This window comes from Rhinoderma darwinii, chromosome 1 (assembly GCF_050947455.1).
Source record: "Rhinoderma darwinii isolate aRhiDar2 chromosome 1, aRhiDar2.hap1, whole genome shotgun sequence".
NCBI classification, from domain to species: domain Eukaryota; kingdom Metazoa; phylum Chordata; class Amphibia; order Anura; family Rhinodermatidae; genus Rhinoderma; species Rhinoderma darwinii.
In genome coordinates, this window is record NC_134687.1 from 544968384 (window position 1) to 546121816 (window position 1153433).

Consider the following 1153433-nt stretch of genomic DNA (forward strand, 5'->3'; position numbering starts at 1 on the left):
AGACCTTCATTAGGCACCCAGGTTCCTATGACGACTATCGGCAACCTGCCGGGGGGTGAGCGATGAGCCATCCTAGGGGGGGAGCCCCCTCTTTCTGACTCCTAACATGTTGCAATCGTGATTGACCGTGGCATATAAGGGGTTAAACGTGCGGAATTAAAGTGATCTTTGATTCCGCTCGTTGCAGTGAGGTGACAGCTGTGTTACACAGCCTTAACCCGCTAAGTATGGAGCGAGCCCCTCCTGTGAGCCAGCTCCATACTTCCCTTTAACACTTATCACATACAGCTACGTGATAATGCATTAAGGGGTTAATAAAAAGATAGTTGGAATAAGATGCAACACAGTTATTAGAGGCAAACGCATACACATTTACCGTAGAGTCCCGTAGGTTATATTTTGTTTGGAGGCTAATTTCCAACTTACGGTGGATTGTATCATGGATCGCTGTTTGTACATGTGTATACAGTTTTTTTTTTTTGTTTTTTTTTGTGGTTCAATATTACTGTCATATTTTCTTTATTGACTGGATGTGCATGCTACTTTATTTTGTCCTGGGTTTCTTTCCTTCTTGCCCCTCGGGCTGCTTTAGCAAGCCGTGCAGCTTATACAAGGTCCAGACGCAGAGCAGCATTGGGGCCTTATGTTATGAAGCACTCAATATCATCAGTGCTGCATCACATACAAGGTCCTGACACTGCCCGATGTCAAGATCTTATATGAGCCATGTGGCATGATTAGGAAGCTGGAGGGGAGAAAAAGTGAGGTGAGGTGAGTGGGGTATTCTGATGGAGGGCAAGGTATGCTCCCACTGAGCGAAATCTGCACCAGTTCACCACTATAATTTATGCCAGTTTTCCGGAGTAAATTATAAAACATTTATAGGGCTGCTGTGGCCCTGTCCCTTTTGGGTAGGTACGTCTCATTTATATCGCAAACTGCAACTTTTTTGGATCTTTTGTGACTTCTCTACGCCAGAGAACTGGCGAAGAAGAGTTAATAAATGTCACGTTGGGTGCGTGGACCCACTGGGCCGTACCACGTTGACGGTATAGCAGCTGGCCAACAGGGTACAAGTCAAAGTCAATAGGTCGGATAGGCGTACCTGTGGTAACTTCTGACAGTAGCGAAGACAGGCTCGGATGGGACCTTTGGCAGCAGGCAGACACCAGGAGTGGTGTAACCAGGAAAGCGTAGTACACAGAACAACACAACTCCAACTCTAAATGGCACTTGAACTAGGATACCACGGGACACAGGATACAAGTAGCAGGAGCGGGAACACTGGGAACTGGAGAACACTTAAGGGACCATTTGCAGAGACGAACATAGGTAAACTACAACAACGCTCAGGCAATGCAGGAAGGGGCAGGGCCCATCTTATAATTCCAGGGTGCTCATGGGCTAATTTGGGTAACTAATTCAGGTACGGGCACAGCAGAGAGAAGCGGAAGTAAGCGCTGGCATTTCCTAAGGAGGAGATGGCAGGTTTACTCACCTCCTGACGGCCGCAGCCATGGATCAGTGAGCGCTGGCCTGCATCTCCTCCTCAGGAGATGCCAGAGCTCACTTCCACATCACTCTGCGGTGTCCCAGCGCACGCACCTGAATTCGTTACCCAAATTAGCCCATGAGCACCCTGGACTATAAGAAGGGCCCTGCCCCTTCCTGCATTGCCTGAGCATTGTTGTCGTTTGCCTATGTTCGTTTCTGCAAATGGACCCCTTAAGTGTTCTCCAGTTCCCATTGTTCCCGTTCCTGCTACCTGTATCCTGTGTCCTGTGCTATCCTGGTTCAAGTGCTGTTTAGAGTTGGAGTCGTGTTGTGCTGTGTACTACACCTTCCTGTTTACACCATGCCTGGTGTCTGCCTGCTGCCAAAGGTCCCATAAGTTACCACAGGTACGCCTATCTGTACTATTGACTTGTACCCTGTTGGCCAGCTGCTATACCGTCAAGGCGGTACGGCCCAGTGGGTCCATGCACCCAACTTGACAGTACGCTCAGGCCATGGACCCAGCTGGTCAATCCAAGACCATGACGATGTCACAAGTGATGCAGGCAGATATGCTAGACCTCCGGTCTAGACAGGACCAACTCCTCCAGGCATTGAACATCATTGCACATCGGCTGGCTGTTCCTCCTACTACATCTCCTGGCAGTACAGACCCTCCAACTACAACTCCTGGCAGTGCTGATCCCCGATTTTCCCTGCCGCTGCCTCATCACTATGATGGAGACGCGAGGACCTGCAGGGGATTTTTGAACCTGTGCCAGATCCACTTCAGTCTGTATGCAAGTGCATTTTCCACTGATGCCGCAAGGATCGCTTTCATCGTCTCTCTCCTCACTGGCAAGGCCCTAGCATTGGCGAACCCTAGCTGGGAGAGACAAGGACCAGTGACCCGTGACTTTTAGAGGTTCCTACAGACATTTCGCACAGTATTTGAGGAGCCTGGACGAGTCTCATCGGCAGCTTCCGTGGGCGAGTACGCCATCCACTTCCGAACCCTGGTGGGAGAGTTGTTGTGGAACAATGAGGCCTTGGTGGCTACATTCTGTCAGGGACTGTCTCCTGAGATTAAGGACGAGCTTGCCGCCCGTGATCTGTCATGGACCCTGGATGACCTCATCCTTCTAACCGCCCGGATTGACATAAGGATCCGAGAATGGTTCCAAGAGGCCCGTCGGGAGGGAAGACTCCCTAGCCCGGCTCCTACTTTGCAGAAACCCCTGCTGTCCTCATCAGCTGTTCCTCCAAAGGAGTCTTTGAGGATGGACCATCTCAAGCTCTTTACCCAGGAGAGACAACGCAGACGCACTTACGGACTCTGTCTGTATTGCGGCCTCAGAGGTCACCTTGTGCGTCTGTGCCCCCAAAAGCCCCAGAGCCTAGGGTTGGTTGGAGAGACAACCCTTGGTGAAGAAGGACTTTCTTCTAAATTGTCCATTCCCGTGACCATAGTGTCCTGCGAAAAGTCGCACCGGGTCTCTGCCTATCTGGACTCTGGATCCGCAGCTAACTTCATTCAGAGAAACCTGGTGGACCTTCTCCAGTTGCCCACAACCCCTCTGTAGAGGCCTTTGATTGTTGCCTCGGTGAATGGACTACCTCTGCCAGACCCGGTTGTAGCTGTGACCAAGCCACTGAAACTCCAGGTGGGAGCCCTTCATTCCGAGCTCATCTCATTTTTTGTCCTGTCTAAAGCTGTCAACCCTGTGCTGCTGGGCCTACCCTGGCTCCGACTACATGTCCCAGTTCTGGACTGGAATTATGGAGAGGTTCTCCAGTGGGGTTCCGAGTGCCTCAGCCGTTGCTTGGTACAGATCCATCCGGCTCAGCCTCCTCTGTCTCAGTCTTTGGTAGGATTGCCTTCTCATTATTCTATGTTTTCGGATGTTTTCAGCAAGAAGGAGGCAGAGACACTGCTCCCACACTGGGCTTATAACTGACCTATAAAGCTGATTCCTGATGCATCCCTTCCCCGTGGTAGGGTATATCCTCTCTCATTGCCAGAGACTCATTCCATGTCTGCCTATGTTAAGGAGACTCTGGAAAGAGGCTTCATATAGATGTCCTCCTCCCTGGCAGGAGCCGGGTTCTTCTTCGTCAAGAAAAAAGATGGTTCTCGGCAACCCTGCATCGACTACCGGGCTCTCAACAAGATCACGGTAAAAAAAATAGATATCCGTTGCCATTGATTTCAGAAATGTTTGATCGCATACAAGGAGCCAAGATTTTTTTTAAGCTAGACCTGTGGGGGGCGTATAACCTAATCCGGATTTGCCGAGGTGACGAATGGAAGATGGAATTTAACACCCGTGACGGACACCATGAATACCTAGTAATGCCCGTCGTCCTGTGTAACGGTCTTCCAAGAGTTCGTTAATGATATTTTCTGTGACCTCCTCTATATTTGTCTTGTGGTCTATCTTGATGACATATTGATTTTTTCTCCAGATCCTATGACTCATCAGAGACATATCTGTCAAGTTCTGCTGTGATTAAGGGAGAATCGCCTGTACGCCAAGTTGGAGAAGTGCGTGTTTGAGAGAAATGCTCTACCATTCCTGGGCTACATCATCTCGGATCAAGGCCTCAAGATGGATACTGAGAAGGTAAAGGCCATCCTGGAATGCCCATGTCCTCAAGGCTTAAGGTCCATACAGAGTTTCCTGGGATTGGCCAATTTCTACAGACCGTTCATTCCAAACTTCTCCTCACTGACATCTCCTATCTCTACCCCCATCAAAAAAGGCATTAACACCAAGGTGTGGACTCCAGAAGCGGAATCCGCATTTAATAGCCTGAAGAGTGCCTTCACGTCAGCCTGTATCCTCCATCATCCAGATGTATCTCGACGGTTTTCGGTGGACACCTCCTCTGTTGGTGCTGGTGCACTCCTGTTCCAGAGAGGTTCCAAGGGCAAGGCAGTGGTATGTGGATATTACTCTAAACTCTTCTTTTTCGCAGAACGCAAATACTCGATTGGGGATCGGGAGTTACTGGCCATCAAATTGTCCCTGGAAGAGTGGAGACATCTACTAGAGGGCGCAGTTCATCCTGTCAAGGTATTCACTGACCACAAGAATCTTACCTATCTCCAGACGGCCCAACGGCTGAATCCTCGTCAGGCCAGGTGGTCGCTGTTCTTTGCTCGGTTCCAGTTTGAACTCCACTACCATCCGGCTGACAAGAATGTGAGGGCCGATGCCTTATCCATGTTGTTCGAGACCAATTACACCATGGAGTCTCCACAGAATATTGTTGATCCGTCTTGCATTGTCTCTGTCAAGCCCCTGCAAATTAGAGACATTCCTAGGTGGAATGGCGCTAAATAAAAAATGATCTCCAAAACTGTCCATCCCCATGACGATAGTGTCCGGCGAGAAGACGCACCCGGTCTCTGCCTATCTGGACTCCGGGTCCATGGCAAACTTTATCCAACAGGACCTAGTGGATCATATCCAGTTGCCCAAAGTCCCTCTGCAAACACCTCTGGCTGTTGCATCGGTGAATGGACTTCCTCTGCCCGATCCTATCGTGTTTGAGACCAAGCCACTGAAGCTACAAATTCGAGCTCTTCACAGTGAACACATTGAATTCTTGTCTTGCCTAAAGCCGTCAATCCTGTTTTGCTGGGTCTGCCTTGGCTCCAGCTACATGCCCCAGTCCTTGACTGAAATTCCAGAGAAGTTCTCCAATGGGGCTCCAAATGTCTCCACCGCTGTCTGTTACAGATCCGTTCTGTCCAGCCTCCTCTGTCTCAGTTATTAGTGGGAATACCCACTCATTTTGCTCAGTTTGCAGACGTCTTCAGCAAGAAGGAAGCTGAGATGCTTCCCCTGCACCCATCTTACGACTGTTCGAATGAACTGGTCTTCGATGCTTCACCTCCCCATGGACGGGTATACCCTCTCTCTCCTTGCCAGAGACCCAGTCCATGTAAGCCTATGTCAAGGAGAATCTATAGAGGGGCTTCATACGAAAATCCTCCTCCCCGGCCGGAGCCGGGTTTTTCTTCGTTAAAAAGAAAGACAGATCTCTTCGACCCTGCATTGACTACCATAGTCTCAACCAGATCCCTGTCAAGAATAAAAATCCATTGCAATCCATTTGATCCACAAATTATTTGACCAAATTCGAGGAGCCAAGATTTTCTCTAAACTGGACTTGCGTGGGGCTTACAATTTGATCAGAATCCGTCGAGGTGACGAGTGGAAGACGGCATTCAACACTCAAGATGGGCACTACGAATACCTGGTGATGCCCTTCGGTCTGTGTAACTCTCCCGCGGTCTTACAAGAATTTGTGAATGATATCATCGAGATCTCCTCTGTGTCTGTGTGGTGGTCTATCTAGATGATATGCTCATCTTCTCCAGATGCGACGACGCATCAGAGGCATGTCCGTCAAGTCCTGTTGCGATTAACCCCTTAAGGACGCAGCCTGTTTTGGCCTTCAGGACACAGCCAATTTTTTTCAAATCTGACATGTTTCACTTTATGTGGTAATAACTTTGGAATGCTTTTACTTATCCAAGCAATTCTGAGATTGTTTTCTCGTGACACATTGGACTATATGTTACTGGCAAAATTTGCTCGATACATTAAGTAGTTAATTGTGAAAAAACACCAAAATTGAGCGAAAAATTTCAAAAATGAGCATTTTTATAAATTAAAATGTATCTGCTTGTAAGACAGATAGTAATACCACACAAAATTGTTGCCAATTAACATCCCCATATGTCTACTTTAGATTGCTATTGTTTTTTGAACATCCTTTTATTTTTCTAGGACGTTACAAGGCTTAGAACTTTAGCAGCAACTTCTCACATTTTCAAGAAAATTTCAAAAGGCTATTTTTACAGGGACCAGTTCAGTTGTGAAGCAGATTTTAGGGCTTTATATATTAGAAATGTATAGAATGCCTACCGGCAAACAGAGCCCTTGTTTCCCAACCACCAAAATTAAAATATAAGGTTTAATTGGTATAGGCGACCATCAACAGACTACATAGAAGTTAAAATTCCTGGTCCATTGCTGATAGATTTCAGCATAGTGCAATGTGTGGTTATTCAAAGAAGCAAGGTGCTAACGGCTGCAGACCGCAGCACCACGTTGTAAGTTAAATTACTAAGAGACCAGCAGGACCAGAGTTAAAAATTCAAAAGAGCTCTTTTGAATTTTTAACTCTGGTCCTGCTGGTCTCTTAGTAATTTAACTTACAACGTGGTGCTGCGGTCTGCAGCCGTTAGCACCTTGCTTCTTTGAATAACCACACATTGCACTATGCTGATCTCTATCAGCAATGAACCAGGAATTTTAACTTCTATGTAGTCTGTTGATGGTCGTCTATACCAATTAAACCTTATATTTTAATTTTGGTGGTTGGGAAACAAGGGCTCTGTTTGCCGGTAGGCACTCTATACATTTTGAATCCTTTGCGCCCACCAACTACTGAGGTCCACCCCTTAGTAATTGCTTATATATTAGAAACTCCCAATAAGTCACCCCATTTTAAAAACTTTACCCCTCAAAGTATTCAAAACAGCATTTAGAAAGTTTCTTAACTCTTTAGACGTTTCACAGGAATTAAGGCAAAGTAGGGGTGAAATTTACAAACTTCATTTTTTTTCATGTTTTTTTTGCAGAAATTCATTTTTCATCTATTTTTTTGTAACACAGAAAGTTTTACCAGAGAAACGCAACTCAATATCTATTGCCCAGATTCTGCAGTTTTTAGAAATATCCCACATGTGGCCCTAGTGCACTTATTGACTGAAACACAGGCCTCAGAAGCAAAGGAGCACCTAGAGGATTTTGGGGACTCCTTTTTATTAGAAAATATTTTAGGCACCATGTCAGTTTTGAAAGGCTCTTGCGATGCCAAAACAGTAGAAATCCCCCAAAAGTGACCCCATTTTGGAAACTATACCCCTTGAGGAAATTATCTAGGGGTATAGCGAGCATTTTGACCCCGCAGGTTTTTTGCAGAAATTACTGAAAGTGGGCCATGAAAATGAAAATCTACATTCTTTCAAAGAAAATGTAGGTTTAGCTATTTTTTTCTAATTTCCACAAGGACTAAAGGAGAAAATGCACCACTACATTTGTAAAGCAATTTCTTCTGAGTAAAACAATACCCCGCATTTGGTCATAAACGACTGTTTGGACACACGGCAGGGCTTAGAAGGGAAAGAGCGCTATTTGGCTTTTGGAGCTCAAATTTAGCAGGAATGGTTTACGGAGACCACGTCACATTTGCAAAGCCCCTAAGGGACCAAAATAGTGAAAACGCCAAAAAAGTGACTCCATTTAGGAAACTATACCCCTTGAAAAATCCATCTAGGGGTGTAGTGAGCATTTTGACCCCACAGGGGTTTCATAGATTTTATTAGAATTGGGCAGTGAAGATAAAAAAAATCCTTTTTTTCCAATATGATCTAGCTTTCGCTCAAAATTTTTCATTTTCTCAACAAATAAAGAAATAAAAGATCCCCAACATTTGTAAATCAACTTTTCTGGAGTACGGCAATACCCCATTTGTGGTCATAAACTGCTGTTTGGGCACACGGCAAGAATCAGAAGGGAAGGAGCGTCATTTGGCTTTTGGAGCACAGATATTGCGGAATTGGTTTCTTGACACCATGTCACATTTGCAAAGCTCCTAAGGTACCAGTCCAGTGGAAACTCCCCTAAAGTGACTCGATTCACGAAACTACACCCCTTGAGGAATTAATCTAGGGGTGTAGTGAGCATTTTGACCCCACAGGTGTTTCATAGATTTTATTAGAATTGGGCAGTGAAAATAAAAAAAATTGTTTTTCTTCAATAAGACGTAGTTTTAGCTGATAAAAAGCACCCCAAAACTTGTAAAGCAACTTCTCCTGTGTACGACAATATCACATATGTGGTCATAAACTGCTGTTTGGGCACAGAGTACGGCTCAGAAGGGAAGGAGCGCCATTTAGCTTTTGGAGTAGAGATTTTGCTGGATTGGTTTCTGGGCGCTATGTCGCAATTGCAAAGTCCCTGTGGGACCAAAACAGTGGATCCCCCTCAGAAGTGACCCCATTTTGTAAACTACACTCCTCAAGGTATTCACCTAGGGGTGTAGTCAGCATATTAACCTCACAGGTGATACTGTAATCACGGTGGCGGACTGCCGCCCCTCCTTACCTCCTGACGGCCGCAGCCGCAAACTCCTCTCTTCATTCTGATGTCTCGACGCCAGCACATGCGACCTCACTGTCCTGAAGAGTCCTCTAGGGTACGCGCGCACATTCCCAGCCTTAAAGGACCAGCGCACATGCAAATAATTACCAATTATCCCCAGATCACCCTGGACTATAAAAACGGCCCTGCCCTTTCACTCCTTGCCTGAGCGTTGTTTTGTATTCCCATGTTAGACTTAGCAAATTCTCCCATAGTATTATCCTGTTCCCAGTGTTCCCGTATCCTGCTTCCTGTATCCCATGCTGTGTTTGTTCCTGTGCCTTATCCAGTGTTGGAGTTGTCTGGTGTCATTTGCCACGCCTTCTGTAATACACCACGCCTGGTGTCATCTGCCATGCCTGCTGTATATACCAACGTCTGGTATTATCCGCCATTTCTGGCGTCATCTGCCACATCACGTTCCACCCGTGCCAAAGCCTCTCCTAATATCGCTGACCGCCGGCACCACAGGACTCTGAAACCCAGCTGGTGTCTACTTCACCCAAAGACGCTGGCGCACACTGCTCTCACCTCCGGCTGATGCCCACTTCCTCATTGCCTGAGCAATGTTGTGTTTAACCCTGTGTTAGTCTGCAAAGGTTCCCCGGCATTATCCTGTATCCTGTAGTCTGTATACTGTATCCTGTATCCATGTTCGGTGTCAAGTCCAGTGTCCGTGACGACTTCACTATCCATGTCTGGTGTCCGTGCCAAGTCCAGTGTCCATGATGACTTCACTATTCGTTTCCGGTGTCTGTGCCAAGTCCAGTGTCCGTGACGACTACAGTTTTCGTGTGCTGTATCCAAGACCAGTCCAATTGCCCATAACAAGCCATCTTCCGATAGTCCGGCACAAGCTAGCCACCGATTGCCTGGCACAAGCCAGCTTCTGATTACCCAGCACAAGCCAGCTATCCTCTCGCCCTAGTGACTGTCATTGACATTTTGCTTGTACAGCTGCTACTCTGTTATGGCGGAGTAGCCAGTGGATCCATATTCCCCACAGACGTGACACTGTCCCCTTCCCAAATTGGAGAATGGAACATGCATAAATGGACTGTGTCTCTGCCAAAATACTGCTCCCTGCAGTAAGGTAAGGGTGCAGTCTGGGGAAAAGTTTTCAATCAAACTAATAATACTGGGTTTACAGAAAAGATATAACTTTGAATGATTGAACACTTATTCCATAAGGACTTGTTCATATCATCTGTGTTCCATACACATATTTCTTGCAAAACAACAGAAATGGTTCCCAGCAAACAGAAGTAGGTTAACCACTCCTTTGGGACTGAAAATAGGTTTTCCTACTATTTTCTGCTTTTAACCATTCCCACCAATTCATCCATTCAGTAAAGACTATTTTCACCAGCATTAAGGCATAGCACATACAGATGTAATTTGGTACTATGTGCCATTTTCTTGATACTCCAATGTGTTGCGTGTCATTGTTCTGCCATAATCATTTTTCTGCAATGAAACCAACAACGGTAAAATACATATGCTGTATAACTTCATAAATGGACAAATACTATGTACACATAAGTGTAAAACGAATACTTTACAGAAGCCCTGTTAGAAAGTGTGGGTCTTGCTGTAGAGCTGCAGATGGTGCTTCTCTTCAAACTCCATTGGGCACTTATGAGATTTGCCCTGCTACCACCATGATTATACTATTTTATACTGTACAGTAGCTTAATTGTGACAAGTGACCACCAGTCACACTGGCATAGCCCTTTTTCTATTGCTAATGTTGCTGAACAATAGTTTATGCTTCAAATAATTTTGAATTGCTTCAATGAGTCTAAACAAAAAAAGACAACTTTGCTTGCGTCTCCATGGTTACAGACTACAAACAGACCCTGTGTGATGTCTGATTCTGCAGTCATACACCATACCATTTGTCCACTACTTCTAAATAACCTACTGAATGTACATTAGAACAAACCTGGGGAATGATGGCATAGATTCTGACTATAGGATCAGACTACAGACGTAATTTTTCTGTAGTCTGGAAACAGTGGTGGAAATAGGCAGTAGAGGAGCTCTGTGCAAGAACAGTATACGGGCCCCTTGTTCTCCAACCATAGATCATATTTCTAATCATAGAGTCTCCCCTTTATGTTTCTCCAATAATGGACCAGTGATTGTGGGCTATGAAATGAATTAGCTCTGTCCCTCACATGCAATCTAATGGACAGTAGGATGCTACTAGCTACTTTTAAGGTGCAGCTACACTAGTCGCACATTTGGTATGTCCACCCCTGTCTTTAACCATAGAGACCCATAGATTTTCTAACGAGATGTGGACCGAGAATGAGGTTATTTTTACTCAGAACTATGTGCAAAGTTGTCAAATAAAGCACTTTGGTACTTTCTTTCACTATTCCATATTCTTGCTAACCACATATGTTAAAAGAGGGGACTGATGAATTAACACATGACTACAGGATCAAACTAAGCATGGTTCATTTGCTGTTTGTAACAATGGGAACATATAGGAACTATAGACCCAAAATTATAGCAAAGTTGCTTACGTTTTATTTTTTTGATGCATTGGAGCAATAAAAATAAGTTTGGTTGCAAAAGTGCACATATCCTTATGTATAATGAACAGTTACCCCCACCCAAAATACTTGTATTCAATCATTCCTTAAGTTTTTAAATTCCCTTTACAAGAGTTCCTTCAGAGGCTGGAGATAGTGGAAGAAAGTGATATTTAATTAATTGATTACTTAGTTTTGAGTGTAATTCACACTCAATGTCACTAACAAGGAGAAAGCATAGAACAGTCAAGTTTGAGAGTCCAATGCTTGCGTGATAAGAATATACATACAGCCCCCAACCCCCCTTGTAGACAGTGCCCCCACAAACAAATAAAACCAAAAAATTGTACTCACCTAGGCCCTGTTCCCGTGACAAATGGAGCTGCTCCACAACGCAGACGGGATCCTTGCGTAGGCCGGCGTTATCCAGTGACGTCTACAGTCACGTCGAACGGCCTGTAGCCTAAAAAATTGCAGAGCAGGGAGATACCTCCCGCTCTGCCATAGAATTCAATGGTATCTGCATCCTAATGATGCTGATACTATTGAATGTAGCCTTGCTACCACTGTAGCAGTCATAGCGGCTGCGCTGTACCACCGGACATGGGGTGCCCGTCCTGGTGGGGGGCACAGGCTTCCGGTTTCGACGCTAGCAGCCGCTATGGCTGCTACAGTGGTAGTTACGTCACTGAGCAGAGAAGGAGCGCCCGGGCATAAAGGCAGCTGCAGAGTCGCCGGGCCCGGGCACTTCACAAACACAAGCTGGGGAAGGGAGCCAGCATAACACCCCCTTCCACCTGCTGGAGTGATGCGCCCCATTCGATGGCACAGGTCGCACACCCCAAAAGGCCGGGCCTGTGTGTGTGTGTGTGTGTGTATATGTATATATATATATATATATATATATATATACACTACCGTTCAAAAGTTTAGAGTCACTTAGAAATTTCCTTATTTTTGAAAGAAAAGCACAGTTTTTTTCAATGAAGATAATATTAAATTAATCAGAAATACACTCTATACATTGTTAATGTGCTAAATGACTATTCTAGCTGCAAACGTCTGGTTTTTAATGCAAAATCTACATAGGTGTATAGAGGCCCATTTCCAGCAACCATCACTCCAGTGTTCTAATGGTACATTGTGTTTGCTAACTGTGTTAGAAGGCTAATGGATGATTAGAAAATACTTGAAAACCCTTGTGCAATTATGTTAGCACCGCTGTAAACAGTTTTGCTGTTTAGAGGAGCTATAAAATTGACCTTCCTTTAAGCTAGTTGAGAATCTGGAGAATTACATTTGTGGGTTCGATTAAACTCTCAAAATGGCTAGAAAAAGAGCTTTCATGTGAAACTCGACAGTCTATTCTTGTTCTTAGAAATGAAGGCTATTCCATGCGAGAAATTGCCAAGAAACTGAAGATTTCCTACAACGGTGTGTACTACTCCCTTCAGAGGACAGCACAAACAGGCTCTAACCAGAGTAGAAAGAGAAGTGGGAGGCCCCGCTGCACAACTGAGCAACAAGACAAGTACATTAGAGTCTCTAGTTTGAGAAATAGACGCCTCACAGGTCCTCAACTGGCAGCTTCATTAAATAGTACCCGCAAAACGCAAGTGTCAACATCTACAGTGAAGAGGCGACTCTGGGATGCTGGCCTTCAGGGCAGAGTGGCAAAGAAAAAGCCATATCTGAGACTGGCTAATTAAAGGAAAAGATTAATATGGGCAACAGCACACAGACATTGGACAGAGGAAGATTGGAAAAAAGTGTTATGGACAGACAAATCGAAGTTTGAGGTGTTTGGATCACACAGAAGAACATTTGTGTGACGCAGAACAACTGAAAAGATGCTGGAAGCGTGCCTGACACCATCTGTCAAGCATGGTGGAGGTAATGTGATGTTCTGGGATTGCTTTGGTGCTGGTAAAGTGGGAGATTTGTACAAGGTAAAAGGGATTTTGAATAAGGAAGGCTATCACTTCATTTTGCAACGCCATGCCATACCCTGTGGACAGCGTTTGATTGGAGCCAATTTCATCCTACAACAGGACAATGACCCAAAGCACACCTCCAAATTATGCAAGCTGGTATTCTATCTGTAATGGAGTGGCCAGCGCAGTCACCAGATCTCAACCGCATAGAGCTGTTGTGGGAGCAGCTTGACCGTATTGTACGCAAGAAGTGCCCATCAAGCCAATCCAACTTGTGGGAGGGGTTTCTGGAAGCATGGGGTGAAATTTCTCCCGAGTACCTCAGCAAACGAACAGCTAGAATGCCAAAGGTCTGCAATGCTGTAATTGCTGCAAATGGAGCATTCTTTGACGAAAGCAAAGTTTGAAGGAGAAAATTATTATTTCAAATAAAAATCATTATTTCTAACCTTGTCAATGTCTTGACTATATTTTCTAGTCATTTTGCAACTCATTTGATAAATATAAGTGTGAGTTTTCATGGAAAACACAAAATTGTCTGGGTGACCCCAAACTTTTGAACGGTAGTATATATAAATATGAAAATACATACCAAGGCAGCAGCACGAGGACTTCAGGTTGATGGAGAGGAGTTGGTTTTATTTCATCACAGATTGACCGATGTTTTGGTTCACATCTGAACCTTTCCCACATGGGAACCGAAACGTCGCTCACTCTGTGGTGAAATAAAACCAGCTCCTCTCCAATCACCTGAAGTCCCGCGGCTGTTTTGGTCTATATTTCCTTCTACTTATCTTCAGTCAAGGAATTGATTCATCCTTTTTGGTAAACTTGCACATGGCCTGATTTTCAGTTATTTTTGGAGTGCTGCATTTGTCCTGTTTTTATACCTCTATCTATATATATATATATATATATATATATATATATATATATACATACAGTGAAGGAAATTGTAATGGCAGGGGGTAGGGAGACGGACAAGTGAGCCCTAATCTACCCGCCACTCTGTCCCTGCCTACTTGCAACGACCCGCCCTAGGCGACGGGGTACAACTGGGCGGCGGTCCCTGCGCTCAGTAAGTGCACGACAAACACGACAAACATACAAGGAACACATGCAAGGAAAAGGGGCCGTTGCCCACGGCAACACCGTGAGCAACCAGAGTGGTGAACGAGCCGAGTCAAGCCAGGAGTGAGCGAGGTACAAAACGAAAAGCAGAAGAGTAGTCGGTAAGCCAGGGTCGGTATGGAGCAGGATCAAAAATAGCAGGAGCTGTAGCTGGGCCAGGAACCACAAGGAAAGAAACAAAAGCAATAACAAGCACCGAGGGACAGGAAGTGCAGGCTTAAATAGACCGAGGGCGGGAGCTAGCTGAGTCTGGCCAGGTTACGATAGGCTCTCCCACTCCTAAGCCTGCCAGCCTGAATGGTGGAAGCAGGAGTCAGTCTCAGGGATGTATTCTCAGGTGCTGACTGATTAGTTCTGGGAGTTAACCCCGCTGTGCCTGGCAGATCCTTTACAGAAATAAGTATTTGATCCCTTGCTGATTTTGTAAGATTGCCCACTGTCAAAGACATGAACAGTCTAGAATTTTTAGGCTAGGTTAATTTTACCAGTGGGAGATAGATTATATAAAAAAAAAAAAGAAAATCACATAGTCAAAATTATATATATTTATTTGCATTGTGCACAGAGAAATAAGTATTTGATCCCTTTGGCAAACAAGACTTAATACTTGTTGGCAAAACCCTTGTTGGCAAGCACAGCAGTCAGACGTTTTTTGTAGTTGATGATGAGGTTTGCACACATGTTAGATGGAATTTTGGCCCACTCCTCTTTGCAGATCATCTGTAAATCATTAAGATTTCGAGGCTGTCGCTTGGCAACTCAGATCTTCAGCTCCCTCCATAAGTTTTCGATGGGATTAAGGTCTGGAGACTGGCTAGGCCACTCCATGACCTTAATGTGCTTCTTTTTGAGCCACTCCTTTGTTGCCTTGGCTGTATGTTTCGGGTCATTGTCGTGCTGGAAGACCAAGCCACGAGCCATTTTTAATGTCCTGGTGGAGGGAAGGAGGTTGTCACTCAGGATTTGACGGTACATGGCTCCATCCATTCTCCCATTGATACGGTGAATTAGTCCTGTGCCCTTAGCAGAGAAACACCCCCAAAACATAATGTTTCCACCTCCATGCTTGGCAGTAGGGACGGTGTTCTTTGGGTCATAGGCAGCATTTCTCTTCATCCAAACACGGCGAGTTGAGTTAATGCCAAAGAGCTCAATTTTAGTCTCATCTGACCACAGCACCTTCTCCCAATCACTCTCAGAATCATCCAGATGTTCATTTGCAAACTTGCAGACGGGCCTGTACATGTGCCTTCTTGAGCAGGGGGACCTTGCGGGCACTGCAGGACTTTAATCCATTACGCCGTAATGTGTTACCAATGGTTTTCTTGGTGACTGTGGTCCCAGCTGCCTTGAGATCATTAACAAGTTCCCCCCGTGTCATTTTCGGCTGAGCTCTCACCTTCCTCAGGATCAAGGATACCCCACGAGGTGAGATTTTGCATGGAGCCCCAGATCGATGTCATTTTGTATGTCTTCCATTTTCTTACTATTGCACTGTAAAGGGAAGTGTTTTATATATTTATAGCTATATACATGTGAGTGTAGATATATATAGATTTGTCCCTCCAGAAAGGTGTATACCCATTCACCTACTAGATAATGGTATTCCATGAGGCCCAGGCCCCTCCCTTTCACGTGCATGAGCCTGTGAGGTCACACAGGTGTGCACGGGGATGTTTAAAAGGACAAACGTTCCCAAAGCTCACTCTCTTTTGTTCCTGCTACCTGGCTGCACTAAGGGTCTCCTCTTCCCTCCTGGCCTGCTCATGGCCCTTGCTGAGAGACCACACCAACTTGTACCACATGGACTGCTAAGTATCCACGTGTAGCAGCAGCTACACGTTATGCTCTCCCCCTCCTTACTTTAACCCTTTCCTAAGTTAACCCTTTATCCTCCTGCTGTCCCTGGTAACCCTTGCTATTAACCCTTAGAGTATAGGGAAAGCTATATTAGGAGGGAGTGATACAGAAATAGTGAGCGTGTATTGGATTGTAACGTAACTGTATTCATGTATATGTTTAGGTATGTGGGTGGAGGCATAACATAGGATACCGTGTTTATACTGTACTACGTATAGTGTGAGTATACTCAGTATATATTAACGTGTTATGTGTATTCGGGTATACTGATACTATACTGTGATCAGTTACTGTGTTCTGTGTTTAGTTTGGTGTATTTTATATGCAATTATTGTTAGTAATAAATATTACCCTTTATTTACTATACAATTGTATTTATTGTACGGTCTTATTCCGTAGAAGCAAAGCAAAGCAAGTAGACGTTAGTATAAGGAAAAGGTAGGGGAACTAGGCATAACCCTAGTGACCCTGATTATAAAGGGGGTAGTAATACAGGGGGACCAAGTAGGTGAAACCCAGTTATTATACCAGCCCTTGTACACACGTGGATGAGTGTGTAGTAAGTCCAGCAGAGCATATATATATATATATATTATAGTTATATGTATATAGAGCCCTTTTACATTTGGCGAGCCAAGGCCCGAACTGTTTTCAATTTATTTCTGTGTTTTGTACAATAAAATTGTGTTATAACGTGAACTAAGATAGGCGGAGAGGTGTGTACTGATAACATACTTACACAGTGAAGTGTTATGTTATGCTGTGCGCCCAGACCTTGAAGTTTGGACGAGTAACACAATTTTATTTAAGGCTTGATACAGGATATAATTGATCAGCGAACCTATTGTTTTTTGTTTTGTTTTTCTAAGGTATTAACGTTTTTATTTTGCTTTGCGGTGTGCTGATCTACGGCGACAAATCGTCGGGCGATCGAGCAATACATTAGAGTCTTATGCAGTAACCAAGAGGACTTCTGATAGAGTAAGTATGGATTTCTCCACACTTAAAAAACGTTCTAAACATAGTTCATTCAACCCAGTACCCCCCTCTACATACAAGTCAGCAGGAATGCTGTGGTCCACTCTGCTGGACGAGGCTTATGCGCATGATAAGATGTGCATAAGCAAGAGGAGTGTTTTTAACAAAACCTCCAAAAGGCTCCACATGCTTGCTAAACTGATATGTGTTTATGAAGAGACGTGGAAGCCTGATCACTCAGAAATGAAGAGTGATTCCCCAAATCTTCACTGCCAGTGTTGTGTCAACAATGTGAAGCAGGTTTCTGCTTTGCAGACACAACTGGCAGAGAATGCTCAATGTAACATTGATAGAGATAAGCAAATTTGCATGCTGGAATCGCAGGTGATAGTTTTGAAAAATCGTGGTGATGATATTGATGCACAGCTGACTGAGTCTTATGCTGTGATCAATGCGTTTAAGGATAAGGCGGCATATATGGATGCCATCATTGCCAAGTTGAATGATGAGCTTGCTGCTAGGTCACAATTGGTTGCCAGTATGCAAAACATCATAAAAGATTTTTCAAAAATGTTACCGGCCTTGTCTTTTTCAAGGCCTGATTCTGCTGTAAGTTTGCCCTCTACAGGGCAAAAAGGGGGGAGTAGAAAGAGTGATGGATCAGATGTCCCAAATCGTGATCCCATCCGGAATCCTGAAGGTAACATTGTTACGAAAGTGTTACGCAAATGTAAGCGTACGATAGTCAGAAGTGCGTCCCTAGCCATGCAGAACTTTAAGAGATCATGCACTGGTGACTGCCCTAAGTCCAGCAGAGCATGTACTGTTAAATGTTTTGCATGTGCCGGCTCAGGCCATATTGCAAAGTACTGCAAGTCTTTGGGTACTAAGCAATGTGGTCCTGTTAAATGTTTTAAATGTGGTCAGATGGGACATATTGCTAGAAACTGCCATGGTATGAGCAACCGTGGAAAGCCTAGTAATGAAACAATAGAAAATGGCCACATTACATCAAATTGTGACTATAGGAAAGGCCAAAATGGCTACATGAGTATCTCCCCCACACATTTGCTAAACCATGTGTTCAAAGAACTGAATAACGAACCACAACTGGTTTGGAATTCAGCTGTGAATTTTAAGTAGGCCATAATTTACATGTCCATACTTAAGTGTTATCTCTTTGTCTGTAAGGTGTGTTTATGGTCTCCCTTTTCCTGTATGCTCTGTTGTTTGTTCACAGTTCTTTTGTTGTTATTGTGTTTTCTTTTGTGACTCCTTCACAGATTATATTGTGGTGTATTCCTGGTTATCAGTAGTTATGTACTTATACTATATGGGTGTTGCCTGTATTTATAATGCATAATTAGAAAACCAATCCAGGAATACAACTGAAGAACCAGCCAATGAATAGTGATGTATTTGCTTGTTCTGTGAACTTATATTAGGTATAGAGGTACGGACAGGTAACTTAAGTTCACTTATAGTGTTATGTTATGCTGCGCACCTAGACCTTGAAATTCAAGATGATAATACATTTACATCTATAATCGCAAAATGTTTTAATTGCTCTCTATTAGGATAACGTTGAAGTTGTTATTATACTGTGAACTCAGGTTGAGCAGTGTGAAGAGATAACATAAATTCACAGTGTAGTGTTTTATGTTATTCTGTGCACCTAGACCTGGGGGGTTCAGACAGGTAACACAACTCCATCTGAGGCCTAATGCGAGTGCAATTAAAAACAGAGAATAACAGTATGGCTGATTTTTTTGTGTTTAACTGGAGTGGTCCTTTAGGAAAGGTTTACAGGGGGAGGTTACCTTGGCATTACACCCATATCTTGATTTTAAGATAATGGGTTTGGTAAGATGGGGATATAGTTCCACAAATATGAGAATTGTGAAGATCCACAAAATGGTACATCATCTACAGCTCCCCTCAGATATCCTAACCTGTAAGGGCAGCCATCCATATCTGTCTGTACAGATGGATGTTGAAAGGAGGAGGATGCGATCCTCTGCCAAGGTAGTTAGGACCGGGTGCTTAGACACCAGTGTTGAGATACTGAGGGGACCTGTGAGATGAAGGTCAACCCAATACCCTCTTCAAGCTTAAGATACATGGGTCAAGGGTATTGGAGTTGGTACCGAGTGCAATATGTTTACCACACCATCTGTGCGACTATTTGCACCGGAAGAGGAATACTCCTCCAAGGAGCATTGTACCTTTTTGATTTATCACAGGTATCGATGTAGCAGAACAGAAGAACTCCAGTCACCCCTGAGTAGAGGCTTGATATCCGCTCAGATGCTCCTATAAGACTCCAGATGATCCTGAGTTCAGTGAGGAAGAGGATATCGTGGAGGAGCTTAAAGAGTCTGAGAATCGAGCCTCCATCCCATTCCCTGAAAAGAGACTCAGAGGTGTCCTGATGGGAGAGCCTGTTTGGCTACAACCCCAAAGCAATTTTCTTCTTCAACCTGCTCATCCACCCTGTGATAGTACTGATGGGTGAAAGGACTTGCCGACCAAGTAAATTAGGTCAGGCGTAAAAGCATGAACTTGGACTAAGGACATAACAGCAATACTGTCCTGCGACCCGTAATCGTGAAGTTTATGTATATTTGTGTAATGTAATATATATCAATGTGTCGTACAAAAACTTTCAAGGTGTACATATAGACATTCTAGGTGTAGATATGTGTCCGCAACATAGGTATACTCAGTGAGGACGTGCCCGTCCCACAGCGAGTGAGTATGTACGTGTAGGTGGACATATATTTACAGCCTGTAGTCACCCCATTTACATGTGTACCTTTCACGTGTTTATGGAGGAGTAGTGAGAGATGCTGGTTGAGCATGAATCTCTATATGTACATATACCTATGGTTTGGGCGGAATATTTTTGTATGTTTGATTATTTTACATTTTGTATGTATGATTGGGTAGTGTGTAGGAACCCTTAGGGACAGGTAAGGTACACACACACCCTGGTAGGTATTTGCTACCTCAACCTGAGAACTGGTATGGTCAATACGATGATGGATTGAATGTTAGAGGGGAAATGGAAGGCGATGCTCCACCCCACAGTAGATTCCTGGGTACTAAGACATCATCTCCTCCTCGGGGATGTTAACCTGCCATGATAGAGACATGGATATCGGCCCACAAAGATTGTTTCGTCTTCAATCAAGATACTGAAAAGATTTGGAAAGATAACGGATTGTGTACAAAGGTTGTCGAAAGGCGGGCTAAGCCATTCCAAGGCTGACCGTGTGAGGGCACAAGTAGCCTTACACGGGTTGGCATGCTCAAATGGGATCGGCCGCTAAAAGACCTGCTGACGCCGCTAAAGTGGAAAAGATTTATAAGAAAGATCAAGATCCAAGAAAGAAGATCAAGGATAGAGACTTGGAGTTTCAATCGACTTTGAGACTGAGATGGACTGTGAAGGTTTTGTTTCAACCTCGTTCTATGGACTTGGAGACTGAGTTCTATGGACTGTGAAGGTTTTGTTTCAACCTCGTTCTATGGACCTTGAGGCTTCGTTCAATGGACTAAGAGATTTCATTTCAACTTCATTCTATGGACTGTGAGGTTTCTTTTATTTCGACACTAGACTCCAGAGTTGGAGGACTAGCGGGAAGGTGTCCTTGAGGAGATAGCTGATGTCACGTATCTAGGTCCAATAGTATACTTCATTCCATCTACGACCATTACCAGTAACAAGGTTGAGGGGGTAATACAGAACAAACACTTCCACAAATTTCATTGTCGTGTTCCCGACAACAGGGGGATTGTAAAGGGAAGTGTTTTATATATTTATAGCTATATACATGTGAGTGTAGATATATATAGATTTGTCCCTCCAGAAAGGTGTATACCCATTCACCTACTAGATAATGGTATTCCATGAGGCCCAGGCCCCTCCCTTTCACGTGCATGAGCCTGTGAGGTCACACAGGTGTGCACGGGGATGTTTAAAAGGACAAACGTTCCCAAAGCTCACTCTCTTTTGTTCCTGCTACCTGGCTGCACTAAGGGTCTCCTCTTCCCTCCTGGCCTGCTCATGGCCCTTGCTGAGAGACCACACCAACTTGTACCACATGGACTGCTAAGTATCCACGTGTAGCAGCAGCTACACGTTATGTTCTCCCCCTCCTTACTTTAACCCTTTCCTAAGTTAACCCTTTATCCTCCTGCTGTCCCTGGTAACCCTTGCTATTAACCCTTAGAGTATAGGGAAAGCTATATTAGGAGGGAGTGATACAGAAATAGTGAGCGTGTATTGGATTGTAACGTAACTGTATTCATGTGTATGTTTAGGTATGTGGGTGGAGGCATAACATAGGATACCGTGTTTATACTGTACTACGTATAGTGTGAGTATACTCAGTATATATTAACGTGTTATGTGTATTCGGGTATACTGATACTATACTGTGATCAGTTACTGTGTTCTGTGTTTAGTTTGGTGTATTTTATATGCAATTATTGTTAGTAATAAATATTACCCTTTATTTACTATACAATTGTATTTATTGTACGGTCTTATTCCGTAGAAGCAAAGCAAAGCAAGTAGACGTTAGTATAAGGAAAAGGTAGGGGAACTAGGCATAACCCTAGTGACCCTGATTATAAAGGGGGTAGTAATACAGGGGGACCAAGTAGGTGAAACCCAGTTATTATACCAGCCCTTGTACACACGTGGATGAGTGTGTAGTAAGTCCAGCAGAGCATATATATATATATATTATAGTTATATGTATATAGAGCCCTTTTACATGCACCAACAGTTGTCTCCTTCTCACCCAGCGTCTTACTTATGGTTTTGTAGCCCATTCCAGCCTTGTGCAGGTCTATGATCTTGTACCTGACATCCTTAGAAAGCTCTTTGGTCTTGCCCATGTTGTAGAGGTTAGAGTCAGACTGATTAATTGAGTCTGTGGACAGGAGTCTTTTATAAAGGTGACCATTTAAGACAGCTGTCTTTAATGCAGGCACCAAGTTGATTTGGAGCGTGTAACTGGTCTGGAGGAGGCTGAACTCTTAATGGTTGGTAGGGGATCAAATACTTATTTCTCTGTGCACAATGCAAATAAATATATATAATTTTGACTATGTGATTTTCTTCTTTTTTTTAAAATATATATAATCTATCTCTCACTGGTAATATTAACCTAGCCTAAAAATTCTAGACTGTTCATGACTTTGACAGTGGGCAAACTTACAAAATCAGCAAGGGATCAAATACTTATTTCCTTCACTGTATATACATGCAGTAGGATAGCCGATCAGAGGAAAGCTGATAAGAAATGAAGCGGCAAGCGCTCACCTGAGTGCTTCTGCTGTTTTGTTTTAGCAATCGGGGTGTGCTAAGTGCTCAGACCCCCACTGATCAAAACGTCTGACATTTTACTATGGCATGTCAAAGATTTTTTAAAAGTTTAATTTTATATTTTTATTAATGTGTTTTACGTTATGGGCCTATTTTTTTCCTAACTATTTGAATATGTTACCTAATGTAACTATATTTATTCGTGTTTTTACGTCTGTGGGGGCAGCCATCTTCATTATCATCTGTATATATGTCTCTGCATGACACATACGCAGGTGCTATATGGCGCACCAAGGACATAGGAGAGTAGGGACGGGAGCTGACCCTGCCTCCTATGCTGGAGCTGTTCTTGCTTTGAACTGTGCGTGCTCTGTGGCATGCGCGGTTCATAGGGATCCACAGTGACGCTGGCTTCTAGGGGGAAGACGGGCACCTTTTTATCTAAGAGCGGCAGCCACTGCAGTCATTGCAGGAGTTGTCTGTCAATTGAAATGAATTGCCAGGTCCTGCCTGCTGTGAATGCAGGACCACCTGCCAATTCATTTGAATTGTCGCCTCCTCCTGCCCCCACCATTGCCTAACACTTCAATGTGACTGCTAGTAACCCCGGTCTTAAAGCTAATAAAGGGACTCTCCTGTCATTCTAGGAGCCCCTACATTAGCATTTTCTGGTGCTCGGGACCTCCCAGATGAGCCAGAATTATTAATACTGACTATTATTTCTGCTGGATCCCTAATTCCTGTGTGCCACAATAGGAATTACAGTTCATTGACCTTTAGTTTCTATTGCAGCACAGGGGAGAAGAAAGAAGACATAAGACTGCTGTAGGTGAGTATAAGTGTTTTATTTTTCATACTGGTTATTTCTTTTGTTTTGCAGGTTCTCCTGGACCGTTTGGACAACGTCGTAGATTCGTTGGACTGATCATCGCGAGAGCCTCTTTCGCTGAACTATCAGCGTGAGGCTGTTTCCTCCAGACACTCCTATGCCAGTGTCATCGCGTGAGACTTAATGACGCTGGCCTAGGAATGTCTGAAGAAGACAGCCCCACGCTGCTAGGTCAGCGCCAGAGGCTCAGTGGTAGCTCTGCTCATTGAGAATCGCTGGGGGCCAATCCCACTTGGCTGGCAAGCGGTTCATTTCCATATTGGTTGCTAAATAAAGAGGGATCCATAGCTCAGCAACGGGGGGACGCAGAAGTACAGGACAAACACCGCTGGACTCACAGACACAGCAGCTATTAGGTGAGACTACTAACTCACTTTGTAGAACCTAGTGACAGCTCCTCTTTCAGGGATAGTTTTTGCCTTCCTCTGGAACAATGGGGGGAACAAAGTTATAAAATGTACCGCTATCCTTCACTTTCATCCATACCCTGGTTAAACTTGACTGATGTGTGTCTTTTTTTATCCTTATTAACTATATAACTATAGGGCAATACAGTTCTTACAATTTTGAGTGTGAGGTCTCAAATTTTAATTCCCTGCAGCTCTCGTGCTATATTTTCAGCTCCGGGTCTGTTAGAATTTGCCGGTAAAGATTTGAAAGTGGATGCGGTATGTGTCTTGGCTCTGTTATAAATGGAAGCCATGATGCTAGTGTAAACAGAGTCTTACATCTTCTATGAACATTTAGAATTGTCACATAACCACATTCCCAGTTGCATATTTTTATATTGGACTAACCAATATGAGTTGACCTCTATGAGCTTGTTTAATTCAATGCGAAATGAGAATTCCCACTATCATGCAATCTCCATTGCTCTTTACATCTATTGTATTCTCTTGTGCCTACCATCCCCTATTCAAGTATTACAGCAGCTGATAGGCTTGACATATAGGATCACTGTCAGGCATAGTGTTTTCATGTATGAGCTTTCATTTTTATGCTTTATTTCAATTCTCTGCTTCTTGAGAATATATTTCATGGGGCAGTGAGTGAAATTTTTCATTAATAATCTGTGCAGGATGGACAGGTTAACTGTAATCTATATTTATACTGCTGTGATCTTTTTCTGAATTTTGACTACAGTTCCTATAAGGATGAACCTGTAATTGTTCAGTGTAAATGACATTCTGCTATTAACGCCATGCCTTAGGAAACGCACATCAGGTAACACCGCATGGCTAGGCTGATTGTAGAATCCCTGCTATGCAATGAAAAAGTGGTAGAAAAGATTTTAGGCATTCCTCTTACAGTAATCTAGTCCTGTCGATGCTCTGCTCTCTACTGAAGTAAGACAAAAATTGCTTAATAATAACATGCCTTATATAGCAAGACCAGATACAACTCAATTTGTAGCACAAAAAAAGCTTTCTGAGGTTATGAAAGGATAAGACGTACAGACAGGTAATATAAGAAGAAAAATAACAGGAAAAATATGGGACAAAAGCTGTTTTATGTTCTAAAATTGTGTTAATTATAGAAGCGTATAGTGATGACTAATAGGAACTGAGTGAGGGAATGAAAGGTAATAAAAAGCGAATAACACTAAAAGCACATTGCAAAGTCAATAATAAAAAAATGCCTGTGTCAAAAAATAGGAACATTTTTAAAAGAGCACAGGACGATGACTGCCACCTAGTGGACAGCATTTTTGATAATATACAGAAAAACCACAATTTGATATTTTCTTAGTCGCAGTGTGTTTTGCACACGCAGTAACACTCATACTGTAATATCTGCTTGTATTTGCAGTTAGCATATATTTAGGAAGTGAGTAAAATAGCCAAGGAAAATATTTTTCCGATTACCGGGTAAAATGTCACAAAATAAGTATCTTATTTCATTTCCCCTGGGGAGATCTTGGGTTCAGATGAACTACTTCAGGTCAATTCTGTTTGTTTTACATTTATTGGATACAGAGAATCCAACTTCACCCATTTACACAGGTACATCGGCTCACCGTGCGAATGGCTGTGCCTGGTACGGTAGCTCATCCCTTTTAAATGAATGAATAAGCACAGTCGCTTGTACAAATGTCTTTTTTTTTTTTTTAAGGATAAGCCATCAATATTCTAACTCCGGAAAACTCTTTAACAAAATACTGTGCTGGGTTTTAAATAAAAAAACAACAGATCAACATTAGTGGAAGACCCTGGATAAAATAGAGAGAGCCCTCTCCTTTTTTGTAAGAATAGCAATAGAGAAAATGGAAACGTATCTCCATTAATTCCTATTTATGTCAAGATGATGGTGATTTTTTCATCTTTCTTCTCATGCCACACATAGCGGTATATGATTTCACTGACGTGGTGCTGGTGTCTGTAGCCCCCCTTTACCTAACAGAGAAATGGAGTCGTTAAACAGAGGATAAACTCTTGCCACTGTTTGGGCCTGTCGCTAGTAATCTGACGAAAATGAATAAATAATATTTCAGCAGCATGATATTGAAATGTAATAAACTGCTTACATAAAAATTTTGAAAGACATTAAGCCAGTAAGTAAGGCATGACCGCAAAGACCAGTGATTGGCTGCAGCAGTCTTGTTCCGGTACACCACATCATCGCTGGCTGCCTGTAAACAAAGACCAGCAGGGGACTGCCGGGGGATCTGTGCAGGATCGGCGGGGGATTGAAGAAGTGTGTACTGGTTGTTTAGCTATTACAGAACATTTTCTGCTTCTCTTTTTTTTTTTTTTTTTATAAAAACTTTCAGATGACCCACTTATGGGGAAATATCATGGAGGGCAGGAATAATATTTCTACTGAAGTCAGCAAGCACCTTACTTTATAATATTGTAGTCCCACGTTAGACTGTGATATATTAGTGAATAGACCACAGGTATATATAGTAGAAGCAGCAGGATGACATACTGTAGTAGAGATAGCGGGTAGCCAAGAGCAACACACGCTGCCTACTGAAATAAGTTATTCCCCCACCTGCTTATAGAGGAAATAAACGCGGTGAAGGAAGGATAGTAGTTAGCGCAGATAGCCAGATGGCCGCCTGTTGCCTCTTTTGTATTATCCTGCTTTTATGTAGTATTCAAACAGTGAGGCTATAAAACTGTCTATTGAGTTCCTTTCTAACTTGTTATTATCATTCCCCAATCAATAATAAATGACTGGAGAAGCTGTTTACATCTTAAAAATCCAAATTTAGAATCTCAAAGCAATTCTAAGAATTTATTCTCTTTTGGTAGTAATTTAAAGTGTTCCTCTGGCCATAGCTGAAAATTTCCAAACGCTCCTGAATCCTCATGTGCAGTAGCTGGGTGAAGACTTTCTGGTCACAGCTTAGCCATTTGCTATCTAGTCTTCTCCAGTCTCCTAAAGCCTCGTTCATATTTGTGTCGCTGTTTCAGTTGTTCTTCTCTGTGATAGGAGCATAACAACGAAAAAACGGAAGCACCGGTTACGTTGTACAATCAACACCATTGGCACGCTATGGAACCAATTTAACTTAATGGGTTCTATCGGATTTCCATCAGGGTGTCTGTCTGTGGGTTTACCAGAAACTATATTACGGGTTTTGTCGGCCGGATCTGTGATGGAGGAGGCCTCTAATGGAGCCTCCAACAAAAATGTAAATAGCCCCTAATTCAGAAGCAGCAAGTGTTTGTTATTTTGAAAATCTTGATGGAAAAGCTACTTGCACCGTTAGTCCCTTTGGATGGACCTTGCTATCCCGTTTTTCCCTCCTCTCCCTGTCGGTCACAGTCTGAATTGCTTATGAATGTTAAAAAGGGTTGTCTGTCCTTTATTTATTTTTTTTAAAAAGGGGGCAACATGATGCAAGTAAAATAAAAACAAATACTTATCATCTGAAATCTTGCCTCCATTGCTCTCGGGGACTCACGTGGCTTTTGTGATGCTTTGTTAATGTTATGTTACGTAGCAATGTCCTCCAATAGTAGCCATGGCCATTACACCCCTTTAAACATTCGGTTCTCATGGCATTACCATTTATCCATCTTCAGCTGCAAAACTAATCTTGTTTATAGAATAAATAGAGGGGAAAGGCCTAAAAAATCACCAAAATGGGCTCCTCTCCTGGTGCTAGAAAATGTCACCGACACCACAGCCCAATACTTCTATACTTTTCTTCACCATCATATAGAAAATGGGAAGGTGGCAAAATTATTACGTTAAATATAATATATTGTTATATAGGAATAAAAATATTGAGGCCCCTCAAAATTGAAGTATCTAAAGGATTTACTAAGGATAAAAAAAAATTTACTGCTTTTTGTCCCAGAAAAAAAACACCACTCTTGTCCATGGTTTGTGCTGGTATTGCTTCACTGGTAATCTGCAATACCAAACATAGCCCATAATCTGCAATACCAAACACAGCCCATAATCTGCAATACCAAACACAGCCCATAATCTGCAATACCAAACACAGCCCATAATCTGCAATACCAAAAACACAGTCCATAATCTGCAATACCAAACATAGCCCATAATCTGCAATACCAAACACAGCCCATAATCTGCAATACCAAGCACAGCCCATAATCTGCAATACCAAACACAGCCCATAATCTGCAATACCAAACACAGCCCATAATCTGCAATACCAAACACAGCCCATAATCTGCAATACCAAAAACACAGTCCATAATCTGCAATACCAAACATAGCCCATAATCTGCAATACCAAACACAGCCCATAATCTGCAATACCAAACACAGCCCATAATCTGCAATACCAAACATAGCCCATAATCTGCAATACCAAACACAGCCCATAATCTGCAATACCAAAAACACAGTCCATAATCTGCAATACCAAACATAGCCCATAATCTGCAATACCAAATATAGCCCATAATCTGCAATACCAAACACAGCCCATAATCTGCAATACCAAACATAGTCCATGGACAAGAGTGGAACATAAGCTTTTTTTTAATTCTGACCAACCCCTTTCATATAATCATTATCAACATATTCTAGTAAAATATCTTGTCTACAATTTACAGAGTCTTAACACTACATATAAGCAGTATTTTATATATCGTTTATAGATCTATATTGTTGGGAATATTTCTGGAAACCTCTTTTCGAGAAAGAATATTGTAACTGATATAAGAGAAGCTTCTGGGTCCATCATGTTCCTTATGTTCCATGAAATAAGATAATGAAACGTATGGCTTGCATATATTACATTTACTAGCCTTTCCCTGTATGAAATGCTAAATGTATATCCTAAAATGGCGCTTTGTTATCTGCAATGCATCTTCACAGTAAACACCAGATCTTTTCTTGCTTAACGTTCTTACAATTCTACTACATCCAATTGAAACAATGCTATAAATACATTAAATCTTTATACTGGGAGACTCAGCTGAAATGCAATAAAACAAAAGTAATACAAATCAAATTAAAATGAGACTACATAATCCCTTCAGTGTCAGATGGGCACTGAGGGTTGTACAGCATTCTGCTACTGGTACTGCTGGCACTGGAAGGATTAAACATCCAATATGCATTGAAAGAAGGATTTAATTCACAGAATAAAAAGTCTTTAAACTTTAATGCAATCTTAGTAGAAATTGGGCAACGAGGACAGTTGTGCTGAAAGTGTTCAACACAAAGCACCAGGAACGGTGACAATTCAGGTGACAGAGCAATTCCACTCACTAACAAAGGACATTTGTGACTTTCAATGAGATTTCTAGGGCTGTGTATTAAAGGGAACAAAGAAGAATTCCTAACATAGCCGCAGGCAGCCTTTTTATTTTTATGCATTGTGGAGTAGTAGTTATAACATAACCTTACCGTGTAGTCTCACAACTCTTAATAAATCAAATTTAGCCTAAATATATGAAATATGAAGAATATATTAGGAAGTTTCTGACACTGTCAGCACTGATTGGACGGTGTCAGACTTTGAAGGGACACACCCTATTGACAAGGGGAATAGTAACGCCCAGTTTTCCATCTTTTCACATTCACCCATTTCCAGGAGGAATAATAGAGGAACGTCTCAAGGCTGAGTTCCAAGAGTACTACTAAGTATTTACTAAATCAGACATGTCTGGAGAGCCAACAGGCCCTCTTTAAACTGATTGACTTGTTCATACCACCAATTATACAATGCCTTGTAGGGCACTTTCAATGAGAAGCAGTATCATGCTACAATGAAAGAAGCATTAAAGGGGTTTTTCTATTATAGAAAGTAATGGCATATCGCTAGAGGCCGCAGGGCTACTTAAGTGATCTATCACTGATCTTTCCTGCACATACCGTTGTTAACAGTTGGCCAGGGTGGGGGATCCTCTCTGAGTGGCATTCACGGATCAACTAGTTATCAAGGGACCTAGAGAAAAGAGAATGTCTAAACTGGATAACCTCATTGGTTATGAGGTTATTAACATAAAATATTAGAGAATTGATTAAAATGATCTTTACAGAAGATATTAAATTAATATTAAATTGATATTAGAAATTAAAAGGGTTTCCCAAAATTCTAAACTGTCACCTATCCACAGGATAGGTGAAAATTCTGTGTTCGCTAGAGGCCCCACTGCTGTGACCCACACTGATCGTGAGAACTAAGAACGGGGTTCCGAACCGCAGTGAGGAGCTCATTGAGGAGCTTTTTTCGGTCGAGCATGCGCACTACTGCTTTATTCAAAGGCTATGGGAATGACGGAAACAGCTGAGTACAGTGCTCAACTGCTATAGTCATGCCTATAGACTTTGAATGGAGTGACAGCGTGCATGCTCGACCCGCCGCTTCTTTTAATGTCCTTCTTACTGCGGTTGAGCAGTGAGGAGGAACGGGCGTTCGGGACCCTCATTTCAATGATAGGTGGGTGTCCCAGCGGTGGGGTCCTTCGCGATGAGCAAATTATCACCTATCCTGTGGATAGGTGATAATTGATGATTCTTAAAAAAAACCTTTTAATGGAAATTGAAAAAACAGCACAGCAGGCATTAGTTATACAGGGTGGGCCATTTATATAGATACACCTAAATAAAATGGGAATGGTTGGTGATATTAACTTCCTGTTTGTGGCACATTAGTATATGGGAGGGGGGAAACTTTTAAAGCTGGATGTTGACCATGGCGGCCATTTTGAAGTTGGCCATTTTGTATCCAACTTTAGTTTTTTCAATGGGAAGAGGGTCATGTAACTCATCAAACTTATCGAGAATTTCACAAGAAAAACAATGGTGTGCTTGGTTTTAACGTTACTTTATTCTTTCATGAGTTATTTACAAGTTTCTGACCACTTATAAAATGTGTTCAAAGTGCTGCCCATTGTGTTGGATTGTCAATGCAACCCTCTTCTCCCACTCTTCACACACTGATAGCAACACCGCAGAAGAAATGGCTTCCAGTATCCGTAGTTTCAGTTGCTGCACATCTCGTATCTTCACAGCATAGACAATTGCCTTCAGATGACCCCAAAGATAAAAGTCTAAGGGGGTCAGATCGGGAGACCTAGGGGGCCATTCAACTGGCCCACGATGACCAATCCACTTTCCAGGAAACTGTTCATCTAGGAATGCTCGGACCTGACACCCATAATGTGGTGGTGCACCATCTTGCTGGAAAAACTCAGGGAACGTGCCAGCTTCAGTGCATAAAGAGGGAAACGCATCATCATGTAGCAATTTAAGATATCCCATGGCCTTGAGGTTTCCATTGATGAAGAATGGCCCCACTATCTTTGTACCCCATATACCACACTATACCATCAATTTTTGTGTTCCAACAGTCTTGGAGGGATCTATCCAATGTGGGTTAGTGTCAGACCAATAGCGGTGGTTTTGTTTGTTAACTTCACCATTCACATAAAAGTTTGCCTCATCACTGAACAAAATGTTCTGTGTAAACTGAGGGTCCTGTTCCAATTTTTGTTTTGCCCATTCTGCAAATTCAGTGCGCCGATCTGGGTCATCCTCGTTGAGATGCTGCAGCAGCTGGAGTTTGTAAAGGTGCCATTTGTGAGTAGCTAATATCCGCCGAAGGGATGTTCCACTGATGCCACTCTCCAGTGACATGCGGCGAGTGCTACGCTGTGGGCTCTTGCTGAATGAAGCTAGGACAGCCACTGATGTTTCTTCATTAATGACAGTTTTCATGAGTCCATATTTGGGAAAATCCAACACTGAACCAGTTTCACGAAACTTGGCAAGCAGTTTGCAAACTGTAGCATGGGAGATGGGTGGTCTCGTAGGGTGTCTTGCATTGAAATCTGCTGCAATGACCCGGGTACTGCGTTCACCAGACATCAACACAATTTCTATCCGCTCCTCACGTGTTAACCTCTGCGACATGTCAATGGCTGTAAACAAAGAGAAGCTTGTAAATAACTCATGAAAGAATAAATTAACGTTAAAACCAAGCACACCATTGTTTTTCTTGTGAAATTCTCGATAAGTTTGTGTCACATGACCCTCTTCCCATTGAAAAAACTAAAGTTGGATACAAAATGGCCAACTTCAAAATGGCCGCCATGGTCAACACCCAGCTTGAAAAGTTTCCCCCCTCCCATATACTAATGTGCCACAAACAGGAAGTTAATATCACCAACCATTCCCATTTTATTTAGGTGTATCCATATAAATGGCCCACCCTGTAGTTATGTTAGTCTGTATTTCGTTTTCCTTTTGCAGACTATAGGCTGTCAGAAATCTCTGTATGCTGATAGGATCTTAGTGATTTTGGATTGCTACCACTGCCAAAATCGTTTCAGCGTATTTTTTTCGGTAGCTACTGTGCAGAATTTTTCTATTAGCAAGCGATGACATATTTTAGGGTTATGCCGTTACTTGCTGGGAAAACCACTTTAGGGTAGAAACACACCGGTTGAATATGCTGCATAAAAGTACACAACATATCCGTCCCGGAAACCAAAGGAAATTCTGCCCTGAAAAAAACCCACAAAATTGTTGTGAAGTTTTACGTGCGGCATGTCTGCTGCGGTAATACTACAGGAAGAAAAAAAAAGCTTATACTTACCACCCGGGCATTTTCATGGCTACACCTCCCTCTGTTATGAGCGCAGCCCGGCATCCTGGAATGATGTTGTAGTCCATTAATTTCCGCAGTGAAAATCACAACACATGGCTCTTTTGTTTTACCTCCACATTGAATCCAAAGGGGAAAACCCACAACAGAAGAGCAGCAATTCCGCAGCATAAATTGACTTGCTGCAGATTCAAGAACCGCACCGCAGGTCAATTTATTAACAGTTTCCCTGATGATTTTTTCTGCTGTGTGTGGATGAGATTTGTTGCTACTGTAATACACTTCAGATTTTCCCTGCAATTAAATCTGTTACGGAAAATCCGCAGTGTATCCACTGTGTGTGTATCCTACCCCTAACAGGCTAATTTTTCTGTCAATGCCAGTCCAGCTTAAATACTTATTAAAGAGGTTTTCCAATGGTAGGCAGTGATTAGATATGCCATGAAAATCTGATCAGTGGAAGTCTGGCTGCTGGGACCCCCACAATGCCCATTCAGACCCCACCAATCACACATTGATGTCATAATTAATATATATACCATCAATATTTATCAGATAACCTTTATCCTATTTCACAGGGAATTGATAAAATATAATTTCCAAATATAACGTTTCCATCAGGATCATTCTGCCAGCTGTGGACCAGATCTATATCTTCTGTTAATCCTCATAAATCGTAGATCCCATTGAAAAACCACAACTACCCTCATCCTGCTGACAGATATCCAAGTAAACCATGGGGCATTTAAAATTGTCTTCATCCTTGAAGTATTTTCAGATCCCTCCTGCAGTAAACAGAAATGGTTTTAGGCGGGATTTACACACAGCATTTTGCTGCGCTTTTTCCTGGCGTTATTAATGGCTTTTTTCTTCGTGCGGACAGATGTTACATTGAAGACTATAGTGAAATATAAAAAGCACCACATATATCTGTCTTTTGGTTTGTGAGGCAATTTTATGGTCAGTGGCGTTTTTTTCCCCAAACGCAGCAAGCTCTGGGTATGGCGTTTCCTCAGGGATTTTTCCCATAGGTTTCTCTATAGGACTTCGAAAACGGCAGAAAAAAATGCATGTACAAAATGACACCAAATGAAAAACACACTAAAAACATCATAGAAAAAAACACTGTTACATTTTATAACAACACTGGCGTTTTTACATGCAGTTTAAAATGCCAGAAAATATTTGTGTGTGATGGAGTCCTTATATAATATATTAGGCAATTATTTAAGCATTTCCCCATATATTCTGTAATATGTATTACATATGGTTACTATAAATAGTATGACCACTAATAACAATGGTGTTCCCTATATATTCTGTAAGATGTATTACATATGGTTACTATAAATATTATGATCACTAATAACAATGGTTTTCCCTATATATTCTGTAACATGTTGGTTACTATAAATATTATGATCACTAATAACAATGGTTTTCCCTATATATTCTGTAACATGTATTACATATGGTTACTATATATATTATGATCACTAATAACAATGGTTTTCCCTATATATTCTGTAACATGTTGGTTACTATAAATATTATGACCACTAATAACAATGGTGTTCCCTATATATTCTGTAAGATGTATTACATATGGTTACTATAAATATTATGATCACTAATAACAATGGTTTTCCCTATATATTCTGTAACATGTTGGTTACTATAAATATTATGACCACTAATAACAATGTTTTTTATGTCTCCCTTGCATTGAACCAATGTTCTAGTTGTAGGACATCCTCCCTCCCCCTTTTTACAGCCTGCCTCAATCTCTCTGCCTGCATGTGAAGCAGCTCAGCTACACCAGTTCAATGCTACTGGGATAGTTGTGTACTGTGCATGTAAATCTCTGCACTGATCTCCCTGTTCCCAGCTATTCAGCATCCTCCCAGTCATCACATGTTTGGATCCTCTGCAGCACAGAGCTGGGATCATCCACCTCTAGAAGAGGATCTGCTGGCTGCCAGCATCCACATATACTGAGCACTAAGCTGAGGTTAGAGTGCCTTTAAGGCAGGAGCAGCATAGCAAAGCCCAAGTGAGAAGGATGAAGTAAGTCAGCAGGAGGAGCAGGTGTCTGGGCGGCGCAGCCACATTCCCTTCTTTCCATTCTCTCTTTCCCAGTCTCTTCTTTTCATTCTTTCTTCCAGCAGAAGGAGCTACTTGTCTGATCACAGGCAGAGGACCGGGGAAGGCTGAGAGACACGCTGCCTGTGTTTGTATACACAGCACTCTCATCCCACCGACCGCTGCTGTCTCATTGTCCACCAGCTGACCACAGGACTCGGATGTAAATCGTACATCAGGCGCAGTTTTTGCGCACAATCGCACACCAGGCGCAGGTTGGCGCACTGGTGACCAGTGACTACTACTCTGTTCAGCCAGTGAAGGTGGGGGAAGGAATAATCTAGAAGAAGCAGCTGCACATTCTCGTTATTATACAAGACTTGGGCTTTCTTGGAAGGATCTTTATCTTTGTAGTGACCCAGAAACATGATTTTTAAGGAGGTCACAAGCCTCCTGCTGAGTGTCAGCTTATGGGTACCACTCCTAGTTAAAGGTAAGTGATGCTACTGTGTGAAACACTTTCCTCTTACTGTGTGTCAACTAACTCCAGCACTTGGAGACACATCCTATATTGTTGTAAAGTGTCCTACTGGGAATTGAAGGGTAACACAGGGAATTGGGCATAGCAGGTAAATGACGTGATGCATGATCCCCATGTGGATTATTCTCTGTGCCATCTGCAGACCTGGTCTGTTTAGCAAATGATCTCTAATGAGATGACAGGGAGAGAAAGCTTAATGGTAATCCCTATCAGAGGTTAGTAGGATTTAAAGAACCTCAGGGCATTATTTGTGCTTCCTTCTGGTGATGTAAGATGCAGCCATGCTTGGAAATTAGGACCAGTCTCAAGTTATCTTATGACTTTACATGTGTCAGCCTGCTCATAGCTCATGTTCTAGCGGGTGCTCGGATATGTATAATGTAGAAACACTAGCCTTTAAAAGTAGTACAGAAAGCATCCTTTGAATAATGGGTGAGAGTTAAGTGTTATTCTAAAATCTACATTTATCCTGCTGCATCCACAAAGCTAAAGTAATAATGTAAAAACACAAATCCAATAGAAATATAATGGTTCAGTGTGTGCCTGCAGCTTTACATGTTCCACCTATGGGCAATTTTGTGTGCCCCTGGTCTTTACCATTGAGCTTGTGCGTCAGCATTATATGCCCATGTGAAGTGGTGTTTTCTGGGCTTTGCACCTGTGCTCAGTCAGTCACTTAGATGTTCCCCTGCTAAGTTCTACTGATTTCCATCTTCTCTAAATTACCCATTTTGTCATTCTTTTCTATGGCTTAATAGCTCTGTGCCTTAAGCTGCACCTGTGTTTTTCTTCATCCCATCATCTCTAGATCTATCTGTGCCATTCGCTGCACCTGTTCTCTGTTTTGCACCTACACTCTTCTTGCCCCAAGCACTACTTGGACTCTTCACCCCAGCCTGGACTCTGCGCCACTTACTGCTGCACGCGTACCTTCTGGCCTCTGCTACCGGGCTCTGAGTCCCTTCCAGAGCTCCGCACTTGTACTAAAGATCTGCAGCTATAGTTCTGCATAAATGCTGTAAATGGAATAGCTTCCTAACTTCTTTTGGTAGAGGGGAAAGGTCTTGTTAAATACAGACAATTCGTCATGGCTTGTAGGAGTAGGTCTAGGGATAAAAGTATTGGATGGGATTAGTGCTTGCCAGACTGTGCAGTTCATTTTCTCTGCCTGAAAGATAATGAAGCTTTTGGGGCTTTAAATTGTGTGAACAGGCACTGATCTGATCTCCCAAATTAATATAAATATCACAATGGGCGTGACCACATCTATAAAATAAATCCCTTCTCCCTCAGTACCGGCACTGCTTCATTTTTCTATGGTGTCAACCTCTGTTCCCAGGAAGAGTTGTGATTTAGAACATCTGTATCAATCTGCAGGAAAAACACCATTAAACGAGAGGGATAGCACAGAAAGCCTGGATGCATTTTGTTTATTTGGCTACCGTGCAGCGTATAGATTTGTCTTGTAAGGAAACAAGTATGCAATCAGTAAAGCCAACACCGCTGTCATTAGATTATAGATTAGAACAAAAAGTCAAAAGGTATCCGGAATAGCTTTAATAAGCACTTGAGCTGAGCAAATCATTTCCCTCTAAAGAGACATATTTTCCGGTATGTTTCTTAGTATTGATTTTCCCTGCACTTAGGTCTAGAAATGAGAGGAAGTTTATTTCCCCCACTGACCCCCACCCAGTATACTTCCTAATAGTCACCCTCTACCCTTTCCGGCAATTCCCTATTGTCCTTTAGTTTGGCTGATGAGGGCAAGAGAGGTCTTAACTGCAGCCGCTGCAGATTTACTACTTATTTTCATTGTCGGGCCATTAAATAATCTGATTAGTTTCTCTTCTCTCAGCTCTGTAGATAGATGGATAGATGGATGGATAGATAGATAGATAGATAGATAGATAGATAGATAGATAGATAGATAGATAGATAGATAGATAGATAGATAGATAGATAGATAGATAATGTTGTAGTCTTTCTCAGGTGGTTAGGAAACTATAGAACGTAGACTAGCATCAGACAGTCCAGCTGGTGTTTTGAGGATTTCAATTCTAATACCATGGGAGCATCAGATGTGTTCCATATCTAAGACTACATTGAGCCACCGACTAATCATTAGGAAGTGATTCATGTAATCTTCATAAACTGTTATAAGAGACAATGAAGAATATAGAGTCTTCATAATTTGGACAGAAAGTTTCCACCCGCATCAGTAACCGTCCTTCTGGAAAGGAAAAACCATGGTGTTATTGTTTTGCTGTTTTTTTTATTTGATAATATGTATTCCTTTTATATTGCATTGTGGCAGATGTTAGTTCCATCACAGCATATTCAGACAGATGTTATTTTAATGATGCTACACAGTATAAATACAAAGGCGACTTCATAGATTGGAAGAGGAAAAATGAGCTTCATTAACATAGAAACGATTGTTGTTCATGCGAGCTGGGTTTGTGGTTTGTTTATGGAACTGTTTAGATTTTTTATTATAAAATCTTGCTACTTCAGTCCAGGAACAATAACCATAGGAGGCAATACTGAGACTTTCGCCACTATATTCTAGGGTTACGGGATTCCTTATTTTGCTATCGGCAGTGCTTTTAAATGAAACCAATGGATCAGTCATCAAACTGAATATTGTATTAGCTGTTTAATAATTCACCAGCATGGGCCGTTCTAAAAATTCAATAACATTAGACACAGTGGCAAGAAGCACGTGATATTACGCAATCTGTCACAGTGGCTAGCGTTCATATCTTAATCCTTTAAGCAAAATGTACCCCATTAAGGTCTAGACAAATTCATTTGTTTTACAGATTGACTTCTCTGGGTAGCTTCAATTCCCTGCTCTGTCTAAAATGAACTATGGGAAGCCAGAGAGTTGATATTATTCACTTGCTGTGAAACCCACTTGTCAATTAAATATTAATTTCAAGAAAAATCTACTTTTTCATCCTTTTTTTTAACCATAGTAGATTTATAATTTTAAGGTAATGCAATGATCTCTAATGTAACATTTACCAAAGTATTAACATATATTTCCCTCTTTCTCACTCCGAAAGATGATCAATCAGTTTAATGTAGTCCATTCTGAAAACCTGTATAATAAAATCCGATTGGGAAAAAAGATGATTTTTTTTCTCAAAAGAATGATCTTTTTTTATAACAAGTGTCCAATTTTCCTAACTCAAAGTTGATGACTGAAAAGTTTCAAATTATGATATCTGATTTTTAAGTACATTGAAATGCCAATAGTCTGGCCAACGAGCTGTAAAATTGAATGTCGTCCTTCCTTAAAACATGTTATTTGCCAAATTACTGAGGCTTCCAGGTTTAGTGCGCTTTAACATTTACATTAAGGAACAAGTCAAGATGATTTTCTGTTTTCCCGATGAGTGAAAACTAATGGAATTTTTTAAGTGTGGTTGATGCCCACAGTAGCCTTACATTTAAATGCTTCCAAATGTTATCTATCCTTAAATAAGTAGCCAAATGGTCTGTGGCCATTCTCAATTTAAAGCTGATATTTGTCATTTATAGCTCACACAACCAGTTTCTTAAAATTTCTTGACTAGTTCTGTATAAAGTTATGAAATGATGACATTTCTATCAGCCAGTAACGGGCATGTTGAGTATTGGGGGAAAACACAGTTTGCAACTGCCCAAATAAGTCAAATCCTTTTGCTTTCCATTGGTATAAATGTAAGTTAAGGAGTCTCCAACCTGCAGCTCTCGAGCTCTTGTGAAACTATAACTCTCAGCATGAACTGACAGCTGCATGTTGGGACTTGTAGTTTTACAACAAATGGAATTTGTACATAAGGTATTTGTTTGTTGACATTTAAATAAGAACGTGCACATCCATACAGTTTAGGGGCATTTCGTAAATAGAAGGAAACCTCTTTGAGACGACAACCCAAAATTGAATTGAAAGTCGTCTTTTAGGGGGGTGGTCTACTCAAAGATGATAACCAGTATGCGTAATATATGGTGGATTTGAAAATCTGTCACAAGAAATCTGGTCTGGATAAGGGAGTGGTCTTCTCAAAGATGACATCTTTTCGAGAGGTTTAGCTGTATTTTTTTTATGTGGTGGTCAACCCCATTAAAGGGCATTCCGAGTTAATCGAGGGGGGTCCTCTGTTCAGGATTGCCATTTCTCGGTCAGAGTGCAAAGTGGCTACACTGAGTGGCTCTCGTTTTGGAGGACCTATCCTGTCCTGCATTACTGAAACCCATTGAATTGAATAGACACTTTGTAATGTTTAGTTTCTCCTGTGGTGGCGCTGCAGGGAAATTGAACACTTGCTGCCAGATTTCCCCATAGATTACAGCTGATTGCTGGGCTTCCCAGAAGGGGGACATTTTGTTATCTGCTTATTATTAAGGAACCCTTCTAACAAGTATGGATTATCCAAATGGAAAACCCCCTTAAATAAAAGTTAGCAGTTAAAATGTGTCTATTTGCAGTATGATTTGGAAAGCTCTGTTCTTAATATGATTCTCATACATAACACCACATACAGCTGTGTAGTCGAATCTGGTGTTTCACTGTAAAACTGTTTTGTTTGCGGCTTCCATTCTGTCACTGTTTTTCGTACTAGAAGCACTATACTGGAGATTTTGGTTTGTGTAGATATTTTAATGATTCATCAGAGTGGTTTATGCGGTTTAAAAAATCTACTTTATCTAGAACATTGACTTGTTCATATCCAGCTTCTTTGCTGAACCATCATTATACAAGATATAAGAATGTCTCTACAGGAAAAAGCTTGTAATGTCATTAATTCGGAATGCAGGACGTGGGCATTCAGGATTCACAGGGGGAAAACAGGACAGCATCAGAATATACTGGAGAACTCAGCAATATAGTATAGTATGTTAAAAACTTTAGTGATATCAAATTCACTGTAAGGCTGTGTTGGCTAAGTCTTATACTGTATATCCATTCAAACATTCAACTTATGGATGTAATTTATAAAGAGTTTGGGAAATTTGTGTTTTAATTGGTTACAGAATTATAGCGTATAAGTACTGTATTCCAGTGGCAGACATGCCATATATGCTACCTGTGTAGCTGCACAGGGTCCCTGTAGGTAAGGGGACCACTGCTACCTTAATAATAGCTTTCTACTGTTTGTTAGATTGCAAGCAAGGAGCTGACCGTATGAATTTATTAGCCCACAATTACTGGTGAATTGTGAGCTATAAGGACGGTGATCTATGCTGAGCTAATGGAGAGCAAGGGGCCCATATACTGTTCTATCAAGGGTTCTCTGCTGTCTTTGTCGCCCCTAGTATGTTCCTCGCACCGATGCACTACTGTTGCACAAGTGCAAAAATATAGGTATATGTTAAAGGGTAACTAAACTTTAAAAAAACTTATAACATGTTATAGTAATATTGGGGGTCTAAGCACTGAGACCCCCACCAATCGCTAAAACGAAGTGGCAGAAGGGATTGGGTGAGCGTTGTGCTGCTTCGTTTTTGATCGGCTATGTTTCTGAAAGCCTATGAGCCTGTACACTGCTCGCTTGGCTTTCTGAGGAAAGCCAATCAGAACTGAAGCGTCACAGCGCTCACCCGAGCGCTACTGCTGCCTAGTTTTTGCGATCAGTGGGGGTCTCAGTGCTCAGACCCTCAGACCCTCACCGATCAAAACTTCTGACATGTCACTATGACATGTCAAAAGTTTTAAAAAAGTTTAGTTAAACTTTAAAGAGAAATTTCAGCAGACAAAATTATTCCTAACACATAAGTTATTTTCCGTTTTTCCCCATGCAACCTCCAACTTGCATTTCAGAAGAGAAAATTTGTTTTTGTGAACCGTCTTGATAGTATAAACCTGTATCTGCAGGCAGTAGCTCTGGTAACATGTCCCATTAAAAAAGACCCGGGGGAGGCTTCATATTGCATGTACAGCAGCTTCCTTGTCACGTGCAGTGTGAAAACTCCTAGGACACTTCCGGAATGCAGCGTAGATTGCTTGGCAACAGCCTTAGGGCCTGTTCACATCAGCATTGCGGGGTTCCGTCGGAGGTTTCCATTGGGTGAACCCCGCAACGGAAAGTCACACTGAAACCACAGCTTCCGTTTCCGTCACCATTGATATCAATGGTGACGGAAACATTGCTAATGGTTTCCGTTCATCACCATTCTGGCAGGTTTCCGTTTTAACGACGGAATCAATAGCGGAGTCGACTGCTCTATTGCTTCCGTCGAAAAAACGGAAACCTGCCGAAATGGTGACGAATGGAAACCATTAGCTATGTTTCCGTCACCATTGATATCAATGGTGACGGAAACGGAAGCTGTGGTTGCAGTTTGACTTTTCGTTGCGGGGTTCACCCGACGGAAACCTCCGACAGAACCCCGGAACGGAAAGCCAACGCTGATGTGAACAGGCCCTTACATCTCCTACAGGAAGCAGGATGCCACCTGAGAAGATATTCAGTGACAACTTCAGAATACACTGGGAGATGCAGATTTATGTTTGTCACCCAGTCCATTCCCGAACTATTGCTATACAATGGTCCAGACACATACTGCACAATATTTTATTTTATTAAGAGACGACAGTGGCATCAGGCATCACATAAATAAAAAGGAGTTTTAAATAATCTGAGATACTCCTATGTCATCAGTGGCTCCGGTTACCTCTAGTAGAAAAGAGTTTATTGATTGAGGACCACAGACATATTGAGGCAAATGAGCCTTTATAAGGGATCCTGGAGATTCACTATGAACATTGTATACCGCAACCCATTTTGACTACTTAATGATTGTTGATCATGATCGTTGTTCTATTAGTTAGGAAACCAATGCACCTATAGTGACTTGTGAAGAGTCAACTGAAGACAGTGGATATGATAACTTTTTTTTTTTTTTTTTTTTTTTTTAAAACCTGCAAATAGATTTGATTTACTCATCATTTCTACTTTACTTTGCCTGTGTTAAAAGCAAGACAAATCAAATAGAGGACAAGATGTGGTCAAACTTTCCAATCTATGCTTAGGAATTGATGGAGCTCCAGGTTAAAGGGGACAATTGTTTCATAACGAACACTCACCTGTGTGGACGGGATATGTACAAATATTTCTATGAAAATATATCCCATGTCTATGAATAAGCACATCTAAAGAAGCAATGCTCGTTGTAGCTACAGTATTCAATACCAGTACCCACGGACAATACACAATACAGTATATAGAAAGAGAAAGCCAATCTAATTCATTGTTAGTTGTACACATATAGATATCCATAATGGGGTTATCGGCTTTAGACAACCCGTCCATATGCCATGTTAGGGCATATCCATGTAATAGAGGATGGTCCTGAGATTGGTACCTCCCTGTATTAGATAGAGTGTAAAACCACTGCAAAGCTGGACTTCAAGCGAGCTCTGTCGGTCACTTCCCCTGACATTAACACCTTATTATCATGAGTCACGATAATGGAACCCCCTCGATCAGCTCCTTGTTTCCAGACCTGTAACGTGGAAATGGTCTATCCAAACTGGACAATTCCTTTAAATAATAAAGATGTATAACGAAAAATATATTGAGTCTAGTTATTCTTTCTACTCCTTACAGGACCTTATGACATTATCATTAGATTGATCAGTGTCTTACCATGTACACTCTGGAGATATTCTTTTCTGCTCTCCCTTCGCGGATCTCATCTATTTTCAATCTCTAAAACAAATGTAGGTAACTGAACAGACAGAACAAAATCAATCTGCCACTTAGTCTAGATTAATTATAGACATTAATTTAAGTATACTGCTTAATAAAAATAAGTCACATAACCGCTATCCCAATCATTAGCTCATACACCCATAAATTAAGAAAAATACAGAAATTATGACTATTTGGCTATAATGGACTGCAAATTACTACAAATTAATTCTGTCTGTGAAACATAATTATATATATATGGAACCCTGAAATTTTCTGTAACAATTTACGAATTGAATGACAGTGTTTTATACAAAGGTGCAGTCAAAGAATATATTCTGTTTTACGGAGGGTTGCTGTATATTGTATAGTAAAAGCAGGTTTATAGGCTGTTACTAAGTAGCAACTGTAGATCAGATCAGAGAGACTGAATGTACACATTTTATGTATTAACATCTCAACATTTTGACCACCACTTCTCCTTCCACCATTCTTGCCTGTTCTCTCCTCTGTAAGGCTTTGTTCACACAGATTTGCTGCAGATTTTGCATGTATTTTTTAATGCAAAACCAGGTACAGAACTTAAACAGAACAAGTATATAAAAGAACGATATAAAAAATGAAGGAGAAACGGTAGCTGGCACCACTCCGCACATAGCTTTTCGTGCCAAAGCTAGACGGCAGGGAAAGGAGCACACAGTCAATAATGACACGGGTGGTGCTCTGCTCAATAGTAGCAGTGTCAAAAAACTTGCATGTATACGGAGAAAAAAAAAGCATCACTCAGGCAGGAAGTCGTGTTAAAAAAAAAGGAATTCTTTATTGCGATCCCTGTGAGAGAATATAGCACTGCACACAAGGCGACAGCCGTTTCGCGTGATGCATGCTTAGTCTGGCCTGGATCGCGATAAAAAATAACTTTTTTTTTTTAACACAACTTCCTGGTCGAGAGCCGCTTTTTTCTCAATATACATATATGAAAGAAGGCCCTAAAGTGTCTCATATCCTAGATCTAATTCTAGTTTTGGCTTAAAAAAATAGATGCAAAATGGCTGAGTGAAGAAGGTCTTAGGAGTAGGAACACACTGGGTGTGTTCAGGGCGGACACGCTGCGTCAAGTTGCACAGCATTTTGCCTCCGAAAAACCGCACCACATTGTGGTCCGCTCTTCGTGTGGAATTTCCGTTGCTGAAAGCAGCGTTAAATAGAACAAAACGTTCATACTGCGTATTTTTCGGACCGCAGCATGTCAATTCCTGCTGCGGAAAGTGTCCAGAATTGCTGCGTTTTTCAGCGACCACCAGATTTAAGTGGTTGACAGTGGGCTCTCTTTGTACTCCATAGGCCCCCCGTGAGTGATCGTGGGGTGCTGATGGTTGCTATGGCAACTAGGAAGCATAGCAAAGGCTTGCTGGTCGTCATGTATGGAAGCCCAGTTGGCTGTCAGTTGAAAAATGACAGCTGCAATATACTGCACTACATAAGTAGTGCAGTGTATTGTACAGGGGATCAGATGATCAGGCTTTCAAGCCCCCTAGTAAGTGTAGAAAAAAAAAGAAAAAAATATGTTTAAGAAAAATAAATAAATAAAAGTTTTAAGTAATAGAAACAATAATCGCCCTGTTTCCCTGATAAGTCCTTTATAATTGGAAAAAAAATGTAAAAATTATACATAATAGGTATCGCTTCGCCCAGAGCCACTGCCTGCAGATAGGGGTTTATACTATCAAGATGGTATACAAAAACAAATTTTCTCTTCTGAAATGCAAGTTGGAGGTTGCATGGGGCATGGGAAAAAATAATGACAGAATTTATTTTTTTCGTCACCTTGCCTAAAGAAAAATGGAATAAAAATTGATCAAAAAGTCGCAAGTACCCCAAAAATGATACCCATAAAAACTACAGTTTCGTCATGCAAAAAACAAGACCCTCACAGCGATATCAACTGAAAAATAAAAAAGTTATGTCTCTAGAAAATGGTGACACTAAAACATGATTTTTTTTTAGAAAAGATTTTTGTTGTGGAAAAATAATAAAACATAAATAAAAAGACATAAATTTGGTGTCGCTGTAAACGTATCGACCCACAGAATAAAGTTAACATGTTGTTTATACTGCACGGTGAACGCTGTAAAAAACAAAAATTAGGTCTAGAATTGCTGTTTTTTGGTTTCCTCATCTCCCAAAAAACTGAATAAGTTGGGATAAATAAAAATTGCATGTACCCCAAAATGGAACCAATAAAATTTACAGCTAGTTCCACAAAAGTCAAGCTCTGTTAATGGAAAAATAGAACGTTATGACTCTCGGAACGCAATGATGCAATATGATGCAAAATGAAGGCCCAAACTAATTTTTCACTAAAAACACCACATCATTTGCCAGATGCAGATGGACCCCGGACATGCAGCGGCGATGAGGACACTTGAGGGCCTTGTGCTACTTATACGGCTAGTGAAGAATTTAAAGATTAGGCAATATTGGAGCACAGATATTTTGCACTAAACCCGGAATTTACCACATAGCCGTGTCCAATGGTACAGAAAGCTAGCCGTGCACATCGTACAGATGGCATTGTATAAGACTTATTAGCTATCCTGATGTGCAGGTCAGTTGGGAACATTCCTTCAGTTTTAAGAGGTAATTATCAAGGCCCTAGTATTTTGGAACTGGCAAGGGCCCAAGCACGTCTGCCCCAAAATGTCATCATCTCCGCTGGAAGCGAGGTTGCCTTGTTATAGCAGGGCAACACTTTCTCAGCGAAGTTCCTAAAACTGGGAAAAAGGGAAGGAACTAAAAAAAGCGCAGAGTGTGTTCCAAAAAGAGTATAAGAAAGAACACCAGTTATCAGTGTGACACCTGCCCCAAAAAACCTGGCATGAACATAAAGGATTGGTTCAAGGTGTACCACACCAATCCATATATGCTTAAAGAGGCTCTGTCACCACATTATAAGTGCCCTGTCTCCTATATAAGGAGATCGGTGCTGTAATGTAGGTGACAGTAATGCTTTTTATTTAGAAAAACGATCTATTTTAAACCACTTTATGAGCGATTTTTAGCTTTATGCTAATGAGTTTCTTAATGCCCAAGTGGGTGTGTTTTACTTTAGACCAAGTGGGCGTTGTACAGAGGAGTGTATGACGCTGACCAATCAGTGACCAATCAGCGTCATACACTTCTCTCCATTCATTTACCCTGTACTAGCGATATAGTTATATCGTTATGTGCAGCTACATACAAAAACACGAACATTACTGCAATGTCCTGATAATGAATATACATCACTACCAGCCTGGACTTGATGTTTATTCAGAATCCGGACACGTCTGAATCCTTTCTGTGAGAGTCCAGCAAGGCAAACGTAATCTCGTTTGAAATGACAGGTTACATCGTAATCTCGTGAGATTACGCTTGCCTTGGGGGCGTCATTACATTTGGCTACATTTTGTGGACCACCTTACTGTTTTCACCTCCATGGGTAAGACTGTTTCTTATTAAGCTATTTGTGATCCCAGGCAGACTTTGATTTACATAACAGAACATGGCAGGATATTTCCTCTCTTTGACTTATGCATACCTAAGGAAGTGGCTCGTTTTTTGGTGTGATGTTCTCTCCTGCTCTCTGTTGATGATGTTAGGGCTTTACTTAGCTCTTCATTTCACTCATGTGAACCGTATATATTTTTATAATACAGGTGAGACACTGTGATGACACATGACTAACCTATGGTTTTTTCGTTACTGCCTGGTGCACATACGTTTCAATTGTGTGCTTTATACAGCATACCCGTGGCAATATCATTATCTGTGAATGGTCCACACGTACATTGTATTTTAGATCCTCGCTATTTTAAATTTTTTGTTCTGTGTATGATATTATATTAAATAAAATGTTGTACTTATTTCTATTATCTGTGACTCCTTGTCCTCATTTTTTCGCTTAAGATTTATTGGAGTTATGCTACGTTGTACATATACCTTGGAGGTGCTTTGACATTGTGTTGGTTGACCTAACCAGTGATTTTGACCTGTGAGTACATATTTTGACATTTTGGGGTGCCTTTACTCCTGTATTCCTTCTAAAACTGAAAAATGTTGAGCTAAAACTACATATCATTGGAAAAAAATTAGATTTAATTTTTAACGGCCCAATTCTAATAAAATCTATAAAACACCTGTGGTGTTAAAATGCTCACTACACACCTAAATTAATTCCTTGAGGGATAAAGTCTCAAAAATCGGGTTACTTTCGGGTGTACTTTCTACTGTACTGGTACCTCAGGAAGCTCTGCAAATGAAGTGTTTTCTATGTTCTGAGTTTACATTTTGAGTCTCCTAGACTTACATAGATAAACTGGCTTCCGGTCCACACATAAGACGCTGTGTGAATGGGCCCGCCAGATTAGAAGATTAGATCACGTACGGGGGAGCCGAACGGAGCCTGTGTTTTGAAAACTAGACGCTCTGTAGACAAATAAATAGCATATACATGTACAAGGTGCCCATTACAAATGGGCAAAGCAATACAAGATTTCATGGGAGTTCTTTAAAGGTGACATATAACAAAGACAGGGTCTATGTAGAGGCTTTGGAAAATGTCCTGTAAAAGCTAAAATAGTGGATGCATTTACATTCACTAAATGCCCCCCTTAAATACCAAGAGAAGAGAATACCAGACCTGTGGCCCCTCAGAAATAGGACCATGTCTTTCTCAAGGAGTCAAGGCTGCAGGAAAATGTTACATAGCTGAATGACTGAGCATGCTCACAGCAATTAAGGGCATACAGTATGATGCAAATTATTTTTTTTATCAATATTTTTTTTATTTATTATAAAACAATGACAATACAAATCAATACGTCAATCAATTTGCTTGTGATACATAACATATGAGAGAACGAATGCAATACTTTTTAACAACGTTGATCTGCGGGATATTCTCTTGAGTATATTACGATATAGTTATTACAATAGAATTTCCAAAACTTTATAAGAAAATAAAATATATATGTTGTTTTTCATTGCAAGGACAAATATTGATCGTTTGTCAGGTGAGCAATGTCAACTTAAATTTCTCAATAAGTGCAAAGTGTAAACTGTAAACAAAAAGTTTTAACAAAAGTTGATTCTCAGGTGAGCAATAAACCATTTTATTATAGAATAGGTATTCCTTATCAAACAGATTAATCGATTCAGTTCAACAAGGGGCTTGTGTAGAATCCGTCCATATGTCCCAACTATTATGGAATTTTTGTAAACCTTGCTTGTTCCTGGCTATCATATACTCCGATTTATAATTTGTGTTGATCTGTTTGGTGATTTCCTGTATTGTTGGATTATTGAAGGACTTCCAGTTCTTTGGCAATAATAGTTTGGCTGCTGTAAGTGTATGGCAGATTACTGTTCTGTGAGTCGGTGGTAGGGATTCTATGTCTGTCTGCAAAAGCCCCATTTCAGGTGATATTTTTATAGCGAAACCTGCTAATTTTCATAATAAATGTAGATAGTGAATTCCAATAAGTAAATAAAAGGGGGCATTACCAAAAAATGTTCAGTAACGTCCCCAACTGTCCACAATTTCTCCAACAAATAGAGTTTTCTGACGGACCATTTTGGACAATTTGTATGGTGTGTAGTACCATCAGAAAAATATTTTTAGATAGATTTCATGGTGATTTACACAAGAGGTGCTTCTCAAGGAGATCATATGTGCGTTACTCCATTGATTATTTGTGAGGATAAGGTTCAATTCCCTAGACCATTTAATTATATGAGGTCTAGAAAGTAGGCTGTTACAATTTGTGAGTACGTTGTAAAATAAACTTGTTCCCGTCTGTGATGTGGATTTGTTGTTTAGGAAATTTACAGCTTTAGATGGGAGATAGTATGAAGTTAACGGGTTGGATTGTAGGTATGTAAGAACTCAGATTTATGTAGATCGTATCTGGACTGAAGAGACAGAAAGCTTTTCATGACGTTGTCGTACCCATGACTTAAGCGACATATTGGGAATTAAATGTTCAAGTATTGTGATCGGGAAATCTATATGTTGAAGAACATCAGGGGGTAGTTTGAGATTCCAGAAATTATTTTATAGTATCCATACTGGTATTATGGAGGACTTTTTAGGGCATGACCAGACGTGGCGGAATTGCTCTGGAATTCCGCTGCGGAGAGTCCACAGCGGAAATCCGCAGCATACACGTTTCTCCATTGCCTTCCACAGCTTTTTAGTAGGGTTCGTTTACACGTTGCGGACAATTCCGCTGCGGAGCATAGGCTGCGGTGCAGAATTTGGTGTCTGCAGCATACAATGGATGTTGCGGACGTGTCGCGGACTTGTTGCGGACTCATTGCGGAATTTCTCCATTGACTTCAATGGAGAGTCAAAATTCCGCAATGAAGTCCGCAGATGTTATGTGTGCTGCGGAGCGTATTGGTTTTACTAACATGACATTTCTTCATTCTGGCTGGACCTATGTATTTCTAGGTCTACAGCCATACTGAGGAAGTCAATGGGGCTCCCGTAATTATGGGTGACTACGTGTGTGCACCCGTAATTACGGGAGCGTTGCTAGGCGACGTCAGTAAATAGTCACTGTCCAGGGTGCTGAAAGAGTTAAACTATCGGCAGTAACTGTTTCAGCACCCTGGACAGTGACTTCCGATCACAATATACATCAACCTGTAAAAAAAATAGAAGTTCATACTTACCGAGAACTCCCTGCTTCTTCCTCCAGTCCGGCCTCCCAGGATGACGTTTCAGTCCAAGTGACGGCTGCAGCCAATCACAGGCTGCAGGCGGTCACATGGACTGCCGCGTTATCCAGGGAGGTCGGGCTGGATGACTAAAGAAGGACGCGTCACCATGACAACGGCCGGGTAAGTATGAATTTATTTTTACTTTTACTAGGGAAAGGGCTGTCCGTTCTCTCTATCCTGCACTGATAGAGAGGAAGGGAAGCCCTCTTCCCCTCAATACGCAACGGCTAGTCCGCATCAATTTAATGCCCATTTTAGGCAAAGCCGCAACAGAATCTGCAACGCAGATTCTGTGTGGCATTGATGCGGACAGTGGCGGAAGAACTTAATGGGCACAATTGCTCACTTCTCTTCACCACATGTTCAGGTAAAGGGGTTTATTGGTGACAGTTCTTCCTTAAGGCTGTAACCACACGTCAGGTTTTTGTTGCAGATTTTTGACCCTAAGCCAGAAGTGGATCCAGGAGGAAGAAGTGTAAGTTCTTTCTTTATATTACCCATTCCTTTGAATCCACTACAGGCTTTGACACAAAAAAACGGCATCATAATCTGCACCAAACTATGCAACAAATGCAGCTACCTTCTCTTGACCTCAAAACCCAGGAGACATTTTGGACATCATTAAAATACATTTTATAAATGAACCAGCAGCCTCAGTCAGTCACAATTCTTTCAGATATATTGTAGTCTGGCATATAAAGCATTGTATACCTAAACAATCATTAGTGATATAAACAGCAATGTTAATTACTGTGAAAACTAGAATAGACATTTGCATGGAGAAGATTGTTTTCTCACATTGATATTTGCATTTCCCAGCTATTTAATTTAGCTGAAAGTGTATTCTACAAATGAGGGCAGGTGAGAGATCATGGCCGCCTCTGTTTAGAAGATTCCATTGTGACCGCCATCTGAGCAAAATCCAGGGAATTCTGTACAACAGAACATATCCCTGTTGGGGGAGCTAGAAGTTAAAGGCTGTTGTACGCCAAGGAAATTAACCTTCCTTGATTGTCACAAATAAACCATACATATGGCGATGATTTACCTCCTGACTTGTCCAAGGTCAGGGGAAATCCTTTTAAAATGATGCAGTCTATTCATCTGTACAATGAGCGAGCACAAGCAATTTTTCTCTTAAAGGTTGAAGCACGTAAATAATAAATAAGACCTTTGACATAGAAAACACTTCTGAGTATTTAACTGCTTCGTTAAGACTTTATTTTTGTCTTCACACTTAGACACATTTTATCCATTCTTAGATCAAAATGCAAATTATGGAGGCGAAAGTGTGAAGATGGTAGGGGCAAGGTATATTAAAGTGAAGATGAAAGAGTAACAAGAGCTCTTCAATAATAGTTGCAACCGCAAAAGTTGCAACATTTGGTTGTTTGTTGCGAGTTTTACATCCCCCTATCCCGCAACTTAAAATCCGCACTGCAGGTCAATTTATGCTTTTATTTAGTTTATTTGAAATGTTAAATACTTTTGTGTCAAAAAAGACAAAAGTATAATAGGTATGATACCTTTATTGGCTAACCATAAAAGTTCTATATGCAAGCTTTCAGAGCGCAGAGGCTCCTTCTTCAGGCAGTTTACAAATGAATGACTTAGAAAAAAGCACAACATTTAAGATGTTACACAAAGACAATTAGTACATGAGGTGATATATCATTAAGATAAGCCGGGGCAATAAAACGGAGGTTATAGGGGTGATGGCTTAGGAGTTAAGGCATCTGGAGTCAGTCTGATGGGGGATGTGACGTGGGTCCATGTAGTGGCTCATAAATCCTGGTGTTAGATTGAGGCCTTGTGTCAATGACTGGAATTTTATCATCATCTTGAATTCCCAAATTTTTCTTTCTCTGTTGTTTTTAAAATTACCCTTCAGAATGAGTACCTTTTAAATCTGCCAAACTGTGATCAGGTCCAGAGAAATGTTTTCCCACGGGTGTATCCACCTCCTGTTTTATTGTATGTCTGTGAAGATTCATCCTGGTTTGTAGTTTTTGTATTGTTTCACCAATGTAGATTCCTTTATCTATGCACCTTGTACACAGGATCATGTACACTACATTGGAGGATGTACAGGAGAACGTGCCAGTGATTTTATAGTCCTGCTGCGTGTTTGGTATCTGGATGGTGTTTGGTGACAAGATGTTGGTACAGGTCTTGCATTTTCTACTGTTGCAAGGAAAAGTGCCAGTCTCTGATGGTGGTGAGAGGGCACTTCTGACCAGGAGATTCCTTAGGTTTGGTGGCTGTTTGTAGGCAAGAAGTGGTAAATCTGGGAATATTTCCTTCAGTTTATTGTCTTTGTTAAATATAGGTTGGAGATCAGCAGCAATTTTCCTCAAGATGTTCATTTGGGGGTTGTATATGACCACTAGGGGCACCCTGCTGTTGTCTTCCTTCTTTTTGTACTCCAGAAGATTGCTCCTTGGAATTCTTCTTGCTCTATAGATCTGATCATCTAAAGGGCTTTAGAAGATTTTCCACCCAGCCAGAAATATTCTCAGTTAAAGTCCCTGGCTGGGTGGAAAATCTTCTAAAGCCCTTGGTGAGGTGCACACCCAGTTATGTTCAGGACACCACGGACGTCCTCTGCAAACTCTCAGCCCTAGGTCCACTACCAGAGGGAACAATATTGGCAACTATGGATGTGGAATCTTTATATTCTAACATCCCCCATGAGGATGGCATAGCCGCATGCCAACACTTTCTTCAAAATAACAATCTAGCGACAGAGCCAGCCCTACAACTCATCAGGTTCGTACTCCATCACAATTATTTTTTATTTGACAAAGACATATATCTGCAATGTATGGGAAGCGCTATGGGTAGCAAAATGTCACCACAATATGCTAACCTGTTCATGGCCAAACTAGAGGAAGAGTTTTTATCAACCTGCGCAACTAAACCTCTAGCATATTTCCGGTACATTGATGACCTGCTGATAATCTGGACAGGCTCTGAACATGAACTGCTTTCTTTCCATAAAAACTTCAACAAGTTCCATCCTACCATCAAACTCACTCTCAACTACACTACTTCTCAAATACATTTCCTAGACATGACCATATACATGAGAGAGAATACCATACAAAAAACAATCTACCATAAACCTACAGGCCGTCCAGCATATCTGAAATGGAACAGCTTTCATCCGAGACACATAAAGAAATCCATCATCTACAGCCAGGCTCTGCGATACATACGGATCTGTTCAGACTGTGAAGACACAAAACAACACCTGCTATCACTGAGGAATACATTCTTACAACAGGGATACCATCCAAGGATTATAGATGATCAGATCTATAGAGCAACAAGAATTCCAAGGAGCAATGTTCTGGAGTACAAAAAGAAGGAAGACAACAGCAGGGTGCCCCTAGTGGTCATATACAACCCCCAAATGAACATCTTGAGGAAAATTGCTGCTGATCTCCAACCTATATTTAACAAAGACAATAAACTGAAGGAAATATTCCCAGATTTACCACTCCTTGCCTACAAACAGCCACCAAACCTAAGGAATCTCCTGGTCAGAAGTGTCATCTCACCACCATCAGAGACTGGCACTTTTCCTTGCAACAGTAGAAAATGCAAGACCTGTACCAACATCTTGTCATCAAACACCATCCAAATACCAAATACGCAGCAGGACTATAAAATCACTGGCACGTTCTCCTGTACATCCTCCAATGTAGTGTACATGATCCTGTGTACAAGGTGCATAGATAAAGGAATCTACATTGGAGAAACAATACAAAAACTACAAACCAGGATGAATCTTCACAGACATACAATAAAACAGGAGGTGGATACACCCGTGGGAAAACATTTCTCTGGACCTGATCACAGTTTGGCAGATTTAAAGGTACTCATTCTGAAGGGTCATTTTAAAAACAACAGAGAAAGAAAAATTTGGGAATTCAAGATGATGATAAAATTCCAGTCATTGACACAAGGCCTCAATCTAACACCAGGATTTATGAGCCACTACATGGACCCACGTCACGTCCCCCATCAGACTGACTCCAGATGCCTTAACTCCTAAGTCATCACCCCTATAACCTCAGTTTTATTGCCCCGGCTTATCTTAATGATATATCACTTCATGTACTAATTGTCTTTGTGTAAAATCTTAATGTTGTGCTTTTTTCTAAGTCATTCATTTGTAAACTGCCTGAAGAAGGAGCCTCTGCGCTCTGAAAGCTTGCATATAGAACTTTTATGGTTAGCCAATAAAGGTATCATACCTATTATACTTTTGTCTTTTTTGACACAAAAGTATTTAACATTTCATATTGTCTCTGGCTAACACGGTACTACACTATTTTTTACTGTATTTCGTTTATTTAAACTTTTTTGCTGCATTTTTTTTCCACAGCCTGGGCATGAGATTTTCTAAATAATTCACTTTGCTGCTACTGTAAATGCTGCGGAATTTCTAAACAGAATTAATTTGCGGAAATTCCTAAGCATATACGCTATGGCAATGGCTGAGATAAGACACAATCCTGATCTCGGCTGTTTAACCCCTTAGATGCCACAGTCAATAGTGACCACGACATCTGAGCTATTAAAACCAAGAGAGGGGGTTCCCTTTGTCTTCCAATCGTTGACCCAATGGTTAAATATGACAGCCAGGGGCCTAAGGCATGGCATACTAGGTGTCTGGCCCTTTTTCACTGACAGGCACTAATGCTTTGGAGCACAGGGGTTTTCAATGCATTAATTGTTTAAGGTAAAATAAATAAGTAAAAGTCCTTTAGTGGGTTAAAAAAAAGTGAAATCATCTTCATTAAAAGTCACCACTTTTGATCCCACCAAACTGCTAACACCGTACATAGGTGAAGAATATACAAGTATAATCATACCTATGTTGGCGATCAAACTCCAAGCATAACTAGCGAAACAACGTTTTAATCGCTCACGTGCCGTATGCTAATTAGATGATGCCAAGTGTCCTCTGGTCAGAGAAGTGTCCTGGTTACTCGGCTGTAAACCCTCCCCATACCCTCACTTCTGCTCTTGAGTGATGCTCTATAGTCTCCTGCATCAAAATGTGCTATCCGCTAGAGCCGTCACTCAAGACTCTGCTGCATTGGTGGACACTTGGCATCTATTTAGAATACGGCGCCTGAGCAATTATAACATCATTTTCCTAGTTATGCTTGGAATATTATCGCCAACATAGGTATGTTTAAACTTGTATCTGCTTAACCTATTGAAGTTTTTAATATATAGACAAATAAAGGCTATGAAAAAGTGATCACACATTAAAAACCTATACATATTTGGTGTTAAATAAAAATTCTCTGTGTCCTTAAGGCCAAAATTGTCTGCGCTCTTATGGGGTTAAATGCATAATTTACTCCATTTAATCACTTTTTTTTTTTTTTTGATGGAAGCAAAAGTGCAGTCGGCAGAACTTTTGTTTCCGTGAAAAACCCGGAAACCTAGCGAACGGAAACAAACAGAAAGCAACTGAAACAAAAGAATTACTATTGAAATTAATGGTAATTCTAACGGAAGCGATGTTTTCCGTTTAATCTTTCGATCCTTTCTTCCTCTGTTGGAAGAGAGGTAAACGTATACTATTGCTAGTGTGAACTTAGCCTCAGCTTTCTTCTCTACCTTGTTTGTGCAAGTGCTTAGGTTTTCCTAAATATTAATAAAAATGTAAGAATTTTAGCTCATTAGATAAAGTTTGGCCAGACTTTTTGAGGATGGAATCAACGTTTTGTCGATCCTCAGTATTTTTGTCAGTATTTTGCAGCAGTATTTGTGATAAAAAAAAACAACAACAGAAGAGATATAAATCTTTCTATTATTCTTTTTCCCTGTTTCGGCATGACCAGACTTGGCGGAATTGCTCTGCATTTCCGCTGCGGAAATCCACAGCGTACACGTTTCTCCATTGCTTTCCACAGCTTTTTAGTTGGGTTCGTTTACACGTTGCGGACAATTCCGCTGCGGAGCATAGGCTGCGGTGTGGAATTTGGTGTCCGCAGCATACACTGACTGTAGCGGACTTCTTGCGGACTCATTGCGGAATTTCTACATTGACTTCAATGGAGAGTCAAAATTCTGCAATGAAGTCCACAGATGTTTTGTGTGCTGCGGAGCATATTGGTTTTACTAACATGACATTTCTTCATTCTGGTTGGACCTATGTATTTCTAGGTCTACAGCCAGACTGAAGCCCCATGCACACTAACGTAAAAACGCCCCTAATCACGGGCTGTTATTACGGCACGGGCAGGCCCATAGAAGTCAATGGGGCTCCCGAAATTATGGGTGACTACGTGTGTGCACCCGTAATCACGGGAGCGTTGCTAGGTGACGATCGGCAGTAACTGTTTCAGCACTCTGGACAGTGACTTCCGATCACAATATACAACAACCTGTAAAAAAAATAGAAGTTCCTACTTACCAAGAACTCCCTGCTTCTTCCTCCAGTCCGGCCTCCCGGGATGACGTTTCAGTCCAAGTGACGGCTGCAGCCAATCACAGGCTGCAGCGGTCACATGGACTGCCGCGTCATCCAGGGAGGTCGGGCTGGATGTCAAGAGAGGGACGCGTCACCAAGGCAACGGCCGGGTAAGTATGAATTTATTTTACTTTTACTAGGGAAAGGGCTGTCCCTTCTCTCTATCCTGCACTGATAGAGAGAAGGGAAAGTACTTTCACCAATATACGCAACGGCTAGTCCGCATCAATTTAATGCCCACTTTAGGCAGAGCCGCAACAGAATCTGCAATGCAGATTCTGTGCGGCATTGATGCGGACAGTGTATGCAGAACTCCGCCACGTCTGGTCATACCCTTTATGTTCCACTCCTGGTTTTGGATTACAAACTCTAAAGCAAAATACTGACCAAAATACGCCCATGTGAAAGTGGTCTTAGGATCAGTTCACACAGAGTTTTTTTGGTGCTAATTTTGACGCAGAAACTGCGGAATCAGAGCTAAAAAACTTCCGAAATCGCCCCCAATTTATTTTAATGGAATGCAGAGACGTTCTCTTTCTTGCCACAGTTTGTGCCTCAGACTGCACATTCAACTCAATGGGAGGCATAAAAGACATGGGAAAAAAAGCGCAGGCAGTTGAAAATCTGCCTAAGAAGTCCTGCAAAAAACTCTGTGTGAACAGAGGTTTCAGACAGTGTTTACTGCATTTTTATGCATTTTTCATGGCGATTTAATGGTGTTTGTGCACAATTTTTTTAGATGCCCTTGTGACCCCATATTAACAATAAAAAACAAAGTTATTTATCACACCTGCTGCCAAGACATGTCTTCTTCATTCTTATGATAGTAGTGCTCCAACCATCTCTCCATAGAAGGTATCTTAGCTGCCAGGGAATATGTGAGACCTACATCAACTTATGGCACTGGTCCCTATATGATTTATATTTAACCAATATGGAGGACAACCTAAATACCCCTCTATAATGAAACTAAATAGATATCAGTAGGTCATATATAATATATTATATGGGGGTAGGGCATATATTAGAAAACGCCCATGACTACGGGTGATATCAGTGGTGACTCATGACATAATCAGAATAAAAACCTAAAAATAGTCAAAACCATGCTTATACTGATAAAATATATAATTTTATTGGTACAAAATATAAAAAATTTAAATCAGATGATTACCACAGTGTGAAGCAGGTGAGGCCAGACAGTTGTCAATAGTTGGATAATAAATAAACATATATGTATTTTGGAAGTATCATGAGTAAGGCTTGGAGTAACTGCAAACATGAAAGCACATTCAGTGCTCTACATAGTGTATGAGATATATAAACCCAGGAGACATGTAATGTGTTCTAGATAATATAAGGAGTCCCCGGTCTGTGTAATCATTTGTAGGCAAAGATACAGTCAGCACCAGACCCCAACAAATGGTTACATAAAAAGTATATGTGGATATATAGTATAAGCAACTTACCCATAGATTTGTGCTGTCTGGCGTCACACCCGACGTACGTTTCGGCTGAGAGCCTTCGTCTCCTATATGATTTAGTAGTCCGTAGTCAGTTTTACCATTTTTACCATTTCTGTGTGAAGTCAGCAAGACAATAGCCTGGTGGCCTAACATCAAGATCTACCGGTCCCTGCTCTGAGGTCCACAGGTAGATATTACTTCTAATATTTGGCCACCATTGCTTCCTAGCATCGCAAATCTCAGTGGGGAGTTGGCGGGGTTACTCCCAGCACAGCAAAATTGGACTATTTTTTTAATTTTTATAAATGTGTCCTATTGTGCTTCCTCCATGGCATGTACATTTTTAGTGTTGTCCATTCAGTACCTCCATAGAATGCTACTTACATCCACTATAATGGTTGATCCTGTTCTGACTTTAGCAACTCTTGTAATTACAAGAGAGTGATTGAATGCTGCATATTCCATGTTGTGAACTCTCAGTAAAACCTGAAGACATAAATTTTTTAACATCAGTCCATTTTCATAAATATCCTCTTGGTAACGCTCACCATTCACCGACCTTAAAAGCCTAGCTCAGACATGCCTTTATGGAGAAACCTCAGGGGAAGGTGAGCAACATAGTGACCTGAGGATAACAATGGAGCAACTGAGGAAACATAATAGAATGCAGAATACATTTCAAGCACAATAACTATGAACTTCTGTTATATTTCAATACAGGTAATAAAATGTATGGGTTTAGTTCAGCTGCACTTCCGAGAGAAAGGTCGCTATGAGGTTATAGCAGAAAAAATGCGAAGGAAATTATTTTTTACAAGCTTTGCTAATTAAAATCCGTCACATTCAGGCATACCTGTATATTACATTATATCTAGCTGTGGAACTGTCATACGCTTGTCAATGTTACAAGACGCCTGTCAGGACACAAGTGTAAGCATTTTTGCAGCTGTTAGGCTGTTTTCACACACTGGGTTTTTGTGTCGTTTTTAAAGGAATGTATCACCTTTATTTTTTTTTCCTAATTGAAACCAAATAGTAAAACATAATGGTTTTTTTCTAATCTATTTTTACTTTTTGATTGTAGATTTTTTATTCCATTTTCTGTACATGATTATAATGGCAGCCATCTTGCTTGAGCTGCTGTTTATAGCATTTAGAGATATGCTTTACGGCAGCCACATGGACCAAAGGAGCCTGTGAACAGGAGAGGACCCGTTGACTTCTATGTGAGAATTTTCTAGCCATGCTCTGTGACCTGTGCAAAGGTCATTGTACAGGAAGGGTGAGGAAGGCGGAGGAGGGGATTCATTACCTCTTATCAATGGTGGATCCTGTGTTACCTTGATAAAGGTGTTACCTTTCATTGTAATCCTGCCGGTGAAAATAATGAGATGACTGCTGAGAAGTGATCTCTACAGAACAGGAAGTGTCAGTCTATTGTGAGGCTCATTGGCCAGAATGGAAACTGCAAGATTTTAGGATTATTTTTTAATATAGATAATAACATAGAAAATGACTAGAGATGAGCGAACCGGGACAACCGAACCCGGTTTCGGTCCGAACATCGTGAAAAGTTCGGTTCGCAGCGAATCCGAACTTCACCGGGTTCGGCCGAACACGTTTTGACTGAACCCGGCTTATGAGTCACTGATTTTCCGGTACGCGACATCAGGAGATAGTCACTGTCCAGGGGGCTGAAAGAGTTAAGCGATCGGCAGTAACTGTTTCAGCACCCTGGACAGTGACTTCCGATCACAAGATACATCAACGTGTAAAAAGAAATAGAAGTTCCTACTTACCGATAACTCCGTGCTTCTTCCTCCAGTCCGACCTCCCGGGATGACGATTCAGTCCAAGTGACCGCTGCAGCCAATCACAGGCCGATCACAGGCTGCAGCCAATCACAGGCCAATCCCAGGCTGCAGCGGTCACATGGACCGCCGCGTCATCCAGGGAGGTCGGGCTGGATGCCGAAAGAGGGACGCATCACCAAGGCAACGGTGACGCGTCCCTCTCTTGACATCCAGCCCGACAACCCTGGATGACGCGACAGTCCATGTGACCGCTGCAGCATGTGGTTGGCCTGTGATTGGCTGCAGCGGTCACATTGGCTGAAACGTCATCCAGGGATGTCGGGCCGGATGTCGAGAGGGACGCGTCACCAAGGCAACGGCCGGGAGGCCGGACTGGAGGAAGAAGCAGGAAGTTCTCAGTAAGTACGAATGTCTTTTTTTTTTTTTTTTACAGTTTGCTCTATATTGTGATCGGAATTCACTGTCCAGGGTGCTGAAAGAGTTACTGCCGATCAGTTAACTCTTTCAGCACCCTGGACAGTGACTATTTACTGACGTCGCCTAGCAACGCTGCCGTAATGCCGGGTGCACACATGTAGCCACCCGTCATTACGGGAGCTCCATACATGATTTATTATGGGCTTTCTTGAATTACAGGTTCGGTTTGAACTAGTTCGGTCCGAATCGAACTTTTTCAAGAAATTCGGCGAACCAGCCGAACCGAACTTATCAGAAGTTCGCTCATCTCTAAAAATGACACGTTTTATTTAACAAAAAAAATGTATCTGTCTAATATTTTTTGGTTTTTCAGTTCCTCTATTTTTATTGTACTGTCAATGGTTGAAAACATTCTTTAATTCAGAAGCGGAAATCTGGTTCTTACATATCACTCCAAGCAATAGTAAACACAGCAGTAGTGCAAATCTTTCTCCAGCTCTGTTTAGTAAAAACCCAGGGGCATAGCCAAAGGAGGGGCAGAGGTAGCAGTGACAAGTTATTACATAATTACATAGGTTGAAAAAAGACACAGGTCCATCAAGTTCAACCTTTCTCAATAAATTACCCGTCATTCATTGCTTGATTAATTATAACCCTCAATGCCATTCGTCAATAAATAAGCATCTAGCTTTTATTTTAAATGCTGACATAGTATCTGCCATCACTACCTCTTGGGGTAGGGCATTCCATAGCTTGACCACTCTAACTGTAAAGAACCCTTTCCTATATTGATGTCTGAAACATCTTTCTTCCACACGCAATGAATGCCCCCTGGTCCTTTGTAGAGTCCTTAGAAAGAAAAGATCATGTGCTAGTTCTCGGTATTGACCACACATATACTTATACATGTTAATAAGATCACCTCCAAGACGTCTTTTTTTCAAGCTGAACACCTCTTATCCCATTTAATATGCCTCTATAACATTCTGTCGGCTATGTAAGCAGAACTAGGTCAGAATAGTTTTTAGCCTTTAAATGTAATCGCTTCTAACCTAGTTCTGCTTGCATAGCTAACAGTTTGCTATAATCAGGCCTGGCCTTAGGTTAGATGGCGCCCTCATAAAAAACTAATTTCAGGCAGTATAGAATCAAGGTATCATCTCTCCCCCAAGTAACATCTCCCCCTCCTACACAAAATAATTTCCTTCCCAGGTATCATCTTTCTCCTCACTCTATAGATGGCAGCTTTATGCAGCCTGCAGCCAGTGACAGATCCAGGATTACATTTTAGCAGGAAGGTCTTTGTTTTTGGCACACTTTCATCACACATATTAAAGGGTAACTAAACTTTGAAAAAACTTCTGACATGTCATATTGACATGGCAGATGTTTTGATCGGTGGGGGTCCGAGCACTGAGACCCCCACTGATTGCTAAAACGATGACGCTGAGCCGGTTTTTGGTGTACTTAGACTTTCTATTGGCCCGTACAGCAATTGCTCGGATTTCTGAGAAAAGCCAATCAGAAACCAAGCGGCTCAGCTCTCACCCAAGCACTTCTGCCCTTCTTTTAGCGATCGGTGGGGGTCTCAGTGCTCAGACCCCCACCAATTAAAACATCTGACATGTCACTATGACATAAGAAGGTGTCTTATATGCCATCAAAATTGGCTGTACTCATTTCAGAATGTATATTTAAATTCACTTTGTTCAATTATACTTTATGCATGAGAAGCTCCAGCGGGGTCGAAACATAGCTTTTGCTTTTTGAATATTTGGGATGTGTTAATAAACACTACAACTTTTTTGCCACACGGATGCTGTTTTTCCACCATTTAAGGCTAGATTCACACCGACGTTGTGCATCTCGACGTCCGAGGTGCATCCGTGCTCTGCGATATCACGCATCATGCTATGCGTGATTTGCGCATCAATTCCATTGAAACATGAGAAAGATATGCTTTGCAAGTGCATGAAAAACACATGCCACTCGCAAAACACTGATGCACGCAACACACATGGACCAGATTTACGCGCGTATTTCACGCATGTGAATCTGATACGCTCGTGTGAATGTAGCCTTAGGCCTCATTCACACGAGCGTATCAGATTCACGTGCGTGAAAAACGCACGTGAATCTGGTCCGTGTGTGTTGCGTTATGCATCAGTGTGCTTTGCGAGTGGCATGCGTTATTCACGCGCTCGCAAAGCACATCTTTTTTTTGTTATATTTTCAATTGAATTGATGCGCAAATCACGCACCACACACGCATGTGCATCTGTGTGCTGTCCGTGGTTTTCACGCACCCATTGACTTCAATGGGCGAGTAGGTGCGTGTTAACGCACCAATATAGGACATGCAGTGAGTTTCACGCAGCGGACTCTCGCTGCGTGAAAAATCACCCATGTGTGAATGGCCCCATTGAAAACAATGGGTCCGTGTGCTGTGCGTTTTTTCATTGTGCACAGCACACGGACGTGATTCACGCACTTCTGAATGAGGCCTTAGGATTGCCCAGATGGGATTTCTGGACATGGAATTTGCATCCCTTTTGTCTTTGAGTGGGGAGTTCCTGATATAGTGAGTGCTGTGGAAATGTTTATATGCATGTCATTATGACATGTCAGAAGTTTTTTTGAAAGTTTAGTTACCCTTTAAATATGTAATAGTGCCATATGCATGGTTTTCCAAAAATAATAGCACAATACACATTATCCCTGAAAATAGTAGCGTCATATACGATGCCCCTGAAATCATAACATCGTTTAGTGTCCCAAAAAAGTAGCAGTGTCATACACATACTGTTTGCAAAAATAATAGTGTCATACACAGTGTCTCCAAAAACAATAGCATCATACACATAGTGTGGCAAAAAATAATTGCATCTAACAGTGTCCCTATAAATCATAGTATTATATACTTAGTGTCTCCAAAAATAACAGCATCATACTCAGTGTCCCCAAAAATCATAGCATCGTATACATAGTGTCCTTATAAAAAATAGCACCCAACACATTGTGTTTTCTGTGCTTAGAATGAATACCCAGTGAAACAGGGCAGTACTGCTGAGGGACTAGAAGTATGAGCATGTCCTCGATAAATATAAAGCTGAACAGAGCAGAACGGAGCAAAACTGGCTGGCCTCAGCGAAAGGTTAATCTACTTTCCAGCATCTGGGCTGGAGGTTAGACTTCAGGATTGCTCATTAGCAGGATAGGGATGGACTTCAGCCTGCTCTATGAGTGTAGCCACCTCTGCTCTGCTCTGCTGGCACAGCTCAGCGTGCTGATGCCAGCTGCAGTATGTAGAAACAGGAGGAAGAAGGTAAGATTTGTGGGCAGAGAATGGGCTACAAGAGGAGGCTGATTGAAAAATAGAATAGACTGCACAGGAGTGGCAGCTGCCTAATGCTGCAGAGGTTCCTTTTACAGCATAATGGGGAAATGTATAAACCTTTTAATTTTAGTTTTCTGGAATAGGAAAGTCGCAAATTTCTGGACTTTTTGGCTATTACTACCGCTCTTGCCACTGAAGGGGGTTCTGCAACTCGTATTTACTATCGTTTACACCAGAAACTGGGCATTCTATTATTAGGCAAACAGATAGGGTCATCTGTCGCCGCGACCGTGAATGCCGAACAGTGTGTTGTCTGCCGGGTGCTCGGGTTTAGCATATTGCGGATCGTATAGACAGATTTATGGGTGGGGATGGGGAAGACCCGGCGGTCGTGGTACACATCAGTACCAATAACAAAGTCAGTGGGAGATGGAAGTTCCTTAAAAATTATTTTAGGGAACTAGGAGAGAAGCTAAAGTCCAGGACCTCCAAGATAGTGTTTTCAGAAATACTACCAGTGCCACAAGCGTCACTAGAAAGACAGCAGGAGATTAGGGGGTAAGGGTATGTGCACACGCTAGCTACCTTTTACGTCTGAAAAGACAGACTGTTTTCAGGAGAAAACAGCTGCGTCGTTTCAGACGTAAAAGCTCCTCCTCACATTATGCGATGCGTCTTTGACACTCGTAAATCTTGAGCTGCTCTTCATTGACTTCAATGAAGAACGGCTCAAATTATGTTGCAAAGAAGTGTCCTGCACTTCTTTGCCGAGGCAGTCATTTTACGCGTCGTCGTTTGACAGCTGTCAAACGACGACGCGTAAATGACAGGTCGTCTGCACAGTACGTCGGCAAACCCATTAAAATGAATGGGCAGATGTTTGCCGACGTATTGTAGGCCTATTTTCAGACATAAAACGAGGCATAATACGCCTCGTTTACGTCTGAAAATAGGTCGTGTGAACCCAGCCTTAATTTCTTCCCGGCCGCCCACCGTAAATTCATGTCGGTGCTTGCTGGGCTCTGTACAGTGCCGATGTGAATTCACAGTGAGTGTTAACTTCGCGATCGGGTGTCACAGAGTAGTGCTGACACCCGGATCGGGCTGTTAACACTGGCCTCTGGTCCCAGAGAGATGATCGGGACCTGATTGGTTCAGGTTCCAATCATGTGATCACAGGGGAAGTTTGTTGTAGGAACAAACTGGAAAGTTTGTTGCTACAACAAACTTTCCTGGGGACTGGTGCTGCCGTTGGTTGTCATGGCATAACCGGAGTCCATAGATCGGCCTTCGTGTCTGCCATGCAAAACCGGAGGCCATACAATGACCTGCTGCCGCGTTCATAACAACCCAATCTATAAAACTATGATATTATTTTTCCCACACGCTGCATACTGCAAAAAAAAAATAAGTAAATAACAAAGCAAGACTCACTATTTTTTTGGTCACCACCACTCCCAAAATATAGAACCAAAAGTGATCAAAAAGTCGCATGTACCCCAAAATAGTACCAATAAATACTACAACCTGTTCCACAAAAAACAAGCCATTACACAGCTTTTTGGACTGAAAAATAAAAATGTTATGGCTCTCAGAATATGGTGACACAAAAAGTAAATTATTTTAAAGAAAAGTGATTTTATTGCTCAAGCGCTTTAAAACATAACAAACTATATACATATGGCATCGCCATAATCGTATCGACCCGCAGAATAAAGTAAAATTGTCATTTATAGAGCACGGTGAACACTGTAAAAAAAAAAGGACAAAAATCATAGTCAGAATTTATGTTTTTTTGTCACCTTGCTTGCCAAAAAATGGAATAAAAAGTGATCAAAAAAATCGCATGTACCCCAAAATGATACCAATGAAAACTACAGATTGTCCCGCAACAAATAAGCCCTCACACAGATCCGGTGGTGAAAAAATAAAAAAGTCCTGGCTCTCAGAATATGGCGAAACAAATCATGCAAAGCGCTTCAAAAGCAGATAAGATTGTGCACCATTTATCAGTGCGACACCGGCCACATATCTTTGAATTATTATTTATTTACCGCATTATTATACCCTCTTATTATGCCCAGATGTACTCCACACAGCTTACATCTACCCTGATGTTCTCCGTCCAGCTTACATATGCCCCACATTATAAACTGGAATACCAGTAAAATCCCAAACAGAACAACCACCAAGCTAAATCTGCACTCCGAAAGCCAAATGGCCCTCCCTCCCTTCTGAATCCCACAGAGTGCCCAAACACCAGTTTTACGTCCACATATATGATATTTTATACCTGGGAGAACCCGCTCAACATTGTATGAGGTATTTGTCTTCAGTGGCACAAACTGGGCACAACGTATTGTGCACTAAAATGGCATATCAGTGGAAAATTGCAATTTTCACTCTGCTCCATCCGCTGCGCATTAACTCCTTCGTGCACCACGACCTAATACCACATCGTGATGCGGAGGGTTATATATGGAGTAGGCTAATGCGCTGAGCCCGCTCAATATGCTGCAGGTGTCAGCTGTGTGTTACAGCTGACACCTGGGACTAACGGACCGGAACAGCAATCGCGCTGTGACAGGAGCCTGTAAAAATGACATCCTGCAATACATTAGTATTGCAGTGTATTGTACGAGCAAGCTAATGATCGCTGGTTCAAGTCCCCTGGGGGGGACTAATACAATGTGTAAAAAAAAAAAGTTAATAAAGTTATTTTTAGTGAAAAAAATATATAATATATTTAAAGTCCAAAAAAAAGCCCTTTCATATTTTTCCTCTAACGTAATGAAAAAGTAAAAAAAATTGGTATCGCTGCATCCGTAAAAGTGCAAACTATTACAATATACCATTATTCAACTCGCATGGTGAACACCATAAAAAAGAAAGAATTTAAAACGCCCAAATCACAGTTTTTTGGTCACCGTAGCTTTTTAAAAAAATGTATCAAAAAGTTTTATATGTACCAAAAAATGATACCAAAAAAACTACAGCTCGTCCCGCAAAAAATAAACCCTCACCCCACTCAATCGACCAAAAAATAAAAAAAGTTATGACTCTTGGAATGTGGTAAACAAAATGTTTGTTTTTTTTAACAAATAACTTTTACTTTGTAAAAGTAGTAAAATATAAAAAAAACTGTTTAACTTTGATATCACCTTAATTGTATTAAGTCTCAAAAAAATTTAAGTTGTCGTTTTTACCACACGGTGAAAGTTGTAATAACGAAACCCAAAAAACAATGGAGTAATCGCAGATTTTTCCAATTGCCCACAGAGAATTTTATTTCAGTTTCCCAGTATATTAAATGGTACTTTAAATTGTGTCACTAGAAACTACAACTCCTCCCGCATGAAATAAGCCCTCACACGACTCTACTGACAGAACAAGAAAAAAACTTTATGGCTCTTGGAAAGCAGGGAGGAAAAAAACGTAAATCAAAAAGAAAAAATGTATCAGTCCTGAAAGGGTTAATTAATTTCTAATGAAAATTTTTTTTTGACCATGTGGGGTATTCTCCTTTATCCTTTGTGAAAATGAAAAAATGCAACATTTTAGTGGAAAAAAAATGTGATATTCATTTTCACGGCCTAATTCTAATAAATTCTGCAAAAGACCTGAGGGGTCTAAATGCTTACTATACCCCTATAAAGATTCCTTAAGGGGTGCAGTTTCCAAAATGGGGTAATTTTTGGGGTGTTTCCCCTGATTTGGTCTCTTAGGGGCTTTGCAAATGCGACATGACACCCGAAAACTATTCCAGCTAAATTTGAGCTCCAAAAGCCAAATTGTGCTCCTTCCCTTCTGAGCTCTGCCTTGGGTCCAAACAGCAGTTTATTACCACATATGGGGTATTTCCGTAATCAGAAGAAATTGCTTTACAAATTTTGGGGTTCTTTCTTTCCTTTATTCATTGTAAAAATTAAACATTTCTATGTTTTTTTTTCAGAAAAGTTTCCACTGTTTTGGTCCCTCCAGGGCGTTGCAAACGCGACATGGCACTGAAAACCTATCCAGCATATTCTGCACCCCAAAATACAAATGGCGCTCCTTCCCTTCTGAGCCCTGCCGTGGGTTCAAACAGCAGTTTATTAGCATAAATGGGGTATTGCCATAAATGGGAGAAATAGCTTTACTAGCTTTTTATTCTTTATTCCTTGAAAAAAAAATCAAAATTTCTTTGTTTTTCAGAAAAAAAGTAGATTTTCATTGTCACAGACTAATTCCAATAAATATAGCAAAAGACCTGTGGGGTCAAGATGCTAACTATACCCCTAGATAAATTTCTTGAGGTGTGCAGTTTCCAAAACAGTGTCAAAAAGACCTCTTCAAACCTGACATGGTGCCTAAAATATATTCTAAAAAAAAGGAGGCCCCAAAATCCTCTAGGCGCTCCTTTTGCTTCTGAGACCTGTGTTTCAGTCCATTAGAATACTAGGGCCACATGTGAGATATTTCTAAAAACTGCAGAATCTGGGCAATAAATATTGAGTTGCCTTTATCTGTTAAAACCTTCTGTGTTGCAGAATTTTTTTATTACAAATGAATTTCGGCAAAAAAAATAAATTTGTAAATTTCCCTTCTACATTGCTTTAATTCCTGTGAAACACCTAAAGGGTTAAGAAACGATCTGAATGCTGTTTTAAATACTTTGTGGGTTGCAGTTTTTAAAATTGGGTGATTTGTGGGGTCTATCTAGTATATAAGGCACTCAAAGCCACTTCAGAACTGAACTGGTCCCTGAAAATATATCCTTTTGAAGTTTTCTTGAAAATGTGAGAAATTACTGCTAAAGTTCTGAGCCTTGTAACTTCCTAGAAAAACAGAAGATGTTCAAAAATGATGCAAACATAAAGTAGACATATGTAATATGTGAAATAGTGATTATTTGTTGTGGTATTACTATCTGTTTTATAAGCAGATACATTAACAATTAGAAAAATCATAATTTTTGCAAATTTTATTACAATTTTGGTGTTTTTTCACAAATAAGCAATGAATTTATTAACCAAACTTTTCCACTAACATAAAGTACAATATGTCACAAGAAAACATTCTCAGAATCGCTTGGATAGGTAAAAGAATTCCAAAGTTATTACCACATAAAGTAACATATGTCAGATTTGAAAAAATGGGGCAGGTCCTGAAGACCAAAATAAGCTCGGTCCTGAAAGGGTTAAACAAGTGGCTTAGAAATTGGTGCTGGAAGAAAGAGTTTTGGTTCATGGAGAACTGGGCTGACTTCTCTTTCGGCTACAGGCTCTATGGTAAGGATGGGCTGCATCTAAATGGGGAGGGTGCAGTTGTGCTGGGGAAAGAATGGTTAGACGGCTGGAGGAGCTTTTAAACTAGGATCTGGGGGGAGGGTGCGGGATACACAAGCGGGGTTAGATAGCGTACATAGGGAGTGGGATACAGAAGGGGATAATGGGGATTTAGTGGGGGCTGAGGTTAGGTGTCGGTAAGATCAAATGTATGATGGCGAATGCAAGAAGTCTTGCAAGTAAAATGGACGAGTTGGAGATTCTAATGACCGACATGGATTATGAAGTAGTGGGCATAACAGAAACCAGGCTGTATGAGAGCCATGACTGGGTAACAAATGTGGGGGGGCTACACCGTATTCAGAAAGAAAAGAAAAGATAAAAAAGGAGGAGGGGTTTCTCTGTTTGTAAAATCCAGCCTAAGACAAGTCCTGAATGAAGACATTGGGGGAGACTGTAATAGTCTTTATGGGTAAATATTCATGGATCGGTTAATAACGGTAAACTGATAATTGGAGTTTGTTCTAAGCCTCCGAACATAGCAGAACAGGCTGGGGATGAAATCTTGCCACAAATAGAGAAGGCAGCAAATAATAATGGGGTCCTTATTATGGGGGATTTTAACTATCCTGACATTAATTGGGACATAGAGGCAGGTGGATGTGATAAAAGCTGGACGTTTTTATACACAATTCAAGAAAATTATTTCACTCAGTTAGTTAATAAACCAACCAGAGGGGATAATGTGCTAGATCTGATCTTATCTAATAGACCAGGCACAATATCAGATGTGGAGGTCCGGGAGCACATGGGCAATAGTGACCACAATATATAAAGTTTTAATATAATTTTCAATAAAACAGTATGAAGGGGAGCTACAAAAACCTGGAATTTTAGGAAAGAAAAATGTAATCGACTGAGGCAAGCACTTAGTCTTGTTGACTGGGATCATATAATAGTAAATATGAATACTGAAGTTAAATGGGGAGTTTTTAAAGATCTATTACATGAATCGTGTAAGTTTATTCCCACTGGTAACAAAATGTCTAGGAATAAAAGGAGACCAATATGGATGAATAGGGAATTACTGAATATAGTAAGACAAAAACAAAAAGCATTCAAAACATTGAAGGCTGAGGGCTCAGCAAAAGCATCAAAAGCATTCCAGACTTACAAAGATCTCAATAGAAAATGTAAAAATGAAATCAAGTTAACAAAGTTATCTACAGGAAAACAAATCGCTAACGACATTAAAATAGATCCCAAAAAAAATTCTAAATACATTAATGCCAAAAAGAACAAATCTGATAATATTGGCCCTCTTAAAGATGAGCATGGGAATACAAGAGGACAATGGGGGGGCTGAGATATTAAACACATACTTTTCCTCTCTGATGAGCTGCCGGTTCACTGATGAGCTGCCGGTACCAGATATTCAGGGGGACAGTGATAAAAGTTCCCCACCCAATTTTACCTGCTTAACAGAGGAGGAAGTACAGCTACGTCTGTACAAATTAAATATTGATAAAGCTCCTGGCCCAGATGGCATTTATTCACGGGTATTAAGGGCTCAGTATTGGACAGACCATTGTATCTCATCTTCTTAGACTCTCTTGTAACAGGATCAGTGCAACTGGATTGGAGGGCGGCTGGTGTTGTACCAATATTTAAGAAGGGTAAAATGGTGTAACCGAGTAACTACAGTCCAGTAAGATTGACATCTGTGATATGTAAAGTATTTGAGGGTATTCTAAGAGATGAACTGCAACAGTATATAGCGGAGAAAAGTCTAATAACAGATAACCAGCATGGATTCATGAAAAACAGGTTGTGCCTAACAAACATGCTCGGTTTCTATGAGGAGGTAATTGCAAATCTGAATGTTGGTCATGCGGCTGATGTGATTTATTAGGACACAACCGTCTTGTTCTGAAGCTAAAGATACAGGGACTGGGGGAATGTGTATGCAAGTGGCTAAAGAAATGGTTAAGGGACAGAAAACAAAGAGTTGTTATAAATGGAACTTACTCAAAATGGGTTGAAGTTAGCAGCGGAGTACCACAAGAATCGGTGTTAGGCCCAATTCTTTTTAATCTCTTTATTAATGACCTTGTGGATGGGATTGATAGTAAGGTGTCAGTTTTTGCTGACGATGCAAAACTCTGTAGGAAACTTAAAACTCAGCGTGACTTTAAAATATTACAGAATATCTAGATAAGCTGGCAGCATGGGCAAAAACATGTCAGATGAAATTTAATGTTGATAAATGTAAAGTAATGCACTTAGGGCGCAATAATAGCATTAATTCATGAACATCAAATGGAATACAATTGAGGATAACAGAACAAGACAAAGACCTAGGTAATCTGGTAACAAATAAGCTAAGCAGTAGCACTCAGTGTCAGGCAGCAGCTGCAAAATCAAATAGGATTTGGGGTGTATAAAAAGATAAAAAAAAGAGATAAAAAACTCAGGATTCAAGTATAATATTACAAAGCATTAGTGAGGCCTCATCTAGAATATGCAGTTCAGTTCTGGGCTCCAGTTCATAGAAAGGATGCCCTGGAGTTAGAAAAAAATACAATATACATAAATACAAATATAATCTAAGCCCTTATTCACACGACAGGGTTTCCCGGCCGGGTGACGGCCGTTCATAAATCGGCCGTCACCCGGCTGCAGTAGGAACAATAGACCCCTAATGGGGCTATTTACACGGCCGATTTTTTGACGGCCCAGGAAACCTGGCTGTAAAAAAATGGGACATGCCCTTTTTTCGGCCGTTTACCCGGCCGCCCGGCTCCCATAGAAGTCTATGGGGCCGGGTAATGCACGGCCATCACCGGAATGTGTCCCGAGTGATGGCCATGTATTCCGTCGCTCGAGCTCTCTCTCCTCCTCCTCCTCACAGTGCAGAGTGCATGTGAGGAAGAGGAGGGTCTTTTTACGCTCCCTGTAGAAGTCGGAATCTCCAATCCGCGGCCGGGGATTCCGCAACAGGAGAAGTGAGTGACTACACTGTCCATATATGGACACAGCGACGTCACTCACTTCTGAAGCGGAATCCCCGACCCCGTGGCCGGGGATTCCGCTACAGGAGAAGTGAGTGACTAAACTGTCCATATATGGACATCGAAGTCAGTGACTTCTCCTGGAAGGGGGGGAATGGGTGCAACCTACAGGGGGCTGTGTGACATTACCTACAGGGGGCAGGGTGGCATTACCTACAGGGGGCTGGGTGACTTTACCTACAGGGGGCAGGGTGGCATTACCTGCAGGGGGCAGGGTGACATTACCTACAGGGGGCAGGGTTGCATTGCCAACAAGGGGCTGGGTGGCATTACTAACAGAGGGCTGTGTGGCATTACCTACAGGGGACTGGGTGACATTACCTACAGGGGGCAGGGTGGCATTACCTACAGGGGCAGGGTGGCATTACCAACAGGGGGCTGGGTGGCATTACCTACAGGGGGCAGGGTGGCATTACCTAGAGGGGAAGGGTGGCATTACCTACAGGGAGCATGGTGGCATTGCCAACAGGGGGCTGGGTGGCATTACCTACAGGGGGCAGGGTGGCATTACCTGCAGGGGGCAGGGTGGCATTGTCAACAGGGGGCTGGGTGGAATTACCAACAGGGGGCTGTGTGGCATTACCTACAGGGGGCAGGGTGGCATTGCTAAAAGGGGGCTGTGTGGTATTACCTACAGGGGGCTGTGTGGCATTACCTACAGGGGACTTGGTGGCATTACCTACAGGGGACTTGGTGGCATTACATACAGGGAGCTGGGTGGCATTACCTACATGGGGCAGGGTGGCATTACCTACAGGGGCAGGGTGGCATTACCTGCAGGGGGCTGGGTGGCATTTATATACCTCTTCCCGTGACATCACCCCTGCTCTAATACAGAACACCAGTGATTGTCTGTCCGCTGTCTCTAACATCATGTCCTCTCTCTATCTGAAACTGAATCTTTCTAAAACTGAGCTCCTTGTGTTCCAACCATCTACTAACCTCCCTAAACCTGATGTCTCTATCTCTGTGTGTGGCACTATCATAACTCCTAAGCAGCACGCCCGCTGTCTCGGGGTTATTTTTGACTCAGATCTTTCCTTTACTCCTCACATACAATCACTTTCACGCTCCTGTCATTTTCACCTAAAAAACATCTCCAGAATCCGCTCTTTTCTTACGGAGGAAACTGCCAAAACTCTCATTGTTGCTCTGATTCACTCTCGTCTTGACTACTGTAACTCATTACTAGTCGGTCTTCCCCTCACTAAACTCTCCCCTCTCCAATCTATCCTCAATGCAGCAGCCAGGCTCATCTTTATGACCAACCGCTACACCAACGCCTCTAATCTGTGCCAGTCACTGCACTGGTTGCCCATCCCCTTCCGAATAAAATTCAAACTTATTACTCTCACCCACAAAGCTCTCCACAGTGCTGCACCTCCTTACATCTCCTCCCTCATCTCTGTCTACCACCCTACTCGGGCTCTACGTTCTGCCAACGACCTTAGATTAAAATCCTCCATAATCCGAACCTCCCACTACCGTCTCCAGGATTTCTCTCGTGCTGCACCCGTCCTCTGGAATGCGCTACCCCAGACAATCAGATTAATTCCCAATATCCACAGTTTTAAACGTGCCCTGAAAACACATCTATTTAGACAGGCCTATAAAATTCCCTAATCTGACTCCTTTTCATGGCCCTCCATTTAGATTAGTCATCAGAATAAGATTCCCTCACACTCCTTCTCTTCATGTCCGTCATATACGGATACTGGCTGGTGACCGGCTCATGCAGCTTTATGTTACCACCGCATGTGTATAAAAATGGCCGGACCATTGTACAGAACAAACACTATTACACTTTGTGTCTCCCTTATGTCCTCATAGATTGTAAGCTCTTGCGAGCAGGGTCCTCACTCCCCAGGTTTGAATTGTAAATGAACTTTGTCACTATGTAATGTCTGATATTGTTTTCATGTTCCCTCTACATTGTAAAGTGCTGCGTAATATGTTGGCGCTATATAAATAAAGATTATTATTATTATTATTATTACCTGCAGGGGGCTGGGTGGCATTACCTACAGGGGGATGGGTGGCATTACCAACAGGGGGCTGGGTGGCATTACCTATAGGGTGCTGTGTGGCAACAAATTTAAATGAAATTCATCCGATTTTAAAATGCACAGGGAAAAAAACGGATGCAAAACGGGTCAAAATCGGCCGTTAAAAACGGCAACACGGCCTGGAATGGAATCGGAACGGATGCAAAACGGATGCAAACCAGCCGGGAAAAACGGCCCAAAACACTCGGACCCTGTCGTGTGAATGAGGCATAAGTTATGAGGAAAGATTAAAAGAATTAAACCTATTTAGCCTTGAAAAAAGACGACTAAGGGGGGACATGATTAACTTATATAAATATATTAATGGCACATACAAAAAATATGGTGAAATCCTGTTCCATGTAAAACCCCCTCAAAAAACAAGGGGACACTCCCTCCGTCTGGAAAAAGAAAGGTTCAAGCTGCAGAGGCGACAAGGCTTCTTTACTGTGAGAACTGTGAATCTATGGAATAGCCTACCACAGGAGCTGGTCACAGCAGGGACAGTAGATGGCTTTAAAAAAGGGTTAGATAATTTCCTAGAACAAAAAAATATTAGCTCCTATATGTAGAAAATTTTACCTTCCCTTTTCCCATCCCTTGGTTGAACTTGATGGACATATGTCTTTTTTCAACCGTACGAATTATGTAACTATGTAACTCTATAAATCCCTTGTAAGGCCACATCTAGAATATGGAATTACTTTTTGGGCACCACATTGTAAAAAGCACATAGGAAAACTGGAGAGGGTTCAAAGACGGGCAACGAGATTATTAAATGGGAGAAGAGGTGTCGTTTACACTGATAGGCTAGAAAAATTGGGCTGGTTCAGCTTGGAAAAAAGACGTCTTATAGGGGATCTTATTAATATGTATAAGTATATGTGTGGTCAATACAAAGAACTAGCACATGATCTGTTCCTCCCAAGAACTCTACAAAGGACCAGGGGACATTCATTGCGTGTGGAAGAAAGACGTTTTAGACATCAATATAGGAAAGGGTTCTTTACAGTAAGAGTGGTCAAGCTATGGAATGCCCTTCCCCAAGAGGTAGTGATAGCAGATACTATGTTAGCATTTAAAAAAAGGATAGATGCTTATTTATTGACGAATGGCATAGAGGGTTATAATTAATCTAGCAATGAATGACGGGTAATTTATTGAGAAAGGTTGAACTTGATGGACAAGTGTCTTTTTTCAACCTATGTAACTATGAAACTGGCGTAAATTCTAGCTGTAATCCATGCCAGCTCCTGACTGGCGTATATTTCTCTCAGTAGTGCACGGACAGCCGAAGATGTGTCAAATTTATTAAGAGGCGTGTGCATTGGTTTGAAGAAATCTCATCCACACGGTGCCTAAATAATACGCTGAAAAAGTTCATAAATTAACCTGTGGTGTGTTTTTTTAGTCTGCTGCATGTCAATTTATGCTTCGGAATACCTAGTTTTCTATTTCAGGTTTCCCCATTAAATTCAATGGGATGGTAAAACCCGCAACAAATAGCAGATGTTGTGATTTTTGCAGCGAAAAAGCTGCGATTCCGCCGCAAAAATCACAACTCATAAAAAAGAAAATTCATACTTACCCCACTCTCTATACTTCTCCGTCCAGGCGAGCCTCCTGGGATGACATTTCATACCATGTGACTGCTGCAGCCTATCACAGGCTGCAGCGGTCACATGGGATAAAGCATCATCCCAGGAGGCCATACAACGGAGGGACGCATTGCCATGACTACGGCCCAAGGTAAGTATGACCTTTTTTTCTAGCGCTACTCTCCACAGCAGAAAATTCTGCCCGAAGAACTGCACCACATTTTAGCGCCGTTTTTCGTCTGGGATTCCATACGGGGTCCATGGCGGATACTCTGTGTACATTTTACGCAGCGTATCCACCCTGTGTGAACATACCGTATAGATGCAGGTCTCATATACAGTAGGTGCGGTCTGGACCCACATCTATCAGACATTAATAGCACATTCTGTGGCTATGCCATAAATATCTGAGTTGGGGATGCCCTTTTAAAAATTTTTAATCCAGTTGTGCGACGACCTAACTTTCCTTATTGAGAATTTTGAATCTCCACTCACACATTACATTTGTTAAACATTTGTTAAACATTTTGTGGGGTATCATTTGCACTAGTTTTATAGCAGAATTGTATTGAAAAGCGTAAGGGTAAGCTCACACGTAGCATAAATACTGAGGATTTTTCGCAACAAAATTTGTTTATGGAAAATCCGCAGCATAATACAGTAGCAGCAAAGTGGATGAGATTTGAACAAATCTCATCCACATGCTGCGTAAATGCTGAGCGGAAAAATCGCTCAGAAATGTACCTGTGTTGCGGTTTTTCAATCCGCAGCATGTCAATTGTATTTGCGAAATCGCTTCTTATTTGTTGCGAGTTTTCCCCATTGAATTCAATGGGGATGCAAAACCCGCAACAAATAGCAGATGTTGCGTTTTTTGTGGTGGAAAAGCAGCGAAAAACTTATACTTACCCAGAATTCTGTTTCTTCATCCAGGCTGGCCTACCGGGATGACATGTCATCCCATGTGACCACTGCAGCAAATCACAGCGTGCAGCGGTCACATGGGTTGAAACGTCATCCCAGGAGGCTGGCCTGAAGGACGGCAGAGGGACGTGTCACCATGGCTATGTAAGTATGAATCTTTTTTTTTTTAAGGTGCAGTTTTCCATAGCGAACATTCTGGTCGAAAAAATTTGGTGTGTTTTCTTCGTCTGGAATACCCTGCAGCGCACAGGGCGGATACGCTTTGTGCTTTTACACAGCGTATCTGCCCTGTGTGAACTTACCCTAACACTAATGCCATCATATTAATGTAGAACCCCTTCCAGTTTTATTTTCAAAATAAATTTCAAAATAAATTTATTGGATATTTCCTTCCAATTTTACTAACGCAAGCAACATTTTTTGTTGTGTCGCTACAAGGGGCATGGACTACCAGTTATTAGAGTTTTATATATGGCTGTATATTTTTTTCCACTTTTCAAGAGTAAATTGGTAGTGGATAATTCAATGTACAACTTGTAGCCATTACCCAAAATGACCATGGTTAGGTCAATGGGGAAATAGGAAAAAATGTATGTCAGGTTAGTTGTACACCAATTTTGCCATATGTTTGGATAATGAAAGTCTATGAGCATGATAGAGATATACTTATTCACTTATAATCTAAATGTTTACCTCAAATATGGTGTAATCCTTGCCTTAAAATCACATGTACACTTTTTTTGAAACTTCTATTGATCAATAGAAAGCTCTTCCAAGCAACATATACTAGAATAGGTTCTTGAAGAAAGAAAACACACAGATTAAAATCGTAGACATTTTTTTTATGTGTTACTTGAGTTAAAAAAAAATACGTTATAATATAAGATGTAAATTGGTAAAAAAAAAAATCATAGACATAACAAAATGTACAAATATGAAGTTGGTCCTAAGAAATAAAATCTGTGTTATTTGACAAGTGGGTATGAATATAAAACAGGTTCCGGAAGAGTACACAACTTATTGCCTATTAAACATAAGATGATTGTCTTGATGAGACTTTTTGTTCAGAGATGCTGGGTTGTCATCTTTGTGTGTTTCCCTTGAAAACCGATCCCGTTGACAAGACATTAATTGGGAAACTTACAGTCAATGTTGATATAAAACCTTGAGCTTTGTTCACTTTAGTCTCCCTGTGAGAGCTCAATCTAATCAGGCTCCTTGTAAATCCACAAATGAGTTGATCTTCTAGAAGAGTATTGGCCCACAAACCAGTCATCTATATCAGCCCAGTAATTGGTCCCACATGGGCATATTTGAAGTAAATTGGCTAATCACTAAATCTTTCACCATCAGTGGTCCCTGAAGACACATTTAAAAGCCACTGTGCTAGACCATGAACGTATCTAAAAATAATATGCAACCTCAAAAATAAAACTGGGCTGTATTGTTAAAACTACACATGTAGTACAGTTGTTCCTGTGCTATCCCAATGTGTTTGTTATCTATAAATATGTCTTGAATACGGAGCTAAAAATCTTGAGCACCATTAGGGACAGAGACTGATGTAAATGGTGATAATTTCAATACGGCGCCACAGGAAATATCAGCGCTATTTAAGAAAGAGAAATAAAAAAAATAAAGATAGATAGATAGATAGATAGATGCAGGACCGATTTTAGGCAAAGTGTGGCCGTTGCCAAAATTACAAGAGGGCCCCAAATTTTAAAATAATGTACCAACAACATAGTTACATTCAGTTAATACAGTAAATGAAAACTAAGATAAATTTGGTATCACTGTAATTGTATTGTATTGACCCACAGAATAAAGTTAACATGTCATTTTTACCGCATGGTGAACACCGTAAAAACCAATCCCCCAAAATATGAAGGAATTGCTTTTTTTTTTCACATTCCACCCCACAAAGAAATATTTTCCAGTTTTCCAGTACATTATATGGTAATATGTAATGGTGCCATGAAAATGTACAACTCGACACGCAAAAAAATCAAGCCCTCATACGGCTATATTGATGGAAAAATAAAAGAGTTATAGGTTTTGGAAAGTGGGGAGAAAAAAACAAAAGTGAAAATCTGAAAAATGGCTGCGGACAGAAGGGATTAATCAGGTCCCTTATTCACACTCAAGGCAATATATATTCAGACCACTGATAATATATGTCACAATAACAGAGAATGTTTTTTAAAAAAATTCAGACCCCAGACCAGACAAATGGTACATAACATATAGTACTTAAAGGGATTGTTCTGGCATGGGCAACTGATGACCTATCCACAGGATAGGTCATTAGTATATGATCGTGGGGGTCCGACACACAGACCCCACACCGATCAGCTGTTCTGGCTGCCTCCGGGCACCGGATGTTATGCAGTGTACAGAGCCGGAAGCAGTTTGCTCCGTACATTGCATAGCGGCAGTGCTGCAGAACTACAAATATGCTCCTATTCACTTAAATAGGAGCAGAGCTGCAGTACAGCAGGTTGGCCGCTATTCTGTGTTTGGAGTCATCTGCTGTGCCCGGAAGCAGTCAGAGCAGCTGATAAGTGCAGGGTCTGGGTGTTAGACCCCCACTGATAATATACTGATGACCTATCCCGTGGATAGGTCATCAGTTGTCCGTGCCCAGACAACCCCTTTAAAGCATCGTTCACGTCAGCATCGGGTTCCGTTAGAATGTTTCGTCGGAGGAACAGATGAATGGAAAGCCAAACATAAACTATAGCTTCCATTTGCATTGTATGTATGCAGCACACTGTCATATTATCTCCAGGGTCTGATTTACTTATTTTATTTTGTGGTCAAAGTGACTTAAAGGGGTTTTCCAACCAGGGACATTCATGACATATCCACAGGATATGCCATAAAGGTCAGATAGATGCGGGTCCCACCTCTGGGACACGCACTTATCTCTAGAATGGGGCCCCCTAACCCCTTCTACCGCTTTGTGTTGCCGCAGAAACATGTAATTTACGACCATGTTAGGTGAATACAGCGTAGCTCGCTGAGCTACGCTGTTTCCATAAGTCCCATAGAACTAAACGGTAGTTACAGAAACAGCGTAAGCTTGCATGCTACGCTGCTTCCGTAACTGCCATTCACTACTATGAGCATACCTCCCAACTTTTGAATTCGGAAAAGAGGGACATCTTAAGCCACGCTCCTAATCACGCCCAATATCCCGCATAAACACCTCAAATCACGGCCAGATCCTTCTGCAAATAACAAGCACACATTCTCACTGCGGATCTCTAGACTGTCTGGATATCACAGATATTATATTTCAGGCCATATCGTCTTTTTGTTACTTTTCCTATCTTGGGTATAGCATTTGCTCATCACGGCAGCTGCAGGACAAACCAAAAGGCTGAGAACAATGAAAGTCAAGAGGGAGACCCTGTGGTGGATGACTTTTCAATTGACAGGTAGCAGAGTTACATGATGGGGATTTTTTTTCCAGTTGTGTAACTCTGCTACCGGTCAATGGAAAAATCATCCACCAGAGTCCCCTTGTAGATCGCTCCACACACGGCCCCCTGTAGATAGCGTCAGACACAGCCCCCCCTGTAGATAGCGCCACACACAGCCCCCCTGTAGATAGCGCCACACACAGCCCCCCTGTAGATAGCGCCACACACAGCCCCCCTGTAGATAGCGCCACACACAGCCCCCCTGTAGATAGCTCCACAAACAGCACCCCAGTAGATAGCTCCACACACAGCCCCCCTGTAGATAGCTCCACACACAGCCCCCCTGTAGATAGCTCCACACACAGCCCCCCTGTAGATAGCTCCACACACAGCCCCCCAGTCGATAGCTCCACACACAGCCCCCCTGTAGATAGCTCCACACACAGCCCACCTGTAGATAGCTCCACACACAGCCCCCTGTAGATAGCTCCACACACAGTCCCCCTGCAGGTAGCGCAACACAACCCCCTTATACTTTGTGCCACATTGCCACCAGAGTGGAGAGCGATAGAGGTAGCCTACTGCTGCCACTCTCCGCTCTGCTTTGACATCACTCACCGTCAGAAGAAGGCAGGAGTCTTGCAGCGGCATTCTCACTGGTGTCGATGCCGGCCCGAGAGTGAACCAGCCCAGTCACCTGACCGGTGAGGTCAGATGACAGGTCAGGTGACTGTACTGGTCCACTTCTGTGCCGGCATCGATCCCAGTGAGAACACTGCCGCAAGACTCCTGCCTTCTTCTGATCGCTGCTGCAGTCAGCAGCGATCAGCTGTTTTGATGCAGCGCCCAGTGGGACATTTTGCAGACCGCCCGGGACGGCGGGACAGCGGTGAAAAACCGGGACTGTCCTGCTGGATCTGGGACGGTTGGGAGGTATGACTATGGGATTTAAAGAAACAGCGTAGCTCAGCGGGAATCACACGCTTCTGCCACAACACAGCAGTAGAACGGGGTTTAGAGGGCCCCGTTCTAGAGATAGGTGTGAGTCCCAGATCTGAGATTTATGACATATCCTGTGAATATCAGAAAAAAAGAGAGATTTTTGAAGCAGCACTAGTCCCGAGTATGGTGCGGTGCACGCTGTCAAGCCAGGCAAACCAACTCCAGCACGATGTATATCCAAAGAAGTAGTAGGACAACAGCACGACGTGTGCTGTTGTCCTACTACTTCTTTGGATATCCTGTGAATATGTCATAAATGTCTTTGATGGGAAAACCAAGGAGGAGTTATATATAATATGTGTGTATGATATGTGCATGATATGTGTATGATGCACACATATTATATTTAACTCCTCATTGCTCAGAATCAAACCCAGATTTAAGTCACTTTGACCCCAAAAAAAATTAAATAATTCAGAATCTGGAGTTAATATTCTATGGCAATGTGCTGCCTACGTATAAATGTACCTCCTCTGCTCCTGCCTGCTATGCTCCCTTCGGGCGCCAAGTTTACTGTGTCCTGGCGCTGTCCAGCATACATGACATCATGACGCTGACAGCGTCAGGAAGACACAGTACGCGTGCCAGGACTCGGAGGAGACAATCAGGTAGAGAGTCTCTACCATAAAATCAGCACGGAGGAGCGCCGCGCCGTGCTGATTCTTTGGTAGAGGCTCTATACCTGACTATTACTGCTTTTCAGCTACCCACCCGCTTGCTTTCCCGGACGGGCAGCTGAACAGCAATGTTAAAGGAGGGGGCCCCTTTAGGGATGGGGGCCCTGGGCAAGTTTGCCCAGTTTGCACAGCCCCCCCCCCCCTTCTAACACTGGCGATAGATAGATAGATAGATAGATAGATAGATAGATAGATAGATAGATAGATAGATAGATAGATAGATAGATAGATAGATAGATAGATAGATAGATAGATAGATATGAGATAGATAGATATGAGATAGATAGATAGATAGATAGATAGATAGATAGATAGATAGATAGATAGATAGATAGATAGATAGATAGATAGATAGATAGATAGATAGATAGATAGATAGATGGATGGATAGATAGATAGATAGATAGATAGATAGATAGATAGATAGATAGATAGATAGATAGATAGATAGATAGATAGATAGATAGATAGATATGAGATAGATATGAGATAGATAGATAGATAGATAGATAGATAGATAGATAGATAGATAGATAGATAGATAGATAGATAGATAGATAGATAGATAGATAGATAGATAGATAGATAGATAGATATGAGATAGATAGATAGATAGATAGATAGATAGATAGATAGATAGATAGATAGATAGATAGATATGAGATAGATAGATAGATAGATAGATAGATAGATAGATAGATAGATAGATAGATAGATAGATAGATAGATAGATAGATAGATAGATAGATAGATATGAGATAGATAGATAGATAGATAGATAGATAGATAGATAGATAGATAGATAGATAGATAGATAGATAGATAGATAGATAGATAGATTATATCTTCTTTATTTGTTGGTTGCTATTATGCTTTTATTGTTTATGTTATTTAGGTTATGAAAGGTTAATTTTAAGCTAGATTTGGATATTACACCTTAATTACATTATACAAACATAGCACCAACAACATCTATATATTCAAGAAGGAAATTAAAGTAAAATATATTGCTGACTTCACTTCAGCAGGTCTCATGGGAACAAGCAAGAGCCTAGAATTCCAATAATTAATTATCTAATGTATCTATGAACGTAATGAACAGATTCATTGTGCGCAGGCAGAAGTGTCTACATGTGGATTCTAATCTGTAGTGTTTTATATGAAGGTGTTTCCTAATAAAAATCATTTGAATGGATTTCCGCTAAAATAGACTTTCTAGGTTTATTTCTGTGAAATAGATGTGTGTAAACTAACTAGGAGCTCAGTATTACTATCAGTTGGACTTACTATTTTTTGGAGCATTTTAGAGCATTTTTTTGTGTGAAAATCTGATGTATAAATGATGTCCTTAGAGTACAGGGAATATATAAACGTAAATATGTTATTGCATTTATATTATTATTTTAGTATCTGCTTGTGAAATAAATTGTATAGATCCATACTGTAAATAACATATTGAACAGTTACACATATGTACATAATCTTGATCAATGCCTGTTGCCTGCTGCCCAGCATATTTTGCCCTATGCCGATATTGCCAATTCCATAGCAAATTGCGGTCACTTGAGAATTGCATAGCAAATTGCTGTCCCTTGAGAATTGGCAGTATTCTCTGCTATGACATGGCACACATCTGCTTATACATATATCCTATCTGTTCAATACATCGCTACGTCCAATTCATCAAACAAGGGCAGTTGTCACCATCATATATCATACCACCGTATAGTATCTAATCAACTAGGATTTGGTATAAGGCAGAAGGGAAAAATCAAGACATAAACAGCAATAATCAATTCTGACTCTAAATTGATGAGAGAATCCAATATGTTAAAGTTTAACTCAACACAAGATGCAAATCCGGCTTTTGGACAGACTTATGTAGCGTCACTTGGCCCCAACGTTTACAGAGACTCTGTCACCACATTATAAGTGGCCTATATTGTACATGATGTGATCGGCGCTGTAATGTAGATTAAGGCAGTGTTTTTTATTTAGAAAAACGATCATTTTTGACGGAGTTATGACCTATATTAGCTTTATGCTAATGAGTTTCTTAAGGAACAACTGGGCGTGTTTTACTTTTTGGCCAAGTGGGCGTTGTGGAGAGAAGCTGACCAATCAGTGACCAATCAGCGTCATACATTTCTCCCCATTCATTTACACAGCACATATCGATATAGCTATATCGCTATGTGCAGTCACATAAACACACTGTAACGTTACTGCAGTGTCCTGACAATGAATATACATTACCTGCAGCCAGGACGTGATGTCTATTCAAAATCCTGACACTTCGCTAACACAATCCCGACACTACAGCACAGCAAGCGAGATTACGCTTTAAACTGTCATTTCAAACGAGATTACGTCCTGGCTGGAGGTAATGTATATTCACTGTCAGGACACTGCAGTAACGTTAGTTTGTGTGTATGAGGCTGCAGATAGTGATATAGCTATATCGCTATGTGCTGTGTAAATGAATGGAGAGTAGTGCATGACGCTGATTGGGCAGCGTCATACACTCCTCTGTACAACGCCCACTTGGCCAAAAAGTAAAACACACCCAGTTGTTCATTAAGAAACTCATTAGCATAAAGCTAATATAGGTCACAACTCCGTCAAAAATTATTGTTTTTCTAAATAAAAAACACTACTGTAATTGTAATGTACATTATAAGTGGCCTATATTGTACATTATGTGATCGATCGGCGCTGTAATGTGGTGACAGCCTCTTTAAATCACCTGAACAAGTGGAGACCCCTTGCTTTCCTCTATTAGGCTGAATGAGCTGACTTAGACAGTGATGCAGCGCTGACATGAACCAGCTCACTATTACTACTGGTGACCATAGATATTGTGTCTAAAAGTGTGGTCACCAATGCAGGAACAATGTAACAGCTGGGGAGAAGAGAATATTCAAAAGGGGTGGGATCTGATATGTATGGGTAAATGCAAATTAGCATTGTAATGTGAAAAACATCTTTCAATTTTAAATTCCAATATGGAGTACAATATGTTGGTGCCTGTTAGGGCTAATGGAAGTCATAGACTGGGTTTATTAGCTTGTATTGATAGACGGAGCTGCAGTGTAAAGCATGAAAGAAGGTGAAAGCAGCAGCCTGCGTCACTAATGAGACAGAAGTTGTTTCAGACAACCTGAGTGCTCCTTTGCAGACTCATGTAGTTCAGCTGTAGTTGCTGTCTGATCATTGCTGTGACCGGAAAGTGTAAAATAAAAAAGCAGCCAATACTGGAGAAAATAAATAGCAGGTAAACAACATCCATGGGGTACTCTCTTAAATATAATTCTACCCTTTTACTGAACACATTTAGTTGACATTGCGACAAGAACTTTTTAAACTTCAGATAAGAAAGGAAAGTTATTCAGCGTTTGGCAAAAATAAAATGTAACTTGCAAAGTTTAACTTTTGAAGTTTAAAATGATCTATTGAAAGAATATAAGTTTCAGCTTCCGCTCTTTATTTCCTTAGTTTATCCTGTTGTACAGTGTATTCGGCAGAGAATACTGTCTTAAGGATTTGTAGCCTTGGTGTATGGCAGAACCCTAAGGCACAAAACGCTATACCTGGCAGGTTTCCTTATTGCTTGCTGTGATCAAAGCACATGCAGAAGAAACCTTTGCTTTCTGCGCCTGAAATGGTCCTTAAAGGGGACCTGTCATGAATCTTTAATATATTATCATTGTTATTAAAAGTATTTTCTTAATTGATCTTTACGTGTTTAGTGTTCAAAACATAGCACAAACTCTGCATTCCTCAGTCTCTTAGGGGAATCAGTCTTCATAGTGTCACAGTGAAGTAACTTGTGTCACCTGGAATGGTTAACCCCTTAGTAACCACCAATACACCTTTTTACGGTAGTCACAAAGGGGCCTTAGGCTAGGCTGTCAGCTTTTTACGGCGGCCCAGTCTTTTGGCCGGATTCACACGAGCGTGTTCAGTCCGTGATATACAGTCCATATGTCGGCCGCATTTCCGGGACCGAACTCCTAGCATCATAGTTATCTATGATGCTAGGTGTCACTGCCTCGCTGTGGGAAAACTGTCCCGTACCGCAATCATGTTTTCAGTACGGGACAGTGACACCTAGCGTCATAGATAACTTTGATGCTAGGAGCCCGGCTCCCTTCAGTGTGTTTGGTCCGGTAAATGCAGCCGACATACGGACCGTATATCACAGACTGAGCACACTCGTGTGTGGGACTCCTAAGTCCTGCACCAGTGTCCTGTGCAGGCTGGAGCCGGGGCTCGGCTGTCTGATGACAGCCAGGTTACTGCTACAACGGCCGCGATCTAAGTTTACTTAGATCCCGGACATTTAACACGTTAAATGCTGCGGTTAATAGCGACCGCGGCATTTAACTTGTTTACAGAGGGACTGAGCTCCCTCTGTCACCCATCGGCAGCCCGCAAATGCAATAGCGGGCCCCCGATGGGGTGTCATAGGAACCGGGTGCCTGATAAAAGCCCCCAGGTCTGCCCTGGGCATATGCCTATTAGGACGTCCCAGAGGCACGTCCTAATAGATTGCATGTCAGATTTACACTGACAGCCAATAATGCTCTGGTATACTAAGTATACCAAATCAAAAATAGCAGCGATCAAAAGATTGCATAGTAAAGTCCCCTAGTGGGACTATAAAAAGAAGTACTAAATGTGAAATAAAAATTATTAATAAAAATTACAATTGTGTTTCAGTACGCAGCAACTCAGCCTTGTTCAGAAGAAAATACAGCTTGCTTAAAATATGCAAAAAAAATCATTCTTTAAAAATGTAAAATAAAATCCCAAGGAAAAAAGGTCTGGTATTTTCCTAAAAAAAGCACCACTCTTGTCCATGGGCTGCGTCTGGTATTGACCTTCTTTTTTATGCCATTCTTTTATAAGTTAAATATTTCCTAATAATGTATTGCAAAATAACTCTCTTCCAGACGGAAGATAACTTCTATAGCTGCCTACCAGTGTAGCTATCTATAGGTGGCCCTAAAAAGACAGTTTTCTACCTTCTGGAAGCTATTTTGCATACTTTTTCCCAGGAAGCATTGCACTAAAGACTGCCTACCAGTTGGATCTCCACAAGTAGAATCAGTACCTTCTGAGTGGCTAATATTGTATTAAAAATCAAATATTTGAATACATGTTTATAGTAAAAAGCAGCTAATTCTTCTCTATGAATATTGTGACATGAACTAGTCAGCATCTATGTCGCATTCTCTTTCTCCTATTTTTCTTTATTCAGAACAAAGTCTATGTCATGCGGCCCCTATATAGTGAGGCCCTGTACTGAATATAGGAGAGCAGGCACTATGTCTCAGCTATTTACACACTGCTGATGACAAATGTACTTATGAAAATAATGGACAAAGTGAGCCTCGTTTTATACTACTTTTTACTTGATAGACATACTATAAGGTAAAGCTCTGTGTCTATCATATTAGAGAATTGCAATTATTATTATTTGCATTTTATAGAAATAATATCCTAATTGCTCCTTTTATAAGCAGTAGCCATTTGGTAAATAGTCCAGGCCCAGAAATACCATATAGGCCATAGCCACCTTCCTAGTACTATTTATTGTACCTGGACTCTAAATGTAGAGAGCAGAGAGTGCTACTCACAACTGTGATTCTGCTCTACATGCAGGCAATGTCATCATCAAAAGTTTCCTTCTAATGGCACTAGGGTGGCAGCAGTGGGTAATAGGTATATTATATAAGAGAACTGGTAATTATGCAGTTGCTTAATTTAACCATTTATGTAGCTACAGATCATTCAATATTACAACGATCCACACTGCAGCTAACTACATTGTGATTTTCTAGTGGGTTCCTGAAAAGTGGCAGTTCCATGGGCACCACAAAATGGTAACCAAAGGGATTGTCCCTCTGCTTCCACCAACTAATTCTCTTTAAGGAAATTGACTTTTTAGTAAGGTAGTCCCTCGAAAAGGGCACACATAGATTAGTCCTCTTACCTTTCATAAAAGTCTATGACGAAGCACAGCTCCAATCTGAATAACAAAATTTCTTCAACTCCATTTACAGTACCTTTACACATATATTTAAAACTTTTTCTAATTTTCAGATTAGAAAACAGGGCTTTTGGAAATTTTCATGAACGGAGTATATGTAGAAATATGGTATCTGTAGTATGTGGAATTACTGTAATAATCACCCGGTTCAGGTCTGAGGTATTTTTAGGCCGTTGGAACCAAAAACAGTCCAGCTGTTTTCAGTACATGTTAAATGAAAGTGTTTTTAAAGAAATGTAATATTGATGGCCTATCCTATTGGATTGTATCTGACTTTCTTACCCCTTTTATGCAGCTGATCATTGGGGTGCCAATTAAATATTGCAGTCCTATAGTAAGGATGGGCCATCAATAAATACTGTATATAATAATGCAGGACCGTAAATGTACAGCATTTGGTCCCTTAATATAAAATAAATATAACCAAATTGCAGGATGTTACTTGTTAAACACAAACCAATTTGCTAAGATTTTGGGGTGGAATCTATATCCATTATTATAGCTTTAAGAACGGATGAATTCTTTTTTATTTTTTTTGTACATTATGTGTCACGCTTCTTTAAAGCCTACAATGGAAGCCAACATGTTATTTTTCTTTCTGCAGATAAAAAGGAAATTACGCAATAGTAGGAAAATAACTTAATATTTTATATTCATACATTTTGCATTAATACAGGTATAAACTTGAAAGTCCATATCACATATAAATGACACAGAATTCTTATTTGTTTTTGTATTTTCACAACAATCGCATGCTGTTGTGTTCAAAGGCTGTTCATCAAGCAAGTTATAAATGTGGTTTTTATTTTATTTATTTTCTGCCTTAAGCTACCATATAATTGCAGTACAATATTGCTATACATGTAGCATTATTTATGTCAAGGGCAATGACTGACATGTTACATGATATGACAACAACCCTGCGAGTTGTCAAGTGGGCCAAGAAAGTGCCGCAGGCAGAGAGGGGATTTCCTATAGTAGAAAAGTTAAAGACAGATAGGGATCTGCGCTGATCTGAGAAGTCAGGTTTAAGCCTTATTCACACGGACGTGTCCGTTTTGCAAGCGCAAAAAACGCGTTTTGCGCGCGCAAAAGGCCCGTGTGGCATCAGCATATGGTGCGTGGCTGCGTGATTTTCGCGCAGCCGGCATCATTATGACACTCTGTTTTTATGTTTACAAACAGAAAAGCACGAGGTGCTTTTCTGTTATCATTCATTCTTTTTACTCCTGTTTTGCGAATCACGCGCGGCACCCGTAAGTGCTTCCGTGTGCCGAGCGCGATTTGCACGCACCCCTTGACTTCAATGGGTGCGTTCAGCGCGAAACACGGGCAAGTATAGGACATGTCATGAGTTTTATTCAGCTGCGTGAAAATCACTGACAGTCTGAACGGCCCCATTCACTAACATAGGTCTGTGCGACGCATGTGAAAATCACGCGCGTATCACGGACGTATAACACGTTCGTGTGAATAAGGCCTAAGTCAGTTGAATGTGGGGATAATATAAATACATATAATTTGTGTATAGCCACTAATGATCTTTTCCAGGAGAACTAAATCCACAGATACAGCGCTGCTCATTGATGCTAATATGTATCTATTCATCTTACTATTTCAATTATGATTTTTCATTTGATGTCCCCCAATTTCATGCATTGTAGCACAGATTTATACATGTCAGGGAGAAGGCATTATCTATGGTCTGTGTCTGACATTGCAACTAAGCCCTGCTCAAGTGAACGGGGGTAAGCTGCAATGCCAGACACAGCCCATAGACAAGAGTGGTGCTGCTACTAAAAGAAAACAGCCATGTTTTTCTTATCTCATACAACCCTTTTAATCCCCCATCTTAAAAATGATAGCATATCGCTAAGGTATGCCATCACTTTCTGATTGGTGGGAGTCCGACTGCCAGCACTCTCACCAATCCTGTGAATGAAGGGGCCGCAGCGCTGGTGTAGTGCTGCATCCCCTGCATGGTTTTTCCTGTTTTTCCCTGCTCCTGGCTACCCGCTGTGCAGAGAATTCACCATAGCCCCTTCCTTCTCAAGATTGGTCAGGGTCCCGACAATCAGACCACCACTGATCAGGAAGTGATGGCATATCTTATTGATATGCCATCCTTTTACGAGATGGGAAAACCCTTTAAGATATTGTTCCATTTTCTCATAGAAATAGGAGAAGTCTACCACAGCATTGGAGTAATAAACTAGTAGAGATGTGCTCATTTGCCCTTACTTCAGATGGGCAGAGAGTAATGGAGCGGTTGTTTTAGATTTTGTTACCGTTTAAATATTTCCGTAGGATTTCTTTCAGTATTGATATTCCTTTCATCCTCTTCTTGCCTATAAAGGATCAGTATTCATGTTTCACAAGCGGCATTGGAAGTGTTGTTCGCGGTTTTATAACTTTGTGCCTCTGGTAACAGGTTAAATTTGGATCATAAGCTCTGTAGCAGCATCTGTCCTTATGTTTCTTTTCTTCTTACAAGACTGCACATATCACTGTGAGGTGTATAAGGACGGAGATACTATACTCTTAAGGGGATTTCTGGCAGCGGGGGGCTTCTATTGACCGTTTCTGGAAACATGCAGCGTTACTTTGTAGTCTTCTTGAACAGCATAAATCATGCAAGCAATTCTATGCACAAACTGTAAAGTCTGATATAAAGTTTATGTGCACCATTTACAATGACCTCTATTGCTTTGTTAATTTTATTCTAATTGTCTTAACGGTCATAAATAAAAATAGAATTTAGCGAAGTGAATAACCCCATAGGCGATAAGAGCGCTCTATTTGTTATAATAAACCATCTGGTAAAAGGAACAAATATTACAACATTTCTAGACAGGATGAAAACAGAAGAAAAAAAAAACATACGCTATACGGACAAAAGTGTTGGGACACACCTCTTAATCATCTCATTCTTGTGTTTCATTCAGTCCCATTGGCACAGGTGTGTAAAATCCAGCACCTCGCCATGCAGTCGCCTTTACAAAAATTTGTGAAAGAATGAGTCGTTGTAAAGAGATCATTGAATTCCAGCATGGTACTGTAATAAGATGTCACTGATGTAATTCAGTTCATGAAATTTCTTCCCTCCTGGATATTCCTCGATCAACTGTAAATGGTATTATTGCAAAATGGATGAGTTAGGTACCACAGCAACTCAGCTACAATGTGGAAAACAGTGGGGTCGTCGAGTGCTGAGGCGCATAATGCATAACGTTCGTAAACGCTCTGCCAGTACCAATACAAATACTACTGTGTTATACTGATACTCTACATGTCTCATGACGAGCCAGGTCTAATCTGCTGAAACGCGTAAGAGTTAGAACTAATATCACGAGGGTGTAAATTAGAAGCGTGGGTCAGTTTCCAGAGGTATTTGAGACGTTCTTTTCAGAATGGGTGCCCAGCACAATATCGTTTCTAGGGCTAACCATATGAATGTTCTGAGAACGTTGGATAGAGGATAGTAAGGCGCCACTGTGAAATCATCTTTTAGAAAATAAATTTGTAATCCAAATATATTTTACCAAGAACTAAAGTTTTACAACTTAGAAATTATCCATTGAAATAAATTGTTAATATAGAAGAAATAACGGGAACCAGTGCGCTGAAATATCCCTGGGTTATCTACTAAATAGTTAATGATGTCTATGATTAGGAGATGTCAGAACACACAGTGCATCACAGCTTGCTGTGTTTGCGGCTGCATTGCCAGGGATCGGTCAGAGTGACCATGCTGACTCCTGTCTGTTGCCGAAAGCACTTACATTGGACTCGAGCATCAGTACTGGACCATGGAACAATTAACCCCTTCCCGACATTTGACGTATGGGTACGCCATGGAAAGCTAGTGCTTCCCGCATTTTGCCGTATCCATACGCCAAATGCTTGGTACCGGCTCAGAAATCTTACAGCTGACATCCGGCTGTAATGGTGGGGACCAAAACTAGCTTCGATCCCCACCATTAACCCCTTAAATGCAGTGCTCAAACGCGATCGCTGCATTTAAAGTGTTTGCAGCTCATCGGAAACCCCAGCAATGAAATTGCCGGGGTTCTGGTGGCTGCAATGGCAACCGGAGGCCTAATACTGGCCTCCCGGTCTACCTAGCATGGAAGACGTTCAGGAACCGCCCAGTGACGGAGCCTGAACGGCTTCCGTAGCCGCCGGCAAGATGGCGCCGTCTCAGGAGCTGAGCCGGCATCATCAGCGGTAGATGTCAGCTGTATGTTATAGCTGACATCCACCTGTAACGGCAGGAATCGGAGCTAGCTCCGATCCCTGCCATTAACCTCTTTGATGCAGTGATCGAAAGCGATCGCTGCATCTTAGCTGTTGATAGCAGATCCCCAGCCCTGACATGCAATCGGGGCTGCCGACTGCTGCTATGGCAACAGGAGACACAATGGCTTCCTGCTCTGCCATTACGAAAGCCGATTAGGCCCCGCCAGGAGGCGAAGCCTAATTGGCTTGCTGTCAGTGAATAACTGACAGATCTAATACATTGCACTACATAGGTAGTGCAATGTATTAGAAAAAAAAAATCAGACAGTTGGACCTTCAAGTCCCCTAGCGGGACTTGAAAAAAAGTGTACAAAAAAAGTATAAAAAAGTGAAAAGAGTAAAAGTTTCAAGTAATAAACTAAAACACAATCACCCTGTTCCCTTATCAAGTCCTTTATTAATAAAAAAATTAAACCATACATATTTGGTATCGCCGCGACCGTAACGACCTGAGCTATAAAAATATTATATTATTTATTGCTCGCGGTGAATAGCGTAAAATAAAAACTTAAAAAACCATACCAGAATTTCTGGTTTTTCGTCATTTTGCCCTACAAATATTGGAATAAAAAGTGATCAAAAAGTCGCACGTATCCAAAAATGGTACCTAGAAAAACTATAGCTCGACTCGCAAAAAATAAGCCCTCAAACAGCTCTGCCGATGAAAAAGTTAAAAAGTTATGGTTCTCACAACTTGGCGACAGAAAAAATACATTAATTTTTATAAAATTAATTTTATTGTGCAAAAAGTTGTAAAACATAAAAAAGTGACATAAATTAGGTATCACCGGAATCGTACGGACCCGCAGAATTAAGTTAACATGTAATTTATAATGCATGGTAAATACTGTATAAAAAAAAAGAAAAAAACTATGGCAAAATTTAATTTTTTTTGGTTACCTGCCCTCCCAAAAAATAGGATAAAAAGTGATCAAAAAGTCGCATGTACCCCAAAATGGTACCAATAATATCTACAGCTCGTCTCACGAATAAACAGCCCTCATACCACTACGCCTATGAAAAAATAAAATTAGTTAAGGCTCCAATAAGTCAAGAAATAAAAAATCTGCAGTTGTGCAGGTCCAAGGGGAACATTTCTTCTGTTTCAAGAGGCAATTTATCAAAGCTCTAAAATTAGGAACCAGGAAGGGAGGGCCCAAACATATCCGCTGGAAGCGAGGGCGCCCGTATTATACCAGGACAACACTTCCCAGCAAAATTCTCCAAACTGCAAAGGTGCGGAGTGTGGACCAAAAAGGTGATAAGAAAGGACACCATATATCAGTGCTTCACCGGCCTGTGCAGAAAGGATTGTTTTTTTTATCCTATTATTATACCACCTGAATATGCCCCTGATGTACTCTGCCCAGCTTACATGTGCCCCCACTTTATTAACGGAAACACCAGCAATACTCAAACAAAACTACTACCAAGCAAAATCCGCCCTCCAAAAGCCAAATGGCGCTCCCTCCACTCTGAACCCTACAGCCCAAACAGCAGTTTACTTCCACATACCCGGGAGACCCCTTTTAACAATTTTTGGGGTATGTGTCTCCAGTGGCACAAGCTGGGCACAACATATTTGCCACTGAAATGGCATATCTAGGGAAAAATATTAATTTTTCATTTGCACCATCCGCAGTGCATTCATTTATGGAAATGACCTGTGTGGTGAAAATGCTCTTTACACCCCTTAATAAATGCCTTGAAGGGTGTAGTTTCCAAAGTGGGGTCACTTTCTTTTTATTATTTCACATCTGAGCCCTGCAATTGTGAACCAATACTTTGTAAATCACCAAATTAGGCCTCATTTTACATGGTACTCTTTCACTCCTGAGCCCTGTCAATTGTCCAGGCAAAAGATTAGGGTCGCATGTAGGGTGTTTCTAAAACTTGGGAAACACTGCATAATAATTAGAGAGCTGGGCACCACATATTGGCATATCTATGGGAAAAATCCCATTTTCACTCTGCAACATCGAGTGCACACTAATTTCTACATAACACCTGCGGGGTTAACATGCTCACTACACCGTGTTCCAAATTATTATGCACATTGGATTTAAGTGTCCTAAACATTTAATTATTAGTTTTTCAATTACACTCATGGATGGTATTGTGTCTTAGGCTGGATTCACACGAGCACATTACGTCCGTAATGGACAGAATGTATTTCGGCCACTAATCCCGGACCGAACACACTGCAGGGAGCCGGGCTCCTAGCATCATAGTTATGTAAGATGCTAGGAGTCCCTGCCTCTCCGTGGAACTACTGTCCCGTACTGAAAACATGATTACAGTACAGGACAGTTGTCCTGCAGCGAGGCAGGGACTCCTAGAATCGTACATAACTATGATGCTAGGAGCCTGGCTCCCTGCAGTGTGTTCGGTCCGGGATTAGTGGCCGAAATACGTTCCGTCCATTATGAACGTAATGTGCTCGTGTGAATCCAGCCTTAGGGCTCTTTGGATCATTGTAATCAATCTCAGACACCTGTGATAATTTGTTTGCCAGGTGTGCCCAATCAAAGGAAAACTACTTAAGAAGGACGTTCCACATTATTAAGCAGGCCACAGGTTTCAAGCAATATGGGAAAGAAAAAGGATCCCTCTGCTGCCGAAAAGCGTGAAATAGTGCAATACCTTGGACAAAGTATGAAAACATTGGATATTTCAAGAAAACGTAAGCGTGATCATCGTACTGTGAAAAGATTTGTGGCTGATTCAGAGCACAGACGGGTTCGTTCAGATAAAGGCATAATGAGGAAGGTTTCTGCCAGACAAATTAATAGGATTAGGAGAGCAGCTGCTAAAATGCCATTGCAAAGCAGCAAACAGGTATTTGAAGCCGCTGGTGCCTCTGGATTCCCGCGAACCTCAAGGTGTAGGATCCTCCAGAGGTTTGCAAGTGTGCATAAAGCTATTATTTGGCCACCCCTAAACAATGCTCACAAGCAGAAACGGTTGCAGTGGGCTCAGAAATACATGAAGACTAATTTTCAAACCGTGTTTACTGATGAGTGCCGTGCAACCCTGGATGGTCCAGATTGATGGAGTAGTGGATGGTTGGTGAATGGCCACCATGTCCCAACAAGGCTGTGACGTCAACAAGGAGGTGGCGGAGTCATGTTTTGGGCTGGAATCATGGTGAGAGAGCTGGTAGGCCCCTTTAGGGTCCCTGACGTTGCGAAAATGACCTCTGCAAAGTACGTAGAGTTTATGACTGACCACTTTCTTCCGTGGTACAAAAAGAAGAACCCTGCCTTCCGTAGCAAAATTATCTTCATGCATGACAATGCACCATCTCATGCTGCAAAGAATACCTCTGTGTCATTGGCTGCTATGGGCATAAAAGGAGAGAAACTCATGGTGTGGCCCCCATGTTCCCCTGACCTCAACCCTATTGAGAACCTTTGGAGCATCCTCAAGCAAAATATCTATGAAGGTGGGAGGCAGTTCACATCAAAACAGAAGCTCTGGGAGGCTATTCTGACATCCTGCAAAGATATTCAAGCAGAAACTGTCCAAATACTCACAAATTCAATAGATGCAAGAGTTGTGAAGGTGATATCAAAGAAGGGGTCCTATGTTAACATGTAACTTGGCCTGCTAAGTTTTTTTTGATTGAAAGAGCTTTTGATTTCTGTAAATATGACCTCCTGATGCTGCAAATTCAACAAATTACCATTTTAGTTCTCTTTACAACCTTTAAAATGTTTTGATCTCTGTTGTGCATAATAATTTGAAACAGTACATTTTGAGTTTGTTACTTCTAAAAAAAAAAAATCTGCATCGACTATTTAGGAAAATCAGTTAAAAATAACATTTGCATAATAATTTGGAATGTGGTGTATGATCACTGTTTGGCAATATTATTGGTTTACATATTTTTTGCCATTATTTAACGTTTATTTTGATAAATGAGGTGTATCATTTAGGGTACTTTGGTTGGTGCTAGCGCTATGGCAATGACTGGTGGAAAGGCAGATTTTAAAGGAGAGCAGTGTTTATTTTATTTTATTTCTCTCTTTATTTTTATGTATTAAAATCACGCGCGTAGTACAGATGTAAAACACGTTTGTGTGAATAAGGCCTTAGGGTAATATTTTTTGCATTTTGAGCCCCACCTTTAATTTTGCCCAGGGTCACACTTTTGTCTAAAACTGCCACTACTTCATCTATCAGGTACACATATCTTAATAGGTTATATCATAAGAGGTTACCAGGAAAAAATATTTTACCTTTCAAATTTTTGCTGTATAACGTTCTCTAAATGCTTAACATAAGCATTGATTTTGAAGTATCCTTCATGGTACATATACTGAAGTGACATCCTCGGAGCTATGACATTATAGCCAGTGACACCCAAGCTGCAGAATTGTTAGCAACAACATGCGGTCTGTTTGTAATGTATTTTATTCGCCTTGTTGTGTATTATATTACATAACAAGTTGTAAGGTTAACCTGCAAATTGAATGTAAGTTATAATCTGCAAAACAGCAGTCCTTTACTTTGTGTTTGATGAGTTCACTTCAGTGGGACACAGTTATTGCCCCCAAGCTATTGAATTTTGTGTGGGGGATTTATGCTGAATAAGATAAGGAGAATGATACATCAGTGAAAACAACACAAAGAGGGATATAGTGATATTATTTGCTCTCTAATGTGCTTACTGCCTAGACGCATTAAACAAATGCTTAGCTATGCTATGCATAATTTAGTACAAAATTGAGGTTACTGGTGCTTCCTTATTAGAGGTACAGCAAGCTCATCACTGGTATGAAATGTATATAGTCTTCTGCTGCACAGAGATATATCAATAAGTGGTATTTTTCCAATAGTCTTAATTTTTTTACATCTTTAAATTAAATTCTTAGAGCTGTGTGTTTATTTTGTAATTATATCATTATGTTTTATTTATTTTCAGTTTTTTTTTTTTAACAGTTTATAACTAGAATATTCAAAGGAAATCTGATGACTATCTAAATGAATAGCCCAGATAGAAAGGGTTGCTTTGTCTTCTTGAGAGCATCAAATTCTTTAACAAGGCCGTATTTGCCACTAGGCAATGAAGGGCCAGTGCCTAGGGCGTCACCTTGCAGGAAGCGGGGCCAGCAGATATAAAAATATATATATATTTTTGAAACCCCTTTTCTGTCTCTGACTGGGCGTAGTTAGTCTTTCTAAAGGAAAGGACAGAGGGCACCAGCTGCATGACAGAGAGAGAGAGGGAGAGAGAGGAGAGAGAGAAGACATTTCCTCTGCGAACTGAGCGCTGATTGGTGAAGCAGCAGCGGGGGCTTTTATCTTCTGCTCCACTAATCAGAGCCTGCACACTGACAAAGTGCTGATGTAGCATTGCCCGCATTACCTGCTTGTTTTCTGGTCCACAGACTCAGCTGTGTAACCGTGTGAGTAGTCAGCATTTACATTATTTGATGTTCTCTCATGTTACTGGAAACTAGTTTTCTATAGAATGTCCTCGTGGTGGGAGGGAGGGCTGAGGCATGGGCAGCATAGCAGCTGTAACTCTGAATACACTCAGTTTCATAAATCACTATTCTCCAGCCTTAGCCCTGAGCCCCAGTCAAAGCTGGCCTCTGCCACCTCACCCATAACAATCAAAGGTCAGGTCAGGACACTGATAATTTTTTACCTGACCACAGGACCAGGTGCCTGTAGAACGTCTACTCTATCTATCTATCTATCTATCTATCTATCTATCTATCTATCTATCTATCTATCTATCTATCTATCTATCTATCTATCTATCTATCTATCTATCTATCTATCTATCTATCCTATCTATCATCTCAAATCTATCATCTGTCTATATCATATATCTCATACCTGTCTACAGTACACATCATTGGTATCGCCGCAAATGTAATGACCCGTACTATAAAGCTCATACATTATTAATCCCACAAAATAAACACTGTTAAATAAAAAACTAAAAAACAATGCCAGAACAGCTGTTTTTTGTTCATCCAGCCTCCCCAAAAATGAAAAGAGAAAATTATCAAAAAGTTGTGTGTACCTCGAAACGGTACAAATGAAAAATACAGCTCTTCCAGCAAACAAACATTTCCTCACACCACTTCATCAAGTGAAAAATAAAATAAGTTACGGGTCTCAGAATATGGCGACAAAAAACAAATGTTACTTTTTTTTACAAAAGTGTTTTTATTGAGCAAAACTAGTAAAATCAAAATATTTTTTTTTAATACATTTAGTATCACCGTAATTGTAAAAACGACCTGTCACAATGATCACAACACTTTCCCTCTTGGTGCCCCCCCCCCCCCTCGGCACCCCTCCCTATTTTTTGAATAAATATATCTCTATATATCACTCTATCTCATGTCTATCTATCTATCTATCTATCTATCTATCTATCTATCTATCTATCTATCTATCTATCATCTATAATCCAAAAATCAGGCAGCACTCCAAGGTATAAGCAAAGTAGTGAGTAAGGCTCCTGTGTTGAGCTGAAACGTCGTGTGTAAATGGACCAATAAAGCACCTTTTTCTACTTTGCTTATACCTTGGAGTGCTGCCTGATTTTTGGATTCTACTACAGCAGGTCTGTTAGCCCTGACCTGGGCAGGTCGGCACCCACCTACGATTTACAAGGCTGTGCAGCTGACATTGTATTTGGACTCTATCTAAAATTAACCTTTCATAACCTAAATAACATAAACAATAAAAGCATAAGAGCAACCAACAAATTAAGAAGATATTATCTATCTATCTATCTCTAATATCTATCTCTCATATCTATCTCTCATATCTATCTATCTATCTATCTATCTATCTATCTATCTATCTATCTATCTATCTATCTATCTATCTATCTATCTATCTATCTATCTATCTATCTGTCTATCTGTCTATCTGTCTGTCTGTCTGTCTGTCTGTCTGTCTGTCTGTCTATCTATCTCGTACATAATAAAAAATATTATAATAGTCATCTATCTATCTAAATGCAGATTTTTTTTGTGTCATATAATTAATGATTATTGTTATAATCATGTCGTGCGGCCAAAGATCACTATGTTCCATAGCCCACATGGCAAGTAATGACAGTGAATGTGGTCATGGTAATTTTACTTGCGAAGCTATTGGACAAAGCAAAAAAAAATGCAGCGTTTTGCGCGCGCAAAAGGTACATAACAGCTCCGTCTGTCAGCAGCGTATGATGCGTGGTCGCGGGATTTTCGCGCAGCCGCCATCATTATGACACTCTGTTTGTATGTTTGTAAACAGAAAAGCATGTGGTGCTTTTCTGTTTTCATTCATAGTTTTCACTACTATAGCGCGAATCACGCGCGTCACACGGAAGTGCTTCCGTGTGCTGCGCGTGATTTTCACGCACCCATTGACTTCAATGGGTGCGTGATGCGCGAGAAACGCACAAATATAGGACATGTCATGAGTTTTACGCAGCATACACACGCTGCGTGAAACTCACGGACAGTCTGAACGGCGCCATTGACTAACATAGGTCCGTGCGAGGCGAGTGTAAATCACGCGCGTTGCACGGACGTATATCACGTTCGTCTGAATAAACCCTAAAACCGCTTCCATTCCGCTTGATTAATCCTGAGCAAGTTGGGTATGCACCTTTGAGGGAAGGCAGACATAACACCACCAGACTCATTCATTTATTTACCTCTTTTGCATCTAATTTTAAAGTTAATTATTCCAAATCATAAGTCCTTAACATCTCTGCACCTCTGACAGACATACATGATATAAAACATCTTGCTCCGTTTCAATGGCCACAACATTGTATCAACTACTTAGGCATCAAACTTACTAATCTTTCACAATTGTATACTGCAATTTGCATCCCCTTTGTCGTGGAAATCCATCGCTCAAAATATATTAGACTGAAATTTATACGAGTCCAAACAGACTCTCAAGGCCAGACCCCATTAGTCAGTATCCTAATTCGGATATTTCACCGATATATATCGAGAGAGGAGAAGAAAACACACAGACATGCTGATATGTTCAAAAATACTCCTCTGAAGGATTTATTACCAAACTCAAACTGTTAAACTGAAATTCAGAAGGGGTGTAGGCTTGAGGTTAACCAATCATAGACAATGCGACAATATTTGTTATTCAGTAAAAAGCATACAATAAAATACATCATAGATACATCATTATAATTCTTCACACATTAGGTTTGCAGGTGGCCTTATCTCTTTTGGACAGAATGTTCTCGTGGAGATGGGGGGGGGTAGGACCTTCCTTCACGCATACTTGCCACCCTCCCTTCTCACTCCTTACAAACTTCGCATGGGAACCAAGGTCAAAGATAAAACATACGAAATCAACATTACTTGTATTAAAGGAACAATTACTTTTCTATTCACTATAAAAGAACCAAGATGGGAACTCCAGACAAGATGGCTGCTGCACGAAACTAAATCATTGAAACATTATTATAATCACTTTCACGTAATACATATCTTAGTAATTCGGCATCCTGCTTGATAATTTACAATGTAATTTCATACAGAGAATATAAGCAAATATACCATCCTTCACAAACCCCTCTTTTTCTCATATTAAATTACAGAAATTATATATTATGATTATGAAACTCAAAGAATATATCAATAGGGCCACAACTAATATGATACCATCACCAATGTTTTGGTATGGGGTCCCACCAGTGTATTAACAAGTCCTGTACATCATCGTCCTCTTCTTCTCCTGTCTTCTGATTAAAACACTTGATACTGCTGACGGATTCACTCAGGTCTTTGGTCTTTACTTTGAACTTTGCTGATGTCATCAGGACTTGGTTTGGTCCTTCTCATCTGTCAGACACACCGTCTCTTTTAGTTTATGTCACCGGGCTGTACACAGCACCTCATGCTGTGAGCCTGGTGTGAGATCTCACGTAGGCGGATTAGTGGAGTGTTATAGTGACTACCACAAACCCTCCGCTCATCTGTCTTCTTCCTCCGGTAAGTTACTTGTCTGGGTGGCTGCTTGGAATTGTGACACTGCCGTCAGTTCATGACAAACGCGTTGTATTGGCTCCGGCTGCGCCTGCCGCACCTCAGTGATGGAGTTCATCGTATTAAAAATCTTTTAGTTCATATTTACTGGCACTTGCTGGGGACCCCCAACCCTTGTCAATTTGTTAAAATAAATACTAATCTGGTGATAACATCTACGTACTATAAAAGTTGTTATAAGTACATACAATAACAATGTCAGGCCCTTAAACTAAATCAAACAAACACCTTTATATAAGAAAAACTTCTCTGTTCCAATGGACATGGCACCTAGAAGATGTTTAATTATTGGGTACATTTCATTTGCACTTGGTGTCATGCTTTCCAGCAGGATTTGTACCTTGATCTGAGCTGATTGCCTGGAACATCTCCAGCTCACCAAAATATACACAGATTCCACATGTTTATCTGACAAATGTCGCAAACCAATTTTTCTTACTCTAATTTGTATTGCATGGGAAGGCCTCTCAAGGTCTGTTCTCTTTGTGGGAGGCGGGTATGATAAGGTTGGCACCGGTCTGCCAGGACTGTTCTGTAGGCAAATCAAACAGCTCTAACAGAATTTAGCAGCAACAGCTGTAAAGCCTGGGACATACCAATTAGATCTTACCAAATCGATCCTTGCAGTCTTGGGGCATATGTGAGGTCATACACCATCAATACAAGTGCTATCAAGAGTGCCTTGAGTGTTACCGGTTCACCTTCCCTTATCCGTCCACATTCTGTCAGAATCTGGTTCTCACGCCTCCATTCAGAGTTGGACTCTTCCTGTGGAGAACAAACTTTTTCATTGTATAAACATTAATTGATCTTAATCAAATAATTAATTTGAAGAAAAACATTAACAAATAACATCTTTACATCAAACGTTCACATTGAGCAATAACTAGAAATAATACATGCAAACTCATTTTTCTTCTTTATATATATATATATATATATATATATATATATATATATATATATATATATATATATATATATATATATATATACATACACACAAACACTTCACAGAATTTTCCTTTCACAATAACAACGACAAAAAAGAAATAACTAAAAATGTTTTCAAATGGGAATATTCCACTTCTGTACCTTTTATCTGACGCATGACTCTAATAGTCCAATGCTAAGGCTGGTCCAGAACTTTACAAAAAACGTAACCTCAGTATTTAATATTCCCACAACACTTCTTAAATACAGTTATTAAATAAACTAACTTTGGATTAACATCTGGAGGACTGCTGACATCTTATCATTGTACAAACATCAGGTCAATACTTGGGATAACACTGTTCCCCTGTCACTACACAAGTTCTGCAGTGGGGAAGATACAGGCCGGGCTTCAGACCCCCCTGAGAAAAGGTCTATACACACGAGCACATTGTCATACACTTCTACCTTGGGTAGTTGTATGTTCTGCAGTCGCTGGGACGGGTAATCTGGCCGGGCTGCACTTTTCACAGGTACCTTTGCTGTTTTACCTATGTCACGCCGTGCGCACATCATGCCGGGTGCTACAAACCTAGTGGTGGCATTATTGTATCCAGGGACAAGCCAATTTACTGATACCTGGCTGCACATACCCTTGTTGTCAGGTCTGTCTTCTCTTGCTCTCTCAATTGGCTTACCCGATGATCCAATAAAATTCCTACTACCAATGGGCCCATAATTGTGGGCGATGCCAAAAGCGTACCTAGAGTCAGCGTAAATTTCGGCCGTCTTACCTTCTGCCAGGTTACAGGCCTCAGCGAGCACCTCCAGCTCCGCTCCTTGAGATGAACAAGAAGGTGAGAGTGGTTTCTGGGTAATTTACCTTGTGCCTCGTATCCTGTTCTACACATACTGTATGAAGTATGTCTACATTACAAATTTACATTGGAAACCCATGTCACATATAAATAGAACATTTCAAAAGGGTGAAGTTTTATTTTCCCACATTCATCTGATAATCCAGAACACTTGTAAATCCCACCCACCAGGTCCTGTAAATACCTGATTAATACAAAAACCAATAAAATATGTTACTGAAATCTGGCATAAAATAAACAATATTCAAACAATTTTTTTGTTTTGTCTTCTCCCTATCTAAATCTGTAAAGACTCATCTGTGGGTGACGTCACCTCTGTCTCCTGTGTAAATTTGCTGGAGGGGGATGGTCTCTTACACAATACCTCATATTGGGTGGAGACTACAGCACAGCTTACCCAGTGCCATATTCACCGTTCTGGAAGGATCTGGAACCATCTACACAGAAAAACCTCAAAATGTAGGTTACTGTCATACACATTTAATCTGGATTACTCATTGAAGCTCATACACATTTTGTAGATCTCCTAGAACCAAATTCATTAATTCATAACAAAATAAAACACAAAACAAAACTACCTGATCAGTCACTTCACCATTCCCTCCTATTTGGACTCTGCGAAAGTAATGTAGCAGGGTTCAAAACGACATATCAACATAATTAGATTGGGCACTCTGTAATACACAACAGCCTGGAACAAAAAAGATGACTTTTTCCTGACCAAAATACATTTTATCTTTAAAATGACCTGCAACCATTTACCTGTAAAACATCTCACATTTTCAAAAATAACATTTAGGCAGCACCATAGCACGTGCCTCATGTGTGAAAACAAACAAAAAAAAAAACAATTGTAATTAGTTATTCAATAACACAGAAAATAATATATCTGGTAATATTAATTACTGCAAACCAATAAGCTATACATAAAAATAGGGAACAGTGGGGGCACATACATTTTCAAGACCCCGTGTCTCACAATATCTGTATTTTAATTCATTTGAATCAACATCAAAACATTCCAACATTAAATCTTATCACATCATAACACATTAATATGCAGTATAGCTTTTACCTTTTTACAAACAGATCCAGCCGGCTGTAATATTTTTCTCGCTTGGTGTAGTTACAGACGACTGCGCGTGCGCGAAGATAAGACACATTCCATAAAAAAAAGTGTAACTGATTTTAAACCCATACACAAAACACTAAAATTTTTTAGACATTACTCCTGATAAAAATTGAAAACAAACAATATAGATCTGCTTCATTGTGGCCACAAGTTTCAAACTTCAGACATGTTACATTACACACATCACACATCACACAGATGTCTCATCACACCTGTTCACATTACACTCCCCCCGTTCTGACCCACATTAGTCACTGCATATACCCGACTGCTCCGTTTTCTTCACTCTTCCAATGAAAATTTACACCTGTATTTAAATTGTTCTTTCTCACATCATCTTTCTAACCACCTGTAATCACCTGCTTTGTCCTTTTCACATGCAAACATCCTTCTTACAGCTGCCAGCCTCTTCAACAATTTTTTACAGTTTGTTATTTTGCCTTCACATACTTTACAATTAAAGCCCCAGCTCCTTTTGCTCATTCTAATGTTGGCCGGGACCAGTGCCCCAAAGCATCTTTGTCCAACTTCCTCCTGACCCCATGGTCGGAGAGCAGTAGGGTGATTTCCGGTAAATCCCCCACCTCCAGGCAAACTGGCCACGTTTGCCGACAGATATCTCAGACCAGTCTGTCTCCTAGACTGTCTTACCAATACAATATCAAAAGTCGTTCCTCCAGACATTCTAGCAGTAGGATCCTCTGATCCCTCACTGTATTGAACATCAAGAACAGACAAAATGCTGCCAATCAACAATTACAAGAGCAAATTCTTCAACACAATCGACATTCATGAACCTCCATTGATTCAAGCAGGAGTTGGTAACACTTCACTTATGCAGAACACTTGCTGCCGGGGTGTGTCTCTTGGTTCACACAGCCTGCGATGTAGCATATATCCCAAACTCTTTCCTCTAGCACTTTGCAATGGTTTCACACGCAAATTACACTTGGCAACATATATATTATCCTCCCCGCTCAGCCGTTCACTCTGTGGGTTGTAGGGGGCTGTTATGTATCTTGGTGATGATTTCTTTAGGGGCTCTGGGTGTGAGCCAATACCAATGTCCTTCACTGTAATTATTACTACCACACAGGTGGCACCTGGGGTAAGTGTCAGGGTCATTCATTGAATACAGGATGTTATATTACAACGGTATTCAATCCAGCGGTCTGATGTTATACTACTACAAACTTAATTACTTGGATGTTATTTTACATCAAAGTGTATATGCCGGACTATCATGTGCTAGAAATCAGTCTGTACCGATTCCCACCTTATGCCAGTCCGGCAATGCATACAACTGGTTTATGGACCCTTACACACAATATCACTGTCTGGCAATGAGTTAGGAAAATATAAATTATTTCTAAAACAGTATTCAAAGTTTTTCCCTATTGCACTGGGTAATGGTATTGAGTGCAAATTCAATATAGATACAATTGCTTCTCCTTGCACTGGATTCTACATTATCAGGACTAAACCATTGAAGCACCTGTGGTACTACAGGATATTACTCACAACTATCCAACTTTCCTCTCATCTACAAACAGTCAATACCTCCCAACCACAATCCCAGACAAACGGGTAACAGAACAACTATTAATCCTCAACAATTTTACACAACTAAATAACAAATTACGCTACAACAGAGAAGCAAGCACAGACCACAATCCCTTCACTCCAAACACTTCACATGTGAGTCACGACTTCTCTCCACCATGTGCTATGCCACTGCACTCCAAAGGCGGAGGTCTTACACTTCTCACAATTTTTCTGGTCAACAATGCAATTGCTGGCAAAAATTCTCTCATGTCTTTCATATCAACAGTTTAAGATCACGTACACACCTGCAATCCTTCATCACACAAAAAGCTTCAACATACCTTTTTTGGATCCATCTTTCAACCCACTTCTCACTAAGGAGGTCTCGTCCAGAAGATGTGACGTCTGACAACTAGATTCCAAGGCTTACGCAATACATGTGTGAATGGTGTAAGAATAAGCTCCTTACCTTCCGCGTTTTTTTGTAATTCACAGATGCAAAGCCAGACCTCTCCAGTGACAGCTTATCAGACGTGCAATCTCCCGGGTTTTATCGGCACCATTACTGTCGTGGAAATCCATCGCTCAAAATATATTAGACTGAAATTTATACGAGTCCAAACAGACTCTCAAGGCCAGACCCCATTAGTCAGTATCCTAATTAGGATATTTCACCGATATATATCGAGAGAGGAGAAGAAAACACACAGACATGCTGATATGTTCAAAAATACTCCTCTGAAGGATTTATTACCAAACTCAAACTGTTAAACTGAAATTCAGAAGGGGTGTAGGCTTGAGGTTAACCAATCAGAGACAATGTGACAATATTTGTTATTCAGTAAAAAGCATACAATAAAATACATCCCAGATACATCATTATAATTCTTCACACATCAGGTTTGCAGGTGGCCTTATCTCTTTTGGACAGAATGTTCTCGTGGAGATGGGGGGGGGAGACCTTCCTTCACGCATACTTGCCACCCTCCCTTCTTACTCCCTACAAACTTCGCATGGGAACCAAGGTCAAAGATAAAACATACGAAATCAACATTACTTGTATTAAAGGAACAATGACTTTTCTATTCACTACAAAAGAACCAAGATGGGAACTCCAGACAAGATGGCTGCTGCACGAAACGAAATTATTTAAACATTATTATAATCACTTTCACGTAATACATATCTTAGTAATTCGGCATCCTGCTTGATAATTCACAATGTAATTTCATACAGAGAATATAAGCAAATAAACCATCCTTCACACCTTGATGAACAAAATTTGAACCCAACTGAACTCCTTACGGGTTCCATTTATATCCTGGGGAGGTAGAAGAAAATACTTGAAAACCTATAGGCTACATGCACACATTGCGTATTTCGCAGGAGAAAATACACACCAAAACCGCAGCAATACGCAGGAAATTCACAGGTAAAAACTGCACTAGATCACGCATTATTTTATGCATTTTTCGGTGCGTTTTTTACGTTTGATGCATAAATCGCTGCATTTTCATGCTGCGTCTTTTGGTGCGATTTTCCTAGGCACTAAGGCAGATAGAGTTCGCAAGCGGAAACACAAGATAAATTGACATGCTGCGGATTTTAAAATCTGCACCGCAGGTTAATTTATGTTCAGGAAAATAGTTCAGCATGTACATGAGATTTCCTGGAATCTCCAGATTTCCTGGAATCTCATTGTCAATGCTGGTACTGTATTACGCTGCAGTTTTGTCGCACACAAATACGTGTGGCAAAACCGCACATAATACGCATGCGCATTCACCCATATCCTCCCACAAACCTTATATGTACTACAAACTGTCCCCATTCACTTACCCTACACTTTCTTTAATTTTATTAAAATATTTTTCTAGACCTCTGGAGCTCTGGGAAACCACTACTGGCACATAGACATCTTATTCTCAAATGCCACTCTAGCAGCATGGACCTTGTAGATACTATGACCTACTATAAGGCTATACATCTGAGTAGATGGCTATCTATGAACACACTGAAAGGTTCCTCTTCAGACCCAGCTATGGTGTCCCTCGCTTAAAAAAGGTCTCACAAACACAATAAGTCCCACGATTAAAGGCACCATCACATTGTTTCAAATAATTTTTACCCATAAGTCAACCCCCACACTCTCCGGTACCTAGTTAAGGTTCCGATGCTCAAAAAAACTCTGTTAGTTCCTCCTTCAGATGGAGACTTTGATATCTATTTTGCTCTCATACTAAATGTCCTCATTAGACCTCTCTTAGATACTATTTCATTGATCTTGAATTGTTGTATTGCTATACGGGTACTTTGTACATAGTTTTTACTGTGTGTAAACACTGTTATTTCATCCTGAAATACTTTGTACATCCATTATTTTGGCCTGTGTGCCGTATGTTTCATCATATGTCCTTATGATCTCTGCGTTGATGTTTTCATGTTTTTGTTTTTTTCAATAAAACAAAGATTTGAGAAAAAAAATAAGATCTCCCTCAGAATTCCTTCCGATTTTAAACTGCCTGCATTCCCCCCCCCCCCCCCCCCCCCCGTTTTTTACGGTGTTTTTCGCCCCGCGGCCATTGAAGCTAATGCAAGGACTGTGGGCAAAAAACGCTGCAAAAAATGCTCAGAGGCAGAAACCGTGGCAAAAAAAAGGACATGCCTCCCGGGGAAAAAACGCCTCTGCCTCCCATTAAAAGCAATGGAGCGGTTTCCGTGACAAAAGAAGCACCAAAAAACTCAATGTGAACTGACCCAAAGGTAGGAAAACGTTTAACTTGGGAAGGGGGTTTAGTGGTTAGCACTGATGTCTTGCAGCACTTTTGCCATGGATTTAAATTCAGCCAATAACAATACTCTTTACTAGGTTTCTTATCAAATTGGATATTATATAGTGAGCTCCACTGAGGACATGGACTGATGTGATTACATTCTGTGTACAGTGCTGTGGAATATGAGGGTTCTATTTAAGCAACAATAAATTAAGTCACAAATTTTCAAGATAGAGTTCAAAATAAGAAAAATTTAGTAAAAATCGATGAGCTAGAGAAGCAAAGAAGTATGCTGGCTGAGTAATGCCTTGTGTCCTGAGTATTGTTAATCAGCCTGTATGTCAGTTATTGTTGTCCTCATAACCTTCACATTTCCAATTCTAGTTTTTGTGAAGCCGTCTGATATGTTAATCTTAAAGAAAAATGTGATCATCACATAATGTTACATTTATTACGTCCATGTAGGATACCAATGATGAGAGAACTTGAAGTATATAAATCCCTTATTGTTTATTTTTTTGGGCTACATGACTAACCTGCCATTTTTAAATCTTGCTTTCTCTGGGCAGAGCATGGAATGGATGGCGCATGACCGCGGTTGTTGCACCGCAATTGTGTCGCAGGGCCTAGTCAAAAGCTGCGGCACATTTATTAGAAGCTTTCACCTCTTAATAATTGTGTCACACTTTACTTCGATATTTAAGACTGGCGTACGAATCACCAGTCTTAATAAATTGCCCCCAGGATCTTCATAATATGCAAATGTAGACAGCATGCAAGTAAGGGCAAAGCCCCACTTGGCGGAATTGCTCTGGATTTCCGCTGCGGACACTCCACAGCGTTAATCCGCAGCGGACCCGTTTCTCCATTGCCTTCCACTGCTTTTTAGTTGGGTTCGTTTAGACGATGTGGAAAATTACGCTGCGGAGCATAGGCTGCAGTGCGAAAGTTGGTGTCCGCAGCATACAATGGATGTTGCGGACGTGTGGTGGACTGGTTGCGGACTCATTGCGGAAGTTCTCCATTGACTTCAATGGAGATTCTAAATTCCGCAATGAAGTCCGCAGATGTCATGTACATGTTATGTGTGCTGCGGAGCGTATTTGTTTTACTAACATGACATTTCTTCATTCTGGCTGGACCTATGTATTTCTAGGTCTACAGCCAGACTGAGGAAGTCAATGGGGCTCCCGTAATTACGGGTGACTACGTGTGTGCACCCATAATTACGGGTGACTACGTGTGTGCACCCGTAATTATGGGAGCGTTGCTAGGCGACGTCAGTAAATAGTCACTGTCCAGGGTGCTGAAAGAGTTAAGCGGTAACTGTTTCAGCACCCTGGACAGTGACTACCGATCACAATATACATCAACCTGTAAAAAAAATAGAAGTTCATACTTACCGAGAACTCCCTGCATCTTTCTCTAGTCCGGCTTCCCAGGATGACGTTTCAGTCTAAGTGACGGCTGCAGCCAATCACAGGCTGCAGCGGTCACATGGACTGCCGCGTCATCCAGGGAGGTCGGGCTGGATGCCGAAAGAGGGACGCGTCACCAAGACAACGGCCGGTAAGTATGAAATTATTTTACTTTCACTAGGGAAAGTGATGTCCCTTCTCTCTATCCTGCACTGATAGAGAGAAGGGAAGTACTTTCACCTCAATACGCAACGGCCAGTCCGCATCAATTTACTGCACATTTTGGGCAGATCCGCAACAGAATCTGTAACTCAGATTCTGTGCGGCATTGATGCGGACAGTTGCGGAAGAAATACGCCACGTGGGGCCATGCCCTAACATGCATTTTTGGGATTTTGACTTTTGACCTGAGTTTTCCTTTTTTGAGACTGGTTCTAGAGGGATTCTTCGCTTTTCAGTTTAAAAAAAATAATAAATTCTTTAAATACCAAAATCTGGATTAAGTTGCAGGAGAAAGGAAAGAAACTTTCCTGTGGAATTGTTTCTCTTTCCAGAACGGCTACTGTTTTACATTCAAACACAGCAGAGAAGAACATGCCCCTCTGTCAGTAGTTACAACCACAGTTAGGCTCAATTCACACTAGCATCACTGTCCAGCTGTATTGTGCTATGGAACCTGTCCACCCATGATGCTTCATTAAAAGCATGTAACGCTAAATGTGCATATAGGTTACACTTCCACTGTGGCCAATTTAAGAAGTCTTATGGCTCATGTCTTTTGTGTGAGGAAGCCTGAGAGCCTTGTCTTGATTCCCATACTACTTAATTAGAGCATTGAACCCGCCACACAGGTAGCACTGTATTATTTGCTTGTCTTGAATGGGAATTGAATGCAAAATCTTGTATATAAACCATATCAAAACAACCCCTAGTGCCGAGATGAAATGTCTAATTTCTGTGGCATTTATTTTAACAGCAAAGGTTTTCCACTTAAAAGAAGATGGCATTTATAAAATATCAGTTTAGGGGCTTAGTGACTTTTTAATTAATGGGCTGCATAAGCCTCGAGACATGTTTTCAAGCAGTTAAACATTGCTCTGAAGAATTTGCACATTACTGTATTCTGTAGAAAAAAAACACAGCAGAAGTGATTTGCTGGCTGGCACTGATCTCTAGGGGCAAGCCCAATTTTTACAAATTTGTCCTCAGAACTGCTGCTGTTTTCTTAGTATTGTACAGCTGTACAAAATACCCTTCCTTTTATACATTTTACTGTAGATTAGATGCCAGAAGAGAGGACATTTTTGTGAAATGCTTTTTTTATCGGTCACAAGGAAAATTTAAGGTTATGCAGTTTTTTTATATTCATGTTAAAGGGGTTCTCCAGTTTGGACTACAGGTCGTCTAGAGTTCTACTGTAGTGCCATAAGTATATATAAAAAAAAAACTTTAAACAGTTCACTAAGTTATGCTTAGTGCATGTCCTGAGGGGGTGGTGCATGACTCAAAAAAAACAAAATAGAGAAGCCAATGCACCGGCTCCTGGGGCCCTGCAAAATTTGCATGGAATTATGTTTGAAGCCTTACACAGTGAATACTGGACATTTTACATTAAATTCAGTGGCTGTTCATAGAACTCAATAGATGTAAGTCTTGCTGGACGTTTCTCTTGACTTTCTCTTAGGGAAGAGGCGCCCAAATGAAAGACCCTCCTCTATTACCTCAACATTCCTTACAGGATCATTTTAAAAGTGGGTTTGCAAAATAGACAATAACTTTTATATTTATATTACATAAAACTTAAAAAGTCAGGAATAATAATTTGTAGGGTCTCACAGCTGAAAGTTTGCTATAATTTTTTATCTAATCTAGGCAAAGCATTATCAGCACAAAGGTCCTTCTTATTCTTATTTGCTACAATGCATCAGTGTAAGTAAAATGTATCAGCATGGACTCCAGGCTACATAGATCAAAACTTCAGCTCTGAGAAGTACCAGTTTTCAGCCAGAGATCTTGAAAATGGTGAAAAATTAAGAGAAAAGCTTTATTAGAAAGCTGAACTTTTCTCTGTACAATGATTAATTCCTGAAATGTAAATGCCAAAATTAACTTTTACCATCGAACAAATAAATATATATATTTAAATGCACAAATATATACATGCAGCACATATATATACACAAATCATTAGCATAAATGATCAATATTGGGAACATTAACCCCTTAACGCATTATCACGTAACTTTACGTGATAAGTGTTAAGGGGAAGTATGGAGCGAGCTCACGGGCTGAGCGCGCTCCATACACAACGGACACCTCACACAGCCGACACCTCACTGCAACGGGCGGAATCAAAGATCACTTTGATTCCGCCCGTTTAACACCTTAAATGCCGTGGTAAATCGCGACCGCAGCATTTAAAGTGTTAGACTCAGGGGGCGCCCCCTCAAACAACCCCCCTGCGGCACGATTTGCCAGTAACAACGGTTGTTATGGCAACCTGGGGGCCTAAAAAAGCCCGGCAGGGCTTCAAAAGGTGACTGTCAGAATCATGATATACTGCAATACATTAGTATTGCAGTATATCAAGCAAGCGATCCAACGATCGCTGCTTCAAGTCCCCTAGGGGGACTAATAAGAAAGGTAAAAAATAGTTAAATAAAGTTGTTTTTTATGTTCCTAAAAAAAAAATTAAGTATTACATTTCTTTTAAAAAAAAAACCTTTTCACATTATTTCCCTAAATCAATATTAAAAAAAATAAGTTAACATAACTGGTATCGCCGCATCCGTAAAAGTCCAAACTATCACCATATAGTGTTATTTAACCTTCTCGGTGAACGACGTAAAAAATATATATATATAAAACAAGCAAATTGCTGGAATTTGGTCAGCTTAGCGCTCCCAAAAAATGAAATAAAAAGTGACATGTACCCCAAAATGGTTTCGGTGAAAACTACAGCCTCACATCGCTAAATTGATTTAAAAATGAAAACTTTATGACTCTCAGAACATGGCGACACAAAACATTTTTTTTATTTAGAAAATAGTTGAATTTTTTTAAAAGTGGTAAAACATAAAACAAAACATATAAATTTGGTATTGCTGTAATCGTATCAACCTGTAGAATAAGGTGAATATGTTGTTTTTAGCCCCTGATAAACACCATAAAAACAAAAACCCCAAAACAATGTCGTAATCGCTGTTTTTTGCCCATTTAACCTCGCAAATAATTTTTCCCAGTACATTATGCTGTAGAATAAATGGTGCCATGAAAAATTAAAACTTTTACTGCAAAAAACAAGACCTCGTATGGCTATATAGACGGAAAAATTAAAAAAAATACAGCTTTTGGAAGGTGGGGATGAAAAAACAAAAGTGAAAATCTGAAAAATGGCTGAGTAGGGAAGGGGTTAAAGGGTTGTCCCAGTCAGAGTTCACCTTCTCTAGAGCAAGTTGCCCCAGTGATCAGCGAACTGCTAAGAAACAAGCTTCTGAAACTCCTGAAGATCAATTGCTATCATCAGGATAAGGTGAGGGCAGCCGCACATATCCCATGTGTAAATAACCATGTAAATTTTGTTGCGCCGAGCCAGTTATGTTGGAAGCTTCTCTTTGTAGCAGCTCCACTCTCGAAAATATGGAGAATACGGTGTAGGAGACCCACCTGTTAGATGTGTACATGCCCTAAGCATATATGGACACAGATTGTCCAGTTAGGACTAACCTTATGTAATAAACAGTGCTCATTGACATCAATGGTGTTTCATGAATGTAAATGGTCCTCCAGTGCAGAAAGTTATACTTGATATGGTTTTCGGCTTTTTCCTTATAGATGTAGGTCCTAATAAGATTTCGGGTCCTATTTCCTGAGATTTTTGAACATCTATGAACACCTTTAGGACATCTGAGACAACTACTCGTGTAGATAGTTGGAAATATCTCCGAATATTCAAGGAAAACCAAGCCGACATTTTCAGTACACAAAACAAGAAAATAACTATTAATTGCCTGGTTTTGCCCTCTTGGCATCAAACTGCCCATTTTCAGGGAATACATTTAGTATGCTGTAGCATCGAGCAATTACAAAGATCTTAATCGAAGCAATGACCCTAAACATAATAGTCCAATTGTGTGTCTGTGTGTCTGTCTATCCCTTTGTACTTCGCAAAATCTTATGGTTGCTCCTGGTGTGTGTAGTACAGAAGCAATCATCCTCTAGTAGGTACTGAATGGATAATGTCCATCCTGAGCAAATTCTTCCTGCTCTGACCTCAATCTGTTCTTGCTTACGTGCAGCGGAAGCTTCATTGCGTTGTATTAGACATTAAAGGGGTTGTCCAGTTTCAGCAAATTATTGTTATTCTTTGGATAATTAAAAGTTATACAATTTCCCAATACATTTTCTGTGTTAATTTCTACGATTTTCAAAAGCTCTGCTTCTTGTTTTTTAGTAGGAACATTTATTGTTTACATCCAGTGGATACAATTTTGTCCACGGTCATGTGATGACACACAGGTGCTGGGATCATTACAGCTACAGTATGTGTATGACAGCTGTGTCTTCTAACTATCTCCTAATACAATAAACAAAAAATAAAGAAAAACAAATATATTTGCCCTAGTAGGTGGCAGGTAAATTTTATGATAAAACACAATTTAACCTATAAGGCAACTAAGGCTTAAACTAAAGTTTAACCCCTTCCCGCACCTTGACGTAACTGCACGTCAATGTGTGCAGTAAGTTCGCGCACCTTGACGTGCAGTTACGTCTGTGCTTTGACAGTTAACCGCCGCGCGGCGCTACATCACAGCGGCGGTTAACTGTGCAGGGCGTCTGCCCTGCATTCCCCGTTGCTGATCAGCAGCCTATCGCCGCTGATTTCGGCAGTTAACCCCTTAATTGCAGCGTTCGATTTGAACGCCACAATTAAGGTGTTTAGCGCCGATCGGCAGCCCCCATGTGAAATCACGGAGGCTGGCGATCGTACCCATGGCAACCGGACGCCAGACAATGGCTTCCGGGTTGCCATGTACAGAAGCCTATGAGGACCAACCGTGAACGCCGTGAAAAATAAAGAATTTTAAATGGCAAAATCGCAGTTTTTTGGTCACCTTCGCTCTACCAAAAAATGTAATAAAAAGTGCTAAAAAAGTCTTATGTACCAAAAAATGGTACCAATAAAAACTACAGCTCGTCTCGCAAAAAATAAGCCCCCACACCGCTCTATTGACGGAAAAATAAAGACGTTGTGGCTCTTGGAATGCGGGGAGGAAAAACTAAAAAGAAAAAGCAAAACATGGATCAGTCCGGAAAGGGTTAATTTATTTTCTAATGAAAAAACATTTATGACCACATGTGGGGTATTGCCGTACTCGGGAGAAATTGCTTTACAAATGTTGGGGTGCAATTTCTCCTTTATCCTTTGTGAAATTGAAAAAATTCAACATTTTAGTGGAAATAATGTTGATATTAATTTTCACAGCCTAATTCTAATAAATTCTGCAAAAGACATGTGGGGCCTAAATCCTCACTATACCCCTAGATAGATTCCTTAAGTGGTGTAGTTTCCCAAATGGGGTTACTTTTGGGAGGTTTCCACTGTTTTAGTACCTCAATGGCTTTGCAAATTCGACATGACACCCAAAAACTATTCCAGCTAAATTTGAGCTCCAAAAGCCAAATGGTGCCCCTTCCCTTCTAAGCCCCGGTGTGGGTCCAAACAGTAGTTTATTACCACATATGGGGTATTTACGTAATCAGGAGAAATTGTTTTACAAATGTTGGGGTGCTTTTTCTCCTTTACAGAAAAAAAGTCGATTTTTACCTTTACAGACTAATTCCAATGACTTCAGCAAAACAACTGTGGGGTCAAAATGCTAACTTTACCCCTAGAAAAATTCCTTGAGGGGTGTAGTTTCCAAAATGGGGTCACTATTTGGGGGTTTTCACGGTTTTCATCCCTCCAGTGCATTGCAAACGTGACACGGCACTGAAAACTATTCCAGCAAAATCAGAAATCCAAAATCCAAATGGTGCTCCTTCCCTTCTGAGGCCTGCTGTGGGTCCAAACAGCAGTTTATTACCACATATGGGGTATTGCTATAATCGTAAGAAATTGCTTTACATATGTTGGGGTGTTTTTTCTACTTTATTCCTTGTAAAAATTAAAAATTTCTAAGTTCTTACAGAAAAAAAGTCGATTTTCATCTTCACATACTAATTCAAATAAATTTAGCAAAAAAACTGTGGGTTCAAAATGCTAACTATACCCATAGATAAATTCCTTGAGGGGTATAGTTTCCAAAATGGGGTCACTTTTGGGGGGTCTTTACTGTTTTGGTACCACAAGACCTATTCAAACCTGACATGGTACCTAAAATAGATTCTAAAAAAAGGAGGCCCCAAAATCCACTAGTTGCTCCTTTGCTTCTGAGGCCGGTGTTTCAGTCCATTACCGCACTAGGACCACATGTGGGAGATTTCTAAAAACTGCAGAATCTGGGCAATAAATATTGAGTTGCGTTTTTCTGGTAAAACCTTCTGTGGTACAGAAAAAATTTATTACAAATAAATTTTCAAAAAAAAAATTACATTTGTACATTTCACCTCTACTTTGCTTTAATTCCTGTGAAACGCCTAAAGGGTTAAAACACTTTCTGAATGCTGTTTTGAATACTTTGAGGGGTGCAGTTTTCAAAATGGGTTGATTTATGGGGACTTTCTAATATATAAGGCCCTCAAAGCCACTTCAGAACTGAACTGGTCCCTGAAAAAATAGGCTTTTGAAATTTTCTTGAAAATATGAGAAATTGCTACTAAAGTTCTAAGCCTTGTAACGTCCTAGAAAAATAAAAGAATGTTCAAAAAATGATGCAAACATAAAGTAGACATATGGGAAATATAAAATAGTAAGTATTTTGTGTGATATTACTATCTGTTTTACAAGTAGATGCATTTAAATTTAGAAAAATGCAAATTGAATTTATCGAACAAATTTTTTCCCTAACATAAAGTACAATATGTCATGAGAAAACAATCTCAGAATCACTTGGATAGGCAAAAGCATTCCGGAGTTATTACCACATAAAGTGACACATGTCCGATTTGAAAAATCGGCTTCGTCCTGAAGGCCAAAACAGGCTCAGTCCTGAAGGGGTTAAAGTTACTTTAAACTAAAACTAAGTTTTTTTTGCAGGCAGAAAAATCTGCCTCAATATTTTACCCGGAACGGCTAAAAAACACCATTTTTGCCGCTGATTCTGACGCGGTTTCTGCAACAGAAAAACTCTGTATGAACTGTGCCTAACCCTATTTTCTATACTACTAACAGAAGGATTCAATTGTTCTATTCAAATAATTCCTAATAATGAAAATAACCTTTATTAACCCCTACCCGCACCAGGACGTAACTGTACGTCGTTGCGGGAAGTTACTTCCCGCACGAGGACGTACAGTTACTGAGTTAATCCCGGTGCACACTGTCGGCGACAGTGTGCACCGGGAACCAGGAGGTCAGCTGTCGCCGACAGCTGACACTCCCCTCTTGCCGGCCAGCGGTCCTTTGCCGCTGATTTCGGCGCATTAACCCCTTAAATTCGGCGATCGGGTGCAATCGCCGAATTTTAGGGGTTTCTAACAATTAACCCGTTACATGCGGGGCTCGATTGCGATCTCCGCATGTAGCGGGTTTGTAGCGCATCAGCAGCCCCCATGCAATCGTGGGGGCTTCTGATGCTTGTGATGGAGACAACGGCCCCCAGGTCTGCCATGTATGTCAGCCTATGAGGATCAGCCTCTGTTGATCCTCGTAGACCAACTGTCAGAGTGACTGTGACGTCACACTGACAGTTGGAATACGTTACACTACCTAGGTAGTGTAATGTATTCTAGCAGCGATCAGAGCTGCAGGTCAAAAAAGAAAGTGTAAAAAGTAAAAGAAAAGTTAATAAACAAAAATATAAAGTGTAAAAAGTAAAAAAAAGTTAATACATTTTTTTTATAAAAGTGTAAAAATAAAAGGTTTTGTTTTCCTATAATAAGTCATTTATTATAGGGAAAAAATGAAAACGTTAAAAAAAAAGTACACATATTTGGTATCGCCGCGTTCGTAACGACCCAATCTATGAAACTATAATGTTAATTTTTCCGCACGGTGAACGCCGCAAACAAAATAAACGGAAAACTGTCAGCATCGCTATTTTTTGGTCACCACCCCTCCCAAGATATAGAATAAAAAGTGATCAAAAAGTCGCATTTACCCCAAAATGGTACCAATAAAAACTACAACCCGTCCCGCAAAAAACAAGACCTCCCACAGCTTTTTTGACGAAAAAATAAAAACGTTACGGCTCAAAATAGCGTGTCCCAGAAAATAAATTATTTTATAGAAACTTAATTTTATTGTGCAAACGCTGCAAAACGTAAAAAAATCTATACACATATGGTATCGCCATAATCGTACCGACCGGCAGAATAAATTAAAACGTAATTTATTGCGCACGGTGAACGCTGTAATAAATAAAGAATTTAAAGCGCCAAAATCGCTGTTTTTTGGTCACCTTAGCTCTAAAAAAGATCCTGAGGGGCCAAAATCTCACTATACCCCTAGAAAAATTCCTTGAGGGGTGTAGATTCCAAAATGGGGTCACTTTTGGGGGGTTTACACTGTTTTGGTCCCTCCGGGGCGTTGCAAACCCGACATGGCACTGAAAACCAATCCAGCAAAATCTGCGCTCCAAAATCCAAAAGGCGCTCCTTCCCTCCTGAGCCCTGCTGTGGGTCCAAACATCAGTTTACGACCACATATGGGGTATTGCCGTAATCGGGAGAAATTGCTTTACAAATTTTGGGGTGCTTTTTCTCCTTTATTCCTTGTAAAAATGAAAAAATTCTATGTTTCCACAGAAAAATAGGTGATTTTCATCTTCACAGACTAATTCCACTAAATTCTGCAAAAAAACTGTGGGGTCAATATGCTATCTATACCCCTAGAAAAATGCCTTGAGGGGTGTAGTTTCCAAAATGGGGTCACTTTGGAGGGGTTTCGGCTGTTTAGGTACCACAAGACCGCCTCAAACCTGACTTGGTGCCTAAAATATATTCCTAAAAAAAGGAGGCCCCGAAATCCACTAGCTGCTCCTTTGCTTCTGAGGCCTGTGTTTCAGTCCATTAGGACACTAGGGCCACATGTTGGATATTTCTAAAATCTGCAGAATCTGGGCAATAAATATTGAGTTGCGTTTCCCTGGTAAAACCTTCTGTGTTACAGATTTTTTTTTATTACAAATGAATTTCGGCAAAAAAAATGAAATTTGTAAATTTCACCTCTACTTTGCCTTAATTCCTGTGAAACGCCTAAAGGGTTAAAATATTTTCTGAATGTGGTTTTGAATACCTTGAGGGGTGCAGTTTTCAAAATGGGGTGATTTATGGGGACTTTCTAATATATAAGGCCCTCAAAGCCACTTCAGAACTGAACTGGTCCCTGAAAAAATAGCCTTTTGAAATTTTATTGAAAATATGAGAAATTGCTGCTAAAGTTCTAAGCCTTGTAACGTCCTAGAAAAATAAAAGTACGTGAAAAAAAATGATGCAAACATAAAGTAGACATATAGGGGATGTTAACTAGTAACTATTTTGTGTGGTATTACTATCTGTTTCACAAGCAAATACATTTAAATGTAGAAAAATGCAAATTTTTGCAAATTTTTGCTAAAATTTGAAGTTTTTCACAAATAAATATTGAATTTATCGACCAAATTTTTTCACTAACATAAAGTACAATATGTCACGAGAAAACAATCTCAGAATCGCTTGGATAGGTAAAAGCATTCCGGAGTTATTACCACATAAAGTGACACATGTCAGATTTTAAAAAATAGGCTGTGTCCACAAGGCCAAAACAGGCTGTGTCCTAAAGGGGTTAAAGGCACGTAGCCTATATTCTATAAACAACCCATGAGCCCAGAAACGCTATAACTCATAGGGTATGTTCACACGCAGTGGTTTCAGACGTAATTCAGGACGTTTACGCCTCGAATTACGCCTGAAAAAACTGCACCATTACGCCTCCAAACATCTGCCCATTGCTTGCAATGTGATATACAGTGCTCTGTTCCCACGAGGCGTAATTTTACGCGTCGTTTTCAAAATACGGCACGTAAAAAGATGCCGCGTCAAAAGAAGTGCAGGTCATTTCTCGGGAGGTTTTTGGAACCATTTTTCATTGACTCCATTGAAAAACAGCTCCAAAAACGGCCGTAAATACACAGCAAAAAACGCGAGTAGCTACAAAAACGTCTGAAAATCAGGAGCTGTTTTCGCTTGAAAACAGCTCCGTATTTTCAGACATTTTTGAGTTTGCGTGTGAACATACACATATAGATGTAATGTTCAGTCTTTGCTAACAGCAGTAGAATTAATATATTGTCTATACTAGAGGGAAGCGTCTGCAGACCGCTATGCCAGAATTGATTCTGAGCTGATTTTTTATACTGATGGTATCAAAAACATTCAACAAAGGCCACCAGACATGTTTCACCGAGATGGCGTCCTCAGGTTTACAATGGGGAAGTGGCGACGGAAACAGCAAGGCTGAGGCTTATAACAACTCGTAGAACATCACTAGAGGAGGACCAGTGCACAGGAGCCAATCAAGGGACTTGGTGTATCGTCGGTCATCCAGACACATTTGTTAGAGCAGAAATAGCCAATACACGAAGCTCCTACAAGAGCCAATTGCTTCTTCCGTATGGAGCATGCTTAGTAGCACCAAAACATACATGATCTAATTATGGGACACTACGGACTGTGCACACGTATTATTTATGATAGTCTTAAAGACGGCGCATGCACAAAACTTAGTGCCATCAGATAACGCTGCCAGATAGAAAATCCTCATAACACCCCATTTTAAAAACTGCACCCCCAATGTATTTAAAATAACATTTAGCAAGTTTGTTAACCCTTTAGGTGTTTCACAGGAATTAAAGCAATGTGGAAGTACAATTTACAAATCTATTTTTTTCTGACGGATTTTCAATTTATTCCATTTATTTCAGTAACATAGCAGGCGTTAACAGAAAAAACACAACTCAACATTTATTACACAGATTCTGCCGTTTTCAAAAATATCGCACATCTGGCTATGTTTGCTAATGAACTCAAACACAGGCTTCAGAAATGAAGGAGCACTTTGTGGATTTTGTGGCCTTCTTTTTATTAGGATGTTTTTCAGGCACTATTTCATGTTTGAAAAGGCCTTGAGGTGCCAAAACATCAGATACACACAAAAAACACCCCATCTTTGAAAAAACACCCCTCAAGGAAAATATCTAGGGGTGTAGTGACCCTTCTGACCCCAGAGCTTTTTCATATTTATTAGAATAAAAACTGAAAATATTTTTTCTCCCAAAAATATGTAATTTTAGCTCAAAATGTTTCATTTCCACAAGGAATTCAGGAGAAAAAGCACCACAAATTTTTTAGCCAATTTCTTATGAGCATAGCAATACCCCATGTGTGGTCATAAACTTCTGTTTAAGCACACGACAGCACTCAGAAGAGAAGGAGCGCCTTTTAGTTTTTGGAGATTGTGCAGATTTTGCTGGAATGGTTTTCTGAAACCACGTTGCATTTGCACAGCCCCTAAGGTACCAATACAGTGGAAACCCCCTAAAAGTGACCCCATTTAGGAAACTACACTCCTTAATTTATCTCGGTTGCAGTGAGCATTTTGACCCCACAGATTTTTCAGCGAGTTTATTAGGATTTGACTGTAAAAATGGAAAAAAACATTTTTTTGCTAATAATATTTAGTTTTACTCAAAATTTTCATTTTGACAAGACTTCTAGGAAAAAAACACCCCAATGTTTGTAGGGCATTTTCTCCTTAGTAAAGCAATTACCTATAAGTGGTCATAAAATGCTGTTTGGGCACACGGCGGGGCTCAAAAGGGAAGGTGCCCCATTTGGCTTTTGCAGCGCAGATTTTGCTGAATTGGTTCTGGGGGCCCGGTCGCATTTGTAGAGCCTCTGAAGTACCAGTACAGTAGAAATTCCCCAGGTGTGATCCCATTTTGGAGACCATACTCCTCAAAATAATTAAATTAGGGGTGTAGAGAGCATTTTGACCCCTCAGGTGTTTTATAAAATTTATTAAAGTTAGGACGTGAAAATGAAAAATTGAATTTTTTCCAATAATATGTAGTTTTAGCTCATAATTTTACATTTTAACAAGGAATACAGAAGAAACGACACCCCAACATGTGTTACACAATTTCTCCTGAGTAAGGAAATACCTCATATGTAGTGCGCAATTTAGTTTTTGGAGTGAAAATTTTACAAAATTGTTTTTTTACACCATGTTGCAGTACCAGTACAGTGAAAAACCCAGAGAAGTGACCAGAGAAGTGACCCCATTTGGGAAACTAAACTCCTTTAAGGAATTTATCATGAGGTGTAGTGAGGCTTTTGACCCAACACGTTTTTCAGAAATTAGTACACAATTTATATTGCAGATTAAACATTGTATTTTTCCCACAGATATGCTATTTAAGTGCCCAATATGTTGTGCCCAGCTTGTACCACTGGAGACACACACCTGATAAATTGTTAAGTGGGCCCCCAGAGTACATTAATACCCCATATGGGGTCATAAACTGCTGTTTGGGCACACCACCAGGCTTGGAAGGCCCGCCATTTGGCTATTAGAGAGCGGATTTTGCTTGGTAGCACATTTGTTTAGGGTTTTACTTGTATTTCAGTTTATAATGTGGGGGCATATGTACCCAGTTATCGTGCTGTGAAGAGATGAAGTGGCGGAGATAATTCTCCATGATCTGGTTGATCCTCTCAACTTGCCCATTGGACTGGGGGTGATAGGCTGCGGAAAAGTCCAATCTGACATTCAGGAGTTTACAGAGGGCTCTCCAGAACTTTGATGTAAACGGAACCCCCCGGTCGGACACAATGTGAAGAGGCAAGCCATGCAAGTGAAAGATGTGCTGAATGAAGAGACTCGCCAGTCAAGGAGCAGAAGGAAGGCCGGTCAGCGGGATAAAATGTGCCATCTTAGAGAACCGGTCCATTCCAACGCAGACAGTGTTGCATTCTGCTGAGGGGGGAAGGTCTGTGACAATGTCCATTTCAATGTGCTGCCAGGGGGCATTGGGTACAGGCAGATGTTGAATGAGGCCGGCAAGCTTGGAGTGAGTAACTTTGTCTCTTCTTGCACGGTGTGTGCTTCTAACAAAGTCCAGAACATCTTTAGGTAGCGTGGGCCACCAGAAGTGACGAGCAATCAGGTCTTGGGTTTTACGGACACCAGCGTACCCAGCTAGTTTAGAACTGTGTCCCCAGCGGAGAATTCTTCTCCTGTCTGCCAACCGAACAAAAGTGCTCCCCGGAGGGATGTCTCTAACCTGCAGAGGATTAGCAGTGACAATGCAGGACCGGTGTATAATAGTTTGAAAGGACTCCACCGTGTCTTCCATCTCAAATGATCTGGACAGAGCATCGGCCCTCACATTCCTGTCCGCGGGACGGTAGTGGAGCACAAACTGGAAACGGCTGAAGAACACCTGGCTTTATGGGGATTCAGTCGTTGAGCAGACTGAAGGTAGGTAAGGTTCTTGTGGTCAGTGAAGATCAGGATGGGGTGAGCTGCGCCCTCTAGAAGATGTCTCCACTCCTCCAGAGCCAACTTGATGGCCAGTAGCTCCCGATCTCCAATAGAGTAATTGCGCTCAGCAGAAGAAAAAATTCTAGAATAGTAGCCACATACTACTGCCTTTCCTTTGGAGCTCCTCTGGAACAGAAGTGTGCCAGCACCAACAGAGGAAGCGTCCACTTCCAGTGAGAACTGCCAAGATATGTCAGGATGATTGAGGATTGAAGTTGAAGTGAAGGCTCTCTTGAGGCTAATAAATGCGGACTCTGCCTCTGGAGTCCACACCTTGGCTTTCCTATGCTAGAGATGGGAGCCGTCAGAGATGAGAAGTTAGGAATAAATTGCCGGTAGAAATTGGCGAATCCCAGGAACCGCTGTATGGCCCTTAGGCCTTGAGGACGTGGCCACTCCAGGACAGCTCTCACTTTCTCAGGATCCATCTTGAGACCTTGATCCGAGATGATGTAGCCCAGGAAGGGCAGAGATCTCCTCTCAAAGACGCACTTCTCCAGCTTGGCGTATAAACGATTCTCCCTTAATCGTAGTAGAACTTGACGGACATGCCTCTGATGAGTCTTCGAATCTGGGGAGAAAATCAAAATATCATCGAAATAAACAACAACACAGACATAGAGGAGATCTCGGAAGATATCATTAACAAACTCCTGAAACACTGCGGGAGCGTTACACAGTCCGAAGGGCATCACTATGTATTCGTTAAATGCCATCTTCCACTCGTCACCCTGGCGAATCCGGACTAGGTTATAAGCTCCCCGCAGGTCTAGCTTAGAACATTTTTAGGTCCTCGTATGCAATCAAACAGCTCAGATATAAGTGACAACGGGTATTTGTTCTTGACCATGATCTGGTTGAGACCACGGTAGTCAATGCAGGGTCGAATGGATCCGTCCTTCTTTTTAACGAAGAAGAATCCAGCCCCAGCCGGGGAGGAAGACTTTTGTATGAAACCCCTCTCCAAATTCTCCTTGATATAGGCTGACATGGATAGAGACTCTGGCAAGGAGAGAGGATATACTCGGCCATGGGGGAGAGAGGCATTAGGAACCAGTTCAATGGGGCAGTCATAAGTCCGATGTGGAGGCAGCGTCTCAGCCTCCGTTTTGCTGAAAACATCCGCAAACTGGGGGGGCAGTCCCGCCAATGACTGAGGAAGAGGAGGCTTGAAAGGATGGATCTGAAAGAGACAACGACCAAGGCACTTGGAGCCCCATTGGAGAACCTCTCCAGAATTCCAGTCCAGGACCGGGTCATGTAGTCGAAGCCAAGGCAGGCCCAGCAGAACAGGATTGATGGCCTTGGGCAAAACAAGGAAATAAATCAATTCAGAATGAAGGACTCCAACCTGGAGCTTCAACGGCTTGGTTTTAGAAACAATAGGATCAGGCAGAGGCAGTCCATTCACCGAGGCAACAGCCAAAGACGTCTCCAGGGGAACTGTGGGCAACTGAAGATGATTCACTAGCTCCTTTTGAATGAAGTTTGTCGCAGACCCAGAATCAAGATATGCAGAAACCCGATGCGCCCTCTCGCCGGATACTAGGGTCACAGGAATAGTCAACTTGGAGCAGAATGCTCTATTAGGTACCATTCCACCTAGGGTTGTCTCTCCAACAAATCCTAGGCAATGGGGTCTCTTGGGACACAGATGCACAATATGGCCTCTGAGGCCGCAATACAAACAAAGTCCAGAAGTGCGTCTGCGCTATTTCTCCTGGAGAGACAACTTGGCCTGGTTACTCTGCACAAGATCCTCTGGTTGGACGACTGAGGAGGATTGCTCAAAAGTAGAATCCAGCCGAGGAAGTTCTTTCTCCCGGAGAACCTCTTGGGAACGCTCCTGGATCCTCATGTCAACCCGGGAGGCGAGTAGGATAAGATCGTCCAGGGTAGATGGCAGATCGCGAGCAGCCAGCTCGTCCTTAATCCCTGAAGACAGTCCCTGCCAGAATGTGGCCGCCAAAGCTTCATTGTTCCAGGTCAACTCAGCAGCCAGGATACGGAACTGAATGGCATACTCGCCCACGGAGAGGTGTCTCTGGTGTAGCGGGAGCGGAAGATCTGTAAGAAGCACTGCAAGTCACGGGTCTCTGGTTCCTGATGTTTCCACAGAGGATTAGCCCATGCTAGGGCTTTGCCAGTAAGGAGAGAGATGTTGAAGGCGATCCTGACGTCATTCGAAGAGAAGGACCTGGCATGTAGTTTGAAGTAATCTGGCACTGATTCAAAAATCCCCTGCAGGACTTCGGATCTCCGTCATAGCGTGGAGGTAGCAGTAGGAAGCACAGGGGATTGATACTGGTACAGACAGGAAGTGTAGCAGGAGGAACAGCAGGAATGGGTGCGGTGACGACTGTGGTTGGAGCAAGCAGCCGATGGGCGATAGCGTTCACCGATAGGAGGAGTTGGTTTTGTCGTGACTGGAGATCCTCCATCTTAGTCAGCATGGCTTGTGTGGTCCATGGCCTGATTGTACTGTCACATAGCGGATTTGTGGACCCACTAGGCCGTACCACCGTAGCGGGGAGGCAGTTGGCCAAACAGGGAACCCCAGCAATACAATGTCCCGCACAAGGGTACCTGGATAGTCCAGACAGTGGCCGTAGCTCTGGTACAGATGGATATAGGTGCAGCAGGTAACGCCAAACGTGGCGGATAACACAGGTTCCGCAGGTTGCGGCAGACGTGGCGAATTCCTCCGGACGTGGCTGATGACACAGGTCATGGCAGACACTAGTAGACACAGGAAAAAGAACAGCACAGGATACAGGAACAGGTAACAAGGCACGGGTAACAACTGGAACGGGAAACTCTAAGGGACCATTTGCAAGACAGGTTTGGGATAACTAACAACGCTCAGGCAAGGATCAGAAGGGCTGGGCCTTCTTATAGACCAGGAAATCATGGGCCGTTGATGATTATGATTTCCTGATGTGCGTGCGCTGGCCCTTTAAGGCCGTGCACGAGTGTGTGCGCGCACCCTACGGGACACAGCAGAACGGAGCGGAAGTGAGCGCTGGCGTCTCCTAGGAAGGTGATGGGGACCAGCGCTCACGGATCCATGGCTGCAGGCGTCGGGAGCTGAGTAAACCCGACGGCCCGTGGCCATGGACGCTACACTCAGTACATAAATACAGCTCTAGAACAAAGCTCATAACATATATACAGCACCAGACCCAAGCTCAGTACACATATACAACACCAGAACCAAGCTCAGTACATAAATACAGCTCCAGAACAAAGCTCAGTACATATATACAACACCAAAACCAATCTCAGTACATATACACAGCACCAGAACAAAGCTCAGTACATAAATACAGCACCAGAACAAAAATCATAACATATATACAGCACCAGACATAAGATCATAGCATATATACAGCACCAGCACAAATACAGCTCAATTTAGTGCACCCCTTCTGTATAGGTTTGTACGGTGTAAAACTACAGCTCCCAGCATGGCCCAAACAATAGTGAGGATATGCTAGGAGTTACTCTTTCACCCCAAAAAAAATATACCACCCATCATCTTGCTGCAGATCATACAGTGCTGATTAGAGGCAGAATAAACATTTACATTAAGTGATTCACCGGTGACGTCTTAGATTCTAGTTCTTTTTCTCTTTTCTTCTCCATCCGGTCCAGATGTCTATGATGACTTCTCCCGGCCACAGCCCATTTCTGCAGTTTGCCGCTCAGATGTCTTCAGCTACTCACTTTTCAAACCTTTCTGCACATATAAATGAAGATAAAATTATCATGGTGCCACACACTAAGCCACAAAATATAATAGCGCCATACACTGCACCTCTAATTATAATAGCACCATACATTGTGTCCCCGATTATAATAGCACCATATGCTGTGTCCCTGATTATAATAGCACCATTCACTGTGTCCCACACACACACACACACACACACACACACACACACACACACACACACACACACACACACACACAGTGCTCCCCATAGATAGTGCCCCTCATAGAGCCCCCTGTAGATAGTGCCCCACATAGACCCCCTGTAGATAGTGCCCCACATAGATGCCCCTGTATAGTGCCCCACATACAGCCCCCTGTAGATAGTGCCCCACATACAGCCCCCTGTAGATAGTGCCACACATATAGCCCCCCGTAGATAGTGCCCACATATAGCTCCCCTGTATATAGTGCCCCACATATAGCCTACCCATGTAGATAGTGCCCACATATAGCCCACTCCTGTATTTAGTGCCCCACATATAGCCCACCCCTGTTTATAGCATCCCTCGTATAACCCACCCCCTATATAATGCCCCACATACAGCCGACCCCTGTATATAGTATCCCTCATATAGCCCAACCCTGTATATAATGCCCCAGATATAGCCCACCCCTGTATAAAGTGTCCCTCATATAGCCCACCCCTTTATATAGTGTCACTCATATAGCCCACCCTGTATATAGTGCCCCAAATATAGCTCCCTCTGTAGATAATGACACTCTCTTTTGGGCTAGGTGAATTAAGCAGCTTGTGATATAAGTGGAGTTATTAAGCCAGATTGTGTTGCTGTGTTCCTGTGTGTGATACTGTGTGATACTGAATTGAGTGCTTACAAATAGAAGCTAGCAAAACTGACACAATTTAAAACCTTTTTTTTTCTTTGTAGCTTCTTTCCTGCTGAGCAGCTGACTAGGGTAGGGGTTAATTGCTCTCAGGTGATATAAAATTAACCAGCAGGTCTCACCCTGAGCTTGCTCTCTTTTGGGCTAGGTGAATTAAATGGATTGTGATAGTAGTGGAGTTATTGAACCGGAGTTTAAAAGAGGAGTTAAAGTCCCATTAAGTATTCTTCTCTTCTTTTCTTTTACTTTTTCAATCATTCACTGTTTTTTGGAATGGACAGCAAGATTGGAGGTTTTCTTCTGTGCACAGTTTGCAATATGCATGTATGACTGGAGCCGGAGTTCCAGGGTGAATACCTCTGTGGCAGATGTGAGCATTAGAAGTCTGGAGGAGCAAAATCCAACACTGAGGGCGATCTTGAGCGGAGCATGCTGCTCACTGAGCAAGCAGCTAGTGGGGTAGATCTTGAGAGTGAAGACATGGGTCAGCAGGATCAGGCAAGAAGCTGGGTTAATGTAGTTAGGGGCAGTAGATAGGGGTCCAAGAAAAGGAATTCCAAGCAAAATTGCCAAGTTGAGTGATGATGTGAGGGTGTCGGTCTCAGAAATGGCAGCCCTAGTGGATACTGATCTCCCTAACAGCCAGAAGAACAGCCAAGCTAGTAGTCGGCAGGATGGTAATGCAGGTAAGGCAAGACAATTAGTAGTTGTAGAGAATTCTATAATAGGAAGACGGATAGAATAATTTGTCGCCAAGCCCGCCTCAACCGAATGGTTTACTATCTCCCTGGTGCAAGGGTTCGGCATATGGTGGAACGGGTGCATAAATTACTGGGAGGGGCTGGTAATGATCTAGCTGTCGTGGGCCATGTGGGCACCAACGATAGAATACATGGTAGGTGGAGGAGACTTAAGAATAATTTTGAAAAACTAGGCTACAAGCTGTAGGGAAGTACCTCCAAAGTTGTATTCTCATAGGTTGTGTGTGCCATGCACATCACAGGAAAGACAGCTGGAGCTCAGGGAGTTAAATGCATGGCTTAAGTCTTGGTGTAGAGGAGAAGGCTATGGTTTCCCAGAGCACTGGGATGACATTTCATTGGGGTACAGACTGTATTCTGCAGATGATTTGCACCTAAATGGAAGGGGGTCCGCTGTGCTTGGGGAGAGAATTCTAGCTGGGGTGGCGGAGTATTTAAACTAGGACTGGGGAGGGAGGTCATCATAGAAAATAAAGGGGTAGTTAGGTTAGAGAGGGGTCAGACTATATTGGTGGAAGGAGAAACAGACTGGAGGGAGGACTAGACAACAGGATAAGGAGATCCTTTTGTTACAAAACAGCACTGAAAATAAAAAGGCCCAAATAATGTCAAATAATAAAATTTCTGATACTGAAAGTGAAAAATTGAAAGGCAAGTTAAAGTGTATGTTCACAAATGCCAGAAGTCTAGAGGCCTTGGTAATGGAGGAAAATATAGATATAAGTGGTGTTGCTGAAACATGGCTAGACTTGTCACACGACTGGGCTGTAAATCTACAGGGTTTTACACTGTTTCGGAAAGACAGGACAAATAGGAAAGGCGGTGGTGTATGTCTGTATGTGAGAAGTAATATGAAGGCGAGTGTGAAAGAGACAATAGTGGGTGAAGACTGTGAGGAGATTGAAACCTTGTGGGTGGAATTACAAAGGGAGGTAAACACTGAAAAAATTACTTTTGGTGTAATCTATAGACCCCCCCCCCCCCCCTCCCAATATAACTGAGGAGATAGAAGGTCAAATATATAAACAAATGGGCCCAGACTGTGCACAGTTCCCGATGAACGACCTCTACCTCGGGATTGTTGGAACTACCAGGTGAAACGGAGGAGAACCGTGGATTAAACCCAAAATTACAGAAAAAGGGAGAGACCCCTGACGAGTTACTGACACGGTTATTAAGGGAAAATTCGGCAAGGGGAATGAATGAGACCCAATCATATTGACAGTCAGAGACAAAACACCTTAAGTATTGTTCTAGAGATTGATTAGTCCTCTCCGTTTGACCATTGGTTTCAGGATGGAAGGCAGAGGAGAAGGACAGATCAATCCCCAACTTCATACAGAAGGCTCTCCAAAACAATGAAACAAATTGTACCCCTCTGTCCGAAACAATATTGACAGGGACCCCATGGAGACGCAGGATGTGTTTGACAAACAAGGTAGCCAACGTCTTGGCATTGGGTAGTTTCTTGAGGGGCACAAAGTGGCACATCTTACTGAAGCGGTCTACCACCACCCACACCACCGACTTGCCTTGGGATGGAGGCAAATCGGTGATAAAATCCATGGAGATATGTGTCCAAGGTCTCTGGGGAATGGGCAACGAACGCAGTAAGCCCGCTGGTCGGGACCTGGGAGTCTTGGACCTAGCACAAACCTCACAAGCAGCGACGTAGGCCTTAACGTCTTTAGGCAACCCAGGCCACCAATAATTTCTGGTAATGAGGTGTTTGGTACCCAGGATGCCTGGATGACAAGATAGTGCGGAGTCATGATTTTCCCTAAGTACCCTTAGCCGGAATTGCAGGGGAACAAACAGCTTGTTCTCAGGAAGGTTCCCGGGAGCTGAACCTTGATCAGCAGCAATTTCAGAGACTAAATCAGAATCGATCGAGGAAATGATTATACCTGGAGGAAAAATACAAGCAGGATCTTCCTCCGAAGGAGGGCTGGCCATGAAGCTACGCGACAGTGCATCAGCCTTAATATTTTTAGACCCAGCCCTATAGGTAACCAAAAAATTGAATCTGGTAAAAAATAACGCCCATCGAGCTTGTCTCGGGTTTAGCCTCCGGGCAGATTCTAGGAAAACCAGATTCTTGTGGTCGGTAAGGACCGTTACCTGGTGTCTAGCCCCCTCCAGGAAGTGGCGCCACTCTTCAAACGCCCATTTAATGGCTAAGAGTTTGCGGTTGCCAATATCATAGTTACTCTCAGTTGGCGAAAACTTCCTGGAGAAGTAGGCACAGGGGCGGAGATGGGTGAGGGACCTGGTACCCTGGGACAAGACAGCCCCCACTCCCACCTCAGATGCGTCAACTTCCACGATAAATGGCTCCATTTGGTTGGGCTGAACCAGCACCGGGGCCGAGATAAAGCACTTCTTAAGGACCTCAAAAGCCTGGACAGCCTCAGGAGGCCAGTGGAGGAGATCAGCACCTTTGCGAGTGAGGTCCGTAAGAGGCTTAGCGATGACCGAGAAGTTAGCAATAAATCTCCTGTAATAATTAGCGAACCCCAAAAAACACTGTAACGCCTTCAGGGAGGCAGGTTGGACCCATTCCGCCACAGCCTGAACCTTGTCGGGGTCCATGCGGAATTCATGAGGAGTGAGGATTTGACCCAAAAATGGTATCTCCTGTACCCCAAACACACATTTTTCGGTTTTGGCAAACAGTTTGTTTTCCCGAAGGACCTGGAGCACCTTCCTGACATGCTCAATGTGGGAGGACCAGTCCTTGGAAAACACCAGTATGTCATCAAGGTACACTACAAGAAATATCCCCAGGTAATTTCTCAAAATCTCATTTATGAAATTCTGGAAGACCGCAGGTGCATTACACAACCCAAAGGGCATGACGAGGTATTCGAAATGGCCTTCGGGCGTGTTAAACGCAGTCTTCCACTCATCCCCCTCTTTGATGCGAATAAGGTTATACGCCCCCCGTAGATCCAATTTAGAGAACCATTGGGCCCCCTGAACCTGATTAAAGAGATCAGGAATCAAAGGAAGGGGATACTGGTTCCTTACCGTGACCTTATTCAGGCTACGGTAGTCAATGCATGGCCTAAGACCACCATCCTTCTTCCCCACGAAGAAGAAGCCAGCACCTACCGGAGAAGAAGAGGGACGAATGTAACCCTTGGCCAGGGATTCCTGGATATACTCTCTCATGGCTTCACGTTCGGGACAAGAAAGATTAAATATCCTACCCTTAGGAAGCTTAGCTCCTGGTACCAATTCGATAGCGCAATCATATTCTCTATGAGGAGGTAACACTTCGGAGGCCTCCCTAGAGAAAACATCAGCGAAGTCCTGAACAAACTTGGGTAGCGTATTCGCCTCCTCAGGGGGAGAAATAGAATTAACAGAAAAACATGACGTACAACATTCATTACCCCATTTGGTTAGCTCCCCAGAATTCCAGTCAAACGTGGGATTATGCAACTGCAACCAGGGAAGGCCTAGAACCAAATCGTACGATAATCCCTGCATCAACAGTACAGAGCATTGCTCCAAATGCATGGAGCCAACAAGGAGTTCAAAAACAGGGGTATGCTGTGTAAAATAACCATTAGCAAGAGGAGTGGAGTCGATACCCACTACCGGGACAAGTTTAGGCAAATCAATCAGAGGCATAGCAAGAGACATAGCAAATTCCACAGACATAATATTAGTAGAGGACCCTGAATCCACGAAGGCACTGCCGGTAGCAGACCTACCACCAAAAGAGACCTGAAAGGGAAGCAAGATCTTAGTACGTTTCCTATTTACTGGAAATACCTGTGCGCCCAAGTGAGCACCCCGATGATCACTTAGGCGCGGAAGTTCTCTGGCTGCATTCTTACGCTTAGGACAGTTGTTCACTTGATGCTTGTCATCCCCACAGTAGAAGCAGAGACCATTCTTCCTGCGGAATTCTCTACGTTGTTGGGGGGACACGGAGGCCCCGAGTTGCATAGGTATCTCTGAGTCTTTCGGGGAGGAACGAAGCAACGGAACTTCGGGAGGCATCATGGGGGAGTCGGAGGAGAAAACACATAAACATTCATGTTGTCGTTCCCTGAGACGTCGGTCAAGTCGTACCGCTAAAGCCATAGCCTGGTCTAGGGAGTCAGAAGAGGGATAGCTAACTAGCAGGTCTTTCAGGGCATTCGACAGACCCAACCTAAACTGGCACCTTAAGGCAGGGTCATTCCACCGAGAAGCTACGCACCACTTCCTAAAGTCAGAGCAATACTCCTCAACAGGTCTCTTACCCTGACGTAAGGTCACCAGCTGACTCTCGGCAAAGGCAGTCCTGTCAGTCTCGTCATAAATAAGTCCGAGAGCAGAAAATAAACAATCAACGGAGGAAAGTTCAGGGGCGTCAGGAGCCAAGGAGAAGGCCCACTCTTGGGGCCCTTCCTGGAGCCGGGACATAATTATACCCACCCGCTGGCTCTCAGAACCTGAGGAATGAGGCTTTAAACGAAAGTAAAGCCTACAACTCTCCCGAAAGGAGAGAAACGCCCTCCGGTCCCCTGAGAACCGGTCGGGCAACTTGAGGTGGGGTTCAAGAGGTGCGGTGAGGGGAACTACCAAGGTAGCATCAGGCTGGTTGACCCTCTGAGCCAAGGCCTGGACCTGTAGGGAGAGACCCTGCATTTGCTGAGCCAGGGTCTCACGGGGGTCCATAGTGGTGTCAGGAACCAGGGTAGACTAGGTATGGGCTTGTTATTATGTAATAACCGGGGGGTAGGGAAACAGACAAGTGAGCCCTAATCTACCCGCCACTCTGTCCCTGCCTACTTGCAACGACCCGCCCTAGGCGACGGGGTACAACTGGGCGGCGGTCCCTGCACTCAGTAAGTGCACGACAAACACGACAAACATACAAGGGAATACAAGCAAGGGAAAGGGGCAGTAGAAGGAGCTGTAGCTGGGCCAGGAAACCACACGAAAAAGAATAACAAGCAAGGAGGAACAGGAAATGCAGGTATAAATAGACAGAGGGCGGGAGCTAGCTGAGTCTGGCCAGGCTGCGATAGGCTCTCCCACTCCTAAGCCTGCCAGCCTGAGTGGTGGAAGCTGGAGTCAGTCTCAGGGATGTAGATTCAGGTGCTGACTGATTAATTAAGGGAGTTAACCCCGAAGCTGTGCCTGGCAGATCCTTTACAATAACGTTAAAGTGTACCTTTAGGCGGCATCAGGAGTGCGCACGCTTACTGTGTGGCTTCTAAGATGCATCTGTTCGCCCTAGAATCCATATCCAGCGTCTGTTGGAGCTGGATACAGATTCCACTTGGCAACAAGGGTGCAGCGCTAAAGTAACAGCGGCCAAAGCAGACACGAGAGAAGAAGTGATGACAGGAGTAAAAAAACATAGGATATAGGTAAGTAGTATAGATTGCGAATACGTATAGATTTTCTATTTGAAACCAGAAAGGAAGAGTTGAAAGACACTTGCTTATTCTGAGAGGAATGCCTTTAACAGCGTGTGTAATATACCATAGGAGGAATGCCTCCATGTGTTTGCTGATTTTGAGAGCAATGCCTCTAATACTGATTGTGTAAAATGCCGTAGGAGAGGTCTCCAATGTTCATAAATTCAAGAGGAATGCCTCGAGCACTTTAGACACTCTAGATAGTCTGCTGAAATTTATCATTTTAGGCAGAGTGAGCAGTGGAAGAGGAATGGCTCTAAGAGGTTGTTACAACTGATGGTTTAGTGACACTGGGAGGAATGCCTCCATTCCCAATACTGGGAGTATCCTTTACCTTAGATAATTCATACTAAATGTTGTCTGAATTCTTTTAGGAGGAATGCCTCCAGTTGTACCCAAACAAACAGACAACTATTAGTATATATATTTTCATATCTAGATTAATTAGTGACTACCTCTCGTCATTTAAATGGACGGTCATTGCTCCCAATTAGAGTACAAACTTTAATTCCACAAATAAACATATGGAAACACTTTCTCCACTCTCCTCTATAAGCTATATCTGCTGATTAGCAGATTCAAAATATAATATTCATATTTTCAAAAAGAAGGGAGTCCATAGATAATTTTTTTTATTCACTTTTGTATGTCCTTGATAGGGTTTAGTTATAATTATTTTAATGTATATAAATAAATATTGATAATTAATTCCCCTGTTAAATATAGGAATAATTGCACAGTTAGTGGGAGTAGATAGTTTGGATTGTCTAGTATACAGTCACATTCTTGCTGCAAGAGCTGGGATCAGAGAAAATCCTAATCATAGCAGTTAACCTGTTCAGTTCCGCAATAAAATCTGATTGTGGCACTGTAGAAGAAAGGAACACCAGTTGTACCCATGATCGCCAGCACTGACCACAAGATAGCCAGAGCTGGCATCACTATGTTGATAGCCTGGGAACAGACAAAGGTCTCTAGGCTTGTCTCCTGTAAAATCCTTTTAGGACATCCCAATAGAATTCCTTAACAGGCACCACTTACTGGTATATATATATGTGTGCCAGAATATTGTAATTAAACAACTAATATAAAAATTATTTTTAATATAAAAAAAGAGGAAACATAATAATAATAATAATAATAATAATAATAATAAAAGAGAGTATTAAAAATAATTGAGAAACAAAATATACACTTTTTTTATGTACATTTTATAAAACACATAGACTTGCTGTATATAACCCCTACTACATAATTGTCATAACATGTACTATTAATATATGCATTTATTTTATATCAGCAATAATCAACGTAAAATGAAATTAATATAAATTAAATGCTGTTTAGAGACTACAACTTGTCCTGCAAAAAAACAAGACCCTAAATATCAGCGTTGATTGAAAGGTGGAATGTTTCTTTAGGTGCATCTTTCATCATTTGTTGATGATCTTTTGCTTTGTATGTAAGCATTTGTTGAATATATTGTTAATCCTTTTTGGTTGTATACAATAATTTGTGCTTAAGAGATGGATGAGGAGAGCGCAGCTTGGAAAATCTGAATTCTCTTCCTTAACCAATCAGACTAATATCTTACTTATAGTCTTTTATTTAATTCATTACTAAACTCAACTTCTCTTCTCAATACTCCTGCCCTCTCTTCCATCCTCCCCGTTTCAGTACACTTTATTATATACCTATACTGGCCCAGATCCAAGCTAGTTAGCTTCATCTTCATCTTATTTAGCATAACCCCTGTGTGGATGGACTGCTGTACAAAACAGACACATCTACCTACAGGCAGAACTTGAGATTTCTGGGCCCCAATGGAAAATCTGTAATAGGAACCTCCACCTACCATGCACATTTATAATACTCGTGGTTTTTTTTGTGGTTCGCGTGTGACTGTGAGGCTGGGTAAATTTTCAGGCGTAAACGAGGCGTATTATGCCTCGATTTACGCCTGAAAATACGGCTCCAATACGTCGGCAAACATCTGCCCATTCATTTGAATGGGTTTGCCGACGTACTGTGCCGACGACCTGTCATTTTACGCGTCGCTGTCAAAAGACGACGCGTAAAATGAATGCCTCGTTAAAGAAGTGCAGGACACTTCTTTGGACATAATTTGAGCCGTTTTTCATTGAATCCAATGAAGAACAGCTCCAAATTACGGCCGTCAAAAACGCCTCGCAAAATGCGAGTACGAGCAATTACGGCTGAAATGACGGAGCTGTTTTCTCCTGAAAACAGCTCCGTAATTTCAGCCGTAATGGTCGTTATCGTGTGCACATACCCTTACTTTTGCACCGCTATAGCTATGCCCCTACCTCTACCAACACTATTACCACCCCAATTTAGATTGTAATCTCTGGTGAGCAGGGTCTTCTCTTTTTTTGCCTCCTTGTTTGTAGACTTTTTAGGAATAAATTGCCTGCAATATTGGATATATACACTCAACATTGAAATTGCAACACCAAGAAGGAAAAGTTTTGGAATTGTGGAAATCACAGGATCAATAGACATGTTAATGATATGCAAATGATAAAAAAATGGAAACAAAATATTCCAAACATCTTGATTTATTCAGTATTGAGTTTGAGCACCATGCGCAGAAATATACTCACTTACACGCCTTGGCATGCTATCAATGAGGTTATTAATGGTTGTCTGAGGAATGTTATATATTACTGTTAGAAGTTGCTTGCCTTCGTACATATATAGGACATTGCTAAGCACTTGACTTAGTCAATAGCGTGACAGTTGTCATATCATTTACATTATGAAATATTATCCTAGCTACATCAATACTATGTCTCATTTATAGCACACATTACATGGATAATATCTTCTTGAAGTGCAAATGTTCCCTGAAAGATTGCTTTGATGTATGAAAAGTATTGACAGCATACAGTGTGTATATATATATATTTATTTATTTTTTTATTTTTTTATAACGCCAAGATTTATTTTGTAGTGCTGTTAAAAAGTATTTCCCACCTTTTTGATGTCCACTATTATTAACTAAGCCTTTGAGGTTCTTAGTGCATATTTTGATCACATTGTGTGTGTGCCCCTCTTCCATTTCCCAGCAACCTCGTCCAGATAGGTCTTAGTACTTGTAGTAGTAAAAAACAAAGTGCAGTGGAAAAACCAACCAGTCAGAAACTTGCCGACTAACCTTCTCTATCAAAATATGTTGGAATCTGATTGGTTGCCAGCAAGGATATTTACATCATAGATACAGGGACTATGGTTGCTTTAGGACATGTTGATATGTGGGTGTAGCCGGGGGCTGGGGGGCATTTGCCCTGGACACTAAATGCTCGGGGGCCCATTCTGCCTTAGCCAGGATATTTACAAACAGGGCCAGGGCAGGAAATTAAATCTTTGCACCAGGTAAGGGAAAGCCTAGCTACACCTCTACACAAGGCCCTTCGTATTGCATTTGTATTGCATTGAAAAGGGGAGGATGGCTGGATGAACCCGCACCACAAGAGCTTTTCTTATGGGACACACTATCTATGTAGGCCTTTATGTCATGAACAATATCATTGTTTTTCGTTGCTCTAGTTTCCATACATGAATGACAATTAAATACCCTTAGAATAGTAGGTGAGAAGTAATACATTTATTACATTGATCATATTAGGAATGATTGGGTGTAGAACCTTTGTGTTGTACTTTTCTCTATATTGCAATAAAAGTTTCCTGGATGCTTTGGAGAAGAAAAATAAGTTTAAGTGTAATAAGAAATGAATTTTTTTACATTTTCTTAAGTAGGTACATCTTACTTATTTGCACTTAGGCCAATTTACTATTATTTAGGAAATGATTATTTTAAATTACAGACATTAAAGTCGTTTTTCTTTTTTTCCTCCTTATTTTTTTAAGAAAACATAGTAGCTTCAGTTTCAGTCAGTGAAACTTATTACTTAAATCTCACGTTGTGTATTTTCAAAGCCTTTGCGAACATGTTGTGTATTCTTAAAGAAATTTCTAATTTTCTAATATTTCTGATATAAATTTTATATTCTAAAAAGTAACCTGTGTTTAAATTCAGAAATTGGATTGGTAGATGACCAGGGGAGTTCAAATGACTTTTGGTTCTCACATTACAATCAGAAAATTGCTTTCACTGTTGTGATTCCTTGGCTCAGCCCTGTAATGGTGATATCCAGTTCAGGATTTAATTAAACCCTGCATGAGCATAGGAAAATCAGCGCAAATAAGCACAACATTAAATGAACAATCAAAAATAAACCATTTGTGACTCATGAGACAATGCTACCATTAGTATGTATGATGGCCAGATGGGTCATTGGAGTGTTTAAATACGGATGTAGCCATCTTTAACTTGATTCTGATAACTTGCTGCAGCGTGATATCACACAACAAAAGACATTGAAAAGTCATTGAAAAAGTCAAGATAAAGGATCTTGCCACTGTGTATTTAATGCATTAAAAGTCAAGATAAGGAAGGCTACATCTGTATAAGCAGTGATAAGAAGTGATCCATATCGAATACAATAATTTGTGCAAATATTGAGATTATGCTGCTATGCAAATAAATGCAAAATTGAAAATTGTTCATATTTGATATGCTGGCTTATGGATTTTTCAATGCTATTCACTGTACTGAAACAATAGTTTCACAGTCACCAATTTCACCATATTCTGGTAAGCCCACAAGTTCCCCATGAAATGAAAAAAATATATCTGTGTTAGGCTCCCAGCGTATACACTGAACTTGTCTCTTGACTTTAATAAGCTTGACATATTCCCAAAAGAGTGGAGGAAAAAAAAAGTATGAACTGAGCCATATAAGTAGGTACTGTGGTGGAATATTGACATACAGATGTAGCTGTCTTTACATTGACTTTTAATGCATTAAATAAACAATGGCTAGATCCCTTATCTTGACTTTTTCAATGACTTTTCAATGGCTTATGTTGTGTGATATCACGCTGCAGCAAGTTATAAGAGTCAAGATAAAGATGGCTCCATCCATATCTAAATCATATTCTAAATGATTATTATTATTATTAATAATAATATTATTATTAATAATAATATTATTACAGTGTATATAGGTCTTATGCAGTGAAAGTCCTTGCATATGATAGTATAGAAAATAACTCCCCCGGAAGTACGAAAACTGTCTCTCTAGTGCCACCTATAGGCGACTAGCCTGTAAGTTAGTGTCCGACACTTTAAAGAGCCTTCAAGCATGACTCAAGTTATCAGCCAAATCAGAGAAACAGATTCTAGTGATCAGAAAAGGAATATACATACAGTGCCTTGCGAAAGTATTAACTCCTTTAGTGTTTTTCCTGTTTTATTGCATTACAACTTAAAATTAAAAATCGATTTTAAATCTGATTTTATGTAATGGACCTAGCAAAATACTCCAAATTGTTACAGTGAAATGCCAAAAATTATATATATATATCTCTATCTTGTTGTTTTGTTTTTTTTTTTTAAAAACTGAAAAATTGTGGCTGCATATGAATTCACCCCTTTACTGAATATTATGAAACCCCTAAATAAGGTCTGGTCAAACCAATTACCTTCAAAAGTGACATAATTTGAATAAGTAACTTCCCAGTGGGCACCATTAAATCCATTATAACAAAATGAAAAAAAAATAAAAATATGGCACAACTACAAACCTGACAAGGACAGGCCACTTACCACAACTCACAGACTGAGCAAGGAGGGCCTTATTAAGAGATTATTTACAAAGACTCCAACTATAACACTGAAGGAGCACCAAAGATCCATAGCGGTGATAAAAGTATTTGTCCATAGGACCACTAGAAGCCGTACACTCCACAGAGTGGGGCTTTATGGAAGAGTGGCCAGAAAAGAGCCATTGCTTAACCAGTTCAGGACCGGGCTATTTTGTGCCTTCAGGACCAGACATCGTTTAGCCCTTTTTAGCACGCGTTAGTTAAATGGCTATAACTTTTTTATTTGTTGGGCTAACGACGTGATTTTTGCGACGTTTTTTTCCGTAGACAATGCAGGTTTCATTTTTTATCGTTTTTCTACGCACCTTTTTTGCTATTTTAGAATTTTTATTCATAAAGTTTGAAAATAATAGTAAAAAAATAAGCTTTTTTACGTTTCAGCTATTTTTTTTTGGTAATAACATAGTTTTACCCTAAAATAGACCTTTTATTTGTGATCGGCATTGTCTACCGTAAATTTTAATATATTACATGTCTATATTAGAGTTATTGGGTCAGCGCTAGCGTTACAACAATGATTGGCGGGGGGGAACTGTTTTTTCTGGGGTGGGTATTTTAAGTGTATTTATTATTACATTTTTTTTTGCACTTTACTTTATTATTTTTTTTATTACTATGGTCTGTCCCTCAAAGGTCAAAAAAGACCTTTGGGGAACTTTATATATTTTTTTTCTTTCTTTTACACCATGTTTTTCCACTGTAACTGGAGCTGCACAGCATCCCCAGTTACAGGGGAAATCATCCCTCTCATAGTGAAGATTGTCACTAATAGGGCTGTGCTGGGTCTTGTTAGACCCAGCAGCAGTCTGTAAGTAACGGCACCCGGCGATCGTGTGACCAGTCACATGATCACCGGGAGGAATAGAGACAGCGGCGCGGCCGCTGCCTCTATTCCTATACACAGCGTTCATTGAGCGCTGTGTAAAAAGACATCGGAGAAGACAGAAGCAGCTAAAGCTGCTTCTATCTTCTCCTCAGGGTCCCCGGCAGTCACTGACAGCCGGAGACCCGACATTCAGCTGCCCGATCGCGCGGGCAGCAAGTTAAAACCCGAGCCGTAAAAAGTCTATGGCTCGGGTTTTAAGGACCCTGACCGCAGGTCGTAAAAATACAGCCAGCGGTCGGGAACCAGTTAAAGAAAAACATAGGAAAATGCATTTGGCAAACATCATGTGGTAGACTCCCCAAACACATTGAAGAAGGTTCTCTGGTAAGATGAGACTAAAATTTAATTGGAGAAGCTTTTTTGTCGGTAGGGGCTGGAAAACTGAACAGGATTGAAGGAAAAATGGATGGCAGTAAATACAGGGCAATTCTTGAGGAAAACCTGTTTCAAACTGGAATGGAGATTTAAAACTGGAATGGAGGTTCCCCTTCCAGCAGGACAATGACCCGGAACAAACTGGAGTGGTTTAAGGGGAAACATTTAAATTTTTTGGAATGGCCGAGTCAAAGCCAAGACATAAAATCCAATTGAGAATCTGTGGCTTGCAGAATGATGTACACCAACACAACCCATCTAACTTGAAGGAGTTGGAGCAGTTTTGCCTGAAAGAATGGACAAAATTCCCAGTGTCTAGTTGTGCTAAGCTAAGAGACATAACCCAAGACACAAACTTCCATATGTAATTGCAGCAAAAGGCTCCACAAAGAATTGACTTTCAGGGGGTGAATACTTCTGCACATTAAATTTAGTTCTTATTTGTCTTAATTATTGTTTGCAGCTTCAAGTTAATTAGGCCTGTTATGTAAATCAAATAGTACAAACTCCACAAAAATCGATTTTTAATTCAAGATTGTAACGCAACAAAACAAAAGGCAGAAACCTATGGGGTGTATCAGAATTTGTTTTAGGGTCTGTAAGTTTTCAACTTCTTGCTACATGTGCCATATTACATTGGCAATAAGGCTGGGTTCACACGACCTATTTTCAGGCGTAAACGAGGCGTATTATGCCTCGATTTACGCCTGAAAATACGGCTCCATTACGTCGACAAACATCTGCCCATTCATTTGAATGGGTTTGCCGACGTACTGTGCCGACGACCTGTAATTTACGCGTCGTCGTTTGACAGCCGTCAAACGACGACGCGTAAAATGACTGCCTCGTCAAAGAAGTGCAGGACACTTCTTTGGACGTAATTTGAGCCGTTTTTCATTGAATTCAAAGAAGAACAGCTCTAAATTACGGCCGTCAATGACGCCTCGCAAAATGCGAGGACGAGCAATTACTTCTGAAATTACGGAGCTGTTTTCTCCTGAAAACAGCTCCGTAATTTCAGCCATATCGGACGCTGCCGTGTGCACATACCCTAACTCTTATGGAGATTGAGAAGGGTCAATTTCCAATGAAGGTCTACATAATCTTTATTGAGTTCTAGTAATGTGAGTTTCAGTGTTAGTCATCCAGAACGTTGCTCATGTGTCTGTACAATTGTAGGTTAGGAGAAAATGTTCTTCAGCACAAGGGTTTGATTTGGGAGCCATTATAAAAATACAGCAAGTCATTATAGTGCTGTTAATGTTATTTATTTAAATATTTTATCTTTTCATATAATAATAATAATAATCTTTATTTATATAGCGCTAACATATTACTCAGTACTTTACAATTTAGAGGGAGCATGAAACAAACAATATCAGACATTACATAGTGACAAAGTTAATTTACAATTCAAACCTGAGGAGTGAGGACCCTGCTCGCAAGAGCTTACAATCTGTGAGGAAATAAAGGAGACACAAAGTGTAACAGTGTTTGTTCTGTACAATAGTCCAGCCATTTTTAGACACATGGGGTGGTAACATAAAGCTGCATGAGCCGGTCACCAGCCAGTATCCGTGTATGACGGACATGAAGAGAAGGAGTGTGAGGGAATCTTATTCTGATGACTAATCTAAAAGGGGGGCCATGGAAAGGAGTCAGATTAGGGAATGTTATAGGCCTGTCTAAACAGATGTGTTTTCAGGGCACATTTAAATCTAAGGATATTGGGAATTAACCTGATTGTCTGGGGTAGCGCAATATAGTTTACTTGCTATATTTAAAAAAATATTTTCTTAATACTTTTTAAGTGATTAACAGTAACAGAGCTAGATATGATATACTTGTTGACCCAGCACATGTATATGTGACTGAGGGTGGTATTCTGGCACTATCCTTTAAAGACCTATGTACCATAGAAGCTGCCCATATGGCTCCTATGGGCCTCAGAGAAAAGGGGCCAAGCCCAGGTTAGCTTTATCCCTTATTTTAATGGACGACGTAGGGCCTGAGCAAACTTTTACACAGGCCCTACAATGTTAGCAAACAAGGGTGTAAGGGATGAACTCATGAATCATTGAAAGGAAAGCAGGCAGCAAACAAGCATTAAAGGCAATGTAAACTTTTGAAGGCAATTTACTTTTTTAATAAATCTATGTTTTATTTCATTTTTGAACAACTCTTTAATTGCTTTTTATAAAAAAAAAAAAATAACATTTTGAGATACAGCTTTTATTTATCCTGTATACATAGAAGCTGTATCTTGTAGTCAAAGCTGAATTTGCCGGACTGACGGCTTAGGTGAACGCTGGTCCTGCGTTTTTCTGATAGGCAGGTTCCTGCTAATAATGATCAAATCTAAGTTCATGAACATAGATATGATCGATAACAGCTGTGTCAGAAAAATGCAGGACTAGCTTTCAGCCAAGCCGTCAGTCCAGCTGACCTTTTACGGCTTTGACTGCAAGATACAGCTTTTATGTATCCAGGATACATAAAAGCTGTATTTCAAAATGTCCAAAAATTTTTTTAAGAAAAAACAATAAAAAGGTTGGACAAAATCAATTAAAACATTGATTTATTAAAAATAATTGCCTTCAAAAGCCTTTAAAGGCAATGTGTTGCCAGAAAAACATGTTTTTTTTTTTAATTAAACATTTAGTGTGTAGGTGATTAAACATTCTTCAAATTTTTTTTATTTTTTTCACGAGTCAGGAAATATTATAAATTCATTCTAATTTATAATATTTCCCATTGCTGGTCACTAGATGGAGCTATTCCCAAAATTGCAGCATTGCAAAATTGGGTAAAAAGCCCTCGCTCTAGTGAGCTCTCAGCATCCCCCCCCTCCTTTATCCTGGCTAGCGCCATTTTTTGAGCTAACACACAGTGTAGTAGGTTTACATACAGTAGTAAACGTACACAAACACGAACATACATAGAAATCTCTTACCTGCTCCTGCCGCCGCGGCTCCCTCCGGCCCGTCCGCTCCGTCTGCTGCCGCTGGTCCAAGTGCACAAGTCCGGAAGCCGCGACCGGAAGTAGTAATCTTACTGTCCGGCCGCGACTTCCGGTCCACAGGAAAATGGCGCCGGACGGCGCGCATTTCAAATTGGACTGTGTGGGAGCGGCGCATGCGCAGTTCCCACACAGACGGCGTACATTGAAGTGGATGGGACGGGAGCCGTTCGCAGTCCCTATGGGACTGTGGCTGCCGTATTCCATGTCTGTATGTGTCGTTAATCGACACATACAGAAATGGAAAAAAAAATGGCAGCCCCCATAGGGAAGAAAAAGTGTAAAAATAAGAAAAAGTAAAACACAAACACACAAATAAATATAAACATTTTTAATAAAGCACTAACATCGTTAACATATTAAAAAAAATTTGTGATGACACTGTTCCTTTAAGCTTCCCTCTCTCAGGTGGCTTTGGGTGTGGTGCTTTCAACTAAAACACCTGAAAGAGCCTCCACTTTAATCTGTGTTATGGGCCCCTTTCCTTTATGTATGCCCTTACTGTCAATCTTTGTTAAAGGGAAACTATGTATATACAAGTGTTTAGAGATCTTTACCACCATTGCATTGTATCATATATATTAAACATTAAGGGAAAAAAGATGGTAAAGTTTCAGGCTTGGTTGTCTTTACTGCTCATCGGCTAGGACTGAATTATATTTGTGAATGTACTGACCTTAGTTTTAGCAACTGTATGTCTGATCCTGCAACTGCAAAAGGGAATCAGTGGTGTCAATGAAAGCAAATGGAAAGATGATTCACTGACGGTTAACAAATGCTTCTGGCACAGAATTTTGGCACTAATTTTATATGCTGTGCAATGTAAAAAAAATCTGTTGTTCTTGTGCCCTGTTTGTTTCTGGTAATTACATAACCAAGATCACCCCTAGTTAATATGTTATAAAAGGGTCCAATGACTCTTCTCTGACATACGTTATACGAATGAAAATGTGGCTGAATATAAATACCATGCAAACGTGTAATGCGCACAAATTTTGAGCTGCTGTAATTTTAATTTAAAAAAAAAAAATGATAGGACTCATTTTATATAACTGCTACAAAATAAAATCCCAAGTTTCACAAAAAGGACAAACTGGATAAGTAGCCAAAAAAGGGTTAGAGTCTGTCATTGAATTGTTGCATTTTTAAATGTTATATATTTTATTTTCTATATAGCAGTGTATGTCAATGGGGGTAAAAAAAAATCCAAGCTACTAAACATTTTTTTAAATAAATTCCTATTTTACTATTCACATTAATAGTAAATTAAAAATTTACTATGTACTACGTTATTAAAATCCAAAACTGCAAATTGCTTCATGATTGTTTTTGCATCCAGCTCTCACTTTTACAAATTCCTGCATACGGTGAACCTCGATTAGACTGACATTATATCATCTTGTCTAGTACATATCTGGACTCCATCAGTAAGGCATCACAGTTACTATAATATTATAAGGGCCTGTTCACATCAGCGTTAGGCTTCTGTTTGGCTTTTCTTTCATCTGTTCTATCAGAGGATCAGATAAACGGAAAGACAAAAAGGAAAGTACTGTTTCCGCTTGAATTACCATTGATTTCAATGGTATTTTTTTGTTTCAGTTTGCCTCCATTAAGCTAGGTTTCCATTTCTTCCACGGAAACAACAGCGCAGCACACTACGTTATTGTTTCCGTGAAAACAAGCAGAAACCTAGCCGAATGGAGGCAAACTGGAGCAATCTGAAACAAAAAAATACCATAAAACAATACTTTCCATTTGTCTTTCTGTTCATCTGTTCCTCTGACGGAACAGATGAACGGAAAGACAAACAAAATCCCAACACTGGTGTGAGCAGGCCCTTAGAGACATATTGTGTGTGAGTGTGTGTGTGTGTGTGTGTGTGTGTGTGTATATATATATATATATAATATTTATGTGGGGTGTATTAGTCGGTGACCAGGTAGTGTAATTTGGTAGCAGTTACATTTCAGTGCCCTTTAATTGGCTGTAACTATTTTAATTAGTAATAGAAGTATTACTACTAGCAGAATAGGACTAGTTACTTATAGCATAATAGCATTATAATGTATTGGCAGATTTTCTTAGGGTTGTTTTACAGGTTACAATGTTTTGTGTGATCCAATTATTTTCAATTATATGTAGTGGTAACTACAGTACTTCATGTAAATGACTATTAGCAATCATTATCAGTTGACCCCAGTCTCTGCCGTTCTGACTATAGGAAGTCTTACATGCCAAAGTTTATTATCATTAGACAAGCATATTGTAGTAATTTCTTCATGTAAAAAAGGGTCTCTTTCTTTCAGCAGCAGAATAAATGACCTGACAATGTCAAACTTTGACAATGTAATAGGAGAATCAATCTCATCTTATTGAAATCTCGTCATTTTAACATTCATAATACAATGTTCACAGTCATCATAATAATTGGATTATGAGTCAGAATTGCATTTGTTAATTACATGTAGGTCAAATGTATGATATTTGTGGGAAACATAGTGGTCAGCATTATCCCGTTGAAGATTTGGATTACAATCTGACCATGGAGTTCATACCAGGCATTGAGAATCTTATTAGTAACTTATTATACTTTTTAGGCCCTGTTCACACTGAGTTTTTTGCAGGCACAAAAAAATCAGAAATTTTGAGCTTTTTTTCCATGTTTTTCACTATGTTTTTTGCCAACGGCCATTAAATCTTATGCAAGGACCACGAGCAAGCAACACTGCGAAAAATGCTCAGAAACGAGCGCCGCAGGTTTTTTCTACCTCCTATTGATTTCAATGGGAAGTCAGAGGCGGAAACCATGGCAAGAAAGTAACGTACTTGATCTTTCCGTCGTCTTGATCCTAACTTCAATAACCAACAAGTCGAGGCTCCAGACAAGCCCATGCAAGTTCGTCATACAGCATTGTCAGCAGAGGAATGGAGATGTCTTCAGACTTTAGACCGATGGCTCTACTGCCTACAAAAAGGTAATCTTCGTGTCAATTGTCCTTTTCGTCCTTCTCAGCATGGAAACTCCAATGATTAAGTGAGAGGGGGTGTTTACCCTGGGCCTGACACTTCCTTACCCCGATAATAAAATTGTTTCTTTTTACTGTGATTTTCCAAGCTCTTCAATAAACCAATATTCTGGACTCAGACGCAGCTGGAAATTTTATTGAATATTCTCTTGTTCAGAGACTTCAGATTCCTTTGGTCACGCCTCAAGAAGTCCTTATGTTTAACTTTGGCCAATTTATCCTTTATTCTGCAGGGACACTTATCCCTTCAAATGGATCCAGTGTGGTCTCAAGTGGAGGTCCTTCATGTTGAAGAGATCTTACCTGATTATTTCATGCTCTTCTAGTCTTGTGCACATGAGGTTACCCTTGCCCAAACTACACTCTGCTACCATAAACTTGACATCCAGCCGAATTGCTTGCTTTGGTTCTTACACATTGCCTTCATGGTCTAAGTTGCAACCAGAAATTATCGCTTAGATCTGCAGCTGTTCTTTTTGAACTGCCACCGCAGTTCTTCCCTGGCTTGAGCTGAGTTCTTCTTCATTAAGAAAAAGGACGGAACCCTGAGACCTTGCATTTATTATTGTGGTCTGAACAAAATTACTGTGAAGAACAGATACCCATTACATATAATTTTTGAATTATTTGACCGCATGAAGGGAGCTTGTTATTTTACCAAGTTGCCCACAATTTGATTTGTATCAAAGAAGGAGATTAGTGGAAAATTGCCTTCAACAACCGGGATGGTCACAATGTGTATCTGGTGATGCCATTCGGTCTCTGCAATGTCCCTGCTGTTTATCAACAATTCATGAATGACATCTTTAAGAATGTTCTCAATCAGTATGTCCTGCTCTAAATGGATCATATCTTAAACTACACCTGAGATCTGAATATTCTTAGTTTTCACTTTTGTTCAGTATTACTCCAGCTCAGACAGAATTCTCTAGATGCCAAGTTAGAAAAATACCTGAAAAATCAAAACTTCCATTCCTGGGATATATCAACTTCTCTGAGGGTCTTCAGATGGATACAGTCAAGGTTTCCCCTATTTTAAATTGGCCTCAACCTGTGGGTCTCCAGGCTCTACAAAGATTTCTTGTGTTTGCTAACTAGAATGATCAATTTAACCAAAATGTATCTTGTGGTCTATTCACTCACTGCCCTAACAAAAAAAGAGGGTAGTACCCAGGATAAGCCTACTTTTGCAGTTCAACCATCTGCCATATCAGAAAACATGTTTCTCTATGGCTCTGCATCATACTGATATTAAAAAAACATTGTTCTTGAAGGGCAATGCTTCCTCAATCAGAGTCAGAGCGGTTCTCTTCCAACATTCTGATGGTAAAAAACACATTCCATGTGGCTTCTTCTCTAAAAAGTTCTCTCCTGCTGAGAATAACTATTCTATTAGGAATGGCTACATCTATGTAGAGTTGCTACTTTGGCCTGAGTTTCCCCACAACAATCAAGTCTCCGTGTTGTCAGGTAAATCTCCATTTGAGATGGTCGAAGTCCGAATATTCGGTTTGCAGTAATCTTCAGGACATCTGGACGGAGGTCCGCAAGAATTAAAATTTAGCTGCTGCTAAAGCCAAAAGGGGTGCTGATAAGCACTGATGCCTGGCTTCCAAAATTGTTCCTGGGAATAGAGTCTTAGTTTCCATGAAGAATATCCGACTTAACGTTCCTTATTATCAACTTGCTCCAGGATTCATCATGCTTTTTCAGGTACTTAATAAGATGAACCAAGTTACCTTTCACCTGAAGTTATTGCCTTCTTTACTATTTCCAAATAATTTCCATATCTCTCTGCTTAGAACCTCTGCTCATCAACAGGTTTTCTACCAAGATCAAAACTTTTTCTGCACCTTTTCTCAAATCATCATCAGATTTTGAGGTTAAGCAAATTCGGAAGTGTACGGCGGTTCGTGGGAAACAGTATTATCTAAGTGACTATAAGATCCTGAGTAGAGAACCTGAAATCCAAAGGAGGGCATTCATGCTCTAAAGCTCATCAAGAAGTTTAATTTGAAGTATCCCCCTAAAGGGAAAGGTTACTCACATTTGTCTGGCTCCAGGGGTATGTTTATTCGAGCAGCCGTGGCTCCAGTCTCCTCTTCTGCTCCTGTCTTGAGCTGCTCTTCTGCATGGCTGGAAGCATCGGGTTGCCAGGGCAACTGGCATTAATATTTAAAGGGGACTCGAGCCTTCACATCATGTCTGCAGATCAAGGCACATTATTTCCAAAGCAATTGTTATATTGCTATTTAATTCAGTTCCTGACTTTGATACTGAACATGATCTTTCCCTTATTCCTGGATTTCACCTCTGTCTCAGACTTTGGAGTTTTGTTGGTTTTGTGCTTCTACTACTGATATTGACTTCTGGCCTGACTCTTGACTATAGTTCTGTCTTACCCTCTGGCTTTCTACTTCCTGACTACTTATCCATTGACGAACCCACACTATGTTTCTGACTTCACTACAGCGCAACCACTATGAATCGGTGACTATAATGGAGATGGCGACCTGGGAATCCAATCAAAAGTGTCCATACCCTACTTGCGGTGGTTAAGGGAGAAGAGCACGAGGATTCCTTCGACTCTGCACCCAGTCTAGCCAAATTAATTGTGACATAGAGGCAGGGCAGGCCTTAGGTAGATGGCGCCCCGTGCAAAATTATCTTTCGGCGCCCGACCCCCACCATAAAAAAATGCCCCATAAAAAAGTCTAATGCCCCCACAGTATAATGCCCTATATAGTGCTCCCACACAGTATAGTGTCACTTTAGTGCCCCCCATACAGTATAATAATAATATTTAATAATATATTATAACCCCTCCAAGGACACATAATTTTGTTCTCTAATTGTGCCCACACAGTATTATGCCCCCTAAGTGCCACACACAGTATATTGCCCCCTGTAGCATCCCTACACAGTATAATGTCCGCTTAGTGGCCCCCACACAGTATAATGTCTCCCCCTGGTTGCCTCACACAGCACCCCCCTTGTAGATAGTGCCACAAAGCCCCCTTGTAGGTATTGCCACACAGCCCCTGTAGATAGTGCCACACAGCCCCTTGTAGGTAGTGCCACAGTCCTCTGTACGTAGTGCCACACAGTCCCCTTGTAGGTAGTGCCACACATCCCCCTTGTAGGTAGTGCCACACAGCCCCCTTGTGGGTAGTGCCACACAGCCCCCTTGTGGGTAGTGCCACACAGCCCCCTTGTAGGTAGTGCCACACAGCCCACAGCCACTTCTAGATATCATCCACCCCCTTCCTTTAGATAGTGCCACTGTAGCTCCCTCAAGGCGCGGAATCCCCGGGGTCGCACACCCCTAATGGCCGGGGATTCCGCTCCTGGAGCGCTCCGTTCAATATCTCTGTCCATATATGGACAGTTACATCAGCGGCAACTCCTGAAGTGGAATCCCCATCCACAGAGTTGCCGATGCTGTTACCAGGGATTCCAGTCCAGGAGAAGCCCCTGTCGTCCGTGTCCATTTATGGACTGTGACGTCACTGGCTACTCCTGGAGTGGAATCCCCAGTCACAGCATCGAGGATTCCACTCCAGGAGAGGCCCCTGATGTCTCTGTCTATTTACGGACAGTGACGTCAAGGTCTTCTCCTGGAGTGGAATCCCCGGTCACAGAGAAGGCAAGGCTGTGGACGGGGATTCCCCTTTAGGCGTTGCCCCCTGATGTAACTGTCCATGTATGGACAGAGACATCAAGTGCCCCGTCCAGGAGCGGAATCCCCGGCCACACGGGGATTCCGCTCATACAGGGAGCTACAGTGGCGCTAGTAGTTAGCAGAGCAGGGAGATACCATTGTAGCAGCCGCAGTGGCTGCTATCGGCGCCGCTGGCCATGGGGGGGGGCGTCCTGACGGGCGGCACGGGCAGCCTCATGCCCGTTGTCGCTGCTAGCAGCCGCCATGGCTGCTACAGCGGTAGCGACGCCACTGAGTGAAGAAGCGCCCGGTCGGAAAGGTAGCTGCTGAGTCACCAGGCCCGGGCGCTTCTGAAACAAGCAGGGGAAGGGAGCCAGTGCAGCGCCCCCATCCACCTGCTGGAGTGATGCACGCTGTTCAGTGGCACTGGTCGCACACCCCTAAGGCCGGCCCTGCATAGAGGATCCACTTCTCAGACAACCTCTGACTCATGAACGGCTATTGACCCTTGAATTATAATAAATATAAAAAGTATACAGACATGCTCTGTATTATTTTATGGTTTGCATTGACACATTAGACATTGTTTAAAGTATGCAATTAACACAAATATTACAAACTACTATATTCTCAGCTGAAATAGCAAAGGATCTGTTACACTATAGAACATTTTGTTCAATTAATCTCTAGCTGTTCTGCAGAATATACCGTAATATACTCTACTCCATCGGGACAAAATAAATTAATGGTCGATGTCAATATTTGAGGCACGTGCAGCAGCTAAGAAAAGACCTATAAAATTGTATTTTATGTGACATTTTCCAAGCTTACTTGACTGTAATTGTAAACATTATATGGTTGTCAGACACTGAGACGTGCAAACAATCACACGCAGTCACACACACCTCTTGTTATACACCTTGAAAGACAGACCTATTTGCCAAGCAGTTATTTTTACCCAGCAGTTTTCTATTTAGTACTTTTGTGCTTACTGTGCAAGAGGGTCTCCAAAGTCAGATCAAATACAAAACACAGCAGTTCTTCTAATTACATTTCAGAGACTCCAACTGGTTTGTGTATTGGATGTTTTAATAGTGTTAACAGCAATGACCTGTACCATTCATTATGAACATCTGTTTATTTAAGAGATATCTGTGTAAGGTCAATGTGACCGCTAAGTACCCATAACATCCTCTGTTATTTATGGGTTGTTCCCCTAACTTCTTCAATTTAAGAAACATTTCATTTGGTCTTTATATAAAGACCAAAGTGTCAATTCAAATGTTCTTCAAGACTGTTGAATTAAGACGTACCCAAATTCCAATAATAGCTGTACTATTTTTTAAAGCAAACCCGTCACAAGGAAAAAAAACCTTCATATAGCGGCTCAAATAACAATGAACAACCCAAAGCTCTGATGGGCATATGTGGTGGCTTCACAAGCCCTAGTGATACTGACAGGCTTCATGACTTTCCTCCGCCTCTTATTCTCATATATAGAACGCCTCCCTCACAAACACCCACTGGTTAACGTTATTAGCACATCCTATACGTCATTCCTGTGAGATTTCCATTTAAATTTACTTCATTTTGAAATTTGGTACATGAAAGACACAAAAAAAAAACAACACATTTTTGTTTTACTAATTGTTAATTTTTTTCAGTTGTATTAATCATGGTGCAGTTAAAAAATACTGCAGTCACATGTATTAGTTACTTTATATGGCTTTTATGTTTAGATTGCAATTTTTCAAGCTATAATGAAATCAGTTCTTGAGTATGACCCACGTGGATTTGAAGAAAAAAAAAAGGTGAAATATCTGTAATATTGTCAATTTTTTAGATTTTCTGAGATTTTTCTTATATAGTAGGTCATAATCAGTGTTTTTTTCCTGCTTTTTTTATGTAGAAATTTGGAAAGGGATTAAGGACTTAAGATGTTTAAATCGCCACACGGAATTAGAGTACCTTTTTTTAATTTTTTTCATTATTAACTTTTTGGAGGAATTTGGGGCATATACAAATATGATAGTACAAATCTAGAATTGTTCATAAAGCATAACAGTATAACATAGTCAGCCTTTTTGTTAATATCAACAGTTTGAAAGGCAATAGAGTCTTTTATAACAATCAGAACTCCTTTTTCCTTCTGTCCAGCACGGGAAAAAAACATTGTTCAACTGAAGAGTTGCCAGACACTTCCACAGATGAGTTGTATTCATCCTTAGTAGTGGTTAGGCATACCTCACAACTGTCCTTGATCCGGCGAGACAGTCCCGGTTTCTCACCACTGTCCCGCCGTCACGGGCGGTCTGCAAAATGTCCCGCCGGGCGCTGCAGCTGTATCAAAACAGCTGATCGCTGCTAATAAGCGCCCTGCGTGCCAGACAACTGCAGCAGCGATCAAAAGAAGGCAGGAGTCTTGCGGCGGTGTTCTCACTGGGATCGATGCCGACACGGGAGTGGACCAGTCCAGTCATCTGACCTCACCGGCATCAACACCAGTGAGAACGCCGCCGCAAGAGTCCTTCCTTCTTCTTACGGTGAGTGAAAGCAGAGCGGAGAGTGGCAGCAGTAGGGCCGGCTACCTCTTATAAGGGGGGGGGTGTTGCACTACCTACAGGGAGCTATCTACAGGGGGGCTGTGTCTGGTGCTATGTACAGGAGGGCTGTGTGGAGCAATCTACAGCGGGGCTGTATCTGGAGCTATCTACAGGGGGGCTATGTGTGGAGCTATCTACAGGGGGCTATATCCGGAGCTATCTATAGGGGGGCTGTGTCTGGCGCTATGTACAGGGGGGCTGTGTGGAGCAATCTACAGGCGGGCTGTGTCTGGCGCTATGTACATGGGGGCCGTGTGTGGCGCTATCTACAGGGGGGCTGTGTGTGGAGCTATCTACAGGGGGGCTGTGTGTTGAGCTATCTACAGGGGGCTGTGTGTGGCGCTATGTGCAGGGGGGCTGTGTGTGGAGCAATCTACAGGAGGGCTGTGTCTGGCGCTATGTACATGGGGGCCGTGTGTGGCACTATCTACAGGGGGGCTGTGTGTGGAGCAATCTACAGGGGGGGCTGTGTGTGGAGCTATCTACATGGGGGCTGTATCTGGAGCTATCTACAGGGGGGCTGTGTCTGGCACTATGTACAGGGGGCTGTGTGTGGAGCAATCTACAGGGGGGCTGTGTGTGGAGCAATCTACAGGGGGGCTGTCTCTGGAGCTATCTACAGGGGGGCTGTGTCTGGCACTATGTACAGGGGGCTGTGTGTGGAGCAATCTACAGGGGGGCTGTGTGTGGAGCAATCTACAGGGGGGCTCTGGTGGATGATTGTTCCATTTACCGGTAGCAGAGTTACACAACTGGAAAAAAAATCACCATCATGTAACTCTGCTACCTGTCAATTGAAAAGTCATCAACCACAGGGTCTCCCTCTTGACTTTCATTGTTCTCAGCCTTTTGGTTTGTTCTGCAGCTGCTGCCGTGATGAGCAAATGTTATACCCAAGATAGGAAAAGTAACATAAAGACGATATAACCGGATCCATAATATCTTGGATATCCAGACAGTCTAGAGATCTGCAGTGAGAATGTGGGCTTGTTATTTGCAGAAGGATCCGGCCATGATTTGATGTCTTGATGCGGGATATTTGGCGTGGTTAGGGGGACGTGGCTTAAAATGTCCCTCTTTTGCGAATTCAAAAGTTGGCAGGTATGGATCGTTAGGGACTATCTGTAAGGAGATGTTCTGCTTCATCGCAGTAGAAGTAGCACAAGTTGTGCCATTGTCTTCCATATCAGCCAATTTAAAAATATTAGCTCCTATGTGTAGAAATTTTTCCTTCCCTTTTCCCTTCCCTTGGTTGAACTTGATGGACATGTGTCTTTTTTCAGCCGTACTAACTATGTAACTATGACTACTATGTTATCTTCCGCTAGATTATATGCTTCTATCAAGCTGTTATGGTTAACTGTGAATTCCTCCATTTTTTTTTTCAAGATGTTCTGTCTGCTCTTCTATGGAGACATTTTTTCAGTGTATATTTCTCTTATGGCAGAGTGAATACCTTTAAAGAGACAAACACTGCAATGCAGACAAGGAAGGATTTTGCTCCATATGTCGCTGCTTTGAGCCATGTTGAGCCGCTACTCATAATCTTTCACTTCGTACAGTATATTCTGTCACAAACATAATATGATTTTACCTTTAAAACATGACTTAATATGGCCTCTTATTTATCAATCAGCCACCAAGTCTCTTGTAGTCTTGTGTCTTATCACTCCAAACATTCATCCAAAAACCACTGTATGAAGCACCTCAGTTCCTCTCTTGGTGTTCTCAGTTGTCTACTTTCTTTAGTATTGAACTAGTTCCATTATGTTAAGTTGTTTTCCCCGATTTAAATCATGATTCTATAATACAGTATGTCAATACTAACCACTGATGATGCTAGATGAATAAACACTGTACATAAAGCATGGTGACTGTGTCCTGTTGCTAAAGAAATGCCTGTGTCTCTCAAATTTCTATGACAAAACTGACTACAAGTGAGTTAATTACTGAGTTAGTCACTATAGCTATCGGATTAAAATCTGTGTCATATCTGGTGCTCCATTACATATTTGCTGTTGTAGACAATGAAGATCTCTTCCAAATGATTTTCGCTTATGACTGCATTCTATTTAGACTTCTAGTTTCTTTTGATTTGTGTCTGCTTTATTTAGCCTGCCGCATTGGCAATACTGTAATTGTTGTTTGTATCTTTACCCTTGGCATCACTATTCTGCCATCCTTTCAACTCTCCTCTCAGTATGCTTTGATTCCCATTTACAAGTCCCTTGCTTGTGAAAAGTAAAAAATATATAACAAAACCTCTTTATAAAAACATCTATTTATTCTTTATTTTATTTATTTTTTTACAATTTCAAAGTTGTTAACTGTTTAGAATGGAAACTACAGCGCAGTGGTGGCATTCCACAGATATCAATGGCACCAAATGGACCATATTGACAAGGAATGGCTCAGTTGTGTTCCCTCGTGGTGACCATCATTTTGTTGGGAAGAATAGTGCTCCATGCAGCGCTAGTCTTCCCATCAAATCTTATGGAAATAGCAGGCCTCCAATTTAAATGTAAACACAGCCTTATATTATGAGTATATTCCATATTGTGTTTTTGTATGCTACTGTTATAGATACATTACAATAAAGTAATATACAACACCACAAAAGATGATGGAGCAATATCAACAATAATAGTATATAGTTTTAAACTATATAAATCTATATTTATATTTTATTTTGGGTTCCTGTTAGAATTTGTAGTATTACATATGGTTAAATAGTTATAAAAGTTAAACAAAACTGAAAAAGTACTGTACTAAAACTAGAAATACAGAATTTTTTTCCAAAGCAGAATGAGTTCAATAAAGGAAAATTAAAGCCTTGTAAACATGAGCAGAGTTCATTTCAGTGCAGGTGGCACCGCTGTTCCATGTACTTTTGTCTCAGCTGAGCATTTTAGTTGTTTTGTAAGTTTACCTAGTGCTCAAAACAATTACATCCAAACAGCTCCTTGTGCTCCCTGAGATGCAGTTTGTTATACTTATTATCAAAATTTGAGCTTCAGGAAAACCATACATAGCAGAAACAATGTAGAGTGTTTTTTTTTATTTTGTTTTTTTTAAGAAATGGTCAGAACAAAAGCAACAATAGCAAACAATAGGTTATAGCTCTATGCGGGCCCATATAAAGGTTATTTTATGTATAATCTGTTCATTTATTATTATTATTATTATTATTATATATTAATATTTATTTATTTAAAATCGAGTTTCATTTGTCAAGGAAATATGTAATTCACATACACTATATAAAAGTATACACCTACAAATTACACCTACAGGCGCTTTTTTGACATCCCATTATAAATCCATAGGCATTAATATAGAGTTGGTTCCCCTTTGCTGCTAAAGCAGCTTCCAATCTCCAGGGAAGGCTTTCTAAAAGATTTTGGAGTGTGCCTATGGGAATTGTCCATTTATCCAGAACAGAATTTGTGAGGCTAGACACTGATGTTGAGTGTGAGGTCTTAAGTCACAATCTCTGTTCTGGTTCATCCCAAAGGTGTTCAATGGGGTTGAGGTCAGGGCTCTGTGCGGGCCAATCAAGTTCTTCCACACCAAACTCACCCAACCATGTCTTTATGGACCTCGCTTTGTGCACTGGGTACAGAAAAGGGCCTTCCCCAAACTGTTCCCACAAAGTTGGAAATATACAATTGTCCAAAATGTCTTGGTATGCTGAAGCATTAAGATTTCCATTCACTTTAATTAAGGGGCCTAAGCCAACCACTAAAAAACAACCCTGTAGTAAATTACAGTTGGCACAATGCAGTCAGGCAGGTAAAGCCCTCTTGGCATCTGCTATACCCACACTCATCCATCAGACTGCCAGATAGAGAAGTGGGATTTGTCACTCGATAGAACACGTTTCCACTGCTCCAGAGTCCAGTATCGGTGTGCTTTACACCGCTCCATCCGACGCTTGGCATTGTGCTTGGTGATGTAAGGCTTGCATGCAGCTGCTCGACCATGGAAACCCATGTCATGAAGCTCCCAAGGCAGTTTTTGTGTGGACATTAATGCCAGAGGAGGTTTGAACTCTGCAGTTGAGTCAGCAGAGCGTTGGCAATTTTTATGCACTATGCGCATCAGCACTCTGTTAACCCTCTATGTAACTTTACGTGGTCTGCCACTTCATGGCTAAGTTTCTGTGGTTCCTAGACGATTCCACTTTCAATAATATTACTCACAGTGGATAGTGGAATAACTAGAAGAGAAGAAATGTCACAAACTGACCTATTGCCACGGTGGCACCCTATTACAGTACCACACTGGAATTCAGTGAGATGTTTAGAATGACCCATTCGTTCACAAATGTTTGTAAAGGTGACTGCTTGGCTAGGTTCTTGATTTTATACACCTATGGCAGTAGGACTGAATGAAACACCGGTGTTTAATGATTAAGAGGTGCGTCCCAATACTTTTGTGCATGTAGTGTATATGGTACCTATTGTGAACATACCAGAAGGGAACTATGGAATTAATTAAAGGGGTTGTCCCATGAGCAAATATTAAATAAAATAAAAATACTCATGTGCTTAGATATTGCTGTTATATAATTGTTTTGGCGCTCCCTTCCCAGATCGTCAACCTAATGTGTCCAGTGCTTATAAGAAGTCTCTTTTAGTGCTAAATGTTATTGTCTGGCCTGCATTATAGCAGGAATCACACCGCTGTCCATGTACAGGAGGATCTGGGTGCTAGGACGGAGCTACTGGGCATGAGTCTAACTGCACTGGACATATTAAGTGGACGTTCTGAGAGGCAATCAAAAGGATGCCATAACAAGTAAGTAACAGCAATATCTAGACACAGAAGATATTTTTAAATTATTCCAATTGAAAAATTTTAATGTTTGGCATGATATATAATATATTTTATATGGAATATAGTTCTCTTGTGGAGCAGGAGCTTTTCTTCTACATTATGCAGGGATGAAGTTGACTTCAAATCTAGCTACATTTTCTGAAAATCAGTCACCAGGCACTCGTTGTTTTTAAAGGAACACTATCCACCGGAAGTATCGGATTTCAGGAGCCTGTAGGTGCTTCGCCCATCAAGTAGGCAACATCTTATAGGGAATGTGTTGTTTTAGTTAAACAATTAGTGTGTAGGTGATTAAACATTGTTCTAATTTTTTTTATTTTTTTCACGAGTCAGGAAATATTATAAATTAGATTCTAATTTATAATATTTCCCAGTGCTGGTCACTAGATGGAGCAATTCCCAAAATTGCAGCATTGCATTTGGTAAAGCAACCACATTGCTTTATGCTGCAAAATTGGAAAAAACTCACTCGCTCTAGTGAGCTCTCAGAATCCCCCCCTCCTTTATCCTGGCTAGTGCCGGGAGAAACGAGGGGATTGAATGGTCAAACCTCCTACACTGTGTGTCGCCATTTTTTGAGCTAACACACAGTGTAGTAGGTTTACATACAGTAGTAAACACACACTGAAACACGAACAAACATAGAAATAACTTACCTGCTCCTGCCGCCGCCGCTCCCTCCGGTCCGTCCGCTCCGTCTGCTGCCGCTGCTCCAAGTGCACAAGTCCGGAAGCCGCGACCGGAAGTAGTAATCTTACAGTCCGGCCGCGACTTCCGGTCCACAGGAAAATGGCGCCGGACGGCGCACAGTTCAACTTGGACTGTGTGGGAGCGGCGCATGCGCCGTTCCCACACAGACAGCGTACACCATAGTGGATGGAACGGGTCCCGTTCGCATTCACTATGGGACTGTATGTGCCGTATTCCATGTCTGTATGTGTCGTTAATCGACACATACAGAAATGGAAAAAAAAATGGCAGCCACCATAGGGAAGAAAAAGTAAAAAAAATAAAAAAAGTAAAACACAAACACACAAATAAATATAAAAGTTTTTAATAAAACACTAAAATCAAACTGATATAAAAAAAAAAATCGCGTTTCATCGCGCGTTTTTGGTCATGATTCTCCACTAGGTCTATTGCTGGCTCTTAACACAACAGGTTCAACACCCTATTATCCCACCTATGACACCGCTATCGCTGGTTATATTTGCCATAGGTTCGCCATGGGATAGGTTAATATGAGCTACGAAGTTAATCCGGGCGCTGTACCCTCCCGTGGATTATTTGGTTATATATGGCCGCGTTCTCCTTATCTATTCCGGTCCACGATGCCCTGGGACATTATTCCTTGTGATACCGGGCGTATTTAGGATACTATAAGACACATGTGGTGTCACAGTTTAGCAGATAGTCTTTGAACAAGACGGTCCTCCGTACTTTTGAGTCCCTCCTCCTGCATCCACACGGCCTTGTCTGATCACAGGGCCTTGTGCTACCATTATATTCACACGATGTATTTTTGTTTACTGACAACCAAGGAGCCGCGTCTAGCATCCCCTAGTTACCATGGACGCTTTGATCGTCCAGCAACCCTCCTAGGTTGCTAGGTTCCCATGACGCCGCCTCCGGCACGTCACTGGTTGGCGTGTAATACGCGGATTGGCGGCTCATTCAGGGGAAGACCTTTGGAGGGCGGGCTCTCAGCCTTTTAAGTCCTGAGGATCTCCGGCGCGTGTACGGCCAGTGTATCAGAGCCGTGCATGCGTCTGGAGGTTACGAATCAGCACATAAACAGTGCTATCCAGTGCTGCAAAATTGTTATCATTTCACTACTTTTGAATTTAACGAGATTTGAAATAAATCTACTTCTATCAATCCCTGAGGAAGCATCACCGTGTATGTGATGATGAAACGCGTAGGATTTAGATAGACAGTTATCAATGGCAAAGATATAGCGTTATTTATACTACAAGCAGATAGGTGGTGTTTTGGGTGGAAAGGAGACATCAATCACTCTATACCACCTTTCTTGTCGCTAATCACTTGCTTAAGCCTGGTCTGGTATCAACGGCTGGTAGAGCCACTATTTTATGAAATTAACTAATAAACTACTTTTTAATCGTTCTTCCAGGCGGTGAAACACATTTATTACTGAACGACATTCATTACCTATTTTTCAGTGAATCTACTATTTATCTCAATTTAGTGGGGATGGCAGGATTCCTGACGAGTGACATTAATACGGATAAATGGTTTACAGATGCTAGGGAGGTCTTCTCAGATAAAGAACTGATACCACAATCCCAAAATCTAAGTATCACTGCCTCTTTCCGACATCTCACCAAAACATATAAAGACCACATTAGATCCTGGTGGGAAATCCAAACCCTAGAGACATATATCAAAAACAAAATTGTTCCAAGAGGCCTGAGGATTTCCCTTATCCCTGCGGTGAGGGTTCGCTCCCCTGAGCTTCTTAAAAAGTGGGAGAAAGAATCGATCGAATCCTCACTGAGGTTTATGGGAATCCTCTTGGAGGAAGAGCACAGTAGTTTGGCACGTAGCAGTCAAGAATTAAAAGAGTGTATTACTGCAGTTAAAAAATTTAACAACAATTCAGAATTTGAAAGAAAAGAAGCGGTGTTACAACAAACAATAGAGAAGTTCACGTGTCACATTAAAGAAAGGAAGCATTTCCAATTTGTACGTGACACGGTGGACTTCAAAGAAGGAAGGATATTTGACTATAGTGCCAGGACTGGTGCACCTCAGGAACCAGATACTGATCATTCCTCATCGGAACAGGAACAATCAGACATTGAGTTTGGTAGGATTCCACCCAGAAGAGGTCAGGGAGGTAACGAGACTGGTAGATACCAGACTCGTCAAAATTTCAGAGGCAGAAATAGAGGAAAGAATCAGCATCGGGGGGGTTTTTTAGCCAAGAACCACCCGATCTCGGACTATCTTCTGCGAGACAGAAGGGAGCTATAGGTACCTTGGGGAATAGTGATAGACTTCAGATTGTGAACCTTTCCACACGCAATCTGACAGTAGAAGAGGTGGAGGTGCTGAGCAAGGGTCTTTCATTTGTCCCGACAAATAAATTTAACCTCTTCACGTGGGTTAAGGACCTCAACCTCTTTGCCAGGAAACTTAAGTGGAAAAAGTTTTTTAAGATGCATAACAAACGACAATGCATGGAACTGGGGATCATGGAAGAAGATCTCCCACACTTCAGACTATTAGAGGATCTATGGGAGGAGGGTCACAGGGAGGAGGGCAAGGGCCCATTCACGGAACTAAGGGTCCCATCGACCAAATATGCACCCCTCAGTGACAATACCCCCATTGATGTTTTTGTAAAGGTAGTGGAGGACCAACTTAAATTGATCAATCATAAGGAGCACGGCTCTAATTTTTCCAGCAGAGAAATGGCAGCCTTGTTATCCCTAGAGAGGGATGATGATATCATTATTAAACCCTCGGACAAAGGGGGGAATATAGTGGTTATGAACCGATCACAATACAGCAAGATGTGCTACGACATCCTGAATGATCGAAAGTGCTATGGGGTCTTGGCCAGTAATCCAATGATCACCTTTAAGGACAAACTTAAAAATATTCTTGGTCCAGCAAAAACAGATAACCTCATAAATGATAGGGAAATGAACTTCATGCTGAAGGAGTTCCCACTAACGGCAACATTTTACAGCTTACCCAAGGTACACAAGGGGTTGCACCCTCTCAAGGGTCGCCCCATAGTTTCGGGGATTGACAGCCTCACTCAGAATGCGAGCCTGTACCTTGATCGGGTCCTCAGGCCATTTGTGGTGTCCCTGCCATCATACGTGAGGGACACCATGGATGTGCTGAGAAGACTTGAGGGTATACGGTGTGACGGTCAGACATTTTTGGCATCTCTTGATGTGGAGTCCCTATATAGCTCCATTCCACACAACAAAGGATGTAGAGCTATTGAACACTTCCTGATGGATAAAGGGGTACAATATCAGGCCCACAAAAAAAATTTCGGTGACACTGTTCCTTTAAGTATTTATGGCTTTAAAATGTTTTTCTGCCTTAACGACACGCCATGTACAGTTCCGTCGTTGCAGTTAGGTACTCAACGCAATAGCACATAACTGTAAGCCAGCACCATCACCAGCGAGTGTCAGCGGCCAGGACCGGAGCTAGCCTACAATCAGGCCGATTAACCCTTTAGGAGCATCGATTAAAAGTAATCGCTGCATCTAGGTGGTTTCTAGCCAATTGGCACACCCGTGACACGCTGCTATAGCAACCGGAGGCCTAACAATGGCCTCCTGGTCTGCCAAGGACGGAAGCCATTTAGGCCCCGCTGGGAAGGGCGAGCCTGCGTTTGAGTCCAGTAGCACACTAGGGGCACATGTCGCATATTTATAAAAACAGAATCTGGGCAATAAATATTGAGTTGCTTTTCTCTGGTAAAATCATTTATGTTACAGATAAAAATGGACAAAAATGAAATTTTGGCAAAAAAAATTTACTTTGTAAATTTCATCTCCAGTTTGCTTTAATTCCTGTGAAAGGCCTAAAGGGTTAAAAAAAACTTTCTAAATGCTGTCTTAAATATTTTGAGGTGTGCAGTTTTTAAAATGGGGAGATTTATATATATATATATATATATATATATATATATATATATATATATATATATATATATATATATATGGCCCTCAAAGCCACTTCAGAACTGTACTGGTCCCTAAAAAAATTGGTTTTGGACATTTTCTTAAATATGTGAGAAATTGCTGATAAAGTTCTAAGCCTTGTAACATCCTAGAAAAATAAAAGGACGTTCAAAAATCTATGCCAACATAAAGTAGCCATATAAGAAATGTTAACTAGTAATTATTTTGTGTGATATTACTATCTGTCTTACAAGCAGATACATTTAAATTGAGAAAAGTGCTAATTTTTGCAAATTTTTGCAAATTTAGGGTTTTTTTCACAAAAAAAACACTGAATGTATCAACCAAATTTTACCACTAACATAAAGTACAATGTGTCACAGGAAATCAATCTAAGAATCGCTTGAAAAAATTGAAAGCATTCCAAAAGTGATTAACAGATAAAGTGACACATGTCAGATTTGAAAAGTTGGCCTGGTCCATAAGGCCAAAACAGGTTGCGTCCAAAGGCAATGTACACCTTTGAAATAGTTTATATATATATATATATATATATATATATATATATATATATATATATATATATAAAAACTATAGTAAAAATAATTTTTAATTAAGTATTTAGAAAGTTGCACCAAACACACTGATACACATAGACACACATACACACGCACGCACAAGCACACGCACACACACACGCACACACACACGTGTGTGTGTGTGTGTGTGTGTGTGTGTGTGTGTGTGTGTGTATCAGTGTGTTTGGTGCAACTTTCTAAATACTTAACTACAAATTACTTTTGCTTTTTGAGAAACAGCTGCTTTGTATCTGTCGGGTCAGGAGGACTGACGGTTTCAGTGTCAGTGGGTCCTGCTTATCTCTGACACGCAGAATCAAGCTGTTACCGATCACATCTAAGTTCATAACTTAGATCTTAATAGACGATAATCAAGGCACTCTTTTAAGTAGTTACATGAATCAGTGATATTTCTTGGATACACAATTAGACATGCGGTTTCCAAAATATGCAGAGAAATACTTGTGAAGCGACAAATATAAGGACAGACGTTTTGGTCCTCCCGGACCTTACTCTCCGAGTCAAAGCAACAGAGAAAAAAGTATCACTGACTGTGCACTAGAACCAGCAGGGGAGAAAAAAGGGGGAAGAAGGGGGAAAAAAGGAGGAAGCAGGGAGGAAGTGTAGAAGGGGGATACATACAATAAATGTAGTAAATGCAATAAAACAATCTTAGTCAATATTCCAGTTAATAACTGGTAAAGTATATATAGAGCTTTGGGGATCTATAGTCTCTCTATAGAACAGAGTAGTGGACTGCTTCAAGATATCCACAAACCACAAATGCATAACTCAAACATAAATTGTAGGTACAGGAAGCTGTGACGGTCAATATGCAAAAGTATAGGCAATATCCTACTAAAAGTGATAACACAGAGAAGAAAAAGAAGGCTGTATAAGGCACTAGTTGTAAGTGATGGTAAACACAGGATAACACCAAGTTCTAGGTGGAAGGTTGAAACAGTATGTAAGAGGGGCAAAGTAATAGTACAAGAGAAGGGGTAGAGCGATAGGGGGCAGTATAGCCAAAGGGAGAGATGAGCAGGATGGGTATAATACAACTACCAATTTGCAAGAAGTAGGCTGTGAAATAGGCGATTCCAGTGCCAAGTATGTCTGCTACTTAAGTGGACCAGGCGATAAGTAGATTTCCCTTCAGCAGTCATCTATTTGCTATAGAGACAGGATTATTGTGTTTATAAGTAAGTACGGCCCTGTCCACAGTAAATGTGATAAATGTGAGATAAATGGGGATCTGACTGTTTGGGCCCCGCCGATTGTTAGAACAAGGGAGCCCTGCCCCTAATTACCCCTCATTTGGACAGCCATGATGGGGGTAAATCATACAACTTCTCCTTATTGCAGCTCTCATGGTAAGGAAGGACAGGGGATGGGGTACACTGTTCTAGTGATCATTGAGGGCCTTTAATCATTATGTAATAAACATTTCTACAATTATTTGGTGCAGATTTCCCAATATATTTTCGTTAGTTTTCTGGCACAAATACATTGAAAAACATACCATTCAACCTGAATGCCATATTTATGATGCCCCTTGTCACATTTTCTAACGTTTTCTACATAGAAAATGCAAAGTACAATGTTGTTTTAAGTTTATGGCAGATTTATCAACATTGCACAAGTATGAAAGACTATGTGATTCTAATAGTTTTGACAGCAGTTGTATCTAGTCCAGGCAATCCTCTGTGAGCTAAACTGACTAGATTCCAGGCTCATACATTTAACCTTCACTGATGCATTGTAGCAACATATCAGCAGATCTTCGCTGCATGTGTATTTAACTCACATATAACACTGGATAAACGTATAGCATGTAAACTCTCTGACATCAAACTGGATCTTAAAAATGATAAACAATTGGAACGTAAAGTATATTAGCTTGAAAAAGCTGTATACGCGAAACGCGCGTCAGGGAGCTTCTGTTCCTTTTGGCCCATTTGATCACATCTTACATTTATGGGTAAGGCACGTCATGTCATACAATTGTATCTGAGACTTCATCCACACTTCCTCTCACTTGGACACATGTTTAGCACCTGTCCATTGGTTTAGTTTACTGATAACTATTTCTCAGATATTACTACCTTTTGTCTGTGTTTACTGATCATCCGTTTGTTTGTGTATGGTCTGTTATAACATTATTATGCAGTATGCATTGTCTTGGCTTCCTGAGTATATTTATATATTGCATTACCTGTTCCATACTATTAATATCATGCATTGTTGTTCATTGTATGTATGTATTTAATACTCTTTGACTGCTGTGGTATTAATCTTTTCACTAATGTGGCCCTTAAACAGTTAAATCCTGTTTTGGATCCTCTGTATATTTTATATCCCCTCATTGTTTAAATCATAATAAAATTGAGTTTTCTACTTTTCTATTATAAATAGTGTCTGACTCCTGTTTCTCAGTGATCAAGTAAATTATATTTTTTCGAACTACTCTGTGTCTATATTCAACTCAACTAAAATGCATATTGCAACAAGTACCCTAATGAGATGAAGAAAGCAACATAAAGCAATATGCTGTAAAGACTATGTACGCCTTTTAAATAATTTATTTAAAATAAAAATGTCTATCAGTGTGTTTGGTGAAACATTGTAAATAGTTTTTATTAAATATAATTTTTACTTTCTGAGATACAGCTGCCTTGTACTCTGCAGGTAGAGCAGCTGTATCGTTCGCTAAGACCTGAATCCGTCAGGTCCGCGGGACTGATGGGTTCAGTGTCAGCGGGTCCTGCGTGTCTCTGACCACCTGTTATCAATCACATCTAAGTTATTAACTTAGATGTAGTCGTTAACAGCTCGATCCTAAAAGCCTAGAACCCATCAGTCCCGCGGAACTAACGGATTGAGGTCTCAGCACTAGAGGTGTACGTAGCCATTAAAGCTGACTAGGGAGAACAATGAAGAGAGAGGAGGTAATACATTACATATGAAAACAAAATGCAATTGAGACTGAAGGATCGTTATGACAAATAGCAGAAACAGAGCATTTAAGCTTAAAGTGTAGCTAAATGTTCGACAAACTTCTGACATGTCATAGTGACATGTCAGAAATTTGGATTGGTGGTGGTCCAAGCACTGAGACCCCCACCAATCTCTAGAACTAAGCAGCTGAAGTGCTCGCGTGGGCGCTCAGCTGCTTCCTGTCTAATCGTCTTTTTACGGAAATAAATGCATCGGTGTACGGACTCAATACAAAGTCTATAAGCCGTACTCCGATACATCGGTTTTCCGGAAAAAGTTCTACAAAAATAACAAAATTCAAAATGCTATGTTTATAGGCATTCTCTATTTTACTATAGACTAAACCATATAAACTAACATCTGGCCACAGCATTTTTGACCCTGTAAAATTGTGAAAAATGCCACCAATAGTGTGGCCTAAGGTATATTCAATATAACCTTCTTATATCTAGACAGAAGTAAAACATTCAAAAAGGTTGTTATATGATTCTGTATTGGTAGCAACAGTTCATAATCAAGGGACCACATTTTTCCTAACAAAAGTCTGGAGCGCTAAAATAACCTTTCTCTAATCAAGAGTGACTCCACGTCTGCTAAAATGTATTCACATGCTAAGAAAAGCACTTATTCATTGGAGCATTTACTAACTAGCAGAACAAGCTCAAGTGATTATAATTGAAATGAAATCCAGCAGAAGCAGAGCTCAGTATTGGAATGATTGGATCAAAAATTTGTAGACATTCCCAGATTTAGACATTCTCAAACATTCAGTTCAGCAGTTTAGTTTTCTGCTAATTCACAGATCTATATTTCTGAAAACAAGGGATCGGGGATTTGCTGAAGTATCTTGAAAGTAAACAAATTAAGTTCAAGCAAAAATTAGATATATAAGTATCTTTTAAGAGAAGTTTCCATTGAACTTTTTACTTCATCTGAAGCTCTATGTAATGTTCATGTATTTGTGATTCATCTAGAAGACTCCATTCAACCTTAGAAAGCGTAACTCTACTTGTAAAGCACACAGGGTTTCCCTGCCGAGGTTTAAAACCGGTTTTGGGAAACGATTCAGGAAAGACAAGGCAAACAGTTTGAGAGGGCAACCGAATCCTGACCTGCATAAGGGCTTTACAGGTGAAGCATTAGTGTCTGACTCTTTGTGCCTCCCTTGCAGCATCACCCACCTTCAGTGGTAGATCATTTCCATCAGGTTTTTGTTGCCCTGTGGCTAAAATAGAATAGGATGCTGTGCTATTCTCCGACTTAAATAATAATCAAAACCTGACACACCCATTGTAAGTCTATGGGATCAATCAAACAAATTGTACCAGATCTGTCGATGTTGTTATCGCACAGGATATGCAGCGAATGTTGGGGTCCCACCTCTGGAGAATAGAATTCCACTGATCCCTCATTGGCAATCCAAAGCTTTCTTCATTGTAGTGTAGGGTCGTTACTGAAATAGCTGGGGTAGGACCCCCACCTACACTATCAAACATTTATCCCATATTCAGTGAAAATGCCTTAAAGGTTTGAAGCTGAAAAGATCCTTTTAACCTCTTAAACTAACACAACGTACATACAACAGCCCGCTACATATGTTGCAGGTGTCAGCTGTAAATTACAGCTGACACTTTGCTGCAATGGCCAGTTCATAAATAACTCTGAACCTGTCAGTTTAATCATTTAAATGCCACAGTCAATAGTGACCACGGTATCTGAGCCATTAGACAGAGGTGATGTGGTACTGAAGTGCTGATTATTGTTATGGTGGCCTGTGGGTCTAATAAAGGCCCCCAGGTCTGTCTTCTTGGTCCCTCTATTAAGGCTATAGTCACACGACAGTGAAAAAACAAAAACATGGCCTTTAAAAACGGATCAACAATCAGTTTTTCATGGTTATTTTGTATCAGTGTGTCTCCAAATTTTCATCCATTTCCCAGATGTCTGACCATTTTTATTGGCCGTTTGCCATCCATTTTTAGTGGCCGTTAAAAAAACTGATGAATTTAATTTGTCAGGGTTTATTTTGTCCCAACCGCTGATAACACCACAGTGCCCTCGTAGATAGTGCCGCAATGCCCCTGTAGATAGTGCCCACATATATAGTACCACAGTGCCCATATAGTGCCACAGTGCCCACATATAAAGTGTTATATAAAGTACCATAGTGCCCACATATAAAGTATTAGTGCCCACAAAGATAGTGCCCCAATTCCCATGTAGATAGTGCCACACACAGTGCCCATGTAGATAGTGCCACAGAGTCCCCTGTAGATAGTGCCCATATAGTGGCAGTAGATAGTGCCACACATCCCCTGTTGATAGCACTAGAAGAGGAATCCCCCAGTCAGAGCGTTGCCGACACACTGGTCGGTGATTCCACTCTAGGAGGAGCCCCTGACATCACTGTCCATATATGGACGGTGACGTCAGGAACTCCCTCTAGAAGTGAAATCCCCAGCCATACATGGATAGTGAGGTCAGGGGCTCCCTCCAGGAGCGGTATCCCCGGCCAGAGCATTGCTGACCTATTGTTCAAATTAAGTTGTTATATTAAACATATTTTTTAAGGATTTCTGGTGATTTTTTTAATTTTTTTCCATGTCATCATTTATATTTAAAAAAATCTTGCAGTTTTCACTCTGGGAATTGAGCTTCACAATAAACTTCCTGTTCTTTAGAGATCATTTCTCAGCAGTCATCTCATTATTATCACAGGCAGGATTGAACTGACAGGTAACACCTTTATGTAGATAACACAGGATCCACCATTAACAATAGGTGATGGACACAGCTCCCCTCCTCTCCTCCCTACATAATGATCTTTGCACAGGTCACAGAGCATACCTTATACACTCTCCTATATAAGTCAATAGGTCCCCTACTGTTCACCGGTAACTATGTTCCATGTGGCTGCTGTAAATCCTACTGTTTCTCTAAATGCTGTTAACAGCAGCTCAGGCAAGATAACTTCCCCCATAATCATGTACAAAAAATGCATTTAGAAAAATTGCAATCACACAATAAAAATAGAGTAGAAAAAAAAATTATGTTTCACTATCTGATTTTAATTAGTAAATAAAAATATAGGTGATACACTCCCTCTAAGCCCTGAGGAAAGGCTTAACCCCTTAATACCGAAGGTATTTTAAACCTTAATCGAGACATTTTTTACGTTTTTCCATCGTCACATTCAAAGAGCTATAACTTTTTTTATTTTTGCGTCGACATAGCTGTATAAGGACTTTTTTTTGCGGGACAAGTTGTATTTTTATAATAGCACCATTTTGGGGTACATATAATGTATTGATTAACTTTTTAATAACTTTTTTTAGTGGGGTACTGGTAAAAAAAACAGAAATTTTGCCAATTGTTTTGCGTCTTAATTTTACACCATTTACCGTGTGGTATAAATAACATAATAATTTTATTCAGCGGGTCGTTACGATTGCGGCGATACCAAATTTATATGGATTTGTTTATGTTTTCCTACTTTTACATAGTAAAAACAAATTTTTTTAAAAATTATTTGCTTTTGTGTCACCATATTTTAAGAGCCATAACTTTTTTATTTTTTGACAGATGCAGCTGTATGAGGGCTTTTGTTTTGTGGGACGACTTGTAGTTTTTATTGGTACCATTTTGGAGTAGATGCGACGGTTTGATCACTTTTTATCAAATTCTTTTGAAGGCAGGATGAACAGAAAACAGCAATTCTGTTTTTTATTATATTTTTTACGGCATTTACCGTGCAAGTTAAATAATGTAATCATTTTATAGTTGGGTTCATTACGAACGTGGCGATACCAAATATGTGTAACTTTTTACTTTTTTTCATAAAGTATTTTGTAAGGGAAAAAGTGTTTTTTTTTTTGTTTTTTTTTACTTGGGACATTTATTTATTTATTTCAAACTTTATTTAACTTTTTTTTTTACTTTATTTTCAGTCCCACTGGGGGACTTTACTGTGCAGACTTCTGATCACTATTATAATACACTGCAATATTTCGGTATTGCAATGTATTATTGCCGGTCAGTGTAAAACTGAGAGGCACCTGCTAGGTCATGCCTCTGGCATGGTCCAACAGGCAATAACTAAAGGCAGACCTGGGGGCCTTTGTTAGGCCCCCAGGTCTGCCATAGAAGCCATCGGCACCCCACGATGAAGGCGGGGATGCCAGTGGGATGAGAGAGGGAGCCCGCTCCCTCTAAAATCACTCAGATGCGGCGCCCGCTATTCTGCACCGCATCTGAGTGGTTAAATATGATCGGAGAACACTGCTAGTGGTTTCTGATCATTGCCCTGAAGCCCGAGGCTGTTACTAACAGCCCGGGCTTCAGCAGTACCCTGCACAATGCGGGGAAAGTTATTCTGAAGTGCCGACGTGGATACGCGTCGCTTCAGAAGAACTACCCTAAGCAGCCGACGTAAAAACACTATTCTCCGGTCGTTAAGGGGTTAATAGGAGCCTGCAAAATGTGCAATATACTACTGCAACACATAAGTATTGCACTGTATTGTGCAAGCGATCTAATGATCACATGTTTAAGCCCTCTAGTGGGACTAAAAAATTACGTTTTTAACAAGAAATAATATTAGAAATTATTTTTCTATTTTTGCTGCAAGATAATGTAAACAATAAAAAAATAAACATAATTGGAATCGCAGCGTATGAAAAAGTCCAAACTATTAAAATCTAGTGTTATTATTCTTGCCAGGTAAACAGCATAAAAAAAATGTATGAAAAAGGGGAGAACTGCTGTTTTTAGGTCACTTCATCTCCCCCACAAATGTAATAAAAAGTAATCAAAAATTTGTGTGTACACCAAAATGATAACAATAATACAATAACAATAATACAATACGACGAAGGACGGATATATCTGACCTATGCAGGAGCTAGTTCCCACATAACTATCCTCTGATCATGTGGGTACTGCCACTGTACCTACGGTTTGGAAACCTTTGCAGGTGTTTTGTGTTGATTTGCTGATTATAGTGTGACACCATGAGTCTACAATCTTCAACTTTTACCCGATATTCTAATTTTCTGAGAATAACTAAAAGAAAACAACATTTTGAGTTTTCATTAGCTGTTAGCCATACTCATCAACATTAAAAGAAAAAAATGCTGTAAATAGATCACTCTGTGTGTAATGAATTTATATCATATATGAGTTTCACTTTTTTAAATTGAATTACTGAATTAAATTAACTTTTTGATGATTTCTAATTCATTGAGAAGGACTAGTATACTATGGTGCGGGCTTTAAGGACTTGGACCACCCACAATCAGTTAGATACCTTCGATATTATCACCTGTTTTAGAGCTGAAAAATTGTAGATTAATATAGAAATTGGGACTATTTTTGTTATTTGTTAGACCATCAAAAAATTCAGATTATCAGAATTTTGCTGTAGATAACTATTGCTTTATATATTTTATATTAGGATTTAATTCGAAAGTTTGCAAGCCTAAGTGCTATTTTTCAATATATAGAAGTCTGTACTTGTAATTCACATTGTGTTTTAATTATATTATTCTAGAACAAAGAATAATACTGCTGGATAATCATGTAAATGTTTTATTATAACATTTGCAGTGCTTCCTCACAATCAGATGGTTGAATAATGATGGTTTATAATGAACAGTGCTCAATCATTATTCATGAAAGATATTTGGCCTTATGTAGTTTTTCTTTTTGCCAAGATCTGTGCACTACAAATCCATTTTAATGCGGAGATTACTAAAATGTAATTGTCTGCAAAATAAATAGCTAATCTTTGGTTTGAAGACATGGCAATAATGTTTGTAGATCACATATAATAACAGTAATAATAAAGTGGATTTTCAAGAGTTGAGAACGTTAATTGTAATACTAAGTAATGTTTCAGATTGGGCTGCTGTGTATTGCTGCTGAAACTGTTCTATTTCAACATCATAAGGTCATCAGCTGACGACGAGGAGCTCGCACAACAGGATATCAACCACTTTGCTATAGTGGAGAGGAAAAATAGCTCTGTAGTTTGAGAACAACCAGCAGATGCACTCGGCGCCCAGGTGTAGCTAGAGGGAGTGCCAAGGTAGCAGTCGCACCCAGATTGTGGTTCCTGAGAGAACCCAAAGTCCCCTCCGCCATATAAAAAATCACTAGTAGTATAATTGTCACATGGTAGGTGGGAGGCGATGTTACAGATTTTGCATTGTGGGCCCTCGAGCTTCTAGTTATGGCTCCGGTTAAAGCTTTGGACTATGGACACTACCAGACAACATATTGGATACACCAGACTATGAAAACTATCAAGGGATTCATTCACAGGAGTAGTAAGGTTTTGCAAGGGTGCAGAATAATTCCCTTTAATCTAGTTTTGGTGGGAAAAAAAAAACTATAGCTGAGCTGCTGGGCAAAAGGTCAACTTCTGGGCAACTACTTAAAATTTGCTACTAAAAGCATATTCTAGAAAAAAATAACTATTTACAGGCTTGAGGTTTGTTGTGTTTCCTTTAACCACTTCCTGACCAGAAGCTTTACCCCCCCTTCCTGACCAGGCCCATTTTCACGTTTTAGTCATGTGCCAATTTAAAAGCGAATTGTTCTTCTAATACTCTTCCAACCTACATGTATTTGGTTTTGTTTTTTTCAGAACATGTTGGGCTTCCCTATTTTGTAAATATATAATAGATATATTTTACTTTTAAAAATTTTAAAGGAAAAAAGGGAAATACATTTTTAAAAAATGTGAATACGTGAATTTAGACGATGTTTTATGATATCTTGTGCATGTTGCTGGGTAAACACACCTAAATACATATTTGGCAGCTTCGGCCGACTTCAGCGATACTAAATGTGTGCGCATTTCTTACACGCTAGGTGCAATGACGGGTGCGCAAACTGGCTTTAGGAGAGCAAATTTTCCAAAGCTGGTTTGCTGACACCATACGACCAGTGCAGATGTTGCGAAGTGCCAAAACACTGTCAACACCCCCAAAATGACTCTTTTTTAGGAATTGACACCACCAAAATATTCATTTAATGACATATAAAAGATTTTAGCTCTTTATTTTTTTTCCAGACAATTCTTTGACTTTGTTGGAAAAAATTAAAACTGGCATTTTGATTTCCAAATATGTGAATTCAATTGACCTCTTCTGACATCTGGTGTATGCCACTGGGTAAACACACCTGAATCCATATTTGTCAAGTTCTGCCGACTTCAATGATACCGAATATGTGCGCATTTCATACACGCTGAGCGCAAGGCGGAGCTTACAATGAATGGTGCGTAAACTGGCTTTTGGAGAGGAAATTTTCCAAAGCTGGTTCCAAAGTAATCTTTGTGTATGCGACCAGTGTCGCGGCCAAAGTCGCCGTGTTGCTCCAGTCTAAGGCCTCCTGCACACGGCCATACTCGTAATCACGGTTGGTGATTGTAGGCACAGCCGACCGTGAATAGACACTCGCATTTGCAGACTGTAAAATCAGAATCACGGTCCGCAAAATAGGACATGACCTTTTTTTTGCGGGTCATTTCTACGGCCCACAAAATTCAGAAGACAAGGCAGCACATCCAAAATAAATAGGAATTTTCAGTCCAACAGGACTTTTCTCAAGCATGTGAAAATACAAAAAATTCACAGAATATAAGGACTCAGAGAGTCATGAATACCAATAATACAATCAACATAAAAAGCATAAAAAAACACAAAATACATTATAATATATATTATAAAATACATGACATGATGCGTATCAATGACAATAAATGGTAAATATGATAAATGTGTAAACACTGCGTTTAAGGCTATCATGTAATAAAGAAAGATAGCTAAAGTGCCTTAATTACCCAGGTGTAAGTGAATTAAAAATAGCAATGTATTACTACATACATTACAGTGTGTGGACTCCCTTCTAACTCCGTCTCAGCGTCTTCAAAACCTATTGATGTATCACCACTAGAGGCAACGAGATCAAAGAGTGCATGAGTGTCCGGGAAACAGATCAAACATCTGTGTCAAAACTATGCAAGTCAATCGGACTACAATAGCGCATGCGCACCACGATCAATTCTTGCAGAATCACATCAAAGGACATATCTATATGCTGCCATCTTATGAGACAATGTATGCCATATTATAGACTTATAGCTAAAGCATATCCATACAGCAAAAGAGAAAGCCTATGTCAGAACAAGCAAATAAAGCTGCATACACGTTTCCTAAAACATGAATGAAAAGTACTACGTAAGTCATACTTGTTTTACAAATGAGAGCACAGTATAGCCATAATTACATCAAATATAACCAAAGAATGGTAAACTTTATGGAAAGCAAAACTCTGGGCAATTCTCTAATTGTGGGTAATAAATATATAAATAGTACAAGAGATTACTGTGTAGAGGTATACGTTTAAATTACTAAGATGTAATTATTCTGCCTGTATAAACGTTTAAAATAATTGTTTATTAACAAAGTATTTATTAAAATTGGTAGGGCACAGAGTGCCAAAAGATCCAGGTACAGGCGTTGGCAACCAGATCAAGAGCGCAGACTGAGATGTATGTGACAAAAGGATAAATAATCAGCGAGCACCCATTCATGGATGCCTGATTATATCACAGGTGAAACGATCACATAAAAACTGACTCAGAGTGCTTGGCAAATATTGATGAGATCTGATTGCCACAGATTAGTTAACAGGCACACTCCCAACGCGTTTCTGCACCTTGTAGGGGAGCGTCCTCAGGGGTACGAGTTGCCTGAATTAATTAACGTACAGTTGCCTGTCAGCTGATATTCAGCTGTTCGTTTTAGTGTAACGGCGCATATGAGACATCTGATGGTGGTCTGACGCGCGCCGTGGAAACTCAGAAGTTTTATTCACCCAAGCCCAACCCATAGGGGCGTTGCGTAGTATCGGGCCGTCCAATGAAGGAATAAGGCGTGTGAGAACACACGCCCCTCCAGGGGGCGGATCCATAGTAACCACGCAGCCTATGAAAAAGATGCATAAAGCATCAATGGTAACAAGGGGGAGCTAAAGGTGGCCAGAACATACAGCGCCGATACCAACGCTGGAATAAGCGCTATGTGTGCAAGACAGGTGATCTAATGAGTAAAACAAAGCACAAAAGCCCACAAAGTAGTGTATCAATAGTCAGGATCGGACAAACTATGGATCATCAGATCCAATGTAGGTAAACAGTACAGGAGAGAACGCTGAAAGCGGTACAGGAACGAGCTCATAAGCACTCCCATTACATATCAATGAAAGAAACATGCAGAGATACAGTAGTTGGGCAAGGCAATTTATAAAAATGGAAGGTAGGATATAGACTCATTGAGGCCCAGTGGCTTGATGGTTTGCATCCTGAAAATCCACTGGGCCTCCTTCTGTAGAACACGTCTGTCCCAATTACCTCCCCTGGCAGGAATACTGACATGTTCTATACCTTGAAACTTGATAGAGGAGGGGTCTCCCTTGTGGTGGTCCCATACATGTCGAGAAACAGAGGTGTCAGCTTTATTCTGAATGTCACAAATATGGTCCCGAATCCTGCGTCTGAACTCCCTTATTGTCTTGCCGACATACTGCATGCCACATTGGCACGTAATCAGGTACACCACCCCCTTGGTGAGGCAGTTGATAAACGACCTATTGGAAAACGTGACTCCTGTCACAGTACTTTTGAATATTTTGCTTTTCCAAACAGAGCTACATGCTTTGCATCTACCACACTGGAATGACCCAGTGACGTTAGTCGAAAGCCAAGTGGTGACAGCAGGTGTCTTCAGATGGCTGTGCACCAATCTGTCCTTAAGATTACGGCCCCTCCGGAAAGTGATCTGAGGACGGTCCCCAACTAAACCACCTACGTCCGGGTCTGCTTTAAGGATGTCCCAGTATGAGGTAAGGATATTTCTAACCTCAGCGTGCGCAACATCGTAGGTACCAATTATCCTCATAACGTTGTCCTTCTCTGGAGATACTTTAGGGTTCAGTAGGGACTCCCTATTTGATGTAATAGCATGTTGGTATGCCGATTTCAAGACACCACTGGGATACCCTTTGTGCTCAAATCTCTTTCTCAGACCATTGGCCGACATTTGAAAGTCTGACAGTGTGGTACAGTTCCGCCTCGCTCTAATATACTGACCCTTTGGGATGCCCATCTTCAGGGGTTTAGGGTGACAACTATCCCATCTGAGAAGGCTATTGGTGGCCGTGCTTTTCCTAAAGATTTGTGTCTGGATATGTCCCTGGTTAGTCTTCTCTATTTGGATGTCAAGGAATGTGATATGATTATCCTTGATTTCAGAGGTAAAGTAAAGACCCAGGTCATTGATGTTCAGAATAGAGACAAATTCTCCAAATTCTGCTGTTGTCCCAGACCACAGTATCAAAATGTCATCAATGAATCTTAACCATAACACAATGGAAGAGACATATTTCTCCATTCTGTCACAAAACACAAATTCTCTCTCCCACCAGCCCAGATAGAGATTGGCATAGGTAGGAGCACATGGGCTACCCATGGCAACTCCTCTGAGCTGGTGAAAGAACTTATGTTCAAAGATAAAGAAGTTGTGCTCCAACACAAAACGCAACAGGATGAGCACAAACTGATTATGCACACCAAAATGAGCCCCTCTCTCATTGAGAAAGTATTCAACAGCACCACATCCCAAAGAGTGGGGGATGGAGCTATAAAGGGCCTCTACATCAAGACTTGCCAAATGGACATTGGATTCAACTTTGATCCCTTCAAGCTTCCTGAGGACCTCCATTGTGTCACGCACATAGGACGGAAGTGCCATCACGAAGGGCCTCAGAATCCTGTCCAAATAGATGCTAGCGTTCTGAGACACACTATCAATCCCAGGAACAATGGGTCTTCCTTTTAATGGACTAAGACCCTTGTGAATCTTGGGAAGACTATAGAAAGTGGCTATCTGAGGACATTGTCCCACAATAAATGACAACTCTCGAGCATCAATGATCTTCGCTTGTTTAGCCTCCCCCACAATCTCTTTGAGTTCAGCCATGTATTTTGCAGTAGGATTGGCACTCAGGATGCTATAGCAGAGTCTGTCCTTCAGGATGTTATGACACATGGTGACATACTGCGCACGGTCCATCACAACAACATTACCCCCCTTGTCCGAGGGTTTAATTATGATCCCCGTGTACCTGATTACGTGCCAATGTGGCATGCAGTATGTCGGCAAGACAATAAGGGAGTTCAGACGCAGGATTCGGGACCATATTTGTGACATTCAGAATAAAGCTGACACCTCTGTTTCTCGACATGTATGGGACCACCACAAGGGAGACCCCTCCTCTATCAAGTTTCAAGGTATAGAACATGTCAGTATTCCTGCCAGGGGAGGTAATTGGGACAGACGTGTTCTACAGAAGGAGGCCCAGTGGATTTTCAGGATGCAAACCATCAAGCCACTGGGCCTCAATGAGTCTATATCCTACCTTCCATTTTTATAAATTGCCTTGCCCAACTACTGTATCTCTGCATGTTTCTTTCATTGATATGTAATGGGAGTGCTTATGAGCTCGTTCCTGTACCGCTTTCAGCGTTCTCTCCTGTACTGTTTACCTACATTGGATCTGATGATCCATAGTTTGTCCGATCCTGACTATTGATACACTACTTTGTGGGCTTTTGTGCTTTGTTTTACTCATTAGATCACCTGTCTTGCACACATAGCGCTTATTCCAGCGTTGGTATCGGCGCTGTATGTTCTGGCCACCTTTAGCTCCCCCTTGTTACCATTGATGCTTTATGCATCTTTTTCATAGGCTGCGTGGTTACTATGGATCCGCCCCCTGGAGGGGCGTGTGTTCTCACACGCCTTATTCCTTCATTGGACGGCCCGATACTACGCAACGCCCCTATGGGTTGGGCTTGGGTGAATAAAACTTCTGAGTTTCCACGGCGCGCGTCAGACCACCATCAGATGTCTCATATGCGCCGTTACACTAAAACGAACAGCTGAATATCAGCTGACAGGCAACTGTACGTTAATTAATTAAGGCAACTCGTACCCCTGAGGACGCTCCCCTACAAGGTGCAGAAACGCGTTGGGAGTGTGCCTGTTAACTAATCTGTGGCAATCAGATCTCATCAATATTTGCCAAGCACTCTGAGTCAGTTTTTATGTGATCGTTTCACCTGTGATATAATCAGGCATCCATGAATGGGTGCTCGCTGATTATTTATCCTTTTGTCACATACATCTCAGTCTGCGCTCTTGATCTGGTTGCCAACGCCTGTACCTGGATCTTTTGGCACTCTGTGCCCTACCAATTTTAATAAATACTTTGTTAATAAACAATTATTTTAAACGTTTATACAGGCAGAATAATAATAAATATATAATAAACAGTTTAAAGTAAATATTATCACATAAAAAAAGGGGAAAATTAATAATAAAATATATATGAAAAGAAAAATGTGAATAAATCTAGGGTCATATAATAGAGCTACAATTTTTTGCTAAAGTGACAATAAAGAATTTTTATGTAATGTAATGCCCCATGAAATAAAGTTCAATACCCAGTCGTTAGATTAGTCCCAAAGATGGGCAATATTTAATATGAGGCTAACATCTGATGAAAATAGATATAGGCTGTCCCTGACATATACATCTAAAAAAACTTGAATGGACATGTATACTATTTATGCATAAGATATAGTTCACACAAGTCCAAGAAACAACACAAAATGTGATGGTCCATGCATAAAGAGAATGGAACAATTGAGTTTCAGAGGGGGAAGTCCACACATCCATTTCCATCTAGGGAAAAATATACAAATAGAAAAATGAATACATATTCATACAACTTCTATATAGGATCAGATAATATAAGGAAATAATATATGTATGTTCAGTTTCCCATACCATATTCAAGACATATCCAGAATATACAGGCGTTTCCCATAGCAACAGACATAACTCAATATACCCTTCATGTGATGCCAATACCAACCCTAAAGTCAAGGTTAAGACCATTAGGTGATAATGTATTAAGCCAGAAAATCCATTCCAATTCCTTCCGTTTGAGTTTCGCTGCTCTATCACCCCCTTTCCTGTGCAACGGTACGTGATCTATAATCCAGAATTTGAGATTACTAATACTGTGTCCAGTTTTAACAAAAATTACTAGAGACCGGTAAATCAAGTCTCTTCGTGCGAATGGTCGACTTGTGTTTATTGATCTTGACTCTCTATTCCTGTGCTGTTTCCCCAATGTAAATGAGTTTACATGGGCATTGTAAGGCGTATATAACAAATGTTGAGGAACAAGTTAGGAAATGTCTCATCTGAAATATCCTACCACTAACCGGTTCAGTGAACATGTTCCCCTTAACAAGGTTGTTACAGTTTCCACAATTAAGACATGGAAAACAGCCAGTTCTAGGAGGAGCTAATGTCATTGGATGACTTCTACATGAGGCTCTAACATAGGCATGAACCAAGTGGTTCCTCCAATTCTTAGATCGCCTAAATGGCATTCTTGGTGGCGACTTAAATTCTGGTACCGAAATGGATAAACAGCTCAACATACGCCATTCCTGGCGAATAATATCACCGATTTTACCACTCATGTCTGTATAAGTTGATACAAAAGATAACCTAGATGATGACATTTGTGTACGAGGGGTTAATAGGGATTCACGAGATGCAATGTTACTTTCCTTCTCTGTCTATTTAGAAGAGAGATAGGGCATTGGCATCTAGAAAATTTGTCACTCATCTCATCTAATCATTTGGACAGATGTTGTGGCTCAGAAACAATGCATTTTACCCTAAGCATCTGACTGAAGGGAAGTGATTCAAGCATGTGTTTGGGATGCTGACTCAAAATGTAATAAATTATTACGGTCAGTGGGTTTAATAAATAAATCCGTGACTAATCCATCATCCAACCTGTAAACCATTGTGTCAAGAAATTGCAAAAGACAGTTCAGATGAACTCATGGTAAATTTGATGTCACTGCCAATACCATTCAAGAAAGACATCATCGATGTATCTCCACCACCTCAGTACATGACTGAAGTGGTGGGATACATAGACGTGTCTAGACTCAAGGGACCTTTATTCTGTACAAAGAAATTGTCACAAAATAAGAAATAGTTTTCTGTGAGCACTATCTCCAATAGACCCATCAAAAAAGCAATACACTCGACTGTAAAGGATGTACCCTTTAGTGCATCATGTACAACCTCTAAACCCCTAGCATGGTCAATCGAGGTGCACAAACTGCACACATCAGATTAAACCAGGATGACCTCACAATTAAGTGACACATCCTTAAGTTTCAGGATATAATCAGAAGTATCCTGAATATAAGAAGGGGCAGAGATTGCATGTGTTCTTAATACTTTATCTAGGAACAAGGCAATAGGACCAAAGATAGAACTGCTACCCGAGACAATCGGTCATCCAGGGGGTTTATTCAAACATTTATGAATTTTAGGAAAGCAATAGATGACAGGTGTCACAGCTGGTGGCACTGTAAGGAAATCACAAAACTCTTTATCTATAATACCCTGTGAAATAGCATGTTGTAGCAAAGTATTAATCCGGCGCTGGATACGAAATTTAGGATCATCCCCTAATTTGCCATAAACAGTAATATCATCAACCTGACTAGTAATTTCATTCAAATAAAACGATGTGTCCATTACGACCATGTCACCACCCTTGTCGGCTCGCTTGATCGTCAGGGACACATCGCTAGTGAGGGTACGTAAGGCTTCCTTTTCAGCAGTTGTAAGATTAGACACTGGTGACAAAGATCCCCCACAGCCATCCCTAAGTGCATGTATTCTCTGTTTGACAGAAAAAAATGAATGCATCTATGACTGGTTCATTAGTATAAGGTTGCCAAGAGCTCTTTTTACAGAATTCAATGACAATTCACTAACAGTTATCTTGTCAGTTGATAGAAGACTAACTGAAAAAAAAGTGTAATACTGCGGAAAAAAAGTATATAAATCAAGCTCAACTTGGAACCAGTCAGGTTTTGATGATGGGCAGAAAGACAAGCCCTTATTAAGTACAGAGATTTGTACACATGATAATGACTGTGAGGAGATATTTACCACCACATCTACTGCTCGATCCTGCGTTCTCTGCCGTGTGTCAGATGCGTTTGCCTCTTCATCTTCTCCGGTTTTATTTTTTAACCTCTTCTTATGTTTGCGACCTCCTCTTCGCGTACATCCCCCTCTGCACCTAAAAAATAGACAGTGTACTCCAGCGTGTCCATCAAAGGTGTCTGTGGATTTCCCTTTCTCCTATACCCCGGTCTATTTTGAACATAGCCACGGGTTTGAGCCGGTTCCTTTTGCCAGGTGTAGATGCATTCATCCTTATAATCCTCAATATCCCAAGCCCATTTCTGGTGTTTCGTGTTTTCCAGATTGGTTCTGTACTTTACAAATGATTCAAGAGCACTCTCTTTATATTTCTGCAATCCCTCCTTAGACATAAGACCAGAAGATCAGAACATCATCCAATTCCTGGACTCTACAATTGACATCAAGTTATTCCTTTTGAAGGAATTCAATATTGAGGAGAATAATGTCTCAACAGGACTTTTCTGAAGCATGTGAACATACAAAAAAAATCACAGAATATAAGGACTCAGAGAGTCATGAATACCAATCATACAATCAACATAAAAATAATAAAAAACACAAAATACATTATCATATATATCATAAAATACATGACATAATGCGTATCAACGATAATAAGTGGTAGATATGATAAATGTGTAAACACTGCGTTCAAGGCTATCATGTAATAAAGAAAGATAGCTAAAGTGCCTTAATTACCCAGGTGTAAGTGAATTAAAAATAGCAATGTATTACTACATACATTACAGCATGTGGACTCCCTGTAACTCCGTCTCAGCTTCTCCAAATCCCTACTGCGCATGTTCATTCCAAGTCCATTTTTTTGGACCTTGGATCAGGTTCCTTTAAGGCTTGCACCCATTACAATATATTCTATTCTGAATCTCTGGTGCTGTGATTACTCTTTTTTCTAGCTATTTCTACGGCCCGGACACCTTCCCGCAAATATACGGGAAGGCATCCGTGTGCAATAGAAATTAATGGGTCTGTACTTTGATCCGCAATTAAGGCGGTGTTCATGGGGCCTAAAACTGTACATCTATATATAATCTACATCCATATACAGTATATATATATATATATATATATATATATATATATATGAAAGATATAGATAAAGATATAGGTAGATAGAAGTAATAGTCCTTATTTGTATAACAAAAAAAAATGCTATTTAAATATATATATATATATAAATATATATATATATATATATATATGTATAAAGATATTATAATCATCTATCTATCTATCTATCTATCTCATATCTGTCTCATATGTATTGATATCTAGTACAGTTATAGGCTGGGGCTACACGACGACTTTGGCCACGACACATTTTCCATGGCCAAAAATAGCTTTGTCTTTTAAAATTACAGCAACATTATTCACTTTCAATACTTGCCATGTACGCTACAGAACATTTTGATCTTTGGCCACGCGACTGTGTCGTGTCCAAAGTCGCAGTGTAACCCCAGCCTAAAACTACAGGGTGGGCCATTTATATGGATACACCTAAATAAAATTGGAATGGTTGGTGATATTAATTTCCTGTTTGTGGCACATTAGTATATGGGAGGGGGGGAAACGTTTCAAGCTGGGTGTTGACCATGGCGGCCATTTTGAAGTCGGCCATTTTGTATCCAACTTTAGTTTTTTCAATGGGAAGAGGGTCATGTGACACATCAAACTTATCGAGAATTTCACAAGAAAAACAATGGTGTGCTTGATTTTAACGTTACTTTATTCTTTCATGAGTTATTTACAAGTTTATGACCACTTATAAAATGTGTTCAAAGTGTTGCCCTTTGTGTTGGATTGTCAATGCAACCCTCTTCTCCACTCTTCACACACTGATAGCAACACCGCAGAAGAAATGCTAGCACAGGCTTCCAGTATGCGTAGTTTCAGTTGCTGCACATCTCGTATCTTCACAGCATAGCCTTCAGATGACCCCAAAGATAAAAGTCTAAGGGGGTCAGATTGGGAGGCATTTCTTCTGCGGTGTTGCTATCAGTGTGTGAAGAGTGGGAGAAGAGGGTTGCATTGACAATCCAACACAATGGGCAGCACTTTGAACACATTTTATAAGTGATCAGAAACTTGTAAATAACTCACGAAAGAATAAAGTAATGTTAAAACCAAGCACACCATTGTTTTTCTTGTGAAAGTTGGATACAAAATGTCCGACTTCAAAATGGCCGCCATGGTCAACACCCAGCTTGAAAAGTTTCCCCCCTCCCATATACTAATGTGCCACAAACAGGAAGTTAATATCACCAACCATTCCCATTTTATTTAGGTGTATCCATATAAATGGCCCACCCTGTATACTATATATCAATATATATGAGACACACAGATAGATAGATAGATAGATAGATAGATAGATAGATAGATAGATAGATAGATAGATAGATAGATAGATAGATAGATAGATAGATAGATAGATAGATAGATAGAAATCTATTTATTGGAGGAAAAAAAAAGTGTGTGTGTTTTATTACTACTATTATTATTCTCCCTCCCTGACAGCCTGGCAGGAGAGGGAGAAGTTACAGGGGAGGGGGGTGCCGCGAGTATGGGGAAGCGCTGCCGACGGGGATAGTACTGTGTTCATTGTGACAGGTTGTCACAATGATCATATGCCCAGAGACCACGCTGATTGGTTTCTGGGCATAGCTCCATGATGTCAGCTGTATCACAGAGATAAATGCCGCCACGGAACGTAAAAAAGTATAGTTCTGAAGTATGTTCTAGAACGGCCCTGCAGAGTTAATTGCGGTCCATCCAGACGTTTATAGTCTATGGGCGGTGCGCAAGTGGATAAAGCGGTTTTCCCATAATCATAATCAATATTTATCAATATTTATCACCTATCCACAGCATAGGTGATAAATATATGATCGGTGGGAGTCCGGCCACTTGGATCCGCACCGATCACGAGAACAGGCTTTTCTTGCCGTTCCTGGGAGCCCCATAGGAATGGATCGGTAGTGTGCATGTTCAGCCACCACTCCATTCATTAATACGGGTCTGCCAGAGATAGCACTTGGCAGCCCCATAGAAATGAATGGAGCGGTGGTCAAGCATGTGCACTACCAGTCCATTCCTATGGGGGCTCCCAGGAATGGCAAGGTAAGCCTGTTCTAGTGATCAGGGGGGATCCAGGCGGCCGGACCCCCACCGATCATATATGTATCACCTATCCTGTGGATAGGGGATAAATAATGATTGTGGGAAAACCCCTGTAAGGCAGAAAGAAAGGATAAATGGTGATTTAAGTAACACAGAAAATAGTTGTTTATAATTTCTAGAATTTCAAACTTCTATGGTTATGGCCATAATACAAGCTCACTGTCACCAGTGCAGATTTCTTTCATGAATGGAGCGTTAAAGAGGAACTGTAATATCTCCTATGCTGCTATGCTAGTCAGAGCCATGTATGTATTCCAATGGTAGCATCCCAAGATATCAACACGGGGAATGACTTTATGGGAAAATGGGCTTGGTCAAGCAGGGAGGGGCTTGGCTGAGAATGTGCATAAATAATATAGGTGTAAATAAAGTGGTATAAAGTTAAACAGAAGTGTCTACAGCTGTGTCAAATGTATTATCCAGCATGAACTATTGTGGTAAATTTGGCACATCTAGTCTAATTCTAAGCCATTTAAATTTAAGACCGTATTAGTAAATCCGCTCCATTGTGTATCATACAGATGTAGCAAAGTTTTACATGACTCTGATTACAGTGTGATATCAGAAGATAAAAGCCATTGAAACAGTCAAGTTAAAGGTAATGTATCGCTAGAAAAACATTTTTTTTGTTTTTTTGTTAAACAGTTAGTGTATAGGTGATTAGACATTGTTCTAATTTTTTTATTTTTTTCACGAGTCAGGAAATATTATAAATTAGATTCTAATTTATAATATTTCCCAGCGCTGGTCACTAGATGGAGCAATTCCCAAAATTGCTTTATGCTGCAAAATTTCAGAAAACTCACTCACTCTAGTGAGCTCTCAGAACCCCCCCTCCTTTATCCTGGCTAGTGCCGGGAGAAACGAGGGGATTGAACGGTCAAACCTCCTACACTGTGTGTCGCAATTTTTTGAGCTAACACACAGTGTAGTAGGTTAACATACAGTAGTGAACACACACTAAAACACGAACATACATAGAAATAACTTACCTGCTCCTGCCGCCGCCGCTCCCTCCGGTCCGTCCGCTCCGTCTGCTACCGCCGCTCCAAGTGCACAAGTCCGGAAGCCGTGACCGGAAGTAGTAATCTTACTGTCCGGCCGCGACTTCCGGTCCACAGGAAAATGGCGCCGGACGTCGCACAGTTCAACTTGGACTGTGTGGGAGCTGCGCATGCGCCGTTCCCACACAGACGGCGTACAGCATAGTGGATGGAACGGGCCCCGTTCGCATTCACTATGGGACTGTAGCTGCCGTATTCCATGTCTGTATGTGTCGTTAATCGACACATACAGAAATGGGAAAAAAAATGGCAGCCCCCATAGGGAAGAAAAAGTGAAAAAATGAAAAAAAGTAAAACTCAAACACACAAATAAATTAAAAAATGTTTAATAACACACTAAAGTCAAATTGATGTAAAAAATTTTTTTTTTCGTGACACTGGTCCTTTAAAGTTCCTTGCCACAGTGTATTTAACACGTTAAAAGCCAAGTTAAAGATTTCTACATCTGCAAAAGAATTGTTGTCAAATCTCCTATGATCCTCTATCTGAGAGCAGCATATGATAGAGATGGGAGATGTTGAGCTAAAGAATAAATAGTTTATGATATTCCAGTAAAAAGCTATTTGAATGGTTTCAGGATTATAGAGAAAGCACGCTTCCCTGCCCACTGCAGTGATTGACAGCTTTTCTTCTATGAGTTTGTATACTTCATGTATGAGTCCAGGCAGCATTTAAACAGCTTATCACAATAACATATGGTATATGGAACTAAATATCTCCAAGCTCAGCCCCTCCCCCTCTTTATTATATGCTGCCCACAGAGAGGGACATGACAGACACACTTTACTATGATAGACCAGGTTTCTTTCTTGGGACGTATCATTGTAATACATATTTGGTTTTGACATATGTACAAATTTATAAATTTGCATTTAAAAGTTTTATTCCAGGTCCAAAACTTTTCTGGATCAGTTGATCACTAAACCTACGTGGGGTGAGAAACAGACTGTGGGGAGAGGACTAGACAACAGGATAGGGAGATCCTTTTGTTACAAAACAACAATGAAAATGAAAATAAAAATGCCCAAATTATGTCAAATAATCACATTTCTGATACTTAAAGTGAAAAACTGAACGGCAAGTTAAAGTGTATGTTCACAAATGGCAGAAGTCTAGCAAGCAAAATGTGGGAGCTGGAGGCCTTGATACTGGAAGAAAATATAGATATAGTTGGTGTTGCTGAAACATGGCTAGACTCTTCTCATGACTGGGCTGTAAATCTACAGGGTTTTACACTTTTTCGGAAAGACAGGACAAATAGGAAAGGTGGTGGTGTATGTCTGTATGTGAGAAGTGATATGAAGGCGAGTGTGAAAGAGACAATAGTGGGTGAAGATTGTGAGGAGGTTGAAACATTGTGGGTGGAATTACAAAGTGAGGTAAACACTGAAAAAATTACTTTTGGTGTAATCTATAGACCCCCCAATATAACTGAGGAGATGGAAGGTCAGCTATATAAACAGATGGAGCGGGCTGCACAGGCAGGTACTGTAGTGATAACGGGAGATTTTAATTACCGGGATATTAATTGGCATCATGGTTCGGCTTCATCTGCAAAGTGGAGACATTTCCTCAACCTGTTGCAGGAAAATGTTATGGCCCAGTTTGCGGAAGACCCGACTAGAGGTGAAGTTCTGTTGGATCTGGTCATTTCTAATAAAGCAGAGCTTGTTGGGAACGTCAATGTTCGTGAAAATCTTGGTAACAGTGATCACAATATAGTTACATTTTACCTATACAGTAAAAAACAAACACAGGCTGGGAGGGCAAAAACACTTTATTTTAAGAAAACCAATTTCCCCAGGATGGGGGCTGCAATTCAGGACATTGACTGGGAAGAGCTAATGTCAAATAATGGTACAAATGATAAATGGGAGATTTTCAAATCTACTTTGGGTAATTATAGGGCAAATGTATTCCTATAGGTAACAAGTTGAAACGACTGAAATTAAATCCCACATGGCTTACACCTTCTGTAAAAAGGGCAATACATGACAAAAAAAGGGGATTTGAAAAATACAAATCTGAGGGTACAGCTGTAGCCTCTGTAAAATATAAAGAGCGTAATATAATCTGTAAAAATGTAATAAAATTAGCAAAAGTACAAAAAATTCTTCAAGCATATAAATGCAAAAAAGCCAAGGTCTGAACATGTAGGACCCTTAGATAGTGGTAATGGGAGTTGGTCACAGGGGATCAAGAGAAGGCAGAGTTACTAATTGGGTTCTTTAGCTCTGTATATACAACAGAAGAAAGAGCAGCTGATGTAGCCGGTGCCAGTGCTGTTAATATATCAGTTGATATACTGAATTGGATGAATGTAGATATGGTCCAAGCTAAATAAAATAAAATAAATGTACACAAGGCCCCGGGACCAGATGGGTTACACCCTAGAGTTCTTAAAGAGCTTAGTTCAGTTATTTCTGTCCCCCTCTTCATAATATTCAGAGATTCTATAGTGACTGGTATAGTGCCAAGGGACTGGCGCAGGACAAATATGGTGCCTATTTTCAAAAAGGGCTCTAGGTCTTCCCCGAGTAATTATAGAGCAGTAAGCTTAACATCCATCGTGGGGAAAATGTTTGAGGGGCTATTGAGGGACTATATACAGGATTATGTGACAAAAATAGTATTATAAGTGACAGCCAGCACGGATTTACTAAGGACAGAAGTTGTCAAACTAACCTGATCTGTTTTTATGAAGAGGTGAGCAGAAGCCTAGACAGAGGGGCAGCAGTGGATATAGTGTTTTTGGACTTTGCAAAGGCATTTGACACTATCCCTCATAGACGTCTAATGGGTAAATTAAGGACTATAGGTTTAGAAAGTATCATTTGTAATTGGATTGAGAATTGGCTCAAGGACCGTATCCAGAGATTTGTGGTAAATGATTCCTACTCTGAATGCTCCGCGGTTATAAGTGGAGTACCCCAGGGTTCAGTGCTGGGACCACTATTATTCAACTTATTTATTAACCCCTTCAGGACTGAGCCTGTTTTGGCCTTCAGGACGAAGCAGATTTTTCAAATCTGACATGTGTCACTTTATGTGTTAATAGCTTTTACCTATCCAAGCGATTCTGAGATTGTTTTCTCGTGACATATTGTACTTTATGTTAGGGAAAAAATTTGTTCAATAAATTCAATATTTATTTGTAAAAAAACACCAATATTTAGAGAACATTAGCAAAAATTAGCATTTTTCTAAATTTAAATGCATCTACTTGTAAAACAGATAGTAATACCACACACAATACTTACTATTTTATATTTCCCATATGTCTACTTTATGTTTGCATCGTTTTTTGAATATTCTTTTATTTTTCTAGGACGTTAAAAGGCTTAGAACTTTAGTAGCAATTTCTCATATTTTCAAGAAAATTTCAAAAGCCTATTTTTTCAGGGACCAGTTCAGTTCTGAAGTGGCTTTGAGGGCCTTATATAATAGAAAGTCCCCATTAATCACCCCATTTTGAAAACTGCACCCCTCAAAGTATTCAAAACAGCATTTAGAAAGTGTTTTAACCCTTTAGGCATTTCACAGGAATTAAAGCAAAGTAGAGGTGAAATTGACAATTTTTTTTTTTTTTTCCGAAAATTAATTTGTGATACATTTTTTATGTACCACAGAAGGTTTTACCAGAGAAACGCAACTCAATATTTATTGCCCAGATTCTGCAGTTTTTAGAAATATCCCACATGTGGTCCTAGTGCGGTAATGGACTGAGGCACCAGCCTCAGAAGCAAAGGAGCAACTAGTGGATTTTGGGGCCTCCTTTTTTTAGAATCTATTTTAGGTACCATGTCAGGTTTGAATAGGTCTTTTGGTACCAAAACAGTAAAGACCCCCCAAAAGTGACCCCATTTTGGAAACTATACCCCTCAAGGAATTTATCTATGGGTATAGTTAGCATTTTGAACCGACAGTTTTTTTGCTAAATTTATTTGAATTAGTATGTGAAGATGAAAATCTACTTTTTTTGTGAAAAAACGTACAAATTGTAAATATTTACAAGGAATAAAGTAGAAAAAAACACCCCAACATATGTAAAGCAATTTCTTACGATTATAGCAATACCCCATATGTGGTAATAAACTGCTGTTTGGACCCACAGCAGGCCTCAGAAGGGAAGGAGCACCATTTGGATTTTGGATTTCTGATTTTGCTGGAATAGTTTTCAGTGCCGTGTCACGTTTGCAATGCACTGGAGGGATGAAAACCATGGAAACCCCCCAATAGTGACCCCATTTTGGAAACTACACCCCTCAAGGAATTTTTCTAGGGGTAAAGTTAGCATTTTGACCCCACAGTTGTTTTGCTGAAGTCATTGGAATTAGTCTGTAAAGGTAAAAATCAACTTTTTTTCTGTAAGAACTTAGAAATTTTTAATTTTTACAAGGAATAAAGGAGAAAAAGCACCCCAGCATTTGTAAAGCAATTTCTCCTGATTACGTAAATACCGCATATGTGGTAATAAACTGCTGTTTGGACCCACACCGGGGCTTAGAAGGGAAGGGGCACCATTTGGCTTTTGGAGCTCAAATTTAGCTGGAATAGTTTTTGGGTGTCATGTCGAATTTGCAAAGCCCCTGCGGTACTAAAACAGTGGAAACCTCTCAAAAGTAACCCCATTTCGGAAACTAAACCACTTAAGGAATCTATCTAGGGGTATAGTGAGCATTTAGGCCACACACGTCTTTTGCAGAATTTATTAGAATTAGGCCGTGAAAATAATATCAACATTATTTCCACTAAAATGTTGCATTTTTTCAATTTCACAAAGGATAAAGGAGGAAATGCCGCCCAACATTTGTAAAGCAATTTCTCCCGAGTCCGGCAATACCCCACATGTGGTCATAAATGTTTTTTCATTAGAAAATAAATTAACCCTTTCCGGACTGATCCATGTTTTGCTTTTTATTTTTCGTTTTTCCTCCCCGCTTTCCGAGAGCCACAACGTCTTTATTTTTCCGTCAATAGAGCGGTGTGGGGGCTTATTTTTTGCGGGACGAGCTGTAGTTTTTATTGGTACCATTTTTTGATACATAAGACTTTTTCAGCACTTTTTATAAAATTTTTTGGTAGAGCGAAAGTGACCAAAAAACTGCGATTTTGCCATTTAAAATTCTTTATTTTTCACGGTGTTCACCGTTCGAGTTCAATAATGGTATATTGTAATAGCTTGGACTTTTACGGACGCAGCAATACCAATTTTGTGTATTTTTTTACATTACTTTAGAGAAAAAATATGAAAAGGGTTTCTTTTTGGACTTTAAATATTTATTTAATTTTTTCCACTAATAATAACTATTTACTTTTGTTTTTACATATTTTATTAGTCCCCATAGGAGACTTGAACCAGCAATCGTTAGATCACTGGTAGAATACACTGCAATACTAATGTATTGCAGTTTATTGTGATTTTTACAGGCTCCTGTAACAGCGCGATCGCTGTTTCTGTCCGTTAGTCCCGGGTATCAGCTGTAATACACAGCTGACACCCGCAGCGTATGGCACGGGCTCAGTGCGTGAGATGCTCCATATATCACCCCCCACACCACGACATGCTATTAAGTCATGGTGCGGGAAGGGTTTAATTCGCAGCCGATGGTGGAAAGTGAAAATTAAAATTTTCCACTGATGTGCAATTTTAGTGCACTATATGTTGTGCCCAGTTTGTGCCACAAATACCACAAATAAAATATTAACAGGGTTCTCCCGGGTATGGCGATGCCATATCGGTGGACATAAACGGCTGTTTGGGCAGACTGTAGGGCTCAGAAGGGAGGGACGCTATTTGGCTTTTGGAGCGCAGATTTTGCTTGGTAGAAGCTCTGGCGTTTTGCTGGTATTTCAGTTTATAATGTGGGGGCATATGTAGGCTGGGCAGAGTACATCAGGGGCATAATAAGAGGGTATAATAATGGGGTAAATAAATAATAATCCGCAGATATGTGGCCAGTGTTGCACTTATATTATAAATGGCGCCCGATCTTATCCGCTTTTGGAACACTCTGCACATTTTGCATCGCCATAATCTGGGAGCCGGAACTTTTTCTATTTTTTCACCACCGGAGCTGCGTGAGGGCTTATTTGTTGCGGGACAATCTGTAATTTTCATTGGTACCATTTTGGGGTACATGCGATTTTGTTGATCACTTTTTATTCCATTTTTCGGCAAGCAAGGTGACCAAAAACCATCAATTCTGACAATGATTTTTATTTATTTTTTATAGCGTTCACCCTGGGCTATAAGTGACCGTTATATTTTATTCTGCGGGTCGGTACGATTACGGTGATACCAGATGTATCTAGGTTTTTTTTATGTTTTGCAGCGTTTGCGCAATAAAATAACTTATTTAGAAAATAATTTATTTTCTGTGTCACCATATTCTGAGAGCCGTAACTTTTTTATTTTTCAGTCAAAAAAGCTGTGTAAGGGCTTGTTTTTGCGGGACGGGTTGTAGTTTGTATCGGTAAAATTTTGGCGTACATGCGACTTTTTGATCACTTTTTATTGTATATTTTATGAGGGGTGGTGACCAAAAAATAGTGATTCTCGCTTTGTTTTTCATTTATTTTTTTTGCGGTGTTCACCGTGCGGGAAAAATAATATTATAGTTTTATAGTTGGGGTCGTTACGAACGCGGTGCTACCAAATATGTGTACTTTTTTTTTACGTGTTCATTTTTTTTCCTATAATAAAAGACTTATTATAGGAAAAAAAGCAGTTCATGTTTATAGCACTTATAACTTTTATTTTTACACTTTTTTTTAAAACATTTTTATTCTTTTTTTTACTTTTTTCACTTGTCCCACTAGGGGACACTTAGACTTGCAGCTCTGATCGCTGCTGGAATACATTACACTACTCACGTAGCTTAATGCATTCCAACTGTCATTGTGACGTGACAGTCACACTGACAGGAAGCCTACGACGACCACCCTCGGGGTGGTCCTCATAGGCTTCTGTACATGGCAACCCGGAAGCCATTGTCTGGTGTCCGGTTGCCATGGGTACGATCGCCAGCCCCCGTGATTTCACATGGGGGCTGCCGATCTGCGCTAAACACCTTAATTGTGGCGTTCAAATCGAACGCCGCAATTAAGGGGTTAAGTGCCGAAATCAGCGGCGATAGGCCGCTGATCGGCAACGGGGAATGCAGGGCAGACGCCCTGCACAGTTAACCGCCGCTGCGGTGTAGCGCCGCGCGGCGGTTAACTGTCAAAGCACAGACGTAACTGCACGTCAAGGTGCACGAACTTACTGCACACCTCGACGTACAGTTACGTCAAGGTGCGGGAAGGGGTTAATGGATGATATAGAGGATGGGATTAATAGCACTATTTCTATTTTTGCAGATGACACCAAGCTATGTAATATAGTTCAGACTATGGAAGATGTTCGTGAATTGCAAGCGGATTTAAACAAACTAAGTGTTTGGGCGTCCACTTGGCAAATGAAATTGACGTTAGGCAACAATTGTTGCATTGATATACAATAGGTATTCGTTCACTTCATGAGTTAAATTGTATCACTGCCTAGATGAACGATTAAAATATGATTTTTATTATAGAAAACCTTACTAAAATAAGGGCTAAATAGCCAATTGTACTATGAAGGCGTAAACACGGTAGACCAGACAGAGGAGGAGCGGTTATAATATTGTTGTTAGCACCATTGCTGCCAACCGACGATTCCCCCTGTCTGAATTATAATATAACACCTGGTCAATCCGTGCCACTAACACGTGTCCCTACACGTTTCCGCACCGTTATTGTCACAGTGCTTCATCAGGGGTACACTGATGTGATTTCAACACATCAATTCAGATTTGTATGGCCGGGAGACACCTATTGCGTGTCTCATTACATTCACCCGGCTCGTGTGCGACACTGGTCAGCTGGTCGAACACGAGCCGAGTGAGATGCCGGACATAAATAGTACTAAGTCCCTCCCTCCCCGGAGTGACGCGGCGGCCGGACGGCCAACCCATGTCGAGCCACGCACATGACGCGGCCCAACCAGGGCCGGCCCCCCGGCGTTCGCCGTCACTACAGGGGGAAGGACGAAAGCGTCGTTGGTAACCAGGGATCACAAGGCGGCCAGATCTCACTGACATCTAAAAGGTAGCTAAGGAGAGGATCCAGGACAGAGGCGCAGCGATCGTAGACCGCAGCACTAGCAGACTATGTCACCGCCATATGACATACAGATAAGGGGGAACATGGCGATAACAGACATATATCCCCGATCACAAAAAGTGTCTCGGGGGGAGCCAGGAAAGGAGGAGGAGAGAGGGCACTGTAAAATTATGCATCTGGGTACCAACAACCTGCATGCACCCTATGTCCTAGGGGGCTCTACACTGGGGGAGTCACTTGTTGAGAAGGATCTGGGTGTACTTGTAAATCATAAACTAAATAACAGAATGCAATGTCAATCAGCTGCTTTAAAGGCTAGCAAGACATTGTCGTGTATTAAAAGAGGCATGGACTCGCGGGACAGGGATGTAATATTACCACATTACAAAGCATTAGTGAGGCCTCATCTAGAATATGCAGTTCAGTTCTGGGCTCCAGTCCATAGAAAGGATGCCCTGGAGTTGGAAGAAATACAAAGAAGAGTAACGAAGATTATAAGGGGCATTACGAATCTAAGTTATGAGGAAAGATTAAAAGTATTAAACCTATTTGGCCTTGAAAAAAGACGACTAAGGCGGGACATGATTAGCTTATAAAAATTTATTAATGGCACATATAAAAAATATGGTGAAATCCTGTTTCATGAAAACCCCCTCAAAAATCAAGGGGGCACTCCCTCCGTCTGGAGAAAAAAAGGTTCAACCTGCAGAGGCGACAAACCTTATTTACTGTGAGAACTGTGAATCTATGGAATAATCTACAGCAGGAGCTGGTCACAGCAGGGACAGTGGATGGCTTTAAAAAAGGCTTAGATAATTTCCTAGAACAAAAAAATATTAGCTCTTATGTATAGGAATTTTTCCCTTCCCTTTTCCCGTCCCTTGGTTGAACTTGATGGACATGTGTCTTTTTTCAACTGTACTAACTATGTAACTATGTAACTATATGTAACTATGTAACCTTAGTCACACTCCATACACTTTCACTTCATGACACTCAGTATGAGAGTGATGCCATGACTCTATAAATAAATATACACAGATACTGATGGTGCTATTTTACAGGAGGCGATAGGTCAGTAACCTTCAATATCTTCACAATGCAGGACTCCGGGAAAGTAAGGTTTTAGAGAGTAGGAGACTGACTTATCTCTAAACAAAACTGTATACATATTTTCATGGGTATCTGGCTTTTTAAATACCAAAATAAAGTTTTTATTTTTGCATTTTTTTTGGAGAATGAAACACATTTTAGATTGCATTAGAATTTGTAGAACTGCACAAGAACTAGCTGCAGCTTTACGGCGCATATGGTCTTCTTCTTAGACAGCGAAATGTCTAAAAATAAACCGTAAAAGTAATTTCCAGAATGAATTTATTTAATTTCCTTGGTAGGGCTTCGATCAATAGTTGTAACTATAGTGACACACAGCTAAGTAGCCTTAAGACAACACAAACAGATTATTTAATCGGAGCCCAGTTGTAAAAAGCTATTTCCAGACAATACTGTGAATTCCAAGGAGAAAAGCTTTAAATTCCATTATTTTTTCTGTTTAGTATAATGACACAATCATTTCTTTTTATGAGCGATTGTTCCCATTTTATAGAGATTCGAATATTGGAAAATTCAAGCAAATATGCCTTTTACTTTTATCAAGCTACAGATGTGTCCTTCCTTACCATTTCTGTTTTCTTAACATACCTTGAGATGTGTGGCGTGAGATGACCAACTTTGAAAGAAATCATGATTTTTCGATACTCTGTCACGAGATGTCTATTCTATATGTGTCTATGTGTGGCCACCCAGTGGTGGTGATGAGGGTTGCAGCTTGTCAAGGGTTTTGATAGCATATTTCGATATTGTATTGAATCTGTTTAATGAGAAATTGAAGTCCTTAACCAAATTCAAGCAAAATTAAGGGTGGACACATCTGTAGGTAGATAATTTATTTTTAAAGTCCATTTAAAGAGGCTCTGTCACCAGATTGTCAAACCCCTATCTCCTATTGCAGCAGATCAGCGCTGCAATGTAGATAACAGTAACGTTTTGTTTTTTTTCAAAAACGAGCATTTTTGGCCAAGTTATGAGCATTTTTATATTTATGCAAATGAGCCTTTCTTAAGTACAACTGGGCGTGTTTAAAGTTACGTCCAACTGGGCGTGTATTGTGTGTGTACATCGGGGTGTGTTTACTTGTTTTACTAGCTGGGCGTTGTGAATAGAAGTGTATGATGCTGACGAATCAGCATCATCCACTTCTCTTCGTTACCACCCAGCTTCTGGCAGTGCACAGACACACAGCGTGTCCTCGCGAGATCACGCTGTGACGTCACTCACTTCCTCCCACAGGAACTTCATCGCGTCGGATGAGCGAGGACACGCTGTGTGTCTGTGCACTGCCAGAAGCTGGGTGGTAACGAAGAGAAGTGGATGATGCTGATTCGTCAGCATCATACACTTCCATTCACAACGCCCAGCTAGTAAAACAAGTAAAAACGCCCAGATGTACACACACAATACACGCCCACTTGGACATAACTTTAAACACGCCCAGTTGTACTTAAGAAAGGCTCATTTGCATAAATATAAAAATGGTCATAACTTGGCCAAAAATGCTCGTTTTTGAAAAAAAACACGTTACTGTTATCTACATTGCAGCGCCGATCTGCTGCAATAGGAGATAGGGGTTTGAAAATCTGGTGACAGAGCCTCTTTAACATGAAGAATTATTTATAACTAGTTTATATCTTGGCGGCCAATTTTAGAACTTTGATTCTGATATAAGGCGTCATAAAAATAAAGAATAAGAAAGCACATTCTAGGCTTGAAATATATCACACAGTCAAGTTCTGAACCTTGGCAGACAATTCATGTTGAATTAATGTATAAGTACCGGGTACTCAAGCTTGTAATTTGGTGATCTCCATTTAATGTGAAGAATTAATTAAGAATTAAGACTTCAAGTTCTTGATGTGTATTTGCTACATTCAGATATTTAGAACTAGGAAACCCTTGCCCTTGAAAATACCCAAGGTAGTAATTTCAGATTCTTACAAGGTTGTGCTTTGTTTCCCTAGATGTTTCACATACAGTAAATAAGTAATTGACCTATTTTATAGGTGTTGTATTTGCATTATTTAGCATGAAATGGTTAACTTGTAAGCCATTCTTTGGATGCATTAGTAAATACACTGTCACCTCTGTAGAATATAAGAAATCAAAATATAAAATAAAAATAAATGTCTTTAAATTATTATTATGTAAATATGATTTTTCCTTGACAATAAAGACTCATGCATACATCCATATTACGGCTCTATACATGTTTCATTACATCTACAGCCATAAAACAGCACAAATAGAAGTCTAGGGACCATACTGTATCTCTTTATGTATGTGATGTCATATGAAGGATTATTATACATATTAAATTCCGAAAGTAAATAAAAAATGGCATGCAGAGGCCATATCATGGAGGTATTCTCTCGAAGAAGCATTACTTGTAGGGGAGAATATCTCCATAATATAGTGCAGTATGGAGGTGCTATACATTTGCACATGGCGTGCCTGTAGCTCCATAGTACAAAGCCTTAGAGACTCCACCTGCCACTGCTTGGGCTTCATACACTAGACTCTAGAGCCCTAATACTTTGATAATCTGGAATTCTCAAGACTAACAAGGTGTAAGACCTTATTCACACGACAGGGTTTCCCGGCCGTGCGACTGCCGATCATAAAACGGCCGTCACACGGCCGCAGTAGGAACAGTAGACCCCTAATGGGGCTATTCACACGACCGATTTTTTGACGGCCCGGGAAACCCTGCGGTCAAAAAATGGGACATGCTCTATTTTTGGCCATTCTCCTGGCCGCCCAGCTCCTATAGAAGTCTAAGGGGCCGGGTAATACATGGCCATCACTGGAATGTGTCCCGAGTGACGGCCGTGTCTTCTGTCGCTCGCTCTCTCCTCCTGCTCCCCACAATGTGAAATGCATGTGAGGAGGAGGGTATTTTTTTGTTCCCTGCAGGAGCGGAATCTCCAATCCCCAGCCACAGCGTCGGCAACGCTGAGGCCGGGGATTCCGCTTCAGAAGTGCAGATGTCACTGTGTTCATTTATGGACACAGTAAAGTCAGGGACATCTCCTGGAGCAGAAACGCTGGCCACAGGGTCGGGGATTCCGCTTCAGAAGTGCCTGACGTCACTGTGTCCATATGGACTCATTGATCGTCAGGCACCTCTGAAGCGGAATCCCCGACCCTGTGGCCTGTGTTTCCGCTCCAGGGGAAGTCCCTGGCTTCACTGTGTCCATATATTGACACAGTGACATCAGGCACTTCTGAAGCGGAATCCCCGACCCTGTGGCCGGTGTCTCCGCTCCAGTAGAATTCCCTGACTTCACTGTCCATATATGGGCAGTGAAGTCAGGGACTTCTCCTGGAATGGTGGCGCTATCTACAGACAGGTAGGGGGGTGCCACCTATTGGGGGTGTTGTGTAGAACTACCTACAGTAGGCTGTGTGGCATTAACTATGGGGGGCTGTGTGGCATTACCTACGGGGGGTTGTGTGGCATTACCTACAGGGGGCTGTGTGGCATTACCTACAGGGGGCCGTGTGGCACTACCTACAGTGGGTTGTGTGGCGCTACCTACAGGGGGCTGTGTGCCCTACCTACAGGGGGCTGAGTGCCACTACCTGCAGGAGGCTGTGTGGCACTACCTACACGGGACTGTGTGGCACTACCTACAGGGGGTTGTGTGGAATTACAGGGGGCTGTGTGGCATTACAGGGGGCTGTGGCATTACCTACAGGGGGCTGTGTGGCATTACCTACAGGGTGCTGTGTGGCACTACCTACAGGGGGCTGTGTGGCACTACCTACAGGGGGGCTGTGGCAGTATCTACAGAAGGAAGTGTGTGGCAAAAAATGTAGAAATGAAATTCATCCGATTTTTAAACGGACAGGGAATAAAACGGAAGCAAAACAGGTCAAAATCAGCCATTAAAAACGCTAATAGGCCAGGAAGGGAATCGGAATGGATGCAAAACGGCAGTTTTTATCGTCCGAAACTCAGACCCTGTCGTGTGAATAGAGTGTGTCGTGTGAATAGAGCCTAAGGATATATTTATATATATATATATATATATATATCTTTTTTTATTTTTTTATTTTTTTTTTAAGAATGCTGGTTATTTTATTTTAGTCAGATGTAGTATTTAACAAAGTGTCAGGTTGACTTATATCAGTATGCCAACTTTGTTTTTTTCTTCGGCTTTATGTTGGTATTATTGTATTAATAAATAAATAAATAATAAATGACAAACCAACACACAAACATTTAAGGCCTAATTCAAATGAACGTGTCCGTTTTGCGTTCGTATTTTTTTATCTCTTCATTTATTATGAACTTGTGCGTGAATCACGGACAGCACATGGAAGTGCGTCCGCGTGCTGTTCGAGATTTTCACGCACCCATTGACTTCAATGGGTGCGTGATACGCAAACAACCCACAAGAATAGGACATGCAGTGAGTTTCACGCAGCGGCCACACGCTGCGTGAAAAACACTGCATGTGTGATTGGCCCCATTGAATTGCATAGGTCCATGTGACGGCCGTCACACGGACATATTCAACATTCGTGTGAATAAGGCCTTAATGGGATAAAGGAGAGAGGTTTCAGAAAATATATTATAACATTATTTTTTAATTCAAGTAGAAAAATAAATTATTGTGACAGAACGATAATATAGTGAAAGAATTAATATATAAGTCTCGCACCAATGAATGTCTGCCACTGATACAAAATACACAAATGAGGGGTCATGCATATCTGGTAACAGTATATCTTATATAACTTATAGTAGATGGGTGTCAAGGCTGCGTTTTGTGAGTAACAGATTCCTGTATTCAAATTTCTATCATGGCTTATTATTCTATTCAGTTTAACACAAACCACTGTTACACTTGCTCTCCAGTTTCTTCTGTGTGTATTATGTATTTTGTTGCTGCTCTGACATATTATGGATCAATAGTGCATTAAATGTTAAACCCTTTTCCACTCTCTCAATCCATTTGAAAAAAAAAAAAAAAGATCAGAATGAAACCAGCAGCATAAAAAATGCTGCTCAATCCACTTTGAAGCAGTAAACACCCTGAAAGCTGGAAAACATAATCCCTTTATGACTATAAAACTCTACAGTGTCTGAATTTTGGAGAAAGGTAGAAGGAGATAATTGAAAAATATAGCAAAGGAGCAGATTTGCAAAGAAAAATGTGCCAGAATTTTGGTGCAAATGGCGTCAAAAACAGACGAACATGACGTGCCAAATTTGTTACGCGTTTTAGAAATTTTTGCTCCTTACTAAACACTTTTCAAAAGTGTATAGAAAAAGGGGCGTGGCTAAGTGGAGTTTTAAAATATGGCAAACTTATTAATGATGTGCGCCACAATTTTGGTACAAGATGCTGGACTAAAGTAAGACAACCAAGAAGTGGGGTAAGTTAGAGAAAAGTGTCTAACATGTCTATTATACAGCGTGCGCCCCTGATAATTTTGGCGCATCTTCTGTCTGTCTCCTCTATGTTTATGCTGTCTCTATTTTAGACAATATTAATAAATCTACCCCAATATTTTTCATTCGGCAAAGGCAAGTGTGATGGGGGCCGGAATTAATCTGCGTTACTGTGAGATTGTACTTAGTCAAATCAAGACAGACCTTATGTGTACAGACCATGTAAGGCCTCATTCACATATGCATTGGTGACTCTGTTAGGGGCCACCATCACAGATCCGACCAAATATACCGGAATGCTGCACTATTGTTTTCGGTAAAACAACAGACACAATGATGGAAACCCGACGGAAACCATTAAAGTCGACGGGTTTTTTCAGGTGTCATTGGTGTACGTCATGCAACGGAACCAGCGCTCCCGTCCTCGGATGAGCAGAACAATGGAAACACAGAAAAAAGATAGATGGGACAAGAAGTCCCTACAGTTCCGTATAGCTTTATATGGTGCCTCTGCGTGGTGCAGTAATCTGCCCTAGTGGCAATGCTTTTAGGGAGAATACCTCGGTAATACGGCACACAATGGAACATGTCACACATGGCAAACAAAAGTGCAGTATGGGCCCATAGCCAGGGGCAGCATATCGTATGTGCAATCTGTGCAGCTGCACACGGGCCCTGTATGTTAGCAGGTCCACTACAACATAAAAAGTAGATTTATTGTTCCTACTGTTTGGTAGATTGAACTAAATAATTTAATGGCTCAGAACAACTGGGGAACTGTGAGAGACACAAAAGGGTGCTCAATTATAGAGAAATAAAAAGGGTGCTCTATTATAGAGAAATAAAAAGGGTGCTATATTATAGAGGAATAAAATGGGTACTCTATTATAGAGAAATAAAAAGGGTGCTCTATTATAGAGAAATAAAAAGGGTGCTCTATTATAGAGAAATAAAAAGGGTGCTCTATTATAGAGAAATAAAAAGGGTGCTCTATTATAGAGAAATAAAAAGGGTGCTCTATTATAGAGAAATAAAAAGGGTGCTATATTATAGAGAAATAAAAAGGGTGCTATATTATAGAGGAATAAAATGGGTACTCTATTATAGAGGAATAAAAAGGGTGCTCTATTATAGAGAAATAAAAAGGGTGCTCTATTATAGAGAAATAAAAAGGGTGCTATATTATAGAGGAATAAAATGGGTACTCTATTATAGAGAAATAAAAAGGGCGCTCTATTATAGAGAAATAAAAAGGGTGCTATATTATAGAGGAATAAAATGGGTACTCTATTATAGAGAAATAAAAAGGGTGCTCTATTATAGAGAAATAAAAAGGGTGCTCTATTATAGAGAAATAAAAAGGGTGCTCTATTATAGAGAAATAAAAAGGGCGCTCTATTATAGAGAAATAAAAAGGGCGCTCTATTATAGAGAAATAAAAAGGGCGCTCTATTATAGAGAAATAAAAAGGGCACTATATTATAGAGAAATAAAAAGGGCGCTCTATTATAGAGAAATAAAAAGGGTGCTATATTATAGAGGAATAAAATGGGTACTCTATTATAGAGGAATAAAAAGGGTGCTCTATTATAGAGAAATAAAAAGGGTGCTCTATTATAGAGAAATAAAAAGGGTGCTATATTATAGAGGAATAAAATGGGTACTCTATTATAGAGAAATAAAAAGGGCGCTCTATTATAGAGAAATAAAAAGGGTGCTATATTATAGAGGAATAAAATGGGTACTCTATTATAGAGAAATAAAAAGGGCGCTCTATTATAGAGAAATAAAAAGGGTGCTCTATTATAGAGAAATAAAAAGGGTGCTCTATTATAGAGAAATAAAAAGGGTGCTCTATTATAGAGAAATAAAAAGGGCGCTCTATTATAGAGAAATAAAAAGGGCACTCTATTATAGAGAAATAAAAAGGGCACTATATTATAGAGAAATAAAAAGGGCGCTCTATTATAGAGAAATAAAAAGGGTGCTCTATTATAGAGAAATAAAAAGGGCGCTCTATTATAGAGAAATAAAAAGGGCACTCTATTATAGAGAAATAAAAAGGGCGCTCTATTATAGAGAAATAAAAAGGGTGCTCTATTATAGAGAAATAAAAAGGGTGCTCTATTATAGAGAAATAAAAAGGGCGCTCTATTATAGAGAAATAAAAAGGGCGCTCTATTATAGAGAAATAAAAAGGGTGCTCTATTATAGAGAAATAAAAAGGGCGCTCTATTATAGAGAAATAAAAAGGGCGCTCTATTATAGAGAAATAAAAAGGGCGCTCTATTATAGAGAAATAAAAAGGGTGCTCTATTATAGAGAAATAAAAAGGGTGCTCTATTATAGAGGAATAAAAAGGATGCTCTATTATAGAGAAATAAAAAGGGTGCTCTATTATAGAGAAATAAAAAGGGCGCTCTATTATAGAGAAATAAAAAGGGCGCTCTATTATAGAGAAATAAAAAGGGCGCTCTATTATAGAGAAATAAAAAGGGCGCTCTATTATAGAGAAATAAAAAGGGTGCTCTATTATAGAGAAATAAAAAGGCCGACTTTCAACGCCGCTGTTTTAAAAAATGAAGTGTAAAAAGACGTTCCGCAAAAAGAAATGCATGTCACTTCTTGAGGAATTTTTTGGAGCTGATTTTCCATTATTCCAGGGTACAGTGTGTATATATATATATATATATTCAATTTTTTGAAGTTGCTTTAAGATTATGGATAGAATTTTTTGTATGGATGTAGTCATCATTGATATGTAAATATGGGAAAATTAACAGTTATTAATTGGTTTTTTTTGGACCATGATGCTTTGCTAGCATTGAAAGTTGTCCTAGCTGTTTGGATAAAGGGGAAATTAGTAGTCCCTCTGAGGGAGTTGTATTAACAGTGACACTTGCTTGACACGTGACTGTGGTGGCCTGTGATAAGGCGCCATTTTCTGGGATGTGTCATCCCCCTGATGATACCTCATTATGTCACCTAATGAACAGCAAGACTTGGAATGCAGCAATCGGGAAGTGGAACATACGGCCAGGATCACACACACACACACACCTCAGTTTTTTTAGTCAAAACTTGAAGTAGATCCAAAAGAAAGGAAGGAAAGGTGTAAAGAAGAGTCTAATACATCTCATTTCTTTTGTGTCCACTGCTGTGTTTGGCTAAAAAAAAAACCTCAGCCAAAAACTGCATCAAAACTGCCTGTGTGATCCTTGCCTAAATAAAAACAGAATGCACCAGAACTGATGCAGTAGCTATCAAAATCTATTCCACAGAGATAGTAGCAAGAATATGATAAAATAATACATATGGGAATGACAACAAAGTAGGAAACAGCAAAGTGCATATTGCGTGTAGAGTAGAATTATTTGGTAAAGATGGTTTTTCCATTTAACCTTTTTTATTGAGTATTTTGTCTTGACTGGTTATCTATTATGCCTTGACTTCTTATCTGCCTGCTGTCAAACACCATCATACACTTGACAGTTACCACATAGTAATTTGTTTCCAGTTCAGTGGGTGATAAAAGCAAGGGTTTCGTTTTCTAAATGTGTCAAATGGTTCTCTTGCAGTAGAAACCTGTCACCGAGTCCTCAGGAGAGGCACAATGGTGCAAAGTGAATCATTCAATTCAGCGTTTGTACACATGTAAAATGGTATTTAAAAAATTACTTTTAATAACAAGAATATTATTTAAACCCCTTTGAAATGTTATGTACGCCATTAAAATTGAGCTAACATGCTTGATTTTCACGCGCGTTGCCCGGACCTATATTAGTCTATGGGGCCGTGCAGACATGTGCGTGGTTTTTGCGCAGCGTTGCTCCGTTGCCAAAAAGGCACGACATGTCCGTTGATTCAGCGTTTTCAACGCATCACGCACCCATTGAAGTCAATGGGTGCGTGAAAACAACGCAGGGCACACGGAAGCACGCAACACTTGTTAAGTCTATGTAAATGAGTTGAACAGACTAGACAAAACAACTACAAACCAGGAAGTGGCTTTTCACTTTCTGAGCACATGCGCACAGTTTAAACTGACATCTGCAGCAATAGTCGTTTTTTTACCTGTAAAACCACCCAAAAACAACAAACACGGGCCAAAGTGTGAGGTAACGTGAAATCTTGATGCGAACATGTGCTCACAGCAAGCAGGTGTTGGAGAAGGTGTCTTTTTGTAGGCTGCCCTCTCCATTACTCCACCCTCCGTTGTTTTGACGCGCGTAAAAAACGCATGCCATACGCGCGTTAAATACGCTATCATGCTGCCCAAACGGATGCCACACGCAACTCCAACGCAACCGAAACGGCATGTTTTTCACGCGCGCAAAAACGCAACGTTCGTGTGAATCCAGCCTTAGAGGGCAAGCAAGCTTAACAAGAACTTTAACAAAAAGAAAATATAATTTGCATAAATTGCAAAAAAGTATTGCAGATTGTTAAGTGTTATCAGTAAAGTATATTCGATTTTACCGTCTATGTTTGTGAACGAAATACGCTTTCCACTATTTGCATTGACTAAACACAACACAATAAAAATATTTTGAAAAAAAGTTTTTATCTTAAGCCATTGAAGTAATGTTTTAATATGTGTACTAATTAAAAGATTATATCCACTATTATATGATCATTGATTAAAAGGGTTGTGTAACATCGACAACCCATTTTCTAACTCAGGACCTGCTGGTGATCAGCTGATCACTGTGGGTCCAGCAGCTAAAACCCTTAGCAATCAGTTGTTGTAGCTAGGAAAAGCTGTCCTTTTTTTCTGCAGTGGCCACTTCAGGAGAATTGTGGCATTACACAGTGCCCATTGAAATAAGTGGGTGAGCATGTAATAAATGGTCATGCTGAGTCCTCCAGAGCTGGAGCCACTGTTTGCAGAGGCTCTACACCCTGGCTAATGGAGTAGGGTCCTAATTAAAGGACTTCCCTCCATGACATCTATATGCCCTAATGATGTTTAAAATGATTGACATTATTTCTCCTGAGTTGCAGCACAATGTAAATTGCAACACTAAAAACAATTGCATGCTATAACATTCTAAATGAAAGATACTAATATTTCTTATTATTTTCTGCTTTATTTTGTCTGCTTATTTTCATAGTTATACGGGTGACTTTGGTATGATAAGGTTCTGTAAGTGAGGGATTTGACTGTTTGGTATCATGTTAATAAAGGCCATTTATTAGTCTGTTACAATTAGAACTGATTTCCAAATGAACCGTAAGGGTATGTTCACACGGCCAAATTTCAGACGTATACGAGGCGTATTATGCCTCGTTTTACATCTGAAAATATGGCTACAATACGTCGGCAAACATCTGCCCATTCATTTGAATGGGTTTGCCGACGTACTGTGCAGACGACCTGTTATTTACGCGTCGTCGTTTGACAGCTGTCAAACGACGACTCGTAAAAATACAGCCTCGTCAAAAGAAGTGCAGGACACTTCTTTCAGACGTTTTTGGAGCTGTTTTCTCATAGACTCCAATGAAAACAGCTCCAAAAACGAGTTGGTAAAAAAATGAGTTGGTAAAAATGCGAGTTGGTAAAAAACGTCTGAAAAGCAGGGTCTGTTTTCCCTTGAAAACAGCTCTGGATTTTCAGACGTTTTGGTTGACTACGTGTGAACATACCCTTATCCTTGTGTTGTCAAGTGTTGTTAAGCAATAAGGTACTTAGTAGAAATTTCAAAACACAGAACTGCTGTTAAAGTTACTAACATACATTAAACAGGAGTCTTAACTAGAATTGCCTACCTTAAATATATACACTGTTCAGTCACCGAAAAAAAAATGACTGATCGGAAAAATTACCATAACCGCTGGCTATAATCTGGCCTACCAAGGCCGTTACATTTGTTTGGCTCTGTGAAAAATCAATACACTCTTCAGGCAGATATGCTTGAGCATTGTTGTCTTAATCATACTACAGATGTAGCAATCCTTATCTTGACTCTGATAACTTTCTGCCGTGTGATAACTTATTAATAAGCCATTAAAAAAACATTGAAAAAGTAAAGATAAAGCATCTTGCTACTGTGTATTTAATGCGTTAAAAGTCTTCTGTAGATGTTATATAAATTGAGGGTATTATTCTACATTAGATCAGAAAATGTTTTTGAAGAAGATGCATCATAATAAGAGATGTCTCAGTTGTCAAGAATATTTAAAGTGTCACTCTAAAGAAAATGAACATTTAACTTTTTCAAAGATTAGGCCTTTCTTCCCACCCTCCAAAGTCTTGGTTTGGTACAATACATTAGATAGCTGTCTTTTGAACACTCATTCAGCCGAGAAATTTCTTTCCAGGCTTTCTCTTCCCATAAATAGCCAAACCAGTTTTAATTACAGCTGTAGCCATCTTTATCATGACTTTTAACGCATTTAATATACAGTGGCGAGATCTTTTATCTTGACTTTTTCAATGACTTTTCAATGGCTTTTGTTGTGTGATATCAGGATGCAGCAAGTTACCAGAGTCAAGATAAAGATGGCTACATCCGTACCTCGAGCCTCATGTTTCAGGATTTCTGCAGCATTCCTCCATTAGGGTGTCTCCGGTACAAGATATCTAAGTAGTAATGTCAGTGCCATGAGTCACAAAGCATTTCCTCATGGGAAAAACTCTTTCAGGTGGACAACACATGATGCACCTGAGGGAATGCTTCTCATAGAGACACTTGCCTGGCTTCTGAATGTGGTGCTCAGGAGTTTTGTGATGATTATTGCCTGGCAGGAGAATATAAGAACATTACAAAAATGTAAGATTATGGATGGAACAGGAGCCTTCTTGAAGACAGCAACTGAATTTTAAGTTACTCCCTAGATTCAAAGTACAGGGCACAGCAAGACAATCATACAAAACTGATTACTATCACCCTTGGTTACTTTTTGGCTACCCCCATTCTGATCTCTTCCTTTGCTTTTAGTCTCTATGTGTCAGTCTAAACTGTATCCAAGTTCTAGAAATGAAATACATACATTAGTCTTTATTTTGTTTCATCCATATCAAATATTTTCCACATTGGTAGCGATCCAAATACATTTTGGGGGCAATTTGAGTCCTACTTCTCTTTCTCAGTAATGAGTATATATGTTTGTTTTAAAGGGCATAATATATGCAAAGACTTTGTTGGGTAAAATATTATTCTTCATAGTAGGCATGAACAGGGCTATGTCTTATATCTGGTAAGAAGAAAAGGAATCTATTTCTATGTATGAATGAAATAAAGACAATTAACATTTAAGTGTCTTATTCGTGCCTCAGAGTGAAGTAGAGCGGGATCTAATTTAATTCTGTGGATTTACTCAAGTTGAATTTATTACATTACATTTTGGTCTTTTTATAGTTTTGTTTTTTTTTCTCTCGAGTCATATCAGTTAATGTATCACATTAGAGATTAGAGTTTAGTTTTTTTGATTCAACTTTGTACTGTAATTTATCCAGTTTAGTCCTTATGCTATAATAGTGCAAAAGAACAAAGGATAAACTTGTAGTAATCAATCAGGCTGTACTTGTGCGGTGAAATATTGATTCCCTATTGTTCCATAGTAGACACTCCATGTTTCATAATATTTTGCCTCCATATGGCACCATAATATGGAAGTATTCTCCGCTAGAAACAATGATTTTGTAATATGCCATCAAATTGAACATGAAATCGGAGGCATACTTTATAGGCTTATGGATATCTTTAGGTGCTGCATTACTTCTCTGTACAACTCTGAGCTTGTATGGAGTCGTAACATGGGCAGGTACATAAAGCCATGATTGCTCAGAATTAGATCAACACTACTTTTTTATTTGCTCTTTTAGAGTTTGCTTTGTTGTCTTTTTAAATTGCCTTATTGCATGTTAAATTAAAGCAAGATATATCCTACCCCTACCAACCGTGCAACAGGGAATTTATGTACCCATTCCGTGTCTACCCGAATTACTCAAAAATCCTCATGGCTCTATACACACCAGAGTCATGGCAATTGGTAGTGGTTAAAAACAATTTGGGTTCCGATAATCTTAATTCTTAAGGGACATATGTGTCCCAAAAATCTATAAGTAAATGATTTGTTACAGTTTTCCCCTGTTTTTGCCATGTTTTCACACACATACTCTATACACAAAGGGAATGGTTTCAGTAAATAAAAGATAAAACTTAATGGATAAAAGTCAGAATTGGTTTTGCTTCGTTTCAGAGCATGGCATCTGTCTAATCTCATTTACTTTCAATACAATTGCTAATTAGAAATCGCTGAACCTTTTGTATTTCTGATCATGAATTAAAGAATCAAATTTACTTGTTAGGATGAAATGACAGCGTGCTGGGTCACATTGTGAGCACTTGTAAGGCACAGTGGAAGATGATGAATACATAGGAATGTTGTGACAGCAACTAATGAAACTTTTCTGTGCCCTACAATTATCCTCTTACACCATGTTTAATGAATACGTTTGTACTACAAGATTTCATTTATCGAGTACAAGCTACCTGATATAATAAACATCACATTGTGAAGGGAAAAAGTAACTGAGCTAAATATTACATAGAAAAGGTTAGCAAACGTGGTTCCCAGTCTATGGGTTTCTATTATTATTATTATTGCATCCTAAACTGAGTGAAGTATTTTTACTTAAGGGAATATATAGATTCAGTTGTAAATGCAGAGGTGCTTAAGATCCTTGATATCTGGTAGGATCAATCATAGTTCACAATGCACAATACTAATCGGATTATTCTATATAGTCCTAAGCAAGTCATTCTCTTGGCAGAAGATGAAAATCCTCATTGACAGTAAGTATTTTGGGCCATTACCATTAACACTACAGCTGTGTGTGCCCTTACTATTCTCTTGAATACTGATGATAAAATGTCTATTTAAGCCAATAGGAATATAGGTAGAGGAATTGCAGGGATGGATGCATTATTCTTAATGTGGGATAAATAAACTTTTTATTGACAAAAAAACATTCATATTGGGAATAATTGTTGCAGCCCCCTATAATCAATGCAGGGATATACTGCAGGAACTGGATTTTCAACAAAGAACAAAGGTTCTCCAACAGGAGACGTCGATGGCTGGTTAAAGCCTTTTTTAAAGTCTCATCTAAATATTCCAGTAAGGCCTTCAAGTTTGGTTCAAAAAGAGAGTAGATAAGACCAAAGGGTATTTTAGCTCAAGGTAACAATTCTATGGGGTAATCATATGAACGATGTGGAGGTAATTTATCTGCATAATTTTTATCACACACATCCTGAAATTCCTTGTACTGTGACAGTAATGAGTCCCTACGAGAAAGTTCAAATATTGATGTGCTCTCAAGTGGTGAAGAAACAGGTGTAGGCAGACAATTTATTTGACAATAACCAGAGGAGAAATGCATACAATCTGTATCCCAATTGATGAATGGATTGTGAGTAAAAAGCCAAGGAATCCCAAATATATTTGGAAACTTTGGAGAAGCAATCCATTAGAAATGAATAACTTCTGGATGATCAGGCTTGATAAGAAGTTGAAGCTGTATAGTCTCATGAGTAACAGGCCCTGATGAGTAGGCTATATTCACACAACAGTGAAAAAAATAACCGTTAAAAATGGATTAACTGTTAGTTTTTCATGGCCATTTTGCATCAGTGTGTCTCAAATATTCATCCATTTCCCGGCCGTCTGACCATTTTTAATGTCCGTTTGTCATTTGTTTGCCATCCGTTTTTCATGCCCGTTTAGAAAACACATGAATTTAATTTGTCCCAAATCCCTGGAAACGCCACAATCCGTAGATAGTGCTGACATAGCACCACAGTGCCCACTGTAGATAATGCCCACTTAGTGCCACTGTGCCCATTGTAGATAGTGCCCACAAAGATTGTGCCACAATGCCCACACAGTGCCAAAGTGCCCACTGTAGATAGTGCCCATAGATAGTGTCACAGTGCCCACTGTACATAGTGCCCACATAGATAATGGCAGTGCCCACATAGTGCCACTCTGCCCCCCCAAAATAGTGCCCCTGAAGATAGTTCCACACAGTGCCCTTGTAGATAGCGCAAAAGAGTGCCAATGTAGATAGCACCACACTGCCCATTGTAGTTAGCGCCATAGTGCCCCCTGTAGTTAGCACCACACTGCCCCCTGTACATAGCTCGACACTAATCTCTCCACATTCCCGCGCCATCCTCTCCTGACCAGGCCTGCTCCAGCAGAGCGATGCAGGTGGCTCGATGAGGTCACCGTTCCGCCTGCAGCACAAAAAAGTTCCGAAAGGCTTGGAAGGGAACCAATGGTTCCTTTGCCTCGCTAGCTCTGTAAAATGTATCCGCGTCCTAAGAATGTGAAAACAATTGAATCCCCTTGTAACAGATCAGTTTTTAATGGCCAAAATATAGATTGATTTATCAAAAACGGTAATTAAAAGATGATCCATTGACTTTTATGGGGGCTGTCAGGCCACGAAAACTTCCAAAAATAGAACATGTTCTATTTTTTTTAAGGCCAGTATTCAGGGGCGTAACTAGGAAAGACTGGGCCCCATAGCAAACTTTTGACTGGGCCCCCCCTCCCCTAGGTATCACACAACCCCCTCTTGTAGATAGTGCCTCCCTATAGATTCCACCACACAGCGCCCCCTATAGATAGGACCATACATCCCCCCTGTAAATAGCGCCATACAAACCCCCCCTGTAGATAACGGCATACAGCCCCCTATAGATAACGCCATGCAGATCCCCCTGTAGATAACGCCATACAGACCCCCTGTATATAATGCTATACAGCCCCCCTGTAGATAGCGCCATACAGCCCCCCTGTAGATAACGCCATACAGCCCTCCCCCTGTAGATAACGCCATACAGCCCCCCCTGTAGATAACGCCATACATGCCCCTGTAGATAACGCCATACAGCCCTCCTGTAATGATGGGGGTAAGGAAACAGACAAGTGAGCCCTAATCTACCCGCCACTCAGTCCCTGCCTACTTGCAACGACCCGCCCTAGGCGACGGGGTACAACTGGGCGACGGTCCCTACGCTCAATAAGTGCACGACAGACAAACAGACAAGGGAACACAGAAGCAAGGGAAAAGGGGCAAGAGTGGTGAACGAGCCGAGTCAAACCAGGAGTGTACGAGGTACCAAACGCAGAGCAGGAGAGTAGTGAACAAGCCGAGTCAAACCAGGAGTGTACGAGGTACCAAACGCAGAGCAGGAGAGTAGTCAGTAAGCCAGGGTCAATATGAAGCAGGGTCAAATGGTTCAAGAAGCTGCCGCAGGGCCAGGAAACAAAACGAGAAGAATCACAAGCAAGGAGGAACAGGAAAGGCAGGTATAAATAGACAGAGGGCGGGAGCTAGCTCCGTCTGGCCAGGCTGTGATAGGCTCTCCCACTCCTAAGCCTGCCATCCTGAGTGGTGGAAGATGGAGTCAGTCTCACAGACATAGAAGCAGGTGCAGACTGATTACCTATGGGCGTGGATACAGAAGCTGTGCCTGGCAGATCCTTAACACCTCCCCTGTAGATAACGCCATACAGCCCCAAACCCCCCTGTAGATAATGCCATACTGCCCCCTGTAGATAAGCCATACAGCCCCCCTGTAGATAACGCCATACAGCCCCAAACCCCCCTGTAGATAATGCCATACTGCCCCCTGTAGATAAGCCATACAGCCCCCCTGTAGATAACGCCATACAGCCCCCAATAGATAAAGCCATACAGCCCCCTGTACATAACGCCATACAGCCCCAAACTCCCCCTGTAGATAACGCCATACAGTCTCAAACCCCCCTGTAGATAACGCCATACAGCCCCCCCTGTAGATAACATCATACAGCCCCCCTGTAGATAACGCCATACAGCCCCCAACCCCCCCCCAAAAAAAAAAAGACGGCCTATAGTTTGACCTACAAAAGAGATGTATCCCCTATCCACAGGATAGGGGATACATGTGTGATCGCTGGCAGCGATGAGGAGAATGGGGGACCGAAAGTTCCCCGAAGTTCTCCATGACAAACCTCGGACTTCCGGGGTCTGCGCAGTTCAATAAAAATGAAAGGAGCGCTGGTCACGCATGCGCACAAGCGTGACCGGTGCACAATTACTTTCTATGGAGCTGCCGACAGACCCCGGAAGTCCGAGGTTTGTCATGGAGAACTTTGGGAAACTTTCGGTCCCCCGTTCTCCTTATCGTTGGGCATCCCAGCGATCACACAGGGGATAGGGGATGCATGTCTTTTGTAGGAACAACCCCTTCAGTGGCGTCGCGCTATAGCAGCCACAGCGGCTGCTACAGCGGTAGTAATGCAACTGCCATTATTCACAGGCTGTAAAAAAAAAACAAGCAAAGGTTATGTCCATGAAATTTTCACCATCCCCAAAGTCAAGCAAGCGAACAAGAAATCTCATGTCTTTAGTGCAGATGTCTATTGGCACTATAAAATGGGATTCTGGTACAAACAACTTATCTCCACCCTATGCCAGAGGAGACATTGAATGTATTTTTAATCCAACAGATCAGATGTCTCCAATTTTATATGTTCTTTTACATTGGTGACAGCGATTGTCCTACGGAACTTATTTTGGCAATAAACCGCATTGTGCGCTGAACCCCCACAATAAAGGCAAATACATATTGGTATGTCATCTCTCTCTTTCTGCTATAGAAAGAGTTTGTCGAATTACATACATTTATCATAGGATCAGATATAATTTCATTTTTTTGCTAGTATTTAGTGTTGATAGACCAAAACGGAAGGCAGGATTATTTCCAAATGCCCACAGTCTTTTCCTTTTTCTTTCAGTAAGTCTCTGATTAATTACAATGCACAGTTAAATGAAGTCCTACAAATCATCTGGGGTTTCCACTCTGGAAAGTTCATCCTTTACTTGCTCTGCAAACCTTTGTCGAAATTGTCTCTTCTCGGTTGTTAGATTCCATGTGTTATCAACTACCAAGCGGTGAAATTCTGCGGTGTATTCAGCAACAGAGCATTTTTCTTGCCCCAGATTATGCAGTTTAGCTTCAGAAGTGGCACAACAATATCAAAAACTTGATTCGTAGAAGTGATAAAGTCATCCAAATCATTTAGAAGATTACCATTCTGAGCGGCCCACGCTACTTTTTTTATCTGTAAGAAGTTTAATTCTAAATAATACATTTTTTCCTTTTACAGGTAAATGGAGCAGGTTGCATTTTACAATATATGCGTTATTGATTAAGGAAAAATTCAGTAATGGCGATGATCACAGCTGAACTTTGATAGTAGTGGCATGTGTAAACTTAAATTTGCGGCTGAGCCATGTGGCTCCAAAAGCTTTCTTGCAATTCAATAATCTCTCTTTCTACACATACTCGATTTTGCACCTGAGAACCTTTTCTTGATTTATTGTGCGAATGCTTGTAGTTTGGCAATCTTAAGAGGCAAGACTCAAGAGAACCTAGACAATAGATTCAGCATTGGAGCCATCCAGCGGCCCAGTCGCTCAATGAGAAAAGCTACTTCCTGGGACACAGGAGTTTCTGACATGTGATGTGAGCAGGGCCTAACTTGATTTCAGTCATTCTGTGGTGCAATGTCCCCTTTTGTTTCAGATGAAGGCTTCCTGTCTACATATGTCAATAAAATTACATCCCTTCTGCTCTCGATTACTATAGAGTCAAGTCACCGAACAGATCTATCCGCCTTGATCACAAACCATAACTCCAATAAATGGCAGTGGTAGAAATAGGCTTGAAGGCTGACTAAAGTAGTATTTAAAGAGAACCTTTCACCTGCCCATACATGTACAGCTGATTGCAGTATGTAATGGGCAGGGCTGCACAAATCCTGGGGCACTTTCCCTTTTTTCCTATCTTTTTCCGTTATTTAGATATTGCTGCCGTTATATTTGGCGCCCACTATTTAAATAACCTCCTGAACTGTCAATGGGGCGTGTAATTAGCAATGGGGCATGTAACATCGCTGTGACACTGTCCAATCAGTTATGGACAGTGTCACAGCAAGAGCTGGAGAGAGGAAAGCATATGCACGCACGCACGCACCCACTCTCAAGGTCACGGCAGACAAGAATGACACTATGGGTGCCACCCATTGAGTCTTTAGTATTTTGTAATATTTCTTGCTCCATTGTCTCGAAGGATCTGATGCAGACTCTAAGTTCTTTTAACCACTTGGAGACACGGCCAATTTCAATTTTTTCATTTTTGTTTTTCCTCCCCGCCTTCCAAAAGCCATAACTACTTTGTTTTTTTGTCGACATAGCCATGTGAGGGGTTGTTTTTTGCAGGACAAGTTGTAGTTTGTCATGACATCATTTATTGTGCCACACAATGCACTGGGAAGCTGAAAAAACATTATTTATGGGGTGAAATGGGAAAAAAACAGATTCCGACATATTTTTGGGGTTTTTGTTTTTACAGCGTCCATCAGGCGGTAAAAACTACATGTGCACCTTATTCTACAGGTTGATACGATTACGGCGATACCAAATTTATATGTTTTGTTTTATGTTTTACCACTTTTAAAAAAAAAATATATTTGCTAAAAAAAATTATGTTTTGTGTCGCCATGTTCTGAGAGCCATAACTTTTTAATTTTTTTCATCAATTTAGCGATGTGAGGGCTTAATTTTTGCAGGGCGAGCTGTAGTTTTCACAGATACTGTTTTGGGGTATATGCAACTTTTTGGTCACTTTTTATTTCATTTTTTTGGAGAGCTAAGGTGACCAAAAAACAGCAATTTGCGTGACAATGGGAATGGTAACACCTATTTGTCTATTAGTCCTGGATACACAAAGACTTTTTGTGGAATACAAGGATTTTCTATAATAGACATGTCAGGAAAGGTGACAGATTCTCTATAAGTCCAGTGACTCAGGTGAAATCTTCTCTGATGGGAGTTGTCCTCCTTTCTTTTCCTTTCCATCTGACACAGATCCTTATGGCGACTTCTCTTGATGACTGCACAATTTCCTGCTGATTCCTCTTTGCCCCTCACTTCTGAAGCCATTTCCAGCTCCTATAGCAACACAAAAATTCAGACACTAAACCCCCTTTTGTTTCATACCCTAGACCAGATCCCTAAATTATTCCAGACTGCAGACCAAACCCTCTAAATTATTGCAGACTGTAGACCATAAACCCTAGCAAATTCAGACCCCAGGCCCATACATTGACTCATAAATTCAGACTCCAGACTAGTCCCTAGAGTACATACAGACCCCAGACCTTCTAAATGATTGCAGTTCCCAGACTAGAGCCCCCTAAACAAATACAGACCCCAGAACAAGCATCCTAAATAAATAAAGATCCCAGAACAGATCCTCTAAATACAGACCTCGGACCGGACTGCTAAATCCAGACGCCCAGACCTGGTCTCTAAACTAATACAGACCCCCTAAATACAGATCCCAGACCCTCTAAATATAAATCCCTAATCTAATACAGACTCCAGACCTCAGAACCCCTAAATAAAGACCCCCTAAATACAGATCCCTAAACTAATACAGACCCCAGACCAGACCCCCTAAGTACAGACCCCAGACCCCTTAAACTAATACAGACCCCATATACTTACATAGCAGCTCACAGTTCTCTATGGAGTCTTGCTGCTCCACTAGGTCATGTGACCTACAGATTTCTTAACAGTAACAAGAACTGCAATCATAGGGTCATGTGACCTTATGTCTACAGTTTATTTTGCAGGACATACACAATGCAGTTTTGCCGCAATTTTTTGCCGTGATTCACGGCATCAAACACAACCAAACTGCAATGTATTTTCGGTCGGCATGGGCCCCTGGGAGTCTCGTGCCCCCAGGAAGCCACCCTCAAATGCCCCTATGATGATCTGCCACTGATTCAATTACACACACTAGTATACTGTAGCTCTACTAGGGCATTACAGTATGGCCACTTTCACACAGCAGTATTTTGGTCAGTATTTTGCTTCAGTATTTGTAAGAAAAAACTTGGTGTGGAACATACTGTACACAGTGAAATAGTTTAATGGAAAGATTTACACCTCTTCCATGTTTTGGACAGACTCCTGGTTTTGGCTCACAAATACGGAAGCAAAATAGCGACCAAACTACTGTCATGTGATAATGACCTAATACTATAATTTAAAGTGTATCTCCAATAATGAACATCACTTTATTTTTAGATCCAAAATTTTGTGCCAAATTATTTTGTCGTATCGTTTTAGGGGTCGGAACTCAAGTTCGCTGCTTTCTTTCATACAGTAACAGACAGTAATATACATAAATAATGCAATTTTGTCTGCCTGCAATTGTAACTGAGCTAGAGCTTAGGAAATTACTGAACACTACATTTTTTTTATTAGGTGCTATGGGGGCAGCCTAAATCTGTATGTACTACGTGACAGGGGATGGCTGTGTGGAGAGAAACAGTATTTTGAGCTCTGCAAAAAAAAAAAAACAATGCTATGACCCCATATAAAGTTTATATTTGAAAATAAATCAGCAGAGAATTTTGGATCTAACAAAAATTGGAGGTGTTACGCTAAAGAAGTCCGTCATAGTGACAGGTCTTTTTTACATTTAAATGGACTCATTAAAATAATTACACTTACACTATTGATTTGCCAGGTATACTTAGTTTGATAAGAAGTCGAACATAGAATATATGAATAAAATGCAAGTTTGCCGGTCAATTTATTTTTATTGCGATATGATTAACATTTACAGTAAAGTATTTTTTTTAAGTAAATTAAAAAGGTGATTTGATTTTGATTCAAAGTTATTCAGCTTTTTCTTTAAGATGAGAGCAGGAATGTTTGATCAACATTTTCGTTACTTATGGAAAACACGTTAGTTCTACATTCTGGATAATATCAGCTGCCATGTGACTGCTATAGAATATCACTGCCTACAGATATTTGGCCACTTGAAAATACAGGTTTGTTCTAAGAACAAAAAATATTTTAAAGTAAATTTACAGATCAAGACTGATGCCATGATACTCAGTGGTGTGATCTAAAATCTTAAGGGGTTCATTTTAAATTAAAGATTTAACCACAGCGTAAAAGAAGCATTACATGGCACTCATTGAACTCATTGGACACCAATGTAATGCACTGATGGTGCCCTTCCTTAACGCCTTCCCGACATCCACCGTATATATACGGCGCACGCTGGGTGGGGGAATAAGGAGCGGGCTCACGGGCTGAGACCGCTCCATAGAGCGAGTGTGTCGGCTGTGTGTTACAGCTGACACTTCCGGGTAACCAGCGGGATCCCGTTCGAGCGCAATCCCTCTTCTTTAACCCGTTAAATGCCGCGTCTAATAGCGATCACAGCATTTAAATGACTAAAAACAGGGGGGCGACCAACTGTAATGTCGCAAAGGCCCCCCCAGCGGCGAGATCGGGGGGAGCCGTTGGTTGGCACGGCAGCCTGGGGGCCTGACAAAGTCAGAATCGCGATATACTGCAATACATTAGTATTGCAGTATATCTTGCAAGCGATCTAACGACTGCTGGTTAAAGTCCCCTAGGGGGACAAGTAAAAAAAGTGAAAAAAACAGTAAAATAAAGTTTTTTAAACAAAGAAATAAAAAGAAAAAAATTAAAAGCTCAAAAAAAAACCTTTTTCCATTTTCCCTCAAGCACAATGTAAAAAAAATAAAAAGCTTACATAACTGGTATCTTTTCACCCAGAGTGAAAAGAAAGAGTAACCTCCCCTTTTTGCAAGTATAGACAAATTAGCATATTTAGAAAAATGCTCTTAACTTTGTAAATAATAAACGTTTTTGAAGAAAAAAATGACACTAGTTATCAGCATCGTCGCGTCTATCAGATTAGTTAGGAGATAGGGCATTAATAAACTAGTGACAGATCCTCTTTAAAAGACTGGCCATCTTGGACTTTTAACCCCTTCAGGACACAGCCTGTTTTGGCCTTCAGGACACAGACTATTTTTTCAAATCTGACATGTGTCACTTTATGTGGTAATAACTTCGGAATGTTTTTACTTATCCAAGCGATTCTGAGATTGTTTTCTCGTGACATATGGTACTTTGTGTTAGTGAAAAAATTTGGTCAATAAATTCAGTATTTATTTGTGAAAAACACCAAAACTTAGAGAAAATGTGAAAAAAATTGCATTCTTTTAAATTTATATGTATTTGCTTGTAAAACAGATAGTAGTACCACACAAAATTGTGACTGGTTTATGTTTGCATCATTTTTTTGAATGTCCTTTAATTTTTCTAGGACGCTACAAGGCTTAGAAATTTAGTAGCAATTTCTCACATTTTCAAGAAAATTTCAAAAGGCTATTTTTTCAGGGACCAGTTCAGTTCTGAAGTGTCTTTGAGGGCCTTATATATTAGAAAGTCCCCATAAATCACCCTATTTTAAAAACTGCACCCCTCAAAGTATTCAAAACCACATTCAGACAGTGTTTTAACCCTTTAGGTGTTTCAAAGGCAGTATACAGCCGCTTAGTGATTATTTTTTCTTCTTTAAAACTAACGTAAAACTTTTTGTTGTGTTTTTATTTTTTGTGGTTTTTTTTTTAAATTTTTTTTTTTTTTTTTTTATAGAACTATAACTAATTCTCTAAACCCAAAGTAATTATTTTTGCAATCTACAAAAACTAATGGGTAAAAGGTGTCAAGATCAGGTGGATGGAGATGAGGCACGCAAGTTTGGTATGGGCCACAGATTTGTCTCAATTAGCCGCAGGATACAGGAGGGTTGCAATGAGGCAATGAAGGGGTGAATTTATTTTACACCCCACACACACACACACGTCACTGGGCAGTGAATTACAGGTGATACTGGAGGCACAGAGTGCTGATGGGGCTGTTTGGTGCCAATTAGGCACAGGAAGGTGGCGATGAGGCAATGACTGGGTTAATTTTTTTTAAAAATGTTCCTTTATATGCTGGGCAGTGACAGGCGTCTTGGTGAAGGAGGCTGAATGAGGCACAGGGGGCTGGATGAGGCACATAGGCTGATATAGGTGCCAATCAGGCACAAGGTGCTGGCACAGGAGACTGCCAATCTTATGACGGGGCACCAAGGGTACTGTTCTGTGGTGCAGATAGCTGGTGATATAGGGCACAGATCACCTATATGGGACACAGTCCATGTGTATGGGGCACAGTAAACTGGCTTCTGGGCGATCCAGGGGTTAATTTATTTACTTTTATATATTTTTGCTGACAATCTGCAATAGCTTCGTCTCTGATCGCTTCCTGAGAGAAGTAAAGCAGTCAGAGACGGAAACTACACTAAATTCCCCCCTCCAACTGACATACTAAACTGTGATTGGTCCATCTGCACTTATGGACCAATCACAGCGATCGCCGGCCGGGGACTGCTGTGATTGGTCCTCGGCCGGAATCGCTAGTTACTATGCTGTCACAAACAGCCTTCTTTATTAAACTCCCGCCGCACATCCCGGTGCGGTGGCAGTTTAAAACGATCACGTAACTGTACGTGGGGATGCGGGAACAGACCGCATCCCACAACGTACAGTTACATGAATATGCGGGAAGGGGTTAAATGTACAAGCAGTAATATGTAAAGCAGTGATAACGTACCACTTCTTTATAATCTTTTCACAGCCACAGCCCGAGATATGGTTGTTTTAAATGATCACCCTTTCCTCCAGACTCAATCTCTCACACTGTGTGAAGCAGCTTGATGCTGATAGGACAGCGTCAGTGGCTGTGATGTAGCTCCACCTCAGGAGAAGCGCTGGTGTTGACGCCCATTTGTCAAGTATAGGCTCATTTGCATATTTAGAAAAAAGCACATAAGTTTTAAAATAATAAACCTTATGGGACACAATTTTCACAAGCATTATCACTGTGGCAGCGCCTATTAGATAGGACATTACTAAACTAATGACAGGTCGTCTTTAAGGGTGGCCACATCTGTCTGTGCCAAGAAAACAGGCGCATTAAACACCAGAACCAAGGCGCAAAGACTATAATAAATCTGCCCCTCTCCCCCTTCAGACAGATTCAAAGAGGAAAGGACTAAACAATACATATGCGTTTTGTGTACGATTCGCTCAAATTGGCCGTCCAATTTGATTTGGTCGGAATAAGTTTGCCGCTAATTGCGAGTGCACCAATTACCCTGAAAACACATGTATCATTCTGGTGTCTTCTAGAACTGTATCCGACCTCTTTCAAGCTCTTCATCACCCAGCATTAGTAATGTCAAAGTGACAGCAACATACGTATATGGGTGGAGGAAGGGATAACAACAGTGCATTTTGGGAAGACTGCCTGCAAGCCATTATGAGGAAGCATGCCTGAGGTTATGTGATCCTTTTTCTAATCTGCAAAATGGTGGCTGCTATTTTCCGGTCATTTGTGCGCCTCTTATGCCCTTAATGCTTATCAAAAAAAACGACATGGTACACTTTTATAGAAATACTTCTTTGGTCTCACCAATCCAATGGATTCAGTTTTGTATGAAGTCATATGTTGACTGTGCTGGTTAACAGTTGTAGTCATAATTCTATGTAAATTCGAATAAATTCATTACATTCATGAAGTGCACTGAGGTTGTACACATATTTGTCATTCCTCCTAAGGGGATTGATGTGGATTAAATGTCATTTTTGTAAACTAGTCAGGTCATGGCCCGATGTTGATTTTATTACATTTGCACATACTACTTACCTGGGGGATTTTCAACATGCTCAATGTCGCATGCATATGTGCTATAAATGAGCTTGTGGATTTGCATATCATGCACACAAATATAATGCAAACTAAATATTTCCCTAGTGTATAAAAATGAACTTTAATTTCAAACATTTTGGCTGGGGGAGGGTAATAAACAACCATGCAGTATATTTCTTTATTGGAGGGATAGCAAATCATAAATTAGATAAAGTCCATTGGAAAATAACTATCTTACAGCAAAAGGGAACACTTGACATTCCACCTATTGTTTCAACCTATTATTTCAAGGGTTTGTCCACTACTGGACAACTGGTGACCTATCCACCAGATAGGTCATCAGTGCATGTTCTGTGGGGGTCCGACACCCAGACCGTTAAGCTGCTCCGGCTGCTTCCGAGCACCAGACGTACAGGCCGGAACCAGTTGGCTCCAGCCACTGAATAGCGGCCGAGCTGATGTACGGTAGCTCTGCTCCTACTCAAGTGAATAGGCGCAGAGCTGCAGTTCGGCAGCACGGCCGCTATGCTATGTACGGAGCCAACTACTTCTGGGCCATAACATCCAATGCCCGAAGGCAGCCGGAGCAGCTTAGCTGTGCGGGGTCCGGGTGTCGAACCCGCACCGATGATATACTGATGGCCTATGCGGTGGATATGTCATCAATTGTTCAGTAGTCGACAACCCCTTTGATGGATTTTTTGAGGGAAATAGGGGGCCATATAACAGAGAACTAAATGTGGTCTGCTGTATATTGAAATTCAATGCCTAAGCAATTACTCTAACGTCTAGATACCAGTGTATATGGACATAATGTTATTACTTACATAGAGATTAATTTATATATCTCACTTAAAAATAGACTTTTATGTGAATTATATGTGAATGAGTAAATAATGCCTAAATGAAGACAGGAACAGGAGCAGTTTCTCACCTCATCAATTTATTTTTTTTCTTATTAGAGGGGTTGCCACCCAAGCTCTTTTAAAGGTCTGTCACTTGGTAATTTGGGAATTACATTGTCATGTTGGGTACGTGGACCCACTGGACCGTACCACCTTGACAGTATGGCAGCTGGCCAACAGGACACAGGTGACAGTCTATAGTTCGTATAGGGTACCTGTGGTAGCTCAGACAATAGCAAGACAGGCTCGGCTGGGACTAGGCAGCAGGCAGGCTCCAGGCGTGGTGTAGCAAAACAGGCGTGGTATACAGCACAACACGACTTCAGCTCAACAAGGTACTTGACCAGGATAGCACATGATACAGGTTACAGGTAGCAGGAACGGGAAACACTGGGAACTGGGAAACACTAGGAGACCATTTGCATAGACATACTAGGATAACAACAACGCCCAGGCATTGCAGGGAGGGGCACAGCCCTTCTTATAGCCCAGGGAGCTCTGAGAGCAATCAGCTCAATCTCCCACCCGTGTGCGCTTTGGCTCCTTAAGTCTGGACTGAGCAAGCGAGCACACCCTGGTGGTCACTGGAACAGGACGGCCGCATGTGCAGACATCTCTGGAGAGAAGGGTGTCGACTGGATGGAAGGAGTTCATGGTCAGCGACCACGGACGTTACATATATGCTTTAGTCTTTACAACTAGGCTTTGAAGTTATTGTTATTTTTATTTATTGCACATTTACCCAACACTGTGGCCTTTATTTGCCAACAGGCTCTTATATTCCTGCCGCCTGGTAGATTCTTGCCTACACTGTGGATCTTCACACCCATTACCGATAATAGTTAGGAGCACCTAAGAAAGGCACAACTTCTAGGCATGCCATTTTGTGGCTCCCATGGAGCTTGTCATCACCCTTCCTACTCATAGGGAATTCAAGTTTTCCTAGCTTGAAGGTTTTTTTTTTACCTAACAAATTTTTCAAATGATCCCAAATTTGAATGCTATAAAATTTACAAGGAAAAACACCACATTAACTATAAGGTACAAAGCAGCATAAGGATTTTTATGGAAAAATGGGGTGTCTCTTGAAGAAACTTTGCTGTATATTTATAAGAGCTAATCATGGCATGAACACCATAGGATTAGCTCATTATCACGAACAGAAGAGTTAAGAATTATCTTAGCATGTAGTTGTCATGACATCAAATGCAGCCCTGTACTTTCAGCTTCATGATTGAGTTTAGAAAAAACAGTGAAAGGGGCAATGCTAGCGTAAAGGCTACAGGGACTGTTACGTGCAATGGATTTTTTTTTAACCTTCATACTGTATCTTTTTTCCAAGATTTGCTTTCTCTTAAGTGTTGCTCGAGGCCTTTCCGGGGCTCTGTCTTACAGAATATGCTGATTCAGTTTACCTAGGGGGGAAATGAAGTGGAAAATTGAATCTGCATTCATATAAGATGCAAGCTTTAGACTTGTTGGTATAGCACTGAGAAAGTTTAAAGTAAAGCTTCATGTTTTACTTCTAAAATTTAGGTTTTATGCTCATGATTAGCTGCTATTTAGAAAAATATGAATATTTATCCTTATTTTATAGTATAAAATGCCTCTCCAAGTCAGAAGACATTCAGATAATAGTGTGCAGTACATTGTTACATTTTAAGCATATTTTATACATTTTATTACCGTTTTATGCATATTTATTCTGCAAGAGCACAGCCAGTTTACACTTAAGGAAGTCTACATCTAGAATGTAAATTATATTCTGTCATTCCAGAAATACATGCAGGCTCACTAGGTAATGATGTGTTTTAGGAATATAGTCATATACAATGTATATCCACCTGAGGCTTTTTTAATACAGTGCGCCAAAGTTGTTCTTTTTTTATGGACCATTCAACTGTGTACAAACCTTCTCATAGAAAAGTATATAAAACTTACATATTAGGGTAGGGAAACTCCAGGAATATAGTATATAGTAAATTACAGATGTAGCAATCCTTATCATGACTCTGATTACTTGATGCAGTGTTATAACTTATCACTTAAGCCATTGGAAACCATTGAAAAAGTAAAATTTATTGTGTATTTAATGAGTTAAAAGTTAAGTTAAAGATTGCTGCATCTGTACTAACATAAAATATGCTACAGTTTGTAATCATAGACATCTTATCATTTATCATCATTGTTTATTTCGTTTATTTGAGATTGCAGAGCAGAGTATAGCACAGTATCATGGAGGCATTATCCCCTAGCAGCACTGGAAAATCTCTGTAATATGGCATCCATACGAAACCGGAGGTATATAGAGGTACAGTGTGACACTATAGATTTATGTTGGTGCTCCATTATAGCTTTGTAGAACTCAGAGCTTATACAGAGTTCATGAGGTCTTAAAGGAACACTAAACCTAGAAATGAATGATAAAAGCAAACAGGAGATACATTTACCAGTAGTGTTTGTCAATCTGCCGGATTTTCTGCTTGTTCTTGAAACAAACAGTCTTGTAGAAATCCTGCAGAGTACCTGTTGATCTGTTCTATTTTCAGCTGTAGACGATTAAGGGATGGGGTTTAACCAAGGGGGTGTGGTTTCATGGATCCTTGTGGTCTACTGCAGACAGGGCAGAGGGAAAAGGCTCCTACTGCAGCCAACTGTCTTACAACTAGGCACAGTATTGTTAAAAGAAGAGGGGAATTGTTGATCTCCTGTGACACATATTGTTAACGCAATCATGGGCCAAAATATATTTTGTATGGTAGGCGTCCATTTTGGATCGTTGGAATCCATCTTTTGGCCTGAAGGAGCCATCTTGAGATTAATAAGTAAAAATTAATATATAAATGATTTAATTAAGTATTTCCCAATTTTTATTTGCAGTAGGAGACAAAATAGGAGCAAACAGGAAGAGGAGATGAAGAATTACACATTTTGGAAAGTTGTTTAGCTCTAATCATATTTCCATGAAAACATACAGTAATATGCTCAGACAATTACTGTAATACACAATGCAGTTAATTTATTTTTCTTGTTTAACCAGTATTAAAGGGTTTCTCCAGGACTTAAACATTGTTTACACAGACACAGCGGCTTGCCCATATGGGTGACTGTGCCTGGTATAGCAGCTGCAGTATCAGGTGGAGGTCAGACCTTTACCGATGAAACATGCTGAAGTCAAGGAGAATCCCTTTAATATTTATAATGGTCCATTAACGCTTCACATCCATCATGTTAGACACAAATATGTCTCAGGGCTCAGTAATATGCAGATCCCCCGATTTAAATAGCTTCTTACTGCATGATTCACAGAAATATTACAAAGACCATATACGTTTGGGACATTGCCATCACCATTGCCTCCTCATCATGAGCATCCAGATTCATTGTTTTGTTATTGTAGATACAAAAAAATATTACTAAGAATTCTAATAATCAGTCATATTAGCAAAAGTACCTCCGCATTAATGACCACCTTACATTGCAATGTGTTCAAGGCCTTTGTTAGGCTATGTTCACATTCATGTTCTGTTTTTCATTGCTCTGCTCCGTCATAGGAGCAGAACAACGAGAAAAAACAGAAGCGCTAGATCTATCCCATGGCAGGAACCATCGGTGCCCGACGGAACCCATTAACTTCAATTGGTTCCTTTGGATTTCCGTCATGACCTCCGTCATTTCTGCTGGACAAAATAGCGCTGACGGTGCCTCCTACGTAGATGTGAACAGAGTCTTAGGGTCCTATTGAACAAGTGGATATATTTTCATAAACGAGCGAAGAGCGATGATTTAGCAAGTCGTTTGCTTTTGAAAGACGGTCTATTACACATAACAATAACCGCTAAAGATTTTAGCTGTTTAGTCGAAACCCAAACTCCAACATAAACCACTCCTCATCTCTCATTTGCTAACAAGCTCATTGTTTTGATTTCTTATCAGACGAGAGGATGTTGCGGCGATGAATGATAATCTTTCACTTAGGTAGATCAATGGAAACCCAACGATTTATCGCTCGTCACTCAATCGTTGCACACTATTACACGTGGCGATTATCTATTACATTCAAACTATTAAAATTCGGACGATAATCGCTCTGTCTAATGGGACTTACATTTGTTCTGCCATCAAGCTAGACTGTGCCAGGTGACAAACTGATAAATCCCCACAGGATTGGTTTCTCATTGGTCTATAAGTTTTTTTTCAATACGATCCATATGTTATTCTCACATGTAAATGATGAGAGATTTGTGTTCACATGTTATATAGAGATAATACTAAGGCCATTTTGCAAAATGTTGCCATTTTCTTCTGGAATGTTGTTTATTTGCCATATGTATTATAAGAGGTGAGCACAAAACAAGCAGGGAAATTCTACATTTAATTAATGGCCATATTATGAATATGTGTAGGCAAATACCCAACATACGTATTATAAGCTGTTTAAAGTTGAAGCAAGCAGGGCATTTTACTTGGCAAATATATACATGTAGTTGGGCGTGATTAAACCATAGGTAGATGTATTTTCTTTTTATGTAGGGACTGCATCATGTTTTTCTGTGCATTGCACCACCTGCAATACATTCCCCTTTTCAGTTGTTTTCTACCATTGTACACATCTGCTCATTCTGTTCACTCTACCTTGACATTCTATACTCGCCTCTGTTCGCATCCGATTACCAGCCTATAAAAATTCAGCTGCAGGCTGCACGTCTGAATAAATCTGATGATGTATATGAAGAAATGGTAGCAGAAAAAAGTGTAAAAGAAAAAAAATGCTGCAGTCCACATACTTTTATAGACAGCTTTGTATATTGTCCTATGTCACAGCTTTACTCAAGTCTATTTCAAAGCTGTGCAGGTAAAAACTGCGAAGGTGCTGAATTCTTAAAGGGCTTGTACAAGATTGGAAAGATCGTGCTTTCTTCCAAAAAAGCATCATACCTCATTCAACACAAAGGAACTGTGCTGCAATACCAGATTCAACCCATGGACAGATGTGGTGCTGTTTCTGGAAGAAGCTTTGTTTTTCTAAGCCTGCGCAACCCCTTTAACTAGCACTGTGGCTTCTTTATTATGGCAATAGGCAGAGGTCCTAGCATTTGGACCCCCACCGTTTTGAAAGTGATGCCATATCCTGATGATGTTCAGAGAACCCTTTTAAGGTCATAAGGCTGACAAGCTATCAGGAAAGAAAATAAACTTGTCCCATGCACCTAACTATTGAGATTATATTAATGTGTAGTATACCAGTGGATATTTGTGTCTACAAACACTATAGTGTCTATAGACAAACTATGCCTATATAAATCTATGGGACATGTATTAGGGCGAGTAACAAAAAGAGCCCTTTACTAATACTCAAAATATTCAGTTTTGTTAATCAAATGATATTAATGTATTTTTCTCTAAACTATTGTAATGGATGCGCCCAGCACATATGTGCAATCTGCATTGCGAGACACACCAGATGCCTTCACACTCATTGTCACATTGTCTTCTGCTAAATACGTCAACAACCTATGTAAATTAAACTGGATATGACTAGAAGTTATTTGTAGGAATTTATAGCATTTGTTTCCTCATGGACTAAGTTGCTGGTTTTGAAGCTATTTATGTGACTTTCATTTACATTTAGCTGTACATATGTTTGGCAGTATTGATTATAAATTCTTTATTTTAACAATAACCACAATGCGGAGCCAAAGTTTAAAATTAGAGACATAATATTAGGCACAAACAATTAGCAAATTTACTTGCCTAAGTAATAGCTGTTTGTATACGTACTTGGACCATTCTTACACTAGTATTTGCTCATTATGGCAAATTGGTGATGGACCCCAATCTGAACCTTCTAGCGGATTATTGTCAATTTAAAGGAAATTACCGCTGAAAAACATAAATAAAAAGGTGGCTAGTATGTGGAAAAAAAGATAAATTTTGTCATTGATATACAGTAGTTTAAAGAGGACCTGTCACTAGGTCATATAAGTTGAACTGGTTTACTGACCGGAATAGCGCTGTCTCCCTGATTCCAGCGTTGTTGTTTGTTTTTTCCCCCGTTCCAGAGAAATGGCCCACTATTGTGTTTGCACCCTATCTGCTAATTTGCTGTAGTAAACCAACTGGGTGTGAACTACCCTCAAGCTGCCTTGAGGGTAGTTCATGCAATGATTGGTGAGAATCAGAGGCAGGGAAGCTAGCTCCACCCAGTTGGCTAACTACAGCAAATTAGCATATAGGTAGCCAACACAACAGTGAGCCATATTTCTGGAACAAGAGATCCAGGAAAAATTTTAAAAAAACTTTAAAGTGGTGTTTTTTTTTTTGCAATTGTTGGTATTATGTTTTATTGAAAAACTTGACATTTTAGCAAAATATTGTTACATGTATTTCCTCTTTCCTCCTGAATGTCTATTTGGAAATGTCTATGGCCACCTTCTGCTGAACCCCATCATTTAACAAATGCCTCATTAGTTCTAGGTAAGCGAAAAGGGTTGTAGTGATGGTGATGCTCCCTTTTATTCCTCACACCAGCTGTTTACTTCTAAAACCATTTGTCTAGCTTTAGAAAAATAAAAAATAAAACTTTTTACTAGAGGGTTTTTTTCAGTCACATTTTTCTACCAAATTTCTGATATATAGTTCTAAATATCTAACATTTTATTTTTATATAATTTACTGTTATCTAGAAAGGTCTTCTTGTGAAAGAAATGCTTAACCATTCTATGTCTTTGATTGACAGGGGATGTGTGTGAACCCAGCCCATGTGAAAATGGAGGAATCTGTTTGTCTGGTTTATCTGAGGAAACCTATAAATGCGAATGCCCAGATGGCTTCAACGATCCCAACTGTTCTAGTGTTGTGGAGGTTGGTAAGTGCAAGCTTTTCATCACAAAGCATCTTTCTTTCGTTTTCTTCTTGGTATCATCGAATACATTGTATGGGGTCTCTCTTAATTTTGCACTGCTTCTTGTACTTGGGCTCTCTCCATTACTGCATTTAAAGATTAAAGTGCGTTTAAAAAACAAACAAAAAAAACAACAACATTTTTAAATACCATATCAGGAAACTTTTATTTAAGAGAGGGAGATCCCCTGTTAAGGACCCTCATCTATTAGCTAGGGCCAATAGGGGACAGGAATGTCTGTGCGTTCCATAGACCTCCCATTAAATTCAATGGGAACTTTGTAATGACTAATTTTCCTTGTGGCGGTGCTGCAGGGAAATTGAATACTACCTGTCAGGTCCGCCCACAGTTTACAGCAATGCTTCTCAAACTATGAGGCAGACCTCAGTGGTGAAGTGGCTCCCAGTTGTTGGCGTGGCATATCTGGGGAGTCAGTGTTAACAGAAGCGATTATAAGATGCACAGGTCTTTCTATGGTTGCACCAATCTCTGGTGTAGCAGCATAACTGACTGACTGATTGAAGTCATTTTTACTACTATATGGCATGTAGTACGACCAATGGTGAGGCCCTGGCATCACATGTTCTAGCTGGTAAGGCCCCAGTAGAAAAAGATTGAGAAGCCCAGGTTTACAGCACATTGCTGGTCCCAGCAGCGGGACATATCGTCAATAGATCCTTCCAACAAAATAGTGTTGTCCAAAGCAGAAAACTCCTTTAACATAAATTTGTATTTGGCACCTTTAATAACTGTAGATGTTTCAGATACCTGCATGAGAAAAACTTAATACTAATATAGGAATGAATGCAAGTGTTTTGCATATGTGAATGAAAAGCTTTACAATCTTTTGCTGTATGTCAATAGCATACAGAGTTCATTCACTTTTACCTTAGTATGTATGACCTTGGCTCCGTGTTGTTCTTAGCGTAAATTTTTGTTGATGTTTAAATGAAGTCATTAGTGAAACTATGTTCTATCTTTTTTACATTTTCATTCTTCTCACTTTAATTAGTTTGTATTGAATCAATAGTTCTTTAAAAGTTTGTAACTTTTTATCTGTTCTAGTTAAGCTACATTCTATTTGCTGTTGTAATTCATTCTGCACGCTGTACTGTTTTTTCCACCGATCCATCATTATTTGTTTTTTTGCCCAAGTTTAGAAAGATTGTGTTCTAGATCACCATTTGTTTACCAAGTAGGTAAATTCGTTTTATCAGCCATTGAGTTTGCCGTGGAATCTTCATATGGAAATTGCGACAACTACAAACATTTCCATAATGTAACCCCATTCATTGCTATATTACATGTTCATCAGCAATTCAGTTGGATAATGTGAACACTACACATATTATATGTAAAAATCTGCTATCTTATTTAATCACGTCATGACCAGTGTATTTTAGGTCTTAAAAGGGTTGTCGAACTGGATAACCCCTTTTCTAAATGAGGATCTGCTGGCGACTAATAGCAACGTACAATATCAGTGACAACATGTAAACAGCAGCCACAACTGGGGTATAGAAGGAAATATTTTATTTGACAATATTGTCCAATAATTGTAAATATTTAGCACATTTATGCTTGTAATAAAAAAAACATTAAACCATGGACATCCCTTTTACATTTTAGATAGCAGTTACTTCTCACATAAGACTCTCATAACAGTCACAACCAGGAATGAGCTGAATGACATGGCTCCAGGACCTAAAACCCCAAAAGACCAGCCTTAGGGTATGTGCACACGATAGCTACCTTTTACGTCTGAAAAGACAGACTGTTTTCAGGAGAAAACAGCTGCGTCGTTTCAGACGTAAAAACTCCTCCTCGCATTATGCGAGGCGTCTTTGACGCTCGTAAATCTTGAGCTGCTCTTCATTGACTTCAATGAAGAACGGCTCAAATTACATTGCAAAGAAGTGTCCTGCACTTCTTTGCCGAGGCAGTCATTTTACGCGTCGTCGTTTGACAGCTGTCAAACGACGACGCGTAAATGACAGGTCGTCGGCACAGTACGTCGGCAAACCCATTCAAATGAATGGGCAGATGTTTGCCGACGTATTGTAGCCCTATTTTCAGACGTAAAACGAGGCATAATACGCCTCGTTTACGTCTGAAAATAGGTTGTGTGAACCCAGCCTTATAGCTGGGAAGTTTTATTTGGCCATACATTCCTATAAATACCATGCAATATTTGGACGGGCCAGATCAGCCACAGTGGGAGCTGCTCTTACATAGTGGCTCCTTGCTCTGGCTCATAGAGGGAAATCCCCCTCTATAAAGTCAATATACCTTGATAGGTGATATGGACAGGGATTGTCTTGGTGATGACAACCCTTTTAAAAGAAAGCAGTAATAGTTCAAATATGTGTTATGTGGTTTCTCAGATTCTATTTATCAAATGTTACTTTGATTTAAGGAAACCAGAAACCATTCATTCTGACGAATGAGCAGTTATAGGTGGTATTTCAAAGGGGAATTCTTTTTTAGATCGGTGTATCTTGTTGGTCAGTGCTTTGCTTTAGTATTTTTAGGCCAAAACCAGGAGTGGTACCTACACATAGAAAAACTATAATGGAAAGATTTGCACCTCTTCCATGCTATGGACCCACTTCTAGTTTTGGCTTACGAATATTGACGCAAAATACTGACCAAAATACTGTCGTGTGAAAGTGGCCTTATGCCTGGTCTTCTTTTCTCTCATATCTGTATTTTTTGCCCAATCCTAATGAGGTTACATATATTCCTCTTCGATAGGCCATTCACTTAAATCTTTCTTGACAGAGAATCATAGCTCCATAGCCTTGGTAGAGATCTAATGGAAATATGGGAAATAAGACCTGCTAATATCTGTTTATTAGTAAAGCTTGTGTTAATGATCATTTTCTCACTTACAGACGATACTGATTCTAGTGATGAAAAAAATTTGCAAGTTCAGTTTATAAAATAGTCCAATTTCTCACCACATTGTTATTTTCCCAGCTATAGAGAAATAAATATCACTAAATAAAACATTTTCTTACATACGCTTTCTAAATGAAGAGATGAAGACATTATACCTGACCTCTTTTACTATTTATAGCTGCAAATTGTTCCGTACATAACATTATTGCGGGGGCCTGACAGGGGGCCTCTTCACATAAGTCCTCTTATCTTACAGATGCTCATATAGTAACACACAATTACACACAGTAAGAAAGTTCACTAGCTAAGAGGGGTTACATGACATTCACCGCAGATATGAATCCAAAGGAATATATATACTCCACTTAGCCTCTGGCACTTTGGAGATCCGTTTAGTGGCTGCAATTTGCCCACTAACTTAACGTTTACCGGATATTATTTTGATGCTGTCATCTAAAGGGAACCGGTCCTGATGAAGGGTTCCTCTTAAAAGGGTGCAATTCAATTGAGATTGATATATATCTTGTCTCGCTTTTATCTCCTTCTCATGATCTCCTAACTCCTACATCAGTGTCAGTATTGGAAGAGATTTATCATAACTGGTGCAAAGGAAAATGGAGTAGTTGCCCATGGCAACCAATTATATTGCTGTTTTCATTTTCAAAGGAGCCTTCAAAAAAATAAAAGGTGGAATGGAATTGGTTGCTGTAGGCAACTACGCGACTTTTGCCTTGAACTAGTTTTGATAAATCTCCCCCATTGTGTTTGCTCTAGGACCGCCATTATTAGCTTCAACAGACTTCTGTCCATGGACTTCGTAGATCTACTGTCATGTAACCTCCATTTCTAAGAATACAGTTATGAGAATGGAGATCACAAGACAGAAAGTCCAAGTCCTGAAGAGTTTGGTTTTGTACACTCAGCCGTTTTATGACTATATGTATATTTCGAGAAAATTATGGGATTGGATACTGTAAAGCATTTGCCACAGCAAACATTAGTAATGTTTCCTGACCGTACAGAATGGAATCAAATCCCTTCCTACAGCTCCTATATGGCTCTTTAATATGGACATGTAGATGAACCATTAGTCTCCTATATTTACATGGTTGTGGTCAGTGGCGTAACTACCGCCGTAGCAGCAGTAGCGGCTGCAATGGGGCCCGCGGCATGAGGGGGCCCGTGTTGCCGGCACGGGCCCCCACCATGGCTGCAGGCTCCACTAGCAGCCGCTATGGCTGCTATAGCGGGACGCCACTGATCAGTACGGCAGAGCAGGGAGGTATCTCCCCGCTCTGCCATTAAACAAAAGACATGTATCCCCTATCCACAGGATAGGGGATACATGTGTGATCGCTGGCAGCGATAGGGAGAACGGGGGACTGAAAGTCCCCTGAAGTTCTCCATCACAAACCTCGGACTTCCGGGGTCTGTGTCGGCAGCTCCGTAGAAATGAATGGAGCGCCGATCGCGCTTGTGCGCATGCGTGACCAGCGCTCCTTTCATTTTTAGTGAGCTGCACAGACGCCGGAAGTCAGAGGTTAGTCTTGGAGAACTTGGGGGACATTCGGTCCCCCGTTCTCCCTATCGCTGCCAGCGATCACACATGTATCCCCTATCCTGTGGATAGGGGATACATGTCTTTTGTCGGACATGCTGTAGGTCGCATTTTTTTGGGAGGGGGGCTCTGTACGGCGTTCCCTACAGGGGGGCGCGCTGTATGGCGTTCCCTACAGGGGGGGCGCGCTGTATGGCGTTCCCTACAGGGGGGGCGCGCTGTATGGCGTTCCCTACAGGGGGGGGCTGTATGGCGTTACCTACAGGGGGGGGGCTGTATGCCATATAGCCCCCCCTGTAGGGAACGCCATACAGCCCCCCCTGTAGAGAACGCCATACAGCCCCCCTGTAGGGAACGCCATACAGTGTCCCCCCCTGTAGGGAACGCCATACAGCCCCCCTCTAGGGAACGCCATACAGCACCCCTCTAGGGAACGCCATACAGACCCCCCCTGTAGATAACGCCATACAGAGCCCCCCTGTAGATAACGCCATACAGACCCCCCCTGTAGATAACGCCATACAGTCCCCCCTGTAGATAACGGCATACAGCCCCCCCTGTAGATAACGCCATACAGCCCCCTGTAGATAACGCCATACAGCCCCCTCTGTAGATATCTACAAAGGGGGCTGTATGGCGTTATCTACAGGGGGCTGTATGGCGTTATCTACAGAGGGGACTGTATGGCGTTCTCTACAGAGGGGGATGTATGGCGTTATCTATAGAGGGGGCTGTATCGCGTTATCTACAGGGGGGGGGTTGTATGGCGTTATCTACAGGGGGGGCTGTAAAAAAGCACTATCTACAAGGGGGGGGGGGTTGTGTGACACCCAGGGGAGGGGGGGCCCCAGTCAAAATTTTGCTATGGGGCCCAGTCTTTCCTAGTTACGCCCCTGGTTGTGGTAGTTGAGAATATTTTTCAGAACCCCTTTAGCATAAAAGAATGTATATACATTTTAATTTCAATACAGGATGTTTTTCTCTACTGTCCACATGCTATTTTTATCCACGTGTAAAATTTGTGAATTTATGCCACTTTTATGCTGCTTTCTTCTGAAGCATACAGGTGGCTTCACACTTATGGTTTCCTGAAGGTGTAAAAACGACATTAATGTTCCATAAAAATGTCAAAGATTAATAAAGGGTCACTCTCTCACATATTTTACAATATCAACGCATAAAAATACAATAAATTTGTAAGGTATTGTTTATTGTGCAGCATAAGAAAACAAGAAGATTATAGATTCTTTTCCTCAACTCAGTGTAAAATCTTCAATCTATTCTGCCTCTGGGAAGCAAGATATTTCTGTCTGAGGCTTTCCATGTGAGACCGTGTTTTGCAGACTATTGAACAGAGTAGGAATACTTAGGTGTCCTCTTGCTAACAAGCTGCAAAACTACTTTACAACCCAATTCATGTTCATCACTCATTGAGAGAGGTTGGACTCTCTAAACCAAAAAATCAGAAGAGCCTAACGTTCTGTATAAAAAGTTTATATATGCAGTATTATAAAAATATAATGTGTGTATGTGTATATATATATATATATATATATATATATATATATATATATATATATATATATATATATATAAATGTATATATATATATAAACATATATACTATATATATATATATATATATATATATATACACGGTACATACATGCATACATACATACAGTATATAATATATATATCTAATTATAATATATATATATTTATATATATATATATATATATATATATATAAACTCATGGGTATTTATATTACCCAGACGTGATGTGAGTTTATCAATTGGCAAGAATACCCATCACCACTGATTAGAGGAGGGCTGCTGACCTACAAGGGCCACCACATACCCTTTACAGGAACTGCCAAAGCAGCAAACAGAAGCAACTCCAGGGGTTGCATGAATTCATAACTGCAATACCAGTGTTTATAGTGAGATTTATGATGAGATTTATTATTACACATCCATCTGTATTTATTAATACACTTAAAATAACTAACCAGTGGTTCTCCATTTTCTTTTTGTGGTCAAACAAATCATAACTAAATTCTGGAAAACATAATTTTTACAAACCCTTGAAATAAAACATCAACTCTCCTGGTACACAATGAATGAGTAATTAACTTTTTTTTTTTTAAGAAATACATGACAAAGTTTTAAGGATTTGGTCACCTGGGAGAGAATGTGCACCATCATCCACAGGCATGGCTTCCAGTCAGGCCTCTTTTAAAACATTGGTAGACCAAGTGCAAAAGTTTCAGAGTGCTCTCCCATTTTGTTCATTATCTTCTGATGTCTGCACAGTTATTTAAACACATTCAAACTTATTATATCTATTTAAAGGTGCCTAATGTTTCAGACACATTGATAGGTAAGGTTTTGCCGTAATTTTCTATTATTTAAGTTGTTCACTATCCCTTTTCTTCTATATATGCCCCAGACCGCCACAAAGACTTCTTCAAGCCATGGCTCATCTCTGCAGAGTTTGCTGCCCAAACATCTTTCACTCTTTGCTTTTAGAGTACAGTTTACACCTATTCCCCAGCCTCTACACATACTACTACTACTCCTCCTGCTGCTACCCCCAATGCTGTTCCTGCAACTGCTGTGTTTCACAGTACCCCCAAATACGGCACTTCAGAAATACGGGAACATATTCAAAAGGCCAGCAAAATAAATATTGGTGTCAACTATAGTTACCCCCCAAAAAATGGTGCCACACACATAGTGACCCAAAAATTCTAGCAAGAAACAAATATTGCCGCACACACTTATATTGCTCCACTCCATATTGTGTCCCAGAGAGAAGTGCCCCAGATGGTAAAAGTGCCTCACACAGTAAAAGTGCCCCCTTTTTAGACACACACTGTAATAGTGCCCCCTTTAGACACCACTACTCTTTGTGCCTAGTAGCAGTGCCCACTTTGTGTATCCACACAGTAATAATGTCCCCCTTTGTACTCACCGAACCCTGTTGCCACAATTAGCAAAGCGGCTCCTTTTCAGTGTTAGTAGTGACATCATCGCGCTGCCTGCACCTGGTCACTGACATCATGCCATGCTCTTGTGGAGACCTCCTTCTTATTAGTTCTTTTCCCACCCTTCTCATCTTTAGTTTTTAAATATGTAATACCTTAAAAATACTGTTACAGGCAAATTTATAACTCATTTTGATGGTGTATTTTTTACCACATTCACTATTATTATTGTCATTTCATCCTCTGGGTGATAGATAAATCTACCTATACAGTGAAGGAAATAAGTATTTGATCCCTTGCTGATTTTGTAAGTTTGCCCACTGTCAAAGACCTGAACAGTCTAGAATTTTTAGGCTAGGTTAATTTTACCAGTGAGAGATAGATTATATAAAAAAAAAACAGAAAATCACATTGTCAAAATTATATATATTTATTTGCATTGTGCACAGAGAAATAAGTATTTGATCCCTTTGGCAAACAAGACTTAATACTTGGTGGCAAAACCCTTGTTGGCAAGCACCGCAGTCAAACGTTTTTTGTAGTTGATGATGAGGTTTGCACACATGTTAGATGGAATTTTGTCCCACTCCTCTTTGCAGATCATCTGTAAATCATTAAGATTTCGAGGCTGTCGCTTGGCAACTCGGATCTTCAGCTCCCTCCATAAGTTTTCAATGGGATTAAGGTCTGGAGACTGGCTAGACCACTCCATGACCTTAATGTGCTTCTTTTTGAGCCACTCCTTTGTTGCCTTGGCTGTATGTTTCGGGTCATTGTCGTGCTGGAAGACCCAGCCACGAGCCATTTTTAATGTCCTGGTGGAGGGAAGGAGGTTGTCACTCAGGATTTGACGGTACATGGCTCCATCCATTCTCCCATTGATGCGGTGAAGTAGTCCTGTGCCCTTAGCAGAGATACACCCCCAAAACATAATGTTTCCACCTCCATGCTTGACAGTGGGGACGGTGTTCTCTGGGTCATAGGCAGCATTTCTCTTCCTCCAAACACGGCGAGTTGAGTTAATGCCAAAGAGCTCAATTTTAGTCTCATCTGACCACAGCACCTTCTCCCAATCACTCTCAGAATCATCCAGATGTTCATTTGCAAACTTCAGACGGGCCTGTACATGTGCCTTCTTGAGCAGGGGGACCTTGCGGGCACTGCAGGATTTTAATCCATTACGGCGTAATGTGTTACCAATGTTTTTCTTGGTGACTGTGGTCCCAGCTGCCTTGAGATCATTAACAAGTTCCCCACGTGTAGTTTTCGGCTGAGCTCTCCCCTTTCTCAGGATCAAGGATACCCCATGAGGTGAGATTTTGCATGGAGCCCCAGATCGATGTCGATTGACAGTCATTTTGTATGTCTTCCATTTTCTTACTATTGCACCAACAGTTGTCTCCTTCTCACCCAGCGTCTTACTTATGGTTTTGTAGCCCATTCCAGCCTTGTGCAGGTCTATGATCTTGTCCCTGACATCCTTAGAAAGCTCTTTGGTCTTGCCCATGTTGTAGAGGTTAGAGTCAGACTGATTAATTGAATCTGTGGACAGGAGTCTTTTATACAGGTGACCATTTAAGACCGCTGTCTTTAATATAGGCACCAAGTTGATTTGGAGCGTGTAACTGGTCTGGAGGAGGCTGAACTCTTAATGGTTGGTAGGGGATTAAATACTTATTTCTCTGTGCACAATGCAAATAAATATATATCATTTTGACTATGTGATTTTCTGTTTTTTATATATAATCTATCTCTCACTGGTAAAATTAACCTAGCCTAAAAATTCTAGACTGTTCATGTCTTTGACAGTGGGCAAACTTACAAAATCAGCAAGGGATCAAATACTTATTTCCTCCACTGTATCTCTGCATAGCAATCCTCAGGCTACAAGAAAATAGTCTATTCCTCTGTTTCTAAAGTAATATTAAGGTTTCCTAAATATTTTTTTTTGAAAAATCTCATGTGCGTTGAGACTGAGCAACATCTTCATATTCCACTCAGAGCAGCATTTATGTAGTCAGCTAATGTTCTGTTTTTGACTTGTAGAATATTTGCAATCTGATTTGCATTGTAAAATAGGACAGAATGATAGAAGGTAGAATTCATACATGTCAACGACCTTCAAATAAACAGATCATAAATATCTTTCCACAGATTTTTGGCTGTGTGAGATGCGTGATAAAATATTACTGTTTTCTTCAATGTTAGTTAAACTATACTATTAGGAGAAAAATATTCAATACGAGTAGTTTTATTATGAATAATAACTCAGCATACTGTTTAAACTTAATGGAATAATCAAAAAGATTGCACTCTAGCCAAAACTATGTTTTTAAGCAGCCAAATACATAATACAACTGTTGTGTAATGAGCCTTGACTATGAAAAATGATCCTCTTTATAATGAAATGTCAAAGTATTGATGCAAGTGTCTTTATTTTTGCATAATAATACTTTGAGAATGAGGTTTATGTTTGATTTGGTGCAAAATTGGACGCAAACCCACTGTACTGCATTTATAAGACTTTCAGAATTATAGGTTTTTTTTTAGGTTTCACCTTTTTCTTGTCGTCTGTGCACATATTGCTTGTGTAATAATATAATTAAAAAATATAAAAATTAATCAAATGAATAATTGTCACAGCAGTCAGTTGCAGATCTATGGTGTTGGGTTTGTGGTAATATCTTAAGGCCCTTTTAGACTGGCTGATAAGCGGCCAGTGCAGCAGGCGCCGATCAACGAGGCATCGTTGATCGGCGCTCCTTTGCTCCTGTCACACGGAGCTATGGATGGGGATGAACGGTCGTTACTCCGATCGCTCGTCCCTATCCATTATTATCATGTCGGCAGCGCGTCTCCCTGTTTACACAGGGAGATGTACTGCCGGCAATGATAATATTTCACTTTTTTTAAAAACTATACGACCAACAGATGATTGAGCGTTTGTTCGTTCATCTGCTGATCGTTCCCGTTTACACTGGGCAATCATCGGCAACGAGCGTTCTATGAACACTCGTCTGCCCGATAATCGTCCAGTGTAAAACTTGCTTTACTGTAGTTTGTACTGTATATTCAGTCAAGTTGGAGACTTGTAACACCAGCGACTGTCCTTCACATTTTTGCTCAACCACATAGGGGATTGGCAGAGGGGAATGGAGTTGGCCTGTGTTTCTGTATGTTGCTTGTGGTTTTTGAGTGCCCACTTGTAAAATAAAATAAAATGTTTTAAAAATAAAGATAAGAATAAAACTAAAAGTGGCAAGGTTGGTGACACACCTATGCTTTCCTTTCATTTAGCCCGAATCTTTGCCCAAGTATGCCAGGACAAGCATTTAATATGTTTCCACATCAGTATGTATTGCTACAATACAAAAATCACATTTATTCCCTAGGCAGCTAGTTATACATTGGGTTAATGCATAGTGTGTTTTAGGCCCCATGCACACGACCGTAAAAAACTTCAGTTTTTGCGGACCGGAATTGCGGTCTGCAAAAACGGACCCATTCACTTTAATTGAACGCGGCATGTCCATTCCTGGTCCACAATTGCTGCACAGACTCCTTCATAGAAGTCTATGGGGGAAGCCAAAATTGCAGATGGCCATCCGCAAATACAGAAGTGTTGCTAAGCGACACGAAGGGGATTTCCCATCAACCAGGCCTCTTTTTTTTTGCGGATGCACTACGGACCGTATTTGCGGATACCATTCAGCAGAAATGGGTACGTTGCTGATGATTTGCTGATGACTATAAAGCAATACGGATCCGTATTTACGGTCAGTATTTGCGGATACGGTCGTGTGCATGGGGCCTTACCTGCGTAGTCAAGGCATTTTTCAATCTTTTTCTTTGGTGTTCTTTCCTGCTGCCCATACATTGTACAGTGCTGTATATGGCACTCTGAGCTAACCAGATGTCTCCCCATTTCCATTTTTATAGGATCCATGATTAGAGGTGCATCTTAAATCTTCTGGGCCCCAATGCAAATTTTGCAACAGAGCTCCCACCCACCATGTGCTATTTATAACACCGTTGTCTGTTGTCTTCAGGCACCTGGGCCTCGGTTACGACTTCTATCTCTACACCGCCTATAGATATGCCCCTGTTCATGATGGATGTGACATTATGATATGTCATGATCCATTTAATGCATCTGTTATGATTCATTATGATCCACTATGATTAGGATTTTTTTTTAATGAGGTTTCTGAACATATATAGAAAGCCTGATGTCAGGGAAAGGAGAAATACAGGCTGCTCTTTGTATGCCCCATTATTCCCCCCACTCATCACTATCTAAACACTGCATCCAGTGCAAACACATCAATACAGTCATGTGAGCGTGTTGTCAATGACACTTTAAAGCTTCCTACTAAACCAATCCCTATTGCGGTTGCACCAGGACCCCAGAGCCTATGGGTTTCCAAAAGGTCCCACTGTCCCATATGAGAAGACCACATGAGAGTTGGGGGGGGGGGGGCTCTGTTACAGAATTTGCTTAGGCAATGCATGCTGGGATCAAAGTTATCACTTAATTTAGGTGACCATTTACTGTAGGTATTAAATGACACATACAGCTTGAAGAATCAAAAAATAATGAACTTACTCTCTATATGATGACCATTTAAGGTTCACATGTGGTGTAAAAACTGTGGACTTTCCACGACCGATTTCATTGCGGAAAATCTGCAGCGAGATTTGAAAAAATATCATCCACATGCTGCGTAAAAAAACAGCTGAAAAAACTTTCATAGATTGTTTTTTTTAGTCTGCAGCATGTCAATTTATTTTCTGTTGCAGGTAAAAGCCGCAACAAATTGCAGACGTTGCGATTTTTGCGTCGGAAAAGCTGTGATACCACCACAAAAATCGCAACTAAATAAATATATATTTTACTTACCCAGAACTCTCTGCTCCTACATCCAGCCTGGCCTCCAGGGATGACATTGCATCCCATGTGACTGTTGCAGCCAATCAGAGGCCGCAGCTGTCACATGGGATGAAATGTTATCCCAGGAGGGCGGGCTGCAGAATGTCAGAGGAACGTATCTCCATTGCTACGGGTAAGTATGATTTATTTTTTTTTCACCTGCTATTTTCCGCAGTTGACATTTCGGCCAAAAATCTGCACCACAATTTGGTGTGGTTTTTCGACCGGAATACCCTGTGGCGTCCAGATACGCTATATACTTTTACGCGGCATATCTGCCCTGTGTAAACGTAGCCTAAGAGTCAGCTACTTTTGGAAGTTAGGAGAAGTGACATAAACAATACTTTCATGCACTGTAAAGAGATTTTCGATAGGTATTTTGTGTATAACTACCATTTATAATACTATTCAGTGTGGCTTGAGGTCTGTAAAAACCTTTGAGTGAGGTGATATATCCCCTGTACGCAGGGCCGCCATCAGGGGGGTATTAGGGGTAGTGGTGTGAGGGGCCCGGCCAAACCTAATTGAAAGGGGGGCCCGGCAACTGCCGCGACATTCTTTTGGTAGGAAAAAACGGGCCCCTGCAATGGGGCCCGTTTTTTTCACCAAAAGAATGTCGTGAGCTGCTGCTGTTGCTGCTGCTGCGGGCCCCCTCCCCTCGTCATGGGGGGCTGTCAAACCGTCCGCGCGCGCACCCGATCGCGCGCACAAGGAAACTCCCGCGCGTGCGCACTCGCGAGCGCGCACCCACGAACGCCCGCACTGGAGACCGCCCGCGCGCGCACCCGCGATCGGCCGCGCGCGCACCCGCGATCGGCCGCGCGCGCACCCGCGAACGAAGCGCGCGCAGCCGCGGACACACATGGACAAAACTTACCTGGACGTCTGGACCGAAGACCTCGCCTGGAAGACATCGCCGGAAGAGGACTGGAGTGGGAGCATCTCTTCTGACACAGTGAGTAAATTATCTCAAAGTGCTGATCATGTATGGCCCTGTTCACACAGTATTTTGCAGGCAAAAAAAAATCTGCCTCAAAATTCCTTAAAGAATTTTGAGGCAGATTTTGATCTGCCCACACTATCTTGCCGCGTTTTTTTGCTGCGTTTTTTGCCCGCGGCGATTGAGGACAGCTGACAAAAAACGCAGCGAAAAATGCATTTTCTGCCTCCCATTGATTTCGATGGCAGGTCAGAGGCAGAACCGCGGCAAGAAAGGACGTGCTGCTTTTTCTTTTTTCCGCGACTGGCTCCCATTGATTTCAGATTAAATCAATGGGAGGCGGTTTTGGAAGTTGTTTGGTGCTGATTGTGACGCAGTGTCCGAGTCAATATCAAGGGCCAAAAACTCTGAACTGGGCCTTATTGTTAGGGCTTATTCAGACGATCGTGTAATACATCCGTGCAACGTGCGTGATTTTCACACGCCTCGCACGGACCTATGTTACTCTATGGGGTCGTTCAGACTGTCAGTGATTTTCATGCAGCGTGTGTCCGTGTGTCTGCTGCGTAAAACTCATGACATGTCCTATATTTGTGCATTGTTCGCGCATCACGCACCCATTGAAGTCAATGGGTGCGTGAAAATCACGGCCAGCACTTCCGCATTCGTATAAACTATGAATGAAAACAGAAAAGCACCATGTGCTACAAACAGAGTGTCATAATGATGGCGGCTGCGCGAAAATCACGCAGCCGCGCATCATACGCTGCTGACACACGGAGCTGTTATGGACCTTTTGCATGCGCAAAACGCCACGTTTTTTGCGCGTGCAAAAAGCACACGCTTGTGTAAATCCGGCCTTAGGGTAGGAACACACTAGGCATGAACGCTGCGGATTTTATGCAACACATTTTATTGTGGAAAATCCGCAGCGTATCACAGTCGCAGCAGAGTGGGTGGGATTTGAACAAATCTCATCCACATGCTGCAAAAATAATGGACCTGCAGTGTGGCTTTTTGGCTTTTTAAGCCGCAGCGTGTCAATTTATGCTGTGGAATCGCCGCTCCTCTGTTGCGGAAATGCTGCGGTTCTGCCGCAAAAATCACACATGAGGAAAAAAAAAGGTACTTTTTTAAATTTATAAAAAAGTCTAGACTTGCCCCGGCCGTAGTCCTGGTGACGCGATCCTCTATTCTTAGCGCAGCCCGGCCTCCTGTCATGACGTTTCATCCCATGTGACTGCTGCAGCGGTCACATGGTCTACAGCGTCATCCCAGGAGGCGGGGCTACGTTCAGAAGAGAGAGATGCGTCACCAGGACTACGGCCGGGGCAAGTCTAAACTTTTTTTCCCTGCAGGATTCCCGCAGCGGACACGCCTCACCAAACCTGCGCCACTATTTGGTGCGGTTTTGCTGGCAGAATTCCCTGCGGCTACCGGGGCGGATAAGCTGTGTAGTCTTACTCCGCATATCCGCCTAGTGTGTTCCTTATGATGTCGCTCCTGGAGCTGATGCCGGTCTCTAAATAGGCAGTTGGTTCAGTAGAATTTGGAATTATTTTTTTTTTGTGAACCAGCTTAAAAAAACACAAAACTTTTGTGTTAGGGCCTGTTCACATCACCGTTCGCTTCCGCTCCGGGGTTCAGTCTGAGGTTTCTGTCGGGTGAACCCCGCAACGGAAAGTGAAAGTGACAGCACAGCTTCCGTTTCAGTCACTATTGATCTCAATGGTGACGGAAACATCGCTAATGGTTTCCGTTCGTCACCATTCCGGCTGGTTTTCGGACGGAATCAATAGCGCAGTCGACTGCGCTAATGGTGACGGAAACGGAAGCTGTGCTATCACTTTCACTTTCCGTTGCGGGGTTCACCCGACAGAAACCTCAGACGGAACCCCGGAGCGGAAGCGAACGGTGATGTGAACAGGCCCTAACACAAAAGTTTTGTATTTTTTTAAGCTGGTTCACAAAAAAAATAATAATTCCAAATTCTACTGAACCAACTGCCTATTTAGAGACCGGCATCAGCTCCAGGAGCGACATCATAAGGGACACACTAGGCGGATATGCGGAGTAAAACTACACAGCTTATCCGCCCCGGTAGCCGCAGGGAATTCTGCCAGCAAAACCGCACCAAATAGTGGCGCAGGTTTCGTGAGGCATGTCCGCTGCGGGAATCCTGCAGGGAAAAAAATGTTTAGACTTGCCCCGGCCGTAGTTTAGGTGACGCATCTCTCTCTTCTGAACGTAGCCCCGCCTCCTGGGATGACGCTGTAGACCATGTGACCGCTGCAGCAGTCACATGGGATGAAACGTCATGACAGGAGGCGGGGCTGCGCTAAGAATAGAGGATCGCGTCACCAGGACTACGGCCGGGGTAAGTATAAACTTTTTTATAAATTTAAAAAAGTGCCTTTTTTTTTCTTCTCATGTGTGATTTTTGCGGCAGAACCGCAGCATTTCCGCAACAGAGGAGCAGCGATTCCACAGAATACATTGACACGCTGCGGCTTAAAAAGCCAAAAAGCCACACTGCAGGTCCATTATTTTTGCAGCGTGTGGATGAGATTTGTTCATATCTGACCCCCTCTGCTGCGACTGTAATACGCATACGCTGCGGATTCTCCACAATAAAATGTGTTGCATAAAATCCGCAGCGTTCATGCCTAGTGTGTTCCTACCCTAAGGCCGGATTTACACAAGCGTGTGCTTTTTGCACGCGCAAAAAACGTGGCATTTTGCGCTTGCAAAAGGTCCATAACCGCTCCGTGTGTCAGCAGCGTATGATGCGCGGCTGTGTGATTTTCGCGCAGCCGCCATCATTATGACACTCTGTATGTTTGTAGCACGTGATGCTTTTCTGTTTTCATTCATAGTTTATACGGCTGCGGAAGTGCTGGGCGGGATTTTCACGCACCCATTGACTTCAATGGGTGCGTGATGCGCGAACAATGCACAAATATCGGACATGTCGTGAGTTTTACGCAGCGGACACACGGACACACGCTGCATGAAAATCACTGACAGTCTGCACGGCCCCATAGAGTAACATAGGTCCGTGCGAGGCGCGTGAAAATCACGCACGTTGCACGGATGTATTACACGTTCGTCTGAATAAGCCCTAACAATAAGGCCCAGTTCACAGAGTTTTTGGGCCTTGATATTGACTCGGACACTGCGTCAGAATCAGCACCAAAAAAACTTCCAAAACTTCCTCCCATTGATTTAATCTGAAATCAATGGGAGCCAGTCGCGGAAAAAAGAAAAAGCAGCACGTCCTTTCTTGCCGCGGTTCCGCCTCTGACCTGCCATCGAAATCAATGGGGGGCAGAAAATGCATTTTTCGCTGCGTTTTCTGTCTGCTGTCCTCAATCGCCGCGGGCAAAAAACGCGGCAAGATAGTGTGGGCAGGTCAAAATCTGCCTCAAAATTCGGTGCGCGGTTCCAGGCGGTCACCGGTGCGCATGCGCGGGAGTTTGTGGGTGCGCGTGATCGGTCGCACGGGCGGCGGTGTTTGACGGCCCCCATGCTACCCAGGGCCACCATCAGGGGGGGGTATTAGGGGTACTGATGTGAGAGGCCCGGCCAAACCTAATTGAAAGGGGGGCCCGCAGCTCATGACATTCTTTTGGTGAAAAAAACGGGCCCCATTGCAGGGGCCTGTTTTTTTCTACTAAAGGCAAGTCGCGGCAGTTTGCCGGGCCCCCCTTTCAATTAGGTTTGGCCGGGCCTCTCACATCAGTACCCATAATACCCCCCCTGATGGCGGCCCTGGGTACCATGATATAGTGCTGGACGGAGTACCGTTAACAGGCGGTGCCACGGTAGGGGGGCCCAGAAAATTTAGCTGTAGGGGGCCCTGAAATTCCTGATGGCGGCCCTGCCTGTACGAGAGGTGAAGCTCCAGCAGATTACATCAAAATCATTCATGTCAGACTTCGCTGAATCACATGTGAAAGCGGCAATGACGCTTGTGATCATAAAGTAATGGCTTACCCTGCAAAACAGTAACAAATAAATTCCATAAAACTTCCTGAAATCACATTAAAGTTTCCCTCAAGCACTAACGTGTTTTATTGTTTTCTCTGCAATATAATAACAGCTTCCATTGGTTTTATCATAAGTCAACAATGATAGCAGTAATATATGTTTTTCAGGTCATTATGTCAACAATGTGCCACAAAATTTGTTTCACGCATTTGCTATAAAATGCTAGTAATTTTTCATTGCTGTTATTAAACATAAATTAATATATTACAATATTTTTCTCCAAAGAGCACAATGCTTTATAAAATTTCCATAATGATTTGACACATATTTACTCAGCAAATTACTTGCTGGAAGAGAATTTTACTCCAACTCTATTTGTTTCTTCGAGTCTATATTAGTTTTCTGATAATGGATTAGAAAATGTTACCAATGAAAAATAGTGTCTGTGGTACTGTGACACACCTTGGGCATTGGCAGCCATGAGGAATTAGATGAGCCCCGTTTTTCACAGCCAATACTATTATTGTTAAGATAAGTACTGCCAGGGGTGTCGAGGAGCCGCTTTCGCCACCTCCAGAGAAATTATTATATATGTTGGTCCCAGATGAACGTGTAAAGCTGACCATAAACTTGAGTTGACCGATTGATGCAATATTACTTTTAGCCAATTCAACAATAAAAATTCATGACCATATAAAGACAAAAACCACCATTTGCAGCAAGTAAGAGAAAAAAAAGTAAAGAAACAAACACCCAACAACAATGTCACATTTTTGATGTTATGGTCAACTACCACCAGAAAAAAAATGCAGCAACTCCAAAAATGTTGTCAAATTATCAGTTATTGGTCATTTGAATGAAAAAAACATGTTTTTTAGGTGATAATTACCGGTCAATACAGCTACATATCAGCCACTCTTCATAATGGGTATGGCCAGTCTTTAAGAATTGTATTAAAAGCCATGTAGTCAGAAATCAACTAAAATAAACCTGACTAAAAGTATTCCCTGCACAGTATGCTGCACATTATTTTATAGGTTAATTTAATAATTGTAATATTTGTATTGTACTGCCAAAACTGGCATGTATGTGTGTTGCGTACATGTTTCTAAACCCACCCACAGTTTTATGGCAGTTTCATATGCAGAATACATTCTCCACAAGAAGTGTATTTTAATATGTGATTGATGTGTTTAATATGTGCTTAATAGGAAACGGACTCCTCAGTAAATTGTAAACCATAGCAAATCAGTTTGACAGGATTCTAATTAGTTTTGCTTTACCTGCGAGTCGTAGGATGGATCATTTGAAAGCAGCGAAAGACTCAGGTGTAATTTCAATTAATTGCAACAGACATTTCACACTATGGTGTTTTTTTCTCATTCTTCGTAGTGCAATGAAGTCCGCTCAATCTGCGCTTGTATATATATGATGTGTGTTATATATAAGTAATTTCCCTTAGTTAGACTTACCTTTACCTGGGGTAAAAATTCAGCTCGCTACCCTAGCTCTGGATCTAAATATCCTGGTCATGGCAGAACAGTTTTGTTGGCACCTCCCTTGGCACCAAGCACTTGGGAACGTACACACCGACAGCCCCTACTGCCTTTGTGGGAAAGTGCCTAAAAACGAATAAACTAAGGACCTAAGTTACAAAATTACATTCTTATCATGGTAGCGTCAGTTTTGTCTATTGTTGATATACAATTTAATAAATGGTTTAATAGAAATACCAATTTAAAAGATTAATTATAGTTCCACATATGGACAGGCAATTTTTTTTAATGGGGCTTCATACTGTTCTTTTAGATCAATGTAAGATTATCTCAATTAAGTTGCACAATTCTCAGATAATTCAAATTTTCGTAATTCGTAGTAGTAAAGCTTGTAATATATCATTGTGAGGTATTTTTTTACTTGAGTGTCTCAGTTATTGTACTCTCCAAGGCTATTTTATCTAGAAGGGAAATGGTGTGATTGATCATTACCCTTAGGCCTGCTTCACACGGCCGTGTTCGGTCCATGAGATACAGACCGTATGTCGGCTATATTTCCCGCACCGAACACAGTTCAGGGAGCCGGACTCCTAGCATCTTAGTTATCACATGATTACAGTATGGGACAGTATTCCCGCGGGGAGGCAGAGACACCTAGCATCATAGATAACTATGATGCTAGGAGTCGGGCTCCCTGAACTGTGTTCGGTCCGGGAAATATAGCCGACATATGGTCCAAATCTCACGGACCGAACACAGCTGTGTGAAGCAGGCCTTATGTTGTTACGATTAAAAATTAAACAAGGTATCTATATTTACAATGCTCTTAGGGCTCATGCACTTGGCCATATTATGGATCCATACAAGCTCCAAATTGTTTAGAGTCGTAATACAGCACCCAAAGAAATTTATGGGACCCTACTGTGCCTCCACATGCATCCAACTTCATATGCGGGTACACAGAGGCTTTTGTGGCATGTTCCATTGGCATTGCCTCTAAGGGAGAATACACCCATAATACAGTGCCATATGGAGGCACCATAGAGTGGCTTGTTGAGTGCCTATGACTGTAGTAGAGAGTCATAAGGACTCTGTGTACCACCGTAAAAGACTCAGTTCACATGGCTCTGCTGTCTGCATTGGCCCACATGGAAACAAAATACCTTATTTTATATATTTTTATAATAATTTCCTATATTGATCTATAAATTTCACACCAAAATCCCCAACCAAATTTAGAAGCACAAAGATAACACAAAGCTAACCTTTTGCATATGTTTGTACTGTGATTACTTTTTCTTGTTGAAATAATTATCATTATTTATCACTTTTCATTATTTTTTTTATTGCTTTGATAGCGATTCTTATTTTATGTTATCTAATCTAATAATACATTTTTCTATTCTGATGGGTTTATATTATTTTGGTTTTGACAGATTTTAATTAAAACTGAGTTAAAGGACCCCTTGTGACTCCTTTTAAATTGCTAATAGTGCCAAATGTCCAGTGCCTTTATTAAAGTATATCTTAATAAAGTGGTCTTATTATGGCAGAGCTGTAGTTCTATTTTCACAGCTTAGAATTTTTATTTAATCTTATTTGCATTTATTATTACCATGCATTCGTGTTATTAGTATAACTTAAATGAAATGACCAAGCTACACATAAAGCACTGCTTTTCCTTAGGGCGGCCCCACACGTTTGTACTATAGCCATGTTTTAGCGTATGTTTTACAGCTGCAAGACCCAGACCTCCATGATTTTATTGTACTCAATTTAAATCACCATGGACTGCGCTTGTAATACAGATGCTAAAATGTGCCCACATTGCAGCCATGTGAAACCAGCTTAGAGCCCATATTTGAACATTGCTGCTGCCATGCAAAATCGGCAACCTCTCTGTTCATTTAGGTTGTGTCAGTCATGATATCACAGGTACTATCATACAATGGCACAGCCTCGTGGAGCTATATACAGGTCACGGATCAATATAACTTAATGGGCGACATCTCATAGGTTATATCAAATGCTTAGTAGCTATTCAAGGATATTTGTCAGACAAAAATATTTCAGGGTCAAAACAATATTTTTTTTTTACTCGTTAATCTTGAGTTTTTGATTTTTATGTCACAGGCAGAGTCAGATACAGATGAATCAGTCCTCCAGTGCAAGATCCTGCATACCGAAGCCCAGATCTCTGCTTCCTGAACCCCTGAGAGTAGGATTTGAGGGAAACCTGAAACATTGAGCTTAGCGTAATTTTAAGATTAATTTTTAGTCTTTTTGTAGAGGTTTGCTTTATAATACACCTTTGATAGAATCTACTTAAGGCTGGGTTCACACAACCTATTTTCAGGCGTAAACGAGGCGTATTATGCCTCGATTTACGCCTGAAAATAGGGCTACAATACGTCGGCAAACATCTGCCCATTCATTTGAATGGGTTTGCCGACGTACTGTGCCGACGTAATTTGTGTAGTCAATGAAGAACAGCTCAAGACTACGGGCGTCAAAGACGCCTCGCATAATGCGAGGCGGAGCTTTTACGTCTGAAACGACGCAGCTGTTTTCTCCTGAAAACAGTCTGTCTTTTCAGACGTAAAAGGAAGCTAGCGTGTGCACATACCCTAACATTACTCAATGTAACTTAAATGCTATTTCTATAAAATGTATGTATGAATAGAAAATGTGTTATGTATTTACATTTTACCGTAGCAAACGAATTGAATTTCTTCTCAGATCAGTACAAAGCTTCTATATGCAGTAGATTGTGTTTCCTTTTATAGTTATGTATGTAATTCACGGAGCACATATTTTATGTCCTGAATTTGATTTTGTATACAGTTTTGAAAAGCCTGCCGTTTATTCCCAGGAGCTTCCGTAATAGCAGAATATTCTCATATATGTATGGCATACAATGGCATGGTTTGCTGTTGCACCTTCATTTTATACTATCGACCTTTAACAGTTCCTGTCTATAGGGAGAGTTAAACAAGTTGCATCTACGTATGGAAGCTTAGTAGTGATATATTTAGAGGGAATTGGGTTATTCTAGGGAGACCTACTGTAGCTACAGTGAAAGTGCTGTATGAAAACAGTAGTGGATTATAGCTTGGACATAAATCATGCAAAATGAGTTCAAATGTACCAGATCACTCCGTTTTCACATCTTATTTTTATTTGTGAAGTGTATCCATAATAAAGTGAAGAAATTCAGTTATGAATCTGGATTTTTCTGTTTTCACACATTGCAGCTCTACAGTATGTTTAAAGATACCTCACTGAACTGACAAAACAGGGTGCCTGTACCCTTAAGTGCTCATTTACCATGAGCGTTCGTTTATCAAAATCAATGAAAAAAACTTGTTTTTTTTATAACCTAACTTTTAATATCAATTGCCAATAACAAAGACTGAAAATATATAATCCAAGTGATTACGCCAAACCTTAACCCCTTCCCGCTCCTTGACGTACTATTACGTCATGGCAGCTGTATCGTTCGCGCTCCATGCCGTAATAGTACGTCTCGGGAGTAACGGCCGTTTCGGCCGTCCTCCCGACACATACAGGAGCTGTGACGCTGCTGTCTTGTTCAGCAGCTGTCACAGCTCCTACAGCGGGGACCGATCGCTGTGTCCCCGCTGATTAACCCCTTAAAAGCCGCGTTCTATAGAGATCGCGGCTTTTTAGGGGTTAAGCTGCCATCGCCGGCCTGCTACGCGATAGCGGCCGGCGATGGTGACTATGGCAACCGGACACCAAACAATGGCGTCCGGCTATGCCATAGACGGAAGCCTAGTGGGTCCTGACAACGTCAGGACTCACTATGCTTGCTGTCAGTGAGTAGCTGACAGTTCTAATACACTGCACTACGCATGTAGTGCAGTGTATTAGAATAGCGATCAGGGCCTCCTGCCCTCATGTCCCCTAGTGGGACAAAGTAATAAAGTGAAAAAAAAGTTAAAAAAAGATGTGTAAAAATTAGAAAATAAAAGATTTAAAAGTAATAAAAGTAAAAATCCCCCCTTTTCCCTTATCAGTCCTTTATTATTAATAAAAATATATAAACAAACAAATAAACTATACATAATTGGTATCGCCGCGTCCGTAACGGCCTGAACTACAAAATTATTTCATTATTTATCCCGCACGGTGAACGCCGTAAAATTAAATAATAATAAACCGAACCACAATCACAATTCTTTGGTCACTTCACCTCCCAAAAAATGGAATAAAAAGAGATCAAAAAGTCGCATGCACCTAAAAATGGTGCTGATCGAAACTACAGTTCGTTACGCAAAAAATAAGTCCTCGCACGGCTTTATTGATTGAAAAATAAAAACGTTCTGGCTCTTAGAATAAGGGAACACAAAAAGTGAATGATTGTTTACAAAACGTATTTTATTGTGCAAACGCCATAAGACATAAAAAAAACCTATAAACATCTGGTATCGCCGGAATCGTATCGCCCCGCAGAATAAAGTGAATATGTCATTTATAGCGCACGGTGAACGCTGTAAAAAAAAAAGTATACAAAAACAATAGTAGAATTGCTGTTTTTTAGTCACCACGCCACCTAAAAATAGAATAAAAACTGATCAAAAAGCCGCATGCACCCCAAGAAAACTACAATGGATTCCTCAAGGGGTCTAGTTTCCAAATTGGGGTCACTTTTGGGGGGTTCCCAATGTTTTGGCACCACAAGACCTCTTCAAACCGGACATAGTGCCTAATAAAAAAGAGGCCTCAAAATCCACTGGGTGCTCCTTTGCTTCGGAGGCCGGTGCTTCAGTCCATTACCGCCCAAGGGCCACATGTGGGATGTTTCTCTAAACTGCAGAATCTGGGCAATACGTGTTAAGTTGCGTTTCTCTGATAAATCCTTTTGTGTTATAAAAAAAATGGTATAAAGAGGATTTTCTGACAAAAAAAAAATGTAAATTTCACCTCTACTTTGCTCTAAATTTTTGTGAAACACCTAAAGGGTTCATAAACTTTCTACATGCTGTTGTGAATACTTTGAGGGGTCTAGTTTCTAAAATGGGGTATTTGATAGGGGTTTCTAATATATGGGCCCCTCAAAGCAACTTCAGAACTGAACTGGAACCTAAAAAAATTAATAAATGAGGCAATACTTCGCTTCTTACATTATACTGATAATGAGCCGTGCCCACCCCGAGATTACCCCAGTTTTGACCGTTTGTCTAAACGGAGACCCCTATTAGACCGTTCCAGTGCCCGGTTTTCCCAAGCATACACCCCCGAGAAGTGTATTTCTATTGATGAGTCCCTGGTACATTTTAAAGGGAGGGTTAAATTCCGCGAGTACCTGCCGGGTAAGAGGGCAAGGTATGGCGTGAAGATGTATAAGCTGTGAGAGTGCATCAGGGTATACCTACAGGTTTAGGATATATGAAGGAAAGGCCACCCCCAAACCAGACTGCATCCTGGACTACAATAGGTACATGGGAGTGATGGACTTGTAAGATCAAGCCCTGAAGCCCTACAGCGCCATGCGGTGTGGTATAAGAAGCTGGCCGGGCACATCATACAGATGGCTTTGTACAATGCGTACGTGCTACGTCGATGTGCAGGCCAGACGGGAACTTTCCTGGAATTTCAAGAGGTGATTATCAAGAACCTAATCTTTAGGGACCAAGAAGGGGGGGCACCCAGTACTTCTGGAAGCGAGCCCACACGCATCGTACCAGGGCAACACTTTCCAGGGGAAGTTCCCCAAACTGGCAAGAAGGGAAAAAGTCAAAAGAGGTGCAAAGTCTGCTATAAGAGGGGGATAAGGGAGGACACAATATATCAATGTGACACGTGTCCCGAATAACCAGAGCTCTGTATGAAAGTGTTTTAAAATTTATCATACATCCCTTGGTTTATAATTTACCCCAATTTTACTTACCCTGATGCACTCCGCACAGCTTATCCCCCCTCGTCTTTCCCCTCTGGGCCCTGCTGTGTGTCCAGGCAGCTGATAACAGCCACATGTAGGGTATTGCCATACCCGGGAGAACCCACATTACAGTTTATGGGGTGTAGGTCTCCGGTCAAAATGGTCACTACACCTCTAGATGAATGCCTTAAGGGTGTAGTTTTTAAAACGGGGTCACTTCTTGCGGGTTTCAACTGTACTGGTACCTCAGGGGCTTCTGCATACATGACTTCGCACTAGAAAATCCCGAGTAGGCCAAATGGTGGTCCTTTCCTTCTGAGCCCTCCCATGGGCCCAAACGGCAGTTTATCACAACAAATGGGGTATTGCGGCACTCAGAACAAATTGTGCAACAGAATGGGGTATTTTGTTTCTTGTGAAAATAAGAAATTTTCAGCCAAAACTACATATTATTTGACAAAAATAATTTTGTTTTCATTCCCAGCCCAATTCAAATAAGTTCTGTGAAGAAACTATGGTGTCTAAATGGTCACATTACCCATAAATGAATTCCTTGAGGGGTGTAGTTTCCAAAATGGGGTCACTTCTGGTGGGTTTCCATTGCTTTGATACCTCTGGGGCTCTGCAAATGTGACATGGCACCCGAAAACCAATCCAACAAAATCTGTACTCCAAAGAACACACAGCGCTCCTTCCCTTCTGAGCCCTCCCATGGGCCCAAACGGCAGTTTATCACCACAAATGGGGTATTGCCGCACTCAGGACAAATTGGGCAACAAAATTGAGTATTTTATTTCTTGTGAAAATAAGAATTTTTGAACTAAAATGACATATTATTGGAAAAAATATTTTTTTTTTAAATTCCCAGCCCAATTCAAATAAGTTCTGTGAAGAAACTATGGGGTCTAAATGGTCACATTACCCATAAATGCATTCCTTGAGGGGTGTAGTTTCCAAAATGGGGTCACTTCTGGTGGGTTTCCATTGCTTTGATACCTCTGGGGCTCTGCAAATGCGACATGGCACACGAAAACCAAACCAGCAAAATCTGTACTCCAAAGAACACACAGCGCTCCTTCCCTTCTGAGGCCTCCCATGGGCCCAAACGGCAGTTTATTGCCACAAATGGGGTATTGATGCACTCAGGAGAAATTGGGCAACAAAATTGAGTATTTTGTTCCCTGTGAAAATAAGAAATTTAGGTAAAAAATTACATCTTATTGGAAAAAATGACATTTTTTTAATGTCACAGCCCAATTGAAATAGGTGCTGTGAAAAAACTGTGCGGTCAAAATGCTAACAACAACCATAAATGAATTCCTTGAGGGGTGTAGTTTCCAAAATGGGGTCACTTTTGGTGGGTTTCCATTGCTTTGATACCTCTGAGGCTCTGCAAATGCGACATGGCACCCGAAAACCAATCCAACAAAATCTGGACTCCAACAAACATATAGCGCTCCTTTCCTTCTGAGCCCTCCCATGGGCCCAAACGGCAGTTTATCACCACAAATGGGGTACTGCCACACTAAGGACAAATTGGGCAACAAAATGGGGTATTTTGTTCCCTGTGAAAATAAGAAATTTTGATCACAAATGACATTTTATTGGAAAAAATGACATTTTTTTCATTTCAGAGCCCAATTCAAATACGTGCTGTGAAAAAAATGTGCGGTCAAAATGGTAACAACAACCCTAAATGAATTCCTTGAGGGGTGTAGTTTACAAAATGGGGTCACTATTGGGGGATTCCTACTGTTTTGACACCTCAACACCTCTTCAAACCTGGCATGCTGCCTAAAATATATTCTAATAAAAAAGAGGACTCAAAATGCACTAGGTGCTTCTTTGCTTCTAGGGCTTGTCTTTTAGTCCACGAGCGCAGTAGGGCCACATGTGGGACATTTCTAAAAACGGCAGAATCTGGACAATACATATATAGTGTGTTCCTCTGGTAAAACCTTCTTTGTTACAGAAAAAAAAATGAATAAAATTGAAATTCAGCAAGAAAAATGAAATTTGCAAATTTCACCTCCACTTTGCTTTAATTCCTGTGAAATGCCTGAAGAGTTAAAAAACTTTATAACTGCTGTTTTGAATACTTTGAGGGGTCTAGTTTTTAAAATGGGGTGTTTTATCAGGGTTTCTAATACATAGGCCCCACAAAGCCACTTCAGAACTCAAGAGGTACCTTAAAAAAAAGGCTTTTGAAATTTTCTTAAAAATATGAGAAATTGCTGTTTATGTTCTAAGCCTTGTAACGTCCAAGAAAAATAAAAGAATGTTCAAAAAACGATGCCAATCTAAAGTAGACATATGGGAAATGTGAACTAGTAACTATTTTGGGTGGTATAACCGTCTGTTTTACAAGCAGATGCATTTAAATTCTGAAAAATGCAATTTTTTCAAAATTTTCTCTAAATTTTGCAATTTTTCACCAATAAACACTGAATATATCGACCAAATTTTACCATGAACATGAAGCCCAATGTGTCACGAGAAAACAATCTCAGAATCGCTTGGGTAGGTTTAAGCATTCCGACGTTATTACCACATAAAGTGAAATATGTCAGATTTGAAAAATGGGCTCTGAGCCTTAAAGGAACAGTGTCATCACAAATATTTTATTTATATGTTAAAGATGTTAGTGCCTTAATATAAACGTTTATTTTCATTTGTGTGTTTGTGTTTTACTGTTTCTTTTTTTCACACTTTTTCTTCCCTATGGGGGCTGCCATTTTTTGTTCCATTTCTGTGTGTGTCGATTAACGACACACACAGACATGGAATACGGCAGCCACAGTCCCATAGGGACTGCGAACGGCTCCCGTCCCATTGACTGCCGTGTACGGCGTCTGTGTGGGAACTGCGCATGCGCCGCTCCCACACAGTCCTATTCGAAATTGGCGCCGTCCGGCGCCATTTTCCTGTGGACCGGAAGTCGCGGCCGGACAGTGATATTACTACTTCCGGTCGCGGCTTCCGGACAAGTGCACATGGGACAGCGGCAGCAAAGGGAGCGGACGGGCCGCGGCGGCAGGAGCAGGTAAGCGATTTCAATGTATGTTAGTGTTTGTGTGTGTTTACTACTGCATGTAAACCTACTACACTGTGAGTTACCTCAAAAAATGGCGACACACAGTGTAGCAGGTTAAACCTTTCAAACCCCTCGTTTATCCCGGCACTAGCCAGGATAAAGGAGGGGGGGATGCTGAGCGCTCACTAGAGCGATAGCTTTTAACCCAATGTTGCAATGCTGCAATTTTGGGAACTAGCTCCAAACAGCTCCATCTAGTGACCAAAAATGGGTAGTATTATAAATTTTGAAAAATTTGAAAAAATTTATAATATTTCCTGACTCGCGAAAAAAATAAAAAAAATTTGAACAATGTTTAATCACCCACACACTAAATGTTTAAATTTTAAAAAAAAAACATGTTTTTGGGGCGACACCATGCCTTTAAGGCCAAAACTAGGCTGCGTCCTTAAGGGGTTAAACAAGCACCAGGTTCCAGGTCTACTCCTTTGTTTTCCTGGTCTGCCCGCCAAATCGCAAAGTAATCATCCCAAAAAGTGCAACCCTGCTCTCCAACCTAACCATATGTGCCTCAATTTGCATCCCTGGCTAAGTATATTTATATACAAAGGAATGTGCATGTGTGAACACATGTCTGCTAGAGAGAAGGGAACGTTGAATGTAATGTGCGGCTCTTCGATGGAGTCTAGGACTATATCCATGGCCCATAATGTAATAGGTTGTCCACAACTGGTCTAGGAGATGTGACACAATTTCTCTAGTTTGCCAATAAATATTCTATGTGTCTTTCGTACCTTTTTTCATTATTTTAAATTGTCTAATTTCCAAAGCAATTTCTCATTTTACTACTACTGTCAAATAATCTGCTACTGCAGGCATGTTTCCATGGGACAGAACACCTACCTCGGTGGTCAATAAAATGTTTGTCTCTCGGAGTAAAGACCATTACCATACCAGGATAACTGTCCCAATTTGGGTTAGTCCCATATAAGTCAGGATAATTTGATTAGAAGTTTTATTTACATATGTGAAAGACCTATATTTTTCCTTGTTGATTTTGCAATTGTGGACTTTTAGCATTAATTGCCATTTAGGTATGATATATTATAAAGCCTATAAAACATCCAAAATAACAAGTGTAATCTAAACCATATCCCTTTAAGATTACCTTTTCCTCTGTTGTATTTGTGCAAATAGAATATTATCAAAAAGTAAATATTACTTGGAAAAAGGAAGGTGCAATTTTGTCTTTCTTTTATACAGTATGTACTTTAGCCTTATATTATATCTTTTATATCTTTATGCTTTTAAGGTAAAAAGTACATTGCTGTGGAAGACGCTGCCCTTTCAGGGATGTATGATCCAGGCTTACTGACAGCTGGTAATTTTATCTGCCAAGAAACAACCACAAACACCTATTGTTTGAATGGCATAAATTCATATATACATTTTCTAGAAATGGCATCAGAATAATAGTGGTATGGAACATAATGTTTAAAGTAGCAGCCTCTCGACTAGACTATTCTGAATATCTAAGCTCCGGTGCGTACGTAAAATTTGTATAATCTGGCTTTAGTAATGACGTCAAGCTTTATATACATACAGCAACAAATATTGTCCATTTCATAGCCGCGGAACCTGGACCCCCACACTTCTAATATACCAAACTTAGATCACCATACTGGCCCTGAGTGTTTTATTTTTTTACTTAAAGAGGCTCTGTCACCAGATTTTGCAACCCCTATCTGCTATTGCAGCAGATAGGCGCTGCAATGTAGATTACAGTAACGTTTTTATTTTAAAAAAACGAGCATTTTTGGCCAAGTTATGACCATTTTTGTAGTTATGCAAATGAGGCTTGCAAAAGTCCAAGTGGGTGTGTTTAAAAGTACAAGTCCAAGTGGGTGTGTATTATGTGCGTACATCGGGGCGTTTTTAATACTTTCACTAGCTGGGCGCTCTGATGAGAAGTAACATCCTCTTCTCTTCAGAACGCCCAGCTTGTGACAGTGCAGATCTGTGACGTCACTCACAGGTCCTGCATCGTGACGGCCACATCGGCACCAGAGGCTACAGTTGATTCTGCAGCAGCATCAGCGTTTGCAGGTAAGTCGATCTTACCTGCAAACGCTGATGCTGCTGCAGAATCAACTGTAGCCTCTGCTGCCGATGTGGCCGTCACGATGCAGGACCTGTGAGTGACGTCACAGATCTGCACTGTCACAAGCTGGGCGTTCTGAAGAGAAGAGGATGTTACTTCTCATCAGAGCGCCCAGCTAGTGAAAGTATTAAAAACGCCCCGATGTACGCACATAATACACACCCACTTGGACTTGTACTTTTAAACACACCCACTTGGACTTTTGCAAGCCTCATTTGCATAATTACAAAAATGGTCATAACTTGGCAAAAAATGCTCGTTTTTTAAAAATAAAAACATTACTGTAATCTACATTGCAGCGCCTATCTGCTGCAATAGCAGATAGGGGTTGCAAAATCTGGTGACAGAGCCTCTTTAAATAAAGATTCAGGGTATGTTCCCACAGGGCATATTTGCTGTGGAAAAATCTGAAGCAAATCCCACCCAAAACCCACAGGGAATTGTGGCCGAACGTGCACCATCAAAAATGGTGCAGATTTGTTGCCGGATTTGTCGCTGCAAAACCGTCAGTATGGCCTCGCCAGGAGAGGTACGTATAGACTTTTTTTTATTTTAAACGGGAGATATGTATTTTTGCTTCAGATTTACATTTTTTTTCGCAGGAAAAATCAAAACAATTCCAATTTATTGCAGATTTTCACTTCGCCATTGAATTCCACAACAAAAATCCAGATAAGCTCTTTTTAAATGCTGACATAGTATCTGCCATTACTAGCTCTTGGGGTAGGGCATTCCCTAGTTTGACTACTCTCACTGTAAAGAAACCTTTCCTTAACCCAATGGAAGTTCACAATGTAATTTTTCTATCTCTCATATGCACATAATAGAGCTAATTTCATAAGACAGCCAATTAAAGGGGTATTTTCCGATTTTTATAGCCCTGACCCTTTCCAGTCAAATTGTATATCCCCTGAATGTGTCCTGTGTAGTACATCCATGCGCTGAGTAGTACTACACGTGTCGTGTACTGGCACACATCCATGTCATTTAAAACTGTTTCTAACTGAATACCAGGGTTTACATAATGCCTTGGGGTCATGTGATTGATGTCATATTAAACCCTGTTCAGTGAGCCCATAGATGCACCACTCGGGAAACATCCATGAGTTATATCGTTCGACTGTTAAGAGACAGGGGGCTAATGCACTGGTATCAAAAATGTATGTTAAACTTTTCATAACAAAATACATTACACAGAATAACACCAGAATACCCCTTTAACATATCAGTATCTTTTTGGCTATGCATTAAAAATGACAGATTTAGAGAAACTAAGCAAGCAAAGGAGTTTTGTGAATGACTATCCTACACTACTCTCTTCAATCACTATCTTTGGCTTTTGGTCCCACCTTGTGTCACTTCCACTGAGATTTGATAGAGACGTAATAATGGTTGATCTGCTAGTTGAGCCACCCTTTAATTTGGGACATTACTGTGTCGTCTTTCTAAACCAGAGTAGCACAGTAAGAATATGGCACATAGAACATGTGAAATTCTAAAGTAAAGAATTTCTCTGTAGCTGTCTCACAGTAATTGAGAAATTGCAATAAAGTAAGGCTGTAAAGATCTTTATGAACATCGCAATCTGAGGTGTCAGCATGCTGCAAAATAAAAATAACAACAAAACAACAGGAAATTAGGAAAAAGGGGTAAAAAGCTGCACTATATAAAGGTCATAAGATCACATATAGCACAGAATTACAATGTGGTAGATTTGTCCTGCTTCACATTCACTTAGATTATATTGTAGCTGTTGGTGTAGGCTTACCCCAAAAAAACAACAAAGAAAAAAAACTATAATAATATCACATGCATAGTAGCGAGCCTTTCCTTCACTTAGGGCAAATATTTATTTTATTGCCCCAGCCCTTTATCTGAAGGCAGAGTGGTTGGCTGTAAGTGCCCATAAATACTCAGCAATCACAGGCATATGCCAATCCCCGCAGCTACACGCCCGATTACATGGCATATTCATGCAGAAGGCCAGACTTTGTACCTTTTGCGGGGACATCGCCTGCAAAACATTCTGACGTTAGCTTCGATAGCAACAACTTTTTGAATATTTTTCATGTAGCTGTACTGAAAGCATGGATAAAACTGGAAGCTTGTGCTGTGCTCTGATACAAATCAATCAATGTATCAATGTAGAAAGAAGGTTTTCATAAAAGTTTGCACTTCTTATATTAAAAGTGTTCTCAAAATAAAATAATGGTAAACTGCTTACAATGTTCTAAGAGCTGTGTTATGATGGTTATGAAGGGTATACAATGGTTGTCAACTACTCTAGATATTTTCTGTTTTCATCATACAGTACATTTCATCAGAATCTTTATAACCTTCACCCTTTTAAGACAGGAAGATGAGCCATTATCTATGATTAAAGGCAAATACCAAGACACAAAGAATAGTCTTCAACGCTCAGGAGAGACAGAACCACCAGTAGACTATTTTGGTTGTCCAATTGATTCTTTATTGTCACCACGTGCATTGTGGATGAGGTCTGAATAGCGTATATCTAGGTTTGTCACTATTGTATTCATGTACAACAAATGCGAAGCCGGTTCCATGGCATGTTCAAATATCTTGAAGTATCGTCATGGGGAAAATAAAGCATACAAGTGACTGACAATGTGTTGTCTCATTATGACATCGCTGCCCATATGCCCTCTTCTGAACTCTTTGAACCAGAACTGATGGCACCTCCATCAGCGGCTCTTGCTCTGTCGGACTTGACCCACATATGTATTCCATGGACCGCCATTTATTTGAATGGCCAGACTGTAATACTCCATTTCCTCTGCAGCGGCCTCTGCAGGGGAAAGGTATGGCTTCCACAGATGACAACAGCTGATCGTGAAGGGTTTCTGAAGCTAGACCTGGGCCATTCAGCTGATCTCCTGGCTGGATTCTGTATAAAATGGGGTGTTCTGAAAGTTAGTTATTCAGTTGCACAAAGGAAACAGTTAAACTTAGCTCTGCTATGTTTGTATTTAGCACTATTTCTAAAGTAATGTGATATTTATTGTTTTTAAATATTAGATGACTTAAAAATGCCCAAATACCAAACATATCTTATTCTAGGATGTTATTGGGTTCACCTACTATGGTAAAAGTCATTTCTTTAAGTTGAATACTTCGTGAGTAGAAGCTGCCAAGATATGATAATGAAGTAGTGATAGATGATGGCGGAATATAGCCCTAATTGCTTTTATTCAACCTCTTTGGCCTTTAACCTTCCTAGCTTTAACAACAGGAGTCTCTGTAACCTGCAGTTCATTGCGATTGTGATAAATTGTTCCATGCAAAGGAAAGTCATTTTTCTATCACTTTGTAAGGCCCATGAATGGACCAGTTGCTATGGTTACAACGGCTGGTTTACAAAATGGTGTGATAATGCCCAAATTCACTGCAATTAGGAAGTTGATTTTTCCCTTTTCTTTAAAAGGACAAATTGTTACCTTTTACAGGTAAGCAATTTAGGTATTAAATCTTACATTTTTAAAATATTTAGTATTTGTAAAAAATGCTGCAAAAGGGCCATTGTTTAGCTAATGCATTCGAGAGCTGAATGTCTGTTATCCTTTTGTAACAAGTATGTTTAAAGTGAATGATGTGAGCCCAAATTGATATGTCATAGGACATATTGTATTAGGCAAAAAGTTCTAAATGAAACAAAAAGTAGTGGAAAAGAAAAAATAGACATACAGTAGTTAAATTTTATTTATATTATAGGTTCATGAACTTTGATGGGATCGGTATTATGGTTATAGGGTTATATTGTGTGTTAGAGCCACACAGGAGCTGCTATTAGCTGAGATGTCGGTCCAGTAGACTGGCGGATTTGACTTCCAGCTGCGATATGCAGCTTCTATGTATAGTGCGTACATAGAAGCTGCATCACAAAAGGTAAAGAAAAATTCTAATGTCAATTTGAAAAATGTTTTTATTCACATTGCACATAGATTTCATTATACAACAAAAAAGGTTGCAATGGTTTACATGTCTTTAAGCCTATGCCATTGTTAGGCTGGGTTCACACACCCTATTTACGGACGTAATTCGGGCGTTTTAACCTCAAATTACGTCCGAAAATACGGCACCAAAGCGTCGGCAAACATCTGCCCATTCATTTGAATGGGCTTTACGATGTTCTGTGCCGACGGTAATTTTTTTTACGCGCCGCTGTCAAAAGACGGCGCATAAAAAAGACGCCCGCGTCAAAGAAGTGCATGTCACTTCTTGAGATGTAATTGGAGCCGTTTTCCATTGACACCATGGAAAAAGAGCTCCAATTACGTCCGTAATGGACGCAGCGAAAAGCGCCTGCACTTGCCATTACGTCTGAAATTCCGGAGCTGTTTTCTCCTGAAAACAGCTCCGTAATTTCAGCCGTAATGGAGGCTGCCGTGTGAACATACCCTAAGGGTATGTGCACACGCAGAGTCAAAAACGTCTCAAAATACGGAGCTGTTTTCAAGGGAAAACAGCCCCTGATTTTCAGACGTTTTTTGAGCAACTCACGTTTTTCGCTGCGTTTTCGCTGCGTTTTTACGGCCGTTTTTGGAGCTGTTTTCATTGGAGTCTATGAGAAAACGGCTCCAAAGACATCCCAAGAAGTGTCCTGCACTTCTTTTGACGAGGCTGTAATTTTACGAGCCGTCTTTTGACAGCGACGCGTAAAATGACAGGTCGTCGGCACAGTACATCGTTAGGGTATATTCACACGAGGGCGTCCGTTACGGCTGAAATTACGGGGATGTTTCAGCCTGAAAACATCCCCGTAATTTCAGCCGTAACGGCATGTGCAGGCGCTTGAACGCCGCGTCCATTACGGCCGTAATTGGCGCTGCTATTCATTGGAGTGAATGAATAACGGCTCCAATTACGGCCAAAGAAGTGACAGGTCACTTCTTTGATGCGGGCGTCTATTTACGCGCCGTCATTTGACAGCGGCGCGTAAATATACGCCTCGTGTGAACAGACAAACGTCTGCCCATTGCTTTCAATGGGCAGATGTTTGTCAGCGCTATTGAGGCGCTATTTTCGGGCGTAATTCGGGGCAAAAACGCCCGATTTACGTCCGTAAATAGGCCGTGTGAACATACCCTAAAGCCCATTGAAAGTAATGGGCAGATGTTTGCCGACGTATTGGAGACGTTTTTTCAGACGTAATTCGAGGCGTAAAACGCCTCCCTTACGTCTGAAAATAGGTTGTGTGAACTCCTTAGGGTATGTGCACACGTAGTGACCAAAAACGTCTGAAAATACAGAGCTGTTTTCAAGGGAAAACAGCCCCTGATTTTCAGACGTTTTTTGAGCAACTCGCAGTTTTCGTGGCGTTTTTCGCGCCGTTTTCGCGCCGTTTTTTACGTCCGTTTTTGGAGCTGTTTTCATTGGAGTCTATGAGAAAACAGCTCCAAAAAGTCCAAAGAAGTGTCCTGCACTTCTTTTGACGAGGCTGTATTTTTACGCGTCGTGGTTTGACAGCTGTCAAACGACGACGCGTAAATGACAGGTCGTCTGCACAGTACGTCGGCAAACCCATTCAAATGAATGGGCAGATGTTTGCCGACGTATTGTAGCCCTATTTTCAGGCGTAAAACGAGGCATAATACGCCTCGTTTACGTCTGAAAATAGGTTGTGTGAACCCAGCCTCAATGTGCAGCGCAGTTTTAAAGCTCCTGCAATCCAACAGAAGCAGGTTGAGTACTCAGCTGCCAAAGACAGGCGGACACCATGAAGAGAAGCCAAAAGTAATGGATACCCGCTACTGTCTTCTCTATTTCAGCTGAAACTGCACTTAATGAGTGCTGTGTAATGAATAGAGATTTGTTCAAATCTGATCCACATGACTGGGACTCTAATCCACTGCAGATTTTACGCAAATTCTGCAAGGAAAATCAGCACGGAAAATCCTTAGAATTTCTGTCCTGTGTAAACCCAGGCTTAGAAGAACTAGAGCTTCAAGAATATACTACCTGGAGGATGTGATTCTGGACTTAATCCTAGTAGAAAGGTTTCAGGTCTATGTATATTCATGTAAAACATCAGCTTACTTCTAAATCCACAGGGATTTCCCAGATAGGTATATTTATGAATATTTTTATATGTGCAGCTACTATTTGTTTGGACTCCTGACTAGTAATGAGCGAATTTCCTTAAATCCGCCACAAATTGCATTCGGGGCTCTTGCGATTCCACAAAAATATATAAAAAAACATACTCACCATCTCCTGTCATGACGTAGCTGTCAGATGTGATCGCTGCAGCCATTTAAAGGCTACAGCGGTCACATGGGACAGCTACGTCATAACGTAGTTTTGTCTGTGATTGGCTGCAGCGATCACATGGGACAGAGTATGGTATTTTTTTCTGATTTAATCTTCTCTTCTCCTTTTTCTTTCTCTATAATCTGGAAAATGGCAGCCGGCGCTCACCGGCAGCTGCCATTTTGACCACTTGTGCGCCGCAAACCCTAAAAGTTTTGGATATCAGTGAATAAAAAAATGTCCACTGACCACTTTATAAGTAGAGTATATCCAAAATGTCAAAAAAAGGACTTCATTGTGAACATCTGAGCTTCAAGGGGTTAGGGATGGATTTGGTTAAGGGAATGTACACGCAAAACGAAAAACAAATGTAAAATACGGGGCTGCTTTCAAGGGAAAACAGCCTCTATTTTTTTTCCGTTTTTTAAACCACAAACGTTTTTTGAGGCGTTTCTTGCGGGCGTTTTTGGAGCTGTTTTTCTATTGACACAATGATAAACGGCTCATGAAATGACATGCACTTCTTTTTGTGGAGTGTTTTTTTTATGCGCTGTTTTCTCAAACGGCCCCGTAAAAGACCGCCCCGTCAGAATGAAACGCCCTTTTTCCCATTGAAATCAATTGGCAGATGTTTGAAAGCGTTAAGCTACCGTTTTTTCATGCCATTTTTCGGGGGCGTTTAAAGACCATAAAACGGCTGAAACTAGGCTGTGTGAACATACCCTCAGGATTCACATGTTTTTTTTTCACATTCATCATAGTATTCTCAAACCTGTTGTCAACACCAGTGTTCAAAGGCATCAATCTTTCTGTCTTCCTTCGAGTATGCTCACACACAGCAGATTTGTTGCAGAAATTTCTGCGACTGAAAATCTGTTCCATTCATCTGAATGTGGCTTGCAAGAATCCATACACCTACTGCAGAAACAACCTAATTCACACGTATGGAATAGATTTTTCAGTCGCATAAATTGCAGAAAATCTGACGGTTGTGAATATAGCCTTACTGGTCAGGCTACACATCCATTAAAACAGGTATTCCTCCATCGATTACAATTTAGTGATATCAAATTTAAGTTAGTAATATATGTAATATATAGAATAATTTTCTGCTTATTTTGACCTTGTGCAAACTCTTTTCTTCAAATTTTGCTGTCTTTATATTTATCTTCAATATATCACTATAATAGAGCAAGGAAGACATTAAGCCGCAGGGTTTATTGTGTTTATTTTGCAGAGTTAAAAAAAAAAAATCTACAAATGTACAAGCAGCATCTTTATTGGATTTGAGCAAAGCACAAATCTATGAAAAGTCTGATAGAAGTAACAAAGCTGAACAAAATTATCTGGCTTTACTTTAATTTTAGTTCTTCTGGAAAGAATCTGTTACGAAAGCCCTGCAGACTCGGAAACCTTGAAAAACATACAGAACTGTTTGTTAATGGCAAAAAGCAGATTAGTATATTTGGCTGTGTTGTCCATGTAATGAAATGATGGCATCTCTGGTGGATAAAGTTTTCAAGAAAACAAATGAAGGAATACTGCTTAACTGTCTTGTCTAATATAATTCAATGCTTCAATTTGTAGGTATTTAAAAAGCCCTTTAAGCAAATCTTCAGGTCACTTTTATAGTTTCTTCTACCATGTACATATTTGTACCTGGGAAAACTCAGTGTCATTGAATAAAGGGGTATTCCACAGGATATGTCATAAATGTCCTGTAGATGCGGGTCCCTGCTCTTAAATCCGGACCTCACTCTAGAATGGGGGTCCTCCGACTCTATTCTGCCTGGAGAGTTGGCCGTAAATTCCGGAAACAGCTGAGTTCACTGCGCTTGGCTGTTTCCGTAATTCACAATAATTTCTGTGGGAGTTATGGACACAGCGTAGCACAGCAAGCTCAACACTTTCCGGTATTCCCAACCACTTATCCACAGATTCTCTGTTTCAATGCGGCTGCTTCACCTGGCAAGACGGGGTCGTGGACCTGTTCTGGAGATAGGTACAGGACCTAGAGATGGGACCCGCAAATATCAGACATTGATGACATCTGCTGTAAATATGTCATAAATATCTAAAATGGGGAAATCCCTTTAATACAATTTATTAGGGCTAAACACAGGTGTATATTGGCCCTTTTATTAACCACAGTAAGGGCATGCCCAGACATGGTGGAATTCTTCCGCAACTGTCCGCATCAATGCCGCACAGAATCTGCGTTGCAGATTCTGTTGCGGATCTGTCCAAAATGGGCATTAAATTGATGCGGACTAGCCGCTGCGTATTGAGGTGAAAGTACTTCCCTTCTCTCTATCAGTGCAGGATAGAGAGAAGGGACAGCACTTTCCCTAGTGAAAGTAAAAGAATTTCATACTTACCGGCCGTTGTCTTGGTGACGCGTCCCTCTTTCGGCATCCAGCCCGACCTCCCTTGATGACGCGGCAGTCCATGTGACCGCTGCAGCCTGTGATTGGCTGCAGCCGTCACTTAGACTGAAATGTCATCCTGGGAAGCCGGACTGGAGGAAGAAGCAGGGAGTTCTCGGTAAGTATGAACTTCTATTTTTTTTACAGGTTGCTGTATATTGTGATCGGTAGTCACTGTCCAGGTTGCAGAAACAGTTACTGCCGATCGCTTAACTCTTTCAGCACCCTGGACAGTGACTATTTACTGACGTCGTCTAGCAACGCTCCCGTAATTACGGGTGCACACACGTAGTCACCCGTAATTATGAGTGCACACACGTAGTCACCCGTAATTACGGGAGCCCCATTGACTTCCTCAGTCTGGCTGTAGACCTAGAAATACACATAGGTCCAGCCAGAATGAAGAAATGTCATGTTAAAAAACCAATACGCTCCGCAGCACACATAACCTCTACATTACATCTGCGGACTTCATTTTGGAATTTTGAATCTCCATTGAAGTCAAAGGAGAAATTCCGCAATGAGTTCGCAACCAGTTCGCCACATGTCCGCAACAACCATTGTATGCTGCGGACACCAAATTCCGCACCGCAGCCTATTCTCCGCAGCGGAATTGTCTGCAACGTGCAAACGAACCCAACCACAAAGCTGTGGAAGGCAATGGAGAAACGGGTCCGCTGCGGATTTCCGCTGTGGAGTGTCCGCAGCGAAATTCCAGAGCAAATCCGCTACGTCTGGCCATGCCCTAAGCCTTATGTCTCCCCCACCCTTGGCTTGTCATGTATAGAGCAGTTTTTCTCAGTTCGCCATGGGACCCTCTAGCCAGTGGTATACATTGAAGAGAGTGGACTCATAACAAATATCACAACGGTTACGGTGCCAAATTTTTACACCCATGACACCCTTTCAATTACCCTTAGCCCTATTTTCCATCTCATTGCTTTGATATCAATGCCGTTGTTTGGAGAGGGAAGTTCTGCACAAAGTTCTCGCCACCCATAGCAAAGGAGACAGGACCAGCCAGATCAGCCACTTATAGCTTGGTTATATGGATATCTAATTTAAAGCCTTACTTTTCTTAAAGGGTCATTATCATGTAACTTTTTACATCACTTTTAACTCTTTGTACAAAGAATAATAACTTTATAATATACGTTAATTAAAATCTTGGTCTCTTGAACTTTTTAATTCCTATTTAGATCCCTCGTTGCTAAGTAGAATTATATTAGTAAACAAAAAATACCATGAACGTTGGCATGAGAAAATTATATACATTACTCTATTTCTGTGAAAACGCATTTCTTCCTTTGACCAAAATGTCATTCTTTGCGCGCGCGTTCCAGTGTTCATTCCAAAGTACTGACCGTCGGCGCAGAAAGTACTTTGGCTATTTCTGGCAGTATTCGTGTGTTAGCTGATGTTATCTCCAAAGGCTCAGCGCTGAGAAGTTCCCAAGGTAGATGTAGGCAGAAACAGATTCACAATAGTGGAAATGCAGTGGGTAGTCTCGATGGATCCCGACTGAACTGTGGGTAGTAAGGAAACCACCGTTAATACGGTAAGTACCGGCAAAGAACTCAGTGGAGTCCTCCTGCCCCTTAATTTATGCTGCAGAGACAATTTTGCAAAGAAGACATAGCACATGCAGGGGGAAAGAAGTTGAAATACAATAAAAAAAGGTGAAATAACTTGATGGGAAAGTTTATTATGGCATTGTACGACACTTTTTTTTAGACCTGAAATGATCGGTACACTTTATGCCTGGAAAGCTAGGTATAATTGTGGCTGGACTTACTTTGGTTTAGAGTGACACTTAGGGGTATATTAAGGAACATTATATATTCTCTATCACAATTGCTCCTGTTGCACGCAGGAACGATCATTATAGAGAACACGGCTGCCTTGATCTTGAAACCCGTAAAAAAAACTATCTGTTAACAGTGGTCTTTGTTCTCCCTCCACAGATACTCTTATAAGAAAAATATTCCAATTGTCCAACAAGTGTTGAAGGTCCAAAAGTGAAATTATAAGGTCCTCCCTATTTGGGTCCTCATACTGAAAAACACATTCTGTTGTCTTGATGCCTACAAATCTAGCACTGTTCAGCAAGTAAAAACGTTCAACTTTAGCCTGATGACCCTGCAAAATCCCTCATTTTATTCATTAGAGGAGAGTAATCAGCTGAGTCTTTTAAAATAGTTTTACATGTACAGCTTTATATATATATATAGAATAAAATTGCTACAATAGTATAGTTCTCAATATACTCACCTTTGGACTTCCTCACCATTTTCTTGCCACTTTTTTCCGTGTCCCGCGCCGCACCTATTTACACTTCTGAATGATGATGAATCACGTGAGCCGGCTGGCCAATCACAGGGTGCTGCAGTGACTTGTCGACTATAATAACATCACGTGACTTGCTGGCATTACAAGGAATGTAAAGAGAGATGCGGTGAGGACAAGGGAACAGTGAAATATTCTAAAGATAAGTATACTAGGAATTTTATTATTTTAGTAATTTTGAGGCATTTCAAATGTTTATTTTTTATTTCTTTTTATCTCTGGAAAGTCCCTTTTATCAGCTCTCCAGTGTGAGGTCCTCACCAAAGAACATTTTCAGGTTTTGACTGGATTTAAAGAGGACATGTCATCATTTTTTTTTGGAAAACCATTTATATACCCTTATTTTGCCCAGTCTCCTAATTCCTGCGTTTTAAAAAAAATTGTTCTCTCCATTGTCCCGCTACAGCCAGCGCTCCATTTTGGTGCCCAATATGGTAAATACTAACATTGGTATACGGAGAGGAGACTTAAACTCTCTTATCATTCGTCGCTGTCACATGCCCTCATCCAGTTAGAAATCTTAAAGTCGTTAGCAGTTCAGAGATGAGATGTGGGCAAATGAGCAACGATTGCAAAAATGACTGAACAGTGAAAATATTTGGCAATTATTGTCACATGTAATAGACCGTCTTTCGAACACAAATGACTCGCTAAATCATCACTCGCCCCTTGTTCGTGAAAGAATATCTGCCCGTCTAATAGGACCCTAAGGCCCCATGCACACAACCGTAATGTTTATGTGTAATTATGGAATCCGTAATTACAGATGGAATTGCGGACCCATTTATTTGTATAGGCCACGGACACCTTTCGTATATTTACAGATGTGTGTCCGGGCCATAGAAATTATGCGCAAAATATAGAACATTTCCTATATTTGTCCGCAATTGCAGATGGCTACGGAACTGCATGCGTATTTGCGGATCCGTATTTGCGGACAGTAAAATCCCTTACAGTCGTGTGCATGAGGCTTAAAAATAATAGTTTTAAAAAAAAATCTTGGTCTATATTTGTTATATTTTGGATATTTGCAATACAATGCAAGTAGCAGGGTCAGATAGTATTTTATAATGACATGTAACACATGTCCATGAAAAAAAACCTGGTCTCCTGTGAATGATTATATGGATTGACATACAATAATTTTTAAATGTTAGGCTCCTAATTAAATTATTTGATGTAAACCAAAATGACACAGTAATTTATTCTTTATTTCCATGATCATATAGGTTTGACTGAGCCTTAGTGTTCTTGCATGAGAAAGCTGTCATTTAGAATATAGAATTTGCACAATGTTTCAAAGCGTCCCATTTCCCATTACTGCATATGACTTTACTCTTTTGTTAGCGGGACTGGAATATTTCTAAACTGAACAAAACAGCTGTCCTTTCTAGTAATTGGTATTTCCCTGTTTCAATGGGCGTAGGGAGAGATAAAACTACTGGCATGAAATGGACTTGTACAGGTAGATGACCTTGTGACTTTTTCTACTGTACTATATCGGTGAAATGGCATATTGGCTGCGGTTTGTTTGTAGAACATTTCAGATGTGGCATTTATATTCTGTTGCACTTGAAGCAGCAACTTAAAATCCTCAACATTTGCTCATTAATCAATTCACAAAACTTAGACAGCAAGACATTCATACCAGGGAGCTAACTTTACTGAGAGTACTAGAATTGCTGGCAGTATGACAAAGTAAAAGATTGGTTTCATATAGCTTTGTGCCTTTATGTGTTGGAATAGGAAAGAAAGAGAACGTTTTCAAAGTCTATATAATCGTGACAGTCTTGACCAGCAAGGAAATATAAGCGGCGACTTCTACATGTAGTTTTAAAACACCTTGCTGAACTCAACACCCACATGAAAAAGTGCACATTTTCAACATGAGTTTCTGTAAGGTACTGGAGATCAGATATATATCAACATATATATATATATATATATATATATATATATATATATATAGATGTAGCCATCTTTATCTTGACTCTGATAACTTGCTGCAGCATATGGAGCAGGCACAGCGCTTGAGCCAGCTCCATACTTCACCCCCTGCACCAGGATGTGCAGCTACATCTAGGTGCATGAAGGGGTTAAGAGAAGACAATATGCAAAGTCTGAATATTCTTGGATTACACAGATGCTTTCTTGTTTCTTGTTTCTTGTTTCAAGAATTGCATAAAGAATGTTTTGCTGCATAAAGTATATGATATCAGATAAAAATTTCACTGTTATGCTAGACCATGATTTAGATGCAGATTTAACTACATATTTATTAATGCTACAGTACATAATAAATTCATGTATTTAAATTATTCAACAATTATAGTTAATTAGCGCCAACAGATTGTTAAAATTATTTGTACAAAGAGGAAATTGGAATTTATCCCAAATTTAAACCCTTTAAACACTATGGATTCATTTAGTCATTCAACTAGCAGCAGATGCAGGAGAATACAATCCAGCAAGGGTGTAAGGCCCCAGGCACACAAACGTATTTTTGCGGCCGCAATTCACCTGCAAATCTGCGGGTGAATTGCAGCCCCATTCATTTCAATGGGCCCATGCACACGACCGTGGTTTCCACGGTCCGTGCATGGCCCAGGAGCCTGGACCGCAAAAAGAACGGACATGTCTTATTACGGCCGGGTTTTGCACTCCAGGTTCATAGAAATTAATGCACGGCCCACGATTTGCGAGTGGCCCGCGGATGATACTTCGTGGCCGTCCAACACGAAAATCACGGCCCGTGCACACCACTACGGTCGTGTGCATGAGGCCTAACAGTGTAGCGCTTGGTAAATTTGGCATTATTTTTAATAGCAAATTCCAAGCCAATTTGTATTTTAATAATATACGTATATTATATATATATATATATATATATATATATATATATATATACACAGTATATTTATATATATGTATATATATATTATTTTATTTTTTTATATACATACATGTATATATTTCTAATTTTGTGAGTTTCTATAAAAGGCTTTTTTCACCTTTAAGTCATATTTTGTAGCTGCTGAATCATGTCAGGTGATATTTTAATGTCATTTACTTTTATAAAAATCAGGGAGAGGCATGAATATTATATACAGTGAAGTATAATTTTTTTAATCCAGAATCTGATAATCCAGAAATTCTGATTATCTGGTACCTTTTTCCAGCACAGAATTGCATGACCATCTGGAGTTTCTGGAACCAATTATGATTATGATGTGTTATTATTTTATTCCGGGCTGTTTTACCTGGGTCTCTTATTTTAGAATTACATTTTATATACTCTTCTATAATCTAGACCATTTGATTATCCCTCATCCAGCAGGTCCCCCTTATATCATTTTAACAGATTTGACTGTGTATTTGGTTTGGTAGCGTTTTTTACAGTCCGTAGATACGGATATGTAGTCATCCGGAAGTCATCCCCATATCTGGCACGCTGTCCGCCAATACGGTCCGTAGTGTATCAGTATTCACAGATCCGCAAAAAAATGGAGGTTGCAAATGATGTCACCAACATGTCCCAACCCCTTGAAAAGGTCACATGATCGCTCAGGCTAAATTTTCTTTGGGAATCCCTTGTCATCGCAAAACAACGCTTCCGCAAGATCGGATGGCTACACATCTGTAGCCGTCTGCAATCTTGTATGCGCCCATATATTTCTATGGGTGAGTCCGTGTCGCAATTGCGGATAGGAATAGGACGTGTTCTATATATTGCGGATTATTTCTACTGCCCGGAAACACATCCGTAAATATACGGAAAGGTGTCTGTGGCCTATAGAAAAGAATGGGTGCACAGATTAGCCATAATTACAGATCCGTAATTACGGATAAAAACTACGGTCGTGTGCATGTGGCCTGAGTTGGAGTTTAAATGGAGCAGTGGTTGAGCATTCGGTCTGCTGCTCTATTCAAACTTTATGGGACTGACAAAAGCAGCCCGGCGCTGCACATTCAAATTCCGCCTCATCACGGTAATACGGTTAAGAAAGAACAGGCGTCCCCCATTTTGGTGATTGTGGGGCCCCCAGTGGTGGGGCCTCAGTGATAAAACATTTATCCCATATCATATGAACAGGTGTTAAATGTATTTGGTGAGAAAACCTTTTTTAGGCTCTGTTTACACTGCCATTTGGCGTCTCCGTTATCAGTTCTTACAATATATACAGCTCAATGTTGTTGCACTGTGTTGCTATTTCCCTCTAGTATTGCTGCAACTTTACTATAACTTTTTTGGAGCCATATAGAGCTTCTATGCTGTCTCGCTGCCTTCATAGCTTTTCAGCCTATGTGTGTGTGGGGTTTGTCGGTTCGATAATACATTGTGTCTCAGTATTGAGACATGTTGTTTAGTTTCCTGTGTACTCGATGTAGCTTCCTCCATAAATAAAATGGTAATTAAAACTGCAACTAGCTATTACCTACAAACAAATGACAGTGAATATACAGCATAATATGGTCTTGACGTAAAGCTTCACTGCGGTGTAATCCTCAAAGAAATAAAAGTCATAAAATAGTCAAGTCAAGGTTATAATTGAGAAATAGATCAAGATATAAAAGCCTATTATGTAAGCCCTTTAAAACAGCCAACTCTAGGACATCCATGCTACTCAACAGCCTGTTCATGCGCTGCACAAAATCTCTAATAAATTGGTATTTTAAAAATGTTCTGTATCAGTAAGTCAGCTTTAACCATTAGATCTACTAGCGAATTCAAAATATACAAGTCGACGTTTAACCCCTTTCTGTATTTACATGTAAAGATATCGCCCACATTCTATGTAAATGTACATCCTGGTGTATGTGCAGGAACAGCAGCTGTGCCCATGAGCAAGAGGGTGGCTGTGATTGGCAGGCGCACTCCCACACTAAGGGTATGTGCACACACACTAATTACGTCCGTGATTGACGGACGTATTTCGGCCGCAAGTCCCGGACCGAACACAGTGCAAGGAGCCGGGCTCCTAGCATCATACTTATGTACGACGCTAGGAGTCCCTGCCTTGCTGCAGGACAACTGTCCCGTAGTATAATCATGTTTACAGTACGGGACAGTTGTCCTGCAGCGAGGCAGGGACTCCTAGCGTCGTACATAAGTATGATGCTAGGAGCCCGGCTCCTTGCACTGTGTTCGGTCCGGGACTTGCGGCCGAAATACGTCCGTCAATCACGGACGTAATTAGTGTGTGTGCACATAACCTAAGGGGAGATTCACACGAACGTTGCGTTTTTGCGCGCGCAAACAACGCAGCGTTTTGCGAGCGCAAAAACCATTTGACAGCTGCGTGTGTCATGCGTGTCTGATGCGCGGCTGCGTGATTTTCGCGCAGCCGGCATCATAGAGATGAGGCTTGTCAACGCCCGTCACTGTCCAAGGTGCTGAAAGAGCTAAATCTTTCAGCACCCTCGACAGTGAATGCCGAACACAACAGCGAAAAACCTGTACAAAAAAAAGATAAAGTTCCTACTTACCGAGAACTTCCCGGCCGTTGCCTTGGTGACGCGTCCTTGGTGACGCGTCCTTGGTGACGCGCCTCTCTTGACATCGGGCCCCACCTCCCTGGATGACGCAGCAGTCCAAGTGACCGCTGCAGCCTGTGATTGGCTGCAGCCTGTGCTTGGCCTGTGATTGGCTGGAGCTGTCACTTGAACTGAAGTGTCATCCCGGGAAGTCGGACTGCAGGAAGGAGACAGGAGTAATCGGTAAGTTAGAACTTCGGGTTTTTTTTACAGGTTAATGTATTTTGGGATCGCAAGTCACTGTCCATGGTGCTGAAACAGTTTAACTCTTTCAGCACCATGGACAGTGACTATCTCCTGACTCCGTTTGGATGTTCGGAAACAGAAAAGCACGTGGTGCTTTTCGGTTTTCATTCATCCTTTTCACTGCTGTTGCGCGAATCACGCTCGTCCCACGGAAGTGCTTCCGTGTGGTGCGCGTGATTTTCACGCACCCATTGACTTCAATGGGTGCGTGATGCGCGAAATACGCAGAGTTATTGAACCTGTCGCGCATTTTGCGCAGCAGACAAACGCTGCGCAAAAAGCACGGACTGTCTGTACTGCCCCATAGACTTGTATTGGTCCATGCGTGCCGCGTGAAAACCACGCGGCCCGCACGGACCGAATACACGCTCGTGTGAATCCCCCCTAACAGTGAGGATCGGGGAAACCTCCCATACTGGCTGTTTTACCTTTTAAGCACAACAATCTCCGTGGCCCCTGTTACAACTGTTTACAACTTTGCATCGATTACGTGCCCTACTGACACATGAACGCTGCCGGCAATCACAATCTGATGCCAGAATGTACGGGACATGCCATTTTTTGGCTGCAGTGGTCAAGTGTATATACGGCATGTCATCGATATGTAAACAAAGAAGGAGGGCAAAGTCAAAATCACTGGCACTGCAACAGCGGGGAAAATTAATAATTGACTATACTCCTGTTTGTTATTTTAACCCATAAGCAGCTCCCCTTTTAACTGTGAACACTGGTATTGTGATGGCTAAGGTTTGATTTTATATAGTAACAGCCTAGGGCCTAAAAAGGCTCCCACCGCAGTCCTGTATCAGCTCTTGGAAGGTACTGTTTCTCCTTGTGGAGACCCATCTGGTAGGTAGTCTTAAGCGCTATGCTCCCTGGGGAAAAACAGTATGTAAAAAAGCTGTCATTCAGAAGGAAGAAAACTGTCTATCTAGTAACACCTATAGGTGGCCACCCTGTAAGTCAAGGTTCGACCCTTTAAAGAGTCTTGAAACATGGCTCAGCAATGACATTCTTTAGATTTTAAATATTATTATACACAGGATTATGTACTGTATATAGAAATATAGTTAAAAGTGATGATTAAATGTTAATCTACTCTAATGGGTTTAGTTCGGACAGCTCCATTGCACATTGTGGGTCCCGATGAGGCATGCTGATTGTGAGGGTCCATGCTACTAGTAGCCCCTGCAAACTGCTTTTTTCTGCAGGGAAAGTGTGAATTACAGGGCACCTATTGAAATAATGGATATCTATTACATCAATTTGTAATGTGCACCTTGTGGTCTTTCAGAGTCAGGATCTGCAACTGTCAGTTTTAGGTAATGCAATGTATATAAAGATACTGTACTGTATTTATGTCTGTACTGTATTTATGTAACTGACTTAAAGGGTTTTTTCCAAGAGGGACATTTATGACATATCCACAGGATATGTCATAAATATCAGATAGATGCGGGACCCGCACCTATCTCTAGAACGGGGCCCCCTAAACCCCGTTCTACCTTCCTCTGCTCTCACTGACTCCCAGCCACTTCCTGATTATATGGTCAGGAGTTATGAAAACAGCATAACTCGCAGAGCTACACTGTTTCTGTAACTCCCATAGTGTAAAATGGCAATTACGGAAGCAGCGTATCATGTGAGCTACGCTGTTTTCTCGTTCATGGTCGGAAATCAGCCGGAACACAAAACGGGGTTTAGGGGGCCCGTTCTAGAGATAGGTGTGGGTTCCGGAGGTGGGACCCACATCTATCTGACATTTATGACATATTCTGTGGATATAACCCCTTTAACATGTTTGCAAAGACAGTCGTGTGTAAAAAGAATAGGAAAAATTGAATACAATGCCAGACTGTTGTGTACGCAAGTTTTATGCCTCATGCACACGACCGTTGTGCCACTCGGGTCATTTTTGACGGCATCGGAGTGACACCCGATAGTCTTAATAGACCCATTCACTTTAGCGGGTGAATCGGGTCCGTGAAAAATGGTCCGAGTTTCCGATCCGAGGAAATATAGAACATGTGCTATCTTTCCTTGGATCACTGACGGGACTCAGACGGCACACACGGTCGTAGGATTGTGTTTTATGTAATATATGATGTATGATTTATTTGGGTGCACTTGACCCATTTTCTTTTTACTATAATAAGCAATTCATCTATGAGTCTGGATTAATAAGAACATATTTTGTCTAATTATATAGAATGGCTAGTATGGTTTTGTGTTCAGGGGTGCTACACAATTCATAGGGCTTTATGTCACCTTGGTTGTTATTGATTTTTGCCATAGATTAATCTCCGGAGGGCAGTAAATTATTGTTTTGTGGAAATTAATAAAATTATCTATACATGTATACTTCTCTATGTATAAATACACACACTAAGGGCATGTTCAGACGTGGCAGAATTGTTCCGCTACAAATGTTGGTGCAGATTTGGGGCAATTACGCAACGAATCTGCATTAACATTTGCATATTTGACAGGTAATTCAGACGTTGCAGAAAAAAATAAATAAATATATATATATATATATATATATATATACAGGGTGGGCCATTTATATGGATACACCTAAATAAAATGGGAATGGTTGGTGATATTAACTTCCTGCTTGTGGCACATTAGTATATGGGAGGGGGGAAACTTTTCAAGCTGGGTGTTGACCATGGCGGCCATTTTGAAGTCGGCCATTTTGTATCCAACTTTAGTTTTTTCAATGGGAAGAGGGTCATGTGACACATCAAACTTATCGAGAATTTCACAAGAAAAACAATGGTGTGCTTGGTTTTAATGTTACTTTATTCTTTCATGAGTTATTTATGGTGCACCACCACATTATGGGTGTCAGGTCCGAGCATTCCTAGATGAAGTTTCCTGGAAAGTGGATTGGTCATCGTGGGCCAGTTGAATGGCCCCTTAGGTCTCCCGATCTGACCCCCTTAGACTTTTATCTTTGGGGTCATCTGAAGGCAATTGTCTATGCTGTGAAGATACGAGATGTGCAGCAACTGGAACTACGGATACTGGAAGCCTGTGCTAGCATTTCTTCTGCGGTGTTGCTATCAGTGTGTGAAAAGTGGGAGAAGAGGGTTGCATTGACAATCCAACACAATGGGCAGCACTTTGAACACATTTTATAAGTGGTCAGAAACTCGTAAATAACTCATGAAAGAATAAAGTAACGTTAAAACCAAGCACACCATTGTTTTTCTTGTGAAATTTTCGATAAGTTTGATGTGTCACATGACCCTCTTCCCATTGAAAAAACTAAAGTTGGATACAAAATGGCCGACTTCAAAATGGCCGCCATGGTCAACACCCAGCTTGAAAAGTTTCCCCCCTCCCATATACTAATGTGCCACAAACAGGAAGTTAATATCACCAACCATTCCCATTTTATTTAGGTGTATCCATATAAATGGCCCACCCTGTATATACATATACAGTGAAGGAAATAAGTATTTGATCCCTTTCTGATTTTGTAAGTTTGCCCACTGTCAAAGACATGAACAGTCTAGAATTTTTAGGCTAGGTTAATTTTACCAGTGAGAGATAGATTATATTAAAAAAACAACAGAAAATCACATTGTCAAAATTATATATATTTATTTGCATTGTGCACAGAGAAATAAGTATTTGATCCCTTTGACAAACAAGACTTAATACTTGGTGGCAAAACCCTTGTTGGCAAGCACAGCAGTCAGACGTTTTTTGTAGTTGATGATGAGGTTTGCACACATGTTAGATGGAATTTTGGCCCACTCCTCTTTGCAGATCATCTGTAAATCATTAAGATTTCGAGGCTGTCGCTTGGCAACTCGGATCTTCAGCTCCCTCCATAAGTTTTCGATGGGATTAAGGTCTGGAGACTGGCTAGGCCACTCCATGAACTTAATGTGCTTCTTTTTGAGCCACTCCTTTGTTGCCTTGGCTGTATGTTTCGGGTCATTGTCGTACTGGAAGACCCAGCCACGAGCCATTTTTAATGTCCTGGTGGAGGGAAGGAGGTTGTCACTCAGGATTTGACGGTACATGGCTCCATGCATTCTCCCATTGATGCGGTGAAGTAGTCCTGTGCCCTTAGCAGAGAAACAGCCCCAAAACATAATGTTTCCACCTCCATGCTTGACAGTGGGGACGGTGTTCTTTGGGTTATAGGCAGCATTTCTCTTCCTCAAAACACGGTGAGTTGAGTTAATGCCAAAGAGCTAAATTTTAGTCTCATCTGACCACAGCACCTTCTCCCAGTCACTCTCAGAATCATCCAGATGTTCATTTGCAAACTTGAGACGGGCCTGTACATGTGCCTTCTTGAGCAGGGGGACCTTGCGGGCACTGCAGGATTTTAATCCATTACGGCGTAATGTGTTACCAATGGTTTTCTTGGTGACTGTGGTCCCAGCTGCCTTGAGATCATTAACAAGTTCCCCCCGTGTAGTTTTCGGCTGAGCTCTCACCTTCCCCAGGATCAAGGATACCCCACGAGGTGAGATTTTGCATGGAGCCCCAGATCGATGTCGATTGACAGTCATTTTGTATGTCTTCCATTTTCTTACTATTGCACCAACAGTTGTCTCCTTCTCACCCAGCGTCTTACTTATGGTTTTGTAGCCCATTCCAGCCTTGTGCAGGTCTATGATCTTGTCCCTGACATCCTTAGAAAGCTCTTTGGTCTTGCCCATGTTGTAGAGGTTAGAGTCGGACTGATTTATTGAGTCTGTGGACAGGAGTCTTTTATACAGGTGACCATTTAAGACAGCTGTCTTTAATGCAGGCACCAAGTTGATTTGGAGCGTGTAACTGGTCTGGAGGAGGCTGAACTCTTAATGGTTGGTAGGGGATCAAATACTTATTTCTCTGTGCACAATGCAAATAAATATATATAATTTTGACTATGTGATTTTCTGTTTTTTTTTAAATATAATCTATCTCTCACTGGTAAAATTAACCTAGCCTAAACATTCTAGACTGTTCATGTCTTTGACAGTGGGCAAACTTACAAAATCAGCAAGGGATCAAATACTTATTTCCTTCACTGTATATTGTGTATATGTATATATATATATATGTATATGAGATCCAAGATGATCATGTGCATTGCTGTTATCCTACCTTATCTAGGTATCCTGCAGTACATTGAGCTGTACATAAAACTGTCATTGACTTGTCCACCCATAGTCAAAAGCAAAGCTACAAATGAGCTGCAGAAAACAGGAAGTGTCAGGGCATGACCACACGTAGCGGAATTGCTCTGGAATTCCGCTGCGGACAGTCCGCAGCGGAAATCCCCAGCGTACACGTTTCTCCATTGCCTTCCACAGCTTTTTAGTTGTGTTCGTTTACACGTTGCGGACAATTCCACTGCGTAGCATAGGCTGCGGCGCTGAATTTGGTGTCCGCTGCATACAATGGTTGTTGCGGACTCATTGCGGAATTTCTCCATTCACTTCAATGGAGAGTCAAAATTCCGCAATGAAGTCCGCAGATGTTATGCAGATGTCATGTGTGCTGCGGAGCGTATTGGTTTTACTAACATGACATTTCTTCATTCTGGCTGGACCTATGTATTTCTAGGTCTACAGCCAGACTGAGGAAGTCAATGGGGCTCCCGTAATTACGGATGACTACGTGTGTGCACCCATAATTACGGGTGACTACGTTTGTGCACCCATAATTACGGGTGACTACGTGTGTGCACTCGTAATTACGGGAGCGTTGCTAGGCGACGTCAGTAAATAGTCACTGTCCAGGGTGCTGAAAGAGTTAAGCGATCGGCAGTAACTGTTTCTGCACCCTGGACAGTGACTACCGATCACAATATCCATCAACCTGTAAAAAAAATAGAAGTTCATACTTACCGAGAACTCCCTGCTTCTTCCTCCAGTCCAGCCTCCCAGGATGACGTTTCAGTCCAAGTGACGGCTGCAGCCAATCACAGGCTGCAGCGGTCACATGGACTGCTGCGTCATCCAGGGAGGTCGGGCTGAATGGCGAAAGAGGGAAGCGTCACCAAGACAACGGCCGGGTAAGTATGAATTTCTTTTTACTTTTACTAGGGAAAGGGCTGTCCCTTCTCTCTATCCTGCACTGATAGAGAGAAGGGAAGCCCTCTTCCCCTCAATACGCAACGGCTAGTCCGCATCAATTTAATGCCCATTTTAGGCAAAGCCGCAACAGAATCTGCAACGCCGATTCTGTGCGGCATTGATGCGGACTGTGGCGGAAGAAATCATTTCCTTTAAGACTGGGTAATATTAACTCTTAAAGAAACAAATGAATAGTAACAATTATTGCTACATGTAAATGAGCCTTTAGAAATATTTTCTATTCTACTTTTAATACACTGTATTAATCCTTACAATTTTATCATTTTAATTAAGTATTAAGCATAATGAAAATTAAAATGTTTCTGATACTTTCTTTTAGTAAGTAAGAAAGCTAGAATAAAAAAAATACAATTTATGTGTAGCGTTTTCTTCTTCAGGTACTTATTAATTAAACAGCATATAAACTACAGTATAAACCAAAGGATTAATTTATTAACACAACAAAACAAAAAAATTAAAATAGTGGAATAGTAGAGGTGTTTGCATTCTAATCAGCACAGTCATCAGCTTTCAAGTATTTGACATCATTTTAAGTAAACCATTTTGTTGTAGTTACTGTGTAGTGGTAAATATGTTGATTTTTACTATGTCATTTTAAAGTCGCAGTGCGCAAAATTTGGCAGTAATCCAAGCGTACAGTATTTCAAAGTGGTGTTAAAAATACCAACATAGCAGGTGTTTATATTCAAATTAACAATAGTCATATTAAAAGAAGAATTACAAGTTTTATTTTGTGTTGAACCACATCTTATGTTCCTTAGAACACTGTATTTTATGTTTCATTGCATAAAATTTCTGTTTTACCTTTTTTTTTCCCCCAGTTTTTTTACTTCTAGTGGCAATAGATCAGAAAGTGCACTGACAAGCATGGCCAGACATGGCGGAATTGCTATGGAATTCCGCTGTGGCCAGTCCGCTGCGGAAATTCGCAGCGGACATTTTATCCATAGGTTTCCACACCTTTGTAGTTAGGTTCGTGCACACGTGGCGGAAAACTCTGTTGCGGACCATATGCTGCGGTGCGGAATTTGGTGTCCACAGCATACACTGGCTGTTGCGGACTTGATGCGTACTTATTGCGGAATTTCTCCATTGAGTTTCAAAATTCCGCAATGAAATCCGCAGATGTTATGTGTGTTGTGTTACGTTATGCTTTTACAAACAGGACATTTCTTAATTCTGGCTGGACCTATATACTTCTAGGTCTATAGCCAGACTGAGATGAAATGTTTTAAAAGACAGCAGGATGTACTCTTCACCTGAATCCGCAACGGCTAATCCGCAGCAATTAGCTGCACATTTTAGGCAAAGCCGCAACAGAATCTGCAACGCAGATTATGTGCGGCATTGATGCGGACAGTGTCGGCAGAAATACACCACGTCTGGCCATGCCCTTATACAGCGGGAGCCACAGAGAGATTAGAGTGGAGAAGAGAACAGAAACAATGCATTTCTATGGAGCATTGCTGACTCTGTGATTAAACGATAGCTTGTTTCACTGCTAAAAATAGATCCATAGCTAAAGTTTTAAACTTGAAAGATTTCTATAGTATTAGAGTTGAGGCTGCAGAATCCAACCAAATATATGCCAAATATGTTATGCATGAGTATATATATATATATATATATATATATATATATATATATATATATATATATATATATTACAAATGCTGAATATATATATATAAAAATAAATATATACTGTATATAAACATCGGTTACTGCTATATAAATACTATACACAGCACTGTTTAAGTCATACATAAACTGTAAAATCTTGTGATAACTGGTGAGATCTTGCGGCATTACACTGCACACCACCGCTGGGGTTTATTGGAACACCACTGAGCATAATGAGACCAGAAGTGTGGATTTGAGTTTGGTTATTTACATATTCAACGTGCGCTATAAAATCCAGTTTTCTTTATGTTTTTTAAAAAAAAATTATAGTTAGATTTTGAAAAACATTTTTTTTAAGGTTATTGTTTTAAAAAAAAAAAAAAATACATAATAATACCCCCATGATAGGTCCTCTTTAAAGTTTTTTTTATTGTTTCATTTAGGCCTCATGCACACTTCCGTAGCCATGTGCACGGCCGTGATTTTCGGGTCGGCCGGGGGCGGAGTGTCACCCGAAAGCCACATGGCCGCGGCCATTATTTGCTATGAGCCTGGCCGGGCTCCTGGGTCATGCACGGACCGTGGAAACCACGGTCGTGTGCATGACCCTATAGAAATGAATGGCGCCGCAATTCTCCTGTGGATTTTCGGGGGAATTGCGGCCGCAAAAGCACGTTTGTGTGCATGGGACCTTAGTTGCCAGGATCAAAGGAACCAGTGGAGGAGGTTGAGATAATTGCAGTACATGGTCTGTTCAGATAGGCAGTACAGAACAATCAACTTCTGCAGGCAGCTTGTAACTAATGAACTTACATTAAGAACTACTGTATGTAATGTTGTCTTCTATTTTAATTCCTAATCCATTTAATGCAAATATACTTTACATACTACAAATTTTTTTTTCAAACAATATTTTTTAAAGACAATAAACAGTGTTAGGCTGTGTTCACACAGAGTTTTTTGCAGGAGGAAAATTCTGCCTCAAAATTCAGTTTGGGATTTTGAGGCAGATTTTGTCCTTCCTGCACGTCATTTGCTGCGATTTTCGCTGCGTTTTTCGCTCGCACCCATTGAGTTCTACAGGCAAAAAACTCACGAAATACGCTCTCTCTGCCTCCCATTGATGTCAATGGGATGTCAGAGGCGTAAACGCGCGAAGATAGGGTATGTCCCTTCTTTCTCCCGCGAGGAGGTTTTTGGCTGGTTCTTGACGAGTTTTGGCCGGTTTTTGACGAGTTTTGCGGAGCGATTTCCGCTCCAAAAAGCTCGTCAAAATACTCTGTGTGAACAGGCCCTTAGAATGTAAAAAAAACAATAAAATCAATGAAGTGGGCATGCAGGTCGTCATATTTTTAAACTTTGATTTATTTTACCACCCACACATTAAAGTGGTATTCGGGTTATAACGTATTAACGCCTATCCACTCGATAGGTGATAACTGCTAGATCAGTGTTGGTCCAACCAGTGGCACCTCCACCGATTCCCAGAACCAGGTTCCCCTGTCCCCTAATTCCCAGAGCCGCAAGACCACAGCCAAGAGTAGTTAAATGGAGTGACGCTTGTGCATACTCCCTGCCGCTCAATTTAAAGTCTGTTCTGTTCTCAAAAACTCTCATTATTGCATGTGTGGACAGAACACTTGTTTTAAATCACACATTATATTTATTGCACTATATTTAGATCATTTAAATGTACATAATTTAAAAGGACAAGTAGCATCTAAAACTTAAAGGCCACCAAACTTAATGCCCACCCTTGAATACCATGTCTTTTTTACTCTAAATAGGTCCAAAAATATTTTTCTGATTTATTTCTTTATACAGTGAAGGAAATAAGTATTTGATCCCTTGCTGATTTTGTAACTTTGCCCACTGTCAAAGACATGAACAGTCTAGAATTTTTAGGCTAGGTTAATTTTACCAGTGAGAGATAGATTATATTTAAAAAAAAAACAGAAAATCACATAGTCAAAATTATATATATTTATTTGCATTGTGCACAGAGAAATAAGTATTTGATCCCCTACCAACCATTAAGAGTTCAGCCTCCTCCAGACCAGTTACACGCTCCAAATCAACTTGGTTCCTGCATTAAAGACAGCCGTCTTAAATGGTCACCTGTATAAAAGACTCCTGTCCACAGACTCAATTAATCAGTCTGACTCTAACCTCTGCAACATGGGCAAGACCAAAGAGCTTTCTAAGGATGTCAGGGACAAGATCATAGACCTGCACAAGGCTGGAATGGGCTACAAAACCATAAGTAAGATGCTGGGTGAGAAGGAGACAACTGTTGGTGCAATAGTAAGAAAATGGAAGACATACAAAATGACTGTCAATCGACATCGATCTGGGGCTCCATGCTAAATTTCACCTCGTGGGGTATCCTTGATCCTGAGGAAGGTGAGAGCTCAGCCGAAAACTACACGGGGGGAACTTGTTAATGATCTTAAGGCAGCTGGACCACAGTCACCAAGAAAACCATTGGTTTCACATTACGCCGTAATGGATTAAAATCCTGCAGTGCCCGCAAGGTCCCCCTGCTCAAGAAGGCACATGTACAGGCCCGTCTGAAGTTTGCAAATGAACATCTGGATGATTCTGAGAGTGATTGGGAGAAGGTGCTGTGGTCAGATGAGACTAAAATTGAGCTCTTTGGCATTAATTCAACTCGCCGTGTTTGGAGAAAGAGAAATGCTGCCTATGACCCAAAGAACACCGTCCCTACTGTCAAGCATGGAGGTGGAAACATTATGTTTTGGGGGTGTTTCTCTGCTAAGGGCACAGGACTACTTCACCGCATCAATGGGAGAATGGATGGAGCCATGTACCGTCAAATCCTGAGTGACAACCTCCTTCCCTCCACCAGGACATTAAACATGGCTCGTGGCTGGGTCTTCCAGCACGACAATGACCCAAAACATACAGCCAAGGCAACAAAGGAGTGGCTCAAAAAGAAGCACATTAAGGTCATGGAGTGGCCTAGCCAGTCTCCAGACCTTAATCCCATCGAAAACTTATGGAGGGTGCTGAAGATCCGAGTTGCCAAGCGACAGCCTCAAAATCGTAATGATTTACAGATGATCTGCAAAGAGGAGTGGGCCAATATTCCATCTAACATGTGTGCAAACCTCATCATCAACTACAAAAAACATCTGACTGCTGTGCTTGCCAACAAGGGTTTTGCCACCAAGTATTAAGTCTTGTTTGTCAAAGGGATCAAATACTTATTTCTCTGTGCACAATGCAAATAAATATATATAATTTTGACAATGTGATTTTCTTTTTTTTTTATATATATATAATCTATCTCTCACTGGTAAAATTAACCTAGCCTAAAAATTCTAGACTGTTCATGTCTTTGACCGTGGGCAAACTTACAACATCAGCAAGGGATCAAATACTTATTTCCTTCACTGTATATCTTCGTAGGGGTGAGAGCTCTTTTTATGCAGAGTTCCAAATCTTCTGCATAGCCATATAGTTAAATAGGCTCTGTCACCACATTATAAGTGCCCTATCTTCTACATAATGTGATCGGCGCTGTAATGTAGATTAGAGCAGTGTTTTTTATTTAGAAAAATGATAATTTTTGACAGTTATGACCTATATTAGCTTTATGCTAATTACTTTCCTAATGGACCACTGGGCGTGTTTTACTTTTTGACCAAGTGGGCGTTGTGGAGGGAAGTGTATGACGCTGACCAATCAGTGACCAATCAGCGTCATACACTTCTCTCCATTCAGTGATCTAGTAAGATTACTATGTGCTGTGTAAATGAATGGGGAGAAGTATATGACAATGATTGGTCACTGATTGGTCAGCGACATGCACTTCTCTCCACAATGCCCACTTGGTCAAAAAGTAAAACACGCCCAGTTGTCAATTAAGAAAGGCATAAAGATAAAATAGGTCATAACTTGGTGAAAATAGATAGTTTTTCTAAATAAAAAACACTGCTGTAATCTACATTACTGCGCCGATCACATTATGTAGAAGATAGGCCACTTATAATGTGGTGGCAGAGCCTCTTTAAATAATAACATTCTAGCTGCCTGAAGCCACCACTAGGGGGAGCCTAGAAGGTTACTGCATACATGTGCTTCTGTATTCCCTCTAGTAGCAAATAAATTGTATCTTTTATTTTGTCTAACTAAATAGGGATTCAGAGCTCTCTATCAGAAAAATTAAGCTCTGCCTGCTATAAACATTTTATAAAATTAATCATCACTAAAAATAACATGACGTTTAATAGTTGACATTCACTTTAAATATGTTTTATCATTTTATGTTGGTTTGGTCAAAGAACTATCCTGTGTTATTACTGCTAGCTAATAATAAACACTTATCTTAAATTGACTCCCATAAGTCTTTTAAAACACTTTTGTCTATCAGTGCAGCATGTAAATGAAACAGCCCCTGCCATACAGTCATAGTCCAAGAGATCTCAGTGTATCAAATATTAAGTAAGGAGATATTGCAAACTATATGTAAAGATTTCTATTGACTGAGTGCATTGTTCAAAAATATCATATAATTTGTCCAAATGTACACAATAATTATCTTTTTCAACAGGGGTATACACAAGGAATGGTTAATCTATAACATAAATGAAGCCCTCCCTCCATTGCTGGTTCATCCCTCATCCAAGATTAGTAGTCCTTTATAGACCTACTCATATCGAGAAGTGAAACCTGCCCCTCTACAAGGTCTAATGGAATAGCCTACTTCTGTTACAAAATAAAAATCCATGATCCAAGTCCATAGATCATGTAATTAATATATTTTACTAGTAATCATAAATGGCAGTCACATAAAAGTTCTAGGGCAAGAAGGTGACACCTGCCACCCTAGGGTCAAGCCTATTTGATTGGATAGGTGATTGCACTAGTTAGGCTGCAGTACTACACATGAGAGGTTACGTAGCATGGTATTACTGACTTAGTCGTGTTGCCCGAGCCCACTGTAAAAATGATTAACCTTTTAACAGCCTAGAAGGTTTCACATTTTGGGCAGATAAGTCAATATGAATTACTTTGAATTAACTCTCTTAACTGTGACATTGACAACTAGTAGGTGAAATTTATTTTGTTACCATAGACACAGAGATTATCAGCAGGAATGGTTTATAAGCCAGGTTTACTCTTAAGCACATAAACTTCATTGGAGCCACATTACTTTTACTGTGTGTTTAACTGTTTCAGGACCAGGTTATTTTGAGCCTTTAGGACTAGACACAGTTTAGCCATTTTTTAGCATGTGTTAGTTAAACGGCTATAACTTTTTTCTTTTGTTGGGCTAGCGACGTGATGTTTGCAAGTTTATTTTATGAACAATGCAAGTTTTTTTTTCTTATCTTTATACATATAATTTTAGCTTTCTCAGAATTTTTAGTACTATTTTATTAACAATAATTAGAAACTTTTCAACCTGGGCTTGACTATGTGAAGATAAGAAAATGTTATCTGTATTCTGATAGATTAGATTAGATTGATTCTAGGAATAGATAACATGTAACCTCCAAAGGCATGTATAAACGACATGTGAAAAAGATGTGTCTTTTAAGATGAGACTATATAGAATGGAGGAATAAAAAACATGGCAAAGTATTTAGCATTTGATTGGAAGACCAGGCTATCTCTATATTCAGAGGCATAGCTAGGGAGGGGCTGGTGGGGTATGGGCATCTCATCTCTCTCTCTAACTTTTTAAAGAGGACCTGTCACTAGGTCATGTAAGTTTAACTGGTTTATTGACCTGAACCAGAGATATGGCCCACTGTTGTGTTGGCTCCCGCTATGCTATTTTGCTGTAGGTAGCCAATAGGGTGTGAACTACTCTCAAGCAGCCTCGCGCTGATTGGTCAACATCAGAGGCAGGGAAGCTAGCTCCTCCCCGTTGGCTAACTACAGAAAATTAGCATATAGGGAGCCAATACAACAGTGGGCTGTATCTCTGAAATGGGTGGGGGTTCCAAGAAAAAAAAAACAGCGCTGCAGTCAGGTAGACACGGTTCAGGTCGGTCAACCAGTTAAAATTATATGACTGTGACAGGTCCTCTTTAACCAACCTTTTTAAAATTCTAGGACAGTATCCTCTAACATGACAGTGAAATAGATATTGTTCATGAGAATATTAATATGTAATATTGTACCCTGAACAGCATAGTGACTTCAAAATGTATTAAAATCAAAACTCACCACTGAGTCCAGATGGAGAACATCAGAAGCATCGTATTTGCATTACTATAAAGCATTCTGGTATATTATAATAAAAAAAATAACTGAAGAGAATTACATCTGCAGAATCTTCCTAGCAATCTTGTATACATTCACTTTCAAACAGTCACAAAGGAAATTGCCATTTTATGTGAATTAAATAAATGGATCAAATAAATGAAAGTATGCTGTTACTGAAATTGGCAAACATATAAAGCTACAACAGGAATGCACCGATATACGGATACATTACATGAGAGAATATTTACTGCTTATAAGTGTCCTTGCGCTTTATTTAAATCCTGTGATTGTTTATATCAAACAGGAATTGACGGATTTATCAAATGGCGCTCTATCCACCGGAGTTACATGCTTGACTGTAAATGAACCTGCTTGACCATTTTACTGGACTTTCTCCCCACGGAGTCATTCGTCTTTAGCTTTCAGCAGTCCTGCTATGCCATTAATCAGAGCAGAGCCATCTACCACTTAATACATTAAGCAAGGGGCACATGTGAATATGATAATCTATAGGTAATTTATATTTGTCACAAAACCCCAAAATAAATGTGCTTCGTCTGTAAAGAATGCAAAGGTTTTGCACAGCCAATGTTACGTAAAACCTCCTTTCACTCACATTCCAAGTAAATTGTTTAAAACTCATTTATCTCAATGGCTGTCAATGAAATTAATGACATTGAGAAATGTAAACTAATGAGTATTTACTCTTGCTGGAAAATTCCAATATTTTACCTCTTATATGTGTTGAATTGTTGTATGAACCACTATTCATAAAAAATCCACATGGAACATTTTTAGATTTATACAAAATGTTATAGTGTACAATAGCACTGATTTAGAAAATTAATATAGAGGTTCTATAATTTTATCATTTTCTCATATTTCGTTTGGAGATAAGACTCCAAACAATGCTATGACAAAAAAAGGATCTTGGCCCAGTCTAAATGGCAAATGGCAATACGCCATTGGGCTTCAGTCATAATGATGTGTGTAAATGTGGTGGTTAGGTTAACGCCCTGTTCACATCATGTTTAGAACATTTTGTCAGAAATCGTTCTACCTTCTTTTGTTCTGCTCCATCATAGAAACAGAACAATGTGAAAAACGGAAGTACTGGATCCATCGCATGACAGAAACCAACGGCGCCTGATGAAACCCATTGACTATAATGGGTTCCATCAGGTTTCCGTCATGGTTTCTGTAATTTTTCCAGACAAAATAGCGATTCATGCTGCGCTATTTTGTCCTGCAAAAATGATGGAGTCCTAAAGGAGTCTCCGACGCACATGTGAATAGAGCCTTACTCTGACTACTCCGGATGTCTCCTTTTCACTGTCCTGTGTTTTTAACAGGAGCATCACAAGCTAGGACGTTTAACCTTTTCACTGCCTCCCTGCAGCTGAGCTATTTGGAAATGTGATTTTTGATGTGAAGCAGTGAAAGGGTTCAACCTCCTCACTTGTGTAGCTGATATTATAAGCACAGGACAATGACAATAAGTCGGCAGTGCACTGCAACAGTAACCACAGTGCATTTTGGGAAAGCTGCTGGCAAGGCATTAAGTGGAAGCAAATTCGAAGTCATGTAATCTTTTGTCTAATCTGTAAAATGGTGGCCAGCGCTCGCCAGAAGACTCATTTTTTCCACAAATTGTGGGCCCTGAACCCCAACAGTATCGGATTTCACTGAATCCAATTTCGTACCGAATTCGATTAATATAGAGTCAATTAACTAATCTTTACTCCCTGGCTGCCAGTCAGAGATGTTTCTGTATATAGGGCTGCACATACACTGTAAGGTCCCATTCACATAACGTTTTTTCAATACATTTGGTGTGTATGCCAGGAAATCTCCCGAAGTACATGCTGGATGTGGCCACATTAGCCCAACAGAGGCCAAAAGAGTATCATTTTTGTCTCCAGTGTAATCTACTATGTTATTCCGTACCAACGTGTACCAGCCAGATTACGGTATTCCAACAGGATGCAACAAAAATGATGTACAGCATAATTAGTTTTACAGAATTTGTGATATCTTTACTGTTGTTGGTCAGTTCGAACACTACCCTGATGGCAGGATAAACGGACCATTAAGTGGACCATTAACAAAACTAATTTTTAACCAATTTTGGCCGATGCAACGAGCACCGATCAACGAGACAGCTTGTTGAGCAGATCTTGTTTGCTCCTGTCACACGGTGCTATGTATGGGGACATGCGGTTGTTACTCCAATCGATCATCTCTATACATTATTATAATGTCGGCAGCGGATCTCACTGTTTACACAGGGAGATGTGCTGCCAACAACAATAATATTTCAGTTATTTAAAACGATACAATCAGCAGATGATTGAGCGTTTGCTCGTTCATCTACTGATCATTGCCTTGTTTACACAGGGCAATTATCGGCAATGCTTGTCTTATAATTGCCCCGATAATTGCCCTGTGTAAGAGGGCCTTTAGCCTGCTTTAGAGTGTTTCAAGGATATGGGAAATTAGAGCACAAGACAATTGACTAAGAACAACAGAAGTAATGAAGTAATCAACACACGGACAAGTGGATTTAACCCCTTCCCGACATTTGCCGTATGGATACGCCATGGAAAGCATTGACTTCCCGCATTTTGCCTTACCCATTGCGCCAAATGTTTGGCACCGGCTCAGAATCTTACAGCTGACATCCGACTGTAACGGCGGGGACCGAAATTAGCTTCGATCCCCGCCATTAACCCCTTAAGTGCAGCCGTCAAACGCGATCACTGCACTTAAGGTGTTTGCAGCTCATCGGAACCCCAGCAATGAAATTGCAGCGGTTCCGGTGGCTGCAATGGCAACCGGAGGCCTAATACTGGCCTCCCGGTCTGCCTAGCATGGAAACCGGTCAAGATCCGCCCGGCGGCAGAGCCTGATCGGCTTCCGTAGCCGCCGGCAAGATGACGCCGGCTCAAGAGCTGATCCGGCGTCATCAGCAGTGGAAGTCAGCTGTATGTTACAGTTGACATCCACCTGTAATGGCAGGAACCGGAGCTAGCTCCGATCCCTGCCATTAACCCCTTCGATGCAGCAATCGAAAGCGATTGCTGCATCGTAGCGGTTACTAGCAGATCGCGAGTCCTGACACGCAATCGGGACTGGCGACTGCTGCTATGGCAACAGGAGACACAATGGTCTCCTGCTCTGTTATTACGGAAGCCGATTAGGCCCCACCGGGAGGCGAAGCCTAATCGGCTTGCTGTCAGTGAGTAACTGACAGATCTAATACATTGCACTACGTAGGTAGTGCAATGTATTAGAAAAAAATAAATCTGACAGCGGGACCTTCAAGTCCCCTAGTGGGACTTGAAAAGAAGTGTAAAAAAAAAGTGAAAAAAAAAAACGTTTGAAAACAATAAAAGTTGCAAGTAATAAAATAAGAGTAAAAGGGGGATTGCGTTTTATCAAGTCCTTTTATTATTGAAAGAAAATAATAAATCATACGTATTTGGTATCGTAACGACCTGAGGTACCAAAATATTATATTATTTATTAGACGCGGTGAAAAGCATTAAAAAAAAAACGTAAAAAGCTATACCAGAGTTTCTGTTTTTTGGTCACTTTGACCTATAAATATTGGAATAAAAAATGATCAAAAAGTCGCACGTATTCCAAGAATGGTACATATAAAAACTATAGCTCGTCCCGCAAAAAACAAGCCCTGATACAGCTGCGTCGACAAAAAAATTAAAAAGTTATGTTTCTCACAACTTGGCGACCGAAAAAAATACATTATTTTTTACAAAAGTAGTTTTATTGTGCAAAAAGTTGCAAAACATAAAAAAGTCCTATAAAATAGGTATCACCGTAATCGTACTGACCCGCAGAATGAAGGTAACATGTAATTTATAACGCTTGGTGAACGCTGTATAAGAAAACGAAATAAAACTATGCCAGAATTGTGTTTTTTTTGTTTACCTGGCCTCCCAAAAAAATAAGGTAAAAGGTGATCAAAAAGTCGCATGTACCCCAAAATGGTACCAATAATAACTACAGCTCGTCCCGCAAAAAAAAAGCCCTCATACAACTACGTCTATGAAAAAATAAAATTAGTTATGGCTCCAATAAGTCAGGAAATAAAAAATATGCAGTTGTTTGAAGAGGCGATTTAAGGACCAAAAATTAGGAAACCAGGAAAGGGAGGGCCCAAACATGTCTGCTGGAAGCACCGGTGCCCGTATCATACCAGGACAATACTTTCCCAGCAAAATTCCCCAAACTGCAAAGGTGCGGTGTGTGGACCAAAAGGGGCATAAGAAAGGACGCCATATATCAGTGTGACACCGGCCTGTGCAGAAAGGATCGATCACAGCGTAACACACATCTATGGATCATTTCATTGTTTTTTTACCCCATTATTATACCACCTAACTATGCCCCTGATGTACACTGCCCAGCTTACATGTGCCCCTACATTATAAACGGTAACACCAGCAATACTCAAACAAATCTACTACCAAGCAAAATCCGCTCTCCAAAAGCCAAATGGCGCTCCCTCCGCTCTGAACCCTACAGCGTGCCCAAACAGGAGTTTCCTTCCACATATATGGCATCGCCATACCTGGGAGAACCCTTTTAACAATTTTTGGGGTGTGTGTCTCCAGTGTCATAAGCTGGGCATGACATATTTGCCACTGAATTGGCCTATCTAGGGAAAAATATACATTTTTAATTTGCACCATCTGCAGCGCATTCATTTATGGAAAAGACCTGTGGGGTGAAATGCTCACTACACCCCTTAATAAATGCCTTGAGGGGTGCAGTTTCCAAATGGGGTCACTTCTCAGGGATTTCTTTTTATATTTTTCACATCAGAGCCTCTGCAATTGTGGACCAATACTTTGTAAATCGCCAAATTAGGCCTCAATTTCGCATGGTACTCTCTCACTCCTGAGAACTGTCGTATGTCCAGGCAAAAGATTAGGGCCACATGTAGGGTGTTTCTAAAACCGAGAAACACCGCATAATAATTAGAGGGCTGTCTTGTTATGGTGGCACAAGCCGGGCACCACATATTGGCATATCTATGGAAAAAATCCCATTTTCACTCTGCAACATGGCGTGCACACTAATTTCTACAAAACACCTGCGGTGTTAACATGCTCACTACACCCCTAGGTAAATGCATTGAGGGGTGTAGTTTCCAAAATAGGGTCACTTCTGGGGGGTTTCCACTGTTTTGGTCCCATAGGCGCCCAGAAACCAATCCAGCAAAATCTGTACTCCAAATGGCGCTCCTTCCGTTCTGAGCCCTGCCGTGTGCCCAAATAGCAGTTTCTGACCACATATGCGGTATTGCCGTACTCGGGAGAAACTGCTTTACAAATGTTGGGTTCTTTTTTTTTCCTTTATTTGTTGAGAAAATGAAAAATTTTGCGCTAAAGTTACGTTTTATTGAAGAAAAAGGATTGTTTTTATTTTTTCTGCCCAATTCTAATAAATTTTATGAAACATCTATGGGGTCTAAATGCTTACTACACCCCTAGATGAATTCCTCAAGGGTTGTAGTTTCCTAAATGGAATCACTTTTTGGGAATTTTCATTGTTTTGTCCCCTCAGGGGCGTTGCAAAAATTGATATGGCCTCCGCAAACCATTCCTGCTAAATGTGATCTCCAAAAGCCAAATAGCGCTCTTTTACTTCTAAGCCCCGCCGTGTGTCCAAACAGCCGTTTATGACCACATGTGGGGTATTGTTTTACTCAGGAGAAATTGCTTTACAAATTTTGCGGTGCTTTTTCTCCTTCAGTCTTTGTGGAAATGAGAAAAAACTTGCTAAACCTACATTTTCTTTGAAAAAAAAATGTAGATTTTTATTTTCAGGGCCTACTTCCACTAATTTCTGCAAAAAACCTGTGGGGTCAAAACGCTCACTATACCCCTAGATCATTTCCTCAATGGGTGTAGTTTCCAAAATTGGGTCACTTGTGTGGGGTTTTCATTGTTTTGTCCCCTCAGGGGCTTTGTAAATGTGACATGGCCTCCACAAACCATTCCTGCTAAATGTGAACTCCAAAAGCCAAATGGTGCTCCATCCCTTCTAAACCCTGCCGTGTGTCCAAACAGCCGTTTATTACCACATGTGGGGTATTGTTTTACTCGGGAGAAATTGCTTTACAAATTTGGTGGTGCTTTTTCTCCTTTAGTCCTTGTGGAAATAAGAAAAAAAAATGCTAAACCTACATTTGAAATGTTTGCTAAAAAAGTCAAAGAAGGTTAAAACGTGAAGTCATTTTAAACTCCCAATATAGTTTTCCTTTTGAGGGATGATAAATTCTTCTTGTAATGAATGTAATTGAGACAGAAAGTACAGTGTTGAGCCAAAGAGATGTGATTATCTTGCCTACATGGGATGTGTTAACTGTCAGTCTGACATTGAAGGTTCTAAATCACTATTCAGAACTGCCCCTTAGATTATTGTTACACAAGAGACAATATTGTAACAAGAGACTATAGTTCTAGCGAATTATCCTCATTGAAGTTTATTGATGTTACGTACTGTTCCAAATACGGCCGGTCTTGTGAAATGTTCTTAATAAGACAGCGTGATATACCGAAACAATGACAGCTCTGCAGAGTTCTAGATTTTAAGCAAACGTCAAGAGACCATAAGCTACGCCTAGGCAATGTTAAACGTGCAATTCAATCTACTGGAGGGGGGAAACAACATTGAATTCAGATAGAGGAGTCTGAATACGATGGTGGAATATTTATAGGTAAAAGCATATAAATAAATGAATCTATTATTAGCTACTCGTGAATCAGTCAGATATTATTAAAAGAGAGTTCTCAGAGCCTTATCACTATACGTTTTATCAAATATGCCAAGAGGAAAAACAATTTTAGCAAGGTATTCTATTAGCTGAGTATGCCACATCTCTTGTCTAAAAATCACTCATTGCCAAGGGGTATACTCAATACGAATTCTAAGCAAGGCAGTGTACGGCGTGGGCAGAGGTCAGAGAAATCAGTATGCCAAGCCTTATAGCAAAGCCCAAAAAACTCAAATGACTGTCCACTTAGAGGTCAGTTTGAAATGATTCTCACAGTGACGAAGGGAACAGGTATAAGGGTAAAATGGATAAGTGAGGATAATTTTGCTATACAATTGATAAATATGAACATGTTGTATAAATACAGTATTTAGGGTATTTTCATTATTGATGTCTAAAGTGTTAGGTACACATTACAGGGTTTTTGCCATCTTATAATGTTATGGAAACTCCCTTGGAGATAGTAAAAACACTATGTTAGGTTGTACCACTAAGTCCCTTTGGCTTTTCACTTAACTAGCGCTACCGCCCCTTGATTCTGAGAATTGGTGCTGTCCCCGTCAGTCAGATCTCCATAGATCAAAAAGAAAATCGTATAAACTAGCCATATGACACCAACTCATGGTGGAGAAATCTCCTTTTTGTTTCACAGTATTATTAAATCTCAAAAAGCATAGGTTTAATATGGTCAAGGTTTTTTTTGCTGTTCATGGTATTCTTGAAAAGTCCTACCCGTTAGCAAATTCACAGGCACCAATACTTTTCATGGTATTTAACACTAGCTATACAAGGGGCCAGTCTGCATCCAGTTTTATGAATGTATTCCAACTAGTAGTTGGATTGGTTGCTATGGAGATAACTTTTTGTTTCATATATGTTTCGCAGTGTAAGGTGTTTTACTCCCTGCGCCTGTTCTCTAGATCTCTATAAATTGTTTATTTTTATTTAGTTCAGTGAAGGCCAAGCCAGTGATATATTTGCCATACTTGGCACGGTTAATGATGTCACATATATCTAATTCCCAAAGAAAAATAACTTGCTGTATATGAATCACCCTGGAGTCATTAATCGTTTTCCCTGCACTCCTTAATCCAGTCACTGTTAACTATTGTTCTTTTTTGGTGTAGGACTACTGCCAAAATGAATCACATATTGAAAGATACACTCACAATGTGTGCACTACATTTTAATGAGAGTATATGATGAAATCGTTTATGAAAAACCTCAATAGTAGCCCTTAGCTTAAAATGACAAACATATATATTATAATATACACTTCTCATATAGAAATACTGTGGCATCATATAAAAAGGCATAGTTATACATGACATGACAAACTGTCGTTTTTATTGATATAAAGTCAATCAAATAAAATATATATTATATTTAGTTAGTAGTTTCAATCTATTGTTTAAGGTATGGTGTAGGTCTTCACTAGACTACAAGGAATGCCTAGTTATGGCTTCATAGCTAATGCTCCAACAATGGATCACAGATAGGATCTCGAAATTTGGATTCCCATACCTTTACCCATGCTACAGTACTGTATATGCCAATGACATCTTACCTTAATTTGTAAGATGTCAATATTTTTTTTTCTACACCTCTGCCCAAGCAAAGTAAAAGAAAAAATGACCAAATTTACAGATTCTAATTGTATTAATTAGCATTCAGATAATGATTGTCACAGGTCATCACTGGTCATTTGCATATAGCATGAGTAAAAGATAAAAGTTGGTCTATTTTTATTTCTCAATCAGACTTCATTAAAGTCTTATGAGTAGGGGTCCATAGGCTGATCCCCAATGATCTCAACATTAGGCCAGCACCATTGGCAGCCATCAATGATGAATTGTCTGAACATGTGTGATCAGTTCATAGAAAATAAAACCTGTGACTGAGAGCCTTGTATTACTGGGTAGGGCATATGACCATGGCTCTATCCAAAAGCATATGTTCCAAAATGTGCCACCTCCATAAGCCAAGTTACTATTCAAAACCCATTACTATTACCAAACTGTACTACTAAAACTAGAGTAACATTAAACCCTATACTTAACAATTATGATCACATGTTATACAGTACAGTTGCACAATACAAGTTTACAGCATGGTAGCATCTACTCAGCATATAGTCCATGATGATCCTTTAGGATCAAGTTGAAAATTATCCAATAGTAAAGTGTCACACTTTTGTTTGCCCAATAGCTTAAAAAATATCTCCTTGTTTACCCACTTGGTATGGGCCTTCCCCATTGTATTACAGTGGGAAAGGTTTATTTTTCCAGTGACCCATAAGTTTACTTTTCTTGGTGACCAAGTAGCAGTTATTTCTCAGGTGACATTTTTAGATCAAGTCCAAGTTACCAGTGTCAATCTCTTGTCCTTCAAATCTTTAGCATTATTTCACTTGTGGCCCATTGCACAATAGTCCTCCCTATCATAGGAGTAACAAGTAGTCATGAGGCCCCATAGCAAACCTTGAAATGGGTCCCCACCTCACTATGACTACCTTCAGTTATAAAAATAGACCAACTTTCATAATTCGCTATATATATATATATATATATATATATATATATATATAAATGACCAGGGAAAATGATTATTTGCATCCGAATGCTGATTAATGAAACTTCTGTAATATTTTTTTCTACTGTGCTTATGCACAGGCATAGCATAACAATGATTGACATCTTACAAAATTAATGTAAGATGTCATTGAAAAGATTTTTTTCTTTATCTACATCATCTACTGTGAGTCCTTCCCCTTTTTATTGGTGTCTCAGTGATCTGCATTCAACTTTCCATTGCCCCTTCCATCATCCACAGTGATCACTGATCTCACCCCTTAGCTGCTGGGCCCCACAGCTGTTGCTATTCCTACTATCTTGGTAGTTACAACTATCCTCCCCATGGTTATCCAGTGTTAAAGTAGTCTGTGTACTCTTTTCCTAATGTAACAAATCACAGAAAATGGGGGGGGGGGGGAATGCTCATATTACAGAAAAAGCCCATATAACTGAGGACAGGTTAAAACACCCGTTTTTGGCAGGAAGCAGACAAGCCACATTGTTATATGGGGGAGGTCGCACAGGTGCCAAATACTGATGAACAGCCACTCTCACACCTACCATTCATGAGGGGGTGGCTGCATAGTATTCAAATTGCACACAGATTTAGCTTCTAAAAGTTCATTGTTTCTAAAATGACTTGATAGAACATCATGGTGATCTACCGTATGTACATATTCTGCATGCAGAGCAGAGCAAACTTTAAAGACTTGTGCACTTGATCAGTTTTCCGATTCCCAGAAGGTAAAATCCTCAAGATCAGTACATGAGGAGCTTATATATTAAAAGATATTGGTCACCTTTAAACACGGACAATTTTTGCTGTATACTGTATGAAGCATTTATGGACAGGTAAACAAATAGTGTGTCTCAGGATGCAAATAATTGACTTGCATGCAATTTATTTTGCAAGAATATAGTCTTCCATGTGAGGCTTGCCCTTTAACCTGCAAGACTGAATCATTATTTTACAAATATCTGTCTGTATTTCCGAAGCTATTTTGATCTAAGCTTCTGGTTCGCAGCTGAACTCAGATATAGTACACGGCTGCCTTTCCTTTCATCTCCACCAGCTTGTAACTGAGTTATCACTTTTGCTTTCTTCAATTTTACTTTGCTGCTTCTTTTTTTCTCTGTGGGAGAAATCATTTTCACATGGGCAAGCAATTAGAAAGGTGACATGTACAGTTATAAGATTTTAGAAAGTAACTTTTGGATGGAATTCAGAGTAACGGAATGAAGAGAATCTATCGATGTCTCAGATAATAGTTATGGTTTAAAGAACATTATTACATACAGTCAATCTTCTCTAAAAGACCACCGCTTTGAGAAGACGACCCCCATCTAAACAAGATTTTTCTGAGACAGATTTTCACTTCCCCAATTTTCTGTGTATATTGCCTTCTTTTTTGAGAGGACCAATCTCCTAGAACAGTATTTCCCAAACTGTGGGTCGTGACCACCTGGGGTGTGTGTGAAGACCTCTGGGGTGTCGCGAGCCACTCACTGATGTCATGGTTTCAACTGTATCTGCGTCCTCAGATACAGTTGAATTCAATGCTGGAGCAAGGAAGTGACAGCTCCTTGCTCCAGCATTCACTATGCCGTGAGCGGCTCTGCACAGACAGGCGCGATGTAGTGACATAATCGAGCCTTTCTGCGCTGAGCCACACACTGCACAGACCAGAGCAGCAGAAGGATCTCCTCCACCCGTCGTGGGAACAGGCATAGGTGAGTATGTATTTCATTATTTTTATTAGGCACTATTGGGGATGTGTAGAGGCAGCTATGAAGGAATTATACTGCGTGGGTGCAGCTGTGGGGCATTATACTGTGAGGTGTCTGCTATGGGTGGTTTTATACTGTGTGGAGGGCAGCGATGGTGGTGGTTATGGGGATATTATACTGTGTGGGGACATCTCTGGGGGCATTATATTGTGAAGGGGCAGCTATGGGGGCATTATACTGTTTGAGGGCAGCTATAGGGGCATTCTACTGTGTGGGGGCAGCTATAGGGGCATTATACAGTGTGGGGGCATCTATGGGGCATTCAACTGTGTGGGGGAAGCTATAGGGGCATTATAATGACTGGGGCAGCTATAGGGGCATTATACTGTGTGAGGGAAGCTATAAGAGCATTATACTGTGTGGGGGCCACTAATCGGTCATTATACTGTGTGGGGGCCCACTGGATTGGGGCCCATTCAAATGTGTTTCACCCCCTGTGCTAAACCCTTAGCCTCTGATGGCCACTGATGGATGGGTCGGGTCACATGACCCACTTTATGCAGCCATAGTCGGGCCTCAGCAACCCACAGCAGCAGGATACATTAAGTCCGCTCCATCCCCCGCCCACACAATTGTCATTGCTTTTGATGTTGCAGGGACGTATTTTTAGAATGGAGCTAAGTACCAGCATCTAACTATGAATGATGTTGACATACGTCAAACGAAATGGGGCTAAGTATGGTAGTGGGGGTTCCCAAACAAAAGTCTCGGCAAAAAGTGGGTCCCGGCCTCAGAAAGTTTGGGATCCACTGTCATAGAGGAACATTTTTCACTGCAATTTTGTGTGGTCATCTCAAAAAGTTTTAACTATATGTGTATGCTACAGGAAAAATATTACTTAAACAAAAGACAAGTCTAGGGCATTCATTTCTCCAAATCCAAATGATATCATATTCAATACTGAAATCTTCCTATACGAAAAAATGTCTCCAATTCTAGAAACTCTCTAATTTCTATACATCACATATACACAGCTTAAGTCATAATTATTTGTAACAATGTGTACAGGAGCTTTGGCAAATCACTGAGCAATTAGCAGAGATGTGACTTGATTGCTAATTATATGTTTCCAGCCCAATATGCAGATGCAGATATTCCAAAATGCAAGACTTACATTTTGCACATTTTGCCTTGTTACTAAAGGAATACTAAGGCAAGTTTCTGATGGCTGAGGTATGGCCTCATTTTAGGGTCCACCTTTTGACCATAACACCTGGACTCTCGTAACTTGTTTATTAGGCAAAATGAAGCATATCTCATGAGGATTAAAGAGTGCCTCAATGCCCCCAAACTAGTATAAGTCCTCAATTCGCTGAAAGTTATAGCGGCCAAATAGCCCTTCTCCCCCCACTTGTAATATGTTCTTCAGCACTCTCCAGAACTAATCTGCCTGGCAGCAAAATGGGGTCTTGGGACAACAGGATGTTACTGGCAATCCGGGACTGTTCCATTAAATGTAAGACCCCTTAAAGTGTTGTTTACACTTCAATTACTTGAGGAAACATACATGCCGTTCTTAAAATTGCTGTGGCAGCATGGGGACGGCAATCTCAACTGAAACAACATGAAGCACAAGAAAGTGGTAGTAAATGTCTTTCATTTTTGCAAACTGTAATGGATATATGAGGAATGAAAAAGTTTGAACACCAAGGAGGTGCTGCTGTAATGTTAACCCATTTAGATACTGGTGTATATATATCATGGTAAAATGAGTCAATCACTTGGCCAGGCTGGGTGATAGTAAATTAATAAATACTAATATGTATTATCAGAAGTTCATCGGCGATCATCCTCCTACCACGACCAACATTCCCATGCTCCTATGTCACGGCATTACCCTACTGTAAAGTTTTATAGGGTCGGTATTGCACTTGGTCATATTAGAGTTCTGCACAATTGTTATCCACAGTGTGTATAGAATCACGAAGATATTTTATTTTACTAAGTAACCATACAGTCCTCGAGTTGAACTACCCATTTAGACCAGTAGTATTGTAAACTCTAAAATGTGGAATGTATTTGATCTCTTAGGTGTAATTAGTAATGTCCCGAAAAATCACCTTGTCTGGCTTGTATAAATTCAGCTTTCTGTCTTGATTATGAGATGTTTTACCAGACAAAGGCTTAATGATTTGGCCTTCCGACTGTTTGAATGCCTGTCTGATTAGCTGCCTTTGTATCTATGTAAGTGTTTTATTACTTTACAAGCCATTATGACCCCCATTACTACAAGGGAGTCTGTCTCATATGATGACTATACTTTGTCTCTCAAAAGGAGGCAAATAAGTTACAATGTGATATGATCTATTTGGAAGAAAGCAGAATATTTCATTCAAATTAATTTAACCCGGTACAGAAATTGAATGGAATCAGCATGGTGATAACTGTTGATTGTGATATAACCTTAGCAATCAGTAGGGGCATTTCAGAGTTTAAGGACTAGCATATAAAAAAATAAAAAATAAAATAATGATGTACCAAAAGAAATAATGAAACCAAAAAATTAATAATACATAAAAAAAATACTGAGGGCAATTTTTAATGTAATCTAATAATAGTTTTTAAGTTTCTTGGTCCATCAAGACAAATAATAAAATAAAATAGGAGACTAAGGAAATAACATTATTTAAGGGGACTTCAAGTTTATTTTTCAATGGGGTAGGGAAGCCTCGGGCTGGTCTTGAATTGAACAACCTATGATAATAATGGTTTGATTACTAACCATGGCACTATTATATTATCTGAATCCATGTTTTTAATATTCACTACCATTTATTGAGCCAACACACCATTGACTAGCAACAACATAAATGAGAAATTGTAATTGTGTATATCAAGATCAGAGCATTGATAATAGTCAGTTACAGGAAAAACAAAAACAACTCTATGTCGTATATATCCTATTATGTATAAATAGTCTTGTAGCACCCAGGCCCTCATTTCACAAACTAAAACTGTGGGAAAAAGGTTAACTATTTTGTATAACTAAGGGCCCTAAATGTACATGGAAATCGACACATTCAGCAGAACATGGCGCAACCCTATTTCCTAGATGGACCTTTTATGAAACTAAGTAATTTAACCCCTTAGTGACCTCAAATATGCCTTTTCACTGTGGTCACTAAGGGGCTTTATTACGATGCATTAGCCTTTTACAGCGGAATAAGCCTGGCACAGGTGTACCCATGCCATGAGGAGCAGGTGCTCAGCTGTCTAATGGCCATGATCTGAGTTTACTCACGGGCCCTTAAGCATGCGTGCACAACCATTCGCGCGCACATCTCCGACGATACTCCCGTCACCACGGAACAGAAGACGAGGAGAAGATCTATACAAACCTGGATGTAAGTAGATCTTCTCCTCGTCTTCTGTTCCGTGGCGGCGGGAGTATCGTCGGGAGCGATAAGTTGGAGATGTGTACACAAACGGGTGTGCACGCATGCGTGACGGCACGTTCGCGCACTCTCTCTGCAGAATGACAAGACTATGTGATCTCGCGAGAGAGATCATACAGCACAAGCCACCCCAACACTGTCTGTAGCTGACTGGACAGTGTCAGAGCGATAAGTAACATGCCCCCATGCCATTTAGAAATAATTAAACACATCATTGATCGTTCAGGGGGTTATTTACATATTGGGCGACAAATATAACGGCACCGATATCTAAATAACGGAGGAGAATATAATTTTTTTTTAAAAGTGAAACAAGGTTTGTGCAGCAGTGCCTATTATATGGTGCACTCAGCTGCACATGTATGGGCAGGTGAAAGGTTCTCTTTAACCAGTAAACTATATGTACCTCCAAAAGGTGCTGTTGAAAAATATAAGTCATCCCGCAAAAAAACAAGTCCTCATACAGCTATGTCGAAGGATAAATAAAAAAGTTAAGACTCTGAAGGCAGCAATAAAAAAAATGTCTTGGTCATTAAAGAGGCTCTGTCACCACATTATAAGTGCTCTATCTCCTACATAAGGAGATTGGCGCTATAATGTAGATGACAGTAGTGCTTTTTATTAAAAAAAACGATCTATTTTCACCACTTTATTAGCGATTTTAGATTTATGCCAATGAGTTTCTCAATGGACAACTGGGCGTGTATTACTCTTGACCAAGTGGGCGTTGTACAGAGAAATGTATGACACTGACCAATCAGCGTCATGCACTTCTCTCCATTCATTTCCTCAGCACATAAGGATCCTTTTAGATCAGTATGTGCTGTCTTATACTAACACATTAACGATACTGAAGTGTTTAGACAGTGAATAGACATTCCAGGGGATGTCTATGCACAATCCCTGCACTTTGTTAACTGCTGTAACTACCACAGAAACAGTAACGGAGATACGGCACTTATAATGTGGTGACAGAGCCTTTTTAAGGGCCAAAATAGGCCGGTCATTAAAGTATTAAAGGGGTTGCCCAGGATTAGAAAAATAGTGTCTGAAACAGTGCCGGACCTGCCCAAGCATTGTGTCTGGCATTGTAGCTAAAGGGCTTTTTACACCGGCCGACAGACAGCCGATGCAGCGAGCACCGATCAACGAGACATCGTTGATCGGCACTCGTTTGCTCTTGTCACACGGAGCTATATATGGGGACGAGAAGTCGTTCCTCCGATCGCTCGTCCCCATACATTATTATCATGTCGGCAGCGTATCTCCCTATTTACACAGGGAGATGTGCTGCCGACAACGATAATATTTAACTTTTTTAATCCCTTAGGTGACCAGCCTATTTTAGACCTTAATGACCAAGCCATTTTTTACGTTTTTCCATGGTCGCATTCCAAGAGCTATAACTTTTTTTTTTGCGTCGACATAGCTGTATAAGGTCTTGTTTTTTGTGGGACAAGTTGTAATTTTTAATAGCATCATTTTGGGGTACATAGAATTTATTGATTAACTTTTATTAACTTTTTTTGGGGGGGAATAGAAAAAAACCTGCAATTTCGCCACACTTTTTTGCATCCTAAATTTACGCCATTTACCGTGTGGTATAAATAACACAATAACTTTATTCAGTGGGTTGTTGTGATTGCAACGATACCAAATTTGAATAGTTTTTGTATGTTTTACTACTTTTACACAGTGAAAACACTTTTTTTTTTAAATTATTTGTTTTTGTGTCTCCATATTTTTTCGCCGATGCAGTTGTATGAGGGCTTTTTTTTGCGGGACGACTTGTAGTTTTTATCGGTACCATTTTGGAGTAGATGCGACTTTTTGATCACTTTTTATCACATTTTTTTTATGGCAGGATTCAGCGAAAGCAGCAATTTTTGCATGTTTTTTTTATTTTATTTTTTACGTCGTTCACCGTGTGGGTTAACTTATGTAATAACTTTATATTCGGGGTCGTTACGGACTCGGCGATACCAAATATGTGTAACTTTTTTACTTTAATTTTGTTTTTTTTTAATAATAAAGCTGTTTGTAAGGGGGAAAAGTGGGTTTTTCATTTTTTTTTTTCACTTTTTATGAAACTTTTTTGTTTACTTTTTTACTAGTCCCACTAGGTGACTTCAATATGCGATCGCATTTATAATACACTGCAACACTTCTGTATTGCAGTGTATTACGCCTGTCTGTGTAAAACGGACAGGCATCTGCTAGGTCATGGCAGAGGCATGACCTAGCAGGCATTCACTACAGGCAGACATGGGGGCCTTTATTAGGCCCCCGGCAGCCATCGGAGACACAGACACTCGGTGATCTTATCACCGGGTGTCAGTGGGATGAGAGGGAGCTCCCTCCCTCTCTCCAAAACCATTCAGATGCGGCGCTCGCTATTGAGCACCGCATCTGAAGGGTTAAATGGGTGAGATTGATACTAATATCTACCTCTGGCAGCTGAGAGCAGGGAGATTTGACAGCTCCCTGCTTTGTTTACTTATTCCGATGCAGCGCCGTAGAAAGGCAATTGCATCAGAATAAAGCCCGTTAGTGACCGACGTATCTCAACACTATGGGGCGGTCACTAACGGGTTAAAACGATACGATCAGCAGATGATCATTCATCTGCTGATCACTGCCCTTTTTTACACAGGGCAATTATCGTCAACGAGCGTTCTATGAACACTCGTCTGCACGATAATCGGCCAGTGTAAAACGCCCTTAAGCCAAATTCACTTGAATGAAGATGAGCTGCAGAACCAGACACAACCCATGGAGAAGAGTAACACTGTTCCTAGATAAAACGTAGAGGTTTTTTTATAGGTTTTTTTTTAATCTTAGACAACCCGTAAGGTAAAAACCATCTACTCGAAATAGCCACTGTTAACCATAGCTTAACTAAAGGCAGTGAATAAGGAAGTGCGAGTGGAATTAATTTGTAGCTTTTTCTGCCATTTCATAGGTTTTGTGCTACATCCATCAGACAACCTTAATTTGGTGGTTTCACCGGTGTTAACCTGATGAATATAATCTACAGCATTCAAAGGATCTATTGTTAATTCATTGTCATGTTGAATAGTCTCTCCCATTTTGTTCATATGTTCCTGCAAAAGCAGCACTGTGAAAAGAATCATAATTAAAATGTCCCCATGGGCAATTTGATGGTTATTACTGGGGTACATTACTTGCATTTAAAATGTATTTACAGATCCAGAGAAATGGCTCATTATCTGCAATGTAGATATCAGAATGACTGTTATTATCACTGACCTAGTAACCTCTGTGTAGTCTGTAAATTGAGATGTGTTTGGGACAGATTGCCGTGGCCTCCCATTATTTATTATTATGTAGTCATTTTTTCCTTGGTGAAGTAAAAGCTTCAGGCATTCTACTTTTTTTTCCTACATCAGTGAGAAAGCCTCTCAGTACAGCAAATCGAAATCATAGGGAAAAATCTGCAGTATTTTTTGTGACAAGTACAATTTATTTTAATAAGTAATGTTACAGATTAAAGTATAATAATACAAGGTCATTATCTACGATGTAGTTTGTAAAAAAAATCTCCAAAAACATAAATATGTATGTGTAGTGTGTAAACTTAACAAGAAATGACTCATATTTAGTGTTGTACTATATCAATGTCATATTCTAAGATAAGGTAGTCAGACTTTCTTTTAATTTCTTTCATTTTTTGTAGCTTTTTTATTATATTTATTACTATTTCTTATGTTTTATGGCATGGCAGGTCTGATAGATACTGGATGGCACAACGTGTATATCGTCCCTCTTTTGCTTTCTTACAGCGGTCTTATTACCCTCCCATATAAAAAGTGCATCTATTATCACCAACAGGGCTCGGACAAGATTATTATCTTTTACAATAATTGACGGGTCTAAAGCATGTCTGTGTGTCTCTTTAACGTCGTTATCTCACGAAGAAAACCCATCGTTAGATAGAACCCGATGTGGTGATCAGCTAATTGATGTGGGTCCTCCTTCTCTATCCCCCGGCAATAACAGCTGCACCTAACTATACATTTCTACATAAGCTGCCACTTCAGGGGAAGGCACATATGTGTCCACCCTTACCTGTACATAAATTTAATTAAATGGTCACTAACTTTTCAACAAACGTTGCATAAATCTATAGAACAAGCGAATAAGATACTTTGTAATAGATCTTATAGAAAAATGCTTCTTTCTCCATTTATCAAGCTCCTTCCTCCCCTTCTTATCTGTTCACTCACTCTAATTTTAATGCTAAAATCATCTCCTCAAGACAAGACGGACAACCAGCTCACTAAGGGATCAGGAAATAGCTTCCTTTAGAATTTTATGGCGAGATGAGGGAGAAGGAGGGGAGCAGGAGCAGAGTGAGAGAGGCAAAGAGACACACAGAGACACTGCTGCAGTTTTCTAGCAAGTGTTATATCGCCCGTTCCGTGCTGGATTCACAATCCCAATTTCAGGAAGAGAGGTTGGACTTTTTTCTGTACTAGTCTGGGGTTCTGGGGTTACATTAAATTCCAAATGTTTAATATTTACTGTTAATTGGTGAACCTCATGCTTCTATAAGCCTCTTATCTACTAAGTGAAGCTAGGAGGCTTAAAGGGGTTTTCCAATACTTTTTTTTATTTTTTAAATCAATGCAATGTTCCTCTATTAATATATTAGTGCACTCTGACTAGCTTTTTCTTGATAATAAATGGTTTTAGTAACATTACTCCCTATTGTTTACCTGGAGAGGTTTGTTTTGCTCAGTAAGTTCATTCCTCTTCTCTTCCTGTGTTTCTCCTCCCTGCATGCACTGCTCTAGTCCCAGCATGCAATGTGCATGCAGCAGTGCACTTGCTCCGCCTACTACACCCAGCTCTACTAACTTCTGCAATCCCAGTCTTCATTTTGGTGCTCTCATTCTATTACTGCTAGCACAAGCTGAAATCACTGGATATCTGCGTTTTTAAACAACACTGACCCTATATGATGATACGTAAAGTTTGGTCTTTATAATTATAAGTTTTCTAAATGTATATTAACTGTTTATACAGTCTTAGTTTTAAATACTGTATTTTATATATATATATATATATAAAATAAAAAAAATTGAATTCTAACATGTGAATTGGGATAAAAGGAGCAATACCTGTGGATCGCCGCTGCATCCTGTGTCGGAGATTCACAGTGAGCAAGAAAAAACTAAAGGGAAGCAGCGCTCCTAACTAGCCATCGATGAAAAATAATTCCCCTTCATGTAACTCTGCTACCTGTCAACTGAAAAGTCATCCACCACAGGGAAAAATGTTAGTCCATCATGTCTGATTCCCAGGTGTTTCTTTGCGGTACTCCTCTGTGTGGAAACATTTTTCACTCTGGCAGCTGATTTTTCCATTGACAGGTAGCAGAGTTACACAACAGGAAAACAAATTCCCCATCATGTAACTCTGCTACCTGTGAACTGAAAAGTCATCGGCTGTTTGAAGGGGGTGCACCGCTCGTATAAGCGCTGCTTCCCCTTACTTCATCACACTGTGAATCGCTAACTAGTTCGTATAGAAGCGAAGTATTGCCTAATTATTTTTTTTGGGCTTCCAGTTCAGTTCTGAAGTGGCTTTGAGGGGCCTATATATTAGACACCCCTATGAAACACGACATTTTAGAAACTAGACCCCTCAAAGTATTCACAACAGCATTTAGAAAGTTTATGCACAAAATGTTTTACCAGAGAAACGCAACTTAATACGTATTGCCCAGATTCTGCAGTAGAAATATCCCACATGTGGCCCTCGGGCGGTAATGGACTGAAGCACCGGCCTCAGAAGCAAAGGCGCACCTAGTGGATTTTGAGGCCGCCTTTTTATTAGGCACCATGTCCGGTTTGAATAGGTCTTGTGGTACCAAAATAGTGGAAACCCCCAAAAGGTGATCCCATTTTGGAAACTAGACCACTTGAGGAATACATTGTAGTTTTCTTGGGGTGCATGCGGCTTTTTGATCAGTTTTTATTCTATTTTTAAGTGGCGCGGTGACTAAAAAACAGCAATTCTATTGTTTTTTAATTCTATTTTTGTTACAGCGTTCACCGTGCGCTATAAATGACATATTCACTTTATTCTATGGGGCGATACGATTAGGGCTCATTTACACGAGCGTATTATACGTTTTTGCAACGCGCGTCGCAGGGACCTATGTTAGTCTATGGGGCCGTGCAGACAGGTACGTGATTTTCACGCAGCGTATGTCCGCTGCGTGAAACGCACGACGTCCTATATTTGTGCGCTGTTCGCGCATCACGCACCCATTGAAGTCAATGGGTGTGTGAAAACCACGCATGTCGCACGGAAGCAATTCCGTGGGACGCGCGTGATTCACGCAACAGCACTGTAAAGGATGAATGAAAACAGAAAAGCACCACGTTCTTTTCTGTTTACAAACATCCAAACGGAGTGTCATAATGATGGCGGCTGCGCGAAAAGCACGCAGCCGCGCATCATAAAGGGCTGACACACGGAGCTGTTAAGTGCTTTTTGCGCACGCAAAACGCCGCGCTTTTTGCTTGCACAAAACGCACACGCTCGTGTAAACTCGGCCTTACGGTGACACCAGATGTTTATAGTTTTTTTATGTCTTATGGCGTTTGCACAATAAAATACGTTTTGTAAAAAATCATTCACTTTTTGTTACCTTATTCTAAGAGCCAGAACTTTATAATTTTTCCATCAATAAAGCCGTGCGAGGACTTATTTTTTGCGTAACGAACTGTAGTTTCGATCAGTAACATTTTTCGGTAAATGCAACTTTTTGATCTCTTTTTAATACATTTTTTGGGAGGTGAAGTGACCAAACAATTGTGATTTTGGTACGGTATATTATTATTTTCTTTTACGGCGTTCACCGCGCGGGATAAATAACGAAATAATTTTGTAGTTCAGGCCGTTACGGACGCGGCGATACCAATTATGTATCGTTTATTTATATATTTTTATTAATAAAAAAGGACTGATAAGGGAAAAAAAGGGGGATTTTTTTAACTTTTAATTTCTTATTTTTACACATCTTTTTTAACTTTTTTTTTTACTTTATTACTTTGTCCCACTAGGGGACTTGAGGGCAGGAGGCCCTGATCGCTATTCTAATACACTGCACTACATCCGTAGTGCAGTGTATTAGAACTGTCAGCTATTCACTGACAGCAAGCATAGTGGGTCCTGACTTTGTCAGGACCCACTAGGCTTCCGTCGATGGCATAGCCGGACGCCTTTGTTTGGTGTCCGGTTGCCATAGTAACCATCGCCGGCCGCTATCGTGTAGCAGGCCGGCGATGGTAACTTAACCCCTAAAAACCCGCGATCTCTATAGAACGCGGCTTTTAAGGGGTTAGACAGCGGGGACACAGCGATCGGTCCCCGCTGTAGGAGCTGCGGCAGCTGCTGTACGAGACAGCAGCTGTCACAGCTCCTGCACCTGTCGGGAAGACGGCCGAAACGGCCGTTATTCCTGCAACTTCGTATACACACCGCTACACACCTTCAACCTTGCGCATGCGCAGTGTAATATACACGGCCGCTGAAGACGCAGCCACATAATTTCACAGAGCATGCGCGGTGGAGTGTGTTCACCACGCATGCTCTAATTCAATAAAGAAGCACGTGGTACGGTTACGTCATTTTTGATGACGTAACCGTACAGTGTGAAAGCCGGAAACCGGAAGCAAGGCAGAAGACCAAATGGACGGGTCTGCACAGGAAGTGCAGATTTTGCATTGCTAAGGGGACGGCGACGGAGGAGGATATACGACGCTACAGCCATCTGATGAAACGTAAGTACATTGGAAAGTTATATCTTTTTCATTGTTTTATTTAAATAAATGTAATTTTTTAGTTCCGGAATACCCCTTTAAGGCAGCATGAGGCTCGAAAGAGTGCCACAAAGCTTTCCTTCTAAAGATCAGTGGGGTCCAGACCTCCACAATCAGATATTTATGGCATAGCCTTTTCATATTCCATACATGTATATGGTTGGAAATTCATTGTAGTATACATTATTATTTATGTAAATCCCCCATTTTACACGCAGGGAATATCTGATATTAGAAAAGACAGCAATCTGCTACCCCCTGACCTGCTCCCTTTGATTAAAATAGTGACAAGTTCAATTTAATAGGATGGCAACACAGAAGTTTTTAGAAATAATACATTTAATGATATGTGCAATTCATATAAAGCAGCCATTTTTCCTTTAAGCCAGGCTGTGCTTATGAAACCTAGCCTCCAAAAGACAAAACTATTCGGTGAACACAACTAAATTGTTATTACTCATTGTTTTTTGGGACTTAGAGCACCAGGTATATCTGAACACTTAAAGGGTTTTCCAGTCCCTAAAAATTAATGACCTAACCTCTGAATATGCCATCAATAGTTGATTGCTCGGGGTCCAACTGCTGGGACCGCCACCGATCAGCTGTTTTGAAGGGGACGCAGCGCTCATATGAGCACTGCTTCCCCTTCATTCCGGTCAATGCTCGTACTGTGAATCGCCGACACAGAGTAGAGGCGATTCACAGTATTACAGCCTTCTCCCATTGAACTGAATGGGAGAAGGCTGTAATACTGGGAATTTGTATTATTCTGAAGATATTTAGTATGAAGACCTAATTTTGCACATACAAGTTCATATAGCACTATTAGGCTTACTTTACCTGAAAATTATATTTTTCTTATTCGAGTTGCAATATAGATGTCTTTTTGACTAATTTCTAATATCAAGTCGTGTTAGTTTATGCTAAATCTGAAAATGTAATTCTTACACAAGTTAGAAACTATGGACAACTTTGACATGGAAAAAAAATATGTGATCTCTCCTCCCTCCTCCATCAGATTCTGTGTGAGCTCTCCTCTTTATCTACAGCCTGTGTGATCTGTTTTCCTCCACTTGCAGAATTTGCAGTTGATTCTTTCTTCTGTGGCTTCACTCCTCCCTATCTAATAAAGCCTACTCTATTGTGTACAACCTCTTTCCTTCCCTACTGGTATCTCTAGCACTGAGAGAAGAGAGGGACAGCAGATAGAGCAGATGGCATCAGCCCTGAGACGACAGCAGCCGGGAGCAGAGTGCGGTCGGATCTAGGTCAGAAGCACTGCCAGCTATGTACACATCTTTCAGTAACAAAATGCTTAGACATTATAATGAATACTATTCAGAAAGTTGCTTAATTTTACATTTAGGAAGCAAATGAAAAAAATTAATAAATAAAAATCAGTACATAGGTGTCAATAGATGTTCAGTTTGATTTCCTAGTTCGAAAGTCCTAATTACCGGCAAAATTGATAAACAGTGCCACTGGTGTCCATGGACGATCTCTGGTATTGTAGCACAACCCCTTTAATTTAAATGGGACTGAGCTACAATAGCAGACATAGCCAACGGATAAGAGTGACACTTTTTCTGGACAAAAGTTGTTTTTGTTTTCTATTCTCATTCAACATTTATGTCCTTGTGCAACTTCATGGAATGAAGATGTGACCGAAGGAAGCACTGGGACAAGGATAATAACATAATCATGTTATTCAATGCTTGATATTTTGTTGGGATCCAACCACCTTTATCAAAATCTAAAAATAAACTATGTTCTAGTAAACAATTAGTGTTCCTACTGAGATCTTTAAATTTATTCAAGGCTTAAGGGACACGGAAAGATTTACTGTACATAGAAACAGTCACAGTAGGCATTTTTGACAACAAAACTAAAAATTATTTCTGACCCAGATTTTTGTGCAGTACACAGAAAAGCACATTCAGTCCCAAGTGAGAGAGAACCTCCTCTTGGCCAGCCTTTTAATTGAAACTAGTTTGGGCATCTCAATATGCACAGTACAATTTAGTCACAATTCTTCATTTAGTACGTGAAAACAGCATTAATATTTAACTAGTTTGCTGTCACAATTTTCTAGTATGCAGTTCTTTTTATGCAACTTCGCATTGGAGCTGTTCTAAATCTAAAAAAAAAAAATCCTATAAAATATTAGCTGTATATTGTCTCTGCTTCTAATTCCAGGGCTTCTTCTCAATCACAATTAACATGAGTTGTAGCAGTTGAGGATACATTTAGCTAAGGAAAAAAGCTCTTCAGATCCAGTCATTGTTTGCAGCTGCTACAATAAATCACTCCAGGGCTTCTTCTACCTGTCTCTTTGAATTGACCATTTCTATTTTTTGAACATTTAACACATGGCAATCCTTTATATAGAATGGAACCCAGAAAATAGTTACTTGCTATAGAGCAGAAAATGTTAGAAATTACTTAAAGAGGCTCTGTCACCAGATTTTGCAACCCCTATCTGCTATTGCAGCAGATAGGCGCTGCAATGTAGATTACAGTAACGTTTTTATTTTTAAAAAACGAGCATTTTTGGCCAAGTTAAGACCATTTTTGCATTTATGCAAATGAGGCTTGCAAAAGTACAACTGGGCGTGTTTACAGTAAAAGTACAACTGGGCGTGTATTATGTGCGTACATCGGGACGTTTTTACTTCTTTTACTAGCTGGGCGTTAGGAATGGGAGTGTATGATGCTGACGAATCATCATCATCCACTTCTGTTCGTTAACACCCAGCTTCTGGCAGTGCAGACACACAGCGTGTTCTCGAGAGATCACGCTGTGACGTCACTCACTTCCTGCCCCAGGTCCTGCATCGTGTCGGCACATCGGCACCAGTTGATTCTGCAGCAGCATCAGCGTTTGCAGGTAAGTAGCTACATCGACTTACCTGCAAACGCCGATGCTGCTGCAGAATCAACTGTAGCCTCTGGTGCCGATGTGTCCTCGCTCGTCCGACACGATGCAGGACCTGGGGCATGAAGTGAGTGATGACACAGCGTGATCTCTCGAGAACACGCTGTGTCTGTGCACTGCCAGAAGCTGGGCGTTGTGAAGAGAAGTGGATGATACTTCTCGTCAGAACGCCCAGCTAGTAAAAGTAGTAAACACGCCCAGATGTAACACACATAATACACGCCCAGTTGGACTTTTACTTTAAACACGCCCAGTTGGACTTTAGCAAGCCTCATTTGCATAAATACAAAAATGGTCATAACTTGGCCAAAAATGTTAGTTTTTTAAAAATAAAAACGTTACTCTTATCTACATTGCAGCGCCGATCTGCTGCAATAGCAGATAGGGGTTGAAAAATCTGGTAACAGAGCCTCTTTAAGCATTTAAGGCCTTATTCACTCGACAGGGTCCCGACAGGGTCCGAGTGTCGGCCGATAAAATCGGCTCGTTTTGGGCCGTTTTTTCCCGGCCGGTTTGCATACGTTATGCATTCGTTCTGATTCCGTTCCGGGCCGGGCATATCTGGACAGTGACATCAGGGGCAACTCCTGAAGTGGAATCCCCATGTGGCCGGTGATTGCACTTCAGGAAAAGCCCCTGTCGTCTGTGTCCATTTATGGACACTGAACGTTTTGCTGGCTTCTCCTGGTGTGGAATCCCCGGTCACAGAGTGGTCGGGGATTCCGCTTCAGGAGTTGGCCCTGATGTCACTGTCCATATATGGACAGAGACATAAAGCGCTCTGTCCAGGAGCGGAATCCCCGAACACACGGGGATTCTGCTCCCTCAGGGAGCTAAAGTGGGGCTAGCACATGGCAGAGCAGGGAGATACTTCCTGTAATGACAGGGTAGGGAGACAGACAGGTGAGCCCTAATCTACCTGCCACTCAGTCCCTGCCTACTTGCAACGACCCGTCCTAAGCGACAGGGTACAACTGGGCGACGGTACCTACGCTCAGTAAGTGCAAGACAGACAAAACAGACAAGGGTACACAGAAGCTAGGGAAACGGGGCAGCTGCCCACGGAGACACCGTGAGCAACAAGAGTAGTGAACGAGCCGAGTCAAACCAGGAGAGAGCGAGGTACAAAACTCTGAGCAGGAGAGTGGTCAGAAAGCCAAGGTCAATAACAAGCAGAGTAGTACAAGCAGCAGCAGCAAGCCAGGAAACAAGCATAGAAGAATCACAGGCGAGGAGGAACAGGAGAGGCAGGTATAAATAGACAGTGGGCGGGAACTATCTCCATCTGGCCAGGCTGTGATAGGCTCTCCCACTCCTAAGCCTGCCATCCTTAGTGGTGGAAGATGGAGTCAGTCTCACAGACATAGGAGCAGGTGCAGACTGATTGCCCACGGGCGTTGACACAGAAGCTGTGTCTGGCAAATCCTTTACAGTACCCCCCCCCTTTTATGAGGGGCCACCGGACCCTTTCTATGTGGACCTGGTTTATTGGGGAAACTAAGGTGGAACATCCTGAGCAATACCCCAGCGTGAACATCCCGGGCGGGTACCAAAGTCCTCTCCTCAGGCCCGTATCCTCTCCAGTGGACCAGGTACTGGAGGGAGCCTTGGACCATCCTGCTGTCCACAATCTTTGCCACCTCGAATTCTACCCCCTCAGGGGTGAGAACAGGGACCGGAGGTTTCCTCGAGGGAGCCAAGGACGGGGAGCAGCGTTTAAGGAGGGAGGCATAAGAGACGTCATGCACTCGAAAAGACGGGGGCAACTCCAGTCGGAAGGAGACAGGGTTAAGGACTTCAATGACCTTGTACGGCCCTATAAACCGGGGAGCAAACTTCTTAGACGGGACTTTAAGGCGCAGATTTTTAGAAGACAGCCACACCAGATCCCCGACCACAAACAAGGGGTTAGCAGAACGTCTTCTATCTGCCTGAGTCTTTTGTATGCTCTGGGACGCCTCTAGGTTCTTCTGAACCTGGGCCCAGACTGTGCACAGTTCCTGATGAACGACATCTACCTCGGGATTGTTGGAACTACCAGGTGAAATGGAGCAGCTGGCCACGGAGACACCGTGAGCAACAAGAGTAGTGAACGAGCCGAGTCAAACCAGGAGAGAGCGAGGTACAAAACTCTGAGCAGGAGAGTGGTCAGAAAGCCAAGGTCAATAACAAGCAGAGTAGTACAAGCAGCAGCAGCAAGCCAGGAAACAAGCATAGAAGAATCACAGGCAAAGGAGGAACAGGAAAGGCAGGTATAAATAGACAGTGGGCGGGAACTAGCTCCATCTGGCCAGGCTGTGATAGGCTCTCCCACTCCCAAGCCTGCCATCCTGAGTGGTGGAAGATGGAGTCAGTCTCACAGACATAGAAGCAGGTGCAGACTGATTGCCCACGGGCGTTGACACAGAAGCTGTGTCTGGCAAATCCTTTACACTTCCCTGCTCTGCTATAGTGGCATCGCTATAGCAGTAGCAGCCGCTGCTAGCGGCGCCGTCGGAGGTGGCCAAGGCGCTTTTAAAACAAGCAGGGGAAGGGAGACAGCGCAGCGCCCCCTTCCACCTGCTGTACACCTCAGCCCTGCCACACAGTACCCCTGTATACAGCACCCCCACATTGTAGAAACTTACCTGCAGCATACAGCGCTTCGTCAGAAAGGCATAAACTTCTCCTCCTTCAGCACCCTGCGCTGTGAAGAGGAGAGAGCAAGCGATGGTAGACACGGCCGTCACTCGGGACACATTCCAGTGATGGCCATGTATTACCCGGCCCCATAGACTTCTATGGGAGCCAGGCGGCCGGGTGAACGGCCGAAAATAGGGTATGTCCCATTTTTCCCAGCCCGTCAAAAAAATTGGTCGTGTGAATAGCGCCATTAAGGGTCTATTGTTCCTACTGCGGCCGTCACACGGTCGGGAAACCCTGTCATGTGAATAAGAGCTAACAGAAAACATATTTATGTATTGTGAACCTATATTGTGCATTATCTTACAATCATGGGTGTAAACATATACAAAATGACAAAGTTTAAAACAGATGTAGGGGTGAAATCACCCTGCCCATTAAAGTTAAGAAGAGATGCAGGACAAGAGAGTACTGTTTGAGCATGCTTAAAGCTGTGAATGTGACAAGTTATTTTTATGGTTACAGAGTGTAGATGCAGCATGAGAGAAGTCTTAAAAAATAAAGGTTGTGATGACTGATGATGATAGTTTTAGATCATTAGCCAATAAGAAAGCACAGGTAAGAGACCGAGAAAGAGATATGAAAGTGTAGTAAAAGATTTGTAGATGAGAAACAAAGTTATTATTGTACTTTTGAACTAACAGATATCCGACAGAGTAGAGATTAATTCATTTAACCATGGCTAAAATCTTGATTTAACATTCATGAGGGATTGAAACCAAGCCAAGCGAATCAAACCTGTCTTGCAATTAGACCAGTGATAGGCCCCATGCACACGAACGGGAGAATTGCGGCCCCATTCATTCCTATGGGGCATGCACACAACCGTGGTTTCCACGGTCCGTGTATGGCCCCGGAGCCCTTAAAAATAATGCACATGGCTACGGTCGTGTGCATGAGGCCATATTCCTAGGAGAAATTCTAGGGGAAGAAGTTCTGGCGGCATTTCTTCAACATGAACTACTAATACTTAATTTAGTAATACTAGTTCTTCTGCAAGCTGGAGTGGGTAACCGAGCCAAACTCCACAGTACTAAGGAGACCTGCAACCTTCTGCACCTAGTGCTAGGAAACATTGCCAGTATGTTCAGGTGATAAGAAGAAACATTTTATTCATATAATTAGTGTTTTTTCAGAACTTCCAATCATCTGTTTGCATTTTCAAGCTTCTCAAAGACTCGTTCTCTATTTCTATCCAAAGCTTTTGTTGCTGGGTGTCTTGCTTATAATTTTTGACCTCCAAATTTTCCAAGCATAATAGTCTCTCATAATATGTCCAAAGTTAACAAATAATAATTAGCAAATACTTTTGGATACTTGTTACACTTGACTTGGTCAAGGAGCCACGTGTTTAAAATAATGAATAGTTTAATACATTTATTAATAATAAAAGGGAATGTATACAGCTGAATGTATACATCCCTAAGAAACTTGTCCAGTAAAACAGTTGGTCCTGAGCATCTTATGTTACCCATGTTATTTGTATCCCCAGCTATATCTGATCTGATACTTACTTAACCAACATTTAATTGTCATTATTTTGTATTTTGCGTTAGTTCCTTTTAAGGGGAGGATAAAGCTGCACATGTTTTGACAAAATATGTGTAATATTTGCCGCTATTATATATAGCCATATAAACACAGTCCAGTGAACTCTGATAATCTGCTGTGATTTAATTTGTGACTTTCTCTTGATGATTGTTATTTACTTCTTTTTCTTTATTCTGTGCAACGTGTATATAAAATGCCACAAAAAAAAATAGAGAACGAGGCAACACTAGTGCTGCCTCATTCTCTATTTTTTTGTTACATTGAAGGGTCATTAGACTGTGACACAAGAGGCATGCATCCACCCAATTTGTCAGTCCAGTGCTGCTGATCTTTGTCTGTATAAAAAATGCCAATGAAAAGGTTATGTTAAAAATAACTAATAAAGAAAATAATAAAAAGGGAATATCCATATAAATCTAATGTATGTCTGTATTAATGCTAATTAATGATTAATGCTCAAAGCTTAGCTAACTTTTCAGGAGGCTTTTTAGAATAAGCTGTCATATGTGTGTACATGTGTGTACATGAGGAATATCACTATTTCCTGGCCATTATACTTGTATTCTTCACTTTTAGCAGTTTTCCCCTCTGCAGGCTCTATTTCTAATACTTAGTTTCCTCTGAGCTCAAGGGTGGAGCCTGTTTTCAAGTCTTCTATACACCAAACACATAGAAATGGAGAATTTTGGTATCAGGTACGTACGTAGGAACACACACACACACACACACACACACACACACACACACACACACACACACACACACACACACACACACACACACAGATACAAGTGAACACAGCACTTCAACATACCCATATATCAAGCCATGTTCTCGTCACCAGGGGATGAATCAATTCCCAATTCCCAAACTTAGATAGAGAAAAACAATAGAACGTAGTAATGACACCAGGACTTCAAAGTAGATGAAAATGGGGTGGATTTGAGAAAGGTTCCTGTTGAACCGAAACGTCGCTGTCTTGAGGTGAATAAGTCCATATATATATATATATATATATAGATATATAATATATATATATATATATATATATATATATATATATAATCTGCAGGAGCATGGAAAACATTATACAGAAGTAATGAGCAGTGTATATGAGAATCCAGCACTGGGGTAACATATAACCCTTATCAGCAGCCTGTGTCTCCTCTCTCTCTCTCTACTCCTGCTTACTCATCCTGCTCTCTCACCGCTCTCCAAGTACTTCTATGGCAGTGCGTCTGTATCTATCTCTCCCTGCTCCCTCCTCCTGCTCCCCCCTCCATAGAGTTCTATGGGCAGAATGTCTATGTCTTTCTCTTTTCCTGCTCACTCTTCCTACTCCCCCTACTTTCTCTATAAACATATATTGGCAAGCTGTGGCAGAGACACCTACCACTTCCTGCAGTCTGTCTCCTCTGCTCTGTAACTAGAGACACATTTTGCTTGACAACAGGGGTGGACAGCAGATTATAGGAAGGGAGACACCTAGGGACAGTAACTTCACACAGAATTTGCAGGGATAAAACAACTACATTTTAACAGTAAGTAAATTATAAAGTTAATAAATATAAGTTATACTATTAAATTAACAATTGTTGTTTGAAATGTTAGTGTCCATTTAATGCATAACACTTACTACTTATTTTAAGGCGGGATTCACACGAACGGGTCGTTCCCGAGCCCGAGTGCCGGCCGGTAAAATCGGCCATTCTGCCCAGCCGGTTTGCATAAAGTTTTGCATCCGTGCCGGGCAGATCCGGACAGTGACATCAGCGGCAACTCCTGAAGGGGAATCCCCATGTGTTCGGGGATTCCGCTTCAGGAGTTTCCCCTGATGTCACTGCCCAGATATGGACAGAGACATCAAGTGCTCTGTCCAGGAGCGGAATCCCCGGAAACACGGGGATTCCGCTCCTTCAAGGAGCTAAAGTGCGGCTAGCACATAGCAGAGCGGGGAGATACCTCCCTGCTCTGCTATAGTGGCGTCGCTACAGTAGTAGCAGCCGCAGCAGCAGCAGCTGCAGCTGCTAGCGGCGCCATCGAAGGTGTCACCGGGCCAGGGTGATTTTAACAAGTAGGGGAAGGGAGCCAGCGCAGCGCTCCCTCCACCTGCTGTACACCCCGGCCCTGCCACACAGTGTGCAGCGATGCCATTCGTCAGAATGGCATCAACTCCTCCTCCTCACATGCACTCTGCACTGTGAGGAGGAGGAGATAGAGCGCAAGCGCCGGGAAACCCGGCCATCACTCGGAACACATTCCGGTGATGGCTGTGTAATACCCGGCCCCATAGACTTCTATGGGAGCCGGGCGGCCGGGTACCCGGGCGAAGATAGATCATGTCCTATTTTTTGACGGCCGGATTTCCCGGCCGTCAAAAAAATCGGTCGTGTGAATAGCCCCATTAGGGGTCTATTATTCCTAATGCAGCCGGGTGCCGGCCGATTTATGAACGGCCGGCACCCGGCCGGGAAACCCTGCCGTGTGAATGAGGCCTAACTGATTTAATATTGAATATTAATATTTTCGAGTTTTTTTGAATACTGCCCTCCACAACTGTTTTTAGGGGCAAGTATCACCATTATACGGCATGTGAAGGAACATTCAACAAGTTTTTTTCTGTCCGATTCATTCTTTGGAAATTGGAGGTATGCATAAGTACAATATGGGCCCATAAACTATAGGTGCTGTATAATGGCTCAATACAACTCAGAATTTGTAATAAGCCGTAATATGGCAGTGTGCATAAGGCCTAAATTTGTAAATAGAGAACATAATTTTTATACCTCTAATTTATATTATTTATTGAGATATTTCAGCTGTCTAATGTGTTTTATTAAAAGCCATAATACTAGACTATGATCGTTAAGGACCAAGATTTGCATCTTTATGATAACTTAATTACCTTTTATTATACTGTAATGTATCAGTCTGTTCATCATTCAGTCAGTTAATGCTCACATAATATATTCTATGCAAAATATTTTTCTAGTTTGCCTATTGTCAATGTTCTTGTCTGATAATTCTACCGTGTGTATGACAATATCACAGCCACCTTATACTGTGACCCAGAGACCCACTTTTCTATATTAAGAGCACATGCCACTGCTTCTAAATCCATTAAACCATCCAGCACCAGTGAAGAAGCCAAAGTGTTAGCAACTTGATAGTGCCTAATTATTGTATGGTAATTCATGTGTAAATTTGTAATAATATGCAAAGAATGCTTATCTATTATCAGCTCCAGGAATGTTACAGTATAATTTAAAAGTCATTGAAGTGAACAGACCCATTACTTTTAGGGAGAGATTAATCTTCTTGACACTATTCACATAAGCAGGCACAAATATGCTTCCAAAGCATAGTATTTAATTCAGCCACTCATTATTATTGATTGGACATGGCTGTTCTCTTTGGGGAGTTATTTAAAGATCACTGTATTATTGATCCCAAATTCATTATATTGGAGATTTAAAACACAATTTCTTATATTAAGTTAAAATAAAGAGAAGATTTTACAAAGTTCATACATTTCCCTTTAATTATAGGTTCATGTAGGGATGCACTGCCCATTAGTAGTGGTGAGTATTGTGGCAGATATGCTAACTGTACTTGCATGAAGCCCTGCTTAATATTTATAGTAGAGTTTCCCCCTTGCACAGACATCTTTATTTGATGTCGATCACTGATGACAGATCTAGTCACCAAAACAGGAAGTTACATGCAAAACCGGCCAATAGTCTCCCCTCATGTAAAATGGCTGCAGACAGTAGGGTTGTGAATAAAGTAAGTATGTAGCTCCTTGTTATAAGATTGACACTATTAACTCTGCAATGAGTCTAGGACTGTTGGGCTGTCATGATAGCATGGGAGCAAGTGGTTTGGAAGTTGTGACCAGTGAGGCTTACTCCTGAAAACACTGTTTTCATGTGTGCATACTCATAGTTCTGTTCATGTGGTTGTGGTCCATGAAACCCACTCATGGGGATATATTTCTTGCAGAATATATGATAAACTGTGAGTACTACATATTCTCATTTCAATTACCTTTATTATACTAAACCAGAGAATCCCCCTAAATTCTCAATCATTGACCAATGAAGCCATGAGCATGGTGCTCTAGTCTGCCAATGAGCCAATTCTTCCATTCTGAAAATTTGTTTATCCAGTGGGAAATAGTGGGAGACGCAGCAGATTTCCAGAAGGTAGGAATGAGAAGCCTAGTTGCTGCTAACAATATTAGCCCCAATTTTTGTGAGTCACTTACTGTCACTTTCAGCGACAGAAGACCCAAGAGACCCGTGGATGGGTGACATGGCATGGTCAGTTTGAATATACTATTATTATGTTGAAATACAGCTGTCCAACAGGCAGAAAGTTTAGAGCAGCTCCACAAAATATACATAAAATTGCCTATTTCACATAGATGTCTCCAACACTTGGTCTGACTTCAGAATACACCCTGTGAAGATGTCCTTAGGTGAGGTACCACCGTTTGAGCACATAGTACTAGTTTTCCTGCACTTTGACATATCTGGAACATGTCACCAATATTCTCAACATTCTTTGTGCAGGACCGGTTTAGAAAAGGTGATTCTGAGGTCCTGTTCCCACAATTTAAAGTTAGGTAAGGAGGAAAAAGTGAATTTTTCAACCAACGTGTTATATAATTTTGGATACCTATAACACTAATTTATCCAGTGCCTTAGTTTAGACAGTTCTATGCAAGTATGGGAGGTTTTTGTGAAGGAAAGAGTTGATGTGACAGTAATGCATAAGTGCCGGATAGGAGAGTTCGGGAAGTTTAGATATTTCTGCATACGGTTTAATCATTTAATTATTTGTGTCCCTAAAATTTAGGGATTGTTCGGATGAAATGGGTTGGGGCATCAATTAAAATGTCCCGTATCCGCATACTCAGAGAAATCTGTTGGAGAAGTTTGGTTTCTAAGTTAATGGGGTTAGTGACCGAAAAGTATTAGAAGTGTACTCACATACTGCAGTGAGTACACTGCTAATACTTTTCGTGCCCCACATAACCCCTTTAAATTGTTGCCAAATCTGAATCGTGGCAGACAGTGTGGGTTTAGTATCTTTTAGACTTTTTAAATGACTTATGCAATTATGTTATGCCGAGGGTTTATTTTGGTTATGCTGTCTCTGGTAGCCTTTATTCTGTCTATGGAGAAAGTGACTACTGAAGGGCAGACAGTGAATTCTTTATTATCCATGTCTTTACTGCTCTATTGATTGATTAATTCCACTTGTACAGGGAGCAGTTTTGAGAATAGACTTATTTCAGGGAAATTGTATTTATGCAACGACCTAATAGATTGTAAGTCCATAGAGAATAGTTTCTGTCATGTGTGCCATGGTGTTAATATACATAAAGTACAGTAAAATAATATAATAGAGTTTTCTGTTATATTACAGTATTTCTGTGATAAAGTAAAATCATAAAATATAATTTATAAGCTAGTGGATACACTATTGGATCGCACATTGATTCTAGAAAGGAGAGTTTAATTATTGATCAAAACCACTGGAAGATGGTCCCAGGTATGAACCAATAAACAATATGCAAATATTTTGAGGCCTTAGTGTCTTTCCAAGGTACCATCTGTCTGAACTGTTTTCTATGACCACTGAATAACAATATCTCCCTTGTTCTGCATTCTAAATGCAATTATTATGTTTGTTATTAATCTTTATTCATTAAGTCTCTGAACCAGCACAGTACATGACAGGCTTAGATATACCAGCTCAGCAGTAAAGTTGGCATATGGACTTTGAAGTCCATGTGCCAAGTTTCACTCATTAGTGTTTATTATTGCTCTGCACAAATCTCTTTGGTGGATGGTCAGTGCTATTTATTTTTTCTCGGTATCAAACGTATAAAGAAAAATATATTGAAACTCCAAGTATTGGCATATTGCACACATTCTTAGTTGGTTTTATGCCGGTTTTGTGCTTTTAACATATCCTGGTGACTGTTCTTTTTAAGCTGCGCACTCTGGAAATTATGGCGTTAAAAAGAAAAAAAAATAGTAGATACAGTCCATTTAAAATATTTTTTTGTCTAGGGCAAATTCCAGTAGCCATAAACTGATGTCCTGAGACATAGAACTTTTTGGGGTTCAAGAAGTATCACCTCTCACTCAGACACAGCCAGGTTTCTCCTCTTCCACCCAAACACGGAACAAGGTTTGGCAGGAATACAGCCATTTTATAGAATAGGCACTGCCCCCAGTGTCAGGATGTACCATAGCAATGCTGTGACATCCTGGTGCTGTTATGGCGCAGTATGAAATTTTGCAAAGATGGCGGCAAGCAATTTAGACCAAGCCAGCAAGCCAAGAATCAAACGCTTGTACAAATAAAGCTGTGTTTACACCTGCGTTGGTGTTTCTGCTATTCTGCTCTGTCAGATTGGCAGAACAATGGAAATACTGGAAGCGCCAATTCCTTTGTACGATGGACACCATTGAAGCCCGACTGAACCCATTGACTTTAATGGATTCCATCGGGTATCCGTCAGGGTGTACGTGGCTTTACCAAAAAACAATAGCGCAGCATTCTGCACTATTGATTCCAGGATTTTCGGCCAGATCTGTGATGGAGGCCCCTAACGGAGTCTCCAATGCAGATGTGAACAGGCCCTAAATGGCCACAACATTACAGTACCAAAAAAGCATAATATGCATTTGCTTCTTTAGTAACATCGCCTGGGAAGGAAAGTCACAAGGGTCAAAGTAACAGTATACAATTTAATCAAATCATACTCTGAACTAGATTAAATTATTAACACTACTGTTTACTTTAAGATTTGGGGATTTATCACCACATTTTACACCTTTCCCCAATTAGGTAGAAAATGACCACATTCTTAGAAGGGGCCTATGTTGTTATGATCTGTACCTGGCCAGAAAAACATCAACATAAATAAGATTTTGGAGTAGGAAATAGTTTCAACTGCATTTTACATTTTTCCTGGATTTGCACTTCAAGAGATAAAGACAAGAACAAACAATACTTATTAGACACAATAAATTAAGCTTTAATCATTTCTATACAAAATTAAATAGCATTTCCATTCCGTACATTTCTAGTTACAGTACAATATACGAGTCAGTGAGGCCATAATTTAGACATTATTGTATAATTTAGGCAAAAAAACCCAAGATATTTTAATTAATCTATTGGCACAATAAATATGTATGTGCTTCCATGAACATGTCTGTGCTTCCATTGTTTCAGTCATTATGCCATCTCAATTATTTTGACAGTGGAATGGAGTTTTAGGGTGGAAACACTTTTGGTTGCTTGTTTTTCTTATTTATTATGTGGTGAAGATATGAATATCAACATTGCTTGGTTGCCTTCTTCACTCTGAAAATATGCTAAAAAAAAATAAAAAAATCTACTGTCGTGGAAATCAATGGCTCAAAATATATTAGACTGAAATTTAGACGAGTCCAAACAGACTCTCAGGCCAGGCCCCATTATTCAGCATCCTAATCAGGATATTTCATACCAATATATATCGAGAGAGGAGAAGAAAACACACAGACGCTGCTGATATGCTCAAAATACTCCTCTGAAGGTTTATTTCCAAACTCAAACTATAATACTATCATTCAGAAGGGGTGTAGGCTTGAGGTTAACCAATCAGAGACAATGTGACAATATTTGTTATTCAGTAAACAAGCAGACCATAACGTACATTCCAGATACAGCATTATAATTCTTCACACATCAGGTTTGCAGGTGCCTTATTTCTCTTGGGCAGAATGTTCTCGTAAGGTGGCTCTCCCACACGCATATTTGCCACCCTCCCTTCTCACTCCCTGTGTCTTCTCTGCAAGCTTCGTATGGGAGCCAAGGTCAAAGATAAAACATATGAAATCAACATTACTTGTATTAAAGGAACAATGACTTTCCTATTCACTACAAAAGAACCAAGATGGGAACTCCAGACAAGATGGCTGCTGCATGAAACTAAATCATTTAAACATTATTATAATCACTTTCACATAATACATATCTTAGTAATTCGGCATCCTGCTTGATAATTCATAATGTAATTTCATACAGAGAATATAAGCAAATAAACCATCCTTCACAAACCCCCCCTTTTCCTCATATTAAATTACAGATATCAATAGGGCCACAACTAATATGATGCCATCACCAATGTCCAGTTTGGGTATGGGGTCCCACCAGTGTATTGACAAGTCCTGTACATCATCGTTCTCTTCTTCTCCTGTCTTTTGCTCTTCACTGACTGTCACCCTCAGGGTAACCCACACAATTATGGTGTCAGACTGGTGGTGTCTAGTGGGGGATTTATTATTACCCCCTCCTGGTATTAAAACACTTGGATGCTGCTGACGGATTCACTGAGGTTTTTTTTTCTTCCTTTGCTTTACTTTGAACTTTGCTGATGTAATTAGGACTTGGTTTGGTCCTTCTCATCTTTCAGACACCGTCTCTTTTCGTTTACGTCACCGGGCTGTACATAGCACCTCATAATGTGAGCCTGGGGTGAGATCCCACGTAGACGGATTAGTGGAGTTTTATTGTGACTACCACAAACCCTCCGCATCTGTCCTCTTCCTCCGGTAAGTTACTTGTCTGGGCGGCTGCTTGAAATTGTGACACTGCCGTCAGTTCATGACAAACGCGTTGTACTGGCTCCGGCTGCGCCTGCCGCATCTGAGTGATGGAGTTCATTGTGTTAAAAGTCTTTTAGTTCATATTTACTGGCACTTGCTGGTGACCCCCAACTCTTCAATTGTTAAAATAAATACTAATCTGGTGATATCATCTACATAATATAAAAGTTGTTCTAAGTACATACAATAACAATGTCAGGCCCTTAAACTAAATCAAACAAACAACTTTATATAAGAAAAACTTCTCTGTTCCAATGGACATGGCAACTAGAAGATGTGTGATTACTGGGTACATTTCATTTGCACTTGGTGTTACTCTTTTCAGCAGGATTTGTACCTTGATCTGAGCTGATTGCCTGGAACATCTCCAACTCACAAAAATATACACAGATTCCACATGTTTATGTGAAAAAAGTCGCAAACCAAATTGTCTTACTCTAATTTGTATTGCATGGGAAGGCCTCTCAAGGTCTGTTCTCTTTGTGGGAGGCGGGTATGATAAGGTGGGCCCCGGTCTGCCAGGACTGTTCTGTAGGCAAATCAAACAGCTCTAACAGAATTTAGCAGCAACAGCTGTAAAGCCTGGGACATACCAATTAGATCTTACTAAATCGATCCTTGCAGTCTTGGGGCATATGTGAGGTCACGCCATCAATACAAGTGCCATCAAGAATGCCTTGGGTGCTACCGGTTTACCTTCCTTTATCCGTCCGCATTCTGTTAGAATCTGGTTCTCACGCCTTCCGCTCCCAGTTCTTCCTGTGGAGAACACACTTTTTCATTGTATAATCATTAATTGATCTTAATCAAATAATTAATTTGAAGAAAAACATTAACAAATAACATCTTTACATCAAACGTTCACATATATATATATATATATACAGACTTTTCCTTTCACAACAACAACAAAAAATAAATAAAAATGTTTTCGAATGGGAATATTCTGCTTCTGTACCTTTTATCTGACGCATGCCTCCAATAGTCCAATGCTAAGGCTGATCCAGATCTTTACATAAAACTTAACCTCAGTATTTAATATTCCCACAACACTTCTTAAATACAGTTATTAAACAAACTAACTTTGGGATAACATATGGAGAACTGCTGACATTTTATCATTGTACAAACACCAGTTCAATACTTGGGATAAAAACTATTCCCCTGAAGATACCGGCCGAGCTTCAGACCACCCTGAGAACAGGTATACACACACGAGCACATTGTCATACACTTCTACCTCGGGTAGTTGTATGTTCTGCAGTCGCTGGGACGGGTAATCTGGCCGGGCTGCACTTTTCACAGGTACCTTTGCTGTTTTACCTATGTCACGCCATGCGCACATCATGCCGGCTGCTACAAACCTAGCGGTGGCATTATTGTATCCAGGGACAAGCCAATTTACTGACACCTGGCTGCACATACCCTTGTTGTCAGTTCTGTCTTCTCTTGCTCTCTCAATTGGCTTACCCAATGATCCAATAAAGATCCTACTACCAATGGGCCCATAATCGTGGGCGATGCCAAAAGCGTACCTAGAGTCAGTGTAAATGTCGGCCGTCTTACCTTCTGCCAGGGTACAGCCTCAGAGAGCACCTCCAGCTCCGCTCCGCTCCTTGAGATGAACAAGAAGGTGAGAGTGGTTTCTGGATGATTTACCTGGTGCCTCGTATCCTGTCTTGTACATACTGTATGAAGTATCTCTGCATTACAAATTTACATTGGAAACCCATGTCACATATAGATAGAACATTTCAAAAGGGTGGTGTAAAGGATCTGCCAGGCACTACGTCTGTGCATACTCCCAGGGTTAATCAGTCGACACCTGAGGCCAGACCTCTTAGACTGACACCGGCTCCCACCAATCAGGGTGGCAGGCTCAGGAGTGGGAGAGCCTATCGCGGACTGGTCAGTCGGAGTTAGCTCCGCCCCCTGTCCATTTATACCTGCCGTTTTCTCTTCCTCATTGCTTGTTATTCTTCTTGGATTCCTGGCCCCACTGCTGCCTTGCTCCAGCCTGCTTCTGCCGTGCTTCTGCCTTGCTTCAGTTCCCGCTTATCCTGCTTCGCTCTGCCCCTGGCTTGCTTCCTGCTCCGTGCTCTGCGTTTGTATACTCCACTACATCCTGATCCTGACTGGCTCGTTCACCACTCCGTTTCCTCACGGTGTTCCGTGGGCTACTGCCCCTTCCCTTGCTTGTTCCCTGTTTGTATCCCCTTGCACTTAGTCAGCGTAGGGACCGCCGTCAAGTTGTACCCCGTCGCCTAGGGGGGGTCGTTGCAAGTAGGCAGGGACAGGGCGGTGGGTAGATTAGGGCTCACTTGTTCCCTTCACCTCCTTCCTGCCATTACATAATAACAAGCCCATACCTAGTCTACCATTTCTCCTACGCTGACGCTATCATGGACCCCCTTGAGACCCTGACCCAGCAGATGCAGGGCCTCTCCCTACAGGTCCAGGCCCTGGCTCAGAGGGTCAACCAGTCTGACGCTGCCATAGTAGTACCCCTCACCTCACCTCTAGAACCCGACCTCAAGTTACCTGACCGGTTCTCAGGGGACCGTAAGACTTTTCTCTCCTTCCGGGAGAGTTGCAGACTTTACTTCCGTCTAAAACCTCACTCCTCAGGTTCCGAGAACCAGCGGGTGGGTATCATTATATCCCGACTCCAGGAAGGGCCCCAAGAGTGGGCCTTCTCCTTGGCTCCTGACGCCCCTGAACTTTCCTCCGTCGATCGTTTTTTCGCTGCCCTCGGACTCATTTACGACGAGACTGACAGGACTGCATTAGCCGAGAGTCAGCTGGTGACCTTACGTCAGGGTAGGAGACCTGTTGAGGAATACTGTTCTGATTTTAGAAAGTGGTGCGTAGCTTCTCGGTGGAACGACCCGGCCCTAAGGTGCCAGTTTAGGTTAGGATTATCTGACGCCCTGAAGGATCTGCTTGTTAGCTACCCCTCTTCTGATTCCCTAGACCAGGTTATGGCCCTAGCAGTACGACTTGTCCGACGTTTCAGGGAACGCCAGCTTGAACTTTTCAATGTTTTCCCCTCTGACTTCCCTGCGATTCCCCCCGAGGTCCCGTCTCCTCGCTCTTCCACGGAAGACTCGGAGGTACCTATGCAACTCGGGGCCTCCATGTCCCCTCGACAACGTAGAGAGTTCCACAGGAAGAATGGTCTCTGCTTCTATTGTGGGGGTGACAAGCATCTACTGAACACCTGTCCCAGGCGCAAGAATAAGCAGCCGGAAAACTTCCGCGCCTAAGTGATCGTCGGGGAGGTCACTTGGGCGCACAGGTATTTCCCGTTAATATGAAACGCAATAAAATTTTGCTTCCCTTTCAGGTCTCGTTTGCTGGCCGGTCTGCCACTGGCAGTACCTTCGTGGATTCTGGCTCATCTGCTAATATCATGTCTGTGGAATTTGCTATGTCTCTAAAAATGCCTTTTATTGATTTGACTTATCCTGTCCCGGTAGTGGGTATCGACTCCACTCCTCTTGCTAATGGTTATTTTACTCAGCATACTCCTGTTTTTGAACTCCTTGTTGGCTCCATGCATTTGGAGCAGTGCTCTGTACTGGTGATGCAGGGATTATCGTCCGATCTGGTATTAGGTCTTCCCTGGTTGCAGCTGCATAATCCCACGTTTGATTGGAATACTGGGGATCTCACCAAATGGGGTAGTGAATGCCTGACGTCATGTCTTTCGGTTAACTCTATTTCTCCCCGTGAGGAGGTAAACACGCTACCTGAGTTTGTTCAGGACTTTGCTGATGTGTTTTCTAAGGAGGCCTCCGAGGTGTTGCCCCCTCATAGAGATTACGATTGCGCCATCGATTTGGTACCTGGTGCTAAGCTTCCTAAGGGTAGGATATTTAATCTTTTATGTCCTGAACGTGAAGCTATGAGTGAGTATATCCAAGAATGCCTGGTCAAGGGTTTCATTCGCCCCTCGACTTCTCTTGTAGGTGCTGGCTTCTTCTTCGTGGGGAAGAAGGATGGTGGTCTTAGGCCGTGCATTGACTATCGGAACTTAAATAAGGTCACAGTAAGGAACCAGTATCCCCTTCCTTTGATTCCGGATCTTTTTAATCAGGTTCAGGGGGCCCAATGGTTCTCTAAGTTCGATCTACGGGGGGCATATAACCTTATCCGCATCAAAGAGGGGGATGAGTGGAAGACTGCGTTCAACACGCCCGAAGGTCATTTCGAATACCTGGTCATGCCCTTTGGGTTGTGTAATGCCCCTGCCGACTTCCAGAATTTTATTAATGAAATTCTGAGAGATTACCTGGGAAATTTTCTTGTAGTGTACCTTGATGACATACTGGTGTTTTCCAAGGACTGGTCCTCCCACGTGGAGCATGTCAGGAAGGTCCTCCAGGTCCTCCGGGAAAATAATCTGTTTGCGAAAACCGAAAAATGTGTGTTTGGGGTACAGGAGATACCATTTTTGGGTCAAATCCTCACTCCTCATGAATTCCGCATGGACCCTGCCAAGGTTCAGGTTGTGGCGGAATGGGTCCAACCTGCCTCCCTGAAGGCTCTACAGTGTTTTTTGGGGTTCGCTAACTATTACAGGAGATTTATTGCCAACTTCTCGGTCGTCGCTAAGCCTCTTACGGACCTCACTCGCAAGGGTGCGGATGTCCTCCACTGGCCTCCTGAGGCCGTCCAGGCTTTTGAGACCCTCAAGAAGTGCTTTATCTCGGCCCCCGTGCTGGTTCAGCCCAACCAAAGGGAGCCATTTATTGTGGAGGTTGACGCGTCCGAGGTGGGAGTGGGGGCCGTCTTGTCCCAGGGTACCAGCTCCCTCACCCATCTCCGCCCCTGTGCTTACTTCTCTAGGAAGTTTTCGCCCACGGAGAGTAACTATGATATTGGCAACCGCGAACTTTTAGCCATTAAATGGGCTTTTGAAGAGTGGCGTCACTTCCTGGAGGGGGCCAGACACCAGGTAACGGTCCTTACTGACCACAAGAATCTGGTTTTCCTAGAATCTGCCCGGAGGCTTAATCCTAGACAAGCTCGATGGGCGCTATTCTTTACCAGATTTAACTTCTTGGTTACCTATAGGGCTGGGTCCAAAAATATTAAGGCTGACGCACTGTCACGTAGCTTCATGGCCAATCCTCCTTCTGAGGAGGATCCTGCTTGTATTTTACCCCCTGGTATAATCGTTTCTGCCACTGATTCTGATTTAGCCTCTGACATTGCGGCTGATCAAGGTTCAGCTCCCGGGAACCTCCCTGGGGACAAGCTGTTTGTCCCCCTGCAATACCGGCTAAGGGTACTCAGGGAAAACCATGACTCCGCACTATCTGGTCGTCCTGGCATCTTGGGTACCAAACACCTCATTACCAGAAACTATTGGTGGCCTGGGTTGCCTAAAGACGTTAGGGCTTACGTCACCGCTTGTGAGGTTTGTGCTAGGTCCAAGACCCCTAGGTCCCGACCTGCGGGCTTACTACGTTCTTTGCCCATTCCCCAGAGACCTTGGACCCATATCTCCATGGATTTTATCACCGATTTGCCTCCATCTCAGGGCAAGTCGGTGGTGTGGGTGGTAGTAGACCGCTTCAGCAAGATGTGCCACTTTGTGCCCCTTAAGAAACTACCTAACGCCAAGATGTTAGCTTCTTTGTTTGTTAAACACATTTTGCGTCTCCATGGGGCCCCAGTCAATATCGTTTCTGACAGAGGGGTACAATTTGTTTCCTTATTTTGGAGAGCTTTTTGTAAAAAACGGAACTAATGGCCAAACGGAAAGGACTAATCAATCCCTGGAACAATATTTAAGGTGCTTCATCTCTGACTGTCAATTTGATTGGGTCTCATTCCTTCCCCTCGCCAAATTTTCCCTGAATAACCGGGTCAGTAACTCGTCAGGGGTCTCCCCGTTTTTCTGTAATTTCGGGTTTAATCCAAGGTTCTCCTCCGTCTCTCCTGGTTGTTCCAATAATCCCGAGGTAGATGTCGTTCATCAGGAACTGTGCACAGTCTGGGCCCAGGTTCAGAAGAACCTAGAGGCGTCCCAGAGCGTACAAAAGATTCAGGCGGATAGAAGACGTTCTGCTAACCCCCGGTTTGTCGTCGGGGATCTGGTGTGGTTGTCGTCTAGGAACTTGCGCCTTAAGGTCCCGTCCAGGAAGTTTGCTCCCCGATTTATTGGGCCTTATAAGGTCATTGAAGTCCTCAACCCTGTATCCTTCCGTCTGGAGCTGCCCCCATCCTTCCGCATACACGACGTCTTTCATGTCTCCCTCCTTAAACGCTGCTCCCCGTCCTGGTCCCCCTCAAGGAAACCTCCTGTTCCCATTCTCACCCCTGAGGGGGTGGAATTCGAGGTGGCCAAGATTGTGGACAGTAGGATGATCCAGGGCTCCCTCCAGTACCTGGTCCATTGGAGAGGATACGGGCCGGAGGAGAGGACTTGGGTACCTGCTCGAGATGTTCACACTGGGGTATTGGTCAGGAGGTTGCACCTTCTCTTCCCCACTAAACCGGGTCCTCTTAGTAAGGGTCCGGTGGCCCCTCATAAAAGGGGGAGTACTGTAAAGGATCTGCCAGGCACTACGTCTGTGGATACTCCCAGGGTTAATCAGTCGACACCTGAGGCCAGACCTCTTAGACTGACACCGGCTCCCACCAATCAGGGTGGCAGGCTCAGGAGTGGGAGAGCCTATCGCGGCCTGGTCAGTCGGAGTTAGCTCCGCCCCCTGTCCATTTATACCTGCCGTTTTCTCTTCCTCATTGCTTGTTATTCTTCTTGGATTTCTGGCCCCACTGCTGCCTTGCTCCAGCCTGCTTCTGCCGTGCTTCTGCCTTGCTTCAGTTCCCGCTTATCCTGCTTCGCTCTGCCCCTGGCTTGCTTCCTGCTCCGTGCTCTGCATTTTTATACTCCACTACATCCTGATCCTGACTGGCTCGTTCACCACTCCGTTTCCTCACGGTGTTCCGTTGGCTACTGCCCCTTCCCTTGCTTGTTCCCTGTTTGTATCCCCTTGCACTTAGTCAGCGTAGGGACCGCTGCCAAGTTGTACCCCGTCGCCTAGGGCGGGTCGTTGCAAGTAGGCAGGGACAGGGCGGTGGGTAGATTAGGGCTCACTTGTTCCCTTCACCTCCTTCCTGCCATTACAGGTGGAGTTTTATTTTTCCACAACATCTACTCTAAGTTACCTAAAAATGTATGGAAACCAATTTAAAAAAAATGGCTGCTGCAGATTTCCACTGAGGACTGTCCGCAGCGGAATTAAACAGCAATTCCACCACGTCTGAACATGCCCTTAGTGGTCAGATGAGATGAAAAGTGGTTGGTAGGCAACTTAAACTGCCACATGGAGTCATGAAGCCTAAGATTTGATCCCTGATCACTTGTCTTAGCCTTCGTTCACATATGCATCAGGGCTGTATTCTGAAGTTCCATCTGAGCTTTCTGTCAGAATGGAGCCTTGACTGAAACAAACGTAAACCGTAGTTTTCCGTTTCCATTACCATTGTTTTCAATAGTGATGGATCCGGTGCCACTGGTTTCTGCTTGTCTCAGTTGTGCAAGAGTCCCGTCATTTGGACGGAATCAATACCGTAGTCGACCAGGCTATTGATTCCATCAAAACAACGGAACCCTTTCACAGCTGAGACCAACTGAAACCATTGGCATCGGATCCGTCATCATTGAAATCAATGGTGATGCAAACGGAAACCTAAGATTTCCGTTTGATTCAGTCAGGGTCTGACGGGAAGCTTCGATGGAATGCCAGGACGGGACCTTGACACAGATGTGAACAAAGCCTTAAGTAGTGGTTTCTAGTTTTACTAGATACATGAATTTGTAGCCGGCTTAAGGGGGTTTTCCACCTTCTGACAACTGATGACCTATCAACTGGATAGGTCATCAGTGCATGATCTGTGGGGGTCCGACACCAGGACCCCGCACAGATCAGCTGGTCCGGTGCCCCTGTACACTGGACGTACATGCCGGAAGCAGTTGGCTCCGGCCACGAAATAGCAGCAGACCTGCAGTTCTGCAGCAGGGCCGCTATGCTATGTACGGAGCCAACTGCTTCTCGGCTAAGTACATAGTATTATGTGCCATAACATCCAGTGCCCGCAGGCCACCGCAGCAGCTTAACTGTGCAGGGTCCGGGTGTCGGACCCGCACCGATTATATACTGATGACCTATCCCGTGGATAGGTCATCAGTTGTCAGGAGGTGGAAAACCCCTTTAAGGACATGATACGTACTTTAAGAAAAAATCACAACATTTGTCATATGGTGTGTCACTCTAGTAAGCAGTATCAATAAAGCACTGATGCATGGGCAACAGCGGAAAGATTTTAGGCTTGACCTCTATTTAAACTTTCCTGTATATTTCACTTGCACACATCTATGTTATCTTGTTCCACATGGGAACAATGGGAGATCCAGCTGCAGTGCTGAAGGGTTTAGTGTACTTAACTGAACTGATATTCTTTTTGCTGGAGACTTGCATTAATATATCTATATTTGTGTCTGCTGTTTGGGTAATGCTTTAGGTAAAATGTTTAAATATTTAGTATTTAAGAATAATAAAAGAATCTGTATATTTATTACTGGAACCTAACATTTATTTATGGGGGAACGTCATATCTACAGGCATTGTACATTATTTATGATAAGATGCAGATGTTTTAAAGGCCTTTTACACCTTCACAACCAATTATTTTATTGTTCCAATGAATCTATAATAAAAAAATAAAAATTTTTTAGAAAAAGGCATCATTAAAAGGGCTGTCCACTTTCTGAAAACTGATGACCTATCCCCCGGATAGGTCATCAGTATATGATCAGTGCGTGTCGAACATCCGGACCCCAAACCGATCCACATCTCTGGCTGCCTCTGTGCACCGGATGAAGTAGTTAGAGTCGGAAGCAGATGGCTCTGACCACTGCATAGCGGCCGTTTGGTGGAACTGCAGCTCTGCTAATATTCCCTTGAATAGGAGCAGAGCTGCAATATTGCAGCTCGGCCGCTATTCTTGGACTGGAGCCATCTGCTTTCGGCAACATTGACCGGCGCCCGGAGGCAGCCGGGGTGCCGGATCGGTGCGGGGTCCGAGTGTCGGACACATACCAATCATATACTGATGACCTATCCGTTTTCAGAAAGTGGAAAACCTCTTTAAAAATCTCCAATTGTTCTGTTTCTACAGCTCCTCTGAACAACTATGTGTATCCACGGAAACAGACTACAAACAAACCCTATGTAGTCTGATGCTGCAGTTACATTCCCTTTCATTATCCCCTACAGATTATATCTGTCCAATATTTTAGGTAGGTTATGAGATGTAGGAAACAGATAGAAGAGAGTATGACTGCAATATCAGACTACACGGGGGTTGTTTGTAGTCTGTATAGGCACATATGTATAAAATGGAGCTGTAGAAACAAAATAGTAGAATATTTTTAATAAGACTATTTCTAAAGTTTTTGAAGATGTACATTTTTGTCTAGTTCCTTATGTTTTTTTTTACTGGTAATCTAGCACTGTTGTCAATAGACAACGCTCCATTATGTTCCATTTTAATAAATCTGCAATCCAGTGTCACTGAACAGAGAGAGAGAGAGAGTATCGAAAAAATATCCATATTTTACAATAATCACCCTTTCAATTTTCATTTCAAGAATAGCCTATTATCTAAACATGAAACAATAGAATAATACAGTTTTAAATATTTACTAGAACTTGATGTTTCATCAAAGTCATTACATTACCCATCAACCTTTATCATGTACATTGTTTTTTTAATGTTATACTAATATTCTTGAAATAGATAATGTATTATTCATTGCTATGAAACTATGCGATTGGTTGATATCTGGAATTTTCATTACAATAAACGACTTTGTCATCCGTGCATCATATTTTCTGTCTCTTACCTCTCTACTTTTTCTTACTGCTGTCTACTGTGTTCATGAAATAAAATGTAGACATGGTGGTGGAAACAACCTGGTTGAGCAGGACAAGAACATATTGTATAGGCAGTATGAATAAAATTATGACAAAAGGAGTTTTCATAATAGCAGACGGCTCGTTGACTCCAATTTTAAGTTAAGATCATGTTCTCTAATGACAGCATCAGTCTTGTTTTTTTTACTTCTATGACCTCTAAGATGTTGATAAGGCCAGAATCGTGATGTTTCAAAGTCATCTCCAAATTGAGTCTTCTGCTGGACCTTTAGGGGCACTGTATTGTTTCAGAGCCAGGGCCAAGTGCAGGATCTTCTTGTGCTCTGGTGGGCAGTCTAATAGGAGTAATACTTCTGCAACATAATCATTTCAGGTTGTTTTAATCATTCTGATGAAGAAGCATTTTACTGCATGAATCACCATCCAATAGCTATATCTAAGCTATAATAATCTTTCTATACATTATTCCTACAGCCTAAGGACAGGAAATAAGTATGACTAGCTGCACGGATGTGATGATTCTAGAGTGATATCTGCTTCTCTGTTTGAATTACTGTATGGATATAGCCTTTGCCACAATTTTTATTTTACTTTTTAACTGGTAGGTTATATTATTGGGTAGCTCTTTTTAGCATCTTTTGTATTTGCATATATACAGTACATTTAGATTAGAGGCATTGTTTTCTTTTACTGATAAGTTTATGAGGCTACAATTAATGCATCTACTCCATGACACATAAACGGAACTAATGGACTGCACGTTGTCATTTATATCCTAAATATGTATATGAAGTAATCAGAGCACAATATACAGACATAAAACATTATGGTGAACTATGCTGACCATTGCACCAAGGCAATGAAGTTGTTAAGAAAAAGATTTATTTTTATAACCCGTGTTTTCTCACTAAGAGACAAAAGCAGCCCAAGATGTAGGAACAAAAACAAGCAAGCTATTGAAATTGGATATTAGATATTCGCCCACTCTTGTTATAGATAAGCTTGTGTTTTTATTGAATCCTAGCAATATATGTTTAATTAGGTTACCAAAGTAAACTTCAGTGTCATAGATCATTCCGCATCTTGTCTTTAAATGGAAAATTAAAAGTTGAAGTAAAGTAAGATGTGTCATCCTAACCACAAAGTACCATTAGGCTGCCCATACATGTGCAGGTATTGTTAAAAAAAATTAATGCAGTTTTTGAAGCCAAAACGAAAGTCGATTAAAAAAAGAGGGGATGTAGTATTTGTCAAATATACTTTTTCTTCCTTTATAATTCACACAGGGTTTTGGCTTCAAAAACTTCATAAAAGACCTAAACAAAACATGATTAAAACCTGGCTGCACATATTAGCAATCTAAGAAATATATATCGGCTACACATATCACTTTCACAAAATTGATATCTCCATCACCTAATTCATGTGTCCAGACATATTCTTAATACACACTTAATACATGGACAGGAGCTTACACACAACAACCTTGTTTGCTAACCTTGTAGGGCTTGTGGAGAGGAAATCCTATGATAGGTTCCCACCACCCATTAAAATAAGAGGTTTAGTCAACCTCTCTGAATGGGCCTCATAGTAGCCACATGGGCTGCCTCTATGGTACCTCTACCGCAGGATAATACATGTGACATAATATGAACCTACAATACTACTCCTAAACAAATTAGTACACACTAATAAATTCCATCACATTATATCAACCTAATGGTTGGTTGCTACATGGACTAGTAAATCTTTTAACTCATTGGCTTACTATCTTTATTAACTCAAATGAGAAACTTATATAAAAATGTATTCATTGGTTATTAAATTTTCTTAGAATGTTTGTGTTTAGGTAAAATGTACAGCTTCTATAATGTTGTATCAGAAAAGTTTTCCCTAACTCCTCACTTGATGTCTCACTGATCAGGATATCCTAAAATGGCGACATCACTCTGCGAACACTAATGCCACCTAAACACTATAAAGAAATAAATATGCATTGCTGCTGAATATACTTACAGTAGTGAGGTTCTTAGCGCACATTTTGATAAAATTGTGTGAGCCCACCTGCCACGTCAAGGTGACCTCTATAAGGTGGGTATCTACGCTTCTTGTACCCCCAGAACTGGGACTAAGCCTACATATAACTGGGGATGGTAGGAACCAGCATTAAACTAATTAAAATCACCCAGGGCAGAATGGGAGGAGTGCAATATCAACAATGGAGGCAGTCAACTCCACATATATGCAATATATAAGAGATAACAAAATTTGATCAGCACATTTCAACAAAATGTGTATACAGGTGCAAGGAAGCCTAAGACTGCAAACAATACAATATCCAAAAATAACGACAGCACTCTGCGAACAGTAATGCCACCTAAACACTATAAATATATATGCATTGCTGCTGAATCTACTTACGAGAGGGAGCGCACATTATGATCAAATTGTGTGAGCCCACCTGCCACAACAAGGCGACCTCTATGAGGTGGGTCCCATCACTGTTCATGATGCGACTTAGGGAGGAACCAGAACAAACATTATTCTAGCCTAAAAGCACACCAGTCCAAATAGATTAGACCCGACAGTATGTCAGCTTGTCAATGGTATTTAATGCCAACCTGTGTGAATTTGTGTGGCTTCCCTTAAGCTGCACTTCAGATCACTCTTTTGAATTCTGCTTCTTTACATGTATCAATGCATTGCAAGTAGTGCAATTTTATGTTGTCCTATGTACCTCCAAACAGAAGGTATACTTCACGTCAACCATAGCGCTGATCATCTTATCGGGCTTGGAATTTAATGAAGACTTATGGGAAAATGAAAATGACATTAAGTATCTGAAAGATTTGTGCTCACTGGTTTAGGCATTTCGTCTTTGGAACACATTCTAGAAAATTCAAGCTGAGCAATATTCCCAAACATGCCTCTTCAATACTCAAACAATGAGGTTACTGGGATCTTACAGCCATTATAAATCCATACAATGAGTGGAGGATCAAGATGCATGCAAATCTGTAAATTTTAGTACTAGGTACAACAGTGTAGATATAGGAGATATAGGCTACATTTTGATGATTTTGAGTGAGAGCAAAAACATAGCATTACATTAAAGGCCTAACAACCAGAACTTTACATATTCAGTAAAATTAGAACCACAAGAACTTGCATACATTGATCTAAAGGTTAAATAGTTTATCATAATTTGCATACATAAAAAACAAATCCAGGTTGAAAGTTATAAAGAAAGCTCACTTTATGAAATAATATATACAAAAAGGAAACAAATGACACTTAAATTATAGTAGTGCACGCCCAATAATGTATTAGTAAAGTAATTGTACTTATTGAAACACAACAAAAAAGCATAATATAAAAACACTTAACAAAAAATGTAACCAAGTATCTTCTCTGATACAGAGGTCTGACTGCAGTATATGCACAAAATGAGGCAATAAAGACAACTAATGTGTGGAATGATAATACCAAATAAATATCCACAATGTTATAAAAAATATAACAACAATAGTATAGATAGAAAAAATTACCATTGTGAACAAACCACTATCAACCATGTGTATATAACTGGCACCTAATGCAGTGTATCACTTGAATGGTGACTGTGATTAATGTAAGTGCTCAGTGATTAGATAAAAATATATAAAAATAACAAGGGCATGTCATGAATAATGTGGCATCCAAAATCCAAAAAGAAAAAACATAGAAAAAAAATAGATTTTTAAAAAAAATATAATAGCATAAGCTAATCAACTCGTGATACTACAGAAAACATCCCATGTGTATCGCTGCCTACAGACGCAGCTTCCTCAGAAATAAGTACTGTGAACATGCATAGCATATAAATATACATCCTACAGGTGTTGTAAGTGTGGAGAATCTAATTAACCATGTGATGTTGGATATTGGATCTGACGTTAGTATATCAAATGTAAAACTAGGTTGGTGTTCGGAATTGCTTACTGCGCAAGTGCTGGGCAGGGCACGCGCCAGTTTCAAATGCATGTGCTTCGTGTAGCATAGAGTAAGTTTCTATACAACCTAAGAGTGCGTTCACTAGTAGTATGAATGTTGCATGCGCTATATATCACTAGGATTATATATCTACATTACATACATTTTATTACTAAAAGCCATTAGCTTGGAGCTTGTAAAAGTCTATTTACACACAGCTTTTCGGAACGATCGTACATCAGGACACTGTTAATGAGAAGTCAACACGTGCGCATACTGTATGTAGCACATCACCCTAGCATGGAAAATATATAATGCTGAATATCGTCAATTTGATAAAGTAGTTTAGCAAAGTGGATACCTCAAATATAATAAATAGCATAGTACACAACTTATTTTACAAAACCCCTTATAAATAACATTTTTTTCCATGTATAGTCGCCATCGATGACTTATAGGTTTATTCAAAACGTCAATCAAAGAATGAAAATGTTTAGAATATCAAAAGTAAGGGGTTTCATAATTCGCATCAATTTGCGGCATAAATTATAGTAAAATTTCTCTTTTTGGTCAATTACTGTGAGCACTGCAAATGCTACACAAATCGCAATATCTTGCGCAAATTGCGTAGAACGATTAATAAAGTCCTGAGAGTATATAATAATTTACTGAGATAAATCCCAAATCCAAATTATTCTTACATTCCAAATAATTTTAAGTTCATTATGGAAGGTAGAATACAAATTGAACCATGTTGGTCCCATAATAAGTGTTCTATCCAATGGTATATGGGACATATGGCTCTGAATAAAAAACCGAATACATAGTCATATAAAATAATAAGCTTGGAAGTTTGGTACTTTATAAAATAAGACATTATCCTTGTTAATGCCATTTACTAGTAATATGACTGCTATGTTGACTGCAATGACTACAACATCTCAGGTCGATATACTGTGATTATTACCTTGTATAGTACCAGAAGAATGAACTGTAATTACCAGTAACTCAACTAAAATATACAGCCACATTTTCAATTGAAGCACTCTCCTCTACCTACTGAAACCCTCCTCAAAGTACATAATGACCTTTACTATCAGGTATTCTGTCAGTTGACATGATAATTTATCTTGTCTATTTATATTCCTGTCTCTCAATCCACTCTACATGTCATTTCAGCTTGTGCTTTATAAAACAGAATATAAAATATATATATATGAAGCCCAACAAGGTGTCTCAATAATTTGTATGACAGCTAAGTAGTCCATCATACTGTTGCATAATAAAAAATTTCCGGTGGTATACTACTACTATAGTACTTTTTGCACAGTAGAACAGGGGATAGGAGCAGCCCTGTGTAAATAGCCAAGAAAACGGTTGGTGCTAGCTTAAAAAATAAGGAGTGACGTGCTCCTCATGCATATATCCAAGAAACGAGACTGGAAGCAGCACTCAGCAACAAATGTGAATTTATTCACCCAACACAGCAACGTTTCACTTCCTCCATGGAAGCATTGTCAAGCATTTTTATAGTACTTTTTGGTCATAGGGGAGTCTACAATTTTTTTCTATTTTGGTTTGGTTGGATCTTGGTTGTCTTGCATATCTTTCTAAGTATGTCACCCTAAAAATACAGTTCTGTCATTACATATTACTAAAACATGATCAGACCCCAATACTACAAGGCAATGTCTGACTTGGATTATGTCTAGAATGATGTTGGGTAGAGTGCTTTGAATATATTGTCATGAGCAGCAATAAATTAGTTGTCCAAGGCCTAAAGAAAAAGATGTATGGCAATTTTTGGTATCAGTACTGGGCTTAGTGATGTAGCTGCAGGTCCAGAGGAAGTAGTTGCACCTGGTCCTGTTACCTGAGGGGCTCAACGGCCTCTTAAGTCTACATAAGAAGACATCAGCATTACAGATGGCACTGTAGGTGGGTGGTCCTGTTACATATTTTGCATTGGGGCCCAGGAGTTTCAAGTTATGCCTCTGCCTCTCCTGATGTTCTTCTGAGGCTAAATAATAGCAGATGCATACAAGTGTGCCCAGTATGCGGGATTGAAGCTTGCAGTGTGCTGTCTAATAGGTCGCAACTTGTAGTTTTGCACTACTAGCAATAGTAGAGATGGCAGGGGACAGATCAAGGAAGATGCTGAACTAGAGTGGTATATGGAACATAAATCCAGCATTTAGTAAAGTGTTAGGACAAGGAATAATTGAAGATCAGGGATACAGTCAGTGTAGCAGAAGCCGTAAATAGACAAGACCAAGATACCATTGAAAAAAATGGCGTTATAAGCAGAGATGGGGCCCAAGATTCTTATTAAGAACAGCTCAGACATGATTCAAAATACAGACGCTGGTCACTGAATCCAGAACTAGCAAATATATCATTGGCAAATGATGAGTTAACATATCAGACAAGCAAAATCCACAGCAAAAGAGAGGAGATTGTGAGATCATGACCCATTGTTAGACTCGTAACACATATCATTTCAAACTGTGATACAAACATTTTTACATTTTTTATTTTACATTTTTGTGCGTGTAGAATACATCAGGGCAAGGTAAAATTTTAGAGGTTTTATTTGTGTATTGTTATGTAGCTTATATCAGAATAGCTTTACATTGTCTTTCACATATAATAACAAATTGCATTATTGTAACCTATTCTTCTCATGTGTTTCAGATCCTTGCCATCCAAACCCCTGCCATAATGGTGGAATGTGTGAAATCAGTGAAGCATATCGCGGAGACACCTTTATTGGATATGTCTGCAAATGTCCTCATGGCTTCAATGGAATCCACTGTCAGCATAGTAGGTCATCTTATCAACTCTAAATTCTTCCTAAGGAATAATATTCAAAAATGTTGATATTTTTTATTTTGTGTTTCATTTTGTAGAATTTAGTTTTTCAATTGTTGTATAATTCTGTTTGTGGGAATGCTTTTCATTGTAAGTGTGTGGAGTGGTCTGTTCCATAAGAATGCAGTCATTTGGAGATGCTTGGTGTGTTGTGGAACAGACCACTGCCCAAGGTTAGACAGAAACAGTAAAGTTTTTTTTTATCCAAGCACAGCTGCTACAATATATACATATATATATATATATATATATATATATATATATATATATAGCAAACATAGAATGGTGACAGCACCCTGCGACACTAATGCCACCTAAACCACTAAATATAAATAAATATGCACTAAAGCTAAATCTACTTACAAATAGGGAGGTTCTTAGTGCACATTTTGATCAAAAAGTGTTAGCCCACCTGCCACGACAAGGCGACCTCTGTAAGGTGGGAACCTACGCTGCACATACACCCAGAACTGGGACTAAGCCTACATATATACCTGGGGATGGTAGGATCCAGCATTGAACTGATTAAAATCACCCAGGGCAGAACGGGAGGAGTGCAAAAACAACAAGTGGAGGCAGTCACTAACCCCACATATATGTATCCCATAAACACAACAAAAATTTGAACAGCACATTCCAACTAAATGATACAAAATGTATGCAGGTGCAAGAACACCCATGACTGCAGATATACAGCAAACATAGAATGGTGACAGCACCCTGCGACACTAATGCCACCTAAACCACTAAATATAAATAAATATGCACTAAAGCTAAATCTACTTACAAATAGGGAGGTTCTTAGTGCACATTTTGATCAAAAAGTGTTAGCCCACCTGCCACGACAAGGCGACCTCTGTAAGGTGGGAACCTACGCTGCACATACACCCAGAACTGGGACTAAGCCTACATATATACCTGGGGATGGTAGGATCCAGCATTGAACTGATTAAAATCACCCAGGGAAGAATGGGAGGAGTGCAAGAACAACAAGTGGAGGCAGTCACTAACCCCACATATATGGATCCCATAAACACAACAAAAATTTGAACAGCACATTCCAACTAAATGATACAAAATGTATGCAGGTGCAAGAACACCCATGACTGCAGATATACAGCAAACATAGAATGGTGACAGCACCCTGCGATGTATATAAATATATATAGTTTGCCCACTGTCAAAGACATGAACAGTCTAGAATTTTTAGGCTATGTTAATTTTACCAGTGAGAGATAGATTATATTTAAAAAAAACCAGAAAATCACATAGTCAAAATTATATATATTTATTTGCATTGTGCACAGAGAAATAAGTATTTGATCCCCTACCAACCATTGAGAGAGTTTAGCCTCCTCCAGACCAGTTACACGCTCCAAATCAACTTGGTGCCTGCATTAAAGACAGCTGTCTTAAATGGTCACCTGTATAAAAGTCTCCTGTCCACAGACTCAATTAATCAGTCTGACTCTAACCTCTACAACATGGGCAAGACCAAAGAGCTTTCTAAGGATGTCAGGGACAAGATCATAGACCTGCACAAGGCTGGAAAGGGCTACAAAACCATAAGTAAGACGCTGGGTGAGAAGGAGACAACTGTTGGTGCAATAGTAAGAAAATGGAAGACATACAAAATGACTGTCAATCGACATCGATCTGGGGCTCCATGCAAAATCTCACCTCGTGAAGTATCCTTGATCCTGAGGAAGGTGAGAGCTCAGCCGAAAACTACACGGGGGTAACTTGTTAATGATCTCAAGGCAGCTGGGACCACAGTCACCAAGAAAACCATTGGTAACACATTATACCGTAATGGATTAAAATCCTGCAGTGCCCGCAAGGTCCCCCTGCTCAAGAAGGCACATGTACAGGCCCGTCTGAAGTTTGCAAATGAACATCTGCATGATTCTGAGAGTGATTGGGAGAAGGTGCTGTGGTCAGATGAGACTAAAATTGAGCTCTTTGGCATTAACTCAACTCGCCGTGTTTGGAGGAAGAGAAATGCTGCCTATGACCCAAAGAACACCGTCCCCACTGTCAAGCATGGAGGTGGAAGCATTATGTTTTGGGGGTGTTTCTTTGCTAAGGGCACAGGACTACTTCACCGCATCAATGGGAGAATGGATGGAGCCATGTACCGTCAAATCCTGAGTGACAACCTCCTTCCCTCCACCAGGACATTAAAAATGGCTCGTGGCTGGGTCTTCCAGCACGACAATGACCCGAAACATACAGCCAAGGCAACAAAGGAGTGGCTCAAAAAGAAGCACATTAAGGTAATGGAGTGGCCTAGCCAGTCTCCAGACCTTAATCCCATTGAAAACTTATGGAGGGAGCTGAAGATCCGAGTTGCCAAGCGACAGCCTCGAAATCTTAATGATTTACAGATGATCTGCAAAGAGGAGTGGGCCAAAATTCCATCTAACATGTGTGCAAACCTCATCATCAACTACAAAAAACGTCTGACTGCTGTGCTTGCCAACAAGGGTTTTGCCACCAAGTATTAAGTCTTGTTTGCCAAAGGGATCAAATACTTATTTCTCTGTGCACAATGCAAATAAATATATATAATTTTGACAATGTGATTTTCTGTTTTTTTTTTTTTATATAATCTATCTCTCACTGGTAAAATTAACCTAGCCTAAAAATTCTAGACTGTTCATGTCTTTGACAGTGGGCAAACTTACAAAATCAGCAAGGGATCAAATACTTATTTCCTTCACTGTATATATATATAAACCTTATTTCACCCAACTCTGTATTATTACCCAATGTTATGCGAAAAAAATGAACCTTCCCTTTAAGTAATAGAGAAAGCTGACCAAAAAGCCAGAATAAAGTATTCTGACAGCTCACCTTAGGTCTCAGATTGAACTATCATCATGAGATCACATTTGATCAATTGTTTTCTGTAGGCTAAAGGGAATTTCAGGAGAACATTTTCCTGTACTTACTGCATTACATAAGGTAGAACATTTTAAGTCACGACTAACATTAACATCAATAGCATAGTCTACATTGAGTTAAATAATAAACAACTAAAACAAAAGATTTTGCTAAATGGATATTATTATTCTGAATATCTCTCCCATCACTCCGGATGGATCACAGCTTCTCCAGTTGTTGATCATGCAAGGAGCACTTTGTTGGTGACCCCTGCTGAGTAATTAATTTTTTTGACTGACTGAGAGGATAGGGGCATGGTAAGATGCTCTGTGCTCATTCTTGGCTCAGATATATGGTAGCCATTTAGTACGGGTCTTCTCATACAATGTGGCAGAGGGACCTTTTGGGCTCCCTCAGGCTTCAGGACCCAAGTGCGACCGCAACCTCTGCACCCCCTATGGTTATGCCCACGGGGTGACCCCTTTTCTGGTGGTAGGTGCGGGTCCCAGAGCTGGATATCCTGTAGATATGTCATAAATGTCTATGTTGGGAATTCCCCTGTAAGAGGAATCTATACCATTCGTTCACCCTGACTAAACTGTCATAGTTACATAGTTCGTACGGTTGAAAAAAGACACATGTCCATCAAGTTCAACCAAGGGATGGGAAAGGGGAAGTGGGATGGGAAAGGGGAAGTAAAAATTTCTACACATAAGAGCTTATATTTTTTTGTTCTAGGAAGTCATCTAAGCCTTTTTTAAAGCCATCTACTGTCCCTGCTGTGACCAGCTCCTGCGGTAGACTATTCCATAGATTCACAGTTCTCACAGTAAAGAAGGCTTGTCGCCTCTGCAGGTTGAACCTTTTTTTCTCCAGACGGAGGGAGTGCCCCTTTGTTTTTTGAGGGGGTTTTACATGGAACAGGATTTCACCATATTTTTTGTATGTGCCATTAATATATTTATATAAGTTAATCATGTCCCCCCTTAGTCGTCTTTATTTAAGGCTAAATAGGTTTAGTTCTTTTAATCTTTCCTCATAACTTAGATTCTCCATGCCCCTTATCAGCTTCGTTGCTCTTCTTTGTATTTTTTCTAACTCCAGCAAACAAAAAATCAAACATAATTATTAAAAGTGTAGTTAGGTATTCTTTCACTGGGTGCAAAGGTTGGATTCTGACCCATCCTGCAGGTCTGTCTGTCTCCTGGCTCTGCTGCCTTCTCCACCTTCTCCTCCATTCCTCACCTGCCCCCCTTAGCTACGCATCTCTAGTTGTAATGTATCTTCATAACAATTTTTGCTGCTATAAGTTTGTTTTTACTGTGTATTTTATAAACAAAAATCTATTGCTCGTGGAATTAATAAGTTGAATAGATGCTGCTGACAGATCTTATTATGATTTGTGTGAACAATCAGGGCAACCATTATGACATGCTCATTAAAACATAAACATGAAAATACTCTGACGGACACCTGAATAACTAATAATTGGATTGGTTTCATAGTTAGTAAGATAAAAAAAAATACATAAAACACATCACAAAAAAATTATAATAGTGACCATATAAGAGACAAAACCACATACTGTGCCATAATCCAGAAGGATTTGGGCCGCAAGAAGCAACGGCGAAATGTGCATTGTGCACGCAGTCACAATCTTCGTCAATATATTTTATTACAATACAATGTATATTTACACCGTACTCTCGATCTTGCAGTGTTTTGGAAATGGTTTTCCCCTTACTACTTAAGCTTGATTCTTACCAACCACTGGTACCATATTTACAGGTATTTAGTATTTGTACAACACTGTGTGTTCAGATGGGGTCTTGACTAACTCACACCAAAAAGTTTCTGCATCGGCTATGTATGCGGTCTCTCATGTTGGTTTTATGTACTGTACATAGACTAGACCAGGGTTATATTCATTCATATACATGACGAGGTGACTTCTGCTACATTTCTGCATATGATGTAGTTTACCTTCTTCTTATTTTGATTTACATGTATTACCTAAGAAAAGATTATGTCATATTTCAATTAGGTGTAAGTCTTTTTGTAGGGGTTGTCATAATCGAGAAGGCAAAACCAGTCTTGAATAGTATGGACACTATGCCTCAGAGTGAAATAAAAAACAAAAACAAATAGATTTGTGAATCAAAATTTTAGATTGCCTTCTGTATATTGTGTTTCCCAAGTAAAATGTCTAATACTTCTTAAAGAGGTTGTCCAATATTATGTAACCAAAGTAACATTATAGTATAGTGAAAAGTTATGCATCTTGGGAATATACTTTCAGACTAATATACTAGTGTATTATATTATCCGTATTATAGCCGCAACACTATGGTGATCTCAGTGCAGTTCAGTAGAACCGCAGGAGGTCTGGGTATTGTGGCCGTGATACAGATTGCATGCGATGGAGAAGCATGCTTCCCATATCAGCTTCCGATGAGTGGTACAAAGTCTTTACTTGGACAGTTCAATCTCCCAAAGAAGAGGCAACACTTACAAAGGTTGTATTAATGCTAGAAAAATGGGTTTTATTAGACAAGATATATAAAGTTTTAGCCATCATAGCCTTTTCTCAAGTGCAACCTTTGTGAGAGCTTCATCTGATTTCAAACAGTTCCTATATCTTTTTGGTGTTAAACAGCAAACAATGGTCCATCAGCACCTTCTCGTTTATATATACAAACCTAATAATTAGCTACTATGTGCTACTGTTCTTATAGTTTGCTACCTTCACACGTCAGATTTGCATATTGCAAATCCAACATGAATTTCTACATGGTCCGTGGAGGATTTACTGGTGATTTTTTTGCGGGTTGACAGCAGATCCATACGAGGATTGTCCCCATGGCTAATGCTCCTATTTGCAATGGTTGTGCATGGGCTCTTCGGTTGTACTTTTCCTTTTGTCTGTGACGAGCTTCTTCCATGCAGTAATCCACAATTTCTTGTGCTTCCATTCTCCACTGGTGTTCAGAAACCCAATCAGTTTTCGGCCAAGGGTTCATGACATCCGGCACCTGGATTCCCAATGCACGATATTTTGGTAGCTGGCATTGTCTTCCAAACATGAGATAGAAGGACAAGTAGCCTGTAGAACAGTGGGTGAGAACTCCACTAACTCATCAAGCAATTGAGGCCATTCAGCTTGTTTGGTGACTGATGCTGTTCTCAATATGTTTATGAACGTTCATTCACCCTTTTCACAAAGGTCATTCTCTTGGGGATGATATTCTGTTGTACGCAGTTTTTTACATTCATGAAACTGACACAGTTCCTGGGACAACTGAGATTCAAAGGCTGGTCCACGATCTGTAAGGACAGCCTCTGGACAACCGTAATGTCTCACGTATTCATGGTAGAACATGATAGCAGTGGCATCTGCGGTGAGATCTTTGACAAGCACGGCTGTAACCAACTTGGAATAGTGGTCCACCATGGTAAGAGCATAAGTATAGCCCGAACGTGATGGTTTCACATGGTCCAGAACTACAAGTTCATTTGGCTTCCGAGTACAGATAGGATGAAGTCGTGCTTTCGAAACTTGCTTTCCGGCTTTAGCCAGATTACATGCTGGGCACTCAATACACCAATTTTCGATATCTCCTTGCATTCCGACCCAATAGAAGCGGCTGCGACTAGTAGCCTCTGTCTTGTGCATATCGAAATGACCCGATTGATCATGGTACGCATCGAGGATGATCATTGCATCACGCCTTGGGATAAGGATTTGATGTAATCTCTCGCCAGAGACATGATCCAGGGTATTGCGAAGGATTATTCCCTTTTGGAGGAAGAGACGTTTGCGCTGTCTCCATAGGCGGTTAAGTTCTATATCGGGATGTTGCTTGCGAAGTCGCACTGGAGTTCTTCGGCAGTCAGGAAGTCTCAAATTTCTCCTAAGACACGACTCTCAATCTGGATGGTATTCCACATGGAGGGGTCTTGGAGGGGTTCAGGCTTCTGTTGAGGAGCTTCCTCAGCCTCTGTGATAGTAGTGATGGTATGCTGCTTAGGGAAATTCTGGTAAAAGGGAGGCATCTCAATGCCTTCCCAGATATTATCCTGGTGTGATTCTTCTCCAATGGGCAGACGAGACAACGCGTTGGCGTTAACGTTGGTTTTCCCGCTTCGGTATTGATTGTGAAGCAGTAATTCGCAAGTCTGGAAGCCCATTGTTGCTCTAAGGCACCTAGACAGGCAGTATCAAGATGTGACAATGGATTATTGTCTGTGTACGCGGTGAATGGTGTAGCTGAGAGGTAATCTTTGAATTTTTTCAGTCACCGCCCACACAAGAGCCAGGAACTCCAAGTTGTATGAGCTATAGTTCCTGTCGTTCTTTTCAGCAGCTCATAAACTTTGGCTGGCATAGGCGATGACTCGTTCCTTGCTATCCTGGACTTGCGACAGCACTACTCCTAGGCCTTGATAGCTGGCATCCGTATAGAGACGGAAGGGTTGACTGTAGTCAGAATATGCCAGGATTGGAGGTGAAGTCAGTAAAGCTTTAATTTGTTGGAATGCTGCTTCTTGTTTTTCAGACCAATCAACGGGAAGTTTTCGATTATAATTTTCCTTGAGACATCCGCGTAGAAGTTCTGTGAGCGGTTCAGCCTCTTGTACAAAGTAGGGTATAAAGCAACGATAGTAGCCTGCAAAACCCAAGGAGCTTCAGACTTCCTTGACGGATCTTGGAGTCTGCCAGTTCCGTACGGCAGCAATCTTTTCTGGGTCAGGCTGGATGCCTTCTGTACTGACGACATGGCCCAGATAATTGAATCTTGGCTTCAGCAGGTGACATTTAGATGGTTTTATATTCAGGCCATGCTGCGTAAGTACCTTACACACCTGCGCCAGATGATGAAGATGATTTTAATAGGTGCGGGAGTACACTATGGCATCATCAAGGTACAACAGGACACTCTGGAAATTAACATGACCAAGACATCTTTCCATGAGTCACTGAAATGTGGCCCGGGGCGTTGCACAATCCGAATGTCATACCATTGAATTCAAAGAGCCCCATTGGGGTGGTAAATGTGGTCTTCCCTCTATCCTCAGGAGCCATAGGGACTTGCCAGTATCCGCTGGTCAGATCGAGGGTAGAGAAGTAGGCAGCTGAGCCCAGAGCGGTGAGAGACTCTTCAATGCGTGGAAGAGGATATGCATCATTATGCGTAATGCTGTTCACCTTTCGGTAATCCACATAAAACCTAATAGTACCGTCCTTTCCGCACTAGAACTATGGGAGCAGCCAAGGGACTTTGACTTTCCTGGATTACATCAGCATCCTTCATTTCCTTAAGTAACTTCTTCATGGGCTGGTACATCGTTGGAGATACTGGACGATGTCTTTCCTTGATAGGAGGATGATCATCTGTATTAATGTATTGCTGGATAAGAGTAATCTTCCCAAAGTCTAGTAGGTGTTTGCTGAATGCTTAGTGGTGACGCTTGGCAAAGTTGAGAACTCTGTTAATGTTATCAACAGGGGTATTAGCATCTCCCACGAGTGAGTTTAGTCCACCAAGGTGTAGGAGACGATTTGTTGGAAGCTTTGGCCATCACTCTAGCCGATTGTTGGTGAGTCAGGACTTCATCAGCCAAGATATCTTCTGGTTCCAATTGATATAGCTGAGCAACTGTACGGAACGTGTAATTTTACCAGTGTATCACTTAAATTTAGTAGCCGTACTAGTACTTTTCCATTTGCGACATTGACTATGCTTCTCGCTGCTTTCACCAATGGTTGTCCATCTAATAGAATGGAGTCGAGGAATACTTCATAGTTCTCATTGCTAATGCCTGGACGGGCACGGCACCAGACTAGAGTTTTACTGTTGTGTATCAGGGTCACTGGTCATGTATCTCAGATACGAACATGGAAAATCTCGCATCTGGATGGTGCGCTGAACAGTTTTCCTGTAAGAGGTCGAAGCAGTAGGAAGAGAGGCATGCAAAGCATCTAACAGTTCAGTAAAACAATGGCGTATACATTCATGCCTAGCATAAGCACAACCTCTGTAGTATCTCCTCCCTCTACCTCAGTGACTATCACACCCTGATGTGACAATGTATGGTCACCCACTCTTATAGTAGGCTCTCAATAACAAAGTTGTGAAATAGACTCACCATTGCTTACTAGCAAGCGTAGTTTAACTTCAGCAACAGTACTTAAAACGTTAGAGTCCCAATACTGATCAAAAGCACTCTTTTCAATTGTTGTCACTTGAGAACCAGTGTCCACTAAGGCTTCCAATGGGACACCATTTATCCATACAGTTACATACGGGCAGGGCTAAATGAATCGGGATACCCACTGCGGTTTTCCCTCTGGATCCTTGGATTCTCCTTCCGAGGGGCAGTCCTCTGGGTTTGCCACTTTAAATGATAACACTGAAACCTGGAGTGCCCATAACGCTGACAATGGTTGCAATAATGAAAAATCTTTCCTGGAGGGGGCCGTCCAGGACTCGGGCGGCTGGAATGACTTTCAGGAGATTGTGTTCTATATAGTGATGGCTCACAGGATGGGGATGTGGCCTGAGATTTAAGCTCCCTCAGGGTCTGGCATACCAAGTCCAGAGTCTTAGACATTGTCTTTACTTGTTCCTGAAGGGGGGCATAGTAATGGGAGCAGTGGCCTGGACAGCCAGACAGGCCTGGATAGGCAGAACACAGGTCAATGGGGATGCAATAAAAGCGTCACCAGCCAGGTCTGGTAGGTAGGTAACAGCAGGATCTTTTCAGTGGATGGCCAGGAGCGGACTTCCTCTGCAGCTCGCACTTCAAGCTGTTCAAGCAGAATTTTCCCTAAATGCAGCGAAGGTATGGGGGTTCCCTCAGTAACTTGGCAAGTTGGAGGTCCCAATAAACACTGGTATTCCTATAGGCATAACTGGAGATGGGAGAGTGCCGTCAATGGAAGCCTGAGTAGCAGGGGCTCCAGCCATTGGCAATGATAAGTCACTGATGCCAGGCAGCTCGTTAATGCTGGGGTTAATCATGTCGGCAAGAAATTGTGGTACTGTCAGCAATATAGTCACTATAGTAGTATGCTCCCCTTCTTGTGAGTGGCACTGCTGCAAACAAGCAATTTCACAGTAAAACTTTGGGTGGCTGACACCTGCAAAGAATAGTTGACACAGTGATGGCAACAGCAGACGGCTGAAGACAGTGGCAACCTCCGGAGGATCTCTGCAGCTGATGGTTGGTACATCTCACTGTTATATAGTTCCAATTAAGCAATTTCAGATGGCAGTTGGGGTGGCTATGGGTTTTCTATAGCAGTGCTGCTGGTAATAATGTCATAGTAGGAGTGATCCCTTAAGCAACTGAGCTGTAGCACTCCCTGATGGACTGTCTTGTATTGCTTCCCCAGTAGTACTGACAGTTTTGGGGCTGAAATGTCTTTCTTACGGTCTGTGTAGCGAAAAAATATGGCTGTAACACTAACTTTTGACTTATCCAAAAATGGCGTCTACCTTAACTGCTACAAACTTCAACAGCTGCTTTTATGTTCACCCTGACAGGTTAAATCACGTTTCTGACATAAAATGTTTCTCAAATCAGCAAAGCAATCCCTCCTTGGGCTGACAGACAACAACAGTCTCTTAAAAATTCAGAAAGGAATAAATCTCTATATTCATTGTTTATAGGTAAAAGTCAATTGGATTCTCTTTCCAAGTGCCAAAATTAATTTGTAATACATTTTTTTCTGTACCACAGAAGCTTTTACCCGAGAAATGCAAAAGCAAGTTTTTAGAAATATCGCACATGTGGCCCTACTGTGCTAATAGACTGAAACACCGGCCTCCGAAGCAAAGGAAGATTTTGGGGCCTCCTTTTTTTTTAGAATATATTTTAGGCACCATGTCAGGTTTGAAGAGGTCTTGTGGGGCCAAAACTGTGAATACCCCCAAAAGTGACCCCATTTTGGAAACTACACCCCTCAAGGAATTTATCTAGGGGTATAGTTAGCATTTTGAACCCACAGTTTTTTTGCTAAATTTATTTGAATTAGTATGTGTAGATGAAAATCTACTTTTATTCTGCAAAAACTATTGGAAATTTTTAATTTTTACAAGAAATAAAGTAGAAAAAACACCCCAACATATGTAAAGCAATTTCTCCCGATTATAGCAATACCCCACATGTTGTAATAAACTGCTGTTTGGATCCACAACAGGGCTCAGAAGGGAAGGAGCGTCATTTGGATTTCTGATTTTGCTGGAATAGTTTTCAGTGCCGTGTCACGTTTGCAATGCACTGGAGGGACCAAAATAGTGGAAACCGCCCAAAAGTCATCCCATTTGGGAAACTACACCCCTTAAAGAATTTATCTAGGGGTATAGTTAGCATTTTGAACCCACAGTTTTTTTGCTAAATTTATTTGAATTAGTATGTGAAGATGAAAATCTACTTTTATTCTGAAAAAACTTTTAGAAATTCTAATTTTTTACAAGAAATAAAGGAGAAAAAACACCTCAACATATGTAAAACAATTTCTCCCGATTATAGCAATACCCCACATGTGGTAATAAACTGCTGTTTGGACCCACAGCCGGGCTCAGAAGGGAAGGAGCGTCATTTGGATTTCTGATTTTGCTGGAATAGTTTTCAGTGCCGTGTCGCGTTTGCAATGCACTGGAGGGACCAAAATAGTGGAAACCCCCCAAAAGTGACCCTATTTTGGAAACTACACCCCTCAAGGAATTTTTCTAGGGGTAAAGTTAACATTTTGACCCCACAGTTGTTTTGCTGAATTCATTGGAATTAGTCTGTAAAGGTAAAAATCTACTTTTTTTGTGAAAAAACATAGCCATTTAAATTTTTTACAAGGAATAAAGAAGAAAAAGCATCCCAATATTTGTAAAACAATTTCTCCCGATTACGGAAATATGCCATATGTGGTAATAAACTGCTGTTTGGACCCACAGCAGGGCTTAGAAAGGAAGGAGCGCTATTTGGCTTTTGGTTTTCGGGTGCCATGTCGCATTTGCAAAGCCGCTGAGAGGCCAAAACAGTGGAAACTACACAAAGTGACGCCATTTTGGCAACTACACCCCTTAAGGAATCTATCTATCCGCAACGGAAAGTGAAAGTGACAGCACAGCTTCCGTTTCAGTCACCATTGATCTCAATGGTGACGGAAACATCGCTAATGGTTTCCGTTCGTCACCATTCCGGCTGTTTTTTGGACGGAATCAATAGCGCAGTCGACTGCGCTAATGGTGACGGAAACGGAAGCTGTGCTGTCACTTTCACTTTCCGTTGCGGGGTTCACCCGACAGAAACCTCAGACGGAACCCCGGAACGGAAGCGAACGGTGATGTGAACAGGCCCTAACACAAAAGTTTTGTACTTTTTTAAGCTGGTTCACAAAAAAAAATAATTCCAAATTCTACTGAACCAATTGCCTATTTAGAGACAGGCAGCAGCTCCAGGAGCGACATCATAAGGGACACACTAGGCGGATATGCTGAGTAAAACTACACAGCTTATCCGCCCCGGTAGCCGCAGGGAATTCTGCCAGCAAAACCGCACCAAATAGTGGCGCAGGTTTCGTGAGGCATGTCCGCTGCGGGAATCCTGCAGGGGAAAAAAGTTTAGACTTGCCCCGGCCGTAGTTTAGGGCGACACGTCTCTCTCTCTTCTGAACGTAGCCCCGCTTCCTGGGATGACGCTGTAGACTGCTGCAGCGGTCACATGGGATGAAACGTCATGACAGGAGGCCGGGCTGCGCTAAGAATAGAGGATCGCGTCACCAGGACTACGGCCGGGGCAAGTCTAGACTTTTTTATAAATTTAAAAAAGTGCCTTTTTTTTTTTTCCTCATTTGTGATTTTTGCGGCAGAACCGCAGCATTTCAGCAACAGAGGAGCAGCGATTCCACAGAATAATTTTTTTTTGCAGCGTGTGGATGAGATTTGTTCAAATCTCATCCACTCTGCTGCGACTGTAATACGCTGCGGATTTTCCACAATAAAATGCAAAAGGTCCACAATAAAATGCAAAAGGTCCATAACAGCTCCGTGTGTCAGCAACACCATCATTACGACACTCTGTTTGTATGTTTGTAGCACGTGGTGCTTTTCTGTTTTCATTCATAGTTTATACTGCTGCGGAAGTGCTGGGCGTGATTTTCACGCACCCATTGACTTCAATGGGTGCGTGATGCGCCAACAATGCACAAATATCGGACATGTCGTGAGTTTTACGCAGCGGACTCGCGCTGCGTGAAAATCACTGACAGTCTGCATGGCTCCATAGAGTAACATAGGTCCGTGCGAGGCGCGTGAAAATCACGCGTGTTGCACGGACCTATTACACGTTCGTCTGAATAAGCCCTAACAATAAGGCCCAGTTCACAGAGTTTTTGGGCCTTGATATTGACTCGGACTCTGCGTCAGAATCAGCACCAAACAACTTCCAAAACCGCCTCCCATTGATTTATTCTGAAATCAATGGGAGCCAGTCGCGGAAAAAAGAAAAAGCAGCACGTCCTTTCTTGCCGCGGTTCTGCCTCTGACCTCCCATCGAAATCAATGGGAGGCAGAAAATGCATTTTTCGCTGCGTTTTCTGTCTGCTGTCCTCAATCGCCGCGGGCAAAAAATGCGGCAAGATAGTGTGGGCAGGTCAAAATCTGCCTCAAAATTCGGTGCGCGGTTCCAGGCGGTCACCGATGCGCATGCGCGGGAGTTTGCGGGTGCGCGCGATCGGTCGCACGGGCGGCGGTGTTTGACGGCCCCCATGCTACCCAGGGCCGCTATCAGGGGGGGTATTAGGGGTACTGATGTGAGAGGCCCGGCCAAACCTAATTGAAAGGGGGGCCCGCAGCTCATGACATTCTTTTGGTGAAAAAAAACGGGCCCCATGGGCAAAGGCAAGTCGCGGCAGTTTGCCGGGCCCCCCTTTCAATTAGGTTTGGCCGGGCCTCTCACATCAGTACCCCTAATACCCCCCTGATGGCGGCCCTGGGTACCATGATATAGTGCAGGACGGAGTACCGTTAACAGGCGGTGCCACGGTAGGGGGGCCCAGAAAATTTAGCTGTAGGGGGCCCTGAAATTCCTTATTTCACTGGTTCCCTGGTTGCACTGATAAATGGTGCCGGTTCTTATCCGCTTTTGGAACACCGCACATTTTGCATCGCCATATTCTGAGAGCCAGAACTTCTTTCTTTTTTCTTCACCGGAGCTGTGTGAGGGCTTATTTGTTGCAGGACAATCTGTAGTTTTCATTGGTACCATTTTGGGTACATGCAATTTTTTTTATCACTTTTTATTCCATTTTTTGGCAAGCAAGGTGACCAAAAACCACCAATTCTGACAAAGTTTTTCATTCTTTTTTTTATGCTGTTCACCCTGGGCTATAAATGACCATTTTACTTTATTCTACGGATCGATATGAATACGGCGATACCATATGTATATAGATTTTTTATGTTTTGCAGCTTTTGTGCAATAAAATCACTTATTTATAAAAGAATTTATTTTTTGTGTCACCATATTCTGAGAGCCATAACTTTTTTATTTTTGAGTCAAAAAAGCTGTGTAAGGGATTGTTTTTTGCGGGACGGGTTGTAGTTTTTATTGGTACCATTTTGGGTTACAAAAAACTTTTGATCACTTTTTATTGTATATTTTGGGAGGAGTGGTGACCAAAAAATAGTGATTCTATCGTTGTTTTTTAACTTTTTTTTTTTTTTGCAGCGTTCACCGTGCAGGAAAAATAATATTATAGTTTTATAGTTGGAGTCGTTATGGACGTGGTGATACCAAATATGTGTACTCTTTTTAACGTGTTCATTTTTTTCCTGTAATAAAAGACTTATTGTGACGTGACAGTCACTCTCACAGGAAGCCTATGAGAATCAGCCGTTGTCTGGCCTTCGGTTGCCGTGACAAGGATCGCCAGCCCCCGCAAATGCATGTGGGAGGTTGCCGATCTGCTCTAAACTTCTTCAATGCGGCGATCACAATCGACCGCCGCATCGAAGGGGTTAATTGCCGATTTCAGCGGCGATGGACCGCTGATCGGCAACGGGGAGAGCAGGGCAGACACCCTGCACAGTTAACCGTCGCTGCGGTGTAGCGCTGCGCAGCGGATACCTGTTAAAGCACGGACGTAACTGCCCGCCCAGGTGCGCAAAGTTACTGCTCACCTGGACGTGCATTTACGCCAAGGTGCGGGAAGGGGTTAATACTAGAGACTTGGTCACAGTTCCTTTCTATGGCAGGACAGTCCAATATAATTACTTCTGCTAAATGGGGTCTTCTCAGCTTGGCTCACTGAGGTGAATATATATATCTTCACATGTGGGTTGCTCACGATTTGATTCTGCACAACTCTGGGGACTAGGTTGTACGCAAATGAATGTGACGTGAAAGCCACAGTGCACCCACTCCGGCAAAACCAGAGTGCGGTGAAGCAGAAGGGTCCTAGCATAGCTCTCTCCCTTCTGGCTGAATATTTGACTTTTCCTTATGGAGAAGGATAACCTTTATGCCTTCTTAGCGTGGACTGGATAGAGGTATCATTCTTGGATGGAGAGGTAGATAGGAACTGGGCTTGAGGCCTATCTTAGTTATTCTCTGAGGAGATGCTCAGGTGGAACAGCCTTCCTCTGGCTATGCCAGGTTGGATCACTCTAGTTCACCACCAGGCGATGGCAGTTTGTCAGGAGACTCCTCCCTCAGAAAGTTCCAGAAGCTTCACCCAGAAGCCTCTCTGAGAGAGTGTCATGTGACCAACTCCCTATTCATTTATACATTACATACACATAAAATCAACCAGTAGATGGCAGCAAAGGACGATCATCAAACCCCTGGACACTCAATTACCTTCAATATGCAAATGCAGTGTGAATTATAAAATACATGAAATTAACATAGATTCCACGGTACCCAACATATAACCTGTTATACAATGACAACACATCCTCAGCCACCCGACAACCATTACCACAGCGGCTGGGACATGCTTTCAGGGCACTACATCAGATTTGCATATTGCAAATCCAACATGAATTTCTATGATCCGTGGCAGAAATCCAAGGCATAAAATCTGCCGAAATAAGTAGCACGCTACTTATTTTTCGGTGGCTAAATTTTTCCCCCATTGCGGACAAAATTCTGTGCGCAAATTTTCCGTCGTGGAAACTCCATTCACATGTCTGAGATATGGATTGTTATTGAATTTGACGCAGAATGGTGCTGTAATGATAGGGGTAGGGAAACGGACAAGTGAGCCCTAATCTACCCACCACTCTGTCCCTGCCTACTTGCAACGACCCGCCCTAGGCGACGGGGTACAACTGGGCGGTGGTCCCTACGCTCAGTAAGTGCACGAGACAAACATACAAGGGAATATAAAGCAAAGGGAAAGGGGCAGTTGCCCACGGCAACACCGTGAGCAACAGAGTGGTGAACGAGCCAAGTCAAACCAGGAGAGCACGAGGTACCAAACGCAGAGCAGAAGAGTAGTCAGAAAGCCAGGGTCAGTATGGAGCAGGATCAAATAGTTAGGAGCTGTAGCTGGGCCAGGAAACCACACGGAAACAAATCACAAGCAAGGAGGAACAGGAAAGGCAGGTATAAATAGACAGAGGGCGGGAGCTAGCTCCGTCTGGCCAGGCTGCGATAGGCTCTCCCACTCCTAAGCCTGCCAGACTGAGTGGTGGAAGCTGGAGTCAGTCTCAGAGTGATAGACTCAGGTGAAGACTGATTACCTATGGAAGTTAACCCCGAAGCTGTGCCTGGCAGATCCTTTACAGTACCCCCCCTTTTATGAGGGGCCACCGGACCCTTTCTAAGTGGACCTGGTTTACTGGGGAAACGAAGGTGGAACTTCCTGACCAATACCCCAGCGTGAACATCCCGGGCGGGTACCCAAGTCCTCTCCTCAGGCCCGTATCCTCTCCAATGGACCAGGTACTGGAGGGAGCCTTGGACCATCTTGCTGTCCACAATCTTGGCCACCTCGAATTCCACCCCCTCAGGGGTGAGAACGGGAACAGGAGGTTTCCTCGAGGGAGCCAAGGACGGGGAGCAGCGTTTAAGGATGGAGGCATGAAACACGTCGTGTATACGAAAAGCTGGGGGTAACTCCAGCCGGAAGGAGACAGGATTGAGGACTTCAATGACCTTATACGGCCCAATAAACCGGGGAGCAAACTTCTTGGACGGGACCTTAAGACGCAAGTTCCTAGACGATAACCACACCAGATCCCCAACCATAAACAAGGGGTTAGCAGAACGTTTTCTATCAGCCTGAGTTTTTTGTACGCTCTGGGACGCCTCTAGGTCTTCTGAACCTGGGCCCAGACTGTGCACAGTTCCCTATGAACGACCTCTACCTCGGGATTGTTGGAACTACCAGGTGAAACGGAGGAGAACCGTCGATTAAAGCCAAAATTACAGAAAAAGGGGGAGACCCCTGACGAGTTACTGACCCGGTTATTAAGGGAAAATTCAGCGAGGGTAATGAATGAGACCCAATCATATTGACAGTCAGAGATAAAACACCTTAAATATTGTTCTAGAGATTGATTAGTCCTCAGTTTGGCCATTGGTTTCAGGATGGAAAGCAGAGGAGAAGGACAGATCAATCTCCAACTTCTTACAGAAGGCTCTCCAAAACAAAGAAACAAATTGTATCCCTCTGTCCGAAACAATATTGACAGGGACCCCATGGAGACGCAGGATGTGTTTGACAAACAAGGTAGCTAACGTCTTGGCGTTGGGTAGTTTCTTGAGGGGCACAAAGTGGCACATCTTACTGAAGCGGTCTACTACCACCCACACCACCGACTTGCCTTGGGATGGAGGCAAATCGGTGATAAAATCCATGGAGATATGTGTCCAAGGTCTCTGGGGAATGGGCAACGAACGTAGTAAGCCTGCTGGTCGGGACCTGGGAGTCTTGGACCTAGCACAAACCTCACAAGCGGCGACGTAGGCCTTAACGTCTTTAGGCAACCCAGGCCACCAATAGTTTCTGGCAATGAGGTGTTTGGTACCCAGGATGCCTGGATGACCAGATAGTGCGGAGTCATGATTTTCCCTAAGTACCCTTAGCCGGTATTGCAGGGGAACAAACAGCTTGTCCTCAGGAAGGTTCCCGGGAGCTAAACCTTGATTAGCTGCAATTTCAGAGACTAAATCAGAATCAATAGAAGAAATGATTATACCGGGAGGCAAAATACAAGCAGGATCTTCCTCCGAAGGAAGGCTGGCCATGAAGCTACGCGACAGTGCATTGGCCTTAATATTTTTAGACCCAGCCCTATAGGTAACCAAAAAGTTGAATCTGGTAAAAAATAGCGCCCATCGAGCCTGTCTCGGGTATAGCCTCCGGGAAGATTCCAGGAACACCAGATTCTTGTGGTTGGTAAGGACCGTTACCTGGTGCCTAGCCCCCTCCAGGAAGTGGCGCCACTCTTCAAATGCCCATTTAATGGCTAAGAGTTCACGGTTGCCAATATCATAGTTACCCTCAGTGGGCGAAAACTTCCTGGAGAAGTAGGCACAGGGGCGGAGATGGGTGAGGGACCTGGTACCCTGGGACAAGACAGCCCCCACTCCCACCTCGGATGCGTCAACTTCCACGATAAATGGCTCCATTTGGTTGGGCTGAACCAGCACCGGGGCCGAGATAAAGCACTTCTTAAGGACCTCAAAAGCCTGGACAGCCTCTGGAGACCAGTGGAGGAGATCAGCACCTTTGCGAGTGAGGTCCGTAAGAGGCTTAGCGATGACCGAGAAGTTAGCAATGAATCTCCTGTAATAATTAGCGAACCCCAAAAAACACTGTAACACCTTCAGGGAGGCAGGTTGGACCCATTCCGCCACAGCCTGAACCTTGGCGGGGTCCATGCGGAATTCATGAGGAGTGAGGATTTGACCCAAAAATGGTATCTCCTGTACCCCAAACACACATTTTTCGGTTTTTGCAAACAGTTTGTTTTCCCGAAGGACCTGGAGCACCTTCCTGACATGCTCAATGTGAGAGGGCCAGTCCTTGGAAAACACCAGTATGTCATCAAGGTACACTACAAGAAATATCCCCAGGTAATCTCTCAAAATCTCATTTATGAAATTCTGGAAGACCGCTGGCGCATTACACAACCCAAAGGGCATGACGAGGTATTCGAAATGACCTTCGGGCGTGTTAAACGCAGTCTTCCACTCATCCCCCTCTTTGATGCGGATAAGGTTATACGCCCCCCGTAGATCAAACTTAGAGAACCATTGGGCCCCCTGAACCTGGTTAAAGAGATCAGGAATCAAAGGAAGGGGATACTGGTTCCTTACAGTGACCTTATTCAGGTTAGGGTAGTCAATGCATGGCCTAAGACCACCATCCTTCTTCCCTACGAAGAAGAAGCCAGCACCTACCGGAGAAGTAGAGGGGCAAATGTAACCCTTGGCCAGGCATTCCTGGATATACTCTCTCATGGCTTCACGTTCGGGACAAGAAAGATTAAATATCCTACCCTTAGGAAGCTTAGCTCCTGGTACCAATTCGATAGCGCAATCGTATTCTCTATGAGGAGGTAACACTTCGGAGGCCTCCTTAGAGAAAACATCAGCGAAATCCCGAACAAACTCAGGTAGCGTGTTCACCTCCTCAGGGGGAGAAATAGAATTAACAGAAAAACATGACGTCAAACATTCATTACCCCATTTGGTAAGCTCCCCAGTATTCCAGTCAAACGTGGGATTATGCAACTGCAACCAGGGAAGGCCTAAAACCAAATCGGACGATAATCCCTGCATCAACAGTACAGAGCACTGCTCCAAATGCATGGAGCCAACAAGGAGTTCAAAAACAGGGGTATGCTGTGTAAAATAACCATTAGCAAGAGGAGTGGAGTCGATACCCACTACCGCGACAGGTTTAGGCAAATCAATCAAAGGCATAGCAAGAGACATAGCAAATTCCACAGACATGATATTAGCAGAGGACCCTGAATCCACGAAGGCACTGCCGGTAGCAGACCTACCACCAAAAGAGACCTGAAAGGGAAGCAAGATCTTATTATGTTTCATATTTACGGGAAATACCTGTGCGCCCAAGTGACCTCCCCGATGATCACTTAGGCGCGGAAGTTCTCCGGCTGCATTCTTACGCTTAGGACAGTTGTTCACTTGATGCTTGTCATCCCCACAGTAGAAGCAGAGACCATTCTTCCTGCGGAAATCTCTACGTTGTTGGGGGGACACGAAGGCCCCGAGTTGCATAGGTACCTCTGAGTCTTCCGGGGAAGAACGAAGCAATAGAACCTCGGGAGGCATCATGGGGGAGTCGGAGGAGAAAACACATAAACGTTCGCGTTGTCGTTCCCTGAGACGTCGGTCAAGTCGTACCGCTAAAGCCATAACCTGGTCTAGGGAGTCAGAAGAGGGATAGCTAACTAGCAGGTCTTTCAGGGCATTCGACAGACCCAACCTAAACTGGCACCTTAAGGCAGGGTCATTCCACCGAGAAGCTACGCACCACTTCCTAAAGTCAGAACAATACTCCTCAACAGGTCTCTTACCCTGACTTAAGGTCACCAGCTGACTCTCGGCAAAGGCAGTCTTGTCAGTCTCGTCATAAATGAGTCCGAGAGCAGAAAAGAAAAGATCAACGGAAGAAAGTTCAGGGGCGTCAGGAGCCAAGGAGAAGGCCCATTCTTGGGGCCCGTCCTGGAGCCGGGACATAATTATACCCACTCGCTGGCTGGAGTGGGGCTTTAAGCGAAAGTAAAGCCTGCAACTCTCCCGAAAGGGGAGAAAAGCCCTCCGGTCCCCTGAGAACCGGTCGGGCAACTTGAGGTGGGGTTCAGGAGTTGAGGTGAGGGGAACTACCAAGGTAGCATCAGGCTGGTTGACCTTCTGAGCCAGGGCCTGGACCTGTAGGGAGAGACCCTGCATTTGCTGAGCCAGGGTCTCAAGGGGGTCCATAGTAGTGTCAGGGACCAGGGTAGACTAGGTATATGGCTTGTGATTATGTAATGATGGGGATAGGGAAACGGACAAGTGAGCCCTAATCTACCCGCCACTCTGTCCCTGCCTACTTGCAACGACCCGCCCTAGGCGACGGGGTACAACTGGGCGGCGGTCCCTACGCTCAGTAAGTGCACGAGACAAACATACAAGGGAATATAAAGCAAAGGGAAAGGGGCAGTTGCCCACGGCAACACGGTGAGCAGCAGAGTGGTGAACGAGCCAAGTCAAACCAGGAGAGCACGAGGTACCAAACGCAGAGCAGAAGAGTAGTCAGAAAGCCAGGGTCAGTATGGAGCAGGATCAAATAGTTAGGAGCTGTAGCTGGGGCAGGAAACCACACGGAAAGAATCACAAGCAAGGAGGAACAGGAAAGGCAGGTATAAATAGACAGAGGGCGGGAGCTAGCTGAGTCTGGCCAGGCTGCGATAGTCTCTCCCACTCCTAAGCCTGCCAGCCTGAGTGAAGACAGGTGAAGACTGATTACCTATGGAAGTTAACCCCGAAGCTGTGCCTGGCAGATCCTTTACAGGTGCCTTATTATTTAGCCTCCAGAACAAAAACTTCTATTCACTGACAAAAAAGAAATCTTAAAAGTTTATAGATCAGTGTGGTACCCACCATTCACACATTTAAGGCATATCCATGGTTCTATGGTTATCTAAGTTCACTTTGGTGGAGCCACGAGTAGTCTGGGTGTTGCAGACATATTGTGGGCCCTAAAACGTGCCTGTATTACGGTCTACCTGAGATGAGCCTAAGAAAAATGTATGGTTTTTAGCCCATATGGGACTGCCTAGACTGGAAACAATCGAATCTACCGCTCCCTCTGTCGGAATCTAGTTTTTCTATGCACTTAGAGATAACAGAGATCAAGTAGATGGTGAGCCATCGAAGCACAAAGTATAATAAGAAAGTTGCATAACATAACATAATTACACTTTATTTAGGTAAAATTTGAAAACTCCTTTTAACGTTTATTGGGGTGCTTCATGTATCATTGTGGTTCCATGTTGTTTGTGAGATTGTTCATCAGTGAAAGGGAAACCTTCTTTTCTCTAGTTATGGTATTAGGTGACTATTTCTATAACTATTACTAGTTACTGAATATTCTGTATAAAGAAATGTTATATTTGATCATTCCCAAAACGCTCTTCTGTAAGGCTATGTTCACACGGGGTATCTTGCCGAGTTTTTTGACGCGGAAACCGCGTCGCAAAACTCGGCAAAAACGGCCCGAAAATGCCTCCCATTGATTTCAATGGGAGGTGTCGGCGTCTTTTTCCCCCGAGCAGTAAAACTGCCTCGCGGGAAAAAGAAGCGACATGCCCTATCTTCGAGCGCTTCCGCCTCTGACCTCCCATTGACTTCAATGAGAGGCAGAGAAAGCGTATTTCGCGCTGTTTTATGCCTGCGGCGCTCAATGCCCGCGGGCGAAAAACTCAGCGAAAAACTCAGCGAAAATCGGCGTGCAGGGAGAGGAATATCTGCCTCAAACTTCCAAACTGAATTTTGAGGCAGGTATTCCTCCTGCAAAATACCCCATGTGAACATAGCCTAAAGAGATAATTCAAGCAACGTATGTGTTGTTTTTATTGATTGTTGCCTTGCTTTTAATTCTCTTCCCACCACTGGACCTTTGTGAGATATAACTGAATATATAGCACTTTGATGTAGTTCTTCAAACATATGGCAGTGTAGCTTTTGCAGTTGACGTCCTTTAATTCTATTCTTTAAAAAGCACATATATATGTTTTTATATAATTTTGTTTGCCTAATATGTATATTTTATAAGCTCTTTAAAATATAGTCACTATGGCCTAGCAGAAGAAGGAATGGCCTTCCGCGGTGCGACAAATTTACTACGATTTACGCCAGAAGCTAGCGTAAATTATAGTGCAAATCTACTTCAGCTCGCGGCTAGAGTAAATTTGTCTTTCTCCCGCACAGACAGCAAGAGATATGTCTAATTTGTTAGGAAGCGATGCCAGTGCTCTTAAAATTGAGACTGGCGCCTGAAATGCCAGTCTTTATAAATTCCCCCCATTAAGTTAAATACATACATAGTCACGTTTTGTTTTGTTTTTGCTTTTTATACTAATTTCAAATTTTGCTTTTATTTATACATGATACATATGATATAATATTGTATCTTAATGTCTTTTATCTTGGATGGTATTTTTTACTGTGTATTTGTGTTACACTGGGTTGTGCTAGGAATTATAATTCCTTCTTTTCTTCTAGTTACAAACTTATTTTATTTTTCAACTGATACTTTGATTCTATGGCACTCTATCTTATACAGAGGTCTAAATTGAAGTTCCTGGGCCCCCATGCAAATTTTGTAGCAGGGTCTCCTAACTTTAACCCCTGGATTATTTTGTACCTTAATGTCCAAACATATATTTTTTTCAACATCACATTCCAAGAGCCATAACTTGCTCTACTATTTCCATCAATGTAGCTGAATGAGGGCTTCTTTTTTTGCGGGATGAGTCTTATTTTTCAAGGGCACCATTTTGAATTACACATAATTTATTAATTAGCTTTTGCTATTTTTTTTATGGAAGGATTTTTTATGGAGGGAATAATAAAAACAGCAATTCTGCAATTTTTTTTTTCTCTCTTTACTGGCGGTAAAAATAGCAAATCAGCTTTATTCTATAGGTCATTATGATTCCCCCAGTAACAAATATGTATTTGGTTATGGTGAACATTTATTTATTTTCTAAAATATTTTTTTATTTATTTGTTTTATTTAATTTTTTTATTTTTTTGGGTAAACTTTTTTTTGTATATTTTATTCAACTTGATTTGACTTTTTTTGTCCTCCTAGGGGACTTGAAGCTACTATCGCTTGATCACTCCTATAATGGTTTGAAATAAATTATATTCCAAAGCATTATTGCCTGTTAGTATTACACTGACAGGCAACCTGTTGGCATGGCCTAAAAGGCGGATGCTTATGGCAGATCTGGGGATCTTTGGCTATTGATGATGCATGGTTATGTCATAATGTGTTAAGGGTTGAAATGCAATTTATGGTACTAATGTCCTCTGATATGGCAGAGGAATGAATGGGCCACCTCAGGCACGACTGTATCCTGTGCCCCGCATATATTTCTACCACCCTAAAATGCACGCAGTGATGTCACTGCACAAGAATAATTCTTACAGTTACATTACGAAAACAGGCATAATACACAGAAGGGTATGGCACGATAATAAACACAGTGAGGTCATAGTACAGCTTTAATAACTAAAGTGATGTCCAACACAAAGATGAACAATGATGTCTTTAAATAAAAAGATTTAAAAAACATAGTAATCCCACAGTACATAGATTATAAAGTACAAATATAATAAACACAATAATATTAAAGACAGGAATGTCACAGTACAGGGATAATAAACACGGTGACTTCACAGTACATAAATAATAAATACACTATTGTCACATTACAGACATAATAAATATAGTGATATCATAGTACAGAGGTAATAAACACACTGATGTCACAGCACAGGGATAATAAACACAGAGATTGTGACAGTACAGTACAGTTAAAAAAAAACAAGGTGATATCTCAGTACGGAGAGTCGGAGACAATAAACTCAGTGAAGTCAAAGTGCAGCTGTTTTACACACAGTGATTTTAATGTATAATAAACACAGTGAATGTCACAGCACAGGTACAATAAACCCAATGATGTCACAATACGGAGATGAGATAACAGACATAGTGATGTCACAGAACATGTATAAAAAACAGTCACAGTACTGAATTAATAAGCACAGTACAGTGACAATAAACTGACCAGCAAAACAATGTACACCATGATGGAAACCCGACAGTACCCACTAAAGTCAATGGGCTCCATCGGGCATCGTTGGTGTCTGTCATGCAACGAATCTGGCAGCTCAGGTTTTTCATTGTTCTGTTCCTTTGACAAAGCAGAGCAACAGAAAGCCAAAATGTAGATGAAAACACAGCCTAACAGTGATATATTTGCACAGCAATTATCAAAACAGTGATGTAGCAACACAGAGGTAATACACAGTGAGGTCTCAGTGCATGAATTGTGTTCTATTTAATAGGCATATGTGTTAACAGTACTGTGATTGTACTTGTGATATATTTATTGGATATTGGGGGTTGTGTGGGTTTTGTATTCTTTTTTTATCATTATTTTATGTATTGTCTTTATGGATGCTGCTGTTACTTATAAAGTATCTATCTATCTATCTATCTATCTATCTATCTATCTATCTATCTATCTATCTATCTATCTATCTATCTATCTATCTATCTATCTATCTATCTATCTATCTATCTATCTATCTATCTATCTATCTATCTATCTATCCATCCATCTATCGATGATGTCACAATATGTGGATATAGGCATAGTGAAGCCATAGGAAAAAGTTGTTACACATAGTGATGTCACAGTGTAAAAATAATGTGCACAGTGATGTTAGAGAACAGCAGTATTTGCGTATAGCCTAAGGCCCCATGCACACGAACATGCTTTTGCAGCCGCAATTCCCCCGAAAATCCACGGGAGAATTGTGGCCCCATTCATTCCTATGGGGCCATGCACACAACCGTGGTTTTCACGGTCCGTGCATGGCCTGGGAGCTTGGACCGCAGAAAGAACGGGCATGTCTTATTATGGCCGTGTTCTGCGGTACAGGCTCATTGAAAATAATGGCCGCGGCCATGTGCATGGCCCGAGATTTGCGGGCGGCTCGCGGCTGACAGTCCGCTGCTGGCCAACCCGAAAATCACGGCCGTGCACATGGCTACAGTCGTGTGCATGAGGCCTTAAAGTTTTTTTTAATTTAGCCTTTAAGTACAGAAAATGTTTTTTTTACCACAAATTATTTTGAATTAAAATGAAAGACACTCCATTGAAAACAAACCTCTCATGAATCATAGGGTTTCTACCATATATACATAGAGCCATATAGTGGTAGTGTGCATATTGTCCTAGTATTGTGCTCAATAATTCATATTTTCTCTCATCATGTCACTACAGGATTACATCTGTTATATATTTCTCATCTTCTTGAGTTTTAACTTGTTTGAAGCCACAATCTTTCTCTGGAACATGTTTTTTGTTCTCATGACTACCATTTGCCTTTATTTATATCCTCTTTTGTGAGTATTTGTGTTCTCTGTATGCTGTCACATTAGAAAGAAGTATGCACAGATGTCAGTGATAATCATTTAAGATTCATAAGGTGAGGAGCCAGGGACACAGAGATTATTTCAGTTTGCCTTTGGGTTGTTATTCCCTGCAGCAAAGATGCTATGGGAACAGGATGCTGCCAAATTATTCATTGTAAATAAACCATTCTATTTTGCATGCACATATATCTTGCATATTTAAGACAAAGTATAGAAATCTAACTGTTTATTACACTTAAATAGTTAAATACCTGCTTATTTCACCTCCCGTGTTGTACTTGTCTAAACCTCAATACAATTAATCAATAATGATGGCAGTGAATAGCACTGAGGAATATTGTTTCTCTAAGCAGACACGTAAAGTAAATGCAACAAATGTTAACTCTTGATTTACATTAATCAATGAGGTTTATAGAAAATCTATTCATCTGGGAAAACCAACTGGAACAAGGATCTCAATAAGAGAATCACAAACAATTGTAGTGTCTATTCTTTGTCCAGGAAATGATGAAGGACCTCCAGGGAAACGTAATTATTTTTTTTAGCATGGCAAAAATTAATATTCTTTTTTTTATTTGAATAATACTTATAATTATTTTTGTAATAACTGTATAAAAAACAAACATCCCTCCCCCAACCTCCCTTCTACCCTGTTACATCATCTTGAAAATCAATTATTAAACAAAAATACATATGATTGGGAATATCCAAAACAGTAATTAGCCAGTAGCCGCATAGTAATAGTAGTTGGGTAAATTTTAACAATTCTCATAGTGAAAAGTTACGAAAAGCTGGTGGTAAAGGCAGTTTCTCCAGGTTTTCATCTAAAGCCACAAAACAGCATCTTAAAAAGAGAACAGCAAAAGGAAAATGAACAGACATACTCAAAAATCATACAAGTGTACCGTACATATATATATATATATATATATATATATACAGTCCAATGGTAGATGAACACAGCACTCCAATGGTTTCCAGAAAATCAGGCCATGTGCTCGTTACCTGGGGGTGAATCAATTCCCCAAGAAAATAGAGAGAAACATAGACCACAGCAACGGCACCAGGACTTCAGAGTAGATGAAAGCAAAAAGTGGATTTATTCACCTCAGTAAAGCAACGTTTCGGTTCAACAGGAACCTTTCTCAAGCCATAACAAACTAAACAAAGTGTCAAGTATTTATAGGAGGAGTATACATAAATTGGCAATTACATAATTAAATGCATAATACCATCAAAGCATATACATAGAAATGTGTCAGTTATGCAAAACGACATATAAAACATGTGCATGATTCTCCCACTGTAAAGCATATAGATATCATGAGATACATATAACAGTGTGGTGATAAACAAACAAAGTGCTATGATTAGGGGCAATTGTGAATGATTGGAAGCAGGCAGAGGCTCATTAAATCTAACCAGAAGTGTACTTACTGTACAAACGTTTGTCCATGCCGAGGATAGGGAATTGCGCCCGACACACACATGTGTGTCAACTGCGCATGTCCCAAGATGGCGCCCAAACCGGATATTAAGTCCGGTGGAACGCATCTGGCAGTAAATCCCCACTGCGCATGCGCCAAATCGGAACATGCGTTCCACCTCTATTGCGCACGCGCCAGCTGGGATTCGTAAGATATGCAGAGCAGAGATTGCTAAATTAAAAACAAAGCTGTGATTTATCGTAATCCACATGATATCGTGGATTATAAGGTTCAACCCCCACAGAAATATATGGGTTTAGAACCAAATCGGGAGATTTAGACAAAGGGAGCTGAAAAGACACTACTAATAGTGTACTCTGGCGCCCCCCACTGATAGAAAGAACAAATTGTATGTCATAATGGATCACTGTTATTAACTATGATCACCAATGGGGCAAAAAAAATGGAAATATTGTGCTATAAGGGAAGTTTAGCATTCAAACAGGAATATAACATTCCCACGTGAATGTCACCTTCAAGGAAAAGCGCATCTGTCTGAATAAGACAGTATGCGTTAAATATTGATACTGCGCCCACATTTTGAAAAAAATAATACGACATAGATACAGATGCCCAAAATGCAGATACAAACATCCACAATATGAGGACCATAAGATCCAAATATATGATTCTCCACGACTCATGTTATTTTTAATAAGCTATCTCATGTGGCTCAATACATGTATAATCCAAACATAAATTTAACGTTTTTATAAATAGAAACAAGAAGACTTCTGCCGCTTTCCAATATCTCTCAAGAATTGCTTGACATGTGATTGTGTATCTGAAATATACAAAAAGAAAATACACAATGTATATGAAATATAAAAACAAATATAAATATAAAAATGCATGTTGAAAAGAGGTCAAAATCGGACCTCAAAAAACATACATCAAGAACACAAAATTACACCTATGAGAACGTCAACCAATCATATCTCTATCGATCTTAGGGAGAGAATAGAGGGCCCATCCTTATATATGTGGACCACACGGATATTCTATATTTAATCCCTTAGGAGACATGGTCTCTAATTTAAAAATCCACTCGAGCTCTTTTCTTTTAAGCATCCGGCCCCTATCACCGCCACGTCTCAGCTGAGGCACAGAGTCAATGATTCTGAATCTCAACTGTGACAGGCTGTGTCCCTTCTCAACAAAGTGTCGAGACACTGGTAAATCCTGCCTTTTAGTCTTGATGTTTGATCTATGGTTTCTCAACCTGAGACGTACCTCTGTAGTGGTCTCACCCACATAGTAGAGCCCACATGGGCAGCTCAACAAATAAATGACAAATGAAGACTGGCACGTAAAAAAGCCTTTTATGGTAATTGGTCGACCCGTTTGTGGGTGATCAAATATACCCCCCTTAATCATATTGTCACAGATGTTACAACCAAGACATGGAAAGCATCCATGTTTCGGAGGTGCCAAGAACATCTGACTTAGGATCACCCAACAGAACAGCATAAACATCTATATGTTCTATTGAATTTTTGGATACTCGAATTTCCATTGTCAATAATAGATTGATTTCGGATCTGTTTTCTAAGAAAACGGACAGAAACAATCTCTTGCACTTCACCAGCAGCCATCCAAGCACGCTGCTTAAATCACTGCCATATAGTCAGTTAATTAGAGTTAAGAGGGTGGTTAGCCAGGAGGATAAATTATCGCCAAGACTTGATCAAATGTGCAAAAAATTTTCTGATCGGGGTTATCCGGACCATGTATTGGATCTTAATAGACGGAAGGTTGAATTACTGGATAGACAGGATCTCCTCGCCGGTCAGGTGGCTGTGAACAAGAATGTCCGCTTACCCTTCATCTCCACTTTCTCCTCATTAAGCTCACAAATTGGTGGGATTCTGAGGAGAGATTGGAAGATCTTAGAGAGAGCCTTTCCAAAGGTTACTGAATTTCAGGAGGGGCCTATGATGGCGTATAGGAGAGGTAAAACCATCAAAAATAGTGTAGTCAAGGCCGACATTGGGTCATATCGGAAAAATCAGATGTTCTTGGCACCTCCGAAACATGGATGCTTTCCATGTCTTGGTTGTAACATCTGTGACAATATGATTAAGGGGGGTATATTTGATCACCCACAAACGGGTCGACCAATTACCATAAAAGGCTTTTTTACGTGCCAGTCTTCATTTGTCATTTATTTGTTGAGCTGCCCATGTGGGCTCTACTATGTGGGTGAGACCACTACAGAGGTACGTCTCAGGTTGAGAAACCATAGATCAAACATCAAGACTAAAAGGCAGGATTTACCAGTGTCTCGACACTTTGTTGAGAAGGGACACAGCCTGTCACAGTTGAGATTCAGAATCATTGACTCTGTGCCTCAGCTGAGACGTGGCGGTGATAGGGGCCGGATGCTTAAAAGAAAAGAGCTCGAGTGGATTTTTAAATTAGAGACCATGTCTCCTAAGGGATTAAATATAGAATATCCGTGTGGTCCACATATATAAGGATGGGCCCTCTATTCTCTCCCTAAGATCGATAGAGATATGATTGGTTGACGTTCTCATAGGTGTAATTTTGTGTTCTTGATGTATGTTTTTTGAGGTCCGATTTTGACCTCTTTTCAACATGCATTTTTATATTTATATTTGTTTTTATATTTCATATACATTGTGTATTTTCTTTTTGTATATTTCAGATACACAATCACATGTCAAGCAATTCTTGAGAGATATTGGAAAGCGGCAGAAGTCTTCTTGTTTCTATTTATAAAAACGTTAAATTTATGTTTGGATTATACATGTATTGAGCCACATGAGATAGCTTATTAAAAATAACATGAGTCGTGGAGAATCATATATTTGGATCTTATGGTCCTCATATTGTGGATGTTTGTATCTGCATTTTGGGCATCTGTATCTATGTCGTATTATTTTTTTCAAAATGTGGGCGCAGTATCAATATTTAACGCATACTGTCTTATTCAGACAGATGCGCTTTTCCTTGAAGGTGACATTCACGTGGGAATGTTATATTCCTGTTTGAATGCTAAACTTCCCTTATAGCACAATATTTCCATTTTTTTTGCCCCATTGGTGATCATAGTTAATAACAGTGATCCATTATGACATACAATTTGTTCTTTCTATCAGTGGGGGGCGCCAGAGTACACTATTAGTAGTGTCTTTTCAGCTCCCTTTGTCTAAATCTCCCGATTTGGTTCTAAACCCATATATTTCTGTGGGGGTTGAACCTTATAATCCACGATATCATGTGGATTACGATAAATCACAGCTTTGTTTTTAATTTAGCAATCTCTGCTCTGCATATCTTACGAATCCCAGCTGGCGCGTGCGCAATAGAGGTGGAACGCATGTTCCGATTTGGCGCATGCGCAGTGGGGATTTACTGCCAGATGCGTTCCACCGGACTTAATATCCGGTTTGGGCGCCATCTTGGGACATGCGCAGTTGACACACATGTGTGTGTCGGGCGCAATTCCCTATCCTCGGCATGGACAAACGTTTGTACAGTAAGTACACTTCTGGTTAGATTTAATGAGCCTCTGCCTGCTTCCAATCATTCACAATTGCCCCTAATCATAGCACTTTGTTTGTTTATCACCACACTGTTATATGTATCTCATGATATCTATATGCTTTACAGTGGGAGAATCATGCACATGTTTTATATGTCGTTTTGCATAACTGACACATTTCTATGTATATGCTTTGATCGTATTATGCATTTAATTATGTAATTGCCAATTTATGTATACTCCTCCTATAAATACTTGACACTTTGTTTAGTTTGTTATGGCTTGAGAAAGGTTCCTGTTGAACCGAAACGTTGCTTTACTGAGGTGAATAAATCCACTTTTTGCTTTCATCTACTCTGAAGTCCTGGTGCCGTTGCTGTGGTCTATGTTTCTCTCTCTATATATATATATATATATATATATATATATGTATATATATATATATATATATATAGCTCAAGTATATATCAAGATATCAAGATATATCAAGTATATGTCAGTATGTATCAGGAGAGCCATAGACCAGCAGCACTACCCTCAATAGGCGAATTCACTTACATTAAACACAATTAGTAGATGTCATTTAATTATTCTATCTCAAACCAATATTAGGGGAGCAAGTCCCGATGTATCCAACCAGGGTGCCAATAGGTCCTCAAACTTTTTGGGAACACCCGGTTTCTGAGAGACATACTTCTCCTACCTCAAATGAAGATTGACGAGCTTTGAATTTCAAAACTGTGGGCAACAGGGAAGCCTTCCAGTAATCAGCAATAAGTTTTCAATTTTGGTAGAGTAAACACAATATAGCCAGTCTATGACTCTCCAATAAATCAATTTCTGAGACATAAAAATACAAACTGTAGGATTTATTTCAGGTGTACACCTGTACATAGTGTTATTAGATCCAATACCTCTTCCCAATAGTCTCGAAGCCACTGAAATAGCAGGTAACAAGCATGCATCATAACAAGTAACAAGCCTGCATCAGGAGAGTGGCACATCAAGCGGTATCCAGTCTATACCCTATTTTATGAAACAAGAGGACGGTTCTATATACCCTATGCACCAGATATGTTTGGGAAAATCTATGGGTTTCACTAAGTGAAAACTTGGGGAGGTCTTGAAGAATATCTACCCACTTATCCTCCATCAGAGGTCCCACATTGAACTAACACTTTTCTTTTAAAAGATTAGGGTTTTTGTATATGATAAGCCTAAAAAAGAACTTATATTGCAGCATCTGTCCCTCCAGTTCTTGCTATCAGATCAATCCAAGCAGCATACAATGGCGGCCTCATTGGTAGCAGCCTCTCTTGCAACTGGTAGGCATGACTAAGCTTCAATCATTGATCAAAGCTAGAACGGAGTAGCCCATACTCATATTGAAATTATTGAAAAGTCTTAAACGTACCCACTGTAAAAAGATAAGAGATCTTTGCGATCCCTTTCTCCTTCCATGACTCAAAGCCTTTCTATTTTTGAGATTCTTTAAACACATATTTTCAGAAAATCAGTGTTAAATGACCCAAACATTTTCAAAATAAAATATTTTTTATTGAGACATGATAAAAATACAAAATACAATAATAGCATAAAAAATGTATTAAAATATAAGTCCTCACAGTAAAGAAAGTACTGAGTGGGCTACTGGCCATAACATCTATACCATACAGAAGTACATTGTAAATAAACAACCATGGTGAGTCACATAACAAAACTAAACAACTGTGAAATAGACCATCAAAATCTATAGACAGAACTGGCAAAGTAGCCAAAAAAAGAATAAAAGAGAAGTTGACAAACCATGCAGATATACAATGGGGTAAAGAGTAGCGATGTGCCAGGAGCCCACTTACACCCAATCCTTTTCCCCCTGACGAAGCCTGGTGGCGAAACGCGTTGGGTGTAAGTGGGCTCCTGGCACATTGCTACTCTTTACCCCATTCGAAAATCCACTTCCTCCTGATGAAGCCTGGTGGCGAAACGCGTTGGGTGTAAGTGGGCTCCTGGCACATCGCTACTCTTTACCCCATTGTATATCTGCATGGTCTGTCAACTTCTCTTTTATTCTTTTTTTGGCTACCTTGCCAGTTCTGTCTATTGATTCGGATGGTCTGTTTCACAGTTGTTTAATTTTATTATGTGACTCACCATGGCTGTTTATTTACAATGTACTTCTGTATGGTATAGATGTTATGGCCAGTAGCCCACTCAGTACTTTCTTTATTGTGAGGACTTATATTTGAATACATTTTTGATGCTATTATTGTATTTTGTATTTTTATTTTGTCTCAATAAAAAATATTTTATTTTGAAAATGTTTCATTTAACACTGATTTTCTGCATATGTATTTAAACTATGACTTTGGTGTTTGACCAAATTATTCTATTGAGGCACATTTTTTGGTGTTATCATATTTTTCTGATTCATAAAACAGACTATTAGCCCAAATAAGCAGTATATCTAGTCGCCCCCGATAATTCTTAGCTTTCTCCCAGATGGTGTAAATAGCAAATACGTAGGGAAGCATTTGGAATGCACATCAAATTTGCCTGCTACAAATACTTCCAACAGCTGACCCACCTTTAAAAAGTGACTCTTACCAGTAGTAGGAATGTTATCACGCCAGGCAGGAATAACCTAAAATTGACAAACTTCAAGTCCCCCATCTTCCATGGATCTCTAAAGAGTTTTTAGCTTAATCCTCGGTATGCCCTTTCGCAATATCAAATCCCAAAATATGCTATTGACAGTGTGAAAAATTCATAAAGGCAGCAAGATCGGAGGGTAATAAAGCATATAAAGAAGTTTCAACCAAACTAGCCCTGCCTACTATGCCACACCACTGTTTTTTGCTGGACTGTAGTAAGGGCACAATATTGAGCTGTTCATAATCAGAAACAGATGCACTAATTTGTATATCAAGATATTGAAAGAATGAGACCAATTTTAGTTGACATTAATTGACATTAATTAGGGGAATATCTTGGTTGCAATTTAGGCGTATTTGAGACTATTTCTTCCAATTAGTGACAAAGTTTGATAAGCGTCCCAAAGCATCAATTAAAGACCTCATTTTCACAGAGCTTGACAATTCCCGCAGAAAGAAGATCCTATCGTCGGTGTAAAAAGCCACCTTCTCATGCAGGTAACCATAACATATTCCCAGAATCACCGTCGGGCGACTCTCTAATCACCGCAGCAAGCAGTTCTATAGCCACCACAAACAGAGGCAGTGACAGGGGACACCTCTGTCTGTGCCCATATTGAGATCAAAGGTCTCAGACAGTATTCCATTTGCTCTCGCTCGCTGAGTACAGTAGTTGAGCCCAGGAAATTATTGTGCTGCCAAACAACAGAGAGTCCTTGACAGGTTGGGCCATTCAACACTATCATTGGCTTTGACCGCATCCAAGGATGTGACTGTCTTATAACCAGTGTCATCTGGAGAAGCTTGAAACATTAAAACATAGACAGTGGATATTTACTGCTGTAAAGGTGTTTGGCATAAAACCTGCCTATTCACTACGCTTCAGGGTATGTTCACACGGCCTATTTTCAGACGTTTTTCGGGCCGTAAACGCCCAAAAAACGGGCGTAAGATTGGAAGCAGAACGCCTCCAAACATCTGCCCATTGATTGCAATGGGAAAGACGGCGTCCTGCAATTCTTTTTCGTGGCCGTTTTTTTATGCGGCCGTTTTTTTATGTGCCCGTTTTTCAAAACGGCCACGAAAAAGAAGTGCAGTACACTTCTTTGGGGCGTTTTTTGGAGCAGTTTTTCATTGACTCTATTGAAAACAGCTCCAAAAAGTAAAAAAGGCAGCGAAAAACGCGAGTGGCTTAAAAATCCCTTGAAAACATCTCCATATTTTCAGATGTTTTTGACTCAGCGTGTGAACATACCCTCATATTAATGATCACCCAGGAAAGCCTATTTGCCAAAACCTTGGCCAGAAGTTTAATGCCAATAGTTAATAAAGAAGCTGGTCTTTATGACTTAAGGAGTTAAATGTCTTTGTCAGGCTTGGGGATCACCACTATTATGGCCTCATTCCTAGATATAGGTAGCCTACCTGTACTTAATGCTTTCTTATACACCTTCAGCAATTCTGGCAATAAGATCTCTTTCTCAGGGTATGTTCACACGCAAACTCAAAAACGTCTGAAAATGCGGAGCTATTTTCAAGTGAAAGCAGCTCCTGATTTTCAGACGTTTTTGTAGCAACTTGCGTTTTTCACGGCGTATTCTACGGCCGTTTTTGGAGCTGTTTTTCAATGGAGTAAGTGAAAAACGGCTCCAAAAACGGCCCAAGAAATGACCTGCACTTCTTTTGACGCGGCGTCTTTTTACGTGCCGTTTTTTGAAAACGACACGTAAAATTACACCTCGTGGGAACAGAACACCGTAAACCCCATTGCAACAGTAAGTAGATGTTGTAACATGTGTTTTTTTCCATCCCCTAGTCTCATCTGATTCCTTCCTGTTAGGTCAGACACATATTCCTGCTATGCCACATGACAAAAATACACATTCTCCACTCTAAAAAAGGTTATTAAAGTTGTAGAGATAGACCTATTAACCCTATTATGGCATATAAATGTCATAGAAGGGTTACCCCACTCTTCCTCTTATAGCAAGCGTTGAGATCTGCTCCTAAAAGCTTACCTTTGCATAGATTAAGCACTTTGAATTTAAATATAGCTGCTCTAAATGTATGAGTGAAATCCAATCTTAAATTATTAACTGAGCTCATTGGAGCATTCAGTACAGATAGAGAGACATTCAGGCAACACACACTGGGATGTAAATGTAAATAATCTGTTCTCCAGAAGGGAGGGGAACTTAATACAGATAACGTGATTCCTCTCTCAGCCAACACTTCACCTATTGAGCTTTTCGAACATTTATTGACAAGGATTATCCAACTGCACATGTACAAGTCTAGCATCATGGACCACCTTACACCCTGGCCGAATGACCCATATGTGCAACCTCACTGAAACATTGAGTACAGATAGGAAGTATTTACGTCAATGCCCCATGGGAAATATAGACCTGGTTTTATTATGTAGACCTCAAACACTTGCTCTTAATTGCAAATATATAATCGGCCAATGAGGTAACAGCAGTTCGGTGCATAAAATGATGCAAACAAGGTCAAGAGCTTCTTCTGGTCTCCACTGAGTGCCAGTTCTCTGAGGTCATAGGAGAATTTTCAGACTGGTTCAAGATGTCAGTAAGGTAGTAACTTAAATAACCATAACATACCAATGGTATACAGAACAGCATACAGTATCTAAGTGCAGCAAGCTGAGCTTTGAACTGGATGGACTAATGCAGCTGAGGGTATGTGCACACGGTAGCAGGCTTTTACATCTGAAATGACAGACTGTTTTCAGGAGAAAACAGCTGCCTCGTTTCAGACGTAAATGCTCCTCCTTGCATTTTGCGAGGCTTCTCTGACAGCCATAAATTTTGAGCTGTGCTTCATTGAGTTCAATGAAGAACGGCTCAAATTACGTCTGAAAGATGTGTCCTGCACTTCTTTTGACAAGGCTGTATTTTTACGCGTCGTCGTTTGACAGCTGTCAAACGACGACGCGTAAATGACAGGTTGTCTGCACAGTACATCGGCAAACCCATTCAAATGAATGGGCAGATGTTTGCCGACGTATTGTAGCCCTATTTTCAGACGTAAAACGAGGCATAATACGTCTCGTTTATGTCTGAAAATAGGTCGTGTGAACCCAGCCTGAAGGACGTTCCAGCAAAGAACATGAATCTAAAGCTTCATCAGGCACATGCTCACCGAAAGTAGACAGATTGCAAAAATATCACCTGGTCTGAAAAATGTATTTTCTTCTACAAGATACAGATGCTAGATGCAGTCAGAATTTGCTGAAAATGACACAAATTGATCTTATATTATGTCAAGTGCTCAGGCTGGTGGTGTAGGAAACATTGCCTTGACACACATTTGGCCCCTTTATACCAACTGAGCATTGAGATGTGTTTAGGTGTCACAGTCTACAAGATGATTGTTCCTATGTGCATTCCTTTATAACAATCGTCTACCCAGTTACTGATGGTTTTCTTCAGCAGACTAATTTTCCATTTCACAAAGCATTTGCCATGTTAAGATGGTTCCTTGAACATGAAAACGCCAATAGTCACTAAATCGCAGTCCCACAGAGCATTGGTGGAATGAGGCCAGTGGGAGATTTGTGGCATGAATGAGCGGCTGATGAATTTGCAGCTACTGCATTGCTATCATGAATTCAGATTGAACCAGAACCTCTTTGGCCTCATGCACACTTCCATCACCGTTTTCACGGACGTTTTTCATGGACCCGTGTGTCCGTGATTGTATCAGTGTGGTTCCCGTGTGTACTCTGTGTACACTTCCGGGTTTCCGTTTCCGAGAGGAAACTAATTCCCGTTCACACTATGTACCCGATATCAGTGCGGGCACAGCGTTTTATTGTGAGTGGCGGTACACAGCATGGACAGCGACAGGGTCCTGAAACATTAGCAATCTTTATTGTGAGTGCCACGCATGGTACTCACTGTCCAGCGGTAGTTACTGTCCAGGGTGCTGAAAGAGTTACGATCAGGGCTGGATAGGGAGCAGAGGTTGCTGATCAGTGCTGGATAGAGAGAAGAGGCTGCTGATCAGTGCTGGAAAGAGAGAAGGGGTTGCACTGATTGGCAGTAACTCTTTCAGCACCCTGGACAGTGACTACCGCTGGACAGTGAGTACCATGCGCGGCGCTCACAATATAGATTACTAATGTTTCATTCAAAAACCCGCAACAAATAGTCAAGTGCAGCGACTTCTGCTGCAAAAATCATAACTCAGAAAAAAAAATATTTATACTTATCCAGAACTCCCTGCTTCTTCCTCTAGTCTGGCCTCCTGGGATAACGTTTCATTCCATGTGACTGCTGCAGCCAATCACAGGCTGCAGCGGCCACATCATCCAGGGAGGTCGGACTGGATGTCAAAAGAGGGACGCATCACCAACACAACGGCCGGGGTACGTATGAACTTCTTTTTCTTTCTATCGTTGCGTTACGCTGCGGAAACTCTGCCCAAAAGGGCTGCCCCTTCTCTCTAAGCAGAACTGATCGCCAGCCTCTTCTCTCTATCCATCACTGATAGAGAGAAGAGGCTGCCGATCAGAGCTGGATAGAGAGAAGGGGCTGCCGATTAGTGCAGTGCAATATCTCTCTCTACGTGTACTTTTGCCCGCCTGGCCATTGCTAGGCAACGGCTCCATCACACACCGACGGCACACGGATGCCTTCCGTGTGCCTTCAGTTTTTTGATGGACCCTTTGACTTGTATGGGCCCCACGGTCACGGAATCTCGGACCAAAGTAGGACATGCTCTACTTTTGTCGGAACGGAACAACAGGGCCGTCAAAAAAACTGAAGTGTGCATGGCCCCATTGAAATGAATGGGCAGGTTGCTAGCCGTAAAAAAAAACGGCTAGCACCCTGTAGGAAAAAAACGGAAATGGGCATGAGGCCTTAGGAATGTTTTCAGAAATGTGTTAAATTCATGGCAAAAAAAAAAATACCACAAATGAGGGGAGAGGCAGGTTCTTGACAGAATTAAAAAGGTGTAACTAATAAGGTGCCACTGAATATATGCACATAACATCAACTCCAAAGGTAAGAGTAAATTCCAGGTAATTGAAAGTTAGTGGTTGCCATGTTAGTTCTCACCCTACCAACAGACCTTCCTGCCCTGTGCCAGTGAACTCACGTGTATTAAATGGAGTTATATATATTAAAAATAAAAAACGAAATTTTTTTTTTAATAATTTAAGGGGCAGTGGCATAACTAGTATTTTCTTGATAAGTTTATTTTTCAATTTGGAGATTTGCCCACTAACTAAACTCATGGCTTAAACTTGCTGTTAAATCAACTTTTGGCTATGCCACAGCTTTCTAATTGTGTTGTACAGTATGTCTGTATTTTGATTGCCATACATGTATACGCTGTCCCATACTTTGCTGAATTATCTTTATTTGCCTTACAAATGTTTACCTTCTGAATCCATGTATGTGCAGTTAAAGCTTAAAAACAGAAAATTTTGTAAAAAATAGAAATTTAATTTTCAATTCTTTTTTAAACAAAAATATTCAATATTATATTATTTTTTATTGGTAAAGGCTTCCGTTTATAACAGAGCCATGACAGGCGTTCCTGGATCCTTTTGCAAACAGATACAAACTCGAGTTTTAGGCTAAAATATATCCTTGTCTATGGATAGCTATATTTCTAGTCTACTTTCTCAGAATAATAAAGATATTGCATTAAACTGTATGTGCTTGTCGAATCCTAGCCTTCCATACAATACAACACATTGGAGATTATATTATTTAACATTTTAAAGTTGTGCGCAATGAGACATGTATTCGATTTTTGTGTGATGAATATCAGATAATGGATGTTTATTGCTGTAAGTGGATAATAGAAGCTAAGGCTTTTAGAAATCAACAACATTAACCCCTTAGTGACCAGCCTATTTTAAATCTTGATAACCAAGCTATTTTTTACGTTTTTCCAGTGTCGCATTCCAAGAGCTATAATTTTTTTCTTTTTGCATCAACATAGCTGTATAAGGACTTGTTTTTTGCGGGACAAATTGTATTTTTTATTAACACCATTTTGGGGTACATATAATTTATTGATTATCTTTTATTAACTTTTTTTGGGCGTAAAAGAAAAAAAACAGCAATTTCGACACTTTTTTGCATCTTTCATTTATGTTGTTTACCGTGTGGGATAAATAACATAATACATGTATTCAGCGGGTCGTTCCAATTGCGTCAATACCAAATTTATATGGTTTTCTTATGTTTTACTACTTTTATGCAGTAAAAACACTTTTCTTTCAAAATTATGTGTTTTTATGTCTCCATATTTGAAGAGCCATAACTGCTTTATTTTTCCGCCGATGCAGCTGTATGAGGGTTTTTTTTGTGGGACGACTTGTAGTTTCTATCAGTACCATTTTGGAGTACATGCCACTTTGTGATCACTTTTTATAACAACATTTTGAAGGCAGGATGAGCAGAAAAAAGCAATTCTGCCATTATTTTTTATTTTGCTTTTTACAGCGTTAACATAATAGCTTTATAGTTGGGGTCGTTACGGACATGGCAAAATATAAAATATGTGTAACTTTTTACCTTTTGTTTTCATAATAAAGCATTTTGTAAGGGGAAAAGTGTGTTTTTTTCTTCTGTATTGCAGTGTATTACTGCCCGTCTGTTTACAACGGACAGGCATCTGCTAGGCCATGACCAGTGGCGTAACTACAACCGGTAGCAGCCGTAGCGGTTGCTACGGGTCCCGCAGCTTGAGCCTGAGCCTGGTTCTGGTGTTGTATATATGTACTGATCTTGGTTCTGATGCTGTATTTAAGTACTAAGCTTTGTTCTCGTGCTGTATATAAGTATGAGATTGGTTTTGGTGCTGTATATATGTACTGAGCTTGGTTGTGGGGATGTATATATCTACTGAGGTTGGTTCTGGGGATGTATATATGTACTGAGCTTGGTTCTGGTATTGTATATATGTACTGAGCTTGGTTCTAGTGCTGTATTTATGTACTGAGGTTGGTTCTGGTGCTGTATTTATGTACTGAGGTTTGTTCTGGTGCTGTATATATGTATGGGCTTGGTTCTAGTGCTGTGTTTATGTAGTGAGCTTGGTTCTAGTGCTGTATATATGTCAGAGCTTGGTTCTAGTGTTGTATTTATGTACTTAGCTTGGTCTTGGTACTGTACATATGTATGAGCTTGGTTCTAGTGCTGTATTTATGTACTGAGCTTGGTTGTGGTACTGTATACTTGTCAGAGTTTGTTCTGGATCTGTAATTATATAGGATATATTTATAATAACAAAATTGCAGGGCAGATGGAATTGTTCTCAATTCATTGTATATTTCATGGGAACCTGTCTGATAGTTTTAACCCCTTGAACCGCCACCACGTGGTAATACATGACCTGACAATATTTCCAAACATTCCCTTGTATCTTTTTTTTAGATGCAGCAAAATCTTTAAAATCCACTTTTAAAACGGTGCACACTATATGCTAATTACTCATTAAAGGGTCTGGGGGTGGTGCCGCTATCCTGAAGAGTCACATAGTCCTGCCCTCAAACCCACCTTTCCATGTTTGAGTGACATCTCCCTGGCTGATACAAATTTATCGGATGCACCATTGCCTTGTGGCACTATACACAAGGGGGGGCTGTGTGTCACTATACACAAGGTGGAGCTGTGTGGCACTATACACAAGGGGGAGCTGTGTGGCACTATACACAAGGGGGAGCTGTATGGCACTATTTACAAGGGCTGTAGCTCTATCTAAAGGGGGCTGAGTGTGGCACAATCTACTGTGGTCTGTGTGTGACACTATCTACTAAGGTGGGGCTGTGCTGCACTATCTACTAAGGGGGGCTGTGTGGCACTATATACAGTGGGAGCTGTATAGCGCTATATACAGTGGGGGCTTTATGGCGATATCTACAGGGGGCTGTATGGCACTATCTACAAGGGGGAGGTGGGGGTGCTATCTACAAATGGGGTGTGCCACTGTCTATAGGTGGGGCTATATAGCACTGTCTACAGGGGGACTGTATGGCACATTCTACAGGGGGCACTATTTATAAGGGGAGCTGCTTGTGGCACCCGGGGGGGGGGGGCCCGGTCAAGAGTTTGCTATGGGGCCCAGTCTTTCCTAGATACGTCCCTATGGCATGGCCTAGCAGGTCTCCACTGCAGGCAGACCTGGAGTCTTTATCAGGCCCCCAGCTGCCATAGAAGACACTGGCACCCTGCCATCTCATAGCAGGGTGCCGGTGGGGTGAGAGAGAGAGTTCCAAAATCACTTAGATGCGGCGCTCGCTATTGAGGGGTTAAACGGGCAGTTATAGATAGATAGATAGATAGATAGATAGATAGATAGATAGATAGATAGATAGATAGATAGATAGATAGATTCATCGATAGATAGATAGATAGATAGATAGATAGATAGATAGATAGATAGATAGATAGATAGATAGATAGATAGATAGATAGATAGATAGATAGATAGATATGAGATAGATATGAGATAGATAGATAGATAGATAGATAGATAGATAGATAGATAGATAGATAGATAGATAGATAGATAGATAGATAAAACTCATGTCCAATTAGAATAATGGTTGGTGTTTTAAGTCATTATAATTAGACATTATATGTCTCCTCCGTTGGTAAAAAATGTGTTCATTAAGGACTTAGTCATTGACAATCTGCCCAGTATTTCCATTATTGTGATATAGATGCTTCCTAGGAAGCAAACACTCATGGTGGGTAAGCACAGGCCCTGCTAATGAGCTCCCTATAGTATGTTGACTCGGCTGTGTTCATAGATCCCCAGGGCAGCTTTGCCAAAAGAGCATAAAGATTAGTGTTTCCCAAGGTGGCTTATGCCCATGCTACCTAGAAAGCATTATTTTCTGGAACAAGTTAATAAACCTGCTGTTTTTTATTTTTAGTTGTAAATGTTTAGATATTCTTTCCAGTTCCTTTATATACAGGGTGTGCCATTTATATGGATACACCTAAATAAAATGGGAATGGTTGGTGAAATCAATGGGAGGCGTTCTCGGGCCGTTTTTGCCGAGTTTTGCGACGCGATTTCCGCGTCAAAAAACTCGGCAAAATACCCCGTGTGAACATAGCCTTAGGCTGTGTTCACACTGAGTTTTTTGCAGGAGGAAAATCTGCCTAAAAATTCAGTTTGGAATTTAGAGGCAGATTTTCCTCTGCCTACATGCCGATTTTCGCAGCATTTTTCGTCCGCGGCCATTGAGCGCCGCGGGCATAAAACGCTGCGAAATACACTTTCTCTGCCTCCCATTGATGTCAATGGGAGGTCAGAGGCATAACAGCCTGAAGATAGGGCATGTCCCTTCTTTTTCCCGCGAGACGGTTTTTCCGCTCGCCAGAAAAAAACGCCCCCGCCTCCCATTGAAATCAATAAGAGGCATTTTTGGCAGTTTTTTGGCGCGTTTTGCGACGCGGTTTCCGTCTCAAAAAAACTCTGTGTGAACTCCCCCTAACATAGCAATATTTTGCTTGTGGTTTCATTATAATTTTCAGCATTATTCATTTGAAATCCCTGTATATATGTATTTCTCAGATGCTTTATTTTAATCTCTCTGTAAAAGGTCCATTATTATTGATATAAAAAAAAAAAAATAATAATAATAATAATAATATGCATAATGTCTCATATTTTTTTGATTCCGAAGTGCCTCTGAAGTTTCAGTCTTTAAAAGGGTTTTCTCACCAAAGAAAGTGATGGTATAGCTCTAGGATCTAGGGTCCAACTGCTGGGAGCATCACTGATTCACAGAATGGAAAACAATCATGTATTTCCCTGTAATGCTTCCGGCCAACCGCTATGCAGAGGACTGGGGGACAGCTCCATTCACTTTAATGTAAGCTGTGCTGCAGTTTCCTGAACAGTGGGGGGATGGGAGCGGGCCCTTGGTCCCCCGTTATCAGGATTGGTGATGGTCTCAGGGATCGCAACCCCCGATCATAATGTTATGGCATATCCTAGCATTACACGATGGGAATATCCCTTTGGTAGTCTTTGTATTCAGTTTTCAAGGTATGTGAATTCTTACTAACTTTAAGTAGATGGATTTTCTTATTAAATCGAATTAACTGTATTTTCGAGAGATATCTCTATTATCACTAAAATGCAAATACCACTTCATCTATATTTTGCTCTGGTGAGATTTGAACTCATGAACCTATAGCTGAATACCACCGCCAGTGGGTCCAAGTTCCCACACAATAATGAGCCCCATGTCTGCAGGAGTAGCCAAGCCCACTTGGAGGTGATTTGAGCCAACCACTTACCACTAGGGTCTATTATGGATTTATTCACAAATAACCTATTAGATCTTACTGATTATATATTTTGCCTGTCCAATGATAACAATAAAGTTTACAATGCAATTAAACATATTCTGTCTAAATGAAAGGTTGGGTCTCAGATTAATTTCTTCTTGTGAACCCATTGACATACAGTGACCACTGCTGATGCTACATAGATATCTAGAGAAACAGCTGCCATGATTCAGCTTGCAGTATACATAATATATACTCAGTCAAGAGACAGCTAGTCCTGTCCTGGGTGGAGATCAAGCTTACGTTTTGTATATTTATGCTGGGCGGCTGGTTCCTTGTAGGTCTCTGCAGTTAAGGTGACTTCTTCTACAGCCAGGATCAATAAGTTCAAGGCAAATTGCTCCCCCTATAGGAAACCAGTTGACTTCTTTTTTTATTTGTATTTATTTAGTGCACAATAGATAGTGTACAAATCAAATAAAGCAATCATGCTTCCGCCAGGTCCACTTTAACTATGCAGAGAAAGTAGAATAGAGCAAGGTTAGCCAGGGACAGTTAGGAATCGCTGATGCAAACAAGGACCATCATTGTTATCTAAATAGGCTGTATTTATTTTTCCTTCTATTACTCATGATGTAAAATAAAATAAGTCCTTATAGATTTACATTTGTAGAATTATCTTTATAACATCTACTGTTTTACATCAAATATTTTAACATAAAATAGCATAAAAAATCCTAACAATATTTCTATGTTGATGTGCAACGTTATTTCAACCTGTTGTTACTGTTGATTCGGGGTCGTAACATGACATATCCTTTTTGTCTTGACCTTCCGATTTGTGTTAAATCGATCCTCCAGGTTTGTATAAAGATGTAGCCTTAGCTGGGTAATGTAGAGTTAATTCACCTGGTGCCCCCCGTTTTGAATGGTCTGCTTTTATATGGTGACACATCACATGTGCCAAATGATGTGTGACCATATAATAGCAGACCAAGTGCATTTATACAACACATTGAAATCAGAGGTGACTTCTAATTTTTGTTGTAACTAAAGGGGATGTCGCATTTAGAAAACCCATTTTCATAAATCCTATTAGGGAATTCTGAGGTAAAAGTCAGGGGGTCTCCTGTTCAGGATCTTCATCTCTTGTCATAGTGGAGAGCAGTTACAAAGTGCGCCTCTCACTTTAAAAGACCAGTCCTGTCCTTACACAGATAACCCATTGATTTGAATGGGCATTGTGTAATGTGTAGTTTCTCCGGAGGTGATGCTGCTGGGAAATTGAACACTTAGGGCATGACCACACGTGGCGGATTTCCTCCGCAACTGTCCGCATCAATGCCGCACAGAATCTGCGTTGCAGATTCTGCTGCGGATCTGCACAAAATGTGCAGTAAATTGATGCGGACTAGCTGCTGCGGACTGCGGTAAAAGTACTTCCCTTCTCCCTATCAGTGCAGGATAGAGAGAAGGGACAGCACTTTCCCTTGTGAAAGTCAAAGAAATTCATACTTACCGCCCGTTGTCTTGGTGACGCGTCCCTCCTTCGGCATCCAGCCCGACCTCCCTGGATGACGCGGCAGTCCATGTGACCGCTGCAGCCTGTTATTAGCCTGTTATTGGCCTGTGATTGGCTGCAGCCGTCACTTAGACTGAAACGTCATCCTGGGAGGCCGGACTGGAGACAGAAGCAGGGAGTTCTCGGTAAGTATGAACTTCATTTTTTTTTACAGATAGCTGTATATTGGGATCGGTAGTCACTGTCCCGGGCGCAGAAACAGTTACTGCCGATCGCTTAACTCTTTCAGCACCCTGGACAGTGACTATTTACTGACGTCTCCTAGCAACGCTCCCGTCATTACGGGAGCCCCATTGACTTCCTCAGTCTGGCTGTAGACCTAGAAATACATAGGTCCAGCCAGAATGAAGAAATGTCAAGTTAAAAAAGCAAGACGCATCCGCAGCACACATAACATGTGCATGACAGCTGCGGACTTCATTGCGGAAATTAGAATCTCCATTGAAGTCAATGGAGAAATTCCGCCATGAGTCCGCAACCAGTCCGCCACTGCTCCGCAACAGACAGAGCATGCTGCGGACACCAAATTCCGCTCCGCAGCCTATGCTCCGCAGCAGAATTTTACGCATCGTCTAAACCAGGGGTCAGGAACCTTTTTGGCTAAGAGAGCCGTAAACGCCACATATTTTGAAATATAATTCCGCGAGAGCCGTACAATATGTTTAAAGGGCCATTGACAGATCAATCGCTCCAATGTTCACTTAGTACAGCAAGGAATGCTCCTCCCTGCTGTATAAAGCCACAACTGGACTGAAACAATGGTAATTAGCAGTAAAAAAATTAAATAAATAACTTACATTGTGAGCTTGCGATGCATGACATCAGTCCAGCAGTCTGGCTTCTTTTTTTTCCTGCGCATGACTGGAAGCTGGCATTCTTCCCACCTGATGTTGAGAGAATGCCAGCTTTGAGGCATTCGCAGAAGAAAGAAGCTGGAATGTTGGACATGTCACACAACGCATTGTCAGTTATGTCAATTATCTATTTTATTATTTTACAGCGAATTATTGTTTAGGTCCAGCGGTGGCTTAGTGCAGCAGAGAGGAACACTCCTTTGTGTACTAAGTGACCGCTGGAGCAATTGTATCTGTCAGTGGCCCTTTTAAAAGTGTTGGTCTTACAGAAAATGAACAAAAAAGAGAGGCTCAGACCCATAGGGAACTAAAGCATTTACTACTTAAAGTGGTACATACAAGCAGGCACACCCAGCGTAATAAATAATTGAACTTTATTAAATAGTCTCACTGTACATAAAGTGCACACATTGACTTGTATTTAATTTTAAAGAACAACAAATCTCCGAACTCTTTTTTTTATAACATAATAACGTTTTAATGCTGTTGCTAACCAACGACGAATAGAATACTTCCTACCGTTAACGTCCAAGGGAGACACAAGGGAGGAGGCAGATGCCGCTTCACTAGGGGACGCAGGTGCGTGCTTGCAGACGGCGCGGCTATGCAGGGAGTTATGGGAAATGTAGTCCATGCTCCCTGCCGCTCACCACTGCCGCCAATGCTTATCAGGCCATCAAAGAACTACCAATATCAGCGTGCACCGCGGCCTGATGGAGCGCGGTGCACGGGCTGATGGAGCGCGGTGCATGCATCCTTCCCATAGACAGGTAGGAGCCCTGTCTGCGAGCCAGATACGGCCATCAAAAGAGCCATATCTGGCTCGCGAGCCATAGGTTCCCGACCCCTGGTCTAAACGAACACTGCTAAATTAAAGTGGAAGTCAATGGACAAACGGCTCCGCTGCGGATTAACGCTGCGGAGTGTCCACAGCGGAATTTAAGTGAAATTCCGCCACGTGTGAACCCAGCCTTAGGCCATGTTCGCACATTCGGAATTTTGTGCCCCATTCAGGCTCAGGAATGCGCTTCAGATTTTAAAATGTGCAGCGTGTTCAATATTATACGGATTCTGCACTGAAAAGCAACGGATTATCTACAGTAAGGCTATGTTCACACCCTGAGCAAAATACGGCTGAAAAAACAAAGCTGTTTTCAAGGGAAAACAGCTCCTGATTTTCGGCCGTTTTTTAATCAACCTAGCATTTTTTGCGCTGTTTTTTACGGCTGTTTTTGGAGCTGTTTTTCTATTGAGTCAATGAAAAGCGGCCTAAGAAGTGGCATGCACTACTTTTTACGGGGCGTCTTTTTACGCGCCCCTATTTGAAAATGATGCGAAAAACAGCTGAAAATAGCCCGTGTAAACATACCCTCAGTTACAAAGGGGCTGACCAGCGGTGTGGATCCACTGGCAAATCTGCTACAGAAATCTAAGTGTCAGCTGCAGATTTTTGCCGTGGATATTCTAAGCCTATGACAAATCTGTACTGTGTGAAAATAGCCATACTACCAGATTTCCCCACAGATTACAGCTGATCTCGGGGGATTCCAGCAGTGGGGTAATTTGTATTCTGCTTATTGTCAAGGGATCATTCTAAGGGTATGTTCACAGGCAAAGTCAAAAACGGCTGAAAATTATGGAGCTGTTTTCAGAGAAAACAGCCTCTGATTTTCAGCCTTTTTTTAAGCAGAAAACTTTTTTTTCCATAAACGGCTCAAGAAGTGACATGCTCCTTCTTTCTATGGGGATTTTTTTATGCGCTGATTTTTTTAAACGGTGGCATAAAAAAAAACGCCCCGTCTGAACGAAATGCCGTTTTTACCATTCAATTCAATGGGCAGATGTTTGTAAGAGTTTAGCTACCGTTTTTTCAGGCGTATTTCGAGGAGTTTACACCCCGAAATACGCCTGAAAACTCTGCGTGTGAACATACCCTAAGAATTGAGGATTGTCTAAAGCAGACAACATTTATTTTTAGTAGGGGATATATCATTCCATATAATACACATAAGACCAGTTTCATGCACAGCGTTTAGTAGTTTTTTTTGCTGCATTTTGCAGATTTGGAGGCCATTGATATAGTTATCAAACAAAGCATGTAAAAGGTATGGTTTTTTTTTCAAGGGTTTTTCTTCATAGGCTTTGCAATAGAACTTCAAAATGTCTGTACATATTGACTATACAAATTGGAACAAATTAAAAAACTAAAAACGCATGGAGAAAAAATGCTTCTAACGGCAAGCATTATTTACTTACGGAAATTTACTAATACCGTGTCAGTTTTAGACAGTGTAAACTTATCAAGGCAGTCAGAAAATGCGCCAAATTTATTAAAGTCAAAACACCAAATTGTCAATGGAAAATGAAATAGCTCTTGTTTCCCAGGTACCTGTTAAATGTGTACTGTTAAATGTGTAATTTCAGATACCGCATTGAATTAAAATTAGAGTAGCCCCTTTACTCTAATTTGAATTCAATGCGGTATCTAAAGTTAGGTGTTCTACTAGCAACGGGCTGCAGCCACTGTCTCGGTTCACTCGTGTATTGCGGTAGTACCATAACTGCACTACAGACTTTGCAGTGAGACCTGATATACTAAAATCAAACTCTACCACTATTCAGACCGCTTTATTTTAATTGTTTGTGTGTGTTTTGCTCCTAAAATTAAAATAAATAAAAGTAACATTTTAGTACACTTATAGCATTTAACAGGTACCTGGGAAACAAGGGCTATTTCATTTGCCATTGGCAATTTGGTGTTTTGTCTCTAATCTTTGCCCACCAGCTACCTGGGTCCATTAATTGTATATGTGGAAATTTATCAAAGTGGTGCACGCTGAATGATAAATTTGGCGCATCTAGCTAGACATGTTAGACACTTTTCCTTATACCACCTCTTTGCTGGCTTAGTTTATGGCAGTTTTTTCATCAAAATTTTGGTGCAATTTTGGAGCATGTCATTGTATTTTAAGCCACACGCCTTTTCTGCTGGACCACACCCCTTGTCAAGCAAAAAATATGGTGCACCATTGATTAATATGAAACACTCTCATTCTTTTGAAAAAGAAGTGTAAAATGTATTATGTTGTTTTGCAGTAGCTGGAATACTTAACTCTATAATACACACTGTAAGGGCATGCCCACACGTGGCGGATTTCCTCCGCAACTGTCCGCATCAATGCCGCACAGAATCTGCGTTGCAGATTCTGCGGCAGATCTGCCCAAAATGTGCAGTAAAATGATGCGGACTAGCTGCTGCGGACTGCGGGAAAAGTGCTTCACTTCTCTCTATCAGTGCAGGATAGAGAGACGGGACAGCACTTTCCCTAGTGAAAGTAAACGAATTTCATACTTACCGGCCGTTGTCTTGGTGACGCGTCCCTCTTTAGACATCCAGCCCGACCTCCCTGGATGACGCGGCAGTCCATGTGACCGCTGAAGCCTGTGATTGGCTGCAGCCGTCACTTAGACTGAAATGTCATCCTGGGAAGCCGTACTGGAGACAGAAGCAGGGAGTTCTCGGTAAGTATGAACTTCTATTTTTTTGACAGGTTGCTGTATATTGGGATCGGTAGTCACTGTCCAGGGTGCAGAAACAGTTACTGCCGATCGCTTAACTCTTTCAGCACCCTGGACAGTGACTGTTTACTGACGTCTCCTAGCAACGCTCCCGTAATTACGGGAGCCCCATTGACTTCCTCAGTCTGGCTGTAGACCTAGAAATACATAGGTCCAGCCAGAATGAAGAAATGTCATGTCAAAAAAGCAAGACGCATCCGCAGCACATATAACATTTTCATGACAGCTGCGGACTTCATTGCGGAATTTAGAATCTCCATTGAAGTCAATGGAGAAATTCCGCCATGAGTCCGCAACCAGTCCACCACAACTCCGCAACAGCCATTGCATGCTGCGGACACCAAATTCCGCTCCGCAGCCGCGGAATTTTCTGCCTCGTCTAAACGAAGCCTACTAAAAAGAAGTGGAAGGCAATGGAGAAACGGCTCCGCTGTGGATTAACGCTGCGGAGTGTCCGCAGCGGATTTCAAGAGCAATTCCGCCACTTGTGGCTTTGCCCTAATTGCTTAAAAACCTTTTGTGGTTTTTTTTGTTAAAAAAAGCGGGAACACTGCATTTAAGTGCATTTAAAGAGGCTCTGTCACCAGTTTATAACTGCCCTATATCCTACCTAATCTAATAGGTGCTTTAATGCTTTAAAAAAAATATATACAGTGAAGGAAATAAGTATTTGATCCCTTGCTGATTTTGTAAGTTTGCCCACTGTCAAAGACATGAACAGTCTAGAATTTTTAGGCTAGGTTAATTTTACCAGTGAGAGATAGATTATATAAAAAAAACAACTGAAAATCACATTGTCAAAATTATATATATTTATTTGCATTGTGCACAGAGAAATAAGTATTTGATTACTTTGGCAAACAAGACTTAATACTTGGTGGCAAAACCCTTGTTGGCAAGCACAGCAGTCAGACGTTTTTAGTAGTTGATGATGAGGTTTGCACGTATGTTAGATGGAATTTTGGCCCACTCCTCTTTGCAGATCATCTGTAAATCATTAAGATTTCGAGGCTGTCGCTTGGCAACTCGGATCTTCAGCTCCCTCCATACGTTTTCGATGGGATTAAGGTCTGGAGACTGGCTAGGCCACTCCATGACCTTAATGTGCTTCTTTTTGAGCCACTCCTTTGTTGCCTTGGCTGTATGTTTCGGGTCATTGTCGTGCTGGAAGACCCAGCCACGTGCCATTTTTAATGTCCTTGTGGAGGGAAGGAGGTTGTCACTCAGGATTTGACGGTACATGGCTCCATCCATTCTCCCATTGATGCGGTGAAGTAGTCCTGTGCCCTTAGCAGAGAAACACCCCCAAAACATAATGTTTCCACCTCCATGCTTGACAGTGGGGATGGTGTTCTTTGGGTCATAGGCAGCATTTCTCTTCCTCCAAGTTAATGAGTTAATGCCAAAGAGCTCAATTTTAGTCTCATCTGACCACAGCACCTTCTCCCAATCACTCTCAGAATCATCCAGATGTTCATTTGCAAACTTCAGACGGGCCTGTACATGTGCCTTCTTGAGCAGGGGGACCTTGCGGGCACTGCAGGATTTTAATCCATTACGGCATAATGTGTTACCAATGGTTTTCTTGGTGACTGTGGTCCCAGCTGCCTTGAGATCATTAACAAGTTCCCCCCGTGTAGTTTTCGGCTGAGCTCTCACCTTCCTCAGGATCAAGGATACCCCACGAGGTGAAATTTTGCATGGAGCCCCAGATTGATGTCGATTGACAGTCATTTTGTATGTCTTCCATTTTCTTACTATTGCACCAACAGTTGTTTCCTTCTCACCCAGCGTCTTACTTATGGTTTTGTAGCCCATTCCAGCCTTGTGCAGGTCTATGATCTTGTCCCTGACATCCTTAGAAAGCTCTTTGGTCTTGCCGATGTTGTAGAGGTTAGAGTCAGACTGGTTAATTGAGTCTGTGGACAGGAGTCTTTTATACAGGTGACCATGTAAGAGCTGTCTTTAATGCAGGCACCAAGTTGATTTGGAGCGTGTAACTGGTCTGGAGGAGGCTGAACTCTTAATGGTTGGTAGGGGATCAAATACTTATTTCTCTGTGCACAATGCAAATAAATATATATAATTTTGACTATGTGATTTTTTTTATTTTTTTTTATATAATCTATCTCTCACTGGTAAAAGTAACCTAGCCTAAAAATTCTAGACTGGTCATAACTTTGACAGTGGGCAAACTTACAAAATCAGCAAGGGATCAAATACTTATTTCCTCCACTGTATATATATTTTTGACCACGTTATGATAATTTTTAGTTTTATGCTAATTTGTTCTAAATACCCAACTGGGCATTTTTATACTTTTCACCAAGTGGGCGTTGCAAAGAAAATTGTACAACGCTGACCAATCAGCGTCATACACTTCCCTTCATTCATGCCCAGCTTGTTTCACAGTACAGCGTGATCTTGCGAGATCATGCTGTGACGGGACTTCCTTTCGCAGGTCCTTTTCCGGGGCGATGGAAGAGTCAACAGACATCGCCTTTCAGTCGTGCCAGGACGTCTATCCAAATCTACAACCTCTGGAGGCGATGTCTGTTCAGTCTTCCATAGCTCCGGTGAAGGACCTGTGGAAGGAAGTCCTGTCACAGAATGATCTCGCGAGATCACGCTGTGCAGTGAAACAAGCTGGGCATGAATGAAGAGAAGTGTATGACGCGGATTGGTCAGCGTCATACACTTTTCTTTACAACACCCACTTGGTGAAAATTCAAAAATACGCCCAGATGGCCATTTAGAACAAATTAGCATAAAACTAAAAATTATCAGAACTCGGTAAAAAATAAACGTTTTTAAAAAACGAACAAACTATTGTTTACTACATTAAAGCGCCTATTAGATTAGGTAGGAGATAGTGCAGTTATAAACCAGTGACAGAGCCTCTTTAAGTTAATCAATAGTTGACACAGGAGAAGATACTTCCACTCATCTCTCTATAATCGTCGGGTTCTGACATCACAATGTGATATTTATACAAATATTATTTACAAACATATAAATGGGCAATTTCCTTTGACTTGTTTAAAATATGAAATCATGATAACATTATTTGTAGTGGCATGGAAAGGGTTACCTCACCTGCTATTAAATAAAGTAATGCTGTTTTATACCACATATTTTTTTGCCATCTGGAGCAATACACTTCAGTTAACTAAACACACAATACATGTTTCTCTAGCTTTAGAAGTCGTCCCTAGCAGACTCGGTTCCTTTACTGTGTATCCCAAGTTGAGGTTTGTTTGAGATTACAGAATCGTATTCAAAACTTCTTCATTACCAGAAGTAAGAGCTTTTGAAGAAAGTAATAAAAGACGTCTGAAACGAAGATTATAGGTTACATCCCAAGAGCCCAGAGAGGAACTGTTCTATTTACAGCTTTCCTAATATACATAACTCCATGGAAAGCGTTATGCCATGCATGGTACTGTATGTCAAAGACGAAAATCATTCTTCACTACCTATTTACAAAGCCTTGTGGAATAGCAGAGCTACAAAAGATGGCCCAGACAGAAATGAGGCTAGTGAAGATGAGGAAATTGTATCCAAATGCAGAGGCGTAGCTAGGTTCTCCAGCACCCGGGGCAAAGATTCAGTTTGGCGCCCCCCCCCCCCAACCTCTTCTTCCCCCTCGCCGTGTTTGTTTTCTCTACCAATCGACGTGTCATTTCTTTTTATGTAACGCGAGCATAAAATTATTTGTACATTTTACAAGCAATATGGTCCTATACACAACACCAGAACCAAGCTCGATACATATATACAGCCCCAGAACAAATACAGCTGTGCAACCCCTGCCGTATAGGTTTGTACGGCGTAAAACTACAGCTCCCAGCATGGCCTGAACAATGATAAGGATATGCTGGGAGATGCCGTTTCACAAAAAATAAATCCTATCATAATCATCTCGCTGCAGATCATACAGTTACTACATTACTGATTAGAGGCAGAATAAACATTTACATTAAGTGACTCACCGGTGACGTCTCAGATTCTAGTTCTTTTTCTCCATCCGGTCCAGACCTCTATGATGACTTCTCCCGGTCACAGCCCATTTCTGCAGTTTGCCGCTCACATGTCTTCAGCTTCTCACTTTTCCAACATTTCTGCACCTATAAATAAATAGGGATGTCACGATACCAGAATTTGGACTTCGATACCGATACTTCGTTTAGTATTGCGATTTCGATACCAATTTCGATACTTTTGGCAACAGCAATAAAAAAAAAAATCTTCCGTTTTCTGATGTGAGGCGCGACGTGTGATGAATTTTGAACGCGCCTCACATTAATAGTAATCCCATCATGTTTCTCAGTCATAATTGGTTAATGTGTGAGGTACATGATGGGGTTAATTACTATTAATGTGAGGAACATGGAGGGTAAATTCATCGCACCTCGCGCCTCACATTAATAAGTGAATGAAAGCCGTGTTTATTTCATTTTTTTACAGCGTACACATCATAAATGATGCAAAAAAATTGTTGTGCGCGCCATTACTGAATGTGTATATTTTATGTATTGAGACTTATTTTAATGTTTATTGTAAAAAAGGTGAAGGTGTATTTTTTTTAAAAATTTAACAATACTTTGTTTTTACTCTATTTTTAAACTTTAATGTACTGACATATATCAGATATATGCCAGTACATTAACCTGTGGACGGATAATACACAGGCAGTTGTTAGGACATACCTCAGTATGCCCTAATAACAGGAAATATGGTAAGACAGCCCTGGGGTCCGTCAATAGACCCTGAGCTGTCTGCCCATATATGGTATGGCCCTCGATCGCGTCACAGGAATTCCCACAGGAATTTTCTCCTGAATTCTGCAGTCCGCTGTGATCGCAGCATTCAGGAGAATAACGGCGGAGATGAGAGGTTTCTCTGATCTCTGCCGTTATAGAGCGGGGCTGCGGCTGTGTAATACAGCCATTGCCCCGCTCCTGACAGGAAGTGCGCGCGCGGTCATCATGAGGAGGTGCGGCCGGCGCTGCACTAATGAGCGGCAGTTCAGGCACTGAGGACAGAACATGGGGGTGTTTTGTATAGCGCCCATGTTCTGTCTTCAGTGCCGACGCTCATTAGTACAGCGCTGGCCGCATCGCATCATCCCGACCCCGCGAACTTATCATGACTCAGGAGCGGGGCTGTGGCTGAATTACACAGCCGCAGCCGCGCTCCCATACATTCATGTATTACTATACTGAGCTGTGCGGCTGCGCAGCTCAGTATCGAAATACAGGAAATAGCGGTATCGAACCGTTTAGGGATGCACAGTATCGAAACAGTATCGAAGTTTCGATGCACCGTGCATCCCTATAAATAAATATAAAGTTATCATTATATCACACACTACGCCCCTAAATATAATAGCGCCATACACTGCACCTCTAATTATAATAGCACCATACACCGTGTCCCACACACACACACTGTGCCCCCTGTAGATAGTGCCTGCCATAGAGCCCCCTGTAGATAGTGCCTGCCATAGAGCCCCCTGTAGATAGTGCCCCACAAATAACTCCCCCTATAGTGCTCTACAGATAGCCCACCCCTGTATATAGCCCCCTGTAGATATAGCCCACCCCTGTATATAGAGCTCTACAGATAGCCCAACCATGTATGTAGCCCCCTGTAGATATAGCCCACCTCTGTATATAGTGCTCCACATATAGTCCACCCCTGTATATAGTGTTTCACAGATAGCCCACCCCTGTATATAGCCCCCCCTCTTGTACATATAGTCCACCCCTGTATATAATGCTCCACTAGATAGTCCACCCCTGTATATAGTGCTCCACAGATAGCCCACCCCTGTATATACTATATACAAGGGTGGGCTATCTGTGGAGCACTATATACAGGGGTGGACTATATGTACAAGGGGGCTATATACAGGGGTGGACTATATGTACAAGGGGGCTATATACAGGGGTGGGCTTTCTGTGGAGCACTATAGGGGGAGCTATTTGTGGGATACTATATACAGGGGTGAGCTATACACAGGGCTGGGATATACACAGGGGGGCTATATCTACAGAGGGGGGCTATATACAGGGGTGGGCTATACACAGGGGGGCTATATCTACAGTGGTGGGCTATATACAGAGGTGGGCTATACACAGGGGGGCTATATCTACAGTGGTGGGCTATACATAGGGGGGCTATATACAGGGGGGCTATATCTACAGTGGTGGGCTATACATAGGGGGGCTATATACAGGGGTGGGCTATCTACAGGGGGAATATATCTACAGGGGGCTATATCTACAGGGGGCTATATCTACAGGGCTGGGCTATATACAGGGCGACTATATCTACAGGGGGGGCTATATACTGGGGTGGGCTATCTATGGAGCACCATATACAGGGGTGGGCTATATCTACAGGGGGCTATATACTATATAGCCCACCCCTGTATATGGTGCTCTATAGACAGCCCACTCCAGTATATAGCCCCCCCTGTAGATATAGTCCCCCTGTACATAGCCCACCCCTGTATATGGTGCTCTATAGACGGCCCACTCCAGTATATAGCTCCCCTGTAGATATAGTCCCCCTGTATATAGCTCCCCTGTAGATATAGTCCCCCTGTATATAGCCCAGCAGATATAGTCCCCCTGTATATAGCTCCCCTGTAGATATAGCCCCCCTGTATATAGCCCAGCAGATATAGTCCCCCTGTATATTGCTCCCCTGTAGATATAGCCCCCCTGTATATAGCCCAGCAGATATAGTCCCCCTGTATATAGTCCCCCTGTAGATATAGCCCCCCTGTATATAGCCCAGCAGATATAGTCCCCCTGTATATAGTCCCCCTGTAGATATAGTCCCCCTGTATATAGCCCAGCAGATATAGTCCCCCTGTATATAGCTCCCCTGTAGATATAGCCCCCCTGTATATAGCCCAGCAGATATAGTCCCCCTGTATATAGTCCCCCTGTAGATATAGCCCCCCTGTATATAGCCCAGCAGATATAGTCCCCCTGTATATAGCTCCCCTGTAGATATAGCCCCCCTGTATATAGCCCAGCAGATATAGTCCCCCTGTAGATATAGCCCCCCTGTATATAGCCCAGCAGATATAGTCCCCCTGTATATAGCTCCCCTGTAGATATAGCCCCCCTGTATATAGCCCAGCAGATATAGTCCCCCTGTATATAGTCCCCCTGTAGATATAGCCCCCCTGTATATAGCCCAGCAGATATAGTCCCCCTGTATATAGTCCCCCTGTAGATATAGTCCCCCTGTATATAGCCCAGCAGATATAGTCCCCCTGTATATAGCTCCCCTGTAGATATAGCCCCCCTGTATATAGCCCAGCAGATATAGTCCCCCTGTATATAGTCCCCCTGTAGATATAGCCCCCCTGTATATAGCCCAGCAGATATAGTCCCCCTGTATGAAGCTCCCCTGTAGATATAGCCCCCCTGTATATAGCCCAGCAGATATAGTCCCCCTGTATATAGTCCCCCTGTAGATATAGCCCCCCTGTATATAGCCCAGCAGATATAGTCCCCCTGTATATAGCTCCCCTGTAGATATAGCCCCCCTGTATATAGCCCAGCAGATATAGTCCCCCTGTAGATATAGCCCCCCTGTATATAGCCCAGCAGATATAGTAGCCCTGTATATAGCTCCCCTGTAGATATAGCCCCCCTGTATATAGCCCAGCAGATATAGTCCCCCTGTATATAGTCCCCCTGTAGATATAGCCCCCCTGTATATAGCCCAGCAGATATAGTCCCCCTGTATATAGCCCAGCAGATATAGTCCCCCTGTATATAGCTCCCCTGTAGATATAGCCCCCCTGTATATAGCCCAGCAGATATAGTCCCCCTGTAGATATAGCCCCCCTGTATATAGCCCAGCAGATATAGTCCCCCTGTATATAGCCCAGCAGATATAGTCCCCCTGTATATAGCTCCCCTGTAGATATAGCCCCCCTGTATATAGCCCAGCAGATATAGTCCCCCTGTATATAGTCCCCCTGTAGATATAGCCCCCCTGTATATAGCCCAGAAGATATAGTCCCCCTGTATATAGCCCCCCTGTAGATATAGCCCCCCTGTATATAGCCCAGCAGATATAGTCCCCCTGTAGATATAGCCCCCCTGTATATAGCCCAGCAGATATAGTCCCCCTGTATATAGCTCCCCTGTAGATATAGCCCCCCTGTATATAGCCTAGCAGATATAGTCCCCCTGTATATAGTCCCCCTGTAGATATAGCCCCCCTGTATATAGCCCAGCAGATATAGTCCCCTTGTATATAGCTCCCCTATAGATATAGCCCCCCTGTATATAGCCCAGCAGATATAGTCCCCCTGTATATAGTCCCCCTGTAGATATAGCCCCCTGTATATAGCCCAGCAGATATAGTCCCCCTGTATATAGCCCCCCTGTAGATATAGCCCCCCCTGTATATAGCCCAGCAGATATAGTCCCCCTGTATATAGCTCCCCTGTAGATATAGCCCCCTGTATATAGCCCAGCAGATATAGTCCCCCTGTATATAGTCCCCCTGTAGATATAGCCCCCCTGTATATAGCCCAGCAGATATAGTCCCCCTGTATATAGCTCCCCTATAGATATAGCCCCCCTGTATATAGCCCAGCAGATATAGTCCCCCTGTATATAGTCCCCCTGTAGATATAGCCCCCCTGTATATAGCCCAGCAGATATAGTCCCCCTGTATATAGCCCCCCTGTAGATATAGCCCCCCTGTATATAGCCCAGCAGATATAGTCCCCCTGTAGATATAGCCCCCCTGTATATAGCCCAGCAGATATAGTCCCCCTGTATATAGCTCCCCTGTAGATATAGCCCCCCTGTATATAGCCCAGCAGATATAGTCCCCCTGTATATAGTCCCCCTGTAGATATAGCCCCCCTGTATATAGCCCAGCAGATATAGTCCCCCTGTATATAGCCCAGCAGACATAGTCCCCCTGTATATAGCTCCCCTGTAGATATAGCCCCCCTGTATATAGCCCAGCAGATATAGTCCCCCTGTATATAGTCCCCCTGTAGATATAGCCCCCCTGTATATAGCCCAGCAGATATAGTCCCCCTGTATATAGCTCCCCTATAGATATAGCCCCCCTGTATATAGCCCAGCAGATATAGTCCCCCTGTATATAGTCCCCCTGTAGATATAGCCCCCCTGTATATAGCCCAGCAGATATAGTCCCCCTGTATATAGCCCCCCTGTAGATATAGCCCCCCTGTATATAGCCCAGCAGATATAGTCCCCCTGTATATAGCCCAACAGATATAGTCCCCCTGTATATAGCTCCCCTGTAGATATAGCCCCCTGTATATAGCCCAGCAGATATAGTCCCCCTGTATATAGTCCCCCTGTAGATATAGCCCCCCTGTATATAGCCCAGCAGATATAGTCCCCCTGTATATAGCTCCCCTATAGATATAGCCCCCCTGTATATAGCCCAGCAGATATAGTCCCCCTGTATATAGTCCCCCTGTAGATATAGCCCCCCTGTATATAGCCCAGCAGATATAGTCCCCCTGTATATAGCCCCCCTGTAGATATAGCCCCCCTGTATATAGCCCAGCAGATATAGTCCCCCTGTATATAGTCCCCCTGTAGATATAGCCCCCCTGTATATAGCCCAGCAGATATAGTCCCCCTGTATATAGCTCCCCTATAGATATAACCCCCCTGTATATAGCCCAGCAGATATAGTCCCCCTGTATATAGTCCCCCTGTAGATATAGCCCCCCTGTATATAGCCCAGCAGATATAGTCCCCCTGTATATAGCCCCCCTGTAGATATAGCCCCCCTGTATATAGCCCAGCAGATATAGTCCCCCTGTATATAGCTCAGCCCTGTAGATAGACACCCCCCGTAGGTAGACAAAGTCGTCGCCCCCCCCCCCCCGCAGATACAGCCACACTTCTATTACAATTTTTTTTTTTAAAAAACATTTCAAACTCACCTTATTCCCGCTCCCACGCCGTCCGGCAGCCATTGAGACCTGCTCTCTTCTGCGCAGGTCTCCAGGGGGTTGAACGCGGCGTCTATGAAAGGCGCTGATTGGCTGGGCAGGATGACTTTCCCTGCCAGTCAGTCAGCGCCTTTCATCGACGGAAGCGTCACTGGTACAAAAGGTACCAGTCGCTTCATTCGTGGAAAGGCGCTGAATGGCCGGGCACGGAACGTGCCCGGTCATTCATTGCTTCTAATTGTACCTGTGTCCTTGCGACACAGGTACAATTATAGTGCAGGAGGAGGGGGCGCTGGCGCCCCCCTCTGAACTGCGCCCGGGGCAAGTGCCCCGCCTGTCCCCCCCCCCCTAGCTACGCCCCTGCCAAATGTTTTCATAGTAAATATAAGGGCTCCAGCTGTGTAACTACAAGTGCCAGTATGTTAGTGCCACTTCTTACCTACCATCGTTTCATACAATCTGGTCATTTATGAAAAATAGGGCAGCGATGGAAGTGTTTAGTTGGAGCTTTACTTTCCTTTGGATTATAGTTAAAGAAGACTTGTCAACTCTCCTGACATGTCTACGTTAGTGAATACTTTTATTTCCCATTAAATAACAATTCTGAAGCATATTTTCGATATTGTCAATTTATTCATACATTTCTAAGAGGCATTACAGAGGGACGGCACAATGTAGAGTTCTAAGAAAATATACTCCAGAATTGTTATTTCATTGGGAATACAAGTATTTATTAAAACAGACAAGTCAGGTTTGGTGACAGGTTCTCTTTAAAATCAATTGAGGTAATCCCAGTGCTTCACCAGTGTAAACATTGCTTACTGGTTTTATTCACATATTCATCTTATTTTTCTGTGCCCTTTCACAATCAAATGCACTTTCCTATAAAGACAGGACCTATGCTAGAACTTTTTTGCGCTATACACAATTATTTCGCAACTAGTTTTCCATGGGGCTTCTTTGAACCAGGTTGGGAGACCCCCAGAAATAACATGAGCTTTAACCTTTACAGCCGGGATAGGGTAGTTGTATGCTGAAGAATTCTTATTTTATTGATTCCCAAGGCTAAAAAGGTTGAAAATCATTGTCATACAGGCAGAGAAGTAGGAGAGATGAAACAGCAAGCTTTCATTTGGATATATATGCCACTCACGGTTCGTTGGAAGTTGGATGACAACCTTTATTAGACAACCTCTAAATTTGTCAGATCAAGATAAGTCAGAATTGTAGAGTAGAATATTAAAGCACTTCACACAAGAGGGCTTTTAGGTATTTTTAGGTACAGATTTCGCCTTTTTTATTCTTTTTATTGACAGAAAAGCTCTGCAACAATGTATTTTATGTTTCTTTATTATTATTTTAATGTGGTTTGCTCTTTGATGTTGCTCGTAATTAGAGACGAACCTTCTTCATAACCCCTGAAGACACCTACTAAAAGAAAGAAATTCTAGCAAGATGTTTTCAACCTTCACCTAATGTTTATAAAAGCAAATCTTATTATAAGTACTGCCAGTTATCCTCGTCTCTTCTGTGCCCGCAGGAAGTTACTACCTGACAGCAGCATTTAAAAGACTGTGGTTGTTAGTAGTGTATTAATAGCAACCAGACATCTAACAACCCTTTACACAGATGATGATATTATTATTATTTGTGAGGACCCGCAGAGCTCCTTGAGACATATTAAAGGAAATCTGGCCGAGTATTCTAAGTTTTCTTTCTATAGATTAAATTAAACTAAATCACAGTTGCTGCCGCACAACATACCCTCTTCAATGGAAGTACAATTAAAATATCTATACTCTTTTAAGTGGGTAAGCACTGGAATTTCTTATCTGGGAGTCACGATAGCCCCAGATATAAGAAATATAGTTAGGCAAAACCAGTCTGGGTTGGTGAACAGGGTCAAAGAGATACTCAAAAAAAAAAAAGAGTTAACCTCTCTTGGGTCGCTAGGATAAACGCATATAAAATGTCTGTGCTACCCATTATATTATATACATTTCAGTGCATTCCGTTGAAGTTCACCCGTAAATTTGTGGACGAGCTATGGCGTCTAATGCTGCATTTTGTATGGGGTGGGGGAAGAGTTAAAGTACGCATCACAGATAGAATCATGACCCTTCAACTAAAGGAAGGGGGAATGGGACTCCCCGATCTGCACACCTACTACTTGGCCACACGTGTAGAGACACACGTGGGTAGAAGAAACATCAATGCCATGGGTTCAGTTGGAGGCAGATGGCCTACCGATGGGTTGGTCATTGAGGCAGCTAATGCTGTTCTCCATTCTAGATCTAGGTACCCCGACAAACAAGCTCATAGGAGATCTTCTGAAAGAGTGGACACGATTTCATAAAATCGAAGGTAAGGCATTAGTCAGCATAAAACGATCACATTTTAGGATCTCAAACTTTGAACAGATTATCCCAGATTGGAATTCAAAGTGTTGGCAGAAGAAAGGGCTTTATACCTTGAATGACCTAATAGACGACAGTGGACTGGTAAACTTTGAAAAGATTAAGATCAAACATGCCTTAGACCCCGGGGCCATTATTTCATATTTCATATATCCAGCTGAAAAATACTATAGGAAGGTTTGGCATACATGGGAAAATAGACCACTTAGTTAATGCTCCCTCCCAAACCATCAGATATATGAGAGGAACAAGCAACAAGAAGAAAGGTTTGTCCTTGATTTATAGAGATCTTATCTCTTCAAGAGACGGAGGTAAATTAAATATATGCAAGAGTGTGAAAAAGATCTTGAATCCAAATTTTCGATGGCTCAGTGGGAAAAGGCAATAAAATGGCATTTGGAACACTCATCCTGTATAAATCAGGTGGAGGTTGCTAAGAAAATACAGATGAGGCTTCAATTCCATCCAGAAAAAGATAGCAAAATTTGATCCTCGGAACACAAATCATTGTTGGAGAGGATGTGGTGAGGTGGGGGATTTGCTCCACATGTGGTGGAAGTGTGACAATATCAAGCAATTCTGGGCAGAGGTCTTTGACCTGATACAGATGGCTACATTGCAGTTGATAACTCCAAGCCCCGAAACTGCCTTGTTGAATATAAATCTGGAAAAGGTGAATAGGGAGGCCAGATGGGTGATCTCCCGATTCTTAGATGCTGCCCAAAGCTTAATCTTATATGGTTGGAAATCCCCTAATATCCGATTATGGAAATCAGAGATAAATTGAATATATACCTGAGATATGAGTATGGAGTTGGGATCGAAAACAAAACTAAGAAGGAAACCTTCCACCAGAGATGGGACACATGGGTGACAGACCCAAGTCTATTTAAGGGATATGCTCTATGGTAGTCCATGGGATGGGCTGAGAGGAGGTTTTTGAGGGTTGTGAGAGGGAGTAATATCAACTCCTTATTCTCTCTGTTTTATTTATTTATTTTATTTTATTTTTTCATTTATTTACTTTCTCTCTCCTCCTTGTTTTCTTTTTCCTTACTTTTCTTTTTTTTTTATTATTATTATTTTTATTTGTTTATTTTTTATTTTTGGTTGAGTCGTTTGGGTGTGAGGCGCGCCGACAAAGGGTGGGTCTCTGTGTGGATGCCTACCACTGATATATTGATGTCCTTGAATGTTACCTTTTTGGATTGTTTGTTTTTGTAAAAGAATAAAATAAAAAAATAAAAAAAAATAATAGCAACCAGACAGTCTCAAACAAATCTGTTTCAGCAGTCACGCCATGCCAGTCCCTACCATGTTTTATTCATTGAGGTCGGAAAATTTCAGGATCCGATAGCCAATTCACCTAAAAATATGTAACTGGGCCAAAAGTTTTTCAGTTTAAATTGGCTCCTGGTCTGTCTTTACTAGCTTCTATAGTATATAACAAATTTCCTATTCCTCTATTAATAAATACAGTATTTTGCTAAAATTAAAATTGGGTGAAGAACTTCCTTAAATTTTATAGGATTATCTGAGATCAGAATAAAGAGGTTCAGAACAAAGGGCTCTGTGTAGTACTGCAGCTTAGCCCTTTTCACGTGATTTCGGCTTAACTGTAATACCAGATACAACCCATGGACAAGGGTGGCACTATTTCTGGGAAAAAAGCAGATCCTTTTTTCTAATCTCAGACAACCATAATGTTGAGGCTACTTTCTAATAAAGTTATCTTATCTTAATGGTTTCAAAGACATTCATCACAGAACACCTGCAAAAGAAGTTGTGACATAAGAAACAGTCAGTAGATATATTTTTGAGGAGTCTATTCCTAGACAATATTTGTACTCTTGAAATGTTAAACCTTCATGAAAAGTATATTTTCATCTGTGATTTACTAATTATACAATGATTCCCTTCTGGACAGAAAACTTTCTGACTTGGCAGGAATAAATGGAAATGAGAGCATAATAACGCCATAAGGAAACATTGCTAGGGTTTCCTGGTATCCGCTATGTCTGTGTCGGTTAGCTATTTGTCTAAAGGGGTGGGTGCTGTTGTACTACAATGTAACAGTACTCAGCTGCTATTTATTTAAAATGAATCATTTGTGTTTTAGATTGAAAGAAAAAGCCATTGATAGAAATACAGTTTACATTATGTGTGGTGTGTGTGTGTGTTTGTGTATATATAAATGGAGTCCTAGGGCTCTGTGTTGTACTGCAGCTCAGCCCTTTTCTCTGGATTTGGGCTAAACTGCAATACCAGATAAAACCCGTGGACAAGAGTGGCACTGTTTCTGGGAAAAAAGCAATCTCAGACAACCCTTGAAGATATCCATTCATAATTTTGAGGATACTATTTTAGTTTATATGTAAAGGTTTAGGATGCTTTTACAGGAGTTTTTCCCATTATTGACTTTTAGGACATAGCAATACATATGAAGATAGTCAAATCTGTGGACTCTGGCTATGAGAGCTAATGTAGATTTCTAGAACTTCCATTTGGGTCCTACTGATTTGTAGGAACTGTTGAATTCCCATAGATTTGATTCCTTTGACATATCATATTGACATGTTAGATTGTGTTGTGAAACTATTTATTGAAAAGGGTTTTCCAACTCTTTTTTTTTAAAATAAAGTGTAATCATTATATACTGTATTAAAAAAAGTCAACAACTTTCTAATATACTTGGTGTTTCAAATGTTAACTCAGACCCCTCTGGCAGCAGCTATCTCCCACGGGAGCAAAGGATTGAGATTGTTGTAATCTAAAATGCCTGACTCTTTTTTGCCGATATCTGCCATTAGGTAGCAGTCACATGTGCCGTATTTGTTTTGTATTTCTTCTGCGTGAAAATACGCTGCAGAAAACTGCACAATGTCCAATGTCCAATAGAAAAAATATTCCTCAACGCAAACAAATTTGGCGATGCAGAATACTTATAGGCTTAATGTACATTGTTTGCGAGGCAAATACGCCATGTGTGACTGCACCCTCAGGGGGACAGACGGTGGGCCCTAATACAAATGAGATCATCAGCCGATCCTTTTGCAGGTTTGGCTGACTTTTCTCTCATGTGTACAGTCAGCTTTAGACTGAAAACAGTGGTAACAAACTCTCAGTTCTGAGAAGTATTAGGTCTGTACTGGTTCTTTAGCCTCAGGATGTAAACAAGAATGTTTTTTATCCTCTGACAGCAAACATAGATCTTGAAAATAGTGAGGAATTGAAATACAAAGGGGCAGATTTATTAAGCTCTGTATGCAATAACTGACGTAGAAAAGTTGCAAACTGTGTTTTTGCTGAAAAGCTTGACACCTTTCGTTCTTTTAGGGCACATTCAGATGTGGCGGAATCGCTGTTTAATTCCGCTGCAGCAGCCGTTTTTTACATTGGTTTCTATACATTTTTAGGTAACTTAGTTCAGACGTTGCGGAAAATAACTGTGCGGAATTTAGGCTGCGGTGCAGAATTTCCCCTCCGCAGCATGCACATTTTGTTGCGGAGAAGCAGTGGAATTTCACTGCGGATTTCAGCCTCTTCAATGCAAAAACTGAAATCTGCGGCAAGTCCGCTGTGATATCCACGTCTGAATTACCTGTAATTGCTGCGAATCTGCACCAACATTTGCAGCGGAAAAATTCTGCCACGTCTGAACGTGACCTTACGCTGCCTCCGCAATTTGACCTAAAAGTGGGTGTGACTTAGTAAAATGGGCTATGATTTGATGCGGCCCAACAGATACACTAGAATTTACACCAGAAACTGGCATAAAAACTGGCATAAATTATAACGGAAAACTACTCCAGCTCGTATCTGGCATAGATTTTCATTTCGGGAACACGGACGGCCACATATACACCGAATTTAATGAGAGTCTTGTGCCTCGTAATAAATTAGGCGCATCTTACTTCAGTGATCTTTATATTAAGACTGGTGTAGGAAACGCCAGTCTTAATAAATCTGCCCCATTGTATATTAGAAATTTAAACTGGAAACTCCCTTTATTTTGGTACTTGAAGCATATTTCATAATAAGAGCGTAATAATAACCAACAATTGGGGGAAAACTCCACTTTTCTAAACATACAGGGGCAGATTTACTAATGTGTCTGTGCCAAGTATTTGTTCACAAATGCGCCTTCAAATATCTGGCTAAAAATTCTGTTGCAAATTAAACTAAATCAAAGGTGGTAAAAGGAAAAGAAAAGTGTCTATCAAGTCTAGCTAGATGCGCCAAATTTATCATACAGCATTCACCACTGTGATATATTTGGCGCATCCTCTGACTGTCTGGTGTAGGTGTAAGTTTACACTGTCTAAAAGTTACACAACTTAGTAAATCTGCCCCACTGTATTTACAATAGTCCACAATTTACATAAAAATTAGAATATATTACGTTGCTTTAAAAGGTAAAATATGCTTTAGAGCCGGGATCAGCAACCTATGGCATAGGTACCACAGCCGGCACATGGGGAATGGCTTGCTGGCACACTTCTTTCTCCCAGTATCCAGCGGCATTATGAGCTTGGCGGTGCTGATCACCAGGAGAGAGAGAGCGGCACTTCATTGTGTCTGTCACCGTTGAACATTGGCAAAAACACAATGCAGCACTGCTCTCTCTTCTGGTTTTCAGTGTCAACAAGTGCATAAAGAATCGCTGCTCCCTCCTGGTGATCAGCGCCGCATGGACGGCGTTCAGTATGTGCTTTGTAAAACAAAAAGTTAACAGTTGCCAGCTCTCTCTCCTATGTACACCCATTAAGCTGGTGTTCAGTAGCTGCGGTCTCTCCTATGTGCACGCCCCTACCTAGTGTTCAGTAGCCTCGTATGCACCACAGATGGATCACCTTTGCAAAGAAAGTCAGGGACAAGGTTCACACTAAAATGTAAGTTTAATTTCCAATTAATTGGTTTATGTCACAAACGTGGTAACAGTTTCTGTTATATGACTTTCATTTTTGTAAGTACTTCATTGATTTTATTTTTTTATCGGCACACCATACAGAAAAGGTTGCCTACCCCTGCTTTTGAAGAATCTATCAGCTTCTTAAAAAATTGTACAGCCGGCACCTGGGGCATGGTTTGCTGGCACACTTCCCTCTCCTGGTGTCTAGCGCCGTTGTGTGCTCCCTAGCTGGCACTGAACACAGGGAGAGAGCGGAGTTTCATTATGTGCTTGGTAGCTCTGAACACAGGGTAAGAAAGCAGTGTTTCATTGTGTTTGACACTGCTGAACACTTAGCAAGCACGCAATGCAGCAATGCTCTCTCTCTCTCCTGGTGATCAGCGCTGCATGGACGGATTTCAGTAACCACTTCGTAAAAGAAAAAGCTGGCAAAAGTTTGCACCTCTCTCTCCTATGTGAATCACCCATATCTTGTGTTTAGTAGGCACGGTCTCTCCTATGTGCACCCTCCCAGCTGGTGTTCAGTAGCCGGGGTCTCTCCTGTGTGCAGTTTCCCCTAGCTGGTGTTCAGTAGCCGCAGTATCTCCTGTGTGCAGTTTCCCCTAGCTGGTGTTCAGTAGCTGTGGTCTCTCCTATTTGCACCCTCCCAGCTGGTGTTCAGTAGCTGTGTTCTCTCCTATGTGCACCCTCCCAGCTGGTGTTCAGTAGCCGGGGTCTCTCCTGTTTGCACATCACCCATCGGGTGTTCATTAGCCGCAGTATCTCCTTTGTTCAGTTCCCCCTAGCTGGTGTTCTGATCCCGCTAGCTGGTGTTCAGTAGCCGGGGTCTCTCCTGTGTGCTGTTCCCCCTAGCTGGTGTTCAGTAGCCACAGTATCTCCTGTGTGCAGTTCCCCCTAGCTGGTGTTCAGTTCCCCCTAGCTGATATTCAGTAGCTGTGGTCTCTCCTATGTGCACCCTCCCAGCTGGTATTCAGTAGCCTCGTGTGCACAACAGATGGATCATATTTGCAAAGAAAGTCAGGTACAACAAGGGTAACACTGAAATGTAAATTTAATTATGCGTGTAACGGCAGGGGGTAGGGAGACGGACAAGTGAGCCCTAATCTACCCGCCACTCTGTCCCTGCCTACTTGCAACGACCCGCCCTAGGCGACGGGGTACAACTGGGCGGCGGTCCCTGCGCTCAGTAAGTGCACGACAAACACGACAAACATACAAGGAACACAAGCAAGGAAAAGGGGCCGTTGCCCACGGCAACACCGTGAGCAACCAGAGTGGTGAACGAGCCGAGTCAAGCCAGGAGTGTGCGAGGTACAAAACGAAAAGCAGAAGAGTAGTCGGTAAGCCAGGGTCGGTATGGAGCAGGATCAAAAATAGCAGGAGCTGTAGCTGGGCCAGGAACCACAAGGAAGGAAACCAAAGCAATAACAAGCACCGAGGGACAGGAAGTTCAGGCTTAAATAGACCGAGGGCGGGAGCTAGCTGAGTCTGGCCAGGTTACGATAGGCTCTCCCACTCCTAAGCCTGCCAGCCTGAATGGTGGAAGCAGGAGTCAGTCTCAGGGATGTATTCTCAGGTGCTGACTGATTAGTTCTGGGAGTTAACCCCGAAGCTGTGCCTGGCAGATCCTTTACAGTACCCCCCCTTTTATGAGGGGCCACCGGACCCTTTCTAAGTGGACCTGGCTTACTGGGGAAACGCAGGTGGAACCTCCTGACCAATACCCCAGCGTGAACATCCCGGGCGGGTACCCAAGTCCTCTCCTCGGGCCCGTATCCTCTCCAATGGACCAGGTACTGGAGGGAGCCTTGGACCATCTTGCTGTCCACAATCCTGGCCACCTCGAATTCCACCCCCTCCGGGGTGAGGATGGGAACAGGAGGTCTCCTCGAGGGAGCCAAGGACGGTGGAAGCAGGAGTCAGTCTCAGGGATGTATTCTCAGGTGCTGACTGATTAGTTCTGGGAGTTAACCCCGCAGTGCCTGGCAGATCCTTTACAATGCGATTAATTGATTTATATCACATACGTGGTAACAGTTGCTTAACTGACTTTCATGTTTACATGAGTTCTTCATCATTGTTTTTTTTTTTTTAATCAACACGCCTTAAAAAAAAGGTTGCCTAACCATGCTCTATTATAAGATATTAAATAGAAGGCGGTTAGGAAGGGGATACAGCTGAAGCAGCTTTTCAATCATTGTTTAAGTCACACAGCATGAAGAGGAAAAGCAAAGCGATGATATAGCAGAGTGCAGCGTGGTCAGAGCACACAGCATAAAATAACGGAACAACTGGCAGAACAGATTAATGGAAAATGTAGCGCAAATGTGAACAGAGCCTTATATAAATTGTGGTTAACCCATCATTCCCTTTACTTAATTTAATAAATACACGGCAACATTGTTCTAAAAACAAAGAGTAGAAACTCATTCTCCAGTATGTCTTTTATAATATTCAAGGACAGAACCTCAGATTAAGGTAATAGCTAAATATTTGAATAGCAAACGTCACTTTTTTTTTTTTTTTTAATGTGTAGGTTGCATAGTCACACTAGAACATCTGGGGACAGGTGCAATATCCTCTGTAGGTGTTTGTGGAACACCTGTGTGTTTAAGCCTTTTGCATCAGGATTTAATAGTAGTCGTTTTTGGGTGTATTTAAATATGAGTAGTATGTTACTACTTTACATTAAACTAAGGGCTTATCCACATGACGCCATGCCATACAGCAGCATCCAGTGGCTGTATGGTTCTTTATTGTATGGAATGCACAGCCTTTAGTGTCCTGCCACACAGTCTCTGTGATGTGGATCAAACATGGAGATGTTCTCTCATAGAATATGGAGCATACCACAATTTTTTTCTATCGTATTCATATGGAATCCGACATTTAAAATCTCTGTGTCTAATCGGAGGCATACAAAGGTACAGTAAGGGCCAACACACTTGTATGGAGCCATAATATGGCCGTGTGCATGAGTCCTAACTCAATACAGCACAATTCCTTTAATCGAGCATCAATGGAACCTAATAGATGTTAGGCCTCATGCACACGACCGTATTTTTTCCCACCCGTAAATACTGGCGTAAATACGGGTCCAGTGTCACACGTATTCGACCCGTTTTGCACCAGTATTTACGAACCCGTGCCCGTAAATATGGGTCCGGTGTCACCCGTATTCCACCCGTATTTACGGGCACGTTTTTGGTGGCAAAATAGCACTGCACTAATCGGCAGCCCCTTCTCTCTATCAGTGCAGGATAGAGAGAAGGGACAGCCCTTTCTGCAATAAAAGTTAAAGAAATTCATACTTACCCGGCCGCTGTCTTGGTGACGCGTCCCTCTCTTCACATCCAGCCCGACATCCCTGGATGACGCGGCAGTCCATGTGACCGCTGCAGCCTGTGATTGACCTGTGATTGGCTGCAGCGGTCACATGGCCTGAAACGTCATCCAGGACGTCGGGCCGGATGTCGAGAGGGACGCGTCACCAAGGCAACGGGCGGGAGACCGGACTGGAGGAAGCAGGAAGTTCTCGGTAAGTATGAACGTCTTTTATTGTTATTTTTTACAGGTTTATACTGATCGGTAGTCACTGTCCAGGGTGCTGAAAGAGTTACTGCCGATCAGTTAACTCTTTCAGCTCCCTGGACAGTGACTATTTACTGACGTCGCTTAGCAACGCTGCCGTAATGACGGGTGCACACATGTAGCCACCCGTCATTACGAGAGCTCCATAGACTTCTATGGACTGTCCGTGCCGTTATTACGGCCTGAAATAGGACATGTTCTATCTTTTTCAACGGCACGGGCACTTTCCGTGAGAAAACGGGAAGGCACCCGTCGCCAATAGAAGTCTATGAGCCCGTTATTACGGGTCGTAATTACGACCCGTAATAACGGGAGTTTTTACGGTCGTGTTCATGAGGCCTTAGATTATAAAATGTTCTGGATTATTGGTTTATTTTAGAAAAGTGTATAAACTTGTAAGGGTAGACTTATACGTGGCAGCCAAAACATAAAATCTTGTGTTATCATGTTGGTTTTGAGGCATAGAAGTTTGTCATAAATGTCTGATAGATGCAGGTTCCAGCTCTGGGAACCGAAACTATGTTCTTGCCTGGTAAATCGCCCACTGGCTACGGCATCCAGGTGGAAACTCAGCATAGAGTTGGCCGGACTTGCAGAAATAGAGTAGCTCGCTGTTGTACACTGTTTTCGTAACACCCATAGAAATGAGAAACTGCTTCGCTGTTTCCATAACTCACATGCACTTCCATTGGAGTTACAAAGATACCGTAGCACAGCGAGCTACGATGTTTCCGTAAACCCGGCCGTGCTCAGCAGTCGGGGTCAGGAGAATCTCGTAAGGTATGTGCACATCCCAGAGTAGGGATCTGCATCTATCAGACATAAATTTGTAAGATGGGAACACCCTTTAAAAGAATTGGCTAATATTTCATCCTTTTAATTTAGCGTTTAATTTGTTCTTTAATGTTTGCATGCAGTCTTTTGGATTATGTAAGCTTTTAGTTACAATTTGTTGTTATTTCGATCAAAAAAAAAGAAAACTATTTTTACCCAATGCTTATTATAGTTTTACCCTTGAAATAGCTCTCCGCTCCAGGAATAAGCCATTGCTTTGCAGAGAATAAAATGCCACAGACCAGTGATGCTGAGGCTCATTAAAGTTCATTAGAAGTTGAACAAAGAATGAAAATGAAGGGGATGTTAGTTCAACCATTATTGCATGAAAATGTAAAAAAACAATGTACAAGTAAAACATTTCTCGTAGAGTGGGTAGCTGCTAAGTAAGAGCAGCTCTCACTCTGGCAAACCCGACACGTCCATCCATTACATGGTCAGCTATTTATTTGAATGGCCGACATATAATACTACATAAAATTTCCCCTGCAGTGACTTCTCCAGGGGATATTTATGGCCAGTCAGTGATTTCCCCGCAATAACAGCTGATAGCCAGTTCAGGAAAAGGACGCACGGCCTGAAGTAATGTTGCTTCTAATTTGTCTATAATATTAGCTATACAAGCAGATTTCTAATCACAAACTATGACAGGTCCACCAGGTCCTCCATAGAGTATTAATAAAAGTTAATTTACAAGATGTATTTTCAATGCAAACCCTGTACACAAGTACAAACCAAGGCCCCATAACGACAAAGTGCCTCCATGAACAGTGCCATCAGAATGACCCCCACTGTGTCAGAAGAGTGACCCCCAATAAACAGAGCCAAAGGATAGTACCAGCTAAATAAACAATACTTCTAGCATAGTGTCCCACATAAACAGTGCCAGCAAGATGTCTCCTCATAAACAGTGCCAGCTTGATGATGCCACTGTTTTATTTACTGTAAATAATAAAATTTTAACCTTATAGCCAACACTCTACATACATATTTACACTATGCCCGTTTAGGTCAATAAGAGTAAATACACATGCAGCAAGCTCCCCCTAGTGGTGGCTGCCAATAGTCTTTTTGAAAGATTTTTCTGCTTTTCCGGGTATCTGGAAGATCTCCCATATTTTTGGGAGACTGAGTCCTGGACAATCCAGTAGAGCATGAAAGTATGAATGTGTTTCCATTGAATGATCCTATGTTGGACCATAATGTCTGTGGAATAATGATATTCTACTTTTGGGAGGATATTTTCCATAGGATTTCTTTAAAAACCTTTGACCATATTTTCTATTAATATAATCTAAAGACATTGGAGAGATTTATGAGAATTCTAGTGAAAGTGGAGAACCATAACAACCAATCAATTTAGGTGCTTTCATTTTCCAAAGAATCTTAGAGAAATGAGACCTGGACTCTAATTGGTTTGTGTCTTCAAAAACTCTTTTTTTCTTGCACAATTTTTTATAAATCTTTCCTACAATGCCTAAAGCTGAAAATGTCTTAATTGCATTATAAATAATGCAAGGCAATGCAATTTCCCATTGTTTTCTGCACAAAGACTGTAGAATAATAAAGTCATTTATTATATAGTTTGTCAATTCGCTAGCAGGATGTAAGGGACAAAAGCACAGTGAACAAGCTGATTTTACTGGGGTCACTGCACTGCTGACCAGGAATTGGCTCCTTTCAATGCAATCATTTGGAGCCATTTTCAGATGAGACTCAAAACAGACATGGTGTCTATTGATTAAACTGCCACATGCTATATTGCATATAAATCACTTCATCAAGTCATTGCTAAAACCTTCTTCAGTGATTGACGTGTTAATGGAGTTTATAGCATTGTGCACAGCAGTACCGAAAATTAGCCCGAATACTACTAAAAGATGGTGACGCCTGCAAGACATATTCTTTATGAAGGAGGACCTGAGGTCTGTGGCATTATAAAGGTTAATGTAATAATAATAGACTGTTAAAAACCATTGATATTGGCAAAATAACGTAAACTCTATATAAGAACATACATCTAGAGGACAGCCAAATAGAGACATTAGCAACTTTATCCCAGGCAACAAGGCTGCAATGAGAGATTATGGAGAACATGACATTGGAGGGACAGTAAGAGGAGACGATTAAAGGCTTAGGGTATTTCGGTTTTAGCAAATTAAGCTTATTGGTTTTCTAATGAAAAGTTATACCATTTTCTAATAAGCTTTCTATATTAGTTTTTAATGGCTTTCAAGATCTTTGGTTGATTGCAGTGATTGAATGGAAACCTTCTTGTTTATTTCCAGAGCATAAAAATCTTTCCTGGTCATGTGATGGACACAAGGTTGCTCAGTACCTGTGTGTTCATTACATGACCAGGACAGACTATTATCTTCTGGAAGAAAACAATGAGGGTACCAATTCAATACAACCAAAGATCTGCAATTGATACAAAAAGTATGTTAGAAAATACCATTAGAATAGAACAGGAAAATGCATTGACAAGCATTAATAATCACAATTCTTGCAATTACTAAAACGAAAAATGGATGTCACTATGGCATATCATACAAAACCAATCCATCACTTATTCATATTTTAAAACCACACAGCAGTAGGTAAAATTTCTCCCTAAATCAACATGTATGAGCCCTAATCACCCGAAACCTCCTACTTGTTAGGAATAGTTAAATAGAGCACAAGACGGGTGGCAACTGTCCTGTAAAATACTAGTGGCCCCCTGAATACATCTTTTCTCAAAAATTGTATATAGCTGTAAATTTTAGAGTCTAAAACATTGCATTTAAATAATACATTCACCAACCAGTTGTTTTTCCCTGACAGTTGTTGATCAACACCATACTGTAATTATATAAGTCAGTATACTTTCAATGGTCACCTGATAAAATCTTTACAAAGCTCAGCACTAAAGCTGCACGTTTTCAAAACTCTTCATAATGCACAGAACTTTCTTTGCATTTTCTTTCTAAATGTAAAATTAAGCCAATATCCCAATAGTCCTTATTCAACATTTCCTACCATTTTGCTGTTATACAGTCTGTGTAACTCCTTCACATAGCTGCTTGTCCTGCTGATTCTGACATAAATCCAACAGCACACTGTTTTTGTCGGGGCTGACCTCATCTTCTTTTTCTGTTCCTCCCCTCCCTTCTTTTAGTTTGGTGTGTTTACACGTTCAGGATTTGCTAAAGGCAAATCTGACAAGTATTTTTATAAAAATACACTTTAGAAATCTGAGACCGACACTCGGACTTCTGCCATAGTTGTTCCAGTAGATCCACATCGGGATTAGCCCCAGTGTAATTACATAGGGCTAATCTGTGTTTTTTCCATATGTAAAATATTGAGCATAATGCATTTATTATTCAATGAGGATTTTTTGTGCTGCATGTGAATGGGTATAAAATATCCCATTCACTTGCATTGGTTGCAGAATCTGAGCAGACTTCATCAGGATTTAGGCTCAGAATCTGTGCTTAAATCCTCATCAAATCCTGAACCTGTGTACATGGCCTCAGAGATAGCAGCAATGAGGAGGTTGTACATGGCAAAGAGTGGAGAGGGAGGAAAGCTTTGAAGTCTTCAGGGTGGGCAGATAGAGCGTGTAGATAGGGAGGAAAGCAAACACATAGCAGTCTACAGTTGGAGAGGGTGTGATCACACCGGCAGAGTAGTACCAAGACTCTGCAGGGGAGGAAGAGGAGGGCAATCACACACTCTTCAGCATTCATGTCTCTGTCAGAACAAGGGAGAAGAAATCCCTCATGGGATGTAGAAAAGGAAAGCAATACAGTTATTGTGCTGATATATGAGAGCTAGTGAAGGCAGCAGCAGTCTTGAAACACAGGACTCACATCCAGCATGTATTACTGGGAGGGACATGCCCATAGGAGAATAGTCTGAAACTAGTCGCAGGTTGCAAACAGCATATCATTGGGTCTGAAAATTAATGAAGGAATGGAGATTGCAGCCTGAAACTTAGTGCAACTTTTTTTTTCTTTTTTACTCCCGCGATCACTAACATACAGTATGTAAAAATCCTTAAATCCAGAAATCCATTATCCAAAAGTTCATAGCCCTTAAATTTCTCGAAGAGATTATAATCAATACTATTAATACAATGTCCTTTTGCTGGCTTCCCGAAATCAACAATCAATTCATTGTTTTTTTCTACATTTAAAACTAAATTGTTCTCCTTTCACTATGTTTAAACACAAGGGGGGGATTTATTAAACACTCTATGCCAGTTTTCTGGCATAGACAGCCATTACTATTTCTTGGGGTAGGGTATTCCAGAGTTTGACTACTATAACTGTAAAGAACCCTTTCCTATAGATATAGGTATAGGCATACAGTGAGATACGTTGCTCAAACCCCCTAGGCAGAGCACTACCTGAAGCACTGTACCCGGGGAAGTCCCTGATATCACTGTCCATATATGGTAAGAATGGGCTGGACATTAGAATGTCCAACTTATATGTTCAAAAATGGATTGAGATTTTATATGGAAAAATTAAGCATTTTGGAGATAATGCTGATGTTTATTTACATTTTTTGAACATTTGCATTGGATGGGTGAGAGCTGACCCTTTGGGACATCACTTCAGTGACAAATGTGTGCTGTTCCTGCTCTTTCCATTTCTTTACTCTCCAACTCGTCCATTTTATTTGCAAGTTTTTTTTCATTCGCCAGCATACATTTGACATTACCAATTCCCATTTATTCCTAGTCACCTCCCTTCTTGGCTTGCTAGAAGCAGTCCCCACTTTTATCTACTCTGACTATCCCAGTTTTTGTATCACCACCCTCCCTCCCCCGGATCCTAGTTTAAAAGCTCCTCTAGATGTCTAACCATTCTTTCCCCCAGCACAGCTGCACCCTCCCCGTTTAGATGCAGCCCGTCCCGACCATAGAGCCTGTAGCCGACAAAGAAGTCATCCCAGTTCTCCATGAACTCAAACCCTTCCTTCCTGCACCAATTTCTAAGCCACTTATTTAACTCTCTAATCTCCCGCTGTCTGTCTAGTAACGCTGTTAGTATTTTAGAAAACTCTACTTTGAGGGTCCTGGACTTGAGCTTCTCTCCAAGGACCCTAAAATTATTTTTAAGGACCTTCAATCTCCCACTGACTTTGTCATTGGTACCGATGTGTACCATGGCCGCCATGATTGCTCTCAATTACACCTTTATTGGTAGAGCCCGGATCACCCCTTTAAGTGTGGCTATACCTTTCTATGTGCAATTTTGTGCAACACAACATGTATTTGTTTATAAGCTACACATTTCACAATTCAGGATTGAAACTTTATACTATGTTCTCAGTACAACATGTCCCAGACTCAAATTGGGAGCTGTCACAGCCACAGTTTACATAATAAATGTCTTTATGAACTGTTGAAAGTTAGAAATAAAAACAAAATTCTGCCAATGTAAAATGTGGCACGGCTACAGCAGCAAGCTACAATTAATTGTCATGTAGCAGCAATTACCAATGAGCAAAATATAATATACCCAACGTACAGTGATGGAAATAAGTATTTGATCCCTTGCTGATTTTGTAAGTTTTCCCACTGTCAAAGACATGAACAGTCTAGAATTTTTAGGCTAGGTTAATTTTACCAGTGAGAGATAGATTATATTTAAAAAAAAACAGAAAAGCACATAGTCAAAATTATATATATTTATTTGCATTGTGCACAGAGAAATAAGTATTTGATCCCTTTGGCAAACAAGACTTAATACTTGGTGGCAAAACCCTTGTTGGCAAGCACAGCAGTCAGACGTTTATTGTAGTTGATGATGAGGTTTGCACACATGTTAGATGGAATTTTGGCCCACTCCTCTTTGCAGATCATCTGTAAATCATTAAGATTTCGAGGCTGTCGCTTGGCAACTCGGATCTTCAGCTCCCTCCATAAGTTTTCGATGGGATTAAGGTCTGGAGACTGGCTAGGCCACTCCATGACCTTAATGTGCTTCTTTTTGAGCCACTCCTTTGTTGCCTTGGCTGTATGTTTCGGGTCATTGTCGTGCTGGAAGACCCAGCCACGAGCCATTTTTAATGTCCTGGTGGAGGGTAGGAAGTTGTCACTCAGGATTTGACGGTACATGGCTCCATCCATTCTCCCATTGATGCGGTGAAGTAGACCTGTGCCCTTAGCAGAGAAACACCCCCAAAACATAATGTTTCCACCTCCATGCTTGACATTGGGGACGGTGTTCTTTGGGTCATAGGCAGCATTTCTCTTCCTCCAAACACGGCGAGTTGAGTTAATGCCAAAGAGCGCAATTTTAGTCTCATCTGACCACAGAACCTTCTCCCAATCACTCTCAGAATCATCCAGATGTTCATTTGCAAACTTCAGACGGGCCTGTACATGTGCCTTCTTGAGCAGGGGGACCTTGCGGGCACTGCAGGATTTTAATCCATTACGGCGTAATGTGTTACCAATGGTTTTCTTGGTGACTGTGGTCCCAGCTGCCTTGAGATCATTAACAAGTTCCCCCCGTGTTGTTTTCGGCTGAGCTCTCATCTTCCTCAGGATCAAGGATACCCCACGAGGTGAGATTTTGCATGGAGCCCCAGATCGATGTCGATTGACAGTCATTTTGTATGTCTTCCATTTTCTTACTATTGCACCAACAGTTGTCTCCTTCTCACCCAGCGTCTTACTTATGGTTTTGTAGCCCATTCCAGCCTTGTGCAGGTCTATGATCTTGTCCCTGACATCCTTAGAAAGCTCTTTGGTCTTGCCCATGTTGTAGAGGTTAGAGTCAGACTGATTAATTGAGTCTGTGGACAGGAGTCTTTTATACAGGTGACCATGTAAGACAGCTGTCTTTAATGCAGGCACCAAGTTGATTTGGAGCGTGTAACTGGTCTGGAGGAGGCTGAACTCTTAATGGTTGGTAGGGGATCAAATACTTATTTCTCTGTGCACAATGCAAATAAATATATATAATTTTGACAATGTGATTTTCAGTTTTTTTTATATATAATCTATCTCTCACTGGTAAAATTAACCTAGCCTAAAAATTCTAGACTGTTCATGACTTTGACAGTGGGCAAACTTACAAAATCAGCAAGGGATCAAATACTTATTTCCTTCACTGTACATCACTATGTAGAGGGGATGTACATCAATAATATAGAGCAAGTTCACAGTAATAGAGACATCACTTGTAGCCTCGGCTGAACAATACTCTCATGTACTGCTATGCATACGAGTGGCTAGGGACAGTTTTATAATGTAGCATATTTCATCAATTACTCCCTTTATTGATAGAGCAGCTGTATTTCCTCAGCAATCTCTCATTGGCACGGAGCAGTTAATATACTTAGATAGTCTTGTGTTTTATACATTCATTTGTAATTCACCTGTCAGGGTTGGTGAGAGAGAAAAATACAATGAATTATGAGTATTTATATTTATTTATCTTTCCGCCTTGCGGTAAATTATAAAGTTTACTAAAGAAATCCGCTGCATATATTTCCCCGCATGTTCTTTAGGAGAATAATTCTATTACTCCAGTTGTTTTGGGAATTATACAATGTTGAGATGAGTTCATTTAATGATCAGGATGATTAAGGTGATTCAGTTCTCCTGCACAACATAAATAAAGCTGAGCTAACCACGCACTACACGTTCCGTAATTTCATGATATACTGTATATTTTATTTCAGACCAGATCTCTGTGCCTGTAGCAGGAGGTGCAGGATGATTGTTTACAGGGCTGGCCTGACACTGGATGGTGCTCCATGCCATACCTTCTATTAGCACCCCCATATGGTATAATGCCATACAGTGTACAAATGACATTGCCATATAGTGCTAATACATCAGTGTAGAACAGTATGATGACTATAGAGCAGTGCCATATGTTGGCCAAATAACACTTCCATACACTGTCTAAATAAGAGTGCTATACAGTGCCAACACCATATAGTGCAAAAGTATACACTTTACAGTATACATATAGTGGTAATATGACAACAGGGCCAAATAATGTCTCTGGTGCAAGGCCGTCAGTGGCAGGGCAGGCTGCTGCATCCTGTACAATTGTACACACCCCTGATTCTTGAAATCTTGTCCATATGCATATATATGGTGAGACACTGCCCCCACTTGCCTCACCCCTGCAGGTACAGTAAATGAGGTCAGCACTTGAGACTGAACTGGAACAGACAATATACTAAGAAATTAGAGCATTTATCTACCAAGTAAATGTACTTATATTGTTCCAAAGTTTCTTAAAAAAATGATCTGTTTCCTGCCAACTCTTCCCCGTGCTCTCTTCAAAATTGCCACCTTACCATAGATACAATTCTTGAAGTCCCAATTACAGTGGTTGGGGTCGAAGCCCATCTTCCCCCCTTACTGGTACTGGTACCATAAATGTTGGTATCATGTTATTTTTTCATGTAGGGCCAGCCATAGGATTATGCAATCTGTGGGGTACACCAGTGGGCGCATCACCTGTCACCACTGAATGGGGCCCCACTGGCATTATGGATCGGGCTACTGGAGCTTGCACTCCCAATCTCTCATTTATTGCTAGTCCTACGGAAAGGCAGCTGCATGAGAAACATTCACAGCGTTATTTATTACAACTGCATGGTGTGATTGTATTATTTGGGCATTATATGGTAGACTACAAGAGGTAAAGGAGGGGACGTTAATAGAAGGTACTGCACAAAGCACCATCTAACCTAAGGCCAGCCCTGTGTGCATGCCACCAGATTTTCTGCGGTATAGCAGAAAACACTGCTGAGCAATACTATTAGGGCTCATTCAGACAGGCGTATTGGACCCATGATTAACTGTCCATATTCTGGATGTAAATTTGATCCCCCTCCCCCACACAGTTCTACTGAACCAAACACAGCACCATAGCACAAGGCTCAACACCGGTTGCTGTATGAACAAAGCTGTGGGGAGACTTCCTTTGATGTCACAGTGGAAACCCTGGGTATGCCATCATCAGGGTTTTCCTATGAGTTTTGTAAGAAATATTAACTGTCTACTAGGATAATAGCCTGAGAGAATTCAATATTTTTATATGTCAGTTCTGCTATTATTGTGTTTTACCTGCAAATCTTACTGATATGCTAATTCATGTAGGTATGTCCAATGTTGGGTTTCTTTCTGTGATTTATTTCATATTACTGTGTCAAACTGGAAAATATTGGTTGGTGTGCTAAATAAAGAAGTGTGTAAATTCAGATTTGCTACATTTTAAAATTATCGTAAAAACGCTTGTATTTTTTTTTAGAAACACTTATAGCATAACACTGATAGCAGCAATACAACCCCACAATCATAATGTTGTATAACTAGGCAGATTTGCTTTTAGAAAAGCTGGGTGGCATCCACTGTATGGACTATACTGACAGCCATAATTATTGTTAGAAACGCCTGAAGAGGCCTTTTTAACAACTTGAAAGAAGGGCTTATGTTTGCTGGTGATAATAAACAAGATTGGTTACAGATTTTGTTTTGGGGCCCAATCTGCGCCCCTTCTGATTATATATTGTACTCTTGTGTTATATGTTATTCTATGTTTTGTATGATACTAAGTGCCACTTAACACAGACTTATCTATAAAATCATATAACAAGTCACAAATGTATGCCCAGGCAGCTTTATTGTGGCTGTGTTTATTACCTCTATAGAAGATAAAATGAGCCCACCATCAGAGAACGGTGGCAGAACGGGTCAACAGTTCTCCTGAATAAACTGTATAATGATCATTTCTAAATAGCTCACCTTGTTACAGATAAATTTAGTTAAAGAACATTTTTGCTGAATCACTGAGTTAAGCAATTTGTGAAAAGCACTTGTGACAGAAATAGCCAATTACTTTAATCAGGTTCAGTGGAGATGATGATGGTAGTTTTGCCCTCCAGGTATATTTTTTCACTTCTAAATTATATAGTATATACCATTCTAAAGAATTGTGAATTTATTAGCGCTTTTATTAAAATTAATTACATGTGAAGTGACACTTGTGAAGTAACTAAGATAATATAACCAGCACTGTGATGCGGATGGATGAAGGAATAGATATTTGTATGTATTTCCAACCCACATTATAATAACAGACAAGTTTGGAGATTTGCCTCTATAATTAAATGACGATCATTCTTGCATGTTTAATGTGTAGTCCCTAGATATGATCCGTACGTTCTCATGAAACATAATCTGCACGCTTTCTACGGTATTTTCTGGCTTTGTCTGACATTTTTCTGCAGCTCATCCATAATTTACAACCAATGTACAACACAGTGTACCTAATTCTAGTGCATAATCGGGCTCACTCACTCCTAGAGAATCAGTCTCTCCAAATTAGGGTTTTTATTAGAAGCAATATTATTACTTAGCTGGTTAACGCATTGACACCCCCGGACACTTAATTAAGGGACATAAGAGGAAGCATGCTATGTGTAAAAGAGCATCTATAGGATCATATGACCAGTCCCACTACTCCTGAAGTGCTATAAATCTCATCCATGACTATGCCTGATCAAGTTCGTTATAGTTTGCAAGATGATGAAATGCAGACATCAACCTCAACACTCCAAGGATCATATCCTCCATTCAGCTGTACTATGAAGGGCAGCCAGAGTAACCATAGCCTGTACCCTCTTAACTTTTGTATTTCTACTTTACTTGGACACTACGGGTGAGTAGTCAATTCAGCTACAACACGCTGTCCTGCATCTACGTCCAACTTTTCCAGGTCCAGCGTATACTTCATTGTAACAAATGATAACAGATAATGTAACAAATGATAACCATACCTGTGTAAAAAGGCGAAGGCAAACACTGTGCAGCACCTATCAGATTTCAATCCACACATTTTTTATTGTCCTACCTACAAGATAAAAAGCCCAACACCAGGGGCGTAACTAAGAAAGACTGGGCTCCATAGCAAACTTTTGACTGGGGCCCCCCCTCTGCTGGGTATCACACAACCCCCCCCTTGTAGATAGTGCCTCCCTATAGATTCCACCACACAGCGCCCCCCTATAGATAGCACCATACACAGCCCCCCTGTAGATAACGCCATACAGTCCACCCTGTAGATAACGCCATACAGACCCCCTCTGTAGATAACGCCATACAGCCCCCTCTGTAGATAACACCATACGGAACCCCTCTGTAGATAACGCCATATAGCCCCCCCCCCAAAAAAAAAAACGGCCTATAGTTTGTCCTACAAAAGAAATGCATCCCCTATCCACAGGATAGGGGATACATGTGTGATCGCTGGCAGCGATAAGGAGAACGGGGGACCGAAAGTCCCCCGAAGTTCTCCATGACTAACCTCGGACTTCCGGCGTCTGCGCAGTTCAATAAAAATGAAAGGAGCGCTGGACACGCATGCGCATAAGCGCGACCGGCGCTCCATTCATTTCTACGGAGCTGCCGACACAGACCCCGGAAGTCCGAGGTTTGTCATGGAGAACTTAGGGGGGACTTTCGGTCCCCCGTTCTCCTCATCGCTGGGCGTCCCAGCGATCCCACATGTATCCCCTATCCTGTGGATAGGGGATGCATGTCTTTTGTAGGAACAACCCCTTCAGTGGCGTCGCGCTGTAGCAGACATAGCGGCTGCTAGCGGAGCCTGCGGACATGGGAGGGGGCCGTGCCGGCGGGTGCCACGGGCCCCCTCATGCTGCAGGCCCTGTAGAAGTCGCTACGGCTGCTATAGCGGTAGTTACGCCACTGCGTATAGGTTTGTACGGCGTAAAACTACAGCTCCCAGCATGGCCGGAACAATGGTAAGGATATGCTGGGAGATGCGGTTTCACAAAAAAAATCCTATCACCATCATCTCGCTGCAGATCATACAGTGACTACAATACTGATTAGAGGCAGAATAAACATTTACATTAAGTGACTCACCGGTGACGTCTCAGATTCTAGTTCTTTTCTTCTCCCTCCGGTTCAGACATCTATGATGGATTTCTCCCGGCCATGACCCATTTCTGCAGTTTTCCGTTTAGATGTCTTCAGCTTCTCATTTCTGCACCTATAAACAAAGTTAAAATTCTCAACACATCTAAATATAACTGTCACACACACACACACACACACACACACACACACCGTGCCCCATGTAGATAGTGACCTACATAGAAGCCCCTGTAGATAGTGCCCACATATGGACTCCAGAGCTGCAAGGCAATAGTGCTAACCACTGAGCCACCGTGCTGCCCTACATATAGCTTCCCCTATAGTTAGTGCTCCACGTATAGCCCACCTCTGTAGATAGTGTCTCACATATAGCTCCCCCTGTATATAGTGTCCCACATATAGCCCACCCCTTTAGACTGTGCACTACATATTGCCACCCTGTTGCTAGTGCCCCACAGGTTGCCCCACAGGTAACCCACCCCTGTATATAATGTCCCACACATAGCCCACCCCTATAGAAAGTACCCTAAAAAAATAGCTCCCCTATAGATAGTGCTCTACATATAGCCCACCCCTGTATATAGTGCCCCACATATAGACCCCCCTGTATATAGTGGCCCACATATAGACCCCCCTGTATATAATGGCCCACATATAGAGCCCCCTGTATATAATGGCCCACATATAGAGCCTCCTGTATATAGTGGCCCACACCCCCACATATAGACCCCCTGTATATAATGGCCCACATATAGAGCCCCCTGTATATAATGGCCCACACCCCCACATATAGACCCCCCTGTAGCTACTGCCCCACATATAGACCCCCCTGTAGCTACTGCCCCACATATAGACCCCCTATATATAATAGCCCACATAAAGATGACCCCCCCCCCTGTAGATAGACCCCCCCACTATAGATAATGCCATTCACATTTTTATGAGGGGGAAAAAAAAAAATTGACATACTCACATGATTTCGTTCCCACGCTGTTCACTGGCGATGCAGACATGCTCTCTTCTGAGCATGTCTGCAGGAGCTGAACGAGCATCCTCCAATGACGCTGATTGGCGGGGCAGAATGACTTGCCCCGCCAATCAGCACCTTCCAAGCATGGAAGCGGCGCGATGATGTCATCGCGCCGCTAGCCAATCAGTGTCATTGTAAGGCACTGGATGGTCAGGCACGGAACATGCCCGGCCATTCAGTGCTAATACATGTATTTGGCTGCCACTAGCACTGGGGCCCCCTCCGGTGCTAGCGACACCTACAGGCATGAGAGGGCCTGTGTAAGGCTCGGCGTCGCGGGCCCCACAGTAGCGGCGCTACCGCTGTAGCAGCCATAACGGCTGCTAGCGGCGCCACCTGGCATTAGTGTGGGCGTGTCGGCTGGCGGCACGGGCCCCCTCAAGCCCCGGGCACTGTAGCAGCCGCTACTGCTGCTACCGCGGTAGTTACGCCACTGCCCAACACATCTGAGGGCAGCATAAGATAGTGACAGAGATGATCAATTCAGCATTGTGAGTCTTGTCTTATGTCTTGCATTTTAAAGAGGCTCTGTCACCAGATTCTCAAATCCCTATCTCCTATTTTTTTTTTTAAAAACGTTCATTTTTGGCCAAGTTATAAGCTATTTTATATATATGCAAATGAGGTTTGAAATGGACAACTGGGCGTTTTTTGTCTACATTTATTTACACAGCAGCGATGTGCAGCCACATAAACAGAGATTAACGTTAATCAAGTGTCCTGATAATGAATACACATGATCATCCAGCCTGGACGTCATGTGTATTCAGAATCCTGACACTTCTGAATCTTTTCTGTGAGATTTCCAGCAAGGGAAACAAAATCTCGTTTACCTCTGTAATCTCGCGAGATTTTGTTTCCTTTGCTAGAAATCTCACAGAAAAGATTCAGAAGTGTCAGGATTCAATGCAAATACAACTTAAGAAAACTACAATTCACACATTCTATTTTCTCAGCTGCTGATTTGCAGTAATTTAAGGCCTCATGCACAAAGTTGTATGGATGAATCTTGAAGGCGGCACTCCGAGTTCCCAAGGTTCTGTGTTATGGATCCTTAGTCACCTGGTGTGAATTTGGAAGCATATAGAATGGAACCATAGATTTATGTAGGTGTGGTATTACTGATCCGAAGAACACAGATCCATTATATGGCCATGTGTATGAGGCCTTAGAGCTGTTCCTTAACCAATGGCTCGGGAGCCACATGTGGCTCTCGGGCCCCATGCATATGGCTGTCCAGCTGTTGGCATCTCTAGAAACGAGTATGCTCGAGTGGCTGCAGGGATGTCATAATATTACTAGACCTTTGTACTAGGGTCAAAACCCATATGGCAGTTAAAACTAGGTTAAAAGTGTTTTCACTAGGCTATATATTTAATAGGATTATTCACTTCACTATTCAATGTTACTCAGCACCACCTTTTATATTTGAAAGTGGATTGTGATCTACAAAAGGTTGGGGACCTTGCTTAAATCCAAATATGCCAAAGACGGGGCATTTTGTAGTGATTTTGCATTGTACAAACATTCTTGTGAAATGCTGCTTCTGCTTCTGTTTTCAGCTTTCTTTCCCCATTTGTAAGGGCCCATTCACATCAGCGTTGTCTTTCCGTTCATCTGCTCCGATCAACCTTTCCGTCAGATGAACAGATGAACGGAAACAATCTCTTCCGTTTGCATTAACATTGATTTCAGTGGTATTTTTTTTCTTCCTTCGGTTGGTTTCATTTTGCGCTAGGCTTTCGGGTTTTTTAATGGAAACAACAGTGCAGTCTACGCTTGTTTCCGTGAAAAAAAGGGAACGCTGATGTGAATGGGCCCTAAACCTGCCTTTTTTACATATCTTTATTTATTTTCTTTCTTTATTGATTTTTAGCTAGGACTAGGATAGGATCAGGGGAAGACAAGAAGTATATTTTTTTCTTTTTACTTTTCCTATGTGTGGGATCCTTTGGTTGGGTTAAAAAAAAACACATTAAACGAATTTCACAAAAATTACAAGGTGTCAACTGTCTCTTATAACAACATCTCCATGGTTTTTCTACAAATAAATTCTATGTTTCTACAGATGTAAACGAATGTGAAAGGGATCCATGTCGGAATGGTGGAATTTGCACAGATCTTGTGGCTAACTACTCATGTGAATGCCCCGGTGAATACATGGGAAGAAACTGCCAGTATAGTAAGTAGATTTTGCTTGTTTGATTCAATTATACCTGCAAGGTTTCAATGCGAACAGACAAAAGTATCAAAACATTTCCACATTTACTTAGACCGAAGGGTCATCTTTTGTAGGAATTTGCGCTTCTCAAAACATGAGCAGGCTTTGAATGAGATTTATTTAGTAAAAAGCCTGTTGCGCCTGCTGAATAAAGAAGATATCAATCACATGAGCCTGGTGTCTGCTTAAATTACTATCAAACTGCTCTGCATATCAAACATAACACAGGGCTCCTATCAGCTCGGCACATCAGAACTGTCTTCATGATACGAACCAACATCTATTTTTCTATTACAATGCTAAAGCATATGCTTTCTTGTTAATCTCTTCAGCCTTCTACTGTAATCCTGTATTGATCTATTGTGCTGTTGGAAATGTAGATAGTTGTATGGTTAATAGGATGTATGACTTTACATTCTGGCAAAAAAACAAAAAACTTTTTTTTTTTACTTCACATTTTTAGATGACCTTTATTTATGTATTTATTTATTTCAAATTATTTTTTATTTTATTTTTTTATTTAGTTTAAAAGAACACGGAACCCATAGAACCTTTATATGCCTTTGATTTCAGGAGAGTAGGATTTTTCTGTCGGATTCTTACGGAATCCACCTGGAAAAGTGACGACATTTTATGGAGCTGTTCTCCCATCTAAGCAAGGCACAATATGGTGGCCCATGGAGTACTTACAAAACTGTCTATGGGGCTCTACAGCTCCTTCTTATGCCTTTGATTTCAGAAAAGCATTTTTTTTTCTGACAAGTTTTCTATGTAAGCAACAGGAAAAAAATCATGGCAAGCTCCATTGGGTGCTGTATTACTAAGGTGTTCTCCTCTAGCAGCATTACACCTAGGGGAGAATAGCTCTGTCACACTGTGCTTTATGAAGGCACCATATCGCGGCCCACTAAGTGCTTATAGTTCCTTAGTATGGAGGCACAGGGACTCCCTGTGCCTCTGTATAGACTCCATGCACACGGCTCTGCCTTACAGGGAGATTTTTTTTTTCCCCAATGGATTTGATATGAAAAGCAAATATTACTGCAGAATGTTTTGTTTTCCAGCTGTGTTCTGACCATTTTCAACCTTTATGGTGTGAATGTAGTCCAATTATTATTCATGTGTTGATGCTGGTGTGCATATTTTCTCTCTCTGCTAGAGTGTTGATACTAATAGGGCTTAAATTGTATTTATATCTACCATTTCATCCATGTGCTTTCTTATTCTTCGCACACATTTTTATTAAGTTGCTTTAGGTAAAAATCTCCCTATTCCTGCATAGTTTGTTTGAACTGATGGAGGAATTAAAATGTGTAAACAGAAAATAATGCATTTCTTAAGCATGTCAATTATAATATTTACAGTACTGTGAAGAGAAATCGCAAAGGCATTTTATTTTTAATTTCCAGTTATTTATATAGTGTCAACATATTCCACAGCTTGATGTATTTCAATGTTTTTGAAGTGTGGGCAGAAAATGGAAGGAAATCTATATAGTATATACAAACCATCCAGATGTTGCGATGCTTAGATTGACACCATGCTAAGTGATTAAGACTTATACTATGTTTGGTGATTACATTCAACAAGACCATTTCAGGGACCTAGAGGGGGAGAGCGAGCAATCTGCCCACTGGAAATTCTAGAAATAGTATTTTGTTTTCCCATCTCAATAAGGTTTCCGTTTCTTTGGCGACTGCGCTATTGATTCCACCAAAAGAATGGAAACCTTACTTAACGGAGACAAACGGAAACCATTTGCAATTGAAGCATTACCATTGAAATCAATGGTAATGCAAACGGAAGCTATGGTTTCTGTTTGCTTTTCCGTTGAAGTGTGCCTCCGACGGAAAGGTCTGGCGGAACCCATCAACAGAACCCTAATGCTGATGTGAACACAGCCTTAGTTATCCGCTTATAGTTCTTTAATCTTAATTATTTTATTTTTATCGGTTAATTTTTTTGGGTGCTACAGAACCAATTACCAATTTTGTATAATGTTAAAATGATCCTCCAGGAAAGAATTAATATTAATATACCTCTAAACCTGAAATACAAATACTAGGCAACCAACACTAACTTCTAGAATAATAAATGAAGAGCAGTTTGAGTACCTCTATTCTTTTCATATTCAAAAATTGGATTGGATCTCAACGTGACCTGATTTACCAAGTCACATCCTAGTCCTATATGTCCATATTCCTGGATGGCCATGGGATCAAGAAATAGTGAATGTGGCATGGGAAAAAGATAGCTGTGAAGTGTGGAAATGTACAATTTTATGTATATCATGTTTATTTACCTTAATTTTTCTAATAAAATATTCGGTCCCAGATGAGTCATGGTAACATTGTGGGATTACCACCACCAGCATCTCAATGTTTTTCTTTAGGAAAAAAAGGTTGTGGACAACTTTGAAACCATCAGAATAAGCCCAATTGTCTGACTTGTTCTAAGTAAACATTTTCTGCATGCGCTTTATTAAATGTCTTTATTTTCTGAATCATTTATTAAGATTATATAGTTTGCTTTAATTTAGAGATATTTGCTAAAATTACCTCAACATGCTTGAATAAAACGTTGAAGAAAACATTATATATGGTTGTAGTTTGCATATTTTACATGTTGTGAAAGGTTATACATGTTATATATGACAATTTTTAATTGTCCTGGCCAAAAGTTTTGAGACTGACACAAATTTTGGTTTTCACAAAGTTTGCCACTTCAGTTTTTATAGTGACAATTTGGATTAACTCTAGATTGGTATGAAGAGTGATCAGATGAATTGCAATTAATTGCAAAGCCATTCCTTGCCATGAAAATCAACTTAATCACAAAACCCCCCTTTCCACTGTATTTTAGCCCTGCCACAAAATGAGCTGCTAACATCATTTCAGTGATCTTTTCATTAGCTCAGGAGAGCGTGTTAATGAGGACAAGGCAGCGGATCTTGCTCTGTCATGCTGATTGAATTATAAGGGCAGATTGGTTGCTTTAAAAAGGGGATAGTGCTTTAAATCATTGTCTTCTGTTAACTATGGTTACCTCCAAGGAAACACATGTAGTCAAAAGGAGAATGACATTTCTGCTTGTAAGATTGCCCCTTATCAATGATTTATTGGATCATCAAGAACTTCAAGGAGAGAGGTTCAATTGCCGTGAAGAAGGCTTTAGGGCATCCAAGAAAGCCCAGCAAGTGACAGGGCCGTCTCCTAAAGAGGATTCAGCTACGGGATCAGTTCAACATCAATTCAGAGCTTGCTCGGGAATGGCAGCAAGTAGGTGTCAGTGCATCTGCACGCACAGTGCGGCAAAGGCTTTTGGAGGCTAACCGGGTGTCAAGGAGGGCAGCAAAGAAGCCACTTCTCTTCAAGAAAAACATCATGGACAGACTGACATTCTGCACGAAGTATAGGGATTGGACTGCAGAGCACTGGGGTAAAGTTATTTTCTCTGATGAAGCCCCCTTTAGACTGTTTTGGACATCTGGAAGAATGATTGTTCAGAGAAGAAATTGTGAGCGCTACGATGAGCCCTGTGTCATGACAACAGTTAAAGAGGCTCTGTCACCAGATTTTGCAACCCCTATCTCCTATTGCAGCAGATCGGCGCTGCAATGTAGATAAGAGTAACGTTTTTTGTTTTTTTTAAACGAGCATTTTTGGCCAAGTTATGACCATTTTTATATTTATTCAAATATACATACAGCAGTTGCCACAGCTCCTATAGCGGGGACCAATTGCTGTGTCCCCGCTGATTAACCCCTTAGAAGCCGCGTTCAATATCGATCACGGCTCTTTAGGGGTTAAACCACCATCGACGGCACGCTACATGATAGTGGGCATCGATGTTTGCTATGGCAACCGGACGCCTAATAATGGCATCCGGCCATGCCATCTACGGAAGCCTAGTGGGTCCTGACAAAGTCAGGACCCACTATGCTTGCTGTCAGTGAGTAGTTGACAACTCTAATACACTGCACTACGCATGTAGTGCAGTGTATTAGAATTGCGATCAGGGCCTCCTGCCCTCAACTCACCTAGTGAGACATAGTAAAAAAGTGTAAAAAAGTAAAAAAAAGTTGTGTAAAAATAAGAAAATAAAAGTTTTAAAAGTAATCTCCCTTTTTCCCTTATGAGTCCTTTATTATTAATAAAAATAAATAAATAAACAAATAAACTATACATAATTGGTATCGCCGCATCCGTATCTGCCTGAACTACAAAATTATTTTGTTATTTATCCCGCGCGGTGAACGGCATAAAAGAAAATAATAATAAACCATACCAGAATCACAATTGTTTGGTCACTTCACCTCCCAAAAAATGGAATAAAAAGAGATAAAAAATGTGCATGTACCTAAAAATGGTACTGATCGAAACTACAGTTCGTTACGCAAAAAACAAGTCCTCACACGGCTTTCTTGATGGAAAAATAAAAACGTTATGGCTCTTAGAATAAGGCAACACAAAAAGTAAATGATTTTTTACAAAAAGTATTTGTAATATTGTATCGCCGTAATCGTATCGCCACGCAGAATAAAGTGAATATGTCAATTATAGCACACGGTGAACGCTGTAAAAAAAATAGAATAAAAAACAATAGTAGAATTGCTGTTTTTTAGTCACCACATCTCTTAAAAATAGAATAAAAACTGATCAAAAAGTCGCATGCACCCCATGAAAACTACAATAAATTCCTCAAGGGGTCTAGTTTCCAAAATAGGGTCACTTTTGGGGGGTTTCCCTTGTTTTGGCACTACAAGACCTTTTCAAACCGGACATGATGCCTAATAAAAAGGAGGCCTCAAAATCCTCTAGGTGGTTCTTTGATTCGGAGGCCGGTGCTTCAGTCCATTAGCCTACTATGGCTACATGTGGGATGTTTCTCAAGACTGAAGAATCTGGGCAATAAGTATTGAGTTGTGTTTCTCTGGTAAAACCTTCTGTTTTACAGAAAAAAATGGAATAAAAAGGATTTTCTGACAAAAAAAAAATAAATATGTAAATTTCACCTCTGCTTTGCTCTAAATTCCTGTGAAACACCTAAAGGGTTAATATACTTTCTAAATGCTGTTGTGAATACTTTGAGGGGGTCTAGTTTCTAAAATGAGGTGTTTGATAGGGGTTTCTAATATATGGGCCCCTCAAAGCAACTTCAGAACTGAGCTGGAAACTAAAAAAAAAAAGAGGCAATACTTCGCTTCTTACATTATATTGATAATGAGCAGTGCCCACCCCGAGATGACCCCAGTTTTGACCGTTTGTATAAACTGAGACCCCTATTAGACCATTTCAGTGCCCGGTTTTCCCAAGCATACACCCCCGAGAAGTGTATTTCTATTGATGAGTCCTTGGTACATTTTAAAGGGAGGCTTCAATTCCGCCAGTACCTGCCGAGTAAGAGGGCAAGGTATGGCGTGAAGATGTATAAGCTGTGCGAGAGTGCATCAAGGTATACCTACAAATTTAGGATATATGAAGGGAAGGACACTAGTATTCAGCCCCCAGAATGTCCCCCCTTACTGGGAATTAATGCAAAAATTGTGTAGGATTTGGTGCACCCACTGCTGTTCCTGGGTTACAACCTCTACCTGAATAATTTTTATACCAGTGTCCCACTCTTCAAGTGCCTCACTTCCAGAAGTACTGTGGCATGCGGCACTGCTAAAAAGAAATCTGAGAGGCCTCCCTAAGACTCTGCTTGGGCAAACACTCAGAAGGGGTGAGAGCAGGGCGCATTCTAGCAGCAACATATTGTGTGTCAAGTACAAGGACAAGAGAGATGTCCTTGTATTGACAACAATACATGCCCACACCAGTACCCATGTACCTGTACGACGTACCAGTACAGAGACCCCCAAACCAGAATGCATCCTGGACTATAATAGGTACATGGGAGGGGTGGACTTGTCATATCAAGTCCTGAAGCCCTACAGCGCCATGCGGTGTGGTATAAGAAGCTGGCCGTTCACACCATACAGATGGCATTGTACAATGCGTACGTGCTATATCGATTTGCAGGCCAGACGGGAACTTTCCTGGAATTTCAAGAGGTGGTACCAAGTACTTCTGGAAGCGAGACAACACACATCGTACCAGGGCAACACTTTCCAGGAGAAGTTCCCCAAACTGGCATGAAGAGAAAAAGTCAAAAGGGGTGCAAAGTCTGCTATAAGAGGGGGATAAGGAAGGACACGATATATCAATGTGAGACGTGTCCCGAAAAACCAGGGCTCTGTATGAAAGTGTTTTCAAATTTATCATACGTCCCTTGATTTTTAATCTACCCCAGTTTTACTTACCCTGATGCACTCCGCACAGCTTATCCCCTTCATCTTTCCCTTCTGAGCCCTGCTGTGTGCCCAGGCAGCTTATAACAGCCACATGTAGGGTATTGCCGTACCCAGGAGAACCCCCATTACAATTTATAGGGTGTATATCTCCAGTGGTGCATGCTGGGCAGAATATATTGGACACCGAAATGGCATATATGTATAGAAAATTGCAAATCTCACACTGCACCATCTGCTGTGCATTAGACAATACCTGTTGGGTCAAAATGCTCAATACACCTCTAGATGAATGCCTTAAGGGGTGTAGATTTTAAAATGGGGTCACTTCTTGCGGGTTCCAACTGTACTGGTACCTCAGGGGCTTCTGCATTCACGACTTAGCACCAGAAAAGCTCCAGTTGACCAAATGGTGGTCCTTCCCTTCTAAGCCCTGCCGTGTGCCCGGGGAGCAGATAACAGCCACATGTAGGGTATTGCCGTACCCAGGAGAACCCACATTACAATTTATAAGGTGTATGTCTCTGGTGGCGCATGCTGGGCGCAATATATTGTACACTGAAATGGCATACATATATAGAAAATTGCAAATATCACACTGCACCATCTGCTGTGCATTACCTTTTAGACAATACCTGTGGGGTCAAAATGCTCACTACAGCTCTAGATGAATGCCTTAAGGGGTGTATATTTTAAAAAATGGGGTTGCTTCTTGGGGGTTTCCATTGCTTTGATACCTCTGGGGCTCTGCAAATGTAACATGGCACCCGAAAACCAATCCAGCAAAATCTGGACTCCAAAGAACACATAGCGCTCCTTTCCTTCTGAGCCCTCCCATGGGCCCAAACGCAAGTTTATCACCACAAATGGGGTATTGTCGCACTCAGGACAAATTGGGCAACAAAACGGGGAATTTTATTTCTTGTGACAATAAGAAATTTTGAGCCAAAACTACATATTATTGGAAAAAATTACATTTTCTTTAATTCACAACCCAATTCAAATAAGTTCTGTGAAAAAACTGTGGGGTCTAAATGGTCACAACACCCATAAATTAATTCCTTGAGGGGTGTAGTTTCCAAAATGGGATATTCCTTTTGGGGGATTCCTACTGAAGTGGGGCATGTCTCGCATCTGGTTGCGTCAGTGGATATGCGCCGAGTACTCACTGGCGCTGTGTTGATCAACACACCTGTGACATACCCTATTTAAAGTCAATCGCTGGAACAGGACACTATGCACCCCCTGAGGAAGCACTTACCGTGAAACGCGCGTTGGGGTTCTGCACATGGCATGCAGGTTTCTAGGACCATTGAGATGGGTAAGGTGCTATCTATTTCCTGATACCTTGGCTTCTCCTATTTTTATATGGACTACACTGTCCTGATCATAGGCACTTGCATATTAGATAGGGTTTTGCCACTCTCAGGTTACTGCACTACCCAGTCTTTACATCTCTAATATAGGGATTACAGCTTACTTGTTATACTATATGGTTGGTCTATTTCCCTTTCATGTCGTGTAAACATTTATAGAGTCTTCTCTTTTTGAATATACCTATTTTAAATGTTTGTCTTACCTCTGTGTTAATAAATTTGTTGTACTTTTATAAATATGGCTCTGTACTCCGCTTTTCTTGTATGGTACTAGTTTTGGAGTTGCCCAACTGTTGAGAAAGGGAGGGTGTTCTCTTGGGACATGACCTAGCCCGTTATTATATTGCGCTGGGAGTTTATATATTTGTAATATGTTCTAAGCCTTGTAACGTCCAAGAAAAATAAAAGAATGTTCAAAAAACAATGCAAATCTAAAGTAGACATGTGGGAAATGTGAACTAGTAACTATTTTGGGTGGTATAAGCATCTGTTTTACAAGCAGATGCATTTAAATTCAGGAAAAGGCAATTTTTTCAAAATTTTCTCTAAATTGTGCAATTTTTCACAAATAAACACTGACTATATCGACCAAATTTTAGCACTAACATAAAGAAAACAATCTTAGAATCGCTTGGATAGGTTTAAGCATTCCGAAGTTATTACCACATAAAGTGAAATATGTCAGATTTCAAAAATGGGCTCTGAGCGTTAAAGAGACTCTGTCACCAGATTATGTGTCCTATCTCCTACATAATCTGATTGGTGCTGTAATGTAATTAACAGTGTTTTTTAATTTGAAAAACGATCATTTTTGACCAAGTTATAAACAATTTTAGATTTATGCTAATTTGTTCTAAATAGACAACTGGGCGTGTTTTTACATTTTACTAACTGGGCGTTGTAAAGAGAAGTGTATGACGCTGACCAATCAGTGACCAATCAGCCTCATACCCTTCTCATTGTTTAAAAAAAACAGGTGGACACACAAAAACACAGAAATTGTGATAAACTCCAAGCACTGATTAGGCAAGAATGGGTTTTCGTCAGTCAGGATTTGGCCCAGAAGCTGATATCCAGCATGCCATGGTGAATTGCAGAAGTCTTGAAAAAGAAGGGTCAACACTGTAAATATTGAGTATTTGCATAAACTTGATGTATTTGTGAATAAAAGTTTAAAAACGTATGAAATCCTTATAATTATATTTCAGTATACCACAGAAATATCTGACTAAAGGATCTAAAAACACTGAAGCAGCAAACTTTATGAAAACCAACATTTGTTTCAGCCTAGAAACTTTTGGCCAGGACTGTACACAGTAGGTATATGTGTCATGGCTAGTTGCAGTGGTGTCCTCAGGGACCCAAAGGCCCATCTGCCTCATAATAAAACACCAGTATTATAAATTGCATATTGTAGGAGTGACACCTGTTACAAATTTTGCATTGGGGCACAGGCGCCTTTGGCTAGTTATTTGATAATAACTTAAGGATGGATTCACATGTGATGTAATTTTATACCACCGATTTTTCACAGCGGTGCAAATAGTGAAATCCACAGCAGTCCAAGGCAAATCCACATCCAAATTCGCAACAAAATCTGCATTTATTTTGCGACGGATTCACTGTGGACAAATCCATGTAGCAAGATTACTCCACTTGTGAATCCAGTCATACTGTCTGCGTGAGTTCACTTTCATGTTTGCTTTGTGTATGCTGACTAAGAATTAGGTTTATTACTAATACAAAAAAAGAGCCCACAGGGTCCTCTGTTTTTTTGCAGTAGCACCCTTGATTTATACCATGTTATAAAGGGGTTGTCTCAATATTATAGTACTTTTCTATTTTTAAGCTGAGATCCATCTTAAGAAGCTTCGGTTAGATGCTGCATGGGAAATATAGTATTACACAATGGGCATTCAAAAGAATGTACGACCATGTAGTACTGTACATGGGACAGGCCGATGTTTGCAGTGGCTTTCTGCTCTGGCTAATAGAGGGGGTCCAAAGTATTAAGACAATTTCTTTTGATTAGACAAAACTTTTTAACCCCTTTCCGTCGCAGCCATTTTTCATTTTTGTTTTTCCCTCTCGCATTCCAAGAGCGTTCTTTGTGGGGTGGAATGGAAAAAAAAGCAATTAATTGTTTTTAAGATTTTTTTTTAATGGCGTTCATTGTGCGGTAAACATGACACGTTAACTTTATGCTGCGGGTCAATAGGATTGCGGCGATATCAAATTCATATTTTTTATATTATATAAAACATATATTATATAAAATATATGTTGTACTTCTTTTACCAATTAAAAATGTAGATGGAGCGGGCGAGCTGAAATTTTTAATGGTGCCATTTTGGGACGTTTACTACTTTTTGATCACTTTTCATTCCATTTGACTAAAAAACAATTCTGGCTTTTTTTTACGGCCGTGCGAGATAAATAATATTATATTGCAATAAATCAGACTGTTACGGACATGGCAATACTAATTATGTTTCTTTTTTTCTTTTTTACATTACTTTAGAGGAAAATGAAAATAATGTTTTTTTTTGGAACGTTTAATATTTGTTTCTATTAGGCAAGACTTTAAGTAATTTTTTCATTTTTTTTTTTACTCCCAATAAAGAACTTGAACAAGCAATTGTTAAATCTCTGGTACAATACACTGCAATACTTATGTACCACTTTCCTATCACTTAATAGGAGGACCAAGATGGCAGACCATGCGGCTTTTATTACGCCTCCAGGCCGCCATGACACCCATCAGCACCCCACTATTAACCATGGTATCTAAGTGGTTAAACAGCCATTACTTTAAGGTGTCGGCTGTAACATATGGCCGACACTCTCTGGGTATGGAGCGGGCTCAGCCTGTGAGCACATTCCATACTTAATCTTCCCGGGTATGACGTACAGTTACGTCAAATGTTAGGAAGGGGTTAATATTTGCTATTTCTTTATAATTTGTAGCTTCTATGGGTAGATAAGTTTGTGCTTGTGCTACATACATAAATCACTCAACAGTTTCAGACTCAATTCTTCCAGCTTAACTACCAATACTAAATAGTAGTTACTGAACATAGTGGAAGAGACATCATTTAAACGTCATTGTAATTTATACTATTAAATTGCATTCCGAATTCCACATTACATATATTTGTTACATTTTGCATTCCAAAACATACATTTTCTAGCATTAAAGATAAAGGAAGCTCTAAAAATTCTTCAGAAGGTAAACCAGCCTGTTTTGCTGTGATCTCCAAACATGGTGAATCAAATCTCTGATCTTTAATTATCAGGGTGACGACTTTCAGAGATCCTAGCTGATTCCTCTATTTACAAGCCTCAGCTAATAAACGACACAAATTCGAATGTCTGTGACATAGGGCATTTGGACACTGTCTTAAGTGGAAGGTGCGGGCATCCCAAACACCTAAGCAAATCGCCAGAAGGATTGAATTGGCAATGTGCCACCTGCAAGCCTCAGCTCTCAGATTTGCCTGCAAGTGACTTCTGAAGCTAAACAGACAGGCAAATGCCAGGAATCAGCGCCAGAACATAAGACCCAAACAAAGCATCATATGTTAGGATTGTGAAGGGATCTCAGACAAGAGGTCAGAACCCAAGGGAAATACTTAAAGGCTATGTAAACCTTTGAATGGCATTTAACAAAAAAAAAAAAAAAGGTCTTTGTGATTAGTGCAACTTTCTAAGAAGTTTTTAGTAAAAGTTATTTTTACTTACTTTAATTTGACTGTAGACAGAGTAGCTGTATCTTTCGCTATGTCCTGAATGTGTCAGTCCCACGGACCTGACGGGTTCGGTGTCATCGGGATAGACCTGCAATTTGTCACATCTAAGTTATGAACCCGCAGACCTGACGGGAGCAGGATTTAGTGAACAATACAGCTACTATGTATAGAGAATATAGAGCAGCTGTATCTCAAAAAGTAAAAATAATGTTTAATAAAAACTATTTATAAAGTTGCACTAATCACACTGACTGAGCTTTTATATATCCATTAAAACACTAAAAAATCCAACAATATGTAGCAAGTTGTATAGATTTTTATATAGGTATCCAGAACCCGTAACTTTTAACAGGCGATAAAAAAAAGTGTTAGAAACACATCACTTATTATAATAGCCTAGTGTTTGATCCGCTTTTTTCAGAGAATGCATAGTCAGCCATTATAGTTAATGGGCGATTATGAAGCCATTAAAAAAATCAGAGCGGAGCTGACAGAAGCACCGCACTTTCCTAGCTCTGCAGACATTTTGGTCTAGAGATCTGCAGGGGGTCACCTACACCGAATGGACATTTATAGTATATCCTAGTGCTATACCATCAATTTCATAAGTGTGAAAGTCCCTTTAATGATCAAATACTAAAACACAGAGACTACAATGTCAATGTGCTGAATATTTAAATATAATCCTGCGCTCCAGTAACTTGTAAAACTTTTACAGAGAAGCCTGTCACATTAGATTTTATATAAAAATCCCTGTTCTGAAACAAACTCAAATTTCCATTTTCCCTTTTAGTTACAATATCTACCATTGTACTACTGTGAATTTAAATTAAAGGGTATTGCTCAAAGAAACATGTGCTGCTTTGCCTATTTTTACCTAAATACATGACGGGGGGTCATGGCCATACACCTGTAATCCATATTAAATAATGTTTGGGATTCTGATTAGTCCCAGTTATATAACCTGAACATTCAGGGGTGGACATATATCTTGTGCTGCCCCTTCAGCTGCACATGGCTTCAGAAAGGGCAGGGTGCCCACTCTGGCACCAGATAGTTTAAAAACAAGTATGCTGTTTCTCTCACCCCCTTTCCAGTGGTGCATGGAGGGGGGATCTCGAGTTGCCCTATAAAATTCCCTGAGACCAGGGCCAAGAGGCCCTTAGATACTGTTGTACTCAGTTCCCTTCCCCGCTATTTGGTGTCTTTGTTGTGATGCAGTCGGTGTAATGGCGTCATTGCGCTGCCTGCATCGTTCCACTGGAGCAGACCTGGTTAGAAGAGAGCAGGCCTATATCACTAGAGGACGGCATGGGAATGGGGACTGGTGAGTGCTTGTTGAAGCATACAGCATTATCTACAAGGGCACTGTGGCATTATCTACAGGGGAAGTGTGTGGTACTATCAACATGGGCACTGTGGCACCTTCTACAGGGTGCAGCATGTGGCTTTATCTGTAGGGGGCAGAATCTACAGGTGGCATTGAGTGTGGCACTATCTACGCTGGTTTTTGCACTACGAGTAGTGGTCAGCACATATCAACTAGCTTAGCTCTTTATATTAGAGCTTGTAATATAAAGGGCTCAGTTGGGGATACGTGCAGACCAATTTTCGAAGCATAAAAACCAGAGGGTATCGGGAGCGTGGCGAAAATAACTCGCTTTAAAAAGTATATATTTAGAAACGCCGACTTTAAAAATACTGCATTTACCCCTGCTTCCCCACAGGTCTCTCAAGGAATGTTCTGACCATCCATCTGTTTTGTGGAGAGAAATATTTTTTGCAGGCATGCTAGCAGAAGGGGTCAACATGCTGTTTAAGCATAGGGGCCCTCAGTTGTCTATGACTGCCCCTGTGTACATTACCTTGTTATTTAATACCTATTTTTGCTGTACGGTTTATTTGCCTGCATGCTATATCATATTCTATCAGTGGTTTTGCAGTACAGCTGTCAACCACGCAGTGCAAGGGGGCTAGCACCTCCATATGGTGACAATTTGTTTTATAGATGTTTGCTATCTGTGTGCATTTTAACCCCATCCCGACACATACGGCACTGTTGGGAAGGGGTTCCCGCAAACCGCAGTACAGTTATGTCGCGGTGATAGTGCGGGCTCAGAAGCGGAGCCCACACCATTACCGCTGGGTGTCAACTGTATATTACAGCTGACACCCTCCTGTAATCTCCGATCTGGTCGATTAAACCATCAATAGAGAGAGTAGCATCTGAGGGGTTTTAACCCGACCAGCACCCCAGCGACGCAATCGCTGGGGTGCCAATGGTTGGTATGGCAACCGGAGGACTAATAATGGCCTCCGTATCTCCTTATATGAAAGCCTATGAGGTGCTGCCTCCAGCGGGTCCTCATAGGCGTGCTGTCAGTGAACAACTCACAGCTCTAATACACTGCACTACGTATGTAGTGCAGTGTATTAGTATAACAGTCAATGTTACAGGCCCTCAAGTCCCCTAGTGGGACAAAAAAAAAGAATTTAAAAACAGTTAATAAAATGCTGTAAAAATGTTTACAAAATAAATGTTTCAAGTTAAAAAAAAAAATAAAAATTACCCTTTTTCCCCATAATAGGTCTTTTATTATTGGAAAAAACGTAAAAAAAAACCTATACATAATTGGTATCTCCACGTCTGTATTTACCCAAACTATAAAACTAGTATGTGATTCATCCCACATGGTGAACGCCGTAAAAAAAATATGAAAAACAACGCCAGAAGCTGTTTTTAGGTCACATCTCCTCCCAAAAAATGAAATAGAGTGATCAAAAAGTCACATTTACCCCAAAACAGTACGAATAAAAATGACAACTTGTCCCACAAAAAAAATCCTGACACAGCCTTGTCTAGGCAAAAATAAAAAAGTTATGGGTCTTAGAATATGACGACACAGAAAACAAATGATTTTTAAAAAAAAGTGATTTTATTGTGCAAAAGCTGTAATACATGAAATAAACTATATCAATTGGGAATCACCGTAATCGTATTGACCCACAAAATAAAGTTAACGTGTAATTAAAGTTAAAGTTAACATGGTGAATGCCAAAAAAAACACAATAAAAAAAATAACAATTCCAGAATGGCTTGTTTTGGTCACTTCCTCTTCCAAAATTTTTTTATAAAACGTGATCAAAATGTCGTATATGTCCCAAAATGGTACCAATAAAATCTACAGCTTGTCTTGCAAAGAACAAGCCCTCACACAGCTCCATCAACCGAAAAATAAAAAAGTTATAGCACTAGTAATGCGGTGATAACAAAAACATCCCAATGCGCAGGCCGGAGGGGAACATTTCAGGGCTCTACTATTTAGGAACGATGAAGGGAAGGGACATAGCACATCTGTTGGAAAAGAGGGCGCCCATTTTATACCAGCGCAACACTTTCCCAGCAAAATTTCCCAAAGTACAATGGAAGGAAAATTTCCCAAAAATTTGAAGAGTGTTACAAAAGGGGGATAAGAAAGAATACAGTTTATCAGTGCGACATTCATAACGGATTGCTTCACAGTGTACCACACATCTATGGATAGTTTTATTATTTACCCCATTATTATTCCCTCTTATTATGCCCTGAAGAACTCCGCACAGATTACATATGCCCCCACATTATAAACTGAATACCAGTAAAACTCCAAACAAAACTACTACAAAGCAAAATCGACGCTCCAAATGGCACTCCTTCCCTTCTAAGCCCTACAGTGTGCCCAAACAGCACACAGTTTACGCCCATATATATGTGTCCAAAAAGCAGTTTGTGACTGCATATGGGGCATTGATTTTCTCGGGAGAAATTGTTTTATAAATGTTGGGGTGCTTTTTCTCTTTTAGTTCTTGTGGAAAAAAATTGTTAAACCTATAATTTATTGGAAAAAAATGTACATTTTCATTTTCACAGCCTACTTCCAATAATTTCTGCAAAAAACCTGTAGGGTCAAAATACCCACTATACTTCTAAATAATTTCCTTGATGGGTGGGGTTCCCAAAATAGGGCCACATGTGGACGGTTTCCAGCGTTTTGGCCCCTCAGGGGCTTTGCAATTATAACATGACCTCCGCAAACCATTCCAGCTAAATTTGCGCTTCAAAAGTAAAATCGTGCTTCTTCCATTCTGAGCCCTGCCGTGTGTCCAAACAACCATTTATGACTACATACGGGGTATTGCCGTACTCGGGAGAAATTGTTTTACAAATTTTGGGTGTTTTTTATCCTTTAGTTTAGTTGTGGAAATGAAAAAAAAAAATAGTCAAACTTACATTTTATTGGAAAAAAAATTAGATTTTAATTTTTACGGCCTACTTCCAATAATTTCTGCAAAAAACCTGTGGGATCAAAATAGATACATTTCTTGAGGAGTGTAGTTTCCCAAATGGGGTCACTTGTGGGGGGTTTACACTGTTTTGGCCATTTATGGGCTTTGCAAATGCGACATGGCCTCCACAAAACATTCCAGCAAAATTTGAGCTCCAAAAGCAAAATGACGCTCCTTTGCTTCTGAGCCCTGCCGTGTGTCCAAACTGTAGTTTATGACCACATATGGGGTATTGCTGTACTTGGGAGAAATTGCTTTCCAAATGTAGGGGTGCTTTTTCTCCTTTAGTCCTTGTGGAAATACATTTTTCATTTTGACAGCCCAATTCTAATAAAATCTATGAATCTCCTGTGGAGTCAAAATGCTCACTACACAGCTATACAAATTCCTTGTGGGGTGTAGTTTCCAAAATGGGTTATTTTTTGGGGTGTTACCTTTGTTTTGGTACCACAAGACCTCTTCAAACCTGACATGGTGCCTAAAATATAATTCAACAAAAAGAAAATCCTAGAAAAATAAAAGGATGTTTAAAAAATTATGCCAATCTAAAGTAAATGTTATCTAGTAACTAGTTTGTGTGGTATTACTATCTGTTTTACAAGCAGATGCATTTAAATTTATAAAAATGCTAATTTTTGCAATTTTTTGCTTCATTATGGTCTTTTTCACAATTAAATACTGAATGTAACAACCAAATTTTAACACTAACATAAAGTCCAATGGGTCAGGAGAATACCATCTCAGAATCGCTTGGATAGGTAAAATCATTCCAAAGTCATTAACACATAAAGTAACACATGTCTGATTTGAAAAAAATAGGCTGTCAGGAAGGTCAAAACTGGCTTTAGTGGGAAGGGGTTAAAGGAAACAAAATGTGACAGTTAAGCAAAGTATTTTCAGGCTATAAACATTGGTATAATAAGAAGAGATTAGAGAGTGAAGAAGCTGCATTGGATTACCCAGGCACGCACATTGCTTTGGGTCATTGCAGTTTTGCTTTTACTAGATACATATGTTAGCTAAATTGAAATGTTTCAGTAACAAACAATACATAAAATTCTCTCTAATAAAGACGGTATCTGCACATATTTTATGTCTCTTGCTGAACGCTTAGTGTAATAGAGGAGACTCCTGTGGTTAAATTAAGCTCAAATAACCTCTCGACCTACTGTAATGTAACATATCCAAGAGCAGAAGAACTTTTAGAAAGCTGGAATCCGGAATCTAAATGTTCGCTCCTACCAGTAGATCAAAATAATTTTTGTCCTTTTTAAATATTACTTGTATGTGTCAATTAAATGTAATTATTACACATATTTCTAAATGTATTATATCTATATGTCCAATTAGATAAAAACAGCAGCTATGATTAAAATATTTTATAGTAAACCCAGTCAGTAGCCAGGGGTGGGACAAGTTCTCATGGTGCCCGAGGCAGGTGTTTCAGAACGTGCACCCACACAAGGTGCCGTGGTCCCTGAAGCTTACCATGATAGCTGTCATATTATCAGTCATTCAGCTAGCAGCCCTGATTCAGACAGTAACATGCACTTTTGACTATGATGGGCATGAATGTCATGTCTGTACGTGTAACGCTCATATATGAATGTAGAGTTGTCACTGTGAGTGTATATCAAAATTGGACATGGTTATGTAAAATATTGAGATCAAACTTTATATAGCAAACATTTTGGATGGTCATTATTTTTCATATGGACTATGTGAGAGTTAGATAACTTTATCTCTCCAATAAATTCAGTAATGATGGAAAACTGTGTTATCTGGTTACTCCCTTCTATAATATCACATTTTGTTTAAAGATCAGAAACGTTTCAGGTATTTGGCATGGGGCCACAATTTTTTTATGTCATTGTGTTTGTGTGTGTGCATGTGTAGCCATGTAATTTAAACAACACAAAAATAATAATGTTTTTAGTCTGTCAAACAGAAAATCTAATGTTACACTACACATACAACGATCTATTCTGAAAGGGTAATAGTCTCTTTATTGCAAATAATGGTTGGCTGAACACCTCTCAGCGTAATGTAACATTTAGTCTATAACCAAAAACAATAAAATCACATAAGGATGACGTAAATAATAGGGTTCTACACCAATCTCCCCAGGGGACAGTGTATTGGTTTAACTTTTTAATTCCCAATGGATTCTAAGTAGATAAGGTTTTATTTGCTTTGAATCCTACAGTAATTATATTTCCGGTCCCTTTGCAGATTATATCATTGTATCATATTAAAATACAATCCGGGCAACAAATTTATGAAAAGTAAATTATTACTAAATATTATAAATCTACTTTTAACTATTGGAAATGTCAAAAAATAGAAGACATGTTTTAGCAATGTATTTTAACACTGTCACAGTGAACTTTACGATGAACGTCCATCTTTTACCCCATGTTGTTTTTAGGTCCAATGACGTACTTTCTTTGCTGATTAATGTCTTAATATGTCTTTACTAAAGTCAGAGCTCCATTTCACAGATGCAAATTACCTGCATAGACATTGGCTTAAATAATAAAATTGTGGTTGCTTGTAGCTGTCACTAGGGGGAGATTAGAAGCTTACTAATATATACGGTTTTACTTTAAAGGGTAATTAAACTTTCGAAAAACGTTGCAGTGACATGTCAGAAGTTTTGTTCAGTGGGGCTCCGAGCAGTAAGACCCCCTCCGATAGCTAAATCTAAGCATTAGAAGCGCTCGGGTGAGCTCTGAGCCACTTGGTTTCTGATCAGATTTTCTCGGAAAGCTGAGCAGCTGGTTATCGGCTAAATAGATAGTCTATGGGTCCATATACCAACTTTCCGAGAAAAGCCGATCAGAAATTAAGAGGCTCAGTGCTCACCCGTGTGCTTCTGCCGCTTTGTCTAAGCGATTGGTGGGGGTCTCAGTGCTCAGGCCCCCACTGATCAAAACTTCTGACATGTCACTATGACATGTCAGAAGTTTTTAGAAAGTTTAGTTACCCTTTAATGTATAAGCAGTATGTGATATAATCCTATGCTACACCTAGTGGTGGCTGTAGGCAGTCCGAATTTTTTCTTTTTCTAGAGGACCTGTCACCACTCCTGACATGCCTGTTTTTGTAAATAATTGTAATCCCCATGATATAACAATTCTGGATCATTTTTTTTCCTAGGACTGGTTGTTACTAATCGGGATTTTTTCCCTACACAGATCGACAATGTCCAATTCAGTGCTTGCAGAGTGAGACTCGGTAGGGGCACAGCCCCTGACAAGCGGAATGGCAACTCCAGATGTCTATTTATTCATACATTTCTAAAAGAAATAACAGAGGAACGGCACAATGCAGAGTTCTAAGAAAATATGTTCCAAAATTTTTATTTTACGGGGAATACAATAATTTACTAAAACAGACCTGTCAGAAGAGGTGACAGATCCTCTTTAAATGGTTGTCCAAGATTAGAAAAAAGGGTATTAATTTCCTCCACAAACAGTAGCATGTGTTTTTCAAATCTTGCACAACCACTTTGAGCTTTTAGTCTATGCAGGGGATTTGGAGCCTTGCACCAGAAAAACAGGGCTTTGACCTCTATGAAGATATATTGAAAAATTAAGCTACACAGAATTTTGGACCTATTTAGATATTTAGATTAAAAAAAATCTTGTTCATAAGTAGACTTTTACTTTAACCCCTAGGTGCACCACGACGCAACTGTACATCCGGGTGGCCAGTGTCTTATCGCACCAGGACGTACAGTTACAGCGCAGTTCCTGGTGCACACTGTCGGCGACAGTGTGCATCGGGAACCGGGAGGCCAGCTGTCCCCGACAGCTGACACTCCACTGTTGCCCATCAGCGGCTCATTTTAGCTGATTTCGGGAATTAACCCCTTAAATGCGGTGATCGATTGCAATCGCCACATTTTAGGGGTTTCTAGCACATCGGCAGACCTCACAATGAAATCGTGAGGTTTGCAGATGGCTAGCATGGCGACCGGAGGCCAAGTAATGCCCTCCGTGTCTGCCATGTATGGAAGCCTATCAGGACCAGCCTCCTGATAGACTTCCTGTCAGAGTGTCAGGAAGTCACTGTGTCGTTCCCAATGCACACTGTCGGTGACAGTGTCAATGACAGTGTGCATCGGGAACCGGGAGGTCAGATGTCCCCGATGGCTGGCACTCCGCTTTTGCCAATCAGCGGCTCATCGCTGCTAATTTCGGCAATTAACCCGTTAAATGCAGCGCTTGATTGCGATCGCCGCATTTAGGGGGTTTGTAGCACATCGGCAGCCCCCATGCAATTGTGGGGGCCGCTGATGCTTGTGATGGCACCCGGAGGCCAGACAACAGCCTCCGGGTCTGCCATGTATGGTCCTCGTAAACTTAGGGCACATTCAGACGTGGCATAGTTTTTCCACTGTAAATGTTGGGTCAGATTTGGGGCAATTATGCAACGAATCTGCACCAACATTTGCATATTTGACAGGTAATTCAGACGTTGCAGAAAACACAGCGGACTTGCCACAGATTTCAGTTTTTGCATTGCAAAGGCTGAAATACGCAGTGAAATTCAGCTTTTTCTCCGCAACAGACAGTGCATGCTGCGGACTGAAAATTCCGCACCGCAGCCTATGGTCCGCAGCGGAGTTTTCCGCAACGTCTGAACTACCTTTCCTAAAATTGTATAGAAACAAATGTAAAAACCGGCTGCTGGAGAATTCCACTGCAGACTGTCCGCAGCGGATTTCCACAGCTATTCCGCCACGTGTGAATGTGCCCTTACTGTCAGAGTGACTGTGACGTCACACTGACAGTTGGAATACGTTACACTACCTAGGTAGTGTAATGTATTCTAGCAGTGATCAGAGCTTCAAGTAAAAAAAGAAAGTGAAAAAAGAAAGGGAAAAGTAAAAAGAGTTAATAAAAATGTTTTACAAAAGTGTAAAAATAAAAGATTTGAAAAAAAATGAAAACGTTAAATAACAGTACACATATTTGGTATCACCGTGTTCGTAACGACCCAATCTATAAAACTATAATGTTAGTTTTCCCACATGGCGAATGCCGCAAAAACAAGCCCTTACACTGCTTTTTTTTACTGAAAAATAAAAAAAGTTATGGCTCTCAGAATATGGTGACACAGAAAATAAATTATTTTATAAACAAGTGATTTTATTGTGCAAACGCTGCAAAACATAAAAAAAAATATACACATATGGTATCGCCCTAATCGTACCGACCCGCAGAATAAAGTAAAATTAAATTTTTAGCGCATAATGAAAGCCATAAGAAATAAAGAATTTAAATCTGTTTTTTGGTCACCAAAGCTCTAAATAAAATGTAATAAAAAGTGATCAAAACGTTGTATGTATCGAACTACATCTCGTCCCGCCAAAAATAAGCCGTCACACTGCTCAATCGACCAAAAAAGAAAAAAGTTATGGCTCTCAGAATGTGTTGATACAAAACATTTTTTTTTTTTAACAAATAGTTTTTTCTTTGTAGAAGTAGTAAAATATATAAAAAAATATATATATTTGGTATCACCGTAATCGTATTGACTCGCAGAATAAAGTTAAGTTGACGTTTTTACCGCACGGTGAAAGCGGTAAAAACTAAACCCAAAAAGCAATGGAGGAATCACAGTTTTTTCCAATTTCACCCCACAAAGAATTTTATTTTCAGTTTCCCAGTACATTATATGGTACTTTAAATGGTGTTAATAGAAACTACAACTCTTCCCACAAAAAAATAAGCCCTCACACCACTCTATTGATGGAAAATTAAAAAAGTGAGTGAAAAACTAAAATGGAAAAGCAAAAAAGGATCAGTCCTGCAAAGGTTAATTAATTTCTATTAAAAAAAATCAATTACTACCACATGTGGGGTATTGTCATACTCGGGAGAGATTGCGTTACAAATTTAGGGCAACTTTTTCTCCTTTATCCCTTGTGAAAATGAAAAAAATCAACATCTTAGTGGACAAAAAAGTTGATATTCATTTTCACGGCCTAATTCTACTAAATTCTGCAAAAAACCTGTGTGGTATAAATGCTCAATATACCACTAGAAAAATTCCTTGAGGGGTGTAGTTTCCCAAATGGGGTCACTTTTGGGAGGTTTTTACTGCTTTGGTCCCTCCAGGGCATTGCAAACACGACATGGCACTGAAAACCAATCCAGCAAAATCTGCGCTCCAAAATCCAAATGGTGCTCCTTCCCTTCTGAGCGCTGCCACGGGTCCAAACAGCAGTTTATTACCACATATGGGGTATTTCCGTAATCGGGAGAAGATGCTTTACAAATGTAGCAGTGCAATTTCTTGCTTATTCTTTGTAAATATTACACATTTCTATGTTTTTTCAGAAAAAAAGTAGATTTTCATTTTCACAGACTAACTCCAATAAATATAGCAAAATACCTGTGGGGTCAAAATGCTAACTATACCCCTAGATAAATTCCTTGAGGGGTGTAGTTTCCAAAATGGGGTCACTTTTGGGGAGTTTCCACTGTTTTGACATAAGACCTTTTCAAACCTGATATGGTGCCTAATATATAATCTAAAAAAAAAGCAGACCCCAAAATCCACTAGGTGCTCCTACGCTTCTGAGGACTGTGTTGCAGTCCATTTGCACACTAGCACCACATTTGGGATATTCCTAAAAACTGCAGAATCTGGGCAATAAATAATGAGTTGCGTTTCTCAGGTAAAACCTTCTGTATTACAGAATTTTTTTAATACAAATGAATTTCGGCACAAAAAAAATGAAATTTGTAAATTTCCCCTCTACTTTGCTTTATTTCCTGTGAAACGCCTAAAGTTTTAAGAAACTTTCTGAATCCTGTTTTGAATACTTTAAGGGGTGCAGTTTTTAAAATGGGGTGATTTATTGCAGGATTCTAATATATAAGGCCCTCAAAACCACTTCACAACTAAACTGGTACCTGTAAAAATGGCCTTTTGACAAACTTCTAAGCCTTGTAACGTCCTAGAAAAATAAAAGGATGTTCAAAAAACAATGCAAACATAAAGTACACATATGGGAAATGGTAACTAGTGACTATTTTGTGTAGTATTATTATGCTTTACAAGAAGAATCATTTAAATTTAGAAAAATGCAAAGTTTTGCAAATTTTCTCTAAATTTTGGTATTTTTCACTAATAAATATTACATTTATTGACCAAATTTTTCCACTATCATAAAGTACAATATGTCACGAGAAAACAGTCTCAGAATTGCTTGGATAGGTAAAAGAATTCCCAAGTAATTACCACATAAAATGACACATGTCAGATTTGAAAAAATCGGCTGTGCCACAAGGCCAAAACAGGCTGCGTCCTAAAGTGGTTAAGTCACTGTATTATTGTTGTAATAAACGTTTGTATTATTGGTTTATTTGATCTCTTTCTGCTTCTTCCCAGTACCTCCAACAAGTGTTTTAAATATATTATCAATGGGCAGAAGCTAAATATTAATCCTAACATTAGAAATCAGAGACTATAAACATGGAACGATGTAGCAGTCACTGACTTATATTCCATAAGGAATCTATTAAATGTTCTAAGTTAAATGTGTCTTTTACAATGACAGATTTCTCATAAACAATAGAAATTATTGAGCCAGGTGGGACTCTAACCTTTTCATTGCCTGAGGTGGAAAGCATAATGTGGTTCCTACCTTTCCAAATGGCATGTGTTGTGACAAATATTCTCTGATGTAAGTCACACCATTGAGAACTCTGGTCGCACCATCTGAACCACTCCTAGTTAAACCCTTAAACAGGACCTGTCAGCTCTTCTGACATGTCTGTTTTAGTGAATACTTGTATTTCTCATAAAATTCTAGTTCTGAAACATCTTTTCTTAGAGCTCTGTGTTGCACCGTCCCTCTGCTATTTCCCATAGAAATTGACAATGGGTGTTACTATTCATCTTGTCAAAGGGAGGGGCATGTCTCTACAAAGTTTCACTCTGTCATCACTGATTGGACAGTGTCAGACTGTGTAGGGACACAACCCCAACTGGGGAATAGGTACAATGCAGATGTTAGGGATCTGCCAGGTACTTCATCTAGCTATACTCCTGGGATTAATCAATCCACACCTGAGGCCAGACCTGCTCGACTGACACCATCTCCCACCAACCAGGGTGGCAGGCTCAGGAGTGGGAGAGCCTATCGCGGCCTGGTCTCTCGGAGTTAGCTCCGCCCCCTGCCCTTTATTACCTGCCCTGTGCTCTCCCTCAGTGCTTGTAATTCTTTTGGATTCCTGGCCCCACTGCTGCTTGCTCCAGCCTGCTTCTGCCGTGCTTCTGCCTTGCTGCAGTTCTGCTTGACCTGCTTGCTTGCCCTGGCTTGCTTCTGTCTCCGTGCCTGCTCGGGTGTACTCACTTCGTCCTGGTCCTGACTGTTCGTTCGCCGCCCCGTTTCCTCGTGGCGTTCCGTGGCTACAGCCCCTTCCCTTGCGTGTTCCCTGTTTGTCTTCCTGTGCACTTAGCCAGCGTAGGGACCGCCGCCCAGTTGTACCTCGTCGCCTAGGGCGGGTCGTTGCAAGTAGGCAGGGACAGGGCGGTGGGTAGATTAGGGCTCACTTTCCCTTCACCTCCTTCCTGCCATTACATAATTACAAGCCCTTACCTAGTCTACCATTTCTCCTACGCTGACGCTATCATGGACCCCCTTGAGACCCTGACCCAGCAGATGCAGGGCCTCTCCCTACAGGTCCAGGCCCTGGCCCAAAGGGTCAATCAGGGTGACGCTGCTTTAGTAGTACCCCTCACCTCACCTCTAGAACCCGACCTCAAGTTACCTGACCGGTTTTCAGGGGACCGTAAGACGTTTCTCTCCTTCCGGGAGAGTTGCAGACTGTATTTCCGCCTAAAGCCCCACTCCTCAGGTTCCGAGAACCAGCGGGTGGGTATCATCATATCCCAACTCCAGGAAGGGCCCCAAGAGTGGGCCTTCTCCTTGGCTCCTGACGCCCCTGAACTTTCCTCTGTTGATCGTTTTTTCTCTGCCCTCGGACTCATTTACGACGAGACTGACAGGACTGCTTTAGCCGAGAGTCAGCTGGTGACCTTACGTCAGGGTAGGAGACCGGTTGAGGAATACTGTTCTGATTTTAGGAAGTGGTGCGTAGCTTCTCAGTGGAACGATCCGGCCCTAAGGTGCCAGTTTAGGTTAGGATTATCTGACGCCCTGAAGGATCTGCTGGTTAGCTACCCCTCGCCTGACTCCCTTGACCAGGTTATGGCCCTAGCAGTACGACTTGACCGACGTCTCAGGGAACGTCAGCTAGAACGCTTCAGTGTGCTCCCCTCTGACTTTTCTGCGATTCCCCCCGAGGTCCCGTCTCCTCGCCCCTCCACGGAGGACTCGGAGGTACCTATGCAACTCGGGGCCTCCATGTCCCCTCGACAACGTAGGGAGTTTCGCAGAATGAATGGTCTCTGCTTCTACTGTGGGGACGGCAAGCATCTACTGAACACCTGTCCCAGGCGCAAGAATAAGAAGCCGGAAAACTTCCGCGCCTAAGTGATCATCGGGGAGGTCACTTGGGCGCACAGGTATTTCCCGTTAATGTGAAACGCAATAAAATTTTGCTTCCCTTTCAGGTCTCGTTTGCTGGCCGGTCTGCCACGGGCAGTGCTTTCGTGGATTCTGGCTCATCTGCTAATATCATGTCTGTGGAATTTGCTATGTCTCTAAAGATGCCTTGTATTGATTTACCTTATCCCATCCCTGTAGTAGGAATCGACTCAACCCCCCTTGCTAATGGTTATTTTACTCAGCATACTCCTGTTTTTGAACTCCTGGTTGGCTCCATGCATTTGGAGCAGTGCTCTGTACTGGTGATGCAGGGATTATCGTCTGATCTGGTATTAGGTCTTCCCTGGTTGCAGTTGCATAATCCCACATTTGATTGGAATACTGGAGATCTCACCAAATGGGGTAATGAATGTCTTATGTCATGTCTTTCTGTTAACTCTATTTCTCCCCGGGAGGAGGTAAACACGCTTCCTGAGTTTGTTCAGGACTTCGCCGATGTGTTTTCTAAGGAGGCCTCCGAGGTGTTGCCCCCCCATAGAGATTACGATTGCGCTATCGATTTGGTGCCTGGTGCCAAGCTTCCTAAGGGTAGGATATTTAATCTTTCATGTCCTGAACGTGAAGCGATGAGGGTGTATATCCAAGAATGCCTGGCCAAGGGTTTCATTCGCCCCTCGACTTCTCCTGTAGGTGCTGGCTTCTTCTTCGTGGGGAAGAAGGATGGTGGTCTTAGGCCGTGCATTGATTATCGTAACCTGAATAAGGTCACCGTAAGGAACCAGTACCCACTTCCTTTGATTCCGGATCTTTTTAATCAGGTTCAGGGAGCCCAATGGTTTTCTAAGTTCGATCTACGGGGGGCATATAACCTTATCCGCATCAAAGAGGGGGATGAGTGGAAAACTGCGTTCAACACACCCGAGGGTCATTTCGAATACCTGGTCATGCCCTTTGGGTTGTGTAATGCCCCTGCTGTCTTCCAGAATTTTATTAATGAAATCCTGAGAGAGTACCTGGGTAATTTTCTTGTTGTGTACCTTGATGACATACTGGTGTTTTCCAAGGACTGGTCCTCCCACGTGGAGCATGTCAGGAAGGTGCTCCAGGTCCTTCGGGAGAATAATCTGTTTGCTAAGACTGAAAAATGTGTCTTTGGGGTACAGGAGATACCATTTTTAGGGCAAATCCTCACTCCTCATGAATTCCGCATGGACCCTGCCAAGGTTCAAGCTGTGGCGGAATGGGTCCAACCTGCCTCCCTTAAGGCGTTACAGTGTTTTTTAGGGTTCGCCAACTATTACAGGAGATTTATTGCCAACTTCTCGGTCGTCGCTAAGCCTCTTACGGACCTTACCCGCAAGGGTGCCGATGTCCTCCATTGGCCCCCTGAGGCCGTCCAGGCCTTTGAGACTCTCAAGAAGTGCTTTATCTCGGCCCCCGTGCTGATTCAGCCCAACCAAGAGGAGCCATTTATTGTGGAGGTTGACGCTTCCGAGGTGGGAGTGGGGGCCGTCTTGTCCCAGGGTACCAGCTCCCTCACCCATCTCCGCCCCTGTGCTTACTTCTCTAGGAAGTTTTCGCCCACGGAGAGTAACTATGATATTGGTAACCGCGAACTTCTAGCCATTAAATGGGCTTTTGAGGAGTGGCGGCACTTCCTGGAGGGGCCAGACACCAGGTAACGGTCCTTACGGATCACAAGAATCTGGTTTTCCTAGAATCGGCCCGGAGGCTTAATCCTAGACAAGCTCGGTGGGCACTATTCTTTACCAGATTTAATTTCTTGGTTACCTATAGGGCTGGGTCCAAGAATATTAAGGCTGACGCTCTGTCACGTAGTTTCATGGCCAATCCTCCTTCCGAGAAGGATCCCGCTTGTATTTTACCCCCTGGTATAATCGTCTCTGCCACGGATTCTGATTTAGCTTCTGATATCGCGGCTGATCAGGGTGCAGCTCCCGGGAACGTCCCTGGGGACAAACTGTTTGTTCCCCTGCAATACCGGCTGAGGGTACTCAGGGAAAACCATGACTCCGCTCTATCTGGTCATCCTGGCATCTTGGGCACCAAACACCTCATTACCAGAAACTATTGGTGGCCTGGGTTGCCTAAAGATGTTAGGGCTTACGTCACCGCTTGTGAGGTTTGCGCTAGGTCCAAAACCCCTAGGTCCCGACCTGCGGGCCTACTACGCTCCTTGCCCATTCCCCAGAGACCTTGGACCCATATCTCCATGGATTTTATCACCGATTTGCCTCCATCTCAGGGCAAGTCGGTGGTGTGGGTGGTAGTCGACCGCTTCAGCAAGATGTGCCACTTTGTGCCCCTTAAGAAGCTACCTAACGCCAAGACGTTAGCTTCTTTGTTTGTGAAACACATCCTGCGTCTCCATGGGGCCCCAGTCAATATCGTTTCTGACAGAGGGGTACAATTTGTTTCCTTATTTTGGAGAGCTTTTTGTAAAAAGTTGGAGATTGATCTGTCCTTCTCCTCCGCCTTCCATCCCGAAACTAATGGCCAAACGGAAAGGACCAACCAATCCCTGGAACAATATTTAAGGTGTTTCATCTCTGACTGTCAATTCGATTGGGTCTCATTCCTTCCCCTTGCTGAATTTTCCCTGAATAACCGGGTCAGTAACTCGTCAGGGGTCTCCCCGTTTTTCTGTAATTTCGGGTTTAACCCAAGGTTCTCCTCCGTCTCCCCTGGTTGTTCCAATAATCCTGAAGTAGAGGAGGTTCATCGGGAACTGTGCACTGTCTGGGCCCAGGTTCAGAAGAACCTAGAGGCGTCCCAGAGCGCACAAAAGATTCAGGCGGATAGTAGACGTTCTGCTAACCCCCGGTTTGTCGTCGGGGATTTGGTCTGGTTGTCGTCCAGGAACTTGCGCCTTAAGGTCCCGTCCAGGAAGTTTGCTCCCCGATTTATTGGACCTTATAAGATCATTGAAGTCCTCAACCCTGTATCCTTCCGTCTGGAGCTTCCCCCATCCTTTCGCATACATGACGTCTTCCATGCCTCCCTCCTTAAACGCTGCTCCCCGTCCTGGTCCCCCTCGAGGATACCTCCTGTTCCCGTTCTCACCCCTGAGGGGGTGGAATTCGAGGTGGCCAAGATTATGGACAGTAGGATGGTCCAGGGCTCCCTCCAGTACCTGGTCCATTGGAGAGGATACGGGCCGGAGGAGAGGGCTTGGGTACCTGCCCGTGATGTTCACGCTGGGGTATTGATCAGGAGGTTCCACCTCCTCTTCCCCACTAAACCGGGTCCCCTTAGTAAGGGTCCGGTGGCCCCTCATAAAAGGGGGAGTACTGTTAGGGATCTGCCAGGTACTTCATCTAGCTATACTCCTGGGATTAATCAATCCACACCTGAGGCCAGACCTGCTCGACTGACACCATCTCCCACCAACCAGGGTGGCAGGCTCAGGAGTGGGAGAGCCTATCGCGGCCTGGTCTCTCAGAGTTAGCTCCGCCCCCTGCCCTTTATTACCTGCCCTGTGCTCTCCCTCAGTGCTTGTAATTCTTTTGGATTCCTGGCCCCACTGCTGCTTGCTCCAGCCTGCTTCTGCCGTGCTTCTGCCTTGCTGCAGTTCTGCTTGACCTGCTTGCTTGCCCTGGCTTGCTTCTGTCTCCGTGCCTGCTCGGGTGTACTCACTTCGTCCTGGTCCTGACTGTTCGTTCGCCGCCCCGTTTCCTCGTGGCGTTCCGTGGCTACAGCCCCTTCCCTTGCGTGTTCCCTGTTTGTCTTCCTGTGCACTTAGCCAGCGTAGGGACCGCCGCCCAGTTGTACCTCGTCGCCTAGGGCGGGTCGTTGCAAGTAGGCAGGGACAGGGCGGTGGGTAGATTAGGGCTCACTTTCCCTTCACCTCCTTCCTGCCATTACAGCAGAGTTCTAGGAAAGATGCTTCAGAATCATTATTTTACGGGGATACAACTATTTGCTAAGACAGACATGTCAGGAGAGCTTACAGGTCCTTTTTAAGTCATTACTGGCAATATTTATAGCACCTATTAGTACTGATAGTGCCAGTATCACAGTAATGCCTATTATTCCAGCCTTATAGTAGTCCCCATATCTCCAGCTTCATAGTATACCCCACAGTCAGTGTTCCATATAAGGTGTGCGGCTGCGTGGCCGTGCACCTTCCACGGTCCCCCCCGCTCACTCATTTTTAAAGCCTACCACTGTCATGGGCGTCAGGAGTGGCGACAGCCACATTCACTTGTATCTGCGTCCTCAGGATGCAGATACAAATGAATACTATAGGCTGCTGGCCACGTTAGGCCTGCAGCCTATAAGGTGCTGGGGAAACTCCCTGCACAGTTTCTTGGACAGTGCACTCCTGCATTTAATGTGCTAAATATTTAATAATAAAAAACGTAATTTACAAAAACATTAGATCGCTTTGGAAATACGGAGATAGAATTAGTATATCACGCTAAGGCTTCGTTCACATCTGTGTCGGGGTTCCGTTGATGGGTTCCGTCAGACCTTTCTGTCAGGGGAGCCCATGAACGGCTACCATAGCTCTCCGTTTCTGCCAAAAAATGGAAACCTTAAGCTATGGTTTCCGTTTGGTTTTTGTTCATTGGTTCCCCTGATGGAAAGGTCTGACGAAACCCATAAACGGAACCCCCGACGCAGATGTGAACGAAGCATAAGCTACATTATTATAACAATTTAATATTGCATCGGGCTTTCACTGCATTAATTTGAACTTTTCTGCCATTTATAAGTAGCTTATATTTAACTAAGTGACGATTAACACTGACATACCATCTTGTTGATTTCATTTTGTGAGATTTTGTATCATCACCGGTGCCATTTCTCATATAATTTATGAGTGCAGATATAAAATAACTACAGTACAGCTATATGGAGGAAGTGTTCTCTCTTTCCTACCCAGACACACAGTTGTCCTTCCAATAAAAATGATCACCTTGACAACACAAAAAAAAACTGAATTGTTTGGCATTCAGGAAGATCTATAGAACACTACCAACAACATGGCAAATACTTGAACAGTCTGTTTTAGTTATCTGAAATTGTACTTTTTATTCTATTCTTTATTTTTTACATTCAATGTATACTTTTCAGTTAATTTATTTGAAACATTAGGGAACTGTGTCACATACTCACCAAATCCCCCGGTACAAAAGATAGACCTCCTGGAAGAGCAGGTAAATCTCCCACTTGCCCCCGTCCTCTCTTAATACTCACCTCTCCTTCTACCTACAATCCTCCTTAATCCTGGGCAATGCCGCAGACAATGGACTGATGCCAAATAGTAAAGCCAACAAAGTCAAAGTATCAACATAGATTTGCACATAACATTGTGTCCACCATACAATCGTACACATTTTATTGTGCTAGTCATAAAGTGTAGTTCTGATACAATAGTGCCTATGCAGTGACTAGCAATATTTTTCTTTTATGTATAATAAAAAAAAGACAATATGACCTACTGACTAAAATAGAGAGGAAAGGAAGGAGAAAATAAAAACTGAGGTGTTTTTTTTTGTGACTATGTAACCATAGCTATTAAAATGTCTGCTTTAACCTACCTGCAGGTTTATAGGAAAATAAAGATTTAAACATCAAGTGTTCAAGCCTGCATTCAGACAACAGTTATTTTACTAACAGATTTTGACGGATAGTCTAATGGATGACATTTCTGTCTTCAATAAGTTTATAATCTATTTTCCTATGTGTCACTATATGTTGGTGTAATATGGATCTCTGTTTGTTATCAATTACCTAGAATTCCACTTCTTGTCGATCTTTCTTTTATAAAAGGTATCAGAAACTAATTTCTATCTGTAACCAACCATTTCCCATTTATTATAGTTCGATTTAGTAGGGTCCTTTAATGAACGAACAGAACAAAACTGGATACGAAATGCAACACGCTGCTTCTTTTATGACACAAATTTTATGGAAATTAACTGAGCAGTCAGGGGCACAGCTTTAGGTGGGTGTAGATGTAGCCGTTGTACCTGGTTTCTGGTGCCTGAGGCGGCCAATGTACTATTTTCCATATAAGAAGACACCAACATTATAAATGGCATGTGATAGGTGCGAGGCCCTGTTACAAAATGTGCATTGAGGCCCAGGAGCTTCAAGGTACGAGATCAGATGGAGATAGACGCCAGTTTTAACACTATACTAAATTTTTAAATGCTGTTAACGGGGGTTTCCTGTATATATAATATTGAATGCCTATCCTTAGGATAGGCCACTAATATGTGATAGTAGGTGGACCGACCCCTGGAATCCTCACCGATGAGAACATAGGGTTCCCCTTTTTTTCTGATAATTGGTGAGGGTATGTGAGGGCCATCAATGTTATATCCTGAAAACCTCTGTAAGATGAGTTGGCTGTTTAATATATGCATTTCCTTTATTTTTTCTTTTGTGTAATCTAAATAAGTTCATAATTCTCTGCTGATTGTTTTCTTAATATATTGTATATTTATATAGTTATATTTATATACTTATATATTTCTTTATTGTACATAGAACTTTGTTTTACTGATAGAGAGCTCCAGATTCCCTGCATAGACAGATTTTCAAATGATAACATTCTGGATGTCTGCAGCCACCACCAGTGGGAGCTTAGGAGCTTCTGGTGTATTGTTTATACATTGGAGTTATAAAGCAGTATACAGTAAGCCCTAAGTTCCCTATAGTCACTGTAAATCTTTGTCTATGCAGGGGATTTTGAGCTCTGTATAAGAAGAGCTAAGATCTGACCCCTACAAAGATATATATTTTTTAAAAAATTGCGCATCATTTGTAGCCAAAAAACGACATAGCATTAAACGGTGGCGATACATTTTAAAAACTTTTATTGCTCTTCAATATAATAATGATAATAATAATAATAATAATAATAATAATAATAATAATTGATGATGATGATAATAATTATAACTAGTATAGAAAACCCGTTACATGGGTTTGCTATCAAAAGGAATGCAGTGGTCTGTTAATATATATAAATGCTCCCCATAGCTGCCCCACACTGTATAATGCCCCCCATAGCTGCCCCCACACAGTATAATGCTCCCCATAGCTGCCCCCACACAGTATAATGCCCCCATAGATGCCCCCACACAGTATAATGCCCCCCATAGCTGCCCCCACACAGTATAATGCCCCCCCATATCAGCTCCTCCCACAGTATAATGCCCCTCATAGCTGCCCCTACAGTATAATGCCCCTCATAGCTGCCCCACAGTATAATGCCCCTCATAGCTGCCCCACACAGTATAATGCCCCCCATAGCTTCCCCCACGCAGTATAATGCCGCCATAGCTGCCCCACAGTATAATTCCCCCCATAGCTGCCCCAACAGTATAATGCCCACCATAGCTGCCCCCACACAGTATAATGCTCCCATGGCGTCCCCCAAACAGCAAAATGCCCCCCATAGCTGCCCCCACACAGCATAATGCTCCCCATAGCTGCCCCCACACAGCATAATGCTCCCCATAGCTGCCTTCATACAGCATAATGTTCCCCATAGCTGCCAAACAGTATAATGCCCCCCTCTCTCCCATACACAGTATAATGCCCCCTCCCTCCCATACACAGTATAATGCCCCCATATGTACGGACCAAATACAAAAATAATAACCTACATACTTACCTAACCCACGTTCCCACAACAGGTGGAGGATCCAATGCCTCCTCTGCACTGTGCTCAGTGTGGTGTGAGCGTCTCGGCGAAGGCCGGCGTGATGTTTTGACATCATCGCGCCTGTCTGCACCGAGTCACTCACATCGCACAGACCGGAGGAGGAGAAGGATCCTCCACCTGGCGGGGGAACGGGGATAGATAAGTATGTAGGTTATTATGTTTCTATTAGGTCCGTACATATGAGGGCATTACACTGTGTATGGGAGGGGGGCGGCATTATAGCTATGCCCCTAATCACTCACATCTCCTTCCTCAGTCTTCTGGCTGTGGGCGGAGCTAACTGACGGTTGGGCTGTTGGAGCTCTATGTGGGCAGTGCTTTATGGGAGATTCGGACACCACGTCCTTCTCGGTTATATAATAGATACTCACTATCAATTGAATGCTATGTATATAAATACATACCATAGTCAGAATGTTGTTCATCACAGTTGAAACCATTTAAACAGAGAGACATCTAGTCTATACATTTCTAGGAGTGTTTTGTGCAAAATTCTCTTTTGAGTTAAAATCAATATAATTTTGTCAGGTTGACGTGCACCTCATTTTTATGATTGTATCTGATCACTGTGACTCTCATGCATGTGATCATAATAGAGCAGAGAACCTATAAATTGTGCAAGAGATCAATGATTTAACTTTTTACATGTCATGCTACAGAATAAGTCAATAAGCAATTAACCAGGGAGAGCACAATGAAGCTGTTTCCCATTCAGATCGTATTTCTCATCAAAGCTTGAATGTAATTACTTCCTTTTTCACCGATACTTTTGAGTATCATTGTTATTCACTGTGGGATGTTTAAATTCCATTCTTTACAATTTGTCAGTGTTCACAACATGTATTGCATAAACACAATGTAGAATGTAACCTATTCCCACCTGGATTATTGTCTTTGGGAATCTCAAGGAGTTTATGGTTATGGTTAATTATTGGCTACAAATATGGTATACATGAAGCTCTTGGAATGGAAATTGGTTGCACCAATTTAGAAATTATGTACTATTACATGTTGGTGTCTTTTTATTTGGCCCTCCCTTAGCCAAAGTGTAACTGCTGTGACTGCGACCCCTTGTGATATAACCCTATCTTCCTCTACAATTTGATGTGGTGACAATGTATCCAGCATCAAGCACTTTAACTACTATAAACGCTTTTTAACAAAGTTTAACAATTGACATTTCAGCAAATGGAATTGAGTATCTGGTCCAAATAAGTAGTAGAGAGACTGTGTGTTACTCAGTAGATGATGTTATTTGTGGACCTAGGTATCCTATGTTTTTACACAAATCTGCCCACTATCACCTTCCCCTGTCAAATGGACACATTCAAGTATGATCAAAACTGCCATGTTTATTCCAAAGCAGAGCACTGAAAAATTTAGAAAAGCCATTACATGCTTTTCTATAGCGGTATTTGGATGAGCTCTCAAGTTTTGTTTGAGAGATTTTTTTTACAAGTGAATAAGCCCTTCATATAAAGTCAAGGGGACATCAGGGATACCATACTTATGCTCACTATATTTTATCCAGAGCATATTACAAGTAGGATTACCAATATCCATACTTACGCTGTAGAAATAAAGTGCTGCCTGGTTTTTTTTGTTTTTTTTTTAAATAAAATGTATAATTTCTCTATATTTCCTGTTCCTGGGGCCCCATCAGCTCCGCGGTCGACATTCAGATCACCAGATGAACATAGATAAATAAAACCTTCTTCTGAGAGTAGAAATCCTGTTGATAGTCTTCCTACTTAGTTATCTCTACTTAATATTTTGCTAAGAGTTTTTTTGCCTTATGTTGTAAACAAATGCCGGAATATTGGACGTTCCAGATTGTTTCTGGATAGCTGACTGCATGAATTATTATGAATTAGTTTTTCCTTGTTACTTTACATTTTTGAATATATTTCTTACAGGGCTTAAGGTTTGATTAGAGAGGAAAGTTGCTTGCTTGACGTTGGCCTTAAAGATTTGCCCTGTAGAATTTTGTAGCTCGAGAATATATTTCTCCTTATATTAATTTCACCGTAGAACAAGTGCTTTTTCACCTTACATTAAATATTTTTTTCATCTTTTCTTTTTAATGCAGTATCCGGAATTCTACATTTTGTTTTTGACAGTGTGCGTTTAATCTCAACATTTTTAACTTGTAACCCATACAACTTTGACCTTTTGATTTAGAAATCTACTTTTAGATATTATACCTAACCTTTCAAGTGGGAACAAAGATAATGTTTTCATTTCCATTCATTACTGCATGATAACGGCATATATTTTACTACTGCATGCAGGCTTAAACACCAGGAAAGAATCTTTGTGCAAGATTGAGACCTTCAGAAGTGCTCAGTAGCTGCCCATAACATCCCACTGCATTGATCAGGCTAGAATATCAGACCTCTTTTGGCCATCCTTAGTTCCAGATAATTGAGCCAAGGCTCTAAAGGTGACAAATACCACCAGATGTTTGCTCAAGGTGGTTGCCACTTCCTTTACCTCAGATAGTTAAGAGGACCATAGACTTTAGAAGTACACAGAATATCTTTCAAGCATTCACATTTATGCATGAAGGCTTAGTGTATTTATATCTAAATATAATTAGGGCATAACAGGTTATATAAAAAAGGACAATTTTTTTTGTATTAATAATAATAATAATAATAATAATAATAATAATAATAAAAAATACAAAATTAAATTAGGGCCTGTTCACATCACCGTTCGCTTTCCGTTCCGGGGTACCTTCGGAGGTTTCCATCGGGTGAACCCCGCAACGGAAAGTGAAACTGAAACCACAGCTTCCGTTTCAGTCACCATTGATATCAATGGTGACGGAAACATCGCTAATGGTTTCCGTTCGTCACCATTGCGGCAGGTTTCCGTTTTTCCGACGGAATCAATAGCGCAGTCGACTCCGTCGTTAAAACAGAAACCTGCCGGAATGGTGACGAACGGAAATTATTAGCGATATTTCCGTCACCATTGATATCACTGGTGAATGAAACGGAAGCTGTGGTTTCAGTTTCACTTTCCGTTGCAGGGTTCACCCGACGGAAACCTCCAACGGAACCCCGGAACGGAAAGCCAACGCTGATGTGAACAGGCCCTTAGTATTGTTACTCACAGTGTTGGACTGACCCACCAGAGTTTTAGATACAAGAATGGGCCCCGATGGTCTAGCAGATAACCATTTTGGAGCCAATCATTTGTCACTAGGGTTTTTTCACAAATTATCTGTAAGACCCCAGCCTGGTTACTCACTTTCTTATTATCATGGCACAAAGATCTAAGGGAGAAAATTCTTCTCTTTGGCAATGCATCATAATTAAAAGGTTTTTCCCAACTTAATCATTTATGACAAATCTACAGGATATCCCATAAATGTATAATAGATGTGGGTCGTTGCTTGGGTTCCCGCACCTATCTCCAGAATGGGGATCACCCGACCCCTGTCTTGCCTGGTGAGCTGGCCACCGGAGAATGAAGAGAGAGGTGACTTTGATGTGCACAGCTCTCTCCACTCATTCCTATGGGAATTATGGAAATAGCTGAGCAAGCAGCTTAAATATTTAAGTTGGGAATCCCCCTGTACAGTTAAACTTTATAAATAAGAATTAGGACCACTCATGTTTCAACTAATCCTGCCATCACCCCAGATGATTTTGGCCCAACTTCCTGTAGTTTGTATGGAATTTTTAGAAAGAAAAAAGCAAGGTATTGTTTCAAATCTGAAGAAAATGGTCTAACTGCAGATTCAAGTGAGACCTACAGAAACAGATATTATAGATGTTCAGATTTGTTTGCCAGATCCTTCAATTTTTCCCAGTATCCAACAAAAATCTACTGGTTATTTTTGCTGTCAGATGCTTCCCTGCATCTGATGTTCGGGGAAACATAAATCGGACATAAGTAGTGCCACAGGTGTCCAGCAGACACTTATCTCCTTCTACTTTAGTACATATCTGGCCAATCTGCATGTTCATGGGAAAATCGGGACTGATAACTAGGCAACATATTCCCACCTGGCATCCTTCAAGGGATTCTTTACTGATAATCTAGCAAAGGTTGTTAGAAATGTGTACAATTATTCTTCAAAGTTTAAATTATTACATATATTGTTGCAATATTTGAAATGCTCTGTAATTAAAGAGTAATTACCATTTATGACATATCCTTGGGATATGTCATAAATGTCTTATAGATGTAAGACCCAGCATCTAGAGATAGGTGCTGGTCCCAGAGATGGGATTCGCGTCTATCAGACATTTATAGCATATCCCGTGGATATGCCATAAATGTCTTAGTTGGGAATACCCCTTTAAAGATATATGCCAACGTATGACTTTTATGACATATCTACCGGATTAGTAGGAGTCTGACCACATTCGACTGTTTTCGTATTTCCCATTAACTTTCATAGAGAGTAGCCCCACATGCACGACCACTCTTTCACAGGGAATGAGCAGTGGGCATCCCTATTCTTTGAAATGGGGTAGTGTGCAGTGGTCTGACCCCGATGACTAGACATTTATGGCATATCCTATGGATAAACGATAAAAGTCATTTGTTTAAGACACAGATCATTCTACTTGTTTAATTTGACTTTAAATATTCCAGCTATACCAGTGTTAACATTAATGTTAATTTAAGTACCGTATGTAATTTGTGTAAATTATAATGTGTAGTAAAATACACCATGCATTAAAGTGAACTTGTCATAGAGGATTGGACAATTCTGCAAATGGAAAATGCTGTTATTATTATTGTTATAAATGAAATAGTAAAATCATAACTGAAATCTAATTAAAAATCCATGTATTAATCCACATTTATTATGCTTGGATATCTGAAAAACTATGTTCCTTCCCTTTTTTGGAATAATTCTCAAGGCTTTCTCTACATCACGTGTGCCCTTGGAACTGGGTGTTAATAGAGAAAATTTAGTAAATTCTGTCCTAGACATGTCTGTTCCCAAACAACACTTCCTCCTTCTTAAATTTTACAAGGATTTAAGGAAATAATTAATACTAAGTAAATAACTTAACAAAAAGAATGCATGGATAAAATTAATTATGCGCTATTGTGGAACAACTTTTGTCCAATTGATTGAACATTATGGAATTATGTAAGATAATTCATGATGGCCATCTGGTCTAAATAGGGAGTGGTTGCGGAATAATAAATCTCCTACAGAATAAAAATGTTTTAAGTAGAAAGTAAGTAGAAATTTTACGCTTGGTTGTTGGTGCCACAGTTGTAGTCCTTAAATAGGACTAGTTTATTAATGCCCTATCTCCTAACAAATCTAATAGGTGCTATGATGCTGATAACTACTGTGTATTTTATTTTCAAAAACGTTTATTATTTGCAAAGTTTTATGTACATTTTTCTAAATATGGTAATTTGGCTATACTTGCCAAATAGGAGGTCACTTCACTTTGGGCGGTGTATTGTTTTCTGTATGATGCTGTCCAATCAGCGTCATACAGTTCTCCTCTTCCCAGCCCTGCAACACAGCCTGATCATGTAGTATACAGCTTCCATTCCCGACTCTGTATTCAACTGGTGATACCTCTGGTTGTTTCAGAGCTAGAACTTCGATCCTGGTGCCAGGATGGCTATTTGAAGTGACCCCCCTTCCCTCCAGACTCAGTTTCTCACACTGTGTGTGAAGCAGCTCCATACTGATAGGACATCAGAGGCGGTGATGTAGCTCCACCTTAGGAGAATTGCTGGTGGTGACACCCACTTGTCTATTATAGCCTCATTTACATTTTTAGAAAAAAGCTCATAACTTTAAAAAAAATAAACGTTTTGGGACACAATTGTCACTATCATTATCAGTGTGACAGTGCCTATTAGATAGGGCATAACTAAACTAGTGACAGGTCCTCTTTAAGGCCAGGATCATACACAAAGTTTTGATGCCATTTTTGATGCAGTTTTGTGAGCCATAAGAGGATCTAAAAGGAAGGTAAGGTAGAAAGAAAATGTTGATATATCGCCTTTCTTTTGTGTTCACTCCTGTGTTTGACTGAAAAAACTGCACCAAAAACGAAATCAAGACCTCATATGCAGAATAGGGTGAAGAAAAAAAGCTCCTATGTGGGGCACTCCTGTTGGTGATATATGCACAATCACGATAGTAGAGGATTAGTTTATTTTTCTTATTTATTCTGAACGAACATAAAATATGACAAACACTAAGTGCTACGAGTTTCTTCACATGTGATCCTGGCCTAAAACAATTCTACTACCAACAGTTTAAATTATCACTGCAGACAGATTGTATTTTATACGTGCCTTCTAGGTGTTAAAATATGTATTTAAATATAAATGAAAATCAGGGGATAACTTTCTGTTTTTACCTATCGGCTTTCTGAGTAGATTACACTGAAAATATAGCCTGGACCTTGTGTACACAGTGCAGTTTTTATCCAGTTCAGAATTATTATTTTTAAAGTTTGTATCCAAAACAGAAGAGACATATCTCTTTCCTTTATGCATTTCCTCTGCTTATGATATACTCCTGGTTATAGTAAGGAAAACCAAAAAAGTAATCTTGTGTGTGTGATCAAGGTTTTACAAAGTGTCAAATTCCTTAGTCCAGTGTTTAGGAATACTTTCTTGGAAGGAGCTGTAGGTAACATGGGGTTACTAAAATAGTACTATTAGCAGTAAAGCTAATAAAACAGAGGTGTTAGTTTTGCACAGACTTTTAGACACTATCAGTCCAATACTATCAATCCAAATGATCATATTTAAATAACTAAATGTACATATATAATAGATCTTGTTTTCCGTGTTTACCAGGATGCTCTGGACCTCTTGGGATGGAAGGAGGGATCATCTCCAACCAGCAAATAACAGCATCCTCAACGCACAGGGCCCTTTTTGGATTACAAAAGTGGTATCCATATTTTGCAAGACTAAATAAAAAAGGTCTTGTAAATGCTTGGACCTCAGCTGAAAATGACCGGTGGCCATGGATCCAGGTAAGACACCGTATTTATTACAACAGCTATCAAATGTGCTGAAGTTTTTCAATCCATGGTTTGAATCTGTTAGTTCAGACAAATGGCTTAATATTTAGTATATTAAGCATTGTGAAATTAGCTACTGGCATTGATCAGTCTGCAGAATTATGAAAGAACCTGAGTGCTCAATATAAGATAATAGTCATCGGTGCCGGGACATTTAAGTTGTGCTACTGCTTCTTTTCAGTCACCACTTCCTTACATACACGGCTTTTTCTCTCTTTCATATTACTGAATAATATTCAGTTTCTAAAGTATGTCACCTTTTTCTGTCTGTGTACATTAGGGATACCATTGTTCTCACTGTTGCCATCTTCTTGCTTAATTCACGGAATTTACAACTGTTGTGCTTCAATTTCATTTTTCTTTTGATCATAAGGAATTCCCTTTGTAAGCCTATGACAATGATATCTGAAATATAGGTCTTCTTCGGTGATTGTTTCATCATATCCATGTCTACTAGACATGTGTCTACCAGCTTAATTTTCAGTTTAATGCCTAAATATTAGCTGACTGGCATGTATATATTCTGTCTATTTTTCTCAAACTTGGATATTACTGTGAAACAAAGGCATTGCTAGCACTGAGGAGCAGGAACACATGCCCCAGGCCTCCCAACATTGGTAATCACCACATGCAATTGTATCCACATCCTTAGGAAACAGTCTAAATAATACAGTCCTCGAATAAGTGATCCCACCGATCACTCGCCATGTGCTTCCAGAAGTAGGAAGTGACATGTGAGCGCCTGCTGATTGGCTGCTCACATTCACATCCTTCTGGATGGCACAGAAACATGTGGAGGTGAGTATGTGCCACTCGCAGTAGCGGGCACAGTATTGGGGGCACCCAAGGTAGCGTAACAGTAATGTGCACAAACTGTCTCTCCTTCCATCACTCCCTAGGCTTTCTTAGATTCTAGTAACTGCTGTGAAAAGACAGTCTATAAAATATGCACCCACTGGAGAAAAGGGATGAGGAATGTTTAAGACACTCAAGGAACCTGATGGATTTACTTATAGATGAGGAGAAAAAAATGCTAAGCTCGCTTAGTGTAGAGATTGAAGAGAGTGTCAAAAAATTGGATGTTTTCTGTAAGGATCCTGAATTTGAAAAATTAAATGATAATCTTAAAAAAGAGGTGGAAAAAGAACTTCGAGAAATATCGATACGTAAAAGGAAAAAATTTCAAAGGGATACCTTTGATTTTGAGCAGAAACAAATTTTCTCCTTCTCAAAAAATAGAGAGGGACAAAATAAAAGTAGACCACGAGTAAGAAGGAATACCTTTATGTCAACAGATGGGGAAACCACAAGTGACCCATCTAGTGACAATGAGATGGGAAAATACATTAGAGTGGAGGAATCACAGCCAAAGGTATCTTTTTTAGGGGATCGAAACAGAGGGAAATTCGGAGAGGAAAGAATAGTAGAGAAAAAAGGAGGACCCAATACAAGACAACGCAGGGGAAGATAGAAAATAATGCTAATAATGTAATAAATTTAACAGATTTTCCCTTATCAATACATCACATATCCCTATTGAACCGGGGATTGGGTTTTTCACCAGTCACCCCTGGAAAAGAATTTGAGATATGCAAAGATCTTCACCTTTTTCTCAGAAAGATTCTTTTGAGACTTTGGCATGGGGAAAAAAACGAGGGGAATAGTCAAAATGAGAATATTGCATCTCAGCTACAGAAAGACATAATGGAAGTTGATATGATCCCTAACTTAGAAATGTCTGATTTGGATACCTTGGCAGATTTAAATGAGTTATGGAGAGAAGGTAACACATTGGAGAATACAAAGGATCCTGAGGAGGATCCTATTGATATAATCCCAGAATATACGGGTCTGCGGAAAAAAAGTAGTACCATGCCAAGTGCATATTCCAATAGATACACACATGCATTCTTGGAGGCTATGCTCAGAGATATAAGTGTTATTGATTGGTCCTCGTTTCTGTGTGAGGACAACTTAACTGGAAGGGAACGGAAAGCCCTAAAAGAATTGCAGAATATTAAAAACATTGTAATTAAGCCCAGTGATAAGGGTGGAAATGTTGTCCTCCTCAGAGAGGAGGACTATGTCAGTGAAATTAAAAAACAATTGGAAACAGATGCATATTCTCTTTTGAATGACAACCCATCGGATAACATAATGACAACTTTAAATAGAAAATTAATTTTTGCGTTGGATGAGGGCTTAATTAACAAACATGAGTTCCAATATCTGGAAGTAAGGGAACCTCGCATGCCTACTATATATGTGCTTCCCAAGGTGCATAAAAATAGAAATTCACCTCCAGGTAGACCTATTATTTCGGGGTGTGATGGTCCAACAGATCACCTTGGGAAATACATAGATGAAAAATTGAAACCCTTTGTTCGTACACTCCCCTCATTTGTTTTGGACACAGGAGATCTTTTAAATAAAATTGACAAATTGACCCTAGAGGAGGATTTCATTTTGGTAGGTCTGGATGTGGAGTCATTGTATACTTCCATCCCACATGATGTTGGCCTAAAAGCGGTTGCACATTTTCTGGAGAGGAGAGGAGGAGATTGGGCTCACCAGAATGAATTTATTATTGAAATGTTGGAATTTGTTTTGAATTATAATTGTTTTTCTTTTGATGGCAAATTCTATCGCCAGATCCGTGGAACAGCCATGGGGTCCTCCTGTGCACCATCCTATGCCTGTTTACATCTGGGATGGTGGGAAGAATTTATAGTATACCCACACCCCCTCTTTAGAAAATGTGCTTCCGCTTGGCTTAGATACATGGATGATGTTCTCTTATGTTGGAGGGGATCATTGGATTTGTTGGAAAGTTTTATTAGAGATCTAAATGTCAATGAGCTAAATATTCTTCTGACCTTCACTTATAGTGAAGACCATATTAGTTTCCTTGATCTTAATATCCACAGGGAGGGAAATAGACTAAAAACGACCACATATCGAAAACCAACATCAGGTAATACCCTGTTGGCAGCAAGCAGCCATCATTTTCCATCTCAAATTAAGGGGATCCCGATAAGTGAATTTCTTCGAATTCGTCGCAATTGTACTGATTTTGGGGATTTCAAAAGTGAAGCACAAGATCTGTCTTCTCGTTTTGAAAATAGGGGATACTCCAAAAAATTGATTAAGAAAGGATATAATAGGGCATCCAGACAAAATAGAGAGGAAATCCTCAAAAGAGGTAAAAAAGACGACAGTGACAACAGAGTTAGATTCATTTCGAGATATGGGTCCCATTGGGATATACTTCGAAATTTGATGATAAAAAATTGGCCACACCTGACTTTGGATAAAAAAATCAAATCAATAGTAGGGAATGTACCGAGCATGGTCCCAAAAAAGGCCCCCACATTGAGAGATATGTTGGTGAGCTCGGAGTTTAAGAGAAGGACCCCAGGGAATGAGAACTGGCTACAAAAACGTCCAAAAGGAATGTTCATGTGCGGCTCTTGCAAATGTTGTAAGTATGTGTCAAAATCAGACACCTTTTTCGATAGTGAACATAGAAGGGAATTTAAAGTCCTTAATTTCATCAATTGCCGTTCGACTATGGTCGTCTACTCCATTGTTTGCCCATGTGGGAAACAATACATTGGTAAAACGAAGCGAGAGTTACACATTCGTATCAATGAACATGTCCGGGACATTATTAAAGGTGAAATAACAAATCCCCTAGCTGCACATTTTAAAACATATCATGCTCAATCACCGACTGGCCTAAAATTCATGGGGATCTACCAATTATTTCAAGATAGAAGGGGAGGTGATCTTAACAGAATACTTCTTCAAAAAGAAACCATGTGGATTTATACATTGGGAACCTTGAATCCTAGGGGACTTAATAATGAAATAAAATTTAATATGTTCCTCTGAGACTCTATCTATTGGGAGCTAATGGACTTCCACTGGGATGACTGTTTTCCAGCGCCCGCAGTGGTCTCCAGTTGCTCCTTTTGAATCTTGGGACAAGCATGCTGAGTGGTCTTATCTTTGTGGTACGGTGCTCTTCCTTCGATTTTCTGTATTTTTCGATCTACATAGTATTAGCAAACAATATAAATATATATATGTATCCCTCTGAGAGCTCCATATTAAAATCGAATTTGAAACTCGTAGGTGACCTTATATATAGAAAACTCTTCCTTGGAATCGGACATTAATGTCAACAGTTGCCTCTGGTCTGGATGTCCCATTTCGTTTACATAATAGGATCTATTCTTTGTAGAATGAATGTGAATGGTTTTCTCTTAATATAAAATATTTAATCAATTGGGTGAATGTAATAAAATAAAATACTATATACCCCTTGCAATCCTTTACAGTGGGAGGGGTTGCTTATAGGTCCGCTGTGGGTGGTGGGGACTAGGGACCTGGTGCCCTTCGGGCATCCCTTGGGCATCTGATCCCTCTCCCTGCCCCCCCTAGGGTTCCTTGGTGGCTCCCCTCATTAGTAATAGCTATATACATTTTACTAAACGACCACGAGATCTAGTGGTGAAAGTGTTCCTATTGGATCCTGCCACTATATCGATGGATCATTGTTTTTGAACATTTTCTGGGTTTAAGTGGGGACTCAGGTCCTGATGCCTTAATGGATATGGGTCCTTTCTCCCTGCTTCCCCTGAAATATACTATGAATTCCATATATATATATATAAAGATAGCTGCAAAATGAACAAATTATTTGTTCAGTTTCGAAATAGTGATCAATTTAGCTAATCAATTTTCTTCTTTTTTTTTTTTTTTTATATATAACTTATGATATAGCATGATTACATTAACTGTGTAGCAAGGGATTTCTTTTTTAAAAAACTTATTTCTCCATAATTCCGCCACAAGGTTTAAATAAATAGCAATTTTGGCTAATTATGTTCTTGGATAAATTAATATTGATAATTAGACCTAGGGAATACTAATATTCTTATGGAGGATTCATACTCAATTGATATTATTGTTAAAACTATATGGGGATGCAATATTAATTCTTCTCCCTATGAGAGCACTAAACACATTGTCTATACATATATATAAATTAATGGACAAATGTACTGTTTACTTGACCCAAAAAAAATACCTCTATCTTTTATTGAAATTGGTCATTGTACTTTTTGAAAGATCTATATATGACTCCTATAATGCTTTTTGGATTATCCCCATGGAAGATTACTTGTACAACCATGGAACCAATGAATGAACTTTGGGATACTATAAAGGTATCAGGTTTGGCAGTATCTGTCAAACGGCTCTGAAGAAATCCTGTACTGGATGAAACGCGTCAGCTGTCTCAATTAGACAGGGCGGGTAGTGACGTCTACACTTTGCCCTGTGAATTCCTGTCCAGTGTTGGAAATACCACGTGGAAGGAGACATACGATTGAAATTTTAAACTTACCTGGCTGCCAGCGTGTGATCCTGCATTGCCGGGCCCGTGTCTCTCTGACTGCAGTGGCGAATGCCCGTGGAGACCGAGGAGAAAAATCCTCAACTGATATGATGATGGAGATTTGGAGGCGTAAATGAAATGTATGGCCATACAGGTGAATTTTGCCTTTTGTGAAGATCTTGACCTTCCATCTATTGGACCGACTGCTTTCATGCAAGGATTCCTGGCATTCGCTGGCTGTTCAAGGTAAAAACCTCTAAGGCTTAAGTCTAAGGGCTACATATTGACCCTAAAGGTCAGTGAAAAGACCATCTATCACTATAAGATCTATATGTTACATATCTGACCTTAAACAGGTCTGTGAAAGGACTCTCTATCATTATAAGTTTTATAAAAATCAGGATCCGCCTAGGAGGGAAAAAGATATGTTGTAAACTATATCCCCTTAACATATGGGACTGTCTTCCTATTTTGAGATCTATACTTCTTATAAAAAGAATGTCTTCGAAATTTCATTACTAATCACTCTACATAGGAACTCTGGCCACTTCGTGACAAAAACAGCATATATGGTCAAAAATCGCAAGTGTGAACATAACCCAGCGTTTTTGCTTTGAAAATTGTTATCTTTTCAAATTTGTTCTGTGCATATATGATGTTTATATACATACTCATGAGGTGACAGTATAGAAGCATAGAGGTGTTATTATATGTCTCTTTTCCTGGCCAGGAGAAAAATGTTTTAAATTATTGTTGTATAAACTTATACTGCCGGTACTATCTGGATTTATGAATAAAATATTTTGTTAAATTTTATCCAACCCAAGAGTGCCTAGTTATATTCCTGGATTATTTTTTTCTTTTTCTTTTTCAATATTCTTTATCAGGAATGGCACCGTGCTATATTATATTGCAAATTTGGGTATGTTTAGGTATGGTTTTCAATAACCACATCTTTTTTCTATAAATTCCCTTTGTAAGCCTATGACAATGATATCTGAAATATAGGTCTTCTTCGGTGATTGTTTCATCATATCCATGTCTACTAGACATGTGTCTACCAGCTTAATTTTCAGTTTAATGCCTAAATATTAGCTGACTGGCATGTATATATTCTGTCTATTTTTCTCAAACTTGGATATTACTGTGAAACAAAGGCATTGCTAGCACTGAGGAGCAGGAACACATGCCCCAGGCCTCCCAACATTGGTAATCACCACATGCAATTGTATCCACATCCTTAGGAAACAGTCTAAATAATACAGTCCTCGAATAAGTGATCCCACCGATCACTCGCCATGTGCTTCCAGAAGTAGGAAGTGACATGTGAGCGCCTGCTGATTGGCTGCTCACATTCACATCCTTCTGGATGGCACAGAAACATGTGGAGGTGAGTATGTGCCACTCGCAGTAGCGGGCACAGTATTGGGGGCACCCAAGGTAGCGTAACAGTAATGTGCACAAACTGTCTCTCCTTCCATCACTCCCTAGGCTTTCTTAGATTCTAGTAACTGCTGTGAAAAGACAGTCTATAAAATATGCACCCACTGGAGAAAAGGAACTGTTAAAAATTGTATTATTTATTTTTTGCTCTATATTATAATCTGCTCCTTTTACCTGTGTCTGAATTGTGTTGCTTTTTTATTTTTTTTGCAATGATATTTTTAACAATATGCATAAAATTATGCAGTAACTGGGGGCCATTTCTTAGCAACAGACGTTGTAACATCAGGGTGACCACCATTTCTGTTTTTAACTTTCAGTGTAATGTAGTGGTCACCTAGCAAGAGGAGCAGTACATCATTTTTTTGAAAATAATTGATATAGACACAGATAATATGTCCTTTCTTTTTCTCTGTGTGGGGAGTCACTTGGCAACTTCTCTCATTTATCCATCTAGCACTAAGCAATGAAATTAGGAATTTCCTGGTACAGAATTCAGTGAGAAAAACCACTGCTGGGCCCATAAATTATTAGATAAATTCGTCAGAAAAAGTGTGGATTCTACTATAAATAAGAACAAGGGATTATATATCCGCACATAACTTAGATTTATAGAAGACACAGGAATTTCAGAGAGTATTTTAGTGATAGTCCTGTTGGGGCTTCTCCATATGTTTCCATTAGAAGGCTACATGGTGTGTATTGCAAGTAAAAATATGCATGTAAAGAGACGTGTTTGTATTACACACAAGCTTATGTGTAAGGGCCACAATTATGCAACAAATCTGCTGAAAAATGTGCATATTTGAGGGTACAGACGTGGCACATTTCACATTGTAAAGGCTGAAATCCACAGTAAAAATCCACTGTTTTTCCGCAACAGACTTAGCATGCTGTGAAATGTAAATTCAGCACAGCAATATTTTCTGAACCGTTGTTTTCCACAACGCCTGCACTAAGTTAACTAAAAAGCTAAAGAAACCAAAGAAAAAAGTCTGCTGCGGATCTCCACTGCGGTCAGGTCCTGTCCGCAGCGGAATCCCGCAGCAAATCTGCCACGCAGGGGCGGACATACCGCATGTGCAGCCGGTGCAGCTGCACAAGGGCCCCGCGTGGGAAGGGGGCCCGTTCAGTGGCGTAACTACCACAGTAGCAGCCGTAGCAGCTGCTACGGGGCCCGCGGCATGGGGGGGCCCGTGTCGCCCTGACAGGCACATTACATTTTATGTACCAGGCCTGGCGGCACGGGCCCCCTCATGCCTAGTAGCATCACAACACTAGGCATGAGGGGAGGGAGGGGGCGGGGGCCCGGTGATAGCCGCCACACTGCACTACCAATCGGGAGGGAGGGGGCGGGTGCCCGGGCGGGTGCCCGGGCCCGGTGATAGCCGCTACACTGCACTGCCAATCTGGCACAGATGAATAGGACAGGACGGCGATGCTGGTGGTAGGAGGAGCGCTCAGGCAGGGGAGAGGACAGGGGGCGGTGCGACGTAAGACTTCGGGCGGCTGGACAGTACAGTCAGGACTGCCGGAGAACTCATAGGATGAGCGGAGGACAGACACAGGACGAGTGGAGGACGTGCAGACTGCAGAGGACAGGTAGATGAAGTTAAAAAGTTCATGTCAGAAGGGAGAAGTTTTTATGTAGAAAAATCTGCCTCATAATTCCTTCCGGAATTTTGAGGCATATTTTGACCTGCCGGTAGAACACTTCCCGCGTTTTTCATTGCGTTTTTTTGTGGCGTTTTTCGGCCATCGGGCCGTGGGCAGGGAAACGCAGCAAAAAACGCATTTTCTGCCTGCCATTGTTGTCAATGGGAAGTCAGAGACAGAAACGCCCGAAGAAAGGGCATTGCGCTTCTTTTTCCCGCATGCGGTTTTTACTGCTCGCAGGAAAAATTTCATGGATTTCAATGGGAGGCACTTTCTGACGTTTTTCGCGAAAAAAACCTCAGTGTGAACTCCCCCTAACACAGGGGCGTAACTACTGCTATAGCAGCCGTAGCGGCTGCTACGGGGCCGCGGCATGAGGGGGCCCGCGTCACCTGCCGGCACGGGCCCCCACCTTGGCCGGAATCTCCGCTAGCTGCCGCTATGGCTGCTACAGCGCGATGCCACGGAACACTACGGCAGAGCAGGGAGTATCTCCCCGCTCTGCCATTAAACATAAGACATGTATCCCCTATCCACAGGATAGGGGATACGTGTGTGATCGCTGGCATTGATAGGGAGAACGGGGGACCGAAAGTCCCCTGAAGTTCTCCATCACAAACCTCGGACTTCCGGGGTCTGTGTCGGCAGCTCCGTAGAAATGAATGGAGCGCCGGTCACACTTGAGCTGCGCAGACACCGGAAGTCAGAGGTGAGTGATGGAGAACTTCGGGGGACTTTCGGTCCCCCGCTCTCCCTATCAATGCCAGCGATCACACATGTATCCCCTATCCTGTGGATAGGGGATACATGTCTTTTGTCTTTTCACACTGTAGGTCGCATTTTTTTGAGTGATTGGGGGTGTATGGCGTTCCCTACAGGGGGGGGGCTGTATAGCGTTCCCTACAGGGGGGGGCTGTAAGGCGTTCCCTACAGGGGGGGCTGTATAGCGTTCCCTACAGGGGGGGCTGTATAGCGTTCCCTACAGGGGGGTCTGTATGGCGTTCCCTAAAGGGGGGTCTGTATGGCGTTCCCTACAGGGGGGGGCTGTATGACTTTCCCTACAGACCCCCCCTGTAGGGAACGCCATACAGAACCCCTGTAGATAACGCCATACAGACCCCACTGTAGATAACGCCATAAAGTCCCCCCTGTAGATAACACCATACAGCCCCCTGTAGATAACGCCATACAGCCCCCCTGTAGATAACGCCATACAGCCCCCTCTGTAGATAGCGCCATACAGTCCCCCCTGTAGATAGCGCCATACAGTCCCCCCTGTAGATAGCGCCATACAGTCCCCCCTGTAGATAGCGCCATACAGTCCCCCCTGTAGATAGCGCCATACAGTCCCCCCTGTAGATAGCGCCATACAGACCCCCCTGTAGATAGCGCCATACAGACCCCTCTGTAGATAGCGCCATACAGTCCCCCCTGTAGATAACGCCATACAGCCCCCTCTGTTGATAGCGCCATACAGTCCCCCCTGTAGATAACGCCATACAGCCCCCTCTGTAGATATCTTGAGATTCAGTCCTGCTTGATAGGTAACAGTGCAGTAAGCTAAGCATGATAAGATCATCTAAATTATTGCATCTCAGTTGCATGAGTGCTTTGTGTTATATTCAATGATTCAATTTAACCTAAGTCTCTAAATGTGGGCAAAGAAAATAAAAAAACTATACTCACCTCCTCCCTCGCCTCCGTTCACCCGCCGCAGCCCCCATCCTCCTGTCTCGGTCTGTGTTACAAGTGTACAAGGCTGCACTGGTGACGCGCTGCCGATGGCACGTGACCGCTGCTGCCAATAACTCCTCATTGGTGTGCTGCTGAGGACAGTAGTTCCACAGCAAATCGCTGTTGAGGGCATTGATTGGCTGCAGCGGTCATGTGCCATCGACCGCGCGTCACCACAGCAGCTTTGTAAACACAGAAAGGGATAGGGGCTGCGGAGGGGGAACGGAGGCGCCGGAGGAGGTGAGTATAGGTTTTTCATTTTCTTTGCCCACATTTAGGGACTTAGTTTAGATAAGAATTTAACCCGGAAAAAAATGTGTTACTTGTGTTCTAAACTGGTAATAAAATGTACAATATAAATCTTCCTTCATAATTTTTATTAGTAAGGTTTATTTTTATATGCATATATATGTTTAGGTAACTTTGTCGGTATTGGGGGGGGGGGCGGGGGGGCCCTGGCACATTATCTGCACAGGGGCCTTTTGCAGTCTGTGTCCGCCACTGCTGCCACGTCTGAATATGCCATAATGCAGCACATTCTGGCCATGGCTAGTACCAGTGTACAGTACATAGCATGCTATATTTGTATGACACAGATGAAATCCAGTCCATGTGATGTCCATGTACAATAAGATACATAAACATGATTTTCTTGATAACACAGACAATTTTATTTTAATGGTATAAATAGATATTTAATTAAATATATATAGTAGTCCTAAAAAGTATGTAACATTGCCATTCAGGAGTCTCAGACATGGAAGCATATAGACACATATGACATGTTGATGACTTTAAAGCAGATAAATACCAATACCTTGTGTTTTACGGAAAAAAGGATTATATAAATATATATGGCAGTTATCATCATTTAAAGTAGAACAGGTGAAAATATTATTGTATATACAGTTGTCAAGAGATTACCTTTGTTTAAAACTGTCAAAAAAGGTTGGTTTCTATGGAAACAAAATTTGAACTAGACAGAAGACTTAAGCTAAAATAAAAAATAGGGGAAAGAAATATAAGGGGTAAATATATTGATAATATATTAAAACGAAAATAATTAAGAATCAAAAAATCTGTTTACAATTTGTTATATTCCTTGCCGATACTAAGATATGAAGCAGTTGTGACTTTATATTGTATTTAAAGTAGACCGCCATTTTGTAGCCTTAAAGCTGACCTCCAGTTTGGAGGTACACAGGGATCTAAATGAGAGAAGCGCATTGCATGCAATTTCCTAATACACTGTTATTAGCACAAATACAACTTCTATTGCCCACAGTAATGCTCTTCAGCCATTTAAGGATAGTTGCAGTAAAAGCAGAGTCACCCAAGGCTGGTGACAACATATAGTTTATCTATGTAGTGCAGGCTACAGAATTCTAATCCTTGATCAACCTTTAGACTTTTTTAGTTTTCTAGTATTTTGCTAATTTGTTTAATACTAGAAAGTTGATAAGTCTCCAGTGTTTTTAATGTTGGTTCTTTTACAGCTTAAAGTGCAAAATTACTGCAGTATATAACATTTTACAACAATGTACTGTATGAGGTATTCAAGAACAGCTTTAGACTTAAGGGACAACCTTGGTTAAAGTAGGCTTGATTCTTTCCTTCCATGAAAGGTCATTCCATATTTGTCTCTATAAATTGTAGTTACACCTATTAAATATTGATTGATCCCACTAGTCGTGCTGTGTTATTGCCCTCTTACTGGTATTATGGTAATAATGTCACTATTCCTGAAAAGGGTTTTCTGGGATAAAACATAAATGTACTATCCTTAGGCTAGGTCATTACTATATAATCTATGGGAGTCTGACTGGCCCACTTCTGCCTCAGAGCAAACTCCTGAGTATGGATACAGCTTAGGCTCTGTTCATGTTCATACTATATGTATGATCCAAAGGGATACTCTCTTTGCCTATGTTAGTCCCATTATAGGCTATGGAGCTTTTCCCAGCAAATACGACGAATGTACGTCACAAATGTGATGTGAATACCACTATTTTCAATGGAATGGAATGATTGCATGGAAAAATGAATTAAACCCCATTTCAAGTTTTCCTATGGAGCCTAATGTTTACTTGGTGTGATAATGTGCATGGGGACATATCCCGTGCGTAATTCCTGTGCTGTATCATCATCGTTTGCATTATCACTGTACTGTGAAATCAATGTGTACATTATCCCTGTACTATGACATCACTATTTGCACTATCCTGCTTCAACTTTATTGACTAAATTATCCCTCGAGTGTGAGATCACTGTGTGCATTATGCCTGTATTGTAATATCAGTGTGAATATTATTCTGCTACTGTTACGGCACTGTTCATTTTTGTTTGCCTTATTCAAGTGTTATCTCATCATCACTTCCATTACTTTTGTACTGTGACATCACTGGGTGCATTATCCCTGGGCTGTGACATCACTTTGTGCATTGTATATGTGCACTATGGAAAGATAAGTGGCACCCAGTGGATATGAGAAAAACATAAACTTTTCATGTTCTTAACTCGTTGCTAAAGGTGGTCATGGTAGATCAGTGTCCGATGGTTACATGTCAGGCCTCTGGTACTTGTTATTATTATCTCCCCTGCTCATAGCTAAAGACCAGTCAGCTTGGTGTTGCCTAATTGGGGTACAGAGTATAAGGGATCCCTGGTTTCCACCCTTTAACCTCCGTAAAGAGATGTGGACATTACCGCAGAGAATCCCCAGGTTGCGGTTCCCAGAGTAGTCGCCAACTGGCAGTTTGAGTAGGTAAAGCAGGAGCCAGAAAAAAATTGCTACCAGATATCAGTCCAGAGAGCGTCAAAACCAAAAGATGAGTCAGCAGCAGGGCCTAACTAGAAGACCCAACTACGGATGTCACTGTTAGGGCACCTGTCACAGCCTACGTTTAACGTATATATTAGTATATTTTCCCAGAGTATACATTAAACGTAGTGCAATAACTGATGTGAGGGGGGACGTTTATGAAAGTTTTCTGCAGAGATTAAGGCTGTAAGGTGTAGGTATCAGCTTGTATTTCATTTTATTAAATATTTAAGGAAAAAGTCTTTTATATTTAGAAATTGTTTTAAGAAATGTCATAATTATAGGAGATACATACAGGCAACTTTAACGTGAATCTAAACTTTCAATGTGTGTATATGTATGGACACTACAGCAGAACATGCCCCTGGTCTCTTATGTCGGGTTTGATTTCGTTCATAGAATCAGACGCCTAGCAATAAACGTCAGAATAAGCTGAAACCTCAGCAGAAAGACATCTATTTTATTATTGCTGTGGGGCAATATGGTGAACAGAATGGAAATCATGTATTGTTGAACATTGCTGGATTTAGCTGCTTTTATCATATTACATGCATGAGGATAAATGAGCTTCCAAATGGCTTGTCAGTTAAATGATGAATCCTATTGGTACACTGCTACAGGACACACATCAGGATATACAATATTTGATAGACAACCATAATGATAAGGCTATTTTCCCCAGATCAATATTGTAATATCACAATGTTTCTAAGTTATCAGAGATAACTTCATGATTTTACCTTTCTTTCCAAATTGTACCTCAGTTGCATAGAAAAGCTACTCTTTAATATTGGTGTTCGGTTCTGTTCACGCTTCATGGTTTCCTTTTATAAATGGGCGATGACAGCTATAACGAACGTGATTTTGAACTGACCTCATTGCCTTGTAATGGGGTCCATCAGACTGCTCTATTTTTGCTGTCAAAGTATCGCAAATCCAGACGGAAAGAGCATAATACAAATCTGAACAGGGCCTTATATAGTATCTAAGCATCCCTCTATATCTATACACCTTTTTAGAGGGTATACACTGCTGTATATGGATCAGATCCCTTGTTTCGGAAGGTTTGGTCAACATTTTGACAGGTTAAAGATACAATAAATTAAAAAAAAACATTAAATTAAATTGCGAGATAAATAATGGAGAGATTTAAAAATATATAATCTGTAGAGGTTCCATTAGATTGTACATTATAGTTCCAATTATTTTAAAGGCAAAGTCATGTACACAGCTCATAGATCAGATTTCCAAGCTAATGCCCAAAGAGTCACGCCACCAAGTGGATGCATTCATAGCGTTCAGTGCACACATGCTCCCCTCCCACTAATGACATTTTCTATAAACCTCAATGACAAGTAAGAAGTTATGTAAAGGTTAATTTATAACTGATTGTGTGGAGATTAGTGTTCCATATTAGAAATTGAGGACTGTTGCCTAAATAAGAGTTTGTGGACTGCCAGTTGCAGGATAATTTTCCCACATTACCTTTCCATGATTATTAATTCCTCTCAACCCTGTTTGTAGGATGTATGAAGGGATCCCTGCACAGGTTCTCACCACCCTATAATTAAATGGTATCCAGCTAACCTTGTCTCTGCCCATGTCTCTCAAGGGGCACCATAGCAGCTGCAAGGACCGCCCCTATGGTACAAATATGCCCTTGTGGACCTCCCAACATCTATAAACATTGGGCTGGTCTACATATAACTCTAAAGGGCTATAATGACTGCCCTAGATACAGGGAAAAATAGTTATGTAAATGTAACAGATGGTATTTACTTTAAAGTGACCTTATAAAGGATACGCTATATTAAAAAAAATAACAATACTGTCAAAATGTAAATTGTAAAATATAAATAAATATGCAAATAAAGAATAAAATAAAAAAGAAAGTCTGCACCAGACCATTTTATGGTAATGTCCTTGTCCCGACTACCCTAAACTATATGTATCACTTCTCCGAAGGCCCTCCCGAAATGCTAAAATCATGAAAAACACTTTTTTATATTTAATCATGGGGAGAAAATACCTTAGCATTTAAGTGGTTAAAAACATTGCAAAAATGCTAACATTTATACACACTTTCTGCATTTTAGATGTTACTCCTTCAGACATTTCAGGGGTTTATAATGTTTATTATTTGCACATTTACTAGTTTATGCCTCTGTTCAACTCTAAAGAGCTACTCCACATGGAATCTGTGGTTGTTATACAGATCAATGATCCCTGAGACAGCCCCTCCAGCTTCCCTATAAATGAAATATAATGTTATTTGCACATTAGGATAGAAAAATACTGTATGTATTGGAATGTTATTATATGTTTGCAATGCAAATTTATAGTAAATGTGTTTGTGGTGTTTATAAAATAACATTAAGTTTAAAATAATATTCATGAAAATTCAGTATCCTCCTCTCATAAATCTCATTTCAGTGTTTTTTTTCTCATTTTATCCACCCTTCCTGTGAACGCTAGCTGAATGATTATTATTAATGTCGGACATAATGGCACAGTCATTGGAATTATATATGTGTTGCAAGGCTGCTAAAGCTTCAAACAGGGATCCATCTGTATGTTCTCTGGTTTTTATGTGGGCTTCAAATGAATGTTCTGTTTCCTCCCATTGTCTAAAGATCAGCAAGTAGTTTATTAATATTTTTACTTATGCAGATGGATCTTTTCTCCTTCTATATTATGATTGTAATCATAAACTAGCCTTGAAGCAGTGGCGTAGTTATAGGGGCCGCAGCAGTCGCAATTGCGACCGGGCCCCTAAGCCTAGGAGGCCCACGGGGCCCCCATTGCCATACAGCATGCTGATTAAATAAATTTTCTGTGCCGTGAAGCCAGCATTTCCTGGTTACGGTCACATAGTACACTTAGTGTACCATATGACCGTGACGTCACGTGAGGGGCGTTCCAGCCTGCGTGGAAGAGCCGGTGCAGAGGACTCCAGGTGAGCTGTAGAGTCTGTATTGTAATGTAATGTATTGTGTTGTCTTGTAATGTATTATATCCCCCCTCCTCTCTCCACCACAAACTGCACAATACAACCGAATACATTACAAACTGTGGGTCGCGTCCCCCTGGGGGGGTCGTGTGAAGACCCCCCGGGGGGTCGCGAGTCACTCTCCGAGGTCCCGGTTCCATTCAATGCTGGAGCAAGGAGCTGACGACTCCTTGCTCCAGCATTCACTGTCCCCTGAGCGGCCCAACGCAGGCAGGTGTGATGTAGCGACATCATCGTGCCTGTCTGCGCCGAGTTACTCATAGCACACACCGGAGGAGGCGAAGGGTCCTCCACTGGGCGTGGGAACGGGAATAGGTAAGTCATTATGTTATTTTTCTATTATGCACATATGGGGGCATTATACTCTATGGGGGTGCTGATTGGGGGGCATTATATTGTATGGGGAGCTGATATGGAGGGGCATTATACTGTATATGGAGCTGATAAGGAGGGCATTATACTGTATGGGGAGCTGATATGGGGCATTATACTGTATGGGGGGTTGATATGGGGGGCATTATACTGTATGTAGAAATTATATGGGGGCATTATACTGTATGGAGAGCTGATATGGAGGGCATTATACTGTATGGGGAGCTGATATGGAGGCATTATACTGTATGGGGGCTGATATTGGGGCATTATACTGTATGGGGGGGCTAATATGGGGGGCATTATAGTGTATGGGGAGCTGATATGGGGGGCATTATACTGTATGGGGAGCTGATATGAGGGGCATTATACTGTATGGGGAGCGGATATGGGGGGCATTATACTGTATGAGGGCTGATATGGGGGGCACTATACTCTATGGGGCAGCTATGTGGGGCATTATACTGTGGGGGCTAATATGGGGAGCATTATACGGTATGGGGCAGTTATGGGGGCATTATACTGTATGGGGCAGTTATGGGGGCATTATACTGTGTGGGGGCAGCTATGGGAGCAATATACTTTGTGGGGGCATTATACTATGGGGCTCTTGGGCAAGGAGGCTGGGCATAGGCACGCACAGTGGTCTGGTGATGGTGGTGATGGGGAGGGGCACGGGGCCCATGCTGAATTCTTGCACCCGGGCCCATGAGCCTTTAGCTACGCCCCTGCCTGGAAGTAAATCATTAATGCTATTTACCTTTATTCTAAATTATCTCTACTGAAATAAAGAAAGATAGTCTAACAAGGAGTCTAAATGTTGTCTAATCTGATTATATCGAAAACTTTCTGAATCTGGCATAGAGTGGATTGTTTGAAACAAACTATGGGAACAAATTCTTAGGGTTTGTTCACACGTAGTGGTTTCAGACGTAATTCGGGCTGTTTATGCCTCGAATTACACCTGAAAAAATGGCACCATTACGCCTCCAAACATCTGCCAATTGCTTGCAATGGGATTTACAGTGTTCTGTTCCCACGGGGCTTAATTTTACGCGTCGTGGTCAAAATACAGCACGTAAAATGACATTTGCGTCAAAAGAAGTGCAGGTAATTTCTTGGGACGTTTTTGGAGGCATTTTTCATTGACTCCATTGATAAATAGCTCTAATAACGGCCGTAAAATACGGCGCGAAAAACACGAGTTTTTACAAAAACGTTCGCTTGAAAACAGCTCCGGATTTTAAGACGTATTTTGCTAAGCGTGTGAACATACCCTAAGTCTCAATAAAGTTCCCTATGCGGTAGAGGTTTTTGTTTTTTGGTTATTGGGGGGGGGGGGTGATGTATGGAGCAGGCTCTTCTGCTGAGCCCACTCCGTATGCTGTGTACTACAGCTGACACCCGGGACTAACAGGCAGGAACAGCGATCGCGCTGATCTTGGCTGTTTAACCTCTTAAATCACGATTGCAGCATCTAAGACAGAAAGGGCTTAACAGGAGCCTGTAAAAATGACAATATACTGCAATACATTAGTAATCTAATGGCCACTGGTTCAAGTCCCCTAGGGGAGCTAATAAACTGTGTAAAAAAAGTTTAATAAAGTTTTTCAATATGATTGGGTCTCATTCATTCCCCTCGCTGAATTTTCCCTTAAAATATATGTATTAAAAGCTAAAAAAAACATATTTTTTCCATTTTTCCTCTAAAGTAATGAAAAGTAAAAAATAAAATTGGTATCGCCGTGTCTGTAAAAGTCTGAACTTTCACGATATAACATTATTTAACCCGCACGGCGAACGTCGTAAAAATTAAAAGATTAAAATGCCAGAATCACTGTTTTTTGGCCACTTCATATCCCACAATAAATTAAATAAAAAGTGATCAAAAAGTCTCATGTAGCCCAAAACGGTACCAATAGAAACTACAGCTTGTCCTGCAAAAAATAAACTCTCATACAACAAAAAATAAGAGGTTCTGACTCTCAGAATTTTGCGACAAAACACACATTTTATTTTTAACAATTACTTTCTTCCTTGTAAAATTATTAAAACATAAACAAAACTATATAAATTTGTATTTCCGCAATCAATTTGACTGGTATAATAAAGTTAACATGCCATTTTTACCATACGGTGAAAGCCGTAAAAACAAAACCCTTCAAAAGATTGAGAAATCATTATATTTTTTCCTATTCCACCCCACAAAGAATTATTTTCCAGTTTCCCAATACATTATATGGTGCAAAAAATGCTGAAGTGAAAAACTACAAATCGTCCTGCAAAAAATAAGCCCTTATATGGCTTTATCGGAAAATAAAAAAAAGTTATGGCTTTTGGAAGGAGGGGAGGAAAAAACGAAAATGGAAATCCAAAAAATAACTGTGACGGGAAACGGTTAAAATAATGGACAGGGTCGGTTATCTGACGCTTATGTGTTTCAAATAAGACTGTTCATAGTCGTAGCATATCACAGTGAAACACCCTGCACTATTTAAAATACAATCAACCAATCCTAAGGACTGGATAGTAATTCTCTGATATTTCCTATAATGCAGTAGCTGATAGAGTGATATAACATTAGTTCATCAATACTGCAATGCAGTGCATAATTTCTAATAGGTGTATAATAAGTCACTTCTCCAATTCAAACCTTTTTTTAAATCCCTTTTCTAACTTCATTATCCAGAATGGCTCCCTGTTAAGGAGGAGCCTTCTTCAATCCTCCCCCCTGTGGGTCTTTTTACGAGTTCTAAACTATAGAAACACAACTGTTCTATATTACTGCTTTGGGTCTGTTCAAAATGTCTGGCCACAGCTGATGCATTGATTGCATTTTTGCTAATATCTGACATATGTTCCGCTATAGGCATCTTTAGTTAATGAATGGTGCATCCATATGTATATACGATTGCAGAGCTTGCATTCTATGGCATAGACCGCATAGTGCGAGCTACAATTAATGAACACATCTATTTTTATAAGTTTTACCCCTGGATGTGTTAAAGTTATTGGTTTTATTAGCAAATCAACATGTATTACATCGGTTGCCACCACAAACCTTTTTATGATAACCATGGTTCGTGGTTCGAGGCGGTGTTGTATAAATCGGGGAAAGCATGTCTCCCAAAGTCCTGCCCCTTATAGCAACACAACATGAACCACTGTTTATTATTCGTGTTAAAATGGGACTCTGATGTAAGTAGGTAAGTATTTGTAAATAATATTTGTTATTTCCTTGAAGTTCGAACTAAGAGCTGTTGAAAATGCAAGCAGTGGTGCCTCAGACCTATGGTCATTTTTTCTAGAGTTAAACAAAAGCGACTCTTGCGTTTTGTTTTTAATATAATTGGATCCCTATGCAAGCATCCACTGCTTATAACTTCTCTGGCACAACCTGGTGTTGATATTTTTACACTGATCGGATAGATTAGCATCATTGAAACAGGCTCTCCTAGCCCTTATAAATTCCCCCGTTAATATAGGCTTGATGGTGTGAGCTGGGTAACAAGGATGGTATTGCCCGATGTGGGCTTGCAATACAAAAACGTTATCACTTTATTACTTTGGCAATGACCCTGGAGCAGAATATCCAGAAAGGCAATACTGTTTTTAGACATAAAGCCTGTAAATTAAGATCATTAGAATTAATGAAATCCATAAACCGGGGTATGGACGCCACATCCCGACCCCATACCACCAATAAGTCGTATATGTAGCGCCCATACCACACGATGGACTTACCAAAGGCATTGTACAGTATGTAGAAAAAATATAATTCTCTTCCCACAATGCCATGAAAAGATTTGCTATAGAAGGAGAAAATTTAGACCCCTTTCGGGGCTCCTCTATCTGCAAAAAATTTTAACTGTCCAAACTAAAGAAATTATAGGTCAATAATTAATTAACTGATATAATAATAAATTCCTGTATCTGTGCTGAAAAATTCCTATACTTGGTCAGATGAAACTGTACTGCCCTTACCGCAAAGTGATGGAGTATACAAGAGTATAAACCCACCATATCGCAAGTGACCCAAGCCAGAAAAAAACAGAGGAGACCCAGCGATTGAAATGTCGATAGGAAACACTAAGTTTCCACTTTATTATAGTACAAGATAGATGCTTGAAAAGAACACCAGGAGGAAAAGACAAGGTGGTAATATGCGGCAATAGATAGCCTACCCGTTTCAGGCACTGGCTGTGCCCTTAATCATGGCTAAGTCGAGTGAGCTCAAGCAAGCACACGGAGTGAATAAATACTAAATGAATGGGAGGTTGGACCTGAGACGAGACGGCGCTCGCAGGTGAGGTAATTAACTATCAGGAAATCGATCTCCCGTCGTCGGTAAGTTTCAAAAATGTATAACTGTAATTATAAACAGTAAAATAGTGCATGTGATAAAAATAAGAATGGGAAGAGATTAAATAAAGCTGAAATTATTTGTATATAAGACTGTACGTATGATGCGAAATTTCATAGAATTGTTGGAGGATCGCGTCCCCGAGGCTTGCGGAGCATCACCCGACACATATTGATACACGGAAAACATGTGAAAAGAGAAAACCACAGAGAGAACACAAATTCATACATGTTATATAAAAAAAAAAAAACAACCGAATAAAGATATATGTAAATGTGAACACAGGGAATAGAAACATACATGTATATAGTGAGATAACGCTGCTAATAAGACTGACATACAATTAATGACTATAGAAAATGCCTTATATTCCACATAACGTATGTGTCCAGGAGGTAATACATCTTTGGTGACGAAAAAATGATAAATAATCCTAATACAACTGGACAATATATAAAGGCAAATTGATTGTAATAAAGTCATATAGATAAAAACATAGCAGCCAGGAAAGATCTTTATATACTTGAATAAACAATAACAAAATTTAAATGAGTACTGAGTGATCAATAAATAATGCTAGAATAATGTATGTAAGCTCCACTCATTTGCCTAAACGAATTTATTAAGATTACAACGGAAGGAGCTGAATCCCTATGTAAGGAACTATATATGAAAGATAAAAAACGTAAAAACGAAAAATCTTGGTGAAAGGATGTCAAACTGAACATATCACATATTGAGCAGATAAAAGGGTCTAATATATTATAATACTCAGAACCATCCAAGCTGGGTAAACGTGAGTTATAGAGCCCTAGTGGGTGTCCATATAGTATGTTTAATAAAACATTAATGTAATAGTTGAAAACAACGATATCGGACCACACGGAGATACCGCAGGTGGACACAAAGGCACCAACAAGAACGAGACAATAGCTACAGTACATACAGAGGCAAAAGATATCCCCAATATCGCATCGGCGAGATGTCGTAACATCTCCAGAACCACTAAACAGAGATTCAGACAAATGTGAGTAACAGAAAGGCACACATGCTAACCTGCACCTATATGGATACATTCGGAGAACCGAATGTGACGGACAAATGTAGCCTAGCATAAATATGTTGAGTTGTAAAATAGAGACTGAAAAAAATATATATAGCAGATAATTCGGAGATAGACAAAATAATGTCAATATGAAATAAAAGTTAGCATGATATAGTATGTCTAACAGAAAGCCAGGACATCGCTATATTGTCCCAGTGTTGAAGAGATATTAAGCCTATGTGGCAGAAAAGACATTTGATTTATATGTATATAAATATGTCACGATGATAAATACCAACTAGTGGATGAAATCTATAACGAAAAAACAAATGCCACAATACTATTGAAAACGAATGGCCTTATTAAATGCTATATATGGTTGACACAAGAGCTGGCCATAAGATCAATATAATTGTGAGTGCCACAAAACAGATGGTCCCGGATGGAATAAAACCAGGGCAAATCTACATAGAAGCCCACAAAATAGGATAGAATAAAGGCCAGACTACAAACCTCATCTATAAATATAATGGAAATGATGAGAATACTATGCACCAAATGACACGGGAGGGGAAAGGAAGGGGAAGAAACAAATTGAAACAGTGGATGGAACTGATCTGACAGGGAGGAAACTAATGTATTGGTATCAATAGTGAAAATCTGGTGTTCAAATGGTAGATCCAAAAGGCTTCCCGTGTATGTAATCTGTGTTTGAGATCACCCCCCCTGATAGTTTTAATCATTTTTTCTCTGCCGTAGATTTTGAGGGAGTTAATATTTCTATTGTGGCAGGTGATAAAATGTTTGCTGGCATTTGAGACGTTAACAATTGCTGGGTTTCTAATATAACTTAGATGTTCGAGGATTCTGATCTTTAGTTTCCTTGTGGTACACCCTACATATTTTAGCCTACACTCTGAGCATTCCACTATGTAGACCACGTGATCACTATTACAATTGATATGGGTTTTAATTGGAAAGTTGGTAGTGTCGTTGGAATTGGAGAAGGTTTTTGTGGTTTTACTAACCGTGCAAACCTTACAGGGATGAGACCCACATTTATAGTAACCTGTGTAGTGCAACCATGTTGGAGACTTGGCTTTTGATGGTAGACAAGAGGGGGAAAGGATGTTTCCCAGGGTGGGTGCCCGACGGGAGACTTCGAAAGCCATTTGCTAAAATGGATTCAAGTTTGGCATCTTCAAACAGTATGGGGATATAACGCTGGACCATGGCACGGATTTCAGAAAACTGGTTGCTGTATTGCAATACAAGTGTTGGTTTAGATGTATTGCTTGTTGCAGGAGTATCTTTATTTGTCTTAACCCTGTTAAGAGAGAGTAGATCTTTCCTATCCTTCTGGTTCACTATTCCTTGGGCTCGATCTAGTGTCCATTTTTTGTAGCCTCTATTAGTTAGTTTGTTATATATTTTTTGCTGTTCTGATAGAAAACCCTGTTGGTTGGTGCAATTTCTTTTTGCCCTAGTTAGTTCTCCTACAGGAATTGACGTGATGGTGTGTTTAGGGTGGCTGCTGGTGGCATGAAGGATTGTATTGCCTGATATGGGTTTATGAAAAATCTCAGTATGTATGCTCTTGCCTGCCAACCCTGTAAGTGTCAAATTGAGAAAATGGATGGTAGTGGGATGGCACGTATGTGTAAATTTCAAGTTAAATGCATTCAAGTTGAGGAATTCCAAAAATTCCGGTATGGCAGATACATCGCCCTCCCAGATGATCAAGAGGTCGTCAATGTATCTGCCATACCAGTGCAGCTGGTGAAAAAAGGGATTGCGGGCAGAAAAAATAGTAGTTTCCTCCCACCAAGCCATAACCAAATTGGCAATGGAGGGGGAGAACTTAGCACCCATGGATACTCCTCGGTTTTGGAGGAAAAAAGTGCCCTCGTGGTAGAAGAAATTATGTGTTAACAAAAACAATAGAACCTCTGACATGAAGACTTGTAACGTCTCATCATATGCGCTGTATTTGGATATGTGATGCTGTAGTGCTTGAATTGCTATATGGTGTGGTATAGATGTATATAATGCCACAACATCACAGCTTAGCCACGAAAATCCGGACTCCCATATTTTTTCATCAAAGATGTGTAACACATCTTTAGTGTCTCTGAGATGTCCTGGGGTTCTTTGGACAAGGGGCTGTAACAAGTAATCGAGCCACTCAGAGAGTTTTTCTGTGAGTGACCCGATGCCAGACACGATGGGACGCATAGGTGGAGGGATAATACCCTTGTTAGTCTTGGGTAAGGCATATAAAATCGGAGTAATAGGGTTCTTAATTGACAGATAGTCATATTGTTTTTTAGTTATAATGCCATTATCTAGACCTTTATTAAGTGGCTTAGTGAGACGCTGTTGAAAAGTGGTAGTGGGGTTAGAGTCTAATTTGATGTAGGTTTCTGTGTCATGTAACATTTCTGCTATCTGGTCAGTATACATACAACGGTCCATGACGGTTACACTCCCCCCTTTGTCCGACATGCGGATCACTATATCCAGGTTGTTTTTCAAAGATTTTATCGCATCTTTCTGTTCATTTGTAAGATTATGTTGTGATCTAGTTTTATAGCTATTGTTGGCAATTTTGTGTAACTCTCTCTCCATAATAGACTGGAATTTATCCATTGAGTCAGTTCTAGACTGAGTGGGATAATATGTAGGATTGGATGTTGGAAATTTACTCGCTAATATGTCAGAAGGTAATATATTCTGTTCCGCAAGATCAACTAAGTTAGATAGAGTGACTTGTTCATGGAACATGAGTGGACGAAAAATGTTGTTGTCACATGGGGCGCATTCTGAGGTGACAAAAGCATTTTCCATGAGTGTGTCACTAACTGAGGAGAAGTGCCTCTTGATGGTCAAGTTGCGTATGAATTTGTTAATATCTAACAATGTGTGGAAAACGTCAAAATCTTTATTAGGAGCAAAATTCAGACCTAAGGCCAGTACTAAATTAATAACATCCATGGACTCCTTCATAGTCTCTGATTGCGCAGTCGGCGTGGCAGAATGCTGTCCGTGGCTTCTGTGTTTCCTGCCCCCCCTGCGCCCCCGTTTTTTGGGGGGCCACGTCTGGCAGGAAAAGGGTGTCTGTATGAGCCTGCTTCTCGTGGTAAATCGAAATCAGATGTTCCCTCACCTCCATCCGTTGTTTCTGGCTCGGTTGAGCTGAAGCTAACTCTACGTTGACTTGTTTGGCGTTGTCTGAATCTTCTACGATCCTTCAGAATGGATTTGGATTTGTATGAGAGACTGTCCCTTCTGGTCCAGTTGAACACTTCACCTTTAGCGTAATCCTCTGTATCTCTGAGGAACTTGCTTTTTTTTGTGTCCATAATAGATTGTTCTAGTTGGTCGATGTATTTGTGTGTTCTGGATTCCAGGATAGAAAAATCGGGTGAGCTGGACAACTTGTTGGTTTCCTCCTACAGCCTCTGAATTTCCAGATTTAGTTCAGCCAATTTGGTGTCTTCTTGTTCGGTAATGAGACCCATCAGTTTAAGAGAGCATTCTGATAGGGTGGTATTCCATGCCTCTGTGACTTCCGTTGAATATTGAAACGTCGGAATTTTTCGTAGGCGCAATCCCCGTGGCACCATGTTCTTGGAAATATAATTCCTAAGTGTGGTTAGATCCCACCAGACACGTGCTTCCTGAGCTAGGAGTTTCTCCAGTTCTCTGAATTGACTGTGTAACGATGAGTCTGGATTCTGGGTGTAACTGGAATCTCCAAAAACTGCTGCTGCTCTCTCAGCTCTGGATCTACTATAATACACAAAGACAATTAGTACATGAAGTGATATATCATTAAGATAAGCCGGGGCAATAAAACTGAGGTTATAGGGGTGATGACTTAGGAGTTAAGGCATCTGGAGTCAGTTTAAATCTGCCAAACTGTGATCAGGTCCAGAGAAGTGTTTGTGAAGATTCATCCTGGTTTGTAGTTTTTGTATTGTTTCTCCAATGTAGATTCCTTTATTGATGCACCTTGTACACAGGACCATGTAAACTACATTGGAGGATGTACAGGAGAACGAGCCAGTGATTTTATAGTCCTGCTGTGTGTTTGGTATCTGGATGGTGTTTGATGACCAGATGTTGGTACAGGTCTTACATTTTCTACTGTTGCAAGGAAAAGTGCCAGTCTCTGATGGTGATGAGAGGGCACTTCTGACCAGGAGATTCCTTAGGTTTGGTGGTTGTTTGTAGGCAAGGAGAGGTAAATCCGGGAATATTTCCTTCAGTTTATTGTCTTTGTTGAATACAGGTTGGAGATCAGCAGCAATTTTCCTCAAGATGTTCATTTGTGGGTTGTATATGACCACTAGGGGAACCCTGCTGTTGTCTTCCTTCTTTTTGTACTCCAGAAGACTGTGTACAAGGTGCATCAATAAAGGAATCTACATTGGAGAAACAATACAAAAACTACAAACCAGGATGAATCTTCACAGACATACAATAAAACAGGAGGTGGATACACCCGTCGGAAAACATTTCTCTTGACCTGATCACAGTTTGGCAGATTTAAAGGTACTCATTCTGAAGGGTCATTTTAAAAACAACAGAGAAAGAAAAATTTGGGAATTCAAGATGATGATAAAATTCCAGTCATTGACACAAGGCCTCAATCTAACACCAGGATTTATGAGCCACTACATGGACACACGTCACGTCCCCCATCAGACTGACTCCAGATGCCTTAACTCCTAAGTCATCACCCCTATAACCTCAGTTTTATTGCCCCGGCTTATCTTAATGATATATCACTTCATGTACTAATTGTCTTTGTGTAACATCTAAATGTTGTGCTTTTTTCTAAGTCATTCATTTGTAAACTGCCTGAAGAAGGGGCCTCTGTGCTCTGAAAGCTTGCATATAGAACTTTTATGGTTAGCCAATAAAGGTATCATACCTATTATACTTTTGTCTTTTTTGACACAAAAGTATTTAACATTTCATATTGTCTCTGGCTAACACGGTACTACACTATTTTTTACTGTACTATATTATTAGTGCATATATTTCAGTTCATCATTTATGGACATTTAGCGCATCACTTGAGAGAATTTCTGATTTTGCGTCAACACTTTTTCAGGTGCAGGTAGACGTCAACCAATTAGCATATAATTTCATTGACTTGCTTTCACATGATAAGAGGAAAATTAAAAGCATTATTTAAATATTCATTTAAAGCATGTAATTAGTTGTAGTGTTATATTAGTGATAATTGGTTTGAGAGCTAAAGGGTCAATGATTCTGTTTGTTAGAGAAATTCAGCTTAGACTTATCACGTATTTAGAATATTAAATGTGATTTTTCCATATATTAAAAATAATGTATTCTATGTTTGTGTAATTAAGATTCTGCATAAAGGGTCCATATTTAAAGAAATAAAAACATGGCTTGCAGATTGATTGTCAAATACAAATACATACAGAAGCGTAATGAATATGTATTTAAATCATGGGCTTAAAATAGAATATATTCAAGAGTCATTAATTAAAAGAGCTTTATTCTTACATTTGGTACAGTATTTATATGTTTTCAATCACATCATTATTTACTGTAGTTTCTATGATTACTTTCTCATATTTTTTTATAAAGCCATGTCTACATAATACATCACTAGTGCATTGTGCATAAAGATAACATACCATATTCTTGTGTTATGTGTACTGATATGTGCTAGGGCTCATCCACTCAACAAATCCTATACAGTAGATTCCCGTGTAACAGACCTGTAGGCACTCCTACTTACGCTGTAAGGTGCCTCCATAAGGCTCTGTATTCTCCCATTGAAGCAATGCTCATAAGGTAGTATACACGACATGGACAAAAGTATTGGGACACACCTCTCAATCATTGAATTCAGGTGTTTCATTCAGTCCCATTGCCACTGGTGTAAAAAAAAAAAAAAATGCATTTATCCATGCATTTGTCCTTACAAACATTTGTTAAAGAAAAGGTAATTCTGAAGAGCTCACTGAATTTGAGTGTGAAACTATAATAGGATGCCACCGTTGCAAAATGTATTCCTTCCTAGATATTTCACGATGAACTGTGAGTGGTATTATTGCAAATTGGAAGCATCTAGAAACCACAGCAACTCAGCCATGAAGTGGAGACCATGTAAAGTTACAGAGCAGGGTCGGCGAGTGCTGAGGTGCATAATGCCCAATAACTGCAGAGTTCCAAACCTCCTCTGGCATTAACATTAGCACAATAACTGTGTGGCAGGAGTTTCATGGCATGGTTTTTTCTTATATCTGAGCATCTGCCAGCAAGTCTTACATCACCACTCTCAATGCCGATCGCCTGATGGAGTGGTGTAAAGCACGCCGCCACTGGACTCTGAAGCAGTTGAAATATGTTATGTTAAGTGATAAATCACGCTTTTTTTTCTGGTAATTAGATGGATGACTTTGGGTTTGGTGAATGCCAGGAGAACGTTACCTGCCTGACTGCATTGTGGCAACTGTAAAGTTTTGTGGAGGGGGGGGGGGAATGCTATGGGGTTGTTTTTCATGGATTGGCCTAGGTCCCTTGGTTCCAGTGAAGGGAAATCTGAATGCTTGAGCATACTAAGATATTTTTTAACAATTGTATGCTTCCAACTTTGTGGAAACACTTTGGGGAAGACCCTTTACTGTCCAGCATGACTGTGCCCTAGTGCACAAAGCAAGCTCCATAAAGGCATAGTTGGGGGAGTTTGATGTGGAAGAAGTTCACTGACCTGCACAATGCCCTGACCTCAATCCCATCGTACACCTTTGGGATGAACAAGAATGTTATACCTATAGAGGAAGTGGTCAAATATTAACCCAGACGTAATAAGTAATAGAAAATAATTTTTATTAACAGACAGATACAAATACAATAAAAAATTGAGTCATGCAATGTTTAAAAATCAGGGTTTGGCGTCTCCCCTATGTGGTGATCATGAACCTGGGTATGTACCTCTATCTATTTACTTAGACATTTGGTTATATTTTTCTGGGGCTAGGTTGCATCCTTTTGCTTCAGAGCCCGGACTACTTATTGCTCGTGCCCTGCACATATGCTACATCTTTACACCAAATTATGGTGTTTGATACATAGGTAAGCACCCTATTTTGCACATAGCACTTTATATATTCACTGCTTCATTATTGTACGCTAGGTGCAGTGAGCATACAACTTTTTCTATATACATGTATCCATCTCACATGTCTCTAGTACATTTGTTCATACCCCGTTAGTACTACAAATATATCCTGCATAGGCTGACACCTTTTTAAATATTGCATGACTCAATTTTTAATTGTATCTGTATCTGTCTGTTAATAAAAATGATTTTCTATTACTTATTACGTCTGGGTTAATATTTGACCACTTCCTTTATAGGTTTCTTCGTATGTTTTTGGTCGAAGTACCAAGCTATACTTGGTTTATATATGTGGCTATCTCTTAATGGTATATAATTATTATTTAAATTCATGTATCAGATATTATTTGCTGGTATAGACAAATTTACTTCCATTTATTGAAATAGCTCACTAGTGCTGCATGTGTACAAATTGGTGATATATACCATCAGTGTCTGACCTTACAAATGCTCTACTGGATGAATGAGCAAAAATTACCACAGAAACACTCCAAAATCTTGTTTAAAGCCTTCCCAGAAGAGTGTAAGCTGTTTTAGCTGCAAAGCGGGACCAACTGCATATTAATGCCTATGATTATAGAATGGGTTGTCAAAAAACTCTATTAGGTGTTATGTGCAGGTGTCCCAATACTTTTGTTCATATAGTGTATTTAAGCAAGGCCTTATGCATATGGCAACTCCTTACTATGGAGCTGTAGGCACCTAGTGTGCTACTGTATGGTGCTTCGCGCGGGGCCATGTTGGGTTATTCTCGAAGCAATGCCTTTTTGGGCGAATACCTCTGTAGTACGGTATCTGATGGCGCATGTCATTTTTTTGTTTAGATTGACACGAAATGTGACAGAAAAAAACCGTCATAAGTCAGTATAGTAGAGCCTCACAGACGTCTCTGAGTGCCCTTTTATGGCTCCGTACAGCTCAGAAGTTCTAAGTTATATGACCATGTGCATGAGCACTAATACAGCATGCGATGGACCTTTTATATTTTGCCATATCTAAAATTGGATACACACGGAGAGACAATGTCCGTAGATAGCAAGCTAACGGCATTATATTATAGATACGTACAATACAAATTTGTGAAATGTCAGGGTGCATGAATCCTTATACTGTATATATAGAATGCATTAATATGACAATTAACATTAGGATCAGGCTTCATAGTACAAAAAAATAAATGGGATCCTGTGTTGCCTTATTTTATTTACAGTAAATCTTTATTATCAATATCAAATAATTTCTAAGGCTAACAGAAACAAAGACTTTTTGGTATTTGGTGGTCATTTCCTTTGGTTAACAAAAGATTTCAAGTTTTATTGCACAATGTGTCCTGTAAAATTTTGTACATTCCCTTGGTCTTTATATAGACTGAGGGTACTGTTATTTGTCCTATTGGACGTCAAACATACATACTTATAAACAAACACATACATACATACATACATACATATACACACATAAATATGTCTAGATATTATATGTACGTGTATACGGCATCGGTGGCAGGTTGCAGATCCTGGGCACATGACAGGTTACAGGTCCAGGTTATGTAGGTGAAAAGTTGCATCATACCATTATCCATTTCATTGACTCTCAGGGAAAAACTAGAAGAGGATAAGGACATATGGCAACATAAATCTAGATTACATCTATTGGCCTATATTACATTCAGGGGCTGGATAACTAAGCGCAGACTTCTAGACATAGGTGCCAGTTGCTGTGTTCATGATGGATTGAAACAGAGCCAGTTTTTGTGAAATGCTATTTAGTAGTGAGTTACAGTAGTCAAGGCACGAAATTATTAGGACCTGGATTAGTGTTTTATCAGTATTGAGGTATAAATGAATATGAGATGTTTTTCAGGTGAAGATGACAAAATTTGGCATTTGGATTAAATGTGAGGAAGAAAAGACAGATCAGAGTCAAGAATAACTCCTCTATGGACACTTTTTTTTCATTTTGAAAATGGCTGGCAGTCAAAGTGATAAAATTGCAAAGTAAGGTATATGAAGAACACAAAAGTCATTCAAATCATTTCCAAGTGGATTTCAATAACCTGGAGCAAGTATATTTTAATTAATAATTAACTTTGCTAGCCTCTTAGAAATCATTGTAAAATAAAAAAATGTAGGTCATAACGTGTATCTGGTCTATAATTACATTTTTTTTCGGCCCCCTAGGTCTTATAGTTATTACAGTTGATTAATTTCCTGCTAGGTTTTCAATTCTTCTTGAAGTGATGAAGTGATCCCAGATGGAAGAATACACATTTTATTCTTTTTATTAGGACATTTACGCATTAATGCAAGACATAATTATATATATATATAGGGTGATTCAAAAAGCATGGTGCAAAATTAAAGGCCTGTAGTAAAAGTAACATCAGTGCTAAATTTGACTCAAAATCAAAGCAAAACTGGCTTAGTGCCCATAGCAACTAATCACAGCACAGCTTTCAATTTCAAGAGACAAATTTAAGATGTGCTTACATAGTGTGACATAAGATGGCGACATCAAAGCAAGAAAAAGATTTTTGCGTGTTGGAATTTGCAAGAATGGGGTCTGTTGTGATCGTACTGCGAAACTTTCAGAATAAATTTGGTACATATGCTCCGCATAGAAGCTGCTTTTCGTGTTAGGTGAAGCAATTCGAAACTTATGTTTATGTCATAGGAAAAGTCCAGGCCACCAAAGACTTCAGGAGACAGTGAACAGGAGCCGTGTACGTGCGTAGTCCCAGAAAGTTGACCAAGCTGAATAGTATCGAACTACAGGTGCCACAAACCACGGCATGTCTGCGTTGTAAGCCATACAGATTATATCTTCTTCAGAAGATGAAACCAGACAACAAACCGAAACGCCATGACTTTTGCAGTGGCTGGGCTGATTTGAAGAGGACAAATTCGCTGACAGGCTGGTGTTCAGCAATGAGGCTACCTTTCACCTCCGTGGGAAGGTCAATCACCACAACATTAAAATTTGGGGCTCAGAAAAACCCTGTGCCCTTATCGAGCACATGAGGGACTTACCCAAAGTAAACGTGTTCTGTGCACTGAGCAGGCGCAAGTCTCTCCTTTTTTGCAGTGGATACTGTCACTGGCCAATCCTACCTGGACTTGTTAAAGGAATGGGTTATGCCACAGATAGAGGAAGATTTTCCAAATGTAGTCTATCAGAAGGATGGCACACCTCCACATTCCCATTTGGATGTTTGCCGATACCTGAATGAAACTCTACCGGAACGTTGGATCGGCCGCGCCGGAAATAACGATTCATAAATGTTGCTCTGGCTTCCACGATCATCAGATCTAACACCCTGCAATTTTTTTCTGTGGGGCTACATCAAGGACTTAGTATATCTGTCCCCACAGCCACGGGATCTGAACACCCTGAGACAATGCATCACTGAAACAGTGGAGTCCATATGCGAGGATATGCTGGCACGCATCTGGACAGAACTGGACTATCGCCTAGACAGCTGCCGAGGCACCAATGGAAATTACTTTGAACATTTGTAGTGTATAGATAAAACTCGGATAGATACTGTGTCTTTTCATGTTAAGAAATTCTTGTTCTCTCGGTTATGAATACCAAGGCTATAATGTGAATCACCCTGTATATGTATATATATATATATATATATATATATATATATATATATATATGCTCATCACTTATTTAATAGTACAACTAAGGCTTGTCGAGTGCATCTACAGATGTAATAAAAGATTTTCAAATGTATGAGACAGGGCAGAAAGTAATTTCACAGGGAATGTTAAGTGGAATTTAGGGAGGATTATCATATATTAGCTAAGTAGGTAAGGTAGGTGTCAGAGGTGGGCGAAAAGCAGATGAGAAAATATGTCTATCTGCAATGTTAATAAACTATTGAGAGTAGGAGGTGGATTAAATGTTACTGTGGTGTGTCATGCATTCAGAATCTTGATATGAGCTATTGTTTTATAGAAGAGAAGAAGAATATATTACATTTTTATTTCAGCTATTTTTAGACTTTTTCTTCTACAGTATAAGAATTTCTTGCTGGGAAAGCCTTTTTGTGATTTTCATACTGGGGATTCATTCTGATCTGAGGGATTTATTTAGATAACACGGTATTGTATATACAGTGATATTGTATCTCTCTGAACTCTTTTGGATACATTGGGGTGTCCTGTAATGAAATAAGCAACTTGCCGCTATTGCTATAAAGTGTAGTAAGGGAAACAAGAACATTATGTGTGGTCTTCATATCACCAGATGACAGTAAAGTTGACCATACATGATGCTATAAACTGGTCATACACTAGTGATAGCTATCAATCAAACAGTTATTTGCTTGGCTTGGCTGACCATGAATGTTTATTTCAATAGGAAGAAGAGAATAAGCTGCTGCCAGACACCTCTGGCAGCAGCTTATCACCAGTTTATCTCCAGTGAGAACAAAAGATCATACATGTTGAAATCCAACATGCCTGATCTCTCTTTCCCCTGACATCTGCCGCCAGGGAGAGTTGGAAAGACCGCCATAGACATAAGATGGTTGGTTGATCCATCTGAAATTTGCTTGTTCGCCAACTATTTATTTGTAAGGCAAGCTTAATCTGATGATCTGACCAATGATAATACTATCACATTTAGTCTTATAAAAAGAGAAAGATTAGACCTTTAAAAACAGGGAGATGTTTTTTAGAGCATAAGTATTGATACTGACATATCACACCATGTAGCACCAAGCCACAGTAAAGTTCGTCACACGCAATGTAGCATTTTGGCTTGAAACAACAATTAGATCAATGAACAAACTAATTATCTGAGACCTTCTCATAAGAAAAGGAAGGATCATATTGGTGACAACAGTGAATTGTATCTTGTATATTTGGATCTTGCCATGTATAGCAAAATTTATTTGAATGACTTCTCAAGTTTAGTCAACACAGTGGTTCTATTGTAGTTTTGTGACAATTTTCTAAAGAATTGTGGCAAAATGCTGAAACAGAACCGCCATGTGTGACCTCACCCTACCACCTAACAATTGGGGATTGCATGTGACTGTTAACTGGAAGAATCAAGGGGGACACTGAAAATTTTCCTTCTATAACTGATAGATTTAAATTATAATCATCATTCTCTATTTCTTTGCCTATTGAAAGTACAATATGCCTGCTAGAAAAGATTCAGAAGTGTCAGGATTCTGAGTACACATGACATCCAGGCTGGTAGTAATGTGTATTCATTATCAGTACACTGTAGTAATGTTAGGGCTTGTGTATGTGGCTGCACATAGTGATATAACTATATCGCTAGTGCAGTGTAAATGAATGGAGAGGAGTGCATGTTGCCGATTGGTCAGCGTCATGCACTCCTCTGTACAAAGCCCACTTGGTCGAAAGTAAAAGTATGCCCACTTGGGCATTAAGAAACTCATTAGCATAAACCAAAATTGCTCCTAACGTTGTGAAAAAAGATGGTTTTTTAAAATAAAAAGCATTACTGTGACCTACATTACAGCGCCCATCTCCTTATGTAGGAGACAGGGCACTTATAATGTGGTGACAGAGCCTCTTTAAAATGAAGTATTCTTTATTGATAAAGTTACAGAGACGGTAGAATAAAGATGTTCATGCTTACATGCTTCAGGCGGATTTGCCATTAATCATAGCAATGAATGAGGTTGTAATGATAAACCCCTTCGCGCACCCGGACGTGCTATTACGTCCGGGTGCGGGGGTGATGTTTCGAGCGTGCCCAGGCGCTGATCGCGCTCCATATGTTGCGGGTGTCGGCTGTATTTTACACTGGACAATGGGACTAACAGCTGGGAGCAGCGATCGTGCTGTTCCTGACTGTTTAAACCCTCAAATGCTGCGGTCAATCGCGACTGCAGCATCTGAGGCGTTGAAAAAAGCGGGGCAGCCCCCTCCGAGAGCTCATGGCCCCCCCACAGTGAGATCGGGGATTGACGACGGTTATTATGGCAGCCCAGGGGCCTAATGAAGGCCCCCAGGACTGCCTTCACTCTGCCTCTGTTAAGCCCTGTAAAAATGACGATATACTGCAATATGTTAGTATTGCATTATATTGTACCAGCAATCTAATGATCGCTGGTTCAAGTCCCCTAGGGGGGCTAATAAAGTGTGTAAAAAAAAGGGAAAAAAAGTTTTTAGTAGTGAAAAAAATAATATTAAAAGTTTAAAAAAAAAAACCTTTTTCCATTTTCCCCCTAAAGTAATGTAAAAAATAAAAAAAGTAAACAAAATTGGTATCGCTGCATCCTTAAAAGTCTGAACTATTACAATATAGTGTTATTTAACGCGCACGGTGAACGCCGCAAAAAACAAACAAACGTCAAATCGCTGTTTTTTGGTCAACTTAGCTCTCACAAAAAAATGTAATAGAAAGTGATCAAAACTTTCTATGTACCAAATGGTACCGATAAAAACGACATCAATCGATAAAAAAAGTTATGTCTGTCAGAATGTGGCGACACAAAACATTTTTTTTAACAAAAATTTTAATATCAATAAAAGTAGTAAAATATTTTAAAAAAACTATATAAATTTGGTATATTCCGTAATCGTGTCGAGCCACATAATAAAGATAAGTTGTCGTTCTTACCGCACGGTGAAAGCCGTAAAAACGAAACCCAAAAAACAATTGAGGAATCACAGTTTTTTCTAACTCAGCTAATAATTTTTTTCCGGTTTCCCAGTACATTATATTGAAATATAAATGCTACCAAAAGAAACTACAGCTCCTCCCGCAAAAAAATAAGCCCGCACACCGCTCTATTGACAACAATATAAAAAAGTTATAGCTCTTGGAATGCAGGGAGTGAAAAATTAAAATGAAAAATCAAAAAATGGTTTCGTCCCGAAGGGGTTAAGGGCACATCAGCCTGAAACATGTGAGCGTGATCATCTTTGTGCTTTTGGAATAATGTCTGTAACTTTGTAGATGCTTTAATATGAATACTTCATTTTGAGCCACGGAGAGCTGCATCATCTTTAATTCTTTCATTGGCAGGGCTGGAATTCTACAGGATCCAAAAAACACCTATCACTTGATCAAAGCCCATGATATGTAGTGAGCTGGATTATTTATTTGTCCTATGTATGTATTTAGATACTCTTTTACTTGAGAAGCTAACAGTTTTAACTTAAAGTAAATGATTTAATTCATTTAATAAAAAGTTATTTATTTAAAGTATTTTTTTGTATATTGCATATAAAAATGTATAATCAGACCAAATAATAATGAATAATAAAGAGGAGAGAGGAGGAACAGCAAGGGCAAATCTATAACATATAGGGACAAATATATAACCATTGAGCTCTTGTATTTATTACTGTACATTCTGAAAAAAATAGTGTTAAAGCAGAACACAAACTTTCTGAGCACTGAATATTTGAAATATTACAGTCAAAAAGGAGTTTAAGGGTAACTTTTATTACAATATTACTTGTGCTTTCCTGTAGCTATTATAATTCACCATTCATATACTGTAGCATTATTCCGATCAACTCCCTAACTATTTCCTCTAGTACAGATGTAGCCAAGTTTATCTTGACTGTAATAACTTACTGCAGCGTGATATCACACAACAAAAGCCATTGAAAAGTCATTGAAAAAGTCAAGTTAAAGTTTCTTGCCATTGTGTATTTAATGTGTTAAAAGTCAAGATAAAAATGGCTACATCTGTATACTGTATGTGCCCTTCTTAAAAGAATACCTGTCACAAAATACATAGATCCCTAGCATACCTACTTTGAAGTGATCTCCAAATTACTTTCCTTTAATGGTGGATAACTACATTGCATTTTCGGGTTCCCTACAGTGAATCCTGCAAGTTTAATGTTTTTCAGACCTTTTCTTGGACAAACAAGCTCTTTAAGGGTATGTTCACACGGCAGCGTCTGTTACGGCTGAAATTACGGAGCTGTTTTCAGGAGAAAACAGCACCGTAATTTCAGCCGTAATGGCATGTGCAGGCGTCTTTCGCTGCGTCCATTACTGACGTAATTGGAGCTGTTTTTCCATGGAGTCCATGGAAAACGGCTCCATTTACATCTGAAGAAGTGACAGGCACTTCTTTGACGCGGGCGTCTTTTTTACACGCTGCCTTTTGACAGCGGTGCGTAAAAAAAATGACCGTCGGCACAGAACATCGTAAGACCCATTCAAATGAATGGGCAGATGTTTGCCGCATTTTCGGACGTAATTCGGGCTAAAACGCCCGAATTACGTCCGTAAATAGTGTGTGTGAACCCAGCCTAAGACTGAAGCTCCTATTCTAAACAATTATCTATGCATATACCAAGGGGTATATACAGTGAAGGAAATAAGTATTTGATCCCTTGCTGATTTTGTAAGTTTACCAGTGAGAGATAGATTATATTAAAAAAATCAAAAAAAATCACATTGTCAAAATTATATATATTTATTTGCATTGTGCACAGAGAAATAAGTATTTGATCCCTTTGGCAAACAAGACTTAATACTTGGTGGCAAAACCCTTGTTGGCAAGCACAGCAGTCAGATGTTTTTAGTAGTTGATGATGAGGTTTGCACACATGTTAGATGGAATTTTGGCCCACTCCTCTTTGCAGATCATCTGTAAATCATTAAGATTTCGAGGCTGTCGCTTGGCAACTCGGATCTTCAGCTCCCTCCATAAGTTTTCGATGGGATTAAGGTTTGGAGACTGGCTAGGCCACTCCATGATCTTAATGTCCTTCTTTTTGAGCCACTCCTTTGTTGCCTTGGCTGTATGTTTCGGGTAATTGTCGTGCTGGAAGACCCAGCCACGAGCCATTTTTAATGTCCTGGTGGAGGGAAGGAGGTTGTCACTCAGGATTTGACAGTACATGGTTCCATCCATTCTCCCATTGATGCGGTGAAGTAGTCCTGTGCCCTTAGCAGAGAAACACCCCCAAAACATAATGTTCCCACCTCCATGCTTGACAGTGGGTACGGTGTTCTTTGGGTCATAGGCAGCATTTCTCTTCCTCCAAAAACGGCAAGTTGAGTTAATGCCAAAGAGCTAAATTTTAGTCTCATCTGACCACAGCACCTTCTCCCAATCACTCTCAGAATCATCCAGATGTTCATTTGCAAACTTCAGATGGGCCTGTACATGTGCCTTCTTGAGCAGGGGGACCTTGCGGGCACTGCAGGATTTTAATCCATTACGGCGTAATGTGTTACCAATGGTTTTCTTGGTGACTGTGGTCCCAGCTGCCTTGAGATCATTAACAAGTTCCCCCCGTGTAGTTTTCGGCTGAGCTCTCACCTTCCTCAGGATCAAGGATACCCCACGAGGTGAGATTTTGCATGGAGCCCCAGATCGATGTCGATTGACAGTCACTTTGTATGTCTTCCATTTTCTTACTATTGCACCAACAGTTGTCTCCTTCTCACCCAGCGTCTTACTTATGGTTTTGTAGCCCATTCCAGCCTTGTGCAGGTCTATGATCTTGTCCCTGACATCCTTAGAAAGCTCTTTGGTCTTTCCCATGTTGTAGAGGTTAGAGTCAGACTGATTAATTGAGTCTGTGGACAGGAGTCTTTTATACAGGTGACCATGTAAGACAGCTGTCTTTAATGTAGGCACCAAGTTGATTTGGAGCGTGTAACTGGTCTGGAGGAGGCTGAACTCTTAATGGTTGGTAGGGGATCAAATACTTATTTCTCTGTTTACAATGCAAATAAATATATATAATTTTGACAATGTGATTTTCTTTTTTTTTTTTTATATAATCTATCTCTCACTGGTAAAATTAACCTAGCCTAAACATTCTAGACTGTTCATGACTTTGACAGTGGGCAAACTTACAAAATCAGCAAGGGATCAAATACTTATTTCCTCCACTGTATACCATAGAGGCGGACCATATGGTCATGGAATAGGCCTGGAGGGTAGTGTTTCCTCAAAGCCGAGCACTCTGGTAAGGAAAGAGTTAAAACAACAGGTTAATTAGGTTAACAAGCCCAATAGCAGCTCTACCTGTCTGTAGGGTGTGGAACTTTTAACTTTATCATTTCCAGATCAATCAAGCCCTTTTGTCTTGGGTGGGAAAACACAGAACCATAATGGAGGGGTCATTTTTGTTTTTGCTATAGAGCCCACTCTCTTCTATATAGGCAACTGTCTATAAGCATGCCAAAAATCAGGTCCACTATGCAAGGGATACCCAAGAATGGATATTCTATGTTTGATTCTATTGTCTCTTCTTCTTCCCCAACAAACTAGTTTCGCCTGGCAGCTTTGCTCACCTTCCACAGTTATGGATATTGCGATTTATGACCAAACGTACATGTTTAATGGGTATTGGAGATAATTGGCAACTGTATGTATTATGGTATGTAATGTATGGGGTCAGCTTAATGGGTGCCTCAAGCTGTATGACTGTTCTTATGATTCCATTTATGGAGTAACGGTGTGAAGTCTTCCTCTTATAAACTCAACTTTTATCTCTCTTACTTATCTCATACTTTCTCATGGGGTGTCTTTACCTGCCAACCAGTCACCAACTGATTCCTTCCTTCCTCTCCCAGCTCTCTTTGGCATCCAGAAGGTATTTTCATTGAAGATTGGTGCTCTGGCCATTTTTCTGACAGACATTTTCAGTTTGTAGTTCAACTAATTTAGTAAAAATTTCCACCACTTTTCCCCACAGAAAAGATGAGGTGAGCTACACGAGGTATCACCTGGCGAAAAGCTCAGTAACTGTGCCATAACCCTAAATCCCATGGCACACTACACTAAAATCCCATACTGACTTCTCGCTGAGTAATAGTAAACATGCCTATTATTTTATCATTATATCTAGTCATTCCCCTGTCCATGTTATACTGAAGACTGAATCATGTAATTGGATTTGTGGAACATAGCAGAAACAAATAACTTTTTAACCTTTGTCTATCTCACTGAACTGCTTTTTAGAACTGACTCTTCTCCATTGCATTATCTTTGCTGAGAAAATAAATGGCTTCATTTCTGTTCCTCCAGACGTTATGTCCAACTGATCATTACACCCTCCTCATGAGTGTTACACAAGGTTATTTCAACTTGGATCATCTAAACATTCATTTATTCTTGCAGCGCTGGCGGATAATGTCAAATGGTGAACATTACATTGCTCATTACATGAAATTACAACCATGATTATTTTAGTAGGCAAATATATTTCTTGCTTACCGATGAACCCTAAGACAGTAATCTGTGTAGTTTCTCATTCAGTATTACTATATACACTGAAGGTGATCTATTCTTTGTAACTGCTAATTGCATCATGACTAAAGTTTATACAAGTAGAATGACTAAGTAGAACAGTAGATGGACTCCTTTTTCTGGTCTTTAGAACTTTTGTTATATAACCTAGTACAAATCTCGTTTACAAAGTCTTCAATGCATTCAGCCATTGCAGATAAGAGCACTTCAGCACATAGTTATATTTATGTATTGCTAGAAGCATCTTAGAAATGTGTCTGAGTGGACTATTCGAGAGTCGTGTCTGTCAGGCAAAATGTATTTAACATCTTAAATGGTTTTGGTGTTTAAATGGATAAAAAAAAATATTTTGCATCTTTCTTGACATTTAGATCTTTATTTTTAAAGCGGTTTTGCTGAACGTGTTAGCACTTACGTAAATCAAATCATTTCTGTTGCACGGACAGCCAAAAATGCGCCAAATATATTAAGAAATGTGCACCTCGTAATATATTTCCGCCATCGTACATTAGTTTAAGACTAGCGTTTGATGTGCCAGTCCTAATATATTTCCCCAATTGTGTGCAAATAAAACATCCACCACACATTCCATATTACATCCCCACAACAAATGAATTTTGGAAGACAGGATGGATCCATGGATTCATGTGGTTTACACTATTTTATGACCCTACCATCTAGATGGTGAACTTGTAACTGTCCAGTTGATAATCCTGTGACCACTGTAATGTTCTTATTCTTAGCTGACAGGAGTGGAACCCTTTATGGTCTTCCACTTCAAGGTCTGATGCTCTAAGCAGTCAGAGAAGCTATTCTGAGATACTTTTTTTTTCATACTACTGTTTTGTCAACTTCAATCATTTTGTCCATTCTCCTCTGACCTCTCCTTAACAAGGTATTTTTGCTTCCTGGAAGTTTTTGCACACCCTTTCCTCCAAACGCTAGAGATTGTTGGGCAGGAATATCTCAGGAGTTTAGAAGTTTTGGAAATAGTTAAACCATCACCTACAACCATTCAACGTTCGAAGTCTCTTCGATGACATTTCTTACTCATTCCGGTGTCAGATCAGAACTTTTGAACCTTCAAGCATATTTGTATGTTGTATGCAATGATATTTGCTGTCACATTATTGCCCGAGGTTTGTAGTATTATATGTGTGCATATGTATTATTTTTATTTTATTCTAAACTTCTTTTCCTAATAAATTATTATTGGTCTTGAGGAATTGATCTGTACACAGAAGCCCACGTTTATCAAAAGTGGTTTGAAGGAGAAGGACAAAATAAAAAATCTTTATATTGTGCTCTTGATAAAATATACAGGATATGTGGATAACAAAATTCTTGTGCATTTAAAAAATCAGCTGCATAGTTGCAGATAGAGATAGTCTGAATTGTAATTCGGGTCTGCGGTTTTATTTTTGATGCAAATGGCTCTAAATTCTGGGACAAATGGTTGATAAATATGTCACACAACAGATTAGACACTGTTTTAGAGTAATATGTGCCAAAAAAGGTGCAAATTCATTAATAAATGTGGGCCAGAGTATTTACAAAAACAACATCAGAGAACTATGCTCATTATGCTATCATATTACACGTCTTAGGGCATGTTCAGACATGGCAGAATTCTGCAGACACTGTCCGCATTAATGGCACACATAATCCGCGTTGCAGATTCCATTGCAGACTTGGCTAAAATGTGAAGTAAAATGCTGCGGATTTGTCATTGCAGATTCAGGTGCAGATCACACCCTGCTCTCTTTCAAACATTCCATCCCAGTCTGGGTATAGACCTCGACACACATAGGTCCAGCCAGATTGATGAAATATCCTGTTCCTGAAAGCAATCCGCAACGCAACACACATAACATCTGCGGATTTCATTGCATAATTTTGAAACTCCATTGAAGTCAAAGTATGCATCAAGTCCGCAACAGCCAGTGTTATGCTGCGGACATAAAATTCTGCACCGCATCCTATGGTCCGCAGCAGAGTTTTCCGCAACGTCTGCACGAAGATAACTAAAAAGGTGTGGAAAACAATGGACAAACTGCTGCGGATTTCCACTGCGGACTGTCGGCAGCGGAATTCCACAGCAATTCCGCCACGTCTTAACGTGCCCTCAGCGTGCCCTCAGTCGTTTTTGATTCGTTTTTGCTGCAGACAAATGTTAGCCTGAACGCAATAGAGAAATATAAAACACACTACAAACACGGCATTTTTTTAGGAGCCTTTTTTTTTTTTTTTTTTGTCTTGCGTTTTTTAGATCAGTGCCATTTTTTCAAAATTGCAGCAACTGACTGGCTTTAAATCTTATAGGACTTAATACACTTTAGGTAATACATCATCACAAGCTTTCATTACGTGCCTCAAAGGATCACTGGATATTAACTGTAGAGTTATATTTATAATGGTAACTATAATCAAAATGTGTAGTATTGTATTAAATGATCCTTATATGCAAGTAGATTAAATCAATTTATTGGGTCTTATGTATGAAAACAGTCTGGAAAGAAAGTTTGCTATGTACAAAAAGAGTCCTATTCTCTCATTTCTCTCCAACTCCTCTTTCACAAGATGCAGATTCTAATTTACATAATTACTTAATAGATAAATATATTGGTCTATTTATTAACAGTAATACATTTGTGTATGTTATCATTTAATGCACTTAGAAATTCTTAAAGGGGTTGTCTCATGAAGACAACCCCTTTTTAAAAAAAAGCTGTAAAATCCCACATTTGTCCTGCAGTGACTACTGCAGGAGAAAAATAGCATTACACGGCCAGCCACACATTTCCGCTGCAGTTGTCCATGTAATGGTCTGCACGAGAGTTCTGATACAGAAGGGGGTCCCAAGCGGCAGACCCTCTTCTATGACGTCCATCTCATTTCTACAGACTAGTGAGCTAGCCCAATGACATCTGCTCATCTCAGTGTTGGACAAGGATTCCTTGGATTCACCAGAGGAAACAATTTTGAGGCCCACCATCTATTTATACAGAACATGTGCACGACAACTTTTAATGGCATCCTAAACTTTGTTGATGTCATTGCACACACAGGACAGATCATCAGTTAGGTCAAGTAGGTTATTTGTGAATCAATCCATAAGAAATAGACCCTAGTGGAAATAAATTGGCCCCAAAGTCAGCCCCAAATGGGGTTGTCTTCTGCTGGACCATTAGGTTCGAGCCTGGACCCAGTGGACCATCCTCTTGTACTCGGTCCTTTAATCCCTTCCAGCATTGTCACGTACACGCACTTCACAGGAATAGTCCCGTTCCCGCATTCTGACGTGCATGTACGTGATGGTGATCACGCGGGCACAGAAGCTATGGTATTGCCACAATCATAATGACCCGCACAATAAAGTTAACACATTGATTAAACCGCATGGTGAAAGCCGTACAGAAAAACTGCAAAAAACATTGCTTTTTTTTCCATTCCATACCCCCAAAAAAATAAATGTTAATCAATAAGACCTATGTACCCCAAAATAGTACCAATAAAAACGGCACCTTGTCACGTAACAAACAAGCCCACATATGGCTACATTGACATAAAATTAAAAAAGATATGGCTCTTGGAATGTGTTGATGCAAAAAACAATTAATTTTGTTAAAAATGGGTTTTTAATGTGCAAACATAGTAAAACATAAAAAACCTATAAATATTTAGTATCGCACGTAAACGTACTGACTCATGGAATAAAGGTAACATGTTATTTACGCTGCATAAATTTAACCCCTTCCGTCTTTGGCCACTTTTGGCCTTCCTGACAGAACCTCATTTTTCAAATATGACTTGTTTCACTTTATATGGTAATAACTTCGGAATGCTTTTACCTATCCAAACGATTCTGAGATAGTTTTCTCATGACACATTGGACTTTATGTTACCGGCAAAATTTGCTCGCTACATTCAGCATTTAATTGTGAAAAACACCAAAATTTTGCAGAAAAATTGCAAAAATGTGCAGTTTTCTAACTTTTAATGTATCTGCTTGTAAGACAGGCAGTTATACCACACAAAATTGTTGCTAATTAACATCCCCCATATGTCTACTTTAGATTGGCATACTTTTTTAAACATCCTTTTATTTTTCTAGGAAGTTACAAGGCTTAGAACTTTAGCTGCCATTTCTCACATTTTCAAGAAAATTTTAAAAGGCTATATTTTCAGGGGCCAGTTCAGTGGTGAAGTGACCCCATTTTGGAAACTACACCCCTCAAGGACTTTATCTAGGGGTATAGTGAGCATTGTGACCCCACAAGATTTGTGCAGTGATTTGGAAGTAGGCTGTGAAAATGTACAATAAAACTTAGGTTTAGGTAATGTTTTTTCATTCCCACACAGACTAAAGGAGAAAAAGCACCACAACATTTGTAAAGCAATTTCTCCCTAGTAAAACAGTACCCCACATGTGGTCATAAACATCTATTTGGACACACGGCAGGGCTCAGAAGGGAAAGAGCGCCATTTGGCTTTTGGAGCTCAAATTTAGCATGAATGGTTTGCGGCGGCCATGTCGCAATTGCAAAGCCCCTGAGGGACCAAAACCGTGAAAACACCCAAAAAGTGACTCCATTTAGGAAACTACACCCCTTGAGGAATTCATCTAGGGGTGTAGTGAGCATTTTGACCCCACAGTAGTTTCATAGATTTTATTAGGATTGGGCAGTGAGAATATTTTTCTTCAATAAGACGTAGCTTTAGCTCAACAATTTTCATTTTCGCAACAAATAAAGGAAAAAGAACCCCAACATTTGTAAAGCAACTTCTCTAAAATACGGAAATACCCCATATGTGGTCATAATCTGCTGTTTGGGCACACGGCAAGAATCAGAAGAGAAGAAGTGCCATTTGGCTTTTGGTGTACAGATTTTGCTGGATTGATTTCTTGGCACCATGTCGCTTTTGCAAAGCCCCTAAGGTACCAGTACAGTGGAAACTACCCAAAAATGACTCCATGAAACTACACCACATGAAGAATTAGACACACAACCCAAACATTTTTAAAAGGGTTCTCCCGGGTATGGCGAGGCTATATATGTGGAAGTAAACTGCTGTTTGGGCACGCTGTAGGGTTCAGAAGGGAGGAAGCGCCATTTGGATTTTGGAACGTGGATTTTGCTTGGTAGTTTCCTTTGGAGTTTTACTGGTATTTCAGTTTATAATGTGGGGGAAAATGTAATCTGTGCGGGGTACATCAGGGGCATAGTCAGGTGGTATAATAATAGGGTAAAATAATCCATAGATGTGTGTTACGCTATGAAGCAATCCTTTATGCACAGGCCAGTGTCGCACTGATAAATTATGTCCTTTCTTATCCCCCTTTTGGTCCACACTCTGCACCTTTGCAGTTTGGGGAATTTTGCTGGGAAGTGTTGTCCTGGTATAATACGGGCACCCTCACTTCCTTCAGATATGTTTGGGTTCTACCCTTCCTGGTTCCCTAATTTTAGGACCTTGATAAATCGCCACTTGAAACAGAAGAAATGTTCCCCTTGGGCCGGCACAACTGCATATTTTTTATTTCCCTACTTATTGGAAACGTAACTAATTTATTTTGTCATAGACGTAGTGGCCTGGGGGCTGTTTTTCGCTGGACGCGCTGTAGTTAATATTGGTACCATTTTGGGGTACATGCAACTTTTTGATCACTTTTGATCTTATTTTTTGGGAGGCAAGGTGACCAAAAAACAGCAATTCTGGCATAGTTTTTTATGGTTTTTTTTTACGCCGTTCACCATGCATTATAAATTACATCTTAAAGAGGCTCTGTCACCAGATTTTGCAACCCCTATCTGCTATTGCAGCAGATAGGCGCTGCAATGTAGATTACAGTAACGTTTTTATTTTTAAAAAACGAGCATTTTTGGCCAAGTTATGACCATTTTTGTATTTATGCAAATGAGGCTTGCAAAAGTCCAAGTGGGCGTGTCGAAAAGTAAAAGTACAACTGGGCGTGTATTATGTGCATACATCGGGGCGTTTTTACTTCTTTTACTAGCTGGGCGTTCTGGCGAGAAGTATCATCCACTTCTCTACACAACGCCCAGCTTCTGGCAGTGCAGACAGCGTGTTCTCGAGAGATCACGCTGTGACGTCACTCACAGGTCCTGCATCGTGTCGGACGAGCGAGGACACATCGGCACCAGAGGCTACAGATGATTCTGCAGCAGCATCAGCGTTTGCAGGTAAGTCGATGTAGCTACTTACCTGCAAACGCTGATGCTGCTGCAGAATCAACTGTAGCCTCTGGTGCCGATGTGTCCTTGCTCGTCTGACATGATGCAGGACCTGGGGAAGTGACGTCACAGCGTGATCTGCCAGAAGCTGGGCGTTCTGAAGAGAAGTGGATGATGCTTCTCGTCAGAACGTCCAGCTAGTAAAAGAAGTAAAAACGCCCTGATGTACGCACATAATACACGCCCAGTTGTACTTTTACTTTTCAGCACGCCCAGTTGTACTTTTGCAAGCCTCATTTGCATAAATACAAAAATGGTCATAACTTGGCCAAAAATTCTCGTTTTTTAAAAATAAAAACGTTACTGTAATCTACATTGCAGCGCCTATCTGCTGCAATAGCAGATAGGGGTTGCAAAATCTGGTGACAGAGCCTCTTTAACTAAAGGCCATTTTACACAGGCCAATTATAGGGCAAATGAGCGTTTGCTGAAAGCTTGTTCCCGGTCATTGTGCTGTATAAACAGGGCAACGATTAGCCGATGAACGAGTAAAACGCTCGTTCATCGGCTGATTGTATAGTTAATGTAGCTGAAAATATTATTGTTGTCGGCAGCACATCTCCCTGTGTAACATGCCAACATGATAGAAATGTTATGGGGAAGAGCGATCATAGTAACGAGTATCATCGCCATACATATTTCCTTGTGAAAGGAGCACACAAGTGCCGATCAACTATCTGTCTCGTTGATTGCCGCTCGTTTACACTGCTCACGTTGGGCTGTGTAAGAGGACCCTTAGGCAGGGAGATGTGCTGCCAACAACGATAATATTTTAGGTTGCATATATGATACAATCAGCTGATGAACGATCGTTTACCCAGGGCAATGATCGGGAACCAGCGTTCTGTGAACGCTCGTTTGCCCGATAATTGGCCTGATAAATATTTTTGTATTTATGCAAATGAGGCTTGCAAAAGTACAACTGGGCGTGTATTATGTGCGTACATCGGGGCATTTTTACTACTTTTACTAGCTGGGTGTTCTGATGAGAAGCATCATCCACTTCTCTTCAGAACGCCCAGCTTCTGGCAGTGCAGATCTGTGACGTCACTCACAGGTCCTGCATCGTGTCGGCCACATCGGCACCAGAGGCTACAGTTGATTCTGCAGCAGCATCAGCGTTTGCAGGTAAGTAGCTACATCGATTTACCTGCAAACGCCGATGCTGCTGCAGAATCATCTGTAGCCTCTGGTGCCGATGTGTGACACGATGCAGGACCTGGGGAAGTGACGTCACAGCGTGATCTCTCGAGAACACGGCTGTGTCTGCACTGCCAGAAGCTGGGCGTTCTGAAGAGAAGTGGATGATGCTTATCATCAGAACGCCCAGCTAGTAAAAGTAGTAAAAACGCCCCGATGTACGCACATAATACACGCCCAGTTGTACTTTTACTTTTCAACACGCCCAGTTGTACTTTTGCAAGCCTCATTTGCATAAATACAAAAATGGTCATAACTTGGCCAAAAATGCTCATTTTTTAAAAATAAAAACGTTACTGTAATCTACATTGCAGCGCCTATCTGCTGCAATAGCAGATAGGGGTTGGAAAATCTGGTGACAGAGCCTCTTTAACTTTATTCTGCGGACCAGTACGATTCCGGCTATACCAAATTTTAGCACTTTTTTATATTTTACAACTTTTTGCTTAATAAAATTACTATTGTAAAAAGAATGTATTTTTTCTGTCGCCATGTTGTGAGAACCATAACTTTTTTCTGTCGACGGAGCTGTATGAGGGCTTTTTTTTGCGAGACGAGCTATAGTTTTTATAGGTACCATTTTTGGATACATGGCACTTTTTGATCACTTTTTATTCCAATTTTTGTAGGGCAAAGTGACAAAAAAAATGAAATTCTGGCATTGTTTTTCACAGTATTTATTTACGCCGTTTACCGCGTGGAATAAATAACATAATATTTTTTATAGTTCAGGCCGTTACGGACACGGTGATGCCAAATATGTATAGTTTATTTTAAAAAATCAATAACAAAGGACTTGATAAGGGAAAAAGGGCAATTGTGTTTTATTTTATTACTTTAAACTTTTATTATATTTCTTACAACTTTTATTTTCACTTTTTTTTACACTTTTTTTTACACTTTTCACTTGAAGGTCCAACTGTCAGATTATTTTTCTAATACATTGCAGTACCTATGTAGTGCAATGTATTAGATCTGTCAGTCATTCACTGACAGAAAGCTGATTAGGCTTCGCCTTTGGACGGGGCCTAATTGGCTTTCGTAATGGCAGAGCAGGATGCCATTGTTAAGCCTCTGGTTGCCATAGCAGCAGTTGGCAGCCTTGCTATAGCATGGCAGGGCTGCCGATCTGCTACCAACCACAAAGATGCAGCGATTGCTTTAGATCGCTGCATCTAAGGGGTTAATGGCAGGAATCGTAGCTAGCTCCGGTTCCTGCCGTTACAGGTGGATGTCAGCTGTAACATACAGCTGATGGCGCCGGCTCAGCTCGGTTGGGGCCTGAAAGTCTTCCATACTAGGCATACCGGGAGGTCAGTGTTAAGCCTCCGGTTGCCTTTGCAGCCACCGACACCCCCACAATTTCATTGCTGGGGTGCCGATGAGCTGCAAACACCTAAAATGCAGCAATCGCTTTTGACCTCTGCATTTAAGGGGTTAATGGCAGGGATCGGAGCAAACTTCGGTCCTCACCATTACCCCGGGGTGTCAGCTATAATATGCAGCCGACACCCGGGGATGGTGGCACCGACTTCTGAGCCGGTGTCCACCATTTGTCATATGGATATGGCAAAATATGGGAAGCACTAGCTTTACATGACGTATCCATACGACAAATGTCGGGAACGGGTTAAAACACTAAAAACAATGCAAAAATAGACGTTTTTTTCAATTCCCTCCAACAAAAAAAGTTAACAAAAGTCAATAAATATATTACATGCACCCAAAAAGGGTGCCAATGAAAAATACAATTCATCCTGCAAAAAAAAAAAATTAAGTTGTTAATGCAGTATATTTTCTTCCTTCAAGGATATGATTTTTTTTGTTTTTGTTTCATATTGTTTGAGATACACTTTAATTTGCAGGCAGTTGCCACCTGCTGTCCACTTTATTCCATTCAGGTTAAAAACACATTTGATTTTCCTTGTAACCCTGGTGTATAGCTTGTATATTTCCTATTCTAAAGGGTAATGTAGAAAATAGATATTTTTTTTGTTTTTGTTCACAATGAGGTGTGGAGAAACAAGAACTCACCTATATTGTGTTTTCTGGGTAAATGATAAAAAGAAAACTAGTGATTTTCGTTCCTCTACTTACAAACCCAATTGTTTTCCAGAACACTGTGTATATTGGCAGAGCTGGTCCTATATTAGCTCCACATATGCGCATACAGTTGTCAAGTCAAACAAGGGTTCTATCTATATACACATGGCGCTAGTGACAGGCTTAACAGCTAGAACACATGTTGAGGTACAGACCTTTAGCAGCAGTGACAAGTTGATGTCACGGAAAGAGTTATTTTCTGAAGTCACTGTCTAGTTCCAGTGCACTCCATCACGAGAACAGAAAATAATTACGTCTACTGTAGCTGTATGTGCTGCTTGTTGCGGTGGTAAAGATAGGAGGCCAAAAGTTTATCGCCAATGCATTACTTAACGGGGAGTAAATAAACTGGAGTACACTAAAGATGGCTGCGGATGGGTATGTCCTTATAAATTTATATAACTTTATCAATGCTTCAAGAAAATCTTTCCTCAGTTGGAATATTTAGTGGGATTTTGTTTAGGTCCAGTTCACACAGATTTTTTTGGCGATAATTTGGCATCAGAATGAGTGGCAAAAACACGTCCGAAACCGCCTCCCATCATTTCAGCTTTTAGCCACTCGCGGGAAAAAAGGGGCATGTCCTTTCTTGCCGCGGTTCCGCCTCTGAATTCCCATTGAAATCTAAGGCCTAGTTCACACAGAGTTTTTTCACGCTGAATTTTGACGCTGGAACAGTGTTGCAATCAGTGGCAAAAAAACGTCTGAAACCGCCTCCAATTGATTTTAAAGGGAGGCGGTTTTTTTCCGCAGCGGCTTATAGCCGCTCACGGTAAAAAAAAGTGTCATGACCTTTCTTGCCGCCATTCCGCCTCTGACTTTCCATTGAAATCAATGGGAGGCAGAGAAAGCGTTTTTCGGAGCGTTTTTTAGGCCGCAGGCGAAAAACACAGCGAGAACCGTGGTAAGAGAGTGCCGGCACATCTTAAACTACATTTATAACCAATACTATAACTTTAACATTGGGACATCCACTACGTCTAGCGGAAAGAAGTGTTGCATTTTTTTATAGCGTTAATCACATGATTTGCAATGTGCAAAATGCCACCTACAATAATAGTAAAATGAATGATTAGCAAAAAACGCCTCCAAAAACGCCTTGAAGTTCCGTTGCGGATTTTGCCGTGGATCCTCCACATTACTTGCAGATTTTGCTGTGGATTTTTCGCTGATTTCCCTCTTTGCAGGGTTATGTCGGTGACAATTCCGCAACATAATGAGCATGCTGAGCATTTTAAAATTTGCAGTATGCCCTGAAATCCACGCTGATTGTTTTCCGTTATGTGTGGATGGGGTTTTGAAAACCACATTCATATGTATAGTACTGTAAATTATTGCATTTTTGTTTTTGTCCGATCTGAAAATCTGTGACAAATCAGCTACATCCGAACGAACGAACGAACGAACGAACGAACGAACGAACGAGGGGTTTACAGATTTAGAGCCCTAGGGATGCAGTATCAAGTAGTAATTATTAAAATTGAAAACTATTGTATTTGTGTTCGCTGTCTTCCTGTAGAGACAAGCATCTTTACATTTAGTACTTATTCTTATTCATGAGGAGATTCAAAATTGAATTCACAAGATATAGGGAACAAAAAAATCCATTTCAACGAGTGAGAATAGGCACACAGACTATCAAATGAACACGTTAGCTCAATAAATCGCTGGTTTCAATAATTTGTTGATATTGAATCAAATCTCAAAAGTCCATTGTATAAAATATAGAATGTTCAGTCATTTCAATTCATGGCTGTATATCCTGTTGAATGAACACTTATGAATTGTGTCTTTAATAGTTTGTTGTATTGCATTATATTATGTTATTTAACCTGTGTACATGATGTGATTATTAACACTATATAAACATTGAAAGGGTTGGTACTGCCCAGGTTGGCATCATCTGCTTATCTAATGAGTGGTAAAATCCTGTGCAGGATGCCCCCTCCAAAGATACTGCAAGAAGAGAGGTTGGTGGGCAAGTAAGTACCAGGACCTCTTGCCCCAGGTTGTTAGTGGAGTAGTGGAGTGAATCAGCATTAGGAAGGGAGCCCCACTTTTACGTTTGCTATAGGACCCCTTTGTCTCAAACCTAGATGCCAAGAGATCATAGTCCCATTTTTTTGTGTGGGAAAGCTAAGAACTGACACTAGACACTCCATTCCACCTATTACCAGGGGCACATATTGCAATTTATCACAGTGCACAATCTGAGTTACCCAATTAAAAATATAAGACCTTATTCAGACATTTTATTTTTGGTCAGTATTATGCATCCGTATTTTGTAGCTAAAGTCAGGAGTGGATGCAAAGAGAAGTATAAATATTTCCATTATATTTTTAGTGTTTAGGATCCATTCCTGGTTTTGGCTTCAAAATACTGACCAAATCTGCAATGTGTGAATGAGGCCTAATAAATTAGCTGTTTAAATTTTTTCTTTTTATTTTATTCCTTTAAATTTAGATTACGTGTTATATTGAGCAATTTTAGATTAAATGTCAGTCGGAGCTACTATTCACTGACTTTATGTATCATTGTAACAAAGGTGTGGGAAGCATGAATATAGGCTACTTACATAAATATATATGCACATACATATTAGGAGTTCTATACCGTTTTATGACTGTGGGAAGCCATGCCCCATTGTTAGCAAAGCCTATTGTCCAGACCGAACGCTGAACCTGTCCAGAAAATGCCCGCAGATTAAGTGGCATGGGATAAGACACGTCTACCAGCCATCTCCCCTGAAACACACAATACGGAGCTGTTTTCAGGCGAAAACAGCTCCTGATTTTCAGACGTTTTTTTAACAACTCGCGTTTTTCGCTGCGTTTTTTATGGCCGTTTTTGGAGCTGTTTTTCAATGGAGTCAATCAAAAACACCTCCAAAAACGTCCCAAGAAGTGTCCTGCACTTCTTTTGACGAGCCGCCATTTTACGTGTCGTATTTTGACAGCGACGCGTAAAATAAAGGCTCGTGGGAACAGAACATCGTAATTCCCATTGAAAGCAATGGGCAGAAGTTTTTAGGCATATTGGGGGAGTTTTTCCAGGCGTTATTCAACGTGTAAAACGCCCGAATTACATCCAAAAACACTATGTGTGAACATACCCTTACTGTCTGTCTTTTACCCACTTCTGACCTTCCAGGTACATTTGCATTACTGACTCTCACAGACTCTGTTGATCAGCATCTGCTTCGTTACGGCGGAGTGGCCCAGTGGGTCCACATACCTGCAAGTCATTACAATTTGTAGCATACCACTGTTGCCACATCATCTGTCACACATGGCGGAGGTAGTGTTATGGCATAGGGATGTATGGCTGCCAATGGAACTGTCATTGGTTTTTAGGGATGGTGTGATTGCGGATAGAAGTAGCAGGATAAATTCTGAAGTGTTTAAAGCGAGACTTTCTGCTCAGATTCAGTCAAATGCTGTAAAACTGATAGGGCGGCGCTTCACAGTACGGATAGATAATGACCCAAAACAAACCAACTTAAGAGCTTCTAAAGGCAAAGGAATGGAATGTTGTTTAATGTCGAGGAAGTCACCAGACCTCAGCCCAATTGAGCATACTTTTTACTTACTGAATACAAAACTAAGGCAGAAAGAGCCACAAACAAGAAGCATCTGAAGGCGACTGCAGTAAAGACCTAGCAAAGCGTCTCAAGGGAGGAAACTTATCATCTGGTGAAGTCCACGGGTTCCAGACTTCAGCCAGTCATTGATTTGCATCCAAGTATTAAAAATAATCCTTATATTTATAATTATACTATTTTGTCCAATTGCTTTGGAGCCCGTGATAATGGAGGGACTATGTGGAAAATGTCTGTAATTTCTAAGTGGTTAATACAATATTTTTGTCAAAGCTGCATGTCTACACTTCAATCACATCTTCATTACTTAGTTTAGAGTCCATTGTGGTGATTACAGAAGTGAAATTATGAAAATTGTGTTACTATCTAAATACTTCTGGACTTGGCTGTATAATACTCTATATCGGGGTGCACAAACTTTTCTGGATTGAAGGCCACATTGTCAGATTGTAACACTCCCAAGAGCCGCAATAAATCTTAAATTTGTATTCCCATCCGTTACATATATATAGAATATTGACAGTATATGTCATAAATGTCTGATAGATGGAGCTTCCCTGCTCTGTTGTTTGGCCCTTCATTGCAGTTTATAAGAGTCACGGAAATAGATGAGCATTTCACAACTTCCAGAAACTATTGGGGCATGCCCAGACGTGGCGGAATTCTTCCGCAACTGTCCGCATCAATGCCGTACAGAATTTGCGTTGCAGATTCTGTTGCGGATCTGCCCAAAATGGGCATTAAATTGATGCGGACTAGCCGCTGCGTATTGAGGTCAAAGTACTTCCCTTCTCTCTATCAGTGCAGGATAGACCTAGAAATACACATAGGTCCAGCCAGAATGAAGAAATGTCATGTTAAAAAACCAATACGCTCCGCAGCACACATAACATCTACATTACATCTGCGGACTTCATTGCGGAATTTTGAATCTCCATTGAAGTCAATGGAGAAATTCCGCAATGAGTCCGCAACCAGTGCGCCACACGTCCGCAACAACCATTGTATGCTGCGGACACCAGATTCCGCACCGCAGCCTATGCTCCGCAGCGGAATTGTCCGCAACGTGCAAACAAACCCTACTAAAAAGTTGTGGAAGGCAATGGAGAAACGGGTCTCCGCAGCGGAATTCCAGAGCAATTCCGCCACGTCTGGCCATACCCTTATGGAGAGAGGTGCATGTATGTGCAGCTATCTCTCCTTTTCATCTCCTCTCTGGAGTGCCAAACCTATCTATCCTGTGAATGTGCTATAAATGTCTCAGGTAGGAATACCCCTGTGGTATGCCTAGTGCAGAGCCTAAGTGGGGTGGTGCATGACACAAGGATTCAAAGAGCACCAAAGAGGATACCAGTCATGGTCAGCACTAGTCATAACACAGCAAGAGTTTTGCTTGGATTGTTCCATTAAGTTGCTTAAAATAAAATGTATGTAGCCACACAGTTCTCACCATATTAGCAACACCGAGAAGTATATGTCTGTATCCTGATGGTTTATGGTTGCACAGAAAGGCATTGTGGGCTACCTGTGATCCCGGGCCGCAGGTCTTATACCCCTGCTACACCTTCCTTATGTACCTTAATGGTGCTGCCTTTTTTGGTTGTTATTTTTATACTAAGACTATAGACTTCCAACAGTGGTCTCCAACTCATGACTCTCCAGCTGTTGCAAAACTGTATTTTTATTACACTTTGACAGCTGTCATTGTAAGGCTCTATTCACGTCACGTTTTTGCATCCTGTTGAAAGGTACTGTTTTTTTTAAGATTAGAAAAAAATGTAGCTTTAAAACAGGATGCAACGGGATGCCTATCTAGCCTAAAGGCTGGTCTACACGGGCCTATGCTTTCTATATGGGGACGAACGATCGTTAATACAATTGTTTGGTCTCTATCAGTTTGCATCATTGTTGGCAGCACGTCCTGTTTTTACACGGAGAGATGTGCTGCTAAAATCGATGATTTTCTAGCATGCATAAACTATGTGATCAGCCGTTGAACGAGTATTTGCTGCCCTGTTTACAAAGGCCAATAATCAGGAACTCTCTTTTGGCCGCTTTTTGGCCTGTGTAATGGGCCTTACATCATCTCATTTACAATTTTTTTCATCTGCATGAGAATAAATTGTGAGGATGAGTTAGGAGCTGCAGACTTGATGTCTAGTGCTGTATATTCAAGTCATCCAGAAAATCTATTATAAAAAGGCCAAATAATACAGATTTTTTTTTTAGACTTCTACTAGTTAATTGTTTCCAAACTGCTATAATCGTTTAAAAAATACAAATTTGGCCATTTTTAGGCCTCATGCCCCCTTCAGTTATTTTGTCCAGGGTGCAATCCATTTTTTTAACTGATAGCACCCTGACACATTCATTTCTATGGGGCCATGCACACTTCCGTTGTTTTAACGGAACCGTGTGGCCGTTCAGACAGTAAGAGTAGGACAGGTTCTACTCCTGCCCGTTTTTGACAACACAGTCTCGGCCTTTTCATTAATTTGGTCCGTTGAAACAATGGAATGCAAGCAGAAGCCATCCGTGTGCGGTCCGTGTTTCACCTATCCATCATTAGCAGCTGTACGACGACCAACGGAGGTGTGCATGAGGCCTTAAACATTAAAACATTGCTATTTATTCACAACATGCAGAAATAAAAGAGTTGCACACTCAGGGGTATTTTGCAGTAATCTCATCATTATGATTTCATAGGAAATTTCTGTTATCTCAGGAAGAATTCATTGATGGAAAGGCAGCAGATAGCTACAGTAGAAAATGTGTTTCTGGAAACAGTGGAATTCAGATACGCTTAAACTTACACATGAATATGACCAAGAAAAAACAAAGAGGAATGTAGAGAATTAATATGAAGGGAAAGGAAAGGCATGTATATAAAAAAGGAGAGATGGTGATAAGAAGGACATGAGGAGCTGGAAGAAGTTGTCATGGCCTAAATATCATGCATTATTTTAGAGGCTTGGAAATATCTGATTCAGGTCTAGAAGCAGGTGGTGTTTATATAGCTCATTGGGTTGTGTTTGCTGCACCCCAAGCACTAGTCATATAAGTGACCATTGTCACCCCCTCCACCTTCCGCTACTATAACAACACTGTCCCTTCTTCCCTTGCAATGATTATAACTGTAACTCCCAACAGTACTCAGAACAGTGCCAGTAGTCACATCAGTGTCACCCACTCTCCCTGCATGGTCACAACATTTATTTCTCTCCTCCTATTAGTCACAGCAATGCATTCCCCTTTCTGCCAGTAATCACAGCAATGCCCTGCTTCTCCCTCCAGTAGTCACAGAAGTCCCTTTCCACCTTATGGCCAGTAGTCAGCAGTACCTTCTCCCTCACCAAAGTTGTCACAGCTCCATACATTTAGAACTAGGTGAAAGTACCACGGCTGCTAAAAGCATAGATGTCTGGAAGCAAGAAATGTTCCGGAGTGTAATGGCAATGGTGGGTGCCACTACTTCTGGTGGACCCTGCCGCCGGGTTGCTCACCTCTGTCGCCGACATCCTGGTTCAGTAGGTATATCGACATTCCTTGCCTCCCCCGGTGGGCATGAATACCTATGCGCCTCTGCTCACCGCCACTTTCCTCTGCCCTGTGCTGCACAAGGTCTCATAGTTAGCACGCGTTCCCTTGATGGTTATTTAAGGGCAAGCATGCACATTCACAATCTTCCCAACCTATCGTAGATGCACAGTTCCTACTTATAGCAGTCTCACTGGTCACCTACCTGTTGCCTACCTGTGTCTTGCTGCAAGCCTGTGACCCGCTACCTGCTACGTAAAGTGACCTCTGACCCGTTCCAGCCTGTTACGGTATCTTCTGCCTGTTCCTGGTCCATTGGGCCAGCTTCTACTCACACCTGGACCACCTCAGGAGGTAGCGACCTTGTAGTCCCCCTGCAGAAAAGTCCAGATCCCCATACGGGGGTTAAAGGGTGAATACTGAGGTGGCTACTTAGACAATGTCCTTAGAAGTGGCCAATAGTCAAACTGTTGAGTAGCACAGTAGGTTCACAACCCGCTGGTTATTACACAAGGCTGATTTTCTGGTAACCAAGCTAATTTGGCAACTAGGTTTTGTCCAGCCCTGCATTATAAAGAGTAGAAGAGCAGAGTGGGGTGTATGTATATTCTGTCTATGGGACCGAATAACTAAGCATTTGTTATGACTGTGTTGAATAATAGATATGATTTTCTTTTTCTTAACCATTGTAGATTTATTTGTTGCGATTTCTAGGTATTGATGTCGACATGGATATGTTAATTTTTATTCTTGTCAAATAAATGTTTCTAGAATATGCAGCCAGCTATAATTACATTAACAATAAAGCCATGATAGGACAATATATACTGTAGCATGTTTGTTAACTGTTTCCAGTCAGAAAAGAGATAGTAATAGAGATACCAAGAAAGAGGTTATCAAATGTGGAACATTGTTCTGCTGTCTTACTTGAGAGACTGAACACCGCCATACACAATAGATAGCTGGTCGGTTCCATATAAATCGGCGGTATCGGCCAACATTCTTCTAATGTGTATAGCCACTATAAGGCTCTGATGACACCATGTTTGATGTGTACATTGAGCATATGCACCGGGAGATACTCCTGATGCATACGCTGAACATACCCATAGAGGCCTATGGACCCGGTGAATGCCAAAAGAGTGTCCTTGGCATTCACCGGGCATTTTTATAGTGGTATACCTTTTGTTTTACTGTATAGGAAAGTGTAGCTCACTATATTTTCCTATATAGTCGGTTGCATTTGTCACATACTTCTGGAGATTTCCCCAGTGTATACGCATGTATATACAGTATATATGCATGTCTATTTTATGTGATGTGAACGGCCAATCCTATACTGCCATGCCCTAATAACCATTTGATGGAGCTGAAAATACTTTCTAACTGCATGATAATTGCATCTACCCAAGTACCTCCATCCAATACAAGATTAATAGCAGCAACATTTGGAATTTATTCACCTGCTGCATCTATATAAGAACTGAGCTTTGCAATAGATTTAGAATTTGCAAATGAAGCATTTGCAATCTGTTCTCTTGCCAATGATTTTATCAGAAACAATAAAATTTTTAATGGGGAACAATGCGTTGAAGCCAGCAACTTTTTTTCTGATATAAATAGGTGAGGTAGACTAGAACAGCTGTATAAGTAGATAAGACAGTGTTGCATTGCTGGCTACATTGTATTCAGTGTTCCCAAAAATAGGACTAAAATGTTGCATTGGTTTAGATATGTATCTACATCTAAGACTGGACATTTTCAATTTACTGTTATCTAAAATACATATTTATCAAGCTATCAACAGTCTCTGATCAGTTGTTAGAGTAGGCAGTGCGGTACTCAGAATAATTTAGCTCAACATTGTGCAGTGTAAGTTATCTATGGAATCAACATGCATTGATAATGGAGAGTACTGACTATGATCCAAGCAGGTGAAGGACTTTAGGCATCCCAGTATATCTGACATCTGTGTTGCAGCATTTTTTATGTAATATCCTTATGCATACAAAGTTATTTATCAGGCAAATTATCGGGCAAACGAGCGTTCACAGAACGCTGGTTCCCGATCATTGCCCTGGGTAAACGATCGTTCATCAGCTGATTGTATCATATATGCAACCTAAAATATTATCGTTGTCGGCAGCACATCTCCCTGCCTAAGGGTCCTCTTACACAGCCCAACGTGAGCAGTGTAAACGAGCGGCAATCAACGAGACAGATAGTTGATCGGCACTTGTTTGCTCCTTTCACAAGGAAATATGTATGGGGATGATACCCGTTACTATGATCGCTCGTCCCCATAACATTTCTATCATGTTGGCAGCACGTCTCCATGCTTACACAGGGAGATGTGCTGCCGACAACAATAATATTTTCAGCTACATTAACTATACAATCAGCCGATGAACGAGCGTTTTACTCGTTCATCGGCTAATCGTTGCCCTGTTTACACAGGACAATGACCGGGAACAAGCGTTCTGCAAATGGTCATTAGTTAAAGGAGTTATCCTTTTTGGACAATACATTTTGGTTTGACGATAAGCTGATCAGAAGTTGTCCTGCTGCTGGTACCCTGAGTGATCAGCTTTAATCTGTAAAGCATTATACAGTTCTCACTAAAATCAATGGGCTGTCCGTGCAATGTACTATTGTGCTAAATTCCCCAGAGGAAAAGGGTAAAAGGGTATTTGAAAATGGGTTTCCTTAGCAAGTTCCCCCCTTTAAGGTGTACCCTCATTAGAAAAATTGCTACAATTTCAAGCAGTGGCAGTCTCAATCTAGGGAGAGGAAGTCAAATTCCCAAGGGTCACCCTTAGAACCTCTTATCAACCACTGCTTTTGTGATGCAGGATATATATATATATATATATATATATATATATATATATATATATATATATATATATATATATAGAGAGAGATTGTGCTCCCTCAAGTTACTTTACTATAAACTGAAGCTATTGCAGCCTGAGGGATCACTGTATACTGTGTACTTCTTACTGTATATTGTTTGCTACTACTGTATAATAAATCACTGAAAAAGAACTATATTATATTTCAAATCACTGAACGGGCCATACTTACTCATGGGGGAGGTACTCACACCACCTCCCAAAAGGACGGAGACAAAACACAATGCTACGTAGAGGGAGATTACACAGGGGCAATATACTGATGAACACCCACTCACACGCCTACTACTCATGAGGGGGGTGGCTGCTTAATATTATCATTGCACACACATGTAGCTTTTATAAGAGTGTCAGTCACATGGTTACATGTAGTTCACCATGCTGGCATACAGCCTATTAGTCATGCCCATAATACTAATATTGCATCCTGCTGGGTTGTGGTGTGTGTACCTGCCCTCATGAGTAAGTTTGGCCTGTTCAGTGGTTTTAGTACTGTATAATAATTTGAAAATCAATTTGCAGATTATCATCTATTTAGAATAATAATGAATCATAAATAATTATCTGGGAATTCTAATTCTTAACAAGATCGGAGTATCCACTTTTTACAAGCAATAATTAAAATAGTCCAATGTGCTCAACCACCCTCTTAGGAACTACAGTATCAGTCACAACAAATGATTGTGACATTCTATCTTGAAGTGTTAAACTTTCCAGAAGATCTCAGTATTCCTTTCTTTTCTATTTTCAATATTCTCCTTTTTCTATTTAGCATGGTGACTAATATTTTATGTGAAGTCTTATACTGTATTAATATCTGATGCCGCATTTAATATACATATCTTTATCAGTTACAAGTGTAAATTTTAGAACACTTATGCTCACTTATCTGCAATGGCTGTCTATTAAATCCAGAAAACAGTTCAAGTTATGGCTATCTCAAAAAGCTATGCATAATTCCCGCAATGTCTATATCACTTTGCTTACCTCTGTGTAATATCTACTTGTGCCCTTTGTTGAAGAGATACTTATGACTATTGTCTTCCATTATTAAAATCTTCCATTCATGTCTCCAAGTTTTCCCCTGTGCTGCACCTTTATTCTGGAATGCTCTTTCTCAATCTAATATCTAACAATAATTTTTTTAATGCATCCTGAAATCAAATCTTTCAATGGCAATTATCACACTTCATAAATCCCTAAATACCATTGTAGGTCTTGATTGTTACCGCTTTTCGGTTACTTAATTACTATACCACCCTAAACCCCTCAGATCACAGCTGGGTCCCTATCTTATTCAGCATAATTTATAACCTTCATATTGACATGTATCTTCCAAACAAGCACTTCCACCTACTGCAGGGAACCCTCATCCTTCGCAGATTTTATGCTCTAGCTAGCAGCATCCTTTCTCTTTTCGTCTTATTGTTTTTAGAGGTTTTTTTTGTATGCATAATATGTCTGCAGTTTCTGTAATTTGTAAGTACTTTGTATTCCCTGATTGTAAAACACTGCAGAATGTTTTCACTATATACAATAAATAAAGAATAATAGCCATATGTATTGTCAGATGTAACATTTAGCTCATATATCATGCAGATTCATATATGAGGTTTATTATACATGAAGATCAGTCTATTGGGTGGAGACCTATATGTTGATACATCGAAACGTCCTATATGTCTAATATCCATACAGGTATCCGGCACCTTATGTCATAATCATATGAGTATCTGCGGCCTAGGCTAGTATAAACAGCATAGGATTTACTTCTCAGGGTCCAGTAGACGCAAAGCCCTCCCTGGTAAGATACTGATCAGCCAGTGTGCATGTAACGGAGACAGGATTTTTATCAAAGAGATGGCCAAAATCAGTACAACTAAACATTATTCTATCAAAATCGACATCATAGTGCATAATAATATATCATATGCATTGAATGGAGACTCATGCACCAATTGCCATTGCATAAATTACAATCTAGCTGTAAGTCTAAGGACCAGTTGCCCTTTCCTGCTATGTCACCCTTGGACATAGGAATGGAAATCAGACCATAACGCTATGCCAATAACTGCGCCTACCTGCGTCTACCTGTGCAGCTGAAGTCCCTCCCCTTGTTTTGCTACCACCACTGCTGCCAGTCTCCTCATAGTGGCATGTATGCCCACACTGTTACACATTTTCCTGACTTTGCCTTTTGATCGCGGCATGCCTAACTTGTATCTATCTTATCATGTTGCATGAATTCCGCCAGCCCTGACCTCGGATTTGTATGACCACACTTCTGTTTATTAATGCTTTTATCTTGCTATGGAAATACTATCTGCAAGAAGTCGGCGATCTTGGGATTCCCCGCACAAAGCGGGGCGTTTTAAGATGAAGATTGTAAAATCCCTTAGACTCTGCCGCACCTGGTTTAGCCTTTGTCCAATCTAATAGTAACACAGTCGGTCCACGCTCTTGTCCCATGGACTGACTATGACACTGGCCCTAAATGTGTAAACACACTTGTGCTAATATTTATTTTTTTACTTCTATACTGACACCAATTGGAGATTAGTGTAGCAGAGGAACATGAACAACAAGCAGTTGTTCTGGAGACAATAGATCGTCAGAAGGCTGGAATATATTAACATATTACAGTGATATAAATTATTCTGGACAGTCTATAAAAATATACTTACATATTATTTACATATTGTTTGTATATTTCAAAGATAGAAATGTGGCATTAATATTAATAGGACAAAAAATTCATGTTCATTGCAATGTCTTGAAATATTTACAAGAAAGTAAGATCAATTGCAAACTAATTTAGGTGGCTGCATTAAAATGTTAGAGGCCGGATCTGAAAATGTTCTGTTAAGAATATCTTGGTAGACACCTCATACATCCATCAGAATTATACACTACTTGCTTTCAACCTTATACCAGTTTGTCCACATGCTTTTGAAAAGGGCATTACATTGAGAGGTAGTAGTTGCAGTCGTTGTGGCCTTGGTGTTTGAAGGAACCCGGAGGCCTCTCTGCTACATAAGAGGAGGCACCATTGGGGCACCATGGTACAGATTTTCCATCGGGGTCCGGTAGCTTCAAGTTACGCCTCCGGCCTTTGAGTATATTTTCAGATTGCCAATCCAGTATGTGAGGAGCCAATTTAAAAGCTCGTATAAATAATCAAATTGCTTCAAGTACATGACAAATAATACATTTTTCTAGTCATAGCCTAGATCCATTAATTGTCTCATTTTGATTATAAGCATCCTGGCGTCACATCTAATAATTTATCTATTTCATTATATTCCTAAGGCTGAAGCTCCTCTGAAACAAGAGCATTAATCATCTTAAAGGCGGTTTAGATGCATTAGCAAATACAGATAATATATGAGATGAATATTTATCTGTGTTGTAAATATTGAGCTGAACTTACAAGTGAGAGGCAATTAATTCTCATCAACCGTATTGAAATGGGTTAGTACATGCAGAAATATAACCCGCCATTATGTATTGTCACATGTGACACTGATTAACAGCTGCATGGCGTCGTTTTCATATTTGTTTTGCAGGTTATTGGACTTTTAATTAAAAGGGTGAAAGACAAAGAACAGAAAGTTTAATTATGATAAGTGTTACAGTGTTGATTTTCTGTTTGAACAGGCTCGAAGCGCTGCCGATAGCTTGGCCAAGGTGGTTCATTGAGTGTGTAAAAAAGATTGTTTTCATCATTCAAAAGCAGTAAGATGAACATTGCACAGGCGGGAAAATCAGTATGGAATTATAATAAAAGCAAAAATAACCTAAACAGGCTCCCCAAGGTCAGTCGGTACAATGACACGTATAATCTTTTGAAGCTGGGACTGAGCCTGGAAATTTATTCTAAAGCAATATCCGAGCCACCTTCCTCAATGTCTGGTTTAGAATTCAAAGATCACTCGCTCTGAATCATTTACTTTCTGTAAACCATTGAGTCATAAACAGTCATAATTTCCTTTTCCTAGTTTAGAAGTGCCATGTTTGCTTTCTAAGACTTCTCTAGCTGGAGGTTTTCCTTTTTTGTTTTTATTTTTTACTACGGCATTGCCCTCAGGCCTGTTCTGACCTTCCTTATCCCTTGCTAATCTGGTTATATTGTTCAAAACCGAGACTTTCTTCCTTGATGTATTAATGTCAGTAAACTGTTTCACTGTGGAGCAAAGAGACAACTTGTTATTCGTCTGTCAGTACTATTCATAAGTCTAGACTGCATTAAACAGCTGGAAGAAGGTAGAAAATCCCACATGACTTGGCAATTTACCTTTCATACTGAGATTCAGATTTTACAATGCATTCTGTACTAGACAACTTGCATTTCATCTATTCACCTCACATCCATTATAAAATTAAGTCCCACACACTGCTTAATGTCAGCTAAAACTATTCGTCATTAAAACGTATTCCAGGCTCTGCATGTGGAATATTTCTATAAGATTTATTGCCCTATTTTGCAAAGTCCTCACCTATAAAGAACCACAGTTGTCCACCTCTGAGTCATTTGTCACAAACATTGATTATTCTCTTCATGTCGAAAATTCAACCCAACTACCTCTACATTTTCAAGGTTCCTTCCATTTCTTTCTTTAAGGATGAGGAAATGGCAAGGTTTCTAATCCTCATACAATTACTAGGCCAAAGCTTTCTTCTGACTGGTGGTTGTTGCCCTTGAGCACTGAACTTGAGGGACGTTGTTGCATGTGACAAGTGCTTTCATTGTGCTTTTGTTTGCCATGCTAAGGCCATATAAATGATTGATGGTATTCATTCAGTTCAAGATACAGCTTGTCTAACTTCTAACTTTTATCTCATAAAAATTCAGAGTGCAGTGACTAAAGGAATTATTTCTCTAGTGTGTGTGTCGAGATACTTTTCTACTACGTGTAGAAATAATATGGTCAGTTGTTGCCACATTAAAAAATTATTTTGAGGCTAATCATTTTAATCACATTTGCTTTTGCTATTACAGTATTGAGCATAATAAGAAGAACCAAAGGAGACAGGGGTAAAAAAAAATAACATTGTATCAAAAGGAGCACTAAGTTACTTAAAGTCATCCTCATACAGATAATAAAGATTCTTATTCAACAGCACGTTTGAAGGACAGGTTGACACTAACATTAAAATAGCATATGGTATTTTAGTATTAGTGAATGGCATTACGTATAAAATTTGTGTATCAGTTATTATTTCCATCCTTTAAAGGAGGTAATATAAAATGTTACCAGGGAGTAAAAGCCAAATAAATGCTGTCTATAGGTAGTTTTAAACTCTATAAACTTTGAACTTGTGCTGTCAGGAACTATAACCAGCCGTGATGTTTTTAAGGATTGTTGGAATAAAACGTCTGCCCAATCTTTCCCGCTACTACTGATCGTGCTGCCAGAGACAGCTAGGCATCCATTAGGGAAGACAGAAGTAGTTTTTACCTGCATCTGCTTTCTCATACACTCATATACATTCTTGATATTAAACAAAGTCTCTTGGTCCTGCTGATCATGTGATCACAAAAATGTTTGTTGGTCCTGAGTCAGATATGCTGGGTCTAAATTGATCCAGCTTAGGTCTGATTCTGAAATATGTCATAGTAAAAGGGCTGTAACCTAGACCGCTATATAGCAGCAAAAAAGACTAAAAATGTAAGATAAAAATGCAAAGGTAGAACAATAATAATATCAATAATAGCAATAATAATATTAATATTAATAATAATAACAAAATACAACTTTTTCCTTCCCACCCCAAAAAGCACTAACCCAGATGCAACTACTGTAAGTACACCAAGTAGATCATGACAAAAATAAATTCTATTTTTGGTTTAGAATACATGATTAAAGAGAAGTGTTAAGAAACGTTTATTTTTTTATTTTTCTGTGCACTAAAACACTAATGCTTCCAAAAAATTATAAAGACTATGTATAAAATGAGTACCCCAAAAAAATACTTTAGTTAACTAACAAAATATTACTGACAAAACACAACACACACAGATTCTGCCCATTAAAGGGGTTCTCTGATTACCACAACCTTGTCCATGTGACCTACTAGGGGCCGCCCTCTATGAGACATAGCAAAGAGCCGCTGACATAGAGCAGTCCGTCAATGTATTACATAGGTGGCCATTCATTTGATGGCCTGCATGTAATACTATGTTTCTCCTGCAGTGGCCACTGCAGGCAAAATGTATGGTCATCCAGATCTTCATTAAAAAGGTTGTACAGGATTAAAAACAAACAAGGCTTCTTTCTTGCAGAAACAGCACCACACCTGTCCTAATTTTGTGTGTGGTATTGCACTATTTTACCACAACAGAAAGCACGTTTAGTACATGGGAGGTCTCAGCGTTCACCTGTTAATTGGCAGTTTATTCCATGCCCATCAAATAGTATAATACACAAAAAAAATCCTCAATATAATTTAATACAGTTAAATCATATATGCGTTCAGCAGAATATCATCTGCAATATATAAATGACAACATGTTTTTGGATCAGCTGATGCTTCATTAGGCCATCAGCGCAATGATGGAGGGTCTACTGGTCTAAAAGCTTGTCATTAACTTATTGGAGCTGATGCTTTGCTAAATGCAATAAATTTAAGTGCGTCATATTTTGCTGTGGATCACACTTTTTTACTTTTATACCTTTAGATATTTAGGCACAGCTAATACTTGTTGAGTTATGTTGCACACTTCCACTTCTTCACACAGAGCTGAGCCCAGCATGGCACTAACTAACCAATGGTATCTATCTGACAGAGAAGCCAGTGAGAAAAACATGTCTGCCAAGCTCAGAAATGGAAAGGTTTAAGGGAGTAAGTGGATGTTGCTATAAATAAGAACAGAAGAGTGAAAGCGTGCAGAATTATGGGTAAGGAGGTAGGGTATTTCTTTAATCCTGAACTTTAGATTTTTGCATGCTCCTCCTCAATACAGTAGTTTTTACACAAACTTTAAAGTTAAATTTAACTGAACACTTGTAGCATTCAGTGAATTCGGAAATCTAATTTTCCAGGTGAATTCCTGATTTAGTGGCCGCTGTAATTGATCGAAAACCTCTAGGTCTTCAGTTTTTGCTTCAGATACTGCTTAGACTGCGCCTACCTCTGATTTTTGGCTCCTTTTTAAGGGTTACAATTCAGAACATAAAATACTTCTGACCCTCTGGTCCCATCCCTGTAGAAGTAAAAGGGTCAAGCCCTAAATACCCATCTTTAATGGGTTAAAGACATTAATTGTTGATTAATGATTCTGTCTGCTTAATTATAAAAAAAACAGTCAAACTAGTTTATGAGTTAGCTCTTTTTGCCTTTTCATACTTTTCATTTACTAGCATGTGCCGCCATTTCTCCACTAGGGACATAAACCAGACACCCCCTTTCTTTGGATTAGTGACGTATTTCAGAAATTAGACCACCAGTCCTCAGAGATAAACATAAATTAAAATATTTAAAATTATAAATATAAATATCAATAAATAGTTGGGATAGAACCATTTAAAGCGTAGCTAAACTTTCGCCCAAAAAAATATTTAAACTGCTATTATGTCCCTCTATGTGAATACATTACTCCTAGCAATTTTTTTCACTTCAATGTACCTTTTTTGCAGCTTTTTGTCTTGTGAAACCGTCCACATCTATTTTCTCACACTTCCTGATTCTGGCCGGTTGCTAGGGGCGTGTCTAGGGGGCGTGTCTTACTGTGTGTGATGTTACGATCTGTCTATCTTTCATGGGCAGTGAACTCTGAGGTATAACTACAGTACTGGGAGCGAGCACTGAGCTATGCACAGCAGAGCACATTATATACAGAGATGTGAATATCTCTGCACGGAGAGGAAAGCAGTCAGAGGTTTTCTTTTCACTTTTCCTGGCAAGTGCAGGGAAGATAAGACAGGATGGCAGGGTGACTGGGGGAGGGGGGATGGACGGAGCAGTCCTAGTCTTATCTGATGCTAATTAGCAGCTCAGATTTCAGTGTCCTGAGATGGGGAGAATCACAGAGACCAGTGCACACAGTCTCTTCCATGAACTGTGTAGTGTATAGAGGCAGAGGGACCTTCCTGACGTCACGATGGGGGTGTGCACTTCTGACGTCAGGATGGGGCCACTCGTAGTCAGCAGAATCCGTACACCGATACATTCAAACGGTGTACGGATTTCTGCTAGCAACAGGAGAAATACAAGAAATAAAATGTGGTAGAAAAGTGTCAGAGTGGCCATTTGAAACACATCTAACTCAAATAGGAGCCCAAATTCATTAACAAAGTATATTACAAAATATATTTATATTACACATGCTGCTAGAAAATAAAAAGTTGATGGAACGTTTAGTTATGCTTTAAGTACTGCTCTGAGTACTAACAAAATACATCAGACCAGAGTAAGTCGTGAAGCTGGACTCTAGAAGATATGTTTGATATGGCACATGATCTGGGCAACCCTGCTCAAAAATGCTGAAACCACTGGCTAGTTACAAGATTCAGATAAGACCAACCTCTACTAAAAAAAAAAGAAAGATTTAAAGGAAAAGGTGTGAAAAATCTGGATGGTCTAAACTCATAAAAACCAGCATGACTGTCCCATGACACCTATAACGTTTTTATAAATGTGATTAATGGTTTATGTTTGGTTATAATATCTAAAAACCTTTTATAATGTTACATGAAGTTAGACTGTATTTCTTTAAAAAGAACGTTATATTGCTATACTTAGACATGACTCATATTTATTAATTCTTAACAGATAAATTTACAGAGGAAAATGAGAATCACTGGCGTTATTACTCAAGGAGCCAAAAGAATAGGAAGCCCAGAATATATAAAATCATACAAGATTGCATACAGTGATGATGCAAAATCATGGTCAACATATAAAGTAAGAAGATCCAAAGAAGACATGGTAAGGTTCTTTATACAGTACTGGAACTGAACTTACGAAATGCAATGTGCAATATTGTGCTAAAAAGTGTTTCACTTGGATTATATAAATAAATAAATCGATAAATAAATATACAATGCAGTCCTCACTTTCTTATAGTGTAGTATTGGAAGTATTAAAAATGATGCCAATCTGAGTGGTTTTGAGCATTGAGGACAGAGGAGGAGGCAGTGGTATAGTCTTTGGCCATGTCCAATATGTGGGGTGGTGATGTACCTCCTTCTTTACCCCCTATGTTCAGAGCAGCAACATTTTGAATACATGTAAAGTTTATTAGAAAGTGTGAGCCATTTAAGCACTCACATTTATTATTTGCACGTAACTCCTTTAGAATGTGGTTGCTGATATGATTTACAGTAAATGGCTGCATTAAATGTCAATAGGGAATTAGGCTATAAAATATAGAAATAATATTTTTTCCATTTAAAAACAATTGTGGCTTCATGGAGGACCACACGATGGTTTCTGAAGTGCCTACAGGTCACGATATCCATAGGGACTCCATGTCCTACTGTGCAGGGTCCATGCACACAATTTTACCATTTCCATGAGCCCTAAGGCTAAGTAGTGTAGAACAATACTAGAAGAAGAAGCATTAGGTATAATTTTATGTTCCATGCTGCCCCCTAAACCATAATGCCATATGCAAATGTCTATTTGCCTCTATGGTAATTACAGACCTACATACAGTACAGTATCATCAATGTATTACAGACCTAGAAAACAATTATATGAACTGAGGTGTATTTGAAATTTGTCAGATTTATTACTGTTCAGTCTATAAATTTAAAGGGGTTTTACAATCACTAAAAATTGATGGCCTATCCTCAGGATAGGCCATCAATAGCTGATGGGTCGGGTACGGGACTCTGCAGATCAGCTGTTTTGTAGGGGCCACAGCGCTTGTACGAGAACTGCTTCGTCTTCATTTCTTCTTGCTCACTTTGAATCGTCGACACGCATCTAGTGTCGATTCACAGGTATTGCAGCCCTTTCTCCCATTGAAGTAAATGGGTGAAAAGGCTGCAGCACCTGTGAATCGCCGCTAAATGCGTGTAGAAGATTCACAGTTTGGAAAAAGAAATTAAGGGGAACCCCCTTCAAAACAGCTGAGCAACGGGGGTCCCGGAAGTCGGACCCTGACCCATCAGCTATTGATTGCCTAACCTGAGGATAGGCCATACATTTTTTGTGGCTGGAAAACCCTTTTAACGACTAAGGTAATTGCCCTCCTATAACCAACACTACATCTGTTCTTCTCCCTTATGTATGACATCATTTATCACCCACATGTAAGTTTAGTCTTGTATGTTTTATTTTGCTATAATAATCTTGTAAGGAGAGGAAACATGTCAGCGGCTTTAATAAATCTCTTGAGATATTCCATTTAAAAATGCAGAATAACATAAAATAATCAGCTCTTGTATTTTCTCAAGCCTTAGTACAAAGTAATCAGTTTTGTCTTGGTTAAGGTAAATTGACAGTATATAAATTAGTTAATGATTTTCTGTAACTCAAGCCGTTGCACACACTGCCCACACTGGGAATGGAGAGCTAGTAGGGTATTCAGAACTAGACGTATATGTTACTGCTATGAGAAGATGCCACAGTAAAGTGAATGCTAGAAAATTACCAAATACAATATCAAGTATACTGAAAAGTGAACAAAATACTACTCTGAGATATTGCTAGATTGCATGTTATAAAAACATATCTGGCCCCCACCCTCACTTCTTACAATACTACATTATAAATTTGTGTTTTTTATAAGCATACTCAAAATTATTAATACTTATTGTACTCTAATGAACTACACACCCAAAGTAAAGCCACTTTAATGAGGCTCTGTCACCACATTATAAGTGCCCTATCTCCTATATAAGAAGATTGGCACTATAATGTAGGTGACAGCAGTGCTTTTTATTTAGAAAAACTATCTATTTTAAACCACTTTATGAGCAATTTTTAGCTTTATGCTAATGAGTTTCTTAATGCCCAAGTGGGCGTGTTTTTACTTTAGACCAAGTGGGCGTTGTACAGAGGAGTGTATGACGCTGACCAATCAGCGTCATACACTTCTCTCCATTCATTTACACTGCACTGGCGATAAAGTTATATCGCTATGTGCAGCCACATACATAAACACTAACATTACTGCAGTGTCCTGATAATGAATATACATTACCTCCAGCCAGGACGTCATGTGTATTCAGAATCCTGACACGTCTGAATCCTTTCTGTGAGATTCCAGCAAGGCAAACGTAATCTCGCGACATTACGATGTAACCTGTCATTTCTAACGAGATTACGTTTGCCTTGCTGGAATCTCATAGAAAAGATTCAGACATGTCAGGATTCTGAATAAACATCACGTCTAGGCTGGTAGTGATGTATATTCATTATCAGTATCAGGACATTGCAGTAATGTTAGGCCTCATGCACACGACCGTGTTTTTGCGTCCGCAATTCAACCGCAAATCCACGGGTAAATTGCGGACCCATTCATTTCTATGGGCCCATACACACTATCCGTGTTTTCACGGCTCTCCGCATGTCCGCACATCCGTGCCGCAGAAACTACGGACATGTCCTATTATGGGCCGCAAATGCGGTGCGGACATGCCAATAGAAGTCAATGGGCCCGTGGAAATTGCGGATACACCGCCGTGTGTCATCCGCAGTTTTGCGGATTTGCGGAAGTGTTGCTAGGCGATGACCGGGAATGAGTTCTGTCGTCATCATGTTTTACCTAGGCTTTTTTTTTTTTCATCCGCATTTTGCGGATTACATACGGATGAACTGCGGAGGACATACGGATGAACTGCGGATGACATTTCACGGAACACGGTCCTGGAATTTGCGGACCAGAAAAACACTACGGTCGTGTGCATGAGGCCTTAGTGTTTGTGTATGTGGCTGCACATAGCGATATAACTATATCGCTAGTGTAGTGTAAATGAATGGAGAGAAGTGTATGATGCTGATTGGTCACTGATTGGTCAGCGTCATACACTCCTCTGTACAACGCCCACTTGGTCTAAAGTAAAAACACGCCCACTTGGGCATTAAGAAACTAATTAGCATAAAGCTAAAAATCGCTCATAAAGTGGTTTAAAATAGATCGTTTTTCTAAATAAAAAGCATTACTGTCACCTACATTATAGCGCTGATCTCCTTATGTAAGAGATAGGCCACTTATAAGGTGGTGACAGAGCCTCTTTAAATAACAAGTAAATGAATTACATACACCGCGTTCCAAATTATTATGCAAATGTTATTTTTCGCTGATTTTCCTAAATAGTCGATGCAAATGACAGTCAGTATAATCTTCAAGCCATCAACCGTTGGAGTATAATGCAAATTTTATTGAACAAATCTCCTAATGATAACAGATTTTTCTTTAGAAGTAAAAAACTCAAAATGCACTGTTTCAAATTATTTTGCACAACAGATATCAAAACATTTTAAAGGTTGTAAAGAGAACTAAAATGGTAATTTGTTGAATTTGCAGCATCAGGAGGTCATATTTACAGAAATCAAAAGCTCTTTCAATCAAAAAAAACTTAACAGGCCAAGTTACATGTTAACATAGGACCCCTTCTTTGATATCACCTTCACAATTCTTGCATCCATTGAATTTGTGAGTATTTGGACAGTTTCTGCTTGAATATCTTTGCAGCATGTCAGAATAGCCTCCCAGAGCTTCTGTTTTGATGTGAACTGCCTCCCACCCTCATAGATATTTTGCTTGAGGATGCTCCAAAGGTTCTCAATAGGGTTGAGGTCAGGGGAACATGGGGGCCACACCATGAGTTTCTCTCCTTTTTATGCCCATAGCAGCCAATGACACAGAGGCATTCTTTGCAGCATGAGATGGTGCATTGTCATGCATGAAGATAATTTTGCTACGGAAGGCACGGTTCTTCTTTTTGTACCACGGAAGAAAGTGGTCAGTCATAAACTCTACGTACTTTGCAGAGGTGATTTTCACACCGTCAGGGACCCTAAAGGGGCCTACCAGCTCTCTCCCCATGATTCCAGCCCAAAACATGACTCTGCCACCTCCTTGCTGACGTCGCAGCCTTGTTGGGACATGGTGACCATTGACCAGCCATCCACTACTCCATCCATCTGGACCATCCAGGGTCGCACGGCACTCATCAGTAAACAACACGGTTTGAAAATTAGTCTTTATGTATTTCTGAGCCCACTGCAACCGTTTCTGCTTGTGAGCATTGTTTAGGGGTGGCCGAATAATAGCTTTATGCACACTTGCAAACCTCTGGAGAATCCTACACCTTGAGGTTCGCGGGACTCCAGAGGCACCAGCGGCTTCAAATACCTGTTTGCTGCTTTGCAATGGCATTTTAGCAGCTGCTCTCCTAATCCTATTAATTTGTCTGGCAGAAACCTTCCTCATTATGCCTTTTTCTGAACGAACCCGTCTGTGCTCTGAATCAGCCACAAATCTTTTCACAGTACGATGATAACGCTTAAGTTTTCTTGAAATATCCAATGTTTTCATACCTTGTCCAAGGTATTGCAGTATTTCACGCTTTTCGGCAGCAGAGAGATCCTTTTTCTTTCCCATATTGCTTGAAACCTGTGGCCTGCTTAATAATGTGGAACGTCCTTCTTAAGTAGTTTTCCTTTGATTGGACACACCTGGCAAACTAATTATCACAGGTGTCTGAGATTGATTACAATGATCCAAAGAGCCCTAAGACACAATACCATTCATGAGTTTAATTGAAAAACTAATAATTAAATGTTTATGACACTTAAATCCAATGTGCATAATAATTTGGAACACGGTGTATAGAAATGCATTATTATAAGGTTAATATCTAAAATTATCCCATTTACATCAGCATGTGTCTGCAGCCCACTGAATGAAACCAGGTTGACATAAACACCATGAGGGAAAATTATTAAGACTGGCTTTTCATACGCCAGTGTTAATCCAAAACATGCTAGAGTAAGATGCACCTAAATTATTAAGGCTCCTCTCTGGCTGTTCGTGCGACAAAGTCAAATTTGCGCCATCTATGAGCGCTATCATTTATGCCAGTTTCTGGAGTAAATTATAGTAAATTTGTCAGGCTGTGGTGGCTCCGCCCCTTCTACTAGGTTTCGCTCAATGCGCATATTAAGACTGTTGTGCCGTTTGCACCTTTTCTATGCCAGAAAACTGGCATAGAACGACTAATAAATCCCCCCTCCCCATTTATTTACAGATAGCCTGGAGGGAAAAAAGTTATAAAGCCCTATTCACACCATGTTTCTTGGCTACATCTATAGGATACATTTGGTTAGTAAAAACGTAGCCAAACATATTGTGTGATGTATTTCGGCCCTGTCCTCATCTGCCTCTGGCCATTCTATTGTTCTGCACTGTCAGAGGAGCGAACAAGGGAATACTGGAAGCAACGGTTAAGTTGCACGACAGACACCACCAGCGGCCGACAGAAGCCATAAACTTTAATGTATCTGAAGAGAGAAAAATGTACACAGCGCCACATGGTGCAAGATAAACCATAAAAGCTAGTACTGGCAGGTACAGCTTAATGTAAAAGTCCGTTAGATGAAGATAGGTTGCAGCTTTCCGTATCCAGGTACCGGCATCAATGTGATTGAGCAGCAGGAGAGTAAGGGTAGTATATTTCAGTGAAATATATAAATAAAACTGGATGTTTTTTGGAGAGCGCTACTTGATATGAAGAAAAGGCAGATGAGTAATCATGAGTTGATTTATTATGCAACGCGTTTCAACGCAGGACATGCGTCTTCGTCAGGCAAAGAAATCGGTATAACAGAGCAGCACAGTGTACAGTTTAAATACACAAAGGAAGATGGGGAGGGGTTAAAAAAACCGCCAAAAAACACATATTAATCAAGAAAGTAAATAAGACCAGGTGTGTCTGACAGCATTATGTACTTTTTTAAACGCATCCAATGTTTTTTAAATGTGAATATGTACCTAATGCTGTCAGACACACCTGGTCTTATTTACTTTCTTGATTACTGTGTGTTTTTTGGCGGTTTTTTTAACCCCTCCCCATCTTCCTTTGTGTATTTAAACTGTACACTGTGCTGCTCTGTTATACCGATTTCTTTGCCTGACGAAGACGCATGTCCTGCGTTGAAACGCGTTGCATAATAAATCAACTCATGATTACTCATCTGCCTTTTCTTCATATCAAGTAGCGCTCTCCAAAAAACATCCAGTTTTATTTATATATTTTACTGAAATATACTACCCTTACTATAAACTTTAATGGGTTTTGTCGGGGTGTCTGTGGTTTTAACAAAAACAATAGTGCAGCATGCTGAGTTATTGTTTCCGGTCATCTTGGCCGGATCTGCGACGAAGGCCCTAACAGAGGCTCCAATGCAGATGAAAACAGATCCTTATAGGTTTCTATGGGCCAAATGTAGTCCAAAAAACAGGATAACATCTAGATAGGGTTATCTTTATGATACGATCCCTAATGATCAACGCAATATTCTTTGTGGGCAGTCACTAAAATCGTATTTATCATAAAGGGTGATTAGCAGGGACAAGTAAGCAAGAAAGGATAGTAAATAACCGATAAAATATATAGGTATATGACGAATATACGTGTAGATCTCATAGAACAGAGTAATGTCGGACTAAATTGTTCGCTATATTTCAATACAGGTATTTCGAGGAAATGTCGACAACAACACACCCTATGCCAACTCTTTCACACCACCCATCGAAGCACAGTACATTCGCCTGTATCCACAAGTGTGCAGACGCCATTGTACTCTGAGGATGGAGCTTCTTGGATGTGAACTATCAGGTTAGTCTAAATTTACCATAATTGAAAGCATTGCTCTTCCGTTGTATCCCACACTTTAAAGTAATTCCTATTTTTATGCATTCTCGACAGTAGAATGAGAAAATAGGCAAGCAGATGTCTAGTGGGCCGCTTGTGTGACAGAATGAAACACTGCATAGAGATGGTGGAGCTTAGAGAATACATGTGAGGAGTAGAATATTTCAAGCCAAAGGTTAAAAAATGTCTGAAGCTGACAGATCGTCCATATTTATATTAGGTAATGAAAAGATCTCTGAAGCTGCTAGATTGCCCCTGTTTATTTCTCCAATTTATCTTTCTTTCTGTATTGTGTTGTCAGGATTCTTATCGGAAAACGCTCACAAATGATATGACATTTCATGATAGCAATGTTTATTTTCTATTAACAGAATCGTCCTTTTATGTCATATTTCTCCCATGCTGCATCTTTACTATAAGACTGAATATTAAACAGCAGCCAAGTGATTTTTTTTTCTTCTAAATGCAAAACTGTTACTATTCCATGTGCAGCAACTCCAACAAATAGATACATGACCCAGCTCATTGACCCTCCAACAAAGTTTGCGAAACAAAACCTAAAGTTTGACCCCTTTGTCACATATTATCTTAGACACACTGACTCTAAAGCAGTAAAGCAATTTCATTTTGCACATTTTTTTTTCTCTCCGAGAGCAGGCGGTAAATCCATTTACAGGTAACGTTTTAGATGGCTGCTCTTATTGTATAAGTGGCGGTCGCTGAGTTCAAGTGTGATACAGCAAAACAATTTGCGTTAAATGAGTTCTGGCCTTCCAGAGCTACGCAAAAATGACACAGAATTGAAAACCTGCTGCATTAATCTTCCCGTTTCATGTGTATCAGGATTTGGTGAGGTGAACAGAAGGCTTAATAAAGGTACTTCAGCAAATTAGCTTTTTGTTGTTTTTCATTCCTGACACCCAATTTCAAAGCCGCCCAAGTTATCAGCCATGGACTTGCTAAGTTAATTGGTTTCCTTTTTTTTTTTATGACGTTTGATTTTCAAGGTCATGACATTTCACCTTAAATGTAGCAGTTGTGTCTTATACTAATGCACCAGTTCCTTCTTCCTCTTCTGTATCTTGGTGGTGTGCACTACGGGGTACTATCTACGGGGAAAAAATGTCATGTGTAATAGAAGGGCAGGTATAGATCTCATAGCAGATCAGTTAGAGCAGAACTAAATTACGTCGTTTTTGGTTTTTTTAGTGAAATAAACTATTACAATACACAATTTTCCAGTTTTTCTTTATATATATGCTATGACATACTGGAGAAAAAGAATCAACAAGCATTATCATCAATCACCGTCAATCATCATCAGTATGTGAACTAACTGTAAAACTTAAAGGGGTGTTAATGCTTTAACCCCTTAAGGATACAGCCAATTTTAATTTTTTCATTTTTCCATCGTCGCATTTCAAGAGCATTTCAATTTTTCATTTAATTTTTCGTCGTTTTTTGCGGGACGACTTGTATTTTTAATGGCACTATTCCATGTGACATATAATGTACTAAGAGACTTTTACAAATATAGTGGTGTGGAATTGAAAAAAAACAAATAATTCCACCATAGTTTTTTGGGTTTAGTTTCTACGGCATTCACTGTGTGGTAAAAGTTACATGTCAAAGGGATTTTCCAGGGAAATAAAATTATTAATCACTTAACTCTATCTAAATACATACTTAACTTACTAATATATCATTTATAGAAAATGTGTCATCTTCTATCAGTTTTGCAAGTAGCGCCACCCGGCCAGAAGCTCTGTTTTTTTTCTGTATTCCAGTCAATTGTTCGACACAGGCTTGTGCTCGAGCAACAATCCACACACTGTCCTGTGTCGACACGTCATTCAGCAACGTCACAAATGAGGACTATTGTCCTCGTATTTTGCCTGCCCATCTAGCTCTCCCTTCTACTTGACTTTTACATCCCTCCCCCTGCTTTTATTAGCTGCACTGCGTCACAGAATCACGTGAGTGCAGCTCTGTTACATTCAGTAGACCTAGATTCTGTAATCATTAGCGATACATGGCGCTGGAGCTGTGTACAACTATCCAATTATAAAATAGGCATTTGAAAGTGGGTTTTAGCGACAATGAACCTGCTGATGCCAGGCAAATATGTGGATTATGTTTGCAAGTGGTTTGGGATGGGAAACTACAGTAGTATAATATGGGGATGGGGAGAGTTCAGGGCACTGCACGCAGTGAAAGATAAAGACATGGGGGATGGGATAAAACGTGAAATGTTTACGGGAACTAGAATGAGGTGAAAAACAAATAGTGAAACAATACATTACACTTATGGTGTAATGGCTGACAGACTGTACACTGGAGGTTGAATTTGCACAACCCTGGGAAGGATAAAACACGTTGCAGTAAGAGGTGGAGAGGTGGAGTGACACATGACCCATGACAGAGGTTATTTTTTTATTTTTATCACTGGACCGCGCTCGAGTGTAAGACCGCCTAAGGCCCCATATGCATGACCAAATTTTCATCTCTCCGTAAATACTGTCCATAAATAAGGATCTGCAGTCATCCGTAATTCATCTGTATATACGGCTCCGTTAAAAAAAGACGGAGGGTGCAAATTATGTCACCAACATGTTGCCTAGCAATGCTTCCGTAAATACGGACGGTTTATGAATGCACATCCGTAGCCAGGGCCGGCCTTAGGGGTGTGCGAGCTGTGCGAGCGCACAGGGAACTGCACCCTCCCAGCATGCAGGGGGCGCCACTGGGCTCTGACTCTACTCTTTGCTCTGTTCTAAGTTACACACACGGAGTAAATAGCCGAGGAGCAGAGGAGGAAGCTCCGCCCATAGCCCGTCCTGCAAGAAGCCTGTGATCCTGTCAGCAAGGAGATATGGTTAGTGTCTGTGTGTCTCTGTGTGTATATGTGTGTGTGTGTATACAGTGTGTTTATACAGTATGTGTCTCTGTGTTTGTATATGTATATGTTAGTGTGTGTGTGTGTGTGTGTGTGTGTGTCTCTGCATGTGTTTATGTCTCTTTGTAAAAGTGTTTGTTCATTATTAAAGTAGAACAGATAAAACAAAGACATCTGTGCTGCCTCCTATATATCCTGCTACCCCTATATACCCTGCTGTCCCCTATATATTCTTCTGCCCCATATATATGCTGCTGCCCTGCTGCTTCCTATATATCCTGCTGCCTCCTATATACCCTGCTGCCCCTATATATCCTGCTGCCCCCTATATACCCTGCTGCCCCCTAGGTATCCTGCTGCCCTGCTGTTTCCTATATACCCTGCTGCCCCCTGTATATCCTGCTGCCCCTTATATAACCTGCTGCCTGTAGTAAGAAAAAAAAGGAGGAAACCTCCAGCTCACCAGTAATTCCGTCTCCGAACACCTCGCACGGATCCCCGCTACGGCCGGCGGTCAGTAGATCAGGAAAGAGAAGAAAGTGATCCAGCGCTGTGTTTTGTTAAAAAGGAAATTCGTTCCCAAATTTATTGTGAAAAATGGTTAAAAATTGCAGGAGACGCAGTCTCAAGGAGTATGTATATAGCGGGCTAGATGGCCTTGGCCTACGCGTTTCGAGCAAGCGTGTTGCTCTTAGTCATGGCAAAAAAGAATATGCATATTCTTTTTTGCCATGACTAAGAGCAACACGCTTGCTCGAAACGCGTAGGCCAAGGCCATCTAGCCCGCTATATACATACTCCTTGAGACTGCGTCTCCTGCAATTTTTAACCATTTTTCACAATAAATTTGGGAACGAATTTCCTTTTTAACAAAACACAGCGCTGGATCACTTTCTTCTCTTTCCTAACCTGCTGCCTCTTATGTACCCTGCTGCCCCTATATACCCTGCTGCTATCTATATACCCTGCTGCTCTTATATACCTTGCTGCCCCCTATATAACCTACTGCTGCCTATATAACCTGCTGCCCCATATATATCCTGCTGCCTCCTATATACCCTGTGGCCCCCTATATATCCTGTTGCCCCTATATACCCTGCTGCCCCCTATATATCCTGCTGTCCTGCTGCTTCCTATATACCCTGCTGCCCCTATATATCCTGCTGCCCCTATATATCCTGCTGACCCTATATATCATGCTGTCCCTTATATAACCTGCTACCTCCTATATACTCCTGCTGCCCCCTATATATCCTGCTGCCCCTATATACCATGCTGATTCCTATATACCCTGCTGACCCTATATATCCTGCTACCCCTATATATCCTGCTTCCCCCTATATATCCTGCTGCCCCTTATATAACCTGCTGTCCCTTATTTACCCTGCTGCCGCTTATATACCCTGCTGCCCCTTATATACTATGTTGCCCCTTTTATACCTTGCTGACCCTTATAAAACATGCTGCCCCTATATAGTCTGCTGCCCTTATATATATGCCTCTGTGTGTATTTTTATATGTGGCTGTGGGTATAGTTATCATCTACAACATTATCTGTGCTCAGAGAGTTATCGCTGTGTTATAAGCGGTGTTACATAGGACTGCAGGTAACATCTACTACATTATCTGTACTCAGAGAGCTATCACTGTGTTATCTGTTGTGTTACATAGGACTGCAGGTAACGCTACTACAATATCTGTACTCCGTTATTACTGTGTGTTATCCGTGGTGTTACATAGGACTGCAGGTAACTTCTACTACATTATCTGTACTCCGTTATTACTGTGTGTTATCTGTAGTGTTACATAGGACTGCAGGTAACATCTACTACCTTATCTGTACTCTGTTATTACTGTGTGTTATCTGTAGTGTTACACGTGAAATCTGCACGTGAAATCTATGACATTATCTGTACTCAGAGAGTTATCACTGTGTGTTATCTGTGGTGTTACTGCAGGTAATACTACTACATTATCTGTACTCAGAGAGTTATCACTGTGTTATCTGTGGTGTTACATAGGACTGCAAGTAGCATTAACTACATTATCTGTACTCAGGGAGTTATCACTGTGTTATCTGTGGTGTTACATAGGACTGCAGGTAACATCTACTGCATTATCTGTACTGGGTATATATGGGTCTGTTTGTGAATGTGTCTTTGTGCTTGTAATATATGTACCTTTTATGTATTTGTATATGTTCCTGTCTGTGTATTTATTTGTGTGTGTATTTGTGTCTGTACGTCTATATATTTACCTGTATGTATATATTCCAGATATGTGTATGTATATTTGCCTGTATGTCTAAATATCTGTCTTTATGTGTGGACAGTATATATGTTCCAGTATGTGCGTGTCTATATATGTGGTTAATTTTTGGTTTGTGTAGGGGCGGCAATAGAGAGTCCAGCACGGGGTGCCATCCAACCTAAGGCCGGCCCTGTCCGTAGCCGTCCGTATTTATGGAAGTACCTATAGGCTTCTATGGGAGAGTCTGTGCCGTAATTACGGACAAGAATAGGTCAGGTTCTATAGATTTTTCAGCATGGACACCCATCAGTAAAAATACTGAAAGGTGTCATGGGCCAATAGAATTAATGGGTGAAATATACGGTCGTGTGCATGGGGCCAAAGAGGAATCAGGGGGGAGCAGGTCAGGAATTCACACAACTCTGTACATTTAATTTTGTGAGCGTTATGAAAAAAACACAGTGCCTTGGCTGTTTCAGTAATTCACATTCACATACCAGACCTGCTCTCTTCTTATTCTTCTCCCTTTCTTGTCTGTCATTAGTCAGTTTGCTTACCACAATAGGAATCATGGGCCCCTCTTCTCCTTAGGTGGTTTTTCTAGAGGTGGGAACGCACATAGCACGCATTTATGCCGTTACCTATGGATCTCATAAAAGATCACATAAAAACCTAACTAGCACCTAACCAAGGTAAAGAAATGAGTTTCTGTATCACAATGTGGATTTCCTTTTTTCTGATGCAAATTTAGATGATAAGTTTGTGTTAATACTCCTGGAATCTTCATTAGTTTCTTGATGGTATATGTGATGCTGGAGGTAAGCACAAAACTTTGCTGCAGGTAACAATGGCAGTTGATGGCAAGCAGAAATATCTTTCACTTTGCCAGTAGATGCAATTATTCCTAGCTTTTGGCTAGACATTCATACTGTACTGACTGAAACAACGACGTCTGACTTATTGCATTTTCTCAAATCATTTTCCTTTTGACTTCTGCCAAAGGTTGCAGTAGCTCTTAAAAATTGTCTATGAGTTCTCAGGAATATAGTTTAGGGAGAAGAAATACATTGAGTACCAGAAAGCAGTGTTCAGATAGATATATTAGGGGAAATTTGACTGGAAAAAAAAATGAACTTTTCTTGGTTTGCTATGCAATGATTGTTATTTTGTAAGGCTCTGTAGGTCTCGCCATCAATCATGAATAAACCTGAGAAGTCTTAAAAGCAAGAAATTAAAGTCTGCATAGCTGGCAGTAAAAGTTACATGTAAAATCATTATGCCTTTTTTATCTGCTGCTAAGATGAAATGCCTATTTTCACCTTGACTGTAACAAGTACTTTGGTGATTTTTATTGATATACATATATATATATATATATATATATATATATATATATATATATATATATATATATATATATATATATATATATATAAATATATATAGAGAGAGAGTATCTATATATACTAGTATATATCTACATATATACAGTGTGTAAAAACAGTGTGTATATATACAGTGAAGGAAATAAGAATTTGATCCCTTGCTGATTTTGTAAGTTTGCCCACTGTCTATGATCTTGTCCCTGACATCCTTAGAAAGCTCTTTGGTCTTGCCCATGTTGTAGAGGTTAGAGTCAAACTGATTAATTGAGTCTGTGGACAGGAGTCTTTTATACAGGTGACCATTTAAGACCGCTGTCTTTAATGCAGGCACCAAGTTGATTTGGAGCGTGTAACTGGTCTGGAGGAGGCTGAACTCTTAATGGTTGTTAGGGGATCAAATACTTATTTCTCTGTACACAATGCAAATAAATATATATAATTTTGACAATGTGATTTTCTGTTTTTTTTTTAAATATAATCTATCTCTCACTGGTAAAATTAACCTAGCCTAAAAATTCTAGACTGTTCATGTCTTTGACAGTGGGCAAACTTACAAAATCAGCAAGGGATCAAATACTTATTTCCTTCACTGTATATATATATATATATATATATATATATATAGAAACAAACATATAAATTGGGTGAATAAATTTCATTTTTTGCTATTGAGTGCTGCTTCTTTGCTCGATTTTTTCCATATATATATATATATATATATATATATAGAGAGAGAGAGATGTATCTATATATACTAGTATATATCTACATATATACAGTGTGTAAAAACAGTATATATATATATATATGTATATATAAAAATAAAAAAATATATAGTGAATAACAGTAAAAAAAATATGAAATATGACAGATGGAGTATGACAGATAGAGCATGCTTTCATAAAGGATATGTGAGCTTTCCAACGTTTAAAATAAAACACCCTGCGGTGCCCACTGCCCTGAACGCCACTGCATGTAAATATTGCAGTGGCACTCAGGTCCATACATGGTCCACCCGATCTCTTACTGTCTGTGCAATGTACATGACAGCCGTACATTGTATTAAAAGTGTATCCTTGCTGCAGCCGTGTTATAAACTGTCGGTTTACATACAGCGTTCAATGGGTGCCGTCGGTAGGAGGGGGTGGCATTGTAGTTTTTTAAAAAGACGTAATTGGAAAGCCCTCTTATTCTTCATGAATAAGAGGGCTAGATTTTAAAAAAACAGAACACACCTTTAATTCATTAGCTATCATGATTAAATGTCCTTTAAGACTTTATTTTCCGGGGAAGGTTTCACATTATGTCAAACTTCAATCGCCATGTGGTAAACTAAGTTCGATTCATTTTCGATTAATTTATGGTGATCTAAGTAAGGTTCAGCTTTGGCCTTATTTTGCAGCATTAATTTTTTCTAATTTCTTAGTCTACCCGCTATGAAACATGAATTAATCCTTAAGTTCTACCATGTTCAGTAATATAAAACATGTATACTGTACGCAATGCCACAATGCCCACTCTATAGGGCTGTTCGGCAGCCCAGGACAGCCTTAGTGCAAAAGTAGGACTCTATATCTGTTACATAGACAAAAATATATGTTCCGTCTAGGGTCCCTCTCAACCTGTTTCAAGAGGCTCTCATATAAATAAACCACTGAAAAAGACATCACCAATTTGGTTCAATTAAATGCTCTCCATTTTTCCGGTTTTCGGGTTTTTTAAAGTTCACTCTTATTTTTCATAATAATCATTAAAATTTATTTATTTTCTCAGCCTTTTTCTTGATCCAAAGGTCAGAAACTCAATCTCTGCCCAGATTCAAGTTTTTAGCTCACTACCCCCCCCCATTTTCCTATATCGTATACCGACTCCAACGGTTCTCTTATCTTTAATTTTATTTGGTTCATACACCGAAATCTTCAAACTGACAAACCATTATAAACATATACTTTGCCCAGAAACGGTAGAAGTTCGAGACACTCACAAAAAGTATGGGGAAGACATAATTCACCTATTAAGACAAAAACCATTACTAACATTATTTAAGATTACTTACCAGCAATGGTACTAATGTTACTGTTTTCAGTTATTCCTCCATATATATATATATATTTTTCCCTACTTCTCTCTTTCTTCTTCTATTTCTTATGGAAAAGGGCATTATAAGTATATTTGAAATTGGGTCTATATATTGTCTCATATTCTTACAAACATATAGCACGTCCAAAGCTATCTAGGAGGATAGGCACTCCCCTATACTTACTATCGGTAATTGCACACAATAAAATAAAAAGAATATACTTACAATTAGGGTTCAATGTAGAAGGAAGTTTGAGCCTCGGCGTCTACGAATGGTACCACTTCCGGTTTGCGTTCCAACAGGTCCACATGACCCTGAAACGCAAATTAACAACATATAAATTCAACCGGAAGTGACTCTAGTCTCCACGGAAACAAAAATCACAAACAGTTATGCCACTACGCAGCGCTTTTCGCTCCACAAATAAAAATAAAAATGACAAAATAACCTACAGGTTTATACTACCTACTTATTTCTGATCCCCTAATAAAAGTTACAATAATTATTCTCAAGGTACATTAGAGCGTGGCGAGCGCCGAGTCTTAGCGCTTCCGGCTCCCGTACAGGGAAAGTGCCCACACCTGAAATCAATTAAGACCTGCTATATATAAAGATACCAATACATGGCAGTCAGTTCATCCCAGCCATGACTAAGAACGCAGCTAGCGTTTGAAACGCGTAGGCTTCCTTTATTTTCCTACTTCTCTCCCAGCACCTGAGGACATCATTCCGATTGACCTCTTTTAATTGAATATATTTTTTCATTAAACTTGGAACGAGTTCCTTTTTAGTTGCAGCTACGCTGGATCCAAAACCTCTTTCTCTTGAAATTCATACAACGCGTGCCGACGCGAGGATCCGTGCGAAGTCTACAGTACATCAACTTGTACTTACAAGGTGAGCTGGAGGTTCTCCTCTTTTGTTTTTCTACATATACTTCGGCCACGTACCTCACGTGCTCACCATTTACTGGAAATCTATATATGTATATATATCACTTTTTCCTTTGAACTACAAACGCATTAATACATTTGCGTACAACAGTGCTGCAGGAGAGACCTTCATATGTGAGCCATCTACAAGGATAAGCAATAACGTAAACTTCTGTACAAATTTAATACAGTGGCTAAAAACTTTCTATCTTTGATTTTAAATCACCCACATTTCAACTGGAGACAATATCAGTGGGGAGAAAAAACCAAACTCAAGCATTAAAATGACTCAAGAAATACCTCTCACTAGAGCCCAAATGGCCGTAAAAGTGTTTGGAAACCCAAATAACATGAATATACAAGACCAGGACCTGGAAAACTTGTTCCACAGTCTCGAAAAAGATATGGCCCAACAAGCCAAAATTTGGTGGGATTTAACCACCTTGAATAACTATATAAGTAAGAACATGATTCCAAGAGGCCTAAGGCTAAGGAAAATACCCTCCTTCAATTATTCAGAAACTTTCAATGAAGAATGGAACAAAACTCTATCAGACTGTTCCATAAAACTCATGATGTTAATCACAGAACAAGAAAAAATTAAATTAACAGAACTGGAAGCAAAAATTTCTGAAACGAAATGTAAAATAGACAGTTTTCCCAGCTCACCAGACCTTGTAACCCTTGAGACTCGCACCTCCCAATACATAGACAAGCTTGACCGAGCAATAGCAGAAACGAAAAAATCAAAATTTCAAAGAGATACAAGAGATTACAGTTCTAATGAAGTCTATAACTGGAATAATAGAGACAGAAACAGAACTCGACCCAAACCCATTCTTAAACAACGAAATCAACGCAAAAAACAAAGAGACATACTCCACAGAGTAAGCTTCAGCTCCACAGAGCCAGACTCATATGACGGACTCTCTGAGGATGATTCCACCAGGACACGTACAAAATTCAACTACAGACAAGATGCCAGCCAGTCTATGTCAAAAAACGAAGAAGGAGGGGCGGCAAGAAACATAGACCGACAAGATCAGGTCCTGAGCCGCCACCTCCGGTCCCGCAAATTTCAAGTGTAGATCTGAACGTCACTAATCTATCATCTACTATGCTCACATCATCTCAAATTGAAGCACTGTCACTGGGACTGAATTTTGCTCCTAACAATAACTTCGACCCTTTCACTACCCTTCTTGACGTAAATAAATTTATCAGGAACTTAACCGTCAAAAGACATTTTCTTACACAAGAACATGATACTCCTGAGAATCCAGAAGAAGAAAACACACTACTATCACCTCCATCTCTACCAACAAATACACCAATGGAATTCCCTAAAAAATCTAACCGAGAGTGTTACCAAGTATCAAAAGATCTGTCATTTGAAGAGTTACAAACCATGGTTTGCCTAGACAGCCTACGTACAGAGGATCCGGACATACTCACAGATAACAACATTGATTTCCACATAACCAACCCCAAATATTATCCTAAACAATCAAGGACAGAGTCTATGGACCGTTTCCAGACGACTGTAGAAAAAGAACTTCAAAATCTATCTGATAAGATCAAACAAACCAAAATTGAACAGAATCTTCCCCTCCGTCTAAAAAACGCAGTAAAAACGCTCAGAAATAATAAAGAAATAACCATCAAAATGTCTGACAAAGGTGGTGGAATAACTGTAATGAACAAGTCTGATTATAAAAACTCCATCCTAAATCTTTTATCGGATGAGAACACCTACAGATGTCTCGACAATAATCCCACAACAAAAATTCAGAACAAGATGAAAAATCTATTAAACGAGGGCGTTAGAGAAGGACATATCAATCAGAAACAAGCAGATTACATCTTTGTGGAACAACCAATCACACCTATTTTTCATGCTCTCCCCAAAACACATAAAAATCAGGTCCCACCACCCATGCGTCCGATTGTCTCGGGGATAGGCTCATTGCTGGAAAGACTGTCAGAGTGGCTAGACACGGTACTTCAACCTCTAGCCCAAAGAACACCAGGGTTCATAAAAGATACCAAAGATGTTTTATCTTTTTTTCAGAATAGAGTATGGAATGAAAATGATGTATGGCTTACCTGCGACGTTGTTGCACTCTATACTAGCATTCCTCATCAAACTGCATATGCTGCACTAACACACCATTTAGCCATGTACAGCACCTTCACCAAAAACTTTCAAAATTACATACTAGACATCCTTATGTTTTTGATGACAAATAATTATTTTCAGTTTAATGACAAATTCTACTTACAATTAAGAGGGGTATCAATGGGAGCAAAATTCTCCCCATCAATAGCCAATTTAACCATGGCTTGGTGGGAGGAACAGTATATTTTTTCAACTAATAACCCATTTGGACACAACATAGCATGGTTTGGTAGATATATTGACGACCTCCTATTTATATGGAGGGGCGACATCTCAAACATTCAAAAATTCATTGATTTTTTGAATTGTAACCCATACAATTTACATTTCACCGATAATTTTGATAGAACCACAATAACATTTCTAGATTTAGTATTGGAGGGGAAAATCGGGTCTATTATACAAACTAAAACCTTCCGTAAGCCCACTACTGCCAATACCATACTACATGCCAGTAGTAATCACGCAAAGAAAACTATCATGGCCATCCCAGTTGGTGAAATGTATAGAGCAAGAAGAAATTGCAGCTCAGAGGAACAATATACAGAAGAACAACAACAAATACAATTAAGACTAAAAAATAGGGGTTATCCAACATGGTCTCTCAACCGGGCCAATCATATCACCAGAAGAGTCCCCAGAGTTGATCTCCTCGAACAGTCTCGCAAAAAGAAAAAACTAGACCCTAACACACCAGTCCTAGTATTACAACAAAGTAACCAGTTTAAGGAAATGAAACAAATTATAAATAAGTATTTACCTATCCTGACGGAAGACGATGGACTACGGTCCATTCTACAAGGAGGCTGTAAAATAGTGGCACGAAAAGCACCCACATTGGGTAACATCCTTTCCCCGTCTCTATTTGTGTCAGAAGAAAAGAATACAACAACCTGGTTAGAAAATAAGGGCTTTTACAGATGTGGTCAACACCCATGTAAAACATGCAATATAGTTCAGCCTATTAAATCCTTTTCAAACTCAAATAATTCCGAAACGTTTAAAATACAGAATTACATCAACTGTAACACTACCTCGGTAGTCTATGTTATTGAGTGTACCATATGCAGCTTAAAATACATAGGCTGTACTAGCAGAAAATTTAAAACCCGCATCCTGGAACATCTAGGCTATATAAGGAACCCCAATATTTGTAATACATCGAATGTGGCAAAACACTTTATATCATGTCACAACAGAACTATAAAATCATTTATATGCTATGCTATAGAAAAAGTACACCCCCCAAAAAGAGGTGGTGACCTTCAGCATAAAGTCTACCAGAGAGAGGCTTTCTGGATATTTAGACTCAACACTAGAGTCCCTAATGGTCTGAATTTAAGAAAGGAACTCATGTTCCACTATTAACATACAAAAAGTATCAAGTTCACAACAATCGTATAAATCATTTTTCAAATTTGATAGGTGTACAACAGATATTCGACTATCACTAGCCTAAATTCAAACATGGTTTAAGATGAAATAAAGCCATCAACTCATCTAATCATTTGTCATCTGATTAGTTTAAACCAATTACAATTTAATATGACAAGATTTATCCGTATTTGTAAGGTTGTCCTTAAAGCTAAAAACATCTTCATATTTATACTTCCTTAAACCCTATATCTGTTACATAGACAAAAATATATGTTCCGTCTAGGGTCCCTCTCAACCTGTTTCAAGAGGCTCTCATATAAATAAACCACTGAAAAAGACATCACCAATTTGGTTCAATTAAATGCTCTCCATTTTTCCGGTTTTCGGGTTTTTTAAAGTTCACTCTTATTTTTCATAATAATCATTAAAATTTATTTATTTTCTCAGCCTTTTTCTTGATCCAAAGGTCAGAAACTCAATCTCTGCCCAGATTCAAGTTTTTAGTTCACTACCCCCCCCACTTTCCTATATCGTATACCGACTCCAACGGTTCTCTTATCTTTAATTTTATTTGGTTCATACACCGAAATCTTCAAACTGACAAACCATTATAAACATATACTTTGCCCAGAAACGGTAGAAGTTCGAGACACTCACAAAAAGTATGGGGAAGGCATAATTCACCTATTAAGACAAAAACCATTACTAACATTATTTAAGATTACTTACCAGCAATGGTACTAATGTTACTGTTTTCAGTTATTCCTCCATATATATATATATATTTTTCCCTACTTCTCTCTTTCTTCTTCTATTTCTTATGGAAAAGGGCATTATAAGTATATTTGAAATTGGGTCTATATATTGTCTCATATTCTTACAAACATATAGCACGTCCAAAGCTATCTAGGAGGATAGGCACTCCCCTATACTTACTATCGGTAATTGCACACAATAAAATAAAAAGAATATACTTACAATTAGGGTTCAATGTAGAAGGAAGTTTGAGCCTCGGCGTCTACGAATGGTACCACTTCCGGTTTGCGTTCCAACAGGTCCACATGACCCTGAAACGCAAATTAACAACATATAAATTCAACCGGAAGTGACTCTAGTCTCCACGGAAACAAAAATCACAAACAGTTATGCCACTACGCAGCGCTTTTCGCTCCACAAATAAAAATAAAAATGACAAAATAACCTACAGGTTTATACTACCTACTTATTTCTGATCCCCTAATAAAAGTTACAATAATTATTCTCAAGGTACATTAGAGCGTGGCGAGCGCCGAGTCTTAGCGCTTCCGGCTCCCGTACAGGGAAAGTGCCCACACCTGAAATCAATTAAGACCTGCTATATATAAAGATACCAATACATGGCAGTCAGTTCATCCCAGCCATGACTAAGAACGCAGCTAGCGTTTGAAACGCGTAGGCTTCCTTTATTTTCCTACTTCTCTCCCAGCACCTGAGGACATCATTCCGATTGACCTCTTTTAATTGAATATATTTTTTCATTAAACTTGGAACGAGTTCCTTTTTAGTTGCAGCTACGCTGGATCCAAAACCTCTTTCTCGCAAAAGTAGGACTCTTTAGCTTAGCATGCCAACCAGTTGTACAGCATGTGTCTTTGTTCAAGGTGAACACCGATTGTATCAAACTTTTTCTACATCACCATCAATTGGTGGTATGACATGGTCTTGTTGGTTACTACTTTTTTACTTCTTTGAGTTTGATGTTCTACATATGGTGAACAATATGGTTGGTGTTAGGTGGCAGAAGGGTTTGATTGCCATGAAAATGTATCCTGCTGCACTGATGATTGATAAAATAATAAGAATATACTATAGATATGCATTGGCTGGTAGGAGTGTTATAGGAAATACACTACAGTATAGCCTATAAAGTCAATTCAAACCTAATCTAGCTGCTTGACCACATGTGTTTTATGCTATTGCCCATTCCACATTAAAACCTGTTTAGATCTGTTATATTACCCTTAAAGTTCAGCTGTGTGACTTGTGTTTGTGATAATAAGGATTAACCAAAAAGATAAACCAAATTGCATTCAAATATTTATTTTTTTCCAGGAAAATTCAAAGATTAAGATTTTTTTTTTGCAGGTACTGTAGTTTGTCACTATTCTGAGCAAAAACTAAATTTTGAATTGAAAGTTGTCCACCGTAGTCTGATAAAAAAAAAACATTATTGTGGAAATTTAAGTAACTAGCGTAGATTTCACTTTGTGGTGTGTAGCAAGGTAGAGGCCCGTGCAAAGGCTCTGTACCTTGCACTGCCCCCCCCCCCCCAGTCAGATGATATGAAATGCCAGTCTTAATAACTCTCCCCCGTAGAGTAAATTTGTAATTGTTTATTCTGTACATCCGTCACGTTTTGGCTCTACTTAGAATACACAGTGCTGTTAGTTCTCCGTTTTCTTAGCATATTTTGATGTTCATGAACAGATTGTCCATGTTTTTATTTGCGGCAAATCTAAGATTCAAAGTAGATTATGTATTTAGAGTTCTGTTCCTCAGAGAAATAATGGCAGAACATCAAGGTCAATAATTTGGGATACAAAACCTGTTGAAGGAGATCAACACATTTCATGCATTATTACAAGCTGTATTTAGATAAAACCAAGTAATGTTAAACAGCTGCAGCTTACATTTAGATGTTGCTTTCCACTTATTAAATGAAAGATTTCCATAAGTGATGAGGCTTAAGCAACTAGAAGAAAATATTTCATGGGTAAAATTCTTCCTGATTATTTGGGTGGAAAAGAGTCCAAAAAATGAAACCAAAAAATCATACTGAATTATCCAGTGTACAACCTGATGTTTCACATAGAATTTTTTTATTTTTATTTATCAATATAAATGTTATATTTTATGAATATTAATGAAAAAATGTACTGTGGTAAGATCTAATTAAGGGCAGGGCTACATGGCAAATTAAATTTGCATTCACTATGGGATTTTCAACTTTTCCCTATGGAGAAAAGAGTTGCACCGTGTAAGAATTTTTGCAATAGTTACAGGTCCAGAGACGGTTTAAAGTTTCATCATGGCCACATTTTTACAGTGACCCATTTGTAACCTTGCTTTGTTACATTAAAAAAAATCTGTCAGTCTTCTAAACCCAATTAAAATGCTATATTTGAATATTTTTTTGACATTAGTAAACCAATTAAGCTATGTTCACACATTTTCATGGGGACTAAAGATAAGCAAATTAATTCTAGAAAAATCTAATTTGGTCCAGCAAAATCCTAAACTTTTGGGGTTTGTTGCGCACTAATTACAGTAGAATGGTGGCCATAGGCGAGCGCCTGCGCCATTATGCTGACTTGGCGTTAATGGGGTTGGCCACTTTATGTTTATTTTCACTAATGTGTGGCAAATAGCATTAAGTGCCGCTTACTAATACATAGTTATTAAAGATGAGCACGGATGTCTTTCTCTGTAAAGCGATGCCCACTTCTTTAGTACAGCCTTCTCCCGTTCTAAACATGGACGCTGACGGAGGGACATGTGACCAGGCACGTCCATTAGCGGCCTCTATTAAATAACACAGCACTGCACGTGTGCTAGTTTGCCTTGTCTTGCACAGTGTTATGTAATGGAGGCCGCTATATGACGTGCCTCGTCACATGCCCCTCCATCAGCGGCCATGTTCAGAATGGGAGCGCCGTGGAGAAGGCTGTACTAACAAGGAACAGTAATTCACAGAGGAAGACATCAGCGCTGATCTTTTTTTTTCTGCATTTTATTTATTTCTTTGGTTTTATCCTTGCATACAAATACACATACAACATAACACAAATAATCAGCAGACATTTTTTAAGTAAATACACTAAACACGTACCCTTAAAGCTCATCTACTTTAACATAATAATAAGGTTTGTCTACCTTACCAGAATAACAGCAGGGGTTATCTCTCGAGATAAGCGGCGGGTACTTTGTGCATTAGGACGAGCATTCTTGTCCTGTGTGACAGCCGTGTCCACGCGCGATGGGGAGTGGGGCAACGGCTGTAATACAGAAACCTCTTCTCTCTGGCGTTAACCCCTTGAATGCCGCGGCCGAAGCTGATCGCGGCGTTCAAAGTAAATAAGAGGAGGGGGAACTGCCCTTTGATCGCATCACAGAAAATCCCTGTGACGCGATCAAAGGCCATAACTTGTATGGCCAGACTGCCTAGGGTCCAATGAATGACCCCAGGGCTATCTGACCATATTTCCTGTTGTTAGGGCATACTGAGGTATGCCCTAACAACTGCCTGTGTACAATCAGTACACAGGCAAATTTACTGGCATATAGATCTATGCCAGTACATTACAGTTAAAAAATAAAATAACAATGAAAAATCCCTTTATGGGATTAAAAAAAAAGTAAAATGAATGAAATTTTTTTTAATGTTGAATAAATAAAAAAAGTAAAAAAATGACACGGAAATACAAGTTTTTTACAATAAATAAACTTTTTAATATATAAGTCGCAAAACATGAAATAATATAGACATATTTGGTATCACCATGGCCGTAACAACCTGAACAACAAATGTATAACATTATTTCTGATGATCGGTGTATGGTGTAAAAAAAATATATATTAAAAATATTAAAACTGCAGCAGAACTTTTTTTCTGCATTTTCGCCAAAATAAAAAATGTATATAAATTAAATGATAATATATTTGTACCAAAAAATAGCTTTCATATGTTCTGTATAGTAAAATGAGCATACAGTAAAGCACAACAATATATCAATTTCAAATTTTAAAAATGGACCTAGATGGTAGCAGGGGTATACCTAGAAGTGAGGGGCGACTCATGCCAACAATCAAAATGGGATTCAAATGGTTATATCACACCACTACATCCAGAGATAATGCTGGTTTGTTACCTTTCTTGCTTTCGTCCCCATAGAAGGCATAGAAGGATAGAAGGCAAACATGAAATTAGTTGCTTCAGTTAACTTTTCTTCTAAAAATGATTGGTCTGTTGGTCTGAGGAGCCCTGTGCAGGTAATCACAGTCAATGGAATATGGAGAAAAGGCAAACTTTTGTTGGGGCTCCCTTTTCCAAGCCCTATAGCAGCTGTCTAAATGGTATGTGAGTTCTGAGATCCACCAGTAGATCAGATGGTTGGATGGACTACTGGTGATATATACAGTACTATCATCTATAACAATATTTTATACATAGTTGATCCTGGTCTTTGTTGTAATTTCAAGTGTTAAACGTCAGCTTAACCCCTTGCCGACATTTGACATAACTCTATGCCATGGTTGGCAATGGGTACCTGCAATTTTCCATACAGTTACGGCAAGCTCATGGAGCGGCTTTAAAAGCCGAGCCTGCACGCGGGTGTCAGCTGTATATTACAGCTGAAGCTCTACTATAACGGCCGGGATCAAAGCTAGCTAAGATCTCTAGAAAACACCTTTGGTGTCTAAATGTTAATTACACCCCTAGAGAAATTATTTAAGGGGAGTAGTTTCCAAAATATTGTCACTTCATGGGGGTTTTATTTAGTGTTTGACCTCAGGGCCTCTGCGATTGTGGGACAATGCTGTGTAAATCCTCAAATTAGGCCTCAAATGGGCATGGTGCTCTTTCACCTTTGAGCCCTGTTGTACGTCCAGGCAAAAGATAAGGGCTACATGTAGGGTGTTTCTAAAGCCATGAAACACAGCCTATTGATTAAAGAGCTGTCTCACAGTGATACTAGCTGCGCTCACTTACTGGTAGCTCAGGGGCTTTGCAAGTGCAACTTGGCATCAGAAAACCATTCCAGCAAAATCTGTGCTCCAAAAGCCAAGTGGTGCTCCCAGGGGCGTAACTAGGAAAGACTGGGCCCCATAGCAAACTTTTGACTGGGGCCCCCCTCCCCTGGATGTCACACAACCCCCCCCCCCTTGTAGATAGTGCCTTTTTTACAGACCCCCAGTAGATAACGGCATACAGCCCCCCTGTAGATAACGCCATACAGCCCCCCCCTGTAGATAGCGCCATACATCCCTCCTGTAGATAACTCCATACAGCCCCCTGTAGATAACGTCATACAGCCCCCATGTAGATAGCGCCATACAGCCCCCCCTGTAGATAGCGCCATACAGCCCCCCTGTAGATAGCGCCATACAGCCCCCTCTGTAGATAGCGCCATACAGCCCCCTCTGTAGATAGCGCCATACAGCCCCCTCTGTAGATAGCGCCATACAGCCCCCTCTGTAGATAGCGCCATACAGCCCCCTCTGTAGATAGCGCCATACAGCTCCCTTTGTAGATATCTACAGAGGGGGCTGTATGGCGTTATCTACAGGGGGGACTGTATGGTGTTATCTACAGGGGGGACTGTATGGCGTTCTCTACAGGGGGTACTGTATGGCGTTATCTACAGGAGGGACTGTATGGCGTTCTCTACAGAGGGGGCTGTATGGCGCTAACGCCATACAGCCCCCACTGTAGAGAACGCCATACAGCCCCCACTGTAGAGAATGCCATACAGCCCCCACTGTAGAAAACGCCATACAGCCCCCACTGTAAAGAACGCCATACAGCACCCCCTGTAGGGAACGCCATACATCCCCCCTGTAGGGAATGCCATACAGCCCCCCTGTAGGAAATGCCATACAGCCCCCCCCTCTATGGAACGCCATACAGCCCCCCTGTAGGGAACGCCATACAGCCCCCCCTGTAGGGAACACCATACAGCCCCCCCTGTAGGGAACGCCATACAGCCCCCCCTGTAGGGAACGTCATACAGCGTCCCCAACCCCACAAAAAAATGCAACCTACAGTGTGTCCTACAAAAGACATGTATCCCCTCTCCACAGGATAGGTGATACATGTGTGATCGCAGACAGCGATAAGGAGAACAGGGGACCGAAAGTCCCCTGAAGTTCTCCATGACTAACATCTGACTTCCGACGTCTGCGCAGCTCAATAAAAATGAAAGGAGCGCTGGTCACGCATGCGCACAAGCGCGACCGGCGCTCCATTCATTTCTACGGACCTGCCGACACAGACCCCGGAAGTCCGAGGTTTGTGATGGAGAACTTCAGGGGACTTTCGGTCCCCCGTTCTCCCTATCAATGCCAGAGATCACACATGTATCCCCTATCCTGTGGATAGGGGATACATGTCTTTTGTTTAATGGCAGAGCGGGGAGATACCTCCCTGCTCTGCCGTAGTGTTCAGTGGCGTCGTGCTGTAGCAGCCATAGCGGCTGCTAGCGGAGCCTCCGGCCATGGTTGGGGCCCGTGCCGGCGGGTGACACAGGCCCCCTCATGCCGCGGGCCCCGTAGCCGCGGTAGTTACACCACTGGGTGCTCCTACTATTCTGAGCCCTGCCCTGTGCCCAAACATTCGTTTATGACGACATATGGGGTATAGCCATACTCAGAAGAAATTGCATAACAAATTTTAGTGTGCGTTTTCTCCAGCGTTCCTTGTGAAAATGAAACATTTTCAGCTAAAAATCTGTGCTTCAAAAGCCAAATGGTGTTCCTACTCTTCTGAGCCCTGCCGTGTGCCCAAACATTAGTTTATGACCACATATGGGGTATAACCATACTCAGAAGAAATTGCATAACAAATTTTAGTGTGCCTTTTCTCCAGCGTTCCTTGTGAAAATGAAACATTTTGAGCTAAAGCTAGTTCTTGAGAAAAATAAAAATTGTAATATTCACGGCCCAATTCTAAAAGGATCTATGAAACACCTGTGGGGTCTAAATGCTCATTACATGCCTTTATGAAATTAATGAGGGGTATAGTTTCCAAAATGCGGTCATTTGGGGGGGGAGGGGTTTCTTTTGCTTTGGCACCTCTGCAAACCTATAATGGTGCCTGGAAAATAACCTAAAATAAAAAGAGGCCCCAAAATACACAAGGTGCTTCTTCAGTTCTGAGACCTGTGTTTCAGTCAAGCAGCAAACTAGGGCCACATATGAGAAACCGCGTCGCAAAACTCGGCAGAAACGGCCCGAGAACGCCTCCCATTGATTTCAATGGGAGGCGTCGGCGTCTTTTTCCCGCGAGCAGTAAAACTGCCTCGCGGGAAAAAGAAGCGACATGCCCTATCTTCGGGCGCTTCCGCCTCCGACCTCCCATTGACTTCAATGGGAGGCAGGAGAAAGCGTGTTTTCTGCCCGCGGCGCTCAATGGCCGCGGGCGAAAAACGGCGCGATCATTGCTATTCACACGGAGTATTTTGGGGGAGGAATATCTGCCTCAAAATTCCGTTTGGAGCTTTGAGGCAGATATTCCTCCCCCAAAATACTCCGTGTGAACATAGCCTAAGGGGTGCAGCTTTTAAAACACGGTGTTTATAATCATTTTTAATATATAGGCCTCTCAAAACCACTTCAAAACTCAATTATTCTCTTATAAATTCTGCTTTGGAAATTATCTTGATAAATTTCTGCTAAACCTATAAGCCTTCTAACGTCCTAAAAAATTAAGAGAACATTTAAAAAATGATGCCAACATAAAGAAAATATATGATAAATGTTAATTAGTGAGTATTTTGTGTGGTATAACTATCTGTCTTACAATCAGATGCATTTAAATTAACCCCTTCCAGACATTTGCCGTATGAATACGTCATGGAAAGCTAGTGCTTCCCGCATTTTGCCGTATCCATACACCAAATGCTTGGCACCAGCTCAGAAGCTGAGCCGGGACCATCATCGCCGGATGTCAGTGGTATCTTACAGCTGACATCTGGCTGTAATGGCGGGGACCGAAATTAGCTTAGATCCCCACCATTAACCCCTTAAATGTAGCGCTCAAACGCGATCGCTGCATTTAAGGTGTTTGCAGATCATCGGAACCCCAGCAATGAAATTGCCGGTGTTCCGTTGGCTGCAATGGCAACCGGAGGCCTAATACTGGCCTCCCGGTCTGCCTAGCATTGAAGCTGTTCAGGACCCGCTGGGCATGAACGGATTCCGTAGCAGCTGGCAAGATGCCGCCGGCTCAGGAGCTGAGCCAGTGTCATCAGCGGTGGATGTCGGCTGTATGTTACAGCTGACATCCACTTGTAATGGCAGGAACCGGAGCTAGCTCTGATCCCTGCCATTAACTCCTTCAATGCAGCGATCGAAAGCGATCGCTGCATCTTAGGCTGGGTTCACACGTGGCGGAATTTCACTTAAATTCCGCTGCGGACACTCCGCAGCGTTAATCCGCAGCGGAGCCGTTTGTCCATTGACTTACACTTTAATTTAGCAGTGTTCGTTTAGACGAGGCGTAAAATTCCGCTGCGGAGCATAGGCTGCGGAGCGGAATTTGGTGTCCGCAGCATGCTCTGTCTGTTGCGGAGCAGTGGCGGACTCATGGCGGAATTTCTCCATTGACTTCAATGGAGATTCTAAGTTCCGCAATGAAGTCCGCAGCTGTCATGCACATGTTATGTGTGCTGCGGATCCGTCTTGCTTTTTTAACTTGACATTTCTTCATTCTGGCTGGACCTATGTATTTCTAGGTCTACAGCCAGACTGAGGAAGTCAATGGGGCTCTCGTAATGACGGGAGCGTTGCTAGGAGACGTCTGTAAATAGTCACTGTCCAGGGTGCTGAAAGAGTTAAGCGATCGGCAGTAACTGTTTCTGCACCCGGGACAGTGACTACCGATCCCAATATACATGTATCTGTAAAAAAAAATGAAGTTCATACTTACCGAGAACTCCCTGCTTCTGTCTCCAGTCCGGCCTCCCAGGATGACGTTTCAGTCTAAGTGACGGCTGCAGCCAATCACAGGCTAATAACAGGCTGCAGCGGTCACATGGACTGCCGCGTCATCCAGGGAGATCGGGCTGGATGCCGAAGGAGGGACGCGTCACCAAGACAACGGGCGGTAAGTATGAATTTCTTTGACTTTCACAAGGGAAAGTGCTGTCCCTTCTCTCTATCCTGCACTGATAGGGAGAAGGGAAGTACTTTTACCGCAGTCCGCAGCAGCTAGTCCGCATCAATTTACTGCACATTTTGTGCAGATCCGCAGCAGAATCTGCAACGCAGATTCTGTGCGGCATTGATGCGGACAGTTGCGGAGGAAATCCGCCACGTGTGGTCATGCCCTTAGCGGTTGCTAGCAGATCGCCAGCCCTGACATGCAATCAGAGCTACCGACTGCTGCTATGGCAACAGGAGACACAATGGCCTCCTGCTCTGCCACTACGGAAGCCGATTAGGCCCCGCCGGGAGGCGAAGCCTAACTGGCTTGCTGTCAACATAATAAAAGTTTCAAGTAATAAAATAAAACACAATCGCCCTGTTCCCTTATCAAGTCCTTTATTATTGAAAAAAATAAATAATAAAACATACGTATTTGGAGTCTCCGCGAACGTAACGGTCTGAGCTATAACAATATTATATTATTTATTGCACGCGGTGAACAGCGTAAAAAAAAAACGTAAAAAACTATACCAGAATTTCTGTTTTTTGATCACTTTGCTCTACAAATATTGGAATAAAAAGTGATCAAAAAGTCGCACGTATCCAAAAATGGTACCTATAAAAACTATAGCTCGTCTCACAAAAAACAAGCCCTAATACAGCTCAGTCAACGAAAAAGTTACAAAGTTATGGTTCTCACAACATGGCGACAGAAAAAAATACATTATTTTTACAAAAGTAATTGTATTTTGCAAAATGTTGTAAAACATGAATAAGTGCTATAAATTAGGTATCGCCGGAATCGGACTGACCCGCAGAATAAAGTTAACATGTAATTTATAACGCATGGAGAACGCTGTATAAAAAAAAACAAAAAAACCTATGCCAGAATTGCGTTTTTTTGGTTACCTGGCCTCCAAAAAAATAGGATAGAAAGTGATCAAAAAGTTGCATGTACCCCAAAATGGTACCGATAATAACTACAGCTCGTCCCGCAAAAAAGCACCCCTCATACCACTACGTCTATGAAAATGTTTTATTACTTAAGGCTCCAAGAAGTCAGGAAATAAAAAATATGCAGTTGTGGCGGCCCGAGGGGAACATTTCTTCTGTTTCAAGAGGCGATTTATCAAGGCCCTAAAATTAGGGAACCAGGAAGGGTAGGGCCCAAACATATCTGCTAGAATCGAGGGTGCCCGTATTATACAAGGCCAACACTTCCCAGCAAAATTCCCCAAACTGCAAAGGTGTGGCGTGTGGACGAAAAGACGGATAAGGAAGGACACAGGCCTGTCAGAACGTAACACACATCTATGGATTATTTTATTGTTTTTTTACCCCATTATTATACCACATGACTATGCCCTGATGTACCCTAGCCAGCTAACATGTGTCCCCACATTATAAATGGAAATACCAGCAATACTCAAACAAAACTACTACCAAGCAAAATCTACCCACCAGAAGCCAAATTGCGCTCCCTCCCCTCTGCACCCTACAGCGTGCCCAAACAGCAGTTTACTTCCACATATATGGCATCGTCATACCCGGGAGAACACTTTTAACAATTTATGGGGTGTGTGTCTCCAGTGGCACAAGCTGGGCACAACATATTTGCCACTGAAATGGCATATCTAGAGAAAAATATAAATTTTTAATTTGCCCCATCCGCAGCGAATTCATTTATTGAAAAGACCTGTGGGGTGAAAATGCTCCCTACACCCCTTAATAAATGCCTTGAGGGGTGTAGTTTCCAAAATGGGGTCACTTCTCAGGGGTTTATTTTTATTATTTCACATCTGAGCCCTGCAATTGTGAATCAATACTTTGTAAATCGCCAAATTAGGCCTCAATTTTACATGGTACTCTTTCACTAATGAGCCCTGTCAAATGTCCAGGCAAACGATTAAGGTCACATGTAGGGTGTTTCTAAAATTGGGAAACACAGCATAATAATTAGAGCGTTGTCTAGTTATGGTGGCACAAGCTGGGCACCACATATTGGCATATCTATGGAAAAAAAATCCCATTTTTACTCTGCAATATCGAATGCAAAACACCTGAGGGGTTAACATGCTCACTACACCCCTAGGTGAATGCATTGAGGGATGTAGTTTCCAAAATGGGGGTCACTTCTGGGGGGTTTCCACTATTTTGGTCCCACAGGCGCCCAGAAACCAATCCAGCAAAATCTGTACTCCAAACGCCAAATGGCGTTCCTTCCCTTCTGAGCTCTGTCGTGTGCCCAAACAGCATTTTATGACCACATATGGGGTATTGCCGTACTCTAGAGAAATTGCTTTACAAATGTTGGGGTTCTTTTTGTCCTTTATTTGTAGAGAAAATGAAAAATGTTGAGCTAAAGCTGAGTCTTATTGAAGAAAAAGGATTGTTTTTATTTTCACTGCCCAATTCTAATAAAATCTATGAAACACCTGTGGGTTCAAAATGCTCACTACACCCCTAGATGAATTCCTCTGTAATGTCCGTGGTTGCGGGCTGTCAGCTCCACTCCCCTCCTGACAGCCGCAGCCACGAGTCGGCATGCGCTGGCCTCAGGAGATGCCAGCGCCTGCTTCCACTCACCTCAGTCGGATTATGGACTTTGATCCGTGAGTACCCTGGACTATGAGGGGTCCAGCCTCCTGCTTCTATGCTTGAGCGTTGTTGATGTTTCCTAGTTTGTCTATGTGATGGCCTCCTAGTGTGTTCATGTTTCCTGTTTCCTGTTCCTGTACCTGTACCTGTTGCAGTTCCTGTTCATGTTCTTTGCATTCCATACCATCCTGGTCTAGCACTGTGTTGTGCCAAAGTCGTGTCGTGCTGTATTAAAGTCTGACCTGCTGCCCCTCGCCTGATGTCTACCTGCTGCCTAGTCCTGGCCGAGCCTGCCCTGCTGCTGTCTGAGCTGCCACAGGTACCTATACGAACTATAGACATCCACCTTCGCCCTGTTAGCCAGCTGCCTTACCACCAAGGCGGTATGGCCCAGTGGGTGAACAGACCCTTCGTGACAGTACGCTCAGGCCATGGACCCCGCTGGGCGATTCAAGACTATGACGACATCTCAAGAGATGCGAGCGGATATGCTAGACCTCTGGTCTCGACAGGACCAACTCCTCCAGGCGTTGAACATTCTTGCACGTCGGCAGGAGGCACAAGCTGCTGTTGCTCCTACTACACCTCCTGGCAAAGTTGATCCTCAGACTACACCTCTTGGCAGTGTTGACCCGCGTGTTTCTTTGCCACTTCCTGACCGCTATGATGGAGAAGCAAGTACCTGTCGTGGATTTCTAAATCATTGCCAGATCCACTTCAGCCTGTATGCTAGGACATTTTCATCTGATGGCGCAAGGGTCGCTTTTATCATCTCTCTCCTCACTGGCAAGGCTCTTGCATGGGCGAACCCTATCTGGGAAAGACCAGAACCAGAGACCCGTCACTTGCCAGCCTTCCTCTGGACTTTTTGCATGGTGTTTGAGGAGCCTGGACGGGTCTCATCTGGAGCGGCCTCTTTCATTAACCTAGGCCAAGGAGACACTGTTATGGAACAATGAGGCTCTGGTGGCTGTATTCTGGCATGGACTGACTTCTAGAATTAAGGACGAACTTGCCGCTCGGGATCTGCTGTCTACCCTGGATGACCTCATCCTTCTGTCTGCCCGGATTAATATACGGATCCAAGAACGCCTCCAAGAGGTTCGACGGGAGGGTGTCCTTCCCAGTCTGGCTCCTACTTTGCAGCAACCCCTGCTGTCCTCAGATACCGATCCTCCTAAGGGGTCGGTAATAATGGACCAGTAAGTTATCCACCCAGGAGAGACAACGCAGACGCACGTCTGGACCCTGTCTTTTTTCGGCCTCGTTGGCCATCTTGTGCGCCTGTGTCCCCAAGGATCCCAAAACCTAGGGTTGCTAGGAGTGACAACCTTGGGTAAGAATGAACTTCCGTCTAGATTGTCTATACCTGTGACCATCATAGTGTCCAGTGAGAAAACGCATCAGGTCTCTGCGTATATGGACTCTGGATCCACTGCTAATTTCATCCGTAGAGACCTGGTGGACCTTCTGCAATTACCCACCACCCCTTTGGAGAACCCGTTGACAGTTGCTTCAGTAAATGGACTACCTCTGCCAGACCCAGTTATAGCTGTGACCAAGCCGCTGAGGCTCCAAGTGGGAGCCCTTCACTCTGAACTTCTGCCTTTCTATGTGCTATCCAAAGCTGTTAACCCTGTGTTGCTGAGCCTGTCTTGGCTCCGACTGCATGCCCCAGTCCTGGACTGGAATTCTGGAGAGGTTCTCCAGTGGGGCCCTGAGTGTCAAGGCCGTTGCCTGATGCAGATTCTTTGGGCCCAGCCTTCTCTGTCTCGGTCATTGGCAGGATTGCCGAGCCATTACGCTGCATTTTCGGACGTTTTCAGCAAGAGGGAGGCGGAGACGCTGCCCCCACACCGGGCGTATGACTGTCCTATCGAGCTGATCCCTGGTGCATCCCTTCCCAGTGGTAGGGTAAATCCTCTCTCCTTGCCAGAGACTATGTCCATGTCCACCTATGTGAAAGAGAACTTGGAGAGGGGCTTCATACGATGGTCTTCCTCCCTTGCAGGAGCCGGGTTCTTCTTTGTCAAAAAGAAAGATGGCTCTCTTCGTCCTTGTATCGACTACCGAGGTCTCAACCAGATCACGGTGAAGAAAAATATCCGTTGCCACTGATCTCTGAACTGTTTGATCGGATACGTGGTGCCAAGATTTTTTCTAAACTAGACCTGCGTGGGGCTTACAACCTAGTCCGGATTCACCAGGGTGATAAATGGAAGACTGCATTTAACACCCGTGATGGACACTATGAGTATCTAGTAATGCCCTTTGTCCTGTGTAATGCTCCTGCGGTCTTCCAGGAGTTTGTGAATGCCATTTTCCGTGACCTCCTCTATGTTTGTGTAGTAGTCTACCTTGATGACATCTTGATTTTTTCTCCAGATCCTATGACACACCAGAGACATGTTCGTCAAGTTCTGCTATGGTTAAGGGAGAATCGTCTGTACGCCAAGTTGGAGAAGTGCGTGTTTGACAAAGATGCTCTACCCTTCCTGGGCTACATCGTCTCGAATCGAGGTCTCGAGATGGATCCTGAGAAGGTGAAGTCTGTTCTGGAATGGCCACGTCCTCAAGGCTTGAGGGCCATACAGCACTTTTTGAGATTCGCAAATTTTTACAGGCAGTTTATTCCAAACTTCTCCTTACTGACTTCTCCCATCTCTAACTTCACTAAGAAGGGTATGAATGCCAAGGTGTGGACTCCCGAGGCAGAGTCTGTATTCAATAGCCTGAAGAGTGCCTTGACGTCAGCCTCTATCCTCCATCATCCGGATGTCTCTCTGCAGTTCTCGTTGGTGGTGGACGCATCCTCTGTCGGTGCTGCTGCACTCCTGTTCCAGAGAGGTTCCAAGGGCAAGTCAAGGGTATGTGGATATTTCTCTAAGCTCTCCACTTCCGCAGAATGCAACTACTCGATTGGGGATCGGGAGTTACTGGCCATCAAATTGTCCCTGGAAGAGTGGAGACATCTACTAGAGGGCACAGCTCATCCGATCCTAATTTTTACAGACCACAAGAATCTGACCTACCTCCAGATGGCCCAACGGCTGAACCCTCGTCAGGCCAGGTGGTCACTGTTCTTTACAAGGTTCCAGTTAGAGCTTCATTATCACCTGGCCGACAAGAATGTGAGGGCCAATGCCTTGTCCAGGTCTTTTGAGACGGAAGACACCTTGGAGAGTCCACAGAATATTATTGATCCGTCTTGCATTATCTCTGTCAATCCCCTGCAAGTTGGGGAGATTCCTCTAGGGAGGACTTTTGTGTGCCTGGCTGATCGTGGAAGAATCCACCGCTGGGGACACTCCTCTAGACGGGCAGGTCACGCGCGGGTCCGTAAGACCTGGGAAATGATTGCTCGTCATTTTTGGTGGCCCACGCTGCCTAAGGACATTATGGACTTCGTTTTTTCCTGTTCTGTATGTGCAGCCAACAAAGCCACTCACTCCAGACCTGCTGGTCTGCTCCAGCCATTGCCTGTGCCCAATGCTCCCTGGCAGCATATAGCTATGGACTTTATTACGGACGTGCCTCTCACTGCTGGATGCAGTGCTGTCTGGGTGGTGGTGGTGATTTTCGAAGATGGCCCACTTCGTTCCGCTGACCGGTCTTTCTTCTGCTCCTCAGCTGGCCAAGCTGTTCATCCAACACATATTTCGCCTGCATGGCTTGCCGCAGCATATTGTGTCTGATCGGGGGGTTAAGTTTACCTCGATGTTCTGGAGAGCCCTCTCCTGACTCCTCGGTGTGAAGTTGGACTTTTCATCAGCCTACCATCCTCAGTCCAATGGTCAGGTCGGGAGAATCAATCAGATCTTGTAGAACTACCTACGTCACTTCATTTCCAAGCAGCATGATGACTGGGTGAGGTTGCTCCCATGGGCTGAATTCTCCTCCAATAATCACACCAGCGAGTCCACAAGGAATACACCGTTCTTCATTGTTTACGGCCAGCACCCACGAATTCCTCTCCCGGTGCCCGATGCTTCCGAGGTTCCAGCAGCTGACTCTGATTTTAGAGACTTCCTACAGATCTGACTCGATCCTCCATCCTAATGGCAGTCGACCGCATGAAACGGAAGGCTGACACAAGGAGAAGAGAACCTCCTCAGTTTCTTCCTGGCGCGAGGGTCTGGCTGTCTTCCAGGAATATCCGACTAAGTGTGCCATCATGCAAATTTGCTCCCAGGTACCACGGACCCTTCGAGATCCTACAGCAGATCAACCCTGTCGCCTATAAGCTTCGGATGCCTCCTACTCTCAAGATCCCCAACTCCTTTCATGTCTCCCTTCTGAAGCCGGTGGTTCTGAACCGCTACACCGAGACTCCTAGCCCTGTGGTTTCCTCCAGCGGCCCTTCAGACACCTTTGAGGTTCAGGAGATCCTGGACACCAAAAAAGTGAGAGGAAGGACCTTTTATTTGGTGGACTGGAGGGGGTTTGATCCTGAGGAAAGGTCTTGGGAGCAAGAGGAAAATCTCAATGCTCCTACTCTTCTGAAGAAATTTCACTCTCGCTCTGGTCCTAAGAAAAGGGGGCATAAGAGGGGGGATACTGTAATGTCCGTGGCTGCGGGCTGTTAGCTCCAATCCCCTACTGACAGTCGCAGCCACGAGACAGCAAGCGCTGGCTCCAGCCTCCTCCTCAGGAAACGCCAGCGCCCGCTTCCATTCACCTCAGCCGGATTCCGTAGGGCTTTTTATGAACTTTGACCCGTGAGTACCCTGGACTATAAGAAGGGTCCAGTCCCTTGCTTCTATACCTTAGCGTTGGTGATGTTTCCTATTTTGTCTATGTGATGGCCTCCTAGTGTGTTCCTGTTTCCTGTTCCTGTACCTGTTCCTGTACCTGTATCTGTTCATGTTCTTTGCATTCCATATCATCCTGGTCTAGCACTCTACCTGCTGCCTAGTCCTAGCCAACCCTGCCCTGCTGCTGTCTGAGCTTTCATGGGTACCTATACAAACTATAGACATTCACCTGCGCCCTGTTGGCCAGCTGCCTTACCGCCAAGGTGGTACGGCCCAGTGGGTCCACAGACACTTCGTAACATCCTCAAGGGGTGTAGTTTCCTAAATGTTGTCACTTTTTGGGCATTTTCATTGTTTTGTCCCCTCAGGTGATTTGCAAATGTGACATGGCCTCCGCAAACCATTCCTGCTAAATTTGAGCTCCTAAAGCTAAATGACGCTCTTTCCCTTCTGATCCCTGCCGTGTGTCCAAACATCCGTTTATGACCACACGTTGGGTAGTGTTTTACTTGGGAAAAATTGCTTTACAAATTTTGCAGTGCTTTTTCTCCTTTAGTCTTTGTGGAAATGAGAAAAACCTGACATGGTGCCTAAAATATATTCTAATAAAAATAAGGCCCCAAAATCCACTAGGCCGGTTCTTCAGTCTATAAGCATGCTAGGGCCACATGTGGGATATTTCCTAAAACTGCAGAACCTGAGAAATAAATATTGAGTTGCATTCCTCTGGTAAAATTTTCTGTGTTACAAAAAAAATGGATTAAAAATTAATTTCTGCAAAAAAATATGAAATTCGTAAATTTCATCTCTACCTTTCTTTAATTCCTGTGAAACGTCTAAAGGGTTAAGAAACTTTCTAAATGCTGTTTTGAATACTTTGAGGGGTGACGTTTTTAAAATGGGCTGACTTTTTGGGGGTTTCTAATATATAAGGCCCTCAAAGCCACTTCACAACTGAACTGGCTCCTGTAAAAATAGCTTTTTGAAATTGTCTTGAAAATGTGAGAAATTACTCCTAAAGTTCAAAGCCTTGTAACATCCTAGAAAAATAAAAGGATGTAAAAAATTTTTTACAATTTTTTGCTACATTTTGGTGTTTTTCACAATTAAATACTGAACGTATCAAGCAAATTTTGCTAGTAACATAAAGTCCAATGTGTCACGAGAAAACAATCTCAGAATCGCTTGGATAGGTTTTAAAAGCATTCCGAAGTTATTACCACATAAAGTGAAACATGTCAGATTTGAAAAATGAGGCTCTGTCAGGAAGGTCAAATGTGACCAAAGAGGGAAGGGGTTAAAAGCAAAATGTACATTTTTCTAAATGTTTTTTTTTTTAAGAATAAATACTAAATATATTAATATCAATTTATCACTAATATAAAGTACAATGTGTCAAGAGAAAACAATCTTAGACTCCATTGTATAAGTGAAAGCATTCTAAAGTTATAACCACATAAAGTGACACATCTTAGATTTGAAAAATGAGGCTCTTTGAGAAAGGTCAAAAACTGTCTGTTGAGGTAAGGGTATGTTCACACGGCCGAATTTCAGACGTATACGAGGCGTATTATGCCTCGTTTTACGTCTGAAAATACGGCTCCAATACGTCGGCAAACATCTGCCCATTCATTTGAATGGGTTTGCCGACGTACTGTGCAGACGACCTGTTATTTACGCATCGTCGTTTGACAGCTGTCAAACGACGACGCGTAAAAATACAGCCTCGTCAAAAGAAGTGCAGGACACTTCTTTGGACGTTTTTGGAGCTGTTTTCTCATAGACTCCAATGAAAACAGCTCCAAAAACGGACGTAAAAAACGCAGCGAAAACGGCGGGAAAACGCCGCGAAAAATGCGAGTTTGTAAAAAAACGTCTGAAAAGCAGGGTCTGTTTTCCCTTGAAAACAGCTCTGGATTTTCAGACGTTTTTGTTGACTACGTGTGAACATACCCTAAGGGGTTAAATGTTAGACTTACATTTCCGTATTTCCTTTTGTTGTGTTGATTTAATCACATATTTGGAAATGCTGGTGTTTGGGTAAGGTGTATATGCCATTAAATGGGATATTGCTGTGGTGATGATCATGTAGTATATAAGATGATCTATAGTAAATAAATGTATTGCTGCAGTAAATGTACATGACATCTTACCTTATTGTACTGCACGTACATCCTGAAGTCAAGCTCAAACAAGAAAGAGTCATGGCTGCAATTTTTTGGTGAAATGAATTACAAGCTCTCCAGTGTCTAACCTTTCACCCTCAGTAACTCCCTATTCTATGCAGTATATTGACATAGTGACTTGCGAGATTTGAACTCACAGGTCCTGGCATTTATAAAACATGGGATAGAAAATTCAGAAACATGGTGTGAAGTCTAGGAAAAACGTGATTGGAAATTTAGAATTGGCTCTGCTGTACTGTAGACTTTTAATGTTGTTTTTTCTTTTCTTTTTTGTTTAAGATTTAATTAAAAGCTCATTTTGTTTTTGTTTTTTTTAGCAAAATTAATTCATTTTCCAAGAAAATAATATTTAAGCCTCTAGGCAATACAGTTACTCAATTGCAATTTAGCAGGAAGGTCCTAGCACTGCCGTAACAGCATTTAACATATGGTTTTGTTAATGGAGTATTTTCCTCGGGGCACATATAAAAAAATGCAATATCAATTTTTTTGTAGCCCAGTGTTCTACCTTGTTGTGTCTGAATAACAAATGCTTTGAATCGTTATTTTGTGCTATTTTATTGGTGCCATGGCTGACTGGCCAAAATATCAACATGTTTTATAGTGTTACAAGTGCAGAGCTGTACAAAGCAAAAAAAAAAAAATTGCTTGCCAAAATAACTGGCTTTGAAGAGATATCATTTTTGCTTGTGTACTAAAAATCTTCCATGTTTATTGCCTATTCAGAAACACTTAAGCTATTTTATTGACACAATCATCTCCTAAAGAATGAGAACGCTAACATTATATTAAAAATTTTAGTAAAATCTGCCTCCACTGTAAAGACTGCATACAGAAAGTTTCATTAGTATTACCAAGTTGTACAGAATCTAGTTCTTTTTCTCTTTTTGCAGTAACCGCCTTCGTTTATTCTGCAGTCTGTTAGTTCAGGTTGCCTGGCAACAACTTGAATTCCTGTCTGGGTGACCATCATTTGCATTCATGCAGCTATCAAGTTCTATATTTTCTATATTCTTATCATTATTAGTAGTAATAGTAGTATCATAATAATAATAATAATAATAATAATAATACGTATTATTTATAAACCAACAATATATTATGAAGGGCTGTACATTATTTAAAGGCTTTTTTCCAAGTTAATCCAAAAAAGTAGCTAGGAGGGATGCGATATAACCAAAAAAGGGACATTAATTACCCAATAGATCTTGTCCTCCCCGCCGCTGTTTGTTCATAAAGCTGCAGCGATGCCGCTCCCGTAAACTCACATGATTGATGTTGCCAATTACTGGCCGGCATACGTACACAGGACCGCTGAGGCCAGAGACTGGCTGCAGCGATTACGTGAGTATACAGGCGGGACATCGCTGCAGTCTTGTCAACAAACAGAGGAGGGGGAGGACCAGAGTAGCTACAATGGACCGCTGGGGTATCTGTTGGATGAATAATGCCTCTTTTTTTGTTTTGTTGCATTCCCCCCTATATTCACTTTCTTATTACCTCGGAAAACCCTTATAGGAGATTCAATTTCAAGAAAGACATAATACAAATCGAATGAAGATATTACCGTTATATACATTAATTACAGTCATATTATTAATAATAATCATGACCAGGTTAACGGCAAATCAGGGCACACAGGCATCAGCCATTTTTGCTGGACTTTTTGCTGAAATTGAAGTCTATGGGAGGAAAACATCTTGAAAAATGTAACACTAAGGCCTCATTCACACGACAGGGTTTCCCGGCCGGGTGCCGGCCGTTCATAAATAGGCCGGCACCCGGCTGCATTAGGAATAACGACCGATTTTTTGACGGCCGGGAAAACCGGCCGTCCAAAAATAGGACATGCTCTATTTTCGGCCGGGTACCCGGCTGCCCGGCTCCCATAAAAGTCTATGGGGCCGGGTAATACACGGCCATCACCGGAATGTGTCCCGAGTGATGGCCGGGTTTTCCGTCGCTTGCACTCTATCTCCTCCTCCTCACAGCGCAGTGATGTGAGTTGCTGCCATTCGGACGAATGGCTACGCTGGAGACTGTGTTGCAGGGCCGGGGTGTACAGCAGGTGGAGGGAGCGCTTGCTCCCTTCCCCTGCTTGTTTTAAAAGCGCCCTGGCCCGGCAACACCTTCCACGGCACCGCTAGCAGCTGCTGCTGCTGCGGCTGCTACTACTGTAGCGACACCACTATAGCAGAGCAGGGAGGTATCTCCCCGCTCTGCTATGTGCTACATTACTATAACAATACTGCATTACTTTGATAATACTTCATTAGGCCTCATTCACACGGCAGGGTTTCCCGGCCGGGTGCCGGCCGTTCATTAGGAATAATAGACCCCTAATGGGGCTATTCACACGACCGATTTTTTGACGGCCAGTGGAATTCTGCAGCAGCCGTTTTTTACATTTGTTTCTATACATTTTTAGGAAACTTAGTTCAGACTTGCAGAATTTTCCGTCCGCAGCATTCTCATTATGTTGCGGAGAAGCAGTGGAATTTCACTGCGTACTTCAGCCTTTGCAATTTCAAAAACTGAAATCTGTGGTAAGTCCGCTGTGATATCTGCGTCTGAATTACCTGTCAAATATGCAAATGTTGCTGCAGATTCGTTGCGTAATTGCCCTGAATCTGCACCAACATTTGTAGCAGAAAAATTCGGCCACGTGTGAATGTGGCCTTAGAGCATGCTCGTGTCTGGAAAAAACTTCACCCAAAAAAGGTTAAAAATAACATATGTGTAGAGAATTTCATGTTTTCCTATTGACTACCAAAAAACAACTGGCTGCATCGATAAAAACACCACCATAAAGCATTGAAAACCTATCCTAAATGCAGAGGCGTAGCTAGGTTCTCCAGCAACCGGGGCAAAGATTCAGTTTGGCGCCCCCCCCCCCCCAACTTCTTTCCCGACATCTCCTTCCCCCTCGCCGCCGTGTTTGTTTTCTCTACCAATCGACTTGTAATTTCTTTTTATGTAACGCGAGCATAAAATTATTTGTACATTTCACAAGCAATATGGTTCTATACACAACACCAGAACCAAGCTCACTACATATATACAGCCCCAGCACAAATACAGCTCAATTTAGTGCAACCCCTGCCGTATAGGATTGTACGGCGTAAAACTACAGCTCCCAGCATGGACCGAACAATAAATCCTATCATAATCACACCACCCATCATCTCGCTGCAGATCATACAGTGACTACATTACTGATTAGAGGCAGAATAAACCTTTACATTAAGTGACTCACCGGTGACGTCTCAGATTCTAGTTCTTTTTCTCCATCCGGTCCAGACCTCTATGATGAATTCTTCCGGTCACAGCCCATTTCAGCAGTTTGCCGCTCACATGTCTTCAGCTTCTCACTTTACCAACATTTCTACACCTATAAATAAAGATAAAGTTATCATTATACCACACACTACGCCCCTAAATATAATAGCGCCATACACTGCACCTCTAATTATAATAGCACCATACACCGTGTCCCACACACACACACACTGTGCCCCCTGTAGATAGTGCCTGCCATAGAGCCCCTGTAGATAGTGCCCCCATATAGACCACCCCTGTATATAGTATCCCACAAATAACTCCCCCTATAGGGCTCTACACATAGCCCACCCCTGTAGATATAGCCCACCCCTGTATATAGAGCTCTACAGATAGCCCAACCATGTATGCAGCCCCCCTGTAGATATAGCCCACCCCTGTATATAGTGCTCCACATATAGTCCACCCCTGTATATAGCCCCCCCTTGTACATATAGTCCACCAATGTATATAGTGCTCCACTAGATAGTCCACCCCTGTATATAGTGCTCCACAGATAGCCCACCCCTGTATATACTATATACAAGGGTGGGCTATCTGTGGAGCACTATATACATGGGTGGACTATATGTACAAGGGGGCTATATACAGGGGTGGGCTTTCTGTGGAGCACTATAGGGGGGAGCTATTTGTGGGATACTATATACAGGGGTGGGCTATATCTACAGGGGGACTATATACAGGGGTGGGCTATATCTACAGGGGGACTATATCTACAGGGGGACTATATACAGGGGTGGGCTATCTACAGGGGGACCATATCTACAGGGGGACCATATCTACAGGGCTGGGCTATATCTACAGGGCTGGGCTATATCTACAGGACTGGGCTATATCTACAGGGCTGGGATATACACAGGGGGGCTATATATACAGGGGTGGGCTATACACAGGGGGGCTATATCTACAGAGGGGGGCTATACACATGGGGGCTATATCTACAGGGGTGGGCTATATACAGGGGTGGTCTATATACAGGGGTGGGCTATATACAGGGGGAATCTATGTACAGGGGGCTATATCTACAGGGCTGGGCTATATACAGGGCGACTATATCTACAGGGGGGCTATATACTGGGGTGGGCTATCTATGGAGCACCATATACAGGGGTGGGCTATATCTACAGGGGGCTATATACTATATAGCCCACCCCTGTATATGGTGCTCTATAGACAGCCCACTCCAGTATATAGCCCCCCTGTAGATATAGTCCCCCTGTATATAGCCCAGCAGATATAGTCCCCCTGTATATAGCCCAGCCCTGTAGATATAGTCCCCCTGTATATAGCCCAGCCCTGTAGATATAGTCCCCCTGTATATAGCCCAGCAGATATAGTCCCCCTGTATATAGCCCAGCCCTGTAGATATAGTCCCCCTGTATATAGCCCAGCCCTGTAGATATAGTCCCCCTGTATATAGCCCCCCCTGTAGATATAGTCCCCCTGTATATAGCCCAGCAGATATAGTCCCCCTGTATATAGCCCAGCCCTGTAGATATAGTCCCCCTGTATATAGCCCAGCCCTGTAGATATAGTCCCCCTGTATATAGCCCAGCAGATATAGTCCCCCTGTATATAGCCCAGCCCTGTAGATATAGTCCCCCTGTATATAGCCCAGCCCTGTAGATATAGTCCCCCTGTATATACCCCCCCTGTAGATATAGTCCCCCTGTATATAGCCCAGCAGATATAGTCCCCCTGTACATAGCCCAGCCCTGTAGATATAGTCCCCCTGTATATAGCCCAGCCCCGTAGATAAAGTCCCCCGTGTAGACAAAGTCCCCCCCGCAGATACAGCCACACTTCTATTACAATTTAAAATAAAAAATAAAAAAATTTCAAACTCACCTTATTCCCGCTCCCACGCCGTCCGGCTGCCATGGAGACCTGCTCTCTTCTGCGCAGGTCTCCAGGGGGTTGAACACAGCGTCTATGAAAGGCGCTGATTGGCTGGGCAGGATGACTTTCCCTGCCAGTCAGTCAGCGCCTTTCATCGACGGAAGCGTCACTGGTACAAAAGGTACCAGTCGCTTCATTCGTGGAAAGGCGCTGAATGGCCGGGCACGGAACGTGCCCGGTCATTCATTGCTTCTAATTGTACCGGTGTCCTTGCGACACAGGTACAATTATAGTGCAGCAGGAGGGGGCGCTGGCGCCCCCCTCTGAACTGCGCCCGGGGCACATGCCCCGCTTGCCCCCCCCTAGCTACGCCCCTGCTAAATGCAGTGTGTAAATCAAGCCTAATGCTATATTCACACGACAGTGGAAAAAAAAGTCCATTAAAAACTGATCAACTGTTTTTTATGGCCGTTTTGCATCAGTGTGTCTCTAAATTTTCACCCATTTCCAGTCCGTCTGGCCGTTAAAAAAACTGATGAATTTAATTGGTCAGGCTTATTTTTATCCTAACCCCCTGAAAACATCCAAAGGAAGGTCACATGTTTACCTAGACACTATTTACAGCCTCCCTGTAGATGATGCCACACACCTCCCTGTATATGATGCCACACACCTCCCTGTATATGATGCCACACACCTCCCTGTATATGATGCCATACTCCTATGATGCCACATACCTCCCTGTATATGATGCAACACGCATCCCTGTATATGATGCCACACACCTCCCTGTATATGATGCCACACACCTCCCTGTATATGATGCCACACACCTCCCTGTATTTGATGCCACACACCTCCCTGTATATGATCCCACACACCTGCCTGTATATGGTGCCACACACCTCCCTGTATATGATGCCCCACACCTCCCTGTATATGATGCCACACACCTTCCTTTATATGATGCCACACAACTCTATGTATATGATACCACACAGCCTCCCTGTATATGATGCCACACACCTCCCTGTATATGCCACACAGCCTACCTGTATATGCCACACAGACCCCCTGTATATGATGCCACACAGCCTCTCTGTATATGCCACACAGACCCCCTGTACATGATGCCACACAGCCTCACTGTAGATGCCACACAGTCTCACTGTAGATGCCACACAGCCTCACTGTAGAGGCCACACAGCCCCCCCTGTAGATGCCACACAGCCGCCCTGTAGATGCCACACAGCCCCCCTGTAGATGCCACACAGCCCCCCTGTAGATGCCACACAACCCTCCTGTTTGATGCCACACAGCCCGACATGAATGTCCTACATACTCACCGATGCAGCGCTGTCTTCTTCAGGTAAGCATCTCGTCTTCACGGGATCTGCGGCGACACGATGACACATATTGCAGCGCCGACTTCCCCTGGTCTGGTCACTTGTCTCACGGGATCTGCGAAGGTGATAACATCATCGCGCCGCCTTCGCAGAACCCGCAAACTAGTAGTTCCCTTGCAAATCCCCATGTCACAGATGCGTTTTCAATGGTTGTTACATGTATTGAAAGCCGTTAAACCCGGATCCATTGACTTCTATGGGGGCCGTTAGGCCGTTAAAATGGCCAAAAATAGGACATGTCCTATTTTTTGACGGCCATTATTCACGGGCCATTAAAAAAAAAAAACCCTGTGTGAATACACCCATAGAACATCATTGTTCTGAAAATGGCCGTTTATCACTGTCGTGTGAATAAGGCCTAATAGTAAGTTGTTTCAAATATCACATAGCTCTCTCACTGCTGGTCTTAGGGGCTACCTATAGATGTATCTGACATTGAGAACAGTTTTATAGATGTGTCATGTAATTCATGCTCGGGGGCTGAATTTTAACAGGATCTAAATCGGGAAGAGTATAAATGTTAACCCATGTAGTGCTCAAGTTGGTCTTACTATGTGGCATAAATAACATGTTATCTTTATATAATGGGTCGTATGATTACGGCGATAACAAATATGTATAGTTTTTTATGTTTTACTACTTTTTCACAATAAAAACAAAAAAATATAGTTTTTTGCCACATTTCAAAAGCCATGACTTGTGTATTTTCATCAATGTAGCCATATGAGGGCTTTTTTTTTTTTTGCAAGATGAGGTGTAGTTTTTATTGGTACCATTTTGGGGTACATGGGACTTATTGATTAACTCTTATTATTAGAATTTTTTTGTGGGTGAAAATTTTTCTTTTGCCATTGTGTTTTGCATTTTTTGTGGACGCCATTCACCAAGCAGTTTAAATAACGGGTTAACTTTATTGTTTGGGTCGGTATGATTGTGGCAATATCATTCATGTGTATTTTTATTTTTTTGTACACTTTTACAATATATAACCACTTTTTATGGAAAACGGGTTTATTTTATTTTTACTGCTCAATTTATTTATTTTTTTTATAAACTTTATTTGAAGGGTTATTCCCATCTTCCCTCATTATTTTTTTATACCCTAAATCTTTTTATTTATCAAAAATAAATATATTACACCCCTCCATTGTTTGATCTTACCCCCATAATTATACTACAGGACTGCATTGTCCCGCACTTCGTTCCGTATAATTTCTGCTTGAGTGGGCGGTACAAAGCTCTTTCCATTCACGTAACCAGCAGATGGGGCTGTGAAAATATCACAGCACCACTTGCATCAGCATGCATGCTCCCGATGCTGCTATGTATAGTGCCAAAATAACGTCTAAAAGGAGGTTTACTCGTTCCTCCCTCGTTATCATTCACTATGTGCTGTGTAAAAGTACAGTGTCCTCTCCCCTCTTTCCCCAGTTCAGTTTTCCGGTCTCCTAAACTTGTCCACAGTACACTTTCGTCGGCCGTTGTATGGCCGTTAATGACGGTCCCGTCACACACGGGCTGCACATGGATGGCTTCCGTGTGCAGCCCGTTGTTTCACTGACCTAATTCAATGCAAAGGCCGAGATTGTTCCGTCAAAAATGGGCAGGAGTAGGACCTGCACTACTTTTGATGGAACGGCCACACGGTTCCGTTAAAACAACGGAAGTGTGCATGGCCCGATTGAAATGAATGGGTTCAGGGTGCTATCCATCACAAATACGGATAGCACCCTGAAGGAAAAAACTGAAGTGGACACGAGGCCTAATAAAAACTCCAAAGTCCAAAGTCCATTCTGATATCTCTATATTTACATATGGAGATAACAGAGCTTCAGTGTAAGCACAAGTGTGAAAGCCCTGATAAGGGCTCTGCTGTAGTAGTCTCAGCAGTGCCCTGAACAGCTGAATAGGACGGCTCTTACTTCACAATCCGGGGAGCCGTTCCTATTCACTTCTATTGCAGAGGGGAAGGGGAGGGAAGGCTGGGCTGAGAGCTGAATAGGACAGCTCTCAGGCAACTGCGCATGCCTGAGAGCTGTCCTTTTCACTTATATTGTAAAGGAGAGGGGTGGCCGAGTTTCTGCGCATGCGAGACCAATGCGCGCTCCTGAGAACCCGGCCAGAGAAATAGAAAGAGGTAGAGGCGCATCTGCGCAAGTGCAGCCACTGCTGCAGGATCCTGGTGGTGGTCGTATCTATTGGAAACAGACCATATACAAAGAAGAGGACATCAGATAGAAGAGGAGGAATATCTCAGAAACGGTGAAAAAAAGCAAAATAAGGGTAATTGCTAAGTTTTATTAATTTACATAAGGAACCTATTGAAGTATGATCTTCAAGTTGGGAATACCCCTTTAACTTTAATTATTTTTTTAGTCCCATCTGGGGACATTACTATGCAATCTTCTCATCACTAATATAATGCTTTGGTATAATTAGTATACTAAAGCATTACTACCTGTCCGTGTAATACAGACAGGCAGTATGTTAGGACGTGCCTCTTGCATGGCCTAATAGGCATACAGTCATGGCTGAGAACTTTTGACCGTTTGCATCAGCGGCCCGGCTGTCAGTCACAGCCAGGCTCTTGCGCTGGTCGTGCAAACACAGCTTCTGGTCCCACGCGATCATCATTACGCACATGCAGAGTGACCCTTCTTGTGATGTGCATGTACTTGATTATGCATTTAGGGGTTAAGCAGTAGAGCTAAGAATTACTTTATTCTTTGTCTTCGCTATTATATTTTAATCTTTCACCAATGTAAAAAACATTTGTACAAACCAGTAGGAAAGAAATAGCACTTATACATACAGAGAGGGCTGACCAGATGGCCAAACAGTCCGGTACAGCGCTGGCAGTTGAGATATTTATAGCCTTGTTTAGAATTGAGATAGATATATTTGGTAGATATATGCAGAATATTTACTTTTACATATATCTATCACACACTTCTGTCAAGACGGTAGTGGATACCTTTATAAGAAACATTCCGTTTCTTGCCAATCTGACCCATAAAATGTCCTTCATTAAGAAAAAAACAACCACTATTGATTGACCACTTTCTTGTCAAAAGTCTTCCATTTTGACCATTTTGCCCATTTTGAGCCCAGAATTGTCAGATCAGTACTTACATAGTAACTCAAGAAAATACAATACAAAAATTACAATATAGAATAACGGTTCAGTTCTACTAATACAATTACAAGAATTACCAAATTAGCATATTACATGATAGCTGAGTCCCCTACTCCCTTCTCACCACACATTTTGGTGTTCACAGCTTCCTCACCAAACACTATGATTATCAATAAGGCACAAACATGGCTAGAATGGAATGGATTGTTAGCCACTTGGCTCCTGGTGGGCAAGTCCACCTTCAAACTTCACCACTTTGTAGTCATATATGAATAGAATTATAAATCAGTCATTTAAAGCAGTAATAGTCATTTATAAATTAGCAACGTCTTATTGATATTTCTAAACAAATTAAATAGCAAACAAAGAAAATAAAAAACAAAGAAATATCTTAGACTCTTTTCACAACTACGTCGTGGCTTTCGTTCATAACGGAAACCATGACGCACTGCCGGATGCAAAAACTCTGTCCGATAGACCTCATGGACCCCTTTTCTGGAGAACCACAATAATCCATTGATTTCAATCAGCAGCCTGTAATACTTTGATATATATCTACATATAAACACATAATATATACGTGAGGATCATCAAAAGGCTATGCTTCCTGCGCACGTCAATATTCTGTATTTGGTTCTTGATCGTTCAAGGCATGTGTAGGGAATATCAAATTCTGTACAGTCCTGCTGGTTACTCACAGTGGTGAAAGAATACATGATATTATATCAGGCAATTGTTATTTATGCTCCAAATTAGAACTTCACTTCAAAATGTCTGTTACTTCCAGGTCTTAGCTATGCACCTCCTACATCATCACACTGTAAATACCGTGCAATAAGGCTTTATTTGTTCAGCCGTTGCTATAGCTTTACATATGTCATTTTGCTGTTGGCCTACCGCAGCTAAGACCTAGCCAACTGGCAGTACTAGCAGCTGTCTCACACAGCGTGTTTTTGTACCTTTGTTATTTATAGTATTGATCAGCACAGAGTCTAAGTGATTTTGTTTTGAGTATAATCTGACCGTACATTTAAGAAACAAATGACATCCCAGAGCGCATTGTGTTATTAAGTACAAGTGGCTGATCTATGTGAACTCACATTATATTAAAAAAAAAACACCGAAAAAGGCCATACTTACAAATGGACACAGCCAGGCCAGAAATGCTGATGAAAGGGCGAGCAGGTGCTTTAAATAATAATAGCCACTCCCACTAGTCTTGAGGGGAGTGGTGTGTGGTGCATGGGATGTGTAGTAAGAAATAATAAATGAATAGTGTGTGTGCAAGTGTAATACTATAAGTGAAATATAGGGGGCAGTAATAAATGAAGTGCCTCAATAGAAATAAATGGATAATGGGGTGCAAGTGTGTGAAACATGGAGGGATAGTGTGTACGTCATGAGGCACAACGTGTATAGCCAGGTAGAAGCCTATTTGTGACGCCTTGATAATTCATAGAGCGGGCTACCCTGCTTGCTATGCCAAACAACAACACACCATGCTCTCCCAGCACCATTTGTAAGTATGGCCTTTTTCGGTGTTTTTGTATATGTCCCTGTGTTTTTATCACATTATATTAAGTTGATCACAATGGATGACTTTCTCCATATACAGTTGAAACCAAAAATGTGATTTAATGGATTGAACTATATACCTCAAGTAATTGTAGTAGTTCCAAAGACACATCCAATATTTATATGAGTTCTACACAGCAACGGCTTGATCCAACAGCAAAGGCAGTGAGACCATTGTTTTATGTGTTCAGTAGAGTCTCTAATATCATATGGTGTTTTAGGTAATTTACCGTTTCTTTTGTGTGGGTGCGAAACTGAAATTCTTGGATGTCTTGTTGAGCCTGAGCCTTATGGTATCGACTGTCACTGCAATAATATCATTGCTTTTTCTAAAAGTAATTGTGATGTGTGAGATAAAACTGAGAAAATGATTTGTATAATCAGAGCCATAGCTAGATGTATAGCAGCACTTTACGTCCTTGCAGTGTGTTGACTTTGGGGCAGGCATATAAGAATATTTTTCTATACAATTAGGTAGAATAACCAGAACACATGAATTACATACACAAGAACGATGTCTGTACAGGAAAAGAAAATATATAGAACATACTGTATATACAGGGTTGGATTTTCCTAGAGAGTGTCTGCTGCTGAGTCAAAAATGAATTATATCTGATATCTTTATCTGTTTACAGAGTAGACTAATACAACACAATACAAGTTGATGTACTGATGGATCTGCTAGTATAAAGCAGTGCGGGAGACTGTTAGGGTATGTGCACACGATAGCAGGCATTTATGTCTGAAAAGACAGACTGTTTTCAGGAGAAAACAGCTGCCTCGTTTCAGACGTAAATGCTCCTCCTCGCATTTTGCGAGGCTTCTCTGACAGCCGTAAATTTTGAGCTGTGCTTCATTGAGTTCAATGAAGAACGGCTCAAATTACGTCTGAAAGAAGTGTCCTGCACTTCTTTTGACGAGGCTGTATTTTTACGCGTCGTCGTTTGACAGCTGTCAAACGACGACGCGTAAATGACAGGTTGTCTGCACAGTACGTCGGCAAACATATTCAAATGAATGGGCAGATGTTTGCCGACGTATTGTTGCCCTATTTTCAGACGTAAAACGAGGCATAATACGCCTCGTTTACGTCTGAAAATAGGTCGTGTGAACCCAGCCTTAGGCCATGTTTTCACGTGGCGGAGTTTTTCCGCTTCAAATGTTGGTGCAGATTTGGGGCAATTACGCAACGAATCTGCACCAACATTTGCTTATTTGACAGGTAATTCAGACGTTGCAGATATCACAGCGGACTTGCCATGGATTTCAGTTTTTGCATTGCAAAGGCTGAAATCCGCAATGAAATTCCGCTTCTTCTCCGCAATGTAATGAGCATGCTGCGGAGGGAAAATTCGGCACCGCAGCCTAAATTCCGTACAGTTATTTTCTGCAACGTCTGAACTAAGTTTCTTAAAAATGTATAGAAACAAATGTAAAAAACGGCTTTTGCAGAATTCCACTGCGACTGTCCACAGCGGAATTCAACAGCAATTCCCCCACGTCTGAATGTGTGAAAATTTTGTTTTTTGTTTCTTAGAGACTATGGTTTCAGGGGAGGGGGTATGGAAATATGTATGGATCCCTGTCTACATATCTCATTCATGTAGTATAGAGTGACAACTAGAATTTGGCCTTTGGTGGATTCCTGTTAGTACATATTAACACAACATATTGTTTTTCTGTGTTTCTACAAAACTTCTGGAACTACGTAGGGCTGCTTTGGCTTAGCATTGGCATTAGCATTGTTGCCAATAGTTGTTTGAAATGGGATGAAAATGTAGTGTCTTGTATGTAATATCTACTAGCTGAATTTTGATCTGCTGGGGTGTAGACTTGTATGAATGAGACACCCACCTGTCTGTCCTGCAAGTGAACAGGAATCTTATGAGTGACAGTGCACAGGTATCATAAGATAGACTAAATGATTTAATTGTACTTAAAGGAGCTACCACACAATTTAATAAACAATTATTGTAGTATATTCAGCTCTTAAATCATGACATCACATCAGATACCTTGAAATATTAATCTTTTAAAGACCAGGCATATTTTGGCCTTAATGACCAAGCATTCTTTTTCATGTTTTCCTTCCAAGAGTCATAATTTTCTTATTTTTATATCAACATAGCCATATGAAGGCTTGTTTTTGTGAGACGTGTTGTATTCTTCAGTTGCACCATTTTTGGGTGTATGTATTATATTGATTAACTTCTATAAAAATAAAATAGGGAAGGAATTTACACCATTAACTATGCGTTGTAAATAACATGTTTGTTCTTCGGGTCAGTACGATTACGGCGATACCAAATATGTATTGTTTTTTTTATGTTTTACTACTTTTGCACAACTAAAACACTTTTAAACAAAAATAATTAGTTTTTGCATCGCCACATTCCAAGAGCTGTAACTTTTTTATTTTTCTGTCAATGTACCCGTATGTGGGCATGTTTTTTGCGGGACCAGTTGCAGTTTTCATTGGTACTATTTTGGAGTGCATGGGACTTATGGATTAACTATTATTTTATTTTTTGGTGAGGAAAAATTGAAAAAAAAAAAGGATTTTTGCCATTGTTATTTATTGTTTTTTTTGTATGTTTAGTATACCAAAGCATTATTGCTTGTCTGTGTAAAACTGAGAGGCAATCTAATAGGCCATGTCTCTGGCAAGGCCTAATAGGCATATAGACAGCATTGCCTTTGGGGCTTTTGTTAGGCCCCCTGCTGCCATGGCAAACCGTTGGCGGCCGGCGATCACACTCGCGGGCCGCAGATGGGTGACAGGGGGAGCCCCCTCCCTCTGTCAAACCACTTAAATGCCATGGTTGCTATTGACCGTGGCATTTAAGGAGTTAAACGGCCGGGTTGGAGGCTTCTCCAATCCTAGCTATTGCAGCGGGAGCCCGGCTGTCATTCATAGCTGGGCTCCCGCGGTGATCGGGCAAGCACAGCTTCTCTATCCGCATGGACGGCAGAATGCGAAAATGGTTGCCTTTCCATGCCGTGCATGTACGTGATTATGCGTTAAGGCATTAAGTCATTGACTAGTAGGCTATAGAATTTATTTTACATTGGTTCCCAGACCTGTAAAGGGGTTGTCCATTTTGCATGATCTATTTTTCTCAGAAGAATCCCTTGAAAATGAGCTGATCACAAAGTGACCTACTGCTGAAAACCACATCAATCAGCTGTAATCTATGAGGAAACCCAGCACCAAGTGTTAATATCTCTTGCAGCACCACCACAGGAGAAAGAAAGCATTACATGGTATATATTGAAATCAATGGGCTGTCTATTTAATGCATGAATGTGGCGGGTCCTCCAGAGAGAGAGGAAGATGTTCTTTGAAGCAATTTTTTTTGACGAACCGATGGAAGCTCGAAATAAAGGACCTCCTCTATTCTAATTGATAGAGGTTCCAACTGAGTGTACCCCTTCATTTCAATTATTGAAAATGGGTCGAACCCACACAGCCAAGTTAGGCGATACTTCTTAATGGGTGCTATTTTATTCAATGTTTATGATCGCGATCCAAGTACTGTATCTTCTCTTTCTACAATCCTCCCTCCACACCCTTCCGACCCAAAAAAAATTCTAGGCAAAAAAAATCTGACGCATAATCTGTGTCATAATCACACACTTTTTTTAACGCTGTTTTTAATGAACATGCTTATTTTTACCCTTTTTGGAAAAAAAATGTATGCTAGTTTTTCAAAACACTATATCTAAATACCTGTACCTTTTGTATTTAAAAATTTTCTGGCCTTTTACGCATGCAAAAATGCTCAATAGCAAGCGATTTTGACAGCATTTCAAAACCACCCATTGTTTCGCAGAAAATGCGTTGAGACTTGACAGGATGCTTTCTTCTTATGCAGTGTGTTATTTAATTACACCCACATAATAATACGCGCTGCATGCACTCACGGCGCATTTTCTCATGAAGTCAACTGGAAACTTTAAATGTGCATATTTTAGTGAGGATTTTTATTCATAAAAATGTATGTCTATAAATTGCTGTGTGAACACAGCCTTAGGTAACAGTAGTTAAGTACTTGCCATCATTTTCAAATAAATAACTTACATGGTTTCGTTTCTGGGTTTCTTTAGCTTTTCCTATGTGAAATCAAACATTCCCCCATGTAAAATAAATGTAAATTCCAATGTGTGCATGATATAAAAAAAAGTTTATTGTAATGTGCAGCCAAGAGTAACGATGATTGGTTGCAGTTTTTGTATGAATTGAAAAAAAAAAAGATGTTTTATAAAATGTAAACAAAGCAAAATCACATCTGTTCTCAGCTAAGGGAATGATTCCCATTTTAAACTACAGAAAAAAGCAATATAGTATTATCTTCTGAAAATGATTGTGAGCATCATTGTACGGGAGCCTGTACTGTAGTACTTTGGTATTAGCTCATCTTATTTAGACTCTATCCTAAGGCAATTATGATTAAGCCTTTTCATATTCACCGTCTCAGGCTCCTTCTAGAGAGAATACTTTATTTCATTTAATCTGCTCTCTCGCTGCAATAAAACCCCCTTTTCTCCCAGCAGAGTTCGAAGATTTTAAAGAACACAAATATGTTTGTTTTCTTGTAAGTCATTGTTATCATCTATTGTGCTTGATGCTTTTACAGGCTGCTCGGAACCACTAGGAATGAAATCAGGACATGTACAAGATTATCAAATCACAGCCTCCAGCATTTTCAGAACGCTGAACATGGACATGTTCACTTGGGAGTCAAGGAAAGCTCGGCTAGATAAACAAGGAAAGGTGAATGCTTGGACTTCTGGAAGGAGTGATCAGTCGCAGTGGTTACAGGTAATTGCTTCCTCTTCTATTGCTAGAACTTTTACAACTTTGTAAAATTGAAAAGTTATATATATACACATATATATATATATATATATATATATATATATATATATATATACATAGATATATATATATATATATATATATATATATATATATGTACATAAATATATGATGTTTCCAAGTTCAGAGGCATACAGAGTTTTTTCTCTGTCGGTCCTTGTCATATAAATTTTTCAGAAAAAAAATAGTACCATGCTTTTAATGGTTCCATTGCTTCTAGGGGAGAATATCTCCATACTCCGGTGCCATACGGGCAACTATTTTGCGGCACATAGAGTGACTTACGACTCTGTAGTACAATGCTCTGATGTGTGCATTACATTAGTAGGATTTTTTCTTTTTTTAAGTCCCATCAATGTTAATTTGTTTTTATAGCACTATGCACCTGTAGTAAACCACTTAACATGATTTCCCAAATACATACATTACTGAAAATGTAGAACTTTGTGTGTGGGGAGGAAGGTCTAGACTAGAGTCTATGAGGAGACAATTGTGAAACCATAAGGGTATGTGCACACACACTAATAACGTCCGTAATTGACGGACGTATTTCGGCCGCAAGTCCCGGACCGAACACAGTGCAGGGAGCCGGGCTCCTAGCATCATACTTATGTACGACGCTAGGAGTCCCTGCCTTGCTGCAGGACAACTGTCCCGTAGTGTAATCATGTTTACAGTACGGGACAGTTGTCCTGCAGCGAGGCAGGGACTCCTAGCATCGTACATAAGTATGATGCTAGGAGCCCGGCTCCTTGCACTGTGTTCGGTCCGGGACTTGCAGCCGAAATACGTCCGTCAATTACGGACGTAATTAGTGTGTGTGCACATACCCTAAGAATTATACAGTGTGGATTTTAACACATTTGTATTCAATCTCAGAGACTCCTGAGGTGCTCAGGGACGCCTAAGATAAGTTTCAATTAATAGTAGGAATATTATAAGCATTATGTAAAAATAAAAGAGCTTGCATAGGAAGGGAAAGTGTCTTGATAAAATAGGTGGAGTTGTGACAATGCTTGCCTAAATAAAATAATTAGGGCACGTTCACACGTGGCAGAGTTTTTCCGCTGCAAATGTTGGTGCAGATTTGGGGCAATTACGCAACGAATCTGCACCAACATTTGCATATTTGACAGGTAATTCAGACGTTGCAGATATCACAGCGGACTTGCCACAGATTTCAGTTTTTGCATTGCAAAGGCTGAAATCTGCAGTGAAATTCCGCTTCTTCTCCGCAATGGAAAGTGCATGCTGCGGAGGAATGTTGACTTTCATAACTCGCTGCAGTGTGATTTCACACAACAAAAGCAATTGAAAGGTCATTGAAAAAGTCAAGATAAGAGATCTAGCCAGCATGTATTTAATGTGTTAAAAGTCAAGATAAAGACGGCTACATCTGTAGATAGATACTAGATATATTGATGTAGATAGATTTAGATAGGTACAAAGATAGCTGATAGATGTCAGACAGACAGATAGATAGATAGATAGATAGATAGATAGATAGATAGATAGATAGATAGATAGATAGATAGATAGATAGATAGATAGATAGATAGATAGATAGATAGATAGATAGATAGATAGATAGATAGATAATAGATAGATAGATAATAGATAGATAGATAGATAGATAGATAGATAGATAGATAGATAGATAGATAGATAGATAGATAGATAGATAGATAGATAGATAGATAGATAGATAGATAGATAGATAGATAGATAGATGATAGAGAGAGAGAGATAGATAGATAGATAGATAGATAGATAGATAGATAGATAGATAGATAGATAGATAGATAGATAGATAGATAGATAGATAGATATGAGATAGATAGATAGATATGAGATAGATAGATAGATAGATAGATAGATAGATAGATAGATAGATAGATAGATAGATAGATAGATAGATAGATAGATAGATAGATAGATAGATAGATAAATTAGATAGATAGATAGATAGATAGATAGATAGATAGATAGATAGATAGATAGATAGATAGAGTTTCCAATACCTTAATTTTTCTCTTGCACTAGTTTTAAAATAATGTCATGTATTGTTTCACAACCACTATTGAAAATTTGTATCTTTATGTTTCATTTAGCGTCTTAGCATCAATCATGCATTTCACAAATTTCTATCATCTAAGTGATAAGTGTTTTGTCGTGTAAACTAGGATAATGATTTTACTTGCAATGTTTTATAAAATGACAAATTTCTTTCCTGTCGCTAATAAACAATATTTTCTTCGGATTTGTTACATGGGAATTACTAGTTGTACATAAATTATGCAGATAAATTATAAGTTAGTTGCATTTGCATAGAATTTACACAGCTGTAGTCTTTTCAAACAGGAAGCTATTAATGTAGGTGCTGGCGGCTTCAATGGAAATAATGACACGTATCAAATCTGTATGTGAATATTGTACATTTTCTTAATTTCAGTTATTTCCCAAAAATATAATTTCCAAAAGTTACGATCTTTTTGAATATGTTTTCCATATAAATGTACTGTTTATGGATCTCTTTAGGCCTAGTAATAAAGAAAATACTCTTGCAGCATTGGCCCACCGGTACTAAGAATAGGGTTTTGTACGCCAAATTAAGTAAAGGAGATAGTTGGAGTAATTTGCTCCAAATTTTTTTAAAAGCAGACTATAGAATTTGGATTAATAATGGAATATTCTCTTGGCTAGATGTGAAAAGGAGCCCAGATATTGTGACTGCTACATGTTTGAAATAGGGTTCATGCATAGTCCTTAGGGTATGTTCACACGCTTAACAAAATACGGCTGAAAATACGAAGCTGTGTTCAAGGGAAAACAGCTCCTGATTTTCAGCCATTTTTCAAGCAACTAGCGTCTTTTGCTGCGTTTTTTATGGCCGTTTTTGGAGCTGTTTTTCTATTGAGTAAATGAAAAACGGCTCCAAAAACGGCTCAAGTAGTGACATGCACTTCTTTTTACGGGACATCTTTTTACGTGCCGTTATTTGAAAATGAGGCGCAAAATAATGCCCCGTCGGAACAGAACGCCGTATTTCCTAATGAAATCCACAGGCAGGTTTTTGTAGGCGTTCTGCTTTCTACCACTTTCTATTAATTTTTTTGTTTAGATCTAAGGTGACAAAAAAACAGAGATTCTGGGGTTTTCCATTTTTTTTTTACGGCATTCACCGTGCAATTTAAATAATGTTATATCATAATAGCTTTGACTTTTATGGACTCCTCAATAACAATTTTGTTTATTTTTTGTACAGTGCTGAAAACTTTATTTAACATCTTTTATTAGCCTTATTAGGGGATTTGAACCAGCATCAGATCGCTGATACAATACACTGCAGTACTAGTGTATTGCTGTGTATTGTCATTTTTGATGGCTCCTATAAAGCCCTGCCAGTGGCAGGGCTTAACAAGAGCAGAGAGATGGCAGACCTGGGGGCCTTTATTAGGCCCCCCCAGGCTACCAAAACAACCATCGTCACCCTGCGATCGCGTCATGGGGGGAGTCAACGGTCTGTCGGACGTGGCATCTAAGTGGCTAAATGGCCAGAATCAGAGTTATTTGTTCTTGGCTATTAGTGCGAGATCTCAGCCATAATACACAGCTGACACCCGCAGAATATTGAGCGGGTACTCCACAATTCCATCCCAAGTGGTTAACTATGCAGGTGATATGAAGCCCAGATTGAGAAAAACAGAGCACCAACTGTTATAAAGATATACAATAAAATAAATGTGCACAGAATGTTGGACCTAAAAAAGATACTGTAAGTTATGGTGTAATCGTCCATTTTAAGCTGCCAGGCAAAATTAGTTGCATTTAGTCCAAATGTCAGATTACTGACAGCAGCCTTTTGGATGGCTGCAGCAGTTTTTCAATGTTTCCAGGCCGCCTCATCACAGGTATATTGCTCTGTACCCATTAAGGCCTTATTTACATGAGTGTTTCCGATAAGCGTCTACAAAAAAAGGGAGCTTTTCTCATGCATATGACTGTCCGGGTTGCGTTGTTTCCGTGTGTCATCCATTTTTCTCCTCTCCAAGCATTTCCTGGTTTCATTTTTCATTTTTTTTTGCATTTCTTTAGCAACTGATCCATAAAATACAGACAGCACACGGATGTCGACCATGTGCTGTACATTTTTTTTAACGTACCCGTAGACTTTAATGAACGAGACTGGTCTGGAAAAACCGATCACAATAGGACTTGCTGTGGGTTTCTCGCAACGGACAGACGCTCTGTAAAAAAAAAGGATGACAGTGCACTGACAGGAAACAAGTTTGCGTGAATAAGGCCTTAGGCCACGTTCAGTTGTGGCGGAATTGCTGTGGAATTCCTCTGTGGACAGTCTGCAGTGGAATTATGCAGCAGCCGTTTTTTACATTTGTTTCTATACATTTTTAGGAAACTTAGAAATAATTGTGTGGAAATCAGGCTGCATTGCAGAATTTTCCCTCCGCTGCATGCTCATTCCATTGCGGAGAAGAAGCGGAATTTCACTGCGGATTTCAGCCTTTGCAATGCAAAAACTGAAATCTGTGGCAAGTCCGCTGTGATATCTGCAACGTCTGAATTACCTGTCAAATATGCAAATGTTGCTGCAGATTCTTGTTAATTGCCCCAAATTTGCACCAACATTTTCAGCCGAAAAATTCTGCCACATCTGAACATGACCTAACTGTATGGAGGCAAGAAGCAATGTTCAGCAAGGTTACGGCCAGTTGACACATTGTATCCTTCCACATTATATATGCCTGTATATTGCTTTGTGCAGGCAGATTATTAGTTATGATTAATATAAAGATTTCATTTTAAGAGAGGTAGCAGTAGGAAAAAAACAAATCAAACCTTTTTACGGCTGTCGTATTGATTGACACTTCCCTTTCATCTTTTCTAAAAACATATAATATATCAAAATCAATAATCATAACTATAGATTCATGTCTCCTAGATTTATTAACAATTCCTAATAGGGCTGGGAATAAATGCAGAGTAAGGTAAAATTCTAATTACATCATTATTTTTTCATATTTTGCTGAATATTTCACAGTATCAATATGTCTCTTGATTTATAACTTTATTGATTTTTCGTGTTCTTTTAGTAGATGCATACTTCACATATAAATTCTTCATATTCTAGAAACTTTAAAGAATTTGATTAATAGAAATAGATTTTCCTGAAAACATTGTTACTCCCAATGTCTAGTTATTGTCTGGCATAGAGCAGTATATACTCGTATATAGCATTTATTTATAAGTGATTTTTAAATAATATGTGAAGCTGCCAATGGTTAATCCCATGGTTCCAACTCTAGAGAATCAGATAAGTGATTAATGTTATGTAGGATTCTCTGTATACTAGACCATAAATATTCTTTCTATATCATATGTTAACATAAAAATATTCTCAATATACCGATTCCTTAGAATTTCTCACTGTTCCCTCACTGCCACTGTCAACTTCCCTGCCTCTTCTCTGTTTATATGCGTGCATGATAACGTGTCGTCCCTATGGCCAAGGTAGTGGCAATGCTATATATACATCATATAGATTATTGCAGCGGTCCATGATTGGCCAGACAACTCACATAATGGTCATCCCACCGGAGTGTAAACAGATGCGGCAGGCACAGGAACAGCGGCAGTGAGGTAAAGTGATAGGAGTCCTACAGTTTGCAAAATTGCTTAATTTTTTCATTTTAGATTCATTAGAACAATAAAAAAATGGTTGTAAAGGGTGATTTTCCCTTTAAGAGATAAGGTGGGAGATATATTAAGGCTGGTGTTTCATATGCAGGTCTTAATATAAAGATAGTTGGAGTAAGATGCGCCTAATTTAGAAAGAGGTGCACGTCTCTAATTCAATAAGACGTATCTCTGACTATTCGTTCGCCTGAAAAAGATTTCCTCTATAATATACAGCAGTTAAATTTGGCAGTACATAACAGGCCACGAACGCTTTTGCTAAACCCTGCCCCCATTCCAAAAAAGTGGCACAGGCAGCAAAAGAAACAATTTTATTGAGCAAATTGCGATTCAATTGCGACTTTTCTACATTTGAAAACTGGCATAGAAAAGTTAATACATTTGTCCCTGTGTCTTTACATCCGTCATTGATTTGCTGGTCTCTGTACTAAGTTTGTGATAAACATTATGCATCCTTTTTACTTTTTTTTTTTAAATATAATCTTTCTTTGATGCACAGTTTATTACTTTTCCCATGATGCAGCTGTTGTTCTTCTCTGCTTAGAAATAGTATTACTGACTTGTCACTTTTATTCCCACGTGAATTCTGGAAGAGATACTTTGTATACTTTGTCATTTCCTTGTTTTTCTTTCTTTGCTTCTATCTCTGTACAGACAGGAACAAAGGTTTTGGTGTTTTTTTTTCATTACATTTTACTCACTAGAAAATGTTTTAGTTTCACCAATGGGTGCTATAGTTTAATAGAAATATTGCAAAAATAAATAGTGGACTTATTTACCAAAAAAAAACCACCACTTTCAACAAAGATAAGTGACCATGAGCAATGACTGGTACAACCTGTAGTAGCTCAACCAGCTTGTGTCGTATTGAAGAATACGGTACATGCGACACTAAGGTTAGATATTAGCAATTTGGCCAATGTTTATGTAAGATACAGAAATTGAATTGTGAGCTCCAGTGACTACAAACTGTATAGAGCAGCAGAATATGACGGTGCTATATAAGCCATGGGAAATAAATAAATACGTACAGTAGATCACTATGTGTAAGCCATTACAGATGCATAGGCGCTAGAATGAATAAGTTAATGGAAAAAAAATTAAATATCAAATGCAGCTACCAATAGTAATTCTTCATTTTGTTTTGAAATTTGAGATTGTATCTATGTATAGTTATTTCTGTTGATACTTTTATTATTCTTAGGACGATGCTCATTATTTAACGGGAATTTATCACCATATTGTGTTATTAGAAATATATAATGAAAGATTCTTCTGATCTTTTTTTTCCATTTTATGGTTGAATTTTTATTTTATTCAAATTTATTGTTTTTACATGATTATGAGAATAGATATTTTTTTAAAGAGGCCCTGTCATGTCCCCAGAAAAGTAGGTTCACACCCCATTGATGCTGGGTGGTGGAGACAAGTTGTCAATTTGGTCATGAATTAGCATATGAGCCACCGAAGAGGTAATATCTTCTGACGTGTAACTGAGACCTCTCAGAAAATGTTTAATGGTAAAGCTCACCTTTAAACAATAAGCCATTTTCTGACTATATATATTCCCTTAAATCAGTCTGGGTCCTCTTACTCCTCCAATCCAACAGAGAGGCGGTAGAAATGACTTTTGACTGGAAAGTTGCACTTAATAGAAAAAGTTTAGCTTTTTCAATTCCTGATCTATATGGCAGATTTACTGTAGAACACATTTTAATTATTCTAACTGAAAATAGCAAATTTAGATATTGGTTCTAAATATTTGGAAATAAAAATGGGAATTGACATTTAGCTAAATAGAAGAAATAATAAAATATTCATGATTTATTTTTATTTGTTTGTGTAGCGTTTTTGCCCTTTCATGAAACCAGCAGTGAACTTGTCTACAAAAATATGCATTATTCTCAGCACCAACCAATTAGTGAGCTCGCTGGAGAAAAAAATGTTTTCTGTGTTGGTTCTTCGTGGCTTCTTGTGATATACAGCCCTTGCCTGACTTCAAAAAAGTAATTATGTTGAATTCAAATATGCATTTGCTTGTAAAGATGGGAACAAATTGGGATAGCTGAGCAGAACTCTGAAGCTTCTTCTCTAAAGTATATTTATTTTTAATATGGAAAGATACTTTACTGCTTCAAAATAATTTGTCTAGTTTTCCTAAAAATTAAATAGAATATGTGTGTAACTTTTTGATTGAGTCTCAATAACTAAGTGTTAGATAAGTTATATAGTATAACATAAAATAGAGGGAACCTGAACCTCTCACCAAGACAGGTTCCCTTTAGATCTGAGCATACCAAAGCTGATCTTGAGAGTGCGATTGCTCTCCCAAAGTCAATGTCCCAAGGACACTCCACCGTTGTAAGGAGTTAGAACTGTAGGGAATTATGCCATGTTTCATGTAGTACATTAATTTGAGTCTACTGACTGGGATTTTGGCAACATCTAGCTTAACAATATTAGGTTGTTTTGAAATAAAAGTGGATCTATACCTAAATAACACAGAATCAAAGTTTTCACTTGATCAAAAGACCAAAGTAGACATATCATGAGAAGGCCCATGCCCAGTTATGCCCTGATGGTTGAAGAGATAAGAGAATACCATATATTATAAACACATCATAAAGTTATAGAGAAGTCTAAAGACCCAAACGTGATACAGAACTTGTTGTGATTATTTTGCTTGCCAATAGTGGTCCATGTACCGTAGACCGAATACATTGATTTATTTTACAACAGTTTTTTCTAAAAAAAAAGTGTGGAGAAAACATTTTTATTTTGGTATGTTATTTTGCAATCAATACATAAAAAACATATGTGTATTGTACATAGGACACTAGTCCGTCTTGCCCAATCAATTTAGGCATAATAATTATAGCATGATAATGGGTACATCCCAATGTACCACGTCCTGAATCTGGTGAGGTGGTTGTATAGCGTACTTGCTTGCCCTGTGATATAGTGTCCCTGGTGGTCCAGAATTCTGTCTCTGGTGTCTCAGTGGTTTCATTTACTATACCTAGTACTGATACACAAAACAATTTCCCTTACAATACCAAAATCTTTTATTCAGTGCTTCAGAGCTGAAATAAACATTGTTGTGTCCTTTACAGATGTCAGTCCCAGTAGTTCTTCTATATTACGTGTGAAGGTATAGCCTTTGCAGAATGCCTCCTATACAGTTATGGTTTGGCAGAAACAGCTAAAAGCATACAGCCCCTATGAGAGATCTCAATCCCCCTGAAATACCTGAGGGATTTCTCCAAGACCCTGTCTTTTATGTTATGTTCTCAGCAACATGTAAAGCCTGTTATACATTTCTCTCCATACAGTTCGGCATGTAGAATATATCAACGCTAAATAATATCACTTGTACTTTTTGTGTTTTCTATTTGTAGCAGGAAGTAGTCCTTATGGTTTTTATAAGCCAACTGTGGTTATGTTTTATAATGATTTATTTAAGCTTGTGATTTGTAGTTTTCTTATTCTTCCGCGATCATGGTTAAAATTTTTGTCAGGTTTATCTTTTCTTTTGCATTCAGTATTTCCCACATGACTCCTTCTATATCCACATAAAACAATAAAATAGCTATATAAAGTACAGAGCTGGATAAGCCTGCACATTATTTACCAGGTAATAGAATGTATAATATAGACGTGGGGAACCACTAACATATAAATAACACAGTAAAAATCACTAAAGCAGATCCATTAGCTTTCCCACTTTATTAATATGCTTATTAGGCAAATAAAGTAGGAATGTGACAGATACTACACAGTAACAATTTACATATCTAAACATGCACACTTCATAGGGTGCACTCCTTTCACAGTATATATGTGTGTGTGTGTGTGTGTGTGTGTGTGTGTGTGTGTGTGTGTGTGTAGACTGTATATATGTTGTGCGTGTGTTCTGTGTTATTGATAACATCCTATGCATGCAACTGATACAGGCTGGTATGGATATACAGCAGAGTGAAGGATTAGAGCTTTATTTGTGCATGTTTGTGTCTGTATTCATGTATGTGTATCTTTGTGTATGTTTGTGTGTATTAGTAGGGCAGGGATTCCCAACCTTTTATATGAGTTATATTTAATTTTGAATGATGGTCAGGAGCCACATTTAAGTAAAACATTTTAACATATTATACATAGAAAAACACAAAATCATGCAATTTCAATTTGCAGGTAAAAATTTCAGTCTAAAATTTAAAACTGGTATTCTGCCGCCAAAATGGGCACTTTTTTGGGGATAGAATATGTCTGAAATATTGGTAATGCCGATGTCATATTGTAGCAAGAGCATATGGTTATAACGCAAGGTTCCTATGGGGAGCCACACGGCAGGGGGTTGCCAGCCACATGTGGTTCCCAAGCCACTGGTTGGGGACCACTGCACTAGGGCATATTTATTTGTGCATTGACTACTTTTCTGTTGTTATTATATTGAAAATAATGATACAAATATTTCACTAGCCACTTTTTCTGGCACTTAAGAAATGTTTGCATTTCCTATGGAAAAGGGGACATGGCATTGAATTTTTTTTACTACTATTACTTGCAAAAAAAGTGTTGATGAATTAGACCAGCTATAACCTGGCATTGGTACATTATTGGCGTGCACTGTCGTGGGAAACCTGCATGCTACACTGTAATTACACACAGCTCAGCTAAACAACAGTATTAGTAAATGTGCCCCACTCTGCATATGAACATATCTGCAAGTGTTTTTATGTATGATAGCACGTTTCTGTCCATATGCACTATATGTACCTGTTGTGTAGGCATGTCTGCAGTTATGATTTTCCTTTTGTTCACATGTCATTGCAAGGTTCAAGGTCAACCAGCCACAAACGAGTCTCCCCAAATAGAAATGCATATTTAACATCCAGTATTATGATTAAAATAAATTATTATTAATATATTATAACACAATTCTTAACCTTTGGGTTGCATATAAAGATACAGAAAATACAATACATTGTCATTTGTTGTCACTTTCATAAATATAACCTATTGTTGTAACAATATATACTTGCAATAAAATAGGAATCACATATTGCTTAGGAATAGCTGAAATTTCATACCATACATTATCATTGTAGTGCTGGTTTTTACAAAGATCCTAAACTTGGGAAATTTCTATTTCTACAATAAACCATAAACCTTGAGTATTACATAAAAGCTGTAACGCTATTGTGAGAGGCTTTTATGTATTTGCCTTTCTTAACCTGATGCTTTCTAGCCATGATCTCTAGTGTTAGAATGGATATTTGTACATCAATAATTTAAGAGGTCATATTTTTGCCACTATTTAGGATCTTTCTACTGCTTTACTTGATCCTGTCATTGCTGCATTGGATTAGAATGTGGGGATTATGGCCAGTAGTTGATTCTGCCGGCCAGTGAAGGACATAAAAGGGGGTCCTCTTTTGAACCATTCACTCACAGTTCAGGCTACAGACGTGGTGAAGCTGAATTTAACTCTTGAAGCTTCATTTTATGTGCAGTCTGATAAATGTCGGAGTTAAGATAATATAGTACATTTTACCTGCAGTCCTATGTAAAACCACAGACAAAACACAGTGAAATTACAGGGAGTTGTGTTTAATAACCAACAACCAATTGGTGCACTGGGATATATCTCTGTTACGTAAAACATTGTACAAATATTATTTTAGGACTTGTTAGTATTTTGAGAACTTCCCCATTATATCAAATTATTGCCACCAGTTTTAACAGTTGCTATCAGTTTGGCTAAGTAAAGGGGCATACATACCCTAGATCAGGGGTCTCAAAATCGGCCGGTAAATGGGCCGCACATCGAAAAAATGTGAAGTTGACGGGCCGCATAACTTTCAAATTTAACACAATACAAAATTATGTTAATCAATTCGTTATTCGAACTACTATAACAATACTTTATTACTATAATAATACTTTATTACTATAATAATACTTTATTACTATAATAGTACTACATTACTATAATACTACATATTACTATAACAATACTACATTACTATAACAATACTACATTACTATAATACTACTACACTACTATAATAATACTACATTACTATAATACTACTACATGACTCAAACAATACTACATTACTATAACAATAATGTATTACTATAATAATACCACACTACTATAATAATACACATTACTATAACATACTACATTACTATACATAATACCACACTACTATAATAATACTACATTACTATAACAATACTACATTACTATAATAATACCACCACTACTATAATAATACTACATTACTATAAAATACTACAGTACTATAATACTACATAACTATATACTACTACTACATTACTATAATACTACATTACTATAACAATACTACATTACTAAAATACTACTACATACTATAACAATACTACTACATTACTATAATACTACATTATATAATAATTACCACACTACTATATAATACTACATTACTATAAAAATACTACATTACTATAATAATCCTACATTACCTATAAACAATACTACTATATTATAACAATATTCATTTATAATAAAACTACATTACTATAACAATACTACATACTATAACAATACTTCATACTATAATAATACTACATTACTATAACAATACTACTAATGACTATAACTATACTTCATTACTATAATAATACTACATTACTATAACAATACTACATGACTATAACAATACTTCATTACTATAATAATACTACATTACTATACTACATTACTATAACACACTACATTACTATAATAATACTATATTACTATGACAATACTACATTACTATAATAATCCTACATTACTATAACAATACTACATTACTATAATAATACCACACACACTATAATAATACTACATTACTATAAAATACTACATTACTATAATAATACCACACTACTATAATAATACTACATACTATAACTAATACTACATTACTATAATACTACCATTACTATAATACTACTACATACTATAATACTACATTACTATAACATTACTACATACTATAATAATACCACACTACTATAATAATACTACATTACTATAACAATACTACATTACTATAATATACACACTACTATAATACTACTACATTACAATAACATACTACATTACTATAATACTACATTACTATAATACTACTACATACTATAATACTACATTACTATACAATTACTACATTACTATAATACTACTACATTACTATAACAATACTACTACATTACTATAATACTACATACTATAATAATACCACACTACTAAATAATACTACATACTATAAAAAATACTACATTACTATAATAATCCTACATTACTATAACAATACTACATTATTATAACAATACTTCATTACTATAATAATACTACATTACTATAACAATACTACATTACTATAACAATACTTCATTACTATAATAATACTACATTACTATAACAATACTACATGACTATAACAATACTTCATTACTATAATAATACTACATTACTATACTACATTACTATAACACTACTACATTACTATAATAATACTATATTACTATGACAATACTACATTACTATAATAATCCTACATTACTATAACAATACTACATTACTATAATAATACCACACTACTATAATAATACTACATTACTATAAAAATACTACATTACTATAATAATACCACACTACTATAATAATACTACATTACTATAACAATACTACATTACTATAATAATACCACACTACTATAATAATACTACATTGCTATAACAATACTACATTACTATAATAATACCACACTACTATAATAATACTACATTACTATAACAATACTACATTACTATAATACTACATTACTATAATACTACTACATTACTATAATACTACATTACTATAACAATACTACATTACTATAATACTACTACATTACTATAACAATACTACTACATTACTATAATACTACATTACTATAATAATACCACACTACTATAATAATACTACATTACTATAAAAATACTACATTACTATAATAATCCTACATTACTATAACAATACTACATTATTATAACAATACTTCATTACTATAATAATACTACATTACTATAACAATACTACATTACTATAACAATACTTCATTACTATAATAATACTACATTACTATAACAATACTACATGACTATAACAATACTTCATTACTATAATAATACTACATTACTATACTACATTACTATAACACTACTACATTACTATAATAATACTATATTACTATGACAATACTACATTACTATAATAATCCTACATTACTATAACAATACTACATTACCATAATACTGCATTACTATAATACTACATTACTATAATACTACATTACTATAATACTACTATATTACTATAACAATACTTTATTACTATAATAGTACTACATTACTATAATACTACATTACTATAATAATACCACATTACTATAATAATACTACATTACTATACTACATTACTATAACACTACTACATTACTATAATAATACTATATTACTATGACAATACTACATTACTATAATAATCCTACATTACTATAACAATACTACATTACTATAATACTACTTTACTATAACAATACTACATTACTATAACAATACTACATTACTATACTACATTACTATAAGGGCATGACCAGACATGGCAGAATTGCTCTGGAATTGCGCTGAGGAAATCCGCAGTGTACACGTTTCTCCATTGCTTTCCACATATTTTTAGTGAGGTTTGTTTACACGTTGCGGAAAACTCCGCTGCGGACCATAGGCTGCGGTGCGGAATTTGGTGTCCGCAGCATACACTGGTTGTTGCGGACGTGTAGCGGACTTGTTGCGGACTCATTGCGGAATTTCTCCATTGACTTCAATGGAGAGTCAAAATTCCGCAATGAAGTCTGCAGAGGTTATGTGTGCTGCGGAGCGTATTTGTTTTACGAACATGGCATTTCTTCATTCTGGCTGGACCTATGTATTTCTAGGTCTACAGCCAGACTGACGAAGTCAATGGGGCTCCCGTAATTACGGATGACTACGTGTGTGCACCCGTAATTACGGGAGTGTTGTTAGGCGACGTCAGGAGATAGTCACAGTCCAGGGTGCTGAAAGAGTTAAACGATCGGCAGTAACTGTTTCAGCACCCTGGACAGTGACTACCGATCACAATATACATCAACCTGTAAAAAAAAATAGAAGTTCATACTTACCGAGAACTCCCTGCTTCTTCCTCCAGTCCGGCCTCCCAGGATGACGTTTCAGTCCAAGTGACGGCTGCAGCCAATCATTTCTTTTACTTTTACTAGGGAAAGTCTGTCCCTTCTCTCTATCCTGCACTGATAGAGAGAAGGGAAGTACTTTCACCTCAATACGCAACGGCTAGTCCGCATCAATATAATGACCATTTTAGGCAGAGCCAAAACAGAATCTGCAATGCAGATTATGTGCGGCAGTGATGCGGACAGTGGCGGAAGAAATATGCCACGTCTGGTCATGCCCTAATGATACTACATTACTATACTACATTACTATAACACTACTACATTACTATAATAATAGTACATTACTATAACAATACTACATTACTATAATAATACTACATTACTATAACAATACTACATTATTATAATAATACTACATTACTATAACAATACTTCATTACTATAACAATACTTAATTACTATAATACTACTACATTACTATAATAATCAGTGGCGGATTAAGAAGACCATGGGCCCTGGGCTGTTACCCAAACTTGGACCCCCTTCTCCACCGCCACCCTGCCGCGCCGAAACTATTGCTAACACTACCTTTTTGCACAAGCATTAATAAATGGGTGTTATGATTCCCCTTTCACAGGGATGTGTCCCTACATACTGACAGTATCACACTGTGCAGGGACACAGCGCCAACCCCCCATGTAGACAGCGCCACACACATACCCCCCTGTAGATAAAGCCACACACACACCCCCCTGTAGATAAAGCCACACACACACACCCCCTGTAGATAAAGCCACACACACACCCCCCTGTAGATAAAGCCACACACACACTCGCACCCCTGTAGATAAAGCCACACACACACACACACACACACACACACACACCCCTGTAGATAGAGCGCCACACACACACAACCCTGTAGAGAGTGTCACACAGCCCCCTATAGATAGCATCACACAGCCCCCTATAGATAGAGCCCCCCCACACTCCCCCTTGTATATAGTGCCACACAGCGCTCCCCCCCTTGTATATAGTGCCACACAGCGCTCCCCCCTTGTATATAGTGCCACACAGCGCTCCCTTCCTTATATATAGTGCCACACAGCGCTCCCCCCTTGTATATAGTGCTACACAGCGTCGCTGCAGCCCTGGGATGAAATTTTATCCCATATGACTGCTGCAGCCTGTGATTGGCCTGTGATTGGCTGCAGCGGTCACATGGGGTAAAACGTCATCCCAGGAGGCCGGCCCGGATGAAGAAACAGAATTCTGGGCAAGTATAAGATTTTTATTTTTTCTAAATTGCGTTTTTACATAAGATCTGCTATGCTATCTGTTGTGGGTTTTACCTCCCCATTGAATTAAATGGGGAAAACCCGAAACAAATGAGCAGCGTTTACGCAAATACAATTGACATGCTGCGGAATAAAAAAACGCACCGCAGGACAATTTCTGAGCTTTTTATTTCCCGATTATCATTTACGCAGCGTGTGGATGAGAATTGTTCACATCTAATCTTCTCTGCTGCTACTGTATTAGGGCTTGTATCACGGCTTGTAATACGGTAGCAGCAAAGTGAGTGAGATTTACCGAATCTCATCCAGACGCTGCGTAAAATTTCCGACCAGACATTTTGTCCTGCGGTGCGTATTTATCGTACTGCAGCATGTCAATTCCTGCTGCGGAAAGTGGACAGAATTGCTGCGTTTTTTCAGAGGAGACGTCACCATCTCCCAACACTGAGAAAATCTCAGCAAAATACGCAACATTTTCTGCAGCAAAAATGGTGATTTTTTTCTGTAGTGGAATTTCTGCTAATTTCTGCGGAATTGCTGCTGAAATATATATAATATATATATACATACACACACTATACATATGTATGTATATATACACTCTATCTCTATCACAGACACACAAAGTACGCACATTATGCACAAAGTACGCACATTATGTATAAAGTACGCACATTATACACAAAGTACGCACATTATGCACAAAGTACGCACATTATGCACAAAGTACGCACATTATACACAAAGTACGCACATTTTACAAATTATACACAAAGTACGCACATTATACACAAAGTATGCACATTATACACAAAGTACGCACATTATGCACAAAGTACGCACATTATGCACAAAGTACACAAAGTATGCACATTATACACAAAGTACGCACATTATGCACAAAGTACGCACATTATGCACATTATACACAAAGTATGCACATTAGACAAAGTACACAAAGTATGCACATTAGACACAAAGTATGCACATTATACACAAAGTATGCACATTATACACAAAGTATGCACATTATACACAAAGTATGCACATTATACACAAAGTACACAAAGTATGCACATTATACACAAAGTACACAAAGTATGCACATTATACACAAAGTACACACGAGTATGCACATTATACACAAAGTACACACGAGTATGCACATTATACACAAAGTACACACGAGTATGCACATTATACACAAAGTACACATGAATATGCACATTAAACACCTTGTAAACACACATGAATATGCACATTAAACACATTGTAAACACACATGCACTTACCTTTTATGTAGGAGATTTGAGAGTCTTCACTGCAGCTCTTCTCCTGCTCACAGCACGACACAGAGCCTGCAGACAGTCTCGTCTCCCCCATGTCCCGACAGCTAGCAGCAGGGGAGGTGTGTAGAGCAGGGAAGGGGGGCTGGAGGGGGAGCTTCTAAAGCAGCTCCCCTCGTCTCATGACAGGTGCGGTCCTGGCACCGGAGCTCCTTCCGGTGCTAGCGACGCCACTGGGCATGAGGGGGTTCGGGCGGTCATGGGCCCCCTGGGAGCCTTGGGCCACAGGCGGCCGCCCGAACCGCCCTAATGATAATCCGCTACTGATAATAATACTACATTACTATAAAAATACTACATTACTATAATAATACTACATTACTATAACAATACTTCATTACTATAATAGTACTACATTACTATAATACTACATTACTATAATAATACTACATTACTATACTACATTACTATAACACTACTACATTACTATAACAATACTACACTACTATAACAATACTACATTACTATAATAAATACTACACTACTATAATAATACTACATTACTATAATACTACTACATTACTATAATAACAATAATACATTACTATAATAATACTATATTGCTATAATACTACACTACTATAACAACAATACTACATTACTATAAAAACAATACTAAATTACTACACTACATTACTATAAGGCCGGATTTACACGAGCGTGTGCGTTTTGCACACGCAAAAGGTACTTAACAGCTCCGTGTGTCAGCCGCGTATGATACGTGGCTGCATGATTTTCGCGCAGCCACCATCATTATGACAGTCTGTTTGTATGTTTGTAAACACACGTGGTGCTTTTCTGTTTTCATTCATAATTTTTAGTGCTGTTGCGCGAATCACGCGCGTCACACGTAAGTGCTTCCGTGTGCTGTGCGTGATTTTCACGCACCAATTGACTTCAATGGGTACGTGATGCGCGAACAACGCACAAATATCGGACATGTCGTGAGTTTTACGCAGCAGACACATGCTGCGTGAAATTCACGGACAGTCTGCACAACCCCATAGACTAACATAGGTCCTTGCGAGGCGCGTGAAAATCACGTTTGTCTAAATAAGCCCTAACACTACTACTATAACACTACTACATTGCTATAACAATTCTACACTGCTATAATAGCACTACACTACTATAATAATACTGCATTACTATTACAATACTACATTACTATAATAATACCACATTACTATAACAATACTACAATACTAATATTACATTGCTATAACAATACTACATTACTATAATACTACACTACTATAACAATACTACATTACTATAATAACAATACTACATTACTATAATAATACTATATTACCATAATACTACATTACTATAACAATACTGCATTACTATAACAATACTACACTACTATAATAATACTACATTACTATAACAATACTACATGACTATAACAATACTACATTACTATAATAATTCCGCTAGGCATAAACGTAACAAAAACTTGTGAGTTTACTCCACGTGCGTATTTTAAAAATCCAGTTTTCCAGTTTAAGTGTCGTTAAATTCAGTCTGGCTGCTCATTTGGCAGCGTTTGGCAGATACAATTATATTAAGGCAGCCCCTTTTTAGATAGTGATACAGTGCTCTCTGTAGATAATGCCACAGTGCCCTCTGTAGATGATGCCACAGTATCTTCTGTAGATAATGCCACAGTGCCCTCTGTAGATAATGCCACCCCCCTAGATAATGCCACAGTGCACTCTGTAGATACTGTCATAGTGCCCTCTGTAGATAATGACACAGTGTCCTCTGTAAATAATGCAAGTGCCCTCTGTAAATAATGCCACAGTGCCCTCTGTAGATAGTGACACACACACACACACACACACACACACACACACACACCTCCCTGTAGATAGCTCCATTGGGGCTCCCTTTAGGAGTGGAAACCCCAGCCAGAGCATTGCCGATGCTTAGGCCATAGATTCCTCTGCTGGAAGAGCCCCTGACGTCACTGTCCATAGACAGTGATGTCAGGGGATCCTCCTGGACCGGAATGTGATGTCAGGGGCAACCCGAGAGCCGGAGTCCCAGAGCAGAGCACTAGTATAGGCTCTGCTCCGGAACTCTGGGGAAGCCCCTGACATCACTGGAAGCTACTACCACTCTGCCTGGGACTCCATCTCTGCTTCTGACATCACTGTCCATATATAGACAGTGATGTCAGGGGCTTCACCAGCCGGAGTCCCAGGGCAGAGCACTAGTATAAGCTCTGCTCTGGGACGTCATGAAAGAGCGCCAGCGCACACTCCTCCTTTGGCCTGATCTCTCCTCTCTCAAGGGAACTACGGTTCCCCGCGGGCCGCAGATGACAGTCTCAGTGGTTGCATGCGGCCTGCGGGCCGCGTGCTTGAGACGCCTGCCCTAGTTGAAGACCATGTGGCTGCTAAGGGGTCCTTATAGAGAGGGCCCAGCCCTGGTTTGCTTCATCTCCTTTGCTCTTGGATAGCAAGCACCTTTACTAAATCCCACTTTAGAGGAACTACATTGTTAGCAATAAATTGGTTGGAGAAGAGAACCAAGGGTCATAGAAACGCTTAGAGAAAGGAACAAAGACCAAGCCCTTCTGTACTGTGCGCCTAAATCTGGCTCCATAATGTGAGGCCAGTTTTAATCTTTTCTAGGGGCCTTACTTAGATGGGTTCATATTATTTTGTAATTGCCCACAATTTGAATAAATTTGTATCACTTTCTCTAAGGGCATGACCACACGTGGCGGATTTCCTCCGCAACTGTCCGCATCAATGCCGCACAGAATCTGCGTTGCAGATTCTGCTGCGGATCTGCACAAAATGTGCAGTAAATTGATGCGGACTAGCTGCTGCGGACTGCGGTAAAAGTACTTCCCTTCTCCCTATTCAGTGCAGGATAGAGAGAAGGGACAGCACTTTCCCTTGTGAAAGTCAAAGAAATTCATACTTACCGGCCGTTGTCTTGGTGACGCGTCCCTCCTTCGGCATCTAGCCCGATCTCCCTGGATGACGCGGCAGTCCATGTGACCGCTGCAGCCTGTTATTAGCCTGTGATTGGCTGCAGCCGTCACTTAGACTGAAACGTCATCCTGGGAGGCCGGACTGGAGACAGAAGCAGGGAGTTCTCGGTAAGTATGAACTTCATTTTTTTTTACAGATACATGTATATTGGGATCGGTAGTCACTGTCCCGGGTGCAGAAACAGTTACTGCTGATCGCTTAACTCTTTCAGCACCCTGGACAGTGACTATTTACAGACGTCTCCTAGCAACGCTCCCGTCATTACGGGAGCCCCATTGACTTCCTCAGTCTGGCTGTAGACCTAGAAATACATAGGTCCAGCCAAAATGAAGAAATGTCAAGTTAAAAAAGCAAGACGGATCCGCAGCACACATAACATGTGCATGACAGCTGCGGACTTCATTGCGGAAATTAGAATCTCCATTGAAGTCAATGGAGAAATTCCGCCATGAGTCCGCCACTGCTCCGCAACAGACAGAGCATGCTGCGGACACCAAATTCCGCTCCGCAGCCTATGCTCCGCAGCGGAATTTTACGCCTCGTCTAAACGAACACTGCTAAATTAAAGTGTAAGTCAATGGACAAACGGCTCCGCTGCGGATTAACGCTGCGGAGTGTCCGCAGCGGAATTTAAGTGAAATTCCGCCACGTGTGAACCTAGCCTAACCCCTCTGGTTTATTGTGACCATAGACAGAGAAAGTGTTCCCTAAAAGGAAAAGATATATAGGGGAGGCAGAGCGATTTTAAACATATAATTTTGTTTTCAGTCATTCAAGTTGCAAGATCGAGAAACTAACGTTTGATTCCCCCTCCGCGGCGGTCGCAAGTCCAACTCTCTGCTCTAAGTGACGGCTTTAGCAGCCAATCAGGAGACTGCTAGAGCGGTCACAGAGCAGAAGGGCGGGGCTTGCAACTTGTAATGCAGGAACACTTGCACATCAAGTACTGCCTTAATGGCACTTGCAATCAGCATGCCGAGGAAATCAACCATTGTTTTCTTGATCATGTAACTAGTATGAACAAGACAAAAGGTATGTTTAAAATGCCCTCACCCTCCCTATATCGCCATGTCAGCATCAAAACGGCTGACAGGTGCCCCTTAAATCAACTGACTACGGTGGTTTATTGGTTCATTAATATACTAAACAATTTTATCTATAGGAGATCCCTAGTGTTTAATTCAAATTTAAGGAGTTTTCTGGGAGAAAAACAATTATTTTTATCTACACATATGTATCTAAAATAAAAAGAGTGCTCACAAATTAATCTGTTATTCTTGCCATTGTCCATGATTGCCATTGCCCAACACTACATCTGATGTAAACAAACACAAAACCGTAGCAGGACAATGCAGGCGATAATATACATGCAAACATTGAATATTGGAACAATTTGCATTACTACTATACACAGCAGGAGACTCTTGGACTAGGCATACAGTCCAGATTCATTCGGCATGGAGATGTATTCTCCTATAGATCCCATTCACATTCCGCTCCCTTGCAGAAATTGTGGTTGAATAGTGCCTTACTTTTGCCTTTTTCATTATAACAGTGATTGAGCATGTTTTATTTGTAAACTCAAAGACAAATATATTATTGCCTTCCATGACGTAATTCATTCTTTGGGCTATAGTATTTGCCTTTCTTATTTTAGTGTAGTCTGCTTGTACCGCTGTTGTCTCTACTGCAGAGTATGACATATAGGACTATTGTTTTTATTCTTCTTTTCAGGAAATCTTGTTGTTCTGTATTTGTTTCTCTGCCATCTTTCAGAAAGATGGATTGCATAATACAAACTGTATTTATATGCTCGTGACAATATTTTCCTTTCCATAATTGAGAGGAAAATAAGGCCTAGTTTACATTCTACAGTATATGTTCCATGATGGCTTATTCGCAAGGGTTTCGGTGACTGCTGTGGATGCTGTCATTGTGTAAGTACGTTTGATACGTAAATTACATGCTAATTCACAGACTTTATTATTTTGAGTATTTTTGTTTTCAAGATCTGAGATACAGTTTTCAGGATAGTTTAGATAGTTAGATTGTTTAGAACTTAAAGTACAATAACTGCTATGGATAGGGGCTTAGGTAGGAGCTGTAGAACTTATAGGCCCACTTTAAGGCACACCTACGTCAGTTTTTCCGTTGTTGTGCTCCGTCAGATACTGAAATCTCTGCTTCCGTCGTATAACGGACACCATCGGCACCCGACCGAACCCATTGACTTTAATAGGTTTTGTCGGGTTTCTATGAGAGTGTGTATGGTTTTACTGGAAACAGCATGCTGCGCTATTGGTATTTTTGGCCTCCAACGCAGATGTGAATAGGCTCTAGCACTTTTTATGCCAGTCTAAATAAAGGAGGTAGTTGGAGTGATTTGTCCCGTTTACAAACCCATTTCATATACCCTAATGGGAAATACTGAGATAATAGAGAGGAGGGGGTCCTCTGTTCACGATCCTGATCTTCTGGCCAGAGTAAAGAGCGTTTACAAAGAGCATCTCTTGCTCTGGAAGATTTGTCCTGTCCTACATTACACAGACAACCCATTTATTTGAATGAACACTGTGCAATGCCTAACTTCCCCTGTGTTAACACTACAGAGAAATTGAATGTTTACTGCCAGGTTCCCTCCGATAACAGGTAATCGCTGGGGGTCCCTGCAGCAATCATGGAATTTAACGGAACCTATGTGCAAATGTAAAAAAGCATGCATTTGATGACTTGTATGTGGGTAGACTATAACATTGTGGTAGACTTCTGCACATATGAGAACACTGGCTAGACCATACTAGGTGCTGGAAGGTAAAATTAAGAAAAGGTATACTACAAAAATTCCACCTGTACTTTTTGCTGTTTATGATGGAGTGTTTTATTTACCTCCACTTTCAGTGAAAAATTATTATAGTGCAGGAATGTGCACTATAATCGTTTTTTTCTAAATCACTTGTATTAGCTATCTTGCCTCTAGCAGCAGCACGGACTGTGTAAAGTCTCTGCTGCCGGTTGCTCATAACTCTTCAACGGGAGACAGAGCATCCTGCTCAGCTCGATGGCATAACAGACGTTAGCGCTATAGAATCCAATAAATCTAACGGACGGTCTGGATACGGGAGTCATGGAGACGAGCAGGACGCTCCGTCTTTAAATGCATAGTTATGAGCAACAGGTGGAATGGACTTTGCTACTAGAAGCAAAATTGGTAATACAGGTGATTAAGAAAAACGATTATAGTGCACACTCCTGCACTACAATAGTTTTTCACAGAAAGAGGAGGTACACTTTAAGTACAAAACCCCTTGACTGGCATAGGTTGGATCTGTACATAAAATGAATGTTTATCTCTTATATTTATAGAAAAGCAATGTAAATATAGATGAACAGCTCAGATGTGCTAACAATGTGACAAGATGGCATCACGTCATGTTACTGCAGTGTCACCTTGTGGCCGCTATAATCCAAGCAATATGTGTGAATTAGAAACATCTTGATTTTCAAGTAGGCGCAATGAGAACTTGTGCACCTTTGGTATTTATTTTAGAAAGGTCTAAATTTCTGTAGTTGGTAAGATTATCTATCTATCTAATCTATCTATCTATCTATCTATCTATCTATCTATCTATCTATCTATCTATCTATCTATCTATCTATCTATCTATCTATCTATCTATCTATCTATCTAATCTATCTATCTTATCTATCTATCTATCTATCTATCTATCTATCTATCTATCTATCTATCTATCTATCTATCTATCTATCTATCTATCTATCTATCTATCTATCTATCTATCTATCTCTATCTCATATCTACAATATCTCTCTCTCTCTCTCTGTCTGTCTGTCTATCTTCTGTCATCTTATCGTGCATGATATTATGATGGGGGTTTATGTCTAGTATGCTACATACTTGTCTTTTGGATTAACCCACATAGAATTACTTGTTTTTCCCTAGCACTAAAGATCACATGTTATACACACTGAAAGCATCACAATTTAATACACCAGTAGTTAAAAGAATGAAACCTATCAATTTTCTAGAAGCCATTGATATCAGCCTGTCATTTTATGAGCAATATTCATGAGATCCGTCCCCCAGTGACTTCTTCCTCTGCATGAACATTGATTGCAGACTGTCTGCTTGACCCGTGTGCAGATGTGACAGTACGGTCAGTATGCTTGCTGTCCTTTTATTCATGTTAGCATTTGCAAATATTAGAGACATGCCCACTACCAAAGTGCACTTGTCAATGATAACATAAATGTGCAACATACTATAAAATCTCATGTCCATATGGTAGATGACTAAGTTAATTTTTTCCCATAATAAATGAAGCGCTGAGAAGTCTTGTCTGCACTGGATACAGTATCTTTCAAAAGTTGGTAATTGCAGATGTAGCAGGGTTGAGTGTGTCATTTTGCACAATTGAGACTCTTTGAAGGTTCTTCTGCTTCATCTGAAATTTGTTCCAGATGTTTAGTTTGATGATAAAGAGCTGTGCACTGAAGGTACTGTACACCTTTAAAAGGATCCATTATTGACTGTCTGCTATACATTTTGAGTATCTTGCAGCATCTACTACAGTTTAGTACCAATGTTACCATATCAACCGCTACCAACTTCATTAAGATGTCTCATTATCGCTGAGCTAGTGAATATTGTAACAGTAAGCCAGTCAGGTTACGCTCTAGTCACACTACGTTTGCAGCGTACATTGGACATATGCCCCAGGAAATGCTCCTGACACTGAATATGTCCATAGGACCCAATTGACCTGACATTCCTCTTTTGGCACATGTCAGGGCAATATGCGTCAGCATACTTTTTTTAAATTTTACTGTGTTGAATAGCGCAGTCAACAATGCTATTCAAGACACAGGCATCCCGCAAAAAAACAAATGTAGCGTGGTATACATTTTTCTATAATGGGAGTCAATGGGCAACATACTGTATACCACTGTATTTCTATATAGTGGCATACGTTGGAGGCTTCCATTGGAGGTAGGCGTCTGGAGTATTTCCCGACATATACATTCAACGTACACTGCAGCCTGAATAGAGCCTAAGGACATGGCCAGACCTGGCGTTTTTCTGTAGACACTGTCCGCATCAATGCCGCACATAATCTACGTTGCAGATTCCATTGCGGCTTTGCCTAAAATGTGCATTAAATTGCTGCGGATTAGCCGTTGCAGATTCAGGTGAAGAGTACATCCTGCTCTCTTTTAAAACATTTCATCTCAGTCTGGCTATAGACCTCGAAACACTTAGTTCCAGCCAGAATGATGAAATATCCTGTTCGTAAAACCAATCCACAACGCAACACACATAACATCTGCGGATTTCATTGCAGAATTTTGAATCTCCATTGAAGTCAATGGAGAAATTCCGCAACAAGTCCGCAACAAGTCCGCTACAATTCCGCACCGCAGCCTATGGTCCGCAGCGGAGTTTAAAAAGGTGTGGAAACCAATGGAGAAAATGTCCGCAGCTGAATTCCAGAGCAATTCCGCCACGTCTTGTCTTAGTCAATCAGGAAGAGGGACACGCTAGTTTATATTTATGTGAACAGGGAATTTATTGGGTGCTCGGGCATCTTTGTAGATTCCATAATGCAAAGAGGTCTATGAAATGACAGATATTCTTCGATAGCAAATCATTGATTTCTGGCCGCTGTGGTTTTAGCCTCAAAAGACGTATGTAACAGATTGCAAAAGTTCTGTACTTTTAATTGCTTTTTATTGTTCTGTCAAACACTCCCAGGACTTAAAATCCTTGTTATCTGCTAAGGCACATTTAAAATTATTGTAATTCAATGTAGCAAAAAGTTTGTGATTAACTTGCATTAGCATGCCACTGGTTTTACAGTCTTTCTTTCGTGCGTATAGTTTTTTGTTCTAATTTCACTTTTACTTCAATTGTTAATCCCATTTGTGAATGTTGGTAGTTTGGAATAGAATAAAAGAGGGGAGAGGGCCACAAAAGCAAGCTATTGTCGAGCGTATGCTTATTTCTGTTCATAAAAGAACTAATTTTGTCAAATGGTTCTTTCTAGCTTTTCCACCTACAGTTTAAATTGAATTAAATGGTTGTTTACCAGTAGTTACACAGGCATGGTAGTTGAAGCATGCAAGTACAAGAGATACTTGTTTTATATCTGCAAAGAGCCAGAATAAGGTAATGAATTTTTATGAGATAGACGCTCCGCATGTTCTAAGGAAAAGCCAATCTGCATATGAAAAGAGAACAACTTTTTTCTTTTCAAATAAAGAATTTACCAAGCCCCAGACAATATGTGCGCTAATAGAAAAATTTACCCCATCGCTTCTTGCCAACATCTGAATAAAGACTTCTCGGGAATTTAGTATTTGGCGTGATGTGTCTATTTATGGGTCACAGATTGCATTTTCAGAGAACTCCTGGTGCCACACTCTTAACATATCATGACCTATTTACATGATCACTGAAATAAATACAACATTTCAGTTCAGACACTTAGAATTTATCTTACACAGTGTAGAGATAGTGCTACTGCACAGACGTCAGAAGCAGTAATTCCTATAATATACATTATTTAATTTGGAACCCAATTGTCTGGAATTCCTTCTAGACTGGCATTGAACATAAAAAGCCTATTGAGAGATGAGTTGAACGCCTGAAATCTAGGGTTGGTAGAAGATATCATAAGATTAATGCCCATGACAATCTAACACATTTTGCAGGGGATGTGGATGTACCAGAGATGGCCAATGACCAATAACAACTGCTATCTTGCCAACTCATTTGTCCTAACCATGCTGAATGTTAGAGTCTAAGATCGTCAGGTGTGACTGATCTTAGACTGATATTGCTATGATAAGATGATATGGCATTCTATTAGATATAAAGGGTCATGCCACATCGACATAAGGTTGGATCCAGCACATTATTTGTATAAAGATATCTATTTCATCTTTCATTAAATGGCGATGGATGACCCATTCATATCCATAGGCCAAAAGCTGTATGGAATGACCTATGCTTAGTGATTCTATATATAGATTGACTGACCCCAGAAAAGTATACTAGCTCTATGTGGCATGTGCAGAATGTGTGGATGAAATATTCCAACATACCTGTGTTACTTGCTGGGACAATTCTTGATAGTTCTTTTGCTGCTGCCCATTATTTAAATTTTTTCCTAAGTCATCCTATGCCTCAAAGAATCAGTTGTGGTGGGTGTTAGAGAATACATTTAGTATGTATTATTACATACCGGTCATTCAAATACATGCCTGGTTCCGCCAGGGCAAGAGTTGCTCTATGTTATCAGACCTCCTTTCTGGCTACTAGGGAGGGCCCCTCTATGACATCTAGTTATCTTGATGAGACAACCCATTAAATTAATAGAATGGATATGTAACCTGTTTACTTCCAATTGAAGGATTGGGGAGTTTTTCTGAGGGCAGATGCACCCACTTACATTCCTTTATTAGGCGTTTTATAAATGTCCTAACAGGGTCTTTCTGGTGACAGGAATCATTTAAAGACATTTTTGTCATGTCATACAGACGTTTCTCAACATGAAAGTCTACCTGATTGTGAAGTGTAAGCCCTTGCTTCACCAACTGGTACTGACAGCGTATATTACATCTTATATTTTCTTTATTACAACATGAATGGGTAAATTTGCCACAACCAACTCTCTCATGTTAAGCTTTTCACGTTAGTGGGGATTTAGTCGGGGTGAGATTAAAACAGTGATATATTGTGTTTACTTACTAGATTTGTAGGTCCCTACTTGTCATTTGCATTATACCTTTACATTTTTCTTCTGTTATCCTATGATATTAACCATATTAATTTCCCTATTAAATGGACAGATTTGGCATATTTGATAGTACTTTGTTCTGTTTTCTTTTAATACTTGATTCTGAACATGTGAACAGGATTAACAAAACAGCTGTGACATTAATTACAGAGGAAAGGGCATCGTATTTACTCATCCATGTCATTAATACAGAATGAGGAATCAACCTCTTCTTTTTACGCCTCTGTTTAGCAAGTAAGTTACCTTTTTTTTTTTGGAGAAAACAGAGATTTCCCGGCATTCAAGGTATACACATTATTTTAATATGTAAGAAGTTTTAGGATGTACTCACATGTAGCGTTATTGTTTTACAAAATCCCAGCAGAACCGCTTCTGTTTAGCATAGCCGCAGTTGAAAATCATGGCAAAAAATGTGCCCATAGCACTGCTTTAGTAATTTCACTTTGTATGTTGTGTTACCATATTGGGTATTGACAGGGTTATCCTAAGGCTTTATTTCTGCATCTATACAATGTATTGTATCTCCTGTTCCTGGGCAACGCTGTACAGAGATTGTCATTAATATCACTCACATCAGTCTCTGTCCGCAATGGGACTCACAATCCTATTTCCGTATCTCAGACATACACAAGAAATTATTTCATAGGAAGCCAATTAACAGTATGTTTGGGTTGGATTGAAACCCAAAACTCCTGTGTCACTCTATTTGCATGCAGAGGGGGGTCAACTTTGCTGATTGGTTGTTGCGGGCCAGTTGAATGGCCCCCTAGGTCTCCCGATCTGACCCCCTTAGACTTTTATCTTTGGGGTAATCTGAAGGCAATTGTCTATGCTGTGAAGATACGAGATGTGCAGCAACTGAAACTACGGATACTGGAAGCCTGTTGTAATGACAGGGATAGGGAAACAGACAAGTGAGTCCTAATCTACCCGCCTCTCAGTCCCTGCCTACTTGCAACGACCCGCCCTAGGCGACGGGGTACAACTGGGCGACGGTCCCTACACTCAATAAGTGCACGACAGACAACAGACAAGGAAACACAGAACAAAGGGAAACGGGGCAGTTGCCCACGGCAACACCGAGAGCAACAAGAGTAGTAAACGAGCCGAGTCAAACCAGGAGAGTACGAGGTGCCAAACGTAGAGCAGGAGAGTAGTGAACAAGCCGAGTCAAACCAGGAGTGAACGAGGTACCAAACGCAGAGCAGAAGAGTAGTCAGTAAGCCAGGGTCAATACGAAGCAGGGACAAGTAGTTCAAGAAGCTGCAGCAGGGCCAGGAAACCAACAGAGAAGAATCACAAGCAAGAAGGAACAGGAAAGGCAGGTATAAATAGACAGAGGGCGGGAGCTAGCGCCGTCTGGCCAGGCTGTGATAAGCTCTCCCACTCCTAAGCCTGCCATCCTGAGTGGTGGAAGATGGAGTCAGTCTCACAAACATAGAAGCAGGTGCAGACTGATTACCTATGGGCGTGGATACAGAAGCTGTGCCTGGCAGATCCTTAACAGTACCCCCCTTTTATGAGGGGCCACCGGACCCTTTCTAGATTGACCTGGTTTATTGGTGAAACGAAGGTGGAACCTCCTGACCAATGCCCCAGCTTAAACATCCCGGGCGGGTACCCAAGTCCTCTCCTCAGGCCCGTATCCTCTCCAATGGACCAGGTACTGGAGGGAGCCTTGGACCATCTTGCTGTCCACAATCTTGGCCACCTCGAATTCTACCCCCTCAGGGGTGAGAACGGGGACAGGAGGTTTCCTCGAGGGAGCCAAGGACGGGGAGCAGCGTTTAAGGAGGGAGGCATGAAACACGTCGTGTACTCGAAGAGATGGGGGCAACTCCAGTCGGAAGGAGACAGGATTGAGGACTTCAATGACCTTGTACGGCCCTATAAACCGGGGAGCAAACTTCTTGGACGGGACTTTAAGGCGCAAGTTCTTTGACGATAGCCACACCAGATCCCCGACCATAAACAAGGGGTTAGCAGAACGTCTTCTATCTGCCTGAATTTTTTGTATGCTCTGGGACGCCTCTAGGTTTCTCCTGAACCTGGGCCCAGACTGTGCACAGTTCCGGATGAACGACCTTTACCTCGGGATTGTTGGAACTACCAGGTGAAACGGAGGAGAACCGTGGATTAAACCCAAAATTACAGAAAAAGGGGGAGACACCTGACGAGTTACTGACCAGGTTATTAAGGGAAAATTCGGCGAGGGGAATGAATGAGACCCAATCATATTGACAGTCAGAAATAAAACACCTTAAATATTGTTCTAGAGACTGATTAGTCCTCTCAGTTTGGCCATTACTTTCAGGATGGAAGGCAGAGGAGAAGGACAGATCAATCTCCAACTTTTTACAGTAGGCTCGCCAAAACAAAGAAACAAATTGTACCCCTCTGTCAGAAACAATATTGACAGGGAGCCCATGGAGACGCAGGATGTGTTTGACAAACAAGGTAGCTAACGTCTTAGCATTGGGTAGTTGTTTGAGGGGCACAAAGTGGCACATCTTACTGAAGCGGTCTACTACAACCCACACCACCGACTTGCCTTGAGATGGAGGCAAATCGGTGATAAAATCCATGGAGATATGGGTCCAAGGTCTCTGGGGAATGGGCAAAGAGCGTAGTAAGCCCGCTGGTTGGGACCTGGGAGTCTTGGACCTAGCACAAACCTCACAAGCGGCGACGTAGGCCTTAACGTCTTTAGGCAACCCAGGCCACCAATAGTTTCTGGCAATGAGGTGCTTGGTACCCAGGATGCCTGGATGACCAGATAGTGCGGAGTCATGATTTTCCCTAAGTACCCTTAGCTGGAATTGCAGGGGAACAAACAGCTTGTTCTCAGGAAGGTTCCCGCGAGCTGAACCTTGATCAGCAGCAATTTCAGAGACTAAATCAGACTCAATAGAGGAAATGATTTTACCTGGAGGCAAAATACAAGCAGGATCTTCCTCCGAAGGAGGGCTGGCCATGAAGCTACGCGACAGTGCATCAGCCTTAATATTTTTAGACCCAGCCCTATAGGTAACCAAAAAATTGAATCTGGTAAAAGATAACGCCCATCGAGCTTGTCTCGAGTTTAGCCTCCGGGCCGATTCTAGGAAAACCAGATTCTTGTGGTCGGTAAGGACTGTTACCTGGTGCCTAGCTCCCTCCAGGAAGTGGCGCCACTCTTCAAATGCCCATTTAATGGCTAAGAGTTCGCGGTTGCCAATATCATAGTTACTCTCAGTGGGCGAAAACTTCCTGGAGAAGTAGGCACAGGGACGGAGATGGGTGAGGGACCTGGTACCCTGGGACAAGACAGCCCCCACAGCCCACCTCGGACGCGTCGACCTCCATGATAAATGGCTCCATTTGGTTGGGCTGAACCAACACCGGGGCAGAGATAAAGCACTTCTTAAGGACCTCAAAAGCCTGGACAGCCTCAGGAGGCCAGCGGAGGAGATCAGCACCCTTGCGAGTGAGGTCCGTAAGAGGCTTAGCGATGACCGAGAAGTTAGCAATAAATCTCCTGTAATAATTAGCGAACCCCAAGAAACACTGTAACGCCTTCAGGGAGGCAGGTTGGACCCATTCCGCCACAGCCTGAACCTTGGCGGGGTCCATGCGGAATTCATGAGGAGTGAGGATTTGACCCAAAAATGGTATCTCCTGCACCCCAAACACACATTTTTCGGTCTTCGCAAACAGTTTGTTTTCCCGAAGGACCTGGAACACATTCCTGACATGCTCAATGTGGGAGGACCAGTCCTTGGAAAACACAAGTATGTCATCAAGGTACACTACAGGAAATACCCCCAGGTAATCTCTTAAAATCTCATTTATGAAATTCTGGAAGACCGCGGGAGCATTACACAACCCAAAGGGCATGATGAGGTATTCGAAATGACCTTCGGGCGTGTTAAACACAGTCTTCCACTCATCCCCCTCTTTGATGCGGATAAGGTTATACGCCCCCCGTAGATCAAACTTAGAGAACCATTGGGCCCCCTGAACCTGATTAAAGAAATCAGGATTCAAAGGAAGGGGATACTGGTTCCTTACAGTGACCTTATTCAAGTTACGGTAGTCAATGCATGGCCTAAGACCACCATCCTTCTTCCCTACGAAGAAGAAGCCAGCACCTACCGGAGAAGTAGAGGGGCGAATCTAACCCTTGGCCAGGCATTTGTGGATATACTCTCTCATGGCTTTACGTTCGGGACAAGAGAGATTAAATATCCTACCCTTAGGGAGCTTAGCTCCTGGCACCAAATCGATAGCGCAATCGTATTCTCTATGAGGAGGTAACACTTCGGAGGCCTCCTTAGAGAAAACATCAGCGAAGTCCTGAACAAACTCAGGTAGCGTGTTCACCTCCTCAGGGGGAGAAATAGAATTAACAGAAAAACATGACGTCAAGCATTCATTACCCCATTTGGTAAGATCCCCAGTATTCCAGTCAAACGTGAGATTATGCAACTGCAACCAGGGAAGGCCTAAAACCAAATAGGACGATAATCCCTGCATCAACAGTACAGAGCACTGCTCCAAATGCATGGAGCCAACAAGGAGTTCAAAAACAGGGGTATGCTGTGTAAAATAACCATTAGCAAGAGGAGTGGAGTCGATACCCACTACCGGGACAGGTTTAGGCAAATGAATCAAAGGTATAGCTAGAGACATAGCAAATTCCACAGACATGATATTAGCAGACGACCCTGAATCCACGAAGGCACTGCCGGTAGAAGACCTACCACCAAAAGAGACTTGAAAGGGAAGCAAGATTTTATTACGTTTCATATTTACGGGAAATACCTGTGCGCCCAAGTGACCTCCCCGATGATCACTTAGGCGCGGAAGTTTTCAGGCTGCTTATTCTTACGCCTAGGACAGGTGTTCACTTGATGCTTGTCATCCCCACAATAGAAGCAGAGACCATTCTTCCTGCGGAACTCTCTACGTTGTTGGGGGGACACGGAGGCCCCGAGTTGCATAGGTACCTCCGAGTCTTCCGTGGAAGAACGAAGCAACGAAACCTCGGGAGGCATCATGGGGGAGTCAGAGGAGAAAACACATAAATGTTCACGTTGTCGTTCCCTGAGACGTCGGTCAAGTCGTACCGCTAAAGCCATAACCTGGTCTAGGGAGTCAGAAGAGGGATAGCTAACTAGCAGGTCTTTCAGGGCGTTCGACAGACCCAACCTAAACTGGCACCTTAAGGCAGGGTCATTCCACCGAGAAGCTATGCACCACTTCCTAAAGTCAGAGCAATACTCCTCAACAGGTCTCTTACCCTGACGTAAGGTCACCAGCTGACTCTCGGCAAAGGCAGTCCTGTCAGTCTCGTCATAAATGAGTCCGAGAGCAGAAAAGAAAAGTTCAACGGAGGAAAGTTCAGGGGCGTCAGGAGCCAAGGAGAAGGCCCATTCTTGGGGCCCTTCCTGGAGCCGGGACATAATTATACCCACCCGCTGGCTCTCAGAACCTGAGGAGTGGGGCTTTAAACGAAAATAGAACCTAAAACTTTCCCGAAAGGAGAGAAAAGTCTTCCGGTCCCCTGAGAACCGGTCTGGCAAGTTGAGGTGGGGTTCAAGAGGTGAGGTGAGGGGTACTACCATGGTAGCATCAGGCTGGTTGACCCTCTGAGCCAGGGCCTGGACCTGTAGGGAGAGATCCTGCATTTGCTTAACCAGGGTCTCAAGGGGGTCCATAGTGGTGTTAGGGACCAGGGTAGAGTAGGTATATGGGCTTGTGTTTATGTAATGACAGGGATAGGGAAACAGACAAGTGAGCCCTAATCTACCCGCTACTCAGTCCCTGCCTACTTGCAACGACCCGCCCTAGGGGACGGGGTACAACTGGGTGACGGTCCCTACACTAAATAAGTGCACGACAGACAACAGACAAGGAAACACATAACAAAGGGAAACGGGGCAGTTGCCCATGGCAACACTGAGAGCAACAAGAGTAGTAAACGAGCCGAGTCAAACCAGGGGAGTACGAGGTGCCAAACGTAGAGCAGGAGAGTAGTGAACAAGCCGAGTCAAACCAGGAGTGAATGAGGTACCAAACGCAGAACAGAAGAGTAGTCCGTAAGCCAGGGTCAATACGAACCAGGGACAAGTAGTTCAAGAAGCTGCAGCAGGGCCAGGAAACCAACAGAGAAGAATCACAAGCAAGGAGGAACAGAAAAGGCAGGTATAAATAGACAGAGGGCGGAAGCTAGCTCCGTCTGGCCAGGCTGTGATAGGCTCTCCCACTCCTAAGCCTGCCATCCTGAGTGGTGGAAGATGGAGTCAGTCTCACAGACATAGAAGCAGGTGCAGACTGATTACCTATGGGCGTGGCTACAGAAGCTGTGCCTGGCAGATCCTTAACACCTGTGCTATCATTTCTTCTGCGGTGTTGCTATCAGTCTGTAAAGAGCGGGAAAAGAGGGTTGCATTGACAATCCAACACAATGGGCAGTACTTTGAACACATTTTATAAGTGGTCAGAAACTTGTAAATAACTCATGAAAGAATAAAGTAATGTTAAAACCAAGCACACCATTGTTTCTCTTGTGAAATTCTCGATAAGTTTTATGTGTCACATGACCCTCTTCCGATTGAAAAAACTAAAGTTGGATACAAAATGGCCGACTTCAAAATGGCCGCCATGGTCAACACCCTGCTTGAAAAGTTTCCCCCTCCCATATACTAATGTGCCACAAACAGGAAGTTAATATCACCAACCATTCCCATTTTATTTAGGTGTATCCATATAAATCGCCCACCCTGTAGAACATGTGTTCTTAAATTGTCATGGTCCCCTCCCCCAAAGCCCAATGAACCCTAGCACCTTCCTAGGTTTGTTTGGCGATGAGGCATTGTATGTATATAATATACACGACAGGTCACAGCTTTTTCCTGCTCTTAAGCAGTCTGTAGTAACGTCAGATTATTATGGCCTTATTAATAGGAGGGACCTAAAGGGCAGACATTTTGTGCCAGCAGGAATCTTAGATGTAGGTCTAGTGCTAAATGAGTGATCACACAAAAGTACATAGTGCTTTAAATACAGTAACTGTAAACTAAATGGTACAAAACACTCCAACTACTGCAATACAAATTATTTGGATGAATGTCAATTTTCTAATTGCTGTGAAATGAGATTTACATATTTTATGATTTCAATTTTTCTACTGAGAAATGAGCAGGTGGTTCAAATAATCCAATTGGGTTCCAATGGCAAAGTTATCTCAGAGGATGAATTAAAGTTAAAGCATAAATTAAGCATTTTATCAAATACATCACACGTGTTCTGAACACATGCCATCAATTCTATATGACTCCATGCCACATGACTTTGAATGTACTCCAGAGACTTGGCTTACATCACAAGTTTCTAAACTGTTTTTAGGTAACATGTTTGTGAAATCTTAAAGGGGATGTGTCATAAAGTATAATGGTTCTCAAAAAGTTTAATACTTAATAAATAGTATATTGACAATATACATTGACTTTAAGTTTTCTATTATTTTCTTCTAAATTAACTTTCTAATCACCCATTCGTTGTGTGTTTGTCCCGTTGTCAATGTTTGTGTCCAGATTAGCGGTACACTTAGCCGGTCATGCTTGCGCAGTGGAATGTCAGTTTCCTGCTTTGAGCAATGTCAGTGCCAGAATTATATACTTCATCTAATTTCTCACAAGGCCAAACAGCTATCTGTATGCCGCGGACACAGCGTTGCAAAAAAAATAAAATATATACACTACCGTTCAAAAGTTTAGGGTCAATTAGAAATTTCCTTATTTTTGAAAGAAAAGCAGTTTTTTTCAATGAAGATAACATTAAATTAATCAGAAATACACTCTATACATTGTTAATGTGCTAAATGACTATTCTAGCTGCAAACGTCTGGTTTTTAATGCAATATCTACATAGGTGTATAGAGGCCCATTTCCAGCAACCATCACTCCAGTGTTCTAATGGTACATTGTGTTTTCTAACTGTGTTAGAAGGCTAATGGATGATTAGAAAACACTTGAAAACCCTTGTGCAATTATGTTAGCACCGCTGTAAACAGTTTTGCTGTTTAGAGGAGCTATAAAACTGACCTTCCTTTGAGCTAGTTGAGAATCTGGAGCATTACATTTGTGGGTTCGATTAAACTCTCAAAATGACTAGAAAAAGAGAGCTTTCATGTGAAACTCGACAGTCTATTCTTGTTCTTAGAAATGAAGGCTATTCCATGCGAGAAATTGCCAAGAAACTGAAGATTTCCTACAATGGTGTGTACTACTCCCTTCAGAGGACAGCACATACAGGCTCTAACCAGAGTAGAAAGAGAAGTGGGAGGCCCCACTGCACAACTGAGCAATAAGACAAGTACATTAGAGTCTCTAGTTTGAGAAATAGACGGCTCACAGGTCCTCAACTGGCAGCTTCATTAAATAGTACCCGCAAAACGCCAGTGTCAACGTCTACAGTGAAGAGGCGACTCCGGGATGCTGGCCTTCAGGGCAGAGTGGTAAAGAAAAAGCCATATCTGAGACTGGCTAATAAAAGGAAAAGATTAATATGGGCAAAAACACACAGACATTGGACAGAGGAAGATTGGAAAACAGTGTTATGGACGGACGAATCGAAGTTTGAGGTGTTCGGATCACACAGAAGAACATTTGTGAGACGCAGAACAACTGAAAAGATGCTGGAAGAGTGCCTGACACCATCTGTCAAGCATGGTGGAGGTAATGTGATGGTCTGGGGTTGCTTTGGTGCTGGTAAAGTGGGAGATTTGTACATGGTAAAAGGGATTTTGAATAAGGAAGGCTATCACTCCATTTTGCCATGCCATACCCTGTGGATAGCGCTTGATTGGAGCCAATTTCATCCTACAACAGGACAATGACCCAAAGCACACCTCCAAATTATGCAAGAACTATTTAGGGAAGAAGCAGGCAGCTGGTATTCTATCTGTAATGGAGTGGCCAGCGCAGTCACCAGATCTCAACCCCATAGAGCTGTTGTGGGAGCAGCTTGACCGTATGGTACGCAAGAAGTGTCCATCAAGCCAATCCAACTTGTGGGAGGGCCTTCTGGAAGCATGGGGTGAAATTTCTCCCGATTACCTCAGCAAATTAACAGCTAAAATGCCAAAGGTCTGCAATGCTGTAATTGCTGCAAATGGAGCATTCTTTGACGAAAGCAAAGTTTGAAGGAGAAAATTATTATTTCAAATAAAAATCATTATATATAACCTTGTCAATGTCTTGACTATATTTTCTAGTCATTTTGCAACTCATTTGATAAATATAAGTGTGAGTTTTCATGGAAAACACAAAATTGTCTGGGTGACCCCAAACTTTTGAACGGTAGTGTATATATATTGTGCACGCTTATGGCACCAAACTTACCATAGTGAACTAGAGAAAATAGTCCCTGGTGGATTGAGATACGCAGAGAAAAAGTGTTGTGACGTCAGACGCTTGGCGCGCCTTCTCTCAGGTAACGTAGAATACCACTGGCGGATTTTGGGACAGTGCGTGCATGACGAACGGAACGCATGCTGTCCTATAGAAAGTGAAAGATCTGCAGGGGCAGATGGAGATACTGAAATGGGAAGATGAACATACTGAAATGTGAGTAAATTGTAATAAAAACATGACAAAATTGAAATATTGGCAAAGCCCCTTTCGTATAGACGTGATATTCTACAGTGTGTGTGTGTGTGTGCGTGCGTGTGTGTGTATATGTTTGTGTGTTGGATTTATTGATATCTACTCGAGTAATCGTTCTAGGTTTCTGCACATATAAAAAAAAGATTAGGGATATATTACAAAAAAAAACACGCATGCGAAGATTGTCTTCAATAATGTCACGATCTGTGGGTATGTGGACTCACTGGGCCGTACCACCGTAGTGGCATAGCAGCAGGCCAATACAGAGTACCAAGTAAAGTCTATAGTTCAAGCAAGGGTACCTGTGGTGGTTCAGACAGTAGCGATGACTAGGCTCAGATGGGACGTTGGCAGCAGACACCAGGCATGGTGTAACACAGCAGACAGGTCGGTGGTACAACACGACTCCAACTCTTTAAGGCACAGGAACACAGTAGCATGGGATACAGGATACAGGTAGCAGGTACGGGAACACTGGGAACTGGAAGACACTAAGGGACTATTTGCAAAGATTAACATAGGTAACACAAACAATGTTCAGGCAATGAAGGAAGGGGCAGGGCCCTTCTTATAGTCCAGGGTGATCATGGGAGAAATCAGTCAATCTAAAACATGTGTGTGCTCTGGCTCATCAAGGCCGGGAATGAGCTAGAGCGTGCACTCTAGTGGTCACTGCAGGACAGGATGGCCGCATGTGCTGGCATCTCTGGGGAGGAAGAGGTGTGCAGGATGATAGGAGTCTGCGGTCTGCGACTATTGTACGATGATTGGTTTCTCTTAAAGGGATTGCCCATTTTTTTAAAAAGTTTCTAGCGTTAGCAGATAATAGTAGTTCACTCCATGTACTCATAAAACCCTGTGCTGCAATGATGCCTGCTGGCAGTTCTTGATAATACCTGTTGCTATATGAAAACAATGTGGATGCCAGTAAATCTCATCCATTTAACGTAGCATGAGTGTGGTTACGTGAGTCCACCATCCATGGGCTCTGGCTCCATACTTACGTCTGCACATGTGTTCATACTGCTCATAGTGCCCTGCGTAAAGGCTCTATTACACGGGCCAATGCTCATTCGTCGGCTGCTCATCTCTTTTCTGCAGAGTTAAAAATCATCTTTGTCGGCAGCACATCTCCTTTTGTAATCTTGAGACCTGCTGCCAACATGATGAAAATGCATAGGGACGAGCGATTCTAGTAACAAGTGCTTGTCCCTATACATATCCAATCATTGCTCCGCGTGATAGGAGCAAACAAGCGCCGATCAAGGAGCTGTCTCGTTTATTGTCGCTTGTTTACACGACCCATGTCGGGCCGTGTAATAGAACCTTTAGTGCAGATACAATTATGGAGCTTGAGCACACGTATAGTACATTCTCCTGACCACAGGGTGCCATATGGATAAACTTTACCAGCCACCGAACTCTTTAAATGTACCTGCGGTTATAAAGGATCTGCCAGACACAGCTTCTGTGTCGACGCCCATGGTTAATCAGTCTGCATCTGCTCCTAGGTCTGATAGAGTGACTCGATCTGCTACCACTCAGGCTGGTAGGCTGAGGAGTGGGAGAACCTATCACAGCCTGGCCAGACGGAGCTAGCTCCCGCCCTCGGTCTATTTATACCTTCATTTCCTGCTCTTCCTTTGCCTGTGATTCTGTCTGGTTTCCTGGCTCTGCTGTTCCTGCTAGTACTATTGACCTCTGCTTCAAATTGACCCTGGCTTTACTGACTACTCTCCTGCTCTGCGTTTGATACCTCGTACACTCCTGGTTTGACTCGGCTCGTTCACTACTCTTGTTGCTCACGGTGTTGCCGTAAGCAACTGCCCCATTTCCCTTTGCTTATGTGTATCCTTGTCTGTTTGTCTGTCATTCACTTATTGAGCGTAGGGACCGTCGCCCAGTTGTACGCCGTCGCCTAGGACGGGCCGTGCAAGTAGGCAGGGACTGAGTGGCGGGTAGATTAGGGCTCCCCTGTCTGTCTCCCTACCCCGACATTACAGCGGTGTTATCAAACACTGTTGGCAGTCATCGTTGCAGCATAGGTTACATTAGCAAGAGGATATTATTTTTATTATATACTTGATAATACCAGAACTTAAAACCTGGCCGAGCCCTTTAAAGCATATGTACCCGGATGTCGACCTGCAGGTCAGTCCATTGCTTACATTCTATCCATGGCGCAGCAGGCACAGGCTGCCAGGAGGGTATTATATTCCACTGTAGCTTCCCCGCTCTATTTTCAGATTCACTCTGAGTCACACAGGCAGGGATTGATAAGGTGGTTTAACACAGCCTTTAGCTGCAATTTTCATAGCTTTTTTTCATTGCTAATTGTTGTTGTTTTTTTGTTTTTAGGGGGGCTTAAAATGCATCCCCCAGATGTTAGTTTAAAGTCTATAATAAAATGTGAGAATATCTACATACATAGGCCACTTTCACACGGCAGTATTTTGGTCAATGTTTTGCTTCAGTCTCTGAAAGCCAAAACCAGAAATGGGTCCAGAACACGGATGAGGTACAAATCTTTCCATTATATTTTTTCTCTTTGTAAGAAGTTCCTCTCCTGGTTTTAGCTTACAAATGAAGATTGAAAATAGTGACCTAAATATTGCCATGTGAAAAGTGACCGTAGGGCTTTAGTTTATAGTGTTTTAGTGGCTTTTTTTTTTCTTGCAGCATGCTGGAGATATGTTTTTTTCAGCATTTGTCATCCGTATGTCAGCAAATAAAACCGAAGAAGGTGTTTTTTCCCCCTTCATCGTTTCTTTAGCAACTGGTGTGTGAGAAACACGGACAGTACACAGATTTCGTCCGTGTGCTTTCTGTTTTTTTCATGCACCCATTGATTTTAATGGGCTGCGTGATGCACAAATACGCACAAAAATAGGACATGCAGTGAGTTCCATGCAACTGACACACGCTGCGTGAAAAACAATACATATCTGAATAGCCCTATTGAATTTCATAGGTCCGTGAAAAAAACGGACAGCACACGGATGTGAAATATCCTCGTCTGTATAATGCCGAAAGATGCGTGAAAAAAATGCCCTAAAAATGTTTCCAACTGCTGGTGTTTTTTTACACTTGACAAAAAACGAAAAACAGTGTGAAGGAGGCCTAATGGCAAGCATTATATTAGGGGACAAATTTGCTGATAGAGTGATGAGTGATGAACTATACGTTCACCATTACGAGCTCTATGCCGTCACTGCTCTCTTCAATAGACTTTTCTTTGTATGCTGAGGGGAAGCATTTGTGAAAAGTTTCATTCTCAACATTTTCCATACAAAGCTGGATATAAATACTGTTGAGTCTGTTCAGTGCATGAATGGTTTGCACATTTCCAGCCAAATGTAAAGGTGGAGTCATTTTTGGCAAAATTCTCTTCTCTATGTTCTATCTATATTACTCTGTCACACAGTGCATGTGAGTCCTAGCTAGTGAATAACCCATTGAACCCTTTGGCTGCAAACACCCATTCATGTTTGTTTTGTAACTACTAACTTTTTCCACTATGAAAATGTGTCATTTCCCTTTATCCAACCAGCACCACCATTTAGCTATAAGTGATCTGAGTCTGACCCATGTTATATAAGCAGAAGGAATGATTTAGGAAATATCGTCCTCTTGTGCAGCTGTGGATAATTAAAGTTTATATGTACAATCTGTATTTCTGCGATATGTTGATTACGGCTTTGTTTTTCCGTTTTATTGTAAACATTTTCATTGATTTATGGCTACTGTTTCATGGTGATAAAGCAACCTTGGAATGTGACGTGATTGCAATTGTGTCTGCTGCGTTGCTGTAAACACTTAACATATGTGCAATAAATCAAAGGCTGTCGCCGTGACTTTTATCATATCCCTACAACATTTTAATCTTTGGAAACGATATTGCTAAGTCATGAACAGTAGAGAAGGTTATAGATAAAAGATTATAATAAATTGGATTTTCAGGGAGCAGGGGGTAACCCAGTAGATAGTCTTCAGTATTGTTTAACATCTAAATGTTAATTTTAATCTCTTAAAGTAGCCATTCAGCTATTTGTTGCTAGGGAATGAGAGCAAATGGATTATATAATACACTGTAAACATTGGTATTGCTTTCACAAGATGTAATAAATGTTAATAAGCAAAATCAAGAATGTATTTATTTATCGTTTCAGCTCCTGCATATTTCGCTGCATTATACAGTGATTGTCACTATTCACATCAGTCCCTGTCGCCAATGGGGCTCACAATCTAATTTCCCTAGCTTAGAACCACACACTAGAGCCAATTTCATAAGATAATTCAATTATTTGTATGCTTTTAGAGTGTGGAAAAAAACCAGAGTACTCGAAGGAGACCCATGGGCCTTGTTCACATAGTGTAGATTTGATGCATGTAAAACCTGCATCTCTTAAAGAGAACCTCTCACCTCCCCAAACATGTGCAGCTGAGTGCAGCATGTAATGGGGAGGGTTGCACAAACCCTGGGGCACTTGACATTTTTTCTCTATTCTCCTCCGTTATTTAGATATCGTTGCCATTATATTTGGCGCCCGATATTTAAATAACCCCCTGAGCTGTGTGGGCGTGTACTGGCAAGGGGGCATGTTACTATGGCTGTGACACTGTCCAATCAGATACGGACAGTGTTAGAGCAAGGGCGAGGATAGAGGAGAGAGTGTGCGCGCACGTTCTCACTCTTCAGCTTTCAAGATCAGTCTTCTGCCGAACTGGAAAGGGGGTGTGTCTCTGCTACGGACAGTGTAAGAGCTGGAGAGAGGAGAGCGTGCATGCGCGCTCTCCTCTTCAGTGCTTGCACTGTCCGTAGCAGAGACACGCCCCCTTGCCAGTTCGGCAGACAAAGTACAAGACTGATTTCTTGCAAGAGCTGAAGAGAGGAGAGCGCACATGCGCGCTTTATCACCAGCTCTTACACAGTCCGTAGCAGTGACACGCCTCCTTGCCAGTTCGGCAGAAGACTGATCTTGACAGCTGAAGAGTGAGAGCGCGCATGCGCGCGCACACTCTCTCCTCTATCTGCACTCTTTCTGTAACACTGTCCGTATCTGATTGGACAGTGTCACAGCCATAGTAACACGCCCCCTTGCCATTACACACCTCATTGATAGTTCAGGGGGTTATTTAAACATCGGGTGCCAAATATAACGGCACCGATATCTAAATAACGGAGGAGGGTAGAAAAAAAAATGTAACGTGCCCCAGGGTTTATGCAGCCCTGCCCATTACATGTTGCACTCAGCTGCACATGTATGGGGAGGTGAAAGGTTCTCTTTAAGACAAAACCAAAATTGGATCCAGGAGAAGAGACACTTTTATGGTTAATCCTAAGGGGTTAAACAGCCTTTGTAGTAGGGTGTCAGATGTATGTTACAACTGACACCTGCTGATGATGCCAGCCAGCGCGCCTTCTCCTTGAGGGCATGTTCACACGGCTTATTTTCGGCCGTTTTTTGGCTGTTTTTCGGGCTGTAAATGGCCGAAAAATGGCCGAAAAATCAGAAGCAGAATGCCTCCAAACATCTGCCCATTGATTTGAATGGGAAAAACGCTGTTCTGCTCCGATGGGGCATTTTTTTTAAAAAAAAACGCCGCGGAAAAAAACACCCGTGAAAAAGGTGCATGTCACTTCTTGAGCCGTTTTTGGAGCTGTTTTTCATTGACTCAATAGAAAAACAGCTCCAAAAACGGCCGTCAAAAACGCTGCGAAAAACGCAAGTTTGCGTTAAAAAAAAGGCTGAAAATCAGGAGCTGATTTCCATTGAAAACAGCTACGTATTTTCAGACGTTTTTTGTTAAGCATGTGAATATAGCCTGAGTCAAATGCTCCTGAGGTCATTCCATCTCTGCACCATATATTGACTGTGGCTCACGTGAACGACCGGCCTACTTCGCTGTACACTTATGTCGCCGGGCTGGGAAGGGTTAGATTCCTTACAGGTTTTTAAAGGGAGCAATTCTGCTAATAACATTACATTAGGAAATTTCATTTTATTTTGTTTCCTTGTTTCACCATACACAGACCATTCATAAGGAACTAGGCCTAATGATAAATAGAATTGCTTCAAATATCTGACGCTGTGACTAGATAGTTTGGTACATCCTCTGTAGCTACAATTCAAAAAACACATGATCCACAGATAAAAAGCTAATTCTACTTTTGTATTATAGGAGCTCAGCTAAGCTGCGAGTGGTTTGTCTGTTGACAAGATAGTCTGTTTCCAATAGCAACCTGCAGAATTATGAAAGATAATAAATCCATTTTATTTAAAAAGTTACTCCAGCTTTTTATAAAGATTATTTCTCTCTCTCTCTCTCTCTCTCTCTCTCTCTCTCTCGTCTCTTTTTAATGAGGGACTTTAGTAACATAAGAATACATGAATGAAGTCTAATGTATACGGTATTCCGATTTTAGTGGGAGACCACTTGATGGCAGTAGACTTCTAACTCACCTTAGTAAATGTACTGAACCACAAAATTCTTAGGAATTTACAAAAACAAATACATACCCTAATGCAACAAAACTCTGGTATAACTCAAATCAAGGGCCAGTGTTTTTTCAATCAAAATGCAAATGCTTGCCTCAAGACCTTTGACGTAGTTTATTTGGGATATATATTTATTTGTATTTCTTTTATTATGCCTTGAATTTTCATTATTTCTTTTAAAGAGATTATACACATTAACATGCAAGTGAGATAAAGAAGTGTAAACATTTCAGATTTATTACTTGTCTCCGAATCATTAAGCGTTTGTTTTGTCTAGAGAAAAGTCTCATTTGAAGTATTTCAACTCATAATAAAAGAAAAAAGGCAAATGAGAAGAAATATAAGCAACTCTACGTAAATAAAGTCTTTTTTTTGGGAAAACAAAATCACAATGCTATTTTCTTCTACCACTAAACAAATAAAATAGTAGTAATAATAATAATAATAATAATAATAATAATAATAATAGACATACATAAATACACTTATGCTTTTTCCACAGTCAAAAGCAGAATATTTAGCAGCCTAGTGTTACTAATCAAATGCACAAGATTAGTGAAGATCGCCCACTGTATATAAACTGTGCAGGTTTAACCTTGCTGCTCGAGCGATCGGGCAGCTGAATGTTGGGTGCAGGCAGCCAGACACTACCAGGCATCCTGGAGAGAAAATAAAAGGGATTTTCAACGTTTTTGTCTTCTTTTTACTTACATGCATTAAAAAAAGATCAGAAGTAGTATCTACCTTTTATACCTTACTTTTTAAAATCCATATCTGGTTTTGGCCTCAAAAACTATATTAAAGCAACCAGAACAAAACCTATTTAAAACCTGCATGTGTATAGGCACCCTAAAAGTAGAACTTTTGACAGTTTTTGGTTTTGGCTTCAAAAACTGTATTAACCACCTGTACAAAACCTGTTTAAAACCTGCATGTGTATAGGCACCCTAAAATAACTTTTGACAGTTTGATGTTCTGGAGAACTCAGGTCTGTATCATGCCAAAAAGAAAGGTCATAGCTATGACCTCAGAGAAGCAATTGTTGCTCATCAATCTGGGAAAGGTTATAAGGTATCAGCATTCGAACACGGGAAACTCCTGCGTCCCAGGAAGTGGGACTGCTGGACAGCACCAGTGTTGAATCTACTGTCTAGGTTCACTTGATTTTTAACTCTTAAGATCCCTATCTGATAAGTCTCACACTTTTGGCTTCCTGTATAAGCCTCACCCTTGCACTTTCTCCTTACCATAACTATTGAGCTTTCTGACTCTAGTCTAGTTCATTGCCGTCTTACTCTACAAACTATTGCTGCTCATTTGTATACCGTATTTGGATTGTTTTCTGACCACTTCTACAATGTATTCTACAAACTTTTGCCGCTTATCCATGTACCGAAGTTTCATTGTTGCCTTACTATATATCTGCTTTACACTAAAAATGCTTGCTGCTTATCTGTGCAGTGAACTTATATTGTTTCCTGACCACGTCTCTGCCTTAAAGGTGTTGTCCAGGAATAAATTGTATTTCAATTTTAACTTAATTGGATAATAAATAAATTTTTTATTTCTTGTGACATTCCGTGTCTTTGCTCAGCCAGCATTCCCGACGGAACAAAGGCCCGGTGCAGTGGGCTGGGCGGATATTTCATGAGCTCCTCAGCGCTCCGCCTCTGGTACCACTGCCTGTAGACGTAGTTGATGACGCGCCGTGCCTCTGTTCAGTCGGAAGTGGTGGCTGAGCAAAGACACGGAGCATCATCAATCATAGTACACGCCCCCTCCTCCTCCTGTGTCGTCGTCCACACCACCTCCTCCTGAAGTGCATGTGAGGAGGAAGAAGAGGAGATTTTTTCGGCTCCCTGTAGGAGCGGAATCCCTAATCCCAGACCACAGCATTGCCAAAGCAGTGGCCGGGGATTATGCTCCAGGAGAAGTCCCTAACTTCACTGTCCAAATATGGACAGTGACTTTTCCTGGAGCGGTCCCCTACTCCTGAAACGGAATCCCCAGACACAGCAGCCGGTCATTCCTCTCAAGGAGAAGTCCCTGACTTCACTGTCTATATATGGACACAGTGATGTCAGGGACTTCTGAAGCGGAATCCCCAGCGCTGTGGCCGGGGATTCCGATCCAGGAGAAGTCTCTCACTTCACTGTCCATATATGGACACAGTGACGTCAGGGACTTCTGAAGCAGAATCCCCAGCACTGTGGCCGGGGATTCCGCTCCAGGAGAAGCCCCGCCTTCACTGTCCATATATGGACACAGTGACGTCAGTGACTTCTGAAGCGGAGTCCCCAGCGCTGTGGCCGGGGATTCCGCTCCAGGAGAAGTCCCTTCCTTCACTGTCCATATATGGGCACAGTGACGTCAGGGACTTCTGAAGCGGAACCCCACCGCTGTGGCCAGGGATTCAGATCCAGGAGAAGTCCCTCACTTCCCCATCCATATATGGACAGTGAAGTGAGGGACTTCTCCAGGAGCCGTCCCCTACAGGAAGGTAGAGGGTGCCATCTATGGGGGGACTATGTACAAGCGGGCTGTGTAGTACTACCTACACGGGGGCTGTGTGACATTACCTACAGGGGGGCTGTATGGTATGGCTTACAGTGGGGCTGTGTGGCATTACATACAGGGGGGCTGTGTGGCACTACCTACAGGGGGGCTGTGTGGCATTACCTAGAGGGGGCTGTGTGGCATTGCTTACAGGGGAGCTGTGTGGAATTACCTACAGGGGGCTTTGTGGCACTACCTACAAGGGGGTCTGTGTGGCATTACCTACAGGGGGACTGCGGCAGTATCTATAGAAGGTAGTGTGTGGCATTATCTACACATGGTACTGTGTGGCATTATCTACAGAGGGCAGTGTGTGGCAATAAATTTCCAAGTGAAATTCATCAGTTTTTAAAACAGGGAAAAAAACAGATGCAAAACGGGTCAAAATCGTCCGTTAAAAATGGAAACACAGCCAGAAAAGGAACGGATGCAAAACAGATGCAAAACGGCTGAGAAAAATGAACCAAAACGGCAGTTTTTATCGGCCGACGCTTGGACCCTGTCGTGTGAATAGAGCCTAATGGTAGTTGATGACATGCCGTGTCTCTGTTCAGCTGGAAGTGCTGGCTGATCAAAGACATGGAGCGTTGCCTCTCCTAGTATAGGAGAAGGGGGCGGCGTTGTTATACCTCAATCTCCACGTGCCACGATGGTTACATAAACAGAGGGCTGATTGGTTTACATGACCCTCAACATCCCTGTCTATTACCCTCAACATCCCTGTCTATTACCCTCAACATCCGTGTCTATTAGCCCACTACATCCCTGTCTATTAACCCCAACATCCCTGTATATAACCCCCAACATCCCTGTGTGATAATTACTGGGTGTGTGACTGTGCAGGGAGCTGGCTGCCTTTAATTAGAGCAGGGAATGACCCTGTGAACATAAAGGGGCGTGGCAGTATGCAAATAGCTCAGATGCTGTGGAGGGAGGAAATGCAAGCTGTCTCCTCAGATGCAGCAAGGGATCATGGGTATGGTGGGTTACAAGACAGGAAGCAGAAACTGGTTAGAAGGTTAGTAGGGGGTTTTAGGGAAGGAAAACCAAGGCGGGGGGACACTTTTTAGAAAATATTTTTTTCCTGGCCAACCCCTGTAAGCTATAAATTGTTGCTACCTATTTGTGTACCGAATCTAGGCTTTTAGTTAAGTACAATTTTATTATAACCCCCCCCCCCTTCCTGACCGTTTTAGCCACTGGTCCCCAATTCTGCTTCCAGACCTAGATGTTAGGCCAAACAATTTGAAATTCACCATTCTACAGTGAAAAGGAATGTTTACAAAAGAAGACCCTTCAAAACAGTTGCCAATCTTCTCAGGAGTGGGCAACAAAGCAAATTCAGTCCAACTTCAGACCCTTTGATGATGAGAAATTTAAAGAAAAAGCCAAGAGCTACATAACATGACTTCCATGCCTCTGTAAGCACATTCAATGTCTATGTTCATGACAGCACATTTAGAAAATCACACTGAACAGAAATTGCTTTTATGGAAGGTTGGTGTCTTCTCTTCAAGAAGAATATAGCAGCACAACTTATTTTTACAAATTTGCATCTGGAACTATATCCAATGGACTGATAAAACCAAGGTGGAGATTTTTGACCGTCATGCACAGCATCACGTTTCGCAAAAGACAAAAAGTAGCATATTACCATAAATATTTTATTCCCTCTGTAAAGCATGGAAGTGGAGAGGTAACGATTTGGGCTAGTCTATCAGCCTCAGGACCGGGAAAAATTGCAGTCATTGAGACAACAATGAACTCCACTTGAATACTCTTGAGACAATTGTGAGGCCAACTATCCAGCAGCTTAAGCTGTGCTGAAATGTGGTCACGAGCAGGACAATGATCCCAAGAACACCAGCAAACCGACTTCTCAATGGCTAAAATAGAAAAAAAGTGTAATGGTTAAAGAGGCTCTGTCACCAGATTTTTCAACCCCTATCTGCTATTGCAGCAGATAGGCGCTGCAATGTAGATTACAGTAACGTTTTTATTTTTAAAAAACAAGCATTTTTGGCCAAGTTATGACCATTTTCGTATTTATGCAAATGAGGCTTGCAAAAGTACAACTGGGCGTGTTGAAAAGTAAAAGTACAACTGGGCGTGTATTATGTGCGTACATCGGGGCGTGTTTACTACTTTTACTAGCTGGGCGTTGTGTATAGAAGTATCATCCACTTCTCTTCACAACGCCCAGCTTCTGGCAGTGCAGACACAGCCGTGTTCTCAAGAGATCACGCTGTGTCGTCACTCACAGGTCCTGCATCGTGTCAGACGAGCGAGGACACATCGGCACCAGAGGCTACAGATGATTCTGCAGCAGCATCGGCGTTTGCAGGTAAGTCGATGTAGCTACTTACCTACAAATGCTGATGCTGCTGCAGAATCAACTGTAGCCTCTGGTGCCGACACGATGCAGGACCTGTGAGTGACGTCACAGATCTGCACTGCCAGAAGCTGGGCGTTATGAAGAGAAGTGGATAATACTTCTCATCAGAACGCCCAGCTAGTAAAAGTATTAAACACGCCCCGATGTACGCACATAATGCACGCCCAGTTGTACTTTTACTTTTCAACACGCCCAGTTGTACTTTTGCAAGCCTCATTTGCATAAATACGAAAATGGTCATAACTTGGCCAAAAATGCTCGTTTTTTAAAAATAAAAACGTTACTGTAATCTACATTGCAGCGCCTATCTGCTGCAATAGCAGATAGGGGTTGCAAAATCTGGTGACAGAGCCTCTTTAAGTCAAATTCCAGACTTCAACCCAATTAAGATGCTATGGCAGAATCTTAAGAGAGCTGGGCATAAATTAATGCCCTCAAAAATGTGTAGACTTCACCCATAGCAATCGCCTTTTCCAGGTACTAACAGTGTCTGCCAGTACTAAGTTATCCCTCGGACTTACAGTAGGTCTGAAATGTGAGCCAACTTGATGGTAAAAGTGAAGGGAAATATGGTGCACATATCGCAATTCTAGCAGGCAACGGAAATACATGAAAAAAGGGACTCATGGATTGAAGACAGTAATGATATGGTGATTTCAGACAGATGATGGAACAAATAGTTGATGGGTGATGACACCGTAGCCATTTTTCAGATTTTCTATTTAGTTTTTTCCACCCCACTTCCAAAAGCCATAACATTTTAATTTTTCTGTCAATATAGTCCTATGAGGGCTTAATTTTTTCAAGACCAGTTGTAGGTTTTCGGAGCATCATTTATTGTACCATATAATGTACTAGGAAATGGGAAAAAAAATATTTGTTGCGTAGAAAATGAAAAAAAACAGTGATTCCTCCATTGTTTTTTGCGCTTTGCTTTTACTAAATTCACCGTGCAATTAAAATTACAAGTTGACTTTATTCTGTGGGTCAATACGATTATGGTGATACCAAATATATATAGTTTTTTCTATATTTTACTACTTTTACAAGGAAAAAATAACTGTAAAAAATAAAATTTATTTTGTGTCGCCAAATTCTGAGAGCCGTAACTTTTTTATTTTTCTGTCGATTAAGCTGCATGAGGGCTTATTTTTTGCAGGATAAGCTGTAGCTTTTAATGATACCATTTTGGGGTTCATGCAAGGTTTTGATCACTTTTTATTCATTTTTTGTGGGACATGAGGTGACTAAAAAATAGCAATTCTGGCGTTTAAATTTAAATTTTGTTTTACAGCGCACACCGTGCGGGTTAAATAATGATATATTGTAATAGTTCATACTTTTAGGAATCCGACTATACCAATTATGTTTATTTATTTATTTTTTTACAATGCTTTAGGGGGAAGATGGGAAAAGGTTTTTTTTTAACTTTTAATGTATAGTTTTTTTAACATACAAAAATCTTTAATTTATTTTTACTCACTTTAGTCCCCCTAGGGGACTTGAACCAGCGATCGTTGGATCGCTTGCACAATATACTGAAATACTAATGTATTGTAGTATATTATCTTTCTGACAGGCGTCTATTAAGCCCAGAGGCAGGGCTCAATAGCACAAAGATGGCAGACCTGGGGGCCTAGATTAGGCCCCCTGGCTGCAATAGCAACCATCGCCACCCCATCCGCGATTGTATCCTGGAGGGGGCGATGAGCTGTTGGAGGTGGTCACCCCCCCTCTTTCTAAATATTTAAATGCCATGGTAGCTATTGATCACTGCATTTAATGGGTTAAACTAGCGGGATCACACTCAAGCCCGATCCCGCTCGTTACTGTGAAGTGCTGGCTGTAACATACAGCCGACACCCGCATTGTATAGAATGGGCTCAGCCCGTGAGGCCGCTCCATACTTCCCCCTATCTGGCTATGACGTAGTCATAAGTCAAATGTCGGGAAGGGGTTAATAGCTTGGAGATGACGAGCATGCAGGAACAGACCAGCTGCTCGTAACAAAATATCAATGAACTGAAGCAATGTTGTAAAGTGGGCCAAAAATTTTCTAAATCAATGATCAAAACTGATAAACTCCTACAGAAAACGTTTACTTCAAGTTATTGTTACTAAAGGTGGTTCTGCATGTAATATAATTACACAGTGTATTCTTTTTTTCCACCTGGTTTCTGAAGGTTGGTTTTAGTCTTTATGGAGTTTGGGGAGAGCCACACAATTTTTATTTAGGCCCTGATAATTATTATATTTATTATATTATAGCATTTCTAGCCCCCCTCATGCTCCAGGGCATAAGTCTGACCACAACATCTCCATCCCCTATAGTTATGTCCTTGCCTGCTTCTGATAATACCTACAGAGGTCTAAGAGCCACACATTTCTATTTATGGTAACCACTGGTTGACAAACACTAGCCTAAACTGCGAAATTGTTTACAATTCTACACAGAAATAATTGCAGTCAATTATTTACAAGTATCTTTATTAAATGAGTTTGTATGTAGAAGTGAATGGGCAAAGCACAAGATAACCAATATTTAGACTTTATTTTTAACCCAAGATTCATAAGTTCATTTTTATTGTGACCATTTTTATTGCTAGAACCATGTAGAGGATTACAGTCCAATTTCAGTAGATTCCACACCTCAGTTTGGAAGATATCTAAGAGTCGGGCTGTCAGTCTGCAGAATGACTGGACCATTCACAGACCATATATAGCAGTGCCATATAATGATTAGAGCAACCTAGAATGTGTTTCATCCACGGCCGCGGACCGTCGGGATTACTCACCCCTCGACGGCCACAGCCATGGACTTCTGAGCGCTGGTCCACATCTCCTCCCCAGGAGACGCCAGCGCTCAACTTCTGCTCCACTCTGCTGTGTCCCGTAGGGTGCGCTCGCGCCCGGCCTTAGAGGGCCTGTGTGCACACATGTAAATGATCAGTAATTAGCCCATGATCACCCTGGACTATAAGAAGGGCTCTACCCTTTTACTCCACGTCTGAGCATTGTTCATATTCCTCTGTTAGTCTTGCAAATGGTCCCTTAATCATATCCTGTTCCAGTTGTTCCCGTACCCTGCTACCTGTATCCTGTGTTGTAGTTGCTCCTGTGCCCGCTATAGTGTTGGAGTCGAGTTCTGCCATCGACCACGTCTGCTGTGTTGCACCATGCCTGGTGTCATCTGTCGTCAAGATCCCATCTGTGCCTAGCCGTTGCTACTGTTTGGACTATTACAGGTACCCTTGTGCTTGGACTATATATTGACTTGGTACACTGTAGTTTGGCCAGCTGCCATCCCGATACGGCGGCACGGCCCAGTGGATCCACACACCCGCAGATCGTTACAGAATGGAGTATCCATGTTTGTGTAACATGGTGAAGTCTTATAGTTATAAATACTGTTATGGAAAATTGTATGAATCCTTATATTTTCAACTATGATGTTTCTAATTAATTTTTAATGCAGGATGTATGTTATGTTTCCTATTTTTTACTGCACAAAAGGACACAATGGAGTTGTTTCCTTGCGGCTTGTCTAAAGTGTGTTAAATATCAAACCAAAATTTAACATATGAGTTAGGAGTAAAAGTAAAATCATAAATTCCTTTACCTGAGGCAACTACATGCTCAGTTCATATACCTTAAGGACAATAAGTGTGTGCAGTTCCCTGTTCACTGCCGTGTTTTGTTATATTGTGTTATTCTGTTTTAGATTTTATCTTTAAGAAGCGTTCACTGGTAATATATATTTTTTACTAGTTCATTATGGTGTTTTGTTCATTTAATGAGGCCCTTTATAATTGTATATAGTTTGAGAACCTAGAGGATAATTGAAATCTATACTAGTAGCAATGCAGACATTTGTATGTTAATATCATTAATGCATTAATTTTGTGACACACTTAATACAGTGGTATAATATTCAGTCTTTTTATATTTATATATCTAAAAATAGGAAAATGAGCAATGCATTCTTAGTAGCTCAGTCATTTGTGGCCAAGTAGTAGATCATGATCTATCGGTAGACCTCAGAGATGGGACTAGAAGATCTTGATCCTAGTTTTCCTGTTGACTTCTACAAAGAAATAGGAAAACTGCATCCTTATAGGTTTGTGTTTTTGTGCCTGTCATCACTAATTTCTCATTGTCAAATCATATAAGGGATCTTGAGATTTGACCAGTGCTATTAGCTATTGTGGGACTTACTTGCAGGGCAGGTCTTAGGGGTGTTTGACCTGTGCTAGTGCACAGGACGCTGCACCCTCCCTGCATGAAGGGGACACCACTGGGCCCTGCTTCTGCTCTGTCCTCTGCACACACAGAGGAAACAAGAGCCAAGGCAGAGGAGAGGAGGAAGCTTTGCCCACAGCCTGTCCCTGCTAGATGCCTGTGAGCCTATCAGTAAGGAGAGATGGTAAGTGCCTATGTGTGTATATGTGTCTGTGTACATAGTTACATAGTTACATAGTTACATAGTTAGTACGGCTGAAAAAAGACACATGTCCATCAAGTTCAACCAAGGGAAGGGAAGGGAAGGAAAAATTTCTACACATAGGAGCTAATATTTTTTTGTTCTAGGAAATTATCTAACCCTTTTTTAAAGCCATCTACTGTCCCTGCTGTGACCAGCTCCTGCGGTAGGCTATTCCATAGATTCACAGTTCTCACTGTAAAGAAGCCTTGTCGCCTCTGCAGCTTGAACCTTTTTTTCTCCAGACGGAGGGAGTGCCCCCTTGTTTTTTGAGCGGGTTTTACAAGGAACAGGATATCACCATATTTTTTGTATGTGCCATTAATATATTTATATAAGTTAATCATGTCCCCCCTTAGTCGTCTTTTTTCAAGGCTAAATAGGTTTAATTCTTTCAATCTTTCCTCATAACTTAAATTCTCCATGCCCCTTATTAGCTTCGTTGCTCTTCTTTGTATTTTTTCCAACTCCAGGGCATCCTTTCTATGAACTGGAGCCCAGAACTGAACTGCATATTCTAGATGAGGCCTCACTAATGCTTTGTAAAGTGGCATTATTACATCCCTGTCCCGCGAGTCCATGCCTCTTTTAATACACGACAATATCCTGCTGGCCTTTGAAGCAGCTGATTGACACTGCATGCTGTTATTGAGTTTATGATTTACAAGTACACCCAGATCCTTCTCAACAAGTGAATCCGCCAGTGTAGCGCCCCCTAGGACATATGATGCATGCAGGTTGTTGGTACCCAGATGCATAACTTTACATTTATCTACATTAAACTTCATTTGCCAAGTGGACGCCCAAACACTTAGTTTGTGTAAATCTGCCTGTAATTCATGAACATCTTCCATAGTCTGAACTATATTACATAGCTTGGTGTCATCTGCAAAAATAGAAATAGTGCTATTAATCCCTTCCTCTATATCATTAATAAATAAGTTGAATAATAGTGGTCCCAGCACTGAACCCTGGGGTACACCACTTATAACCGGTGACCATTCAGAGAAGGAATCATTGACCACAACTCTCTGGATACGGTCCTTGAGCCAATTCTCAATCCAATTACAAACTATATTTTCTAAACCTATAGTCCTTAATTTACCCATTAGGCGTCTATGGGGGACAGTGTCAAATGCCTTTGCAAAGTCCAAAAACACTAAATCCACAGCGGCCCCTCTGTCTAGACTTCTGCTCACCTCTTCATAAAAACAGATTAGGTTAGTTTGCAACTTCTGTCCTTAGTAAAACCGTGCTGGCTGTCACTTATAATGCTATTTATTGTCACATAATCCTGTATATAGTCCCTCAATAGCCCCTCAAACATTTTCCCCACGATGGATGTTAAGCTTACTGGTCTATAATTACCCGGGGAAGACCTAGAGCCCTTTTTGAAAATAGGCACCACATTTGCCCTGCGCCAGTCCCTTGGCACTATACCAGTCACTAGAGATTCTCTGAATATTATGAAAAGGGGGACAGAAATAACTGAACTAAGCTCTTTAAGAATTCTAGGGTGTAACCCATCTGGTCCCGGAGCCTTGTGCACATTTATTTTATTTAATTTAGCTTGGACCATCTCTACATTCATCCAATTCAGTATATCAGCCGATATATTAACAGCACTGGCACCGGCTACATGAGTCTGTGTTTGTGTGTGTATATGTTCCAATATGTGTGTGTGCGTGTGTGTGTGTGTGTGTGTGTGTGTGTGTGTGTCTATACGGTATATGTGTCTGCATGTGTATATATGTTTCTCTGTAACTGTGTGTGTGTATATACATATATAATTTTTGGTTTGTGGATGGCAGCAATAGAGAGTCCCGCACAGGGCGCCTTCCAACCTTAGGCCGGCCTTGCTTACTTGCAACCAGGGCCAGCCCTAGGATAGATGGCGCCCTGTGCTAAATGATCTTTTGGCGCCCCACCCCATCATTAAAAAAAAATGCCCCATAAAAAAAATTATAATGCCCCTTTAGTGCCCCCATACAGTATAACAATAGTATTTAATAATATAATATATTACAACCCCTTCAAGGACACAGTATTTTGTCCTCTAATTGTGCCCACAGTATTATGCCACCTGTAGTACCCCTACACAGTATAATGTCCGCTTAGTGGCCCCCACACAGTATAGTGCCCCCCTGTAGATTTTTCCATATAGCCTCCCTGTAGAGAGTGCCATAATCCCCCACTACCTTTTTGTAGATCGTGCCATACAGCCCCCAAACCTCCCCCTTGTAGACAGTGCCATACAGTCCCTTACCTCCCCCTTGTAGACAGTGCCCCCAAACAAAAACAAAAATTGTACTCACCTAGGCCCCGTTCCCATGACGAACTGAGCTGCTCCATGACGGGATACTGTAGCCTAGTACAGAGTTTTTGCCAATCTTTTCGGACTCGAGGCAGCACTGGAAAAATAAAATTTCCTCAGGGCCCCCTACCCAAAATTGTTTTGAGAAAGACAGAAAACGGCTAAGAACAAGCACTACACTCGTAGGGTATAGTCACACACGTTTTTTGTAAGGGAAAAAAAATCTGCCTCAAAATTCCTTCAGCAACTGACAGCGTAGTTTGACCTTTTTTTTGTGTTTTTTCATAAGCTGTTGTAGCGAATGCAAAAGACGCAGGAAAAAAAGCTCCAATCGAGCGCCGCAGGTATTTTCTGCCTCCTATTCATTTCAATTGGAGGTCAGAGGCGGAAACCACTTGAAGACCATCAGCCCGCCACTCACAGTAAAATGACCATCAGCCCCCAACTCACAGTAAAATGACCATCAGCCCCCCACTCACAGATTCCCCCTGTAGGTAGCGCCACACAGCCCCTTGTAGGTAGCGCCACACAGCCCCTTGTGGGTAGCGCCACACAGCCCCCTTGTGGGTAGCGCCACACAGCCCCTTGTAGGTAGCACCACACAGCCCCCTTGTAGGTAGCGCCAGACAGCCCCCTTATAGGTAGCGCCAGACAGCCCTCTTGTAGGTAGCACTAGATAGCCCCTGGTAGGAAGTGCCGCACAGACCCCTGGTAGGAAGTGCCGCACAGACCCCTGGTTGGTAGTGCCCCACAGCCCCCTGGTTGGTAGTGCCACACAGCCCACAGCCCCCTGGTTGGTAGTGCCACACAGGCCATAGCCCCCTGATTGGTAGTGCCACACAGCCCACAGCACCCTGGTTGGTAGTGCCACACAGCCTACAGCCCCCTTGTAGGTAGTGCAAGGACTACGAAATGACCCTGATAGCTGGTCGGGCAATAGACATTCAAAAAAGGACAACTGTGCAGGAGCACACAAAATACCCAACTTTCCTAGCTATCAAATAAATGTGTGGAAATAAACTAAGATATAACTTTTATTAACGACGGGCACTAAGTGGAGAAGCGCCCGGTCGGAAAGGCGACTGCCTAAGACCGGCCCTGGGTGCAGTTAACGAGTGGCACCTGACCCGCTGGTAGTTGCAACGGCGCGGAGATACATACACCCACTGGCGCCCCCCTTGCAGTGGGGCGGCTGGCGCCCTGTGCGACCGCACTGGTTGAACGTATCTAAGGCCGGCCATGCTTTCAACCTATTGGATAATATACACTTTAATACACAGCAGGGCAGAGAAAAGAAGCAGTATTATAATGTATGATGAAGACATAGCTGAAGAGCAAGTGCAATAAGTAAATATGGCTGTGATCACTATTATCAGTTACCAGGGTAAAGAGGAACATGCAACAAAAATTTGCATCAACGTGTTTCACTCGCAATGTGTGCCTTCCCTTGGTCGCATAATAGATTATCTAACTCAGATCAGAAGTAGGCAAACTCTGTGGTCCTATACTATACTCTACTATCACAGCATTCCTGCATTTGGCAAAACATTACAGTCCTATGGTGAAACTGCCACAAGGACATAAATCTGCTTGAATTATAGCAAACCTCACACCTGATAAATTGATTTTATCATCTTAAAATTAGCAAATATAGATGAGTGAGTACTTAAGTTCTCTTTTCCATTGTTGCTTCATATAAATCTCCATGTGTATATAAAATGTCAAAAATAATTTTGTCAGTGAAGTAAAAAAATAAAAAATAAAATTGCTTCTGACATGGTCATAAACATGTTATTTGACTTTTCATTCAATGTTCATTCATAGTTCGTACGGTTGAAATTCAAGTCATCTTTTAAAAACTTTAATCTTTGAACTTTTGGAATACCAATGAACCAATCACTCTCATGCATACTAGAACATCTGACTTTGTTTTTAGTTATTTCTAACCCAGAAAGAGGACTGAATAAAGAATAAATACAGAATATGAATATTCAGTAATTGTGCTAATTGAGACTTTGTCATACAGAAATGGTTCTGATCCTAAAAGTTATTCTGGGAAGAACATTTTTACCAATAGGACCCCGTTTTCCATTAGGTTTCTGTTTGTCACGGGTGCACTGTTAGCCCCAGGATGTATGTGTAAGGTGCTTTTCTGCAGGCTAATTCCCGAAATAATGATAGCTTGGGGGAGCAAAAGATGACTTCCCAGAGCTAGTAGTTGCTCATAGGAATAGGAAATGATGATGCATAGTTTTAGACGTTGGTCATAAGCAAGCAGACAAACCCATTTTTCAGTCGATAGGCAGGACGAAAGTCAGGCAACAATAGTTAGCAATTCAAAAAATCATCGGCCTCCATGGAATCCAGGTTAATAATCTGCAACTAGCAGTCATATAAGTTCAGAAACAGGGAATTAGGTACTATTTACATTTGTGTCGGAGGCCCCGTTCATAGTCTTCATTGCAAATTCCGTCCCATTTTTCCCGCCAAAATGACAGACACCACACTGGTACCTGTTAAACGTCATTATAAGTCAATGAAGTCTGTCGGGCACCAGAGCTATTCGTCATAGAAGCTATAATGCAAGTGTGATCATAGCCTTAGGAATATGAGTAATAAATAAAAAGTGAAGTATAGGACCATACTGAATGTCAGCTAGGAATAGCAAAAACGTATTATAACTGGTAACATTCAGGTGTTGGGGATGGGAAGGGGGAAACAAATAAAGCTCGATTTGAATTGCTACGGTTGGTGTCGCTGCTCATATACTCTCTGCCTGCCATATCTTCGAAGTTTAAAGCCCAGAGCGGTGAACAGGTCTATTGAGCCAGGTGGAACGTGACAAAGTGTTTTTTTATGACAGTCACTCATCATACCACTTATGATGACTATTTGTAAACTTCAAACAAATTTCCTTGAAAATGTTTTATGCATGTAATCTATTGTCAAAAATTACCCTGTTATTTAAATCAATTTTTCCCCTCAAACATATTCCGCTCCTGCGCCTTCCTCTCCTTCTCCTGCAAAGAGATTACAGTATATGACACAGAGCATGCTCACAACACTTTCCCATAGAAGTCAGTTTTCTGACTTTTTCATAGACTAGACATCTGCTGTTAAGCAAATCTCTACAGGTGCTTTTCATAGCTCAGAACAGCAGCTTGGGCAATATGGTTGTCACGATGATAAAAAAAAGAAAAAAATAGAATAAAAGGAATACACATTTATAAATGAAAAACACAAAAAAAATGATGTGTTTCATTACATATGTTTAATTAGTAAATAACAAAACAAGGTGATTGATTCCTTTTAAAAATCTTTTTCCATCTGTATCAGAACAACCGAAAAATATCTCACGCTGCTCTTATGCACATAGTGTAGGCATATGCTTCATTTTTTTAAACACTGAATTAAAGGGGTTGTCTGGTTTTAGCAATTTTATATTATTTTTTGTATAATCAAAATTTATACAAATTGCCTATCTACTTTCTGTAATAATTCCTTAAAGTTTTCAAGATCCCTGCTTGTTGTTATTCAGTAAGAACATTCATTGTTTCCTTTAAACACAGAAGAAAGAAAAGGAGAATACGAGCCTATGCATTAAAATATAACTTTATTAACACTTACACGCAATGTGTTAAAAACAGGTACAAAAGGGACTGGAGGACACTATTACAATTACAGTTGAAAAAGCACGTATTGGCAGACTGTGTACTGGTACAAGTAGATAGCATCAGAGACTTCAATAATGTGACTATAAAGTATGGCCGATGTTCATATAAACAGCTCTAGTTTTCCGGTCATGGCAAAATGCCAGTAATGCAAGGCAGTGTGCAAGGAAAAAACTGGTATGTTATAAAGTGGATAAGTCACAAGAAAAATTTAGAAAAGGCCAAAAAGTTTTAAATATTCAATTACAAAAAGAGTCTCTTACCCATAGATAACTGATGGTACAGTCTGGCAATCGTGCACAGGACCCCAATGCGCGTTTCGCAGTTATGCTTCCTCAAGGGGTTTGTAGTGTCAAGTGAGCTGCTGTCTTAAATACACAAGGCAGCAGCTGACAAGGGTGTTTGTTAGATGCCGGGAGTTTGTTGGCGCGCATCCTCTGTCAAAACCGGAAGTGTGGCAAGCCCCACTTCCAGCCCCCAGCGCCGTAGCGCACATTCAGGATCCCCGACGCGTACAGGGATCCCGGGCATGCGCAGTGCGCTACAGAGGCGTGGACCGGGCCAGACACAGATCAGTGACGAACAGAGGAGGCGCGCACCTCATTGGGCATGGAGAAAACGGGAATACACGGAGGTAAGTATTTAGCGTGTAGCATACATAGTAATCGGCAATCAATGTTGATATACAGAAATTATCCATATATTAAAAGCGAGAGGGTAGAAAGAGAAATTAAAACAGAAATGTGCGTGACAGAAAACACCCATGTTATTAAAATCCAATGTGACAATGTGTAATACACTCCAGGAAATATATAAGTGTGATTTATAAATATCAATAGGTGAAAAAACAAAAAAACAACAATGATAATAAAAACAATACAACATAAAGTATGACTAATATCGCGGCGCAAGACCGCAAGATTAGATAAGGGGAGAGAGTAAGCTCCCAAGAACGAACAGGGTGCATAAAAATGTATGATAAAAGGCATTTAATAAAACTGGGGTTACCAGTATGAGTACCCCAAAAGTGATACAACATGTTCCATGTCGTCATAGAATCATTATGAATACAGTCATGGAGCATGAGTTGTGAAAAAACACACGCACAAGGGTGATGCTAAAAGAATAAAAAACATACATTAAGACAATGTATGCATAATTTATAAAAAAGATAATTTAGCACGCAACAACATATATCATATGTATCCATCTATGCATGCATCTTCTCTCGATACTTCAGGGGTATTCCAGTTTTGCAATTCATACGTTTATTCGAGGGAGGATATAAGTGATGCATCGAACACCTATATACCATAAAGAAAAGACACAGGGTTAACCCCTATCCGCACCAGGACGTAACTGTCCGTCGTTGCGGGAGGTTACTTCCCGCACGAGGACGTACAGTTACTGAGTTAATCCCGGTGCACACTGTCGCTGATTTCGGCGCATTAACCCCTTAAATTCGGCGATCGGGTGCAATCGCCGAATTTTAGGGGTTTCTAACATATCGGCAGACCCCCGTACGAAATCGCCGGGGTCTGCCGATAGTTAGTATGGCAAACGGAAGCCAAACAATGGCTTTCGGGTCTGCCATGGACGGAAGCCCATCAGGACCAACCTTCGGCTGGTCCTGATAGGCTTCCTGTCAGAGTGACAGAAAGTCACTGTGCCGTTCCCGATGCACACTGTCGGCGACAGTGTGCATCGGGAACTTGGAGATCAGTTGTCCCCGACAGCTGACACTCTCCAGTGTTGCCGATCAGCGGCTCATCGCCGCTGATTTCGGCAATTAACCCGTTACATGCGGGGCTCGATTGCGATCTCCTCATGTAGCGGGTTTGTAGCGCATCAGCAGCCCCCATGCAATCGTGGGGGCTTCTGATGCTTGTGATGGCACCCGGGGGCCAGACAACGGCTCCCAAGTCTGCCATGTATGTCAGCCTATGAGGATCAGCCTCTGCTGATCCTCGTAGACCAACTGTCAGAGTGACTGTGACGTCACACTGACAGTTGGAATACATTACACTACCTAGGTAGTGTAATGTATTCTAGCAGCGATCAAAGCTGCAGGTCAAAAAAATAAAGTGTAAAAAGTAAAAAAAAAATTAATAAACAAAAATATAAAGTGTAAAAAGTAAAAAAAAGTTAATAAAAATGTTTTATAAAAGTGTAAAAATAAAAGGTTTTGTTTTCCTATAATAAGTCATTTATTATAGGGAAAAAATGAAAACGTTAAATAAAAGTACACATATTTGGTATCGCCGCGTTCGTAACGACCCAATCTATGAAACTATAATGTTAATTTTTCCGCACGGTGAACGCCGCAAATAAAATAAACGGAAAACTGTCAGCATCGCTATTTTTTGGTCACCACCCGTCCCAAGATAGAGAATAAAAAGTGATCAAAAAGTCGCATTTACCCCAAAATGGTACCAATAAAAACTACAACCCGTCCCGCAAAAAACAAGACCTCCCACAGCTTTTTTGACGAAAAAATACAAACGTTACGGCTCAAAATAGCGTGTCCCAGAAAATAAATTATTTTATAGAAACTTAATTTTATAGTGCAAACGCTGCAAAACTTAAAAAAATCTATACACATATGGTATCGCCATAAACGTACCGACCGGCAGAATAAATTAAAACGTAATTTATTGCGCACGGTGAACGCTGTAATAAATAAAGAATTTAAAGCGCCAAAATCGCTGTTTTTTGGTCACCTTAGCTCTAAAAAAGATCCTGAGGGGCCAAAATGCTCACTATACCCCTAGAAAAATACCTTGAGGGGTGTAGATTCCAAAATGGGGTCACTTTTGGGGGTTTCCACTGTTTTGGTCCCTCCGGGGCGTTGCAAACCCGACATGGCACTGAAAACCAATCCAGCAAAATCTGCGCTCCAAAATCCAAAAGGCGCTCCCTCCCTTCTGAGCCCTGCTGTGGGTCCAAACATCAGTTTACGACCACATATGGGGTATTGCCATAATCGGGAGAAATTGCTTTACACATTTTGGGGTGCTTTTTCTCCTTTATTCCTTGTAAAAATGAAAAAATTCTATGTTTCCATAGAAAAATAGGTGATTTTCATCTTCACAGACTAATTCCACTAAATTCTGCAAAAAAACTGTGGGGTCAATATGCTAACTATACCCATAGAAAAATGCCTTGAGGAGTGTAGTTTCCAAAATGGGGTCACTTTGGGGGGGTTTCGACTGTTTAGGTACCACAAGACCTCCTCAAACCTGACATGGTGCCTAAAATATATTCCTAAAAAAAGGAGGCCCCAAAATCCACTAGTTGCTCCTTTGCTTCTGAGGCCGGTATTTCAGTCCATTACCGCACTAGGGCCACATGTTGGATATTTCTAAAATCTGCAGAATCTGGGCAATAAATATTGAGTTGCGTTTCTCTGGTAAAACCTTCTGTGTTACAGATTTTTTTTTATTACAAATGAATTTCGGCAAAAAAAATGAAATTCGTAAATTTCACCTCTACTTTGCCTTAATTCCTGTGAAACGCCTAAAGGGTTAAAATATTTTCTGAATGTGGTTTTGAATACCTTGAGGGGTACAGTTTTCAAAATGGGGTGATTTATGGGGACTTTCTAATATATAAGGCCCTCAAAGCCACTTCAGAACTTAACTGATCCCTGAAAAAATAGCCTTTTGAAATTTTATTAAAAATATGAGAAATTGCTGCTAAAGTTCTAAGCCTCGTAACGTCCTAGAAAAATAAAAGTACGTGAAAAAAAATGATGCAAACATAAAGTAGACATATGGGGGATGTTAACTAGTAACTATTTTGTGTGGTATTACTATCTGTTTCACAAGCAAATACATTTAAATTTAGAAAAATGCAAATTTTTGCAAATTTTTGCTAAAATTTGACGTTTTTCACAAATAAATATTTAATTTATCGACCAAATTTTTTCACTAACATAAAGTACAATATGTCACGAGAAAACAATCTCAGAATCGCTTGGATAGGTAAAAGCATTCCGGAGTTATTACTACATAAAGTGACACATGTCAGATTTGAAAAAATCATCTGTGTCCACAAGGCCAAAACAGGCTGTGTCCTAAAGGGGTTAAAAGAAAGATAAAAACATATGAAGGTAGGGAATATATTAGTGAAAACATTAAAGAAAAGAAGCAACATTTAGTTGCTCATTTAGGCCATTAGGAGTCAGGGATCCCAATTTAACGATCCACATGCACTCCTTTTGGGCCAAGATCTTCTTCAAATTGCTTTTCAAGGAATTTGGATTACATCCATGGTACTGTTTAAAATGTCTTGACAGTGTTTTGAGTAGTGTGGGATCACTGATTGAGTTGGCTCCAGCGATGTCACGAACATGCTCTCTAGTGCGTATCCTTAATTGTCTAGAGGTGAAACCTACGTAGACTTTAGGACAACCGGAGAGTGCATAGTATACTACATGCGTAGTACTACAGGAGATGTAATCCCTGATCTTAAAGGTCCGTGTTCCATCTGCTGTTGCAAAATCACTTGCTCTGCTGATGTTAGAGCAGGCACTGCAGTCACAACATGGATAGCATCCAACTTTGGGTTCTCTTGTACTGAAGGGAATGACATATTTGTGTACATAGTGAATTTTAGTAAGGAGATCTTTCAGATTCTTACTCCTTTTTGCTGTCATCATGGGTCTCATGGGTAAGCACTGTTGCTAGAGATGGTTCGGATCGCAAAATGGACCAGTGTTGCCCAAGAATCAGTCTCATTTCGTCCCACTGGTTGTTATAGGTTGTAATAAAACGAATATTATTATCAACCATTGAGTGGGTTTTGGTTCGTAGAAGATCACCGCGTGGGGTTCTTCTAGCCCTATTGTATCCTGATTTAATCAGACGTGTGCTGTACCCCCTGTAAGAAAATCTAGATTTAAGTTGGTCAGACTGCCGTTCGAACAACCTATCAGTAGAGCAGATCCGCTTCATCCTTAGAAACTGTCCAACCGGGATGGCTTTGACAGTGGGGCGAGTGTGGAAAGACGTAGCATGCAGCAGTGAATTAACTGACGTGGATTTGCGAAAGACGTCAGTCTGAAGAAATCCATCTTGATCGGCAAAGATTTGTATGTCTAAAAACTCTATCAATTGTTTATGTGCCTTATAGGTCAATTTGATATCAAGGGAATTAGAATTCAACTGCTGCATGAATGCCTCCAACTCACAATCAGACCCCTGCCAAATAAACAAAACGTCATCTATGTAGCGGAGCCAGCACTGCACATGTTCAGCGGCCCGAGCGCCATCCACCAGGAAAACCTGCCTCTCCCATAATCCAAGAAACAGGTTTGCATAGGATGGCGTGCAGGCCGCGCCCATGGCAGTGCCCCTGGTCTGTAAATAGAAATGGTCCTTAAATACAAAGAAGTTATGTGTCAAGATGTATTGTAACAGTTCCAGGATTAAATCACACATTTCACCATCCCGGTTGCTAGTCCCCAAGAAGAAGCGGACCGCCTCCAGACCATCACAGTGCCGTATAAACGTATACAGCGACTCTACGTCTGCCGTAACCAAGATCATATCTGGTTCGAGTTGTATTCCATCCAGCCTCCCCAGGACTTCCGTCGTGTCTCTAACATATGAGGGTAACTCAGTGACCAATGGTTTAAGATAATAATCAACAAATTTACAAATCGGGTCACAAAGACCACCCATACCTGACACGATAGGACGTCCTGGGGGGTCCGTTAAACACTTGTGCACCTTGGGTAAAAGATAGAACGTGGGGATCTTGGGTTCATCAGTCAAAAGTCCTTCATATACTTTCTTTGGGATCAATCCTTTATCCAGAGCTTTGTTGAGAATTTTAGCTAATTCTGTAGAGAAAGTTGATAAGGGGCTATGTGTTAATTTAACATAGGTCAATTTGTCATGCAACTGTTTCAGGGCTTCTCTTTCGTATTTAAATGCCGGCCAGATCACGATGTTCCCCCCCTTGTCTGCTGGTTTGATCACAACATCATCTAATAGTTGCAGTTCACTTAAGGCTTTCCTCTGTGTGAAAGTCAGATTGTCAGCTCTCTTCAGAGTGGATAGTTTCTTGAGCTCATCCATGACAAATCTGGTGAAGATTTCCACCTGCGGGCACAGAGACAAGGGGGGAACCTCGTAGATCTGGGTAGCACAGATGTTGGAAAGGCACCCATTACCTCAGCTGTCTGTTCGTGTAGGAGATCCTCGAGAGACTGCAATGCCTGTCTCTCCATCTCGCTGGTAATCACAAGATTGTCAGAACTCCTACTATGGAGTTTTTTTAAAACCAGTTTGCGCGAAAATAAATGCAAATCCTTTAACGCTGTAAAGAAATCAAAAGAGTTTGTGGGTGAAAAAGTCAAACCTCTGCTAAGAACCTCACATTGGGCATCAGAGAGGGCATGAGAAGATAGATTGATTACCTCCAGTTTGTTAGTTGATTTCTTGTCCTGTGGGTAGTTTCGCAGAGTCTTGTGTTTGACATATCTGTCATAATATCGTCTGGAGGCCGGGGGTCCCTGATTGTTCCCACTGGTGCCATTGATAAGTGTATCCCTAATTCTGTTACTATCCTCACCGGACATACGGGATGACATTGACGAGGATCTAGAGTGGGAAAAGGATCTAGATCTCGAGCGACCACGCCTCATGCGCCACTTATAAACTTGATTGGACTGATAGTCTTGTAAGTCCCTCTGAAATTTACCTGACTTCGTGGCACAGATATTCTTCTCCCATTTAGAATATTCCTTATCTATCTCTTCTTGTATCTGAATTAGGTTCTCATTTGAATAATCCTTTTTCAAGGTGCCCTGAATATCATCTATCTCTTTTTACAACTCAGTCAAAGTATTTGCGTTGGATTGGACCAAAAGGTCCATAAAGCCCTTAGAGCATATATCAGCCAGGCCCTCCCACTTCTGTTTGAAGTCATAATTTTCCATCTCAAAGGATGGGAACACTTGGATCCTCAATCCTCTAGGAATGAGACCTCTGGCAATATATTTCTCAAGAAAAGCCTTATTCCACCAAATTTTAATTCTTTTGTTTAACAAAAGTTTCAGTTGATTAGTAAGCTCCCTACTGTCCCTACCACCACTAACTGGAATTGATCTAGCGTCCTCATTAAATATTTGGTCCAATTGTACAAGCCATGTTTCCTCACGGGCTCTAAAGTTCATGCTTTGCTGGGAGCTGGTTGCTGTGAGAAACACAGAATACAATATTATATAAACAGAAAAACTCCTACAGCAATTTAGAAAGGAAGGGGCTAGCTGCTATAAGGTAAAGCATGCTCCCCGAGTAACAATAAAGGCACTCCTATATAGACATTTAAACACAGAAGAAAGAAAAGGAGAATACGAGCCTATGCATTAAAATATAACTTTCTTAACACTTACACGCAATGTGTTAAAAACAGGTAAACAGTGGATACAATTCTGCCCATGGTCATGTGATCGACACTCAGGTGCATGGCTCGTTACAGTTACAGTATGTGTGTCTTCCAACGATCCCAATACCTCTGCGTTCATTACATGACCATGGACAGATAATTACCGAATAACAACAAGCAGATATCTTGAAAAACGTGAGGAATTATTGTAAAATTGTATGACTTTTAATTTCCACAATAAAAAAAAAAAAATATTTGCCGAAACCGGACAACCCTAAGATTTTACTCACTGCTGACACTTGTATAATACAGTGTTACTATCAATGATGCTGCTCAGTCATCCAATAAGTGCTCAGTAACTGCAGTCTCAGTGTACACACCAATTGGCGTAAATTAAAAGAATTTAATTTTTATTTTCATGCCAGTGTGGACGTTTCGGTCTGATCCTAGACCTTCATCAGGCACTACAGTATACCGGGTATTGGCATGGTGGCACTAGGAATTGCGACTGACCTCTATTGAGCGGCTCTGTAAAGGTCAGCCACAATTCCCAGCACCATCACGCCAGTACCCAGTATACTGTAGTGCCTGATGTAGGTCTAGGATCAGACTGAAACGTCCACATTGGCATGAAAATAAAAAAATGTCTTTGAATTTAGTCCAATTGGTGTGCATAGTACTTCTTCACAGTCTACATTTGGTTGGGCCCCTACTTTTGCACCCATCGATACCTAGTGCTATCTGAACCTTTACAAATTTGCAGCCTCAGTGTATACACTATTAGAAAACGTAATGATATTTCCTGGGTTTGCTTCTGAAATATACATTTTGTATGTCAGATCCTTTTGGTAAACATCCTCACTTGTACTTTTCCAACATTTGCTCTGTACTACATGTGGCTCATTAAACCTAGCGACTCAGATAGTTTACCACGCAATGTAAAAAAATGTAATCAGTTTATTCGATGTGCTGGGGGAACACACTGTAGCTTCCAGTACAGTGTTATCTTATTCAGATTATAAATTCATAAATTACATGATTTCTCAAATTTTACGCTGCATTACAATTATTCAATTTTTTTATTTCCCTGTAGGGAAAGTAGCTTTAAATTCACCCCTTTTCTTCGTTCTGAGACTAGATTTGTAGAGCGCAGTTTTGTTTTCCCATGTGAGAACCCGATAATATATCATAGTTTATGTTAGTGGAGCAATATTTTTTTAAAACTATTACTTCAAAGCAATTGAATAAAAAAAATTTTTGCCTTTATATCTCTGCGGAATACTGACTGTAGTTTCCAGCTGAATAATTAGAAGCTTTCTAGTGAACACATTCATTCTTGCAGCCAATTATTAAATAAGTGAAGGGTCTATTAAGAATTCAACTAATTTGTAATACCTCCTGGTATAAAAGAGCAGAAGTTGGTGGATGATTGAATTAAAGGAGAGATTGAATTTTGTGAAAGAAACAGCAATATAAATGAGTACATGGGTGTGTTGTGTAGAGACATGGACTGCTTTATAGGTCAACTCATTTACTGCGACAGATACATCAAAACAACGTTTTTCATGGTTGCCTTTCGAGGACTGGTTTCTTCGATGACTTGAGGAAATGAGGCAGGAGAGTATTCATGTGAGGAATGCCATGGCCTCATTTCCACATAGAACGTAACTACATTCATAATACAACTAGCCTTGTTTTTAAAACAACATGACTTACATCTACCTGCCTTCCCCTCATTTTGTTCTTTATGAGGGGAAATTTGTCTTTAGGCAAACTCTACTAACCATTTAATTGATATTGATCTGTGCACATTTTCTGTTTAGTTGATTATTTTCTTTGGAAAATTCACTAGTATTTTCAAAGTTCTAATGCACACAGGCATTTCTGTGGACAAAATATAGGCTTATGTTTTAAAATTTTCCTTGAACAGTTCTAAATCTTTAAGCTGCAAAGACTTATATTTTAACACTACATTATTATTATTATTATTATTATTATTATTATTTTTATTATTAGGAGATTTTTAAGCAGACTGAGACTCAACCCCTTAGTGACCCTTAGTGACCAGCCTATTTTACACCTTAGGGACCAAGGTATTTTTTGCGTTTTTCCATTGTTGCATTCAAAGAGCTATAACTTCTTTATTTTTGCATCGACATAGCTGTATAAGGTCTTGTTTTTTGCGGGACAAGTTGTATTTTTTAATAGCACCATTTTTAGGTACATATAATTTATTGATTAACTTTTATTCACTTTTTTTTGTGGGGAATAGAAAAAAAAACAGCAATTTCGGTACACTTTTTTGCATCTTAAATTTACGCTGTTTACCGTGTGGTATAAATAACATAACTTTATTCAGGGGGTCGTTTGCGGCGATTTCAAATTTATATAGTTTTCTTATGTTTTAATACTTTTACACAGTAAAAAAGTACACTTTTTTTTGCCAAATTATTTGTTTTTGTGGCGCCATATTTTAGGAGCCATAACTTTTTTATTTTTCTGCCGATGCAGCTGTATGAGGGCTTGTTTTTTTGCGGGATGACTTGTAGATTTTATTGGTACCATTTTGGAGTACATGCAACTTTTTGACTTTTCACTTTTTATTAAAAAAATTTGAAGGCTTGGTGAACAGAAAATTTAATTTGTTTACTTTTTTTTTAGTTTTTTTTTCATAATAAAGCATGCTGTAAGGGGGAAAAGGTGGGTTTTTAATTTTTTTATATTTGGGATTTTTATTTATTTATTAAAAACTTTATTAAACTTTTTTAAAACTTTTATTTTAGTCGCACTACGGGACTTTACTGTGCGATCATCTGATCTCTTTTATAATACTCTGCAATACTTCTATAATGCAGAGTATTACTGCCTGTCAGTTTAAACGGTCAGGCATCTGTTAGGCCATGCCTAACAGGCATTAACTAGAGGCAGACCTGGGGCCCTTTGTTTGGCCCCCGGCTGCTATAGAAACCACCGGCACCCTGCGATCACATCGCGGGTTGCCGGTGGGGTGAGAGAAGGAGCCCCTTCCTCTAAAACCAGTCAGATTCGGCGCTCACTATTGAGCGCCGCATCTGAGGAGCTAAACGAACGGGATCGATACTGATATCAATCCTGGCCTCTCGAGCAAGTCTGCTCCCAGCTCTCAGCTACATCTGGTAGCTGAGAGAAGGAAGATATACCTGTTCCTGGCAGTGTTTATTTATTCCGATGCAGTGCCGTAAAAGAGCTACTGCATCAGAATAAAGCCCGCTAGTGGCTTCTGTAAAAACACCCAACTAACGGGTGAAGATAACTGTCTGTTGAATAATGATTCATCAGCCTTTTTTCCTCAATTAGTATGCATATTTAATTAAGGAAAAGTAGCAAAGCTATGGCTCCACTGCGACTAATGGTTGTGTAATGGTGACGATAAATTTAACATGTTCAAATTCTTACGATTATCATGCACATTCTTTCTTCATAGGGAAACATTGAGGTAGAGTAATTTTTTTTCTACCGTTACATAATGAATAGATGCTACAGTTGTTGCCATGGATATATAGTTGCATAGTTACTTAAGTGGAAAAGAGACATATGTTCATCAAATTCAAACTTTCTAATATTATTCATTGCTTAATTATTTATAACTCTCAATGCCATTCTTCAATAAATAAGTTCTAGCCCTTTTTTAAATGCTGACATTGTATCTGCTATTAATACCTCTTGTGGTAGGGCATTCCATAGTTTGAATACTCTAACTGTAAAGAACCCTTTCCTATATTGACGTTTGAATCGCCTTTCCTCCACACATAAGGAATGTCCCCTGGTTGTTTGTACAGGATCACATGCGTGTTAGGAATTCAACAAAGCAGAATACTAATATTCAGCAACAAGTTGCCCTTAAGCCTTAGCCTAACGGATTGTGGGATTACAAGCTTTAGCCCTTTTTTTTTTTAACATTGCCAGCATTGTTTTATTTAAAGAGCTCATGCACACAACTGTAATACGGATCTGTTTTCCGAACAAATCCAACAGAAAAAAAAATGTGTCATTCTCCATCTTACTATGTACGACGGTATTGTTCCCTAGAAACATTTCTCCTGGGGAGAATATTTCCGTACATACGGAGCCTGGATCAGCCCTGACACTTACCGTACACCTGATCTGACATAACCCCTTAGTGACCACCAATACGCCTTTTCACGGCGGTCACTAAGGGGCCTTAAGCTAGGCCGTCACCTTCTCACGGCGGCCCAGTCTAAGTCCTGCACGGGTGTCCCATGCAGGCTGGAGTGAGTGCTCGGCTGTCTGATGACAGCCGGGCTCCTGCTCCAATGGCCGCGATCAAAGTTTACTTCGATCGCGGCCATTTAACCTGTTAAATGCTGCGGTCAATAGCGACGGCAGCATTTAACTTATTTAAAGCTCCCTCTGTCACACATCGGTGGCCTGCAAATGCAATCGCGGGCCTCCGATGGGGTGTCATGGCAGCCGGGGGCCTGATAAAAGCCTGAAGGTCTGCCCTGGGTATATGCCTACTAGGACGTATTAGGAATAGATTGCCTGTTAGTTTTACTCTGACAGGCATTAATGCTTTGGTATACTAAGTATACCAAAGCATTATAGCAGCGATCAAAACATCCCCTAGTGGGACTAAAAAATAAGCAAGTAAACTGAAAGCGATGATGCAAAAACAAATAATTTTAGTTCAAAAGTGTTTTTATTGTGCAAAAGTCGTAAAACATAAAAAACCTCTACATATCTGGTATTGTCGTAATCGTACAGACCCATAGAATAAAGGTAATGTGTTATTTACGCCACACAGGTAACGGCGTGAATTTAAAATGCATAGAACAATGTCAGAATTTCAGGGTTTTTTTCTCTTCCCCCCAAAAAACGTTAACAAAAGTTAATAAAAAAATTATATGTACTCCAAAATTTTGCCGTTAAAAAGTACAACTAATTTCTCAAAAAAAAAGTCCTCATACAGCTATGTCGACGACAAAATAAGAAATGTGACTATAGAAAAACAAAAAAATAGCTTGGCCATTATGGCCTAAAATAGGCTGGTCACTAAGGGGTTAAAATAAAACACAATTGTTATTGTTTATTTTGGAGGAGTATAAATTTGAAACCCCAGTCCTACTCCAAATCTGTGATATTTGTGTAACTATAATCAGTAGTTTTATTGCAGTTTTGCCGTAGATTTCAGGAAAACCACAACAAAAATGCTTTTGACTTGCTAAGCAGCAGTAATGCTGAAAGTTTCCAAAAATTACTGGGGAAACGCTGCAAAAAAGAGGCACAATGCGTTGCCTCCCCCTTAGATAGAACAGCACAAGGATTTTTACAGATCTTATCTCAATTGCAGTTGTACATGATACAACTTGATTTATAGTTTGAGTAGTAAGCTCTAGCAATGCTTGGTATTAGTGATGTAGGTTTTTATATGGAATTATTCCTCTTATTGCAAACATTTCAATGCCAACAAAAACATATTTTGTAGGAAACCAAATATTCACAAAGCCTCTTTAAATGAGGAAAGAAAATATCCTTCTCATTAGATTGTACTCTAAGGGCTCTTACTCACTCACTCAGGATTTTTTTCCACAGTATCCGAGTGGCACTAGATAGTTTACACGGATCTATTCACTTCAGTGGTTGAATCGGGTCTGTGTAAACTGACCAGACTTTCCGATCCATGAAATGATTGAACATGTCCCATCTTTCCACGGATCATGGTGGTTTGCAAGAGCCCTAAGGATTCTGCATTACTTCACTTTGTTAATTCACTAACAAATTCTTATAGCAGTGCTTTAGTTTCTTACTTGCTCAACTTATGTACAGATTTTCAAGTACATGTCCAAATCTTGATCCCTGTATTGTATATTATCAATAAGTTATTTCCCAGGTGCTTTTGTTATTTAGTCCATCTTCAATTAGACATACAGTGCATTGAAATTCTTTTATTTTGGCATCCAATAATCCAGAAAGTTTAAGAACTGGACTTTTGTTTCTATCACTGAACTACAATACAAAACGTTGAGCAGGGACTACCAATTAGAAAATTCCTTAATTTAAAGCCTACCTAACCTTTCAGGTGCCTTTTCATAATAGGCTGTCATAAGTGTATGCATGAGGAATAATACTATTTCTGGCCATTATATGACTTATATTCTGCAGTTTTTAGCAGTTTTCCCCTCTTCAGACTCTATCTCTAATTCTCAGTTTTCTCTGAGCTAGTTGGCGGAGCCTAATGGCTACCATGTTTTAAATAAACTGCACATAGAATAGGAGATTCCTGCTCTCCTAGCTCTATCTATCCCATATATAGAAGCAGCAGCAGCAGCAACGTGGAGGACATCATAAAGCAGTAATACAAAGTCTAGCTGTGAATCCAGCACTTGGGTGAGATAGAAGACTTACTAGAAGCTGCTACAGTGTATCTATGTGTCTCTTTCTGCCTCTCTCACACTGCTCCCTCCACCTCCTTAGACTTCTATGGGCAGTTGTAACTTGATCCCTTAGTGAGCTGATTGTCTGTCTCATTTTAAGGAGGCATAAAAAGCAGTAAATTCAGAGTAAATTAACACTTAGAAGGGTGGTGGAGAAAACTGGTAGTTCAACACTCTCTTTATACCTTTCTTCATCGCAAATATCATAAAGTGATAAAATAAAAAATATAAAAAAATAAGTGTGAATGGTAAAGCCATTTAGGAATAAAAATGTAAAACATGTATGTGTGAATTATAATGTACAATATGATAGAACATTTGATGAGGTGTTATACTTTAGCCACTTATGACCTCGTGGCTGAACTCAACAACAAATATCAATGTTTCTTTCCAGGCCCTATAAAGCCAGGTTCCCATGGGTCGGATGCGCAGCATATCTGACCTGAAACCCACAGCACATTCCGTCCGAAAAACCGCAACTTGGCGGTAAGCAGTGTAGAAATAAAATAAAAAATGCACATACTTGCCTAGGCTGATGTCATGGTGACGCCTCCCTGTGTGACGCTAAAGCCCATGTGACTGCTGCAGCCTGTGATTGGCTGCAGCGGTCACATGAGATGAAACGTCATCCCAGGAGGCTGGACTGGAGGAAGAAGAAGGGAGTTCTGGGTAAGTATGAATTATTTCTTTTTCTGAGTTGCGATTTTGCGCTGTGATTCCGCCGCAAAAGTCGCAACACTTGGCTTTCTGTTGCGGGTTTTGCATCCCCATTGAATTCAATAGGAAAAACCTGCAACAGAAAAGCAATGAAAACGCAGCATAAATTGACATGCTGCGGATTTCAATTCCGCACCGCAGGTCAATTTATTAATTATTTTTCAAAATCCCATCCACTTTGCTGCTACTGTAAATGCTGCGTAATTTCGTTGTGGAAATTCTGCAGCGTTTATGCTACGTGGGAAGCCGGCCTAAAAGAAAACCTCCTCTGCATACTGCATAGGTATCTATACTTTCAATGAGAATAGAACAAACTGTTTCCTCACGATATTCCCTGTTAAATTAAGGAAATACCTGTAGAGAACACATTCAAGGAAGATACATGTGATCCAAACTGTACAGTTTGGACCACTCATAATGTTTAAGGAATATCGTTCTTACCTTTATAGAGATGTTGATAAATTATACATAATGCATTGTATTTATATAAAAAATTTCAAATTTTCGGTTTAAAGAAAAGATTTGAGAAAGTAAAAATTGCTTATAATGTATTTTTTTTTGTCTCTCTGGTAATATCAGTAACATACCCTGACCAACCTTTTTCCAGCCAAGTGCTCTCTTAAACCAAGCAGGTGTGGAGTCTAGAAGTAGTCCATAGTGCTCAAATGCTCTCCCCTTAGTGCCAGCTTCATTTGCTCTCAGGAGCACTCATAATATTGCAGCAGCTTGGTAAAGAATATGAATTTGGAATAGTTTGTGTGTGTGCCCAGGCGACTGTGTTGCTGAGATTCGATTTTATGCTCCAGTGAAGCAGCAGGGAGTGATGCAACTGCATAAACAATCTGTGGTTGTATGTTATGTCTTAACAAATTGTCCCTATGTAAATGGTAACAACAGAAAAATCCCTTATGCTTGGATTATTCTCAACTTTATTTATGACTCCCTAAATTTCATAATCGAACCAGTATATAATACATCCCAAATTGTACAACTCAGTACATAAAAACAAAACGGTAGCACAAATTAAACAACTGACAATCCTGCCACTTTGTTTGCAACTGTTATCTTATTTGAGGGGAATGTCTACCTTTTAAAAACATGGTGTTTTCAGGTCTGACATTTTGTGATAATTAATATCTTGATTGCGGTTGAAGCTCCATTTTTCTGTAGCAGAGCTCCAAATAATTTGCATAACCATAGAGTTGAATGATAAAATTATGGCTGCCTGTAGCTACCACTAGGGAGAGCTTAGGAGCTGACTACACTCTGCTTTATTATTGAGTTTTATGGGGTTCTCCAGGAATTTTATTTTCGTGGCCTATGCTTAGGTTAGGTCATCAATATCAGATCAGTGGGGGTCCGACTCCCAGTACCTCCACCGATTATCAGACTGAAGATGGAAAGCTGTAGACTTCTGTAGTGGCTGTGCATGGGATTGCAGCTCAGTCACATTTACTTGAATGGGACCAAATCACTGCAATCCCAGGCACAGCCGCTATGGAAGTGTACAGTGTTTTTCCTAGTAAACTATTTGCTATCAGCTGATCGGTGGGGGTGCTGGGAGTTGGACCCCGATTACTGTGATATTAACATAAGGATAGGCCATCAATAAAAAAATGTCCAGGAAAACACGTTTTATGTATAAACAGTATGCAGTAAGCTGCTTAGCTCCCCCTAATGGTGGCTGAATACATTGAGATTTTTACGATTTAAGCATATGGCTATGCCTAGGATTTGGAGTTCAGACTCTTAGGGTATGTTCACACGGCCTATTTTCAGCCGTTTTTCGAGCCGTAAACGCCCGAAAAATGGTGGAAAAATCAGAAGCAGAACGCCTCCTAACATCTGCTCATTGATTTCAATGGGAAAACGACGTTCTGTTCCGACGGAGCGTTTTTCCTGCGTTTTTTTTGCGCGTAAAAAAACAGCCGCGAAAAAGAAGTGCAGGACACTTCTTGCGACGTTTTTGGAGCCGTTTTCCATAGACTCTATTGAAAAAAGCTCCAAAAACAGCCGGAAAAAAACACAGCGAAAATCGCAGCGAAAATCGCGAGTGGCACAAAAAACGTCTGAAAATCAGGAGCAGATTTCTCTTGAAAACAGCTCCGTATTTTGAGACGTTTTTGACTCTGCGTGTGAACATACCCTTATAAAGATATACTAAGCAATTAATGAGCAAAGAGGGTTGGACCTAAAACATGGTGTTAAATGGTGAACATTCATTTTATGGATTTACCGTAATTTACTGGCCTGCCTTAATGGTAACTTAATAACCATTACATTACCAAACCACTAACATGACAGAAAGAAGCTTTTATTTTTTCCTCCAGAATTTTTTGCAAGTATATTGTCTACTTTTGTTCATTCATGTTCATTCATTTAGGCAGTTTGTTATTCTAAGTACAATAGATTGAAGCTTTTAATTTAGACTAAATCTATTATTACAATTTCCTCTACATAGATATAGAGATCAGCAAAGATTTTTCAGGAGGCAAACCACCCTGATCATCCAGTGCTCATTTCTAATTTTCCATTTTAGTAGAATATATATCTGTACATTTTAAATATTTTTAATTTTGCTCATATGCTTTGTTTTAATTATTATTATTTTTATTACTTCTACTGCTTTGCTTTTTTCCCGTCATTGCTTCAACATACAGTATGTTTCTTAAAACCTAACAGAAATCCACATAGTAGATAGGCCCGTGCGCAAAACTTAAATCAGAGCCTATACGAAAACCACGACCATAATATAGTTACAAATATTTATATATCCAAATTTTATTTAATCGTACATACATAATAAGTTAAAAGAGACATACATCACCAAAACCTTCACAAAAGGAGGAGTAACGCCCATATGGTTGGTAACTTGAATATACAGACTGTGTCGAGGCCTCAAACAAATGACATACATATATACACACAAATGGGTACCGAAGCAATCAGAACAATGGGGAAGAGGATGTGCACAATCTAGTAATAATTATGGATAGTTGTAAGAAATGAAAAATGTGTAAGTATACTTCACTGTTAACCCAGTATGTTATAATAGGCAACATCCCCAGAGTACAATAATACATACAGAGTATGTCACAAAAGTAGCCAAGCAGAGGAGGATCGGTTCCAGGACACACCACCACAAAACCGACGCACATTTCGCCAAAGCTTCAAATATTTATGTACGCTATGTCTCTTTTAACATATTATGTATGTACGATTAAATAAAACTTTGATACATCATTATTTGTAACTATAAAGTATTATGGTTGTGTTGTTGGCATAGGCTTTAAAGGCTATGGAAACCTTTTAAATGGCTTTTTTTTTAATACAAATGTCAGTCAGTGTGTTTGGTGCAACTTTATAAATAGTTTTTATTAAAAAAAATTGTGTTATTTTTTTAGATATAGCTGCTCTGTATTCTCTAAACAGAGCAGCTGTATGACCTGTATCCGTCAGTCCCGCAGACCTGACCGGTTCAGTGTCAGCAGGTCCTGCGTGTCTCTACCACGCAGGATCCACCTGTAATCTATCACATCTAAGTTATGGACTTAGATGTGGTAGATTACAGCTGGATCCTGCATGTCAGAAACATGCAGGACCTGCTTTAACTGACCCTGTCAGTCCTGCGGACTTGACGGGACAAGGATTTAGCGAATGGTACAGCTGCCCTGTATAAAGAATACTGAGCAGCTGTATCTCAAAAAGTAAAAATAATATTTTAATAAAATCTATTTATAAAGTTGCACCAATCACACTAACTGACCTTTTTATTAAATAAAAAAGCCATTTAAAGGTTTACATAGCCTTTAACATGTGTTTCTTGTGACATTGCACAGCATACAAAGATTATTCATCCCGTATGATGCATTTAGTAATTCCTAGAAGGGATGCATAACTTTTTCTGTATTTTGTTTTAGTAATATTTTGCTTAATGGAACACTGTGTACTGTATTATTCCTGTTGTTGTATATACTACTTATTTGAATGAAAAATCATTGAGATTTCAATGGAAGCTTCTGTGTGCCATAAAAGAAGTAGAGTGCTTTTAAAATACCAGGCGTCATTCCACTCTGCCTTGCAGAAATGTTTGACTTGATTTTTTTACTAAACAATATGGGATCTGTATGTGTACTTTTAACATGTGTATTAATGCCAGCTAAAAACAAGCTAAAATATGAACAAGCTCAATGTGTATTTATATGGCAGAGTACACAGCTAGCACTCTTCACTTGATATAAGGATGGTTACTAAACAGTTATGTTTAAGATAAAATGTAATGGCTGCAAATTACGAGCTGAACCATAGACCACATTGGGACTAAGGCCTCAAGCACATGACCGTAGTGGTGTGCACGGGCCGCACACATTGCCATGTGCATTAATTTCAACGAGCCTGGACCGAAAACACGGCCGTAATAAGACATGTCCTATCTTTTTGCGGTCCAGGCTCCTGGGCAATGCACGGACCGTGGAAACCACGGCCGTGTGCATGGGCCCATTGAAATGAATGATTTGCGGGTGAATTGCCGCAAAAATAAGTTTGTGTACATGGGGCCTTAGTGGTTAGCATTGCTACCTTGTAGGGCTGGGATTTGAAGTCCAATCTCTGAACGGAGTTTGCATGTTCTGCCTCTATTTGTAAGTATTTACTCTAGTTTTCGACCAGAAACTTACTTGGGCTAAGTTCAGACTACATTTTGGGCATAAACTTGTCATGCCCTTTTTAAGTGTTACACCGAACTTATACCCCAGACATACTGTATGCAACTGAATATGTCCACACAATTGGTTATGTTTTATTGATGTTTTTTTTTTGCGGGATCCCTTTATATTGAAAAATGTAGTATGTTAAAAAAATAAAAGACGTGTAGAGTCTGCCCATAGAAGTCTATGGAAAGGGGAGGCGGAGCAGTAGAGAAAGAGTGACAGGCACACTGACCATAGAAGTCTATTTAGAGAGGAGAAAGGAACAGGAGGAGGGAGCAGGAGTAGAGAGAGACACACACAGACACGCTGCCCATAGAAGTCTATGGAGAGGGGAGTGGAGCAGGAGGAGGGAGCAGGAGCAAAGTGAGAAAGACACACACATGTGCAGCAGCTGCTGGTAAGTTTTATATCTCACCCCAGTGCTGGATTCTCAGCTATACTGCTCTCTACTTCTGTATATATGTGTGATAAATAGAGAAAGCAAAGCAGGATTATCCTCTTCTCTATGTGTGCAGTGTTTAGAAAACATGATAGCAGTTAGGCTCCACCCACTAGCTCAGGGACAACTGAGAATTACAGATAGAGCCTGCAGAGGAAAAAATGCAAACTAATGCCAAATAAAAGTCACATAATGGCCAGAAATATGTGTACACACATATAACAGCTTATTCTGAAAGTTACCCTAAAAGTTAAGTACGTTTTAACAGTACCAGCTATGTAACGCTTCTTAAAGGTCTCAACCATATGCTCCCAATAAATGTAAGCCATTGAAACACCTTTTTAGCTACATAGCTTTTAGCCCCAGAGGGGATGTGATGGGTGCGTGCACAAATACTTCTCTGCAGGCAATAGGACAGCACTCACATATTTTTTATTTCAAAACTTAACTAAACTAAAACATATGTCACATAATGTTGTAAACTTTACCATTCATACTGTTCAGTTGCGGAATGAGTGAGATGGAGTAAGAGAGAGATGGAGTAAGCCTGCTGGACGATGCTATGTTTAAATTCAGCATTTGGTTCTACGGTATGAGTGTGTCTTAAAAACTGCATTCTGTACAGGCAATAGAGACAGTGCAAACTAAATCCTAAACTACAAGTGGCTAAATAACCATTGTCAGGGAGGCATTGTGTCCCTTAACCACTGTCATGATTTGGGGACATTCAGGTTGTTGTTTTTTTAACCCTGTAACCACTCACCGCTCTTGTGTACACCCATCTGTCCAACACACAGTTAATGCAGGTATGTTACATTGATGAGGTGAGGCATCCAAAAAGGAGCAGTAATAATTTATAACTAGTCACAGTGATATGAAGGTCAACATCTCAGGGTTCCACCCAACACACACTTCATCACCTTGAAAAAGCTTATTTTTGTTCTTGTTACATACATTTTTGAGAAACTGGATACATAATAAATAACAGAGACAGAATTATGTAATAATACGACTTACAAGAAATAGCACCATGTGATTCCCTAATTCATTATACTCTTTCTCCATACTCTTTCCTATAACATATAATGCATCCTACACCGTGTTCCAAATTATTATGCACATTGGGTTTAAGTGTCATAAACATTTAATTATTAGTTTTTCAATTAAACTTATGGATGGTATTGTGTCTTAGGGCTCTTTGGATCATTGTAATCAATCTCAGACACCAGTGATAATTAGTTTGCCAGGTGTAAAGGATCTGCCAGACACAGCTTCTGTGACGACCCCCGTGGTTAGTCACTCTGCACCTGCTCCTAAGTCTGGTCGAGTGACACCTTCTTCTACCAATCAGCCTGGGAGGCTGAGGAGTGGAAGAGCCTATCACAGCCAGGCCAGATGGAGCTAGCTCCCGCCCTCTGACTATTTATACCTTCACTTCCTGTTACTCCTTTGCCTGTGACTCTTTTAGTCTGTTTCCTGGCGCTGCTTCTGCTGCTTACTACTTGTCTTCTGCTTCATATTGACCCTGGCTTGACTGACTATTCTCCTGCTCTGCGTTTTGTACCTCGTCCACTCCTGGTTTGACTCGGCTCGTTCACTATTCTCCTGCTCTGCGTTTTGTACCTCGTCCACTCCTGGTTTGACTCGGCTCGTTCACTATTCTTGTTGCTCACGGGGTTGCCGTGGGCAACAGCCCCATTACCCTTAGCTTTTGTGTACCCTTGCCTGTTTGTCTGTCGTGCACTTAGTGAGCGTAGGGACCGTTGCCCAGTTGTACGCCGTCGCTTAGGACGGGCCGTTGCAAGTAGGCAGGGACTGAGTGGCGGCTAGATTAGGGCTCTCCTGTCTGTCTCCCTACCCCGCCATTACACAGGTGTGCCCAATCAAAGGAAAACTACTTAAGAAGGACGTTCCACATTATTAAGCAGGCCACAGGTTTCAAGCAATATGGAAAAGAAAAAGGATCTCTCTGCTGCCGAAAAGCGTGAAATAGTGCGATACCTTGGACAAGGTATGAAAACATTTGATATTTCATGAAAACTTAAGCGTGATCATCGTACTGTGAAAAGATTTGTGGCTGATTCAGAGCACAGACGGGTTTGTTCAGATAAAGGCATAATGAGGAAGGTTTCTGCCAGACAAATTAATAGGATTAGGAGAGCAGCTGCTAAAATGCCATTGCAAAGCAGAAAACAGGTGTTTGAAGCCGCTGGTCCCTCTGGAGTCCCGCGAACCTCAAGGTGTAGGATCCTCCAGAGGTTTGCAAGTGTGCATAAAGCTATTATTTGGCCACCCCTAAACAATACTCATAAGCAGAAACGGTTGCAGTGGGCTAAGAAATACATGAAGACTAATTTTCAAACCGTGTTGCTTACTGATGAGTGCTGTGCAACCCTGGATGGTCCAGATGGATGGAGTAGTGGATGGTTGGTGAATGGCCACCATGTTCCAACAAGGCTGCGACGTCAGCAAGGAGGTGGCGGAGTCATGTTTTGGGCTGGAATCATGGGGAGAGAGCTGGTAGGCCCCTTTAGGGTCCCTGACGGTGTGAAAATTACCTCTGCAAAGTACGTTAAGTTTATGACTGACCACTTTCTTCCGTGGTACAAAAAGAAGAACTGGGCCTTCCGTAGCAAAATGATCTTCATGCATGACAATGCACCATCTCATGCTGCAAAGAATACCTCTGTGTCATTGGCTGCTATGGGCATAAAAGGAGAGAAACTTATGGTGTGGCCCCCATGTTCCCCTGACCTCAACCCTATTGAGAACCTTTGGAGCATCCTCAAGCAAAATATCTATGAGGGTGGGAGGCAGTTCACATCAAAACAGAAGCTCTGGGAGGCTATTCTGACATCCTGCAAAGATATTCAAGCAGAAACTGTCCAAATACTCACAAATTCAATGGATGCAAGAATTGTGAAGGTGATATCAAAGAAGGGGTCCTGTGTTAACATGTAACTTGGCCTGTTAAGTTTTTTTTTATTGAAAGAGCTTTTGATTTCTGCAAATATGACCTCCTGATGCTGCAAATTCAACAAATGACCATTTCAGTTCTCTTTAGAACCTTTCAAATGTTTTGATCTCTGTTTTGCATAATAATTTGAAACAGTGCATTTTGAGTTTTTTACTTCTAAAAAAAAATCTGTTATCATTAGAAGATTTGTTCAATAAAATTTGCATTATACTCCAACGGTTGATGGCTTGAAGATTATACTGACTGTCATTTGCATCGACTATTTAGGAAAATCAGCGAAAAATAACATTTGCATAATAATTTGGAACGCGGTGTATTTTATAACACTGATGTTGTTTTAGCGGCATCCCCACCATGCCTGCAGTCATTAAAATTTAAAGGGGTTATCTGTTTCTCTAAAATTGATGGCCTGTCCTTAAGATAGTCTATTCATATTTAATTAGTGGGGGTCCGACTCTCGGCACCCCCGCCGATCAGCTATAGAATGGTCACGTCCCTTTCATTATTTCTCAGGCACAGCTCCATACTTTTAGTAGCAGCTATGTCTAGTATTACAGCTCACTACTATTTTGTCCTAGTCAAGTTAATGTGACTGAGCTGTAATAAAATGAATAGTCGCTCTGTGTAAACAATGAAAGGGATGCGTCGTTTACGATCCAATATTGATCCAATTACGATCCAATATCAATATTGATATTGATAAGTATAGTATGTCAATTTTAAAGAATCGGATAACCTCTTTAATTCACAAATGACAGCAATATCGTAATGCTCAGAAAGAACTGGCTACAACAATCCAAATATATCTACAGGACTCCTGTATGTGTAGAAGAAGTATTAGTATTTGGCGGGTGCTGCTTGGAAGTATTGAAAGGTACGGATGCCGTAGAGTTAGTCATTTGCCAGTATTTAAATATTTACTGTATCATGGTTCAGATCTGTGTGATTACATAGGACTGCAGTTATATCTAGTGCATCATTGTTAAATGATAAAATAAATCTAGCGTCATGGCTTCCACCTATAAACCATTGACTTATAATGGTGTCTGGGTTTTCTCCATCCTAAAGAACAATAGCGCTGCATGCTGTTTTTTAGGTCCTTCACAAGTGAATTGTTTGAACAGCAGAGTATAAGTCAGTGATATTTTGTTACTTAATTTGAACTTCTTTAAATAAATGATTAAATGTTTTATGATGTTTTATGATGTAGTTGCGCTTTAAAATCTGAGCATGGAGAGTATTTCATGAATATCCAGACCATTTCATATCTTACATTTCTTTCTAGTATATGTTAGTTTTAATATATTCTTACATGGCACAGAGAAAAAATAATATAATCACAGCATGCAACATTTGCTGAACTTTTGTAGGAACAGTTTGTTGTTTTTGGCAAACACATGAGCAATGTCTACCTCATACCCAAATTGTGGGCCATGGGCCTAAGTTCAGAATAACTGAAATCATTAACTGTGTTATTGTGATAGTGCACCTCTTGTCAGGTGCACATATCAAAAGGTAACACTTAAACTGGCGCTGTTCTCTTTTGGCAAACCATTCAACTAGATTCTAGTATTTGCATACCCAATAAAAATGCTCGTTAGTTCAATGAAGAAATTTCTTTAATAATGATTATTCAGATACAGGTGACGCATTTCGGAGCCGTACCGACTCCTTCCTCAGGCAGTATCACTGGGGTAAAGAAGTATGGGGAAGATACAGACATTTATACTTGAAGAAAAACTGGGAAAAGAGTCTGACAGTGAGGAGGTCAAAGGTTAACTGTCAGTGCATATTTACATATTTGTTACACAAAGGTATAGTGAGCCCAGAAACTAACATATATCAAAAATAATAACATATAAAAATGCAGCTTTTGTTTAATGAATATAATGTTATGTTTTTTTGGTTTGAATGAGGTTATGCAAAAGATTCAGAGAGCGGTAATGTGCCGCTTGTCTGTGTACATCAGTTATCGTACTGGCTGAGATGCCCGATGATATCATCAGGCAGAATCAAATTAATTCTATATATGGTAAGTTCACATGGACCGTGGTTGGGAATTGGGGAAGATGTAAATGCTTACGGGGGAGATTGGAGCTGCGGGATGCATGAGTACTGACAGCGACTATTTCCTATTGCGCGGCGCTCGTTGGCCAGAGCTGTGGCGTCTCTAGCAACCAAGGTTGCCTGATAAAGTAGTGGCCGTGTAGCTGTGTGTGGTCAGAGATCTTTCATTGTGCTGGTGCTCAAAAATCAGGCAATTCTGGCTGTGTCATGACACTATGATGCAGTGTTAGAAAAGTTTTAGTGAGATTGGATATCTGTTGGTGGCACCTTGGTCAGTCTAGGGATAGTGTTATTAAAATATGCAATGTACTAATAAAGAGCTTGAACTAAACAGACATAGGGGAGGGAGTCATAGTCCCTTGTCATTTAAAAAAACTTACAAGTTCAATCACAACATCACAACAGTAATAGCTTTTAAAAAAACGTGTGGAAGTAGGGGACATGATAGTAGTTAAAATCCCCTACTAAAAGGACAATAAAGAGTATATAAAAGAGAATAAAATGCAATTTTAACCAGAATAAAATAATAAATTAGTTAAAATAATTTTGGAGCTAGGATATTTCTTCTTGTTTTTCAAGTATTCAGTATTAGATTATCATTTCTGAGATCTGATTAAGACCAGAGGGGATCAGGGTATTTAGCTTGTAGATCCAATTGACCACTCGTCAGGCAAAGTGATTCAAGTCTATTCACTTGCTGGGCGTCAATATGGTGAATGGGCATTATTGTAAAACATTTAAAATCTCTTCCATGCATCAAGGTGCAATGTTTGGGGATACTGTGTGTCCATAATCTTTTGTTCCAGTTGGAGTGGTGCTTATTTAACCGGCAGTATAGAGGTTGGGTAGTGTGACCGACATACTGAACACCGCAGGAACAGTTCATCTAATAGATGATAAATTGTGACTGACAGGTTAAATAGAATTTAAGGATGAAGGTTTCTTTGGAAGTATTGCTGGATAAAGACTGACGTTTGTGTACGATGCCTGAAGGCAGCATACTTTTCCACATTTATAGCTCCCCATAAGTAACAGGGAGGGTTTTTTTTTTTTTGTGGTCGTCCAGTGTTTGATTCTGCCGGGGTCTAATATACTCTTGAGAGTTAGTGCTCTACGGTATGTGCATATAGGTTTTTTGGCAAGAGGGGTTTTAAAAAGGGGTCAAGGGTTAGTATATGCCAGTGTGTTGTCAAAATCTCCCTGATTTTTCTGAATTTTTTTGTTATATGTGGTAATGAAATTGAATTTATTCCAGTTATTCGATTCTCCACAGGATGGAATTTTGTTAGTTGGATTTAGACAATCTATCTGTTTTTAGTTTTTTAGTTCTCTGATAGGCATTTGATAAAAGGCGGTTGGGATAGCCCTTTTCTTTAAAGCGCTTTTTGAGAGTGCTGGCCTGTTCACAAATCATTTTCAAGGCTGCAGTTTTTTCTCACCCTCTTATATTGGCTATAAGGTATGTTTTGTAGCCATTTTTTGTAGTGCCCGCTGCTGTAATCTAGATAGCTGTTTGTATCAACTTTTTTTTTTAAAAAGGGGCGGGTAATAAATTGAGATTGATTGATTGTAAGTGATGGTGAGGTCAAGGAAATCAATTTAGTTTTTACTAGTTTTACTAGTAAAAGTAAGGCCCCAATTATTGGTGTTTAGAAGAGAGGTGAATTCAGTTATTGAGAGGGTATCCCCTTTCCAAATGAAGAAAAGATCATCGATGTATCTCCTGTAAAATAAGATATGATGTCTAAATTTGGGGTTTTTCCAAATATGGGAGTCTTCGAAGACTCCCATAAAGAGGTTAGCGTAGCTTGGAGCTACTCTTGTCCCCATCGCTGTTCATTTCTGTTGGCGGAAGATTACATTTTTAAAAATAAATACATTGTTTTTCAATATGAATTCTATCCCTTGGAGGATGAAAGAGATTTGCTCCTTCTTTTTGGTGTGATCCCTGTTCAAAATGGTGGCTAGGCTTTTCAGGCCTAGATCGTGTTGGATGTTGCTGTATAAAGCTGACATCTAAAGTAAGTTGTAGAAGGTCATTAGACCATGGATATTATGTAGTTTGGGGATTAATTGTGTGGAGTCCTTTAGGTAACTGGGTAACTTTTGCACATAGTTCTGAAATAGGACGTCAATGTAATAGGACAGACGGCAAGTGGGAGAGTGAATGCCGGAGATTATCGGTCTGTCGGGTGGGTTAATCAGATATTTGTGCATTTTGGCTAAATGGTAAAAAAATGGGTTGCTAGGGTTCCTTGGAAGTAGGTAGATCTTTTCATTTTAATTGATTAATGAGTCGTTGTAAGCTTTGTTGATAATAGAATGCAAATCTTTAGTAATTTTGGCAGAGGGAGGAGGGGTGTAGTAGTTATGATCGGATAAGATTTTGAATGCCTCTTTTTCCTAGTCCTCTACAATTTGTATTACTGTACCTCCGCCCTTGTCGGCTGCTCTGATAATAATCCCTTTGTTTTCTTTCAGTGATTTAATCACTTCTCTCTCTTTTTTGCTAAGATTATCCTTATGTTTAAAGAGACACTTTTCCAACATGAGATAATGTCCTATGTCTGCGCCGTTGTGTACCTTTTTTCTTCTTCCAGTGAAATCATTGACTGTTACTGATTCTATATCATTTATACTTAATATTCATAAAAACAAAGTACTTGTTTTATTGTTTTTATTTTGGGGATACATATTTGATATATTCATAATCATAGAGTAATAATCCAATATAAAAAAAACTTATTTCCAAGACAAAATTTTCAGGCTTCTCAATCTTAATAAGTACCACATTGTTATGGAAAGTAGTTATATTAAAGTTTTTTCCCCAATTTACACACATATGGCATCACCACATCCTATCTTTGACATATATTTGGCAAGCCAGTATGGCTGCTTAAAGGAGAAGACAAAATGGAGCGGTGACTGTGCATGTATGTGGCTCTCTCCATTGAAGATTATGGAAGTTACAGAAACAGCTGAGCAAGCAACTATCGGACATTTATGGTATATCCTGTGAAGATGCCATAAATATATAAAGTGAGAATACCCCTTAAACTTTTCAAGCTAATGCACAGGCTCCCCTGATCTCACAGGACAGGATCTGATTCCACTCTTGGCACTGAATATACGGCTAATGCACAAAAACACAATACAGTCATGTGGACGGAGCCATATCCATAAAATGTTACACACAAAATAGGAATTGTGTTTGTACCAATACAAAGTTCTTAATAATTGTTCTGAAGGGGGGGGGGGGGGTTCTTTTCAGATGCAAAACTTAAATCTCCTGTGCCCCAAGGCAAAATTTGTACCAGGGCCCCCCCACCTGTCATGTGCCATTTATAATATTGGTGTCTTCTTACATGGCAGCAGGGCTTTTGGTACCCTCAGGCCCCATGACCCAGGTGCGACTGCTAATAATGCACCTCCTATAGCTACAGATGTGTCCTTCCTTACCTTTCCTCTTATCTCAACATATACCTGAGATGTGTGGCTTTGAAAAAAAACAACATAATTTTGTGATACTCTGTCGCGAGATGTCTATGTTGTATGTCTCTATGTTTGGCCACCCAGTAGTTGTATTGTGTGTTGCAGCCTGTCAAGGGTTTTGCTAGCATGTCGCAATATTATATGGAATTTGTTCCATGATAAATTGGAATACTTAACCAAATATCAAATTCAAGCACAGGTAAGGGTGGACACATCTATGCACCCCTTGGTCTTCTTCTTTGGAAGACTTAATAACAAAATCTCCAAAAGTAGCTTTAAAAAAAAAAAAGCGGATTTAAATTTCTAGGCATGCACCTGGGAACTTTTGCTTTTTCTGTTCTAGAATGTAGATGTTTGTTTTTTTATGAGCATGCTGTTAATGACACAAAGCCTGACAAAAATATTCCAAAAAGCAGCAATGCACAACCTGAGTATGCAAAAATACATCAATATGAAATTCCATAAACTGAAAATCCTTATTCAGCATCAGCCGCATGAAGAGTACAGTTATATCCACATACTTCATGCCGTCTATGTACTTTATCAAAGAGGAGAAATGCAAACTGTAGACACATCACATATACCACCTGCTAAGCAGAGAGAACAGCAAGCAGCAAATGTGTCATAATAAACTGAAATCTGGCAGTAAGAATATATCCACATCATAAGATATAATTGTGCCTGTCTCTGCAAGTAAAACCTGTATATTGTGTAGTACTCTTAATGAATAGATAGTACAACACATGGCATGCCTCACTTTTCCATGTTGGACGGAGTAAATTTAATGGCCACTAAACCTTAAGCTGGTAGACACCTCTCTCTTTTCCATAAATAAAGACATTCAACTTGGCGGAGCGGACATGTTATTTCAGGAGGATGAAGGCGATAAACAGCCAAAAGGCACCTACAGTATGGGGCTGCTTATCTTCTGGGTAAATAAAGACAGGTTAAAATCCAATCTGTCCGACTTTTGGCTCTTCACAGAGGAAGACAGCAATGGACCATCTATCCCCATGCATATTGGACTGTCGACAGATCCTGCTGAAATCAGAAATATCTAATGTGTATTCCCATGTTTTCACATTTAGGTGGAGATTCATAAAAACTGCCAACAAACTGGCAACAATGACAGTTTTTTTCTGTTCGTTTTTATGAATCAAACCCAATATGTCTGAAATGTAAAAAAAAATCACAATAACCCTGATGATATATTTTATCTACTGCCTGGGCTACATATGTTACCCCTGTTACAGCTTTGCTTGAAATGTTGCAGTTCTTGGCCTAGCAATGCAGCCTGTTCTTTTACACAGTGAGAAGCACAAAGTTTGTGACCCAATATATTTTTTTAATACCCAAGCAATGCAAAACTCCCATATAGGTTGTCCTACCTCGTGGCAGCATCATGTGATGGCATATCCCAAGGCCATAGACTTACAACTATTATTTATGTATATATATACATAAATGAAAGCTCCTATATTTCCTCCAAATAAACATGCAATATTTTATTTTCTAGTTATGTGTATAGCTAGGAGTAAACTACAATATTATGCTATGTTATCAGTCGCAATAGAAACAGGGTATAGTTTACAGCTAAGATGATACTGAACAGGACGTTTGCTGTTTATTTAGCTTGTCCCAGGAAATTACTTATGTCTGCTGTGCTATGTGAATTGGATACAATTATGTCTCAACAAGATAATTGTGTTGCGACACAGAAAATCCAGAAAAAATATCGTATTTCTTTGGTTATATAAATAAATAACTAAAAATCACTTACAAACATTAAAGCAATATAACAGATGATTATACTTCAAGATCAATTACACACTAGTAAAGACATTGGAAGCTGGGAAACTTCAAGAAAACAGTTATCTACAAACGTAGCACCAACTATTTATCTGATATAGATTATACTGTATAATTTGTGAAGTGGTTATATTGCATTTTGGAGCACGATATATTGATGAAGGTTAACATTAAGATGTATAAACTCTGTTAATTGAGCAAAGAATTTTAGCCCCCATGCACACGGCACTGCTGGCCGCGGACAGTCGTCCGCATTTACGAGCCGTGCTCCCATTATAAAGTATGGGAACATGGTCCATAAAAAGCAAAAGATAGGACATGTCCTATTTTTTGCGAATAGGCTTCTACGGCACGGAAATATACGGGAAGGTGTCCATGGACAATAGAAGTGAATGGGTCCATAATTGCGGACCGTAATTATGGACGATTTTTACTGTCTTGTGCATGGAGCCTTAGAGATATGCATTTCTTTGCTATATTTGTTTAATTCCATTTTAAATTACGGAGTTATAAAATATGTATAGGCTTTATATGTTTTCCTACGTTTGCACAATAAAAACCCTTTTAGAAAAAAATTACTTGTTTTTGCATCGCCGCATTCCGAGAGCCGTAACTTTTTTATTTTTCCGTCAATGTGGCCGTATGTGGGCTTGATTTTTGTGGGCCAACGTGTAGTTTTCATTAGTACTATTTTGGGGTACTTTGGACTTATTGATTAACTTTTATTTAATTTTTTATGGGGGAATGGGAGAATGGGGGGGAATGCCTTGTTTTTTTGCGTTTTTTTTGGACGCCGTTCATCTTGTGGTTTAATTAATGTGTTAATTTTATTGTTCGAGTCGTCACAATTCCGAGGATACCATATATGTGTATGTGTTATTTGTTTACATTTTTTGTCCCACTAGTGGACAAACTGTCCATATTCCCAGGCATCCTCTATAATAAATTACCAAAAAGAGTACGGTGTATTTTAAAATGAAAATGAGACATAGTTTGGGAGACCCCTGGCGAATCTCATTAAAATAATGAAACCATGTCCAGGTGATGCAATACCAGAAAGTAATGAATTTATAAACTGCGAAAAGTGTTACAATTGATTAATTTTTAAGAAATGTATGTTTTATTGGCTACCATCATAAATGCAATACTTTCACTGGTCTCTAGTACATTATATGGCCAAAAGCATGTGGAAACCTGAAAATCACAATCATGTCTGGCTAGATGTTTATGTGGGCGCTTGCGTGACACAGATAGTGGGCCCCTTTGCGGGGGAACTCACAGTGGCAGTAAAACAGCAAAAAACTGCAGTTTGTGCCCCTTTATAAAGGTTAGGCCCTGTTTATGGCCCCATATAGAAATTAGGTTCCCAGTTTGTGCCCCTATATAAAAGTTAGGCCCCCTTTATGTCCCCATATAGAAGTGAGGCCGCCAATTGTAGATAATGCCACAGTACCTTCTATAGATAATGTCACAGTGCCCTCTACAGATAATGCCATCATGCCCTCTGTAGATAATGCCACAGTGCCCTCTGTAAATAATGCCACAGTGCCCTCTGTAGGTAGTGCCATAGTGCCACACACACCCCCTATAGATAATGCCACAGTGCCTTCTGTAGATAGTACCACACAGCCCCCTGTAGATAGTACCACACACAGCCCCTGTAAATAGTACCACACACTTCCCCCTGTAGATTGTAACACACACAGCCCTCTGTAGATAGTGCCACGCACACCACATTGTAGATAGTGCCACCAGCACCCCCTTTGTAGATAGGGCCACACACCTCCCCTTGTAGACAGTGCCACACACACACCCCCTGTAGATAGTGCCACACTCACGCACCCTGTACATAGTGACACACATCCCCTTTAAAATAGCGCCACACAAACCTCCCGTAGACAGTGCCACACACCCCCTCCCAGCAGATAGCGCTACAGCCCCCTCGCTGTAGATAGCACCTTTGGGGATCCCTCTAGGAGTGGAATCCCCAGCCAGAGCATTGCCGACGCTCTGGCTTGGATTCCTCTCCTAGAGGAGCCCCTGACGTCACTGTCCATAAATGGATAGTGATGTCAGGGGCTTCTCCAGGAGCGGAATCCCCATCCAGAGCGTCGGCAACACTTTGGCAGGGGATTCCGGTCCAGGAGGAGCCCCTGACGTTCCCGTCCATATATGGACAGGGATGTCAGGGGCTCCTTCAACAGTGCAGAATCCCCAGCAAGAGCGTCGGCAATGCTGTAGATATGCTCTGGCTGGGGATTGCGCTCCTGGTGGAGCCCCTGATGTCACTGTCCATATATGGATAGTGACTTCAGGGGCTTTTCCAGGACTGGAATCCCCATCCAGAGGGTCGGCAATGCTCTGGCCAAGGATTTCAGTCCAGGAGAATCCCCTGTTGTCACTGTTAGGGACGTCAGGGGCTCCCTCTAGGAGCGGAATCTCCGACCAGCGGGTCGGCAAAGCTCTGGCCGGGATTCCACTCCTGGAGGAGCCATGACGGCAGCTGATCACAACTCTATGAGATTTTCAGGTTACGAGGGCTCTTCTAAAAGGCTTTCCACAAAACGTTGATGTCTGTGGGCATTTTTGCACATTCATTCAGAAGAGCATTTGTGACGCCATACATTGATGTTAAACGAGAAGATTGGCTCGCAAACTGCTTTCCAATTCATCCCACAGGTGTTTTATGGTGTTGAGGTCAGGGCTCTGTGCAGGCCAATCGAGTTCCTCCTCACCAAGCTCATTATACCATGTCTTTATGGACCTTGCTTTGTGCACTGGAGCACAGTCATGCTGGAACAGAAAAGCGCCTTCCATAAATTGTGGCCACAAAGTTGAAAGCATGCCATTGTCTGAAATGTCTCTGTATGCTGTATCATTAACATTACCCTTTACTTGAAATAAGGGTCCTAGCCTAAACCCCAAAAACAACCCTACAGTATGACCTATTCTACTACTAATGTCTGTCTTGCATAGTTTTGTGCTTGATTTTATGTAACTGTTTGCAAAGGCTGTGGCTGAAACACCTGAACTAAATAATTAGGATGGCTGTCCACATACTTTTGACCATCTGGTATGAAGCTACCTATACATATTAGGAGGATCATGCCCATTTCGACTGGATCCGCTGATATTATAATGTGTATAGGGGGGTGTCCCAACTATCCACTGATAGCAAACGTTGGGGGAAACAAGAATCCAGAGTGTTAGATTTCAACAGAAGTGTCTGGGAGCAGATTGTCTCCCTTATTGAATATATATACAATTGGCCGAGCCAAATTTGTATGTCTGTGGGAGCTTTATCTTTTGGACAAAAATGCTTGCCTATCTCATATGTACAGCCAAATCTCCTCCATTTCCTTCTTAATGTCCCAACTTTTGTTTGGGATTTCAATTCTTCTTGAGTAGATAACCTTCCAGTAGATAAAAAAAAATTATTGATACAGATGATCTGTGTGAGTTGGAGATTCCCTGATATTTATAAAGCAGAGTAAGATCCCCGCCTTTTTCTCTTCCATTTGTCACTTTTGTTTATTTCTTCATTGCTGTCATGATATATTGTAGAATATAGGCTTATGCAAATGCAAAGTTCATTGTTGATGTTGCTGAACCGTATTGTATGGAATGAGGTTGTCTCATCCCTGCTGATTGTGGAAGAAAGGATAATTTCATAGGACCTAATTAAATCCAGAAATTAGACGTTTGTGTAGAAAGAAATATTACTAATGACTTCAGGGATGACACTCGGTTTGCATCTCCACACAAGCACTAGATCTTTCTTTCTGCAGCAGTGCATACCAGACAGCTCATCAAAGTGATAGATCATGTGACAGCAAATGAGGGCTATAAACTTTCCCATTACTTGGAGTGATAGAGATTCCCATCCATAGTAGCTTCAGCTGGAAAATATATGTCTATACTTTATCAGCCTGGCACAAAGTTTTAGCCAAATAACCTTAAGTTGCTTATCCAACATTCTATGCTTGATTTCCAAAAGTTGTTAAATGTGAGTTTTATATGGCAAAGAAAGTACATTACAGTCACGAAATACAGCTTCATCATTATAAATGGTGTGTAAGGTAAAGTTTAAAAAAAAAAATTCAGCTATGTTCACATTGATATCCTTTACGGTTGATTTAATTTCTCAAGAGACCATTTACAACCCAAGTTCTTCATTGATCACTTAAGGCAAGGCTTGGTGTATAATGTGTACATTTGTACTGGTGTGTAATAGCCTTTCATTTCAACAAAGATGTTTTTTGTGCCTTAAAGTATTGATCCACGAAGAGAGTTTTTCTCTGTAAACAGAGCAAAACAAGCGTAGCATTTATGTTTTCCTGAAGGCTGTAGCTGCGTACAGTATGGTAGCTCGATAAATAGAACTTGTATATCATTCCTTTTATTCATGAAAGGAAATTGGTTTTAGCTTATACTGTAATTTGCTTAAAAATACCAACTGTGAGAAGAGCTTGGTCCAATTTAACCCATCTGTCTAAGACTAGACCAACACAGTAATAATGACATTTATACAAAATAGGACTGATTACAAGAACTCTGTTGGGAATATGCAACATTCTCCCACATATTTAATATATTTTACCATTTACAGATTTCCTCCTATGAATACTAATTTGCAAAGTACTCAAAAAGAATAAAAGTTGCACTTTAAATGTCACACTCATTACTACAGGCTTCTTGTGATATATTAAACAAGAACATTAATTTTGCAATTAGCCACATTTGGAACGTGGCAGTAATTTGTGACTATCAATCAAAAGACTAAAAATGATGTAAGATGTCTAGCAATGTTTCCCGGCTTGGTTCTACCAGCAAGGAAGCATTATCAATAATTTCTGATCCAATACCTATGTGATGAGGAGAAATGTCAAGGTATATTTTACTTAGCTTTTTAGAGTCTCGATAAAGAGTGTCTCATTTTTGAAATTATAAATAGTTTTTTTTATGTTATATTGCAGTCAGTAATGGAAGATTGTGTTTTTACTTAGGTGGATCTTCTTCGTCCTACAAAGGTGACTGGAATTATTACGCAAGGAGCTAAAGACTTTGGCCATGTGCAGTTTGTAGGCTCTTACAAGCTTGCTTTCAGTAATAATGGTGAACATTGGACTGTGTATCAAGATGAAAAACAAAGAAAAGACAAGGTAATGTAAGGATACAGAGAGACCCATGATTTGTTGGCTTGTAAATAAATTTTACACGGTACAATGTGTCAGGCATTTCGGCAGTAAATCTGTCAGCTACTTGTCTACTGAGTGAACTTGACCAAGAAAGAACAGATGGCTTTAAAAAAAAGTTAAACAAAAGAAAATCTTTTTAAGGAAGGATAGTTGGTAGAAAACTTAATATGATATGAACATTGCTGAGACATAAATCTTGCATAATGATTTATACTTTGTGTTAAAAAATGTCTGCAGCCCATGGCAATGACCCATAGTCTATGTGGTACCTGGGTGATAGAGAGGCAGCAAAGAATGTGTGAGCTGCTGACATAGAAAATAAAATTCAGATTAGAGTAAAGAGTACTACATGGTATGGGCACTGTATGCATAAGATAGTTGTACAACTTTCTTAAATGCTACGTGAAAGTTATGAACTTAGGATTTGTTCACATCTGCGTCAGGGCTCCGTTCATGGGTTCCATCTGAGCTTTCCGTCACGGGAACCCATGAATGGAACCCTGACTGAAACAAACGGAAACCATAGATTCTCAATTGGGTTCAAGTCTGGCAAATTGGGGGGCCACGGAAGTACTTAGAAGTCTTGGTCATACTCATCCAGCCACTGTCGGACATTTCTATCTGTGTGACATGTCGTATTGTCTTGCTAGAGGATTCCATCTGCCCAGGGAAGACAAACATCATGTTTGGGTGGATGTGATATGTAACGATGGATTCATACCCAAATTGTTTCAGAGTGCCATCCACATGGATGGGTGGGCCCAGAGAATGCCATGAAAAAAATTCCCAAGGCCATAACGCTGCCACAACCAGCTTGTGTTTTTCCAGCAATGATTGCAGGGTGTTTGTTCTCTAATGTTTCTGGCCTGACACACCAACCTCTATCCGTTCAATAAGGCAGAAAATGTGACTCATCGGAGATGGCAACCCTTTGCCAATCATCGGTGGTCCAATTCCGCTACTGCCAAGCAAATTAAAGCCTTCTTTTTCTGTCGCACCTGTAATGGCAGGAAGGAGGTGAAGGGAAAGTGAGCCCTAATCTACCCACCGCCCTGTCCCTGCCTACTTGCAACGACCCGCCCTAGGCGACGAGGTACAACTGGGCGGCGGTCCCTACGCTGGCTAAGTGCACAGGAAGACAAACAGGGAACACGCAAGGGAAGGGGCAGTAGCCCACGGAACGCCACGAGGAAACGGGGCGGCGAACGAACAGTCAGGACCAGGACGAAGTGAGTACACCCGAGCGGGCACGGAGACAGAAGCAAGCCAGGGGCAAAGCAAGCAGGTCAAGCAGAACTGCAGCAAGGCAGAAGCACGGCAGAAGCAGGCTGGAGCAAGCAGCAGTGGGGCCAGGAATCCAAAAGAATTACAAGCACTGAGGGAGAGCACAGGGCAGGTAATAAAGGGCAGGGGGCGGAGCTAACTCCGACAGACCAGGCCGCGATAGGCTCTTCCACTCCTGAGCCTGCCACCCTGGTTGGTGGGAGATGGTGTCAGTCGAACAGGTCTGGCCTCAGGTGTGGATTGATTAATCCCAGGAGTATAGCTAGATGAAGTACCTGGCAGATCCCTAACAGCACCTTTGTTAGCATAGGAGCAGTGACCATCTGTCTGCTTCAGAGCCCCATACACAGTAGGGTTCGCTGAACTGTTTTAGACACACGTCTGGTAGTTCCCTGGTTGGTTTTCATGGTGAGCTGCTCCACTGTAGCATGTCGTTCGGTTCTCACGCGCCGATGTTCACCTCTCAGATCAATGGCACGTAGTGCTCCACAGTTTCCACGTCTGTTATTTCCAATGGTGCCATTTGTCCACTCACAATACACTTTTACCACAGCACCACACAAACAGTTCACAAACCGCGCTGTTTGAGAAATACTGCCACCCTTGGCACGAAAGCCAATAATCACCCCTTTTTGCAACGCTAATAAATCTCCCCTTTTACCTATGGCAACAATGAGTGATATGTGCTCAGGCAGCCTATCGCACACCTTATATACCCACCAAGCCAGCACACGATATATCACTTCCTTCATGGGCTATCTGCTGCCAATGTGAGAAAGTAGGAGGTGGTCATAATAATGTCACTCAACTGTGTAGTTGAGCAACTTGGTAAACAGCATAATAGTGCCCCAAAAAGTACCCCTTTCAATGCAACTCTTTACTGCATTTCAGTAAAAAAGGGTGTGATATGTTTTCTATTATATTATGCATGTATGTATTGGATTTATGACTTTTATTTAATTTTATAAACTATAGTCTAATTGGTTTGCGTTGGTTAAAAACAAATATTTAATACTGGTCTCATAGTTTTGCCCACAGTTCCATACTATAGTGTATATACATAGTTTCTATGCTTTAATATGAGACATGTACAGTAAGACTTCATATTATTCCCCATGCTCCTCAAATTCTCTGCATATTAGTGCTGACATGTGAGACTCAGCTAGCCAGTCTGATCTACTGTATACATGTGGCTGTTTCTGAAAGGTGTTTTTCCATCTCAAACATTTATGGCTTATCCACATGTCTATTAGATGCGAGTCCCAGCTCCCAAAGAAGTGACAGCTATTCTGTTTCCGAAACTGCTATGCTTTTTACGGAACTCCCATTTACTTCTAAGGGAGTTACGGAAACAGCATGGCACAATGAGCTACGCTGTTTCTGTAAGCCCAGCCACCTCTGCACACAGACTCCTCCTGGATGTGGCGGCCAGTGACCATCTCACCAGGCAGACATAGGATCTCCCTGATCTTGAGATAGGTGTGGGTCCCAGAGCAGGGACACGCATCTATCAGGCATTTATAGCATATCCTGTGGATATGATATACATTTCTGAGAAGGGAACTAGAGTCATGGTTTGAATCCTGTCATTCACTACATCTACATCTCTGTTCTTGTGTGTTGTTTTTCTTATAATCGTTCGTACGACGAATGATAAATCACTGGGTTTCAGCCACATCTACCTGAAGAAAATATTATCGTTCGTCGCCGTCACATCCCCTCGTCTAATCAGAAATCTTCCAGTCATTAGCAGTTCAGAGATAAGATGTGGACGAACAAGTAATGATCGCAGTAACGACTGAACAGCAAAGATCTTTAGCAATTATTGTCATGTGTAATAGACCGTCTTTCAAAGGGAAATGACTCGCTAAATCATAACTCGTAGCTCTTTCATGAGAAAACATCTGCCAGTCTAATAGGACCCTTAGTGTGTTTGAGTTTGGGAAATTACATTGTTAGCTTCACTGGGGATAAAGACTGCATTGAGTGACAACAATATGTGTACAGCTCTGTGGAATATATTGGTGCTATATAAGAAAAAGGAAATAATGAATAATCACCCTGAGGTCTTTACTGTAGTTATAGATTTAATCTACTTCTTTTAAAGCCACATAAGTAGTCTGATAAAGATTCTGATTTAGGACCTGTCCTATATAGCCTGCATTAATGTTTATAAAATGACTGCATTACTGCAATGTAGGAGTCAAGATTTATGTCCATTTGTTAAATTAGTTCTGTTCTTTATGTGCAAATAAAGTAGCTAAATTACAACAATTCTGTGTCGGAAAGAACAAATATATGTACAGCATATGGATAAAGAATATGATTCCTTCCATATAGTATAAAAATGACTGAGAAACATAAAGCAAAAATAACATAAATTCTGACCGCACAAAGCATAAAGTAACCAGGAAAAAGAAGATGCGGATTATGTTCTACTATTGCATCAATTGTGCTTCTATGAGTGTGGTTCAATATATAAAGAAGTGCGATAACAGAAGGACGATTAAGACTTTTTTAGGAATACCACTTCGAGAGGACAAAAGAAAAAAATAAATCCTAGTACAAAGCAAATATGTTTGTATTTACTTATTAAAGGCTTCCAGATAAAACTTAAGTAAGAGTTACTGTATCTCTTAAAAACCTTGCATGGTTATATATAAATGTCACTTAGATGGATTAATGCCATGTAGTCACATGTGTTTAGTTACCATATGGTCTTCAAGAATAGAATTATACATCCTTTGAGAAATATTAACTTCCCAGACCCATCAGTATGTTTTAAGCCAGCTGGTATGTAACTTATGATTGCCTTGAAGATATAGTTCAGAACAACAACTGTTTTCTACTGGGTATTCTATCATTCACAGTTATGTTTAAAGTGTTATTTCTTTAAAGAAATTTAGATATACTTACAAATGTGTTCTTCTGTTTATAGCAAGATACCATTAAGGAAGAACATAACATTTGCATTTCAAGACACTATACTGCATTCTACAAATCCCTGTTGCCTGTAAAGTGCATCATAGATTTAGTGTAGTCGTGTTAAAATAATTTCTATAAACATTGGTAAAATAAATGGTGGTGACAAGAGTTTTCTAGATTCCGGTTAAGGAAGTATGTCTAGTATATACAATTATCAACTATCCACAGTATAGGTGATAATTGGGGGCCCCACCAATCACAAGAAGGGGGTCCCAAACCTCCTATGCCTAATCACGGCTTGACCGCAGTGAGGAGAATATTGAATGGAGCCGCAGTCTTGCATTCGCGCTGTCGCTCCATTCAAAGTTTACAGGAATGACAGAAACTGTCGAGTACAGTGTTTGGCTGTTCCCGTCAGTCCCATAAACATTAAATGCAGATGCGGGCTCATGCTCTACTGCTGCACCATTCAAGCTCCTCACTACGGGATATGAGGACGATCTTGGGATTTGGGACTTCCGTTTTGCGATTGGTGGGGTCCCATATGTGAGGCCCCCAGAGATCAGACAATTATCACCTAAATAGGTGATAATCTGTCCATTCTGGGACAATCCCTTTAGGCCAGAATAAAAAGGACTTTGTAACGATTTACTTCAAAATAGAAGTTTAAAGGGGTTGTCGGCTTTGGATAAAAAAATTTAGTTTGAAGGGTCACCAGCCAATAAACTGATAGTAGGTTGTTCCCCCCAATGGGCCCCCAAATATTAGCTGTAACCTGTGTAGAAGTCTTGTAGAAAATGTTTGATTCCCCGACAGCACAGTGGAAATAAAGAATTACACAGTTCCCATTTAAATCAATGGGTCATTCGTGTAATGAACAAAAATGTTGGGTCCTCCAGAGGAAGATATGCTTTTTGTAGCTGCTCCCTGCTCTGTCTAAGGTCCTGCATGGGGAACCCACTCTATTATTCAGAATCCCCTGAGAGGGTATTTTAAAATAAGTTTTAAACAGACATTCCCTTTAAGTTTCATAGAAACAGCAGAAGATACAAGTTCAGGTGATAGTTACAACTTTATGTGAATGTGAACATTCACAAGCAGAAAGGTAGCTCAAGCTGCTCTATGTATTATTCCATGACAAAATTAAAGGTATATTTAATGTGAAGTAATCAAAGTGGAGGAACAGGAAGAACTTTATTGGGAAAACAGGAATCATTTGAAGACATAATTATATTACAAACGTCAGGAGATGTAGATGTAGCTATTATAGCTGTGCAGTTTTTAGCAAATGTCATTAACCCTACCCCCATGTGAACTCACCCTCATGCGGAGTGGCAGTAACTAGCGATGTGGTCAAATTAAAATAGAAAGTTATAATTTGTAATATTTTTGTAGAGATGTAAGATTGTTAGTTCCACCTTAAAATAATACAGTATATCAGGAAATTGATTAAAAAACAGTTGCATAATATAAAGATACCTTTCTGGTTACTCCATGCAGGGCAAATGGGGTTTGAAATTCCCTGTGGTTGCCTTGCAGATCTGACTGTTTTACAATAGTTTGTAGTCGGAAGTCCATTGACACAACCAGTGGCTCGGGAGCCATTCATTTTAGAATAGGTTAACTCAACATGTACCTTCCAATAATATTTGTTTTTGTTTATTTATTCCCAGGTTTTTCAGGGAAATTTTGACAATGACACACACAGAAAGAACGTTATTGATCCACCGATCTATGCAAGATTTTTAAGGATCCTACCGTGGTCATGGTATGGTCGAATCACATTAAGAGCTGAGCTACTAGGTTGCACTGAAGAGGACTGACAGCTTTCATCATCAGATGTTTCAAGACAAACAAAATCATCATTTGAATATTTCAAAAACTGTGCAAAACCTGAAAGAAAAAAAAATGAATGGATTTTCATTTGAACAAGTGCTCACTTTTTGGTAGGCTGGTAACTGTTTTTGCAAGGTAGTCTGTGCCTGCCCTTAAAATGATCCCACCAGTAAATATCCTTTAAATACTGTCCCTTTATATTGAAATGTTTTCATTTTCTTCTACGTTGTTCACACTGGTTGAAATACATTAAGGAGAGAGGCAGCATCATTTTATTTTATTTTTTTTTCCCTTTTACATGTCTATATTTTTATGAGCAAAATAAAATGCAATTCTAGGGATTTTTGCCTGAGCTAAAGAAATCGTCTTCTGAAATTTGTTTTCATATCTACTTTACACCTTTAACCCGATGCTGCAGAGTAGCAATAAGACGTCTCTGGGATGACTGCATTCTCCTAATTGCTTCCCATGTGCCTATCAAAATATTAATATTTACATTTCAGATTTTAGAAATCCATTTGATTTACACATGTAAAATTACAAATTTTCGATAGCATATTTTCCTCTTAATTTCATTCCTATTGTGCATGTTCTTGAGGCATGTTATTACTTGTGTTGGAAACATTTTCTTCCTCAATGACCTGAATACTAAATGTGTGCAAAGACTGGGATTTATTTTCTGCATGTCATAAACGTAACAATACATCAATATCCCATTCCTTTTTAGTTTGTTTCATAGAATGCACTGACGTCCAAGATTATTATACTAGCAAATCTCTTCTGAATTTGCCCAAGGCATTATATTTCTCTGCAAATTCTTTTTTTATGCATAAGAACAGTACTACAAAGTTTTACTTAGTAAGCAGAATTGCATATGCATACAGTATATATATTAATATACATATATATTTAGTTAAATTGGAATTATTTTAGGTGCATACAGTAGCATGGAGGGAGATGATAACATTGATAGGCTTGTACACATAATACATTTCGTGTGTCAATAGGCGTGTCTTCAAGTTTCCAATTTGTTAAACATGGTCTTTCTGCATAAGAAAAAATAGAAATCACATGTATTGTATTGACGACATACAACTCCATCTTTTTTTTTATTTTTTACTACTAAATAGATCAACATATGTGTTTGTATAGCTGAAAGTATAGTTTTTCTGTTGGTAACACCAGTTGATAAAGAGTGTGATAATGTGGTGGTATCTGCTGAACTTGTTCTGGTTACTTGAATTACTAAACCATTTACGTTGCGTGTATGCACTCCATATACCGTTTCAATATAAATAATTGAATATTCATCAGTTCAGATCAGAAATTGACACTTTATTTTCAATTAAAATCCTTAAAGGCATAACTGTGACCAGGGATATAGATATGGGTGGTTACGAAGGTAAAAGTCACACCCGGGCTTTGGTGCCTGAGGGAGCCCAAAGGTCCATCTTCCACATAAGAAACCAGTATCATAAATGGCCTATAGTAGATGGGGGCCCTCTTACAGATTTTTTTTTATTGGGGCCCTGGAGCTTAAAATTAAGCCTCAGGCAGTTCCGGTTCATAGAGAATGAATATAGATCCCAGGGAAGACTTACAGCCCAATAAAAAAAAGTTTGTAGACCAAAATGATATTAAAAAAAATCATTAAAAAAATTCTGACAACTTAGACTATTGATATAACCGTTTAGTATTTGTCTTATGGTCCTGGCAGACTAAGGAATAAAGGTGTTTTAATATTTCTGAACTGGTCTCCTAAACATGTTAAAAAAAATGAAAACTATTGAGGTCATGTGACCCATATTTTTAATTATTTTGTTTTAATTCTGCTTCATATCTAATGCCACTAGATGTCAATGTCCTGTCTGTCTGTATAATGTCCTTCAGAAATGTATATTGTGTATAATGTTGTATTCAACCTTGGTGAACAATATTAAAGAGAAAGTCAAACATAACAATTACCACTTGGTTGTAAATTTGTTATTTAAGAACACTGCCCACACTTTGCACTTTATAATATATTTAATTTCCATTTATTATACATGTTTGCGTATTGCTATGCCTAAGTAATGCAGTTCTATTCATTGTCCCAATTTTTTATTTTATTTTTTTATTACAAGCACCATCTGGTTATTTCCAGATTTATGCCTCCTTTCTTGTGTTACATCTGTGTGTTAAAGCCTTCAACATTCTCTGGAACAATATGCTTGGTGTTGGCCAAAATATGAATGCATTTATGTGGTAATGTTGCAGAGGGAATTTTTATTTTGTCTTCTTGGTTAAGTAATACAGCTATAATATGAGGAATTTTGACGTTTTTACTTTTACTATTAGAGGTTTTTGTATATTGATTATCTAAAAAATTAAAAGCAAAATATATTTTGGAAGAATCCAACTGCACTTCTGAAAAGCATTTGTGTTTGCTCAGTGTTATATTTTACTTAAGAAAAACACAAAAAATATAATACTTGATAACTTTTTCGATAAAGTGGTTGCATGAGATGAGAAAAACATGGCTGCTTTCTTCCAAAATCAGCACCACTCTTGTCCTTGGGCTGTGTGTGGTATTGCAGTTCAGTTCCATTCCAGTGAATGAGACCAAGATGCAATACCACATACATCCCATGGACAAGAGTGCTACTGTTTTTGGAAGAGAGCAGCCATGTTATTCTAAGCTCATACAACCCCTTTAATCTTCAAATAATAGAAGGACGTAATTCAGAAACACATGACACATACTATTTAAAAATTAATATAAATAATTTTGCACCCCATCTTGTTTTGCATTTAGTCCCCAAATGTGTTATAAGCATTCACCCAAAGGGCTTGTTGCAAAACCTGGTTCTAGTTTTATGTTGACTTTCTCTTTCGATACGATTAATTTTGCTTTGAAGACAAAAGGGTACTATACAGCATACAAAATACAAAGTGATGGTTAGGGATCTCACTAAGTATGAAAAATCAAACACAGTAACCTTTGCAACGTCTCAAACGGTGTAATACTGAAATGTTGTTTTGTAAATATTAAAATCATGTAGGTTGATGTAAGATCAGTATGACATTGTCTAGTCTTCAAGCCTAAAATAAACTTTTGAAACTGTAGGCCATTTTATATTGGTTCTGTGGATTTATTGTCTATTGGAGGCAAATAACAGGTAAACAACAGTTAAATGCCTCAAATTATTTGACTGTATTTAGGTAAAGTCTGATCATTTGAATAATGTAAAGTGTACCCTTCACCAGAAACAAAAAAACACAAATCCTTCCTTAGGCAACTATAAATGCATATTAGAGTGTGTCAGATTGTAGAATTGATTCCGAGGGTTCACCAGCCATTTTTACAGAACATGTAACACTTTTAACCCCTCAACGACCCATTACCAGCAGGTGTTAGTTCCCAAGTAGCGACGGATATATTCCTCACTCTGATCGGGTGGGTACTGCCAGTTTACCCACGCGATCAGCGGCAGGAGCAAGGCTATTATACACAGCCTGGCTCCTGCCGCAACTACCGGAATCAAAGCGTGCTCCAATTCCGTCAGTTTAACCCATTAGATGCCACTGTCAAAAGCGAAAGCGGCATTGAATGTGTTAGATAGAGGGCGGGAGCTCCCTCTGTCACCCCATCGGCACCCTCTCAAAGAAATGGCGGGGCGACGTTGGGTTTCCTTGCCAGCTGGGGACCTAACAAAGGCCCACAGGTCTGTCTTCAGCATCTGCCTATTAGGCACTGACAGACAATAATGCTTTGGTATACTAAGTATACCAAAGCATTATATAAGCGATCAGCAGATCGCATTGTGAAGTCCCCTGGTGGGACAAAAAAAATGTAAAACAATTAAATAAAGTTTATGAAACAAAAAAATAAAGATTACAGTAAAAATAAAATAAAACCCAAAAAGTAGTTTTATTTAGTAAAAATGTAAAAAAAAGTAACACATACACATATATGGTATCACCACGATCGTAACGACTCAAACAATAAAGTTAACGCATTAATTAAACCGCCAGGTGAACAGAATCCAAAAAAACCGCAGAGAACAATGGCAAAATTCCTTTTTTTCTCCCATTCCCACGATAAAACATAAAATAAAAGTTAATAAATAAGTCCCATGTACCCAAAAATACTATCAATGAAAACTACACCTTGTCCCGCAAAAAACAAGCCCAGATATGGCTACATCGACAGAAGAAAAATAAAGTTACGGCTCTTGAAATGCGTCAATGCATAAACAAGTAATTTTTTTTATTTTTAAAAAAGCGTTTTGTTTTGCAAACATAGGAAAACATAAAACCTCTATGTATTTGGTATCCCCATAATCGTGCCGACCCATAGAATAAAGGTAACATGTTATTTATGTCGCATAGTGGACGGCGTAAATTTATAACGTGAAAAACTATACTAGAATAGCCCCTTTATTTTCAATTCTTTCCTAAAATAAAGTTAATAAAAGTTAATCAATATATTATATGCACCTAAAAATGATGCAATTGAAAAATACAACTCGTCCCGCAAAAAACAAGCCCTTATACGGCTATGTCGACATAATAAAAATAAAAGTTACGACTCTTAGAATGCAACAGTGAAAAAACAAAAAATAATCCTTGGTCATTAAAGCACAAAATGGCCTGGTCATTAAGGGGTTAATTGCATCTTAAACTTTGTTGCTATAATTACATACGCAGGACATATTAACTATAAGATCTAATAATACAATTATTTGGGGATCAACCCACAAAAATAGACCTTAGTGGCAAGTAATTGTCTCCAGAGTTAGCTCCAAATGGGGTTATCTACTAGTGGACGTTTGGAGTTCTGTTGCACATTATTTGGGTGCCATTATTGTGGCAGCCCTCCAAATAATCCTCTGGTACTCTGGTGGGCCAGTCTGACCCAGATATGAGATAAAGTGCATTCAGAATTTTTTTTTACTAAACTGCATATTTTGGGTCTTCTCCTCTGTGCCTGGTATTTTTTATTTTTTACCAAACATATTTTTTTGTGACTGAGGAGGTTTTTGGGAATTTACAGAGTTTGCATGTATATATGAGATTTGTTATACAGTACGTGCATAGGCCTATTTTTATGCAATGGAGAATATAGCCTGACAAATGACTAAGGCCCAGTGACATTATCGAGGCACTTAAAGGGGTTCTCCAGCTTCTATACATGATCTGTGGGGGTCCGACACCCGGGCCCCGCACAGATCAGCTGGTCCGCTGTCTCCTTGCACCGGACTTACAAGCTGGAATAGCGGCCGAGCTGCAGTGCTGCAGCTCTGCTCCTATTAAAGTGAATAGGAGAAGACCTGCAGTTCTGCAGCACGGCCGCTATGCTATGTACGGAGCCAACTGCTTCCGGGCTCCGTACATAGCATTATGTGCCACAACATCCGGTGCCCGCAGGCCACCGGAGCGGCTTATGGTTGTGGGGTCCGGGCGTCGGACTCGCATCGATGACATCCTGTGGATAGATCATCAGTTGCCAGAAGGTGGACAACCCCTTTAATGACCAGCACAGTTGGCATTCTAATGGCAGTTAATTATACCCATGAAATGTCTAACTGCTCTCAGAGTAGCTAAGGTCCTTTTATAAAGACCTAAAACACTGGAGAATGCACAAAATTTAAGACTTTCTGCCAACATAGATACCTGCATAGTAGTGCAATACTGATATCTAGATAAATTGCTAATAACACAGTGCTAATATCTATTGAAACATAGTACGGTTGAAAAAAAGACATATGTCCATCAAATTCAATCAAGGGAGGGAGGAAGGGATGGGTGAAACTATAGAACTTTGTTTTACCCCTATTGATCCAGAGGAAGATTTAAAAAAAATAATAATAATAAATAAATATATATATATACAGTGAAGGAAATAAGTATTTGATCCCTTGCTGATTTTGTAAGTTTGCCCACTGTCAAAGACATGAACAGTCTAGAATTTTTAGGCTAAGTTAATTTTACCAGTGAGAGATAGATTATATAAAAAAAACAACAGAAAATCACATTGTCAAAATTATATATCCCAAGTGGCAATCCGACTAAATCAACATTTAAACAAGAATTCTATACATTGACATAAGTGCTAATATTTTTTTTGTTCTTAGAAATTAGCTAAGCCTTTTTTAAAGCCATGATTTTTCACAAGAACAAGTCTGACTGTCACACTCCAAGTCTGACTTATAAAGTCCTTCAAACAGGAAACTTGAAGACAATTTTCAATAAATATTGCCTATTCCCATTATACACTATATGCCCTAAAGTATGTGGACAGTCCTTCTAATGATTTAGTTCAGGTGTTTCAGCCACACCCATTGCCAACAGGTGAATAAAATCAAGCACACCATCATTCAATCTCCATAGACAAATATAAAAAGTAGTATGGGTCATAGTGAAGAACTAAGTGACTTGAAAATGGCACTGTCATGGGATGCCATCTTTGCCAAAATTAAGTTGTGAATTTTCTGATCTGCTAGATCTACCCCGGTCAACTGTAAGTGTTATTATTGTAAAGTAAAGGTGTTTAGAAGTAACCACAGATCAGCCACAAAGTGGTAGACCATGAAAAGTCATGGAGCAGGGCTGCCACACAAGCCTAAGTTCACTATGCGCCTTGCCAAGCGTTGGCTGGAGTGGTGTAAGGGTATGTGCACACGAGAAGTGGCTTTTACGTCTGAAAAGACAGACTGTTTTCAGGAGAAAACAGCTGCCTCGTTTCAGACGTAAAAGCTCCTCCTTGCATTATGCGAGGCGTCTTTGATGCTCGTAAATCTTGAGCTGCTCTTCATTGAATGCAATGAAGAACGGCTCAAATTACGTTGCAAAGAAGTGTCCTGCACGTCTTTGCCGAGGCAGTCAATTTACGCGTCGTCGTTTGACAGCTGTCACAGTACGTCGGCAAACCCATTCAAATGAATGGGCAGATGTTTGCCGACGTATTGTAGCCCTATTTTCAGGCGTAAATCCAGGCATAATACGCCTCATATACGCCTGAAAATAGGTTGTGTGAACCCAGCCTAAAGCACGCTGCCACTGGACTCTAGAACTGTGGAAATGTGTGCTCTGGAGTGACGAGTCATGTTTCAGTATCTTCCAGTCTATTGGATGAATCCGAATCTGCCAGATGCTAGAAAAATGCTACATACCAGAATGCTTAGTGCCTACTGTAAAATTTGATGGAGGAGAGATAATGGTCTGGAACTGTTTCCATATACTGTAGTGTACAGTATATAGGATCTTGCCTCAGTCTCATTGACTTGATGTTTGAACCAGTTTTAATATATTTCAACTTTGATACAGTATTTACCACATACTAAATAAGTGTTTACGCCTTATCATAGAACATTGACCGTACAGTCAATACGTTTTTCCAAATGACACTGTTTTACTCTACTGACCATGGCAGATCATCTACAGTGTATTATTTATTTTTGACTAGAATACATTATTCTGAGATATATTGCTTCATTATTTATTATGAGAGTTGCTGAAACCCATATATGTTTATATGAGAATACTACTGTTTTAACAGATCTATAATATACTTTGAAACATATTCCATGTTGTATTTTTATTAGTCACACATTTTGATTAATTCATTCATTCATTTTACACCTTTCACTGCCAAAGATGTACTATGTATTCAAAACCATGAAAAAACTGAACCCTTTCTATTTTTCTTTAGAACCCAGACGAGGTTTTTAGGTCTTAACACAAAAGCAAGCAGGTGTCCATATTTATGAATGATTGCTATTTACACAAGTAGCAAGTTTATCACTGCCATTTCCCATTCAAGAGATCACCCCTGTTACAGCTCCACTTAGTGGTAGTTTATCGTATAGCATTCAAAATAATCTTATACAATAAATTTAAAGGTGTTGTCTGGTTTAGAAAACCCATATTCAAGTACATTTTTTTGAGTCAATATCGATGCAATATTCAAAGTATGCTGCAGATTTTTAAAATCTGTAGCATGCTCATTCTGTTGCAGAAATGTGTTGATTTGATACTTCAGGACTAGGCTGTTCAGCCATTTGTAGCATGCATTAGTTAAACGGCTGTAACTTTTTTATTTGTTTGGCTAGCGATCTGATTTTTGCTACTTTTTATGGGATCAATAAAGGTTTCTTTTCAAATAATTTTTCTACACCTAATTTTTGCTTTTTTAGAAATTTAAGCTTATAGTTTGAAGAAAATAGTAAAAAAAAATGCTTTTCTTACTTTTTAATAGATATTTTTTCTAAATAATATTATAGTGTTACCCTAAAATAGACTATTTATTTGGGATTGTCATTGTCTATGGCAAAATTTGAAATTATGCATGTCTATATTAGGGTAATTGACTCAGGGCTAGAGTTACAACATGGAGAGTGTTTTTTTTTTAGGGTGTATTTTTATTTAATTTATTTTTGCTTTTTTTTACTTATATTTTTTAATAGTCTGTCCCTCAAAGGTCATAAAAGACCATTGGTGGACTTTATTATTAAATTGTATTTGTCTTACACTATACTTTCCATTCTAGTAATTATAGTCACTTTTAAAGCTATGCTGAGTCTAGTGAGACCCAGCAGCAGCCTCCCACTAACGGCATCCCGGTGATTATGTCACCAGTCACACAATCACCCGGACCAATAGAGGCAGTGGCACTACTACTGCCTCTATTCTATACACACTGCTCATTGAGCTCTGCGTACGTGAGAACAGAGAAGAAAAAAGTGGTGAAAAACCCTTCTGTCACTTCTGCCGGACACCCGACATTCAGCTGCCAGATTGCCCCATGCAGCCAGCAGAAGCCTGTGCCGTAGATATACTGTAGGGAACACTGGAGAAAAGGACCCCAATAGTTGGTAGGCGAATTAACAATCAATATACAGAGAATGCCTGCCGGCACCAAAAGCCCTATTTTACAACTATAAATTGATTTAAAATAACAAATTTTTATTAAGCTATTATAGCAAAGAAGACGCTACATGTCGGGGGGGGGGGGGGCGGCTTTCTTTGTAATTTTAATACATGTTCCTGCTGACTTCCTACTTTGTATTTGTGGATTTGAGTGCAGTGTTCTGCAGCCGCTGACACTCTGCATTTCCACTATCAAGTTGTTACATTTGCACAATGCTGATCCTAGTCAGCTACGGACCTGAACCTTTTAACTTGCATGTTGTAATGACGGGGGTGGGGAGACAGACAAGTGAACCCTAGTCTACACACCACTCAGTCCCTGCCTACTTGCAACGACCCACCCTAGGCGACGGGGTACAACTGGGCGACGGTCCCTACGCTCAATAAGTGCACGACAGACAAACAGACAAGGGTACACAGAGCTAGGGGGAGAAAGGGGCAGTTGCCCACGGCAACACCGTGAGCAACAAGAGAAGTGAACAAGCCGAGTCAAACCAGGAGAGTACGAGGTGCCAAACGCAGAGCAGAAGAGTAGTAAACAAGCCGAGTCAAACCAGGAGTGTACGAGATACCAAACGCAGAGCAGGAGAGTAGTCAGCAAGCCGGGGTCAATATGAAGCAAGGACAATGGTACAAGAAGCTGCAGCAGGGCCAGGAAACCAAACAAGAAGAATCACAAGCAAAGGAGGAACAGGAAAGGCAGGTATAAATAGACAGAGGGCGGGAGCTAGCTCCGTCTGGCCAGGCTGTGATAGGTTCTCCCACTCCTAAGCCTGCCACCCTGAGTGGTGGAAGATGGAGTCAGTCTCACAGACATAGAAGCAGGTGCACACTGATTATCTATGGGCGTTAACCCCGAAGCTGTGCCTGGCAGATCCTTTACACATGTAGTTTGTTCTTTGCTATAATAGCTTAATAAAAATTTGTAGATATACTGTGGCACAGGCTTTAAGAACCAGGACTGCCCACTGTAAATATGCAGATGTAGCCATATTTATCTTGACATTTAACATTAAATACACAGTGGCAAGATCCTTCATCTTGACTCTTTCAATGACTTTTCAATGGCTTTTCTTGTGTGATACTACGCTGCCACAAGTTATCAGAGTCAAGATAAAGATGGCTACATCCGTACATAATCTATAAAACTGTATACCTGTGTTCTCATTTCCATTATACTGCTTCTATTAAAAGTGTTGTCTCAGAACAGTGTCTGATCGCTGGAGGTCCCACAGCTAGGACTTCCTTCTTTCGCAAGAACGGGCATCCCAACTCAGTATCCATTCAGTATCTATGGGACTGGCGGAAAAAGATGAGCGCTGTACTCGGCTATTTTTCTCAGTCCCATAGACTTTGAGTAGAGCGGCAGTGCATATGCTCAAGCACCACTCCATTCAAAGTACTCCTCACTGCGGTCAAGTCGGGAACCTCGTTCTTGCGATCGGTGGGGATTCCAGAGGTAGGGCCCCCATCGATCAGACAATTATCTATTCTATCAGACTAAGTATCCTGTGGATAGGTGATAATTGTTGAGTCTGGGAATACCCCATTAACCGCAATATTAGCTGGCATAGCTGCAAAATAATGGCATCCAGTGTTTGGATTCTCAGCTCAGTCTAGACCTAGAGAAGCAGGTATTTTAGATATAGTTTTCTATGCTTGAACTCAGATATAAGAGAAAGTCTAATAAACATATAATTGTCAACATTACTGTGTAGTTTGATGCAAATGATTGTGCCTTAATTGGCAGAATATGTGGCATGTTTCCCATTGGTATCTATTTATTTTGCAGAAACATTGCTTGTTAAATTGCCCTTGGCATCTTTGGTGAAAGTGTTGGCCCTTAACGTTAATTAACACTTGTCACTATAGATTGTTAAAAACAAGTTGTTTTTTACCACATTGCCTGCATGACCAATGTATTTTTTATCTTGTATGGGCAAGACAAGTCTTGTATAATACAGAGTTTACAGGCATAAATGACTAAGCTGCAATAAAAGTCATGGCTACATCAGGGGTGTAATGCAATAAAAGTAATACAAATACAATAGTTTTCTTCCGTCACCTCCAATGGGCTTCTTATACCAGTACCAAGAGCCAAATGACTAATAACCAACTTTGCTTGACTTATTTTACCTTTGTCTACATCAACCATTTACCAAGAGAACACCACCGTAAGTGCCTTAACAACAAATAATTGATACAACTTGATGCAAAATGTACCTATAGGTAAAGAAGGCAAGGGTCTCTAGGGGACTCATACGGAAGCGTGTCTGCTAAAAGTAGATTCACATATTACCACATGAGCATTGTATGCATAAATTATGGATGTTTATATGTTAACTAAGCACTCACAGTGCTGTGGAAATGAGAGGTGGACATCCGGGGAGGGACAAGGAATAGGCAGTAGAACATGCTAAATTATATTTTCCTAAAGTTGTCAGGAGTGTAATACAATGCTCTACAGCACAGGTGCCCCACAAGAGAGGGGGCAGCCATAGACATCAATATACGGTATATGAAGTTTAGGAGTGGAGATTCTGCAAATAAAAACACCTGCCATATAAGCCCACATTTTTGTTTGTGTTGGGAGTGTCCTAGTCACATTCCACGCAACTCTGGGGTGGGATTTAAAAATAAAAAATAAGTAAATGATATATGTAAATTTTATTAATTTTCTTTCTTTTTCAAAATGCACTCAAAAAAAAGAAGTAAATCACAAAGAAGAATTCACACTGTGTCCTTAAAAAAATAAAATAAAATGTTATGCAAATTTTATAAATTTTCCTTTTTCCAAATGCAGACAAAGTGAAGTAAATCACAAAGAAGAATTCACACCATGCCCTTAAAAAAATGCCATCTTCCTTCCCACCCATACCTGTCCCAACCCTCGGTCGCAAGGAGAAAAAAAATGTAATCATATTAAATTGTATTTTAGTTAATTAAAGAAAGTCATTAAAGATTATTAAAGAATGTTAACCCTTTCATGAACTAGGGTCTTTGATACCCACAGGTGTCCAGGCCAAATTTTAAATTTCTGATGTGCACTTCTTTAAACGATAATATCTTTTGCAACCGCTTTGACTATCACAACTTTTTACTTTGTTTTTTACAAGACTTATGAGGCTTTCATTTTCTAGATTAGTTTAATTATGTAATGACGGGGGTGGGGCGACAGACAAGTGAGCCCTAATCTACCCACCACTCAGTCCCTGCCTACTTGCAACGACCCGCTCTAGGCGACGGGGTACAACTGGGCGACGGTCCCTACGCTCAATAAGTGCACGACAGGCAAACAGAACAGGGTACACAGAGCTAGGGGGAGAAAGGGGCAGTTGCCCACGGCAACACCGTGAGCAACAAGAGAAGTGAACAAGCCGAGTCAAACCAGGAGAGTACAAGGTGCCAAACGCAGAGCAGGAGAGTAGTCAGCAAGCCGGGGTCAATATGAAGCAAGGACAAAGGTACAAGAAGCTGCAGCAGGGCCAGGAAACCAAACGAGAAGAATCATAAGCAAAGGAGGAACAGGAAAGGCAGGTATAAATAGACAGAGGGCGGGAGCTAGCTCCGTCTGGCCAGGCTGTGATAGGTTCTCCCACTCCTAAGCCTGCCACCCTGAGTGGTGGAAGATGGAGTCAGTCTCACAGACATAGAAGCAGGTGCAGACTGATTATCTATGGGCGTTAACCCCGAAGCTGTGCCTTGCAGATCCTTTACAGTACCCCCCCTTTTATGAGGGGCCACCGGACCCTTTCTAAGGGGACCTGGTTTACTGGGGAAACGAAGGTGAAACCTCCTGACCAATATCCCAGCGTGAACATCCCGAGCGGGTACCCAAGTCCTCTCCTCAGGCCCGTATCCTCTCCAATGGACCAGGTACTGGAGGGAGCCTTGGACCATCCTGCTGTCCACAATCTTGGCCACCTCGAATTCTGCCCCCTCAGCGGTGAGAACAGGGACCGGAGGTTTCCTCGAGGGAGCCAAGGACGGGGAGCAGCGTTTAAGGAGGAAGGCATGGAACACGTCTTGTACTCGAAAAGATGGGGGCAACTCCAGTCGGAAGGAGACAGGATTGAGGACTTCAATGACCTTGTACGGCTCTATAAACCGGGGAGCAAACTTCTTGGACGTGACCTTAAGGCGCAAATTTTTAGACGATAGCCACACCAGATCCCCGACCATAAACAAGGGTTTAGCAGAACGTTTTCTATCTGCCTGAGTTTTTTGTATGCTCTGGGACGCCTCTAGGTTTTTCTGAACCTGAGCCCAGACTGTGCACAGTTCTCGATGAACGACCTCTACCTCGGGATTGTTGGAACTACCAGGTGAAACGGAAGAGAACCGTGGATTAAACCCAAAATTACAGAAAAAGGGGGAGACCCCTGACGAGTTACTGACCCGGTTATTAAGGGAAAATTCGGCGAGGGGAATAAATGAGACCCAATCATATTGACAGTCAGAGATAAAACACCTTAAATATTGTTCTAGAGACTGATTAGTCCTCTCAGTTTGGCCATTAGTTTCAGGATGGAAGGCAGAGGAGAAGGACAGATCAATCTCCAACTTTTTACAGAAGGCTCTCCAAAACAATGAAACAAATTGTACCCCTCTGTCAGAAACAATATTGACAGGGACCCCATGGAGACGCAGGATGTGTTTGACAAACAAGGTAGCTAACATCTTAGCATTGGGTAGTTTTTTGATGGGCACAAAGTGGCACATCTTACTGAAGCGGTCTACTACAACCCACACCACCGACTTGCCTTGAGATGGAGGCAAATCGGTGATAAAATTAATGGAGATATGGGTCCAAGGTCTCTGGGGAATTTGCAAAGAACATAGTAAGCCCGCTGGTTGGGACCTTGGAGTCTTGGACCTAGCACAAACTTCACAAGCGGCGACGTAGGCCTTAACGTCTTTAGGCAACCCAGGCCACCAATAGTTTCTGGCAATAAGGTGCTTGGTACCCAGGATGCCTGGATGGCCAGATAGTGCAGAGTCATGATTTTCCCTAAGTACCCTTAGCCGGAATTGCAGGGAAACAAACAGCTTGTTCTCAGGAAGGCTCCCGGGAGCTGAACCTTGATCAGCCGCAATTTCAGAGACTAAATCAGAATCAATAGCGGAAATGATTATACCTGTAGGCAAAATACAAGCAACGAGCTTGTCTCGGGTTTAGCCTTCAGGCAGATTCTAGGAAAACCAGATTCTTGTGGTTGGTAAGGACCGTTACCTGGTGCCTAGCCCCCTCCAGGAAGTAGCGCCACTCTTCAAATGCCCATTTAATGGCTAAGAGTTCGCGGTTGCCAATATCATAGTTACTCTCAGTGGGTGAAAACTTCCTGGAGAAGTAGGCACAGGGACGGAGATGGGTGAGGGACCTGGTACCCTGGGACAAGACAGCCACCACTCCCACCTCGGACGCGTCAACCTCCACGATAAATGGCTCCATTTGGTTGGGCTGAACCAGCACCGGGGCCGAGATAAAGCACTTCTTAAGGACCTCAAAAGCCTGGACAGCCTCAGGAGGCCAGTGGAGGAGATCAGCACCTTTGCGAGTGAGATCCGTAAGAGGCTTAGCGATGACCGAGAAGTTAGCAATAAACCTCCTGTAATAATTAGCGAACCCCAGGAAGCACTGTAACGCCTTCTGGGAGGCAGGTTGGACCCATTCCGCCACAGCCTGGACCTTGGCGGGGTCCATGCGGAATACATGAGGAGTGAGGATTTGGCCCAAAAATGGTATCTCCTGCACCCCAAACCCACATTTTTCGGTCTTTGCAAACAGTTTGTTTTCTCGAAGGACCTGGAGCACCTTCCTGACATGCTCAATGTGGGAGGACCAGTCCTTGGAAAACACAAGTATGTCATCAAGGTACACTACAAGAAATAACCCCAGGTAGTCTCTTAAAATGTCATTTATGTAATTCTGGAAGACCGCGGGAGCATTACACAACCCAAAGGGCATGACGAGGTATTCGAAATGACCTTCGGGCGTGTTAAACGCAGTCTTCCACTCATCCCCCTCTTTGATGCGGATAAGGTTATACGCCCCCCGTAGATCAAATTTAGAGAACCATTGGGCCCCCTGAACCTGATTAAAGAGATCAGGAATCAGAGGAAAGGGATACTGGTTCCTTACAGTGACCTTATTCAAGCTTCGGTAGTGAATGCATGGCCTAAGACCACCATCCTTCTTCCCTACGAAGAAGAAGCCAGCACCTACCGGAGAAGTAGAGGGGCGAATGTAACCCTTGGCCAGGCATTCTTGGATATACTCTCTCATGGCTTCACGTTCGGGACAAGAGAGATTAAATATCCTACCCTTAGGGAGCTTAGCTCCTGGTACCAAATTGATTGTGCAATCATATTCTCTATGAGGAGGTAACACTTCGGAGGCCTCCTTAGAGAAAACATCGGCGAAGTCCTGAACAAACTCAGGTAGCGTGTTCACCACCTCAGGGGGAGAAATATAATTAACAGAAAAACATGACGTCAAGCATTCATTACCCCACTTGGTAAGGTCCCCAGAATTCCAGTCAAACGTGGGATTATGCAACTGCAATCAGGGAAGGCCTAAAACCAAATCGGATGATAATCCCTGCATTAACAGTACAGAGCACTGCTCCAAATGCATGGAGCCAACAAGGAGTTCAAAAACAGGGGTATGCTGTGTAAAATAACCATTAGCAAGAGGAGTGGAGTCGATACCCACTACCGGGACAGGTTTAGGCAAATCAATCAAAGGCATAGCTAGAGACATAGCAAATTCCACAGACATGATATTAGCAGAAGACCCTGAATCCACGAAGGCACTGCCGGTAGCAGACCTACCACCAAAAGAGACATGAAAGGGAAGCAAGATTTTATTACGTTTCATATTTACGGGAAATACCTGTGCGCCCAAGTGACCTCCCCGATGATCACTTAGGCGCGGAAGTTCTCCGGCTGCATTCTTACGCTTAGGACAGTTGTTCACTTCATGCTTGTCATCCCCACAGTAGAAGAAGAGACCATTCTTCCTGCGGAAATCTCTACGTTGTTGGGGGGACACGGAGGCCCCGAGTTGCATAGGTACCTCCGAGTCTTCCGGGGAGGAACGAAGCAACGGAACCTCGAGAGGCATCATGGGGGAGTCAGAGGAGAAAACATCAAGACGTTCAAGTAGTCGTTCCCTGAGACGTCGGTCAAGTCGTACCGCTAAAGCCATAACCTGGTCTAGGGAGTCAGAAGAGGGATAACTAACTAGCAGATCTTTCAGGGCGTTCGACAGACCCAACCTAAACTGGCACCTTAAGGCAGGGTCATTCCACCGAGAAGCTACGCACCACTTCCTAAAGTCAGAGCAATACTCCTCAACAGGTCTCTTACCCTGAAGTAAGGTCACCAGCTGACTCTCGGCAAAAGCAGTCTTGTCAGTCTCGTCATAGATGAGTCCGAGAGCAGAAAAGAAAAGATCAACGGAGGAAAGTTCAGGGGCGTCAGGAGCCAAGGAGAAGGCCGATTCTTGGGGCCCTTCCTGGAGCCGGGACATAATTATACCCACCCGCTGGCTCTCAGAACCTGAAGAGTGGGGCTTTAAATGAAAATAGAGCCTACAACTCTCCCGAAAGGAGAGAAAAGTCTTCCGGTCCCCTGAGAACCGGTCGGGCAACTTGAGGTGGGGTTCAAGAGGTGAGGTGAGGGGGACTACCATGGTAGCATCAGGCTGGTTGAACCTCTGAGCCAGGGCCTGGACCTGTAAGGAGAGACCCTGCATTTGCTGAGCCAGGGTCTCAAGGGGGTCCATAGTGGTGTCAGGGACCAGGGTAGACTAGGTATGGGCTTGTGATTATGTAATGACGGTGGTGGGGCGACAGACAAGTGAGCCCTAATCTACCCACCACTCAGTCCCTGCCTACTTTCAACGACCAGCCCTAGGCGACGGGGTTCAACTGGGCGACGGTCCCTACGCTCAATAAGTGCACGACAGACAAACAGAACAGGGTACACAGAGCAAGGGGGAGAAAGGGGCAGTTGCCCACGCCAACACCGTGAGCAACAAGAGAAGTGAACAAGCCGAGTCAAACCAGGAGAGTACGAGGTGCCAAACGCAGAGCAGGAGAGTAGTCAGCAAGCCGGAGTCAATATGAAGCAAGGACAAAGGTACAAGAAGCTGCAGCAGGGCCAGGAAACCAAACGAGAAGAATCACAAGCAAAGGAGGAACAGGAAAGGCAGGAATAAATAGACAGAGGGCGGGAGCTAGCTCCGTCTGGCCAGGCTGAGATAAGTTCTCCCACTCCTAAGCCTGCCACCCTGAGTGGTGGAAGATGGAGTCAGTCTCACAGACATAGAAGCAGGTGCAGACTGATTATCTATGGGCGTTAACCCCCGAAGCTGTGCCTGGCAGATCCTTTACAAATTAATTCCATGTTTTTATTTTTTATTATGAGCAGACAAATCACTGAAAATGTGAAAAAAAAAAAACTTTTGGAATTAAGTAGACCATAGGCCCCGGGCTGTTTCACAAACTTGGGCCCCCCTTCCCTAACTGCCGCACTGCCATGCCTATAGGAAACACCACCTATCTGTGTGAGCTTTGACAAATGAAAGTTACGATTCCCCTTGTCCATACATACTGACAGTCTCCAACCATCGCTGACTGTATCACACTATGTAGGGACACATCCTCTTGACAATAGGAATCGTATCACACATTTGTCTTTTAGTCCTGGCCTGGGTACACAAAGACTTTATGTGGAATACAAGGATTTCCTATAACAGACATGTCAGGAGAGGGGACAGATCCTCTATAGATCCAATGACTCACAAGTGAGGTCTTCTCTGAAGGGAGTCGTTCTCTTTTCTTCTCCATCTGACACAGACCGGTATGGCGACTTCTCCTGATGAGACATCTTTGCTCCTCGCTTTTGTGCCATTTGCTGTCTCTATAGAAACATGAAAATTCAGACACCAAGGCCCAGGCCCTTACATTAAAGGGGTTGTCCCCAGAATTTTTTTTAATACTGATGACATATCGATCTGCCTGGACAACCCCTTTTACTCAGACTAATAAATTCAGACCCCATACCAGATCCTAGAATACATACAGACCCCAGACCTTATAAACTATTGCAGTCCCCAGACCAGACCCCCCTAAACAAATACAGACCCCAGAACAAGCACCCTAAATAACAACAGACCCCAGAACAAGCACCCTAAATACAGACCTCGGACCAGACCCCTAAATACAGACCCCAGACCTGACCCCCTAAACTAATAATGACCCCAGACCTGACTCACTAAACTAATACAGACTCCAGACCAAACCCCCTAAACTAATAGAGACCCCCTAAATACAGACCCCCTAAATGAAGACCCCTAAACAAATACAGACCCAGAACAAGTACCCTAAATAACAACAGACCCCAGAACAAGCACCCTAAATACAGACCTCGGACCAGACCCCTAAATACAGACCCCAGACCTGACCCCCTAAACTAATAATGACCCCAGACCTGACTCACTAAACTAATAATGACCCCAGACCTGACTCACTAAACTAATACAGACTCAAGACCAGACTCCCTAAACTAATACAGACTCCCAAAATACAGACCCCTAAATAAAGACCCCTAAACTAAAACAGATCCCAGACCAGGCCCCCTAATTACAGACCCCAGACCCCATACCCCATAAACTAATACAGACCCCAGACCGCTAAATACAGACCCCAGGCCAGACCCTAAATACAGACCCTAGACCCTTTAAACTAACACAGACCCCAGACCAGACCTCCTAAATACAGACCCCAGACCCCTTAAACTAATACAGACCCCAGACCAGACCCTGAAATACAGACCCCAGACCCCTTAAACGAATACAGACACAGACCAGACACCCTAAATACAGACCCCCAGACCAATTAAACTAATACAGACCACAGACGAGACCCCTAAATACAGACCTCATACCCGTTAAACAAATACAGACTGCCAGACCCCTAAATACAGACCCTTAAACTAATAAAGACCCCAGACCAGACCCCTAAATACATACCTCAGAACAGACCTCATAAATACAGACGGCAGACCAGCCCCTAAATACAGACCCTTTAAACTAATACAGACCCAGACCTCCTAAATACAGACCCCAGAACAGACCCCCCAAATACAGACACCAGACGAGCCCCCCTACACACAGACCCCCTAAATACAGACCCCCTAAATACAGACCCCCTAAATACAGACCCCAGACCGCCTAAATACAGACGGGACACCTTAAACTGCTACACACCCCCAGACCACCTAAATACAGACCACATAAAATAATACAGACCCCAGACCAGACCTCCTAAATACAGAGCACATATGGGACAGTTCTCGCAGGATGGGTGAGGAACAGCAAAATGTTATCTGCACATAATAATATCTTCTCTTCACCCCGGTGGAATTTAATTCTCTCAATGTCCTGAGATCGTCTAAAGAAAAATAGCCAGGGGTCCTCTACCCAACCAAAAAGAGAAGCAGAGAGATGAGACACCATTGCCTAGTACCCCGCAGAACTGGGAATGACTCGGACAGTGACCCATTTATTTTAATTTGGGCCTGGGGAGACAAATGCAGCAACTGCACCCACATAACATAAGCCTCTCCAAATCCATAAATATTCATAACCTCCCATAGAAAGGCCCATTCAACCATATTGAGTGCCTTAATAGCATATAGTGAAAGAATAGCAGTGTCCAATTAATGCCCTGCCCGTTCCTGCAAAATAGACAACAATCTTCGTATATTAATTAGTCATAAAGCCAGTTTGATCTTAATGTACTAACTGCCAAATGACATTAGATAAACAATTGGCCAAAATTTTGGTCTGGAGCTTACAGTTGCAATTAATCAATGAATTAGGTCAGTATAATTCTCGTAAGAGAGAATCCTTAGATAAGCTCCTGTACATGTTCCCACGCTATTATCCAGCAATGCAGACCTGGTCTTTTGTGGCCAGGATTACACCGGCGGAGCAACACAGGCTGCGTGATAACTTATGGTTCCCTTGTTCCCATCAGTGTCACATAGGGCTGTTCATCTGTACCCGCGTCCTAAGGATGCAGATGCAATTGAGTGAGGGGAAGACCAGATCGGGGTCCCTCTTCTCCTGCGAACCGGCTGTTGTTTTAAGAACCGGTTTGGGAGGACCGGGGAGAACCAATGCAACTGCTCCTCCCCTAAAACAACTGCTTTACAAAATTCCATTGCACTGAACTAAATCAGGTACAATCTGGCATAGTTCAGCAGCTGTGCCGTATTTTACAACAGATGTGCGCCATCTTGAAAATTGTGATAGTGTGTGAGCATAAAAACAATACAAGACAATTAAAATAAATTTGCAGCCGGGACAAGAACATAACAGGGGTGCATTGTATATCAAGAATAATGGCTAAGGTAAGTATATTGCAGACTATGGAATCTATACTTTATTTTTATAAGAGCAGACAAAAATTTAAAAGCCATACATGACTTAAGGTGTAACCTATATGATCTACAAATATGTTAAATATACCTATGACAGCTGTTAATGAGGGCCCGAACTTCTGAAGAAATATAATAAAGTCGTCCACATAGAATGCCAGCTTACATGTATTTCCCCTGCAGGTCAGTCCAGGTACATTAGGGTCCATGCAAAGATGGATAGCTAAGATTCTGATGGCAAGGGCAAAAGGGTAGAGGAAATGCCCTTGCTGAGTGCTCCTGGGTAAAGTAAAACTGGTAGATGGGTATCTATTGGTAAGCACTCTAGCCTCTGGGAAAGTGTAGAGTAACCAGACCCATTTGAAATTGTTTTAGCCAAAACCAGCCAAGCACGCCCACAAGCACGCCCACTCTATGGAGTATGAAGGGCTAGGCCACATTCTGCGAGACTAAGGCCTTGTCCACTACTGCATCGTAGGTTACTGAATTGTGGATGTGGAACTTGTTCAAGTTAATGGAGGTCAACATACCTGGCTTAAATTTAGTTGGGTCTGTGTTTTACAGTTGCTATTAATCAATGAAATGGGCCGATAGAACCCACAGTCCCTAGTGTCCTTCCTGGGCTTAGGCAGCACAACAATGCTGGCCTCGTACATCGAGAGGCTAGCATTATATAGGGTTAAAAGTTGCTGATTGGACTTCCTCTTGTGTGAGTGGTGTCTCTAGCATCTCCACCTATTCCGGTGATAAAACAGGACGCTAGGCCTCACGAATATAGCTCTCAATATACTTCCTAGTTCTGGACACCCAAGAGGCATATAGATAGGTGTAAAATGCAGAGAATATGTCTGATATGGCTGAAACAATATTCGAGCTAACCAAATAGGCCAATAATTTACTGTATTTATGTCCTAGTTCAAATGTTGTTTACGGAAAAACATCCTTCATTTAGTTTTGAGTGTTAAGAGATAATTATATTATCTCTGGAGGCATTACGAGGTGGCTATTTGTTTTAGATGGGTCATCAGTATCAGCTTTTTCAGGCCTCACTAGCTATCCCCAGTTTCTCTCATGGAGAGTTTTACAAAGGAGACCAGAGAGTGTAAACATCACTTATAATATGCCTTTGTTTTGTCCCACCATATAACATTTTCAAGAGTTGATGGGTTAACAGAAATTAATTCCATCAGCTGGTGTCACACCCTATCTAGGGTCTCAAATTGAGTTTCCCAGGAACGGTGGAACTGCCACTCACCAGTACTCAGTGTCAGATCAACATCTAGGCACACAGGGGAGTGAGCAAACATACCTCTAGATAGAAAAGGATGTGGGTGGGAAAAAAATATTATCTATTTGAGATAGGGATTTAAGGGTTGGAGAATAACAGGAGAGTACTCTGCCGAAGGATGCAAATGTCTCCATATGTCACGCCAACCAACTGTAACCAGCCATTTGCCAAATGTTGTTATACTCCCGCTGGGAATTAGACCTCAGTCCCCTGGTCAATATATCGAAAGTAAGATAAGCAACCATGTTATCACAAGCACAAAAGACCAAACGGTCTGGGCAATATAGTGCAAATAACAAGGCTAGTTTTAGAAGGCCCAGATCTTCAGGGATCACACCTCACTGCACCAATCGAGAAATGCTAAGTTTTGGACCAGTAGTATGACACCCCTGGAATAGATAGAGTGATGAATCTAACTCCGTGTTTTCGAAGAGTTTGGGTCTGCTAGAGCAAGTGATGACTCTCCAATAGGATGTTTGGGGTATAGTTTTGAATTAGGGAGAAAACCAAATTTTGATTAAGAGGATTATTCATACCTCACACATACCCCACACATTTCATATGATAAATTCAAGATTGTTTACCGCCATTACTTTTTTGTTGGAAATTAATTAGGAAGGACGATGTCTCGGTGCATATGACAGGCCGGGCCCCAGAGGCCTCTTGCAGATTAACAACTATGTATTTTTAAAATATTAATATATTCGTCAGCTGTGGCAACATAGACATAGTTAGGCATGTTGGCATATTGTGCTGCTTAAATAAAGTCAACTGGAGAACAATAACAGAAACAGTCAATGAAGGACCAAATCCTCTTACCCCAGAGAATTTCCTCCCCCACCCCACCTACACTGGAGCCCAACTATGTAGGTTTGGAACTTAACCAAAGCCTTTAGAAGCTAAGTAACTGACGTTGTTGCAGCAATACTTCTCAGCAGCCATTTGCTGTTGGTGTGGCGCAGTCAGGAGTCTCTCCTTGGTGGGGGCCACAAAATTAAAAGCTCTGCAGGTGTCCAGAAGAACTTCACTACCCAACTTCCTATTACACACCAAGCCTGGAGAAGATGCCTCTAAGGACGTAGCCTCCTTTTAACAATTGGAAATTGTGCAAGCTTATTTTGTAATGCCACAAAGAAATCGGAAAAAAAGGAAATGTGTGCATTATCTCGATGGACACCATTAAATAATGAGAATCAAATAAAAGTTGCAAAACTCACCATAAAGCATTCTTAAATTGAGACAAGAACCAGTTTTTTCGCCCCAAGCTTCCTACACTGCTTGTCTGGAATTGTAAAAATCATTGCCCACATAACTTTATTAGATGCCCTGGTTGTTTCAAAATGGCAAAAATCTAATTAAATGCCTTCATGTGCTGTATGCTAATTAAGCACATTGAGTTCTTTATAGCAGGAAGTGTCCTTTGCTTTCTAACGCCTCCACTCGCCCCATAGCCAAGCTAGTGTCAGATGCTGGTTCATCCAAATCCCACACTTGCACCATGCAGCTAGGATCCGGCCCATCTGTAGTAAATTTCCCTGCTATGCGCATCAGCTTAACAGAAGTCTTGCACATGTGATGATTACGTTCCCACTTCCACTGCTGTCTTCACATCCTGACTGCATTGTGCAGGCATGGAAATTGGATGAAATGGCGTCTGGCGCAATAGTTTGGGTGAGGGAGTAGGAGGGGGGCGTTAGAAAGAGATCTAACAAAGGTATGTTGGCAATGCTTTTCACAATACCACACCAGCAGTGTAAGGAGCTTGGGGACAAAAAAAAACTGGTGACAGCAACAGATCTGGATGTACTCAAGAGAGAGTGCCATGTGAAAAATGGCATTGCCCTGTCAAAGTGAAGAGATGCTGTATATTATATATTTATCCTGATGTGTCACTTAAGGATTTATAGCGAGTGGCAAGAATTCTTGTATTTTTGGATTCTCATTGTGGTCTCTCTACTTAGATCTACTGTATGTCAAATTACACAACCGGTGGAGCAGCTGGGTCTGTAATTTATTGTGCACTGAGTGTGTTATTGTCCAGTGTCGGTATGTTTTCCTCCCCCTTCGATATCTTTAAATAATGATATGTGAACCTATCCAAAAATGATATATTTATGTGACATAAAAAATTATCCATTAATGCAGCAACCAATGGAGCATGACATATTTTCTCCAAGGTACTGTATGCGGAGGAACAGTAGGGCCCCATAGAGTCTATGGTTGTTCATTTACAGCTCCATGCAACTGAGAGGTTGTATGAAGCCATGAAATACTTGTGTGTAGGGTCGGCCTTAGGCTAGATGGCGCCCCCTGCGAAATTATATTTTGGCGCCCCACCCCATCATAAAAAATTGGCCCTTAAAAAAGTATAATGCCTCCCACAGTATATTGCCCTATACAGTGCCCCCACACAGTATATTGCCATTTTAATGCCCCCTATACAGTATAATAATAATATTTAATAATATAATATATTAGAACCCCTTCAAGGACACAATATTTTGTCCTCTAATTGTGACCACACAGTATAATGCCCCCTAAGTGCCACACACAGTATATTGCCCCCTGTTGTACCGCTACACAGTATAATGTCCGCTTAGTGGCCCCCACACAGTATAATGCCCCCTCCCCTGGCTGCCACACACAGCCCCTCCCGGTAAATAGTGCCCTCCTGTAGATTGTGCTATACAGCCACCCATAATCCCCCACCTCCTCCTTGTAGAGAACTGAGCTGCTCCACGACGGGATCCTTGCATAGGCTGGCGTGATACTGTAGCCTAGTACAGAGTTTCCCAACCTTTTCGGACTTGAGGCACCACTGGAAAAATTTAATTTCCTCAGGGCACCCCTACCAAAAAATGTTTAGAGAAAGACAGAAAACGGCTAAAAACAAGCACTACATTCGTCTTTTGTAAGCCAAAAAAAATGTGCCTCAAAATTCCTTCAGGAATTTTGAAGCACATTTTAAATTGACAGCGTTATTTGACCTTTTTTTTGCATTTTATTTTTTTTTTAAACCGTTGAAGCTAATGCAAAAGACGCTGGCAAAAAAGCACCAAATGAGCACCGCAGGTATTTTCTGCCTCCTATTCATTTCAATTGGAGCTCAGAGGTGTAAACCACTTGAGGACTATCAGTCCCCACTCACAGTAAAGAAAACAGCCCCCACTCACAGTAAAATGACCATCAGCCCCCCCCCCCACTCTCAGTAAAATGACCATCAGCCCCGCACTCACAGTAAAATGACCATTAGCCCCGCTCTCACTAAAAGGACCATTAGCCTGCCACTCACAGATTCCCCCTGTAGATAGTGCCATACAGCCCCCTTGTAGGTAGTGCCACAGAGCCCCTCAGTAGGTAGTGCCACAAAGCCCCCTTGTAGGTAGTGCCACACAACCCACTGTAGATAGTGCCACACAGCCACTGGTAGGTAGTGCCATACAACCCCATGTAGGTAGTGCCACACAGTTCCATGTAGATAGTGCCACACAGCACCTTGTAGGTAGTGCCACACAGCCCCCTGTAGGTAGTGCCACACAGCCCCTGTAGATAGTGCCACTCAGCTCCTTTGTAGGTAGTGCCACACAGTCCCCTGCAGGTAGTGTCACACAGCCCCCTTTTAGGTAGTGCCACACAGCCTCCTTGTAGGTACCACACAGACCCCTGGTAGGTAGTGCCACACAGACCCTTGATAGGTAGTGCCACACAGCCCCCTTTGTAGGTAGTGCCACACAGCCACCTTGTAGGTAGTGCTACACAGCCCCCTTGTAGGTACCACACAGCCCCCTGGTATGTAGTGCCACACAGCCCCCTGGTAGGTAGTGCCACACAGCCCCCTTGTAGGTAGTGCCACACAGCTCCCTTGTATGTAGTGGCACACAGCCCCCTTGTTAGAAGTGCCACACAGCCCCCTTGTAGGTAGTGCCACACAGACCACAGTCCCCTTGTAGATAGCACACCCCCTTCCTGTAGATAGCGCCCTTGTATCTCCCACAAGGAGAGGAATCTGCCTGTGGCTGGGGATTTAGCTCCTGGAGCGCTCCGGCTGATGTCTCTGTCCATATATGGACAGTGACATCAGGGGTAACTCCTGAAGCGGAATCCGCATCCACATCGCTGCCGATGCTGTGACCGGGGATTCCACTCCAGGAGAAGTCCCTCCTGTCATCTGTGTCCATTTATGGACAGTGACATCACTGGCTTCTCCTGGAGTGGAATCCCCGGTCACAGCGTCGGAGATTCCACTCCAGGAAAAACTCCTGAGGTCTCTGTCCATTTATGGATAGTGACGTCAAGGGCTTCTCCTGGAGTGGAATCCCCGGTCACAGCATCGGCAATGCTGTGGACGGGGATTCTGCTTCAGGAGTTGCCCTTGATGTCACTGTCCATATATGAACAGAGACATCAAGCGCTCTGTCCAGGAGCGGAATCCCCGGCCACACAGGGATTCCACTCCTTCAGAGAGCTACAATGGCGCTAGCAGATAGCAGAGTAGGAGATAATTCCATGCTCTGCTATAGTGGCGTCACTACCATTGTAGCAGCCGCAGCGCCTGCCATGGGGGGCCCGTCCCGACAGGCGCCCTCATGCACGGTGTCGCTGTGGCTGCTACAGCGGTAGCAATGCCACTGAGTGAAGAAGCATCCGGGCGCCCCCTTCCACCTGCTGGAGTGATGCATCCTGTGCAATGGCAGAGGTCGCACACCCCTAAGGCCGGCCCTGCTCGTGTGCATGAGCCCTAATAGAACAGACAATGTAAGACATGATATACTCACATGTCCCTATTTTTATACAAGAGCTTTTGGTTTTGCATTAACTTATATTACTAATATTACACCATTCAGCACCCACTCCAATGTTTTATTAGAATTTTAATACAACTTTCTCAGCATGGAGAATAAGGGAATCTTAGTGGACAAAAATCCCATGTAATGGTTCAGGTTGGAAGGTATCAGTGATGGCAAGGTAGGTAAGTTTGTAATTTAAAAGACTCTTTCATTTTAATTTGAAATTTGGTTAAGGTCAGGATCCTACCTGCATTTTTAATGCAATATTAAAATTAGTTTTATGAGCCCAATACAGAAGTGGACACAAACTAAAAAAGATGTATCAGTCTTTTCTTTCTAACTTTCCATCTTTTTTGGTTCCCCTTCTGGCTTTGGCTAAAAAAAAAACTGAGGCAAAAACTGCAGCAAGTACTGCATTAAAACTGCATGTGTGATTCTGGCCTAGGAATCCTGGGGACCATGTTCATTGTTTATCAGTAGTGTGTTCATGATGAGGTCTGTTTAAACATAATATTGTGAACATTTTATTTGGATACAAGATATATGTGGTTATTGTGCCACTGAGTTTTGCTGTGGTTTACAATGTGGGTGTACATTGGGGAACATATAAACCCTATTTAGTACCGTTGAAGATCTAAGACCATTGGTATTGGGTCTATGTAAAAAAAGGTTCATTAAACATGGAACGACAATGTAGAGTACTAGTATCATTGTTACAATTGGAATTTCAGTTAGGCATGTACCTATGGATACATTTATAGAGAAGGGCCACTCAGGGTCTAAATCTAGAGTGGATTACATGGGATGCATTGAAGGTTGGTGCATTAGGCTCCATTCCCTACTTATAAAAATATGATATAGCTCTATTTATATATTATTAGTATACAGCAGTGTTCTCTGTTTTTTTAACTATGTCCCTGATCTGCTATTTTAGTCTTGCATGTTGATGGTCAGATCGTTCGTTCTCATCTGACATATGATTGTGGCCGATCCTAATCTTAAGTGTATGGCCAACTTAAATGGACACTAACTTTTCAAACAACATATGCTGATCTAAATTATATACCTGATATAGAACAACTTTGTAATTTACTTACTGTGAAAATTCAGTTGTTTTATCGATAAAAATTATTTTGAGGATATTGCCACTAGGTGTCTCCCTTCCTGTAATCTTCTGTCCACCCCTTTTGTCAGGCATTGGCCGTCCTTAGTTACATATGGGATGCAGAAGATGTGGGGGGGGGGGGTGTCACTTCACTGTCTGCTATAACTTTCTATGGAGAGGGGAGGGGGAGCAGGAGGAGGGAGCAGAGAGAGAGTGTGATGCAGCAACACGCGCTGCACATAAGCCTATGGGGGGGGGTGAGCAGGAGGAGGAAGTAGGAGCAGAGAGCAACACACAGACATGATGGTTGATTTCTATGTCACCCCAGTGCTGGATTCTCAGCTACACTACTCAGTACTGCTGTATTATGTCCTCCATGCTGCTGCAGCTTCTCTATATATGTGATAGAGATAGGAGAGCAGGATTCTCCTCTTCTATGTGTGCAGTGTATAGAATACATGACAGCAGTTAGGCCCCACCCACCAGCTTTGCAACAACTGAGAATTAGAGATAGAGTCTGCAGAGGGGAAAACTGCAAAAGCAATGCTACATTCAAGTCATATAATGGGCAGAAATAGTGTTATTCCCCTTGTAGACACATTTGACATCTTATTCTAAAAAGTCATCTAAAAAGTTAGGTACACTTTAAGGCACTAGGTAAATTGTGCCTACTGACATCAGAGATGTAAGTATGGCACAGATAATTGTATCATTTAGATTTAGTAAGAGGCCAGGCTTACATTTGGATATTTTTTTTAAAAAACACATTATTTCCTGAAACACAATAATGTCTTCATCTGAATGTGCCAGTAAACTGTAAACAGATTTTATCAAGCATGCAGTGAATGTATACCACAGTTAATAAACCTACCTATAAAGTCCCATTGTCCATAGCATATGCCCTCTAATCAAGTTAAGGAAAATCCAATTTTAATCACACTATAAACTACTGCCCAAGCAGGATTGGCACATGAGCATTAAGTTTTATGCCATAGGGTTTATTGCTCTGACTAGATTGAAAGAAAGTAAAAATGTACATTAAATAAACTGCTAACATTCAGATCTTTTCATGCCAAGACTTAAAAGTGTCATGAATATCTGAGCTTATCGTCAAACTTAAATTTAACAGATAACAGTCAAAAGGGAAAATTGTGGAAAATGGAAATGTCATATCATATACTGTATTCTATTGCCGGTTAAATATGGTAACATGCTTTTAGAGATGACAATGGGGACAATCATAATAAAAGACTGTTACATCAAATAAAACCGTATTGCTATCAGTCATCATTCTGTATATTTTTGTGCTTCTGATAATTCACTGATAATAGAATAAAGCTGTTTTTTTAGACACCATGCTACATAGCAACTTCAGCTGTGCAATACCCGTCACATGCAGGTGCTAGGAAGGCCCTTTTTTTGTGCTATTCAAGTGATGCATGTTTTTTTTTTCACCATAAGATGTGCTAGTATTGTATATTGTCGTGTAAGTGTGTGATGACTTCTACTCACTTCTATGTGGTATATGAGCAGATTCATAAATTTACTTTCCCATGCATTTTCCATGCAGTACTATGCCCCCTTCCCCATCGCTGTCCTGCCATGTAGTTTCTATAGTCAACACCCCCTTTCTCTGCTAGCAGGTATAATTTTGATTAAATTGTATGCCCAGGGCCGGGCTTAGGGGTGTGCAACTGTGTGAGTGCAGCATGTAGGGGGCACCACTGGGTTTTGCCTCTGCTCTTTCCACTGATCTTAGTTACACACGGAGAAAAAAAGAGCTGAGGCAGAGGAGAGGAGGAAGCTCCGCCCACAGCCCGTCCTGCAAGAAACCTGTGAGCCTGTCAGTAAAAATAGATGGTAAGTGTCTGTGTGTGTATATGTGTGAATATATGTGTGTATATAAGTCTCTGTGTTTGTATGTGTATATATTCCTGTATGTGTATATGTATATATGTGTATATATGTATATGTATATATATGTATGTATATATATATATATATGTATATGTGCTTGTGTATCTATATATGTCTGCATGTTTATATATGTCTTTGTATTAGTGTGCCTGTGTGTCTATATATGTGTCTGCATGTGTATATATGTCTCTAGGTTAGTGTGTATATGTGCCTGTGTGTCTATATATGTGTCTGCATGTGTATATATGTCTCTTTGTGTGTTCAGTATTAAAGTAGAACAAATAAAATTAAGATATCTGTGCTGCCCCCTATATACTATGCTGCTTCTTAAAGGGTTTGTTCAATACCGGAAACCCGGACCAATCAGCTGCTATGGCTGCCTCCGGCACCGGACGTCCATGCCAGAAGCAGTTGCCTCCGGTCACGGAATACCGGCCGAGCTGCAGTACTGCAGCTCTGCTCCTATTCAAGTGAATAGGAGCAGAGCTGCAGTTTGGCAGCACAGCCACTATGCAATGTACGGAGCCAACTGCTTCCGGCTCCATACATTGCATACTATGCAATGACATCCGGTGCCCGAAAACATAGGTCATCAGTTATCCGGTAGTTGACAACCCCTTTAAGGGAAACAACACATTTTCATATATGGTAATCTATAAAACTAACAAATTCATGGCAATTAATTAATGGAAATAATATTTTTAAAGTGTATCTCCAGTTTGGAGGTGCACTGCATTAAAAATGGCTCGTGGCTGGGTCTTCCAGCACGACAATGACCCGAAACATACAGCCAAGGTAACAAAGGAGAGGCTCAAAAAGAAGCACATTAAGGTCATGGAGTGGCCTAGCCAGTCTCCAGACCTTAATCCCATCGAAAACTTATGGAGGGAGCTGAAGATCCGAGTTGCCAAGCGACAGCTTCAAAATCTTAATGATTTACAGATGATCTGCAAAGAGGAGTGGGACAAAATTCCATCTAACATGTGTGCAAACCTCATCATCAACTACAAAAAACGTCTGACTGATGTGATTGCCAGAAAGGGTTTTGCCACCAAGTATTAAGTCTTGTTTGCCAAAGGGATCAAATACTTATTTCTCTGTGCACAATGCAAATAAATATATATAATTTTGACTATGTGATTTTCATTTTTTTTTTTTAATATAATCTAGCTCTCACTGGTAAAATTAACCTAGCCTAAAAATTCTAGACTGTTCATGTCTTTGACAGTGGGCATACTTACAAAATCAGCAAGGGATCAAATACTTATTTCCTTCACTGTATATATATATATATATATATATATATATATATATATATATATATATATATACTACCGTTCAAAAGTTTGGGGTCACCCAGACAATTTTGTGTTTTCCATGAAAATTCACACTTATATTTATCAAATGAGTTGCAAAATGACTAGAAAATATAGTCAAGACATTGACAAGGTTAGAAATAATGATTTTTATTTGAAATAATAATTTTCTCCTTCAAACTTTGCTTTCGTCAAAGAATGCTCCATTTGCAGCAATTACAGCATTGCAGAACTTTGGCATTCTAGCTGTTAATTTGCTGAGGTAATCAGGAGAAATTTCACCCCATGCTTCCAGAAGCCCCTCCCACAAGTTGGATTGGCTTGATGGGCACTTCTTGCATACCATACGGTCAAGCTGCTCCCACAACAGCTCTATGGGGTTGAGATCTGGTGACTGCGCTGGCCACTCTATTACAGATAGAATACCAGCTGCCTGCTTCTTCCCTAAATAGTTCTTGCATAATTTGGAGGTGTGCTTTGGGTCATTATCCTGTTGTAGGATGAAATTGGCTCCAATCAAGCGCTGTCCACAGGGTATAGCATGGCGTTGCAAAATGGAGTGATAGCCTTCCTTATTCAAAATCCCTTTTACCTTGTACAAATCTCCCACTTTACCAGCACCAATGGAACCCCAGACCATCACATTACGTCCACCATGCTTGACAGATGGCGTCAGGCACTCTTCCAGCATCTTTTCAGTTGTTCTGCGTCTCACAAATGTTCTTCTGTGTGATCCAAACACCTCAAACTTCGATTTGTCTGTCCATAACACTTTTTTTCCAATCTTCCTCTGTCCAATGTCTGTGTGCTTTTGCCCATATTAATCTTTTCCTTTTATTAGCCAGTCTCAGATATGACTTTTTCTTTGCCACTCTGCCCTGAAGGCCAGCATCCCGGAGTCGCCTCTTCACTGTAGACGTTGACACTGGCGTTTTGCAGGTACTATGTAATGAAGCTACCAGTTGAGGACCTGTGAGGCGTCTATTTCTCAAACTAGAGACTCTAATGTACTTGTCTTGTTGCTCAGTTGTGCAGCGGGCCTCCCACTTCGCTTTCTACTGTGGTTAGAGCCTGTTTGTGCTGTCCTCTGAAGGGAGTAGCACACACCGTTGTAGGAAATGTTCAGTTTCTTTGCAATTTCTCGCATGGAATAGCCTTCATTTCTAAGAACAAGAATAGACTGTCGAGTTTCACATGAACGCTCTCTTTTTCTAGCCATTTTGAGAGTTTAATCGAACCCACAAATGTAATGCTCCAGATTCTCAACTAGCTCAAAGGTTTTTAACTCCTCTAAACAGCAAAACTGTTTACAGCGGTGCTAACATAATTGCACAAGGGTTTTCAAGTGTTTTCTAATCATCCATTAACCTTCTAACAAAGTTAGCAAACACAATGTACCATTAGAACACTGGAGTGATGGTTGCTGGACATGGGCCTCTATACACCTATGTAGATATTGCATTAAACACCACACCTTCGCAGCTAGAATAGTCATTTAGCACATTAACAATGTATAGAGTGTATTTCTGATTAATTTAATGTTATCTTCATTGAAAAAAACTGTGCTTTTCTTGCAAAAATAAGGAAATTTCTAAGTGACCCTAAACTTTTGAACGGTATATATATATATATATATATATATATATATATATGCTGTGTGTGTGTGTGTGTGTGTGTGTGTATGTGTGTATGTGTGTTGCCTGAGGCGAAAATCGAAATGGCGCCCCCAGATCTTGATTGACATCCCCCTGACTGTTCTACAATACTAACGGCCTTCTCCATTGCCTTGTACTCCCCCGGCAGGTGCATTGCAACAATGAAGCCGGGCAGAGTACACCTCGCTGAACGGTGTGTGCCCACGGAGTTCAAGGCCATAGCGCATACAGGAAAGTTGAAGGAAACTGGTAGTGATGTAGAACAGCCAGGGGGTTGCCAACCAAGCATGGAAAAGTGGGTTTGGAGTTAGGACTGTGTGACTCTTCGGGATAGCGGCACCACCCCAGCCACATGACACTTTAAAGAGTAATTAACATATAGCGTGCACTATTTTAAAAGTTCATATTTTCGATTTTGGTGTATCTGAAACAAACATACAGGGGAATATTTGGAAATATTGTCAGGTCATGTATTACCGCATGGCGGCAGTTCAAGGGGTTAAACTACCTGACAGGTTCCCATTAAATATAGAATGAATTGCAACAATTCCATCTGCTCTGCAATTTTGTATTATAAATATATCCTACATAATTACAACATCAGAACAAAGCTCATACATATATAAAGCAACAAAACCAAGTTCGATAAATATATACAGAACCAAGCTCAATACATATATACAGCACCAGAACAAAGCTCAGTACATATACAGTATATATGCAGCACCAGAACAAAGCTTCAGTACATATATACACACACAACACCAGAACCAACCTCAGTATATATATGCAGCACCAGATCAAACCGCTCAGTACATATATACAGCCCCAGAACAAAGCTCTGTACATTTATATATATACACACAACACCAGAACCAAGATCAGTACATATATACAACCCCAGAACAAAGCTCAGTACATATATTCAGCACCATTACAAAGCTCAATGCATATATACAGCACCAGAACAAAGCCCATTACATATATACAGCACCAGAACAAAACTTAGTACACAAATATAGCAACAAAACCAAGTTCGATAAATATATACAGTACCAAGCTCAGCACATATATACAGCACCAAAATCAAGCTCAGTACATATATACAGTACCAGAACAAAGCTCAATACATACATACAGCATTAGAATCAAGCTCAGTAAATAAATACAAGACCTGAACCAAGCACCAGACCCAAGCTCAGTACACAAATACAGCAACAGAACCAAATCAGTACTTATATAAAGTACCAAGCTCAGTACATATATACAGCACCAGAACAAAGTTCAGTACATATATACAGTAACAGAACAAAGCTCAATACATACATAAATCCTGAGCTTGGGGGTTTAAGTGGCTTGTGATATAAGTGGAGTTCTAAAACCGGAGTTAAAAAGAGGAGTTAAAGCCCCAGTAAGTACTCTACTTTTCTGTTACTTTGACAATTGTTCACTGTTTTGTTGTAACAGGGATAATGGATAGCAAGATTGGAGGTTTTCTTCAGTGCACAGATTGCCATATGTATGCACAACTGGAGCTAGAGTTCCAGGGTGAATACCTCTGTGGCAGATGTGAGCATGTTGTTCACCTGGAAGCTCGCATTAGAGATCTGGAGGAGCAGAATGCAACACTGAGGAAGATAGACAATCTTGAGCAGAGCTTGCTGCTCACGGAGCATGCAGTTAGTGGGGTAGAACTGCAGGGTGAAGACATGGGTGAGCAGGATCAGGCAAGTAGCTGAGTTAATTTAGTTAGGGGCAGTAGAAAGGGGTCAAAGAGAAGGAAGGCCAATCCTGTTTCTGACATTCCAAGCAAAATTGGCAAGTTGGGTGATGATGCGAGGGTGTCGGTTTCAGAAATGGCAGCCCTAGTGGATACTGATCTCCCTAACAGCCGGGAGAACAGCCCAGCTAGTAGTCGGCAGGATGGTAATGCAGGTAAGCCAAGACAATTGATAGTTGTAGGGGATTCTATAATGAGGAAGACGGATAGAATAATTTGTCGCCAAGACCGCCTCAACCGAATGGTTTGCTGTCTCCCTGGTGCCAGGGTTCGGCATGTGGTGGAACGGGTGGACAAATTGCTGTGAGGGGCTGGTGATGATCCAGCTGTTGTGGTCCATGTGGGTACCAACGACAGAATAAATGGTAGGTGGAGGAGCCTTAAGAGTAATTTTAAAGAACTAGGCTACAAGCTGAAGGGAAGGACCTCCAAGGTTGTATTCTCAGGGATACTGCCTGTGCCATGCGCATCACAGAAAAGACAGCGGGAGCTCAGGGAGTTAAATGCATGGCTGAAGTCTTGGTGTAGAGGAGAAGGCTTCGGGTTTCTAGAGCATTGGGCTGACTTTTCATTGGGGTACAAACTGTATTCTGCAGATGATTTGCACCGAAATGGAAGGGGGTCCGCTGTGCTGGGGGAGAGAATTCTAGCTGGGGTGGCGGAGTATTTAAACTAGGGCTGAGGAGGGAGGACAATGTAGAAAATAAAGGGGTAGTTAGGTTAGAGAGGGGTCAGACTATATTGGTGGGGGGAGAAACAGACGGTGGGGAGAGGACTAGGCAACAAGATAAGGAGATCCTTTCATTACAAAACAGCAGTGAAAATAAAAATGCCCAAATAATGTCAAATAATCACATTTCTGATACTGAAAGTGAAACATTTAAAGGCAAGTTAAAGTGTATGTTCACAAATGCAAGAAGTCTAGCAAGCAAAATGGGGGAGCTGGAGGCCTTGGTACTGGAAGAAAATATAGATATAGTTGGTGTTGCTGAAACATGGCTAGACTCTTCTCATGACTGGGCTGTAAATCGACAGGGTTTTACACTTTTTCGGAAAGACAGGGCGAATAGGAAAGGTGGTGGTGTATGTCTGTATGTGAGAAGTGATATGAAGGTGAGTGTGAAAGAGACATTAGAGGGTGAAGATTGTGAGGAGGTTGAAACCTTGTGGGTGGAATTACAGGGAGGTAAACACTGAAAAAATTACTTTGGTGTAATCTATAGACCCCCCAATATAACTGAGGAGATGGAAGTTCAGCTACATAAACAGATGGAGCAGGCTGCACAGACGGGTACTGTAGTGATAATGGGAGATATTATTTACCGGGATATTAAGTGGTGTCATGGTTCGGCTTCAACTGCAAAGGGGAGACATTTCCTCAACCTGTGGCAGGAAAATTTTATGGGCCAGTTTGTGGAAGACCCGACTAGAGGTGACGCTCTGTTGGATCTGGTCTTTCTAATAATGCAGAGCTTGTTGGGAACGTCAATGTTCGTGAAAACCTCGGTAACAGTGATCAAAATATAGTTACATTTTACCTATACTGTAAAAAACAAACACAGGCTGGGAGGGCAAAAACACTTAATTTTAAGAAGGCCAATTTCCCCAAGATGAGGGCTGCAATTCAGGATATAGACTGGGAAGAACTAATGTCAAATAATGGTACAAATGATAAATGGCAGATTTTCAAATCTACTTTGGGTAATAATACTGCAAAATGTATTCCTATAGGTAACAAGTATAAACGACTAAAATTAAACCCCACATGGCTTACACCTTCTGTAAAAAGGGCAATACATGACAAAAAAAGGGCATTTGAAAAATACAAATCTGAGCGTACAGCTGTAGCCTTTGTAAAATATAAAGAGCTTAATGCAATCTGTAAAAAGGTAATAAAATCAGCAAAAATACAAAATGAAAGGCAGGTGGCCAAGGATAGTAAAACAAATCCCAAAATATTCTTCAAGCATATAAATGCAAAAAAGTCAAGGTCTGAACATGTAGGACCCCTAGATAGTGGTAATGGGGAGTTGGTCACAGGGGATCAAGAGAAGGCAGAATTACTAAATGGGTTCTTCCGCTCTGTATATACAACAGAAGAAAGAGCAGCTGATGTAGCCGCTGCCAGTTGATATACTGAATTGGATGTAGATATGGTGCAAGCTAAATTAAATCAAATAAACGAACACAAGGCCCCGGGACAAGGTGGGTTACACCCTAGAGTTCTTAAGGAGCTTAGTTCAGTTATTTCTGTCCCCCTCTTCATAATATTTAGAGATTCTATCGTGACCGGTATAGTGCCAAGTGACTGGCGCAGGGCAAATGTGGTGCCTATTTTCAAAAAGGGCTCTAGGTCTTCGCCGGGTAATTATAGACCAGTAAGCTTAACATCAATTGCGGGGAAAATGTTTGAGGGGCTATTAAGGGACTATATACAGAATTATGTGACAATAAATAGTATTATAAGTGACAGCCAGCACGGTTTTACCAAGGACAGAAGCTGTCAAACCAACCTGATTTTTTTTTATGAAGAGGTGTGCAGAAGCCTAGACAGAGGGGCTGCTGTGGATATAGTGTTTTTGGACTTTGCAAAGGCATTTGACACTGTCCCCCATAGACGTCTAAAGGGTAAATTAAGGACTATAGGTTTAGAAAGTATAGTTTGTAATTGGATTGAGAATTGGCTCAAGGACCGTATCCAGAGAGTTGTGGTCAATGATTCCTACTCTGAATGGTCACCGGTTATAAGTGGTGTACCCCAGGGTTCAGTGCTGGGACCACTATTAGTCAACTTATTTATTAATGATATAGAGGATGGGATTAATAGCACTATTTCTATTTTTTCAGATGACACCAAGCTATGTAGTAATGTTCAGACTATGGAAGATGTTCGTGAATTGCAAGCGGATTTAAACAAACTGAGTGTTTGGGCGTCCACTTGGCAGATGAAGTTTAATGTAGATAAATGTAAAGTTATGCACCTGGGTACGAACAACCTGCATGCATCATATGTCCTAGGGGGAGCTACACTGGGGGAGTCACTTGTTGAGAAGGATCTGGGTGTACTTGTAAATCATAAACGAAATAACAGCATGCAATGTCAATCAGCCGCTTCAAAGGCCAGCAAGATATTGTCGTGTATTAAAAGAGGCATTGACTCGCGGGACAAGGATGTAATATTACCACTTTACAAAGCATTAGTGTGGCCTCATCCAGAATATGCAGTTCAGTTCTGGGCTCCAGTTCATAGAAAGGATGCCCTGGAGTTGGAAAAAAAAAAAGAAGAGCAACGAAGCTAATAAGGGGCATGGAGAATCTAAGTTATGAGGAAAGATTAAAAGAGCTAAACCTATTTAGCCCTGAAAAAAAGACGACTAAGGGGGGAAATTATTAACTTATATAAATATATGAATGGCACATACAAAAAATATGGTGAAATCCTGTTCCATGTAAAACCCCCTCAAAAAACAACGGGGGCACTCCCTCCGTCTGGAAAAAGAAAGGTTCAACCTGCAGAGGTGACAAGCCTTCTTTACTGTGAGAACGGTGAATTTATGGAATAGACTACCGTAGGAGCTGGCCACAGCAGGGTCAGTATATGGCTTGAAAAAAGGCTTAGATAATTTCCTAGAACAAAAAAATATTAGCTCCTATATGTAGAAATGTTTTACTTCCCCTTTCCCATCACTTGGTTAAACTTGATGGACATGTGTCTTTTTTCAACCATACAAACTATGTAACTATGTAACCAAGCTCAGTACATAAATACAACACCAGAACAAATCTCAGTACATATATACAGCAACAGAACCATGCTCAGTACATATATACAGTGCCAGAACAAAGCTCAGTATATAAATACAGTACCAGGACAAAGTCCAGTATATAAATACAACACCAAAACCAAGTTCAATACATATATACAGCACCAGAACCAAACTCAGTATATATACAGTACCAGAACCATAGCTTTCCATTTGCATTACCATTGATTTCCATGGTAACGCTTACCAGTGGCGGATTAAGTGTACCATGGGGCCTGGGATTTTGACACAACTTGGGCCCCCTCCTTCCCCCTCACACACAATTCAACCCCCACAACCCGCTGACACTGTACCCGTCAGTGCCACTGACCTGACAGATACAGGTTTTAGCACTAGATACAGCTGCTCTATATTCAGGATATAAGTAAAAAGCAAAACTCATTTTTAATAAAAAGTATTTAGAAAGTTGCACCAAACACACTGATGGACTGTTTTATTAAAGAAAAAAAAATAATAATAAAACAAAAATTATAACACCTCTCTTTAAAGTGTAACTAAACTTTTAACATGTCATAGTGATATGTCAGAATTTTTAATCGGTGGGGGGTTCGAGCACTGAGACCCCACTGATAGCTATAGTGAAGCGTCAGAAGCACACGATTGAATGCTGCGCCGCTTCACTACTATTCGGCATTCCTCAGAGTGGTGTACGTCCATACACCGCTTGCTCGGCTTTCTGAGAAGAGCAGATCAGAAACTAAGCGGCACAGTGGTCATCTGAGCGCTTCTGCCACTTTGTTTTAGCGATCCATGGGGTCTCAGTGCTCGGACCCCCACCGATCAAAACTTCTGACATTTCACAATGACATGTCAGAAGTTTTTTACAAGTTTAGTTACACTTTAAAGGGGGACATATCATGTGGATCCTGTCAGATAGGTGCAGTTCCCAGAGGTGGGACTCACATCTATCTCTAGATCCGGGACCCTAAACCCTGTTCTACCTGTTTCTGATATCAATGCCTCTGGGCCACTTCCTGACCATGGACTTTCCGTAACTCATAGTAGTGAATTGCAGTTACGGAAGCAGCGTAGCATGCGAGCTACGCTGTTTCCGTAACTACCATTCAGTTCTATGGGACTTACGGAAATACTGTACCAGAACCAAGCTCAGCACATAAATACAGCCCCAGAACCAAGCTCAGTACATGAATACAGCACCAGAACCAAGCTCAGTACATGAATACAGCACCAGCACAAATACAGCTCAATTTAGTGCAACCCCAGGATATGCTGGGAGTTGCTGTTTCACCCCAAAAAATATCATACTACCCATCATCTCGCTGCAGATCATACAGTGACTACAGTACTGATTAGAGGCAGAACAAAAATTTACATTAAGTGACTTACCGATGACTTCATTTCAGGTTCTAGTTCTTCTTTTTCTCTTTTCTTCACCATCCGGTCCAGACCTCCATGACTTCTCCTGGCCACGACCCATTTCTGCACTTTTCCGCACAGATGTCTTGGGCTTCTCACTTTTCAAACATTTCTGCACCTATAAATAAAGTTATCATGGTGCCGCACAATACATCCCTATATATAATAGTACCATACACTGCACCTCTAATTATAATAACTGCGTACACTGTGTCCCTGATTATAATAGCACCATACACTGTGTCCCACACACACACATAGTGCTCCCTGTAGATAGTGCCCCCATAGAGCCCCCTGTAGATAGTGCCCCCATAGAGCCCCCTGTAGATAGTGTTCCCATAGATAGTGCCCCCATAGAGCCACCTGTAGATAGTGCCCCACATATAGCCCCCTGTTGATAGTGCTCTACATATAGCCCCTTGAATATAGCGCTCTACATATAGCTCCCCCTGTATATAGTGCCCTACATATAGTCCCCCTGTAGATTGTGTCCCACATAAAGCCTCCCCTGTAGATTTTGGCCCACATATAGCCCCCTGTAGATTGTGTTCTACATATAGCGCACTCTGTATATAGTGCCCTACACATAGTCCCCCTGTAGATTGTGTCCCACATAAAGCCTGCCCTGTAGATTTTGTCCCACATATAGCTCCCCCCTTCCTGTATATAATGCCGCCCACACTTTTAGTTGAAAACTCCAAAATTTACATACTCACCATGATCCCGTTCCCACGCCGTCCTGTGTCAATGCAGGCCTGCTCTGTTCTGAGCAGGTCTGCTGGGGATGAGCGACGCCATCGCGCCGCTTGCATCGTTGAAAGGTGCAGATTGGCAGGGCAGAATGACATGCCCCGTCAATCAGCGCCCTTCAACAATGGAAGCGGTGCAATGACGTCATCGCGCCTCTACCATCGTTGATTGGCAGGGCAGAATGACTTCCCCCGCCAATGAGCGCCTTTCAACACGTTGAAAGGCGCTGATTGGTGGGACAACTCATTCTGCCCTGCCAATCAGCGTCATTGTAAGGTGCTGAATGGTCGGGCACAGAACGTACCCGGCCATTCAGCGCTTATACATGTAATTGTACCTGTGTTCTATAGACGCAGGTACAATTAGTGCATATGGGGGTGGCGGCGGCTGGTTTCAGTTGCGCCGCCGCCTCCTCAGAAAGGCAGCAGGGCGGACGGTGTGTCCCTATTCCCTCTCAGCCCGTCCCTCCTCCCCATTAGCGGTGCTAGCACGCTGCAAAGTAGTTTCCTTAAAATGATGTGCCGCCCAAATGATAATCCGCCACTGATGCTTACGTTGCTAATGGTTTCCATTTGTATCTTAGATGTGATCTATTACAGATGGATCCTGCATGTCAGAGACACATAGGTGCTGCTGACACTGAACCCGTCAGTCCAGTGGACAGAGCAGCTGTATCTCAAAAAGTAAAAAGATTTTTTTAATAAAAACAAATGATAAAGTTGCACATAACACACTGATATATATATATATATATATATATATATATATATATATATATATATATATATATATATATAGATATATATATATATATATTTAAAAAATCCCTTTAAAAGGTGTAAATAGCCTGTAATCTGATAGATTTAATCAGATCGTAACAACAACCATTGTCCAGTACAACACGTAGCACATGCAGTTTTACCAAAAGTCGGTTTGGTTTTCAAATGATTGTTAATGTCTGCAAAAAACTGCATGGACATTAACAATAATTTGAAAACTGCGCTGACTTGTGGGAATACAGCATGTTGGCGTGGTTTGCAGCTGTATCGTTGTAAGACAGCAGCTACTATATGTATATACTGTACAGGTATGTTCACACAGGGTGGATACTCTGTGTAAAAGCACACAGCGTATCCGCCCTGTGTGACGTAGGGAATTAAAGCTAAAAAAAAAAACGCACCATATTGTGGTGCAGTTTTTCGGCCAGAAATGGTCGCTGCAGAAAACAGCAGAAAAAAATCGATACTTAACAAGGCGACGCTTCCCTCCGACATCCTGCAGCCCTGGGATGATGTTTCATCCCATGTGACTGCTGCAGCCTGCCATTGGAGGCTGGCCGGCCCGGACGAAGAAACTGAATTCTGGGTAAGTATAAGATTTACATTTTTTCTGAGTTGCATTTTTTCTCTGCTTTTCCACAGCAAAAAAAACACAATATCTGTTATTTGTTGCGGGTTTTACCTGCCCATTGAATGAAATGGGGAAAACCAGAAACAAATAAGCAGCATTTATGCAAATACATGCCGCACCGCAGGTCAAATTGAGTGTTTTTTCCGCAGCGTGTGTATGAGATTTGTTCAAATTTGTCCACACGTAACGGAATTGCTGCGTATTTTCTGTCCGGAATTGCGGACGGAAAATACGTAGCAGAATACAGTAGCAGAGAGTAGACGAGAGATAAAAAATCTCATTAACATGCTGCGTAAAATCTCCGACCAGGAATTGACTTGACGTGTGTATTCCGTATTCAATTCCTGCTGCGGATAGTGGACTGAATTGCTGCGTTTTTTAGAGGAGATGTCACCATCTCCCAGCACTGAGAAAAACGTAGCAAAATACGCATTATTTTCTACAGCAAAAAAACACAGGAATTTGTGCGGTTTTCCTGCCACGAATTTCTGCTAGTTTCTGTGGAATTGCTGCAGAAATTTTCTGCAGCAAATCCATTACATGTGGATAAGCCCTTGTGCTGTAGATTTTCCACAACAAAATCCGTTGGCAAAATCTGCAGTATTTAAACTACGGGTGACATAAATACAACAGCTATAGCGTTCTGCACTCACAAACTTTATATACATGTACACATCACACACACAAACTATATATATATATATATATATATATATATATACACACACATGTAAATATCACACACACTATATTTACACATGTACACATCACACACACTATATATACATGTACACATCAAACACACTATAAATATGTACGCATCACAGACATAAGAATATGCACATTACATGCACACATCATATACATAGGCACATTATACACATATAAAGTACACATTGTATACAAACATGCACTTACTTTTTATGTAGGATATTTGGGAAGGGAGTTCAGCAGCTTGATGGGGTGAGAGCCTTCACTCCAGCGTTTCTCCTGCTCACAGCCCGACACAGTGCCCGCAGATAGTCTCCCATCCCCCTCCCTCACGTCCCGACTGGTAACACCAGCAGGAGGAGAGGTTGTCTGAAGAGTAGGGAAGGTGGGCTGGAGGGGGAGATATTAAAGTATCACAGGGAGTTTTAGCAAGCAGCACAGACAACAACTTCTATTACATGGGAGTCGGACAGCAGTTCTTAGCTGCTGTGCCGCCGATTACAAATGCTGTATCCTGCCGCCTGTGGCCAAAAGCTCACCTCGCCTCATGGCATGCCACCCTGTATGGTGTTAAATAGGACTGCAAATAACATCCACTACATTATCTGTACTCAGAGAGTTATCACTGTGTGTTATCTGTGTGTTATCTGTGGTGTGCATGTAACATCTTCTGCATTATCAGCACTGTGCATATACTGTATGTGCCTGTGGGGGATATATGGGTCTGTATGTGAATGTGTCTTTGTGCTTGTATATATGCACCTGTATATCTATATATGTGCCTGTATGTATTTGTGTATGTACCTGTCTTTGTATTTATATGTCTGTGTGTGTCTGAATATGTGTCTGTATGTCTATATATTTACCTTTATAAATGTATATATTCCAGAATTTGTGCATATATTTTTGCTTGTTTGTCTAAACATCTGTTTTTATGTATGTACAGTATAAATATGTTCCAGTATGTGCGTGTCTTTATATGTGGTTATTTTTTGGGTATGTAGAGGGCAGCAATAGAGAGTCCTGCACAGTGCGACATACAACCTAAGGCTGGTCCTGTGTATGCCCTTATTCTGCATGTATGAATAAATTGACAACTGAATAGGCATTCAATTTTAAATTCCCGGATAACTCTTTTAATGCAGACCCCATACCAGAGCCCACAATAAAGGCAGACCCCTAGTCCAGATGCCTCAATTAATTCAGATGCTAAAAAAAAGAATAAAAACATGAGAGAGCGAGAAAGAATGAAAGAGATAGAACAAGAGAGACTATGAGATAGAGAGAGAGAGTGAGAAAGTGAGAGAAAGAGAAAAAAAAAACAGCAAAAAACCTTCCAAGGGTGAAAAGGTTAAGGTGTAGTGTAATAATATTTACTTCATAATTACATTTGAACTGGTTGCCGACACAGGACAAGAATACTCGTCCTGAGCAGCGGGTACTTAGCACATTAGGACGAGTATTTTGTCCTGTGTTGCAGCCAGTGTCCGCGCGCCACGATGAGCGGGGCAGCAGCTGTAATGGCTGTAATACACAGCCGCAGCCCAGCTCTATCGGCGGAGAGCAGAGAAACCTCTTCTCTCCGCCGTTAACCCCTTGAATGCCCTGATCGTGGCATTCAAAGCTAAAGTGAGTAGGTGGTCTCCCCTTTGATCGCATCACAGGAATTCTGTGTGACGCGATTGATGGCTTTACCTGGTATGGGCAGACAGTCCAGGGGCCCCAGGGTTTTCTGGCCATATTTCCTGTTGTTAGGGCATATTTAGGTATGCCCTAACAACTGCCTGTGTACAATCAGTACACAGGCTAATGTACTGGCATATAGATATATGCAAGTACACTAAAGTTCAAAAATCAAAATGAAAAATCCCTTTATGGGATTAAAAAAAAATGTAATTAATAAAAAAAAAAGTTTTGTTAAATAAAAAGAAAAATATTTAAAAAAATATGCAGAAATACACATTTTTTACAATAAACGTTTCAAAATATAAGTCCCAAAACATTAAATAATATACGCCTATTTAGTATCTCCACGTCTGTAACAACCTGTACAATAAATGTTTCATGTTATTTATGATGATCGGTGTATAGTGTAAAAAAAAATAACGAAAACTGCAGCGGAACTGCTTTTTTTTCTATGTTTTTGCCAAAGTAAAAAAAATTTATAGAAATGAAACGATAATGTAAATGTACCATATAAATTATACTTACATAAAGTACAACTCGTCCCGCAAAAAACAAAGTCTCGTACAGCTACGTCGGACAAAAAAATTAAAAAGTTAAAAGCGCTGGAATGCAAAGATGGAAATATTTAAAAAATTGTTCGTGTCCTTAAATTTAATGTGTCGCTAGAAATTTTATTTTTATTTTTTAAGCTAAACATTTAGTGTGTAGGTGATTAGACATTGTTCTAATTTTTTTATTTTTTTCACGAGTCAGGAAATATTATAAATTAGATTCTAATTTATAATATTTCCCAGCGCTGGTCACTAGATGGAGCAATTCCCAAAATTGCAGCATTGCATGTGGTAAAGCAACCACATTGCTTTATGCTGCAATATTTGAGAAAACTCACTCGCTCTAGTGAGCTCTCAGAACCCCCCCTCCTTTATCCTGGCTAGTGCCGGGAGAAACGAGGGGATTGAACGGTCAAACCTCCTACACTGTGTGTCGCCATTTTTTGAGCTAACACACAGTGTAGTAGGTTTACATACAGTAGTAACACACACTAAAACACGAACATACATAGAAATAACTTACCTGCTCCTGACGCCGCCGCTCCCTCCGGTCCGTCCGCTCCGTCTGCTACCGCCGCTCCAAGTGCACAAGTCTGGAAGCCGCGACCGGAAGTAGTAATCTTACTGTCCGGCCGCGACTTCCGGTCCACAGGAAAATGGCGCCGGACGTCGCACAGTTCAACTTGGACTGTGTGGGAGCGGCGCATGCGCCGTTCCCACACAGACGGCGTACAGCATAGTGGATGGAACGGGCCCCGTTCGCATTCACTATGGGACTGTAGCTGCCGTATTCCATGTCTGTATGCGTCGTTAATCGACACATACAGAAATGGAAAAAAAGTTGGCAGCCCCCATAGGGAAGAAAAAGTGAAAAATAAAAAAAAGTAAAACACAAACACACAAATAAATAAAAAAATGTTTAATAACACACTAAAGTCAAATTGATGTAAAAAAAAATTTTTTCGTGACACTGGTCCTTTAAACAACAACAAATGGAAACTTTTGGTTTTTGTGTGTTTGATTTCACACTAATGTCACACTGCTAGCCTCTTTTTTTTTGTATTATTCATGCATGTGCTTTTCTATTTTTATTTTGTGATAAATATTGGAATGATGTACAGACTAACTGACACAATGGAAACATAAAAGGACTCTATAATGCGGGTGCTTTTATTTGGTGACATTGTTGTGTATATGGGATGTCACAATAGATGCATTATCTTGTCTCAAGGTTTGAAATCCATAAAGCATGTTGTCCTTTGTAAAGTAATTGTTAAGTTGCATTAGTTTGTCCCTCATTCACGTTACTAAAGATCTATAATAGTATGTGTTGCTGTTCTGTTCATGTAAAATAGCCTGATGCCAGTGTTCTCCAGGCATTACACACAACAATGGAGACACACAGGAAACAAACATTGCTTAAGGCCAGCTTTTCTAGATTTTAAGTTAAAAGTTGGAAGCTGCATTATAATACATATTAGCACAAAGTATAAAGAAAATGACAACAATGTGGATTGATTTGTAAAACATAAAAAACATTATATGTGGTATCATTGTATCTAAAGTCCAAATTGTTACAGTCAACTAATTAATGAGGATTAATTCATATATCATTGTAAATCACGAGAAAACCAGAGGATCCTTTAATGGTGAAAAATGAGGTCCGGCAGTGGACAACTACATCTGAAACTGCCGATCACTAATCACTAATCACTAATCACTAATCACTAAATCACTAATAACCTATCACTAAATACATATGAATATATATACTGTAGCCCAGTGCTTATCCATATTTTTCTACTGTGGCCTCTCCAGCAGGGAATGTGGTGATGCCTACGACTCGCCATTGGTTGTAATCCATATCAAAATTTTAAAAAAAATCACCTAATTTTTGCTTTTCATGGCAGCCAAGGGGCCCGATAAAGGCTAAAGGCAGGGCTTAATAGTAGCAAAAAAAAAAAAAAAAAAGCCTGTAATAAGTATTGCAATAAGTATTGCAGTGTATTGTAACAGCGATCTACACTACCATTCAAAAGTTTGGGGTCACCCAGACAATTTTGTGTTTTTCATGAAAACTCACACTTATATTTATCAAATGAGTTGCAAAATGACTAGAAAATATAGTCAAGACATTGACAAGGTTAGAAATAATGATTTTTATTTGAAATAATAATTTTCTCCTTCAAACTTTGCTTTCGTCAAAGAATGCCCCATTTGCAGCAATTACAGCATTGCAGACCTTTCTAGCTGTTAATTTGCTGAGGTAATCGGGAGAAATTTCACCCCATGCTTCCAGAAGGCCCTCCCACAAGTTGGATTGGCTAGATGGGCACTTCTTGCGTACCATACGGTCAAGCTGCTCCCACAACAGCTCTATGGGGTTGAGATCTGGTGACTGCGCTGGCCACTCCATTACAGATAGAATACCAGCTGCCGGCTTCTTCCCTAAATAGTTCTTGCATAATTTGGAGGTATGCTTTGGGTCATTGTCCTGTTGTAGGATGAAATTGGCTCCAATCAAGCGCTGTCCACAGGGTATGGCATGGCGTTGCAAAATGGAGTGATAGCCTTCCTTATTCAAAATCCCTTTTACCTTGTACAAATTTCCCACTTTACCAGCACCAAAGCGACCCCAGACCATCACATTACTTCCACCATGCTTGACAGATGGCGTCAGGCACTCTTCCAGCATCTTTTCAGTTGTTCTGCGTCTCACAAATGTTCTTCTGTGTAATCCAAACACCTCAAACTTCGATTCGTCTGTCCATAACACTTTTTTCCAATCTTCCTCTGTTCAATGTCTGTGTGCTTTTGCCCATATTAATCTTTTCCTTTTATTAGCCAGTCTCAGATATGGCTTTTTCTTTGCCACTCTGCCCTGAAGGCCAGCATCCCGGAGTCGCCTCTTCACTGTAGACGTTGACACTGGCGTTTTGCGGGTACTATTTAATGAAGCTGCCAATTGAGGACCTGTGAGGCGTCTATTTATCAAACTAGAGACTCTAATGTACTCGTCTTGTTGCTCAGTTGTGCAGCGGGGCCCCCCACTTCTCTTTCTAATCTGGTTAGAGCCTGTGTGTGCTGTCCTCTGAAGGGAGTAGTACACACCGTTGTAGGAAATCTTCAGTTTCTTGGCAATTTCTCGCATGGAATAGCCTTCATTTCTAAGAACAAGAATAGACTGTCGAATTTAACATGAAAGCTCTCTTTTTCTAGCCATTTTGAGAGTTTAATCGAACCCACAAATGTAATGCTCCAGATTCTCAACTAGCTCAAAGGAAGGTCAGTTTTATAGCTCCTCTAAACAGTAAAACGGTTTACAGCGGTGCTAACATAATTGCACAAGGGTTTTCAAGTGTTTTCTAATCATCCATTAGCCTTCTAGCACAGTTAGCAAACACAATGTACCATTAGAACACTGGAGTGATGGTTGCTGGAAATGGGCCTCTATACACCTATGTAGATATTGCATTAAAAACCAGACGTTTGCAGCTAGAATAGTCATTTATCACATTAACAATGTATAGAGTGTATTTCTGATTAATTTTATGTTATCTTCATTGAAAAAAACTGTGCTTTTCTTTCAAAAATAAGGAAATTTCTAAGTGACCCTAAACTCTTGAACGGTAGTGTATATATATAAATATATATATATATATATATGTATATATATATATATATATATATATATATGTATATATATATATATATATATATATATATATATATATATATATATACATATACACACACACACACACACACACATAAATAACACAGGGGCATCGGTGGCATCGGTGGCCCTTGGTCATGAAAGTGTTAAGGTTAGTTTTACTCTCTTTCACAATGAGTCTCTCTGTCTCCATTGGTCTTCCCCTGTATGTACCTCTCACAATAACAATTTAAGATGCATTTAAAATATCCCATCTACAGTAGTATCTGCACTTTTATTTTTGGGAACATTTTATCAGTCAACGAGGTTAAGGGCATTTCTAAGCTGATCAAACTTTGTCTTCCTGAAGTTCAGTGTTTTGTGGCTTCTTGACAAAACATCCTATTGAAAGACAAGTGAAAGTAAATTACATTATTGTCACTATTTCCTAGGTGCCCCCCAACCTGCACCTTTGTTATTCTGCAAGGTCTATTGCTTAATATTAACCCCTTCCTGTAAATGGGCGTTACTGTACGTCCTTTTTAGCGGCTCGTTCCCGCAAATGGGCGTACAGTAACGCCCTGAGGACGAAGTAGGCACAGGAGCTGTGCGCGCTTCATCGTCAGCGGGTGTCGGCTGTAATATACAGCTGACATCCCGCTGCAACGGCGGCGATCACTGTTATCTCCGATCGCCGCCATTTAACCCCTCAAATGCCGCTGTACCCCGTTGGCCCCCCGTGAAAAATTGCGGGGTTCTGATGGTTGCAATGGCAACCAGGAAGCCTAGCAACGGCTTCCTGGTTGCCAGGTACGGGAGCCTATTAGGTTCTGCCCGAGGCAGGACGTAATAGGCTCAACTGTCAGTTGTAAAATGACAGTTATAATACACTGCACTACACAAGTACATACAGAAGTAGTGCAGTGTAATGCACAGGGGATCAGAAGATCAGATCTTCCAGTCCCCTAGTATGTGTAAAATAAAAAGTAAAAAAAAAAGGTTAAAAAAAGTTTTAGATAAATAAATAAAAGTTTTACGTAATAAAAACAATAATCGGTCTGTTTCCCTGATCGAGCCCTTTATAATTAGAAAAAAATGGAAAAAAAGACAAAAACTAGACCTAATAGGTATCGCCGCGTTCGTATCGGCGTGACCTATAAAAATATCATATTATTTATCCCGCACGGTGAACACCGTAAAAAAAAACAATAAAAAACAATGGCAGAATTTCCTTTTTTGGTCACATTGTTTCCAATAAAATGGAATAAAAAGTGATCAAAAAGTTGCGCGTAGCCAAACATAGTACCAATAAAAACTACAGTGTGTCACGCAAAAAACAAGCCCTCACACAGCTCCGTCTACAGAAAAATACAAAAGTTATGGCTCTCAGGATATGGTGACACTAAAACATTTTATTTATAAAAGGGTTTTTATTGTGTAAAAGTAGTAAAACATATAAAAACTATATAAATTTGGTATTGCCATAATCGTATCAAACCGCAGAATAAAGCAAACATGCTGCACAGAGAACGCCGTTAACAATTGATTAAAAAAAAACAGCGAGAGAATTTCTGTTTTTTGGTCTCCTCACCCCCCAAAAAATTGAATAAAAACTGATCACATTATCACATTTACCCCAAAATGATACTAATAAAAACTACAGCTCATCCCATGAAAATCAAGCGCTCACACAGCTCGTCAACGGAAAAATAAAAAGTTATGACTCTTGGAACGCAATAATGCAAAACGACGGCCCAGACTAATTTATACGTGCAGCAGTTCTTCATCCAAAACCCCACGTCATAATTTGCAGCCCCCATTGGTAGACCCTGTAAATGCAGCGAAAACGATGACATTTTGGGGTCTGTGCTACATATGGGGCTAGTGAAGAAGTCAAAGATTAGGCAATGCTGGAGTGCGGATATTTTGTACAATACCACAGACACCCTTTGGAAGTGCGACTCCTACACCCAAAAATCCAGCCTGTGCATAAAGGATTGGTTGAAAGCGTACGTCACTATCCATGGATAATTAATTTTATTATTCATTTACCCCATTATTACATTATCCTATTATGACCTGTTGCACTCCGCCCAGCTTACATATACCCTGATGTACTCCACCCAGCTTACATATACCCTGATGTACTCCGCCTAGCTTACATATACCCTGTTGTACTCCGCGCAGCTTACATATACCCTGATGTACTCCGCACAGCTTACATATACCCTGATGTACTCCTCACATATTACATATACCCTGATGTTCTCCGCACAGATTACATATACCCTGATGTACTCCGAACAGATTACATATACCCTGATGTACTCCGCACAGCTAACATATACCCTGATGCACTCCGCCCAGCTAACATATACCATGATGCACTCCGCCCAGCTTACATATACCCTGATGTACTCCTCACAGCTTACATATGCCCCCATATTACAAGCTGAAACACCAGTAAAACACTAAACAAAACTACTACCAAGCAAAATCTGTGTTCCAAAAGCCAAATGGCGGTCCTTCTGAGCCTGGCAGTGTGCACAAACAGCAGTTTATGACCACATATGGGGTATTACTGTACTCTGGAGAACCGCTTAACAATAATTTATGGGGTGTGTGTCTATGGTGGTACAAGCTGGGCACAACACATTGGGCACTGAAATAGCATATCTGTGGAAAATGGCAATTTTAAATCTTCAACATCCACTGTGCACTAATTTCTGCAAAACCTTTGGAGTCAAAATGCTCACTACACTTCTAGATTAATTCCTTGAGGGGTGTAGTTTCCCAAATGGGGTCACTTCTCGGGGGTTTTCACTGTACTGGTACCTCAGCGAAATGCAACATGGAGTCAACAACAAATTTTGTAAAATCTCCACTCCAAAAACGAAATTGCGCTTTTTCCCTTTAGACCCTTGCTGTGTGTCCAAATAGCAGTTTACAACCACATATGGGGTTCTTCCCTATTCAGGGTAAATTTTGTCACACATTTTGGGGTGTCTTTTCTCCTGTATTGCTTGTGTAAATGAAAAATGATGAGCTAAATCTATAGGTTATTGGAAAAAAATATTTTTTCATTTTCACGGCCCAATTCTAATAAAATCTGTAAGACACCTGAGGGATCAAAATGCTCACTACACCTCTAATTTAATTCTTTGAGGGGTATAGTCTCCAAAATGGGATCACACCTGGGGAGTTTCTACTATACTGGTACTTCAAGGGCTCTGCAAATGCGACATGGTCCTCAGAAACCAATTCAGAAAAATCTGAGCTGCAAAATCCAAATGGTGCTCCGTCCCCTCTGAGCCCTGCCGTGGATCCAAACAGCAGTTTATTACCACATATGGTGTATTGCCGTAATCAGGAGAAATGGTTTTACAAATGTTGAGGTGCTTTTTCTCCTTTATTCCTTATAAAAATTAGAAAATTCTATGTTTTTTCAGAAAAAAAGTCTATTTTCATCTTCACAGACTAATTCTAATAAATTCAGCAAAAAACCTGTGGGGTCAAAATGCCAACTATACCCCTAGAAAAATTCCTTGAGGGGCATAGTTTCCAAAATTGAGTCACTTTTGGGGGGTTTCCCCTGTTTAGGTCCCTTCAGGGCGTTGCAAACGCGACACGGCACCGAAAAATATTCCAGTAAAATCAGCACTCCAAAATCCAAATGGCGTTCCTTCCCTTCTGAGCACTGCCGTGGGTCCAAACAGCAGTTTATTACCACAAGTGGGGTATTTCCGTAATCGGGAGAATTTGCTTTAAAAATGTTGGGGTGCTTTTTTCTCAGATTTTTCAGAGTTTTTCCACAATAAAAGTAGATTTTCATTTTCACAGACTAATTCGAATAAATGTAGCAGAAAACCTGTGGGGTCAAAATGCTAACTATACCCCTAGATAAATTCCCTGAGGGGTGTAGTTTCAAAAATGGGGTCACTTTTGGGGGTTTCCACTGTTTTGGGCACCACAAGACCTCTTCAAACCGGACATGGTGCCTAAAATATATTCTAATAAAAGGAGGCCCCAAAATACACTAGGTGCTCCTTTGCTTCTGAGGCCTGTGTTTCAGTCCATTACCACACTAGGGCCACATGTGAGATAATTCTAAAAACTGCAGAATCTGGGCAATAAGTATTGAGTTGCATTTCTTCGGTAAAACCTTCTGTGTTACAGAAAAAAATGTATTGCAAATGAATTTTGTAAAAAAAAATGAAACTTGAAAATTTCACCTCTACATTCCTTCAATTCCTGTGAAACGCCTAAAGGGTTGAAACACTTTCTGAATGCTGTTTTGAATACTTTGAGGGGTGTAGTTTTCAAAATGGGGTGTTTTATGGGAGTTTCTAATATATAAGGCCCTCAAAACCACTTCAGAACTGAACTCGTCCCTGAAAAAAATAGCCTTTTGAAATGTTCTTAAAAATATGAGAAATTGCTGCTAAAGTTCTAAGCCTTGTAACGACCTAGAAAAATAAAATGATGTTCAAAAAACAATGCAAACATAAAGTAGAGATATGGGAAATGTTAATTAGTAACTATTTTGTGTGATATTACTATCTGTTTTACAAGCAGATACATTTAAAATGAGAAAAATCATAATTTCTTCAAATTTTCTCAAAATTTTGGTGTTTTTCACAAATAAGCAATAAATTTATCGACCAAATTTTTTCACTAACCTAAAGTACAATATGTCACGAGAAAACAATCTCATAATCGATTGGATAGGTAAAAGCATTCCAGAGTTATTGCCACATAAAGTGACACATGTCAGATTTGATAAAATGGGTCTGGTCCTGAAGGCCAAAAATAGCTTGGTCTTGAAGGGGTTAAAGAGAACCTTTCACCTGCCCATACATGTTCAGCTGAGTGCTCCATGTAATAGCCAGGCCTGCACAAATCCTGGGGCACTTTAAATATTTCTCCTATCCTCCTACGTTATTTAGATATCGGTGCCGTTCTATATTGGGCCCGATATTTAAATAACCCCCTGAACTGTCAATTGTAATTGTAATTGTGTAATTGGCAAGGGGGCATGTTACTATCACTGTGACACTGTCCAATCAGCTACAGACCGTGTCACAGCAAGAGCTGGAGAAAGGTAAGCGTGTGCGCGCACGTACGCATGCGCAGCTTTGCCGCCACCACTGAACAGAAGCGGAGAAGAAGAATGTGAATTCTTCTTCTTCTGTTCTGTGGCAGCGGGAGTATCATCAGCAGCGACGTCGGAGGTGTGCACTCTCACTCCTCAGCTCTCTGCAGACAAGGACGATAAGATTGTGTGATCCCTCAAGAGAGGAGATGGTTTTCCCTCCATGCATTTCTACCAATAAAGACTCCACATGATCATTTCCCTCACATATATTGTCCCGTAGTGTGGGCTTCAGGCAAACCCGTACTCCTTTCCGCTTTTTACGATCCTTTTTGGAACAGACTGTTACCCTTAGCTGCCCAGTCATAGCTATCATCCAGCCATGTCTCAGTTATTTCTTCTATGTCATACTTTTCCTCTAAAATTATTAAATCCAGTTCACCAATTTTATTTGCCAGGCTTGTAGCGTTGTGTAGCATAACATTTATATATTTTTGTTAATTTTATTCATTTAGACGTTTTCTTAATAACTTTTTTTTTACTCTGTTCTACCCCCAGTTTCATTAATAAGTCCCAGTTCTCTCTTTGCAATATCTTGCCCTCTAAATGTGTAGTTGCCCTTCCCCAGGTAAGCACCGTAAAATCAAAACCCAAAATGCTATGGAGTAATTGCTGTTTTTTTCTTATACTACCCACCCTATAATAATTTTTTTTTTTTAAAGTTTCCCAGTACATTTTATGGTACGTTAAAAGGTACCATTTCAAAACTACAACTTGTTATGCAAGAAAAAAGCCCTCATATATCTATGTCTACAGAAATCGGGAAAAAAAATAGTTTTTGGAAGTTGAGAAGGAAAAAACTAAAAAATAAAATAAAAATGGCTGCAGCGGGAAGGGTTAGATGGTAAACAGGACATAGCATCAATGTTAAATGGTGGGGTACGAATAAAGGCCCCATGACCTCTATTCCGCCAGACGATGTAGCTGCATCCAGCCACAGACAGAATGGAGAAATGGCCAGATGACTCTCTCCATTCAAATCTATGAGGGTTATGGAAAGAGCAAGCAATCTGGGACGGGAAAACTTTATTAATATTTTCGATTTGTCAATATGAATACAATGCCCAGTTGTAATTTTATTAAGCAGCTTGACAAAGGATATAAAATAAGTAATGTTGTTCTTTCTGCTTTATTTTAGCAGTTATTTATACATATATTGTATTTTGAAACTAACAGTACAGGCTTTAAATTTAATAAATTGTCCAAAATTATTTTGCACTTGGAATTTGAAGTATGCAATTAAGGGATACAAATTAAACAAAATTTCTGTGTTAATTTAATATAACCACTCATTCGTATTGTTACAGTTTAAGAGCTTGGAGACAGAAGAACGCAGATTTATCGCTAAAAATATATACATTTGCCAGCTCAGTTTGTCAAAATAATGCATTAGGTTTATAAAATATTTCTTTACAAGAAATTTGTTACAAGTACTAGCAGATTTCCAGCAGCTCTTAATTTTTTCCCCATTATTATTATTATTATTAATTAAGAAGAATACTTTTTATTGAAAAGGTCTAAAATAAGAGCAGGACTATAAAGAAAGAATTTTAATTTTAAAGCGTATGTTCACCTTTAAACACTTTTTCCCAGTTTTCATATAAAATTAATCTACATAAAATGACAGATAACAAATAAATAAATTACTTATTGTACTGTACCCTGACAAAGCTGAAATGGGCAAAACTAGCTGGGTTTGATCCTGGAATTGATCAGTGTGGTGATGGCATGCTCTTATAAGAAGTTTTAATTAATAAAGCGCAAAAAAAACACTTTATACGGATTCCACCCAGTGTCGGTCTCAAAATTTTTTCCCTCTGTTTCTCTTAAGGGTATGTTCACACGGCAGCGTCCGTAACGGCTGAAATTACGGGGCTGTTTTCAGGAGAAAACAGCACCGTAATTTCAGCCGTAATGGCATGTTGAGGTGCTATTTTGCTGCGTCCATTACGGACGTAAATGGAGCTGTTTTTCCATGGAGTCAATCGAAAACGGCTCCATTTATGTCGGAAGAATTGACAGGCACTTCTTTGACCCGGGCGTCTTTTTTACGCCCCGCCTTTTGACAGCGGGGCGTAAAAAAGATGACCGTGTGCACAGAACATCGTAAGACCCATTCTAATGAATGGGCAGATGTTTGCCAACGCTATCGAGGCGCATTTTCGGACGTAAATCGAGGCGTAAAACGCCCGAATTACGTTCGTAAATAAGCCGTGTGAACATACCCTTAGAATTCCTCTCTTACTGCGAAGGATACCGCCCAAGGATACCAGGTCTGATGATCTTGTCAAACTACTACTTGCCAACAGTTTGGAGCTCCGTTTTTGTCAGTAGAGGAGTCTTTGCTTTGAATATGGGTTCGTACTGAGCGAGAGGAAAGCAAGTGTTTGTCTTGTGAACGACAACATGGGGAGAATAAAAGTGGGGAAGAATTCAGCCTAAGCAACAAGTGGAGGAGCGGTGAGAAAAAGACAAACTATATTGGTATCTGTAATTTGGTGGTTGCTTTGCACTACAAAGCTCCGAGACTTATACTGTATATATTATACTTACCTTTGCCATTTTCTGTCGCTGAGTGTATCTCGTTTAGAGCTTATAATTCTGTGTTCTGCTGAAGGGGTCCTTTTGACAGGAAACCTATTGGAATCAATCTATTCTACTGAACGTGACAATGAGTAAAAAGATTATAATAATAATTAATTAATTTTATTATTATTATTATCATCAGCATACTGTATGTTAGAATCTTTCCTCATACTTTGCCACCATCTAGTTTCTTCTTATTAACCCCTTCCCGCACTGTGGAATGATAGTGTGGCATGGGGAATAAGCAGTTCCCGCACCACACTGAAATATTACGGCACGTGGATGGCACAGGTTCCGGAGCTGCGCCCGCGCCATCCACAGCGGGTGTCATCTTTAACATATAGCTAAAACCTTGCTGCCACAGCCAGGCTCCCTCGTACAAGCCAATTGGCGCACCCATGGTATACCGATGGGTAACCATGGCAGCTGGAAGCCTAACAATGGCTTCCATGTCTGCTCTGACCTTTTGGTGGCAGGACCTAATAGGCTGCCTGTTTGTTTAACCCTTTTTCATCGCTAATCTGGCGATTTACAGTTTGAAAGGGTATTTAAAAATGGCGCCCGTTCAGAAGCCGAGCTTTGTTGTGTTACACAGCAGGGACCCAGTGGCAATGCTTGCGCTCAGAGACTCTGATCGCAAGCATTTAACCCCTCTGATGCAGGAGTCAGATGTGACCACCGGCATCAGAGGGGGTTTTTACTTTCCCTTTCACCTTGAGCCGGTCACCGGATCCCGAATGGCGAAATCGTGGGAGGTGTATTCCTATAGCAGCCAGGAGGCTTGTGAATGCTCCCACCCCTGATATAGGAAGATTGCTAGAGACCTGCCTGTGGCAGGTCTCAATAGCAATGCACTGATTTTGCCATAGACTGCAATATTGTAATATTGCAGTCTATGGCATAAGTGATCTAATGGCCACAGGTACACGCCCCCTAGGGGGGCTAAAAAATAGTAATAAAAAAATATTTTACAAAATATAAAACAAATATAAAATTTCAAATCACCCCCCTTTCCCCAGATCACATATAAAAATAAATAAACAAAAATAAACATAAACACATTAGGTTTTCCCGCATCCGAAAATGCCCGAACTATAAAAATATAATTATTTTTATCCAATATGGTGAACGTCGTAGCGGGAAAAAGGGTTAAAGTGGCAAACAGTTTTTTTCCCACTTCAACCCCCGCAAATTTTTTTATAAAAAGTGATCGAAATGCCAGACATTCCCCCAAATGGTATCAATAAAAACTACATCTTTGCCTGCACAAAAAGACGCCTTACACAGCTGCATACAGAGAAATATAGAAAAGTTACGTAGGTCACAATATGGTGATGCAAATTTTTTTTTTTAAAGTTTAACATTTTACGTTAACGCCTTAACCCCTTCCCGCCGGATCACGTACAGTAACGTCAAGAAAACTGGTGTCTTACCACATTTTCACGTTACTGTACGTGATGGAGATGAAGCTGGCTCAGGAGCTGAGCCAGCGACATCACCGCCGGGTGACAGCTGTATGTTACAGCTGGCACCCTGAGGTATCGGGCAGGACCGGAGCTAGCCTCTGATCCGACTGATTAACCCCTCACATGCTGCGTTCAATAGAGATCGCAGCATGTGAGGAGTTTATTGCCACCGGCACCCCAGCAACGTGATCGCTGGGTTGCCGGTGGCTGCAAAGGCGATCGGAGGGCTAATGCTTACCTCCCGGTCCACCAGTAACGGAATCCTCCTATGCCCCGTCGTCGGCGGGGCCCAGGAGGCTTCCGGTACCATCGGCAAGGTGGCACAGACTCAGCTTCCGGCTCAGAAGCTGAGCCGGCGTCATCAGCAGTGGGTCTCCACTGTATGTTACAGCGGACACCCCGATCTATCGCCAGGAACCGGAGCTAGCTCCGATTCCTGGCAATAACCCCTTCGATGCAGCGATCCATTGTGATCGCTGCATCCTAGAGGTTTGAAGAAAATCGGCAGCCTTGCCATGCGATGGCAAGGCTGGCGACTGTTACTATGGCAACAGGAGCCCTAACAATGGACTCCTGTCTGCCATTACGTAAGCTGATTAGGCCCCGCCCAGAGGCGGAGCCTGATCGGCTTGCTGTCAGTGAACAACTGACAGTTCCAATACATTGCACTACATGGGTAGTGCAATGTATTAGAACATCAAACAAACAGTTGGACATTCAAGTCCCCTAGTGGGACTAAAGAAAAGTTTAAAAAAAAGTGTACAAAAAGTAAAAATAAAAGTTGTAAAACATACAATAAAAGTTTCAAATAATAACACAAAACACAATCGCCCTTTTTCACGTATCAAGTCATTTATTATAGAAAAAAATAATAAAGCCATACATATTTGGTATCGCAGCGACCGCAACGACCTGAACCATAAAAATATTATGTTATTTATCCAGCGCAGTGAACGCCGTAAAAAAAAACCTCAAAAACACTGCCATAATTACTGTTTTTTTGGTTACTGTCTTCCAAAAATTGAAATAAAAAGTGATCAAAAAGTCGCATGAATCCAAAAATGGTACCTAAAAAATCTATACCTCGTCTCGCAAAAAACAAGCCCTCATACAGCTCCATCGAAGAAAAAATGTAAAAGTTATGGCTCTCACAACTTGGCGACAGAAAAAATACATTCTCTTTCCAAAATTAATTTTATTGTGCAAAAAGTTATAAAAAAGTTCTATAAATTTGGTATCGCCGGAATCGTACTGACCCGCAGAATAAACTTAACGTAGTTTATAACGTACGGTGAACGCTGTATATAAAAAAAAGTGGCACAAGCTGGGCACGACATATTTGACAATGAATAGGCATATCTAGGGAAAATTTTAATTTGTACCTTCCGCAGCGCAATCATTTATGGAAAAGACACGTGGGGTGAAAATGCTCACTACACCTCTTAATAAATGTCTTGAGGGGTGCAGTTTCCAAAATGGGGTCACTTCTCAGGGGTTTCTTTTATTATTTCACATCAAAGCCTCTGCAATTGTGAACCAATACTTTATATGTCGCCAAATTAGGCCTCAATTTTACACGGTACTCTTTCACTCCTGAGCCCCGTCGAATGTCCAGGCAACAGATTAGGGCCACATGTAGGGTGATTCTAAAACAGGGAAACACCACATAATAATTGAGAGCTGTCTTGTTATGGTGGCACAAGCTGGGCACCACATATTGGCGTATCTAAGGAAAAATTCCCATTTTCATTCTCCCACATCGTGTGCACACGAATTTCTGCAAAACACCTGTGGGGTTAACATGCTCACTACACCCCTAGGTGAATATCTTGAGGGTGTTGTTTCCAAAATGGGGTCACTTCTGGGGGGGATCCACTCTTTTGGTCCCACAGGGACTTTGCAAATGCAACATAGCGACCAGAAACCAAATGCATCAAAATCTGTACACCAAAAGCAAATGGCGCTCCTTCCCTTCTGAGCCCTGCCGTGTGCCCAAACAGCATTTTATGACCACGTGTGGGGTATTGCCGTACTCCACAGAAGTTGCTTTACAAATGTTGGGGTTCTTTTTTTCCTTTATTTGTTGAGAAAATTAAAAATTTGGAGCTAAAGCTTCGTCTTATTGAAGAAAAAGGATTTTTTTTATTTTCACTGCCCAATTTTAATAAAATCTATGAAACACCTCTGGGGGCAAAATTCTCACTACACCCCTAGATGGATTCCTCAAGGGGTGTAGTTTTCTCAATGGAGTCACTTTTTTGGCGTTTTCACTGTTTTGGTCCCTCAGGGGCTTTGCAAATGCGACATGGCCTCCGCAAACCATTCCTGCTAAATTTGAGCTCCAAAAGCCAAATAGCGCTCTTTCCCTTCTAAGCTCTGCCGTGTGTCCAAACATCCGTTTCTAACCACATGTGGGGTATTGTTTTACTCGGGAGAAATTGCTTTACAAATGTTGTGGTGCTTTTTCTCCTTTAGTCCTCGTGGAAATTAGAAAAAATTAGCTAAACCTACATTATCTTTGAAAGAATGACGATTTTCATTTTCTCGGCCTACTTCCAATAATTTCTGTAAAAAACCTGCGGGGTCAAAACGCTCACTATACCCCTAGATAATTTCCTCAAGGGGTGTAGTTTCCCAAATGGGGTCACTTTAGGTGGATTTCCACTATTTTGGCACCGAAAGAGCCCTTGAAACCTGACATGGTGCCTAAAATATTTTCTAATAAAAAGGAGGCCCAAAATCCACAAGGTGCTCCATTGCTTCCGAGGCCGGTGCTTCAGTCCATTACCGCACTAGGGCCACATGTGGGATATTTCTAAAAACTGCAGAATCTGGGCAATAAATATTGAGTTGCGTTTCTCTGGTAAAAAGTTCTGTGTTACAAAAAAAATAGATTAAAAATGAATTTCTGCAAAAAAAATGAAATTTGAAAATTTCACCTCTACGTTTTTAAAATGGGGTGACTTTTTGGGGGTTTCTAATATATAAGGCCCTAAAAGCCGCTTCTCAACTGAACTGGCCCCTGTAAAAATAGCCTTTTAAAATTTTCTTGAAAATGTGAGAAATTGCTGCTAAAGTTCTAAGCCTTGTGACGTCATAGAAAAATAAAAGGACGTTCAAAAAACGATGCCAATCTAAAGTAGACATATTGGGGATGTTAATTAGCAACAATTTTGAGTGGTATAACTGCCTGTCTTACAAGCAGATACATTTACATTTAGAAAATGCTAATTTTTGCAAATTTTCACAAAATTTTGGTGTTTTTCACTGGTAAATATTGAATTTATCGACCACATTTTTCCACTATCATAAAGTCCAATGTGTCACGAGAAAACAATCTCAGAATCGCTTTGATAGGTAAGAGCATTCCGGAGTTATTACCACATAAAGTGAAATATGTCAGATTTGAAAAAATGGGTCTGGCCAAAATGAGCTTGGTACTGAAGGGGTTAAAGACCAGGCCAATTTGAGCTTTTTTATTTTTGCTTTTTCCTCCCCGCCTTCCAAAAGCCTTAACTTTTTTATTTCTTTGTCGAAATAGCCGTATTAGGGCTTATTTTTTGCAGGACAAGTTGTTGTTTTTCATGGCACCCATTTATTGTATCGCACCAGGAAGCTGAAAAAAATATTTGTGGGTTGAAATGGGCAAAAAACAGCGATTACACCATTTTTTGGGGGAGTTTTGTTTTTACAACATCTATTGACCTTATTCTACAGGTTGATATGATTACAGCAATACCAAATTTATATGGTTTTCTTATGTTTCACCAATAAAATTATTTGCTAAAGAAAAAATGTTTTGTGCCGCCATATCCTGAGAGCCATAATTTTTTATTTTTCTATCAATTTAGCGGTGTGAAGGCTTACATTTTGCGGGGCGAGCTGCAGTTTTCGCCTATATCATTTTGGGGTACATGTGACTTTTTGATCACTTTTTATTACATAATTTTTTAGAGCTAAGGTGACCAAAAAAATAAAAATTTGCGTGTTTTATATATATTTTTTCTTACGGCATTCATCGAGTGGGTTCAACAATGCTATATTGTCATAGTTCGAACTTTTACGGATGCAGCAATATCAGTTATGCTAACTTTTATTGTGAAAAAATGGGAAAAAGTTTTGTTTTTTTACTTTTAGGGTACGAACAGACACAGCATAAACACTGCGGATTTTCCGCAACGGATTCATTGTGGAAAATCTGCAGCGTTTTACAGTAGCAGCAGTGTGGGTGAGATTTCAACAATCTCATCCCCACACAGCGGAAAAAAGCTGCCGAAAAAAACGCACATTCATTAACCTGCGGTGTGGTTTCCTCAACCGCAGCATGTCAATTAATGCTGCGGAATCGCAGCTCTACTGTTGCAGGTTTTCCCCATTGAATTCAATGGGGTGCTTAAACCTACAAAAAACTGGTATGTGTTGCGACATTTCTTGCGTAAAAAACGCAAGTAAGAAAAAATAAGTTAGACTTACCCATGTAGCGTGCGAGCGGGTGACCCGAGGAGCGATGGGAAAGGGGAAAGGCGTAGACCCACAAATTGGCAGCCGGTTCGGCTCTCAGTTTGGATAACGATGGCCAACAGGCCTTCCCTTACTCTCAGGGCCACTCACAGCTAGTGATGAGGGGGTTTGCATGGGTAAATGAGGATGGTAGTCTCTGAATATCCCCCGGGACACTCCCTGTGTCTGCTCCGGTCCTGATGGTGTTTTGGGGTGTCCTTGGTGTTATGGGTGAAAAATAAGACAGGCGGCTGAAGAGTGGCAGTATAACAAGCTTGCTCGCGACACAATTTACTTAAGTTTTCCATATAAAATGGCGGTTACATTCTTCCATATGGTATGGAGGCACATTTCTTACTATAGATAATATGAGGAAGCGCCAGATGCAGGAGCGGGGGACCCTTTCTCTCTGCTTTCCTTGGGTCTTCCTACCCTCGTCAATTCAGGGGGACGGTAAGATATCTGTCCATAAATGCAGCTTTCTGTTTCTGTGTAATGGCTCTCAGTAAGGGTAGTACACATGTATAGGTGCAGAATGAGACTCACCGACTTGATAAGGTGACATTGCTCACTGTCCACAAAATGGATTCCTGTTACTCTCAATAGATGTCAGAGGATTTCCTTCTTTTAAGGTTGTTTGCTTATTTCCTGCGAGCTTTACTATGGCCGGATGATGAAGGCAGCCTGTCTCTGGATCCTAGATGGATGGACCCAGGTACCACTCTCCTCCTCTCCAGCTCCAACTGCTCTCTCTGTCACTCTGAATCCAACTAACTCCCTCCAACCGCCACTGGACCCCCCTCTATGTCCTAAGCTCCTCCCACCTTCTGGAAACTTCCCAGTATAAGACATTCCTGCATAGGCTCTAACATAGTACATTGTAACTTCACATTTCTTATTTTAAAGTGACAGTACCTAAAAGTGCAAAAAGGTCATGAAATATAGTTACAACACATTATCTCTCAAGTAATGTCTTGGGGGACATTACACTCGGAGTTCCCTGCTTCTTCTCCAGTCCGGCCTCCTGGGATGACATTTCATCTCATGTGACCGCTGCAGCCTGCAACGTCACCCCAGGAGGCCGGACTACACGCAGAGAAGAATATAAAGAGTATAAAGAGTACTAAGCATAAACGTTTTTCACAATGTGGTGCGGTTTTTCGGACGGCATTCCCTGCGGTGTTCTAGGCGTATATGCTGCGAAGCTTGACACAGCCTATCGGCCTAGAACACGCCGTGTGTGCTCCTACCCTTAATATATATATATATTTTTGGAATATTAAAAAAAACTTTATTTCATTGTTTTTTATTAGTCCCCCTAGGGGACTTGAACCAGCGATCGTTGGATCACTTGCATGAGATACTGTAATACTAATGTAGGTGGCGATGGCGTATTGGAGGGTGGCCGCCCTGATTGTAACTATCTAAAAGCTGCAGTCGCAATTGACCACAGCATTTAAGGTGTTAAACGGGCGGAATCAAAGTCATCTGCCTGTTGCAGTATTACACAGCCGTCACCCGCTGAGTACGGAGCGCACTCCGCACCCGTGAGCCCGCTCCATACTTCCCCTTAATGTCGTTAAGGGGATGAAGGTACTAAAACCTAACAAAAACAATATAAATTTGGTATCACCGTGATTGTACTGACCCACAGATTAAAGGTAAAGTGTCATTTTTACCGTACAGTGAAAATGAAATGAAATGAAAGGAAACCCGTAAGAAAATAGTGGAAATGCTGTTTATTTAAATTCCACCCCATCTCGAATATTTTTCCAGCTTATCACACATAATATTAAATAATGCCATTAGAAAGTATAATTTGTCCCGTAAAAATTAATATCTCATATAGCTGTGTCAATGAAAGAATAAAAAATGTATGACTTTTTGAAGGCGGGAGGAAAAAACAGAAACATAAAATCAAAAATTAGACTGGTCCTGAAAGGTTTAAAATAATAGAATCGTAGGCATAAAAAACTGCAATACAAAAGTATTGCAGTGCATTATCTGAGGGATCAAAGGATCACATGATCATGTGACCTATATGAGACTATATAAATATCAATTTTTTTTAAAGAAAACTAAAAAGAATGTTTTATTATTGTAAAAAAAAGAATAAAACAATACACATAATTAGTATTATCGCATCTGTAACTACCCATACTATAAAATTAACATGTTATTTATTCTGCACGGTTAAAAATGTAAAAAAACCAGAATAGCTTTTCTTTGTTCATTACAAAAACAGGAATAAAAAGTAATCAAAAAGTCATATGTACTCCAAAATGCTAAAAAATTACAACTACAAGTCATTTCACAAACATCAAGCCCTTATATGCTGCATAGATGGAAACATAGAGATGTTATGGCTCTTGGAATGTGGCGACACAAAAACAAATTCTTTACTTTAAAAAATGTTTTTTTTTTGTGCAAAAGTAGTAAAACATAAAAAACTATAAAAATGTATTATCTCTGTAATTTTAATGACCCGCAGAATAAAGATAACAAATCATTTATAATGCACGTTATGCAGTAAAAATAAAATCCAAAAAACATTAGCAAAATTAAAGTTTGTTTTCCAATTCTCCTCCAAAAAAACTTTATAAAAGTTATTCAATACATTATATTTACCCCAAAAGGTAAAACAGCACAACTTGGGGCGTGGCCGCTAGCGCATGGAGTAGGACGTGTTTGGATCTGGCTCCCTAGCTCCTAGGCTGTAATCGGCTAACATCGGCTCACACAGAGTTCATCAGTGACTCTAATTGTCACTAACGCAAACCGGATAGCTACCGGACACTTAACTTGCCAAGATGGGGAGGATTCGTAAGAAACCGGCCGCAGCAAAGCTCACAGAGTTTTTTCCGGCGGCACGATCTCAAAATGACGCCGGCTCGCCATCTTCAGAGCTGCCAGGAGACCCTGCAGTCAGTCGGCGGTCTTCAGGGGCTGTTAGAGGTGCAGGCCTCGCAGTCTCCTCACCCTGCCTTCCTCGGTCCTCCGATGCCTCGCTGCTGCACTCTGCTTCTCATGCTGGGATGTTTTCCTCTAGGCCGCCATCTTCTCCAACAGTGAGTACTGCTAACTCTCCTGCAGAGCATGTGCTTAACATGGCGTCTGGGCTGCTGCATAATACTGAGGCTGATAAGCCAGTGACTGAAGCTGCACTTAAACATCTGCTGCATGATCTTCATGCATCTATACAACAGTCTATCCAGCATGCATTTCATGATTTCCAGAAAGATTTCATAGCCTTGGGGGACAGAACCTCTCATATTGAGAATAAGCTGGCAGAATTCTCTGTTGCTCACAATGATTTGGTGGATACTAATACATGTTTGGAAGAACAAGTGGAAGCGCTGACATGTAAAATTGCGGACCTGGAAGACCGGTCACGTCGCAATAATGTTTGCTTTCGGGGTATACCTGAGGACATAACAAAATGTTCAACTGGTGGAATACTTAATGGATCTTTTTGTGGCCCTCTTGCCGGAGGCTTCGCAGTCGGATTTGCTGATCGACAGGGCACAACGTATCCCTAAACCAAAATCCCTGCCGGCCTCGAAGCCTAGAGATGTGATTGCCCGTATCCATTTCTACCACTTCAAGGATAAGCTCCTGCTTGCCGCTAGGAATGTGATCTCTCTTCCTGACCGGTTCCGGAATGTACAGCTATTTACCGACCTTTCTGCAGCTACTTTACTACGCAGGAGAGAATTTGTGTCAACTACATGGATTCTTCGTGACTGCCAGATTCCCTATAAATGGGGTTTTCCTGTTTAACTGATTATCTCGTACAAGGATTCAAAACATGTGGTGGATACTCCAGCCAAGGCCGCGGCTCTCCTTAACAGTTGGAATTTGGAGGTTGGGGGACTCTCTAAATTTGGATCCTCCTCACTGCCTCGTGCCGTCTCTCCGCCTAAGAAGCTTCACCGCCTTGATGCGGAGTGGCGAGAAGTCCGACACCGTCGGTCATCTATATCTTAACTGTAAACAGCTGTTTCATTCTGCTTTTTACTTACACTGGTGGAATGCATTTTGTGTGTATAAGTAGCCTTCATGGAGGCAGATATATGCTGCAATTGTTTTATGCCCTTTTCTCCTCCTATTTCGGTCTGGTGAGCTCTCTCATTATTATGGCCTAGGGTGGGGTCATGTCTGCTATTTGTTGATGCAGATTTCCCTCCCTTCTAGTTTTGCATTATCGGTTCGTCGGGTGTGGCCTGGATTGTTTTACTTTGTTTTTTGTTTCCTGGTCCGCAGATTGGACTTGGTTGTTCTGTTAGCTAAGCTCACTGGTCATACTTTAATATGTCTTACTACCACACTGAGAATAGATGCGGTGCTACTAAACCGCGGGGTATGTTTTTTGAGACATTGTCTTTTTGGTTTTCACTATGGTGCTTAGATTTTCCTCTCTGAACACTAAAGGGCTGAACAGCCCTTTCAAACGATCTATGCTATGGGCTGAAGCCAAGAAGTTGCAGGCATCTGTAATTTGTTTACAGGAGACGCATCTGAATCATTCAGATATTTTTCGGCTAAAAATTAAGCACTTTCCCCATGTATATACAGCTCCGGCAGTCTCAAACAAGAGGGGAGTGTCTATATTAATTAACCACTCGGTTGCATTTGTGCAAGATCTTGTACACATAGAACCCGAAGGTCGATATATTATTCTGGTATGTCATTTGAATAATGTGCAATACACCATTGTCAATGTGTATGTACCAAGCACCCATCAGATTCGATTTATTATCAGACTCTTTAAAAAGATTCATAAGTTTCAAAAGGGGCATCTTGTAATGGTAGGAGATTACAACAAAGTCATGTGGCCTTCTTTGGATTCTACAGCTTCTGGTGCTACGCATTCTCCCTCTGATTTATTTAAGGTTATGTCTGTAGAAGGACTGATGGATGTTTGGCGCTTGCAACATTTAAATGAAAAAGATTTTACATTCTTTTCGCATCCCCATGGTTAGAGATGAGCAAACCGGGACAACCGAACCCGGTTTCGGTCCGAACATCAGGAAAAGTTCGGTTCGCAGCGAATCCGAACTTCACCGGGTTCGGCCGAACCCGTTTTGACCGAATCCGGTCAAAAATATCATACAAATCGGCAGCCACTTGTCTCTATCAATCACTGATAGAGAAAAGAGGCTGCTGATTAAAAATAAAATAAAAAGCATTTTATATGTACCCGGTCGTTGTCTTGGTGACGAGTCCCTCTTCTTCCTCCAGTCCGACCTTCTATTCTTACGCGGCAGCCTGTGATTGGCTGCAGAGGCCTCTGCAGCCTATGATGGGCTGCAGAGGCCTCTGCAGCCTGTGATTGGCTGCAGCGGTCACATGGGCTGTAACGTCACCCAGGAATGTCGGGCAGGATGTCGAGAGGGACGCGTCACCAAGGCAACGGCCAGGAGACCGGACTGGAGGAAGCAGAAAGTTCTCGGTAAGTATGAACGTCTTTTTTTTTTGACAGGTTACTCTATATTCTGATCGGAATTCACTGTCCAGGGTGCTGAAACAGTTACTGCCGATCAGTTAACTCTTTCAGCACCCTGGACAGTGACTATTTTCTGACGTCGCCTAGCAACGCTGCCGTAATGACGGGTGCACACACGTAGTCATCCGTCATTACGGGGCCTCATGCACACGACCGTAAAAACACCCGTTATTACGAGTCGTAATTATGACCCGAAATAGCGGACCCATAGACTTCTGTTAGCCACGGGTACGTTCCCGTTTTCTCACGGGAAGGTGCCCGTGCCGTTAAAAAGATAGAACATGTTCTATTTTTTTTATTTTACGGGCCGTGCTCCTATACTTTATAATGGGAGCACGGCTCGGAAAAACGACCGGCTGCCTGTGGCCGGCCGTGCTCATCTCCTGAAATACTCTGTGCTGCCTTAAATTCTGTGGACAGGTCAGGATCCTGTTTCTTTTAAATGCTGCTGGGGAACCCGCTCGATCCACTATATAAGGCTGCACTACAGTGCAGCATTTAAAAGAAACAGGATCCTGACCTGTCCACAGAGTTTAAGGCAGCACAGAGTATTTCAGGAGATGAGCGTGCAGATTCAGTGCTGCTGTGAACTCTGCTCTTACCATTACGTAGCTCTCAGTCTGTTACCTCTCCTCCACTCCTTTCCTCAATAACACCTTCACATGATTGGCAAGTCACCACGTAATGATAAGAGCAGAGTTCACAGCAGCACAGAGTATTTCAGGAGAGGAGCGTGCAGATTCTGTGCTGCTGTGAACTCTGCTCTTACCATTACGTAGCTCTCAGTCTGTTACCTCTCCTCCACTCCTGTCCTCAATAACACCTTCACATGATTGGCAAGTCACCACGTAATGGTAAGAGCAGAGTTCACAGCAGCACAGAGTATTTCAGGAGATGAGCGTGCGGATCTTGTGCGGGGTGGTGACTTGCCAATCATGTGAAGGTGTTATTGAGGACAGGAGTGGAGGAGAGGTAACTGACTGAGATCCCTGGAGGCCGGCCTTCTGACGTCATCCTGACGTGAGTGACCGCCACTACAGCCTGTGATTGGCTGCAGCGGCGACATGGATGAAACGTCATCGCTGGAGGCCGGACTGGAGGAATGTAAGTATGAACGTATTTATTTTTTTATTACATTAACATTTTATTTTCCGTGCTCCGAGCATGGTACTGTCAAGGTTGCTGAAAGAGTTAGTGCAGCCCATTAACTCTTTCAGCACCCTGGACAGTACCATGCTCGGCGCACGGAAATTACAGGTTCGGTCAGAATTAGTTCGGTCCGAATCGAACTTTTTCGTGAAATTCGGCGAACTAGCCGAACCGAACTTTTCATAAGTTCGCTCATCTCTACCCACGGTACTTACTCATGAATTAATATGTTCTTTGTAGACAAAAATTTATTTGATAGGGTCTCCTCCACTCAAATAGGACACATCACGTGGTCAGACCATGCACCCATTTCAATGTCAATATCTGAAACTTTTAATAAACCCCCCTCATTTCCTTGGCGCATTAATCACTTTATTTTAAATTCCCCTCAATACCAAGACTCACATATTTCCAATCTGGAAGAGTTCTTTAAATTTAATACGACTCCTGATGTGACCCCGGCAACAGTCTGGTGTGCTCATAAAGCCTATATGAGGGGACATTTCCTTAGCTTGGCAGCTAGAGACAAAAAACTTAGGGAAGCTAAAAGGCTTCAACTATTAGAGGAGATTCTCCGTCTTACGCAGTTGAACAAGGGAAAGGTATGTGCGGACAGATCTCGTGTGATTAGTCACCTCCATACACAATTGCATCAACTTGACTTATATAACTACGATAGAGCGTTACGGCGACTAAAAGTTAAGTACTACAGACATAGCAATAGAGCAGGAACCCTCTTAGCGCAACAATTAAAACATCAAGATTTTAAGGCTAGAGTTCCCTTCCTCTATAACCAGCAAAATGAAATTATATTTAATCCACAGGATATTGCAATCTCTATAGCACAATACTACTCTTCTCTTTAGAACTTAAATCAAGACCCTGCTGTTCCTCAGCCTTCCCCCTCTGACATTGCAGACTGTTTGGAGTCTACTTTCCTTTTGCGAATCTCGCCGTCTCAATTGACTGCTTTATCCCAGCCTTTCCAACTTATAGAAATTATGGATGCTATAACTTCCCTAAAATCCCAGAAATCTCCAGGTCCTGATGGTCTTACTAATGACTATTTTAAAAAATTTTGATCTATTCTAGGTCCCCAACTTTTAAATCTTTTCACGCATATTCACTCCACGGGTCAAATACCTCCGGAAATGCTCCGGGACACGGTTATAACTTTACCAAAACCAGGCAAACCTGCTGATAGTCCGCAAAATTTTAGACCCTTCAGTTTACTTAACACAGATTTAAAATTGTACTCTAAAATCCTGGCCATGAGATTGGCTTTAATACTACCTCAATTGATTCATCAAGATCAGGTTGGATTTATTAAACAGAGATCCTCGGTGGATGGGACGAGGAGGTTTGTGGATCTCATTGACTGGGTGGGGCGCAGTCGGACGCCTTCTCTGCTTCTATCTTTGGATGCGGAGAAGGCATTTGACCGTGTGCACGGGGGATACCTAGACGCTGTTCTTACCAAATTTGGCATCATAGGGAAAGCCTGAGACATTATTATGGCCTTGTACACCCATCCTTCCGCTACGGTACTGTCTTCAGGTTATCAATCTTCCCCGTTCTCCATCTCTAATGGCACTCGTCAGGGATGTCCGCTCTCCCCGCTAATTTTCACTCTAGTGATGGAACCATTGGCGGAGGTCATAAGATCAACCGCAGAAATTCGAGGGGTAACTGTTGGGCAAACTGAACACAAAATTGGGCTATTTGCCGACGATGACCTTATGGTTCTGTCTGATCCTTGTGCCTCCCTCCCGCATATTATGACTATCCTGAACACATTTAGTGCTATCTCTTATTATAAATTAAATGAAAATAAGTCACAAATTATGAATATGGGTTTACCACCTCCTGTGGTTCAGTCTTTGCAATCCTTGTGTAGTGTCCATGGCCGCGGGCCGTCGGGTTCACTCACCTCCCGACGCCCGCGGCCATGGATCTGTGAGCGCTGGTCCCCGTCTCCCTCCTAGGAGACGCCAGCGCTCACTTCCGCTCCGTTCAGCTGTGTCCCATAGGGTGCGCGCGCACGCTCGCGCCCGGCCTTAAAGGGCCAGTGAGCGCAATAAGGAAATCGTCATCATCATCAACTGCCACGATTTCCTGCTCTATAAGAAGGCCCCTGGCCTTCTAATCCTTGCCTGAGCGTTGTTAGTTTTCCCAGTCTGTCTTGCAAATTGTCCCTTAGTGTTTCCCATTCCTGTTGTTCCCCGTGCCTTGTTCCCCGTGCTTTGCCTTAGTATCAAGTTGTGCCACGACGTGTGTCATCTGCCACGTCCAGAGGAATCTGCCACGTCCTGTGTCATCTGCCATGTCCGGAGGAATCTGCCACGTCCTGTGTCATCTGCCACATCCGGAGGAATCTGCCACGTCCTGTGTCATCTGCCACGTCCGGAGGAATCCGCCACGTCCTGTGTCATCTGCCACGTCCGGAGGAATCAGCCACGTCTGGCGCCATCTGCTGCACCCATCTCATCTGTGCCAGAGCTGCGGCCACCATCTGGACTATTCAGGTACCCTTGTGCAGGACATTGTATTTCTGGGGTTTCCTGTGGTTTGGCCAGCTGCCTTCCCGCTACGGCGGTACGGCCTAGTGTGTCCACTAACCCGCTTCGTAACAGTACGCTCAGGCCATGGCCCCCGCTGTTCAACCTGAGACTTTGACGACACAAGCCATGCTGGCTGAGATGGAGGATCTCCAGTCATGACAAGACCAGCTCTTCCTGTCGGTGAACGCCATAGCCCATCGGTTGCTCGCTCCAACCACAGTCGTCTCCGCACCCGTTCCTGCGGTTCCGCCTGCTACACTTCCTGTCTGTACCGGTACCAACCCCCTGTGTTTCTTGCCGCTACCTCCACGCTATGACGGAGATCCGAGGACCTGCAGGGGATTTTTGAATCAGTGCCTGATCCATTTCAGACTACATGCCAGGTCCTTCTGTTCAGATGACGTCAGGATCGCCTTCATCATCTCTCTCCTTTCTGGCAAAGCCCTGGCATGGGCCAATCCTCTGTTGGAACATCAGGGACCAGAGACCCGGGACTTGCAGTGCTTCCTACAGACCTTCCGCTCGATCTTTGAGGAACCTGGAAGAGTTTCTTCGGCTGCTGCATCCTTGCTAACCCTACACCAGGGAGACCACTCCGTGGGCGAGTATGCTATTCAGTTCCATATACTGGCTGCTGTATTGACCTGGAACAACGAGGCTTTGGTGGCCACATTCTGGCAGGGACTGTCTTCAGGGATCAAGGACGAGCTGGCTGCTCGTGATCTGCCATCCACCCTGGACGATCTTATCCTACTCGCCTCCCGTGTCGACATGAGGATCCGGGAACGTTCCCAAGAGGTTCTCCGGGGGAGAGAACTTCCCAGGCTGGATTCTGCTGTCCCGCAATCCTCCTCAGTCGTCCCACCAGTGGATCCGATGCAGGGCAATTATGTCAAATTGTCCACCCAGGAGAAACAACGCAGACGCACTTCTGGACTTTGTCTGTAATGCGGCCATGGAGGCCATGTTGTGCGTTTGTGTCCCCAGAGGCCGGAGAGACCCCATTGCCTAGGATTGGTTGGAGAGACAACCCTAGGTGGAATGGAGCCTAACAGAGCATTCGCTTCCAAATTGACTATTCCTGTGACCCTGGTATCCGGCGAGAGGACGCATCAACTTTTTGCCTATCTTGACTCTGGCTCTGCTGCAAACTTCATCCAGAGAGAGCTGGTGGATTATCTTCAGTTGCCCACAGTTCCCCTGGAGACGTCTTTGGCTGTTGCCTCAGTTAATGGACTGCCTCTGCCTGATCCCATTATCTCTAAAACCAAGCCGTTGAAGCTCCAGGTTGGAGTACTTCATTCTGAATATATTTCTTTCCTTGTTTTGCCCAAGGCCATGAATCCTGTTCTGCTGGGCCTGCCTTGGCTTCAACTACATGCCCCAGTCCTGGACTGGAATTCTGGAGAGGTTCTCCAATGGGACTCCAAGTGCCATGGTCGTTGTCTGTTGCAGATCCATCCTGTCAAGCCTCCTCTGCCTCAGTCGTTGGCGGGATTGCCTTCCCAATTTGCTCAGTATGCAGATGTTTTCAGCAAAAGGGAGGCTGAGACTCTGCCTCCACATCGGACTTATGACTGTCCCATTGAACTGGTTCCTAATGCCTCTCTACCCCGTGGACGGGTATATCCTCTCTCCTTGCCAGAGTCTCTATCCATGTCGGTCTATATCAAGGAGAATCTGGAGAGGGGTTTTATACGAAAATCTTCCTCCCCGGCCGGGGCTGGATTCTTCTTAGTTAAAAAGAAGGACGGATCCCTTCGTCCCTGCATTGACTACAGGGGCCTCAATCTGATCACAGTCAAAAACAAATACCCGCTGCCTCTCATCTCTGAGCTGTTTGATCGCATACGAGGGGCCAACATTTTTTCTAAGCTAGACCTGCGTGGGGCTTACAATCTAGTCCGGATTCGCCGGGGTGATGAATGGAAGACCGCATTTAACACCCGGGATGGGCACTACGAATACCTGGTGATGCCCTTCGGACTGTGTAACGCTCCCGCAGTGTTTCAGGAGTTCGTTAACGATATCTTCTGGGATTTACTCTATGTCTGTGTTGTTGTTTATCTCGATGATATTTTGATTTTCTCCCCAGATCCGACGACTCATCGGAGGCATGTCCGTCAGGTTCTACTACGATTGAGGGAGAATCATTTATACGCCAAGTTGGAGAAGTGCGTCTTTGAGAAGAGTTCTCTGCCCTTCCTGGGCTACATCATCTCAGATCAAGGCCTCAAAATGGATCCTGAGAAAGTGAAGGCTGTCCTGGAGTGGCCACGTCCCCAAGGCTTAAGGGCCATACAGCGGTTCCTGGGATTTGCCAATTTCTACCGGCAGTTTTTTCCTAACTTCTCTTCCCTGACGGCTCCCATCTCGACCCTTACCAAGAAGGGTGTGAACGCCAAAGTGTGGACTCCAGAGGCAGAGTCCGCATTTATTAGCCTCAAGAAATCCTTCACTTCAGCCTCGATCCTCCGTCATCCTGACGTATCTCGGCAGTTCTCACTGGAAGTGGACGCTTCCTCTGTTGGTGCAGGTGAACTTCTGTTCCAGAGGAGCTCCAAAGGAAAGGCAGTAGTATGTGGCTACTACTCAAGACTGTTTTCCTCTGCTGAGCGCAATTACTCCATTGGAGATCGGGAGCTGCTGGCCGTCAAGTTGGCTCTGGAGGAGTGGAGACATCTTCTGGAGGGCGCTGCTCACCCCATCCTGATCTTCACCGACCACAAGAATCTTACTTACCTTCAGTCCGCTCAAAGACTGAATCCTCGTCAAGCCAGGTGGTCGCTGTTCTTCACCCGTTTCCAGTTTCTGATCCACTACCGTCCCGCGGACAAGAATGTGAGGGCCGATGCCCTGTCCAGATCGTTTGAGACGGAAGACTCGGTGGAGTCCCTTCAGACCATCATAGACCCGTCCTGCATTGTCACTGCTAATCCTCTGCAGGTTAGAGACATCCCTCCTGGGAGGACTTTTGTTCGGTTGGCAGACAGAAAAAGAATTCTCCGCTGGGGACACAGTTCGAAACTGGCTGGGCACGCCGGTGTCCGAAAAATCCAAGACCTGATTTCTCGTCACTTCTGGTGGCCCACGCTACCTAAAGATGTTCAGGACTTTGTCTCTGCTTGCACGGTGTGTGCCTCTAACAAAGTGACTCACAGCAAGCCTGCCGGCCTGCTTCGACCTCTGCCTGTACCTAACGCCCCCCGGCAGCACATTGCGATGGACTTCGTCACAGAACTTCCCCCCTCAGCAGGATGTAACACTGTCTGGGTGGTGGTGGACCGGTTCTCTAAGATGGCTCATTTTATCCCGCTGACCGGCCTACCCTCTGCTCCTCGTCTGGCGAGTCTCTTCATTCAGCACATCTTCTGCTTGCATGGCTTACCTCTTCACATCGTGTCAGATCGGGGGGTTCAGTTTACCTCTAAGTTCTGGAGAGCCCTCTGTAAACTCCTGGATGTGAGTTTGGACTTTTCCTCTGCCTATCACCCCCAGTCCAATGGGCAAGTTGAGAGGATCAACCAGATCATGGAAAATTATCTCCGCCACTTCATCTCTTCACAGCACGATAACTGGGTACAGCTTCTTCCATGGGCCGAGTTTTCGTACAACAACCACACAAGCGAGTCCACCACTTCCACTCCGTTTCACATCGTGTACAGTCAACATCCCAGAGTCCCTCTTCCTGTATCAACTTCTTCTCAGGTACCCGCTGCTGACTCTGCATATGGGGACTTCCTGCAAATCTGGCAACAGACCCGGTCCTCTATTTTGCTGGCGGTAGATCCCATGAAGCGAAAGGCGGATACTAGGAGAATAGAGCCGCCTCAGTATCTTCCTGGGACTAAAGTCTGGCTGTCTTCTCGGAACATTCGCTTGAGGGTGCCTTCATACAAGTTCGCTCCCAGGTTCCTTGGTCCTTTCGAGATCCTGCAACAAATCAACGCTGTCTCCTATAAGCTGCGGCTGCCTCCTACCCTCAGAATCCCTAACTCCTTCCATGTGTCCCTCCTGAAACCAGTGGTCCTGAACCGCTACAGCAAGACTTCTAGTTCCACAGTTGCTTCCAGCGGTCCTTCTGATGTATTCGAGGTAAAGGAGATCCTGGACCGCAAGAGGGTAGGAGGAAGGACTTTCTATCTGGTGGACTGGAAAGGGTTTAGTCCTGAGGAGAGATCCTGGGAGCCAGAAGAGAACCTCAGTGCCCCTGCTCTTATTAAAAAGTTCCTCTCTCACTCTGGCCCTAAGAAGAGGGGGCGTAAGAGGGCGGATACTGTAGCATCCATGGCCGCGGGCTGTCGGGTTCACTCACCTCCCGACGCCCGCGGCCATGGATCTGTGAGCGCTGGTCCCCGTCTTCCTCCTAGGAGACGCCAGCGCTCACTTCTGCTCCGTTCGGCTGTGTCCCGTAGGGTGCGCGCGTACGCTCGCGCCCGGCTTTAAAGGGCCAGTGCGCGCAATAAGGAAATCGTCATCATCATCAACTGCCACAATTTCCTGGTCTATAAGAAGGCCCCTAGCCTTCTAATCCTTGCCTGAGCATTGTTAGTATTCCCAGTCTGTCTTGCAAATGGTCCCTTAGTGTTTCCCATTCCTGTTGTTACCCGTGCCTTGTTCCCCGTTCCTGTTTCCCGTGCTTTGCCTTAGTATCAAGTCGTGCCACGACCTGTGTCATCTGCCACGTCCAGAGGAATCTGCCACGTCCTGTGTTATCTGCCACGTCCAGAGGAATCTGCCACGTCCTGTGTCATCTGCCACGTCCAGAGGAATCTGCCACGTCCTGTGTCATCTGCCACGTCCGGGGGAATCCGCCACGTCTGGCGCAACTTGCGGCTCCTGTGTCATCCGCCACGTTTGGCGCCATCTGCTGCACCCATCTCATCTGTGCCAGAGCTGCGGCCACCATCTGTACTATTCAGGTACCCTTGTGCGCGACATTGTATTTCTGGGGTTTCCTGTGGTTTGGCCAGCTGCCTTCCCGCTACGGCGGTACAGCCTAGTGGGTCCACTAACCCGCTTCGTGACACCTTGTACTCCTTTCAGTGGTCCTCTCAAGGGTTACCTTATTTAGGGATTAAATTAGCATATCCAGCATCTCAGATGTATGCTCTCAATTATCCCCCTTTACTGGGCCAGCTAACTAAGGAGTTAGACGAGCACCTTAGGTTTGAAGTCTCATGGGTAGGGCGTATTGCAGCGCTTAAAATGTTGATTTTGCCTAAAATCCTTTGTTTGTTTAGAAACTTGCCTATCTGGATTCCTGCTTCGTACTTACACAAACTTCAGAATTTATTGGTAAAATATGTATGGAAAAAAAAAAAAAGCTAGGGTTGCTATTTTCGTTCTATATCTTCCTATATCACAAGGCGGTCTGGGTTTTCCTCATATTACAGCGTACTATCATGCTTGCATTTTGGATCAGTTGCAACAGTGGTTGCACCCCATGCTGTCAAAACATTGGGTTCTCATTGAAAGGACATGGGGGCATTTTGACTCCCTTGATTCCTATTTATGGGCTGTGGCGCTCAAACTGTCCATCCCTTCGCCACCTATGTTAACCATCCAGGCTGCTTTATCTTCGTGGAAACTGATGGTGGTTAAAAAAAGCCCTTTTCCCTCTGCGGATAGCTGAGATGTCTATTCGGACTCTCTCACAATTGATTCAGAATATGAACTTGTGTCTCTGGGAGGCAAGAGGTATTGGGACTGTTGGGGATGTTTGGAGTGGAGGTGTTCTTCCTACTTTTGCAAAGCTAACCACTAAGTTTCACTTGCCAGCAACTGAATTTTATAAATATGTCAAAATACGTCATTTCCTATTGGGAATAAGTAGTAACTCCCTTTCCTCTAAATCCCTTTACAAATTATTTTTTTATCAACACGCTAAAACTGCAAAAGGAGTTTCAAAGGCATATCTGGCTATTTTGGATATTTTGAAACAATCTACCCTCCAATGTGTTGAATGGTGGGACACAGATTTATCTTTACCCCCGGGCAGTGTAGATTGGGACGCCACTTTTTCTCTGGCCTCTCAGCTGTCCAAATCTACTCACCACTTAGAAGCTTCTAGAAAAGTACTATATAGGTGGTACCTGACGCATCACCGCCTCTCCATCATCTATCCTAATTCTTCCAATATATGTTGGCGATGTTGCTCGGCGGTGGGTACTCTTAAACATATTTTTTGGTATTGTTCAGCTCTTAGATCCTTTTGGGAGAAAATAGATAAATTATTATCAAATGTCCTACAATTCCCACTAGAATGTACCCCGGCGCTGGCCTTGCTTAATGTGGGATTAGGCGATTTTCATTCTCACGATAAGACGATTATTTTCCATGTAATGTGCTCTGCAAGAATTCTTATCGCTAAGTATTGGAAGAAGACCTCCACTCCTACGTTGACTGAGGTGATTCAATATGTAAATTTAAACTGTATCATGGAGCGTACGATTTTTCTGCAAAGAACCCATGCATCACAATGTCTTCCTTGGGACAAATGGACTGCTTCCTGCTATTATGTGGATTCTCTTTACACATAAGTCATTTATCCTTGCCTGTCTGTGACCCTGTGAGCTATGCTTAGTTTTGTTCTGCTTAGTTTTGTTTCTTTTTGTTTTGTTTCCTTAACTGGATTTTCATCTCAAATTTTGATGTATAATCTTCCTACTCAGGGATTGCATATATTCTGAGGTTCTTGTGACTCCATGACTACTTATTGTACATTATTTTGTATGCTTGAAAACAAATATTTTGTACTCTACGACTCACTTGGATTTTGTAATGTATATTTTTATAGCTGTCAGTGGGGGATGTCTCGCTATTCGTATGTATATTTCAATGTATGCGATACCTCTGTTTTTCTTAATAAAAACGTTATGTATTAAAAAAACAACACAACTTATTCCACAAAAAACAAGCCCTCCTATAGCTACATCGATAGAAAAATATAAAAGTTATGGCTTTCAGAATGCGAAAATGGGAAAACTAAAAGTACCCAAACAAGGCTGTGCCTTTAAGGGGTTAGGCATGAGTAGAAATTTACAAATCTTCCAGCCTACCACCATGACACAATAGTCTTCCACCCCGCCACAAACTTTTTTATTATGACTAAAATAAATATATCGTAAAAATGTATAGATATTGTTTAACCTTAATTACAGTATGCATCGGGAACTGGGAGGTCAGCTGTCTCCGACAGCTGAAACTCCACTGTTGCCGCCCAGCGGACCATCGCCGCTAATTTCTGCAATCAACCCGTCTAATGCGACAATCGATTGCGATCGACGCATTTAAGGGGTTTATAGGAGATTGGCAGCCCCCGCGATACGATCGCAGGGGGTGCCGATGGTTAGCATGGCAACCGGAGGCCTCCGGCTGGTTCTGATAGGCTTCCTGTCAGCGTGACTGTCAGCGTCTATAGCAACAAATGTGCTGCAGGTCCTCAAGTCCCCTTGTGGGCCCAAAAATTTTTTTCAAAAACTAAAAAATGGGTTTTCGAAAAGTTTAAAAATAAAAGTTATGTTCTAAGTTTTTTTCCTATAAGCCTTTTATTATAGGAAAATAAGGAAAACGTTAAAAAAGTACACAAATATCACCGAGTTCGTAACGACCCAAACTATGGAACTATAATAATATATTTTCCTGCACTGTGAACAGCGCAAAAAAAATAAATGAAAAACAATATCAGAATCGCTATTTTTTCGTCACCCCCCTTCCCAAAATATTGAATAAAAAGTGATCAAAAAGTCTCATATATCCCAAAATAGTACCAATAAAAAATAAACCTGTCCCGCAAAAAACAAGCCCTTACACAGCATCCAAAACTGTGGATGCAGATTCAGTTGGAAGCGAGACCAGCGCGGTCAGTGCTGTGTGGCAACGGGGGCCCTGCGGACTCCCCAGGCTTAGGGCCTGGTCGCAACTGCGACCGTTGCGACCCCTATACCTAAGCCACTGCCGGCCCGGGAGTGGACCAGTCCGGTCACCTAACCTCACATCACTGTTTTGGTACCACAAGACCTCTTCAAACCTGACATGGTGCCTAAAATGTAATCTAAAAAAAAGCAGGCCCCAAAATCCACTAGGTGCTCCATTGCTTCTGAGGCCGGTGCTTCAGTCCATTTCCACACTAGGGCCACATGTGGGATATTTGTAAAAACTGCAGAATCTGGGCAATAAATATTAAGTTGCGTTTCTCAGGTAAAACCTCCTGTGTTACAGAAAAAAATGTATTACAAATGAATTCCTGGAAAAAAAATATTACTTGTAAATTTCACCTTTACTTTGCTTTAATTCCTGTGAAACGCCTAAAGGGTTAAGAGACTTTGTGTATGCTGTTTTGAATACTTTGTGTGGTGCAGTTTTTAAAATGGGGTGAGTTATGGGGACTTCCTAATATATAAGTCCCTTAGAGCCACTTCACAACTTAACTGGTCCCTGAATAAAAAGCCTTTTGAAATTATCTTGAAAATATGAGACATTGCTGCTAAAGTTCTAAGCCTTGTAACGTCCTAGAAAAATAAAAAGACATAGAAGAACGATGCAAACATAAAGTAGACATGTGGGAAGTGTTAACTAGTAACTATTTTGTGTGGTATTACTATCTGTCTCACAAGCAGACACATTTAAATTTAGAAAAAAATTGCAAATTTTCTCTAAATTTTGGTGTTTTTCACAAATAAATATTGAATTTATCGACCAAATGTTTTCACTAACATAAAGTACAACATGTCACGAGAAAACAATCTCAGAATTGCATGGATAGGTAAAAGCATTCCAAAGTTATTACCATATAAAGTGACATGTCAGATTTGAAAAAAATCAGCTGTGTCCACAAGGCCAAAACAGGCTGAAGGGGTTAAACTCCTCCTTCACACAAGGGTTTTGCCTGGTGTTTTGAACTGCATGAAACAACATATGTAAAAACAGCTCTCTGTACTGTCCATTGATATTTTTGTACATTGTAATTACATTGCCCTGAAGCTGTTTTTTTCCTGAACTGAATAACCCCAGGTTAACCCCTTTCTTGGTGCTGCAATCAACCCATTTCCTTATTTACCTTGGTCACACTCCTCTGCACCCACTCCAGTTCAGCTATGTCCTTCTTATACACTGGTGCCCAAAACTGCACACAATATTCCATGTATGGTTTGACTACGGATTTTATAGTGGAAAAACTATGTTATATGCCTGTTTTGTATAGACCCTTGGTCCTCATTCAGTTTTGCGTGTACCCCAGGGGCTACATGTTATGTCTATAGAGGGTACAATTTCTGTCCTCATGTGTAGACCCTTGTCTGTCCCTTGCTGTCCTTTTGTGTAGACCCTTGGTTCTCAACCTGTGTTGCATGTATCCAAGGGGGTACATGCTATATCTCTAGAGAGTACATTCACTGTCCTCATGCTGGCATTTTAGTGTGCAGCACAGTGTATAATCATAATGCATCCTTGGAAAAACTTTTGTGTAATTTATTTGAGTAGGGGATACTTAGCTAAGGAATGTTGAGAAACACTGGTATAGACAACTTAACATGGTTTACCTTATTCGTTTATTCATATTTCTCATTTTGTCACATATATATTTCTTTACTATTGCGTGGTTATCCATGTAGAAATATATACGGAAATATTAGTTTGTTACAGTTTTATCTATTCTGGGGATATTTATTATTTTTATATATAATCACTATATTGGCTTATATATTATTATTGCTGACATTTTTATTTGTTGTCAGCATCTTATCATTATTATTATTATTTTTTTGTTTTATGTCAGTTATATATATTTTTTTGCCTCAATCATTATTTGTTATTTATATGTTTATTGATTTATTATTGCTTTATACACTGTCACTTCTTCACTGTTTTAACCCCTTAAGGACTGAGCCTGTTTTGGCCTTAAGGACACTGCCTATTTTTTCAAATCTGACATGTTTCAATTTATGTGGTAATAACTCCGGAATGCTTTTACCTATCCAAGCGATTCTGAGATTGTTTTCTCGTGACACATTGGACTTTATGTTACTGGCAAAATTTGCTCGATACATTAAGTATTTAATTGTGAAAAACACCAAAATTTAGCGAAAAATTGCAAAAATTAGCATTTTTCTAAATTTATATGTATCGGCTTGTAAGACAGATAGTAATACCACACAAAATTGTTGCTAATTAACATCACCCATATGTCTACTTTAGATTGGCATCGTTTTTTGAACATCCTTTTATTTTTCTATGACATCACAAGGCTTAGAACTTTAGCAGCAATTTCTCACATTTTCAAGAAAATGTCAAAAGGCTATTTTTACAGGGGCCAGTTCAGTTGTGAAGTGGATTTTAGGGCCTTATATATTAGAAACCCTCGATAAGTCACCCCATTTTAAAAACTTCACCCCTCAAAGTATTCAAAACAGCATTTAGAAAGTTTATTAACCCTTTAGATGTTTCACAGGAATTAAGGCAAAGTAGATGTGAAATGTTCAAATTTCTTTTTTTTTTTGCAGAAATTCATTTTTCATCTATATTTTTTGTAATACAGAAAGTTTTACCAGAGAAATGCAACTCAATAACTATTGCCCAGATTCTGCAGTTTTTAGAAATACCCCACATGTGGCCCCAGTGCATTTATTGACTAAAGCACCGGCCTCAGAAACAAAGGAGCACCTAGTGGATTTTGGGGCCTCCTTTTTATTAGAAAATATTTTAGGCTCCATGTCGGGTCTGAAAGGCTCTTGCGGCGCCAAAACAGTGGAAATACCCCAAAAGTGACCCCATTTTGAAAACTACACCCCTTGAGGAAATTATCTAGGGGTATAGTTAGCATTTTGACCCCGCAGGTTTATTGCAGAAATTATTGGAAGTAGGCCGTGAAAATGAAAATCTACATTCTTTCAAAGAAAATGTAGGTTTAGCTAATTTTTTCTAATTTCCACAAGGACTAAAAGGAGAAAATGCACCACTACTTTTGTAAAGCAATTTCTCCCGAGTAAAACAGTACCCCACATGTGGTCATAAACGGCTGTTTGGACACACGGCAGAGCTTAGAAGGGAAAGAGCGCCATTTGTCTTTTGGAGATCAAATTTATCAGGAATGGTTTGCGGAGACCACGTCGCATTTGCAAAGCCCCTTAGGGACCAAAACAGTGAAAACACCAAAAAAGTGACTCCATTTAGGAAACTACACCCCTTGAAGAATCCATCTAGGGGTGTAGTGAGCATTTTGAACCCACAGGGGTTTCATAGATTTTATTAGAATTGGGCCGTGAAGATAAAAAAAAAACATTTTTTTCCAATAAGACGTAGCTTTAGCTCAAAATTTTTCATTTTCTCAACAAATAAAGGAATAAAAGAACCCCAACATTTGTAAAGCAACTTCTCTGGAGTACGGCAATACCCAATTTGTGGTCATAAACGGCTGTTTGGGCATACGGTAAGGATCAGAAGAGAAGGAGTGCCATTTGGCTTTTGGAGCACAGATTTTGCTGGATTGGTTTCTTGACACCATGTCACTTTTGCAAAGCTCCTAAGGTACCAGTACAGTGGAAACTCCCCAAAAGTGACACGATTCACGAAACTACACCCCTTGAGGAATTCATCTAGGCATGTAGTGAGCATTTTGACCCCACAGGTGTTTCATAGATTTTATTAGAATTGGGCAGTGAAAATAAAAAAAATCCTTTTTCTTCAATAAGACGTAGTTTTAGCTGAAAATGTTTCATATTCTCAACAAATAAATGAAAAAAAGCACCCCAACACTTGTAAAGCAACTTCTCCTGTGTACGGCAATACCACATATGTGGTCATAAACTGCTGTTTGGGCACAGAGTAGGGCACAGAAGGGAAGGAGCGCCATTTGGCTTTTGGAGTACAGATTTTGCTGGATTGGTTTCTGGGCGCTATGTCGCATTTGCAAAGTCCCTGTGGGACTAAAACAGTGGATCCCCCCCAGAAGTGACCCCATTTTGGAAACTACACCCCTCAAGGTATTCACTTAGGGGTGTAGTGAGCATATTAACCCCACAGGTGATTGGCAGAAATTGGTGTGCACTCGATGTTGCAGAGTGAAAATGTTTTTTCAATAGATATGCCAATATGTGGCGCCCAGCTTGTGCCACTGGAGATACACACCCCAAAAATTGTTAAAAGGGTTCTCCCGGGTATGGCGATGCCATATATGTGGAAGTAAACTGCTGTTTGGGCACACTGTAGGGTTCAGAAGGGAGGTAGAGCCATTTGGCTTTTGGAGTGTGGATTTTGCTTGTAGTAGTCTTGTATTGAGTCTTACTGGTGTTTCCGTTTATAATGTCGGGGTACATGTAAGGCGGGCGGAGTATATAAGGGGCATAGTCAGGTGGTATAGTGGGGTAAAAAAAAAACAATAAAATAATCCATAGATGTGTGTTATGCTGTGACACAATCCTTTCTGCACCAGCCGGTGTCGCACTAATAAATGGTCTTTACTTATTCCCTTTTGGTCCACACTCCGCACCTTTGCAGTTTGGGGAATTTTGCTGGGAAAGTGTTGTCCTGGTATAATACGGGCACCGTCGCTTCCAGCAGATATGTTTGAGCCCTCCCCTCCTGGATCCCTAATTTTAGGGGCCTTGATAATTCGCCACTTGAAACAGAAGAAATGTTCCCCTCGAGCCGGCACAACTACATATTTTTCTTTCCTGATTTATTGGTGCCTTGACTAATTTTATTTTTCATAGACGTAGTGGTATGACGGCTGGTTTGTTGCGGGACGGGCTGTAGTTTTTATTGGTACCATTTTGGGGTACATGCGACATTTTGATCACCTGTTATCCTTTTTTTTTTGGGAGGCCAGGTGATTTTTTTAGTTTTTTTTTGTACAGCGTTCACCACACATTATAAATTACATGTTACCTTTATTCTGCGGGTCCGTCCGATTCCGGTGATACCTAATTTATAGCACTTTTTATGTTTTACAACTTTTTGCACAATAAAATAACTTTTGTAAAGAGAATGGATTTTTTCTGTTGCCAAGTTGTGAGAGCCATAACGGTTTTAATTTTTCGTCGACGGAGCTGTATGAGGGCTTGTTTTTAGCGAGACGAGTTATAGTTTTTATAGGTACCATTCTTAGGTACATGCGACTTTTTGATCACTTTTTATTAAAATTTTTGGAAGACAAAGTGACCAAAAAATAGCAATTATGTCAGTATTTTTTTTTTTTTTTTTTTACGCCGTTCACTGTGCGGAATAAATAACATAATATTTTTATAGTTCAGGTCGTTACGGTCGCAGCGATACCAAATATGTATGGCTTTATTATTTTTTTCAATAATAAATGACTTGATAAGGGAAAAAGGGCGATTGTGTTTTGTGTTATTACTTGAAACTTTTATTGTATGTTTTACAACTTTTATTTTTACTTTTTTTACACTTTTTTTTACACTTTTTCTTTAGTCCCACTAGGGGACTTGAAGGTCCAACTGTTTGTTTGATGTTCAAATACATTGCACTACCTATGTAGTGCAATGTATTAGAACTGTCAGTTGTTCACTGACAGCAAGCCGATCAGGCTCCGCCTCCGGGCGGGGCCTAATCGGCTAACGTAATGGCAGATAGGAAGCCATTGTTAGGCATCCTGTTGCCATAGTAGCAGTCGCCAGCCTTGCCATCGCATGGCAAGGCTGCCGATTGCATACAAACCACTTTGATGCAGCGATTGCATTGAATCGCTGCATTGAAGGGGTTAATGGCAGGAATCGGAGCTAGCTCCGGTTCCTGCCGATAGATCGGGGTGTCCGCTGTAACATACAGCGGACACCCACTGCTGATGACGCCGGCTCAGCTTCTGAGCCGGAAGCTGAGCCGGCGCCATCTTGCCGATGGTACCGGAAGCCTCCTGGGCCCCGCCGACGACGGGGCATAGGAGGATTCCGTTACAGGCTGATCGGGAGGTAAGCATTAGCCCTCCGATCGCCTTTGCAGCCACCGGCAACCCAGCGATCACGTTGCTGGGGTGCCGATGGCTATAAACTCCTCACATGCTGCGATCTCTATTGAACGCAGCATGTGAGGGGTTAATCGGTCGGATCGGAGGCTAGCTCCAGTCCTGGCCTATACCTCAGGGTGCCAGCTGTAACATACAGCTGTCACCCGGCGGTGATGTCGCTGGCACAACTACTGAGCCAGCTTCATCTCCATCACGTACAGTTACGTGGAGATGCGCGAAAAGGCCATCTCCCATCACGTAACTGTACGTGAAATGGCGCGAAGGGGTTAATTATACTTTTTTCATTAGGACATATCTTTTCTTTATTTCTGGAAGATTTCTATTCTTTGACATTGTTGAGATCTGTTATACCACCACGGTGCATCTATGTACATCTGGTGGATTACGCTTTTGTGATCATTTTTTATAAAATGACCTATATACTAATTGGTAGTTTAACTGTTTCTATGACTTCTGACCCTTTTTGGTTTAATTGTAATTTTCATCATGGTTCTCCCACTTCTTACCTTATTTTTCATCTGTGCGTGTCGGGCTTGTCGTCTCTGGACCTCGCTCGTGCTGTTGATTGTACCCGTCTGCGCGTGAGCGGTTTCCGGAGCTGCGCATGCGTGGTCGGGTCTCGACGGCTCGGTGCGGGAGTCTCGCGATGGTTCGACTTTGACACGCACGGCTGAACATATCCAGGCCTCTATTGGCCTGTAAATCAGCTGATCTTCTGACCTATAGTATTTAAGAGGTCTAATTAATACGATTCAGAACACCCCTTGAAAAAGCCATCTACGCGAAACGTGCGCTGGGGTTTCTCCACACTCGGGAGTCGTTACATCTGAGGAGCCACATGGGTTAGTAATTGATACAGGTTTACTATAATCTGACGACTTGTTATGCTATTTACTCTGTAAACCCTATACTTTCAACTGAGGCTTGGATAAGCTGTTGACTATTCTGTCCTCTAAATATAGCTAGTGTGGGTGCAACCAAGACTATTAGTTTTCACTAGTTACGTCATCCTCCACTATATGTTACAAAGACTCACTGTATTGGGGACTTAATACATTATTGGATATGAATATGTGCATATTTTGCATTTTGCCGTACATCTTTAGTTAATCCATCTTTTGAGTAAATTGATATAACTGTCTTTTGAGTACTTTCTCTTTCCTGTATATATACATTTAACCACTGTGGTCACATTTTTCCTCCTATACATTTGGAGAGATTCAGTGATTTGATTTGTAGTCTGTATTTTAAATCATGTATTTTGTATTGTCCAATAAAATATGTGGTTTTTTTCTATGCCTTTGGCAATTTATATCCTAATAGTATTTGACTCCTTCTTCTCTTGTATTTTATCTATGGTTTACCTTGGTAGCAACATCTCCAAAGATGCCAACTCAGAAGCTAATGTCTACGCTAAACTAGGCCAGTCAGCATCCCTTTTCGTATTATTCCAGCCTTTTCCAAGAGTATTATCTATATATCTATTACATTCCATGTCTTGAGATATATTTGGCTATTTCGGCTTGTAAAACATGGAAAAACACAGTCAGCATTAGTAACAAAGTTTAAATTTTCCACAGATGCAGCATGTAAACCATACTCTGAACCAGACAAAATGACGTCATGGTCAGGACTGAATAACCTTCAACACACCATAAGACAAAGGTTTGCTGGACATATATTGCAACTACAGGAAGAAATATCTGCCTAAACTTATTAGGGAAACATCCTAATGAAAAATGGTCTGGGAGAATTACTGGAACTGTATATGAAAAAAAGAAAAAGAAAGTTATACACAAAACAATACAAGAAGAAGGTAATGTACTATGTTGTCGAAAAAAAAATACAAATGTTATGGCTTTTGGAACGTGTTGACACAAAAACAAATTATTTTCTAAAAACAACAGCCTGTTTTTATTGTACAAAAGTATTAAAAAAAATTCTAGAAATGTGTTATCGCTGTAATCTTTATTGACCTGCAGAATAAAGTTAACAAACCATTGATAATGCACGTTAAATGCCAGAAAATAAAATAACAAATAATATTGGTAAAAAAACATTTTTTTCTCTTATTCCCTCTAAAAAAAAATGTATAGTAGTTATTAAATAAATTATATGTATCCCAAAAGGGTTCAATTCAACTAATTCCTCAGAAAACAAGTCCTTATAGAGCTACATTGATGGCAAAAAATAAAAGTTATGGCTCTTGGAATGTGAGATGAAAAAACTAAAAATATTGCTGCATCCAGCCCAAACTAGGCTGCGTAGGGCTTAAGCATGAGTAGAGATTTACAAATATTCCAGTCTACCACCATAATGTAAAAGTCTGCCCCCCCCCCCCTCAAACATTGCCATCATAACTAAAATAAATATATCTTAAAATTTTATATAAACTGTTTAAACTCCATAAAAATACCAACGTCCATACCATATATAAATTTGAAGGCCTTCTTCACACAGGGTTTTTGCCTGGTGTTTCAAACTGCATGAAACAATGTATATATAAAAACACCAGCAATTTGTATCGTGTTTATACTGTTTTGGTTGCATTTTTTATTTAGTATAATTTTGTACATGTGTTTTCCCTGGTGTTTTTTTAAGTCCTATAGGAAAGCCTATGGAAAAAATGGCAGAAAAAACACTATACCTGGAGCATGCTGCATTTAAAATAAAAACACCACTGACCCCATAAAACTACAAAAACACCACAAACTAAAGTGCTGTGTATATAGGCTTTCTCGTTTTTTACCATAGACTTTAAAGTAACATCTGGACGCAGCATTTAAATAAATAAAAAAAGCTGTACAAATTGCCACCATAACCATAAGTACGTTTTGTGTGTGAACTTAGTTTTAAGAAGTTCAGTAAGCATGACCATAATGTTGAACTAAGAGAATACTGCCATTGGTTACGAATGCTTTATAGATATTAAACAGGCCATATAACCAGACACAGCTATGATGAAAGGTTTGCAGTCTGATTTAAAGGGCAGTACATTGTACATGTTCAAAATAGATCATACAGCAAATGTGCAGAACTCATGTTTTAAGCGAATGAAAAGGTTACGGTGCAGAAGAATTTTCAAAATACACAGGTTTAATGCTCTTTTACACTTAATCTAAAGTTTGGTTAATACCAGTGATAATAATTCTGAAACAAACTTCTAAAAAGTGTAACTTCATTCAAACAGGATCTTTAGCATCTGCACTATAGTATAACATTGGGAAGTTCAACATTTTGGTACTTAATTATTATTATTTTTTTTTTTAAATCGTTAAGTAATTCAACATGTAGTGTACCTCAGGGCTTCCTTCCCCATTGGTTGTAGCCCATGCTAATTTTTCTAAACTTACCTCTATCTTGAAATTTGTTTCCTGAAAATTAAAATAAGCACAAAGGACGCAGTTATGTTGTTAAATCACAACCAGAACTTGTTGCAACCATAGAGAGCGGTGTGAAGAACAATTTTCAGTTTCACTGGCAAAACTTCCTGCTACCAACAATTGGGGGGGGGGGGGTCCTCACAGTTTGAGAAGCACTGCTGTCGATTTATAATGAAATGAATAGTTCCGAAAAACTGCCAATGTTAAAGACAAAATAATTAGCAAATCTATAATCTCCACCATTATAAATGACTAGTCTACCCACACAACATAGTAACATATTCCTCCAAAAGATGACTCAAAAATCACCAATAATTGATCCCACCTGAATAGCAAATCAAATACTCCTATCACAAAATACAGGCAGGATAACCAGTATAATGCAAAATATAACAATTTTATTAAATACAAGATAAAATACAGAATATAAAATGGAATGACAAACTCATGATGCAAGGATCCCCACACAAGTATTAAAAACCTCCTATAGAAAAAAAATGCATGGGTAAATACAACAAAGTGCAAGTGCCGGATCAATAAATGCAGCAGCCCTATACTAACAAGTATCGAGTTAGGGAAAATAATTAGGCTAGACAGGCACAAAAAGGAGGACAGAATACAGACCAAAAGATGGGGGCCCTGATCCCCAACACGTGTTTCGCCACCTGCTTAGTCTGGGAAGTTTTTAGTACTTGTGTAGGGATTCTTGCATCATGGGTTTGTCATTCCATTCTATATTCTGTATTTTATCTTGTATCTACTAAAGATGTTATATTTTGCATTGCACTGGTTATCCTGCTTGTATTTTGTGATAGGAGTATAATATAGTAACATAGTAAGGTTAAAAAAGACACAAGTTCATCAAAATCAACCTATTATGGAGCAGTATTGATCCAGAGGAAAATCTATTCCAAAGCTGGTAAATCGAATACATCCCTGGATCATTGACCCATCTCCAGTAGTCTAGTAAACATTACTTCTATTTTTACAATGGTATTTATTGAATGTTTGTCTTTACAAAAGTACAAACCCAAGTACAAGAAAGAGCAAAGAAAACATTACAGCTCAAATAGGTATTGTAGCATCTTTATCAAAGAGGCAGGGCAGTACGTATATACAGTTAGGTCCAGAATTGTTTGGACAGTGACACAAACTTCATGATTTTGGCTCTGCATACCACCACATTGGATTTGAAATGAAACAACTGAGATGCAATTGAAGTGTAGACTTTCAGGTTTAATTCAAGTAGTTGAACAAAAATATCCTGTGAAAAGTTTAGGAATTGCAACCATTTTTCTACACAGCCTCCTCATTTCAGGGGCTCAAAAGTAATTGGACAAATTAACATTACCATAAATAAAGTTTTTTTTAAAACTTTGTAGAGAATCCTTTGCAGGCAATGACTGCCTGAAATCTGGAGCCCATGGACATCACCAAACGCTGGGTGTCCTCCTTTGTGATGCATTGCCAGGCCTTTACTGCGGCAGTCTTCAGGCCTTTACTGCGGCAGTCTTAAGTTGTTGCTTGTTTGTGGGTCTTTCTGCCATAAGTTTTGTCTTAAGCAAGTGAAATGCATGCTCCATCAGGTTGATATCTGGAGATTGACTTGGCCATTGCAGAATATTCCACTTCTTTGCCTTAAAAAACTCCTGGGTTGTTTTCGCAGTATGTTTTGGGTCTGATTGTGAATGACGTCCAATCAACCTTGCTGTATTTGGTTGAATCTGAGCAGGAAATATATCCCTGAACACTTCAGAATTAATCTGGCTGCTTCTGTCTTCAGTCACATCATCAATAAACACTAGTGACCCAGTGCGTTTGGCAGCCATGCATGCCCATGCCATCACACTGCCCCATCATGTTTTACAGAGGATGTGGTGTACTTTAGATAATGAGCCGTTTCAAGCCTTCTCCATACTTTCTTCCTCCCATCATTCCGGTACAGGTTGATCTTAGTTCCATCTGTCCATAGAATGCTGTTCCAGAACTGGGCTGGCTTCTTTACATTTTATCTGGCAAAGTCTAATCTGGCCTTTCTATTTTTGAGGCTGATTAATGGTTTGCAACTTGTCGTGAACCCTCTGTACTTGCTCTCATTAAGTCTTCTCCTTATGGTAGACTTAGATACTGATACACCTACTTCCCGGAGAGTGTTCTTCACTTGGGTAGATGTTGTAAAGGGGTTTTTCTTCACCATGGAAAGGATTCTGCGATCATCCACCACTGTTGTCTTCCGTGGACGTCCAGGCCTTTTGGAGTTCACGAGATCACCAGTGCGCTCTTTTTCTTCAAGAATGTACCAAACTGTTGATTTGGCAACTCCTAACATTTGTGCTATCTCTCTGATGGATGTCTTCATTTTTTTCAGCCTAACGATGGTCTGTTTCACTTGCATTGAGAGCTCCTTTCACCTTATGTTGTGGGTTCACAGCAACAGCTTCCAAATGCAAATGTGACACCTGGAATCAACTCCAGACCTTTTACCTGCTTAATTGATAATGGAGTAACGAGGGAATAGCCCATGCAGCCCATTAAATAGCTTTTGAGATAATTGTCCAATTACTTTTGGTCCCTTGAAAAAGAAGCAGCTACATATTAAATAGCTGTAATTCCGAAACCCTTCCTCAAATTAGGATGTTAATACCCTTAAATTAAAGCTGAGAGTCTGCACTTTAAGCCCATATTGATTATATAACTGTATATTCAATATGTTTTGGTAAACAGCTAAAATGACAAAACTTGTGTCACTGTCCAAATAATTCTGGACCTAACTGTAGATATAAAATAAATATTTTTGTAATTTATTTGTATTATTTTCTTCAATTACATATTATTCAATCAGAAAACATAATACAAAAAGAAATCTATCCACAAAAATCAATATACATATTCCCACATGTAACCCAACCCCCCAATTCAGCCAACCAGGAACCAAATATTCAATCATTCCTGAAAAAGAACCGGTCTTGAAGTTTATCAGCAGCTGCAAATTTATTTATCACCCAAGAAGATAACATACCGTAGGTGGTTTATGACCCTTCCAATTTTGAAGTATCAATTTTTTTGCTAAAGAAATCCCTAATAGAGCCAAAAAAATGTCCCTAAGCCTAGCCAGCCAACCTTAAATCTGACCCCAGAATACACAGTACAGAATCCGGAGATACCTTTACATCAAAGCAGAAAGAGAGGTGTGCCGAAACATTTTGCCAACAGCTATGTAATCTATGCACCTCCAGAGTAGATGTTATAATGGGGTAGGGAGACAGACAGGTGAGCCCTAATCTACCAGCCACTCAGTCCCTGCCTACTTGCAACGGCCCGTCCTAAGCGACGGCGTACAACTGGGTGACGGTCCCTACGCTCAATAAGTGCACGACTGACAAACAGACAAGGGTACACAGAAGCTAAGGGAAATGGCGCAGTTGACCACGGCAACACCGTGAGCAACAAGAGTAGTGAACGAGCCGAGTCAAACCAGGAGTGTACGAGGTACCAATCGCAGAGCAGGAGCGTAGTCAGTAAAGCCAGGGTCAAAATGAAGCAAGGTCAATAATAATAGCAGGAGCAGCAGAGCCAGGAAACAGGAAAGAATCACAGGCAAAGGAGGAGCAGGAAATGCAGGTATAAATGGACAGAGGGCGGGAGCTAGCTCATCTGGCCAGGCTGTGATAGGCTCTCCCACTCCTCAGCCTCCCAGCCTGACTGGTAGAAGATCGTGTCACTCTCTCAGACTTAGGAGCAGGTGCAGACTGATTACCCACGGGCGTCAACACAGAAGCTGTGTCTGGCAGATCCTTTACAGTACCCCCCTTTTTAAGAGGGGCCACTGGACCCTTTCTAAGTGGACCTGGCTTATTGGGGAAGTGAAGATGGAACCCCCTGAGCAATACCCCAGCGTGAACATCCCGGGCGGGTACCCAAGTCCTCTCCTCAGGCCCGTATCCTCTCCAATGGACCAGGTACTGGAGGGAGCCTTGGACCATCCTGCTGTCCACAATCTTGGCCACCTCAAATTCTACCCCTTCAGGGGTGAAAACAGGGACCGGAGGTTTCCTTGAGGGAGCCAAGGACGGGGAGCAGTGTTTAAGAAGGGAGGCATGAAACACCTCGTGTACTCGAAAAGACGGGTGTAACTCCAGTCGGAAGGAGACAGGGTTAAGGACTTCAATGACCTTGTACGGTCCTACATATCGGGGAGCAAATATTTTGGATGGGACTTTAAGGCGCAAATTTTTAGAAGATAGCCACACCAGATCCCGACCACAAACAAGGGGTTAGCAGAACGTTTTCTATCTGCCTGAGTATTTTGTATGCTCTGGGACGCCTCTAGGTTCTTCTGAACCTGGGCCCAGACTGTGCACAGTTCCTGATGAACGACATCTACCTCGGGATTGTTGGAACTACCAGGTGAAACGGAGGAGAACCGTGGATTAAACCCAAAATTACAGAAAAAGGGGGAGACCCCTGACGAGTTACTGACCCGGTTATTAAGGGAAAATTTGGCGAGGGGAATGAAGGAGATCCAATCATATTGACAGTCAGAGATAAAACACCTTAAATATTGTTCTAGAGACTGATTAGTCCTCTCAGTTTGGCCATTAGTTTCAGGATGGAAGGCCGAGGAGAAGGACAGATCAATCTCCAACTTTTTTCAGAAGGCTCTCCAAAACAATGAAACAAATTGTACCCCTCTATCAGAAACAATATTGACAGGGACCCCATCGAGACGCAGGATGTGTTTGACAAACAAGGTAGCTAACGTCTTAGCATTGGGTAGTTTCTTGAGGGGCACAAAGTGGCACATCTTACTGAAGCGGTCTACTACAACCCACACCACCGACTTGCCTTGAGACGGAGGCAAATCGGTGATAAAATCCATGGAGATATGGATCCAAGGTCTCTGAGGAGTGGGCAAAGAACATAGAATTCCCGCTGGTCGGGACCTGGGAGTCTTGGATCTAGCACAAATTTCACAAGCGGCGACATAGGCCTTAAAGTCTTTAAGCAACCCAGGCCACCAATAGTTTCTGGCAATGAGATGCTTGGTACCCAGGATGCCTGGATGGCCAGATAGTGTAGAGTCATGATTTTCCCTGAGTACCCTTAGCCGGAATTGCAGGGGAACAAACAGCTTGTTCTCAGGAAGGTTCCCGGGAGCTGAACTTTGATCAGCCGCAATTTCGGAGACTAAATCAGAATAAACAGAGGAAATGATTATACCTGGGGGCAAAACACAAGCAGGATCTTCCTCCGAAGGAGGGCTGGCCATGAAGCTACGCGACGGTGCAACAGCCTTAATATTTTTAGACCCAGCCCTATAGGTGACCAAAAAGTTGAATCTAGTAAAAAATAACGCCCATCGAGCTTGTCTCGGGTTTAGCCTCCAGGCAGATTCTTAGAAAACCAGATTCTTGCGGTCGGTAAGGACCGTTACCTGGTGCCTAGCCCCCTCCAGGAAGTGGCGCCACTCTTCAAATGCCCATTTAATGGCTAAGAGTTTGCGGTTGCCAATATCATAGTTACTCTTACTGGGCGAGAACTTCCAGGAGAAGCTGACACAGGGACGGAGATGGGTGAGGGACCTGGTACCCTGGGACAAGACAGCACCCACTCCCACCTCGGAGGTGTCACCCTCCACGATGAATGGCTCCATTTGGTTAGGCTGAATCAGCACAGGGGCCGAGATAAAGCACTTCTTAAGGACCTCAAAAGCCTGGACCGCCTCTGGAGGCCAGTGGAGGAGGTCAGCACCTTTGCGAGTAAGATCCGTAAGAGGCTTAGCGATGACCGAGAAGTTAGCAATAAATCTCCTGTAATAATTAGCAAACCCCAGGAAGCATTGTAACGCCTTCAGGGAGGCAGGTTGGACCCATTCAGCCACAGCCTGAACCTTGGCAGGGTCCATGCAGAATTCATGAGGAGTGAGGATTTGACCCAAAAATGGTATCTCCTGCACCCCAAACACACATTTTTCGGTCTTAGCAAACAGTTTGTTTTCCAGAAGGGCCTGGAGCACCTTCCTGACATGCTCAATATGGGAGGACCAGTCCTTGGAAAACACAAGTATGTCATCAAGGTACACTACAAGAAATACCCCCAGGTAGTCTCTTAAAATCTCATTTATGAAATTCTGGAAGACCGCGGGAGCATTACACAACCCAAAGGGCATGACGAGGTATTCAAAATGACCTTCGGGCGTTTTAAACGCAGTCTTCCACTCATCCCCCTCTTTGATGTGGATAAGGTTATAAGCCCCCCGAAGATCAAACTTAGAGAACCATTGGGCCCCCTGAACCTGATTGAAGAGATCAGGTATCAAAGGAAGGGGATACTGGTTCCTTACAGTGACCTTATTCAAGTTTCAATAGTCAATGCACGGCCTAAGACCACCATCCTTCTTCCCTACGAAGAAGAAGCCAGCACCTACCGGAGAAGTAGAGGGGCGAATGTAACACTTGGCCAGGCATTCCTGGATATACTCTCTCATGGCTTCACATTCGGGACAAGAGAGATAAAATATCCTACCCTTAGGGAGCTTAGCTCTTGGTACCAAATCGATTGCGCAATCGAATTCTCTATGAGGAGGTAACACTTCGGAGGCCTTTTTAGAAAAAACATCAGTGAAGTCCTGAATAAACTCAGGTAGAGTGTTCACCTCCTCAGGGAGAGAGATAAAATGAACAGAAAAACATGACGTCATGCATTCATTACCCCATTTGGTAAGATCCCCAGTATTCCAGTTAAACGTGGGATTATGCATCTGCAACCAGGAAAGGCCTAAAACCAAATCGGACGATAATCCCTGCATCACCAGTACAGAGCACTGCTCCAAATGCATGGAGCCGACAAGGAGTTCAAAAACAGGGGTATGCTGTGTAAAATAACCATTAGCAAGAGGAGTGGAGTCGATACCCACTACCGGGACAGGTTTAGGCAAGTCAATCAATAGCATAGCTAGAGACATAAATTCCACAGACATAATATTAGCAGAAGACCCTGAATCCACGAAGGCACTGCCGGTGGCAGACCTACCCTCAAAAGAGACCTGAAAGGGAAGCAAGATCTTATTAGGTTTCATATATACGGGAAATACCTGTGCGCCCAAGTGACCTCCCCGATGGTCACTTAGGCGCGGAAGTTCTTCCGGCTGCTTATTCTTACGCCTAGGACAGTTGTTCACTTGATTCTTGTCATCCCCACAGTAGAAGCAGAGACCATTCTCTCTACGTAGTTGGGGAGACACGGAGGCCCCAAGTTGCATAGGTTCATCCGAATTTTCCATGGAAGAATGAAGCAACGGAACCTCAGGAGCCATCATGGGGGGGTCAGAGGGGAAGGCACAACAACGTTCCAGTCGTCGTTCCCTGAGACGTCGGTCAAGACGTACCGCTAAAGCCATAACCTGATCTAGGGAGTCAGAAGAGGGATAGCTAACTAACAGGTATTTCAGGGCGTTCGACAGCCCCAATCTCAACTGGCACCTTAAGGCAGGGTCATTCCACCGAGAAGCTACACACCACTTCCTAAAGTCAAAACAGTACTCCTCAACGGGTCTCTTACCCTGACGTAAGGTCACCAGCTGACTCTCGGCAAAGGCAGTCTTGTTAGTCTCGTCATATATGAGCCCGAGAGCGGAAAAAAAAGATCAACAGAGGAAAGTTCAGGGGCGTCAGGAGCCAAGGAGAAGGCCCATTCTTGGGGCCCTTCCTGGAGCCGGGACATAATTATACCCACTCGCTGGCTCTCAGAACCTGAGGAGTGGGGCTTTAAACGTAAATAGAGCCTACAACTCTCCCGAAAGGAGAAAAAAGTCTTCCGGTCCCCTGACAACCGGTCAGGCAACTTGAGGTGGGTTTCAAGAGGTGAAGTGGGGGGCACTACCAGAGTAGCATCATGCTGGTGGCCCTTCTGAGCCAGTGCTTGGACCTGTAGGGAGAGGCCCTGCATTTGCTGAGCCAGGGTCTCAAGGGGGTCCATAGTTGTGTCAGGGACCAGGGTAGAAAAGGTATATGGGCCTGTGATTATGTTATGATGGGGTAGGGAGACAGACAGGTGAGCCCTAATCTACCCGCCACTCAGTCCCTGCCTACTTGCAACGGCCCGTCCTAGGCGACGGCATACAACTGCCCTACGCTCAATAATTGCACGACTAACAAACAGACAAGGGTACACAGAAGCTAAGGGAAATGGGGCAGTTGACCACGGCAACACCGTGAGCAACAAGAGTAGTGAATGAGCCGAGTCAAACCAGGAGTGTACGAGGTACCAATCGCAGAGCAGGAGCGTAGTCAGTAAAGCCAGGGTCAAAATGAAGCAAGGTCAATAATAATAGCAGGAGCAGCAGAGCCAGGAAAAAGGAAAGAATCACAGGCAAAGGAGGAGAAGGAAATGCAGGTATAAATAGACAGAGGGCGGGAGCTAGCTCCATCTGGCCAGGCTGTGATAGGCTCTCCCACTCCTCAGCCTCCCAGCCTGACTGGTAGAAGATCGTGTCACTCTCTCAGACTTAGGAGCAGGTGCAGACTGATTACCCACGGGTGTCGACACAGAAGCTGTGTCTGGCAGATCCTTTACAGTAGATGCATTAAAACTGCTGATGAGGTCATACAATGGGGGCAATTTGAATCGGCTTTGATACCCCATGAAAAGAGTAGTTTTGAAGTAAAATATACCATATAAAATAAAAATAACTGAGATGAACGTAACGAGAGATTATGGGTAAATTTACATATGGATTTCAGAGCTGCCATCCAATCTTCTTCTGACAAATCTGGACAGATTGCTTTCCATTTTCTAAAACCCCCCTCCACTGGAATATCCTCCATTGTCTTTTTTAGCAAACTGTAAATTTTGGCCATAGCCCCTTTTTTAATAGATGATTTAATTAGGCAGTCTAACATAAGGGAACCTGTCTCAATTCTCCTATAAACAGGGAGCATTCTAGTCAGATAATGTTTTAACTGTAGATAGTAAAGATAGTCCTTAAACGACAACCAGAATTTAGAGATTAGATGTGGAAAAGTATTAATTAACTCATTCTCAATATCTAGTGATAAGTAAAAAATGTTTCCACCCAAAAAGATAAATTTCATCCTTCAATTTGTGCCATATAGGTGTAACAGAGAAAAAAATTAAATAAAAAATAAATCACATCCTTTTTATTTGATCCCATAGGCCAATCCCTTTATATTTTGCCAGAAGGTTCATCTCCAAAGCTGAAAAAATAGAGTAAACCCATTTCAAATTGGGATTCGAGATAGGATATGAGAATTTAAGGATGGAAATATCTGACCCAATTAGTTGTTGAAGCTGGGAGGCAATAAAGTAATTTCTGTAATCAGGGATAGACAACCCACCAAACCTCGGATGAGCTCTCAATGCATCAAGACTGATGCGTGTTTTTTTTACCATGCCATAGAATATCTCTAGTAACAGAATCCAATGTATGAAATATTCCTTTTAGTAGCAGTATTGGTGAGTTCTGAAGGGTATATAGAATTAGTGTCCAACAAACCATCTTGATTAATAATGCTCTCGTTCCCAGCGAAAGAGGGAGGGTTTTTCACGTACTTTTTCTCTCAATTTTCTAAATAGTGGTAAAACGTTGAGATGAATATATTTTTCTGGGGCACGAGCTATCATTATTTCCAAATAATTGAATGATCTCTGGAAGCTCAGTCCACAGATTGCAGTCTGCTGAGAAAAATTACTGCCTACATCAAGGACAGCTGATTTACGTGCATTAATTTTAATTCCAGAAAACTTTCCAAAGGAGCCTTTTCCAATCATTTCTTTTCCTGAGCCAAGCAGAGCAATCTCTGGAAAAGACAGTGATCGGCATATAGTTTAGTTCATATCCCGAGCATTTGAACCCCTCTAGATCTGGTCTTGAGCGAATTCCAATCGCCAGTGGCTCAACCACTAAGATGAAAAGAAGAGGGGACAAGGAGCATCCTTGCCGAGCCCCCCTTTTCAGAGAGAAAGTTTCTGATTGTTGCCCATTAATTTTAAGTCTTGCTTCAGGGGTTTGATATAACAATAGATCCTCGGTCCAAAGCCAAAATTATCCAAAATTTACCTAATACAGTCCCACTTGACACGGTCAAAAGCTTTGACCATGTCAAGTGAAAACACCACCCGCTTTGACACCATTGAGGGGTGTTGTAGAGCTCAGAATAGTTTTCTAATGTTGTCAGCAGTTGAGCAGCCTGGTAGAAAACCTGCCTGATCTTTATGCATCAGGGTTGGAATAACAGTAAACAATCTGTTAACAAGCACTTTTGCCAATACCTTATAGTCTGAGTTTAACCCCTTCCCGACCACCCCACGTAGATTAACGGGCTGCAGAGCTGGTCCTTGTGCCTGCAGCCCGTTAATCTATGTGTGCTCCTGACAGAGCACAGAGGCGCTCCCCGCAGGCCGGCATCTCCCAGTACAGGCTTCTACTAGCAGCCTTAGTACTGGGAGAAAACATCGGGTCGGATCACAGCGGTGATCCAAACCGATTAACCCCTTAATTGCGTCAGTCAATAGCAACCGCCGCATTTAAGTTGTTATAGCAACATCGGCACCCCGCTACGCGATTACGGGGGCCGATTGTTGCTGGGGGGGCGATTGCTATGGCAACCGGAAGCTTAACAAAGGCTTCCGGTCTGCCATCTATTGAAGGCGATTACGTCCTACCAGAGGCAGGACCTAATATGCCTCCTGTCAGTGTGAAACTGACAGATATAATACCCTGCAATACATAAGTATTTTATATAACACAGAGAAACAATTGAGATCCTTTAACGAAAATGTATATATATAAAAGTTTTAAATTTTATTAAACAAACACCATACAAGTTAAAATAAACAAAAAGATATGACTCTAGTATAACAGGCAGAGACTGCACAACATTTTGTTGCTAACTATAGTCTATGGGCAAGCATGTAGATATATTAGATAGACATCTATTACAGAAATGTATTACAGAGACCGTACATTGAACAAAGTTAGCTGTCAAATCATGGACTTACCCATAAGTAGCAACAGAGAGTAAAAGAGTGTCTGCTCCGCCGTATAAACCCCGACGCGCGTTTCGCCACGTATTCATCCCCTTGAGGAAGCATACATGGCGAAACGCGCGTCTGGGTTTATACGGCGGAGCAGACACTCTTTTACTCTCTGTTGCTACTTATGGGTAAGTCCATGATTTGACAGCTAACTTTGTTCAATGTACGGTCTCTGTAATACATTTCTGTAATAGATTTCTATCTAATATATCTACATGCTTGCCCATAGACTATAGTTAGCAACAAAATTTTGTGCAGTCTCTGCCTGTTATACTAGAGTCATATCTTTTTGTTTATTTTAACTTGTATGGTGTTTGTTTAATAAAATTTTAAACTTTTATATATATACATTGGCGTTAAAGGCTCTCAATTGTTTCTCTGTGTTATATAGATTAGTTCATGGAGCCGCCTAGATGATATGGGGGGGGGGGGGGCAGTGGTGGTTTAAACAGTCTCCAGCCCTTACTATAACTTTGTTTGGAGTCTACATATTAATACATAAGTATTGCAGGGTATTATAACAACGATCCAACAATCGGATCTTCAAGTCCCTAGTAGGACTAAAAAAAAAAAAAAGTAAAAAAAAGTTACAAAAAATGTACAAAAGTAAAATGTCAAAATAATATCATTTTAAAATCGCCTTTTTTCCCTTATAAAGTCCTTTATTATTAGAAAAAAAAATATAAACTATGCATAATTGCTATCGCCTCGTCCGTACCGGCCTGAACTATAAACATATAATGTAATTTATCCCGCACAGTGATTGCCATAACATTTTTTATAAGAAAACGATACCGGAATCACTATTTTTAGTCACTTCAGCTCCCAAATAATTGCATAAATAGGGATCAAAAAGTCGCATGTACCCAAAAATTGTACCGATAAAAACTACAGTTTGTTCCACAAAAAATAAGCCCTCACACAGCTGTCCTGATAGAAAAAAAAAAGGTGTGGCTCTTAGAATATGGCGACACAAAAACAAAATAATTTTTTTAAAACCGTGATTTTATCGTGCAAACACCATAAAACATAAAAAAAATATACATATTGTATCGCCGTAATCGCATCAACCCACAGAATAAATTAAATATGTCATTTATAGCGCACGGTCAACGGCGTAAAAAAAAAATAATAAAAAACAATAGAAGTTTTGACGGCCTAATTACACTAAATTCAGCAGAAAACCTATGGGATCAAATGCTCACTATACCCATAGACAAATTCTTTATTTATAAAGAATAATTTATTGGCCAAATTTGTTTATTAATAATTTATTTTCCACTAGCATAAAGTACAATATGTCACGAGAAAACAATCTCAGAATCGCTTAGATAGGCAAAAGCATTCCAGAGTTATTACCACATAAAGTAACACATGTCAGATTTGAAAAAATGGGGCTGGTCCTGAAGGCCAAAATGAGCTCCGTCCTGATAGGGTTAACAGAGATACTGGTCTATGCGAGGCTGGGTCAACTGCATCTTTATCCTGTTTTTTTAATAAGAGTCATAGTGGCCTCTAACTTAGAATTTGGGAGGGAGCCCAGCTCAAATGCAGGGTTGAAGACTTTCAATAACTCCAGAATCATTATATCCATGTATTTAACATAAAATTCCCCAGGGAGCCGATCTGGACCCGAGGATTTATTTCTCGGCATGGCTTTTAATACTTCTAGAAATTCAAAACAGGAAAAGGGGGACTTCACATTCAAGGATTAATCTAAAGGCAATTTTATAAGATTAATTTCCCAAGTGCCTTATTCATAATATCCTTTGTTTCATTATATAAAATCCCATGTTAATTTTTGATTACAGAAATGGAAGAGTCAGCATGTACACCTCTGATCAGCTTAGCCAACCAGACATGTGGCTTCTCTCCATCCTCATATATTTTATTGTTATGAGATAAAGCTGGTTTCTGTCCTTCTTCTAGCCTAGCATTTTTATACTTGACCTGTATGGAATCCCAAGTTGCTCTATTAACTTCAGAGGGATCTAAGATAAATAAATCTTCCTTTTGTTGAACCTCGGCTGCCAAATGGGACAAGTGGACAAAGGCAAGCTTCTTCTGATAGGTAATACCTCCCAGAAAAATACCTCGTGCATAGGCTTTAAATGAATCCCACTCCCACAAACTACTTCTGAGCAATTATTCAGATCCTCAAGCCAATATTGTTGAAGCTTAAAAGGGCGAAGTCCATTTAGTTGGACTGACCGCACCTTGATTTCAATAGGTTTATGATCTGATACACATCTGACACAATTTTTAATACCGCTTATCGTTGCCAGACCCGATTTATCTGTTTGTAAATAATTTGAGACATTACATTGTATGATGAAGAATAACAGGAGTACATTTTTAAATTGGGATTCAGCAGCCGCCAGCCATCAAGCTAACCAAAATTTGTAATATATTTGTTGAAATTATAGTCAGTAGTTTCGGAATAATTAGAATCAATAGGCCATCTATCCATGTTGCCATTCATGACCTTATTAAAATATCCCACAATGTAGACTGGAAATTTAGGATTAGCCCCAACAAATTCAAAACAGATATTTTATATTGAGGTGGAAGATAAATTGTAGAAAGAACAAAATACAGATCAAGTCATTATATAACACTATATGGAGACAGCAGCCAAAAGCATTCAGTGAATCGATAATGGATGAAATGTTTATTGAAAGAGAATTGAGGATCTCGCGTGTGTATAGGATACTGGGGGAAAATAGAGGAATTAAGGGAAACAGGGGTTAAAGCAAATATTGGAAGATGGAAAAAATATCTGGAGACCAATCTCCCATACGAGGAGGTTAAAGAAAGGATAATTAAAGGAACAGTGTCATCACAAATAAATTTTTTATATGTTAAAGATGTTAGTGCTTTAATAAAAACGTTTATATTCATTTGTGTGTTTGTGTTTTACTGTTTCTTATTTTTACACTTTTTCTTCCCTATGGGGGCTGCCATTTTTTGTTCCATTTCTGTGTGTGTCGATTAACGACACACACAGACATGGAATACGGCAGCCACAGTCCCATAGGGACTGTGAACGGCTCCCGTCCCATTGACTGCCGTGTACGGCGTCTGTGTGGGAACTGCGCATGCGCCGCTCCCACACAGTCCTATTCGAAATTGGCGCCGTCCGGCGCCATTTTCCTGTGGACCGGAAGTCGCGGCCGGACAGTAATATTACTACTTCCGGTCGCGGCTTCCGGACTTGTGCACATGGAACAGCGGCAGCAAAGGGAGCGGACGGGCCGGAGGGAGCCGCGGCGGCAGGAGCAGGTAAGAGATTTCAATGTATGTTAGTGTTTGTGTGTGTTTACTACTGTATGTAAACCTACTACACTGTGGGTTACCTCAAAAAATGGCGACACACAGTGTAGGAGGTTAAACCTTTCAAACCCCTCGTTTATCCCGGCACTAGCCAGGATAAAGGAGGGGGGGATGCTGAGAGCTCACTAGAGCGAGGGCTTTTAACCCAATGTTGCAATGCTGCAATTTTGGGAACTAGCTCCATCTAGTGACCAAAAATGGGTAGTATTATAAATTAGAAAAAATTTATAATATTTCCTGACTCGCGAAAAAAATAAAAAAAATTTGAACAATGTTTAATCACCCACACACTAAATGTTTAATTTTTAAAAAAAAAACATGTTTTTCTGGCAACACATTCCCTTTAAGGTCTGACTACGATTAATAACGTATGTAAGTCCGAAAAATGGAGAGAAGTCGCATTTATGATGTATAATAATGCCTATGTGGCATACAATTTGCCATTGGTGGAGTACATAAAAGGCCATAAACAGTATGCCACAAATGTGGACATCCTGGGGCAAATTTGATGCACTGTTTTTGTGAGTGTAAGATGTTAAAAATATTTTGGGAAGAAGTGAGAGATTTTGTTTATCGTCTGGGCTGGAATGAGTTTATACTCGATCCATGGCTGTGTTTACTGCATTATGAGGGAAAAAAGGGCAAAGGGGGATACCCCCTTCAAACCCTACCTATGGTGCTATTAGTGGTTAAAAAAAACATATTTTGAGACATTGATTGTTTAAAACAGCCCCTACAATTAAGGAGGTAATTCCTGATCTTAAAACCATAGTTAAAATGGAAAGAAGAGACCTGCTCTCTGCCGAGCCTAAGAAGGAAAAAAAAAAATCAACAAAGGTGGGGAAGGTATTTGGATAAAATCTTAGACCCAGAAGAACAGAACACTATATTGTGTGATTTTAAATATAACCCTCTAGATGGGACAAAGAAATATAAAATCTATCCACTTTACTATATATATATATATATATATATATATATATATATATATATATATATATATATATACATAAAAAAAAAAATATATATATATATATATATATATATATATATATCTGTGTGCTTAGGGGGAGCAGGGCCGATTGTATGTAGCTTTTCTGCTACCTGAGGCAAAAATTGAAATGGCGCCTCCCAGATTTTGATTGATATCCCCTTGGCTGTTCTACCTCACTATCAGCCACCTCAAACTCTTTCGGATGCGCTGTTGCCTTGTACTGCGCGGTGCAGCCTGGCAAAGTACACCTTGCTACACGGTGTGTGCCTAAGGAGTACAAGGCAATGGTGCATCCAAGAAAGTTGGAGGAGACTGGTAGTGATGTATGACAGCCAGGGGGATGTCAATCAAGCAAGGAAAGGTGGGTTTGGAGGTAGGACTATGTGACTCTTCAGGATAACGGCACCGCCCCATGACCCTTTAATGAGTAATTAGCATATAGTGTGCACTGTTTTAAAGGTTGATTTGATAGATTTTGCTGCATCTGAAAAACACATACAAGGGAATGTTTGGAAATATTGTCAGGTCATGTATTACCGCATGGTGGAGGTTCAACGGGTTAAAACTAGCTGACAAATTCCAAATAAATATACAATGAACAGAAACAACTCCATCTGCCCTGCAATTTTGTAATTATAAACATATACTATATAATTACAGCTTCAGAATCATGCTCATACTGTCATGTCCGTGGTTGCGGGCTGTCAGCTCCAATCTCCCCCTGACAGCCGCAGCCACGAATCAGAAAGCGTTGGCCCCAGCCTCCTCCTCAGGAGATTCCAGCGCTCGCTTCCACTCACCTCAGCCGGATCCCGTAGGGTGCGCGCGCACGCTCGTGCACGCTCTTAAAATGGCAGGAATTTGATGAACATCAGGCCGTGAGTACCCTGGACTTTAAGAGGACTCCAGCCCCCTGCTTTGATGCCTGAGCGTTGTTGTTGTTGTTTCCTAAGTTTGTCTATGTGATGGCCTCCTAGTGTGTTCTTGTTCCTGTTCCTGTTACCTGCAATCCGTACTATCCTGGTTGAGTACTGTGCTGAAGCTAAAGTCATGCCATGCTGTATACCACGCCTGTCCTGCTTCACCACGCCTGACGCCTGCCTGCTGCCTAGTCCCAGCCGAGCCTGTCTTGCTACTGTCCGAGCTGCCACAGGTACCCTATACGAATTATAGACATTGACCTGCGCCCTGTTGGCCAGCTGCCATACCGTCAAAGAGGTACGGCCCAGTGGGTGCACAGACCCTTCGTGACAGTACGCTCAGGCCATGGACCCCACTGGTCTATTCAAGACCATGACGACGTCACAAGAGATGCGGGCGGATATGCTAGACCTCCGGTCTCAACAGGACCAACTCCTCCAGGCGTTGAACATTCTTACACGTCGGCAGGAGGCACAGGCTGCCGTTCCTCCTACTACACCTCCTGGCAGTGTTGATCCTCAGACTACACCTCTTGGCAGTGTTGACCCACATGATTATTTGCCTTTTCCTGACCGCTATGATGGAGACGCAAGTACCTGTCGTGGATTTCTGAATCAGTGCCAGATCCACTTCAGCCTGTATAGTAGAACATTTTCTTATGATGGCGCAAGGGTCGCTTTCATCATCTCTCTCCTCACTGGCAAGGCTCTTGCATGGGCGAAGCCTATCTGGGAGAGACAAGGATCAGAGACCCGTGACTTCCAAGCCTTCCTCCAGACTTTTCGTATGGTGTTTGAGGAGCCTGGTCGGGTCTCATCTGCAGCGGCCTCTTTGATTAACCTACGCCAAGGAGACACCTCCGTGAGTGAGTACGCCATCCACTTCCGTACCCTGGCGGGAGAGCTGTTATGGAACAATGAGGCCCTGATGGCTGCATTGTGGCATGGAATTAAGGATGAACTTGCCGCTCGAGACCTGCCATCTACCCTGGATGACTTCATCCTTCTGTCCGCCCGGATTGATATACGGATCCGAGAACGCCTCCAAGAGGTTCGTCGGGAGGGAGTTCTTCCTAGTCTGGTCCCTACTTTGCAGCAACACCTACTGTCCTCAGATGTCGATTCTCCTAAGGAGTCTGTGATTATGGACCAGTGTAAGCTATCCACCCAGGAGAGACAACGCAGACGCACTTCTGGTCTCTGTCTTTATTGCGGCCTCGGTGGCCATCTTGTGCGCCTGTCCCCCCAAAGATCCCAAAGCCTAGGGTTGCTAGGAGTGACAACCTTGGGTAAGAGAGGACTTCCGTCTAAATTGTCCATACCTGTGACCATAGTGTCCGGTGAGAGAACGCATCAGGTCTCTGCGTATCTGGACTCTTGATCCGCTACTAATTTCATCCATAGAGACCTGGTGGACCTTCTTCAATTACCCACCACACCTCTGGAGAGCCCATTGACAGTTGCTTCAGTAAATGGACTACCTCTGCCAGACCCAGTTATAACTGTAAAATAAAAAATAAAAATACCTATCACGAAATGTGAAGACATATATAATATACCCACAACTGGATAAATAATGTACAGCACACAATTTGTACCATGGAAATATTCAAAAACTTTATTGAAATACACATAACAATAATTGGCCATCAAAAAAATATAAAATCAATGATACAAGCAATAAAAGACAAGCGTGGAGATACAAGGACATATACAAATAACATGCTAATAGACATAAACATCATGTGATGTGGTACGGTACAATAATCTAAATTCAAGCCCAAAAGGGTATACCATAAGCAGTATGAAATAAAGCAAGTAAGCCATATATACCCAACCAAGGCTGTAACCTCAATTTAAAAGTACAGCAGTGAGCAGTATATTATCACTGCTTAACAGATATAGAGGAGAGGCAAAAATAAAAGCCCTAAAGACCATTACCAACCTGTAGACTGCATGATATGTCCTAAATCAAGTGTATAACCACCCTAGACACCCCCGACGCGCGTTTCGCCATCAGCTTTCTCAAGGGGTACTGACTTATGGGATAACAGACCTTTAAATATGTAGTGCAATGGGAGTGAACCGTGTCGGTAACCAATACACATGGATTATACACAGGTTATAGGCATACTAAATTAGCTTTATTTCCACGCCTACCATATCACAGGACCGGAGGATTCCAGCTGCGGACACGAGCTAGATCCACAAGACGCCATGACCGCTAGGACCGCGCATGCGCAGAGGCACTCATCCGGGTGCGAGAGTCACAGCCTACACGGTGGTCTCCCTAAGTCTGTGCACCACGCGTACGCGTCAGAAACCACACCGAGGCTTCAAAGGAGGAGCTATATCATCCACGTCAGGTGGACATGAGGGACGCTGCGCCATCTTATAGAGTGGCATAATGCAAGATTATTATATATAAGTGTGGAAGGATAGAGGGAGTGTCACAACATTAGGAGACATAAACCACGCCATGCCTTGACCAGCATCGTTAGATCACATTGGTACGCCGTTTACACGTGGATATCCCAGCACATGCCGACACCGACACAGATCAGAAACCGGGTGCAAAATAACTCCATAAATATACATACATCAATACACACATATACATAAATAGATAGAAAAATAGATAACAAAATATTTTCTCACATATATATCCAATAAATAGCGATATCCAATAAATAAATACATAGACATCCATCAATATACCCAAATACATAATGTGAATAATAAAAAAATATTATATTAATGAAATTATATGTATATAATAAACACATGTAAACATAGTGATCCTTTAATCACAAGACCGCATAAAAATATATAAATATACTAGACAAGTAAATAATAGTGCAAAATACAAGAAGTGAATAGGGTGAGTGAACACACGTGCAAGTGAAAGTGAAAGAGAAAAAAATATAAATAATTAATTAGAGGGGAATACATAATAATGTGAAAAAGAAGATTACGACTGCGCCTGAAAAATATACAACACTATTAATCAAAAAATATGTTACATGTACATTGAGCAGATAATTATACTTAACGTGTTTGATAGAAAAATATATATATATATCTATATTTATAAAAGTTTGTCTAAAAAATATATTATATAAGTAATAAAAATATAATAAATATTTGAGTTAGAAGACGTGTCTATAAATATAATAAGATCAAGATATCATCTATTCATTATATCAAAAAGATTTATAACATTATGAAACTATGTGTATATATGAAGTGTGATAAAATATATAGCCATGGAGAAATATGTATATATCCAAATAAACCCATAGTAGCATGTATTAAAAAATATATATAAAACCCAAACTCTATCTATACTAGCATAATAAATAAGTATAGATAAACCTAGTATATTGGAACATATATGTAAGAAGATCATATTATATATCTAGATATTCAGTACTTCATACATTATGTGGGGCTATCACAATATTATGCACATAAATAATGTGCACTGGTGCAGAAATAAATATTTTACCCATTGTATTAATAATATGTGTATTAAATACATAAGAGTATGTAAATGTTGGTATTCAAATATGGTAATCATAATATGCCAATATTCATAATTAACAATGGGAAAAATGTAAAGGGTATCAAGGATACCAATACCTACCCCTTGAGAAGGCTGAGAAGGGCATCTAAGAGCATGCTAGTCATATGGATAATATACAATATAGGTACAAAATATACATAACCTGATGCTCCCCTTAGATACATAAAGGACCCTCACATAATCAAAAGATGCCCCCTTCCAAAGACCTAAACACAAATCATGTTATAACTGTGACCAAGACGCTGAGGCTCCAATTTGGGGCTCTTCACTCCGAACTTCTGTCATTCTATGTCCTATCCAAAGCTGTTAACCCTGTGATGCTGGGCCTGCCTTCGCTCTGACTGCATGCCCCAGTCCTGGACTGGAATTCTAGTGAGGTTCTCCAGTATGGCCCTGAGTGTCAAAGCCGTTGCCTGGTGCAGATTCGTTCGGTTCAGCCTTCTCTGCCTCGGTCATTGGCAGGATTGACGAGTCATTATGCTGCATTTTCGGACGTCTTCAGCAAGAGGGAGGCGGAGACATTGCCTCCATATCGGGCGTATGACTGCCCTATCGAACTGATTCCTGGTCCATCCCTTCCCCGTGGTAGGGTATATCCTCTCTCCTTGCCAGAGACTCTGTCCATGTCCGCCTATGTGAAAGGGAACTTGGAGAGGGGCTTCACACGAAAATCTTTCTCCCCGGCAGGAGCCGGGTTCTTCTTCGTCTGAAGAAAAATTATCCATTGCCACTGATCTCTGAACTGTTTGATCGTATACGTGGTGCCAAGATTTTTTTTTAAACTAGACCTGCATGGGGCTTACAACCTAGTCCGGATTCGCCAGGGTGACGAATGGAAGACTGCAATTAACACCCGTGATGGACACTATGAGTATCTAGTAATGCCCTTTGGCCTGTGTAATGCTCCCGTGGTCTTCCAGGAGTTTGTTAATGACATTTTCCGTGACTTCCTCTATGTTTGTGTTGTGGTCTATCTTGATGACATCTTGATTTTTTTCTCCAGATCCTATGACGCATCAGAGACCTGTCCATCAAGTTCTGCTACGGTTAAGGGAGAATCGGCTGTATGCCAAGTTGGAGAAGTGCGTGTTTGATGCTCTACCCTTCCTGGGCTACATCGTCTCGAATTGAGGCCTCGAGATAGAACCTGAGGAGGTAAAGTCTGTCCTCGAATGGCCACGCCCTCAAGGCTTGAGGGCCATACAGCGCTTTTTGGGATTCGCCAATTTTTACAGACAGTTTATTCCAAACTTCTCCTCATTGACTTCTCCTATCTCTAACCTCACTAAGAAGGGCATGAACGCCAAGGTGTGTACTCCCGAGGCAAAGTCCGCATTCAATAGCCTGAAGAGTGCCTTCACGTCAGCCTCTATCCTCCATCATCCGGATGTCTCTCTGCAGTTCTCATTGGAGGTGGACGCATCCTCTGTCGGTGCTGGTGCACTCTTGTTCCAGAGAAGTCCCAAGGGCAATTTAAAAATCTTTTTTTCTTTGCATCTTCCTTCCTGCTGATCAGCTGACTAGAGGGAGGGGTTAACTGGACACAGGTGGTATAAATTAGCCTGCAAAACTCAGTCTGAGCTAGCTCTGTTCTGAGCTAGCCGAATCAAATGGCTTGTGATATAAGTGGAGTTATAAAACCGGAGTTAAAAGGAAAAGTTAAAACCCGTGTAAGTACTCTTCTTTAACTTTAACAATTGTTCACTGTTTTTTTGTAACTGGGATAATGGACAGCAAGATTGGAGCTTTTCTTCAGTACACAGTTTGCCATATGAATGCACGACTGGAGTCGGAGTTCCAGGGTGAATACCTCTGTGGCAGATGTGAGCATGTTGGTCACCTGGAAGCTCGCATTAACTGCTTCCCGACCGCCCACTGTATATTCACGTCGGCACTTGCTGGGCTCTGTGCAGTGCCGACGTGAATTCACGGTGGGTGTTAAAAGCACGATCCGGGTGTCTCAGAGTAGCGCTGACACCCGGATCGCGCTGTTATCACCTGCCTCTGGTCCCGGAGATATGATCGGGACCTGATTATTTCAGGTCCCGGTCATGTGATCGCAGGGAAAGTGTGTTGTAGCAACGAACTGGAAAGTTTGTTGCTATAACAAACTGGAAAGTTTGTTGCTACAACAAACTTTCCCGGGGACCGATTGCGGGTGCTGCAGTCGGTTATAAAGCAGAACCGGGGGCCATATAACAGCCCCCGGGTCTGCCATGCACAGCAGCCTATGAGAACCAGCCGGAGGCAGGTCCTCATAAGCTTCCTGTCAGTGTGACTCTCAGCGTCACACTGACAGTTTATAATACGTTACACTACCTAGGTAGTGTAATGTATTATAGCAGCGATCAGTGCTGCAGGTCTTCAAGTAAAAAGTAAAGTAAAGAGTAAAAAATAAAGTAATAAAAATGTTTTATATAAGTCTAAAAACAAGTTATAAAAGTTACAAAAACAAAAAATGCTTTTTTTCCTATAATAAGTCTTTTATTATAGGAAAAAAATGAAAATGTTAAAAAAAGTACACATATTTGGTATCACCGCGTTCGTAACGACCCAAACTATAAAACTATAACATAATTTTTCCCGCACGGTGAACAGCGCAAAAAAATAATTAAAAAACAATGTCAGAATCACTATTTTTTGGTCATCAACCCTCCCAAAATATAGAATAAAAAGTGATCAAAAAGTCGCATGCACCCCAAAATAATACCAATAAAAACTACAACCCGTCCCGCAAAAAACAAACCCTTACACCGCTTTTTTGATGGAAAAATAAAAAATTATGGCTCTCAGAATATGGTGACACAAAAAATAAATAATTTTATAGAAAAGTGATTTTATTGCGCAATCGCCACAAAACATAAAAAAACCTATATACATATGGTATCGCCGTAATTGTACCGACCCGCAGAATAAAGTAAAATGTCATTTGTACCGCACGGTGTACACTGTAAAAAAAAAAATTACAAAAAAGAATTTATGTTTCTTTGTCACTTTGCTTGCCAAAAAAATCTAATAAAAAGTGATAAAAAAAAATCACATGTACCCTAAAATGGTACCAATGAAAAGTACAGATTGTCCCGCAACAAATAAGCCCTCACACAGCTCCATTGGAGAAAAAAATAAAACCGTTCTGGCTCTCAGAATATGGCGATGCAAAATGTGCAGAGCGTTCCAAAAGCAGATGAGATTGGGCGACCATTTATCAGTGCGATACCGGCCACATATCTGCGGATTATTATTTATGTACCCCATTATTATACCCTCTTATTATGTCCTAATGTTCTCCGCACAGATTACATATGCCCCCACATTATAAATTGAAATACCAGCAAAACCCCAAACAGAACAGTTACCAAGCAAAATCTGCGCTCCAAAAGCCAAATGGCGTTCCCTCCCTTCTGAACCCCACAGCGTGCCGAAACACCAGCTTACGTCCACATATATGATATTTTATATCCGGGAGAACCCGCTCAACATTGTATGAGGTATTTGTCTTCAGTGGCACAAACTGGGCACAACGTATTGTGCATTAAAATGGCATATCAGTGGAAAATTTTAATTTTCAATTTGCACCATCCGCTGGGCATTAACGCCTTCGCGCACCACGACTTAATAGCATGTCGTGGTGCGAGGGGTTATATATGGAGCGGGCTCACGCGCTGCGCCCGCTCCATATTCTGCAGGTATCAGCTGTGTATTACAGCTGACACCCGGGACTAACGGACAGGAACAGTGATCGCGCTGTTACAGGAGCCTGTAAAATGACATTATACTGCAATACATTAGTATTGCAGTGTATTGTACCAGCGACCTAATGATCGCTCGTTCCAGTCCCCTAAAGGGACTTTTGGGAGGTTTCCACTGTTTTGGTACCTCAGGGGCATTGCATATACGACATGACACCCGAAAACCATTCCAGCTAAATTTGAGCTCCAAAAGCCAAATATTGTTCCTTCCCTTCTGAGTCCTGGCGTGGGTCCAATCAGCCGTTTATTACCACATATGGTGTATTGCTGAAATCGGGACAAATTGCTTTACAAATTTTGGGGTGATTTTTCTACATTGTAAAAATTAAACATTTCTATGTTTTTTCAGAAAAAAGTAGATTTTCATTTTCACGGCCTAATTCCACTAAATTCAGCAAAAAAACTGTGGGGTCAAATGCTAACTATACCCCTAGAAAAATTCCTTGAGGGGTGTAGTCTTCAAAATGGGGTCAGTTTTGGGGGGATTCCACTGTTTTGCTCCCTCCAGGGCGTTGCAAACGCGACATGGCACTGAAAAACAATCCAGCAAAATCTGCGCTTCAAAATCCCAATGGCGTTCCTTCCCTTCTGAGCTCTGCCGTTGGTCCAAACAGCAGTTTAGTACCACATATGGGGTATTGGCGTAATCAGGAGAAGTAGCTTTACAAGTTTTGGGGTGCTTTTTAATCTTTATTCCTTGCAAATATTATTATTTTTTATATTTTTTCAGAAAAAAAGTAGATTTTCACTTTCACAGACATACTCCAATAAATATAGCAAAAGACCTGTGGGGTTAAGATGCTAAATATACCCCTAGATAAATTCCTTGAGGTGTGTAGTTTCCAAAACCGTCTCACTTTTGTGGGATTTCCACTGTTTTGGCACAACAAGACCTCTTCAAACCTGACATGGTGCCTAAAATATATTCTAAAAAAAGGAGGCACCAAAATCCACTAGGTGCTCCTTTCGTTCTGAGGCCGGTGTTTCAGTAAATTAGCGCACTAGGGCCACATGTGGGATATTTGTAAAAACTGCAGAATCTGGGCAATAAATATTGAGTTACGTTTCTCGGGTAAAACCTTCTGTGTTACAGAAAAAAATGTATTACAAATGAATTTCAGCAAAAAAAATAACATTTGTACATTTCACCTGTACTTTGCTTTAATTCCTGTGAAGCGCCTAAAATGTTAAGAAACTTTCTGAATGCGGTTTTGAATACTTTGAGGGGTGCAGTTTTTAATATCGGGTGATTTATGGTGTCTATCTAGTACATAAGGCCCTCAAAGCCACTTCAGAACTGAACTGGCCCCTGTAAAAATAGCCTTTTGAAATTTTCTTCCAAATGTGAGAAATTGCTGCCTTGTAACGTCCTAGAAAAATAAAATAATGTTCAAAAAACAATGCAAATATAAAGTAGACATATGGAATATGTAAAATAGTAACTATTTTGTGTGGTATTACTATCTGTTTTACAAGCAGATACATTTAAAATGAGAAAAATCATAATTTTTGCAAATTTTCTCTAAATTTTGGTGTTTTTCACAAATAATCAATAAATTTATTGATCAAATTTTTCCACTAACATAAAGTACAATATGTCACGAGAAAACAATCTCAGAATCGCTTGGATAGGCAAAAGCATTCCAGAGTTATTAACACATAAATTGACACATGTCAGATTTGAGAAAATGGGGCTGGTCATGAAGGTCAAAATGAGCTCGTTCTTGAAAGGGTTAAAGATCTGGAGGAGCAGAATGCAACACTGAGGACGATAGACAATCTTGAGCGGAGCATGCTGCTCACAGAGCACGCAGTTAGTGGGGTAGACCTGGAGGGTGAAGACATGGGTGAGCAGGATCAGGCAAGTAGCTGGGTTAATGTAGTTAGGGGCAGTAGAAAAGGGTACAAGAAATGGAAGGCCAATCCTGTTTCTGATATTCTAAGCAAAATTTCCAAGTTGGGAGATGATGCGAGGGTGTCAGTCTCAGAAATGGCAGCCCTAGTGGATACTGATCTCCCTAACAGCTGTGAGAACAGCCCAGCTAGTAGTCGGCGGGATAGTAATGCAGGTAAGGCAAGACAATTAGTACTTGTAGGGGATTCTATAATAATGAAGACGGATAGAATAATTTGTCGCCAAGACCGTCTCAACCGAATGGTTTGTTGTCTCCCTGGTGCCAGTGTTCGGCATGTGGTGGAACGGGTGGACAAATTGCTGGGAGGGGCTGGTGATGATCCAGCTGTTGTGGTTCATGTAGGTACTAACGACAGAATAAATGGTAGGTGGAGGAGCCTTAAAAATAATTTTAAAGAACTAGGCTACAAGCTGAAGGGAAGGACCTCCAAAGTAGTATTCTCAGGAATACTGCCTGTGCCATGCGCATCACAGGAAAGACAGCGGGAGCTCAGGGAGTTAAATGCATGGCTTAAGTCTTGGTGTACAGGAGAAGGCTTTGGGTTCCTAGAGCACTGGGCTGACTTTTCATTGGGGTACAAACTGTATTCTGCAGATGATTTGCACCTAAATGGAAGGTGGTCCGCTGTGCTGGGGGAGAGAATTCTAGCTGGGGTGGCGGAGTATTTAAACTGGGACAGAGGAGGGAGGCCAATGTAGAAAATAAAGGGGTATTCAGGTTATAGTGGGGTCAGACTATATTGGTGGGGAGAGAAACAGACTGCGGGGAGAAGACTAGGCAACAGGATAAGTAGATCCTTTCATTAGAAAACAGCAATGAAAATTAAAATTAAAATGCCCAAATAATGTCAAATAATCACATTTCTGATACTGAAAGTGAAACATTTAAAGGCAAGTTAAATTGTATGTTCACAAATGCCAGAAGTCTAGCAAGCAAAATGGAGGCCTTGGTACTGGAAGAAAATATAGATATAGTTGGTGTTGCTGAAACATGGCTAGACTCTTCTCATGACTGGGCTGTAAATCTACAGGGTTTTACACTGTTTCGGAAAGACAGGGCGAATAGGAAAGGTGGTGGTGTATGTCTGTTTGTATGTGAGAAGTGATATGAAGGTGAGTGTGAAAGAGACATTAGAGGGTGAAGATTGTGAGAAGGTTGAAACCTTGTGGGTTACATAGTTACATAGTTAGTACGGCTGAAAAGTTCAACCAAGGGAAGGGAAAAGGGAAGGAAAAATTTCTACACATAGGAGCTAATATTTTTTTGTTCTAGGAAATTATCTAACCCTTTTTTAAAGCCATCTACTGTCCCTGCTGTGACCAGCTCCTGCGGTAGGCTATTCCATAAATTCACCGTTCTTACTGTAAAGAAGCCTTGTCGCCTCTGCAGCTTGAACCTTTTTTTCTCCAGACGGAGGGAGTGCCCCCTTGTTTTTTGAGGGGGTTTTACAAGGAACAGGATATCACCATATTTTTTGTATGTGCCATTAATATATTTATATAAGTTAATCATGTCCCCCCTTAGTCGTCTTTTTTCAAGGCTAAATAGGTTTAATTCTTTCAATCTTTCCTCATAACTTAAATTCTCCATGCCCCTTATTAGCTTCGTTGCTCTTCTTTGTATTTTTTCCAACTCCAGGGCATCCTTTCTATGAACTGGAGCCCAGAACTGAACTGCATATTCTAGATGAGGCCTCACTAATGCTTTGTAAAGTGGCATTATTACATCCCTGTCCCGCGAGTCCATGCCTCTTTTAATACACGACAATATCCTGCTGGCCTTTGAAGCAGCTGATTGACACTGCATGCTGTTATTGAGTTTATGATTTACAAGTACACCCAGATCCTTCTCAACAAGTGAATCCGCCAGTGTAGCGCCCCCTAGGACGTATGATGCATGCAGGTTGTTGGTACCCAGATGCATAACTTTACATTTATCTACATTAAACTTCATTTGCCAAGTGGACGCCCAAACACTTAGTTTGTTTAAATCTGCCTGTAATTCATGAACATCTTCCATAGTCTGAACTATATTACATAGCTTGGTGTCATCCGCAAAAATAGAAATAGTGCTATTAATCCCTTCCTCTATATCATTAATAAATAAGTTGAATAATAATGGTCCCAGCACTGAACCCTGGGGTACACCACTTATAACCGGTGACCATTCAGAGAAGGAATCATTGACCACAACTCTCTGGATACGGTCCTTGAGCCAATTCTCAATCCAATTACAAACTATATTTTCTAAACCTATAGTCCTTAATTTACCCATTAGGCGTCTATGGGGGACAGTGTCAAATGCCTTTGCAAAGTCCAAAAACACTAAATCCACAGCGGCCCCTCTGTCTAGACTTCTGCTCACCTCTTCATAAAAACAGATTAGGTTAGTTTGACAACTTCTGTCCTTAGTAAAACCGTGCTGGCTGTCACTTATAATGCTATTTATTGTCACATAATCCTGTATATAGTCCCTCAATAGCCCCTCAAACATTTTCCCCACGATGGATGTTAAGCTTACTGGTCTATAATTACCCGGGGAAGACCTAGAGCCCTTTTTGAAAATAGGCACCACATTTGCCCTGCGCAAGTCCCTTGGCACTATACCAGTCACTAGAGATTCTCTGAATATTATGAAAAGGGGGACAGAAATAACTGAACTAAGCTCTTTAAGAATTCTAGGGTGTAACCCATCTGGTCCCGGAGCCTTGTGCACATTTATTTTATTTAATTTAGCTTGGACCATCTCTACATTCATCCAATTCAGTATATCAACTGATATATTAACAGCACTGGCACCGGCTACATCAGCTGCTCTTTCTTCTGTTGTATATACAGAGCTAAAGAACCCATTTAGTAACTCTGCCTTCTCATGATCCCCTGTGATCAACTCCCCATTACCATTATCTAGGGGTCCTACATGTTCAGACCTTGGCTTTTTTGCATTTATATGCTTGAAGAATTTTTTAGGATTTGTTTTACTATCCTTGGCCACCTGCCTTTCATTTTGTATTTTTGCTAATTTTATTACATTTTTACAGATTTTATTAAGCTCTTTATATTTTACAAAGGCTACAGCTGTACCCTCAGATTTGTATTTTTTAAATGCCCTTTTTTTTGTCATGTATTGCCCCTTTCACAGAAGGTGTAAGCCATGTGGGGTTTAATTTGAGTCGTTTATACTTATTACCTGTAGGAATAAATTTTGCACTATAATAACTCAAAGTAGATTTGAAAATCTCCCATTTATCATTTGTTCCATTATTTGACATTAGTTCTTCCCAGTCTATATCCTGAATTGCAGCCCTCATCCTGGGGAAATTGGCTTTCTTAAAATTAAATGTTTTTGCCCTCCCAGCCTGCGTTTGTTTTTTACAGTATAGGTAAAATGTAACTATATTGTGATCACTGTTACCGAGGTTTTCACGAACATTGACATTCCCAACAAGATCTGCATTATTAGAAATGACCAGATCCAACAGAGCTTCACCTCTAGTCGGGTCTTCCACAAACTGGCCCATAAAATTTTCCTGCAACAGGTTGAGGAAATGTCTCCCCTTTGCAGTTGAAGCCGAACCATGACACCAATTAATATCCCGGAAATTAAAATCTCCCATTATCACTACAGTACCCGCCTGTGCAGCCCGCTCCATCTGTTTATATAGCTGAACTTCCATCTCCTCAGTTATATTGGGGGGTCTATAGATTACACCAAAAGTAATTTTTTCAGTGTTTACCTCCCTTTCTAGTTCCACCCACAAGGTTTCAACCTCCTCACAGTCTTCACCCACTATTGTCTCTTTCACACTCGCCTTCACATCACTTCTCACATACAGACATACACCACCACCTTTCCTATTTGTCCTGTCTTTACGAAAAAGTGTAAAACCCTGTAGATTTACAGTCCAGTCATGTGAAGAGTCCAGCCATGTTTCAGCAACACCAACTATATCTATATTTTCTTCCAGTATCAAGGCCTCCAGCTCCCCCATTTTGCTTGCTAGACTTCTGGCATTTGTGAACATACACTTTAACTTGCCTGTCAGTTTTTCACTTTTATTATCAGAAATGTGATTTGACATTAATCGGTCCTTTTTATTTACACTGATGTTTTGTAACGAAAGGATCTCCTTATCTTGTTGTCTAGTCCTCTCCCCACATTCTGTTTCTCCCCCCACCAAGGCACTGGGACTCGCAAGGCACTGGGGACCCTTGACGTTGGGTTGCGAGCTTTGCGTTTTTTGGCCAAAATAACAACTAATACCCCATGTTTCATGGATATTTCTTACTACGTATACTACACTTTTTTTCAGGACGCAGCCGGGTCTTATATGCTGGGAGGGCATGATGTGCTGGCGTTTGGTTTGGAATGCAGAGCAGCCCGCTTTAGCTAACACTAGCGGCGTTACAAATAGGCTGTTATTCGGCAAGATACGCCATGCCTGACGACCAGCACATTATCCCTCCACGTATTACACATAGTACTGACACCCCATGTACTATTCACAGCACTGACCCCTATTCATCACATTTATTTATTTATTTATTTTTATTACATTATTACACACTTTCATACATACATATTTATTTTTTACCATCCATTCACACCCTAGCACTACACTGACACTCATTTATCGCACACCTTTGAGCACTTAGTCCGCCACTCCCCTCAAGACTAGTGGGAGTGGCTATCACTACTTAATGCACACTCCTTCTGCAGCATTCTTTGACCCGTCTGCGTCCTGATGGGAACGGGTTTTCACCCACCCACCTACCTAGTGAGTATGGCCTTTTTTGTGGTTTTGATTCTCCCCCCACCAATATAGTCTGACCCCTCTATAACCTGGCTACCCCTTTTTTTTCTACATTGACCTCCCTCCTCAGCCCTAGTTTAAATACTCCGCCACCCCAGCTAGAATTCTCTCCCCCAGCACAGCGGACCCCCTTCCATATAGGTGCAAATCATCTGCAGAATACAGTTTGTACCCCAATGAAAAGTCAGCCCAGTGCTCTAGGAACCCAAATCCTTCTCCTCTACACCAAGACTTCAGCCATGCATTTAACTCCCTAAGCTCCCGCTGTCTTTCCTGTGATGCGCATGGCACAGGCAATATTCCTGAGAATACAACCTTGGAGGTCCTTCCCTTCATCTTGTAGCCTAGTTCTTTAAAATTATTCTTAAGGCTCCTCCACCTACCATTTATTCTGTCGTTGGTACAGACATGGACCACGACAGCTGGATCATCACCAGCCCCTCCCAGCAATTTGTCCACCCGTTCCACCACATGCCGAACCCTGGCACCAGGGAGACAGCAAACCATTTGGTTGAGGTGGTCTTGGCGACAAATAATTCTATCCGTCTTCCTGATTATAGAATCCCCTACGACTATCAATTGTCTTGGCTTACCTGCATTACCATCCCGCCGACTACTAGCTGGGCTGTTCTCCCGGCTGTTAGGGAGATCAGTATCCACTAGGGCTGCCATTTCTGAGACTGACACCCTCGCATCATCACCCAACTTGGCAATTTTGCCTGGAATGTCAGAAACCGGATCGGCCTTCCTTGTCTTTGACCCCTTTCTACTGCCCCTAACTACATTAACCCAGCTACTTACCTGATCCTGCTCACCCATGTCTTCACCCTCCAGTTGTAACCCACTAACTGCATGCTCTGTGAGCAGCAAGCTCCGTTCAAAATTGTCTATCCTCCTCAGTGTTGCATTCTGCTCCTCCAGATCTCTAATACGAGCTTCCAGGTGAACAATATGCTCACATCTGCCACAGAGATATTCACCCTGGAACTCCGGCTCCAGTCGTGCATACATATGGCAAACTGTGCACTGAAGAAAACCTCCAATCTTGCTGTCCATTATCCCAGTTACAAAAACAAACAGCGAACAGGTGTTAATCAAAAAGATAAAGAAGTAGAAGAGCACTTACTTGGGCTTTAACTCCTCTTTTGAACTCCGGTTTTTGGAACTCCACTTAATATACAAACCACTTGCTATTCAAGCCACAGAGCAGGCTCTACAGAGTAGTGAGGCCTGATTTATACCACCTGGTAGCAGCTAACCCCTCCCCCTTACTCAGCTACTCAGGAAACTGCAAAGGAAAAATGGTTACAAATTATGTCACTTTTGCAAACTTTGTAGCAAGCAAGCAATCAATACATATATCACATACAATGGCCCCCCACTTTGTCACACACAACACAGTAAATCAATCCGGTTTTTGGAACTCCACTTAATATACAAACCACTTGCTATTCAAGCCACAGAGCAGGCTCTACAGAGTAGTGAGGCCTGATTTATACCACCTGGTAGCAGCTAACCCCTCCCCCTTACTCAGCTACTCAGGAAACTGCAAAGGAAAAATAGTTAAAAATTATGTCACTTTTGCAAACTTTGTAGCAAGCAAGCAATCAATACATATATCACATACAATGGCCCCCCACTTTGTCACACACAACACAGTAAATCAATCCGGTTTTTGGAACTCCACTTAATATACAAACCACTTGCTATTCAAGCCACAGAGCAGGCTCTACAGAGTAGTGAGGCCTGATTTATACCACCTGGTAGCAGCTAACCCCTCCCCCTTACTCAGCTACTCAGGAAACTGCAAAGGAAAAATGGTTACAAATTATGTCACTTTTGCAAACTTTGTAGCAAGCAAGCAATCAATACATATATCACATACAATGGCCCCCCACTTTGTCACACACAACACAGTAAATCAATCCGGTTTTTGGAACTCCACTTAATATACAAACCACTTGCTATTCAAGCCACAGAGCAGGCTCTACAGAGTAGTGAGGCCTGATTTATACCACCTGGTAGCAGCTAACCCCTCCCCCTTACTCAGCTACTCAGGAAACTGCAAAGGAAAAATGGTTACAAATTATGTCACTTTTGCAAACTTTGTAGCAAGCAAGCAATCAATACATATATCACATACAATGGCCCCCCACTTTGTCACACACAACACAGTAAATCAATCCGGTTTTTGGAACTCCACTTAATATACAAACCACTTGCTATTCAAGCCACAGAGCAGGCTCTACAGAGTAGTGAGGCCTGATTTATACCACCTGGTAGCAGCTAACCCCTCCCCCTTACTCAGCTACTCAGGAAACTGCAAAGGAAAAATGGTTACAAATTATGTCACTTTTGCAAACTTTGTAGCAAGCAAGCAATCAATACATATATCACATACAATGGCCCCCCACTTTGTCACACACAACACAGTAAATCAATCCGGTTTTTGGAACTCCACTTAATATACAAACCACTTGCTATTCAAGCCACAGAGCAGCTATTCAAGCCACAGAGCGGAATTACAAATGGACTTAAACACTGAAAAAATAACTTTTGGTGTAATCTATAGAACCCCCCAATATAACTGAGGAGATGGAAGTTCAGCTATATAAACAGATGGAGCGGGCTGCATAGGCGGGTACTGTAGTGATAATGAGAGATTTTAATTACCGGGATATTAATTGGTGTCATGGTTCGGCTTCAACTGCAAAGGGGAGAGATTTCCTCAACCTGTTGCAGGAAAATTTTATGGGCCAGTATGTGGAAGACCCGACTAGAGATGAAGCTCTGTTGGATCTGGTCATTTCTAATAATCCAGAGCCAGTGGCAGATTAAGTAGACGATGGGCCCCCCTTGCGCACCGCCGCCCTGCCGCGCCTTAACTATTTTTAACACTACCTTTTTGGGCAAGCATTAACAAATGGGTGTTACGGATTCCCCTTGTCACAGGGCTGTGTCCCTACATACTGACAGTATCATACTGTGCAGGGATACATCCTCCTAAAAAGGGGAATTGTCTATCAGTCCTGGACTGCAGAAAGAATTTTCGTGAAATACAAGGATTTCCTATAATAAACATGTCAGGAGAGGTGACAGATTCTCTATAAATCTAGTGACTCACAGGTGACGACGTCTTAGATTCTAGTAGTTTTTTTCCTCTTTTCTTCTCCATCTGGTACAGAGCACATGATGACTTCTCCCGGCCATGACTGATTTCTGAAGAATTTGCCACTCAGATGTCTTCGACTCCTCACTTTTCCAACATTTCCACACCTATAAATGAAAATAAAGTTATCATGGTGCCACATACTGTACCCCTAAATATAATAGCACCAAACATTGCGCACCTGAATATAATAATACCATAAACTGTAAAACACCACATACACACAGCCCCCTGTACATAGTGCCACACACAGCCCCCTGTACATAGTGCCACACACAGCCCCCTGTACAGTGCCACACACAGCCCCCTGTAGATATTACACCCCCCCATAGATAGCGCCACACACAGTACCCTGTACATTGTGCCACACACAGCCCCTGTAGATATTACACACCCCCATAGATAGTGCCACACACAGCCCCCTGTACATAGTGCCACACACAGCCCCTGTGGATATTACACACCCCCACAGATAGCGCCACACACAGCCCCCTGTGGATATCACACATCCCCCCGTAGAGAGCGTTACGCACAGCCTCCTATAGATACAAATGAATATCCCCCCAAACGGAAATCTTTAGCAAAGTTTCCATCACATTTGACATCAATGGTGATGCAAACGGAAGCTAAGGTTTCTATTTGCCTTTCCGTTAAGGGGTTAACCAGATGGAACCCCTCAACCGAAGGGCCCATGTGCATGTGTGATACTGTTTGTTGGACCCTGTATCTAAGCCTAAGGTAGGCTTAGATACAGGGTCCAGCAGACAGTATTCTTATGCAGTATAAGCTGGGGCCCTGTATCTAAGCCTAACACATGGTAGGCTTTAAAGGTTGTCCAGTCCCTAAACATTGATGGCCTATCTTCAGTATATGCCATTAATAGCTGATGGGTTGGGGTTAGATACCCGGGAACCCCGCCAATCATCTGTTTTGAAGGGGTTGCAGCCGCTCGTACGAGTGCTGCTTCCCCTTCATTTCCCTCACTTGCTCACACTGTGAATCGCTGACACGATCTTGCCGGCGATTCAGTGTGAGAAAGTGAACGGAATAAAGGGGAAGTAGCGCTCGTATGAGCGGCTGCAACCCCTTCAAAACAGCTGATTGGCGGGGGTCCCGGGTGTCGGACCCCAACTGTAAAGGATCTGCCAGACACAGCTTCTGTGTCGACGCCCGTGGTTAATCAGTCTGCACCTGCTCCTAAGTCTCATAGAGTGACTCGATCTGCTACCACTCAGGCTGGTAGGCTCAGGAGTGGGAGAACCTATCACAGCCTGGCCAGACGGTTCTAGCTCCCGCCCTCGGTCTATTTATACCTTCATTTCCTGCTTGTCTCTGCCTGTAATTCTTTCCTGTTTCCTGGCTCTGCTGCTCCTGCTATCATTATTGACCTTGCTTCATTTTGCCCCTCTCTTTACTGACTACGCTCCTGCTCTGCGTTTGGTACCTTGTTCACTCCTGGTTTGACTCGACTCGTTCACTACTCTTGTTTCTCACGGTCTTGCCGTGGGCAACTGCCCCATTTCCCTTAGCTTCTGTCTACCCTTGTCTGTTTGTCTGTCGTGCACATATTGAGCGTAGGGACCGTCGCCCAGTTGTACGCCTAGGACGGGCCGTGCAAGTAGGCAGGGACTGAGTGGCGGGTAGATTAGGGCTCACCTGTCTGTCTCCCTACCCCATCATTACATAATCACAGGCCCATATACCTTTTCAACCCTGGTCCCTGACACATATATGGACCCCCTTGAGACCCTGGCTCAGCAAATGCAGGGCCTTTCCCTACAGGTCCAAGCCCTGGCTCAGAGGGGCAACCAGCATGATGCTACCCTGGTAGTGCCCCCCACCTCAGCTCTTGAACCCCAGCTCAAGTTGCCTGACCGGTTGTCAGGGGACCAGAAGACTTTTTTCTCCTTTAGGGAGAGTTGTAGGCCCTATTTCCGTCTAAGGCCCCACTCCTCTGGTTCTGAGAGCCAGCGAGTGGGTAAAATTATGTCCCGGCTCCATGTATAATCATTTCCTCTGTTGATTTTGACTCAGTCTCCGAAATTGCGGCTGATCTAGGTTCAGCTCCCGGGAACCTTCCTGAGAACAAGCTGTTTGTTCCCCTGCAATTCCGGCTAAGCGTACTCAGGGAAAATCATGACTCTGCACTATCTGGCCATCCAGGCATCCTGGGTACCAAGCACCTCATTACCAGAAACTATTGGTGGCCTGGGTTGCCAAAAGACGTTAAGGCCTACGTCGCCGCTTGTGAAATTTGTGCTAGGTCCAAGACTCCCAGGTCCCGACCAGCGGGCTTACTATGTTCTTTGCCCATTCCCCAGAGACCTTGGATCCATATCTCCATGGATTTTATCACCGATCTGCCTCCATCTCAAGGCAAGTCGGTGGTGTTGGTTGTAGTAGACAGCTTCAGTAAGATGTGCCACTTTGTGCCCCTCAAGAAACTACCCAATGCTAAGACGTTAGCTACCTTGTTTGTCAAACACATCCTGCGTCTCCATGGGGTTCCTGTCAATATAGTTTCTGAAAGAGGGGTACAATTTGTTTCATTGTTTTGGAGAGCTTTCTGTAAAAAGTTGGAGATTGATCTGTCCTTCTCCTCGGCCTTCCATCCTGAAACTAATGGCCAAACCGAGAGGACTAATCAGTCTCTAGAACAATATTTAAGGTGTTTTATCTCTGACTGTCAATATGAATGGGTCTTCTTCATTTCCCTTGCCAAATTTTCCCTTAATAACCGGGTCAGTAACTCGTCAGGGGTCTCCCCCTTTTTCTGTAATTTCTCTACTACGTTTCACCTGGTGGTTCCAACAATCCCGAGGTAGATGTCGTTCATCGGGAACTGTGCACAGTCTGGGCCCAGGTTCAGAAGAACCTAGAGGCGTCCCAGAGCATACAAAAGACTCAGGCAGATAGAAGACCTTCTGCTAACCCCTTGTTTGTGGTCGGGGATCTGGTGTGGCTGTCTTAAAAAAAATTGCACCTTAAAGTCCCGTCCAAAAAATTTGCTCCCCGGTATATTGGGCCGTACAAGGTCATTGATGTCCTTAACCCTGTCTCCTTCCGACTGGAGTTACCCCCGTCTTTTCGAATACACAACGTGTTTCATGCCTCCCTGCTGAAACGCTGCTCCCCGTCCTTGGCTACCTCGAGGAAACCTCCGGTCCCTGTTCTCACCCCTGAAGCGGTAGAATTCGAGGTGGCCAAGATTGTGGACAGCAGGATGGTCCAAGGCTCCCTCCAGTACCTGGTTCATTGGAGAGGATATGGGCCTGAGGAGAGGACTTGGGTACCCGCCCGAGATGTTCACGCTGGGGTATTGCTCAGGAGGCTCCATCTTCGGTTCCCCAATAAGCCAGGTCCACCTAGAAAGGGTCCAGTGGCCCCTCATAAAAGGGGGGTACTGTAAAGGATCTGCCAGACAAAGCTTCTGTGTCGACGCCCGTGGTTAATCAGTCTGCACCTGCTCCTAAAGTCTGATAGAGTGACTCGATCTGCTACCACTCAGGCTGGTAGGCTCAGGAGTGGGAGAACCTGTCACAGCCTGGCCAGACGGTTCTAGCTCCCGCCCTCGGTCTATTTATACCTTCAATTCCAGCTTGTCTCTGCCTGTGATTCTTTCCTGTTTCCTGGCTCTGCAGCTCCTGCTATCATTATTGACCTTGCTTCATTTTGACCCTGGCTTTACTGACTACGCTTCTGCTCTGCGTTTGGTACCTCGTTCACTCCTGGTTTGACTCGGCTCGTTCACTACTCTTGTTGCCGTGGGCAACTGCCCCATTTCCCGTAGCTTCTGTGTACCCTTGTCTGTTTGTCTGTCGTGCACATATTGAGCGTAGGGACCATCGCCCAGTTGTACGCCGTCACCTAGGATGGGCCGTGCAAGTAGGCAGTAACTGAGTGGCGGGTAGATTAAGGCTCACCTGTCTGTCTCCCTACCCCGTCATTACACCAATACACCAACCCATCAGCTTCAGCAAGACACTAGAATTAAACTTACCTCCTCTTCGGCCGCAGGTCCTCACTCCATCAAGTGTCGTGACGTTATGCGCTGCGCACAGCACACAGCACTGTGACGTCAGAACCTCCGATGCGCTCCAGGAAGAGGAGGGGTAAGTACTGTCAGTTACTATAGTAACAGGGGCCCGTGTAGTTTGTTACATAGGCCCCAGTTACTATAGTAACTTTTCATTGATGTGTGAATGTTTCTGCCGCTAACACCGGGGCCCCCTCCGGTGCTAGCGACGCCCCACCGGGCATGAGGTGGGCCGTGCGATCATGTGTGGTTCATCTGGCCATGGGCCCCCCGGGAGACTTGGGCCCCGAGAGGCCGCCCGAACCGCCCTAATGATAATCTGCCACTGTCCAGAGCTTGTTGGGAACGTCAATGTTTATGAAAACCTCAGTAACAGTGATCATAATATAGTTATATTTAACATATACTGTAAAAAACAAACACAGGCTGGGAGGGCAAAAACACTTAATTTTAAGAAGGTCAATTTCCCCAGGATGAGGGCTGCAATTCAAATCTACTTTGGGTAATTATAGTGCAAAATTTATTCCTATAGGTAACAAGTAAAAACGACTAAAATTAAACCCCACATGGCTTACACCTTCTGTAAAAAGGGCAATACATGACAAAAAAAAGGGCATTTAAAAAATACAAATCTGAGGGTACAGCTGTAGCCTTTGTAAAACATAAAGAGCTTAATAAAATCTGTAAAAATGTAATAAAATTAGCAAAAATACAAAATGAAAGGCAGGTGGCCAAGGATAGTAAAACAAATCCTAAAAAATTCTTCAAGCATATAAATGCAAAAAAGCCAAGGTCTGAACATGTAGGACCCCTAGATAATGGTAATGGGGAGTTGATCACAGGGGATCATGAGAAGGCAGAGTTACTAAATGGGTTCTTTAGCTCTGTATATACAACAGAAGAAAGAGCAGCTGATGTAGCCGGTGCCAGTGCTGTTAATATATCAGTTGATATACTGAATTGGATGAATGTAGAGATGGTCCAAGCTAAATTAAATAAAATAAATGTGCACAAGGCTCCGGGACCAGATGGGTTACACCCTAGAGTTCTTAAGTAGCTTAGTTCAGTTATTTCTGTCCCCCTCTTCATAATATTTAGAGATTATCTAGTGACTGGTATAGTGCCAAGGGACTGGCGCAAGGCAAAAAGGGATCTAGTTCTTCCCCGGGTAATTATAGACCAGTAAGCTTTACATCCATTCTGGGGAAAATGTTTGAGGGGCTATTGAGGGACTATATACAGAATTATGTGACAATAAATAGTATTATAAGTGACAGCCAGCATGGTTTAACTAAGGACAGAAGCTGTCAAACCAATCTGATTTGTTTTTATGAAGAGGTGAGCAGAAGCCTAGACAGAGGGGCCGCTGTGGATATAGTGTTTTTGGACTTTGCAAAGGCATTTGACACTGTCCCTCATAGACGTCTAATGGGAAAATTAAGGACCATAGGTTTAGAAAGTATAGTTTGCTATTGGATTGAGAATTGGCTCAAGGACGGTATCCAGAGAGTTGTGGTCAATGATTCCTACTCTGAATGGTCCCCAGTTATAAGTGGTGTACCACAGGGTTCAGTGCTGGGACCACTATAATACAACTTATTTATTAATGATATAGAGGATGGGATTAATAGCACTATTTCTATTTTTCAGATGACACCAAGCTATGTAGTAATGTTCAGTCTATGGAAGATGTTCGTGAATTGGAAGCGGATTTAAACAAACGGAGTGTTTGGGCGTCCACTTGACAAATGAGGTTTAATGTAGATAAATGTAAAGTTATGCACCGTGGTACGAACAACCTGCATGCATCATATGTCCTAGGGGGAGCTACACTGGGGGAGTCACTTGTTGAGAAGGATCTGGGTGTACTTGTAAATCATAAACTAAATAACAGCATGCAATGTCAATCAGCTGCTTCAAGGGCCAGCAAGATATTGTCGTGTATTAAGAGGCATGGATTCGCAGGACAGGGATGTAATATTACCACTTTACAAAGCATTAGTGAGGCCTCATCTAGAATATGCAGATTAGTTCTGGGCTCCAGTTCTTAGAAAGGATGCCCTGGAGTTGGAAAAAATACAAAGAAGAGCGACGAAGCTAATAAGGGGCATGGAGAATCTAAGTTATGAAGAAAGATTAAAAGAATTAAACCTATTTAGCCTTGAAAAAAGACGACTAAGGGGGGACATGATTAACTTATATAAATATATGAATGGCACATACAAAAAATATGGTGAAATCCTGTTCCATGTAAAACCCCCTCAAAAAACAAGGGGGCACTCCCTCCGTCTGGAGAAAAAAAAGGTTCAACCTGCAGAGGCGACAAGTCTTCTTTTCTGTGAGAACTGTGAATCTATGGAATAGTCTACCGCAGGAGCTGGTCACAACAAGGACAGTAGATGGCTTTAAAAAAGGCTTAGATAATTTCCTAGAACAAAAAAATATAAGCTCTTATGTGTAGAAATTTTTTACTTCCCCTTTTTCCATCCCTTGGTTGAGCTTGATGGACATGTGTCTTTTTTCAACCGTACGAACTATGTAACTATATATAACGATGTAAGTCAATGGTATGTGGATATTTCTCTAAGCTCTTCTCTTCCGTAGAACGCAACTACTCAATTGGGGATCGGGAGTTACTGGCCATCAAATTGGCTCTGGAAGAGTGGAGACATCTACTAGAGGACGCAGCTCATCCGATCCTAATTTTTACAGACCACAAGAATCTGACCTACCTCCAGACGGCCCAACGACTGAACCCTAGTCTGGCCAGGTGGTCACTGCTTTTTACTAGGTTACAGTTTGAGCTCCATTATCGCCCGCCGACAAGAATGTGTGGGCCTATGCCTTGTCCAGGTCTTTCGAGATGGAAGACACCATGGAGATTCCACAGAGCATTATTGATCCGTCTTGCATTGTCTTTGTCAATACCCTGCAAGTTTGGGACATTCCTCCAGGGAGGACCTTTGTGCACCTGGCTGATCGTGGAAGAATCCTCCGCTGGGGACACTCCTCTAGACTGGCAGGTCACGCGGGGGTCCGTAAGACCTGGGAACTGATTGCTCGTCATTTCTGGTGGCCCACGCTGCCCAAGGACATTATGGACTTTGTTTCTTCCTGTTCTGTATGTGCAGCCAACAAGGTCGCTCACTCCAGACCTGCTGGTTTGCTCCAGCCATTGCCTGTGCCCAGTGCTCCCTGGCAGCATATAGCTATGGACTTTATTATGGACCTGCCTCTCTCTGCCGGATGCAGTACTGTCTGGATGGTGGTGGATCGGTTTTCGAAGATGGCACACTTCGTTCCTCTGACCGGTCCTCCTTCTGCTCCTCAGCTGGCCAAACTATTTCTCCAACACATCTTCCGCCTGCATGGCTTATCGTGTCTGATCGGGGGGTTCAGTTTACCTCAAAGTTCTGGAGAGCCCTCTGTGGACTCCTCGGTGTGAAGTTGGACTTTTCCTCAGCCTACCATCCTCAGTCCAATGGTCAGGTCGACAGGATCAATCAGTTCTTGGAGAACTACCTACGCCACTTCACCTCCAAGCAGCACGATGATTGGGTGCAGTTGCTCCCTTGGGCTGAATTCTCCTACAATAATCACACCAGCGAGTCCACAAAGAATACAACGTTCTTCATTGTCTATGGCCAACACCCATGAATTCCTCTCCGGGTCCCCGATACTTCCGAGGTACCAGCGGCTGACTCCGCTTTTAGAGACTTCCTGCAGATCTGGCAGCAGACTCGATCCTCCATCCTAATGGCAGTCGACCTCATGAAATGGAAGGCTGACACAAGGAGAAGAGAACCTCCTCAATTTCTCCCTGGCACGAAGGTCTGGCTGTCTTCTAGGAATATCCGACTAAGGGTGCCGTCCTGCAAATTTGCTCCCAGGTTCCTCTGACCCTTCGAGATCCTACAGCAGATCAAACCTGTCGCCTATAAGATTTGGCTGCCTCCTTTTAGAAGTAAAAAACGCAAAATGCACTGTTTCAAATTATTGTGCACAACAGAGATCAAAACATTTTAAAGGTTGTAAAGAGAACTAAAATGGTAATTTGTTGAATTTGCAGCATCAGGAGGTCATATTTACAGAAATCAAAAGCTTTTTGAATAAAAAAACAACTTAACAGGCCAAGTTACATGTTAACATAGGACACCTTCTTTGATATCACCTTCACAATTCTTGCATCCATTGAATTTGTGAGTATTTGGACAGTTTCTGCTTGAATATCTTTGCAGGATGTCAGAATATCCTCCCAGAGCTTCTGTTTTGATGTGAACTGCCTCCCACCCTCATAGATATTTTGCTTGAGGATGCTCCATAGGTTCTCAATAGGGTTGAAATCAGGGGAAAATGGGGGCCACACCATGAGTTTCTCTCCTTTTATGCCCATAGCAGCCAATGACACAGAGGTATTCTTTGCAGCATGAGATGGTGCATTGTCATGCATGAAGATTATTTTGCTACAGAAGGCACGGTCCTTCTTTTTGTACCACGGAAGAAAGTGGCCAGTCATAAACTCTACGTACTTTGCAGAGGTCATTTTCACACCATCAGGGACCCTAAAGGGGCCTACCAGCTCTCTCGCCATGATTCCAGCCCAAAACATGACTCCGCCACCTCCTTGCTGACTTCGTAGCCTTGTTGGGACATGGTGGCCATTGACCAACCATCCACTACTCCATCCATCTGGACCATCCAGGGTTGCATGGCACTCATCAGTAAACAACGCGGTTTGAAAATTAGTCTTCATGTATTTCTGAACCCACTGCAACTGTTTCTGATTGTGAGCATTGTTTAAGGGTGGCCGAATAATAGCTTTATGCACACTTGCAAGCCTCTGAAGGATCCTACACCTTGAGGTTCGCGGAACTCCAGAGGCACCAGCGGCTTCAAATACCTGTTTGCTGCTTTGCAATGGCATTTTAGCAGCTGCTCTCCTAATCCTATTAATTTGTCTGGCAGAAACCTTCCTCATTATGCCTTTATCTGACCGAACCCGTCTGTGCTCTGAATCAGCCACAAATCTTTTCACAGTACGATGATCACGCTTAAGTTTTCTTGAAATATCCAATGTTTTCATACCCTGTCCAAGGTATTGCACGCTTTTCGGCAGCAGAGAGATCCTTTTTCTTTCCCATATTGCTTGAAACCTGTGGCCTGCTTAATAATGTGGAACATCATTCTTTAGTAGTTTTCCTTTGATTGGGCACACCTGGCAAACCAATTATCACAGGTGTCTGAGATTGATTACAATGATCCAAAGAGCCCTAAGACACAATATCATCCATGAGTTTAATTATAAAAAATAAATACAATGTGCATAATAATTTGGAACACGCTGTACAGCACCACAACCAAGCTCTCTACATAAATAATGCACTAGAACCAAGCTCACTAAATAAATACAGCCCCAGAACCAAGCTCAGTACATATATACAGCACCAGAACAAAGCTCAGTACATAAATACAACACCAGAACAAAGCTCAGTACATAAATACAACACCAGAACAAAGCTCAATACATAAATACAGCACCAGAACAAAGCTCACTACATATATATACAGCACCAGAACAAAGCTCATACATATATACAACACCGGAACAAAGCTCATACATATATACGGCATGAGGACCAAGCTCAGCACATATATACATCCCCAGAACCAAGCTCAGTACATATACACATCCCCGGAACCAAGCTCAGTAAATATATACATCCCCAGAACCAAGCTCATTAAATATATACTGCACCAGAACAAAGCTCAATGTATATATATATATATATATATATATATATATATATACATATATATATATACAACAGCAGAACCAAGCTCAGTACATAAATACATCTCCAGAACAGAGCTCATAACATATATACAGCACCAGAACAAAGCTCGGTACCTAAATACAACACCAGAACAAAGCACATACATATATACAGAATGAGAACCAAGCTCAGTACATACATACAACACCAGAACAAAGCTCAGTGTAATATGCACGGCCGCGGACCATCAAGGCTACTCACCCCTCGACGGCCGCAGCCATGGACTTGTGAGCGCTGGTCCGTGTCTCCTCCTCAGGAGATGCCCGTGCTCACTTCCGTGTCCCGTAGGGTGCGTCCGCACGTTCACGCCCGGCCTTAAAGGGCCAGTGCACGCACATGTAAAACATCACTAATTAGCCCATGATCACCCTGGACTATATGGAGGGCTCTGCCCTTTTACTCCTTGCCTGAGCATTGTTTGTATTCACCTGTTAGTCTTGCATATGGTCCCTTAGGTGGATCCTGTTCCCTGTGTTCCCGTGCCCTGCTACCTGTATCCTGCACTGTATTTGTTCATGTGCCATCTCTAGTGTTGGAGTCATGTTGTGCCGTCTACTACGAATGCTGATTTGCACCACGTCTGGTGTCATCTGCCACATTTTGCATCACCTGCCACCCAGGTCCCATCTGGGCCTAAGCCGTTGCTACAATCTGGACTATTACAGGTTCCCTTGTGCTCGGACTTTATATTCACTTGGTACACTGTTGTTTGGTTCAGCTGCTACCCCGCTACGGTGGTGCGGCCTAGTGGGTCCACATACCCACAGATCGTTACACTCAGTACATATACACAGCACCAGAACAAAGCTCAGTACATAAATAAAAAAACAGCACAAATACAGATCAAATTAGTGCAACCCCTGCTGTATAGGTTTGTACGGCGTAAAACGACAGTTCCCAGCATGGCCCGAACAATGGTAAAGATATAATGGGAGATGCTGTTTCACAAAAAAAAATTCATACCACCCATCATTTTGCAGCAGATCATACAGTGACTACAGTGGTGAATAATGGCAGAATAAACATTTACATTAAGTGACTCACTGGTGACGTCTCAGATTCTAGTTATTTTTCTCTTTTCTTCTGCTTCCGGTCCAGACCCTATGATGACTTCTCCTGGCCACGGCCCATTTCTGCAGAGTTTGCCACTGAGCTGTCTTCAGCTTCTCACTTTTCAAACATTTCTCCACCTATAAACAAAGATAAAATTCTCATGGTGCCACAAACTAAGCCACAAAATATAATAGTGCCATAAACTGCACCTCTAATTATAATAGTGCCATACACTGTGTCCCTGTTTATAATAGCACCATACACTGTGTCCCACACACACATACACACACACACACACACACACACACACACACACACACACACAGTTCTCCCTGTAGATAGTGCCCCCCCATAGAGCCCCATGCGGATAGTGCCCCACATAGAACCCCCTGTAGATAGTGTCCCACCTAGATGCCTCTGTATATAGTGTCCCACATACAGCCCGCTTTAGATAGTGCCCCACATATTTCCCCCCTAGATAGTGCCCACAAATAGCTTCCCTGTACATAATGCCCCACAAATAGACCCGCTGTAGAAAGTGCCCCACATAAAGCACCCCCTGTGTATAGTGCCCCACATATAGCCCCCCCTGTAGTGTCCCACATATATAGCACAAAGGTGGAAAGTGGAAAATAAGGGAAAAAGAAGGGCAAGAAGCATTAGGATCAAAAGGTCTCTAGATTATATGAATAAAACCGTCTTGAGAAGGTACTGTATATGTTACCTAGCAGGGAAAGGGTAAACGGTCCCTCAATTAAGAACACTCTATTGTAATTTCAAATCCAATTTAACATTATACCATGTTTAACACCATACTGCATTGGTATAATATTGAAAAATGGTTAAATGGGAATAGAGAGGGAAAGATAAATGCACAAATCTAAATCTATGCAGTGAGGGTCTGAACAATATAGTCTGGCAAAAGCTCAATATAAGAGCAATCTAGTTGTCAGCAACACATGCCATGCTGTGATCTAAAGGGACAACCCACCAATACGTTACAGTTTTGCCTTTGAGAGCACCTCACTGCATGAAATCTCGCTTATCTCGCCTCATGGACGGTGCAGTCCTGAGGGGAGGGAGATTTTCAATATATTGGAACCTTTGTATGTAAAAGTGTTTTTTATATGTGATCTTTTTCTCTTATAAATGATATGTAAAAGTATATAAAAGCAATAATAAAAACTTTTTTTTAAAAAAAGAACAAAATGCATTCCATCCAGCTTATAATAAAGACCTACGCAAATTCCCTGTTTGTCAACAACTGACTTAATAACTTCAACATTACATTTCTTGTGAATCAGAATCGATACTCCTCTAGCATATTCTGAAAAAAAAAAGAATGATAGGCCAAGCCAACCCATTTTCTGCTCAAAAGAAATAGATCTTTAATGGTCAGATGGGTTCCCTGCAAGCAAGTCCTTTTTAAAAGTTCAGCTCTTTTAATTAGATCTTTCAGCCCTCGGATAATCTAAGATATAATTCTAAGCATAATTCAAGATAAAACAAAAAAACTCATCCCACAATCAATGGAGGTCGACAATTTTACCAGAATGGGCAGTGTTTTATTACCCACTAAAAGGGGAACCCTATGAGCTCTTTCAATAAAAAATAGGTTAGAAAATATTTGTTTATCAAAATTCTGAAGGATCCAACCTTTAATAAATCCCAAACAATCTCCCTTTTCTGATCCTTCCGAGAACCCTAAAAGACACAGGTTTGCGCATCTAGAACAGTTCTCCAAATCAGTAGTTTTATCAATAAGCCTTGCATTTTCAGCAACTAATGCCTGCGCTTTGGCAATAATATGGGGGACCTTTTCCAGCTCTAGGGAGCTACCTTTACCTTCAGCTTCTTTGAAGCATTCTCTGAGATTCAATAAATTGCTTCTCACTAGCGATACTTTACTTTTAATGTGGGAGGTCTGCTCAGTAAGAAGTTCAATTCTTGAATTGCAAATTTGAATTCTCCCAACAATCCCCCTTAAAGATGGTTAAGAGGGACTAGGTAAATGACGGTACGATTCTGACAGTTGAAAACCCTCTATATCTTTCCATTCACGTGATTTAGTTAGATCAGGGTCCAATTGCTCCACACTGGAGCCATCAAATTCAGCCACCTGATCATCACAGGCATCAGGTTTAGATTTTCTATCCCCTATTAGGCCGAAGGATTGGCATGGAAAATCCGACCCATTTGTTTCAATGTGTTAATAGGAGAATGGAGCGCTACAATTCCCTCATCTCCCTCAGTACTTTTTAAGTTGAGTTGAGCTTTTCGCCATTGAAAAATATCTTTTTGCTAATTTAGAATAAGGCATATTGAAGGGAGAGATGGGATTTACCGCGTCCTGACACGTTAAAAAAATTTCACCAAAGCAGGAATACCCCTACACAGCCAGAGATAAGCAGTCCCCTAATTTTTAGATATAAGGGAGTAGTTAACCTCACACCACTTTGGATTTACTAGTCCCAAAATAGCTTGCTTCTAATTACTGACAGAAAAACAACACACATGAAAAAACCCGGTCTACAAAGACAAATTATAGTCCATTTGTATTCCTTGATTCAGATTGTTTTAACAGCTATACTCCGTCTGTAATTAAACCTGTAATATCCATCTACAGAGTTTATTTGCAAAGTCCACAAAAAATTAGATATCAAAAATGTTTCATAAGCATTTTAGAGAGAACAGCTTCTAAAAAGATACACAGAGTCTTTGTGCTTTTTTAGCTTCACCAGAACAAAATTACTAATATACACAGGACAGTAGTGCGTACTTGAAATAAACTTTGTTTAACCATGTTCTGGGTGATTCACCCTACCACACATCTTGTAGCGCTGGTGGTCGCCATTCGCAGCTATCCAGCTTCCTTTAGCGGCCGCCAGCATTTGTTATGGCGTGTACTACTCTCCTCTGTGCCTCACTCCCTTATGATGCGTACGCGTGCCCTGGTGACCTCTTAAAGGGCCAGCACGCACCATTATACTATTCCCCAGCCTATCCCTGTTTTCCCTGCCCTACTCAAGTCTGTCCTGCCTTCCTTCCTGTCTCTGAGTGCTGTTGTTGTTGTCTTCCCATGTTCGTTTTAAGCAAATGGTCCCTTAGTTGTATCCTGTTTCCAGTGTTCCCGTATCCTGTTTCCTGTATCCTGTATCCAGTAACTGTGTTTGTTCCTGAGTGAAGTCTAGTGTTGGAGTCGAGTTTATCCTATCCGCTTTAGCCCACCTAAATTTAACTCTTGGTTAAAGAAGGAAAGGGTTAGCAGCTACAAAAATTCCATAATTAATCCGAACAAAAAAATTCACCGCAGAGTTCACCAGAAAGTAGCTTAAAAGTCTTAACGAGAACAACTACATCAGCTTCAGAAAAATCAGTCACAGAGTCAATGTGTTTCTAGGGCTTGACCAGAGCATGGCCACTAATATACACAATACAACAAGGCACGATTCTGTTTGTGCTTCGTTTGAACAAATTCCTGGTAGCACCTCTTGACAAACACCTTTTTTTAATTAGCTTCAAGAGTTATTAGAGCCACTATGCACAGTAACACGATAACAGTCAGTAGCTAACATTAGCCAACAGCGGCCCGTGACGACCATCCAGAAGGCAAAAGCCTTCCTTTACCACTTTTTATCTTGATCTGCATAATGGTAATACTGACAGGTGCCGATGGATGCAGTCGTTGATCCCAAATACAGCCTGAAACAGCCAGAACTCGCTAGAGATAACCCTGTACCAGTGGGATAGCTATGTGCTAATTACTTTGCAGCAATGATCACAGTATTGCAGCAATGGTGGTAACAGCGGTGACAGTGGCAGCATCATTGAGGTTTTGGTGATAACACTGGTAGCAGCAATAGTAGCTGTGTTTGAAGAGTTAGTAATGTCAATTGTAGCAATGGTAGCAATTATGAGCCAGTAGTAAGCCAAAAAGTCCAGGGTCAGAGCAGGTAGGTGCGATCACCCCGGTCAGAGCGATCAATTAAACAATGTGGGTAATGTGAGCTATTCAGAAAATCCATGAGACCCCATCCTGCTAGAGGCTAGGGGCAAAGGCACATGTAGGGCACATGTAGGGCACATGTAGAGCACATGGAGAACTTAAAAAACCAACAGTCTTAGCAGAGCAGAAAGTGGTAGCAGGAAGCATGTGTGTGAGGTGGACAGAGCTTACGACACGTGCGCTCACATGACCTCTCCAAAAAAGTCTCAGTGTAGCCTTGGCCTTACCAGACCAACATCAAATCAGGTAAGGCCAGGGCACCAGATATTTAGTGTGATATCAAGAGAATGTTTGATCCCTAGCCCAACAAGGGGAATGTGGTAGAAAAATTATAATAGTCGTAACAAACTCAAGACTGAATTCAGTAAGGAAAGAGGCACAAAAAGGCCAGGAGTTTAGAGGAGAGAATAAGAGAAAAAGAAGAGAGAAAGAAAGGTGGGGCAGGGGTGGGACAGGGGTGGGATGGTCCATCAGACAGTGCAAGAATAAAAGCATACATCCGTCCATGGAAGATGTTTATGAGGTCTAAATGGATGGTTGTATGTAAGAGATCCAGCATGACCATGTACGTTGAAATTCATCCTATTTATCCCAAAAAATATGTCTATTAAGTAACGCTTCCCAGGGGTCTTTGGGAATGATGTGTATTGTCAAGCTGGAACAAAGTGTAGAAATTTGGCCTGGAGAGTAGGGAGATGATCTGCATCCTTGTTCAAATATTGTGAGTGTGATGATTTTAGGAAACGGAAGAAAGTAGGAATTAGACAAAGTGTTTCACCTGGAGATATCTAAAAAATTCAGGCGACGGCAGATTATAAGGCTCCCGCAGGGCAGGGCACGGTTTAATACCTTTAGTCATAGTAAACATAACTTGTAATATATCTTTCAAGTAAAACCTCCAGACACCTTGAACTTTTATAAGGAAACAGCCATCGCAACATCCTGTGGCAGTGAGTACCATAGTCTCACAGCTCTTTTAATGTAGAATCCCCATCTATGATAATAGTAAAACCTTTTTTTTTCTAGATGGTCATGGTCACAGGCCTCAATGTAAAAAGATCATTAGACAGCTCTCTGTACTGTCCATTGATTATATATATATATATATATATATATATATATATATATATATATATATATATATATATACTGTATATTATTGCTTAGGAACATTGAGAAACCCTTCTATTGACAACTTAACATGGTAGACCTTGGTAGCAACATTTTCAAAGATGCCAACTCGGAAGCTAATGTTTACGCTAAAGTAGGCTGGTCAGCATCTATTTTCATATGATTCCAGCCTTTTCCCAGAGCATTATCTATATATCTATTACATTCCACGTATTGAGATATATTTGTCTATTTTAGCTTGTAAAACATGGAAAAATACAGTCAGCATTTGTAACAAACTTGAAATTTTCCACAGATGCAGCATGTAAACCATACTCTGAACCAGACAAAATGACGTCATGGTCAGGACTGAATAACCTTCAACACACCATAAGACAAAGGTCTGCTGGACATATATTGCAACTTCAGGAAGAAAAATCAGCCCAAATTTATTTTAACTGCATACCTAAGGGAAACAACTTAATGATCAATGTTCTGGGAGAATTACTGGACCCGTATTTGAAAAAAATATACACAAGAACTATACAAGTAAAAGATAATGTACAGTGTTGTATATTTGAAAACAATGTGCATTGTTGTGCATTTGCACCCACAATCCCCACCCCAGATGTTTCCTATTATTGACTAGTTATCACACTGACTGGCTTCTGAAGAACAAAATATAATATTAGATAAAGGAAACCTAAGTAACTACATAACACAACCAAAATGATCAAACAATCATATGTAATAACTAATAACTACACTTTGTTGCAATGCTTAGAGGGACAATCTCAGCAGCTTTAGTCATTGTTGAATCATGGTAAAGTACAAAATTCATGGTCCTTGCAGTAACCAGATCCTATAGCATTTAACCCAATCACAGCGGAAGACATATACAGTGAATGACACCAACCATTGCAGAAATCTATCTTTGCAGTGTACAGTGAAGGAAATAAGTATTTGATCCCTTGCTGATTTTGTAAGTTTGCCCACTGTCAAAGACATGAACAGTCTAGAATTTTTAGGCTAGGTTAATTTTACCAGTGAGAGATAGATTATATTTAAATAAAAACAGAAAATCACATAGTCAAAATTATATATATTTATTTGCATTGTGCACAGAGAAATAAGTATTTGATCCCCTACCAACCATTAAGAGTTCAGCCTCCTCCAGACCAGTTACACACTCCAAATCAACTTGGTGCCTGCATTAAAGACAGCTGTCTTAAATGGTCACCTGTATAAAAGACTCCTGTCCACAGACTCAATTAATCAGTCTGACTCTAACCTCTACAACATGGGCAAGACCAAAGGATGTCAGGGACAAGATCATAGACCAGCACAAGGCTGGAATGGGCTACAAAACCATAAGTAAGATGCTGGGTGAGAAGGAGACAACTGTTGGTGTAATAGTAAGAAAATGGAAGACATACAAAATGACTGTCAATCGACATCGATCTGGGGCTCCATGCAAAATCTCACCTCGTGGGGTATCCTTGATCCTGAGGAAGGTGAGAGCTCAGCCGAAAACTGCACGGGGGGAACTTGTTAATGATCTCAAGGCAGCTGGGACCACAGTCACCAAGAAATCCATTGGTAACACATTACGCCAGAATGGATTAAAATCCTGCAGTGCCCGCAAGGTCCCCCTGCTCAAGAAGGCACATGTACAGGCCCACCTGAAGTTTGCAAATGAACATCTGGATGATTCTGAGAGGGATTGGGAGAAGGTGCTGTGGTCAGATGAGACTAAAATTGAGCTCTTTGGCATTAACTCAACTCGCCGTGTTTGGAGGAAGAGAAATGCTGCCTATGACCCAAAGAACACCGTCCCCACTGTCAAGCATGGAGGTGGAAACATTATGTTTTGGGGGTGTTTCTCTGCTAAGGGCACAGAACTACTTCACCGCATCAATGGGAAAATGGATGCAGCCATGTACCGTCAAATACTGAGTGACAACCTCCTTCCCTCCACCAGGACATTAAAAATGGCTCGTGGCTGGGTCTTCCAGCATGACAATGACCCGACACATACAGCCAAGGCAACAAAGGAGTGGCTCAAAAAGAAGCACATTAAGGTCATGGAGTGGCCTAGCCAGTCTCCAGACCTTAATCCCATCGAAAACTTATGGAGGGAGCTGAAGATCCGAGTTGCCAAGCGACAGCCTCGAAATCTTAATGATTTACAGATGATCTGCAAAGAGGAGTGGGCCAAAATTCCATCTAACATGTGTGCAAACCTCATCATCAACTACAAAAAACGTCTGACTGCTGTGCTTGCCAACAAGGGTTTTGCCACCAAGTATTAAGTCTTGTTTGCCAAAGGGATCAAATACTTATTTCTCTGTGCACAATGCAAATAAATATATATAATTTTAACAATGTGATTTTCTGTTTTTTTTATATATAATCTATCTCTCACTGGTAAAATTAACCTAGCCTAACAATTCTAGACTGTTCATGTCTTTGACAGTGGGCAAACTTACAAAATCAGCAAGGGATCAAATACTTATTTCCTTCACTGTATATGCAGGGCCGCACCATCCATGAGGTGAGGTGAGCGTCTCGCCTCAGGCGGCAGACTGCTGCCTCTCTGAGGGGGCGGCAACACCACTGAAACCAACTGCCGCCACCCCCTCCTGCACTATAATTGTATCTGCGTCTATAGGACGCAGATGCAATTACATGGATAACTAGCGCTGGCAGGGCAAAGAACATTATTTCCTTGCCCTGCCCTGCCCTGCCATTCAGTGCCTTTCAATAACGCAAGTGGCGCGATTACATCATTGCGCTGCTTGCGACGTCTAGCTTCAGCAGACTTGGTCAGAAGAGACCAGGACTGATAGAGGACAATGCAGGAACGGGATCAGGTGACTGGCACTCTATCTATAGGGGGGGCTCTATCTACAGGTGGGCTCTATCTACAGGGGCCTATATGTGGGGCACTATCTATAGCAGACTGTATGTGGGGCACTACCTACAGGGGGTTCTATGGGGGCCACTATCTACAGGGGATTGGGGCCACTATCTATAGGGGGATCTATGAGGGCTACTATCTACAGGGAATCTATGAAGGGCACTATCTCTAAGTAGGCACTATCAACAGGGGGCACTATCTACAGCTACAGGGTGCTCTATGGGGGCACTATGTACATACGGCTCTATGGGGAGCAGTATCTACAGGAGGCTCTATGGAAGCACTATCTGCAGGAAGCTCTATAGGGCAAACTGTCTATAGGGGGCTCTATGTGGGGCTCTTTCTACAGGAGGCTCTATGAGGGGCACTATCTACTGGGGTTTCTATGAGGGGCAGTATCTACAGGGGGCTCTATGATGGGCACGATCTACAGGATGCCCTATGAGGGAACACTCTCTACAGGGGCACTGTGTATGTGACACAGTGTATGGTGCTATTATAATCAGGGACACAGTGTATAGTGCTATAATAATTAGGGACACAGTGTATGTCGCTATTATATTTAGAGGTGCAGTGTATGGAGCTATTATATTTAGGGGTGTAGTGTGTGGCACCTTGAGAATTTATCTTTGTTTATAGGTGTGGAAATGTTTAAAAAGTGAGAATCTGAAGACTTCTGAGTTGCAAACTACAGAAATGTGACGTGGCCGGCAGTAGTAATCATAGAGGTCTGGATCGGATGGAGAAGAAAAGAGAAAAAGAACGACTGGAAGCTGAGAAGATATCACCTTTGAGTAACTCATGTAAATGTTTATTCTGCCTCTAGTCAGTACTGTAGTCACTGTATGATCTGCAGCAAGATGATGGGTCATATCTTTTTTTTGTGAAACAGCAACTCCCAGCATGTGCTTACTATTGTTCGGCACATGCTGGGAGCTGTCGTTTTACGCTGTACGAAACTATACAGCAGGGGTTGCACCAAATTTGCAAATTATATCTTTATTTAGCTATAATTGTGCTGGTTTTGTATTTATGTACAGAGCTTGGTTCTGGTGCTGTATTTATGTACTGAGTTTTGTTCTGGTGCTGCATATTTGTACTTAGCTTGGTTCTAGTGTTGTATATATGTACTGATCTTGGCTCTGGTGTTGTATTTATGTACTGAGTTTGGTTCTCATGTTGTATTTATGTACTGAACTTGGTTCTGGTGTTGTATATATGTACTGAGCTTGATTCTGTTGCTGTATTTATGTATGAGCTTTGTTCTGGTACTGTATATATTTTTTGAGCTTTTTTATGGTACTGTATGTTATGAGCTTGTGTCATGTCCGTGGCTGCGGGCCGTCAGATTCACTCTCCCCCTGACGGCCACAGCCATAGGTGTGCGAATGCTGGCCCCAGTCTCCTCCTCAGGAGACGCCAGCGCTTACTTCCACTTATCTTGCGCCGGGTCCAGTAGGGTGCGCGTGCATCGGACTTTAATGTTTAATCAGCCCATGAGTGCCCTGGACAATAAGAGAGGCCGAGACCCTTGCTTAGATGCCTGAGCGTTGTTTGTCATATCCTAGTTTGTCTTTGCAAATGGTCTCCCAGTGTTTTCCAGTTCCCAGTGTTTCCTGTATCCTGTATCCCGTGCTATCCTGGTCAAGTGCCGTGCTGTGTTGTAGTCGTGCCGTGCTGTATTCCACGCCTGTCCTGCTACTCCACGCCTGACGTCTACCCGCTGGCCTAGTCCCAGCCAAGCCTGCCTTGCTACTGTCCGAGCTGCCACAGGTACCCTATACGAACTATAGACTGTTACCTGTGCCCTGTTGGCCAGCTCCCATACCGCCAAGGCGGTACGGCCTAGTGGGTCCACGAACCCTACGTGACAGCTTGGATCTGGTGCTGTAATTATATAGGATATATTTATAATAGTAAAATTGCAGGACAGTTGTGATTGTCGCAATTCATTGTCTATTTAATGGAAACTTGTCAGGTAGTTTTAATCTCTTGAACCGCCACCATGCGGTAATACATGACCTCACAATATTTTTAAACATTCCCTTGTATGTTTTTTCAGATGTAGCAAAATCTATAAAATCAACTTTTAAAACGCTAAATGTTAATTACTCTTTAACCCCTTAAGGACGTGGACTAGTTCAGGACGCAGCCCTATTCTTCAAATCTGATGTGTCACTTTATGTGGTAATAACTTTGAAATGCTTTTACCTATCCAAGCGATTCTGAGACTGTTTTCTCATGACACATTATACTTTAAGTTAGTGGTAAAATTTGGTCGATACTTTCAGTATTTTATTGTGAAACACATCAAAATGTAGCGAAAAATTTAAAAAATTAGCATTTTTCTAAATTTAAATGTATCTGCTTGTAAGACAGATAGTTATACAACACAAAATAAATGCTAATTAACATTTCCCATATGTCTACTTTAGATTGGATTTGTTTTTTGAACATCCTTTTATTTTTGTAGGACTTTACAAGGCTTTGAACTTTAGCAGAGATATCTCACATTTTCAAGATAATTTCAATAGGCTATTTTTACACGGACGAGTTCAATTGTGAAGTGGTTTTGAGGGGCCCATACAATGCAAACCCCAATCGCCTCATTTTAAAAACGGAACCCCTCAAAGTATTCAAAACAGCATTTAGAAAGTTTATTAATCCTTTAGGCTTTTCACAAGAATTACAGCAAAGTAGGGATGAAATGTACAAATTTCCTTTTTTTTGCAGAAATTCATTTTTAAAGAGGCTATGTCACCAGATTATAAGTGCCCTATCTCCTACATAATCTGATCGGCGCTGTAATGTAGATAACAGCAGTGGTGTTTATTTTGAAAAACGATCATTTTTTAGCAAGTTATGAGCAATTTTAGATTTATGCTAATTAGTTTCTTAATGACCAATTGGGCGTGTTTTACTTTTGACCAACTGGGCGTTGTACAGAGGAGTGTATGACGCTGACCAATCAGTGATACACTTCTTATTGTTCCAGCCCAGCTTCTTTCACTGCACAATCACGCCCTGTAGTGAAAGAAGCTGGGCTGGAACAATGAGAAGTGTATGACGCTGATTGGTCACTGATTAGTTTCGCATTTGCAATACCCTAAGTTACCAAATACAGTGGAAGCCCCCAAGAAGTGACCCCATTTTGGAAACTTCACCCCTCAAGGCATTTATCATCTGCCTGGACATATGACAGAGCTCAGAAGTGAAGAGCACCATGCGCATTTGTGGTCTATTTTGGTGATTTTCACAGCATTGGTCCACAATTGCAGTGCCCTGAGGTCAAATAGTAAAACAAACCCCCAAGTAGTGACCCTTATTTTGGAGTCTACACCCTACTTTGGAAACTACTGCGCAGCAGATGGTGCAAAGTGAATATTGACATTTTCCGCTGATATGCCATTTTAGTGCACAATATGTTGTGCCCAGTTTGTGCCACCAAAGACACACACCTTGTAAACTGCTAAGCTGGTTCTCCCGGGTACCGAAATGCCTTATATATGGACGTAAACTGCTGTTTAGGCATGCTGTAATACTCAGAAGTGAGGGAACACCATTTGGCTTTTGTAGCGCAGATTTTGCTTGGTAGTTGTTCTGTTTGTGGTTTTGCTGGTATTTCAATTTATAACGTGGAGGCATATGTGCGGAGAACATCCAGGTACATGTAAGCTATGTGGATTACATCAGGGCATAATAAGAGGATATAATACTGGGGTAAATAAATAATATATCAGAGATTTATGCCCAGTGTTCCACTGATAAATGGTGCCTGATCTTATCTGCTTTTGGACACTCTGCACATTTTGTGTCGCCATATTCTGAGAGCCAGAACATTTTTATTTTTAGTCAAAAAAGCTGTGTAAGGGCTTGTTTTCTGCAGGATGGGTTGTAGTTTTTATTGATACTATTTTGGGGCACATGCAACTTTTTGATCACTTTTTATTCCATGTTTTGGGAGGGGTGGTGATAAAAAAAATAGTGATTATGGCATTGTTTGTTATTTATTTATTTTTATTTATTTTTGTTCACCGTGTGGGAAAAATAACATTATAGTGTTATAGATCGGGTCATTACGGACGCGGAAATACCAAAAATGTTTACTTTTTAAAACTTTTTACGTTTTTTCCCCTATAATAAAATACTTATTATAGGAAAAAGGGCAAAGTTTGTTTTTATTAACTTGGAACTTTTATTTTTACACTTATATTTAACATTTTTCAACTTTTTTTTTTGTCCCACTAGGGGACTTGAGGGCCTGCACCTCTGATCTTTACCCTAATGCATTACACTACCCACGTAGAGCAATGCTCTAGAGCTGTCAGTCATTCACTGACAGCAAGCCTATTAGGTCCTATCTATAGGCTATCATACCTGGCAGACCAGGAGGCCATTATTAGGCCTCCGGTTGAAATAGCAACGATCGGCATCCTCAATATCACATTGTATCGACGCCAATTGCTACAAACCACTAAAATGCCACAATCGCTTTTGATCACGGCATCTAAGGGGTTAATGGCAGGGATCGAAGCTAGCTCTGTTTCCTGCCGTTACAGCACAGTGTCAGCTGTAACAATGCCTCTGGGCGGGACCTAGCAGGCTTCCGTACCTGGCAGACAGGAGGCCATTGTTAGGCCTCTGGTCTGCCAGAGCAGTCATCGGAACCCTGCGATTTAATTGCGGGGTTCCGATCTGCTTGTAAACACCATAGATGCTGCGCTCGTTTTTGAGTGCTGCATTTAAGTGATGGCGTCAAACTATCACTACTTTAAAACTGTGTTTGCAGACGTGTCTGCAGACACAGTACCCTGTTAATGCTCTGAGGTAATAGTCCGTCAGTTTGTGTTAACAGGCCAACGCCCGTGAGGGACTATTATGCTAGAAACGGACCTGCATATTTGCCGGAAGGGGTATCAGCAATACTTTACCTAACCGTTATATTAACCTACGCAACTTCCGGATCAGTCAGGAGACGGAACTGGTACACTGGTCAAAAGGACTGGAATAGCAGAGGAAACCTGAAGAGGAAGTGGTGTGCATTGTTAGTTCCAGGCAGAAGGCGGGCGCATTGTTGGGAAGCTGTGTGAGAGAGTCTAGCGGTAAGAAAAGCAGGAACTTGTTGCAGAGAGCACAAGGATAGAGATACAGCTGACAGTCTGTCGGAGGGATTGCAGTGCGAAGGAGCTACCCGCAAGAGGTCAACATAGGAACTCAAAAAGAAGTCAGCCTGCTTTAAAGAAACCAACAAAGGAAATATTCAGAGTGAGTACTGTAATACTGTTTGATTGAATATCACCATAACGGAGTGAAATACTATGGTACATCTTAACTGGACTAATACAACAAATAATACCACAGCTCTGGAAGATCCATAAAGAAGATATAGACTTTTGTGTTAATTCTAGAGCGAGATCGTATATTTATCGTTATAATACTTCTGTTTCTTGTTGTTTCCACTTCAGCCTAAGTAAAATAAATAAAAATCATTTTATTAGTTTCTGCCTCCATTATTATGCATATTATAGTATGAGAAGGGATCAGACCGAACAACCACATTTCAGTGTTTCCAGTGATGACATTGTGATCGCAATGAGGTCACGTTACGCCTTGATCTCCATGCAGGTTCAAATCAGGTGGGGGGGGGTGCGAGCTGCTCGGAGAAGTAACAGATACACTGAGACGTTTCTCAAAGTAAAAATCCTTCTGACTTTATTTAACTGTAGTGGTCGCTTTTATAGCGTCAGAACAAAAAACATTCCATAACATATGAGTCATCTGTATATTCAATCCTTACATCCTTCTTTCCCATTGGTGGAACACAAGGTATTCCCTTAGGTTTCCTTTTATGCTTAGGGGGGTTGGTCAAGTGATTGACCGCCATCTGTTCGCAATTTCAATGGACAGCAGAGCAGCTGCAAACTATTTCCTCTCTTAACCTTTCTAAAATACCCATTCTATTGTAACACATGTTCTCCTCTATAACATTTCACTCCTTGGGGCCCCAGATACATTATACATATATTTATTCCATAACAATCCCTCCTTTTGTGATTTTACCAACACCTAAATTCCAATGCTACTTCTATCTCCTGATAGCAAGGCTTCGATCCATTTCTTCACTTGATTCACACAGGTATGTAGGTGGGGTAATCTCACAACACTCTTTCATCATAATGTATAGGCCTCTGATTGAATGCTTCCCTTATTTTGCGAAATGTATAACAATTGAAACATGTAAGCAATATAAACAATATTATGAAACATATCAAGGGTTGGAATAACACATGCAGTATCTTAGTGGCAGTGGGGGAAAATCCTGTAAAAACGTCATACCAATGATGGGCACTAGAATCTTTTATTGCTGACGATAAATTTATTACTTCCCTAGCTGCTATTGTAGCCAATACTTTCACTTTACTTAGAGTTACATTATGGGCTGCTATCAATTTCTTTACGTCTTTAGACTTTTGTAACACTTGTTTTAACTCTTCCAGTGGCAAACTAAAATTTCCATAGGGCAAAGGTTCAGGTACCCATACAGTGGACATTATTTCTTCTAAAGTAGGCAGGAACACTATAGTTTGGTTCCCCCAAGTCAAATGCGTCACATTGTATAGACATCCTGAAAATGGTCCTATGAGATTAAACTGGCTAAGGGTCTGCTTGTCGTTAGTTATTAAGCATACATGCTGTGGACCTACTTCAATATAAACCTGTAGGTTAGCTTCTGGGATTATAGTGAGTGCGCATACATTATCCTGGTGCTGCATTAGACAGGGTTCATATATCCCTGACTGCTGATTACATACATATCCTTGCTCTGTTAACTGGCACAAATCTATATTCCTTGTCTTATTTTGAGAGTCTATGTGTGTTCCTTTTATTTCTGGCATCCAATATTGTCCTAATAATGTCACCGGATCAATCATTACCATTCGCATAACAATAAATTTGCATAATAGAGTAGGATTTTTCACATGAAATGCTATTAGTCTTCCTGCACACCATCTAGGTGTACACTCAGTATACTCAGGCTGTAACAATAACCACGTATCATTTCTCTCTCCTATGGGCAGAATGTCTGTCCATTGCCTAACATGACTACTAAACAATTTATTCTTAAAATTATTCATCTGTTCTTGTTGCCACATCGTTTTAAGCGTACATACTGTCCAATTTACAAAAGTTGATACATTCTGTAATGTTCTATATTCGGTTAGCATACTTTCATTAAAAACATTTAGAAACAGTTCATCTATAGCTAACCCTTTCTGTTGTATGGCAAATGTAGTAGGTAACCATGAGGCCCCTATCCTTAATGCAGTAGATGTGTCGTCTCCCACTGAGTTTCATTTGTTCATAACTGTTTCTACCTGTATACCATTCAATACTCCTAATCCCGTTCCTGCCCCTCCTCATAGCGGGTCATACCATTCTCTTTTTTGTCTATGACAGCTGGGGGATTCAGGGAAGGAAATATTGAAGTGTACATTCTTTTTCTGCTGTTGGGTTACAGCACTCTTACAAGTGTGTGCGATTCTTTCCAGACTTTGTACTGTTATATGTGGCTTAAAACTATCTCTTCAAATTGTTATCAAGAATACAAAATATCTTCTATTTCTTATTTGGCTATTATTCATACATAATATCATCCCATCAGTTTCTTTTATTACAATCGTAGAGTTGAGCCTCTCCTTGTTGCATCTTTCATAAATCTTATTTATCATTTTGTTTCTATTTTTACTGGTTGTATATTTCTGTAGATACTGTAAATCTGGTTCATAACAACAAAACAACAGCCGTCTCTTCTTGTATGCTAATGTTGGCTGTTTTGTCTATGTGAAGGTACACAGTCCCTCCATGTGGTCCTTTTTTCCAAGTCCCTTCGGTTGTAGTCACATTTGTAGTATAACACGGGTCATTGGCCTTACAGGTGTAGTTACCCTGCTTTCTATCACTGTGGCATTCGCCCACCCTGTCCTGAACTGTTCCAGTGATTCTGTACTGATTACGTGTACAGGAGTAGCAGTTCTGCCTTTTTGTATAAGAGCACACGCAACAACCGCCGCAACAACCGCAAAGATCTTCATTCTTCTGGCTGAAGAACCTTTTTACAATGACTGGCGTGAATCCAGCTTGTCTTTCCTTCGAGCTTCACTGAGGTGCTTGTAACGAGTAGGACTTGAAAAGGACCATCAAACCTTGGCTCAAGGCTCTTCCTCACGTGTCTTTTGACAACGACCCAATCTCCTGGTTCTAGCTTATACGTCAACTGAATCAGGACCTGGAATGGAAGCAAATACTTGTGCATACACCTTGGTCAATTGTTTGTTCAGCGTTTATACATAATCTGTTAGTCTACTATACTGCATTTGGAGCACCTGTGGAAAATAACATCCTAATCTGGGAGCCGACCCAAATAAGATCTCATATGGGCTGAGACCTGTTCTTTTTGTGGGCGTGTATCTTACTGAGAACAAGGCTAATGGTAGACACTCGGTCCATGGTTTCCCGGTTTCTACCATTGCTTTTTGGATTTTCAATTTGAGAGTCCCATTTAGTCTCTCAACCTTCCCACTACTTTGTGGATGGTATGGTGTATGTAGGGCTTGACTTATGCCTAGAGCTGACAACACATGGTTCATGATTTCACCCGTAAAATGAGTTCCTCTGTCGCTCTCGATCACCTCTGGAACTCCATATCTGCACACCACCTCGTTGATCAGTTTCTTTGCTGTGGCTACGGCTGTAGCTTTGGTTACTGGAAAAGCTTCTGGCCATCCTGAAAAGAGATCAATACAAACAAGCACATACTCATAGGTACCGACTTTTGGTAATTGAATATAGTCTATCTGCAGTCTCTGGAACGGATATATAGGTCTGGGTGTGTGCTTCTGTGGTACTTTTACAGTTCTTCCAATATTATGTGTTGCACAGATCATGCATCCTTGTGTAAAACTGCTGGCCATCACACTAAACCCTGGAGCATACCAGGTTTTGTTAACCAAGTCCATCGTTGCCGTTTTTGACTGGTGTGTCTCTCCATGTGTTATTTGGGCCATCATTGGGAACATTGTCTTAGGCAGGCACAGTTTATTCTGGCACTGCCAGAGGCCATCTTTTCGTAGCGTTGCTCCTTGGGCCGTCCACTTGTCTTTTTCTTCTTCTGTTGCTTGTCCTTGAAGTTTTTGCAGTAGTTTCGGGCTTACAGCTGGTCTTGTTTCCTCTGGATCGTTTATCTGACATACGGCTGCTAACACGGGTAGCTTCTGTGCTGCTTGCTTTGCCGCTTCGTCTGCCAGGGCATTTCCCCTTTTGTCTCTGGTGAACTCACCTTAGTGTGAGTTTTAATTTTTACTACTGCTACTTCTGTGGGTAACATCAGGGTCTCCATCAAGTATTTTACAAAGTCTGCATTCTTTACAGGTGTACCTGCAGAGGTCAAAAACTGTCTAGCCTTCCATATGGGGCCATAATCGTGTGCAATCCCAAAAGCATATCGAGAGTCAGTGTATATATTTGCTGTCTTTCCTTCTGCATGTTGGCATGCTGCTGCCAGGGCCTTAAGCTCCGCTTCTTGTGCTGAGCGGGACGCTGGTAAGGAGGCTGCTTCTAGGACTACATCTTCGGTGGTTACTGCATATCCTGTAAGAAAAGATCCTTCTACACAATACCTTGAACCATCCACAAAGAGTATTGGGTCTGGGTTTTGGAGTGGGGTATCTTTTACATGTGCAAACCCCACTGTTTCCTGGGCCATAAGGGCCATACAATCATGTTCATCAGTTTCAGGCAAAAATTGTGACCATACTTTACCTACCTCTTCTCCCCCTTGCTCCAAAGGCAGTAAGGTAGCTGCGTTCAATGTAGTACAGCTATGGAGTGTGACCTGCTCAGGGAGAAGGAGTGCACAGGTTAATCTCAAATGTCTTGCAGTTGACAAATGCTTAGGTTGTACTTGAGTTAGAATAGCAGTAATATACAAGTTTTGTTTTGCCTTCTCCCTCATCTAAATCCATAAAGACTCGTGTGAGTGATGTCACATCGCCTCCTGTGTAACTTTGCTGGAGGGGGATGGTCTCTTACACATAAACCAAAATTGTACCTAATCAGTTCCTTCACCCTTCCCCCCTTTGTGGACTCTGCGAGAGTGATGTAGCAGAGTTCAAAACTACATCTCAACATAACCGCTCATTTAACCCCCTGTAATGTACAACAGCCTGAAACAAAAATGACTTTTTCCTGACAAACATTTGATCTTTACAATGACATAATTTCTATGTGAAATCAAAAATAGAACAATTGTAGTTAGTTATTCAATAAAACAGAAAATATTATCTCTGATAACATTAATTACTGCAAACCAATAAACAGTATAACGGTGGGGGCACATACATTTTCAAACCCCCGTGTCTCACAGTATCTGTAGTTTAATACGTCTGAATTATCAAAACACATGAAATCTGATCACATCATAACACATAAATATCGTAACTTTTATAACCAACAGCGCTTGCGCAAAAGAGAGGAAATGTATTTCGGTTTGTAGACATTACTGATATATATATATATATCTCAGCAGTGCATATTGAGATCCCTTTGTCTCATCAGCCCTGCAGACTGCACCCAGTCAGCCCCCCTCCTCCTCCTCCCAAACACAGCACACTTTAGGGGGGAGGGAGGGGGGTCACACACTCAAAGCTTCTCACAACTTCTCACAACTTCTCACAACTTCTCACAACTTCTCACAACTTAACACTTTCAATGCCGGCAAAACAACATACGTATCTGCAATCATTTATCACACCATTGTATAGAAATTATCTACGTTAATGTTTAACCGTACAATCTGTCGGCCACCATCTCTATATTATAATTACGTGTTGTTTCATCAGTGAACTAAAACTGGAACTTCTGTAAATAGAAAAAAACACTACAAATGACAAAATTAACAAGGTGATTATTTCATACTGATTTGGATGGGCCGGGCGTGGCCACATCAGGGGCAGGGGGGGGCAGCCTCTCCCATTGGAAACAGTGCGCAGGGGGTTTCCCACCAACAATGAGGACACACTCAACATGAGGTACGGACGCCATTACCGGGCGTCGGCTGGTCCTGTTTTCTAATACATACAATATGACACAAAGTCATACAAAATATCTATTTCAGCATTTAATGTTGTGTCCATTCATTTCAAGAACAAGATTACATTTCTTATATCACCAGCAGCTGTTCTTCACCTCCCCCTTCTCTTGTCACACTAGTTGATTCTAAATTATACCATATGGGAATTTACTATAAGGTCATTTGCAACATTAAAACAACTACTACTTCTATACCTCCCTTTGCTTTAAACTTTACTTTATAATATATGAATTTCCTCTGACAACCTCCTGCACTTTTACTTCAGTGTATTAACATTACATACATTTGTAGGCTCTTTGTTGCTTTCTAAAAGATGCTACAATCCATCTACTCCAATCTGCTTTGTCATTTGACTCTGTGTGGTTCTGGATTTACAATCCCCTAATAAATTTACACCATTTTAACAGGTGCTTGCTAATTCACTATCCAACTGAGCCAAATTACAACCAACTAAACAATAATCCCACAAAGGATCTGCTCATTATATCATCTATATTTTTCCCGATCTAATCTTCCCGCTTTTCCCATTCCACATGCCTTCATTAACTGATTCGTTCCTTGCGTTGCCTTTTTACCTTCTCTTTCTGCTACTGCCTGTTTGGCTGTCAGTCCTTGTGGGTGCTCATCTCGTAATAGGAACACCAAGTTCCCCATCTTGCCTAGTTATAAGTGGTCGCCTATGGGCAGACCCTAAGTTACGTAGGGGGTAATTTTCCTGATAGGTGAATTTTTTTCCTCACCTATTTTAGACAGTTACTTATCCCCTCGAAACTCCTTAATAGGAACACCAAGTTCCTCATGTGACTGTAAGTGGTGGCCTTTTTTGGCACACCCTAAGTAATTCAAGGGGTAAGTTTCCTGATAGGCAAATTTCTTTCTTGCCTATTTTCGACAGTTACTTATCCACTTGATACTTCTTATTTTGTTACAGATTTTAGCTACTGACAGATGAATTTCTTTCTCATCTATTTTAGACAGTTCTAGTTTCCGTACTTACTCTACTCTGGCCAGAGGATCTTTCCCTTTCACAGTCCTTTTATAACTATCTTACTTTCTTCGTCTGAGACACCACTCGAGTACGTGCCCTCCGCACCATGACAAATATTCCTAATCCAAATAACAAGGCAAACGTAAAATCAAGCTGTTCATTTGACATGCCGGATTATCAGATTGCACAAAATTCTGGAATTTTGAGCTGAAAATCAGTGCATGATAATCTCTGCAAGTACCTCAATGCTGTACACACATTTTCGGCATTTTTCCGGATTATCAGATTGCACAAAATTTTCGATTTCCGGGCTTAAATTTAGCCTATCATAATCCCCGTAGTCACCTGAAGCATGTACACATGTTTCTGGTAATTTGCCGGATTATCGGAAGTTTTTTCCAAAAACAATTTCCTTATTCTAAAATGCATTTGTGACACAAAACTGGGTTTCTACAACATTCATACAAATACTGTCATGGAGATCAGGCACTTTATCCTGAGGGTAGGATTACATATAGACTTGACCAGATTTTTACACTAAAAATACCCTCATGTGGCCCCTCTATCCCTCAGGAGTACTACCGGGAAGGTGACCTACCAGACAGGAAGGTGCAGAGCAGAGTTTGTAAGAATTAAGTCTTCTTACCTTGCTGCAGCAGTGGTCTGCACGTTCCTTCGTCCGGGTGGTCGCCATTCAAGTCCCGGGAGATCCCCTAGGTGGGGTGCCGTCCTTCTGGTCAAGTCCCTGGTTCGGGCGCCAATTTCTGTGATCGCAATTTGAGGTCACGTTACGCCTTGATCTCCATGCAGGTTCAAATCAGGTGGGGGGGGGGTGCGAGCTGCTCGGAGAAGTAACAGATACACTGAGACGTTTCTCAAAGTAAAAATCCTTCTGACTTTATTTAACTGTAGTGGTCGCTTTTATAGCGTCAGAACAAAAAACATTCCATAACATATGAGTCATCTGTATATTCAATCCTTACATCCTTCTTTCCCATTGGTGGAACACAAGGTATTCCCTTAGGTTTCCTTTTATGCTTAGGGGGGTTGGTCAAGTGATTGACCGCCATCTGTTCGCAATTTCAATGGACAGCAGAGCAGCTGCAAACTATTTCCTCTCTTAACCTTTCTAAAATACCCATTCTATTGTAACACATGTTCTCCTCTATAACATTTCACTCCTTGGGGCCCCAGATACATTATACATATATTTATTCCATAACAACATGAACCAGCAGCAGATGTTGTCCCCTCTTCTGTATGTAGACCCCTAGTGCTTTCAAACAGTTACCTTATCATAGCAACACCTTTTTAGATTGAAGTAGACCTGAAGATCAACTGATTGCCATAGGTCTGAGTTTAGATCCCTCTGACATCAGTTGTTATCACCGAAGGAAGAAGCTTCGGAGGGTCGCTGTAGAATCATGGGGCCAGTCATTTAAATGAGTGGCCGACTATGTAATACATGGACGGTCTAGACCAGGGGTCTCAAACTCGGCCGGGTAAGTGGGCCACATATAGAAAAAATGGGAAGTTGACGAGACGCATTACTTTCAAATTTGATACAATACAAAATTATTGTTAATCAATTAGTTATTTGAACTACTATATTACTATAATAATAATACTACACTACTATAATAATACCGCTAGGTTTAAAATGTGAGATATTTCTCCACGTGCTTATTTCAACAATCCAGTTTTCCAGTTTAAGTGTCGCTAAAAGCAGTCTGGCGGCTCAGTTAGCAGTGTTTGGCAGACACACGTGTCAAGATTGGGCAGCCCTTTTTTAGATAGTGCCACAGTGCCCTCTGTGGATACTGCACAGTGCCCTCTGTGGATGCTGCCACAGTGCCCTCTGTGGATGCTGCCACAGTGCCCTCTGTAGATGCTGCCACAGTGCCCTCTGTAGATGTTGCCACAGAGTCCTCTGTAGATGCTGCCACAGTGCCCTCTGCAGATAATGCCACAGTGCCCTCTGTAGATAATGCCACACTGCCCTCTGTAGATAATGCCACAGTGCCCTCTGTAGGTAATGCAACACACCCCTAGATAATGCCACAGTGTCCTCTGTACATACTGCCACAGTGCCCTCTGTAGATGCTGCCACAGTGCCCTCTGTAGATGCTGCCACAGTGCCCTCCGTAGATGCTGCCACAGTGGCCTCCGTAGATGCTGCCACAGTACCCTCCGTAGATGCTGCCACAGTGCCCTCCATAGATGCTGCCACAGTGTCCTCTGCACATGCTGCCACAGTGCCCTCCGCAGATGCTGCCACAGTGCCCTCTGCAGATGCTGCCACAGTGTCCTCTGCAGATAATGCCACACACACACCAAGTAGATAGCTCCATTGGGGCTCCCTCTAGGAGTGGAATCCCCAGCCAGAGCATTGCTGACGCTTTGGCTGGGGATTCCTCTACTGTTGGAGCCCCTGACATCACTGTCCATACACAGTGACGTCAGGGGATCCTCCTGGACCGGAATGTAATATCAGGGGCAACCCCAGAGCCGGAGTCCCAGAGCAGAGCACTTGTTTAGGCTCTGCGCCGGAACTCTGGGGAAGCCATCAACATCAGTGTCCATATATGGACAGTGATATCAGGGGCTTGCCCAGAGCTGGACTCACTGCTGCTTCTAGCACTCAGCCTGGGATTCCAGCTCTGCTCCTGACATCACTGTCCATATATGGACATGGTTGTCAGAGGCAACCCCAGAGCTGGAGTCCCGGGCAGAGCACTAGTAGGCTCTTCCTGGGACTCCAGCTGTCCTCCTGACATCAATGGGACTCCTGCTCTGGGGAAGCCCTTGACATCACTGTCGATGTATGGACAGCGATGTCAGAGGCTTCCCCAGAGTCCCAGAGCAGAGCCTATACTAGCGCTCTGCCCGGGACTCCAGCTCTGGGGAAGCCCCAGACATCACTGTCCATATTTGGACAGTGAAGTTAGAAGATTCCACAGAAACCCGGAGCAGAGCCTATACTAGCGCTCTGCCCGGGACTCCGGCTCTGGGGAAGCCCCAGACATTGTGTGTCCAAACATGGACACCGATGTCATGGAATTCCACAGAGTTCCGGGGCACAGCTGATACTAGCACTTTTCCCGTGACTCCGCTCTGGGGAAGACCCTGACACACTGTCCAAAAAAGGACAGCGATGTCAGGAAATTCCACAGAGTCCCGGAGCAGAGCCTATACTAGCGCTCTGCCCGGGACTCCGCTCTGGGGAAGACCCTGACACACTGTCCATATATGGACAGCGATGTCAGGGAATTCCACAGAGTCCCGGAGCAGAGTCTATACTAGCGCTCTGCACGGGACTCCGGCTCTGGGGAAGATCCTGACAACACTGTCTATATATGGACAGCGATGTCAGGGAATTCCACAGAGTCCCGGAACAGAGCCTATACTAGCGCTCTGCACGGGACTCCGGCTCTGGGGAAGCCCCAGACATCGCTGTTCCTATGTGGATAGCGATGTCAGGGAATTCCAGAGTCCCGGATCAGAGTCTGTACTAGCGCCTCTGTGTCCCGCGGGCTGCAGATGACAGCCCCAGGGCCCGCATGCGGCCCACGGACCGCGTGCTTGAGACCCCTGGTCTAGACGCTCTGGCTTATAAAGGGGGATTGCACTGCGCTATGACATCTATCTGAATATGTCTTCATGAGATAAGTCGTTTAACTTTAACAATACATTGTTTCCCTTTGTTTGGGAGGCTGTTACTTGTTATGAGGCATCAGATATCTTATAAGAGTGGTGAAATTGTTGTTGTTTTTTGTATTTCTAGGATCCAGTATTATCTATAGTGGATAGACCTTTTTGGGTTCTATAATTTGAATCATATGCTATAGTGCTTATAGGATACAGTAGAACTGGGATACACATAAATTAGGAGAACAGAAGGAGCAAGGAAAAGAACATAAATCACCAGCCCTTACCTGATAGCATGTCCACTACTCTATTTTATTTGTTGTCTGTTGTTCAATCAGTTAGGTCTCATGGGCACAGCAAAGCCGCACGCACAGGCCTTCAGGGCACAGTTGTACGGTGAAATCAGAGGCACAGTTAGGGCTCTTAAATTTCTATGGGTGCTATATTATGAATCCGAACAATACATGGGCCCATAATAGGGCCACGTGTGTGAGACCTTATACTCATTGAATGAAAGTTTGGAAAAGCTATTGCCTTACCAGCAGAGTGCAATATGCTAAAGATATATTGCTATAGAGAACAGCATTTCCTAGAAACACCATTTATTTTTATCTCATCCCAGGACAAATGCCCTCTATAAATAGCAAATACAATAATCAGGGGACCTCGCTGACAAGTCCCTAACAGCAATGCTGTATCCATTATTATGTTGGACATCCTTTTCTCTATCTTCCATTTAAAGAAGCTCTGTCACCAGATTATTAGTGCCCTATCTCCTACATAATGTGATCGGCGCTGTAATGTAGATTACAACTGTGGTTTTTATTTTGAAAAACGATCATTTTTGAGCAAGTTATGAGCAATTTTAGATTTATGCTAATTTGTTTCTTAATAGACAACTGGGCGTGTTTTTACTTTTTACCGACTGGGCGTTGTGGAGAAAAGTGTATGACGCTGACCAATCAGTGATCAATCAGCATCATACACTTCTCATTGTTCCAGCCCAGCTACTTTCACTGCACAGTGTGATAGGGCACTTATAATCTGGTGAAAGAGCCTCTTCAAATAATGTAATACCAGGTGCTGCCCTCTTGCCCTTTATTTATGACTTCTGTTTCTTTTTAAATCTTTCGTTTAAATTCATGACATATTCATTAGTGGGCAGAGAAAATTTGAGGAATACATCATAGAGATTTTCCGCTGATTGTTCACCATTTACTGTAAATCATATTCCAAATATTTATACATCTGAAATCCCATCGGTGCTGTTACTGTACCATATCATCTTTCAACATTTTCTTCGTGCTGGCTGTTTCCAGTTATTGTCTGTCTTTTTCATGACTTGTTTTAACGGGGGTGCCAGATCCTTTCTGAGTTAATGAAAGTTGCTTCCTTTGTATTTTTGCTGTGAAACATTTCTCGTAAAATTGCAGATGGATTTTAAGAAATAAGTTTTGCGAATTGTCTTTCATTTAGTGTATCCAGCGTCTATATTATTTTCCATGTTTATTTACCAGAACAGAGAGAGATGTTACTACCATTTTTATATAGTTTGCTATAATCTGTCTTTTTTTTTTTAAACCCTCTTTTTATACAGTATATTCATACCAACTCTTCTAGATTAACTTCTGTCCTCCAATAAGACTTAAACTTTAAAACGGAAATGTTCTAAATATGAACCAAAATACTGGCCTTCAGTTATCAGTTGGTGACTCGAGTAGAATTGGATCATTGGTAGAACATTTGCTTTTTAAACAATATTTATATGAATAAATATGGAATCTTTAAAAAGGTAAAAAAAACATTTGTCAAAACCTGAGTAAAAATTATTCAATATTTCATATTTTTTAAATGCATTTCACAACAATACATTTTAATTTAGTATAGCGAGGCAACCATTTTATTATTATTGTTCCAATGCATTTAAAATGAAAACTGAATATTTTGCAGTTAGTCTTAGGCCTTATTCACACGACAGTGTTTGGTCAGGTATGGTTACATGACAAAAAAAAATAGAACTATATACAAAAGAAAGAACTAAGAACAAAGTAGTCTACTATGCTGTTTTAACCAGTAAAAAAAAAAATCAGCTTTTTAAAATCGCCTTTTTAAAGGAATATACTGGGCAAAACTAGTGAGCACACTGTGCTATGGCAGGGGGGGGGGGGTACAGTGCATAACACAGGCATTTAAAGAAAACTATAAAGAGAATCCCTGTGTCATGCACCACCCCTCAGACCCTGCACTAGGCATAATAAAGTGTATCAATTTTGCCCCAAGCGGTTGTCCGGAATTTTTTTTTCTAAGAAAAACTCCACACATTTCAATGGGCTGTGTCTGGTATTGCAGCTCCATTCACTTAAATAGAGCTGAGCTTCATAACCAGTCACAGCCCATGGATGAGAGAGGCCCTTTTTCTGGGAGAGAAAAAAAATACACCCTTTTTTTTCAATCTTGGACAACCCCTTTAGGATAATAGCAAAATGTTTATTCGGAAATGTATTCTGGGTTTTAATTTAAATACAATGTTCCTATCATATGTATTTGTTCTTGCTAAGGGTTTGTACAAGTAGAAGTTCCATTTTTGGTGTTAGATGCAAATTAGATTAACAATGTGTAAATATGTTTTGCATTGCGCATATATAATGTATAGTCTTGCCACCTTCTAAATTGCTTTCCTGTCACAAAATGACAGCTCACAAACTCATACGGTTTATAACATGATACATGTTGAAAAAACACACTTTGGTGTAAAATTATGCAAATTGCCCGAGTACTTTCTAATGAGCTGATTCACCCTAATAAAATCTTGTAATTGACATCTGTGAACTCCTTCGTGCATAATCCAAATAGAAAATTGATTTTATTCTTTTTTTTTTTTCTAACAACTCAATCCGCGAATCAAATTTAATGCATGTCAAAAGAGCAGGTGTTACCTTGGCTGTTAAACAGATATGAAAGATTTCCAGATTCTGGCACTGTGTGCTTTTTTGTGTGGGTGAATTTCTCTCAGAACATGAATACATGCTGAAAAGTTAGAAATAAATGGATTGTGCCTGGCGATGGAAACATGTTAATTTTTTGTAGGTTAAAATCTGTCTGCAGTAGGTCAAGTAACAAATTATTCCTGTCTTCTGTGAAGTTAGCAAAAAAATCTAAAAACATAGTTAAATTAAATAGAAGTCACATAAATGCTGGGATGTTCAGAAAATGCATTTCCTAACATTATCTCCGATTTTTTTTTTTCCCCTGTCAGATCAAAGGAAAGTGTTCTCAGCATCTGAATCATTTTAAATTATTGGAAAAATTGAGATTAGGAAACATTTTTTGATAATTGGATAAAACTGGTAACATAGTGATTTTTGTCTCTTTCCTATTATTAAATACAATACATTATTTCTAATTAAAATTAATAAAAAAAAAATTACAGGCATTTTTGCATTGGAATACAGAGGTATTCCAATGAATTATTTTTTCAAAGCAAAAATCATAGGTAAAAGTCCCCTAGTGAGACAAAAAAAGGTTTAACAAAATTGTTAAAAAGTAAAAGAAAATAAAGAATAAACACAATTCATAGATAAGGAATAAAAGGGAAGCCGCGGCCCCTTTAAAACTGATCGTGGGGTGCCGGCAGTCGGACCCCCACCGATCAGATATTGATGTTCTATATAGGATAGGCCATTAATTTCTTATTACTGGACAACTCAGATAAATGAGGCTGTTATTTCTATAAGTCAGGCAATGAATATGGACTCGGAGTATGTACACAGATCATGTACAGATGCACACAGAATTCCTGCGGCTTCGTACTGTGGAGTCATAAGAACTCTATGTGCTGTCTTACAGCATTGTATTACGAAGATGTTCTCCCCTAGAAGCAATGCGTGTAGGCAGGAATACCTCCATAATGTGGATGGAGCATTCCACAATCTTGTTTCTATCGGATTCCTACCATTGCCGGACTGGGACTTAAAATCAGTCCTGCCATTTTTAAGCACACAGGCCCACCGCAGGCCATATGCAGCCGCCAGGTGTTGAGCTGGGACCACCTTTCAGCTATATAAGACATGGGGAGATTTATTAAAACAGGTGTAAATGAAAGCAGAGTAGTCCGGATAGCTCCAACTCCAACTAATCCACTGCACTTCCACGAGAATAATGAACATGGTCATTATTCTAGATGATTTTTTTTTTTTGCAGAGCGGAAAAAAATTCAAACAGACTTCTTTCCACTGCATGTGAATGGGGTATAAAATAGCCCATTCAGTTGTAATGGATGCAGAATGTTAGTGGATTTGAAAGGGATTTAGTTGCGGAATCAGGGACTTAGTCCTAATCAAATCCTGATTGCGTGATCATGGCCTAATACTGACGTATAAAGATTGCAAATTATACCAGTATACAATGCTAAAATATCACCATACTGTAACTAAATAGTATGATTTATATTTTATTTTCAGCCATACACACACACACACTCACATCCTGGAAACATGATGCACAGATGCAACCCACAAGCTGGACACATGCTGCATTCGTGCCACTCACACCTAGGACACATGCGCATGCACACCACTAACACCTAGGACACATGCAGATGCACACCACTCACATCTAGGACACAAACGCACGCACACCACTCACACCTAGGACAGATGCGTGCGGATGTGTCCTTAGGTGTGCGTGCGCACAACTCTTACACCTAGAACACATCCCACCACTCACACCTAGGATATATGGCACACATGTACCACTCACACCTAGGATATATCCTCCACTCTCGCCACTAACACCTAAGACATATGCCGCACATTGTCAACCCACATCAAGGACACATGTTGAACACACACTACTCACACTCGGCAAAGATGCTGCACACACCACTGACATACTAGACACATACCACTCACACACTAGACACGTACCAGACACTAGACACATAACCCACACACTACTTACACTGGACACATACCGCACACACTACTCAAATGCGAAACATATACCTCGCATAACACTTACACACTAGACTTATACCACACATACCACTGCAAACAACACACACACACAAATGCCACTAATACATTAGAAGAAGACACAAAACTCACACAAATGCATATTTGTGCTCAGGGGGCAGTAGAAAGAGCAAGCCTATCACTAATTGGCTGATGCTTAGCCAACCAGCATTAGGTTTGATTTGTACATGCAGACTTGGCAGGTACTGATTCTCCTTTTCCTCTGCGGCACCAGAGACGTGTGCTAATGAGCGAGGCATCAGTGCAGAAAACAAGTATAGATCTGATTAGCTGTGGCTCGGCCAGCAAGCACTATACTTCATTTCTGCAGCGCTCCTTAGCATCATTGCAGAGTACCCAGAAATTAATTTCGGAAAGATGTGGTTTCAAACACCAGGAGGCAGCAGTTATTGTAATGTTGGTGCTTGTGTTCACCACTGTCCGCAGGGCCGATTCTAGCTTTTCTGCTGCCTGAGGCCAAAATTGAAATGGCGCCCCCCAGATTTTGATTGACATCCCCCTGGCTGTTCTACATCACTAGCAGCCTCATCCAACTCTTGCACATGCGCCGTTGTCTCGTACTGGCATGCGTGGTGCAGCCGGGCAGAGTACACCTCGCTGCATCGTGTGTGCCCAAGTAGTACAAGGTAATCAAGGTAAAGTTGTAGGAGACTGGTAGTGATGTATAACAGCGAGAGGGATGTCAATAAAGCATGGAAAGGTGGGTTTGGAGGCAGAACTCTGACTCTTCAGGATAGCGGCACTGCCCCATGGCCCTTTAATGAGTACGGAAAGGAGAGGAAAGGGTTGATCCAGCGCTGCGTGAAGTTTAAAATGGAAGCAGATTTCCAAGTTTAATGTTCTTTGATTTAAAAGATTGTCCAGAGGTATAGTCCTGGTGTGAGGGTAAGCGGGCGGTGATGTCCTCAGAGCCTACGCGTTTCGGATGCTACTGCGTCCTTAGTCTTGGCTGAAATGTCTATGTCTTTAATGAGTAATTAGCATACAGCGTGCGCCAGTTTAAAAGTTGATTTTATAGATTTTTCTGCATCTGAAAACAACATACAGGGGAATGTTTGGAAATATTGTCAGGTAATGTATTACCGCATGGTGGCGGTTTAATGGGTTAAAACTACCAGACAGGCTCCCATTAAATATACAATGAATTGAAAACAATTCCCTCTGCCCTGTAATTATGTTATTATAAATATATATAATTACAGCAGAACCAAGCTCTGACATATACGGCTCCAAAACCGAGCTCATACATATATACAGCATCAGAACCAAGCTCATTACATAAATACAGCTCCAGAACCAAGCTCGTTACATAAATACAGTACCAGAACAAAGCTCAGTGCATAAATACAGCATCAGAACTGAACTTAGTACATACATACAACACCAGAACCAAGCTCAGTACATATATACAGCTCCAGAACCAAACTCAGCACATATATATAACACCAGGACCAAGCTAAGTACATATATACAGCTCCAGAACCAAGCTCAGTACATATATACAGCACAAGCACAAATACAGCTCAATTTAGTGCAACCCCTGTCGCATAGGTTTGTACGACGTAAAACTACAGCTCCCAGCATGGCCCAAACAATGATGGATATGCTGGGAGATGCTGTTTCATTTAAAAAAAATCTAATCATAATCAAACCACCCATCATCTCGCTGCAGATCATACAGTGACTACAGTGCTGATTAGAGGCAGAATAAACATTTATATTAAGTGACTATCTCAGGTTCCAGTTGTTCTTTTTTTCTTTTCTTCTCCATCCGGTCCAGACCTCTATGATGACTTCTCCCGGCCATGGCCCATTTCTGCAGTTTGCCGCTCAGATGTCTTCAGCTTCTCACTATTCAAAAATTTCTGCACCTATAAACGAAGATAAAATTCTCATGGTGACACACACTGTAAATGTACACACACTTCTAAATATAATAGTTCCATACACTGCACCTCTAATTATAATAGCACCATACACTGTGTTTCCAATTGTAATAGCACCATACACTGTGTCCCTGATTATAATAGCACCATACACTGTGTCCCACACACACACACACACACAAACACACACACACACACACACACACACACCCAGTGCTCCCCGTAGATAGTGCCCCCATAGAGCCCCCTGTAGATAGTGCCCCACATATAGCCCCCCTGTAGATGGTGCCCCACATATAGCGCCCCCTGTATATAGTGCCCCACATATAGCTCCCCTGTAGATATTGTCCCACATATAGCCTCCCCTGTATATAGTGCCCCACATATAGCCCCCCTGTGGATAGTGTCCCACATATGGCCTCCCCTGTAGATAGTGCACCACATATAGCCCCCCGGTATATAGTGTCCCACATATAGCCCCTGTGTAGATAACGACACACATATAGCCTCCCCTATAGAATGTGTCCCACATATAGTTCCCCCTGTATATAGTGCCCCACATATAGCCCTCTCTTTGTGTCCCACATATAGCCTCCCCTGTAGACTGTGCCCCACATATAGTCTCGCCTGTAATTTGTGTCCCACATATAGCCCCCCTTAGTGTCCCACATATAGCCTCCACTGTAGACTCTGCTCCACACATAGCCCCACTGTGGTGCCCCACATATAGCCCTCCTGTAGACAGTGTGCCACATATAGCCTCCCCTGTAGATAGTGCCCCACATATAGCCCCCCGGTATATGATGTCCCACATATGGCCCCACATGTAGATAGTGACCCACACTAGACTTATACCACACATACCACTGCAAACAACACACACACACAAATGCCACTAATACATTAGAAGAAGACACAAAACTCACACAAATGCATATTTGTGCTCAGGGGGCAGTAGAAAGAGCAAGCCTATCACTAATTGGCTGATGCTTAGCCAACCAGCGTTAGGTTTGATTTGTACATGCAGACTTGGCAGGTACTGATTCTCCTTTTCCTCTGCGGCACCAGAGACGTGTGCTAATGAGCGAGGCATCAGTGCAGAAAACAAGTATAGATCTGATTAGCTGTGGCTCGGCCAGCAAGCACTATACTTCATTTCTGCAGCGCTCCTTAGCATCATTGCAGAGTACCCAGAAATTAATTTCGGAAAGATGTGGTTTCAAACACCAGGAGGCAGCAGTTATTGTAATGTTGGTGCTTGTGTTCACCACTGTCCGCAGGGCCGATTCTAGCTTTTCTGCTGCCTGAGGCCAAAATTGAAATGGCGCCCCCCAGATTTTGATTGACATCCCCCTGGCTGTTCTACATCACTAGCAGCCTCATCCAACTCTTGCACATGCGCAGTTGTCTCGTACTGGCATGCGTGGTGCAGCCGGGCAGAGTACACCTCGCTGCATCGTGTGTGCCCAAGTAGTACAAGGTAATCAAGGTAAAGTTGTAGGAGACTGGTAGTGATGTATAACAGCGAGAGGGATGTCAATAAAGCATGGAAAGGTGGGTTTGGAGGCAGAACTCTGACTCTTCAGGATAGCGGCACTGCCCCATGGCCCTTTAATGAGTAATTAGCATACAGCGTGCGCCAGTTTAAAAGTTGATTTTATAGATTTTTCTGCATCTGAAAACAACATACAGGGGAATGTTTGGAAATATTGTCAGGTAATGTATTACCGCATGGTGGCGGTTTAATGGGTTAAAACTACCAGACAGGCTCCCATTAAATATACAATGAATTGAAAACAATTCCCTCTGCCCTGTAATTATGTTATTATAAATATATATAATTACAGCAGAACCAAGCTCTGACATATACGGCTCCAAAACCGAGCTCATACATATATACAGCATCAGAACCAAGCTCATTACATAAATACAGCTCCAGAACCAAGCTCGTTACATAAATACAGTACCAGAACAAAGCTCAGTGCATAAATACAGCATCAGAACTGAACTTAGTACATACATACAACACCAGAACCAAGCTCAGTACATATATACAGCTCCAGAACCAAACTCAGCACATATATATAACACCAGGACCAAGCTAAGTACATATATACAGCTCCAGAACCAAGCTCAGTACATATATACAGCACAAGCACAAATACAGCTCAATTTAGTGCAACCCCTGTCGCATAGGTTTGTACGACGTAAAACTACAGCTCCCAGCATGGCCCAAACAATGATGGATATGCTGGGAGATGCTGTTTCATTTAAAAAAAATCTAATCATAATCAAACCACCCATCATCTCGCTGCAGATCATACAGTGACTACAGTGCTGATTAGAGGCAGAATAAACATTTATATTAAGTGACTATCTCAGGTTCCAGTTGTTCTTTTTTTCTTTTCTTCTCCATCCGGTCCAGACCTCTATGATGACTTCTCCCGGCCATGGCCCATTTCTGCAGTTTGCCGCTCAGATGTCTTCAGCTTCTCACTATTCAAAAATTTCTGCACCTATAAACGAAGATACAATTCTCATGGTGACACACACTGTAAATGTACACACACTTCTAAATATAATAGTTCCATACACTGCACCTCTAATTATAATAGCACCATACACTGTGTTTCCAATTGTAATAGCACCATACACTGTGTCCCCGATTATAATAGCACCATACACTGTGTCCCACACACACACACACAAACAAACACACACACACACACACCCAGTGCTCCCCGTAGATAGTGCCCCCATAGAGCCCCCTGTAGATAGTGCCCCACATATAGCCCCCCTGTAGATGGTGCCCCACATATAGCGCCCCCTGTATATAGTGCCCCACATATAGCTCCCCTGTAGATATTGTCCCACATATAGCCTCCCCTGTATATAGTGGCCCACATATAGCCCCCCCGTGGATAGTGTCCCACATATGGCCTCCCCTGTAGATAGTGCACCACATATAGCCCCCCGGTATATAGTGTCCCACATATAGCCCCTGTGTAGATAACGACCCACATATAGCCTCCCCTATAGAATGTGTCCCACATATAGTTCCCCCTGTATATAGTGCCCCACATATAGCCCTCTCTTTGTGTCCCACATATAGCCTCCCCTGTAGACTGTGCCCCACATATAGTCTCGCCTGTAATTTGTGTCCCACATATAGCCCCCCTTAGTGTCCCACATATAGCCTCCACTGTAGACTCTGCTCCACACATAGCCCCCCTGTGGTGCCCCACATATAGCCCTCCTGTAGACAGTGTGCCACATATAGCCTCCCCTGTAGATAGTGCCCCACATATAGCCCCCCGGTATATGATGTCCCACATATGGCTCCCCATGTAGATAGTGACCCACATATAGCCTCCCCTATAGAATGTGTCCCACATATAGCCCCCACTTAGTATCCCACATATAACCTCCACTGTAGACTCTGCCCCACACATAGCCCCCCCTGTAGTGCCCCACATATTGCCCTCCTGTAGATAGTGTGCCACATATAGTCTCCCCTGTAGATAGTGACCCACATATAGCCCCCAGTATATGGTGTCCCACATATAGCCCCACGTGTAGATAGTGACCCACATATAGCCTCCCCTATAGAATGTGTCCCACATATAGCTACCCCTGTATATAGTGCCTCACATATAGCCCCCGCTTAGTGTCCCACATATAGCATCCCCTGTAGACTGTGCCTCACATATAGTCTCCCCTGTAGTTTGTGCCCCATATATAGCTCCCCCTGTATAGAGTGCCCCACATATAGCATCCCTCACTGTCCCACATATAGCCTCCACTTTAGACTCTGCCCCATACATAGCTCCCCGTGTAGTGTCCCACATATAGCTTCTCCCACTGTATATAATGCCACTGACACTTTTAACAGGAAACAAAACAACTTTACATACTCACCTTGATTCTGTTCCCATGCTGTCCTCTGTCAATGTAGGCCAGCAGGTCTGCCGAGGTTGAACAATGGTGCTGATTGGTAGGGCAGAATGACTTGCCCCGCCAAACAGCACCTTTCAACAACGGAAGCGGTGCGATGACGGGAAAGGCGCTGATTGGGAGGGCAAGTCACTCTGCCCTGCCAATCAGCATCATTGTAAGGCAGGTACAATTAGTGCAGGAGGGGGAGGTGGCGGTGGCTGGTTTCAGTGCCTCCGGCGACCCCTTAGAGGCGCAGCGGGCCGCCGGCACTAATTGTTTGGTCGGCCAGCAGGCGGCCCACTGTTCACCGGCCCATCTGGCATTTGCCAGAACTGCCAGATGGCCAGTCCAGCCCTGATTTATACTGAATCCAACAAAAAAATAACCCTCTGGAACTTCCAGTTCCGGTGATGACATGTGAACACGAGGGAGATGGGAGCTCCGCTGCTGTCACGGTCCACACATCATCTCTCCCCCGCTTAAGTATTCACTTATTATCCTCATAGAAAGGACCTATGAACTAACTAACTGTAGCTATCACTATAAAATCGTAATACTGTGAGTCGGCTTGTTTATGTCACTCTAGATATCCTTCTGGAGAAACTCATAATTTGCAAAGTTTATGGGCCCGGTAAAGATAATAAATTATTTTTCAAGTCACTACAAACCAAGAAAGTACTAGACCCCTATATCTGGATATTTCAACACGGTTATGCAGACTACAGAGGACAGAAAATGTCCAATAGGTCACTTATGCAAGTCCTACAGTTCTTAACATACGATTTGCATTTGACAGATGTTTGGCGTACGGATGATCCTGCACTGTTCACATGCTTATCGGTCCTGGTCCAGGATAGATTATGCATTTGTGGGGCCTCGCTGCTACCTCATGTATCCCAGCCAGATATAGAACAATTGATCATTTCAGACCTTTCACCACTCAGCATTGAAGGTACGGTTTACATATGACATTTCTCTTCTTTCCTCACTAATGATTACTCTTTTTTGGAGTGTCTATGGGGTGGGTGGCTTGAGTACGACAATTTTAATAACAGCACAAAGGAAACTCTTCCCTTGATTGGGAAACAGTAAAGGGCGTATTAAAAGGCAAACTCATTGCTTATATATCACAACTCAAAAATCATGTCCAGAAACAATACAATACTAGCAGCGTGGCCGTTATCTCGGCGTATAATGGATATCTAACCCAACCTACTCACCTCTTGCTAACTAGAAAACCACTAGAGCACACTTTGAATTGTGACTTGACCATAGGGAAGAGGGGTTTACCTTTATGTAATGTTTTGTCGATTACCCACACTACTGGACGATATACGTAAGGGAAATGATCACGTGGAGTCTCTATAGGTAGAAATATATGGAGGGAAAAACCATAATAAAAAACTGTTAGGGGTTTACTATAGGCCACCAAATATAACAGAATCTAGAGAAAATCTTCTGGTAAGGCAAATAGATCACAATGAGGTTGTTATAATAGGTGACTTCAACTATTCAGATAGGAATTAGGAAACTGAAACCTGTGGATCTCATAAAGGAAACAGGTCTCTGTCGATCACTAAAGATTGTTACCTTACCAAACTGGTGCAGGACTCAACTAGCGGGAGCGCCTTTTTGTAATGAATACTATCTAAAAGACCTGACAGACAAACATATGTACAGGGGGGGGGGACTAGGACATAGTGACCATAATATAATTAAAGGGGTTTTCCCACGAGGGACATTTATGACATACCCACAGGATATGTCATAAATGTCAGGTAGATGCACTGGAACCTGCACCTATCTCTAGAACGGGGCCCCTAAACCCCGTTCTACCTCTATATATGTGTCGGCTGATTTCTGACCATGAATGCTATCACTGACTCCCAGCCACTTCTTGACTTTATGGTCGGTAGTTACGAAAACAGCGTAGCTCTCTATTTTCGTAAGCCCCAAAGAACTGAATGGTAGTTACGGAAACAGCATAGCTTGCATGCTACGCTGCTTCCATAACTGCTATTCACTACTATGGGACTTATGGAAACAGCGTAGCACAGCAAGCAACGCTGTTTTCGTAACTACCGACCATAAAGTCAGGAAGTGGCTGGCAGTCAGTGATAGCAGATAAAGCTAGAACAAGGTTTAGGGGTCCCGTTCTAGAGATAGGTGTGGGTCCCAGAGGTGGGACCCGCATCTATCTAACATTTATGACATATTATGTGGATATGTCATAATATGTCCCTCGTGGAAAAACCCCTTTAACTTCCACTTGTCTTAAAACATCAACTTCAGGAAGGCAAAGTTTGATCAGCTTAGAGATGCCCTTAAACTTGTTGACTGGAATAATGTTCTTAGCAATACTAAATACTGAATGGGATATTTTTAGAAAAATGTATTGTGAAAGGTACATACCTTATGTGTGATAGGCTGTCTAAACACATATCACTCGTTGTTGTTGTCATGGGTAAAATTTGCGATTTATCAGAGTTGCAAAAAGGGATGATTATTGTCTTTCAGGTCAAGGGTGGCAGTATTTCTAAACAGCGCAGTTTGTGAACTGTTTGCATGCTGCTGTGGTGATAGTGTATCGTGAGTGGAGAAATGGTATTGGGAAGAACCGACGTGGAAACTGTGGAGCACCTTGTGCCTTTGATGTGAGAGGTGAATGTCGGCTATGAAGGTGTGCGAGGGCCAAACGTCACGCTATAGTGGAGCAGCTTACAATGAAAATCAACCAGTGGGCTAACAGACGTATGTCTAAAACAACAGTTCAGCAAACCCTACTGCGTGTGGGGCTCCGAGGCAGACAGATGGTCACTGCTCCTATGCTAACAACGGTTATTGTTTGCACGGCAGTATCAAAATTGGACCACCGATGATTGGCAAAGGGTTGTCTTCTCCGATGAGTCACGTTTTCTGCTTCATCGAACGGTTGGACACTGGCGTGTCAGGTGAGAAACATCAGAGAACAAACACCCTGCAACCATTGCTCGAACAAGCTGGTGACAGCAGCATTCTGTTCTGAGGGAATATTTTCATGGCATTTTCTGGGTCCACTCAATCATGTGGAAGGCACTCTGAAACGATTTGGGTATGAATCCATCATTGCAGATCACGTCCACCCATACATGCTGTTTGTCTTCCCTGGGGCAGATGGAATCTTCCAGCAAGACAATGCGACATGTCACACAGTTAGAAATTTCCGACAGTTGTTGGAAGAGCACGACCAAGACTTCCAAGTACTTCTCTGGCCCCCTAATTTGCCAGACTTGAACCCAATTGAGTATCTGTGGGACCACCTTGATCGTCTTGTTCGCTCTATGGATCCTCCCCAACGCACGATCCAGAAAATGTGGGATACACTGCAGTCAGCATGTCTCCAAATACCTGAGACAACCTACCAGCACCTTATTGAGTCACTTCCTGCCTGTCTAGCTGCTGTCTGTGCTGCACACGGCGGTTACTCTGGATATTAGCTTGTGGTCATAAAAATGTGACTCAACTGTGTAAAATGCCAGGGTCTGTTCCACAGAACTGGTGCATAGCAAATGTTATGGTAATATTAAAAAATGGGTCAAAAAGTGAACCCAGAACTCCAGGCCTGTAAGTTTAACCTCTATTGTTGGTAAAACGATTGAAGGCCTTTTAAGAAATGCTGTCCTGGAGTATCTAAATGAGAATGTAGGTTTTGTATAATCACATTAGGGGTAAATGTGGGACTGCAATTATACCTCCTTATTTCTCATACTGGAAAAGGGTGTTCTGCATTCCAAGTGTCTCCTTCCTCATATTAGAAGAGTAAATGTTCTTAGGTAAACATGTACCCAACGAAAGATGTAGAGAATCACATTTCAAACTTATACTATACATGCAGCCTTAGATGCTTTCAATATACCAGTAACAAGAAATAATCCTGATAGATTAACCAAACATCCAAAATGTTAGCAAACACATACATAATTGTACAATGCTATATAGGAGAAAGATCTAATCTAATCCTAAGTTTCTCACCATAATTCATATAATTTTGCTTATCGCCAAATGCTCTGTTTTGCTTAATTGGCTTCACCTCCAGGTCCCATTAATGGCAGATATTACCTCCCAGCTCAAAATTATTTCTTTGTAGACAGGGGGGAGACTGAAAAGCATAAAGGAACGAAAACTGTATAGTTTTTTTTAAAAGGAAAACATTTATTGAAGCACATTTCTCACAAACTGAAATTCGGGACCTTATGGCAAAATTTCAACATACCACTTAGTACCATACTGAGAATTTGAAAGAATTATAAGGAATATTAAAACTAGTAGATTGATGAGCAGAGAAATTTTCAAGAGAAAACGCTATAAGAGCTATCATTAATCAATATTAACCATTCATGGGTTTATGTGTCCAACCTTTTCTGTGTGAATATATCTACTCGAGATACCGTTTGCGATCCATGATTTATGTTATTCTACATACTATGCCTTCTTTTTAATACTCACATTACTAAACTATGTCATGGCAATTTTGTTTTTACATTGTTGGAAAAAGCGCTTGTTGAGCTTTCAGATTTACGCTCTGTTCGTAAATTCGGAAATAGATAGATAGATAGATAGATAGATAGATAGATAGATAGATAGATAGATAGATAGATAGATAGATAGATAGATAGATAGATAGATAGATAGATAGATAGAAACAGTGGTGCTTGAAAGTTTGTGAAGCCTTCAGAATTTTCTATATTTCTGCATAAATTTGACCTAAAACTACACCAGATTTTCATACAAGTCCTAAAAGTAGATAAAGAGAACGGAATCAAAGAAATGAGTAAAAAATTTTCGACTTGGTCATTTATTTATTGAGGAAAATGAACCAATATCACATATCTGTGGCAAAAGTATGTGAACCTTTTCATTCAGTTTCTGGTGTTATCCCCTTGTGCAGCAATAACTGCATCTAAACATTTCCGGTAATTGTTGCTTAGTCCTGGACTATAAGAGGGGCCTAGCCCCTTCCTGCTTTGCCTGTGCTTTGTTGTCGTTACCCTAGTTTGCTTCTGCAAATGGTCTCCTAGTGTCTTCCAGTTCCCAGTGTTTCCCGTTCCTGCTACCTGTAACCTGTATCCTGTGTGTAAAGGGAAGCGTTTTATATATTTATATCTATGTACATGTGAGCATAGATAGATATAATTGTCCCTCCAGAACGGTGTATATTCATCTCCCTACCAGGTAATCAGACACCCTGGGGGATGGAAACCATAAACAGTGAACTAATCCAGGAAACAGGAAGTTCCAACTGCCGTTCCATTCCTCTCCTAGGTAATGGTATTCCATGAGGTAGCCATGAGGCCCAGGCCCCCGCCCCCCCTTTCACGTGCAAGAGCTGTGATGTCACACAGATGTGCACGAAGAAGGTATGAGGGTCAACGGCCTCACACTCTCTCTCTTATTTCCTGCTACCAATGGACTCCACTTCCCTCCTGGTCTGCTCTCTTTTCCTGCCCACCTGAAGACACACCAACTACCACATGGACCGCTAAGTATCCACATGTAGCAGCAGCTACACGTTATGCTCTCCCCCTTCCTTACTACCACCCTTTACCTGCATACCTGTTTAACCCTTTCCCACCATTTACCTGCTATCCCCTGGTACCTGTTTAACCCTTTCCCACCATTTACCTGGTAACCCTTGCTATTAACCCTTAGTGTACAGGGATAGTTAGTGCTAGGAAGGAGTGGGACAGAAACAGTGAGCATGTACATGTGTATTGTGTTGTAACGTAACTTCTATGTATGTTTAGGTAAGTGGGTGGCGGTATAATTAGGACTGTAATACTGTGTGTATAGTGTGAGTATACTGTACTATGTATAGTGTGAGTATACTCAGTATATATTAACGTGTTATATGTATTGGGGTATACTGATACTATACGGTGATCGGTTACTGTGTTCTGTGTTTGGTGTATTTTATATGTAAGTGTGATTATTGTTAGTAATAAATATTACCCTTTATTTACTATACAATTGTACTTACTGTAAGGTCTTATTCCCTTGAGTAGAAGCAAAGCAAGTAGATTAACGTTAGTATAAGGCAAAGGTAAGGGAACTAGGCATAACCCTAGTGACCCTGTTTATAAAGGAGGTAGTAATAGAGGGGGACACAGGTAGGTTGAAACCCGCTATTATACCAGCCCTTTTACACACGTGCATGTGTAGTGCATATATATATATATATATATATATATATATATATATTATTTATATATGATATATATAAGTCCTTTTACATATGACGAGCCAAGGCCCAAACTGTTGTAAATTTTTGAATTTTTTTTTTTTGTACAATAAAATTGTGTTATAACGTGAACTGAAGATAGACGGAGAGGTGTGGACTGATAACATATGTACACGGCTAAGTGTTGTGTTATACTGTGCACCCAGACCTTGAAGTTTGGACGAGTAACAATTTTATTTAAGGACAATTGATATCAGCGAACCTATTGTTTTTTTTGTTTTCTTTTCTGAGGTATTAACGTCTTTTATTTTGCTTTGCGGTGTGTTGTTCTACGGCGACGAATCGTCGGGTGATCAAGCAACACAAGAGTTTCGGAGGTATCGACGTCGGTGTCCTTCAGTTGAAGTCCAGCTGGTCGGGAAAAGGCGTGCCGGAGAAAAGGACCTTTTTTGCAGCAAGGGACAAGGAAGACATTGCAGACTGAGATGACTTCTGATAGATAAATATTGATGCTGGTGTCCTTCAGGTGAAGTCCAGCCGGTCGGGAAAAGGCATTCCGGAGAAAAGGACCTTTTTTATGCAGCAAGGGAAAAGGAAGACATTGCATACTGAGATGACGTCTGATAGAGTGAGTATGGATTTCTCCACACTTAAAAAACTTTCTAAACATAGTTCATTCAACCCAGTACCCCCCTCTACGTACAAGTCAGCAGGAATGCTGTGGTCCACTCTGCTGGACGAGGCTTATGCGCATGATAAGATGTGCATAAGCAAGAGGAGTGTTTTTAACAAAACCTCCAAAAGGCTCCACATGCTGGCTAAACTGATATGTGTTTATGAAGAGACGTGGAAGCCTGAGAACTCAGAAATGAAAAGTGATTCCCCAAATCTTCACTGCCAGTGTTGTGTCAACAATGTGAAGCAGGTTTGTGCTTTGCAGACACAACTGGCAGAGAATTCTCCATGTAAAATTGATAGAGATAAGCAAATTTACATTCTGGAATCGCAAGTGATAGTTTTGAAAAATCGTGGTGATGATATTGATGCACAGCTGACTGGGTCTTATGCTGTGATCAATGCGTTTAAGGATAAGGTGGCATATACGGATGCCATCATTGCCAAGTTGAATAATGAGCTTGCTGCTAGGTCACAATTGGTTGCCAGTATGCAAAACATCATAAAACATTTCTCAAAAAGATTATCGGCCTTGCCTTTTTCAAGGCCTGATTCTGCTGTAAGTTTGCCCTCTACATGGCAAAAAGGGGGGAGTAGAAAGTGTGATGGATCAGATGTCCCAAATCGTGATCCCATCCAGAAACCTGAAGGTAACATTGTTACGAAAGTGTTACGCAAATGTAAGCGTACGATAATCAGAATTGTGTCCCTAGCCATGCAGAACTTTAAGAGATCATGCACTGGTGACTGCCCTAAATCCAGCAGAGCATGTACTGTTAAATGTTTTGCATGTGCCGGCTCAGGCCATATTGCGAAGTACTGCAAGTTTTTGGGTACTAAGCAATGTGGTCCTGTTAAATGATTTAAATGTGGTCAGATGGGACATATTGCTAGAAACTGCCATGGTATGAGCAACCGTGGAAAGCCTAGTAATGAAGCAATAAAAAATGGCCACATTACATCAAATTGTGGATTTCGGAAAGGACAAAATGGCTACATGACGATCTCCTCCACACATTTGCTAAACCATGTGTTCAAAGATCTGAATAACGAACAACAACTGGTTTGGAATTCAGCTGTGAATTTTAAGTAGGCCATAATTTACATGTTCACAGTAAGGTGTTATATCTTTGATGTCTGTACTGTGTGTTTATGGTCTGTTGTTTGTTCCCAGTTCTTTTGTTGTCATTGTGTTTTCTTTTGTGGCTCGTTCACAAATTCTATTGTGGTATATTCCTGGTTATCAGTAGTTATGTAGTTATACTATATAGGTGTTGCCTGTATTTATAATGCATAATTAGAAAACCACTCCAGGAAAACAACTTGAGAATCAACCATTGGATAGTGGTGTATTTGCGCCCAATGTTTTAATTGCTCTCTATTAGGATAACGTTAAAGTTGTTATTATACTATGAACTCAGGTTGAGCAGTGCGAACAGGTAACATAAGTTCACGGTGTAGTGTTTTGTGTTATTCTGTGCACCGAGACCTGGGGGGTTCAGACAGGTAACACAACTTCATCTGAGACCTAATGTGAGTGCAATTAAATACAGTGAATTACAGTATGGCTGATTCTTTTGTGTTTAACTGGAGTGGTCCTTTAGAAAAGGTTGACAGGGGGAGGATACCCTGGCATTACACCCATATCTTGATTTTAAGATAATGGGTTTGGTAAGACAGGGATATAGTTCCACAAACATGATAATTGTGAAGATCCACAAAATGGTACTTCATCTACAGCTCCCCTCATATATCCTAACCTATAAGGGCAGCCATCCATATCTGTATGTACAAATGGATGGTGAAATGATGAGTATGCGATCCTCTGCCAAGGTAGTTAGGACCGGGTGCTTAGGTACCAGTGTTGAGATACCGAGGGGACCTGTGAGATGAAGGTCAACCCAATACCCTCTTCAAGCGTAAGATACATGGGTCAAGGGTATTGGAGTTGGTACCGAGTGCAATATGTTTACTACACCATCTGTGCGACTAATTTCACCGGAAGAGGAATACTCCTCCAAGGAGCATTTTTACCTTTTTGTATTATCACAGGTATCGATGTAGCAGAATGGAAGAACTCCAGTCACCCCTGAGTACAGGCTCGATATCCGCTCAGATGCTCCTGTAAGACTTCAGATGATCCTGAGTTTAGTAAGGAAGAGGATATCGTGGAGGAGCTTAAAAAGTGTGAGAATCGAGCCTCCATCCCATTCCCTGAAAAGAGACTCAGAGATGTCCTGATGGGAGAGCCTGTTTGGGTACAACCCCAAAGCAATTTTCTTCTTCAACCTGCTCATCCACCCTGTGATAGTACTGATGGGTGAAAGGACTCGCCGACCAAGTAAACTAGGTCAGGCGTTTAAGCATGAACCTGGACTAAGGACATAACACCAATACTGTCCTGCGACCCGTAATCGTCAAGTTTATGGATATATATATTTGTGTAATGTAATATGAATCAATGTGTCGTACAAAAACTTTCAACCTGTACATATAGACATTCTAGGTGTAGATATGTGTCCGCAACATAGGCATACTCAGTGAGGCTGTGCCCGTTCCACAGCGAGTGAGTATGTACGTGTAGGCGGACATATATTTACAGCCTGTAGTCACCCCATTTACGTGTGTACCTTTCACGTGTTTATGGAGGAGTAGTGAAAGATGCTGGTTGAGCATGAATCTCTATATGTACATATACCTATGGTTTGGGGGGAATATTTTTGTATGTTTGATTATTTTACATTTTGTATGTATGATTGGGTAGTGTGTAGGAACCCTTAGGGACAGGTAAGGTATACGCACATCCTTGTAGGTATTTGCCACCTCAAACTGAGAACTGGTATGGTCAATACGATGATGGATTGAATGTCAGAAGGGAAATAGAAGGCGGTGCTCCATCCCACAGTAGATTCCTAGGTACCAAGACATCACCTCCTCCTCAGGGATGTTAACCTGCCATGATAGAGACATGGATATCGGCCCACAAAGATTGTTTTGTCCTCAATAAAGATACTGAAAAGATTTGGAAAGATAACGGATTGCGTACAAAGGTTGTCGAAAGGCGGGCTAAGCCATTCCAGGAAGCAGGAAGTTCCAACTGCCCTTCCATCCCCCTACTAGATAATGGTATTCCATGAGGTAGCCATGAGGCCCAGGCCCCCCCTTTCACGTGCATGAGCTGTGATGTCACACAGATGTGCTCGGACAAGGTATAAGAGGGTCAACGGCCTCACACTCTCTCTCTTATTTCCTGCTACCAACGGACTCCACTTCCCTCCTGGTCTGCTCTCTTTTCCTGCCCACCTGACGACACACCAACTACCACATGGACTGCTAAGTATCCATGTGTAGCAGCAGCTACACGTTATGCTCTCCCCCTTCCTTACTTCAACCCTTTACCTGCATACCTGTTTAACCCTTTCCCACCATTTACCTGCTATCCCCTGGTACCCGTTTAACCCTTTCCCACCATTTACCTGGTAACCCTTGCTATTAACCCTTAGTGTACAGGGATAGTTAGTGCTAGGAAGCAGTGGTACAGAAACAGTGAGCATGTACATGTGTATTGTGTTGTAACGTAACTTCTATGTATGTTTAGGTACGTGGGTGGCGTTATAATTAGGACTGTGATACCGTGTGTATAGTGTGAATATACTGTACTACGTATAGTGTGAGTATACTCAGTATATATTAACGTGTTATATGTATTGGGGTATACTGATACTATACGGTGATCGGTTACTTTGTTCTGTGTTTGGTGTATTTTATATATAAGTGTGATTATTGTTAGTAATAAATATTACCCTTTATTTACTATACAATTGTACTTACTATAAGGTCTTATTCCCTTGAGTAGAAGCAAAGCAAGTAGATTAACGTTAGTAAAGGAAAAGGTAGGGGAAGTAGGCATAACCCTAGTGACCCTGTTTATAAAGGAGGTAGTAATAGAGGGGGACACAAGTAGGTTGAAACCCGCTATTATACCAGCCCTTTTACACACGTGTGTGCGTGTGTGGCGCATATATATATATTATTTATATATGATATATATGTCCTTTTACACCGTGCTAACTTGGTCAAGCACCGTATTGAGTTGGAGCCGTGCTGTGCTGTGTACCACGCCTGTCCTGCTATACCACGCCGGGTGTCTGCCTATGCCAAAGTCCCTTCCGAGCCTGCCTCGCTACTGTCTGAAGCTACCGCAGGTACACCCATATGAAGTATAGATTTTGACCTGTGTCCTTTTGGCCAACTGCCATACCGTAAAGGCGGTACGGCCCAGTGGGTCCCCGTACCCACATGTGACAGTCCTCCTGATGGTGGACTCATGAACATTAACATTAGCTAATGTGAGAAAAGCCTTTAGCTGCTTAGACGTTACCTTGTGTTCCTTTGTGACCTCGTGGACTATTATACTCTCTTGGCGTGATTTTTGTTGGTCGACCACTCCTGGGAGTGTAATAATGTTCTTGCATTTGTTCCATTTGTACACAATCTGTCTGACTGTGGTTTTGTGGAGTCTAAACTCCTTAGAGCTGGTTTTGTAACCTTTTCAGGCTGATGAGTATCAACAACTCCTCTTCTGAGGTCTTCAGAAATCTCCTTTATTCGTGCCATGATACACTTCCATGTGTTGTGAAGATCAGACTTTGGTAGATCCCTGTTCTTTAAATAAAACAGGTCGCCGACTCACACCTGATTGTCATCCCATTGATTGAAAACACCTGACTCTAATTTCACCTTCAAATTATCTGCTAATCCTTAGGCTCATGCACACGGTCGTAGCTGTGTGCACGGTCCTTGATTACGTCAACGACGGGCTGTGGAGTGTCATCCCCGGGCCATTCGCAATCACTGACTTTGCACACCCAAAATGTACATTGTTTCAATGAGCCCGGAAGCCATGGTAACCACGGTATTGTGCATTGGCCTATAGGTTAGCACGTGTATTATACTATCCACAATTTCTGCTCCGCAATGGCGAATAGTATTCGGCTGCAAATGCACAGTCGTGTGCATGAGGCCTTAAGGTTCACATACTTTTTCCACTGACAGTTATGTTACATTGTAAATAAATTACCAAGTCTAATATTTTTGACTCATTTGTTTGATTAGGTTCTTAGGTTGATTAGGACTTGTGTGAAAATCTGATGTTGTTTTAGGTCAAATTTATGCAGAAATATAAAAAATTCTGAAGGGTTCACAAACTTTCAAGCACCACTGTATACACACACACACACACACACACACACACACACGTCTTGAAACCTCCCAACGTACACGATAAACATGTCCATATGTCTATTCAATGTCATCGATTGCAGCTTTCCGTTGGAGGTACACATCATGACTCCTCCTGAAGGACACTCCCGATGGAAGGCATTAACGTGGTGTGCACAGAGCCTAACATTGATTATCTTGTTACAATGGTACCTGTAAAGAGTCACATACATTAGGCAGCAAAAGAACAGTCTGCAAGGGTAAGGATCCAAACATCTTAGACAAGGGCGAATTGTAATGGCTAGATGACTGGGTTAGAGCATTTACAAAATGATAGGTCTTATGGTGTTTTCAATATGCAGTGATTAGCACCTAGCAAAAGTTGTCTAAGGAAGGACAACTGGTGAACTGGCAACAGGGTCTTGGGCACCCATGGTTAATTGATGTTCGTGGAGAGCGAAGGCTATCCCAGTCTGGTCTGATCCCACAGAAGAGCTACTGTAGCACAAATTGCTGTAAAGTTAACGGGGTTTTCCCAGACTTTGATATTGATGATCTATTGTTAGTATAGGTATTCAATATCAGATTGGTGGAGGTTCGACTCCCGGAATCCCCTACTGATCAGCTGATTGAAGGGGCTGGTTCCATATCAGGCCGCGGTCCTTTCAATCAGCTACTTGCTGGTGGTGCCTGGAGTCGGACCCCTGCTGATCCGATATTGATGACCTATCCTAAGATCTAATTCCCTGAAAACCCCTTTAATGCTGTCTGTGATAGATTGCAGTTTACTGCGTTTGGGGCTACATAGCCACAGACCGGTCAGAGTGCCCATGCTGACCGCTGTCCACCACCGAAAGCACTTACAATGGTCACTTGAGCATCAGAACCAGGACCATGGAGCAATTGAAGAAGGTGACCTGGTCTAAAAAGGTCACATTTTCTTTTACATCATGTGGACAGACGGGTCTATATGCATCACACACCTGGGGAAGAAATTAGGATGCACTAAGAAAAAGCCAGCTTCCTCGAAGGCAGTGTGATGCTCTGGGCAAGTTGTGCTGAGAAGCCTTAGGTCCTGGCATTCATGTGGATTTTACTTTGACACGTACCCCCAACTAAAGATTGTTGCAAAGCAAGTACACCCCTTCATGGCAATGGTATTCCCTAATGGCAGTGGCCTCCTTTCAGCAGGATAATGTGCCCTGCCACACTGCAAACATTGTACAAGAATTGTTTAACCCCTTCCCGCCGGATCACGTTAATGTACGTCATAATCTGCGGTGCATTCCCGCATTATCACGTACAGTTACGTCCAGACGATAAACTGTCACCATGTCACTTGACATGGTGACAGCAGGCAGATCACGGCGGCGAGTAGCAACAAACACTTGCTGCTCGCCGGTACAGGACCAATCAAAGTGGTCCTGTGACGTCGATGACTGTGATTGGTCATTCAAAAATGAATGACCAATCACAGCATATGTAAACAAAACACAGAGAATTCTCCTCATCGCCGACTCTGACAAGCTCATTTCTGTCAAAGAGCTTGTGAGAGTCGTCGTGTGAAGCCCTGTCAGACAGAAAAAGTTAAAATACAGTGAATAAAGATCTCTTCTAGATCTCCCCAGATCTCCCCAGATCTCCCCAGATCCTCCCAGATCTCCTCAGATCTCTCCTGTCCCAGTAGTTAGAAAATAATCCCCAAATCGCCAACCCATTACCCCAGTGAAAATACTGCGCCATATTAGATTAGGCAATAGCCTAAATACCCCCAGATCGTCCCCTCACTGCCCAGCGAGAGAACTTTGATCCGTGTCAGCATCCAGTCCGATACACACAGATCGCCACCATTCACTGTTGCCGTGCCACATACAGTCACAGTTTTATGCAGTGACCCAGTCCGTTCCATCCCGCTCCTACGTTTTTGAGAGCGCCAGTTTGTTTCCAGTTAATAAAAAATAAAAAAATACAAAAAAAATATATAAAAAAAAAAATTCTAAAAAAAATTTTTTTTTCTTAGTGACAGTTACATTTTAGGGTTACAATAAAATTAGAGCTGTTACATTATAGTGTCCATTACTACAATATGGCACAGAAATTTTATAGCCCAGAGGAGGCGTACGCTATGCTGTGCTCAGATACAGACTCTGCTAGCGAAGATGAAATGGAGTTCGTGCTGACATCATCTTCGTCTAGCGAGTCTGATGAGCCCCCCCTGCAGCACAGAAGAGTTGCTGGTTCTGACCCCCCCGATAGTGAGGCGATATGGATGCCTGCTACAAGTTATGCCCCCCAGGTTCCCAACTTCACCGCATCCTCGGGAATCCAAGTGGAGACCACGGGGTTTGGAGTGTTCGATTTTTTAAAATTATTTTTCTCCGCTGAATTTATAAATTTAATGGTCAAACAGACTAATTTATATGCGGAACAATTTCTCGCCAACAATCCCACATCCTACTATGCCAAAGACCAAAATTGGACCCCCACAAACTTTGAGGAGCTTTGCAAATTTTGGGGCCTGTTACTGAATATGGGCCTCATAAAGAAACCCAGCATTAGGGACTACTGGTCATCGGATGTCCTATATTATACCCCCCCTTATGGCACCATTATGACCAGAAGAAGATTTGAGGTCGTCCTCAAATTTCTGCATTACGCAGATAATACCCGCTGCCCACCCCCCAATGATCCAAATTATGACCGTTTATTTAAAATAAGGCCTGTCATAAATCATTTGAATTTAAAATTTGCCCAAATCTACACCCCAGATAAAAATATTGCGGTCGACGAGTCTCTCGTCAGTTTTAAGGGAAGGCTCCACTTCCGTCAATACCTCCCAAATAAAAGGGCCCGGTATGGAATAAAGCTATATAAAATCTGCGAAAGTTCCACCGGGTACACCCATTGATTTATGAGGGAAGGGATTCCAAAATCGATCCCCCAGAGTGCCCCACTTCCCTTACTGTCAGCGGAAAAATTGTGTGGGATCTTGTACACCCGCTACTTGGCCAGGGATATCATGTCTATATAGACAATTTTTATAACAGCATCCCTCTCCAAAAGTGCCTTTTGGCAAGAGCGACAGTGGCCTGTGGCACAATAAAAAAAAATTCTAAGGGCCTCCCCAAAACCCTCCTGGGCCAGACTTTGCCAAAAGGGGAAAGCAAAGCAATGTGCAGTGACAACATGTTGCTAGTGAAATATAGGGACAAGAAAGATGTCCACATTCTAACTAGCATCCATAAGGATAGCAGCATCAATGTTCCAGTTCGTGGCTCCAGCACCACAACTTCCAAGCCTGCCTGCGTCCTGGATTATAACCGCTTTATGGGTGGGGTGGATCTATCTGATCAGGTCATAAAGCCGTATAGTGCCATGCGTAAAAGTAAGACCTGGTACAAGAAGCTGGCAGTCCACCTCACCCAAATGGCAATGTATAACACATTTGTGGTGTCCAGATACGCAGGCAATCGAAACACATTTCTCCAATTTCAGGAGACAATAATCAAGGCCCTTTTGTTTGACAACCCAGGAGGCGAGGGCACTTCTTTGGGAGATTATAGTTGCCGTATAATCCCAGGCCAGGACTTTCCCTCAGTAAATCCCCCCACTGACAAGAAAACAAGATCCCAGAAAAGATGTCGGGTGTGTTCCAAAAAAGGCATTAGGAAAGACACTATCTACCAGTGTGAGACATGCCCCAAAAAGCCAAGCCTATGCATCAATAAATGCTTCAAAATTTAACATACCTCCACTGAGTTTTAGATTATTTTATTTATACACCCGTTTATTTTACAAATTGGCCATTCTAAATTGATTTTTGAAGCAGAGTAATTTTATATTAAATAATTTTTGCCCACAAAATTTAAAAGAAGCCCAAACAAAACTAAAAATTCTTACTGCACCCCTGGATGAATACCTAAAGTGGCTTCACGTTATAATTAGTCACACCAAATTAAAAAATGTTTGAAAAACCCCTAACAAAATTCTCACTATACCCCTAGATAAATACCTACGTGGTTTCACGTTATAATTGGTCACACAAAATTAAAATATTTTTGAAAAACCCCTAACAAAATGCTCACTATACCCCTAGATGAATACCTTGAAGGGTAGAGTTTTCAAAATAATGTCAGTTGGAATCACTGAAATAGCATACTTGAGATAAAAATTAAATTTTTATTTGACAGCATCATTTCATATAAATGTAATATTCCTTCAATACATATTTTTTTTGATAATTTTACTGAGTTTGCCTATTATTATAACTGATTGATGGGGCTAAAGAGATGTATGACTAGTCCCTTTGAAAAAAAGAAGTGACATTATAAAGCCCTGTTCTTTCATCCTGTGAACATGCTCAAGTTCTAATTTTTTTCCTCCAGTTCTCAAATATATTGCCCTTCAGTCCAATACAGTTCTAATTTAAATTCTCCCTGCTTTAACTGTTGTTAACACCTGTGGACTGACACATTTGTTGGTCATCTGCTTTGTTGGCATGACACAGTTACATACACTGGCAAATGCACTTCTACGGGTTAATATGCTGTGGAAGGCAACCATGTACCAAAAATAATAGATTTGGTAAAAAAATAACCACCTAAATACCATGATTCTGGCTATGAAAACCTAGCGGTACAAACACTCATTAAACCACTAGGTGAATACCTTAGGGGTGCAGTTTTCAAAATGGGGTCACTTTTGGGGGTTTCTACTGTTTTGGTCCCTCCAGGGCCTTGAAAACACGACATGGCACCGAAAACCTTTCCAACAATATCTGCGCTCCAAATGGCACTTCTTCCCTTCTGAGCCCTTCTGTGGGTCTAAACAGCCGTTTATGACCACATGTGGGGTATTGCCGTAATCGGGAGAAATAGCTTTACAAATGTTGGGGTGCTTTTTCTCCTTTATTCCTTTTAAAAATTAGAAAATTCTATGTTTTTTCTGAAACACAGTAGATTTTCATCTTCACAAACTAATTCTAATAAATTCAGCAAAAGACCCGTGGGGTCAAAATGTTAACTATACCCCTAGAAAAATTTCTTGAGGGGTGTAGTTTCCAAAATAGGTTCACTTTTGGGGGTTTCTACTGTTTTGGTCCCTCCAGGGCCTTGAAAACACGACATGGCACCGAAAACCATTCCAACAATATCTGCGCTCCAAATGGCAGTCCTTCCCTTATGAGCCCTGCTGTGGGTCTGAACAACAGTTTATTATCACATATGGGGTATTGCCGTAATCGGAAATTGCTTTACAAATGTGGGGGGGGGGTTCTCCTTTATTCCTTGTAAAAAATAGAAAATTCTATGTTTTTTCAGAAACAAAGTCGATTTTCATCTTCACAAACTAATTCTAATAAATTCAGCAAAAAACCTGTGGGGTCAAAATGTTAACTATACCCCTAAAAAAAATCCTTGAGGGGTGTAGTTTCCAAAATGGGGTCACTTTTGGGGGTTTCTACTGTTTTGGTCCCTCCAGTGCGTTGCAAACGCGACATGGCACCAAAAACAATTCCAGCAAAATCTGCGCTCCAAAATCCAAATGTCGCTCCTTCCCTTCTGAGCTTTGGTGTGGGTCTAAACAACCGTTTATTACCACATATGGGGTATTGCTGTAATCGGGATAAATTGCTTTACAAATGTTGGGGGGCTTTTTCTCCTTTATCCCTTGTAAAAATTAGAAAATTCTATGTTTTTTCAGAAACAAAGTAGATTTTCATTTTCAAAGACTAATTCCATTAAATTTAGCAAAAAACCTGTGGGGTCAAAATGCTAACTATACCCCTAGATAAATTCCTTGAGGGGTGTAGTTTCCAAAATGGGGTCACTTTTGGGAGTTTTCCACTGTTTTGGCACCACAAGACCTCTTCAAACTGGACATGGTGCCTAAAATATATTCTACAAAAAGGACGCCCCAAAATCCACTAGGTGCTACTTTGCTTCTGAGGCCTTTGCTTCAGTCCAGTAGCGCACTAGGGCCACATGTGGGATATTTCTAAAAACTGCAGAATCTGGGCAATAAATATTGAGTTGCGTTTCTTGGGTAAAACCTTCTGTGTTACAGAAAAAAATGTATTACAAATGAATTTTGGCAAAAAATATGAAATTTGTAAAATTCCCTTCTACTTTATTTTAATTCCTGTGAAATGGTTAAAAGGGTTAAAACACTTTCTGAATGCTGTTTTGAATACTTTGAGGGGTGCAGTTTTCAAAATGGGGTGATTTATGGGGACTTTCTAATATTTAAGGCCCTCAAAGCCACTTCACAACTGAACTGGTCCCTGAAAAAATAGCCTTTTGAAATTTTCTTGAAAATGTAGGAAATTGCTGAGAAAGTTCTATGTCTTGTAACGTCCTAGAAAAATAAAAGGACGTTCAAAAAACGATGCAAACATAAAGTAGACATATGGGATATGTGAAATAGTAGCTATTTTGGGTGGTATAACCATCTGTTTTACAAGCAGATACATTTACATTTAGAAAAATGCTAATTTTTGAAAATTTTCTCTAAATCTTGGTGTTTTTCACAAATAAATATTCAATTTATCGACCAAATTTTTTCACTACCATAAAGTACAATATGTCACGAGAAAACAATCTCAGAATCACTTGGACGGGTAAAAGCATTCCGGAGTTATTACCACATAAAGAGACACATGTCAGATTTGTAAAAATGGGTCTGGTCCTGAAGGCCAAAATGAGCTCGGTCCTGAAGGGGTTAAAGAACATGATAAAGAGCTAAAAATGTTGACTTTTCTTCCAAATTCTCTAGATCTCAATTCTATCTAGCATCTGCGGGATGTGCTGGAAAAAAACAGTTAGATTAATGGAGGCCCACCCCTCAAAATGTACAGGTACTTAAAGAGAACCTTCCACGTCCCCATACATGTGCAGCTGATTTCACCGTGTTTCAGGCAATGCTACACACACCCTGGGTCACTTTGAATTACCCGTCTAGCCTCCGCCCCTCTGGAGATATCGGTGCCGTTATTATTGGCGGCCGATATGTAAATTAGCCCAGTACTGTTAGAGGGGCATTCCTGGACATGGAAAGGGCAGGGGGTGTGATAGTCAGCGCTCTGACACTGTCCAATCAGCTGTGGACAGTGTCAGAACAGCTTCTGCTTAGTGATCTCTATCGCTAGTTCACACAGTCCTCTCATCACTGGCTGATAGGAGCAGAAGACAGCTTCTTTTCGGCGGCAGCGATGTCATTGTGCTGCTTGTTTCTTACAGCTCTAGCAGACCTGGTCAGAAGAGAACATACCTACGTTGCTAGAGGACGGAGTGGGAATGGGATCAGGTGAGAAAGTAAAGTTTTTTTTTCAAGTTAACGTTGTGAGTGGCATTATCTACAGGAGGCTCTATCTACAGGGGGGCTCTATCTACAGGGGGCCCTATATACATGGGACTCTGGGTGTCAGTATCTACAGGAGGTTTTATGGGGAGCACTATCTACAGATGGCTGTTTTTCGGGCACTATCTACAGGGGAATCTATGTAGGGCATAAGCTCCAGGGGGCTCCATGGGGGGCACTATCTACAGGGGGCTATATGTGGTGCACTATCTACAGGGGGCTATATGGGGCCACTATCTACAGGGGGCTATATGGGGGCACTATCTACAGGGGGCTCTATGGGGAGCAGTAACTACAAGAGGCTCTATGCGGAGCACTATATACAGGAGGCTCTATGAGGGGCACTTTCTACAGGGGACTCTATGAGGGTCACTATCTACAGGGGGCTTTATGAGGGGCACTATCTACAGTGGGCTCTATGGGGGGCACTATCTGCAGGGGGCACTGTGTGTGTGTGTGTGTGTGTGTGTGTGTGTGTGTGTGTGTGTGTGTGTGTGTGTGTGTGTGTGGAGGACACAGTGTATGGTGCTATTATAATCCGGGACAAAGTGGTTGGTGCTATTATAATTAGAGGTGAAGTGTATGGCACTATTATTTTTAGGATCGTAGTGTGTGGAATCATGAGAATTTTATCTTTGTTTATAGGTGCGGAATGTTGGAGAAGTGAGAAGCTAAGGATATCTGAGCGGCAAAATGCAGAAATGGGCCATAGCCAGGAGAAGTCATCATAGAGGTCTGGACCGGATGAAGAAGAAAAGAGAAAACGTACGACTAGAATCTGAGAAGACGTTACCTGTGAGTCACTCAATGTAAATGTTTATTTGGCCTCTAGTCACTACTGTAGTCACTGCGTGATCTGCAGTGAGATGATGGGTGGTATATTTTTTTTTGTGAAATACCGAACTTTGTTCTGGTGCTGTATTTATGCACTGAGCTTGGTTCTGGTGATGTAAACATGTATAGAGCTTTGTTCTGGTGTGGTATTTATGTACTGAGCTTTGGTTTGCTGCTGTATATATGTACTGAGCTTGGTTCTGGTTCTGTATTTATGTACTGATCTTTGTTCCGGAGCTGTAAATATGTACTCAGTTTTGTTCTGGTTCTGTATTTATGTACTGAGCTTGGTTCTGGTGCCGTCTATATGTGAGAGCTTGGTTCTGGTGCTATAACTATAAGGATATATTTATAATAACAAAATTGCAGGGCAGATGGAACTGTTACAATTAATTGTTTATTTAACCCCTTAGGGACGCAGCCTTGTTTTAACCTTAAGGCTCAGAGCCCATTTTTCAAATCGGACATATTTTATTTTATGTGGTAATAACTTCGGAATGCTTAAACCTATCCAAGCGATTCTGAGACTGTTTTCTCATGAGACATTTGGCTTCGTGTTAGTGGTCAAATTTGATCAATATATTCAGTGTTTATTTGTAAAAAAAAAAATAGCAAAATTTAGATACAATTTTTAAAAAATAGCATTTTTCAGAATTTTAACGCATCTGCTTGTAAGACAGAGGGTTATACCACCTAAAATAGTTACTAGTTTACATTTCCCATATGTCTACTATATGTTGGCATCATTTTTTGAACATCCTTTTTTTTCTAGGACGTTACATGGCTTAGAACATAAGCAGCAATTTGTCATATTTTGAATAAAATTTCAAAAGCCTCTTTTTTTTTAGGTATCAGTTCAGTTCTGAGGGGCTTATATATTAGAAACCCCCCATAAAACACTCCATTTTAGAAACTAGACCCCTCAAAGTATTCAAAACAGCATTTAGAAAGTTTATTAACCCTTTAGGTAAAGTAGAGGTGAAAATTACATTTTTTGTCATGTAACTCAATACTTATTGCCCAGATTCTGCAGTTTTGAGAAATATCCCACATGTGGCCCTAGTGTGGTAATGGACTGAAGCACAGGCCTCTGAAGCAAAGGAGCACCTAGTGGATTTTGAGGCCTCCTTTTTATTACCAAGTCCGGTTTGAAGAGGTCTCGTGGTGCCAAAACCGTGGCAAACTACACCCCTCAAGGAACTTATTGAAGGGTATAGTGGGCACTTAGATCCCACAGGTTTTTTGCTGCATTTTGTGGAATTAGGCTGTGCAATTGAAAATCTATTTTTTCCGATAAAAGGTACACATTTTTAATTTTGAGAAGGAATAAAGGAGAAAAAGCACCCCAAAATTTGTAAAGCAATTTCACCCGATTACGGCAATACCCCATATGTGGTAACAAACTGCTGGTTGGACAAACGGCAGAGCTCTGAAAGGCAGGAGTGCTATTTGGCATGTAGATTTTGTTGGATTGGTTTCTGGGTGCCATGTCGTATTTGCAGAGCTTCTTAGGTACCAGAACAGGGGAAAACCCCTAAAATTTACCCCATTTTGGAAACTAGACCCCTTGAGGAATTCATTGTCGTTATCATGGGGTGCATGCGACCTTTTGATCACTTTTTATCGATTTTTAAGAGGCGTGGTAACTAAAAAACAGCAATTCTACTATTTTTTTATTCCTTTTTTTTTACAGCGTTCACTGTGCGCTATAAATGACATATTCACTTTATTTTGTGGGGCGATACGATTATGGCGATACCATATGTTTATAGGTTTTTTTTATGTCTTATGGCGTTTGCACAGTAAAATACTGTTTTATAAAAAATCATTTACTTTTTGTGTTGCCATATTCTAAGAGCCATAACTTTTTTATTTTTCCATGAAGAAAGCCGTTTGAGGACTTATTTTTTGCGTAACGAACTGTAGTTTCGATCAGTACTATTTTTAGGTACATGCAACTTTTTTATCTCTTTTTATTAAATTTTTTTGGAGGTGAAGAGTCCAAAAAATTGTGATTCTGGTATAGTTTATTATTTTCTTTAAGGGCGTTCACTTTGCGGGATAAATAATTTAATAGTTTTGTAGTTCAGGCCGTTACGGACGCTGCAATACCATATTATGCATAGTTTATTTGTTTATTTATTTTTATTAATAATAATAATAATAATAAATGACTGATAAGGGAAAAAGAGTGATTTTTACTTTTTATTACTTTTAAAACGTTTATTTTTACACAACTTGTTTCTTTTACTTTTTTAAACTTTTTTATTTTATCCCACTAGGGGACTTGAAGGCAGGGGACCCTGATCGCAATTCTAATACACTTCACTACATGCGTAGTGCAGCGTATTAGAGCTGTCAGCTACTCGCTGACAGCTAGAATAGTGGGTCCGGACTTTGTCAGGACCCACTAGACTTCCGTAGAAGGCTTATCCAGAGGCCATTATTAGTCCTCCAGTTGCCATAGCAACCATCGCCGCCCGCTATCATGTAGCAGGCCGTCGATGGTAGTTTAACGCCTAAGAAGCCGCGATCGCTATTGAACGTGGCTTCTAAGTGGTTAATCAGTGGGGACACCGCGATCGGTCCCCGCTGAAGGAGCTGCGGCAACTGCTGTACAAGACAGCAGTTGTCACAGCTCCTGTATGTGCCCAGAGGACGGACGAAATGGCCGATCCTCCTGTGACATACTATTAGGTCATGGAGCGTGAACGATGCAGTTACCATGACCTAATATTATGTCCAGGAGCAGGAAGGGGTTAATGGGAACCTGTCAGGTAGTTTTAAACCCTTGAACTGCCATCATACGGTAATACATGACCTGATAATATTTCCACATTTTCCACTGTATGTTTTTTTTCAGATGCAGCAAAATCTATAATATCAACTTTTAAAACGGCTCACGCTGTATTACTATTTAAAGGGTCATGGGGCGGTGCTGTCCTGAAGAGTAATATAGGTCCTCAAACCAAACCAACCTTTCCTTGCTTGATTTACATTCTCCTGGCTGTTCTAAATAACTACCAGTCTCCTCAAACTTTCTCGGGTGCAGCAAGGTGTACTCTGCCCGGTTTCATTGCTGCACCGTGAATGACAGGGGAGTACAAGGCAACGGCGCATCTGCAAGAGTTGGAGGGTGATAGTGATGTAGAACAGCCAGAGGAATGTCAATCAAGATTTGTGGGGCGCCATTTCAATTTTTGCCTCAGGCAGCAAAAAAGTTAGAATCGGCCTAGGGCGCCAATAATAACGACACCGATATCTCCAGAATGGCAAGGGCTAGACAGGTAATTCAAAGTGCCCCAGGTTCTGTGCAGCAGCGCCTATAACATGGTGCATTCAGCTGCTTATGTATGTGGTAGTGAAAGGTTCTGTTTAAAGGATATGCTGCTAATGTCTTGGCATGCCTCAACGAATCAGAGATGTTATGGCGGCATGAGGAGAGCCTGCACAATCTTAGGTAGGTGTATACATATACATATACATATATACTGTACATATAAGCTCAGTGTCAGAACCAGTGTCTGTGTAGCCAAAGTAAGGGCCCTTATCATTTATTTTAAGACATTGATATTTAAAGGTTTAAACATTAAAACTAAAAAGTAATGATGTAACACAGGTCAAATTAAACTAAAAACAATAGTGGGGTATTTATAAGGACTATCAAAATCAATCAAGTAGCCGTTTTCTTTTTCAACCTGCTTTAGAAAAATTATAACTGTAATTCGATTAGTTGCCATGATATGTTCATGTGTTTTTAATTGATTAATTACATGTTTACAGAAACAAGACAACATGAAATTCAAAGACAGTTTATCAATTTCATTACAAAAAGAGTATAATAATAGAGGCGGCAGAGTGGTTCCTCAACACAGCACTATGTAATGAGCTAAATTGATATGTTATGGGAAATCAAATGGACAGTAGAACTTGCATATCCAAAGTCATGTCTGGATCCCGTATTAAAGTACCTTCATGAGGCACACTATTCTTCCCTAAAATCGATGTGACCAGGGGAAAATACCTGTGTAATACGGCATGTGGCTCTTTATGGCATAAATCTTTTCATCTCTATAAAATCAGGGACACATGGAGGTACATTTATGGACCCATATTAGACTCTGAGACCTAAGCATCCATGTACTTTTTGTCGTAATGTAACCAAAATGTCTATGCCCCCTTTTAGATCTTTTTTTACAGCCTATGAGTTATGCAGCCGCAATCATGTTACATTTCTAGCATTGGTACAGTGCATTGTAACATACATGTCATGATCATTTCCATAAGTAAAATATTTGAATTATTTGGAGTGAGTTTTCTGAATCTATGCTGTAATAATAAAATCATAATTTAAGTAAAAGAGTAATATCTTAAGAGAAAAGACACATTAATAAGTAATGGTGTATTCAGCAAAAGTTATTAGTAGACACTGCACATTTTTGAGTAGTGTTGGCAAATAAGGATGGAATGGCCGGATTTAGTTGATAAGTACCTTTGAAGTTATGGCGTTGATAGCCCCACTGAAACCTATTAATCCCATAAGAGAAGTATTACATTTATCTTTCGATTCCCCCTTCAAGGGCTTAATGACGTTGTCTCTTTGGAGTAAGCGATAAGCCTCTTTGCAGAAAACACAATATCCCGCCACATCTTTGCCTCATGCTCATGTTGCTAAGTTGGGCTGAAATTTTTTGCTGTTGTATATTACTTTAACCTTAAAATGCAGTTTAGAGGAATATGGGAGCCACTTGTGATAAAAAAAAAAAAGAAACGATAAAATGTATTATAAGTGTAGCTTTCAGTACTTAAATAAAAGGAAGTTATATGTTAGGGGCGGACATACAATTGGTGCAACCTGTGCAGATGCACAGTGGCTCAATGGGTAAGGAGGCCCACTGTCTATTAGATTGCATGTAAATGCCTGAGGTCATACAATTATGACTAACAATTACTGATAGATTGTTAAAGTGACATAAGATGGTGATCTATAATAAGATATTGGAGAGCAGGTGGCCCATATGCTGTTCTTACACGGGGGCCCCCAGCTGTCTGTGTCCACCCCTGGTATATGAGATAGATAGATAGATAGATAGATAGATAGATAGATAGATAGATAGATAGATAGATAGATAGATAGATAGATAGATAGATAGATAGATAGATAGATAGATAGATAGATAGATAGATGATAGATAGATAGATAGATAGATAGATAGATAGATAGATAGATAGATAGATAGATAGATAGATAGATAGATAGATAGATAGATAGATAGATAGATAGATACACAGAACAATACACACATACACAGAGACATATATACACATACAAATACATATATAGACACAGGCACATAGGCACAAACATATACCCACACAAACTGGAACATGTATGCATACGCATATACAGACACATATACACACACAGAGACACACAGAGACACACATATGCACTTACCTCAATTTTTTGCATAGGCTAACAGGCTTCTTGCAGAGGCGGGATGTGGGCCGAGTTCCTTCTCTACTCTTGCTGCCTCCGTTCCCTCTGTGTGTGGAGCAGAGGATATAGAGCTCAAAGGGCCTGCTCAGTAGCGCCCCCCACATGCAGGGAGGCTGCAGTAACCTGTGCACTCACACAGGATGTACACTCCTAAGGCCAGCCCTGGGTACTACCATTACTTCTAGGCAGCATACTTGCTGTCTTGGGGTTATGTTCGACTACTTTGCTCTATAAATACAATTACTTGCACCCTCATGTCACTTGCACTTCAAAGACATCTCGAGAATCTGCCCTTTTCTTACAGTGGAAACTCACCTATTGTCGCTCTGATTCACTTTCGTCTTGAATACTGTAACTCATTACTAATCGGCCTTCCCCTTACCAAACCCTCCCCTCTCCAATCTATCCTAAATGCTGCAGCCAGGCTTATCTTCTGTCCAACCGCTGCACCAATGCTGCTACCCTCTGCCAGTCACTGCACTGGTTGCCCTTTCATTTTAGAATACAATTTTAACATAGCACTCTCTACCTCAAAGCTTTTCCCAATGCTGCACCTTCTTTCATCTCCTCCCTCATTTCTGTCTACCACCCTACTCGTGCTGTAGGTTCTGCCAATGATCTTAGACCAAGTCCCATCATAATCTGAACCTCCAGCTCCCATTTCCAGAACTTTTTTCACGCTGCACCAGTTATCTTTTATGCACTGCCTAGGACAACCAAATTAATTTCCAACATCGACAGTTTTAAGCATGCCCTAAAACCGCATAATTTTAAGCAGGCCTCTCACATTTCCTAACCTGACTCCTTTCTTTTACCCCCCCCCCAACTTCTTATTCCTTAAAACCTGAACTTTTTCTTTCAACAGTATCCCCCACGCTGCTTGCACCCTAATGCACTTTATACATTAGCTGTGCATACACAGAAACTAGCAGAGTGATTGGCTCATGCAGCTTTATGTTTATTACCCCATTTTTATAAAAGATGTCTGGACCTCTGAACAAAACCAACACTTTTAAACTTTGACTCACCCCTATTTCCTCATGGATTGAAAGCTCTTGTGAGCAGGACCATCACTCTTCTTGTATGAATTGTAATTTAATTTGGTCACTATGCAATATCTGATATCTGTACATGTACCTATTGAATTGTAAAATTCTGTGGAATATGTTGGTGATATATAAATAAAGATTATTATTATTATTATATTGCTTAGTTTCCTCCTTACCTTTGTATTGGAGCTCTTGTCTATAGCTTCATGCAACTGTGTCCTTCACAACCATAGCAGTTGATGGAAGTATTGCACGATAATAATAGCATACCCTCACTGCAGTGTTTTAGCCATCGATTTTCTGTCATTTTAGTACTATAGCAAACGATCTGATTGTCTTATGGGATGGGGGGTTAACAAGTTATTCTAATATCTGAGCTGAAGTGTAACAGTCTGATTCTACTGTCATGATATTCACTTTGCTCCTGGTACTGATTCTCGCTTGACCTTTGGTTGTGTTGTCTGGTTATGGCTTGGTTGTAACAACTGGTTGCTGTATGTCTCTTGGCTTACTTTGGGTCAATCTTTTTGTTTCTACTCAGTTCCTACTTCTGGCTATTACTTTGGCTTTCATATTCTGATTCTACTCTTCAGAGGCATTTGCAGGATTTTGAATATACAAGTGCGCATGCACACAACGACCTCTTTCACATGCCAGTATTTTGCATTAACTGTATTTGTAAACCAAAACCAGACGTGAAACCTACACAGAGAAGAGATTTAATGAAAAGATTTGCACTTCTTCCTTGTTTTGGATCCACTCCTGATTTTAGCTAACAAGTACTGATGCAAAATAGTGACCTAAAGAGCGCCATGTAAAAGAGACCAAATACACACAGACGCACATCATAAGCACTTGCTAGATATATTCAGTGCAGTCATGAAAAAAAAGCATAACTAGCACAGCCATATCATAAACCTGGACAATGTTATACAGCGCTAAAATATTAAATAACACTGCCGTACAGAGGCAAAATAATACAGCCACGACAGGCATATATTTACACGAGCACACACACCCATACAGTAAGCACATGCACTTACAGATACATACAGATGTAGCCAAGTTGTTGGTGGGTTTCCTCCCATGGACTGCTCGCTTCGGATCCTTCCACGACATTTTTATTGGATTAAGGACAGAACTTTGACTTGGCCATTGCTAAACGTTAACTTTCTTATTCTTTAACCATTCTTTGGTGGAACAACTTGTGTGCTTAGGGGCATTGTCTTGCTGCATGACCCACGTTTGCTTGAGATTCAGCTCACGGACAGATGTCTTGACATTTTCCTTTAGAATTTGCTAGTATAATTCAGAATTCATTGTTCCATCAATGATGGCATCCTTGCCTAGATGCAGCAAAATAGGCCCAAACCATGATACCACCGCCACCGTGAATCACAGATGGTATGAGGATTTTATGCTGGAATGCAGCGTTTTCCTTTCTCCAAATATATAGATGTAGCTAAGTTTATCTTGACTCTGATAACTTGCTGCAACGTTTAAAAAATACAAATCTGAGGGTTCATCTGTAGCCTTTGTAAAATATAAAGAGTGTAATAAAATATGTAAAAATGTAATAAAATTAGCAAAAAAAAACTAAATGAAAGGCAGGTGGCCAAGGATAGTAAAACAAATCCCCAAAAATTCTTCAAGTATATAACTGCAAAAAAGCAAAGGTATGAACATGTAGGACCCCTAAATAGAGGTAATGGGGAGATGGTCACAGGGGATCAAGAGAAGGCAGAGTTACTAAATGGGTTATTTAGCTCTGTATATACAACAGAAGAAAGAGCGGCTGATGTAGCTGGTGCCAGTGCTGTTAATATATCAGTTGATATACTGAATTGGCTGAATGTAGATATGGTCCAAGCTAAATTAACACACAAGGCCCCGGGACCAGATGGGATACCCCCTAGAATTCTTAAAGAGCTTAGTTCAGTTATTTCTGTCCCCCTTTTCATAATAGGACAACCTAAAAAAAACTCACACCAGAGAGATGGTGTATATTGGGGTCCCTTATTGTAAGTAGACAACCTAAAAATGAACCATAAAGGGACATAGCCCTAAGAAAGATAGTATACTAAAATAATATACAAAGATGCAAACAAAATACTTTATTGAATATAATCGACAATAACATATAATGAAAAGAGAATGGGATACGTCATACACAGAAATACAAACAGCAGGGTCAGATGGAATAAACCATGACAGCAGAGTCAATCATCCAAAACTTTGACCAGACCACGCTCCAATAGTGCATATAGTATAATAGTGCACCTATGAATATAGATAGCAAAGTCCACACAAGGTATATTACTACCAACTGATGATAGCGGTACACAAAAGTAGACAATGGATAATATCCATGCCCACTATAACCTGCAAGATATATCTAATGCACGGAAGAATGAAGTGTCAAGAAAACTCAAATAATTTCAAGAAGATCACCAGAATATGAATAAAACACTGACTAAGACACAATCAAATAAACAGCTAGCACATACCCTGGGACATGATGCAGAGCGCAGAAGGTCAAAGGAGATGAATGGCTGAATAAACGCCTCAAGGCTATGTCCCTTTATGGTTCATTTTTAGGTTGTCCCCTTTTCATAATATTCAGAGATTCTCTAGTGACTGGTACAGTGCCAAGGGACTGGCGAGGGGAAAAGTGGTGCCTATTTTCAAAAAGGGCTCTAGGTCTTCCCCGGGTAATTATAGACCAGTAAGCTTAACATCCATCGTGGGGAAAATGTTTGAGGGGCTATTGAGGGACTATATACAGGATTATGTGACAATAAATAGTATTATAAGTGATAGCCAGCACGGTTTTACTAAGGACAGAAGTTGTCAAACCAACCTGATCTGTTTTTATGAAGAGGTGAGCAGAAGCCTGGACAGAGGGGCCGCTGTGGATATAGTGTTTTTGGACTTTGAAAAGGCATTTGACACTGTCCCTCATAGACGTCTAATGGGTAAATTAAGGACTATAGATTTAGAAAATATAGTTTGTAATTGGATTGAGAATTGGCTCAAGGACCGTATCCAGGGAGTTGTGGTCAATGATTCCTACTCTGAATGGTGCTCGGTTATAAGTGCTGTACCCCAGGGTTCAGTGCTGGGACCACTATTATTCAACTTATTTATTAATGATATAGAGGATGGGATTAATAGCACTATTTCTATTTTTACAGATGACACCAAGCTATGTAATATAGTACAGTCTATGGAAGATGTTCGTGAATTGCAAGCGGATTTAAACAAACTAAGTGTTTGGGCATCCAGTTGGCAAATTAAATTTAATGTAGATAAATGTAAAGTTATGCATGTGGGTACCAACAACCTGCACACGTCATATGTCCTAGGGGTAGCTACACTGGGGGATTCACTTGTTGAGATGGATCTGGGTGTACTTGTAAATCATAAACTAAACAACAGCATGCAATGTCAATCAGCTGCTTCAAAGGCCAGCAAGATATTGTCGTGTATTAAAAGAGGCATGGACTCACGGGACAGGGATGTAATATTACCACTTTACAAAGCATTAGTGAGGCTTCATCTAGAATATGCAGTTCAGTTCTGGGCTCCAGTTCATAGAAAGGATGCCCTGGAGTTGGAAAAAATACAAAGAAGAGCAACGAAGCTAATAAGGGGCATGGAGAATCTGAGTTATGAGGAAAGATTAAAAGAATTAAACCTATTTAGCCTTGAAAAAAGACGACTAAGGGGGGACATGATTAATTTATATAAATATATTAATGGCACATACAAAAAATATGCTGAAATCCTGTTCCATGTAAAACCCCCTCAAAAAACAAGGGGGCACTCCCTCCGTCTGGAGAAAAAAAGGTTCAACCTGCAGAGGCGACAAGTCTTCTTTACTGTGAGAACTGTGAATCTATGGAATAGCCTACCGCAGGAGCTGGTCACAGCAGGGACAGTAGATGGCTTTAAAAAAGGGTTAGATAATTTCCTAGAACAAAAAAGTATTAGCTCCTATGTGTAGAAACGTTTCCCTTCCCTTTTCCCGTCCTTTGGTTGAACTTGATGGACATGTGTCTTTTTTCAGCAGTACTAACTATGTAACTATGTAACTATGTAACGTGAAATCACATAACAAAAACCATTGAAAAAGTCAAGTTAAAGTTTCTTGCCACTGGGTATTTAATGCATTAAAAGTCAAGATACAGATGGCTACATCTGTACACACATAGGGTATGCACAACTGTTACATAGATAGAAACATGTATATGCACACTTACCATACACATAGGTGACCAAATACGCATACTTACTACATACTGTACATGCATACATAGACACACTCAATACATACACAGTCACCAAAAAGACTGAATGCTGTCATAAAGTCAAAGGGTAATTTAACAAATTATTAGTTTAAGGGTGGTCATATTTATGCAACCACATTATTTTTGTTCTTTATTTTTCAACCGTAAATGATGAGTTTGTTTTTCAATACAATTGTACAGATTATAGGTCACATTAAAGGTGGAAAAAGTTTTGAAATGGTTCATCTAGGACTGATTTTTGGACATGAGAAAAACCTGGCATTTTAACAGGAGTGTGTAGACTTTTTATATCCACTGTATACATACATACTTGTATATGCTTCATTTGCTATAAATATAAAATACACTAAAACTATTTGCTTATTATAGGGGATTTTTCCAGGAACTTTTATTTAGTGTCAGAAAACTTATTAGTAATACCTTTTTCTATTTTCACTTAAGGCGGCTTTAGTGCCAACTTGCCCACAGACATGAATACCATATATACACTAAACATCAAATGCATTGTCAAAACTGTTCTAACTATACATATGCGATGAGTAGGCGGACAATGTGATTTATGACTATATTCTTACAGAGAAAAGATGTGCACTAAAACTAAAGTGCCATTCGATTTATCAAAATGACTAAAAGTCAAATTTAGTGCAGTTGTCACAGGAGTGTTTGTTATATTCTTTTATGTTCTATGTCTGATGACTAAATCATAAACTAACAGCCTTGGTGGGCGTGTTACACGACTACTATGTTAAAAAAGGATTTTAAAGAATTGTGGTTAGAACTGTTAAGCAGGCTATTACAAAAGCCGGTTTTATACTTTAAAATTCTTGAGAAACAGTCTTAAAGAATATAATCTTATTACTGTTACTATTTATTTCGATAAATGAACAAAATATTCCATCTCTCAGATAAGTCAGGTATTAAGTTCTATTCTTAAACATTCATGTCTTATAGGTGCAGTAAACTTTTTTGGAGAAGCTTTGCTACTCTTAAGAGTATTGGAAAGAAGCATTTTACCAGCAAATTTTTGATATGAGTGCACTGAAGTCCCGCATCATAACATTTTGAAAGCTGTATTTTATTTCTTTCGAAAAACACACAGGCAATTTTAGAAATATTCAGAATGCACTAAAACCTCTTGGCAATAACTATGTTTACCTTCAGAGACTGCATGCTTGTGTGTTAGGGAAGCGAATTTACAACCATTCCCTAATTTACTTGTATTTTTGGAATTATTTTATTCACATTTCTTAGATAGTGTCAACGTGTTCTACAGCGATGTACAGAGAATATCACCATTCACATTAATCCCTGTCCCCAATTAAGCTCACAATCTAATTTTCCTATCTCAGACACACACACTAGGACCAATTTCATAGTCAATAAACCTATATATATGCTTTTTGGAGTGTGTAAGGAAACCTACACATACACAGGAGAACATAAAAATCCATGTAGTTGTTGTCCTTTTAGATGTCGACTAGGACTCTAACTCTGCAAGGCAAATGTGCTAACCAGTAGACACCTTAACTCCCATTATGAGTGGAACAATTATATTTAGAAAAGAAGTAAGTAGAGCAGCATGACGGTTAGCACTGTTGCATTACAATTTGGTCCTGGGTATGAAAGAGACATCTGCATGGAATGTTCTCCCCATGTTTGCTTTGGAGTCCTCCGGTTTCCTATGGAATTGGCCATAGTGTGCATGTATGGGGGACATAGAAAATAGATTGGGAGTGCCATTTCTGTACCGTGCTCCTAGTGCTATATAAACGACAGAAAATAAATATTATTAAACAAAGGGAAGCTGTCGGGAATGATGGTATCGCCAACAGTTTAGGCGGCAGAGAAGGAAGGTGTCCTACGCACTCTCCATATTGTTTTAATAGTTCATTTCATTCCTGCTTTGCTGCGTTTACACTGAGCGTAGAAGCGCTGTTTTCCTTGTGGGGACCACATCTTCTGTGGTGCGGGTGTCATGACAGCGGGGTTGGTGGTCTGGGGGTTCTTGGAGTTGGTGTTAAATTGTTGTGGGGGGATTCATCATGGGTATGTTCCCTCCAAATATTATACATATATAGAGTTATTCCGGTCTAGTTTATTTTGGGCTCCTGCTAGGTGTTGTCCCAGGCAGTGGGTGGTTATTGTTCCTCATGGTGCCACTGAGCCTGTGGTGGATGACTGAATATAAAATGGAATATGTGGGCAAAAAATTACAGTTTTATGGAGTCTTATGATTAGGGTGATTAAGTGGAATGTTTTTTATATTTATGGTATTATATTTTTTCTATTTATTTAGAGTTTTGTTAATAAAATGGGTGCTGTGGCCAATTTAATCCAACCCTCTGATTCTGTCTTATTATTTGAGTTGGGATCTTGGGATGGGTGGGGGGGATTGGTATAGTTGGCCAATGTTCTGAAATTTTGCTAGCATTAAAGTAGTGTCCTGAATTCTACAGTAGCAGAGTAACTATATTACTTAGATACATCATATATATATATATATTTGGCAAGGACGTGGTATCCGAGGCACAGTTAACTCCGCCCACAGCCCGACCTGCAAGAAGCCTGTGAGGAAGGAGATGTGAGTGCTCAGTCTGTCTGTTGTTTGTGCCTCTATTTGTCGGTGTGTCTCTGTGTTTGTGTGTGTATAAGTTCCAGTATGTGTGTATGTGTGTCTTTGTGTGTGTGTGTTTGTGTGTCTAAGTGCCTATATATGTATTTGTATGTGTATATATTTCTGTGTGCATCTACTACATTATCTATACTCAGAGTTATCACTGTGTGCTATCTGTGGTGTTACATGGGACTGCAGGTAACATCTACATTATCTGTACTCAGAGAGTTATCACTGTGTGTTATCTGTGGTGTTACATAGGACTGCAGGTAACACTACTACATTCTCTGAAGTAATGAGAGAGGGGCCACCAATCACACAATAAATATGTGAGAGATAGACCACATTGGTGTACCCCACCTAGGTAAGTATGATTAAATGGAGGGAGGATAAGAAAAGTGTGTGGTCTTATAATATATAACTTTTATTAATTTAATTAAAATAAACAAATAATGATAAAAGTTCCAATTAGTGCAATTGGGTATGTGTGAGTGACCCCTAAACTCACACTCCCCTATGTGCCAAAAAAACAATGTAACGTGTGTGTTACTATAACCTGTGAACCACAGTCTGAACAAGAAACAGCACGTGAATGCTGATGCTGGTAGTCGCCTGGTAGGAAACTGTCAGAACGAAGTCCGGACAGTGCAATCTCCCGCAGCGGTGCTCCACTAGGGTCAGTAGAGCAGCAGTGCGGGGGGCTGCCGTCCGGAACTATAAGCCGGCAGAAGCGAGAGAATCCCGCTATGCCATGCCCATGTGGCCTGATATGAATTCCTGGTATGTGCAGCTTATGTAACCGGAACCACTCCGGACAAGGTAGTCATCTGCAGCGGCGCCCCAATGGGAAAGAGCTGGGGCGGTGATGCAGGAGAGGCTGTCCGGTGTGGGATGCCGGAAGGACAAACCTCCCGACGAGGCAGGAGGAAAAGGCAGTTGAGCGCTGAATTCCGCTCCACTGCTGAGTCAAACCCAGCGAGGCTACGCTCTATTATCGCGAGACCTCTCTGGTTACCATCCAGAACAGCTGATGGCCTATCCGGATGTGGCAACAAGTTAGCTGCGTACAGGATATGTAGTGTACTAGATAGCTAAAGGACCTATTGTTGCACAATGGAATATTAAAAGTACTGAACACCCGACACACATTTCGCCAGCATTCTGACTTCTTCTAGGGGTCAGAATGAAGCCAGAATGCTGGCAAAACGCGCGTCGGGTGTTCAGTACTTTTAATATTCCATTGTGGACCACAAACTTTTCTTCTCCTCCCTCCCTCTATTTAATCATACTACATTATCTGTACTCAAAGAGTTATCACTGTGTTATCTGTGGTGTTACACAGGACTGCAGGTATCATTTACTACACTATAGGGTAACAAACGGAAGGAGGTCCACGTCCTTTACCCTGGGTGAATAATCTATTATTCAGCTAACGCTTCCACATTTTTCTTAGGTTTCAAATTTTGGTAATTAGGTTTTAACATACACTTATATTTTTTATAATATTTTTTACAAATACTTATCATTCCTTTTGCTAGCAAACCCGTGTAATGGGTTTTCTATACTAGTAGTTAGTATGGTTGAAAAAGGACATATGTTCATAAAGTTCAACCAAGGGATGGGAGAAAGGGAAGGGATTGGAGAAACTTTAGAACTTTTTTTTACCCCTATTGATTTTATACATTGACATAGGCGCTCATATTTTTTTTGTTCTAGGAAATTATCTAAGCCTTTTTTGATGCCATCTACAGTTCCTGCTGTGACCAGCTCCTGCGGTAGGCTATTCCACAGATTCACAGTTCTTACAGTAAAGAAGGCTTCTCACCTCTGGAGGGTGATCCTTTTTTTCTCCAGACGATAGAAGATTTTACATGGCCCAGATTTTCACCCTATTTTTTTGTATGGGCCACTCATATATTTATACAAGTTAATCATGTCCCCGCTTAGTTATTTTCAAGGCTAAATAGATGTAATTCTTTTGATCTTTCCTCATAACTAAGTTCCTTCATGCCCCTTATTAGTTTAGTTACTCTTCTTTGTATTTTTTTCAATTCCAGGGCATCCTTTACTATGAACTGGTGCCCAGAACTGAACTGCATATTAGAATCGAGGCTGCACTAATACTTTGTAAAGAGGGAATATTATGTCCCTGTCCTGCTAGTCTATGCCTCTATTAATGCATGACAGTATCCTATTGACCTTATAAGCAGCTGACTGACATTGCATGCTGTTATTTAGTCTATGATCTACACGTACACCCAGATCCTTCTCAACAAGGGACTCTCCCAGTATAGCTCTACCTAGGCCATATGATGCATGCAGGTTGTTCGTAACCAGGTGCATAACTTGACATTTATCCACATTAAACCTTCATTTGCCAAGTAAATGCCTAAACACTCAGTGTATCCAAGTCAACTTTTTATTTATGAATATCTTCCATAGACTGAACTATGCTACATAGCATGGTGTCATCTGCAGAAAATTTAAACAGTGCAATTAATCCCATCCTCTATCTCATTACTTCCTTCATGCACCTGGACATAACTGCACGTCCTGGTGTGGGGGGTGAAGTATGAAGCGGGCTCACGCGCTGATCCAGCACCATACGCTGCAGGTGTCAGCTGTGTATTACAGCTGACACCCTGCGCTAATGGCCAACAACAGAGATCGCTCTGTTCCTGGCCGTTTAACCACTTAGATGCCGTGGTCAATAGCAACTGCGGCATCTAATCCATTAGAAAGACGGGGCGGCCCCCTATGACAGTCCATCAGCTTCCCCGTGCAGGGTGCCGATGGTTATCGTGGCAGCCCGAGGGCCTAATGAAGGTCCCCAGGACTGCCTTCTTCTACCTCTATTAGGCTCTGCCTCTGGAAGGGCTTAACATAAGCCTATATAAATTACAATATGCATAGTTACATAGTTACATAGTTAGCATGGTTGAAAAAAGCCTTATGTCCATCAAGTTAAAAAAAAGCGCTGGGAGAAGGGAAGGGATGGGAGAAATTATAGAAATTTGTTTTGCCCCTATTAATCCAGAGGAATGTTTATAAAAACAAAAACAAAAAATATGAAATAAAAAAATAAATATAAAAATTACCCATAAGGAATTAACCAATCTTCCCAAAAAAGGAAAAAATCCCGTCTGATCCCATGTGGCAATCCGACTGGATCAACATTCAAACAAAAATTCTATACAGTGACAAAGGAGCTGATATTTTTTGTTATAGGAAACTATCTAAGCCTTTCTTAAAGCCATCTACTGTTCCTGCTGTTTTCTCCAAACAGAGGGAGTGCCTACTTGTTTTTTGAGGGGATTTCACATGGAACAGTTTTTCACTATATTTCTTGTATGGGCCATTTATATATTTATACAAGTTAATCATGTCCCCCCATAGTCGTCTCTTTTCAGGGCTAAATAGGTGTAATTATTTTAATCTTTCTTCATAACTAAGATTCTCCATGCCCCTTATTAGTTTAGTTGCTCTTCTTTGTATTTTTTCCAACTCCACGGCATCCTTTCTATGAACTGCAGGGGCCACATTAAGGCTTTGTAAAGTGGTAATATTATATCCCTGTCCCGCAAATCTATTCCTCTTTTAATACAAGACGATAACTTGCTGGCCTTAGAAGCAGCTGATTGACATTGCATGCTGTTATTTAGTTTATGATCTGCAAGCAGAGGCGTAGCTAGGTTCTCCAGCACCCGGGGCAAAGATTCAGTTTGGTGCCCCCCCAACCTCTTTCCCGACATCTCCTTCCCCCTCGCCATGATTGTTTTCTCTACCAATCAATGACGTGTCATTTCTTTTCCACAATTTTTTATGTAACTCGAGCATAAAAACATTTGTACATTTTACAAGCAATATAGTTCTATACACAACACCAGAACCCAGCTCAGTACATATATACAGCACCAGCACAAATACAGCTCAATTTAGTGCAACCCCTGTCATATAGGTTTGCACTAAATTGTTTCCAGCTCCCAGCATGGCCCGAACAATGGTAAGGATATGCTGGGACAAGCTGTTTAAAAAAAAATAATCATATCATAATCATTAGAGATGAGCGAACCGGGACAACCGAACCCGGTTTCGGTCCGAACATCAGGAAAAGTTCAGTTCGCAGTGAATCCGAACTTCACCGGGTTAGGCCGAACCCGTTTTGACCGAACCCGGTCAAAAATATTATACAAATCGGCAGCCACTTGTCTCTATCAATCACTGATAGAGAAAAGAGGCTGCTGATTAAAAATAAAATAAAAATCAGTTCATACGTACCCAGTCGTTGTCTTGGTGACGAGTCCCTCTTCTTCCTCCAGTCCGACCTTCTTTTCTCATGCGGCAGCCTGTGATTGGCTGCAGAGGCCTCTGCAGCCTGTGATTGGCTGCAGAGGCCTCTGCAGCCTGTGATTGGCTGTAGCGGTCACATGGGCTGTAACGTCACCCAGGAATGTCGGGCCGGATGTCGAGAGGGACACGTCACCAAGGCAACGGCCAGGAGACCAGACTGGAGGAAGCAGAAAGTTCTCGGTAAGTATGAACGTCTTTTTTTTTTGACAGGTTACTCTATATTCTGATCGGAATTCACTGTCCAGGGTGCTGAAACAGTTACTGCCGATGAGTTAACTCTTTCAGCACCCTGGACAGTGACTATTTACTGACGTCGCCTAGCAACGCTGCCGTAATGACGGGTGCACACACGTAGTCACCCGTCATTACGGGGCCTCATGCACACGACCGTAAAAACACCCGTTATTACGGGTCGTAATTACGACCCGAAATAGCGGGCCCATAGACTTCTGTTAGCCACGGGTACCTTCCCGTTTTCTCACGCGAAGGTGCCCTTGCCTTTAAAAAGATAGAACATGTTCTATTTTTTTATTTTACGGGCCGTGCTCCTATACTTTATAATGGGAGCACGGCTCGGAAAAACGACCGGCTGCCCGTGGCCGGCCGTGCTCATCTCCTGAAATACTCTGTGCTGCCTTAAACTCTGTGGACGGGTCAGGATCCTGTTTCTTTTAAATGCTGCTGGGGAACCCGCTCGATCCACTATATAAGGCTGCGCTACAGTGCAGCATTTAAAAGAAACAGGATCCTGACCTGTCCACAGAGTTTAAGGCAGCACAGAGTATTTCAGGAGATGAGCATGCAGATTCAGTGCTGCTGTGAACTCTGCTCTTACCATTACGTAGCTCTCAGTCTGTTACCTCTCCTCCACTCCTGTCCTCAATAACACCTTCACATGATTGGCAAGTCACCACCCCGCACATGATCCGCACGCTCATCTCCTGAAATACTCTGTGCTGCTGTGAACTCTGCTCTTACCATTACGTGGTGACTTGCCAATCATGTGAAGGTGTTATTGAGGACAGGAGTGGAGGAGAGGTAACAGACTGAGAGCTACGTAATGGTAAGAGCAGAGTTCACAGCAGCACTGAATCTGCACGCTCATCTCCTGAAATACGCTGTGCTGCCTTAAACTCTGTGGACAGGTCAGGATCCTGTTTCTTTTAAATGCTGCACTGTAGCGCAGCCTTATATAGTGGATCGAGCGGGTTCCCCAGCAGCATTTAAAAGAAACAGGATCCTGACCTGTCCACAGAGTTTAAGGCAGCGCAGCACAGAGTATTTCAGGAGAGGAGCGTGTGATTGGCTGCAGAGGCCGGTGCAGCCTGTGATTGGCTGCAGAGGCCGCTGCAGCCTGTGATTGGCTGCAGAGGCGGTCACGTGGGATGAAGCGTCATCCCTGGAGGCCGGCCTTCTGACGTCATCCTGACGTGCGTGACCACCACTACAGCCTGTGATTGGCTGCAGCGGCGACATGGATGAAACATCATCGCTGGAGGCCGGACAGGAGGAATGTAAGTATGAACGTATTTTTTTTTTTTATTACATTAAAATTGTATTTTCCGTGCGCCGAGCATGGTACTGTCAAGGTTGCTGAAAGAGTTAGTGCAGCCCATTAACTCTTTCAGCACCCTGGACAGTACCATGCTCGGCGCACGGAAATTACAGGTTCGGTCAGAACTAGTTCGGTCCGAATCTAACTTTTTTGTGAAAGTCGGCGAACTAGCCGAACCGAACTTTTGATAAGTTCGCTCATCTCTAATAATCATACCACCCATCATCTCGCTGAAGATCATACAGTGACTGCATTACTGATTAGAGGCAGAATGAACATTTACATTAAGTGACTCACCGGTGACGTCTCAGATTCTAGTTCTTATTCTCCATCCGGTCCAGACCTCTATGATGACTTCTCCCTGTCACAGGCCATTTCTGCAGTTTGCCGCTCAGATGTCTTCAGCTTCTCACTTTTACAACATTTCTACACCTATAAACAAAGATAAAGTTCTCATTATACCACACACTACGCCCCTAAATATAATAGCGCCATACACTGCACCTCTAATTATAATAGCACCATACACAGGATATACACTGCAAACACTACACCAATCACACTATAAAAATCATATCAAACACACCACTTCACTCACATTCCTGTATTTACTTGCTTTCTGCTTGCCGATACAGACCATTACCAGTGTGCACCACCCATGACCCATATACTGTTTGATCCCCCATCACTATATCACACACACCACTCACACACTGGACAAAATCAGTACAGCACACTAAATACACACCACTCTCACACTAGATGCATACCACACATGCAGACACCATAATAGATTAGACACACATATAGCTCACACAAAGAGCATATATCACTCATACAATGGATATACAATGTAAACACTGCACCAATCACACTACAAAAATCAATCAAACACACCACTTCACTCACATTCCTGTATTTACTTACTATCTGATTGCAGATGCAGACCATTACCAGTGTGCACCACCCATGACCCATATACTGTTTGATCCCCCATCACTATATCACACACACCACTCTAGGGATGTCACAATACCAGAATTTGGATACCGATACTTCGTTTAGTCTTGCGATTTCGATACCAATTCGATACTTTGCCAACAGTAATAAAAAAAAAAAAAGTTCTTCCGTTTTCTGATGTGAGGCGCGAGGTGTGATTAATTTTGAATGTGTCTCACATTAATAGTAATTAACCCCATCATGTTTCTCAGTCATAATGGGTTAATGAGTAAGATACATGATGGGGTTAATTACTATTAATGTGAGGCACATGGAGGTTAAATTCATCATCATACCTCGTACCCCACAATAAGTGAAAGAAAGCCTTTTTTATTTTATTTTTTTACAGCGTACACATCATAAATGACGCAATTGTTGTGAAGGTTATTACGGCTGCGCCAATAGCGAATATGTATATTTTATGTATTGAGACTTATTTTAATGTTTATTGTAAAAAAGGTGTGTGTGTATTTTTTTCTTATTTAACATTACTTTGTTTTTACTTTATTTTTAAACTTTAATGTACTGACATATATCTATATTACAGTACATTATAATGTGTACGGATAGTACACAGGCAGTTGTTAGGACATACCTAAGTATGCCCTAACAACAGGAAATATGGTACGACAGCCCTGGGGTCCTTCAATGGACCCTGGGCTGTCTGCCCATATATGGTATGTCCCTCAATCGCGTCACAGGAATTCCCTGTGACGCGATCCAAGGCGCATCCCCCCGTCCCACTTCCTCTTGAACGCTGCAGTCAGCTTTGATCGCAGCATTCAGAGGAATGGCGGCGGAGATGAGGGGTTTCTCTGATCTCCGCCGTTATAGAACGGGGCTGCGGCTGTGTAATACAGCCATTGCCCCGCTTCTGACAGTAAGTGCGCACGCGGTCAGCATGAGGTGATGCGGCCAGCGCTGCACTATAATAAGCGGCGGCGCAGGCACTGAGGACGGAACAGGGGCGTGTTTTGTAGTGCGCCCGCCATGTTCTGTCTTCAGTGCCGCCGCTCATTAGAGTAGCGCTGGCCGCATCGCATCATCCTGATGGCGCGCACATGTCAGGACTCAGGAGCGGGGCAATAACTGCATTACACAGCCGCAGCCCCGCTCTCATACATTCATGTGTTAGTATTGAAATACATGAAATAACGGTATCGAACCGTTTGGGGATGCACGGTATCGAAGTTTCGATGCATCGTGCATCCCTACACCACTCACACACTAAATACACACCACTCTCACACTAGATGCATACCTCACACGCAGACACCATAAAACATTAGACCCACATATAGCTCACACAAAGAGCATATATCACTCATACAATGGATATACAATGTAAATACTGCACCAATCACACTACAAAAATCAATCAAACACACCACTTCACTCACATTCCTGTATTTACTTACTTTCTGCTTGCAGATGCAGACCATTACCAGTGTGCACCACCCATGACCTATATACTGTTTGATCCCCCATCACTTTAGCAGGCTGGTTGCAGCTTTGCTGAAGAGATAAACCTGCTAGTGCTGTGCCGTAGTTGTGAGTCACATACCTGGCAGGGGCTCGAGTCTTCTTCTTCTCGGCAGCAAAACTAAACCTGTGCTCTGTGGGCAAAGCAGAAAGCAAACCTAGCGCTGATTGGCTAATGCTCAGCCAATCAATGCTAGGCTTGATTTCTACATGTAGGCAGGCAGGACTCTACTGATTAGCTGGGAACCTGTGCAGAGAACAAGACTAGCATTCATTAGCCGAAGCACGGCCAATTATCACTAGACTTCTTTACTGCACCCGCCCATCATGACAGAGGAGCATCTCTAAGCAAAGTGTAGTTGTGAACACCAGGGGGCAGCAGTGCCCGAGCCCAACACTATCCGACATTGATTGTGCGAGCACCCGGCCCTCTGTTCACCGGCCAGTCCGGCCCTGCTGGCGCCCCCCTCTAAGTTGCGCCCGGGGCACATGCCCCGCCTGCCCCCCTAGCTATGCCCCTGCTACAAGTACACCCAGATCCTTCTCAACAAGTGACTCTTCCAGTTTAGCTTCCCTAGGACATATGATGCATGCAGATTGTTGGTACCCAGATGCATAAGTTTGCATTTATCCACATGAACCTAATTTGCCAAGTGGATGGCCAAACACTCAGTGTGTCCAAATCAGCTCAAAATTTACGAACATCTTCCATAGACTGAACTATACTACATAGCTTAGTGTCTACTGCAAAAACAGAAACAGTACTCTTAATCCCATCCCCTATATCATTAATAAATAAGTTGAATATTAGTGGTCCCAGCACTGAACCCTGGGGTACACCACTTACAACCGGACTCTTCAGAGTAGGACTCATTGACCACAACTCTCTGGATACGGTCCTTGAGCCAATTTTCAATCTAAACTATACTTTCTAAACATATATACCTTAATTTACTTATTAGGCGTCTATGAGGGACAGTGTCAAATGCCTTTGCAAAGTCCAAAAACACTATATCCACAGTAGCCCATTGTCTCAACTGTGGGGTATATGGACCCATTTGGCCACTCTGCCGTCGCGGAGTAGCAGCTGGCCAAATGAGTCTCAATAATAGTCTTTATGACAAGAGTACCTGTATAGATAATTTTTTCCGGACTATCGGAAGCTGGCTTGTGCTGGACTATCGGAAGTTGGCTTGTGCGGGATAACAGGACTTGTCTCGGATACAGGACACGGGCAGTGAAGTCGTCTCGGACACTGGACTTGACAAAGCACCGGACACAGATACGGAATACGGGATATGGGATACAGAATATAGCTAGGGAACCTTTGCAGACAAACACTTGGTAAGACACAACATTGCTCAGGCAATGAGGAAGTAACACAGAGCGGTGAAGAGAGCAGAGTGCACAGGCATCCCAGAGCAGGAGACGCCGGCGCAGAGAACAACGAGGCTGGCGGCTGCTAGGGAGAGTGAGTGGCCACCAACACTACACCCCTCTGTCAAGGCTTCTACTCACTTATCATAAAAACAAATCAGGTTGGTTTGACAACTTCTGCCAAATTCATCACTTATAATACTGTTTTTGGTCACATAGTCCTGTATATAGTCCCTCAATAGCCCCTCAAACATTTTGATGGATGTTAAGCTTATTACTTAACTGGGGGAAAGACCTAGAGGCCTTTTTGAAAATAGGCACTACATTTACCTTGTACCAGTCCATTGGCACTATACCAGTCACTAGAGAATCTCTGAATATTATGAAGAGGGGGGTAGAAATAACTGAAGTGGTCCCGGAGCCTTGTTCACATTTATTTTATTTATCTTAGCTTGGACCAAATCTACATTCAGCCAATTCTGTATATTAATTAATGTATTAACAACACTGGCACCGGCTACATCAGCTGCTCTTTCTTTTGTTGTATATACAGAGCTAAAGAACCCATTTAGTAACTCTGCATTCTCTTGATCACCTGTGACCAACTCCCCATTACCACTATTTAGGAGTCCTACTTTGGCATTTTTGCATTTATATACTTGAAGAATTTTGCGAATATGTTTTGCTATATTTGGCCACTTGCCTTTCATTTTGTATTTTTGCTGTTCTATTACTTATTTTTTTACAATATTTTATTAAGCTCTTTATAATTTACAAAGTCTACAGCTGTACCCTCAGATTTTTATTTTTCAAATGCCCTTTTTTTGTCATATATTGCCCCTTTCACAGAAGGTGTAAGCCATGTGGGATTTAATTTTAGTCGTTTATACTTGTTACCTATAGGAATAAATTTTGCACTATAATTACCCAAAGTAGATTTTAAGATCTCCCATTTATCATTTGATCCACTATTTGACATTAGTTCTTCACAGTCTATGTCCTAAATTGCAGCCCTCAACCTGGGGAAATTTGAATTCTTAAAATTAAGTGCTTTTGCCCTCCCAGCCTGTTTTGTTTTATACAGAATAAGTACAATGTAACTATATTGTTGTCATTGTTACCAAGGTTTTTGCGAACAGTGACATTCCCAACAAGCTCTGCATTGTTAGAAATGATCAGATCCAACAGAGCTTCACCTCTAGTCGGTTCTTCCACACACTGGACTATAAAATTACCATTCAACAGGTTTAGGAAATTTCTCCCCTTCGCAGTTGTAGCCGAACCATGACCCCAATTAAAATCTCCCATAACCACTAGAGTACCAGCCTGTGCAGCCCGCTCCATTTGTTTATATATCTGGCCTTCCATCTTCTCAGATATATTGGGGGATCCATAGATTACACCAAAAATCATTTTTCCGTATTTTTGGACTTTGCAAATTATATTAGTATTGCATTGTATTGTACCAGTGATCTGACGATTGTTAGTTCAAATCCCTTAGGGGGACTAATAAAAAGTGTAAATAAAAATGTAATTAAATTTAAAAAAAATATTAAAAGTTAAAAAAAAACCTTTTCCTATTTTTCCTCAAAGGTAATGTCACAACTCTTGGTATCGCCCCATCCATAAAAGTCTGAAGTATTACAATATAACATCAAAATATTTAGAACACAAGAATCGCTGTTTTTTGGTCACCTTAACACTTAAAAAATGCTAATAAAAAGTGATCAAAAAATTGTACGTACCGAAAAATGTTACCAATAAAAACTACAGCACATCCCGCAAAACATAAGCCCTCACACAGCTCAATCGACAGAAAAAAATAAAAAAGTTATGGCTCTAAGAATGTGGTGGAACAAAACAATTTTTTTTTTCAACAAATAGATTTTTCTTTGTAAAAGTAGTAAAACATATAAAAAAAAATTATAAATTTGGTATGACCATAATCGTATTAAGCCGCAGAATAAAGTTAAGTTGTCGTTTTTACTGCACGGTGAAAGCTGTAAAAATGAAACCCAAAAAGCAATTGAGGAATCACAGTTTTTTCCAATTCCCACCGAAATTTTTTTCAGTTTCCCAGTACATTATATGGTACTGTAAATAGTACCAATAAAAACTACAACTCCTCTCGCAAAAATAAGTCCCTACACCACTCAATTGACGGAAAAATAAAAAAGTTATTGCTCTTGGAAGTCATATAGTGAAAAATGTAAACAAAAAAGAAAAAAATGGCTTAGTCCAGAAAGAGTTAATAAATTAGTTGACTATTACCAGACCCAGCGCTGAACCCTGGGGTACACCACTTATAACCGGGGACCATTCAGAGTCGGAATCATTGACCACATCTCTCTGGATACAGTTCATGAGCCAATTCTCAATCCAATTACAAACTATACTTTCTAAACCTATAGTCCTTAATTTACCCATTAGACGTCTATGAGGGACAGATTCAAATGCCTTTGCAAAGTCCAAAAACACTATAGCCACAGCGGCCCCTCTGTCTAGGCTTCTGCTCACCTCTTCATAAAAACAAATCAGGTTGGTTTGACAACTTCTGTCCTTAGTAAAACCGTGCTGGCTGTCACTTATAATACTATTTATTGTCACATACTCCTGTAAATAGAAAGAGAAGAGATAGGTCAGCACTCCATGTTAAAGTGTTAAAGGTGATAGTAACTTTTCATTTTTTTCAATTAGTATTGGTTGCTTTTTTTTGTAGTGAATTGTATTTTATTCTTTTTATTTTAGTCTTTCTTTCATTAATGGTCTTGCAATAGAATTTTCTTGTTGCTACAATTCAGTGTCCCAATTCATATTATGTTTCTCTTGTACCCTTGTACTATTATTGTATTTCTGTACCGCTGTATTGTTTGGTTCCTGTACACTCATATATGTACTCTCTTTTTTTTCTTTGTAGCCTAATGAAGTGGTAAAACCCGCTACTTTAACTATTGACACGGTCGTGTACTACTTGATATAGATGAAAATGTTTAAAAATGTAAATGTATTATTATCATCTCTAACATGGAGTGCTGACTTATCTTTTCTCTTACAATTTACATGGGGTAAGGGGGTTTATCACGAGGTCTGACACTCATCCAACGCACATTAGCTTGGTGTGCTGCCTGAGAGTGGATACTCCTTGTAATGGCCGCGTCCGCAGACTTGTGAGCTCTTGTCGGCATCTCCCTCCTGTGAGAAGACGGCACACAAGACTGTCCTCACCTGCTGCTGCTTTGCATAGGGTGCGTACGCTTGCTCCCAACCTTAAAGGGCTAGTGCGTGCACCAAGAAAATCTCCCCCATTCTATCCCAGCACACCAGGATCTATAAAAAGGCTCTGCCCTATTCCTTCTTGCCTGAGCATTGTTATGTCTGCCCATGTTCATTTTTGCAAATGGTCCCCTAGTTGTATCCTGTATCCTGTGTTCCCATACCCTGTATCCCGTATCCATTAATTGTGTTTGTTCCAGTGTGAAGCCAAGTGTTATATCTGCCACGTGTCTACTACGCCACGTGTCTGCTACGTCATGTGTCTGCCACGCCGAGTGCCTGTCAAATCATCTATCCAGGTACTCTTGTCCTAGAGACTGTTATTGACTATTGTTTGGCCAGCTGCTACTCTGCTACGGCAGAACGACCTAGTGGGTCCGCATTCCCCAGAGTCGTGACACTTCTGTATATACGATAGTCTCTCAAGAGCCCCTAAAACATTTATCCCACAATGGATGTTAATATTAACCCCTTCCCGCAAATTGAGGGGTCTGGTACATCGGCATTGAAAGTAACCTCCCGCAATCCGACGTACCAGACCCGTCATGAAGATAAAGCGGGCACAGGAGCTGTGCGCGCTTCATCTTCAGCGGGTGTCAGCTGTAATATACAGCTGACATCCCAATGCAACGGCGAAGGTCGGAGTTACCACTGATCACCGCCGTTTAACCCCTTCAATTCAACGATCAATGCCGTCTGCCGCATTGAAGTGGTTGACAGTGGGATGGGGCTCCCTCTGTACACCCCGCCCCGCGAGAGATCGCGGGTTACGATGGTTGCTATGGAAACCAGGACGCCTAGAAACTGCTTCCTGGTGGCCAGGTACGGAAGCCTATTAGGTCCTGTCCAACGCAGGATCTAATAGACTTAACTGTCAGATGAAAAATGACAGTTACAATACACTGGTAGTGCAATACATAAGTAGTGCAGTGTATTGTACAGAGGATCAGAAGATCAGATCTTCAAGTCCACAAGTAAGTGTAAAAAAAAAAGTCAAAAAAATAATTTAAGAAAAATAAATAAATGAAAGTTATAAGTGATAAAAACAATAATTGCCCTGTTTCCCTGATCAAGTCCTTTATAATTAGAATAAAATAAAAAAAGATGTAAGTTCGGCTATTGATGGGACTATACATAAAATAAAACAATTCATCAACTGCAACACACGACATGTAGTATATCAAATAAACTGTACTCTCTGTAATTTATCCTATGTTGGGTGCACAAGTCGCCCTCTTAAGGCCAGAATTAGAGAACATCTCAATGGAGCCACTAATCCTGAAGTTAGAAATCCTTCTAATGCATCCAAACACTTTAGTCTTATGCATCAAGGCAATATCAGCAGCTTTCAGTTTTCAGGAATTGAAAGAGTTAACAAACCAGTGCGAGATGGTGATCATAGGAGAGCACTACTAAATCGTGAGGGATACTGGATTCTCATGTTAAATACTATAGTCCCCAATGGTCTTAATGTGAGAAATGATCTTATTATGAACTGCCAATACGCCTTTTCACGGCGGCAACTAATGGGCTTTATTCTGATGCATAAGACTTTTTACGGCGCTGCATCAGAATAAACAGAGCAGGGAGCTGTCAAATCTCCCTGCTTTCAGCTGCCAGAGGTAGCTGAGGGATGGGGGCGTCCCTGCTTGAATGTGTGAGATCGATATCAGTATCGATCTCATCTATTTTAACCCTTCAGATGCGATGCTCAATAGCGTGCACCACATCTGAGTGGTTTTGGAGAGAGGGAGGGAGCTCCCTCTCTCCCCCACCGACACCCGGCGATACGATCGCTGAGTGTCTGTGTCTCCGATGGCAGCCGGGGTCCTAATAAAGGCCCCCAGGTCTGCCTGTAGTGAATGCCTGCTAGTTCATGCCGGAGGCATGACCTAGAAGATGCCTGTCCGTTTTAAACGGACAGGCATAATACACTGCAGTACAAAAGTATTGCAGTGTATTATAATAGTGATCGGATGATCGCATATTAAAGTCTCCTAGTGGGACTAGTAAAAAAGTAAAAAAAAGTTTAATAAAGATAATTAAAAAAAAAAATTGAAACAATTTAAAAACCCACTTTTTCCCCTTACAAACTGCTTTACTATAAAAAAAAAAAAAATAAAGTAAAAAAGTTACACATATTTGGTATTGCCGAGTCCGTAACGACCCCGACTATAAATTAATTACATTACTTAACCTGCATGGTGAACGCCGTAAAAAAATAAATAAAAAACTATGGAAAAATTGCTGTTTTCTGTGAATCCCTAATTTTTTTATAAAAAGTGATCAACAATTCGCACCTACTCCAAAATGGTACCAATAAAGACGACAAGTCTTTCCGCAAAAAAAAGCCCTCATACAACTGCATCGGCGGAACAATAAAAAAGTTATGGCTCTTCAAATATGGAGACACAAAAACAAATAATTTTGAAAAAAAAGTGTTTTTACTGTGTAAAAGTAGTAAAACATATAAAAACTATACAAATTTGGTATCGTTGCAATCGTAACAACCCGCCGGATAAAGTTATTGTGTTATTTATGCCACACGGTAAACGGCGTAGATTTAGGACGCGAAAAAGTTTGGCAAAATTTCAGTTTTTTTTCTATTCCCCCCCAAAAAAAAGTTAATAAAAGTTAATCAATAAATAATATGTACCTCAAAATGGTGCTATTAAAAAACACAACTTGTCCCACAAAAAACAAGACCTTATACAGCTATGTCGACGCAAAAATAAAAAAGTTATAGCTCTTGGAATGCAACGATGGAAAAATTAAAAAAATGGCTTGGTCATTAAGGTTTAAAATAGGCTGGTCATTAAGGGGTTAATACTCCATATATTTTTGTACTTGGTCTGTGATTTTATAGTTAAATTTTTAGACATTTTGGTATGTTTTATATGTCATTCACTTTTGTGATCATTGTATACACCTGATTAGAGTGGGTGGTTTTCTTTCCTGGCTGTTATTTCAGCCACACACTCTCATTCCCTCCCCTATCTATGAGTAATGGCTCTTGTCAGCTAGAAACGCGTCAGAGGGGACGGCGCTTTATGTATTTTGTCCACTTCAGGCTGTTCGGCCTTTCTGCTGGCTATTTAAATAAATAAAGAAGATTTCTTTTTCAAATTCCACAAGGAGTGCTGATCTTTTTCTCCTGAATTTTGTTCCTATAGTTTGGAGATCGTCTTCGTGCACCTGGGAGGGTGAGCTGACATTTCCATTTATTTATTACAGGTTACATATACCCTGATGTACTCTGCACAGCTTACATATACCCTGATGTACTCCACACAGCTTACATATACCCTGATGTACTCCGCACAGCTTACATATACCCTGATGTACTCCGCCCAGCTAACATATTCAGATGTACTCCGCACAGCTTACATAAGCCCTGATGTACTCTGCCCAGTTTACATATACCCTGATGTACTCCGCCCAGTTTACATATACCCTGATGTACTCCGCACAGCTTACATATACCCTGATGTACTCCGCCCAGCTAACATATTCAGATGTACTCCGCACAGCTTACATAAGCCCTGATGTACTCTGCCCAGTTTACATATACCCTGATGTACTCCGCCCAGTTTACATATGCCCTGATGTACTCCGCACAGCTTACATATCCCCTGATGTACTCCGCACAGCTTACATATACCCTGATGTACTCCGGACTAGGGATGCACGGTGCATCAAAACTTCGATACTGTTTCGATACTGTGCATCCCTAAACGGTTCGATACCGCTATTTACTGTATTTCGATACTGAGCTGCGCAGCCGCACAGCTCAGTATAGTAACACATGAATGTATGAGAGCGTGGCTGCGGCTGTGTAATTCAGCCACAGCCCCGCTCCTGAGTCATGATAAGTTTGCGGGGTCAGGATGACGCAATGCGGCAAGCGCTGCACTAATGAGCAGCGGCACTGAAGACAGAGCATGGCGGGCGCACTGCAAAACACCCCCATGTTCTGTCTTCAGTGCCTGAACTGCCGCTCATTACTGCAGCGCCGGCCGCATCACCTCATGCTGACCGCGCACGCACTTCCTGTCAGGAGCGGGGCAATGGCTGTATTACACAGCTGCAGCCCCGCTCTATAACGGTGGAGATCAGAGAAACCTCTCATCTCCGCCGTTATTCCCCTGAATGCTGCGATCACAGCTGACTGCAGCATTCAGGGGAAAGTGAGAAGGGGGGATGCCCCTGGTTCGCGTCACAGGGAATTCCTGTGACGCGATCGAGGGCCATACCATATATGGGCAGACAGCCCAGGGTCTATTGACGGACCCCAGGGCTGTCTTACCATATTTCCTGTTATTAGGGCATACTGAGGTATGTCCTAACAACTGCCTGTGTGCTATCCGTCCACAGGTTAATGTACTGGCATATATCTGATATATGTCAGTACATTAAAGTTTAAAAATAATGTAAAAACAAAGTATTGTTAAATTAAAAAAAAAATACACATACACCTTTTTTACAATAAACATTAAAATAAGTCTCAATACATAAAATATACACATTCAATAATGGCGCGCACAACAATTTTTTTGCATCATTTATGATGTGTACGCTGTAAAAAAATGAAATAAACACAGCTTTCATTCACTTATTAATGTGAGGTACGAGGTGCGATGAATTTAACCTCCATGTTCCTCACATTAATAGTAATTAACCCCATCATGTACCTCGCACATTAACCCATTATGACTGAGAAACATGATGGGATTAATTACTATTAATGTGAGGTGCGTTCAAAATTCATCACACGTCGCGCCTCACCTCAGAAAACGGAAGAATTTTTTTATTATTACTGTTGGCAAAAGTATCGAAATTGGTATCGAAATCGCAATACTAAACGAAGTATCGGTATCGAAGTCCAAATTCTGGTATCGTGACATCCCTACTCCGGACAGTTTACATATGCCCTGATGTACTCCGGACAGATTACATATACCCTGATGTACTCCGCCCAGCTAACATATTCAGATGTACTCCGCACAGCTTACATATACCCTGATGTACTCTGCCCAGCTTACATATACCCTGATGTACTCCGCTCAGCTTACATATACCCTGATGTACTCCTCCCAGTTTACATATACCCTGATGTACTCCGCTCAGCTTACATATACGCTGATGTACTCCGCCCAGCTAACATATTTAGATGTACTCCGCACAGCTTACATATACCCTGATATACTCCGCACAGCTTACATATACCCTGATGTACTCCGCACAGCTCACATATGCCCTGATGTACTCCGCCCAGATAACATATTCAGATGTACTCCGCACAGCTTACATATACCCTGATGTACTCCGCACAGCTTACATATACCCTGATGTACTCTGCACAGCTTACATATGCCCTGATGTATTCTGCCCAGATTACATATACCCTGATGCCCTCCGCCCTGCTTACATAAGCCCCCACATTATATTCAGATGTACTCCGCACAGCTTACATATACTCTGATGTACTCCGCACAGCTTACATATACCCTGATGTACTCCACACAGCTTACATACGCCCTGATGTACTCCGCCAAGATTACATATACCCTAATGTACTCCGCCCAGCTAACATATTCAGGCGTACTCCGCACAGCTGACATATACCCTGATGTACTCCGCTCAGCTTATATATACGCTGATGTACTCTGCCTAGCTTACATATGCCCCCACATTATAAGCTGAAATACAAGTAAAACCCCAAACAAAACTACTACCATGCAAAATCTGCGGTCCAAAAGCCAAATGGCTCTCCCTTCTGAGCATGACAGTGTGCCCAAACCGCAGTTTATTACCACATATGGGGTATTACTGTATTCTGGAGAACCCGCTTAACAATTTATGGGGTGTGTGTCTACAGTGGCACAAGCTGGGCACAACATATTGGTCACTGAAATGGCATATCAGTGGAAAAATGGCAATTGTGGGGTCAAAATGCTCACTATACCTTTAAATGAATTTCTTCAGTGATGTAGTTTCCAAAATGGGGTAATTTTTCAAGGCTTTTCAATGTACTGGTACCTTAGCTCAATTTAACATGCTGTCCGAAAACGAATTTGGTAAAATCTGCACTCCAAAAAACAAATTGTGTTCCTTCCCTTTAGAGCCTTGCTGTGTACAAATAGCAGTTTATGACCACATTTGGGGTATTGCCGTACTCAGGGGAAATTGCTTTACAAATGTGGGCCACTTTTTCTCGTTTATCCCTTGTGAAAATAAAAAGAATCAACTTTTTAGTGGAAAAAACCTTGATATTAATTTTTACGGCCTAAGGCCGGGTTTACACGAGCGTGTGCATTTTGCGCACGCAAAAAACGCAGCGTTTTGCGTGCGCAAAAGGCCCTTAACTGCTCCGTGTGGCCTCAGCATATGATGCGCGGCTGCGTGCTTTTCGCGCAGCCGCCATCATTATGACACTCCGTTTGGATGTTTGTAAACAGAAAAGCACGTGGTCATTTTCTATTTTCATTCATCCTTTTCACTGCTGTTGCGCGAATCACGCTGTTCGCACGGAAGTGCTTCCGTGTGACATGCGTGGTTTTCACGCACCCATTGACTTCAATGGGTGCGTGATGCGCGAACAGCGCACAAATATAGAACAGGTCGTGAGTTTTTCGCAGCGGACTCACGCTGCGTGAAATTCGCGCACCTGTCTGCACGGCCCCATAGACTATTATAGGTCTGTGCGACGCGCGTTAAAATCACGCGCGCTGCACGGACGTATAACACGCTTGTGTAAATGAGCCCTAATTCCAATCGATTCTACAAAAGATCTGTGGGGTCTAAATGCTCACTATACCACTAGATAGATTCCTAAAGATGTGTAGTTTGCCAAATGGGGTCACTTTTGGGGGTTTCCCACTGTTTTGGTCCATTATGAAATGTCACATGGCACCTGAAAACCATTCCAGCTACATTTGAGCTCCAAATGGTGGTCCTTCCCTTTTGAGGCATGTAGTGTGTCCAAACAGCAGTTTATGACCACATATGGGGTTATGCCGTAATCGGGACAAATTGCTTTTCAAAGGTTGGGGTGCTTTTTCTCCTTTATTCCTTGTAAAAAATTTAAGTTTCCACGTTTTATCGGAAAAAATGTAGCTTTTCAATTTCATGGCCTAATTCCACTAAATTCAACATAAAAACTGTGGTGTTAAAAGGCTCACTATACCTCTCAATAAATTCCTTTTGGGGGTGCAGTTTCCAAAATGGAGTCACTTTTGGGGGGTTTTCACCGATTTGGTCCCACAGGGGCTTTGCAAAGGTGACATGGCGCTACAAACCATTCTAGCAAAAATTGAGCTTCAAAAGCCAAATTGTGGCCCTTTCCTTCTAAGCCCTGCTGTGTGTCCAAATAGCAGTTTATTGCCACATATGGGGTATTGCTGTGTTTAGAAGAGGTTGCTTTACAGATTTCAAAATGCTTTTTCTCCTTTACTTTATGTGAAAATGGAAAAATCAAGCTAAAACTAAATTTTATTAGAAACAAAAACTTAGATTTTCATTTTCACGGCGTAATTCTACTAAAGTCAGCAAAAAAACCTGTGGAGTCAAAATGCTCACTATACCCCTCGATAAATTCCTGGACTGGTGTAGTTTCACAAATGGGGTCACTTTTGGGTGTTTTTCACTGTTTTTGTCCCACAGGGGCTTTGCAAATGCGACATGGCACCCGAAGATAAAACTTGAGCTCCAAAAGCAAAATGGCACTCCTTCCCTTCTGAGCTCTGCTATGTGTCTAAACATCAGTTTATTACCATATATGGGGTATTACCGAAATCAGGAGAAATTGATTTTCATATGTTGGGGAGTTTTTGTCCTTTATGCCTTGTAAAAATGTAAAATTTCTACGTTATATTGGAAACAATTGCGATTAAAATTTTCACGGCCTCATTTCACTAAATTCAGCAAAAAAAACTGTGGGGTCAAAATGCCCACTATACCCCTTGAGGGGTGTAGTTTGCCAAATGGTATCTTTTTGGGAGTGTTTCCACTCTTTTGGCCCCACAAGACCTCTTCAAACCTGACATGGTGCCTAAAATATATTCAAATAAAAAGAAGGCCTCAAAATCCTCTAGGTACTACTTTGATTCGGAGGTCTGTGTTTCAGTCAATTAGCACACTAAGGCCACATGTGGGATATTTCTAAAAACTGCAGAATCTGGGCAATAAATAGTGAGTTGTGATCCTCTCGTAAATCCCTCTGTGTTACAGGAAAAAAAGGATTATATATGAATTTCTGCAAAAAAAAAATGAAATTGATAAATTTCACCCTTACTGTACTTTGCTTTAATTCTTGTGAAATGCCTAAAGGGTTAAGAAACTTTATTAATGCTGTTTTTAATACTTTGATGGGTGCAGTTTTTAAAATGGGGTGTTTCATTGGGGTTTGTATTGTATGGGCGCCTCAAAGCCACTTCACAACTGAACTGGTCCCTGAAAAAAAATCGCCTTTTGAAATTTTCTTAAATATGTGAGAAATTGCTGCTAAAGTTCTAAGCCTTGTAACGTCCTAGAAAAAGAAAAGAACGTTAAAAAAAAATTATGCCAACAGAGTAGACATGTGGGATGTGTGAAATATTAACTATTTTGTGTAGTATTACTATCTGTATTAGAAGCAGATACATTTACATTTAGAAAAGCGCTAATTTTTGCAAATTTTCTCAAAATGTTGGTGTTTTTCACAAATAATATTGAATTTATCAACCCAATTTTTTTAATAGCATAAAGTACAATATGTCACGAGAAAATTACCTCAGAATCATTTGGATAGGTAAAAGCATTCTAAAGCTATTACCACATAAATTCACACATGTCGGATTTGAAAAAATCGTCTTTGTCTTTAAGGTCAAAACAGGATGTGTCCTGAAAGGGTTAATTTTCTGAGTTTTATAAAAATGTTTTTAAGAATCTTTACAATCTTTATTTGTTTTTTATAAACCATCAATTGTCTACGATTTTTGACTAAGTTCTCTAAAAAAAAAAAAAAAAGAAACCTATTCAATATATCTTTTAACATTCACACTATTATAATTTATTCATTTTAGCTAATCAAGGGGACATTTAATTTCATACATGACTGTCATGGAATGGAATTTGCCTTTAAGACAAACTAAATAGATAACCTTAAAGAGAACCTTTCACCTCCCCATACATGTACAGCTGTGTGCAGCATGTAATGGGGAGGGCTGCACAAACCCTTGGATACTTTACATTTTTTTTCTACCTCCCTCCGTTATTTAGATATCGGTGCCGTTATGTTTGGTGTTACTATGGCTGTGACACTGTCCAATCAGATATGGACAGTGTTACAGCAAGAGCGAGGATAGAGGAGAGAGTGCGCATGAGCACGCACACGCTCTCACTCTTTAGCTTTCAAAATCAGTCTTCTGCCGAACTGGCAAGGGGGCGTGTCACTGCTACGGACAGTGTAAGAGCTGTGGAGAGGAAAGCGCATATGCGCGCTCTCATCTCTTCAGCTCCTGTGAGAGATCAGTCTTGTACATTTTGCGCCGAACTGGCAAAGGGGCGAGTCTCTGCTACGGACAGTGCAAGCGCTCCCCAGCTCTCGCACGCCCACTCTCTCTCCTCGCTCTTGCTGTAACACTGTCCATATCTGATTGGACAGTGTCACAGAGATAGTAACACGCCCGCTCGCCAGTACATGCCCCGTTGACAGTTACGGGGTTATTTAACCCCTTAGTGACCAGCCCATTTTAGGCCTTAATGACCAAGCTATTTTATTCGTTTTTCTATAGTTGCATTCAAAGAGCTATAACGTTTTTATTTTTTCGTCTACATAGCTGTATGAGGACTTGTTTTTTGCGGCATTAGTTGTGCTGTTTAATAGCACCATTTTTGGGTACATATAATTTTTATATTAACTTTTATTAAACTTTTTGGGGGGGATTATAACAAAAACCTGAAATTCCGCCATTGTTCTATGCGTTTTTAAATTGACGCCGTTCACTGTGCGACGTAATTAACATGTTACCTTTATTCTATGGGTTGGTACGATTACGGCGATACCACATATGTAGAGGTTTTTTATGTTTTACGACTTTTGCACAATAAAAACACTTTTGAACTAAAATTATTTGTTTTTGCATCATCGCTTTGCAAGAGCCGTAATTTTTTTATTTTTCCATCAATGTAGTGATTTTTTGGGCTTGTTTTCTGCGGGACAAGACGTAGTTTTGATTGTTACTGTTTTGGGGTGCATGGGACTTATTGATTCATTTTTATTATGACTTTTTTGGGGGGCAATGGAAAAAAAATTGCAATTTCGCGGGTTTTTTTTACGGTGTTCACCTTGCGTTTTAAATGACATATTAACTTTATTAATGGAGTCATTACGGTCGCGGCGATACCACATATGTGTACTTTTTTTTTTTTTTTTTACACTTTTACTAAATAAAACCACTTTTTATGGAAAAAAATGATTTTATTTATTTTTTGACTGTACTTTTTATTAATAATCTTTATTTCACTTTGATGACTTATTTTATTAGTCCCACTAGGGGACTTTACTGTGCGATATTCCGATCGCTGCTATAATGCTTTGGTATACTTCGTATACCAGAGCATTATTGCCTGTCAGTGTAAATCTGACAGGCAATCTGTTAGGACGTGCCTCCGGCGCGTCCTAACAGGCATATGTCCAGGGCAGACCTGGGGGCTTTTATCAAGCCCCCGGCTGCCATGACACCCCATCGGAGACCCGCGATTGCATTCGTGGGCCGCCGATGGGTGACAGAGGGAGCGCACTCCCTTTGTAAACAAAGTTAAATGCCGCGGTCGCTATTGACGGCGGCATTTAACGGGTTAAACGCCCGCGATCGAAGTAAACTTCAATCGCGGGTGTTGGAGCAGGAGCTCAGCTGTCATCAGACAGCAGAGCCCCGGCTCCTGCCTGCACGGGAGACCCTTGCAGGACTTAGACTGGGCTGACGTGAAAAGGCGTCAGCCTAGCCTAAAGCCCATTAGTGACTCACGTGAAAAGGCGTATTGGTGGTCACTAAGGGGTTAAATATTGGGCGCCAAATATAACGGCACCGATATCTAAATAACGGAGGGAGGTATAAAAAAAAATGTAACGTGCCCCTGGGTTTGTGCAGCCCTCCGCATTACATGCCGCACTCAGCTACACATGTATGGGGAGGTGAAAGGTTCTCTTTAACTATACTGCTAGTATCAACTTTTTCTTTCAGATGACCAGTGCATCCTGTGGTGATAAAATGCTTCACTTTTCTAAAAATCCATAGAAAAGATTGTTAAGAGGCATATAAATGTTCTTACTGGCGTGATTTATTTTTATTCAGCTTGCTTCAGGTTATGTTCACGCATTACGTTTTTTTTGCTGTTTTTCTGACATATTTCTCTGGCATTTTTACAAATATAGAAAGAAATGTTTAAAGGTGCATTTGCACTAAGGAGTTGGAGACATTATTTTTATTAAAAATTATGTTTACTTTTTGAGATGCAGTTGCTTTGTGTCCTGTATACAGAGCAGTTGTATCTTGCGCTGAGACCTGAATCCATCAGGTCAGCGGCACTGACAACAGCGACAGTGGGACAGAATCCATCTGTTATCGATCACTTCTAAGTTATGAACTTAGATGTGGTCAGTAACAGCTAGATCTTGTGTGGACCTGCTGTCATGGAACCCGTCAGTGCCGCTGACCTGACGGATACAGGTTTCGGTGCTTGATACTGTATCTAAAAAAAGTAAACATAATTTTAAATAAAAAGTATTTAGAAAGTTGCACCAAACACATTGGTAGACATTTTTATTATTAAAAAAAAATAAGATTTCAAAGTTGTACATAGCCTTTAAGCAAATTGTGTCTACAAGCTCATGACATATGCCACCAGAGACATTAAAGGGGTTTTCCTGGCTGGGGCTGTTTTTTTTATACTGATGACCTATCCTGTGGATAGGTCATCAGTTTATGATTGGTGGGGTTCCAACACCCGTACCCCGCACGGATCAGCTATTACGGTTGCCTCCAGGCGCAGGAGGCTATGCAGGAGTCGAACCCTGAATCAGAGGGCACCAGTCACAGTATAGCGACCGTGCTGCAGTACTGCAACTCTGCTCCTATTCAAGAATCAGCCATTCTCCCCTGATGATGCCATTCTGTGTGGCGAAACATGTAGGGAGGCTCTTTTAGGGACTTTTTTTGTAATTTTAATACACAATCAGTGGCGTAACTACCGTTATAGCAGCCGTAGCGGCTGCTACGGGGCCCGCGGCATGGGGGGGCCGTGTCGCCCGCCGGCACGGGCCTCCACCATTGCCGGAGGCTCCGCTAGCAGCCGCTATGGCTGATACAGCGCGACGCCACTGAACACTATGGCAGAGCAGGGAGGTATCTCCCCGCTCTGCCATTAAACAAAAGACATGTATCCCCTATCCACAGGATAGGGGATAGATGAGTGATCGCTGGCAGCGATAGGGAGAACGGGGGACTGAAAGTCCCCTGAAGTTCTCCATCACAAACCTTGGACTTCCGGGGTCTGTATCGGCAGCTCCGTAGAAATTAATGGAGCACCGGTCGCGCTTGTGCGCATGCGTGACCAGCACTCCTTTCATTTTTATTGAGCTGCGCAGACGCCGGAAGTCAGAGGTTAGTCATGGAGAACTTCAGGGGACTTTCAGTCCCCCGTTCTCCCTATCGCTGCCAGCGATCACACATGTATCCCTTATCCTGTGGATAGGGGATACATGTCTTGTCTTCTCACACTGTAGGTCGCATTTTTTTGGGGGGTTGGGGACGCTGTATGGCGTTCCCAACAGGGGGGGCGCTGTATGGCGTTCCCTACAGGGGGGGCTGTATGGCATTACCTACAGGGGGGGCTGTATGGCGTTCCCTACAGGGGGGGGCTGTATGTCGTTCTCTACAGGGGGGGCTGTATGGTGTTAGCGCCATACAGCCCCCTCTGTAAATAACGCCATACAGCCCCCCTGTAGATAACGCCATACAGCCCCCCTGTAGATAACGCCATACAGCCCCCTGTAGATAACGCCATACAGCCCCCTGTAGATAACGCCATACAGCCCCCCTGTAGGGAACGCCATACAGCCCCCCCTGTAGGGAACGCCATACAGCCCCCTCTGTAGATAACGCCATACAGCCCCCTGTAGGGAACGCCATACAGCCCCCTCTGTAGGGAACACCATACAGCCCCCTCTGTAGATAACGCCATGCAGCCCCCTCTGTAGATAACGCCATACAGCCAGTGGCGTAACTGTGGATAGGGGATACATGTCTTGTCTTCTCACACTGTAGGTCGCATTTTTTTGGGGGGTTGGGGGCGCTGTATGGCGTTCCCTGCAGGGGGGGCGCTGTATGGCGTTCCCTGCAGGGGGGCGTGCTGTATGGCGTTCCCTACAAGGGGGGGCTGTATGGCGTTCCCTACAGGGGGGGCTGTATTGCGTTCTCTACAGGGGGTCTGTATGGCTTAAGCGCCATACAGCCCCCTCTGTAGATAACGCCATACAGTCCCCCTGTAGATAACGCCACACAGTCCCCCTCTGTAGATTACGCCATAAGTCCCCCCTTTAGATAACGCCACACAGTCCCCCCTGTAGATAACGCCACACAGTCCCCCCTGTAGATAATGCCACACAGTCCCCCCTGTAGATAACGCCACACAGTCCCCCCTGTAGATAACGCCACACAGTCTACAGGGGTGGCTGTATGGCGTTATCTACAGGGGGGCGCTGTATGGCTTTATCTACAGGGGGACTGTATGACGTTATCTACAGTGGGGGCTGCAAAAAATACACTATCTACAAGGGGGGGGGTTGTGACACCAAGGGGAGGGGGGGCCCAGTCAAAAGTTTGCTATGGGGCCCAGTCTTTCCTAGTTACGCCCCTGCATACAGCCCCCCTGTAGATAACGCCATACAGCCCCCCCTCTGTAGGGAACGCCATATAGACCCCCCTGTAGAGAACGCCATACAGCCCCCTCTGTAGGGAATGCCATACATCCCCCTGTAGATAACGCCATACAGCCCCCCTGTAGAGAACGCCATACAGCCCCCCCTGTAGGGAACGCCATACATCCCCCTGTATATAACGCCATACAGCCCCCCTGTAGGGAATGCCATACAGCCCCCCCCTGTAGGCAACGCCATACAGCCCCCCCTATAGGGAACGCCAAACAGCCCCCCCTGTAGGGAACGCCATACAGCCCCCCCCTGTAGGGAACGCCATACAGCCCCCCCTCTGTAGGGAACGCCATACAGCCCCCCCTGTAGAGAACGCCATACAGACCCCCCCTGTAGAGAACGCGATGCAGTCCCCCATGTAGATAACTCCATGCAGTCCCCCCTGTAGATAGCGCCATACAGACCCCCCTGTAGATAACGCCATACAGCCCCCTTTGTTGATAACGCCATACAGCCCCCTTTGTTGATAACGCCATACAGCCCCCTTTGTTGATAACGCCATACAGCCCCCTTTGTTGATAACGCCATACAGCCCCCTTTGTAGATAGTGCCATACAGCCCCCTCTGTAGATATCTACAAAGGGGGCTGTATTGCTTTATCTACAGGGGGCTATATGGCGATTTCTACAAAGGGGGCTGTATGGCGTTATCTACAAAGGGGGCTGTATGGCGCTATCTACAGAGGGGGCTGTATGACGTTCTCTACAGGGGGATGTATGGCGCTATCTACAGAGGGGGATGTATGGAGTTATCTACAGGGGGGTCTGTATGGCGTTATCTACAGAGGGGGCTGTATGGCGTTATCTACAGAGGGGACTGTATGGAGTTATCTACAGGGGGGTCTGTATGGCGTTATCTACAGAGGGGGCTGTATGGCACTATCTACAGAGGGGGATGTATGGAGTTATCTACAGGGGTCTGTATGGCGTTATCTACAGGGGGGGCTGTAAAAAAGGCACTATCTACAAGGGGGGGTTGTGTGGTGACACCCAGGGGAGGGGGGCCCCAGTCAAAAGTTTGCTATGGGGCCCAGTCTTTCCTAGTTACGCCCCTGTACACAATCCATGAATAATTACCCTTATAATTGACAAATTTATTAATATAGCAACAATAGAGGGATAATATGAGTATGTAGGGATTAGAAGTCAGAATAATCTTGGGAGGAGTGCCTTCATTTTCTTTAGTTTAGAAGATAGTGGATAGCTAATTAAGAGGAATTAAGATCTTTATTCTGCATGACCAGTTTTATAGGTATTGGATGAGTGGTTTGATAACAGCGAAGGAACAAGAGGAATGTGTTGGGATTAGTATGTAAAACATTGTCTTCTTAGGAGGAATGCCTCCTTTCATTTCTAGCTTCAAGTAGATATCAGAAAGTAAAGTAAGAGGAATGCCTCTAATGTCCTAAATGTACCTCCTGGTTTCAAATCATATAAGAGACCTATGATTGTAACAACATCTTTCTACTTACTAAAATACCAGGTTTTTCTACCTTTGAGCCAGTATTGCATACCTCCCTTCCCTCTATAGTTCTATTTATCAATATTAGCTTGAAAATTAACATTTACAATTGGGAGTCGATGGATTAAACTTTTAATTCACAATTGTTTGTCCTTAGTAGGGTTAGTTAAAATTATTTTAGTGTATATCCATAAAGAAATGTTTAATCAAACAGATATATATATATATATATATATATATATATATATATATATATACAATTACAAAGTTAGTGGGAGTAAACCCTTTGAGTACAATCCTTGTGTCTTTCCCACGGATAGGTCATCAATATAAAACACTACCCCCAGCCTGGACAACCCCTTTAATAGCATATTCTGTAGACATAAGTGTCTGATAGGTGGGAGAGGTGGTTGTGTATGTGTCTATGGAGTCACAGAAACAGCTGAGCAACCTGGCGGCTACCTTACCCGGTGAAATGGGGGACTGGGAATCCCAGTCCTCCAGTTACATAGGGAACAAGGATGTGGACCTTTATAGTAAATCTATTGGTCTATAATAAAATCTGGTACAAAGTTAATGCAACTGTCTGTTGCCATAGTTTTGGTATATCTCAGTGTACATATGTAGCCATCTTTATCTTGACTTTTAACACATTAAATACACAGTGTCAGGAAACTTTAACTTGACCTTTTCAATTACTTTTGTTATGTTATATCACGCTGCAGCAAGTTATCAAAGTCAAGATAAACTTGGCTACATCTGTATATAGATATTTTAAAAATAATACGGCACATGTATAGTATAACTTTACAAATCATTAATGCGGCCTCATCTAGAATATGCAGTTCACTTCTGGGCTCCAGTTCATAGAAAGGATGCCCTGGAATTAGAAAAAAATATAAAGAAGAGCAACGAAGCTAATAAGGGGCATGGAGAATCTAAGTTATGAGGAAAGATTAAAAGAATTAAATCTATTTAGCCTTGAAAAAAGACGACTAAGGGGGGACATGATTAACTTATATAAATATATTAATGGCACATACAAAAATATGGTGAAATCCTGTTCCATGTAAAACCCTCTCAAAAAACAAGGGGGCACTCCCTCCGTCTGGAAAAAGAAAGGTTCAAGCTGCAGAGGCGACAAGCCTTCTTTACTGTGAGAACTGTGACTCTAAGGAATAGTCTACCGGAGGAGCTGGTCACAGCAGGGACAGTAGATGGCTTTAAAAAAGGCTTAGATAATTTCCTACAACGAAAAAAATATTAGCTCCTATGTGTAGAAATGTTTCCCTTCCCTTTTCCCGTCCCGTGGTTGAACTTGATGGACATGTGTCTTTTTTCAACCGTACCAACTATGTAACTATGTAACTATATGTAACTATGTAACTATATGTAACTATGTAACTCAAACTGTTAAAATGTGGTCTCCATGCAGGAGGACTGTGATGAGAGAATTGTAGTTTACATTTGTTTGTCCATTATAAAATCTTTGGACATATCCAATGTTATTTTGCTGATATTTATATATTAAGATTATATTTTAATAAAGGTCCAGTAACTACTAACTTCAGATTTCTCTAAGACTGGACCATAGTCATACTGTAAATCTATAACTTTCTAGGTCCAAGAAAGATTTGCATGTCTTTTGTAATTCTATTTTTGCTCTTCCCAGGCTGTGTTCTACTCCATAACCCATACCCTAAAACTGGTATCATCAGACTTAATGATGTTAACAAATTGCCGTCATTATGTAGAATCCTAAAATAGGATCATTGAGAAATAATAATTAGTATATTGTGATGGATTGTATGTTTTTATGCTGCATGAAATTAAAAATATTGGCTTGTATGAGTCAGTCACTCATATTTTTCCTTTTCTATTTAGTCCTAGCTGCAGTTACATCATGTTTTTATGAAGATATAAAACAAAGATATAGCTCTGTGACTGGGTTTCTCTTTTGATTCTTCCTAGTTGCTATGAAACTTTAGAGATGAATAACTTTGAATGATAACAGCAGAAGCCATGTAAAAAATGTCATTGGTATTAACAAAGGACATCACCTGTCAAGACAAAATAGTCCTCTCCAACCATTATCTTGGCATATTTGCTTGTATGCTTAATTAATTATTCAATGGTAGACAGAGCAATTCAATTGTTGGGGAAGGGTTAGCATTAATCTAGGGCTTCTAAATTTTTAGTCATATGTGGAAGCCATCCAATGAGATTCTATCATTTGAATGAAGAACTTATTTGATAATAAATTGTCGGGTGTAAACCAAGAAATATTTATTGTAATGTCACCAATAGAGCAGAAGGAAATGTCACTATATAATATACCTACATAAAATACAAACAAAAGATGGTAGTATAAAACTAAAATAGCCTGTCTTTATTAAAATGTCTCAAACAGACATATAGATTGAAACATGTAATCTATACATTCTGATAAAGTAAAGCCCACCTTGATAACAGAGATTTACTAGGCTTACAATGGACAATATATGCTAAGCTCTGAGAACATTCAATACCTAAGTCAATAACTAGGCAAATATTATTCCATAGAAGGCACATATGCCCCCCCCCCCTCCCCATTGAAGTAGAACCTAGTAGATGATGAATAAAGCAGACTAACAATGCAACCCCGATTTCCTTAACCTTTCTTTACAAATGAACCCCTTAATGTATAGGTTTACCCACCTTTTTGAGTCCTGTTATGTCACAGAAGCCTAAATCTATTTACATAATCTAAGCTGTCTGAATAGTATACCCGATGTTATATGATCATATTTATCTCCTCCCCAAAACTTTCAAAACTCACCTCTTGAGACAGGTATGTCAACTGCAACTACTGTTCCAAAATTACCTCCCAGTGATAAAGCACCAATCTCTCCAACTGTAAATAATGTTTATCTCATATCTTGTATCCTACCCTTCTTATTAGGGGGCAGTCACATGCGGCAGATTTGTTGCAGAAATTTATGCGACTCAATATCAGTTTAATTTACCTGAATGAGGTTGTTTCTGCAGCATGTGCATGGATTTCGGCAAGTTACATTCATATGAATGGAACTCATTTTCAGTCGCAGAAATTTCAGCAACAAAATCTGCCGTGTGTGACTGCACCCTAAAAAATAGTAAGCTTGTATGGTTGGGCATAGTCTATATGACATTAGCATGTGCTCTGCTATACTATGATTTGTATATTTCACATACGCTATATGGACAAAAGTATTGGGACACACCTTTTAGGCTCCTTGCACACGACCGCGCCGCTGACGGCCACCCGCATTTGCGAGACGTGGTCCCATTTAAAGTATGGGAGCACGGTCTGTAAAAAGTAAAAAATAGGTCATGTCCTATCTTTTGTGGAGCCTTTCTATGGCATGGACATATGTTCATGGGAAGGTGTCCATCGGCCACAGAAATTAATGGGTTCGTAATTACAGATGAAATCTATGGTCGTGTGCATGGGGCCTTAATCATTGAATTCCGGTGTTTTATTCGGTCCCATTGGCACAAGTGTATAAAATCCAGCACCTAGCCATGCAGTCGCCTTTACAAACATTTGTGAAAGAATGGGTTGTACTAAAGAACTCACTGAATTTGAGCGTGGTACTGTAAAATGTAGGATGCCACTGTTGTATCAAGTCAGTTTGTGAAATTTCTTCCCTCCTATATATTCCATGATCAACTATGAGTGATATTATTGCAAACAGAAGCATTTAGGAACCACAGCAACTCAGCTACAAAGTGGCAGACCACATAAAGTTACAGAGCGTGGTCACCAGGTGCTGAGGTGCATAAAAGTCGCCACTGCTCTACTGACTCAATAAGGGTATGTTCACACGAGGGCGTCCGTTACGGCTGAAATTACGGGGATGTTTCAGCCTGAAAACATCCCCGTAATTTCAGCCGTACCGGCATGTGCAGGCGCTTGAACGCCGCGTCAATTACGGGCGTAATTAGCGCTGCTATTCATTGGAGTCAATGAATAACGGCTCTAATTACGGCCAAAGAAGTGACAGGTCACTTCTTTGACGCGGGCGTCTATTTACGCGCCGTCTTTTGACAGCGGCGCGTAAATATACGCCTCGTGTGAACAGACAAACGTCTGCCCATTGCTTTCAATGGGCAGATGTTTGTCAGCGCTATTGAGGCGCTATTTTCGGGCGTAATTCGGGGCAAAAACGCCCGATTTACGTCCGTAAATAGGCCGTGTGAACATACCCTAACTGTAGAGCTCCAAACCTTCTCTTACATTAACATCAGCACAAGAACTATTTTCTCCAGGAGCTTCATGGGTTTCCATGGCCGAGCAGCTGCATGCAAGCCTTACATCACCAAGCACAATGCCAAGCGTCAGATGGAGTGGTGTTAGGCTGGGTTCACACGACCTATTTTCAGGCGTAAACGAGGCGTATTATGCCTCGATTTACGCCTGAAAATACGGCTCCAATACGTCGGAAAACATCTGCCCATTCATTTGAATGGGTTTCCCGACGTACTGTGCCGACAACCTGTAATTTACACGTCGTCGTTTGACAGCTGTCAAAAGACGACGCGTAAAATTACAGCCTCGTCAAAAGAAGTGCAGGACACTTCTTGGGACGTTTTTGGAGCCGTTTTCTCATAGACTCTATTGAAAACAGCTCCAAAAACGGCCGAAAAACGGCCGAAAAAACGGCGCGAAAACGGCGCGAAAAACGCCGTGAAAAACGCGAGTTGCTCAAAAAACGTCTGAAAATCAGGTGCTGTTTTCCCTTGAAAACAGCTCAGTATTTTCAGATGTTTTTGGCTCAGCGAGTGAACATACCCTAAAGCACGCCGCCACTGGACTCTGGAGCAGTGGAAATGTGTTATGTTGAGACATGAATCACGCTTCTCTATCAGGCAGTCTGATTGTCGAGTCTGAGTTTAACAAATGCCAGGAGAATGTTACCTGTTTGACTGCATAGTACCAACTGTAAAGTTTGGTGGAGTAGGGATAGTGCTATGGGGTTGTTTTTCAGGCGTTGGCTTAGGCCTTTTGGTTTCAAAGAAGGGAAATCTTAATGTTTAAGCATACCAAGATGTGTTGAACAATTGTATCCCTCCAACTTTGTTGGAACAGTTTGGGGAAAGCCCTTTTCTGTTCCAGCATGACTGTGCCCCAGTGCATAAAGAGAGGTCCATAAAGACATGGTTGGGTGAGTTTGGTTTGGCAGAACTTGACTGATGAGCACAGAGCCCTGACCTTAACACCATTGAACACCTTTAGGATGAACTAGAACAGATATTGCAAGCCATGACCTCTTGTCCAACATCAGTGTCTGACCTCACAAATGCTCTTCTGGATGAATGAGCATAAATCCCCACAGACATACGTAAAAAGTCTTCCCAGAAGAGTGGAACCTATTTTAGCTGCAATGGGAAGACCATCTCCATATTAGTGGCTATGGATTCAGAATGGGTTGTCATAAAAGCTCCTGTAGGTGTAATGTGTAGGTAACCCAATACTTATGTCCTTATAGTGTATGTTACCTGTTGGATTATAAGTGGTACACAGAGGCTAATCTAGCACAAATAAAATCAGTTCACCATTCTGGTGCTGGTTCACACCTACATACCATATGGGATAATAAAGTTCCTGTCCACCTCCTCCACTTACCATCCATAACATAGAAGGATGGTGTGACTAACAGTTTGGTTCACTCCTTTCATTGTTTTTAACTTTGGTATACCTTAGGAAATGAGGGATACTGCACTAATTACCATTGCCATGGGAAAATGGGTTTGAAATCAATATAAGATGAGCACCCATATATCCATGTACCCCATAGGAGATGCAGGGGCTGTCTCTATGGCACATATATCTTTTCTACCTGTAATGTTTTTCTCCACAAAATATGAAGGCACTATATACCGTAAGTCATTATTAATAATTGTAGTAAATCTAAGCTAATTTTATAAGCACTTAAAAAAAATAGACTGCTGCTAAGTTAAAAACTACTAAAAAGATAAAATAATAATCCTCCCAATTATCAGGACAGCATAGTAAGGTTGTGTTTTGATTCATAGTAAGAGGCAAGTTGCGCTCAATTCTGTTGAATATGCTGAATAGTGGTTAATTATTATAAATAGCTGAGGTTGGAAATGCTATGACAAGAAAATGTGTCCTTTTGTTGCAGCCAAACATTGGCTGCAGTTCTGCCACACTGATGTTCAGGCTGCTGGAAATTTTTTCTATAACATCAGCAAATCTTTTTGTACAGTACATCATGGTACAGAGAGACTGAAAGCACGCACACACTCTATTATCTGGAAGAGCTATTTTTTCTCCAAAGCCCATCTTATATGTTATGATGATTTTTTGGCTGATAGTCGGTAAAATACGTTGACATAACTCTCGATGATCTGTGTCTCTGTATTTTTAGAACATTGTTCTCATCTTTGGAGAAACAAATGTTTTGTTGATGTTAGTTTTTTGGCTGAAGCAGCATGCTAGATGAGTGTTCTGTCCTTAGGTTTAAAAAAATAAATAAAAAATAGCCATAGTTTGTATATATAATGTTGCAATTTGTTCTAACAATAGATTGGCTACAGATATTTTATTTATTTATTTAGAAAAGCGGCAACATTTTCCGCAGTGCTGTACAGAAATCACTCACTGTCCACAGTGGGCTCACGAGTCACAATCTAAATTCCCTATCTGTATGTATTTTAAGTGTGGGAGGAAATTAGAGTAACCGGAAAAAAACCTACCCAAAACTGATGGAGGACATATAAACTCAGGGCTGGCGTTAGGGGGGCAAACTAGGCAATTTCCCAGAGCCCCCATACTCTCATGGCCCCCTGCCCACTATAACAGCCGTAATGGCTGCTATGGGGCCCGCGGAAGGAGGGGGCCCGCGCCGCCCTCTTATGCCAGGTGGCGTTGCTAGCATCAGGGGGGGGCAGTGCTAGCGACTGCCACATTCAATTGTATCTGCATCGTCAGGACGCAGATACCATTGAATAATATAGATATAAATGCTGGGACAGAATCCATGCACAGGGCGGTGTGATGACGTCACTGCATTACACTGGCCTACACAAGTGTCCCGTCCGGAGGCTGTGGATCGCTCCGTCCATTGCGGGAATGGTGCTAGGTAAGTACAATTTTTTTGGGGGGCTGTGTGGTGTTATCTACAAGCGGGAGGGCTGTGAGGCACTATGTACAAGGGAGGGCTGTGTGGCACTATCAAATAGGGGGCAGTATGGCACTATCTATAAAGCGGGCTTTGTGGCACTCTACAAGGGGGCTGTGTGGCACTATGTACAAGGGAGGGCTGAGTGGCACTATGAAGAAGAGGGGGCTGGGTGGCACTATATACAAAGGGGGGATGTGTGGAACTATACGGGGAGGGCTGTGGCACTATCTACTAGGGGGACTGTATGACACTATCTACTAGAGGGGGCTGTATGACACTATCTACAAGGGGGAGGCCTGTGTGGCACTATCTACAAGAGGGTCTGCGTGTGGCATTGTCTACAAAGGGGTGTTGTGTGTGGCGCTATCTGCTGGGGGCTATGTGTGGCACTATCTACAGGGGATGGTGTGGCGCTATTTACAGGAGACACTGTGGCACTATCTACAGGAGGCACAAAGGCGGCATTATTACTGTTTGGGGGCACAAAGGGGTTACTGATGGGGCACTTTTATAGTGTAGAACACTAAGGGATCATTATTACTATCTGGGGCACTGTGGATTACAAGTTTATTTAGAGGATGAATGATGTTTAGGTGGGGAGGATGCTGGAAAAGCGAGAAAAAAAACGAAGTGTCAGATTCTGCAGAGACAAGTCGTGGCTGGAATGCATCGTCACAGGTCTGGGCCAAAGGGAGAAAAAAAGAGATCAGAGAAAACATCACCTGTGAGTCACTGGATATAAATGTGCTCTAATCACTTATATTGTCTGCAGAGTTCCTGTGTATAACTGACATCAACCACTATATGGTCACTATATCATTGTAATATTGGTCTTTGTATAGGGGTTTTTATTCACTAACAGTATTGGGGTATTATTCAGTCACTATGTGGTTATGGTGTGGTGGTATTATTCAGTAACAATATGGGGGTATTATTCAGTCACTATGTGGTTATAGTATGGCAGTATTATTCAGTAACAGTATGGGGGTATTATTCAGTCTCTATGTGGTTACGGTACGGTGGTATCAGTCAGAATTAGTATGGGGATATTATTTAGTCACGGTGGTTATGGTGCGGTGGTATTATTCATTAACAGTATGGGGGTGTTATTCAGTAACTATGTGGTTATGGTATGGTGGTATTATTCAGTAACAGTATGGGCGTATTATTCTGTCACTATGTGGTTATGGTGTGGTGGTATTATACAGTAACAGTATGGGGGTATTATTCAGTAACTATGTGGTTATGGTGTGGTGGTATTATTCAGTAACAGTATGGTGGTATTATTCAGTCACTATGTGGTTATGGTGTGGAGGTATTATTTAGTAACAGTATGGGGGTATTATTCAGTCACTATGTGGTTATGATGTGGGGGTATTATTCAGTAACAGTATGGGGGTATTATTCAGTCACTATGTGGTTATGGTGTGGCGGTAATATTTGGACTTTATATTGTGTTATTATTGGTAACATTGGTCTTATAATAGTGAGTTGTGTTCTGTAACACTATGCAGGTAATACTTAATCTGGTATAGTGGTATGATTTAATAACTGTATATATATATATATATATATATATATATATACACTAGCGTTCAAAAGTTTGGGGTCACCCAGACAATTTTGTGTTTTCCATGAAAACTCACACTTATATTTATCAAATGAGTTGCAAAATGACTAGAAAATATTGTCAAGACATTGACAAGGTTAGAAATAATGATTTTTATTTGAAATATTAATTTTCTCCTTCAAACTTTGCTTTCGTCAAAGAATGCTCCATTTGCAGCAATTACAGCATTGCAGACCTTTGGCATTCTAGCTGTTCATTTGCTGAGGTAATTGGGAGAAATTTCACCCCATGCTTCCAGAAGGCCCTCCCACAAGTTGGATTGGCTTGATGGGCACTTCTTGCGTACCATACGGTCAAACTGCTCCCACAACAGCTCTATGGGGTTGAGATCTGGTGACTGCGCTGACCACTCCTTTACAGATAGAATACCAGCTGCCTGCTTCTTCCCTCAATAGTTCTTGCATCATTTGGAGGTGTGCTTTGGGTCATTGTCCTGTTGTAGGATGAAATTGGCTCCAATCAAGCGCTGTCCACAGGGTATAGCATGGCGTTGCAAAATGGAGTGATAGCCTTCCTTATTCAAAATCCCTTTTACCTTGTACAAATCTCCCACTTTACCAGCACCAAAGCAACCCCAGACCATCACATTACCTCCACCATGCTTGACAGATGGCGTCAGGCACTCTTCCAGCATCTTTTCAGTTGTTCTGCGTCTCACAAATGTTCTTCTGTGTGATCCAAACACCTCAAACTTCGATTCGTCTGTCTTTAACACTTTTTTCCAATCTTCCTCTGTCCAATGTCTGTGTGCTTTTGCCCATATTAATCTTTTCCTTTTATTAGCCAGTCTCAGATATGGCTTTTTCTTTGCCACTGTGAGTGCAATTCTAGCATACACTACGCCTTGAGTTCCATCCAGCTCCAAATTAGCTTTTAAAAATCATCCTATGAATACGAGCAGCTCGGAGTAGCAAAAACACACAGACACGTTACTGTATGAAAATGCTTCTACTTTATTCTTATCAGCACGGATATTTATAACAAAATTTCAACAACAAATGAGTCAGAAAGTTTAGATAAAGTTCCACAACTTAATTGGCTCTTAGGGGGGCCGTTCCCTCATCTTCCCAATTATTGCTGCGTAGCTTTGCACACAGCACTGATTCTCCATTTTAATTCTTATTATTGCTGCGTAGTGTTTTGCACACGCACTATGATTCTCCATTTTAATTCTTATTATTACTGCGTAGTACTTTGCACACGGCACTACTCCTTAAAGTCCCAGAGCATCTACCTTCTAATATAACTAACTTGTACAAGCATATAAGGATATAGGTATATAAGATATACATTAAGTCTAAAACACTTTGGAAAATATTTTTGCTTTCACATTTCCCCCCTTTTGTGACTTTATAGGTCTGGTAATCTTTACCTGCCTCTAATTTCACAACAACCTGTCACTTATCTCCAGAGACCTCGCTGTGAGAGCTCTTCGTATCTTATAAAACACATAACAATTAAAACAAGTCATAATAACAAAAACAATCGTAATACATATTAATAGTTGGAATAAATAGCTTAACACTGAACTGGCAGAAAACCCTGTGTACAGTACATATATATCATACCAGTGATGAGCCGTGTCCTCCTTAATCTGGGATCCTAAATGTCTTCCCACTTATAACAGCATTCATTTTGACTGTTTGTAGTGTAACATTATGTCTCCTAACCATCTCTTTTAACTCTTCTGCGTCTTTTAGAACTTTGTTCAACTCATCTAAGGGGAAACTAATATTAAGTGTTGGCAATGGGTCCGGTACCCATACTGTGCTTACAATCTCATCCAAATCCGGGGAAAATACAATAGTCTGGTTCTTCCATTCTATATAACTAACATTAAATGTACATCCAGAAAAGGGTACCTGTAATAAAAAGGTTTTAGTGTGTTGGGTCCTCCGTAACCATACATACACTCTGTGGTTTTATCTCTATATATAAACATTTTCTGTAAGATGGGGGAGTCTCTCCCACAAGCATATTTGCCACTCTCCCTTCTCACTCCCTGTTCTTTCTCTACAAGCTTCATATGGGAGCCCAAAATCAAAGATAAAACATATGAAATCAACATAACTTGTGTTAAAGGAAATTACTTTCTTATTCACTACAAAAGAACCAAGATGGGAACTCCAGACAAAATGGCTGCTGCACAAAACTAAATCATTTAAACATTATCATAATCACTTTCACATCATACATATCTTTGTAATTCGGCATCCTGCTTGATAATTCACAATGTAATTTCATACAGAGAATATAAGCAAATAAACCGTCCTTTACAAACCCTCCCTTTTCTCATATTTTAATTACAGAAATTATATATTATGATTATAATACTCAAACAATATATCAATAGGGCCACAACTTATATGATGCCATCACCAATGTCCAGTTTGGGTATGGGGTCCCACTAGTGTATTGACAAATCTTGTACATCATCATTATCATCATCATCCTCTTCTATCTTCTGTTCTTCACTGACTGTCGGCCTCAGGGTAACCCATACAATTGTGGAGTCAGACTGCACAGTGGTGTCCAATGGGGTATTTATGATTACCCCCTCCTAGTCACTTACTTATTAAAACGCTTGATACTGCTGACAGATTCACTCAGGTCTTTGGTCTTTACTTTGATCTTTGCTGATGTCATCAGGACTTGGTGTCTGACAGACGAGAAGGACCAAACCGTCTCTCTTAGTATACGTCACCGGGCTATACACAACACCTCATGCTGTGAGCCTGGTGTGAGATCCCACGTAGGCGGATTAGTGGGGTGTTATTGTGACCCCACAAACCCTCCGCTCAGCTGTCTTCTTACTTGTCTGGGCGGCTGCTTGGAATTGTGACACTTCCGTCAGTTCATGACAAACGCGTTGTACTGGCTCCGGCTGCGTTTGCCGCATCTCAGTAATGGAGTTCATCGCATTAAAAATCTTTTAGTTCATGTTTACTGGCACTTGCTGGGGAACCCCAACCCTTGTCAATTGTTACTAATCTGGTGATAACATCTACGTACTATAAAAGTTGTTCTAAGTACATACAATAACAATGTCAGGCCCTTAAACTAAATCAAACAAACAAACACCTTTTATATATGAAAAACTTCTCTGCTCCAATGGACAGGGCACCTAGAAGATATGTAATTATTGGGTACATTTCATTTGCACTTGGTGTCACTCTTTTCAGCAGGATTTGTACCTTGATCTGAGCTGATTGCCTGGAACATTTCCAGCTCACCAAAATATACACAGATTCCACATGTTTATCTGACAAATGTCGCAAACCAATTTTTCCTACTCTAATTTGTATTGCATGGGAAGGCCTCTCAAGGTCTGTTCTCTTTGTGGTAGGCGGGTATGATAAGGTTGGCACCGGTCTACCAGGACTGTTCTGTAGGCAAATCAAACAGCTCTAACAGAATTTAGCAGCACCAGCTGTAAAGCCTGGGACATACCAATTAGACCAAATCGATCCTTGCAGTCTTGGAGCATATGTGAGGTCATACACCATCAATACAAGTGCTATCAAGAGTGCCTTGGGTGTTACCGGTTCACGTTCCCTTATCCGTCCACATTCTGTCAGAATCTGGTTCCCACTCCTTCCGCTCCCAGTTGGACTCTTCCTGTGGAGAACAAACTTTTTCATCGCATAAACATTAATTGATCTTAATTAGATAATTCAATTAGGGGGGAAAAAACATTAACAAATAACATCTTTACATTAAACGTTCACATTGAGCAATAACTAGAAGTGATACATGCAAACTCATTTTTCTTCTTTTATATATATATACTGCACATAATTTTCTTTTCACAATTTTCCTTTCCAACAACAACAAAAAAAAGGAATAAATAAAAATGTTTTCAAATGGGAATATTCCATTTCTGTACCTTTATCTGACGCCTCCTATAGTCCAATACTGAGGCACGCTGGTCTAGAACTCTACATAAAACGTAACCACAGTTTTGACTTCTTGAATACAGTTATTAAACAAACTAAATTTGGGACAACATTTGGAGAACTACTGACATCTTATTGTACAAACATCAGTTCAATATTTTGGAGAACACTATTCCCCTGTCACTACACACAAGTTCTGCAGTGGGGACGATACAGGCCGGGCTTCAGGCCTCCCTGAGAACAGGTCTACACACACGAGCACATTGTCATACACTTCTACCTCGGGTAGTTGTATGTTCTGCAGTCGCTGGGACGGGTAATCTGGCCGGGCTGCACTTTTCACAGGTACCTTTGCTGTTTTACCTATGTCATGCCGTGCGCACATCATGCAGGCTGCTACAAACCTAGTGGTGGCATTATTGTATCCAGGGACAAGCCAATTTACTGATACCTGGCTGCACATTCTCTTGTTGTCATGTCTGTCTTCTCTTGCTCTGTCAATTGGCTTACCCGATGATCCAATAAAGTTCCTACTACCAATGGGCCCATAATTGTGGGCGATGCCAAAAGCGTACCTAGAGTCAGTGTAAATGTCGGCCGTCTTACCTTCTGCCAGGTTACAAGCCTCAGCGAGCACCTCCAGCTCTGCTCCTTGAGATGAACAAGAAGGTGAGAGTGGTTTCTGGGTAATTTACCTTGTGCCTCGTATCCTGTTCTACACATGCTGTATATGATAAAGTATGTCTACATTACAAATTTACATTGGAAACCCATGTCACATACAGATAGAACATTTCAAAAGGATGGAGTTTTATTGTTCCACATTCATCTGATAATCCAGAACACTTGTAAATCCCACCCACCAGGTCCTGTAAATACCTGATTAATACAAAAACAAACAAAATATGTTACTGAAATCTGGCATAAAATAAACAATGTTCCGACAAAAATTTTATTTTTATTTTTTTTATTTTTCCTTCTCCCCATCTAAATCTGTAAAGACTCATCTGTGAGTGACGTCACCTCTGCCTCCTGTGTAAATATGCTGGAGGGGGATGGTCCTTGAAGCTCATACACATTTTGTAGATCTCCTAGAACCAAATTCATTAATTCAAAACAAAATAAAACACAAAACAAAACGACCTGATCAGTCCCTTCAACATTGGGAAATCTTTCTCAGCCACTGGGATAGGGCAGTGCTTGGCATAGCTCCCTCTGGCTGTGAAGGGGCTATAAAATTGCCTGTAAAAAGGAGAACAAAAAAACAAAAACTACCTGATCAGTCCCTTCAACATTCCCTCCTATTTGGACTCTGCGAAAATAATGTAGCAGGGTTCAAAACTACATATTAACATAATGAGATTAAACACTCTATTGGGGGGGCACTAATTTAACCCCTTGTAATACACAACAGCCTGGAACAAAAAAGATTACTTTCTCCTGACAATAATACATTTTATCTTTAAAATGACCTGCAACCATTTACCTGTAAAACATCTCACATTTTCAAAAATAACATTTAGGCAGCCCCATAGCACGTGCCTCATGTGTGATAACAAAAACAAAACAAATATAATTAGTTATTCAATAACACAGAAAATAATATATCTGGTAATATTAATTACTGCAAACCAATAAGCTGTACATAAGAATAGGGAACAGAGGGGGCACATACATGTTCAAAACCCCGTGTCTCACAATATCTGTAGTTTAATTAATTTGAATCAACATCAAAACATTCCAACATTAAATCTTATATCATAACACATAAATCTGCAGTGTAACTTTTATCTTTTTATAGACAGATCCAGCCGGCTGTTATATTTTTCTTGCTTGGTGTAGTTACAGACAACTGCGCGTGCGCGAAGATAAGAAACATTCCATTCGGATTTTTAACCCCATACACAAAACACTAGGAATTTTAGACATTACTGCTGTTCAAGATAAGAACATACAATATAGTTCTGCTTTATAGTGTGGCCATTAGTTTCAAACTTCAGACATGTTGCATTACACACATCACACAGATGTCTCATCACATCACACATGTTACATTACACACATCACACAGATGTCTCATCACATCACACATGTTACACTCCACACATCACACAGATGTCTCATCACATCACACATGTTACACTCCACACATCACACAGATGTCTCATCACATCACACATGTTACACTCCACACATCACACAGATGTCTCATCACATCACACATGTTACACTCCCCCTGTTCTGACCCACATTAGTCACTGCATTGTACCCGGCTGCTCCGTTTCCTTCACTCCTCCTATCAAAATTTACACCTTTTTCCAAATTGTTCTTTCTCACATCAACTTACTTGTCACCACCTGTAATCACCTGCTTTGTCATTTTAACTTATGCCTTGTCCTGGCCACTCCACTCCATTTCTCAACATTCCACAAACCATTGTCTTTATCACATGCAAACTTCCCATCGTACGGCTGCCAGCCTCTTCGACAATCTTTTTCCTTACAGTGTGTTCTTTTGCCTTCACATACTTTACGAACCTCCATTGAATCAAACAGGAGTTAGTCACATTCATTTCACACATCTACAAACCCTTCACTGCCGGGATATAGCTTTTGGTACTACAATCCTTTCATTTCAAATACTTCACATGTGAGTTACGACTTCTCTCCGCCATGCGCTACGTCACTGCATTCCTCCCTGGTTAACAATATAATTGCTGGCAAAAATTCTCTCATGTATTTCATATCAACAGTTCAAAATCACGTACGCACCTCTGCAACCTTTCATTACACAGAAAGTTTCAACATACCTTTTTGGATTCATCTTTCATACCACTGCTGGATAAACTGCCAGCTAAATTTTGAGGCTTACGCAATACATGTGTGAATGGTGTAAGAATAAGCTCCTTACCTACCGCGGTTTTTTTGTAATTCACAGATGCAAAGCCAGACCTCTCCATCAGACCAGCAAACTCCCGGGTTTCTTTATCTTTTATTTTATTTTTATACTGAAATTTAGACAAGTCCAACAGACACGCACGCTCATGCAGACAACTTCTAATACTACTCTTCTGGGTCTCTTTTTAACCCTAAAAATCAAACAACTAAACTGGGTATCTTTTCAACCCTAAAATCTTCTGGGTCTCTTTCACCCCAAAATCTTCTGGGTCTCTTTCACCCCAAAAGTCTAATACTACTATTCTGGGTCTCTTTCACCCCAAAATCTTCTGGGTCTCTTTCACCCCAAAAGTCTAATACTACTATTCTGGGTCTCTTTCACCCCAAAATCTTCTGGGTCTCTTTCACCCCAAAAGTCTAATTGTTCTGGGTCTCTTTCACCCCAAAAATCAAAGTGTTCTGGGTCTCTTTCACCCCAAAAATCAAAGTGTTCTGGGTCTCTTTCACCCCAAAAATCAAACTAAACTACTATTCTGGGTCTCTTTCACCCCAGAAATCAAACTAAACTACTATTCTGGGTCTCTTTCACCCCAGAAATCAAACTAAACTACTATTCTGGGTCTCTTTCACCCCAGAAATCAAACTAAACTACTATTCTGGGTCTCTTTCACCCCAGAAATCAAACTAAACTACTATTCTGGGTCTCTTTCACCCCAGAAATCAAACTAAACTACTATTCTGGGTCTCTTTCACCCCAGAAATCAAACTAAACTACTATTCTGGGTCTCTTTCACCCCAGAAATCAAACTAACTAAACTGGGTATCCTTTCAACCCTAAAAATAACTTAAACTGACTTCTAACAGGAGTTTCCTCTTTGAGCAGCACTTTCCGACACGCACACACACACAAAATAGATTAGAAGTATAACAAACTAAACTGACTTCTAACAGGAGTTTCCTCTTTCACACAAACTGAGATGGAAGTCAGGCACTTACTTTCTAAGGGAGTACAGGGTTCTGGAACTGCGGCTTCATACCTTACTCCCTAAGGTGGCGCCTTAGTCATCCGAAAATAGGGGGGGCCAGACGGGGAGATGCAGAGCAAAATGTGAGAATCAAATCTTCTTACACTATGCTGCAGCTCTTGGTCTACACGTTCCCGTCCGGTCTCCTCTGCCTGGTTCGGGTGGTCTCTGGCTCCTAGTGCCGCAGTCCCTGTTCGGGCGCCATAAACTGTGAGTGCAATTCTAGCATACACTACGCCTTGAGTTCCATCCAGCTCCAAATTAGCTTTTAAAAATCATCCTATGAATACGAGCAGCTCGGAGTAGCAAAAACACACAGACACGTTACTGTATGAAAATGCTTCTACTTTATTCTTATCAGCACGGATATTTATAACAAAATTTCAACAACAAATGAGTCAGAAAGTTTAGATAAAGTTCCACAACTTAATTGGCTCTTAGGGGGGCCGTTCCCTCATCTTCCCAATTATTGCTGCGTAGCTTTGCACACAGCACTGATTCTCCATTTTAATTCTTATTATTGCTGCGTAGTGTTTTGCACACGCACTATGATTCTCCATTTTAATTCTTATTATTACTGCGTAGTACTTTGCACACGGCACTACTCCTTAAAGTCCCAGAGCATCTACCTTCTAATATAACTAACTTGTACAAGCATATAAGGATATAGGTATATAAGATATACATTAAGTCTAAAACACTTTGGAAAATATTTTTGCTTTCACACCACTCTGCCCTGAAGGCCAGTATCCCGGAGTCGCCTCTTCACTGTAAACGTTGACACTGGCGTTTTGCAGGGAACTATTTAATGAAGCTGCCAGTTGAGGACCCGTGAGGCGTCTATTTCTCAAACTAGAGACTATAATGTACTTGTCTTGTTGCTCAGTTGTGCAGCGGGGCCTCCCACTTCTCTTTTTACTCTGGTTAGAGGCTGTTTGTGCTGTCCTCTGAAGGGAGTAGTACACATCGTTGTAGGAAATCTTCAGTTTCTTGGCAATTTCTCGCATGGAATAGTCTTCATTTCTAAGAACAAGAATAGATTGTCGAGTTTTACATGAAAGCTCTCTTTTCTAGCCATTTTGAGAGTTTAATCGAACCCACAAATGTAATGCTCCAGATTCTCAACTAGCTCAAAGGAAGGTCAGCTTTATAGCTCCTCTAAACAGCAAAACTATTTACAGCGGTGCTAACATAATTGCACAAGGGTTTTCAAGTGTTTTCTAATCATCCCATTAGCCTTCTAACACAGTTAGCAAACACAATGTACCATTAGAACACTGGAGTGATGGTTGCTGGAAATAGGCCTCTATACACCTATGTAGATATTGCATTAAAAACCAGACGTTTGCAGCTAGAATAGTCATTAAGCACATTAACAATGTATAGAGTGTATTTCTGATTAATTTAATGTTATCTTCATTGAAAAAAACTGTGCTTTTCTTTCAAAAATAAGGAAATTTCTAAGTCACCCTAAACTTTTGAACGGTAGTGTATATATATATATATATATATATATATATATATATATATATATATAGATACGTTTTTTGTGTGAGACGGGGACATATGCTTTGGGGCTTGCAACACTCCTGGATGTGCTAGAAATTAGCGATGCAGTTCTCTGCACCCCGTCTTCTGAATTTACTTCATAATTGATACAATAATTCAACATTTGGGGCCCTACTTTTAACTTTGCCCAGGGCCATACTTTGTCTAAAACCGGCCCTGTATAAACTCTATGCAGATGTTGTCCTTGATCGAACTCGAACCCAGAAAACAAGGGCGGCAAGGTAAAATAAACACCAACTTACAAGGATTTCACACTATATGAATGCAAATCATGGGTTTGTCAACTTTTTCCATTCAAACTGGAATCAAGCCAAACTTCAAGACTTCTAACACTGTCAGCATTTGGGCAGAATCACACATGGCGGAATTGCTTTTGAATTCTGCTGCGGACAGTCCGCAGTGGAATTCTGCAGCAACCGTTTTTTACATTTCTTTCTATACATTTTTAGGAAAGTTAGTTCAGACGTAGCAGAAAATAACTGTGCGGAAATCAGGATGCGGTGCAGAATTTTCCGTCCACAGCATGTTCACGACGTTGCAGAGAACAAACAGAATTTCACTGCAGATTTCAGCCTTTGCAATGCAAAAATTGAAATCTGTGGCAAGTCCAATGTGATATCTGCAACGTCTGAATTACCTGTCAAATATGCAAATGTTGGTGCAGATTCGTTGCGTAATTGCCCCAAATCTGCACCAACATTTGCAGCGGAAAAATTCTGTCACATGTGAACATGCCCTTTGGGGTTGTGTTGCACCTTTGGGTTGAGGTCCTATGAATGTGCCCACCAAATATTCCTCCAGTTCCGCATATGCTTTGTCTGATCCAGAGTTCCAGGGACTGTTATTCATAAACTTTTTGTGAACATAACTTACTGCCAGTTATTTAACTCATGTATGCAACTTACTCTCCATTGTGACAATGCCACTGAGTTACCCACCTAGTGAGAGAATGGGGTCCTCTACCCCTGTACAGGCTCCTTGCACGCAGGTTTGCTTTGTGCATGAGTTTCTTGTATATGTCCTAAAAAGTCTTATACTCACTGAAATAAATGTATTATTTAGTATCAACCAGCAACTACAGTTAAAACAGATAATTGGTATTATTAAAGGTTTATTTTCCTTATGCATATTTTCTTATCCTCAATTACTGTATGTTTTTGAACTTTCCCTTTGGAATAATAATTGAAATGAAAACCTAACTATTCACCCAGCATAAAATAAGCTATGTTCTGTATACCATAATAAATCTTGCTACACTGCTCAATTGACACATCATTTAACGGCTTGTTTTCCAAGTAAATATTTTTAGAGTTGAAGTTAAACTATACATTTTTATCCCTCATCAAAGAAAACTTTCCAGTAATGATCTTTTAATAATCAGGCATTTTTTGTAAGTTAAGTGCAGTTATTTCCACAAGTGTAGATCGTTCATTTTCTAATAGGTTTTATTTTTATTAAGTTAAAAATACTTTAATAGCATTCCACACATACTTACAATTGTGACCAATTTTTTTTTAAAAACCACAAGGCCAAAAACCACTGATACCAGTGGTAAGTATAAACCACGTCCATGACTGCTTCAAAGATGACAAAACATTTCCAGCACACAACCTGGCTATATGTGTGGTTAAGATTCTGAAAATACCTGTAAGCAATATACATATTCATGAGCTATAAAATATAGAACAGTTATCATGAGAGTCTTGTAAGAGGAAATCTAGCCTGCATTGCTGGCACTGCAATGCATTAGGAACAAATTACAAAAATGCAGCAGCACTCTGCGGGCGCTAACATAAACTGCTTGCAAACATTGATATATGGATTCATTGTCATTTTATTTCTGCAGATTTGTACCTGACCATTCGTTTCACTATGTTAGGAGGTGCTGACTTATTTTGTCTTTTGAATTGTACATTTGGTGGTGGTAAATGCCTCCATCTTGGCTGTTTTTAATTAGTTTAGAATAAGGCCTCATTTACACGAGCGTATTATACGCGCGTGCGACGCGCGTGCTTTTCACGCGTGTCGTACGCACCTATAATAGTCTATGGGGCTGTTTAGACGATGCGTGAATTTTGCGCTGCGTGAGTGCGTTGCGTAAAACTCACGACATGTTCTATATTCTTGCGTTTTTCACGCAACACGCACCCATTGACTTCAATGGGTGCGTGAAAACAACGCATGCCACACGGACGGTCCTGCGTTGCATGCGCAAAAAACACGCAAGAGCTGTTATGTCCATTCTAATTAGTCTATAAAGCTACACAAAGCTACTCCAAACCAGGAAGTGCCTGCCTTTCAAGTGCGAGGGGGCAAGTCTAGCCAGTGCCAGGAGAGTTGTGTGCGGATAGTTTGGAGCGTTTCACAGCCATATACTACAGCCATGCCGCGCGGGATGGATGTGGAGCGCCTCATACTTTTTGTCCAGGAGCATCCAGCGATATGGGATACCAGATGTGAGGAGTATCATAACAGGACGGTGAAGGAGGACGCATGGGAGTTGGTGGCCAAAAACCTCTTTGGGCAAGAGTGGGAGACAGGCCGAACCCGTGACCGCACTCGGTTGGGTGAGTACCTGGCATTTTCTGTCAATGCCTGTCATGCCTATCGAAAACCTGGGCCCTGTATGTGTATTGCGCTCATGAGCACGAGAAACTTTGGTGGAGCAGGTGCTTCCCCACGTCCCACCGCATTGCCATTGCAGGGCCCTTCATTTTGTAGTGAGAGGTGATAGTTCTGATGGCGTGTTATGTTTTTGTTACATACACCAGTCCAAGATATCAAGACACGGTGGCGGAGCTGCCGTGATCAATTCAGGCGAGAGATGGGTGACAAGGGACGCAGCGGAGATGGGGCATCTCGCAAACGGCCCTACATTTATACTAAGCAGCTGATGTTCCTGAAGGACATCATGGATATGCGCACGTAAGCATTTATGTCGTTGCATGAGTGTAATGTGTGTTTGCCCAGGTCCTGTCTGCCAACGTGTTGTTGTGGGCAATGTTAGATATTGTACTCATACTTTTTTTGCTCCTTGTAGAACCACCGACAATTTGGAGGACACAGCAGAGGAGACTGACGTGGGGGAGTCTGTGGCCGAACCCCCTGCTCCCAATATCCTGCCACCCAGCCCCGAGCCGACACCCCAGGAGCCCGCACCAGGCCAGTCAGAACGGCCGGTTGCCTCTCCAGCCCAGGAGCGGCCCGTGCGAGCCCGCAGTCGGCGTGTTCGTGCCCCACAGCCCTCCACATCTGCCCAGGTGGATACGCGGGTACTGGACTATCTGAGGCGAGCCGCAGAGGAGGATGGCAATGATGCCTTCGGCCGCAGCATTGTCCCCCTCCTACGCCTGGTGCCGATGGACCTTATGGGCCGTCTGCAGGCGTCGATCGTCACATTGATCGACGCTTGCAGACCACCACACAATCCCCATATGTGTTTCACGGCAATAGAGCAGTGGCGAAATAATTACATGCCGCCACCCACGGCCCAGGTGCCTGGGCAATTCCACCCTGTTCCCCAGATGGCCCGTCCGCATCCATACATGCGCCCTATGGCTCCCCACTTCGCAGGGCCCACATTCCACCCACCACATCAGCACCACTATGCTGGCCAGGAACAACCTACCCAGCTCCAGGTCCAGCATAGTGGTGCTGAAATGCAGGCATATGCCTCCCCAGGACAACTATACCAACACCTCTGAGTGTGTTGGTGCCAATATATTTGGACGGCACTGTTGTGTGTGGTGCAGGCCTGGCCACGTATGTTGTGGGATCATGTTTTTATTTTGTATTTCGTTACACCATGTTGGTGTCTAAGTTTTTGTCCCCAAAATTTGCGATTGGTCCGAATCCCTAAATAAAAAAAATTATGGTTAATGGTTTGATTTCGTTTTATTAATCATTTAGACCACACAACACAAGGTTTGCCACACATTTCCTTAGCCTACACTCTCACACACTTCTGGCCTTTTGGACCAATGCATGGACATGTGATATGAGGTTTTTAGTTAATCTCTCGGGGTTTGACATGGCTTGAAAGGGATTGCAAAGTTTAGGTCCTGCCATGGGCCCTGAAGCAAAATAAGTACACTTGCAATTGGACTTCCCTAACTGGAGTCCGCACAACAGGATATATGGGCAAAGTAAGTCGGCAACTGTGTAAAGTCCTGCTCAAACCCCGAGAGATATAAGCTCGCAACCCGCGTCAAGGGTCCTCATGTTTTGCGAGTCCCTACCCCAACCCCAACCCCCAAAATAATCAAAACAAAAAATGCCCACATCTCAGGTGGGTAGTGAAGCGTCAAAAGAACATTCACCCCTTCACAGGTCATCAGCCCCCCACGGTGCTGGTCCAGATGGGCACTCAAAATATGCCGCCAAAGTATCACGAACTCGAAGGCCGGAGGAGACAGATCGGCCGAGAGGAATCACCGGGACATTGTCCGTGGTGTCTGCATGTGTTAGGATATAGTCAGCATCAAAGTTTGCATCATTAATGCGGCAGAAGTTATGCAGAACTACACCCGCTTGGATAACACGTGTGACATTATGCATGGACAATTGCATTGTTGACAGAAAGACACGCCACCTGTTCGACATAATGCCAAAGGCACATTCCACACATAGCCGAGCTCTGCCCAGGCGGAGATTGAACATGCGCCTACGGTCATCCAAGCCCCTTCTTGCAAAGGGACGCATGACTTGCCTTGTGAGTGCAAACCCCTCATCTGCCACGATTACATACGGGATTGGGGGCCCGCTGGAGCCCGGGAGGATGGAGTGTTCCGGCAACCCCAGTCGCCTATTCACGAGTCGCTTCCCCATTCTTGATGTACGGAATATGCGTGCATCTGCCGAGCTTCCATACGAGCCAATGTCAACAATAGTGAAACAATAATTAGTGTCCGCCAAGGCTAACAATACCATAGAAAAATACTGCTTGTAGTTATAGTATTGCGAGCCACTGCGTGGGGGCTTTCTCACACGAATGTGTTTGCCGTCAAGGGCACCAATGCAATTTGGAAATTGAGTAGCTCTAAGAAATCCCTCTGATATACTTAGCCACTGTTCTGTCGTGGGCTGAGGCATGACCGTGCTCTTTAACCTCTGCCACAACACGACACTGGTGGATATGACAATTAAGGAAATGGTGGTCACTCCCAAAAGAAATTCAAAATGCAACGAATGATAACTATTGCCTGTGGCCAGAAATCTAGAAAATAAAGAGAAAGAAAAAGAAAGGAAGAACACATGTTAGTGGGGGGCTGGTGAAGCAGACAGCGGCATGGACTAAGTTATAGCAGCTTCATACATACCTCAAGGTCACAAGCAGCCGTTCCTCGGCCGAAATGCAGCGTCTCATGTTCGTATTCTGGAAGGTGAGACCAGAGCGAGTTTGCTCAAGCAGAAGGTCAAATGTGGCCACAGACATGCGGCAGAAGGATCGAAATTTGTCGGGATGCCGGCGTAAGTCCTCAAACAGGGTATGGAAATGCCCTTTTATTGTACGTTGGGCCACAAGTGGATGAACCCAAATGCGACTTCTTCCAGGCGTGTGGTGCTGCAGCATGTGTCGGCGCTGGCCAAACCGACGTGAGATCATCCAGAGAAGAAGCACACGCGCCAGTGCTGGCGAAGCCATAATAGTTGGGTGTCAAAGCGATTCCAATTTGAAGGGAAAAACAAACACTGTGGTTTCTGCAGAGGCGGAAATAAGCTTGCAAACAGATTTCTACCAGCAAGCAGGGGTTGGGCCAGCTGGCCTATTTGTAGGCGGGCGTCCCACTAATCCCCTCTGCGTTTTTTACGCGCGATGCAAACGCTAGTCGTGCGCGCGTTTAAAACGCAACAAGGCTGCGTATACGCAGTGCATACGCAATACAAACGCGCGCAAAACGCAGCGTTTTTTGCGCGCGCAAAACGCACACGCTCGTGTAAATGAGGCCTTAAGCTGATTCCTACTTTACCTAGCCTGAATACATTTTGTAGTCCTCGGCCAAAGAGAGTGAGAGAGGTGTCTCCTATTGTACAGGTATAATGTTTAGTGTATGGACCCATATGTATGAAGTCGCCTTGTCATGTCTGGCTCACACAATTTGATCAAAATGTGCGCTAATAACCTCACATTTATAAGTATAGTAAATATAGCAATAATGCAATTTAAAGTAAGAAAAATATATTTGATGCTTGGATAAACAATATCTTAGCGCCTGCATAATGCTGCTGCATCTTTGTGTTTGTTTGCTATACACATAATGTTTCTTCTCATTAATATTGTCTCGCTCTCTTTCTCGCTCTCTATTTATATATATATATATATATATATATATATATATATATATATACAGTTAAGGAAATAAGTATTTGATCCCTTGCTGATTTTGTAAGTTTGCCCACTGTCAAAGACATGAACAGTCTAGAATTTTTAGGCTAGGTTAATTTTACCAGTGAGAGATAGATTATATAAAAAAAACAAAACAGAAAATCACATAGTCAAAATTATATATATTTATTTGCATTGTGCACAGAGAAATAAGTATTTGATCCCCTACCAACCATTAAGAGTTCAGCCTCCTCCAGACCAGTTACACGCTCCAAATCAACTTGGTGCCTGCATTAAAGACAGCTGTCTTACATGGTCACCTGTATAAAAGACTCCTGTCCACAGACTCAATTAATCAGTCTGACTCTAACCTCTACAACATGGGCAAGACCAAAGAGCTTTCTAAGGATGTCAGGGACAAGATCATAGACCTGCACAAGGCTGGAATGGGCTACAAAACCATAAGTAAGACGCTGGGTGAGAAGGAGACAACTGTTGGTGCAATAGTAAGAAAATGGAAGACATACAAAATGACTGTCAATTGACATCGATCTGGGGCTCCATGCAAAATCTCACCTCGTGGGGTATCCTTGATCCTGAGGAAGGTGAGAGCTCAGCCGAAAACTACACGGGGGGAACTTGTTAATGATCTCAAGGCAGCTGGGACCACAGTCACCAAGAAAACCATTTGTAACACATTATGCCGTAATGGATTAAAATCCTGCAGTGCCTGCAAGGTCCCCCTGCTCAAGAAGGCACATGTACAGGCCCGTCTGAAGTTTTCAAATGAACATCTGGATGATTCTGAGAGTGATTGGGAGAAGGTGCTGTGGTCAGATGAGACTAAAATTGAGCTCTTTGGCATTAACTCAACTCGCCGTGTTTGGAGGAAGAGAAATACTGCCTATGACCCAAAGAACACCGTCACCACTGTCAAGCATGGAGGTGGAAACATTATGTTTTGGGGGTGTTTCTCTGCTAAGGGCACAGGACTACTTCACCGCATCAATGGGAGAATGGATGGAGCCATGTACCGTCAAATCCTGAGTGACAACCTCCTTCCCTCCACCAGGACATTAAAAATTGCTCGTGGCTGGGTCTTCCAGCACGACAATGACCCGAAACATACAGCCAAGGCAACAAAGGAGTGGCTCAAAAAGAAGCACATTAAGGTCATGGAGTGGCCTAGCCAGTCTCCAGACCTTAATCCCATCGAAAACTTATGGAGGGAGCTGAAGATCCGAGTTGCCAAGCGACAGCTTCAAAATCGTAATGATTTACAGATGATCTGCAAAGAGGAGTGGGACAAAATTCCATCTAACATGTGTGCAAACCTCATCATCAACTACAAAAAACGTCTGACTGATGTGATTGCCAGCAAGGGTTTTGCCACCAAGTATTAAGTCTTGTTTGCCAAATAGATCAAATACTTATTTCTCTGTGCACAATGCAAATAAATATATACAATTTTGACTATGTGATTTTCTGGTTTTTTTTTTAAATATAATCTATCTCTCACTGGTAAAATGAACCTAGCCTAAAAATTCTAGACTGTTCATGTCTTTGACAGTGGGCAAACTTACAAAATCAGCAAGGGATCAAATACTTATTTCCTTCACTGTGTGTATATATATATATATATATATATATATATATATATATATATATATATATATATATATATATATTGCTTGAGAAAGGCCCCATGGAGTAGGGCTGAAACGTTGCATGTGGTGATTAAAGAGATCCGATTTCTTCACTGAACTTGGAGTTCTGTCCTGTATATTGGATTTCGCTATATATATATATATATATATATATATATATATATATATATATATATATATAAAAAAATAAAATAATATATATATATATATATATATATATATATATATATATTATATATACAGGGTGATTCAAAAAGAATGGTGCAAAATTGTAGCCTCAGTATTCATAACTGAGAGAACATAACACAAAAACATGAAAAGAAACATTATCTCTCCAAGTTTTATCTATACACTTCGAATGTTCAAAGTAATTACCATTGTTGACATGGCAGATGTCTAGGCGGTAGTCCAGTTCTGTCATAACCCATTCCTTTAACATGTCCAGGTAGGAGTGGCCAGTGACAGTATCCTCAGCAATAAAGAGCAGATCATAGACTTTGTGCCAGCTCATTGCACAGAACACGTTTACTTTGAGCCCCTCATGTGCTCAAATATGGTCTTTCTGAGACCCAAATTGTAATGTTGTGTCTATGGGCGGCCCAGACTTTTCCCATGATATAAACACCCAGTGGTTTGGAATTGCTTCACCCAATGCGAAATGCAGTTTCTATGCAGAGCACATTTACCAAATTTATTCTGAGGGCATGGCCAGACGTGGCGGAATTGCTCTGAAATTCCGCAGCGGACCCGTTTCTCCATTGCCTTCCACAGCTTTTTAGTTGTGTTCGTATACACGTTGCTGACAATTCCGCTGCGTAACATAGGCTGCGGAGCGGAATTTATGTTTGTTGCGGACGTGTAGCGGACTTCTTGCGGACTCATTGCGGAATTTCTCCATTGACTTCAATGGAGATTCAAAATTCTGCAATGAAGTCCGCAGATGTTATGTAGATGTTATGTGTGCTGCGGAGCGTATTGGTTTTACTAACATGACATTTCTTCATTCTGGCTGGACCTATGTATTTCTAGGTCTACAGCCAGACTGAGGAAGTCAATGGGGCTCCCGTAATTACGGGTGACTACGTGTGTGCACCCATAATTACGGGTGACTACGTGTGTGCACCCATAATTACGGGTGACTACGTGTGTGCACCCATAATTACGGGTGACTACATGTGTGCACCCATAATTACGGGAGCGTTGCTAGGTGACGTCAGTAAATAGTCACTGTCCAGGGTGCTGAAAGAGTTAAGTGATCGGCAGTAACTGTTTCTGCACCCTGGACAGTGACTTCCGATCACAATATACATCAACCTGTAAAAAAAATAGAAGTTCATACTTACCGAGAACTCCCTGCTTCTTCCTCCAGTCCGGCTTCCCAGGATGACGTTTCAGTCTAAGTGACGGCTGCAGCCAATCACAAGCTGCAGCGGTCACATGGACTGCCGCGTCATCAGGGGAGGTCGGGCTGGATGCCGAAAGAGGGACGCGTCACCAAGACAACGGCCGATAAGTATGAAATTATTTTACTTTCACTAGGGAAAGTGCTGTCCCTTCTCTCTATCCTGCACTGATAGAGAGAAGGGAATTACTTCACCTCAATACGCAATGGCTAGTCCGCATCAATTTAATGCCCATTTTGGGCAGAGCTGCAACAGAATCTGCAACGCGGATTCTGTGCGGCACTGATGCGGACAGTAGCGGAACAAATCCGCCACGTCTGGGCATGCCCTGAAGGTTTCGCTGTACTGTCACAACAGATCCCATTCTTGCAAATGACAACACGCAAAAAACTTTTTCTTGCTTCGCCATCTTATGTCACACTATGTAAGCACATTTTAAATTTGGCTCTTGAAAATGAAAGCTGTGCCGTGATTTTTTTTCTTTAGACTATACTATTCAGCCTGTTCAAAGTAATAGATCCTAGCCAGATTCAGATTAAAAAGCATGCCCATCCATTTGTTACCTTAGCTATTCTTTTTAATTTAACCTCTTTACAACGAAGGATGGAGTTAGTTCCCGCAAAAGGACGGATATATCCGTCCTCTGATCGCGTGGGTACTGCCAGTGTACACACGCGATCAGCGGCAGGAGCACGGCTGTTATACACAGCCTGGCTCCTGCCGCAACTGCCAAAATCGAAGCGCGCTCCGATTCCGGCAGCTTAACCCATTAAATGCCAATGTCAATAGCGACAGCAACATCTAATGTGTTTGACAGAGGGAGGGAGCGCCCTCTGTCACCCCATCGGCGCCCCGGCAAAGAAATCGCAGGGCGCCGTCGGGTTTCCAAAGCATTATATATTTGATCAGCAGATTGCATAGAGAAGCCCCCTGGTGGGACTATAAAAAAAATGTAAAGAAGTTAAATAAAGTTTGTAAAAAAAAAATTTTTTAAATTACAGTCAAAATAAAATAAAACTACATTTTTGGCCGAAAATTTGGTTTTATTTAGTAAAAGTGTCAAAACAAATAACACATACACATATATGGTATCGCCACGATCATAACGACTTGAACAATAAAATTAGTACATTAATTAAACCGCCAGATGAAAACACAAAAAAACGACGGCAAAATTCTCTTTTCTCCCATTCCCCCGATAAAAAAAATAAAATAAAAGTTAATATATAAGTCCTATGTACCCCAAAATAGTATTAATGAAAACTACACATTGGCACGCAAAAATCAAACCCACATATGGCCACATTAACGGAAAAATAAAAAAGTTACGGCTCTTGGAATGCGGCGATGCAAAAACAAGTAATTTTTTTCTAAAACGGTTTTTATCGCGAAAACGTAGGAAAACATATAAAACCTATACATATTTGGTATCCCCTTAATCGTAAATGTATAACGTGAAAATCAATGCTGGAATAGCTGCTTATTTTCAACTCTCCTAAAATAAAGTTAATAAAAGTTAATCGATATATTATAAGTAGAGATGAGCGAACTTATCAAAAGTTCGGTTCGGCTAGTTCGCCGAATTTCACAAAAAAGTTCGGTTCGGACCGAACTAGTTCTGACCGAACCTGTCACTTCCCTGCGCCGAGCATGCTACTGTCCGGGGTGCTGATAGAGTTAATGGGCTGCACTAACTCTTTCAGCAACCTTCACAGTACATGCTCGGCGCGCGGAAAATACAATTTTAATAAATGTAATAAAAAAATAAAAATTATACGTTCGTACTTACTTTCCTCCTGTCCGGCCTCCAGCGATGACGTTTCATCCCTTTCGCCGCTGCAGCCAATCACAGGCTGTAGTGGCGGTCACGCACGCCAGGATGACGCTTCATCCCACGTGACCGCCTCTACAGCCAATCACAGGCTGCAGCGGCGACATGGATGAAACGTCATCGCTGGAGGCCGGACAGGAGGAAAGTAAGTATGAACGTATTATTATTTTTTTTGGCATGTATGTATGTATGTATGTATGTATGTTGGCATGTATGTATGTATGTTGTCATGTATGTATATCTGTGCATGTATGTTGGCATGTATGTATATATGTGCATGTTTGTATGTATATTTGCATGTATATATTTGTATGTATGTATGTATGTTTGCATGTATGTATTTTTGCATGTATGTTGTCATGTATGTATGTATGTAGTCATGTATGTATGTATGTATGTATGTGCATGTGTGTATGTATATTTGTATGTATGTATGTATGTTTGCATGTATGTGTGTTTGCATGAATGTATGTTTGCATGTATGTATGTATGCATGTTTGTATGTATATTTGCATGTGTGTATATATATATATATGTATGTTGTCATGTATGTATGTATGTATGTATGTATGTTGTCATGTATGTATATATGTGCATGTATGTTGGCATGTATGTATATATGTGCATGTGTGTATGTATGTATATTTGCATGTATATATTTGCATGTATGTATGTTGTCATGTATGTATGTATGTATGTATGTATGTATGTATGTATATATGTGCATGTATGTTTGCATGTATGTTGGCATGTATGTATACATGTGCATGTTTGTATGTATATTTGCATGTATATATGTTTGCATGTGTGTATGTATGTATGTTTGCATGTATGTATGTATGTATGTTGTCATGTATGTTTGTATGTATGTTGTCATGTATGTATGTATATATGTGCATGTATGTATGTTTGCATGTTTTTATTTTTGCATGTATGTTTGCATGTATGTTTATATATATGTAAATGTATGTAATTATGTTTGCATGTATTTATGTTTGCATGTATATTTGTGCATGCTTGTATATATGTATGTATGTATCTTTGCATGTTTGTTTGTATGTATGTATGTTTTCATGTGTGTGTGTGTATGCATGTATGTATGATAGTTTGCATGTATATATGTGTGTATGTTTGCATGTATGTATATTTGCATGTATATATGTGCATGCTTGTATGTATGTTTGTATATATGTATGTATGGCCATGTATGATACTGTCTGCTGGCGCCCTGTATCTAAGTCAACTTCACGGCAGGCTTCTATACATGGTATAACAGTCAGTATCACACATTAAACTGAATCTAAGCCTACGACATGTTTTATTTAATTATTTTTTTTCACAGGTTTGGTGTTTGGACTACATCGGTTTCGAGGACTACTTAGATGACGTTTTTTTTTCTACAATAAAATGGTTAATGAGGGTTGTGTTGGGGATGCTTTATTTCAATAAAATATTTTATCTATATCTTTGTCTTTTTCTTTTCAAATTTTATTACTACCACTTTAGTAATGGCCGCTGTCTGAGTGACAACATCCATTACTAAGGCGAGGCTTAGTGTTAGCCGGTGCAGAGGCTAACACTAACCACCATTATTACCCCGGTACCCACCACCACCAGGGGTGCCGGGAAGAGCCAGGTACGATCCAGTACCCGACCATCTGTTGTGATGGTCGGGCAATGGGGCGGCCGCAGGCTGGTATTATGAGGCTGGGAAGGGCCAAAAACAGTGGACCTTCCCACCCTTGTAATGCTAGGCTGCTGCTGCTGTGTTGTATCTGGCTGGTTATAAAAGTGGGGGGGACGCCACGTCATTTTTTTAAATTATTTATTTAATTTTATTTTTTTTTAAAAGACATGGGGTTCCACCCAATTTATCATAACCAGCCACATACAACACAGTGTTATTAGCCTGGGAATGGACAAAACCAGTGGCCCTTCCCACCAATGTAATGCCAGACTGCTGCGGCCTTGTATATGGCGGGTTATTAAAAATGTGGGGGACCCGTCTATTGCTAAATTTGTTAAATTAAAAAAAAAAAACGACGTGGGGGTCCCCCCCATTTTTATAACCAGCCCGATACAACACAGCAGCAGCAGCCTAGCATTACAAGGGTGGGAAGGTCCACTGATTTTGGCCCTTCCCAGCCTCATAATACCAGCCTACGGCCGCCCCAGTACCCAACCATCACAACAGATGGTCGGGTACTGGATCGTACCAAGCTCTTCCCGACACCCCTGGTGGTGGTGGGTACCGGGGTAATAATGGGTGGTTAGTGCTAGCCTCTGCACCGGCTAACACTAAGTACCGCCTTAATAATGGATGCTGTCAATCAGCCAACTGCCATTATCTAGGCACTAATAAAGTTTAAAAAAAAACACAAAGACAATTCTTTTTTATTGAAATAAGAAATCCCCAACAAAACCCTCGTTAACCATTTTATTAAAATTTGAAAAAACGTAGATCTACGCAGTAGTCCAACGAATCGAAGATGTAGTCCAATCGGTACATCAAAATCTGCAACAACATAAAAAAACAGTTATCAATGTGAACAATACCAATACTTCTACTCACCTACACACATATATACACGCACACACACACAAACAACCATACACAAACACACACATATACACAAACACAACAAGATATACACACACATAAACAGACAAACACACACACATATACACGAACTCACACATATACAAACAAAAACACATATCCAAACACACACACACACACAGTTATACACACACATACACGAACACATATACACAAACACATATACAAACAAAAACACACATACCCAAACACACATATACACAAACACATATACACAAACACACCCATATATACACACAAACACACACCCATATACACACATATACACAAACACACACATATACAAAAACACACACAAACATCTACACACAAACATATACACAAATACACCCATATATACACAAACATATACACAAACGCATATACACAAACACACCCATATATACACACACACACATATACACAAACACACATATAAAAACAAAAACAGACAAAGTCACATACCCAAACACACATATATACACAAACACACACATACACAAACACGGTTTCTTTTAAATGCTGCTGGGGAACCCGCTCGATCCACTATATAAGGCTGCGCTACAGTGCAGCATTTAAAAGAAACAGGATCCTGACCTGTCCATAGAGTTTAAGGCAGCACAGAGTATTTCAGGAGATGAGCATGCAGATTCAGTGCTGCTGTGAACTCTGCTCTTACCATTACGTAGCTCTCAGTCTGTTACCTCTCCTCCACTCCTGTCCTCCAGAACACCTTCACATGATTGGCAAGTCACCACGTAATGGTAAGAGCAGAGTTCACAGCAGCACAGAGTATTTCAGGAGATGAGCGTGCAGATCTTGTGCGGGGTGGTGACTTGCCAATCATAGTGTAGTGAACAAGAAATTGTGAGCCCGCCCCATCACCGCCGTGTGCCAGCTGTATGTTACAGCTGACACCCTGATGTAACGGCTAGGACCGGAGCTAGCTTCCGATCCAATCCGGCCAATAAACCCCTCAGATGCTGCGTTCAATAAAGATTGCAGCATATGAGGGTTTTTTTTAGCCACCGGGACCCCAGAAAAGTGATCGCTGGATTGCCAGTGGCAGAAATGGCAAACAAAGGCCTAATATTGGCCTCTGGGTCTGCCAGAAATGGAAGCCTCCTATGCCCCGCTCAGAGGTGGGGCATAAAAGGCTTCCGGTACCATCATCAAGAAGCCGTATATTACACTGGACACCCCGCTGTAATGGCAGGAACCGGAGCTAGCTCTGATCCCTGCCATTAACCGCTGCATCTTAGTGGTTTGTAGCAAATCGGCAGCCCTGCCATCGCATGACTTCTACTATGGCAACAGGAGGCCTAATAATGGCCTCCTGTCTTCCATTACGGATTTATCAAGGTACTAAAATTAGGGAACCAGGAAGGAGAGGGCCCAAACTAATCTGCTGGAAGCGAGGGTGCCCGTATTACAACACTTCCAAGCAAAATTCCCCAAACTGCAAAGGTGCCAAGTGTGGACCAAAAGGGGGATACGAAAGGACACCATTTATCAGTGCGAAACTGGCCTGTGCATGAAGGATTGCTTCACAGCGTAACACACATCTATGGATTATTTTACCCCATTATTATACCACCTGACTATGCCCCTGATGTACGGTACTCTGCCCTCCTTACATATGTCCCCACATTATAAACTAAAATACCAGTAAAACTCCAGACAAAACTACTACCAAGCAAAATCCACGCTACAAAAGCCAAATGGTGCTCCCTCACTTCTGAACTCTACAGCGTTCCCACATATATGGCATCGCAAAACCAGGGAGAACCCTTTTAACAATTTATGGGGTGTGTGTCTCCAGTGGCACAAGCTGGGCATGACATATTTGCCACTGAAATACCATATTTGGGAAAAATTGCTATTTTTACTTTGCACCATCTGCAGCGCATTCATTTACAGAAAAGTCCTGTGGGGTGAAAATGCTCACTTACACCCCTTAATAAATGCCTTGAGGGGTGTAGTTTCCAAAATGGGGTCACTTCTCAGCAGTTTCTTTTATTATTTCACATCTGAGCCTCTGCAATTGTGAACCAATACTTTGTAAGTCGTCATATTAGGCCTCAATTTCACATGGTAATCTTTCACTCCTGAGCCCTGTCGATCATCCAGGAAAAAGATTAGGGCCACATGTAGGGTGTTTCTAAAACGGGTAAACACAGCATAATAATTCGAGAGTTGTCTTTTCATGGTGGCACAAGCTGGGCCCCACATATTGGCATATATATATGGAAAAATTAAAATTTTCATTCTGCAACAACTAGTGCACACTAATTTCTGGAAAACACCTGCAGAGTTAACATGATCACTACACCCCTAGGTAAATACCTTGAGGAGTGTAGTTTCCAAAATGGGGTCACTTCTGGGGGGTTTCCACTGCTTTGGTCCCACCGGGGCATTGCAAATGTGACATAGCGCCCCGAAACCAATCCAGCAAAATCTGAACTCCAAATGCAAAATGGCACTACTTCCCTTCTGAGCCCTGCCGTGTGCCCAATCAGCAGTTTATGACCACATATTGGGTATTGCCGTACTCGGGAGGAATTGCTTTACAATGTTGGGGTGATTTTTCTCCTTTTATTTGTTGGGGAAATGTAAAATTTTGAGCTAAATCTGCGTGTTATTGGAAAAAATATATATTTTTATTTTCACTGCCAAATTCTAATAAAATCTATGAAACACCTGTGGGGTCAAAATGCTCACTTTACCCCTAGGTAAATTCCACAAAGTGTGTCGTTTCCCAAATGGAGTCTCTTTTGGGGAGTTTCCACTGTTTTGGTCCCACAGGGGCTTTGAAAACACGACATGGTGCCAAGAAAGAAAATGCAGCAAAATCTGTGCTCCAAAAGCCAAATAGCGCGCCTTCCCTTCTAAGCTCTGCCGTGTGCCCAAAAAGCAGTTTATGACAACATATGAGGTATTTTCGTACTCTGGAGAAGTTGCTTTACAAATGTTAGGTTTCTATTTTTCCTTTATTTGTTGAGAAAATGAAAAATGTTACATTTTATTGAAGAAATTATTATTTTGTTATTTTCACTGCCCAATTCTAATAAAAACTATGAAACACCTGTGGGGTCGAAATGCTCACTACACCCCTAGATTAATTCATCAGGGGGTGTAGTTTCCTAAATGTAGTTACTTTTGGGTAGTTTCCACTGTACTGGTACCTCAGGGGCTTTGCAAATGCGACTTGGTGCCGAGAAACCAATCCAGCAAAATCTGCGCTCCAAAAGCCAAATGGAGCTCCTTTCGTTCTAAGCCTAGCTGTGTACCCAAACAGCAGTTTATGACCACATATGGGGTATATACATACCCTGGAGAAGTTGCTTTACAAATGTTAGGGGGCTTTTTCTTCTTTGTTCCTTGTGGAAATTGATTTTTTTCAGCTAAAAGACATCTTATTGGAAAAATGTAAAAAAATATATTTTCACGTCCAAATTCAAATAAAATCTATGAAACACCTGTGGGTTCAAGATGCTCACTACACCCATTGATGAGTTTCCAAAATTGTGTCTTTTTTGGGAAGTTTCTTTTGTTTTGGCATAACAACACTTCTTCAAACCTGACATGGTACATAAAATATAATCTACTAAAAAGGTCAGTGTTTGAGTCCATTAGCACACCAGCGCCACATGTGGGATATTTATAAAAACCGAAGAATCTGGGTAATAAATATTGAGTTGCATTTCTCTTGTAAAACCTTCTGTGTTACAGAAAAAATGAATTACAAATGAATTTCTGCAAAAAAAGAAATTTGTAAATGCCACCTCTACATTTCTTTAATTCTTGTGAAACGCCTAAAGGGTTAAGAAACTTTTTAAATGGTGTTTTAAATAGTTTGAGGGGTTCAGTTTTTAAAATGGGGTGATTTATGAGGGATTTCTAATGTATAGCACCCTCAAAACCACTTCAGAACTGAACTGGCCCATGAAAAAATAGCCTTTTGAAATTTTCTTAAAAATGTGAGAAATTGCTGCTAAAGTTCTAGGCCTTGTAGCGTCCTAGAAAAATATAAGGACGTTCAAAAAATGATGCATACACAAAGTAGACATGTGGGAAATGTTAACTTGTAACTATTTTGTGTGGTATTACTATCTGTTTTACAAGCAGATACATTTAAATTTAGGAAAATGCTAATGTTTCTCACAAATAAATATTGAATTTATTGACTACATATTTTCACTGACAAAAAGTCCAATATGTCAGAAGAAAAGTCTTGGAATCGATTGGATAGGTAAAAGCATTCCAAAGTTATTACCACATAAAGTGACACATGTCAGATTTGAAAAATGAGGCTCCGGCAGGAAGGTCAAAAGTGGCCACAGCGGGAAGGGGCTAAGAAAGAAAGTGTTTATGATGGCACAAACTACACAACACTAGGTTTATTCGTGGCTCCACATGTGGATTGGGAGTAGTTGGAAGGAGACAGAAAAAGGATGCAGACAGAAGGAAACTCCACCTTGTCCTAGACAATAATAAACCTGTGGACTTTGGAAAAATAATTAACTTGTGTTATTATATAGTGTGTATATACTTTATATTTTACGTTCCCTGTAACAGTGGATTTTGTGAAGACGGCTAATGTGAATAGGGAGAAAAGGAAAACCATACAAATACAAATTGTTTAAAAATAATACATCATTTTTAATTAATCTTATGAGTATTTCATTTGTAATGGGTATCACAATATACAGGATGTTCAAGAAACTTCATTTATAACATTCGAACCTCCAAGTTGCAAAAATTAGAAGGAATAGTGGTGTCTGCTAGGTAATGGTAAGGTATAGTTTTGATAAAAAAACACTCAACTATTCCAGTACATTGCAGCCATAGATGAACCTGATGAAAATCATATTACCACTGTCAGGATATCATAATTTGGGCCCACCATAGGGTGCTATGTAGAATATCTGTATATCCCCTTGCATTACACAAAACAATGGTTCATAGACTTTAGCGTATTTTGCTTAAAACTAGACTCCATTACTGTGTCAGACCCTAGGCCCAACTTGGGATATTCTCATTCTCTTTGATGAGTGTTTGGGGACCTTAAAATGTTGCTGTTCCTTTTGAGTTTTGTATTTTTATTTGCAAATTAAGACCAAGTGTGCTGCCGTTGTGAACCTGTCTGTGTATACAATAGTATAATATAGTGTTTTACTGCTACTTAGTGAATAAACTCCATAGCTATTTTGTATTGTGCTGTTGTGTTATGCTTGCAGAACCTGTGATCACATGACCACATATTCAAGTCTTCAAGTTAGTGAGTGTGCTGTAGAGCACCTCATGTATGGAAAGGAGCTAAATCTCTATATAGAAGGAGTTTGGTGCCAGAGGATAAAAGGCGGGCATGTGCCATGTGGGGCACATTCCCCTTTGCTGGGGGTGTGGGCTAGTGAGTCCTGCCACAATGGCTGCTGCAGCCTGAGAAAGCAGCTGTGGATCCCACTGTGAGAGGCTGCTATCTGGAGGCTGCTGCATATGATAACTGCTATTGATGTGAGACAGACTCTCTGGGCATCAGAGTAGAGCTAGGCAGCTGAGACTGCAGAGGCACCAAGAAGGCAGCTGTTGAGACATTCCACCTGTGAGATAGAGCTATGACCAGAGTCCTGCAGTGATGGCTGTTCTGGAGAAGCAAATAGATGGCTGAGGAGTAAGTGTGCTAGATGTTGTTAAGGACTATGTGCTGCTTGAGGGACGAAGCTAGGAAAAGAGGCTGCTACAGAGGGCAGCATATTATGGAGCAGCTAAGTATGTAGGAGCTGCCGAGTGCGACAAAGAGACTGCAGCGGTACTGTTAGGTTATTCTAACAAGCAGCACGCAGGTCAGTGTTAGACAATAAGTTGGCGCAATATTGATGAGAGGAAAACTGTGAGAAAGCGGATCTGAATCTCCATAGTTTAAAATATCCCTGTATCAGGGAAGATAATTAGATTCGTCCATGAAAGAATAATGAAGGAGAACCTCTGTTGCTACCTCTACTACCCTTGTATCTTAATTGTCCAAATATTGTTCTGGGTTATGTAACGTTTAAGAACTGTAAGAACTGTTTAAGAAGTGACGTGACTCCAGTATGGCTGGTACCTCCTACTTAGGTTGGTACTGTAGTAAAGACTTGTTCAGTTGCATTTATCTTGGCTTCTCTGAGACTATATTATTTTATAACCATCCATGTCACTGTTTAAACCCTTCCAAGCCTGCTCTTTAAATGTACGGCGATAGGAGCTGGCATTTAATTCTCAGTGCCATACGAACATAGTGCTGTGATCACGCAGGCTGCCTGTACATTTCACATGCACAAGCAGTAAGGCCCCATGCACACGATCGTGCCCGCAATCACGGCCCGCGATTGCGGGCACAGCCGGCCGCTGACTGACAGCCGCATTTTCGGCCCGTGCTCCCATACAAAGTATGGGAGCACGGCCCGCAAAATGCGAAAGAATGGACATGTTCCATAATTCCCAGAACATTTCCACGGCACGGACACCCTTCCGTAGTGCTACGGAAAGGTGTCAGTGTTCAATGAAAGTGAATGGCTCCGTTTTATACGGTCGTGTGCATGGGGCCTAAAGCATTGGAATACACATTTATTCTGTTGTGGACATCAATTTAGGCAGGTCATCAGCTGGACCTCATTGTAGTCTCTATCTGGTTTCAAATAGGTGGGAGAGCATGCAATGGATACGATGCATCGGGGAGAAACAACACACTTGACACAATATGTAAGTGTAATCCAACTTCTCTAATTTATCAAGGAACAATACATATGTTATATATCATTAAAAGGGCTGTTGGCCATGTCTCCCCCCTCTCCAATCATATAAGACGGGCCGTGGCTTTTGGTCAATCAAATCAATGTTGGCCATGTCTCCTCCCTCTCCAATCACATAAGAGGGGGCCATGGATTTGGGTCCATCCAATCATAACGAGAACATGTATACATTGTCACATGAAATGTAGTCATCATATTCTTAGCCACGTGCTCAGAGTTTGTAATGGGTTATCTCTAGAAAAGAGGAAGAATCTTTACCGTTTGTGGTGAAACATATCTGATGGGCCATATCTAAGAAAGAGTAACAAAAGTTGAAACAGTTTGTGGTGAGCCATATCTGATGGGCCATATAACAAAAGTTTAAACAGCTTGTTTCTAGAATTTTATCGTTTTAAGATAAGAGAACAAAATTCATTATTTTTCATGGGAAAAAGACTACAAGTTGGATGACAAAGGACAGGCTTCCATCTCAATGTCAATGCATTATAATAAAAAAATAAAATGTAAAAGTAAAACTCCCATTGTGTGATAAAGAAAACATATACAAATAAAAGAAAAAAAAAACATGATAATTTTTATAAAAAATTGTTTTAATCAAAGTCATAAAACATAAAAAATATACATATTAGGTATCCCCTTAATTGTCACAACCCGTACAAATTAAAAATCTAATTTCAAGTGCTCAGAGAAAAATGTAAAAATTAAATAATGGCATAATTTAAATATTTGTACATTTTGTTCTAAAAAAAAAAGTATAGAAATAAAATACTGATTCTTAGAAATGCAAAAAGTAAAGACAGGGAAAAAAGGTATTGCTCTCAGACTGCAGTGCAGCAAAATGGAAACATTTACTGCATCCTGAAAATTAGCCACGTTCTTAAGGGGATAAATTATTTTTTCCTCTGTGTTGCATTTCCAGTATTTAAAGCATTGCTAATCCTATGCCTCTTGATCAATGAATCAAACACCGAGATTAGAGCACATCCAGAACCACTTAGATAGAGCAACAGTAGTGAGGGAGCAGAAGGGAAATTAAACTCAGATTAGCAATACAGATTTTTTATGCCATGTAGGGTCTGTGTTAAGGTGAGTGACAACCACTGTAGGCAATGTAATGGCCTCCAGTAGTGGTTGTTACTCTGTCTGTTAACCAGTAACTTTGTCTCTTACCAGTATAGGAGACCAAAAAGTCAGTAATGGCTAAATAGAAAAGTGTATATTTTTAGGCCCTTTTCCACTCTGTCTTAGAGGTGCTGTTCTGAGCTTCTGTTGCACATTTTGTCTTATTTAACTGAAAAAGTTAACTTCCTCTCAAAACAACAGACACCACTACGGAACACAAAGGACCCCATTGTGGTATCCATTGTATGACAGATCTAATACTGCATCATGGTTATAAATTGAAACCACGACACAGATGTGAACAGAGACTTACACAAGTGAACAATTGAGCTGCTGAAATGTCAAGGTATTTGTTATTTTTACTGTATTTACTAAATAAATTGATGAAGATCTATTGCCATTTTGGAAAAGTAGCCAGGATTATGTAGCCAATTCATATGTGGAAATTTCAAATTCTAAGGTGGTTAAAAATAAAAGCAGCTTCTTTCGCAGAAATCTGTCATAACCCATAATGCTTGTTAATATTATTAAAAAGGGGAATAAGACATTTGCATTCAGCCATCATGTAGTCTGGATATTGGACCAAGGTAAACACGTGTATTTACTCTTAATCATATCATTACTGCTGCAGCTTTATGAGTCTAAGTAAAGGCTTAAAATGTTCTCCAGGTGACATTTCGTAGGAGGCACTTCATGCTGAATAATATCATCCAAGTCGTGTGGAATACTCACATTTAATGTTCCAGTTCTGTCAACACCATTTTAATATTAGGTGGTGTGATTCGCAGTATGTGAGAACAGTGTTTCCATGTAACAAGTTTTAATATTCTGTAGGGATAAGAGATTATCATATTAAAATAAACAAACAAACAACCTCCATTAATATATACACTTGCCAGACATGCCAACAAAACTTTCCCATGTTTGCTTGGCTCGGAAATTGGAAAGAAAGTTATTTCGGAAGTTAGAGTACTTGTCTGAGTTAATAAGTAAATATACTTGACTTCCTGTCATTTTTACTTATTCTAACATGGTATCCACCTAGTAAAATTTCTTAAAAAAGTAACTTGACAAAGCTATAAAGAAACTTTTGTATGAAATAAATAAGACCTAAAATAGCATAAGACAATATAACCTAGCAAACTTCGGCAATAGAGTTTAATAGAGAGACAATAATCAAAGTCATTCCATGTTCCTTGTTCATCAGCATTCCAACAAAAAAGAATTTTCATGCTACACAATTCTGCATGGATCATTTTTGTACATAGCAATAACCAATAAATTGATAACTTTTGGCAATAAAAGCTGCCAAGGATTGTCCTGGCATGGCCTCATGTCAGTGGAACCAGTATAACGGCTATCGATGTAGATGAGGACCTTTATACTTAACATAATTAGTCTTTATTTCAACATTTAAAAATGTATTATACATATTATCTTATGCATTATCTTTGCAAACATCAGCACAATTCTGGGATTCCCTCTTCCGTTATTAATTTTTTTCTCCACCAAGTTTTTCAGTTGGATTACCCATTGTTAACTATTATTGTGCCCTAAATGTAGCGGTATTCTCTAAACTTCATTTTGAGGTGTCCACATAAAAGAATAAGTTACTGTATATGGTTCTTCCCTTTATACCCTCGTTTTGACTTTGTGGGTTACTCCATTACTACTTGTAGTGGTAAATAGCTACTACTGCATACATGCAAATTGTCCCTACTTTCCTTCGCTATCAAATGTAGGAACATTTCCATCCTTAGGCCTGATTCGCACGAGCACTGCGCATCTCGGACGTGAAAAACTGCAGTTTTTCACGTCCGGGGTGCATCCGTGCTCAGCGCTGCGGGACGCAATGTCACGCATCCACCATAGTTGAGAGTCTATGCGTGATGCGTGAAAAGATAGTATATGTCCTATTTTTCGCACGGACCCTTCACACAGTCCGTTGAAACAACGGCTGTGTGAACTGCCACATTGAATTTCATGGGTCCGTGGGATGGCAGCTGTTTCAACGGCCGATCCACGGACGTTTAAAATGTTCGTGAGAATCAGGCCTTAAAGTGTAGCTAAACGTTTGACAAACTTCTGGCATGTCATAGTGACATGTCAGAAGTTTGGATTGGTGGGGGCCCGAGCACTGAGACCCCCACCAATCGCTAGAACGAAGCAGGTGACGTGCTCGTGTGAGTGCTTAGACACTGCGTGTCTGTTCGGCTATTTCCGGAAATAAATGTATCAGTGTACGGACTGAATATTAAGTCTATGAGCCTGTACACCGATACATCGATTGTCCGGAAAAAGCCAAACAGACACGAAGCAGCTGAGCGCTCACATGAACACCTCAGCTGCTTTGTTCTAGAGATTGGTGGGGGTCTCAGGGCTCGGACCCCCACCAATCCAAACTTCTGACATGTCTCTATGAAATGTCAGAAGTTTGTCAAACGTTTAGTTACGCTTTAAAGGGGGCATTAAGTTATTTGCATTTGTGTAATTTTGCCAGGTTACAATGTATTTTTGTTGCGCTGTACCTTAAAATGTATACATGATTATTTTTATCTTGTTTTCTCCCCTCAGGAATTGAGGAAGATATGTGCAAAGATTACATATATTGCTTTATTTGTATTGTAACATTGGTTTCATTTTGGCAGGAATGGTTAAAGATGGTTGGCTCTTTTGTATCTAAATTGTTTAGGGCAAGGAGAAACGACCCAGACGCCATCTTAGTTGGCATGATTGCTGTGCCAAAACAGCGGGAAGGAGGAGACTAGCGTGGCCTTTCTGCATCCTCACACTGGGGCAATGCCTATAAAAGGTGGCTGTTCCTGTCTAGCAGTTTTCAGTGGGCAGACAAAAGCCTTATAAACAGCTTCACACAACAGGTTGCAGGTTGTTCTCTAAGTGCCCCGTGGCATGTGTGTGGGCCCTATGCCAGAGTAGGTATGGAAACATTGACTGGTGATGGGAAGTAGCCTCCCCATGTATTGCCAGTGAGCCACTGTGAGTTGCAGGTATGTAAGATTGTAGAGGAAAAATCTCAAATCTTAAAGCATACCTAACTTTTCTGGTGACATTTTAGAATAAGCTTTCATATGTGTGTACATTAGAAAAAACACTATTTATGGCCATTATATGACTTGTATTCTGCATTATATCGCAGTTTTTCCTCTATAGGCTCTATCTCTAATTTTCAGTTTTCCTTCAGCTGGTGGGTAGAGACTAACTGCCATACATTACACATGGGGAAGAGAACATCCTGAATTACTATCTATAAAATAAAAATATCATGTTTGCCATACATTACACATGGGGAAGAGAACATCCTGAATTACTATGTATAAAATAAAAATAAAAGCAGCATAGAGGAGATAATACAGCAGTAATGAGCAGTGTAGCTGTGACTCCAGCACTGGGGGAGATATAACACTTAGGCTGGATTCATACGACCATGTTACGTCCGTAATGAATGGAACGAATTTCGGCCGGAAGACCCGGACCGAACACACTGCAGGGAGCTGGGCTCCTAGCATCATACTTATGTACGACGCTAGGAGTCCCTGCCTCGCTGCCGGACAACTGTGCCATACTGTAATCATGTTTTCAAGTCTTCCGACCAAAATACGTTCCGTCCATTACGGACTTAATGTGCTCGTGTGAATCCAGCCTATGTAGGAAGCTGCAGTAGACTCTGTGTCTCTCTCTGCCTCTCTCTCTATCACTCTGCTCCTGCTCCCTCCTCACTGCTCTGACTAGGTAATTTTAGATTTATGCTAATTAGTTTCTTAACCCCTTGAGGACCAAGCTCATTTTGGCCTTCAGGACCAGACCCATTTTTTCAAATCTGACATGTGTCACTTTGTGTGGTAATAACTTGGGAATGCTTTGTTGTATCTACTGATTCTGAGATTGTTTTCTCGTGACATATTGTACTTTATCTTAGTGGAAAAATTTGGTCAATAAATTCATTGCTTATTTGTGAGAAACTCCAAAATTTTGAGAACATTTAAAAAAATTATGATTTTTCTCATTTTAAATGTATTTGCTTGTAAAACAGATAGTAATACCAAACAAAAAAAGTTACTATTTCACATATTCCATCTGTCTACTTTATGTTGGCATCATTTTTTTAACGTCTCTTTAATTTTCTAGGACGTTACAAGGCTTGGAACTTTAGCAGCAATTTCTCACATTTTCAAGAAAATTTCAAAAGGCTATATTTTCAGGGATGAGTTCAGTTCTGAAGTGGCTTTGAGGAGCCTATATATTAGAAACCCCCATAAATCACCCCATTTTGAAAACTGAACCCCTCAAAGTATTCAAAACAGAAATCAGAACGTGTTTTAACCCTTTAGGTGTTTCATAGGAATCAAAGCAAATTAGAGGTGAAATTTATATATTTAATTTTTTTTGCCAAAATTAATGTATAAAACATTTTTTTCTGTAAAACATAAGGTTTTACCCAAGAAATGCAACTCAATATTTATTGCCCAGATTCTGCAGTTTTTAGAAATATCCCACATGTGGCGCTGGTGTGGTAATGGACTGAAACACCGACCTCAGAATCAAAGGAGCACCTGGAGGATTTTGAGCCCTCCTTTTTATTAGAATGTATTTTAGGCACCATGTCAGGTTTGAAGAGGTGTTGTGGTGCCAAAACAGTGGAAACTTACCATAAGTGACCCCATTTTGCAAACTATACCCATCAGGGAATTTATCTAGGGGTATAGTTAGCATTTTGACCCAACAGATTTTTTGCTAAATTTATTCAAATTAGTCTGTGAAAATGAAAATCTACTTTTTTTTCTGGAAAAATATAGATTTTTCTAATTTTTGCAAAGAATAAAGGAGTAAAAGCACCCCAAAATTTGTAAAGCAATTTCTCCCGATTACAGAAATACCCCATATGTGGTAATAAACTGCTGTTTGGACCCACAGCAGTGCTCAGAAGGGAAGGAGCGCCATTTGGATTTTGGAGCGCAGATTTTACTGGAATGGTTTTCAGTGCCGTGTCGTGTTTGCAACGCCCTGGAGGGACCAAAACAGTGGAAAACCCCCTAAAGTGACCCCATTTTAGAAACTACACCCCTCAAGGATTTTTTCTAGTCATATAGTTAGCATTTTGGCCCAACAGGTTTTTTTGATGAATTTATTGGATTTAGTCTGTGAAGATGAAAATCTTTTTTCTGAAGAAACATAAAATTTTCTAATTATTGCAAGGAATAAAGGAGAAAAAGCACCACAACATTTGTAAAGCAATTTCTGATTACGGCAATACCCCATATGTGGTAATAAACTGCTGTTTGGACCCACGGCAGGGCTCAGAAGGGACGGAGTACCATTTGGATTTTCCAGCGCAGATTTGACTCTATTGGTTTCTGGGGCCCATGTCGAAATTTGCAGAACCCCTGAAGCACCAGTATAGTAGAAATTCCCCAGATGTGATCCCATTTTGGAGACTATACCTGTAATGTTGGGGTAGTGAGACAGACAGGTGAGCCCTAATCTACCCGCCACTCAGTCCCTGCCTACTTGCACGGCCCATCCTAGGCGACGGCGTACAACTGGGCGACGGTCCCTACGCTCAATAAGTGCATGACAGACAAACAGACAAGGGTACACAGAAGCTAAGGGAAATGGGGTAGTTGCCCACAGCAACACCGTGAGCAACAAGAGTAGTGAACGAGCCGAGTCAAACCAGGAGTGTACGAGGTAACAAACGCAGAGCAGGAGCGTAGTCAGTAAAGCCAGGGTCAATTTGAAGCAGAGGTCAATAGTACTAGCAGGAACAGCAGAGCCAGGAAACAAGACAGAATCACAGGCAAAGGAAGAGCAGGAAATGAAGGTATAAATAGACCGAGGGCGGGAGCTAGCTCTGTCTGGCCAGGCTGTGATAGGTTCTCCCACTCCTCAGCCTACCAGCCTGAGTGGTAGCAGATTGAGTCACTCTATCAGACCTAGGAGCAGGTGCAGACTGATTAACCACGGGCGTCGACATAGAAGCTGTGTCTGGCAGATCCTTTACAGTACCCCCCTTTTATGAGGGGCCACTGGACCCTTCCTAGGTGGACCTGGCTTATTGGGGAACCAAAGATGGAACCTCCTGAGCAATACCCCAGCGTGAACATCCCGGGCGGGTACCCAAGTCCTCTCCTCAGGCCCGTATCCTCTCCAATGGACCAGGTACTGGAGGGAGACTTGGACCATCCTGCTGTCCACAATCTTGGCCACCTCGAATTCTACCCCTTCAGGGGTGAGAACAGGGACCGGAGGTTTCCTCGATGTAGCCAAGGATGGGGAGCAGCGTTTCAGGAGGGAGACATGAAACACGTCGTGTATTTGAAAAGACGGGGGTAACTCCAGCCGGAAGGAGACAGGGTTAAGGACCTCAATGACATTGTACGGCCCTATATACCGGGGAGCACATTTTTTGGACGGAACTTTAAGACGCAAATTTTTTGAAGACAGCCACACCAGATCCCCGACCACAAACAAGGGGTTAGCAGAATGTCTTCTATCTGCCTGAGTCTTTTGTATGCTCTGGGACGCCTCTAGGTTCTTCTGAACCTGGGCCCAGACTGTGCACAGTTCTCGATGAACTACATCTACCTCGGGATTGTTGGAACCACCAGGTGAAACGGAGGAGAACCGTGGATTAAACCCAAAATTATAGAAAAAGGGGGAGACCCCTGACGAGTTACTGACTTGGTTATTAAGGGAAAAATCGGCGAGGGGAATGAAGGAGACCCAATCATATTGACAGTCGGAGATAAAACACCTTAAATATTGTTCTAGAGACTGATTAGTCTTCTCAGTTTGGCCATTAGTTTCAGGATGGAAGGCCGAGGAGAAGGACAGATCAATCTCCAACTTTTTACAGAAAGATCTCCAAAGCAATGAAACAAATTGTACTCCTCTGTCAGAAACAATATTGACAGGAACCCCATGGAAATGCAGGATGTGTTTGACAAACAAGGTAGCTAACGTCTTGGCATTGGGTAGTTTCTTGAGGGGCACAAAGTGGCACATCTTGCTGAAGCGGTCTACTACAAACCCACAACACCAACTTGCCTTGAGATGGAGGCAGATCAGTGATAAAATCCATGGAGATATGGGTCCAAGGTCTCTGGGGAATGGGCAAAGAACATAGTAAGCCCGCTGGTCGGGACCTGGGAGTCTTGGACCTAGCACAAATTTCACAAGCAGCGACGTAGGCCTTAATGTCTTTAGGCAACCCAGGCCACCAATAGTTTCTGGCAATGAGGTGCTTGGTACCCAGGATGCCTGGATGGCCAGATAGTGCAGAGTACCCTGAGTACCCTTAGCCGGAATTGCAGGGGAACAAACAGCCTGCTCTCAGGAAGGTTCCCAGGAGCTGAACCTTGATCAGCCGCAATTTCGGAGACTAAGTCAGAATCAACAGAAGATATGATTATACCTGGGGGCAAAACAAAATCAGAATCTTCCTCCAAAGGAGGGCTGGCCATGAAGCTACGGGAGCAGTGCATCAGATTTAATATTTTTAGACCCAGTCCTATAGGTGACCACAAAGTAGAATCTAGTAAAAAAACAACGCCCATCGAGCTTGTCTCGGGTTTAGCCTCCGGGCAGATTCTAGGAAAACCAGATTCTTGTGGTCGGTAAGGACTGTTACCTGGTGCCTAGCCCCCTCCAAGAAGTGGCGCCACTCTTCAAATGCCCATTTAATGGCTAAGAGTTCGCGGTTGCCCACGTCATAGTTACTCTCAGTGGGCGACAACTTCCTGGAGAAGTAGGCACAGGGACGGAGATGGGTGAGGGACCTGGTACCCTGGGACAAGACAGCACCCACTCCCACCTCGGAGGCGTCAACCTCCACAATGAATGGCTCCATTTGGTTAGGCTGAATCAGCACTGGGGCAGAGATAAAGCACTTCTTAAGGACCTCAAAAGCCTGGCACGCCTCCGGAGGCCAGTGGAGGAGATCAGCACCTTTGCGAGTAAGATCCGTAAGGGGCTTACCGAGAAGTTAGCAATAAATCTCCTGTAATAATTAGCAAACCCCAGGAAGCACTGTAACGCCTTCAGGGAGGCAGGTTGGACCCATTCAGCCACAGCCTGAACCTTGGCAGGGTCCATGCGGAATTCATTAGGAGTGAGGATTTGACCCAAAAATGGTATCTCCTGCACCCCAAACACACATTTTTCGGATTTAGCAAAGAGTTTGTTTTCCCGAAGGGCCTGGAGCACCTTCCTGACATGCTCAATGTGGGAGGACCAGTCCTTGGAAAACACAAGTATGTCATCAAGGTACACTACAAGAAATAGCCCCAGGTAGTCTTTTAAAATCTCATTTATGAAATTCTGGAAGACCGCGGGAGCATTACACAACCCAAAGGGCATGACGAGATATTCGAAATGATCTTCGGGCGTGTTAAACGCAGTCTTCCACTCATCCCCTTCTCTGATTCGGATAAGGTTATAAGCCCCCCGAAGATCAAACTTGGAGAACCATTGGGCCCCCTGAACCTGATTGAAGAGATCAGGAATCAAAGGAAGGGGATACTGGTTCCTTACAGTGACCTTATTCAAGTTTCGGTAATCGATGCACGGCCTAAGACCACCATCCTTCTTCCCTACGAAGAAGAAGCCAGCACCTACGGGAGAAGTAGAGCGGCGAATGTAACCTTTGGCCAGGCTTTTCTGGATATATTCTTTCATGGCCTCACGTTCGGGACAAGAGAGATTAAAAATCCTACCCTTAGGGAGCTTAGCTCCTGGTACCGAATCGATTGCGCAATCGTATTCTCTATGAGGAGGTAACACTTCGGAGGCCTTTTTAGAAAAAATATCAGCGAAGTCCTGAATAAACTCAGGTAGAGTGTTCACCTCCTCAGGGAGAGAAATAAAATTAACAGAAAAACATGACGTCATGCATTCATTACCCCATTTGGTAAGATCCCCAGTGTTTCAGTTAAACGTGGGATTATGCATCTGCAACCAGGGTAGGCCTAAAACCAAATCGGATGATAATCCCTACATCACCAGTACAGAGCACTGCTCCAAATGCATCGAGCCAACAAGGAGTTCAAAAACAGGGGTATGCTGCGTAAAATAACCATTAGCAAGAGGAGTGGAGTCGATACCCACTACCGGGACAGGTTTAGGCAATTCAATCAATGGCATAGCTAGAGACATAGAAAATTCCACAGACATAATATTAAGACCCTGAATCCACGAAGCCATTGCCGGTAGCAGACCTACCACCAAAAGAGACCTGAAAGGGAAGCAAGATCTTATTAGGTTTCATGTATACGGGAAATACCTGTGCGCCCAAGCGACCTCCCAGATGGGAGTTTTCCGGCTGCTTATTCTTACGCCTAGGACAGTTGTTCACTTGATACTTGTCATCCCCACAGTAGAAGCAGAGACCATTCTTCCTGCAGAACTCTCTACGTTGTTGGGGGGACACGGAGGCCCCGAGTTGCATAGGTTCATCCGAGTTTTCCGTGGAAGAACGAAGCAACGACACCTCGGGAGCCATCATGGGGGAGGCAGAGGAGAAGGCACAAAAACGTTCAAGTCGTCGTTCCCTGAGACGTCGGTCAAGACGTACCGCTAAAGCCATTACCTGATCTAGAGAGTCAGAAGAGGGATAGCTAACTAACAGGTCCTTCAGGGCGTTCGACAGACCCAATCTAAACTGGCACCTCAAGGCAGGGTTATTCCACCGAGAAGCTACACAACACTTCCTAAAGTCCGAACAGTACTCCTCAACGGGTCTCTTACCCTGACGTAAGGTCACCAGCTGACTCTCGGCAAAGGCAGTCTTTTCAGTCTCGCCATATATGAGCCCGAGAGTTGAAAAAAAAAGGTCAACAGAGGAAAGCTCAGGGGCGTCGGGAGCCAAGGAGAAGGCCCATTCTTGGGGCCCATCCTGGAGCCGGGAAATAATTATACCCAAGCGCTGGCTCTCAGAACCTGAGGAGTGGGGCTTTAGACGGAAATAGAGCCTACAACTCTCCCGAAAGGAAAAAAAAAGTATTCCGGTCCCCTGAGAACCGGTCAGGCAACTTGAGATGGGGTTCAAGAGGTGAGGTGGGGGGCACTACCAGGGTAGCATCATGCAGGTTGCCCCTCTGAGTCAGGGCTTGGACCTGTAGGGAGAGGCCCTGCATTTGCTGAGCCAGGGTCTCAAGGGGGTCCATAGTGTGTCAGGGACCAGGGTAGAAAATGTATATGGGCCTGTGATTATGTAATGGCGGGGTAGGGAGACAGACAGGTGAGCCCTAATCTACCCGCCACTCAGTCCCTGCCTACTTGCAACGGCCCGTCCTAGGTGACGGCGTACAACTGGGCGACGGTCCCCACTCTCACATTGTGCACAACAGACAGACAGACAAGGGTACAAAGAAGCTAAGGGAAAAGGGGCAGATGCCCACGGCAAAACCGTGAGCTACAAGAGTAGTGAACGAGCCGAGTCAAACCAGGAGTGTACGAGGTACCAAATGCAGAGCAAGAGAGTAGTCAGTAAACCCAGGGTCAGTATGAAGCAGAGGACAAATAGCACAAGCAGCAGCAGCAGAGCCAGGAAACAAGCAGAATCACAGGCAAAGGAGAAGCAGGAAATGAAGGTATAAATAGACAGAGGGCGGGAGCTAGCTCCGTCTGGCCAGGCTGTGATAGGCTCTCCCACTCCTCAGCCTCCCAGCCTGAGTGGTAGAAGAAGGAGTCACTCTATCAGACTTAGGAGCAGGTGCAGACTGATTAACCACGGGCGTCGACACAGAAGCTGTGTCTGGCAGATCCTTTACAATGGGCTGTGATTATGTAAGGTCGGGGTAGGGAGACAGACAGGTGAGCCCTATTCTACCCGCCTCTCAGTCCCTGCCTACTTGCACGGCCCGTCCTAGGCGACGGCGTACAACTTGGCGACGGTCCCTACGCTCAATAAGTGCACGACAGACAAACAGACAAGGGTACACAGAAGCTAAGGGAAATGGGGCAGTTGCCCACGGCAACACCGTGAGCAACAAGAGTAGTGAACGAGTCGAGTCAAACCAGGAGTGTAAGAGGTACCAAACGCAAAGCAGGAGCGTAGTCAGTAAAACCAGGGTCAATTTGAAGCAGAGGTCAATAGTACTAGCAGGAACAGCAGAGCCAGGAAACAAGACAGAATCACAGGCAAAGGAAGAGCAGGAAATGAAGGTATAAATAGACCGAGGGCGGGAGCTAGCTCTGTCTGGCCAGGCTGTGATAGGTTCTCCCACTCCTCAGCCTACCAGCCTGAGTGGTAGCAGATCGAGTCACCCTATCAGACCTAGGAGCAGATGCAGACTCATTAACCACGGGCGTCGACATAGAAGCTGTGTCTGGCAGATCCTTTACAATACCCCTCAAAAAATGTAATTAGAGGTGTAGTGAGCATTTTGATCCCTCAGGTATTTTATAGATTTTATTAGAATCGGGACGTGAAAATTAAAAAATATATTTTTTCCCAATAATATGTCGTTTTAGCTCATAATTTTTAATTTCCACAAGGAATATAGTAGAAAAGACACCCCAAAATGCTTTACACAATTCTTTCTGAGTAAGGAAATACCCCATATATGGTTTTAAACTGCTATTTGGACACACTGCAAGGGTCTAAAGGGAAAAAGCGCAATTTAGTTTTTGGAGTGGAGATTTTACAAAATTATTTTTTGACGACATGTTGCATTGCGCTGAGGTACCAGTACAGTGAAAACCCCCGAGAAGTGACCCCATTTGGGAACCTACACCCCTTTAAGGGATTTTATCATGAGGTGTAGTGAGCATTTTGACCCCACAGGTTTTGCAGAAATGAGTACACAATAGATGTTGCATATTGAAAATTGCAATGTGTTGTGCACAGCTTGTACCACTGGAGACACACACCCCATAAATTGTTAAGTGGGTTCTCCAGAGTACAGTAATACCCCATATGTAGTCCTTTGGGCACACTGCCAGGCCTAGAAAGAGTGCCATTTGGCTTTTGGAGCGCAGATGTTGCTTGGTAGTAGTTTTGTTTAGTGTTTTACTGGTGTTTCAGTTTATAATGTGGTCTTGGCATCTTGGCAGCTCCTGAGCGGGGCAGTTAGCGAGCAGGGCAAGTCTCCATCAATGGTGGGCGATCTGATGACCAAAAGTAATACCCCAGGAAAAGCTAAAAGACCGAATAAATAAGAGAATAAGAAAACTTATTTTAAATTAGTTTTAAATTACTTTTTTAAATACTATAATATTACAAGTACAGCAGTAAAATAAACAGTTTATTTTACAGACCCCCTGTAGAGAGCGCCAAACAACTCCTGTAGATAGTGCCACACAGCCTCTGTAGATAGCGTCACACACATCCCCCTGTAGACAGCTTCACCCCCTGTAGACAGAGGTGTAGCTAGGTTCTCCAGCACCCGGGGCAAAGATTCAGTTTGGCGCCCCCCCTAACCTCTTTCCCGACATCTCCTTCCCCCTCGCCGTGTTTGTTTTTTCTACCAATCGACGTGTAATTTATTTTCCACATTTCTTTTTATGCAACGCGAGCATTAAAACATTTGTACATTTTACAAGCAATATAGTTCTATATACTACACGAGAACCAAGCTCAGTACATATATACAGCCCCAGAACCAAGCTCAGTACATAAATACAACACCAGCACAAATACAGCTCAATTTAGTGCAACCCCGGCTGTATAGGTAAGTATGGCGTCAAAATACAGCTCCCAGCATGGCCCGAACAATGGTAAGGACATGCTGGGAGATGCTGTTTCACAAAAAATAAATCATATCATAATCATATCACCCATCATCTCGCTGCTGATCATACAGTGACTACATTACTGATTAGAGGCAGAATAAACATTTACATTAAGTGACTCACCGGTGACGTCTCAGATTCTAGTTCTTTTTCTCCATCCGGTCCAGACCTCTATGATGAATTCTCCCAGTCACAGCCCATTTCTGCAGTTTGCCTCTCAGATGTCTTCAGCTTCTCACTTTTCCAACATTTCTGCACCTATAAAAAAATATAAAGTTATCATTATACCACTATACATTATACCATTATACTGCACCTCTAATTATAATAGCACCATACACTGCGTCCTACACACACACACACACACACACACACACACACACACACACACACACACACACACACACACACACACACACACACTGTGCCCCCTGTGGATAGTGCCTGCCATAGAGCCCCCTGTATATAGTGCTCTACAGATACCCCACCCCTGTATATAGCCCCCTGTAGATATAGCCCAGCCCTGTATATAGTGCTACATGTATAGCCCAACCCTGTATATAGCCCCCTGTAGATATAGCCCACCCCTGTATATAGTGCTCTACAGATAGCCCACCCCTGTATATAGCCCCCTGAAGATATAGCCCACCCCTGTATGTAGCCCCCTGTAGATATAGCCCACCCCTGTATATAGTGCTCCACATATAGTCCACCCCTGTATATAGTGCTCCACATATAGTCCACCCCTGTATATAGTGTTTCACAGATAGCCCACCCCTGTATATAGCCCCCCTGTGCATATAGTCCACCCCTGTATATAGTGCTCCACTAGATAGTCCACCCCTGTATATAGTGCTCCACAGATAGCCCACCCCTGTATACAGGGGTAGGCTATCTGTGGAGCACTATATCCAGGGGTGGACTATATTTACAGGGGGGCTATATACAGGGGTGGGCTATCTGTGGAGCACTATATACAGGGGTGGACTATATGTACAGTGGGGGTTATATACAGGGGTGGGCTTTCTGTGGAGCACTATAGGGGGAGCTATTTGTGGGATACTATATACAGGGGTGGGCTATATCTACAGGGGGACTATATCTACAGGGGGACTATATATCTACAGGGGGGCTATATCTACAGGGGGGCTATATCCAGGGGTGGGCTATATCCAGGGGTGGGCTATATCTACAGGGGGACTATATACAGGGGTGGGCTATATCTACTGGGGGACTATATCTACAGGGGGGCTATATCTACAGGGGGCTATATCTACAGGTGGATATATCCCGGGGTGGGCTATATCCAGGGGGGCTATATTCAGGGGTGGGCTATATTCAGGGGTGGGCTATATCCAGGGGTGGGCTATATCCATGGGTGGGCTATATCCAGGGGTGGGCTATATCCAGGGGGACTATATCTACAGGGGTGGACTATATCTACAGGGGAGGACAATATCTACAGGGGTGTGCTATATCTACAGGGGTGGGCTATATATACAGTGGGACTATATGTACAGGGGTGGGCTATATCTACAGGGGTGGGCTATATCTACAGGGGTGGGCTATATCTACAGGGGGGCTATATACAGGGGTGGGCTATATCTACAGGGGGCTATATACTATATAGCCCCCCTGTAGCTATAGCCCACCCCTGTATATGGTGCTCCATAGATAGCCCACCCCAGTATATAGCCCCCCCTGTAGATAGACACTCCCCGTAGATAAAGCCCCCCGCGTGTAGATAAATCCCCCCCGTAGATAAAGCCCCCCCATGTAGATAAAGTCCCCCCTCCGTAGATAAAGCCCCCTGTAGATAATGTCGTCCCCCCCCCCCGTAGATAATGCCACACACTTTCATTACAATTAAAAAAAATATATTTAAATTCACCTTATTCCCGCTCCCACGCCGTCCGGCAGCCATGGAGACCTGCTCTCTTCTGCGCAGGTCTCCTGGTGGTTGAACGCAGCGTCTATGAAAGGCGCTGATTGGCTGGGCAGGATGACTTTCCCTGTCAGTCAGCGCCTTTCATCGACGGAAGCTTCACTGGTACAAAAGGTACCAGTTGCTTCACTCGTGGAAAGGCGCTGAATGGCCGGGCACGGAACGTGCCCGGTCATTCATTGCTTCTAATTGTACCTGTTTCCTATAGACACAGGTACAATTATAGTGCAGGAGGAGGTGGTGCTGGCGCCCCCCTCTAAGCTGCGCCCGAGGGAACATGCCCCGCCTGCCCCCCCTAGCTATGCCCCTGCCTGTAGATAGCGACACACAAAGCCCCCCTGTAGATAGCGTCACACACATCCACCTGTAGATAGAGTCACCCCTGTAGATAACATCACACACAGCCCCCTGCAGATAGTGCCACACACAGCCCCCTGCAGATAGCGCCACACGCAGACCCCCTGTAGATACTGCCACACAGCCCCAATATAGATAGTGCCATACAGACCCCCCTGTAGATAGTACCACACAGCCCCACTGGAAACAGTGCCACACAGACCCCCTGTAGATAGAGTCATACAGACCCCCCTGTAGGTAGTGCCACACAGACCCCCCTGTAGATACTGCCACACAACCCCCTGTAGATACTGCCACACAGACCACCCTGTAGATAGTGCTACACAGACCCTCCTGTAAATTGTGCCACACAGACCCCCTGTAGATATATTGCTACACAGACACCCCTGTAGATGCTGCCACACAACCCCCCTGCAGATAGTGCCATACAGACCACCCTGTAGATAGTGCCTCACAGACCCCCCCGCTGTAGATACTGCCACACAACCCCCCTGTAGATACTGCCACACAGACCACCCTGTAGATAGTGCCACACAGAACCCCCTGGAAATAGTGCCACACAGACCACCCTGTAGATATATTGCCACACAGACACCCCCATAGATAGTGCCACACAGACCCCCCTGTAGATGGTGCCACACAGACCCCCTGTATATACTGACACACAGACCCCTGTAGAAACTACCACAAAGCCCCCTGTAGATAGTGCCACACAGACCCCTGTAGATAGTGCCACACAGACCCCTGTAGATACTGCCACAAAGCCCCCTGTATATAGTGCTACACAGCAATTCCCCCTGTATATAATGCTACTCAGTTCCCTCTCCCCTTGTATATAGCGTTACACAGTCCCCCTGCCCTTGTATATAGTGCTGCACAGCATATTACAAGTACAGCAGTAACATAAACAGTTATAAGCACCAATTATTGGCATCAATGAAAGAATCCTTCGTTACACCACTGCCCCTATAGATAGAGCCACACAGACCACCTGTAGATAGCGATGCACACACACACCCTGTAAATAGTGCCACAGACCCCCTGTAGAGAGATCCACACAGCCCCTGTAGATAGCGTCACACACATCCCCCTGTAGACAGCTTCACCCCCTGTAGATAGCGACACACACAGCCCCGCTGTAGATAGCGTCACACACATCCACCTGTAGATAACGTCACCCCCTGTAGATAACATCACACACAGCCCCTGCAGATAGCGCCACACGCAGCAACCTGCAGATAGTGTCATACGCAGACCACCCTGTAGATACTGCCACACAGCCCCCCTATAGCTAGTGCCACACAGCCCCCCTGGAGATAGTGTCACACAGATCCCCCTGTAAATAGTGCCACACAGACCCCCCTGTAGATACTGCCACACAGACCCCTATAGAAACTGTCACACAACCCCACTGTAGATACTGCCACACAGACCACCCTGTATATAGTGCCACCCAGACCCCCCTGTAGATACTGCCACACAGACCAATCTTTAGATAGTGCCACACAGACCCTCTGTAAATAGTGCCACACAGACCACCCTGTAGATATATTGCCACACAGACCCCCCTGTAGATAGTGCCACACAGACCCCCCCTGTAGATACTGCCACACAGACCCCTGTGGATACTGCCACACAGCCCCCTGTAGATAGTGCCACACAGACCCCTGAAGATAGTGCCACACAGACCCCTGTAGATGCTGCCACACAGCCCCCCTGTATAAAGTGCTACACAACAATTCCCCCCTGTATATAGTGCTACACAGCCCCCCTTCCCCCTTGTATATAGCGTTACACAGCCCCCCTTCCCTTGTATATAGTGCTACACTGCCCCCCTCCCCTTGTATATAGTGTTATACAGCCCCCCTCCTCTTGTATATAGTGCTACACAGCCCCCCTCCCCTTGTATATAGTGCTACAAAGCCCCACTCCCCTTGTATATAGTTCTACACAGCCCCCTCTCCCCTTCTATATACTGCTACACAGCCCTCCTCTCCTCTTGTATATAGTGCTACACAGCCCCCTTCCCTTGTTTATAGTGCTACACAGGCTCCCTCCCCTTGTATATAGTGCTACACAGCGCCCCCCTTGTTTATAGTGCTACACAGCCCCCACTTCCCCTTGTGTATATAGTGCTACACAGCCCCCTCCCCTTGTATATAGTGCTACACAGCCCCCCTCTTCCCCTTGTGTATATAGTGCTAAACAGTCACCCTCCCCTTGTATATAGCGCTACACAGCAATTCCCCCCCTTTATATAGCGCTACACAGCCCCCCTCCTTCCCTTGTATATAGCACTACACAGGCCTCCCTCCTCCCCTTGTATATAGTGCTACACATTCCCCCTCTCTCCTTCTATATAGCGCTACACAGCCCCCTCCTCCCCATGTATATAGAGCTACACAGCACCCTTCCCCTGTATATTGTGTTACACAGCCCCTCTCCTCCCCTTGTATATATCGCGGCACAGCAATTCCCCCCTGTATATAGCGCTACACAGCCCCCTCTCCCCTTGTATATAGCGCTGCACAGCCCTCTCCCCCTGTATATAGCGCTACACAGCCCCCCCTGTATATAGCGCTACACAGCCCCCCTCATCCCCTTGTATATAGTGCTACATATTCACCCTCTCCCCTTGTATATAGTGCTACAGAGCCCCCCTCTTATCCTTGCATATAGTGCTACACAGCCCCCCCTCCACCTGTATATACTGCCACACAGTTCCTTAAAAAAAAATAAGATTGTACTTACCTTGGCCCGTTATTGCAACAGACGGAGCGCTACACTGCCTCTCCGGCGGGGCGCATGCGCAGACCGGCGTGATGATGTGACGTCATCACGCCGGCCTGCGCGACTCCCAGCGCTTTATAGGCTGCAGGCCTAACGTGACCTGCAGCCTATAGTATTCATTTGGTTTCAACTGTGTTTTTATTGAAAATTTTTCAACAATATACATATAACTTAGAGCAGCATGAAGGGCCATGCAATTCACATAGTAAGACAGTAACTTTCAATAGACAGACAAAACATCTGGGAAAAAACACAGGGGTTTAAGGGGGTGAGGAGGGGGGGGATAGTCGGAGCTCCACCTACCACCTAATCTTGAGTTCCCTGTATCCAATACTTGTCCCACGGGTCCCACACCACTTTGAACCTGTCCAGTTCATTGTCAATAGAGGCCGTCATATGCTCCATTGTACGTATTTCCCTAATTCTAGTTACTAAGTCGATGTGGGAGGGAGGGGTTGTCTGTCTCCATTTCCATGCTATCAACGTCTTAGCGGCTGTAAGAAAGTGTCGAAAGAGTCGAGCTGGTGATTTCCCCAAAGACCTAGGGGGAACATTTAGGAGGTAATGAAGAGGGTCTAAGGGAATATCCTGCTGCAACACCGCCAATGCCAAGTTCTTAACTTCCAACCAATACTGTTGTACCAGTGAACAGCTCCAGAAAATATGGAACAGATCACCTCTCTGACCTCTACATCGCCAGCAATCCGACGGAATACCCGGATTGAAGCTATGCAGAAAGGCAGGGGTATGGTACCAAAACATAAGGATTTTATATTGGTTTTCCTTATATGCAGTGCAGATGGAGGTTTTAGCTGCTTGCGACCAAATAATCTGCCACAATGAGAGCGGGATGGATTTATTCAGTAAGGCCTCCCACTTCAACATGTATCTATGCCCAGGCGGAGGGGAACCCTCCGGGGATAGCAATAATGCATAAATGGCTGAGATAAGCCCCCTAGTGGTGGTAGCATACCGACATAACCTTTCGAAGCTTGTAGGTGCAGTAACCCGCGTGGATCTAAAAGTTTGCTGCATGTAATGTCTAACCTGAAGATAGTGAAAGAACGCAGCGGAGGGAATATTATGATGTTTTTGAAAGTATGAAAACGGGTGAAGCTCTTGCGTGTGGGGATCAACCATATCAGCCAGGTGAAATACCTCAATTCCCGTCCACAATCGGACTATTCGGGAGGTAGTGCCCCCCGGGATAGTGGGAGTGTAGAGTACCGAAGTCAAGGGCGGGCAACCCGATGCCAAATGGAAGCGGTTTTTACAGGTTTCCCACACCTCCCTTTGAAATCTCATGGGACCCAATAAAGATGCAGTCGGCATTACTAGTGGGTCACCCCATAACAGGGAGTTTGGGTGGACCGGGGCCATCCATAGCTTCTCTATTTCGGTCCATTTATTGTACGCCCTTAAAGACACCCAGCTGGGTATGCGACGGAGGTGTGCCGCCCAGTAGTACTTCACCACATCAGGGACCGATAGCCCACCCGCAGATCGACCCGATAATAAAACTGATTTCGGAATTCGATGTCTGCCGGAGTGCCATATGAACCTGAGGATAGAAGACTGCATGGCCCGCAATTCCTTCATAGGTACTGCTACCGGCAAAGTCTCAAAGTAGTACAGTAATTTAGGGAGCAAGGTCATTTTGACCGCTGCTATGCGCCCAAAAAATGACATGGGAAGAGGATCCCACCTGGCCATTAGCTGACGTAGCTCTACAAACAGAGAGGGGAAATTAGCCTTGTAAACCGACGTATAGGAGGGAGTGAGTTGAACTCCTAAGTAAGTCAGGGAGGTTTCCTTCCAGTTGTAGGTGTAGTTGTGTTTGAGTAGCTGGAGCTCCTGGTGTGGGACATTAAGAGGGAGCGCTTCCGTTTTAGATGTATTAGTTTTATATCCTGACAGCCTCCCATACCTACGGAGAACTGTAGTAAGGTTAGGGAGGGAGGTATGAGGTTTAGTGATAGTCAAGAGGACGTCATCTGCAAACAGGGAAACCTTAAACTCTTTATCTTGTATCTGGACCCCCGCTATATCCCTGGATTTCCGTATTTGAGCTGCTAAAGGTTCTATGCATAGCACAAATAAAAGTGGGGATAGGGGACACCCCTGACGTGTACCATTCCAGATTTGAAACGGAGGGGAGGTGGAGTGTGGGAGTTTAATTGCCGCTGTTGGTTTGGAGTAGAGACCACGCAGTGCTGTCAAATAAGGGCCCGAAATCCCAAATGAATTTAGAGTTTCGAACATAAATGGCCATCCCAAGCGGTCAAACGCCTTCTCTGCATCTAGACTAAGAAGGATCGCCGATTCCTTTTGCTTTTGGAGGGCATCAATGAGGTCAAGGGCCCTTCGTGTGTTGTCTCCTCCTTGCCTAAGAGGCACAAAGCCCACTTGGTCTTTGTGAATCAAAGAAGGGAGCCAAACATTGAGTCTATTAGCTAGAAGACGGGTGAAAATTTTTAGATCCGAATTCAGAAGGGCTATGGGTCTGTAATTGGAGCACTCTGCGTGGTCTCTACCCGGTTTAGGGATCAGCGTGATATGAGAATGCAGGAATGTTTGAGGGATGGGAGAACCCTGTAGGAATTCATTAAATAAGGAAGCCATCCGTGGAACCAAGATCTCTGCAAAGGTCTTATAATACCCATATGTAAAGCCATCTGGTCCAGGGGCCTTACCACTAGGGAGGTCCTTCAATATATCAAACAATTCCTCCGCAGAGATCGGGGCATTCAGGGATGAAAGCTCCTCATCTTTCAGTTTAGGGAGAGCACAGGAAGAGAGATATGCTTGCAGCGTTTCCCTCCGACGAGCCGGATCAGGTGGTAAGGTATTTGGCAGGTGGTATAAGGATTTATAATAGTCATGAAAAAGTGTGGCTATCGTGTCTGGGTGATGCTGGAGTATGCCCGCCTTATTCCGAACCGCCTGTGGAGTACGAACAGTCGCCTGATCCCGCAATAGTCTGGCCAGAAGCGAGTGCGCCTTATTACCTTTGTCGTAATATTTCCTTTTTGTGTATAGTAATGACTTTTCTACCCCCTTCATAGCTAAGTCCTTGAGTTGTGCTCTAGCCTCTATCAATTTCCGTAGTGTCGGGACCGCCGGTTTAATCCCCATTTCTCTCTCCAACTTAGTAATTGTCCGATGGAGAGCCACCCGCTTGGCCCGAGAGTCTCTTTTCAATCTAGATCCCATTACTATGCATTGCCCTCTCATCACTGCCTTATGCGCCTCCCAAAGAGTGGATACTGAAGGAACCGATCCCTCATTAAGTGCATAAAATTCCCGCATATGTCCGGCCAGGCTGTCCCTAAGAGCAGGAGACTTAATCAAAGTTTCGTTTAAGCGCCAATGACATACTCTCGTATTTGGTTTCCCTATCTGTAGGGACACAGAAACTGGTGCGTGATCTGACCAAGAGATGGGGTCTATATTCGCCCCCTGGAGCGCACGGAGGGCAGGGACATTACCAAAAAAGTAATCTAAGCGTGTATGAGTGCTGTGCGTATGGGAGAAGAAGGTATAGGACCTATCACCTGGGTGATCCACTCGCCACAAATCATAGAGCTGGTGCTCTCTAATTAGTTGCCTAAAACGTGTAGAAAGTCCTGTAAGGGTGGGCGTCGGAGTAGAGTGTGTAAGAGAGACCCTATCCATGGACGTGGAGAACGGGACATTAAAATCTCCTCCCACCAGCCATGCCCCCCTAGGAAGCTTCTGGAGTTTAGAAAGGAGTCTACGTAGGAATGGAATCTGTGCGGTATTAGGAGAGTAAACGTTACATAAAACAATGGGCTGTCCAAGCAAAGTCCCCTCTATTATAACATATCTGCCTTTCGGATCTAGATGTGAGGTGTGAACTTGTATGGGGCAGGAAGCTGCTATCAAAATGGCCACCCCCTCCCTTTTGCGACCTGACGAGGCAGAGTACACAGCAGGATACGCCCCTCGGGCAAATTGGAAAGTTCCGGATGAATCTAAGTGTGTTTCCTGCAGAAAAGCAACTTCCGCTCCAAGCGATTTCAACTCCCTGAGAAGCAAGCGTCTCTTCACATTGGAGTTGAGACCCTTGACATTAAGTGTGACAAATTTAACCATGGTCAAAGATGTATGAAAGAGCAAAGAATGATGTGGAAAGTGCGGATGTATACAGCTCACAGTTATGTCGGGGCCAGTCCCATGTCGGTTTCAAAGCAAGCAGTGTTCTACGGCGTCCTTCTACCTTGGAGGTTCTTGGAGGATTCACTGTCGTCTCAAGTGTTATTTCGGATGAAAGTAGGAGGGGAGGGAAAGACACTGGGGTAAAGACGTACCAGGGAGACAATACACATATCTGCAGTGAGAACAAAGAGAAATGCATGAGATCAATGAATTTCAAACACACTCAGAAAATACTACCAGGGAGAATACTATACCCTGGGGCGGGTGATATTAAAGCAAAAGAAAACTGGTAATACAATATTACCCTTTGCAACTCTCTCTAAAAACAGAGGGAGAACTGCAAAACAAATTACCCCTATCAAAAAAGGAGGTCGGGTCTCAACAGTCGAGGAACCTAGTACAAAAGTACGTATAAATACGTACAGGCCGAGAAAAAACAAAAAGGGGGTGAAAGAGCCAAGTGTATCCCGGGCAATCGCGCCCTGCCACAATTTACGTTAACGAATTAAAGCGAAACAACATAAAATCAGAAATATAATCCTAAATGCATTTTTAGCCTAGGATAGTGCAACTGGCGAAGGGAGCAGCTGGTATGGGTGACCAGGCTCCTTCACATATATTACGGAGGTGCCGTGTATCTGCGCAGCGTCAATCAATTCAAATCAGGTCTTGGTGAACTTCGGGTAGACTGTCGTCTTGGAGAGGTCCTCCGCTTATTTCGGACCGACTGCCAGACTGGAGGTGGAGACGAAGGCGGCAAAGGAGTCTCCCAATTCTGCATCTTGGGCGTTGGTATACCAAGGGAGTCACAGAAATGAGGCAAATCCCCTGGGTACCTCAGGGTTGCAGAAACACCATCTCTTCGGGCTGTAAGGGAGAACGGAAACCCCCATCGATAAATAATATTGTGGTCCCGTAGGGCTGCGAGAAGTGGACGAAGCAGACGTCTTTTCTGTAACGTAATCCAGGAGAGATCCGGGAATAACTGAATCGGCACACCGGCATACTCCAGGTCTTTACGCTGACGGGCTTTAAGCATAATGTCCTCCTTAGTGCGGAAATCCTGGACACAGCAGATGATATCTCTGGGCTGAGATGTAATGGATTTTGGTTTCAGTGCTCTATGCGCTCTGTCAAGCGGTATCCGATTAGACGGGGGTGCACCCAAAAGGTCGTTAAAGATAGTCTCTAACACGATGGGAAGATCTTCAGACCCCGAGGGCTCCGGTATGCCCCTTATCCTTATATTATGACGGCGACCTCTGTTATCCAAATCCTCTAGATGCAGTTGCATATCTCTAATGGACGCCAGCTGGGAGGACACTGAAGACTGTATCACAGAAACATGGCGCCTAGTGGCATCGTGGTCATCTTCTAAAGCCTCCACCCTCGTAGCAATCTGCTGTATATGCTGCGACACCCCCGCCAATTCTGAACGAAAAGCTGCCTTCACTTCTTGTATCATACTCTTAAAGTCCTCTTTAGTGGGCAACTGTGAGAAACATTCCCTCCACATAGGGGGCACATCTGAAGGAAGTGAGGCTGAATCCTCCAGGTCAGAATCTGAGGCATATGCAGGGGCCTGGGCATAGGGGGTCAAAGATGGTGTATCCCCCAGATCGTCTCTCCTCCCCGGCTGCTGGATCGTGGGCCGTTGGGGTTTAGGTGCAGGCCAAATCTGTAGGGCCATTTGTGCTGAGGGCTGTGACATTGGTGGTTCAAGCAGGTGTACTGGGGCCTCTGACTGAGCTGATGCTCCTCGTGGCCTGGCCTCCATTGCTCCTGGGATAGGGGACCCCCTTCCCTGCTGTTCACAGGACGAGGTGGAGGACAGCTTAGGGGAGCTGGGAGGGTGAACTTTAGCCATCCGGCTATTCAGCTTACCCTGTACGTGGGGCACTGTCTCCTCTCCCTGCTCGGACATCTCCCCTTCCTTCTGACACGAGGCTGTCCAAGATGGCTGCGGCTGAGGGAGCGGCGTGGCTTGCCGCCGAAGAAAGTAGCCGTCGATCGTTGGTGGAGCGGCGGCGACCTGGTGCTGTGCTGCAGGGGTGAGTCTAGACCCTTGGGGTCTTTTTTTCCCCATATGAGGCACCTTTCCCCGCTGTAGGCTGCTGGATCTGCGTGGCAGGGCGCGGAGCTCTCAGTTTATGCGACCGGCGCCATCGACTGCTGGCCACGCCCCCCTATAGTATTCATTTGTATGTGCGTCCTGAGGATGCACATACAAGTCAATGTGGCTGTCGCTAATACCGTAGCCCCCTCCGGTGCTAGCGACGCCACTGCATTTGCCCGCCGCCCTTGACAGTGCGCGGGCTTTAAAATTTAGTGAGCAGGCAGATCGTGGAAGGTACGCGGCCGCGCAGCCGTGCACCTTATAGGGAACACTGGTCACTATATAATCTAAATATGAAAAAATAGATACTAATAGTTGTCTGTTCGTTTGGGTGCAACTGCAGGCATTCCTCCTAAAAGAATTCAGACAACATTTACTATGAATTATCTAAGGTAATGGATAGTCTCAATAATTGCAAAATGGAGGCATACCCCCAGTGTCACTAAACCATCAGTTGTAACAACCTCTTAGAAGCATTTCTATTAACCTTCCACTGCTCACTCAGCCTAAAATTATAAACTTAAGCAGACTATCTAGAGCAGGGGTCTCAAGCACGCGGCCCGCGGGCCGCATGCGGCCCCTGGGGCTGTCATCTGCGGCCTGCGGGACACAGAGCCACTAGTATCGGCTCTGCTCCGAGACTCTGGAATTCCCTGACATATGAACAGCGATGTCTGGGCGTTCCCCAGAGCCGGAGTCCCGGGCAGAGCGCTAGTACAGGCTCCGGGACTCTATGGAATTCCCTGACATCGCTGCCCATATATGGACAGTGTGTCAGGGTCTTCCCCAGAGCGGAGTCCCGGGCAGAGCGCTAGTATCGGCTCTGCTCCGGGACGCTGCGGAATTCCCTGACATAGCTGCCCATATATGGACAGTGTGTCAGGGTCTTGCCCAGAGCGGAGTCCCGGGCAGAGCGCTAGTATCGGCTCTGCTCCGGAATTCCCTGACATAGCTGCCCATATATGGACAGTGTGTCAGGGTCTTGCCCAGAGAGGAGTCCCGGGCAGAGCGCTAGTATCGGCTCTGCTCCGGGACTCTGTGGAATTCCCTGACATAGCTGCCCATATATGGACAGTGTGTCAGGGTCCTGCCCAGAGCGGAGTCCCAGGCAGAGCGCTAGTACAGGCTCTGCTCCGGGACTCTGTGGAATTCCCTGACATCGCTGCCCATATATGGACAGTGTGTCAGGGTCTTCCCCAGAGCGGAGTCCCGGGCAGAGCGCTAGTATCGGCTCTGCTCCGGAATTCCCTGACATAGCTGCCCATATATGGACAGTGTGTCAGGGTCTTGCCCAGAGAGGAGTCCCGGGCAGAGCGCTAGTATCGGCTCTGCTCCGGGACTCTGTGGAATTCCCTCACATAGCTGTCCATACATCGACAATGATGTCAGGGTCTTCCCCAGAGCAGGAGTCCCAGTGATGTCAGGAGCACAGCTGGAGTCCCAGGAAGAGCCTACTAGCGCTTTGCCCGGGACTCCAGCTCTGGGGTTGCCCCTGACATCTCTGTCTATATATGGACAGTGATGTCAGGAGCAGAGCTGGAATCCCAGGCAGAGTGCCAGAAGCGGCTCTGCTCCGGGACTCCAGCTCTGGCCAAGCCCCTGACATCACTGTGGTAGCATCTGCGGAGGGCACTGTGGCAGCATCTGCGGAGGTCACTGTGGCAGCATCTGCGGAGGGCATTGTGGCAGCATGTACGGAGGGCATTGTGGCAGCATGTACAGAGGGCACTGTGGCGGGCATGTACGGAGGGCACTGTGGCATGTACGGAGGGCACTGTGGCAGCATGAACGGAGGGCACTGTGGCAGCATGTACGGAGTGCACTGTGGCAGCATGTACGGAGGGCACTGTGGCAGCATGTACGGAGGGCACTGTAGCAGCATGTACGGAGGGCACTTTGGCATGTACGGAGGGCACTGTGGCAGCATGAACGGAGGGCACTGTGGCAGCATGTACGGAGGGCACTGTGGCAGCATGTACGGAGGGTACTGTGGCAGCATGTACGGAGGGCACTGTGGCAGCATGTACGGAGGGCACTGTGGCAGCATGTACGGAGGGCACTGTGGCAGCATGTACGGAGGGCACTGTGGCAGCATGTACGGACGGCACTGTGGCAGCATGTACAGAGGACTCTGAGGCAGCATCTACAGAGGACTCTGTGGCAGCATCTACAGAGGACTCTGTGGCAGCATCTACAGAGGACTCTGTGGCAGCATCTACAGAGGGAACTGTGGCAGCATGTACAGAGGGCACTGCGGCAGCATGTACAGAGGGCACTGCGACAGCATCCACAGAGGGCAATGCGGCAGCATCCACAGAGGGCACTGCGGCAGCTATCTAAAAAGGGGCTGCCCAATCTTGACATGTGTGCTAACTGAGCCAACGGACTGCATTTAGCGACACTTAAGTTGGAAAGCTGGATTGTTGAAATAAGCACGTGGAGAAATATCTCAAATTTTAAACCTAGCGGTATTATTATAGTAATGTAGTATTATTATTATAGTAATATAGTGTTATAGTAGTTCAAATAACTAATTGATTAACAATAATTTTGTATTGTATCAAATTTGAAAGTAATGCGGCCCGTCAACTTCCCATTTTTTCTATATGCGGCCCACTTACCCGGCCGAGTTTGAGACCCCTGATCTAGAGTGTTTAAAGTGCTAGAGGCATTCCTCTTGAATTTATGAACATTGGAAACGTCTCCTACGGTATGTTACACACACAGTATTAGAGGCATTCCTCTCAGAATCAGCAAACACATGGAGGCATTCCTCCTACAGTATATCACACACTCAGTATTAGAGATATTCCTCTCTGAATCAGCAAATACATGGAGGCATTCTCCACAAAGAGCTATACATTCAGACTCTTTTATTATCGCAATAATGTGTGCCTCCATGTGTTTGCTGATTTTGAAATGGACTTTTATTCCTCCAAATTGGAGTACTAACTTTAATTCCACAAACAAACAAATATAAACTCTTTCTCCTCTCTTCTTTATAAGCTATATCTTCTGATTAGCAGATTCAAAATATAATTTTCATATTTTCAAAAATAAGGGAGTCCATGGAATAATTTTTAAACTCACTTTTGTATTTCCTTGATAGGGTTTAGTTATAATTCTTTGAATGTAAATGAATAAAGATTGATAATCAATTCTCCTGTTAAATATAGGAATAATTGCACAGTTAGTGGGAGTAGATCATTTGGATTGTCTGAGTACAATCCTCGTGTTTGAGTACTTACCATGATGCAGGGGTCAGTGAGAACACTGAAAATGTGGGCGCTGGAAATTTCAGCATCCTGTAATGTGTGGTCAGCAATATGTTTTATATTCTGTACTGGGTAATGAGCGGTATCCTAAGCATCCTACTATACTATTTGCTTGTCGGCGCTCAGTGGTATGTTTATTGTCTGGTACATGGTGGTCAGTGCTACTTTCCCTATCTGATACTTTGTGGTTTAGGGTAGTGTAAGCATCCTACATCAGGAGGTGTCCCTCAATTTGGGATTTAAATGTTGGTAGGTATAGGTGTAGCTATATTTTGAATATATAAGAAGCATTTATTTGATTTCTGTTAAGTATAAAGTGTAAAAATAAAGGCAGAGAATTAAAATATAATATTAATAAACACTTACATTGCTGTTTTAATTCCCATATAATCTGCAAAATTTATCGATTCATGGCCAGAACCAATATTTGTTCTGACAGTTTGCGTTGGGACTAATTAACACTTTTTCAAGGTGTTGGTAAAATGTGATAAAACAAATTTTGTTCTGTATTAGACAGATTTTTTTGCTGAGCATGTTATTCCACATTGATGAGAATGTGAATTATAGGAATGTGCCAGACTTTTTCTTTCCTTTTTTTTTTTTGGAATGAATATGCAGAAATAATTATTGACTGCAGATCTTGTTTTTTTTCTATTTCCCTTAGCAGGTAAAATCTAAAAACTAATTTAAATATTTTAAGTCCTGTCTTATATCAGTCTACAAGAGGAAATTCTTCTGTGCAAAATAATGCAAAATGCAGTACAGATGTAGCAAAGCTGATTTTGTCTTTTAATTGTTTATATGATTAACTATGATAACAGTTTGAGTTAGGCTAAGCTCACATCACATTTTAGCATAGTGATGCGAAAACATCCTGGTTTGATTGTTTTTATCACAAAAAAAACCCAGTTGTGAAACAGGATGGTGCAACAGGATGTAGCAGGATGCCAATACTGTAGCATCTTGTTGCCTTAGACTTGCAGTGTACTGAAAAACAAATCAGTTAGGATCCAGTTGTTCAACAGGTCAGAAAACAAGGCTCTGTTCATGTCTGCGTTGAAGGCTCCAAACTCAGCATTGACAATCTGTCACAGATCAGTTAAAAAATGGAAGCAAAATAGCACCGCATGTTGCGCTAGACACCATGATGGAAAGCTGATGAAACCCATTACAGTCAATGGGTTCCATCAGGCACCATTGACCTTCTATGAGCAGAACAACAGAAAGACCGAACACAGATAGACAGTCTCCATTGGTCTGTCCTGCAACAAAAAAAAAAAAATAGATCCTAACGGAAACAAGTCAAAACAGACACTTTTTGGCATAACAGTTGCCTCTATGAAACCAACAGATCTGTTAACCCCTTCCCTCTTTGGCCACTTTTGACCTTCCTGAAAGAGCCTCATTTTTCAAATCTGACATGTTTCAATTTATGTGGTAATAACTTCAGAATGCTTTTACCTATCCAAGCGATTCTGGGATTGTTTTCTTGTGACACATTGGACTTTATGTTACTGGCAAAATTTGCTCGATATGTTCAGTATTTAATTGTGGAAAAACACCAAAATTTAGCAAAAAATTGCAAAAATTTGCATTTTTCTCAATTTAAATGTATCTGCTTGTAAGACAAGCAGTTATAACACACAAAATTGTTGCTAATTAACATCCCCCATATGTATCATTTAGATTGGCATCGTTTTTTGAACATCCTTTTATTTTTCTAGGACGTTACAAGGCTTTGAATTTTAGCAGCAGTTTCTCACATTTTCGAGAAAATTTTAAAAGGCTATTTTTACAGGGGCTAATTCAGTTGTGAAGTGGCTTTGAGGGCCTTATATATTAAAAACCCCAAAAAAGTAATTCCATTTTAAAAACTTTACCCATCAAAGTATTCAAAACAGCATTTAGAAAATGTCTTAAGAGGTGAAATTTACAAATTTCATATTTTTTTGCAGAAATTAATTTTTAATCCAATTTTTTTTATAACACAGAAAGTTTTACCAGAGAAATGCAATACAAAATTTATTGCCCAGGTTCTGCAGTTTTAGGAAATGTCCCACATGTGGCCGTAGCATGCTACTGGACTGAAGCACCGGCCTCAGAAGCAAAGGAGCACCTAGTGAATTTTGGGGCCTTATTTTTATTACAATATATTTTAGGCACCATGTCAGGTTTGAAGGGCTCTTGCGGTGCCAAAACCGTGAAAATCCCACAAAAGTGACCCCATTTGGGAAACTACACACCTCAAGGAAATTATCTAGGGGTATAGTGAGCATTTTGACTGCACAGGTTTTTTACAGAAATTATTGGAAGCAGGCCGTGAAAATAAAAATCGAAATTTTTTTCAAAGAAAATGTAGGTGTAGCAATTTTTTTTCTCATTTCCACAAGTACTAAAGGAAAAAAAGAACTACAAAATTTGTAAAGCAATTTCTCCCGAGTAAAACAATACCCCACATGTGGTCATAAACGACTGTTTGGACACACGGCAGGGCTTAGAAGAGATGGAGCGCCATTTGGCTTCTGGAGTTCACATTTAGCAGGAATGGTTTGCGGAGGCCATGTCACCATTACAAAGCCCCTGAGGGGACAAAACAGTGGAAACCTCCCACAATTGACCCCCATTTTGGAAACTACACCCATTGAGTAATTATCTAGGGGTATAGTGAGCATTTTGACCCTGCAGGTTTTTTGCAGAAATTATTGGAAATAGGCCCTGAAAATGACAATCTAAATTATTTAAAAGAAAATGTAGGTTTATGTAATTTTTTCTCATTTCCACAAGGACTGAAGGAGAAAAAGCACCACAAAATTTGTAAAGCTATTTCTCCCAAGAAAAACAATACCCCACATGTGGTCATAAACGGCTGTTTGAACACACGGCAGGGCTTAAAAGGGATGGAGCGCTATTTGGCTTTTGGAGTTCATATTTAGCAGGAATGGTTTACGGAGGCCATGTCGCATTTGCAAAGCCCCTGAGGGGACAAAACAGTGGAAACCCCCCCACAAGTGACCCAATTTTGGAGACTACACCCATCGAGGAAATTATCTAGGGGTATAGTGAGCGTTTTAACCCCACAGATTTTTTGCAGAAATTATTGGAATTAGGCCCTGAAAATAAAAATCTACATTTTTTCAAAGAAAATTTAGGTTTAGCTAATTTTTTCTCATTTCCACAAGGACTGAAGGAGAAAAAGCACCACAAAATTTGTAAAGCAATTTCTCCAGAGTAAAACAATACCCCATATGTGGTAATAAACAGCTGTTTGTACACACGGCAGGGCTTAGAATGGAAAGAGCGCTATTTGGCTTTTGGAGATCACATTTAGCAGGAATGGTGTGCGGAGGCCATGTCGCATTTGCAAAGCCCCTGAGGGGACAAAACAATAAAAACGCCCAAAAAGTGACTCCATTTAGAAAACTACACCCTTTGAGGAATTCATCTAGGGGTGTAGTAAGCATTTTCACCCCACAGATGTTTCATAGAATTTATTAGAATTGGGCAGTGAAAATAAAAACAATCCTTTTTCTTCAATAAGACGTAGCTTTAGCGCAACATTTTTCATTTTCTCAACAAATAAATAAAGGAAAAAAAGAACACACCACTTGTAAAGCAATTTCTCCCGAGTATGGCAATACCCCATATGCGGTCATAAACTGCTGTTTGGGCACACGGCAGGGCTCAGAAGGGAAGGAGCGCCATTAGGAGTGCAGATGTTGCTGGATTGGTTTCTGGGCACCTGTGGGACCAAAACAGTGGAAACCCCCCAGAAGTGACCCCCTTTTGGAAACTACACCCCTCAATGCATTTACCTAGGGGTGTAGTAATGTTGCAGAGTGAAAATGGGATTTTTTTCCATAGATATGCCAATATGTGGTGCCCAGCTTGTGCCACCATAACAAGACAGCCCTCTAATTATTATGCAGTGTTTCCCGGTTTTAGAAACACCCTACATGGGGCACTAATCTTTTGCCTGGACATTCAACCAGGCTCAGGAGTGAAAGCGTACCATGTAAAATTGAGGCCTAATTTGGAGATTTACAAAGTATTGGTTCACAATTGCAGAGGCTCAGATGTGAAAAAATAAAAAGAAACCCCCCAGAAGTGACCCCATTTGGAAACTACACCCCTCAAGGCATTTATTAAGGGGCGTAGTGAGCATTTTCACCCCACAGGTCTCTTCCATAAATGATTGCACTGCAGATGGTGAAAATGCAAAAAAAAATTTTTTCCCAAGATATGCCATTTCAGTGGTGAATATGTCATGCCCAGCTTATGCCACTGGAGACAGACACTCCAAAATTGTTAAAAGGGTTCTCCCGGGTATGACGATGCAATATATATGGAAGGAAACTGCTGTTTGGGCACACTGTAGGGCTCAGAGCGGAGGGAGCGCCATTTGGCTTTTGGAGAGCGGATTTTGCTTGGTAGTAGATTTGTTTGAGTATTGCTGGTGTTTCCATTTATTATGTGGGGGTAAGTATAAGCTGGGCAGAGTACATCAGGTGCAGAGTCAGGTGGTATAATAATGGGGTAAAAAAAACAATAAAATGATCCATAGATGTGTGTTACTGTAAAGGATCTGCCAGGCACAGCTTCGGGGTTAACGCCCATAGATAATCAGTCTGCACCTGCTTCTATGTCTGTGAAACTGACTCCATCTTCCACCACTCAGGGTGGCAGGCTTAGGAGTGGGAGAACCTATCACAGCCTGGCCAGACGGAGCTAGCTCCCGCCCTCTGTCTATTTATACCTGCCTTTCCTGTTCCTCCTTTGCTTGTGATTCGTACAGTCCTGGTTTGACTCGGCTTGTTTACTTCTCTTGTTGCTCACGGTGTTGCCGTGGGCAACTGCCCCTTTCTCCCCCTAGCTCTGTGTACGCTTGTCTGTTTGTCTGTCGTGCACCTATTGAGTGTAGGGACCGTCGCCCAGTTGTACCCTGTCGCCTAGGGCGGGTCGTTGCAAGTAGGCAGGGACTGAGTGGCGGGTAGATTAGGGCTCACTTGTCTGTCTCCCCACCCCCCATCATTACAGTTACGCTGTGAAGCAATCCTTTCTGCACAGGCCGGGGGCACACTGATAAATGTCCTTTCTTATCCCCCTTTTGGTCCACACTCCACACCTTTACAGTTTGGGGAATTTTGCTGGGAAAGTGTTGTCCTGGTATCAGGGGTGAACCTAGCCCCTCTGCTGCCTGAGGCGAACTATAAAAAGGCACCCCCCCCCCCAATCTATCAGAGTTTTCTCATTACTGGCTTTACACATCAAACACGCAATATATTTAAAAAAAATACATAGGAAAACATTTCTTGTTTATTTGTAAAGTGCTGTTTAATGTATAGAAAAGATTTAAAGAACCCTTTTTACTATATTACTTTAGTATCATAGATCAGCAACGCAGCATTAACACTGAAAATGGTTTAACATTTTCTATGCCCCCTTTTTATTACCTAATTGACTTATGATTTTTAACCGAGTTCAGTGGCCCGGCGTGGACGGCATGATGCAGTGACGTCATCGTGCCGGGGAGTTGACGTCATCAGCGTGCTCCCGATCTCTTGTAGGCCTCAGGCCTAAACCAGGCTGTGGCTTACAAGAGCAAACGGCGGAGCAGGGGTTTCTATTGTGGCAAATTATTATTTTTTTAAAATTTTATACTGCTAACTTTTTTTTGGTGGGTTCCGCTGGACCATTTGGACTACGTCGTAGATTCATTGGACTACTTCAATGATCTACTTTAAAAAAAAAAAAATTGTGAAAGAGGGTTGCATGGGGGAGTTTTGATTTCAATAAAAAAAATTTCTTATGTCTGTTTTTTTTTAATACTTTATTATGGCCTTAGTAATGGTAGCTGTCTGATTGACAGCGTTCAATTACTAAGGCTGGGGCTTAGCATTAGCCAGTAAAAAGGCTATCACTAACCCCTATTATTACCCCGATTCCCACTGCCGCCAGGGATACCGGGAAGAGTCGAGTACGATTCAATACCTGGCCATCTGAAACGATGGTTAGGCCGCAGGCTGGTATTATCAGGCTGGGAAGGGCCAAAAAAGTGGCCCTTCCCACCCTGGGGATGCTAGGCTGCAGCTGCTTTATTGTATCTGGCTGGTTATGAAAAATTGGGGAAACCCCTCGTCATTTTTTAAAAATAAATTGAAAAAAAAATTACGTGAGATCCCCTCCATTTTTCATAGCCAGCCAGATACAATAAAGCAGCAGCAGCAGCCCAGCATTACCAGGGTGGGAAGGGCCATGGTTTTTGTCCCTTCCTAGCCTGATAGTACCAGCCTGCGGCCACCCAAGTACCCTTCACTTCAGGTGGTCGGGTGCTGGATTGTACCCAGCTCTTCCTGGTACTCCTGGTGGCGGTGGGTACCGGGGTAATAATAGGGGTTAGTGATGGCCTTATCACTGGCTAACACTAAGCCCCTTCTTAGTAATGGACGCTCTCAATCAGACAGCAGCCATTACTAAGGCGGTAATGAAGTATTAAAAAACAGAGACATAAAGAAATTTATTTTATTGAAATGACAACTCTTCCACACAATCCACTTTAACCATTTTATTAAAAAAAAAAAGAAAAAAAGCTTAAATCAGCGAAGTAGTCCAACGAATGTACGATGTAGTTCAAATGGTCCAGCGGAACCTGCAAAACAAAAATTAACAGCATGAAAAATAAAAATAAAGTTGGCTGCCCCCACAGACATATGAATAAATAGCTACCTTCGGGAACATATTAAAATAATTAGAAAAATTAGGCCCATAAAATAAAACATATCAAAAAAAAATAATTATAACACCTTTCTTTTAAAGAGAACCTTTCACCTCCCCATACATGTGCAGCTGAGTGCAGCATGTAATGGGGAGGGCCGCACAAACTCTGGGGCACTTTACATTTTTTTCCTAGCCTCCTTCGTTATTTAGATATCGGTGCTGTAATATTTGGCGCCCGATATTTAAATAACCCCCTGAACTGTCAATTGTGAGGTAATTGGCAAGGGGGCGTGTAACATCGCCGTGACACTGTGCAATCACTACAGTTTCAGAGCAAGAGCTGGAGAGAGAGCGCGTGCGCGCAGCTCCGCCACCACTAAGGAACAGAAGAAGAGTGTGAATTATTCTTCTTCTGTTTCATGGCATCGGAGCTGTGCGCGCACGCACGCTCTCACTCTTTAGCTCTCGGCAGACAAGGACGACAAGACTGATCTCTCACCTGAGATCACAGTCTTGTACTTGCCTGCCGAGAGCTGAAGAGTGAGAGCGTGTGCACGCGCACATGCTCTCCTCTCTCCAGCTCTTGTTGTTGACATTGTCCGTAGCTGATTGGACAGTGTCACAGCGATGTTACACGCCCCCTTGCCAATTACCGCCCCATTGGCAGTTCATGGGGTTATTTAAATATCGGCGCCAAACATAACGGCACCGATATCTAAGTAAGGAAAGAGGGTAGGATTTTTTTTTTTAAAGTGCCCCAGAGTTTGTGCAGCCCTGACCATTACATGCTGCACTCAAATGCAAATCTGTGGGCAGGTGAAAGATTCTCTTTAAAGTGTAACAACTTTTTAAAAAACTTTTGACATGTCAGATGTTTTGATCAGTGGGGTCCGAACACTGAGACCCCCCACTAGTCGCTAAAACGAAGCAGCAGAAGTGCTCGGGTGAGCGGCGTGCCGCTTCAATTCTGTTTGGCTTTCCTTGGAGCAATGTACGAGCTCAATAGAAAGTCTAGGAGTACGTACACCGCTCACTCTGCTGAAAGTCGATCATAAATGAAGCGGCACAGTGCTCACCCGAGCACTTCTGCTGCTTAGTTTTAGCGATCGGTGGGGGCCTCAGTGCTCGGTCCCCCACCGATGAAAACTTCGGACATGTCACTATGATATATAAAGATATCTATTAATGCGATTGGTGCAATTTTAATTACTTTTTATTGAAAATGATTTGTACTTTTTGAGATACAGCTGCTTTGTATCCTGTATACAGAGCAGCTGTATATAGCGCTGAGACCTGAATCCAATAGGTCGCCTATTACCGATCACATCTAAGTTATGAACTTAGATGTGATCGGTAACAGCTCGATCCTGCAGAACTCGCTGACCTGACGGATACAGCGCTATATACATTATATAATATATTTATTTTAATTAGCGGGGGCAGGTTTATGGGGAAGGATTAGGGCCTGTTCACATCAGCGTTAGCTTTCCGTTCCGGGGTTCCGTGGGAGGTTTCCGTTGGGTGAACCCCGCAACGGAAAGTCAAACTGAAACCACAGCTTCCATTTCAGTCACCATTGAAATCAATGGTGACGGAAACATTGCTAATGGTTTCCGTTCGTCACCATTCCGGCAGGTTTCAGTTTTTGTGACGGAATCAATAGCGCAGTCGACTGCGCTAATGGTGACGGAAACGGAAGCTGTGGTTTCAGTTTGACTTTCCGTTGCGGGGTTACCTCTGACGGAACCCCAGAACGGAATGTCAACGCTGATGTGAACAGGCCCTAAGCCTTCTTTCACACTAGCATTAATATACGTTTACCGCTCTTCCGTCAGAGGAAGAGAGGATCAATACGTTAAATGGAAAGCAACGGCTCCATTAGAATTACCATTGCTTTCAATGGTAATTCTTTTGTATCAGTTGCTTTCCGTTTGCCTCCGTTCGCTAAGTTTCCGTTTTTTTAAAAAGAAACAAAAGTGAAGTCTGCAGAACTTTTATTTCCATTCAAAAGAACGGAAACCTAGCGAACGGAGACAAACGGAAAGCAACTGATACAAAAGAATTACCATTGAAAGCAATGGTAATTCTAATGGAGCCGTTGCTTTCCGTTTAACGTATTGATCCTCTCTTCCTCTGACGGAAGAGAGGTAAACGTATATTAATGCTAGTGTGAACAAAGCCCAATACAAGTACTACTGACAGCCGAGGGCTCTATAGGGGGGAATTATCCCCCACCATAGAGCCCTGACTAGTTACTATACTGAAAGGTTAGGGGGGTCTGAGTATCTGACTGACTGCTCTAAACGGGGGGCAGAATCCCTCCCTATAGAGCTCTCTACAGTCAGACGCTCAGAACCTCCCCTACCTACACTAATCCTTCCATTATAGTGATGTGAGGGCTCTATGGGGTGGATTATTCCAGCTTCATAGAGCCCTCTGCTGTCGGTAAAATGCCCAGACTTCCCCTTGCAGTATACTCACGTCACGGGTCCCGGTCCCAGCAAGGCAGGAACTTACCTCGTGCTGCTCGTGCTGCTCGTCCCTCCTCCTGCAGACTTGCTCCTCTCTGGCTGCATACAGCGTCAGAGAGGAGGAGGAGTGTTTCAGACGTTCGGCACGTCTGCTATCTATGTGCGTCTGCATGGCCCCTCCCCCCGGTCCAGTCCGTCCCGGGCTGAAAATGCCGCCCCCCCCCCGTTTGGGTAGGTGGTGCCGCCTGAGGCCGTCGGCTCACCTGGCCTCATGGCAGATGCGGCACTGCCTGGTATAATACGGGCACCGTCGCTTCCAGCATATATGTTTGGGCCCTTCCCTTCCTGGTTCCCTAATTTTAGGTCCTTGATAAATCGCCTCTTGAAACAGAAGAAATGTTCCCCTCGGGCTGCACAACTGCATATTTTTTATTTCCTGACTTATTGGAGCCATAACTCATTTTATTTTTTCATAGACGTAGTGGTATGAGGGCTTTTTTTTGCGAGAAGAGCTGTAGTTATTATTGGTACCATTTTGGGGTACATGCGACTTTTTGATCACCTTTTATCCTATTTTTTGGGAGGCCAGGTAACCAAGAAAACGCAATTCTGGCATAATTTTTTTAGTTTTTTTTATACAGCGTTCACCACGCGTTATAAATTATATGTTAACTTTATTCTGCGGGTCAGTACGATTCCGGCGATACCTAATTGATAGCACTTTTTTATGTTTTACTACTTTTTGCACAATAAAATAACTTTTGTAAAAAGAATGTATTTTTTTCTGTCGCCAAGTTGTGAGAACCATAACTTTTTAACTTTTTTGTCGACTGAGCTGTATGAGGGCTTGATTTTTGCGAGACGAGCTATAGTTTTTATAGGTACCATTTTTGGATACGTGTGACTTTTTGATCACTTTTTATTCCAATATTTGTAGGGCAAAGTGACCAAAAAACAGAAACTGTGGTATAGTTTTTTACGTTTTTTTTACGCTGTTCACCGCGTGCAATAAATAATATAATATTTTGATACCTCAGGTTGTTACGGTCGCGGCGATACCAAATACGTATGGTTTATTTATTTTTTTTCAAAAGTAAAGGACTTGATAAGATAAAAAGGGTGATTGTGTTTTATTATATTACTTGAAACTTTTATTGTTATCAAACTTTTATTTTTTTCACTTTTTTTTTACACTTTTTTATACTTTTGTTACACTTTTTCTCAAGTTCCACTAGGGGACTTGAAGGTTCAGCTGTCAGATTTATTTTTTTCTAATACATTGCACTACCTACGTACTGTAGTGCAATGTATTAGATCTGTCAGTTATTCACTGACAGCAAGCCAATTAGGCTTCGCCTCCCGGCGGGGCCTAATTGGCTTCCGAAATGGCAGAGCAGGAGGCCATTGTGTCTCCTGTTGCCATAGCAGCAGTCGCCAGTCCTGATTGCCTGTCAGGGCTGGCGATCTGCTAGCAACCGCTAAGATACAGCGATCGCTTTCGATTGCTGCATCGAAGGGGTTAATGGCAGGGATCGGAGCTAGCTCCAGTTCCTACCATTACAGGTGGATGTCAGCTGTAACATACAGCTGAATTCCACCGCTGATGACGCCATCTTGCCGGCGACTACGGAAGCCGATCAGACTCCGCCGCCGGGCGGATCTTGACCGGCTTCCGTGCTAGGCAGACTGGGAGGCCAGTATTAGGCCTCCGGTTACCATTGCAGCCACCGGAACACCGGCAATTTAATTGCTGGGGTTCCGATGAGCTGCAAACACCTTAAATGTAGCGATTACATTTGAACGCTGCATTGAAGGGGTTAATGGTGGGGATCGAAGCTAATTTCGGAACCCGCCATTACAGCCGGATGTCAGCTGTAAGATACCGCTGAGATCCGGCGATGATGGCACCGGCTCAGCTTCTGAGCCAGTGCCAAGCATTTGGCGTATGGATACGGCAAATTGCGGGAAGCACTAGCTTTCCATGGCGTACCCATACGGCAAATGTCGGGAAGAGGGTTCAACAGGATAGGCAAATTTGATGTTAACCTAGTTTATTTGTAGTTCCTTAACAAAAAAAATTACAGTCTATAAGGCTGGGTTCACACACCCTATTTACGGACGTAATTCGGGCATTTTAGCCTCGAATTACGTCCGAAAATATAGCTCCAAAGCGTCGGCACATATCTGCCCATTCATTTGAATGGGCTTTAAAATGTACTGTGCCGACGGTCAAAAAGACGCCCGGGTCAAAGAAGTGCCTGTCACTTCTTGAGACGTAATTGGAGCCATTTTCCATTGACTCCATGGAAAAACAGCTCCAATTACGTCCGTAATCGACGCAGCAAAAAGCGCCTGCACTTGTCATTACGTCTGAAATTCCGGAGCTGTTTTCTCCTGAAAACAGCTCCGTAATTTCAACGGTAACGGAGGCTGCCGTGTGAACATACCCTTAGGCTCTGTTCACATCTGTATTGCTATTTCCATTGTTCTGCTGCGTCACATGATAGACACCGACTGCACCCCTATGGAACCCATTGACTTTAATTGTACTGCTAGGATTCAGATTTTGCATGTATTTTCTAAGCTAAAACCGGGAATGGAGTTAAATAGAAGAAAAAAAAAAAAGGAAAGTCTCAAAATGTCTCCTCTCCTGGATCTATTTCTGTTTTTGGCATGCAAAATTTGCATCAAAACTGCATAAGGCCTTACGTATTTTTTCCCCACGGGGTTTTTGTCTGGCATTTTAAACTACTGGAATTATTTTCATAGTCCTGTAGAGAAGACTATAAAAAAATAAAATGCTTGAAAAATGCAATACCCAAAGCATGCTGCATTTTGAAAAAAACAACACAGATCCCAAAAATGCCACAAACCAAAATGCTTTGGATGTAGCCTTTTCAATAATTCACTATAGACTTTAAAGTAACATTTGGCCGCAGCATTTTCTAACTAAAACAAACACGCAGTGAAAACGGCCATAAAAATTCCATGAAAACGCCAAAAACCGCTGTGTGTGAATCAAGCCTGAAGCCAGTTTTACACACAGCGTTTAGACACATTTTTCATGGTGTATTTTGCTGCATTTTTGTGGGCTACAATGTAGTTGTCAGATATTAGTTAATAGTCCATAGTAAAATATGAGAATGACTGCATACACAGCATTTTGGTACAGGTATGTTGCACAGGGGTATAGCTAGGGCGGAGCAGGCAGGGCATGCGCCCCGGGCGCAACTAAAAGGAAAAGTGGGGGCACCAAGGCCGCACAGTCCATGATGCCGACCTTCTGCCTCTCTGAAACCAGCCACCACCCCCTCCTGCACTATAGGCGATGAATGGCCGGGTAAGTTCTGTGCGCGGCCATTAAGTCCCTTTCAGCGACTAAAGCGGTGCAATTACTTCTTTGCGCCACAAGTCATAGTGCCCCGCCAATCAGCGCCTTTCAACGATTAGAGAAGGTCTGCATTGCCACTGGACGGGATGAAGGTGAGTATGTAAAGTTTTGTTTTTTTTCATCCTAATAAAAATGTGAGTGATGAAATCTACAGTGGGGGCTCTATCTACAGGGGTCGGCTCTATCTACACGGTGGCTATAGGGGGAGCGATATGTGAGGCACTATATACAGAGGGGGCTATATACAGAGGTGGGCTATATGTTGGACACTATGTATAGGGGTGGACTATATCTACAGTGGGGCTATATACAGTGGTGGGCTTTATATGGCGCACTGTAGGGGGAGCTATAGGTGAGGCACTATATAAAGGGGTTGGCTATATGTGGAGAACTATTTTTAGGGGAAGATATATGTAGGGCACTATCTACAGGGGTGGGCTATATGTGGAGCACTATCTACAAGGGGGCTATATGTGGGGCACTATATACAGGGGGGCTACACGCGGGGCACTATTTTCAGAGGGGGCTATATGTGGGGCATTATATACAGGGGGATCTATGTGGGGCACTATCTACAGGGGGCACTATCTACAGGGAGCACGGTGTGTGTGGGACACAGTGTATGGTGCTATTATAATTAGAGGTGCAGTGTATGGCGCTATCATATTATGGGGCACAGTGTCTGGCACCACGAGAACTTTATCTGTGTTTATCGGCGCAGACATTTTTTAAAGTGAGAAGCTGAAGACATCTGAGTTGCAAACTGCAGAAATAGGCTGTTGCCGGGAGATTTAGTCATAGAGGTCTGGACCACATGAAGAAGAAAAGAGAAAAAGAACAACCAGAATCTGACGTCACCCGTGAGTCACTTAATGTAAATGTTTATTTTGCCTCTAATCAGCACTGTAGTCACTGTATGATCTGCAGTAAGATGATGGGTGATATGATTTTGTTTTTTGTGAAACAGCATCTTCCAGCATATCCTTACCATTGTTCGGGTCCTGCTGGGAACTGTATACAATTTAGTGCAAACCTATACGGCAGGGGTTGCACTTAATTGAGCTGTATTTGTGCTGGTGTTGTATTTATGTACTGAGCTTAGTTCTGGTGCTGTATATATGTACTGATCTTAGTACTGGCACTGTATATATGTACTAATCTTGGTTCTGATGCTATATACATGCACTGAGCTTTGTTCTGGTGCTGTATATATGTACTGAGTGTCACGATCTGTGGGTACGTGGACCTACTGGGCCATACCGCCGTAGCAGGATATCAGCTGGCCACACAGTGTACCAAGTAAAGTCTATAGTCTGAGTAAGGTAACCTGTGGTTTTTCAGACAGTAACGATGGTTAGGCTCGGATGGGACCTTGGCAGCAGACACCAGGCGTGGTGTAACACAGCAGACGTGATAGGTGGCACAACACGACTCCAACTGTCTAAGGTACAGTAACAAGGTAGCACAGGATACAGGTAGCAGGAACAGGAACACTGGAAAACACTAAGGGACCATTCGCAAGACTAACACAGGTAAACACAACAACGCTCAGGCAATGAGTGAAGGGGCAGTGCCCTTTTTATAGTCTAGGGTAATTAGACAACTCTAAACATGTGTGCGCGCTGGCCCTTTAAGGCCTGGGACTGAGCTTGCGCGCGCACACTAGTGGTCACTGCAGGCAGGGACGGCCGCATGTGCTGGCATCTCCGGGAAGGAAGACGTTTGTTAGGATGAGATGAGTCTGCGGTCTGTGACCGAGGACGTTACACTGAGCTTGGTTCTGGCACTGCATATATGTACTGAGCCTTGTTCTGGAACTGTATATATGTACTGAGCTTGGTTCTGGCACTGTATATATGTACTGATCTTGCTTCTTATGCTATATATATGCACTGAGCTTTGTTCTGGTGCTGTATGTATGTACTGAGCTTGGTTCTAATGCTGTATATATGTACTGAACTTTGTTCCGGTGCTGTATATACGTACTGAGCTTTGTTCTGGTGCTGCATATATGTACTGAGCTTTGTTCTGGTGCTGTATATATGTAATGAGCTTGGTTCTGTTGCTGTATATACGTAATGAGCTTGGTTCTAGTGTTGTATATATGTAATGAGCTTGGTTCTCGTGCTGTATATATGTAATGAGCTTGGTTCCGGTGTTGCATATAGATATATATTGCTTGTAAAATATACAAATGGCTTTATGCTCGAGCTACATTAAAAAAAAACATGTGGAAAAAAAATGACACCTCATTGATTGGTAGAGAAAATAAACATGGTGAGGGGGAAGGAGATGTCGGGAAAGTGGTTCGGTGGGGGGGGGGGGCAAATCTTTGCCCTGGGTGCTGGAGAACCTAGCTACGCCTCTGATTTTGCATTGTAGTGGAGATTTTGAGGTCAGTAGCATTTCTCAATAGAACATGAAAAACGCATAATAATATATACAAAATTACACAAGTTAAAAAAATATCACAAAAAAAAGCTTTCTATCACATGGCCTGCTGCACAGTACCTTGAGTTGAATGCAACCCACTAGCTTAGTTTTATTCGGGCGTTTTGCTGCATATTTTGTGGCTTTTTCAATGGCATTTTTAATAACATTTCTTTATGCATTATTTAGTGCGGCCAAATGTTATATTAAAGTGTATAGTAGAATATCAAAAGCACCACATGCAATTGTGTTTTGTTTTGTGGCATTTTTTAAGGCGATTTTGTGGTCAGTGGCATTTTTTTTCCAAACACAGCATGTTCAGGACTATATTTAGAAGGATTTTTTGATGCACTTTAAATTGGCAGAAAAATTCTGTTAGAAGGAGGCCTTAGGCCAAATGCACACGATGCGTATTACGTGCAGATTTGCCATGCATATTTTCCTGTGGCAAATCTGCAGCGTAATACAATAACAGCAAAGTAAATGAGATTTCAAGTAATCTCATCTACATGTTGCAGAATTTTTCCACATGTAAATTGTCTTGCGGTGCGTATTTTAAAATTGGCAGCATGTAAATTTATCTTGCGTTTCCGCTTGCAAATTGTATCTGACAAGTTTATAAAAAAAATACACTAAAATCCGCAGCATAAAACCGCAATAATTTCCACATCAAAATGTGAAAACCGCACCTAAAAACAGCCTCTCCTTTTCAGCCGTTTTTTATGCATCAGGCATTTTTTATGCGCTTTTTACGGCCGTTTTTAGAGCTGTTTTTCTATTGAGAGTATGAAAAACGGCTCCAAAAACGGCTCAAGAAATGACATGCACTTATCTTTACGGGGCGTAAAAAATGCCCTGTGGGAACGAAATGACGTTTTTCCCGTTGAAATCAATGGGCAGATGTTTGGAGGCATTCAGCCCCCGTATTTTTAGTCGTTTAACACATTAAATTCCGGGGTCAATAGCGGCCGCAGCAATTAAATCATTAGAAAAAGGGGGCGAGCCAATCTAACAGCTCACCCCCCTCCCCCCGTGGGATGTCGATGGTTGCTATGGCAGCCTGGGGGCCTAATGAAGGCCCCCAGGTCTGCCATCTTTGTGCTCCTATTAAGCCCTGCCTCTGGCAGGCCTTAATAGAAGCCTGTCAGAAAGACAATAGACTGCAATTCTGCAATTAGTATTGCAGTATAAAGTGCAAGTGATCCAACGATCGCTGGTTCAAGTCCCCTAGGAGGACTAATAAAAAAAACAGTTAAATAAAGATTTTTTTTTAATGGATAGTTAAAAAAAAAACAACATTTTCCCATTTTCCCCTTTCCGTAATTTTCGCCGCATCTGTAAAAGTCAGAACTATTACAATATATCATTATTTAACCCGCACGGCGTGCGCCGTAAAAATCTAAATTTAAACGCCTTAATTGCTATTTTTTGGTCACCTCATCTCCCACAAAAAATGGAATAAAAAGTGATCAATACCCCAAAATTGTAGCATTGAAAACAACAGCTTGTCCCGCAAAAAATAAGCCCCCATGCCGCTTAATCGACAAAAAAATAAAAAGTTATGGCTCTCAGAATTTGGCGACGCAAAATTAATTTTATTTTTCACAGTTCGTTTTTTCCTTAGAAAAGTAGTAAAATATAGAAAAAACTAAACAAATTTGGTATTGCCGTAATCGTATTGACCCGCAGAATAAAGTTAACATGTTGTTTTAATTTAATGGTGAATTCTGTAAAAACTAAGAGCAAAAAACAATGGAGGAATCGCTGTTTATTCATTTTCTACCCCACACATTTTTTTTCCCGTTTCCTAGTACCTTATATGGTACAATAAATGGTGCTACAAAAAAATACAAGTCGTCCCACAAAAAGCAAGCCCTCATAGGACTATATCCATGGAAAAATTAAAAAGTTATGGCTTTTGGAAGGTGGGGAGGAAAAAATGAAATGGAAAATCTGAAAAAATGGCTGCGGCGGGAAGGGGTTAAACATCATAACTGGTGAAAACATGACGTACAAATTATTTTGCTGACATTCTGTTTAAACTGTGATATTCATTACCATCAAAAGGCTAAAAGGCACATAATATTACAGTTCAAAGAACAGTTTACAAGTTATAAATAAAGCTAGAAAATAATTACGTCACTTACAATACCAGATCCCCTCAAAATCTCTAGTTGATTATGTGATTTTCCATTCTCTGTCGCTAATATTTGCATGATTTTACATAAACGGTCCATTATATTTTGACAATATGATTTTTACTTATTCTGATACTGGTATACAGAGTTCTAAAGGGGTTGCACAGGATTAGAAAACCATGGCTATTTTCTTCCAAAAACAGCACCACACCTGTACACAGGTTGTATGTGGTATAGCAGCTAAGCCGCATTAACTTCAATGGAGCTAAACTACAATACCAGACAAAACCCATGGACAGGTGTGGCGCTGTTTTTGCATAAAAACCCACTTCTAAAAATGCTAGCATTATTAAAATGTAAATTGCATTTTTTTTTATGCCATTTTTAAGCATTTTTGGTAGCGATTTTCATTTAGAGTCATTTTGTACATACTTTTTTCTGGCATTTTTGAAGTCCTGCAGAGAAGCCTATGAGTAAAATGCCTGAAAAACCCAGCTGCTGCTTTTAGAAATTTTTTTACTGACTCCAAAATTGCACTCAAAAACACCACAAAAAAAAGTCTCAAACACAGCACAACACTGTGTGTAAATTCAGCCTTAATTGTTTTTTTTTTTTTCACCACTTGAAGGACTTGGCATTCATTCCTTTGGAGTTTGGACCAGGGGCAGAATTATAGATGGTGCCGAGGTTGCAGTCGCACCTGGGCCATGGAGCCTGAGTAGGCCCAAAAGGTCCTACTGTCTCATATAAGGAGATCAGTACCATAAATGATGCATGATAGTTGAGAGCCCTTGTAAAAAATTAGCATTATAGTCTGGGAATTTCAAGATACATCTCTGGTTGGGACTATTAAATGCAATTCCTAGCGTGCATCGTTCTACTGTGCTGTGTCAGTGACTGCTGACAGGAAAGAGAATAAATCCTGCCTGTTCTCCTGTCAGCAGCTATTTAGTGACCAGGAGCAGAGGAAGCTCACTGACATTGCCACCACTATCTTGAAGGCTGTCTGTTTTTGCCTTCGCACTGATTTTTGTTCTCTTTAAAAAGGCATAAATATATGTATATATTTATATAATTGCAAAAATCTAATTCAAACTGACAAAAATTATAAAGAGCGTAAACACATGTATGTAGACAGATCGATAGACAGACAGACAGACAGATCGATAGACAGACAGACAGACAGACAGACAGACAGACAGATAGATAGATAGATAGATAGATAGATAGATAGATAGATAGATAGATAGATAGATAGATAGATAGATAGATAGATAGATAGATAGATAGATAGATAGATGATAGAGAGAGAGAGAGAGATAGATAGATAGATAGATAGATAGATAGATAGATAGATAGATAGATAGATAGATAGATAGATAGATAGATAGATAGATAGATAGATAGATAGATAGATAGATAGATAGATTAGATGATAGATAGATAGATAGATAGATAGATAGATAGATAGATAGATAGATAGATAGATAGATAGATAGATAGATAGATAGATAGATAGATAGATAGATAGATAGATAGATAGATAGATATTACAATGAAGTAGACACAAGAAATTCACACATTGCAGTTGTGGGGAATTCTGAAAGGAAATTGTTTGTCTTGACATTTGTAGAGCATTACATTTATCCGTTCTTTTAGGGGAATGAAAAGAAATGGTAAGTCTAAAAAGTCTCTTATCTCTGAACAGTGTGGGAACATGGGGTCATCTTCATTTACTCATTCTCTGACCCTGGTATGAAGGTTAACTGTATAGTAAGTATCACACAGATATACTATATTGAAAACTTTATCAAAGCGCTCGGGAAACTGGAGATCATTTTATTTTTAGACTACCATCCTCCTTTGGAAACTTCCTTTTCCTTGAATTCTGATGAACAAAGGGATTTACAGTTGTTCTTTGTTGTTACAGAGAACACACATTAATTACTGCTCTGTTAGAAGTATAACAATTTGCATTCATTATAAGTAGTACTAAATGCATCTCATAATATAACCAGAACTGAAAGGATCTAACTACAATTTATTGCTGACAAGAAGTCCCATTAGCACATGTGGGCTTAACATATTATTGTAATGCCAAGAATCGTGAATTGTGGCGCTTGCACGTGATTACAGAATGTGCAGATGGTTTCCTTTTCTGTATGACCAAGTGGTTGTTCATGATGAGAACTTGACCTGGAAGGAAGAGAACAGAATGAAGGATATGCAATAAAATGCTACGCACGACAAGCAAGTGTAGGACACAGCACTTTAGATCTTATGAAATTGAGTATTGTACACATGGGAAACTTGGATGAAATTGTAAAGGATTTGCCAGACACAGGTTCTGTCTACAGATTAAAATGTAAGTAAGACATTCCAATGGTTGGAGACTACAACCAGCCACCCAGTGTATACTTCCCATACGGACATTATATCAGATTTTCGGATTTTTGGAATGATCTATCACTAACTTTAAGCTTCAGAGAATACCAGGACATGCTTCAACTTGTGAAGGGGCTCTAGGGTGTCTTCATTTACTTTCCTATGAGAGACATTTTTTTAAACTATAAACCATAATTCCCTATTAACAAAATCAAGCTTCAGATGCAGTAGACATCCAAGGACAAGTTTCTCTTTTAGCTCGAGGCTTGTTTTGAAAATTTACAGCAGCCTTTGCGATACCAGACTTTTTGGTAGTCATATGCTTTTGTACAGATCTTATCCATCAGACTTTCTCAGAATACATTGCATTAATTAAGGGCAAAATTTACTGAATGAAAGACATTCTAGTTGTCACCAAATGTCCTCCATTTAACATATATGCCAGGAAAAGCTCCTGACGTATGCATTAAACAAAAGCTCTACAATATTACACCAGTAAAAGATGAATTGACCAGCTTTTAGCTAAGAGGTCCTAGTAGGGGCATACATAAAAAGATGAGTCCCATTTTTGTCCTCTGATTAATATTACTATGTAGAGGCTAAATACTGATTTCAGTGCCCAAATAACAAGAGCTAGCAAGTGTCCAAATAAGAGTGCCATATACTGCCTAATTAATACCACAGTGCCGTGTCCACAGTCCCCAAGCAACACACATAAAAATGACATGCAGAGCTAAAATAAAACCTCCTTTGTAATAATAATAATAATAATAATAATAATAATCTTTATTTATATAGCACTAACATATTACGCAGCACTTTACAATTTGTATAGTGCCAAAATACTATCATCCAGTCATAGCGCCCTCATAACAGTGGCATCCAGTCACTTTCAATCCAACACTACTATTCAGTCATATGCCACCAAAACAGTACCATCGAATCAGTGCCCTATAATGGTTGTTACATTACACATGACAATGCAGCCCCAGCATGCCCCCAAAACACTTGCATCTAGCCCCATTGCCCTTAAAACAATGCCTGCCTGTCACAGTGCCCAACTAAACTAAATATATTTTTCCAGCCTTCCCATCTTGCACTATACGAGGAAAGAAGACGTGGAGCGTGGAAGTGCAGACTACAAGTATCGAACAGTGCAGACAGATTCCTGCATTCCATTTAGTTTAATGTTGTAGTCGTTCCACCAGTTTAGTGTCTATTGCATTTAACGAAATAGAAGGAGAGAATAGGAGGAGAGAAGCATCTGCGTCTGCTTCAAAATCAAGGACCAAACTCCATGGGCCCCATAGTGGTCACATACATACATACCATCACCCTGGGTACGTGTTAGGCCACAGAAAGCTGCTACTGTGTGCGTAATGCTCTTCTCTTCTCCTCTGAACATATTATACTGATCAGACATCAATAACCTGCTACTCGAAAATCCTAGAGTAGCACCAGGACTCAATATTTAAACCCTGTTAATTCACTTTGTATCCATTGTTTCATCTTAATAATTGAACTACTGTGTGGATCAGATTGTATAGTATTTCTAGGTGATTGCCGTTTCTGCCTTAAAAATGGGAAAGATTTTATTAAAGGGGTTTTATGTAAATAAAATAAAAGTTATACAATTTAATATAATTTGTGTTTCAATTCCTTATTTTTCAGATTTTTGTTTGCTGTCAATAAATACAAACACTGTTTACATTCAGAGGCTGAAAACCTTTACATACCTAAGTAGACGTTCATAACTAATTTGTTGTATTATTGCTCCAATGCATCTAAAGTGATAGATAGAGCAACTTTGCAGATATTCTTAATTATAAATCCTATGTATAGTAACAGACTACAAACAAACTTTGATCCTGAACTCAGATTGCGATGTTTACTTCTTGCTAACCTATCAAATCTAAGTCAGTAAGAATTAAATCACAGAAGGAAAGGGGTGACTGAAGTATCAGACTACACACAGTTTGTTTGTAGTCTGTTACCATGGAGACATATAGGACTATATAGTAGCTATAAATACAAGAAAATAGGAGATTCTTAATTAAAGGTGTTTTCCCACGAGGGACATTTATGACATATCCACAGGATATGCCATAAATGTCAGATAGATGTGGGTCACACCTCTGGGACCCGCACCTATCTCTAGAATGGGGCCCCAGAACCCCAGTCTACCTCTTTGTGTGTCGGCTGATTTCCGACCATGAAGGTGAAAACAGAGTAGCTCGCTGAGCTACGCTGTTTTCATAAGCCCCATAGAACTGAATGGTTGTTACGGAAACAGCGTAGCTCGTATGCGACGCTGCTTCAGTAACTGTTATTCACTACTATGGGAGTTACAGAAACAGCGTAGCTCAGCAGGCTACGCTGTTTTCATAAGTCCCGACCATAAAGTCAGGAAGTGGCCAAGAGTCAGTGATAGCAGACAAAGCTAGAACGGGGTTTAGGGTGCCCCATTCTAGAGATAGGTGCGTGTCCCAGAGGTGGGACCCGCATCTATCTGACATTTATGACATATCCTGTGGATATGTCATAAATGTCCCTCGTGGGAAAACCCCTTTGAGACTACTTGCAAAGTGGCTTCGTTTTTCAAGCTTGAGAAGGGTTACCCGACACAAGGAATGAAACATTGCATGTGGGCTAATAAAGACCAAAGTGTTTTTCACTTATTTTTTGGAGTGCTGCCTATTTTCTTATTATGATAGATAGATAGATAGATAGATAGATAGATAGATAGATAGATAGATAGATAGATAGATAGATAGATAGATAGATAGATAGATAGATAGATAGATACACAGAACAATATACACATACACAGAGACATATATACACATACAAATACATATATAGACACAGGCACATAGGCACAAACATATACCCACACAAACTGGAACATGTACGCATACACAGACACATATACACACACAGAGACACACAGAGACAGACATATGCACTTACCTCAATTTTTTGCATAGGCTAACAGATAGATAGATAGATAGATAGATAGATAGATAGATAGATAGATAGATAGATAGATAGATAGATAGATAGATAGATAGATAGATAGATAGATAGATAGATAGAATAAATATCTTAGCCAAACTGGGAATTACAAGCTGTATGTGTCTCTGTAGCCCCTCAATAGAGTAAATTAATAAAATACTGTTTAGACACAGTCAAAGGCAGAATAAACAATTAAATCCAGTGACATCTTCTCTGATTGGCGTCATTTGCTTTTTCCAATATTCTCCATCTTGCCCAGACTGCCATGATGACTTCCTCCAGCTATAACTCGCCTCTGTAAAGTTTTCTGCACAGCCATTTTTGGCTCCATGCTTTACCAGCACATCCCCATCCTCTTCATAAAACCCCATCTGCTGGCTCCTGTAAAGTCTATGTACACCTTTGACATTTTTTTTAAAATAAAAATGTGTATCAGTGTGTTTGGTGCAACTTTCTAAATACTTTTTATTAAAAACTATTTTTACTTTGTGAGATACAGCTGCCTTGTGTCCTGTATACAGAGTAGCTGTATCTATCACTGAGACCTGAACCTGTCAGATCAGTGATAGATACTGATGGGTTCAGTGTCAGCGGGTCCTGCATATCTCTGAGACGCAGAATCGAGCTGTTACCGATCACATCTAAGTTCATAACGTGAGTTTACTATGGATCTCTCTACTATGAATAAGCAGTGGCGTATTAAGTAGACCATAGGCCCTGGGCTGTTTCCGAATCTTGGGCCCCCCTTCCCCATCGCCGCTCTGCCAAAGGGCTGTGTCCCGGCATACTGACAGACTCCAACCATTGCTGACAGTATCACACTATGAAGGGACACATCCTTTTGACAATGGGAATGGTAACACTCATTTGTCTATTAGTCCTGGGTACACAAAGACTTTATGTGGAATACAAGTTTTTCTTACAATAGATATGTCAGGAGAGCGGACAGCTCCTCTCTAAATCCAGTAACTCACAAGTGATGTATTCTCTGACGGGAGTCATTTTTCTTGAAGAGACAGTTTTGCCTTTCACTTCTGCAGCCATTTCCAGCATCTATAGAAACACAAAAATTCAGACACCAAGGCCCATACATTAAAGGGGTTGTCCTGGCATGGACCGGTTTTCCATACTGATGACCTATCCACATTCCCAGACAACCCTGTTTACACAGACTAATCATTTCGGACCCCAGACCAGATCCTAGAATACATACCGGAACTTCTAAACTATTGCAGTCCCCAGACCAGACCTTCTAAACTATTGCAGTCCCCAGAACAGACCCCCTAAACAAATACAGACCCCAGCACCCTAAATAAATAAAGAGGCTAAACCAGACCCCCTAAATACGGACACCAGACCTGACCCGTAACGTAATAATGACCTCAGACCTGACTCCCAAAATTAATACAGACCCCCAAATACAGATCCCAGACCAGACCTCCTATACTAATACAGACCTCTAAACTAATACAGACCCAAAAACAGGTGACCTAAATACGGATCCCAGACCCCTTAAACTAATACAGACCCAAGACCCCCTAAATACAGACCCCAGAACCCCTAAACTAATACAGACCCCCAGACCAGACCCCTTTAAATAATACAGACCCCAGACCCCTTAAACTAATTGACCCCAAACCAGACCCCTTAAAATACAGACCCCAGAACAGACCCCCTAAATACAGACCCCCTCCATCTCCCTTATACTTAAATAGCAGCTCAGTCTTCTCTATAGTCTTGCTGCAGTACTAGGACATGTGGTCATGTGACCTGCAGATCTCTAAACAGTAACAAGCACTGCAAATATAAGGTCCTGTCTGAAGGTCCTCTTGAAGGACATACACAATGCAGTTCTGTCACGTTTTTTGCGACGCGACAAAGCTGCGATGTACTTGCCTTGGGCCCCAGGCGGCCGCCCAAAACGCGCCTATGATGATCCGCCATGGTCAATAAGCTTTCACCTCTGATCTTTGCTTACATTGCGGATGATGTGGATAGAATCTTTGCCGGCTCTCTGGGAGATGTATCTTTTTTAAGTGTTCCAGCCAAAGTGGATTTGGAGTGTGTATTTAAATATGAATCTAAAAGACTGATCACTCTTTCTATGCAGCTATCATTACTGGGTAAATATTACCAACATAATATGATCCCACAAGGTCTACCCCCTAACCATAGACCCAATCTTTTCCCTAATGACGTTAAATTTTGGAACAAATTTGGGGGACTTACTAATAAGTATGCACTTGATGTGATACTTTTAAAAATTTAATTCCTCCAAAAGGAAGTGGAGACCTCTAATACTAGGATTTCCGATAGCAAAATAAAAGCTGCAACCGTCTATGGAGGTTGATGAGATTTCTTAATATATAAATATGTTTAATAACATTTTTTCCAAGTTCCAGTTTGAACAGGAGGAGACTAACCGGCACAAATGTCATAGAGATAACAAAGATTATAAGATAGGGAAGATCTACAAATGGCAACAGTAGGATAAGAGGGATGATAAGCCACAAAGATGGGACACTTAGGGCTCATTCAGACAAGCGCGTATCTCGTCCGTGTGACGGCCGTTAAAACAATGGCCGTCACACGGACTCATGTATTTCAATGGGGCCATTCACACGACCGTTATTTCAACGGAGCGTGTGAAGGTTCCATGAAAAAATAGGACATGTTCTATTTTCCTGTGTGTCACGCATCCCTCCATAGACTCTAGTCTATCGGGGATCCGTGACAACGCATCCCACATAGGTGCACCTCGGACGTGAAAAACTGCCGTTTTTCACATCCGAGTTCAGCTACGCTCGTCTGAATGTAGCATTAGAAGATACCACAACAACAGCAACAAAAGAAACAAAAAACGAACAAGAATGTCAACAATAATTGGGATATTTTGGAGGTTGCAGGGACAAACCCGAGGGGTGGAGGAGAAGGACAAGAATGGGCGGCAGGAGACATAATCGACAGCCCTGTAACCAGGAGCAGAAAAGCGATGAAGACCGAACCACCAACGAGGAAATAAGATTACAACGAACAGGACTGTTGGTAAATATGTAATCTCATACTCCATCACCTGCACAGATTAAGGTTCTCAGTAACCTACAGAACGGGCGGATTGACTGGGTCTGGAGGTTGACTTACAACGTTTCTTCAAAAACATTAAATCATGCTCTTGTATCAGGCCCAGCCACGGAATTATGCTTGAATTGAGGTATTGTGATTTGTGGAGGAAAAGCAATTTTGTACCGCCTATTAATTCACATGTGATTGATACTTTTATTTCCTCTGTGCAGCAGGATTTAGCAACCATTAAAGAGCATTTTGAGTCTGATATGTTCCCATGCATGCAATCTAATATCTCGAGGAGTGAGAAAATGGCCCTTACTGAACTGATCAATAAAGATGCCATCAAACACGCATATAAAGGGGGAGTTTGATGTGTATAAATATGTCATCAGATCCCGTAACTGGTATCCATAAAAGGATCAAAACCTTAGTAGAAATGCATTTGACAATGACATAATAGATAAGGTTTTACACAGTTTTTTGTTGCTGTCAAATCCAGTAGATCCACTAATTTACTGCCTACCCAAGATTCACAAGAATCTAGAGTCACCCCCGTGTAGACCAATCATCTAGGGCCAAGATTCAATTCTTAGCCCTGCAGCCATTTTCATTGACAAGATTTTGCGTAGATTTGCTGTGTCCGCTAGATCTTATATCCGTGACACCTCTGACTTCATTGTGAAATTACATGGAGTAACAATACCAGAAGGAGCCATTCTGGCTTCCTTTGAAGTAGCTAACCTTTATACTAGCATTAGTCATGAGAGGGGGCTAAGCAGTATTAAAAAAGCTCTGGAGTCTACCAGTTACACTAAAGAATGTAAAAAATTAATCCTGGGTCTCTTGGAAATCATTCTTACCTGCAATCATTTTCTAATTGGTGACAATTTTTTCATTCAGCTTAAGGGGACCGCTATGGGGTCGCCTACGTACACCAATATCTTCATGGAGGATATAAAGGAGACATTGATAAATATGTCTGACCACTTCAACAAGGTACTGCGGTGGTGGCATTATATTGATGACTTATTTCTCATCTTCATAGGTGATGTACTATCTCTTCATACATTTTTTGAGTTTCTGAATGGAACTTATCCGAACATTAAATACACGATGATATGCTCAGAGAGTACGATCCAATTCGTGGACACTAAAGTTTACGTTGAGGAGGGAAGATTGAGAACTGACCTGTTTGTAAAACCGACAGATCGGTACAAGCTCTTGAGATACGATAGCTTGCATCCAAAGAGCATGTTTAAGTCGCTGCCACCTAGTCAGATGCTCATGTCCAAAGAATAGTGGACGACGAGTACAGACTTACTGACCGTTTATCTGAAATAACAGGTAAATTTGTGTATTGGGGCTACCCAAAAATAACTAGTGGAGTCACACAAAAACAGAGTGAAGGAAAGGGATAGACTCGAATTACCTAAAATAATTCCTTTTGTGTTGACTTTCGGCAACCAGTGTGACAACATATCTAGGATCATACGAAGACACTGACCCATACTGTTCAATTATTATAAGGGAATCCCTGAGCTGACATCCCCATCCCTTATGTTATTCAGGAGAAACAGAAACATAAGGGACAGATTTGTAAAGAGTGGCATAGGCCCGGCAAGGCAGGGACGCAGTTTAGCATCTTCGCTTAAACCTGACTGTTTTCCCTGCCTAGGCTGTGATAACTGTGGACTGATGTCTAAGGGCAACACATTTGTGCACACCTCCAACAAACAAATCTATAAAATCAAACATTTTCTCACATGTTGATCTGATTTTGTCATCTACGTTTTGACATGCCCATGCAACAAGTTATACGTAGGTGAGACCACCACGGAATGCAAGATTAGATTTAATATTCATAGGTCATCTATTAATATTAAGAAAACCAAGTTTCCAGTTCCCCGAAATTTCATTGAGATGGGCCACAGGGCGAGCCAGTTAAGATTTTCTGTTATAGACCATATCACACCCCCCCAGGAGGGGAGGGGACAGAGAAAAACTATTGAAAAGATGCGAATTAAAGTGTATCAACAGATTAGATACCCTACAACCTAGGAGACTGAATATTGACCTCAATCTAAAGCCTTTATTTTGATATTTGCCCACTGATTAATGACCATAAGTCTCTCACCCTTATCGATCCAAAGTAGTAGGATGTATATGTGCCCTTTTTATAACCTTATTTTAATTTAAATTATACTCATAGTTTCTTTTCTTTTAATTCCTAGATTGGAACACTATGCCATAGACTAAGCACTCACCATGAATGGCACACACCGATATAACTTTTTTATCCTCATCTCTTTTGTCACTAGTCATTTTTTTTAGATATTTTTCTGTATTCAATTAATGTTTTGGACTATATCACTTTGGATAGTTCTTTGGATATAGCCCCTACTGAGCACCATGCTAGGAGTGCACTAGTTAATTGTTATTATGTGTGTCCATACACTGCATTTCCACCTTTAGATGACTGTATATTTATTGCCACAGGTGTCTTTATAACTAACGTTAACTATGTATGTATCTAGAGGTTGTGGGTTGATTAGCCTTTTCCACCTCTTTAAGCCCACCTACTTGCGACCCCGACACAGGGATCTGTCCTGCGAGACATGATGTGGTACTATCTTGGGTTAAGCTAACACACCTAGACCCAGTCATATACTGGCTCTTTTTGTTATGTAGGCACTATGAACGTGGGGAACTTACATTCTCTTGCTTCTTTCATTCTGCCCAGTTTGCCCTTACAGCATATGGCCCCCAGGGTCTGTGCTGACTGACTGCGCATGTCAGGACAGTCAGTCATAGGATGTAGTGCCTTTTTCTATGATAGCACTGGTAGCTTTATGCCCTTACATACCATCATTATGACATTTCACATAGTGATTGGACACATTATAGTCCTGCACATGGACAGTGAGTTTTTTGACAAGCGCTGCGGAACCTGATACATACACCGTGATGAGTGAGTGCGATTTTAGTAATCTATTTAATAATGCCATGCACCTTCACTGATTATAGCATAACACTGTTTTATATGTTAATACACCCATTGTTCCATTGATCTTGTAACTATATTAATAGTTGTACTTTGTGTCATTAAAATGCTTATTGTATATCACTGATATACAGTGAAGGAAATAAGTATTTGATCCCTTGCTGATTTTGTAAGTTTGCCCACTGTCAAAGACATGAACAGTCTAGAATTTTTAGGCTAGGTTAATTTTACCAGTGAGAGATAGATTATATTTAAAAAAAAACTGAAAATCACATTGTCAAAATTATATATATTTATTTGCATTGTGCACAGAGAAATAAGTATGTGATCCCTTTGGCAAACAAGACTTAATACTTGGTGGCAAAACCCTTGTTGGCAAGCACAGCAGTCAGACGTTTTTTTTAGTTGATGATGAGGTTTGCACACATGTTAGATGGAATTTTGGCCCACTCCTCTTTGCAGATCATCTGTAAATCCTTAAGATTTTGAGGCTGTCGCTTGGCAACTCGGATCTTCAGCTCCCTCCATAAGTTTTCGATGGGATTAAGGTCTGGAGACTGGCTAGGCCACTCCATGACCTTAATGTGCTTCTTTTTGAGCCACTCCTTTGTTGCCTTGGCTGTATGTTTCGGGTCATTGTCGAGCTGGAAGACCCAGCCACGAGCCATTTTTAATGTCCTGGTGGAGGGAAGGAGGTTGTCACTCAGGATTTGACGGTACATGGCTCCATCCACTCTCCCATTGATGCGGTGAAGTAGTCCTGTGCCCTTAGCAGAGAAACACCCCCAAAACATAATGTTTCCACCTCCATGCTTGACAGTGGGGACGGTGTTCTTTGGGTCATAGGCAGCATTTCTCTTCCTCCAAACACGGCGAGTTGAGTTAATGCCAAAGAGCTGAATTTTAGTCTAATCTGACCACAGCACCTTCTCCCAATCACTCTCAGAATCATCCAGATGTTCATTTGAAAACTTCAGAGGGGCCTGTACATGTGCCTTCTTGAGCAGGGGGACCTTGCGGGCACTGCAGGATTTTAATCCATTACGGCGTAATGTGTTACCAATGGTTTTCTTGGTGACTGTGGTCCCAGCTGCCTTGAGATCATTAGCAAGTTCCCCCCGTGTAGTTTTCGGCTGAGCTCTCACCTTCCTCAGGATCAAGGATACCCCACGAGGTGAGATTTTGCATGGAGCCCCAGATCGATGTCGATTGACAGTCATTTTGTATGTCTTCCATTTTCTTACTATTGCACCAACAGTTGTCTCCTTCTCACCCAGCGACTTACTTATGGTTTTGTAGCCCATTCCAGCCTTGTGCAGGTCTATGATCTTGTTCCTGACATCCTTAGAAAGCTCTTTGGTCTTGCCCATGTTGTAGAGGTTAGAGTCAGACTGATTAATTGAGTCTGTGGACAGGAGTCTTTTATACAGGTGACCATTTAAGACAACTGTCTATAATGCAGGCACCAAGTTGATTTGGAGCGTGTAACTGGTCTGGAGGAGGCTGAACTCTTAATGGTTGGTAGGGGATCAAATACTTATTTCTCTGTGCACAATGCAAATAAATATATATAATTTTGACTATGTGATTTTCTGTTTTTTTTTAAATATAATCTATCTCTCACTGGTAAAATTAACCTAGCCTAAAAATTCTAGACTGTTCAGGTCTTTGACAGTGGGCAAACTTACAAAATCAGCAAGGGATCAAATACTTATTTCCTTCACTGTACATATACATATATATATATATATATATATATATATATATATATATATATATATATATATATATATATATATATACCTGTATCTGAGCACTGTTACATGGCTTGATAATGGCTCCAAGGAGGAGCTGAAACATAGCTTGTGTGCATCATTGGTGAATAAACCACTGTAGTCAATTAACCTGGAGTGCTGCTTCCTTTTACTTTATACTACTGGCTGTATTATATATCAGAATTATATGGCTCCTTGGAAACTCCAGCTGCTGTACGGAATCTCTCCCGTAAAATGTAGCAGCTGCAATCCTATTTGCTGCTGCTGCAATTGGAGTACAAAGGGGGCTGTTTTCACCCTGTAACCGCCACTTGTGTACGCCCCTCCAAAACAGACAGTCTTTTGGCATACATGGGCATGTTAGAAATATACATTGCCAGAATTTCTTGGTGTATACAGAACGCTGAACATAGAGGAAAAACATGATATGAACCTGACCTTGACTATGGCCCAATGTGATGTGAACAAACTTATAATTACAAATGTTAAAAATATGTGTGTATGTCTGTGGGTTGTAGTGGTTTGTCTTCCAGTATTCATTTTTAGTCCCATTTTAACCCTGTTATGAGATAGATAGATAGATAGATAGATAGATAGATAGATAGATAGATAGATAGATAGATAGATAGATAGATAGATAGATAGATAGATAGATGGATGGATGGATGGATGGATGGATGGATGGATGGATGGATGGATGGATGGATGGATGGATGGATGGATAGATAGATAGATAGATAGATAGATAGATAGATAGATAGATAGATAGATAGATAGATAGATAGATAGATAGATAGATAGATAGATAGATAGATAGATAGAGAGGGAGAAAGTTTCTTTCATAAGAAAGGTCTGAAACCAAAAGTGTCTGAAAAATATCTACTTTATAATACATGGCTTTTCATTGGATTTTTTTAGATTTCAAGTTCTTTGTACAATTTAGGGAACATGTCAAATACATTTTCACTATGAACTTTTAGTACTGAATTCTAAACATATTTGTATAGAAAGCACAAAGAATCCATTTGGTCATTCGGTACATGTACATTGCAGGGGTTCAATCAAAAACCTGGTTGCGCTGGTGAGTGTTGGTTTTGCTGTAAACAAGAACAAAGCAATGTCTATTCTTTAATGCTACCTCTGTGCCTCTGTGTAAAAGACTTGATTCATCACACTATATGAAAGGGCTAAGTATTGGTTTGTCTTGGTAATGTCATTCCTATGTCACAGTTAATGAAAAATGCTGGACTGCGAGATGGATGGATTGCTTAAAAGGGTGAAAGATGTAAGCATACAGCTTCAATGCATCGTTCTCATGTCTTTATGTTTCTTGGGCTGACCTTTGAATAGACAACTTAGAGTACTGTTTGCATGTCAAAGATGAGTCGTCTATACATTCTTTTTTACTCGTTTTTCAGACATATGTATAGTACTGTGCAAAAGTTTTAGGCAATTGTGGAAAAATGCTGCAAAGTAAAAATTATTTAAAAAATAAAAGTGTTACTAGTTTTTTTTTATCAATTAACAAAATTCAAAGTGAATGAACAGAAGACAAATCTAAACAAATCAGTATTTTGTGTGACCACCCTTTGGCTTCAAAACAGCATAAATTCTTCTAGTTACACTTGCTCACACTTTTTAAATGAACTCGGCAGGAAGGTTGTTCCAAACATCTTGGAGAACTAACCACAGATTTTCTGTGGATATAGGCTTCCTCAAATCCTTCTGTCTCTTCATGTATTCCCAGACAGACTCGATGATGTTGAGATCAGGACTTTGTGGGGGCCATATCATCACTTCCAGGGCTCCTTGTTCTTCTTTATGCTGCAGATAGTTCTTAATGACATTGGCTGAATGTTTAGGGTTCTTGTCCTGCTGCAGAATAAATTTGGAGCCATTAAGATGCCTCCTTGATGGTATTGCATGATGGAGAATTATCTGCCTGTATTTCTCAGCATTGAGGACACTACTAATCTTGTCCAAATCCCCAACTTCATTTGCTGAAATGCAGCTCCAAACTTGCAAGGAACATCCACCATGCTTCACTGTTGCCTGCAGACATTCATTATTGTATCACTCTCCAGCCCCTCGGCGAACAATCTTCCTTCTGTTATAGCCTAATATTTCAAATTTTGACTCATGAGTCCAGAGCACCTGTTGCCATTTTTCTGCACCTCAGTTCCTATGTTATCGTGCATAATTGAGTCACTTGGCCTTGTTTCCACATCGAAGGTACTTATGGCTTTTGGCCACAATTCCATGAAGACCACGTCTGGCAAGACTTCTCCGAACAGTAGATGGGTGTACCTGGGTCCACTTCTTTCTGCCAGTTCTGCACTGATGGCATTGCTGGACATCTTTCGATTTAGAAGGAAAGTAATGATGTGTCTTTGATCTGCTGCGCTCAGTTTCTTCGGCCGACCACTGCGACTACGGTCCTTAACATTGCACTGTGACATGAAACTGCCTTCCACAACCTCACTTTTGTAGCATAGTTTAGCTGTTCTTTGAGCCTCCTACACAGTTGTTTCTGTTACAGTTAATGATGGTGTTTCAACCTACATATGAAAATGATGATCATTATCACCTGTTTGGCATACCTGACTATAATCCTTCATGACTTTGTGCAAGTGTATCTGGAAGAATTGATGCTGTTTTGAAGTTAAAGGGTGGTCACAGCAAATATTGATTTAATTTAGTTTTCTCTTCTATTCATTAACTTAGAATTTTGTTAATTTATAAAAAAAAAATATTAACACTTCTATTTTTGAAACCATTCTTACTTTGCAGCATTTTTCCACAACTGCCTTAAACGTTTGCACAGTACTGTATTACCGCAAATTTGATGACTAAAATTTGAATCACAATGTTATACCTGTACAATTGTTGGAAAGAGTCAAGCATTTTGGCCTACTATTTATGAATTGCTCATACCCTTTACAACATATTAAAAAAAACAGAAATTCATTAATAGGAATGAAAAAAATGCAAAACATACATAATAGTAACAAAAACACTACTACTACTACTACTACTACTACTACTACTACTACTACTACTACTACTAATAATAATAATAATAATATTAATAAAAATAATAAGAGAACCAGTTTTGTTTAGATTGTGGCTTTTCTATAATGCCCCATAAAAATGAGTCCACCCACTCAAGGTGCTAAAAGAAAGTTATCCCTCCCTCAGGACTGTTAATAATGAATGATATAACTCCTCTTGGTGATGCTGAATGGCTGAGAGTAGATGGCATATAGGATATCTAGCTCCCTGATTGACACTTCAGGACATCATTTAGTAATGGCATCTTGTATATTATAATGTATGATGCTCAAATGTAATGTAATGATTTGCCAAGGGGCATTATGTTTCCACATGTACAGCACCTTTACAATATAGAATGTGAAAGCCACAAGAGCCTTGAATTAAATTTCAGGGTTCTATTTAACAGATGCAGCAGCAGATATGAGCTTGAGCTAAGGATAAGTCACTCAGAACAGACTTATAGAAAGTTTATCTTAGCAAGAAAAGTCCAAGCTCCTTGACAGCCGTTGACGCAACTTGGTACTACCAGAGAAGCAAAAAGATAACATTTTTTTGGGGGAAAAATGTGCTTTCTCCCTGTATAGTAGCATCTTTTTCTCTAACACCTACCAGCCCTAGAAGGCCATCTCTCTCCCTCTGGCAGTTGCAAGTCCTCCCACTTCTGACTTGTTGGTTTAAGCCATTGATCAGAGAGAGTCTGCAACACTGTCAATGCATCTATTCAAAAGCATCCACCTCTAATCATGGTAGTTGTATGAAGAACTTTTTCTCTGCACAGACACCCGGTTTAGAGAGCAAACCAGAAGCAAGTGTTCCAGGTGCCCAACCTTAGCGATGGCAATGATCAGGACATATTTATTCCTTTTTACAGAAATATTGGAGTCTGTAGCATGGGATGGCACAGGATGGAATGTAGCATGGTGCAACCACCAAACTCAGTGTAAGACTTGGGTAATTTGGGCTCACCCATCAAGATATGCAAAACAAATTTATGTTCTCTATTTATTACATTATAAACCATGCTATTTTTATTTCACTCAAAGATCAAATCACTATAAGAGGACTTAAAGCTTATTTGTTAAATAAACAAAAACAAGTGATTTGCCCTTGGGGTTGTCTATGTTTCAGCTCATGAGCCCTGTTGCGGTATAACCTCATTATTCGGTGAGAACCTTGGCCAACCAAAGAACCCTCCTGACTAACCTTGGTCCACCCCAAAGAGGGATATTGACTGTATAAAGGGATGTACATTACATCTGCCAATACTGCCAGTATTTATTCAGCTATAATCCATTTTATCTTTTGTAGGGCCCTTTGATAAAAGTTAAAAGTTCTCTGGAATTAACCTCAAAAATCATAGCTCTAGTGTAGTAGGAACTATACTTATTTTGTTCCATATTTATGACAAGTGTATTTTAGTTAAAATGGTTCTCCAGGATCTATCTTTTTTTTTAGCTCTCTTATTTTTGAAGAATAAAATATTATTTCAACACAAAGTATTTATTTATTTTATGAAGTATAAGAGGCCAAAAATAAAAAAGATGCTTCCTGGAAAACCCCTTTAAAAAGACGCAGGGAGACTGAAAAAAGAATAATTGAAAAAACGAATTAAGTAGAGAAATTGTGAATTGTATAAACTCCGAAACTAAAAAAATAACACCTTTGACAAAAATGGATTTCACCTTTATTATGGGGCTTGTAGTAGTCACTTTCTGAATCAAGTTTGTTATTTAATAAAAAAAAATTATTCGCCTCTTGTCTTTACTGCATTTTACAGAATAAAGGAGTGATGTTGATATGTCTTTTAGGGTATGTTCACGCGCAGTGTTTTCAAACGTAATTCGTGCGTTTTACGCATCGAAATATGCCTGACAAATGCCCCTATTACGCCTACAAACATCTACCCATTGCTCGCAATGTGTTTTCTGATGTTCTGTTCCCACGTGCCTTTTTTTTACGCGTTGCTGTCAAAATACGGTGCGTAAAATGATGGCTCGTCAAAAGAAGTGCAGGACCCTTCTTGGGACGTTTTTGGAGACGTTTTTCATTGACTCCATTGAAAAACAGCTCCAAAAATGACCGTAAAGCACGCCGCGAAAAACGCGAGTTGCTACAAAAACGTCAGAAAAATCAGGAGCTGTTTTCGCCTGAAAACAGCTCTGTATTTTCAGATGTTTTTAGTCACTGCGTGTGAACATATCCTAATAGTGTTCTTTTTAAAAAAAAATAATTATACTGAGATATTTAAATGTAGATGCAGGATCTACTTCTAAATATATCCCATGCAATGCGCTTTCAATAAGGACCTTGAATTCCACATAAGCTGATGCTATAATATACCAAATACAAACATAACGGCAAAATAAATTCCTGGTGCTTCATCTACAAATAAAACAACAGTAGAGTAGAAAGCTGTTTATCTCATCTCCAGGGACACTTGCATATATTTACATGCCTTCTGATTACACAAGAAGTAAAATGACTGATCTTTTAGAACTGTCAACTGCTTAATATTTATTCTGCCATTGCAGCCCAAAGCCAGCACTAAAATTGAATGTGAAAATATTATTTATGTAGCACATAATAACATGGATTCACAATTAAAATGAACTATTGAATACTTTAGCAAAAGATCTAATTATTTTCTTCTCTGAAGCAGTCTACATATTCAATAAAATATAGACTAAAGGAAAGTGATGAAAATATAGAATGTGCATCCAAGACTATTTTTAAATGGTCTTCACTTTGCAAAAAGAATTAGAGATAGAATATGTCTGTAATTATAAAAATGAACAAACTATCAGAAGCTGATTGCAGCATTTAGATTTAGAATGAAAAATACAAAAAAATACTTGGTTATCAAACTTAGGCTTCTTTCACACTACTGTTAATATACGTTTACCTCTCTTGGTCACCCTGGACTATAAAAAGGGCTCTGCCTTTTCACTCATTGCCTGAGCGTTGTTAGTCTTGAAAATGGTCCCTTAGGGTATGTTCACACGGCGGGGGTCCGTAACGGCTGAAATTACGGGGATGTTTCAGCCTGAAAACATCCCCGTAATTTCAGCCGTACCGGCATGTGCAGGCGCTTGAACGCCGCGTCAATTACGGCCGTAATTAGCGCTGCTATTCATTGGAGTCAATGAATAGCGGCTCCAATTACGGCCAAAGAAGTGACAGGTCACTTCTTTGACGCGGGCGTCTATTTACGCGCCGTCATTTGACAGCGGCGCGTAAATATACGCCTCGTGTGAACAGACAAACGTCTGCCCATTGCTTTCAATGGGCAGATGTTTGTCAGCGCTATTGAGGCGCTATTTTCGGGCGTAATTCGGGGCAAAAACGCCCGATTTACGTCCGTAAATAGGCCGTGTGAACATACCCTAAGTCTTATCCAGTTCCCAGTGTTCCTGTACCTGCTACCTGTATCCTGTATCCCGTGCTACCATTGTTCCTTTGCCTTATAAATTTGGAGTCGTGTTGTGCCATCGGTTATGCCTGCTGTATTACATCACGCCTGGTGTCTTCTGCCAAGGTCCCATCTGAGCCTAGCCGTTGCTACTTTCTGAACTGCTACAGGTACCGTTGTATTTGGACTATATAGACATTGACTTGGTACACTGTTTGGCCAGCTGCTATCCCGCTACGGCCCAGTGCCTCCATATACCCACAAATCGTGACAGGGAGATCCTGGACTGCAAGAGGGTAGGAGGAAGGACTTTCTATTTAGTGGATTGGAGAGATTTTGGTCCAGAGTAGATGTACTGGGAGCCAAAAGAAAGTCTTAATGCCCCTACCCTAATTAAGAAATTCCTCTCTCGCTCTGGACCCAAGAAGAGGGGGCGTAAGGGGGGGTATTGTAAAGGCCACGATCGCACATGCGGCCGTCCTGCCCTGCAGTTACCACTAGGGTGCGTGCACAAGCTCATTCCCGGCCTTAAAGGGCCAGCGCACGCACATGTAAAGAATTTACTAATTACTCCCAGATCACCCTGGACTATAAAAAGGGCCATGCCCTTTCACTCCTTGCCTGAGTGTTGTATTCCTATGCTAGTCTTGCAAATGGTCCCTTAGTTGTATCCTGTTCCCGTGCCCTGCTACCTGTATCCTGTATCCCGTGCTGTATTTGTTCCTGTGCCCTCTGAAGTGTTGGAGTCGTTTTGTGCCGTCTGCTACACCTGAGATCATACACCACGTCTGGTGTCATCTGCCACGCCTAGTACTTCCTGTCAAATTTTGCATCATCTGCTGTCAAAGTACCATCTGTGCCTAACCTTGCTACGGTCTGGACTATTACAGGTACACTTGTGCTTGGACTTTGTAGAGACTTGGTACACTGTTGTTTGGCCAGCTGCTACTCGGCTATGGCGGTGCGGCCTAGTGGGTCCACATACCCACAGATCGTAACAGTATACAAATTGTACCATTTTCCATTGGATGAAATAATAAGAAAATATTCTCTCCTGGCAGAATTGCTATATCTCCATAAAGAGTCATGCGAAGGGCCTACAGCTCCATACTACAGAGCCGCTGGGACTCTGTGTACATCCTGACAGTTTCTGTTCAAACGGCTTTGACATGTGCATAAGACCTAAGGCTTATTTGTCTCAGTATAAGTCTGGTTATTATCTAATAATCTTTTCTCACTAGTAATTTAGTTGCTTGTAAATTGTAAGCATTCTGTCCTTTCTTTAAGGAAGCCATTAGGCCTTATGCACATGTTAGTTCTGTATAGAGCTATTATATTACTCCCATTCAAGTGTACGGGGCCTCTACTGTACCTCTGTATGCCTTCGATTTCATAAGGATGCATTTGGACTGTTTTTTTCTATCGGATTACATAAAAAAATAATGTCATGATCCATGGTGGAAACACCGGGTGTGAACGTTCCCTAACAGTACCGTTAGTCACTATTAATGAAATGAAGGGTCAGTATACAGTAAGATGGATTCCAGGGTGCACATTAAGAAAATGTGCTCACCTTTATGTTGTTCTAATTAGGCAAAGGGGCTGCTCTCATCTACTTGTGTGTGTAGAATTATTAAATAGGTGCAGACACTTATGGGCGCCAATAGCAAAAATAATCAATCATGGTGCTGAAGTTTACTTTATTTTAGACTATAGGTTGTGGGACTGAACTAGTCCTTTCATTAAATACTTAATTGTGACTATTAGAACTGTACTAGGCTGGCCTTAGAGTGTGGAATCAGTGCGATCATTACTAAAGGGGGCGCCACTAGCCTTGTTGGCCAGAGCACCCACAGCTTGCACCCCTGATCTCACTCTGGTGCCCTATACTATAGAAAGGCAGTTGTCTAGAATGCAGCTTCATTACCTAGTTTATTGATTTGGCAATGTTATTTAGACAACTGTTGGGCAATGTTTTCTGTACACTGTAAGACTCTATTACGTATTTAGGAACTACATACTACACCATAAGAAAGGCGTGAGACTTCAATACATAACACAGCACAAGGGATCATCCACCTAAGGCCGGCCCTGAGTTAGCCCCAGCAAGTCTCTAATATTACTGCTATTCCAATGATCACGCGATCATCAGGCACAATAAAAAAGAGAAACATAAAAGTGCTCAATTTAAATTTGTACTTGTCTTATAAAGTTTTCCATTTAGGTTTGGAGAACTCATTTATGTTAACTCCTGTGTAGGGAAAGTGACAAACCCTCTGGGTACCTCTAATACAATAAAGCAAAAATAAAAAAAAAATTGCCCTAGTAGTTGGCAGGTAAATTTTATGACAAAACACAATTTGCCTATAATGCAACTAACCCTATTTTGAACACTACTAAGAGAAGGTATTGAATTATTCTATTCACATAATAACTAATAATGAATATAACCTTTATTAAAGGCACATAGCTTATATTCTAAAAACAACCCATGTTATCACTCATATAGATGTAATGGTCAGTCTCTGCTAACAACAGTAGAATTAAAATACTGTCTATACTAGAGGGAAGCGTCTGCAGACCGCTGTGCCAGAATTGATTCTGAGCTGATGGTATGTTAAAAACAGTCAACAAAGGCCCCCCGACATGTTTCACCGAGATGGCGTCCTCAGGTTTACATCGAGGAAGTGGTGACGGAAACAGCAAGTCTGAGGCTTATAAAACCTCGTAGACTGTCACTAGAGGAGGACCAGTGCACAGGAGCCAATCAGGGGACTTGGTGTATGGTCAGTCATTCAGACACATTTGATAGAGCGGACTTAGCCAATACACGAAGCTCCTACAAGAGCCAATTGCTTCTTAAAGAGGCTCTGTCACCAGATTATAAGTGCCCAACAGTGGTTTTTATTTTGAAAAATGATAATTTTTGAGCAAGTTCTGAACAATTTTAGATTTATGCTAATTAGTTTCTTAATGCCCAACAGGGCGTTTTTTAACTTTTGATCAAGTGGGCGTTGTAAAGAGTAGTGTATGACGCTGACCAATCAGTGTCATACACGTCTCTTCATTCATGTCCATCTGTATTCACAGCACAGCGTGATCTTGCGAGATCACGCTGTGCTGTCACATACACCCACATTAACTTTACTGAAGTGTCTTGAGAGTGATTAGACATTGACTCCAGGCAGGATGCGATATCTATTCAGACTCCCGACACTTCGGTAAAGTTTCTGTGGGATTTAATCACACAGCACAGCATGATCTCGAGATCACGCTGTGCTGTCTTTCACAGCGTGATCTCGCTAAATCACGCTGTGCCGTGAGTAAGTCACACAGAAACTTTACCAGAGTGTGAATAGACATCGCGTCCTGGCTGGAGGTGATGTCTATTCACTCTCAAGACAATTCAGTAATGTTAATGTGGGTGTATGTGACAGCACAGCGTGAGCTCGCGAGATTAAGCTGTGCTGTGAATACAAATGGACATGAATGGAGAGAAGTTTATGATGCTGATTGGTCAGCGTCATACACTTCTATGTACAACGCCCACTTGATCAAAAGTTAAAAAACGCCCAGTTGGGCATTAAGAAATGAATTAGCAGAAATCTAAAATTGTTCAGAATTTATAATCTGGTGAGAGAGCCTCTTTAAGTACAGAGCATGCTCAGTAGCGCCAAAACAGACAGTCTAAGTATGGGTTTCTTCGGACCGTGCATGCGTATAGACTTAGATAAATTTATGATATACTTAAAGACGGCGCATGCTCAAAGACTTAGTGCCATCAGATAACGCTGCCAGATAACAGTACCGGAGAAAGCATGGATATCTATTCAGTTGGATAGGGCATACAGTTATGAATAGACACTTCCCACAAGCAAAAGCCTAGGACCCATATACTGAGACTCAAGTGGAATAAATAATAATTGTTAGGATAAAATAGAGCTGTTGCCTCTCCTATATTAATGATAAATTAAAGTATATATAGGTTACAGTAATAGACAGACTCTAGTATACAATAAAAAAAATCACAGCTTGAGGGACCACTTATAAAATGGTAGCTAAAAAAATTAATAAACACCAAATTGTTTGTCCTTGTTCAGAATAGCAAAAGGAAAAGTTACACGTAATGAACATATATTAATATTTTAGAGCTCTCCTCGTCTTAATAGATAAATTCACTTGCTATTACGGTAAGATAAAAGAATACAAATGTGGGATTTTTGATTATGACTAGATAATTAATTTATACAAAAATGCATTTACAACATACAAGTAATGTGCATGTAGCATATGTTATACTGTATATTTAGAAAATTTGGAAAAAATATTGATGATTTCAGATGAAGTCAGAAAATGTAAAGCCTTCGCTAAGTCTATTTGGACTCAGACTATTAAGTCGATAGATCTAGCAGGCCTCTTTCTGCAATCATTTCCTGTCAAGATTTACCGTCTGGGACCTAAACTCTTCTGATATGGCCCCCCAAAATTTCAAGACATTGGGGTCGCCATTGTGTACAAACTTGACATGTCGAGACAGTGTTGTATCAGCTTGAGTATTAATTGAGCTGATGGGTTTCGAAAACCGTCTCTTTAAGGGCACGTCCAGACGTGGCGGAATTGCTGTGGAATTCCGCAGCGGACAGTCTGTCCATTGGTTTCCACACCTTTTTAGTTATGTTCGTGCATACGTGGAGGAAAACTCTGCTGCGAACCATAGGCTGTGGTGCGGAATTTGGTGTCTGCAGCATACACTGGCTGTTGCGGACTTGATGCGTACTTGTTGCGGAATTTCTCCACTGACTTCAATGGAGTTTCAAAATGACACAATCTAATCCGCAGATGTAATGTGTGTTGCGTTGCGGATTTCTTTTACGAACAGGATATTTCATCATTCTGGCTGGACCTATGTGTTTCGAGGTCTATAGCCAGACTGAGATGGAATGTTTCAAAAGAGAGCAGGATGTACTCTTCACCTGAATCCGCAACGACTAATCCGCAGCAATTTACTTCACATTTTAGGCAAAGGCGCCAAGGAATCTGCAACGCAGATTATGTGCGGCATTGATGTGGACAGTGTCTGCAGAAATACGCCACGTGTGACCATGCCCTAATTGCTGAATTGCTTTCCCTACATACATTTTTGGACATGGGAATATAGCCCCATAGACAACTCTAAAACTTTGACAATTTAGGAACTGTCTCATCGTGTACATTTTACCATCTGCTGGATTTCTAAAACTTTCCATAGTTGGCAGTAATCTACAAAAAATAATATCTACCACAGGGATGAGACCATAAAGTGTTTTACCTCAGCTATGTACTTGGACCACCACTCTGATTAGAGAGATGGCTTTGAACGAGAATATCACGAAGATTTTGTCCTCTCCGGTATAGAGGAGTGATGTGTAGCACTATATACAAGGGAGGAAGCGCTGTGTAGCACTGTATACAAGGGGGAAGTGCTGTATAGCACTATATACAAGGGGGAAGCGCTGCGTAACACTATATATATATGGGAGGGGGCTGTGTAGCATTATATACAAGGGGGGAAGCGATATGTAGAACTATATACAAGGGGGGAAGTGCTGTGTAGCACTATATATAAGGGGGGAGCGCTGTGTAACACTATATAAAAGGGGGGAAGCGCTATGTAGCACTATATACAAGGGGGGAGGTGCAGTGCAGGACTATATAAAAGGACGGAGCGCTGTGTAGCACTATATACAATGGGGGAAGCGCTGTGTAATACTATATACAAGGGGGAGGTGCAGTGTAGAACTATATACATAGGGGGGGTGAACCGCTGTGTAGAACTATATACAAGCGGGATCCTCCGCAGGAGGAGGGCTGGCCATGAAGCTATGCGACAGAGTATCAGCTTTGATATTTTATGACCCAGCCCCATAGGTAACCACAAAGATGAATCTCGTAAAAAACAATGCCCATCGAGCTTGTCTCGGGTTTAGCCTCCGGGAAGATTCTAGGAACACCAGATTCTTGTGGTCAGTGAGAACCGTTACCTGGTGCCTAGCCCCCTCCAGGAAGTGGCGCCACTCTTCAAATGCCCATTTAATGGCTAAGAGTTCGCGGTTGCCAACGTCATAGTTTCTCTCAGTGGAGGAGAACTTTCTGGAGAAGTAGGCACAGGGACGGAGATGGGTGAGAGACCTAGTACCCTGGCACAAGACAGCACCCACTCCCACCTCGGAGGCGTCAACCTCCATGATGAATGGCTCCATTTGGTTAGGCTGAATCAGCACTGGGGTAGAGACAAAGCACCTCTTAAGGATCTCAAAAGCCTGAACCGCCTCCGGAGGCCAGTGGAGGAGATCAGCACCTTTAAGAGTGAGGTCCGTAAGAGGCTTAGCGATGACCGAGAAGTTAGCATCCCCCTCTCTGATCCGGATAAGGTTATAAGCCCCCCGAAGATCGAATCCTTGGGCCCCCTGAACCTGATTGAAGAGATCAGGAATCAAAGGAAGGGGATATTGGTTCCTTACAGTGATTTTATTTAAACTTCGGTAATCGATGCACGGCCTAAGACTACCATCCTTCTTCCCCATGAAGAAGAAGCCAGCACCTACCGGAGAAGTAGAGGGGCGAATGTAACCCTTGGCCAGGCTTCCCTGGATATATTCTCTCATGGCTTCACGTTCAGGGCAAGAGAGATTAAATATCCTTCCTTTAGGGAACTTAGCTCCTGGTACCAAGTCGATAGCGCAATCGTACTCTCTATGAGGAGGTAACTCTTCGGAGGCTTTTTTAGAAAAGACATCCGCAAAATCCTGAATAAACTCAGGTAGAGTGGTCACCTCCTCAGCGAGAGAAACCAAACTAATAGAAAAACATGACGTCATGCATTCATTACCCCATTTAGTAAGATCACCAGTATTCCAGTCAAAAGTGGGATTATGCGTCTGCAACCAAGGGAGGCCTAAAATCAAATCGGACGATAACCCCTGCATCACTAACACAGAATACTGCTCCAAATGAATGGAGCCAACAATGAGTTCAAAAACATGCTGCATAAAATAACCATTAGCAAGCGGAGTGGAGTCAATACTCACTACCCGGACAGGTTTAGGCAAAACAATTAGTGGCATAGCTAGAGACATGGCAAATTCCACAGACATAATATTAGCAGCAAACCCTGAATCCACGAAGGCACTGCCGGTGGCAGACCTTCCATCAAAAGAGACCTGAAAGGGAAGCAAGATTTTATTAGGCTTCATGTTAACGGGAAATACCTGTGCGCCCAAGCGACCTCCCCGATTGTCACTTAGGCGCGGGAGTGTTTCCGGCTGCTTATTCTTGCGCCTGGGATAGGAGTTTAATTGATGCTTGTCATCCCCACAGTAGAAGCAGAGACCATTCCTCCTGCGGAAATCTCTACATTGTTGGTGAGACACGGAGGCACCGAATTGCATTTGTTCATTCGAGTTCTCTGTGGAAGAACGAAGCAACGGAACCTCTGGAGCCATCATAGGGGAGCCAAAGGTGAAGGCACCAGAACATTCAAGTCGTCGTTCCCTGAGACGTCGGTCAAGATGTACCGCTAAAGCCATAGCCTCATCTAGAGAGTCTGAGAAGGGGTAGCTAACTAACAGGTCCTTCAGGGCTTTTGACAGACCCAATCTAAACTGGCACCTCAAGGCAGGGTCATTCCACCAGAAGCAACACACCACTTCCTAAAGTCAGAACAGTACTCCTCAACGGGTCTCTTACCCTGACGTAAGGTCACCAGTTGACTCTCGGCCAATGCAGTCTTGTCAGTCTCATCATAGATGTGTAGAGGATCTGCCAGACACAGCTTCTGTGTCGACGCCCGTGGTTACTCAGTCTGCACCTGCTCCTAAGTCTGATAGAGTGACTCCTTCTTCTACCACTGCTTCTCCTTTGCCTGTGATTCTGCTTGTTTCCTGGCTCTGCTGCTGCTGCTTGTACTATTTGTCCTCTGCTTAATATTGACCCTGGCTTTACTGACTACTCTCTTGGTCTGCGTTTGGTACCTCGTGCACTCCTGGTTTGACTCGGCTCGTTCACTACTCTTGTGGCTCACGGTGTTGCCGTGGGCATCTGCCCCTTTTCCCTTAGCTTCTTTGTACCCTGGTCTGTCTGTCTGTCGTGCACATAGTGAGAGTAGGGACCGTCGCCCAGTTGTACGCCGTCGACTAGGACGGGCCGTTGGAAGTAGGCAGGGACTGAGTGGCGGGTAGATTAGGGCTCACCTGTCTGTCTCCCTACCCTGTCATTACAAGATGAGCACGAGAGCAGAAAAAAAAGGTCAACAGAAGAATTTCAGGGGCGTCAGGAGCCAAGGAGAAGGCCCATTCCTGGGGGCCGTCCTGGAGCCGGGACCTAATTATACCCACTCGCTGGCTCTCAGAACCTGAGGAGTGGGGTCTTAATCGGAAATAGAGTCTACAACTCTCCCGAAAAGAGAAAAAGTTCCTCCGGTCCCCTGAGAACTGGTCAGGCAACTTGAGGTGGGGTTCAAGAGGTGAGGTGAAGGGCACTACCTGGGTAGCATCACGCTGGTTGAACCTCTGAGCCAGGTCTTGGACCTGTAGGGAGAGACCCTGCATTTGCTGAGCCAGGGCCTCAAGGGGGTCCATAGTAGTGTCAGGGACCAGGGTAAGAAAAGGGGCCTGTGATTATGTAATGAATCGGGGTAGGGAGACGGACAGGTGAGCCCTAATCTATCCGCAACACAGTCCCTGCCTACTTGCACGGCCCGTCCTAAGTGACGGCGTACAACTGGGCGACGGTCCCTACCCTCAGTAAGTGCAAGACAGACAACACAAGACAAGGGAACACAGAATCAAGGGGGGGTTGGGGCAGTTGCCCACGGACACACAGTGAGCAACAGGCAAAGGTGAACGAGGGGAGTAAACCAGGGGAGTACGTAGTAGCAAAACAGAGCAGGAGAATAGTCAGGCAAGTCAGGGTCAAGAAGTAACAGCGGTCAATAGGGTGAATAGCAGGAATCGCAGAGCCATGAAACCAGACAATCACAGGCAAGGAGCATGCTGCTAGTGAGGGTATAAATAGACCAAGGGCGGGAGCTAGAACTGTCAGGCCAGGCTGTGATAGGTTCTCCCTCTCCTCAGCCTGCAAGCCTAAATGGTAACAGATCGCGTCACTCTAGCAGACCTTGGAGCTGATGAAGGCTGAATAACCCCGGGTCGTCGACACAGAACGTGTGTCTGGCAAACCCTTTACAGATATACTCATCTTCAAATACACCCAAAAACAGATTGGCAAAGGTATATGCCATAGGTGTGCCCATTGCCGTCCCATAATTTTAGATGTACCAGTCCTTGACAAATTTAAATGCGTTATGGGTCTAGATGAAATTTATGGTGTCACAGATTAAATTAACATATTCTCTACTTTTGCATTAAATAAGACATTTTTCATGGTTTCTACTCCTATGCCATGTTGGGTTCTAGTGTATAAATTCTCAATGTCTTATCTGGCAGCTTTATCTGATAGCACTAAGTCTTTGAGCATGCGCTGTAATTAAGAATATCAAAAATTTAATTAAGTCCATACACATGCGCAGTCCGTAGTAACCCATACTTAGACTGAGTGTTTAGGTTCCACTGAGCATGATCCATACGTAAAAAGCAATTGGCTGTTCTTCTAGCTTTGTGTATTGGCTAAGTCAGCTGTCTATCAAATGTGTCTGAATGACCGACGATACACCAAGTCACCTGATTGGCTCCTGTGCACTGGTCCTCCTCTATTGATGTTCTACGAGACTTTATAAGTCTCAGACTGGCTGTTTCCGTCGCCATTGTCCCATTGTACACCTGAGGACGCCATCTCGGCGAAACATATGGGGGGGGGCTTTGTTAAATGGTTTTAACACCCCATCATCTCAGAATCAATCCTGGGATAGCGGTCTGCAGATGCTTCCCTCTAGTTTAAGCGGTATATTAATTCTACTGCTGTTAGCAGAGACTGAACACTACATCTATATGAGTGATAATGTTTCTGGGCTCATGGGTTGTTTTCAGAATATAGGCTATGTGTCTTAAACCCCTCAAGGACGCAGCCTAGTTTGGGCCTTAAAGCTCAGAGCCCATTTTTCAAATCTGACATATTTCAATTTATGTGGTAATAACTTCGGAATGCTTAAACCTATCCAAGCGATTCTGAGACTGTTTTCTCGTGAGACATTGGGCTTTATGTTAGTGGTAAAATTGGGTCCATATATTCAATGTTTATTTGTGAAAAATAGCAAAATTAAGAGAAAATTTGAAAAAAATAGCATTTTTCTGAATTTAAAGGGAACCCGTCACCAGCATTTCACATATTGAACTTTACTTATCCCTTACTGGCCGCAGCTATCAAAATTTTATTGCCGTTATCCCCTCTCCTAAACTCCTCCTCCGACTGTAATTAACGGTCTGTAAACATGTTTTATCGTAATAATTTGGTGTCCCGTTGTACGCTCACCCCAGAAGGGGACATCAATGCACAAGTGCGGGATTTAGTGTGCTGGGGGAAGGCGAGGAGCTGTCAATCAAAAGTAAAGAGGCGGGGTAAACTCGGAAAGACTTGAGGAATGAAGATATGACTCTTTTCAAACAAAGATTTGACTCTTTTCAAACAAAGATAGGACTCTTTTATGCTCATTTGCATACGGTGTGGGAACACTCAAAAACTGAATATTAAAGCTACAGAGCCGACTAAGAAGACAATTTTAGGTTAAATAGAAATGATATTTCACCCACTACCCCCTGGTATTGCTGGTTTAATCAGTAAAATGCTGGTGACAGGTTCCCTTTAAGTGTGTCTCCTTGTAAGACAGAAGGTTATACCACCCAAAATAGTGACTAGTTCACATTTCCCATATCTCTACTATATGTTAGCATCATTTTTTGGCATTCATTTTTTTTCTAGGACGTTACAAGGCTTAGAACATAACCAGCAATTTCTCATATTTTGAATAAAATTTCAAAAGCCTCTATTTTTTTAGGTACCAGTTCAGTCCTGAAGTGGCTTTGATGGGCCTTTATATTAGAAAACCCCATTAAACATCCCATTTTTGAAACTAGACGCCTCAAAGTATTCAAAACAGCATTTAGAAAGTTTATTAACCCTTTCGGTGTTTCACAGGAATTTAGAGCAAAGTAGAGGTAAACTCAATACTTATTGCCCAGATTCTTCCGTTTTTAGAAGTATCCCACATGTGGCCCTAGTGTGCTAGTGGACTGAAGCACCGGCCTCCGAAGCAAAGAACCACCTAGTGGATTTTGAGGCATCCTTTTTATTACGCACCATGTTCGGTTTGAAGAGGTCTTGTGCTGCCAAAGCAGTGGAAACCCCCCAAAGGTGACCCTATTTGGCAAACTACACCCCTCAAAGAACTTATCAAGGGGTAAAGTGGGCATTTAGATCCCACAGGTTTTTTTTGCTGCATTTTGTGGAATTAGGCTGTGCAATTGAAAATCAAATTTTTCCAATAAAGGGTACACATTTTTAATATTGACAAGGAATAAAGGAGAAAAAGCTCCCCAACAGTTGTAAAGCAATTTCTACCGATTACGGTAATACCCCATATTTGGTCATAAACTGCTGGTGGGATAAACGGCAGAGTTCAGAAAGGCAGGAGTGCTATTTGGCATGTAGATTTTGCTGGATTGGTTTCTGTGCGCCATGTTGCATATGCAGAGCTTCTGAGATACCAGTACAGGGAAAACCCCTTAAAACTGACCCCATTTTGGAAACTAGACCCTTTGAGGAATTCATTGTCATTTTCATGGGGTGAATGCGACTTTTTGATCAGTTTTTATTCTGTTTTTAAGAGGCGTGGTGACTAAAAAACAGCAATTCTACTATTGTTTTGTATTCTATTTTTTTTACAGCGTTCACCGTGCGCTATAAATGACATATTCACTTTATTCTGCGGTCCGATACGATTACGGCGATACTATATGTTTATAGTTTTTTTATGTCTTATGGCGTTTGCACAATAAAATACTTTTTATAAAAAATCATATACTTTTTGTGTTGCCATATTCTAAGAGCCATAACTTTTTTATATTTCCATCAAGAAAGTTGTGCAAGGACTTGTTTTTTGCGTAACGAACTGTAGTTTTGATCAGTACCATTTTTAGGTACATGCAACTTTTTGATCTCTTTTTATTGCATTTTTTGTGAGGTGAAGGGACCAAACAATTGTGATTGTGGTATGGTTTATTATTATTTTCTTTTATGGCGTTCACCGCGCGGGATAAATAATGAAATAATTTTGTAGTTCAGGCCGTTACAGACGCGGCGTTACCAATTATGTATAGTTTACTTGTTTATCTGTTTATATTAATAATAAAGAACTGATAAGGGAAAAAGGGGGATTTTTTATTACTTTTAAAACTTTTATTTTTACACAACTTTTTTTCCTTTTTTCTTTGTCCCTCTAGGGGACTTGAAGGCAGGACGCACTGATCGCAATTCTAATACACTGCACTACATGCGTAGTGCAGTGTATTAGAGCTGTCAGCAAGAATAGTGGGTCCTGACTTTGTCAGGACCCACTAGGCTTCCGTAGATGGCATAGCCGAATGCCATTATTAGGCCTCCGGTTACATTAGCAACCATCGCCACCCGCTATCGTGTAGCGGGCCGTTGATGGTAGTTTAACCCCTAAGAAGCCGTGATTGCTATTGAACGCGGCTTCTAAGGGGTTAATCAGCGGGGACACCGCGATCGGTCCCCGCTGAAGAAGCTGTGGCAACTGCTGTACGAGACAGCAGTTATCACAGCTCCTGTATGTGATGGCAGGACGGCCAAAATAGTTGTTCCTCCCGCGACTTACTATTCCGTCACTGAGTGCGAACGATGCACTTATCATGACGGAATAGTACGTTGCGGTGCGCGAAGGGGGGTTATTTTCATTATTAGGAATTATGTGAATAGAACAATCCAATACCTTCTCTTAGTAATGTGGAAAATAGGGTTAGTTGCCTTATAGGCAAATTGTGTTTTATCAAACCCTTTGGGTGTCACAAAGTGCTTTTGTAATTTGCAAATATCAATTTGGTATTACACGTTTAATCATTATGTAGATGTTAGCAGGAAGGAAGAAAAGCAAAGGGCTACAACTCAGTAATTTCATATTCTGTACCCACGGCGCTTTTTGTGCACGTTTATAGCAACACTTTAATTTGACTTACAATGAAGTGCTTGTAATACTTACTTAACCCTTTAAGGACCAAGGGTCATCGATGCCTCAATGACCAGCCCCATTTTTTCAAATCTGACATGTGTCACTTTATGTGGTAATAACTCTGGAATACTTTTGCCTATCCAAGCGATTCAGAGATTGTTTTCTCGAGACATATTGTACTTTATGTTAGTGGAAAAAATTGGTCAGTAAATTCATAGCTTATTTGTGAAAAACACCAAAATTGAAAGAAAATTTGCAAAAATTATAATTTTTCAAATTTTAAATGTAATCTACTTGTAAAACAGATAGTAACACCACACAAAATTGTTGCTAATTAACATATTTGCATTGTTTTTTGAACATTATTTTATTTTTCTAGGACGTTACAAGGCTTTAGCAGCAATTTCTCACATTTTCAAGAAAATTTCAAAAGGCTGTTTGGTCAAGGACCAGTTCAGTTCTGAAGTGGCTTTGAGGGCCTTATGTACTAGATAGACCCCATAAATCACCCCATTTTAAAAACTGCACCCCTCAAAGTATTCAAAACAGCATTCAGAAAGTTTATTAACCCTTTAGGTGTTTCACAGGAATTAAAACAACGTAGGAGGTGAAATGTACAAATTTCATTTTTTTTTTACGAAATTCATTTGTAATAAATTTTTTTCTGCAGCACAGAAGGTTTTACCAGAGAAATGCAACTCAATATTTATTGCCCAGATTCTGAAGTTTTTAGAAATATCCCACATGTGGCCCTAGTGTGATAATGGACTGAAGCACCAGCCTCAGAAGCAAAGGAGCACCTAGAGGATTTTGGGGTCTCCTTTTTTTAGAATATATTTTAGGCACCATGTCAGGTTTGAAGAGGTCTTGTGGTGCCAAAACAGTGGAATCTCCATAAAAGTGGTTTTGAAAACTACACACCTTGAGGAATTTATCTAGGGATCTAGTTAGCATCTTGACCCGACAGGTCTTTTGCTATATTTATTGGAATATGTCTGTGAAAATGAAAATCTACTTTTTTTCTGAAAAAATATAAATTTTTTTTTTTTTTACAAGGAATAAAGAATAAAAAGCACCCCAAAACTTGTAAAGCTTTATTTCTCATGATTACGGCAATATCCCATATGTGGTAATAAACTGCTGTTTGGCCATTTGGCTTTTGGAGCGTAGATTTTGCTTGGTAATAGTTCTGTTTGGGGTTTTGCTGGTATTTCAGTTTATAATGTGGGGTTATATGTAAGCTGGGCAGAGTACATCAGGGCATAATAAGACAGTATAATAAGGGAGTAAATAAATAATTCATGGATGTGTGGCCGGTGTCGCACTGATAAATGGTGCCCAATCTTATCCGCTTTTGGACACTGCCCAATTTCTATCGTTATATTGTGAGCGCCAGAACTTTTTTTTATTTTTTTATTCGATTTTTTTTGGCAAGCAAAGTTTAAAAAAAAACATACATTTTAACAATGTTTATGTGTCCTTTTTTTTTTTACAGTAATCACTGTGCGCTATAAATAAAATTTTACTTCATTCTGCAGGTCGGTATGATTACGGCGATACCATATGTATATAATTTTTTTTATGTTTTGTGTCGTTTGCGCAATAAAATCACTTTTCTATAAAATTATTTATTTTTTGTGTCACCATATTCTGAGAGCCATCATTTTTTTTATTTTTCAGTCAAAAAAGCTGTGTAAGGGCTTGTTTTTTGCGGGACGGGTTGTAGTATTTATTGGTATTATTTTGTGGTACATGCAAATTTTTGCTAACTTTTTATTCTATATTTTGGGAGGGGTAATGACCAAAAAAATAGTGATGCTAGTATTGTTTTTTAATAATTTTTTGGGATATTCACCATGCGGGAACAATAATATTATAGTTTTATAGTTGGGGTCGTTACGAATGCGGTGATACCAAATATGTGTACTTTTTAACGTTTTATTTTTTTTTCCTATAATAAAAGACTTATTATAGGAAAAAAAGCATTTTTTGTTTTTACACTTTTATAAAACATTTTTATTACTTTTTTGTTTTTTTTACTCGAAGTCCTGCAGCACTGATGGCTGCTATAATACATTATACTACCTAGGTAGTGTAACGTGTTATAAACTGTCAGTGTGACGTTGACAGTCACACCGACAGGAAGCCTATGAGGACCAGCTGGTCCTCATAGGCTTCCGTGAATGGCAGACCGGAGGCCATTGTATGGCCTCCGGTTTTGTCATGCAACCGACGGCAGCACCCGCAATAGGTCCTCGGGAAAGTTTGTTGTAGCAACAAACTTTCCAGTTTGTTGCTTCAACAAACTTTCCCTGCGATCACATGATCGGGACCTAAATCAATCAGGTTCCGGGACCAAAGGCAGGGGTTAACAGCGCGATCCGGGTGTCAGCACTACTCTGAGACACCCGGATGGTGCTTTTAACACCCCCTATGAATTCACGTTGGCGCTGCACAGAGCCCAGCAAGCGCCGACGTGAATTTACTGTGGGCGGTCAGGAAGCGGTTAATTACGGTGATCATATTCTCTGCAGCCGAACCAATCGGTTCGACTGTCAGAGAAGAGGTTGCTGGGGAGCCGCGGACACTGACAGCCGGTGTCCGAGCGCTTTTCACAGTGCTATGTCGGCTTGAACAGAAATCTGTACATACACGTCCTGGCAGCACGTGTATGTACAGATTGTCGGCATGAAAGGGTTAAAGTGCAGCTAAACGTTCGACAAAATTCTGACATGTCATATTGACATGTCAGAAGTTTGGATTGGTGTGGGTCCGAGCACGAAGACCCCCACCAATCTCTAGAACGAAGCAGCTGAAGCGCTTGTGTGATCGCTCAGCTGCTTCGTGTCTGTTTGGCTATTTCTGGAAAAAAATGTATTGGTGTACGGACTCAATAGAAAGTCTATGAGCCCGTACACCGATACATCGGCTTTCTGGAAAAAGCCGAACAGACACGAAGCAGCTGAGCGCTCACACGAGTGCTTCAGCTGCTTCATTCTAGCGATTGGTGGGGTCTCAGTGCTCGGTCCCCCACAAATCCAAACTTCTGACATGTCTCAATGACATGTCAGACGTTTGTCGAACGTTTAGCTACACTTTAAGAGTACAAAAGACTGTGAAGACAGCTAGTATATCCAGAAAATAAGCGACACATAGCACTGATTATGTACCATGACAATAAAAAATAAACTTTATTATATTGCACATAACAGCATATTGGCCATCACAAAAATAAAAACAATAATACACACAATTTAAAAGGAGAGTGTGGAGAAACAACTTAAATAGTCCCAGTTATATGTTACCATAGAATAAACATCATGTGATGTGGTATAGTACAGAAATCTCTATCCAAAAGATCTCCACACAGACCGCCCCCAACGCGCGTTTCGCCGTCAGCTTTCTCAACGAAACGCGCGTTGGGGGCGGTCTGTGTGGAGATCTTTCGGTTTTTGGTCCATCATGCAATCCACGGGTTTGTGCAGTTTTCTTAGCCCATTTTGTGCTTTCTGGCCAGGTGTATATTACATCTAGAATCTTCTCTGTTCTTGAGTTTAATTATTTGGCTTATGATATATCCTTTTGGATAGAGATTTCTGTACTATACCACATCACATGATGTTTATACTATGGTAACATATAACTGGGACTATTTACGTTGTTTCTCCACACTCTCCTTTTAAATTGTGTGTATTATTGTTTTTATTTTTGTGATGGCCAATATGCTGTTATGTGGAATATAATAAAGTTTATTTTTTATTGTCATGGTACATAATCAGTGCTATGTGTCGCTTATTTTCTGAAGGAATAAAAGCAAAAAAGCCAAAAAACGGGTGTCTTCTATGCGCTATTGATCAATAGAATCTTCCAAAGGACGTGTATTCCAAATTCCTCAAGGATAACGGTAAAGTCGATATTGAAAGGATTTATTGATAACAGGATGATATAAAAACACAACTGTTTAACAATGAACAGTTTCGAAACCGGACCGGTTTCTTCCTCAGGTAGTATGTAAATGAAAGGGTGGGGTGTTGGTTAAATAACCGAGTGAAAGGTCAATTAAAAACCAAGAACTACCGGGTCGGATACAAAAATAAAACACCAACTCAAATTACATATCAAAGTGTACATATGATTACAGTCAATAAAAAATACTAGCTGTCTTCACAGTCTTCTATAGGTATTGAGTTCTGTTTTGCGATCTGTGTGGACGCATTATTTTTTTGGCGAATGCCAATGGTCTATAAGTATATAGGTATTCAACACTTTAAGAGTAGGCCTTACTAAAAATGAAAACGTGAATCAATAATAAATGTACTGTAAAAAACGGCTTGAAATGTATCCCTTGGTTTAGCTTCATGTCTAGTGTACAGTAATTCCTATTAATATTGTTGAGAAGATTGAATTGAAAATGAAGCTTTTATATGTGCCTGGTGTATGTGTATAACATGAAAATTTTTACTATTTAAAGACATATAGCTATAAAACAAGTCTGGACTGATACATGTACAGTTTACGCAAGGTTTTGACATCAACTGTGCCTAAAAAATTGCAACCGGTAAAGTTGCGGTGAAATATGCAAATTCTCTTCACTCACCCAATTTGAAAAAATTGGACATGGTTCCAAGGAGACGTAGTTTAGGCCGGATTTATTAACCCCTTGGAGACAGCTAATTTTCATTTTTTCATTTTAGTTTTTTTCTCCCCACCTTCCAAAAGCCATAGTCTGAAAGCCATAAGGGCATGGCCCCACATGGCGGAATTCTTCCGCAACTGTCCGCATCAATGCCGCACAAAATCTGCGTTGCAGATTCTGTGGCGGATCTGCCCAAAATTGTCATTAAATTGATGCGGACTAGCCGCTGCGTATTGAGGTGAAGTATTTCCCTTCTCTCTATCAGTGCAGGATAGAGAGAAGGGACAGCACTTTCCCTAGTAAAAGTAAAATAATTTCATACTTACCGGCCGTTGTCTTGGTGACGCGTCCCTCTTTCGGCATCCAGCCCGACCTCCCTGGATGACGCGGCAGTCCATGTGACCGCTGCAGCCTGTGATTGGCTGCAGCCGTCACTTAGACTGAAACGTCATCCTGGGAAACCGGACTGGAGGAAGAAGCAGGGAGTTCTCGGTAAGTATGAACTTCTATTTTTTTTACAGGTTGCTGTATATTGTGATCGGAAGGCACTGTCCAGGGTGCTGAAACAGTTACTGCCGATCGTTTAACTCTTTCAGGACCCTGGACAGTGACTATTTACTGACGTCGCCTAGCAATGCTCCCGTAATTACGGGTGCACACACATAGTCACCAGTGATTATGGGTGCACACACATAGTCACCCATAATTACGGGTGCACACACGTAGTCACCCGTAATTATGGGAGCCCCATTGACTTCCTCAGTCTGGCTGTAGACCTAGAAATACACATAGGTCCAGCCAGAATGAAGAAATGTCAAGTTAAAAAACCAATACGCTCCGCAACACACATAACATCTACATTACATCTGCGGACTTCATTGCGGAACCTAGAATCTCCATTGAAGTCAATGGAGAAATTCCGCAATGAGCCCGCAAACAGTCCGCCACACCTCCGCAACAACCATTGTATGCTGCGGACACCAAATTCCGCACCGCAGCCTATGCTCCGCAGCGGAATTTTCCGCATTGTCTAAACGAACACTACTAAAAAGCAGTGGAAGGCAATGGAGAAACGGGTCCGCTGCGGATTAACGCTGCGGAGTGTCCGCAGCGGAATTCCAGAGCAATTCCGCTACGTGGGGCCTTGCCCTAACTTTTTCTTATTTGTCTATCGATTGGGCAGTGTGAGGGCTTGTTTTTATTGGTACTATTATGGGGTACAAGCGACTTTTTATCCCTTTTTATTTCATTTTTTAGGGCAGTTTAGGTGACCAAATAACAGGAATTCTGCAGTTTGTAATTAAAATGTTTTTTACAGCGCTCACCATGTGAGTTAAGTAATGTTATATTTGAATAGTTCTGCCTTTTAGGGATGTGGCAAAGCCAATTATGTAAAAAAAAAAATTACATTAGGTAGAAAATAAGGGGGTTTTGAATTTTGAATATTTTTTTTATACATTAACCCCTTCCCGACATTTGACGTATGCATACGCCAAAGTCGGGTAGGGGAAGTATGGAACGGGCTCACGGAGTGAACCCGCTCCACACGATGCCGATGTCGGCTGTATGTTACAGCCGACACTTCAGAGTAACGAGCGGCATCACGCTCCAGAGCGATCCCGCTCGTTTAACTCGTTAAATGCCGTGGTTAATAGCAACTACAGTATTTAAATAGTTAGAAAGAGGGGGGCGATCCCCTCTAACAGCTCATCACGCCCCCCCCGCAATGCAATCGCAGGGTGGCGATGGTTGCTATGGCTGCCTGGGGGCCTAATGAAGACCCCCAGTTACGCCATCTTTGTGCTCCTATTAAGCCTGTCAGAATCACAATATACTGCAATACATTAGTATTGCAGTATATCGTGCAAGCGATCTAAAGATCGCTGGTTGAAGTCCCCTAGGGGGACTAATAAAAAAAAGTAAAAATTAGTAAAATAAAGGTGGTTTTTTTATGTAAAAAAAACAAACAAAAAATTCAAAAAATAACCCTTTTCTCATTTCCCCCTAGAGCATAGTAAAAAAATTAATAAATAAACATAATTGGTATCGCCACGTCCATAAAAGTCTGAACTATTACAATATATCATTATTTAACCCGCACAGTGAACGCCATAAAAAAAAATGGTAAACGCCAGAATCTCTATTTTTTGGTCACCTCATCTCCCGCAAAAAATTAAATAAAAAGTGATCAATATGTCGCATGTACCCTAACATGGTATCATTAAAAACTATAGCTTACCGCAAAAAATAAGCCCTCATACCACTTAATCGACAGAAAAATAAAAAAGTTATGGCACTCGGAATTTGGTGACACAAAATACATTTTATTTTTTACACTTCCTCCAATGTTTTTTGCGCGTCGTTTTTACGAAATTCACTGTGCAATTAAAGTTAACTTTATTCTGTGGGTCAATACAATTACGGCGATACCAAATATATGTAGTTTTTTCTATATTTTTCTACTTTTACAAGTAAACCTAGTTTTCTGTCCTTGGTCCTTGCATTAGATTTAACGGACGCGGGCAAAAAAAACGCAGCATAAAATGCGTAAAAAAAAAAGTGCTGGCAATTCAAAATCTGCCTCAAAATTCCTGAAGGAATTCTGAGCCAGATATTTTCTGCCTGCAAAAAATTGTGTGTACAGGGCCTAACAGTAGATCCACAAGTAGAAATCTAATAAAATTGTAATATTATTTGTTTTGAAAAAAGCCTCACGAAAAGAAAAAACAGAATTGGAATGGAGAAAAAAACAGTCAGCTCCAGTGTCACTAAAAGAAATATACACTCAGTTCAGAAACTTTCTGAATAAGAGAAATAATAAAGTTCCGTAGTGCACAATGATTAAGTCAAGCAATAAACGGAAATTGTTTTCGTAGGGTTTATTACTGTTCATTGACTATCTAAGTAAGCACAGGTTCAAGAGATAATTGAAAAACTATTGCTGCCAAAAAGCAAAGATTGCTACTGTGTGTGAATATGGCCAAAGAATCAAACAGAGCCAAACTGGTTGCTATCCAGATCTGGAACCCATCCAGAACTTGTAATCCAAATGCAAATTTCCTCAAATATTAATCACTGTCATTTCAGTGTTTGGCACGTACACTGTACTAAGGGGACATGATCATATTATTTTACCCAGAATGAATGACCAATGATGAATCATTTAGTAGCCTCTCTATGAAGCAATTTTACAACCATGACTTTTGCTGTACATAAGAAAGAATGAATGATGACACGACATACAATACATGCAATGTTGTGAGATATTTATGCCTTTAGGTCATATATAACAAGGTCAGGTATTGTCTACAAGGATGAAATTTATATTTCTACATTTTAGAATTTGGCACGTTCCAACTCGGATATTTTATTCATCAATATTAAGAGGCGTATTTGTACATTTATCAGTTGAATTGAGGCAATAATGTACACGTAACATAATCTTATGTATGTCAAATGTGTTTAGTCAGGTTAGTATTTTCATATAAATGCTATTTATACAAATGCAGAGTTTGGCACTTGGCATAGTTTATCATGATATCATGGGATCTATCATATTACCTTAAGGACTCGTCTACACATCTGCAATACAGATCCATTTTGTGCGGATCAATAATGTAGTGTTCATTTGCAGTGATGGGTAACAGTAGCCAAGCAAGGGCCATTGCACTGTGTAGAGGGGAGACTGCACTGCACATAGGGACGCTCTCTGGCAGCTTATCTACAGGGACACTCTCTGGTGGCTGCACTATGTATAGCTCTTTGGAAGATGCACAGTGTATAGAGAATTGCTTCTAGGTGAGAATATTGTGCCCCACAGAGACACTATATAGTAATACAGGTGCGGTCGGACTGGCCCACCAGAGAGCCAGAGGATCCTCAGGTAAGGCTGGGCTCTAACACAATAATAGGCTTTAAAGGTCCAGCAGAAGACAACCACGTTTGGAGCCAATCTCTTTCCACTAGGGTCTATGTCCTATGGGATGATTCACAAATTACCTATTAGACCTTATTGATGATACATCCTGAGTGTACAATGGTAACAGCAAGGGCTATTATGAAATTAAAAGTGGACATGTACGTGTTCAATATAGATGGAGGATGGGCCCTCAGAATCGTCTCCTCCGGTGAGCCCAAGTAAAACCTGTCCTTTGCTGGGTAAAGTACAAGAAGTGTCATTGGGACAGGTTCTATACTTGACTGCATTGTGGTGTACATGAGCCCTAAGTTTGAGAGCTATCAGAATGCACAAAATGATGCGCCCCAAAACAATTTAATGATAAATTCAGCTGTGCTATATCTATATGCAACTGTGTGAGCAAGGGTGGACATTTTCATATGAATAACCAGGAAATGTTATAGTATCTTGGACTTTAACCCCTTCCCGACATCCGCCGTATATATACGGCGCACGCCGGGTGGGGGAATATGGAGCGGGCTCACGGGCCGAGTCCGCTCTATAGAGCGAGTGTGTCAGCTGTGTGTTACAGCCGACACTTCCGGGTTACGAGCGGGATCCCGTTTTAGCGCGATCCCGCTTGTTTAACCCGTTAAATGCCGATTTAGAGATCGCTGCATTTAAATTACTAAAAACAGGGGGCTGTAACGTCCCAAAGGCCCCCCCGCGGCGAGATTGGGGGGAGACGTTGGTTGGCACGGCTGCCTGGGGGCCTGATGAAGTCCCCCAGGTCCACCATCTTTGTACTCCTATGAAGCTGGGCTTCATAGAAGACTGTCAGAATCACGATATACTGCAATACATTAGTATTGCAGTATATCGTGCAAACGATCTAACGATCGCTAGTTGAAGTCCCCTAGGGGGACTAATAAAAAAAGTAAAAATGAGTTAAATAAAGTTTTTTTTGTGTGTAAAAAAAAAATTACAAATTAAAAGTTAAACAAAAACCTTTTCCCATTTTCCCCCTAGAGCATAGTAAAAAAATAAATAAATAAACATAATTGGTATCGTCGCATCCGTAAAAGTCTGAACTATCACAATATATCATTATTTAACCCGCACGGTGAACGCCGTAAAAAAAAAAATTGTAAACGGCAGAATCTCTATTTTTTGTTCACCTGATCTCCCACATAAAATGAAATAAAAAGTGATCAAACCGTCGCATTTACACCAAAATGGTATTATTAAAAACTACAGCTTATCCCGCAAAAAATAAGCCCTTATACCACTTAATCGACGGAAAAATAAAAAAGTTACGGCTATCGGAATTTGGCGAAACAAAAATAAATGTTCTTTTTTACTTAGTAGTAAAATATAGAAAAAACGACATATATTTGGTATCGGCGTAATTGTATTGACCCATAGAATAAAATTAACATGTTGTTTTAATTGCACAGTGAATTCCGTAAAAATGGCGCGCAAAAAAACATAGAGGAATTGGTGTTTTTTTCATTTTCTACCCCACAAATAATTTTTTTCCCATTTCCTAGTACATTATATGGCAAAGTACATGGTGCTACAAAAAACTACAACTCGTCCCGCAAAAATCAAGCCCTCATAGTACTATATAGACGGAAAAATAAAGGCGTTATGGCTTTTGGAAGGTGGGGAGGAAAAAACGAAAATGAAAATCTGAAAAAGGGCTGCGGCGTGAAGGAGTTAAATGACAAGTGCAGGATTTCAATTTTATTTTCCTATATAAATTTATTGACATATATTTATTTAAGTAAACTATAAATTATAAGTACCTAGATTGTTGAGCAAGTCAGAAGTATCTTGATATATATTCATGTTCAGGCTTCAACCATATATTATTATAAATATGCTGTCTTAGAACTAAATATATGCATGCAGATTAATCCTAAGGAGAATACTATTGCATAAATGTATGATGATGATCTAGTTAGGATTGTAGTTCACAAATTTATATCTATATAATTTTGAATTTCAAGATATCCTGGAAATGTAGATGGTTTGATATCTCATTTATAAGGAAAAAGAAACACTATTTACTACGCTGTATTTTTAACATATTGCTTCTTTCTGGCATATTCTGGATAATGTACACGGCTTTCCGTGGTTCAGAGAACCGTCATACATGCGCTTTTCTTATGTCTTGATTAGATAGATACTAGGTATTAACTCATATACTGACACATGGGTTCTTCCCTCGTATATGTTAAGCCACTATGGCGAAGGTAATATGTCGTCACTGTTGATGCTTAATTGCTTTACTGAATGCTATATTAATATGTTACATGGTACATATGTTCCCCTTTTGTACCAAAGACCTGAAAGGTTTCATGTTTTAAGTCTTACATACCTACAATGGATCAGTTCGCAGTATAGTTATATGTATATCAGGGACTACTTCCTATGTATAACATATGTGGAATTTGTTAAATGGCTAAGATAACGGTTATGTCTTGGAATGTGAGGGGTTTGGGTATGGCCAGGAAAAGAGCAATGGTTTTTGCACAGGTCAGAAAGTATTCGCCGCATATTTTGTGCATACAAGAAACCCATTTGATCACAGATAAACTGCGTGTGTTGAAGACACCGTGGGTTCAGTAGTCCTGCCACTCCTATTACTCGTCCTACTCCTGTGGGGTATCCATACTTAGGCATAAGTCCGTTAGGTGGGAGGTGGATGCCGTACGGATTGATGATAATGGGCGTTTTGTGTTTGTGCATGCATTCATAAATAATGTCTGCTATGTCCACCTAGGGGTGTATATCCCTCCTCCGGCATCAGTGTCGGTACTACACCAAGCGGTTAACTTCTCAGGGGCATATCCGGGTGCTAGAATGCTTTGCATGGGAGATTTTAACATGACTATGGATAAATGCTATGGATAGGCTTAGGCATAACCAGCTGCTGGTGCCTCCACATGCTCCAGATACACATCTCCATCTACTGATGATGGAGGTGGGATATATATAGGTTTCTATTCCCTAGTACTAGGGTGTACTCATGTTCCTCATTAGGGCACAGTTCGCTATCACGAATGGACTACATGTTCGGTAATGACTTGTTAATGGTAATGTCACCTCAAATTATGTACAAACCTAGAGGGGTGTCTGATCACTCCCCTGTCCTGGCTAGTTTTCAACTCCCGGATATTCCCAGGCCCAGGGGATGGAAGATTCATCCCTACTGGCTGATGATCATAGATACAAATGGTAGGATACCTGATCAGCTGCAGGTATTTTTTCAGGCTCACCAGGATTTTGATAATGTGGGTATTCTGTGGGATACTTCTAAAGCATATCTCAGGGGATGCCTTAAATCATCGATATCATATTTAAAGCGCTCAGCTTATAAGATGGAGGATGAATTAGATGGGAAATGCTCTGACTTGGAAGCGATTTATGATGCAGACCCCACAGATGTCAATAGACAAAATTGACTTGACTCTGGGAGACAATATCTGTTGCTTTTGCAGGAACGGGCACACCGAAAACAATTTTTCTTAAAACAGACCCAGTTTGAACTTGGTGGTTAGTCAAGCAAACTTCTGGCATACCTTGTACGACAGAGCTCCGAATCTCCTTCTATTCTTCAAATTAAGAGGCAGGATGGGGATATTATAGTGGATAATGAGGGGATAGCGCACAAGTTTGCGCAATACTATAGAGATTTGTATTCCTCTAGGGTGCAATATGACATGGAGGAACCCTCTGCCTATTTGTATGGAGTCACATTTCCCACTTTGTCTGATCATGATAAACTGTTCCTAGAGGCAGACATTACAGAGGAGGAAGTTACACGTGCACTTCGAGATTTAGCGAAGTGCAAATCACCAGGTCCTGATGGGATACCTGTGGAGGTCTATTGTAAATATTCTGAAGTGTTGACTCCTGTTTTGCATGCCATGTTTTTATATTCCCATACCCAGGGTTGTCTACCTGAATCACTCAATGACGCCACTGTTGTAATATTACTTAAACCAGTCAAAGATCCTCTGGATTGTGGGTCATATCTGCCAATTTCATTATTGAATAGTGATTATAAAGTTCTTACTAAAATACTGGCGAATAGATTAAACGCCGTAATCTTGGAAATAATTAACCTCGATCAGTCAGGATTTTCATGCCTGGAAAGTCGACATCAGATAATATCCGAAGAGCACAGGTAATAATGCAAGCTGGCATGGCTTTGAAAGAGGACTGGGTCATGGCCTCGTTAGACGCTGCCAAGGCCTTCGATTCGATCTAATGGCCTTACTTACAGGCGGTACTGCAGCGATTTGGGTTTGGTCCCTTATTCATTGGCTGGATATCCACGCTATATAAGTCCCCTAGAGCTCAAATTTTGGTAAATGGACTCTTATCCCCATATTTTCAACTGGCAAGGGGTACTAGAAAGGGATGCCCTTTGTCACCCCTCTTATTCGCATTAGCCCACTGGCTTTGGCTATACGTCAGCATCAGTCATATTATGGGATACAGTTTGGAGGTAGGGAGAACAGAGTTGGCTTGTATGCTGATGATATGATCCTCTTCATGTCTAGACCTAAAGATACATTACCTGATGCGATAGACTTGATAGATTGGTTTGGGGGGTTTTCTGGACTGTGTATCAACTGGACTAAGTCCTATTTCTACCAATGCAGGACGAGGGTTGGGCTCCGGTAGAATGTGGACTGAAGGTGATACCGAGTTTTAAATATCTGGGTATTGTGATAAGCAAGGTTCATGGTTCAGATATTCTAAATAATATTTACCCTCTGTTGGAATATACAAAGGACAAATTTAAAATACGGGGTTCGCTACCCTTAGCGGTCATGGGACGCATTAACCTGGTTAAAATGATTATTCTTCCCAAATGTCTCTATATGCTAGAACACATAGCGGTACCAATACCGCTGTCATTCTTTAAAGCCATACATGCTCTTTTACCTTCCTTTATTTGGGGATCTGGAGGTCAAAGCTTAAATTGACCTCTCTACAGAGGCCTAAATTATTGGGAGGTACATCACTTCCAGATTTTTATCTGTACTACTTATCTGGCCAATTGCGATATCTCACCACGTGGGTCAGCATGGATGTCTTGCCTAACAGAGAACATTACCTAGCCTTTTATTTGGATCTACCGAACCTATGGCCTATATTGGAGGGTATGCCTCACTCTCGTAGGAAATTATTACCATTACACAGAGTTGCTGCACAGGTCTGGCAGGCGACCAAAAAAATTATATCATTCACGGATATTGTGGCCGAGCAATCTTTATGTCACAACCCATCTCTAATACATATGACAGCCTCTCTAGACCCGCAATTCTGGATAGGACATGGAGTAACATGTGTAGGGGATTTGTATACAGAGGGTACTGTAAAGTCATTTGCACAACTGCAGGAAGGCTTCGATATTCCAAGGGATGCCTTTTACAAATTTTTACAAATCAGACATGCGCTCCGCTCTCAATTTTCTCAAACTGGGAGGAACATATCAAATTTTTCCCTCATAGGGGTTCTCAAATCGCAGGGCACTAGGGGTTTAATTTCCGCTACATACTCCTTTCTCATACAGACAATATTGGCGGCTGCTCCACTGGCAGTAGAGGATAGGTGGAAAGGTCTTATCCCTGACATGGACACTGGGATGTGGAATGATATCTTGCAATCTCACTTATTGGTATCTCCAGCTGCTAACAACAGAATGACACAGTTGTTTATAATACATCAAAGTTATTTAACACCAGTTAGACTTCATAAGATGGGTAGGTGCCCTACTACTGAATGCCACAGACGTGGAGCCCTGGACTCTGATTTCTGGCATATGATATGGATGTGTCCATGGATTCAGTCGTTCTGGAAGGAAGTTCTAAACCTACTCAATGGGATTTTACAATTTCCACTCCCCCTCTCGCCTGCATTGTGCTTGTTTGGGATTACCTCTGAGGACATATGGTCTAGTCACACTAAGACATTTTTGAGGGAGGCACTGTTTATGGCTCACATGTCAATTGCCATTAGATGGATGGGCCCAAGGCCTCCTACTCTGTCCCAATGAAAGGCCTTAGTAAATTCCATGCTCTCTTATGTTAGACTGGTATACAGACATAGGGGATGTGTGGAGAAATTTATAAAGGTGTGGGGCCTGTGGTGTGATTCACCGCTTACACAATATACAACACACAGATATGCTAATCTACGTGACTCTTTGTTATCACAATTGTGAATGTATTTGTGATTATACTACCCTATCTGTATAATATGCTTCACTTGTACGACCTGTGCTACTGCTAATTTTATTCTGACTCATGTATACTGTGACCTGGATTGTGAATTCCAAGATGTTGCTTTGATGTAATTTATCATTTGATATTGAAATATTGCTATGTTTTGTGATGTAAGACTCTGTTACTCTTTAGTAAACCGAGATAGAAAAATAAAAAAAAAGATGACGGCGTGAGCATACTTTTTTTTATAATGAATAATATAATTACAGTGTTGAAATGGCCTTCTGCTATGTCAAGATAAATTTATGCTGTGATTCATGACTCCAAGAACACTACAAACCAGGGGCGTTACTATAGGGGTGCAGAAGTAACAGTCGCTCGGAGGCCCTGGAGCTTAAGGGGGCCCAAAAGGTTCCTCCGGCGCATATAAAGAGACCAGTATTGTGATTAATGTGTAATAGTTGGCAGTCATTGGGTGGCAGCGTGGGAACGGGAATAAGCGTGTATATATATATATATATATATATATATATATATATATATATACACCGTGTTCCAAATTATTATGCACATTGGATTTAAGTGTCATAAACATTTAATTATTAGTTTTTCAATTAAACTCACGGATGGTATTGTGTCTTAGGGCTCTTTGGATCATTATAATCAATCTCAGACACCTGTGATAATTAGTTTTCCAGGTGTGCCCAATCAAAGGAAAACTACTTAAGAAGGACGTTCCACATTATTAAGCAGGCCACATGTTTCAAGCAATATGGGAAAGAAAAAGGATCTCTCTGCTGCCGAAAAGCGTGAAATAGTGCAATACCTTGGACAAGGTATGAAAACATTGGATATTTCAAGAAAACTTAAAGGGACTCTGTCACCACATTATAAGTGCCCTATCTCCTACATAAGGAGATCGGCGCTGTAATGTAGGTGAAAGTAATGCTTTTTATTTAAAAAAAACAATCTTTTTTCACAACGTTAGGAGTGATTTTGGTTTATGCTAATGAGCTTTCTTAATGCCCAAGTGGGCGTACTTTTACTTTCGACCAAGTGGGCGTTGTACAGAGGAGTGCATGACGCTGACCAATCGGCATCATGCACTCCTCTCCATTCATTTACACTGCACTAGCGATATAGATATATCGCTATGTGCAGCCTCATACACAAACCCTAACATTACTACAGTGTCCTGATAGTGAATACACATGAAATACAGCCTGGACGTCATGTGTATTCAGAATCCTGACACTTCTGACTCTTGTTTTGTGAGATTCCGGCAAGTGAAACCACAAAAATAGAGTCAGAAGTGTCAGGATTCTGAATACACATGACGTCCAGGCTGGATTTCATGTGTATTCACTATCAGGACACTGTAGTAATGTTAGGGTTTGTGTATGAGGCTGCACATAGCGATATATCTATATCGCTAGTGCAGTGTAAATGAATGGAGAGGAGTGCATGATGCCGATTGGTCAGCGTCATGCACTCCTCTGTACAACGCCCACTTGGTCGAAAGTAAAAGTACGCCCACTTGGGCATTATGAAAGCTCATTAGCATAAACCAAAATCGCTCCTAACGTTGTGAAAAAAGATCGTTTTTTTAAATAAAAAGCATTACTGTCACCTACATTACAGCGCCGATCTCCTTATGTAGGAGATAGGGCACTTATAATGTGGTGACAGAGTCTCTTTAAGCGTGATCATTGTACTTGGAAAAGATTTGTGTCTGATTCAGAGCACAGACGGGTTCGTTCAGATAAAGGCATAATGAGGAAGGTTTCTGCCAGACAAATTAATAGGATTAAGAGAGCAGCTGCTAAAATGCCATTGCAAAGCAGCAAACAGGTATTTGAAGCCGCTGGTGCCTATGGAGTCCAGCGAACCTCAAGGTGTAGGATCCTCCAGAGGTTTGCAAGTGTGCATAAAGCTATTATTCGGCCACCCCTAAACAATGCTCACAATCAGAAACGGTTGCGGTGGGCTCAGAAATACATGAAGACTAATTTTCAAACCGTGTTGTTTATTGATGAGTGCCGTGCAACCCTGGATGGTCCAGATGGATGGAGTAGTGGATGGTTGGTGAATGGCCACCATGTCCCAACAAGGCTGCGATGTCAGCAAGGAGGTGGCGGAGTCATGTTTTGGGCTGGAATTATGGGGAGAGAGCTGGTAGGCCCCTTTACGGTCCCTGACTGTGTGCAAATGACCTCTGCAAAGTATGTAGAGTTTATGACTGACCACTTTTGTCCGTGGTACAAAAAGAAGAACCGTGCCTTCCGTAGAAAAATTATCTTCATGCATGACAATGCACCATTTCAAGCTGCAAAGAATACCTCTGTGTCATTGTCTGCTATGGGCATAAAAGGAGAGAAACTCATGGTGTGGCCCCCATGTTCCCCTGACCTCAACCCTATTGAGAACCATTGGAGCATCCTCAAGCAAAATATCTATGAGGGTGGGAGGCAGTTCACATCAAAACAGAAGCTCTGGGAGGCTATTCTGACATCCTGCAAAGATATTCAAGCAGAAACTGTCCAAATACTCACAAATTCAATGGATGCAAGAATTGTGAAGGTGATATCAAAGAAGGGGTCCTATGTTAACATGTAACTTAGCCTGTTAAGCTTTTTTTGATTGAAAGAGCTTTTGATTTCTGTAAATATGACCTCCTGATGTAATGATGGGGGTAGGGAAACAGACAAGTGAGCCCTAATCTACCCGCCACTCAGTCCCTGCCTACTTGCAACGACCCACCCTAGGCGACGGGGTACAACTGGGCGACGGTCCCTACGCTCAACTTGTGCATGACAGACAAACAGACAAGGGACACAGAAGCAAAGGGAAACGGGGCAGTTGCCCACGGCAACACCGTGAGCAACAAGAGTGGTGAACGAGCCGAGTAAAACCAGGAGTGTACGAGGTACCAAATGCAGAGCAGGAGAGTAGTGAACAAGCCGAGTCAAACCAGGAGTGTACGAGGTACCAAACGCAGAGCAGGAGAGTAGTCAGTAAGCCAGGGTCAATATGAAGCAGGGTCAAATAGTTCAGAAGCTGCAGCAGGGCCAGGAAACCAAACGAGAAGAATCACAAGCAAGGAGGAACAGGAAAGGCAGGTATAAATAGACAGAGGGCAGGAGCTAGCTCCGTCTGGCCAGGCTGTGATAGGCTCTCCCACTCCTAAGCCTGCCATCCTGAGTGGTGGAAGATGGAGTCAGTCTCACAGACATAGAAGCAGGTGCAGACTGATTACCTATGGGCGTTGACACAGAAGCTGTGCCTGGCAGATCCTTTACACCTGATGCTGCAAATTCAACAAATTACAATTTTAGTTAAAATTTACAACCTTTAAAATGTTTTGATCTCTGTTGTGCATAATAATGTGAAACATTGCATTTTGAGTTTTTTACTTCTAAAAAAAAATCTGTTATCATTAGGAGATTTGTTCAATAAAATTTGCATTATACTGCAACGGTTGATGGCTTGAAGATTATACTGACTGTCATTTGCATCGACTATTTAGGAAAATCAGCGAAAAATAACATTTGCATAATAATTTGGAACGCGGTGTATATATATGTCACGGTCACAGGGTATGTGGACCCACTAGGCTGCTCCGCCGTAGCGGGGAGGCAGCTGACCAGGTCACAGCCTATATGAAAGTCAATAGTAGATAGTACCTGAACTAGTCCAGCGGTGGCTGTGGCTTCAGCACGGATGGAGGCGGATGCAGCAGGTAGCGCCAGACGTGGCGGGCAGTATCCGATGTGGCAGAAGACACTGGACGTGGCAGAAGACACTGGACGTGGCAGAAGACACTGGATGTGACAAACGACACTGGATGTGGCAGAAGACACTGGACGTGGCAAACGATAGCAGGTGCAGTAGACACGACTCCAACACTGGTGTGCACAGGAACAAGAACAGTACGGGACACAGGAACAGGTAAAAGGGCACGGTTTCCTTTGTGCGCACGCTGGCCCTTTAAGGCCGGGCACGAGTGTGCGCGCGCACCCTACAGGACACAGCAGAATGGAGCGGAAGTGAACGCTGGCGTCTCCTAGGAAGGAGATGGGGACCAGCGCTCACGGATCCATGGCTGCGGGCTTCGGGAGGTGAGTAAACCCGACGGCCCTGGCCATGGACGCTACAAAATATATATATATTTATTTTATATATATACATATATGTATATACATATATATATATATATATCATTTATTTTTTTACTTGGGGCAGCACAGTGTGGCAAGGTGATTTTTCTCAGCGACACTAAGTGGGGCACTGTTCTTTTTTGGGGGGCATAATTTGCGGTGCTGTTGTTTTTTGGGGCACTTTAGTATGTTTTTTATGTGGGCACTATATGTGACACTAATTTAAGGTGGCACTATGTGTTGCACTGTTATTTTTAGGCAGTGCATTGTGTAGAAAAGGTAATTTAAGGTGGTTCAGTGTGTGGCAATGTTATTTTCATTGAGCGCAGGGTGTGGTAATGTTATTAATAGGAGGCACAATATGTGGCACTTTTAGTTTTAGGGGGCTCAGTGCAAGAAATTATTATATTCAGGAGGCACAGTGTGTGTAGAACTATTGTATTCAGGAGGCACAGTGTGTGTAGCACTATCATATTTAAAGGGTACAGTGTGTGTAGCACTATTATATTGAAAGGTTACAGTGTGTGTAGCTAATATATTCAGGTGACACAGTGTATGTAGCAATTTTATATTCAGGGAGCACTGTGTTTAGCACTAATTTATTCAGAGGCAATTGTGGTATTATATTCAGGAGGCACATTTTCACTCACTATGAGGATTTCGTCTTATAGAGTTCTGGGATGTGCTGCAAAAGTGAGAGGCTAAAGAAATCTGGTGTGAGACAATCTGCACAGATGAGTCGTGGCCAGGAGAGTGGTCTGGGCCTGGACAGATAAGAAAAGTAGAATGACTACAATCAGAGAAGATGTCAACTGTGAGTCACTGAATGTCATTGTTTATTATTCCTTTGACCAGGGGAATAGCTATGGGGGGCAGGCGGTGCATGTGCCCCGGGCGCAACTAGGTGGTAGGGAAGAGGGGTGCCGCAGAGCGCGCTGTATGTCAGACACCTGCAGCAGCGATCAGCTTTAAGAAGAGCCAGGAGTTCATGCAGCGGCGTTCTGACTGGGGTCTGTGACGGCCAGGGAGTGGACCAGTCCAGTCACCTGACCTGTCACCTAACCTCATGTCAGTGACATAAGGTCAGATGACTCAGGTCAGGTGACCAGACTGGTCCACTCCCGGGCTGTCACCGACCCTAGTGAGAAAGAACTCTGCCGCTGCCTGCGCCGCGTGACCTCCTCGTCTCCTCTGGTAAGTCAAGTCAGGCAGAGCGGAGAGTGGTAGCAGTAGGCTACCGCTCGCTGCTCTGTTTACAGTGTGGTGCTAACAAGGGGGGAGTGTGGCGCTATTTTAAAGGGGTGGATGTGGCGCTATTTACAAGGCGGAGAGTGTGGCGCTATTTACAAGGCACGGCGGGCTGTGTGTGGCACTATCTAGAAGGGGGGCAGTGTGGCGCTATTTACAAGGGGGGGCAGTGTGATGCTATTTACAGGGGGCTGTGTAGTGCAATTTACAAGGGGGAGCAGTTTGGCACTATTTACAAGGCAGGCTGTGTGGTGCTGTATACAAGGGGGGCTGTGTGTCCCTATCTACAAGGGGGGCTGTGTAAGGCTATCTACAAGGGGGGCTGTGTGGAGCTATCTACAAGGGGGGCTGTGTGTGGCGGTATCTACAACAGGGGGCTGTGTGTGGCGCTATCTACAACAGCGGGATGTGTGGCGCTATCTATAAGAGAGGGGCTGTGTGTGGCACTATCTACAAGGGGAGATGTGTGTGTCACTGTCTACAAGAGAGGGGCTGTGTGTGGCACTATTTACAAGGAGGGCTGTGTGTGGCGCTATTTACAAGGGGGGATGTGTGTGGCGCTATCCACAAGGGGGGCTGTGTGGCTCCATTTACAAGGGGGCTGTGTGGCTCTATCTACAACAGGGGGGCTATGTGGCTTTAACTACAAGGGGGGACTGTGTATGGCCCTATTTACAGGGGGCTGTGTTCGGCCTCTTTAATCTATTTTCATGTTAACTACATTATATAACTATATCACTTGTAAAATGTGGAAATGCTTTTATGCTCGAGTTACTTAAAAAAAATGGTGAAAAAAAAAATGACACCTCATTGATTGGTAGAGAAAGCAAACATGGCGAGGGGGAAGAAGATGTCAGGAAATAAGTTGGAGGGGTGCCAATCTGAATCTTTGCCCCGGGTGCAGGAGAACCTAGCTACACCTCTGCTTTGATTGTGACGCATCATCAGTACTGGATTCACTGTATCTGCAAAGATGAAGTGCAGTTTCAAACTAGATTGTAAAACAGCAACTTCCAGCATACCCTTACGAATGTTCAGGTCATACATTTGGTTGTAGTATCATATAGTACGAACTTATATGGAAGGGTTCTTTGCAATTGATTACTTTACTAACCTTGATTCTAGTACTGTATTAATGTACTCAGCTTGTTTCTGGTACTGTATAAATGTGATGTGCTTGGTCCTGGTACTGTATTTATGTAATAGACTTGGTTCTGGAACTTTATTTCTGTATTAAACTTGGATTTGATACTGTTTTTATACATTAAACTTTTGTGTTTAGTGGTTGTGAAAAAAGGCTGGAAGATTTGCCCCACCCCCTTTCCCACAGTCCACAACCTAACTGAATGGTCTGTGCACTCATATAGGAGTATAGATTTGTAGCTATGTACATTCAATTATATTCATAGTGTGTAAACAAATTTGTAGGCTAGCAGGGGCCACACAAAATATCTAGGAAATTATATTTATGTATACAAATATTTTTTTAATGCATTTAGAATAATGTACTTAGAGAGAATGAGCGAATTTCCAGAAATTTGTTTCAGGTCCGATTCGATTCGGTCAGAATAAAGTTGCGCCAATTTGCAAGTGCCCCGATTGCTCTGAAAACTCGTGTCTGTCTCTTTGATGTGTTCTATCATCTGCCACGATGTCTTTCTCTGTGAAGCGGTGATGCCTTGTTAGTACAGCCTGCTCCAAGGAACATGGCTCTGAACATGACCACTTATGGAGGGGTGTGTGACCAGGCATGTCCATCAGTGAACTCCATTGAATAACACTGAGCATGGCAAGGGGAAATAGCACACCCCATGTTTAGAATGGGATCGCCGTATAGTCAATGAAAAAGTCTGTACTAACAAGCCAGCGGTGCTTCACAGAGGAAGACATCAGCGCTGATCTTTTAATAACTATGTAATAGTAAGTGAGTGCCGGCGGCCACCATTTTGCCACGATTCGTGCACCATGAACCCCAAAAGTTTTGGAGATTGGCAAATCCGAAACTTTGGGGAAAATCGAACCAAATTCAATTTGTGTAGAATTGATTCGCTCATCTCTAATTGTAATTGTTGATTAGAGTAGGAACAATTTTCAGTAGCGTGCTGAACTGTGGGTATCCCGCAAGCCAATCAAGTGAAATCAGGTTTTATCCTGGCACTGGATTCGTTAACCGTCTGGATTTGAGTTGCCTCTGATCTCAGGACAGCAGATGTGTATTATAGCCGTCTTCCTGTCGAGTGTTACGCACACAATGGCAGTGCCAGTGGGATAACATTGACGTAATAGTAAGACTAGGTGCCTTAACCCCCTTCCGACATTTGAAGTAACTGTACGTCATGGCTGAGCCAGCTCCATCCTCAGCGGGTGTCGGCTGTATGTTACACCCAACACTTCACTGTAATTGCAGGGATTGGAGAATATCTAATCCCAACCATTTAACCACATTTACTACTTTTACTACGCTATTGACTGCGGTATGTAAACCATCAGAAAGAGGCGTGATTTTTACCCTAAAGTAATGTGAAAAATTAAAAAAATAAACATATTTGGGAACACCGTCTCCGTAAAAGTCTTAAATATTCGAATATAATGTTATTTTACCTGCAGGGTGAATGTCGTAAATCAGAAATAAATGCCATTAATGCTGTTGGTCACCTTAAAAAATTGAATAAAAAATGGAATTAAAAGTGAAAAAAATTGTACGTACCAAAAAATTGTCATAAAAAAAGGTACAGCTCGCCCCACAAAAAACAAGCCCTCACATCACTCCATCTACTGAAAAGTAAAAGAGTTATGTCTCTCAGAATGTGGCATAACAAAGCAATTTTATTTTTCAAACCTGCACAGATTGCAGGTTTTCAGTCCCTGACGCGTGGACCCGGGAGAAGGAGCTTTACCCTCCACTCTGTGTATCAATGACTCGGATAAAGAGGCTGGCTGTCTGGCTTAAGTCATCAGCTAAGACATTCATAAACTGATGAATTGGGCCAGCCAGCCCCTTTATTCGTGCATCGACACAGAGAGAGGAGAAGGGAGTTCCTTTCCCAGGAGCCTGTGTCGATGCGTCACACCAAGAACGGCAGCTCCGAACTTCCGGGTCCATGCCACAAAGACTGAAAACCAGCAATTCGTGCAGGTTTAAAACGAAAGTATATTAGAAAGTTTCTTTATTTTACAAATGAAAAATAATAAATAATTTTTCTTTTTGTCAGACAACCCCTTTATAAACGAAACTCAAACAATAATGGAGGAATTGCTGTTTTTTTCCCATTCCATCACACAAATATTTTTTTTTCAGTTTCCCAGTTTATTATATGGTATATTAACTGGTGCCATTAAAAACTACAGCTCGTCAGACTTGGAGTAAAAAAAAGAAAATGAAAAACAGTAGGGTTATTCCTAACTTACACATTTATGGCATATCCACGGGATACTCCCTCAGAACATAATGGAGAGAGCATCCGCCTCTACACTTAGTATTTGTCTGGAATCAGCAGACAGTAGCTGCCTCACCAGGCAAAACGGGAGTCGGGTGACCACCATTCTCGATATACGTGCAGGTCCCAGAGCTGGGCTGGAATAGAATGACCCATAAATATATGAGTTGGGAATGACCCCTAAGAAATGCCATCCCCTAGGTTGCTTACTTTTTTTCCCAATTTGTAGAGATGATAGCTGTAACACAATAATTGTTCCCTAAAATACACAATTGTCCAGATCTCTCAAGTGAGAACCATCTACACTGGATAAAATAGTCTACTCGAAAAATATCACATCTTTTTTTGGAGAGACACACCACTGATTTTCATTCTGAAGAAATTTATTTATTTTTCTTACTAATACTGTACCCTGACCACTAGTGTACTACAGTTTGGTAATGTCCAATTTTGGAGGTAGAGAGATATTGAATAATTATTAAACCGGCTTTCTTGGATTCTATCTTGATGCTTATATTTAGGATAGGCTATGACTGTGTAATGGGTGTGGTAGGGCTAGGCAATCCCAGTATATAACCCCCATAATCCCTGTATAAGACCCCCATCATTCCTGTAAATACCAGCCCACCATCATCCCTGTAAATAACCCCCATTATCCCTGTATATAACCCCCATCATCCACGTGTATATACCATTGGGGTGAGCATTGTCCGCTCGCCGTGGAGCGTGGGTATTGAGGCTAAACAAGAAGTAAATGGGGTGGGCATTGAGGACATCGTGGACCAATAGGATTCCTGAAACAATGGCATATGTCAGAAGTCTAGCGGAATCTGAAAATATGCATCGAGCCACGCAGACCGAAGGAGCAGATGGATCTCCTCTACTCGTCGTTGGACCGGGTTTAGATGACTATGTATTTTATTATTTTTATTAGGCACTATTGGGGCTGTATGGGGTCATTGTACTGTATGGGGGCAGCTGTGGGACATTATACTTCGTGAAGGGCAGCTATAGAGACATTTTACGGTGCAGCTATAGGGAAATTATATTGTGTTGGGGCAGCTATGGGGGTATTATACCATGTGAGGGGCAGTGTCATGGGTATATTATTTACAGTATTCCAAGGTATTATGCAATAAGTGATATTTTATTTCACATATAGTGAAAAGTAGTAATCCAAAAATAGGTTTAACGTTTCGGTCTATACATTCGACCTTCTTCAGACACGGATTACGTCCGTGGATAAGGATATGCGGCGCTTGCGTCCTCGGTCGCTGTTAGGTAATGGCCACGCACCCTTGAAACACGGAATGCTGCGGGATCAAGAAAGTATATTATTTACAGTAGCATACAGAAGGCCCAGGGAATCTATATTAATTCAAGGTCATGACATGCAAATAGGGGTTTGGCTTAAAATCGTTTATTCATCATAATCAAGGTTAAATGTGATTTTAGTAAAGGTCATAATTGCCCAGCCCTAGGTGCAACCCCCGGTCACCCACTGATCAACAGAATGAAGGGGTCCCTTCCCTGCAGTACCTGACACAGCAATGTCATTTGTGTGTGGTTGTGTCTGGTTCGGCCCATTCACATGCAGTATCAGACAGAGTGACATGGATACATGTGCTCGCTGTGTTTGTACTACAGTGTACATTTATGACATATCCCATCAATTTTAGATAGCTGTGGGTCCCACCTCTTGGTCAGAGGCCCCCTAAGCCCCGTTCTACCGCTCCCTTTTCCGGCTGACGCGTGTGATTCCCGACCATGAAGAAGAAAAGTAAGTTCCATAGAACTGAATGGTAGTTACGGAAACAGTGTAGCTCGCATGCTACACTGCTTCCGTAACTGCCATTCACTACTATGGGAGTTACATAAACAGCGTAGCTCAGCGAGCTATGCTGTTTTCTTCTTCATGGTCGGAAATCACACGCTTCAGCTGCAACACAGAGCAGTAGAACGGGGTTTAGGGGCCCTGTTCTAGAGATAGGTGCGGGTCCCAGACGTGGGACCCGCATCTATCTGATATTTGTGACATATCCCATGGAACTTCCGAATAAAATTTATGGAAAGATCTCATATAAGTGCCTTCAAAAATATAACTGTCTGATACCTGAACACTTCATAGAGGAAAGTGATTAACTTTACTCAAAAAATTCTGTACCATAAAAACCTTTTCCTGAATCACTGCTGACATACAACTGTTAAACACACAGAGAAACAGATTGACTCTTCATATATCACGACCCACAAAAGAAAGGAAACTGGCATTAACATACCGTGGAGATGTGGTAGGGAGTAGAAAAAAAGTTAATTAGGAGCACACTGTCAGGGGGCCCGTAGAAGTAGAGACTGTCACGGGGCCAACAGAGGGTGGCTTGTACAGTACCCATTGTGCTGCCAACGGATTTTATATGGGGATAAGCTGGGCAGTGGAGTGTAAGGGATAGCTAGGTGTTCACCCTTTATCCTTTGTACGAAGATGTGGATTTGGCCGCTAGCATCCCCAGGTCGCTATAACCAGAGTAGTCTCCATTGACAACGTTCGACATGGACAGGCGAGTTACAGCAAGTGACAGATGTTCATTCACGTTTAGCAATGCCAGTGGTCAGGGCAAGTAGCAGACGGTCGTCACGGTAAACAGGCAAGTGCTCAAGGCAGGTGGCAGGCCTTGACCAAATATTGTTATCATCTCGAGAGCATCTCTTGGTCTCCAATGAGCTCACTCGGCTAGTAGAGAATCTACACATACAGATAGACCAGGATATAGTGAACAGAGAGGAAGATTTTTCAGTGATCTAAGTTTCATCCAGTAGAACCACGCAGGGCCCAGGGATTGCAGGTTTATTACAGCCCATAACATACCCCCATGTTATGGCAGCCTGAATGAAGTGAATTTTGGTTTGTAATATTGTACGCAAAACAGAACCGCGTTGCACACTTTATTGCTTTTTGTTTATCTTAATTGAGGTTCCGTTTCATGGATTGAGTTTTCCTTTATAATCACTGCAGTCAGGTCTAACAGGAAAGAAAGCTTGATGTATGGCATGCGATGGAGCATGCAGTGTTTGTTTGTTTTTTTATGCAGGCTCCACATGCGTGTACCATCATGGTGGCATCCATTGCCCCATTGGTATGTAGTGATACGGCATTCAGGATCTGTGTGATACGAAGCTCAAATGGACTCATGTGCTAAGTCTACCTATGTCTATTTTTTAGTATTCTCACTTAACATTAAAGATAAAGTAACAAAATAGGAGCATTAAGTATTTTGTGTGAATTTGTCCTTTTTCTATATATTATAGTACCATAAAAGTATGTTCAAACTGTGGAACTCAGCTGCAAAATTCTGCCTCCCACTCATTTCAATGGTAGTCAGACGCTTAATTTTCCCACTGTAATGTCCGTGGTCGCTGACCACGAACTCCTTCCATCCAGTCGACGCCCTTCTCTCCAGAGATGTCTGCACATACGGCCGTCCTGTTCCACAGTGACCACCATGGTGTGCTCGCGAGCTCAGTCCAGACTTAAGAAGCCAGAGTGCACGCATGTTGGAGATTGAGCTGATTGCTCCCAGAGCACCCTGGGCTATAAGAAGGTCCCAGCCCCATCCTCCCACGCCTGAGCGTTGTTGTCGTATTCTAAGTTTGTCTTGCAAATTGTTCCCTAGTGTTTACTGCTCCCAGTGTTCCCTGTTCCTGTAACCTGAATCCTGATCTAGTGCCGGGCTGAGCTGTAGACGTGCTGTGCTGTATATCACGCCTGTCCTGCTTCTCCACGCGTGACGTCTACCTGCTGCCTAGTCCCAGCCAAGCCTGCCTTGCTACTGTCCGAGCTGCCACAGGGACCCTATATGAACTATAGACTCTGACCTGCGCCCTTTTGTCCAGCTGCCATACCGCCAAGGCGGTATAGCCCAGTGGGTCCACGAACCCTACGTGACACCCGCTAGCTGACTAATTCAGCTAGCGGGAAAAATAAGCATCCTGCTCGATCAACAGCGGATTCCGCCCGAACCTCCTACTGATGTCAATGGGAGAGAGGAATAGTTTTGCGGCGGGTTTTGCTGCGGGACCCGCCACGCAAAATCCGCCGTATGAAGTAGCTCTAATAGTTCTTTTAGTAGATTTAATTTAAAAAAGATTGCAATATCATGGGATAAGGTCGATAATAACCTCAGAAAGAAGTTCACAAGATCCCAGACAGGATAAAGCACTAATATCCTGTTCATCATAGAAGTGCTATTAAAAGCCAAGTGATAGAACAAAGTAAATTACAAGAAAGGGACAGAAAGACAACAGCATCCTAAATTACTTGTTAACAGACAATAGTAATGATGCTAATTTATTCAGTCACTCATATTAAACCAAATGGTAAGGTATTATTTTTATGCTAATACTGTTACATAAATACATTACTTTGTGGCTAATGGCTTTAAAATGAAGATAATAATTACTATACGGTTATACATATCAAAGCACCGTTATGTAGATAATAAAAGGGTGTTATTTAGTTTTTAACGAGGCATTCTGATTAACATTCCCAAGGAGTTATTGTAATCAAAGGAAAAGCTTGTTTTTCTTTTGGGAATACTTAAAGTCCTTTTATAATGTCTGTAATGTCTGTGTCGATCAACAATTTAGAAAGTCGATCAGCGCTTGTTTACATGGAGCAATCATTGGTACTGTATATGACCGAACTGTGACCGCAGTCGACTGCGCTATTGATTTTTGAGATACAGCTGCTTTGTATCCTGTATACAGAGCAGCTGTATCTTGCACTGAATCCTGTATCCGTCAGATCAGCAGGACTGATGGGTTCAGTGACAGTGGGTCCTGCATGCCTCTGACACACAGTATCGAGCTGTTACCGATCACATAGACATACAGACCCCGCTGTCACTGAACCTATCAGTCCCGCTGACCTGATGGATACAGGTTTCAACACACGATACAGCTGGTCTGTATACAGGATACAAAGCAAATGTAGCTGAAAAAGTAAAAAAGTAAAAATATTTTGTAATAAAGTGTAATTAGAAAGTTGCACCATTCTCACTAATAGCCATATATATAAATATATATATATATATATATATATATATATATATAAAATATATATATATATATATATATATATATATATACAGGGCCGGCATCAGCAAGTGCCGGGGCCCATTATCCTTGGGGGCCCCCACTTGGCTGCCGGGTGCTGACTCTGCAGTCATGGCTCCTCCAGGAGTGGAATCCCTGGCCAGAGCGTTGCCGATGCTCTGGTCGGTGATTCTGCTCCTGGACGAGCCCCAGACAGTGGCATAGCTGAAGCCGGCGCAGTAGCACTGCAATAAATTAATCCAATTCATTGCTTGGCAGGCCCGCCCACTGTGCCGTCCAGCCAATCAGCCCACTTCTAGCTGTTTCCCTCTTCCTCGTTACCTAGAGGGAGAGGAATGGCTAAAGCAAAAACTCACCGTGTGCATGTCTGCTCCTCCCCGGCAGTACGAGCCGTAGTGTCCCGCGGTTGCTAAGTTCAGGAATTCTACTGCTGCTCTCTGACCCCTACACCAGATGTATGTAAGTAGCTACTAGTAATGCAGCTATTAACCCCTTCATTGTGTATGTCTGTCATGTTGAGCAGTCACCTTAGAGCTGACTGTTTAGCATAACAGAAAAAGTATAAATAAATACACTATCTATCCATCTCATATCTATCTATCTATCTATCTATCTATCTATCTATCTATCTATCTATCTATCTATCTATCTATCTATCTATCTATCTATCTATCTATCTATCTATCTATCTATCTATCTATCTATCTATCATCTATCTATCTATCTATCTATCTATCTATCTATCCAGGGGTAGGATTAAAATTTTTAACAACAGGTTCCCTTTTTTTCGGACAAAGACATGCGGGGGTTCACAGTGTTTTGTGGCGTATCGCACCATTGAAAATGATTATAATAATAAAATAAAACAATTTTGATATTCCAAATACCCCCTACATTAAAGTGGACTCTAAAGAAAGAAATTCCCTGTCCAGAATGTTTTAGTGTGGATTGCCACACTATTTATATAACTACATAAGCGTACAGACCTACCCACACATTATATTAAACTCATCCATTACGTATAGGCCTATCTGCGCACATTCAATATACTAAGCATGATCAGCCCATTTAGTTAGGCTGTGCACATAAGAAGGGTGAAGGACAGTGTGGCGTGCGCAGAAAGCCACGAGAACTCTCCCAGCTAATGCACAGATATGGCACCAGGAGCAAGCTCAGTACATATATACAGAACCAGAACAAAGCTCAGTACAAATATACAGCACCAGATCCAAGCTCAGTACATACATACAACACCAGAACCAAGCCTGTACATATATACAACACCAGAACCAAGCTCAGTACATATATACAACACCAGAACAAAGCTCAGTACATATATACAGCACCAGAAGAAAGCTCAGTACATATATATATATATATATATATATATATATACATATGGTTGTTCTGATATATATGTACTGAGCTTTGTTCTGGTGCTGTATATATGTACTGATCTTTGTTCTGGTGCTGTATATATGTACTGAGCTTGGTTCTGGGGCTGTATTTATGTACTTAGCTTTGTTCTGGTGCTGTATTTATGTACTGAGCTTTGTTCTGGTGCTGTATTTATATGCAGAGCTTAGTTCTGGAGTTGTATATATGTTCTGAGTGTCACGAGTTGGGTCAGTGGACCCACTATGCCGTACCGCCGTAGCAGTGAGGCAGCTGACTAAACAACAGGAAACCCTAGCAATACAATGTCCCGCACAAGGGTACCTGGGTAGTGCAGACAGTGGCCGCAGCTCTGGCACAGATGGAGAAGGGAGCAGCAGGTTACGCCAGACGTGGCGGATGACACAGGTGCCGCAGGTTGCACCAGACGTGGCGAGTTCCTCCGGACATAGCAGATGACACAGGACGTGGCGGATCCCTCCGGACGTGGCAGATGACACAGGACGTGACACGACTCCGACACTAGTTGGCACAGGAACAAGAACAGCACGGGATACAGGAACAGGTAACAAAGCACGGGTAACAACTGGAACGGGAAACAATAAGGGACCATTTGCAAGACAAACTGGGAAAACTTACAACGCTCAGGCAAGAATCAGAAGGCCTGGGGCCTTCTTATAGACCAGGAAATCATGGCAGTTGATGATGATGACGATTTCCTTTGTGCGCACAGCAGAATGGAGCGGAAGTGAGCACTGGCGTCTCCTAGGAAGAGCTCGCGGATCCATGGCTGCAGGCGTCGGGAGGTGAGTAGGGCGTCGAAAGGTGGCCATGGACTCTACACTGAGCTTGGTTCTGGTGTTGCATATATGTACTGAGCTTTGTTCTGGTGCTGTATATATGTACTAAGCATTGTTGTGGTGCTGTATATATGTACTGAGCTTGGTCCTGGTGCAGTATTTATATGCAGAGCTTAGTTCTGGAGTTGTATATATGTTTTGAGCTTCTCTTTGGTGCTGTATATATGTATTGAGCTTGGTTGTTATGATGAATATAACTCCAGAACCAAGCTCAGTACATATATATGTAATGTCCCCAATACATTACTTGAAAGATAATGTGTTGCAACTGTATTTCATGACATTTTTCCACTATTAGGTACTGTCACTTTAAAAAGTAAATGTGAATTTGCAATGCACTGTTTTACAGCCTATGTAAGAGTGTGTTATATCGGGAAGTTTCCAGAAGGTGGGAAGAGCTTAGGAGATAGAGGGGGGTCCAGTGACAGTTGGAGGGAGTTAGTTAGTTAGTTAGTTAGTTAGTTAGTTAGTTAGTTAGTTAGTTAGTTAGTTAGTTAGTTAGTTAGTTAGTTAGTTAGTTAGTTAGTTAGTTAGTTAGAGTTGAAGTGAGTGATCAGTTGAGTTAACAGAAAAGTGGAGTTGCTCCTGGGTCCATCCATCTAGGATCCAGAGACAGGCTGCCTATAACATCAGGCCATAGAGAAGCTCGCAGAAAGAAAGAGAAAGAGAACAGTCTGAAGAGAAGGAATTCTTAAAAGAGAAAACGGAGATAATTATTTTCCTGTTCTTGGTAGTTTATAGTGGATTGAATATTCCATAAAAACAGTTGCGCAATTATTTTCCTGTGCTTTATAGACCTGGAATGAACACGATATATGCGTAGTTTATGAGGGAATGTGTTCATATAACAAATAGAGATTCACCAACATATATGGTGGCGGTGTTCAAATATATATAAATAAAATCTACACCCCAGACTAAACTGTATCCCACCATTCAATATCTGTGATTCCCAAAGACAAACTAGTCTACTCATCTCTCAAGGATTAGGTAGAAAATCAATTTTATCCTTTGAGAGATCTCTAATTAGCTGAGCTGTGTTTAGCGTCTGATAGTCAATGTAATTGCAAAATGTTTTCTTTGAAGCGATAGGATGTCCACTGTAAACCAGCCAGCTCCATCTGTAAAAATAATAATCAAAAAGATCTGGAGTAAGCAGCAATTCAAAGTGTTTATGTACGTAGAATATATCAATTCAAATAGGAATCTCTGTAAATTACAAGATAATTTTTGTTGCTTATAGACTAAAATCAATAACATTGCAATGGCACTTATCTTATACTTAACCTATTGCACATGGAAATGACAATTAAAAATTCACCATTATTGTCCTATGTTTTCATTAATGTAGATTACAATCTAATAGGTAAGGACATGACAACGCTATAATTTGTTTTATGTAACAATTGCTATAATTGTTTTGTTTTTTTCACAATTTGGAACTTTCCACCTGGCATAAATAAATCCTTTTATATGTAATAAATAACTCAATGCATATAAAGTATAATACTAGTAAAATGAGACCCAATTTTCCAAAAATCCTATTAAATCCAGCATGGAAAAAAAATCATGAATGATTAACGTGTAAACTACCTTGTAATCTGGAACTGACATGTATTATGATGATAATGAGGGGCATCAGAATTTACAGAGACTTTTCATCTCTTCATAATTCAGCATATAATTGCATTTACCATAAAATAACAATTTAAACATATAGAGCTTCACATTGTGGCATTCCTCTTGTTATTCCTCCTGGAAATGTATGAAAAAAAACTGACAACTGGGTGTTACCATTCTCCTTGTCAACAGGTTGTATTTCCACACATTGTCAGCACTGATAAGACAGAGTTGGCGTGTGTAAGACATGTCTTAATGACAAGGCGGTTGCTATCACCCAGTTGCCAATTTATGAATACATTTCCAGTAGGAATAACAAAAGAATAACGCAATGCAGAGATCTAAGAAAAGATGCACCAGAATTTGTACTTTATGGGCAATGCAAATATTAACTAAAACAGTAATGTTAGGACTCAGAATATTAACTCCTCTTTAATTATTTAGTTGGGTCAAAGCATATTATATACTGTAGCAGCATAGGCCTGATGCCTGGGTATATATTACATCTATTTGTCATATATAAAGATTGTATGCAATGGGGCTACACACTGTATAGTCCGGATAAAAATTCAACACACTGACAACACACAAAAGTTCCTCACCATCTCCAATATCAAGGAGGTTAAGGGCATGCCCAGACAAGGCGGAATTCTTCCGCAACTGTCCTCATCAATGCCGCACAGAATCTGCGTTGCAGAATAGCTGCTGCGTATTGCGGTGAAAGTACTTCCCTTCTCTCTATCAGTGCAGGATAGAGAGAAGGGACAGCACTTTCCCTAGTGAAAGTAAACTAATTTCAAACTTACCGGCCGTTGTCTTGGTGACGCGTCCCTCTTTCGGCATCCAGCACAACCTCCCTGGATAACGCGGCAGTCCATGTGACCGCTGCAGCCTGTGATTGGCTGCAGCCGTCACTTAGACTGAAACGTCATCCTGGGAAACCGGACTGGAGGAAGAAGCAGGGAGTTCTCGGTAAGTATGAACTTCTATTTGTTTTACAGGTTGCTGTATATTGTGATTGGTAGTCACTGTCCAGGGTGCTGAAACAGTTACTGCCGATTGCTTAACTCTTTCAGCACCCTGGACAGTGACTATTTACTGACGTCGCCTAGCAACGCTCCTGTAATTACGGGTGCACACATGTAGTCACCTGTAATTATGGGTGCAAACACGTAGTCACCCGTAATTACGGGAGCCCCTGTAATGATGGGGGTAGGGAAACAGACAAGTGAGCCCTAATCTACCCGCCACTCTATCCCTGCCTACTTGCAACGACCCGCCCTAGGTGACGGGGTACAACTGGGCGACAGTCCCTACGCTCAATAAGTGCACGACAGACAAACAGACACAGAAGCTAAGGGAAACGGGGCAGTTGCCCACGGCAACACCATGAGCAACAAGAGTAGTAAACGAGCCGAGTCAGACCAGGAGAGTACGAGGTGCCAAACGCAGAGCAGGAGAGTAGTGAACAAGCCGAGTCAAACCAGGAGTGTACGAGGTACCAACCGCAGAGCAGGAGAGTAGTCAGTAAGCCAGGGTCAATATGAAGCAGGGACAAATAGTACAGAAGCTGCAGCAGGGCCAGGAAACCAAACAAGAAGAATCACAAGCAAGGAGGAACAGGAAAGGCAGGTATAAATAGACAGAGGGCAGGAGCTAGCTCCGTCTGGCCAGGCTGTGATAGGCTCTCCCACTCCTAAGCCTGCCATCCTGAGTGGTGGAAGATGGAGTTAGTCTCACAGACATAGTGTGAAGGACACTGGGTTTGTGGACCCACTAGGCCGCTCCACCGTAGCGGGGAGGCAGCTGACCAGGTCACAGTCTATGTGAAAGCAAGATAGCAGACAGTAATGCTTAGGTACCTGAAATAGTCCGGACGGTGACTGTGGCTTCAGCATGGATGGAGGCAGGTGCGGAAAGTGGCGCCAGACGTGGCGGGCAGTATCCGATGAGCAGATGGCACTTGACGTGGCAGATGGCACTTGACGTGGCAGATGGCACTTGACGTGGCAGATGACACTTGACGTGGCAGATGGCACTTGACGTGGCAGATGACACTTGACGTGGCAGATGGCACTTGACGTGGCAGATGGCACTTGACGTGGCAGATGGCACTTGACGTGGTAGATGACACTTGACGTGGCAGATGGCACTTGACGTGGCAGATAGCACTTGACATGGCAGATGACACTTGAACACGGGTAGGCACAGGAACAATGCGGAATACAGGAACGGTAACAGGGCACGGGTAACAGCTGGAACGGGAGACACTAAGGGACCATTTGCGAGACAGACAGGGAAAGACTAACAACGCTCAGGCAAGGATCAGAAGGGCTGGGGCATTCTTATAGGGCAGGAAATCATGTGGGTTAATGAACATTGTTTTCATGTGCGCGCGCTGGCCCTTTAAGAGCGGGCGCGAGCGTGCACGCGCACCCTACGGGACCCGGCCGGACGGAGCGGAAGTGAGCGCTGGCATCTCCTAGGAGGGAGACGGTGGCCAGTGCTCACAGATCCATGGCTGCGGGCGTCGGGAGGTGAGTGAACGCGACGTCCCGCTGCCAAGGGCGCTACAGTATCCCCCCTCTTACGCCCCCTCTTCTTGGGACCAGAGTGAGAGAGGAACTTTTTAATAAGAGTAGGGGCGCTGAGGTTCTCTTCTGGCTCCCAGGACCTCTCCTCAGGACCAAACCCTCTCCAGTCCACCAGATAGAAAGTCCTTCCTCCAACCCTCTTGCGGTCCAGGATCTCCTTTACCTCGAATACATCAGAAGGACCGCTGGAAGCAACTGTGGAACTAGAGGTCTTGCTGTAGCGGTTCAGGACCACTGGTTTCAGGAGGGACACATGGAAGGAGTTAGGGATTCTGAGGGTAGGGGGCAGCCGCAGCTTATAGGAAACAGGGTTAATTTGTTGCAGGATCTCGAAGGGAAAACAGCAAACTTGTATGAAGGCACCCTCAAGCGAATGTTTCGAGAGGACAGCTAGACTTTAGTCCCAGGAAGATACTGAGGCGGCTCTCTTCTTTTGGTATCTGCCTTACGCTTCATGCGATCTACCGCCTGCAAAATAGAGGACCGAGTCAGCAGCGGGTACCTGAGATGAAGTCGACACTGGAAGAGGAACTCTGGGATGCTGACTGTACACGATGTGAAACGGAGTGGAGGTGGTGGACTCACTTGTGTGGTTATTGTAAGAAAACTCCGCCCATGGTAGAAGCTGTACCCAGTTATCGTGCTGTGAAGAGATGAAGTGGCGGAGATAATTTTCCATGATCTGGTTGATCCTCTCAACTTGCCCATTGGACTGGGGGTGATAGGCAGAGGAAAAGTCCAAACTCACATCCAGGAGTTTACAGAGGGCTCTCCAGAACTTGGAGGTAAACTGAACCTCCCGGTCGGACACAATGTGAAGAGGCAAACCATGCAAGCGGAAGATGTGCTGAATGAAGAAGCTTGCCAGTCGAGGAGCAGAGGGTAGGCCGGTCAGCGGGATAAAATGTGCCATCTTAGAGAACCGTCCACCACCACCCAGATGGTGTTGCATCCTGCCGAGAGAGGAAGGTCCGTGACGAAGTCCATAGCGATGTGCTGCCAGGACATCCTTAGGTAGCGTGGGCCACCAGAAGTGACGAGCGATCAGGTCTTGCGTCTTACGGACACCGGCGTGCCCAGCTAGTTTAGAACTGTGTCCCCAGCGGAGAATTCTTTTTCTGTCTGCCAACCGAACAAAAGTTCTCCCTGGAGGGATATTTCTAAGCTGCAGAGGATTGGCGGTGACAACGCAGGATGGGTCTATGATCGTCTGAAGGGACTCCACCGTGTCTTCCGTTTCGAATGATCTGGACAGGGCATCGGCCCTCACGTTCTTGTCAGCGGGACGGTAGTGGAGCAGAAATTGGAAACGGGTGAAGAACAGTGACCACCTGGCTTGACGAGGATTCAGTCTTTGAGCGGACTGAAGGTACGTGAGATTCTTGTGGTCGGTGAAGATCAGAATGGGGTGAGCAGCGCCCTCCAGAAGATGTCTCCACTCCTCCAGGGCCAATTTGATAGCCAGTAGCTCCCGATCTCCAATGGAATAATTGCGCTCAGCAGAGGAAAACAGTCTTGAGTAGTAGCCACACACTACTGCCTTTCCTTTGGAGCTCCTCTGGAACAGAAGTGCACCAACAGAGGAAGCGTCCACCTCCAGTGAGAACTGCCGAGATATGTCAGGGTGATGGAGGATCGAAGCTGAAGTGAAGGCTTTCTTGAGGCTAATTAATGCGGACTCTGCCTCCGGAGTCCACACCTTAGCGTTCACACCCTTCTTGGTAAGGGTAGAGATGGGGGCCGTCAGAGAAGAAAAGTTCGGAATAAACTGCCGGTAGAAATTGGCGAAACCAAGGAACCGCTGTATGGCCCTTAGGCCTTGAGGACGTGGCCATTCCAGGACAGACTTTAACTTCTCAGGGTCCATCTTAAGGCCTTGATCTGAGATGACATAGCCCAGGAAGGGCAGAGACCTCTTTTCAAAGGTGCATTTCTCTAACTTGGCATACAAGCGATTCTCTCTTAGTCGCAGAAGAACTTGACGAACGTGCCTCCGATGGGTCATCAGATCTGGGGAGAAGATTAGAATATCATCGAGATAAACTACAACACATGTATAGAGGAGATCTCGGAAGATGTCATTAACGAACTCCTGAAATACTGCGGGAGCGTTACACAGTCCGAAGGGCATCATTCGGTATTCGTAGTGCCCATCGCGGGTGTTAAATGCTGTCTTCCATTCGTCACCCCGGCGAATCCGGATTAGATTATAGCACCTCGCAGATCTAGCTTGGAAAAATTTTTGGCTCCTCGTATGCGATCAAACAGCTCGGAGATGAGTGGCAACGGGTACTTGTTCTTGACCGTGATCTGATTGAGACCACGGTAATCAATGCAGGGTCGGAGAGATCCATCTTTCTTTTTAACGAAAAAGAATCCTGCCCCGGCCGGGGAGGAAGATTTTCGAATAAAGCCCCTCTCCAAGTTCTCCTTGATATAGGCTGACATCGATAAAGTTTCTGGCAAGGAGAGAGGATATACTCGTCCACGGGGAAGAGAAGCATTGGGAAAAAGTTAAATGGGACAGTCATAATTCCGATGTGGAGGCAACGTCTCAGCCTCTCGTTTTCAGAAGACATCCGCAAAACTGGCATACTGAGAAGGTAGATTGGAGAGTGACTGCGGCAGAGGGGGCACAACAGGACGGACTTGTGACAGACAATGGCTATGGCATCTGGAACCCCATTGAAGAACTTCTCCAGAACTCCAGTCGAGTGTCGAGGCGTGTAGACGGAGCCATGGCAGACCCAGCAGGATAGGATTGATAGCCTTGGGTAGTACCAGGAAGGAGATCTGTTCTGAGTGAAGAACTCCGACCCGTAATGTCACCGGCTCAGTGATGAGCATGATTGAATCAGGCAGCGGTAGACCATTCACAGAGGCAACAGCCAGGGGTCTCTCCAGACGGACTGTGGGTAGTTGAAACCGATCCACTAGATCTTGGTGGATAAAATTAGCAGCCGCTCCAGAGTCAAGATAGGCGGAGGAAGGATGTGATGCCTGTCCGGTGACGATGGCCACAGGTATCGATAATTTGGAAGAGGTTTTAACGTTTGAAGACGTTCCACCTAGAGTGGCCTCTCCAACCAACCCTAGGTACTGGAGTTTCCCGGTTTCTGTGGGCATTGACGCACAAAATGACCCTTGAGGCTGCAATACATGCAAAGTCTAGAGGAGCGTCTGCGCTGATTCTCCTGTTCAGATAACCGGACTCTGTCTACCTGCATGGGTTCCTCAGGTAGCGCACTAGGGGTGGACAATTGTGGTCTCTGGGCAGGGGGTGCTGGTCTGTGGGCCCGGCTTTCCTGACGAACCTCTTGAGAGCGCTCCCGGATTCTCATATCAACCCGGGTGGCTAACAGGATGAGGGCATCCAAGGTAGAAGGAAGGTCTTGGGCTGCCAGTTCGTCCTTGATGTGAGAGGACAGTCCCTGCCAGAAGGTCGCCACCAGTGCTTCATTGTTCCATGCCAGCTCGGCTGCTAGGGTACGGAAGGAGATCGAATACTCTCCTACTGTGGAGCCTTCTTGCTTGAGGGTCAACAGAGTGGCTGCGGCAGAGGATGTTTGACCCGGCTCCTCGAACACGGCACGAAAGGACTGCAGGAACAAGGCTAGGTCCGCGGATACAGGTCCCTGTTGCTCCAAGATTGGGTTTGCCCATGCGAGGGCCTTGCCAGCGAGGAGGGAGATAATTAACGCTACTTTAGCCTCTTCGGAGGGGAAGAGATGAGACCGTAGCCTAAAATGCACCGTGCATTGATTGAGAAATCCTCTGCATGCTCTGGGGTCACCGTCATAGCGAGGAGGAAGAGGCAGAGGAACTGAGGATCCGGAACAAACAGGGGGAGCAACAGGCAGTGGCACGGCAACAGCTTCTGGAGGAAGAACCGGGGGTGGAACAGCGAGTAGATCCAGGCGGACCAGAATAGAATTCACCGCCTCAAGGAGTTGATCCTGACGAGTGCGTAGGTCATGCATCTCTGTCTGAATCTTCTGCACTGGGGTCTTGGGCTGGCCAGCAGGTTCCATGGCCTGAGCGTACTGTCACGGACACTGGGTTTGTGGACCCACTAGGCCGCTCCGCCGTAGCGGGGAGGCAGCTGACCAGGTCACAGTCTATGTGAAAGCAAGATAGCAGACAGTAATGCTTAGGTACCTGAAATAGTCCGGAAGGCGACTGTGGCTTCAGCACGGATGGAGGCAGGTGCGGAAAGTGGCGCCAGACGTGGCGGGCAGTATCCGATGAGCAGATGGCACTTGACGTGGCAGATGGCACTTGACGTGACAGATGGCACTTGACGTGGCAGATGGCACTTGACGTGGCAGATGACACTTGACGTGGCAGATGGCACTTGACGTGGCAGATGGCACTTGATGTAGCAGATGACACTTGAACACGGGTAGGCACAGGAACAATGTGGAATACAGGAACGGTAACAGGGCACGGGTAACAGCTGGAACGGGAGACACTAAGGGACCATTTGCGAGACAGACAGGGAAAGACTAACAACGCTCAGGCAAGGATCAGAAGGGCTGGGGCATTCTTACAGGGCAGGAAATCATGTGGGTTAATGAACATTGTTTTCATGTGCGCGCGCTGGCCCTTTAAGAGCGGGCGCGAGCGTGTGCGCGCACCCTACGGGCCTCGGCCGGACGGAGCGGAAGTGAGCGCTGGCATCTCCTAGGAGGGAGACGGAGGCCAGCGCTCACAGATCCATGGCTGCGGGCGTCGGGAGGTGAGTGAACCCGATGTCCCGCTGCCATGGGCGCTACACATAGAAGCAGGTGCAGACTGATTACCTATGGGCGTGGATACAGAAGCTGTGCCTGGCAGATCCTTGACAGCCCCATTGACTTCCTCAGTCTGGCTGTAGACCTAGAAATACATAGGTCCAGCCAGAATGAAGAAATGTCATGTTAAAAAAGCAATATGCTCCGCAGCACACATAACATCTACATTACATCTGCAGACTTCATTGCGGAACTTAGAATCTCCATTGAAGTCAATGGAGAAATTCCACAATGAGTCCGCAAACAGTCCGCCACACGTCCGCAACAACCATTGTATGCTGCGGACACCAAATTCCGCACCACAGCCTATGCTCCGCAGCGGAATTGTCCGCAACGTGTAAACGAACCCTACTAAAAAGCTGTGGAAGGCAATGGAGAAACGGGTCCGCTGCGGAGTGTCCGCTACAGAATTCCAGAGCAATTCCGCCATGTCTGGCCATGCCCTTATAGATGAAGTATCAGAACACACTTGGTGTTTCTACTGCATGGTGTCCCAGCCTTCACATAAAGTAGTTCTGCAAAGGATAAAAGCCAACAAACCAAGTGCAGACTGCAGCATTGGATAAAATCTTTCGGTATAACCTGGAAGAAGCCGGACAAAGCGGAACTCAGGGGCTGGCAGCAGATGCTTGGCGTGCAACGTGGAATGTCGATAAGCGCTTTTTACTTTGTCACTTTGTGAGTGTATGAAATCAATCTTATCCAATGATGCAGTGTGGCTAGTTATTAGGAACGGACTGAAAAAGTTTGTTGTAGAAATACCCAATGCACTGAGACATTGCGGGCATCGTGTTTCAGGAGCAGGCAGCATGAAGTGTCGAAAAAAAGCTTATACATGGAAACTGTCAACAGGCAAGATATCTGCTGTTGAAATATTTGAATATGCCTTTATCTTTATTATTATTTTATTTTCTGGTTGACGACGCATGACGTGTATGCTCGGCATGAGTGGCAGGATATTGCTGCATCATGACAGGCATACTTGTCATGCTGATCACGTGGGCACAGCAAGTGTGCCCATGCGATCAGGAGTAGAAAAATGACTGTAAGGCCTCATTTACACGAGCGTATTATACGCGCGTGCGACGCGCGTGCTTTTCACGCGTGTCGTACGCACCTATAATAGTCTATGGGGCTGTTTAGACGATGCGTGAATTTTGCGCTGCGTGAGTGCGTTGCGTAAAACTCACGACATGTTCTATATTCTTGCGTTTTTCACGCAACACGCACCCATTGACTTCAATGGGTGCGTGAAAACAACGCATGCCACACGGACGGTCCTGCGTTGCATGCGCGAAAATCATGCAAGAGCTGTCAAAAGGATGAATGTAAACAGAAAAGCACCACGTGCTTTTCTGGTTACAAACATCCAAACGGAGTGTCAAATTAGAGATGAGCGCACCGAACTTCACCGGGTTCGGCCGAACTCGTTTTGACCGAACCCGGCAAAAAATGTTCGGGTACGCGACGTCAGGAGACAGTCACTGCCTACGGTGCTCAAAGACTTAAACTGTTTCAGCACCATGGACAGTGACTTTCGATCACAATATACATATACGTGTAAAAAAAAACAGAAGTTCGGACTTACCGATAAGTCCCGGCTCCTTCCTCCAGTCCGACCTCCCGGGATGACAATTCAGGCCAAGTGACAGCTGCAGCCAATCACAGGCCAAGCACAGGCTGCAGCCAATCACAGGCTGCAGCGGTCTCATGGCCTGCCGCGTCATCCTGGGAGGTGGGGCCGGATGACAAGAGAGGGACGCGTCACCAAGGCAACGGCCGGGAGACCGGACTGGAGGAAGCAGGCAGTTCATGGTAAGTTTGAACGTCTTTTTTTATTCACAGGTTGGTGTATATTGTGATCGGCATTCACTGTCGAGGGTGCTGAAAGAGTTACTGCCGATCAGTTAGCTCTTTCAGCACCTTGGACAGTGACGGGCGTCGACTACCTCATCTCTATGATGGCGGCTGCGTGAAAATCACGCAGCCGCGCATCATACACGGATGACACACGGAGCTGTCAAATGCCTTTTGCGCGCGCAAAACGCAGCGTTTTTTGCGCGCGCAAAACGCACACGCTCGTGTAAATCCGGCCTAATACACAGCCTGTGATCTCTGCCATTAACCCCTTGAATGCTGTGATCAAAACTGATTGCGACTTTTAAAGACTTTTATCGCATCACATGGAATCCCTGTGACCTGACCAAGGTACCTACCTTCAATGGGCAAACTTTTTTGTCTGACATTTTCCGGACTGAAAATGCACACCATTTGGTGGGAATATTAGACCAGATTTTTCTGCAGCGTATTCCGACCCGTGTCATTATAGCCTTAACTGTTATTTTAATTGTCATTCCTTTGACTGTACTTTATCATTAAATCTAATGAAATTATTTTCAATATATAAATGGCTGTATTTTAATTTACATGACGTGAAACTAAAATCTGTTGTAATAAATCCCCTAATTAGGACGAAAGATAAAATATCTTGTTATTAACGGCGCTCTATATAGTAAATATCAAACAAGATGCACTTTTAAGTAGTTTGTGACATCATTATAGCTTTGGAGTAATGGCCATCATGGTTATAAGTGACATTGTATTTTCTTTTTCATTTAAAACATAATAATGCGTTGTTAGGAAAATTAAGCTGTACAGATGCCGCCAAAATTCATGCCGCTGTTTATTACCATCTTGCATTTTCAATAATAAAAATTAATCCTTGAATTAACAAGAGACCGAATTAAGAGATATTTGCAATAACAATTATATGGCCCGGCTAATCATAATTTGGATTTCACTTACTGCATTCTTGCCGGCAATTAAAAGTTAGGATGCAATTCATCAATATCTTGTAGCTATATAATATTTGGGAGATTTATGTTTTTTCTGTAATTTTTTTTAAACTCTTGTCTAGACATTCTGGCAATATGCTATTTTGAATTAATGAAAGCTAAAATAATAATTACACTGTGTTACACTGCTCTCCCTGCCAGATGCATTGAGTAAGGGACGAGCGAGGAAATCCATCCGCAGGTTAGCATTCCTAAGGCTCTATTGACACCACAGGGTCCGGGTGTCGGACAATAAAAATGGCAGTTTTGGTCTGTTTTTTGCATCCGTTTCCATGCCTTGTTTCCGTTTTTAACGGCCAAATGTGACCTGTTTTGCATCTGTTTTTCACTGTCTGTTTTAAAAACGGATGAATTTCATTTGTCAATTTCTTAGGTCCCAATACACTAAGAACACCCACAGGAAGGTCACATGATGGCCCAGTCACCATTTTCTCTTGGTTCCGGAATATAGAGATCTTTGTCTGATCCCTCAGCTTATTTGCATTAGTTTCTGGCTTTTTCTCTTCTAGTTTTTACTTGCTACCATGTCTTCACAACCATTAAACCGTGTACTGCAGCTTTGGCTGATTTCTCGGCAATTCGGACAGCAATCACATATTTTGGTGCCCTCTGTAGATAGTGTCACAGTGCCCCCTGTAGATAGTGCCACAGTGCCCCCTGTAGGTAGTGCCACACAGCCCCCTGTAGGTAGTGCCACACAGCCCCATTGTAGGTAGTGCCACAGCCCCCTTGTAGATAGCACCCCCCCCCCGTAGAATCGCCACTGTAGCTCCCTGTGGGAGCGGAATCGCTCTGGCCAGAGATTCCGCTTCAGGAGTTGCCCCTGATGTCACTGTCCATACATGGATAGTGACGTTAGGGGCTTCTCCTGTTGGCAACACTGTGGCCGGGGATTCCGCTTCAGAAGTTGCCCCTGATTTCACTATCCATATATGGATAGTGACGTCAGGGGCACCATCTAGAAGGGGAATCCCCAGATAGAGGGATTCCGCTCCTACAGGGAGCTACAGTGGCGCTATCTACAGTGGGATGGGTGCCATCTATGGAAGGTGCTATCTATAAGGGGGCTGTGGCACTACCTACAGCAAAAAAATGTGTGCACCCGTGAGAACAGCCCAAACTAGGGCGTGTTCCATTTTTTGATGGCCCGGTTAAACAGGCCGTCAAAAAATCGGCCGTGTGGATAGCCACATTTGGGTTCTATTGTTTTTAATGCGGCCGTGGGATGGTCGGTAAATAAGCGGCTGTCACGTGGCCGACTATCCCTGCCGTGTGAATAGGGCTTTAGTCATCAAAGCATCTGGCAAGGAGAACAGGGAGATAAGATCAGTGTTGCTGGTTGATAGGAACAAACTGAAAATGTCTGTTGTAGAAATACCCAATGCAATAAGACATTGAATGCATCCAGGGCCGGTTTTAGACAAAGTGCGGCCCTGGACAGAGTTAGAAGTGGTTCCCCAAATGCTGAATTGCTGTATCAATAATGCAGTCAATTCAGAAGGTGGTATGCAGAGAACTGCATTGCTGATTTCAAGCGCATATCCTAACCCTCTCACACAGAAAAATTATCGATATAAATATACAGTTATTAAATCATACCACTATACCAGATTAAATATTACTTGCATACTGTTACTGAACACAACTCACTATTATAAATCAAATTTTACCAATAATAACACAATATAAGGTCCAAATAATACCGCCACACCATAACCACATAGTGACTGAATAATACCCCCATACTGTTACTGAATAATACCGCCATACTGTTATTGAATAAAAAGCACTGTACAAAGACCAATATTACCACCATATAGTGACCATATAGTGGTAGATGCTAGTTTTACACAGGAGTTCTGCAGATAAAATAAGTAATTACAGCACATTTATATTCAGTGATTTACAGGTGATGTTTTCTCTGATTAGAGTCGTTCACTATTCCTTTTTCACCCTATTTGGCCCAGACCACTGTAACGCCTTATTCCGGCCATGACTCGTCTTTGCAGAATTTCACATACAGACATGTTGGTTTCCCGCTTTTCCAGCATCCTCCCCACCTATATACCATTCTCTGAACAAACTCGTAATCCACAGTGCCCCAGATGTAAATAATGATCCCGTAATGCTCGACAATATAAAAGTGCCCTATCAGTAACCATGTCCTCTTTGTGCCCCCACACAGTAATAACGCCACCTTTGTGCCCCCTGTAGATAGTTCCACAGCGTCCACTGTAGATACGGCCACACACAGCTCCCTGAAGATAGCGCCACACAGCCCCCCTTGTAGATAGTGCCACACGCAGCCCGCTGTAAATAGCTCCACACACAGCCCTCTGTAGATAGCGCCACACACAGCTCCCTGAAGATAGCGCCACACAGCCCCCCTTGTAGATAGTGCCACACACAGCCCTCTGTAGATAGCGCCACACACAGCCACCTGTAGATAGCTCCACACACACAGCCCTCTGTAGATAGCGCCACACACAGCCCCCTGTAGAAAATGCCACACACTGCCCCCTGTAGATAGCGCCACACACAGTCCCCCCTTGTAGGCAGTGACACACACAGCGTCCTCTCGTGTAGATAGTGCCACACAGCCCTGTCTTGTAGATAGTGCCACTCACTGCCTCCTGTAGATAGCGCCACACACAGTCCCCCCTTGTAGGCAGTGACACACACAGCGTCCTCTCATGTAGATAGTGCCACTCAGCCCCCTCTTGTAGATAGTGCCACACAGTTCCCTTTTTATAGATAGGGCCACAGTCCCCTGTCTTGTAGATAGTGCCACATAAACCTCCTCTTGTAGATAGTGCCACCCTGCCAGTAGATAGTGCCACACGGCCCCCCCTTGTAGATAGTGCCACACTGGCCTCCCCCTTGTAGGTGGTACCATACAGCCCTCCCCCTGTAGATAGTGCCACACAGCCCCCTTGAAGATAATGCTACACACCCACCCTTTGTAGATAGTGCCACATAGCCCTCCCCTCTAGTAGATTGTGCCATACAGCCCCCCCCAGTAGATAGTGCCACACAGCCCTCTCCCTGTATAGTGTCACACATCCCCTTCTTTGTAGATAGTGCCACGCAGCCCCTCCTTTTACATAGTGCCACATAGCCGTGCCCTTGTACATAGTGCCACATAGCCGTGCCCTTGTACACAGCAATCCCCCCCCCCCCCGTTTTAGATACACAGCCACAAAACATATAAAAAATTACTTGCCTAGCCCCTTTCCCGCGATGGACGAAGCCACACAGCCTCCAGACGGGACCCTTGAATAGGCTGGCATGCTCCAGTGACGTCATCATGCCTGCCTGTGCAGGGATTCTGTCCCAGCATCTTATATACGCAATAAAATTGAATATAGCAGTCGCCAACAGCGGGCCCCCCCATGCCAGCGACGCCACCGGGCATGAGGAGGCCTGTGCCACCCAGCTCATAAATGTTATGAGCACATGCCACGGGCCCCATAGCAGCCGCTATGACTGCTATAGTGTACAGGGGGCCCTGAGAGGATGGAGGCCCCGGGCAATTACCCAGTTTTCCCAACCTTAACGCATTCCCTGATTGCATCATGTTTCAGGAGCAGGCAGTCTGAAATGTCTCCCACACAGAGTAGCTGTATTCAGTGTGTATGGCACTGAATATGGTTTTTCTCTAGCAACAGCCAGTAGCTGATGAAAGGAACAGCAGTTCAGGAGTTTTAAATAAAGGATGCTGAATTGGTTAATAAAGTATATTGCAATATTTTTTTGAAATCATCTGCACTATACATTATATATATATATATATATATATATATATATATATATATATATATATATATATATATATATATATATATATATATTACTGACCCTGTACATGGTGTAACACATTGCAGCGTGAACTGTTCTTTTGACTGAAGAAAAAGTACAAAAAAAAAGTACATAGCGAAGATGGTATTGTTTTACATTTGCTGGCTAGATATATAAAAGTGGAGCTTGACTTGCATACAGCTAGCAATGAGAAGTTGTTGGGGCTCCTTCCTTCCTTCCTTGAAGATAAACACTGTTCTTTGCTACATGGCGATACCGTACTTTATTAACCAATACTATTCTATAGAAAGATAAATACAAGCCACTTACGGTAACTATTTATAGTGCTGTAAATATGCATTCAGATTTAGAGTAATTTAGTTCATATTCCTCCTCTTCTCACCAATGGTTAATAGCCATTCACTGTATCTTACCTATCGGCATGAACACAACACTCAACAACTTTATTATTGACATTTTTGTATGCTCACATAAATGACATTTTGCATTTCAAATCCTCAAGGCCATAAACTCTAATCCCTTCCTTTTCACTAGCGTGCTGCGTTACAATAGAAGCAGGATATGCCATTTTATGGGAAGAACTAAGAAGGAAGTTCTGGAAACACATTGGCTCTACCACAACTTTTGAGTCCTGTACTATGTGGAGAAGGAAACCCAAACCTTAAAAGGGAATTATTGTATTTTCGGCCCATCAGGAAACCGTCTCCGTATATAGCTTTTTGATATTCACTTTGTTTTTAAAAAATGTTCTGTTTCTGTTAGGTGGCGTTCTAGAAGGTGGAGTGGTCCGTCTGGCCACTATATTCATACTGTACTTTGATTTCTGACACTTAGGTGGTCTGTCCAGCCTTTTTGCATTGTGCTGCATTACAATGTTTATTATTGTTTGCAGGAGGGTGGCGATGCTTGGCTGGATTGTATCTAAAATTGTAGGTGTCAGAATGTACTGACCAGACGCTATTTTGTCTGCTTTCTCGCGAAATAACAGGTTGATGAAGTGCAGCATGGCTACGCGTTGTCTTTGTGGTGGGGGGGGTGGCTGCTAATGTATAAACACTCAGTGTTTAGGGTTGGGTGGAAGATTGGGAGAAACCTGGCCTATGTTTAGCGAGAGAGAGAGAGAGAGAGTGTTGGAAAACTGCTGTGGAAATATTAGAGAGCGGTGTCTATCTGCGAGTATAGATGGCACTTTTCATTGGGCCAGTGGTAGAGGTTCTGGAGTGAGTTGTTCGTGATATGCTGGAACCTCCCCGTGGGTGCGTGAGTCGTGTGAGCAGTGGTGGGTATGGGCAGGAGCATTCCCACGTGCACAGCCAGCAAGTAAGCAGTCAGCCATTTGCGGCCTACTAGGCCATCTATGTCTGGACCCACCCCTGTATCATTGAGGCACCACTTGCCTAGACCGTGCCTAATTTGTGAGCCTCTCATATTGAGACGACCTGTTGTATTTTACTGCTCTGGCCAGTAGTGCATTTAACTGCGGCCTAAGTAGAAGTTGAGTTTTACAACCAATCTCCTGTTTCATTCCATCTTTATCGTGATATACCTGCACCAGGTCCCTACACCACTAGCACGTGGGGGCCACACCTTACAGTCCCAATTTTATTTACTGCTACTTCCTAAAGTGCAACAAGATAATACTGAGAGGGCAAAGGGAGTGCAGTAGTACAGACTGCAGGATCAGACTACATGAGGGGTTTGTTTGTAGTTTGTAACCATGGAGACGCAGAGGTTTGCATCGAGCTGCATACATAAAACAGTAGGATATTTTTAATAATGTTTTTTATTTTTTTGCAAGGAGCAATAAAAAATTGGCTGCAAAAGTGCACATAAACTTTAAAGGCTATGTAAACCTTTGAAAGGAGTTTTTTTTTAATAAAAAGGTCAGTGAGTGTGATTAGTGCAACGTTCTAAATAGTTTTTATTAAAAATTATTTTTACTTTTTGAGATACAGCTGCCCTTTATTCTGTATACACAGCAGCTGTATTTTTTGCTAAATCCTACCCTTGTCAGGTCCGCGGAACTGACAGGTTCACCGGTAATCTATCACATCTAACTTTGTTAGGTTTGCGGGATTAATGGATTCAGGTCATAGCGAGCAATACAGCTGCTCTGAATACAGGATACAGAGCAGCTGTATATAAAAAAGTAAAACTAATTTTTAATAAAAACTATTTAGAAAGTTGCACTAATCACACTGATTGGCCTTTTTATTACAACAAAAAAAAAAGTGCATTTCACAGATGTACATACCCTTTAAGTTTTTGTCTTAATTCTGTCTCTGTCCCAGGATTGGCAGAAACATACAAGCTTTGTAACATTATAAAGCCACTGCAGTGCTTTCATTTTTGAGATAGGGGCTTGAGGGTTTCTCTCTGAGTATGACCCTGCCCGATCTTGAATCAGTGCTATCTTTATGCTGTTTACTTTATTCCAGAACACTAGTTAGTGTTATTGTGTCATACTGTCAAAGTGTCCTGGCAGTTATACATGGCACAGATCTAACATCCATCTCTCTTCTCTTCATACAGGTATATAATCCATTTCATTCCTGCATGAACCTCATCCCTGCTGTAGCTGCATTTCAGAAAGCTGAAACTTTTATTTTATGGTATATAATCCATTTCATTCCTGCATGAACCTCATCCCTGCTGTAGCTGCATTTCAAAAAGCTGAAACTTTTATTTTATGGTATATAATCCATTTCATTCCTGCATGAACCTCATCCCTGCTGTAGCTGCATTTCAAAAAGCTGAAACTTTTATTTTATGGTATATAACTCTGCTTTCCTGTCTTGCTATATAGTCTAATGTTATCTCAAAGTTTTGTCAAAGTGTTTGATCGTCGTTAAGTTTTATGATCATCCAGACCTGCTAGTTTGTTTGTTTATCTCTGCATAGCTTTTCACCTCATGTGTCTAGTTGATTTGATTAATAGCTGAACGAGCTTAATTAGGCCTAGATCTGAGCATCTACTCCCCTATAAACTTAGATGTAGCATATGGGGAAGGCACTCGTGCAGGGGGGCACGACGGCAGAAGTCATCTCTGCCTAAGTGTCATACTGTCAAAGTGTCCTGGCAGTTATACATGGCAGTTAAGTGTCATACTGTCAAAGTGTCCTGGCAGTTATACATGGCAGTTAAGTGTCATACTGTCAAAGTGTCCTGGCAGTTATACATGGCAGTTAAGTGTCATACTGTCAAAGTGTCCTGGCAGTTATACATGGCAGTTAAGTGTCATACTGTCAAAGTGTCCTGGCAGTTATACATGGCAGTTGCACAGGGTCAGTGACAGGTAAGCTGCATTACCAAACCAGACAAACTAGCCCACGCTCTCAATATTAGATTTCTAACTATCTGTAAACAAACATGTTTGCCACCGCTCTCATCATTATAGCTGCTCTTGGTTTTCAATCCTATCGCCCATTTAAGACTTGCACAAAAACAGTCTACATCAGTCCCTCTCTCCTTGCCTCGCCCATGTACAGCTCCCATTCACTATTCACTTTCCTCAGTCAACTTAACCCATCTCATCCCACTGCCCAACATAAAAAACGCTCTCATAAATCACAGAACCATCTGCTGTCTCTCTCCATTCTCCTGCTACTAGCTGCAGGGGACATCTCTCCCAACCCTGGGCCTCCCTTTTCTTCTGCCAAGCTCAACCACTTACCTGCCACACATAGAAACCCTGCAAATCTTCTTGCCATTCCTTGTATGTCTTCTCCTGTCTCTTTTAACTGTGCTCTCTGGAACTCTCGCTCCGTGTGCAACAAACTCACCTTTATTCATGACTTATTCCTTTCTAACTCTCTCAACCTTCTGGCTCTTACAGAAACATGGCTACACCTGTCTGACACTGCTTCCCCTGCTGCTCTATCTTATGGTGGTCTCCAGTTCTCTCATGACCCCAGACCTGAGAACAGGCAGGGTGGAGGAGTAGGTATACTTCTTTCCCCACACTGCACTTTCCAGGTCATTCCCCCGGTCCCCTCACTCACATTTCCCTCTTTTGAAGTCCACACCCTCAGACTCTTTCACCCTTTTCCCCTCCGAGTGGCAGTTGTCTACCGCCCACCGGGCTCACCCCGCCAATTCCTGGATCATTTTGCTGCCTGGCTTCCACAATTTCTATCCTCTGAAACACCCACTCTCATCATGGGTGACTTCAACATCCCCATTGATAACCCAATCTCCTCATCTGCCTCCCAGTTTCTATCTTTAACCTCGTCCCTCGGTCTGTCACAACTTACTAACTCTCCTACACATGAAGACGGGCATTCACTTGACCTGGTCTTCTTCCGGCTCTGCTCAGTTTCTGACTTTATTAACTCTCCTCTCCCGCTTTCGGACCACAATCTTCTCTGCTTTACTATCAAATATTCTCTGCCTCCTCAGGTCATCCCTACGTATCAGACATACAGAAATCTACATGCCATTAACACTGTGAAACTCATAGACAGTCTACAGTCCTCATTGTCCCCTATCTCTTCCCTCTCTTGTCCCAATCTGGCTGCCAAACTTTATAATAACACTCTCAAAAATGCATTGGATGAAGCAGCCCCCACTACACTCCGAACCACCCGACAAAGACGACGACAACCCTGGCACACGCCTCAATCCCGCTTTCTTCACCGGTGCTTGAGATGTGCCGAACGACTGTGGAGAAAATCGCATTTGGATGCAGATTTCCTCCATTACAAATTTATGCTCAAAACTTACAACTCTGCCCTTCACCGCGCCAAACAAGTCTACTTCACTTCTCTCATCTCCACACTATCTAATAATCCAAAACGCCTCTTTGATACTTTTCACTCCCTCCTTAGTCCTAAAGTGCAGACGCCAATCACAGATCTCAGTGCTGAAGACCTGGCCAATTATTTTAAAGTTAAAATTGACAACATCCGGCATGATATTATCTCCCAGTCCCCTAGTAACATCGATCCCCTTCCCCCCCGCACTCCCTCTTCTTCACTCTCAGCATTTGACCCAATAACTGAAGAAGAAGTCTCGAGGCTCCTCTCTTCTTCTCGTCCTACTACCTGCCCTAGTGATCCTGTCCCCTCACACCTCCTCCAGTCCCTCTCCCCAGCTGTCACTAGTCACCTCACTAAAATATTTAACCTCTCTCTTTCCTCTGGTATCTTTCCCTCCGCTTTTAAACATGCCATTATAAACCCATTATTGAAAAAACCAACACTTGACCCATCCAGCGCTGCCAACTACCGACCAGTCTCTAATCTGCCCTTCATCTCTAAACTCCTGGAACGCTTGGTCTACTCTCGCCTTATCCGCTATCTCTCTGCTAACTCCATTCTTGACCCCTTACAATCTGGTTTCCGCACTCTACACTCCACAGAAACTGCCCTTACTAAAGTCTCAAATGATCTCTTGGCGGCTAAATCGAACGGTAAATCCTCTCTCCTGATTCTTTTGGATCTCTCTGCAGCCTTTGACACTGTAGACCACAAACTCCTACTTAACATGCTCCACTCTATTGGCCTCAAGGACGCGGCTCTCTCTTGGTTTTCCTCCTATCTCTCTGACCGCTCATTCAGTGTGTCATTTGCTGGTTCCACCTCTTCTCCTCTTCCCCTTGATATCGGGGTTCCTCAGGGATCAGTCCTAGGTCCGCTCCTCTTTTCTCTCTACACAGCTCCTATTGGACAAACAAATTTGGCTTCCAGTACCATCTCTACGCTGATGACACCCAATTATATACCTCTTCCCGTGACATCACCCCTGCTCTAATACAGAACACCAGTGATTGTCTGTCCGCTGTCTCTAACATCATGTCCTCTCTCTATCTGAAACTGAATCTTTCTAAAACTGAGCTCCTTGTGTTCCCACCATCTACTAACCTCCCTAAACCTGATGTCTCCATCTCTGTGTGTGGCACTATCATAACTCCTAAGCAGCACGCCCGCTGTCTCGGGGTTATTTTTGACTCAGATCTTTCCTTTACTCCTCACATACAATCACTTTCACGCTCCTGTCATTTTCACCTCAAAAACATCTCCAGAATCCGCTCTTTTCTTACGGAGGAAACTGCCAAAACTCTCATTGTTGCTCTGATTCACTCTCGTCTTGACTACTGTAACTCATTACTAGTCGGTCTTCCCCTCACTAAACTCTCCCCTCTCCAATCTATCCTCAATGCAGCAGCCAGGCTCATCTTTATGACCAACCGCTACACCAACGCCTCTAATCTGTGCCAGTCACTGCACTGGTTGCCCATCCCCTTCCGAATAAAATTCAAACTTATTACTCTCACCCACAAAGCTCTCCACAGTGCTGCACCTCTTTACATCTCCTCCCTCATCTCTGTCTACCACCCTACTCGGACTCTACGTTCTGCCAACGACCTTAGATTAAAATCCTCCATAATCCGAACCTCCCACTACCGTCTCCAGGATTTCTCTCGTGCTGCACCCGTCCTCTGGAATGTGCTACCCCAGACAATCAGATTAATTCCCAATATCCACAGTTTTAAACGTGCCCTGAAAACACATCTATTTAGACAGGCCTATAACATTCCCTAATCTGACTCCTTTCCATGGCCCGCCTTTTAGATTAGTCATCAGAATAAGATTCCCTCACACTCCTTCTCTTCATGTCCGTCATACACGGATACTGGCTGGTGACCGGCTCATGCAGCTTTATGTTACCACCGCATGTGTATAAAAATGGCCGGACTATTGTACAGAACAAACACTGTTACACTTTGTGTCTCCCTTATGTCCTCATAGATTGTAAGCTCTTGCGAGCAGGGTCCTCACTCCCCAGGTTTGAATTGTAAATGAACTTTGTCACTATGTAATGTCTGATATTGTTTGTTTCATGTTCCCTCTAAATTGTAAAGTGCTGCGTAATATGTTGGCGCTATATAAATAAAGATTATTATTATTATTATTATAATCCTTTAAACATAATGCATTATTCATCTTCATAATGGCATAATGTTATAATTTGTATCATTCATTAGAGCATATTATATTTTTGTATCTTTGAATTAACTGAACCTAATTATATCTCTGGAAGCTTTGAGTGCATTCTCGTTTTGATCATTCTGTCTCGTCACATCATTATTTTCTCTCTAGCTTTTAAATTCAGAGATAGGCTTGTTTTATTTGTGTGTTTATGTGTACATCATTTCTAGATATACATTTTAGATTCTAGTTGTTGCCATGGTTATTGCACCAGCTCTAAGAACTGGCAAGGGAAAGCCAATGTTAATGTGCAAATAGGCTACATCTGAATAGTTATCAGATAACGTGACACAGATTTTAGGTGCTAAAGAATGATGCTGTGAGATCTTGCAGCATTGCTTAGCATGATAAAAATCTTGAGTTTACTGAAGGTGCTGTTTATCATAAATTAATCCTGTTCTTTATCAGTGGAGTAAATACCGCCGTAGCAGCCATAGCGCCAGCTATTGGGCCCCAAAATCCCAGGGAGACCTGGGCCGACCTGGCACCACTTTTTGTCAGGTCCTAAATACAATTAAATACAAAGGTGGAGTAAGAAGTTGTTCCATCATTCACCCTGTGACTCCTGCCATCAGCACAGGCCGTAGCGATACAGTGAAATCATCATTACAGTCTGTGCCGAGCTGCTGACCGCAAGGGCTGTAAGAGGTTCAAAGAGTGAGCTGCTCTGTTTGAAGGGGCATAGTTACTGTAAGTGGGCATCCTTATTATGTGAGTGGTACTAAGGAGACATTATTACTGTGAGGAAGGAACTAAGGGGGCATCCTTTTTATATGGGGGAACACAGGAGGCATTCTTATTATTTGGGAGAACTAAGTAACATCCCTATTGTGTGTGGGTCACTAAGAAGGTATAATTAATATGAGGGGGTATTCTTACAGTGTGAGTGGTACTAAGGGGGCAGCATCACTGTTTGGGGACACTATTACTGTGTACCACACAAAGCGGGCACCATAAAAGTATGTGGGGCACAAAGGGGCTCTATTACTGTGTGAAGGCACTATTACTTTGTGGGGCACTAAGGGAGTACTCTTACAGTGTGGGGCACTATCTGTTTGCCACTATTATTTTGGGTGGCACTATCTATGTGGCACTATTTTTGCAGCAGTAGCACACTGCAAAAAGTGGTAGCAGGATGGGACATTTCTGTACAGGGTAAGGATATGCTGAAAAAGCAAAGAGCAAAGACTTCTGGGCAGCAAACTCTGCAGAGATGAGTCACGGTCGGGAGAAGTCATCATGGCAGTCTGGGTCGAATGGAGAGAAAAATGGAAGGTGAACTATTCTAAGCAGAGACTACATCATGGTGGGTCACTGGATGTAATAGCACTGTATTCAGTGTACTGCATTCCAGCATGAGTTTACTATGTAGAGTGCCAGTGTAGAACTGGTACATATGGAACCAATATATGTTCACTATAGACTGATACTGTTGGTTATATTGGTTTTTGTGGTAGATATAAGTGGTCATGGTGTGAAGATATTGTTTGGAACTTGTATTGTGGTATTATTTGGTAAGTGAATGACTGCATTATTGGGAGGTAAACTATCATATCATATCTATCTTCTCTTCACGGAAGCTGTTTACCCTATGAAAGAAGAACACATTAGCGGCAACTGCAAGAAGCTATCCTGTCCGCATGGACCAACATTCCTGCAGAACAATTTCAACACCTAGTGGAATATATGCCACAATGAATTGCTGATGTTCTTAAGACAAAAGGACTTACAACGTTCTACTAGTGAGGTGTCCCTAATAAAGTAGCCATTCAGTGTATATTACTTACAGATCATGCAGATTAGTTTGTTAATAAAAAGTAAAATTCAGTGTCAAATTAATAAAATTTCAGATGGAAGAGGCATTTTCGTTATTTAGATTACTTTTCCATATTAGCTAAGTTTACCTTTCTGACAGAGCCTCTTTTTTCAAATCTAAGATGTGTCACTTTATGTGATTACAACTTTGAAATGCTTTTACTTATAAGAGCAAATCTGAGTGACACTTTGACACTAAGATTTATTTAAAAAAATGTGTAAGAATAAGCATTTTTGTAAATTTGAATTTATCTGCTTATAAGACAGATAGTTATACCACACAAAATAGTTGCTAAGGCCCCATACACACGACCGAAAAAACGCCCATAATTACGGGCAGTAATTAGGGCCTGTAATTACAGGCCCATAGACTTCTATTGGCCACGGGCTCCTTCCCATTTGCTTACGTTGAAAAATATAGAACATGTCCTATTTCGGGCCATAATTACAGCACGGGCAGGCCCATAGAAGTCTATGGGGCTCCCATAATTATGGGTGGCTACGTGTGTGCACCCGTAATTACGGGAGCGTTGCTACGCATGGTACTCACTGTCCAGCGGTAGTCACTGTCCAGGGTGCTGAAAGAGTTAAACGATCAGTGCTGGATAGAGCATAGGGGCTGCACTCATCGGCAGTAAGGGCACGTTCAGACGCGACAGAATTTTTCCGCTGCAACTGTTGGTGCAGATTTGGGGCAATTACGCAATGAATCTGCACCAACATTTGCATATTTGACAAATTATTCAGACGTTGCAGAAAACACAGCAGACTTACCACAGATTTCAGTTTTTGCATTGCAAAGTTTGAAATACGCAGTAAAATTCCACTTCTCCGCAACAGACAGTGCATGCTGCGGACTGAAAATTCTGCACCGCAGCCTATGGTCCGCAGCATAGTTTTCCGCAACGTCTGCACGAAGATAACTAAAAAGGTGTGGAAACCAATGGACAAACTGTCTGCTAAGGATTTCCACTGCGGACTGTCCGCAGCGAAATTCCACAGAAATTCTGCCACGTCTGAATGTGCCCTGACACTTCCAGCACCCTGGACAGTTGCTATCCCTGGACTGTGAGTACCATGCGCGGCGCTCACAATATAGATTTCAAATGCTTCCTTCAAAAACCCGAAACAAAATCACAGGCTGCAGCGGTCACATGGACTGCCGCATCATCCACTGGATGTCACAAGAGGGACGCATCTTCAAGACAACCGGGGTATGTATGAACTTATTTTTCTTTCTATCGCTGCGTTCCGCTGCGGAAACTCTGCTCGAAAGGGCTGCCCCTTCTCTCTATCCAGCACTGATAGAGAGAAGAGTCTGCTGATCAGAGCTGGATAGAGAGAAGGGGCTGCCGATTAGTGCAGTGCAATATCTCTTTTTAAGTGTTAGAAGCAGAGAAAACGGGTCCGTAAATACGGGTGGAATACGGGTGACTACGGACCCGTATTTATGGGCAAGGGGCCGTAAATACGGTTATATAGGTGTGACAAAGGACCCGTATTTATGGCAGTATTTACGGGAGGGAAAAAATACGGTAGTTTTCACAATAATTTTCACAATCATTTCCAAAACAGAATTTTTTAGGGACCAATGCAGTTCAAAATTGGGTTTGAATGGCCTATTTATTAGCAATTCCTATAAAACACCCCATTTTAAAAACTGCACCTTCCATAACAGCATTTGGTACATTTGTTAATCCTTTGTTTCCCAAAAATTAAAGCAGAGTGGAGATGAAATGTGAAAATTTGACTTTTTTTTGCAGATATTAAATGTTAATCAATACCGAAGATATTGACAGAGAATCGCAACTAAACTTTTATTACCTTAATTATGCAGTTATAAAAATATCCCATTAGTGGCACTGGTCTGCTACTTGACTCAAACACAGGCCTCAGAAATGAGGAAGTGAGGGAGCACCTTGTGGATTTTGGGACCTCCTTTTTTTAAGGTTGTTTTTCAGGTACCATTAAAGGTTTGCAGAGGCCTTGAGGTGCCAAAACATAAGAAACAGCCCCAAAAAGACCCCATTCAAAAATAAAGACGCCACTCAAAGAATTAATCTAGGGGAGTAGTGAGGCTTCACAGGTTTTTAATAGATTTTTATTAGAATTTGGCCGTGAAAATGAAAAATTACATTTGAAGATGTCATTCTAGCTCATAATGTTCAATTTCTTACTCAATTTCTCTTGAGTACGGAAATACCCCACATGTGGTTGTAAACTGCTGTTTGGGCACACAGCAGGGCTCAGAAGGGAAAGAGCGCCATTTGGCTTTTGGAGCGCAGAGTTTGATGAGTAGGTTTCTGGGCGCCAAGTTACATTTGCAGAGCCCCCGAGATATCAGCTCAGTAAAAATCCCAAGAAGTGAACCGATTTTGGAAACTACACATCTTAAGGAATTCATCAAGGGGTATAATGAGCATTTAGAGGTATGTCATAGATTTTATTTAAATTTGCCTGTGAAAATTAAAAATTTTATTTTTTACAAGAAGAGTTTTAGCTATTTTTTTTTCCTTTTTACAAGGATCACTGGTGGCAAAGCACCCTAAAATTGGTTATTCAATTTCTCCCAAGTACGATAATATTCCATATGTTGTCATAAACGGCTGTTTGACACACAGTAGGACTCAGAAAGGAAGGAGCGCACTTTGGCTTTTAGAGCGCAAGTTTAGCTTGATTGGTTTTTCAAGCACCATATCACACTTGCAAAGCTCCTGTCCTGAGGTCTACAGATATGCCATTGCAGTGCCCAATATGTTGTGCTCAGCTTGTGCCACTGTGAAAGGACAGATCTCTAATTATTATGTGGTGTTTCCTGGTTTTAGAAACACCCTATATGTGGCCCTAATCTTCTTCCTGGACATACAAGTGGGCTCAGAATTGAGAGGGCCCCACATGCATTTGAGACCTAATTTGGTGATTTACACAAAATTGGCCCATAATTGCACAGGCTCTGAGTTCAAATAGTAAAAAGGAACCCCATTTTGGAAACTACAACCCTCAAGTAATTCATCTAGTGATAAATGGAGCATTTTGACCACAAATGCCGCTCCCTCACTTCTGAGCCCTACAGCGTGCCCAAACAGCAGTTTACATCCACCGATATAGCATCGCCATACCCAGGAGAACCTGGTTAATATTTTATGAGGTATTTGTCTTCAGTGGCACAAACTGAGCAAAACATATAGTGCACTAAAATGGCATATCAGTGGAAAATTGTCATTTTTCACTCTGCACCATCCGCTGCGCATTAACCCCTTTGCGCACCACGACTTAATAGCATGTCATGGTGTGGGGTGTAATGTATGGAGCGGGCTCACGCGCTGAGCCAGCTCCATACGCTGTGGGTGTCAGCTGTGTATTACAGCTAACACCCGGGACTAAGGGACAGGAACAGCGATCGCGCTGTTACAAGACCCTGTAAAAATGAGAATGTACTGCAATACATTAGTATTGCAGTGTATTGTACCAGCGATCTACTGATTGCTGGTTCAACTCCCCTAGGGGGACTAATAAAATGTGTAAAAACAAAAGTAAATAGTTATTATTAGTGAAAAAAATTAAATAAATACACAAAATTGGTATTGTTGTGTCTGTAAAAGTCCAAACTATTACAATATACCATTATTTAACTCACATGGTGAATGCCGTGAAAAATAAAGAATTTAAGACTGCAAAATCGCTATTTTGTGGTCACCTTGGCTCTACCAAAAAATGTAATAAAAGTGCTCAAAAAGTTGTATGTATCAAAAAATGGTACCAATAAAAACTAGAGCTCGTCCCGCAAAAAAAAAAGCCCTCACACCACTCTATTGACAGAAAAATAAAATTTTTATGGCTCTTGGAAGGCGGAGATGGAAAAACAAAAAAGAAAAAGCAAAAAATGGTTCAGTCCGGAAAGGGTTAATTACTTTCTAATGAAAAAACATTTGTGACCACATGTGGGGTATTGCCGTACAGATGTTGGGGTGCTTTACAGATGTTGGGGTGCTTTTTCCTCCTTTATCCTTTGTAAAATTGAAAAAAATCAACATTTTAGTGGAAATAATGTTGATATTAATTTTCACTGCCTAATTCTAATAAATTTAGCAAAAGACCTGTGGGGTCTAAATGCTCACTTTACCCCTAGAAAAATTCCTTGAGGGGTGTAGTTGAGGGGTCACTTTTGGGGGGTTTCCACTGTTTTGGTCCCTCCAGTGCAAATGCGACACAGCACTGAAAACTATTCCAGCAAAATCAGAAATCCAAAATCCTTCCCTTCTGAGTCCTGCTGTGGGTCCAAACAGCAGTTTATTACCACATATGGGGTATTGCTATAATCAGGAGAAATTGCTTTACACATGTTGCAGTGTTTTTTCTCCTTTATTCCTTGTAAAGATTACATTTCTATGTTTTTTCAGAAAAAAAATAGATTTTCTTCTTCACATACTAATTAAAATACTTTTAGCAAAAAATCTGTGGGTTCAAAATGCTAACTATACCTCTAGATAAATTCCTTGAGGGGTGTAGTTTCCAAAATGGGGTCACTTTTGTGGGGTCTTTACTGTTTTGGCACCACAAGACCTCTTCAAACCTGACATGGTGCCTAAAATATATTCTAAAGAAAAGGAGGCCCCAAAATCCATTAGGTGCTCCTTTGTTTCTGAGGCCTGTATTTCAGTCCATTAGGACACTAGGGCCACATGTGGGATATTTCTAAAAACTGCAGAATCTGGGCAATAAATATTGAGTTGCATTTTTCGGGTAAAACCTTCTGTGGTACAGAAGAAAAATGTATTACAAATGAATTTTGGCAAAAAAATTAAATTTGTAAATGTCACCTTTACTTTGCTTTAATTCCAGTGAAACGCCTAAAGGGTTAAAACACTTTCTGAATGCTGTTTTAAATACTTAGAGGGGTGCAGTTTTCAAAATGGGGTGATTTATGGGGATTCCCTAATATATAAGGCCCTCAAAGCCACTTCTGAACTGGACTGGTCCCTGAAAAAATAGCCTTTTGAAATTGTCTTTAAAATATGAGAAATTTCTGCTAAAGTTCTAAGCCTTGTAACGTCCTAGAAAAATAAATGAATGTTCCAAAAACTATGCAAACATATGGGAAATGTAAACTAGTAACTATTTTGTGTGGTATTACTATCTGTTTTACAAGCAGATATATTTAAATTTAGAAATTTTCCAAATCTCTGTGTTTTTTACAAATAAATATTGAATTTATCGACCACATGTTTTTACTAACATAAAATAAAAGATGTCACGAGAAAACAGTCTCAGAATCACATGGATAGGTAAAAGCATTCCCAAGTTATTACCACATAAAGTCACACATGTCAGATTTGAAAAATCGGCTTCATCCTGAAGGCCAAAACAGGCTCAGTCCTGAAGGGGTTAAGGTTATATTCACGCACAGCAGATTGTTTTTTTCTGGAAACCACAAACAATTTAAAGATCCTGACCTCTTTAGGGTCTCAAGTATTCTGCTTTTTCTCTTCTGTATGGCTGATTCTGCTTTTACAGCAAATTCAAAACCGTGCCTGATCTGTGGCCGCCTAAACAGAAATCTGCAAATATATATGGTTAAAGTGTCATCAGAGTTCCGTCTTCATAGTTCGGGTGGGGGGGGGGGGCAGACTTCAAAAAGTGTCCATAATAAGATATATTACAAAGTTTCTTATCTTTGCTTGGACTATTAATTTATGCAAAGTTTCTTGAATTGACAGTGACTTTGTAAACCTAAATTGATGTGAAAACGTACACACCTCACAGCTGTCAATGTTTTTGTCCGGCAGGAAATTATAACAATTTATTGAATCACTTTTTAATCAGGATAGGCATTTCAAAGGATCAGTGCTGAAGACTGGAGACTGTTGCAACCAGGACTCCAACCCCTGAACAAGCTAGTATGAAGCATGCCCTCCTTGGCTGTAGGTATATAATGCAAAATATGTGCAAAAACATGAATAGATAACAGAATGTGCCTATCTAGATAATAGTTAGATTCTTTATCAGTATAAGGGTATGTTCACACGATGAGAGGCATTTACGTGTGAAAAGACAGACTGTTAACAGCTGCCTCGTTTCACACGTAAATGCTCCTCCTCGTAATTTACGAGGCGTCTGAGATGCTCTAAGACGCTCGTAAATCTTGAGCTGTGCTTCATTGAGTTCAATGAAGAACAGCTCAAATTACGTGGCAAAGAAGTGCCCTGCACTTCTTTGCCGAGGCAGTCAATTTACGCGTCGTCGTTTGACAGCTGTCAAACGTCGACGCGTAAATTACAGGTCGTCTGCACAGTACGTCGGCAAACCCATTCAAATGAATGGGCAGATGTTTGCCGACGTATTGCAGCCCTATTTTCAGACGTAAAACGAGGCATAATACGCCTCGTTTACGTCTGAAAATAGGTCGTGTGAACCCAGCCTTAGTATTTTACATGATTTCCTTGCATGAGTTCAACAAGTGAGATATTACAGAAGGACAGAATTTTGATGACGTCCGATAGGTCCATCCATTTGGCCATGTTTTGCATTTTTGTGTTTTTGTTTTTGTGTTTCTCATTTGTGGGTGCAATATGTTTATGAGGTCTAGTTACATGTTACTGTCTTACACAATACTCGTCTATAGGCCACACGGCATGAGATTTTACCAAATGGTCGATGTTACTTCTGTTGGTAGATTGGGAGCCCTCTTCAAATACAAGTGTTTTTAGTTTTTTTTAACTCGTTTTTTTAAGAAGGATAAAGTAGCAATTATTACATGGAGGCATTTAGTGACAGACTGTTTTAATGGCGATACTGATTTTAAGACAATAAGCCACTTAACAACCAGTGCTAAACATGATAATGTATTAGCATGCTGATGTTCTTATATTGCATATTGCTGGGACAGGAAGCCTACCTGCCCAGCATTAGCTGTTAGGTGGCTGTAGTACTGTTCCCCTAACTCTTCCTTCTTAGGTTTATCTCGAGAAGCTTTTGTCTATAAGCTATTTATTTTCTGATTGTCAAAAAGAGATATTATGACAAAAAAAAATATTAAAATCAAGTACTGTAGTTTATTTTCATACAATTTGTACTGTGCAAACTTATCAATTCATTGTTATGGGATGGAATCACATTACAGGTCAAGTATAGCCCCTACCACTACAGTGATGAGCTATCAACAGTACCAGATATACCTATAGGCACAATAGGCTTGATCCTTCAGATGGCCCTGCGGAATGGCAGCTGCAATGGGTAAATTTACATATGACTGCACTGAACCATATGTATCCATACCTAAATGATGTGTATTTATATGTTGATGAGGCACTCACAGTTCCGAGAAGATGAGGAGGACACCCAAATAAGGTCAAGTGCAAGGCCACAGAAAATGTTAGATATTTTAAGAAGTACACCGCAATGTCCTGCTCCTTTTTATTTATAACAGAGGAAAACCATTTTAAAGCCATACATGGCTAAATCAATGGTACAAGCGAGTATAAGAAACTTTGTAATATATTTTATTAGAGAAAATTGCCTCTTTCTCCATTTATTATGCTACTTTTCTCGCTACCCCCACCCTCCTGTTTACTCACTCTGAATATACAGCTTTTTCCATCTCCTGAAGACAAGACAGATTTTCAGATCACGGAGGCATCAGGTTACACGCTGCACATAGATGTCTAAGGAGAGGGGAGTGGGGAGGAAGTGCGGATGTAGCCATCTTTATCTTGACTGATAACTTGCTGCAGCATGATATCGCACAACAAAAATAATTGAAAAGTCATTGCAAAAGTTAAGATAAAGGATCCTGCCGCTGTGTATTTAATGCGCTAAAAGGGAAGATAAAGACGGCTTTATCTGTAGCAAGATCAGAGTGAGGAAGAGAGAGGGAGTCAGAGAGAGACACGGAGACACTGTGACAACTCCTAGTAAGTGTTAAAGCTCACCTTAGTGCTGGATTTACATCTGTACAGTTCATTACTGCTGTATAATCGCCTCCATGTTGCTGCAGCTTCTATATATGTGATAGAAAGTGTTGGAGAGCATGATCTTCCTCTTCTCTATGTATGCTGTGTATAGAAGACATGATAGTCATTAGGCTCCACCCACTAGTTTAGCTAAAATTGTGAATCTCCAGAAGGGAAAAACTGCTAAAAAAATGCAGAATACACATCATATAATGACCACAAATAGTGTTAATTCTGATGTACACACGTATGACAGCTTACTCTGAAAAGTCACCTGAAACGACAGGTGAGCGTACTTGATGGGTGGAGTCTAATGCGCCAGACAATCTCTGCTTACAAGATCCTGATATGTAAATTTAGAACGGTGTATAAATTAAATAAATTTCAAGGAATTGTGTAAACAATTAACATAACATTATACAACTGTTTTAAGTTGTCTAAGTGGGCAGAATATGACATTGGATTGGAACCATGATGACATTGCAAACAACCTAAGCTACAGTATATTTATATTCAGGAATTTTGATGTTTTTGCATGATGCTCGGATGTCATGGGTTTTAGAATTCTCACAAATATTCTTGCCTTTGGAGATTACACAAGGAACTGTGAAGTCACCTTATCTTGTGACAATTTCCTAGTGTGATAAAAAAAAATCTTTGTAGCCTAAGATCCAATTTAAGACACAGCACTCAGACATTACATCAGCTTCCCACGTGAATGTGGGTTTGTTGGACATCACAGAGCTACAGTAGACAGTGGCATCACTAATGTAACACTGTTTAGTAAACTGTTGATTGATTATCTCTGACAATTTCCCTTTCCCTATTTCATTGGAGTTGCTGGTTGCTTTTGATGACAGTTTTTTCCATGGAAAAAAACATTTTTGAAGATGTGTAAATGTTATTTTAGATGTTCTCTTAAAAAGAAGCATATTCTGCACTCTCCCAATCCTATTTTGATAATTAATAATTAGGTCTCCTGTGTGTCTCATTTTAAAGCAGTTCACAATAATCGGTAATAGACATCTTGAAAAGACAAACTTTTAATCCGAAACTGGGCTGGTTATTGATGAGCTTAAAAGGTCAATCTAATAAAGGTTTATACTAAAGCTCTATACTCAAGATCTGCAGAACTTCTTGCAAGATTCAATTATAAGAGAAAGCAATAGTCATAATAGAGTAAATGTTAAATGACAGTAGGGTTTCTTAGGCTGGGTTCACACTGAGTTTTTTGCAGGAGGAAAATCTGCCTCAATATTCCGTTTGGAATTTTGAGGCAGATTTTCCTCTGCCTGCACGCCGATTTTCGCTGCGTTTTTCACCCCCGGGCATTGAGCGCCGTAGGCATAAAACGCAGCAAAATATGCTGCCTCTGCCTCCCATTGATGTCAATGGGAGGTCAGAGGTGTAAACGCCCAAAGATAGGGCATGTCCCTTCTTTTACCTGCAAGCCGGTTCTTCAGCTTGCGGGAAAAAACGCCTCCGCCTCCCATTGAAATCAATGGAAGGCATTTTCGGGCGGTTTTTGGCATGTTTTGCGGCGAGGTTTCCGCGTCCAAAAACTAGTCAAAAAACTTACAGGCAGATGACAGAATCCCTAAAAGCATTCAAGGCATTGTGTATGGTAACTAAATAATATTGGTCTTTATGCCTTGGTTTTTAGACATATTTATGAAAAATATTTAGCATTCCATTATAATATATTATTCTAATGTTTGTACCTTGTAACCTCATTATAAATGAGCTCCATATGAGATATTTATCTTATACATATTCTACTGAAATAATCCCCAGAAAGGAGGGGGATAGATTTTCTTCTATGGGCAGCAAACATAAATTAGAGGGCAGTTACAGTACATACAGTACATGAATAGACAATACGACAGTAAATCAGAATAGAAATAGCACAACAAAGTGGTAAAAATGGCCTTACCCTTTAAGTACAATGCTGCCAGTTGGTGATGTCACTGCCACTTGTTTCTCACTACCTCTATTACAAGTATAGATATAAGAACTTTGGACTTAGGCCCTATGCACACGAACGTGCTTTTTGCGGCCGCGATTCCCCCGAAAATCCACGGGAGAAATGCGGCCCCATTTATTCGTATGGGGCCATGCACACGACCGCAGAAAGAATGGGCAAGTCTTATTACGGCCGTGTTCTGCGGTCCAGTCTCATAGCAAATAATGGCCACGGCCGTGTGCATGGCGCGCGATTTGCGGGCGGCTTGTGGGTGACACTCTGCCCCGGGCTGACCTGAAAATCACGGCAGTGCACATGGCTACAGTCGTGTGCATGATGCCTTATACCTTTTGATTGTGACTACATCTACACTATGTGTATGTGGGATACTTATATGTGTATACATTTTTTGGCAGCTTAAACTGGTTCCATTCTGAGGGATATTATATTTGAGGTGGACTATATTTTTTCTGATCTTTTTTTTACATTCTAGACTAATAAAATACCTCTTAAATTATATTTGATGAAATATGAATAAAGTTATATATTATTATTCTAAAACATTTGGCTTCCTCCATGTGTTGTTGCAGGGTGTAAATTTTTTGAGGTCATTGCAGGTACAGCTGGAAAATTGAAGCTTAGATGTATATTATGAGTGATTCATGCGGCAGTAGTAACATTGCCTATGTATAAGCATGCTACACGTGTATATTGCAATGCTAATCACAACTGTTACTGCCACTGTGTATAGCAGGATAGAATGATATCAGAAGTCGCTGATTGCTATTCCAATCTCCACAAGCTCTGAGCTAGCAGTAAATTACATTTTCATCTTAAAGACGCCAGTCTTCTGACTCCTCCAAAAATACAAACGGTTCAATCATTTTATTTAACATATCTTTATATATTTCCATTAGTGCAATGAGGTAATTGTCAGGTTTTTTTTCCATTTGGAAATGAATGTACAATCTGCGTCAATGAATGGTCTTTGTGATAAGACGGTTTGTGTCTAGACTCCCGACTGTGCTTCATTTATCTCAGCTCGTCCTATGTCCTTTATTGATTAGCAGGCATGAGGCTATCATTTTAGGCATACAGTATGTTCCTGCGTTACCGAATTTACTACAAACTGATACTGGGGCCTGAACAAATTTCAATCACATCAAAGGAACTCTATGCCGAGTCTGCATGACTTCCCTGAGAGGAAATATTTTATTATTTTAATTTTCTTAGCACCTGTAGGTTAAATACAAAGCTTATCATTCTAAGACATGTTTGAAGAACGTCCTGTGGAGATGAGTTCTATATGCGTGTAGACACGCTCTTGTTAGTCAGCTGTAATGTAAGACTACCCCGTATGCTTGTTCTGGAACTCTTCTAACTTGACCGTGTTTTAGACAATTAGGTCGGCAGATAACCTGATTCTAAGAACAGAAGGGGCCTTACATAACATCTAACAAAGAGGAGTCAAAAATCTGTATCATGGAAGGAATAAAAAAAAATTTCTGTAAACATCCATCGAAAGTAAATTATACAACTAATATTGTCTTTGCTCATCTTATTAATGGAATTGCAAGCCGTCTTGTAAATATAATTTTTTTTTAACATCCTTTTTTTTTTTAGTTGGTGTCATTGTGTTTACTGGCACAATACTTGTAGTTGCCCATAGCAACCAATTAAGTTAAAGGACCCCTGCAAAATAAAAGGCAAAATCTGATTGGTTGTTTTGGGAAACCACTCCACTTTTCTTTTGCACCATTTTTGATTAATTTCCCCCAATGTTTATGTGGAAGGCCGACCATTCTCCAACAGTAAATGCCAGAGTAAACAAGAATCAGATATATTGGCCTGTCTTCCTCTCTAACTAGAAAAGGCTGGGCCAAATAGCAAATTTTTGAATGCCCCTCACCCCCTCGAGCAAGAACATTATCGGCTCCATGTAAAGGTAAAGACTTTTCATTGCATTTAATTATCAGACCAGACAAAATTATTTTACCCCAGACCAAACCTCAATGTACCAGTGTTCTTCTTAGTTCTCTCTACTGCTGGCAGGGCCGCCATGAGGAATTTCAGGGCCCCATACAGCCAAGATGTCTGGGCCCCCCTTCATTACCGGGGTTGGGCAATGGAAAATGTGGTGCTCACGTTTGTACATTATACGTATTAACTGATTTTGGTGCTGATGTCAATAACAATGAATGAAACCATGGAGCAGGCAGTGTCCGGTTAATGCTCTGGATTTTGTTCTATTTAGACAAAATGTATCCTTCTGTATGGCATAAAGTGGGATACGTCGCCCGGGGAATGGACTTGGGGAAACTACTGAAGTCACTGTCCATAAATGGACAGTGTTGTCAGGAGCTTTCCCGGGGCTGGAGTCCCCGGGCAGAGCTTCTACTAGCGCTCTGCCCAGGGATTTTGGCTTTTCAAAGCTTGAGTCCACGGCCAGAGAGTCGGCAACGCTCTGGCCAGGGTTCCGGCCCTGGAGAATCCCCTGACGTCACTTTACATATATGGACAGTGATGTCAGGAGCTTTCCCAGGGACAAAGTCCGCGGGTAGAGCACTTGTGATGCTCTGTCTGGGGAGTCCAGCATTTGGAAGCTCCTGACGTCACTGTCCATATAGTAATGTCAGGAGCGGTATAAGTTTTTTTGTGGAATCTCTCAGGATGGAATAGCAAAGCCTACTATGCTATTCCATCCTTCAAAAAAAGGTAAAACCGACATATACCAGACTGCCGGAGGCTAAAAGGACATAATGGAGATCTGTGAATTTTTGTTTACGTTGTTTATAGTGTATGTTCGGAGATTTTCTCTATGATAAACGTAGGGCAATAACACGATATGAAGGGGCCTTAAGAGAGGGGGAAGCACTTGTGAGGATGTAAGGAGCACTAACTTTTTTACATTGCCATAAAAGTCCAATGTGTTTTTACGCAGCAAAAATCGGAGACTTCCCTTGGATTTCTGCCGCAGATGTGCCACAAGCGTGTAGCAGATCCGCACGAGAACTAGTCCCATGGTCATTCAAAGGGGCTTATCCTTGGCTTTTCCGTGTAAAATAAGTCGCATGCTACTTATTGCGGTGGTGGATTTCTTTTCATGGTGCGGACAAAAATATATGTGGAAAATTTTTCCTAGCTAGTGAACAGGGTTGCGGAAACCTCATATGCATGGGATGCAGATTGTCATTGAAATCCGTATCAAATCCAACACGTGAACGGGGCCTTAGGATGAGTAAAAAAACAACTCTGTTAGGCCAAATGCACACAATGCATATTATGTGCGGATTTGTCGAATGTATTTTCGTGCAGCAAATCCGCAGCGTAATACAGTACCAGTAAAGTAAATGAGAGCTCAAGAAATCTCATCTACACGTTGCAGATTTTTTTATGCATATAAATTGACCTGCGGTGCATATTTTAAAACCTGCAGCATGTCAATTTCTTTAGCGTTTCCGCTTGAAAATTGTATCTGACAGTTTAAAAAAGAATCAAAAAGAACAAATCCGCAGCATAAAACCTGCACCTACTGTATTTCCACATCAGAATGTAAAAACCGCACCTAAGAATGCACTATAAGGCTGGGTTCACTCGTGGCGGAATTTCACTTGAATTCCGCTGCAGAATTTAGAAGTGTTCGTTTAGACGATGCGTAAAATTCCGCTGCGGAGCATAGGCTGCGGTGCGGAATTTGGTGTCCGCAGCATGCAAGGGATGTTGCGGAGTTGTGGCGGACTGGTTGCGGACTCATGGCGGAATTTCTCCATTGACTTCAGTGGAGATTCTAAGTTCCGCAATGAAGTCCGCAGCTGTCATGCACATGTTATGTGTGCTGCGGATGCGTCTTGCTTTTTTGACATGACATTTCTTCATTCTGGCTGGACCTATGTATTTCTAGGTCTACAGCCTGACTGAGGAAGTCAATGGGGCTCCCGTAATTACGGGAGCGTTGCTAGGAGACGTCAGTAAATAGTCACTGTCCAGGGTTCTGAAAGAGTTAAGAGAACGGCAGTAACTGTTTCTGCACCCTGGACAGTGACTACCGATCCCAATATACAGCAACCTGTAAAAAAAATAGAAGTTCATACTTACCGAGAACTCCCTGCTTCTGTCTCCAGTCCGGCTTCCCAGGATGACGTTTCAGTCTAAGTGACGGCTGCAGCCAATCACAGGCTGCAGCGGTCACATGGACTGCCGCGTCATCCAGGGAGGTCGGGCTGGATGCCGAAAGAGGGACGCGTCACCAAGACAACGGCCGGTAAGTATGAAATTCTTTTACTTTCACTAGGGAAAGTGATGTCCCTTCTCTCTATCCTGCACTGATAGAGAGAAGGGAAGCACTTTTCCCGCAGTCCGCAGCAGCTAGTCCGCATCAATTTACTGCACATTTTGGGCAGATCCGCCGCAGAATCTGCAACGCAGATTCTGTGAGGCATTGATGCGGACAGTTGCGGAGGAAATCCGCCACGTGTGGCCATGCCCTTAGGGCTTGTCCAGACGTTGCGGAATTGCTGCATTTTTTTCCGTCCTTAATTGCGGACGGAAAATACGCAGCAGAATAGAGTAGCAACAAAGTAGGTGTGATGTAACAAATCTCATCCACACGTTGCGGAAAAATTCCAACCAGAAATTGACTTGGTGCGTATTTTTTGGACCTCAGCATGTAAATTCCTGCTGATAGTGGACTGAGTTCCTGCATTTTTCAAAGGAGATGTCACCATCCCCTAATATTGAGAAAAATGCAGCAAAATACGCACCATTTTCTGCAGCAGAAAATGCGGAAATTGCGTTTTTTTTCTGCAGTGGAACGTCTGCAGCTTTCAATGGAATTGCTGCACAAATTTTCTGCAGCAATTCCATTCTGTGTGGACAAGTCCTTAGGTGCGGATTTTACCTGCAGATATACGTGCAGTTTTGATGCAGATTTTCTGCACCAAATTCCTCAATGTATGCATGTAGCCTTACAGATTGTGCTAGGTATTTGCAGCAAATTAACCCTTTGCATTGTAAGGATATGTTCACACGGCCTATTTTCAGCCGTTTTTCGACTGTAAACGCCTAAAAATACGGAGGCTGAACGCCTCCAAACATCTGCCGATTTATTTCAATGGGAAAAACTGCATTTCTTTCCCCCAGGTTGTTTTTTGTTACGTGGCCGTAAACGGCGCGTAAAAAAACACCCTATAAAAAAGAAGTGCATGTCCTGTCTTAAGCCGTTTTTGGAGCTGTTTTTCATTGTCTCAATAGAAAAACAGCTTCAAAAAACGTCCGTAAAGAACGCATCAAAAAATGCTTGATGCATAAAAAACGGCTGAAAATCAGGGGCTGTTTTCACTTGAAAAGCTTTGTTTTTTGTTTGCTGTGTGAATATACCCTAAAGGGTAAAATACGTTCCAATTCTACAACACAATAGGCATGCTGCTGATTTAATAATCAGCAGCATGTCCTAAATTACATGCAGATTTTTTTCTGCTGCATGTGCATGGGGTTTTGAAAATGAGTTAGGGCTTAAACAGAAGAACGTGTTAAATGTTAGTGTGACGGCCGTTGTTTTAACGGCCGTCACATGGTTGCATGTCTTTCTATGGGGCTATTTACACAGCCGTTGTTTTAACGGACCGTGTAAAGGGCCGTAAAAAAATAGTACATGTCCCATTTATGTCAGTTTTTACAGATCCCTCAATAGACTCAAGTCTATGAGGGATCCGTGAGAACGGGTCCCACACGGGCGCAAATTGTCAGTGAAAAACTGTAATTTCACACACGTTTGTGAACATTTGGGGTATGTTCACACGCACTAATTGCGGACGTAATTATGGCGTTTTTGCCCCGAATTACGTCCGAAAATAGCGCCTCAATAGCGCTGACAAACATCTGCCCATTGAAAGCAATGGGCAGACGTTTGTCTGTTCACACGAGGCGTATATTTACGCGCCGCTGTCAAATGACGGCGCGTAAATAGACGCCCGCGTCAAAGAAGTGACCTATCACTTCTTTGGCCGTAATTGGAGCCGTTATTCATTGACTCCAATGAATAGCAGCGCCAATTACGTCCGTAATGGACGCGGCGTTCAAGCGCCTGCACATGCCGTTACGGCTGAAATTACGGGGATGTTTTCAGGCGGAAACATCCCCGTAATTTCAGCCGTTACGGACGCTGTCGTGTGAACATACCCTAGTAGTGAGTTTTCAGTGCACAATCCGCACAAGAAATAGGAGACAAATCCGCCACTTTTGAAGTGGCTTTGTTAAAACGTCCGTGTTCGGTCCGTTTTATATGGACCGTATGTCGGCAGTATTTCCCGGAAAGACCACAGTTCAGGGAGCCGGGCTCCTAGGATCATATTTATCTATGACAAAGGAGTCCCTGTCTCTCTGCGGGAATACTGTCCCTGGTCCCGTACTGAAAACATGATCACAGTACGGGACAGTTTTCCCGCGGAGAGACAGGGACACCTAGAATCATAGATAACTGTGTTACTAGGAGCCCGGCTCCCTGAACTGTGGTCGGTCTGGGAAATATGGCCGATACACGGTCCATATAAAAAGGACCGAGCACGGCTGTCTGAATAAGGCCTTAGTCTATTTACTCAGTGCAGTTAAATGTAATTTTTTTTGCAAAATCGCAACAAAAATGTGATTTTACCTCACTTTGACTATAGCCTAATAGCACAGTTTTACTATGTTTTGTACCTTTTTTTGAATGCAATTTTCGTAATCGTGGCACAAATCACGTGGTTTGCCGCGATTTTTTAAATTTTTTAGCAAAACTGCGCCATGAAACGCTAGGGAAAAATTTTAACATACTTTATATAATCAAGTTATATATAATCAAGTGGGGTCAGGAGGAATGTGAAGCAGGATGGGGAAAGGGGGACACACTCACCAGCCTGCAGGTCCAGTCGGCTGTGTAGAGAAGGAGCTGGCTGGGGCGCGGGATCTCTCCAAACGGAGCTTCTACATGCTGCATCTTTCTCTTCTGTATGTCCTCTCAGGGCCCCAGCATTAGTTACTTCAGGGTAAGGAACGGGCCCTATTACATTGCAGCGTCCATTCCTTTCTCCAAGTGACCAGCGCTGGGGAACTCAATGAAATGTGTAAGGTTGATGAGAAGCGACGGGCCCCTATCTTACATCATTCTGGCCGGGCCCCTGATGGCAGTACCAGCTGTACTGCCCTGATGGCGGCCATGACTACTGGGCACTGGAAAATCAGAGTCACAAGTCCATGACATATGTCCCTCCCCAAAAAATCTTTATTGAAGACAGTAAAGCTACTGTAAAAGAACACTTTTAAAACACATAATAAGGGTATGTTCACACGGCCTATTTACGGACGTAAATCGGGCGTTTTTGCCCCGAATTACGGCCGAAAATAGCGCCTCAATAGCGCTGACAAACATCTGCCCATTGAAAGCAATGGGCAGACGTTTGTCTGTTCACACGAGGCGTATATTTACGCGCCGCTGTCAAATGACGGCGCGTAAATAGACGCCCGCGTCAAAGAAGTGACCTGTCACTTCTTTGGCCGTAATTAGAGCCGTTATTCATTCACTCCAATGAATAGCAGCGCTAATTACGGCCGTAATCGACGCGGCGTTCAAGCGCCTGCACATGCCGGTACGGCTGAAATTACGGGGATGTTTTCAGGCTGAAACATCGCCGTAATTTCAGCCGTTACGGACCCCCGCCGTGTGAACATACCCTAAGGCTTAGATACACTATCTCAGCAGTACACTGTTCCTGGAAATTACTGTATAATCGAAATCAGCATTGTGGTGCCTGGATCCTGTATACATAAATGCATCAGTTCTGCCTCTAAATAGTTTGTTCCACCATAAGCGCCAATGTATACTTGATAGTTTAACTTTTTTTTTTTCTTTATCAAAGATTTTTATTTTGAAAATATACACAACAAAACAGCATATACATGGTTTCATACATTTGCAAAATTCACATACAGAGCACTATAACCACTTCAATATCACATAAAGTATGCAAAGACACAGAGCAGCAGTAGGAGGTAGCCTCCTAATCAGTAAGCAAAAACTATATAAGAATGCAATGAAAATAACAGTACCATAAGTGCAGCAAAGATAGTGCATTATTTAGGGGAGCCAGTCCCCACAGGTGGATAACAATTATCGCATATAAGTGCACATTATACGACAGACTAACACTGACACAAGACAACAAAGGGAAACACATACGGACATAACACGCAAAAAGTAGGCTTTATATAGGTATTCAAAAGAGGCCATCCAGCCAGAGAGGTAAATCATCACCACCCTGGAATCCAGACCACACTGCCCAGGTGCGGACAAAGAGCTCAGCTTTACCCTGATCCATAATCCTATCCACCATAATGGCGCCAAGGCCAACCTGTGTCAGGACACTGCGGAGAAACACCCAATGTACCCTGTCAAATGCTTTTTCCGCATCGACCGAAAGTAAACACATCGGTATCTTATGGGATTGGCAGTATGATGTTAAAAAGAGGGTCTTGTTAGTGTTGTCCCGTGCTTCTCTGCCGCGCACAAACCCCACGTGGTCATCTGTGACCAAATCTGGTAAGAGAGGCGAGAGTCGAGAGGCCAGTAACTTCGCAAAAATCTTAACATCTACATTTATCAATGATATTGGTCGGAAGTTTGCGCACACCGTCGGATCTTTGCCCGGTTTTGGTAAAAGGGTAATATGAGCCTCAAGGGACTGGGGTGCAAAGGGACACGAGGAAGACACTGAATTAAAAACTTTCGTCAAGAACGGAGCCAATTGATCCTTAAATGTCTTATAGAATTTATTATTAAACCCATCGGTTCTTGGACTTTTGCCCAAGGGGGAATCCCCAATAGCACGCTCCACCTCCGTTTCTAAAAAATCCTCCTCGAGTCCCAAAGCCTCCCCGCCCCCCAAGGACGGCAGTGCAGTGTCATGTACATACCGGTCTATTTTATCACGTAACGCATCCGCCTGCATATCCTGAAAATGGCCTTTAAGATTGTATAATGCCGAGTAATACTGTCTGAAGCAGTCGGTGATTCCCACCGGATCATGAACCTCACCGCCCGAGGGAGAAGTAATTTTAGGAATATACGATGCCTGGGTGCGAGGATGTAGTATCCGTGCTAGAGACCTGCCACATTTATCTGCAAATTCGTACGAGTGTTTTCTCATCCGGTCCCTAAATCGAGCGTGTGACTGGTCTATCAGAGAATGCAAGGATTCTCTTGCTGCAGTAAGTTCTGCAAATATCTGCGAGGAAAGCACTAGTTTATGGCGGGATTCAAGGTCCCGTATCTGAGCAAGGAGCCGCGTAATGGCTACCCCTTTTTCCCGCTTCAACCGAGCCCCATGTTGGATCAGGACTCCCCTGACTACACACTTTAGCGCCTCCCACTGTAATGGTAATGGGGTAGTGTCACGTGTGTGTACCTCAAAAAAAACGTTAAGTGAGTCCTTAAGGGCTGACACACACACTGAGTCACCCAATAAATTATCGTTAAGTTTCCAAGATTGGAAAGTGGGTACTGAACTAGGAAACGTAAGTGTCAGAAATACAGGGGCATGATCCGACCAAACCATAGGGCCCACCTCAGAAATAGGATGCCAGGTAAGCAAATGGTGGCTAATAAGAAAGGCATCCAGTCTACTATACATATTGTGTAGCGGGGAGAAGTAAGTGTATTCTCTTACCTGAGGATGCAGAATCCTCCACACGTCAATCAATTGCATGGAATGCATCACAGTTTTCAAGGCTCCCAAGTGGGACTTCGGTACCGCAGACCTGCCCGACGAGGTGTCAAGCCTAGAATCGAACGTCAGGTTAAAATCACCACCCACAATCAAAACTCCCTCCGTGAACTCTTCCAATTTCCGCAAATACCCACAACACACTCACGCCTGATCCTGATTGGGGAGGTACATATTAGCCAAGGTGAACAGCTTATTCCGAATGGACAGTTTAAGAAACACGTACCGACCACCCGGGTCAACCAGAACGTCTACCAGTTTATGAGAGAGTGACTTGTGTATACAAATACTAGCGCCCTTGGCACTGTGGAACCATACTGGATAATAGCGATTTGTAAACTGTGGAGTGTGGCCCACCTGAAAATGAGTCTCCTGTAAAAACAGGATATTTACCCGTTCTTTGTGCATGTTATATAATATCTGCGACCGTTTTTCCGGGACATTAAGCCCTCTAGCATTAAAGGTACAGACTTTCAGCTGCGCCATTTCCAACGCACGTATTTCTAGCAAATCAAGAAATGTGCTACAACAATGAAGAGAAGGACAAGACAGACAAGGAAGGGAGACATGACAACAAGGACAAACAAGCGGGTGAAACAAGCACCCACTCCTTGATCTAATCAAGGAGAAACAATCCAATATACACCGGATATAACCAGTGAAACCCTAAGAGGAGGAGTGTCAGGACAAGGTCTAGCCAGCGCCCCGCACCCCCCAACCCAGCAAATTTTATATAGCAAATAACGATATAACACAAAAGGAAAACCAAGGCACTTAGTGTGTTACCCAAAAATAATTAAATAAGGAGTTACATTGTTAGTAGGGCCTTAAAGAAACCCCGACAGCGAACACCCCTGAATACATTCATTGTCAGCGTAAATGTACAAACAGGTTAGCAATAAAGAATAATAAAAAAAAATATACATTCACAATTGTGGCATATTAACGGCAATCGACCGCTATTAGTGACCACCAGGTCTCCAACAGCAATCACCTGTGAAACATAATGCAGACCCACTCAGTAATGACCATATGTAACTCCGATCATAATTGCTTCAGCTGATAAACGCAATAAACATTGCAATTAAACTCCGACAGCAGGCTGCAATTAAGAGACATTAAAAGGGCATCACATCGGCTCCGCAGGACGCCCATCATGACGCCTCATAGGAGAAGCAGGAGAACGACCTCGCCTGCGTGACCGTGGACACGGCGGCGGGATGGGAACATAAGGCCAATCCGGGAGAGAGACTCTAGGCAAACGGAGAGCATCACAGAAATCTGGAACGTCCCTCGGGTCACGAACACTCAGCAGTGCCCCGTTCCTGCGAACCTGCAACTGAAAGGGGTGACCCCAGGAATAGGAGATCTCATGTTCTCTCAAGACGTCCAGTAAAGGATGTAGCACCCGGCGCTTGTCCAGAGTCATCCTGGACAAATCAGACAGCAGCTGAATCTTGACTCCCTGTAATAAAACCTCGCCTTTATCTCAGGCCTTCCTCATGATCTGCTCCTTAAGAGAAAAAAAATGGACACGGCATAGCACATCTCTAGGCCTATCAGGATCCGGGTTGCGCGGACCTAGAGTCCTGTGTGCTCTATCCAGCTCCAAGGGATCATCAGCAGGGCGCCCAAGTAGAGAATTAAACAGAGACTGTAAAGCAGGAATAAGTTGACCCGGAGAGATATCCTCAGGAATGCTCCGCAGCCGAATATTATTACGGCGATTCCGATTCTCATGATCCTCAGCAAGATTAAATAATGTGTGGATCTGCTGAGAGTGCTGATCCAATCGGTCGGCATGAGAAACTTGTTGCTGTGTAATACTGGATACATCGCTTTCCATCCGCTGTACTTGATCGGACAATTGAGATAAATTGGTAGTAAGAGATTGTATTTCTGATTTATATGTCGTCTCCAGGCGGTTTACATAACGCTTCATGTCCTGTTTAGTGGGCAATGCTGATAGCTGTCGTCTCAGGCCCTGTAAATCATCCCCTAGGACAGCAGTAACACCAATATGAGAGGAGGGATGAACAGCCATATCTCTGGGAGAGGTAGAAGGCAGGATTGCAGGCCCCAGCACATGAGGGGAGGATAAGGGAGAAACCCGACCGCCATTACAGGCACCACAAGGCGAACAGTCCCGCGTAGGCAGCGCCATCTCAGCCCCAGAAGAGCTCGGCTCAATCCCATCCAGCAAGGAGGGAAACTGCCCCTGAGAGCCCGATATCGAGGGGAAGGTACTAGCGGTACCTGATGCAGCTACGCCGGCCGCAGATGATATCCCCTCTGGAAGCGAAGTCCCGGCGCCATCTCGCCTCCCCTCCAGCGGCGCCATCTTAGATGATGTTCCAGATGCAGCGTCGGTCAGAAATCTCTGGATAGAGCCGGCTGAAGACATCTGCCGTGTACAGTAGGGGGTCCCCGTGGAGGCCTTGGATTTCCTGACCATCAGGGTGATAAAATGATGCTTATTAATGTGCTTATGAGCGGGTTAGGGAAGTGCAGGAACGGAGCTCTCAAGCAGCACGTCTGGTCAGCGCCATGTCCAAGCCACGCCTCCTTGATAGTTTAACTTTCATTAAACCATCATGCACTTACCAAATAAAATCATTATACAAGGGTCAAATAATACCTCCACACCATGACCACATCTACCACAAAAACTAAAGCAACCAATAATATCACCATACAGTGCCCATACAGTGATCACATACCAGTACTACACTAGCACTCTTCAAAGTATTATCAAGTTGTTAATACAGTGCAATGAATGCAGTACAATTATATCCAGTGAATCACAGGTGACGTCTTCTCTGGTTGGACACATTCACTTTCCCTATTGTCTCCATCCGGCCCAGACTGACATGACGAATTCTCCCGGCCACGATTAGTCTCTGCAGCGCCCAGATGTCTTTAGCTCTGCTTTTCCTGGAGATTTTCACCCTGTACAGAAACATTCCATCCTGCTACCGCCTTTAACAGTGTCCCACTGATGCAAAAATAGTGCTGCACAACTAGTACCCTCAAAAATAATAACAGATTGTGCCCCACACTGTGCAGTACACAGTAAGTTGCCCCACATACTTTCATAGTGCCCTCTTTGAAGCATCGGATTCAGGTTTCATGGGCCTACCACAAGAGACGATTCTGATGGCCCACCCTGCATCTATATAAAACTTGTACATGTCCACTTTTAATGTCATTATAGTCATTGTTGTTGTTATCATTGCACACACACACAGGACCGGCCCTAGGATAGATGGCGCCCTGTGCGAAATGATCTTTCGGCGCCCCACCCCATCATTAAAAAAAAATGCCCCATAAAAAAATTATAATGCCCCTTTAGTGCCCCCATACAGTATAATAATAATATTTAATAATTTAATATGTAACAAACCCCTTCAAGGACATATTATTTTGTCCTCTAATTGTGCCCACAGTATTATGCCCCCTGTAGTACCCCTACACAGTATAATGCCCGCTTAGTGGCCGCCACACAGTATAATGCCCCGCTGTAGATTTTGCCATATAGCCTCCCTGTAGACAGTGCCATAATCCCCCACCTCCTTTTTGTAGATCGTGCCATACAGCCCCCCCCCACCTCCCCCTTGTAGACAGTGCCCCCAAACAAAAACAAAAATTGTACTCACCTGTACTCACCTGTGTTCCCATGACGAACTGAGCTGCTCCATGACGGAACCCTAGTACAGAGTTTCCCAACCTTTTCGGACTCGAGGCAGCACTGGAAAAACAAAATTTCCTCAGGGCCCCCCTACCAAATTTTTTGGGAGAAAGACAGAAAACGGCTAAGAACAAGCACTCCCCTCATAGGGCATGTTCACACACGTTTTTTGTAAGGCAAAAAAAATCTGCCTCAAAATTCCTTCAGCAACTGACTGTGTTGTGTGACCTTTTTCTTGTGTTTTTTCTTAAGCTGTTGAAGCGAATGCAAAAGACGCAGGAAAAAAAGCTCCAAACGGGCGCTGCAGGTATTTTCTGCCTCCTATTAATTTCAATTGGAGGTCAGAGGTGGAAACCACTTGAAGACCATTAGCCCCCCAATCTTAGAAAAATTACCATCAACCCCCCCCCCCACTCACGGTAAAATGACCATCAGACCCCCACTCACAGATTCCCCCTGTAGGTAGCGCCACACAGCCCCTCGTAGGTAGCACCACACAGCCCCCTTGTGGGTAGTGCCAGACAGCCCCCTTGTAGGTAGCGCCACACAGCCCCCTTGTAGGTATCGCCACACAGCCCCATTGTAGGTAGCGCCACACAGCCCCCTTGTAGGTATCGCCACACAGCCCCCTTGTAGATAGTGCCACACAGCCCCCTTGTAGATAGCGTCACACAGCCCCCTTGTAGATAGTGCCACATAGCCCCCTTGTAGATAGCGTCACACAGCCCCCTTGTAGATAGCGTCACACAGCCCCCTGTAGGGAGGGCCGCACAGCCCCCTGTAGGGAGTGCCACACAGCCCCCTGTAGGGAGTGCCGCACAGCCCCCTGTAGGGAGAGCCGCACAGCCCCCTGTAGGGAGTGTCGCACAGCCCCCTGTAGGGAGTGCCGCACAGCCCCCTGGTAGGGAGTGCCGCACAGCCCCCTGGTAGGAAGTGTCGCAAAGACCCCTGGTAGGGAGTGCCACACAGCCCACCGCCCCCTGGTAGGGAGTGCCACACAGCCCCCTGGTTGGTAGTGCCCACAGCCCCCTGGTTGGTAGTGCCCCACAGCCCCCTGGTTGGTAGTGCCACACAGCCCACAGCTCCCTGGTTGGTAGTGCCACACAGCCCACTGCTTGGTAGTGCCACACAGCCCACAGCCCCCTGGTTGGTAGAGCCACACAGCCCCCTGGTAGGTAGAGCCACACAGCCCCCTGGTAGGTAGTGCCACACAGCCCCCTAGTAGGTAGTGCCACACAGCCCACTGGTTGGTAGTGCCACACAGCCCACAGCCCCTTGGTTGGTGGTGCCACACAGCCCACAGCCCCCTGGTAGGTAGTGCCACACTGCCCACAGCCCCCTTGTAGGTAGTGCAAGGACTACGAAATGACCGATAGCTGGCGGGCAATAGACATTCAAAAAAGGACAACTGTGCAGGAGAACACAAAATACCCAGCTTTCCCAGCTATCAAATAAATGTGTGGAAATAAACTAAGTTATAACTTTTATTTAGGCCGGATTTACACGAGCGTGTGCGTTTTGCGCGCGCAAAAAACGCTGCGTTTTGCGCGCGCAAAAGGCATTTGACAGCTCCGTGTGTCATCCGTGTATGATGCGCGGTTGCGTGATTTTCACGCAGCCGCCATCATAGAGATGAGGTAGTCGACGCCCGTCACTGTCCAAGGTGCTGAAAGAGCTAACTGATCGGCAGTAACTCTTTCAGCACCCTCATCAGTGAATGCCGATCACAATATACACCAACCTGTGAATAAAAAAAGACGTTCAAACTTACCATGAACTGCCTGCTTCCTCCAGTCCGGTCTCCCGGCCGTTGCCTTGGTGACGCGTCCCTTTCTTGTCATCCGGCCCCACCTCCCAGGATGACGCGCCAGGCCATGAGACCGCTGCAGCCTGTGATTGGCTGCAGCCTGTGCTTGGCCTGTGATTGGCTGCAGCTGTCACTTGGCCTGAATTGTCATCCCGGGAGGTCGGACTGGAGGAAGGAGCCGGGACTTATCGGTAAGTCCGAACTTCTGTTTTTTTTTACACGTATATGTATATTGTGATCGAAAGTCACTGTCCATGGTGCTGAAACAGTTTAAGTCTTTGAGCACCGTGGGCAGTGACTGTCTCCTGACGTCGCGTACCCGAACATTTTTTGCCGGGTTCGGTCAAAACGAGTTTGGCCGAACCCGGTGAAGTTCGGTGCGCTCATCTCTAATTTGACACTCCGTTTGGATGTTTGTAACCAGAAAAGCACGTGGTGCTTTTCTGTTTACATTCATCCTTTTGACAGCTCTTGCGTGATTTCCGCGCATGCAACGCAGGACCGTCCGTGTGGCATGCGTTGTTTTCACGCACCCATTGAAGTCAATGGGTGCGTGTTGCGTGAAAAACGCAAGAATATAGAACATGTCGTGAGTTTTACGCAACGCACTCACGCAGCGCAAAATTCACGCATCGTCTAAACAGCCCCATAGACTATTATAGGTGCGTACGACACGCGTGAAAAGCACGCGCATCGCACGCGCGTATAATACGCTCGTGTAAATGAGGCCTTAGTCTGAGTAAAGGATTAATCCTTTTAGCTAGATTAAATAAAAGTTATATCTTAGTTTATTGCCACACTTTTTTTTTGATACCCGGGAAAGCTGGGTACTGTGTGTGCTCCTGCACAGTTGTCCTTTGTAGGTAGTGCCACACAGCCCACAGCCCCCCTGTAGATAGCGCCACCGTAGCTCCCTGAAGGAGCGGAATCCCCGTGTGGCCGGGGATTCCGGTCCTGGAGCGCTGCTTGATGCCTCTGTCCATATATGGACAGTGACATCAGGGAAAACTCCTGAAGCGGAATCCCCGGTCACAGCGTTGCAGACGCTATGACCGTCGATTACACTCCAGGAGAAGCTCCTGACGTCTGTGTCCATGACGTCATTGGCTTCTCCTGGAGTGGAATCCCTGAACATAGAGTCTGCAATGCTGTGACTGGGGATTCCGCTTCAGGAGTTTTCCCTGATGTCACTGTCCATATATGGACAGAGGCATCAAGCAGCGCTCCAGGACCGGAATCCCCGGCCACACAGGGATTCCGCTCCTTCAGGGAGCTACGGTGGCGCTATCCTGGAAGGGGGGGGTTGATATCTACAGGGGGGCACTATAGCAGAGCAAGGGAAGTAACTCCCTCCTCTGCTGTCTGCTAGCGCCGCTGTAGCTGAAGGGAGTTACAGTGCCGCTAGTAGACAGCAGAGCAGGGAGATATCTCCCTGCTCTGCTATAGTGCCGTCGCTACCGCTATAGCAGCCACAGCAGCTGCTAGCGGCGCCACCGCAATCATGCCCGGTGTCACCGCTAGCAGCCGCTATGGCTGCTACAGCGGTAGCCACTAAGTGAAGAAGCGCCCGGGTGCGACACACACACACACGCACGCACGCACGCACGCACACACACACACACACACACACACACACACACACACACACACACGACATCAATAAGGTCTAATAGGTAATTTGTGAATTATCCCAGAAGAAATAGACCCTAATGGCAAGTGATTAATTCCAAAGAGCTTCAAATTTGGTTTGTCTTCTGCTGGACCTTTAACCCCTTCCCTCTTTAGCCACTTTTGACCTTCCTGACAGAGCCTCATTTTTCAAATCTGACATGTTTCACTTTATGTGGTAATAACGTCGGAATGCTTGTACCTATCCAAGCGATTCTGAGATTGTTTTCTCGTGACACATTGGACTTTAAGATAGTGGTAAAATTTGGTCGATACATTCAGTATTTAATTGTGAAAAACACCAAAATATAGTGAAAAATTGCAAAAATTAGCATTTTTATCAATTTAAATGTATCTGCTTGTAAGACAGGCTTTTATAACACACAAAATTGTTGCTAATAAACATCCCCCATATGTCTACTTTAGTTTGGCATCATTTTTTGAACATCATTTTCTTTTTCTAGGACGTTACAAGGCTTTGAACTTTAGCAGCATTTTTTACTGTACTTCACATTTTCCAGAAAATTTCAAAAGGCTATTTTTACAGGGGCAGTTCAGTACTGAAGTGGCTTTGAGGGCCTTATATAATAGAAACCCCCAATAAGTCACCCCATTTTAAAAACTGTACCCCTCAAAGTATTCAAAACAGCATTCAGAAAGTGTTTTAACCCTTTAGACGTTTCACAGGAATTAAAGCAATGTAGAGGTGAAATTTACAAATGTAATTTTTTTTTGCAGAATCAAAGGAGCACCTAGAGGATTTTGGGGCCTTGTTTTTATTAGAATATATTTTAGGCACCATATCAGGTTTGAAGGACTCTTGCGGTGCCAAAACAGTAGAAACCCCCCACAAGTGACCCCATTTTGGAAACTACACCCCTTGAGGAAATTATCTAGGGGTATAGTGAGCATTTTGACTCCACAGGTTTTTTACAGAAATTATTGGAAGTAGGACGTGAAAATGAAAATCTAAATTTTTCCCAGTAAAACGTAGGTTTAGCTAATTTTTTTTCATTTCCACAAGGATCAAAAGAGAAAAAGCACCACAAAATTTGTAGAGCAGTTTGTCCCGAGTAAAACAGTACCCCACATGTGGTCATAGAATGCTGTTTGGACACACGGCAGGGCTAAGAAGGGAAGGAACGCCATTTGGCTTTTGAAGCTCAAATTTAGCAGGAATGGTTTGCGGAGGCCATGTCGCATTTGCAAAGCCCCTGAGGGGACAAAACAGTGGAAACCCCCCACAAGTGTCCCCATTTTGGAAACTACACCCCTTGAGGAAATTATCTAGGGGTATAGTGAGCATTTTGACCCCACAGGTTTTTTGCAGAAATTATTGGAAGTAGGACGTGAAAATGAAAATCTACATTTTTCCCAATAAAACGTAGGTTTAGCTAATTTTTTTCATTCCCACAAGGACTAAAGGAGAAAAACCCCCACAACATTTGTAGAGCAGTTTCTTGCGAGTAAAACAGTACCCCACATGTGGTCATAAACGGCTGTTTGGACACACGCCAGGGCTCAGAAGGGAAAGAACACCATTTGGAGTTCAAATGTAACTGGAATGGTTTGCGGTGGCCATGTCACATTTGCAAGGCCCCTGAGTGGTCAAAACAGTGGAAACCCCCCAAGCGTGACTCCATGTGGGAAACTACTCCCCTCAAGGAATTTATCTAGGGGTATAGTGAGCATTTAAAAAAATGTTTCAATAAAAAATCCATGGATGTGTGATAAAATTTGAAGCACTCTTTTATGCACAGGTCAGGTTTGTCGGGACAGGTTTCACAATGATAAGTTGTGTCTCGTCTTCTCCCCCTTTTGTAACATACTTTACACCTTTTTTGGCTCTTTCCCTTTTTACCAGTGGAGGGGATTTCGCCAGGAAAGTGTTGCCCTGGTACAATACGTGGGCCATTGCATCTAGAAGTACTGGGGCCCTCCCCTTCCCGGTTCCCAAATACAAGGGCCTTGATAACCGCTTCTTGAAAATTAAGGAATATCCCTGTCCGGTCTGCACATTGGTATAGCACGTAAGCGTTATACAATGCCACCTGTACCATGTGCACGGCCAGCTTTTTGTACCACACCTTTGTTTTACGCATGGCACTGTACGGCTTCAGTACTTGATCAGAGAGATCAACACCTCCCATGTACTTATTGTAGCCGAGGATGCAGTCTGGCTTGGGGGTAATTGTGGTGCTACCTCGGACAGGGGTGCTGCCACTACCGTGTATTGTGGTCAACATAAGGACGTACCTCTTGTCTTTACACTTGACCAGCAACAAGTTATCGCTGTGTAGTGCCCTGCTTTCTCCTTTTCTTAGGGGTTGCCCAATCAGATTTTTAGAGAGGCCTCTCTGATTTTTGCGCACGGTGCAGTACTTCTAGTGGAGAGGCATTTAAATAGTGGGATGCTGGTATAGAAGTTATCCACGTAAAGGTGATAACCCTGGTCCAGCAGTGGGTGCACCAAGTCCCACACTATTTTTCCACTAACTCCCAGGACAGGGGGGCATTCTGGAGATTCTATCCTGGTGTCCTTCCCTTCATAAACCCGAAATCTGTAGGTGTACCCTGAGCTGCTCTCGCACAGCTTGTACATTTTAATTCCATACCTCGCCCTCTTGCTTGGCAGGTATTGGCAGAATTTTAGTCTCCCCTTAAAATGTACAAGGGACTCGTCTATTGCTATGTTCTTTTCGGGGGTGTACACTTCCGGAAATTTGGTGCAGAAATAATCAATCATTGGCCTGATTTTGAATATGTGGGGTCATCACGGGGCGGGCACTGTGCATTATCATTATAATGCAAAAATTTCAGAATAATTTCAAATCGTGTCCGGGTCATTGCCATGCGGTATAATGGGGTGCTGTATAAAATGTCCGCACTCCAGTATTGCCTAATTTCAGTTTTTTTTACTAGGCCCATATGTAGGACAAGGCCCCAAAATTTAATCATCTCTGCTGCCTCTATGGGGGTCCACCTAGCAAATGATGATGTGGGGTTTTGGGCTAAAAATTGTTGGGCGTATAAATTTGTTTGGGCCGCCATTACATTAACAAAATCCTCAGAGAAAAAGAGCTTGAAATAGTCAATTTGTGCGAGGCCTACAGTCTCAAATCGAATTCTTGAGCTCCCTGTGAAATCTGGAATGTGAGGCTCATAATTATCAGGGGGTGGGTTCCACAGGGTATCACTCATTTGGGGGGTTGCCTCAGCTGATGTCCTGGGGTGTCTTTGCGGGGGTCCCTCATTACTGGATGAGGATGATGAGGTCAAGAGGAATGGGGCAATTTCCTCTTCTCCCTCGCTGGCCGATTCAGTGTCAGATGCCAGAATGGCGTATGCCTCCTCAGCTGAGTAGAGCCTTTGAGATGATTGGGACATTTTTATTAGGGGGTATGTAGTGCTTCAACACGTGTAATACTCTTTATAGATGTGGTTGTGTATGCTGTGCTCTTACACGTGTAATATGAAATTTCTAGGGAAAAAAAAAAGAAGAAAAAGAGAAGAATAAGAAAAATGTATTAGAAAGAAATTTATTGAACGTTCAATATAGAACTGTAAAAAAAATTGAGCTACAACTGTGTCGCTACGCTATCAAAAATTTAGTGAACAAATTTCAGTTAAAAAAAACTGAATGTCTGTCACTAAACGAACGCTGACTATAACGCTATAAATTTATACTAACTGTCGCTACACCATCAATAATTTAGTGAACGAACTTCAGTTAAAAAAAACTGAATGTCCGTCACAAACGGACACTGACTAGAAGATGTAAATTTATACTAAAACTGTCGCTACGCTATCACAAATTTAGTGAACGAACTTCAGTTAAAAAAAACTGAATGTCCGTCACTAAACGGTCGCTGACTATAACGCTATAAATTTATACTCACTGTCGCTATGCTATTAAAAATTTAGTGAACGAACTTCAGTTAAAAAAAACTGAATGTCCGTTACTAAACGGACGCTGACTATAACGCTATAAATTTATACTGTCGCTACGCTATCAAAAATTTAGTGAACGAACTGAATGTCCGTCACTAAATGGACGCTGACTATAAGATGTAAATTTATTCAAACTGTATAAAAAATATATATAACTTCTGCTATATATTTTTTATTAAAAACGGACGTCAGTAAACGTCCGCTACTCTAATGCTACTCTTTTTTTTTTACAGTTTTATAAAAACAAAAAAAAAGGGCAAAAAAACCCCTGCGTAAACAAATTACCACTGAGGCTGATTAATAGACTCGGCACTCAGTAGTCGCAGGGCGCACGCAAAAAAAAGGTGCAGTAATAAAAAAGGCCATAAAATAAAAAAAACTTGCGGCAAAAAAAATTACCACGGATGCTGATAAGTGATGGCGGTCACTGATCAGCACTCAGTGGCCGCAGGGCGCACACAGGGAAGTGCAAAAATACAAAAAAAAAGAAAGTCCTGTGCCAAAAATTGGCGGTCAGTGATGGCGGTCACTGATCCGCACTCAGCGGCCGCAAGACGTAAAAAGGGAAAGAGGGGGAGGGGGGATGGGGGGAGGGTACAGGGATAAGAAGTTTAGGAAAAAACAAGTGCTGCTGCTGCTAAAAAAAAAAAATCAGCAGCAGCACAGATGATGATGATGACGGTTCACTCTTCAGCAGGAAGCAGTCGGATGAAGACGTCACAGTAGGATTGTAGCACAGAAGGCCTCAGATTCGGTAAGTATGGCTTCACAGACGGTCACACCAGCTCTGCTCACCATTCCTAACCGGAATGAGGTGGGCAGGGCTGGTGGAGGGTGTTTAAAACACCAGCCATGGCTGCGATTGGTCGGTCGGTGCAGACCGACCAACCGTAGCGATCGGGGGGCTGGCATCACCGCCATTTTTTACATGGAACATGTGACAGCACCAATCACCACCATATCACTGTGCCCTGTGGCACAGTAATTGGCTAAAGTCGCAAACGGCCGCAATTGGCCAGTGTGAATTGACCAGCCAATGGCGGCGATCGCCGATGCGGGGGGGAGGCGACACCCCCCTGGGCATCGTGTACAGATGGCCTGCTGTTATGAACAGCAAACATCTTTACTTTGTAACTTTTATTTTTGACACTTTAACCCCTTCTGCATTTGGCGTAAGGATACGGCAATTTGTGGGAAGTCATAGCTTTCCATGGCGTACCCATACGGCAAATGTCGGGAAGGGGTTAAAGCCCATTATTGTGTTAGAGCCTGGGCCCACCGGAGTATCCTCTGGTTTTCTAGCGTGCCAGTCTGACCCTGCCTCTTTGCGTGACACACAGTAATAGTGCCTCCACACCGTAAAGATGATCCCTTTGCTAGTCCCTCATAGTAATAATGACCCCTTATTGCCTCCACACATTAAAGATGCCCTAATAGTGCACCCACATAGAAATGATGTCTCCCTTACAGTTTTGATGCCCACAGAGTCCCCTTCACTGTAGTAATACCCCCTTAGTGAGTCTTACTACATAGTAATGTCCCCTTATTGCCTTCTACACAGTAGTGATGGCTGCTTAGTGCCCCCCACACAATAGTAATGCCCCATTAGTTATTCCGACACAAAAATAGTGCCCCATAAAATACTAAAAGTAATACTTACCTAGCCCAAGTTCCCACAACAAACAGAGCAGAGCACTCTTTAGGACTCTTAAGGCTTGTGCAATAGGTGGCCAGTCACTCACTGCGTCACTTATGACAATTAGGGGAAGATTTATTATGCCATTTGCATCGGTATTTTAGTGGAAAAAAAGTCAAATTTTGCTGCATGCCTGTTTTGCTAAAAAAAATAACTCTCCTTTTACGCCAGTCATGCCACTTTTAAAAAGTTGGGGGGGAGCAGAGGAGGCATTGCCACCACTGGCTCGATTAACTTACTATACTTACGCCACAAATTGGCATAAAACAGAATAAATCTAGATTTCAGTTTGTGGCGCACAGATAGCCCAGTATGTGGGAAATTTATTAAGAGGGGTGCGCCCCTTCATAAATTTGTTGCATCTTACTCCACTGGGCTTCTAAGACTTGCTTATGAAACGCCAGTCTTGGTAAATTTTGGCCTTGGTTCTTACACAATGATCATTTCTTAACATAGAATTCATGTCAGGAGTAGTGGTGACGCTAGCAGCGGGCCTCCGGGTTCCAAGTCCCGGATCTTTGGCCCGATGCCCCGGATCCGCAGGGGTCGCAGCGGTCACAATCGCGACCAGGCAGCGGTGGCAATTGCGACCTGACCGCGGCCCCCCGCACCGCGTCTATGACAATTTAATATAGTAACTGGGGCCTCTGTCATAAAATACACCGGCACCTGCTACTATAGTCATACCACTATACTTACCCTCCTTACCGAGCGCAGCGGAAATCCTGACGTCTTCTCACGTCATGACATCACGACGCTGGATAGTGTCGGGACATCCGCTATACCCGGAGCCGAAGATGTGGGTAAGTGTAACATTACTGCCTGCTGGGATCCTGAATCTAAGCCTGCCTTGTGGTAGGCTTAGATACAGGGTATAACAGACAGTACCACACAAGGACCCTGTATCTAAGCCTACCACATAGTAGGTTTAGATACATGGCCATGTATGATACTGTCTGATGGGCCTTGTATCTAAGCCTACCACATTGTAGGATTAGATACAGGGCCCCAGCAGACCGTAATCTTATACTGTATAAAATTACTGTCTGCAGTGGCCCTGTATCTAAGCCTGCCTTGTGGTAGGCTTAGATACATGATCTAACAGACAGTATCACACATGAGCCCTGTATCTAAGCCTACCGCTTGCGTTACTAAAGATTTTTTTTGTGTTTGTGTTCTTTTACAGGTTCGGTTGTTGGACTACTTCGGATTCGAGGACTACTTAGACTATGGCTTTTTTTTTTTCAATAAAATGGTTAATGAGGGTTGTGTGTTTTTTTTTTTTATTTCAATAAAATATTTTTTCTGTGTATTTGTATTTTCTTTTAAATTTCATTACTACCGCCTTAGTAATGGCTGCTGGCTGATTGACAGCATCCATTACTAAGGCGGGGCTTAGTGTTAGCTGGTGCAGAGGCTAACACTAACCCCCCCAATATTACCACGGTACCCACTGCCACCAGGGATAGCTGTGTACGAACCAGTATCCGACCATTTGTAGCGATGGACGGGCACTGGGGTGGCCGCAGGCTGGTATTACTAGGCTGGTAAAGGCCAAAAACAGTGGCCCTTCCCAACCTGATAATGCTAGGATGCTGCTGCTGTGTTGTATCTGGCTGGTTATCAAAAATGGGGGGCATCCCACTGCATTTTTTTATTTTTTTCATACATAACTAGCCAGATACAACATAACAGCAGCCTATCATTACCAGGGTGAGAAGGGCCACTGTTTTTGGCCTTTAACAGCCTAAAAATACCAGCCTGCGGCCGCCCCAGTGCCCGGCCACTACAGTTGGTCGAGTACTGGATCGTACCCGGCTCTTCCCGGTACCCCTGGTGGTGGTGGGTACCGGGATAATAATGGGGGTTAGTGTTAGCCTTTTCACCGGCTAACATTAAGCCCCGCCTTAGTAATGGACTTTGTCAATCAGCCAGCAGCCATTACTAAGGCGGTAGTAATAAAGTTTAAAAAAAGGACATAGAAAAAATATTTAATCAAAATAAAAACAAACCACACAACCCTGGTTAACCATTTTATTGAGAATAAAAAAGCTGTATTCGAAGTTGCCTCGAATCCGACGTACACCAACAACCGAACCTGTAAGAAAACACAAACACACCAAAAAAATTAGTAACACATACAAAAGCAAAGAAATTCTTATACTTAACTTTCCTGGGTGATACTGTCTGTTGAGCTACTGTATCTAATCCTATAATGTATGATACTGTCATACTGTCTGCTGAGCCAATGTATCTAATCCCATCCATATATATATACCAGCAGAAAAGACAGCAGCACTCCAACACAGTCAAATTGATATGTAAACGGGTGCCAGCAAGTAGTCCAGATCCAAAGACTATATCGATATCCCAAAGAAATAAATCTTTCAGCACTCCGATAGAATAGATGAAAAATTGTGGTTTTTTATTCAAGCCAACATAGAAAAAGTGCGATGTTTCAGTCCAACATTAGGACTTTTTTCAAGCATGGTGATACATACACAGTCCAAGGTTTATAAAGCATGTGCAAAAAGCAAGGCAATTAATCTTATTAGAATAATTTAAATTATTAAAGAAATATATAAAGCATCTAGCTAAGTGTAAAATCATGTTTAGGGTATCAAAACATTCCAACATTGATACAAAAGTGTAAAGTGACATATTCAACAATTAAAATATGAGAAAAAAGACATAATACAGACATAATTATATAATAATCAAATATTCAAAAAGCTGTGTCATAAATTAACCATGTAGGACAATTGGCCATTTGAGACAATGGTAGGTAATTCATATATTTAAATAGTGCTCACTGTTCACGGCATCCATGTCCCTCAAGCGCGTACTGAGCCGGCTGACTAAAACCGGAAGTGATGAGTGTAATCAGTCACTAGGATACCTAATGCTGGTACGCAAGCGTCACCAACCCTCAGCACGCATGCGCCGAGCGGACGAGAGCCGAAAGCGGCATCAACTAATCGTTGCCAGGCTACAAGCAACGAGAAATACATCATTAGTGTTTACGAACTTAGTATATATAGATTGCGAACAAGCACAATCTAATTGAACCCTCATAGGATAGAAGAATGAAATAAAAAGGCCCTAATACGGGTATGTATAATATATATATATATAAATTCAAGAATGTCCTGGATCCGTATCAAAGAAGGTAAATAAACCTATAAAAATTAATGAATGTAAAAGTGGGAAGCAGCAAAAGACCAAAATAATAAAATCTAAATACATTAAGTTAATATTTACGGCGAACCAGTTTTTAAATTTTTTATTTTTTTATTTTTTATTTCTTTATAAGGTAAGTATCATAATGATATATAGTTGGACATAAACAGGAGTTCACACGAGGGGGAGGATTCAAGACCACTGTTATATGACCAATGACACCCAACACCAAGGTTGGTGAGACTACCATATTACACTCCCGTGTGTACCGTCGCCCACTACAACCAACACTAATGTATCGAACTCCACTGGATGATTCCATAGCAGTATGTAAGCACACAGGTTTATACAATAATATTGGAATTTTACTGCAGCTCAATCTCACTCAATAAATAATACAATCTCGAGAATAAATATAAAAATACTTGTCACAGGACATAGTGAAATAAGGTAAGTATAGCTTCCATCTTCTATTTCATAAGGGTCGAATTGATCGTTAATGGTTTGTAGTGGTCCTTCATTCACCATATGATCTAAAGAAATAAGAAGGATATCATAAGAAATGTGCAAACGTGGACGTATCACATAACATATACATATAAGAGGAGGACATCGCTAGAAGAAGGAAAGAGACCCAAAAAGGCGAAGTCAGAGAGTAGCTCTAGCCACAATAAACTCCACATTGAGACCCTTAGGTCTCAATGAGTCGAGTAAAAAAATCCATTTCAATTCACATTTATGTAGCAGAGTGTGTCTATTTCCACCACTGTGAGGTGGTGGAATATATTCCAAAATCATGAAATTGAAATCCTTTTCAGTATGGCCTTTTTCCAAAAAATGTTTCGCTACTGGCAGATCACGTTTCTTTTTCCTAATGGAATACCGATGATTATTTAATCTGGTTTTAAGGTCACAGGTCGTTTCACCCACATGCAATAGATGACCGGGACACCATAAGATATAGATTACCCAATTCGAGTCGCAGGTATAATGTTGTCTAATGTTGTATTGTTTATGTGTAAAAGGATGATTAAATGTGTTGCCCCTGTACATAAGTGGACAATTTATACATTTATAGCAAGGAAAATTACCAGTGATCTGAGTAAAGTTTGTTTACCACTGGATGATGGTTTGCTCATCCTTGACTTGACCAATTTATCACGTAAACTACGTGGTCGTCTATATGACATCAATGGCGGACTGTTAAGTTCACTAATCTGGTCATAGCTATTGCTAATAATTGCCCAATGTTTATTTAGAATTCTTGAGATATCTCCACTAAGGCCTCATGCACACGAACGTATTTTTTCCCTCCTGTAAATACTGGCGTAAATACGGGTCCGGTGTCACACGTATTCGACCCATTTTGCACCAGTATTTACGGACCCGTGCCCGTAAATACGGTTCCGGTGTCACCAGTATTCCACCCGTATTTACGGGCAAAATTGCACTGCACTAATCGGCAGCCCCTTCTCTCTATCAGTGCAGGATAGAGAGAAGGGGCAGCCCTTTCCGAGGTAAAAGTAAAAGAAATTCATACTTACCCGGCTGTTGCCTTGGTGACGCGTCCCTCTCTTGACATCCAGCCCGACATCCCTGGATGACGTGGCAGTCCATGTGACCGCTGCAGCCTGTGATTGGCCTGTGATTGGTTGCAGCGGTCACATGGGCTGAAACGTCATCCAGGGATGTCGGGCCAGATGTCAAGAGAGGGACATGGGGCATGGAGGCGATCAGCCTGTGGCACTGCTGAGGTGTTATGGAAATTTTTTTTTAGGGGGTGAACATATGTTAGTACAGGGATACTTACTGCTGGGGCCCTGTATCTAAGCCTATCATGTGTGATACTGTCTGTTATGGCCATGTATCTAACTCTATTATGTGTGATACTGTCTTCAGAGCCATGTATCTAAGCTTATCATGTGTGATACTGTCTGCTGGGGCCATGTATCTATGCCTATCATGTAAACTACTGTCTGCTGAGACAAGGTGTGTACGTGGGACTACTTTGCACTGTGGCATTGTGTGGAGAACTCTCTACAGGTGTCTTTGATTAGAGCCCCAAGACATAACTTTGCTTGGGGCCCCAGAAATGCCAAATTTGCCCCTGAGGTTTAGTACAAGGATACTTACTGCTGGGGCCCTGTATCTAAGGCTACATTCACACGAGCGTGACAAATTTACATGTGTGATAGTGTTTGCTGGGGCCATGTATCTAATCCTATCATGTGTGATACTGTCTGCTGGGGCCATGTATGTAAGTCTAGTGTTATACTCTCAGCTCGGCCATGTATGTAAGCCTATCATGTGTGATACTGTCTGCTGGGACCATGTATCTAAGCATATAAGGTATGATACTGTCTGCATGATACTTGTTTATGTGTGATACTGTCTGCTGAGACAATGTATCCAATTCTATCCAGCGGTGTAGCTATAGGAGCCTTAGTCTTGCTATCTCTGATAGGTATGTAAAAATGTATTTATTTCTCGGGGGGCGGGTAAATATCTGTCTCGGGGCTTGTGCCCCTGATCTTTTAAGACCCTAGCAATGCCCCTGGTCAGGAGTGTTTCAGCAAATACAAGAAAAAAATTGTATGTCCAGTTATGGAAGAAAACTTGCTGTTTACCACCTGCGGATATGACATTTGAATCTCAAGGTTTTTTTTGTACTGTAAAGATTTGTATATTAATGTTTTATTTATATTTATTTCAATTCTTTTTTAGTTATTTAAAATATATCTCAAGGCAAAAACTCAAATTGTTTTTTGCCATGAAGAAATATTGAATTCTTACTTGATAAAGCACTTCATATAAGATATCTCTTCCTGCCTGCTTTTGCACTGAGTATCACTGTGTCATGCCCTGTATAATGAAATGCTCACTCTCGAGGATTGAGGAATAATATTATGACACTACAGGAATGCAAGAAGACTCTCTTTGCATCATGAGAGCTTTTTTAATCTGTCATGGAAAAAACACAAACCTTGCCGCTCTGCTTTGAAACTGCAGGCCCTATCATGTCACAGTCCTTTATTAGGGGATCATAGCCATCAGAATTGTAAACTATTATTTGTAATAATTTTTTACAATGCCGATTGCTGTTTGTAATATAAGACACCCAACTCCATATACAGTACAGGTTTGTGAAAATAGCGCTATAATTGCTGATGGTTGAGAGCAGTGATCTTCCAATACACAGCACAAGGTACTCATTGAAATACAAATGTATAAACCGCCAAAATTGTTTCAGCAACCAATATGCATAAAAGTATTGATAGATACACCAGTATCTCAGCAGTCTTGGCGTTTATGATCCCAGGTTGTGCATGGATCCTCAAGGTGGCACTCGGTTAAATCGTAGTGAAAGAAAATAAATTTCGATCCAGTGCTAGGTTTAAAAGGAAAAAGCTTCCACATTGAAAAAACATTTTAAAACTTGCACGAGCACAGGGGGGTGGATGCACAGAGCCTACGCGTTTCAACAGATTCACTCAGTCTTAATCATGGCATGTCAAAGTATTGTAGCAAGTTCAGCTAACAGGAACACCATCTCCAGGGGTAGACAAGCTCACAGTAAAAGACACACCAAGAAGTTGAGTCCACAATAGAGGATTTTTTTTAGGAATTTCTTCACACAGGTACCACTCAGTGGCTAAACTTGAAGCTCCTAGGTGCCAATGCAAAATCTGTAACAGGGCCCCTCTCCTACCATGTGCAATTTAGAATACTGGTGTCCACCTATGGCCAAGAGGGTCCTTTGGGCTCCCTCAGGCACTAGGACCCCAGTGTGACTTCTACCTCTGCACCCCCTACACATACACACCCTACACCCTTGGATAGAATTGAGCACACCTTTTATCCCAACTCCATCAACCTGGCCCTTTTACAGTTTTTCCAGAAAACTAAAAGAAGGGAGGTCACTTCCTCTACCAAAATACAACCTGGTAGTTGGATATATCACACTATGTGACCTTTTAGTGGCTGTACTGCTACAGCATACAGACATCTAGCAGTTTATCTAGTGTCCGGACTTGGGTAAAAATTAGTTCGATCTCATTTGGAATGACTGATGATGCCAGTTTTTTTTTTCGTATCAGAAATGACTGATCACGCAACAATCTCTAAAGTATACAGAGAATGATGGACACATCGAAAGACTCAGAGTGAGGTATATTTCTGTGGGCAAACACCTTATGAGACGGCTTCAACCAGTCTAGCAATTCTCTTCTGAACTAACAGGAAGATGACAATAATTCATGTTTTACAACAATGATATGAAGGAGAGCATCTCTGAATGTACAGCATGTTAAACCTTGAAGTAGATGAACCACAGCAACCACGCCAGCTGCTAGTTATGTCAGCTAAGACTAGGAAATTGAGGCTAAAGTAGGCCGAGGCTCACCAGTAGTTAATAGTTGATAACAGTAAAAAAGGTTGCTTCGTTGGACAAATTTTGCTGCACCATGAATTAAGTATGGTCAGAATTTGGCATAAACCATATGGGGCCAAAGGGCATATTCAGACGTGGCGGAATTGCTGTTGAATTCCGCTGCGGACAGTCCGCAGTGGAATTCTGCAGCAGCCGTTTTTTACATTTGTTTCTATACATTTTTAGGAAACTTAGTTCAGACGTTGCGAAAATAACTGTGTGGAAATGAGGCTGCGGTGCAGAACTTTCTCTCCGCAGCATGCTCATAACGTTGTGGAGAATAAGCGGAATTTCACTGCGGATTTCAGCCTTTGCAATGCAAAAACTGAAATCTGTGGCAAGTCCGCTGTTATATCTGCAATGTCTGAATTATCTGTCAAATATGCAAATGTTGGTGCAGATTCATTGCGTAATTGCCCCGAATCTGCACCAACATTTGCAGCAGAAAATTTCCGCCATGTCTGAACATGGCCATATATCCACCTTGTGTCTGTTTAATCTGGTGTTAGGCTACTCATGTTTGGAATGTTTTTATCACACACATTATCCTGCCCCCATTTCACGCACACCCGGGGTCTATGTGCAGCTCGACAGGCAGTTAAACACCTTCCTACTAGCCAATAAATAAGACTGGCTGAAAGTCTGTAGCTTTATTAACTGGACATAGGATTAGGGTAAAACGGCTATACTAAGACAAGATGGATAGAATTAAACACACAGGTCCTCTCTCTGAGCAGACATGGAAGAGACTGCCCTTCTTCCCAGAATGCTTTTCACCTTCTCATCGGTGGGGAAAACAAGAAATTACACAATGGAGGAAATTACCAACACTGGCCACTAGATGACACCTGGAGAACTAATTACATGCTATAGAAAATAACGTCACAAATATCAGTCTATAACATTATGCCTATGAGCAGCACATTCCCCGCGTGGCGTCAATCGATGCCATCAGAGTCCCCAGATGAAAACAGTAAATAAGTTCTGTTACTGGTCTGAGAAATAGTTTGGTCTCCTTCTGATTATGAACCTTGACCTCAACTTTTCTGACGTTCCCGTCCTCTCCCGGGAATGTTTTAGTAACGAGACCTAGAGGCCACTCATTCCTATGTGATTGGCAGTCTTTCATAAGCACAACATCACCAGTTCTGATGTTAGGTTTGGTGACTGCCATTTATTCCTTGGTTGTAGCGTGGAGATGTATTGCTTTTTCCACCTATCCCAAAAGGTATTGGCAAGGCTTTGTACTTGTCTGCATTGACATTTGTAAAGGTCTTTGGTACTGAATTCTCCAGCGGGATCATGAGCAGTGCTAGTCTTCTGAGTAAGCAGCATTACAGGAGTAAGGATTACTGGATCTTCAGGATCACTTGAGACTGGAGTTAAAGGTCTGGCATTACGAATGGCTGATACTTCTGCCATGAAAGTAGTCAAGCACTCATGGGTAAGCCTTGCTGTACCCCCTTGCAGGAAGATGGAGTCCAGGATTCTACGTGCTATGCCTATCATTCTTTCCCAAGCTCCCCCCATGTGAGAAGAATGGGGTGGATTGAAAGTCCAAGTGCAACCTCACTCACTTAGGTATCTTTCGACACTCATAGTATCCAGTTTCGCAGGAATTTGTAGCTCTATGGCTGCTCCAACAATGTTCGTGCCTCTGTCGGAGCGAATATGTTTCACAGGCCCTCTGATAGCAATGAATTGCCTAAGAGCATTTATAAAGCTTGAAGTGTCCATGGATTCAATTACCTCTATGTGGACGGCTCGGATGGACATACAAGTAAACATGACTGCCCAGCGTTTGCTGTTTGCTTGGCTTCCCCTGGTGTACCGGGTAGCTACAGACCAGGGACCAAATACATCAAGACCAACGTTAGTGAAAGGAGGATCTGTACTAAGCCTGTCTGATCGAAGATTGGCCATCTTCTGTGTTTGGAAAATACCCCGGAGTTTGTGGCAGATAACACATTTGAAAATGAATTTGCTCACACATCTCTTTGCTCCAACTATCCACAGTCCAGCAGCTTGTAGAGCACCTTCTGTAAACAGCCGACCCTGATGTTTCACCTGATCATGGTAATGCTGCACAAGCAAAGAAGAAATGTGGTGATGACCAGGGATTAATACGGGATGTTTCTCTGTAGTCTATTCTTGCTTCCTTGAGGCGACCCCCAACTCTTAACAGGCCATCTTCATCAATAAATGGATCAAGTTTCTTTAAAACACTGTCTTTAGGGATAGGTCTCTGATTGACGATGCTGTCAATTTCCCTAGCATAGACTTCCTGTTGCACAGTCCGAATGATCACATTTTTTGACTGATCTAGTTGTCACTGTGTAGACATTTTTACAGTGGTGCCAGCTTTTACAGTCAATGACATGAGCAGCCCGGGTATCTTTGAAAGAACGAGCCGTGTGGGCCAAGCAGGTGATAGCACGAACAAGTGATCTCCAGTTTGAGAACCTACTGAACCGACGAGATTTAAGGCAGCTGTCTGAAGTCACCGTCTGCAGCGTTGACACCTGAGAGCGGATTTCTGTATCTATGTCTGCATCTACAAGTCCAAATGTGTCAGGAGCCTTAGTGCTGGGTTCGGAATTGTACAAAAAAGCAGGGCCTGTAAACCATATTGTGTCCTTAAGGCGGCAAGCATCAAGAGATCTAGTTGCTTGGTCTGCTGGATTGTGGTCAGTAGGGATGAAATGCCATTGTTTTGGGCAGGTTGACCTCCCGATTCTTAGTACCCGGTTATTTACATACACATAGAAACGCCTGATTTCATTGTAAATATAGCCCAATACTACTTTGCTGTCTGTGTAGAACTCAGTATCTTTGATCTCAATGTTCATCTCTGTTGTGATCAGCTCAGCTAGCTCAACTGCTAACATTGCAGCACAAAGTTCTAGTCTGGGTATTGTGTGCTCAGGGAGTGGTGCAAGGTTTGCTTTGCCCATGACAAACCCTATATGGCATTGCCCTTTGATGGCCACTGTTTTAAGTTAGGCTACAGCAGCAATGGCTTTAACAGAAGCATCAGAAAACACACATAGTCTATGTATTTGAACTTATGTAGATGGCACAGGGGCATATGGAAGTGCAACATGTAGACTAGATAGAGTGGTTAGAGAGTTCCTCCACTCTACCCACAGACCTCTCTTTTCAGTGGGAAGTGGATCATCCCAGTTGGAAGTATCACAAGTTAAATCTCTGAGTATTGCTTTACCTTGTATGGTGACAGGAGCTGCAAATGCTAAAGGGTCATACAAGATGTTTATAGCAGACAGGACTTCCCTCCGAGTAAAGGGTTTTTCCTCCCTGCTGAATTGGAAGGTAAAGGTGTCAAACCTTAAGTCCCAGAGTAGCCCAAGACTATGTTGCATAGGAAGAGTGTCAGTTCCCAAATCTATGTCCCTTAAATAATTTGAGTGGTGGTGAGAAGGAAAGGCTTCCATCAATTCTTTACTATTGTAGGCGATTTTGTGGAGTCTCAAGTTTGAACTGGCGAGCATTTCTTGAGCTCTTTTAAGAAGACTGATTGCAGACTCATTTGTAGGCAGGGATTTTAAACAGTCGTCCACATAAAAGTCTTTTTCTACAAAGTGTCTAACATCTGACCCATATTCTTTCTCACCCTCCTTAGCTGAACGTTTGAGTCCATAAATAGCCACTGCAGGGGAAGGACTGTTACCAAAGATGTGTACCCGCATGCGGTACTCTATGGGGTCTTTGGAGGGATTGTTATCCTTGAACCAAACGAACCTTAAGAAGTTCCTGTGTTCTTCTTTAACAAGGAAGCAATGGAACATTTGCTGGATGTCAGCCATGAATGAAACAGAGTCTCTGTGAAAGCGGAGAAGTACTCCTAGGAGTCGGTTGTTGAGGTCTGGACCTGACAGGAGGACATCGTTTAAGGAGACACCCTCATGTTTGGCACTAGAGTCAAATACCACTCTTATCTGACCTGGTTTCTTTGGGTGGTATACACCAAATATGGGTAGGTACCAGCACTCCTCTGTGTCCTTTAAGATAGGAGCTATCTCTGCATGATCATTCTCAAATATTTTTTCCATGAATGTAAAGAAGTGGTCTCTCATATCTGGCTTTCTCTGAAAATTACGTCTAAGGGAAGTGAAGTGAAGCTGCAGCGGCGTTCCATGATCCGGGCTGGCTGGAGGAAACAGTTGCAGCGCTGGCCCGGATCCCTCAGGCAGGCCCGTCGCACTCTTTGTCGGCAGCCGGCAGGGAGGCGCCCCCTTCCCCCACTCTTTTCACGGACGTTAATGCCACCACAGCAGGGGGAGAGATAATCCCCGCGGCCCCTGCTACAATAAAGCAGGTGGCGTCGTCGGGAGCGGTGGCTCAGGCCAGGTCACCACGCCGCTCCCGGCGGTCCCATCCACCAGAGCGTCTGAGCCCAGACATGGCCCCGCGGGCTCGGCGTCGCAGGGGGAGCCCTTCTAAGGACGCTGCAGGCCAGGTTGCGGGGATGGGCGCCTCTTCCCAGGGCCTGCGTCCTGGCAGGAATCCCCAGCCGCGACGGGGCTTGGCGGCTAACAGGGAGTCGCAGGCCGGGCTCCCGATCACACCCCCGCCTTCAACCACAGTATGCAGTGTGCAATCCACGGCCGCCCCGCATGGTGATGTACCGGCCAGGGGGCAGGCTTCCTCGAGATCGTCGGGGAGGACGACAAGATCAACGCCGACGTCGAGGCAACAAGTTCGGTCGGAGGTTTGGATCCCTACAGTCGGGCGGCAGGTGGCCGGCCCTTCGGTCAGCATGTCGGGGTCCCCATGTCGTAGATGTCGGTGTGAGAACCAGTCAGCACCAAGAGAAGATTTGGAAGATGGAGAGCTGGATGAGACGCAGCGCGGTCAGGATTTTCCGGCTGGCGGGAATACAGCGCCTGGGCAGCCCGGTGAGTGTGTAACTCCAACGTTACCGTATCCAGCAATTTTCATGTCGGGTTGTGAGGGGGGGTTAGCAAGCGCGGAAGTTACGGCTGTTGATAGTGGTGTAGTCGGGCGCGATGGCTTAGCTGATTTGGTGGGTTGTTTGCGCGAGTTAGTGGGGCGTTTAGATAGGGCAGCGGCCCCTGTAGTTCCTGTAGTGTCCCCGGCGGTGGTATGGGAAGGTCAGCGTGATGTTTTGCCGGGGTCCGTGGGTAGTAATGTTGCGGGGGTGTCAAGAGAAGCGGTAGCGGTGTCGGTTCAAACTGAGGCGCAGAAGGATGGGGATAGAATTAGGCTTGATGATCGCGCACGGGGGGAGGTGTATGTCTGTTTTGAAGGTCCGTTAGGTGCTCACTTGAAGCAGGAGGTGAGGGACCGTATTTGGAAAGATGAATATGTGGAGATATTTTCTCTTCTGCCGCTTGCAAAGTTCAATTTGGATAAAAGCAAGCGGGATGAGAGTAAAAAAGAGGAGGAGGAACGCCGGCGGTATAGGCTTATTCCGCAGACATTCGTGAACTGGTCGCAAGCTTTCGCTATTCTGGCGAGCGTGATCGGAGAAAAGGCGCCGGAAAACTGCTCGGCGTTGTTCTGTTATTTCGATGCCATTGGAGAGGCGTATAGGGCGTATGGTGGGCAGGCGTGGTTGAGGTATGATGAGCAATTTCGGCAGCGAAAAGCGGTTCGGCCGGCGATCCGGTGGGATCAAAAAGATATTGCGCTGTGGTTAAGGGTTACGGCCCCAGTTAAGCAGTCCTTTCCCGGGAGCGTTGGCCAAGGAGGTCAGTCGGGTCAGTCCGGACAGGGTTCCGCTTCAAAGCTGGGTTTATGCTGGCAGTTCAATGAGGGCCAGTGTAAGTTCGGGGCCTCATGCAAATTTAAACATGTCTGTTCGGAGTGTAACGGGTCCTCTCATGGGGCTGCAAAATGTATGCGGAAAGGGAAACGGTCAGGTCCTCATTCCTCCTCCGCTGGTCAAGGGTCGATCTCCGGTGAGGGTGGAAAGAATGGCACCGTATCTAGCTGAATATCCGGATAGGGCTGCAGCCAAGTTAATTTTGGAGGAGTTTTCGTTTGGTTTTGTTATTCCCCCTCCTCCGTATGAGGTGTTGGTTACGCGGTGTAATCTTAAGTCGGCTTATTTGCACTCGACGGTGGTTTCAGAAAAACTGTTAAAAGAAGTTTCGTTGGGGCGCATGGCCGGTCCTTTTGTCGAGCCTCCGGTTGTGGATTTGGTTGTATCCCCCTTGGGAATCGTGCCGAAACGGGAGCCACATAAATTCAGTTTGATTCACCATTTGTCGTTTCCCAGGGGAGCGTCGGTTAATGAGGGGATAGATCATGATTTATGCTCGGTGGTTTACACGTCATTTGACAGAGCGGTGGCGTTGGTGCGAGGGGCGGGACAAGGGGCGTTGCTGGCAAAAACAGACATTGAGGCGGCTTTTCGTTTGCTGCCTGTACATCCAGAAAGCCAACGGCTGTTGGGTTGCTTCTGGAATGGGGGGTTTTACGTCGACAGGTGTCTTCCAATGGGGTGTTCTCTTTCATGCGCATACTTTGAGGCGTTTAGTAGTTTCGTGGAATGGGTGACGAAGGGTGTAGCGGGGGTGGACTCGTTGATACACTATCTGGATTACTTTTTGTGTGTTGGCCCTAGCGGTTCTTCGGTTTGTGGTAACCTATTGTATTGCTTGCAGAAGGTTGCGTCGGATTTCGGAATTCCATTGGCACCGCAAAAAACTGAGGGCCCAGTTTCCACCATCTGTTTTTTAGGGATCACGATTGATTCAGTCGCTATGGAGTGCAGGCTGCCTGAGGATAAATTACGTCCATTGAGGCAGGAGGTGAGGCGGGCCTGCCGACTTAAAAAGATCACGTTGCGCGAACTCCAGTCGCTGCTGGGGAAGTTGAACTTTGCCTGTAGGATTATGCCAATGGGCAGAATTTTTAGTAGGCGCTTGGCGGCAGCGACGGCGGGTATCAGGGCTTCCCATCATTTTGTGAGGCTTGGTGGGGAACACAAGGCAGACCTGCAGGTATGGGATGAGTTCCTTGGGCAGTATAATGGTAGATCATTGTGGATGTCCCCGGTGCAAGAAATGAGTGACGTGGAGTTGTTTATGGATGCGGCAGGGTCCGGGGGTTTTGGCGCATATGCAGGGGGGTCAATGGTGTGCGGGGAGCTGGCCGGACAGCTGGGTGGGCAGTGGGCTGACACGAAATCTGGCCCTGCTCGAGCTGTTTCCCATCATGGTTGCAGCGACCATTTGGGGGGACAGGCTCAGGGATAAAATGTTCGTTTTCATTGTGATAACATGGGAGTGGTGTTAGCAATTAACAACTTATCGGCATCATCTCCACCGGTGGTTCAGTTGCTGCGTCATCTAGTGTTGTTGTGCTTGTCGCTAAACGCGTGGGTGGTGGCGGTGCATGTGCCAGGGGTGTCCAACTGTATTGCTGATGCTCTTTCTCGCTCACAGTGGGATCGCTTTCGTCAATTGGCACCGGGAGCGGATGCGTCCGGCTTGGCGTGCCCGGAACATCTCTGGGAGCTGGTTTCGGTCCCGTGGAAGGGTTGATTGAGCGGTCGCTGGCTAAGGCGACTTGGAACGCTTATTCGGCATGTTGGCAGCAATGGGAGGATTGGGTAAGAGTATTGGGCAACGTCTGTACGGAGCAAGACAGGTTGGTGGCATTGTTGTGTTGGTTGGGTGATGCTTGGGAGGCGGGGTTTTCGCTGGCTAAGGTAAATCGTTTCATGGCAGGTCTGGCGTTCGGTCTCAAATTACGGGGTTTCCATGATGTATCCAAGCATTTTCTGGTGAAGCAGGCGTTGAAAGGATTGCGGAGAGGCAGGGCTGAAGCGGATCAGAGGCGACCAGTGTCTTTTGCCCTCCTTGGTTCACTGGGCGCATCGCTGGGGGCTGTTTGCAAGTCACCTTATGAGGTAGAGTTGTTTAGGTTGGCTTTTTCCCTCGCGTTCTTTGGGGCGCTCCGAATTGGGGAGTTGGTCTCTCCTAGTAAGGCTAAGGCTGGGGGGTTGCGACAGGCGGATGTTGGTCTCTATCGGGATAGACTCGAGTTGTTGGTGCGGCGGTCTAAGACTGATCAGTTGGGTCGCGGTAAGCGGATAGTGTTGTTTGCTCTCCCTGGTTCAATGATGTGTCCGGTCACTTGCATGGGTGCGTTCAGGCCAGTGGGAGTGGTGCCGGAGGCGCCATTGCTCCGTCATGAGAATGGCGCGTTTTTGTCTAAGTATCAATTCGATGCAATATTAAAAAAATGCTTGGCTGTGGTTGGGGTGGGGGACGGGTGCTACTCGTCTCACTCGTTCAGAATTGGCGCGGCTACGGAAGCTGGGCGTTGGGGATTGGATGACGAGGGCGTGCGGCGGATTGGTCGCTGGGAGTCCAATAGGTTTAGGTCTTACGTGCGCCCTCATTTGTTATGATTTGTATGTTGTTTCTGATGATATGTGAGTTTCTTGTCCTTTCTTTCAGATCATCGCCCATGTTTGGTCTGGCTGTTAGGACATTCTTTTGTGCACTGGGGGGCACTGCGGGCGGATGTGCGCCCCGATGGCCGCCAGCTTCGCATTCCGCGTCAGGATGCGGTGTTACATTGGTTGGGATTTCGAGGTATGTTATGGAGCCGGGTATTGGCCGAGTTTCAAACATATGCTCGCCTGGATAGAGTCCCGGAGGTTTTGGTGTTACATGTTGGGGGGAATGATCTAGGGGTACGCCCCTTTCGTGAGCTAGTGCGGGATATAAAGCATGATATGCTGTGTTTGTGGGCGTCTCATCCGTCCTTGATGATTGTTTGGTCGGACATAGTTCCGAGGAAGGCTTGGCGCCTGGCACAGTCGGTGGAAAGGGTCAACAAGGCCCGCATTAAGGTGAATCGGGCGGTGTCTCGATTCGTTGCCAAGAATGGGGGCATTTGTGTTCGTCACAGGGATCTGGAGTCCGGGGTTGGGAACTATTGGCGTAGTGATGGGGTGCATTTGACCGAGGTTGGAATTGATCTGTGGAGCTTGGCCTTAGCAGAAGGAATTGAGAGGGCGGTGGTGGTGTGGAGGAACTCACAGGCTTAAGGTAGTCAAGGCCTGTTTCGCTGTGGCGGGGGGAGTCCTTGAGGTTGGTCAGTACAAAATGGTGGGGGGGTCGCATCGGGGGTATGCGTCCCCCAAAACGGTAGATCATTTGAAGACTTCATAGGGTGTTACCCCTTTGAAGTGGTCTTCTGGTGGAAAGTATATCATTTGAAGACTTCATCGGGTGTTATCCCTTTGAAGTGGTCTTCTGGGGGTTGGAGCCATCTGCAGAGGTAAGCGGTGCTTCCGAGCTGGTTTACGGCTGGAGGTAAAGAGTTGGTGGTGGTTTGCAGATGGCTAATTTAAAGGAAAAAGATTCGGTTTTAAAATGGCTTCAAGGACTTCCCCTGCTCTGTTAAAGTATTAAAATATGTTTATGGTTAATTCTGATTCTGACCCATGTTGGGTCATGTGAATTAGAAGTGGAGTTATCCGAATGTTTCGGATTAAATTGCATTTAAATAATGTAAATAAATAAACGGCTGCTGTGGCCAATTTCATATCCAACCTCGGTTGTCACGTGTCGTTATTGGGAGATGGGCAGGAGAAAAGGGGGAACAGGTTTATTAGGTAAAACATGGCATGACTCTACTTAGGCCAGTCAAGAAGAGGCTGGACGGCAGCACGGAGGGCTTAAGGGGAAGCCTCCATGACTGCCATAGGAGGGAAGAGAACCAATAGGGGAAGAGGTAGTTGGGAGAGGGGAGGGGACGGGGGGGGAGTTATCTGTTCTTCCCGCTGTTTTCGGCATTGAGGCGGAAGCAGCGGGAGGAACAACAGGTAGCTAGCTGAGCTCCCACCCTCCCGCCCTTAAGTAGGGGTTGGCCTGGGGATCGGTGTGGTTATGATTTTGTTATTTGTTTTATGTTGTATAATTTCATAACTTGTGTTTCTCATTTTCTTTTGAGCAGGTTCGGATGTCATGGCAGCTGGCGGGGGGAGTCCTTGAGGTTGGTCAGTACAAAATGGTGGGGGGGTCGCATCGGGGGTATGCGTCCCCCAAAACGGTAGATCATTTGAAGACTTCATAGGGTGTTACCCCTTTGAAGTGGTCTTCTGGTGGAAAGTATATCATTTGAAGACTTCATCGGGTGTTATCCCTTTGAAGTGGTCTTTTGGTGGTTGGAGCCATCTGCAGAGGTGAGCGGTGCTTCCGAGCTGGTTTACGGCTGGAGGTAAAGAGTTGGTGGTGGTTTGCAGAAGGCTAATTTAAAGGAAAAAGATTCGGTTTTAAAATGGCTTCAAGGACTTCCCCTGCTCTGTTAAAGTATTAAAATATGTTTATGGTTAATTCTGATTCTGACCCATGTTGGGTCATGTGAATTAAAAGTGGAGTTATCCGAATGTTTCGGATTAAATTGCATTTAAATAATGTAAATAAATAAACGGCTGCTGTGGCCAATTTCATATCCAACCTCGGTTGTCACGTGTCGTTATTGGGAGATGGGCAGGAGAAAAGGGGGAACAGGTTTATTAGGTAAAACATGGCATGACTCTACTTAGGCCAGTCATGCTTGCAGAACTGTGGTCGGAGGTCAGCTTCCTGACACAAGGTCTGGTGTGTTTGACTTGACTCTCTGATGATCTCTTTTGTTTCTTGTGCAGTCTGAGGGTTACTGATGGAGTGATGAAGGATATATTCTGAAGTGCCCTGTAGTGCATCCTTGGGATCCTGTTCTAGGCCTAGCACATTGCTATGTCTGCTGTGCTCACTGTCGGGGTATGCGGCTGCTTCTAAGACTTCTGCTTCAGCTATGGCAGCTGCTGCTTCCTTTTCAATGGTGAGCTTTGCAAGTGTCGCTCCCAGGGACACCCTTTCCAGGTCTAGCGAGGCTTGTTGCTGCGCTTTCTCTGCTTCCAAGGATGCTTGTTGTTGTGCCCTCTCTGCTTCCAAGGATGTTTGTTGTAATTTCAGTTGCATCTCTTGCTCAGCAAAGGTGGCCCGTGTCTTTGCTGCATTGCCAACAGATGATGCCTTGGAGGAACTGACGTGATCTTGTCCTGAGAGAAGATGTCTGGCTTTGTGACATAGTTTGACTGTAGAGATCGCCGTGTTGCCTGTTTGCAGGTGACTGCGTAGACAGTAGCAGACCTCAGTGTAGTCTGAATCTTTTCTCTCTTGATTCCAGCAGCCGTTTTACTGTCCTGCCCCCACTTCACACACCCCCGGGGTCTATGTGGAGCTCGACAGGGAGTTAAACACCTTCCTACTAGCCAACAAATGAGACTGGCTGAAAGTCTGTAGCTTTATTAACTGGTCATAGGATTAGGGTAAAACGGCTATTCTACGACAAGAGGAATGGAATGAAACACACAGATCCTCTCTCTGAGCAGACATGGAAGAGACTGCCCTTCTTCTCACCAGAATGCTTTTCACCTTTTCATGGGTGGGGAAAACAAGAAATTACACAATGGAGGAAATTACCAACACTGGCCACTAGATGGCACCTGGAGCACTAATTACATGCAATGAAAATAATGTCACAAATATCAGTCTATAACATTACGCCTATGAGCAGCACACACATAAAGTCCCTATATACAAACTGAGTTCAGCTTTTTGCCACAAATTACCTGAGTATTGTTGCTGACCCTGGGCATGCTAATATGACCACAGTCATCAGGGGCATAACTAGGAAAGACTGGGCCCCATAGCAAACTTTTGACAGGGCCCCCCCCCTCCCCTGGATGTCACACAACCCCCCCTTGTAGATAGTGCCTTTTTTACAGCCCCCCCCTGTAGATAACGCCATACAGGCCCCTGTAGATAACGCCATACAGCCCCCCCTGTAGATAACGCCATACAGCCCCCTCTGTAGATAACTCCATACAGCCCCCTTTGAAGAGAGCACCATACATCCCCCTGTAGATAACGCCATACAGCCCCCTCTGTAGAGAACGCCATACAGCCCCCACTGTAGATAACGCCATACAGCCCCCTGTAGATAACGCCATACAGCCCCCCCTGTAGATAACGCCATACAGCCCCCTGTACATAACGCCATACAGCCCCCTGTAGATAACGCCATACAGCCCCCTCTGTAGATAACGCCATACAGCCCCCTGTACATAACGCCATACAGCCCCCCTGTAGATAACGCCATACAGACCCCTTTGTAAATAGCGCCATACAGCCCCCTGTAGATAACGCCATACAGCCCCCCCTGTAGATAATGCCATACAGCCCCCTCTGTAGGTAACGCCATACAGCCCCCCTGTAGATAGCGCCATACAGCCCCCCCTGTAGGTAACGCCATACAGCCCCCTGTAGGTAACGCTATACAGCCCCCCTGTAGGTAACGCTATACAGCCCCCCGTAGGTAACGCTATACAGCCCCCCTGTTGGTAACGCTATACAGCCCCCCTATAGGTAACGCCATACAGCCGCAACACCCAAAAAAAATCTGACTTTTAGTGTATAGGATACATGTGTGATCGCTGGGACGCCCAGCGATAAGGAGAACGGGGGACCGAAAGTCCCCCGAAGTTCTCCATGACTAACCTCTGACTTCCGGAGTCTGCGCAGCTCAATAAAAATGAAAGGAGCGCTGGTCACGCATGCGCACAAGCGCGACCGGCGCTCCATTCATTTCTACGGAGCTGCCGACACAGACCCCGGAAGTTCGAGGTTTCTCATGGAGAACTTCAGGGGACTTTCGGTCCCCGTTCTCCCTATCGCTGCCAGTGATCATACATGTATCCCCTATCCTGTGGATAGGGGATACATGTCTTTTGTAGGAACAATCTCTTTAATGGCAGAGCGGGGAGATACCTCCCTGCTCTGCGGTAGTGTTCAGTGGCGTCGCGCTGTAGCAGCCATAGCGGCAGCTAGCGGAGCCTCCGGCCATGGTGGGGGCCCGTGCCGGCGGGCGACACAGGCCCCCTCATGCCGCGGGCCCCGTAGCAGCCACTACGGTCATATCACAAAACACTCATCATCCCATACACTCTATCTAGATGTCAATTTTAGAGAACTATAAGAATGTGGTGGAACAGGAGATTTGCAGCTTCACATTTGTAGAATATCTCTATGATTGTGCATATCTCTACATATAATAAAATTGTAAACTTTGCGTGTCTGTACATCGAAAATATTTGCGAAAAAAATAATTAGGGGGATGAAGGATAAGTAATAGAATACATTTAGATTATTTTTGGAATTTTTGTCTGTTTGTTTGTTTGTTTGTACGTACGTACGTACGTACGTACGTACGTACGTACGTACACACATCACATAAAAACTACTGACTGAATTCGGATGGAGTTTATAGAAAAACATAGGGGTCAACTTGAGGTAACATTTAGTTTTTATTTCATTGCAATCGGTTCACTCAATCAGAAGATATGCAAATTTAATGTTTTAAAAAATTCATTAACTTTGCATTAGTACAACAACAAGAAACACATGGAAACCATGGCAACCAATCACATTTTTACTTTCATTTTGTATTGTCTTTGAAAAATAGACACCAGTAGGTTGCTATGGGCAACTGCTCCAAATTTCATCTATACTGATTGTTATATAAGGGTAAGTTCACACGCAGTGACCAAAAACGTCTGAAAATACGGAGCTGTTTTCACCTCCTGAT

The 1153433-nt window shown here is 41.6% G+C and overlaps 1 protein-coding gene across 1 annotated transcript; it reads left to right on the plus strand.

The window, feature by feature from the left end:
• The first annotated feature begins 34235 nt into the window (after positions 1–34235).
• On the plus strand, positions 34236–700155 carry EDIL3 (EGF like repeats and discoidin domains 3). The gene is made up of 10 exons (XM_075837572.1): positions 34236–35011; positions 228435–228563; positions 344185–344313; positions 431170–431283; positions 471113–471294; positions 539975–540130; positions 546852–546996; positions 595505–595689; positions 690799–690954; positions 696873–700155. Exons 1-10 carry the CDS (start codon positions 34945–34947, stop codon positions 697020–697022), a joined length of 1413 nt encoding a protein of 470 aa, XP_075693687.1. The 5' UTR covers positions 34236–34944; the 3' UTR covers positions 697023–700155.
• The last annotated feature ends 453278 nt before the right edge of the window (positions 700156–1153433 follow it).

Bases quoted from the DNA above. Each gene is read 5' to 3' on its own strand.
- EDIL3 (XM_075837572.1), top strand. From the start codon at position 34,945: ATGATTTTTAAGGAGGTCACAAGCCTCCTGCTGAGTGTCAGCTTATGG. The intron at 344,314-431,169 runs GTAGGTCATCTT...ATGTTTCTACAG, and splicing joins TGGAATCCACTGTCAGCATA to ATGTAAACGAATGTGAAAGG. The intron at 690,955-696,872 runs GTAATGTAAGGA...ATTTATTCCCAG, and splicing joins AAAAACAAAGAAAAGACAAG to GTTTTTCAGGGAAATTTTGA.